The 827,975-nt window shown below is 44.7% G+C and overlaps 7 protein-coding genes and 3 long non-coding RNA genes across 15 annotated transcripts; 3 read left to right on the plus strand and 7 right to left on the minus strand.

Annotated features, from left to right (window-relative positions):
* Positions 1-6,415: 6,415 nt before the first annotated feature.
* LOC310742625 lies at positions 6,416-664,406 on the minus strand. The gene is made up of 3 exons (XR_014538623.1): positions 664,366-664,406; positions 155,107-155,139; positions 6,416-6,621 (listed from the first exon to the last, which is right to left on the minus strand). It is a non-coding gene; the product is annotated as an uncharacterized lncRNA (long non-coding RNA).
* Positions 12,963-41,209, minus strand: FGF5 (fibroblast growth factor 5). Of its 2 annotated transcripts, XM_083571881.1 has the most exons (4): positions 40,575-41,209; positions 25,552-25,655; positions 15,747-15,850; positions 12,963-15,445 (listed from the first exon to the last, which is right to left on the minus strand). In XM_083571881.1, exons 1-4 carry the CDS (start codon positions 40,948-40,950, stop codon positions 15,316-15,318), a joined length of 714 nt encoding a protein of 237 aa, XP_083428007.1. In that variant the 5' UTR covers positions 40,951-41,209; the 3' UTR covers positions 12,963-15,315. The 2 variants fall into 2 exon arrangements, with proteins under 2 accessions (XP_083428007.1, XP_083428006.1); XM_083571880.1 differs by having other exon boundaries at positions 15,302-15,850.
* PRDM8 (PR/SET domain 8) lies at positions 84,597-94,752 on the minus strand. Its single transcript, XM_083571323.1, has 4 exons — positions 94,360-94,752; positions 90,993-91,213; positions 88,920-89,151; positions 84,597-87,170 (listed from the first exon to the last, which is right to left on the minus strand). The coding sequence occupies exons 2-4, from the start codon at positions 91,209-91,211 to the stop codon at positions 85,678-85,680; spliced, it is 1,944 nt and encodes a 647-aa protein (XP_083427449.1). The 5' UTR covers positions 91,212-91,213; positions 94,360-94,752; the 3' UTR covers positions 84,597-85,677.
* ANTXR2 (ANTXR cell adhesion molecule 2) lies at positions 151,666-305,313 on the plus strand. The gene is made up of 17 exons (XM_083571482.1): positions 151,666-152,795; positions 161,674-161,745; positions 166,700-166,771; positions 170,725-170,806; positions 171,362-171,469; positions 172,313-172,381; positions 174,112-174,192; positions 195,318-195,375; positions 198,358-198,447; positions 202,424-202,493; positions 220,544-220,622; positions 223,104-223,199; positions 228,388-228,432; positions 233,414-233,509; positions 237,184-237,351; positions 241,652-241,732; positions 301,912-305,313. The coding sequence occupies exons 1-17, from the start codon at positions 152,593-152,595 to the stop codon at positions 301,948-301,950; spliced, it is 1,509 nt and encodes a 502-aa protein (XP_083427608.1). The 5' UTR covers positions 151,666-152,592; the 3' UTR covers positions 301,951-305,313.
* Positions 296,873-602,376, minus strand: LOC310742512. Its single transcript, XR_014538486.1, has 3 exons — positions 602,316-602,376; positions 560,721-560,888; positions 296,873-296,900 (listed from the first exon to the last, which is right to left on the minus strand). It is a non-coding gene; the product is annotated as an uncharacterized lncRNA (long non-coding RNA).
* Positions 385,012-399,762, minus strand: LOC310742484 (uncharacterized protein). The gene is made up of 5 exons (XM_083572031.1): positions 399,680-399,762; positions 395,099-395,228; positions 389,549-389,647; positions 388,836-388,931; positions 385,012-386,610 (listed from the first exon to the last, which is right to left on the minus strand). The coding sequence occupies exons 2-5, from the start codon at positions 395,206-395,208 to the stop codon at positions 386,559-386,561; spliced, it is 357 nt and encodes a 118-aa protein (XP_083428157.1). The 5' UTR covers positions 395,209-395,228; positions 399,680-399,762; the 3' UTR covers positions 385,012-386,558.
* On the plus strand, positions 415,518-506,488 carry LOC310742738 (integrase/recombinase xerD homolog; the record flags this gene model as incomplete). The annotated part of the gene is made up of 3 exons (XM_083572157.1): positions 415,518-415,622; positions 415,666-416,711; positions 506,473-506,488. The coding sequence occupies 2 exons, from the start codon at positions 415,518-415,520 to the stop codon at positions 416,677-416,679; spliced, it is 1,119 nt and encodes a 372-aa protein (XP_083428283.1). The 3' UTR covers positions 416,680-416,711; positions 506,473-506,488.
* Positions 664,407-681,095: 16,689 nt separating the features above from the next.
* On the minus strand, positions 681,096-686,149 carry LOC310742569. 2 transcript variants are annotated; one of them, XR_014538566.1, is made up of 3 exons: positions 686,093-686,149; positions 684,159-684,347; positions 681,096-682,783 (listed from the first exon to the last, which is right to left on the minus strand). It is a non-coding gene; the product is annotated as an uncharacterized lncRNA (long non-coding RNA). The 2 variants fall into 2 exon arrangements; XR_014538567.1 differs by lacking the exon at positions 681,096-682,783 and having other exon boundaries at positions 683,642-684,347.
* Positions 686,150-700,509: 14,360 nt separating this feature from the next.
* Positions 700,510-713,113, plus strand: PAQR3 (progestin and adipoQ receptor family member 3). Of its 2 annotated transcripts, none has more exons than XM_083571798.1 (7): positions 700,510-700,822; positions 702,515-702,777; positions 703,367-703,529; positions 705,447-705,602; positions 707,006-707,203; positions 708,808-708,898; positions 709,425-713,113. In XM_083571798.1, the coding sequence occupies exons 2-7, from the start codon at positions 702,593-702,595 to the stop codon at positions 709,562-709,564; spliced, it is 933 nt and encodes a 310-aa protein (XP_083427924.1). In that variant the 5' UTR covers positions 700,510-700,822; positions 702,515-702,592; the 3' UTR covers positions 709,565-713,113. The 2 variants fall into 2 exon arrangements, with proteins under 2 accessions (XP_083427924.1, XP_083427925.1); XM_083571799.1 differs by lacking the exon at positions 700,510-700,822 and adding an exon at positions 700,874-701,057.
* A 763-nt stretch (positions 713,114-713,876) lies between these two features.
* Positions 713,877-759,145, minus strand: BMP2K (BMP2 inducible kinase). Of its 3 annotated transcripts, none has more exons than XM_083571046.1 (16): positions 756,659-759,145; positions 744,652-744,770; positions 742,499-742,604; positions 741,983-742,125; positions 740,511-740,632; positions 739,477-739,558; positions 738,607-738,739; positions 736,398-736,501; positions 735,066-735,145; positions 732,386-732,543; positions 731,565-731,746; positions 730,954-731,046; positions 728,319-728,491; positions 727,927-728,084; positions 723,888-724,001; positions 713,877-720,011 (listed from the first exon to the last, which is right to left on the minus strand). In XM_083571046.1, the coding sequence occupies exons 1-16, from the start codon at positions 756,852-756,854 to the stop codon at positions 718,585-718,587; spliced, it is 3,390 nt and encodes a 1,129-aa protein (XP_083427172.1). In that variant the 5' UTR covers positions 756,855-759,145; the 3' UTR covers positions 713,877-718,584. The 3 variants fall into 3 exon arrangements, with proteins under 3 accessions (XP_083427172.1, XP_083427171.1, XP_083427170.1); XM_083571045.1 differs by having other exon boundaries at positions 728,319-728,494; positions 756,659-759,144; XM_083571044.1 differs by having other exon boundaries at positions 728,319-728,500; positions 756,659-759,144.
* Between the last annotated feature and the right edge of the window lie 68,830 nt (positions 759,146-827,975).

Here is an 827,975-nt window from a genome sequence, read left to right on the forward strand (position 1 = left end):
CTGAATTGGTCCTACTTTGGCCTGCAAGGAGGCCAGGGGAGAATTAGCTGTGGGGTCTCAGAGCGGGTGATCTTCATAAAAGGGAAGGGGGAGGGAAGAGAAGGGAAATAAAAGATCAGGCTGAATTCAAATTAAAGGTCAGGTGGAATAGCTCTGTCTTACAGGCCCGACGGAAGGAGGTTAAATCCTGAAGGGCCCTGGTCTCATGGGACAGAGCATTCCACCAGTTCGGAGCCATCACTGAAAAGGCCCTGGCCCTGGTGCAGGATAGTCTGACTTCCTTAGGGCCCGGGACCTCTAAACTAAAGACATATAGCAAAGGAGCAAAGAGCCTTCCTGGGAAGAGCACTGCATACCCTCCAACATTTCTCCAAGGAAAACAGAGGTGTTGCTTCCAACATTTCTCCAATGAAAATAGGAACGTCCAGTGCTATTTTTCTAGAAAAAGAAATGCCACTCTTGTTCTCTTATAATGGCAATGGAGCCCACCTGAGAGGTGCCGGAACTGAGTTCCGGTGAGCTCTAGCTGAAAAAAAAAAAAAGGCCTGGGCATTGCACAAGAGGGGAGCCACCACAGAAAATATCCCTTCTCCGGAGCTCTTGTGGAGGAAGCACATGAAGAAGAGCTTCAGAGGATGACCACAGGGTTGGTTTATATGGAGAGAGGTGATCGTTGAGGTATTGCGGTCCTGAGCTGTTTAAGGCTTTAGAGGTCAAAACCAGCACTTTGAATTGGGTCCAGAAACTAATTTTGTCACCAGGTGAAGACTTTTCTTTCCTCCCAGGTCTTTTAACAGTGCAATCATTTTCACAAATCTTACTGGCTCGGTGTTTCAGACACCATGATGTACAGTGGTACCTCGGGTTACATACGCTTCAGGTTACATACGCTTCAGGTTACAGACTCCGCTAACCCAGAAATATTACCTCAGGTTAAGAACTTTGCTTCAGGATGAAAACAGAAATTGTGCTCCAGTGGTGCAGCGGCAGCAGGAGGCCCCATTAGCTAAAGTGGTGCTTCAGGTTAAGAACAGTTTCAGGTTAAGAATAGACCTTCAGAACAAATTAAGTACATAACCAGAGGTACCACTGTATGCTGTATCCCTGTTGCACACTGTCATGGTATTAAGAAGTATGCAAATAGATAATAGATAAATATCAATAAGCAGATGAGGCGGTAAGCCAACCTCCCAGCCGTCATTTGCATTTCAGGGTGGAACTCCAAATGCAGATATTCGGAATAACTCAAGCGTCACATCCTGGCATTCGCCGGTGTCTTCCAAGGTGAATCATTCTTGAAGCTGAACTCATTTTCAGAGCCAGCTGCAAAAACAAGCAACAATCTGAACATGTACGGGGAGTCACAAACAGACACATTTGATGAAACAGAAGTGCTCTGGGAGGGGTGCTGTACAAGGTTTTGCAAAACCCATGAACTGTGATCAAAAGCCTGAGCCGACGGAAGAGACTCTCCTGCTATCGCATTTATCCTCAAGGACAGATAGATTGCCAGGACTGCATTATTTAGGGATGCACAGAACCGAGAAAGCGATGAGGGATTCAAAGCGGAGAACCTCCTCTCAACTCTGAAGGCAGCAATAATAAAAGAGCCTTACAGGATTGTTTCTTTGAGAATCTGAAGTTGAAAATATATTGTCCTTCGGTAGAAGAATGGCAGATGAAGATGTTGGAGTTTTGGGAGCTGGCCGAACTGACTGGGAGAATCCGCGATCAGAAAGTAGAGAAGTACTAAGAAGACTGGAAGAAATTTAAAGTCTATTTAACTAAATATTGTAATATAAGATAATTAGAAGTTACTTGAAAGTATCTGATAGGCCTAGGATTAGAATAAGAATGTTGGTTAGTAATATGGATTTAAGTCAAAAAGACATGAAGATCGTTAGTTGAAGGAGTTAATTGTACAGTGGTACCTCGGGTTAAGAACTTAATTCGTTCCAGAGGTTCGTTCTTAACCTGAAACTGTTCTTAACCTGAAATACCACTTTAGCTAATGGGGCCTCCTGCTGCCGCTGCGCCGCTGCTGCACAATTTCTGTTCTCATCCTGAAGCAAAGTTCTTAACCCAAGATAATATTTCTGGGTTAGCGGAGTCTGTAACCTGAAGCATATGTAACCTGAAGCGTATGTAACCTGAGGTACCACTGTATTAGAAAGAGGATTTTGGAGAACTGTTACAAAGGTGTTACAATGAAATTCAGTTAGGGGGGAATTGCTCCCCTAAGGTTACATTTAACTTTAATGGAACCAGGTTCTGGAAGGGTGGGGCTCAGGATCTGGGGTCCCAAACCACTAGCAGGGATGAATGAATCTGTCAGTTTCTCATTTTCATGCCCCCCTCAGTCTTAAGTCCCACATCAGGTTGCAATTCTTTTCCTCGTGAAATTGCGAGAACATTTTAGTGCAAATTTTTCCTGATATACACATTTTTGCATGGACTTTTTCCAAATATGCATGTTTCGGCAAGCAATTATTCCTCATATGTTGCCGTTTCCTATGTTGCCTCTGCTTGTTGTTGTTGTTGTTTAGTCGTTTAGTCGTGTCTGACTCTTCGTGACCCCGTGGACCAGAGCACACCAGCCACTTCTGTCTTCCACTGCCTCCCGCAGTTTGGTCAAACTCATGCTGGTAGCTTCGAGAACACTGTCCAACCATCTCGTCCTCCTCTGTCGTCCCCTTCTCTTTGTGCCCTCCATCTTTCCCAACATCAGGGTCTTTTCCAGGGAGTCTTCTCTTCTCATGAGGTGGCCAAAGTATTGGAGCCTCAGCTTCACGATCTGTCCTTCCAGTGAGCACTCAGGGCTGATTACCTTCAGAATAGATAGGTTTGATCTTCTTGCAGTCCATGGGACTCTCCAGAGTCTCCTCCAGCACCATAATTCAAATGCATCAATTCTTCGGCGATCAGCCTTCTTTATGGTCCAGCTCTCACTTCCATACATCACTACTGGGAAATGTTGCCTCTGCTACTATATGCCATTTTCTACACACATTCCTCTAATATACACAGACTCTGCCTTCGCCAACTTGGCAGTGGCTGAGGCTGGTGCCAGTTGCAGAACTGAACATCTGGAGGGCACCAGGTTGGCAGAGTCTGAAGACTGACAGAGCACATTCTATATCCTGCGACAACATGGAAGCGTTTCACCAGCTGGCTTCAAAGATCAAACGGTCCACATTCCCAACATGAAATCCCATGCTTGTTTGCTTTGTGTCTATTCAGAAGCCGCAAGCTGCAGCGATGGGTGCATATGCATTGAATTGCCATGGCAGCTGTTCTGAGATAGGGTCATTACGGCTAATGCGAAAGGAGGGAAAAGCCCGTTACAGTAATATCAAATATGCGTGTTGTAACTGCAGTTTCCCAAACAGCCTAAGGATGTAAGACCTGCTAGATGAAAATAAATGTCCATCTTTGGCAGAATCTGGTTTTGTATGAAGCTGCCTAATATACCAAGTCAAACCATTGTTCCATCTGGCTAAATATTGTCTGCACCAGCCTTTCCCAACCTGGTGCCCTCAAGATGTTGTTGTTTTTTTGTTGGTTTTTTTTTTTTTGCTTCGTAACATTTTTAATTATTTACTCAAATATACAAGTGTAAGGCACAGCTAAGCACCCTCAACAGGCAGCCAAAGGCCACTGAAACGAGAAGCTTCCCTATACACGGAGACTTGGGGTCCATCTCAGTGTTGCCTAGATCAGGCTTCCTCAACCTCGGCCCTCCAGATGTTTTGAGACTACAATTCCCATCATCCCTGACCACTGGTCCTGCTAGCTAGGGATCATGGGAGTTGTAGGCCAAAAAAATATGGAGGGCCGAGGTTTTTGTTTGTATTTTTTTTTAATTAAAGATTTTCTTGTTTTACAGAAATATGTGTAATGTCTCTCGTATTTTTTCCATGTAACATTTTTACAAATCAGTTTCATTTGTTGAGACATTGGGGGGGGAAGGGGTGGAGGGGGGGAAGATGGGGGGGGTCGGGTGGCGATGTTTCTATTTTGCTTAATATATGTAGGGTTTGGTGTCAGCGTTGCCCCTCAAGATGTTGTTGATGAAAAAGTTTGCTGACCTCTGCCTAAGACCATCCAATCCATTTCACTTCCAGTCTTTCTCTGTTCCCCAGTTGCAGTCTTCAACTTTTCTCTGTCCCCAATGGTCTTTTGTTATGTTAGATGGTAAGGTAAAGGTAAAGGGACCCCTGACCATTAGGTCCAGTCATGACCGACACTGGGGTTGTGGTGCTCATCTCGCTTTATTGGCTGAGGGAGCCGGCGTACAGCTTCCAGGTCATGTGGCCAGCATGACTAAGCTGCTTCTGGCGAACCAGAGCAGCGCACAGAAACGCCGTTTACCTTCCCACCAGGGTGGTACCTATTTATCTACTTGCACTTTGATGTGCTTTCGAACTGCTAGGTTGGCAGGAGCTGGGACCAAGCAACGGGAGCTCACCCCGTCGCGGGGATTCGAACCGCCGACCTTCTGATCGGCAAGTCCTAGGCTCTGTGGTTTAACCCACAGCGCCACCCGCGTCCCCCATGTTAGATGGTACATCTTTTTTTATCTCAGTTGGCTCAAGACATTTTGGTGCCTGAGGCAGAAAAGCCAAATGCTCCCTCTCCTTGCTTTTAACAAAATGTAAGAATAAACTAAATGATAGCCAATTTCCTGCTGTTTAATGGTACCTCAAAAATCTGCTGCCAAGGGCAGACCAGCCTAATAGCAGAGTTTCAGAAAAAAGGAGCCTTGTTATTCTGCAGCCCAATGAGATTTCATAGGGACGCATTGTGTGGATGGCACTTCTTTGTAACGCACATACCAATTAGGAAAAGATTTCCGTGTTCCTCTTTCAAAGAGAGGCACAAAAGTGTCAGGCTAGGTTTCGGAATTCTAAAGCACCGGAAAGAAACCTGCAGTCAGGTAAAATAATGCTAAGCGAGCACTACTTTAATTGTACCCTGGAGGAAGAAAATGAAGATGAAAAAGGGAAGAGTCATATTGCTTCTTCTGCAGAATCTCACCAGGTTGCACTGAAGTCTGGAAAATTAACTCCTTTCCTATCAAAGGCGAACATGACTAGAGTGGAAATAATTATTTATTACATTTATATCCTTTCTTCCTTCCACAGAATCCAAGGTGGTGTACAAAGTGTTCCAGGTGGTCTCTTGATATCCTGTGTTTTGTTCTGGGCTGAGGCCGCAGCCTGAGATATTAGTAATTAACTGGAGTGTCTCTGGGGTGCAGAAAGCCTATGCATTTAAAACTTTGATTGGTTTTAATTGCTGATTAATTTTGCTTTGCATACAGAGGTTCAATCACATATCTTCCAACGTCTTGAGTCCCCAAACAGGGAATCACATCATCCTGGCCGTGCTGCCACAGAAGTCATGCAACCTGTGTGAGATAATAGAGCTCAAAAGATGCAAGGGGTGGGGGGCATGCTTGCATGAGTTCTGTGGTCTAAACCACTGAACCTCTTGGGCTTGCGGATCGGAAGGTTGGCGGTTCAAATCCCCGCGATGGGGTGAGCTCCTGTTGCTCTGTCCCAGCTCCTGCAAACCTAGCAGTTCGAAAGCACACCAGTGCAAGTAGATAAATAGGTACCACTGCGGCAGGAAGGTAAACAGAGTTTTCATGCGCTCTGGTTTCCGTTACGGTGTTCCGTTGCACCAGAAGCGGTTTAATCCTGCTGGCCACGTGACCTGGAAAGCTGTCTGTGGACAAACACCGGCTCCGTCGGCCTGAAAGCGAGATGAGCGCTGCAACCCCATAGTCTCCCTTGACTGGACTTAACCATTTTACCTTTGACCTATGTATGTAACAAGCAAACTAACTGTATTTTGTAAACCTATCATTTCCTTCACACTTTTGTAAATAGCAGTTTGCAATTGTACACACCTTTGTGCAGGGGGGCCAATGCCTGGGGGCCCCAACCCTTTGCCCCCCAATATTTTTGGGGGGGGCAATGTTCAAAAGAATCAGGGCCAAGCATGGAGCCAAGCGTGGTTTCAGTGGCCAGGTCCTTCTCCTCTTCCTCTCCTGCTACAGAGGGGAAAGAGGGGGAAGCGACCCCCGTCTGGTGATGGCGGCAGCAGGAGCAGCAGGAGCTGCCAGCCATTGAAGCTGTGCTGCTGCCATATTCAGTTCTGCCCCTTAGCTCCTCCCAACATCCTGACTCAATGCCAAGATGTTGCACACATGACGTGTGTCCCCCCCAGCTCCCTCACAAGTTGGCGCCTCTGTCTATAACATCATCTAAAGTTGCAGCTGCTATGCATTTCGTCTGCACACCAGTGATCATATTTTCAAACCAGTGTGCAATGATGTTCTCTATTCCCCAACCCTCAATTAGTCTTTCCACAAACCCTTTTTTAAAAAATACATACAGTGGTACCTCGGTTTAAGAACTTAATTCATTCCGGAGGTCTGTTCTTAACCTGAAACTGTTCTTAACCTGAAGCACCACTTTAGCTAATGTAGCCTCCTGCTGCTGCTGCTGCACGATTTCTGTTCTCATCCTGAAGCAAAGTTCTTAACCCGAGGTACTATTTCTGGGTTAGCGGAGTCTGTAACCTGAAGCGTATGTAACCTGAAGCGTATGTAACCTGAAGCGTATGTAACCCAGGGTAAAGAGTAAAGGGACCCCTGACCATTCGGTCCAGTTGTGACCGTCTCTGGGGTTGCGGCGCTCATCTCGCTTTATTGGCCGAGGGAGCTGGTGTACAGCTTCCGGGTCATGTGGCCAGCATGACTAAGCCGCTTCTGGCGAACCAGAGCAGTGCACGGAAATGCCGTTTACCTTCCCACCGGAGCGGTACCTAAAATCTACTTGCACTTTGACACGCTTCAAACTGCTAGGTTGGCAGGAGCAGGGACTGAGCAACGAGAGCTCACCCCTTCTAGATCTGAACCGCCAACCTTCTGATCGGCAAGCCCTAGGCTCTGTGGTTTAACCCACAGCGCCACTCGCGTCCCTTGTAACCCAAGGTACCACTGTATATTTTTCACAGTTGGTTTTTTTTTTGAAAGAGAGAGACTAGAATCTGTTCCTTGGATTCCCTAGGGAAAGGGATAGGGTGATAGACTAAAGTAGGCTTCCTCAAACTCGGCCCTCCAGAAGTTTTGAGACTACAATTCCACTCATCCCTGACCACTGGTCCTGCTAGCTAGGGATCATGGGAGTTGTAGGCCAAAAATATCTGGAGGGCTGAGTTTGAGGAAGCTGGGACTAAGGGATCACCCACTCTTTGCTTGTCCTGCGGCTGGAAATCACAGGTCCAAGCAGTTTTCTGTTTGCCCCGCCACTTTCCCTGGGAAAACTTGCCCCAAATCAGGGTAAATGTCCACCTATTGGAAAGCTCAATACAGTGGTACCTCGGGTTAAGTACTTAAATCATTCCGGAGGTCTGTACTTAACCTGAAACTGTTCTTAACCTGAAGCACCACTTTAGCTAATGGGGCCTCCTGCTGCTGCCGCACCGCTGGAGCACGATTTCTGTTCTTATCCTGAAGCAAAGTTCTTAACCCGAGGTACTATTTCTGGGTTAGTGGAGTCTGTAACCTGAAGCGTCTGTAACCTGAACCATATGTAACCCGAGGTATCACTGTACTATGCCCACTTGCAAGGGTTAAGATGTGCGACTTGCACATATGGGTTTTAAACAACAACAACAGCAAGAACAACTATAAACACATACTAGAAGCACAATTGTCTTGTAGTAATTTAGAAAGAAAAGGCCCCAAACCATACCGTGTTGTTTACAAGCCAGCATAGGTGTGCACTTTATTATGGCATCATTGTCATTTGCAATATTCTTAGTGGTGGAGAAGCTTAGGGAAATCTCTTTTCATCCATTATTAATAGGAACACTGAACGGTGTTGTTTTTTAAAAAGAAAAAACTTGATATGAAATGAGACACTGTTAGAAAAAGGGGGGTTGTCATCATTCAGGAAAGGGAGAGAGCAAGAGAGAACTCACACTTCCTAAGTGTGTACTGGTGGTAATGTTGTTTTGCACATTTCTTTATTTTTCCATTTTGCAGTCAACCACTAAATGGATCTCATGGCTTTTTGCTATTGCCAATATGCAACTGAAAGATATTAGTATGAGTAACAAGATTGAAGCGTATGTTCCATTATTGCAAACACGACTGTTGGTTGGTCAGGGGATACAGAGAGGCCGTCACAGTCCTGCCCTTTGCCTTAGCAAAGGTCCAATCTGCCAAATTCAGCTGATGAAGCTTTCAATGGCACAGAGTTAAATGTTTTACTCACTGCAGATCAAACTGCTGTTAAAGGACCGGTTATTCAGAAGCTGATCATCCCAACTGCAAACCACTCTTTTTTTTTTAAAAAAAAGGAAATTTGTTAAGGCTTACTTGGTGATTGGTTCCATTTTCTGATATTCATTTTACCTACACAACACAGCAAGGTTTTATGGATAATTATTTACTTCGAATGTCTGTATAAAATGCTTTCACCACTGACATGTAGAAGCTGCACAGATTCACCATGGGTTTTGGAAAAAGGCCTTTCAGATACCAGCACCACTGCTTATTGCCCAAAATGCCTTGCTGAAAATAAAATAAATCACATTTTCTCCATACGCAGTGTTAGGGGTTATAAATACATGATAAAAATCACACAAATTAATGATTGTCCATGGAACAACTTTCCTTGCAAGACAGCAAAAGGGATCAGCTCAAATAACATCCATTGAGCCCAGGATTCTCTTTCCTGCAGAAGCTGCCAAACAGATGCCTCTGTGATGCTTACAGCCAAGACATGAATGCAAGAAAGCCATCCTTGTGTCATCTGTTCCACCACCTGGTATGAAGAGGTATATTGCTCTTGAACATCGCTTCCTTTAATTATTAAGCCGATCTCACATTTGTTATTATTTTTAAAGCATTAGACGGTTTTCTTCTACCGACATTTCAAAAGACCTTTTAGTATAATATGGGACGTTGCCAAGTTTAGGATGTCTCTCCAAACATGACACTTACGTACCTTCCATAAACAAAGTGAACATCACAGTTTCAAGATCTATGCATTGCTCTCTAATACTTATCATCAAGGAAACGGTGGACACCGTGGGACATTTGCAGCAGCCTCCTGTCTCAACCACAGCCCTAACCTTGCATATTGGCCCTGGTTTCGCACAAGGCCCAGGAGATGAGGGATGAAACATGATGCTATTGCCAAGCAAATGTGGGCCACACCCTCAATTGCTTCCATGTTGACCTCCAGGCAGGTTGATGAATCCTGTATGTCACAGCAAATTGTTTTCTCTTTCATGCAACTGAGCATAAATTCCAGTTTTCCAGTTAGGGTTGAATGTATGGCACTAGGATGATTTAACTTGCAAAAGGAAAGAAGAGAGGGGAGAACGTATACTGTAGGTCTTGACTCAAGGGAAGTGTGATGTGAGGACTGTGAACCTAGATCCCTGACCCTGCTGCAAAAGCAGGCATTGCAAGCAACATGGACTATAGAGCCCTGTATCCAATTAATGAGTTAAGAAGCTGCCTTATATGGAGCCAGGCCATTGGTCCATCCAGCTCAGAGGCCATCTAGAGTTTCAGATGGGTCTCTCTCAGCCCTACCTGGAAATGTCAAGGATTGAACCTGAATCTTAGGCATGCTAAGATTCTGTGATAGCCTATGTCTCATTTCCAAATGCCTTCTTGTAAAAAGGCGCTTGGAAGAGCCAGGTCTGTCTCAGCTTCCTTTTCTTTTCATTCCCTAAAATGCCCGGCTTTTCCAAGTGCTTTATGATAACTCACTAACAATGCTGTCCCTTCCTGATGACATCATCCAGGTGGTCTTCCGGTTCATCCTTTTGTACAGTGGTACTTTGGTTCTTAAACGCCTTGGTACTCAAACGCTGAAAGCCCAGAAGTACAGTGTTCTGTTTGCCGAATGTTTTTCAGAAGCCAAACGTCTGATGCCGCTGTCGGCTATTGTTTCCGGGGCACCTGGACCAATCAGAAGCTGCGCCTTGGTTTTCAAACATTTTGGAAGTCAAACGGACTTCTGGAGCAGATTAAGTTTGGCGCTTTTGTTTTTGTTATTTATTTTGCGTTTTTGTTTTTGAGGCTTTTTCGGTTAATTTGTTTTTGTGACTGTGTGGAACCCAGTTCAGCTACTGATTGATTGTGTGACTGAGGAAATGGATAAAAGCCCCCCATCCAAACAATGACTATCACCAGTGCAGGGAAGAAAATAATAATAATTTTCATTTTTATCATCTACAATACTGTTTTATTTATTTTATAGTACAGTACATTGATTATTGGTTTCATTTTATGGATCAATGGTCTCATTAGATAGTAAAATTCATGTTAATTGGCTGTTTTAGGGGTTGTTTTTAAAAGTCTGGAACGGATTAATCCGTTTTGGATTACTTTCTATGAGAAAGCGTGCCTTGGTTTTGGAACGCTTTGGTTTTGGAGCGGACTTCCAGAATGGATTAAGTCAGAGAACCAAGGTACCACTGTATTATTGTCATAGAGTCTAGTCACTAAGGGATCGCCCACACTTTTGTTTGTCTGAATTAAAACAAACATCAGTCCAGAGAAAAACTGACTGGCGTTTGTTCCAATTCAGCAATGAACAGGGGTTTTTCCTGAGGAAAGCAGTGGGACAGCAAAAAAACCCAAACCTATCAGACCCATGACTAGAAATCACAGGACAAACGAATGTGTGAATTGGTCCCGCACTTAGCTGTATCTGAGTAGAGTTGGGCATTTCCGCTGGCTGTTCTGTTCTTCTTTAAGAGAAAGAATAATATAAAAACACTTCACCTTCGATTATGTATTGAAAAGCTGTAGGTGTCCCACCTTCTCCCACTGGGTCTCATCCTTTCCCTTCTAACCTCCGAGGACTCAGAGTTGGTTTGCCAGGTTGCAGTCTAGAGAATACGATGCATCTGAATTTTCTCAGTACAGCGGGGGGGGGGGGGCAGCCGCCGACTGCTCCCACTTCCCAATTCTTTTCCAGACACCTTAATCACTGTATTTTTTGCTCTATAAGACTCACTTTTTCCCTCCTAAAAAGTAAGGGGAAATGTGTGTGCGTCTTATGGAGCGAATGCAGGCTGCGCAGCTATCCCAGAAGCCAGAACAGCAAGAGGGATTGCTGCTTTCACTGCACAGCAATCCCTCTTGCTGTTCTGGCTTCTGAGATTCAGAATATTTTTTTTCTTGTCCTCCAAAAACTAGGTGCATCTTGTGGCCTGGTGCATCTTATAGAGTGAAAAATACAGTATCTGCAAGAGGGGCAGATGATGGAACTCGGTAGAGTTCCTGCTTAAGTTCCTTACTTCCTGCTTATCTCCTGACAGCTCTGGTCGCCTCTCCTAAAAAGGGAGCTGGAAAAGGTTATGAAAAGGGCAATCGTAATGCAAACAGAGGAGTATTTAAGGTTGCTTCTGAATACCAGTTGTTGGGAACCACTCAGGCATTGTGTGCCGCTTTTCTGCAGGCACCTGGTTAGCTTCTGTGAGAACAGGATGCTGGACTTGATGGGCCATTGGCTTTGCAGGCTTGAATATTCCTTCCCTTGAGCCCTTGGTGTAAAGGCAGCAAAGTGACTCTCTGTCAGAGCTGGAGCTGTTTACACCAGTCCCAGGCTACGACTGAGCAGGACAGGGAACCAAATCCTGCTCTCGGCCTGCACTCAGGTTTCTACTCCTTACAGACGGAATGCTAGGTTTACAAGTGTGTGGGAAACACCTGTTAAAATCTCAAGAGCCAGAGGGGCTTCAAGGGTTAAAGTTCCCACTGGCTTTGCTTCAGTGCTCTCTAGAGCTCCTTCGCCATGACCAACAGGAGTACAGTGGTACCTCAGGTTAAGTACTTAATTCGTTCTGGAGGTCTGTTCTTAACCTGAAACTGTTCTTAACCTGAAGCACCACTTTAGCTAATGGGGCCTCCTGCTGCTGCCGCACCGCCGGAGCACGATTTCTGTTCTCATCCTGAAGCAAAGTTCTTAACCTGAAGCACTATTTCTGGGTTAGCAGAGTCTGTAACCTGAAGCGTATGTAACCTGAGGTACCACTGTACAGAAAAAAAAAACCATATAAGACCCCTTCCTCAAAAAGCAGAATAAACCACGTGAAGTGGGGAGAGATTTGCATAATGTATGCATGTCACATAACGCAGATTGTCTTCCTGCAGAACTGGTTTTGTACTGCTGCATCAAGTTTTCTTTGCCAAAGCGCAAACTTGTACGTGGTCCTGCCCTTGATCAGGCAAACAAAGAAACTGTGACCAGATCATTATGAGCCAGTCTCACTGGGTGGGAGGAAATCCCTATTTTATAGCGATGGTTCTCAACTTGAAGCCGCAGCAATAGATCACCCGTAAGTTAACACACGGCTCTTGGTGTGTGTGTGTGTGTGTTCGATCTGTCTGGGTGTCAAGAGCAGCCCAGGGTATCTTCAGAGGTGGTCTGATGCTATGTGACACATGAGCAGCCTTTAAATAGTCGCGAGGAGAGCAGGAAGAGCAACAAGGACTATTCACCTTTGGAAAAGGAGTCTCAAGGGGGTGTTTTTCACGCTGAGTAAAACACTTGTTAAGAGGAGGAGACAGCAGCGGTTGTTATCTGATCCACCTTTGGGGTGGGTCTCTCCTCCCTCCATCTCTCTCCTCTAAAGCAGCTTAGTCTCTTTGGACCTATAATAGCAGGAATTCCAGAGTCTCATGGCAGAGGTATTTTAAACGCAGACATTGAAGCGATGAGGTTGATGGACAGAATAAGACGTGTCCTTCCAGCTGTCCAAGGAACAGCGGGAGGGGGAATGGAATCAGGGTCATTTGGAACGGAACAGCTTTCCTTCCTCAATCTTGATCCCCTCATTTGCCTCTCCGTAGGGTGGGGAGGGGGAGAATAAACACAGAGAGCAAAAGATCTGGACAGACAGAAATCTATGCGATAGCATGGAATCCAAAGGTAGGTACTGTTATTTTCTTTAGAGAAAAAAAAGAAAAACGAACTAAATTCTACTAAGAGTGGAATCAATCCTTGTTTTTTTAAAAAAAAATTTAAAATAAAACAACACAATAACAACAACACAGAAGTAAGGATGGAGTCACACAACAGCGTTTCTACCCTCTTCACATTATGAGCACTGCCCCAAATTCCCCTGGGCTCACATATATATGCATGGGGAACTTTGGGGAGCAATGGCTGGCCTGTCCTCTTTTATTTGGGAGGGGGAATCTATGACATTGTCCACTCATTACTTTCTGGGAACAAATTTCAACACAATGTGGAGCCTCAGCGTTCCACTCTTTTCTCCAGGATGGTGAAAGGTGTGAGGATGTCGTGAGCATATGTTTATTTGGAGCACAGTATATCGCTGATCATCTGACCTACCAGGAACAATGAGGTTTTCCAATCAGGTGATCTGAGGAAATATGGTATCAAACCAAAGCAACAGCAACCAATTCATCCAGGTCTCCTCCAGATTCTTTCGCAGAAAGGGTTAAGGTTTCAAGTGCATACTGGAAATTTAGGTTTGGACAATTAAAGCAGACCAAGGTGCTTTGTCCCATTTCAGCGCTTGAGGTGAAAGGGGGGGTCATAGAATTGTGAGGGTCCAACCCCCACAAAGCAGGGGTGTGCTGGTGCCCCACTGCTGGTGCCTCTCTTGTGGGATGTGAAACACACAGCAGTCAAATACAACAGTCCTAGAGAGGGATGTTTGTCCAGCCAGTAGATAAACTTCCTGTTTCCTCCTGGGCTGGGACAAACTTCCTCTACATGTGACCAGAGGTGGGTGTTGCCTTACCTGTGCAGGTAACAAAATAGTACAGCACAAGCAGCCATATCTCTCTCTAACTCCATTCCTTGAAGAAGCAACATCTCCTTAGCCTGAGATGCCAAGAGACGACAAAGGAACTATCTCCTTATGGGATAGATTCCAAGTGTATATATTTTGTACCTTAAGTCTGCCTTCTGGGATGTATGCGTAAACTATTTTATACCTTTTATACAAGACTGTGTCATGTCTATTCTTTTTAGGAGGGAATAAAGGGGAATTACCAGGAAATTGATTTTAGAGGCTAAAGCAACTTATCCGCTGTGTAAGTTTAAAAAGGGAATGTTACTCTACTAAATTATAGAACTTGCTAACACAAGTTGGGAAGGATATTATTAAACAATATATCTTAGACTTCTGCTGCCTGAGGCAAGTGCCTCACCGTGCCTCATCAGTGGGCCGGGCCGGACCCTCTGTTATCCTGGCACAAGAAACCCACTTTTTTGCAAAATGACATTTTGCTGTTAGGAAAGTGATGTGTGGGGGGGAACACTGAAAGGTTTGGGATGAATGAATGACTAACAGGAAGACCTATGTCCACTGGCTGAGCAAATCAGGATGAATGCTTAATAACAAAATGGTAATCTGGAAGAGCAGGAGCCCATGGTGCATATGAAGTAGGAATGAACAATCTCACCCCATTCATGAAATGTTGCTAGCCAACTGTCTTGGCTTCCCTTGAAATTCATTGGCTGTTCTGACTGAAGAGGAACACTCCAATTTGGTTTTAAATTTTGCTTTCATCTAAAAAAATTCATGGCTACTCCGCTACAGAGGACTTCCAGGAGAGAACAGGTGTATACAAAACACCGTGCAAATGTTAAAACCACAAGCTTTGGCCTTGTGGGTTCATATAGAACCTTTTCATTTTTTTGTTTTATTGCATCACTATTTCAAATTTGCTGTGCCACTATTTTCCCCCTGCTGGGTTCCAAAGTTAATGGCGTCTTTAAAATCAAAATCATGAGATAAACCAGTTGGGTGACTCCACCTTATGTTTGTCTGAGGTATGTCGGGGATGGGGAAATCTTAAAAGTGCAGAAAAAAGTGATTGGGGGGGCATGGAAAGGTCACGAGCAATTTCCTCCCCCTTCTCACAGGAAAAGATCACAGTAAGAAAACAATTATCAGGAATTTGAAGAAAAAAATAGACTCAACATATGAGGTAATCTTTCACATCTTGCAGCAGTCACAGAACCATAGATTTGGGAAGGACCTTGAAGGCCATATAGTCCAATCCCTGCCAAGGCAGGAAAACACATTACTGCAGCAATAGTGCCTGCCAGTTTTGAACAGCCGTTTTAAGCACAATCCATGCTCAGCAGTTGGAAAGCAGAGAGATGAGACTGAAAATTAAGGCATCCCCACCCCACCCGTGCCCAAACAACCTTTCCGCTCATCTTTGGCGCCCTACGCCTTTGAGCACTTGGAGAATTCCACTTCATTTGTAGCTACTGGAAAAAAAGTGAATTAAACTCGGGCGCTAGGGACCCAAACGAACACGACTCTTTCCAGAAGGACCTCCCGGCGCAGTGAAACGCAGAGCAGAATCCCATCCGCTATTCTGCCCTGTGGTGTCGCATACAAGCAGCAACAGCTCCTGAGAAAGAAAGAAAACAACATTCCTCAATGGAAGAGATTTGGGCCATTACTATCCAAAGCGAAACTTGAGTCTATATTTGACCGGAGGCGAGTTCTTCCGAGGCACCGGCAACGGGACCTTTGGCTTTGCTGGGATGGCGACAGGTGGTTTCTTCTTCTCAGGAATGGCAACAGTGAAAGCCAGTTCCGGCTGTTCTGCTTGCCTGAACCTCGGGAGGAAATGCGTCGAGATGTGCTGTGGTTTCACCCGGGGGCTGCACCCTCGTTTTGCCTTGCCCCGTTTGTTCAAGGCCACGTACCATTCTCTGCCCGTCTTCTCAGTCCTGTAAACTGCTGAGGCGTACGTGTTGTAGCTGTTTTCTTGAAACCGCTCCCTGAACTTGCAGTCGTCTGTGAATTTGGCCTAGGGAATTAGAAGGAGGAAACGACAATAGCAGCAAATGCTGGCTTTATAAAAGGGTGTCACTGTACCTGTGTTGGCCTATAATTATTATTTCTTATTTTTCTTATCGAACCTTCGCCTGAAGGTCTCAAAGTGGATTATGGCACATAAATGCACAATACGATTTAAACACCAATAAACGACAACCCGACTTCTAAGCCCATTTTATTGATCTAGACAGGGCGTGGAGAACCTTTGGGTCTCCAGATGTTGCATAGCCAAAACTCTCATCAGCCCCAGCAAGTACTATTATTTTATCATCATCATTATTATTACTATAGACGTGTTCCCCCCGTTTTCAAATTATTCCTTAGACTCTCTCTTGTCCACACTTCCTGATTAGCTCCCTGAAATTTCTCATGAGGCTGCAGAAACGCCTTTTCTTTTTGCATGACTAGCATAATGCAAGGTAAGAAACAGTCACTTAACTAACCGTAAAGGGCATATAGAGTGCACACGTCCAACATATTGATGCTTCAAGTCACCAGTAAAGCTAATTTTACCCTATGTGAAAATACAATGGATTGGAGTATTTTTTCCCCCATAATGGAGGGGAGCTGGCCATTGTAACACATAATCATTCATTTTATTTGCATGTCTTGAACTATTAAGATGCATGGGGGGGGGGAGGTGAAATAACGTGCAACTTAACTGTAACCTGAGTGAGATGCTAAGCACATATATGGATGCGGGTGGCGCTGCGGGTTAAACCACAGAGCCTGGGACTTGCCGATCCTGAAGGTCAGCGGTTCGAATCCCCCCAACGGGGTGAGCTCCCATTGCTCGGTCCCTGCTCCTGCCCACCTAGCAGTTTGAAAGCACATCAAAGTGCAAGTAGATAAATAGGTACCACTCCGGTGGGAAGGTAAACAGCATTTCCGTGTGCTGCTCTGGTTCGCCAGAAGCGGCTTAGTCATGCTGGCCACATGACCCAGAAGCTGTACGCCGGCTCCCTCGGCCAATAAAGCGAGATGAGCGCCGCAACCCCAGAGTCGGCCACGACTGAACCTAATGGTCAGGGGTCATAGATAGATAGATAGATAGATAGATAGGTTTGATTTATGGAAGATAAGTACTTTTGGAGCCCATCCACAGGGCTCTATATACCCAGTGGCAAGCCATAGGGGGAAATAAAAAAAGGATGTGCTCTTGCCTTCATGCTTTATTGGTGAGAATCCCAGAGACATCTCTGGCTGGTCCATAGATGGGAAACGTATATGGAGGCAGATAAGCCTTTGGCCTGATCCCACAGGCTACTCTCAGATGAAAAAGCCCTGAATCTAAAGGGTTGGTAAATCTATTGGGTTCTTTTTTTTAGTCTTATCTCATCTGGCCACTCAGAGTACACACCAGCCCCACTTTCATATGGGGCTAGGATAGCCACTTAAGCATTTCCCCAAAGGGTGGACATGGTTTTGCATACAATCTGCAAATGCTAATCATTGTACAGATGCAGATTTAGACATGATGGGTGGTATGCAGCTCTTGCTGGGAGTTGTTGGCATCCATCTGCCTCAGGAGACAATGGAGTGCGCTTCTGGGGGTGAAGTCAAACCGCTGCATTAGCAATGACCTTCCTGGGGTACAAGCCTGGGCAGTGTGTATGGAGCTCCTGGTGGAGCGTGCAACATCATAAAATACTGTAATGGGGAAGACTGTGGTCAGGTGACCTGTGATGGGCAAGTTGAAGACCACCCCCCTGCTCTCCTTCCTTAAAGTACATGACTTCCCCCCAAAGAATACTGGGAACCGTGGCTTGTTATGGGTGCTGTGAATTGTAGCTCTGTGAGGGGTAAACTGTTAGGATTCCTGCTCCATGATTGCAGTCATGGGATTGTTGTCTATCACATGACGGTGTATTGTGCTTTACTCAGCCTTAGAGTTCTTTATCTTTCAACCAGACTTGGACCAGGCAGTCCTTTAAGCAGAGGGTTTACTCGAATAGGAATGCCCTCTGTAAAAGAGAGCATATGGCCACTCTGTTCAAGATCCTGGGGGAAAATCAATGGATATAGGCCATAAAATCTTTACAAAATTTCGCATCAGGTGTCCAGCAGGCCTTGGGTGGGTGGGGGAAAGTGCTGTAAAATGCCCAAGTCCAGTGATCAAAGTGATGTTATCCAGAATTTTCCAATCTCTTAAGCTGATGTCTGAAACAATGGGCACATGGACAGAAATTATATTTTTTGTTAAACAGTGGCATTTGGTATTCACTTGTGCATATGAAAGGTCTGGTTTAGGGGGTCTGATTTGACTGTAATGAATTCAGATGCGCCCAGGAAGTTCGCTGGCTGACCTGGGACTAGTTCAGTGTCTCACAGCCCACCTCGCAAGGTTGTTGTAAGGCTAACATGGGCAGCGGAAACATATGCCTTCTTATGCCCAATGGAGGATAAGGTGGAATATAAATATACAAAATAAATAATAAAAGCTTTTCCCCTCAGAGAGTCTTTTAAAAAAACAAAACTTTCCTGACAACCTTTCATCTCCTTTTAACATTTTGCTGGAGAGAAAGGGAGACAATGGTTTTAATGAAGCACTTTCAAAATTTCCACCACAATGGGTTGCATGTGAAAAGAAGAACCATTTTTGCTCCCTTTTCCTCTTGTTCTTCCCCACCAAAAAAGGAGAGAGATTGAGCTAAGTAGCTACTTAACAATATAGCGGAGCTGAAAGATGATAGCGTTGCTGACTTGCTCACTATAAATCTGAGAACACAATTCCACATGATTGCCTCCCAAAGGAGTTTGGATTGTTTTGGCACGGAAATGCGTGTCTCATCCATCAATAGGTCTGGGTAGATGGGAGAGGGTCCTGATGTCAAGGGTCTACTCATTAAGGGAGAGGAGGAAAGAGTAATGGAGAGGTTAGCAGCTGAATGGCCTTCCTCTCCTTCTCTGATTACAATGAGGTCTTGTCCTGTGACAATCCGCCTCTTCGCTCCCTGCCCCAGTAATCTGGGGATCATGGATTTTGTGATGCCCCATGGAATCTCTAGGGTTGAAAAATGGACTGGAGCTGGTTGGCTTTGGGGATCCCACTCTCCATATTGGGAGTGGAGAACCTCAGAGGCTGCCCTCCAGGCTTCTCTGTTGAGCCCTTGTGATTCTACCCAGGCCTCACCGCAAGCCTGGCCCTTCCAAGAGGCAGAATGTTGCAAGTTCTTGCCTCAGGCGGCAAGTTCTAAGGGGCTGAAAGTGGCTAGAAATGTGTGCTAGTGGTGGAAGACTCTGCTACCCTGTTCCATCACCAGTGCTGAAGTCAGAGTCAACCACTAGTCAATCTAGATTTTGTGCACGGAATGGGGACCACACCATCTTGTCCTTTGCCCTCAGGATAAAGAGGGTGTGTTTGTGTAGAAACCACTGATATTTGCATAGCTAGAATGTAGACTAGTGTAGTAATGTAAGAGCCAGAACTCTTGCTCCACCCACTTTTTGTCTCTTTCTCTGCCCAGCAACAGCACGTGGCCCCTGGAAGATTGCTCAGGAGGCAGTGTGGCCCTTGGGCTGGTAAAACATTCTCCACTCCTGCTCTACAGCCCCATTCGGACAGAAATGATTCGGTCACCATGAACTGGTAACTCCCAGACTAGATTAGTGCAATGCACTGTACATGGGGCTGGTCTTGAAGACTATTTGGCAACTTCAACTGGTCCAAAATGCAGCGACCAGATTACTAGCCAGGGTTTCACTGAGATCACATATAAATCCAGCAGCCAGTTCATTTCCAGGACCAAATCAAGGTGCACACATTAGCATTTAAAACCTAAACAACACAGGTCCCACATGTCTGAGAGACTGCCTCCTTCCCTACAGACTCCCTCTTGGGTGCTAAGATTGGCAAAGCGGACCTTCTTGCTACCTCTGCCACTTTCAGAAGATGGGCGGGGGGTGGGGCAGGAGAAGGCATGTTCTTTGGTGGCCCCCAAATTGTGGAACTCCCTCCCCATATAAATGTGGGATGTAGTCCACTGGGAGCAGTCAAATACAACATTCCTTGTTTTGCTAAAGTGGACATGCAAGGGAATGTTTGGTCCAGCCAGTTGAAACTTCCTGTTCCTCCTGGCCTGGACATCCTTCCTCTTGCATGTGACTGGTAGGTGGGTATGATCTTTCCAGACCAGGTAAAAGGCCAAGTCACACAACCACCTCCCTCTCTTCGATTTTATTTTTCATCCTGAGAACTTCCTGATTCACCCAGACTGTACTGATGGCTACCAGCTAGCAGTCTCTCTAGGTTATCTCCCATATGGGGTAAACCTGTTTGTATATGTTTGAAACTTTAAGCCTACACTGTGGTCTCCCTGATCATGAGTAAAACTACTTTTTGTTACTTATGAATAAGACTGTTGTGTCTTTAATATTTTGGGAGGGATAAAACGGATCTTACCAGAAATAATAGAACATATCTCAATCTGGGCAAGCCAGATTGAATTGTTTATTGTCTTAAGAGGCTCACATGAGTCTGCAACCAGTTTCTACTGTGTAAGAAGGGGCACGTAACTGCTATATAAAGAAACTTGCTAGCGCAAGTTAGGAAGGATACAGTCATACCTCGGGTTACAGAAGCTTCAGGTTGCATTTTTTCAGGTTACAGACCCGCCAAAACCTGGAAGTACCAGAATGGATTACTTCCAGATTTTGGCAGTCACGCATGCGCAGAACCGCTAAATCGTGCTTTGCACATGCCCAGAAGCACTGAATCGCAACCCATGTGTGCGCAGATACGGCGCTGTGGGTTGCGAACACTGCGGGTTGCGAACGTGCCTCTCGCACGGATCACGTTCGCAATCCAAGCGTCCACTGTATTAATAATCAATATATCCTCCTGCCACCCTAAACATTCCGACAAAAAATGTGTCTGGCAATTTCATTATGCAGTTTCATCAAATGCTGATGACACAGCTCTCTATATTTTCAGGAGCCACATTGTTTTCTGGGATTGTGCCTTTTAAATTGTAAGTTTTTAACTATTTTAAATTGGTGTAAACCGCCATTGGACCTCAGGGTGACGGTAATATGACAAACACAACACAGAGGAGATGTTCTACAGCAGGGGTTGTCAACCTGGTCCCTACTGCCCACTACTGGGCATTTCAGGATTCTAGGTGGGTGGTAGGGGGTTCTACGGCACAAGTTGCATCCTTCTTCCATTGAGCACTGGTGGGCGGTAAGGGAATTTTAGCATCCAGAAAGATGCATTAGTGGGCGGTAGGTATAAAAAGGTTGACTACCCCTGGTCTACAGATTCTTACACACCTTGGACAGCTCTTATCTTTGGGGTAGGTACCTTCCCAGAGCCTGCAACACCCAAACCTCACTCTCTTATACATGCACAACCTAAGAGATAATTCAAACATGACCATAGGGCACACCAGAGGCATAGTGGGGGAGGCAGGGGGGCCTTAGCCCTGGGTGAATGATTTTGAGGGGGGCACAAACCAGGCACCCCCATGCAGGCCTGCCATGGCTGCCACCAGGGGTCTCTGGGCCCCAGAGTCCTGCCTGGACTTGCCACCACATCCCCAGCCCCATTGCTGAATGGCTGCCCAGTCAGCATCAGGGGGGAATTCACCTTCCAAGGGCTTTGCCAGCCGGCCACACTCCTCCTTGCAGCCCCACTTGGCTCTGGTGGCGATGGCTGAACAGGCACGGTGGGCTCTCTGAACCCTCTGCACCTGGCCCCATGGGTGTAGCCAAGTAAATCAATATACTGTATTTTTTGCTCCATAAGATGCATCTGACCATAAGACTCACCTAGTTTTTGGAGGAGGATCTGATGGTGAATTTGGGGTGACCCAATGCAAAAATCCTGAGGAACCATGTGGATCCGTGCTTTGTAACCACATTTTTGCACCATTGCAGCCCCAGGAAACAGTGGGTGTGTTATTTTTTTGGTGCAGGCTGTAGCCATGGACATGCTATGTGATCTGATGGTGAATTTGTGGTGACCCAATGTAAAAATCCAAAGGATCCATGGGCTTTTACCTCCCCCCTCCCAGGCAGCCTCTGCTAGCGTCCCTTATCTCTCTTCCGATCCCACTGATCAGCTGTTTCCTTTCAACACTCCCTTCCCTCTTGTTTGCCTTAGTGTCTTTTCCTTAGCTGGAGCAGTTTTTTGCTCCTCCTTTTCTTCTCATTTCTCTCTTTTGCTTTAGTCTTCCTGTTTCCCCCCTTTGTAAGTTTGCTGTCTTTGCCTCCCCCCTCCCAGGCAGCCTCCTTTATCTCTAGCATCCCTTATCTCCCTCCCTGATCGCTTGCCCATTAGCGGCTTTGTTTCAACACCCACTTCCCTTTTTCAAAAAAAAAAAAATGCACGATCTGCTTTTTGCCCCTGGGCAATTTGGCTCCAGGGACCATGCATTCACTCCATAAGACGCACAGACATTTCCCCTTACTTTTTAGGGGAAAAAATGTGCGTCTTATGGAGCGAAAAATACAGTAAATACTTAACTGAGGTTCTGCCCTCCCACCCAACATGAACCCTGCCCCTTCAACATATATCCTGGCTATGCCCATGTCTGGCCCCCACCCACAGGTGTTGGTGGCAAGGACTACGTGGTGGGTTCTGTTCACTCTCCATGCCCTGCCTGGTATGTGCATGTGTCTCCGGGCAGCAGCAAATGCCGCAATGCCACTGGAGCATACAGAAACATTGTTGCTGCTCTTTATCACTTTCTTTCTCTATCTACCTTCAGCTATTTGATGACAGGAGGGGGTGTCTAGATTTTGCAAAGTTTTTTCTAGACATAAGCTCCAGAGAGAGAGAGAGACTGACTTCTGGGATTTCTAACACTATACTAGTTTGACGGATGGATCCCGAGAGAGTATTAACAGTGGGGGACATCCAATAGAACAGATGTCTCTTCTGAAGGTCATTCCTCCTTTCTAATCTATGTCTGGCCATCCGGGCTAGTACAAAAGGATGAAAAAGTATCGATGCAATCTTGTCTGAAGCTACTGAAGCAGGTCCTCTGTTTCCTGCCAAGATCTGTGTCAACCAGAAGAGCAAATCCTTTGTCTCACGGGGCATTAATTTTGCTCAGCTGCCTTTGCAATCAATGAGGAGAGAATTATTAAAACTGGATGCTACACTGAAGATGCCTCTGTCAATTTTGCGTTTGTGCAAGTTGGGAACATCAGCAAGGCAGCCTCTTTCTTGCTAATGGGTATTCCCTTACGAGCATGACAACTGAGTTCAGCGTTGCATTGTTAAACCCCACAGATTATTATCTTATATATGAGTGGGAAAGGTTTGGTAGAACCGATCACACTGAGGGAACCCTTAACTGCCCTACAGGTGTCTCGTCTGTTTTTGCCCTTTTGCTTGCAAGGTAAAGGTAAAGGGGACCCCTGACCATTAGGTCCAGTCATGACTGACTCTGGGGTTGCAGTGCTCATCTCGCTTTGTTGGCCGATGGAGCCGGCATACAGCTTCCGGGTCATGTGGCCAGCATGACTAAGCCGCTTTCTGGTGAACCAGAGCAGTGCACGGAAACACCGTTTACCTTCCCGCCGGAGCGGTACCTATTTATCTACTTGCACTTTTGACGTGCTTTCGAACTGCTAGGTTGGCAGGAGCAGGGACCGAGCAACGGGAGCTCACCCCGTCGCGGGGATTCGAACCGGCAACCTTCTGATCGGCAAGTCCTAGGCTCTGTGGTTTAACCCACAGCGCCACCCGCAAACTTAACTGTAAAAAGAAGAGAAAGAAATGTCCTCTTCCAGATACATATTTTCCTCAAACGGTAAAGTTTCTGCTGAGAACACAACGTCACAAAAGGAAAAGCCACTGGGCAGGATGATGTTTACTCAGGAGAAAAATGTCCTCGGATTCACTGCAACTTGCTCCTCATATATGTGGGCATTGGGTTTTAGCCTGAAACATTATAACAGGAGGGGTGGATGGGTGCTCCTTTCAGAACAAAAAAATTGAGCCATCTGCTTGGGAAGCTGATAATTGCCAGGATTAATGTTGCTCCTGAATCCAGTTTCCTTATTAAAAAACAAACAAACTGCTTTATAATTAAATTAGATTACCACTTGAAATGGAAGGCCAGACCTCAGATACAGAAGGGGAAACCTATTACAGCCCACGGATTTGCTTCCGCTTCCTCCCCCCCCAACCCAAACACAACAGTGGGACTTGATTTTATCTCTAGTTCAGCTAGAGGTAATCAAAACGCCGTTAAAATCAAAGAGCTTCCCTGAGTGACAGGCACAGCACTTCCTTGCGCCTCTTCGAACTCATTATCCCACAAAATAAACACTCCCTGCCAGAGCAGCAAAGAACAACAGATGCTGTTTTTACATTATCGGCATTGTTTAGCCCAGTGAACTTTAGACATTTGGCTCAGGTTTCGACTAATTTCTTGCGCTGATTTGGCTGAAGAATTGGGGGTCTTAACCTTTCAGGGTGACCTGTCTGAAGCAGGTCGTCATGTCTGGTCCCCCTGGAACCAACCACGTCCTTCTCCCAGCAATTAGCCGGAAGCCAAGGAAGGGGGATTATTTAATTTCGGCAGCTGCTGAATCACACCAGAATTTCATAACATGAAATAACAAGATGATTTCACATCGGTGGGGAAGGAGGGGTGGAACAGCTCAACTTGTGGGCCACCTCGCCAAAGGCAGGCCGCCATCTTTGTATGGGCATCTGCCAAGGCAGCACTTGAGAGGGACTCTTCCCGTACAGCAGGGGTGGGGAATTCCGCAGAGGCCACATTCTCTTCTGGTTAACCTGCCAGGGGCCGCATGCCAGGGTGGGCATAGCCAGAGGCAAAAGTGGGTGGGAAATTAGTGTACATTTTAACCTTATTCGGGAGGCTAGTTTCTACACATGCTCACATACCACTGTTACAAGAAATTTAAGGTCTCAAATATAGAATAAATATTCACAGTACAGTATAGGAAAGCAATCCTGAAGCCATTTTGACTCTCCTCAAATATTCCTCTGCAGTAAGGGAGGCAAATGGGGAGAGCCTTCCCATTGTCTTTTTCCTTGCAAATCCTGTGTTAAGGGCGTATTTGTGTTAAAACCAGCACCTTAAACCTGATCCTGTACTCCACCGGGAGCCCAGTGCAGCTGGTATAGCACCGGGTGAATGTGATCCTGCGGCGAGGACCCCGTAAGGAGTCTCACTGTGGCATACTGCACCCGCTGGAGTTTCTGGGTCAGTCTCAAGGGCAGCCCCATGTAGAGTGAGTTAAAGAGCCTCACACTCTACCAACTGAGCTATCCCAGCAAAATTATGCTGGACTGGGATGAGGAATTTAAGGTCAAGGGGAACATCATTCTTCTGCATTTTCAAAAGCAGGGAACCTGTGTGGCATCGTTGAAATAGGAACCTGGGTGACCAGGGTTCAGAACCCTACACTGGGTGACCTTGGGCCAGTCACTGTCTCTCAGCCTAACCTATCTCATTGAGTTGTGGTGAGGATTAAATGAGGAGAAAGGGCCACATACACCACCTTGAACCCCTTGGAAGAAATGGTGGGAAATGAATGAAATGATATGTAGAGCTGTGGACTCAAATCTCACAAGGTGCAGCGCAGACGACCTTGCAATATTTTCACTCTTTTGCAAGCTACAAGAGACATTTTACACATACCCTGGAAATGCAGTATTTTATTTCGTCTTGTTTCGTTTTTTTTACTTACACTTGCGTGGAGTTTTCCTTTTTTTGACATCGCTAAAAATTTGTTGCTGAAAACTCCTCGTATTCCTACAATCCCCTGAGACACAGCAAATATTTCCAAAATACCTAGGATGACAGAAATCCCAAAATAAAACACAATTCGTTTTTTCACAGCACTGCAAAGAAAAGAAGAAGAGAGAAAGAAATCTTATGCATTGTCAGGTCTTTTTTATTAAAAAAAAAAGAAGGGGAAGGAAAAGAAGAGGAGGAGGAGGAAGAAGAAGAAAAACTAGCTTTGTCATTTTAGGCTTAAACTGTGATTTCATGCTTGATTGCTTCTTGCTTCCTTGCTCGGGTTATCTGAATATACATTTATTTATAGACGTCCTGAGGTTTTAAAGGACACAACTGGTGTGAGTGGAATTTAATGGCTGCTCACTCTGGGGTTATCCACCTGCCCTCAACAGGAAGGCATCAGGAGACGGTTTAGGGCAGAGGTTTTCAACCTTTTTGGGTCCACGGCTCCCTTGACCAACTACATTCTTTCTGTGGCTCCTCTGTGGGGTTCAAGTAGGGCCTTACGGAGCCAGGCAGAGACCCGGGACAGGTAGACAATGCCCCCCTTTTTTTTACCCTGGGGATATCTGAAGTCTTATATATAAGTACGTATATAAATAATTTTCACAAATGTTATGCTGACAAAAAAAAATATTTCAAGGCTTGAACCGTATCTGCATATAAAGACAAAATGGAAAATGTGGATAAATATGCTGACTGAGGCGCCCTTTGGAACTGGAGGCCCGGGCCAAGTGGCCCATATGCCCCACCTCTGTCTGGGCCTGGGTTCAAGAGCCCAGTGATGTCACCCTTTGCCTGCAGAGCCGGCAGCCTCTCACCCTTTTTCAAACAGTCTCCTTTGTGGAGTGTGCCCTCAACCTCCTCTCCCCTTTTCTTGGGAGTCCTCTGGGCATCTGCAGATGCCACCCCTAGTCTCTCAGCTGCCCCCTCCTGCCCCAAAGAGATGTGCCTCTTCACACTGCCCCACAGGAGCCTGGGAAGCAACCCCTGGCCAGCCCCAGAGGCACCATTCGCTTGGGGAGCTTATAGCCAGGGCTTCTGCAACAAACAGGAGGGAGGGAAGGGAAGAGGGACAGAGGCCAGTTTTGCCTGCGGCACCCCTGACTATCATTCAAGGCACCACAGGGTGCCACGGCACACTGGTTGAGAACCACCGGTTTAGGGGGAAGAGAACAAACCTTCAAAATCAGCAAGGGTTGTTTAAGCCCTGCCCCATGCTTGATTCCTGTAGCCTCTGGGCTCAATCCTGGAAACTTGTTTTCAGTGGCTGGGTGTAATGTTGGAACAAGTGACGTAGTAGATAGATGAGAGCATCTCTGAGGATGTACAGAGTGCGTTTCTCTTGCCAGCAGATAACGGTGGCGTTTTGTGGGTCCCCAGGGTGGGAGACAGAAGGCTTGTAGGACTTCCTCCAAATTTTCCCTCCAGGCTCTGGCAATTATAATCTGGGGTTAATGAGTCAGCTGGCTGGCGGCCGGCAGCCAGAGAGGGGAAGTGGTTTCTGTGCCAGAGAAAGAGTCTAGTCACAACCACAATATACATTGTACATCATTCTTATACCGCTTTAGCAGACGTGGAGAATCCTGTGAAATATAGTTTGTTAAGGGTGCTGGGAACGGCAGGCCTGCACCCTTAACAAACTACAGTTCCCAGGATTCTTTGTGGGAAGCCATGACTGTTAAAGAATAAGAAGAGTGCTTTAAATATATGTTGTGGGTTTTAACCTCAGTTAGTAAAACACATCCCCCAGGTCAGAGATGGGAAGGTAGTGTGTTCAGCCCAGGTGAGAGACAGGGCTGGCTTGCTTTATGGTTTTTCTGTTTCCTTGCTGTGGGGTTAACTGGTGTTCCTAACACATATCCAGGTGGGTATGTTGTAATTTTGCTATTTTATATGGCTTTGATTGACTGCATCTATTGGCACTCTTATTTCTTTCCTATTGATATGATGCTCACCACTTGGGGGTATATAAATAAACCATAACATGACGCAGCTGCTTCCATATATCTGGGTTTAGGAGCAGTTCTTGCAGAATAAAGAGCACCCTATCCCAGCGGGCTTGATCCTCCAGAATACCCTAAGGTTTTTGCATCCGTTGCAAATGATTTTAACCACATGCACACACACACACACCCCGGACCTCTCTCTCACACACACTCAGCTGCTTTGCACAGTGCTGGGGAGCGTTGAGACTCTACTGATCACCAAGCATATTGTTTGCAGAAGAAGACATTCACCCCTGAACATGTTAAAGGCAGATCTGGAAGCAGCCAGGAGCATTTGAAATAAGCCAAGTGCAATTAGGGATTGGCAAATCCGTCTGCTTTGGTCTCTCACTTCCTCGTTGCTGTTTTTTTTAATCTTACATTCAATTCTCCAAATCAGTTTGCAAATGCTTTTTTAAAAATGATAAATTCTTTAGCATTTTAGCATGACATTCTCCTAATATACACATTATGGTATGCAATTTCGCCTAAGAGATTTTCCTGATTATAATGCATGCATCTAGCATATCTACCATTGCAGCCTGGGGTTACCCAAGCTCCCCCTGATTGCAGCTAAAGACCAATGGATCCTTCTGCTCATCAGATGCATGAAAGCAAGATAAGCATTCTTCGCTATGCCCCCCCTTCCTTCCACCTACCCTATATTGACACAGAGCCATCACATTTATATTATCGATAGCAACTGAAAGGAAGCAAGCCTCTGGAGGAGAGTTTAGGAAACTTACCAAGGTTGCATGCTGACTTCAGTCTTTGAAAGTTCCCTAGCAATTAGCTGAAGAGCTTTGGCTTCGCTCTCCCTCCAACCCCCGCAAAAATAAATAAATGCAGTTCTCCCCAGCAGATGGATGAGTTGTGGGACACCATGGAAGTGTCATGGTCATTCTAACTGCTCATGAGGAGAGACAACTGCAGGCTCACAAGGGTTGGTGACAGACGGTCTGTTGGTAGGATGCAGAGAAGCAGGATGTGACTGTTGGAACCCCGATCAGCTGTTAGGTTGAAGAAAGCAAGGAGCTCCCTGCTGTCATTACCCAGTTTCATTGGCTATGCATTCATAGCATTCTCAAAATTATATAGTTGAAAGTGTCTACAATGGTCATCTAGTCTATGGTTACCAGACGTCCCCATTTCCCGGGGACAGCCCCAGGATTTACAAATATGTCCCCGGACAAAATCCGTCCCCGGATTTCATTTAATGTCCCCGGATTTATATTTTAAGTGTTGTAGATTTATTAGCAGGGAATGAATGTTGCGTGATTGATTCGACGGCACAAGACACATCATATGGGGACTTCCAGCAAGGCAAAATGGCGGGCGCCATGGCAGCGAGTAGCTCCTGAAGCCAGCCAGAGCCAACTGCGCTACCAGGCTGGCTCCGGGTTGCTGAGGCTGCCACCGCTGCACCACTACCAAGGGGGAACCAGGGACGCCCAGCGCGCCAACTGGGGGAACCACTGACCACCACCACCCGTGACCCAAATTGAGCTGGGAACGAGAGCACCTGACCACCCGGCCAACTCCCCAGTGGTGCTCCGGGGCCAGGAAAACCTCAGAGCTGATATAGGGAGAAGGAGAGGAGGAAGAGAGAGGAAGACAAAGGAGAAAAAAGAGGGGAGCCCCGACCTTGCCACGCCACTGCCGCCACTGAGGAGGAGATGTAGGAGAGCAACGGGAGGGCAAGGACATGTGGCCAAGCCCATGTCCGTCCCGAGCCTACTCCATGGCAGCTAGCGCTCCAAGAGAGCAGGCCAGGGCCCAGAGGAAGGCCACGCGACAGAGGAGACCACAGAAGAGAAGATATTACTTCTTTTTTTAAAAAATAGTAATAACTTTTAAAAAACCTGGTAACCTTAATCTAGTCCAACCCCCTGCAAGGCAGAAATCTTTTGCCCAACATGGGACTTGAACCCGTGGCCCTGAAATTAAGAGTCTCATGCTCTACCGACTGAGCTATCCCAAACTAGAGAAAAGTAATGCTGAACTCATCCCAGACACTCATTCCAAACACAGAAAAAGCAGAAACTGGATCTCTGCTGGCTCTGGGGAACAGCACAGGTTTAACATCCACCATCCTCTCCTTGAAGCAGTGAAGAAGGATGAAATGAGCACTTAAATCACATCTGGCTCAACATAAAACAAGAAGAGGCCAATGTACAATAGCCCAAACATTTAGCTTCTTTTCCCGATGCTGGGATCTAGCCCATTGGGCTACCTGGTCCTCTCTATATTCAGGACTCAGGACTTTGTTTATTTGTTAAATTTATACCCCATCTTTGCTTTGAGGAGCTCGAGGTGTTTCCCAGTCTCCTCTTTTTTCTTCTACTAACAACTCTGGCTGAGTGTTGATGATTGGCCCAAGGTCATGCAGTGAGCTTCATGGCTTTGTGGGGATTTGAACCCTGGTCTCTCAGGCCTTAGCCAACACTCTGATCACTCGACCACATTGACAGAACATTGGCCCATGCAACTGGCAGGTATGGTGCAGCTTCTGCAGCTGCGGACTTTGGGCTCTCAAATTGCATCAACTGAAGTCTGGTATCCAGATCAAGGGAAGTAATAGTACCACTCTATTCTGCCTTGGTCAGACCACGCCTGGAACACTGTGTCCAATTCTGGGCACCATAATTTTAAGAAGGATATTGACTGGCTGGAACGTGTGCAGAGGAGGGCGACCAAGATGACCAAGGGTCTGGAAACCAAGCCTTATGAGGAACGGTTGAAGGAGCTGGGTATGTTTAGCCTGGGAAACAAGAGACTGAGAGGAGATAGGATAGCCACTTTCAAATATCTCCAGGGCTGTCACATGGAAGAGGAAACAAGTCTGTTTCCTCCTGCTCTGGACGGTAGGGCTTGAACCAATGGCTTCAAGTTACAAGAAAGGAGATTCTTCAACATCAGGAAAAACTTTCTGACAGAAATAGCTGTTTGATGGTGGAACAGCCTCCCTCGGGAGGTGGTGGACTCTCCTTCCTTGGAGGTTTTTAAGCAGAGGTTGGATGGCCATCTGTCATGGATGCTTTAGCTGAGATTCCTGCATTGCTGGGGGTTGGACTAGATGACCCTTGGGTCCCCTCCCACTCTAAGATTCTACGATTCTATGTAAGCAATGCAGTTGGTATAATAGCCATGCATTCTGACTGCCGCATTCCTGCTAACAAGTTAGTGGCCAAATTTACAACTCTACCATTCTATGACTCTATGACTCTCCTACCGCTTTCCTGCAGGGGAAACTACTCTTTAGCGCTCAGTTGGAACAAATGGCAATTGAGCTTTTGGTTGATAGCTGTTTGTTCTGATTTGGAACTAAAGAGTGGATTTTTCCTGAAAAAGGAGCAGGGCAAGTGGGAAACTGCTCAGACCCATGCTTTCTAGGCATGGGACAAGCAGAAGTGTGGTCAAATCCTGAACTGAATGCTTTGGGATGGTAAAGGACCCCTGGATGGTTAAGTCCAGTCAAAGGCAACTGTGGGGGTTCCGGCGCTTATCTCGCTTTCAGGATGAGGGAGCCAGTGTTTGCCCGCAGACAGCTTTCCGAGTCATGTGGCCAGCATGACTAAACTGCTTCTGAAGCAACAGAACACTGTGAAGTAAGCCAGAGCGCACGGAAATGCTGTTTACCTTCCTGCCACAGTGGTACCTATTTATCTACTTGCACTGGTGTGCTTTCAAACTGCTAGGTTGGCAGGAGCTGGGACAGAGCAATGGGAGCTCACCCCATTGCAGGGGTTCAAACCACTGACCTTCTGATTGGCAAGCCCAAGAGGCTCAGTGGTTTAGACCAGTGTTCCCCAACCTTGGGCCTCCAGCTGTTTTTGGACTACAACTCCCATCATCCCTCGCTAGCAAGACCAGTGGTCAAGGATGATGGGAACTGTAGTCCAAAAACAGCTGGAGGCCCAAGGTTGGGGAACACTGGTTTAGACCACAGCGCCACCCGCGTCCCTCCTTTGTGATGGACCACAACATCAGAAGCCCTTCTCTGCCTTTCCATTTTCCTGCTGCTGTCCTCGCTTCATCCTGCCTCTCAAATCTTTTGGTGGTTTGCTTTTGAAGAGAGCATGTTTTCCTCTTGTCTTCTGTTGCTCTGGCTCAGGGGGTTATCAAAAGCAAACGCACGATAGAAGGAGCAGATTTACTTTGTGCTGAAGGTGAACAACGCTGGCTCTGAATCCGCATAAGGATCAGTTCTTTCTAAAAGGAGAGAGCGAGGGAGTGCAGCGGGTACTATTTTTACATGGCAGTGCACATTCTGAATCTCCCCTGTAGGGCTACGAAAGCCTGGAAAGAACAATCTAAGCGCTAGCTATTAGGGGGTCAGAACATGAAAGACGAGATGCAAAAGGAAAAATGGTTGAAATTCTTAAAAGCATATTATTACTCAATGCAGAACGTTCTAAAGCAAAAGCAACTATGGGCTGCTCTGCTCCACACCTCTCCTTCTCTAAAGAGAAGATGTACGTAAGCTGGAAAATGCCCTATCTGTACCATACATATTTAAAGCAGCATCATGCCACTTTAAACAGCTTCCCCCAAAGAATTCTGGGAGCTGTAGTTTGTTAAGGGTACGGAGACCCTCTATTCCCCTCCCAGAGCTGCAACACTCAGAGTTTCCTGCGAAGAGGGATTGATTGTTAAACCATTCTGTACAGTGCTGGTGGGTCCAAAGAGTGTTTCTCTGGGGCTGATCCACAGTCCTGCTTGACCTTTATTTTGCTCATATTATGTCCTGATTAATTTCCCCAGGTCCAAGAGCTTTTCTTCTTACATGGCTCTGCCTTGCAAAAAATCCTCCTAATCGAAGCTTGGTTAAGCAAAATCTCTCTTTGCATTTTCCATGCATCTTTGATAAGATCCTAGTCCAAAACACAGGTCAAGCGAAAGGATAGATAAACAAACCCCTTTCATCGAGGCTGAAAATTTGGAGCTAAAGTTGGGGTTGTTTAAACCCTTTCCCAGGTTCTGGGGTGTGTGTGTGTCTCTGTGGGAGTCATAAAGCCATAGCAGAGGCTTGTAATATTGCAGGGTACCTCCTGACCTCGTGACCAGCACTCCAAACTTTACAATGTATTGGAATGTATTGACCTTAAATGGAGTTGTGTTTCCTCTGGGCAGTGATGACCCTATATGGTGATGTGTGTAATAAAAGCCTTGACCGGATGAGGTAACGTGAGACGTTGGCAAACGGCCATGTGGCTGGAGAGAACAAAGGAGAATAAATCGGAGGAGGGCAGAGAAAGGAGCTGCTCTTATCCATCATGAAAATATAGCTGGCTTTCTGTGTCATTTTTCTATGCTGTGCGCCATTTAATGACGGCTGGATTCTGTCATGTCTCATAACAGTAGTATGTATTGCCATAATTGGCGATGGCTACCCTGTTCACAGGGAAGTGGGTGGCACTGTGGGTTAAACCACTGAGCCTCTTGGGCTTGGCGATCAGAAGGTTGGCGGTTCGAATCCCCGCGATTGGGTGAGCTCCCGTTGCTTGGTCCCTGCTCCTGCCAACCTAGCAGTTCAAAAGCACGTCAAAGTGCAAGTAGATAGGTACCGCTCTGGCGGGAAGGTAAACGGTGTTTCCGTGCACTGCTCTGGTTCGCCAGAAGCGGCTTAGTCATGCTGGCCACATGACCCGGAAGCTGTACGTCGGCCCCCTCGACCAATAAAGCGAGATAAGCATGCAACCCCAGAGTCGTCCACGACTGGACCTAATGGTCAGGGGTCCCTTTACCTTTACCCTGTTCACACACTCTCTCACACAGACTAACCCCCCCCCCCCCCGGACCCATAAATGTACAGACATAGGACATGTCATGTCAAACAATGGTTTCCCCCACAGTTTCCAATGATTTTCCTTGTCACCTTCCTGACCACAAGAAGTGGTAATGGTGGAAAGGTTTGTGCAAGACCACCAGATCCACTTCAATTGCACAACCTGAATTTACTTGTATGAAATTGAATCCCACCTGCAAAATAACGACAGTCCAGAAGTGGCCCCTATGATTTGGTCATGGAAATGTGGAAGTGACACAGTACTGGAACCCTCATCATGTGCTTCTAGTACCAGATAACTATTTATGGAATGGCACTGGCTGTCCATGAGACCATTAAACTGGGCACCTGGAATGCAGGAATCATGCATAGCCAAAGGCATAAATAAATACAGAAGTGGGCATGTTCCTCTTTCCTCTTTCTCCTTTTTTTTTTCTTCATGTTTCTTTGGGTTGTGTTTTTTTTTGGGGGGGGGAGGGAATCCAATAGATGCTGCCATTTGTGAACGATTGCTTTTGCCTGGTCCATACTATCTTTATAGTTCATTGTCACTGTGTAAATATTTATGGATACTGAAAGAAAATGAGCAGATGAAAAATAAAAAGAGAGAGATTTGACAAGGAACAGCTGGAGGCAGATGGATAATTCAAACTAAGCACTCGAGGAGAGGCGAACAATGCAGTGAAATAAAGAGGCTGGGGAAAGTGGGATGAATCGCAGTAAACTGCTGACACAATAAGCGCTTTTTTCCAGCAGGAACTGCTCAGCAGCGACTCAAATGTTCTGGTTCTTGCTGCGTAAATAAAAGGTTTGGTTAAACAGCAGTGATACCAGTGCAACTTAGAAGGATGCTTCTGTAACAGAGATAAAAGCTGTCTAGCAAGTTACCCCAAAGCCCATTATTCTGGGAGTAATTTCACTGCATCCTCAGAATGAGAACGTTCCTGAAACTCATATAGTCCAAATCTTTGCCGTAAGATTGATCCTTTACACCAGCTGTTTGTGGACTGCAACTTCCATCATCTCTAGCTAGCAGGACCAGTGGTCAGGGATGATGGGAACAGGGTTCTACAAATTCATGTTAAACACACCTTCCCAATGGGTAGGGAACGACCCAAGACATTTTGCCACCTGAGCCAGGGCAGCAAATGCCAGCAACCCACCCCTTGCTAACTCGTGCTGCCTTGTACCCAAGGCCAGCTATGTTATTTTGGAACCCAAGGCAGAAAATCCAACAAGCGCCTCTCCTGTTTGCTCAGAATGCAACAGCAATCATAAATGGGATAATATAACAATATGCTGACCTTCCATGACACTCACTAATGGTAGGGCCGGCACCGATGCTGCGCACAGGGTACAGGGGTACTGATGTACTAGGCTCATAGCCAGAATGGGCCTCATTTTTTAAAAGTAAGTTTCTAGCCCTCCTGGAGGAAAAGTTATGAAGCGAAATATGCAGGTACCTCCTATGCAATTTCTGTGAGATGAGTCAGTCTGACTGCTACCACCTATCAGTGTTTTTAACCAATGAGTGAAGTCAGAGCTGTGATTGATGAGCGAGTGGCTTAGATACCGGGCCATAGGAAACCATGGGGTCTTAATGAGTTTCTGTTTCCCCCTTTGGTACACTTTCCTGTTTCTGTCTCATTTTCAAATACTTGGAAACTCCATAGTTTCCCCTTCCTTCTCCCCTAGCAGCAAAGAAGTATCTTTCCTGTGGTGGGTTCTCCTGAGATCAGGTACTCCCTAGATGTCATTTTCGGCAAACACAAGAAGCGCAAGTGGTAGTTAACCCCCAACAACAACAAAAAAGGTTAAATGCAAAATGTGAAAACTTTGCAAAGAGGCTTAGGCATGTTTCCTACTGTGCAGGATATAAAGAACAGGTACTCATTAAGAATTCACTGTATAGCTAACTTACAGTACAATGGTGTACACGTCTATTCAGGTCACTTTGTGTTTAAAGGGACTTACTCCTAGGTCTGCAAAATAGGACACAAACCTGCACATAACACAAAGCAGGTGCAAATCTTATGCAGATCAGCGCCTTCTTTTGCAGTGGACCAAGGGACCCAATCCACTTACAGTGCACTGGGCCCAGGACCTGGTAGTGAAGGAATTAAGCAGCAAGCCCCTTAGCCAGGAACTGTATCACGAAGAGGCTTTAATGGGCTGCGGAATTATTGCAGAATGGTCAGAACATAAATACAGGAAGCACAGCAAGCATAAAGTTATTTAGTTGCATTGCTTATAGAATCATAGAGTTGGGAGGGACACCAGGGGTCATCTAGTCCAGCCCCCTGCAATGCAGGCCCACATGCTCAAATCAACAGCCTTCCGGTAAACAGCCAGATGCACTGACCCATTGCACCACAGGCTCTCTTGCTTCTTAGTTGGCAGTTGGGTAGAACTGCTGCCTGTGTGTTGTCCTTCCTTACTTTTTACATGTAAAGTCTAGGAACTTACTTTTTAAACAGAAAGAGGGAAATTCTTGAGAGTCAGGTGGGGGAGCTGGAATAATAATAATAATAATAATAATTTATTTATACCCCGCCCTCCCTGGCCCGAGCTGGGCTCAGGGCGGCTAACACCAGTAAAATTACAATAAAAACATAATGGGGGGGAACCAATTTAAAATACGGGTTAAAATACAATTTTAAATGCAGCCTCATTTTAATAGTAGCCCATAGATCAAAAAAATAAGGGGAGGGAAACATAAGGGTCAGACTGAGTCCAAACCAAAGGCCAGGCAGAACAGCTCTGTCTTACAGACCCTGCAGAAAGATGTCAAGTCCCACAGGGCCCTAGTCTCTTGTGACAGAGCGTTCCACCAGATTGGGGCCAGTACTGAAAAGGCCCTGAAGGAAGCAGCCCCCCCAGGCTTCCCTGTAACTCTAGCCCTATAGGGAAGCAATGCCTGACTTGCTCCTATCCCAGAACTTCTGGGCTAAGGCCAAACAAACCATAGCTCAGAAACCACAAAGCTAAAGCACTTAAGCAATACATGGCAGTTAATGTGACCAATGACCTTTCCCTAACATTAATGTGCAGAGCTGCATTCATTCATTCAATCATTTTATATTTACTCCATGAAGCTCAATATATATGCAGCTTTCCCCCCACCTCTGCTCACACACATTATTTTCACAACAGCCCTCTGAGGTTAAGGTAAAGGGACCCCTGACCATTAGGTCCAGTTGTGGCCGACTCTGGGGTTGCAGCGCTCATCTCGCTTTATTGGCCGAGGGAGCCGGCGTGCAGCTTCTGGGTCATGTGGCCAGCATGACTAAGCTGCTTCTGGCAAACCAGAGCAGTGCACAGAAACGCCGTTTACCTTCCCACCAGAGCGGTACCTATTTATCTACTTGCACTTTGACGTGCTTTCGAACTGCTAGGTTGGCAGGAGCTGGGACCAAGCAATGGGAGCTCACCCCGTCACGGGAATTTGAACCACCGACCTTCTGATTGGCAAGTCCTAGGCTCTGTGGTTTAACCCACAGCGCCACCCGCGTGCCTCTGAGGTAGGTTAGGGTAAAAGATAGTTACTGGCCCAAGGTCATGCAGCGAGCTTCATGGCTGACGCAAGGATTCTTCAAGCCAGATTTCCTCCATCCTAGCCCAACACTAACCAATGCACAACTTTGATTCTTTAGGAGTCAACGCCATCAGTCGGCTGCCAGGCTCCTTTCCTGAACATTCATTATTATTTCTTAATAACATAAGGAAAGCCTTGCAGGATCAGACCAAAAACTCGTCTAGTCCACCATCCTCTTCTCACAGTAGCCAAGCAGATGCTTATGGGAAGCTCAAAAGCAGAACCTGAGTACAATAAATCCTAGAAATTAAGAAGTGTTAGGATTTTGGTTATTTGGGATGTAAAGGGATTGCACCTGGGACCTTCTGAATGCAAAGGAAATGATGTCGCAAGTACATCGTCTTTGTTCCAATGATTAACAAGGAATAAAGAAAAGAGAATGAGGGAGCCACACAGGTATTCTAGCAGAGAGGTGTGGGCACAGAAGACAAGAAGCCAGAGGTAAACAGGTAGATCCTTGAATCTAATTTAATCTTACTTAAATCAGAATTATTCTCCTGGAAGTCAGTGGGGAGAGTATGGTTATGAAGTTAACCTTTTATTACACAGGTAGGGAAACTAAGGCCCAGGGACAGGGTCATATTTTTACAAGAATGTGTGCTTTTATTTAAAATGCATCTCTGGATTATTTGTGGGGCATAGGAATTTACTCATTTTTTCCCCTTCAAAATATAGTCCAGCCCCCCACAAGGTCTGAGGGACAGTGGACCGGCCCCCTGCTGAAAAAGTTTGCTGACCCCTGTTTTATCGCTTACAGCTCTGTAAGCAAAAGGACCAGGCTGATTTGCGGCCCACTGATTTGTGCAAGTGATGGGTGGGGGCGGAGCCAAAAGTGGGTGGAGCAACAAAAGAGACAGGAAGGCTACATTCCAGCCATGCAAAAGCCAACAGGAATTTCTGTATCACCATCCCAGCAACTCTCCATCCAGGCTAGAGGGGCTGTGATAGTTCAAGGACACATTTTAGCCGCCAGAGAAAAGCACTTGATGGGGGACACAGAACATGGCTGGTGGGGTGTGTGGCCTCAAGAGAGTCTGAGAGGTCAGACAGAGAGGATGGAGGGCTGCATTTGACCTGTTGCATGTCATGTCCTCCCACCCTCAGTTAAAGGTAAAGGGACCCCTGACCATTAGGTCCAGTCGTGGCCAACTCTGGGATTGCAGTGCTCATCTCGCTTTATTGGCCGAGGGAACCGGAGTACAGCTTCCGGGTCATGTGGCCAGCATGACTAAGCCGCTTCTAGAGAACCAGAGCAGTGCAAGGAAACGTCGTTTACCTTCCCACCGGAGCGGTACCTATTTATCTACTTGCACTTTGACATGCTTTCGAACTGCTAGGTTGGCAGGAGCTGGGACCGAGCAACGGGAGCTCACCCTGTTGTGGGGATTCGAACCGCCGACCTTCTGCGCCCCTCAATTAGGGATGCACAATTCCAGACTGCAGGGAGTGGCTCTTTGCTATAACTCTGCCTGTATACAGAAAGTAGCAGGTTAGGGAGAAGGGTCCTACTCTAGCAATCACCCTGAAATGCTAGATCTCTACATGCAATGAGTTTTTTTGGGGGGAGGGGGCAGGGAGAAGCTGTCCAATCTTCTCCAACCTGCAGTTTGGAGTGACATACAAGTTGCCACCCCAGTGAGAATTAGGCCTAGGACACCTGCACGAGGCAACAGAGCCAAAACAAAGTTTCATGGAAATCAGATACTTCAGAGTAGCATTCCAGAATTTCAGTAGGACTTGGAAGATACTTAAAACATTACTATTTTTCCCTTTTAAAAATTAAACTTTCAGCGATAGTCACTAATCCCTTTGCACTGCAGGAGGAAAACTTAAAACTTTCGATAAACTTTATGACAGTAATCTTTGCATTTTACTAAATTCAAGGATTTTACTTCTTCAGTAATGCTGAAGGGGAAAATCCAAATAAAATTTATCATAATTATTTTATTTAAAAATACCACATAACGTGCCAAAATGGTCTCATATTACAACAAAACCTATTGTCATTTAGAATTTGCCAGAGAAATCTAACCACTCCTTGCAATTAGTTTCAGTTCTGCTAAGTCCCAAGATGCACTGTTATTCTCAGTAGTTTGCTTTCCCCACACACACCTTTTTTTTTTAATCAATTGCAACAGAAACTTGAGCAGTAAAGTTTGTCCTGTATCAGACTGCTGACAGAGAACTGCGTACTGTATTTCATAACTTCATAACTGAGAAAGTGGGGGATGTTTTAAAAAGTGGGGGTTCTATGTAGAAATACAGTTTAGCTAATCTAAACCTTCCTTCCTGACATGCAACGTACAAGGATTTTTGGATGGTGGGAACATTTAAATACATGATCTTCCCTCTTGCCACAGCCCTGGAAAAACATTTAACGTTTGGCTGCTGGCTATATAAGCTGGACATTGGCTATTCAAACTGTGTATGCTCCCCAGCCACGGCCTTTTCCATTATTCCCATCACTATTCCCATTTGCATGTGGAATTTTCAGTCCGCTTCTGATGGTTCCTATCGGCCAAACATAAAATGTTCACCAACAGGTGAACATGACATGCTGAGTTATTCAGCTGTTCACATTATCATGCGATTGTTCTATCGCTGATACTGGCGTGTTTCACTTTTTAAGTACATCCCAGCAGAACTTAATTCCAGGAAAGCGTGCAGAGGAAGTGTGATGTAATCCTACCCATGTCCGTCCAGAGGCAAGGCCCAAGGTGTTCAAAGGAGCTTACTCCCAGGTAAAGGGTTATCAGACTGCAGTCTGAATCCACAATTCAAATAGAAGTGAGCAGAGGCAAGGCACTCAAAAGCAAAGAAGACACCAAACCGTTGATTTGTGCAAAGAAAAACCTGCAGTAGTCTGTGCCCTGCTTAAAGCCATCACTATTGTTACTATCATTATCACCATCATCATCAGTAGTAAAGTTATTAATGGCCCTTTTCCATTTACAAAATGCTGTGTACCCAGCACGCAGACACCCGTATAGAATGACCTCTGTTCCCAGCTCTCCCCAGTCAGGGTGTAAACTTCTATAAAGAAGCATAAACAATATAAGAACAAGCCAGGGAGTTGGGGGGTTTTGGGTGGGGGGTGGGGAAGTCCACCTTGCTTCTCTGCATTCCCTCCAGAGGCCAAATTGAAGACAGATTATTAGGATCTCCACCTGCTATGGGAGCAATCTACTTGCTGTCGAAGTCACTGGCGAAATTTCCATCTCTTTGAGCTGCGTCCCCCTGAACGGCTCTGGGCTGCAACACAGGAACTTCAGCGTGTGCCCAGAAGCCAAGCTTTTCATTTTAACCGAATTTACATCAAATGCGTAAAGTTCTTAGTCCTAGGGTCCCAAGGGCTCTGGGCAAATAGGTAGCCGCACTTACACAGAGCAAGACTAAAAATGTGTACGATTTTTATTTTTTAAAAAGAACGTTTAGGAATAAGCACCTACCCACAGAGTCCTATAAAAGCAACCAGTAAAAATGCTCTTTAAAAAATAAATTAAAAAATGAATACCCTGAACTGCAACATTGAATTTTATGTCCCCGAGTGGCCCCAGTTCCCCAGGCAAGGGGCGGAGAGAGTAGCGAAACGCACTTACTTAAGATACTGCCTTGGTGGGAGCCGTTGACATGCCCATCGGGGTGGATTTGGAGATGGAAACCGATGCCCACTCTGCAATAGAGGCTGCCGGTTCTGCGCCCGGATGGGCTCCACTGGAAACTGCTCCTTTCGGAACCGCTGCCTTGAACTCCCGAAGAGGGGGCGAAATAAGGGGAAGGGGCTGAAAAGGAGGAGGAGGAGGAAGAATAAGAAGAAGTGGTATTCCTACTTCCAAGCCTGCTTCTGCTGCTGTTTTTGGCACGCAAAGCCGCGTCTCCAAGTTGCGCTCTGGGGGGCAGCGTCTCCTTCTGTGCCAAAGCGAGGAGGATCAGGTGGCTGAGAAAGAGAAGGCAGAGGAAGAAAGACAAGCTCATTCTTCCAGCGGGAGGGACGCGCAGGGCATTTTGCGGAGGCGGCTGCGAATGCCGCGGCACCTCTGGGGCAAACGGGCGTGCGCTCCGGCGCGCAGGGAAGGCATCGTCGGCCCGCTGGAGGGAGAGCGCGATCCGAGAGCGCGGAGCTGCTGGCACGGAGATATTTATAACCCGGGTGATCTCACAGCTCTCCCCTACATGCCTGGAGTCTAAACGAGGCTCGCTTCTCCAGCCCTTCCGAGGCTGGGCGGGGGGTGGGGGGAGGCGAGAGAAGGACGCCTCGCAAGACCCCCGGCGGGAGAAGGAACGTAGGAGGAAGAAGACGGCGGCGGAGAGGCGAGGGTCACCCCTGGCCACGCTGGAGAGGCGCAGAGCGCACCAGGGACGCGCGGCCCTCGGCGCCAGCAGCGCTTTTACGCACCAGCAGGCTGATTCCGGGTCCCCCCCCGCGCGCCACCCCCGTCAAGGCTCGCGGGTTGCGAATAATTCATAAACAGAGACAAGCGAAAGGGGCTCCCCGGAGGAGGGGGAAAATATAGCCACCCCCAGCCAGCCCACATTCTCTGGAGGCAACTTGAACGGGAGTGGGACAGAATGGATCCGATACTCATGTGATGTTGGGGGAAAGGATCAAGCCAGCTCAATTCACAAACCGCTTAGGTCGGGATGATTTGCGCCGAGGGGGTCCCTGGAATTCCCTGCCACCAGTACTGGCGATGGCCATTAGATTAGAGATGGCTTGATCAGGTGGTTAGGAGACACCTTGAGGAGGAGCGATCTGTAAGTGAGATAGCTAAACGTCCACTTTTATAGGCAATCTACCTTTGGAATAGAGTTGACGTTGATTTTTTAAATATAAACAAAAATGTAACAAGGGTGTTGTATTCTTGGGGCAACTGTCTTCTAGAAAAAGAATAGTGGTCCAGTGGCTAGTTCACTCCGGCTTGCCAGATCCGGATGAAGAATAAAATAAGAAAGGAAGGCGGAAAGTGTGTGTGCGCGCGCGGAAGCGCCACCTAGGGTGGCGTAGCGTGGGGGGTGCAGGGGGGGCCAGCCGCACCGGGCGCAACATCTGGGGGTTAGGGGCGCAAATCCACGGGTTAGGGGGCGCAAATCCACGGATTAGGGGGCGCAAATTACTTGCCTTGCCCCGGGTGCTGACAACCCACGCTACGCCACTGGCCACCCTAAACATGTTTACTCAGAAGTAAGCCTCAGTGTGTGGAAGTGGAGATTACTTGCGCCCTTGTGCAGGAGATGGGGAACCTGTGTGGCTCTCCAGGTATTGCTGGACTCCAACTCTCATCAGCCCCGACCAGCATAGCCAATGGTCAGAGACGAGGGGAGCTGTTGTAGTCCAGCAGCATTTGACGGGCAGGAGTGTTGTGTGTGCGTGTTGAGGGCTGCGGCATGACTCTGGTTTAACTAGGTAGTGGATCCGGTTGCAGATCGCTCCTCCTCGCTGGAAGGAAAGGAAAATCCAGGTGGAAAGCTATTTCATGTCTGGAGAAGAGTCTCGGAATAGGCATGTTTCTGGCAGGCCAACGCCGGTACCATTGAAGCCCTGATGTTTGGCTTGCATCGGCGAAGCTATCATTGGTTCCTAGCCGCGGTGGCTATGTTCTGCCTCCACCTACAGAGGCAGTTCGCCTCCGAATACCACGTGCTGCGAGGCGCAGGAGGCGAGAGCGCTGTTGCGCTCAGATCCTGCTTGCGGGTCTCCCGTGGCCATCTGCTTATCCACCGTGAGAACAGGAGAACAGGATGCTTGACTAGGCGGGCCTTCCAGCGTTTCACTGTCCGCCCAATCTGTAAGCAGCCCGGGTCTTGTTGTTGTTTAGTCGTTTAGTCGTGTCCGACTCTTCGTGACCCCCTGGACCAGAGCACGCCAGGCACTCCTGTCTTCCACTGCCCCCCGCAGTTTGGTCAAACTCATGCTGGTAGCTTCGAGAACACTGTCCAACCATCTCGTCCTCTGTCCTCCTCTTCTCCTTGTGCCCTCCATCTTTCCCAACATCAGGGTCTTTCCCAGGGAGTCTTCTCTTCTCATGAAGTGGCCAAAGTATTGGAGCCTCAGCTTCAGGATCTGTCCTTCTAGTGAGCACTCAGGGCTGATTTCCCTAAGAATGGATAGGTTTGATCTTCTTGCAGTCCATGGGACTCTCCAGAGTCTCCTCCAGCACCATAATTCAAAACCCTCAATTCTTCCGCGATCAGCCTTCTTTATGGTCCAGCTCTCACTTCCATACATCACTACTGGGAAAACGCCGGGTCTATGTGGACTTTACTCCGAAGCAGCTCCCACTGAAATCGGTGAGACGCTCCACCGGCTGTGTTTAAAGTGGCATCTTCACGGAAAAGAAACTAAACCCAAATTCACAATCTTATTTATCGTAAGCACTCTTGTTTAAAACTAGAATTGCTGTAAAAATAAAAATAAAAAAGGATACAAAGGCTCGAACTTTGAGAACCGTGACTTCTCTGAACTGACAACCAACCTCCTCTCTTTACCTCCAAAAATATTAAGTTTGGCTGTGGTTAATCACAGGAGAGATGCTGCTCTGTACATGCCCAGATGAACGCTCTTCCTATCCGCAAGGAATGACGTTGCAAAACGGGATCCGGGATCGAACCCTAGGGGGACACAAATCGCTGTTTGGCTTTCGTGTTGCCTCCAACGCAGTTGTGGATCGGGAGGCCGCGGGAGCAAATTATCTTAAAATACAATATTTACCTGAACCCCTTCGCTTGGAAGTCATGGCCCCTCTTAAAAACCACCAGGGATCAACCCCCCCCCAGGTGTGTATGTATGTTCATGCCGTTAAGAACCGACTGGGCAAACTTCCGTTTCCTTGGCCGCCTTGTGGGGCGTGTTGGCAGGCGCGGGTGGCCCTATTGAAGTCAGTGAGCCGTCCTGGCGACGTTCAGGATTCGAGCGCCCGACGTTGTCTTTTTGCAAATGAGAGTCCTCCAGAACAAGACTGGCCCGGGGTTGCTACGTGCCGCGCCTCGCCCCGCTCGCCTCTACCTGGCTGGCCAATGAATTATTCACCCGACGTGTGCGATGCAAAAGGCGCGCGCGCGCTCCCATCCAGACACCGCCGACGCCACCAGGAGTCTCACTCCCTTCGGTTAGGACAACGCCTGTGCGTGAGACCTTGGCTGTCTCCTCGCCTGCAAGAAGCCGGGAATCATCCCGTCCCACGCGCTCTCCACTTTCTCCTTTCCCTGATGTATATGATTCATTAAGTTGCGCGCTACCTTAACAAAATAATCATAATCCCAGCGCGGCTGCGAATGTTCTCCAGAATGCGAAAACACAGGGTGTCTGACTGAGATCAGTCATATATATATATATATGACTGATCTCAGTCATATATATAAGGTAAAGTTATCCCTGACCATTAGGTCCAGTCGTGACCGACTCTGGGGTTGCAGCGCTCATCTTGCTTTATTGGCCGAGGGAGCCGGCGTACAGCTTCCGGGTCATGTGGCCACCATGACTAAGCCGCTTCTGGCATACCAGAGCAGCGCACCGAAATGCCATTTACCTTCCCGCCAGAGCGGTACCTATTTATCTACTTGCACTTTGACGTGCTTTCAAACTGCTAGGTTGGCAGGAGTAGGGATCGAGCAATGGGAGCTCACCCCGTCGCGGGAATTCGAACCGCCGACCTTCTGATCGGCAAGCCCTAGGCTCTGTGGTTTAACGCACAGCGCCACCCGCATCCCCTAATATATATATATATATACCTTGCTGATATTCTTGGACTAGCTTCTCACCCTAGAAGCAGGGGGTAGAGTGAGGGGTCAACACCCTAGGCCTCAAGTCAACCTGAAGTCTTGGTGTTTGTTTTTAATGGTATTTTGAAGTGCAAAAGCCACACACTGATTCATAGCATTCAGCTCATAGGGCCCCAAAGGTCTTTGGTCGCCCATAAAAAATTTTTGTTGAGGAGGCTGCCCCACTCCCATGTTGATGGGCATTGCCATTCAAATAGTGTGCCTGTAATGTGATGGATTATGTGGAGAGGGGCTTACCAGCCCCCCTGCACTGATTTAAGTAGGTGTGAGAATACCTGCAGAACTGCAATCGCTAGTATGTTTACTTCCAGATTATTAATGAGTAGGTCATTCAAATATCACCCAGGCCATGAAGTCATTAGGACTGTGAGCAATCCTATGCACTTTGGCTTTTACAGCCAAAGGTCTTCTCTCCTGGGTATGGGGGCAACCCAAGTGACAGTCATAGAATCATAGAATCATAGAGTTGGAAGAGACCACAAGGGCCATCGAGTCCAACCCCCTGCCAAGCAGGAAACACCATCAGAGCACTCCTGACATATGGTTGTCAAGCCTCTGCTTAAAGACCTCCAAAGAAGGAGACTCCACCACACTCCTTGGCAGCAAATTCCACTGTCAAACAGCTCTTACTGTCAGGAAGTTCTTCCTAATGTTTAGGTGGAATCTTCTTTCTTGTAGTTTGGATCCATTGCTCCGTGTCCGCTTCTCTGGAGCAGCAGAAAACAACCTTTCTCCCTCCTCTATGTGACATCCTTTTATATATTTGAACATGGCTATCATATCACCCCTTAACCTCCTCTTCTCCAGGTTAAACATGCCCAGCTCCCTTAGCCGTTCCTCATAAGGCATCGTTTCCAGGCCTTTGACCATTTTGGTTGCCCTCCTCTGGACACGTTCCAGTTTGTCAGTGTCCTTCTTGAACTGTGGTGCCCAGAACTGGACACAGTACTCCAGGTGAGGTCTGACCAGAGCAGAATACAGTGGCACTATTACTTCCCTTGATCTAGATGCTATACTCCTATTGATGCAGCCCAGAATTGCATTGGCTTTTTTAGCTGCCGCGTCACACTGTTGGCTTATGTCAAGTTTGTGGTCAACCAAGACTCCTAGATCCTTTTCACATGTACTGCTCTCAAGCCAGGTGTCACCCATCTTGTATTTGCGCCTCTCATTTTTTTTGCCCAAGTGCAATACTTTACATTTCTCCCTGTTAAAATTCATCTTGTTTGTTTTGGCCCAGTTCTCTAATCTGTCAAGGTCGTTTTGAAGTGTGATCCTGTCCTCTGGGGTGTTAGCCACCCCTCCCAGTTTGGTGTCATCTGCAAATTTGATCAGGATGCCCTTGAGTTCATCATCCAAGTCGTTGATAAAGATGTTGAATAAGACCGGGCCCAAGACAGAACCCTGTCCTCCAGAACAAGACTGGCCCGGGGCATTCTTGCCCGGGTTGCCCCCATACCCATGAGAAAATACAATATAATACAGTGGAAAAGACAAAATACAAGAAAAAGAAGAAGCATTAAGCATATAATTAAAAATCACCCAGCATCTTACATAGCACATTGCAAGTGCTAAAACAGGCAGAAAAATCATTAAGTGGTCCACCAAAACCTTCAGCAATTTTCAAGTGATCCGTTGAGGGGTGGGGACTACAGTTCTATATGATGCTTTCCATATATAGGAGCAGCTGTGTGTTTGTCTCCAATCTGCAAGGCTTTTTCTCCAGGCCTTCACTCCACAAAAGTAGTTCCTGGAACATTTTAGTCTAGAGTTGCTCCTGAAATTTGAAAACAGTGGAATTTGGGTTGAATGTAGCAGTTCTGCCATTTCTGAACCCCAGATCCAAAAAAGTTGGCAGCTGTTCATAGAAATCCACCATGCCTTTGACAAATCCACTTACGAGTTGTGCTTACAAGAACAACCGTCATGTGTTCTTGCAATATCTGCATTCTCGCAATATTTTTTTTGACATTTTTGCACCAAGCCATCTGCGCTTTCTCATGCTATTTTAACCTCTTTTGTGCCAAACCATCTGTGTTGGTGTGATTTTTTTTTAACCCTTCACAACAAACCATTTTTGTTCCCTTGAGCAAGAGATGCATATGAAAGAAGGACTGTTTATGCAGCCCTTAAGACTACAAAACCCACAATGCAGTGTGTATTGTAAGTGAAACTGCATTTACAAAAAGAAAAAAGAAAAACAATTGGCCTTTAAATGATGTAACTGTGGGAATGTTCAGGGATGCAGGAGAGGATATATTGTCTGATTATAGCCTTTCCAACTTGTGTTAACAAGTTCACAACTTAGCAAAATAACATTCCCCTTTTTAAACTTGCAGCGGGTGTGTTTGCTCAGGCTCGCTAAAGCCTCTATAATAACTGTTCTGGTATTTCCCCCTTATTCCCTCATAAAAGATAAGACATGACACAGTCTTCTATAAAAGTATAAAAAGAGTTTACTCACATATCATTCTGTTCACAATCGGATCCCAGAAGGCAGACTTAGCTTAGAAAAGTAACATATACCTGGAAACTATATCATAAGGAGACAGTCCCTTTGTCTCTCTTGGCTGGAGCCAAGAGATCATCCTTGGCTAAGCAAATGTTGCTTCTTCAATGAATGTAGTCAAAAAAGAGAGAGATGGCTGCCCTGCCCTGTGCTTTTGTCGCTACCTGCACAGCTGAGGCCACACCCACCTCTAGTCACATGCAGAGGAAGTCTGTCCCAGCCCAGAAGGAAACAGGAAGTTTACCTGCTGGCTGGACATACATTCCTCCCCATTTGTAAACATGTTCACTCTAGGAATGTTGTACTTGACTGCTCTTGTGTTTCACATCCCACAGTAACAAATTGACATGATTAAGAGTGAAGGGGAATGGCAGCACAAAGAAATGCAGACAAAACAAGTCAGTGGGTTACTCAGGGAACCTCACTGTATGGAATTTCAAACAATGAAAGTAAAACAGGTTTCCATCTTGAGGTCTCATATGTCACTATTCTAGCACTTACCTACTGAGAGTAGCAGATGGCAAGCTGGGAAGGAGGAGCTTCCTTGACCTCCTGACAGGTGAATCACTGCTGCTTACTGAGAGGGAAAAGGGGAGAAGCAAAGGGTTGGTGAGAGCTTCAAGGTGGAAATGCAATGGCAGGAACATTGGATTGGTTCAACTGGTGTGTTTGCACCACAATGGACTGTCTGTCAACTCACTTCTCACCCTCTCAGAAAGCAGCAGCAACTCAGTTCGGCTCCTCTGCCCCACCATGCTGTGTGCCACTGCTGACAGATCCACTCTCAACTGACTGAACACCACAATTTGATAAGGATATTGAGAAGCTGGAGTGTGAGCAGAGGAGGGCGACCAAGATGATCAAGGGTCTGGAAACCAAGCTTTATGAGGAATGGTTGAGGGAACTGGGTATGTTTAGCATGGGAAAGAGGAGACTGAGAGGAGATGTCATTGCCATCTTCAAATATCTCAAGGGCTGTCACATGGAAGATGGTGCAAGCTTATTTTCGCCTGCTCTCGAGGGTAGGACCTGAACCAATGGATTCAAGTTACAAGAAAGGAGATTCTGACTAAGTAACAGGAAAAACAACTGTAAGAGTTGTTCGACAGTGGAATGGACTCCCACGCAAGGTGGTGGACTCTCCTTCATTGCAGGGGGTTGGACTAGATGACCCTCAGGACCCTTCCAGCTCTACAAGCGTATGATTCTGTGATTCTCCCTTACTCATCTCCTCTTCCAACTTTCCTTTCTCTGGCTTTCCTTCAGAAACACAACCTTCTCCTTTAATAAAATTCTTTATACATTTTGAAAACAACGATACACCAAAAAACCGCTCTCAAGAGGACAATCAAAATACATACACTTAATCATCAATACTTTCAAATATTTTTTAAAAAAACAATAGCAGCTCCTAAAACCACCATGTATTACATTTAAACTGAAACATCAATCAACATCACAGCGTTAATAGTACTTGTGGGCAAACGTATTCATTATTCACATTCTAATACATAATATTTTGCTTTCAATGATCCATGAAATGCATCATAGCTTTGTCATTATGTTGTGTCTTAATGAAAGCAAATCACTGGCATATTATCATGACAGTCCTTGTTTTCATCTCCCCAAATCTCTCCTTTACATTCTTCTTTTTCAACAGGTTTATCTATGTTTTCCCAATATACAGATATTCGTTGCACACACTGGATTCCAAAGTACTCATTCGTGACATTTTTTACAATACGAACAATAACAAGAACCCATTAACCCTCACCATTCCTTTGCTGTCCACAAATCTGTGCCCATTCTTGGGTGCTGGAAAGAGACTCTGATGCTCCAGCATTTTGTGGGATGACCGGTCTCATTTAACCAACATGCTTAATGTCAGGATTAGAATAACAGAGTCATAGAATTGTAGAGGTGGAAGGGATCCAAGGGTCATCTAGTCCAACCCCGTGCAATGCAGGAATTTCAGCTAAAGCATCCATGACAGGTTGCTATCCAGCCTCTGCTTAAAAATCTCCAAGGAAGAAGTGCTCCATAGCAATTATTCATACAATTCCATTCACCATATAGATGGGTTTTTGAAGCATTTCTGTATCCTTCTGCTCTGCTGAAGAAGAATTCCACAAAACAGTGGGTATATCCGGAATCACTGTTCACTACGTCTGTTTGCGGACCACTTCAGCAGTGTTGGACGTCATAAAACAAAGCTTTACTGCTTGTTTTCTCCAGATAAGAATCTGACCCATTGCTTCTCTCAGAGACTTGCATAGCCCACAAAGACTTTCAGAGACCTATAAGACTTACATTTATTTGGTTCTACGTTTTCAAGAGAATCCATCAAGAGTGTCATATTCTGTGACTTTCACAGATTTAGAAGATTTCTGTTTATTTGGTTTTGCAGAGAGTGCATATTTCATATATTTCATATTGCTCAATGTTCTGTATAGATTATATAAAGAGTTTATATTGACATCGCATCAGTGTAGACAATAACAATAATACTTTAATACTTTCTTATTTATACCCCGCCCATCTGGCTGAGTTTCCCCAGCCACTCTGGGCGGCTCCCAATCAAGTGTTAAAAACAGTACAGTGTTAAATATTAAAAACGTCCCTGAACAGGGCTGCCTTAAGATGTCTTCTGAATGTCAGGTAGTTGTTTATCTCTTTGACATCTGATGGGAGGGCGTTCCACAGGGCGGGTGCCACCACCGAGAAGGCCCTCTGCCTGGTTCCCTGTAACCTCACTTCTCGCAGGGAGGGAACCACCAGAAGGCCCTCGGCGCTGGATCTCAGTGTCCGGGCTGAACGATGGGGGTGGAGATGCTCCTTCAGGTATTGCCTGAAGTATTCAGGCAATACTGCACTAGATGGACCCATAGTGTGATGGCAGCTTCCTATGCTCCCGTTCCCTGAGCAACACCTGTACAAGCAAAGATTGCAATGTTATGGGCTTCTTGTTTTAGTAGAAAGGTGAGCAAGCAGGTAATGAGAGAGGCTTATGAAATGATGCACGGAGTTGAGAGAGCGGGCAGAGATAGGTTTTAGTTCAATCCCTCTCTTATGACACTGGAACTGAACGAGTTCATCCAATAAAGCTGAATGCTGGGAGATTCAAGATGGATGAAAGAATCTTCACACAGTCCCCAGTTAAACTATGGAATTTGCCACCACGAGATGTGGTCACATCAGGGAGCCGACAAGGAGAGCAGGTCGCCTGCAAGTCAGAGAAAGAGAGTGAAACTCTTGGCTAACTTACAGTTAAAGGTAAAGGTAAAGGGACCCCTGACCATTTGGTCCAGTTGCGGATAACTCTGGGATTTACTGGCCGAGAGAGCCAGTGTACAGCTTCTGGGTCATGTGGCCAGCATGACTAAGCCGCTTCTGGCGAACCAGAGCAGCGCACGGAAAACCCTTTACCTTCCCGCTGGAGTGGTACACCGGCTCCCTCGACCAATAAAGCGAGATGAGCGCCGCAACCCCACAGTTGTCCGCAAGTGGACCTAATGGTCAGGGGTCCCTTTACCTTTACAAGCCCATCAGCAGTGGCGGAGCTTCATGCTCCAGGGGGTGGGGGTGGGGTGGAGAGCAGGCGGGGGCGGGGCTGGCATGCGTCCTGGGGGTGTGGCACTCAGCGCGGGCAGGGGGCAGCTGTGATGGCACCCCACCGGGATCGTGCTGCCGGGGGCAATGTGCTCCCCCCGCACTCCTCTTCCTCCACCAGTGCCCTTCGGTTTATATTTTAGTAGTCTCGTAATCTGGTGAACTGGGTTCGATTCCCCGCTCCTCCACCTGCAGCTGCTGGGTGACCTTGGGCCAGTCACACTTCTCTGAAGCCTCTCAGCCCCACTCACCTCACAGAGTGTTTGTTGTGGGGGAGGAAGGGAAAGGAGAATGTTAGCCGCTTTGAGACTCCTTCAGGTAGTGATAAAGCGGGATATCAAATCCAAACTCCTCCTCCTCCTCCTCTTCTTCTTCTTCTTCTTCTTCCTCTTCTTCTTCTTCTTCTTCTTCTATTTTTTGAGGAAAAAGCAGGTTAGACATTTAAAAAGCAAAGAATTAGAAAAAGTTATTTCTGGGAAACTGAGATTGGGACCTCATGGGAACCCCAGACCTCAAGCTGCACTTTACTGAGTTATACAATTCCTCATCTAGATGGGCAGAGCAAAGGCTTTTTTATTTCCCTTATGCTCTTAACAGAAGTCTGATCTGCAGAAATCAGCATGCAAAGCTTTCACAGCTTGGAAGTGATCATTATCATGCCGTAGTTTTTGTTTTTGCTTTGAGCTAGCTGTTCTATTTCCAGACCCCATTCCCGCATCCCTGGCTGACAAACCTGACAGGCCTTTAGCTAGTTAGCAATAAATGGTCTGTGGTTGGTGCATCCCCATGAAAGTGAAGCACAGGCAAGTGCTACGTGGGAGTAATTTCCCAGGCAGAAAAGAAACTGGCACGAGTGCCCTGTGCAGATACAATTTCAGTCTGGCATCACCCCTGCTAAGACCCTGTTAGAGTCTAATGCTGGGCTGCGGTTGCAATTTCCGACACACTGCAAAAAAAGCTTATGAAAGGAGCATTGCAAACAGATGGAAAACGAGCTCTGTTTCCATTTCAGGATTGCGAGGGGCCCTCCCCATCGCTAAGTGCTCCCTTCCGACTAAACCCATCCCCTTCAAACTAAAGGAAGACGTGCGTTCAGATGTTATCTGCCTTGGAAGGAGAAATGCGCAGCAACACAATCTGTGGCCTATAAGTCTCCTCGCCGATGCTCCTACCTTTCGCAATATGGACTTCCTGCATCTTTTAATTACAGCAATCAGTTTTTGCAAATGGGCTTTGTTTGCCACCAAGTCTTCTTTGCATTTGGCAGTAGTCAGAAAGGGAGCACCTGTTGTCTGGTAATAGAGAGGAACACCTGTCATTGGGAGCGGTAAGTGGTAACCGGGGGACCATCGATAGGCAAGATCTTAGGAGGTTTTGCTGGTGAGACAGAGAGGAAAAGAAAACACCTGTTTGGGACTACTGAAGACCCAATGACAGTTTATTGACTTCTGACAGAGGATGTCAATAAAGGACAACCCAGCCTCTTTCCCCCTTAGGACCAGCAGCCCGCGGCTCCAACATCTGTTAAGAGGGGAATGAGTGCCGTCAGATTGGAGACATTCCTTTGGAAAAGAATAGAGCGGAACGGATTTGAGGATTGCCAGTCATCTAGCGGTTCATATGCTTTGCAGATTATTACCAGATCCTTTTAGGAGAGGGGCTTTTTTATTTTGGAGGGGGGAGAGTGGTAAAGGCTGAGGGGCATCAGCTGGAGAAAGCTGCATTAAGAAAAAGGAAATCACTATCTTGGGTCTGCAGGTTTTAACTGGTGAAATCGTTCCACGCAATGTTTTAACTCCGACGGGCTAAAATTTGACCCATGATTCATTGCTTCATGGGGACTGACAACAAGAGCTGTTTGACGGTGGAACGGTCTCCCTCTGGAGATTGTGGGCTGCCCTTCCTTGGAGGTTTTTAAGCAGAGGTCGGATGGTCATCAGTCATGGATGCTTTAGCTGAGATTCCTGCATTGTAGGGGGTTGGACTAGATGACCCTCAGGGTCCCTTCCAACTCTGCGAATCTAGGAACACGCTGTGGTTCAAGGGCACAAAAAGCTTGAAACCATTGTGTTGTGACTCCCTGGCTTCAGTGCACTCATTTTGGATCAAAGAGAAAATCAGCTTAGACGACGTTGCCTTTCAGGTTGCACCTAAACTAGTAGATCATAGAGCAAGAAAGACAATGGCTTCATCCATAGAGTCATATTATGTCCACCAACATTCCCAAGTAGTCTGTTCTACTGTTGTTGTTTTAACATATTTTTATTAAAGATTTCTTGGTTTACAAAAGCATGTGCAATGTCTCTCTTTTCAAGTTACATTTTCTACAGATCAGATTCATTTGTTGAGACATTAGTGTTACATTGGGAAGAAAAGAGGCAAAGAGGTGGAGGGGGGCATGGTGTGTGGGGAGGGGTCAGGTGGCAATGCTTCTATTCTGCTTAATGTATGTGTGGGGTTTGTGCCAGCATCGCTTGTGCAGGTTCTCTTTACTATTCACTTGTGTTCCTTTGGTGGTGAGAGAGGTTGGGATTGGCCTAGGGTGTAGTTGTTTGTTTGTGATTGGCTGTGGTGAACTTTGTTTTCATGTGTGAGTGAGGTAGGTGGGTGGGTGTTTTTGAATCAGGTTAACCAGACTGATTCACATGCTGTTGACAGATTCTTGTTGTTGTCTTGTTGGGTTGTGTATGTGATAAAGGGGAGCCATACAGTCATACCTCATGTTATGTCCGCTGCATATTATGTTCTTTCAGGTTACGTCCCTCGGCAACCCGGAAGTACTGGAAAGGGTTACTTTCGGGTTTCGCCGCTTGCACATGTGCAGAAGCACAAAATGACGGCACGCGCATGCGCAGAAGCGGCGAATCGCAACCCACGCATGCACAGATGCACCGTTGCGGGTTGCACTCTTTTCATGTTGTGAACGGGCCTCCGGAACGGATCCCGTTCGCAACCAGAGGTACCACTGTACCGGGCAGTGCCGGATTTACGTATAAGCTAAACAAGCTATAGCTTAGGGCCCCCCTCTCTTGGGGCCCCCCAAAAAATTTAAAGGGAAAAAAATGGATGTACATTTTCAAAATATAATATAGAAAACAAATAAAATAAAACCTACCTACAGCAACAGTGTTTTGTTTTGTGTTGTGTAGGCTCCTATGATGTTAGTAATGGGCCCCGCCTGCTAGCCTGCTCCCTAAAATATCACTGGTTTGCAGAATGTAGGGTGCCTATATTCTGCATGTGTAAATGGCTTTAAATACCCATTAGGTCCATAAATTACCATATAGCATATATTCAACACAAAAAACAGGGACAATTTGTTGTTGACAAAGGACAGATGGACATATAAAGGGCCCCATTACCTTCAGTAGCTTAGGGCCTCATCGAACCTAAATCTGGCCCTGATACCAGGGTGAAGGCATCTTCTATTTGCCCCCATGTCAGTTTCAGATTATTGGTTAGTTTTTCTAGTATGGCTGTTTCCCATACTATTTGATACCATTGGTCCATACTTACTCCTGACAGGTCTCTCCAGTGTCTGGTTATGATGTTCCTGGCTGCTGAAAGGAGGTGGGTTATGAGTTATTTGTGGTGTAAATGGGCATCATTATCTTGGTCTGTTCTACTGTTGAACAGCTCTTGCATACCACGAGAAAGTTCTTCAAACTGTTTAGCTGTGACTCCCATGGAAGCCGATGGAACAAGTTAGTCATAACTAACTTCGGTTTGATTACTTTCAGTAGGAGTTTGTCATGACTAACTTTCTGGATTGGGGCCTGCGGCTTTTCTTCCAACCATAAGAAGGATATGCCATCGAAGATTGTTCAGCTGAAACCAATGTCAGCATATCTTCTAGATCTGAATATTCCACAGCACTGTTAGGTCTTGCAGTTCCATGTGTTTTTGCAAAGTCATTTTTGCTTCAGCATATTGCTACGAAAAGGACATTAGTCATTTCTACAAATCTGATTAAAATGGCACCAGAAGCAATGAGTGCCGGCTTCTTCCTTTCTTTTTAAATGAAACAAATCTTCTCTTTTTCCTGTAAAATCCTCAGAAAAGCATTTGTACTGACATTCTAATAGATGTACATTTCATGAAATTCAATTGAGTTGTTAATTTGTTCTGTGATTAATAGCCAGGGAGTTAACTGATTAAAAGTCTTCTAACTTGTTGGCAGTCCTCCCTGTCTTGTATGTACCGTGAATGAATGGAACATCAGGGGAAAGGCAAGGAAAACCAGGGAACAAACTGGGGGATATCTAAAATAGGGCAGTCAAAGCCACTACTTCTGATTGCTAGAAAGGCGCACACAACAGAGGAAGGTGGATCTCACAGGGTCTGCAGGAAATCCACCCTGTGAGAGCCACTCCCACTGTGTCCAGCCAGGTAAAGGGGTGCAATCTATATGTTATGTACTGAATTGAATAGGATCCAAAAGGCAGCAGTCTGATTGGTCCTAGAACAATAAGATTCAGAATGCTGCAGTCTGATTGGTCCTAGAACAACAGGATTCAGAATGCAGCAGTCTGATTGGTCCACAGGAGCCACCCAATCCAGCTCCAGGTGGAAGTGAATCCACAACCTGATTGGCCTACAGGTGAATCCCGGAATTAGCCGATCACGTGGGGCCCATTGTGTTAATAATGTATATAAAGCAGACATTCTGGGGGAACTTCCATTCCTCCTCATCACTATGAGCTGAATAAAGAGCATGAAATCCACTCTCAACTCCCAAGTATATTTCACTATATAAGCCGGTCATGTCCCCAGCCTGCTCTCTCTCTGCTCTCTTCTCTTCGTCAATGACCTGGGATGTAGGACATGTGTTGAGTCTGAGTCACAACTCAGGCTCCAATCCTAATCTAAACTATAATATACCGTACTTTTCCACCTGTAAGATGCCCCCATGTATAAGACGCGCCCTATTTTGGGGGACTCAAATTTAAGAAAATGGGGGGCAGTTGAGGATGGTCCAGAGTTGTTGAGCTTTTTTTGGGGGGGGGTTACCCAGGGTTGTTCAGCTTTTTGAAGGGGGGATTGCCGAAAACCGCACACCCGCACGCGTTGCAAAATCCGCCTCCTGTCTGTCCCATTGCCTGCAGAAGCTGTCAATCACCCACCCAACTGATGGAGCGTCAGCCAATCAACACCACCCATTGACGCAGCAACCAATAACACGCACAATAGCCACTGAAAGCCACGGCAGCAACCAGTCAAACATCCACTCTATGCACTATCCGTGTATAAGACGACCCCCACCTTTTAGCATGATTTTTAAAGAAAAAAACATAGTCTTATACACAGAAAAGTACGGTATGTCTGTAGCTACATTTTAAGCCTGCCTCCAGACTGTTACTGAGAAACTGAGGCAGTAAATCTATCTTTACCGTTTTTTGTGTGTATTGTTTTAAGGGAGAGTAAAGGGGGAAATGCCAGGAAATCCAGTCTGCAATAGATGTGGGAATGCTGTGGATAGGAGGAGAGGATATATTGATTAAATTCTATCCTTCCTAACTCACGCGAGGGAGTGCAGAAAGCTAATTTGCAGATTTGGTTGAATCTCTTTAGTTAAGCAATCCAAACAGGCATGCCCAGATTGAAGGATATTCCTGGGCTAGCCACAGACCCTTGTCCCAAGCCTCAGGAATTTTCTGTGCATTTATGCCATTGGTGCAGATTAATGGGAACACACAATTATTTGGCGATCACTCATAGCCAAGTAAGATTGTCTTCCATGAACACGGTTTTAACCGTGAATCCGTAAGAGACTATTGGGGCCAATTCTGGATCCACACGTCCTTCCACAGTGGGGACACAGGTTTCTGGGCGGGAGCTGATCACGGTGAGGGTTTGCCAAACCTGCCTTCCTCTTAGCACGTTTCTCCCTTGTATCCTGAGTTTGAGCATCTTCAAAGCCCATGACACCTTTGGTAAAGGCTGTTCTCCAACTGGAGTGCTCGCAGGCCAGTGTTTCCCAGTTGTCTGTGTTTATACTACATTTTTTAAGATTTGCCATGAGAGAGTCTTTGAACCTCTTTTGTTGGCCTCCAGCATTACACTTTCCATTTTTAAGTTCGGAATAGGGTAGTTGCTTTGGAAGACAATAATCAGGCATCCGCACAACATGACCAGTCCAATGAAGTTGATTTTAAAGAATCATTGCTTTGACACTGGGAATGCACAATTGCATGCATACAACAATGCCCCTACTCTAGATCATTCACCATACACAGATTACCCAATAACCATATGCATTCACTATCAGCATGGCAAAGAAGATATTATTATTATTATTATTATTATTATTATTATTATTATTATTATTGACATTTTAATCAAATTCTGATTTTATGGCTTTACCAAATCCCCCCCCATTATATATTGAGTTACATTTAGAGACAATTGTATTTAAGTGGTTTATGAGCTGTTGAAATAAATAATCAAAATTTAAAAAGGGGGATGAAGAAAATCCTGGAGCATTGGTGATATAAAAGGTTATGGGATTTTAGCAGGATGCCGCAGCAGCTTTGCAAAGTCACCAGTTGGAAACAAAGCAGTCTGGCTGCCCAAAAACATTTCCTATGGCAAACAGTTTTGAAAAGGCATCACTGCCCCGACAGCATCATGAGCAGAAATCATGATAAATGCACAATGAGAAGGAGGTACTAGTGCCCAGGCAAACTCCATATATAACCCAGAAGCTTTCTAATAGCTCTACCAGCTCACTGGAAAAGAATGGGCAGCTGCTTAGCTGGAGTGACTCTAGACTGCAGGAGGACCTCATCATCTTGAAATTCTAACCATGCCTACTTGATAGCAAGTCCTATTGAATTCAGTGGGACTTACTCCCTGGTAAATGGGGCTAGGATTGCAGCCACAAAACACCTTTTTTAAAGGGGGAAATTCCACACACTGTTATGTTCAGTAGCTGAACATCTTCACTGTAATAGGCTGGTAGGTGGAAAGCCAAGAAGAACCTTCATAATTGCTTCCCCGCCTGGCCTGCTGCCCTCACTAAGCCTCTGTCACCTCACTTTTCATACTGAAAGTATGACTAAGATTTCACACTGAAATGAACGACCATTGCATGCTCATTTTGCACCCCCTCCATTTTTCATCTGTCTATCATCACTGGCGCAGGTGGCGCTGTGGGTTGAACCACAGAGCCTAGGACTTGCCGATCAGAAAGTCGGTGGTTCGAATCCCTGCGACGGGGTGAGCTCTCGTTGCTCGGTCCCTGCTCCTGCCAATCTAGCAGTTCAAAAGCACGTCAAAGTAGATAAATAGGTACCGCTCCGGTGGGAAGGTAAACGGCGTTTCTGTGCACTGCTCTGGTTCACCAGAAGCAGCCTAGTCTTGCTGGCCACATGACCCAGAAGCTGTACGCTGGTTCCCTCAGCTAATAAAGCAAGATGAGCGCCGCAACCCCAGAGTCGGTCACGAATGGACCTAATGGTCAGGGGTCCCTTTACCTTTACCTTTTCTCATCACTGAAGTCTTGAGATTCTAGCAGCAGGACAGCTTGATAGAGGACTGGTTTATACTCTGCATATTACAGCCTCATTTCTCTGCTCTTTGGACAAGTAAAAATCCTTTAAGCAGTTGAAATGGCTGCAGAAGTCCTGCCCCAGGACAGCAGGTTCATCTCCCTCAACTAGCTTGGCTTTGTAATGTTAGACCACAGGTCTGTTGTTTTCATTGCTTTTCTTTGACCCGAGATTCCTGACATTGCTGAGAGTATTTAGAGAGAAGAGGAGTCACCGAAAGGCTGTTTCATCTTCTGTGGCTTCTAACAGGTGCTCAAGGGGAGGGGGGCAGGATTCAGGGCGTATAAATTTGCAGCATCAAGTTGTCCGCTCTTCTCAAACAAATTAACTGGGTCTTGGATTCGGGTTACCATCACAGGACATCCGCTGTAGTCCATGCATCAGTCTAGCCTCTGCTGGACAAGTGATCAGCCGCGGTCCAAGCTCCGGGGCTTTGTAGAGCCTAAACAAAGCATTCGGGAGAAGGGGAAAGAGATTGGATTGCACATCTCCAGGCTATGGGGAAGGGGGGGTGCAGGGAGGGACAGATGACAACCAACAGCTGCAACAGGAGGCTGTGAGTTCCCCTCATAAACTGCCAAGGTGCACAAAGCTAGGCAAAGCCCCCCATGGGACCACGTTTTCAGGATTCGTCTGACGTGTGGCTGCTGAGACCACATAACACTGGTCCTGAAAGACCTGCATTGGCTCCCAGTACGTTTCCGAGCACAAGCGTTGGTGCTGACCTTTAAAGCCCTAAACAGCCTCAGTTCAATATACCTGAAGGAGCATCTCCACCCCCATTGTTCAGTCCAGACACTGAGGTCTAGCTCCGAGGGTCTTCTGGTGGTTCCTTGACTGTGAGAAGTGAGGTTGCAGGGAACCAGGCAGAGGGCCTTCTTGGTAGCGGTGCCCACCCTGTGGAACGCCCTCCCATCAGATGTCAAGGAAATAAACAACTACCTGACTTTTAGAAGACATCTGAAGGCAGCCCTGTTTGGGGAAGTTTTAAATATTTGATGTTTTATCATGTTTTTAATATTCTGTGGGGAGCCGCCCAGAGTTTTTGGGGAATAAATAAAATAATAATTTGTTGTTGTTGTTATTTATTATTATTATTATTATTATTAATGAAAAATGGAGAAGTAGCTGGTTTGGCCTCTGTCACTGTCCCTTCAACGTCAAATTAATGCCACAAATGAAATCTTGGAGTCATCACAGATAGCTAAATGAAGATGTGGGATTTTCTTATTCAGGTGCCCAGATAACTTGGTCAGACATGGATTCTGTGAACCATGACATTTGTGCAAGCAAGGAAGCACCATTCACTGTTGTGCCTCAGGCAAGAAAATGTCTTAAGGTTGGCCCCCTAAGATTAGAATGTATGAATTACTTGCAGCATGCCACAATTTAATGGAGTTCCACTGGCAGCCAATCAACGACCTTTGCAAAATGCATCCATCTTTGATATGGCGCATAGGTGCCAACTCCCTGGGGCCCTGGGTGTCAGAGCATCCACAAAGTTCCCCATGAAGGGGCTGGGCACCCACAAATTTAAGTTCCAGGGCCATGTATACTGCATGGCAACCATGACCCTGGGCACCCACAGTTGTGGGGCAAGTTGGCCCTCCTGATGGTGGATGCAATACAGAGACAAAATCTGAACTTGGGCAGGGGTTTCTTGGAGTTTGACTGGAGTTTCTACTGAAGGTTTCACTGTAGAACATTATCACAGACTTCTTGCCAGAGGGGCTGCTGTTTATCAACTGTAATTTGCCTTTAATTAAGTGCAAGTACTGCAGGTGGAACTTCCCTTAGCTGAAAGGCTCAGTGCTTCCTATTAAAAGCGGTGGAGAGCAATCACATCGATGCCACAAAATGTATTCAATTTCCACTGGAATTTTTCACAGCAGGCTGCTAATTGCCGAAATAGAATGGTATACTTTTGTCAAGAACACACATTATCATTTTTAAGTTTTTCAGGTTTTTTTTTTATCTTGAAGTGAAACTTACGTAAGGATAATTAATAGTTGCTATAGAAACAGGTGTGCATTTTAATTCGACCAGAACTTATAACCCCATTCATTTTCTTCGAAGGTGTGGATTTGAAACTGGTTTCTCTAATTCCTCCACTCCTTCCCTGCTTGTTTTTCTATGGTGGGCTTGAAAATTATTACTATTACTATTATTTATTAATCAATCAATTAATTTGAGTATTACCCTTCATCCAAAAGTTCACAGGGCAGTTTACAAGATAAAAATAGAAAATGAAAACACAAAATGTGTAACAACAAAAACCAATGACACACAAACACATTTAAAAGGCCATAAATTGTTTAATTGGCCATGACCTGCAGTTGAAACCAATGGAATTTTCCTTGGCCAAGATGTTAAAAGTCCTGTTCTAAGCTGTTCCAGGTGACACATTCCACAGATCCAAACTTGTGCATTTATTTACTTGTGAAACAGGGTGAGGAATCTGTGATCCTCCAGACATTGTGGGACTCCCATCAGCCTTAGTCACCATAGCCAATAAATAAATAATAATAATAATAATAATAATAATAATAATGTGTTATTTATACCCCGCCCATCTGACTGGGTTTCCCCAGCCACTCTGGGCAGCTTCCAACAGAATATTAAAATACAATAGTCTATTAAACATTAAAAGCTTCCCTAAACAGGGCTGCCTTCAGATGTCTTCTAAAAGTCTGGTAGTTGTTCTTCTCTTTGACATCTGGTGGCAGGGCGTTCCACAGGGCGGGTGCCACTACCATGAAGGCCCTCTGCCTGGTTGCCTGTAACTTGGCTTCTTGCAGTGAAGGAACCACCAGAAGGCCCTCAGAGCTGGACCTCAGTGTCCGGACTGAAGAATGGGGGTGGAGACGCTCCTTCAGGTATACTGGACCGAGGGCCACTGACGATGGAAGCTGTGGTCCAGCAACATCTGGAGGACCACAGGTTCCTCACACACCTGATTTAACATTGAATCATGGAGTTTGAAGGGACCTAATGATCTGGCAGCCCTTCTCAACCTTGAGTCCCCAGATGTTGTTGAACTACAACTCCCATCATCCCTAGCTAGCAAGGCCAGAACTCAGGGATAATGGGAGTTGTAGTCCAGCAACCTCTGGGGTCCCAAGGTTGAGCAACACAGGCTCTAGTCCATGGATAGGCAAACTAAGGCCTGGGGGCCAGATCCGGCCCAATTGCCTTCTAAATCCAGCCCGTGGACAGTCCGGGAATCAGTGTGTTCTTACATGAGTAGAATGTGTCCTTTAATTTAAAATGCATCTCTGGGTTATTTGTGGGGCATAGGAATTCGTTCTTTTTTCTTCTTCAAGATATAGTCTGGCCCCCCACAAGGTCTGAGGGACAGTGGACCGGCCCCCTGATGAAAAAGTTTGCTGACCCCTGCTCTAGTCTAACCCCCTGCAGTACTAAGTTGCTAAAAGTATTTTGTTTTGATGATAGACAATTATCAAAATTATTACAGAAATAGCAGACTCTGTACCTTGGCATGTGATTTATCAGATTCTATCGTGTAGTTGAACATTCCACAGAATGTAGTCTTGTTTTTCCTTTGATAATTGAGAAAGTTAGTGATTAAGTTCAGAACTGGCTTATTCTGGTGTAGAATTTGCTCACACCTTGGCCCACAATTCCAGTTTTATTTGTAAACACATTGAACACCAGTTCTGTGGATTTATTCTACTCTCCCAAACCACTAAGGTACCTTTGTGCCTTGTCAGGTATAAGAGGTCAAAATCTTGGATAGATAATTTCTGGTGTCCCACTCTAAACATGATGCATTTAGAATGCCGATGAACCCCAGCCTTGCATCGGAATGCATTAGGCGTATTGGAACTGATTTCATTTTATCTCCGATTAGTCAGTCAGAAAGCAACTTGCTGGGACTTCTGGGGGGACCCCTGAGCAAGCTTCATCTGTTGTCATTCTCGAGAGCCCAGTTGTCATGTATTAATTCTATTCAGCCAGGTGGAGACAAAGAGAATGATCTGGACCGGAAGGCATCCAGGAATGCCTAATTAGGCATCCTTGTGGCTAAAAACCACCTACAAAGAAGACCATTTTAGAAAAACAAACACAAACAATTAAACCAGTGAAATGTCTGAGAATCTGCAGCCCTTGACTCTATTTTCTACTGCACAAGCTTCGGGAAGCAAACCCTGGTTCCCTTTCATACCGATCTGATGAGCAAATGTGATCTGTAGCGATGCAGGAAACAATTGATTCCATTTGCATTTAAATGCAAAGGGATCTAATTTGCACTTTCAGAAACGATATTGTTTATTTCTTTTTTTATTTCATAAAATTTATACACCGCTTGATTGGAAAGAAAGAAAGAAAGAAAGAAAGAAAGAAAAAAAGAAAGAAAGAAAGAAAGAGAAAGAGCAGAACCTCAAAACAATACAAAAAAATAAAACAAGAAAATCTAAGGAAGTGGGGATTATTGGAGCTTTTGAAAACAATATGTGATGTAAAATGTGAGCCATTGTAAGCTGCCAGGAAATAGATACTAAATAAAACTGCATCCCTACTAGCAAATGCAGTTAATTATTAAATGCTGCTGCATGACTACTGTCAAAGATAAAATATGTTGCATGCGAGCTATCAGATACAAATATAAAAAGCGTTGAAGCCAGATCTAATTGGAGATCACTAGTGGGAATCTTTAGCAAATACTCAGAAAATATCCAGCAAATGTTCAGGATCATACCAGAAAGAATCTTAAGGATAATTTTTAAGAGTGCAGTTCTTCAGGTCTGACTGAGACCCAAGAGGAAAAGCTGATGGCGAAATTGTGTGTACCTTCAGAGGTCACAACTCTGGCTCAAAATAGCCATCTCGCCTGCTCAAGACCAGTTTCTCTTACCTTTGCCATTATAAATAACAAGGCTCGGCAAATCTAGTTGCACATACACGGCGGATATTTTTATGCAGTCGGTATATTTAGGTCTGGGGAGTGTAATCAGAAACTGTACTCTGCAACATGAATCACCCCAGAGTTAAGTTCAGCCAAGGAAATAGGCAAGGGATGCTCTGATAATCCCCACTTCCTTCGCAGCCTGCAGACCTGTCAGTTACAATTTTGTCAGTGGTAATGGCCGTTTCACTGTATACAAACATAGCATGTTCCATTGGGAGAAAAGCAACAGCAGCAGCACACAAAGCCTTGGTCCAAACTAGTATCAGTCACTAGTGCTCCAGATATCATCATACACTGAGAGGCGTGCAAAAAATCAATCAATCAATCAATCAATCAATCAATCCTACATTTCATTCTAAGACAAGGTAATCCCATTTCTGTGATGTAAATCGCCTACTTAAATTTGAAAAGGTTTTCACGTGACTTCGACTACGATGCAGAAGTGCCTTGCCCTCAAATCACTCCAGCTCTCTTTTAGCCAATCTCTGCGGTTTCAGCAATAACGCCCACATGTTTTAAAGTTCGTTTCTTCCTTTCCTCCCTACGGTCAATGTGGTGAGGCAGGAAATTGTTTTGATTACAAAACTCAACTTGCCTTGTTGGTTGATGGCTGTGAAGAGCACTGAGGCCAATGAGGACTGGAATCTTATTTTTTAAAAACAAATAATAATAATAACAACAACAACAACAACAACAACAACAACAACAACAAAACAACAACAACAACAACAACAACAACAACAACAACAACAACAACAACAACAACGGTCAGTATTTTCAAGATATTTTCAGGATGCTGGGTTCTCTGCCAAATACCAGATCTGGTACTTGCATGACGTGAGGGTTTCACAGAATATACACAGAACTTGACTTCCTTCCATGCTGCATATAGTGGAGTTTGCTGCATCTACTACTGATTCTTCAAACACCATGTTATTTATTATGTGTGATGTGCTCCGAATTCTTAAAAGCATTGTGTTTAGATGTCTGCTTCAGAACAGTACTTTTTTTTTTCAAATGAAGCAAAACTTCTTCCACACTATTCCCTCCCTCTAACAAGACTGGGGTGTGTGGGGAGGCATAATTTCATGACTTGCCTCAGGAGCCAAAATGTCTTAGACCTCCCTGCACTGTACAGTCCTCTGTTTATTCCAGACTTTCTCAGGTATTGAAACCAGGAGGTTTCTGTGGGAATGCTCAGGGATGCAGGAGAGGATATATTGTTTGATTATAGCCTTTCCAACTTGTGTTAACAAGTTAACAATTTAGCAGAGTAACATTGCCCTTTTTAAACTCACAGCGGATGCGTTTGCTCAGTGGGAGAATTCTGCATCCCTGAACATTCCCACGGTTTCTTTGCTGAATATTTTGCGACACACACACCCAAAGCATTATGACTAGCTGGAGTACAAGCCTGTCACTGAAAAGTGCTGAAGATTGGAAGGAAGTAAAAGTGCAAAACACTAGGTGCACCGAATTTTTTCCGTCATGGTTTGATAACGATGCTCAGAATTTGCTAACAAATATGCCAGCACATTTGGTGCCGGCCAACAGATGCAGCCACAACCCTTTCCAACGCGAAAGCTTTAAGGAGAAGCCCATGCTGATTTAACAAATTGACAACAGAGGGGGAAGAGGACAAAATGCCGGCTGCTTTCCACAAGGTGGTGCTGCATCAATTTATTTTCAAATCCAGTGGCTTACTTTATGCTGACTCTCCAATTCCCCGTCCCCTTTCAGAGGAGCAGAAGGCACAGGAAATGTGGTAATGTCCTTCATTTACTCAGTTACAGAAAAGAGTGGCCATGATCATTAAGGTGCAAAAGCAACTCCCCTGTGAAGAAAGATAAGATAAGATTCTGGAGATATATATGCACAATTACATGTATATATGCATGTGCATGTCATTGTGCATAATGCAGAAAAGGTGGTCTCTCTCCATCTCTTAATGTGCAAGAACCTGCAGTTTTCCTATGAAGCAGAATGTCAGGAGATTCAGGGCAAAAGGAGCTACTTTATCACATAGCACGTTGTTAAATTAGGGAATTTACTGCCACAAGATGTGGGGTAGTGGTCACCAGGGCCTTGCAGAGCCAGGCAGATGCCCGGGCCAGGTAAATAATGTGCCCCCCTTTTTTACCCTGGGGATAACTGAAGTCTTATAAATAAATAAGTATATACCGTATTTTTCACCCCATAGGGCACACCGGCCCATAGGGCACACCTAGGTTTGTTTTTTTTGGGGGGGGGGGAAATAAAGAAAAAAAATTATTTCCCCCCCAGGCGCGGGGCTGGGGTGGGGGAAGCCCGAGCTGCTATCCGCAAGCCGTGGGAGAGCTGCGTGACTTCGCGCAGCTCTCCCACGGCTTGCGGATAGCTTCCTGAAGCCTGGAGAGTGAGAGGGGTCAGTGCACACCAACCCCTCGCTCTCCAGGCTTCAGCGAAAGCCTGCATTCACCCCATAGGACGCACACACATTTCCCCTTCATTTTTGGAGGGGAAAAATGCGTCCTATAGGGCGAAAAATACGGTAAATAATTTTCACAAAAGTTATGCTGACAATTTTGTTTCAAGGCTTGAACGTATCTGCATATAAAGACAAAATGGAAAATATAGATATACAATAGTGCTTTTTAAAAATACATAGGGAAAAGGATTATTTTAAGTATTTACATTTAAAAATGCTTTCTAGCTTTCTTTTCTACGAATTCTTGAATTACGCAGGAAAAATCAAGCAACTCTGCATTATCGTGGTTTATGCTTATCAATCCTAAACCATTGAGGCATTCTTGAGCTTTGTTGATCGAAAGAAAGACTTAATTCATTTTAATATATTGAAACTTCTCTCATGGGAGGCCAATGTAGCTGGTAATGATAAGAAAATGCATAATGCAATTAGAAGATTTGGAAAAACGTTTTCCAAATTCAAGTTTAGTATCTGATCAGCAATTTCTTTCGGTGATGGAGAATTAAGTTTGAAATTCGTATCGAAAGTTCGCTTAAGGAAGAGCACTTCACTCTGAATTTCATCACGGGAAATATGGTTCGAGTATCGCAAGTGAAACTGAGTGGTCACCAATCTGGATTAGACAAGTTGGTTAGACAAGTTCTTGGAGGAAGCGGGATTGATTGCTAAGCCACTCTGAAAATTGTAGTTCTGCGTGGGGAATTGGGGTCCCCGAACAACTCTCAGCCTCCTTAGCAAACTACAATTCCCAGGATTCTTTGGGGGAAACCACGGGTGCTTAAAGTGGCAGGACACTGCTTTAAATGCACCATTCAGAAGGGGCCTGTGTCTGGTCTTTATTGAACATTTGTGTGTCTCTCTCTGTGTGTATTCTCCCTCCCCGCTCTCTCACTGAGCAGTATCTGCGTTTGCTAAAAAAAGCAGTGCCATAAACAACAGTGTGAACATTGGTTGACTGAATTATATTATTCCCTAAGGTAGGAGTTGCCCCCAAACCACATGCTGGCTCTTTTCAGGTCCGTAGTGAACTTCTTAAGTGAGGAATGAAGAGCTGAATTCTCACCTGTATAAAGATCCTTAAAGAACAGAGGATTAATGAATGAAACTTGCAACAAACTGTTGCAGCATGAAGGGCTCCTGTGCAGGGTTCCAGCCAGCCAGCGATGCCTTTTCCCAAGATACAGTACACCATTCTTTCCTCCCTGGTTTTCAGATTCCTCCCCACAGAACTGTCGTTAAGCATTCCACACTCACTGAGCGTGTGCAGTCCTCATTACCTTTTTGGGGGTCCTTCCAGCTAAATAAGTCTGTGCTTCTGAAAGCTGTGGGATTTCCCTGAGAGTGCTGATGGATTGCACCCTTTGTTATGCATAAGGATCAGGGCCGGATTTAGGTTTGATGAGGCCGTAAGTTACTGAAGGTAATAGGGCCCTTTATATGTTCAGCTATCCTTTGTCAACAACAAATTGTCGCTGTTTTTTGTGTTGAATATTTGTTATATGGTATATATGCTATATACCATATACAGTGGTACCTCAGGTTACATACGCTTCAGGTTACAGACTCTGCTAACCCAGAAATAGGTTAAGAACTTTGCTTCAGGATAAGAACAGAAATTGGGCTCCTGCGGCGCGGCAGCAGCTGGAGGCCCCATTAGCTAAAGTGGTGCTCCAGGTTAAGAACAGTTTCAGGTTAAGTACGGACCTCCGGAATGAATTAAGTACATAACCTGAGGTACCACTGTATGCTATATGGTAATTTATGGACCTAATAGGTATCTAAAGCCATTTTCACATAACAAAATATGTATTTTATCAAAGTAATTGTTGAACTGAGATACAATTAAGAAGACACATATTAATAGTGAAATAATTATTAAGCTCTAACTTAAAATGATCAGGGGCCCATTACTTACATCACTGGAGCCTACACAACACAAAACACTGTTGCTGTATGTAGGTTTTATTTTATTTGTTTTTTGTCTTATATTTTGGGAATGTACATCCAGGGTTTTTTTCCTTTACATTTTTTGGGGGCCCCCAAGAGAGGGGGCCCTATGCTATAGCTTGTTTAAAGCCCTAAATGGCCTTGGTCCAGTATATCTGAAGGAGCGTCTCCACCCCCATCATTCTACCCGGACACTGAGGTCCAGCGCTGAGGGCCTTCTGGCAGTTCCCTCACTGTGAGAAGTGAGGTTACAGGGAACCATGCAGAGAGCCTTCTCGGTAGTGGCACCCACCCTGTGGAACGCCTTCCCACCAGATGTCAAAGAGAAAAACAGCTACCAGACTTTCAGAAGACATCTGAAGGCAGCCCTGTTTAGGGAAGCTTTTAATGTTTAATAGACTATTGTATTTTAATAATCTGTTGGAAGCTGCCCAGAGTGGCTGGGGAAACACAGCCAGATGGGCGGGGTATAAATAAATTATTTTTATTATTATTAAGCTTATATGTAAATCCGGCACCGATAAGGATCTATGCTTAGAATAAGTTTGTTATTATCACCCATTCCACTCACACATGAAAACAAAGACCACCACAGCCAACCACAAATGAACAACCACACCCTAGGCCAACCCCAACCTCTCTCACCACCAAAGGAACACAAGTGAATAGCAGAGAACCTGCACAAGCAACGCTGACACAAAACCCCACATAAATTAAGTAGCGTATTTTTCGCCCCATAGGACGCACCGGCCCATAGGACGCACCAAGTTTTTTGGGGGGGAAATAAAGGGAAAAAAATTATTTTCCCCCCCCCCAGGCGCTTGTGGGGCCGGCTGTCCCCAGAGCTTGCGGGGCAGGCAACAGGGAGAAGCGCTCTTCTCCCCGCCACCCGCCTGCAGACCAGGTCTGGGGACAGCTGGAAGACGCGCTGCGCCTCCCAGCTGTCCCTGGAGCTTGCGTGGCAGGCAGCGGGGAGAAGCGCTCTTCTCCCCACCGCCCGCCTGCAGACCAGGTCTGCGGACAGCGGGAAGACGCACTGCGCCTCCCCACTGTCCCCGGAGCTTGCGGGGCTGGCGGCGGGGAGAAGCATGCGTCTCCCCGCCGTCAGCCTCCAAACCACATCGGGAGACAGCGGGATGGCGGCGTTCCGCCTCCCCGTTGTCCCCCGACCTTGTGGGGCTGGCGCTGCGGCTCTCCTGAAGCCTGGAGAGCGAGAGGGGTCGGTGCACACCAACCCCTCTCGCTCTCCAGGCTTCAGCAAAAGCCTGCATTCGCCCCATAGGACGCACACACATTTCCCCTTCATTTTTGGAGGGGGAAAAATGCGTCCTATAGGGCGAAAAATACGGTAAAATAGAAACATTGCCACCCAACCCCAACCCCACTCACCTTTCCCCCCTCCACCTCTCTCCCCCTTTTCTTCCTAATGTCTCAACAAACAAAACCGATCTGTAAAAAAATGTTACTTGGGAAAAGAGAGAGAGCAAGAGATTACACATACTTTTGTAAACCAAGAAAATCTTTAATAAAAATACATTTTTTAAAAAAGTTTGTTATTATAATATATACTACAGTATATGCAATATTAGTATATAGTGCATATATGGAATTTCTCTCTTTAGTTTACAAATTACGAATTGGCCAAATGTCAGCCCTAAACTGAAGCAATCCTCCTCCTTTCTTTTACCTCCTTTGCATTAATTAATTTATTAATTAAGGACCTGTTGCTTGTTTGTTTTTATCCAGCCCTTCAAAAAGAAACGATCCAGGACTTCTTTGCAAAGCAGTCAAAGGAAAGGATGCATCCAATATCGAGAAACGCAGCCATATAAAATGAACAGCAGATGAAGACAGCAGGTTAAAAGAGGCATGAAAACCAATTTCATCAGGGAATAAAATTCTCTGAACAGGCTGGGAAAACAAAAAGGTAAACTTAGAAACCTTTTGCATGCCCGGATTTTTCCTGGCTAGGGTGACTTCACACACAGGAACACTGAAGACTATTTATATTATGATATATGTGCGTGTGACACTGAGCTTATAAGCACATGAGTGAGCTATTTTTAGGGCAGGATATAATTTTTCACATGTATCAGGAAACGGAATGTTACCAGAAAAGACTGATGTCTTCATTCATACTACAATTTCTGACCAAAGGGAAAAGAGGAAAGGGAGGTCGGGAGAGACAGGAAGACACAATTAACTGTTTTGTTCTGTCTCTTCAATGTAAAGACTCTTTAAGATCAGTGCTATGCTGATAACTCTAACATAGGGAAGGAAGGAAACTCAGTGGAAGCACATCTGCTCACTGTGCTAAAGGTCTCAGGTTCAGTCTCTAGTATCACCAGGTAGGGCAGAGGAAAGAGTGTTGCTGCCAGTCAGTGTAAACAATATGGAGCTAGATAGACCAATGGTCTAAATCAGTATATATCTGCTTCCTATTTTCCTAAGGAAGGAAATGAATGTTGTTTTAATGAAGCTCAGGCTTACCCAGTTCATAATCAACATCCACACTTCTTAAAATCCTTGGACAAATGTCCCACCCCTGCCAGGGTCTATTCTGAGCAGTGCTGGGATAGCTCAGTTGGCAGAGCATGAGACTCTCAATCTTAGGGCTGTGGGTTTGAGCCCCACGTTGGGCCAAAGATTCCTAAATTGCAGGGGGTTGGACTAGATGACCCTCGTGGCCCCTTCCAACTACAGTTCCATGATTCTAAGAAGAGTCAACAGCAGGCATAGGCAAACTCAGGCTTTCCAGATGTTTGGGACTACAATTCCCATCACCCCTGACCACTGGTCTTGTTAGCTAGGGATGATGGGAATTGTAGTCCCAAACATCTGGAGGGCCGGAGTTTGCCTATGCCTGGTCAACAGCATGTGTTTTGCCTACTGATTTGCTCCTGAAAAAACAGCCTCTCACCAGCCATGGGGCCATTTATCCTTCCATCTCCCAACATAATGGAGGTTTTGATGGAGCTCTTCCTTCTGGCTGCTCAAGCTCTACAATTCTATGATCCTACTGCTGGGGGGGAAATACCCGTCACCTGAGTGGTGCCAGATTCCAGGGGTAATATGGAATTTCCTCTCAATGCAAATGGGAGGGCATTTCCCTCCAGATTGAGGTGGGGGGGGTGAGCTCAATTGCCACTCCACATCTGCTGTGATCCTGATAATGAAGCACACTCCAGCTGTTGTCATTTTCATCTTTAAAAACTTCTGGGTAAAATGCAAACATGTCTGGTTTGACCTGGAATCACTAGTCCTCAAGAGAGGGCGGTGATGGCAAACCAACCCAAAATTGTTTTTTTAAAAAGCACTCCAAAGCTATGTAATAGTGACTGCCATCTGCTGTAGAACAGACCATCTCAGCTGTAGGCAATGGATTGAAACTGAAATACTTGATTGTCATTTATACAACTTGTATACAGTGAGATTACACAAGCACCCCCCACTCAGCTCTCTTAGTCTTAATTCCCCTCGTTTACTGACGCACACCCACCAAACCTGAAAGTCAGTTGCCCTATTGTTATCTTTTCATTCAGCAGCCTAAGAGCCCATGGATAGAAGCTGTTCTTTACCCTGTTGGTGTGACTAATATCTTCTGCCTGAGGGCAGGAGATCAAGAAAGTGCCGGCCAGGGTGTGAATCATCCCTGAGAATTCTCCTCACTCTCCCGAGACAATGTTTTTCCGCTATTTCATCCAGCGGATTCACGGGACAGCCCATAATATCTTGTGCTGTATTCACCACCCTCTGTAGGCACTTCCTATCAGTTGATGTCAAACCAGCGTACCACACCGTGATGCAGTATGAAAGGACACTTTCTATTGTGGACCGCTAGAAGGAGATCATCAAATGTTGATTGACATTGTTCTTTCGCAATACTCTGAGGAGATGGAGTCTCTGTTGGGCTTTCTTAACCACCTGGGTTGTATTGATTTTCCAAGTAAGGTCTTCACTGAGATAAACTCCTAGGAATTTAAAGGAAGAGACTCTCTCCACACAGCCCTCCCCAATGTACAGCAGGGCTAGTTCTCCTCTCTCTATATATCACCATCAGAATCGCATCCTTTCCCTCCATGACAGAACAGACACTTCCAGTGGTTCTGGGGCTGGAGAAATGAAAGGCAGCACATGTTGGCTTCTGCCACCAGCCAGGGCACCAAGGTACAGAGGGATGGGATATCCCATGCCTCCTAGGAAGGACACCATAGGAAGGAAAAGATCGACCTGGCCTCATCCATTGGCTGAAGCAACAGCAACAGCTGAAGAACCTCCCTCCCATTTTCCGACCAGAGAGAACACTCTACTTCTACTGCCAGTTGCCCTGAGACTGCAGGAGGCAAGCAGAAAAGACTCTCTGGACCATTTCATCCTTGGCTGCCCAAAGCCACAACGTCCACCAAGTGCTACTTGATCAGATTGCAAGCAAGGAGAGATGAGTCTGGCCTGAACTGGTTATAAATGCTGGCCATTTTTAAGGATGCTGGACTAGATAGGTCATTGGCTTAATCCGGCAGGCTGTTCCTAATTCAAAGCACCTTTAGTGAACTACAGTTCCCAGGATTCTTTGGAGGAGAGTCATGTGCTTTAAATGCAAGGCACAGCTGAGACAATCGTCTACTCTGATTGGTAAGGTCTAAGGCAGAAAGCTCTTTCTCATCATCTATTACGTGTTTCTTTTTGTTGGAGATGGCAGGGTTCAAGCCCTCTTTCTCACCTTGGAGAATGTTCTTAAAGGTGATCATTTCTAAGAGCCAGTGTGGTTAAGAGTGTTGGCTATTTGCAGTTTAGTAGCGCAGAGAGCTTGCTGGGGAGACCATGCATTAAAAAAAAAGGGACTCAAAAATAACTTAAACAAGCTTTTAATTACAAAAACAAAAACTCCTTTTACACTAAATACATTAACAACCAAACCAGACCCAACCACCAACCCATCCCCCAGGGTAATGGGAGAGCTAGGTGCTGCTCCTTATATACTACACCCAAATGCTGACACACCTTAATCCAATACAACTCAGCAGCACCTGCTATGTTTCACAGCTGTAAAGCTGGGTCTCGTTATCTTGCTCTGGCCCTTGCTCTGGCCCCTTAAAGACATACACATCGGGTGGAACAATGATGAACCTTTACATTTAAAGAAACCATTCAACAAAGAGCAGTAGACTCGTAATCTGGGGAACCAGGTTCGCGTCTCCACTCCTCCACATGCAGCTGCTGGGTGACCTTGGGCTAGTCACACATTGAAGTCTCTCAGCCCCACTCACCTCACAGAGTGTTTGTTGTGGGGGAGGAAGGGAAAAGAGAATGTTAGCCGCTTTGAGACTCCTTCGGGTAGTGATAAAGTGGGATATCAAATCCAAACTACTACTACTACTACTACTACTCCTCTTCTTCTTCTTCTTCTTCTTCTTCTTCTTCTTCTTCTTCTTCTTCTTCTTCCAAATACAAGGGCTGGAAATGGAAACTCAATTCAGCCTTTCTCCTGGGTCATAAACTAAGGATCTCAGCAGTCCTGTCTTCTCTGTTTCCTAACCAGCAGAAACCTCTGACTTAAGCCACTGTTGAGCTAGCAATCTCAGCACAGCCAAGCCCTTGCATTCAGCCAGGCAGATCTCGCCAGCTGAGTGAGCTGCATATTTTTCTGTGCTGGGTGTCGCTGTTTGGCTATTTTTGGTTCTCTTTCCCCCTAGAGGGTTCCTTTCCCCAAGCCGTTTGCTGCTTAAAGCCAGACAAGTTGTTTCACCCCAGGAAATAAAGAGTGGCAAAGGAGAAGAGAAAGATTTCCACGTGGTGGTAAGAAATTATATTAAGGGTCTCACCTGTTTCAGCAAAGGGAGGCCACTGTGTTTGATTCTTACCCTATCACCCATCTCAGGTCCTGATCCTGCATTCAAGTTATACCAAAGTCAGCTCAAGTCAGTTAGTGCTGTCCTAAGCATGTTTACTCAGGCATGTGCCCTGCTGAGTTTTGATGGATTTGCTCCCAAGCAAGTATACATAGGACTGCAGCCTTATTTAAACCAGGGTGTGCAAAGCATTGCTCTTGTTCATCCTATTCAGGCTTAGGAGCCTACTTCAGAGTAACGGTGCACAGGCTTTGATTGTGCACTAAGGCTAAGCCAAAACTAGTAGGAACAGGTGTGTGCTAAAAACTTTTATTTTCATTCAGGCTTCCCCAGCTTTGTACTGTATTAGTATTGCTAATTTCTGTCCACAACTAGCATTGTGATCGTGTGAATTTCATCCTATCTCTCTATCTGATATTGTAATTGTGGGAATGTTCAGGGATGCAGGAGAGGATATATTGTTAAATTATATCCTTCCCAACTTGTGTTAACAAGTTCTATATAATTTAGCAGAGTAACATCCCCCTTTTTAAACTTGTACAGTGGATAACGTTTGCCAGGCTTGTATAAGCCTCTAAAATAAGTTTCCTGATAATTTCTCCTTTATTCCCTCAAAAAAAGATAGACATGACACAGTCTTGCATAACAGTATATAAAATAGTTTACTCACATTCTGTTCACAAATGGATCCCAGAAGGCAGACTTAAGTTACAAAACATATACACCTGGAATCTATCCCATAAGGAGAGAGCATCTCAGACTAAGAAGATGTTGCTTCTTTGAGGAATGGAGGCAAAGAGAGAGGTGGCTGCCTCCCCTGAGGTATTTTGTTACCTGCATAGGTGAGGCCATGCCCACCTTTGGTCACATGCAGAGGAAGTCTGTCCCAGCCCAGGAGGAAACAGGAAGTTCCAACTGGCTGGTCCAGACATCCCCTTTTATGTCCACTCTAGGGATGTTGTATTTGACTGCTCTGTGTTTCACATCCCACAGTAATGTTATTATTTTACGTATTTCCCCACTTCTCTGTGCACTGCTTTGATATTTGGTATTTTCATGTTAAGTGGGCCACACATTTTGCACAATAATAATACTACATTATGATAAATGTTACAACACCTCCAATGGCTCCTGATCTGTTTCTGGACAAAATTCAAAGTGCTGCTTATGATCCTTTACAGGGTTGCCCTCAGATGGCTCGGGGGGTCTTATAACTCCGTACCCTCCAACATTTCTCTGATGAAAATAGAGACGCCGTAAAGAAAAGTGGTACATTCCGGGGTCAAATCAGAAACCGGGGCAGCTTCTGTAAATCCTGGGGAGGCTCTGCCCTGAGATCTTCGGCTGAAGGGCAGTATACACATTTAATAAACAGATGAAAATACAAATAATTTGGTGAGGATGTTGATATCTCTGTTAGAGAGCCCTTAGCTACTCCAACCCAACCCCTCTTCCCCAATGGAAGTATTGTCCGTCCCCAGTCTGAAAGGGAATAGCTAGTTTCAGTCCGTGATGTGTAAGAGACAAGGCCTGAAACTGAAACACCTTTTCTCAAAATGTTCTTGTGGTTTTTTTCAAGGATGAATTCAGCCTCAGGATATGCTTAGCGGGCACAAGAGGGCGCTGTAACCTTCCTAGCACTAGATGACCTGCGGGAATTCACGTTTAGCTGTGCAAAGTTAAGAAATCCAACCAAGCGCCGTTAGTCGCTGCGCCTGTAAATGAAATATGAGGTCTTCTCCGGAGTTTTCTTTTATATTCAGGATTTAGTTCCTAACCCCTCCTTTTCCCGGAGTTTCCCCTTGTTATTCTCCCTGCACACACACTTTCAGGACAGCTTAGCTACCCTGCTCCGAGGGGAAATAAAAGTCATTGGACAAGCGCCTGTGAATGGTTCGCCCTTAAACAAGACACACAGGTGCGCACCATACATTTAAAGCATATCTCCCCCCCCCCCAAAAAAAAACACACCTGGGAACTGTAGATTGCTAAGCGTCCTGGGAATTGCAGCAAGGCGATCTACAATCGCTCAAACGTTGAGCAAGGAAGGCAAACGGAGCTCAGGTACAGCCCAGGAATGAGTTTCAGGTGTGACCTACGGGTGGCAGCTGTTCTGACCCAAAACCAGTTGACACCGGGGGACTTTTCTGAAGTCTTGAAAAATAAAAAAGTTGGTTCACGAAGGCAGCTTCTGCCCCGCCCCCCTATTTTACCAGGGATGGAGTTTGAAGTTGCTTAGGGAAAAGTAGGAGTCTAAGATGCTGAAACTGCACTTGGAACGGGTGCGGGGGAGGAGAGAGAGAATTAGGAAAATACTTAATGCAGAGTCAGACCAACGGACCACCCTTCTCCGTCTTGCTTTCACTGGCTGGCAGCGGCTCTCCAGGGATTCGAACCTGAGGCCTTTGGCAGTCTTGCAAGGCAGCTGCTCTCCCGCTGAGTTGGCTGCCCGTCCCTTACTTTATGGGGATGAACGCTCCTTGGCTTCCACTGCAGTGGCCACAATCTGGGTGGTGAATGGGCGGCAGCTGATTGACAGGTTCTGGAAGCGGGTGCGGGGTGGGGTGGGAGGAGGTAGCCCAGGTTCATTGTGACAAGTGCCTTTGTGTGAAACTGGGCGTGGTGGCTGCTTTGAATTGTATCACCTGAATGGAGCGAAAGAAGCGTTTGCGCAAAATAGTATTAAACGTTGATACTCATTTTTGACCCTAGCTGAGCGCTGGAAGACAAGATCGGCTGATTCTCTGTCTGTCTGTCCACACACACACACACACACACACACGTTTTTCCAATAAAGCCTGGGCAAGTCATTCATCAAATCAATGAACACATCCGCCTTAAAAATGCTATTCACAATTAGCCTCGGAGGTGTTTTGGTCCGGCATTCCGCCCCCAAACTCCCATAATGAAAGCATTTCCCTAAAGCAGGCGCAATCATGACAAGGGCCCCAGTCACCCTTGGGAATCTAACCCCATTGAACTCAAGAGGTTCCGCATGGCGGTGCGCAAAATCGCCTGCAGAAGGCGGTCCCCAGTTCCTGAGCGGTAACTGTCACCTAAAGCGCATTTGCGCAAAAACAAGAGTTTGGGTGGGAGTGAATTGCGATGGGACTAGATGGGAACAACGCCCACCCACCCAGTCATGAAATTATACACCGGGGAGCATTCTGAAGCGTCTACTGCTGCGCAGGGACATCTCAACTCCCGTCCATCCTCGGGACTGCTCATTCAGCCTCTGTGCTGGACTTTTCTTAGAAAGGAGGAACTGGAAACAGGCATCAGCCTCCTGTGGGGAAAAGGTGAAGAAGTATTTGTTTGAGGGATGCGCTGCTGCCTTCTCTGGCGGTTTTATATACCGTGTGACCTGTAAAAAGGCTGCGATCTTCATAGCTCATTTTTAAGGGACTTGCGAACGGGTCTGTCAAAAAACAAGCATAAATCCAATTCTTATTGTCGAAATGGCTTCAAGTCCCTTAACATGAGCTGTAGAGCACAGTTTCAGCACCGTTGGTAGACACCCAGCTTCGCTTTGATTTCCAAGTTCAGCCGAGAATGTCAAGTGCTCTTTAACAATAAAGCCCCAAACACCTTATTTTCACTCCCCTTGTATTTGTGTTCATGTGTATTCAGCTTTTTACCTCCCTAGGCCGAAATTATTGCTGTCTTGCCTTCTCCTGCGCATATCCTTGGAGGGAGGAGCCTTTTCGTCTCAGTAAAATTTAAGCAGGGAAGCCAACAGGGTGCCCTTCTCCACTGGTTTCTTTCTTTCTTTCTTTCTTTCTTTCTTTCTTTCTTTCTTTCTTTCTTTCTCTCTCTCTCTCTCTTTCTTTCTTTTTCTTTTATTGGATTTATATATCACCTTTTTTTGTTCATGGACCTCAAGGCGGTATACATGGTTCAACCCCCCCCCCAATATAAGCTCCACAATAACCCTGTGAAGTAGGTTAGACTAAAAGGTGGTGACTGCTCCCCCCCAGGTCACCCAGTGTACTTCATGGCCCAGTAGGGATTTGAACCCTGGTCCTAGCCTGACCCTCTCTAACCACAGCACTATGCTGGCTTGCTGAACTACAACTCCCATCATCCCCCAGCCAGCTTGGCCAGTGGCGCGGAGGGAGGGAGGGAGCTTTAGTTCAGCAACTTCTGGAAAGCTACAGGTTACCCCTCCACCTCCGCTTACACCTTCGCTCCACAGAGGTGAATGGGGACGTAAGGTTGCAAGCTGGAGAAGGAATCATAGCTGGTCGCTGTTGTTGGCGCTCCCTTCCTCAGGTGCAAACCCCTTCTATACTAGTAATTTTTGGAGGACGGGAACTTCTGTCTGAAGCAGGGAGAGGGATGGGAAATTGGCGGAAGGGGGATAATGCTTTGTGCACCTCCCCTTCCTCCGGGACGTCAAGATTTCACAGCTGCTGCTTCGGTTCTGTTGTTGTTGTTTAGTCGTTTAGTCGTGTCCAACTCTTCGTGACCCCATGGACCAGAGCACTCCAGGCACTCCTGTCTTCCACTGCCTCCCGCAGTTTGGTCAAACTCATGCTGGTAGCTTCGAGAACACTGTCCAGCCATCTCGTCCTCTGTCGTCCCCTTTTCCTTGTGCCTTTCCCAACATCAGGGTCTTTTCCAGGGAGTCTTCTCTTCTCATGTGGTGGCCAAAGTATTGGAGTCTCAGCTTCAGGATCTGTCCTTCCAGTGAGCACTCGGGGCTGATTTCCTTCAGAATGGATAGTTCCTGTAGACCCAGCCAAGACAGGCGCCTGGATTGTGCTACGCGTGCAGAGCTGCGTTCTGTGCAGCCTTTCCGAAGGGTCACATTATAATCAGTAGAATACAGTATATTCCTTTCAGAAATGCAGAATTTCCATCGCATTTAAGTGAGAAGCAAAGGAAGAAATGCGGAACATGAGAGAACTTTGAACGTGACCTGTTTTCATGTGTGTATGCGCGCGCGCGCTGGGAATGTTTTTGTGAGGATACTCCCTCACCTGCTCCTTATATGGAGTATTGACTGGTAAATGGAGTTGCCATCAATGCAACTTCTTCCATTAGCTTCAACGAGGTTGGCAAAACGAACAGGGCTCGACGGAGGTGAGTTGTAGACTCGAATCCCGCAGCTGCCTGCCTGGAAAGGCACCGCGGTTGCAAGCGCCGGCTCGCAGCCCTGCACTGTTGCGATTCATCTCATTCATTCGAAAAGGGAGGGAGGGCAAAGAGCGACGCGGGACGTTCGAACCCTGCTGCCAACGTTCCAAATGGAACGTTGCGAACACCCCAAATGGAACCTTCGAACCGAAGGTTCGAACGGAACCTTCGAACTGAAGGTTCCTGGGCGCTGGAATCCTCTTTGGAGCACGTGCTTCTCCCTGCCCGCCACCAACTCCAAATAACACTTTCTATGATGCTAGATGGATGAGGGCCTTCCTCCCGCATCTCCACCTTGTTCCGGTTTGCATGGGGGGAAATAACATGCAATAAATGGAGTTGAACAACCAGATGACTCTAATTCATGCAAAAACAAGTTAGGACTTTAAAAATCGTCCAGGGAATCATTGTCCTTCTGAGAAGGCGTCCGATCCACACAACGCATAAAGCCACAAGCCCTGTAGCCATTTGGATTTTATTTCCCCCCACCCTTAAAATTTTCTAAGACTTTGAACTTAACGTCTTAGGACTCTGAGCTTTCTACGGAGCAGCAAGTCACGCAGCCCGCATTGCGCACGTTTCTTCAAGGACTGTCTTAATCAGCTTACTTTTCAATCGCACTGTACACCGTGGGACAGTTACTTCCAAGTAAACACGAGTAGGATTGAACCGCCTGACTGCAACCCAATGCACATTCCCTTAGAAAGAAAGTCTCATTGCCTCCCGTCGTAGCTACTCCCGAGTAAATATCCATCGGTGAAACCCTCCGAACTCAACGAGGCTTGCTCCCAAATTGGTGTACGAACCTAGATCCAGCTACCGGGGACCATGCCCCATTGAACTGAAGGAGAGTAGCTTCTAAGTAGAGATTCTGGGATTGCACTGTCAAGCCGCAGAGTTACAACCCAATTCAGAATTTACAGAAATTACTGTAGTTTACTAAGGGTTGTAGTGTAACTCTGCGAGGGGTAAACTTACAATGCCCAGAATTCTCGGTGGGGTTTGCTTCGAGTTGTGATTTAAAGGTATGTAGTTTGTATGCAGCCTAAAACCGTCACCAGAAGGAACCTGCCGTTTCCTATTGCTAACTGGACTGATTAATTTTTCACGGCAGTTTTGCACCAGGATCCACATTCAGTGCAGGATTCTGTGGGTGAAAGCACGAAGCTCAAAGGTACGAGGTTCGGTCCCTGAGCTAGATGAAGCAACAGTATGACTCGGTTTAAGGTTTGCTTTGGTCTCCCACCCCAGTTCTTTTTTCCCTTTTCTTTTGCTTTCATATTACTTCTCTAAGTGGCGATGCAGTGCCCATTTACGCATCCCTCAGCCCCGCTGGGATCCAAGGAAATACGGGCTTTGCGCCTCTTTTTTTCCGCCCTAGCTTGCAGCACCGTGGCTCATTCCGGGGGCGCTATTTCAGGTGTCGAAGTGACAATCAAGAATTGATGGCAAAAGTCAAAGCCTCGCTCTGAGATATGTTCAAAATTAGTGTATTTTAAAAGCATACGTTGTGATTGCTTTTAAAATATATAAGATTTAGGCGTTCATGAAGTGGAATCAATGCGCGCAGTCTAACGTATTGCGTGCCGGGGGGGGGGTGGCGTTTTGACATTTCCTGCCTTGCTTAACAGAACGAATCCGGTTTACAATTCAGCGCTTGGCTTGGACCTGTGAATCGGGATTAGTATGTGCCGCTTTGGAAGGACGGTATTGATTCCCAACACAAACCGATATGATTTGAAGTTTGACAGTTGATTACACATATACAGTAGACACAAAGACTGAACTCACAATGCCTCTTTGCACCAAGCACACACATATAAACAATAAATATAATAAACAAATATATAATAAACCTCCTGCTTATTGGGTTTACTGGGAAGTAGGTCTCTCGGAGCTGAATGGAGGCTTGTTCCGAAGTCAGTGTGCTTAGATTCGCAATAGCGATCCGATGCTTTGCGCGATTACTGCGAAGTGTTCCATTGAGTTCTATGGAGTTTATTCCCCATTAAGTAAAAATAGGGTTGCAGCTGTTGGTGCTTATGAGCGGACTTACTTGCGAATAAACAGGCCTAGGCTACACCTCACAGCATTTACACTTCGCGTAGGACTGAGATAAATGGCTTGGGCACGCGTGTTTAAGGCAACATCTGAAAACGCAAGCAACAATAGGTGATATTCCGTAGCTATGTGGTCACCTCACTGCGGCTATTTCAGATAAAGTCTCCAACACGGTGACATTTAAATTTCAACTAGTTAAGTGTTTCTGAATTTAATAGGATCCCTCCATGTAGGTCTTTATAGCAGAGAATAATGCTATAATTATTAAGCTTACTTTCTTGGACGATGTGCCACAGGGTTTCAACCGGAGGCAATTGCTTTCTAGTTAAGGTCGTATGACAAAGATTTCTAAACTCCCAAAATACAACCTTGCTTTGAAGCCAACGGGACTAATTCCAAACATAATGTATTTTTAGATCGGGTTGCCAACCAAATGCCAGAATTGTAGCACTCTAGCCCTCTGAAGCCATGGGTTCCGGCAGCCAGAGCCAAATGCAAGCTGGCTTGGAAAGACTGCAACCTTATGCAGTCTCTCCTATGAATAAGCTGCTTACTTCTTAGCATAGGATCAGACTCAAGGTCCTACAGTGCCCAGCGAGAAATCCTACATATATACGCACCTAGTAGCAAGTTCCATTAAACTCAGTCGGGCTTACTTCTGGGTAGACACGTACAGGAGCCGTTACTCTCAAGGAAGCATGCACAGGGCTTCAGCCGCGCAAGGTGATCCTAAGGTACCCCAATGAAATGCCCACTGACTTCAGTAGGTCTCAGCATTCCTAACACCATTGAATTCAATAGTAGACAGTTAGGATTGCGCTGTTACCCTCTAGTACCTTAGTATGCAGCAAGGAGCCAAGCTAGGGCAATCTAAAAGCTCTAGGCAAAAGTGCCATCGTGGGTGCGTTAAAGTAACAGCAGAAAGCCGAGAAGACCCAGTCACAGACCTCCCTGTCTACCGCGTGGTTTGGACCTTAGTTCCGCTTCTGGTTTTAATCAACAGGAGGTGTTTCCACCACCTAGGAACGCAGCCTGATCCTATGCGTGCTTATTTAAAAGTCCCATTGGGTTGAATGGGATCTGCCTTCCGTGTGGAATTGCCGTCCTAGGCTTTGCATGCTGACCTGGAAGCCAGTGCGCGTACAGTAGCCAATAGCTTGTGCAAGGATGTGCCAAGCGCATCAGCTAGAAATGCGAAGCTAAAGTAATCAAATGCCATACTCTGCAGCAGTTCTGTGGCTTGTCGCTTCGAAGATTACGCTTTGCGTTTGCCTTCAAAGATCCGCTGGGACGCTGATGTTTGGGGAGGAGGAATCTGCAGGGAAGCAGAATTATTGCAAACTCTGACTTTCCCATCCGGAATAACACCCCGGAAATGGGCTTCTCCTTCCACTTTATAGATCAGATTTCCTTCAAGAATTTGGGAAAGAAAGAAAAACTCCACACCGCGATTTCCACTACTGCCTGACTGTTTGGTATTCTGAACTTGAAGTTATATTTCTTCACAACCTCTGCTTTGCAAAGAAATTGTAGCATTCGACCCTCCCCACTCCCCCCACACGCGCCTTGACCGTTTCTTAAAAAGTTCTTCATCACATCCAAGTGCTTTTGAAGAAAATAAAGTCATTTATTGTCAAAGCATCCAACATACCCAGATAAACTATAAAGTTTAATAAATCTTTGTTGTTGTTGTTGTGGTTGTTGTTCAAGAGAAGGAGAGAAAAGAAACACATAACTAGTTATTCAGACTTCATTTCACTGGCACAAAATTACACTTTGTATTAAAAGGAAATCCCGTATTTACAGAATTGATGACATTCTGCATCAAAGTCCATAATCTTTTTAATGTGGAACATGCACTCTTCCCATTGGAAACATAAAACGAATTCAAGTATGGATTTTATTACTATTATTTTTGCAGAGAGAGAGAGGGAGAGAGAAAGAGAGAGAGAGACTGTCATCAAATAAAGAAGAAAAGCTTTGCATCCTCTTTCAGTATTTTTTTTTAAATTTTGCTTTATATCTAAAATAAAATTTTTACCCTTACATATAGTTATTATTACAGCTAAACCATAAGTGCTTAATAATTTAAGTAGAAACGTATGACAAATGCATCAATATGTTGCAATATATGACATTTTAAAAATGTACTATTAAAAGTTATTTACTTTTTTTGGAAAGTGAAAATGCGTGCATTTGAAACAAAAGGAGGAAAAACACAAAGAAACCCACCCACCACCTTTTATTTTTTTTAATAAAAAAAATTATGCAAGGTAAACATATTATGCACAGGCATAAGATTTTCAACAGTGATTTGGGGTGTTTTGCTTCATTTGTGTTTGGCCTCGGTGCCCAAGAGAAGCAGAAAGGCTCTCGATATGCAGAGACAGAGTGACCGTAATAACCCTAAATGCACAAGCAAACCAAGGTGTGTACTCTGAGGCAAGCCCAGTTCATCCCAATGGGACTTTCTTGTGAGTAAGCATGCACAAGATTTCAGGCTTAAATTTGCAAGGGACTCCAATAAAATAGCAGTAATGCAGAGACCATGAAGGAGGCAAAAAAAAAAAAAAAAGCCAAAAGAAGCAGCAGCTGTGACTGTGCAACTTCTGGTGCTGCTGTGGTGCAATGCTCCAGCTGTTGGAATGGCCATGGGGTTACTAATGAGAAAGTGCTTTTATTTAATTTATTATATCCTGCCTTTCCTCCAAGGAGATCAAGGCAACGTCCTGTTCCTCCCCATTTTATTTTATTTCAGATTTAGCAAGAGTGCCCTCCCTTTCTTTTTGAAGTGGAAAAAAAACTTCCAATGTTCTGCAGCTATTATATCCTTTAAAAAAGGATAAATAAATGAAGGGTTCTTAGGTGACATTGCTTCAGATTTTCTTGGCTGGGTCTGCAATCTGTTCTTGTTTCTATCTGTATTTATGAAATATCCCATTGTTTCCATCAACCCTTCCTAATCTATTTGCACCACCAGTTGGCACTTTGTTCACCTTCAGTCCTATCAGAACAGAAGCAGACATTTGGGACTCACCACACATTACACCAGTCAATATGGTGATAAAATTCATGCCCAGTTTTGTACTGGAGAAGGGGAAGTGCCATGCATGCCTCAGTTTGGCTTAAAGGAACCCCTGACCGTTAAGTCCAGTCCCGGACGACTGGCAGTGCTCATCTCACTTTACTGGCCAAGGGAGCTGGCGTACAGCTTCCGGGTCATGTGGCCAGCATGATAAAGCCGCTTCTGGCGAACCAGAGCAGCTCACAGAAACACCGTTTACCTTCCTGCTGGAGTGGTACCTATTTATCTACTTGCACTTTGATGTGCTTTCGAACTGCTAGGTTGGCAGGAGCAGGGACCAAGCAACGGGAGCTCACCCCGTTGCGGGGATTCGAACTGCCAACCTTCTGATCGGCAAGCCCTAGGCTCTGTGGTTTAGACCACAGTGCCACCCACGTCCCATCCAGCTTGGCTTACATCTTCCATTACATCTCCATTTCCGTCAGCTCGGAGAGGGTTGAGATGCTCATGGTGCTGCCCATTCTTATCTAAGAATGCCTTCAAAGAACACAGCAGCCACATGGCTCTCAACTCAGGGTTGGGGAACCCTTTTCCTCCCTAAAGGCCACATCCTGGCACGGCAGGCTTCCAGCTTTTGGCAGGCCATATTGCCAGAGTGGGGAGAGGCAAAACTGTGTGGGACCAGAGGCAGCAGCTCACCTTTGTTTGCTAAGCTACATCACATCTCTCTCCATGTAAGTGGGCAAGAAGCACAGCAGGGCCAGTGAGGGGTGTGGTTTGCAGAGAAGGGTGTAGCCTCCGCTGCATGACCTGAGGGCCAGAGAGAGGCCCAGGGGGCTGCACTCAGGCCACAGGCCCAAGGTGTTCCGTCCCTGCTCTAAAACCATTCCAATTTACAGTCGCATCCTATGCATGTTTAAGAAGGGCTCCCAGAGTTCAGTGGGACTTCCATAGGATTGCACACATGTAGTCCTAAGTCTCCCTAGGTTTGAAGGTCTCATTCCAAAATTAATTAGATTATTTTAGGGCTCTGGCATTCTTAAGACCCATACCACAACAGCTTAACTTGGAGTCACAGCTATTCCAGTGAAAATGGTTTATTGCCTCTGGTTACAACCCAGTCACTCAAAACAGCAATAGTAGTAGCAGTAACGATGATGACAATAATGTCTGAAATCTTGTGACTGCTCCAAAAAATAAAGAAATCAGAAAAAGTGGCATGACGTAGGGTTAGGCAAGTTGTGAAAGTTAATTCATCAGAAGTTGATGAAGCTATGCCAGAATGAATTGCTTTGTGGAACATTCTGGAGGTATCATGTAAAAATCAAAGACTCTGCAGTTACTTCCATTTTAAGGGCCTTTTAAAGCCTTCCGGTGAAGCTCTGGTGGGAATCAAGGAGGCTATCCAGAACTATTCTGGGATGCCTGATCCGTAGCCTCCATCACCCTGCTCCTCTCCTTGCTGATGCTGCAATGCTACTTTGCATTTTAAGTGCCCGTGAGTGTGTCTCTCACCCCAGGGATGCAGGCCTACAGGTGTGTGTGCACATGAATATGCCGTATTGCGCGCCCCCTCTCTTTGGAAACCTGGACACTACAAATGCAGACCAGCTTGAGACCGGTTTCGCCTTCACAGCATACCCAAAAGAATTCTGGGAAGTTGAACGTTTGTCCCGGTGCTGGGAAACTCTCCACCAGAGAGATAGAGATTTCCCAGAACCTACAATTCCCAGAATTCCTTGGAGGAGGAGGAAGAAGAGGGGTGGCAGTGGGTTGGGCAGGAGGCCCTGAAAGTTGCACTGCGCTTGGGGTTTCGGCGCACATAGCCAGGCCCGCCTCAGTTGTGCGAAGTCATGTGCCTGGAGAGGTGGTGGCGCTCCCGGAAGGACTCGTTGCATATGGGGCACTTCAGCTTCTCCTCGCGCCGCCTCTTGACCAGCGGCTCGAGCGCGTACTCCTTTTTGTGGTGGGAGCGCATGTGGTAAACCAAGTCGGAGGTCATGCGGAAGGAGGCGTTGCACTTGGCGCACCAGTTCTGCGCCGGCAGGCACAGCGAAGTGAAGGACGGCGGCAGCAGCGTGAGGGCCGAGGGCAGCTGCAGCTGGAGGGGACCCGCTGCCGCCGCTGCCGCCGCCACGGCCGCCGCCGAGCTCTTGGGCCAAAAGGTGGTGGCGTAGAGGAAGGGGCTTTGCTTGGGCAGCCCGCCCCCTCCCGCGGTGCCCCCAACTCCTCCTGCTCCTCCAGCCCCGGCTGCTCCTCCTGCTCCTCCTCCGCCGCCGTTCAGTTCCCCGGGCGCGCCCTGCAGCTTGACCGCCAGCGGGTCCGGCGCGTAAAGGCGCGCGCCTCCTTCCGCGCCCGCGTGGCAGCCGGCTTCCACCAGCGCGCTCAGCTTCTGGCCCAGCACCAGCTGCGTAACGTGGGCCGACGAAGAGGCCGACGAAGTGGAGAAAGTGGATCTCGCGGGCTGCGAGAACGCGCTCTTCCTCTCCTCGGGGCTGCCCACGCTGGAAGGCTGCGAGGAGGGCACTGTGGAGAAGGCGCTGCCTCCGGAGCGCGCGCCCAGCAGGTGCCCGGGCGCCTTGTCCGCCGCGCCGCCCGCTTGCGCGCTGCCCGGGGAGCCTCGCTCTTTCTCCTCGTCGCCTGCTTCCAGCCCTCGGGAGGCCTTCTTCACTTCCACGAAGGCGCTCCGCTTGGCTTCTCCAGTCTCCGGGCTGGGCGGGCCGAACAGACGGCTGCTCTCCTCCAGGCCGAAATAGCTCCCCGCCGGCCGGTATTGCTGCTGCGGGGTGCACACGAGCTCCTCCTTCGGCGAAGAAGGCACCGGCCTCTCCAAGCGCCCTCTAGCCGCTGCCGCCGCTGCTCCTCTCTCCTCCGCCAGCTGCTCCCCGGCCGGGTATTTCCTCTTGGCTCTGCTGCCGTGGCTCTGGCTGGCGTCCGGGCTGCCCTCCAGCTGCTCCCGGCTGCTGGGGGAGCTGCTGTTGTGCCGAGAGTTCTCCAGCTCGCGCGCCAAGTTGTGGAAGTCCGTGGAAGGCTTGGTCACGCCCGCGTTGCCGTTGCTGTCCTGAGCGCCGTGGTAGTGGTGGCGATGGTGCTGGGGAGGCGGGTGCTGAGGCGTGGCGCCCCCGGTGGGCTTGCCGTGGAACTTGGTGGCTCCCGGCCCCAGGGCGCCCTCCTGCTCCTTGGTGTTGCTGTCCTTGGTGCTGGAGTCGTCGGCCGGGCTGCTGTCTGCGCCGTGCAGTCGCTTGGGGCAGCGGAAGCGCAGGTGCGCCACGTACGGGAACTCGAACTGGAAACGCTGGCTGCACTCGATGCAAGTATAAGGGGGCGAATCTGGAGCGACGAAGGAAGCAACACAGACGTACAGGAAAAGAGTCCGTTAGTCATCTGCTCCAGCAAGTCCACTCGCCAAATAGTCCCTTGCAGGGAGATAGCGCGCAACGCTCACTTTCACCCAAGGGCGACCCCACCAAGCACTGATCTAAAACCTCCGTTTAGGATCCACACACCTTTAGGATCCTCCTAGAATCGTAGCCTCTCAGAGATAGCAGTGCCTTGCAGGAAACTTTTTGCATCCACAGAAAACCTAGCATCTGTGGGAACAGACTCAGAGGGTCTTCTGAGTCATCTTTAAGACTCTACAACATTTGCCATAATCTCTTGCGAAGGATTTTGTAGACCTTGAAGTCTACAAAATGCCCATGGTCAATTGTTCAACTAAAAAATAATAATCATTGGCTATAACACAGCTACTTCCATATGTGAAAATGCAAGCTACCTTGAACTTCAAGGAGCCCAGAGCCTGTTTTACTCTCACAAAGCCCCACCCTGCAAGGTTGTGGCTTGCTCTTGCAGGGACTGGACACTATTTTCTATTGCCAAGCCAATTGCTGCGTCACACTAAATTAAGGCAATTTAGGAGGCCAACCAGTCTTTGGGAGTAGTTTTTAAGAACACTGCAAGGACTAGCATTGGCTGACTAATAGAACCTCTTATAAGTTCTACAGTGCCAAAACCCCAACAGCCTGGTTTATTACTTATCTCAATCCATCAAGAGGTCAGCTGAGTAACACAAGTGTCCATCTGAGTAGGAATGTAGATTGAATGAGTTCGTGAGATGGTGAGCGTTCCTATTTGGGGCATTAGTTCCACCCAACAAACAAGAATAGACTTGGACTATTATTACTATTATTTAATAGAGAGATGGGTTCAGTTGCATCCTTTTGACCTACATTTTTTCCAGGAATTTCTGAGGTCTACAGATGTTTTCATATTTATACAGGACATGCTCAAAATCAAATACTTCAAACCACAGGGCTTCCAACACAACCCATCTGTGTTAAGGGATCCTGAGTCGGCTTCCTTGGGGAAGGAGGTATGTACTGTCTTGCAGGACACATCAAGGCTTGCCTGCTCCAGCTTTGCAAGATTTCCAGCAACAAGCAGGGGGCTAGTCCTTCACCAGGATCAACTTTCTCCCCTAAGTGGCTGTTGTTAATCCAGCAGCATCAAGGCACAGTGGCACATGAAAGAATATTGAAGTCACTGTCTACTCAGTTCCACTGTGCTAAATGGAACTTCCTCTCAGACAGTGTGTTTGGAATGTCCAACCAACAGGAAGTCTCTGTCCCGAGGAGCTTACAAACTGCATTTCCAAGGAGACAGGAAAGGAGAGGCCAGTGTAACTATAATGAACAGCAGAAGGGAAGGAAATGTCAGGTTTCCCTTTCTGTCTTCAGAGTGCTGTGGATAGTATTGCTAAAACCTTTCAGCACCCAAAGTTCTGGGAAGCTTGGGGGGGTCCTTGACTCCCCCTCCCCAGTTCCCTTTATCCTTTTTAATGCTGTGGGAATTTAAGGGTATTAACAGTCTTCCAGCTAATATGGTGTTTCCAAATGGTGTCAAGTTGGACGCGATAGAGTGCAAGGAACTAACCTTGATTTGCCCCTGCTAAGTTGGCTCGGCACCATTTTGGGGCTGGTTTTGGGGTTTCTCCCTGTCCTCTTTTCTAGGCAAACCTAGAACCATTAACCCCCGTCCCTCGTCCCCCGACAGACCCCACAAGAACAAGCCTTGACCTACCATTCATTTTGCTGTGCGTCCTGGCGGTGCTCAGCAGCAGTAACTCGGTCAGCTCCTTCCCGTACCAAACCAATAATTCCTCGTCTTTGGCAATCCGTCGGAGGGAGCGGTAAAACAATTGTCCATTTTTTATGTAGGCTTCGAGGTTTTGCTCCTCTTTGTCTCTGGCAGACTGGACCAGCCGCAGCCACATTAAACCTTCCGAGGAGCCGTTGGCTGCCGAGGTGTCTACCTGGAAGGGAGGAACGGCGACGCGATTAAAACAGGACACTCTCCGCCCACCAGCCTCCTCGAATCCAGACGCGGGTGTGTCCCTCCCCCCATGAAGAAAGCGCTTGGATCGGCGGGACACTGCGCCCCAGCTCTTCCAGAGTGACGGACTTAAAAACCAAAAGGTCCAATCCTGCCGCCTTTCAAGGAATGGGAGTTCTGCTTCGGCCCAAACCTGCGCACGACCCTCTGAGTTTAAGTCTTAGGCTGCAATCCTGAGCACACTGGCTACGTCCCTATACATAAAAAGCTCAGGTAAACTACGTGACGTTTAGGCAATTTGAGAACTTTGGCTCATAATTAGACCTATTTCGTGGGCTCAGGAGGCGGATGTGCCCTGAGATCGGGTGACGTGGGGTGGTGGTGAATAAATCGAGCTAATAAGATGAAAATGATACTGCATTTAACTGCATTTCGCAGGCGAAAGCAAAGCCCTGATGATTCCTCTCTGCGCTCATAAACGCGCTGCGGTGAAGCAGCCTGAAAGACAGGTATTCAAAAGGATCGCTTTCACCCATCTCGACTCATTAACAAGTATATTGATTTAAAACGGGGCGGCTCCCCTCAACGCCTGCTAAATCATCACTGGCATAGCAGTGCAGATGCGGATGCGAATCAGTTCCTCCTAGTCTAGACTCTTTTAAAAAAACCCAAAGTTGTTGAATGAGCTTAAGTCTGGGCATTAAGGGTAAAGCGATTATGAAGAGAAACGCGCACTGTATTCAGCCCAGTTATCAAGCACAGCTCGGACATTTGTCCAGTTTACACCCATACGCACACCCTAAACAGATCACTCAGAAATCGTCCCTGAAACGAACGGGAACTCTCTATAATCACGAAGTCAATACCATTTGCACTTCTGGTCCCCATTTATTTCTGCATGAAGCGCACTAAGAAGGAACCCCCCCGCCTAAGGTCGCAGCCTAAAATAGGCTTGAATGAAATCCAGGCACTTTGGATTAATTTAGAGGCTGGATGCGACTGGTCTTCACCTAATTTTCCCGATGAATTGTGTGCGCGCATGAAAGAGCAGCTGACAGGGAGACCGAAGTCCCCCGGGATTTAATAATCCTACGGATCCTTTCCTTTGAACTATTCCATAGCAGGTGGCGCACGCAGCAAACGTCAGCAGGATTCGACCCTGTCCTTTCGCCTCTTTTCCCTCCCTTAGTCTCCCCACCCCACCCCCCTCGCAAGAGCTAAAAAGTGTTTTGGGTTGGAAGGAAACGTCCTGTTTAAACAGGTGAAATGTTCACTCGGAATCCTCCATTCCCTACAATATTTCAAATTCACACCAGGGCATTTGCTAAAATGATTTTTTAAAAAAAATCGCTTCTGTGTCCCTAAGCGGGGGGGGGAAGCATACAGTTCTCGATCCGCAGCCCAATGAAGACACAATCCTTGGATTAAGTTGATTGGCAGCCTGGGTCCTAAAGATTTTATTCGAAGCAAAGCCTATCGGTTTGGCTTCGCATCAGTTTTAAGCCACCTTGACCCCGGTGTCCTTAAGCACAGTAGCTCAGAAGTAACTCGTTCAATTAAACTTCCACATAAGAAATGTAGGATTGGAATGTTCAGAATAAACCCCACCTCCCTCAGATGCAATTTGATTTACTTCCGAATTAATGTGCATTAGGGTTATAAAAGGATGCTGATTCGCGATCCTATTAATTCCCCTGACTTGGAGATAATGTTCAGGACCGGAGGACTAGCTGCTGCCTTAAAGCCAAGGTTAGCGGGCTGGAGGATCTCGGTGCTTTTCGCCTCGGCAAGAGAGCAATTCTCCCCTCACCACCCCCTTACCCTGAATATATAGGGCACGGTCCTCTTGTCGGTGGACTTGAGCGCGACGAAAGCGATGCTGTCGTAGAGCGAGGTATGGCTGAGGACGCAAGGGCCGAAGATGGCGTTTTCCGGGATGTCACAAGTGGTGTAAACGCTGGTGAAAATGTCCGTCAGACACTGCTGGACCGCTTTGGCGTCTCCATCCCATATCCCTCTGTGCATCCCGGTGTCCTCCATCACTGGAAACGGGGGGATAGGAAGGAAGGGAGGAAAGAAGGAAGGATAAAGAGCTCAGTCAACTGGTAGGGGTGCCCTCGGTGGCTCCGAGAGACATTCCCGAAAGATGGTACTATCTGGAAGGAAGTCTGACCGAAGCCAATATGTCCAAGAGACAAAAGATCTAGACGCGCATCCATAATAACACTCTCGTTCGGAAGGAAGGCGCAGTTAGGAACTTCATATTGAATTGCATCGTACCAACAACAACACATAATTCACCCAGATATGTCCTCTGAAGTCCCACGTATTTCATTTAATCGTATGCTTAAGCCTGCGATCCTGTGCAAGCTTACTCGGAAGGAAGCCTCGCTGGACAGAATAAGATTTACTTTTTCCGAGTAATGGGTGATGCAACTGGGCTTCCCTCACTCAAATAAACAGGACTTAAAAGAGCATAACTTTGACCGGATAAACAATGTCAAAACAGCAGCAGCATTAATAACAATAATCCCAAAGATAACTTATTTGAAGCCCTATACTAAACTGTCACTTGAAAGTAATGTTCCCGTCGTTCAAAAGAAGCGTCGGCTGAAAGGTGAAGCAGAACAGGGTCGGTGTATCATTTCGCGCGAATGAAACGGCTAGGTGATGCAATGCCTTTTGAAAAGTAAAGAAGGAAAGGGGAAAACCAAAACGCGAGGGATCCTAGCGACTGAATGGAGATGTCTTATCGAGACAGAATGAAGCACAGGCAAGGACAGACAGACAGAAGCGCAGGCTCGCTATCTATCACAGCTCTTTCAGCCCTGTGTTATGTGGATAAAATCCACACCCGGCCTTTTGCCACGGAAAGTCAGCGGCAAAACTCCCCGGGCGCTTCTCAGCTCCCTTCCTTTTGATTCACAGCACGCATTTCTTGGAACTTCGCAGCAGGAGGGCCTCGTCCCCGCGTCCCCCACTCCGCCTGCCTCGAAAGCTCCTGTCCCAGAATAGTGTAGAGGTCCGTTTGGGCCTCCTTCGCCCTGGCAGCCCCTGGGAAGGTCCGGACTCCCTTTCCCCGCCCCGCGCGAGGCTGGTGACGGGCCGGCGTGGCAAATGGATTTGGAGGGCCTTGTCAGTGTCGCTGATTTGATGTCAGCTAACCTTTCGCCGGCGTCTACAAGAGGGAACGTATGTCTGCTCATTACCATAATCCCGCACTTTCCCTCGGAGACTTTAATTAAAAGCAGCGAGCAGAGGTAATTATTTCTTACCTCGGCACGCTTATTTATGGGAGGCGGGCGAATCCCAGCTCCCTTGTCGTACACGGGGACGCGTCCAAGCCCGACGCCAGCCGGGCTTAGGAACTGGTGAGCGGGGACGCATTTGTGGCCAATGCGAAAGCAACAACAACCACTTCCAATTTAACCTTAAAAATAAAATAAGTTTCTTGTCTTTTTTTTTAAAAAAAGATATTGGATAGAAAATGAATAATGTAGGGCTGTCCCCAAATCTGCCCTTGGTTAGAAGGAAACGACTGCTTGGATAGAAGGAAATAGATCCGTTTTAAAGAAGCCGTTCCAGGGAGCGCTACACTGGAAGGTCTCCTGCGCGAGGCCCGCGGCGACAAGGACTGAGAGGTGGCGTTCACTTCGGCGGGGCGTGCGCAGGAGACTACCCCCTCCCCCGGATCGTGGCCACCAGGCGGAGAATGGGGTCGCCCCATTCACAGAGGGCCTATGTGCATTATTAGGAAGGCGAGCGGGGATGGCCGTGTGCTTAAAAGAAAACTCCCCTCCACCCCAACTCGGACTGCACGCGAAACCTTTAATTTACTTTTTTATTTTACAGGGATCAAGTCTTTGATTCTTCAAAGTCTTTTACAGGGATCAAGTCTTTTGATTCATTATCAGTGTGACGAGGCACTATTCTCCCGACTGCTTTGCAAACTGGCTCGGATTTGGCAGAGAAAGCAGGAAACAGCAGGTTCCCCCATAATTTACCGAAAATTGGTGGTTGCATAACAATATCAGTATGGTGGCTTGCTTATTGCCCTCTCGTTATTTGTGATCAAACAGGCAAATCAACTGGATTTTTAATAAATAATAATAATAATAAAATACGCCATCCTTTCTGGGCTCCAGTGTAACTGTTTCTACCCGCTCCTCCACCCCACATTTACAGTCTTCCGAAGGCGATGGGGGTGTGGGGGGAAGTTTCTCTCGGCTGGTGCCAAGTTCATCTATTAATTACCCGGCTGAAAGGTCATAGTTTCTGGGTGGCGTCCCCCCACCCCGCCCCAGTTTAAAAACAAAAATCAAGCACGGAGAGAAGAAAAGAAATAAATCCATCTGCGGAATAGACTTGTGTATTTTCGCCGGCTTTTCATTTAGCTGAGATAATCTGCACCCCCTCACGCTAGTATGTGTGTATGTGTGTGTGAATAATTATATGTATCCTACACACACACACGCTTTCCTTTTTCTACAGGATCCCTTTTAAAATAATTGTGCTGTAGGTCGTCGCGTTACAACGCGCAGCAGCGGGGACACGGTCATTAAAATGCAATTCGGTCTAACAATACGAGAGAGCCATCCTGGAGGGGAAAAGAAGCCGGTGGACGCAACTCAAGGAAAGAAAGAAAGAAAGAAAGAAAGAAAGAAAGAAAGAAAGAAAGAAAGAAAGAAAGAAAGAAACTGGAATCAACCCATTCTGTCTCTCTGAAATCTCTTACGAACTCACAACCTCAAAAAGGACCGTATCTGCAGCCACCAAATTCATCCCCTCTTTTTCTGCCTCTCTCTGCGCTCCGATCTTTCTTTCTTTTTTTGGGTGGGTTGCGGGGGGAAAGGAAGGGATGTTTGCTAAAACAAAACAAAAAAAGGACACACGCAACCGCGACTTCTAGTCATTTCCCGCCTGCCTTGTCCACCAAAATAATAATCCAAACACATCCTATAACTCTACCCTTTGTATTGATCCGCCTGGCGTGGCATCTTCCTTTCACCCACACCTTCCCCCCCCCCTTTTGGTGCCATGAAATAAAACCGAAAGGAGGAAGGAGAAGAGAGAGAAGGGGTGGGTTTTTTGTGGGGGGAGGGCGGACGGTCGGGAAAGAGAAGGAAGAAATAACCCCCAAACAATTTTTTCCCCCACGCTGTAATAGGACGCATGCATCTTTACTTACCAGGAATAAGGTCAGGATTATAATCCTCAAGACAGAAGGGGGAAGGGGATTGAAAAGCAAAAGCGGAAAAACAAAACCAAAAATTGATAATCCCCAGCAGAAAGTGGCAAAAAAAGAGGAAAAAAATGACGAGTTGAGAGAGATCCCCTTGTTCTTTTTTTTTTTTTTTTTTTGGAGAAGTGGGGTGAGGGGGGGGTGAGGGAGAAGCACCCAGATCTATTGTATCAGTGTATATTTTCCATGGCAGTGGGGAAGAAGATGCTGGGAGCGCTCCGTGTCTCTGGTGGGCTTGGTGCAAAAAAAAAAAAAAAAAAAAAAAAAAAGAGCTCGGAGGAGAAGGAGGAGGAAGGGAGAGGGAGGCAGGCAGAGAGACTTGTGCAGATGGACCCGATGCAGTGACTGACTGGCACCCAGACACACCGTTTTTGTTTGCCGCACATAATCTGCCCAATGACGCGTGACAGCCCCACCTCCCTTCCCTTTTAACTCTTTCCTGGGCTCCGCCAGCGGCTGCTCCTCTCGCCGCCAGCCTCGCCTGCTTTCTTCTCCCCCACCCGCTTACTCACTCCGAGCACATTTTGGAGAGGTCTTCCCCCTCTCTCTTCAGCCCTCGCCCTCCGCTCGCCTCCGAGCTGTGGTTCCTTCGCTCAGAGCCCCACACCTCAAAAGCTCTTGGTCCTGCGGAGCCCTGCTTGTAGGGTGTGCGTAAAAATAAGCGCGCCAATGGAAAAGGGGGGGGGGGGAGAGGGCGCGATCCCAGGCAAAGAGGAACCCCACTGAGGACAATGGGAGAGAAATGAATGAGGTCACTGGAGGTGCGTAAACCGCTCCGTTGGAATGAGGGGATCTAAGAGGAGGCTGACTTTGGCCAGGATCCCTTCCATGTAAATGAATAGGAGTCATCCAAGAGCTCTGCCCTGCCCTGGTCTTGGGAAACTCCGGATTCATTTCTGTGGACTTCCCTGAGGACTCCTTCCTGGTAGAAATGGCCTATTGCAACCATTCATTTCTCCATAGGCGTTCAGTGAAAATTCTTTTAATTTTTTTAATGCCCTTCTCTCTTAAAACTCCCTGTAAACATTTGCGCAGGAGACTTTCTCGGTGGAATTTGCCTTTCGCGCTGCACAGCCTCATTCTCAAATCCGCTTGCTCCGAAGTAAGTTCGAGGAGGCGGCTCACCCTCGAACTTACGGGATTGCAGCGTTTTTGCGATTTCCAAGAGAGAGGGAAGCGAAGCAAGGATCAGAGGCTTTGCTCTTGATTTGCATTAACTGAGAAAATATAGAAAGCAATTCTGTTTAAATCGAGCAAATATATTCTGTTTGAATCACACACAGAGAGTTTATACTATCTGCTATCATCACCCACACAGCTGAGTTGGGACAAACATCTCTCTATACGATAGAATTACTCCTGGGAGAGAAAGGTTGATGTACCACGAGGACGGGACTCAAATGCATTCTGCGGGAGCTGTCATGAATTGAGGCGAGCACATGTTTCTTCTCTGTGTGGTCCTCCAAGCAAGTTCTCATGGGGCCTCTTGACTGATGAAGCCCCTTCACACCAAAAACTCTATCTCTGGTCTATTTTGGGTCTCTGTTCTGACTGTCAGCAGATATCTGGAGCGGCCTCGGTCTTTTCCCAGTTATCCTTTTTAACTGGAGGTGCCAGCTGTGGAACTGGGAGCCTCCGGCGCTCGCAGCATGTTCTCTACTACTCACCTGACCTGCGCCGTCTATTGCTTTCCCATTGCAGGGTCGCTTCTGCAACGCGTCCATTGCTTCTGCAACCCTCGCCATGTTATAAAGCAGATTCTGGCTCTGGAGTCCTTGAACTCCGGCCCTGAGAAAGCTGGGCCCACTGAAAGTTATGGTTGCTGAATTCATAGAACTGTAGAGTTGGAAGGGACCCCGAGGGTCATCTAGTCCAACCCCTGCAATCCAAGAACTGGCCCACAGCTGTCCCGCGGTGGGCTCCAGCCACCAACCTTCTGGTAAACAGCCAGACGCACTGACCCATCCTATGCACCTGAGCCTCGTATTGTATTCAAAAGGGTTTATTTCCAAGTACTGCAAATGTGCACAGGACTGGAACCTTGTGGGTAATTAACTTTCTCTAAACCGGGGCCAATGACTTGAAATTGATTTCCATTCAAATCCACGGGGAAGGTCGGTGCTAGATCATCCGCCTATGCGCGCAAAACGTCCCAGGTTCAATCCCCGGCCTCCCCAGGCAGGATTGGGAGTTTCTCCTGTCGGAAACCCCGGAGAGCCACTGCCAGCCCGTGTAGACAATACTAATCAGGAGGGCCAATGGACTGACTCGGTATAAAACAGTTTCCTACGGCCCAATGATGGAACTCGCTTCCAAGCAAATGTGTTTAGGTTAACGTGAGACGTCTGTACCATTGCATCCACTGGGATTTACTTCTGAGCAGACACGCACTGGCTCTCTCTGCAAGTCTTGCTGAAGCTCGTGGCAACAATGGAACCAGATGGAGCAGCACATTTAATACTACAATTAATACTACATAACCCCCTCCCTTAAATTCATTAAATGATTATAACTAATCACTCCCATTTTGAATACACAGCATTTTAAAGTTGGGTTTCATTTCACTTGCTGATGTTTCCCTTCTTTGCACTGGTTAAGGTCCCCTGAATACTTTATCCACTTCTCTTTCTAAAATTAGCTCTCTTATCTTTTTAGGGACCCTTGGGATTCCAATGCGAATCGACACTACCTTCGGGGTTTAATTGCATACTTTATATTCACCCCCACCCTTTCATACATACAGTTTACAATATTTAGCTTTTCTCTGTCAAAGCATGGAGAACCCCCAGGACGTCTAAAGAACGTGGTGGTCCTTTTCAAGGCCTCTGCGGCTCCTTCCGGGCCAAAGGCATCTCCCCGCTTCCTCCAAGCTGTCTTCGCAAAACTTTGCAAAACGTCTTTGTCCGAAATAAAGTTGACCAGCCGCTCAGCACTCGCCTTATTACGCCTTATACGAGGACTCCGACTCTTTGAAAACAGGCATGGAGCTGAACGGAAAGCTATGGATCAAACCTAGGCATGTTTCCTCGGGAGTAAGTCCCACCGCGTTCAGTAGGAATTATTCCCAAGGAAGGATGGATCTTAACTGAGGCTCCAGTCCTAACACACACACAACGCCATTGTGTTACTACTCAGGAGTAAATCCCTTTGAATCAATGGGGCTTTCTCCTGGGTTAGCATGCATAGGATTGCAGCTTACAGAGGTTCTGAGCCTCTGAAGTCCTCTTGGGCGAGGCGCTTCCTTTATCAGTTCCACGCCTTGCAGAACTTCCACGTAAGAGGAATCTAAGACGCTGGAGTCCTCTCTGTGAGACAGCGCTGAGCAGGTCGACTTGAACAGTCACTATTCTGGGCACCTTGGCAGCCTGCTGGCAGGCGGGAATTAGCCGCTTTAGCAAAGCAAGTCAAATCCATGTGGGAGAAGGCTATGAATGGCCACTAGCCACAAGGGCTATGCTCTCTGTCTCCACTTTTGGAGGCAAAAATGCTTCTGAACGCCAGTTGCTGGAAACCACAGGAACCGAGAAGTGCTCTGGTGCTCCGGTCTTGCCTGAGGGTTTGCCACTTTGAGAGCTGGATGGTGGACCATTATTGGCCTGATCCAGGGCCGGATTTAGGTTTGATGAGGCCCTAAGCTACTGAAGGTAATGGGGCCCTTTATATGTCCAGCTGTCCTTTGTCAACAACAAATTGTCCCTGTGTTTTGTGTTGAATAGATGCTACATGGTCATTTATGGACCTCATAGGTATCTAGGTATTTGCACATAACAAAATATGTATCTTATCAAAGTAATTGTTGAACTGAAATACAATTAAGAAGAAGTATATCAATAATAATAATAATAATAATAATAATAATAATAATTTATTTGTACCCCGCCCATCTGGCTGGGTTTCCCCAGCCACTCTGGGCGGCTTCCATAGAAACCAAAAATACACTAAAATATCACAGATTAAAAACTTCCCTGAACAGGGCTGCCTTAAGATGTCTTCTGAATGTCAGGTAGTTATTTATGGCTTTGACATCTGATGGGAGGGCGTTCCACAGGGCGGGCACCACTACCGAGAAGGCCCTCTGCCTGGTTCCCTGTAGCTTTGCTTCTCGCAATGAGGGAACCGCCAGAAGGCCCTCGGCGCTGGACCTCAGCTTAGCTTATGCGTAAATCCGGCATTGGCCTGATCCAACAGGCTCTTCTGATGGTCAGATATGCTGGGAGAAGCTTCATCTGTTGAGCATGATACCGTCTCTCTCTCCAGGACCACAGGAAGCTGCCGTATACCGAGTCAGTACAGTGTGCAACGTGGGTCCCTATATGGCACGTACAACCAACAATAGGACTCACAACTGTATGAGTGTACTATATGCTGCAATAATGTTGGTTGGGCATGTTATACTGAGTCAGATCATTGGTCCAGCTAGTCCAGAATTGTCTAATGGACTAGTAATAGATCTGCAGGGGTGTAGACCGGAGTCCCGTCATCACATTTGGAGATTTTGGGGGGTTGAACCTGAGATCTTCTGCATGGAAAGCAGATGCTTTGTCACAGAGCTTTCCTTCAGACCTCCCCCTTCAAGGCTAGCGAGGCTTTCCCGGTGGAAAGAAAGATGGGGAGGAAAGGATGGACTCCCTCCACCAGCAGAGACCTCCATCTCAACAGGGCAGGCTGGAATCTCTGGCGTTAGACGGAGATGGAGAAAGAGGGAGAGGGGATGGGAAGAAGAGATTCTGGAATCAAGATTCGAGTTCTGCAGCAGCAGAATGGATGAAAGCCGGAGGAGACTAGAATTCCCCAAGCAACTAGCCTCTATACAGGCGACCAGCAAGCTGGCTGGCTGGGCTGCCATTGGCGCGTCCCTTCCCTGACGTTGACGCGGGAGGTGTAGTCTAAAACATCTGGAAGGCATTGGGTTGGCCAAGCGGGCCTGCTGCAGCACAGATGGAGGGTGACCTTTGAGCAGGGGTGATGGGTGAAGGCCAGGACCTCGCCAGGATCCTTGGCAACAAACAGTTCTGCTTTACGCACGCATCCTTAAAAGGGGCGGTGACTTTCGGGGTAGGGGAGAACAGTCATGAAGTTCTCAGATGATTCCTGCATCCGACGCTTCACTTTCCCTTTTCTTCTATCGGAGGTCTTGGTGTATTCCCTGCAAGACAGCAAAGTGATAAGCCTCGTGGAAGTTCTCTTGCGCAAGCCTCATTGAGGGTGGGGAAGAGAACTAGATAACTTCCTGGGGGAATGTGCCTAAATGCTACTTGTTCAAAAAAATAATAATATCAAAGCGATTTATAGCATTAAAACATACATTCCTAACTCCAGTTACTTGGGAGTAAGCCTCGTTGAATTCAGTAGGACTTACTTCAGAGTAGACATGGTTACGGTTGGGCTGTAAAATACTACTGCTGTTTTAATTTAGTCTGCACTCAGGGAATGCTGGAAGGATTTCAAAAACCACTCACCTTTCCCTATAAATGCGATTTCCTCCCTGCATTAGGATTAAGGACCCCATAATATGCTATCAGCATTTATCTTATTAAATGCACAAAACTCATTGTCTTTTAATTTTGTTAAGAGAAAGGTATGTTCATGTCTGTTCACACACACACACACACACGCTCCAAATAACTCCTGCCTTTATTTTCCTGGTATGTTTAATGATGCGAGATTTGTTACTCGCACCCAATGAATTCACATGGTGTGTAGTTAACTAGGTACAAATCCCCACTCACCCAGTTCACTGGATAACATTAGCACAGTCACTCTCCCTTAGCCTAAGCTCCCTCAGAGGGTTGTTGTGACTCTGAGAAAAGTCAGGAAAATAAATATTACGCACAGGTAAATCTTGCTGGAGGAGAGCGATGCGGGAGCTTCTCTATAACAATTACATCTGCCCAGATTTTAGACGCAACTGCTTTGGAGAGCGTTGGCACCCCAAATCTCTAAGCACCAGTGTACTGCTGAGACTATTTCTATCCATTGCATTTAGTCTCAGAAGTGGGCAGAAAAAGACACACTTTTTTCTCTGGCTGCCTCGAGTGGCTAATCGTTTCATTTCTACAGGTGAGTGACTCAGTCAAAGTTTAGCACTGGCAAACCCTACGTGACTTTCAACGGGAGGATTAAGCAGGCGATTCAAAAGAGCAACAGGTCGGTAATAGACACGCTTAAGTGAGTCTTGCCTTTTAAGCAAAGCTGCAGATCAAGCTGACTCCTTCTTATTGAAATCAATGAACGGCAAGAAACCAGCTTTTTTTGGTGGGGACATAGATCTATATCACCATGTACCAGAGAAACAGTATCGTATGCTGGATGGAGTGTCAGAGGACAAACGTGGAGTTCTGTGTTCAAATCTTCCATCAGCCAGGCTGCTGACGGGGTGAGCCAATCAGGAGCTCTGTCTCAGCCAGACCTACCTCAGAGGGTTGTTCTGAGGATAAGGGGGCTGGGGGAAGGGAGGTAGGGAAGGAAAACAATACATATTGCCCTGATCTCCTTGCAAGAAGGGCGGGATAAAAATGGGATAGATGACCACTAGAAACTTGGGACCACCCAATTATATTATATTGTTTTGAGAATTGGGGCTGACGCAAGGAAGTGCTTATTCACCAGTAGCATAACTAAGTCGCATCAAGGAATTCAGTGCTAGGAGTTGTGGTGTTGGCTACTGGCTTAAGTGAAGTTTTAAAGTATTAGACAAACTTGGTTATTAGGCACAGTGTGCAACAGAACCATAGCTGTCAACTTTCCCTTTTTTTGCGAGGAATCCTATTCGGAACAAGGGAATTTCCCTTAAAAAAAGGGAAACGTTGACAGCTATGCACAGAACCTCCATGTGCAAGTGCTGTATATCTCAGGCTCATAGGGACCAACAAAGGTGGAGTGTGGACTTCATATCCCGCTTGTGAGCTTCTCAGAGGCACGCATTTGGTTGCTGAGGGAAACAGGATGTTAGATCAAGTGGGACTTATCCAGTCATCTGGGGATTTGAAGTTTATCACCATCAGACTCTTTCCTTCTTTGCCTTCTGCATCAGGTGAGGCTGTGGAAGTCTGAACTGGTGTCTTGATTCAGTAATGGGCCAATTCAGATGAGGGCCAATAAACTAATGATGAAGCCAAACCAGGTGGAGACGATGTGGGTAGTTGCTTGTTGATCCCAGAGAGATGGTCTTCAACCTATTCTGGATCGGGTTGCACTTCCCATCAGAGAATAGGCTCACTACTTGGGGTGCCTATCCAGCATTGCTGCTAGAGGCTCATGGGATGCTTTTTACCAGCTATCTCTAGTTCATCTGCTGTGGCTGCTTCTGGACAGAAACAGTCTGGTGTTTCATGCTCTCGTAACCTCCCAGCTGGATTGCTGCAATGTGCTATATGTGGGGCTACCCACAATGCTATCTTCAGAAGCTGACTGGGTGGGCATTTGAATCTTACTCCACCACTGGCAATGGAGCAGGCTAGCTGAAGGGGCACTGGCACATGCAGTTCTGTCCTCCAACACCTCACGGCACTGCCACTCCTGAGTCTGCCACCTGAAGCAGCTTCTTCCCTCTGCCTAATGGTAGGGTTGGCCTTGAATTGGTCCTAAGCTTCTGTCGGAACAGCTGTCTCAGCGTTGACCTTGAAGCACATGGAGATTGAAAAGGACCAGTAAGGTTATGGAGGCAGGACCATGGAGAGCTCCTGTGTAGCCATGCCAGGGGGTTGAGGTGTGTAGTGTGGGGAATAGCAGGAAAGAAGGCCAAATGAGCACTCAGCAGTACAGACAGCCAGGTGGGTTGAGGGAGGAGAGGCTGACATAAGAACACAAGAAGAGCCTACTGGATCATAACCAAGTCCTATCTGGTCCAGCATCCAGTTCTCACAGTGGTTACCCAGATGCCTCAAGCAAGATCTGACCACACAAGCCCTCTCCCCTCCTGTGGTCTCCAGTTGTTGTTGTTGTTGTTGTTTAGTCGTTTAGTCATGTCCAAACCTTTGTGACCCCATGGACCAGAGCACACCAGGCACTCCTGTCTTCCACTGCCTCCCGCAGTTTGGTCAAACTCATGCTGGTAGCTCCGAACTGTTCTGGTATTTCCCCCTCATTCCCTCATAAAAGATAAGACACAACACAGTCTTCTATAAAAGTATAGAAGAGTTTACTCACATTCTGTTCACAATCGGATCCCAGAAGGTAGACTTAGCTTAGAAAAGTAACATACACCTGGAAACTATCTCATAAGGAGACAGTCCCTTTGTCCTCTCTTGGCTGGAGGCCAAGAGAGCATCTTTGGCTAAGTAGATGTTGCTTCTTTGATGAAAGAGCCATAGAGAGAGAGATGGATGTCCTGCCCTGTGCTTTTGTCATTACCTGCACAGGTGAGGCCACGCCCATCTCTAGTCACATGCAGAGGAAGTCTGTCACAGCCCAGAAGGAAACAGGAAGTTTACCTGCTGGCTGGACAAACATTCCTCCCCATGTGTAAACATGTTCACTGTAGGAATGCTGTACTTGACTGCTCTTGTGTTTCACATCCCACATGCATGCACCTTGTCTTGTGGTTGATTATTCAGGGCAGGATTTACCTGGGCCTCCTCAATATTTTATTCAAGTTGGCACCCCTGTCCCTCTCTATCCTCCATCCAGACAAGCAAAGAGCATTATCACAGTTCAAGGACATTTTCTTTGGGGTGCAAAGAAAGACCCATGAGGTCTGTAGCCTGGGGAGAGCATTGATGATCAGAAAAGAGAGGCCTTTGGGCCTGCATTTGTCTCCCAGGACCAGAGATTCCTGGCCGCTGCTGTAGGCCCATTCACTCTGGGAGAACCAGGCCCCCCTCCAATATTGTATTGGGGTGGCAAAAGGGACCTCGCCTCCTAGGAGTTGGCTCCTATGGAGAGGGGTGAGTGTATGTAGAAATGAGCCCAGCTAAAATTTTACAGCTGTTGTTCTACCCTCTTCTGCCCTGGACCCCACCCACACAGGGGGTCCCAAGAAGGGAATGTGGCCATAGGGGCTGAAAAGCATTCTGCACCCCTGGTCTATAAGGAAAGCTCGTACCAAACTGGGCAAAGAGTTGCCATGATGATGAGTAACTTATGAAAGGAGGTTGTGGACTCCCCTTCCTTGGAGGTTTTTAAGTAGGGGCTGGATGGCCATCTGTCATGGATGCTTTAGCAGGGGGTTGGGGGTAGATGAGTTTGGACTAGATGAGCTTGGGGTCCCATCCAGCTCTACAAATCCATGACTCTACGATGGAAGCATTTTGAAGGCTTTGTAATGTAAAGGCCTTTGGCTACTTCTTCCCTGGATAAACGTTATATTTTTTAAAAATGTATTTTTATTAAAATTTTCTTGATTTACAGAAGTATGTGTAATGTCTCTCGTATTTTTTCCATGTAACATTTTTACAAATCAGTTTCATTTGTTGAGACATTAGGAAGAAAAGGGGAAGAGGGGTGGAAGATGGGTGGGGTTGGGGTCAGGTGGCGATGTTTCTATTTTACTTAATATATGTGGGGTTTTGTGTCAGCGTCGCTTGTGCAGGTTGTCTGCTATTCACTTGTGTTCCTTTGGTGGTGAGAGTAGTTGGGGTTGGCCTAGGGTGTGGATGTTTGTTTGTGATTGGCTGTGGTGATCTTTGTTTTCATGTGTGAGTGGGTGGGTGTTTTGGATCAGGTTAGCCATATTGATTTGTATGCTGTTGGTGAGTTTTTGTCATTGTCTTGTTGGGCTGTGTATGTGATAAAGGGGAGCCATAAATGTTGTTTTTATATAGTTGCCTGAAAGTTGTTTATAGTTAGGCAGGCTGGCGTGTGTCTAAAATCAGGTATTTGGTATGCAGCGTGGAGGTATAAAAGTACCCTGCACATGCTCAGAGACACCACCGCCTCCCTTGCTGCACATGGAAAGAGGGGTCTCTGAAAGCTGGCAGCCCCCAGCCCCTGATTCATTCAAACCCCTCTGCCACCGAGGCTGGCCTGAATGCTGGCATTTCCGCCCCAGCAGCTGTTTGGCAAGGCGCCCTTCCCTGCCCCCACCCTCGACCAGGGAGAGCCCAGAGCGAGGCGAATTCCTTAATGGGAACTTTGTTCCGGATTGTGGGAGAGGCGACGCTTCCCGGGGAAGCGCCATTAGCAACGCCTCGGAGGAGGGAGGGGCCGGATCCGGCTGGTCCTGGAGTTCAGCAGGAGAGGGGGGAAAGGAGGGCGCAGCCGGGAGCTGATCTCCATCCCTTGAGGGTGCTCTCTGCGCGCCCCTCTTTCTGCGTGGAGAAGAGCTGATTTGCTGGAGAGAGCAGAAAGGAAACGCAGCCCAGGGGGAGGGAGAGCGAGCCGGGGCCACGTGGATGGCCGGGGAGCTGCTGGAACCAGCACTGGCTCATTATGGCCGGAGCTAATTGCCCTGAGCATTTAATCCAACCTCTCGGCACGCGCTGGGAATGGGTGGGATGTGTGTGGCTGGCTGATGACGCGCGCACAGGCGCACCAGGACTGCCAGAACAAATACTTCTGTGGAGAGGGATAAAGCAATATAGGAAGCATACCGAGACAGCAGCATCTTAAAAAGCAGAGACATCACCTTGCCAACAAAGGTCCATATAGTAAAAGCTATGATTTTCCCAATAGTGATGTACGGAAGTGAGAGCTGGACCATAAAGAAGGCTGATCCCCGAAGAATTGATGCTTTTGAATCATGGTGCTGGAGGAGACTCTTGAGAGTCCCATGGACTGCAAGAAGAACAAACCTATCCATTCTTAAGGAAATCAGTCCTGAGTGCTCACTGGAAGGACAGATCCTGAAGCTGAGGCTCCAATACTTTGGCCACCTCATGAGAAGGGAAGACTCCCTGGAAAAGACCCTGATGTTGGGAAAGATGGAGGGCACAAGGAGAAGGGGACGTCAGAGGACTAGATGGTTGGATAGTGTTCTCGAAGCTACCAGCATGAGTTTGACCAAACTGCGGGAGGCAGTGGAAGACAGGAGTGCCTGGCGTGCTCTGGTCCATGGGGTCACGAAGAGTCGGACACCACTAAACGACTAAACAACAACAACACCGAGACAGACCCTTGGCCTATCTAGATCAGGATAGCCCAGTACGCTGACTGGCAGAGGCTTCCTGGGATTGCGGAGAGAGTAGAACTAAAGTGGTTCTCCGCGCAGCACAAAGTTAGACTATGAAAGTCTCTGCCACAGTGATGGCCATCCAATTGGATGGCTTCCAAAGATGGTTGGACAAATCCATGGCAGATGTGGTTATCAGTGGCTACTGGCTATGATGGCTATAGAATCACAGAATCGTAGAGTTGGGACACCAAGGGTCATCTAGTCCAACCCCTTGCAACGCAGGAATAATAAAAAAACTCTCTCTCCACTGCCAGATGCAGTGATGCTCCTTCTGAATATGAGCTGCTGGAACTGCAGGAGGGGAAAGTGTTCTGGTACCTGGGTCCTGCTTGCAGACTGGCCAATGTAAGAACAGGTTGCTGGACTAGATGGGCCATTGCCTTATGACAGGTGATGGGCCCAGACTTACCTGGAGATGCTGGGTGTTTGGGCTGACCTTTAAAGCCCTCAATGGCCTTGGCTATGTATACCTGAAGGAGTGTCTCCACTCCCATCATTCAGCCCGGACACTGAGATCCAGCTCCGAGGGCCTTCTGGCGGTTCCTACACTGTGAGAAGTGAAGCTACAGGGAACCAGGCAGAGGGCCTTGTGTCAGGAAGTTTTCAATGCTTGATGTGTTTTTATATTGTGTTGGAAGCTGATCAGATTAACTGGGGCAACCCAGCCAGATAGGCAGGATAATAATAATAATGACAATGATAATAACAATAATAATATTAATAAATTTTATTTAGACCCCGCCCTCCCCAGCCAAGACTGGGCTCAGAGCGGCTAACACCAAATATAAAAACAATTGATTGAAATACAGCTTAAAAAACAAGATTAAAATACAACATTAAAACATTAAAATGCAGCTTCATTTCAGTGGAAACTCAATCAAAAACTTTTTGGGGGATAAAAACGTCAAGTCTTCACCAAGGCTAGCTATCCAGACTGGTCCTACATGGGCCAGAAAAAGCCACGGAAGTCCCCAAATAAGAGTTCCAACACAGAAGGAGAAAGGAAAAAAGAAAGAGGCGGAGGGAATCAAATTGATTCCAAGCCAAAGGCCAGGCAGAACAGCTCTGTCTTACAGGCCCTGTGGAAAGAAATTCTGCAGGGCCCTGGTCTCATGAGACAGAGCATTCCACTAGGCCGGAGCCAGTGTTGAAAAGGCCCTGGCTCTGATTGAGGCTAATCTGACTTCCTTAGGGCCCGGGACCTCTAGGGTATGAGTAATAGATGATGGTGGTGATATTCAGTCCTTGGCATCTCCAGGAAGAGCTGAGAGTGAATCCTGCCTAGAGAGTCTCTGCTAAATGTACAGTGTAGACAGTATTGAGCTAAATGGACCAATGAGCTTGTGGGATGTGAAACACATAGCAGTCAAGTACAACATTCCTAGAGTGGACATAAAGAGGGATGTTTGCACCAGCCAGTAGATAAACTTCCTGTTTCCTCCTGGGCTGGGACAAACTTCCTCTACTAGTGACCAGAGGTGGGTGTGACCTTACCTGCCCAGGTAACAAAAGTGGCAAGGCAGGCAGCACACCTCCCCTTCTCCATCTTGATTTCGTTGAAGAAACAACAGCTCTTCAGCTAAGAGATGTCCTGTTGACTATCAGCCAACAAGTGACAGAGGAACTATCTCCATATGAGATAGATTCCACATGTATATACTTTTGTAACCTAAGTCTGCCTTCAGGGATCCAATTGTGAACTGATGATACTGTGAGTAAACTTCTTTTTTGCTGACTTCAAATAAGATTGTCGCGTCTATTCTTTTTAAGAGGGACAAAAGGGAAATACCAGGAATCTTATATTGAAAGGCTAAAACTAGCTTGCAACAAGCAAACCACTGTGCATTTAAGAGGGGGGTGTTAAAACTCTGCTAAGCTATAGAACTTGCTAGCGCAAGTTAGGAAGGATATTATTAAACAATATATCCTCTACTGCCTCCTCGAACATTCCCACAGAGCTGAATCAGAATATGGTAGCTTCATAAGTTCTATAGGACATGTCTAACCTAGGTCCATTGATTTCTGCTTCGAATAGCACTTAGTTGGTTGGACACAGCCCATTGTTTTGACTGTTGTGTCGTACATATTGCATATCTACTGTATATATTTAGGTTTTTACTGCTTGTAATTAGTTTTATTTTTGTATACTCAGTCGGTAAGTTGCTTTGGGTTGCATTTGTGAGTGAAGCCACTACTAAATATTAACCACCACTGCCACCATATTTATTGTGTAGTATATGCTATTCACTGCTTTGTAAGGCTTAGGGCCCCAAAAGTGGTATATAAATAAACTATAATGTACAAAAAAAAACCCTATACCATACTATCAGACCCTCCAGGGGTCCCCATTTCCCAGAGACAGTCCCAGATTTATAGAAGCTGTCCCAGTTTCTGATTTGATCCTGGAATGCCCCACTTTTCCTTAGGACATCCCAATTTCATCAGAGAAATGTTGGAGGGTTTGGAATTATGCAACTTCTGAGCCAAGGAGATAAGTAACTATATAACTTTTAGAAGACATCTGAAGGCAACCCTGTGTAGGGAAGGGTTTTTTATTTTCTAAAAAAAGTTTAATGTTTTATTATGTTTTTATATATCTTGGAAGCTTCTCTGAGTGGCTGGCTCAACCCATTCAGATGGGTAGAGTATAAATAATAAAATTACAGTGATACCTCGGGTTAAGTACTTAATTCATTCTGGAGGTCCGTTCTTAACCTGAAACTGTTCTTAACCTGAGGTACCACTTTAGCTAATGGGGGCTCCTGCTGCCATTGTGCTGCCAGAGCACGATTTCTGTTCTTATCCTGAAGCAAAGTTCTTAACCCGAGGTACTATTTATGGTGCTGGAGGAGACTCTTGAGAGTCCCATGGACTGCAAGAAGATCAAACCTATCCATTCTTAAGGAAATCAGCCCTGAGTGCTCACTAGAAGGACAGATTGTGAAGCTGAGGCTCCAATACTTTGGCTACCTCATGAGAAGAGAAGACTCCCTGGAAAAGACCCTGATGTTGGGAAAGATGGAGGGCACAAGGAGAAGGGGACGACAGAGGATGAGATGGTTGGACAGTGTTCTTGAAGCTACCAGCATGAGTTTGACCAAACTGCGGGAGGCAGTGGAAGACAGGAGTGCCTGGCGTGCTCTGGTCCATGGGGTCACGAAGAGTCGGACAAGACTAAACGACTAAACAACAACAACAACTATTTCTGGGTTAGCAGAGTCTGTAACCTGAAGCATATGTAACCTGAAGCGTATGTAACCCGAGGTACCACTGTACTGTTATTATGGAATAGGAACATCCCTATTTTCATGGGAGAAATGTTGGAGGGTATATAACTACGCATCATTTTATAAACCACTTTCCTGCCTCCATTTGGTCTTCTCCCCCCATCCACTCCTCTAAACTCAAACCCCCAAATGCTGTAGTTTTTCCTTGCTTTTCACCATGACAGAGCAGCTTATGTTGCTGGCATGGCCTTCCCACAGCAGCCCGGAGGGCCCAGACAGCTGCAAGTAGAGGAAGCTTGTTGGCAAGCCCTAAAAATGTCCAGACCTTCCCCTCCCCGTGTTAGAAAGAGAAGGGGAAGGTGGTGAAGGAAGGAGGAAGGGAGAGGAAGACAGAAGGAAGAGGATTTGAGATCTGGCCTTGCTAGGGAAAAGTGGAAGGCACTTGCTTGAAACTTTTTTTCCTTAAAAAAAGAGGAGAAGGATTTATTTTCTCCAGTCGTAAATCTTGTCTCTTTGTTCCTCTGCCCAACGAAGCATGATAAAGTCCTTTTCCATAAAGTATTCAGTATTAAAGCCACAAAGCTCACCCAATCAGGAGCCATCTGCTTCTACCGTAACAGCAGCTCCCAAAGCAGGAGGGGGAAATGAGCCCAGAGAGAAAGGGCACTACTGTGTTTGGGGCTGGGAGGGGGGACACACACAAACGAGGAAGCTCTGAATAGCGGTGGAAGCCCTTTAGATTTCCTTGTAAATCTGTATCTATAGAGACAGAGGAAGAAAGGAAGCATTATATTGATACAACAATTGTAAAACAAAAAAACAAAAAGGGACGAGGCATCGAAAGGGCAAGGGGAGCGCGCATCAGAGGTCCCCGCGTGAAAGGGGGGGCTAACAGATTTATAGAAACCTTTAATTGGTTTTCAATCGCAAGATAAAGAGGTTGAAGCAAAACAGAGGAGAGTGGCAAAATGTTTCACATTCGTCAGCCCAGTGCGAGCTCCATTCAAGCGGCAGCCAGTAATTTCTCTCCCTCCTTCCTTTTTTTGTGACTAAGTGCCCCTTGTCTGGTTTGGAGTGGGGCTCCCATTCTCTCCACCCCAATCTCTGTCATCCAAAATTTACACAAGTTCCAAGAGGATATGAAACAGAAGAAGAAAGAAACCAAGAACCTGATGCTACCTGGGAGACTAATACATGCCTTGTGTGGCAATGAAGTTCATCAGGCAATAGCCTACTTTGTGAGATGCACAAACTGGAATGCAAAGATCTCGAATGTATGTATGTATACATTAAGGACTGGACCCCTTCTTGCTCCACTTGCCATTCCCCTTACATTACACCCTCCCAGTAGTTCTCAAACTTTTTTTCATTGGGCCACACTTTCAGAATAATAATTTACATGTGCCACACCAGATTTTTTTTATGTACAGTGGACGCTTGGGTTGCGAATGTGATCCGTGAGGGATGCATGTTCACAACCCGCCGCAGCGCATCTGCGCACGCGCGGGTTGTGATTCGGCACTTCTGTGCATGCGCAAAGCGCAATTTAGCACTTCTGTACATGTGTGACCGCCGAAACCCAGAAGTAACCTGTTCATAGTACTTCCGGGTTTCAGCGGTCCGCAACCTGAAAAAATGCAACCTGAAGCGGCTGTAACCCGAGGTATGGCTGTATAAGAAATATATTGGGAGGGGGGACAATTCGTAGCAGTGCTTGATTTATAACACACGACACAACTACTTTATAATATGATCACGAGACATCCAGGAAGTATAAAACGATGCAGCTACATAAGAACACGAATCATTCTCAAAATTGTTTTTGCTGCGTAATCTCATTTATATTAGGTCTAATTTGACACACAAAAGACCTCTCCTCTTCACATCAACACAAATATTAGCCTTTCTCTTTTCTGATCTTTCAGGTTTGTCAGAGTTGAAAATCCCTCTTCACAACAATATGTCATGGAGAACTGTAGAAGAACAGCCAATGCTCTTGAAGAGAGGCATGGATACTGGTTCTGGTTGTATATCCATACTACACTGGGATGTTTAAATGTTTCCTTGATTGTTGTTGAAACCATAGTTGCCATGCTCTCCTGCCACACCAGTGAGGGGCATCACCCCCTTTGAGAACCACTGCCCTAGAGCTTCCGTACTCAAACCTCTCCCATTGTTTAAAACTGCCATTAAAAATGGACCATATAAATATGGCTGTGGGAATGTTGAGGGTAGCAGGAGAGGATATATTGTTTATTAATATCCTTCCTAACTTGCGCTAGGGACATGGGAGGCACTGTGGTCTAAACCACAGAGCCTAGGATCAGAAGGTCAGCGGTTCAAATCCCTGTGACAGGGTGAGCGCCCATTGCTCTGTCCCAGCTCTTGCCAACCTAGCAGTTCGAAAGCACGTCAAAGTGCAAGTAGATAAATAGGTACCGCTCCAGTGGGAAGGTAAACAGCGTTTCTGTGTGCTGCTCTGGTTTCACCAGAAGCGGCTTAGTCATGCTGGCCACATGACTTGGAAAAACTGTCTGCGGACAAACGTCGGCCCCCTTGGCCAGTAAAGCGAGATGAGTGCCGCAACCCCAGAGTCGTTCGCGACTGGATTTAACTGTCAGGGGTCCTTTACCTTTACCTTTTCCTAACTTGTGCTAGCAAGTTTGTTCACTTAGCAGAGTGCATTCCCCTTGTTATGCACAGCAGAAAGCTGGTTGCAAGCTCATTAGAACCTCTTACTATAATGCAATTCAATCTGCCTCCTATTCATAGTTAACAAAAAGTACCGTATTTTTCACTCTATAGCACGCACCCGACCATAACATGCACATAGTTTTTAGAAGAGGAAAACAAGAAAAAAATATTCTAAACGAAACAGCGGATGTATGATTTTTGTGGTTCATGCTGTGGCCACAGACATGTGATCTGATGGTGAGTTTGGGGTAGCCCAATGCAAAAATCCTGAGGATCCATGTGGATCCATGCTTTGTAACCACGTTTTTGCACCACTGCGGCCCCAGGCAACAGTGGGTGCGTGATTTTTTTGGTGCAAGCTGTAGCCATGGACATGCTATGTGATCTGATGGTGAATTTGGGGCGACCCAGTGCAAAAATCCTGAGGATCCATGTGGACCCGTGCTTTGTAACCATGTTTTAAGTGGGGAGGGAAGGAAAAGCACTCAAGGGACAAGGAACACGCGTGGGGTGGGTGGAGAAGGATGCTGTTAATAATGCAGAAGAGGGGTATAAGAGGAGAAGGCTCCTCTCCTCTCCTGCTTTGCTCCTTTAAAGCAAGCAGGCTCTCTGTCCCTCTCTCCTCCCCACTCAGCGGGTCTTCTCCCGCTTTGCTATTTCAAAGCAAGCCACGGAGGAGGGAAGGAAGGGGAACCATGGATCCTCTGTTCACGACGGCAGCAGATCCCCCCGCCATCCGTAGGCATTCGCTCCATAACACGCACAGACATTTCCCTTTACTTTCTAGGAGGAAAAAAGTGAGTGTTATGGTGCAAAAAATACGGTAAGTCTACTCACAATCAGGCAGTACACAGTATCAGTCCTGAAGGCAGGCTTAAAGTTACAAATAGAAACATGTGGATTTACCCCATACAATCCAAGTGCTGCTGTTGGCTGAAAGCCATCAGAGCAGTCCTAGCTGTAAGCAGGCAAAAGGAGAAAGAGGAAAAAAGGAAGGGAGTGCTGCGTGACTCGTCCTTTTGTTACCTGGACAGGTAAGGTCACGCCCACCTGTGGTCACATGCAAGAGGAAGGATGCTCCAGGCCAGGAGGAAGAGGAAGTTCCGACTGGCTGGACCAACAATTCCCTTGCATGTCCACTCTAGCAAAACAAGGAGTGTTTTACTTGACTGCTACCCATGAATCACATTCCACACAGGCAAGCATATTTATGGTAGCATGAATGGAGTGGAAGCATTATATAATTTTCTTGTATTGAAGAACAGGGGCCGCCTACCATCTTGAAAGAGCATGTTTTACAGAGCTACAGGCAGGCAGTGCATGAGCAAATGTAATTGAAGGGCTTTTTCATACCTCTTCAGATAAGCAGTCTCCTGAATTTGAACTTTCTGATCTAATTGTTTTAGTTGTTCTTTTAGCTGATTTAATTGTTATGCTTTGCTTGCTTCATTACATTTCAATTGCGGATGTTTTTAATGTTGTGATGGAGTTGTTTCATTGTACATCTTTATGACATGTGGATATTTTAGACTTGGTTTTATACTTGTAAACCACTTGGAAGCCAATTTTGTGCATGTAAGTGGTATATTTATTTAATAACAATTATAATAATGGTAAATCTCAGTTCCTTCTATCTCCCAGATTCTACCATTATTTTAAACCACCACCTTTCTCCCTCCTCACTCCCAGGTCATGGTCACTGGTGTTGTCCAGCTGCCCTTCTCTTTTGCTCCCCTATCCCACCCTGAGTCCATGTAAATCCAGCATTGTGATGCAGTACTAAAATCCTCCAATGAGGGCTGCACAGCGACAGCCTTACATTTTTATGTATATAGGAAGATAGAGAGAAAGCACATGGGAGGTGGAAGTCTGTTCTAAAAGGTGAGGTTAAAAGAAAGAGCAGCACATCCTGAAGGAAGAGATGCTCTACATCAAGGGTAGCCAACATGGCATCCCACCATCCCTGGACATTGGTCATGCTGTGTCTAATAGGAGTCAAAGGTCAACAAGATCTGGAGGTCATCACATTTGCTACCTATGGTCTACGTCAGCAATGTCCAACCGGTTGATCGCAATCACCAGGTAGATCGCCAGGGTTCTCCAGGTCAATCGCGGGAGTAAAGAAAGAGTTTGCCCGCTATTTCCTGAGCGATCTTGACATGCCCCAACCCCAACGCTCTGCCCCATTTCCTCTGCTGGTGCTCCTGCGTTTTGCATTTTCTCACCCTCCAAAAAGTCTCCCTCCCCTAAAAGAAGCTCAACAACTCTGGTCTTCTCCCCTAAAAAGGTGCAATAACTCTGGTCCTTTCCCCTAAAAAATGTGCAATAACTCTGGTCTTTCCCCCTAAAAAAAGCTCAACAACTATGGGCAATGACAATGGGTAAGTCACTGCCAGCTTTATTATACTGGGAGAAGATCACATTCTGTATAGAGGTGGATGTGCCTGCTCTACGTGAATCAATCAATTGAAGTTAACAAGAAGCAAGGGTTGAATGAGGGCTACCAGAGGGCTATTTGGAGATAGACGTACTCCCAGATCTCATCCTAGCAAGACCCTGGGTACCTGCTGGGAAAGGAGCAGTCTTGGAATGGAATGAGAGCTGCTGGGTGGGAACAGATTCTCGGCCTGGAAGACTTCACCATGATGAGCAAGCTGCGCTTTCCTGTGCTTACACACCAGGACCAAAACTTGAACCACGTGAGATGCCATCCTGAGGATATTCTGTGGTCACTTGTGGATGCCATTTTGCTTGCTCCTAACCACAAAGTGATGAGCAGCTGGTGAAAGTACCATTAACACTTCGTGTCAGATGCTCAGGCTAAAACAATATATAAAGATAATATATGCAAACCGGGGGAATCTGGTTTATTTTTAGGAGAGTTGTGGTTGGGCTTATTAGAATAATAGAGTTGGAAGAGACATTCTGGTTCATTGGATGCCCATGAATTCTAGTGTTAATCATTACTAATTAATAAGGAAATTATTACTAACCAATAAGCTAATTATTTGTTGTGTGAATTTGTATTTTCTCTTGTCTGTCCTGAGTTAGCCATGTGAGTTGGCTTGCTTGCATGAAGCCAACTTGGTGAAAATCTCTTGGGTGCACACTTGGTTTGTATGTCCAGATCCCCTTGCAAAGAAGCCCAATGATTTCATATTCCTTCCTCTCCACCACTATTCAAAACCAAGAGGCCACCCTACTTTCACTCCAAAGCTGCCTTTGCCAATCAGGGTCCCTTCAAAAGTCTGTTGGACTACAACTCCCATCAGTTTGAGCCAGCACAAGTGTTGTCTGGCACCTCTTGAGGGCACCAGGTTGACAAAAACTTTCCATGACCACCATACCCAACAACCCAAGGCACACAAAGACACCCTCCCAAAGACAATGCAAGCCATACTCTCAATTTCGCTCTAGTGTAATTATACAGGATTAAGTGTTGAGCTATCCATTTCCATAAGAGGGAAAGGGGTTTTGGTAGAAAACACAGAGCATCAGATTATGTTAATGGTCCTCCTTTGCTTCCCCTCCCCCTTCTTATTTTGCATATGGACATTTCCCTAACAACTGGGCAGACTTTAAAGACCTGCTAACATAAATGTAGTAGGTCAGAAAAAGGCATTTGCTCGTGTAAGGGATTAATGGAGGCATTGTATAATGCTGCTTTTCAGAATTACTCTTGGGATTAAGAAGCAGATATAGCAAAGGACATATTTTGTATTCACTATCCATTTTGATTAATGTTTACTGGAGGATTTGGGGGGTGGGGGGATGAAAAACTAGTGAACTAGCTTCAGGAGCTCCATTTAGGGAAGATGGATGTGCGCTCTCTCTCTCTCTCCCTCTCTCTCTCTCTCTCTCTCTCTCTCTCTCACACACACACACACACACACACACACTGGGAGAGCATCTGCTTTGCATGCAGAAGGTCCCAAGTTCAATCCCTGACATCTCCTGCTAGGGTTCGGAGAGACACTTGCCTGAGAGCCAGTGTGGTGTAGTGGTTAAGACCGGTAGTCTCGTAATCTGGTGAACCGGGTTCACGTCTCCACTCCTCCACATGCAGCTGCTGGGTGACCTTGGGCTACTCACACTTCTCTGAAGTCTCTCAGCCCCACTCACCTCACAGAGTATTTGTTGTGGGAGAGGAAGGGAAAGGAGAATGTTAGCCGCTTTGAGACTCCTTAGGGTAGTGATAAAGCGGGATATCAAATCCAAACTCCTCTTCTTCTTCTTCTGAAATCCCAGAGAACTGCTGCCAGCCAGTGTAGACAATACTGAGTTAGATGGACCAATGGTCTGACTGTATAAGGCAGCTTCCTATGTTCTAGACACTCATATAGGAACACAGAGTCATCAAATTGTAGAGATGGAAGGGACTACATGGATCATCTGCTCCGACCCCCTGCAATGCAGGAATCTTTGGCCCAATGTGGAACTTGAACCCACAACCATGAGATTAAGAGTCTTGTTGTACTCTACTGACCGAATCATCTCAGCTGGCCCTTAGGAAGCAGACTTATTCTGAGCAAGATAAGGTTACCAGATGTCCCCGTTCCCCGGGGACAGTCCTCAGATTTACAAATCAGTCCCCATGCAAAATCCATTGAAGTTGAAAAGTGTCTCCAGATTCATTGAAAAAAAATCTGGTAACCTTAGAGTAAGACTACTGGGTCAATCTGTCTAGCTCAGTATTGTTCACACTGACTGACAGCAGCTGTCAAGATTTTCCGACAGGGTTCTCTCCTAACCCTACTTGGAGATGCTAAGAAGTGAAGCTGGGATGAACAAAAACTGAGCTAAGGCCCTTCTCCAGTCTTTCAGGCTGTATGTAACTATACATCTCACAGTGGTCAACCGGAAACCCATAAGCTTTTCACTGATCTGTAAAACTGTTCTGGAGCATCAGGTCAAGGCTCACGGGATTCTCTGTAAACTCTGCATCTTCTCCAGGCCACACCTAACAAAGGCCTTGTTTTGCATTCTCCACGAGTCCTTTCGCCTGGACGGAATGTGTCTTTGCACTGCACTCTTGCTTTCCTGAAGGAAAATCATGTATTTTTTTTTAAAAAAATGTCCAGTATCACCTTAGAGACCAAATAAGTTTATTCTGGCTTCAGTGGTACCTCAGATTAAGAACTTAATTCATTCCGGAGGTCCGTTCTTAATCTGAAACTTCTCTTAACCTGAAGCACCACTTTAGCTAATGGGGCCTCTTGCTGCCACCGCTGCACAATTTCTGTTCTCATCCTGAAGCAAAGTTCTTAACCTGAGGTACTATTTCTGGGTTAGCGGAGTCTGTAACCTGAAGCATCTGTAACCTGAAGCATCTGTAACCCGAGGTACCACTGTATAAGCTTTCATGTGCATGCACACTTCTTCAGATACATTGAAACAGAAGTCACCAGCCCCTTATGTATAGTGGGAGGGTGGGGTGGGGTTTTTCTCAGAAGGGTAATAGGAGATGTGTGATGGACTCAATGGGTATGGTAAACCTGTTAACGACTGCAATTAGTCCTACAGGAAAAGGCATGGAATAGTATGCAGATAACCAAAAATAGCTTTAGCATATGTAATGAGACAAGAATTCAACATCTCTATTCAGACCAGGTCTCTCCATAATTTTCAGTTTAGTAATAAGTTGTGATTCAGCAACTTGCTTGAAGGAAGTATTCCTGAGTGCACATCCATGCAAAACATCAAAAGGGGCAATATTCCTACTGGCAGCCAAGCTACTGGTAGGAGTTGCTCCAGAACAGGCGGTGTGTTAGGCCAGTTTTGCAAGCGTGTTGCTATTCTATGTTTCTTGCTTTGCGGGGTTGGAGGGAGTCTATTGGTATGTGTGGTGGCGACGCTAATCTGATTTATGCAGAGCATGAAGTTATGGGTGGGAGGGTGGGAGAGCTGTTGCTTTATTGCTGCTCCCTGTGCCTTTGCTCTGTACGTTCCTTTCCCCCCACCCCACCTGCAGTGAGTTTTGAGCTCCATTAAAACAGGGTGGAAGTCTGCCATGCTTTCCTAGATCTGCCTGTTGTCCAGCTGTGCTCTAGTGTGTCAAAGATTTGGAATGTCAGATGGTGGCACATCTGCGAGGTGCAGAGAGTGTTCATTAGCCAGGGTTTTTCGACTCGCGAAGAAGCCAGAGTCCTGACAGCCATTGTCCCCGATGCCAATCACCCGTTTTCTGCCAATCCAGAAGCTTCCATTCCATTTGGGGATGGCGTCTTGCCACACCTTGACTCAGGGCGCATCAGGACTAGCTGAGCATATTCTACGCTGGGCGTTTTTCTTGTTTTAAGGTCCTGGCAGGGCGCAGAAATGGGTCCTGTGAAGGACAGTTTGGTGGACATTGCCATTCAAATCTGGTGATTGATCATGTGGGGCAGGGCTTACCTGGCCCATCCAATATTTTATCCAAGTTGGCACACCTGCTCATCAGCATTTTGTGCTGAGATATGCACATATTTGTATGAAATTTTTGTCTAATTTTTGCAAAGCAATTTCCCAAAATTTAACACACTTTTGCGTGTTCTCTCTCTCTCTCTCTCTCTCTCTCTCTCTCTCTCTCTCTCTCTCCATATATCTAACTGATTTTCAATAACACTTCAGCCTAAAGGTTACAATCTTGTGCCCTTTAGTTGGCTGGAGAATTGCATTGCAAAAATTGGAGAAGTGTGAATTTTGAAGGATGGCTGTGTTTCAGAAAGAGTTTGCCTATAAATGTGAGTGGAACCAAAATTGTGCCCCATTCCTAGAGTAATACATGGGTACTAATCAGCTTTAGTACTCCTATTCATACCAATTTGGCACGCAAATCCCCTCCCATTACCTCCCCTGTTCTCAACACTTGGTTACTGTATGTTTGATAACAGGCAGCTAAATATCTCAGCTAACTCCATTCAAAAGCCTGCAACAATGCAAGTTCTGTCCCTGTAGCATGATGCCTTGGATGGGCCATTCATGCTGTAGTCACCAAGAGAGGAACATGCACTTATTTAACAGCTCCCAGACACTGAATATGGTGATGGAGAAATCCCAGGCATGCCTGTTGCCAGGAGTGCAAAGTGGGGGTTTTGTGGGGAGCAGAGGTAATGCTGCAGGAAGGTTCTACAGAACAGGGGCATTCATAATCTATAAAGCAATACAGTGGTAAGGTAAAGGTAAAGGGACCCCTGGCCATTAGGTCCAGTCGTGGCTGACTCTGGGGTTGCGGCGCTCATCTCGCTTTATTGGCCAAAGGAGCCGGTGTACAGCTTCCAGATCATGTGGCCAGCATGACTAAGCCGCTTCTGGCAAACCAGAGCAGCGCACGGAAACGCCGTTTACCTTCCCACCAGAGCGGTACCTATTTATCTACTTGCACTTTGACGTGCTTTCGAACCGCTAGGTTGGCAGGAGCAGGGACCGAGCAACGGGAGCTCACCCCATCGTGGGGATTCGAACCGCCGACCTTCTGATCGGCAAGTCCTAGGCTCTGTGGTTTAACCCACAGTGCCACCCGCACCTCGGGTTAATAACTTAATTCGTTCTGGAGGTCCGTTCTTAACCTGAAACTGTTCTTAACCTGAGGTACCACTTTAGCTGATGGGGCCTCCTGCTGCTGCTACGCTGCTTGCCGCTGCTGCACGATTTCTGTTCTCATCCTGAAGCAAAGTTCCTAACCCGAGGTACTATTTCTGGGTTAGCGGAGTCTGTAACCTGAAGTGTCAGTAACCTGAAGTGTCTGTAACCTGAGGTACCACTGTACACAATGGCACATATTTAAACTATGGACTTACATTCACAGGATGCAGCGATGGCTTCCAAACTGGGTGGCTTTAAAAGAGAATTAGACAAATTTGTGTAGGCTAAGGCTAGGAATAGATACTGCCCGTCATGGCTGTGTGCTCACTTCACTGTTGGAGGCAATGTGCATCTCAGTCGCAGTTGCTGGGAATCACAGGTGAGTCAAATGCTGTTGCGCTTGGGTCCTGCCTCAGACTTCCTGTGGACAGGATGCTGAGCTAGGTGGGCCTTTGACCTGACCCAGCAGGTCTCTTCTCAGTGCTGGATTTACGTATAAGCTAAACAAGCTACAGCTTAGGGCCCCACTCTCTTGGGGGCCCCCAAAACATTTAAAGGGGGGGAAAAACCCAGGATGTACATTTCCGAAATATAAGATAAAAAACAAATAAAATAAAACCTACATACAGCAACAGTGTTTTGTGTTGGGTAGACTCCTATGATGTAAGTAATGGGCCCCGCCTGCTAGCCTGCTCCCTAAAATATCACTGGTTTGCTCATTTCTAAATCTAGGGTGCCTACATTCTGCATGGACTGGTTGCACGGCAACATGCGCAAATGGCTTTAGATACGCATTAGGTCCATAAATTACCACATAGCATATATTCAACACAAAAAACCAGCGACAATTTGTTGTTGACAAAGGACAGCTGGACATATAAAGGGCCCCATTACCTTCAGTAGCTTAGGGCCTCATCAAACCTAAATCTGGCCCTGTCTCTTCTTATGTTCTTAAAAATTGAATTAGGCTGTGCTTCTCTACTCACTTACCTGGTAGTGACCTCCATTAAATGCAATGATTTTATTTATTTATTTATTTATTTGTTTGTTTGTTTGTTTGTTTGTTTGTTTATTTATGGCCTTTTAAACGGTATGCATGTGGGGTTATCAATTTTGTTTGTCCCTATGATACGTATTTTTGTGTTTTTATATTGTAAACCACCCTGTGATCCTCAGATGAATGGCAGTACAGAAATTTTAATCCAGTGTGGTGTAGTGGTTAAGAGCGGTAGACTCGTAATCTGGTGAACTGGGTTCGATTCCCTGCTCCTCCACATGCAGCTGCTGGGTGACCTTGGGCTAGTCACACTTCTCTGAAGTCTCTCAGCCCCACTCACCTCACAGAGTGTTTGTTGTGGGGGAGGAAGGGAAAGGAGAATGTTAGCCACTTTGAGACTCCTTCGGGTAGTGATAAAGCGGGATATCAAATCCAGACTCTTCATCACCATGGCTTTTTTTCAGCTGAAACTTGCCAAAACTCCACTCTGGCACCTCTCAGGTAGGCGCCATTGCTATTATAAGAGAACAAGGGAGGCATTCATAGCGAGTTCCGGCATCTCTTTTGCTAGAAACAACAACAACTTACTTCTGAGTAGACATGGATAGGGTTGTGCTCTAAATAATGGAAAACAAGCAAGCATTTGGTTGTGCAAGTAACAGCATTATTCTCCCCTTGGCATACATATTAGTACAGAACACAGATCTGGAACCCCATGGGGGTAAAAGCAGCTCAGGGAGGGAGAGCTTCAGGGCAAGCATATTGGCATGGAAGGGGTTAAGAACCCCCCCTTCCCCTTTGCAGATCATCTCATTTGTAAAGGAGAGGGTGCTGTGTACCCAGCTGCAGTGTTATGAGTGGCCGGACTCCACAGCTGAGTTTCTGCAGGATTTTGAATGTATGTTCCCCTTGTTTCATTTTTGCATGTGGCATTTCTGATGCCAGGCAGAGAGCCATCTCGGCTATCTTTGCAATGGCAGTGATCTTCTCTGCCTAGCATGGAGCTCTTAGCATCTAACACGATGAATGTCACTCGTGCAACCTAATTCATTAAAAACACACACACAAATCCTGCTTTTCTGGTGCCTTCTGAGTATGCAGCAAATACTTTGGCTCTTTTGCTGCCTGCTCAGGGATATTCTTTGTTCGGAAACGGCAAATGCAAATCTAAATAAAGACTGTGGCCTGCTGCAGCCCCCAGCAGCAGCAGCATTAGGCATCAGCTAACATTTTCCAGGGCATATGGTACTTCAGAAGCCATATGTAGAGCTGTTTAGCGATTCTGGCAGAGAGGCGTGGATTGGTGAAACCCAACTGCCAGAATTGCTGAAAACAAATATGTAAATGCTCCAGTGATTTTGTTATTCATAACATACCCTAACACAGCACATACAATATGCTGTCCATTCTGTAACCAGTGCAGCTACTAAGCCACATTCGCTTCAATTCTGGGGTGTGTGGGTTTTTTGGGGGGGGCACACTTTCTTTTTATGAAGCTTTTGATAGCTGTTTGCGTTTCCTTTCCACTCTTTCACAGACAAATACTCTGAAATAAACAAGCTGGGAGGTGAGAGTGTTCTCATAGGGGTGAGCACCTGTTTTTATGTGCTGTAATCAGCAACAGATCACCCAGAAACTAGCAGTTCGCAGATGTAGCTTGTGCTATTTAACAATCGGATAGTGCTTTCGAGTATTCAGCGTGTTTCACGGATGCACTGTTTAGTTCAGGAGTCAGTGACCTTCTTTAGACCCACAGGCCCTAAGTCGCTTCTCACACCTTCCCTCAGATCAGCCACCACGCCTCTCAGAGAGACCACGCATGCTTTGCTCTTGCACGAGATCTGTGTAAGAATCAGATCCGGTATAATTAATCTGAGCCTTGCGGAGCACAAAGAGCTGAAAGAGGAAGTGGGAAAGAGCGTCGCTTTTCCAACTTCCTCCATTCTACTTTTTAAGGGAGAAACGGGGTAACTACTCTTACCATCTCATGATTGAGGGGCTGGGGTGGGACCTCAGAAGCTTTGTTGGTGCCAGGCGAAGACCTCAAAGGTGCTATCGTGTCCATGGGTTCCACATTAGAGACCGATATAATAGTTTCAACAACCCTGTGAAGTTGTTACTCTTATTATCACCACCCTATTATCACCAGATGAAGGAATAAGGTTAAGAGAATGGCAGGCGAGATTCAAGGGACTTCTTGATTCATACCAGTCATGAACAATATCATAGCCTCCAAGTGTCCTGATTTAACCGGGACAATCCCAGATTGACAGAAGCTGCCCAGGCTTTTGATCCCAGTCTTGGGTGTCCCATTTTGGCTCCTGTGCTCCAGCCATGCCAGAGCGTGGGACCAAAAGATCAGCATTTTGGGGGGTTCTGCTCTGTGGTGTGAGTCAGTTGGCTCATCCCAGAGCTCAGGATCAAAAAAACAGAAGGGAAACTTACCATGACCACTCCTTTTTATGCCAATAATAATAGTAATAATAATAATTACCACTCCTTTTCATCCCAATAGTAATAATAATAATAATAATAATAATAATAATAATAATAATTTATTATTTATACCCCACCCATCTGGCTGGGTTTTCCCAGCCACTGTGGGCAGCTCTCAACAGAATATTAAAAATGCGATAAAACATCAAACATTAAAAACTTCCCTAAACAGGGCTGCCTTCAGATGTCTTCTAAAAGTCAGGTAGCTGTTTATTTCCTTGACACCTGGTGGGTGTCAGGGTGGGCGCCACTACTGAGAAGGTCCTTTTCCTGGTTCCCAGAGCTTCACTTCTCGCAGTGAGGGAACTGCTAGAAGGTCCTTGGAGCTGGACCTCAGTGCCCAGGCTGAACAATGGAGGTGGAGACGCTCCTTCAGGAATAGTGGGCTGAGTCTGAGGCCTTCCACCATGGCACTTCTGGAAGTTTGTCTGCAGTGCTGGAGGAGGAGGAGGAAGGTCTGATCCATACAGCGTCTCCTAAGACTGGGGAGCAGGAGGTGGAAGACAGCAAAGCAAGGAGGCGAGAGGGGAGGGGAGGGAGCGGAGAGCGAGCAGTTTGTGGCATTGAGCAGGCAGGCGAGGAAGGGGTTGGTGGCAGGGAGGAGGAAAATGATGGGGTCAGCGGGATGGTGGGGTGGTGGTGGTGCCCCAAATTTCTGTCCCAAAATGTTCAGGGGTATGGATCTTACTCCTTATAAGTGTGTTCAGGATTGCACCCATTGCCACTATCCTACACCAGCAGGTCCAGTGAGGGTAGTAGCCTGGGGAGGGCTGTGGCTAGAGGACACTCCTGAGGGCTAGAGAGAGGGAGGCCTGTGTGGAATGTTCAGGGATGCAGGAGAGGATATATTGTTTGATTACAGCCTTTCCAACATGTGTTAACAAGTTCCTAATTCTAGCAGAGTAACATTCCCCCTTTTAAACTCACAGCGGATACGTTAGCTCAGGCTCGATAAAGCCTCTATAATAACTGTCCTGGTATTTTCCCCTTATTCCCTCATAAAAGATAAGACACAACACAGTCTTCTATAAAAGTATAAAAAGAGTTTACTCACATTCTGTTCACAATCGGATCCCAGAAGGCAGACTTAGCTTAGAAAAGTTACTGGAAACTATCCCATAAAGAGACAGTCCCTTTGTCCTCTCTTGGCTGGAGGTCAAGAGAGCATCTTTGGCTAAGCAGATGTTGCTTCTTCAACGAAAATGGTCACAGAGAGAAAGATGGCTGCCCTGCCCTGTGCTTTTGTCGTTACCTGCACAGGTGAGGCCACGCCCACCTCTAGTCACATGCGGAGGAAGTCTGTCCCAGCCCAGAAGGAAACAGGAAGTTTACCTGCTGGCTGGACAAACATTCCTCCCCATGTGTAAACATGTTCACTCTAGGAATGTTGTACTTGACTGCTCTTGTGTTTCACATCCCACAGCCTGGAAGCTAGTGTTCAAACCCGCAGGCCTGAGACTCCATACCCTGCTTTGGAATGGTCATACAGCTGCTAAGTGCCAATGCTGCAAAGGATGTATCCTATCTAGATACTGAGTTTGGAGGCACCGGCTTATCCATACCTGCCTTCGGTGTTTTTCGAGAATTCAGTTCCATTATGGGAAGTGGGCACACCCTTCTCCTCAGCTGGCCTCATTAAACCCATCTCTCGGACACCAGTTTCATTTTGACACAGAAGGAACAGATTTGCTGTTCATTGTCGGCATCCAGATTCATTATCGCTGCAGCTGGGAAGACTAAGAAGGGTAGATTTGGAGTGGCTGCATTATAAAGTGTGGCAAATGGCTTTATTAGAACGAGTAACCCAGAAAGAAAAGGGACACTAGCTTGAGGACAAAAGAAACACAATGCTTTTGAATCCATTGGGTCTGATTTTAACCACGTGGATCATGGCCTCTCTCTCACCACCTTCAGTGTTTGCTCACCTATGGACCTGGTGATGATTTCTTGTTTTTATAGAAATAGTTTTACAGTCAATATAGCAAGGAAACAAGACAATATCAAGATAGTATATAATACAATAGCCATACTTCCCAACTGCTCGATATGGATGTGCTCTGCTCTCTGTATTTATTTGTTTCTAAGGCGTCTGTTGTCATTGTGGTTGATATGGTCACTGTAGTTTCTTCTGCATTTTATCTTGTGTTGTTCTTTGTATTTGTCTTTTTTGGCTTCAGCCAGTTCACTAACGGCTATGGCCCCTGTTGGACATGCCACTATAATCTATGCGCTGGTAAATTCCAGATTGGATCATTGCAATGCACTGTACATGGGGCTGCCCTTAAAGATGACATGGAAACTTCAACTGGTCCAAAATGCAGTGGCCAAGTTGCTGGCTGAGATTTCCTTCCGATCTCATCTAGTCCTTGTTTTAAAACAACTGCACCGGTTGCCAGTTTGTTCTTAGGCCCAATGCAAGGTGCTCATCTTAGTGTTTAGGGCTAACTCATGACCCCAAATACTTGACAGACCTCCTCCTTCCCTAAAAACCATCTTGGGTGCTAAGATTGATGGAGGGTGCCCTTTTGGTTGTTCTACCACCCTCAGAAGCTCAGGGTGTTGTATAGTGGCCCAGAACAGGGCCTTCTCTGTGGTAGCCCCCAAGTTGTTGACTTCCCTTCCCACAGAGGTGCACCTATCATTCATTAGACTAATGTGGTGTTTTAATTGGTGTTTTAATTGCCCTAGGACCTTAGGGTGAAGGGTGGGTGATAAATTATAATAATATTATTAATAATAACAATAATACATTATAAACACTATATATACAGTGCTTTTTCTCTAAAAAAATGTTTGGGGTACTCTCATTTTGACTCAAGAAAATCACCACTTTATAGTTCAAATTCAGGAAAAATTAATACAGTAATAGAGTTGTGGTTACCTTAAAACAGGATGTTGGAGTCAGTGGGAGGGAAATTATTTGCACCGGCTCTGGGGCTGCTGCTATAAAGCTGTGGATATATATTTTATTTTATTTATTCACTTTATTTATTGTCCTTCACCCGATGATTACAAAGTGGTTTACAGTACGAAAACACAAAAATACATAACACAACAACAAACGAAGCAAAAGCCCAAAACAATATATCTAAACTCTTCACCTTCCCAACCTAATGATATCAAACACTGAACCTTAGGCATTGAACCTAAGACATTCTAGAGGCAAAGCATGTCTTCTGCCCCACTAAGCCAAAGACCTTCCATTGACACCTGTGGATCTTATTAATAACATTTGACTGGGGTGGGGTGCGATATATATTTATACTGCCTTCCACACAGATCCCCCCAAATTAGAAGAACTGGCCTCACTTTATCCATCTAGAAATTGTTCCATGCAGTGTGCAGAAACATACGCACAAATGGCAGCAGACTTTCCAGGCCAAAAAATAGAGAGATCCGGTCACACGACAGAATTGTCCTTTACATGCAATTCTCTATAAATAGCAGCAGGTGGAGTGAGATGAAAGTTTGAAAGCCAACTCCAAAACACCCGATTGGCTGAAAAGTTGTTTCTGTCAGCTGCACGCTGGTATTTAAAAGATGTCTGAGTGCAGCAGGAACTTTTGCTGACACCTGGAGCCAGATGTGTGCACAGATAGTGCTTGATTTTAAATGCTTTCCCTTGTTAAAGTTGCATCCACTATACAGGCTACACTGTTGCACAATCTCAGCTTCAGTGTGTTGGTCCTGCATCATTCTGGTGAGAGACCCAGCAAAGCGAGGAGAGGTCAACAGAGTCCCTATGGCTCAGCTGTGCATCTGCACACAGCTGTTTATGTATCCTCTGCTTCCAAACTTACGGATACTCTTTGTCGGTTTTGTACTCATGCAAATAGGTCTGAGAGGAAGCCTGGGATCTGATGAGATAGCAGCTGCTAGCGATAAGAGAGGTGGCAGAGAGTAGGAATTGGCAATGACAAACACATGACAGCAAAAAGAGAGAGGCAAACCTCAAAATGGTACTAGAAGGGGAGGGGGGAAGATGTAGAACTTTAATAATACAGTAAAATGTCCAATGTGTGGTGAAGCTTTCTTTGCTCCAGACTTAGGCTCCATCTGTACTATACAGTGGTACCTCAGGCTACAGACGCTTCAGGTTACAGACTCCGCTAACCCAGAAGTAGTACCTTGGGTTAAGAACTTTGCTTCAGGATGAGAACAGAAATCACGCGGTGGCAGTGGGAGGCCCCATTAGCTAAAGTGGTACCTCAGGTTAAGAACAGTTTCAGGTTAAGAACGGACCTCCAGAACGAATTAAGTTCTTAACCCGAGGTACCACTGTACATTGGGACATGGGTGGCGCTGTGGTCTAAACCACTGAGCCTCTTGGGCTTGCTGATCAGAAGGTTCGAATCCGCGTGACGAGATGAGCGCCCAGCTCCTGTCCCAGCTCCTGCCAACTAGCAGTTCAAAAGCATACCAGTGCAAGTAGATAAATAGGCACCGCTGCAGTGGGAAGATAAATGGCGTTTCCGTGCACTCTGGTTTCTGTCACGGTTCTGCCAGAAGCAGTTTAGTCATGCTGGTCACATGACCCGGAAAACTGTCTGTGGACAAACACCGGCTCCTCGGCCTGAAAGTGAGATGAGCGCCACATCCCATAGTCACCTTTGACTGGACTTAACCATCCAGGGGTCCTTTACTTTTTACATTTAAAGAAGTATCATACCGCATTAGACAGTCATGCCTCCAAAGAATTCTGGGAATTGTAGTTTGTTAAGGGTTCTTATTCGGAGACCCAGTTTTCCCTCACGGAGCTGCAATTCTCAGAGTGGTTTAACAATCAATCCCTCTTGCCAGGGAACTCTGCAAGTTGTAGCTTGGGATCATCACCTGAGATCATCACCTGACCATCATCCTTGTGTGCTGCCTCCAGTGGAAGTCCACAGGATGCTGATAAGGAAATGGTCCCCATTTATGAAATGTTCTTCCAAGGAAGGCCTGTTTGGCACCAACCTTACCATCATTTTGGTACCACACAAGGCATTTTTGTTTTCCTGGGCAAATGCAGCACCAGTGTTATGCTTTTGTACTGTTAGATCTTCCCTTAATACAAAAATTTAAGAATACATACATACAATACATAAATTTAAGAAACCTAAGCCTAACTTGCCAGGTTGGATGCTTCATTCTTCCATGCCTGTCTGCACCTATTTGCAGACAGTATAAATCTTGCAAGAGTCTTACATGCAGGGAAGGTTCCTGTGCCCAGGATCTGCACACCAGGAAGAAAGTCAATAGGTAAAGCATTCTGAATCTCCATTGTAGGGAAGCACTTCATCCGTTGAATTCCTGTCTGTTGCCGATGAAAGCGCAGGACACCCGCTGCTCTCAAGGTGGCAAACGCATTTCCATGCCTTAGTGAAGTCGTTGCAAGTTTGGCTAGAGTGGCTTGTTTGTGTTTCGCTTTGCATTTTTGTGCAATTAAACTAATAAGCAGATTTTTTTGTGGCAAAGCAGCTTTGTGATTTAGAAGCAGCGTAATTAGTTTGCGCTCCTCGCAAACATCTGCTAACATCCTCTTTTCAAGATACTGTTTACAGATCAGATGTATTCATCATCGTTCAAGAGCTGCATCCTGTGAGATGCTGTATACATTTAAACGAGGAACTCAGAGAAAAGAGAAGATTTAAGAGATTAGGTAGGAGCTGCTGATGTTTGTTCCAGCCAGTCGAAAACTTCCTGTTTCCTCCTGGCCTGGAGCATCCTTACTCTTGCATGTGACTAGAGGTGGGCGTGACCTTACCTGTGCAGGTAACGCAAAAGGACAAAGCATGCAGCCATCTCTCTCTCTTCTTTGACTTCCTCTCGTTGTTGGAGCAGCTTTTTTTAGCTAGAGATGCCCTGTTGGCTTTCAGCCAACAGAGGACAAAGAGACTATCTCCATATGGGGTAGACTCACATGTATATATCTGTAACTAAGTCTGCCTTCAGGGATCTAACTGTGAACTGTTGATGCTGTGAGTAAACTACTTCTATATCTTTAAACAAGATTGTTGTGTGTTCATTCTTTTAAGAGGGAAAATAAGGGATCTTACCAGGAATCTATATTGAGAAGCTTAAACAAGCTTGCAACCAGCTACCCACAGTGCTTTTAAAGGGGAATGTTTAAAACTCTGCTAAGTTATAGAACTTGCTAGCGCAAGTTAGGGAGGATATTAATCACAATATATCCTCTCCTGCCTCCCTGAATATTCCCACATCTGGCACCATCCCGCCTCCGTGTCTGCACTGCAACAACCTCCTCACTGCCTCATCCTTCTTGGCAAGCACAAAAACCCTGATGGCGGGAGCTACAATTCCCATAGTGGTTTAAAACAATTAATTCCTCTTCTCAGGGAACTTTGGGAATTGTAGCTCTGGGGGGGGGGTAGCGTTTCCTAACAAATCTCAGGATTCTTGGGGGGGCCTGATGGCCCAGTATTGGGGGCCTTCTGGCTGTTCCCTTGCTGCGAGAAGCCAAGTTACAGGGAACCAGAGAGAGGGCCTTCTCGGTAGTGGCACCCGCCCTGTGGAACGCCCTCCCACCAGATGTCAAAGAGAAAAACAACTAACTGACATTTAGAAGACACCTGAAGGCAGCCCTGTTTAGGGATCCTTTTAATGTTTAATAGGTTATTGTATTTTAGTGTTTTGTTTGAAGCTGCCCAGAGTGGCTGGGGAAACCCAGCCAGATGGGCGGGGTATAAATAATAAATTATTATTATTATTATTATTATTATTATTATTATTATTATTAAGTGGTATAGAAGTAATTGAAATTTACAGTGCAGATGTGGTGTGTGTGTGTGTGTGTGTTACACAACTCCACATCCAGTTCAGCCAAAGATCTGGGTGAATGATTGTGTTTTATCTGGTCCTGAAGGCCCATCAGGGCCAGTCAAGTCTGTGAGGGGAGGACATTCCACAACCATGCAGGTATTGAGAAAGCCCTCTCACACCTGCAAGTCCACCTTTCCCCATATATGCCAGTTTGACCGCCTCCATCTGCGGAACTAGCAGTGCTACAGGTGCCCCATGATACCTGTTCTGTGCTTGTAATAAATAAATATTTTAGTGTGGTGGCATGTACACTTTGGAACGTATCTGCCTATTGACATCACGCAGGCACCTTCGCTGTACTCTTTTTGGTGCCTCCTAAAAACGTTTTTGTTTTGCCACGCCTACCCAGAGGCATGTCATATGTTTAATTTATTTTTAGTTTACTGCTGGGGTTTTTTTAATGTGTTAAATAATTGTTTTTAACTGTTTTTACTGATATTTTTATTGTCTTATTCTCCTTGTAAACAACGTTGAGAGTTTTAAAAATAGAAAACACAGTCACACAGTATATAAATCTTATTGAAATAAATAAAACAAATACATAATGTCACACCCGTCGCATAAATAGCACTGTTCAGAGGGTGCCCCTACTTGACTGTAAAGTCTGGGCAGGTGAATATGGAAACAGGCAATCAATGAAGAAGAAGAAGAGTTTGGAGTTGATATCCCACTTTATCACTACCCAGAAGGAGTCTCAAAGCGGCTTACAATCTCCTTTCCCTTCCTCCCCCACAACAAACACTCTGTGAGGTGAGTGAGGCTGAGAGACTTCAGAGAAGTGTGACTGGCCCAAAGTCACCTAGCAGCTGCATGTGGAGGAGCGGAGACGCGAACCCGGTTCCCCAGATTACGAATCTACCGCTCTTAACCACTACACCACACTGGCTCTCATGGTTTTGTGGATGTTCTGGTGACATTGGCCCAAGGGGTGGAGCTTCTCCTTCTGTACTCAAGGAGACAAGTAAGGAGGAAGAGCCCTGTCAAGACATCTGGGCCACTCCTACACGCTCACGCTCACGCTCATAGCACAAAGGAATACATGCTGCAGAATCAAAATGGATGGGAGGCTAGGACCGCAACAGGCTCTGCATCTAAGATTCGGGGGCAATCTATTTTTTGCAGGCCTTCTCCAGTCTCCCCCACCTCTCCTAAGCCTGCACATTTGCTGTGACTTTAGCACAACACACACTCCTAAATGCCCCCCACGCCCCCACACTCCTGTCAGAGTTTCTCTGCTCAGATGGGATGTAGTGCCTGGAAGTGGGGAGTCCTAGGGTGCTGGGGAGAATTAATATGCACTGTCTCCACAAAATGGAAATGAAGGCATAACACATTTATTTCCATGATATGTGAGACAGACGTTTCTCCATGTGTTAGGTTGTGCTTCTACAGTATACCCTGGTTATCGTTTGCAGAGTTTTGTTGTTCCCCTTTGCCCCGCCCACTCTCATATCTGATGCCCATTCTCTTTTCTCTTGTCCGCAAGGAGTAGACTCTTGCTTTGTAAAATGAAAGCTGGGAGTCCAAGGAAGCTTAATTTTGCATCCTCTAACCACATCCTGTGCTGTTCTGCGCTTTCTTGGAATTGTGCCATCCACAGAGTTTACATATACCACATTTGTGTTGAGCCACCTACTTGTTGCATTTATTCCTATATTAGAAGTATAGTGTATAGTGAAGCCTAAATATGGAGGGCTGTAGAAAGCAATGGACAGTGGAGTGGAGTTATACAGTTCACCTCTGGCTCACTGAGTCATTGCTGCATACCAGAATGGAGAGGGGCTGCCGTTCTACTCTAGTGCTCCTTGTGACGTTAACATATGAGAGTGCTGGAGGTGAAATAGTTAAACAAGTCACCCAATCAGAACCCGGGGTGGTGGAGTCAGGGGGACTATAAAACCAGCTCTGGGAGGGGCGAAGGGAGGAGTTCGTTGGGAGATGGGTGGTTGGTTGGAGTGGGAGTGAATTGGGATAGAGTCTGTGGTTAGGTTGAGTTAGGGTAGCGAAATAAGCTGAGTCAGGAACAGTTAGGAACTAGGAAGACAAGTAAATATCTGATAGGTGGTTTAGTGAATGAGAGCAGGTAGCGGAAGTTATAGGTCTGGATAGGCACCCCTTGATTGTAATGGACCGACACCGTTTATGAAACCACACGCTTGTTAAACTGCAATAAATAAACAGAAGTTTATGTTCCAATTTAACCCTGACTGGACTCAGCATTATACCAGGTAGGGCCTGGGTGGTGGCAGTGAGAAATAAAGTGGTGGCACAGGGATCAATAGACTGTGAAACGTCCGGGGACCCTGTGTGATTGCCACACTCCTGCCTGCGTGTTTGCACCATGCTGACCTTGTCTCTCCCCCTCCATGTTCTGGTACAGAGCAGCGACTCAGCTGATGGGAGATCAGGTGAGCCATGAAGCCCTTGTGGGATATTTACCATGCGGTCAAACCAACAATGCATGTTTGCTAGATAGGAACATGATAGGAGCTGAAGCTCACAGAGGTTTTTTCCCTGTAGTGTTCTAGAGAGAACTCTGAGAGCCATTCCCACTGTGCCCTGACAGGGGGAGGGCATAATCCCCTCACCTGGCTGGACACTTCCTCTTTGCTCTTTGCTTTTCTGCTTCTTTTCATTCTTCACTTCACCACCAAGCCAGAAATGTGAGAACAATAGGCTAAGCCTGAGCTACAGCTTAAACTCCATCTTAAACTAGATGTAAGCAAGCCTTTGCAACTGAATTACCATATTCAGCTTGTCTGAACAAAGCTGCTGTATCTGTTACTCTTCAACAAATGTTACTTTTGCCTTTTACAAGGCTGTTCGTGTGATTATTGTTTTAAGGAGAAGAAAAGGGGGAAATACCAGGAGAATCCAGCCTGCCTCAAAGCATCCTGGATTACTTAAACCAGGGGCCAGCAACCTTTTTCAGCCATGGGCCGGTCCACCATCCCTCAGACCATGTGGTGGGCTGGACTATATTTTGAAAAAAATATATGAACGAATTCCTATTCCCCACAAATAACCCAGAGGTGCATTTTAAATAAAAGCACACATTCTACTCATGTAAAAACAGCAGGCAGGCCCCACAAATAACCAGAGATGCATTTTAAATAAAAGGACACATTCTACATTATTATTCGAGATAAACAACTACCTGACATTCAGAAGACATCTGAAGGCTTCAGGGAAGTTTTTAATGTGTGACATCTTAGTGTATTTTTGGTCTTTGTGGGAGCCACCCAGAGTGGCTGGGGAAACCTAGCCAGATGGGTGGGGTACAAATAATAAATTAATAATAATAATAATAATAATAATAATAATAATAATAATATTACTCATACAAAAAACATGCTGATTCCTGGACTGTCCACGTGCTGGATTTAGAAGGCGATTGGGCCGCATCTGGCCTTGGTTGCCTACCCCTGACTTAAACTAAAAGGCTAAAACTAGCCTATCTAAGCTTCCTTTAAGCTGCAGAGGGCTGCACTCTGCTGAACTCACAAATGTGAAGAAGGAAGGATAATATCTAATAAACATATCTTCTCCTAGCATTTATAACTATACATCCCTACAGACAGACCTACCACGCTGTCGGCTACTGGCTGCAGATTCCCCATCATTTTCCTGCTGCACACAGTCAGTCCTCACAGAGCTCTAGCTGAGACTATTCAGCCTCATCGTTGCTGCATGTGAACAGGCGGTGCAACATTGGCACATGCCCAGCATTTCATGTGGCTGTACACTGCAGGGAAGGATCAGTAGTGGTGAGCTGTCTTCTGGGAAGCTTTTCTGACACTTTTCTGAGAAGCCCCCAATAAGTTTCTGAAGAAGCATGGAGGGTCTCCAAAACACAGTTGGAAGCAACTGAGCTAAGGGATGACGTCATTGATGGGGCTCCCCTTAGGAATGCAAGACTTCCTAGTTAACTGGGCCCTGACTGCAGCTGCAACGGCCCAAAGTGGAATAAGGTGGGGAGTCACACCAGGAAAAGGACATTGCCACAGCTCTGCTGCAGTTAGGAAGCATCATAATCAGATACAGGAAATTGGCACATCTGCTTTTCAGGCTGTTGCTCCAACTGTGTTGCTGAATGTGCACCCTGGCAAGACGATGCCACTCGATGTGCTCGGCAAAGATGTCTCTGCATAAATATTTACATAATTTTCTCCAGGCAGCAGCGCTAGAAGCAGTTGTTTTTAACACTTCTCTTCCCATGTGCAATTTTCTCTCCCCTCCCCTGTTCCTGAGAAAGAGTAACTCACTTGACATTCCAATGTTTGCCTTCTCTCCTGTTCTCTCACTTTCACTTCTCTCTCTCTCTCTCTCTCTCCTTCCCTGGAAGAATGCCCTCCCTGTTAATCTAACATTTCTTTATTCTTAACTGGGATACTTTCGAGCAAAACTCCAGGCAGTTCTGTACCGTATGCAGCAAACATGATTTCTGCACATACACCAGTACAGTGGTACCTCGGGTTACAGACACTTCAGGTTACAGACTCCGCTAACCCAATAATAGTACCTCAGGTTAAGAACTTTGCTTCAGGATGAGAACAGAAATCACGTGGCGGCGGCATGGCGGCAGCAGGAGGCTCCATTAGCTAAAGTGGTACCTCAGGTTAAGAACCGTTTCAGGTTAAGAACGGACCTCCAGAACGAATTAAGTTCTTAACCCGAGGTACCACTGTATACACTTCAGCAGCAAGGATGAAGTTAGGGCTGCCAGAGCCCTGCCTCCTCCTTTCCAAAGCCAGATGCCTCCTTACCCGCCTTTAGGAAGGCAGTTCCAGGTCTGGGAGTAAGGTAAAAGTAAAGGTACCCCTGACCATTAGGTCCAGTCGTGGACGACTCTGGGGTTGCAGTGCTCATCTCGCTCTATAGGCCGAGGGAGCCGGCGTTTGTCCTCAGACAGCTTCTAGGTCATGTGGCCAGCATGACTAAGCCGCTTCTGGAGAACCAGAGCAGCACACGGAAATGCCGTTTACCTTCCCGCCAGAGCGGTACCTATTTATCTACTTGCACTTTGATGTGCTTTTGAACTACTAGGTGGGCAGGAGCTGGGACCGAACAACAGGAGCTCACCCCGTCGTGGGGATTCGAACTGCCAACCTTCTGATTGGCAAGTCCTAGGCTCTGTGGTTTAGACCACAGCCAAATTTGGGCCTCACACACGGTGCCATAGTACCCAAGTCCGCCACTGTCAGCTGTATGCATGACATGTTCCATACTGTTACAAAAGTTGGGGTGCCTCCCCCTCTCTCTGCCAAGTGGGAATAAGAATCCATGGGGGTTCCAGGCACTCATCTGAAGTCTGTATTCCTTTGGAGAATCAAAACACAGCAGAGACTGTTGTAGCTTTAAGAAATAAGGTTTATCCACCTATTTACGCCTTCAGTCTGCATGGAAGGAGTCAAGATCTTACAGCATCAGATCTTACAGGGATGGGTGTGCAGGATTCCTGAATTTCAGGGGGTTGGGCTTGATGACCCTCATCCAGATGACCCACACAGTTCTATGATTATTTCAGCCTTCTCCATCCTGATGCCCTCTAGATGTTTCGGACAACATTTCCCATCAGGGCATGATAACTGAAGCTGATGGGAGTTGCAACCTCAAAACCTCTGGAGGGCATCAGGTGTGAAACAGTTGGATTAGTATATAAGGCGTTGCCAGTATTCCAGGCCATCAGTTTGCACGATCTACAGAAGCTTGCTGTATCGCCCCCCGCAATCCATTTCTTCAAGCAGGCTTTAACATGTAGAGAACTTCCCCACCTACAATATCTGATGAATTAATGAAACGTTCTCTGCATAGATACATTTTTAATCATCCACGTAAAGACTGCTTGGTGGGGAAGTTAAAAACTTACATAAGTCCCACCTGATTTTTCTAGACAGATATTCATTACCTGCCATATTTCTGAAACTCCAGTATGACTTACCTTTCAAACACTTACAAGACAAACTCTTTTCGTTGGGGCTTGCATTTCCTCTTGGGGGATACAGATATATTTTCTTCCTCTGTAGATTTATTTTCCAGACATTTTGGAATGCTGTTTTTTTTTTAAAAGGTTCTTTTTGTTGTTGTTGGAAGATTGGTATCTATCTAAAGCTTTTAGGCAAAAATTAAAAAATAATAATCTAACAGCACAATCCCTAAGGGTGCTTACTCAAAAGTACCGTATTTTTTGCTCTATAAGACACACCAGACCACAAGACGCACCTAGTTTTTGGAGGAGGAAAACATGAAAAAAAATATTCTGAATCTCAGAAGCCAGAACAGCAAGAGGGATCGCTGCGCAGTGAAAGCAGCAATCCCTCTTGCTGTTCTGGCTTCTGTGATAGCTGCGCAGCCTGCATTTGCTCCATAAGACGCACACACATTTCCCCTTACTTTTTAGGAGGAAAAAAGTGAGTCTTATAGAGCAAAAAATACAGTAAATTCTATTGGAAATCAACAGGATTTCTCTACTTGGTCACTAGAAGGTGTATGACTACTGCTTTTGCGTAAGATCACTTTAAGTCGTTTGGTTGCCCCAATAATAAAAAAAGTTTTAATCTGTCATACATTACTCAACTGCTCTGTCATATATTACTCAACATGTCTAACTCTGTTCCCTTTCACCTCCAAACGGCAGGATATGCAGGACTGATACCAAAACATGCTGTTGTGATCCATGACAGCCACGTGGTGGATTAAGGTTGCCAAGTTTTCAAACAGCTCCCACAGCTTGATATGCAGGCATGAGCAGTTGGCAGATGTTTTTCCTCATTGCAATGGGAATACTCCGTAGAACTCCCCATATGAACCGACCCTGACCCTCTCCTCACCCGAGGCCCTTTTTCGTGTGCCTCCTCCACGAGAGGTCTGGAAGGTGCAAAATGAGAACGGGCCTTTTCTGCGGTGGCTCCCTGCTTGTGGAATGTTCTCCCCAGAGAATGTTCTCCCCTGGTGCTTTTGTTACATATATTTAGGCGCCCGGCAAAAACATTCTTGTTCTCCTAGGCCTTTGGCTAATTAAACAATCTATATCGCCTGTTGAACTGTGTGTGTGGAGGTAGTGTTTTGTTCGTTATCATGGTATATATATTTTGAGTGTGTTTATATTGTAAGCTGCCCTGTGATCCTTGGATGAAGTGCAGTATAGATAATAATAATAATAATAATAATAATAATAATAATAATAATATAACCTGCCCATCTGGCTGGGTTTCCCCAGCCACTCTGGGTGGTTCCCAACAGAATATTAAAAACACAATGGAACAACAAACATTAAAAACTTCCAATAATAATAATAATAATAATAATAATAATAATAATAATTTATTATTTATACCCCGCCCATCTTGCTGGGTTTCCCCAGCCACTCTGGGCGGCTTCCAACAAAACACTAAAATACAATAATCTATTAAACATTAAAAGCTTCCCTAAACAGGGCTGCCTTTAGATGTCTTCTAAAAGTTTGGTAGTTATTTTTCTCTTTGACATCTGGTGGGAGGGTGTTCCGCAGGGTGGGTGCCATCACCAAGAAGGCCCTCTGCCTGGTTCCCTGTAACTTGACTTCTTGCAGCGAGGGAACCACCAGAAGGCCCTCGGCACTGGACCTCAGTGTCCAGGCAGAACGATGGAGGTGGAGACGCTCCTTCAGGTATACTGGACCGAGGCCATTTAGGGCTTTAAAGGTCAGCACCAACACTTTGAATTGTGCTCGGAAATGTACTGGGAGCTGGTGTAGGTCTTTCAAGACCAGTGTTATATGGTCTCGGCGGCCGCTCCCAGTCACCAGTAGAGCTGCCGCATTTTGGTAGGCTTGCTAATCATTTATTGTCTGTTTTCCTGTAGGGAAATAAGAAAACACTGGTGCTTTTGAATTGCTGGGCACTTTCATGGAACTCCTGTCTTTTTTCGGAAAGTCTCTGTTCCGTTCCACAAGAATGTGTCTTGCAGAAATGCCACAGGTGTATTCCCTCCAGCATGGAGACAGTGATGGAGATCCTTCTCTTTTTGAACTTCTGCCTTTATAAAAAATATTTATATACCACTATTCGTAAAAAAATATTGGAGTGGTTTGCAAAAGTCACACATAAAGCCATACAGTAAAAACCATATAAAATTTTAAAATCAGAGGTCAGCTAACTACTGTATTGTTATAGTTCTGCGGTACCAGAGTCTGGGTGTGCAAAGGCGCTCATAATTCTGGGAAGTTGGTGAACGATAGAAATTAATGAATGTCAGCATTTAGCTAATACTTGGGGTATTGAAGGCAAAATACAGGCTGCAGCAATTCTCCTGAGCTGTGCCAAACACTGGGGAAATTCCTGGATTTAGCTTATGCAAACTAGCTTGGCTGGGCTAGTTAAGTGCAAGCCATTATGAAACAATGGTCATTCAACAGCACATCAAAGAAAGATCCTTAGATCTGTGCAAAACAGGGATTGTCAGGGTTAAGGGGCAGGGGCATGGGGTCACACAGGTAAAATGTGTCCCTTGTAAAACAGAAAGATTTGGAGAAGGGGAGGAGCCAATTAGCAAAGGTTTGAGATGTAATGCTGTGAACTCTCTTCCTCCATGAACTGCCCTTCTCTGCACACATGCCAGCTTTTCAACATCCTTCTTAAATTGTGGTGCCCAGAACTGGACACAGTATTTCAGGTGTGGTCTGACCAAGGCAGAGTAGAGTAATACTATTACGGTACTTCCCTTGATATGGACACTATGCTTCTGTTGATGCAGCCTAGAATAGCATTAGCATTTTTGCCACTGCATCACACACTTTGTAACAGTATTACGGAAAGATGTGTTCTTAATTGCCAGGGAAAATAAAAAATGGTTTTCAGCAGGCACTTAAACACCGGAGCAGAAAGTGTTTGCTGAATCTCATTTGGTAGTGAATTCCAGAGAATTCAGCTGATGACACTAAAGTCTCAGTTTCTTGTTGCTGTCCAATGGGCTTTGACAATTTGGAGTCCGACCAATGATGCTCCTGCAGTTAGGGGACAGGGGTGGTGCTGTGGTCTGAACCACTGAGCCTCTTGGGCTTGCTGATTGGAAGGTTGGTGGTTCAAATCCCCGCGACGAGGTGAGCTCCCATTGCTCTGTCCCAGCTCATGCCAACCCAGCAATTCGAAAGCATACCAGTGCAAGTAGATAAATAGGTACCACTGTGGTGGGAAGGTAAACGGCATTTTCGTGCACTCTGGTACTTATCATGGTCCTCCATGCACCAGAAGTGGTTTAGTCCTGCTGGCCACATGACCTGGAAAGCTCTCTGTGGACAAACACTGGATCCCCCAGCCTGAAAGCAAAATGAGCACTGCAACCCCATAGTTGCCTTTGACTGTGACTGGACTTTACCATCCAGGGGTCATTTACCTTTTACCACTCCTGTAGATGATCTCAGAGATCTAGCTGGGATATGAGGGTTCAAGCATTCTGATGTGGAAACCTTGAACCACAGACGATTGCCAAATTCTCCTGCGCTGTATCTTGTTTCAGAGAACTGAACTGTATCAAAGGATAGGACACCCGCCACCCCCTTTAAAAGCAGTTTGCTAACAACCACACTGAAAGCTTCAAACTTCCTGCCTTGTGAACCTTAGTCATCTCTGTAATATTTTTTATGGTATTTCCTTTGCCTCCATATTTAACATATTAGCCACATGTGGTCAACTGAACCCAGATATGGTATATCACATCCTTGAGAGCGAAACCTCCAACATGGTCATGCGATTTTAGTACTCATTCCTGTGCAGTTGCTGCCATAATGCAGTGACTATGAAAATGAGTTGTAAAAAGTCTCTGCCTCATGATGTGCTCACCTCAGCAAGGAGGCCCTTGGCAATTCATTGGGCTCCAGGCTGCCTGAACGCCATACCTTTAAAGCACATTACTTTCCCCCAAAGAATCCTGGGAACTGCAGTTTACCCCACACAGTGCTAAAATTGCCAGCACCCTTAACAAACTACACTTCCCAGGATTCCTTGGGATGCGTGTATCATGCACTTTAAAAGTATGGTATGTATGCAGCCTCAACCCATCATGTGGAGATATTAGCAAAGATTTACCTTACAGGTAGGAATGGGAATATCTATTCATTTTGGATTTTCTGTTTCTCCCCCCCCCCCCAATCTTAGCTTCACATTTCAATATCATTTTTCATTAAAACAAAAACTAAAACCAGTCCTGAGGGAAATTCACCAACATTTCAGTGTGAATTCAATCCTAATGTGCATATGTCTGCATGAAATCCCCCCTAATGTACACACCTTTTTGCAAAGCAATGCTCCCTGATGTAATGCATTTATGTGTGCTATTTTCACTGATAGATAAACACGAATTCACTGGAGAACTGCATTGCAAAACTTTGAGGAAACTTTTGAATTTTCAAAAGATGGCTGTGTTTTGGCTTGTTTTATAGGCTTGTAATAAGAGTTATTGAGATAATATGCATGAAACACTTCCAGAACTGCTGCCCTACTCATGGAACAGCTGGTTTGTTTGTTTGTTTGTTTGTTTGTTTGTTTGTTTGTTTGTTTGTTTGTTTGTCTAATACCCCACCTTTTCTCTGAGGAGTTCAAGGTGGTGTACAATCCCCACAAAGCGGTCCAGTACCCACAACAACCCTGTGAGGTAGGTTAGGCTAAGAGGCAGAGACAGGCTCAAGGTCGCCTGGTCAATTTCATGGAGATATGAACCCTGGAGATTTGAACACCTGGAGATTTGAACCACAGTCCAACTTTCTACAGCACTGCACCACACTGGTGATCCAGCAAAAGCAAGCACTAATGGAAGAGGAGGAGGAGCAAGGTTCTCTGATTTCCTCTTCCCACTGCACCTCCATGCCACCTCCCACATTGTCTTAATCCAATCCTAGGGTAAAGAGTTTCAGGGAGCGCAGAGGCACAGAGGACTGCAATGGAAAGGGGGACTGAAGGAAACTGTTTCTCCTCTTATGTTAGTGAACAGTCCTTGGGCCCCAAGATGCTGTTGGACCATAACTCTTTTCGTCCCTGGCCTTTGGCTAATCTGGCTGTGGAAGATGGGAGTTGTAGTCTTAACAACATCTGGGCACCCAAAGTTGAAGAACTGTGTGCTAGCTGATGCCCCAGCTGGATCAAAAGCCATTCTGTGTATGGCACAGAAGTGCTGGATTTCACCCAGGGTATGTTTATTGTTGCCAAAAAATGAAACTAGGCTTGGAAAAAACAGCACCAAATCCTTTCTGACGACTCACCTTCTCATTCTGTTGTTGGTCAGGAAAAATGGTTTTGAAGGGTCCAAAAGAATGGAATTTTAAAAGGAGAGTGTTCAAATCAGTGTTACACCCAGAGAGTGCAATACAGAGATGTCCCATTTATATTTTATTATACTTTATATTTTTCAAATTTCTATACTGCTTTATATTTTTTTTAAAAATCTCAAAGCGGCTTACAGCATATTAAATCAATAAAACATAGATAAAACAATCTGAATAAAGTAGAGTACACAGTCAAAGCAACATAACAGAAAACTAAAATATTATCTTAAAGATTTCAAAATAAAACATTTCAAAGGAGGTCAACTACAGAATACATATTTACGTAACATAGTAGGATTGGTGAGTGTGGGCCCTGCCCCCTAGGCCAGGTGAAAAGGGCCTTGCAGGGAGCAGCCTTCACGCCCCACAGCTGGGCAATGTTCATAGCTGTCAACCTTCCCTTTTTTAACAGGAAATTCCCTTATTCCAGAGCCGTTTCCCACTGCTTCCCGCTCCTATCCCGAATTCTTAGATATCCTGTAGACTGTCCCCAGGACAGGTGAGGCTGCTGGTTCCTTATTTTCAAGGCTGCTGATCCCTTATTTTCAAATCTGAAAGTTGACAACTATGTAATGTTCCTCCAGCCTCCATTTACCTGGACTGTGAATGCTGGCAAAGCAAAATAAAAACCTATTGTTTCCAGTTGCTCATTGTGTCTCTGAGATCAATAAGGAGCGGAGTCAAGGTGGCGTGCAAATTCGTGAGAGTGTCAGGAAGTGGAGGTGGAGAGGCACTCGTTCAACGGCTGCTCTCCCCTCCTTCCTGGAACTGATCTTCTTCACATCCTGGCTCAATGCAGTTTCCTTTTCGAGTGAGGACTGGCAGAACAATCCCCAGATTTTGCAGGTTCAGGGAAGAGCCAGCCAGCATTTTTGTTGTGTGGCCAGGAACAGGAGAGGATGATGCAAACATCAGTTCCTCTAGGAGTTCACACTAGGGGGACAAACTGCAGGGTTTGTGGGGAGCTAAAGGTATTAGAAGATAAGAGCCGTGCTGGATCAGGCATAGTGGACCATCTAGGTCTGCATCCTAACCTCATGGGGGCCAACCAGATTCCTGTGGGAAGCCCATAAGGTGGACATGAGTGCAATAGCATTCTGCTCAGCAGCTGGCATTCAGTGGAATGGTGGAGGCAGGGTTACTACAAGAGTAGACCGTATGGTGCCTTCTAGATGTTGGTTGACTACAACTCCCAACATCCCTGATTATTGTCCATGCCTGATGGGAGTTGGAGTTCAACAACATCACAGTAGCTACCCCTGGGTTGCTCCATTATGATGCTGTTTTAGGGATATTTTCTAGCATTCGTCAAATAAAAACAAGTACAAGAGAAGCTCAAAGGTACCTTTTCATATGGCCAAAGTACAGTGGTACCTCGGTTACAGACTCTGCTAACCCAGAAATAGTACCTTGGGTTAAGAACTTTGCTTCAGGATGAGAACAGAAATTGTACTCCGGCAGTGCGGCAGCATTAGGAGGCCCCATTAGCTAAAGTGGTGCTTCAGGTTAAGAACAGTCTCAGGTTAAGAACGGACCTCCAGAACGAATTAAGTACTTAACCCGAGGTACCACTGTACCCAGTTTGGTTTTATGGGTAGCATTAGTCTCTGGTCTCAAAAACCTGGGTTCAAACTATCCCCTATTTGTGTACCCACTGGATGGCTTTCATGAAGACACTATCTCCCAGTTTCAGAGCCTGTAAAAGACAGCAGTATTTTTTTAAAAAAGATCTCAAACCTCAACCATTTTCATCAGGATAAACAAGGCAATGATCACAAGGAACTGAGGACATGAAAGCGGCAATAAAAGTGATGTATTGTAAATAACTATAAATGATAAATAAACTCTGACATACCAGATAACACCAGGGTGCAGTGGGGGCAAATGATAAGTGATGCTTGGCTCATCACTTAAATTACAAAAACAATGTGTATAAAAGCAGATTTTGAAATCTGTAAAACACAGGAAATGAGTCACTGAGGCTAGTCCTCACGTAATCATTTGATGTACTCAGGCTACAGATAATTCCTTTCAAAGTGTTCTGCTATATGGAAGTGGTTTTCAAACTCTATTCTCAAGAACCCTGAAAGTTCTCAGAAGCTTTGATGGGTTCTCAGTTAATGGTGGACAGCTTGCAAACCATTTTTCTGCAATGCAAAGCCACATTTATATTCCTTGCATTTATCATTCAAGATGGCAGACACGGTCCTCCGCACCATAACTATGTAGATAGGTTAGGCTGGGAGTAGATGACTGGCCCATGGCCACCCAAAATGCTCCACTGCTGAGTGGCAATTTGAACTTTGGGCTCCCCAGACTGGATTTGATGTTCTGACCACTACAGCACATAGGCAGATGACACAGAATCATAGAATTGCAGATTTGACCTAAGTGAGAGGTAACCAACATGGTCTTCTCTAGATGTTATTTAACTACAGCTCCCATCATCCCTGACCATTGACCATGATGGCTGGGGCTGATGGGAGTTGGAGTCCAACATCTCTAGGGCATCATGTTGACAACCCAATTTAAGTTCTGCTTGTGTGATGGCCTGGGAATCGGACTTGGATGCTGAACCTGAGGGATCCCAGCCTGCAAAGGAGTCCCCGCCTCCAGAACCAGCTGAGCCGGGGCTGGGGCATGAGCCTGAAGGGTCCTCACCTGTGCTGGATCTTCAGGTGCAGGCATCAGCTGAGTCTGCTCTGGCTCCTGAGGTGATGGAGGACCCATTGCCTGCAGGTGCTCCACTCTCAGCCCCGCCAGAGGAAGCTGAGGTTGCCTCTGGGTCCGGTAACCCTCCAGCCTCTCCCGAGCTACAGAGGCTCAGGGCAGAGAGGCGGAGGGAACTAAGTTCCTGCAGGAGGAGTGCTCGCCTCCAGGCCAGGAGAGGCGAGTCACCAGAGGATCAGGGCCACCCTATGCCTCGGGGCAGATAAAAGCCAGCTAGCCCCAGTCCCAAGTTGCGGGAGCAACATTGTTGGTTGCTGGTTCTTACCTGAACCCTGTCCTGCTTACCTGCCTGAGCTCCTGACCTGCCCTGGCTCCCTGCTTGCATGCCTTTCCCTGACTTCACCTGATTCCCTGCCCTGCACCCAGCTTCAGCTACTACGGACTGCCTTCACGTTGCACCTTTGACCACGGACTGGACTTGGACCTCGCCTCTTGAGTAACCCACGGGACCAGCACAGCTTGCCTCCATACAAGGCTTCATTCTCAGCAGACTGCTATTGACTTCCTAAAGATGTGGGAGATCCTTCTGCTTCCTCCCCATGTGACTGTGCCCTCAGGTGTGGATTTCTTTGGATGTCTTCTCCAATTTAGGACAGAAGAAGCTTCCTTTTACTGAGTCAGATCACTGGTCCATCTATCCAAGAACAGTTGACCTTGACTGGCAGCAGGAGTCTAGAGTTTCAGGCAGGAGTCTCTCTTAGTCCCACCTGAAGATACCAGGAATTGAGCCTCTTTATATCTTTGCTCTTTAGCATAGCAGATCTGGATGGGCAGACCTTAGCCACACACCAGCTGTTTAAAATCACTTTTCTCCTTGGACTACCCAAAGAAAGTTTCTGGCAACCCAAACACTTGCTCCAAGCATTCTAAGGGCTCGTGGCTCCATTGGAAACTGTATGTTTCTCGCTTAAATGGCTGCTTTTGCTCATAAGGTGACATCAGGGAAAACAGAAATGATGTGTTTGATCTCACAAGATTGGAATGGTGTTGCGATTGAATCTAACAAGCGCATTGTTTAAAATTCTGTGTGAAGTCTTACAGTGTGCCTTCCCGCTCCTTTTTCTTTTTTACTGTCAATTCAGTTTGGGGAAAGAATTTTGTTAGAAGTGTCAAGGAAATGACGGATGCTAAAGATATTGACTCTGCTAGCTTATCACCGGTGCAACTGCTGCTCAATTCTTCTTGTGTTTTATCATGTACGAACAAGAAAGATCTTAATTCAAAGAGCGGGGGAGGTTTAACAAGGGTAAAAAAAATAAAAATGTAAAATTAAATTAAACAATTAATCCGTAAAGCAATATATTTGTCCAAAATAATCCATTGGTGACATTCATCTTAGACTGTCGGGATCTTCTTGAGTTATGTCTCAATGTTCGGACATAGAAGCAGATGAAATTCTGCTAAGAAGTCCCTGCCTTTTCATGGAAGCCAAGAAGCTTTGAAAGACAGATTTGCAAAACTTGCAAGAGTATCATGTAAAAGATGAGCTTCCCTCCCCTTTGGAAATGGTTTTGGCATTCAGAGGCACTGGCTGTCATCCACTACCTTCAGAAAGGTACATTGCTCTTAAGAGACAGTACAGCTGGCCATTGTGGAGGCCTTAGGATACGTTACGGGTTGCAAGTCATTTTGTAGACCTCTGGCCGTTGACTCCATTTGAACAGGGGCCATATTTTCTCCCCCCTCTTCCTCTAAATGTATTTTATTAGTTTTTAACAGTAACATCACAAACGCAACTGAGAAAACAAAACAAAACTTGGAGTACAGATTATTGGATTGTCAAGTGCTGAGCAAATGCTGGGATAGCTCAGTCAGTAGAGCACAGGACTCTTAATCTCAGGGTCACAGGTTGGAGCCCCAAGTTGGGCAAAAGATTCCTGCATTGCAGTGGATTGGACTAGATGACACTCGGGGTCCCTTCCAACTCTACAACTCTTTGATTCTAAGAAGAGCCAACAGCATGTGCTTCACCTACTGATTTGCTCTTGAAAAAAATAGCCCCTCACCAGCCGTAAGGCTATTTATCCTTCTATCTCCCAACCTAATGGAGGTTTTCATGGAACTCTTCCTTCTGGCTGCACACTACTCTTCCTCTTCATCTTCCTGGCTCAAGTACAGGAGTGAGCAGTTTGTTGTAGCTCGCTGGCAGGAGCCTCAACTTGCAGTTCACACTGGGTGGGAAGAGGTTAAAGAGCCCTCTGGCTGTGCTGCAGCATGCAACAGATTTGGTTGAGATCAGGGCCAACCGAAGGCCTATTCCTGCTTGGTGTCAGCATAGTGATGCAAACAGGGCAGTGTTGCTCTCCCAGATTCCCACTGTCACTGCTGGTAACTGAGAGGGTGAAGGACAAAATGCAGGGAGCTCAGTGCAGTGTGGCCACGGTGTCAGATTGGTTCTGCTGCTACACTTGCACTGCGCTGATCTCCCACTGCCTCCTCAAACCTTAACATTCTCTTTTGGAAAGCCATGATAGTTAAGGGGTTCACCTGATATATGTTGAGTAGGTATGCTGCATGAGATTAGTAGCTTGAGCCTGAATTTGGTGATTTGGAAGTATGTGGCATTCTGTCGAATAGGATTTGCTTCCTGGTAGGCATGCGGGACACTTGAGGTAGGCTTGAGGGACGCGGGTGGTGCTGTGGGTTAAACCACAGAGCCTAGGACTTGCTGGTCAGAAGGTCGGCGGTTCGAATCCCCGTGACGGGGTGAGCTCCCGTTGCTCGGTCCCTGCTCCTGCCAACCTAGCAGTTTGAAAGCACGTCAAAGTGCAAGTAGATAAATAGGTACCGCTCTGGCGGGAAGGTAAACGGCGTTTCCGTGCACTGCTCTGGTTCACCAGAAGCAGGTTAGTCATGCTGGCCACATAACCCGGAAGCTGTACACCGGCTCCTTCAGCCAATAAAGCGAGATGAGCGCCGCAACCCCAGAGTCGGTCACAACTGGACCTAACGGTCAGGGGTCCCTTTACCTGAGGCATGCTTAGGACTGCAGCCTCAGATGAAGTTCTTGAGCTTGCTTACACAGAAGTAAGTCCCATCACAATCAGGATGTCTCATTATCAAGTTTCTTAAAATTCAGACTGGGGTACCAAAGCAGTAGCTGAATCCAATTGTGCTCAAATTTGACAGGTGGTGGAGGAAAAGGTGCAATAAACTATCACATTCAGCTGATTTTTTGCATCACGGAACATCTGCTGCACGCTCAAGTCACCAAGAGCCATCTAACATGAAGCAATGCCACATTTTTCTTCCATTCCGGAACAGCTGTATTTCTTGACATGACTTGTTGCTTGCCTACATATGCGCAGGGAATTTTAACCGAGGGCTGTTCTCTTAGTGGGCGCTGAATGGCTAAAACAAATGTGATAATAAGACTAACAACAGATGTTGGGGAGTGGAGCTGAAGCGCTCAACAGTGGACCTTGGCTGCAATCTTACTCCTGGAAAAAGGATTAAAGAAGGCTGTCATCTCCCTCTACTTACGAGGGATACAGTGGTGGTGGGAGGCTGTATAATTGAAGAATTATGCCTCAGTGGGGCACGGTCACCCCTTTTCCCTCTTCATCAAAATAGTGGTTTGGCTAACAATGAATCGGCAGCTACCAGAATGGCAACACTTTCCGTTTCTAACATGCAGCTGTGATGTATGTCACATCCCCCAAAATGGAGGATAAAAGCAAGGACAAAAATACCCACCCTCTCCAAATTAGAAGGATATGTATCTGTAATAATATTACAGTGGTACCTTGGTTCTCAAACTTAATCCGCTCCGGAAGTCCGTTCCAAAACCAAAGCGTTCTAAAACCAAGGCGCACTTTCCCATAGAAAGTAATGCAAAATAGATTAATCTGTTCCAGACTTTTAATAACAACTCCCAAAACAGCAATTTAACATATTTTTTTACTATCGAACGAGACCATTGATCCATAAAATGAAAGCAATAAACAATGTACAGCAGTCATATAATCAATCAGTAGCTGAACTGGGTTCCACACAGTCTCTCTCTCTCTCTCTCTCTCTCTCTCTCTCTCTCTCTCTCTCTCTCACACACACACACACACACACACACACAAAGAGCCACAAAAATGTGAAATAAATAGCAAAAACAGACAGACCTCAGTGTAACACACAAAACGGAAGTGTGGCACTCAAAACGGAGCATGTTTGGCTTCTGAAAAAGGTTCACAAACCGGAACACTTACTTCCAGGTTTACAGTGTTTGGGTTCCAAGTTGTTTGAGAGCCAAGGTAACACTGTAGTAGTAGTGGTAGTAATAATAATAATAATAATAATAATAATAATAATAATAATAATAGTAATAATACTTTTATTATTTATACCCTGCCCATCTGGCTGGGTTTCCCCAGCCACTCTGGGTGGCTCACAGGACATATAAAAACAGTAAAACGCCAAGCATTAAAAACTTCTCGATACAGGGCTGCTTTCAGATGTCTTCTAAAAGTTGTGCAGTTCTTTATCTCCTTGAGATCTGATGGGAGGGTGTTCCACAGGGAGGGTGCCACTGCTGAGAAGGCTCTACCGAGACCCCCCCCCCCCAAAAAAAAAAATGATGAAGAGGAAAAGGACTTTGACATTATGCACAGATGCAGAGGTCTGTGTTGTGAGCTCTTCAAAATAGCACTTAAAAAACACACCAAAAGCCTGTCAATCTCATGAGTAAAACAAGATGGTGGGTATTGTTATTATTTGGACTTATTGGCCGCTTGTTACCTAAAAGTTATCCAAGGTCCCGGACAGCATTTCCTTCAAATGCCACACCCACATGCTTGAGGTCAGAGGTCAAAAGTGGTGTAGGTGTGGTTCATGGGATTGTGGAGTTGGAATGGGGCCCCCAAGATGGTGGGGCATCAAATGTACAGCAATGTACCATTTCTGCCACATCAAAGCCATTCCCATTGATACCACATGGCAGGTTTGCATGACACTACCAGAGGAAGTACAGTCATACCTCGGGTTACAGATACTTGAGGTTGCGGTTTTTTGGGTTATGGATCGCCGAAACCCGGAAGTACCGGAACGGGTTACTTCTGGGCTTCAGTGGTCGCGCATGTGCAGCAGAGCCAAATCACAACCCATGCATGCACAGATGCACCACTGCGGGTTGCGAACGCTGCGGGTTGTGAATGTGCATCCCGCACGGATCACGTTTGCAACCCGAGCGTCCACTGTACAGTGCAATAAGTAAAAAAATGTTGCCATAAATGGAGTCTGAAAAAATCCCCAGAATAAGGGGTCTGAAATTGCACAAGGATATATATGTGTGTGTGTGTGTGTGTGTGTGTGTGTGTGTGTGTGATGAGCACCACAAGCAATCACAGGGGTTGGTGTAGGAAATACTTGTGTGGTTTTACACACTCTTAGGTTTTTATAGCAGCAGTGGGATGGGGACAAAATAGGATCACAAACATTAAAAGAGGGACTGTAATGCAACGACAGAGCATTTGCTTGGCAAGTTCTCAGGACTTTCTATCCTAGGCACTTCTAATTACAGCACTTCTGACATTTTTTGCTTGGAAATGAGCTAGAGTTGAATTGACAGTTTGTTGACAGTACTAGGCTATGGCTTACCACTGGTCCCCCCTCCATTCCCTGCCTCAATATATGTGTTGAGGGGTCTATACTTACTAGAAATTAGCTTCTGGGCCCAAGTCAAAGTTCTGGCTTCTAACTTCAGAGCCAGAAAAAAAAAGAGAGAAGCAAGCCTTTGCTTAGGACTCAGTTCAACAATCAATTGTGCTTAGACAATTGGACTAGGCCCAGCCAGACACAGGTTCAGTCCCCAGTCTGCCACAAAACTGCCTGGGTGATCTTAGGCTGACACTCTCCCCTCTGTCTAATGTGCCCTGCAGGGCTGTTTTGAGGATCAAAAGCATGGAGGGAGAACCACGTGTGAGACCTTGAGCATTTTTTTATATGACTGCCATTGTTTACAATCACGCTTTTGATACAAAGGTTTCACAAGAAACACAAAAACTGCATTGAAATAATTGCAGGCCTCTACTGATCCCCACTGTCTGGTATCTCATGGGTATATATGGTTGCTTTCCATGAAGATCTCCACCACTTGCCCACCCATAGCTGTGTGGCCTTCCTACCTACCCAAGTATCAGCGTTGGATAGTTTGAAAAGTGCCCAGACATGGTGCTGCATCTGTCTCATCTGCTAAATTAAATAGCATCTGTGTTTAGATTTGACTTTGCACAGATGTTTTAAATCAGCGGCATCCTTTGGGACCGAATGAGCTAGGGACGTATCAATAACAACAGCGCTTAATGTTTGCTCAGAGCTTACAAGGGTTCAAGTATTTGTTGTTGTTTAGTCGTTTAGTCGTGTCCGACTCTTTGTGACCCCATGGACCAGAGCACACCAGGCACTCCTGTCTTCCACTGCCTCCCGCAGTTTGGTCAAACTCATGCTGGTAGCTTCGAGAACACTGTCCAACCATCTCATCCTCTGTCATCTCCTTCTCCTTGTGCCCTCAATCTTTCCCGACATCAGGGTCTTTCCCAGAGAGTCTTCTCTTCTCATGAGGTGGCCAAAGTATTGGAGCCTCAGCTTCAGGATCTGTCCTTCCAGTGAGCACTCAGGGCTGATTTCCTTCAGAATGGAGAGGTTTGATCTTCTTGCAGTCCATGGGACTCTGAAGAGTCTCCTCTAGCACCATAATTCAAAAGCATCAATTCTTTGGCGATCAGTCTTCTTTATGGTCCAGCTCTCGCTTCCATTCCCTCATATCCCTCTGGAGCCATCTCTCCCATTTCCGTCTCTTAGGAACATGGGGCCCTTCCTTGGAGTAAGGCATTATGGGTAAGGTGGTGCTAGACAGGGCCTGTTGCTGCCACCAGAGTACAGTAGCAACTACTGTTTCAAGTTTCATAGCAGTTCACTGAGCAACTTTAACCAAGTGCTCTCCAGGGCCACCTCGCCCACAGGGCCAAGCTCCAAGAAAGGGTTGGGATGCCTTCTGTTGCCTAGAGCCTTAGGCAACAACTGCCAGGCTTGTAGCTGGTCGACTGGTTGTGGCAACACAGCTAGCCATGGTCAGCCAGCCAGGTGATGGCATGGTGTAGTTGTGTGAAGGCAGGAGGACTCTGATCTGCTGTCCCTCCTGATCTGCCATCTGAGACAGTGGGCTCAGCTTGTTGTTAATGGAAGGGCTGGTGACCTCATCTCTGTGGAACTAGGTTGTGCTCTTGAAGTAATACCTCATGGGCTGCTTCTCCCCAAATAAACCTACCCAGGCCCTGCAATCATCACCTGAGGGCCTTCTTCGTGTGTCACTTCCACGAGAGTTCTTGTGGCAACATAGGAATGGACCTTTTCTGCAGTGGCTCCCTGTTTTTGTGGAATGTCTCCCCAGGCAGGCTCACTTGACACTTTCATTATACACATTTAGGCTCCAGGCCAAAACGTTCCTCTTCTCCCAGACCTTTGGCTGATGAACATTCTATGTCCTTTTAAATGTGTTTGGGGGTGGCGTGGCTTTGTTTTGTTCCCGTTATCATTATGTACTTTTTATTTTGTCTTTTCATGTTGTGAACCCCCCCTGAGATGTTTGAATGAAGGGTGGTATACAATTTTCATTCAACAAAAACGTTTGGCTCTTTGTTTGCTAACAGGCCTCAAAGAACTATTTATTTCAGCCTCGTTTTAGTTCATAAGTCTGGACCATATTTCTAAATGTTTTTGTTCTCCATTCTAAATCATGTTCCAAAAGGAAGCAAGTTTGCATACATACTTCTCTTTCCCATGGGATCTGGGCAAATGCCAGGTTCAGCAGAATTACAGTGGTACCTTGGGTTACATACACTTCAGGTTACATATGCTTCAGGTTACAGACTCCGCTAACCCAGAAACAGTACCTCGGGTTAAGAACTTTGTTCAGGGTGAGAACAGAAAACCCGCGGTGGCAGCGGGAGGCCCCATTAGCTAAAGTGGTGCTTCAGGTTAAGAACAGTTTCAGGTTAAGAACGGACCTCCAGAACGAATTAAGTACTTAACCCGAGGCACCACTGTACTCTGAATCTTGAAAATCACAGAGGTGAAGAACTAAGGGTGTGTGTGGAGGGGAGAGTGTTACTCTTCAAACTTCCTGCTCAACTTTTGCATACTTTCCAGGGGCAAAAAAAGGCACACTCCTCTCAGCTCCTCATGTCCCAGGGTCCGGGGAAGTGAGTGGGGCTCAGAGTCCTTGTGGGCACCAGGGCAAGACCCCAAGGTCGCCACTGTGCCCATGGGCAACCACAATGGCAACCCTGAAGAGAGTTTATAGCAGAGGTGCGATTGGAGCCTTGAGGCCTTTTGCAGAAACAGATATAGCCAGGCTGGAGTAACCGATGTTTTTTCGCCACCCTTGTAAAAAAAAAACAAAAGCGCGTCTGCTTTTGGCAAATCTGAACGCGCGCCGTGAAACCACACGCTCTGCTTGGTTCTGAAAAAATAAAGTCCTTTCCCGAAGCAAGACGAGGCGCAGGCAGGATCCGGCCACGCTGGCCAAACCCACTCTCGGCCTCTTGGAAGGGGGCTGAGGAAAGGACCCCGGAAAAGACGCTGGCTTCGGGGTAGGGAGAACCTCTTCTTCCCCTTCTTCTCCTCTGGCAATCATCAATCACAGAAAATTAGTCACAACAACATCTGCCTCGCGCCATAAAAGGTCAAGGAAAGGGATTGCAAAAACACGCACAGAGAGAGAGAGAGAAAATAGGAGACGCAGCAGCAGAAGGGAGAGAGAGAGGACAGAACCCAGAAAGGAAAGACGTCCAGGCGCGCGCGCGCAAAGTTTTCTCTCCGCGGATCTCCTCTCTCGGCCGCCTTTCGGGTCGCCATTGGTAGTTCCTCGTGGCAATCAATACTTTGCAGCGGGGAAGGAAGCAACAAGCGGCGGCCGAGGAGGCTTGGCAGAGCCGGAGGGGAGGCGCGCTTGCCCTGCACAGAGGGCTACGATTGAGCTTCCTGCAGCCGCCTCTCTCTCTTTTTGCAGCATCTATTGTTTGTCCAGCGGGACTCCAGGGTGGGAGACTTCTCCTCCTCTCGGGATTTGTGCAGAGTTTGCTGCAACTCCCCTTTGTCCTCTGCGCGCTCTCGGCTCTCCGCCCTGTCCAGCCCTCTCTCCTCCAGGGCGCTCGCTCTCTCTCTCTCTCTCTCGCTCTCTCTCTCTCTCTCGCCCCCCGCTTCTGCAAGCCAGGAGACTTCGGCGGTTTGCAAAGAGGGAGAAGAAGGAGGCATGGGGGACCGGAGGAGGCTGAGCGAGGCCGGGCTGCGGGCCGGGCCGGGCTGCTGCAGGAGCTGGTCCTCGGATCCGCTGGGCCAGGCGGCGCCGGCTTGGCTCGCGCTGCTAGTGCCGTTGTTGCTGTTGCTGCTGGCGGCTCACGGCCAAGAGGAGCCTTCGTGCAAAGGAGCCTACGACCTGTACTTCGTCCTGGACAAGTGAGTGAAAGGGGCAGAAGCTTACCTGCTTGGGAGGGAGGGAGGGAGGAGGAGGAGGAGGGGATCCCCCCTCCGTCGCCTGCTGACGCCCACCAAACTCCCCCAACCGCATCGCGAAACCTCCCTTAACTTTCTCCGCTGGGAGAGCCGCCCTTGGCAGCGTCGCCAACAGCACGTTGAAAAAAAACACCCCACCACCGTCGCATCAGAGAGGTTCTGGGGCTCAAGCCGGTTTGGGATCCCACTGGCACCCCAAAGTCTACAGCTGGGCTTTACACTGCTCAGGAATGAAGGAAATGCCCTTTGTGTATGCTCAAAGGAGCTCTTTTTTGGGGGTGGGGAGGGTTGTTAAAAACCTGGGGATGTCATCAGCTAAGGCCTACTCATAGTAGACTCATTGAAACAATTTAAAAAAAAAAATCCTTCCAGTAGCACTTTAGAGACCAACTAAGTTTGTTATTGGGATGAGCTTTCTTGTGCATGCACACTTCTTCAGATACTTCCATGCACACAAAAGCTCATACCAATAACAAACTTAGTTGGTCTCTAAGGTGCTACAGGAAGGATTTTTTTGTTTTGTTTTGGCTACAGCAGACCAACACGGCTACCTACCTGTAACTAGACTCATTGAAATTAGCGAACCTAAGTTAGTCATGTTTACTAACTGCATTGCTCTAAGTGGGGTAACATGAATATATAAAAATGGGGTTCCAGGGTGAAGCCCCATTGAGACTTCATGAAACCTAGAAAAGTTACCCTTGTTCCTTCCTAGTTCCTTTCCTCAGGAGGAATAAGCAACAGGCAAATAAACATGACTTATAATGATGATTTTTTAAAAAGCGCTGATAACACAATACAGATATCAATATATGTTAGTTAAAACTTTGATAGCCACTTTTTTTTGAAATACACACACACAGCGCAGAAAAAAATAGACTTAAAAAACACACACACCACTGAATTCACCTCAAAGATAGTGGAATAGGAGGTGCCAAATGAATATTTCTAGGGAGGGTAGTCTGCAGTAGAATCACCATTACAGAAAAGGCCCTGTTCCAATTTGCCACCTTTCTAACCTCTGCACATGGACGTCTTCAGGTTATGCTGTTAAGAAAGGAACAGGGAACCTTTCTAACCTCTGCACATGGACGTCTTCAGGTTATGCTGTTAAGAAAGGAACAGGGAACCTATGACTCTCCAGATGTTGATCTCCCATCAGGACCAGTGATCTGGGATGATGGGAGGTGTAGACCAGCATCATCAGGGATTCCCCAACCCTGACTTCCGGAATGGGCATGGTCATATTGGAGAAGATGAGTGTTTGGAAACCATGATACTAAGCTCTCCAGAGTTTTATATGTTGGAACCTGCATTTGAATTGCATTTGGAATGCTAAGAAGAAGCCAGTACAGATTTTTCTTTTTTCTTTTTAACACGGTCAAAAAATTCCACTCTGGCTAAACCGAACTAACCATCTGGCTGCTGAATGGAGTTCCTCAACATTCTTCAGAGATAGCTTCACACAATGCATTGCAGAAGTCTAGCTTGGATGCCGTCCGTGCATGGATAAACATGACAAGGTTATCTGTGTCTAAGGTGGGGTGCAGCTGGCACATCAGCGGAAGCTGATGAATAGTGTTTCATGCCACATGCTACCTCTTGAGGTTGCAACTTCAGGACTGGAGTCTTGTAAGGAGAGTGCAGTCTCTGAGCCACAGTGGATGAACTGGAGTCCTTGGCCTTAGAGGGTGGAATTGATATAGTGAGCATAATGGAAACTTTGGGGTGGAAAGTGTCAGTGGGATACAGCTGTGTCTAGGTATAACCTTCTATAGGAAGGAAAGGGAAGGATATGCTGGAGGTGTTGCTGCTCTGAATGCAAAGAGGGCGTTGAGACCAGCAAGCTAGAATGCCCCAAAGCCCTGTTCACAATTAGCCAGGCGCCAGGCGCATTTTGTATCTGGCTTTTGACCACTTGCGACCAGGTGAGGATGCCTGGGTGCCAGGATGGGGCCTGACATTTCCACCACCTGGAAGTGCATGCCTGGGGATCATTGGATATGGACTGTTTTCATACACTAATACCCCATCACATAGAATTGTAAAACAGTGATACAGTGGTACCTCGGGTTAAGTACTTAATTTGTTCCGGAGGCTCGTTCTTAACCTGAAACTGTTCTTAACCTGAAGCACCACTTTAGCTAATGGGGCTTCCTGCTGCTGCCATGCCACCGGAGCATGATTTCTGTTCTCATCCTGAAGCAAAGTTCTTAACCCGAGGTAACATTTCTGGGTTAGTGGAGTCTGTAACCTGAAGCGTATGTAACCCGAGGTACCACGGTACCTCAGTTTAAGAACAGCCCTGTTAACAAACTATTTGGTATACGAATTCCGCTAAACCAGAAGTAGTGTTCCGGTTAGCAAACTTTACCTCTGTCTACGAATGGAAGCCGAATGGTGGAAGGGCACCGGCGGAGGGAGGCCTCATTAGGGAAAGCACGCCTTGGTTTAAGAATGGCTTTGGTTTAATAACGGACTTCTGGAACGGATTAAGTTCGTAAACCGAGGTACCACGGTAGTTATATTTTATCTGCACAATTGGAATGAATTTCTGGAACCCAAATGCTTTTTCTGTGCAGCCTGAACAGGAGCAGCCACCATTAAGAAAAAGAGGTCGGAATAGGCCAATATATTTGTGGACCATCCTGGATCAAGGGACTTTTCTTCTTTAAGTTCTCAAAGCTCTGACCCTAGCTCAAGGTTGTCATCTGAACTAGCCAGATGTTTAACTGAGAATCAATCACAGTCAGTCCATCATTTGATAAATAAGACTTTAGAGCTATCTTGCCCCCAACTAGACGTTCCATTTTGGTGACTGCAACCTTGGTTTAATGAGCCATTTGGCGCCTTGCTGATGCTGATATATCTGAGCTTCTAACACTGCCCCAAAGGGGCAGACTCCTTCTGAGAATCACTGTGCATGGTCATATGGGGACCCAAGAGTAATTTAGTTCTGGAGACATGCTATCATGCTCCCTGCTCAAGGCGATCTTGAGATGAAGAATGAAATTGAGGAAGTGTCCAAAAGAGGAAATGTTGTAATGGGTGATGTCAGCTACCGTCACATAGACTATGTTTGTATTCCAGTCATAAAAAAGAAACGGTGGCTGACCAGGAACGAGACCATGGGGCTGTAGCAGATACCTCAGTGAAGATGTCAATTGAGTGTACAGTGGCTGTGGAAAGGCAAATTCCATGCTAGGGATCATTAGGAAAATAAATCGGCTGATAACATACACTGGTACCTCAGGTTAAGTACTTAATTCGTTCCAGAGGTCCGTTCTTAACCTGAAACTGTTCTTAACCTGAAGCACCACTTTAGCTAATGGGGCCTCCTGCTGCCGCCGCACCGCCAGAGCATGATTTCTGTTCTCATCCTGAAGCAAAGTTCTTAACCCGAGGTAATATTTCTGGGTTAGCGGAATCTGTAACCTGAAGCATACGTAACCTGAAGCATATGTAACCCGAGGTACCACTGTAATGTCTTATGGTGTGACGGCATTTGGAATACAGTTGTACCTTGGTTGTCGAATGCCTTGGTACTCGTACGTTTTGGTTCCTGAACAATTGAAACCTGGAAGTGAGTGTTCCAGTTTCCGAACTTTTTTTGGAAGCCGAACAGCCAATGCAGCTTCTGCTATTGTTTCTGGCGCGCCTGCGTAATCGGAAGCCACGCCTCCGTTTCCGAACATTTCAGAAGTCAAATGGACTTCCGGAACGCATTCTGTTAAAAAACCAAGGTACGGCTGTACTGTGTCCCCTTCTGGTTGCTTCACCTCAGAAAGGATCTTGTAGAGTTGGGAAAAGTTTGGAAAAGGCATCCAAAATGACCAAGGGTGTAGAGTGACTCTTCTTTGAGGAAAGGTTGCAAGTTTTAGTTTACAGAAAGGGCAAGTGAGAGGTGAAATGACATATGTTAGGGATGGCTTGGAGAAAGCAGATAGAGAAAAGCTTTTCTCCCTCTCTTGTAACACTGGAGCTGGTGGAAATCCAGTGAAGCTGGATCACAATCAACACCCTACCCCACCCTGGCTAATCACAATCTGAAGAAAACTCCCTTTGTATAGTTGGACAGTTTCTCCCATTGTGAATCGTTGGAGAGGAGTGTGGCACATTTTGACCGGGAGCCAAATGGGAGGCAAAGGGTTAAGCTCGCCACTTTGTTGTCCTGGGGGTGTCCCTTGGGCTGTTTGCCAAATAAAGCGCAACTGTGTGACCAGCAGCATGTCTCCTTTGGTCCTTAGAGGCCTAATTCATTCAGATTTATTTATTTAGTAAAAGGTAAAGGTAAAGGGACCCCTGACCATTAGGTCTAGTCATGACCGACTCTGGGGTTGTGCGCTCATCTCGCTCTATAGGCTGAGGGAGCCTGCGTTTGTCCGCAGACAGATTCCGGGTCATGTGGCCAGCATGACTAAGCCGCTTCTGGTGAACCAGAGCAGTGCACGGAAACGACGTTTACCTTCCCGCCAGAGTGGGAAATTCGTCTTGCGAAGCAGCTCATAAAACGGAAAACTCTTTTGTCTAGCGAGTTTTCCGTCTTGCGAGGCATTCGTCTTGCGGGGCACCACTGTACTTTATTGTCACTTGTACAACTTGTATACAGTGAGATTACACAAGCACCCCCCACTCAGCTCTCTTAGTCTTAATTCCCCTCGTTTACTGACGCACACCCACCAAACCCAAAAGTCAGTTGCCCTGTTGTTATCTTTTCATTCAGCAGCCTAACAGCCCATGGATAGAAGCTGTTCTTTACCCTGTTGGTGTGACTAATCATGCTTCTATATCTTCTGCCTGAGGGCAGGGGATCAAGAAAGTGCCGGCCAGGGTGTGAATCATCCCTAAGAATTTTCCTCACTCTCCTGAGGCAACATTCTTTTGCGATGTCATCCAGCGGATTCACGGGACAGCCCATAATATCTTGTGCTGTATTCACCACTTTCTGTAGGCACTTCCTATCAGTTGATGTCAAACCAGCATACTGCACCGTGATGCAGTATGAAAGGACACTTTCTATTGTGGACCGCTAGAAGGAGATCATCAAATGTTGATTGACATCGTTCTTTCGCAATACTCTGAGGAGATGGAGTCTCTGATGGGCTTTCTTAACCACCTGGGTTGTATTGATTTTCCAAGTAAGGTCTTCACTGAGATAAACTCCTAGGAATTTAAAGGAAGAGACTCTCTCCACACAGCCCTCCCCTATGTATAGTGGGGCTAGTTCTCCTCTCTGTTCAGAGTTGCAGCCTGAATATTACCACTGAGTGCCAGACCTGAAGGGCTGTAGCTCAATCTGTTTTGCATGCAGAAGGCCCAGTCCTGGGTTCAATTCCTAGCATCTCCAAGGAGGGTTGGGAGAGACCCCTGCTTGAAATTCTGGAGAGTAGCTGGCAGTCAGTGTTGGCAGTACTGAGCTGCATGGACCGGTGGTTTAACTCTCTACAGTGGTACTTTGGTTTACGAACTTAATCCGTTCCGGAAATCCAAAACCTTAAACCAAAGCGTTCTTAAACCAAGGCGTGCTTTCCCATAGCAACGGGGGACTCAGTTTACAAATGGAACACACTCAACAGGAAGCGGAACATGTTCTGCTTCCAAGGCAAAGTTCACAAACCAAAACACCTACTTCCGGGTTTGCAGTGTTCTTAATCCAAGTTGTTCATAAACTAAGCTGTTCTTAAACCAAGGTAAAGGGACCTCTGAACATTAGGTCCAGTCGTGACCGACTCTGGGGTTGCGGCACTCATCTCGCTTTATTGGCCGAGGGAGCCGGCATATAGCTTCCGGGTCATGTGGCCAGCATGACTAAGCCGCTTCTGGCAAACCAGAGCAGCACACAGAAACACTGTTTACCTTCCCGCTGGAGTGGTACCTATTTATCTACTTGCTTTCGAACTGCTAGGTGGGCAGGAACAGGGACCGAGCAATGGGAGCTCACCCCGTCGTGGGGATTCGAACCGCCGACCTTCTGATCAGCAAGCCCTAGGCTCTGTGGTTTAACCCACAGCACCACCCACATCCTAAACCAAGGTACCACTGTATAATAACAACCTGTGCTCTCATGAATGGACTGTTAGTTGTGTCAGTTTTGGAAGACAAAAGAGTTTTGGGTGGTACAGTGCTTTCCACACTGGTGTTTCTGCTGTCCAAGTGATGTGTGTTGTAGAAGGGGCATGTTCTGGTGTGCAATCTGTTTACACAAGTGCTGGGCAGGCCTCCTGAGCTTCGTTGTGGCTGTGCGTGAGTTGAACATGCACCGTAGGAGAAACACAGCCGACTCCTGCCGCTGTACATTGCACACGACTATTGGTAGTTTTTAGGAAGCCTGTTCGTTGGAGGAACACCATTAATGATGTTCTCATTGAGGGACCCCAGAGAAACTCCCGATGAACCCTCAGTAAATAGTTCAAAAGCCTCTGCCTTTGTGTGTGGCGGGTTTTTGTGGTGCCAAAGGCTGCTGAAGTAAAATTGATGCGAATTTTTGCTTATGTGAGAGAAGGAGGTTGTGGGATATGTAGACGTTGCTGCTGGCATCTGTGTGGTACCATAATCGGTTTGTGGAGAATGGGATGCGAGGTTAGCCCATCCTTGGTTGTTGAAGCAGAAAGACGCTTTTGAGGTTGTTGGTCATGGCAGTTCTTTTGACCTTGGTGTTTGGTGGTACGTGGTAAATAAACAGAGGAAGAAGGGCTTTGTGGTATTCCCTTGGAGAGTGGGTTCTGTTCCCACGGGTCAAATGAGGAAGTTGCTGGAGGGGATGTACCATGACTTGTGACTGTGTCACATAAATGGGGCAATTTCTTGAGATGCTCTTGAAAGAAAAGCGCTAGTGCTCTGAGCTGGGAGGCTATTCTAAAGAAAGGAACGGTCTACTTCAGGCACTGCATTTTCCTGAAATGGGAATATATCTGCTGTGGAAGTCCCCTGGGAGCCAGCGTGGTGCAGTGGTTAAGAGCGGTAGTCTCGTAATCTGGGGAACCGGGTTCGCGTCTCCGCTCCTCCACATGCAGCTGCTGGGTGACCTTGGGCCAGTCACACTTCTCTGAAGTCTCTCAGCCCCACTCACCTCACAGAGTGTTTGTTGTGGGGGAGGAAGGGAAAGGAGAATGTTAGCCGCTTTGAGACTCCTTCGGGTAGTGATAAAGTGGGATATCAAATCCAAACTCTTCTTCCTCTTCTTCCTCCTCCTCCTCCTCCTCACAGAGATGTATTTGACACCTCCATTATGTAGTTTTCATTACATGCTGAGAGATACAACTTTTTTACCCTGGCTATTGACACCTGAGGCATATATTTTAGCACCCACCCTGCTCTCTTGACTGTAATTTGTTTTGACTGATTTCCATACAGTGGTACCTCGGGTTAAGAACTTAATTCGTTCCGGAGCTCCGTTCTTAACCTGAAACTGTTCTTAACCTGAGGTACCACTTTAGCTCCCACTGCAACCACGCCGCCAGTGCACGATTTCTGTTCTCATTCTGAAGCAAAGTTCTTAACTCGCGGTACTATTTCTGGGTTAGCGGAGTCTGTAACCTGAAGCGTCTGTAACCTCAAGTGTCTGTAACCCGAGGTACCACTGTATTGTATTTTTTAAATTGTATTATTATTATCAGCAACAACAACAATAATAACAATAATAGGAAATACTATATCCCTGTTGTCAGAAAGCTATGCCAGTGTCAAAAATATTTCCCCTTAGAATATGTAACACAGAAACATAGGAAGCATACATTAATGTAGGCCAGAAGTTTTCAAGATTATGCATAGCATGGAGAAAGTGGATAGAGAAAAGTTGTTCTCCCTCCCTCATATCACTGGAACATGTGGGCATCCACTGAAGCTGAATGTTAGAAAGTACTTTTTCGTGTAAAGGGACCCCTGACCATTAGATCCAGTCGTGGCCGACGCTGGGGTTGCGGCGCTCATCTCGCTTTATTGGCCGAGGGAGCCAGCGTACAGCTTCCGGGTCATGTGGCCAGCATGACTAAGCCGCTTCTGGCGAACCAGAGCAGCGCACGGAAACGCCGTTTACCTTCCCGCCGGAGTGGTACCTATTTATCTACTTGCACTTTGACGTGCTTTCGAACTGCTAGGTTGGCAGGAGCAGGGACAGAGCAATGGGAGCTCACCCCGTTGCGGGGATTCGAACTGCTGACCTTCTGATTGGCAAATCCTAGGCTCTGTGGTTTAACCCACAGCGCCACCCGTGTCCACTTTTTCGTGTAGCACGTCGTTAATCTGTGGAACTCACTCCTGCAGGAGGTAGTTGTAACCTCCCACTAAGATGGCCTTAAAAGAGGATTGGACAAGTTTATGGAAGATAAGACTATCAATGGCTACTATATAAGGCGATCCTCCCTAATTCGTACTGTCCGAAACAACATGCAAACCTTTATACAAGCATCCTTCCAAATTGCACCTCTCCAAATTTTGCAATTCAGTTCTCCAGCCAGCTAATGTGTACAAAAACCACACATGCTAATGCAGCGTGCGCATATAAGTGCATATATTCACAAAAGAGTGTAGAAAACTGCATTATGTTTGGGAAAGCTGCTTGCAGAAATTTGTGTAGTCAGAGAAATTCGCACTAAAATTCTGATGGATTTTCATGAGGACTTTTGTTGTTGTTGTTAAAACATTGTGAACTGGTATGGAAATGTGGAAAACTGAAATCAAGAGAGGAAAAATGGGAAATGGAGAGAATCAAAACTTGACAGATTTGCCCATCCCTAGATTTCATGCAATTATTTAAAGCCAGGTGGGTTATTTGCTTTGACCCCCTTCATAATTTCCTGCTCATTTTCTTTCTTCTTTACAGGTCACACAGTGTCAAGAACCACTGGTCGGAAATTGTTAACTTCGTGAGGCTGCTGACGGACAGATTTGTGAGGTGGGCTGCTCTCCTTATGGTTTCTAGGTTTAGTTTTGACACGAAAGATTGCAAAACAAATGCTTTGATGTGTAATCTTCAGTTGGAAACCATTCTCAAAAGAATTAGGCACAGACATGCTTTTCGTTCACATAAGGCGCCTTATGACAACATCACATTCTCTCAGTGTATTCGGAATGCAGTGCAGTGCTGATAAAAATACATCGTAAAGAGTTCTGAAATTCCTACTTGTTTTTGTTTCGTATGGTTTTTGAATCACATAAAACTCGGGTGCAGAATCTTTTTAAGCCTGAAGCGCACATTCCCTTGTGGGCAATCTTCCAGTGTTGGGAAGTAGAAAGTCTTGTTTATGTATGGTAGGCTATGTTAAAGCAGAAATTTCTACAAGCATGTCTTTTCATTCAGGCAAGTAAGAGGAATTATCACAGTTCAAGGATGTATTCCAGCCAAGAAAACACACTCAAGCATGGAATGGAACAGGGTCAGTGAGCAGGGTGGCATGAGAAATGGGGTGGCCTGTTGTTGACTTGTGGAAGTTCATCACACCTCAACCTTTGGGATGTATCAGCAGAGGATTCAGAGCCCCAGCAGAGTTTTCAGAGATTTCCAGCTTCTTCCAGAGTCCCCAGTTAAGGGGAAAACTCCTCTCCCACACAGTTCAAAGTAACAAAGTGTGTGTTGATGATATTGAGACAATGTGGACACTGGAGTCAAAGTTATAGAAAGATTCCCGCCATGCTAGACATGGTTTGGTACCTTTTATTCCACGGTTGCAGTTTCCAGCATGTCTGATTGTACACTGAAGGCAAGGCTGCATGTATTTTACGCACCTCCAGTTGCACTCCGAGCCCCAAAACCCATCCCTCATGGAAATAAAGACACAGTGGAGACAGAATTTAGTTTAAAGGTTAATGGGCAAATTTTGGCCACAACTTTATTGAATACACAAATGTGACTGGTGTTGACTTAGGCATTGGTATCAAAACTATATCTGGCTCCTGCCCCACCCTGCAGGAAGCCTGTAAGGGTAAACAACCAGCAGGGGGATCTCTGTCAGTGTATATTGACTGGTGCTCACCCCTGGGGTTCCCGGGGGTCCTGGCATGGCCCTAGCCCCTCTCTGGGCTTTGGACGAGATCCAGACCCCCGGATTCCTTTAACGGAATACCATGTTCATTGGAGGGGCAGGTGATGGCCGGACCTCCCCTCCCCACATTCCCCTAAACCAATGCCTAACCGCCAAACCTTACAAAGTTGTGGCGATTGCTAAGAGGTAGGCAAAAACCAAGTGGCCACAGCCAATCTGCCACATTGGGAAAAATTCCTACCTGGCCCCTGTTCCAAATCAGGTGACCAACCAAAGTCCAAAGCAAGGCCAAACACGACCTAATTAATGGGTTGGTGTTGGGCAGCGCAAAGCAAAAGGAGGTCCCTACGTCACGCTGCCAAATAGATACCCCCAATGCCCAACCCCCAACCTTTGCCATGATGCCAATTGGCTAAATGCCAGTGGCATAACTGTGGCACCACTAGCTTGCCCACAAGCCGGTTGGGGAAGAGTTTCAGGGGCCAAGCACAACATGGACCCTCCATTAGGAGGATCCAACTTGCATTGCATGAGGAGAGAATTTAGTGTCTGACACAGAATTTTGCAGCTTTTCTTCTTTTACTTTCGCAGAACAAAAATACTGCATTTCTCAACCAGGGTAGCTAACATGGTGCCTGCCAGATATTTTTGGATTACAGTTCCCATCATCCCTGACCAGTGACCATGCTGTTTTGGGGCTGCTGGGAGTTCGAGTCCTGCAACATCTCAAGGGTACTGTTTTGGCTGTGCCTGTTCTGGGCTTTGCGTCTGGGGATATGGCTTTGTGAATATGCAGGAGGTGTCTGTTGAACTATTAGAAGCTGTTGCTTCTGTCGTTCTTTGTAGCACCTTGTTTTTCTCCATGGCTAGCAGAAGCAGGATCAATTGTGCAATCTAAGCAAATGAATGCAAAACCTGCCTGTTCTGCTAATTCTGCTCTTCCTAATACTTTGTGCTGCCCAACACCTTTGTGCTGTCCAACACCCAAATCAGAGGATGATATTAAGAACAAAATATAGACTATTTCCAGTCCTGGTTAGGCACTGGGAGCGTGGGAAGTAGCTGCTCAGACCTTGTTGCAGTTAATTGTTTCCTATGGAAAATGCGATACAGAAGGCGATTGTCAGCTGGACCAGCTGGCGAAAAGTCATGTGAACTAGGCAGGCCTTAATTGCATATTGCTAGCATCTATCTTCCTAAAGTCAAAAAATGAGTTTTCTGTAGAACAAGGAACGGAATGCAGTTGAAACACACACACACGGTAAGTTAATAAAAAGGATCTAATTGGTTGTTCCAAAGAAGCCATGTGGCTCAGGCTTTCAGTTACTGGCAAAAGAGATGTTTATCTTTTCCAAAAATGATCTGATTGGCCATTCCAAAGCCTTTTGGTCATCCTTTATTCCAGCCAAGAGGCCTCACCCTTCCACTTTGTTTGTTTGTTGCTGAATTGGCTGAAATAAAAGTGATTTGGCTGAATCCTTTGATGAACAGTTCTTAAAAGCTTAATAAGATTTCTTCCCTCCCCTCCCCCCCTTTTAAAAGAGAAATGGGACTACTTAATGGTTGATAAATGCTGCTCAGCACAGCATATGGTGAAAACGCGGAGCAGGTTTCATTATAAGAATTAGATCATTCCGGTATGAGTTGTACATCTGTTTCCCATTTTGCTGGGCTTGAGAGATGTAGGTCTGCAGTAGCAGCACAGCACACGTTTTCTATCTTTTTAAGAGCCTCGAAATTGCAGCGAGAATGTTTATTTTTTTAAAGTATTCCTGTGCTTCCTATCATGACAGAACTTCTGCATAGTGGAATTTAAAAATGCGGAAGAAAGAAAAGTATTTGGTAATGAAATTGCCTATCATTTTTGTTAAGCCAAATCCATTGAAGAAGCTACTTAAGACGATGCCTTAAATTTGAAAAACGAAAACAAAACCAGTCCTTCACTATTATCAAGGATGAGAGTTGTAATCCAAAATTTTTGCAGAGAACCACCTTGGCTGCGACAGTTATAGACACTTCTAACACCAGTTCATATACCTACCTGTTTATGTATGGAGACAAATTCAATAGAAACTAGGAGAGGGGCTGAGGCTGAGCTGCAACAGAGAACATCATTTGCACAAAGAAGGTCCCAGTTCTGCCCCCAGCATTTCCAGGGAAAGAGCTCTATTGAGTGATGGTGTCAAGGCTGCCCAAGGTCCCAGCTCACAAAGGACCAACGCTGCTTTCTAATTAAATACAAAAGTCTTTATTGAAGTTCAGTTTCACTTCCAGAGCCGCAGCGCGCAGCCCCACGTCTCAACTGTCAGACCGCTGATGACCCTTCTGAATCTCCTCCCCCTGTACACCAATTTAAAACCCTCACCTTGCTCCACCTTTTCCGCTGCTCCTTCCTCCTCTGGGTCCGCCTGCCCGCCGGGGTCTCGCCCTTCCTAGCCTCTTCTGACGCTGATTCCCCTGAGCCTTCTCCCTCCCTCCGGCGGGCTTTAGGAGCTGGTTCCCCATCCGGGTCTCCTGCTGTTCCGCGCGCCTGTACATTTGAACTTGGCGCGCGTGCCCAGCCAGCAGTTTTCCTCCTAACTGTTTCACTGCTGTTGTCACTGCTTCCCCCTTCGGGTGGGCTAGCTGCAACTGACCTCCCCTCCATTCCCCCACTCTCCGATGGAGGCGTGGTCAGCCCTGACTTACTCTCCCTCCCCTCCGGAGGAGACGCTGGCCCTGACACATGTGACTCTTCCCCCCCACTACGCTCTGGTGGGGAAACTGGTCCCGATCCTCCACTGCTGCTTTGGGGTTCCCCTCTGGCTCCTTGTTTCTGGTGCGTCCCCCCTGGGACCCCCCTTGCCCTGACCATCGGAGCCCCCTTCTGGGAATCTTCTGATTCGCTGGAGAAGCTCATGGAATCTCTCAGGCCACTGTCATAGTCCCCTACGCTTCCCTCGGATTCTTCCCCTTCGCTCTCCAATTCCTCTCTCCCCAGTGCTCCTGCTCCTGATTCCCTGACAGATGGTTCCAGTCATTTTGAGCTTAGGGTGAGGTAAGAGAAGGCAGAAGGGGGCAAAGTTAGATGGCTTCTTATAGCCAACAAGCTGCAGTATCTCCTAGTTGTTCAGACCAAAGAGCAGTCCTGACCTGGGAGTCTTTATAGGGGCCAGAGGGACTGTGTTCAGATGTCACACTAAACCATGGTTTGGTGCAATATGCGTGAGCAAGGACAAGCTGCAGGGAGCCTTGGGCTCACTTTCTCCCTTCCCCTCTGAAGTCAGAAGAAGAAATTCAGAAGCTTTCACTTCCACTGCAGCTGGTTATATTGTCCAGGCGTTCTAAACACAGTGGGGCGTCCCAGAACACAGTTCAACCACTAGCAGGATCCAATTCCATATGAAAGTGTGTATTAAATTCTCATTTTAACAGAAAAACCATTCTTATAAACTACAGATATGTATAAGATAAGGTTGGCCCTTTGGCAGGACCTCAGAGGCAGTGCCACTCCGGACAGCAGCTGCTGGGACCCATCGGTGGAGAAAACCCTGTTACATTCAGATCCTGCTTTTGGGCTTCTGAAAAGCATCTGCCTGGCTGCCTTGAGAACAGGGCACTGGTACAGATGAGCTTTTGGTCTGATCCGGCACAGCTCTTATGATTGTGCAGTATGTCAGCTGAAATACAGAACTGCTGAGCAAGGAGGGAGATATTAGATGTTAGCTATTTCCTGTGTGGGCTTTGTGTTTACTCGGATTCTGTCATAAAGGTTAAGATGGAGAGATCCTCAGAGTCCTGCCTTGACACAGATCCCATTGAAACGCACGTGGGTGCAGCCGTTTGATTTATGTCTCTGAGATGGATGTTTTTCTTTGTTTTTAAAAGCAACCAGATGAGGGTCTCCTTCATCGTCTTTTCCATGCAAGCAACGGTCATTCTACCATTAACACAAGACAGGTAAGCAAATTGCAACATTGCTTTCCCCCGAGTTTTTTATGCTAGTAAATACTATTTTAAGTGACACTGAATTAAGTTGGCCCTGAATTAGGCCTAAGGCAATTTCCCCACCGGTAATAAAATTGCGGTTCCTTTTTAATCACCTGAAGTGTTTCTTAAATAGTACAATTTTACCGTTGGTGAGGAATTCGCTTTAGGCCCGATTCAGTGCCAATAGTGGCTCCTGGTTATAAGTAATAAGCACACCTTTCAAAGACCCATAGAAGTTTAGAGTTCGAAGAGACTCACAGTGGTACCTCGGGTTAAGTACTTAATTCATTCCGGAGGTCCATTCTTAACCTGAAACTGTTCTTAACCTGAGTTACCACTTTAGCTAATGGGGCCTCCCACTGCCGCCGCACAATTTCTGTTCTCATCCTTTAGCAAAGTTCTTAACCCGAGGTACTATTTCTGGGTTAGCGGAGTCTGTAACCTGAAGCGTCTGTAACCCGAGGTACCACTGTATAGACCAACTGCCTGCAATGCAGGCATCACAAGCAGCCATGATGGGTGGTTGCTTTCAGAATGCAGGATTATTTATTTCCTGTTATTACATTTATACATCCCTTTTCCTCCAAGCTCAGAGTAGTGTAGATGGTTCATCCCATCCCATTTTATCCTCACAACAGGTAGGCTAGGCTGAGAGGCAGCACTGGCCCAAGGTCAACTATTGAGCTTGGTGGCTGAATGGAGATTTGAACCTGGATCTCTCCGTATCCCTATCCAGCACTCTAACCATTGCACCCCGCTGCTCTTAATGCAGCCTTCAAGGATTACTCTGCCACTTCATTCTACTGCAGGTGATGCTTCCTACCTTGCAGTGTTAGAATCATAGAATCAGAAGGGACCCTGAGGAACATCTAGTCCGGGCTTTTCCAAACTTGGGTTTCCCGCTGTTTTTGGACTACACTTCCCATCATCCCTGACTACTGGTCCTGCTAGCTAGGGATGATGGGAGTTGTAGTCCAAAAACAGCTGGAGGAGACCCAAGTTGGGGAAACTGATCTAATCCTACCTCCTGCAATGCAGGAATATACAGCTGTCCCTTACCTGCAACCTTGGCATTATCTGCACCATGCTGTAGCCAACTCAGCTATGTTGCAAGGATTTCCAGGACAAGGTACGTGAGCACTGCAGACACTCTAAAGTGCAGTCTAAATCTGCGTTAGCTGGAGATGGCGGTGGATTAATTGGGACGAAGCCATCTTCTTCCTTGTTCTCGGTTGCAAGTTTGAAAGACTTGTTGAAGCAATTGTTAGGAGGGGTAGGCAGGGTAACTGTTGGGGATATAAATGTGCCTTCTCTGAAAGGCAGAGGTGTGAGATTCATGCACATATGTTGCATTGAGAGGAGACGTTCTATTTGTAACCATTCATCACATGCAGAGCAGCCTCCAAGTTGCCGTCAACGTGATTGTCCTTTCCTCCTTTTGTCTTGAATTCTAAGACGAGTCTCACAGAACGGGTCTGTTATTGCAAGGTGTCCATCTCTTAGGAATTGGCGTCGTTGGTTTTTTTGTTTTTGTTTCGCCTTTGTTTCAGCAAAGCATCCCCTATACAATTGTGTAAATCTCAGCTTTTGTTGTTGAAATATGTTTGGGGTGTAGGGCAGTTGGTCCCAGGGACTGAGATGGAATTCAGAATGTGGTTCTTTATATATATATTTCTGGAAGAAAATCCAGAGTCGGGGGAAAGTGTGCCTCTGGTTATCAGTTTCTGGGAACTGCAGGTGGTGAGACTGCAACTGGGATCACAGCCTACTTGTGGGCTACTCAGTGGCATCTGTTGGCCACTGTGAGGCTAGGATGCTGGACTAGATGGACCTTTGCTCTGATCCAGCAGGCTATTCTTACGTTCTGTTCCAGAATATTAGTGGACAGATGGCAACCTGCTCCCCCCCTCTTGCTTGCAGAATCTTATTCTTTCTTAGATTTTCTTTTAAAAACAATATATATATGTTCATTGGGCCCCAGAGCTGAAATAGGTCTGGAGGTGTCAGATTGCTGGGAGGTCTTGGTTGTATGCTGGATAAATAAAACTGAACTGATTGTACGAGAGCTATTTTTTGCGTTGCGAAATCTGTTTCAGAAAGACTGGAACTTGATTTGTCGTTTGTTTCTTGGCAGCAGAAGCGCTGCGGGGCCTGTGGACATGCTGCCACTCATTTCTGGCAAGCACAAAGTGTCTGCTTTGTAATCTGCATTCGTACATAATCATTTTCAAGTTGTTTTCAATAGACACCAAGTGTAAAATATTTTGGATTAAACAGATTGCATTAACTTTTACGTAACTTGCTCAGCTGCCATCTATAGTGCACAGCATGTCTTCCGCTGAAACCAGGACTGCCAGTACGGATATAAATTGCTTTGTGCAAGTTTCCCCAATCTTACCTTTTAGATTTTGGCTTAAGGCTTTTTATGGGCGAGGAGCGGGAAGGGATCAAGGGTGCCTCAAAAAATCGGCATTTGCAAATGTGGGTGTTCGGTTCCAAGGGTTCTGCATATACCTGAAAACCCATATACTCAAACCCCTGGATTCATCCCTGCATGAGCATCCCAGAGCATCTTGGAGCTGGTGGGTTGAGCAAGCCTTGCCTGGTAAGCAAGACAGAGAGCTTGAAAGCTCTTTTTGCACCAGGAAAACCTTGCATGCATTTAACTTGCACAATTTCAACCGTCCGGCTTTCAACCATGCAAGGTTAAAATTGCACAAATTAAATGTGCATCAGATTCAATTGAACTGGGCAGAAAAAGATGCAGTTCTGAACGCCTGCTATCAGGTATTTTTCCAGCATTGCCTTTTTATGAGCAATATATTTCTGCTTACAAAATTTGGATTTGGGGGTCCACTTTATGCTAGGGCTGGGCGATACCTGGTTTTCAACATGAGAGACTGATACAGTGGTACCTCAGGTTACATACGCTTCAGGTTACATACGCTTCAGGTTACAGACTCCACTAACCCAGAAATATTACCGCAGGTTAAGAACTTTGCTTCAGGATGAGAACAGAAATCGTGCTTCGGCGGCACGGCGGCAGCAGGAGGCCCCATTAGCTAAAGTGGTGCTTCAGGTTAAGAACAGTTTCAGGTTAAGAACAGACCTCCGGAACGAATTAAGTACTTAACCTGAGATACCACTGTATATCATAATGTCTGAAATAAGCGTGGAACTATGTAGAGGCATTGGCTGGTTTCAGTTTTCCCCACATTGTGATTTTTGCATAACACACACACACACACGATTTGGGATATGTTGCCATGTCAAAAATTATGAGACCAATATCACAATATGGACTTCAAGTCGGTTTTAGACAAGATATCAATATGACGCCCAGCCCTACTTTATGCAGGTGTTTTCAGTGTCCAGTGGTACCTCGGTTTACGAACTTAATCCGTTCTGGAAGTCTGTTCTTAAACCGAAACCATTCTTAAACCAAGGCGTGCTTTCCCTAATGAGGTTCCTGCCACCGGTGCCCTTCCACCATTTGGTTTCCGTTCTTAGACCGAGGTAAAGTTCTGGTTTTGCGAAAGTTCATAACCCGAATCGTTCGTAAGCAGGGCTGTTCTTAAACTGAGTCACCACTGTATCTCATTGATGGTAGCCATCGTGGCTGGTACCAAAGGTTGACCTTATGTTGCATCTTCACCTTTGGGGACAGTAAGCCTTTGAATACCATTTTATGGCAATCGCAGGTGTGGGGAGGGTTCTTGCATCCAGGTTCTGCTTGCAAGCTTAGTATCTTGGTTGGTCGCTGTGAGAACAGAGTCCTGGACTAAGTGGGCCTTTGGATTGATTTAGCAGAACTCTTCTTCTTTTCTTAAGACCTTTCCAGATGGGATCAGGGATGCTTGAAGGATTCAGCAATATTTTCAATACAATGTTTAATAATCTTTTGCTTTCTTCTTCATTTTCAGGAACGAAATTCAGAGAGGCCTTGAAGAGCTGAGTAATGTTAAGCCAGGAGGTGAAACGTACATACATGAAGGAATAAAAGAAGTAAGTTTTCCTTCCCCTCTCTGTTAAATGATATAGTGGCTCATGGCTTAGTGGGTAGAGTATGAGACTCTTAATCTAAGGTCATGAGTTTGAGCCCCATGTTGGGCAAATGATTTGTTGCTGTTCAAGGTATCTTGCCCTTCTTGGGTCAATTGTGACATGGAATTAGTTACATATTTAGTTCTTGTGTGGCTGTTTTTTTAAAAGCAGGAGGGTGGATTAGATCAGGACCATAGCAGGGGCAATGGGGCAAAGCTTTTCTCCCCCATGGTCCCAATCCAGTTGCTTCCCCTCCTCCTGGTTCTATAAAACAAACAACCCCTCAAAAAACCCAGCCAAGCAAGGCTTGTGGGTTCAAGTCCCACGTTGAGCAAAAGATTCCTGAATCGACTTTGTCTAACTTGGCCACAGCTTAATGGGCCCTTAGCTCATTAGTTATTATAACTGTTAATAATTTCAACAGCCCACATCTCCTTATCTGAAATGGCTATATTCCTCTTGTGCCAGTTCTCACCCCCCAATGACAGTGATAAGCACACATTTTTTGTTTTTCAGGCAAATAAGCAGATCAAGGAGGTCGGAGCCTTGAAGTCAAACAGCATCATCATCGCTCTGACAGATGGACAGTTGCAAGGGTATATACCGCAATATGCAGAAAAAGAGGTGAGTGTTGAATTGAAACTGTGCCTCCTGCTTAGTTCAGTGCTTGCCTGCGTTGTTGTTGTTATTTATTAAATTTGTAAAGGAAAAGTTAAAGGACCCCTGGACGGTTAAGTCCAGTCGAAGGCGACTATGGGGTTGCGGCTCTCATCTCTCTTCAGGCCGAGGGAGCCACCATTTGTCCACAGACAGCTTTTGGTGTCATAGTTGCCAGCATGACTAAACCAGTACTGGTGCACGGAACACCATGACAAGCACCATAGCGCACAGAAACGCCACTTGCCTTCCCGTCACAGCAGTACCTATTTATCTACTTGCACTGGCATGCTTTCGAATTGCTAGTTGGCAGGAGCTGGGACAGAGCAATGGGAGCTCACCCCGTTGCAGGGATTCGAACCGCCGACCTTCCGATCGGCAAGCCCAAGAGGCTCAGTGGTTTAGACCACAGCATCACCCGTGTCCCTATACCGCATACCCACAGATCCAAGGTGGTTCACAAGATAAAATCACAATATAAAAATCACAAAAGATATAATCAAAATGGAAACTAAAACAACCCAATAACCCTCCTCCCCAACACATTTTAAAAGGGCATTGGATCAATCAAAGGCCTCATTAAAGAGGAACGTTTTTGCCTGGCAAAATATAATGAAGGGTCCGGGTTGGTTCATATGGGGAGAGGTGCTCCTTGAGGTATTGCAGTTCTGAGCTGTTTAAGGCTTTATAGGTCAAAACCAGCACTTTGAATTGGGCCTAGAAACGAATTGGTAGCCAGTGCAGTCGGACCAGGATCTTGTTATATTCTAGCAAATGCATAAAACTTTTATTGATTTATTTCCATTCAAGGCAGAGCTTGCCAGAGATATGGGAGCAAGAGTCTACTGCGTCGGAGTCCTTGATTTTGACCAAGACCAGGTAGGGGCTATATTACAGGACACCGTGTTGAGACGATAAACAAGTTGCTGGCAATGTTTGAAGATTTACGCACTTCCTTGGTATTGGATACAGCTTCTAGGAGACCTGCCCTGTATATGCAGCAGAATGAAGGTGCAAAATCCTTAGGTTGTCAGTAGGACATACCTCTTTTGAATTGTCCCTCCACCCCCCACCATGTTAAAACACACATGCCCCTGTGTCAGTTTTTAAATGCCTGCCGAAAACCTTCCTATTCCATCCAGGCCTATGTAGGCAATTAAGAAATGCATCCCTCCACAATGGTTAATTGATGTCTGTTTTTAACTTGTGTAGATGGATTTTATTGTATGGTTTTATGGTTTATTGCTGTAGGGAGAACATGAAGCTCTTAATCTCAGGGTCGTGGGTTCAAGTCCCACAACGGGCAAAAGATTCCTGCATCACGGGGGGTTGGACTAGATGACCCTTGTGGTCCCTTCCAACTCTATGATTCTACGAGGAGCTGCAACAGAAAAGGCCTGTTCTCCTGTTGCTGCCCAGGGACCTCCCTTGGAGGCAGGACACAACTCTACGATTCTATGGTAGATACAGCTACAGCTACAGCTAGAGATGTAGATGTAGATGTACCGTATTTTTCGCTCTATAAGACGCACCAGACCACAAGACGCACCTAGTTTTTGGAGGAGGAAAACATGAAAAAAAATATTCTGAATCTCAGAAGCCAGAACAGCAAGAGGGATCGCTGCGCAGTGAAAGCAGCAATCCCTCTTGCTGTTCTGGCTTCTGGGATAGCTGTGCAGCCTGCAATCGCTCCATAAGACGCTCCGTAAGACGCACACACATTTCCCCTTACTTTTTAGAAGGGAAAAAGCGAGTCTTATAGAGCAAAAAATACAATAGATGTGACAAAGCAGTTTGTGTTTGCAGTGAATCTTGCATGTAGGAAAACATTCAAAACCGTCATCCCCCTCCTGCAGGTTGGTACGGCCCATTCTGTCACCTCCTCATTCTGCTGCATGTAGAGGCCAAGTCTGAAGCTACCATCTGCTGCAGGGGTGGGGAACTTGTGGCCGTCTAAAAGATGGTGATGGACTACAGCCCCCAGAGTCTGAGCCAGCCTGGTTGATGGCCAGGGATGGTGAGAATCATAGTCCAGCAACAGCTGGAGAGCCCCAGGTTATCCACCCCTGTTACACTGAGCCAGGCCATTGGCCAGTCTAACCCAGTGTTGTCTATTCTCATTGGCAGTTGCTCACTGATGCCTTGGACAGAACTCCTCATAGGAAAGATGAGGCACAGATCTGACTTTTAAAAAATAAAGAAATAAAATGAACATTGTTGGACCAGGACCCGAGGAACAGACATACAGACAGGAGGAAGAGTTGTACACATGGCCAAAGCTTTGCTGTTTCTCTAGGCAGCTGTTACCCCAGCTAAAAATACAAGTTGCTTTCAAGCAACATCTTTCTTTGACTGAGAACAGCTACAAAGAGCAAAAACAGCCCCATCTTCTTGTGTGGTTCTCCTTCATGCATCCTTCAGTTTCTGACTAGCCATAATGGCTATGTTCTCCCTCCACTATTGCAGGCAGTAGGCCTCTGAATATCAGTTGCCATGAACATCTGGTTGGCCACAGTGAAACCAGGATACTGGTCTGTGATGGTTGTTTTTTAAAGGCTGGTTTAGCTGTTCATATTTTTTTGCCAATGCATTTGTCCTTACTTCCTTAGCTTGAAAGGATAGCTGGTTTTAAGGAGCAAGTTTTCCCAGTCAAGGAAGGATTCCAAGCCCTCCGGGGGATAATTAATTCGGTAAGTATGTTGGAAAGCACATATTGCCTTAATTTTTCATGTACTAAGGTGGTGAAATCTTATTTACTTTTGTGGCATCGTCTTCCATGCGAAATATTAAGCTGGCTGAGCTTTCTCTAGCCTGAGTGCTTTGTTGCAGATTGATGTGGCTTCCACAGATCTGATCTCTCAGGCAGGGATGGCTAAACTGCATCCTTCCAGATGTTTTTGGACTAACACTCCCCATTCTCCCTAAACATTGACCACAGCAGCTGGGGCAGCCTGGAATTTGAAGTCCAGCAACACACGTCAACTGTCCCTGCTCTCTGAGCTGCTAGGTACCACATAAGGCCCCAGACTGAATAGCAAGGAGTATTTCTCTCTCGATGGATTGCTGAACTGTGGCTCCAGAGTCCAGTGTGAGAATTTAATCCTGCCCAAGTTGGGAGGGAAGAAAAGAAGGATTGCCATGCCACTGAAACTTGCTGCTTCTGTCTGTTGCATAATCCAGGATGAATATGAGAGATCTCCTCTTTTTTATCTTACACAGGCAGCAATAAAAGTGCTAGTGTCAGATGCTGGGTGGTGGTTGCTCGTGAGTAACCAGGCAGGACTCCGACCTGTCTTTTACAGGTTTTATTGTGCAAACTATTTACAGTGCAGATACACAAGGTTCACGTCCATCTTAGTCCCTTGCAGAATCCGGGAGTGGCCCCTTTCGGTTTCCCCCCCAACATAAGAACTTAGACACCCCAAACCTCGGCCTCCCCTCCTTGCGTTTCCCCTCTCTGCGCAAACTGGGCGATTGAAGTGGCGTGTGTGCCTCCTGGCCAACTGGGCTAGGTGAGGGGCTTGGGCTCTCAGCAGCATCTTCGAGCCCTCTCCTCGCTTGGCTGGCCCCTTCCCTCTCTTCTCCACTGGAGGTGTGGCTTTTCCCACTGCTGGACGAGGAACTGCTCCTCTCCTCAGAAGTTTCTGCGGCTCCCTGTATCTCAATGGCGTCCCTGCCTCCCTCCCCTGTTTCGATGGCAGTCCCCTGACAGCTAGCACTTTTGCAAAGCTAAGCAGGATCTGGTCCGGTTTCAAACTGGATGGGGGACCGCATGCTGAGATTCCTGCATTGCAGGGGGTAGGCCTAGGTCCCTTCCTCAAGGTCCCTTCCAACTCTACAATTACACTAATGCTGTGGGATGCACCAGAGAAGCAATGGAATAGAGACCCAGCTGATGGCAACCACAAACTATTGCTTGGTAGTCGGGTTGCAAGAGGGCATGGCTTTTTCATTCCGTTCCGTATTCATCTTATGTTTCAATTCCACTGCATTATGCCTTCCATCAAGAACGATGTTATTTGTCTCGCTGTTTGCTGTGGTAAAATGATGTAACTTACACAATTCATGGTGTAAATTACGTTGTCAATATGTTACTCCACTCCATTCATTTCAGTCAAAGGAAATGCAATGCATTTTAAAGCTGAGGCCATTGTTCTTCAGTGTCTGAGAACTAGATTTCTCTAACCAGGGCTTGATTGTCTGTACAACTTCATGGAATTTACAAGGAAGGTAGAAACTGGCTTGAGAATTTCAACTTTTGGTAGAGAAGCTTCTGCAACGAATGTAAGGTCATGCAAAGTACAGTCGTACCTTGGTTCTCGAACACCTTGGTACATTTTGGCTCCCGAACGCCGAAAACCCAGAAGTGAATGTTCCGGTTTCCAAACGTTTTTCGGAAGCCGAACGTCCAGCGCTGCTTCCGCTTAAGTGCAGAAGCTCCTGCAGCTAATTGGAAGCCACGCCTTGGTTTTTGAACGGTTTTGGGAGCCGAAAGGACTTCCGGAACTCATTGTATAAGCAATAATAACTGTATAAGCAATCTTTGCATATGTTTACTCAGTAGATTGTATTTGGCTTCCACTAGTCTTTGGGGGTTGAAGAGATCTGAAGCTGCAGTTGAAGAGGTCTGGGAGTTCACGTTTGACCAGTCAGTCGATACATGAAAACAAATCCATTCACACTCAAATATGAGCCAATAGTTGGATCTGGTGCTGTCCTCTGCCTCTGAATACCCATTGTCATAAATTGCAAGTGAGGAGAGCCTTCTTGTATGGAGGTCTTGCTTCTGGGCTCCCGGCAGGCCACTGTGAGAACAGGGTGTCAGGATTCACAGAATGCTGTGTGAGATAGTAAGTCTGCAGGCTTGAGTTTGCTAGCTGATGCAATCAGCCAGCAATACTTTCTATGGAAGTGCTGAGTCAGAAAGACTCAGCAGTAATGTGCTGTCAGTTGATTGGCTGTCCTCGGTTTAAAAGGGAAACCTGTCCAGCAGTAAGTGTGGTGGTGTAGAAGAATGTGGTCAGAGAGAGAGAGAGAGAGAGAGAGAGAGAGAGAGGTTTGTTAGCCAGAGAAAGGTTTTTTAGCCTGTAGATATTTGTATATATAAAGGTAAAGGGACCCCTTACCATTAGGTCCAGTTGTGACCGACTCTGGGGTTGCGGTGCTCATCTCGCTTTACTGGCCAAGGGAGCCAGCGTACAGCTTTTGGGTCATGTGGCCAGCATGACTAAGCCGCTTCTGGCAAACCAGAGCAGTGCACGGAAACGCCGTTTACCTTCCCGCCGGAGTGGTACCTATTTATCTACTTGCACTTTGACATGCTTTCGAACTGCTAGGTTGGCAGGAGCAGGGACCGAGCAATGGGAGCTCACCCCGTCACAGGGATTTGAACCACCGACCTTCAGATCGGCAAGTCCTAGGCTCTGTGGTTTAACCTACAGCGCCACCCACGTCCCTACTGGCCGCAGTAGTGGCATACATAAATAACCTTTTTTGACACTTGGGAATTTCAGTCTGAATTCTCCCCAACAGAAAGGACTCTGATGTTTCTTGGGAAAGTACTTTTAAACATTTTTCTTAATTCGTTATGGATCATTTCCCAATACACTTTTACCCTTTTACAAGTCCTCCGCATATGCAACCTCTTTGGATCTCCAGCACTTACCTGATTCAGTCTTGGTGCTTTTCTTTTCTTCTTATGACTTACTTCTGAGATGATATGCATAGCATTTGGCTTGCAAATAAAAAAAGAACTGGGACAAAGTTTTAGTGGGTTCCCCCCCCCTCCCATAATCACACTGTATGTGTTAATTAGCATATAGACGCCAGAATTTCTGTGTTATCACTAACTACTGTGGCTGCTGTTCTGCGTATTCTCTGCTTCACTTCCCCCCTGACCTCACTGTTTGCAATCCCCCATTCCCCTCAAGCCATGCTCATATATACGAGTAACTGAGGATAACACTTTATGCGCCAGAGGAAGCGGGGCTGCGCTCTGCAAAAGCTTATGCCATCATGCATTTGTTAGCCTTTTAAAGTGTCGCAAGCCTCTTGTTTGTTTCGGCTGCGACAGCCTAACAGGGCTCCTCCTCTGGGAATTGTGTAAAGTTAAACAACGTACGAGATCTGTGTGCAATCCTCTTCCGCTATAAGCCTGCCAGTGAACTTTTGCAAGCTTTTCTGGCGCTGTTAACGTCTCCCAACTTTGCAAAGCATCTAAATGAACGAAAGGCTTGTCAGAATCCATCAATCCGAGAGGGAAGTCTAGTGGCTTAAGAAGAAACGCTGAAGGCAACTTAGTTATCCGATCAGTAATGGTTTACTGATCTAGTTTGGCTGATAATTATCTGGAAGTATGGCTTCCTGAGCAAGCGGAATAAATGCTCTGGCAATGTGAAAATTCAGGGCTCACGAGTGTATAAGTTTCCCTTGCTTTCCTGCAGAGCCATCTTTCATTGCAGATACTATGCCCTTCTAAAAAATGTTCTTTGGAAGCAACCTGCTTAGCCTAAAAGAGAAGTGTAGGAATTGCATGTATATCAGATGCATATCATGAGCATGAATTGTGGGAGGCTGCAATCTATTCTCATTTTTAGGATGCATCAAAATGAGCACAGCCAGTGTGGTGTCCTGGGCAGAATGCTGGGCTTTGACTCAGCTGATTTGGGTTCAAATCCCTGTTTGGCCACAAATCTCGTTAGGCAGAAAGATAATAATTGTCCTGCCTGAGAAAAAGGGGTGGTGGAGGAGAAACGATGTGGAGACCTTGTGAACTGCTCGGAGGAAAAATGCAATTCAAAGACTTTTTTTGGCATGGCTTTTTCATGAATAGAGGCAAAGGCCAAACAGTAGTGGTTGGGCGTTTTGTGTGTGTTTTGCAATACGTTTGTTTTGAGAGAAGACTCTCCATGAAGCATGAAATGTGAGTTGGATTTCTAGCTGGGTGGTGGCCCTGGGTATTTCTTAGCTCCCGGGACTAGGAAAAGCCAAATAAGTTATGCAAAACATGTGGCATGATCTGCCCTATCCTGTAGGGTGCAACTCTGTGCACATACAGGTGAAGTATCTCCATAGGGAATATATATGTATATGTATATGTATATGTATATGTATATGTATATGTATATGTATGCTTTTTATTAGCTGATTATTACAACACAAACACATACAATGAACAGACCTTAAAAAAAATACAGATACAAAAAAATAATAAACGTATGTCCATATTTCAATTCTTTTTTTATTTTATTATTTTATTAAGTTTCCCATTTTAACAATCCAATCCAATCACATTGAATGTTCCAAATTATACAAATACATATCAACTAGTCCAAATATTCTGCCTAAATTATAACTTTTTTGTTGGGTATTTCAATTCTTATTCTTTTCTAATTGGGTTCCTTCATCCTCAACGCGGGTCTAATTTCATATTTGGTAAACCATTTCTTTCTCATTTCCTTTGCCCTACTTTTATCTACGTTTTATACTTTCACACCATATTTCGTTTTGCAGAAATTACTCAAAGCAAATCCAGGTATTGATTTTAGGACACTGCTTTTTTAGGTAATCTCTATATTTTCCCCATTCTTTTTGGAATTTTTGTTTAGATTGTCCCCTAATTGTATCCGTCATTTTGGCCAATTCAAGGTAGTCAAATAATTTCTCTTGCCACTCTTTTGTTTGTTTGTTGGTACTATCTCTTTTTTCCATATTTATTTATTTTTTGCAGTTAAGATTCTTGTTGCTGATGTTGCATACAGGAATACTCTCTTATTTACACTTGCAATGTTGGAGTCTAATATGCCCAGCGGAAAAGCTTCTGGGATCTTTTTTTATTATAAAGGTTTGTTTAAATATTTTCTTCAACTCTTCATATACCATATCCCAGAAGCTCTTAATTTTATTACAGGTCCACCACATGTGTAGCAGCGTCCCCTCTGCTTGATTACACCTCCAACACATTTTGGATTTTGTTTTATACATTTTAAATATTTTGCTAGGTGTTATGTTCCATCTATAAAACATCTCTAGAAAATTTTCCTTTATGGCGTCGCCATAGGGAATCTCTTGCGTCTTCACCCTTGTCAGCCACACATACCTTGCGCTGGGTGTGCTGCTTTGTCATCAGAAGAAATGGCTAAATATGCCAATTTTGGTTCCTCTCGGTTTCACGCTTCTCCAATCTTAAGTTCATTTTTCCACATTTCCACATCAGCTTGTGTTTTCTCCCCCTACCCCCCAAAAAAATTCTGCTGAAAATTCAACTGCATTTTAGTGAGAATTTCTCCTCCTGTATACATTTTTATATGCAATTTTACTAGTTACAAGTTTTAGATAGTGAGTATTATTATTTTTTTAAGGGACACGGGTGGCGCTGTGGGTTAAACCACAGAGCCTAGGACTTGCCGATCAGAAGGTCGGCAGTTCGAATCTCCATGACAGGGTGAGTTCCTGTTGCTCGGTCCCAGCTCCTGCCAACCTAGTAATTCGAAAGCACATCAAAGTGCAAGTAGATAAATAGGTACCACTCCGGCGGGAAGGTAAACGGCGTTTCCGTGCGCTGCTCTGGTTCGCCAGAAGCGGCTTAATCATGCTGTACGCCGGCTCCCTCGGCCAATAAAGCAAGATGAGCACCGCAACCCCAGAGTCAGTCACGACTGGACCTAATGGTCAGCGGTCCCTTTACCTTTTAGTTTTTGTTTTTTTTAAAGTTTATGTCAATTGTGTTATCTGCTTTAAATTTTGTTATCTTGTCTGGTGTTGCTGTGGTCTAAGGACTAAGGCAAAGAAAGTTGAGTCTGGTCTATGTGCTCAGCTCCATGCAGATCTTGCTTCATTGTGGGAGAGCATCATGGGGAAAGTGGCTTCAGCATGGCTTGTGTGTGTGTGTGTGTGTGTGTGTGTGTGTGTGTGTGTGGTTTGAAGCAGTTCAGCTCTCTGCATTTGTGGTATCTGCACACATCCTGTTACTAGGTAGGAGAGCAATCACAGGAAATAGCCTTGATGTGGGCTGGTGTGTTTGTCATTTTGATCCTTCTTTACAAGCAGCTCAGCTCTCTCCTCGAAGTATCATTTTTCTTCCTCTCTCATCATATACCAGAACCTGGGACCATGCAAAGAGGCTGAATATTGGACAATTCAGGACCGGCAAAAGAAAGCACTTGTTCACACAGTGCACAGTTAAAACTATGGAATTTCCTCTCACAAGAGGTTGTGATAGCCACCAACTTGGATGCAGTGTTAGAAACTCAGATATCTAAGTTAGGCACCAAATGGCTCTTGAACCAGGGTTACAGTCGCCCAAAACAGAATGCCTAGTTGCCATTTCGGGGCCAGATGTCACAAAAGTAAGATTTTTCAATGCAATTTTTGGGTTCCTGAAATTTGTTCGGAGTGTGCAGATAAAATATAGTGGTACCTCGGGTTAAGTACTTAATTCGTTCCGGAGGTCTGTTCTTAACCTGAAACTGTTCTTAACCTGAAGCACCACTTTAGCTAATGGGGCCTCCTGCTGCTGCCGCGCGCGCCGGAGCACGATTTCTGTTCTCATCCTGAAGCAAAGTTCTTAACCCGAGGTACTATTACTGGGTTAGCGGAGTCTGTAACCTGAAACGTCTGTAACCTGAGGTACCACACAGTGGTACCTCTGGTTGTGAATGGGATCCGTTCCAGAGGCTGGTTCGCAACATTAAAAGAGCACACCCTGAAGTGCCATATCTGCGCAGGTGCGCGATTTGGTGCTTGTGCGCATGTGCAAAGCACAATTTAGCGCTTCTGTGCATGCGCAAGTGGTGAAACCTGGAAGTAACCCTTTCCGGTACTTCCAGGTCGTTGCGGGACGTAACCTGAAAGAACGTAACATGAAGCAAACGTAACATGAGGTAGGACTGTATCACAGACAGAATTCTACAGGATGTGTGTGAAAACAGCAAAGGTCTGAGGTTCCCCAGGCATGCACCTCCAGATGGTGGAGACGTTTCCTGGTGTCCGGGAAACTTCACTCAGTCCCAAGTGACTGATTGTTGTTTAGTCGTTTAGTCGTGTCCAACTCTTCGTGGCCCCATGGACCAGAGCACGCCAGGCACTCCTGTCTTCCACTGCCTCCCGCAGTTTGCTGGTAGCTTCGAGAACACTGTCCAACCACCTCGTCCTCTGTCGCCCCCTTCTCCTTGTGCCCTCCATCTTTCCCAGCACCAGGGTCTTTTCCAGGGAGTCTTCTTCTCTCATGAGGTGGCCAAAGTATTGGAGTCTCAGCTTCAGGATCTGTCCTTCCAGTGAGCACTCAGGGCTGATTTCCTTAAGAATGGACCGGTTTGATCTTCTTGCAGTCCATGGGACTCTCGAGAGTCTCCTCCAGCACCATCATTCAAATGCATCAATTCTTTGGTGATCAGCCTTCTTTATGGTCCAGCACTAGTGCAAAATGTGCCTGGCCAATTTTGAACACTGCTTGGATGCCTTTAAAAGAGAATTATACAAAGGAAAAAAGCTGCTAGGAACTATTAGCCATGACGGCTATGTTTGCCTCCACTTTCGAAGACAGTATGCCTCTGAATACCAGTTGTTGAAAGTCACGGCTTGGAAGAGTGCTCTCGCACTCAGGCCCATCTCATGGGCTTCCCATTGACCGCTATGAGACCAGGAGCTTTGACTAGATTGGCCTTTGTTCTTATGTTCCCATGTTGAGTGTGGAGAGAGGCTTGGAGAAGTCAAGGCTTTTGCGACAGTGCAACCTTTGCTGTTTCAAGAGCGATAGAGGTGAACAGCCAGCAGGAGGTTTGCTCCACGTTGCTCTCCATGCTGTGTCAAAACTTTCCTGCCCTGCTGTTTTGTACAATCACCTGCTCTGGGCGCAACTAAGCAGAAAACACAGAGGGGTTTTTCCATTTCCTTTGCAAGAGGCTAGAAAAGAGAAGTGCCAGCCAGCCGCCGTGTAACTGAAGCCTGGGCCCGTGCGCCACTTTTTTTCCTTTGCAAGAACAGAATCCATTTACAGGGAGCATCTGATTACCAATTATGAGCCTCCTTAATAGGAACATTTCCTGCAAGAGGAAGAAATATGCTTGGCTTTGTGTGCTAGGGCAGTCAGGAAGCGAGTCATTAAATGCTTAAGTGGAAGAAGAAGAAGAAGAAGAAGTTTGGAGGAGAAGGAAGGGATGCATGAAGTGAGCATGGAGGAAAATTATTCCGATTATATCACTCTCTCCTCTAATTCACACGGATAGCCTAACGCTGGAGCTGCACTTGCTGTGAGATTTAGAACAAACATGTTAAGAGGTTTCTGCTCATGCAGCTGAAATGCAAGAGGAGCAGAGAGCTACTGGGGAGGTGAGGGGGTGAATGGCTTTGTGGAGTTGTTAAAGGGGCTCAATGGCCTGGAAGGGGAATATTTCTACGTCCTCCTACCCTTCACTACCGCACAGGGCTTAATTTGACATCCCCTGACATATTACAAATCGTATAATGTCCTGGTGCACAGAGGGCTGCTCCCTAAGCAGCAACTTAACTGATAAGGTCCCAGGTTCTCTCCCTCCCCACTCCTTCCTCTGCTTCCCTCTGCACGGTTTGGCTTATGATTTCGATTTGACTCGTCAGATACCACTAAACTGCTATTGGTTGCATTACATAACTGATACGGTAAACGCTCTTAACAAACTACAAACTACAGAGCATTGCTCTCAGCCTATGTTCCCCCCTTTTTTTAAAAAAAATAAAAATTCACAATTACAGTGGTACCTCGGGTTACATACGCTTCAGGTTACATACACTTCAGGCTACAGACACCGCTAACCCAGAAATAGTACTTCGGGTTAAGAACTTTGCTTCAGGGTGAGAACAGAAATCGTGCTCCAGTGGCGTGGCGGCAGCAGGAGGCCCCATTAGCTAAAGTGGTTCTTCAGGTTAAGAACAGTTTCAGGTTAAGAACGGACCTCCGGAACGAATTAAGTACTTAACCTGAGGTACGACTGTAAACATTATCATCACATAAGTATAAAAGAATAAACCACAACAAATAAAAAAATAGAAAAGAAAACAATTTCACACAATATTAAATCCACGTTTTAGGATTACTCAGATCCTTCGACTTCCCTCCATTCCCTCGCCTGCTTCTTTTATATTATCTTAATTTGTACATGTCAATAATTTCCTTATCTTTAATTTTGCCCCGTTAGCATACACTGAGTGCCTTCCTCTTCAAAGTTAAACAAATACAGTGGTACCTTGGTTCTCAAACTTAATCCATTCCGGAAGTCCGTTCCAAAACCAAAGCATTCCAAAACCAAGGTGCACTTTCCCTTAGAAAGTAATGCAAAACGGATTGATCTGTTTCAGATTTAAAAAAAACCCCTAAAACAAAAAATTAACATGAATTTTGCTATCTTACGAGGCCATTGATCCATAAAATGAAAGCAATAAACAGCGTACTGTACTATAAAATAAATAAAACAGCATTGTAGATGATGAAAATTAAAATTATTATTTTTTCTTGCCTGCACTGATGATAGTCATTGTTTGGATGGGGGGCTTTTATCCATTTCTGCAGTCACACAATCAATCAATCAGTAGCTGAACTGGGATCCACATAGTCACAAAAACAAATTAACTGAAAAAGCCTCAAAACAAAAAACGCAAAATTAATAGCAAAAACAAAAGCACCACATATAAGCCCCAAATATCACCTCAGAACACTGCAATTGGAAACGGAAGGCTTCAATTATAATGGGAGGACGCAAATTATCAGCGCAACAGGAAACACAGGGGGATGCAAAACGGAGCATGTTCTGCTTCCGAAAAAACGTTCGAAAACCGAAACATCTACTTCTGGTTTTGCAGTGTTCGGGTTCCAAGTTGTTCATGAACTAACCTGTTCGAAAACCGAGGTACCACTGTACAACCATCCAGGCTTTAACCCAGGGGTGGGGAATCTGTGACCCTCTGAATTCTGTTGGACCACAGCTACCATTGTCTCTAACCATTGGCTATGATAGCTGGAGCTGATGGGAGTTTGAGTCCAACAATATATGGGGAGTCAAATGTTCCCCACCTTGCTTTAGCTCCTGTGTCGGTTCCCCTCCCCTCTAGCATTTCAGCAGTTAAGCACTGGGTTGCAGGCTTTCCTTGTTTATCCTCCAGGCATGCCTCTGTCATAGTTGTGTTCCACAGAGTTTCTCTCTGGACTTATTGATCCAGAGTCAATCCTGCTTGGAATCATTCCTGCCTGGGCCGCATTTCAGCCTGCAAGGAAACCTGCTAACTCTCCTGTCTGTCTTCAGTCTTGCCAAAACACACACACAACAACAACAACAACCAGCTCTAAAATTGAGGAGTGAAGCTTTCAATCTGATCAGACTATCATTCTGTACTTTCATATCATAGACTTATCAGGGCAGTGTCCGATGTTAAAACATAAGACACCCTTAAAAACCTAAAAAATGACTGGCAAATTGAAAATGAAACAGCTGCAAAGGCCTGCTAGCCTGTTGGGGGCTGATCCTTAGCCCTTTTGCATATAAAAGCATGCAGTTTACCTCTCGGTTGCACTTCCCTATTCCGCTTAGAAACGTCTTTTTGCAAAAGCTGTCACAGCAAAGTAGCGCCGTAAAGTTATTTTTATTGTTTTTAGTTTGTAAAATCTATATACTGCTCTAAAAAAAATCAAAGTTGTTTACGAAAAGAATAAAACAACAACATTGTCAACTGAAAAAAACGGCTATTTGAAATGTTCAAAATATAATTAAAATTAGCGAGAAGCTAAAACCAGATTAAAGCATGCCGGCATTCTACATATCTAGATTGGCTTGCCCTAAACAAAAATGTATTTAGAAGGCACCAAAAAGAATACAGTGCCAGCTGTCAAGTGGCAGGGAGTTCCAAAGTGCAGATGCTGCCGCACTAAATGATTGATTTTGTACAAATGTGGAACGAGTGGCACCTGTAACAGTTCTAGCTCTGCACTGTCACATATTTTTGCAAACCAGCTCTTTATCAGTTCCTCTTTCCCCCTCCCTTTAAAGCACACTTCTCTTTTAAATTGTTCTTTTTTTGTGGTTTCCTAAGCCAGGTTCTATTGGCCTGCTTTGCATGACATGGTAAGTGAAACCATGTGCAAAATAGCAGGCTCCTAGAGAGAAGCTCACAGACTCTTTGCTCCTTCCCCAGTCGATTTTTGTTGTTTCGCCTTGTGTTGAGGTTTAGATTGTAAGCTCCTTGGGAACGGGGACCTCTCTGAAGCACCGTTTTCATGGGTTGCATGCTGAATAAACAGCAATAACGAAAGAAGTTGTTGTGGTTCAAATGTGCGTTGCACCAACCCCTGAGAAACTAGCCAGGCAGAGTGGAGGGCAGAGAGAGAGAGAGAGAGAGAGAAAGAAAGAAAGAGAGGGAGGGAGAGAGGGAGGGAGAAATAGCTCTCTCTTTAAAATTCTGGCTTCACCAGCAGAAATTCTAGCACCCACCCAGCAGGCGAAAACAACTGCTGAGAGAGCGAGCGCACCAGCCAGCTGGCAAACCCAATAGTGTGATGTTTCTGCTGTTCCTTGTGGTTTGTTTTTTCGTGTGGGCCGTGAGTGACTCCTGGATTGCTTCCTCGTTAAGTGAATAATTGGGTGGGACTTTGTCTTCCTCTCGCCCTCTCTTTTGTTCCACTTCATTAGTGCGCTATATTGACGTAACCTCAGGAAGCAGCTCTGATGGCCTTGGCCCCCTCTGAGGCTACAGATGTTTCGGAGGAGGTCAAAGAAGACCCTGAGGATTACCCTGATCTTGGCTGCTTTCATTTATCGGCCATATTTGCAATCCATTTTCTCCTTGGTGCCGCTGATGCCCCGTTGGAGACTTTGAACGGTGCCCCATTACCATTATTTGTGGGGGGGGGGGGGAAACAAGACTTTAGAACCACCTTACCCCAAAATGGCAACTACATGTTCTGTTTTGATGACTGTGACCTTGAAAAATGTAAGTGGAGAGGGATGGAATGAGCTAACCTGGAAATACTATTAGGAGATGCTGCAACATTTTGTTGCATGCCCATCTTGTTTTAAACTGTTCTTTCTCTGAGAACTTCAGAGCAGCTTATATGCTCTCAGCAGGGCTCCCATCCAAACAACTTCCAGGGTCAACCCTGCTTAGCTTCGTAGAAGTAGAACGGTGTCCCTGATGCGTTTGCTGCTGTCACGACCCGCTCTGACCTTCTGAGAAACCTCAAGGCTGTTTCTGTCAATATATAAAGAAAAATGAATGATATAAAGTCTGAATCATCCTAATCGGCTGTTTCTTGTACTGGTTTCTATCCCATTAATACCCTATGGAATTTTGCATAATGGTGTTCACAGTAACAAATAGGGGGGGAAAAATAACCACATCTGCATATTATTGGCCTCACACTCCCTTGAAAACATTGCCAGTCCTTGAATCATAGTATGGAGCGAGAAAACCGTTAATGCAATTTGTGTGTGTGGTTTTGTTTTGCTCTTTTATTGACTCAGGGTTCTGCAAGGTAAATTTTGCAGCCAGCGCGCACGAATTTGGCAAGCATCGCAGGAGCAGGCCGAACACTGGGCTTGCTAAGATTTACATTAAGTAAGTCTTGTGCGTGGACCGCTGTGCTAGAATATAATGGCAAACTGCTTTAATTTTGTTTTAACAACTAACAGCATATACATTTGATTTCATAAATAAAAATAAAGAAACTATTTGTTTTTAGAAAACTTGTACATTTGCTATCCTGTGCACTGTCATGCTTTGGCAGGATTTAAGCAGCCTAGCTGTCAGAAAGGTTGCAGTTAGAGAAAAAGAGAGAACAATACTTTTTCTGGCACCGTGGTAATACTGGATGAAATAAAGTCTTTAACTGTAACTCCTTTTAGATGCATCTAACTGTAATTGTTTTTAGAATGATTTGGCTTTTATAAAATTAAAATAATTACTGACACGCTTGCAACCCTGGGCTCCTTCAGCAGGAAAGGGTGGGATGTAAATTCAGTTAATTCATCATCATCATCCACAGCAAAGAGCAGTGAATGGTGTACATTTAGGAAATGTAAGTAAAATCTTCCTATTGCTTTTAAAGCTGTGACATTCTGTGTATTCCACATGTGCGCTGGATATTGATAGAGAGCTTTTAATCTGGGAATAACTCCATCGCTGCCGTTTCTTTTTACACAAGAAAGCAATTGCCTTGTTGGGTTCATGGTTTTCCTTGGATCAAAATGATCTGAAATCTGACCCTTGAACTTGTTTTTTTCTTCCTTTCTGGGGGCGGGGGAGGAGAGATCCAGCTGTTCTGAAGGTCTGCCCAGAATCCTGAACTCTGTTTGCCATTTCACAGGAGGAACAGATGCCAGGAGAGTTATGATTTATGGTAGCAGCGGCTGCCAAAATCCTTTGAACTGTGTGCAAGGGCTAAGCGAAATCAAAGGATGCTGTGAAACGAATTGACGCTTAGCATATTTTGCTAATTGTCAATGTATAGAGTGTGTTGATCAAAAAAACAAATTTAAAAATCCATCCTGGATATGTTCATTTATACCTGGCTCTCCCACGCTTGGTTATGAGCTTTCCAGGTTACAGACGCTTCAGGTTACAGACTCTGCTAACTCAGAAATAGTACCTCGGGTTAAGAACTTTGCTTCAGGATGAGAACAGAAATCACGCGGTGGCAGCAGGAGGCCCAACTAGTTAAAGTGGTACCTCAGGTTAAGAACAGTTTCAGGTTAAGAACAGACCTCCGGAACGAATTAAGTTCTTAACCCGAGGTACCACTGTACAGTGGAGCCTTGGTTCTCAAACTTAATGTGTTTCGGAAGTCTGTTCAACTCCCGAAACATTCGAAAACCAAGGTGCGGCTTCCGATTGGCGCCGGTGCCCCAGAAATAATAGACGACAACTGCATTGGACGTTCGACTTCTGAAATTTTTTTGGGAAACTGTTACACTTACTTCCCAGTTTCCAGCATTCAGGAGCCGATTTGTTTGTCAGCTAAGCCATTCGAGAACCAAGGTTCCATTGTATATGTGAGTTTCTAACCCCAGTAGTTTTGAACTGGACCATCTCCTCACCTTTGGAAGAGGGGGTTCACTCTGCATATTCCTGCATTGCAGGGGGTTGGACTAGATGATCCTCAGGGTCCTTTTTCAGCTCTACTGAAAGGTTGTATTTTCTGAGAATCCTCTGAAAAAAGGATCTCTCAAAGGACCTGTTGATGGCATTTTACCATTGTACTGCTGAGAGTGTATTAACTTACGGTCTGTGTGTGTGGTTTGGGAGCTGCACGGTCAGGGAAAAAACAATGTTGTCCAGGGTTGTAAAGACTGCGGAGAGAATAACTGGGTGCACTCTTCCCATCTTGGATCAAATCTATGCTTCCAGGTGTCATAAGAAAGCTGCAGACATAGTGCAGGATAGTGCGCACCCCGGAAATGATCTCTTTCAGTTTCTGCCTTCTGGAAGAAGGTACAGGGTTATAAAGACTAGGACTAGCCGCCTGAGAAACAGTTTCTATTCAAATGTGATTTTGGTTTTAAACGCAATATAAGTTAGTCTCTATGGGAGTATATTGTATTTAATTATGGGGTATCAGAGTTTTTTAGGGGGCTAACCATGCTGGGATAGCTGGTATAGCAGGCTTGTTTGTTTCTGAATGTCTGGTGTAGATTTTCAGTTTTGTTGTTCTGTGTGGGACAATGACAATAAAGATTATCGTATCGTATCGTATCGTATCGTATCGTATCTACAATTCTATGATTCCCCAGTGTCAGAAGAGATCCCATATTAGGATTGCAGAGTATTGGAAACTTCCTCATACAGAGTCAGATCAAAGGTCCATTTACACTGACTGGCAGAAGCTCTCTAGAATTTCTGGCAGGCGTCATTGAGTCTGAGGCCTTCTGCATGCAAGGCAGATGTTGTCCGACTGAGCTACAGCCTTTTCCAATTGCTTACCACCTGCACCTATCCTGTCCTCCATTTCTACCCATTCCTGTAGTCATGGGAACAGGGGCTTCCTTCTCCTGATGGTCAGAGGAGTGGGCTTCACACCGACCTGAGGCCTCCTAAGGGACAATCTTGGGGAGAACATACAAAAAATATCTACATGGTGCCTAGGGAACAACTTGCACCTTAATATCAGCAGGACAAAGGAGATGGTGTTGGACTTTCGGAGGAAGAGAGGAGAACTAGCCACACTGTACATCGGGGAGGGCTGTGTGGAGAGAGTCTCTTCCTTTAAATTCCTAGGCATTTAGCTCAGTGAAGACCTTACTTGGAAAATCAATACAACCCAGGTGGTTTAGAAAGCCCAACAGAGACTCCATCTCCTCAGAGTATTGCGAAAGAACAATGTCAATCAACATTTGATTATCTCCTTCTACCAGTCAACAATAGAAAGTGTCCTTTCATACTGCATCACGGTGTGGTACGCTGGTTTGACATCAATAGAAAGTGCCTACATAGGGTGGTGAATACAGCACAAGATATTATGGGCTGTCCCATGAATCCACTGGATGACATTGCGGAAGAAGGTTGCCTCAGGAGAGTGAGGAAAATTCTTAGGGATGATTCAAACCCTGGCCGGCACTTCCTTGATCTCCTGCCCTCAGGCAGAAGATATAGAAGCATGATTAGTCACACCAACAGGGTAAAAAACAGCTTCTATCCATGGGCTGTTAGGCTGCTGAATGAAAAGATAACAACAGGGCAACTGACTTTTGGGTTTGGTGGGTGTGCATCAGTAAACGAGGGGAATTAAGACTAAGAGAGCTGAGTGGGGGGTGCTCGTGTAATCTCACTGTATTCAGGTTGTACAAGTGACAAGAAAGTATTTCAAATTCAATTCAATTCAATTCGAAGAGGTGCTCTCCGGCTAACTGGAACTAACAATGCAAATCCTGTTGCCAATGTAAAAATGACAGACAAAAGGATGTGGTTTCGATCTTTGGTTGCGTGGGAGAAGAACTGTACTCGAAAGTTGCAAGAACGGATATGTTTGAGTGAGATAAAACCTTGTCAAACAAATCTGGTTGCCATAGTTGCTAGGCCTTCTTCTAGATGTGCTAAGCTATAATTGGCTTGTGAACTTCGCTTGCTGTCCAAGGTCCCTGAAGTAACCAAACAGTTTTCTGAGTGCAGCCTGCTATAAGTTTTGCAAAGCTGGAGGGGAAAAATGGGTTTTAAGGCCATAATGAAATGTTATAAATCAGAGGTTGAGTGGGGAATTTGAACTCTGATCTTCAAGGTTTGCATCCAGGATTCCAGTCCTCCGTGCTAGTTCTTGATTTCAAAGCTCCATTCAGCTTTGTCCTTTAGCTTTTTTAAAAAATAAAATAAAAAAGGCTTTTCTTGGGTATCATTTATCGTTGGCAGTCCAGAAACTCTTGGAAAAGGGGTGGTGGTGGTCAGCTCTCTGCAAAGACAAAGCAGATCCTATATTTGATGCAAAACACAGGAAATAAAAAAAGATGACATCAGTTATTTTGCTCTCTCTATGTTGTTCTGTCAAGGAAGTTAACAACCGTGCTTAGATTCACAATACGATGTAAGAGGATGTTGCTGTCCGGTGATGGCCTCATCCAGCAATTGTTTTATTATGGCTTCTGTTACCTTATTTTATTTTAACATTGCTTGTGCATTTTTGTTGCTGTCTGGGAAGTGTTGGGGATGAAATTTTATTGGGCATACAATAAATATAACGTCTGTTGTTCTGAAACAAACTTTCCACTCTGTAACTCAGATAGGCAAAGGAGGTTCATATTGCTTACTCTGCCCCTTTCTTCCAACTACCCCCCCTACAGAATATCCTGCCCCCCTGTGGCTCCCTATCTTCCCCGCAACTCGTTTTCCAACCCCTGCCCCACATGATTCCTACTTGCATAGGGCCTATGTGAGATTTTCGTCCTCGGTCAGCCTGCCACAATCCTTTCTCACAGAAGAAGCGTTGCTTTGACATTTTGTTGCTGAGAGTTTTGTTCCCTGAGCTGTTGAGATATTTGTGGACATTCCATAGAACTACAGCCTGTTTTAGAAGCAGGAGGATATAGTTAGCCATTCTAATAAGCAGAATGTATTTTGAGCTGCATCCACTGGAGTTGGTTTTAAAAACGCATGGAGCTCAATTCCATCCCTTCCTCCTTGATCCCGATAGAAGCACAACTGAAATATACTCAGAGTCAAGTGTAGATTTCATGCTCTTTATTCAGCTCATAGTAGTGAGGAATGGAAGTTCCCCCGAAATGTCTACTTTATATACATTATTTACACAATGGGCCCTATGTGATTGGCTAATTCTGGGATTCTCCTGTAGGCCAATCAGGTTGCGGATTCACTTCCACCTGGAGTTGGATTGGGTGGCTCCTGCGGACCAATCAGACTGCTGCATTCTGGATCCTATTGTTCTAGGACCAATCAGACTGCTGCATTCTGAATCCTATTGTTCTAGGACCAATCAGACTGCTGCATTTTGGATCCTATTCAACTCAGGACATAACAACAACTTTATTTTGATGGGATCATGTTATCTCTCAGACATTGTCATTTACTGGATAGTGAAAAGGGGCTGAGAATAGCCTATACTCAGACTAAGACCATTGTGAGTACATTAAAACAAAACAAAACAGGAAAACCTCAGCAACTTGATATATTTTGCACTGTTGCATGTGTCTGTTAAGCATTTGCAAAGGAAACTGAAATGCAGAAACCTAGAGAGATGGTGTAATTTTGATATGCACCCAGCCGCAACAGGAATTACTGGCAAGCAAAGTGAAGTAAAAGTTTAAAGTGCTTATATTCTGTAATTGCTCGTGGGAACTTGTGTCTGATTCTGGCTTGCCATCATCTGTATGTTAAAGTTATTTTAATCAGCAAGAATGAGTGATTGACAGGGTAGTCTGTAGTGTGTCTGGGAAACAACTCCTTTGAAAATAAGGAGCAAGTGTCTTTTGGAAGCAATTTGCTCTATTCCAGAGCAAGTGACCATGAGCTCACTTCGACCTTTGAACTCACGATGCGTTCCCACAGGTTGTGTTCATACGTTGAAGCCAATTAGATGAAGGTAAAGGTATATTCAAGGAGACCAATGAGATGTGGCCTGGAGCTGCTTCCTACCAATCATTGGTAATCAAGCCTGCTCCTATGTGCATAGTCCTGCCCCTTTATCTGCATATGCAAATGGAGCCCTATGAAAACCAGTGCTTACACCGCAAGAAAGCACAACCACTTACTCTTCTTCTGAAAAGCATTTCTTGAAATCTCTTGCTTTTCTGGGATTGCGGCATTCTCTCTAGACTGGGCTGGGATATGGTGAAATTGTCAAAGCATCACCAGTTGCCATGTCACTTGACAGCACCAACAAATCCTGAAACCAACAGGTCTTTGGGGCAAGACGAAGAGCACGCAGTTTGGAGTTCGACCGTGAGGTGTATGAGCAGAAAGAACAAGAGAGTTTCTTGTGTGCTGCAGATTTTTGAGGGGATATTTCCCGAGTCTTTTCTGGGCACCGTAGGTGGTGCTGATGGCCGTGGGCACCATGTTGATATTGGCAACCCCTGCTTTTACAAAACAGTTTTGCCTGTGTAATTTCTACACCCTCCCAGTCTCATGGCAGTCTAATTTAAACCAACTCCGTTTCACAGGGGGATTATCTGGTTGCTTTTTATCAGTCTTCAAGCATTTAGTGAATACCATCTTATTTTGATGGGCCTTCAATATTGGTTACATCCGGCCCCCGTTTGGTAGTGCTTTAAATAACTATTTTACTGTTGAGGGTGCTGGTTTTGCTCATGTTTTTTTCTGCTTCTGTTTCTGTTTGGGATTGATATATAATATATGTTTCTTTTACATTCTGTTTGTTGTTCCCCACCCACAACCCGGTTCTTGATCTTTGCTGTTTTCCTTGCCAGTGATAACGAGAAGGAAAATACCTGTATCAATTCCAGGTTGCTGTAGATTGGGAGCTTGAGCTATAGGTGTGTTGTGGAAGTGACTGGGGAGTGTGTGTCTTTGGATCTTGGGGATCCAAGGCTGCCCCCTACTCTCAGCAACATCCCTTGGGGATGTTGTTGTTGTTGTTTAGTTGTTTAGTCGTGTCCGACTCTTCGTGACCCCATGGACCAGAGCACACCAGGCACTCCTGTCTTCCACTGCCTCCTGCAGTTTGGTCAAACTCATAGTGGTAGCTTCGAGAACACTGTCCAACCATCTCGTCCTCTGTCGTCTCCTTCTCCTTGTTCCCTCAATCTTTCCCAACATCAGGGTCTTTTCAAGGGAGTCTTCTCTTCTCATGAGGTGGCCAAAGTATTGGCGCCTCAGCTTCAGGATCTGTCCTTCCAGTGAGCACTCAGGGCTGATTTCCTTCAGAATGGATAGGTTTGATCTTCTTGCAGTCCATGGGACTCTCAAGAGTATCCTCCAACACCATAATTCAAAACCTCCTTATAATACCCCTTCTGGCATTATTATAATTAACTGCGTATATTTATAATTTTGTATTATAATTAATTAAATTTGTACACTGCCCTTCACCCGAAGGTCACAGGGCAGTTTGCAACATAACAATACAAAATGAGGACGTGAAATGCATAATAAAACAAAAACAAACCATTAACTGTCTCTCCCACAAACACATTTGGAAAGCCGTATTTTTTTTTTTTAATGTATTAAAGATTTCTTGGCTTACAAAAGTATGTGCAACGTCTGTTTTTTCAAGCTACATTTTTTACAGATCAGTTTCATTTGTTGAGACATTACTGCAGGCATAGGCAAACTCCGGCCCTCCAGATGTTTGAGGCTACAATTCCCATCATCCCTAGCTAAGAGGACCAATGGTCAGGGATGATGGGAATTGTAGTCCCAAACATCTGGTGGGCCGGAGTTTGCCTATGCCTGCATTAGTGTTGCATTAGGAAGAAAAGGGGTAAAGAGGTGGAGGGAGGAATGGTGAGTGGGGGTGGGGATCGGGTGGCGATGTTTCTATTTTGCTTAATGTATGTGTGGGGTTTAATCAACCAGGCCTGGTTACAGAGAAACATTTTTGCCTAAAGATATGTAGAGAAGGCACTAGGTGAGACTCCCTTAGGAGAGTGTTCCTCAAACAGGGAGCTAACACAGAAAAGGCCTCTAGACCACTCACAAAGAAGGGCCTCAGATGATGAGATTTAAACCCATAGAGTTTCCCACTGAGGGCCTGTAGGGTGGGTGTGCTGCGGAATCCGTCTCTGCCCCATCCTAAACTCTCTCAATGGATTTCCAGTGGGGATTAAAGGTAAAGGTAAAGGGACCCCTGACCATTAGGTCCAGTTGTGGCCGACTCTGGGGTTGCGGCGCTCATCTCGCTTTATTGGCCAAGGGAGCCGGCGTACAGCTTCTGGGTCATGTGGCCAGCATGACTAAGCTGCTTCTGGTGAACCAGAGCAGCGCATGGAAATGCCGTTTACCTTCCCACTGGAGTGGTACCTATTTATCAACTTGCACTTTGACATGCTTTCGAACTGCTAGGTTGGCAGGAGCAGGGACCGAGCAACGGGATCTCACCCTGTCGCAGGGATTTGAACCACCGACCTTCTGATTGGCAAATCCTAGGCTCTGTGGTTTAACCCACAGTGCCACCCGCGTCCCCTCGCTCTGAAAGTGATGCAGTTTGGGCATTCCCTCCATTCTGCGTTGTCAAAAATGAACGAGAGGAGTCCATTCAAGGCATAGGCACGTCCGAAATCTGCCTTGACGTTTGGATCGGATGACTATAAAGCTCTTGTCTAGGCGAAGTTAGTTACAGTTGCTCCATTTTGCTTTGACAAATCTTATAATGCTCTCTCGCTTTCCCAAACAGATATTGAAGCAGTCGTGCCCAGATATAGATCTGCAGCCATCAAGCGTTTGCGTGGGAGGTGAGTTTGCTACGGCCGGAAAACAGCGTGCAAATATTGACAGTCCTGCTGTTTCTTCCTTGGGCAAAATGTGTAACTCGGCGCGCCATATGCTTGACTAGGAATATGCGAATTAAAGGTGCTTCCCTTCCTTCTCCAGTTTGCCAGTGACAGCATTGCAGATTTAAATTTGTCCCGGTTTCCTTCCAAAAGCACCCCTGGGGTGTGTGTGTGTAGACTTGTAAGGAGGCTAACTTGATGTCATCCCAAATGATTTCCCCCAGCTACTCTGTGAGATAGATAAGGCCAGAATTAGGCTACAAGGTGAACCTGATGGCAGGTATAGTCCATTAACATCTGGGCCCCCCAGATGTTAATGGACTACACCTGCCATCAGGGGTGCCATCTGACCCTCAGGATTTTGGGTGCCTGCCACTGTAAGGCTGACGTGCGACATCACACACACATGCCTGTATGTAGCACATGTGACACAATAATAATAATAATAATAATAATAATAATAATAATAATAATAATATTCTCCAATCTTCCAAGTCAATTGTATAGCCTAAGTCCCGTTCCCACTTTAGATTTTTATATAGTAATGTGTGAAATACAAATTTGGTATTATTGCTTATGGAAAGTATTTCTCTTTTCTTTTCTTTTTTCCTTTTTCTTCTTCTTCTGAAGTCTTTATTTGGTAAATATGTAGATAATTGTGTTTATATTGATATGTATTTGTTTAGATGTTTTTTTAAATACTATTCTTGTAATATTCATTAAAATTTAATAATTTTTAATAATAATAATAGTCACAACAATAATTTTTTTCTTTATATCCTGCCCTCCCTGGCCAAAGCCAGGCTCAGAGCGGTTAACATCATACAAGTAAGACAATGCATAAAAACAAGCGATCGATAAATTAAGATACACCCCACAATTAATTCAAACAAATTAAAATTAAAACGGGACAAGTGGCAATCTTCAGGTTAAAATTGAAGGCGGTTACCAACTGTTTCCACTGACATCACACACACTATGTTCAGGCGTGTCCCTGTGACGTCCCACATCTGTGTTGTGGCTGCGGCAATGGCTTCTCTTCCCTCTTCTCTTCACAGCCAGCAAGGCTCCCTTTTCTGTGGGAAGGGGCTCAGAATTAGAGGCAGAGAGACATTGCCTCTGAGTCTGAGTCTCCCCCTGTTAGGTTTCCAAGGGGTTGCTCGAGAGCAAGCAGGCAAATACCTCCCTGCTCGGCTGTGAAGCCTTGCTTTTGATGCAAAATAAACTTTATCTGTCCAGAGCGCCACTCTCCCATGGCTGACTCATTCACTGGCAGAATCTGTGAGTGGGCGTGGCTTAAACTTTCCCCAGCAAAGTAATTTCTTGACGCCCAGTCTGCGCCTCCCCTCTCGGCACGAAACCTTACTGCGCAAGGAGGGCGTGGGTAACGGTGGACCTCTCCCCTCCCCGCTTTGCCCAGGCAAGGTGTCCTGGCAACGCCTCGCCTCCTCCGAACCCTGCAGCTCCTCTCCCCTGGAGGCATGGTTACTCTCGCCTGCCGAGGAGGAGCTGCTTTCCACGATCTTTGGGGGCTCTCTGTAATCCATCCGGCTTTTCCTCTCTCCCTCCTGAACCCATGGCAGTTCCCTGACACCCCCCATCCCCGGAAATGGGTGCCACACTCGCTGGCTGCGGAGGGCAGAGCTGAACTTTTGACTCAGAGGCAGCGCCACTGCCGCCTGCTGGCTTTGCTCATTTACTTTGTGGGTGCCTCCACAATTACATTATTTTGGGTGCCCAAGCACCCATGGAGTTGGCTGCTATGCCTGCCATCATCCCTGTCCCTTGGCCTTGTTGTTATGGACATAAAACATGAATGCTTAGATCTGCCATCAAATGGGCAAGCTCCTAATGAAACCTTTCCTGCCAGGGGAATTAACACATTCAGTTTTAGAGATGGCAAGCTCATGTCTGTCTCTCTGGTGTCCCTGCTTTCGTGTGTGTGTGTGTGTGTGTGTGTGTGTGTGTGTGTATATATATATATATATATATATATATATATATATAATGTATATATATATAATGTTGTATATATAATGTGTGTGTGTGTGTATATATATACATACATATATATATATATATATATATATACACACACACACATACATACATACACACATTATATATATATATATAATGTGTGTGTGTGTATATCGTTTCCAACAATCATATAATGTATTTTCTTATCTTATACAATGTTTTGGACTTCCATCAACCACATCTGAAGATTTTTCAATCTTTATCACTTAATCTACATTTCATTAATTTCCTTATTACTTTTAATAATCCTTAACTAATAATTCTCTTATTAATCTTCCCTGCAATATTTCGCATAATCCTCCTTACAAAACTTTTTGCAATCCTACTAGCATAATCTGTTTATTACAAATGCTTTTCAGATAGTTCAAATATTTACTCCAGTCCTCTGAGAAAATCTGGTCCTGCAGGATTCGAATCCTTCCTGTCATCTTATCTAATTCTGCATAGTCCATTAATTTCGTCTGCCATTCTTCTTTTGTCGGTAGTTCTTCTTGTTTCCATTTCTGTGCTAAAAATACTCTTGCTGCCCTTGTTGCATATAAAAACAATTTGCTATCCTGTCTGTTAATATCCTCCCCTACAATGCCAAGCAAAAATGCTTCTGTTTTTTTTAATGAATGTATATTTCAACATCTTTTTCATCTCATTATATATCATTTCCTAGAAGCTTTTCACTTTCTTACATTCCCACCACATGTGATAAAAAGATCCTTCTTTTTCTTTACATTTCCAACATTTATTACTTGTTTTATACATTTTGGCTAATTTCTCTGGTGTAATATACCATCTGTACATCATTTTCATCACATTTTCTTTCAGAGCATTGCATGCTGTCAATTTTAATCCCTCTTCCCACAGTTTCCCCCAATCTTTTAACTGTCTCTCTGGTGTCCCTGCTTTCAGAGGAGTTCCAGGTCGTTCTGCGAGGCTTCATGTTGGGAAGGAATGTGAATAACGTCTTCTGCTCCTACGAGGTCTATGGCATGAAAATTGGTAAGTATCCCCGAAAAGTACAAAACAATGTTACACAAATTGAAACTCTTGCCTCTGCCCCCACCCAGTTCTCGGGGAGCTGGTGTAAGCCAGCAGTAATGCATTTTGAAACTGGTGGGGGAAAATTTGGAGCAGAGATATATCAGTGAAGCTCTCACTCCCCCACCGCTCACGTTTCTTTGCTCCGAATTTTCTAGCAAGTTTTTGCTCTCGCAAAGCTGGTTTTCACTTAAGGAAATATTTGAGGCTGAAGGCAAAGCGCAGCAAGATGTTTATCCTGAGCCAGTGTGGTGTAGTGGTTAAGAGCAGTAGTCTCATAATCTGGGGAACCGGGTTCGCGTCCCCGCTCCTCCACATGCAGCTGCTGGGTGACCTTGTTCCAGTCATACTTCTCTGAAGTCTCTCAGCCCCACTCACCTCACAGAGTGTTTGTTGTGGGGGAGGAAGGGAAAGGAGAATGTTAGCCGCTTTGAGACTCCTTCGGGTAGTGATAAAGCGGGATATCAAATCCATACTCTTCTTCTTCCTCTACCCCCAGCCCCGAGTTACCTATTTTTTTAAATTATTAAATAAAGCATGTCAGAGTAAATCATATGATAAACATCTCATCTAGTTTGTCTCCTAGCTATATGTGTTTTCATGTAGTGCATAGTTTTGATATGGGTCGTATCCACACCATGCATTTAAAGTACAGTCGTACCTTGGATCCCAAACACCTTACGAGTTGAACGTTTTGGCTCCCGAACGCCGCAAACCCGGAAGTGAGTGTTCCAGTTTGTGAACGTTCTTTGGAACCCAAATGTCCAATGGGCTTCCACGGCTTCCGATTGGCTGCTTATTATTCACTGAACTGGTGTCTCCCCACGTTTTTCTCCAATTGTGAACAGCAGACTCAAGGGTATATGCGCATACTCAGAAGGCTAGAGTTGTAGCTTAGCGGTAGGGCATGTGCTTTGTCTTCAGAATGTCTCGGATTCAATCCCAGCCATTTATAACTAAAAACATCAAGCAGACGCTGACGCTCAGGCAATACTGGTCTTGATGGGTAATTGGACTGATCAACTATAAGACAGTTTCCAATACCCCTAAGCTTGGCTAAACCTAAGTGGCACCTTATTCCACCCTGTTCTGGCACCTCATGTCCCCACGAGGGTTGTCTTATCACATTTTGTGAGATCTGTGTCTTGTTGTTTAGTCGTTTAGTCGTGACCGACTCTTTGTGACCCCATGGACCAGAGCATGCCAGGCACTCCTGTCTTCCACTGCCTCCCGCAGTTTAGTCAAACTCATGCTGGTAGCTTCGTCCACTGTCCAACCATCTAGTCCTCCGTCATCCCCTTCTCCTTGTGCCCTCCATCTTTCCCAACACCAGGGTCTTTTCCAGGGAGTCTTCTCTTCTCATGAGGTGGCCAAAGTCTTGGAGCCTCAGCTTCAGGATCTGTCCTTCCAGTGAGCAATCAGGGCTGATTTCCTTCAGAATGGATAGGTTTGATCTTCTTGCAGTCCATGGGACTCTCAGGAGTCTCCTCCAGCACCATAATTCAAAAGCATCAATTCTTTGGCGATCAGCCTTCTTTATGGTCCAGCTCTCACTTCCATATATCACTACTGGGAAAAACCATAGCTTTAACTATACAGACCTTTGTTGGCAAGGTGATGTCTTTGCTTTTTAAGATGCTGTCTAGGTTTGTCATTGCTTTTCTCCCAAGAAGCTGGTGTATTTTAATTTTGTGACCGCTGTCACCATCTGCAGTGTTCCAATACCCCTAAGCTTGGCCAAACCTAAGTGGCACCTTATTCCACCCTGTTTTTTTGCCTCATATCCCCACAAGAGTTGTCTTATCACATTTTGCGAGATCTGTGTCTAAAGCACAGTAAATTGCACATCACTGAAGGAAGACAAAGAATTTTGCCAGGTGGACATACTTTGGTTTGAGAGGTTAAACATTTCCTCAGTCTGCTGCAGGTTGTAGATTTGTGTGCATGTCTGTGTTTAAAATTTGGCCGGGTTTTCCACGCCTTCTCATTTTTTGTGAGGGGGGGAATTGCCAAATGGTGTAAAGGAACCTTGCCAAAGAGAACAGAAGAAGACCAACCTTCTCTCCCTCAGTACTCTCTGATATGAAGGCATTTAAGACAAAAGCATATGGGCATATGCTAACCCACTCTGTTTGTGCTAGTATCCGATCTGGAATTAGCTGCTAGTGCAAAATGTTCTGTTCACAAGAAGAAATGTTTCATGAGCCCCTTCTAACACATTCGTAAAGTAGTAATAGTAATAATAAAAAAGGAATGTTAATTTATTTGTTGCCTTTACTAAATAAACTTACTACATAAAATGTCTCAAAGCGATGTAAAAAAAAAATCATGAATAGCACAAAAATATATTAAAAATACATCAAAAAGATTGAAAAACGTTATAGACTAAAAGTGGACATCCTGTCACACACACAAGAAGGACAAATGGTACCCAAGCCCTACTTAAAAGTTGAAAACCAAAACAGGCTGGGACATTATCATAGCATAGGACTCCAAATGAGAGCCAAATCCTTGAGTGAACAGGAACATCTTTGCCTAGCACCTAGAAGTTGACAGTGATGGTGCCGGGTGCATCTTTTTGGGGAAAGCCTTCCACATCTGAGGAGCCACTGAAGATCTGTTCTGCAAATGGAGGAGGCACACAAAGAAGGGTCTTAAATGCTGAATATAGCGTCTGGATAGGTTCATGCATGGAGAGGTGGTCCCTAAAGTATTGGGGTCCTAAGCCACATAAGGCATCAGCTTCAAGGTTCCATAAAGCAGGGAAATGGCTGAAATTTTTGACTTTGTATTTAAGATGTCTGTGATATCTTGTGGGCCGGTGGGTAGAGAACTGGGTTATCAGGAGTTTGTATCTCCTTCCTCCCAGGATGGGCGGCAAAGGGAGATCAGCTGGGTGGGTCCCAACTGGATTTAAATAGCTTCTAAATGGTCCCGTGTTAGACTGACTTGAGACATCTTCAACCAAGCCTTATGAGGATGGGTTGAGGGAGCTGGGTATGTCTGGCCTGGAGAATAGAAGATGGAGAGGTGACAGAATAGGCATCTTCAAATATCTGAAGGGCTGCCACATGGAAGATGCAGCAAGTTTGTTTTCTGCTGCTCTGGAGGGTAGGTCCCAAACCAATGGATTCAAATTACAGTGGTACCTCGGGTTAAGAACTTAATTCGTTCTGGAGGTCTGTTCTTAACCTGAAACTGTTCTTAACCTGAGGTACCACTTTAGCTAATGGGGCCTCCTGCTGCCGCCGCGCTGCCGCCACTCGATTTCTGTTCTCATCCTGAAGCAAAGTTCTTAACCCGAGGTACTATTTCTGGGTTAGCGGAGTCTGTAACCTGAAGCGTATGTAACCTGAAGCGTATGTAACCCGAGGTGCCACTGTGCATGGAAGGAGATTTCAATTAATCATTAGGAAGAACTTTCTGACAGTAAGAGCTGTTGGACAGTGGAAGGGAGGTGGTGGGTTCACTTTGGAGGTTTTTAAGCAGAGGTTGGAAGGTTCTCTGCCATGATTCTTTAGCAGTGATTCCTGCATTGCAGGGGTTGTGTGAATACAGTGGTACCTTGGGTTACATACGCTTCAGGTTACAGACTCCGCTAACCCAGAAATAGTACCTCGGGTTAAGAACTTTGCTTCAGGATGAGAACAGAAATCATGTGGCGGCAGCATGGTAGCAGCAGGAGGCCCCATTAGCTAAAGTTGTGCTTCAGGTTAAAAACAGTTTCAGGTTAAGAACGGACCTCCAGAATGAATTAATTACGTAACCAGAGGTACCACTGTATTTGATTCCATGATTCTTGAACAGATATCTCTGCATACTACTTCTAAGTTTAGCTTAGAGCAGGGGAACCTGTGGATCTTTGATTATATTGTTGGACCTCAGCTTTTTATCCTGTGAAATTAAGGTTATGTGACGCTTTGTTTTCTCCTCACAGATGAAAAGCCCATAGAGGTGGGAACTGACTATATCCTCTGCCCAGCACCTATTCTCAATGAAACTGGCCAGTAAGTAGTTCACACTTGTGTGCCATGATTAATTGATTTAATAGAGAGAAGCTCTGGAGAGCCCAAAGCACCCATATGCCAAGGAGGTTGTCTCTGTATGAGTGATGGTTGCGGCCATGCCTCTCTTCTATCAGGTCCCACTGAGGGCAGGCAATTTTTCTTGAATTTCTGAAACAAATGTAATTGGATCGTTCAGTCACTCCCAGTTTGCTGGTGGTGGAGTGGGGTGTGTTTGTGTTAGTGTTAGAGTGACTCTGCATGATTCACTATTCATTCAGGAAACGTAGATTATAGGAATATGGAAAGGGCATCTCTGAGGATGAGTAATGCATCCTCTAAAGTCTCTAAAGTTTGGGAGACATAGACTTGGCTGTAGCTTTGATCTGTGTTTTAGAAAAGAACTGGTTTTTTTAGAAAAGCTGGTAACCTCTTTCACTGATCCCTTCCTGTGCGCTAATTCACTAGGGAGATTCACCAGATCTGAAATGAGTTTTAGGTAGCTTGCGACCAAACAGATTTGGAGAAGACTGTAAAAATGAACCCACAGCCAGTTCATTTAACTCTGAAAAGGTCTGGCTTGTCAAAAGTTGTGTGCATGCTAGCTCCCTTTTAAAAATAAAATAAAATGGGGCATGTAATATGCTTTCTTCTGGACGATCTTTGGTCTCATGGTTAAACAGCTTACATTACCACTGACACTTACAAGCTATTATTAAAATTGCGCGTCAAGATGTGTAGCAGTGCTCAACTTGCGATGATAAAACAAGGCACTAATTTAACATCCACAGCAGAATCTTCACAACATTATGGCTGAAACATTGTCCAGGTCTTATTCTAAGTGTCACTGGCCTTGCCTGAAGATCCTGTATGTAGCCTTTAAAGCTAATTCTTCCTTCCATGTCCAGATATGCCTTGGGCTTCCGAGATCACATTTGCTTAGGTTTAATTTCTTACATACTTAGGAAAGCTTTTCCTCAGTGCTACCAAAGCCAGTCAGGAAGCAGAACATAAATAGCAATGGGAGCATGCAACCAGGAACCTGCATTGTAGCAGGAGAAGAACTTCACTGCCATCTGTCCACTGGAGGCACAAAGTAAAGAGTCCATTAAGATGGTCTGTGTAGCATGTAACTACGGGTTTGCCCCTTAGCCTTTTCTTTTCCTGAAGATATTTTGCAAGGCAGCAGAGCATCCCTCTACTCCACTGTTTTTCTATGTGGATTTTCCCCTTGGAAAGAAAAGAACTACAGTGGTATCTTGGTCCTCAAACTTAATCCGTTCCGGAAATCTGTTCCAAAACCAAAGCGTTCCAAAACCAAGGCACACTTTCCCATAGATGCAAATGCAAAACGGATTAATCCGTTCCAGACTTTTAAAAACAACCCCATAAACAGCAATTTAACATGGATTTTACTATCTAACAAGACCATTGATCCATAAAATGAAAGCAACAATCAATGTACTGTAATATAAAAGAAATAAGACAGTATCGCATATGATAAAAATTAAAATTATTATTTTTTCTTACCTGCACTGATGATAGTCATTGTTTGGATGGGGGGCTTTTATCCATTTCCACAGTCACACAATCAATCAATCAATCAGTAGCTGAACTGGGTTCCACACAGTCCCAGGTTCAAATTGTGCCATCTCCAGGTGAGGCTAGGAGAGAACCCTGCCCAAAATCTTGGAGAGACGCTGTCAGTCATTGTAGCTGGTAGCTGTAGCTGTAGCATTGTAGCTGAGTCAGATGGACTCAGTATAACTGCATAGGCAAGAATAAGGCCCCAAAATATAAAAGTGCTCTATATTGTATTCAAAGAATAAATGTACAAATGAATGAACAATGCAAATAGGAAAATAAGTACAGTATTACATATAACAGAAGATGGAAAACTGCTTGCAATCTATTTTGACTCAGTCTTTTTAATCATGCCCAAATAATCTAGAGTCCTTGGGAAGAGTTTTAACAACAAACTTCAATAGAAAATACTTTGTCCAATCAGCTGCTTTGTTGATGATGGTTCTCCATTGTAAACATAACTTAATGCTATCTATCCTGGACTTTTTCCATGTACACAAATAACGTACAAATACTTTACTATCCGAAGATGCAAATAGGATATTTCACTAGAATTACAGTCTCCCACAATCCCCAGGGCTGAAACAGAATAAACATTACTTCCATGAAACATAATTTGTATTAGTTGTGAACATCCTTCTTTTAGGTGACTAATTGTTAGCAATCAGAAACTGGGACATTTATTGTTTATTCCACTGACACACTGCAAGGGAGATTCCCGTGTACCTGTGTTTGTATGGTATCTCTTCATTCTGCATGTGAAGGAACAAAGGTTTGAATGCTTCCCCACATAAGCTTTCCTCCGCACATTCAAAACTAGCATGTCAGAGAGATGGGTGGAGGGAGGTTTAGTGTGGTAAACTTTATGTTTAGTTGCATGGGAGGAGCGTTCGAGCATCGTTCCATCTTCCCAATTGCCATCTGAAAGCGATTCAGCAGCCCAGCAACAGATGCGTCACGTGGGGCTCTGAGATGATCACCACAGCGCAACCTGCCAAATGAACGTTAAATGTGCTGGATTTTTTTTTACTGCCATGTGTCTTTTAAACCTTGGTGCAAATTATCAGAACATGTTGTATTTTTATTGTTCTGGGATGTGACTGTCGGGCGGTAAAGTGTTTCTGCAATCGGCACAGCACCAAATTGCAGTGGCAATGCAGGCAAAGTACTTGGTAGCCAGGAGAGGTTCTTTTTGGGGCTGTCTTTATAAAACACTGCCTCTAGACTAGCCTGTTACGGTCAGGTGTAGATGTTACATAATGGTGTTGACTTGCTATTTTTCATCCTGGTATGTGTGCGATGGACTTCAGTTTTTTTTTGCTGTTTTAAAGAATTCTGAAGGAGTTTGGCCTAGGCAGCGTGTGGCGAGTTAGTCAGCCGACAGCTCTGAAAGCAAATGTACATATTTGAACTTCTGACTTTCCACTGGCACAGCTTGTGCTGTTGTTGGAGAGCTCCCAGTTATTCCCCTTGAGGGGAGCGAACTTGGGTTGCTAACTTAGCAGCGAGCAATCTGCAAAATGCTCCGCTCCCACCTCCCCGCCCGAAAAGCACACACAACACAATCCCCATGGGAAGCAGTGTAGATTAAGTTGCATTACCCCCCTGCCAGTTTTTACAACCTCCAGGAATTCCCTAAATATACGGAGGGGGCAGATAGGCACATCTACTCCTATTAAACTCAAGGCAGGCCGACAAGGAAAGAGGCCAAACAACCTAAAATAAATTGGTATGGCTGGCAGGACAGTGGCTTAGTTTGGACTCCAGCCCCAATCTCGTATTTCTGTTGACAGGACCGTGTGATCGAGATTGATAAAATGTCATCCAGGGCTTTGCACCCAATAGCAAAGGAATGCAGCCTGCTGTGCCATCAGCAAATCCCATAGGGTTGGATTTTGGTGTCCTAAATTTGAGGCAAATTTGAGGCAAGCAGGACAGTAAATTGGAAAGCCTGACCATTTTGAGTTAGAATAAACATTCTGCAACCTGTATAAACATGAGATAAACACTTAATTTCTCTTATTTTTCATGATCTGCTTTCTTCTGGTTGTGCTGGTTATACTGGAGGACACGAAAATGCTCTGCTGCCAAACTATAGAAAATCTTATACATCCACTTTCTGAGATTTTATCAGGTGTAGCTCATGTGGCTTAAAATGTCTCGCTTCCCTTCCAGTCTGGCTGGAAGTGACTGTGGCTGGGGGTGGGAGGGAATTACCTTAAGGCATTGAAGCTCAGGGAGGAAAAGTGGTTTGTGCCTTGTTCCATGTTTATAAGTAAGCATTCACTAGGAAAGGAACTGAAAATAAAACTGCTGACATAACAATGCCAGTAATATCCAAGGCAACATGATGACCAAATACAATTATACGATATCAATATACACTCTTTATATAATATGAAATATATGAAATCACATAAACAGAAAACTTATGAATCTCTGAAAGTCACAAAATATGCGCTCTTAATAGATTCTCTTGAAAACATAAAACCAAATAAACATAAGTCTTATATGTCTCTGAAAGTCTTTGAAGACTATGCAAGTCTCTGAAAGAAGACTTATAAGACTTTCAGTGACTTTCAGAGATTCATAAGTTTCTGTTTATGTGATTTCATATATTTCATATTATATAAAGAATGTATATTGATATTGCATCATTGAATTTGGTCATAGTGTTGCCTTGGATATTACTGACTATTGTTCGCAACACAGGGCTTAAATTGTTTGACATAATAATGCCGTCATACAAATCTATGGCGTGACCACATTTGGCAATAGTTTGTTCAGTTCTGGTCACCTCAAAAATGATATTGTAGAGTTGGAAAAGGTTCAGGGAAGAGCAACCAAGACGATCAAGGGGATGGAGCAATTTCCGTATGAGGAAAGCTTGCAGCATTTTGAAGTGCCACCTTGCCCCTCTCTATACTGTTAAGCATCAGTGATACCACTGCTAGGAAGGTGACGTTGTAGCTGCAGACCACTTGTGCTTGCAAATTGTAAAGACTTCCCTGCATGAACTGCTTGGTAAATTGATAATCCATGTTTATCCTCTGGCTGGAGTAATAAAGGGAACCTCCTTGTTTCCCCCCCAGAAATTGGTATCTTCTGTATTTCCCATGTCCTCCAGCTTAGCAGGAGGTTGTACCTGGAGCTGGAATACCTGGCAGGCTGGGGAAAAGTTCCCCCAAATTGTGCGACTCCCTTTGGCTCGTCCATGGATGGAGGTGTTTTGGCTAAGTAAGGCTAGACATCTGAAGAATGCATTTGCTCTTGGTATATAACAGTGGTACCAGGGATGCGGATGGCTCTGTGGTCTAAACCACTGAGCCTCTTGGGCTTGCCGATCGGAAGGTCAGCGGTTCGAATCCCTATGACGGAGTGAGCTCCCATTGCTGTGTCCCTGCTCCTGCCAACCTAGCAGTTCAAAAGCACGCCAGTGCAAGTAGATAAATAGGTACCACTACGGCGGGAAGGTAAACAGCGTTTTCATGCGCTCTGGTTTCCGTCACTGTGTTCCTTTGTGCCAAAAGTGATTTAGTCCTGCTGGCCACATGACCTGGAAGACTGTGTGTGGACAAATGCCAGCGCCCTCAGCCTGAAAGCGAGATGAGTGCCGCAACCCCATTGTCGCCTTTGACTGGACATAACCGTCCAGGGGTCCTTTACCTTTACCTTTTTATCAGTGGTTCTCAGACTCTGGGCCACACCTTCAGAATAAAAATTTTGATTTATTTTTTTTATTGATAAGAAATACGTTGGAAAACAAAGAAACAACCCCTGACAGTGCTTGATTTATAACAGCATCACTTGATGCTCTTGCCCTCGTTTTGAAAAGATACTTATCCATATTCTGCAAATAATATATATATTTAAAATATGCTATACTATATTACACCGAAATGTTTAAATGTTTCTTTGATTGTCCTTTACACCATGCTTGTAATCCTCTCCCGCCACACCCTATGAGAACCACTGGTGTATATGATTGAATCTATAATAAGGTGTTTGGTGTTGTGAGTGCTACTGATATGCCTAAAACAGAGATGCCAGCTGCAGTTCAAAAATAACATGCTTACGATAAAATATTATAAGTGTACTGTTAGCTTTTGGTGCAGTGGATATCTTAGGATGTTTGCAGGAACCTGGGTTCAAATCCTTGCTCTGTCTCAAAAGCTTGGTTGGCCAATGGACATGTCCTTTCTCTCTCACTCTACATAAGGTTGGTAAAGTATGGAAAGCTAATTTTTTTCTGTCCTGAGTGCCTTGGTGGGTGGGTAGGACCCAAATATCATAACAAAATTTTAACACCCCCTGCTCAATTCATTCTTTCTATTTGCCTTGTGATTGCCACTGCAATCTGCAAGGGTCTTGCCCCCCCCCATTTGGTTTACTTAAGGTGAGACATGGCTTGCAGCCTGTATCGTGTTGCACAATCCAGTATTTTATAGAATGAAACAAAAGCGAAAAAACCCAAAGCACTAAATTCTGCTTAGTGGCCTCAGAGGTCTCTGTTTCCCCAATCTGTCCACCGCAGAGAGTTGTTTTTTCATTATGGCGACTCTGTAACAACACACACATTCCTTTTCGTGAAGCAATTTGGAGACTGAAATGGGATCTGTGCTTTTACTACAGCAAAAAAGATTTTGAAATCTTAGCTTTTTTTTATCAGCGCAACAGCAGTATCTGGCCTCAGATGGGAGTGACGGGGGTCTGTCGGACGCGCAGAACAGACTCATTTGAGATGTGCTTGGGGGAATGTGGTATCATTTGAAGACAAAAATCTATCCTCATGTGAGGTCAGGTGAAACCACCCCCCTCATAAAAGGTTTGGCTGTTGTGCATCGCTGCAATGCTGTACACAATTTACTTGGAAGCCTGTCTGATTGAGTTCAGTGGGACTGATCAAGCATGTATAGGACTCAGTGGTGCAGCGATTTTTTTAAAAAAAAAGTTTTTTTATTTTTTACCAACAACCAAAACACAAACAGTGAAACCCCCCCAGGCGGCTGATACACTGGGTATACAGAATTAATAATAACATATTCAAATCAACCATATGTACAATTTTATATACGTTAACACTCCTCCATCTACAAGGTTTATTTAACTTTTAACATTTTAATTGCCCCAAATTGTTCAAACCTACCCAAATAATTCAATATCTTCTCAAACCAATCCTCTTCTTTCTCACTGACCTTAAACCCTTTCATTCTGTGTATAGTGGTGCAGCGATTAAACTGCTAGTGTCCTTGCAAAGCTAAGCAGGGTCTGGTATGGTTTCAAATTGGATGGGGGACGACTGTGTTGAGATTCCTGCACTGGCAGGGGGTTGGACTAGATGACCCTTAGGTCCCTTCCAACTCTACGATTCTACAATTTTCATCTTTCCTTCCTCTCTTTCTACTACCCGTATGATACATTTTGCCCTTGTTGTCCTCTGCTCCCTGGTTTTTATTAAGGCTCACCTCTCACCCAAGGGATTTGGGTTCAGATTGTGCTGTTTGTCTCCTTTGGCAAAAGCAACAAAGAGTCTTGTGACACCATAAAGCCGAACCTGTTTAGTCTGGCAGAAGCTTTTGTGGACTACAGTCGTTTGTGGCAAAGTGGGCTCTGGTCCACTAAATCTATTTGTATTTAAGATGCTGCAGAAATACTTACTAGTGTGGTTTCATTTATCCCGCCCCCCCAAAGCATTTCTAGACCATATAATATCTTTTTTAAAAAAATAAAAAAATTCCGTAAGCGATGTACAAAAACAACATAAAAACATTAAAAGAGAGAGTAAGGCAGCATTATAAAAACAGGAGCACGTAAACAGAAATCTAGATATAACAGAGTCTGAGCAAATCTGTCAGGGATAGCTTGGGCAAAAAAGACACCTGAAACAACGAATAGATTATGCTTCATATATTGCAGAGGGATGAAATTTCCACAGTGCAGGGGCAATGGCAGAAAATGCCAATTTTTGGGTCAGCACCCTGTGGCATTTTGTGGACTGCAGTGCCACAAATACAATCTCTCCATATGCCCTGAGTGATCTTACACGCCTGTACTGGGCAGACAGTCTATCAGATAACCCGGTCCCTAGTTGTTCAAGGGTTAATACGTTACTAACAAGAGGCTGGATGGGTCTCTGTAGTCCTATCGGCAGCCAGCAATTATTATTCAGGCAGAACTGACTCTTGAGAAGTTTGCATTCAGATATCACAAACAATGCAAGGAGCGCATCTTTAAGCATCATGCAGTGAGGTGTGTGCACCTATTTCCCTGACCCCCTCGAACGTACCATTCCCTGAATCGTAGCCCCTGAATAACTTCTCTGAAACTTCAGTACTCCCCAGAATATTTAAAAAAAGAATTTAAAAGACCCTCACACTCCTCTTTTTCTGGTTTGGGCTCAGGATGGAGAAATCTTCCAATTCCACTTCCTCATTTTTTCCAATCTTCCAATTTTCCACATCAGCTGAATAATTCTTTTTTTTATATCCTCATGAAAATTCATCAGCATTTTAGTGTGACTTTCTCCTAAAGTATACTTATATGTAATCTTGCCTGATATACATGTTTCCCATTCAGGTTCCCCTCATAATATGCATGTCAGTTTCACCAGTATCTACATTGTTATGGATGTTTTGTCCTAATATTGGTATTTTTGTACACGTTACATGGCAAGAGAACTGTTCTGCAAACTTTGGAGAAGTGCGTATTTCAAAGGATAGCCGTGTTTCGGTTTCTGTATTGTTTTGAAAAGTGTTAGCAAAGCTTGCCTTGAAATGAAAAATGGAAGCAAAATTCTCCCCTAACCCTGTTTGTTTAAAATATAGCTGCTGTATTTTTCTTCTTTAAATATTCTGCATCTCTATGCTCCTGCCAGCATGTCTGTTGAAATTAGCTATAGCCTATTAACAATTTTTCTGGTTTTTGGGGTGCAATAGAACCCTCTGTTTTTGCTTCAAGGGGCAAATAATAATAATGATGATGATGATGATGATGATGATGATGATGATGATGATGTTCCTACCCCTCTAGAACTTGTGATAGCTAATGATCCTGTTGAGTTAAAAGACCAGAACTTGAGTTATTGACAGCCCAATTTCTCCTGTCTCTCTATTTCTCTTATCATTATACAACCTTCTGTAGACCTCTGAAGGCAGTCCTGTATTGGGATGTTTTTAATGTTTTTAATATTGTGGTTGTTGTTGTTGTTGTTGTTATGTTTCTGTATATTATGTTGGAAGCTGCCCAGAGTGGCTGGGGCAACGTAGTCAGATCAGTGGGGTGCAAAAACCCCCCAAATTGTTATTTTATTTGTTGATGTCGCTATCTGTCTCTGATAGATAAATGCACTGCAGCCGGGTGACTTCAGTTCCCCCAATTTGGTGTTTTCCAGTTGGTATGAGAAATTGTGCGTGAGAACTGATCAAAGTTTTGTTTTGTTATCCACCCCACAAAAAAAAGGCAGGCAGGAAAAAGGGCTGCCATGCAAGGTGACGAATGTTCGGCGTGTTTGCCTAATTAACTTTTGGCTAAGGATTCGGAACCATTAAGGAGCTAGTTAGTGTACGTCCCAAATAAACACATCTGGTCCCACGAACAGTGGCAGTCCTGCCTGGATGCGGGTGACAGATGTGACGATCGTTCCCTCTGCCCTCTCCTTTAAATAATTAACAGCGTGCTGGTGGACGAGCCCTCAAAGCCAGCTGTATAGTCTCTGAGCTGTTATCTGCGGACATGTGTCCCCATCCCCATTAGTCTGCTCCATCTAACGCAGTCTCTCCTCGCTTGCTGTCGCAACAATGGCATTCTTTGAAATAACTCTGGAGATCTCTGCTTTTTCCCCTCCTGGGTTTGAAAAGGCACTTGGGCGGAGGGAGGAATATAGAGCAGACCACACATGTGGGAAAGATCGCCAAGTGCCCATTAGCTCGGGAGATTGATTCCTTCTCTCAAACAAAGGGCATTTCAGCTAGTCCCACCCAGATGTTTCATTATCTGTTGGTGCTGGGACGAGCCTGGAAACATCCCTCTTTTGAAAGCGGTGGCATCTTATCTTAAGACTCGTTTCTTCGGTTGATGTATGGCTGCCCAGCTTGGAACAGCTGGGAAATTGCTGTTAATGGGAGCAAGTTGGTGGTTTGGGAGGCGGGGGGCCGAAGGAGAGAAGAAGAACAACAAATCTCACGACAGAAAACTGGCAAAGGGCTTATCGCCTGCTCTATATCAGAGAGTTATGTTTCTCCTTTGGATGTTCTGTCCCGAAGGCTGGAGACAGAACAATGTGAGATGGGAAACGTGGCTGGACAGTTTATTTAAGTCTTCGTTTGCACTTTTTTTACCACAAAGCTCAAATTCATGCAACTCCCTCTGTCCTCAAAGGCCAAAAATATCTCCTTTTTTCCTTTCGAAGTTCTCAGAGCCCTGGTTGTTCCGTAGAGTGTAATGACCAACAGAGGCAGCTGTCACTGACTTCTTCTGGTGAGCTGGGCTGTGCCTGCAAGCTCTTTCCCCCCTCTTGTTCATTTTGGTGAGACGGTCAACAATAGCACAGCTGTCCTTCCGCCTAGTTGAGATCTCAAACCTGCAATTTGGCAAGAGGAACAGCACAAATTGGATAAATACCAGTAAGCGTATTGCGAAGGAAAGGAAAGCGGGACTGAAATGAACCCTACAACTTGTTTGATAGAAATGATTTAAGCAGGCATATGGTATAGCTAAGCGTGCTTGCAAAAACATTGGCCTGCTTCTTCCAGCAAGCTTTTATATTATTATATTATTTTTTTAAAAAAAGCTGATATAAAGAGAGAGAGAGCTAATAGAACTCCCAAGTTACTTGAAAAGAAAAGAGAATTACTTTGGGGAGATAATAACACACACTTAAATGGCATCCGCCCATCTCCTACACAAAGCATAGTTAATACAGAACTCAGCCCACAGAGTTGTGGAATTGTTCTTATTAGTATTGTTTTGATTTCTTACCCGCCCATCGCAATAAGGCCCCAGGGGTTGGATTGCAGCAATTTAAAAACACAAGATTAGAAACAGTTCAAAAAAACAACAATCCTATCATAAGAATAGGGCAGGCCCTGAGAATACACATGTCTGTTGTTCAGCCCGGACACTGAGATCCAGCTCCGAGGGCCTTCTGGTGGTTCCCTCACTGCGAGATGTGAAGTTACAGGGAACCAGGCAGAGGGCCTTCTCGGTGGTGGCGCCTGCCCTGTGGAATGCCCTCCCATCAGAGGTCAAGGAGCTAAAGAATGACACAACGTTTAGAAGACATCTGAAGGCAGCCCTGTTCAGGGAAGTTTTCAACGGTTGATATTTTATTGTTTTTTAAATATTTTGTAGGGAGCTGCCCAGAGTGACTGGGGGAAGCCAGTGAGATAGACGGCTTCTTCTTCTTCTTCTTCTTCTTCTTCTTCTTCTTCTTCTTCTTCTTCTTCTTCTCATCATATCAAGTGTCAAAGGTCAGGGTAAAGAGGTGCGTCTTCAGCATACAGCGAATGATACAGTAAAGATGCCCCACACATCTGTGTGTGTGTGTGGGGGGGGAATTCCCACAATTCTTTCAGTTCAGCCTTGTGCTTTTTGCCATCATGCTCTGATGAAGTAATGGGAAAGATGTTGCTGTAAGTTAGAATGTCATACATAGTCCATTCCCCAGGCCTGGGGTAGGTAACCTTTTCCTTCTCACCTCCTTCCAGTGAGCACTCAGGGCTGATTTCCTTCAGAATGGAGAGGTTTGATCTTCTTGCAGTCCATGGGACTCTCAAGAGTCTCCTCCAGCACCATAATTCAAAAGCATCAATTCTTCGGCGATCTGCCTTCTTTATGGTCCAGCTCTCACTTCCATACATCACTACTGGGAAAACCATAGCTTTCATTCCTTACGTTCCCATTTTTTAGCAAGGTCATTTAAGAAACACACACACACACACACACACACCCTGCAATGGAATTCTGGTAGTTTGAACAAATTTTTATTTTTAAAACATTGAATGCCGCAAGTCCTGAAAATGTGTTGCAGTCCTTTATTGACTTTTTTATAAAAAAAAATAATACAACTCTGGTACCTCAATTCCAAAAACCTCTTTACTTACCATCATTTTAATAACTTTTTGAGCAGTTGCCAGTTTAATCTTCAGTGCGTGGAAATTGGAAGTAAATTATTTATTGCTTCCAGCAAATGTCTTTCATGGTTTTTATTTAATTTCCCCCCCATCTTTTTTTAATGGATCATAAAATGGCAATCTTTTATTGGATGCCCATAAAGAAAGGAGCAAATGAATACTTTGCAAATAGGTTACAGTGGATTGAAATGTCAGTTGTAATTCAAGAGAAGGGGAAGCCCTTCTCTAACCAAAGATGAGTAGACATGTGGCAGCGAGCCATCTTCCTCTCCTTCAATTTTTAAAATCACCCAATCCAAACACAAAGAAAAGAGAGAATTGCACTGGCCATTAAGGTTTATTTACAGTCATCGGCCCTCGAGCTAAACCCCAAAACTGGCTTCGCCACTCTTTGGTTCCAGAAACTGCCTTGTCAGCCCTGGGACAGTTGAGAAACAATCCGGTGGGTCTGTTTTGAGCATCCCTTTCCTCCATCGCTGGCCTTGTCCCAGGGAACTGTTTGAAAGCATGTGATGAAGTCACCTTGCCGAACCTAAGCAATCTGGCGCCTGGGTAAGGATGGGTGAGAAATGATTTGCATTTTAAAGCAAGCCTACCTAATTTGCATTTCATGAACCGAAGCACGCTCCTCGCCCTTTTCCAAAGTTTGCAATATAGAATTGTATACAAAATTGCGCATGTTGCAGAAACGTCATGAAAATGTGTGCACATTTTTTGTGGCGACTTCCCCTTCCCCCTAAAAAAAAAAAGGCAAATGGATGCATAAATTGCGATGCAGAATTGTATACAAAATTGCGTGTATTGTAGAAATGTCATGAAAATGTGTACAGTGGTACCTCGGGTTACAGAAGCTTCAGGTTACAGACTCCGCTAACCCAGAAATCGTGCTTCAGGTTAAGAACTTTGCTTCAGGATGAGAACAGAAATCGTGCTCCGGCAGCGCGGCAGCAGCAGGAGGCCCCATTAGCTAAAGTGGTGCTTCAGGTTAAGAACAGTTTCAGGCTAAGAACAGACCTCCGGAATGAATTAAGTACTTAACCCGAGTTACCACTGTACACATTTTTGTGCTGACTCCCCCCCCTAAAAAAGAAGCAAATGGCTGCATAAATTGGGTGAACTGAACTCATGCTTGCATCAGTGAGAAATGGACAGAAACTGAAATTGTGGATCTGTTGTTCATCATTAGGTCTGGGTCAGTTTCTTGAAGTAGAAGCCACATTTCATATTTTTTTGCAGTCCCTTCCACTTTGGGTAAACTTGGAACATATAATCTACCGCAGTTTCCCCCCACACACTGGGTCATTCAAAGCTTGCACTTCCACAAGCCTGCTAACAATATCTTGATCTGAGGTGCTTATTTAAATCCCACAAAACATGCCGCAGATACATTTCAAAGAGATCAAAACAAATGAAAGGGTTGCTTGCAGCTCTCAAACATGACGTTTGCAAAGGTGACATGGTTTTTCTTAGGTCTTGAAACACTTATCTATGTGAAGATGATCTGTATGACTTGACTCCGTAGCTCCTAGAACTTCCCTGTCAATCCGGTATCCCTTAATCTTTGCCGCTGCATATCAAAAACCGGAGCTGATACTTGATGTGCTCAATGAGTCTGTTCCCTGAGACATTTGTCAGGCATTTTGGCAGCTGAAGGTTGAGAGGAGGAAAGAGATCCAGTCTGACAGCAGCATCTTTCAGAAACTGGCATCCTGGAGAAGTCAGAATATTGCAGAAATCCAAGAGGAATTTTGCCTTGCGCTTCATTGGCAGCTAACTTTTAAAACCAGGGTGCACCTACGTTATGTCCCAAAGGCAGAATTCCTCTTAAATTTCTGTCATTTGGGAATAATTCAGGTGCAAGTTAAGAGTGAAGTGAAGACCACTTCAAATGTGGGAGTGCTGTAAACAAAAATTGCCCTTTTCCCTTATGGAGTATCCAAGAGCCCATATGGAGTCTTTACATAGGTTCCCTATTGGTAGGAGAAGACAACAGAGGCCAGCCAGAGAATATTGAAAAGCAAAGCAGCTAGTAAGCTTGATCTTTATTGATCGGTGCAACAGGGTGCTCCCCTCACCCTCAGAAAAGAGGAGGAACCCAGAACAATGGTGTGCAAGGCCTTATAAAGACTTTTGAAATTGCCACCCTGTAGATCAAGACCACTCCCAGAAACATCATACATACATCACAGAAGGGGTGTAACCTAAGACCACCCCTCAGGTAACATCATACCTACATCACAAAAAAGGCAGTCTAAAACAGAAAATTTGAATGTTGTTTTTCTCCTGTCGTTGTTTATCTCCTATCTGACAGGTTACTTGACTGGATTTCCTGGGGAGCCTGGTTAGTCTTTTGTAATGATAAATACTTAGTTCCTGGGCCAGGTCACAGGCTCACACCCTATTCATATCTTAAATGTGCCCTTAAGACAGGATTTGTGAGGAAAGAGACAATGGGAGGTTTCCCACTTTGACCTTGCAGAGAAAACATTTGCTCAGTTTAGGAATCAAAATGGTTCCAGGTTGGTCTTCCTGTGCTGATCTATGTACGTGCCTGGTTGGTACGCTTACGAACATTACCATATATCTAAGACCTCAAAATTCCTATCACAGGAGTAAATAAAAGTGGAACTGGATACCAAGGCTAGAGTGCTTAACACTAAAGACTGCCTTGTGTATTATCAGCCCCTTGTAGTTCAAAGTGAAGCGTAAATGGAAACTTGCTGAATCTCCTGTCAAAGCTGGGGAAGTGGAGGACAGCTGATCTATAATCCTCGCCATGTGCTTGGGTTTTCCAGGGTTATTTGAAGAAATGAAAAACCACTTTACTATTTATGTTTCTCCGATGCCTGCCTGCTCTTCACAGAAAGCTTCAACCAGCTATAATTAGTGGTTTTTATGCTGTATGTATGTTGTCAGAGTGGTAATTAGTGTGTTTATTGCCAATCTTGAAATTTTTATGTACATGAGTTAGTACTTCACACAGCTAAATGGTAGTTCGGCACATCCCTGGTCCTCACCGCGGGACCAGAATCTTTAGACCACATGGTATCTCTCTCTCAGATGGGTAAATCATTTTCCATCGAATTCACTGCCAGCATTACAAATACGTGTATTTTTAAAATCTCATATTTTCTAATTCAGGGACCTCATTTCGACTAGTTATTTTTGTCACTTTTATAGCTTCCAGGATAAAACACTGGTTAGGTTCTGTGGTTATGGTTTTCTGTCGATAGTTTTGCACCACTTGGCAAATCAGGCTTTAAGAGTCTTCACTTTGAGTCAAAATAAGTTGCGGACAAAGCAGAACCAGCTGTTCTTGGGCTCTGCCCTTTTTCCCATTGATTCAACACTTTTAAACTGCAAAGGACTTCATGGCTGTTTACCAGGTTCAGTCCTCACAATGGCCCAATGTGGTTATTATTATTTATTTAAATTAGCAAGCTATTATTATCTTTTAGCGTTTAATTGATTTATATAGTGCAAAATGCCCCAGATGGCTTCTAAGCGGTTTACAAAGCATGAAAAAACAATCGCACAAAGTTGTTAAAATATGAAATAATTTAAAGCACGCCATAAATGAAAAATGCAATAAAACAACCCCATTAAAATATTTATAACCCGCTCGTCATTGTTCACAGAAGAGAGAGAAAAGCAACATTAAAATGCGATAAAACTATATTTCATTTAAATAGTGCTTTAAAAAAGGCAAAATACAACAACAGGAGCGCATTAGCCAAGCGAGAGGCACCGTTGATTAATAGCTATGTTTTTACCTTGGGTGCATTTACACGTGGAGAATATGGCATCACTTTTCCTGATTATAATGCTAGCACTTCTTGTTTTTCTTTCATGCTGCTATACCTGTTGTGTTAGGGAACTGTGGCTTTCTGACTGATAGACTGGCGCATCATGCTGAAAAAAAATTCCTAGCAGTGGGTGTGAACTGACAGGGCACTAAACATCAATGCGCATCATTGCTATCTCCCCCTTTCCACTCGTGTGTGCTTCTGTTCCCCCATGATTCCTCCATGAAAACACAACAGAACTTTGTGCTGGCATGCTGTCCAAATTTTGCCAATTTACTACCACAGTTTTGAGTTAAGGGGCCTGCAAATGCCCCCCCCTCCAGCCAAATCAAATACAGTAACCGTGCAAACTTGTGTGCATTCAACTTGCACGCATTTGGCTTTATGCTCATAACAAAAATTTCATTTTTTAAAAAAAGGGGGGGCTGGATTCTGGGGAAAATGACTTTGGAAAATGACTGTATTGTTTTTAACACTCGATTGGGAGCCGCCCAGAGTGGCTGGGGAAACTCAGCCAAATGGGCAGGGTATAAATAATATTTATTTATTTATTTATTTATTATTTGGCAATCCCCCCACCATTGAACCCAATGAGTTTTGACTCTACGCAATATTGGCTTTAGGCGTGATCCCCGGAACGTAACCCCCACCTAACTTGCGGGTTTCCCTTAATACAGAAATAAGTGCTGAACGTGTGCTACATTCTGTTAGTTTCCCCCAAGTGGCTTTTATATCATGTGAAAGCTGAAATATAATGCAGAAATTAACAGTTATGGAAATGCAAGGGAAATAGGATAAACTCGTGTGAAGGTGGCCCTGATCTCAACACCCCATCGGTGTTGGTGCTCCTTGCAGCTGGCTGATCACCACATTCTCTTGAGGGCCAAATAACATTTTCTGCTGAAAGCTTAGCATACAACTACAGTGGTACCTCAGGTTACATACGCTTCAGGTTACATACGCTTCAGGTTACAGACTCCGCTAACCCAGAAATATTACTTCGGGTTCAGAACTTTGCTTCAGGATGAGAACCGAAATTGTGCTCCGGCGGCGCGGCGACAGCAGAGCTGTTCTTAATCCGAGGTACCACTGTACTGTGGTACCTCTGGTTACGTACTTAATTCATTCCGGAGGTCCGTTCTTAACCTGAAACTGTTCTTAACTTGAAGCACCACTTTAGCTAATGGGGTCTCCTGCTGCCACTGTGCCGCCGCTGCACGATTTCTGTTCTCATTCTGAAGCAAAGTTTTTAACCTGAGGTAATATTTCTGGGTTAGTGGAGTCTGTAACCTGAAGCGTATGTAACCCGAGGTATCACTGTATGGGGTCCCAGGCACCTGGGACTATTACTTGGCTTGGATGACTGAATGCAAAACTCCCTGTGCATAGAATAATAGGTAAAGGTAAAGGAACCCTGAACGGTTAAGTCCAGTCAAAAGGGACTATGGGGTTGCGGCGCTCATCTCGCTTTCAGGCCAAGGGAGCCGGCATTTGTCCACAGACAGTTTTCCAGGTCATGTGGCTAGCATGACTAAACTGCTACTGGCATACAGAGGACCGTGAGGAGTGTCAGCGTGCACGGAAACGCTGATTACCTATTTATCTACTTGCACTGGCGTGCTTTCGAACTGCTAGGGTGGCAGGAGCAGGGACTGAGCAACGGGAGCTCACCCCGTCGTGGGGATTTGAACAGCCGACCTTCTGATCGGCAAGCCCAAGAGGCTCAGTGGTTTAGAGGTTTAGCCCGACATGCTGACTTTTTATGTGCATAGATTTGGGAGGCTTCTGTCCCTCCCCTGGGAAAATCTTTTTTTGTGCATTCTTTTTTTTAATAACTTTTTTATTCAAAATTAAAACAAAACATATTATCCAGAAACATATCATCCTTATTTCTCCCCCAATTTTTCCTCCCTCCCCCCACAGAACCCCCCACCCCCTGACTTCCCTCAGTTCCAGTCTTTGATTTCTCTAAAAATGCTGTTTTCTGCATGTTACACAGTTGTATAGATCCTCAAACTATTTAGCTGATTATTATCAATAAAAAGTTTGTGAATGTTTATTCAAAACCAGCCAAGGAGTCCAGTTCGCTTCAAATACTTTGTAAAGGGTTCCCATTCATCTTTCAAGTCACAGTTATCCTTGTTCCGTAGCTTGTATGTCAGTTTTGTCACTTCTGCATAGTCCATCAATTTTTCAATCCCCTGGGAAAATGCTCAACCATGCAATGCCCCATCCCCATTATGGTTTAGTCCTTGGAACACTTTTACCACCTCTGCTGGTTCCATGACTGAGCAGCGATTTGAACTTAGTGCTAATTATTCCCATCCATTTCCACCTACCCATCTTTGCATGGCCCCAAAGCTTTAGATCTGAGCCATTTAGCAAATTGGTAATGTCTGCAAGATCTGGCTCACTTGCTCCCTTCCCTGTTCTGTTTTCACTGAATCTGGCTGGACAACTGAATCCTGTAACAAACAAACTGAGTAAAAACATTTTTGGTGTGTTATTTCCCCCACCTCACTTCTCGTTTCAGAACGATGGAGGTTTCCGTCAGTTTTCACAGAGGACAGTCTCCCATCACCAGTTCTTTGACTATTACCGCAACGAGATGTGTAAGTACATATCCAACAAGAGCCAGGAAACAGGAATACTTGGCTGTTGTTTTTCATTACGGCTGATGTGCTGCTGGTTTTAAATTGCAGTGTCCATATCAAAAGGTTTATATTCCTGGGAATGTACGGTATCTGAATCCAGTCATCCAGATTTGCTCTTCCTTCTTCCAACCTCTCTGCCCCAAGATCAGATCAGGAGTGGAGCAGGTGATTTTGTCCAGACCTGGACTCCATTGATGTCTCTGGGCAGCTCTTTCTTCCACCATGGGAGAGTTCAAAATAGATTCTCAGAATGAACCAAGAAGTGACAAAGAGATGATTCTTTCCATATACTTTACTTTCCCATGTATATGACAAGGCTTTTGAATTGAAAATGATGCTAAAAATTGGGGGTTGTCTTATACACGGATAGTGGGATTGGTTGCTGCCGTGAGCTGGAGTTTGTCAGCGACTATTGGGCATGTTATTGGTGGCTGTGGCAAGGGCTGGTGTTGATTTGCCAACGCTTTTGCGATGCGTACGAGCGGCAGCGTAGGTCTGGCGGGTGTGCGATTTTCGGCATTCCCCTCTAAAAAAGGCTCAGCAACCCTGGGTCACCCCACCCTCCAAATATCAACTATGGACAGTCCTCCCCCCCAAAAGGCTCAGCAACTCTAGGCAATCTCCCCCCATTTTCTCAATTTGGAGTCCCCCAAAATAGGGGGCATCTTATACACAGGGGCCTGTTATACATGGAAAAATATGGTATATTTCTCCCATTCATATTCTCTCTCTCTCTCTGTCCTCTGTTCCAGTCACCCCACCCACCTGCTTGCCCATTTCCCCACCTTTTCACCCCTCAATATTCTGTGCTATCAAGTTATTATGGGGCTGTCAGAGGAGTTGTTGATGTTTTTGCCTCTTTTGCTTCTGCCCTCACATTGAGCATTACCTGGGCATCTGCAAACCTTAGTTTACCTTGAGTCTGCTGCTACCTCCTTTTTGTCTGTGGATGATACAACTTTGGTTACATCAGCAGAAACAGGGGAAGACTTGAAAAGTTCTTATGTACACATGAGGCCCATTTGCTAGGGCTTCCAAAACCACTTCCTGTGGCAAGCCCCTTTGAGAAGCAGCTTGATCACTTAGCGCCCACCCAATGTCCTTGCCATTGGAGAAGGCCATCCAGAGGTTAACGGCAAGCAGAGTTCAGACAGCAGTTTTACCATTATAAAGAGGACTTAATGTTCTGTTCTGGGAAAAGCAAAAGCAAAAACTCCTGCTAGTAGAGAATCCGGTGATTGTAGCAAGAACAAAACAACAATAAATTTTGCAAATTGAATTTATTTTATTTGTCTGCTATACTGAGACCATTTGTTAGCAGAGAGAGTAGGATCAACATTTTTTACAACAGACAGGGAGAAATGGTTACTCTTCAGGAGACTTCAATGCTAGTATTGTTGATCCAATTTTGTTTGTATTTTTTTTCCTTTGCATTGTGAAAAACTGTAAGCAAGAAGTGGGGAAATGGCGTGGGGTGGGGCCGGTGGATTCTTATCTATTTATCTGAATTATCAGGTTGTTTTTTTAAAGATTTAAAAGAGATAGGAATAAAATCAGCAGCCTGATCTTTGGTGAAGCCAACTTACTCATTTGGCATCCTAGCCCTGTATGCTGTTTTCATAAACAGGAAACACATTTGCATATTTTCACTGCCAGAACAGGCAGCAGTTTCAGGAAAATACACTGTTGAAACAAGCAAGTCCTAAATATTGCAGCTGCAGAAGATGTCTTTCTTTCTTTCTTTCTTTCTTTCTTTCTTTCTTTCTTTCTTTCTTTCTTTCTTTCTTTCCTGTGCTGTTAAGATATTCTTTTACTTGCTAAGAGAAAAAAACAATGTAAGGAGAGCAACTGAATTTAGGCTGTCCATAAATTCAGGTACGCTTTATAAACATTAGATAGAAATTTGGAAAATTGAATCTTCAGGGCCAGACAACAAATAAATGAAGAACCTCATTAAGTGTTTTTGTTTGTTTGTTTTTAGTTTAGGGTTGTTGTTTTTCAAAACCACAACAACCCAATTTGGATACCCTTAAGAGTGATGAATGATGAGAACTGTTTTAAAGGTTTGTGCATGTGATCAAAATTCTACTGCATTTCCACCACCTGAAAATGAATGGATTTGCAAATTCCTTTAAGTGTGCAACAGAGATTATGAGCCAATCCAATGCAGTAGGTGATTTACAGTAGAACAGAGATGGAATTTTGCCATTCTTATTGGTACTGTAGGTCATCTGATGTGCCTTGTGAACTGTTTATGTTTTCAGCGTAGTGCAATGCACACACACACATACACACACACTTTTATTCTTTTTGTAAACCACTTTGTGGGTTTTTCCAACAACAACCCAGTGGTATATACATTTTCTGAAATAAATGAATAGTAAATAAAATTCCAGCAAATATAATTATGATCTTTCCTTCTCTTTCCCCCCCCCATAGGCAAATGGCATTATTGCACTTATAGTTATCCTGGTATTGCTGCTGTTGCTGGCGCTTGCCCTCATGTGGTGGTTTTGGCCCCTGTGCTGCAAAATAGTGAGTGAAATAAATCTGCAACATGACATTCTTCCGCCTATGTTATCTTGGTAGCAAATGGTTGACTTCATTGTACCATACACAGTTAGACTGTGGAACTTGCTCCCAGAAAAAGCAGAGACGGCTGCTCTGTGATCCTTGGATGAAGGGTCATATAGAAATCTAATAAATACAAATAATAGATTTAAAAATCCACTATTGCAGGCGGAATGCCTTGTGACTCCCAGTGAATGGTATTCACTGTGGAGAGAGGGCTGTTGCTTTCATGGGGCCTGTCTACAGGCTTCCCACAGACATCTGGTTGCCACTGTGAGATTACTATGCTGGACTATAAGGGCAAGTCTCTCTTTTTCTGCAACTGTTGCATTAGTTGGCAAACAAGCCAGGAGGTCTTCTATTATTGTTTCCTGTTTTGCCTGAACTATGGTTTAGTTCAGCTTCAAACCATGGCTTAATAATACCATGGTCTGCTTCGAAGAAGAGAAGAGTTTGGATTTGATATCCCGCTTTATCACTACCGAAGGAGTCTCAAAGTGGCTAACATTCTCCTTTCCCTTCCTCCCCCACAACAAACACTCTGTGAGGTGAGTGGGGCTGAGAGACTTCAGAGAAGTGTGACTAGCCCAAGGTCACCCAGCAGCTGCATGTGGAGGAGCGGAGACACGAACCCGGTTCACCAGATTACGAGTCTACCACTCTTCACCACTACACCACACTGGCTCAATCACTGGCCAATCAGAAGCTGCGCCTTGGTTTCCAAACGTTTTGGAAGTCGAACGGACTTCCGGAACGGATTCCGTTTGAGTTCTGAGGTGTTGTTGTTGTTGTTTAGTCATTCAGTCGTGTCCGACTCTTTGTGACCCCATAGACCAGAGCACGCCAGGCACTCCTGTCTTCCACTGCCTCCCGCAGTTTGGTCTGACTGTATTATTATTGCTGTTATTGTTGTTATTTAATGAATTTATATACAGAGGTCTCAGGGCGGCTCACAGAATGAAATAAAACCACAAAATATATATTCAACCCAATAACAACCCTCCCCCCCCCAAGACCACATTTTAAAAGGGCATAGGATGTCAATCAAATCAACCAAAGGTCTGGTTAAAAAGGAACATTTTTACCTGGTGCCTAAAGGTGTATAATGAAGGTGCCAGGAGAATTTCCCTGGGGAGAGCTTTCCACAGATGGGGAGTCACCGCAGAGAAGACCCGTTTTCATGTTGCCACCCTCTGGGCAAAGCCTGAAATTAAGGCTACTGGAAAATTTCCTGGTTTGTTTGTTTGCTCGGTCACGTGAACAGGGGCACAGAAGGGCTGGGACCATAAGACGCTTTCACATTTCAACATAATGAGACAGTATATAATTGTCCAAATGTGACCGCAGTCTCCAAGCCACACCTCACATCTTCCCAACTGTAATACAGTGGACGCTCAGGTTGCGAATGTGATCCATGCGGAATGCACATTCGCAATCCACAGCATTCGCAACCCGCGTCTGTGCGTCTGCGCAGGCGTGGGTTGTGAGTCGGTGCTTCTGCGCATGCGCAAAGTGCAATTTAGCGCTTCTGCGCATGCGCGACTGCTGAAACCTGGAAGTAACCCATTCCAGTACTTCCAGGTTTCGGCAGTCTGCAACCAGAAAAAATGCAACCTGAAGCGGATGCAACATGAGGTGTGACTGTATGTGGATTGCAGGATTGTTGCAAAGAATGGGTGAGGCAGTTTGCTTGGAGCCCTTTGGACACTGAAAAAGTGCCATATAATAGTATTAACAGGTTTTTGTTTTTGTTTGGGTAAGACTGTAGGAAGTTGCTTTCATAGCAAATCAGACCATACTGGCTGGTCGTGACTCTTGTGGTTTGCAAACTACGCAGAGATACTAGGGATTGAACCATGGGACTTATTGTATGCAAAGCAAGTGCTGTTCTACCGAGCGACCTTAAGCATCTTTCATTCCTCCTGTATTCTTTTTTTTTTGTATCTGTGTCCCAAGATGAGCCTTGAGGGCCGGTGGGAATAAGGCTCGCATTCTATTTCAGCAACTGAAACTGATTTGCTTAAGGCACCTCTTTATTTATCCCATGTCTACAGCCTTGCCGGTTAGCTCAGTTGGTTAGAGCATGGTGCTGAAAATGCCGAGGTCACGGGTTTGATCCCCGTATGGTTGCATATTCCTGCATTTCGGGGGGTTGGACTAGATAACCCATACATTAATATATATTTAATTCTTTATCTAAAAAAGAGAGCATAATATATTACATTCCTATGATTCTATCTTAAAAATAAAAAATACTGTAGGGCTAGAACAACAACAACAACAAAAGGACGTTGAAGGGGAAATATGCTGCCCTTCCTCTTCCCATTCAGCTTTCTTTTTGGCAGTCGCCAGTTGGCATCTAGCATGTCAGATGAATTGGGCATGCTGTTTAATTTTTGGCAGGAGCCATTTGAAAGCCTCCCCCACCCCACTTGATCTACAGTCCATGCACACAACCAGGTTGTTGGTTTTTCTTTTTTTACTTCTTTCTCTCCTTTCCCCCCCCCCATCCATCCCCACCTTTTTTTTTTTTTAAAAAAGGAGTTTACTGTTGACAGTTCTTTCACTCTTCTCTGAATGTTAGAACATATGACTGCATCAAGCTGGCTCTGGGCTCTGGCGCTGACATTTCTTAATGCCCACCTCGTTCAAACATTTGAAAAGTGTTAATGAGCAGATCAAAGGGACTGTTGCCTGAAGCAACTCGTTTTTAAATAAAAAAATAAAATACATTTATAGTTTTTTTAATTAAAAGAGAGAGAGAGAGAGAGAAAGAAAGAAAGAAAGAAAGAAGGAAGGAAGGAAGGAAAGAAGGAAGGAAGGAAGGAAGGAAGGAAGGAAGGAAGGAAGGAAAGAAAGAAAGAAAGAAAGAAAGAAAGAAAGAAAGAAAGAAATCAGCTGCCCTCCAAAATAGTCGCCTTAATTTTTTTTTCTTTTTCTTTTCGCGGCTAAATAAAATACGAAGCAGGCCGTTTCTGACAACGATGATAATATAACCAGACTCAAATAAAATTGGAGAAGACTCAAAAGTCTGCATATGGTAAATAAACTTGAGTCTCCTGGGCCCTTGGGATGGTATTTAAGAAATCTGAATTAAACAGAAATGCTGGCCGCCTTGCAATATTATGTCTTTTAACATCTGCAAGTTCTCAGGCTGCAGAAGTTGCCTACGCCCCCCCTCCCCCACGATAAGGATGCTCATCTTTATTTTGAAAGGAAAGATCAATCAAATTAATTTGTGGGCAGGATGCTTGTATTTTGACATGTGACTGTGCGCAAAGTACACAGGTTACCTGATTCCGTTTGATGCAGGTCTGCTGACACAGCTAAGAACACTCCTCCTGCAGAGGAGATTGCAAAAGAACCTTGTCCCAAGCACACTGAGCTGTGCTTTATAGAAGAAAAACTTGAGTACCATTTTTATTCATGCACTTATTAACAAATTTACAGAACTAATAATAATAATAATAATAATAATAATAATAATAATAATAATAATAATAATAATTATTTATTTATACCCCGCCCATCTGGCTGGGCTTCCCCAGCCACTCTGGGCGGCTTCCCAAAAAATATTAAAATACTGTAATACACCAAACATTAAAAGCTTCCCTAAACAGGGCTGCCTTCAGATGTCTTCTAAAAGTCTGGTAGTTGTTGTTCTCTTTGACATCTGGTGGGACAGCATTCCACAGGGAGGGTGCCACTACCGAGAAGGCCCTCTGCCTGGTTCCCTGTAACTTAGCTTCTTGCAGTGAGGGAACCGCCAGAAGGCCCTCAGCGCTGGACCTCAGTGTCCGGGCAGAATGATGGGGGTGGAGACGCTCCTTCAGATATACTGGACCGAGGCTGTTTAGGGCTTTAAAGGTCAACACCAACACTTTGATACGCTCTCTTTCTTCCACTATTGGCCTGCAAGGTAGTGTGGTCTGACCAAGGCAGAATTGATCTGGATGTTATACTTCTGTTGATGCAGCCTAGAACACAATTAGTTTTTTTTTTTTTTTTTTGCTTCTTCACACTGCTGACTCGTGTTTACCTTGTAGTCCACTAAGACCCCCAGGTACTTTTAACATGTGCTGCTAGCGTCAGTTGTCCCCCGCTCCCATCTTATTTTTGTGCATCTCGTTCTTCCTGCCTAACTGCAGAACCTGACATTTGTCCCTATTGAAATTATTTTTGTTCATTTGGGCCCAGGTCTCCAATCTGTTAAGGTCATTCTGAATCCCGATTCTGCCTTCTGCGGCATTAGCAACCCCTCCCGGTTCGGTGTCATCTGCAGAATTGATGAGCATCCCCTCAATTCCTTCATCCAAGTCGTTTATGAAGATGTTAAACAGCAGCAGGCCCAGGACAGAATCCTGCGGCACCCCACTTTCCACTTTCCCCCCAGGATAACAAAGAACCATGAATGGGTACTCTTTGGGTTTGGTCAGTCAAACTGCCTACAAATCCACCTAACAGTTACCGACATTTTATCAGCTTCTTCACAAAAATGTAATACCATTACATGTCTTTAGGCGCTAAGCAAAAACCTTCCTCTTTACCCAGGCCTTCAGCCATTGAATTATCTATGGGCTGTTAAAGGTGGGGAGGGGGAAGGAATAATCATTACCGTTATTTTTATTATTATGCTGTCTATTACCGTGCTTTGTTTTATGTCTTTATTATTATGCTCCGTAAAAATACATTTTAATGTTATACACTGCCCTGAGGTCTTTTCATAAAGGGCAATTTGTGTATGCATGTATTTGTATCTATCTATAGCTATATCTATACACATATAGTCAAACCTCTGTTGTCGAACAGCTCCGTTTTCGAATGTTTTGGCTCCCAAATGCCAAAAACCCAGAAGTAAACGCTATGGTTCCCGAACTTTTTTGGAACTCGAATGTCCAATGCGGCTTCTGTTTTGAGTTTTCCTATTGAATTGAGGCTTCCGCTTTCAGGTTTCGAACGTTTCGGAAGTCGAATGGTCTTCCGGAATGGATTACAATCTAAAACTGAGGTTCCACTGTATATATGTTTGTGTGTGTATAAAAATCTCTGTATCAGAGAATTTGAAGCCAGGTTATCCTGTTACTATGCAAGTCTCAATGATCTTTGCCTTTTATCTTTTATCCTCTGTTCCACTCCCCCCTCCCCAAATTAGGTCATCAAGGACCCTCCTCCCCCTCCACCACCAGCTCCAGTAGAGGTAAGTTCTGAAAGTGCTTCGGAGGTTGGTTACTGCAGACACATTTTTCTGTCTTGGAGCCAGTGACTCAGAAATGTAAATAAGCAAAGCTGGAGATACTTGCCCATTTCTTATCCCAGGTGGTACCTTTTCCTGCTCTCTTCCAGAATCACCTGGTTATGTAGATAGGAATTGAGGTGAGGGGTGGGGTACAGAAACATGGAACATGATGACATCATGAGTTGGATAGGTGGTCCTACACATTATGAAAGGAAGGCAGATACAGTGGTATCTCTGGTTGTGAACTGGATCCGTTCTGGAGGCCCGTTCGCAACATGAAAAAAGCACAACCCGCAGCGGCGCATCTGTGCATGCGTGGGTTGCGATTCGCCGCTTCTGCGCATGTGTGTGACGTCATTTTGCACTTCTGGGCATGTGTGAGTGGCGAAACCTGGAAGTAACCCTTTCTGGTACTTCTGGGTCACCACGGGACATAACCTGAAAGAATGTAACATGAAGCAAATGTAACATGAGGTATGACTGTAATTCAGGGATGCCATTTCCAATTAAAACTCTGTTTCGAGTCCAGTGTATATATCTGCCTTAAGAGGGTATCATTTATTGTACAGTGGTACCTCGGGTTACAAGCACCTCGGGTACAAACACTTAGGGTTACAGACTCCACTAACCCAGAAATAATACCTTGGGTTAAGAACTTTACCTCAGGATGAGAACAGAAATCATGCTCCAGCAGCGCGGCGGCACCGGGAGGCCCCATTAGCTAAAGTGGTATCTCAGATTAAGAACAGTTTCAGGTTAAGAACGGACCTCCGGAACGAATCAAGTTCGTAACCAGAGGCACCACTGTATTGGGTTATTACCTTCATGAAGGAGAATCCCGTGATGAGGGCTTTGAGCTAGACAGAATACTGCTTCTTTCATTCATTTCATTTCTTAAATTTATATAAAACGATAAGTTCTAAATAAACAACGAATTGCAAATGATAACGGAAGGCAGTTTACGATATGTAACACAAATGTCACTACGTAACGTGATATCTGTATGGCATCAAAATCAAAACAATGATAGAAATGTAGTTATGTAATAAAATATGGTTTCTCTGAATGACATGAAAAATAAGGTTGGGGAGAGGGAAATCAGAAACAGGATGTCTAAAATACAGAAACAGTGCACAGGTACACAACATTCTCTCAAAGGTAGCTCTTAATCCTGGCCACACAGAAAATGACAGGCCCTCCCAGCTCACACCCTTTCCTCTCCCGGTCTTTCACTTTGAGTGAACTTCAGTTCCCTGAATCTCACTCAGGGCCCTTCCACTTTCCGTTATACAGTTTCATGTGGTTTCTGCCCTTGGCTCCCAATGGTGTCCCAGAATTGGAGGCAACAGAGGGGTAATTCCCTCTAGTATCTGCCCCTTCAAGGTGACTCCCACTAGCAAGTCACCTGGCAGACTGCTTACCCATTTTCTCTCCCCCACCCTGAAAAAACCCCCCAAACATTTTGCCTGAAGAAGCTTGATTCTACCTTTTTTTTCAGCGTGATAGTGGTTATGGCGACCCCTGTTGTTATTTGGGGTATTTTAGAAACATGTTTAATCATATACCACCCCAGTTTAAGTCCTGGTAGTCAAACGAGTAGCAATAAACAAAGCAAATATTGGCAGTCGAGTGTAGGGCGACATTCCTGTATATGTGGCGTACTCCATTAGACAGATTGGTTCCCCAGAAGTACATAGGTAAAGGGCCTGTGTTGCTGAAATGGGAATTGGGGTGTAATAGACACTTCAAAATGCATTGCGCTGCAAATTGATTTTCCTTGCACATAACCAGAATCTCAGCTTTATGTGTTCTGTGGATGAAGGCACTGGGAAGGAGGGAGGGGGGAAATTGCTTTCTGATTCAGAGAAGATCTTATTCACGCTTTCCCCTGCTCCCCCAGAAGCAGAGCTTTAAACACGGAAGCATCTTCTGATCATATCAAATATCTCAGATGTGTGTGTATATATATATATATATATATATATATATATATATATATATATATATATTTACTTAAGTGCTCTCTTCAATAAAAGCTTATTTCCAAGTTGCACTGTGTACATCAGTTATGCATCCACCCAGTCAGTATATTTTAAGATGCTCTGAAACAGAAAGGATAGTACATACTTCTGGGGCAATCCTAACCAAGTCTACTTGGACAGGCTTCCTCAAACTCGGCCTGCCAGATGTTTTTGGCCTACAAGTCCCATGATCCCTAGCTAGCAGGACCAGTGGTCAGGGATGATGGGAATTGTAGTCTCAAAACATCTGGAGGGCCGAGGCTGAGGAAGCCTGTACTTGGAACTAAGTCCTATTGAATTCAGTAGGACTTACAAGCAGGGTTACGGTTGCAACCTTAAATTACTTTAAGGTAATAGCATTTCTTTCTTTATTTCGTAAAATCCGGATACAGTGGTACCTCGGGTTACATATTGTCAGGGACTCAGGAGCAGGAGCTCTGGGGAGAGAGGAAATGGAGAGCGAAGGGGAAGAATCCGAGGGCAGCATAGGGGAGTATGACAGTGGCCCGAGAGATTCCATGAGCTTCTCCAGCGAATCAGAAGATTCCCAGAAGGGGGCGCCTATGGTCAGGGCAAGGGGGGGTCCCAGGGGGGACGCACCAGAAACAAGGAGACAGAGGGGAACCCCAAAGCAGCAGTGGGGGATTGGGACCAGTCTCCCCACCAGAGCGTAGTGGGGGCGGAAGAGTCACATGTGTCAGGGCCAGCGTCTCCTCCAGCGGGGAGAGAGAGTGAGTCAGGGCTGACCACGCCTCCAACGGAGGGGAGGTCAGTTGCAGCTAGCCTCCCCAGAGGGGGAAGCAGTGACAGCAGCAGCAGTGAAACGGTCAGGAGGAAAGTTACCGGCTGGGCGCGTGCGCCAAGTTCAAATGTACAGGCGCGGGGAACAGCAGGAGACCCGGATGGGGAACCAGCTCCTAAAGCCCGCTGGAGGGAGGGGGAAGGCTCAGGGGACTCAGCGTCAGAAGAGGCTAGAAAGGGCGAGACCCCAACGGCCAGGCGCAACCAGAGGCGGAAGGAACTGAGGAAGAGGTGGAGTAAGGCTAGAATCTTAAATTGGTGTCAGGGGGGAGGAGACTCAGACGGAGCATCAGCGGTCTAACAGTTGAGACGTAGAGCTGCGCGCTGCGGCTCTGGAAGTGAAACTGAACTTCAATAAAGACTTTTGTACTTAACAAAGAAGCAGCGTTGGTCCTTTGTGAGCTGGGACCTTGGGCAGCCCTGACACATATGCTTCAGGTTACATACACTTCAGGTTACAGACTCAGCTAACCCAGAAATAGTGCTTCAGGTTAAGAACTTTGCTTCAGGATAAGAACAGAAACCGGGCTCCGGCGGCGTGGCAGCAGCAGGAGGCCCCATTAGCTAAGTGGTGCTTCAGGTTAAGAACAGTTTCAGATTAAGAACGGACCTCTGGAACGAATTAAGTACTTAACCTGAGGTACCACTGTACCACTTGATAGCAAAACAAAAGAAACCCTCAAACGTGGTTTACAAAGAGAGTAAAACAATAAAATTATCCGTTGAAACAACTATTAAGAACATTTTTAAAAATGAAATAAACTAAAAAGAGATTAAAGCATATATACATTGACATCCTGCAGGTCTGGGTAGGCTTCTCTAACCAAAAATGTTTTTCGAAAGTGCTGTAAAGAGTATGGTGAAGGTGCCTGCCTGATTTCAATAGGGAGGGAGTTCCAAAGTGCAGGTGCTGCGACCTGAAAATATAGATTTTTTACAAATGTGAAACAGGTATTATGTATCACTTGTGACAGTGCCAGTTATGCAGATCAAAGTGGTAGATCTTGGGGGTAAGGCCATCTCCCAAATAAATTAGTCCCAAATTGCCAAGGGTTTGTGTCACACTGCGTGGAGGAAAAAACTTTAAACACGTAGCAGAGCTCCCCCAAAATAGACCAGAGGCAATTGTATTTCATCCAGCAGAGCTTTACTGATACTCAAGGCAAATGAGCATAATGGTCACAAATCCAATACATTCATGATTGGCATAGTCCATAAGAAATCCAGTTGCAGCAGACTCAACTGAAACTTAACAAGAATTTATAATAAGACTAAACCTTAACACTATAGCATACGGAACACCACACTAGAACAAAGAGAAAGGAAGAGAAAGTGAGTGAAACCCAGGCTCCTCCTGGCTTGACGATTATATGACCTTGACAGAAAGATAACAGAACCAGTTTAAACCAGTTGTACAGTCATACCTTGGGTTACAGACGCTTCAGGTTGTGTTTTTTCGGGTTGTGGACTGCCAAAACCCGGAAGTACCAGAATGGGTTACTTCTGGGTTTTGGCGGTCGTGCATGCGCAGAAGTGCTAAATCGTGCATTGCGCATGCACAGAAGCGCCGAATTGCAACCAGCACGTGCGCAGGTGTGGGTTGCGACCGTGCATCCCACACGGATCACGTTCACAAGCCGAGCTTCCACTGTACTCAGCTTCCCAGAAGGAATAACCCAAACATCAGAAACCTTCTGCCTGTTTCTTTCATGCAGAAAGACACTTTCCAGAACACTCTTGAATTAATCAGAATAGGAAAGAGCTCTACACATCAGATCAATGCTTTCTGTGCTAAGAAATGCAAACTGACACTTTTACATACTAATAGTAACACCTGATTCCCTAGTTTAGGGTTCAGGCATAATACTAAACTGTGGTTAATTGAAATCAGAAAGTTCTGAGCTCATCCTTGCAAGCATTCTGGGTGAAGGAAGGGGGAGAGAAAGGCTGGGTTTGGTCAACCCAAAGGAGACAATCCATCATCTTCTATTTTCATTAGATCCCTTTCTTCAGAAAAGGCCAATAGCAAGTTGGTTGGAACAGACCTCTAACCTAAGAGCAATTTGTTTCCCTTTTAAACAAACACCTCCCCTTCAAATCTCTTTTGGGTTTTTCCCCAGGAAGAAGAAGAAGACCCCTTGCCTAACAAGAAATGGCCAACCGTGGATGCTTCCTACTATGGCGGGCGAGGAGTTGGAGGAATTAAAAGAATGGAGGTTTGTTTTGTCGAGCCTTGAGTCGCTGCCGCTCGAGATGCAAAGCTGTGAGGCGCTAGTGGTGTCTCTCGGCTTTGCCTCCGGTGCTGGCAACTGTGCGCTGTGTCACGTGTTACCATGATAAGCCAGGAAAATGGAAGTGCTGCTCTCTTCCCCTGTGGCTCTCCAACAAAGGGGGAAATGTGTAGGAGAGAGGGGCCAGAGGAGGAGAGAGGGGCTAGAGGAGGACAGAGGGGCTGGAGGAGGAGAGAGGGGCCGGAGGAGGAGAGAGGGGCTAGAGGAGGAGAGAGGGGCTAGAGCCCTCTTACTGGAGCCACTCAGAGTAGACAATACTGATCTCAATGGACGCAGTATGATGGAGACTCCTGTGTTCCTGTGCAACTGACCCTCCTTGCTGCTCTTCTTTGTGGCCTCCTACTTGGGACCGGGAGAGACATCACCTTGCCAACAAAGGTCCGTATAGTTAAAGCTATGGTTTTCCCAGTAGTGATGTATGGAAGTGAGAGCTGGACCATAAAGAAGGCTGATCGCCAAAGAATTGATGCTTTTGAATTATGGTGCTGGAGGAGACTCTTGAGAGTCCCATGGACTGCAAGAAGATCAAACCTATCCATTCTGAAGGAAAACAGCCCTGAGTGCTCACTGGAAGGACAGATCCTGAAGCTGAGGCTCCAATAATTTGGCCACCTCATGAGAAGAGAAGACTCCCTGGAAAAGACCCTGATGTTGGGAAAGATGGAGGGCACAAGGAGAAGGGGACGAAAGAGGACGAGATGGTTGGACAGTGTTCTCGAAGCTACCAGCATGAGTTTGACCAAACTGTGGGAGGCAGTGGAAGACAGGAGTGCCTGGCGTGCTCTGGTCCACGGGGTCACGAAGAGTCAGACACGACTAAACGATTAAACAACAACAACAACTTGGGACAGGACAGGGATAGGGAACCTGTGCTCCACACCAGGGGTCGTTGGGTGATGGCTCTCCTCACCATTGGCCATGGTGACTGGGGCTGACAGGAGGTGGAGTCCTACAACATAATGCAGGTGTCGGAAGCCAGCCAGCAGTAAATTGCATGGAGTAAGTGAACTCTTTATTAGAAAAACAGGATCTGCCAGGGATGTCAGGCCTAACGTGCACAGCAACTATTTTTCAGTAGCCCCACTATTGCTGCCACTCTGTTCCAGTCTCACCCATGTAAGCTGCAGTAATGCCAGGAGTCAGGAGAGTGGCTCTGCCCCACCCTATTGGATGCTACTGGAGGGCACTAGATTGGCAAAGTCTGGACCAAAGCCTGAATCTTGTGTTGGTTCCAGCAAGGCTCTTCTTGCAGCTCAAAGAAATTTTATGTGTTATTTTTTGAGCTCTGTAGATCATGGTTGCTTTGACCTCTCTCACGCGATCTGGTACCTGATTTGATGTCAAGTTGGGTTTTTAAAGTTAAAATGGGCTTCTTTTTAATATTTTAATTTTTTAGAAAGCCTCCCTCAGTTGACTAATTTTTAATTCTAGCCAGATTGACTTCCCCTGATGTCAGACCTCTTGGAATTTCCGCCTTTAAGTTTATTCATAGGGCAGTTTTAGGCATCTCTCCACAGAATTAGGGAAGAACTGATTTCATCGGTTTCATTTCTTCAGGGCTTTGAAAAAGAGAGAGAGAGAGGCTTGTTTCTACAACTGAATGCAGAAAAGAAGAAGAGAACAAGTCTTTTCAAGACATGTTACAATCCTTTTGGAAAAAATTACAGTGTGGCATCAGTATTCTCATCTGCAGACCATGTGTATCAGAAGCTCCTATTGTTCCACAGCTGGCGCAGTGTAGTGGTTAAAAACATGATCTGCATTGGTGGAAGAAGACTGGAAGAAATTTAAAGACTATCTTCAGAAATACTGTAAAATTAATGAATGTTAAAATGATGTTGGATTGAAAATAAGTGGCATTAGCAACAAAGTTAATAAGAATATGCAAAAATGAATTGATAATGGATGAAAATATAGAGTTATAATATGTTAAGATACAGAGTTAAGATAAACGAAAGAGGGTAAGGATTTGCTGATTTGATTATTTAAATGGGAATACAAAAAGGGGAGGTGTGAGGAGGCCAAGGAAATAAGTTACAAAAAACGGATTTGTTTTTAATTCTTATTTAGCTATTTGTCTTTGTATTTTGTATTTTTATTTCTTTTTTTCTTTTTCATGTATTTGTCTATGTTCTTTTTTTGTATCTTTTTCTTTTTTTTTATAATATTTTTATTTTTTCCATATAAACACAACATACATAAACATACAAAGACAAAAACAGAACAAAAAACATGTATCATTTCATATCCTAATTTCTTATACCTTTCTTCCCCGACTTCCTCATGCCTCCCTTTTCTGTATTCCAAATTCTTATCGATTGTTCAGCAAATCTTCCCTTATTTTAATTTAAATTTAGACTAATCTTCCTTATTCTCCTTGTCTTAACCATAGCTAATAGTAACCATTTACTTTCCAGTCCAGCATCATTCTAACTTTCATTAATTTTGTAATATTTCTTTAAATAGTCTTTAAATTTTTTCCATTCTTCTTGTGATCTTTTTCTTTTTATATGACCTTTTTTCATTTTGTAAAGTTATGTTTTTGTAAAACTTCAATAAATATCTTTAAAAAATAAAAATAAAAACATGATCTGCAAATCCCATGAACTCATAGGAGGAGGTGGTCTGGCTTAGGCAAAGCACTGTCTCTTAGCCACAGGCCCAAATCTATTTTATGTGGATGATCATGTGGGCTGATGGTCCAGTGCTGCAGCATCTGGAATGCAATGGGATTCACTTCTGAGTAGATATACCTGGGGTTATTCTGTAACTTAGAGCTTAATGGAGAATTATACTTGAATCAGTACATTTGTTTTTGCAACTGTAAGGTTCCAATTTGCATGTGGCTTAGCATGAATGGGAACGCGGGTGGCGCCGTGGGTTAAACCACAAAGCCTAGGACTTGCCGATCAGAAGGTCGCGGTTCGAATCCCTGCGACGGAGTGAGCTCCCATTGCTTGGTCCCTGCTCCTGCCAACCTAGCAGTTTGAAAGCACGTCAAAGTGCAAGTAGATAAATAGGTACCACTCTGGTGGGAAGGTAAGCGGCGTTTCCGTGCACTGCTCTGCTTCGCCAGAAGTGGCTTAGTCATGCTGGCCACATGACCCGGAAGCTGTACGCCGGCTCCCTTGGCCAGTAAAGTGAGATGAGCGCCGCAACCCCAGAGTCGGCCGTGACTGGACCTAATGGTCAGGGGTCCCTTTACCCTTTACCTTTACCTTAGCATGAATGAACAAACATCAGGTTCATGAACTGAAGATTGCCATAGTTCCTTCCTTGGTTCTGCTGCTGCTCCATCAAGGGCGAAGCCACAGTTTGGCTTAAGGTTATGTTTGAACCCAAGTGTGTGTAACCAAGGTTTGTTCTTGCTTTACCACTTGGGAGAGACAAACCATAAGCCCAGGTTTGGATGTAATGCTAAGCCCAAGCATGGTTTAGCCCTGGCAGTTCTGCAGGACCAGGGGAGGGGTCCATGATCTTTGGTCTGGGAGTCCACCTGCGTGCTGGTTTGCAGTGAGCCAAGGCCACCTTGACCACTGGCTTGAGCACCGTGTGTCCCTACACAAGACAAATTTGAGAACGGGTCTTGCTTTCTGCAGGTTCGCTGGGGCGATAAAGGTTCGACCGAAGAAGGCGCCCGACTAGAGAAAGCCAAAAACGCTGTGGTGACAATCCCTGAGGAACCGGATGAGCCATTTCAGCCTAGACCTCCGAGACCCAAGCCTACCTCACTGCCTGCTCAGGAAAAGTGGTACACGCCTATTAAGGTACACACTGGATCTTTTGTCATTGAAAGCAGTCTTTGCTTTGTAGTTGTATGGTGGGGCAACTCAGGGCTGAGCAGCTGGGAAGCCAGGAGAAACCAAGCCCCTATTTATACCAATTTAAGACCACTGGGGGAAACAGCATTGGCAGTGGGTTGCTGGGAGGGTAGTGGAAGCCCCAGCCTGTCATGGCACTGCAGTGTGCACACAAAGGGACATCTGGAGTTTTAGGAGCCTTGATTCTTGAACCAGGCCTCCTTCAGATTAGCTCATATCAAGGGATAGGGCATGATCCTATCAAGGTGCATAGAGCCAACTAGATATCTCATGGGAGAGGGATGGGGGACTTTTATTTATTTATTTATTTATTTATTTATTCATTTTTACAAACATCAAATTCAAAATCCATATTCCTTTTCTAACATAAGCCTATTACATAGATTACCTAAATTAAAATATATCTAATGGCTCTAGGCTTCCCTTTGCTGTATGTAAATACAACACAATTCACAAATTATATTATAAATGATATTTATAGGTTCCCATATATCCCCCACTCGCTTCACCCATGTGTGATCTCAATATCTTCCATCTTGTTGTGTTGTTATAATTTAATAATTATTCAGTTGATTCTATTATTATTCTTGCTTACCCCTGCACGTTTTACGCATTCTCTATTAATATTTCAATTCCGGAACCATATTTTATCATGTCTTCCTTCGCTCCATCCCACTCTCTAATTATTCTCTGATTTGAGTGGCCTCTAATAATTGCCACCAATTTTGCCATTTCTATGAACTGGCAGAGTTTGTTTTGCCATTCTAATAGCGATGGGATTTTCTATGGGAGAGGGATGTTCTTGGACTCCCAACTCCCATCGTGGTCAGGGATGATGGGTGTTGTAGTTCAGCAACACCTGGAGGGCAACACATTCTCCCTCCCCGTGGATGTTAAAGGCATCAGCGCATTAAGGAAAGAGCAGCAATTGGAAGGGGTAGAGTCAGGAAAGAACGGGAGTGTGCAGGGCCTGAAGGCTGTGGTGGAACTGAAAAGAGAAGGTGCAAGCTGCACCCACCCCAGGGCTGGCTGGAGAGTATTATTATTATTATTATTATTATTATTATTATTATTATTATTATTATTATTATTATACCACCCTATACCCGGAGGCCTCAGGGTGGTTCACATAAAAATATCACAGTATATAAAATAAAAATAAAAGCAATAACCCAGTAATACACCCCCCCCCAAAAAAGAGCCACATTTTAAAAGGGTATGTGGGATGTTGATCAGGTCAACCAAAGGCCTGGTTTAAAAGAAACATTTTTGCCTGGTGCCTAAAGGTGTATAATTATTATTAATAATAATAATTTCATTTCTATACCGCTTTATATGGGATGTGGGTGGCGCTATGGGTTAAACCACAGAGCCTAGGACTTGCCAATCAGAAGGTTGGTGGTTCGAATCCCCACGACGGGGTGAGCTCCCATTGCTCGGTCCCTGCTCCTGCCAACCTAGCAATTTGAAAGCACGTCAAAGTGCAAGTAGATAAATAGGTACCGCTCCGGCGGGAAGGTAAACGGTGTTTCCATGTGCTGCTCTGGTTTTGCCATAAGTGGCTTAATCATGCTGGCCACATGACCCGGAAGCTGTACGCCGGCTCCCTCGGCCAATAAAGCGAGATGAGCGCCGCAACCCCAGAGTTGTTCATGACTGGACCTAATAGTCAGGGGTCCCTTTACCTTTACCTTTATACCGCTTTATATTTTAAAGAAAAAATCTCAAAGCGGTTTAAAACACATTAAACCATGACAGATGGCCACCCAACCTCTCTTTAACCCTCCCCCCCCCCGCAATGAAAGAGAGTCTATAACTTCCCAAGGGAGACAGTTCAGCACTTGCTCATTCTCGTTACAGCAGCCCAGGATCCATAAATTTCCTCAAGGCTCCAGTGTGTGCTGCCTCTTATAAAGACCCATATGAGGTAGTCTTGTAAATAATAATAATAATAATAATAATAATAATAATAATAATAATAATGATTTTTTTTATTTATACCCCACCCTTCCCGGTTCAGAAAACCGGGCTCAGGGCGGCTAACAACAAATTTAAAACACTTAATCAATGCAACAAAAACCAGCATAAAATACAGTATAAAGCGTGAATAACAACACATTCAGAATTCAAAAATCAATTTAGGGGGGAAATCCATCCAATAAACATTAGATGATCACCAGGGCTAGCTGGCTAAATTAGTCCTATTTGGGCCAGCGAGGAGACCAGGGGAGAATTAGCTGTGGGATCCCAGAGCGGGTAATCTTCATAAAAAGGGGAGGGGGAGGGAAGGAAGGGGAATAAAAGATCAGGCTAATTTCAAATTGAAAGCCAGGCGGAATAGCTCTGTCTTACAGCCCTGCGGAAGGAAGTTAAATCCTGCAGGGCCCTGGTCTCATGGGACAGAGCATTCCACCAGGTCGGAGCCATCACTGAGAAGGCCCTGGCCCTGGTGGAGGATAATCTGACTTCCTTAGGGCCCAGAACCTCTAAACTATGATTATTCACGGACCTTAAGGTCCTCTGCTGGGCATACCAGGAGAGGTGGTCCCGTAAATACGAGGGTCCTAAGCCATCAAAATTGAAGGGGTCCATGCAGGAAGTGTTTTGCCGAGACAAGGAGGGAAGGCATAACGCCCTCAAATACTGGAAATGCATAGCTGAACTTTGGAACCGTCTTCCATAGGAGGCAGTGATAGCCATCAATGTGGATTGGACACATTCATGGAGACGAAAGGCTGTCAATGGCTACTAGCTATAGTATGCTCTGCTTCTAAAGTCAGATGCAGCAATTCTTGTGAATAGCGGTTGCTGGAAACCACAGGAGGGGAGAGTTATCTTATGCTTGAATCCTGCTTGCGGGTTTTGTGGGAATGTTCATGGATGCAGGAGAGGATATATTGTCTGACTATATCCTTTTCCAACTTGTGTTAACAAGTTCACAATTTAGCAGAGTAACATTCTCTTTTGTTTAAACTCAGCGGATGTGTTTGCTCAGGCTCGCTAACGCCTCTATAATAACTGTTACAGATAGGTAGCCGTGTTGGTCTGCCATAGTCAAAACAAAAATTTTTTTTCCTTCCAGTAGCACCTTAAAGACCAACTAAGTTAGTTCTTGGTATGAGCTTTCGTGTGCATGCACACTTCTTCTGAAGAAGTGTGCATGCACAAGAAAGCTCATACCAAGAACTAACTTAGTTGGTCTTTAAGGTGCTACTGGAAGGAAAAATTTTTTTGTTTTGTCTATAATAACTGTTCAGGTATTTCCCCCATATTCCCTCATAAAAGATAAGACACGACACAGTCTTCTATAAAAGTATAAAAAGGTTTACTCACACCTCATTCTGTTCACAATAGGATCCCCGAAGGCAGTCTTAGCTTAGAAAAGTAACATATACCTAGAAACTATCTCATAAGAAGACAGTCCCTTTTTCCTCTCTTGGTTGGAAGCCAAGAGAACATCTTTGGCTAAGCAGATGTTGCTTCTTCGATGCATGTAGTCAAAGAGAGAGAGAGATGGCTGCCCTGTCCTGTGCTTTTGTCATTACCTGCACAGGTGAGGCCACGCCCACCTCTAGTCACATGCAGAGGAAGTCTGTCCCAGCCCAGAAGGAAACAGGAAGTTTACCTGCTGGCTGCACAAACATTCCTCCCCATGTATAAACATGTTCACTCTAGGAATGTTGTACTTGACTGCTCTTGTGTTTCACATCCCACAGGTTTCCCACAGGTACCTGGGTGGCCAGTGTGAGGATAGGATGGTAGACTAGATGGGCTATGGACCTGATCCAGCCGGATCTTTTTATAGACTTAGGTTTTTTAAAAGTACTAGAAGTAAGCACCTGCTTTGACTAGACAAACTTCATTTGAACAAAGGAGAGTTTGGAAAAGTCTTTCAACTAACAAGATGCTTAATCTTTACTTGGTTTTCATATGTGCATGCAGGGTTTTTTGTGTTATTTTTAAAGTCCCTCAAAGTTAAAATAGTAAAAGACCTGAACTTAGAATTTCCCACTCATTTAACACATTGTTAAGAACCACTTACTTAATCACACATCGCTGGCTCAATGTGTTCCCATTAAGCGAAATTTATGCCTTAATAGCATCCCATTTAAGGAGCGCTCATTGTCCTACAGTGTCATTTGGCGGAAGATGATCCCCGAGACATATCCAAGGACGGCTAATGATTCTGAGAACAGCCACCATGTACGCCAGCTAATCAAACGTCCTCTTGGTCTCCTCTTTGCAGGGTCGTCTCGATGCGCTGTGGGCTTTGCTGAGGCGGCAGTATGACAGAGTATCTTTGATGCGACCGCAGCAGGGAGATGAGGTGCGTGTTATGTGTTTGTGCCTGTTTGCTGTGCTGTTCACCACTCTCCACAGGGCTCTTCTCTTTTGTGTATGGAACGATGGCCTACATAAATTCAGGTCCAGGGTTTCAGTCAAGGTTTTTCCCCCATCCCTTCCTGGAGATGCTTGAAGACCAGACCAGATCAGAAGAATCTTTGTTTGCATCAGCCACTAGCCATAGCAGTAAAATAAAGCACAGTTGTACTGAACATAGAGGTAAAGGCTTAACTATACAAAATACCGTACTTTTCCATCTATAAGATGCCCACATGTAATAAGATGCCCCCATATTTTTGGGGACTCAAATTTTAGAAAATGGGGGAAGATGGCACAGAGTTGTTGAGCTTTTTTGGGGGGGGGATTGCCGAAAATCGCTCACTGACACACGTCCTAAAATCCGCCTCTCATCTGTCCCCTTAACAGCAGAAGCTGCAAATCACCCGCCCATTTGCCACAGCATCAGCCAATCGACACCAGCCATTGCCGCAGCAACCAATAACACACCCACTCTATGCACTATCCATGTATAAGATGACCCCCACTTTTTAGCATAATTTTTAAAGAAAAAACCCTAGTCCTATAGACAGAAAAGTATGGTACATTCCAAAGCTTTACATCAACAATCAAGTAATAGATCTTATTCTAATTGCCCCTGCTATTCATTTAATTTTTTAAGTTTCTTCTGTCACCTGGTTATCTTGATTTGCTAGACTCAGCAGCAATGGTTGAGTGACCTGGCATGGATATTAGTAGAGGCGTAATAACACCACTTCTCAAATCTTTATAAAAAGTGCAAGCTAGCAACATGCAAGCTGCTGATATCTAAGAACAGATGCTGTACACCACTAGTCTCTGATCTCCTTCCCTTACAGCCTTCCAAAATGGCAGAGAATGGCTGAAATTCCAATCGCTCCCTGTGTGACTTATGGCGGTCTGCAAAGGGAGGCTTTTGCCAGACCTAAAAGTGGACATTAAGCTTAGGACTGAGGCCCTGCCTTTCCCCCAGGCCAAAGCCTATAAGGGGGAGGGCATTGAAGTCCCATTAAATGGAGGGCTGTAGCAAATAACACGTTATATTTGCATGCAGTTAATATAAATCAGAGGGCTGTGACTAATTAGCACCATCTTTACTTACTGGGACTTTATAAAACCACAAGAGCAAGGGACACCTGGTGGATTTGTTTTGCCTTTTCCATTCGCTTTATATCCAAGACTTGTTGATCCCAAATAGTAATGCAAAATTCTGGCAAGGTTTTGAGTTACTGGGAAACTGACAAACAGGAAATGTGTGTGTTGGGAGTGGGGGGAGGAAACAGAGATATTTACAGAATTTATTTGGCTGTCAGTGCTAAATTTGATTATAGCATTTGACTCGCAGAGAAAATGACATGAGCATGCAGATGTGAGAGAGACTGATGAAGAGGAAGCCAGTATGTTTGAGTCTTTGTTAAATTCCTCAGCCACCTCCTATCCAAAATTCTTTATCTTTAATAGAGCGTGCATCAAGCTTCGGTGTTTAGTTCATTCATCAGTTATCTTACCCGTTCAATACATTTTGATCAGTTAAAACAAGGCAACAGACTCTTGAATTTATTTTTACTTGTGCCTAAACCCTTTTTGTGGCTGTTCACTTCTGGATCAAGCAAGGGGTTTGGGTGCTTGCCAGTAGAACGGCTTAAATATTGACCGCCTTTTATTTGACTTACATACTTGCAAGAATGAGGTGGTTTCCGTAAGTTACTTACACGACAGGGAGGAAAAAAATGGACTCTCATTTCTTAAGGCCTCCAGGAGAGAAGACTTTCGTTACCTCTAAAACAAACAGCAGCCAGCGTTTGATTTCTGTGGAAAAAATCAGAGAGAGAGAGAGAAAGAGAGTTGAAAATCTATAATTTGGCTGCTGAATACAGTGCTAAAGACATTGGGTGTGACTTGTGGTGTTGCACGAACACAGCTTCTGCCTGGGTTGTGTGTGTGTGTGGGGGGGAAGCACGTTTTAATCCCCTGAAGGAAAATTTGCTCGTTTATTCCTCAGTTCAGATCAGTACCTCACGCGAGTGTGAATCAGTAAACAAAACCACAGTAAGCAAATACAACTGTCACGCTGAACAGCGAACGAAACGAAAGGGGCTCCTGTCATCTCGTTCCCCTTTGCCAAAGAAGCCCCATTTGAATGCGAGTTTCTGATGAAATAATTGAAGCTGAAGCATCAAGAACCAGAAAGGAGAGGGCCCTCTCTCCCGCCTCTCCTTTCCACAGTTCTTCCAGACACTTAAGAGCGATGCTGGCCCAATTTGAGGGCCACCCGCCGCTGATCGGAAAAGCTTTGATTGTGGACGGAACTCCTCGGAGTCATGAATTTTTTAGCCCCCAAACGGCGAGGTGAGGGAGGCTTGTACAGGTGTGAGCTAGCAGGTTGTTGTCAACATCTGTTCGGAGCAGAGGCCCAACTCCAGCGCCAGCCTGCAGCGAGGCTTCTGGGTTGTCAGCAGATGTAGTTAAGGATGGAAAAACAGTGTTTTTTGGTCTCAGATTCCCTGCCCGGGGGGGGGGGGGAGTGGGGGAGCCCTGAAACACGAAAGGTAGAGTGGGGGGCGGCTGGCACAGCTGCGCTCCCAAACATGCCCGAGGCACAAATAGAAGAGATCTAATGTAGTTTGACTCTGTTGTGGTGGGGAGATGGGGAGAGAGAGCCACTTCAGAGACAACTTAACGTGGCAACATCTGCCACCAAGTTTCTAGGGACTGACAGGGGACAGCAGGTATGGATCGAAGTCCCCACATAGACAGCCTGCATTAAGCCGTGAACTCTTTTGAAGGCTTTCCATCAAACGTGCCAGAGTCCTCAGCAGGAGCTGGGCTTGTGTTTGTTTTTCCCCTGTTTTTCAAAGCGGTGTTTTGGGGCGGGTGTAGATTTTGTGTGTGTGTGCGTGCGTGCCAACAAGGTAATTTATAAATGATGCACCGCCACACACCCTCACCGTTTGTTTAAAGTCGAGAGAGAAAGAGGGGAGAAGAAGAAAGGGAGATCAGCAATACTTTTGGGGTTGTTCTGTAAAACAGCCAATTAATTCTCAGAAGTGCTTCTTGGATTTAATTGAGGTTACGTTCACCTTCAGACCACATCGCTACAACCGAGGCAGCCGCCTGAGTGTTGAAACGCTGTCGCAGCGACACCTTGTCGCGCTGTTGCAGGAGATGGTGTTGGCTCCCCCCCCCTTTCAGTGCTTGTTGTTCAAGGGGTTTCGGGCAGCAATAGACAGAAAACTGGCACAGCTTTCAACATGCGCATTATGCTCCTTTGCTCCTTATCTAAGCCGGCTCATGCATTTTGATTTATGAGTCCAAGACTGGCACACAGACTCATACACCACTCAAGGTTTTTTATTTTGTGTGTGGAGGGCATTATTATCATTTCTCCCCGCTTCCTCTTAGGTTTTGCTGGCTGTTGAAACTTACTGACACTGAAACTTATCGTTGATCCTGAAAAGACGCAAGCATGCTGTACTTCACGGTTCTTATGAACTCAAAAATGATTTTTCACTACCCCTTGCACAGTGCCAATTTGCTGGGGTCTAGCACAGTTTGGTTCAGGATCAGGGCTTTGTTTGAGTTGGCTCTAGAATTAAAATAGGAAATGGATCCTGGTGGTTGCAGGTCATGTTCTGAACGCAGCGGTGGAGTTTTGAGAACCTCTTGTTACCAAACAGGCTTCAAGAGCAAACTCCCTCCTGCCTCTTGCAAAGCATTCTGGAATGCCAGAGCCAGTTGCAACACAGCACAGCAAAAAGATAAAGCGGATGTGTTAAAGAATCAGCTTGTGTTTCTTGATCTGTTTCTTTACACAATCAAACTGCAGAGATTGCTATATTGAGCTTGCCCCCTGCCTACGCTTTACCAGGAAACCCTGAATGGTTTCTTTTGCTAAACAACAACAAACCTCTGGTTACGTGAAACATACTCAATAAACACACAAGACGTAACCAGCTGTACTTTTGAATAAATGAGGTGTGCTATTCATTGTATCAAATTGTAGATTTCAACAGAAGTCTCATAAAGTTCAACGAAAAAAGCAGAAGACACAGTAGGTCAGTTCATTCTATAGTCAGTTCATGCATAAGGTCCATACATATATAAGTGTCTATTCTACCTGTCTGTTCAAAATCCACATGAAGAGTTGTTACAGCTCCACAGAATCCATTCACAGAGTCTAAGACAAGGATTTCCGGAATATTAGCCTTGCAACCAATAGTATGCTATAAGAGCCACTATCCTGTAACGTTACATATGAGCCTGTACTGCTGACGAAGCCTAGGATGGCAAAACAAGGCTAATATTCCAGAAATTCTTGTCTTAGACACTGTGAAAGGATTCTGTGGAACTGTAACAACTCTTCATGTGGATTATGAACAGACAGGTGGAATAGACACTTATATATATATGGACCTTATGCATGAACTGACTATAGAATGAACTGATCCACTGGGTCTTCTGCTTTCTTCGTTGAACTTAATGAGACTTCTGTTGAAATCTACAATTTGATATAATGAATAGTACACCTTATTTATTCAAAAGTACAGCCGGTTACGGGACGCGGGTGGCGCTGTGGGTTAAATCACAGATCAGAAGGTCGGCGGTTTGAATCCCCGCGACGGGGTGAGCTCCCGTTGCTTGGTCCCTACTCCTGCCAACCTAGCAGTTTGAAAGTATGTCAAAGTTCAAGTAGATAAATAGGTACCACTCCGGCGGGAAGGTAAGCTGTGTTTCCGTGGGCTGCTCTGGTTTGCCAGAAGCGGCTTAGTCATGTTGACCACATGACCTGGAAGCTGTACGCCGGCTCCCTTGGCCAATAAAGCGAGATGAGCGCTGCAACCCCAGAGTTGTCTGCGACTGGACCTAATGGTCAGGGGTCCCTTTACCTTTACCTTTACAGCCAGTTACGTCTTGTGGTTTCTTTTGCTGGCTCACTTCATGGGCAAGGGAGTCAGAGCTCATTGGTAGAGCATCTGCTTTGCACATGTAATGTTTGGTGAGTGTACAGTCTGTGTACCTAGCAGCTGAGCTTTACAACTGAGCAAGTGTGTGCTCTTTCATACAAACACTTGTCTGCTTGCACCTGTGTTTGTTTTAATGTGTGAACAACCCTTAACGCCACACTGCCTCTTATTCCCAGTATCCAGTCAATGAAGTCCCAGTGCCTCTTTCTGGATTGCCCTCTCTACCTCTGTGTGCTCAGAATTTGGCGCATTGGGCATTTGATTCTTCCCTTGGGAAGACCAACTGTGTGTGGATTGTGTTTGAGGGCTCAAGGATGTTTGACCCTGATCATACGACAGCCCCCTTGGTATGCAGTGGCTGCTTGAACATGCTGCATCCTTGAGAAGTGGCTATTGCTTGATCCTAAGATGACGTGGCGCTGTGGGTTAAACCACAGAGCCTAGGACTTGTCGATCAGAAGGTCGGCGATTCGAATCCCCGCAACGGGGTGAGCTCTTGTTGCTCGGTCCCTGCTCCTGCCAACCTAGCAGTTTGAAAGCACGTCAAAGTGCAAGTAGATAAATAGGTACCACTCCGGCGGGAAGGTAAACGGTGTTTCTGTGCGCTGCTCTGGTTTGCCAGAAGCGGCTTAGTCATGCTGGCCACATGACCCGGAAGCTGTACACCGGCTCCCTCGGCCAATAAAGCGAGATGAGCGCCGCAACCCCAGAGTCGGTCACGACTGGATCTAATGGTCAGGGGTCCCTTTCCTTTTTAAGACGACTGCAGAGGAGAGTGGGAGACGAAATTGTTTCTTACAAATGGTGGAGGGTACAAATATTGGCGGCCAGTCGCAAGGCAGCAAATTGACTGTGATGACTACCTGGGATGTGCTGCGCCGTACATCCTGCTGCGTAGAAGAATGCAGGTGGGATCCTGTCTGCTCAGGAAGGTGAAGCCTCCTTCCTTTCCCTTCCTGTGTGCATTGCTAATTTCCCTCTCCCCCGTTGCAGCTGTCAAATATCAACTTGGCTACGTTGCAAAGCATTAGGGGGCTGGGATTGTTTCGCGGTTTACCTTGGCCCTCTCTGTTGCAGCGCATTGCCAATATTTGATATAGCCATTTTTCTCCCTTTTTTTTGCATTCCACCAGGATGCCCCGCTACGAGGTAGACGGGAACAAAAGCAGTTGCGTTTTAATCGGAACGAGGCTGCCAGGGAATGAGACCCCTTCCATATCTATATATAACTATGCTCCATCATAAAAACGCAAACTCCCTGATTCCAGCACAGCCATTATGACCTGTTGGGAACTGACGTGGTTTATGTTAATGTTGCGTATCTCATTAGTCTAGTTTACAGAAGGGCTTGCTACCCTCCCAGAAACAGCAAGCAGAAAGCTGACAGTTTAATTCAGTTGCTCCTCTCCAGAGGAAATGTGACAGCTTTAACTGTCTTGTGCACCCAGATTTATGAACTAGTCCCGCGCTCTTAACCAGATTAGTTCCTTTTCCATTAACTGTAGAAAATAGGGCAGCTGTCCGAGCGGCTGGTTGTAAATTCGATAATGTCTGCTGTGTTAATCTGTAGGCTTTTCAGATGGAGAAGGCAACAGATAACAGGATTAAAGTTTCATGACCCAAGGTTTTCACAGCCTGTGAAGGGGGCACCGAGAGGAGGGGCAAGAAAGAGAAGGGGGGGGGAGACACATACAGAGAATGGAGAATGACGTCTGTCATTAATCTTAATTGATTGCCAAGAGGTTTTAATCTGGGTTATTAATTAGGGAAGTCCTTAACACACTGTCCACATAGGAACATCAGATGCTCTTTTGTGAAATATGATGCGCTTGTATAGACACAGGATTTATTGACTGACAATATATTTTAAAAGTCCATATTGCACTGGGTTTTTTGTTGATATATATGCATGTGTGTCTGTATACACATACACAGAGACATAGTGAAAGTTACAATGTGGTGATTGTTGACAGTCACACGTGAACGCTGACAATCTCAGATGAATTTTATGAATGACTGAAAATAAATATGTTTGCCCGCTTTTTGGACGTGTTCCAAGTAAATGCTGACAATCATATCTGGGTGATTGTTAAAACTTAACACTGACTGCACGCTGATAGTGCTGTGTAGATAATGATAAATAGTTTGGGATTTGGGGATTCACTGGATTGCAGATTTTCACAGTGAACTAGATGCACCTATGCTCTCATACACACCATGTACAAGTGATGTAGCCACAGCTGAACGGAAGTTGTAGTAAAATGCTTCCTTAAAGGGTGCTGTATTTATTACTTGCCATTTTAAAGGAAGGCGTCTTCCACTTTTTTCATTTCTCCCCCCTTCTCTCTTCGCACCTCCAAAATACATGCACACATTTCTCTATTATATAACTTTTTTTCTATGTCTGTATGGAGGTGAGCACATGTGTTTGCGGAGCTGTCACCAGCCTATGTGCAATATAACTATTTGCATAAATCTCTGTATTTAATTCCCTCTGTCAGTAGCTCCTGGTAACATAACTTGGCGCAGCTACTAGCATTCAGGACATCGCATGTTGCTTAGCATCTTAAATTTTAGATTGGGCGCATCAGTGTTAATAATCTGGACCACACTGTTGTAAAGTCCTGGCCCGCTGATTTTGATCTAGAACCACGCCCCTCTCAGGCCAAGCTGGATATTACCTTTTGCGGAAACAAAAACACCTATTCTACCATTACCTTGAGAGAACTGTGCGGGTTCATCAGCTATTTCATTTCTTTCCCATGTAACAACATCATCATCATCATCAACAACAACAATTTATTATTTATACCCCACCCATCTGGCTGGGTTTCCCCAGCCACTCTGGGCGGCTTCCAACATATTAAAATACAGTAATGCATCAAACATTAAAAGCTTCCCTAAACAGGGCTTCCTTCAGATGTCTTCTAAAAGTCAGATAGTTGTTTATTTCCTTGACATCTGATGGGAGGGCATTCCACAGGGTGGGTGCCACTACTGAGAAGGCCCTCTGCCTGGTTCCCTGTAACTTGGCTTCTCGCAGTGAGGGAACCACCAGGAGGCCCTTGGCGCTGGACCTCAGTGTCCGGGTAGAAAGATAGGGGTGGAGACGCTCCTTCAGATATACTGGACTGAAGCCAGACATAGATGGTGACTAAAGTAATGCTTCGCTTGCAGAACTGATTGCAGAACGTGGAGATTTGCAGAAAAGCATTGGTTTTGACCAAATGCTCCCCAGCCTCAAAAATCCAGCCACACAATGAAAGCTGGAGCTAAACGCAAATGGTAGCCTTTGAAATCTCAGCAGCTGTTGACTGCAGGAGCTCTGGATTTGTTGGAAAAGGGAGTAAGCAGCAGAACTCTCCAAGTGTCCCTACTTTCCAGGGACAGTCCTAGATTTACAGAAGTCATCCTGGTGTCTGATTTGATCTCGAAATGTCCCACTTTTCCTTAGGACATCTCTATTTTCATTGGAGAAATGTTGGAGCAGGCATAGGCAAACTCGGCCCTCCAGATGTTTTGGGACCACAACTTCCATGATCCCTAGCTAACAGGACCAGTGGTCAGGGATGATGGGAGTTGTAGTCCCAAAACATCTGAAGGGCCGAGTTTGCCTATGCCTGTGTTGGAGGGCATAAAGTTGTGTGGTCCCTGAGCCGAGGAGATAAGTAACTATATAACCTTTAGAAGATACCTCAAGATAGCCCTGTATAGGGAAGTTTTTTAATGCTTACTGTTTTATTATGTTTTTATATATGTTGGAAGCCACCCAGAGTGGCTGGAGCAACTTAGTCAGATGGGCGGGGTATAATTATAATTATTGTGGAATAGGACATCCCTGTTTTCATGAAAGAAATGTTGGAGGCTATGAAGCAGCGCTATAATAAATTTGAATCTTGTGTGTGTGTACACACCTTGCTTTACAGCCCTGCAAAGACAAAGACCACTTGCATCACTGTTTTTAAAAAATGCTATTTATACAGAACCCTTAAACTTGATTATTTGGAAGCTTAAAGACAGAAACATAGTTCAGAAAGAGGTAGGCTTTGCAAGTGAGCCAAATGGGAAGTATCTAGTTTCAGGTGGGCACTTTTAAAAGAAGAAGAAGATCTCATTTTACCTCTTCCCATCCCTTCCTTTTATTGTACTCCTATAACTCTCGGTGATTTTATTATTTTCACAATTAATTTTTGCATGCTCATAGCCTGTATTAATGAAGTACAGTTTCATTAAGATATTAAAAAGTAGGAGGGGGAGGGAGAAATATTAAAGAGTTGAGTTATTAACGTTTCGAAATAACCAAGTGCGCACACCAAGTAAGATCTGTGCCGTCTTCACTTCTCGAGGCGTCGCTGTTGGGGATGTTGTGCATCTTCCAAGAACGGTAGTTTCTTTTTGTGCATCTTTAAAAGAAACGCGGTCATGAGTACCAACATTTTGTATATGTTTTAAACCCGTAGGAATCAATCCAGTGTAGGCGGACATGCAAAAAAAGCTGAATGTTGTGAGATTCAGGACAAAAGAAAGCACTTCTCCACGCAGAACAGTATACCGTATTTTTCGCCCTATAGGACGCACCGTCCCATAAGGCGCACCTAGTTTTTTTGGGGTGAAATAAAGGGGAAAAAATTATTTCCCCCCCAGGCGTGGGGCTGGGGCGGGGGAGGCCCGAGCTTCCTCCGACCCCAGCCCCCAAACAGGCAGCTCTCTGCAAGCCGTGGGAGCCCAGCGCTGGCTCCCGCTGCTTGTGGAGAGGTCCGCGAAGCCTGGACGCGCTGAGCTCAGCGCGCGCAGGCTTCAGCATGCAGGCAACTCTCCGCAAGCAGCGGGAGCGCTCCCGCTGCTTGCGGAGAGGTCCGTGAAGCCTGGAGAGCGAGAGGGGTCGGTGCGCACCGACCCCTCTCGCTCTCCAGGCTTCAGCGAAAGCCTGCATTCGCCCCATAGGACGCACACACATTTCCCCTTCATTTTTGGAGGGGGAAAAGTGCGTCCTATAGGGCGAAAAATACGGTACCCAAAGGAGCTTCTCCACCCCCACCGTTCTGCCTGGACACTGAAGTCCAGCTCTGAGAGCCTTCTGGCGGTTCCCTCGCTGCAAGAAGTGAGGTTACAGAGAACCAGGCAGAGGGCCTTCTCGGTAGTGGCGCCCACCCCGTGGAACGCCCTCCCACAAGATGTCAAGAAAATAAACAACTATCTGACTTTTAGAAGACATATGAAGGCAGCCCTCTTTAGGGAAATTTTTAATGTTTTATTGTGTTTTTAATATTCTGTTGGGAGCCACCCAGAGTGGCTGGGGAAGCCCAGCCAGATGGGTGGGGTATAAATAATAAATTATTGTTGTTGTTGATCCAGCAGCCACTAGGGGGTTTCTGTAATTGCCAGCTGTAGTTGGTCTTTCTGGGGTTTTCTGTAGAGGCTTGGTAGTTAAGAGAAAGCTCCATTCTCTAACTAGATAATACAGTGGTACCTTGGTTCTCAAACGCCTTGGTACTCAAGCAACTTGGAACCCAAACACTGCAAACCCGGAAGTAAGTGCTCCAGTTTTTTTCAGAAGCCGAACGTGCTCCGTTTTGCGTGCCTCACTTCCGTTTTGAGTGTTACGCTGAGGTCTGTCTGTTTTTGCTATTTTCATTTTTGCTTTTGCACCTTTTTTGCTTTGTTTTTGTGACTGTGTGGAACCCAGTTCAGCTACTGATTGATTGATTGATTGTGTGACTGCAGTACATTGTTTATTGCTTTCGTTTTATGGGTCAGTGGTCTCGTTAGATAGTAAAATTCATGTTAATATGCTGTTTTAGGGGTTGTTTTTAAAAGTCTGGAACGGATTAATCCATTTTGCATTACTTTCTATGGGAAGCATGCCATCCCATAGATGTCTTTTAAACATCACAGAGCTGTTTTCTATTTGACTTCTGCTGGGAGGGCTTTTCACAGTTCCATAAAACAAAGCAGTTGATTTGCATCTTACCAAAGTCTCATTCTGCAAGTGCCTTTTCTAGATATCGATCACGGAAGTGCAGAACAACTTAGAGTTTGATAAGCAAAGAGCTACAGTCCAGCATCATAAAGAAAGGACTAGCCTTTAATACAGGGGCCGGATACTTTTTCAGCAGGGGGCCGGTCCACTGTCCCTCAGACTTTGTGGGGGGCCTGACTATATTTTGAAAAAAATTTAAAATGAACGAATTCCTATGCCCCACAAATGACCCAGAGATGCATTTTAAATAAAAGCACACATTCTACTCATGTAAAAACACGAGGCAGGCCCCACAAATAACCCAGAGATGCATTTTAAGTAAAGGACACATTCTACTCATGTAAAAACACACTGATTCCCAGACCGTCTGCGGGCCAGATTGAGAAGGCGATTGGGCCAGATCCAGCCCCTGGGTCTTAGTTTGCCTACCCATGCTTTAATACCTTATTTCTCATCCCCTGTTACAATAATGTGCCGGAAGTGAAATCAACAACGAACGCGCCCTGAATTCACAGCCTCGCTGATTTAAAATTTACCCTCCGCAATTAAAATTAGCCCCCACTGATTAATGAACTGAAACTTTACTTGATTGATCTACCAATTAAAGGTTTGCGGGTTTGTTTTATGCCCGTGGGAGTACGTCAGGAGAGATGGAATCAGACACAAGCCTTTCCCGCTCCCCCCCACCATGTACACCCAACATCTGCCCCCCCTCCCCGAAATCAACCTCGGCACGGGCAGCAAAAATGGGCCTGCATGAAGGATGGGGTGTGACAGATCTTGCTGCCCATCTTTTTATTTCCATTTAACTGTGTCACTGTTCTTAGCATTTTAATGCTAACAAATGCTCCCACTTGACAGTTTGCGTCGCAACCTGAATGCAGCCCAAACATAAAGGTATGCTTTTTCTTTCTTTCTTTTTTTACTTAAGCAAAACACAGAGAGGGTGTATTAATTCAATTACAGGTAGCGAAGCCTTAGCGCTGCTGCCTTCTGTCACTAACTATAGATATAGATACATATGACTTGCCTCGTGGTGGGTCACCCTGAAATGGATTTTTTGGCAGTGGTGGACAAATGCTAAATGAAAATCAATCGCTTCCATTTAAATGGGCTAGCCATGCTGCCTTTATTAAATAGTCTCTGGCAGGCAGCTAACCTAATGATAAGGAGCAGCTTAACCTTTGACCCCTGAATGCTGTTTAACATAACCCTCTGAGGACAGCGACCTCATTACTCTTATTTGCCTCTTTGACATGCCATCCGTTCTCTTCTAGCTAATACTAAGGGATGACTTTCAATAGAAAAGTTAGATTTTATTTTTTTGCCTGCATTTACCTACACACCTTTTTTTCCTGTTAAGAGGGTGCTAATAGTTGAACTTATAAGAGTGAGGGGGTCACAGCGGAGAATCCATAATATATGTTTTTGACACTTCATGAAAGGGGGTATTGGCTTTTTATCTTTTATCTGTTTGTGGGTGATTTGGGAGGCTGTCAGTATTGAGCTTTTTTGTGATCGGTTTCAAATTCTGCCCGTTGATCGTTCGTCTCCAGTATGTACACCGTCAGCCTCAGTTCTTCAACTGGAAATAACAACAGTTTTCCTTAAGAGATTATTGGAAGCGTGAAGGAGCAAAGTATTACAAAATGTAACTTGGGGTACCAAAGGGATTATATAAATTATTTTTAGTATTTAGAGAGGAACCTTGGCTGTCAAATGTAATCTGTTCCATTTGGGTTCCGAATCATTTGGCTTCCGAGACGCTCGAAAACTGAGGTTCCACAGCATTTGTTGTATGCCTCCTATTTCTTCTGCAAGGCACTCAGGCATGTGTGTAAATGGTTGGTAAGTTAGTTAGTCTTAACCCTACTTACTTGGGAGTAAGCCTAATTTAATTCAGTATAATTTACTTCTGAATAGCTTTAGTTAGGATTGTGCTGTTAGTTAGTGAAATGGTCAGAAATTGTAACGATGTCTGCTGAGAAGTTAAGTCCCATTGAACTCAGTTGTGTTTACTTCCAGGCAAGTAACATTAGGATTGCAGTATTAACTGCAATTTCTTAGATGCTTTTTCATAGATGTGTGCGCACACACACCCCTTACAAGTTTATCCAAGTTGCATTGCCCAAGACCACTCAGTGAGTTTCAAGACCATACCATTAAAATTACAAATGTAGTCTACAAGCCAGAACTGCAGTCAGAGGCATAGCTGTTTGGGAATGATGAGAGATTCAGTCCAAAACACCCAGAAGGCTGCAGGTAAAGATGGATTCTTGATTGCATGCGTAAGCTTGGTGGAATAGGCAGAATATTTCGGAGGACTGGGCTGATGACACAAATGGCTCTATTTCATGTTGATGTCAAATGACCCTCTCCAATTTATGGGACAATCGACATTCCTGTAGATGATCTGTAACTAAACTGGACTGGTTTAGGACAGAGTTTTCCAAACTTTTCATGTTGGCGACACACTTTTTAGACACGCATCGTTTCGCAACACCATAATTCAGTTTTATTAGCAAACCGGCGGTTAAACTGAACCCTTATAAGAGATACGGACACATATCATGTGACACACATTTTGGAAAGCTCTGGTTTAGGAAGTCCCTAAGGTACCCAGGACCTAAGTTGTTTAGGGTTTTGTAAATTAACACAAGCATCTTGAACTTAGCTTGGTAATAGATGGGTAGCCGGTGTAGATGTTTTAACAATGGTGTCCCATGTTTCTGGCCATGTGTACCCATCAGCAGTCTGGCTCCTGCATTCTGAACCAGCCAGAGCTTCCAAATCAGGCCAAGGGCAGACCCACGAAGAGTGCATTACAGCCATCCATCCTCAAGGTCAACAATGCATGGACTACAGTAATACTTTACCACCTTAATACGCCAAATCCCTTTCTGCATTTCCCATGGCACATATATAGGAGGGTACAGTGCCCAACAGTGGGAGGGGAACATTCCACATCCAGGACCCAGAAGTAGAAACAGCGGTACCAGTCAGATTATTGGTCTTGTCAACAGTGCTGCCTACCTGTTTTTTAAGCGTTGCTTCCCATTTCCTTGGAACTCTGGTGGAGGGCTCACAAACCAACCAGCATATTAAGCCAACTTAATGGCTGAATATCCTGGCTTGTATGTAAAGCCATTAACCATAGTTTCTGGGTTCATACATTAACAGGAAGCTGTGGTGAAGAGCTAGGTCTTGTCTTGTTGGTTCCATTCGCCAGTTGGATCAAAGCATCCAGGAAGAGGCTGGATGTAAATGCCTGTTTTCCGTATCCTGGCTAGGATTGGATTGTGCAAATTCACCTGTTGAGTGATGTCAACCTGAGTCTTCCATGAATTAATTTATTCCCAAGCTTGACTCGCCATCTTAAACCTTACTAAACAGGAAATGGTTGCATGTTGCCTCGGTTGATTTGCATAGATCACGAGGACAGGGCTGTCATTTCTGTCCGGCCAACTTTGCATCAGAAGAATGGATGATGGGCGGGCGATCTTTCATTAGTGCCACCGTTTTCGCATTCCCGTTCAGGGGTCAGAGTTAACAGCATTGGGTCAACGTGTTAATAGACATCGGGCCCCATTCATAATGTGACATAAATACATCTGAGCGGATGGGGAGACATTCCATGTGACCATTACACTGGGTGGAAGCGTTCCAAACAGCAGCCTCTAATATGGTTTCTGCTGCTGTCAATGCATGGACTGCACAGATCATTTTTTAAAAAATAAAACATGCCCATCTGTAATCAGACGAAGTATTGCAGAGGTTATGGTGCAGCCAGCGGTTCTGCATTTCTTTTCCCAGAACTGCTGAAGATTAATATTTTAATATTTCTAAAGTGCTTGAAGATTGAAGCACTGTATAATAAAAGGAAAAGGAATCCAAGACATATTCTGCCCGCAGGCTTACATTCTGCAAGACAGGGAAAAAGTAAAGGAAAGGGGAAGAAGGGAGATAGGTGTGGAGTAACAAACAGAAGCTTGGGGGCACAGGCAAGGCTTTAAATAGTCTTCAAAAACAGACGGTGCTGCTTGGATATCCAGCGGCAGGTCATGCCATAGATAGGTGGCTGCGATATACCAAGTCAGACCATGGTCTGCTTTTGACCAAGCAAAGATGTCCAGGTGCCAAGATGGCACCCGACGTCTCCACCATCTGGAGGTACATGCCTGAGGATCCTTGAATCTTGACCGTTTTCACACACTAGCAACACATCCAGTATAATTATATCCATTATATTTTATCTGTACAATCAGAATGAATTTCAGGAACCAAGAAGTCATATTGAAAAATATGACTGTTGTCGAAAGCATGAAGTGCAAGTAGATAAATAGGTACCCCTCCGGTGGGAAAGTAAACGGCATTTCCATGCGCTGCTCTGGTTCGCCAGAAGCGGCTTAGTCATGCTTGCCACATGACCCGGAAGCTGTACGTCGGCTCCCTTGGCCAATAAAGCGAGATGAGCAGCGCAGCCCCAGAGTCGTCTGCGACTGGACCTAATGGTCAGGGGTCCCCTTACCTTTACCTTTAACCCTGGTTTAAGGAACCATTTAGCACCTAGCTTATACAGTGGTATCTCGGAGGTCAAATGGAATCCGTTCCAGAAGTCCATTCGACTTCCAAAAAGTTCAGAAACGAAGCCGCAGCTTCCGATTGGCTGCAGGAAGCATCTGGAGGGAACCAGGTTGGCAAAGGCTGGTGCCAGAGCATGGCTGGTGCTTTCCATAGTAAGCAAGCCACCTTACTGTTTGAGCTTCCAAACATGCTATAGGCTTGGGTCACAGTTTGTCGGCTTTTGTTTTTAACGTCTTCCTTCATTTGAGGACTTTAAACAGGGTTTGGGTGGCCAGGGATTCTTAAACTGTGATTCCTGCATTCCAGGGGGCTGGACTAAGTGGTTTTTAAGGGCCCTTAAAGGTAAAGGTAAAGGGACTCCTGACCATTAGGTCCAGTCGTGACCGACTCTGGGGTTGCGGCGCTCATCTCGCTTTATTGGCCGAGGGAGCCGGCGTACAGCTTCCGGGTCATGTGGCCAGCATGACTAAGCCGCTTCTGGTGAACCAGAGCATCGCATGGAAACGCCGTTTACCTTCTCGCCGGAACGGTACCTATTTATCTACTTGCACTTTGAGGTGCTTTCGAACTGCTAGTTTGGCAGGAGCAGGGACCGAGCAATGGGAGCTCACCCCGTCGTGGGGATTCGAACCGCCAACCTTCTGATTGACAAGTCCTAGGCTCTGTGGTTTAACCTACACAATTCTATAATTCAGCCTCATAAATTCACTCCACTCACCATGTTGCAGTGGGCTCCTGATCTGGAGCCCCAGCTCTGATGGTGGTTGGCTGTGTGAACTGAGACTTAGCTGGAAATAAATGGCGGTAGTTCACAGACCAGTTTTTGCCCAAGAATGCAAATCGAAGGAAAGGCCTGTTACTCCATGTCTTTAAGTGAGAGACGGAAGCAATAATGGTTGCAGCCTTGAAACAAGGCTTTGGGAAGTTTTGCTTTTGGCGGGGGACATTGCATTCAACCTTTTCCCAGCATCTGGACCAAAGCCACAGCTGTACATTTGCAAGTTGACTCGATGCTAAGCCTCCCTTCCTGTCGAAGGAGCTTGCCTTGTCCTAAAGTGACAGCGGGAGCAATTAAGACACAAAAGGAAAAGGCAGCAGGTTTCTTAGGGTTGCATTGTCTGAATAAGAGGAAGTGATAAAGAATGAAGGCAGTGATGGCATCTGACGTTTCTGAAAAGATGATGCAAACACCAACTAATGAAGGTTAGAGAACCCAGGAGAGGATGGAAGGATGGAACAGAAGCCTATTAGTTCAGATAGGTATATTTAGATATTTTTTTTAAAAAAGACACAGAGAAAGCATGATGATATTGAGGCATCTTGGGACACATGAGATGTGTTATAAATGTACATTTCCCCCCATTATGTTTTTTGTAGCTAAATGTTGATGAGAAGAAGGATAGTTGTAATGAGGCTTACAAAAAGGCATGTGCAAAATCCACAAGCAAATTACTTCCATTTTCTCGGCACCCACCAGCAAATTATGTTGGAAATCTGCCTGATTTTCCATTCTGGCAATTTATTGTACGTTGCCTGTCCTTCAGTATTCTCAGTTCATATGGGGTTTTAAAGACCCCAGATGTCTGAGCAAACACACTTAAAAAACAAAACATACTTGAACCACACTGCATTATGGGCTTTGTAGTTTTGAGACTGCAAAAGCCATTTTTGGCTGTCATTTGTGTATGTGTGGTTCACGGTTCCTGCACGGTTCCTGCAGTAAAAAAATTACCGTATTTTTCGTCCCATAGGACGCTCCATCCCATAGGACGCACCTAGTTTTTTGGGGGGGAAATAAAGGAAAATTTCCCCCCCTTTATTTCCCCCCAAAAAAGCAGGTCGGAGAAACCGAACCAGGTCGAGGAACAGCGGGATGGCGGCGCTGCACCTCCCTGCTGTCCCCCGAGCTTGTGGGGCTGGCCGATGTCTGCCCAGCGTGAGGGGCGCTCTGATTCAGGGTGCCCCGCCCGCCGGGTGGCAGGCTGCTATCCACAGCGTGGGGAGCCCTGCGGGGAACTCCTGCAGGGCTCCCCACGCTGCGGATGTGTTCCCGAAGCGCCGGGCGCCCTGAAAGCAGAGCGCCCGACGCTCTGGGAAGCAGGCTGCTATCCGCAGCCTAGACATCCCTGCGGGACCTCCCGCAGGGCTGCCTAGGCTGCGGATGTCTTCCTGAAGCCTGGAGAGTGAGAGGGGTCGGTGCGCACCGACCCCTCTTGCTCTCCAAGCTTCAGCGAAAGCCTGCATTCGCCCCATAGGACGCACCCAGATTTCCCCTTCATTTTTGGAGGGGAAAAGGTGCGTCCTATAGGGCGAAAAATACGGTACCATGAAAATGCAGAGATTGTAACCATATCCATTTTATTATTATTATTTCTTATTTACCCTTCGTCATGAAGTCCCAAGTCAGGTTACAGCAAATAAATACACTCCTTAATTGTCCCAACCTCTATGTAAAATATAACACTGTACAGTGGTACCTCGGGTTAAGTACTTAATTCGTTCTGGAGTTCCGTTCTTAACCGGAAACTATTCTTAACCTGAAGCACCACTTTAGCTAATGGGGCCTCCCGCTGCTGGTGTGCCGCTGCTGCGCGATTTCTGTTCTCATCCTGAAGCACTATTTCTGGGTTAGCAGAGTCTGTACCTGAAGTGTATGTAACCTGAAGCATATGTAACCCGAGGTACCACTGTGCAATAAAATTACCGATAAAATCGGATGTTAAAAACAAAGCTTTTCCAAACTTTAGCAGTCTGAAAAATGTATACTGTTATAAAATAAAATTTCCTGTAAAAATGCATGTCAGATTTACATTGGTGTCAGAGGCTTTCTCACCATGAGCCTCCTTAGGAAGCAGAGTCTACTTGTGAGTAGGGAGGCATTGGGGAAGACTCAGCTTTGAATGGCCCAGCAGAAGAAGAGCAGTGCAGATATTGGACCACAACCACCTAATCATGGAGGTGCAACATAGCCATATCATCATCATCATCATCATCATCATCATCAAAATTTACATAATTACAAACACAGCAAAATAGTCATAAAAATAAACAAAACATTAAAAACTACATAACCAAGCTGAACAATTTCCACATAAAAATAAAGATACAAAAAGTTAATATCGGTAACAACAGCAAAAACTCCCAACTAAACTTCCCCCAAAATACCCCAGTCCTTGCTGGGCGGCAGCTGCAACAAACAGACAAACATTATTATTGCGGCTAGTAGCCATTGATGGTCTTATCCCCCATGAATTGGACAGTCCCAATTGCCGGCTGCGCGATACCCTTCTCTCTTGTAAAGAAATGGTCCTACTGGCCCGTTACGATCTGGGGTCGGGGCACGGGCTGGTGGAAAAGTGAGGGCATCCCATAATGCCTTAAATAGTGAAGCAGCTGGTAGCCGGAGACATGCTGTAACAGGCAAGCATATGCGCTGTAAAGGGAAGTTCAGCATCCCAGAGAAGATTTGCAACGAACGAAGGGTTTCGCATTGTCCAAATGGCAATTAATAACCATGCAATGTCTTTCTTCCCGGGACTGAGCTCTGAGCTCTGCCCGGTTCGGCCTCAGTGGAGCTGGGATTACGGCAGGCAGGGTCAGCTCACCTGGGGGAGAGAGACAGCTGTTACGGCTGACTCCAGCCTTGTCAGCAATAATGGCCTGCTCTTGACACCTCATCCCAGCCGTCCTTGTTTCACGTACGATCTATTGCTTTCAAATAATTACTACCTGTCATCCTCCATTTAACGGACATTCTCCTCTTAGTCGGCCCGGACACATAAGTGACATGAGATTGTAGCTAAAGCAATATCGGTTAACTTCGCTTTTCCGTCCTCCCTTCCAGCACTAAGCAAACCTGGTGCGGGCCAATAGGAATTTCCACTTGGCTGTTTCTCATAGTAGGAAGTCTTTACTCCTTCTGTTTTGTCATGTACAAAGCATTGTGGTTTTTAAAGAAAATCCATGCACTGTTGTAGGGTATGATATATTTTTTTCCAGATAAGGAATGAAAGCCTAGAGATGATGCCTTGCCTGTGTCTAGCTTGAAAGTTTGACCAAGGTTGTTGTTGGTGTTTAGTTGTTTAGTCGTTTCTGACTCTTCGTGACCCCATGGACCAGAGCACGCCAGGCACTCCTGTCTTCCACTGCCTCCCGCAGTTTGGTCAAACTCATGCTGGTAGCTTCGACAACACTGTCCAACCATCTCATCCTCTGAAGAATGAGTGTGTATCTGAAGAAGTGTGCATGCACACGAAAGCTCTGAAGAAGAGTGTGTATCTGAAGAAGTGTGCATGCACACGAAAGCTCATACCAAGAACTAACTTAGTTGGTCTTTAAGGTGCTACTGGAAGGAAAAAAATTTTTTTGTTTCATCTCATCCTCTGTCGTCCCCTTCTCCTTGTGCCCTCAATCTTTCCTGACATCAGGGTCTTTTCCAAGGAGTCTTCTCTTCTCATGAGGTGGCCAAAGTATTGGAGCCTCAGCTTCACGATCTGTCCTTCCAGTGAGCACTCAGGGCTGATTTCCTTCAGAATGGATCGGTTTCATCTTCTTGCAATCCATGGGACTCTGAAGAGTCTCCTCCAGCACCATAATTCAAAAGCATCAATTCTTCGGTGATCAGCCTTCGTTATGGTCCAGATCTCACTTGCATACATCACTACTGGGAAAACCATAGCTTTAACTATATGGACCTTTGTCGGCAAGGTGATGTCTCTGCTTTTTAAGATGCTGTCTAGGTTTGTCATTGCTTTTCTCCCAAGAAGTAGGCGTCTTTTAATTATTTGACTGCTGTCACCATCTGCAGTGATCATGGAGCCCAAGAAAGTAAAATCTCTCACTGCCTCCATTTCTTCCCCTTCTATTTGCCAGGAGGTGATGGGCCCAGTGGCCATGGTCTTAGTTTTGGCAGGTGCAAATATCTGTTTCCAGCACCCTGCAAGGTGTTGGTTGTAAGCTATGAAACATGAAATGTTCTAGGCCCAGCAAGACTAAGAAACCTGCTCTTTGATGTCCAATTTTATCTCTGATACCCACCAAGGTGGGGCTCAATTAAGGACTCCATGTATGTGTCAGTTTCAGTTCTTTCAGTATAAAGAACATATCCCAATTACAGTTTAAACAAATAAGAGGTGAGCATGCCTCTTTTGGAGATAAATGTCCCTAGAAAGACGGGCCCAGTTCTCTGGTCATGAGTGTCATGGTGGCTCTTATACATCAGCCTTCTTCAACCTCGTACTCTCTGGGTTTTTCTGGACTACAGTCCCCATCAGCCCAAGTCAGAACACGCTCACTGGGGCTGATGGGAGTTGTAGTCCAAAAAATCTGGAGGGCACCAGATTGATGAAGACTGCTATAGATAAATGAAGCCATTCAAAGCACTTAAAAGATGGTTTGGGGTGAAGTTACCAGCATATATTAATTATCAAAGATGCCTATATAGTCTGGCAAAGTTGCATAGCCCGTAGAAAGTGACCTTGTTGGAAAGAGGAAGAGAGAGACGTTTGGTGCCTCTTGAGATCAAGTGGAGTGATGCGTATCAGGAGAAGACACTAAAGATTTATTGTCTGTGGCAAAAGAAACACAGATCTCTGCTTGTGCAGTAAGTGTTTTTGACATCATACGCTGCAAAGGATGATTGGATGCTGTAGGTTATGAACTGTTTGGCTGAAGGAAAATAGCAGACATTTTCACACTGCCGTTTTTCTCAGCCTGGAATCATCTTTTGCTGTTGGGGGACCTGGAGATTTTTTGATTTGCTTATTTGAAATATACACTGCCTTTCCATTCACATGGCTGTGTTGGGTGGGAATCTGGCCATGGCCAAAAGTGCGCCAACTCGTGTTACCTTAGGGATGTTATTGTTGTTTAGTTGTTTAGTCATGTCCAACTCTTCATGACCCCGTGGACCAGAGCACGCCAGGCACTCCTGTCTTCCACTGCCTCCCACAGTTTGGTCAGACTCATGTTTGTAGCTTCGAGAACACTGTCCAGCCATCTCGTCCTCTGTCGTCCCCTTCTCCTTGTGCCCTCCATCTTTCCCAACATGAGGGTCTTTTCCAGGGAGTCTTCTCTTCTCATGAGGTGGCCAAAGTGTTGGAGCCTCAGCTTCACGATCTGTCCTTCCAGTGAGCACTCAGGGCTAATTTCCTTAAGAATGGATGCGTTTGATCTTCTTGCAGTCCATGGGACTCTGAAGAGTCTCCTCCACCACCATAATTCAAAAGCATCAATTCTTCGGCGATCAGCCTTCTTTATGGTACAGCTCTCACTTCCATACATCACTACCAGGAAAACCATGTTACCTTAGGGAGACCCATCAATATCTATGTTAAGTGAGTCTGAATTAAGAGGTGACTGTGCCACCAACAATGCCACAGTCCTTTCTAGTTGCATTTCCAAAGTTAAACCAAATCAGATAGTAATCCACATTCTGGTTAAACTGGAAGGTCTGAGATTTAAACTACGTATCAGTTTGATCCCAAGCATGTTTAAGTCAGAATGAAACCTCATGATGTTCAGTAGTGATTGTGCTTTCTTCTTTTTTTTTTTAAGAAGATATTTATTAAGATTTTCCATTTTATACAAACCAAGAAAAAAAGGAAAAAAATTAAAAAGAAAAAATATTAAAAACACATAAATTTCATATCTTATTTTTCAATAACATATTTCCCTGACCTCCTCATACCTCCCCTTCTTGTATTCCAGTTCAAATTGTTCATCCAGCAAATCCTTATCTCATAGCATTACAGCTAAAAGCCTTATTTTCTATCCATCTTCTTAAATTATTGTAACTTATACTTTTATTTATATCCAAAAAAAAGAACTATTTTTTCATATTCTTTTATACCATTACAGCTGATAACCCCTTAATTTCAATCCAACATCACTCAATATTCCTTAATATTACAATATTTTTGCAAATAGTCTTTGAATTTCTTCCATTCTTCTGCCGATTCTTCTCCCTGGTCACGGATTCTGCCAGTCAATTCTGCCAGTCCCATAAAGTCAAGTAGTGATTGTGCTTTCTGTGGCTGATGAGAGTCGTGGCTCAGCAACTTCTGGAGATCAAAGGGTTCTCCACACCTGATCACAGTTGTTACAGCCATGTTTTCTATTTCTTTTTTAAAAAAATGCTGAAGCCTGCAGATTAAAGCAAAACAAAGAAACTTATATGCTTCAGTAACTTATATGCTTCAGTAAAGAAGCATATAAGTCTTTCCTTAGTTAACTGGATAATTTGAAACAAACCTTTACACAGCAAGAGAGCTTTAAAATGCATCCTTTAAAATAACTTAGCATGTGCGCTTCCGTTTACATATAGGCATACAATTAAGCAGTTAATTGTGCTGAAAATGGGATTGAACTAATCACACCCCAAACCTCATGCCGTTGTTTATGACATCATGAAAGCACCCAGTACACCTTCACAAGCACCCATCCACCCACCCCATTCTGCTGTAAAGGGCTATTTGTTAGAAATGTTGCGTTACAGACGAATGAACTAGTAGGGAAAGTAAGATTCTTATGTCACCAGAATGATACCTTAACAGTGCACAAGAGGGAGGGAGGTGTGGATTCGGGTGGGTGCCCCAAGAACTACAGAAGTGTATAAAAAACTCTAGAAGAAAGCACAAGGGGAGAAATTTTCCCCACCCCATGCCACCACAAACACAACAGCTCAATGAGAATGGAGTGTATTCTCAGTAGGTGCAGAAATCTCACCAGCTCACTGCTTGTGACTGGGCAACAGTGACAGGAAAGGTTGTCCTGGAAGATACAAAGGTTGGCTAAAAGAAGCACTCAACACCACAACATTTCGTTGTAGGCCGCTCTTGTATCCTCTGTTATCATAAGTACGTCAAGGACTTTGGATTATTTCTGCGTATGCTGAGTGCAATAAGCCTGTTCTCATTAGGCTACATCAGGGGTCAGCAAATGTTTTCAGCAGGGGGCTGGTCCACTGTTCCTCAAAACATGTGGGGGGCCAGACTATATGTTGCCATGATTATGACCCACATTTCTGGCAAAAGCCCTTATTGGGACCAACCCCAACGTTGCCCAAATGTTATTTTTTTGGGGGGGGGGGTTCCCTCATACACCCACGCTGCTTCCTTTGTGTTTTATGTGTTGACAGTTATTATTTCTCTCGTAAGGCAGAGTGGGGGCTGAGGTAAATGCGCCATTCCTGTCAGCCCCGGAGAGCGTGTGGACTTACGTGGGTGAATGGAAAATCTCTTGGCCACGCTGAGTCAGGAAATCTGAACTGTGGCTCCCCTTCCCTCTTCCCCACTCCCCACCCTGGAAGAAAATATTGCTGTGCACAAGTGATGAACAGAGAAGGGGCTTTCTTGAGCAGCTGACCACCTCACTTTTGACCCCCAAGCCTGGCTGAATCACAAAAACCATCTCTCGCCCATTATGATGGCTGCCTGGATTCCCAGACCATCCACTGGGCGGATCTAGAAGGCAATTGGGCCTGATCCGGCCCGTGGACCTTAGTTTGCCGACCCATGGGCTACATCTCTTCTGTGCTGTGTGAAGGAGAAGAAGGCCTTTCACTGATGCACGTAGAGTTCATGAGAAGCAATCACAGTATCAGAGTGGAAATCAAAATTACTTGATAGTGGGTTGTGCATCCTGTGATTGTTTCTGCAGGTGGAAAAAGCATTAACATGCTAGAGTATTAAAGAACAAGTTTCCTTCCTCTGATGCTTAATTATCTGGTGCATTGCTTTCTTTTTTCTTTTTTGCTTTGCTTGGTAGCCATGAGCAGTTAACCCAGGTGTACTTCAGTTTTCTTCACCCGCCATTTGTTTAAATCATTTCTTCCAGCAGGGAAGATCTTAGTTCTGTATTTTACAAAGTGCAACTCGGGCAAGAAATCACTAGGAATATAAATCTCTGTGTCCAGCTCAATGTCCAGCTGACATCGATGCCTCTTGGTTACTTTTGAGCATCAGGATGTGAACTTGTCATAAGTAAGCGTTGTGTGTCAATGGCTTGAAGGCCAAGCACTAAACCATATTTCTCCCAAAGCGGCAAACAGATTAATACAAAAAGGAAATATGATAAAACTACAGTGAATACAATTACGAAAGAACAATAAATCACTAAAAGTAGAAAATAGCAAAAACCCTGGCGCACCATGAATCACGCTTTTGGCATTCAGGAGTTGCATTTGTGTGCCAACCACAAACACAGCTGCCACCCACAAGCAAGTGCCCACCCAATAGGTGTCAGTGTTTGTAAAAAGCAAAAGGAAAGGGTTCTGACCTCCCTTTGTCTCCTCAGCCTGGTCCTCAGACCCTTGTTGGCATAAAAGAGTCCACAAGAATATTCTTGCAGAGTGCTTTCTGCTTTTATTCTTAAAAGTCTTTGTGCAAAAGCGACTGACCAACTATACACATCAACACTACCAGCTTTCACTAACCAACCCAACCAACATTTCTCACTCTATATATACAACCCAGTTCAGGCCACTGACTCATGCTGACCCAGCTTTTTTAAGCATTAAAGAAACAGCGGCCATTTTAGCCGTGACAATAGGTTTAGCCCCTGAAGCAGCTACAGCTGTGGCAGAGTCCCTGCAGTTGCTTTCCAGGGTGTGGCTAACTCATTCAGCCTTCTCAACAGTCTGCAGTTCTCCAGGTGCAGCTGCAGGACAGAAGAGCTGGGGAGCCTATATTGGTGTTCACCTCCAAACCAGCAAAAGTCCTGTAACTGCTACCTGCCACCTAAAAAGATGCTTTGCACTGAGTCCATCTACTTCAGTATTGTCGATACCGACTGGCAACAGCTCTGTCCTCCAACACTACCTGGAGATATCAGGATTTGAACCCGGGGCCTTCTGCATGCAAGGCAGATGCTTTGCCATTGAATTACGGCCCTTCCACATCCAGCCTGATCAAGCGTTCTGGTGGACTCAAAAACTTTTACAATTTTGCCTTCCTATTTTATGTTTCCATATTGTTGTAAACCGCTGTGATAAACTTTTATGATACAGCGGTATGTATGTAACGTATTTTCTGTCTACAAGACGCCCCCATATATAAGATTTTTGGGGACGCCCCCCCTAATTTTTGATCCTGAAGCAAAGTTCTTAACCTGAGGTACTATTTCTGGGTTAGCGGAGTCTGTAACCTGAAGCGTCTGTAACCCGAGGTGCCACTGTAATTTTTAGGGGGGGAAACTAGTCTTATACAGTGGTACCTCGGGTTACAGATGCTTCAGGTTACAGACTCCGCTAACCCAGAAATAGTACCTCAGGTTAAAAACTTTGCTTCAGGATGAGAACAGAAATCTCGTGGCGGCAGTGGGAGGCCGCATTAGGTGAAGAACAGACCTCCAGGTTAAGAACGAGTGCTTCAGGTTAAGAACAGACCTCCAGAACAAATTAAGTTACCACTGTACACGGAAAAATACGGTATGTTGTTGGCATTCATCTGTTTTGAGAGACAATGGAGTGCACCTCCAGGGGTGAGTGCATTCACAGCACCAAAGCCCCCTCCCCGAGGCGCAAGCCTGGTTAGTGTGTATGAAGGTCTTGGGCTGCCCAGATGACAGGACCACCCCCCGCTCAGCCTCACAGATGTGGTCCAAAGGAAAGCAGAGCAATATGTGGGGCCTCCCGCTGCTGCACAATTTCTGTTCTCATCCTGAAGAAAGTTCTTAACCCGAGGTACTATTTCTGGTTTAGCGGAGTCTGTAACCTGAAGCGTATGTAACCTGAAGCGTATGTAACCTGAGGTACCACTGTATATCATATCATACTACCCAGCAACCACCATATCTAGTATGACCTTAAATTAGATTTTTAAAAGAAAAGGAAAATGATGTAAGTAAGAAAGGGATCTGTTCTCTGTAGGAACTGAAATACCATGTGGTCACGCTCCACTGCGTGAATCTTTGCCCTGGAGGCTTCGAAGTCGGGGGAGACGGGACGACTCTGTTCTTGAAAGCAGCAAAATTGAAAGGCCGGGCTTGGGGGGTGGGCTTTTTCCAGAGCACTCGATACGCTTAATGTATTTAAGAGCTTAGCAGCCTATTGAAATTAAATTGCAAATGGATCCCATCGTCGTGGTTAAAAAGTCTTATCTACGCTCGGCAAAGTCACAAGAGCTGGCATTTCAAGCCCCTTTTATTCTCCTGTCTTCATGACGTTCAAAAAGAGTGGAAATGGTTCTAAATCTCCTAAACAACCGAGGGGGGGAGGGAAATAGTATTAAATTTGTCACCGGACTGAGTGAGCAAAAAGAATGGCAACTTTGTGGAATACTTAGTCTCATCAAGGGACTTCATTATTCCTTTGGAAGAGCCTCACGTTGCAGTATTGTTTAAAATCTGAACTTTTTCTTATACTCCAGCATTATTTTAATGTTCATGTGATTTAATCATCTCTTTTTTTAATGACTGCAGTAGGAGTAATTATTCCTGAATGGTGCTAAATCTATCAAACATCCTCCTTTCCGTTCAAGCTTTCCTTGTGCAATAAATGCCTAGTGGCTTCCCATTTGCTTTGCACAGCCCGTTTTCATAGAATCATAGAATCATAGAGTTGGAAGAGACCACAAGGGCCATCGAGTCCAACCCCCTGCCAAGCAGGAAACACCATCAGAGCACTCCTGACATATGGTTGTCAAGCCTCTGCTTAAAGACCTCCAAAGAAGGAGACTCCACCACACTCCTTGGCAGCAAATTCCACTGTCGAACAGCTCTTACTGTCAGGAAGTTCTTCCTAATGTTTAGGTGGAATCTTCTTTCTTGTAGTTTGGATCCATTGCTCCGTGTCCGCTTCTCTGGACCAGCAGAAAACAACCTTTCTCCCTCCTCTAAGTGACATCATTTTATATATTTGAACATGGCTATCATATCACCCCTTAACCTCCTCTTCTGCAGGCTAAACATGCCCAGCTCCCTTAGCCGTTCCTCATAAGGCATCGTTTCCAGGCCTTTGACCATTTTGGTTGCCCTCCTCTGGACACGTTCCAGTTTGTCAGTGTCCTTCTTGAACTGTGGTGCCCAGAACTGGACACAGTACTCCAGGTGAGGTCTGACCAGAGCAGAATACAGTGGCACTATTACTTCCCTTGATCTAGATGATATACTCCTATTGATGCAGCCCAGAATTGCATTGGCTTTTTTAGCTGCCGCGTCACACTGTTGGCTCATGTCAAGTTTGTGGTCAACCAAGACTCCTAGATCCTTTTCACATGTACTGCTCTCAAGCCAGGTGTCACCCATCTTGTATTTGCGCCTCTCATTTTTTTTTGCCCAAGTGCAATACTTTACATTTCTCCCTGTTAAAATTCATCTTGTTTGTTTTGGCCCAGTTCTCTAATCTGTCAAGGTCGTTTTGAAGTGTGATCCTGTCCTCCGGGGTGTTAGCCACCCCTCCCAGTTTGGTGTCATCTGCAAATTTGATCAGGATGCCCTTGAGTCCATCATCCAAGTCATTGATAAAGATGTTGAATAAGACCAGGCCCAAGACAGAACCCTGTGGCACCGTCTTCAAGGTGGGAACCATGACAGAAATAAATCAGACGGTAGGGCAAGAGATTCTTCATCTCAGGGTCATAGGTTTGAGCCCCACGTTGAGCAAAAGATTCCTGGACGAGATTACCCCTGTAATTGGTCCCTTCCAACTCTACAGTTCTGTGATTCCAAGTCCATTTCACCCAACACTTGAAATTTATGGTATAGGTTGTTGTTGTTTAGTTGTGTTCGACTCTCTATGACCCTGTGAACCACAGCATACCTTGGAAACTCTCATTTTCTTCTCAAAGCTTCTCCTCTTTTTTTTATGTCCATGGAGTTTTCCTGGCAAAATACTGGAGTGGTTTGCCACCTCCTTCTCCAGGTGGATCCCATTTAGTCTAAACTCTCGGCTATGACCTGTCTGTGTTGGGTGGCCCTTCACGGCATAGCTCATAGCTTCTCTGAGTTATTCAAGCCTCTTTGCCACGACAAGGCAGTGATCCATGAAGGGGATGGTATAGGTGTATGTCCTCCTAATTGGGGGCGAATAACCCCCAACAGCACTTGGAGAAACAAAATTTCTGTTTCTTGAGTCCAGAGAAGATTAAGAACAGACACAGAGCCTGATATATCAGAGCAGTGGCCCAGGTTGTCTAGCATCCTGTTCTCACAGTGGTCAACCGGATGCCTGTGGGAAGCCCGCAAACAAGACCCGAGTGCAACAGCATTCTTGCCACTTGTGATTCCCAGCAACTGTCCATCTATGAAGGCAGGACATAGCCTTACCATCCATATGTTTTTGTCTAACCCTCTTAGATTCTACTTAGATTGATGTTTTTATTATGCTTTTAGATATGTTGTAAGCCACCTAGAGTGGCTGGGGAAACAACAACAACAACGACAACCATACACCACATCCCGAACATCTTGACTTTCTTGCCATTCTGATAGCGACATTATATATAGAAAGGGATGGGAGGTATTTGACTCTTGGTACACTGCTATGGCTGCATGTGAGGTGAAAGGAATGCTGGGAAACCAACGGTAACAGTGTGACAGGAATTGGGAAGAAGTGGGGGAGGGGCCTCTTCATCCGTTCAGCAAGCCAAGGGTGTAGAGAGCAGGAACCATAGAATCGTAAAATTATAGAGTTGGAAGGCACTGCAAGGCTCATCCATACCAAAGCCTGCAATGAAGGAATCTCAACTAAAACATCAATGACATCCAAGCTCTGCTTAAAAACCCCCAAGGAAGGAGAGTCCACAATCTTCTGAGGGAGTCTGTTCAATTGTTGAATAGCTCTTACTGTCAGAAAGTTCTTCCTGGTGTTCAGTTGCAATCTCGTTTCCTGTAACTTGAATCCATTGGTTTGAGTCATACCCTCCAGAAAACAAGCTTGCTCCATCTTCCATGTGACAGCACTTTAGATACTTGGAGATGGCTATCGTATCTCCATTCAGTCTCCTCTTTCCCAGGTTAAACATATCTGGCTCCTTCAACTGTTCCTCATAAGGCTTGGTTTCCAGACTCTTGATCATCTTGGTTGCCCTCCTCTGCACATGTTTCAGCTTGTCAACAACCGCCTTAAATTGTGATGCACAGAACCGGACACAGTATTCTAGGTGTGGTCTAACCAAAACAGAATAGAGCAATGCTATTACTTCTTTTGACCAGGACACAATACTGCTGTTGATGCAGCCTAGAATAACAAGTGTTTTTTTGCTGCTGCATCACACTGTTGACTCACGTTAAACTTGTGATCTGCTTAGACCCCTAGATCCTTTTCACATGTACTGCTAGAAAGCCAGGTGTCCCCCGTCTTATATTTGTGCATCTGGTTCTTCCTAAGTGCAGAACCATATGTTTGTCCCTATTGAAACACATTGGATTAGTTTACTTTGTTAGCTAACCTCAGTCTTTGCCTTGCTTGGATATTAATTTGAGCTGATTAAGAATTTCCGGGGTTGTGAATCTTGCCCCATTTCGATAATGCATCTCTTGAGATCCATATTTCGGTCCCACCTCTATTCCTATCTCCGCTCCTTCAAAGGCAGCCTCCCTTCCTTAAAGGCAAAAGCAGTGCCTTTCTGCTGTGAAAATACTTGTTTACTCCACGGCGGTGTCGGTGGAAGAATGAAAGATCCGTTGGCTAAAACCAGAATATCTGCTGTTTTGTACAAGTCCCCACTTTACTGCCCCAGCAGGACCCTCAAGGGGGCTGAGAATCCTGCACACCGTCCGCGCAGGAAGCTGCAAAACAGCAAATAAAACAGCTGGGTGGGGGGAGAGCCTTTCTAAACAGCTTGTCTCTTGCAAGCATCATCAAAAACATTTCTTTCTACATTAACCTCATCATTTGAGTTTAATCTGTGCTGCCCTTTGGGGAGGGCAGGGGCTTCCTGGCACGTGGCTGTTTTAATGTCCAAATGGCAGGCTTTCAAGCAAGTGAGTCCTTCCCTGTCCTGACAGCTTACTCCAATTAAGGCTGATGCTCCTGTCCTTTAACTCATTCCCCCTGTGCTTAGGTATTGCAGCACATATGGCAGTCTGCGTCAGGCACTGATGTGAGACCATTTCCCTGTACCTGGACTCCAGAGAGGAGCTAAGTAAGGACTGCAGGCTTCGCTTTAGTTTGGCTCGCTGCTCTAGTTTTTCACTCGTCGCGATCTTAAAGCGGCTTCCATTTTAATGGATGTTGCCAAAACATTGCCAGAATTGAAAACTTGGCAACTTGGTTTTTTCTTTCTACTCTAGGGATTTCTGGGTTTTCTGTTTGTGGCTTCTGTAGTAGATCTTGTACATAGCTCTCTCAATTTTTGGATTATTAATATAAGATTTAGAACGTAGAATGGCTTGGTAGTGTTTTGCGTGCCACTTATGTGCTGCTTACTTTATACTGGTCTACTACGAGAATTGACAGCATAGGTTCATTTTTTTAAGAATTGAAAACTTGGCAACTTGTGTGTTTTTTTTCTGCTCTAGGGCTTTTTGTAATCCACCCTTCAGGCAAAGGTCCCAGGGCAGAGAATACATGCACATTAAAGCAAAATCATAGTAAAGGTAAAGGGACCCCTGACCATTAGATCCAGTCGTGACCGACTCTGGGGTTGCGGCGCTCATCTCGCTTTATTGGCCGAGGGAGCCGGCGTACAGCTTCTGGGTCATGTGGTCAGCATGACTAAGCCGCTTCTCGTGAACCAGAGCAGCGCACAGAAACGCCGTTTACCTTCCCGCTGGAGTGGTACCTATTTATCTACTTGCACTTTGACACGCTTTCGAACTGGCAGGAGCTCACCCTGTCGCAGGGATTTGAACTGCCGACCTTCTGATCGGCAAGTCCTAGGCTCTGTGGTTTAACCCACAGCGCCACCCGCGTCCCAAAGCAAAATCATAAGAATACACTAAAATGAAATGTTACAAAATAATCCGTCGTAAAAATCACAACCAGTAAAGGTAGCAGCAGCAGAAATAAACTTTTTAAGGATAAATTTTCTTCCTTTTCCTGGGATTTACCCCACCTGCTTATATGCTGTGAATTGCACCATCACACCTAGAACACTGGGAGTGTTTTATAAATATTACAGGGAAGAGCATGAAAACAACAAAGCTTGGTTTAGATGGCTTTACACTGTCCCACTTTTTGGCTTGTGATACTCACCTGCAATCGGAGGTGAGGATTAGGAACCCAGAGTTTTTCTGTAGCCCAGGTTGCAATCTGAGTCAAAGAAAAACTACCCCCCCCCCATGCCTGTAGCTCACTCGTTTTTCACATTATCAAGTGTGCAATGGGGCTTGTGAACTTCAAATTGGGCTCGGAAATCAACTGAACTTATTTCTGACTTTAAGGGAGTGCAACAGTTAACCAATTCCAAAATGAGCTAAAGGTTTGGGGGCGAGGTGTTGCCCCTTGTGAATGAAACGCAGGAAACATCTTCCCTGTGACCGGCTCCCATGCCACAGTGATGCCATCTGGATGTTTTGCTCACATGGATAAACCCAGCTCATCGGGGCATTTTGCAAGCCACTTGCAGCCATCAGACAGCGACCTCCGAAGCCTGCCACTCCAGAGTGGGTTGGGGTGCAGAAATTAGTAATTAACTATGGCTGCTATTGCTCGGTCCCTGCTCCTGCGAACCTAGCAGTTCAAAAGCATGTCAAAGTGCAAGTAGATAAATAGGTACCACTCCAGCGGGAAGGTAAACAACGTTTCTGTGCACTGCTATGGTTCGCCAGAAGCGGCTTAGTCATGCTGGCCACATGACCTGGAAACTGTATGCTGTCTCCCTTGGCCAATAAAGCAAGATGAGCGCCGCAACCCCAGAGTCGGCCACGACTGGACCTAATGGTCAGGGCTCCCTTTACCTTTATGGCTCCTATGCTAGACTGCAAAGCTGTGATGCTTTCCGTATTTGGGTGGAAGCCCCCACCGAAGGTGAACCTTCCTTCTGAGCAAATGTGTAGGATTGTGCTGCGAGTCTTTGAAACCTACCTATCAAGTGCCTCAGTACAAGTAGCCATCTGTTTAAGCTACAGTCCTAGGCACCCTTGCTGAGAGCTAAGGCCATTGGAAATCAATGATTTGATTGGACTTCTCAGCATGCTAATGGTTAAGTCCACCCACAATTTGCAGATCCTCTCCTCTTGTCTGCTATTACTGCTCTGAGCATTTCCTACCTCACATCTAGAGCGGCCTTCACCAACCTGGGTGCTGCAAATGTTGGACTTCAGCTCCCCTGTATGCTTGCTGGAACTGGAACACGTGGAGGGCACCAGGTTGGCTAAATTGAGCCACCTGCTGCAGAGGGAACTTGACATGGGGTGCCTATTTCTTTTTAACACCTGGGTCTGCCCATAGAAGTTTCTCTTCAGGAAGGTTTAGAGGAAATGAGAGTATAACACACAGGAATGGGTGATGCCAGTTTTTGGTTTCTCTCATATTTCCAATCTTAACTTCAGTTCTTCATGTTTCTACATCACTTTGCGATTTTTATTTTAAAAACAGTCTTGTAAAAACGAACCAGCAGTTTCGCGCCTATCCCTCCCCCCCGTATACAGTTGCATTGTGCAGTTTCTCCTGATATGCACATTTTTGTTAAGCAACGTTCCCCATTATAATGCTATTTTTTTTAAAAAAATGTGTTACTTTCTTTAACATATGCATCCTTCTGCTCACTTTACCTTATAACATACGAAGGCACACGTTTTTGTATAAGTTACTTGACTGGAGAAGGGCATTGCAAAATTCAGAGACGTGCAAATTTCAGAGGATGTCTTACGCTTTGGCTTGCAAATGGTTTTTGAAAGTGCAGATTAGGTATATTTGCCTTTAAACGTGAGCTGATTTGAATGTCTCCCGGATCCAGAGTAAAAAAGCCTTTCTTCCTTCATAATCCTTGTGAGAGATCAGCATCTTACAGTTTCTCTTTTCTCCTCTTCTACCTACATATGGCTGGAGAATATGGTATTAGAACCTGGATGGTTGATTGGGGAACAGTAAGCTCATGGCAACCTCGACGACGCTCACCTTGCCAGTCACGTTACGTGTTCCTGCAAATGCACCACAGCTATTTGGAACCTTTTCTGGGTTGGCGCTGGCATCTTTTTTGCTAGATTACATTTATGCATTAGTACCATCTGTGCCTCTTGCACCTTCTGTGACTCAGCCTGGGCCAAATGACTGGCATTTATCTGGAAGTGCATGTCGAATAAAGGGTTGGGGGGAGAGAATACCTAGAGTACTTGGAGCCCTTAAATAAAAATAAAAAATTGCTGGCTGACTGTTAGCACTTAATGGATCTCAGGGAGAGAGCATGCCACCGTTGAGTGCAAAACATCTGCATCTGGTGTCCCACCTTCAGTTGGGCTTTGCCATCATGCGCCTGAATGCTCAGTAGATCCCAAGCTGTTTATTTTTTAATGGGATGCAAAGGGCGCCTGCAAGCCTCATGCTCTCACTCCTTGCATATTTTCTTGAAGGGATAACACTGGCAAAGAGTTAAAGCCCTGTTCACCTCTGGTAGCTTCTTGCAGTCTCCAAGACTATAGTGAAAGTAAGAGAGTAACAGGCTGAATAGCTCAACTTTTCTCTGTTGCTCTGAATATGTGCCAAAGAGGCAAGCTTTGATTTGGTTCAGAATTGCCTCTTTGGCAATGTAAGCAGTTGCAGTAGGAACCGAAAATGAATTGGTCTCTTTTCGGTCTCCACCACTTTTTGATGCTTTCAGTCCTAAACCCATTCTTCCCCTTTCTTCTTTTATGTAAACGGCAGGTGGGAGGGCTTCTACCTGAATGCCACGCATAACTCGTTATCACATGGTAGACCGCAAGGAGGCTTGGCTACTTTTGTTTCCTTAGCCATAAATCTTCAGGCCGAAAAAATCGACATCCAGTCGTCACTCATGCTGATTATAAAGTTGCAAACAGCAGAGGAAACGATAGTAGTGATCAATATCTACTTATGTCCAATTTATAAGAGAAATTTGGTTGATCTGAGATGGCAGGAAATCCAAGTGACATTGGAAACGCTTTTTGATGAATACCCCGAAGCCACTTTTCTGTTGGCAGGAGATTTTAATGGACGCCTGTCACATAATGACCAAATCTTATTCTCTAAATGTAACAAGTACCCTTCTTCACCTCTTATGACTACAGATCTTTTACCAAGGAAATTCAAAGATAACATAGCCACTTACGCAGGTTTCAAATGCAGGCAAACCTTGCTGGCCCTCAATTTCCTTCTGCTAAATGGGGCAGTCAGCTCGGACTACCCTGCCGAATTCACCTATTGGTCAGGTTCACGTGCATCCACTATTGATTTTGTATGGATATCTCCCGACCTTACCCCCAAAATATCCAGCTTTAAGGTGGCTACAAGATTGGAGAGTGATCACTTCCCTCTAGAAATTTCCTTGACTCTGGCTGACGAACTTGATAGGCACTTCTTTGTGCACCTATCAAATGATCATCTGGAGATAAGACCTACAGCCCTTAAATGGACCTCCAACTCGGCCCAGCAGTTGAACGAACTTCTCTGGTCTGATCAGCTCCAGATAAAAAGGGCTTCCCTTATGCAGGCGGATGAGCCTCTACCAATATATGACGATTTAGTAGAACTTCTAAAACCAACATTAGCTCGGTCCCCCACAAAGCATGGTAAACAGTTTTTCCACAAAAAATGGTTCGATGAAGAATGCAAAAACTTCAAGAATCATCTGTATCATGAATGGTTGGCATACAGAGCATCAAATGACCCCATCACCCTCAGGAGAAGTTACAAAGTCCTACTAAAAGAAAAGAAGGTCGAGGCAGAAAGAAACAATTGGAACAACCTTTTGATAGCTGCAGAGAATAGAAATCCAGCCTCTTTTTGGCAGTTAATTTCCAGATACCTGGGTAGGCCGCTTGCAAGAATAGAACCCCACATCTCAGCGGACACTTGGGAAAGATACTTCGCCGATCTGTATGCAGCCCATGATGCCTGCGGAGATACGGTGGAGCCGGAAGTACTGCCCGATTGGGACCCAGTTACATGCCCTGAAGTTGAAACTCTCATAGATCGATTTAAAGCAGGCAAGGCCCCCGGTGATGACCTTATATCCATTGATGCCATCAAAGCAAATAAAGATTGGTGGATCCCACTTTTAGCAGCACTTTACACGCATATAAACAAAACAGCAAAATTTCCCTCAAGCTGGAGCTCTGCATTGATTGTATTAATACATAAGAAAGGCCCACGTACAGAGCCGAGCAACTTTAGGCCAATCAGCTTGCTAAATGTCATTGGGAAGATTTACTTGGGGTACCTGCTAAACAAACTATCGAAATGGATGGAGGACGACAATATCATTGCCGATGAACAGGCGGGTTTTCGCCCTGGAAGATCTACCACAGACCAAATATTAATCTTGAATCACCTGGCGGAAAAGTATGCCGGCAAAGCCCCAAAGGTTCTTCATGTAGCTTTTATTGACCTTAAGCAGGCATTTGATCGAATCTCTAGAAAGCAGCTATGGACAAAACTGGCTGCTACAAAGATCGCTCGTCGTCTCCTTCATCTGATTATCAGCCTCCATACAAACACCTTTCTGAGAATCAGGCTAGACAATAAAGGCCTAGTCTCCAACCCTGTTACCACCACTAGAGGGGTAAGACAGGGTTGTCTATTGGCCCCAGCATTGTTTAGCTTTTACATTAACTCACTGGTGACTCACATGGCCAGTGATGCTTTCCACCCCCCCAAATTAGCAGGCTGATCTCTGAATGTTCTTCTGTATGCGGATGACGCCGCACTTCTTGCCAGATCCCCTATTGGACTGAGGAGAATGTTGCAAGCTCTACATGAATACTGTGATCAGCATGAGCTCCAACCCAACTATGCTAAGACCAAGATCATGGTCTTCTCTGCCCAACCAAGACTCCATCGATGGTCAATGAACGGGATCCCCCTAGAGCAGGTTAACTGCTTTAAATATCTGGGACAAGTAATACGGTCAAATAGGTCATTTCTAGCCCATAGAGACTATATAACAACTAATGCATCTAAAGCAGCCATCCAGATTAGATCTCTATATGCTAAGAATCAGGCTCAATCAGTGAAGATAGCTTTGAGACTCTTTCAAATGAAAGTCCTCCCCCTTCTTTTGGTGGGCATCTCTTTAGGCTCCCGTAGGGATTTTTTGAAACTGGATTCTATCCAAACGCGATTCCTTAGAGCCATCCTTAGGATTCCCCCCTCGGTAGTGGGTGCGGTTATGAGATTAGAGGTCGGCTGGCAAGCTCTACGGTATGTGGCCTTGAAGACGAAGCTCTGGCTATGGCTCAAGCTTTGTTTTAAACCAGTGGGTATTGCCCCCTTGATATTGAGGGACGATTTCCAATCATCGTGGGAAAGGGAGGTCATTAACGAGGTTCAATCCTGCGGATTGTCTCACCTTTACTTTGAGTCTATGACGTACAATCAAGCTAGAGCTGTGATCTCCCGGAGACTGAGTGACATTGCCAGACAAGAGGACATAGCCCTGGTAAAACCAGGGATGTTCCTAGGGGACCAGATTTATCGGACCATACCAGCCCCCTACCTTGCAGAAATCCACTATGTTGAATACCGCAGACTTCTTACAGCGGCTAGATTAAATGTCCTTGACTCTGCGATATTGTGGGGAAGGTACAGGGGAGTACCATACGCCCAGAGAACCTGTCATTGTGCCATGGGTGTGGTTGAGTCCACCGAACACATTCTCTTGACTTGCGCTTCTTATGCAGAGCTTAGACAAAATTTTATAGACCCACACCTATGTCAATTTAGCTTCCTACCCGGAGAAAACCAGGTTTTACACTTGCTGAATAATGTCACTAGAGCTATACCTTCCTTGGTGGCCAAATTTCTTTTTTTAGCTTTTAAGCATCGCAAGACTATAATTGACTGTATTGATATGGGGCTATCTGTTTATCCCATTTTAGTGTTGGCTAAGTTCTAAAATCTTCCTGGATGTTTTAACTGTGTATTGACAAATGTACTTTTTTCTGACTGACGGTCGAATAAAAGGTTGATGATGATGATGATGATGAAACGGCAGATGGGAAATCGAAAGTTCTTCTTTTGTATTTTTTGCTAATGTCTATTTTCTTTTGTTTTCTTTATTTTCTCTTGCTCTTTCTCTGACTTTCTTTCTGCTGCCCCTTTCTTCTTCTGTTTTTATCTTTCGTAGCCCTAATTTTACTGCATTAAGGGAAAACCTTAATAAAAAAATGTTACTATAAATAACTAAGTCCATTCTGCCCCATGCCCACAGTCTCATCTTCGACTTTTAGTTTTTAAAAATCCGTAACAAAATTTGCATGTAAATAGATATTTAAAAATGCATTTCTAAAATGCTTTCTCTGGAAAGACGGTAGTACTTCGACTTAAGAACGTTTTGGAGGTCCGTGCTTAACCTGAAACTGTTCTTAACCTGAGGTACCACTTTAGCTAATGGGGCCTCCTGCTGCTGCCGCTGCACGATTTCTTTTCTCATCCTGAAGCAAAGTTCTTAACCCAAGGTACTATTTCTGGATTAGCAGAGTCTGTAACCTGAAGCGTCTGTAACCCGAGGTACCACTGTACACATTTTTTCAATGCATTTTCTTCAAATGTTTTGACCCCAAACTTCAAGTTCATAAGCAGCTGTGTGCATGTTTTGTAAGATTCCCAAATTAGGGACTCCAGCAGTGAGACCCATGCACTTTCTCTGGGCCACCACAATAGTTTGGCAGAGGAAGAAGCTGATATTTTACTCTGTGCTGTGCTACAGTGCCATCACTGGCCAGAGGGTAGTATTTCAGCTACCCACTCCCCTAGGATCAGGTGGTGCAAAGGAGCCAATAGGCATCTACATAGTCCTATAAAGCTGTCAGCTCTGAACTGGTTCCTCAATGCCACAATAAGTGTCCATCCTTAAGCTTCATCTGATGGCTCCAGGATTTGACAAGGCTATTTCTGTTTCCTTTCTCGGAGTCATTATGTCTCTGAATACCAGTTGCTGGGAATTGCATATGGGCAGAGTGTGGTTGTGTTCATGTTCAGCTTGTAGGGTTTCCGCAGGCCTCTGGGAGAAGAGGATAATAATAATAATAATAATAATAATAATAATAATAATAATAATAATATTTTATTTATACCCTGCCCTCCCCAGCCCAGGCCGGGCTCAGGGTGGCTAACAAGCAATAATAAAAACAAGTTGAATGAATACAACTTAAAAACAAAATTAAAATACAACATTAAAATATTGAAACATTAAAATATTAAAATGTAGCCTCATCGCAGGAGGAGAAAGGAAAAGAAAAAAGAAAGAGGGGGAGGGAATCAAACTGGCTCCAAGCCAAAGGCCCTGCGGAACAACTCTGTCTTACAGGCCCTGCGGAAAGAAATCAGATCCTGCAGGGCCCTGGTCTCATGAGGCAGAGAGTTCCACCAGGCCGGAGCCAGAGTTGAAAAGGCCCTGGCTCTGGTTGAAGCTAATCTAACTTCTTTAGGGCCCGGGACCACTAGGGTGTTGTTATTTATGGACCTTGAGGCTCTCCGTGGGGCATACCAGGAGAGGCGGTCCTGTAGGTACGAGGATCCTAGGCAGTGAAGGATGATAGACTAGATGCGCCATTGGCTGCATTCAGGCCTCTTCTTATGCTTTCAAGGCAGGCCCTGCCTCTTTGTCTTCCTTCTGAAAGAAAGGCAACTGCACAAGTATGCCTTCTGGCAAAAAAAGGCGTTCTCTTGGAATCCTGTCAAAGTTGCAATAATGAACCCATCACCATGCACACCATTCCCACTGCTCTGACCTGGCGACCTTGCATCGGAGAGAAAAATAGCTCGTGATTTGTACAGCGTGCCTGATCCCTAGAACTTCCCATCTCTGTCCCTGTGAGTGACATCTGCTCTTGGAGAGCCAGTGTGGTGTAGTGGTTAAGAGTGGTAGACTCATAATCTGGTGAACCGGGTTCGATTCCCCGCTCCTCATGCTGTTGTGGGGGAGGAAGGGAAAGGAGAATGTTAGCCGCTTTGAGACTCCTTAGGGTAGTGATAAAGTGGGATATCAAATCCAAACTCTTCTTCTTCTTCTTCTTCTCTTCACTCTTCACGTGTCCGCAACTGTGTTTGCCAGCACTTCCCCTTCTGCGGTAACCAGCGCATTGCTCCGCAGGACACCTTGCAGGCATCTTCTCTCTGTAGCTTCGATTCCCGTGAAGCTTATTTTTGATGTTCTGTCGCTAATCTGCAAAGCTGTCTGGGGTTCACACAGCCACTGGAAGCCTCTCTCCCCTCTCCTGGTTTTCTCGAGCCTGTGGTGACGCTTCCGAGGGTGCAGTTTTTATTGCCACATGCCACCGCCATCACTTGGAATCGTTCGTGGGATACCGGAAGGCTGAATGTGCCCCTGACTGAGGTGTTTGCCTCACCACAAAGACAATAGATTCTCGGATCATTTTAAAACAAACAGCCCAACTTTGAGCAGCCCAATTTCACTGGAGGTCTTCAGGGATGGATCCTGGCTCAGTGGCAGAGCATCTGTGCTACATGCCCAAGATCACAGGTTCAGTCCCCAGCATCTCCCAGTAGGACTGGCAAATACCATATTTTTCGCCCCATAGGGCGCACCGCCCCATAGGGCGCACCTAGGGTTTTTTTTGGGGGGGGGAATAAAGGGGGGGAAATTATTTTCCCCCCCAGGCGCGGGGCTGGGGCGGGGGAAGCCCAGAACAGGCTGCTATCTGCAAGCCTAGGGAGCCCGGCGGGAAGTCGCGCCGGTCTCCCCAGGCTTGCGGATATCTGCCTGAAGCCCGGGACATGCCCCAGGCTTCGGGATGCAGGCAGCTCTCCGCAAGCCGTGGGAGCCCGGTGTGACTTCCCGCCGGGCTCCCATGGCTTGCGGAGAGCTGCCCGAAGCCTGGAGAGCGAGAGAGGTCGGTGCGCTCTCCAGGCTTCAGCGAAAACCTGCATTTCCCCTTCATTTTTGGAGGGGAAAAAGTGCGTCCTATAGGGCGAAAAATACGGTACACCCTTTCTCAGAGCTTGGAGAGGCACCGCCAGTCAGGAGATGGTACTGAGGATGCCTTCAGCCTTTGGGAATATTGCTGTAGTTTCCCGGATTATAATGCTAGTTCTTCTGTCCCTTTTCCTAACATTCCTTTTGCGCTGCAGGACCTATTGTGTTATGGAATGGTGGCTTTTTGACTGATATACTGGCATGTTTTATTCACTCCAATGGGTGTGATGTGACACAATGATGAACGTTATCGGATGACTTCACTTCTCCCCCTCCCTTCCTGCACATGTGTACTTCTGTGTCCCCCCATACCCACCCATGATTTCTCCATGGAAGCAGCACTGAAAAATTGCATGGCGTTCTGTTCCTGTGATTTTTTTCAGGTTAATGGGGCTGCAGATGAGAGCTGAACATGCACTACGTTCCATTACAGTGGTACCTTGGTTCTCAAACTTAATCCATTCCAGAAGTCCGTTCCAAAACCAAGACGTTCCAAGACCAAGGCACGCTTTCCCATAGAAAGTAATGCAAAATGGATTAATCCATTCCAGGCTGTTGAAAAGCTACCCCTAAAACGCTTCTCCCCACCGCCCCAATCAGCACAATCTTTCGAGATCTCTCTCTCTCTCTCACTCTCTCTCACACACACACGTGTCAAAGTGGCTAGACTGCAGAGCACTGCTTGGACGCTTCTCCTCACCGGCCCAATCAGCGCGATCTCTCTAAAAATGGAAGAGCAACACCAAAAACAGAAGCTCAGGACTCAGGACACGTTCGACCTCCCCCCAAAAATTGAGAACCAGAACGCTCACTTCTGGGTTTGTGATGTTTGGGTTCTAAGTTGTTCATGAACTAGGCTGTTCAAGAGCCAAGGTACCACTGTAGTTTTCTGGAAGCTTCTTTTACGTCATGTGGAAACTCAATCATAATGCGGGAATTATATGTTATGGACACATCGGGATAATAATAATAATAATAATAATAATAAATTTATTTATTTGTACCCCAACAATCTGGCTGGGTTTCCCCAGCCACCCTGGGTGGCTCCCAACAGAATATTAAAAACACAATAAAACATCAAACATTAAAAACTTCCCTAAATAGGGCTGCTTTCAGATGTCTTCTAAAAGTCAGATAGTTGTTTATTTCCTTGACATCTGATGGGAGGGTGTTCCACAGGGCAGGCGCCACAACCGAGAAGGCCCCCTGCTTGGTTCCCTGTCAGCTCACTTCTCGCAGTGAGGGAACTGCCAGGAGGCCCTTGGAGCTGGACCTCAGTGTCCAGGCTGAACGATGGGGGTGGAGAATCTCCTTCAGGTATACTGGGATAAACAGACATGTAAATGTAGCCTGAGTTAGTCTGGCACTGTATAAGGCAGGTGTCTATATTTTTATGCAGAGGACAGATTGCTCTGACTCCTTGATTTCCTGCATCTAGCAGAAGGTTGGACTTGAAAGCCCAAGAGGCCCAATTTCAGTTCTGTGATCTCCCTCGTAGCGGCAGCATACAAGGCTGTATACGCACCATGTATTTAAAGCCCACAAATTCCTCCAAAGAACTGAGCCTTCACAGAGCTACAGACCGCAGAAATCTTGAGGGGAAGTCACATCCTTGAAACGTATAGAGCTGCTGGATCAGCCCCAAAGCCCATCTGGTTCAGCATCCATTCTCTTACCCGTCACCAACCACATACCCTTAGGAAGCCTAAAAACAGCAGCAGGAGGCAGCATCTCACTGGTGCCTGGTATTCCCAGATATACTCTGCTGGCCATGGAGGTTCCACTTAACTTCCATGGCTAATAGCTGCCTAACTGACAGTGTTTGCACAGTGGCAGCTAAGGCATGAATCATATTTTGCCTGGGAATCAAAACCTGCTTTTCGCTTTTCCCCATATGCTCTGTGTTAAACATATGCTACACTGTATATTTAAAACTATCAGCACACCATAAAAAAATAGCTATCAAAATATGTTTTCTTCATTATTGAAAGCTGCCATGTCTTCATTTAGAAGGGGGTGGGGGCAGGGAGAGAGAGAAACCTGACAAGAATTTATGGATATAATCACCTCCCTCTTCCTCCCCCAATGAAAAACATCTTTTAATAGCTATAGAGGAAATGAAATCTGTAGCAGAAATTCCAGCTCATTGGAATGACCTGGAATCAGTACACAACTGATGGTTAAAGCTCCATGTGTGTTGATAGGGGTGTCAGCTGACCAGGTAGAATGACCTGGCCTCTTGCAGTGGCGTAGCGTTGGGGGTGCAGGGGGGGCCGGCCGCACCGGGCGCAACATCTGGGGGTTAGGGTTAGGGGGCGCAAATCCACGGGTTAGGGGGCGCAAATCCACGAGTTAGGGGTCGCAAATTACTTGCTTTGCCCTGGGTGCTGACAACCTACGCTACGCCACTGGCCTCTTGTGCTCTTAGCAGGACCTTAACTTGCAGAAATCAGGGGTTTAAAGGCTAGCTCGGGGTTTCCCAATCTTGGGTCTCCAGCTGTTTTTGGACTACAACTCCCATCATCCCTAGCTGTCAGGACCAGTGGTCAGGGATGATGGGAACTGTAGACCCCAAAACAGACCAAAGTTTGGGCTAGCTTTTCATGGCGTAGATGTTCACATGTTTGCCCACTAAGCCACTGATAAATGATCTAGAGCAAGCATCCCCAAGCTGCGGCCCTCCGGATGTTTTGGCCTACAACTCCCATGATCCCTAGCTAGCAGGACCAGTGGTCAGGGATGATGGGAATTGTAGTCCAAAACAGCTGGAGGGCCGAAGGTTGGGGATGCCTGATCTAGAGCTTGTCTCAGGAGTAGGCAGCCCCTCGTGTGGGACATCTGGGACTGTGCCAATCACCTAGGCTGGCATATTTCCACTTTTGTGAGTTATCCCAACTGAAATGAGTCAGAGGATGTGATAACCACTTGCATATTTCAGGCTACTTATCTCCCTGAAAACTCAAGGCAACTCGAGGGAAGAGAAACCTGCAGGGGTCATGGCAGTTGTGGTCCCATGACATCTGTAGGGACACACAGATTCCCCCTTCCCTGCTAGGAAGACATGGAGCAAATTAAAATCTGCTTCCAGGAGATTCAGCTGTTCTGACAATTTTCGATGCAAAGTCTTGGGGTGGCAGAGGGAAGGAAGTGTAAGGTCTAGCGTGGAAGCCATGGGCAGATGTGCAGAAGGGCACATGGTCACTGTAGGAAGGGCAAAGAGCAAGGACAAAGGCCAGCCGTTTAGTGCTCTTAAAGCCTGCAATCCCTCCAGCAGTTCTAAAGCCTCTGGTCAACTCATCCAGGAATGGCCATAGCCCAGTGGTAGAGAATATAATTTGCATGGAGAAGATACCACGTTCAGTTCCTAACATTTTTCAGGTTGGGCTGGTGAAGGCCTTCTGCCTGGATCCCTCCAAAGTGGGCAGGACCACTCCCTGGGGCTGGTGGGATTATCTGGAGTAGTGCTAAGAGGCAAGGGGACAGCAGGAGGCACTGCACATATGACTATCAGACTTTGAAAAGCTGGTGTCACTGGATCAGGTGATACCATTGGTGCCATAGTTGGATGCAGAGTAGGTGGGAGGCATCAGCTGGGGAATCCCCTGAGGGAAGAAGACTCAGAGCCAGAGGAGTGGTGGTAGGACAACAACAATGAGTGGTCAGAGGGAGAAGAGGGAGCAGACTGGGAGGAGGCGGCGTTGGAAGCTGAAGAGGCAACAGGGTTTAGTGAGCAGGAAGAGGCTGTGGCAGAGAGCAGTCCAGACTCAGAGACAGAAGTGGAGGCTGGAGAGGAGGGGAGCCAAGAGGCAGAGGTCAGGCAGGCTGCTGAAGAAGCCTGGGAGTCTCCCCCTCCTGCTGCAACCAACTCCCCTCCCCTCAGCCTCCCAGAACCAGAAGAGGTGTGAAGAAGGCAGAGCAAAGACAGACAAGGCGGAGAAATCTCAGGTTGCTTAGGAAGGAGGAGACTTTGAGAGCTGTGGGGAGGTAGAGGCCTTCAGTCCTCACAACTGCCTCATTGGGGCAAGGCTTATGGGAAGAGTTGCTGTGCTGTGTTTTGTTTCTTTGAATAAAGAGTTAAACTCACATATACCTTGCGAGTTACTCCTGACCCGCTCCCGCCACCCACCCTGACGAATCAATTTTGTTGAATTAATTAAGCCAAATAGTTTTAACTGGACTTTGAATAGATGTGCTGTTGTTACTGTTTTGAGTTTTATTGTGTTATTGTCTTCCTTGGTGGGTCATGCAAACTGCTGTTCTGAATCATGCATTGTACAAGGCAGGGTAGTGGGAACTGAGTTTATGGAGCCAAGATGGTGGTGGCCCAAAAACGTTTGGAAACCACTGGTGTAGACAGTACTGAGTTAAACAGACCAGTGGTTTGATTCAGTATGGGGCAGCTTATTGTATGACCCAGTTAGACTCTGCGTGCAGCTCTCATTCCCACTCTGGCTTCTGGGACACCCTTGGAAGTGTGACTTCTAGTGCCTAAAATGAGCCTAGGCCAGCTGAAAATTGCAGCGGCATGCAGCTCCAACCCTTGACAGTATCTGAATGCTGAAACATGAAGGTTGTTTGTCAAGGATGTCATCAGAAGGCGAGGAGAGCACATTTAACTGTCATGCCAGATCTGCTCTCCCGACTGTCCACCCCGCTGAGATCACAGGGCTGGCGTTGATGGGTCAGCTCAGCCGTTCCTGTGGCATTGTGCTGTGTCCACAGTTGCAACTGACAAGGTGCTGAGATGGGTCTTTCCCCCCTCAAAAAAACGAGAAGTAGGGCATGCCGGGGGCTTGATTCAAAGAGAGATGCTGCCTATCTCTCACCTTTATTTACATCCAGCCTCAGGGAGATGGAGTGAGATACTGTGCTTGCCTTTGTTTGATCAGCCCTCAGCCTGCTCTCCTCTCTCTCCAGGGGCTGTTGTATTCTTTTCCATGGGAGTCCCATGGCTGTGGGACTCACTTCGATTTATTGATTTAGGAAATGCATCCCTTCTTCGCACATGTGTGCATGCACACACGTAGGCACTCAAAAATAATTTGAAGGAAACAAAGCAGTATACAGTGGTACCTCGGGTTAAGTACTTAATTCGTTCCAGAGGTCTGTTCTTAACCTGAAACTGTTCTTAACCTGAAGCACCACTTTAGCTAATGGGGCCTCCAGCTGCCGCCGCACCGCCGGAGCACGATTTCTGCTCTCATCCTGAAGCAAAGTTCTTAACCTGAAGCACTATTTCTGGGTTAGCGGAGTCTATAACCTGAAGTGTATGTAACCTGAAGCGTATGTAACCTGAGGTACCACTGTAGTGTGCTTGATTCAAATATTGTATCCCTGATGCTGCACCACCCACTCAGGAATTGCTTGAATCAGGACTTCGGCTGCCTTGCAGCTGTTTGTTCTCTCTCTCTCTCTCTCTCTCTCTCTCTCTCTCTCTCTCTCTCTCTCACACACACACACACACACACACACACAAACACACACCAAACAAACGAATTTTTAACACAAACCCCACAAATCCCTCCATGAGGAGAAGTTGAACCTTCTAGTTGTGTTCTCTGTAGCCAGAAAAAATAACATAAAGGAGCAAAAACACCCACCTAGCCCTGAGAGAGGGAGGGTGCCCGGGCATTTAGACTCTTTTTGCGGTGGTCTTAGCACTCATTGCGCTGAGCAGTGCTTCAGAGGCTAGCTGTCCGGTAGCATAACAACTGCTTTGGTTGGTGGAATGACAGCTGGATGACAGTGGCATCTAGAGGGCTGTTATATGCAGAATGTGTTCGAGGGTCTCTGTTGCTTTTGCCTCCTCTGTTTAAAGTCCTGGTTCAGCTCTTACGCCTCTTGATCTATCAATCACTGTCTTAAGGAGGAATCTGCCTTCATTCCTTGAAGAGTTAAACCCCGATACTATTTTAATCCTCGTTCTTAACGACTGCAGCATTTAGCAATCTCATGTGCAGCGTGCCTTGTTTTAGAGTCCCGCCCTTCCTAGTTTATTATGTAGAAATAATGGCAATTATTTAAATTATCATTATTAATTTAAATAATCGCCATGCTGCTTTGCAAGCATTTGGGACAGCAAGTTCCAGGGTTGTCTGTTGAGTGGAAAGAGTGAAAAAAGATGTATAGTTCAAAAGGATGGGCAAATAATGGCTTAAATGAGGTATATCAAACAACTACTGTTACGATATCATTTGCTAATGAAATGGTATCAGTTAGACAACTTGATAGTCGTTTTGCTTCACAACAATAGGGTCTAACAAAAGGAAACGGTGCTGTCATTTATATTATTTGCTACTACTTAGCATTTATACAGGCCTTTTCCTGAGAGTTCAAAGCTTATTTGCATTATTTCTGTAGGCCTTAAAATTGGAAGGGTATGGATGGGTTAAGAAAGATCTCCCCAGGTGTAACTACCATCCATCTGGTTTAATTTGCCAGTCCCCACCCTGCAACAATATAGAATCACAGCAGATGGAAATGGACATTTGCTGGTGGAGAGATGTGTCTGATACGATCCACATATTACAAGAGCTGAGCATGCCCATCCCTTCCACATCTAGGAAGTATCTTGGCTTCTTTCAGGTGCTGGTGCTGGTTATAATACTCACTTGCAGTCAATATGTAAAAAGGTAAAGGGCCCTTGACAGTCCAGTCCAGTTGCGAACGACTCTGGGGTTGCGGCACTCATCTCGCTTTACTGGCAGAGGGAGCCGGCGTACAGCTTCCGGGTCATGTGGCCAGCATGACTAAGCCGCTTCTGGCGAACCAGAGCAGTGCACGGAAACACCATTTACCTTCCTGCTGGAGTGGTACCTATTTATCTACTTGCACTTTGACGTGATTTCGATCTGCTAGGTTGGCAGGAGCAGGGACCGACCAATGGGAGCTCACCCCGTTACAGGGATTCGAACCTCCGACCTTCCAGTCGGCAAGCCCAAGAGGCTCAGTGGTTTAGACCACAGCGCCACCCCTGTCCCGGCAGTCGAGATGAGTACCCCTAAAACTCATACTTCTGAGCCCAGAAGCACAAGTTCTGTGACATCACTTTAAGTTTCCATTACAGATATTGGTACTGCAGTTATCACGGCAGCTACTACTAGTAGTATATTTATACTTCTGGCTTGAATAGCAGTGCCAGTGCAACGACTGTTACCAGTATTCATACTTTATTTATATTTTATTACTGCAGTTATCCATACTGTGGCTGCTACTTGTGCTACAGTTACTATTACAGTTACTAGGGCTGTATTCCGGTTGTTACTTCTGCCACCACTCAGTGAACATTTAGTGAACATTATGGGCCTGGAAATGAAATAGGTTGCGTGCAGAGAGTTGGCGGGCTACATTAAGTGGATAGAAACAAAAGAAATATACAATATAGGCAATGCGTTGGTCTCTGAAACTCAATAAAATACAGTCGTACCTCTACTTACATATCTCTCTGAATACGGAATCTTTGGGTTACGGCCAGCCACGGCAAACCCGGAAGTCTATACTTCTGGGTTTTGCCGCACGCATGCGCAGGAGCACTCCTCTGTTTACATAGTTTTCAGGGTGCAAACGGACCCCCAGAATGAATTCAGTTCGTATCCAGAGGGTCCACTGTATACAGTTTAACCACTAATGGTTAATTGGTCCTAGATTTACATGTAAAATCAGCTTGTTTATGAACATTTTCTGTTACAGTATTATTACTATTATCGTATTTTTCGCTTTATAAGACGCACCAGACCACAAGACACACCTAGTTTTTGGAGGAGGAAAGCAAGAAAAAAAATATTCTGAATCTCAGAAGCCAGAACAGCAAGAGGGATTGCTGTGCAGCGAAAGCAGCGATCCCTCTTCCTGTTCTGGGTTCTGGGATAGCTGCGCAGCCTGCATTCGCTCCATAAGACGCACACACATTCCCCCTTACTTTTTAGGAGGGAAAAAGTGAGTCTTATAGAGCAAAAAATACGGTAATTAAATTTGTGTACCGCCCTACATCCGAAGATCCCAGGTCAGTTCACAAACGAAGGAAACCGCATTGCTTCTCTTACCTGACTGCCCAGTGACTCATTCTGAGCACAGGCAGATAAAGCCCACCATCAAAATACCCTTGTTTCTTTGCTCTTCTAGTGGTGACAGAGCTGTTAATGTTGGTGCATCAGTATGAACTGCCTGTGTTGCCTCTGCAGGCCCAGCGCTCACCGGGTTAAATGACTGACAACCGCGTACGTGAGGGGTTTATGCTCTGTGGCTGCACGGTTGTTAGGTCCATATGCCCAGTTACAAAATAAGCACTATTAGCAGGGATAAAAGAGCTGCCCTTAATAGCATTTTCTAAAAGCAGCCTGTGAACTAAAAAAAACACCATGGGCAATAATAGTCTGTTGACTCTCTTGGGACCCTTTCTGCAGCAGAACACAGCACTTGTTTCATTACCCGGGTTGCAGGATCCTCTGCGCAGCAATTGGGTTCCTGGGACATACACCCTTGTGCAAATTAATTGAAACAAACAATGTAGTTTATCACACAGAACTCACATATACATGTACAAAACTCACATGTATGTACATTACTAATGGATATGACCTCCGCCATTTTTAAGCAGCATTTGAACACGGTTCAGCATGGAGTCTACTAGTTTCGAACAGTCACTGTTGATTTTCAGATCCCTGTACCACACTTGAATCAGCGCCTGAATGAGCTTCTCCATAGTCGTACAGTCTACAGCACAGAGGCGACTTTTGCGTATAGCCCACAAATTTTCAATGGGATTTACGTCCTGGGAATTCCCTGGCCAATCAAGTACCTGTATTTGATGCTCTGTCATGAATTTCTTCACCACTTTTGATGTGTGACAGGGGGCTAGGTCCTGCTGCAATATCCCAGAACCCTCAGGATATCTCTTTTCCAGCTCTGGAATAACTCTCTTTCGTAGAACCTCAATATATTGTGGCGAGCGCATCATTCCTTCTATTGGTTGCAGGCTTCCGACACCATAATGATCAATGGACTTTTCATGTTTGCTTTGAGTACAGGATTACGAGTAAGATAGAAAACATGCTTTGTTTCAATTAATTTGCACAAGGGTGTAGATCTTGCACTCCAAAATTTCTCTCAGCTTTTAAAGTCAAAATCTTGGCACCAAGTAAACCTCCTCTTCTACCTCCATCCCTCCCCACACCAAATGTTTGTATGTTCAAAATTTACTGTGCTAGGAAGCTATACACCTGGAGATGCAATTGGAATTGTTTACTTTTAGCCCATTCCGTTTTATTTACTTCCAGTTAATTGTGACGAGGGATGCGTTTAACATTCACTGGCTCCGATTTCATATGCATGAAATCACTTCCGTGTTTCTTTCACACAAACATTTGTGCATATGTAGAAACACGCTTGTGCCTGTGTTCTGCGTAACATGTGAGCAAGCCTGTTCAGACTCCCCATCAAGGTGTTTAAAAATTCACCCATGTCGTTCACCAGGTATAAATGCTGGATAGGGAATCGGGATTCCCCATACAACTCAGCACCCTTAACAAACTACATTTCCCAGGATTCTTTGGGAGAAGCCATGGCTGTTAATAATGCTTGGAACGTATGGTGCGGATATGGGCAGAGAGACCTAGTGAATTTGACCCACCCCATTTCCTACGCCCAGGCCTGTCTTGTGCCTGTGAATCCCACCAATACAGAAGCATAGAAATCTGGGAGACATGTGTCTCACCCTGGTATAGTTTGGAACATCACCCAGTTAAGTAACAAGGAGGATTTTAGCACTCATTTTATTTCATTTATTAAACTTGTTAGTTGCTTGTTGCCCAAAGGTCTCCAAGTGACTTACAGCCACAAAAGGAAGATATACAACACACAATCCCTTAGGAAATAATCTGGTAATAATCTGGGTGGAGTAATAATCTAGAGTCAGAATGCCTTTGACATTTGAAAATGTGATCTGGTTTTTTTATTAATTTTTTTTAGACTCACTTTCTGTGAATATTGCATGTATCTGGCTGTTTGAAAGTATGTGCTGAAATGATTGAGTTAGCCTCTTAAAGGACACAATCTGACTGCCTTAGTCTTTGTTCTTGAAGGACTTTTTGTCAGCCAAAGACTCTGCGCGAGGAAGTGCCTGTTTCAAACTTTGGCCACATTTCAAAGCCGCCTAGAGCGTTGGCGTTTACTAATCCCTTTCCAAAGTAAATATATCAATCCACTCCCTGTGTTTAAATATATATACAGTATTTAAACTAAACTGCAGGTGTCCATGGATATTTATGAGGTGAGCCCAATATTCCAGCAGTTATAGCAGTGAAATACATCCTGTGCAGGGAGCCAGAGGAGGCACTGGGGAATGTTAACGCCGCTAGAATGTTAACACCTCCCCGACTGGAAAACATGACACTTAAGTTCAGCAGTGGGCTGGTGATGTCAGCTCCTAAATGCTAAATGTAACAGGGTTAGAGGGAAATGCTTGCAACTAAATACCTTGGGATTTATTTATTTTTTACTAGTTCTGCACTGTTGTGCTATCAGCGCCTTGTGCTTTATCGCTCATTTGTCCAAAAGCATAAGGTCTTGCCATCTTAGAGGACCCGGAAGAAACGGTTGCATGCAATCTTGCTTCAGGATTTTTGCAGTGCGCACATGATCTATTTTACCTCTCAGCAGTGCAGTCAGGTGGGTGTGTTAAGGGAGGGTTGTACTGATAAAAGTATGTCTGTGCTGCAAAGTTATGTCAGTTGTGTGTGTGAGATATATATATATAATCTCACAGCTGTTTGGCGAGTTGCGTAGAGCTAGAGAGCCGCTACCTTCATTCACATGAAGAGAGAGAATGGAATAATAATAATAATAATAATAATAATAATAATAATAATAATACAGTGGTACCTCGGGATACAGATGCTTCAGGTTACAGACGTTTCAGGTTACAGACTCTGCTAACCCAGAAATAGTACCTCGGGTTAAGAACTTTGCTTCAGGATGAGAACAGAAATCGCGCGGCGGCAGCAGCAGGAGGCCACATCAGCTAAAGGGGTACTTCAGGTTAAGAACAGTTTCAGGTTAAGAACGGACCTTCAGAACGAGTTAAGTTCTTAATCCGAGGTACCACTGTTATAATAATAATTTATTACTTATACCCCACCCATCTGGCCGTGCCTACCCAGCCACCCTGGGCGGCTCCCAACCGAATATTAAAAACACGATAAAACATCAAAAATTAAAAACTTCCCTAAACAGGGCTGCTTTCAGATGTCTTCTAAAAGTCAGATGGTTGTTTATTTCCTTGACATCTGATGGGAGGGCGTTCCACAGGGCGGGCGCCACTACCGAGAAGGCCCTCTGCCTGGTTCCCTGTAACCTCACTTCTCGCTGCGAGGGAACCGCCAGAAGGCCCTCGGAGCTGGACCTCAGCTTCTGGACTGAATGATGGGGGTGGAGACGCTCCTTCAGGTATACTGGGCCGAGGCCGTTTAGGGCTTTTTAAAGGTCAGCACCAACACTTTGAATTGTGCTCGGAAACGTACTGGGAGCCACTGAAGGTCTTTCAGGGCTGGTGTTATATGGTCTCAGCAGCCACTCCCAGTCACCAGTCTAGCTGGAAGAACATAGGAAGCCGCCCTATACTGAGGCAGGGCATTCGCTCATCTAGTTCAGTGCTTTTTACACTGACTGGCAGCAGCTGTCCAGAGTTTCATGCTGGATATAAAGTCAAATATAAAGTATAGCAGTAAACAGGAAACTAAAGATTTCAAAACAAAACATTGCAAAGGAGGTCAGTTACAGAATGCACATTTAACGCAGCCAAAGTACAAAAATAAAAATAAAAATCTTGAACATTTCAAAAGAAAACATTGCTAAAGGAAGTCAAATATAAAATACACACTAAAAACAGCATGATTAGCAAAAGAGTGAAAGTATTATCTTAAGCATAGATCTTAAGATAGATCTGGTGGTTCCCTCCCAGCGAGAAGTGAGGTTACAGGGAACCAGGCAGAGGGCCTTCTTGGTAGTGGCGCCCGCCCTGTGGAACACCCTCCCATCAGATGTCAAGGAAATAAGCATAGATCTGTTGCTGCCAGTCCTGCCAGTGGTGGTTCATGGCCAAGTGGTGGCTGTGGAAGCTCAGGCTCAATAACTCGGGTCTGCACCAAGAGACAGCCAAGATAGTCCTTTTTCGGTGGAAACATCAGAGTAACATTGAGAGAAGTTAATATTGACTTTCGACAAGACAAGCAATTCGTTGCATTTCTTTCTTTGGGGCGATCGCAACTGATTTGGTGCCTCCTGAAGCTGGCACCTTTTCACAAGATAACGGGCACCCCCAAAATAATTTAAAGTGAAGTTCACGGGAATTGTCACTCAAATTAGAAATGGCTGGTGCTTGCCTTACAAGCTGCACAAATCATATTCACAGCTGGAGATGTGAAGTCATACGCAGGGCAGACCTATTAAAAGTAATGAACTTTGTTGTTGTTTAGTTGTTTAGTCGTGTCCGACTCTTTGTGACCCCATGGACCAGAGCACGCCAGGCACTTCTGTCTTCCACTGCCTCCTGCTGTTTGGTCAAACTCATGCTGGTAGCTTCGAGAACACTATCCAGCCATCTCGTGCTCTGTCGCCCCTTCTCCTTGTGCCCTCCATCTTTCCCAACATCAGGGTCTTTTCCAGGGAGTCTTCTCTTCTCATGAGGTGGCCAAAGTATTGGAGCCTCAGCTTCACGATCTGCCCTTCCAGTGAGCACTCAGGACTGATTTCCTTAAGAATGGATGCGTTTGATCTTCTTGCAGTCCATGGGACTCTCAAGAGTCTCCTCCAGCACCATAATTCAAAAGCATCAATTCTTCGGCGATCAGCCTTCTTTATGGTCCAGCTCTCACTTCCATACATCACTACTGGGGAAACCATAGCTTTAACTATACGGACCTTTGTTGGCAAGGTGATGTCTCTGCTTTTGAAGATGCTGTCTAGGTTTGTCATTGCTTTTCTCCCAGTAATGAACTTAAGTCCATTGATTTCCATGGGCATGACTTACTTTGGATGTCACCTAATGTCTTTAATACTTTTTATTTATTATTGGCGGAGTGATCCTACAAGTGTCTTGCAAATGTTCCTCTGAGTTTTTCTTCTTCTTTTTAAACGTTATGCTGCTGGTCTCTTGTAGAGGATTCCAAACACTTGGCTTTTTCGAGATAGTAAGGGGAAAAGTTCAAGGTTGATAAAGGCATCGAATATGTGTGCTGCTTTAAAATTCTTTTAGGATTACAAAGCAGGTCCCGTTCCTTAAACCTGCATCCTTAAGCATATTGGCCCACCCAAGCTACGCTGATCACTCATGAGACAATCGTGGGATGCCTGCATAACTCATGTTTTAATTAGTGTAGCCCTAAGACACTAATTTAGTTCAATTTTATACCGACTGCATGTTGGTATTGTTAAGGTTTATGACCCAATGATTTACAAGGCATGATACATCTGAATTCAAATTGGATGTATTGATTGTTTAATTGAGTAAGAGGGCATGAATGTAACATTAAGTCACCGCAATGACAGACTGTGGCAGTGGGGCTGAGAAGGTGGTTCAGCTTCCTCAGGTTTTTCTGTGCTGGAGAAGGGAAATCCCAATCAGTGAATTCCATCCCATATCTAACACTAGTTTATTTTAAATAGTTCATTAGTCATTCTTCAGCCATGGCCTCCCCAGCTAAAACATAGAGTAAAAAATAAAAGCTGTACAGAAAAACCCATGGTGTGGTCACAGCAGGCAACAAAATCTAACCCAGGCACCCCCAACCTTTGGCCCTCCAGATGTTTTGGACTACAATTCCCATCATCCCTGACCACTGGTCCTGTTAGCTAGGGATCATGGGAGTTGTAGGCCAAAACATCTGGAGGGCCGCAGGTTGGGGATGCCTGATCTGACCTGAGAGAGAGAGAGAGAGAGAGAGAGAGAGAGAGAGAGAAAACCCCCAAAAGCAATTAAACTGAACTCTGGGGAGACAGTTCAAAAGAGAGGGATGTCACAAGAAGAAAGACCCTAAAAACAGGAGCAAGGTTTTTTATATACAGTGGTACCTCGGGTTACATACGCTTCAGGATACAGACACCACTAACCCAGAAATATTGCTTCAGGTTAAGAACTTTGCTTCAGGATGAGAACAGAACTTGTGCTCCGGCGGCGCAGCAGCAGCAGCAGCAGGTGGCCCCATTAGCTAAAGTGGTGCTTCAGGTTAAGAACAGTTTCAGGTTAAGTACGGCCCTCCGGAACGAATTAAGTACTTAACCGGAGGTACCACTGTACAGCTTTATAATGCAATAGCATTCCCTCCCCCCCCCCAATCTCAGTGGTGGGGATCGATCTTTATATAGCCAAAATGGCACCGTTCACATGCAAAAGAGGTATATAAACATTTACCTTGATCAGATGCATTGGGGCTGTTCTTATTTATTTATTTCTTAAAGTCTTATTCACTGAATTTCTGACTCCACTCCTTAGGTTTCAAATGTGTGTGGAACTGGAATCGGGAGCAATGGGTTCTGGGTAGGATTTGGGACAGCAAATTAATTTCAATGCCAGGAAGTTGCTCCGGCTTTCTGTGGCAACTTTTAATGTGCCCTCTGCATGCATGCATTACAAAGCAGCGCAAACCTTGTCACATTCCATTACCTACACGTGCAACTTGTTCTTTTCTGCGCTGGCATGGAATCTTTGCTGTTACATCCATGGCGGTACAACACCCCGACCTTCAAAGTTAATTAGCACTTTCTGTGTGTTTTCCAACATCCTGCCTTCGGATAAAGCAGGCTTGCAGCTCACAAAAAGATTCCCCCTTCTACGTACGGTTTTGATTTAATGCCTCTCATCTGCAAGCCCATCAATATGGAGGGGGGAGATAAAATTGAGAATGCATAAAGAGAAAATGCTCCGTTGACATGGATGAATATCTCATAACCCTCTGTTCGCTTGGTAGCTGGATAGTGGCGGGTGGTAAGAACCATGGGGAGATAGAAAGGCCTTTGTATGTACTGTACAAGGTCTCAGGTCCATTTCCCAGTATCTCCAGCAACAAGTATCTCGAGTTACTGTTGTGAGCCAGACTGGACAGTAGTGAGATCAGTGGTGTGACATCTTCCCACACAGAAATAAGCTATTTGGGGTGGTTTCCGATTAGTTTCATAGTCAAACACTGGTCATTTGCAGTTTGCAAGCCAGCAGTAATAAAGATGGATTCAACGACTGCATTCAGATTAACTGCAAACCAGTTACAAGCACAAGCTGCTTTAAGCTCACATTCTTTCTCCTCTGTGGATGAGAGTTTAGAAGCTTTCGTTCTGGGTTCTCAGCAAAACGTAGTTTACTTTGCATCTTAGTTTCTTGTTTATATATACACAGTGAAAACTATGGTTTGTCACAATGCCTGACCACATCCAACAATTTTGGAGGCAATATATGCGAGCCACTTTTAATATTTGAACACATTGCATAAATGTCAAGTTGTATTATTATTATTATTATTATTATTATTATTATTATTATTATTACTGCTGTGGATTATGCATAAATGTTTGGCGTTGGTGACTATTTACAATTGCATTTGGAGCCCTGACAATCTCAGATGGATTTTGTGGATTCCTGAAAAGAGATACATGTATGTGTGTCCCTACTTTTGTGACATACACAAGAGAATGCTGACAATCACATTTAGATGACTGTCAACATCTACTGTGGTGTCTCTTGATTTATTTAGACCTTGACAGAGTTCTGAGATTGTCAACATTCCCATGTAAATGTCAACCGTCAACCGTTTTCAAACATTCACCATAACATATGTACATCAGAGTCCACGGAAGTCAGAGGGAGTTTTCCCGCAGTCTTTGTCTACTTCACTTCATTCACATGCTATTCAAAATTCAAACTTCAGATTAGATTAGGTTGCTTGACTTCCAGTAAATATGAACCCAGCATATGTGTGTTCTTATTTGAATATTCATAATATATTTCATTTGCTAATTTGGAAAGCCCGACTTGTTTCAGCTCAGGGTTACAGATCCCCAGTCAACGTGTGAAAATGGGCCAGGGCATTACCATCAGAACACTAGAGTTGTCGGCTATGGAAATCTAGGCACACAGCGAACACACTGTGAGACAAATAAGAAAGCTCAGGGAACTGGATGCATCTTTCTAGTCTTAATCTTCTGGTGTGGTCTCTGGTGGTTGTGCCTGCCTTCTCAAACTGTGGTGCCCTCCGGATGTTTTGGACTGTGATTCCCAACAGTCCCAGCCAGCATGGCCAATGGTGAGCAATGATTAGAGTTGCTGTTCAAAACATTGGTTGGGGAAGGCTGCTCTATATCTATGACTTATGCAGCTGTGATTTACTCAGTACAGTGGTACCTTGGGTTAAGAACCTAATTCGTACTGGAGGTCCGTTCTTAACCTGAAACTGGTCTTAACCTGAGGTACCACTTTAGCTAATGGGGCCTCCCACTGCTGCCATGTGATTTCTGTTCTCATCCTGAAGCAAAGTTCTTAACCCGAGGTACTATTTATGGGTTAGCAGAGTCTGTAACCTGAAGCATCTGTAACCCGAGGTACCACTGTACTGAGATGGCAAAGTTCTCAATCCGTAAACCCGCTCCACTGAGATCGTACATACAACACTCTCTTTTCCAGTCCCTTGACTGCGCTGCACTGTGCTTTTTTGGCACCGCCTTTTAATCCAATGCGATTTTTAGTTATTTTAGTGATTGATTAGACTTATATACCACCCCTCATCATAAGATCTCAGGGCGGATCACAAGATAAGAATACAGTGGTACCTTGGGTTATAGACGCTTCAGGTTACAGACTTCACTAACCCAGAAATAGTACCTTGGGTTAAGAACTTTGCTTCAGGATGAGAACAGAAATTGTACTCCGGCGGCAGCGGGAGGCCCCATTAGCTAAAGTGGTACCTCAGGTTAAGAACAGTTTCAGGTTAAGAACGGACCTCCAGAACAAATTAAGTTCTTAACCCGAGGTACCACTGTACAAGGTAAAAGCACAAATAAATAGTTAAAACGAAAACAACAAGAATCAACCACAGTTAAAAGGCTGTACGTAGAATATTAATTGATCAAAGGTCTGGTTGAAGAGGAATATTTTTGCCTGGCACCAACAGGGGTGTATTGAAGGTGCCTGGGGAGGGCATTCCACAAACGGGGAGCCACCACAGAAAAGGGGACCTTGACGGCCCCTAATGGTTGTGTCAGATCCTGGCCTGAGATGGGGCATTTCAACCTCAGGACAAGCACATCACCACCACAACCTTATTTGCAGAAAGATTACTCCAGTGCTGTGGACACATATGTTTAGGGTTGCTGTATTTATTTTGTGGTACTGTTCTATGAATGGTTTGGGTGGGGTGAGGGGGAACACGTAATTTGAATTTAACATACTTTTACTCAGAGTAGGCCCATTGAAATGAATGCGCATGGCTAACTCAGGTCCATTGATTTCAGTGGCTCTACTGAGTGAAAGTTAGTTGAATACTTTTTGTGATTGATTCATTAAAAAAAAAAGTGTGTAGATTTTACTTTTAAAAGAAGAAGCAGAGTAGATTTAAAGGCAGTGGGCCTGATCCAGACATGCACCCCAAAATTGCTTGATGAGCACACACAAAACCTGTGCATCAGAGATGCAGGACACAGGGACATATATGCCATTTGCATTTGTCTGCAGAAGCGGGGCATGTGTGGTGTTTTTTTTTACATCTGAGCACAGATGTGTGCTGGGATCAGATGTAGGTAATTATTCCGAGTTGCACAAGTTCCAGATCTTCTGTCGGCAGAAGTGGAATCTGCCTTCCCCATCCACATGGGCTATTCTGGGCTTCTAAGTGCAGGAAGATCCTCCATCCTCTCTCTCTGAGTTTCGGTGTTTCCCTTCCTCTTCTGTGAATTGAAATTCTGGGTAGTTTTGCATTCACTAGGACTTCGCTACATAATTTTTTTTTCCAAAAAAAGCAAAAAAAGCAGGGAAAGGGAAAAAATCAATTAAGTATATTATATTAGTTAATATTGCCTTACAGTATGTTAATTAGTTCAAAAGCAACCTAAACATTTCAAAACAGTTTCTGATTTAAATCATGAAGAGCAGTAATTTCACCAACTGTAGGCTGACACTAGTCATGGTCCTGAATGTGTTGTGCAAATTATGTTAATTGCATGCAACTAATATATGTAAATCTACATTCCTTCAGAGCATGATGCATACCCGGTGTGGCCCTGGGTGCTGAGCAAGCTGCTCATGCTCTTGATTTTAATCAAGGCCTTCTGCTGGCTGATGATGCAAATCATGATTACATTAATCTATCCACTGTGGACAATGTGTTTAAAGAGAGTTATGCTCTTAGTTTACTATGGTAAAATTTTTTATTAGAGATATCGGGTATATGGCACTTAAATGATCCAGAAAAATATCTGCATTCAGTCAGTTGTAGCAAAAACCTCCAACAATTTCTGTGGAACTGACCTCTTTATCTTAGCATAAGCTTTTGTTGGCCAACACCTAATTCATCTGATGCATGAAGCCACATGGCTGTAGAATCAGTTGCAGTACTCGATGAGAAAGAGGCTGTGAGAAATTACACAGTGTATTTTACCATGCTGATTTAAACAGTGATTTAATTGATCCACAGAAAGCTTATCACCTGACCGACTTCATTTTCATTCTTTGGAGCCAAAATCAGAGGAGCATGTCAGACATGAGTTCTTTACATAAGCCAAAGCAAATACATCAGGCCCCTCCAAGTTAGAACTTGGGCAGTGTCCCATTGTTAATCCTTTGGTTCATACACAATAAGATATCCAACCTTGAAGACAAGTAGTGTCATTTGCTTGTCATTAGCAAACCTTATTTGGAGATTAGTCTTCAGCAAAGCCAGAGGATAGACCAAACCATGGAGTCTTCCACTGAATATCGATATATGCATTGTTTAAATGTTCAGAGACAATAATATATGGGAAACCATTAATGACAGATCTTTCAACATGTCTCTTTTGACCATTTTTTTTCCAGATGGATGGTTGTGTTAATCGGTTGCCCAGGTGGGCAGGAAGTAGATCAGGATCTAGTGGCGCATCTCTTGGTGATCTGCATTAGATCAGCAGGGATTTCTTACTTATGGTACTTTGACCATAGCAACAACAACATGCTGAAATGAAAAGAAAGATTATTGTAACATCTTAAAGACTAACAATGTTTTTTTTTTTATAGCATAAACACTTGTGGAATACGACCTATGTCACCAGATGCATGAAGTATTGTCCTGAATTATGCTTCAAAATTTGATGAAGTGGACTGTAGGCCACAAAAGCTAATGAATTTGTTAATCTTTAAGGTGCCATGAGCCTCTCTGTTGCTTTCTCTCTTTCATGTTATGGGTTTCTGTAGGATTCCAGTTATCTGAAAGACTGAATAGCTATTGCCAACAATAGCATAGCATGGTCCTTCGCAGGGATTATATCCCAAAGGATTATATCCATTATCCAACCATTCTGTCTTTGTTTTTAAAATGTAGTTATTACCACCATTCACACTAACACCTTCATTGTGTTTTCTCTCTCTTTTTAGGGCCGTTGCATGAACTTCACCCGAGTTCAGTCTCAGTAAAGGAAGGCAAAGAGGATGAACAGCCACCACTTCTGCGATGCAACCAAAGAACGCCAACAAAGCACTTAAACAAAATCCTCAGAACAACTTCAGCCTCTCAGCCTGGAAGTTTTGCTGCATTTGATTCCACCGCAAGCCACCTACTGCTGCACTAAGCTCTGATGCCCGCCATTTTCTTCTCAGCTTGTTACCTCATGCAGTATTCATTACCATATTATATTATTTAGGAACATAGGAAGCTGCTGTATGCCAAGCCAAACCATTGGTCCGGTGCATTGCCTACATTGACTGGCAGAATTCCAGATGGGAATCCCTCCCAGTCCTACCTGGAGAGATGTTGGGGACCGAACCTGGAACCTTCTTCATGCAAAGCAGATAATTCTGCCATTAAGCTATGGCCTAAAGGTGATGTTATAAAGTGTGCGCGTCTAGGTTTTCAACGAAAGATCCGTTCCAGGAATCACAACCGAATGACCAATGACATTGGCTTTTGTTGTTATTGTAGCTGAACAATATGCACTCGAGCCTTCATGTGCCCCTAGTGGGAGCTGCCTTGTTTCTTGGACGCGACGACAGCACTTGCTACTCAAATAGGAAACTCTTCGCCACAGGCAGGAGACTCAGATTCCCACCAGGCTTGGGGAAACGCAAGAGTTCATTGCCTCTCAGCGATGTCATGTCACGAAATCCTTCCAAGTCCCATCCCAGCCCCCTCCACTGCCACCCATCGGAGTGTGCCTTACGGGAACCTTCTGACTCAAAATCTTGTCACTTTAACACTGAGCAGTGCACATGCATGACAAAATCGTAGACATGGTGCCTCAAGGTATTGGTGGCAAGCGAGACTTTGCCCTTTAGTTTCTGAAGACACCTTTCTTTCATTATGTACCCAGGACAGGAAGAAAAATTAATAGAGCGTTATTCTACAGGAAGACAGCCTGTAACCAGGGATCTCGAGCAGAGATTGAGGGACTGACGCTACCCCAGGCTTTGGCATTGTGGCCGCTATTTTTCCCTCTCTAACTTCCCCCATTTTTTGCACTCGGCACTCAGTAGCACATGAAAACATTAGCCTCTGTAAACATACCTAGCCATTCTAGGCTTATGTATTTTTGTTATTGTTGTTGTTGTTATAAGATTGGAAAAAAGCCATTGCCACAACGCTGGCATCTCAGGGTCCTTTTCTCTCTCCTCTCCAACCCCCACCCCCCACCCCACAAATCTCCAAGGGCTCTTCAGCGTCACAAGCCAGCAACTCTCTGTGCATGAGAATTTCAAAGTTTAATTAATATAATTAAAGGCAACAGCAAGCAGCAGCCTGTGAAGGTTTTGCTCATCTTTTTTATGCCTTTTGACATTGAATGACCTATTACTGTATGCGCATTACTCAGTTTTTTGAGGGGGTACCATGCTTTGGTGGAAATTCAACACTGGGGCCAAGAAAGGAGAGAGGGAGATGGAGGACGAGGCACCTCCTTTCCTCAGTTTATAAATTAAATGTGCTGGAGTGCCGGCCATTGGTAAAACGTTGACAAACTATGTATTATTATTTTTTTTAATGGAAAAACCAGTGTTGTGTCACGTCGGCAGTGCCAAATTATGTTAGCGTGAGTGGAAGCACTGTGGGGGAGGAAGAAGGCAGCAGCTGAAGAAAAAGGCTCAAATGATCCAGTCACTTTCGATACTGTACTTCAGATGCAAAATGGATATTCGAGTCGAAACCTGACAAAGTGCGCGTACTTTGATGGGAACCGGTATAGACAATGACCAGTGGCTGGGTCAGTGGGATGTCTCTCTGCGCGCAGGGAGGCTTATCAAATGACACTAAAAATAAGTTCAACAACCATCACGTCTGAGGGGAAAAGGCGAACATTTCACGTTTGGTGGGCATGCCTGCGCGGAAGACGGGAAAGAGCGAAAGGGATGCGTGCTGGTCTAATTATCCCCTTTGTTGCTTTTCATTGAAATCCCAAGGGGCGTGGAATAATTCCCCTTGGTTGATGGCCAAATTTGCGGCTCTTCCCAATGCGAGTCCCCCGCCACACAATGTAGCCTCTTGCTTAACAGCTATTTTGGGCTGGAGATTGTTGACATCGCCGGTAGCGTTGCCAACACCCCATGTGAGCTCGCACGGATGAAATCCTTTACCTGAGGTGCTACTACAAGTCATTTCACTCTTTTTATTTAAGCCCTTCTCTCCAGAGCCAGTGCCTTCTTTTTGCTGGGGGGGTTACTGTCCTCCTTGGCTTCTGGCTTCGACCAGGAGACCCACCTTCCGATGTCATCGCATGAGTTTCAAGAAGGCATGTCACAGGCTAACTCAGGGGATTTACGCTGGCTGTACAATTATTTAAATTTGTCAGATGCTACAGCATGGGCGATGCGCAGTGTTAGCAATGTAAATAAGACAGAAAAATGTGCCACCGCCATCACTTTCGGCAGACTCTAGTGGGGATGGAATTGGAGCTAAGATCAGATCGGCAGACCCTTTCGACGGGGTCAGAGTACGACGACGCTGTCCGTTTTATATCCAAAATATGTAACACTTGCAGTTCCTTCACAAGCAGATATTTATAGTTTACTGCAAAACCTTGGTTATTGTCTGTGTAAATTCTGACTTCCTCTGCTTATGGTGAAAACCAAACCATGTACATTTTCTGATTTGCTGCTCTGCACATACCTGGGGAAATGGTGCTATAGATTTGGGTCAAGATATTGAACCATTGAGTGTGAAATTTGCAATCAATTCAGACATTGAACATTAAATTTTGCCTCTGAAGTGAAATGTTTAGGGAAGCAAATAACCTTGACACACCCATGGCTACCTGTAAAATAGCATATTTAAAGCAATTTGTTTATTTTCTTTCTAAAAGGATTGCTCTGTGTTGCAGAAAACTAAAACCAAAACGAATATTTAAAAGGAAGACATGGGTAATATATTTGTGGCACTCCAAAGGGCCATATTTAATGTTGATCATATAGTTCCATCTTTATGAGTTTCTATTTCCAAGAAATAAAACACTGAAATGTGGTTATTTATCATAATAGTCCTTCATGCAAAACAACAAAGGTTTCTCAGGGTTTAACATTACATGGCGTTCGTTATTTTATGAAACCTTTTTTGTTACTCATGTAAAAATACTTACAATATTTAAATATATGTAGTAGCTGAAATGCATATTTTTAAATATTGATGGAAATAGGGACATAATTTAATACCTACTTTTTTAAAAGCCCCTGGTTTAATAATAATCACGGGTGTGTTTGCCAACTTCATGTGCAGTGAGCTTCAATGCAAATGTACCAAAGCATTATTAATTTAACAGAGTTTATTAAATGTATTAAAGCTATATGTTTATAAAATTATAAGAGTCATCTCTATTAATCTCTGAATGAGGTTTCATGGCATTCATGATAGAGTCATAACACTTTGGTAAGATGCTGGAGTCAGAATGGACTTCATTGCAGCAGATGTCGATATCAACAGCACAATTTGGGGAAATAAAGACATACTCTTCTTCCAGTATATTTCTAAAGTACAGAAGAGGACTTGGAGGGTTACAGGACTCCCAGGAACATCATGAAGGGCCTGTGTGTATTGGTGTGTGCGCACGCACGACGACTTGTGAAAAATAGGTGAATGCAATGGATTACAGTAATACATTCTATGGTGAAATTTTAAAACAAACAGAAATTCCACTTACATATGTAACTATACAAGTCATATTGGAGCTCAAGTTTTATTTTTCTTACCAAAATACCATTAAAATGAAAATATATTGGCTTGTGCATCAATTAGGGATGGCTGAATTTATTCGGCCAACCCTAATTGATTCACAAGCCAATGTATTTTACTTTCTCATTTTTCTCATTTTTCACTCAGGTTCCATAGCCCATACTCCCACATCAGTTTGTGTGTGTGTGTGTTTTTAAAAAGTCCTCATGAAAATTCACCAGCATTTTAGTGCGAATTGCTCACCATATACACGTTTTGCATACATTTTTGCACATTATAAACATGTTTGCAATTTCCCCATATATAATGCATTATTGTGTGTTATTTTCTGTGGCCTGTTGAATGTGTTTGTAGAAGGCAAGGGGATTGTTGGTTTGTTTTTGTTCTTCTATGATGTATTTTGTGTTCTCATTTTGTATTTTTATGCCGTGAACCACCCTGTGACCTTCAGATGAAGGGCAGTATACAAATTTAATTTATAATTGCAATACACACATTCATATGCACACTAGTATATTATTATTATTATTTCCAGTGATGTATTAGTCCCTTTCTAAGCTATCATCTCAAGGTGATTGACACATAAATAAAAACAGCTGAAAACACAAAAACTGCAAGCATATTTTAAAAGGACTAAAACCCTAATAAGGAGGCACTTGTGGTTAAAAAAACATTTAACGGCTGGGGAAAACCTGTCAGAATAAAATTGTTTTCTACTGTTTCCAGAAAGTGTAAAGTGGGCAACTGTTGGATCTTGACAGGACTACTGTTCCACAGAATAGGGGCAGTCACACTAAAAGCCCTGCTCCGAGTTACTTTGCATTTTTATACATCATAATTATATTAGCAAAGTGCAAATTTTTCAAATTTTCGTTTGCATCTTGTTTCAAAAGTGCTGATTTAGTAGATGCGTCTTTGAATGTGCACTGAATCAAATTTCTCCCATCCCTAGGAACAATATACCAAGTTTTCTGTTGGAATCTGATGCATAGCTCAGATACCTAGATAGAGAACTGGAATCTATTAAAAGCTGCCTTTCTTCCCCACTGATATTTTACTTCTCCTTTTTCTCCCAAATCGTAGCAACACATATACAAACACATTACAACTTCTTCAAAGTATTGCAATTGTCTCTTGCGCTTAGATTCACCAGGTTATTTCTGGTTAATATTTTGAGAAGAGCAAATTTTAATACCACTTCATCAGCCAGACACAGTCTTGTACGTATAACTGTATTTCTGCCTTAATCTTCATTGTATGAGGAAGCAATTATTTTATTATTGGTCACATACAAATAATGCATGGATATGAATTGCTTGCAATTGCCTTGTGAGGAAAGCAGATCGCTGAGTGCTTCTCAAAAGGAACACTATCGTGTTGGACTGGTATTCTGTCAATAGTTGAAATGTTTCACAAATGAGAGAAAAAGCTGGTGTTGACCAAAGATTAAAATTCATTTATTTCAAGGAGCCTTATGGAACTCAGCTAGTGTGCATTAGTGAGTTACTGCAAGAGGCTTAGAATGCATACAGTGGGCATGATCATTCAACAAACCACTGCAATCAAGAGGTATATAAATACCTCAAATAAATGTTGTTGTTGTTGTTGTTGTTGTTTAGTCGTGTCCGACTCTTCGTGACCCCATGGAGCAGAGCACGCCAGGCACTTCTGTCTTCCACTGCCTCCCGCAGTTTATTCAAACTCATGCTGGTAGCTTCAAGAACACTGTCCAACCATCTCGTCCTCTGTCGTCCCCTTCTCCTTGTGCTCTCCATCTTTCCCAACATCAGGGTCTTTTCCAGGGAGTCTTCATTTCTCATGAGGTGGCCAAAGTATTGGAGTCTCAGCTTCAGGATCTGTCCTTCCAGTGAGCACTCAGGGCTGATTTTCTTAAGAATGGAGAGGTTTGATCTTCTTGCAGTCCATGGGACTCTCAAGAGTCTCCTCCAGCACCATAATTCAAAAGCATCAATTCTTCGGCGATCAGCCTTCTTTATGGTCCAGCTCTCACTTCCATACATCACTACTGGGAAAAAATAAATAAACGCTGAAATTTCCCTCAATTGAAACACATCAGGTTAAAGCACACAATTTCATTCGCTATAGCTGTGGAGCTTAAAGCTGTCTAATTGTACCCATAACTGATAAATCATTGCCCTGTCCTATAGATTGTGCCCATTTGAACACAGTTCTTTTGCTGGGAAAAATGTGCGGCATTCTTGTGGCACCCTAAATGAATACCTCTGGCCCTGCTCCCAGCATGAAATTTAGGAGAAATCTTGCTGTTGTTCTTTGCCAATGCGTAGCTGTGCTGGCACTGGAAGCTTTGGAATTAGGGTTAAGGTGAAAGTGTCTAATTGTGGTACCATCACCTCCTTGTTTCCAAGAAATCTCTGCCTGCAGCAAATAAGGGTTTTCCTTTATACCTCACAGTTCTCTTGTACTACCCTATTGCTGGTGGCTTGCTGAGACTGACCACCAGAAGAGGCCATGGGAATCTGGGCAGCCAAATTTAAGAACGATATTGACAAGCTGGAATGTGTGCAGAAGAGGGCAACCAAGATGATCAAGGGTTTGGAAACCAAGCCTTATGAGGAATGGTTGAAGGAGCTGGGTATGTTTAGCCTGGAAAAGAGGAGACTGAGATGACATGTGATAAAGGTAAAGGTAAAGGGACCCTGACCGTTAGGTCCAGTCGTGACCGACTCTGGGGTTGCGGCACTCATCTCACTTTATTGGCCGAGGGAGCCGGCATACCGCTTCTGGGTCAAGTGGCCAGCATGACTAAGCCGCTTCTGGCGAACCAGAGCAGCACACGTAAACACCATTTACCTTCCCGCCAGAGCAGTACCTATTTATCTACTTGCACTTTGACGTGCTTTCGAACTGCTAGGTTGGCAGGAGCAGGGACCGAGCAACGGGAGCTCACCCCGTTGCGGGGATTCGAACCGCCGACCTTCTGATCGGCAAGTCCTAGGCTCTGTGGTTTAACCCACAGCACCACCTTCAAATATCTCAAGGGATGTCACGAGGAAGAGGGAACAAGCTTGTTTTCTCCTGCTCTGGAGGGGAGGATTCAAACCAATGGGTTCAAGTTACAAGAAGGAGATTCCAACTAAACACCAGGAAGAACTTTCCGAAAGAGCTGCTCGGCTGTGGGACAGTCTGCCTTGGGAGGTGGTGGGCTCTCTCCTTCCTTGGAGCTTTTTAATCAGAGGTTGAGTGGCCATCTGTCATGGATACTTTAGCTGAGATTCGTGCATTGAAGGGGATTGGATTAGATGACCCTCAGACTGCCTTCCAACTCTACAATTCTGTGATTCTTTGAGTCTCTCATACAGTGGTACGTCTGGTTGAGAACTTAATTCGTTCTGGAGGTCCGTTCTTAACCTGAAACTGTTCTTAACCTGAGGTGCCACTTTAGCTAATGGGGCCTCCAGCTGCTGCCGCGCCATTTCTGTTCTCACCCTGAAGCAAAGTTCTTAACCCAAGGTACTATTTCTGGGTTAGCGGAGTCTGTAACCTGAAGCGTTTGTAACCCAAGGTACCACTGTATTTGTGCAGGCAACCCTGGGCTTGATTTTATGCCCTGCATTTGAAAGCACAGATTTGGGGTGTAAATATTCCGCTTTTTCTTCAAAGCAAAAAAAATTAAAAATGACATGACACAACAACAACAAGTCAAGTGTGAGGAAGAGGTGGAGGTTCCAGAACACTACTATGTTTTTTAAAAAGAAAGAAAGAAAGAAAGAAAGAAAGAAAGAAAGAAAGAGAGAAAGATAAAATAACAAACTCATCAGTGGGGAAAAAGGCAACCCTAGGATGATTTATCAGCAAAGAATAACCAATGGTGACAACAGTGTTGGCAGAAAAGGGTCCGTTTCAAGAATCTTTGCCGCATCAAGTTTGTATTTACTCATTCTGGTAATATGATGATTTAATTAGTTGGTGCCTATCTGAGGTTAAATGAATCGTTATTTTGTAAGCATTCTGTTTCACCTGGTATTTAATTTAACCAGAAAGTGGTGCGGGTTTTCACTGAACATTCATCTCCCAGATTTAAACAAAGGAGACAGTTCAGGCTAGTTATTAAAGGAGAAAGAATGAGAAAATGCCATAAACAGCTTTGTTCTGGGGAGAGGCTGGGTGGGGGAAAGAAACAGCCCAAGGCTGGAAATGGCTAGCATATAACTATAATATATTTTCTGCTGCTTGATTTCCACCTTATATATATTTTTTCCATGCCATCCATTCTTAAATGCTTATATAATTGTTTACATAATACTGGTTCATTAAATAAAAAGAGAAATTCTGGAGAAATTTACCCTACTCTTCAGTTAGACAACTCAGCACATGCACATACACACTGATTTGGCCCTACAAAATAGTCTGAGTTTATGGGATTCTGCATTGATGAAGGTCTGTTCATGCTGATTGACATTACAGCCCACACATCTTCCTACAGCAGGGGTAGGCAACCTAAGGCCAATGGGCCACAAGCAGCCCACATGGGTCGTTTAAGTGGCCCATGAGCCGCTCCCCAAACCGAGCCACCCGCTTGGCGAGTCCCCACTTGCTGTGCTAAACCGACACAGCGCGGCACGGGGACTCGCTTCTGTGGCGCCGGAAATCTCTTCTGTGCATGTGCAGATGCTGGAAATCACGTCTGCACAGACACAGACACCGGAAATTGTGGCGCTCGTGCGCATGCGCCATCTGACCCACGGAGGGATCTCCACTGGTGAACTGGCCCAGGAGAGGTAAACCTTGCTGACCCCAGACCTACAGGGTATGCTCCTACTTTGACTACAACAGAAGTCATTCAAGCCAGTGTGGTGTAGTGCTTAAGAGCTGTAGACTCGTAATCTGGTGAACTGGGTTCGCGTCCCCGCTCCTCCACATGCAGCTGCTGGGTGACCTTGAGCTAGTCACACTTCTCTGAAGTCTCTCAGCCCCACCCACCTCACAGAGTGTTTGTTGTGGGGGAGGAAGGGAAAGGAGAATGTTAGCCACTTTGAGACTCCTTCAGGTAGTGATAAATCCAAACTCTTCTTCTTCCCTCTGCAAACACGCACCACCCACCCACCTCCCATTTTATATTAACTGAACACCTGCAGATTCCATGGATGATGCCCAGCTACATCTCTCTGTTCCATCAGAATCAGAAGAGGTGGTTCAGGTGTTAGACCTGCACTTGGAAGCGGTGATAAGCTGGGTGTGAGACAATAAATTGAAGCTGAATTCTACATTTCCACAACATTTTTCAACATCTACCACATTCTATTTTGTTAATTGTAAGTGTTTGCTCAAAACCTGCTAGTGAGTCTAGTTCTTTACAATATTTCTGTATATATAAAATAAATACATTCCAAACTTTTTAAAAAACCTTTGTTGTCCTTCTCTTTTAATCTTGCTGTAAGTTTCGCCATCTCCGCATATTCCATCAATTTGAGTTTCCAGTCTTCTTTCGTTGGCATCCTGTCATCCTTCCATCTTTGGCCTAAAAGGATCCTAGCAGCCACTGTAAAGGTAAGGTAAATGGACCCCTGACCATTAGGTCCAGTCGTGACCGACTCTGGGGTTGCGGCGAGGGAGCCGGCATACAGCTTCTGGGTCATGTGGCCAGCATGACTAAGCCGCTTTCGGCGAACCAGAGCAACGCACAGAAATGCCGTTTACTTTCCCACTGGAGCAGTACCTATTTATCTACTTGTACTTTGTGCTTTCGAACTGCTAGGTTGGCAGGAGCAGGGACCGAGCAACGGGAGCTCACCCTGTTGCGGGGATTTGAACCACCGACCTTCTGATTGGCAAGTCCTAGGCTATGTGGTTTAACCCACAGCACCACCTTCAAATATCTCAAGGGATGTCACGAGGAAGAGGGAACAAGCTTGTTTTCTCCTGCTCTGGAGGGTAGGATTCAAACCAATGGGCAGGGACCAAGCAACGGCAGCTCACCCCGTCACGGGGATTTGAACCGCTGACCTTCTGATCGGCAAGTCCTAAGCTCTGTGATTTAACCCACAGCATCATCCGCTGTAGCATACATAAATAAATTCTTGAGTGCAAATCTTATCAATCCCACCATAAGTGCAGATGAGCTAGGGATCAGCAAGGGTTAACCTTTTATGGAGACTGGATGTGCTATCTGCATCTAAAAGAACCTTATTTATATAGGTGCATCTCAAAGTCACACAAGTACTGTTCATGCTTACCAGATGTGGTATGTTCCCACTGAGATCTATTGTGTGTATTTCTGCTTTGGGCATTATACATAAAGCAGAAGAACTGGAAGATCATCCCATATCACAGAATGCTCCTGTAGCTTCCAAAGCTGCCAGACGAAGCTATTCCTCATGGGCAGCTTCAGATAGCGTGTTTGTTTCTTTAAGAGGTTTTCCTCAAGAGTTGGGCCAGCAACCTCCCTTCCTCTTCCTGTAAATGGAGATTTGATTGTCATGGCAGAACCAAGCTCCACTCTCCCTGCTCTACTTGTTTCAGAGAAACGAGAAGGCTCAAGCTTGGAATAACAGAAATTTGAGAATGATATGATCAAGGTGACATTGAATGTCAAAATGGAGCACGAAGTAAAACGGTATCAACCAAAGGGAATTAAATCAGGTAGAAAGGTATGTATCAAAAATTAAGAGCTTACATCAAGCCTGTTAATGCTACATTTGCTAATGAACATCTCCTTAATATCTATTGTGCAGTTATAGAATTTGTCATCATTTCCAACAAGATACTTATTAGACCTGGCATGTCCCATTTTATTTTGCAAATCTGTTTTGAATTGGCTCAATTAAAATTGTTATATATTTTTGATCCTCCGGAGGTGCCATCTGTTTCATGGTATTAGGGGGTCCTGAAAAAACTGTTGTCAATTTTGTTCTGCAATAATTATTCAATTGTAATGAAAGGTTTTGGGTGCAATCCAAAGAAAATTAGGTGGACCTAATCAATGGGACTTATTCTATTTATTCATTTGAAATATTCATTAAACGTCCTTCATCAAAGATTCCAGATGCTTCACTGCGTCCTTAAGTCCTTAAGTTGTGTGGATTTCGGCAGAGGTACCCAAGGTCACCCAATCAAGCTGAATGGTGGGACATTCAAGCAGACAGAAGAAAGTACTTTTTCACACACCACGTAGTTAAAATATGGGATGGGGTTAGTAAGGTTAGGTCAGGCTTAGACAATCTGTACATTGCTTTCCATTAAAAAAAGTCAGAAAATGATTCACAACCAAACTTTGAAAATGCAATTAAAAAAACTCAGAATACCATTGTAAACAGAGATTAATAGGACAATATCACAACCCAAATGGCTGGCAAAGCATGAACATTTTTGCCTGGCACTGAAATGATACAGTTGGCATCAGGCGATGCTTCCACCAGAGGCAGTAAGGCCACGAAGGTGGAATGCCTATTTAAAAGGGACTGAGAAATGTCATACAGAATGAGAATATCCATGGCTACTTAGGCATGATGGTTATCTTCTTCTTCTTCTTTGGTAATTCCTTGTAGCCGAGTAAGATTGTCTTCTATGAACATGGTTTTAACAGTGAGTCCGTCAGTGACTGTGGAGGCCAATTCTGGATCCTTACACAGTGGAGATATAGGTTTCCGGGCAGAGGTTGATCATGGTGAGGGCTTGCCAAGCATGCCTTCCTCTTAGCGTGTTTCTCCCTTTTGTCCTGAGTTCGAGTGTCTTCAAAGCCCATGACACCTTTGGTAAAGGCTGTTCTCCAACTGGAGTGCTCACAGGCCAATGTTTCCCAGTTGTCAGTGTTTAGACCACATTTTTTTTTTTTTTTTAGATTTGCCCTGAGAGAGTTGTTAAACCTCTTCTGTTGACCACCAACATTACGCTTTCCATTTTTAAGTTCGGAACAGAGTAGTTATACATTACCTCCAACACCGGTGGCAAGATGCCTCTGAAAGCCAGTTGCTGGGGTCATAAGCACTTATTGTGCTCCTGCCCTGCTTGTGGGCTTCTATAAGTATCTTGTTGGCCACTGTGGGAACAGAATTCTGGACTTGATAGGCCTTTATTCTATCAGGGTTCTTGTGTTTTCATGCAATACAATGTCTTGAAGAACTTTAGTTTCCACTTTGCACTGAGTACCATTTTCAAGTTTCAAGAGACCTTGTTTTTGCATGAAATGCAAATTATGCTACTGGTTTTTTTTTGTTTTTTTAAAGTCCTGTATACACACACACAGACAGTCACAGCCACTTGTAAGAGCTTTTTTGGAACCACGAAGGACCATTTTTAAGGCTCCAGGGAGTTCTTCTGTCTATGAGCTCATCAAGCCAACTTCAGGAAAGCTCTTAACGAAACAAGGTGGACCCTGGTAACGTTCCTGTCCAGGATTCAACCCACATAGACTGGGGTAGTGCAGTATGTGTGTGTGTAATACCCTCCAACATCCCACTGATCAGAACTGGGACACTTGTTTGTTAGTCTCTGGTGGGAGCCAACTGACTTGGCCGAGGCCAAATAATTAGTGTCCTTTGGTCCAGCACTCTATGTAGCTTTCCTGTTCTGAAGACCTGGCCAATATGTAGCCCCAATGTGGCCTGTGGGGCCTGGTTGACATTCCAGGTCCTGCTCTATAAATTTCCAGCTCTCACTTCTAAAAGCCAGCAGGAGGTTCCCCACTTCAGGCAGCTGTCCTCCTCAAATTCGTGGAGAGGAACGAGAGGGATGAATGGAAAGCAGAGCAAACCTGTAGCCTCTCTCCCCATGTTTACACCTGATGTGAATGTCTGAAAAGGGCTTTGGCCACATCGACACTGCAAGCCTTATTTATTCCACAATCACAAAAAGTCACAGTTTATATAAATAAGTACAGTAATAAAAGCTTCATACAGTCAAACCTTGGTTGTCAAACGTAATCCGTTCCGGAAGCCCGTTCAGCTTCTGAAATGTTCAGCAACTGAGGCACAGCTTCCGATTGGCTGCAGGAGCTTCCTGCACTCAAGCAGAGGCTGCGTTGGACGTTTGGCTTCCGAAAAACGTTCAAAAACTGGAACACTTATTTCCAGGTTTTTGGCGTTCAGGAGCCGAAGCATTCAAAAATGGAGCCGTTTGGGAACCGAGGTTTGACTGTACAGCATATCAGCTCAAATCAACTCTTTATCTTTCCCTCTATTTAGACCATCAAATCTAAATCTGTCAAGTCATGTATCCATACAAATCCTCTTACAAAGTCAAAGCAAATAACAATAATCTATGTAAGTAGCATTTTGGTATACCAGAACACTTGGTCGTCTGTAATTGTTTGAAGTCCACACCAAGCTGTTCAAGAAAACAGGTCTGTATTATGTAGTTCTGAATTCAAGGAAGATAAACTAGATGAGTTTAAGACTGTCATCCTATTAACAAGGAAGAAAGTCTCATTGTGCTCAGTAGAACTTACTTCCAAGTAAACATGTATTGTACTTCATGTCTGTTAAAATCTGTAGGTTTAAGGCAGGAATGAGAGAGATAGACAGACAGATAGTTTTTCTATCATCTATCTATCATCTATCATCTATCTATCTATCATCTATCTATCTATCTATCTATCTATCTATCATCTATCTATCTATCTATCTATCTATCTATCTATCATCTAGCTAGCTATCTCTTAATGAGAAAGTACTTAATTTGCAGTTTTCAGACCAGTTCACAAACAAAAATGCAATTATCATTCTTGCTTCTCTGAATTTTGTGATGCCGTTCTCTAACCAATGTGTACAAAAATGAGTCCATTAGTGTGCATAAAAATGCATGTAACAGTGAAAGCATATTAAAAAAAAAAACCAGGAAAGTTGGGAACTAGGAAATTAAGGAACTGGGCTGCAAAAATGTGTGTGTTGATCAAACTGCATACTGTAATGCATATGTTTGGAGAAATTTGCACTGTAAGTAAGTGAGTAATTTTATTGCGGTCAATCAGAAAATTGCACTGAAATGGTGATGAATTTCCATGAGGAACTTCCGTTAAAAAGGCAAACTGATGTGGAAATGTGGAGCGTTGAATTTAGGATTGGAAAAATTAGAAACTAGAAAAAAATAGAATTCAAAAATGACAGGTTCACCCACCCTTAGTTTAAGCATGCCATACTTCTGGATTTAACACCATGTTAAATTCTGCTTTTTCTGCAGACAATTTAGACTTGCCAAGCATTCCGGCAGTTTAAGCGCATACAGCACACAGCTACATGGCCTCCACTCGGGCATGAGTCCAGGAATAAGTGTGAGAATCCAATGACAGGTACAGCAGCAGTGAGAACGGTCTCAGCGCAAGTTATTTTCGTATGGGGACAAAATTATTCTGTTTGCGACGGCATCACAGCTTCCTCTCACTTTCCTTATTTAGGAGGCAGGGACCAAAGAAGCACACCACGAGCTGGCTCACATTCCGGCGTGCAGAAAATTAATTTTCCTTCCAGTGAAATGAAACAACGGGATGAGAAGGTCATGAACGTTTGCTATTTAAGCTCAGGGTAGCAGCTGCAGCAGCTACTCTGTGGTGCTAAAGGCAGATGACTGGAGAAGCCGGGAATTAAGGGGAAAGATCCTTAGGCACGCTTCTTTCCGACGGATTGTGGGTAGACGTTTAAACAATAAATAAATTTGCTGCTGACTCAGAATTTGGCAATTCTTGCAAAATGCAAGCATTTGGCCAGGAGTCACAGATGTAAAATATTGATCCTTCCTTCCTTCCTTCCTTCCTTCCTTCCTTCCTTCCTTCCTTCCTCCCTCCCTCCCTCCCTCCCTCCCTCCCTCCCTCCCTCCCCCCCGTGGTGGTTGCTGCCAACTAAGACTGGGAGCTGGATGAAACAACAGGTTAAGACGGAGCCAAGGACAGGTGGAAACATCTTCCCCCACATTCAGTTCTGCAAAGTCAACACTGAGAGTAACGTGGAGGAAGCTGACAGACTGGACTAGTTGGAAGTAAGAAGGGTGGTGGGTGGTGGGTGGGTGAGGTGAGACTGAGGATGCTTGGATAGGGTGTCATGCAACTTAATGGAGCAGCCTTTCTTATGGTATATGTATATAACTATGCACACAGAGAGGGACGCGGGTGACACTGTGGGTTAAACCACAGAGCCTAGGACTTGCCGATCAGAAGGTCGGCGGTTCAAATTCCTGCGATGGGGTGAGCTCCCGTTGCTCAGTCCCTGCTCCTGCCAACCTAGCTGTTCGAAAGCATGTCAAAGTGCAAGTAGATAAATAGGTACCGCTCCGGCGGGAAGGCAAACGGTGTTTCCGTGCACTGCTCTGGTTCGCCAGAAGCGGCTTAGTCATGCTGGCCACATGACCTGGAAGCTGTACGCCGGCTCCCTTGGCCAATAAAGCAAGATGAGCACCGCAACCCCAGAGTCGGTCACGCAGGGACCTAATGGTCAGGGGTCCCTTTACCTTTACCTTTATGCACACAAAGAGAGCAGAGGAGGGAGGGAGATAAATTTCTGAATCCCTGCCCCCACCCAATCCGTTCAAAACCAGTCACATCTCAGGCCTCGTTTATCAATAATGTGGTAAAGCTCTGTCTAGACTGTACCACTTCAGGCTGCAGGTGAAATGATTCTCTCGTACAAAAAAGGGGAGTGAACTTTTCACACAGAAAACTAGCAGATTGGGGAGAATGCTGGATTAAAACTTTATCTCTGATATGCCCATTTTCTATGTGCAAGGATTCCCATGCATACTCTGAAATGGTATAATCAGGACACTGGTTAACCACCTCAATGAGAATTAATACTTGGATGCAAGCAGAGCATGGAGTTGCCCAATCAAAATTCAGTTTGAATACGTTATTGAAGCATGCACACATTTCTCTGGTTTATGGTGGCCCCATTATGCTGGTGCACATCAACCAGAGGTGAGCTATCTAAAAGTTTGAGCAGGCAACCAAAAGGCCAGGTCTTCTACAGTGTGGCATAGAAATTCAAAGAGGAGTGATAAATTATTGAGAATTGTGACTTTGTTGGTTTTAGAATTTCAAACTTTTCAAGAGGAACCAGCCTTGTCAAGGAGAAATGGTCTGTGATGGACCTTAAGAACATAAGAACAGCCTCCTGTCAGGGGTCCCATCTAGTCCAGCATCCTGTTCACACAGAGGCCAACCAGATGTCTTTGGGGAAACCAGCAAGCAAGACCTGGTGACATCAGCACTTTATCCTCCTGTGTCTTCCAGAAACTGGTTTTCAGATGCACACTGCTTCTAGCATTAGATAAGGAACTTACAGGTTGAGTAGCCATTGATAGCCTTTATCCTCTATGAATTTGTCAAGTCCTCTTCTAAAGCCATCCAGTTTGATGGCTATCACTGCCTCTTTTGGGAACTAATTTCATAGCTCCCAAGAATAAGTACTTTATTTTGTCTATCCTGAATCTCTCAACATTCTGCTTCGTTAGACGTTCTAATGCAGAGTTTCCCAAACTTGGGTCTCCAGCTGTTGATGGACTACAACTCCCATCATCCCTAGCTAGCAGGACCGGTGGTCAGGGATGATGGGAACTGTAGTCCAATGACAGCTGGAGACCCAAGTTTGGGAAACCCTCTTCTAGCGCTACGAGAGAGGAAGAAAAGCTTTTCTTTGTCCTCTTCCGCCATACCATATACAATTCCATCACTGTCTTTAAGATAATTTGAGAGCACACTTTTGACCATAGTAGGTGGGCTTTGGTGAAACTGAAGTCATGGAAATCGGAGGCATTTTGCACAGAATTTCTGGACCCACTAATTTATTAGTAGGAGAGCATCGTCTTACTGATCAAATTAAGTACACCAGTCAACACAACTGCATAAGGAGAATGAACTGAATTGCAGCGCTAAGGGGCTTTTCGGTTTCCTTGTTAGAATGGAGAGGCTGGGCTCTGCTAATGTAATGGTTGATCTGATTTTATTTGATTAGGCAAATTATGAAACAACTGTGTGAAATTCATTATTGTACTAATGTGATCTCGGAAATTGGAGTCTTATTACAGCTATGGCCTTGATGCGTTTTATCGTTACCCTGAGCTTTGGAGCAAATTTTTCAGAAAACAAATATGGGGGAACTCTAGTAAATACATAGTGTTACATAGTCCCAGTTCCCCAAGCGCTGAGAAGTTCCAAGGCCAGAGTGACAGGGTCCCGTTTCCTTTTCAATTAGAGTTCACCAGAGACAAATGCTGCTTTTGTGTACACACAGAGAATGGCAGCCGGGGAAGCACTAGCTATTCAGATTAACTGGATGTCCACGCAATATCCAGGAAAATGATCTATATATTCTGACTTACATCTGAATCAGATTCTACTCATGTAAAAACACCAGGCAGGCCCCACAAATAACCCAGATATGCATTTTAAATAGAAGGACACATTCTACTCATGTAAAAACATGCTGATTCCTGGACCGTCCGTGGGAAGGATTTAGAAGGCCATTGGGCCGGATCCGGCCCCCGGGCCTTAGTTTGCCTACCCATGGGTTAAATACATGACCTTTCACACACCCTTTCAAATACATGCATTTGGAGAGGATCCCTTACTTGGCAGAGAGAGACAGAGAGAGACACAACTTGAAATACAGGACAAAACTGTATCAATACAATAAGCAGCATTTCACACTGAAATGCGGGACAATTCTGTATTGTACAGGACAGGTGGCAACCCTAAACAGGGCTTGTGTGTGTTGATGTGCCCTCACCAGCAGTCCACCACCTTCCTAAGAACTGGGCCTTTGAGACAACAACTTGTCCATGTACTGTGAACCTCACAACTTGGATTGCTGCAATACGCTCTTTGCAGAGCTGCCCCTGGACCCGGTCAGGAAACTCCAGCTGGTGCAGAATGCAGCAGCTAGACAGCTGATGGGGACAGAGGGCAGCCCTGCAAAGAGCTTATTGCAGTAATCCAAGTTGAGAGGTTCACAGTGCATGGACTACAAGTTGTTGTCTTAAAGGCCTTGCTGAAACATTTGCAGTGGCTGCCTAGAAACTGACAGGCCAGGTTCAAGGCTCTTGTGTCGATGCACAAAGCCAAGGACAACTTGTGTCCAGGACATCTTAAGGACCACCTGAGATCATCTGGAGGAGTGCTATTAGCTGTCCCCTGTTTTACAGAGGCCTGACAGACCTCAATCAGAAGTTGAGCATTTTAGCATTGCCAGAACTATGCTGCGGGAACTGTTTTTTTCCAGCTGCAATTCAGCAGACATGCTCACCTTGAACTTCCAGGCATCTCTTGGAGACATCTCAATGCAGCTGTTTTAAATGTTCTTGAGTAGCCAGTCACTTTAATGATTGTTCTGTATTGCTTGAAAAGGTTTATGATGTTCCTGTACACCAGGGGTGGCCAACTCCCAAGAGACTGTGATCTACTCACAGAGTTAAAAACTGGCAGTGATCTACCCCCTATTTTGGGGGGTTCAGGTCAAAGTTGTTGAGCTTTTCTAAGGAAGGAGGTTCAGCTTCTTTGGGGAGCCAATGATCTACCAGTGATCTACTGCAGGTCACGATCTACCTGTTGGCCATACCTACTGTACACCACCCTGATGTTTTCGTGAAAGGGCGGTATATATCAATATATTAATTAAATTAATTAATAAATGGATGTGAGGGATAGCTGGAGGCATGTGTGTGTGTGTGTGTGCGTGCGTGCATCTTATCTTCTGGTTCACATCTGCTCTATGCTTAACAGAGCATAGCTGAGCCAACTGCACAGACATATCTAGGATCTCTCCTTTCTTCTACCCTTCAAAAAGTATTTTTTAAAAATCCTGTCGTCCCTTCAGGTTTGAAGAGGAAGATGAGAAAGGTGGGTTTGTGGGGGGGGCACTAGGGGGCGCATTGGAAGATGGCTGACAATAACATCTCTCCGACCCACACGAGGTAATTTGGAGGCTATGATGGGAGTAATTAGCCTCCCTAACCCCCCCCCCAGGATGGTGGGGGGGACGGCCCTTGCCTGCTGTGCCCTATACCACCCCCGAATTTGTGGGGATGGGGGCACTAGGCACAAAGCCCTCCTGTGGGATTTCGGCACTCCTGGACGCCGTCCCTGATTCGCGCCACTAGCTGCAAGAACTTCAAAAGAAACAATTTGGATGAAGCGAATGCACATATTTCAAGGAAGAAGGGGGAGTAAAGACTGCTAACAGAAGAGATCTCTGATAAAACAAGACAAGAATAAAACATGAGAAGATACGCCAAGACAGGGTACGGCAAATGACTGATGGGGGAGGGGAAAAAAACTTTCCTTTCTTTTCTTATGTGATTAAACAAGAATCCCCTCCCCTCACGAGTCAGAAATGTCGTTTTAAGGACTTAAGCTGTGGATTTAAGGCTGTGTGGAGATAAACTTTCGAACCAAAGCTTGTTTTAAGAAGAGTGTGGAATGTATAAGAGCTTTGGAATGACGCAGTTAAAAATGCCGTCGCCATATTGGGAAGTTCTGTCGGAGGTCTTGAGTCTGGGAGGAGAAAGAGAGAAATAGAGCTGTTTATATATTGTGGGTTAAACTCCTCAGTGGGACTTAAGAGCGACAGTTTTGCGAGATTATGATGGAAAGAGCGATGTTATCTATGAAGGAGATGATATATGGAAACCATCTCGAACTGAGGATTGGAAGAACGAAAAATTCACACAGGATTATTATTACTATTGGTGTTTATTGGCTTAAGGAGACTATCAGAAGAGATCATAAAGAAAAAAGAGAAAATATATGAACAAGATGTGATGTGGAAACAGCAAGACAAGATGGGATAGAATTATGAACTCTGTTTGGACTGATTTGGACATTAACGCAGCAGCAAGAAGATGATCAGAATTCCCCTTCGGATCTTGAAATATGGGTCCCCCCAACAAAATTTAAAATTCGGCTTTGTAATTTGGAATTTATGTGATGTGATTTAATTTGATGTGATTGGCCAGTTAATAAAAATTATTTTTTTAAAAAAAGAGAAAGGTGGGTTTGCGGGCCTTTCCGTCATAGTAAAGAGGAGGGAAGGAAGCACGGGCAAGAAGCAATAAGAGGAACGCAGGCAGGCTGTGGTCAGCTCCTCCCAAAATACTTCCTTGAAAGACTGATGTAAGTTAACGCCGACTGTGTGTGATTCCCTCGCTTAAAATATATTTTAATTTTGCTCCTATCAATCTCTATTTTCTTTCACCATATCCGTGAAATATAACGCGGAAGATGAAAGCAATAAAAATAATTCACCTGGGTTGTAAGTGAGTGAAAGTAAAATGACAAGAGTAATATATAAGCATTTTAATAAAGAGCAGGGTGACAAGAAAGGAAAGCATCCCTTCCCTGATTGATTTATATAACTACCTTCATTACAGGAAGCTAACGACAATGGCATGCACACCTTCTCGGCAAGGAGCGCCCTGGGAAGGTGGTGTATCTTTCAATGGGACTATAACAAATGAGCCAGGCTGCTTTGCTATAAAACTAATCTGTGCTCTCCGCATATGAGCCACCTCCCTCTGCGCAAGATAAAAAAGCCAATGTTCGAGGAGGTCCATTTTTCACACTTCACCTGCTTCTTACTTTTGGGTGGAGTTTTCTTACTTTGTTAGGGGGCTGCGGGTGAATCTCAGGGAAGCAAAGGGAGTCCCCTGGCTGTGATTTATCCTATAGAAGCCCAAACTGGCTGGGGATACAGATAGCTGGAGGCCTGCCTGAATGAACCAATCAGTTCCATCCATCTTTGAGATGGAGTAACAAAGGTCCGTATAGTTAAAGCTATGGTTTTCCCAGTAGTGATCTATGGAAGTGAGAGCTGGACCATAAAGAAGGCTGATCGCCAAAGAGTTGATGCTTTTGAATTATGGTGCTGGAGGAGACTCTTGAGAGTCCCATGGACTGCAAGAAGATCAAACCTATCCATTCTTAAGGAAATCAGCCCTGAGTGCTCACTGGAAGGATAGATCGTGAAGCTGAGGCTCCAATACTTTGGCCACCTCATGAGAAGAGAAGACTCCCTGGAAAAGACCCTGATGTTGGGAAAGATGGAGGGCACAAGGAGAAGGGGACGACAGAGGACGAGATGGTCAAAGCTACCAGCATGAGTTTGACCAAACTGCGGGAGGCAGTGGAAGACAGGAGTGCCTGGCGTGCTCTGGTCCATGGGGTCACAAAGAGTTGGACACGACTAAACGACTAAACGACTAAACGACTAAACAACAACAACGGCTGCCAATTTGGATGTTTTTATCAAGGGAGGATGCAAATTCATGGAGGGTGCCTATTAGTTGCGACGACTGCGTCTTCTCTCCAGTATCAGAGCAGTATGGGAAATACTTCTGAAAATGTATTTCGAGGGGTTAGTGGTCTCTGACACAGAGCCCTTCCTGCCTCTTCCTTCCCCCTCCCTCACTCTTGTTAAGTATTTTTGATGGTGCGAGAGCAGTCTTTAATGTTCTGAGAACGTTGGGAAGAGGTGAAGCTCCACACACAGCTGCCTTCATCAGTTTGGGAGGATAGTGCTGGGTACCTTCTTTCTGTCAGGAGCTCAGCCTACACTCGAGTAGGACCCTGGTAGAGACACATGCCCAATTAGCATGTTCTCTACCTCCTGGTCAATCGTTCGGGAGCTTCAAAAGCTTTCTTCAGCCCGAACATCACAGTGACCGATGCCAACCGACACCGGCACACTTAGGGATCCGCAGAGTTTGCGCATTTCGCGTGACAGACCTCAGCAACTCAGCATTTTGGATAATCTACTTTATTTACATATAAACACACACGGAGCCCTGCAACATGGCTCCCTCACTCTCTAGCATCAGACAGCAAAGAGAAAAAGAACAAAGGACAATAATCTCATGACTGCAATCATGGAGCAGGAATTCTAACACTTTCATGTTGGACATTGTTTTGAGAAAGTGAGGCATTGGGAGGGGGTGGCTAATGGATGATCTGCACGTAGCCAGTCTGGCAAGCTGCACAGGTTATCTATAAAATTGGAGCATATTTTCATATCACCCAGCTGCAATGGAATTGCAATGTGGTGAGTTCTGCCGAAGCCTTAGACCATGGGCAGCCAATATGGTTGATGGACTCCAACTCCCATCAGCCCCATCCAGCATTGGCAGTGTTCAGAGATGGTGGGAAGTGTAGTCACACAAGTTCCCCTTCCCTTTCCCCGCTAGAGGGTAGCTTCTGTGTAACAGTGCCTTTCCTAACAGTTTTGCTCGAAGGCTCGTGGAGGAGTTGAAAAGTTCAGCAGTTCCTTGCCAATCCCACCACGTCCGTCCACTGTTCTTATTTTAAGTGAGCGATGACAAGGTAATATTCACACCTCCTAATCTCTCCCTGGCTCGTTCCTCTGCTTCTTCAATGGCTCAGCAGTGTAGGCATCTCAAATATCTCTTGGCTGTCCTCTCCCGGCTCGCCCTGCCCTCCAGAACTTGCCATTCCAACTTGTTTTGCTGGTCTCCAGCGCTGGACGCCTGCCCGTTGGAAGGGCAGCACCTGGTGTGCTAATGAGAAAATGCAACACGGGACCCCCGATCAGGTTCCTGTTCACTTCCTCTTCTGCCACGGAGACGCCCCCCCCCCAATATTTCCTTGAAATGCACGACCCACTCGTAGCTGGCTGAGAGGAAAGCTTGCGATGGTGACAAGCGCTTTAGAAAGGGTGGTGGTGGCATTTTCTTTCCCCAATGCTCAACATAGCTGGAAAGGTCACCACTCGCCACTTCGCACTTCCTGTTCTCAGGACGGAGAGAGGAGCTCAGCTGCCAGCTGGAGCCACCCAACTGTCCCATCACTCTGCAAATATTTAGAGCCAGGTTCTGGATCAGCAGTGCTGAGTCACCTTTCTTGTTCCCCCCGATGGAGTTACAAGAAGGATGATTCAAGGGAGCTTCCTGATTCTGTTTCCAAGCCTTTTTTTTTTTTTGGCAGTACTTTATTTCCAGTGTTCAGTGCCACTACTCAGGTAACCAAATAAGGCAAAGTACATGTACAAAGCCCAGGACTTGCCGATCAGAAGGCTGGTGGTTCAAATCCCCGTGATGGGGTGATTTCCCGTTGCTCGGTCCCTGCTCCTGCCAACCTAGCAGTTCGAAAGCACGTCAAAGTGCAAGTAGATAAATAGGTACCGCTCCGGTGGGAAGGTAAACGCGTTTCTGTGCACTGCTCTGGTTCACCAGAAGCGGCTTAGTCATGCTGGCCGCATGACCCGGAAGCTGTACGCTGGCTCCCTCAGCCAATAAAGTGAGATGAGCGCCGCAACCCCAGAGTCGGGCACGACTGGACCTAATGGTCAGGGGTCCCTTTACCTTTACCTTTACATGTACAAAAGGGAGGTATCGGCCTGGAGGAATCCCACAGATTGCAGACATACAATAAAATCTTTGTGTGGGACCCTAAAGGAGGGGGACCCTGACAGCACTTGATGAGGACTGAGCATGCTCAGTGGCTGTTGGGGGAGGAAAAATGGGAAACCAGAGAAGGAGGGGAGTTTTTTGGAATTCTGAACAGCAACACCCCACTTGTTCTTAACACATCCCACTTATTCCTTCTATAATATTATACGCTCCAACATTCATCAGAAAATAGGGACATTCTAGAAGGCAGGGTGTAGCACAGGGAGAAAATGAAAATGAAAATTTTATTTATACCCCACCCATCTGGCTGGGATTCCCCAGCCACTCTGGGCAGCTCCTAACAGAATATTAAAACTTCTCTAAACAGGGCTGCCTTCAAATGTCTTCTAAAAGTCAGAAAGTTGTTTATTCCCTTGACATCTGATGGGAGGGCGTTCCACAGGGCGGGCACCACTACTGAGAAGGCCCTCTGCCTGGTTCCCTGTAACCTCGCTGGAAGGGAAGTGCCAGAAGGCCTTTGGTGCTGGACCTCAATGTCCGGGCAGAAACCCTGGAGAGGAAGGGACTTAGATGGCTGTGAGGAGGCAGGGACCTTCTTTCTCAGCAACTGATCCATGTGGAGAAGACCTGCCGGAGATGAGTAGCTGTGCTTATTTGGCCTGACATTCCCGTGTCGATCGTGTTTTTGCTGATAAAGGGTTAACTCCAACTTGCACAGTGTGATTTACTGCTGGCTCACTCCTAACAAAAATTTACATTTATTGCTCTGTTCACTTTTACCTTTGGCCCCACCCACCATTGGTATGTGGCCCCTGAGCAGTTGCCTAGAAGCCAATGTGGCCCTTGGTCTGAAAACAGTTCCCCAACCTTGAGCGATAGCCTTCACGAGCCCTTTTTAAAAGTTGCCCTTTTCATTCTTGACTCTCTACGCTGAGATTCTGAGACAGCAAAAACAATTTACGGGACAACAGACAAAGAGCACACAATGGATTGCTCTGTGCCATCTGTAGTTGCCAGGATGCTGCTCAACTCAAACGCTGAAGAAGAGGGGGAATGGGAGAAATTCGTTGGAATTCAGTCTGCTTTTAATATTGACTTCACCCTCTTCCAGTTTTGAAAGGGGGAAATCCCAGTTTATGCACAAAGGAACATTATTCATGGCTAAAGCATCAAGAAATGAAAAGCAGCTGGGCCGCAAGGAACTGCAGAAGGGCTGCCAGATGTCGACTTTGGCCCCATCTGCACTCTATCACGCTTCCTCAATCTCGGCCCTCCAGATGTTTTTGCCCTACAACTCCCATGATCCCTAGCTAGCCGGACCAGTGGTCAGGGATGCGGGGAATTGTAGTCTCAAAACATCTGGAGGGCCGAGGTTGAGGAAGCCTGCACTATATATTTAAAGTAGGACCATACCACTTTAAACAGCTGTGTCTCCCCCCCTCTGCTGAGAGTTAGCAGATCCCTATTCCCCTCAGAACAACTGTTCCCAGAATTCCCTGGGAAGAGGGATTGATTAAGCCACTGTGAGAACTGTAGCTTTGTAAGGGGAAAAGGAACAGCTCTCAGGACCCTCAACAAACTACAGTTCCCAGGATTCCTTGGTGGAAGCCGTGACTGTTTAAAGTGGTATGATGCTGCTGTGATAGTGCAATGGCAATATAAGCAATAGAACTCTGTTTAATGTTTTGACTTTATTTCTTATTTATTTACAGGACTTCTATACCACTTCATCATTAAAACCTCTAAGCAGTTTACATAAGCTATACGTTAACATTACCAATAAAAGCAGACGTCAAAAACGTGTTAGCCTAAACCTTTTCTAAACAAAACCAGCAGTTTCAATAATATGCATTATAAAATAAAACGACAGATTGAAATATGTTTTCAACATACATGCCTGGGGAAACTGGTTAAACACTGAAAACGGTGCAGCAAAGGCGCCTGTCTAATATCAATGGACACGGAGAAGGAGAAGGAGAAGAAGAAGAAGAAGAAGAAGAAGAAGAAGAAGAAGAAGAAGAAGAAGAAGAAGAATTTTATTATTTATACTCCGCCCATCTGGCTGAGTTTCCCCAGCCACTCTGGGTGGCTCCCATCATCATCATCATCATCATCATCATCATCATCAAGCGATAACATTGATATTAAAAACTTCCCTAAATAGGGCTGCCTTCAGATGTCTTCTCAAAGTCAAATCATTGTTTATTTCCTTGACATGGAATTAATGGGAGGGTGTTCCACAGGGCAGGTGCCACTACCAAGAAGGTCCTCTGCCTGGTTCCCTGTAACCTCACTTCTCGCAGTGAGGGAACTGCCAGAAGGCCCTCGGTGCTGGACCTCAGTGTCCGGGCTGAACAATAGGGGTGGAGATGCTCCTTCAGGTCAAAGTGCAGACACTGAAAGATTGATTTCTTACGAAGGCGGAACAAAAGTAATGCAGCATTTGTAAAAGAGCCAGTTCCACAGATTGTAGTAGTCAAATGGGCATGTATGAGGCAAGGAGGTAAAGTGGTCGTAATCTGTTAAGAGTTTTATATAGCAATGCAAACACCTTGAAATACTATTAATAATATTAGCAGGTTTTGTTTGAATGATATAGTTGTCCACAGATGGATTTTTAAACACGACATGTTGAAATGTAAACATTTTTTTTTAAAAAAGATATTTATTGAAGTTTTACAAAAACATAAGTTTACAAAATGAAAAAAGGTCATATAAAAAGAAAAAGATACAAAAAAGAGAACATAGAAAAATACATGAAAAAGAAAAAAGAGGAATAAAAATGCAAAAGACAAATAGCTAAAAAAGAATTAAAAACAAATCCGTTTTTTGTAACTTTGAACTCATTAGCTTATTTCCTTGGCCTCCTCACACCTCCCCTTTTTGTATTCCCATTTAAATAATCAAATCAGCAAATCCTTACCCTCTTTCGTTTATCTTAACTCTGTATCTTAACATATTATAACTCTATATTTTCATCCATTATCAATTCATTTTTGCATATTCTTATTAACTTTGTTGCTAATGCCACTTATTTTCAATCCAACATCATTTTAACATTCATTAATTTTGCAATATTTTTGTAAATAGTCTTTAAATTTCTTCCAGTCTTCTTCCACCAACTCTTCTCCCAGGTCTCGGATTCTGCCAGTCATTTCCGCCAATTCCATATAATCCGTCACCTTCACCTGCCACTCTTCCAGGGTGGGTAGCTCTTGTGTCTTCCAATACTTTGCAATAAGTATTCTTGCTGCTGCTGTTGCATACATAAAGAAGGTTCTATCCTTCTTTGGCACCAATTGGCCGACTATGCCCAGGAGAAAGGCCTCTGTTTTCTTCAGGAAGGTATATTTAAATACCTTTTTCATTTCATTATATATCATCTCCCAGAATGCCTTAATCTTTGGGCACGTCCACCAAAGGTGAAAGAATGTACCTTCATTTTCTTTACATTTCCAACATTTATTATCGGGCAAATGATATATTTTTGCAAGCTTGACTGGTGTCATGTACCACCTGTAAATCATTTTCATAATATTCTCTCTTAAGGCATTACATGCAGTAAATTTCATACCGGTGGTCCACAACTGTTCCCAGTCAGCAAACATAATGTTATGACCAATATCTTGTGCCCATTTAATCATAGCAGATTTAACCGTTTCATCCTGCGTATTCCATTTTAACAGCAAGTTATACATTCTTGAAAGTATCTTAGTTTTGGGATCTAACAGTTTGTAAACATTTTGGGCACGCTCTTTTGTGCAAGCTACATAAAGCGAATGCTTGTGTGTCTGTGCGCGCACACACAATATTCTGTATTTGCAAAAGGATGACGTCTCTCCCTGCCCTAAGAGTGTGCCAGATTACTCATAAACCTGGACCATATGCCACTGCAATTTGTTGATGGGCCCAAGCTGTTTTGGTAGCTATAAAATCCAAGGGGATTACAGAGGCTCGATCCATGCTGGAAATGGAACAATGGTGGTCGGGGCAGCTGTTTTCTCTCTCCCCTTCCTGCTTCTCAATTTAGGTCATCATTCAATGAAGAGCCCAAACGCCGCAAACGAGAGCGACTGAAATACTTGCAACACACTGCGATAAGGCACTCTGCTTCTCTTGACCCTTCACGTCATGGGTCACTTGCATGGCAAAGTGCCCAGGCTGGAATGGACGAAGGACAAACCGTACATGCAGAAACATCTGAACTTCTGTTCGTCTGTTGGATCTGAAGATCCTGAAGTTGCTGGATCCTTACCCCTGCAACAAACTCTTATTCCATTTGCCCTCTCTGCTTCTGTGCACCATTTTGCTTCTCACATGTTTCAGGTTGTTAGGAATGTGTTGATTTAAGCAGGGATGATTTTGCTGCAAGGAATAAAATCCCCACACCAGAAGCCACCTGTATAGGTCATAATTGGTAGTTTCTTCCTAACATACTCAAGTTCATCAGGGACCCTGGGACTTGATGGACCGGATGCAACGAAGTTGTCCAGCTAGTGGAAGCGACCACAGGGCCTGCTAGAATGATGCTGAATTCTACCCTATGCCTCCAATTTTTCCTGCCTCAATTGAGTGAAGTGAGAGACGTTGCAAACTCAATTTCCCAGGCTCCTCAGCAGTGATGGAGCCTTCTGAGAATTCAGGAAAACTTAAAGGTAAAGGGGCCCCTGACCGTTAGGTCCAGTCGTGGATGACCCTGGGGTTGTGGCGCTCATCTTGCTTTATTGGCCAAGGGAGCTGGCGTACAGCTTCCGGGTCATGTGGCCAGCATGACTAAGCCGCTTCTGGAGAACCAGAGCAGCGCACGGAAACGCCGTTTACCTTCCCGCTGGAGCGGTACCTATTTATCTACTTGCAATTTGACGTGCTTTCGAACTGCTAGGTTGGCAGGAGCAGGGACCGAGCAACGGGAGCTCATCCCATCATGGGGATTCGAACCACGACCTTCTGATCGGCAAGTCCTAGGCTCTGTGGTTTAACCCACAGCGCCATCCGCGTCCCTCAGGAAAACTTAGACATAGCCATAATCTAGGGTTGTCATATTTATTTCGAAAAGTTGGGCCAAAGTTGTTGAGTTTTGTTGTTGTTTTGCAAAATCTTAGAAAAGAGCACATTTGTGAGCTATTTTTAAGGAAATTCGCCAAAATCTAGAATTCCAACATTGATTCTATATGTCCAGACATTTAAGTGATTTTTCCCCGGACACTGCTTCTGAGTGTGGTATTCCAGATGTATGGCAACCCTACCAGAATGGGGTGTCATATTCTAAATGGGGGGAATTCAGTTCCTGAACCTCATTTCCAAATACTGGCACTGTCTTTAAAATCAACAGACAGATGTCTACATTTAATGCAACTGGGGATAAAGAATGAGAGGTTAAAACAGAAGAGCTGCTTTGGGAGATGGAGGGGACAGCTGTCACCTCTGAGTTTTGGATGACATGGGACAATTCCTCTGGAGTGCCTATATTTCACTGGCTGTGTTTCTGATTCCATTTAGGGGACAGCCATTACAAACAAGGAAGTGGGCCTGTGGACCTCTCCTCACAGAGGTGAACATTTGTCTTCTGCAAATATTATTGGTTTGCTTATTGCGAAGCATACATTGAATGCATGTATCTAATACATTGTGCTTTCTTTTCAAGTTCAACTTTGCCACTTCCTCTGAATATTGCTCTGCTTTCCTCCCAGCCAGCCACCCACAAAAAATTCTCTTTGCGTTCCATTCTCTCTAACCTGAAATGGATTGCATCTTTCCAACTGGACCATTTCTGATTCCGATTCTTTACTGTATCTTTCCGTTTCCATCTGTTCCAACTTGAACTCCTGATGGGGTTAGCAGATGTGCTATGAGGTCTGGATGATAATTGCTGTATGCAACCCTTATCATTCTACTTGCGCCCGCCTCCCAAATATCGCAATGTTGGAGGAAAAATATTGGTGGTGGAGTTTAAAGGGGCATTTCACGGCTTTTTCTCATCCCCCCTTTCTTTCAAAAAAAGAGAGGAAATGATTTAATTGTGTTTTTTTTTGAGCTTAAGGCCGTGTTGCCTTCTTGGCAGTGTATGTGTTAAATTATTTAAAGACATTGATAGTAGACAATAGATATATTTCCCCCCCCCCATCTGTGTCTGTAGTGTCCTGGCTCCCAATTGCATTCAATTTCATTATTATAACAGCACCTCTTAAAAACAATTGGCTCGGCTCTGCAGGATAGTTTTATAATGAGAGGAGAAGGGTCTTTAATGGATACATGAGTCAGAAATGAACAGCTTCTCGGGGCTAACAAAGCAAGGGAGTGGTATATCTCCAACAAAGCCCTCCCACATGTTTCATTGAAGGGTAAATTTTCAAAACAGGGCACTCAAATTCCATGTCAAAATTCATTTTGTTTTAAAAAGAGAGAGACAGATAAACCCACTCATGTTATGCTTTGAACGTTCACCAGATACAGCTTAGCTTGCCAGGAATGAAAATGTGGTGTGTGTGTGTGGTTTTGTGTGTGATATATATATATATATATATATATATATATATATATATAGCTACAGAAAGGATTAATTCCTTAAGTGAGATGGGTTAGGTACTCCCCCCACTCATTCTCTATCTCCCCCACCCACCCTGCTCCCTGCCGAGATGTTCTTGATTACAAAGCAAAATACACGAACTGTGCCCAACTTTTAAAAATTGATTTTGGGATGGATGCCAGACCAGATGGTTGGGGGAAAAACCTAAATACCATTGATTTATCTTGCCCACTTTGCAAAGCAATATTAGAGACAATGGACCTTATCAGAAGGAATGAGAATAAACAACGGAATGCAGACTCAATACAGAGTTAACAACCAAAGCTTAGCAGATTTTTATTATGCTATGATTAATTCAGAATTTATGAACATGCTAACTAGCGGGCAAACACGGTTAGCTTTACCTAATGGAATTGGAGCCAGGATGTGCTTGGCCTTCTGTTAAGTCACCTCCAATTTGTATAGAACTACAGCAGAGCTATGCATGTTCCAGAAATAAGGGAGCTAAGAGGGACGGAATCATAGAATCATGGACAGAAAATCCCAAAGGCTCAACTGTGTATCAAAGGAGTGAGCTAGGGCTGCAAGATTTAATTCAGTTAATCAGCCAATTCATTGACTCAGCTTTCAGACAAGGGGTTCCCAAAGCGAGTGGGCCTGTCTCCTGGGGGGGTGAGTTTACCTAGGGAGGTGCTAAGCAGCAAGGAGGTGCTGGAGATATAAATGAGCATCAGACTTTGAAAAGCTGGCACCATTGGTTTCAACTGGGTTTTGAATAAATGTGCAATTAATTGTTACTGTTTTGAATTTTAGTGTGTTATTATCTTCTTCAGTGGGTTGTTCAAACCACTGCAGTGGTACCTTGGTTCTCAAACTTAATCCGTTCCGGAAGTCCGTTCCAAAACCAGAGTGTTCCAAAAGCAAGGCACACTTTCCCATAGAAAACAAAGCAAAATGGATTAATCCGTTCCAGACTTTCAAAAACCCCTAAACAGCCATTTAACATGAATTTTACTATCTAACAAGACATTGATCCCTAAAATGAAAGCAATAAACAATGTACTGCAGTCACGCAGTCAATCAGTCAGTAGCTGAACTGGGTTCCACACAGTCACACACAAAAACATGAAAGAGCTGCAAAAACAAAAATGCAAAATAAATAACAAAAACAGACAGACCTTGGCGTAACACTCAAAACAGAAGGTGGATATATGAAATTGAAAATTAATAAAAATTATTTACAAAATAAAATAAAATATTGCACTACAGCAATGTGTGCTTTGGTTTGTCTGAGGTCTGTCTACAATTCCCACACATTGTCTATTTCCTCTACAATGCTTTACTAATTTTTTAAAAATTCCTTTTGCTTTTAACTTTGTATGATGCCATTGTTTGGTTTTGTGTTTTTATATTGCTGTAAACCACTGTGAGATATATATATATATATATATATATATATATATATATATATATGTATATGTGTATATATATATATATATATATATATATATATATATATATGTATGTATATATATATATATATATATATATATATATATATATATATTATGATTGAGCGGCGTATAAATATTTTTATAAATAAATAAAGTGAAATCAGAAGTGTGCTTAGCAGAGAGAGGATGCACGCTGGTAGCCAATTTATTTGAATTCTGCAAAGCTGGAAAACAGCAACTCCCAGATAGCAAGGGTACCATTTAAAGATACCAAGAAATTGCATATCAATCATCCGTAGGGGAGACCAGCCCTGTGACATGGAAAAGGACTCTGCAGCTGGAACAATGATAATGCCATAGAAATGAAGAAGGCTCCCTTCTTGCACTTTCTGGGAGAGCGTAGCCAAACGCCTTGAACCACTCAGCCACCTAACATTACACAAACAATATTTAATTCCCTCACCTCTCCAAATGTTTGCGGAGGTACTAAATTACCCTCAGGTTCCAGCATCTCAGCGGAGCGATCATTCATCTCTGGTTAACGGCTGTTAGCAATGCAAGGGAATAGATTTCTCTGATGGAAATGTTTAAGGCCTGTTATTTGTGAGATGCAGGCGAGGGGTTGTATGTAATGAATTTAGCCCTGCCTCACTTCATTTGCCATGGCTAACATATACAATAAAAAGAGGAGTTTATATTCCAGCGCCACCATGCATGAACATCTCATTATAATAGCGGAGTCTTTTATTTTTATTGGAAATTGTAACTACACCGTGGTGTGTTAATTTTCAACGCTATAACACACACATACACACAAAGTTGCAGATTCTTGCAGCAAAGAAACTTCATTAGCGCAACTTAAACAAAGAAAACTGGTAAAAACAAATGGCTGTGTTTTGATTGTATTGACTGATGCTCGGGTAAAGTTTGGTGTGTTTTTTTAAGTGCTTAAATGTTTTGGAATCAAAAAGTTTGGAGAGATATTAAATAGTTGGGGCTTTTGCAGGACAACATTTTATTGCTCCAGAATGAACAGTTGCTATTCAGCTGTGGAAGATCCTAATAGCTTCACCCTCCCAACTTTTCACATCCATTGCTCTGTCCCAGCTTCTGCCCACCTAGCAGTTCGAAAGCACATCAGTGCAAGTAGATAAATAGGTACCACTGCAGCTGGAAGATAAATAGCATTTCTATGTGTTCTGGTTTCCTTCACGGTGTCCCGTTGCGCCAGAAGCACTTTAGTCATGCTGGCCACATGGCTTGGAAAGCTGTCTGTGGACAAACATCGGCTCCCTTGGCCTGAAAGAGAGATGAGTGCCACAACCCCATAGTCACCTTTGACAGGATTTAACTGTCCAGGGGTCCTTTACCTTTACCTATAGTAGTAGTAGTAGTAGCAGCAGTAGCAGGAGCAGCTACAACAACAACAACACATAGATACATACCTGTATATTTTTCAGTTGCATTTATACCCCATATATTTTCACATGGGTGAATGAAATCTATCTAGGCATTCTGGAGTAAGAGAAACCCACCCTTATCGACCCAAAATGTTTTCCTCCATCCAATTTCCATCTGTAACCAAACTTCAATATCAGGAAAACATCAACACCACTATATGCTCTGCAGCCTTCCTGCCTAGCCCGGGAATCAGGTGCAGGTTTTATGTCAATCTATTTATTTTTATTTTTTATATATTTTAAAAGGTAGGATCTTACAATTTTCATTTCTGCTCGCATGATTGGATCTTTAAACACCAAAAGCATTTCACCTCTGCTGGGAAGGATGTGGCTGAAGAAGGGTTCGGAAACAGCTGAATAATAACAGGAGCCAATGGCTTAATGGAGGCTTAGGAGCGCCCTGCTTAAGTGCTTAATGGATGACATCTGAAGACCTTTCCATGTAGCAAATGCAGACAGGTTGAATAATGTGTTTGTATGGGGAGGAGACAGGCTTCCCAAGGCAGCCCTTCTCCAACCAATGCACAGCAGGAAATGGTGTGTGAGCAGGCTTACTTGCATAGGCTTTGTAGGTTCAAGTGGGAAGCCTGCTTTTCAGGAAGCATAGTCTGCCAAAGACCAGGACTCCAGCCTCCTTCAACCTGATGGCCTTCAGATGCTCTTGAACTCCAACTCCCATCAGCCCCAGCCAGCATGACTGGTGGTCAGGGATGATGGGAGTTGGAGCCTAAAACATCTGGAGGGACCCAGACTGGGGAAAACTAGTTTACTTCACACAACGCATAATTAAACTATGGGGCTCACTGCCACAGGAGGCCTGTGATGGCCAGCTACTAGGATGGATCAGACAAATTCATGGAGGATAAGGTTAATAGCCAGCATCTTAAAAAGTAGAGACATCCCCTCTGCCAACAAAGGTCTGTATAGTTAAAGCGATGGTTTTCCCAGTAGTGATGTATGGAAGTGAGAGCTGTGTCGGAATCAAGCCTTAGTCAGAGGAATTGGCCACTCTCCAGGTGCCCGGCTTGAGTTCCTTGTTGACCTCCCCGTCAGCGACTCCCGGCAAGACAAGGCGAGATCTCAATCGGCGATCGTCCTCAACGTGAGAAGAACACACCACTCCTCCCCTACCATCCCCAGGGAGGGGAGAGAGACAGACAGAAATGTATTTACATGCCTTTATTTCTGTCTTTCCAGCAGTACAGAGAAAACGTGTCTGCACTCTCTTAACATCAATAGCAGAGAGAGAATAACTCCTCCCATGTACTTCCAGTACAGGTCAGATGACACTCTGAGCTAACATCCGGTGCTCAGTGGTGTGAATAGACTGTTCCTTTGTTCCCACGGTACAGTCCCAAAACATCAACATCCTGTTTGGCTTTCCAGCCATCTGGAGCACGCGGCAGCATTGCTCCTTTTTCGTAACAAGCTGGACCATAAAGAAGGCTGATCGCCGAAGAATTGATGCTTTTGAATTCTGGTGCTGGAGGAGACTCTTGAGAGTCCCATGGACTGCAAGAAGATCAAACCTCTCCATTCTGAAGGAAATCAGCCCTGAGCACTCACTGGAAGGACAGATCCTGAAGCTGAGGCTCCAATACTGTGGCCATCTCATGAGAAGAGAAGACTCCCTGGAAAAGACCCTGATGTTGGGAAAGATGGAGGGCACAAGGAGAAGGGGACGACAGAGCACGAGATGGTTGGACAGTGTTCTTGAAGCTACAAACATGAGTCTGACCAAACTGTGGGAGGCAGTGGAAGACAGGAGTGCCTGGCATGCTCTGGTCCATGGGGTCACGAAGAGTCGGACACGACTAAACAACTAAACAACAACAAGGTTAATAGCCCTGAGGTCTATGCAAGCCTGTTAAAAAGTGTAACAATTAAACCAGTTAGGAGAACAATGAAAGCAGTTAGATCAGAAAGTTCGTGTATAGGGGAATGCTTGTCATCATCATCATCATCATTTTATTTGTTTGCCGCCTTTCCACAGTTAAAACAATTCTCAAGGCTGCTTACAACATGAAAAGATTTACATAATTACAAACACAGCAAAGTACAGTCATACCACGGGTTACAGATGCTTCAGGTTGCATTTCTTTTGGGTTGTGGACCGCCAAAACCTGGAAGTACCGGAACGGGTTACTTCCAGGTTTTGGCGGCTGCGCATTCACACAAGCGCTAAATTGCGCTTTGTGCATGCGCAGAAGTGCCAAATTGCAACCCACACATGCACAGACGCGCCGCTGCGGGTTGCGGAAGCTGCAGGTCGCGAACGTGCATCCCGCACCGATCACGTTCGCAACCCAAGCGTCCATTGTAGTCATAAAAATAAATAAAACATTAAAACCTGCATAACCAAACTGAACAATTTTCACATAGAAATAAAGATACAAATTAAGTTAATATCAGTAACAACAGCAAAAACTCCCAACAAAACTTCCTCCAAAATACCCCAGTCCTTGCTGGGCAGCAGCCACAGTCCTTATGAGGCCTGTCAGGCCCTGTCCTGGGTCAGGTGGAGAGAGGCAGGAACGGGGCCCTCAGGCCCTCAGAAGGGAAGTGTGTCTCCAAGGGCCGGTGGAATGCCAATACTGATTGGAGACTCTTGTATTTCAGTAGGGCAGGCATTCCACAACACTGGTACCACCAGTGAAGAAGCCTGCCTCCATATAAGTCATATATTCTGACTGTGGGATCAGTGTACCATGTGCAGTGGTAGCTCGGGTTAAGAACGTAATTCGTTCTGGAGGTCCGTTCTTAAACTGAAACAGTTCTTAACCTGAGATACCACTTTAGCTAATGGGGCCTCCCACTGCCACCCGATTTCTGTTCTCATCCTGAAGCAAAGTTCTTAACCCAAGGTACTATTTCTGGGTTAGTGGAGTCTGTAACCTGAAGCGTCTGTAACCTGAGGTACCACTGTATTGGGGTATGACCTAAGAGAGGAAGCTTTGACTTAGGCCTGGCACCCATCAATTTCTTAAAGCTGCGCAGGCTACAGAAGGCCATGTCATGCTGTGCTTTCCCTTCTTTTCTACCTTTTCCAGCAGATGCCCGGCACTGCCACACCTGAAAAATATGTAAGTGGATAAAAATGATGTTTAGACAAAGCATTTGAGAAAATTACCCTCTAAAGAAACGCAATAACCCAAGTGCCATGTGTTCATTGCTCACATAAAGGAGTCAATTAAATACACGGTGAAATTTGCGGCATGGAGCACACCTGCACCGCCACTATTCTTGGCTAATTATGGCCATCTTGTAAATGGGATGATTCATAATAGAATTGTAAGGGGTGTTGGACGGGCTGCTAGCAAGGCAATAACACAGCCATTAGATGGGAGGGCGCCTGAGCTCCTTGCTCATATACAGATGCGTGGAGAGAGGCTCTCCGAACTTGCTCAACAACTGTGAAATTGAATTGTACCAGGACTGAAGGCTGAAACTTCGGTCAGAGATGATGGGGGCTGAGCCAAATGTTTCCGAGTTTCAATTTTCATCTTTGAAATTTGCATGTGCAGTGAAGGTAGAATCTGTTGTCAGACACTGGAGCGAAAAACTTGGAGGCGTAAAATGTTTATTTGAGTTTTTTTGGTTGCTGCCCATGTGCTGGACTCTAAATATAGTTTGAAGGAACTGTGCATGTCTAGCCTGGAGAACAAAACACGGAGCAATGGACAAATCAGTTTCTCTTGGTTTTTCATTTTACCAGTCTCAGGTTCCCCACATTTCTGCATCAGTTTTCAGCCTGATATCCATGTTTTGCAAGCAATCCCCCCCCCCCCCCAGTCGTACCTCGGTTTAAGAACAACCCTGTTTATGAACTATTTGGTTTAAGAACTTCGCAAAACCAGAAGTAGTGTCCTGGTTTGCAAACTTTACCCTGGTCTAAGAACTGAAGCCTAATGGTGGAAGGGCACCGGCAGCTCGAGGCCTCATTGGGGAAAGTGCACCTCTGTTTAAGAACGGTTTCGGTTTAAGAACAGACTTCTGGATGGATTAAGTTCGTAAACTGAGGTACCACTGTATGTGAAATATATGCATTTTTATGCATGCTTTCCCATAATGTACACATTATTTAGTGGGAGGACTGCACCACAAAATTCAGAGGTCTGCAGAGTTTGAAAGATAGCTGTGTTTTGGTTTGCATCTTGTTTCAGAAAGAGTGAATTAGGGAAGGTCACATTATAATCTTCACCAAAACCATTTTCTCCCCCAGCCGTACTGAGGGTGTGCGAGATAGCACTTTTCAGATACCTGAAGTGCACTTGTTCTCTGTTATCCCAGAGAGCAGGACTGGATTTAATGGACTACGGGAGAGCAATGCTTGGGTACCATTTCAATGGCAGATGAGAACTGTGAGCCATGCCTAAATATTTTGAAAATTTTTGAGGTTCATATATGAAAAGATACTTTGGCCACCTCATGAGAAGAGAAGACTCCCTGGAAAAGACCCTGGTGTTGCGAAAGATGGAGGGCACAAGGAGAAGGGGACGACAGAGGATGAGATGGTTGGATAGTGTTCTCGAAGCTACCAGCATGAGTTTGACTAAACTGCGGGAGGCAGTGGGAGACAGGAGTGCCTGGCGTGCTCTGGTCCATGGGGTCACGAAGAGGCGGACACGACTAAACGACTAAACAACAACAACAATATGAAAAGAAAGAAAGAGAAAGAAAGAAACCGGAGGAGGGTGTGTGTCTTTCATCAAATGTTATTTCGAACCATGCTTTCTGTATCTTATGTGAATGGACTGCATCATTCTTTTAGATGAGCGAGAGGGCATGCAAAAATCAAATACAAATTAAGACAGAAAAGACTGCATTTGTAACAGCTTGTGGAAATGCATTCCAATGAAACTCTGCCCACAAGTGCTTAGAAAACAGAGGCAGGACTCCGTTGTTCCACGATACCAACATACATATTGTAAGAGAGAAAGCTATGAATAAATTCTCTTTTATGTGCCCACGTTAGCTTCCAAACAGCTCTCTCAAAATATGTTTACCGAGGTTCTCTGTAAATGTGTGGGCTTCCTGGGAAAAAAAGAGAGCCCACCACGCCAGCCATGTTTTAATTGTTAATTAATTTAGGTTTTAAAGTGATACACTTCAAAGAGGGAACAATAGGTGTTTGATCATAAAAGACTTGCTGGCAAAGAGCCTCACTTGTGTATTTAACTGTTTGCAGATATTAGAAAAAAAAGTGCTCAGATGCCTGTGTTCCAGGGAGTCAGGAGTGCTGGAGTCGTGCAGGTGATACTTTCAAGAGATCCAAACCTGTACTTCAGAACTGCGCAGGTGAACTGCCCTGGAGATGAAGGTTGTTTACAATTCTCCAAACGGCGCTTAGTGGAAAAGTGACAAATTAGAGAACAAAAAGACATTATTATCCTAAAGTCCATGGTCTCACTTGACAAAAGGAAGGTGCCGATTGCTGCTCTGCCCTCTCTGAGTTCCTCAAGATGACCTGATTGTTGAGCATTCCTCCAGATTTGCTTGCACAAAGCTTACAATCCCATAAAATACTTTCCTGAGATTCACAGGGGAACCCAAAGCCCGATTTATCACACTGGTATGGATGGAGCAGCACTGCTTGCCTTCAACCAGCTGTGCCCATCTGCCCCGGGCTCTGTGGTGGGGACTCTTCTGCCCACCTAAATCATGATCAGGCAGAAGCTCTTTCCAGTGTATGCCCCCCAAATGGGCATTTTGAGAGTGAAGCAGAGGTGAAGCTGGGCTGGCCAATTGTCTGCTGCATCCTAAGCAGGGCCGGATTTAGTGGGTGGTGCTGTGGGTTAAACCACAGAGCCTAGGACTTGCCAATCAGAAGGCTGGCGGTTCAAATCCCCACGACGGGGTGAGCTCCTGTTGCTCGGTCCCTGCTCCTGCCAACCTTGCAGTTCGAAAGCACGTCAAAGTACAAGTAGATAAATAGGTACTGCTCCGGCAGGAAGGTAAACGGCGTTTCTGTGTGCTGCTCTGGTTCGCCAGAAGCGGCTTAGTCATGCTGGCCACATGGCACAGCAATAGCTCAGTTGGTTAGAGTGTGACTCGGAAGCTGTACGCCGGCTCCCTTGGCCAGTAAAGCGAGATGAGTGCCGCAACCCCAGAGTCGGCCACAACTGGACCTAATGGTCAGGGGTCCCTTTACCTTTACCTTAAGCTACTGAAAGGTAATGGGGCCCTTTATATGTCCAGCTGTCCTTTGTCAACAACAAATTGTCACAGTTTTTGTGTGTTGAATATATGCTATGCGGTAATTTATGGACCTAATAGGTATCTAAAGCCATAACGGGATCAAAATAAATCAATTATGTATTACATGAAATCAATCAGTAGGCACAAGACTCATACCTTCAGTCTATGCTGCCTGATCATCAGTCTACAAGCATTCTTTAATATTAAATAACAGGTACAACAGCTTGACCTACATTCAACTGTCCTGCACTGCAGTCTGTAGCTGCATGCTACCTGTTGCCCTGCAACCAGTCCATGCAGAATGTAGGCACCCTATATATAGAAATGAGCAAACCAGTGATATTTTAGGGAGCAGACTAGCAGGCGGGGCTCATTACTTACATCATAGGAGCCTAAACAACACAAAACACTGTTGCTGTATGTAGGTGTTTTTTTTAATCTTTTATTTTGGAAATGTACATCCAGGTTTTTTTCCTTTGTTTTTTTTTGGGGGGGCGAGGCCCTAAGAGAGTGGGGCCCCAAGCTATAGCTTGTTTAGCTTATACGTAAATCCGGCACTGATCCTAAGCCAGGTAGAGGTAAAAGGACCTGGTCTGGGTCTCTCTGCTGTGCCAGCCTGGAGCTGGCACAAAGAAAAATCAGAGTTTACTTTCTCATTCCTTCTGCTCTGGCCAGAAGGAGCCAATCTCTGAATGCAGCAGCCATTCCATTGTGCTATTAAGTTCTGCCACTGCCCATTAGGAGTTAGAGTTGCTCTCCATATCCTATTCAACTCAGTGACGTTTACACCACTGCAGACAAATGTGCATTACTGTTAAGTGTGCTATTATTTGATCACGCCTTAGAGAATGCAGGTATATAAAAAAAATGCTGGTTTATTTCATTTACTTGATTTGAGCAGTTCACAAAAAGAATGAAACATTCCCAAAATTAATTAAAGTAGGGTTACCAAACATCCGGTAACAGTGTCTGGGCGGAAATTGCTGAGATGTCTGTCAAAGTCCGGATGTATGGCACCTCAGAAGTCTACATTTTGGAGAATTTCCTTAAAAATACCTCAAAAACTTCAATGGGTCAACTTTGCCCCCTCCCCCCCCACCAGAAAAAAAAAGCTTAACAACTTTACCAAAAAGAGCTCAACAACTTTTGTGTCTGGATTTTCACTTTTTGAAATATGGCAGCCCTAAATTAAAATCAACGATGAACTAAAAACCAGATTAAGATACATGTCAACATTATGCATATTTCTGACAGGCTTGCATAAACAGTTGCTGAAAAGACAGTGAAGCCTGTGTCAATAGGCAGTTAGTTCCTAAGTGCAGGGCTGCCACACTAAAAGATCGATTTCTTACATAAACAGAACAGGTATTATGTGATACCTATAACTGAGCTATTTTTGCCAGCTGAGGTGGCCAAGTGGATGTAGATGGGGTAAGATCTACTTATAAACGCCATCTCCAGCTCCTTGAAAGATTCCATCAATGGTGTCTTGGAAAAGTTTTATGCATCACTTGGGAAGACAGATGAACTAATGCCAGTGTGCTGGAAGAAGCAAATATCACCTGTGTCAAAGCGATGATTCTTCAACATCAACTTCGTTGGACTGGTCATGTTGTGCAGATGCCTGATGATCATCTTCCAAAGCAACTACTCTACAGTGGTACCTTGGGTTACAGATGCTTCAGGTTACAGACTCTGCTAACCCAGAAATACCACATTTTTCGCCCTATAGGACGCACCGTACCATAAGGCGCACCTAGTTTTTTGGGGGGGAAATAAAGGGGGGGAATTATTTCCCCCCCCAGGCATGGGGCTGGGGCGGAGGAAGCCCGAGCTTCCCCCGACCCCAGCCCCCAGAACAGGCAAGTCTCTGCAAGCCGTGGGAGTGGGCTCCCGCGCCTTGCGGAGAGCTGCGCGAAGTCTGGGCGCACTGAACTCAGCACGCCCAGGCTTCAGCATGCAGGCAACTCTCCGCAAGCCGCGGGAGCCCGGCGCGGGCTCCCATGGCTTGTGGAGAGCTGCGCGAAGCCTGGAGAGCGAGAGGGGTCAGTGCGCACCGACCCCTCTCACTCTCCAGGCTTCAGCGAAAGCCTGCATTCGCCCCATAGGACGCACACACATTTCCCTTTCATTTTTGGAGGGGGAAAAGTGCATCCTATAGTGCGAAAAATACGGTAATACCTCGGGTTAAAAACTTTGCTTCAGGATGACAACAGAAATTGTGTGGTGGCGGCGCGGCAGCAGCGGGAGGCCCCATTAGCTAAAGTGGTGCTTCAGGTTAAGAACAGTTTCAGGTTAAGAACAGACCTCCAGAACAAATTAATTCTTAACCTGAGGTACCACTGTATTCCAAACTTTAAAAAGGGAAAGCATAATGCTGGTGGTCAACAAAAGAGGTTTAAAGACTCTCTCAAGGTAGATCTTAAAAAATGTAGTATAAACACCAACAACTGAGAAACACTGGCCTGCGAGTGGTCCGATTGGAGAACAGCCAAAAGTGTCATGGATTTGAAGACGCTCAAACTCAGGACAAAAGGGAGAGAAATGTGCTAAGAGGAAGGCATGCTTGACAAACCCTCGCTGTGATCAACTCCTGCCAGGAAACCTATGTCCCCTCTGTGGAAGGACGTGTGGATCCAGAATTGGCCTCCACAGTCACTTACGGACTCACTGTTAAAACCGTGTTTATGGAAGACAATTTTAATTGGCTGCGAGGGATCACAGAAGAAGAAGAAGAAGAAGAAGAAGAAGAAGAAGAAGAAGAAGAAGAAGAAGAAGAAGAAGAAGGGGAAGACCTATCAGGTAAATTGGTCCCAAGTTGTTAAGGGCTTTATTTACTAATAGTAACACCTTGCTGGTTCATGATCTGTCTCCTTCCATGAGTGCAAAGGCTACTTTTTCTTGGAAATGAAGAGACAGCATGCTGGGGCATTGAAGATAAGAGCAACTTCCTGCAATCCAGGTGGTGGCAAGATGTGCCGCCAAGTCCCCAGTGCATACCATGAACCTGGCAGAGAGGAAGAATGAAAAAGCACTCTATATTGCCTCTTTTCCCAGTTAAGGTAGGAGCTATATAGTGCCATTTCTCAATCCATTCCGAATGCAGGGTGGGCTTCACAGAGGATGCCCAATTTTTGAAATGCCTATTTCATTTTGTCTGAACATCAAACAAGAATAATATCTCGGAGAGGTCTCTACAATTTGCAGAGCAATATCTTTAACTTGGAAAATTGCAGAATTGCAGCCCCAATCCCCGCTTTCAAAGGCAGCACAAAGAGAAAGGGTAAATCTTTCACGTAACAGTTTGAAACAACATTTAATCCTGGCAGAAACTTAACATAGCTTTCTGTCTCTTGCAATCACAGAGAACACTAGAAAATATGTTCTTTTGAATAAAATGCATTGGAAGCCTTGTCGGGGAAACGGGGAAATTGATATCTTACGCTCTTTCTTGGTTCCAGCGTCTAAAGAATATTTATCTGCCGGTTTAATGGGTGGACGACCACAATGCGCATTGGACAGTGTTTCTGCTTTTTATTTGTCCTGTTGGACTTGCAAGCGAAAGATCATTGTTATCCTACAAAACCCACTGAAGGCTTTTATTTTTAAAAAATACAGTATTGTCATGCACAGTTTTGCCAGCCATAACCACTGTGTATATTGTCCTACTCGTCGTGCTCTTCAAAAACGACTGTACAATAAATAATCAAAGATTAAAACCTTAAACCAAGAGAACTTAGGGGGGAAATGTTTGAAAATTTTATCTCAGATTATAAAAATCCTGGGATGATTTACCTGTAGAGACAACTTCATTGCCGCCATGTGCAAAAACTAATGATCTCGCTTGGCCTGTGATTGGTGGGGCTGTGGCTTAGGAAGCAGGCTTATAGGGAAGCAATAAAGTCATCTTTTACCACAACTACCTGACTTGTCACCAGCATATCTTTTGCCATTTGTTACAAGAAAAATCACAGTCGGTGTGTATATTTATATCAGGATGGTACTGGTGTGAGCAGAAATGCTTGCTCAAAGTTCCCAAGTTGTTTTAAGCTTCGACTGGCCGCAGTCAAATATATCATTGCTTTTTGCCTGGACGTCAAAAAACAACACACATGTTCTTACTGTGAGGCTACTTCTTGAGACTAAGAACCTCACAGAGAGAATTTGACCTGCCCCAAAATTGTTGTTATGATATTCTTGTGTTGTTGTTGTTGCTGTTGCTGTTGTTGTTGTTAAGGTTTCTTAGAGGCTGTTAACAAGACAGTCTCAAGCAGTACACTTAAAAAAAAATCCTGAATAATACCAGACCCTCCAAGTGTCCCTATTTTCATGCCCTCCAACATTCCTCCAATGAAAATAGGGGTGTCCTATTCTATTACTACTACTACTACTACTACTACTACTACTACTATATTTGCACCCTGCCCGACAGGGTTGCCCCAGCCACTCTGGGCAGCTACCAACATATATAAAAACACAATAGAACGTAAAACATTAAAAAACTTCCCTATACAAGGTTGCCTTTAGATGTCTTCTAAAGGTTGTATAGTTACTTATCTCCTTGGCTCGGTGTGTGTGTGTCACATAACTCCATACCCTCCAACATTTCTCTGATGAAAATGGGGGCATCCTAAGGAAAAGTGGGGCATTCCGGGATCAAGGGTCTCTATTTTCCAGGAACAGTCCTGGATTTACAGAAGCCATCCTGGTTTCTGATTTGATTCTGGAATGTTCTGCAAAACTTGTTATTGTTGTTGTTCAGTCGTTTAGTCATGTCCGACTCTTCGTGACCCCATGGACCAGAGCACGCCAGGCACTCCTGTCTTCCACTGCATCCCGCAGCTTGGTCAAACTCATGCTGGTAGCTTCGAGAACACTGTCCAACCATCTCATCCTCTGTCGTCCCCTTCTCCTTGTGCCCTCACTCTTTCCCAACATCAGGGTCTTTTCCAGGGAGTCTTCTCTTCTCATGAGGTGGCCAAAGTATTGGAGCCTCAGCTTCAGGATCTGTCCTTCTAATGAGCACTCAGGGCTGATTTCCTGAGGAATGGATAGGTTTGATCTTTGCAATCCATGGGACTCTCAAGAGTCTCCTGGACATCCCTATTTTCATCAGAGAAATATTGGAGAGTATGGAGTTATGCGACCTCCCCAAGCCTAGGAGATATATATCCTTTAGAAGACATCTGAAGGCAGCCCTGTATAGTTTTATTATGTTGGGTTTTTTTTTTAAAATGTTGGAAGCTACTCAGAGAGGCTGGGGCAATCCAGTCAGATGGGTGGGGTTTGAATGAAATGATGATGATGATGATGATGTTTATGGAATAGGACAACCATGTTTTCATCAGATAAATGTTGGAGGGTATGCAATAATAAACATCCAAAGTTTTGATCTTGATGGATCAGCATTTTCAGAAAGGGAGAACATTTCATCAAGCTGTTTTGATCTTTACACCAGGGAGTGCTGAACTGGGCTGGGGTTTGCTGGATCCTGAGCGAGTCCCATAGCCTCAGTATTGGCAGCAAGGCTTGTTCTGTCAGGGAGTAAGTCCATGAGGGCTTCCTTCTGTGTAAACATGCATAGGATTCTGTTGCATGTTGCAGACACCGAGTGTTGTTCAGAAACAACTGCACAGAAGCCTCAGTAGGTACTTCTTTAAGACTTATATTGGTTTTGTAAGAGTTTAAATATTCTTGTTTCCCCCAAATAATTTTGGGTAGTAAATTTATTTAGAAGATCGCCAGCCCCTAGCTTGAAGGTGCCACTGAAGACTTGGAGAACACACCAGTGAGGAATTAGAAGAGAACTTTATTGTCAAATAAGAACCGAACGGCAGCAGGCAGCTCCTGATTCCACCCAGATACAACTTAATTCAATGCCACCTGGTGACTAAATGATATAATGACACTCTCCACCCATTAGGACCCCCTCTCAAATTCTGCCAGACTTGCCAGCTCCTTATATCCTTGAACCAGCCCAACAGGAACACACACAGAGATGTATAGTCCCAGCAAGAGAGTTTACCCACTGACTTTTAGTGGATTAGGTTTACAGGACATTTAATCAAGTGGCCTTCTGTCTACTATATTAAAGGTTGCTGGTATTGCCAGCCCAACAAATGATAACTACAGTTAAGTCCCATGGAAAGCAACAGAAGACTGAGTGGAATTCATTTCCATGGGGAGAAAACATTTCATAGACGGGAAGCTACGACAGAAAGCTCCCCTTCTCTCATTGTCGCCCTCCAGACCTCCTTTGGAGCCCTTATTTTATCACACGTTTAAATTAGAGTGTAGAAATATGGTCAGGAGGGGCACTGAGCTTCCTGCCCACCAGCTCCCTCTGCCTTAAGCAAAAGTTTGTGAGCACATCAGGAGCTTTTCTCATCCCCATCAGTGCCATGAACTACAATTCATGCAGAGGAGTTGTAGTGATGGTCAAATCTGTCAATTTTCAGGTCTCTACATTTCTCATTTTTTTCCAGTCTTAAATTCATCTCTCCACATTTCTGCAGCAATTTGCTGCTGCCGTTGTTCCCATGAAAACCAATCAGCATTTGGGTGTGGATTTCTCCTAACAAAAGCATTTTTTGTATGACTAATAGACACATTGTTGCAAGCATGTCCCCCAAATTTAATGCGTTTTTTTGTATGTTGTTTTTGCTAATATGTCCATTTATATGCACGCTTTATCCTACTGTGTAAATATACCCGAGTGTGTAAAAAATGGGGAGATGCACTGTGAATTTCCAAGGAAGGCTGTATTTCGGTTTGTGCATCTTGTTTCAGAAAATGTGAATTAGGTACGTCCACCTTTAAATGCTAACTGAATCAAGTTCCTCCTCTGTCCGTAATGCTGGTAGAGAATTTCCCATGCAATTCCAAAATTTCCTCCCTGATCTCTTTGCACACCTTGGTACCTATTTACCTTTGGCTATGCTGGTTCCTTTATATCAGTTGCTTAGAATTCTGCATTCATTCCTGGCATTTGCCATCTTTTAGCTGAGGGATTTAAATGATCTAAACCTTCCTATGTCTGACTGAGCAGGGCTTTGATATTTACTGTTCTTCTGACTTTATTATCATGTGAAATTGTCACTATCATGCTTCCAGCCCTTCCCTCTTGGCTCGTGTTATATTTAACTGTCTGATCTAGAAGAGGAGGCTGGAAACTGCCAGCCACGGGGAGATCTTAATACTGTTTATGCCATTCTGGGTAAGGGGGAAATATACCGTATTTTTCGCTCTATAAGACGCACCAGACCACAAGACGCACCTAGTTTTTGGAGGAGGAAAACAAGAGAAAAAATATTCTGAATCTCAGAAGCCAGAACAGCAAGAGGGATCGCTGCGCAGTGAAAGCAGCAATCCCTCTTGCTGTTCTGGCTTCTGGGATAGCTGCGCAGCCTGCATTCGCTTCATAAGACGCACACACATTTCCCCTTACTTTTTAGGAGGGGAAAAGTGAGTCTTATAGAGCAAAAAATACGGTATATATATGAAATTGGTGCGTTTTCACAGGGTCATTGTACAGGCTTGCCCCCTTCTTGTGTGTGCACATATCAGAAGCACATTGTGCAAAAGACCTGGCCATCTGGATGCACTCCTATGCTTACTGAATTTCAGCTCTTTGTGTGAATTTCAGGAAAGAGGGCAGGATCTGTAGGAGTGCTTTGATGGCTTTGATGGTGAATCCATTGCTGGCCTACTTCTTAGGACCCACCCAAACTTACCTACAAAACTCAGATTTTACATAATCACTTTGCCCCTGGACAGTGCATACCTGGGTGGCTTCTGTTCAGATGTGATTTTAACTTGGTGTTTCCATGTCTCTTCTCCCCATTTCCCAATACAGTGGTACCTCGGGTTACAGACGCTTCAGGTTACAGACGCTTCAGGTTACAGACTCCGTTAACCCAGAAATAGTACTTCAGGTTAAGAACTTTGCTTCAGGATGAGAACAGAAATCATGTGGCGGCGGTGTGGCAGCAGCAGGAGGCTCAGGTTAAGAACAGTTTCAGGTTAAGAACAGACCTCCAGAATGAATTAAGTTCTTAACCCGAGGTACCACTGTATTTGATGTTTCAAGCAATGCTATGTCTGTAGAAACTGTTGTTTTAAAATGTTTTTAAAAGTTTTAATGCTATAACCCACTCTGGGACCTTAGAGTGAAGGGTGGGTTAATAATAATAATAATACAGTCATACCTCGGGTTACAGATGCTTCAGGCTGTGGGTTTTCGGGTTGCGCATCGCACCAGACCTGAAGTACCAGAACAGGTTACTTCCGGGTTTCAATGCTCACGCATGCGTAGAAGTGCTAAATCGTGCTTTGCGCATGCACAGAAATGCCGAATTGTGACCCGTGTGTGAGCAGACACGGCGCTGTGGGTTGCGAATGCTGCAGGTTGCGAACATGCCTCCTGCACGGATCACGTTCACAACCCGAGCATCCACTGTATATGATAGCATTGAAAAATGCATTACAATTAGGCAAAATTGATTTGCGGAATTATGTTCATCAGCTGAAATTGCGCACAAATTGGTATATTTGGAGAAATTTGACCTAACTTGCTGATGAATTTTCCTGAGGACTTATTTAAAATTTTAAATAAAATGCAAACCAATATGGGAATGTGGAAAACTGGATGAGAGAGAGAGAGAGAGAGAGAGAGAGAGAGAGAGAGAGAGAAAGAAAGAAAGAAAGAAAGAAAGAAAGAAAGAAAGAAAGAGAGAGAAAGAAATGGAGAGAAACTGAAAATGAGATATTTGGCAACCCCCCACCCTACAGCCTCTAATTCCCTCGCAAGCACCTATTTGTCCATAATATATCTATCTATCTGAGTCGAGAGAACATCATTACAAACAAGGCAAAAGAAGCAGATTCTTTTTCCAGATGGATCCAACAGCATTACAGTTAAAGCAGCCAACCCTTTCAAGACCTATTTCCCCTCCTCGAATGCTCCCCCCAACTTCCATTTGCTGCAAAGACACAAAACTCAATTAGTTATTAATTGGTGCATGTTAAAATTCATTAACTCTGCATATGAAGCTTAAGCTATAATTAACTGTCTTCCTTGCCTCTTCTTCTTTTTTTAAAAAATTCAGGTACAAAATCTCCTTTGTTAATAGGAAAGAAAGGAAACGTAAGTCCCCAAGACATATAGCTGCCCAGTGGCGTCCCTGAGAGTCCCCTCCCCACAGTGCTGGCAACATGACAAGCCCAGAGGGATCTTCAGAGTCAACCCCTTCATTGCAGCGCCTGAGTATTTGTTCTCCAGGTAGGAGTCAAAAGTAGAAAGCAGAATAACCAAGCCCTACGAGGTTTTTTATTTAGCATCCCCGATGTTCTGATCTTGACAACATATGTGCATTCTCCCCCACTCCTCCGCCCTTTGCATTTATTCTGCATGGCTTCCCGCTTTAAACCTTACCCGAAAGGTAATACAAGATAGAGTCATAGCCCACATATGCAGCAGCGTGGGGGGAAACAGTGATTTTAAAGTAAAATGCGCAGTGAAATTAATTTACATGTCAGGTTCCCCGGCTAATGTCCCAGTGCCTTTCGATGGAATTTGCATATATTCGCATCTCCTCTTGCTTGCTGGGGGTGGGATGTGTGCAAGGCTGATGCAAAGCTCCTTCTGTTGTCGTCGTTGTTGCTGTTGTGGTCCTTGCCGTTGTTTCGTTTGCAAAATGCTTCCCAGGCAAAAAAAGCTCAAAGTGATTTCGCAATGCCACAAAAACATGTATAAAACAGTAACAACTATTGCGCACGTAAAAGCTATTAGAAACAACTACGTATTTTTATAAAAAATAATCTTTATTACTTTTTCAATTAGATACTCCACATACACATATTGCATTACATTTTACATTTATACTTGCTCTTCAGAGCTGACTTCCCCCCTTCCTTCCTTCTTCTGGTTTTTTATATCACATATTATTTCATCGCATTATTTTCTTCCATTTTATATATTGTTATTCATTTTCCATATTTGTCCATAAACAAATAAGTCCTCATGTTTATACAATTCTTGTTGTCTGTCTGTATTCATTTACCACTACAGTTAGCTATATTAGTTTCCTTATACACTTTACTTCTTATTATTTTCATTATCCATCACTTTTCTTAATCTTTCCCGTTACGAGGTTTGTTTCCAATTCTACTGGTTTTACTATTTCATCTTATCTTTCCTATATACAACATATATTTTTCCCATTCTTTTTGAAATGTTTCCTTGTCTTGTTGTCGAATTTTCCCTGTTAATTTGGCTATTTCTGCATATTCCATTACCTTCTGTCGCCCTTCTTCTACTGTTGGTACTTGCTGCTGTTTCCAAACCTGGGCTAGCAGTAACCACGCCGCTGGTGAGAAACAACTACATATTTTCTTTTTAGGAAGTTTATTTATAAGAGAAATTAAAAACAATTTAAATTCCAGTGCAAGACATCAGTTGGGATAAACACGTGCACTTACAGTGTTGTATCAGTGTGATGGTTGATACTGCAAGAGCAAATTGTATTATCCCCATACCTTTTGAGAAGCTGCTGGCATGAAGCAATGAGGACTCTTGTGTCTTTTTGCAGTTGAATTTTTATTAAAGCTTGAAAGAATACCCCCCCCCACATACACCCTCCGAAATAAGCATCAAAGATCGAGCATTTTTTTAACATAAAAATTAAAAGAAAATAGATAGAGAAGAAAAAGGGAGAAAACTTCTGATTTGCCATCTAATAGCTTTAAAAAACTTAATGATTGTCAACCCCTTCTGGACTTTCTGCACAATAAGGAAAATAAACTTGTGATACTGAGGTTTGAAGACGGGAAAAAGAAGAAGTTGACTTGTGAAAAGTAGAAGAGTTGAATGTTATGATGAAGTAAGAACCTTACAATGGGGATTTCGACCACATCAGAAAAGGCACATTTTCCCTACGCGTCAACCCTATAGGCTTTTCTTTTTTTGCTGGAAGAAATAACAACACAAGCCTATGTATGTCTACTTAGAAGTAAGTCCCCCTATATTCAGGGGTTCTTTTGTCCACGTAAGTCTGTGTAGAATCATAGCTTAGGATTCCCTGGACCGTGTGCCAGAGATGGATAATTTATTTCCCTCCAGATGTTGGTGAGCTACAATTTCCACCATCCCTGGCCATTGGCCATGTTGGCTGGGGCTGAGGGGAATTGGAGCCCAACAATATCTAGATGGCCACAGGTTCCACTTGTATGCTTGCTTTAAGGGACAGTGCTTCCTTTGATTTTTACCACCAAACCTTTCTGTGATCATTTGTATGTATTGAATCTGGAGAGAGTGTCAAGGGTGTTGCTGCAAAATGGCTGCTGTGTACAAATGGCCAGCCACAAAATGGCTGCAGTGGGAGAATGGCCACTCACAAAATGACCAGCATTCCTCTTGACTTGAATTGTTTAGGTAGAGCTGATGGGTCTCTGAGCCCATTTAGGACTTGAACCAGGGTTTTCCGAACTTCTGAATTCATTGGTCTCTTGATGAGCTTACAGAGTTGTCATCAACCCCACCCAAATTCTTAGGAATGTAAATGGAATAAAGTCAATTTATATCTATAGACAATCAACATTTATGTAGCCAAATGCATTTCTTATATTATACCTCCACTGCTGGAGCTAGTATGCCTTTGAATTCCAGTTGCATGGAATCACAGATGGGGAATTTGCTGTTGTCCTCAGTTTCTGCTGGCAGGTTTCGCACTGGGGACATTTGGTTGGCTACTGTGAGAACAGAGCCCTGAACCAGATGAGCCTTTGACCTGAAGCACCATGGCTCTTCTTGTGTTCTTATCTTCTTATTGTTGAGGAAAAACAGGTTGAAGCAAGCACTCAGTTTCCAGGAATGTAGGGCAAACCTTCAGCGATCTTCCCTGCCTTCTGACATGTAGCTCTCTAGGGTGGTCTGCTGGAAATATGAGGGATTTCTAGAAATTCCAAGAGGAGATCGATATAGCATTTCTACTCAAGCAGAGAAGAATGACATGCACCTCTGTGCCCAGGAAACTAGGGGGCTCCAAAGGAGTCACTTTTGTTGGTCTCGCTTGGATCTGAGCTCTAAAAATTCCTAAGTTCTGTTTCAGCTCCCCGGCCTTCTGCTTTTTTTTTTTTTTTTTTTTGGACAGATCTGGCAAAAAGCTCTCTTTCCATTTTTGTCTGTCAAGTGGAAGGAAGAAGTGGCAAGGGAAAATCAGCACGACTGCCAGAAAATTGGGGCAAACCAGTGGCCTAGTTTATTGCATTTGTTTATGGCAGTAGCAGAAAGAAGGCAGCAACAACAGAAGGGGGTTGGGAAGAAGTTGGGGCCAGAAGGAATCTGAATGCCTGTTACCAACTTCTCTTCTGCTCCCTGGTCAGGCAGAAGCTTCAGTGACATGCAGGAGACAGATTGAGGGCTTGCCGAAACTTTGCCTCTTCCTGTCGGCTCTGCGGGTATCCATTCCACGTAGGATTTCTCCTTCATTTCCCACTGTCCCATCTCCAGCAGAAATACCTGTTGCGTGTCGAGGTCCCCAGGGCCCCTCAATAACTCACACATCACACAGAATTTTTGTTTAAGATTTTTGGCATAATTTTGGCCACAACTTTATTAAAATACAAATTTGTGAGTGGTTGCTTAGGCATTGGTTGTGACTATCTGCCCCCACCATGAGGGAGACTGACATTCCGCACGCATGCAAAAGTCAGAAAAGGGGAATACACTTGGGGGTAGCGTCGGAGCAGGGAACCTGCCCTCAGCCCTCCCCAAATGCAACCAGGAGCTCATTGCTATGGCCCGAGCCCACTTGACAGAGTGGACAAGCAATAGTTAGCCCCCAATTCCTTTAATGGAATCCCTTGCAGCAGCAGCATTAGAGGGGCAGGCACAGCCAATCCATGCCCCTCATCCAACCAAACCATAAACCAATGCCTAACCGCGAACCTTACAAGTTGTGATGATTTGCTACTCAGTAGGCAAGAACCAAATGGCCCCAGCCAATCAGCCAGATGGACAAAATTCCTACCAGGCCCCTGCTCCAAAGCAGATGACCCCATGACAGGCATAGCAAGGTCAAAGCGAACAATCCAAATTCTAGGGTGGGGGGATGGTCAATCTGATGCACAGTCGAAAAGAGGAAGCCCTAGCCTCGTGCAAGAAGTTTTAGTATTTCTGGCTGTCAATCAACAAATGGCAACATTAACTTCTTCCCAACAACAAGGGAAGCCCCAATCGCATCAGTGGCCAACGGTCAATTAGCCCGCCCCAACTTTGGAGTGTCCTGGCGGCCCCCACCGCAACACGTGCTCTCCTTGAAGGAGAACACGCTCTAGCAATACTGGCTTGCAAAACTGCTTTCATGTCTGTGCTTGCGGTGGTTGAAAAGCAGTTTGGCACTGCAGGGAAATCAAAGGAGGAACCCTGTGGAACCATGGACTGTAATGGATTTTCTGTTGGAAGTGCAACAGCAGGGATCCTTCAGTTTGTAACTTAAGGTTAATTCTGTCAGTGTCAAAATCAACTAGCCTGCATAAAGCACAGCATACAAATGTTTGCACATACTTTTTAAAAAAATGCAAACAGATGTAAAAATGGGGCAAAGAATGAAAAAATGAGAAATGGAGAACAAATAGATTCACCTATTTCCTCAGTCAGACTCTGGTCCATTCCTGATGGCGTCCGTAGATGAATGACTAGATACTATTCTGTTTCAGTAAAATATATCTGTGTAGTTGTAATCTCTTTGACACTTGAATCCTTCTCATGTTTACTGAGAAATTGGCCCAACTGATCTCCCCAGAAAGCTTTCTTTACTCTGCGATGGAAATTGATTCGTTATTACCCAGCCTGAACCTTCAACTCAGGCTGAGCTACAAATTTAAATTACTAACATTTCACAAAAGAATGACTCAATGATTCCTCACCATTTCTGCTGTGGAGTGTTTAGGTGGGTTTCAAAGGCCACCCACACCCCTGCTATGAAATGCATTTGATCATAAACCATAAATCAGTTGGTTCCTTTGGGAGGAAAGGTGGCTTATAAATCTGATAAGTAAAACAAAACAAAACAAAACAAAACAAAACAAAAAAAGAGTTGATAACAAGTGTGCTCAGGTTCCAGTTTGCTGTCCTGGGAACGATGCGTGAAATTTGTTGGCAATGGGTGGATTTTTGACACAGTGTCTCTTGTAAACAAAGAGATTACCTTATCAAGGACTCGGGGCTTGCTGTATATCCAGGTGGTTTCATTATGCTATCAAAATCTTAACAGTGGCATTATAATAAGATTGGTGTTTGCTTTGCCAAGAGCAATGAATAATACAAACAACGCCTGCTAAAATCATTACTATTTCATTTCGATGGGAAGCTGAGAGCCACCCTCTGATTAAAATTAAAAGGAAACAAACATGGGGCTTGTGTGTGTGTCTGTGATGGTGATAGGCACACAGCTGGAGAGAATGAACTCCAGGGTTTAGCTGACAGCAGGTATAACGCAAAGCACGAAGTGCCAACTTTCCTTTCTATAAGTAAATATCTTCTATTATTCAGATTTGCTCCCCTGCCATTGTTGATCATTGCCATTACTTCTTATATACCACTCTTCTTTCCAGGAGCTCTGAGCTGCTTACCTATGTTTCCCAGGTGGAGTCCAATTTGGGCAACTTCTAGAGCTATATCCACTTAGCTTCCACAGCATCGCATGCCTTTTATATTGTTCTCCGGGCCATATTCGCTTATGCAAAGAGAGTCAAAATTGCTTGGCTAGAAGGAGTGAAATCCTATCTAACACAGTGTTCCGTTTCTCAGACTGGCCAGCTGAATACCTCTGGGGGCTCACAAGCAGGGCTTTGCTTTTCTTCAGTCACTTGTCTCTGCCTTTAGAGGTATTCTGCACATAAGGCCATACAACACATTAGGCTTAATGCACAGTGTGCTGTTACCTCTCTTGTTTTTATTAAATTACCTGCCGTCATGGTGTGTGGTTGTGACTGGGACCACAGTATGTGAGTTGAGGGGGGGGGGGTTGTCCCTCACATCCCAAGGCATTGCTCACCCACGTCAAAATATCCCCCATGCACCTATGAGGCTAAAAAGGTAATGGGACCCCTGACCATTAGATCCAGTTGTGGACGACTCTGGGGTTGCAGCGCTCATCTCACTTTATTGGCCGAGGGAGCCGGCGTACAGCTTCCAGGTCATGTGGCCAGCATGACTAAGCAGCTTCTGGTGAACCAGAGCAGCGTACGGAAACGCAATTTACCTTCCCGCCAGAGCGGTACCTATTTATCTACTTGCGCTTTGATGTGCTTTCGAACTGCTAGGTTGGCAGGAGCTGGGACTGAACAATGGGAGCTCAACCCATTACGGGGATTCGAACAGCAACCTTCTGATCAGCAAGTCCTAGGCTCTGTGGTTTAACCCACAGTGCCACCCATGTCCCTACCTATGAGGCTAAGTATACATTAAAAAGTTATCATTGGCACCATTGAGAACTTCCATACCCACTCTGGGTGGCTTCCAACAATATAAAAACACAATAAAACATTAAACATTAAAAAACTTCCCTATACATGGCTAGCTTCAGATGTCTCCTAAAAGTTGCATAGTTACTTATCTCCTTGGCTCGAGGGTCACATAACTCCATACCCTCCAACATTTCTCCAGTGAAAATAGGGGCATCCTAAGGAAAAGCGGGACATTCTAGAATCAAATCAGAAACTGGGATGGCTTCTGTAAATCTGGAAAATAGGCACACTTGGAGGGTCTGAACTCCCCCCCCCCCCGCAAGCTTCATATCCAGTTAGAGGGGGCAGGATTGTGGTGGTGGGAAGTTGAAGCTCAGGATGAGCCTTCTGGACCCTGTGATCCCCAAAACAACCCCAAACCTACTTGCAGGTGAGTCATTGCTGCTAACTGTGTGGAGAGGAACTGGAAGTGTGGTGCAAACAGCCTGGCAGGAACACTGGATTGGCTCCACTGGTGTGTTTGCACTGTGCTGACCTCACCACTCCCAATAAGCAGCTGTGAATCACCTGCCAGGAGGTCAGGTAAGTACCTCCACCCCACCATGCCATCCACTACTGCCAGAGATCTACCCAGGGCCATCTTTACCTGGGGGTGCAAGGGGTGCCGTCTTTACCTGGGGGGCACCAAATTATGGGGGGCGCCAAATTGTACCTACCGCATACCAGTCCCTCTCGTTCGGCGGCAGTGAAAAGTAATGGAGCGAAAGTCCTCGCCCCCTCCTCTGTCGCTCTGTTACTCCGTAGTGTCAAATATTCCCAATGAGTCAGGAACCAAAAGCAGTTATTTCTGCTGCGTCATTGTTACAGGTGAACAAATTTCCTCCCCCCAAAAAGTTCAGCAAATCATCATCATCATCATCTCAATATGTTTAAGACAGAGCTCTTCCTCAGGGGCATTCTTGAACAGCAACCATTTTCAAGCTGGCATCTACAACGCTTAAGTCATGGAGTTGTGCAGGTTCCTTGGTTGTTCAAGGATGCTGCTGGGTCAAATGCATCAGGGTCAGTTTAAAATAATAATAATACTATTCTGCACTTTCAGGCAGGTCTTCTTCCTTCTTCTCCCTTGAGAGAAAATGACACATCAAATCCAGGAAGGAAAAAAAACACCTGTTGAGTTTAGCCAATCAAACAGAACATGCAAATGTGGGTAGCAATTAATAACAGTAAACAATGGAGGGGCAGAGTCTTGGGAGGCGATAGCAGAGATTCCAGAAGCATTGTAAACCAATTATTTTAGCAGAAGACGGGGGAAGTAGTAAAAGCAAGAGTGAGCACAAAATAAAGCTAATCACGAAGGCTCTCCTTTGCATCCCAATGAGGCAATGCCCTTGCCCAGCTGCTCAAAATGAAGCGGGACTTCTAGGTAATAAATATTAGTTGTTCCAGATATGCAAGATGCAGATTCCGCTCGCTGCTTGGCTTCAAGCAGAAAGAAGTTTTCAGCTTCCTTCTTCTGGAAAGCAGTGACCCCAAAACTCTACCATTAGTAACAATAATTAAAAGGGGCTCTCAAATGGAGTGTATGGATGATTGCTGCTAAAAGGAACGTTCTCATTAATTTATTGCAGATTTTTAACGTGGCTTCATTAGAATTTGTCTGCTGAAGGCCGCTTAGCACCCAAGGGACTCTCCAGCACACACTTTAGATTCCGTCCATGTTGCTCTAGAAGGGAGAAGAACTGGGCTTTGTTGCCCATTGTGTGGCCTTGGAAAACCCTCTTAGAACAATGGGCTTTATTGTTTATCAGTGGAACTGCTTTGCATTCGGAAGGTCCCAGGTTTGACCCCTGACATCTCCAGGTCAGGCTGGGAATGTCAGAAATCCCAAAGAGCTCCTTGAGGTCAGTGTAGACAATATTGAGCTAAACGGGGCAATGGGCTGGCTCAGCAGAAGGCCGCTCCCTCTGTTCCCATGGGAAGTGAATTTACTTCAGGCAACCTGGAACTCCATTTGCAAAACCCTTTCTTCGAATTCCAGGTGTTTGGAAGCAGGTTGTGGTTACTACCTTGCTGTCAGAAGTTTTAGTGAATTCAGCTCCCAGTTATCACATTTGCAAGGCGCGCGTGCAGAGAATCACATATGAATCAAGCCTGAAACATTACGACTTGAGTGCGAGAAACCACTGATATATAGATTTTTCAGAACAAAATGTGATCTGGCAAAAACAGAGCCACTGAGTCTTGGGGCTCCTCACCAGCATCCTGTCTGGTTGTTTTGCGTTACTTTTGGAAGCATTAGTCAAGGGTGAAGAACTTTATAACCAGGGGCTGAATGCATACCCTCCAACCGTTCCTCTTTGCCCGGAACATTCACGGAATTACAGAAGCCATCCTGGCTTCTAATTTGGTTCCAGAAGGTCCTGGGGATGAGCCGGTGTTGGTGCTTGCAGGTGACTTGTGCAGCACCAAAAGATGCTCATCTTTTGGTGTGGCGCTCTTGTGTCAGTCAGTTGACTCATGCGGTAGCGCTGCACCAAAGACACACGCCCTGATTTTTGTCAGACAATGCTGGAAGGTATCTAAATGGTGGGATGCGGGTGGCACTGTGGGTTAAACCACAGAGCCTAGGACTTGCTGATCAGAAGGTCGGCGGTTCGAATCCCCGTAATGGGTTGAGCTCCTGTTGCTCAGTCCCAGCTCCTGCCAATCTAGCAGTTCAAAAGCACATCAAAGTGCAAGTAGATAAATAGGTACCGCTCCGGCAGGAAGGTAAATGGCGTTTCTGTGTGCTGCTCTGGTTTGCCAGAAGCAACTTAGTCATGCTGGCCACACAACCCGGAAGCTATACGCCGGCTCCCTTGGCCAATAAAGCGAGATGAGCACTGCAACCCCAGAGTCGGCCACGACTGGACCTAATGGTCAGGGGTCCCTTTACCTTTACCTATCTAAATGGTATTCTGCCCTGGGCACACCCACTTCCCAGGCCATATCACTCTCACAGGCCACACCTCTCTTGTGTGGGATGTAATCCATTGGTGCAGTCAAATGCAACATCCCTTATTTCCCTAGAGTGGGCACAGGCAGGTGGACATCCAGTCCGAGTAACTTCCTGTTCCACTGGTCTGCAGCCCCCTTCCCCTGCATGGGACCTGGGAGATGGGCGTGGCCCTGGCTGACTCTATAAAAGAGCTGAGTCACGCAGCCATTTTCTCAGTCTCCAGTTCGTCTTGATGCTGCTGATCTCTTGTTGCTGCTATTTTGAAGCCATGCTGCTCTCCTGCAACCGTATTGTACTCTAAATGTAATTTTTCTGTCTGCTGGCTCTCAGCCAGCAGCACATGAGCTCAGTCTCTGTATGAGATGAACTCACAGTTTATTGTGTTAACTGTTAAGAAAAGCCTGCCTTTCAGGGATCTAATCGTGAACTGAAATGTGAGTAAACTTTCTTGTTACTTTACTCAGAAAGACTCTTGTGTCTTCATTCTGTTGTTGTTGTTGTTGTTTAGTTGTTTAGTCATGTCTGACTCCTCGTGACCCCCATGGACCAGAGCACGCCAGGCACTTCTGTCTTCCACTGCCTCCCGCAGTTTGGTCAAACTCATGCTGGTAGCTTCGAGAACACTGTCCCACCATCGCATCCTCTGTCATCCCCTTCTCCTTGTGCCCTCCATCTTTCCCAACATCAGGGTCTTTTCCAGGGAGTCTTCTCTTCTCATGAGGTGGCCAAAGTATTGGAGCCTCAGCTTCAGGATCTGTCCTTCCAGTGAGCACTCAGGGCTGATTTCCTTAAGAATGGAGAGGTTTGATCTTCTTGCAGTCCATCGGACTCTCAAGAGTCTCCCCCAACACCATAATTCAAAAGCATCAATTCTTCTTTTAGGAGGGATAAAAGGGGGCACCAGAAAACAATCCTAACTAAGAGATTCAAAACAATCTGCAAACTAGCTTCCAGCTATATTAAGGGTAATTTGCTCTGCTACATCACTCACTAGTGTGAGCGAAGGAAGGATAATACTTATTCAATATATCCTTTCCTACAAAGCTGAACATTCCCACATCTTGGCCCTGGTCTGCACCCTGATCAAGTGCTTCTACTTGGCTGGAATGTGCCCTTGAACTGTGGTACTGCCAGGATGGAGAATGATCCATGTGGGTGTGCAATAACCTCTGACTTTGAGGAGGAATGTAGCCTACTGTACAAGGTCCCACCTGCGCTCCACCCACTTTCACGTCTGGCCCTGCCTTCCACTGGCACGTGGCCCCTGGAAGATTGTCTATGAAGGAATGGGGCCTCCTGCTTGAAAAAGGTTCCCCATTCCTGTTTGTCAGTGGACTCTTTTCTCTGGCCTTTCATTTCAGATTCCCTTTTGCTGTGTGGAATATATCATCCATTTCCCCAGGACGCCTACTAATCCCTTTGCTACCTCCCCTAGGAGTGATCCCAGTGTTTATGCCTCCAGCTGTGGTTAGCAGGTGAGTATCTCCCTTCTGCACTAACACCCTCGCTGCTTAATAAACCTTCCTGCCAAGCCAGCTCTCTTACGGTTCCAGCTGGGATCCATAGTCCCAAGTGCTTGGCTGTTTCCTCCAGGGTTCCTGTATTGTGCTCTCGATCATTGAGAATGCACAAACTGCACATCCCATTCCCAAGCGACACAAACCACTGAGATGCTTTTGTTTCTTCGTCATATTGGGGAAGGGAAGGGATTGTTGCTCTACCTCCATTTTGAAAAGAATGGGGTGCATCGATTGGGCAATAACTGCCTGCTTTCAAACTAGTCCCCTTCCCCATTTTTCTGCTGTCTGCTTTAAATTTCAGCCCCTATACAGTGGTACCTTGGTTCTCAAACTTAATCCGTTCCGGAAGTCCATTCCAAAACCAAAGCGTTCCAAAACCAAGGCGCACTTTCCCATAGAAAGTAATGCAAAGGGGATTAATCCGTTCCAGACTTTTAAAAACAAACCCCCACAACAGCAGTTTAAGATGAATTTTACTATCTAACGAGACCATTGGTCCATAAAATGAAAGCAATAATCAATGTACTGCAGTCACGCAATCAATCAATCAGTCACTGAGCTGGGTTCTACACAGTCACAAAAACAAAAATGAAAGAGCCGCAAAAACAAAACCGCAAAATAAATAGCAAAAACAGACAGATCTCAGCGTAACACTCAAAACAGAAGTGTGGCACTCAAAACAGAAGTGTAACACTCAAAATGGAGCACGTTCAGCTTCCGAAAAAAGTTCGCAAACCGGAACACTTACTTCCGGGTTTGCAATGTTCGGGTTCCAAGTTGTTTGAGTACCAAGGCATTTGAGAACCAAGGTACCATTGTATTTCGAAATTCTGAACAGAAAGCAAGAGGGAATTTTGTGTGAGGATGGCATATCCCCTTGCACTTTGCATGATCCGAAGCTGTTAGGAACGTTATACCTCCCAGGATTGAAACCTGGATGATACTATACGTTTCTATCCAGTTATCTGGACCTACTCAAGACATGTTGCTACCTGAGACCAAGGAGAAGATAGAGCTGCCTACTTGTACAGAAAGCACCCCTGACTTGGCAGGTCAATTATTTATTTAACAGGATTTATAGACCACCAAGCGGCATACATGAAATGGATTTAAAATATTCATTTTAAAGAAGAAATAAAAATTGACCTTAAAACAGTAGACAGAAAGAAATGATAAAAGATATAGATGAAACCAACACATTTTGAAAACAAGTTCACATCATTACATTCCATGTGTGGGTGGACTTTTTTTTGGAGACTTCCTTATAGGCAACTGTTTGGCCATTGTGAGAACAGGATAGAGGGGCTTTTAACCTGATCCAGTAGGTCTCTTGTTACGTTCTTTAACAAAAAAAAGTTTTTAGCAGGCATTGGAAACAGTTGGATTGAATCATCTGCCCTAATATCAAGAGGCAGGGAGTTCCAGAGGCTAGGGTCTGCCGTGCTGAATGATTGATTTCTTGCAAGTGTGGAACAAATATTACATGGCACTTGTGAAAGTACCAGTTGCGCTAATCAGAGCGGTTGATTGGGCAATATGCAATAAGGCGATCCCTCAAGTAAACTGGTCCTAGGCAGCTGAGGGCTTGATATTTCTAAAAGAAAAATAACTACCAAACTTTTAGAAGACATCTGAAGGCAGCCCTGTTTAGGGAAGCTTTTCATGTTTAATAGGTTATTGTATTTTAGTGTTTTGTTGGAAGCCGCCCAGAGTGGCTGGGGAAACCCAGCCAGATGGGCGGGGTATAAATTATTATTATTATTATTATTATTATTATTATTATTATTATTATTATTGTTATATACTAGGAGTCGGATCTTAATTCAAAACTAGTGATCGGGGAGTATCCTCCACTGTACCTGAAGGATACCGGCTAGCTTAGGAGGGCCAGGGCATGAAAACATAACACATAAAACTTTGCTCCAGCAACAGATCGCTCTCTGCCACCACCACCCCCGCATGTGCCGTCCATTGTGTCTGCCTCACTCTTCCCAATGGTAGGGCAGGCCAGGCCTATAATTGACATCAGGCAGCAGGAGGCCTCTTTGCTGCCAATGGCAGCTTCACTCCCAATATATGTAGCAGCTGATCCCTCACCCCCTCCAGTGTGCTTGCTACACAATGAAGAACCATAGGACACCGAAAACCATGTGTTGTCCATGGAAGATGTAGTTTGGCCCATTGTGAAGGTTGCAAAGGCAGCCAGGGTACTTTGCCCAGTGACAGCTACTGCCAGGGATGGGATCAGGCTGTCCAACTGATATTAAAATCACAGCGGTTGAGCAACAGCTCTGTGTGTGTGAGATCTCAGGTTCAACTCCTGACACCTGCTGTTAGAAAACACAACCTTAGGTAGCTAGGCTGGGGATGGTTTGCTCCTGAGGAACACCCACCCATCGGTGGAGACAGTGCTGGGCTGAATGGTCCAGCTTACTATAAGGCAGGGCTGGTCCATTGAGGACTCCCTGCCATTCCTCTCTGTTCTTACTGCCTTGAGTAATTTGGTGCCGCAGAGTGCTACAAGGGCAAGAACAGGCTAAAACCATCAACAGTTGCAGGACGGCTGACCCTAGGACCAGGTAAAAACACTTGGCTGTTTCGGCTATTGATGAAGAATAATAATAATAATAATAATAATAATAATAATAATAATAATAATTTTATTTATATCCCGCCCTCCCCAGCCGAAGCCGGGCTCAGAGCGACTAACAACAGTAAAATAATACAGCATTCTAAAATCAGTTCATTATAAAATCAGTTCAAATCAAATTAATGGCAACCATTGGGCTAGAGGTTTGTGAGTGTTACCAAAGGATTACCAAAGGCTGTGCCTTGGCCAAAGGCCTGGTGGAACAGCTCTGTCTTGCAGGCCCTGCGGAAAGATGTCAAGTCCCGCAGGGCCCTAGTCTCTTCTGACATAGCGTTCCACCAGATTGGAGCCACAGCCGAAAAAGCCCTGGCTCTGGTTGAGGCCAGCCTAACCTCCCTGTGGCCCGGGACCTCCAAGATGTTTTTGTCTGAAGACCGTAAGGTCCTCCATGGGACATACCAGGAGAGGCGGTCCCATAGGTACGAGGGTGCTAGGCCGTGTAGGGCTTTAAAGGTTAAAACCAGCGCCTTAAACCTGATCCTGCACTTCACTGGGAGCCAGTGCAGCTGGTATAGCACTGGGTGAATGTGATCCCGCAGCGAGGACCCCGTAAGGAGTCTTGCCACGGCATTCTGCACCCGCTGGAGTTTCTGGGTCAGTCTCAAGGGCAGCCCCACGTAGAGTGATAATCCAGTCTGGAGGTGACCGCCACATGGATCACAGTGGCTAGGTCAGGGCGAGAGAGGTAAGGAGCCAACTGCTTAGCTTGGCGGAGATGAAAAAATGCTGCCTTTGTTATAGCTGCAGTCTGCGCCTCTATGGAAAGGGAGGTGTTGAAAAAAACCAAATTCTGGAAATCCAACGTGTACTGACAGATTTGCTGCAACATATTAGCTCAGGCAAATCCAGCTTCAACAAGCTGAGTGAATGTCTTCCCAACGTACTGAATAATTGAATCAATTATTCTCTGCAATGTTGGGCAAAAAACCAAAATCCTTTATCCCTCCCCCACCAGTCTTCCTACTCCTTTGCTCCCAAAACATTGTCTTCTGCAGACACCCATGGGTTTGTACGATGTACACTTGAAGTTTAGCAGACCCCCCCATTGTTCTATGCCTTTAAACAAGTTTGAAATTTTGCTCTTTTATCTCTGTTTTAATTGGTATCCATTAAAGTGGCAAGGCGAGATCCCAGATGATAAATACTGACAAGCACAAGTGAGAAATTTTCCAATTGGACAGTCCCCTGTACGCAGGGCCAACTAATAATTAACAAATCGAGCAGGTACTTAAAGACCCAGCCCTCGTCTAATGGAGCAGGAGACAGGGAAATATTAAAGGAGTGTGAACAGCTGGCTTGTTAATACTCCGAGAGCCAGTTTCTTACATAAGACACAAATGGGGAGGCCCAGTGGTAATTACAGTCTACTTTAAGATAAACAGGAGCAAAATACCTCATGAATCAATATCATAATCACACTCGGTGACTATTTATCTGCAAAACTCTTGGCGTCACTTGGAGTCCCAGTTCATGGCAGCTCAGACAGTGAACTGAGTGGAATAACTCTATGACACTGATTCCCACCGAGGGCTCGAGAGTCTGATCTTGGGGTTGGTTTCTGTGCTTCAGGGCTTCCATAGAATCATAGGATTGTAGAGTTAGAAGGGATTGTGAGGGTCATCTAGTCCAACTCCCTGCAATGCAGGAATCCATGATGGATGGCCATCCATCCAACCTCTGCTTCAAAACTGCCAAGGAAGGAGAGTCCACCACCTCCTGAGGGAGTCTTTTTCACTGTCAAACAGCTCTTACTGTCAGAAAGTTCTTCCTGATGTTTAGTCAGAATCTCCTTCCTTGTAACTTGAATCCATTGGTTCCGCTCCTACCCTCCAGAACAGGAGAAAACATTTTCCATGAGACAGCCCTTGAGCTATTTGAAGATGGCTATCATATCTCCTTTCGACCTCCTCTTTTCCAGGCAAAACATGCCCAGTTTGCTGGGCCCGGGGATAACCCGTGAAATGTGGCCCAGGACCTGTCCAGAATCCGAAGGTTCTGCTAGGAGTCAGTCTAACAGGGCCGAGGCAGGACCAGGCAAAGACAGGTACAGGATCTAGCATACAGCAATGTTGCTCCCGCAACCTGGGGCAGGGTCCGACAGCCTTTTATCTTTGTCGGGGTAGTGGCCGGTCCTGATCCCCTGGTGACTCACCTCCCTGTCTCGCCCGAAGGCGAGCACTCCTCCTGCGAGTACTCAGGTCTCTCCTTCTCTCAAACCTTAGTCTCTGCAGCTCGGGAGACGTCAGTGGGTTACTAGATCCAGGGGCCACCTGACCAAACCGGTAGTGGAGCAGCCATAAAGTGATGGCCCAGCTGAAGGCAACGAGGTAATCCCCACATCTGGAGCCAGGGCAGGCTCAGGCCCCTGACTCGGCCCAGCTGGTGTTTGTTTCAGGGGAACCTGTGCAGACTGGGACTCTTCAGGATCAGGCCCCAGACTTAGTTCAGATGATGCCTGAGGCAAAGGAACCGGTGCAGACTGAGACTCCTCTGGTTCCAAGTCTGAGCCCGAGTCCCAGGCCATCACACCCAGCTCCTTCAACCGTTCCTCATGTGGCTTGGTTTCCAGACCCTTGATCATCTTTGTCACCCTCTTCTGCACATGTTCCAGCTTGTCAACATCCTCCAGAACGCTGCCAGTGCATTGCCAGATTCAGATTGAGAATTCACAGTGTAGCTCTGTGTTGGTTCCTACATGGTTTCGGAAACTGGAGGCCCTGTAGTTTTGCCTTCAAATGTGAACTGAATGGAATATGTCCCTCAGCCTTACGAGAGAAGGGTGGAAATTTGTAGGGATGATCATGGAGTGGGGAGTGGGGTCCGGAGGGAGCACACTTCCCACCCGCAGGCAGCCACAGTCTGCCTGCACCGCGTGACCTTGGGGGGCGGGACACACACCCCCAGACAAAGCCACGGCTGTCTGAACATCGTTGCCTCTGTCTAACCTTTTGCGGTCTCAGTAGTCTGCAGTGTCCTGTCTGTAACCTTTGCCTCTGAGACCTTTTGTCTCCTTCGTCATACACTGTGCAAGGGGAAAATGACGCAGTGGAAACAGGTGCCAAAATAACTTTGTACCACCCCACGATCTTGGTACCGGAAAATGTGTAAAGGTCACAGCCCAAAATGTATCTGCCTGGTTTGCATATTTGTGTCAATAAAAGGAGGCTCCACAGGGCTGGCCAGGAGCTTGCATGCAGCTCACCTGTGCGCAGCTCACCTGCATTATCAACTCCTGCCTCACGTCCATCACTTCAGAAATTCTTTCTGCTCATTTCCTTCACACCATTTATAAGGTCAAGTCAGTCAGTCTTGGCCTCTGCGCATTATGAATGGTCCCACTGGTTTGCTACGATGCTCTTAAGAGAGCCGGTTCACATAGGATTTTATTTCCCACTTGAGCAGTTCCGATCCAGACTACCCTTTTTATGATGAAATTTTCTCACAGACAAATAGGATGATTACCTGCGAATGGCAGCAATATCTTGCGGTCACGTTGACATTTTTGGGGGACCCATTGCAGTTACGGGAATTGCTACTGCTAGATGAATAACTGTTTGGTTAAGACATTGCCCTAGTCTTTAAGAACGTGGAGAGGGTCAGGGAACCACTTCAACACCGAGAAAGATTTGTGTGGGTTGGCCTATGCTATGGTGATTATGTGAACACTGGATTTGTAATATCATTCACCTCTAGCAGTTGGGCAAGCCTGCCTTCCAGTGCGACGGGTGAGGGAAAGGGAAAGAAATTTATGCTTTACGACTTGTATCTAAAACAAATTTTATAGGAAACTTTTATGTTTGTAGGTTTGAGCACTTTTTATCATGAGGAGTTCTGAAAACTGCCATAAAATTTCGCCTTGGGGGTTATGATTGCATTTGTATCTTTCCCCACCTTAGATAAATAAAAAAAGACAGTTTTTACTGTAGATGCTTAAATGGTTAGAATGGTGTTTGGGTTGTGATGAGCCTTTTATAGGCATGGTGTTATAAGAATTTATTTTTAAAAAATAACAATAAAGAAATACAACTTAACATTTCTTGATAAAGAAATCCCGACACTTGGTGATATGAGCAGGACCTGGAAGAAACTCAGATTTTGTCACACTAAACTCTTTTATCATAAAATGAGGACTTGAATATATTTACCTTTTTCAGAAGAAAAGTTTGACTTAAATTAACTTTAAGAAGCAAATAGGCAACAAAAGCAGCAATAAGCAGATTGGCACCCATAATATGACTTAACACAATTAGTATTTAATATGCATTTAATATATTGAGAATTGGTATCCTTGACATGTAATGTGAAATCCTCATTGTCAGTGGTAATATTAAAGTCCTTTATTCCAGTTTAAACAGTTTCAAGCAGTTCATGAACTGGTAATGAAACACTTTTTAAAAGGTTCTTTTTGGAGGGGGATAAGAGAGCAGTAAAAAAATTGTATATATATAAAATTCTAGACTTTCTCATATAAAATATCAAGGTAAAGGGTAAAGGGACCCCTGACCATTAGGTCCAGTCATGGCCGACTCTGGGGTTGTGGCGCTCATCTCGCTTTCTTGGCCGAGGTCTTGTGGCCAGCATGACTAAGCCGCTTCTGGCGAACCGCTTCTGGCGAACCAGAGCAGCGCACGGAAACACCGTTTACCTTCCCGCCGGAACGGTACCTATTTATCTATTGCACTTTGACGTGCTTTTGAATTGCTAGGTTGGCAGGAGCTGGGACCGAGCAATGGGAGCTCACCCCATAATGAGGATTCAAACCACTGACCTTCTGATCGGCAAGTCCTAGGCTCTGTGGTTTAACCCACAGTGGTATACAACAAAATGCACAAGTGAAATAATACACAAATTGTCATAAAAACAATACAAAATAATCATAATAATGACTGACTCGTCTTTCAAATGGTTAAAAACTGAACATACCTGTCAGGTTGATACCTGAAAATTAGGAGTAAGGATATCTGCCAAATTTCCACTGGAAGAGTATTCCACATTCTGGGACCAGCAATGCTACATTCCTGACTTCTGGCTGAAGCCAGTTGAGCTTCTGGAACTAGCATTGTGTTGCTTCACTTGTGCAGAAGCTGTTGGTGAATCTTTGATATCCAAAACCTGCTTGCCTTTGAACTGGGATTGAAAGGAAGCCAAATTCTGGAATATTCTTTTAAAGGAAGGAAGGTGAGTGAATGACAGAGTAACCTGTGTTTTTCTTAGTTATCCAGGTAACAGAATGATCGCCGGAAGTGATTTTCGCTTGATAGAAAAATGTGAATACACCTCATCACAGCTCGATCCCTCTAAATGCTGATAGAGAAAACATTTTCCAATCTATATCTGATACATGAATGCATGCAAGCTCTGTGTACATGATCAGGAACTCTGTGTACATGATCAGGCCCCTGATCAAGCAGAGAAACCAACATGCATACATTGACTGTGTCTAGGTTGGGATGTGGAACATATGCTGTGGTCTTGCATATGTTCAGAAAACAGAGAAATTTGCCCTTGATTTAGGTCTTGATTTTTCAACATGCATGTGCTCACACATTATTCTGTGGTGTGGCTGGGGAACTAGTGGCCTTCCAGATGTTGTCGAGTAACAACTCCCATCATTCCTGCCCATTGGCCATGCTAACTTGGGTTGACCTCTGGAGGACTATTGGTTCTCCACCCCTGTTCTATGGGATGGCAAGCACGCTCCTTAGCACACCAGGATGGAAACTGTACACCAGTGTGTACAGGGTAGCCAATGTGCTGCTGGAATCCTGTGCCCATAGGCCCCAGTCATCATGACAAATGGCTGGGCATGATGAGAGCTGTAGTCCAACAATGTCTGCAGGGCACCATGTTGGGTACCCCTGTTGAATGCAGCCATACGCTGTGAATTCCCATCCATTTCAAACCGGACTGTCATGGCTTCCCCTAAAGAATGCCATAAATGTCTTCTTAAAAGCTCTCATTTTCTTAAAGCTACAGTTATCAGATGTCCCAAGTTGGGAGCAATGAGAGTTTAATAGGGTTTAGACTGACTTCAATTAGTGTAGCTGTTCGTCATCATTAGGAATGCAAAGGGTCTTTGGTTCTCTCAGTTTTTCATTTTTCCAATCTTAAATTGAGTTCACATTGCAGCAATTTTAGATGTGTGTCTGTCTTTCTGTCTGTCTATCATCTATCTATCTATCTATATCTATATCTATCTATCTATCATCTATCATCTATCTATCTATCTATCTATCTATCTATCTATCTATCATCTATCTATCTATCATCTATCTATCATCTATCTATCATCTCTCTCATCTATCTATCTTTATCTATCATCTATCTATATCTATCTATCTATCATCTATCTCTGTCTCTATCTCTATCTATCATCTATCTATATATCCTCATGAAAATTCATCAGCATTTTACTGTGAATTACTCCTAAATACATTTTTTTTGGATGCAGTTTTAATTAAAGTACATTTCTTTTTCTGAAACCATTTGCCCCCAATATAATGCAGACTTTCCCTCAATAGATGCGTATTTGCAAACATTGACTGCCTGGAGAACTGCATTGCAAAGTTCAGATTAGTCTCCCATTGTTTCAGAATGTTTCAGCATTCGATAGATCCGGCTTTAAATGCAAGCTGAGTCTCAACTTCTCCCCTATTCTTAGTCATCGTGACCTTCCCTTTCACTCCGTGTGCCTACTCCTTTCAAGGCTATGGTAATCTCCGCAAAGAGTTCAACACATTGGGAATGAAAGCAGCAAAGGGGAGCACCGTTAGAATCCCAACATAATGTCCGGCAGGCTACGATTAGAATCAGCTGGAGGACATCAGACAGATCGAAACTGGCTGAAGAGGACCATAGTCGTGAAAATGTTACCCAAGGGCTAAAATAATAGTTTCTGAGATTGTGGGCAAATAGCCAGGAGCCAGAGGCTGATACCAGTATATACTGTTGTCACCTGAGGCAGCTTTGACTATTTCTGCCACAAGGATAGTTCATGCATTTTGTAGGGGATGCAGACCTTTTTTACACTGGTTTTCTTTTCTCCATCCCAATCCCTGAGACCCTAACATAGAATTGTAGAGTTGTAAAGGACCCCTAAGATCATCTCTAGTCCACCCCTCTGTAATGCAAGAATCTCAACTCGACCATTGCACTGTAGTCTGATTTATTTTCTTTTTGTTTCACCTGCTTTTATATGGCTTTCTTTATCTTTATATGATAGCTTTGTGTTTTTGTTTGTTTGTTTGTTTGTTTCATACCTGATTCTTTAGGCAAAAAGGCTCTCACGAAAGCTTACATGCAAGCAGTTGGAATAAGGCGGCCCCTGCCTGCAGGCTTGCAATCTGAAAGACATGACACAAAAGGAAAAAGGGGTAGGGAGGGAAGAGGGGTGAAGCAGACCCAGGAGCCATTTCTTAAGGTAAAATAGTGGTTCTGCTGATGACCGGCTGGAATGGAAACAGTTGGGGGGCAGGTAATATGTGATGGAACTGGCCTGTCCGTGAAGCTTATGGAAGGAGCTAATGGAAGGAGCCCTGCTGCTCATCTCTCCCACGGAGGCAGCCTGCTGGAATGACAGGTGACAGTTGAAGGAGAGCAGGCCTGATGGAATTGGCTTTTCAGGGGAGCCGATGGAGAAGCTTGGTCTCTAAGATGTAGGTCACCTTTTTGTCCTTTATAAGGATTGTGCACTGGTGCTGAAAATAAACTTGCTTTATTTTCACAGGAGAATCTTCAAAACCTCAAATCATTTATTGTTAACCCAATAAAGCGCAATACTTTACTGTATATCATATGTGTCTAAAAGGACGCGGGTGGCGCTGTGGTCTAAACCACTGAGCCTCTTGGACTTGCTGATCAAAAGGTCGGCGGTTCAAATCCCCGTGACAGGGTGAGCTCCTGTTGCTCTGTCCCAGCTCCTGCCAACCTAGCAGTTCAAAAGCACACCAGTGCAAGTAGATAAATAGATACTGCTGTGGCAGGAAGGTAAATGGCATTTCTGTGCGCTCTAGTTTCCGTCACCATGTCCCGTTGTGCCAGAAGTGGTTTAGCCCTGCTGGCCACATGACCCGGAAAGCTGTCTGTGGACAAATGCCGGCTCCCTCGGCCTGAAAGCAAGATGAGCAACCCCATAGTCTTTGACTGGACTTAGCCGTCCAGGGGTCCTTTACCTTTTATAGGTTTAAAGCACTTTGATACAACTTTAATAGTTGTGGCTTCCACAATGAACATTGGGAAGCAGTGGCTTGTGGTGAAATTTTTCGTAGGGCCAGAGCCACTAGCATCACACCTCCCTCCCTAAGCCAGGCAGAAGCTTCCCGAGAAGAAGAAGAATAGTTTGGATCTGATATCCCGCTTTATCACTACCCAAAGGAGTCTCAAAGCGGCTAACATTCTCCTTTCCCTTCCTCCCCCACAACAAACACTCTGTGAGGTAAGTGGGGCTGAGAGACTTCAAAGAAGTGTGACTAGCCCAAGGTCACTCAGCAGCTGCATGTGGAGGAGCGGAGACGCGAACCCGGTTCACCAGATTACGAGTCTACCTCTCTTAACCACTACACCACACTGGCTTTGTGAAGGAGGCTTCAGGCTATAATACTTTAAAACTCTAATTTACTGGGAACATTTAGGGGACTAACCTTGCCCCCATGTCCACTGACCACACACCACTGTTGGGAACCATAGTTTACCCATAGTTTACAGAGCTACTACTTCTAGCACCACAACCTATAGTTCCCAGGATTCTCTGTGAGTGTGGCCTAAGTCTAGAATTTTGCCAGAGAGTAAGCCCTTTTGAATACAGTGGAAATTACATAGGGTTGTGATGTAAAGTCTTTAAGTCCTTTTGGGTTTCCTTCCAGAAGGAAATGGGTGGTAATGTAGAAGGAACAGTTTTCCTGCATTCATTCTTAATGAGAAGCAATGTTCCTGGTCCATTTCTGTCACTGTCCTGGTTTGCCCAGAAAGAAGACTGATGGTGTTTTAGTTAACCTTTCTTTTTCTGCCCCCTCATTAGATGCAGTAGCTGTCATATTGATTTGGGTTGGTAGAAAGCAGAACTGGTAAAAAAAAATTGAAATTATCTATATGTGCTGCTTTTTAAAATGTCACAACTAATTAATACTGAAGTCTATAAACTATCCCAACAAATATGATAATGACTTGCATATCACTAAGCTACTTGCATAAAAGAGAACCCTAAAATGCTTCACCAAGCTCTGCTGGTCCAATGTTGCTCAGCTTAAATGCTGTGTAAAATCCAATTTAACGGTTCCGGGGCCAAGTGAACGGGCCTGATCCCAAGGTTGCGGGTTCAATCCCCCTATGGGAGAGTTGCATATTCCTGCATTTCAGGGGGCTGGACTAGATGTTCAGGGTCCCTTCCAACTCTACAAGTCTATGATTTTATTATTACTTGCCCCCACAGTATACACTGCAGGTTTCCACTAAGGGAGAGCAGGAAAGCAAAAGGGGGGAATCAGGATGCAAATTTCAGTTTGACTACACTGGTCACAGGGACATGGGTGGCGCTGTGGGTTAAACCACAGAGCCTAGGGATTGCCGATCAGAAGGTCGGTAGTTCAAATCCCCGTGACGGGGTGAGCTCCTGTTGCTTGGTCCCTGTTCCTGCCAACCTAGCAGTTCTAAAGCACATCAAAGTGCAAGTAGATAAATAGGTACCGCTCCAGCGGGAAGGTAAACGGTGTTTCCGTGCGCTGCTCTGGTTCGCCAGAAGCGGCTTAGTCATGCTGGCCACATGACTTGGAAGCTGTACACCGGCTCCCTCGGCCAATAAAGCAAGATGAGCGCCGCAACCCCAGAGTTGTCCAAGACTGGACCTAATGGTCAGGGGTCCATTTACCATTTACACTGGTCACAAGGCAGCCACCCTTAACCGCACCAACTTTGGGTTTATTTCAACAGGAAGTTCTGCCCTTGGACTGAGATGTTAAAATCATTATCTTTCCCCACACCTCAGGGGGAACCATAGGCACATCCTTACAATGTCAAAAGAAAGAGAGACGAGGGAGGGGAGTGTGCATTTTTTGAGGGAAAGGGTGGAGCATCTGTGTTGCATGCAGAAAAATCCAGGTTCAATCCCAGGCATTTCTGGGTCGTGATGGAAGTGAGCCCTGCCTGAAACCTCAGAAAGGCTCTGCCAAGTCAGTGTAGGTACTACTGAGCTCGATGGATAAGTGGAAAACCTGTTGCAGGACACCGAGGGATAATGTGCCCCATTGCTATGAAAACATCCTTTGCCAATTTCCCCTCTTCAGTCGCTTCAGTTCTTCTGCCCCAGGTGTAATGAAATCTTGATTAATGTGTCCCATCCTTGTCCTTTGGGCCTATTAGAGTCAGAAAAGGACAGAGCCTTTAAAGGAATCCCTCTGAGGCATTCCCTAATGAAGGGGAAAGCGACGGAAAATTCTGCAGAATGGACAATTCTGACATACGCTTTTAAGCAGCCCATCTTTCAATGGCATTGAGAGGCATTTAGCTTCCTATTATTTCAGGTTGTCACCGACGGTGCTCCGATGATGTTAAGGCTGCCATTAGCAGAACATGGAGGGACGCAATTTTCAGCAATTCCCTTCTCCTCCGCAGCCCCCAACCCCCGTTCAAGAGGATTCATGTATTTGGAGGCTGCAGTGTGTGGGCGGTGGTAGGGAACTGTAAAAAATGGGTCCCCTCTCCATTTTGCTGGTGAAAGCCTTACTCAGTGGCACCATGGGGTCTCCTCTTTAAGGCTGGATCTGCTAAGCCACACCCAACCACCTGACTCACACCTGACAAACTACATGGTGTCAAGTGTGGGACAAGAAAAAGGCACTTTGTAGGTCCTGCTAGAATTTGCAATGCTCGGGTTCGCAGTGCTCCACAATCAGCTGATCATCAGGTCTCATGGAGCCCGTGTTAGAATTCCAGCTCCATGGTTGCAGTCATGGGATTGTTGTCTTTCACATGATGGTATATGTTTTGACTCTACAGAGTGGGAAGTGACAGAAACAGGATTTTTGTGTTACTGTGTTCTGTGAAGTGGGACTATTGTCCTTTGTTCTTTTTGCTGTCTGATGATAGAGAGAAAGAACCATGTTGCAGTGCTCCATGTGTGTTTATATGTAAATAAAGTAGATTAGCCAAAATGCTCAGTTGCTGAGGTCTGTCACGCAAGTTGCTCAAACTCTGCGGATCCCTAAGTGTGCCGGTGTCGGTTGGCATTGGTCACTGCAACGTTTGGGCTGAAGAAAGCTTCTGAAGCTCCCGAACGAATGACCAGGAGGGAGAGAACATGCCAGTTGGGCATGTGTCTCTGCCAGGGTCCTAGTCAAGTGTAGGCTGAACTCCTGACAGCCCCTGCATAGCACTGTTGGCTCTTGCAAACCCCTCTGTTCCTCTTGCTCCTTTCATTTGTTCCTCCCCCTCTTCTGCTGTATTATTAACAGGTTTGTAATTATTGAGCCCAAGCTGTAACGGCATCTGGAGCAGAGCAGCCCATCTGCCCTTCATATCCAACATTGCTAACTTGACTGTTGATTCTCTTGTGATTTCTTGAAACCTGAAACAAGAAAGGCTGTCACATGACTTCCATTGCATACCTTTGGACAGCAGTAGGGCTGTGACAAGGCATCCCTTTGTTCCTTCCCCTGTGAGAGAACTGATGGGGATGATGGTGGTTGGAAGGACTCTGAGCAGCTGAAATTGGCACTGCTGCACCAGTTCCAGGGCACCCATCCCAAAGGAGCTATGCCAAAGATGAGCCCAACTTCAGTGCTGCCACAAAGGCATGGACCTAGAGAAACATAGGAAAGGTACAGAGATGAATAAGAGAGCAACATAAGATTTTGACTGGACTCTGATCCAGTTCAGGGAGGTTTATTGACAATGAATTCAGAAAAGGCCATTCCCTAATAACCCAGTTACCCCATTATCAGACCCACACATACAGTAGAAGGATGCACACCCAATCCCATTTCTCTGCCTGAGGTGAAACAGGAAGATGTTGACCTGTCATGCGTGTGTTGCCTGACTACCTTGGCACTTGCTCCAAAGCCTCGCTTACCAGGGTTGTGTGCTTGCAGCTTCCAGGTTCTGGTGAGATCACACCAAAGCTCTGAGAGATTTTGCAAGAGATCACACGAAGCCCCCCGTAGACCTCTGCAGAACTTAGTGGGGCTCTCGCCCAATTTCACAGAGTCTCATGAGATTTTGTGGTGCTCTTGTGAAATCTCACCAGAACCCGGAAGTCACCGCAGTCACTTCTCCTCATTTCTCTGGTGGTGGTGGTAGTAGTTGTGGTGGTGAGGACATGTGTCTGGCAGCGCCTCTTGGATTCCACAGGCCTCATGGATGGGCCTGTTACGATATTCCATTCCACCTTAAGAGGAACAGACGTGTGGATTGTTGTATGTCACATGTCTGTTTACATTCCAGCACAGCACAGCTTGCTGGGAACTTCCGTTGTGTGTATAGCTTTTGCTTATGCTGTTTGCTTGGACACGAAGGGGAGCAGACATGTTTTTCCTTTGTCCTGATGCTGAATAAAATACTTGTAAATACACTTTACACAGCCACTCTCTGTGCTTCTGTTCCCAACCCTACATTAACACTGCTGAACAATTAAAAGGCCTCAGCTAGGAATGGAGAACCCATAGCCCTCCAGATGTTGTTGGACTCCAACTCACATAACCTCCAGCCAGCATGGCCAATTGTCAGTAATGATGGGAGTTGTAGTCTACCAGCATCTGGAAGGCCACAGTTTCCTGGCCACATCTTAGAATTTGAGTCCTCGTGGAAGCTGACAAATCTTCCCTCACTTTTGTTGACATGCATGGTCCCACCAAAGGGGACAGTTCTATTTGGTGCAGATTTAGAGCAAAAAAGATCCCTAGTCACTAGGGATCAGGGAATATTCATTTATTAGTATTACTGTAATGGTTCTAGGGGTTGCTCATGCGTAAGTTGTCGCCACTCCTGGCTAGGTTACCTGGGTGAACCCTTTCTGTCTGGACAGCCTCTCACCCGTGGCTGTCTCAATCGCTGGCAGAATCCGTCAGTGGCCGTTTCTTGAACCTCTTCCAGCAAAGAAGCTCTTTGACGCCTAGTCTCCTCCTACTCTCCCTGTGTGGAAGTCTTCTGCGCAGGGAGGGTGTGGGCAGCGGAGGACCCGTGCTCTCCCCGCTGGTCTCCGGCGAGGAGTCCTGGAGCCCCCTCGCCGATTCCCCCATCTGCCCCCCTTCTCCACTGGTGCTACGCTGATTTCCTTCCCCAGCAGATGGGCTGCCTCTCTCCCTACTGGGACCCTCTCCGGCATCCCTCTGGAGCCTTCCCTCCGCCTCTGGCTCCGATGGCAGTTCCCTGACAATTACTATTAGAATTTATGTCTTGCCTTTCTAGTTAAGATTCAAGGCAGCTTACAACATTTATAAACAATATAAAATACACAGTAATATAAACCATAATTGAAACATACCAGAACATATTTAAATATATTAATTAAAATAATTAAAACACACCAGAACAGCATAACCTATGGCGAAGGGTTATGTGGGCCGTAGTCCAGCAAATATCTAGAAATCCACAGGTTTTGCATCCCTGCCCTAAAGTGATTTAATTTAGCATGCTTATTTTACTTGTAGTTAGTATACAAAACTAAAAGCTTTGAAACTGTCAAGCTTGTCTTCTATTTATTAGGCAGGAGCCTCAACTATCTTGTTTTTGGCTCCTGCTAAAAACTTTTTGTTAAGGCAAGCCTACCCAGACATGTAATTCTATTATGTCTATTCGTTTTTAAACTGCTGGTTTTGCTCACATTTTGATAAATTGTGTGTCTGTTTATTTTAAAAGTTTTGCCATTGGTGTCCATGAACTGTTACTAATGAACTTACGAAACAAAACATTTCCGGTGGAAAAATAAAGCGCTTAAGTGTGCATTTCAATGTGAAGCGACCTCGTTTGCATTTCTCAAACTGACACACAAACAAAAACTCAGTTCTCCTTCAAAATCTACATTTCTCCAGATTTTGAGACACAGTTCTCCACCCCACACCCACAAAAAGGGTATTAAAAGTATGTAAGTGCAGAGAAAAATGCTTCTGCTAGTGAAAATAATATACAAAATCACATTAGGGGAAATTTGTTTGCAAAAAGTATGTCTATTAGGCAAAAATGTGTATGGAAGCATGCACATGAGATATAATGCACCCCCAAAATGTGTAAGAATTCATGCAGATCCCCCTTCCTTTTTAGTGCTTTTTTTTACAAATCACAAACTGATGTGGAAATTGAGATAATTGAGCTAGGCAAATTCATGGAGAATAACACTTTCAGTGACTAGTAGTCATAAAGTTAGCCCTACTCAGAGTAGACCCACTGAAACTATTACTGTTATTATTTATTAATTTATATGCCGCTCACGTGCCCAAATGGCTTTTAAGCAGCTTAAAAACTACTAAGTCAATATGTAATTAAAGCACACAATATCAGCGCTGGTGGGGCGTTAGAACATCCTTTGTTAAAATAGCCAACAAATCAAACAGTTGAAAAGCGTAATAAATACAAGAGTTGTTTTTGTTGTTGTTAAAGCAGTTAAAACAATAAAACCAGAAGTTCAGTTCAGGGGAATGGTTCCCTCAATGGGTGTGTCTTCAATATCTGTCAGAATGCGGACACTGATGGAGCCTCTTACATTTTGTCAGGGAGAGCATCCAAGAAGAACAGAGAAAAAGTTCTCCTATTGTAGTACCACAAGCTGATAATTACCAGTCTTTGGAAAAACTAACTGGGTTCCATCATAGCTCATCATAGTGCCCTTTCCAGGCAATGAAGAGAAGAATTGTGGTTCTTCTCCTGCTTGTGGCCACTGGAAGAAACAGGAGGCCAATTTGAGCCAGCAGAATTTTCCTCCTCATCTTACGTTCTTTCGGGATGCCATTTGTACAATATAAACATCAATATATATGAGCATATAGACAGGAAGTCTCTGAGGTTCTTCTCCCTCCTGCTGTGTAATTTTCTTGACTTGGAAGCTTGGAGCCGTCTCATCACAAAAACTTTTTTGTTGCAAACTGTCAAGGCATCTGTCTTTGATTATTGCTACAGGTTGGCACTTCCAAAGAGCGAGGCGAGGCTGCCAACTCTATTAGAAACCTAGTTTTTGTAATTTACAGCCCCCAGCCGCCGCCCCCCACTCCTGCACAACCGAGGGGGGTTTGAAAACACAGCAGTTTTCCTGGGCATTTCTGGGAAGAGGCCACCGTGGCAGCGCCAATTATTAAAACCGCTCGCTCACATTAAAGCTATAAAGATTAAAAAACTATTGCACACTTGTCATTAAATATGGATGGGGATCATGTAATATGTATAATATCGAGAAAGGAAAAGCCAGCCGCAGAAGCTTTGCGCGGGAGCCTGTGGAAGAGCTGCAAAACCGGCAGGTCCCAAATTGTCAAAGCCGAAGAACAACTTTGTCATGCAAAATAAACACAGATGTTTCGACAGATGACTTGAACATCCAGGCAGTGGGGCAAGCCTAAGACAGTGTTTGGGTGGCGGGTGGAGGGGGGGAAGAGAACAACAACAATGACACACAACCCCCCCACGAAAAGGCTGCTCTCTTTCTCCCTCTCCCCTCCAAGAGCCATGCCTCACTTTCAGCCGTGAATCGTTTCCAGGGCATTTCATGCTGTTGTTTTTAATTTCGTTTGCTGCCAATTGTTGATGGTGGTTGGGTTTTTTTTTTTTTGGTCAATCCTTGGTCTTGAAATGTATTCAAATAGCTTCCATTGTCATTGGGCTTGGCATGCACGAAGCCCCTTTAGCACGTCGCTGGCGCAGTCTGCTCTGTGGGTTTTGGAAGGCTGTATATTTATGAGCACCTTAGGCCTAGCTTTGCTTTCAGAATGTAATTGTTCTGTATTCTCTTCCGCACTTAACTCTCCGGGGAGGGGGAGGCTGGGGGAGGAAGAGGAATAAATTCACTTTGAGAGCTGATTCCAGACTTAGCAGTATCTAGTTTGAAATCAGGGGGCCTACTCTATCTCCCATCAGGCCCAGCCAGGATCCTAGTGGTAAGGGATGATGGCAGCATTTGGAGGTTCCTGCTTCTTGGGAGAAAAGGAATGACAAACCTAGACAGCATCTTAAAAAGCAGAGACATCACTTTGCCGACAAAGGTCCGTATAGTTAAAGCTATGGTTTCCCCAGCAGTGATGTATAGAAGTGAGAGCTGGACCATAAAGAAGGCTGATCGCCGAAGAATTGATGCTTTTGAATTATGGTGCTGGAGGAGACTCTTGAGAGTCCCATGGACTGCAAGAAGATCCAACCTCTCCATTCTGAAGGAAATCAGCCCTGAGTGCTCACTGGAAGGGCAGATCGTGAAGCTGAGGCTCCAATACTTTGGCCACCTCATGAGAAGAGAAGACTCCCTGGAAAAGACCCTGATGTTGGGAAAGATGGAGGGCACAAGGAGAAGGGGACAACAGAGGACGAGATGGTTGGACAGTGTTCTCGAAGCTACTAGCATGAGTTTGACCAAACTGCGGGAGGCAGTGGAAGACAGGAGTGCCTGGCGTGCTCTGGTCCATGGGGTCACAAAGAGTTGGACACAACTAAACATCTAAACAACAACAACAAAGGTAATTGAGAGAGTGGTTGCTGAACAGCTTGGTAGGTATCTGGATGAAACATTGGATTTGAATCCATTTCAGTCCAGCTCTGGCGCTGTCCTGGTGGCATGCTCTGTCACAAGAGACCAGGGCCCTGTGGGATTTGACATCTTTCCGCAGGGCCTGCAAGACAGAGCTGTTCCGCCAGGCCTTTGGTCCAGGCCCAGTCTGACCCCCTTTTTCCCATGAAACCCTCCTAACCCTTGGCCCTTTCCATTGGCCCATATGGGACCAGCACAGGTGAATATTTAATATTCCTATCATCATGGCTGTGATTCGTGGGTTGGCCACAATTTTATTTTGATTTTACTGTGATTGTGAGCTGTGTTTTAATCAATTGTTTGTTTTTAATGTATTATATATTTGGTGTTAGCCACCCTGAACCTGGCCTTGGCTGGGGAGGATGGGGTATAAATAATAACAATAATAATAACAACAACAATAATAATTACTATTATTATTTTAATGTTTTATTATGTTTTTATGTATGTTAGAAGCTGCCCAGAGTGGCTGGGGCAACCCAGTCAGATGGGGGCGGGGCGGGGTTTGTATAAATATGATGATGATTGAATAGGATGTCCCTATTTTCATCAGAGAAATGTTGGAGGGTATGTAGTTGCTGGAAACTCAGGAGAAGAGAGTGCTTTTGTCTTTGGATTTTGCTTGCAGGCTTTCCACAGGCATCCGGTTGGCCACTGTGGGAACAGGACGCTTGACCAGGTGAGGCATTAGCCTGATCCTGCGCGATATACATTGTGTATAAATCTGTGTCTCTTAAAGGCAAAACACACCATGTTCCAGAGGTTCAGAATTAATGGCACTGAAGCATGTTAAGTTCAAGGCCTTAAATGTGACTTCGAGCACAAATGCCAAGCAAAGGCTTAGCAGCAAGCTGGGAATTTATGCTCTCCTGCAAATAATTTGCAAATAGGCAAACTGGTTCCCTCCCCATCTCCTCACAATTTGCATTAAATGTCACACATGCAGCTGCATGAAATTGGAGGGCTGTGAGTTAAATCAATTTGCCACCGCTAGAAATTTTATTTCTCCACTTTTAAACGATGAGCCTAAAAGCCAACAAGGATTCTGTTCACTGCAGGCTAAGAGGTAGCTGTGCAATAACGATTAAACCGGAGAAATAATAATTATACTAAGGGCTTTTAGCATGGAAACAAAGCTACATTCTTCTCTATTAATGTCCAGGATTTCTCCAAGCAAGGGATGAAGGAAATGTAGGAATTCAATGGCGCACTCCCCTCTTCCGCTGGGCAGGATGCAACTGAGCTTGAATCAAGTACAAAGGGCCTTTTAATCCAGGAAATTTCAAAGGGTGTCTGTGCTTTGGTTCTCATGCGAATTAGGTAGGCTCACCTATAAATGCAAATGGATTTGAATTATGTCCCTCATCCAGCTCACCCCAGGGGGGTCCCGCTGCTGCTGTCCCCATCCTCTCCCTCTCCGTTGCAGGCTAATTGTTGTCTTAAACTCATTGCAAACTGCCCAGGAACTGAAAAATCAGTGGTGATGTATAGATGTTTTAGGTAATCAAATAAAAACCTAGGATCTTTTGCTTGAAAGTATTTGCTCTGCCATTGAGCAATGATCCCTTGGGCAATTAATACCTTAAAGACCACTCTCCCTTTGTGTCCCTTTACGATCTCTGAGATCCACAGAGAGCCTCTTATCCACAGTAATGCCCTATCCACTGAGAGGCAGCCCAAAGGGACACAATAAAATGCATTCTTAGTTCCTGCCCTTCAGGGGTGAAACACTTTCCCGGTGCTGACTTGCCAAAGTCTTAGTCTGCACATTTGTTTAAAATATTTCTGTGCTGCCTCTGGTTCCTTTGAAAGTCCTAGGTTGGTTTTCAACAATATGACAAAAGGATGATTATGGTGGTGATAAAATAATATTTCATTTATGAACCACTTCCCATCAGGTATCCTGACATGAGTAACAATGTAATGAAAACATAGAACAGGTACATATATAAAAAGAGTTAAATCAGTTGTATATATCACAACAATGAAGAATCACCCCTACAGTCTAAAGCAACAACAGCACATACATATACTGTAATCAGTTCAAATCTGATAGAGGTGCCAGTTGCGATACAGATCTTTATCAGATAAAAACCAAACAATAACAACAACAAATTGGCAGAAGCAGTTGTTGAAACAAACTACAGTGGTACCTCTGGTTAAGAACTTAATTCGTTCTGGAGGTCCGTTCTTAACCTGAAACTGTTCTTAACCTGAAGCACCACTTTAGCTAATGGGGCCTCCTGCTGCCGCTGCGCGATTTCTGTTCTCATCCTGAAGCAAAGTTCTTAACCCGAGGTACTATTTCTGCGTTAGCGGAGTCTGTAACCTGAAGCGTCTGTAACCCAAGGTACCACTGTATACCATTTGGCAGAGAGGGATCCCAGAAGGTGGTAAAACATCATAGCAGTTGAAAAGGCCTGTCACTCTCATCAGTGGTGGCTGGTGCCCAGGCGTGCCAACTCTATGTGTCTTTGCCCCCTCCCCTCAATATCGGTTGGGAAGGTGGTCAAGTCTCCTCAATGTTGAGGGGCCAGAGGACGCCAGGCACAGTGTGGCTTCAGTGCTCAGCTCCTCCTGAGCGCAAGAGAGGAGGAGCCATTGGCCATTGAAGCTGAGTTGTGCTGGGCTCCATGCTCAACTTCCTCCCAATGATGTGACGTCGTGAATGTGTTGTGTGTTGCGCACGTGATGTCACACAAATGCGACGCGCATTCCAGCATGACATCTCTCCTGTGTGCCGCACCACTGGGCCCCCTCAATCTTGGGTGCAAGTCAGTGCTTCTGCTGGTGCCCATTGGGCTGATGTTAGACACAAGTCGCAATATATGAAGCTCATTGCAGTCATGCAAGGCACACTTGCTAAAAAACAACAACCCTCTTCTACATAGTCATTTAAGTTGCAGGAGCCCATCTCTCTCTCTCAGTCTCCGCACTTCCAGCAGTGCCCCATCTGAGGACAAGCACAATTGCTGGGCAATGATCTAGTGGGTAAGGAAGTCTTTCCCCTCTTCATTCGATAGCAAGTCCTACCTGTTTTGGCACACCTCGAAATTCAGGATTAAGGTGGGAAGGCATAGGAAAAAGCAAATGTAGTAGACAGGCCTTCAGCTGGTGTGCAACTGTTCTTCATTGTGGTTCCCTCTGTAATAGGATGGTTGTGCTACACTGAGCATGTGGATAGCCAATCCACCTGTGGGTTTTTCGCAAGTACCACAAATATGAATGGGAGACAAGCTCAGTGATGTTAGAGGCCAAGGCAATGTGTCAATCTTGCCTTCAGTCTCAATAGGCTGCAGAAGATTGGATGAGATGACCTCTGGCATCCCTTCCATTTTTGTGGCTAAGTGAATAAATTATTCCATAAGAGAGATGGAAAGACAGAACTAATGATGTCATATGCTGTGTTAATGCTCACTTAATTGATACATTTATCAACTTCATCTATTGATTCATTTGTCACTTGAGAACTTATTCTTTCTCAAACCCAGAAAGGAAAGACGCACATGTTCAATTCAGAGAGCACAGAAACAAGCTTTTAAATGAAGCCTTGTTGTGGACTGGCTGATTGTATCATTTATTGCCTCTGCAACCATCCAGAATGAGGAAATTAAAAAAAGCCAAACAGCAGTAGTAGTCAAGGTGATGCTCTCTAGATTTTAAAGACTACAGCTCCCATCAGTACTAGCCAACCAACAATCAGGAATGTTGGGAGTTGTAGTCTTTAACTCTAGGAGAGCACCACATTGGCTTCACATGGGCCTGAGAATTCTGATCCTGGAAAGTTGGGAATACGCTAACTCTATTGTATTAACCATCACTACCAAGCCCCCTAAGAATAACTTTTCAAGGGAAGCAAGGGGTGTAGGGAGTGGGACAATCTAATGAAAGCAGGGGTTGTCTCTTCCCCTATTTTGCTTGAGTCACAGCTTTTAATATTGTCCATGGTAAACCAAGACCTGTCCCCCCCCCCCCCCCAGGATATGAAATATGTCCTGGATAATCGTAGATTCTAGGCTAGATCAAAATAGCTCATTTGCCACATAGCAGCTGGATGTCCAATGCTGGCGTCAAAGGAGAAAGCCATCTCCAAGATGCCCCTCATCCAGAACTTGGCAAAAGGCTGTCAGTTGGCAACCAGAGAAGAACAATATTACATCTCCTTGCTGCAGCTAGCTATGGAAACTTCAGAGCTTGAAAGCCCTCTGGGACATTGCGATTGTGATGGATAGTGTGCCCTTGGTCATAAATTGCTCTGATATGTACCAGAGCTAAGGGCTTCTTCTTACTTGTAGCTGATTAGCAATTGTAATGTCTCTGTATGAGGATATTGGTAAAACAATACCATATGAAAATTACCAACAAGTGATAGGCAACAGACAGCTTGAGAACTGAATCTCATGCCTGGTGACAGACACACTTTGACTATAATCTCCTCTTTTCAGAGGCAGGCAAAAGTCTATTTAAACCCCTCTGGCAAAAAGATAGGGACATACTTTCATACGTGGTGGTCATGTCTTCATGCTTGTAGATTTTAGGCTGCTGTCTGTCTTCAGTTTCAAGAGATTACCCACTGTTAGGACTTCACAATCGACACAGATGAGTATAGTGGTCTGAATATGGACTTCTAGAAGAATGTTTGATGGTGGACCCCGACCATTAGGACGACTCTGGGGTTGCCGCGCTCATCTCGCTTTATTGGCCGAGGGAGCCTGCGTACAGCTTCTGGGTCATGTGGCCAGCATGACTAAGCCGCTTTTGGCGAACCAGAGCAGCGCACAGAAATGCCGTTTACCTTCCCACCAGAACGGTACCTATTTATCTACTTGCACTTTGACGTGCTTTCGAACTGCTAGGTTGGCAGGAGCAGGGACCGAGCAACGGGAGCTCACCCCGTCACAGGGATTCGAACCACCGACCTTCTGATCGGCAAGTCCTAGGTTCTGTGGTTTGACCCACAGTGCCACCCGCGTCCCTATTGATATATGTACCAAGAGAATATCATCATCATCATCACCACCACCATCATCAAATCTGCACACACTATTGGCTTACAGTCATAGTTGGATGGGACCACAGTAGTCTTCTAGTCCATCCTCAACTTCTCAGCTCCAGGTCTTCTGTGCTTCAGAGTATTTGAAGGCTTTGTTCTTCCCCCATTGTAACCAACCACCAGAGGTGGGGAACTGCGCTCTCTCTCTCTCTCTCTCTCTCTCTCTCTCACCATATTCTCTTGGCAGTGGGTGGACCTGGAGCAAAACTGGGCAGAACCTGAGCCAGGTGGACATAGGAATGTGTGGCTCTCTTTCAGCACTGTCTGCGCAACCTGATGTCTCCCCCAACTCTCTCAAGCACACACAGTGCAGAAGAAGATATTCTTCCCAAAGAAGTGATCCAGAGAGCAAGAATGTGTATACAGCATTTTGAGGTCTGCATTAAATTGCATTGCCCAATCTGGATTTACATGAAGCCACCAGGTGAAGTCATCAGAGGTGGGTGGGCGGGACTGGAGTGAAATGACATCACTATGCTGATAGCGCCCTATCTCTCTTTCCATATCTGAGGCAGGTGGGGCAGGACAGGTGTCTGGAGGTGATAATGGACTGGATGAGGTCCAAACACGAGATGAACAGGGGAATGGAACATGAAATAAAATGCAAAAGGCAAAGCATACAGGGAGCATCTTCAGTGCTAGCCCCATTGGAAGAGACTGATTTAGACCTCCATTCCCCCCAGATTGCAGGCCTGCCTGGTATGAGCAAACCCCTTGCAGCTCTGTTGAGAAATCTGGAAGCCACAGTGTTAATCTCTATACGCTTCTCCGACAGGGGAATATATACTGTTAAATCTTGGGAGTTATTTAAAATGCCAGGGAGTATAATAGCAGTCCTCTGAAATAACCATTTCATCTGCCTACATTACTCTAAAATTAATGAATAATGAAGCGATGCCCTTCACATTCTCTTCCCTTTCCATTCCAAGATATATTGATCAGATGACATTTATTTAAGTTTGGGATAATGTATTAATTTCAAGATAATTATTCAATATACTTTTGTCACTGTTGATATGCTTCAATGTCATCCAGGGGCCGGGGGATGAATAAACTGTTATCTGACATTGCTGGACAGGGTGCTAGAAATAAATGCAATTTTTCTCCTTGGGGGAAAAAAATCAATGTCCCCCCTCTCTCTTTTTGGAGTGGGGGGGGGAGGAGAGGGAAGAGAGGAGGAAGCAGGGCATTATGGTGGAATGACAGAGGATCCCAAGAAGACCTTTATTATTGTTGTTTTCGTAAAGCAAGGTTGGTTCCGTGGAACAGAGCCCTCTTCGGCTGTCACCGAGGTCAGACTGATGCTCAGCAAAGCTGACAGAGCCCATCCTTAGTGGATGCCATTGCAATATTAACACTCATTTAGAGCAGATGTGGCTAAAAGCATGAAACATTGAACAAACAGCTGCCACAGATCCAGTGCCATTGCTTGAGCACTTATGTTCTATTAATGCACTGGGTTCCTGTGGCCATCAGGGCTGCTTCCTTCCTCCCTGGTTCTCCACGCAGCAGATGGGTCAAGCTGTGGCAACTCCAAGATGAGCTGTATCCCCCTTCCAATGGGCGTCCCTGGATTGCAAAGCGAAAATTGGAAAGAAACAGAAGAGGGGAGTGGATGCATGGGGAAAACACACCCCATCAAGCTTCTTTTGGAGGACTGGCAATGACATTGCTCTCACACACAGCAGTATTCTTGTGCCAGGCTGGGTATGTTTAAAGCCAGCTTGTTCCCAGCCCAGTTCTCAGATTTATAATAACTCACATGGTCACACAAACACAGAGCACAGCTTACTTAGGTTTTTACAGGTCCACACTGAAGAAAACAAACAAAAAAAATGCTCTCCATTTATATATCTCCTTATGAGGGTTTGGGGACATAAGGTGCAGCCTAATACTGGGTCAGACCAATGGTCCATTTAGCTCCGTACAGTCTGCACTGACTGGCAGAGGCTGTGACGTTAACATATATGAGAGAGTGCTGGAGGGGAAATAGTTACATCAGTTGCACAGTCAGGACCCGCAGGGGTGGAGTCAGTGGGACTATAAAAGGAGTTCGGGGAGGAGTTGGTTGGGAGTTGTTGGTGGGTAGTTGGTTGGTTTCAGTGGGTTGGCTGGTTGGGAAAGGCGGTTGGTAATAGAGAGACAGTTAGGGCAGTGGGTTCTTGAGTGTAGAGGAGGTAGAAGAGATAGAGACAGGGAAATAAGACTAAGAAAGTAAAGAGCATGTAATGGTTATATGGGGTTGCTCGTGCGTAAGTTGCTGCCACTCCTGGCTAGGTTGCCTGGTTAAACCTTTTTCTGGCTGGACAGCCCTTCACTTCGTGGCTGTTTCAGTCGCTAGCAGAATCCGTCAGTGGGCGTTTCTTGAACTTCTTCCAGCAAAGAAGTTCTTTGACGCCAAGTCTACGCCTACTTTCCCTGCGCGGAAGTCTTCTGCACAGGGTGGGTGTGGGTAGCGGAGGACCTGTGCTCTCCCCGCCGGTCTCCGGCGAGGAGTCCTGGAGCCCCCTCGCCGATTCCCCCATCTGCCCCCCTTTATCCCTGGTGTTACGCTGATTTCCTTCCCCAGCCGATGAGCTCCCTCTCTCCCTGCTGGGCCCTTCTCCATCATCGCTTGGGAGCCTTGCCTCCACCTCTGGCTCCGATGTCAGTTCCCTGACAGAGCAACAACGTTTAGAATGCTGTAAAAGTTTGTGTGTGTCTGAAATAAAATACACTCTTCTTTATTAACTGAGAAATTGACTGAGACTGAGGTGATTTTACCAGGGAGGACCTGGTTGGTGGCAGCAGATTAGTGGTGTACGGGTCAACGGTCTGTGAGACAACCGGGGGCTCCGTACAAACGCCGCAGAAGCTCTTCTGGGTTTCCGGCAGGGGACATTCCCAGCCGTCCCCGGAGATATCTGGGATTGAACCTGGGTCTGTCGTACACAAAGCAACCGAAGTATGGCCCCACGCTGGAGACCTGAGTCGTGCAAGGGAATGGCAGCATGATATGGTTTAACAGCACAAAGCCAGTGTTATCTACATCACATCTTCTGCTTCCCGGAGCTGAACTGAAATCCTTTCCTCGTTAAATTCAGTCATGTCGGTAATCCTGGTGGCAGGCATGTATTAATAGCATTTACATGTCATTCAATAACTGGTCTCTGGGTGACTTACAAAAAATAAAACATGAAAACATTATACTAATCATACAACAACAACAACAATTCATTTATACCCCACCTATCTGGCTGGGTTTCCCCAGCCACTCTGGGCGGCTCCAAACAGAATATTAAAAACACGATAAAACATCAAACGTTAAAAACTTCCTTAAACAGGGCTGCCTTCAGATGTCTTCTAAAAGCCAGATAGTTGCTTATTTCTTTGACATCTGACGGGAGGGTGTTCCACAAAGCAGGTGCCGCTTCCGACAAGGCCCTCTGCCTGGTTCCCTGTAACCTCACTTCTCGCAGTCAGGGAACTGCCAGAAGGTCCTCAGCACTGGACCTCAGTGTCTGAACTGAACAATGGGGGTGGAAATATGTACTGATTAGATAATCATAATAATCAATTATAATAAAATGTTGTTATAATCACAGACCAATAACAACAGTAAACAAATTCCAGCATAAAAAAGCAGCAATGAAGAATAAAACTCTGAACTCTAGATCTAAAATTCAATGCTTTCAAAATGTAAAAGCCTGGCAAAATAAAAATGGGTGGAGCTGCCAGGTGAGCCTCTCTGGGGGGGAGCACCCCCAAATTGGGGTGCCACCCCCTAAAAGGCCCTTTCTTTAATATCCACCCACCTCATCTCATTTGGTTGGGCACCTGCAGAAGGGCCTCTGAGGAAAATTTCATGTTCTGGGTAGGTATCTGTGGGAGGAAGTGATCCTTCAGGTAACCTGGTCACAGATAGGAGATGACCAGCACTTTATCTTGGGCCCAGACTGAAAGGCAGATGCCTCGTACCATTACCTGCTATCAGAATGGTAACTGGTAACTGATTCCTTCAGTGCTGGCCCTAGACATTTTGCTGCCTGAGGCAAAGGACAAGATGGCGCCCCATGTGCTTCCATGTTCAGAAGGTGACTGGACTGACACCCAACTCAAACTTCAATACCGGCAGCAGGATACCCCAATGAGGGCCACTGGCTAGTTTAGGGGGTGCAGGACACTCCCACTTTTGCCCCTCAACAGAGGAAAACATCCAAGGAGATGCTGTTGCCGTCGCCTGAGGCTGTTGCTTCCATCTGCCCAACAGTCAAACCGGTCCTGGCTCGCTTTCTAAGAAACATAGTGAACTTCTGCTCTGTGGGTGACATGCGAACAATGAGAACTTGCCAGGAATGATGGAGATGGAATAAATTCTGAGATACACCTGCATAACCTAACTAAACTAGATCCTCCTTTGCAGAAGAGCACCCTTACACATAAATGGTTCAGAAATAGTATAGAATAAAACACTTCTGAATTCTGCACGCCACACCCCTTTCTGGAGAACAACCTATATACTGCTCACCTTAGGTCATTCGAACGCAGTCCAAGAAGAAAATGTTGCGAGTGAAGTCTCTCGTTCGCCCTCACCTCGTTTCCCAAAGAAGCCAGGGTTCTGCCCTTTCTAAACTAAAGGAGAAAATCCGTGTGACAAGCACGCTCGGTCTGATTACATCTGACAGATTTAAAGTGCACCCCTTTTACTCCCCAAGAGGCTTTGATCCTCTCACTTAACAGGACTTGTAGCTGCGGGAAATTACCTTGTCATACGCAACACAGTGTTGTGGGCTGGTATTGACAGTGCAAAGTGTCAGCAACTGATGCACGGAGCAACAGGGCTAAATAATTCATCGAGAAAACAGAAGCTTTTCCAGCAACACACCCTCACTGGGCGTTCCACGAGATGACAAAGGGATCGAATGTTCCCAGCCTGCCGTATAACCCAAAGGCCGCTGGCGCTTATTAAAATGATTACCAGCATTGTGTGAGGACAGACCAAAGGCCACCATTGATTTCATCAGAGTGCAGCCTGAAAGTGTGGAGGAATCCAGCTGGCCGTGGTACCCATGGGCTTAACACCCTTGAGGATCCCTGCCCTTCCATTTGAGCAGAGGCTGCATTTGAAAGAGGTGGGGGGGGGGAGGAAAGGTCGATCAGTCCTCTGAGCTTGCTCCACCTGAAGCTCACGGGAGGCAGGAGGTGGCAAAAACAAAACAAGCATCCATTCTCCCGCACAAAGTGCTTTTTGGTCCATCGGTGGGAGGCCAAGAGGCTTCCATCAAAGCCATTTTGGGACAGATATTGGAGGGCGGGGAAAGGTGGCTCTTTCAGGAGACTAATAGAGGAATAAAGGCATAAAGGAAAGAAAGGTTATAGAGTGATAGAATTAAATAAGGTTATTTATGTATGTCACAATGGCAGCCCGTGTTTCATTAGCCCAAAAATGGAAAACGAGCAAGGTCCCAACCAAAGAAGAATGGCAACTTAAACTGATGGAATATGCACAGCTTGCGGATCTAACTTATAGAATAAGAGAACATGAAGAACATTTGTTTAAAGAAGATTGGAAAACGTTTATTGAATATGTGTGTGGGGGGGGAATTGTGTGCACTTGAAAACGTTGGCAGCATTAAGATAAATTCAACAGTGTAAATAAGTTTTGATGGAAGTAATAATGGAATACTGAATGGTTTAGTTTATGGAAAATATGTATGGCTTTCATAATTCAGAGATTGTCCCTGGAAAATCGGGACACTTGGAAGGCATGCCACCCTTTCTCGACTTCTGACCTGGCCCTTTATGGGTTAACAGGTGGTAGAAACAACAAAAAGAGACCTTCTGAATTTGACCAGGGGCTTATCTAGCCCAGCATCCTGTCCTCATATTGCCTTAATAATAATAATATTATAATAAATTTTATTTATACCCCGCCCTCCCCGGCCAGAGCCGGGCTCAGGGCAGCTAACACCAATAAAATCACAGTAAAAACATAATAGGGGGAAAAGGGAGGGGGGGAAACACCAATTTAAAATACAGGTTAAAATGCAATTTAAAATGCAGCCTCATTTTAAAGTAGCTGATAAATCAAGACCATAAGGGGAGGGAAACATAAGGGTCAGACCGAGTCCAAACCAAAGGCCAGGCGGAACAGCTCCGTCTTGCAGGGCCTGTGGAAAGATGTCAAGTCCTGCAGGGCCGTAGTCTCTTGTGACAGAGCGTACCACCACATTGGGGCCAGTGCTGAAAAGGCCCTGGCCCTAGTTGAGACCAATCTAACCTCCTCGAGGTTCGGGACCTACAAAGTGTTGTTATTTGTGGACCTTAAGTTCCTCCACGGGGCATACCAGGAGAGGCGGTCCCCTAGGTACAGGGGTCCTAGGCCACATAGGGCTTTAAAGGAAGCCCCCAAGTAGGACTTGAGCACAACAGCAATCTCCCTAGTTGTGGTCTGAAATGCAATGCCCCTCTGCCTTCTCATAATGCTTTTCCCAGCATATGCCAGCAGTCGCTATTGTCCTGACATTGAAACAACATTCTGCGTAGCAATACCACCCTAGTTTTGTGATGGGAGCATGACAAGCACGCCCTACCACCAGACTTCAGCGCGTATAAGCTTTGGAAATTAGTTTCTTGTGCTGAATATCCTTTCTTCTTTATTTTTTAAAAATATAAAAATAATAATAATCCATGGATACCAAACAAACACATCAAAACCAAAGCTATTTGCATCTATCAACACTAATAAGATCCACACCGCCGCTTTGGTAGCATCTTGACTCTCACCTGACCCGGAAGTTCAAAGGCTACATCAAGAAGCAATTAGCATATTTCCCACAGACGGGGCAGTCAAATGAGCAAAGAGCTAATAGCAGCCCCGACCAAAGCGTCTCAGCGGACTTCCTCCTCCGCTTCCGAATTGGATCTGTCAGCTCCTAAATTGCGTGCATTTTTGAGCCGTTAGCACAGTTTACTGCTCGAGAAAATATCGTATCAGCCACCATTAAGGTGGCAAATTGCTTCCTAAATGGTAAGTTAAAGGATAAGATTGTACTTCTCATCTTAATTAAGAAGACCGTCCTGGTAAATGGAAATAAGTTGGCCAATGTATATTTTTGTTACTGAAATGGAAACTAGCACTAGAAGGAGATATCTGAAGGCCTACATGTAGGATAATGAGCTGTTCTGCCCCTCCTCATTTAATCCCCATAACAACCCTGTGAGATAGGGTAGGCTAAGAGGGAGGGAGAGAGGGACAGAGAGAGAGAGAGAGAGAGAGAGAGAGAGAGAGAGAGAGATCCAAGGTCACCTAGTGAGTTTCATTTGGCTGAGTGGGGATTTGAACCCCGGTCTCCTAAGTCCTAGTTCAGCACTCTAACCACTACACCACACTGCCTTGCAATGCTGAAACTTATAGGAATTGTGAAAGGGCACCACGATGGGCCTGTGGCTTAATGGACATTGTGATTTGCAAAATCGCATCAGCCTGAAAAAGAGCTAATACAACCATGCCAATCATCTCCGTCACAGGCTTAGTTCTTAGAAACTGAGGTGAGTAATGTGTAGCTCAGCCCTGAGCCCAGCAGTGCCCCATGCCAGCAAAATCCAGCTTCCTAACAACATTGGGCCACATTTTAAAAAGTCTACAACCTGATCCCACCCCCACAATATTTTGCTATAACAACTAATTACATATAAATGAATCCTTCTTAACTGATCCAACACTCAGTCTGCTTTTAATTACAAGGTTTCGACAGTGACAGATGGCACAGAGTATGACGAATTGACCCTGAAGGGTTAGATGGTTGTCACAAGAGTGATTTGGTTTCAACAGCCAAAAATAGGTTGAGGTTGCAATGTTCAAAGGTATAACATGGATTGACTTGATGTTGGCAAGGGCCTCTTGAATCCGTGCTGATATTTGTAGGCCCTGAAAATATACAAAGAGTCTATTGAAAACAGACCAGGGCTGATTGAGATGAAGCTATTCACTGTTATTGAAGATTTTCAGAACTGCCCCCTAATGCCTTCTCCTTTCAGCATTTTTGTCACTTGAAAAGAAAATGTTCACTTTTTCATTTAAGCTGACTTACTCATCCTTACTTGTCCTCAAGTTCCATTACCTTCATTCACCCTCAGCAATCTCACAGACAAATGATTTTATTGACCAATGTCTGGCAATATGGACGTCACACAAGGGTGCCACCATAGTCACTAGATGTTCACTGAAGGCTGATCACCGAAGAATTGATGCTTTTGAATTATGGTGCTGGAGGAGACTCTGGAGAGTCCCATGGACTGCAAGAAGATCAAACCTCTCCATTCTGAAGGAAATCAGCCCTGAGTGCTTGCTGGAAGGATAGATACTGAAGCTGAGGCTCCAATACTTTGGCCACCTCATGAGAAGAGAAGACTCCCTGGAAAAGACCCTAATGTTGGGAAAGATGGAGGGCACAAGGAGAAGGGGATGGCAGAGGACGAGATGGTTGGACAGTGTTCTCGAAGCTACAAATGTGAGTTTGACCAAACTGCGGGAGGCAGTGGAAGACAGGAGCGCCTGGCGTGCTCTGGTCCATGGGGTCATGAAGAGCTGGACACGACTAAACGACTAAACAACAACAACAATTTAGGAAGGAGGGAGAATAACTGAATGATAGAGCTGGAGGGGGACACACTTGAATGCCATCTAGCCTGAGGAAGGAAATCCAGAGATAGAGCATCTTCAAGATGTGGTTGCCCAGTCCAGCAGAGAAGAGCAAGGGCAACTGGTTCCATTGTGAAGCTTCTGTCAACGTTAAGACATTTCTCTTAATGCTTAACCAAAATCCACCCTCCTGCAACTTAAGTTCATTAGATCTCTCATCAACACTGAATGTCCTGGTAGGATTTCCAAGGCTGGTGAAGGAACTCTCCCTGCAGTGGGAAAACTGGGAAAGGCCAGAGATTAGAATTCATAGAATCATAGAACCGTAAGTTTGGAAAGGACCCCAAAAGCTCACCTAGTCTAATCCCCTGCAATGAAGGAATCACAGCTAAAAAATCCCGGACAGAAGGCCATTCAACCTCTCTTTTAAAACTTTCAACGAAGGAGCACCCACTATCTTCCGAGGTGGTCCATTCTGCTAACAAACAGCTCTTGCCATCAGAAAGTTCTTTGTAATGTTTAGCTGGAAACTCCTTTCTTGTACAGTGGTACCTTGGGTTACATACGCTTCAGGTTACAGACTCTGCTAACCCAGAAATAGTGCTTCAGGTTAAGAACTTTGCTTCAGGATGAGAACAGAAATCGTGCTCCAGCGGCGCGGCGGCAGCAGGAGGCCCCATTAGCTCAAGTGGTGCTTCAGGTTAAGAACAGTTTCAGGTTAAGAACGGACCTCCGGAACGAATTAAATACTTAACCCAAGGTACCACTGTAATTTGAATCCTACCCTCTTGGGGCAGCAGAAAACAAGCTTGCTCCATCTTCCCTGCGACAGTGCTTCAGATGTTTGAAGCTGGCTATCCTATCACCTAGTACAAGTTTTCAAGGTACATTTTGGTGTGCAAATGTACAAGGGAATTTGAAAGGAGAAAGATGGATTCAATAAGGTTGAATACAGTGGATGCTCGGGTTGTGAACGTGATCCGTGTGGGAGTCACATTCACAACCCGCAGCATTCACTACCTGCAACGTCGCGTCTGTGCACACGCGGGTCGCAATTCAGCACTTCTGCGCATGTGCAAAGTGCAATTTAGTGCTTCTGCGCATGCGTGAGCGCCGAAAGCTGGAAGTAACCCGTTCCGGTACTTCCGGGTTTGGCGTGGTGCACAACCCAAAAATGTGCAACCTGAAGCATCTGTAACCTGAGGTATGACTGTAAATTCCTCCGGGATGGTTTGATTCATCCCTGTCAATGCTGACTCTTGGAAGAGTCACAAGATCAGATTTCCTAGGAAAATTTCTTGGACAGTTAGGTAAAATGGGCATGGAGTTTACTTTACATAAATGATAGAAAACACCTGGAAGAACGTCCTGTCAAATGTGATTCAAACTTTCAGGTGCAAACTAGAAAGCAAAGAGCAGAAGCAAGTAACTCACAGCTGAATTGTTACCTGTCTGGTTGCAGATGTCTTTCTTTTGTGAAAACAGGTGTATCTCTGCCCTTGAGACGGCCGCTTGTCACTTCCGCTCTGGCCAAGTTTGTCCATCAACTCATCTGCGACCTGCCCTGACAGGAGACAAAAGGGCAACAGCATCAGATGGCAAAATTTGGGGTAATGCCAACCTGACGGAGAGTGTATTAGTTGCTGAGAACAGCGGCAACTCTCAACAAAGGCTTGAAAAGCAATCAGAATCCGTTCACACAATACTGCTTCTTGTTTATCACGGTGCAATGGTCTGTGGACAGGATTCCACACACACACACCCCGCCATATGCCCATTTACCCTTTAAGACAGTGGTGGCCAAACTTGGCCCTCCAGCTGTTTTGGGACTACAGTTCCCATAATCCCTGACCACTGGTCCTGTTAGCTAGGGATGATGGGAGTTGTAGTCCCAAAACAGCTGGAGGGCCATGTTTGGCCATCACTGATTTAAGAGAAGTACAAACCTCTCTGAGAGAGATTCCACCCAAACTGTGAAATCATGAGAATGCAATTATGGTGTAGGGTATATTTCAATCAGAAGGGCAATTTGAAGGAAGGCATTTGGGCTTCCAGTATTTATGCATTGCCTCAAGTGTGGCTTTGCTACTTCTGCTGGTGAATAGGGAAAGCAAACCACTGCTGCTAGAATGGCTAGAGGGCAATAAACTTTAAATACCCAGTATCTTCTTTCCCTAATCCTCTGCTGTTCCACCAAGGCTAGGGAACCCTTTTTGTTCCAAGGGCCAGATTCTTATCTGGCCAGCTTCCGAGGGCCAAGTGGGTGGGATCAAAGGCCAAGTGGGAGGGGTCAAACAATGCCGCTACAGTGGTACCTCGGGTTACAGATGCTTCAGGTTACAGACGCTTCAGGTCACAGACTCCGCTAACCCAGAAATAGTACCTCGGGTTAAGAACTTTGCTTCAGGATGAGAACAGAAATCACGCAGCAGTGGCGCGGCGACTGTGGGAGTCCCCATTAGCTAAAGTGGTGCTTCAGGTTAAGAACAGTTTCAGGTTAAGAACGGGCCTCCAGAATGAATTAAGTTCTTAACCCGAGGTACCACTGTATAAGGAAAGTGGAATACATTTGAAAAATAACAGCCATCAAGCCAATCACCTCCATAAAGTTTAAATAACATACACCACACTCCTAAAAATTCTTCATGCATGCACATACAACAATGTGTGTGTGCTTGTGTGTGTGTGGAGGGGTTCTTGTCTCACCTCAAGTTGAAACAAATTCCAAATGTTTCAACATTACACACAGCCCAAAAGCTATCCACTTGTGTAGAATGTACATACACAAAACCCTCCCCAGCACATACAAAAGTAGCATGTCAGGAAGAATGGCTCTTATCTAGCTTTCTCCCTGACAGGCTAGTTTTCTATATTAAAGGCAGGGGGTGATTTTTTCAAATGGAGGGGCATTTACACATTAACTCCCACCAGTTTACTGAAGTGATACAAGCAGGTTTCTTACATGAATGAAAGGACTAGGCCTCAGTTATTCGGCAGACCCCACTTTCCCCTCCTAGTTCTTTCCCTCAACCTTCTCTGCCTGAGCGTCTCCCCATTTTCATTTGATGTGCTATCGTTCCTCTCTCTGGAAGCCCATTACAACAGCAATGAAATGTAAGGCTCTCTAATTAAGAGAAAACAATTGGGGACGGAGTAATGCAAAGGGGAACTTTCTGGACACCTTTTATGTCTTTAAATGTTCCTATTGGAGCATTCAAAGGTATTTAGCTAGAATTCATTTAGAACTGAAGCTGAGGAATGTCTCTAAAAACTCCGGAGGGGACAATGGAAGAGGTTTCGACTTTTAAGTTGCAATTGTTGGTTCTTATAATTGGACTGTGTGTGATTCATTATCACTCTGTGTGTGTGTGTGTGTGTGTGTGTGTGTGTGTTTTAAGAAGCAGCAGAGAGAACTGTTCTGATACTCCCTGCAGGGGACAAAATAGCATTTGCTATTCGGAGCAATTGGGGAGGGAGGGGGACAAAGCTTGGGAATAATTTTTCCAAATTAACTCTGCAAACCAAGGTTCCTTTGGGTCATGTTCTGGGTGCCTTGACTGCCGGAGAGAGAGAAAAAGAAGGATCCCTTTTATTCAAGTGCTTAATAGACAAATAGCTTGGCAGGGATCAGAATCATCTTGCTGGATGGAGTGCTTACATGCAGAAAGCAGAACTCATCATAAGCAACTACAGTAGCTCAGCCTTTTCCCCCCTTCTTCTTCTTTTTTTTTACTGCCCATATAATTTGCACCACTAGCAGCAACTGAATCAGCAGCCTGGCCGCTATTTTGCATCTTCACTGAGCCTCTTGGCTAAGGTTGCTAACTTCAGATTTAGAATCAATCAGAGAATCATAGAATGGTAGTGTTCAAAGGGATCTCAAGGCTCATCTAGTCATAGCTGTCAGCTTACAGATTTGAAAATAAGGGACCAGCAGCCTCGAAAATAAGGGATCAGCAGCCAAAATAAGGGATTTTGCTTAGCTTCTGAGTTCCATCGGCCCTCACCCCCCCTAAGAGGGAGGGAGAGAGACTCTTGCCCACGCCGCCCACGAGCCCGGCATGAGGTGGTTGTGGCGCCGCCGCGGCCGCTGAAACGCTGCCCTTCTGCATCCCTCCCCATCCCCTCCTCTTCCACCTCCCTCAGGCTGCCTCCTCAGCTGCCGCCGCCGCCTCCAGCTTCCCCTGGCAGCGCAGTGGAAGTCTCGCAATAGAGGGGCTGCCTGCCCACCCACCACCACCTGTCTCCTCACGACGTGCCCCTGAGGGGGAAAAGGGAGAGACAGGGACACGGCAGCTCATGCACGCGCTCTCTCGAGGCGGAGGACCCCGAGCCGCTGCTTCCCTCCTGAGCCGGGAGAGCATGAAACCCGGGAAATTTAAGGGACATCATTAGTCCGGGACAGCAGTGGGAAACGGCGCTGGGATAAGTGAGTTTCCCGCCAAATAAGGGACGGTTGACAGCTATTCATCTAGTCCAGCCTGCTGCAATGCAGGAATCTCAACTGAAGCATCCATTGACAGATGGCCGCCCAACCTCTGCTTAAAAACCTCCAAGGAAGGAGAGGCCATCACCTCTCGTGGGAGTCTGTTCCACGGTTGAACATCTCTTACTGTAGAAAGTTCTTCCTGATGTTGTGTCAGAATCTCCTTTCTTGTAACGTGAAGCCTTTGGTACGGGTCCTACCCGCCAGAGCAGAAGAACACAAGCTTGCTCCATCTTCCATGTGCCAGCCTTCAAGACATTTGAGGACGGCTATCATATCTTCTCTCATACATCTTTGGGGTAGGTTTGCGGTATGGCAGAAGGAGATAGGATCTGCCCATGCGATGCCCACCTGGTGGAAACTCTAGCTCACATGGCCCTTAAATGTAAAATGTATGATGATCTCCACCAACAATTTCTAGACCATCTATGTATTCCAACATGGAAACCAGAGACAGAGGTTATATGCTTCTTATTACAGGGGAGAGACCAGAAGCATACCAAGACAGTAGCTAAGTTCCTCTATTTGATTTTTTGTCACCAAAGTATGCTACAGGATCCTGCCCTTGCTGGAGACCCACAGAGATGAAATAGATTGCTCGCCTCTTCTTCCCTTTGGCAAATGACTGTGCTGTTGAAATGGCAATGAGATTGCACTGGCCTATTTATTCTGAACGTTTGTATGTGGTGCCAATAAAGGTTTGATGATGATGATGATATCTTCTCTCAGTCTCCTCTTTTCCAGGCTAAACACACCCATTTTCTGGCGTGTATTTTCTGGCATTTTCCGTCGGTCAGAGTGCCGCAGCGGGGTCTTCTGTTGCAGGTGGCTCTCCACCCTAACCCCCTGCCCTCCTGCCCAGCGTTTGATGGCAGAGTCATCGTCAAAGGCTACAGATTGAGGCACATGGGAGTAAATCCCATTGAACACAGTGACACTTACCTCTGAGTAAACATGCCTAGCATTGTGCTACAAGTACTTTAGCTTCCAGAGAGCATCATTTGGACACAAGGCGTCCTGTGTCCTCCTGAGCATAGCACTTCCAATGTTAGAGCACTAATGTCAGAAGCAGCAGGGCCAAGGAAGCTGCCGTGGCAACAGAGAGGGAGGATCGGGCAGAGCTTTCACTCTCTCTTGCATAGGAAGATCAACTGTATCCAGTGGCTACTGGATCAGAGGATCACAGCTATATTCTATTTTCAGAACCACTAGAGATCAAATTCATTGAAGTGTGTGTGTGTGTGTGTGTGTGTGTGTGTGTGTGTTTAGGATGACTTCTTCCCATCTCATTTTCAGAGCAACATACACATGAGATGGGAACCATTTCCCCAAGAAATCATCACTGAAATTACTTAAAATAGCAAAACCAAATATGGCAAGTGTGTAGCACAATCTCCGTGCCACAAAATCTGCACAACCTTCTAATCATTCTACATGCACGTACCAAACAGTGTTCAAAGGTAGGGAACAAATACTTTAAACAATACAGATCACAAGAAATATCGAAGTGACTTGGGCTTAGTGCTCACCTGATCGACCAACAATATTTCCCCCTCCGCTTGGTTCACAGGAGAACAGTTGATTAGAGTCTTTCCCTGTCCTGCACAATGCCAATCTGTGTTCTGTTAAGAGGAAATTTAATGAACAAAAGGTCAAACCACCCGACCATTTCATCATTATCAGATACATGGGGGGGGGGAGCCAGAGAAATGCAATTTAGCAATAAATAAGAGGCTGTTTTGTGTGTCTGCTTTCCCCTTTTTGCATTTCCCTTCCCATGAAAGTTTTGCCGGTTTAATCCGAGATGTTTTCTTGAAATAGTTACCAATATCTAAAGGGTGAGGAAACCTTTGGTGTTTTTAATTAAAGGGAGCAACTATAAATTGATAAGAAAATGTCCATCCTTTGAGCAGCCTGGATGCAGTATTGGGCAGAATCAGGACTTGAATGCAAGCCCCCAAACCTTTTAATGTATGCATTGGATGAGGCCAAAAAAAAAAAAAAAAAAAGGCAAATAAGGGGCATGCAAGTCTCATTGCAAACAAGGCTTGTTATGCCTTTCTCCCCTTTCAGTTTTGGTACCAACCTGTCATTTATGTTGACTTCTGTCCATCACCCAGGAAGGAAGGAGCAGAAGTCCACTGCTTTGCCCCAGCTTTGCCCTGGTTTCCAGTGCAGTTTTCTGACTGCTCCTTGCCAGGAAAAGGTAAAGGGACCCCTGACCATTAGGTCCAGTTGTGACTGACTCTGGGGTTGCGGCGCTCATCTCGCTTTATTGGCCGAGGGAGCCGGCGTACAGCTTCCGGGTCATCTGGCCAGCATGACTAAGCCACTTCTGGCGAACCAGAGCAGCGCACCAAAACGCCGTTTACCTTCCCGCCAGAGCGGTACCTATTTATCTACTTGCACTTTGACGTGCTTTTGAACTGCTAGGCTGACAGGAGCAGGGACCGAACAACAGGAGCTCACCCCATCGCGGGGATTCGAACCGCTGACCTTCTGATTGGCAAGCCCTAGGCTCTGTGGTTTAACCCAGAGCGTCACCCGCGTCCCATGCTCCTCGCCAAGACGGAGTGTAAATGCACATTTAAAGCACATGACTTCCCTCCAAGAGCCCTGGGAACTGTAGTTTCCCCCTCACATACCTGAAATTCCTAGTACAATTCCAAGGATTCTTTTGGAGAAGTCAAGCGCTTCAACGGTATATTGGATGTGTACGATGGGGATATGCCTGGAGTCAGTCCTTGTCACCCTCACCAGTTGAGGTCAGCAACTATTCTATTCCGAACTTAAAAATGGAAAGCGTAATGCTGGTGGTCAACAAAAGAGGTTTAAAGACTCTCTCAAGGCAAGTCTTAAAAAATGTACTATAAACACCAACAACTGGGAAACATTGGCCTGCGGGCACTCCAGTTGGAGAACAGCCTTTACCATGGGCTTTGAAGACGCTCAAACTCAGGACGCAAGGGAGAAACGTGTTAAGAGGAAGGCATGCTTGGTAAACCCTCACTGTGATAAACTCCCACCTGGAAACCTATGTCCCCACTGTGGAAGGACGTGTGGATCCAGAATTGACCTCCACAGTCACTTACAGACTCATTGTTAAGACTGTGTTCTTGGAAGACAATCTTACTTGGCTACAAGTGATCGCCAAAGGAGGAGGAGGAGGAGGAGGAGGAGGAGGAGGAGGAGGAGGAGAAGAAGAAGAAGAAGAAGAAGAAGAAGAAGAAGAAGAAGAAGAAGAAGAAGAAGAAGAAGAGAGCTTCTTGGCCTCACTCTGCCCTTTCTTCTCAGGTGGGCAATAAGGATTCAACTCTGGGCCCAAATTTCTAAAAGACCACCTCTTTCACTACAGACCCTTTTGGGTGTTAGGATCGTCCTACTCTCGTGTAGGACCCTGGTAGAAACACATGCCCAACTAGCAAGTTCTCTCCCTCCTGGTTGATCATTTGGGAGCTTCAAAAGGTTTCTTCAGCCCAAACATCACAGCGACTGATACCAAGAAGCACACTTACGATCCTGCAGAGTATTGGCGGTTTGCGTAATAGACTCAATAGCTCAGCGTTTTGGCTAATCTACTTTATTTACATATAATACACCTGGAGCATTCTGACTTAGCTCCTTCCTCTTTCTCATCAGACAAAGAGAAAAACAACAAAGGACAATAGTCCCACTTCGCGGAACACAGTAACACAAACATCCTGTCTCCGTCACTTCCCACACTGTGGAATGAAAACATACACCGTCATGTGATAGACAACAATCTCATGACTGCAAACACGGAGCAAGAATCCTAACAGATCCTAAGGTCAACGGAAGAGGCCCTCATTGTAGTTCCATCCCCTTCAGTCATTCAGAGGGTGGTGGCCAGTGAGAGGGCATTCTCTGTGACAGCCCCTAAACTGTGAAATTCCTTTCCCACAGCAGCCCATCTAGCACCTTCACTGTGTGCTGAAGATGACTGCATTGCAGGGATTGGACTAGATGATGACTCATGGAGTCCCTTCCATCTCTGCAACTCTGTGATTCTATTATTATTTACACTGGACTTTGATACCTGAGCAGGGCTGGATTTAGGTTTGATGAGGCCCTAAGGTAATGGGGCCCTTTATAGGTCCAGCTGTCCTTTGTCAACAACAAATTGTTGCTGTTTATTGTGTTGAATATATGCTATATGGTAATTTATGGACCTATTAGGTATCTAATGCCATTTGCACATAACAAAATATGTATTTTATCAAAGTAATCATTGAACTGAAATACAATTAAGAAGTATATTAATAGTGAAAAAAATTTGGGGGCCCCAAGAGAGTGGGGCCCTAAGCTATAGCTTGTTTAGCTCATACGTAAATCTGGCACTGTACCTGAGATATATATTATAGGATCCACCTTGTTCTATTCATTGTGATCGGTCTTAAAGGCTTTTAGTATTGTATTATTAAATTGTTGTGGGCTGCCCTGGGACTTTATGAGGAAATGGCTTGCCAGCCCTCCAGGTCTGACCTAAAGTCTCCAAGTTTGGCAGTGGCCCTCTGCAGGTGGCAGATGGAGAGCTTGAATCTCCAGGCAGGCAAGAGTGATGATGATGATACGGATGATGATAACTGTGCATATAGCTTGCAAGCTCCAACAAGGCATGGCATGACTCCAAATTATAGCATAGATGCTTGCGGGGGCTGATCTGGCTTCCTCTGCTCACCTCTCCCAATTAACTTCCATCTGTAGGGGCCACCCCATGACATCACTAGGGGCTGCCCTTAGGTCTCAGATTTGGGCCATGAAATCTCAGGGTCAGGGATGCTCCTGACATGGGAACCCTAATGGGGAAGGACAGGTGAGAAATATAATAAAAACTCATACTAAGAATTCACAATTTCCTAAACCAAGCATGTCACAGACCTGAAGAACCATCTAGGGCCAAGTCTGCACAAAATAACCTCCTGCTTTGACCCCAAAGGGCCCCAGAAAGGATAGTGGGCTGATTTCTTCCAGAGTCCAGGAAATAGTCACCACATACATGCCTTAAAATGCAGAAAATTTATGGCCTCCTGCTATTTTGTCCTGTATAATTACAGTTCCGACTGCCTGGCTTAAAATGGAGATCTCTCCCCCTCCTCCACCGCCTGGGTTGAACTGGGGGAGGGGGGTGGATGCGAAGAGGTGCCAGTCAACCCCATTTGTGTGTGATAAATAATCAGTTGTGCACTCAGTTTTCAATGCTTGTTAAAAATCCAGGCACTGGAACAGCTCCCGAATCTCACCGCTCCCACCTCCACTGCCAATCTCTTTTGCATCTCATTGGCATTTGAGAACATTAATTGACTCATTATTCCAATTCATATTCAGGAAAGGAGGCTGATTAACGAAGGCAGATGCAGAATCTCCAGACACATTGGGAGCGGTGTTGTTTGTCCCGGCAGTTTACTCGACTTATTAGAATCCTTTGGAAACTACAAGCAGGAGAACCAGAGACATGCCCTGCGATGTCGTCTGCTTTATAACATTTGCACCTCTATGTCCTTGGTTTTTTGTTTTTTTTAAATTAAAAAACAAACAAGCCACCATAATCTTACAGCCACGCAGAAGACCATGGAAATCTTGAAGCAGCAACATTTTATCAGCTCTGGGGGTTTTTAATTTGTTATTTTTTGGGAGATGGGATCCCTTTCTTCATAATAGTTTGGGAAGAGTAGAAAACAGCCACCAGGCCAGACGGGGTTGGCTCAGAATTAGAATCAATGCAAGAAACCCATTATCTGACCGGCTAAGAGATCCTAGAACGTTGCTCCTTTCTGCATAGTCATTTCCAAAATTCCTTCCTCACATCCAAATTAAGAACCACAGCCTCCCAACTAGGGGAGAGGAAGCTCTCTGCCCACCAAAGCTGCATTTGGAGTCCTCACACCGGTGGTGGGTGGAGCCTATGTCCAAATTGGACAAAGCCCAAGCAAGGAGAAGTTGGGCATGCTGCCTGAGGCTGAAAGAAATTGCAGTCCAAATCATCTGCAACTTGGTTACAACTCTCATCAGGCCCAGCCAGCTGTGCATACTGCTTCTGAAACTAGAAATAACGTACAGTATAGCCATCTTAAGGAAATCAGCCCTGAGTGCTCACTGGAAGGACAGATCCTGAAGCTGAAGCTCCAATACTTTGGCCACCTCATGAGAAGAGAAGACTCCCTGGAAAATACCCTGATGTTGGGGAAGATTGAGGGCACAAGGAGAAGTGGACGGCAGAGGACAAGATGGTTGGATAGTGTTCTCGAAGCTACCAGCATGAGTTTGACCAAACTGCGGGAGGCAATGGAAGACAGGAGTGCCTGGCGTGCTCTGGTCCATGGGGTCACGAAGAGTCGGACACGACTAAACGACTAAACAACAACAACATAGCCATCTTGGTTAGAAGCCACTGAATTTGCTTACTTCCATTCAGGGACGCCATCTAAAAGGGGCTGAGGGGTCAGAGGGCCCTCCATATTTTCTAGAAGGGGTCTGCCCCACCCCCCAATTCTGCTGCAATCCTCAAAAGGATGTGCCAGGATGAAGATGCTTAGCCCTGCCGCAATCCCCAGAGTGCCAAAAACAAACCCCTGTGTTGCAATGAGAACTGTTTTATTATACAATGTGTATGCAGGTAGCTCAATTCTGTTATCATTCATTGGTTGTATGCTTTGTATTGTATTTTCAGCTGATGAAGACTATTACGAAACAGTAGTATCATTCCGGAAACACTGTCCTTGAGACTTTTGGGACGTCTTCCATTGAAACTTTTGAAAAAGTACAGTATTGAGGAAACTTTACTTTTTAGACTTTTGAGACGTCTTCTGTTGAAACCTTTGAATAGCCATTGTGAGACTGACCTTTGACGCCTATCTTGAACACATGGCTTGACGTTCTGCACCACTCGTCTGTTACATTGTATATATGAACTCTAATAGATTTATTTCTACTTTTTGAATGATATCATTATTCTATTATATATGCTCTAACAGTTATTAGCCTACTTGTTGTGTCTATATTTCGGTGAATGATCCCCAGAGTTCCTACCAGGAAGGTGAGCTGGCGATCTCCACTAGGGATATGTACATTCTTTGCGGATCGCCAGAGCACCTTCCCTAAGGCATCGGGAAGGGCAACCTTTGCTTAGGGCAACCTTTGCCAACCTGGTGCCTTCCAGATGTTTTGGACTACAACTCCCATCAGCAGGAAGCCCCATGGAGGGCATCAGGGTGATGAGGTCCAGCACTGAACGTGTTTGGATCAGGCTCTGAATCGGTTAAATTCCAAGCCCTTTGGTTTGAGTGAACAATGACTCAAGCTACAGCCCATAACAAATAATCTCTGGATTTTCTTCAGCCACTTAGAGCATTTTACTCACCTTTAAATGAAAAGATTGGGTTTTGCTTTCTTTCTTTCTTTTTAATTTGGTGCCAGTTCCCCACAAATACAAACAGTTGCTTAAGAAAGGGGAGGTGTGTGGAGGAAACATCCCTATAGGAAGTATATTAGGACAGACACAGCTGACTGCTATGGTTCCTTTGGAGCTGTTATCATCTGTCATGTAAATACATAATTAAGGGCTTTTTAAAAATGCAGATTATGTAAATATATAGTTAGGGTCTTTTGAAAATGCAGAGGGTCGACCCAGTGGAATCTAATGAGTCCTTTGGAGCTGTTTGTAAAGACATATTTAGATTTGAAATGTGGAATGAACGCTCAATGGACCGCTAGATGCTCCTTCAGAGCCATTTACAGACTCTTCTGCAGATCCTTATTTTTGTAAGGGGGTTTTCAGAAACATAGTAATAATGCAAGATAAAGTGCACCAACTGTTCAGTACTTGGGTAGCGGGGGAAAGCTGCAAATATTTTTTTTAGAAGTAATTATTGCTCCTAAATACATCTCTCTCTCTTCCCAAGCTTTAAGGTTCCCCGGAAGCTAGTGAGCCAATTTAGGAGGAATTATGGTCCTCCTAAACTTCACATTGCACTTTTGAGTCTGATCTTAGTTTTTCAGGCTCCAAAATGTATCACACACTTAAGAAGACAAGAAGAGTCCTGTTATTTCATCCCCAAAGCCCATCTAATCCTGGATCATGTTGCATGCAAAGGGTCCCAGGTTCATTTCTTAACATCTCCAAGTAGGTCTGGGAAAGACCCTGGTCTGAAATTCTGGAGAGCAGCTGCCAAGCAGGTGTAGACAATACTAGGTAGGTCAATTTTCTAATTCCATGCACAGCCTCCAACATTCCTATGTTCACTGCAAGGATAGGATTCTGGATTTTCAGGGGTTGATCTGGATCAGAAGAGTGGGGAATGCAATTGCAGGAAGAATAGCTCCTAACAGAAGAGGAGAGGGAATATAACCCACCCCCTGCTTCCAGTGTTTCCAGAAGCAGAGAGAGAGGCAGACACAAAAGCTGCACTGTTGAGAAAGGATACTCATCCTCCAACACCACTTTCTGAACACAGCCCAGGAGAAAGGAGCAGAACCATTGTATAACAGTACCCCCAGCTCCCAGCCCCTTTAGCCGGTCCAGAAGGATGTTGTGGTTGATGGTATCAAAGGCTGCTGAGAAATCCAGCAGAACTAGGAAACAGCTTTCACCTTTGTCGCTAGCTAGCTGGAGATCATCGACCAGCATGACCCAAAGCAGTTTTAGTACCATGGTGAGGCCTGAATCCCGATTGGAAGGGATCCAAATGGTCCGCATCCTCCAGGTGTGCCTGGAGTTGGTCCACAACCATGGACTAGATAGGCTTTTGGCCTGATCTAGCAAGGCTTTCCCTCAGTCCTCACGTTACAATTAGAGCATCTGTCCTCTTTGTCTGAGTTGACCTCAATGTCCTTTCCTTTGCTTGAGCCAGTGTGGTGTAGTGGTTAAGAGCAGTAGTGATAAAGTGGGATATCTTCTTCTTCTTCTTCTTCTTCTTCTTCCTCTTCTTCTTCTTCTTCTTCTTCTTCTTCTTCTTCTTCTTCTCCTTTCCTTTTATACTAATAATAGCACAAACTTTCTGTGGTAGATTCTCCCACCTGTCTAATCTGACTATTGATTAAAGGTCTTGGCTATCACAGTTGTGCATTAACTATTTGTGCATAACTATTACATCCTCCAAAGGGACACGGGTGGCGCTGTGGGTTAAACCACAGAGCCTAGGACTTGCCGATCAGAAGGTTGGCGGTTTGAATCCCCGCGACGGGGTGAGCTCCCATTGCTCGGTCCCTGCTCCTGCCAACCTAGCAGTTCGAAAGCACGTCAAAGTGCAAGTAGATAAATAGGTAAATGGCGGGAAGGTAAATGGTGTTTCCGTGCACTGCTCTGGTTCGCCAGAAGCGATTTAGTCATGCTGGCCACATGACCCGGAAGCTGTACACCGGCTCCCTCGGCCAATAAAGTGAGATGAGCGCCGCAACCCCAGAGTCGTCCACGACTGGACCTAATGGTCAGGGGTCCCTTTACCTTTCCCTTATTACATCCTCCAGAATGTTGAAGGCATGCAGAGAACTTCACGTCAGAGAAACTATGCTTCTGCACTGTCTACTTCATTCTGGACCATTCTGCTCTGGTATCTCTTCCTCGCCTGTTGGCTGCTCTATATGACAAAGTGAACTTCGGGAAATGGTTGACACCAAGTCGAATGGCATTGACGCTGTCCGTGCAATTACATTCGCTCGGGCAAGAATTTCCACATCTTGTCTCAGTTTGTGTGCTAAATTGTTTGATGGAAACATCAACCAGATTTCGGAGACTTGAGAGCTAAAAGGGTCCATACTGTGAACTCCTGCTTCGGGGGAGGATTATTTCATTCTTCAAACCTCTTTGGGGATTTGGGGACATTCAGGAGAAGCGATTCCTAATCTGTCTCCTTTGATCAGCAACAATAATGTGTCTTGCTGTGCTGCAGATTGGGTTTATGTTGCAATGATGGTGACTCAGTTTTCATCACAGTTTATTGATTTATATTCCACCTTTCCTCAAAATTGCTCAAGGCATGTACATAGCAGTGGTTTGCATCGGTCCCAGCTTTCACCTTGAATACCTGTTTTTCTTTTTTAAAAAAACCAATTTGTTTCTGAGTTGCTCTGTGCTCCTGAGTTTTGGTTTTGACTCATTTTGTGAAATGAAATTCTGTGTCCCCCTTGCACTCTTTTGGGGAATCTAAAAATGGCCAGAACCTTTCCCCTCCTTTTGGCAGAAGCGGATAAAATTTGTCTGCAAAGGAGTCCCTGCAAAGTGGATGAAGTAAAATAGATTTTGCACAATCCACATTAGGGCCAACTTTATCAGGGCGGCTAAAACTCACAGATCCATAGTATCTCATTTTGGGTGGCTGTTGGTGGTGGAAGTTTGTCTCTTGCTCTTTCTGACCTTGGGAAAAAGCAGCTTCCTATGTACCTGCAAATTCAATGCACAGAAAGGTCAGTCTCTTGGCATTGTTCCCCCCTCTACCCCACATCTCAGGCACTTTTGTAAACTCCCACAAAAGCCCCAGGGTATGTACAACCATAACATGGTTGCACATAAATAGCTCCTTGGATGAGTCTTTAGGTTTTTCTGCTTTGGAGGGCATTGCACTTAATATGTTGCTGTGGAATACCAGTGTCCATGGGTTAAGAATCTGATTTTTTTTCTTCATATGGTGCTAGGCATATTGGCATAATTCTTCCCTTCTGTTTTTGATTCTCTGTCCATGACAGATTTCACAGCAGGGAATCATTCTATCACATATGGCCACTAAATTAAAGAAACTTCCAAAACTTCTGTCTGCGAGTTAATTTTAAAACCAAAAGAACAGAACAGTGCCTTAAAATAAAGGAGTTAAAATAGAAAACTGAAGGTCTTCTTCCTCATTAAACCTACCTGTAGCTCTACCTGTCTATAAATTGCATTCTGGGCCATAGTAATATGCCACCTGATAAATGAGGCTAGGTAAGTTTGGAAGACATCCTCCATTAGAAATTCTGTAAGTAAATAAAATCCTACCAGCAATTGATCTGCTGAGTGCAAAGTATGACCCATTCACATTGTGGCCTTTTGTGATAGTTGGCATCCATCTGTCTGTCTTCGGAGACAATGGAGGAGTGCACCATTTGGAGTAGAGTCAATATGTTGGAAGGTTTCAGCGCCTGCTGTGGCTGGAGAGACCAATACAGGAGAGACATGTTTTGTTGCAACTGGGGCAGATGAAGGCATCCAGTTGTGCTGCTGCAGATGCACCACTGCATTGCTTCTCTCTGCGCTCCTCCCAGAGGTCATTCCTCCTCTGCAGCTACATAAGAACAGGAATCATCCCCTGAATGTAATTATAAATGAACCTTTGACATACGTACCTTCAATATGTATAAAAATTCAATGAGATGTGTGAGCTTGCTTTTGCCGCGTAATCCCATTTATATTAGGTCTAATTTGAGACAAACAAACTCTCATATCCTCATCAACATAAAGTAGCCTCTCTCTTTTCTGTTCTTTCATATTTGTCAGAGTTGAAAACCCCTTTTCACAAAACTACGCTGTGAAGAACTGTAGAAGAATAGTCAATGTTATTGAAGAGAGACGCAGATACTGTTTCTGGTTGTATATCCAAAAGAAAAAAACCTTGTTTTGATACTATACAATACTATACTATACTATACTATACTACACTATACTATACTACACTGAAATGTTAAAATGCTTCTTTGATTGTCCTTGAATCTTCCCATCACACTTGCCATCCTCTCCTGCCACACCCTTTGAGAACCACTGCTTTATTTTTATTTATTTTTATTTATTTTTATTTTTTTAGAACCACTGCTTTAACCACTGCTTTTGTGTCTCTCATAAAGTCCTGTCCTCTCAGTTCCCAATTAACTACCCCAAGGGCACTTAAAATCCTCATGAAAATTTGATTTAGTGTGATTTTTCTCCCCTATAAAAACACATTTTTATTTGCAATTTTGCCCAAAATACACCTTTTTGGCAAAGCGATTTCTCCTAATTTGATGCATTTTTGTATGTAATTTTCACTAATCTGTGCATTTATACTCACACTTCAACCCCACTGTATGCGTTTTGTACACACGGCTGGAGAATCACACTGCAAAATTCAGAGTAGTGCACTTTTCAAAGGATGTGCTTTGCTTCATTTTGCATCTCATTTTGGAAAGTGAAAAAAAATACTAAGTTCACTTTTAAATGCAAACTGAACCAAATTTCTCCTCCCCATGCTTGCTGTTTTGACTACATAGAGACTGGCTCTCAGAGAACTGAGATTGCTATTAGTACATAGGATTACAGACTAGGCTGGGCTAAAATGGAACACAATAGAATAAAGGACACACACACACTCACATACTCTCACACTTTCTCTCTCGCACAAAAGCACACACACACACACACGTTTCCTGGAACGGATACATTGACTGGAGCTGCTATCAACAAGAGTGCTGCCTTTAACATGACCAATATAGCAAGGCTACAGCTATTCACCCCCAGCAGCTGAACTGAACTATAGGGAGCTAATGTAAACACAAGCTTATCAGCAAGTGCTGGACTCTTGCTGTTTGTGCTGAGAGGTATTGTATGCCTGTGGCTTGTGAGGTGTTCCTCTGAGGGGCTGCATTGCATGGACTTTCCAGTTCAGCCAGGAAAAGGAGCCTGATAATTTGGTCAAGACAAATCCCATAGCCATCCTTCAGCTTCTACTTCCCCACCTCACCCTCTTTTCAGTCTTGCAACTGAAAAGCTTTTACGGCAGCTTTAAGTCTATCTGCTCTGCTCCCTCCAGTTTGGCAGGCGCTGTTCACGGCGACACTGACAGCTGCTCCAACCTGCCCCTCTTTTCAGGGGTCTCAGGGGAGGAGGAAGAGGAGGAGGAGGGAATCTTGAGATGTTCCCAAAGACAAAACATAAATAATGATGCCTTGATTTCCATTCAGGTTTAGGACTCTGGTTGCAAAATCAACTAGGATTCGTCACCTTGCCCGGATTGTCTCTTCAAAGACAAGTGAAATGTATAGCCTCCTTTAAAAATATCTTGAAGAAGAGCTTAATGAAGGCAGGATTTGCCACCACTAATACGCAGCCAGTCCTCAAACATCTGGAATTAGGGGGTTAGGTGAGACAGAATGGCATCCAAGCAGGGAGAAGTCTGGGCTTGTCAATGCTGAGCCAAAGGCAGACGAAGTCACCGGAGTTGAAATGTGAGTCTGAGCACCACTGTTTTGTGTTGAAACAGCAAAAATTACTTACAATAGAAGAGTGGCAGTACAAGGCTATGGAGTATGCAGAAATAGCCAAACTAACAGCAAAAATTTGACATCAGGGTGACAAAACATATCAAAAAGAATGGGGAAAAATTATGTTATATATAGAGAAGATGATGTGAAATAGGGAAACCAGTAGAACTAAAATAAACCTCATAATGGGAAAACACAATAAATTTATTGGATAATAATATCAAAATGAATTAAAAATGTATATTAGGACTATTGTTGAACAATATTTGTAAATGAATATAGACAGGCAACAAGGATTGTATATATAGAAAGATTTATTTGTTTACAGACATTTTATGGAAAAAATTGAAGAAGAACAATTATATATAAAATGGACAAAGACAATGCGAAAAGTTAAAGACGACATGAAAAAGCTGGAAGAAGGAAGGAGGAAAGTCAGCTCGGGAGAGCAAGAACAAATGTGAACCATAATGTATGTGTATGTATAGTATGTAAGTAAAAAGTCAATAAAGATCATCTAAAAAAAAAAGAAGAAGAAAAAGAAATGTGAGTCTCAGCAGGATTGGAACCAGATCTGTACAGAGTTTGGGGGCAGATCCAGAAGTGGTAGAATTAAGTGCAAGTTAGGATTTCAACCAGGCATACCAACTCCTAGGGGCAGAGGGGTCTTTGGCCCCCTCAATATTTGCTGGCAGGGGGCTGGGTCACCTGGATGTTGAGGGGGTGGGGGAGGCTGAGTGTGGTGCGGTTCAATGGCTGGCTCCTCCTGAGTATGAGAGAGGAAGCCGCCCTGCTCGGCTTCTTCCGACAATGCACTGTGTGTGTGTGTGACAGCATACACGTGACATGCATGCAACATTGCATCTCCTGGGAGAATTTTCCTCCGCATAGCCTATTGCCGCTCCACCCGTTTCAGCCCCCTTCTGGTTCCGGGAGACTGGGGGGGAGCTAGTTGCAACAGGAGGGGAAGACACCCTTGACTCTTGAACAGCCTGATTCATCTCTGCCTCTTGACCTCCTTCTACCCACTCTCCTGCTTCAGTTTCTGCCTCTGATTCTGGAAGGCTCTCCACCACGGACTCTCCCAGCTCACTAAGCCCTGTTACCTCTTTAGCTTCCAATGCCTCCTCTCCCCAGTCTTCTCCCTCTGACTACTCATTGTTCCACCACCACTTCCCAGGCCCTGAGCCTTCTTCCCTTGGTGGTTTCCCAGCTGGTTCCTCCCACCATTCCTCTCTGTCCAACCAGCGCATGACATCGGGGCTTGCTGACCGGGGCTAATGGGAGCTGTAGTTGCACAATGTCTGGAGGGCACTAGGTTGTGGAAGTCTGCTTCACATTAATAAAAGCAAGAAGAGTTATCAATTTCCGATTGGAGGCGTTCTGATCAGATATGGCACAATCAAGGTTTCTTAGTGCGAAAATGTGCCGTTCCCTAATGCAGCTGACAGAAAGCCACACTCAGACCTTTTCAGAGGCTTTCAGGAGTTATTACTTGAGATTAACTCTGGCGTGAGCAAAAAGGTTTCAAGTCTTGCTTATACTTTGCCCCTGGCTCTAAATTAGCAACTTAGCTCTTAAATGATCAGCAATTGAGTCATAGGTGTTAATGAGTGAAGTTCAGCTGGAAGGGATGAAGCGAAGGGGAGGGTAACTAGGCTCCAAAAAATATTAAAAAATATTTTTTTAAGCCACTATGAAAGAAAGAGTGGGAGAAAATACCACTCAAAGATTTCTTAAGTCAAACTGTATTTTAATCAAGGCTTCCCAGCCAAGATGAAGAAGTCAAACTGTGACTTCTCCAGCTGTAAAAAGTGGAAGTCTGGTTTCACATTTGCATGATTTTGAAGGTCAAATGCCTGCTATCCAAGACTTACTGATCCATATGGACTAGAAATGCCACAATATGCAATCATCATGAAGGCAGATTGTCTCCTGTAAATCTGTCCTTTTTGTAACACATTCAAAAAGTACCGTATTGGATGGATTATAAATCCATTCAGGAAATGCGTGCAATATGGTGTGAAGCTTCTCTGGTTTATGAAAGTGTGCATTCGAGTGCATATGTGTTGGAGAGAGAGGCAGGCAGAGGCAAAAGATCAGGCTGGATTAACTGTTAGGGGAAATATGCTATGGAATAGGATCCAGCCCAAAGTGAGGCTATGGCTGTAACGGAGCTATCTGGCATTCATTCTGCATGCACAGTTCACACCATTCCAAGTTATGGGATCCATTTAAATCTCCACAGCTGAGCCCATAATGTAGAGCGATCACCCACATTGCTGAGGGGGGGAGGGGGGAGGGAGGGGGGAGGGAACAAACTGTGGCTAGGTGCCCAGGGTGCTACAAAATGGTGGAGAGAACCAGAAAATCAGCATCAGGTGTGTCAACTTGGTCTCACGACCGTGGGTGCCCAGGGCTACGGGTGTCATGCGGCATGCATGACTCTGGCACCAAAATTTGTGGGTGCACAGCCCCTTCATGGGGAATTTTGTGGGTGCTCATGTGCCCAGGGCCCCCCGGGATTTGATCAGCATGGTCACTTGCACATTGCCACAGAAGAGAAGCCACGTTTGCACAAAATGTGCATATGCTAATTTTTACGTCTAGATGAGAATTTAGAAATATTTCCCATAATTTCAATAGAAATATACGGAACTCATCACAGTGGGGAATACTGTGACAAGGCGCAGAGTATACAAGTGCAGACTGCTGTGCAGGTGCTTGTTGTTGATGAGCAATCTCAAGGCTCCAGTTTTTTTTTAATTATTATTATTATTATTATTATTATTATTATATACCATTCTTCATCATAAGATCTCAGGTCAGGGTAAAATACAGGATAAAAGCAAGTAAATAATTACAAACAAAACAACAAACAATAACCCTCCTTTCCCACAGACACATTTAAAAGGTTGTAGAATATTAATCAGCCCAAGGCCTGGTTGAAGAAGAACGTTTTCACCTGGCACCTAATATATATATATATAAAATGAAGGTGCCAGGTGACTCTCCCTGGGGAGAGCGTTCCACAAATGGGGAGCCACTACAGAGAAGGCCTGTTCTCGTGCTGCCACACTCTGGACCTCACATGGAGGAGGCACACAAAGTAGGGCCTCAGATGATGAATGCAGAGTCTGAGATGGTTGATATGGGGAGAGGCAGTCCTTGAGGTATTGGAGTCCTGAGAAGAAGAAGAAGGAGGAGGAGGAGAGTTTGGATTTGATATCCCGCTTTATCACTACCCTAAGAAGTCTCAAAGCGGCTAACATTCTCCTTTCCCTTCCTCCCCCACAACAGACACTCTGTGAGGTGAGTGAGGCTGAGAGACTTCAAATAAGTGTGACTAGCCCAAGGTCACCCAGCAGCTGCATGTGGAGGAGCAGGGAATCGAACGCAGTTCACCAGACTACGAGTCTACTGCTCTTAACCACTACACCACACTGGCTCTCCTCAGTATTGGTGCTTTATCACTAAAGCAGACTTTGGCCATATTCACACCATACATTTAAAGCACTACGGTACCACTTTAAACAGCCATGGCTTCCCCCAAAGGATTCTGGGATATGTAGTTTGTCAAGGGTGATAAGAGTTGTTGGGAAAGACTCTCCTCCCTGGAAGAGAGGGGAGTGGTTGTGGGCGGGAGACCGAGCTCCGCCCCTGGTAGGGGGCCTTAGCCCCCTCCCCTCCTTACCTGGCTGGTGCCCACGCCCACCGGAGGCAGCCAACCAGGTGCCTCCGGGGGGCGTGTGTAGCAGCTTAATGCTGTGGCACCAGCTCCGCCTCCTCCTCATTCGTCGTCGTCCCTCAGCGAGTCATTGAAAATCTCCCTCCGACAGATACAATCCCTGTTAGGCCATTTCAATTTTGCTTGTAGAGTGGTTTCCCCTGGACGCCCTTTCTGTGCCCGCCTAGCCAGGCTTTCTTATGGGTTGCTCTCTCAAGCACCCACACCACAGAGTCCGTCTTCCAAAGACAGTTAAGGCCGACCTAGAGGTTTGGGCGACATTTTTGGAACACTATAATGGAGTGTCCCTATGGCAGGATGTCTTTAACTTGTCCTCAGATTTTCAGGTACAATCGGATGCAGCAGGCTCTCTGGGCTTTGGCTTGTATTTCAAGGGTCGATAGTGCGCCCAACATTGGCCAATGGGCTGGCAGGGCAAGGGCATCACGCGGGATCTCACTTTTCTCGAGTTTTTTCCAATAGTAGTGGCCGTGCATATCTGGACGGAGGAGTTCCGAAATCGCAGAGTGTGCTTCAGAACCGACAACCTGGCAGTGGTGAACATTCTAGCGAGGCAGTCATCCCGGTCTGAGAGGGTCTCCTCTCTCCTACGATGTCTCGCTTCCGGTCGCTGGCACCTGGAGCACAGCTGTTGCCCGAACCCTTTCCGGAGCACCTGTGGAACGTTGGAGACGCAAAGTGATTAAGGGAGTATTAGCGTCTGTTGCACCCTCCACTCTCAGGTCTTACAAGAAGGCCTGGTGCGATTTTTTGGGCTACAGGTCTGGCTCTTCGGGGCTTTCGGCTAACGCACCTCCCACCACTGATGACGTTTTGCAATACCTTGCGCACCTAGATGACATAGGGCGCGCGCCTAAAACATTAAAAATACACGTAGCGGCCATTAGCTTCTTCGCTAAGGCCACGTTCTCCTACGATCCATGCAGTGACTTCCTGATCCGCAGAGCTATCGAAGGCTGGGGCAGGTTGCAACCCCCTAGGGTTCAGGGCCGTAAGCCAATTTCTTATGGGTTGCTCTCTCAAATACGCAAAAAACTTCAGTCAATCTGTTGGTCCCGGTTTGAGGCCCGCCTCTTTTCCGCGGCATATGCCATCGCCTTTTTTGCCGCCTTAAGAGTGGGCGAGGTGGTAGTCGAAGGTAGCCCAAATGGTTTGATGCGTGGCCTCCTTATGGAAGACGTGCAGCTGTCTGAGACGAGCATGATGGTATGGATACGTCAATCCAAAACTGATCAGGCTGGTAGGGGTGTCCTTCTTAAACTCACAGCGTCTGGGGGGCAGGGCCCATGCCCAGTAAAGGACACTAGGCGGTATCTTTGTCTCAGACCGCCTGGCCAGGGTCCGCTTTTGATTCACGAAGACGGGTCCCCCTTATTGAGACACCAATTCACAAGGGTACTCCGCAAAGCTATTGATGCTTGCGGTTTAGCTTCCCGGGATTATGCTGCCCACTCTTTCAGGATCGGCGCTGCCTCAACTGCTGCGCGCTTGGGCTTGCCCGCGGACAAGATTAAAGAAATGGGCCGATGGAAATCCAATGCTTATAAAGGGTACATCCGCTAGTTTCCCCTCCGCTATGTTGAACCTACTTACCCGTTTTTTCCCCCTTTTCTTTCGTCCTCAGCCGTTCTCAGGAGAAGTGTGTGGATTTGCGGCCACAGTATAGTCCATTGGGTCCGCGTTCGGGCGGTCAGCTGCGGCCTTACCCACCATCTTGGTTTGCCACCTGGGATGCGAGTTTCCTGGTTTTCGAAACGCGGCATGCGGTGGGAAGAGCTTATGCCATTGCTGATTGGCAGAGTAGCCACGTTTGGCCCTCCAGACATCCTTATCATTCACTTGGGAGAGAATGACCTTGCTAATATGAGAAGCGTGGACTTGTTGTGGAACATAAAAAGAGACTTGGAGGCGATCGCGGCCTTGTGCCCCAGAACAATGGTGTTCTGGTCCTCCTTCTTGAAAAGAATCGTTTGGCGCGGTGCGCAGAGCTGTATGGCCATTGAAAAAACCAGGAAACTCTTGAATTGGGCGGTAGCCCGTTGGGTGCGCTTCATGAATGGCCGAGTCATTTATCATGACCGTATCCGGATCGGCGACCAAGCCATATACCGGAATGACGGAGTTCATCTAACAGACATTGGGAATGACATCTGGTTGGACAGCATTATTAGTAGCATTAGGGATTGGTTGCAGCTGTGAGGGTATTGGCGGCGAGCCCCTTTGCGGCTCGGGTGGCGGTTAGGCATTGGATTCATGTGTTGTGCTGTGTCAAGGGCTAGGTGTGGCCATCGCCTATGCTATCTACCGTGGGTTATTCCGTTAAAGGAATCTGGCGGTCGTGTATTCCGTCCGATGCCTGCTTGGCGGGAGGCCATGGCACGACCCTCGGTGACATCAGGGGGTGAGCCTATAGTTGGATTAGCATCAACAGGCTCCACCTACTGTTGAATAAACCCACCTCCTATAGTCATCCAATGCCTCAGCCAATACCTTTTCACTGCTGTAATCAATAAAGTTGTGGCCTTTCCTTGCCCATTAACCTTATATCACGCGTCCTTGTGTATTTATTTCACTTAGCGGGGGTCGGGCCCTCGATCCACAAAGACTCTCCTCCCTGGAAGAGAGGGGAGTGGTTGTGGGCGGGAGACCGAGCTCCGCCCCTGGTAGGGGGCCTTAGCCCCCTCCCCTCCTTACCTGGCTGGTGCCCACGCCCACCGGAGGCAGCCAACCAGGTGCCTCCGGGGGGCGTGTGTAGCAGCTTAATGCTGTGGCACCAGCTCCGCCTCCTCCTCATTCGTCGTCGTCCCTCAGCGAGTCACCCACCCTCCACTCCCATTTAGCTCAGGGTCTAGGTTTTTGGCCTTGCTATGGACCTTAGGTTGGTCGCCCCGGTTGTCTGGGGGGCCTGGTAGGAATTTTTCCATTTGGCATTAGGCTTTTTGGTTTTTTTGCCTACCTCGTAGCAATCGTCACAACTTTTGTGGTATTGGTGGGTAGGTTAGGCATGGGATTCATGTGTTGTGCTGTGTCAAGGGCTAGGTGTGGCCATCGCCTATGCTATCTACCGTGGGTTATTCCGTTAAAGGAATCTGGCGGTCGTGTATTCCGTCCGATGCCTGCTTGGCGGGAGGCCATGGCACGACCCTCGGTGACATCAGGGGGTGAGCCTATAGTTGGATTAGCATCAACAGGCTCCACCTACTGTTGAATAAACCCACCTCCTATAGTCATCCAATGCCTAAGCCAATACCTTTTCACTGCTGTAATCAATAAAGTTGTGGCCTTTCCTTGCCCATTAACCTTATATCACGTGTCCTTGTGTATTTATTTCACTTAGCGGGGGTCGGGCCCTCGATCCACAAACAACTGTTCCCCTCACAGAACTGCAGTTCCCAAAGTTCCCTGGAAAGAGTGGTGGATTGTTAAGCTAACTCTGGAACTGTAGCTGTGAGAGGCTTGTGAGGGAACAGAATGGGAGTCTGCAGTCTTCCTTACCGTCTTGATGCATTTGAAGATATGGATGCTTCCTCCTGGCAGCGACCCAGCGAGCGAAATGAGGAGGGGCTTAATGTGGGAAGGATAGATTCCCTGGTGAACCAAAGATAGGGTGACTGGTCCTTCTTGCTCTTCAGATCTCTCTGGAACTGGAAAAGAAGATTGGGGGATAGGTCTGTTTCAAGATGGCAGCCACCCACACTATTCCATGCACCAAAGCCAACAACAAGAGTGACAACTGGCTCTCATTTCAGCACCAGCGATGGGACAGTCTTCTTATACTTGAGGGCAGCAGGCTAGCTCAAGGGTCCCAGAAAAGGCCACATAAGCATGTACAGCTCTGTCTCCAACGCCTCACAGTAATTATCCACCTCCCAGCATCTGCTCCTGAGCCCTCTGCCTAATGGTAGGGTCAGGCCTGGTGGGGAAAGTGTCACAGAGACAAAAGCACTGGAGTGGAGATGCATGTTAAGGTCTGTTAACTGGAGATGCTGGAGACTTGTGTCTTCAAACAACCAGAGCTACATTTAGGCATATTAGAACTCTGTATGGCTGGACTTTGGAATCTTCTTCAAAACGAGGGCAGATATGAAGGAGGAAAAATAATAAGAATGCCCATCTGAGCATATACAGAGCTTCTTTACATTCCCGCAGCCATCTTCCACGTTCTCCAGGAGCAGGTTATGGGTTTCCAGAGTAGAGGATCTGTTTTGCAGAGAGGATTAAATCCTGGAATCTGTCATTTTTGAAACCAAACAGTCTTCACCCTCATCTGCGTTCATGCTTCTTGGTTTCAATTTTAGTTCTCTTTGTGCTTCTCAAGGAGGAATGACTAAAAATCTGAAGGTTCACCCAGTGGTTGGGAAACTGGAGGTGGGAGTGGGGGTTATTCACAGAAGGGAAAAAGCTCTTTACTGCTCTTCCGTAGCGAGGTGCAATGTAAACCAAAAGCCCCATCTTGACATAGCAATGGTGGAGCAAACCATTAGTGTTTAGAATCTATTTAGCATTCTGAGGGGCAGGGGGAGAGGTTTCTCCCTTTATAGCTCTGCAGACATAAGTGTAGATTCTTGCACTGTTTTATTATTATTTTTTGTACTTTTGCTATTTTTTCTGTCTCTTTTGACAGCACATGTAGTTGAAAAGAGACATATGGAGACAGGCATGTGAAGCCTAACAAACACTTTAGAATGATTTAAAATTGAATGCTAATCAATGTTAGGAAGATTTGGAAAGGGGGGCTGCTCTCCCAACCTACTTCTTGTCAAGCTAAAGAGGCTTATTAAAGATAGGTACGATGATAGTGGTGATGCTACATTATTTACTCCTCTTCTTCATATATTCTCTTCCCCCCTTAGGTAGAGCAAGCAACCAAGTCCTTTTCTGAGAAGGCTGGATCAGCCCCATCTCTTTATGGCTGCATTGGCGCCTCTGGGACCTGGTTGATGAAGGGAATGTTACTGCCTCCTCAGAGGTATGCAGGACAGGTGGGGTAATCTCCTCTGCTGGAGAAGCAGGGCAGGACACTCTGGAGGCTGAGCTGTTGATGTGATAGGTAAAGTGGATGAACAAGTCTTTGGCGACTCCAGAGATGGAAGCAAAACCAACACCTTGCCCTGCAGGGGCTGGTAGAGAGATGGGACACGGTGAGGGAAATTGCTCCCACTAGGATCCTCTACCTTGGGCTCTCCTGACCCAGGTAGATGATGATGATGATGATGATGATGATAATAATAATAATAATAATAATAATAATAATAATAATAATAATAATTTATTATTTATGCCTCGCCCATCTGGCTGGGTTTCCCCAGCCACTCGAGCAGCTTCCATCAAAGTATTAAAATACAGTGGTCTGTTAAACATTTAAAGCTTCTCTAAACAGGGCTGCCTTCAGATGTCTTCTAAAAGTCTGGTAGTTGTTCTTCTCTTTGACATCTGGTGGGAGGGCATTCCACAGGGCGGATGCCACTACCAAGAAGGACCTCTGCCTGGTTCCCTGTAACTTGGCTTCTCGCAGTGAAGGAACTGCCAGGAGGCCCTCGGCGCTGGACCTCAGTGTCCGGGCAGAACGATGGGGGTGGAGACGCAGAACGATGGGGGTGGAGAGACCTCTCTAGCCCACTGGATGGCTCCCTAGGGTCTTCTGGCCCAGCCAGCACCCCCACGACACAGGCTTTTTATAACCACCAAATGAGTTTGTGATAGAGGTGAGATTTGAACTGGGTACGTGATGATTGCCATTCTGTTTCTGCACCATACCAGCTCTTACGAGTGACATTTATATGAATGGGGACCTTCAGATCCAAAGAGCACAGAGCAGAAGTCAGTTTCCACCATGTCAAAGCCACCTCCCTCCTCAGCACTCCTTGAGAAATGTTCATGTTCATGAACATTGCCTTTCAAGTGATTGACAACAAGGCTTTCAAGTGATTCTTCCAGTCCTCATTGGTGTCATCCGATTGGCTACATTGCATTGTGATATCATCCCATTCACCATGAAATCACCAACTTGGTGGGATTACCCATGGCAAGATTCACCCATGTGAGAGATTCGGGAAGTACCACCTTGCTCTCAGTTTCCTTTAGTGATGGAATCACATAGCCAAATTTGCTTGATTACATAGCACCATGAGACTACTCTATTCATTTTAGGATCCCTGGTTGACTGGGATCTCCTGTTTAACTGAACCAGGAATGAAAAAGCAGCAGCTGAAGCAGCAGCTGGGGAACAGGCTGGCATACTGAGAAAAGAGATATATTATTCACACAATTTAAGGGTCTTTAAAACTGGGCCAAAAGTGGAGTCTTTTTGGAGCCTGGGTGAAAAAGGAACAAGACCACCACTCCAAGTAATTGCAAGTTTAATAGCAGTGGCAGCTATAAAGGGGCTATACTGGGTGGCAAGCAATGCTATTTTTCCTCCTCATTCCCTGAGAAAAACACTACTTATTGTTTCCTGATGAATTGTGAGTAATAAAAATGGTGGTCATGAGCTAGTGGACATCAAGAAAGGGTGTGCTATCAATGTCAAGACCTCTCTTCTTTTTGCTTCAGTTGCCGAAAACATCCCTCACCTTTTCACTAGCTGTGAATGGGGCAACAACATTTGGGAGGGTTTTTTTGGGGGGGGTTACATTTCAGGTCAGCCCCAGGGTATAGAGAATCATTTTTCTAACTCTACCAAAATTCCTATTTTCAACTGCAAAACCCCCTAGAAAATGTTCGGTCCAGATGTGGCACAAACTACTACATCTGGACATTCAAAAAACAACACCAGCAATGACCACTGTGCGATTTATAGAAAAGAAGAGTCCCAGAGTAATAATACTGGATAATCAGAGATGAGTTCCCTCTTCCTTTTCCAACGTGGAAGTGTTGAATATTACCTGAAAGAGAAGGAGGCGAGAGCTGAACAGACCTTTACAACAGAATGGGCATCTGCCAAGACAAAAATACCCAGTGAGCTTATGGCGTTGGCACAGTGACAGTATAAGCAAGCTGTCTTTGCAAATGATTTTGCAATTGATCCATTGCGAGGCTGGAGCCTGGATTATGAACACGCTGTAGAGCCTTGGGGTGGGGTGAGGGTCACATTTCAGAAGCAACCACCTGAAAGTAGATGGGGGAACTCGCAAAGGAGAAATCGTCCCAAACCTTTTTACAAAAAAATAAAAATAAAAGTAAGGTGTGCAAATGCCTTGGAACGGAGTTTTGGGCTGTGTGCCTGCCATTTCATCCTTTCTCCCTCCCTCCCCCCTTTTCTTCTCTCTCTCTCTCTCTCTTTCCCCTGTTCAGCCGACTGGCATTTGCTAACCCACAAGCTGCTGTTTCCCTTCCCAATGAAGCTCCGATGGGTGGAGGGCCAAGAAAAATTAGCCCAAATGATGAATGCAATCTTGACAGAAAATATGCTTTTTAGCAGAGACCGCATGTTGCCAACAGGCAATTAGAAGAAAAATTTGGAGATTTCATTGGATCTAAAGTCTGCAAAACAAGAAACCGTGTACCTGATACTCTTCAGGACATCTGCATTAGCCACAATATTTTTGTGCCGAGGAATAAGAACAGTACACCATTTTAAAGCAGGGGAAATTACGTCTACGACGGTCTGTGCTACTACTCTTTAACATCCATGTTAGTAACAATGTGCGTGCCCCCAGCCAGTCCCCACCTGCCTACATTCTTACAACCAATCTAGGAGGTAGCATGGCCTGTCAGCCACCTTCTCCTCAGCCTCAGTTGTTGGCATTGCAGAAGTCAGCAGAGAGGAGGACAGTGTGATGGCCTGGGACTTGGGCTCAGAACCAGAGGAGACTCAGTCTGCACCAGATCCTTTGCCTCAGGCATCATCTGAACCAAGTCTGGGGCTTGATCCTGAAGAGTCCCAGTCTGCACAGGTTCCCCTGCAACAAACACCAGCTAGGCCGAGTCAGGGGCCTGAGCCTGCCCTGGCTCCAGATGCAGGGATTACCTCGTTGCCCTCTGCTGGGCAATCACTTACAGCTGCTCCACTACCGGTTGGGTCAGGGGAGGCTGAGGTGGCCCCTGGGTCTAGTAACCCACCGACATCTCCCGAGCTGCAGAGGCTAATGTCTGAGTGAAGGAGAGACCTGAGTACTCGCAGGAGGAGTGCTCGCCTTCGGGAGAAACAGGGAGGTGAATCTCTGGGGGATCAGGACCGGCTGTTACCCCGACAAAGATAAAAGGCTGGCGGACCCCGCCCCAGGTTGCGGGAGCAGCACTGCTGTATGCCAGATCCTGTACCTGTCCTTGCCCTTGCCTGGTTTCCCGCCTTGGCCCTGTCGGACTGACTCCTAGCGGAACCTCCAGATTCTGGACCGGTCCTGGACCACGTTTCAAGGGTTACTCCTGGGCCTAGAACAGACAGACACAGACTGGAATTTGTTGGCTCTGTCTGTCATTAGCTCTGGCTCCAACTGCCACCCCTGATGCATCTGGTGTCCAGGGTGTGTGGTGGACCCAGGTGAGTTTGGGCTTCCCCTGCTCCATCAGAGCAGCTCCCCTGCTGCTTCAGGTAACATCCACATTAGGCCTCACTTTCCCATGCCAACTCTCTCTTTGCTTTCCGAAGCCCATCGTTGTGACACACCAGGGAAAGAGAAAGCAGCCTAGCCTTTCTGATCCATGACCACTACTGTCAAAAGCAATGATTTCAAACCCCCGTCAGTAGGTGTATGCTTTCAAGGGCATGTGGCTAAGAACCTGTGCTCTAAACAAGTGGCTGGCTCGATTCCCCTGACACCATCACCTGATGTGACATTTGCACTCGGTCCATAAGCAGAAGAATTCACCTAGCGCAGGGTGGCCCAATTACCGCTAAAGACCTTGTCTCTTTGATCCCCGGGACTCTGCCGGTTCCCTCCCATGCAGCTTCCATTTAAGAGTATTACAGCAGAATCAATCACTTGTCCAAAGGGAGCAGCGTGTTGAGATTTCCTGTCGGGGAAAAAGAAGCTTTTCTGCAGGCAGCATGTCAGGCTTTGTCTGAAGGACTGGAACTGACAAAGAGCCAGTCTCTATTGGCCATCAATTACTTCGAGCTAAAATGGCAACCTACTTTCATGAAGAGGGCAGCCCTGGGCACCTCGAAGCATCCTCAGCCGACTCTGCGGGATCCAGGCAGAAAGCAGCATGAGCCAATCCCTGTCCACCTGGGGGATTGCTCTCAGAAACCTCAGCCTCTCATGGGACGTCAAATGGGAATGAAGTCAGGCAAAGGCTCTCCGCTCTTTGCTTTGAAAAACAGGAGCACTCGCCTTAAAAACCACCTCTCCTTCGAAATAAAGAAAGGCACTCAATGGCAGTGCCTTTTTTCAGTCTCAGTTCAGAGGTGAGTTCCATTCAGAGCAGAAACAAGGAATGAATGCAGTGGTATCTCTGGTTGTGAACGGGATCCGTTCCGGAGGCCCGTTCGCAACATGAAAAGAATGCAACCCACAGCGGAGCATTTGCGGGTTGCGATTTGCCGCTTCTGCGCATGCGCATGATGTCATTTTGCACTTCTGCGCATGTGTGAGCAGCGAAACCCGGAAGTAACCCTTTCCGGTACATTGGTACCTAGGTTAAGTACTTAATTCATTCTGAAGGTCCGTTCTTAACCTGAAACTGTTCTTAACCTGAAGCACCACTTTAGCTAATGGGGCCTCCCGCTGCCATCACGCTGCCGGAGCACGATTTCTGTTCTTATTCTGAAGCAAAGTTCTTAACCTGAGGTACTGTTTCTGGGTTAGGGGAGTCTGTAACCTGAAGTGTATGTAACCTGAAGCGTCTGTAACCCGAGGTACCACTATACTTCCGGGTCGCCGTGGGATGTATCCTGAAATAATGTAACATGAAGCAGACATAACATGAGGTATGACTGTATCACAAAGGAAGCTGCCTCCTTCTGAGTTAAGCCATTGCTCCATCTACCTAAGTCTACAATGACTGGTGGGAGCTCTCTCCAGGGTTTTGGACAAGGGTGTCTCCCAGCCCTGCCTGGAGATTGAAACTGGGACCATCTGCATGCAGAAGGCAGATGCTTTGCTACTGAGCAATGGCTCGTCCCTGACTTTGGTCATGGTGAATTGCATCCCCACCATGAGTTGCGTGTCCACTTTTGGAATCTTTGGTTTAGTCCAATCAACGGTGATTCATGCCAATAATAATAATAATAATAATAATAATAATAATAATAATAATAATAATAATTTATTTATACCCCGCCCATCTGGCTGGGCATCTCCAGCCATTCTGGGTGGCTTCCAACAAAATATTAAAATGCAGTTATGCATCAAACATTAAAAGCTTCCCTAAACAGGGCTGCCTTCAGATGTCTTCTAAAAGTCTGGTAGTTGTTGTTCTCTTTGACATCTGGTGGGAGGGCATTCCACAGGGCGGGCACCACTACCAAGAAGGCCCTCTGCCTGGTTCCCTGTTACTTGGCTTCTTGCAGTGAGGGAACCACCAGAAGGCCCTCAGCGCTGGACCTCAGTGCCTGGGTAGAACGATGGGGGTGGAGACGCTCCTTCAGCATCTTCCCTATGGGGAAGGCTGGAAAAGGATAATGTAGAAAGCAGAAACATCCATAACGAGCAGCTACGTCACAAGCCCATGCGGTTGTATGAATCAAGCCTGAATTGTACAGAATACAACATTTAAGGCAGCTCCCTATGTTCCTATGTAGGCAGGCACCATCAGGGAAATAGTGCCTCCACATCAACAACTCTCACCCTGCACACTCCCAAGCATTTTTTTAGGCCAAAGACTAGGTGTACCATTGAAGGGATCACCTGCAAGCTGGGATATAAGAAGGCAAATTTTTTCGTTCTACTTGGGGTACTGCTGCAGTTCATCTTCTGCCTAAAACTGCCCACCTTGGCAAAAATTACATACTTTACATGTCATTACATTATTCCACCCCGTTCGATAAAAAGGAAGCACAATGCAAATGTGGGGAGGGATATCATCGATTGCCTATCGTTCTCGGACTGAAAGCAACAACATCAGTGAATACCAGTTCTGTTCACTGGAATGATTTCTGCTCTGAACATGGGATGGATAATCAGGCACTGGCAATCTCCTCTCCTGTTTCCATTTTCATCGGAATCCCTACCTACAAGACTCTGGCCCCTAGCAGTTGCTCAGGTGGTCCACTGAGCCTCTGGTTCCCTTAATAGTTGCCCCAGTAACCTCCTGACATCACTTACTAAGAAACAGAGAGCAGTAGGTCTCTCCCTCCAGATGCCTGAGTTTCTTAACTGTTCTTTTTTCTCGTTCATTTTGGTTTGCCGTGGTTGCAGTCCAGACTGGATTTAAAAAACAAAACACCACCCCCAAAATCCTGCTGATGTGCTGTGGTCTGCACCAGACCAGTGCTGTAGTCAGGGATGTTTGTGCATGGATGGTAATTACTGTCAAAATGCAAAGGGTTAGTGAGCAGGGCCTGTGGGGAAAGCTGGAATGACACTCAGTATAAGACATCTTGCTAATAGGTCTGAGAGCAATTACTGTATGCTTTATAATCAAACCCTTAACCCTGTCGCTCTCGGACTGAGCAGCCTGCTCTGGGTTTTTTCTACAGATTTGTCCACCCTTTCATACTTGATATGAACTGCATCCCAGAGAACGTACGAAACTGAATGAAGTAGCCAATCTGTTCTCTCACTCAACACACCTGAGATAAACTCCATCATCATCAAAATTCATCATCTTATCTCAGGTCGTGAGGCTAGTCTCACAGACTCTCTTGAGTTGGGAAGCTTTTACAGCAAAGTTAGCTGTGTTGAACTTCACAGGCTTAGCCACGCCAGACAGCAGATGTTTAATTTTGTCAAGTGGCAATTTACCCCAACAATTTCTTTAAACATTTTGCCTTTGGAATTTCATACAACTTACAGTTCCATAATAATAAAAGCATAGCAGGAAATCTAATTTGTCTGAGCTCCTAAAAATCTATAGCATACTTAGAATAATGATGAATCCAGCCCTGGATCAAACAAAATACCCATCTGACAGTTATATTCAACTGAACATTGAATTGACTTTCTGATAGTTTCTCAGACTTGGAACAAACAGAATCATTTCTCTCAACCGAATATCTTCAATTACAATACCATTCCTATTAAGAGTGTCATGATGGCAATTTCATTACTCCAAAAGTAACATTTATTAGTCTTATCATAATGTGTTGTGATTGCAGATCTAATGCTAATGGGGACAAGTTTAGCCTCTCTTCATTTTTGCTCCATTTAAAAATCTTAATGTAATGTTCGTAATACATCACTTTTTCACTGGTCACAAAAGCTCAGCACACACACACACAGCTCAACTGTTGCGTATGAGCACATTCTTAAATATTAATCTTTGGTTTGGTCTTTTCAAAACCCCACATTTTCCAAAGGTGATTAACGCTATGATGGGACAAGATAAAAGAAGAGGCTTGCATATCATTTGCATGATTTAGGTCAGTTCTAATATCAATTACGTGACTAAAACAAAGATGAAGCATAACGATTATGAGCATTCCTTTTTGCGCTGAAATGTAACACTTTCTGTAGCGATCAAGAGATGCCACCATCATGTCACATACTTAAGATAACAGTTCTGTTTCTTCCTATATACATAAGAATGGAAGGCTGTCATCGTGCAGCCCCCATTGGAGGATTTGTAGTGCTGCATCACAATCCTGAATTTCCATAGGCTGGGAAGGAAAAAAGCAAACTTAGTAGTTACATGGGGTGGAAAGGAGAAGCTCTATGGGGAGGATGGCAGGGAGGTTGTTGAAGGAAGAAAGCAGGGACATAGCCCCTAATCAAAGAAAATGCCCCCAGTCCCCAAATCACTTGCTACCAGATTTTCATAGACCTCTATAGTAAGACTTGGCAGACCAACACTGTGTTACAAAGATGTCTGCAAATGTGGCATGAAGCCTGGCTACTTCAACCCTGCCATGTGGAATCCTTTGCAGATGACCTCAGTGCATGGAGACAGTCAAGTCATATAGCCGTAGCAGTGACCAGAGGAGAAGTGACATACACCAGTATACATGCACACCCTATTTACAGATGTTACAAGCAGTCTGTCACGGTCTGGTCTATGGGCGATCGAGGTCCCAGCTGAGGACGTCGGGACCGGGGGCAAGATGGCGGGGTGGAAGCAGGAACAAGAATCCAGAAGCCAGAGGTCTGAGGGTCAGGAAGAGGGAGTCACGAAGTCAAGGGTCGAGAAGTAAAGAGCCGAGGGTCTGAGGATCAGGAAGCAAGGAGTCAAGAACCCAAATGCAGCAAGGCAGGAAGCGTGTTGCTGTGGCAAAGAGCCGAAGGCTGCAGTGAGCTACCAAGTGGCCTTACCTGTGTGGCCGCGCCTTGCCTCTCCAGAACAAACGTAGGAAGGCTCCAGTCCTGCGAAGCCCTACTGGTCACAGGGCCTGACTCTTGCATGCACTCCTGACACAGTCTTCTTTCTCTGAGCCCAGAGAGGATTCTTTGCTTCAAAGTCCTTGGTGTGTTCAAGTCCACAGCTCAGTTGTTTCAAAGTCCTGCAACTGATAGAGTTCTCTGTGTTTTAAAGACTTGCAATTTCCCAACACTTTTGACTAGCTTTTACCCAGCGAAGTCTGCCCTCTTCAGTGTCCTCCAAGGTCTTGCTTACAAGGAGACTAGGTTTTGTTATTCCTTCCAACTACCCCCTAACCCTCAATGGTTCAGAAATCCCTAAACTTACCAATATTAAACCATGTGTACCATAGTAGTACAGTTGTACCTAGGATCCCGAACGCCTTGCAAGTCAAATGCTTTGGCTCCCAAATGCCGCAAACCTAGAAGTGAGTGTTCCGGTTTGCGAACATTCTTTGGAACCCGAACATCCGACATGGCTTCCGTGTCTTCCGATTGGCTACAAGAACTTCCTGCAGCCAATCGGAAGCAGCGCCTTGGTTTCCGATCGTTTTGGAAGTCAAACGGACTTGCGGAATGGATTCAGTTCGACTTCCGAGGTACCACTGTATATAAGAATGGAATTACAACATGACCACAGGAGAGTCTGCCAACAGGAATTTCAACTTATTCAAAAGTTTATAATAATGATATTATTATAATAATTTATTATTTATACCCTGCCCATCTGGCTGGGCTTTCCCAGCCACTCTGGGAGGCTTCCAACAAAATATTAAAATACAATAGTCTGTCAAACATTAAAAGCTTCCCTAAACAGGGCTGTCTTCTAAAAGTCTGGTAGTTGTTTTTCTCTTTGACATCTGGTGGGAGGGTGTTCCACAGGGCGGGTGCCACTACCGAGAAGGCCCTCTGTCTGGTTCCCTGTAACTTGGCTTCTCGCAGCAAGAGAACCGCCAGAAGGCCCTCAGCACTGGACCTGGCAGAACGATGGGGGTGGAGACGCTCCTTCAGGTATACTGGACCGAGGCCATTTAGGGCTTTAAAGGTCAGCACCAACACTTTGAATTGTGCTCGGAAACGTTTGCCTTCTCATAAGTTAAAGAAGTTCCATAGACAGCAAATCCCCTTCCCATTTATCTCCTTCTGCTTGATTGAATGTTGGTGTTGGCCTGGTAAACATCACTTTGCTAAATGGCTGTTTTCTGTGGTGAGCTGAACCACTTGACTGAGCTTCGGCAGTGCATGCACCCAGCAACCCCAACAAGAGATAGGTTGTGCATGCGCATAGCTACCTTATACTGAGTCAGATCTTTGGTCCATCTTCTACAAGACTGTCTACACTGAAAGGCAACAACTCTCCAGGATATCAGATGGGGTCTGTTAAGTTGTGGGTGAACATATCAGAGGACACAGCGATTCTTCAAACAGCTCTTGTTTATTCACAGGCCAGAACTGAACTGAACTGAAGAGTTCAGGCACCCTGCTTATATAGAGCTCCACTAGGATGCAACAGTAACCATTTTCTGTAACTATCCAATCACTGAACGTCACTTTCAATCCCTTATTTGCATATGTGGACCTCTGAGTGAGAACTATCTACAGTATCCCCCTGCTGGCCCAGGGTGAGAACTTCAGTACATAACAGGGTCTCTCCCAGACCTACCTGGAAATGTGGAGATTGAACTTGAGGCCTTCTGCCTGCAAATCAGATGCTCTACCACTGATCTACAGATTCACAAAGGTGTTCTGGGAAGCAGTACCAGTTTTCTCAAAGTATTATGGGAGCTGTAGTTTGTTAAGCATGCTGTGAGTTGTTAGCAGAAACCTATTCCCCTCCCTATTCCCCTTAAAAAAGCAGAGACATCACCTTGCCAACAAAGGTCCGTATAGTTAAAGCCATGGTTTTCCCAGTAGTGATGTATGGAAGTGAGAGCTGGACCATAAAGAAGGCTGATCACCGAAGAATGGATGCTTTTGAATTATGGTGCTGGAGGAGACTCTTGAGAGTCCCATGGACTGCAAGAAGATCAAACACATCCATTCTTAAGGAAATTAGCCCTGAGTGCTCACTGGAAGGACAGATCGTGAAGCTGAGGCTCCAATACTTTGGCCACCTCATGAGAAGAGAAGACTCCCTGGGAAAGACCCTGATGTTGGGAAAGATGGAGGGCACAAGGAGAAGGGGACAACAGAGGACAAGATGGTTGGACAGTGTTCTCGAAGCTACCAGCATGAGTTTGACCAAACTGCGGGAGGCAGTGGAAGACAGGAGTGCCTGGCGTGCTCTGGTCCATGGGGTCACGAAGAGTCGGACACGACTAAACAACTAAGCAACAACAACAAAATTCCCCTCCCAGAGCTACAGTTCCCCAGAGTTCCCTGTTAAGAGGGATTGTTTGCTCAAGTTCTCTGGAAATTGTAGTGCTTTGAGGGGAGCAAGAGTCTCCTAACAACTTTCAGCACCCTTAACAAACTACAGCTATCATAGTACTTTAAATGTGTTGTGTGAATGTGACCTAAGTCTATTTCTAGTCCAGGTCACTTTCACATGTGTCCACCAATAAGTCTGTTCCATCTGCTCTTTCCTGTTTCTGCCTTAACCTGTGATTTATTTAGCTTTTTTTTTTCAATAGAAAAAGCATCATAGATGGTCACATCTAAATTTTCACTTATGAATTTTTACAATGCAATTCCTCTCCAAATGTGCATTTCTAGGCATCTTGTCCCCCCCCTCCAAATGCATGTAGGTTTCTATTTATATTTCCCCCTTCCAGTAAACAATTAAAAATGTATCTTGATCTTTTCCTGAGCAGAGATCTGCACTGGAACATTTGGGAAAGGCAAAAGCTAGTGGATCACTAAGTTCTGGTCCTCACCAAAGTTCTGGTCTGTGAGATGCAAACCAGGTTGGTTCATATCAGAAATTTCAAAGATAGAAATCTCCAAGCATTCCCAGCCTAAAGGAAGGTTCAGCAGGCTATCATATAGAACAACATCTCCTACTGAAATTAGGATGTTGATTTGTAAATGAAGGCCTTGGAACACCCATGACCCCCCACGGCTGGCACCTCAGTGTTGTATCTCTTCATGAGTTACCATCTGGTATCTCAGAGTGTTTTTTAGACGATGCCACGTTTTTTCTCGTAAGAAGAGCTTTTTTTTCTGGGTCAAGGCACATCTTCAATGTATGGAAACAGACATAAGTGACTGACTTAAATAGTAATGCACAAAGGGGAAAGTGTTAATAGATATGACAAGTGTTATGATTAAAATTAATTTATAGCTCCACGCATAGAAAAGGGACAACCTCTCTTTCTCTTCCCCACCAATCTCCCCCTACTTCTGCCACATGGCATCTGCACTTGTAGCTACCCAGTTTCCTTCTTGAGTGATGGTATCACTGTTCTTGGTTGGGAATTAATTTCATAATGACATTTTCTTCCATGCTCAGACCACAGATCTATCCAGTCCAGCAAGGTGCTTAGTTAATGGTCCACCAGATGCCTGTGGGAAGCTCATAGGCAAGACATATCACATGTTGGCCTTAAACACCTGGGTATCAGAGGTCGGCTGACTCTAAAGATGCAGATTCCATGCAGTTTCCATAGCTAACAATTATTTATACAGGGATAGCCAACAGAATGCCATCCAGATGTGGTGCAGTACATCTCCCCATTAACTCCAAGCAGCCTGGTCAATGGGATGATGGGAGTCATGGAATACAGTGGTACCTCTGGTTAAGTACTTAATTCATTCCGGAGGTCTGTTCTTAACCTGAAACTGTTCTTAGCCTTTAGCTAATGGGGCCTCCTGCTGCTGTCGCGCTGCCACCGCACGATTTCTGTTCTCATCCTGAAGCAAAGTTCTTAACCCGAGGTAATATTTCTAGGTTAGCAGAGTCTGTAACCTGAAGCGTATGTAAACTGAAGTGTATGTAACCCGAGGTACCACTATAATAATAATAATAATAATAATAATAATAATAATAATATATTTAAACTAAATAGATCCAATACAAAAGAGACAACTTATATCAAATAAAGCAACAATCCATTAGAATATAATAGTAACCAGTAAAATTAAATATCAGCAAATAATAATTAAACAATTTACACTTATCGGTTACAATAAAGTATTACTAAACTATAATCAATAAAAATAACAGCAAGTCACAATACATAAAACACCACAAAACATACAAAAGCATGTGATGGGATGTAATACTTTTATTACAAATCCTGAAACTGTTAAACCCTGCTTTCCCCGCTTCCCTTCTGACATTTCAATATCCCCTTTTCTCACACATTTCATCCAATGCCTCTTCCATTACCAATCCTTTCTGCAAAGAAAACATCTCTGCCTGTCTTTGTCCTCTTCTCCCAACTCTCTGCAAAGAATCCAGGAGCTGGAGCTGTTGCTAATGCTTATGTGACCTTCTGCACCAGTAGTTCCATCGATGGAATCACAACATAGATTCCCCCCCCTTCATTTTAGCTTGCAAAGATCAATGAGAAAGCATTCTTCATCATCCTGTTGCTTGGTACATGAGCAGCAGAGAGGGAGAGAAGAGAGAGATTTAAGGGTATCTTAAAGTGGCAATATTTGGTGCATTAGCACAAAAAAAGGGAAATGCCAAGACGGAAATAGATCGCCTCTGACCTTTAGCAAGAAAGTCATCGATTCCGGTAGGGTGTATAGACACCCTCACAGCCTCTTGACTGCTGAGCTGTATAGAAGACATTTGCTCAGTCTCTTGGGTCCAGAACTGCATAGTCAGTATAGAATAAATGGAGATCTGCAGTCCAAGAAACTGCTTGTTGTGTTAGGTCAGTATGGCAGCTGAGTGCCATTGCCATTGTAAGAGAACAAGGGAGGTGTTCATGGTGAATGAATTCTTCAACATGAACTTCCTTGGACTGGTCATATTGTGCAGATGCCTGATTATCGGCTTCCAAAGCTACTATTCTATTCCGAATTTAAAAATGGAAAGCGTAATGCTGGTGGTCAACAAAAGAGGTTCAAAGACTCCCTCAAGGCAAATTTTTAAAACTGTAGTATAAACACCAACAACTGGGAAACACTTGCCTGCGAGCGCTCCAGTTGGAGAACAGCCTTTACCAAAGGTGTCATGGGCTTTGAAGACACTCAAACTCAGGACACGAGGGAGAAATGTGCTAAGAGGAAAGCACGCTTGGCAAATCCACACCGTGATCAACTCCCACCCAGAAAGCAATGTCCCCACTGTGGAAGGACGTGTGGATCCAGAATTGGCCTCCACAGTCACTTACAGACTCATTGTTAAAACCGTGTTTATGGAAGACAATCTTACTCAGCTACGAGTGATCCCTCCCCCGCCAAAAAAAAAAAAGAGTTCCGACACCTCTTTTTCTAGAAAAATAGTACTGAGTATGTGGTTCCATTGGCCTGATCCAGCAGAATCATAGATATACTTCTCTGGACCTTTTGTGAAGTTTGAACTCCACCCAGATTGACTTTTCCCCTTCCCTCAAACCAGCTGCACTGATCCTCAACATCCCGCCTTTTCTCTCAGCAATGGGAATGTTCATGAGCATTCTGTGACATCACAGCAGCTCAGCAAATGGCTGGGTGAAGAGGTAGCTTGCAGGAACGTGTTAAGAGGTAACTTGCAGGAACGAGGTAACTCTGGAACGTGTCCAGAGGAGGGCAACCAAAATGGTCAAAGGCCTGGAAACGATGCCTTATGAGGAACGGCTAAGGGAGCTGGGCATGTTTAGCCTGGAGAAGAGGAGGTTAAGGGGTGATATGATAGCCATGTTCAAATATATAAAAGGATGTCACATAGAGGAGGGAGAAAGGTTGTTTTCTGCTGCTCCAGAGAAGCGGACACGGAGCAATGGATCCAAACTACAAGAAAGAAGATTCCACCTAAACATTAGGAAGAACTTCCTGACAGTAAGAGCTGTTCGACAGTGGAATTTGCTGCCAAGGAGTGTGGTGGAGTCTCCTTCTTTGGAGGTCTTTAAGCAGAGGCTTGACAACCATATGTCAGGAGTGCTCTGATGGTGTTTCCTGCTTGGCAGGGGGTTGGACTCGATGGCCCTTGTGGTCTCTTCCAACTCTATGATTCTATGATTCTATGATTCTAGGAAGGCGACAAGTTCAGTGCAGTGAAATATCAGCAATCTTGGTTCACATGACCACATAAATGAATCAAGTCTAATTGGAAATGACTTGCGGAAGCATTCCATGTGAGAAAGTGATCTGCTGAGAAGATTCCTTCACAGTTACTTTGAGAGAGATGTGAATGTGTGTGTGTGTGTGTGCTTTGTATATACCAACATGTCTTTAAAATATTGATTATTTCTCCAAATACAGCAAAGCATAAAATGGAAAGTGTGTCTGAGATATTCTTCTGTTTGAATTCACTGGCAAAGACATCAGACTCAAACTCTGTTCTGAAGTAAAACCGTTGATGACCACCATCTTACAACTGAATTTGACTCAAGATTTTCCTGTGGGGGGGGAGGAAACACCCATTAAATTTGTGTAAAGGGAAAAGCCACCCTCCTCTGAAAGATCATAACATGTCAGAAAGCCAAGAATATTGTCATTCTACTAGGAAACAGTTGGGTGCTGTCAGGGGCTCAGGAGCAGGAGCACAGGGGAGAGAGGAAATGGAGAGCGAAGGGGAAGAATCCGAGGGCAGCGTAGGGGAGTATGACAGTGACCCGAGAGATTCCATGAGCTTCTCCAGCGAATCAGAAGATTCCCAGAAGGGGGCGCCGATGGTCAGGGCAAGGGGGGTCCCAGGGGGGACGCACCAGAAACAAGGAGCCAGCGGGGAACCCCGAAGCAGCAGCGGGGGATCAGGACCAGTTTCCCCACCAGAGCGTAGTGGGGGGGGAAGAGTCACATGTGTCAGGGCCAGCGTCTCCTCCAGCGGGGAGAGAAGGTGAGTCAGGGCTGACCACACCTCCATCGGAGAGTGGGGGAACGGAGGGGAGGTCAGTTGCAGCTAGCCTCCCCGAAGGGGGAAGCAGTGACAGCAGCAGTGAAACGGTCAGGAGGAAAGTTGCTGGCTGGGCGCGCGCGCCAAGTTCAAATGTACAGGCGCGGGGGACAGCAGGAGACCCGGATTGGGAACCAGCTCCTAAAGCCCGCCGGAGGGAGGGGGAAGGCTCAGGGGATTCAGCGTCAGAAGAGTCTAGAAAGGGCGAGACCCCAACGGCCAGGCGGAACCAGAGGCGGAAGGAACAGAGGAAGAGGTGGAGTAAGGCTAGAGTCTTAAACTGGTGTCTGGGGGGAGGAGACTCAGACGGAGCACAGCGGTCTAAAGGTTGAGACGTAGAGCTGCACGCCGCGGCTCTGGAAGTGAAACTGAACTTCAATAAAGACTTTCGTATTTAACAACGAAGTGGCATTGGTCCTTTGTGAGCTGGGACCTCAGGCAGCTCTGACAGGTGCTATCTCACATATTGCCTCATAACATGTTTTGTCCTTAGCTGCCTTTTGCTGTGATAAACCTTCTAGAAAAAAACAAAAGAAATGGAACAAATCCCAGAGTTGTTCAACCACCAATTCCTCTCCCCAGGAAACTCTGGGAACTATAGCTTTGTGAGGGCAATAGGGTTCTCTCAGCACTCTTTTAGAGCAGAAGATCAAGCCACCATCATGACCAATGATGTCGCCACTCCCAGATCTCAGCACTCTTAAAAAACTACACTACCCAGGATGCTTTGGGAGAAGTCATGGCTGTTTAAATGTGGCATGGCATTGCTGTAAATGTATAGTGCAGAGGAGGCCTGGTATTCAGCTAAACGTTACTAAGAGAAAACCCACTGAAATCAGTGAACCTAACTTAGTCATGTCCAAAAATTTCAGTGGGTCTACCACAGGGGTAGGCAACAGTGGCGTAGCGTGGGTTGTCAGAACCCGGGGCAAGGCAAGTAATTTGCGCCCCCTAATCCGTGTGCCAGGTAGGGGCAGAGAGCTGCGAGTGCGAGCGCCCCCTCCAAATGTTGCGCCCGGTGCAGCCAGACCCCCCTGCACCACCCACGCTATGCCACTGGTAGGCAACCTAAGGCCCGGAGGCCAGATGTGGCCCAATTGCCTTCTCAATCCGGCCCGCAGACGGTCCGGGAATCAGCGTGTATTTACATGAGTAGAATGTGTCCTTTTATTTAAAATGCATTTCTGGGTTATTTGTGGGGCATAGGAATTCGTTCATTATTATTTTTTTCAAAATATAGTCCAGCCCACCACATGATCTGAGGGACGGTGGACTGGCTCACGGCTGAAAAAAGTTGCTGACCCCTGGTCTACCTAGTTGAATACCACCCAAAATAAATTCCTCTTCTTTCCCTAGGATTTAAACATCAGGAATAACTTTCTGACAGTAGGAGCTGTTCGACAGTGGAATGGTCTCCCTCAGGAGGTTGTGGACTCTCCTTCATTGGAGCTTTTTAAGCAGAGTTTGGATGACCATCTGTCACGGATGCTATAGTGGAGATTCTTGCATTGCAGGCGGGTTGGACTAGATGACCCTTGGGGTCCCTTCCAATTCTATGATTCTATGAGGGTGGGGGGATACATCTCACAGCTTCTCACAATGAAGCACCATGCAAAATTATAAAAATGATAGCCTCCCAAGATAAAACTTGATGCCCGTTCTCAGTGTCTTGATGGCAATCATTTCATTCATTCTGCTTTGCTTAAAGTGGTTGTGGAGTTTGCCCATTCATTTGAAAATGTCTGTGCAGGGGGAGAGAAAGGGTTAATATGTAGACCAATAGGAAAGCTGGAGGCGGAGCCTACCTCTTTATAAAAGGGCTTAGCCCGAGGTTTGGGTATGGGTAGTTGGTTGGTTTTAGTGAAGGAGCGTCTCCACCTCCATTGTTCTGCCCAGACACTGAGGTCCAGCACTGAGGGCCTTCTGGCAGTTCCCTCGCTACGAGAAGCCAAGTTACAGGGAACCAGGCAGAGGGCCTTCTTGGTAGTGGTGCCCGCCCTGTGGAACGCCCTCCCACCAGATGTCAAAGAGAAAAACAACTACCAAACTTTTAGAAGACATCTGAAGGCAGCCCTGTTTAGGGAAGCTTTTAATGTTTAATAGATTATTGTATTTTAGTGTTCTGTTGGAAGCCGCCCAGAGTGGCTGGGGAAACCCAGCCAGATGGGCGAGGTATAAATATTATTATTATTATTATTATTATTATTATTATTATTATTATTATTAGTTGGGAAAGGCAGTTGGAAAAGCAGTTGGCAGGCAGTTGGAAACAGAGAGACAGTGCAGTTGGTTCTTGTGTGAGGGGAGGTAGAAGAGATAGAGACAGGATAAAATAAAACTAAGAAGGTAAAGAGTGACAACGTTTGGAATACAGTCAAAGTTTGTTTGTGTCTGCAATAAACTACACTCTTCTCTGTTAACTTGAGAACCTGACTGAGACTAAGTGATTTACCGGGGAGGACCTGGTTGGTGGCAGCGGATTAGTGGTGTACGGATCAATAGTCCGTGAGAACGCCACAGTGGTTTTCGTTCTTTTGAATCTAAGGCTTGTGACGTAAAGGGAAGGCATTCTTTATTCTTTTAAACTCTTTCACTGTAGCTTTGGAAGTATTTTTTGCACCTGCACATGTTCCAGGTTTAGAACCCTCTTTTCTTTTGCTAACAGTCAAGCGAACAAAATGAGGTGATGCTTTGTTATTTTCTGGGCTGGGAGGGAAGACTGCTATGGAGGGATCTCTTGGTCAGCTCTGTGTAAAAGACCAGCCTTTGCCATCTGCAAACAGTTTAGGTTTACTGCGGTGTACAATCAGCAGAGGGCTCTCTCGTCTCTGCCAGCCCTGCACACATCCAGCATTCTCCCCACCTTCTCCCCAGCACACCGTCCAGCTTAGCAAAGCTGTCATTTCCCATTGTTTTCCAAATCAACATTAATATCGGCTGATAATAAAGCACAAGGACATCGAGAGATTCAGACCCGTTCAATAGGACTGAGGCATCAGTGTCAAGGTATTAATATTTTCCCCTGAATTATCTGTATCGTTTTGCACTCATCACTTTCCCAAGCAGCAGAAATATTTTCATTTTTTAAAAATAAAAAAAGGAGAAGCACTTACATTTCCTGAAGCCCTGACAACTCAGGGAATGCTGGGTAATATTTCTCGGCTGATTTTTATTTGTCACACCCCACCCATATCATCCTTGGGCAGAAGTGGTGGGTAGGGAGGGGCCATTCTGAGGTTCTGTTCTCCTGGCAGTAGCATCTCTGCCACATACGTAGGCTTGGCATATGTCTGGAATTTCCTGGACATACCCGGAATACTGCAGCCATAAACAGTGTCTGGGCAGAAATCAGCTAAATGTCCGGGAAAATCCGGACATATGGCTGCCAATGTCAGCAGTGTCATTTTTGCCAACTTTCCTCAAAAATAGCTCAAAAACATCCAATTTATTGGCTGAACAACTGTGCCCCCCAACATAAAGCTCAACAACTTTGCCAATAAAGCTCAACATCTTTTTTAAAAAGTCTTTATGATTTTCAATTTTATACATTTCAGTAATTTTACAATCATTTCAACATTTCAAAACTCAACTTCTTTCTTCCTCTTCCTGCAGTTCCTTAAACTTATTTAATTTTTTATATTTTCTGCATATTCTAAATTAACTTAACTTAACTATTTATCCACCTGCTTTAAATGTATACTCTTATAAAACTGCAGGTTGTTACAATAATCCTTACAATGTTCTGACCTGTTTACAGTTTGTTTGTAAATATTCAATAAACCATTTCCATTCTTTTATTAAAAGTTTGTTATCTTTATTTCTCATTTTTCTGGTATGTTTCACCATTTCTGCGTATTGCACCAGTTTTTGTATCCATTCTAGCTCAACAACTCTTCTGTCTGGATTTTCACTTTTTGAAAATATGGCAATCATAACATACAGGTGGAAAAGGTGAAGCAAGGCAGGGCTGAGGTCAAGGCAGTTCAGAAACACTGATGGGAGTTCTGGGCTGACTCTGCTAAGGCACCTGCTCTACCCTGACTTCACTGCCACTCTCTTCCACACATACACATACCCCTAGCCTGCAACCATGACACTTCTGGACAAATGCAAGGCTCTACATTTAGACAGGAATGATTAGCTGCAAAAATATAAGATGGGGGACACTTGACTTACCAGTAGTACTTATGAAAAGGATCTAGGAGACCACAAGCTTAACGTGAGTCAACAAAATGATGCAGCAGAAAAAACTGTCCAGGGCAGTTCTTAGCTACAGAATCGTAGATCATCTAGTCTGATCCACTGCATGGCAGAATCTTTTTGTCCAACAAGGGGCCCAAACCAACAACCCTGAGATTAAGGGTCTCATGTTGGGATTTTTGACTACGTGCAATTCTGTGCAGCTTCACACAGAGTCAATTAGGGGTTGGCTGAAGGCCAAGAAGACTGAGCAGAGGAGCTATCTGCCTAGAGATATGAAGCCCTGGAAACAGTTTTACCATTGGTTAAGGTCTAACACAGGCATGATGATATATGACCTTAATGACTGGAATGTGTTGCTGGTCGGTGTGGTGTTCTGAGAGTCGTTTGGAGTTTGTGAAAAGAGAGCTAGTTAAGATCCGTGTATCTGTTCTTGTATATAGTATATAGTAACTTGTATATAGTATATAGTATATAGTAACTTGTAGAGTCTGCTGTATATAAGAAACACATCAAAGTAATCAAGTTACTAGTAGCAGCATTTTGTTCCTGCTTCGTCCATCCTGCCTGCAACTGATTGCTTTCTGGAATAATAATAATAATAATAATAATAATAATAATAATAATAATAATAATAATTTATTATTTATACCCCGCCCATCTGGCTGGGCCTCCCCAGCCACTCTGGGCGGCTTCCATAGAAACCAAAAATGTCAGGTAGTTGTTTATCGCTTTGACATCTGCTGGAAGGGCGTTCCACAGGGTGGGCGCCACTACCGAGAAGGCCCTCTGCCTGGTTCCCTGTAGCTTTGCTTCTCGCAATGAGGGAACCGCCAGAAGGCCCTCGGCGCTAGACCTCAGTGTCCGGGCAGAATGATGGGGGTGGAGATGCTCCTTCAGGTATACTGGACCGAGGCCGTTTAGGGCTTTAAAGGTCAGCACCAACACTTTGAATTGTGCTCGGAAACGTACTGGGAGCCAATGTAGGTCTTTCAAGACCGGTGTTATATGGTCTCGGCGGCCGCCCCCAGTCACCAGTCTAGCTGCCGCATTCTGGATTAGTTGTAGGCTCCCTCATGGAGGGAAGCATTCACCACCCCACGAAGCCCATCGCCCAGTCCTTCCCGGCTAGCTTTTATAAGCCAGGATGGGCAAGGATCCAGGAGACAGGTGGTTGGTTTCACTCATCCAAGCAGCCTGTCCACATCCTCGGAGGTAACAGATTGGAATTGATCCCACTCAACTTGACTAGACAGAACTCTAGCACTCTCCCGCCCCGGCCCTGCTCCCACGGTGGAGTCTACTTCTTCCCGAATCTGAGCGATTTTATCTGCAAAAAACTTTGCAAAATCATTGCAGGAGAACATGTGGCCCGTACTGGGCCCCAATGTTGCAGGTGGTTCCGCTAAATTGTGAACCACCTGAAAAAGTCTCCTGCTGCTGTTTTCTGCAGATGCAATAGAGGCAGTGAAGAAATTCTTCTTCGCCGTCGCTATCGCCACTTGCTAGGCTCGACGTTGAGCTCTAACCTGTGTCCGGTCAGATTCGGAATGAGTTATCCGCCACCGGCGCTCTAGCCGTCTCAACGATTGTTTCATTGCCCTCAGATCCATGGAAAACCACGGGGCTGTCCGGGCTCCATGCAATCGGAGAGCGCGCTACGGAGCCAAACAGTCAATAGCCCTGGTTAACTCCACATTCCAGCGGGCCACCAGGGAATCAGCTGAAAGGCCATCAACATGGGATAAAGCATCCCCTACCACTCTCTGGAAACCATTTGGATCCATTAAGTGGCGGGGGCGGACCATCCGAATTGGTCCCACCTCCCTGCAGAGGGGATGGGTCGCAGAGAAATCCAGTTGCACCAGGAAGTGATCTGACCATGGCACTTCTTTCATTTCGCTTTTACTTAGTGTCAGATCACCAACATCCATAGAGGTAAACACCAGGTCCAAGGCATGTCCGCGGCTATGGGTTGGGCCAGACTTATTCAGGAACAGCCCCATGGAGGCCATGCTTTCCACGAAGTCCCGAGCGGCCCCTTGTAAGGTCGTGTCGGCATGGATGTTAAAATCCTCTAGGACGACCAAGCTAGGTGTCTCCAGGAGAACATCCGCCACGACCTGAAGCAGCTCGGGCAGGGAATCCTTGGTGCAGCGGGGAGGTCGGTACACCAAAAGGAATCCTGTACTGCGTATGCTCTGCTAAGGTCTGGCTAAGGTCCTGCAACAGGTCAAAGTTGCAAAACACCAATATCTCATCCTCTACCAACTGAGCTACCAACAGGAAGAACCAGCTGCACAAATATAAGATGGGGAAAACACCTGGATTGCCAATAGTGCATGTGAAAAGGATCTAGGGGTCCTGGTGGACCACAAGCTCAAATGAGCCAGCAGTATGATGTAGCAGCACAAAAAGCTAATGCTGTTCTAGGCTGCAACAGAAGTATACTGTCCACATCAAGGGAAGTAACAATACTACTCTATACTGCCATTGTCTTCAGATCTGAAGTTGACAAACCACCACTCAGCACTGGATTAGAGAGCACTACCCCACTGCAGGGCAGCGAACCAAGTGGCTAATAATAATAATAATAATAATAATAATAATAATGGTAAAGGACCCCTGGATGGTTAAGTCCAGTCAAAGACGATTATGGTGTTGCGGTGCTCATCTCGCTTCAGGTTGAGGGAGCTGGCATTTGTCCACAGAAAGCTTTCTGGGTTATGTGGCCAGCTTCTGGTGCAACAGAACACCGTGACAGAAACCAGAGCAGCACACGGAAACGCCGTTTACCTTCCCGCTGGAGCGGTGCCTATTTATCTACTTGCACTGGCCTACTTTCAAACTGCTAGGTTGGCAGGAGCTGGGACCGAGCAACGGGAGCTCACCCCGTCATGGGGATTCGAACCGCCGACCTTCTGATTGGCAAGTCCTAGGCTCTGTGGTTTAACCCACAGCACCACCCGTGCCCCAATAATAAGACCTACTGAGAAGATCTGTAAATAAGCAACTGTAACAAAAGAAAATATTATGAAAATATTTTTGAGGAGGCAAATTTTTCCTTTGCTCATGGTGCCACATTACCCAAGTCTGCCCCTGCTCCACTGTCTAAAGCCCCTTTCAGCGGCCTTCTTTTCTTGAATCTCCCATTGCAACATTGAGGGTAAACTTTTAAGGTGAGAAGGAGGAGATGTCGGGAAGGTGCATGATGTCCCAGTACTGTAAAAAAGGAGATGAGAGGGGGAAGTCATAAACCATAATGGAATGCAGATGAGAAGTCCAAAGGGCTTGCTCAAAATACCTGCATTTTACAATTGTTTTAAATTTAATTTACTCACTGCTAGCAAAGGAGCACCGGTGTTAAAAACTTTTGCCCTTGAACGGAGGTGAGGAAATCAAATACAGAGGAAGGAAAGTTTATATATGTCCATCCAGACTTCCAGGGCGACTGTGACTTTCACATCGCCTTTATTCTTGGGGGAGAAGAGCCGACCAATAGGCAGTGAGAGAAGGGGTGTTGAAAGTTAGTGGAACTTCTCACTGACTACAGCGAAGGAGGGATTGATATTGCCATTTGGACGGTATGAAATAACTCAGTTTTTAGCCATTAAATACCCATGAGGAAGCAAACACGTGTCAGTGACCCTCACACCATTTTGGTGTAACCAGGGAAGTCCTTTGGAGTTCTGAAGCCCAGCAAATGGGTCCAGCGCAGTTAACAGCAGCAGAGAAAATGTTTCCTATTTGATTTTTATTAACTGATTGACATGAATTAATGCATTAGGATATTTGATTGTGTCATAAAATGTGTATATGAACATCATGATTCAATTTAATGTACCCATTACTGCTTGATGTGCCATTATATTAGACTAAATTAAAAGAATTTTATGGAAAAAAATTACAATTAAAGACTCAAAATTGATTACATTCATAACTTAGTAGTAGAGATTCACTCCTATTAATATTTGGGAGAAGGGCCATCAAAGTGCTAGCAAACAACATGGGCTATTTGTAAGTGAGAAAAAGGCAGGGTGGTGGGTAAACAGGAAATCAGTAATTAGGATGCACTAACTACCTTGTACACAATGGAATCAAAAGATACTTGAGACCGGAGAAGCAACACAACAGATTCTCAGAAGTGGATGGTGCCCATGGGACTTGTAGGGTAGAAGGCAAGGAGACCAACAGTAGATTGACTCAGAGCCAACGACAGGCAGAATGGCCATGAACAAATCTGTTCCTCCACTATATCCCATCATAATCTTGAAGATCAACCCAAGTGCATTCTAAATCCCTTCTATGTTGTGTGTTTGGGTATGTAGAGAAGCATTCCCAGTGTGGGAATGAGTTCCAGAATTCCCAACTCCAGTGGAGGCTGGGCAAAAGGGCATCGCACCATAGCAATGGATATCACAGACACATGGTGGGCAGCCTCACCTGCGGGTGAGTACTTTGAACTCATGGGGGCAGGACTTTATTTACATAAAATATGCATTTCGGCACATTAAGAATGCCCATCCAAGTCTTGTCGTTCATCTTGCAGATGCTCTCCTAGGCTAATTCTGGTAAGTCCATGCACTACCCATTCTTCTAAGACCTATGAAGGACCTGGAACAACAAAACAACTTGTACATTCCCCCAATTCCTCCTCAACAATAGCTGTTATTGTTAATCAATATCAATGGTTTCCATCTTATAATAATATAGAATAATTCATTATTTATACCCCACCCATCCAGCTGGGTTTCCCCAGCCACTCTGGGCAGCTCCCAATCGAATATTAAAAACACAATACAGCATTAAACATTAAAAACTTCCCTAAACAGGGCTGCCTTCAGATGTCTTTTAAAAGTAGGACAATTGCTTATTTCCTGGACATCTGAAGGGAGGGCATTCCATAGGACAGGCCCACTACCAAGAAGGTCCTCTGCCTGGTTCCCTGTAACCTCACTTCTCACAGTGAGGGAACTTCTAGAAGGCCCTTGGTGCTGAATCTCAGTGTCTGGGCTGAACGATGGGGGTGGAGATGCTCCTGTTTAGGGCTTTAAAGGTCAGCACCAACACTTTGAATTGTGCTTGGAAATGTACTGGGAGCCAATGGAGGTCTCTCAGGACCAGTGTTATATGGTCCTGGCGGCCACTCCTAGTCACCAGTCTAGATGCCACATTCTGGATTAATCTTTCTTTGAGCATGATAGTCTACATTGCAGACTGGTATACTGCTTTCCTTTCCTTTCCTTTTTTTGCAAAAGAAACGTATAAACAAGATAGAGCAGAAAACCTAGCAATATGGGGTCCTCTGTCACTGAGACACGAAGTTTATCATAATCTCCTAGTTTCTGAGATGACCTTTGCACTGCTTAATGCATTCAAAACACCAGAGGCTCCCAAACACTTTGGAGATGTGTTGGTTACAGTACATTAATAAGAGTCATTGCTATCAAGGTGCATTGGGACCATCTGCGTGATTGCAACCCACTTACCTGCCCCATCAGTGTATTCTAGAGAAAGCCAGCATTTGTAGGAGCAAGTGAGTGACACTATTCCAAAAAGTGGGAGTTGAGAAGGAGGTCCTGCATTCTCCAAGCCTCTTTTCAGCTCAGTTAGCAAGCTATTCACAGTCCATAAGGTATTTTGTGTCCCCTCTCCCCTTGCGCAAGTATCTATCAGCTGTTTAAATTCAGCACTTTAGATAGCACAAACGTTATCATTTGTTACACCATGTAGTTAGGTACAAAATGGTAGAACTGTGTCTCTGCATGGCTGCTTTATCACAGAAATCAAGAAAACCAGTTTTTGGGTAGTCAAAAGGAGCACATTAACTCAATAGCTACCCTATATAACCCTACCTCTACCAGACTATAACCTTTTGAGTGTCAGATATGTGAACAAACAGTAGAATCATACTGTTGTTGTTGTTGTTTAGTCGTATCTGACTCTTCGTGACCCCATGGACCAGAGCACGCCAGGCACTCCTGTCTTCCACTGCCTCCCGCAGTTTGGTCAAACTCATACTGGTAGCTTCGAGAACACTGTCCAACCATCTCATCCTCTGTCGCACTCTTCTCCTTGTGCCCTCCATCTTTCCCAACATCAGGGTCTTTTCCAGGGAGTCTTCTCTTCTCATGAGGCGGCCAAAGTCTTGGAGCCTCAGCTTCATGATCTGTCCTTCCAGTGAGCCCTCAGGGCTGATTTCCTTAAGAATGGATAGGTTTGATCTTCTTGCAATTCATGGGACTCTCAAGAGTCTCCTCCAGCACCATAATTCAAAAGCATCAATTCTTCGGCGATCAGCCTTTTTTTATGGTCCAGCTCTCATTTCCATACATCACTACTGGGAAAACCATAGCTTTAACTATATAAACTTTTCCTCCACAACTCAACAATTCTAAACCAAGAAAAAACTTACCATAGACCTATTTGTTTGTTCTCCTAGGTATCAAAGCTGATATTGCTGAAAAGGAAGACAGGTTTTCAAAAGATCCCATGACATTGCCTTGCAATTAAAGTAGTCCGTGTAAGGCACAGAACAGAAAATAAGTAAATATTGTAAGGTATATAATCCAAGAGGGAGTGTTAATCAAAACAAAATTACTTTACATTATCCAAGCTGCCAATATTAATTTTAATCTCATTTGCAGCTAGAGCAAATCTTGTAACAGCATAAATATTATATTGCAACTTATTTGCTAATAAGAATTGTGATTGTTCAGATACAAGTAAATGAGATAAATTAAAACTTGAAAGAAGGGGGTTGATTTAAACCAGGCTTTTGTGAATAAATAGGGGGCATTGGATAGGTAATTGGAAATTTCCTCTGCTTCTTCAAAAAAGGCAACAAGGCAAAGGGGTGTATTGTATGTATTGTAAGATGAAAGTGGGGAGAGAGGAGTTTTCCCCCTTTCTCATAGGATTAGGGTCCAAAGTTATCTAATGATGCTGAAGGGTGAGATATTCAGAACAGCAGAAGGCATTCATGCAGACAGCTCTTAGTTAAACTATGGAATTCAATCCCAGAAGATAAAGCAACATTCATCACCTTGGATGGCCTTAAAAGGGCATGATGCCAATTCATGACATAGGAAGCTGTCAATGGCCACTAGACATCACGGCTACGTTTCTGAATACCAGTTGCTAGAGAACATGAGTGCTATAGCACTGTTGCACTCATGCCCTGCTTGCAGTCTTCCTTTAGAGCTCTGGTTGGCCGTGGTGGGAACTGAATGTTGGACTAGATATGTCCTTCATCTGATCCAACAGGACCCTTCTTATGGTCATGTTCAGCAATATCATCATCCCATGATAGGACCCAGAATCCAGACCAGGGGTGCCAACTTGAATAAAACAGGGGGGTGGGCAAGAACACAAGACACGACACACGTCATTTGAATGACAATGCCCATAAACTTTGGGGACCCCCGGCCCCTCAAATATTTTATTGAGGAGGCTGAAGGGACCTTGGTCCCTATGAGTTGGTCCCAATGGTCCAGGCTCACATACTGCCTCTAGCATGACAGAAGGGAGAATGCATCCCATCATCTTCTTTGACTATCCTGGAGGTTCTGTGGCACACTCTCAGTGCTTGGATGGCCCACAGCCTCCATACCAAGGGTGGTCAAAAACCCTTGAGCACTCTGCCTGCAACATCACATCATAACAAACTTCTCTTTTGAAGCATCTAATGAATGTGTCTTTCTAAGTTATTCATGAAGTCTTTGTTCTATAACTGGCTTTTGTCTTGAGAAAGAAAGTTGCCATCGGTATACATGCAAGTATGTGATGCATTTACCCAGAAGCTCCACTGAAGGGGGGGGCGTCCTTCTTTGCTTACAAGAAGTAATTTAAATGTTCTTGAGAGAGGCTCTGACTTTATCATTAATTTACCTGCCTGCCTTCTTGATCATTCAGGTCTGATGTTGTCACCGCTCTTCTTCCCAGTGCTGTGAGTTCTGAGCTGTCAGTGTGTAAACATCTACCCGTGATTCAAATGGACCAGCTTTGATAAGCTATCACACATTACATATTTAATGTGGTTTAAAAAAAAAACAATTTTCCCTGCAGGCTTATGGAAGTATTCTTTCAGATCTCTCTATAGCTATATTCTTTCTGTCATATTCTGAGTGGGGAATTGCTGCATAGCTAAGGTCAGGAAGAGGAATTGAGGAAAATTCCGGCCTCATAAAAGTATCACCCTTCTCAAACAACGTTGGGTGTTTGGGTGCATAAGATACCCATGAGTTTGGCTACAGCCCCACAAACACCAATTTCATGCGTGAACCATCCCTCGACTGTCCTCAGTTTCCACTAATGGCCTTCAATAATCCTCAGTGATCTCAGAAAACTACAGAGACCACACAACGGAATACAACAGAACAAGATGGTGCTTTCTAGATAGTGCTGGACTTGACTCCCATCATCCCTGACAACTGACCCTGCTGCCTAGGATAGATGGGGATGTGAGTCCAACAACATCTGAAAGGCACCCTGAGTACCCTGCAATAAAGGTAAAGGGACCCCTGACCATTAGGTCCAGTCGTGACCTACTCTGGGGTTGCGGCGCTCATCTCGCTTTATTGGCCGAGGGAGCCAGCGTACAGCTTCCAGGTCATGTGGCCAGCATGACTAAGCCGCTTCTGGTGAACCAGAGCAGCGCACGGGAACACTGTTTACCTTCCCGCTGGAGCAGTACCTATTTATCTACTTGCACTTTGACATGCTTTCGAACTGCTAGGTTAGCAGGAGCAGGGACTGAGCAACGGGAGCTCACCCCGTTGCAGGGATTCGAACCGCTGACCTTCTGATTGGCAAGTTCTAGGCTCTGTGGTTTAACCCACAGCACCACCTGTGTCCCTCTTATCCTGCAATAGAAGACACGTATAAGAGCACTACAGCCATTGCATGCTGTTCAGACGCTGTTTTTCGGAGGCGAAACAGGGATGGAGGATGATGTGCAAGGGGCAAATGGTGGGCAGGAGGGAGGCTGCTTAAGTCCTTCATCATCTTTTCTCTGCAACACACAAACACACCCATGCCAGCACCACAACTGAACACAGATTACAACCCATTGTTTTCATATCACAAGGGATGGTGCCCAGAACTACAGTTTGTGTTCAGAATGTCACCAGAATTCAGTGCAGACTAGCGCTGAAGTTAAATCCGGAGGAGAATGTAATCAAATTCCCCTAGCTCACACTGGCCTAGAAAAACTTTGCGTTTTGCAATTGCCTGGTTTAATTATTGTCAACTCTACCTACTAGTCCTCATTCCAAAATGAAAAAGGCACAGAATAATTAAATTTAGTCACTCACAATCTGTTTTAAATAAACTTCCCTCCCCTTTCGCCCCTGAAGAAAGTGAGTCACCGAAATGAACTGAACATACCCAGCAAATCTTTCCATTTTGAGCACTATTCTCTCCCTTCCATTTTTTTGAACCAGTCATCTTCCCACCTACTCACCAAGAGTCTATATTAGGGCTAGGCAACTGGTGTCCTAGGGGTTCCATACAGATTCCATCTGCACACACACACACACACACACACACACACACACCCCATGTTTGAGAAACTTGACTAGCAGTTCCTCCATTTTATTCCAAGGGAAGCTGAATCTTAACAAGCTGGCTTTGGGTGTTGTGTTGCGTTGTGGTTTTGTTTGTTTGTTTTGCTATGGTTTAGTGGAGAATGGCCCATTTGGACTAATGGGGCACTGCTCCACTAACCTCCATCTGCCATCAGCCAGCTCCCACCTGCCTTTCCTTCTTACTTACAACCAGTCCAGGGATTAGCCCTGTCCAGTGGCATAGAGTGTGATACCACCACCCATGGTGTGCACATGCATGATGATTCTCTAGTCCTTCAAAATCCATTGATCTGAAGACAGTTCGGAACTTCAACCGGTGCAGAATTCAGTGGCCAGGTTGCTCACCAGAGCAAGATGGTTTGAGCATATTACACCAATACTGGTCCCACTGCACTGGCTACCAATTAGTTTCTGGGCCCAATTAAAGGTGCTGGTTTTGACCTATAAAGCTTTAAACAGCTCAGGACCACAATACCTCAAGGACAGCCTCTTTCCATATGAACCTATCCAGACCCTGAGATCATCTTCCGAGGCCCTTCTTCATGTGCCTCCTCCTCGAGAAGTCTGGAGGGTGGCAACATGAGAACTGCAGTGGCTCCCCCTCTGTGGAATGCTCTCCCCAGGGAAGTTCACCTGGCTCCTTCATCATACACCTTTAGGTGCCAGGCAAAAACGTTCATTTTTAATCAGGCCTTTGGTTGCTTTGATTGACACCCAATGCCCTTTTAAAAATATGGTGGGATTTTTTGGGGGTGGGGTTATTGGGTTGTTGTTTTAATTTTGATTATATATTTTGTGGTGTTATGTTTTGATTTTGTTCTGTGAATGGCCCTGAGACCTCCAGGTACAGTGGTACCTTGGGTTAAGAACTTAATTTGTTCTGGAGGTCCGTTCTTAACCTGAAACTGCTCTTAACCTGAGGTACCACTTTAGCTAATGGGGCCTCCCACTGCCACCGCGCCATGCAATTTCTGTTCTCATCCTGAAGCAAAGTTCTTAACCCGAGGTATTATTTCTGGGCTAGCGGAGTCTGTAACCTGAAGCATCTGTAACCCGAGGTACCACTGTATATAAATTCAATAAATTAATAATAATGATGAAATGCGGGTCCCTCCTAAAACTAGCTGCTGATGAAGGATTCCACTCTTTTTTAAAAGTGAAGGATCTGAATGTGGCCCTCCAAGTCTTTCTGTCTGGCCCTCGAGACTCTCCCCAGGCCGCACCTCATCCACAGTGGCACCCTCCTTGTGTGTGTTTTGCCTGGATGCAATATGTCCTTGAACTCTGATCGTGCCTCTTGCTTCCTTGGGTGAAGGATAAAGAAAGGAATGTGAGTACATTGAAACTAGCCTCACATGAAACATTGGCCTTGCCCCACCCACTTTTGCCTCTGGCCCCGCCCACCACTGTCATGGGACTCCTGGAAGGTTGCACAGTCCAGAAGGCACCTACTTCTTGCTAAACAGCCTGCTGTGTGCCTCCAGGAAACAAGTTAAAACAATATTGCTCCCATCTAGAATAACTTTATTTTTAAAGCCCATTATTATATTTTAAAGTCACATGCCTCCCATTGCTGCAGGAAGTGACAAGGGGAAGCCAAACCAGGGCAGGTGGGAGGTGCTTTAGTGATCATCAGAGCAAACCATTATAATGAGATAATTGCCTGTGAGAGGCAGATAGAAGTCGATGGGAAAGTACAATGGAGGTTTTTTTATCAAAGGAACCATTTATAGTCTGTGCAGTGCATCCCTTGACAGAACTTTATGGTTATTGCTCTTATCAATGGAGGTGAATGAAGCTAAGTTTAACTTTGAAATCACAGAGCAAACCATTTTGACACGATGCTTATTATTGTCTCTGCAAATCAGATTATGCCGAAGGAGAGCAATTGCTCTCTGAGGACAGAGGTTGTTGTTCTCTGATGGATATGTTATACTTGCATTTCAGGACTTCTCTAAAAATCTTCTAGCAATCTTAGCCCTTAGAAATTCACCGCATAGGCAACAAATCCTCTGATTTCCTAGGTGGTCCCATCTAGAGGCAGGCAAACCTCTACGTTTGGGCACGATCCATAATTTGGCTTAGTCAATGTTATTTTTCTAGAAAAAGAGGTGCCAGAACTCACCATGAATGCCTCCCTTGTTCTCTTATAATGGCACCCACCTGAGAGGTGTCAGAACTGAGTTCTGTCAAGTTCCAGCTGAAAAAAAGTCCTGGGTTTGGTGAACCAAGCAGTTTCATTCTGGGAGGAAAGGATAAAATATTGGCTCCCAGTACATTTCTGAGCACAATTCAAAGTGTTGGTGCTGACCTTTAAAGCCCTAAACAGCCTCGGTCCAATATATCTGAAGGAGCTTCTCCACCCCCATTGTTCAGCCCAGACACTGAGGTCCAGTGCCGAGGGCCTTCTGGCAGTTCTCTCACTGTGAGAAGGCAAGTTACAGGGAACCACACAGAGGGCCTTCTCGGTAGTGGCACCCGCCCTATGGAACGCCCTCCCACCAGATGTCAAAGAGAACAACAACTACCAGACTTTTAGATGACATCTGAAGGCAACCCTATTTAGGGAAACTTTTAATGTTTGATGCATTACTGTATTTTAATATTTTGTTGGAAGCTGCCCAGAGCGGCTGGGGAAGCCATGCAAGATGGGCGGGGTATAAATAATAATAATAAGATGATGATGATGATGATTTCTCTCAAAATTAGAGACACAGTTGAGCTCCTAATGATATCAGCAAGAGTGTGGTGGAGTTTTTGACACTCCCTGCAAGGCTCCAGACATGGTCCACGCTAGTGTCTCTCTCCCCTCCCCCCAATTTATCACTCACCTTGCCAGATGGCAATGACAACAGTTTCAACAGAAGCAGCAAAGAAAAGAGAGACCTGAGAGGGCCCTCTCCCACCCTTCTCACCACATTGACAATATCAGCATCACAGGGACCTGGGAGTTGGGAAATGCAATGTTCCCAGGACACCCAAATAGGACTTGGCCACTCTGGGAAATGCAGTTTCCCAGGGTTGTTTGTGTACAGATTGTCTATGTTCTAGTTATTATTCTTATATTTATTTATATGCAGACTTTGTCCCTTGCAGGAGAAACAGCTAAAATAGAAACGGCTAAAAACACAGGGGGGGAGCAATAATTAAAAAACAATTAAACGCAAACAAACAACATATATTAAAACAAAGATTGTTACAATAAAAAGCATCGCAACATCAGCCCTTTCCTTTAAAAAGTCTGTTTCCAAAAGCCTGAAGACAAGGAAATCTTCACCTGACAGCTGAAGGACAACAAGGAGTGAGCCTGTCTAATTTTTCTTGGAAGTGAGTTCCAAAGTCTGGGAGCAGCCGCTGAGAAGGTACTGCCCCGTGTTCCCACCTGCGAATGTGGTGGGACTGAGAGAAGGGCCTTTGAAGATCTCAGAGCCCAGGCAGGATTGTATGAGGGAATGTGATCTTTCAGATAGCCTGCCAGGAAAAAGAGGGAAGAAGGAAGGAAGGAAGGAAGGAAGGAAGGAAGGAAGGAAGGAAGGAGGGAGGGAGGGAGGGAGGGAGGGAAGGAAGGAAGGAAGGAAGGAAGGAAGGAAGGAAGGAAGGAAGGAAGGGGAAAGAGAGAGTCTTGGTTTAAACAAAGGCACTTAAGGCTCATCTCCCGTCAAGTTCAGTAAGATTTAATAAGCCAAATGTTATAAACCCTAGAAAAGATAAAGGAAGTGTGTGTGTGTGTGTGTGTGTGTGTGTGAGAGAGAGAGAGAGAGAGAGAGAGAGAGAGAGAGAGAGAGAGAGAGAGAGATACCAGCCCAGGTCAGGTGGAATATCCTTTTCAAGGCATGCAATTGTATAAACAGCTTAAACAAAAAGGCACCAGGCATGTCAGATTTTTAATTACACGTCTTTGTCCCCAACAAAGGAGTGCAATTAAAGCTAATCATTTCTATTATATTATACAATACCTCCATTACTAATGGAATTAGGAAGGCATGAAAGAAAAACACCTCAGTACACAAACACTCATTTTTCCCCAGTCCCAGTGAATATTTTGCACTCTAAACACACTTCAGATTTAGCGGTGCTTAATTATGCATTGCATAACTCAGTCGAATGCCTGTAGAGAGTGCAAGAAGCTGGCTTTTAAAATCCACTCCCTCCCTGCTGATGCTCCATCTCCTGATTGCTCTGAAAGCAATCAGGGTATCTTTCAGCTTTGGTCTTTGACAGCTGTCACCTCCAAACACTTTTTTTGCATCAATGGAAGAGTCTCACCACCCAGCACCACGGCCAGCGCCGCAGCAGCCATCAGATCTACAGGTGTTGTAGTATGTTGCCCAAATGACAAACCGTATGAGCAACAGGAATGATCAGAGCTTTGAATATAATTTATACAACGCAGTACAAAGCAACACTGTGTTTGCAAGCTTTAAAGAGGCACATCCTGGTCCCCTCGTGTGTTCATTACTCCATTTCAGCTGACAGGACCCCCAGCTGAAGGGAGGGAGGGAGGGAGTCAGACTGGCTGTACCCACCTGCCAGAGACTTCAGCAGATGCCTCGACTCTACTAGTGCCGTCCAAGTGGGCCATCAGAAGGTACACTTTCACCAACTGCCAGGACCAAACAGTGGGCAGAGGAAGGGAAGAGGAGATCTATGGCCTCTGCCCATCTGCCAGAGGCTTCTGCAGAAGAAACATATTATGTGCATTATAACACATGGTTTCATGCAAGCTACTTTGAGTCTCTGTGCAAATAAAAAAACTTCAAGCTCCCACATACTAGATTGCAAACAAATCTCTTTGAGATGGACAGCCACAAAAGCAACCCTGTGATTGCATCATGGCTTGGTGGACTCTGTAGTGGTCACATAGCTGCGGATGCTAAACCAAGAGCCACTTACAGCACGGTGTTGCTGGAAGTTGTCTTGCGTCAAGTCGGGTTATTTGTCCATCAAGCAGCTAGGTTCTCTCTCAGCGCTGTCATCCCTGACTGGCCGCAACTCTCTGTGGCCTGAGAAAGAGGCCTAGAATCACAGAATGATAGAGGGTACTTGGTTGATGATCTAGTAAAGAGATGGCTAACTCACGGCCAGAGAAAAGTTGTCTGCCAGCCCCAGTTTAAAGACTGGTCTCTAACAGAATGTATGTGTGTATGTGTATGTGTGTTGGGGGGGTTATAAACATGAATGATGTTATACAAATAAGTATAACAAGTTTCCTCATGTCATTTGTATATCACAAAAATAGCATAATAAATGTGGTGTAATATTTACAGCACACGGTTCATTATTAATGGTCAATGTATAAGTTCTTTGTTCATGAATTAGTTTAAACAATTAGGAAGAAAAGAGGGGAAAGAGGGGGAGGGCGGAATAATAAGTGGGGTGGGGTCAGGTGGTTATGCTTCTATTCTTCTACTTAGTGTATTTTATCCAGAGATAAAATCTCTCTAGGTGCTCTTTAGAGATCCTCCCTAAAGAGCAGGTAGGAGGATCGTCGATCTTGGTGTGATGCACACAGAACTAAGTATCATAGAACTGTAGCATTGGAAAGGACCATAAGGGCCATCTAGTCCAACCCCCTGCAATGCAGGAATCTCAACTAAGGCATCCGCAACAAATGGTCATCCAGCTTCTGCTCAAAAACCTCCATTGAAGGCGAGTCCACAACCTCCCAAGGGAGTCTCTTCCATTGTCAAACACCTCTTACTATGTTGTTGTTTAGCCGTTTAGTCGTGTCCGACTCTTCGTGACCCCATGGACCAGAGCACGCCAGGCACTCCTGTCTTCCACTGCCTCCCGCAGTTTGGTCAAACTCATGCTGGTAGCTTCGAGAACACTGTCCAACCATCTCGTCCTCTGTCGTCCCCTTCTCCTTGTGCCCTCCATCTTTCCCAACATCAGGGTCATTTCCAAGGAGTCTTCTCTTCTCATGAGGTGGCCAAAGTACTGGAGCCTCAGCTTCAGGATCTGTCCTTCCAGTGAGCCCTCAGGGCTGATTTCCTTCAGAATGGATAGGTTTGATCTTCTTGCAGTCCATGGGACTCTTAAGAGTCTCATGCAGCACCATAATTCAAAAGCATCAATTCTTCGGCAATCAACCTTCTTTATAGTCCAGCTCTCACTTCCATACATCACTAACCTCTTACTATATTGGAGCTTATATTGGAGATATGCCTATATTGGACAACTTATATTGGAGATAAGCTTCTGCTGCCCTTTAAAGGCAACAGGTAGATTTCAGCACTGAAGTAAGGTAGGTGGAAATGCTGCTTTTTGGTTTGCATAGATCCTTCCCTTCAAAGTAAAAGAGAGAGGGTAGAATTCAACACCACACTAATATGATCATCTGCTTGCTCTGATGGAACAATCTCCTTAGTGCAACATTGAATTCCACCCTGCTTTTAAATGCCACTCTAAGGTTGTGCCCTCCTTTATAAAGCCTCTGTTTGAAGGGCTATCAGTCATCTATTTGAAGGAGTGCCTGGTTTAAAGGGTTTTAAAACAACAAAAACACAACCTTAAGAAAGGATTGCAGAAGCCACAAAGGTGCCCATCTATAGTTCAGAGCTTGACAGCAGACTGAGCAGGCACAGAGGCCAACAGTTTACAGTTTTGTCTCCCACTATGGTGAGATTTGTCATCTTTCTACTCAGCCATGGAGCAAGTCAATTGGGCGCCTGGGGTGGCGCACATGCCCTGTGCCCAGAGGCGGGGCCAGCCACCTGCATGGCGTGGTGAGCTGGGGCAGGATGCTCCGTGGGGCCTCCGGAGTCTGCCTCCTACTGCTCAGCTGCCCTACAGCTGAGGGGGAGGCGGCGGATGGACCGTTTGTGGCAGTGTGAAGCCTGTGTGTGCCCATACCACCGTGTCACTCCCAGGAGAAACGTGTGGCTCAGGCGCGCTGCAGGCCCCATGGTGAGTGCCGCCCGACATTTTGTCACCCTCCTCAGTGGTGACACCCAGGGCAGCCTGCCCCTACCACACACCCCTTCTTCCGCCCCTGTTTCTGTTTAGGTTACGGACATTATTTCTGCCGTTACTGCCATACATATGCATTAGCATATGCAGATTTTGTGCAATGCTTGTTGTTTTTTTGGTGATTCCTGCCTTCTTTTTTGGTGCAACCCTAGCCTGAGATTTGATTGCTGGTGGATTTGACATGGCTTGGTAGGCCACAAGTCATGCAGGCCTGATCTCGTGCATGAGATCAGGCACCATGAACCACTCACCAGTGAATCACAGCAGCTTTTAGCACAGATGCAAAGACCCTCTTGAGATCGCCTCTCCCACCCCAGCACAGCCATTTGAAAACCATTTTTTTCTGAGCAGTGTCTCCTTGTTTTCTTCTCCTTGTCTGAGTCTTTCCCACACTGCCCCCTAAGTGCATTTTACAATGCTTTAAGTGGCCCCCTTGGGTGAGACATGCAACCAGCTCATTGGATGGGTTTTTAAGTGTTCCTAATGGCAGTTGGGAAGCTGACTTTATTAACCCCATAGCCTTCTCTGGAAGCCTTTAATGCACCTCCACCATTCTCTACATGGGAAGCAAACTGAACTAAATGGATTGTTCCTTGCCAATATGTCCTTCTTAATCACACAGAGCTCAGGAAAGCAGAAGAATCAGAAAACATGGATGACGCTTCCATGGTGCTGCTGGAAAGGCCATCAAGAAGCTGATGGAAGCTGCTTGTGCTTTGGCCTCCACCACAAATCCCAAAGGACTTAATTAAGTTTGCCAGTGACAAAAGCACTACTGCTTATTGGGGGAGAAATGCAAGAAACATAAAGGCCTAATGATGCTTTCCTTTCAGCCATGCAACAGGGCAATACAGACTCTGAGGTCAAAAGAAATCTAAATCCCACATCCAGATAACTCAAAAGCCTGGGCTTAGAATAAATGATGTAAATTGGGGCAGGGAACTTTTGGCCCTCCAGATGTTGGTGAACTCCTACTAACTCTGATGGTTCGCCATGCTTGCTGGACCTGATGGGAGCTGTTATTCAGCATCTTCTGGAGGGTCAAAGTTTCCCCACACCTGATGTAAATTCATTGTCAGAGTCAGGAGGGTGCATGTGGCATTTGCCCTCCTAGGTGTGTGACATCATACTGGGTTCATAAGGAAAGGGTTAACTAATTGTAAAATGACTAATCAATAGGAACCCAAGGGGAAGAGTTAGAGTTAGAGTAGTTAAGAAGTCAGTCTGGAGTTAGAGAAGGGAGAGAGAGGATAAGTCTGTGCGTTGGGCTAGTCTGATGTGGGAGAGTGAGAGAATCTGTTAAGAGGAGTCAGTCAAACCATTGATATAATCAGTCAGAAGGTATTAGGAAGGTATAGGCCGGGAAAGAAACTAAAGTTAAGAAACTGACAGGAAATTTTATCTGAGAAACCATAAACTTGTTAATGCTTATAAAATAAACTTGTTTATTTGGTTCAATTTTAACAACTGTCTGGACTCAGTGTGTACCTGAGAGAAACGGGTTGGTGGCAGCGGGGAAGCGAGCACAGTGGTGGCACAGGGATCAATAGACCGTCCGGGGACCCTGTGTGATCGCCACAGTGCATTTGGCAGTTCTGCTGAAAACCTACACCTGGTGGGCAGGGTCTCCATCCCAGGATCCATGAGATCAGTTGCTGAAGCTGGAACTGCGGTCTTAAGCTGGAAGACCTGAAATGATATGTGGCAGTAAACACCTATCACTGATACCAGTGCCCATCAATCCACATGTTCCATGTTTCCTGCCAACCAACTATAGTTGTTGATGTTGCACACACCTTCTCCCTTTTAAAGAGGTTTCAGGACATAATTATTTCATATAATGAAATAATTAGCTTTAGCCTGCTAAGCTAGGTCATCATGTGAGACCATCAGAGTCTTGATTCAAGTTCCAGAGTTCCTCCTTCCATGAGGAAGGAGCAGTGACTGTGATATGATGAGGGAGACATCACAGGAGGACATGTCCATGCTTGGAGTCACACTAGAGCCACCATTGCCCTCATCCTCCACAGCATCTTCCTTCCTTCAGTTTACAAGTTGTGGTTCAGAAACTTAAAAGTGACAATGAGAGACCCACCATTACCAATCCTCGTTCTCAATGGGCAGTAGCAGAGTACGGTGTACATTCTAAGACTCAGTCTGAGTTCCTATGGTGAGGCCCAGACAGTGCCCCTTTGAGTAGGATGTGTGTCCTAGAACATAACCTAGAATTCTTTGAAACACACTGACCTTCCTTTCTAAGGCATGATCTGTGATGGAGCTAAGTAAATTTGGGCCTGCTCAGCTGGGCTTAAACAGGAAGTCCTCCTCCGCATCTTCCTGTCCATGAGGAGCCAATGGCCAGCCTGAGTGGTGTCAGTCCGGAAGGTTCTTCACTGCAAAATTGTAGTTCCACACCTTGCCACATGGGTTTTTAGTTATTGATGCTCTCTTTGCCTAAAGTGTGTGGGCAGTGTGAGGACTGGATGTGGTCATTTTACACCAATCATAGCTTTGTAAGTGGCCAGGCAACTGACAGCCATTACAGATAGGGAAATGCTGTAAAGGGTGTGAGTGGACTGTGTGTATGTGTTAAGCTTTGAATTTCCACACGAGCAACTCCAAATGTTTTCTAATCAGCCACATAACTGGCTGAGAAACAATTAAGGGAGATAATTTAATGAATGTGTTTTGTGTAGTGCAAGTTCAAAGTATGAGAGTTTTGAAATGCAGGAAAGAAAATTGGTGACATAGCACATTTGCTTGAAATTTTGAGATTAAGCTGGTTCTAATTGTTATCTGACCAGTCACAGTGCTGGGATGGGTGCCAGTCCAAAAACTTTCCATTGTCTCTTCCCTTGAATCTAAGGTTTCCTAATAGCACAAACCAGAAAGTAGTACTTAGTCTCATTTTAAGCAATTACAAAAGTTGCTTTTCTTCAATCAAAGAGAGGTATTAGAGAAATGAATGGTAGCAATTACATCTCATTTAGACATGCAAATGAGTTTAATTAAAAGAAACCCACTCTTTAATAACTTCGGGGGGAAATGCTGTTCCTTGCGGAGTTTGAAATTTAGTTAAGCTAACAAGACACAGTAGCTGAACTGATGAGCCTATGATGTTGCAATCTCCTTATGCAAATAGCTGTGTGTATCATATTTAGGCCAATTCTTTTGGTAGGAGAAAGCAAACAACAAAGGGGAGCATTGCCATGTTCATAAACTAGAGCAAGCAGTTGTGGGTTCCCCACCTTCGACTTCTCCAAAATAGAAAATGGCTGTCCTAGTATATCAAAGGATGGATAATGCCCAACCCAACCTCCCAGGGTTGTTGTGAGAGTAGAATGGGGAAGGGAGAACCCTTGAGCTTCTTGGAGGAAAAGGTGGTATATAATGTAATAAATCTCTTCTCTTTGGCGATCGCTCATGGCCGAGTGAGATTGTCTTCTATGAACACAGTCTTAAGAGTGAGTCTGTGACTGTGGAGGCAATTCTGGATCCACACATCCTTCCACAGTGGGGACATAGGTTTCCAAGTGGGAGTTGATCACAGTGAGGATTTGCCAGACGTGTCTTCCTCTTTGCCCCTTTTGTCCTGAATTTGTGCTTCTTCAAAGTCCATGATGCCTTTAGTAGAGGCTGTTCTCCAATTGGAGCACTCTCTGGCTAGTGATTCCCAATTATTGGTGCTTATACTGCATTTTTTAGATATGCCTTGAGAGCGTCTTTAAATCTCTTTTGTTGTCCACCAGGATTTCACTTTCCATTTTCAGTTGGAAATTGAGTACAGTGGTACCTCGGGTTACATATGCTTCAGGTTACATACACTTCAGGTTACAGACTCCGCTAACCCAGAAATAGTACGTCGGGTTAAGAACTTTGCTTCAGGATGAGAACAGAAATTGTGCTCCTGCGGCGCAGCAGCAGCAGGAGGCCCCATTAGCTAAAGTGGTGCTTCAGGTTAAGAACAGTTTCAGGTTAAGAACGGACCTCCGGAACAAATTAAGTACTTAACCTGAGGTACCACTGTAGTTGCTTTGGAACACAATAATCAGGCATCCAAACAACATGACCAGTCCACCAAAGCTGGTGTTGAAGAATCACTGCTTCAACACTGGTGATCTTTGCTTCTTCCAGTACAATGGCATTAATTTACCTGTCTTCCCAAGTAATATTTAAAAAATTCCAAAGACACCATTGATGGAACCTTTTGAGAAGCTGGAGATGGCGTTTGTAGGTGGTCCGTGTTTCACAAGCATGCAGTAAAGTTGGTAGTACAACAGCTACCAACAAACATGTTGGTTTTCCTGCAAATGTTCCAATCCTCAAACACTCTACACTTCATTTGGGAGAAAGCTGCACTTGCAGAATTTAGACGAGGCTGGATTTCGGCATCAATGTCAGCCCTTGCAGAAAGATAACTGCCCAGGTAAGAAAAGTGATTGACAATTCCCACCATTACACCATTAAATTGGAATTGTGGCACTGCAGAGGGATTGGTTTGTGCTTGTCGGTGCAGCACTTTGGGTTTTTTGGATATTGAGCGAAATTGTAATAAATAAATAAAATAGAATAAATAATGTGGTTAGGGAGTTGTCTCTATAGAAGTATGAAAAAAAAATTGAAAACCCGTTTAAGCAACTTTCATAAAAGGAGCCAAACTGCACAGGAAATTCTAGTGGAGCTTAAAAGCTCTGATCTAATTGTAGCCTTAATTATCAAATGCTTTTTTTCTGTTAAGAGGGGGAAATAGTGCTGTTTAAAATGTTTGATAATCTGACAAGGCCATAAGGCTTAATGAAATCAATGATTACACCCAGATGGATGGTTAACTCTTGAGGTTTAATGTGTGGTTTTTTTTAAAAAACGCATATAACCATGCTGGATTGCAACTTCATAAAATCACATTGTCCATATGGAATAGAGTTATACCCTGACTGTACCCAGAATTATAGAACAGGTGGTGAAACTTTGGCTGGGCTGTTTGGCATGCACAAAAGCGGTCTGAACTTGTAACTGCCAGGGAAAATAAAGGAGCCTTTCAAATTGTGTTAACTTTTCATATCTGAGAATTTCACATGACAATGTTTTCTTTTTTCATTTTTTGTAAAAGTGATCCCTGGGGCCACTTGTTTTTCAGTACAATGCAAGTATCTCTTTCTTCTCAAATACACCATTTCCTTATTAACTCGTTATGGTACGTTGTGCTGTGTTAAAGTTTATTTGCTGCCATTCAGTCAGAAAAGGCCCCCAAGAATGCCCACACACGATGCCCACAAATACAAAATTCAAGCCAAAAAAAGGAACTTGTAAAAACATAGGGCAACAAAAACTTAGTATTTTCAACAACAACAAAAAAGACTTAAAGGCAAATATAGTCATATTCCTGCAGACATAGTTCTAACTACCTGAGGGGACATTTAGTGTTCTTGAAGGGGCTGGTAGTGTAAGACAATAGCCATCCTAGAAATAATTGGTCTGTCCAGGGTCAGGTTTAAAGTGTGTAGTTAAAAACGATCTTAAATATCTCTGTAAAAAGTGTCTGCTTGAAACTAAGTGTTGTCTTTCCATATATATATATATATATATATATATATATATGCGCAAATACATTTTCCAAATACCACATAACATCTTATCTTATACAATATTTTTAGGACTTCCCTCAGCTACGCCTAACGATTTTCATTCTTCATCACTTACTCTTGCATTTCATTATTTTCACTATTACTTTTTAAAAATCCATAACTAATAGTCCTTTTCATAAGTTTTATCTGCAAAATTTCGTATAGTCCTCCTTACAAAACTTCTTGCAGTCCTACTAGTGTATTCAATTGATTACAGCTGTTTTTCAAATAGTTCGTATATTTACTCCAATCTTCTAAGAACCTCTGATCCCGGCGGTTTCGAATTCTTCCTGTCATTTTATCTAATTCTGCATAGTCCATTAATTTCATCTGCCACTCTTCTTTCATCAGTAATTCTTCTTGCTTCCATTTCTGTGCCGCCGTTATCGCATATAAAAACAATTTATTATCTTGTCTGCTAATATCTTCTCCTACCATACCAAGTAAATATGTTTCTGGGTTTTTTTTTACAATATTTCAACATCTTTTTCATATCATTATATATCATTTCCCAGAAGCTTTTTACTTCCCAGAAGTGTTGTCTTTCCAAAGCAGCAACTAAGCTATAACCTCATCGAGTGTAAACAATTTTATTTTATTTTTCCTGAAAGTGCCTCATCCTCATTGAGTTGCTTATGGTAAGCTCAAAGGTTTCCCTTCACCTGATTATAGCACCTTGCTATACCTTGAACACGGGTGGCACTGTAGGTTAAACCACAGAGCCTAGGACTTGCCAATCAGAAGGTCGGTGGTTCGAATCCCCGCAACGGGGTGAGCTCCCTTTGCTCGGTCCCTGCTCCTGCCAACCTAGCAGTTCGAAAGCATGTCAAAGTGCAAGTAGATAAATAGGTACCGCTCCGGCGGGAAGGTAAACAGCGTTTCTGTGGGCTGCTCTGGTTCACCAGAAGCAGCTTAATCATGCTGGCCACATGACCCGGAAGCTGTACACCAGCTCCCTCGGCCAATAAAGCGAGATGAGTGCCGCAACCCCAGAGTCGGCCATGACTGGCCCTAACGGTCAGGGGTCCCTTTACCTTTACCTTTACTGCTGAGGGAATATAGGGAGAGATTATCTAATAACACACCTATAATTGCAGTCACATTACCCAGGACCTTTCTTTAAGTGAGGGTGTCTGTCACAGCTACATCTTGAAGGTTGAAGTGCATGGGGTTTGCTGTAGTCCATAGGAATTCCATTTCTCTCGCCAGGTTTCCTGATTGCTTGAGTAGGGAAATACAATGTCTGTACCTGACATTGGGCAATGGGGACAGATGGGAGATTCTGCTGGTTTGCTCCCCGCCTTGCTGCTCAGTAGTCCCCCTGTCTGAGCAGACAGAGGTGGCCTGAGGGGTGGTGTGAAGCAGTCACATTTTAAGAGTCCTTTAAAATTCCTCATCCCTTTTGCTGAAGGAAGAAGGAGACACTAAATTCAGCAGCACCTCTCCAAAGAATGTTAAAATCCATCCTTGGGCATCTTGCTAGCCTTAGACGATTTAATGCACTTATCCCATTTTTGCTTTGAGCAAATGTAATGGACAATTCTATATTATTATTTCAGAAACTTCATTGTGATAACATCCTGGCTTTTTCATCTGCTAACGTTTCTCACCTAATTCCTAGGGCCCGCCAAAGCCTTAATGCTTGAGCTGTTTCCCTCACATTGACAACCCATCCTTAATTCAAGCCACGCTAACTTGGAACCCAGTCCCATTCATGAACCCTGCAAATCACAACTTTTAGAAAGGATTTGACAGTCTGGCAAAGAGCATTATAGCCACAATCATTCCCAGGAAGGCACAGCTTTAAGTTTGAGGATGATCTCCAAAGTGCTGAAAAGCCATGTGATCAGTCAAAGGGCTGGGCCACACCTCCACTTGTCCCGTGCCTAGAAAGCACAGATCTGAGCAGTTTCCCTCTTGCCATGCTCCTTTCTCAGGGAAAACCCACTCTTTAGCTTTCAATTGGATCAAACAGCAACCCGCAAAAAACTCAATTGCTGTTTGCTCCAATTGAGCAGTAAAGAGCGGTTTTCCCTGGCCAAAAGCAGCAAGACAAGAACAAGTGTGGATAAGCCCTAAAGACATTGCAGCTCTCTCTATTATAATATTTTATTAGGTTTTCAATACAATTATACAAATATCACCATATCAAACAATTTTAACAAATTTCATCTTTTAGACTTCCATCAGCTTCTCTGCCAATCATCAATAGTTAAATTTTTGTTAGGCATTCCCTAAATTTAATATTGCCTTTTAATATACCCTCCATATCATATTTTTCTTTTTTACAATACTCCTCAAACTCTCACAGAGCTTCTTTAAACCCCACTAGCATTGTTTGTTCATCACATATACTTTTCAGATACTCTGTGAATTTTCCCCAGTCCTCGATGAACCTATGGTCTCGTTGATATCTGATCTTCCCAGTTAATTTGTCCAATTCTGCATAGTCCATCAGTTTCATTCTCCATTCTTCCAGGGTCGGTAGTTCCTCCTGTTTCCATTTTTGGGCCATTAATATTCTTGCCTCTGTTATTGCATATTGGAAAAGTTTGCAATCCTTTCTATTTATTTCATTTCCCATTATTCCTAAGAGAAAAGCTTCTGGTTTCTTTACAAATGTATATTTCAACATCTTCTTCATTTCATTATATATCATCTCCCAGAAACCCTTCACTTTCTTACATTCCCACCACATATGATAGAATGTCCCTTCTTTTTCTTTACATTTCCAACACTTATTACATGTTTTAAACATTTTCGCTAACTTAACCGGTGTAATATACCATCTATAAACCATTTTCATAACATTTTCCTTTAATGCAGTACATGCTGTAAATTTCATATTTTCATTCCAAAGACATTGCAGCTCTCAGCTGACTTTCATGATCTCCCTCTTCCTTTCTGCGACACCTCTGGAGGAGTCACCTTGCTTCAGGAGTGGCTGGTATGGAAGCAGTGTTGTTGTCGTTTACCAGGATGGTGCAAGGTGGTGGTGAGATCAGAGCAGGTTGTGCACACTACGCAAAGCACTGCATTAGCTCCACCAGCACAGCCATACCAACCCGGAACTTGCAAGAACCATGCCCTACCACAGCCACATCCTAGAATCCACCAGACATGCTGCTTCCAGGAGGCCAGATTTGTGGCATTGCCCCCTCCTCCAGCTGCCTCTGCCTTATTTCCATGTTTCTTCACCATTTTTCAGGCAGTGAAGAAAGCTGTGGGAAACTAGACTTTTCTTCCTCTTCCTGAGGAAGTTTGGCATGTTTCCCAAGACAGCCTACTGACCGGCTGTGCTCTCCAAGTCAGCAAAAAGACAAAAACAAACACATTCTTCATGCCGGCTGACCCAGAAGAGCAGGGGTTGGGGAGCCTTTCTGGTCTGGTGAATCAGATTTCTGTCTCTCCCACCCCAGTGAGCCAACTTTGACAGGTGGATGAGATCACTCCCCTGTCATTCATCTGCGGCCAGATTTACATCAGGTGATAGGTCGGTCACCCCATCCTTCTGTCAGCATCTGGTTACCAAAACGAGGGGAGAGCCTGCACAAAGCAATATTGAACACCTTGATTATAACGTGATATGCACAGCGGGGGATGTCCAATCCTATTTTGTGCCAGATTCAAGCAGGTCAGTCACTTCCCAGCGGTGACCGACTGGTGTACCCAACCCAACTAGAATTGTAATCCTGCAAGGTTTTCTAATTATAGGGAAAACTCAGCTGGTAGCCCATGAATGTTGCTGAAGACATAGGCAGGTAGATATGTTTAGGGATGGATGAACACGAAAGCTTTAGGTATTCTGTTACTGCTTGGATAGATATACATGACCATTCAATCCATGCCCATGTTTTATGGAACCCTTTTCAGCCTCTGACAACCCTAGAGATGATTCTTGACAGTAAAGGTAAAGGGACGCCTGACCATTAGGTCCAGCCGTGGCCGACTCTGGGGTTGGGGTGCTTATCTCACTTTATTGGCCGAGGGAGCTGGCGTACAGCTTCCGGGTCATGTGGCCAGCATGACTAAGCCACTTCTGGCGAACCAGAGCAGCGCTCGGAAACACCATTTACCTTCCTGCCGGAGCGGTACCTATTTATCTACTTGCACTTTTGACGTGCTTTCAAACTGCTAGGTTGGCAGAGGCTGGGACCGAGCAACGGGAGCTCACCCAATTGCAGGGATTCAAACTGTCGATCTTCTGATCGGTAAGTCCTAGGCTCTGTGGTTTAACCCGCAGCGCCACCCACATGCTCCTGGCCAAATAATGTCAGAGATGTTTAGGGATAGCATCAAGAAACTTACAGAGCACCTTTTTTTGGGGGGAATACCTATTAAAAATATAATCTTAGCTATTCAAAAAAGAGGGTATAAAATGTAAGGAGGAAAGGAATGTATTGATATATATCTCACCTTTTCTCCATGAGATCTACGGCAGCATACTTATAGCCCTCAGCCCACTGATCTTCTCTCCAGGCACTGAATAGAGCCAGTTGCTGTAGCATATGCCTCCAGACCAGGGAAAGGGAACCTGGACTCCAACTCTCATTAGCTCTAGCCAGAATGATGAGGTGCACAGTCAGGGAAAACACAGTGCTGTCCAGGGTTGTAAAGACTGTGGAGAGAATTATTGGGTGCACTCTTCCCACCTTGGATCAAATCTATGCTTCCAGGTGCCATAAGAAAGCTGCAGAGATAGTGCAGAATAGTGCGCACCCCGGAAATGATCTCTTTCAGCGTCTGCCTTCTGGAAGAAGGTATAGGGTTATAAAGACTAGGACTAGCCGCCTGAGAAACACTTTCTATCCAAATGCGATTTTGGTTTTAAATACAGTGTAAGGAGTCTCTAGGGATGCGGGTGGCGCTGTGGGTTAAACCACAGAGCCTAGGACTTGCCAATCAGAAGGTTGGTGGTTCGAATCCCTGCAACTGTGTGAGCTCCCGTTGCTCGGTCCCCGCTCCTGCCAACCTAGCAATTTGAAAGCATGTCAAAGTGCAAGTAGATAAATAGGTACCGTTCCAGAGGGAAGGAAAACGGCATTTCCGTGCGCTGCTCTGATTCGTCAGAAGCACCTTAGTCATGCTGGCCACATGACCCGGAAGCTGTACACCGGCTCCCTTGGCCAGTAAAGCGAGATGAGCACCACAACCCCAAAGTCGTTCACGACTGGACCTAATGGTGAGGGGTCCCTTTACCTTTATCTATGGGAGTATAGTGTATTTAAAAATGGGGTATCAGAGTTTTTAGGGGGCTAACCAGGTTAGGATGGCTGGGATGGCAGGCTTGTTGGTTTTGAATGTCTTATGTAGATTTTTCAATTTCGTTGTTCTGTATGGGACAATGACAATAAAGATTATCGTAATTGTAATCATAATCGTAATGATCAATGGTGAGGGATCATGGGAATGGCAATCGTACAACATCAGGATGGCCACTGGTTTCACATCCTTGTGCCATGGGCCATCATCTTCCTTGGGCAGACACACTAACACACACACACCCCGCCCCAATAATTATGTTTACCATCATCAAGTGGTGAGGATCCAGAGAAAGTAGGCTGGCTGAAGAGCGCTTATATGTGAAGGACTCTGCTGCCCTGCAAGCAAGTTGAACCAAAATATGGCTTTTGGGTTCCATCTGGTGCACAGAGGGACAACTCCAGTTCCTTTTGACTCCTGCCACTTTGTGAACGCAGAAACAAATAAACATCACAGTTCGTTCTGAATAAAATGGCTGTCTGAATAGCCTACGGAAGTGACTCATTTGTTTTCCAGTATTCAGCAGCAGAAATGGCAGTAATCGGCAATGTGGCTACCCCCAAATGGAACGAACATAGGGTGCTCTCCAATTAAATGTGTACTTCTTCGGAGCTGCCATTAAGATGACTTTCTTTTTTTTTGTTTCCAATTAATTAGATTTCAGCTTCTTCTTCTCTCCCTTTTTTTGGCATTACTTTTACCTCCTGTTCAGTCTATCTGGACAGTCTAGGCCTGTCTTGGCACAGATCAAGCACTGCAAATTCTGGATCAGAAAACACTGCTAAGCCTGGGCTTCTGGTTCCTGTCAGTCTGGATCGCAAAGTATCATCATGCATTCACACGCTCTCCCATAAAAACAATAAATTCCATCAGGAGCAGCATTGTTGGAACCAGACCGAGGTCCCTAACCTTAGGCCCTCACAGCTTGCCTGCCAACGTTTTCGTTTAAAGATCTATGGGTAGGCATTTGTTCATTTGGTGGTTTAATTGCAGATAATAATAATACTTGGTAACTGTCTAGCATCTAGGGGAAGGGGGCCATAGCTCAATGGCAGAGCATCTGCTTTGCGTGCAGACGGTCCCGGGTTCGATCCCTGCCATCTCCACATACGGCTGGGAGAGACTCTTGTCTGACATTCTGGAGAGCTTCTGCCAGTACCACGCAAGGTGAGCCAATGGTCTGACTCCGTATTAATCAGCTTCCTGTGTTTCTTAAGTCTGCAAAGCGATTCCTAGGTACTAAGGCCGGTGTAGACAAGTCAATCATTTCACCTGGTAAAATAGCAGCCGTGCATCCCCTCCACTCCTAAAATTTGCATTCCCTTTGCATAGAAGCATAGAACTGTAGGGACCCCGAGGGTCATCTAGTCCAACCCCCTGCAATGCAGGAATCTCAGTTAAAGCATCCATGACAGATGGTCATCCAACCTCTACTTAGAAACCTCCAGGAAAGGAGATCCCACAACCTCCCAAACAGCTCTTGCTTTCAGAAAGCCACTTCCGCCCTTCGGAGGAGGTGGAGTTGCGGAACCCAGCCCCCGCACGATTGGGGGGATTCCCGGCCGCGTCACCTCCTGGCCAGCCAATCGGCTGGCTCTGGGGGTGTGGCCTGCCCAATTTAAACCAGGGTGCATCTGGGGATCTCCCTCTTTGCCGCCAGCCAGCTGTTCCTGCTGTCCCACCCTCCCGCCCTATAAGGTTTTTGTTCCTTGACCTTGCTATTGACCTTGGTTGGGTCACCATTGAGGGGCCTGGTAGGAATTTTTCCACTTGGTAAATTGGCACCAGCCACTTGGTTTTCGCCTACCTCATAGCAAATAGTCACAACTTTCATGGTATTGTCGGTTAGGCATTGGTATTGTTCTGTGGATGGAAAAGGGGAGGTGGCGCCATCACCTGCCCCACATATTGAAGGGTAGTCTGGTAAAGAATTCTGGGGGTCGTGGCCCTGACCGAAGCCTATGGAGGTGAGGCCCTAGCGGTGACCCCGGGAGAGTTACTAGTTGATGTGCATCAGCAGGACTCACCCAATGGTGGTTAACCGTTCCCAGACTTCAAGTGGATGGGCTGAAGTCAGATATAGTTGGTTAGGACCAATGCCTAAGCCAATACCGCTCATCACCTGTAACCAATAAAGTTGTGGCCTTTTTTAGCCCATTATCTTAATAAATTGTGTCATGTGTCATTGTTTCCACAGGGGTGGGAGGCGGGAACTTGCCACGCAAGGTCCCCCCCCCCCGTATGTTTAGTCGGAATCTCTTTTCTTGTAACCTGAAGCCATTGGTTTGAGTCCTACCCTCCAGAGCAGGCGAAAACAAGCTTGTTCCCTCTTCCATGTGACAGCCCTTGACATATTTGAAGATGTCTATCCTATCTCCTCTCAGTCTCCTCTAAACATACCCTGCTCCTTCAACCGCTCCTTATAAGGCTTGGTTTCCAGACATTTGATCATCTTGGTTGCCCTCTTCTGTACATGTTCCAACTTGTCAACATCCTTCTTCAGTTGTGGTGCTTCAGAACTGGATACAGTATTGAAGTGCAGTATAAGAGTTTGGCCAACATATCCCATAATCCTCTGCAACAGACATGGGCTCTCTGGCAGATGAGCAGGTGTTCCTCAGTAGACTAATCAATGTGAAAAGACTTCCTTGAAGGCAGAAAGTTAAGAAGCACCGAGCTAGATATATTCTTGTGCAAATTTTTATTACAGAGAGAATCTTCTCTCCCCCTCTCCCTTCCTCCCGAAGTTTAAGACCAGTGTGGTGTGTCTGGCAATTAAGCAGACAAAGTGATGTTACAGTATATTACAAATCTTAAGCAGTCATATCCAAGGTAATGGCTTTGCCCATAATGATTTGTCATGCAATTTTAGCTTCAAAGCTTGGCATTAATTACAAACAAGAAACAAATCACGCTGTTAAAACATACATTACAGACAAATTATGCTCTCAAAATAGGTAATTTACAGCTTGAGAACAGTAATGGATAAACCCTAAAGTGTTTCTAGACGTTATTTTTTAAAGGCAGAACTGAATCTCAGGATAACTTAAGGCCACTTTACGCAATCAGTCTGCCCGTGGCTTGGTGGGGTGTATATTTTTCCCCATCCCCTACCATCTCAGCCCTTGTTGCTCCATCCATGTGGGTGACTCACCTGAACTTTTTATCCCAACCACAGCCCATCAATTTGTTCCTCAGCTTCCAATGGAAAATCTGCAGGGATGTGTCCATCCACATAGGAAATACCTCTGAATTATGTCTTAGGGTACCAGTTGCTGCGAATCGCAGGTGGGCAGAGTGCTGTTGCCCTCATGTCCAGCTTGTGGGCTTCCCACAGGGTCACCCACTTTGAGAATAGGACGTTGGACTAGATGGGCAGTTGGCCAGTTCCATCGGGCTTGTTTTATGTCCTTATGTTCCATAATGTATGTCCCACACACCGGGGCAGCATTAGGGTTGACCTTTCCATATAATCCTGCCCCTCTCACATGGTTTCTACATTCTTAGATCCTCTTCACATCCATATGGGACCACTTGGGAGCTGTGCAGAGGTGCAGTGTCAGATTTTAAAGCGTGGGGGTGCTATGCCCCATAGCCACATAACCAAGAAGTATCCATGCCATGCCATCAAACAGAGTCAAAAAAGCTGTTTTGATTATTATGTGCGCACACATGCACGTGCACTCCCCCCCCCCAAGAACAGCATTAGTACATAGCATAATTCACAATTAATTAGGATAGGTATTGCTGCATAGTTCCTGGGAGTAAGCTCCACTTAACTTAGGGGTGCTTCCTTCTGCCTGTGTTGTTTCAGCTTGCACAGTACAATGAGCTTTAAGAAAATATCCTCAGCCTTCTGAAATGCAAGGTTAAGAGGTAGCCTGGTACAGCCCAAGCAGAGCCGTCTTTCCCATTGGTCTTAATGGTTCGTTGCGCCAGGGCACCGACAGCCTCCCCTTTCCCTGCATGCCCGCCAGCTGCGCCCTGCCAACTATATGGCTGGCAGGCGGGCAGCTTCCTTCCCAAGCCTCCTCAGGAGGAGAGTGATTCCCGTGGAGGCTTAGCCTCTGCATCTGCTAAAGATGGCCCTGTTCCTGGTCATTGTTCTCCACCTGCTTCCTGGCGAAAGATGGCGCACAGCCTTCCTGGGCTGTCTTCTCAGGTGCCCTGACACCAGAGAACATGTCCGCCAGCACGTTTTCCTGCTTGATCACTGCCACAACTCTGGGGATCAGGGCGGTGGGGGAGGCAGAGGACATTTTCCACCGCCCCCTCCCTTGTTTTGGAGTTGCCGGGGGAGGGCGCCAGAGGGATCTTTGCACCACAGAGCCGGATATGCTTAAGACAGCCCTAAGCCCAAGGCTGCTGCTTCTTCCTAGATCGCACAAAGAATGTGAGCAGAGGGAAATAGAAAGCTGCCTTATACTGAGTTAGACCAATTATCCACTTAGATTGGTATTGTCTACATTGACATAAAAATCTCACCAGTTGTTTGGCTCTGCCTCTAATGTTCATTGGGACACGAGTCCCTTATCAATGCCACAACTTGATTTGGGACTATGTATGTGACATGAGGAGGAATTAAAGAACCTTTTAATGAGGGTGAAAGAGGAAAGCGCAAAATATGGTCTGAAGCTCAACATCAAAAAAACAAAGATCATGGCCACTGGGCCCATCACCTCCTGGCAAATAGAAGGGGAAGAAATGGAGGCAGTGACAGATTTTACTTTTTTGGGTTCCATGATCACTGCAGATGGTGACAGCAGTCACAAAATTAAAAGACGCCTGCTTCTTGGGAGAAAAGCCGTGACAAACCTAGACAGCATCTTAAAAAGCAGAGACATCACCTTGCCAACAAAGGTCCGTATAGTTAAAGCTATGGTTTTCCCAGTAGTGATGTATGGAAGTGAGAGGTGGACCATAAAGAAGGCTGATCGCCGAAGAATTGATGCTTTTGAATTATGGTGCTGGAGGAGACTCTTGAGAGTCCCATGGACTGCAAGAAGATCAAACCTCTCCATTCTGAAAGAAATCAGCCCTGAGTGCTCACTGGAAGGACAGATCCTGAAGCTGAGACTCCAATACTTCGGCCACCTCATAAGAAGAGAAGACTCCCTGGAAAAGACCCTGATGTTGGGAAAGATGGAGGGCACAGGGAGAAGGGGATGACAGAGGATGAGATGGTTGGACAGTGTTCTCGAAGCTACCAGCATGAGTTTGACCAAACTGCGGGAGGCAGTGGAAGACAGGAGTGCCTGGCGTGCTCTGGTCCACAGGGTCACAAAGAATCGGACATGACTAAGTGACTAAACAACAACAATGTGACGTGTGTAATATATACCATATGTGTGCATCATGCCTACTCTATTATGCTATTTGGCTATTTCTTTGGTTTGGTGAAATATACTCCCAGGTCCCAGAGTGACCACTACTTGGACAATGAAGTGGCCTCTGAAATGACAGCTGTTGGTCTTTCTTGATCTATATAAACCAGTTTGTGTCCTCGTTATCAGTGCTAAATGGGATGCAGACAAGAAGCTGTGCACATGTGATTTTAGTGGCAGAACAGAATCTCTCTCTCTCTCTCTCTCTCTCTCTCTCTGTGTGTGTGTGTGTGTGTGTGTGTGTGTGTGTGTAACCCACTTCTCAGCTGAAAAAGATATCCAGAGTGGCTTGCACTTCATTTAAAACAAAAACCCTCAGGCTTACAATTTAAAAGGCATGACGCAAAAGGAAAAGGTATTAGGAGGGAGGAAGAAAAAAGCAAACTCAACCACTGGTTTTTAGCTTTCTGGCTGGTACATGGAGTTGAGCGGGTCTCCCCCTTGTCTTTAGGCTGTTGCTGAGAGACTAGGCATGCAGTTTCCCAGTGGCCCTTCTCTACTGATTTATGTAGGTGCTTTTACCTTATGCTGGATTGTGGCCATAAAAAGGATTCTTCTTCTTCAGTAGCCCTTGGTTTCCTGTTCCATAGCAGAGGCCAGAGGATGCTGCCATGCAGTTCTGCAGTTCCAGGGCAGGATATATAATACAATGTAAAAGGGCTGGTGGCGAAGAGAATAATGAAATCCAGGCACAACAAAATCCTAACATCAATACAGTGCATTTTAATTACAGTGAGAGTCATAATTATATCTGTGTATAACTACAGAAAAGCTGAGAGGTCCTAACCGACGGGGGTAAAAACATCTGTTTGCTCTAAAAATCATTCAATTAGAGGCTTAGGAAAACGTCAGCTCTATAAGCCTGCAACAGATTTAGTTCTTGTGTTGAGATGGGAATTAGAGGTTAAAGCCAAACATATTCTACCCTGACACAAATACTTCATGAATAGAATATATATTAAAAAAAAAAAAACGACACAATACAGGGATGGGGAATGTGTGGGCCTCCAGATGTTAACATAAGAATACCTTTGCTGAATCAGGCCCAAGGCCCATCTAGTCTAGCATTCTTTCCTGACAGTAGCCAATAATAATAATAATAATAATAATAATAATAATAATAATAATAATAAATTAATTTTATTTATACCCCACCCTCCCTGGCCAGAGCCGGGCTCAGGGCAGCTAACACCAGTAAAATTGCAATAGACACATAATAGGGGTGGACCCAATTTAAAATACAGGTTAAAATGGAATTTAAAAAGCAGCCTCATTTTAAAAGTAGCCCATAAATCAAAACCGTAAGAGGAGGGTGCCTATGGGAACCCCATAGGTGCCTATGGGGGTTTTGGGGTTCCCATAGGCCCATCAGGTGCCTATGGGAACCCCATCGCAGGACCTGATTGCAACAGCGTTCCCTCCATCTAGAATTCCCAATGACTGGTGAACTTCCATTGGAGGCAGCATAGCCATCATGGACTCAAACGCCCGCCAGCCCCAGCCAACATGGCCAGTAGTCAAGGGTGATGAGAGTTGTATTCTAAGAATATCTGGAGGGGCACAGCTTTCCCATCCTTGATTTAGAGGTCAGGCTGTGGGTGCTGGAGGAGTCAAGGATCTGAAAGACCAGAGACAAATGCTATGGTCCAGGTGGGCAGGTTCCAGAGCAGGAAGACCTGGATGCAAAGAAAGTGTATTCCACCTGACCTGGGCTGGTTTCTCTCTCTCTCTCTCTCTCTCTCTCTCTCTCTCTCTCTCTCTCACACACACACACACACACACACACTTCCTTTATCTTTTCTAGGGTTTATAACATTTGGCTTATTAAATCTTACTGAACTTGACGGGAGATGAGCCTTAAGTGCCTTTGTTTAAACCAAGACTCTCTCTTTCCCCTTCCTTCCTTCCTTCCTTCCTTCCTTCCTTCCTTCCTTCCTTCCTTCCTTCTTCCCTCTTTTTCCTGGCAAGCTATCTGAAAGATCACATTCCCTCATACAATCCTGCCTGGGCCCTGAGATCTTCAAAGGCCGTTCTCTCAGTCCCACCACCTTCACAGGCGGGAACACGGGGCAGAAACTTCTCGGTGGCTTCCGGGTTGGCGCCTCCAGGCAATGGTGGAGTTCCTCCGATCGGGAGGAATTTGCTCCGTGGAAATCAGGGTCTGACCGCCACGGCAAAGGCGGAGACCCACTGAAATCACAGGCGGGAGAAGCTTGTGAACCTGGGATTCGGCTGGCACCTTTTGCGCCTCCCCTACTCGTGGGGAAACCCTGATTTGGGGATCCGGAGCGAAGTGGGGTGAGTGGCGCGGTGCTTCGAATTGACTGCTTCTTTCACGGAGTGAAGCTGCATCGCTGTTGCCGGAGAGCGCTGACTTTTTCCTGTGGACAATTTGACTTTAAACAACTACCCGTGAGTAGAAAGGAAAATTGGATCTTTAAATTTATTAATTTGGTATCGAAACGGAAAGGTTTTAAACAGGAAGTCCACCTTCTTCTTTTGTAAATAGATTGAAGCAAAGATGTCACAAGTTAAAGCCTTGGAAAGTCTTTTGTAAAGGATTAAATCTCCATCGGTTAATACTATTAAACCCCCTTGGAAGCAGGAGAAGAGGGGGGAAATTTTGGACCTAGCGAGCCTGCAGGAGAGAGTGAAAAATCAAATTACCACTGCTCTGAACCTGGAAACGGGCTGCCAGTAAGATTGACGTCTTGGGAGAGTTCATTGACTGTGAACAGAAAGTATGTTGACAGATGGCTAAATAAGAGAAATATATTGTTTCCATTGTCCCCTTCTGCGTTTAAAAAGGAGGAAAAGTAACTGAAAATTGAAACTAACTTTATAGTTTAAATTGTGTTTGAAAGGATTGATACAACTGGAGACTGTTTCCCTCTAGAGGGAGCTTTTGAAACTGTTACAAGAGTGGAGCTGGGGTTTTTCCAGCTGCAAGATAAGAACTGTGAGAATCAGAGATTGACCTTGGATCTTAAGAATGTCGACAGAAGGTGACTGTATTATGTAAGATAAGCTATTCGTTGGAACAGCTCCACAAGAAGACGGATGTTATGAATACTAAACTTGAGAACTTGGGACAAAAAGTGATTAATTTGGGACAAAAAGTGATCACCAATACAGAAACTGTTCAGGATTTGACACAGGAACCTACTTTGATAGGACAAACTGGGGAGAAGACGAAGGAGAAAGTTGTTGTTGTTGAACCTAAAGTAACACAAGTGGGAGCCCCAGCCTTACAGAGGCAAATCGAGGGCTATAAGTGGAGGCCTTTTATGAATGAATATAGAAAAAGTCAGAATTTGAAGATTGGAGCCCTGCTTGGACTGGAGAAGGAAGGTTGGATAGACTCTTTCATGCAGGGATTTGCTGACCTTTGGGTCCTGAATCTGGGTCAGGAGGTGATTGGAGTTGTGGAGGCCTTTGGATTTGGAGGAGCTTTGAAATATGATTTGAGATATTGTATGGACCTTGGTTCTAGCTGTGGAGAATTGGCTGGCCTGTCGAGAGGGAATGGGGGCATGGTTGGGTCGGGGCCCCCCTGAGTCCTGCTCTTCAGCATCTTCAGCATCAAAGAATATGAAGAAAAACTGCAGAAGGGACTTGGAAAAGATTTAAGAGCCTCGGACAGAAGATCTCCAGGTTGATGAACTATATGGAATGGACGGAAATGACTGGCAGAATCCGAGACCAGGGAGAAGAGATGGTGGAAGAAGATTGGGAAAGTTTAAAGTTTATATATAGAAATATTGTAAAATTAATGAGTGTTAGAAAATTGTTGGAATGAAACTTTATGGCTTTAGCAGAAATGTTATAAGGAGTTAAGTATAAATAAGTACTTTAGTATTAATGGAAAATAAGGCTAAAAATATGTTACGATAGTCATAATGATAAAAATAGAGAAAGATGGAAAGGAATTGCTGAAACAAGTAACAGAAGTGGAATACAAAAAGGGAGGTGAGAGGAGGTCGATGAAATAAGGGAATGAAAGATAGAGTAATGAATTGGTATGGTATATGTTTTTAAATTGTTGTTGTTTTGTTTTGTTTAGTTTAGTGTGTTAAGGTTGTGTTTTGTATTGTTTATATATTGTATTGTATTGTTTCTTCTTTTTTTCTTTTTTTCTTTTCTGCTCTATTTTGTCTTTTTCTCTTGCCTTTTTTCTTCTTTTTTCTTTTTTTGTAAGTCTTAAAAGTAATAAAGATTATTTAAAAAAAAGAAGAAAGTGTAGCTCACTCCCCAAAAATGAGCATTCACACTTTACATTGTGGACGCCGTTTGTGGGATCGCGCTTGGTGCTACAGTTCCCAGGGAGCTTACTGGCAAACAGGGGCTGGATTGCCTCTCAGTGTTAATTTTGGGAGGTTCACGCCCAGCCTCAGCAATCAAGTTTCTTGCTGGGAGGTGGGGCCACCCCATTTATAAATAGGGGGTGGAGCTGACAATAGCCAAGCAGTCGGCTCTAGAGATTCACCCTCCCTTTGTTTAATGTTTCTTGTTTGCAGGTTAACTTTTTCTTCCTGTTTAGAGGGCGCTGCTACAGTCTTTGACTGGTTGCTGTTGAAGGTCTGGGAAGAAATTTTCCTGCATTGGCAGGTTTTGTCTTCCCTGTAGCAGTTCGTCACAACTTTGACGGTTATGGCCTTAGGTGGAATCCTTTAGTCTTTTCTTCCCTATATTGGGGGGGGGGGTGAAGTGGTGACTCATCCCCCTGTGGCGGTGATTCCAGGGTCCCCTCTTAAAGGGGTTTTATATACCGTATTTTTCGCCCTATAGGACACACTTTTCCCCTTACAAAAATGAAGGGGAAATGTGTGTGCGTCCTATGGGGCGAATGCAGGCTTTCGCTGAAGCCTGGAGAGTGAGAGGGGTCGGTGCGCACCGACCCCTCTTGCTCTCCAGGCTTCAGGAAGCTATCCGCAAGCCTTGGGAGCTCGGCGGGAGTTCCTGCCGGGCTCCCAAGGGTTGCAGACAGCAGCCTGCAGCCCAAAACCCAGGGAGCGCAGCGGAGCGCACCCCGGGCTTGCGGATAGCAGCCTGTTCTGGGGGCTGGGGTCGGGGGAAGCTCGGGCTTCCCCCGCCCCAGCACCGCGCCTGGGGGGGAAATATTTTTTTTTCTTTATTCCCCCCCCCCAAAAAAAAACTAGGTGCGCTCTATGGGCTGGTGCGCCCTATAGGGCGAAAAATACGGTATATGGGTGTCACTGGCCATACACTGAATGGTCGTCAGTGAACTATCCTGCATGTGGAGATATGGGCTTGGCTGCCTGCTACACTTACGTCTCGCAGAGCACCCCCATATCCCATTTACCCTGATGAGCCCCAGTTCCCCCCGGCTAGGGGGCTGGGAGGTATACACGCCCAAGGCCTAAGCCAAGGTCTTCCTGCATTCGGAAGTTTAATAAAGTTGCGACCTAATTTTAATTCCTTATGATCCCTGGGAGCTGGGGCTGTCACTGCCTGGTCACGCAATGAGATTTTTTGGAGATACAGTGGGCACTCGGGTTGCGAACGTGATCCTTGCGGGAGGCACATACACAGCACACAGCATTCGCAACCCACAGCGCCGTGTCTGTGCATGCGCGGGTTGCGATTCGGTGTTTCGGTGCATGCGCAAAGCGCGACTTAGCACTTCTGCACATGCGCGAACGCCGAAACCCAGAAGTAACACGTTCCGTTACTTCCGGGTTTCAGCATGTCCGTAACCTGAAAAAATGCAACCTGAAGCATCTGCAACCCGAGGTATGACTGTAGTTCTGAAGCAGGGTGGCCATGTGTCCAACTTTTTAGACCTATATTTGAAGGCATCCTCTATTTCAATTGTGGGAACCTTTGCTGGCTGAGGGACCAGATCCTCATCTCCCTACCCTCCGGAGAGCCAGATTTGAAGGTGAGCTCAAATATCAATCATCACCATCACAGTGATGGCAGTTGACATGGCACTTTGAAGCCCTGGCTGTTGTAACTTGAAAGTGCAGCATGGGCCGTTTGCGAAAGGTCTTTCAAAGAGCTTTGTGTTGTGCTTTGGCTGCACGGACCTGCTCCCAGCAGCCAAACTGAGAAGGATAAAATCCTCCACTCATCAGCTGATGAGCGGGAGGGCAAGGTTTGATTGCTGAACTCTCTAATCACCAGCTGATCTGAGGGTTCAGTGCAGCTAGCTGCAGGGGACTCCAGTTAGACAGATAGCTGATCACCCAGTGATCATCACCCAGTTGATGGACAGGTGGCCATGGTTTGAGGGAAATAGCCTCACAGACCAACTTGGACTGCCTGGGAGCCAGGATTGCCTGGCAGGCTGGAGATTCCCCAACCCTGCTCTGTTTGAAGGGCTGTTTGGCCCAAATCTCATTCAAAGGTAAGAAGGGACAGCAAGGACCTTCTTGAACATATCTCCTCGTGGGAATCATACGTTTAGCTTGGGTTATTGAAAAGTGCAATGAAAACTATAGTATATGCACAGCACATGCCTTTATGCTGACCCATAATGGGATTCACTGGTAGCTGTCAGCTTCTGCACAAGCATTGAACTTCTGGATTAGGCAAGGCATCTCAAAGAGCAATGAAATCAGCTCTGTATATTTGTAAGCATTTGCTCTTGTTTCTTATGAGACACAAATGTGAATACTGGCACATACAGACTCACGAAAACTTGAAATGCAATACCCTCCCCAGAACATTTGCTCAGAACATGAAACCCAAATTTGAAATTCACACATTGTGAGCTCGTGGGTATTTTTAGAACCAAATGCAAATTAGAAATTTGAGAAACAAAGTGAGAATCTTTCCCCACATTTGTTTCAACTGTAAAATTACAATCATGTGAATTGTCTCTTTTAAAAGCCCTTTAAATTTAAAACACTTTTCAAACCTTGTTATTTATTTTTAAAAATGGAATTATGGATGAGATTTAGATCAGTTTCATAAGGCACGCCCAGTTCCAGCTAGGTGGTGGACCACACTTATGACACAAGTTCCAAAGAGGACAGGCTTTGAGGAATGGGATTAGTCTGCAATGGCTAGTAAGTTGTTAGCAGTATTTGGTTTAGGTCATCTGGGTATATATCAGAGAGCAGATTCAAAAGTGGGATCTTCAGGACCAGGGATAGCTCTGAGGTGGCACAGATGTTGCTCCAAGTGAGAGTCACGGCCAAGTGAGACTTCATATCCAGGAGCAAACATTAAAGACTGCTCAAGTTCTGTACCTCAACTAAGAATTGAAATGTTATGCAAAGGGTAATTGCTGTTTGGAGCATTGTACTGCAGTGATGTTCTCTGAACTTGTATATTCATCTACCATTATGATGGGGACTAGTGACTTGAAATATGCATCATTACAAAATCTGTTTTTAGGACATAGGAACATACACCATTTTTAGTGAGTTCTTATCACATGACTAGAGATCAACTGTTTTAGATGTTTCGTGTTGTTTCAACCATATTGACAGGTGTAAAAAAATAAATGCAGAGGCCATTCTTCATGTAACTTGTGAAGGCCCCCATCCATGTTATTGGTCTCCACTCCTTAGTCCTTTCCCACCTTGTTCACCCGGCAGCTTCCTCCACAACAGACATCTTATCAAACGTGACTGATTGCTGTAATCTGCACTCTGGGCAGCCATTAAGCAAATTACCTGAATCATTGCAAGGATTAGTCTCATTAACACATGATTAGCATCAAATTAAAATAATGAGTGTTTAACTTCTGATGTCTTCCAGTTGTTTGAACAGCTTGATCAGCCACACCAGGCTGGCAGGGAGGTGGTGGGTGTCAAAGAGTCATCAGACAAAAGAGGGGAGGAAGCCCAGGCAGGTTGCACTGTACAAGAGAGGTGGGGGGCCTCTGAAATACATGGAAGAAGTCAAAGGACACCAGTGAAAAGTCTGCTCTGGTGACCTCCAAAGTCTATTGATCTCTGGGTCAAAAAAATAAATGAATTGAGCTGAGTTTATTATTTGCTGAGTGGTTTGTTTCCATTGTTCATTGTCATAGGAACACTGGAAGCCAGGCCATTGGTTCATCTAGCTCAGCATTGTCAACACTGATTGGTAGAAGTTCTCCAGGGTTTCAAGCAAGAGTCTCTCCCAGCTCTACGTGGGGATATTGGTCCTAAGATCTTCTGCATGAAACACAGATGTTCTACCACTGAGCTTCAGCCCTTCCCTAAGCACGTATTTGCTACTGAGCCATGCATTCTCTTCCTCCAGGACTTGGACCCTTCCACCCCTTAGCTTTCACTAATTATCCCCATGACTTATCCCCATGATGTATGCACTACCCTACTGAGACTTGGCACTTCCTACAACTGTATGAACTAAGTCAGCCTTCCCTAACATGGATGCCAACAGGACTGGCTGGGTCTGGTATGTTGTATGTGGATTGGGACCCCTGCATCCCTCCCCTTCTCTCTGTCTCCCCACTCCACAATCTACAGTGATACCTTGGGTTACGTACGCTTTAGGTTACATACGCTTCAGGTTACAGACTCCACTAACCCAGAAATAGTGCTTCAGGTTAAGAACTTTGCTTCAGGATGAGAACAGAAATCGCGCAACAGTAGCGGGAGGCCCCATTAGCTAAAGTGGTGCCTCAGGTTAAGAACAGTTTCAGGTTAAGTACGGACCTCCGGAACAAATTAAGTACTTAACCCGAGGTACCACTGTATTGGGAAGAACTGCTGCTTATCTGCATATAAGCTTAGCCTACCTCACAGGGCAGTTGCAAATATAAAACAAGGGGAAAGCAGACAAAGTTAATGTACACAACCTTGAGCTCCCAGGAGGGACAACAAGGTGCACACATTTAATGTCATTCACTGAACATGCCAAGAAAAATAAAGATGCACAAAGCCAGAATGGCAGAAGTCGTGATATTTTTAGCAGAAAGAAAAGAGTTTCTACTAATTCTCAGTCTGGCCTACCTCACGGGCTGTTGTGAAGTTAAAAAGGGGGAAGGGGAATGTATATGACTCAGATGGCTCAGTTGAACATGAGACTCATAGGATTGTGAGTTTGAGCCCCACATTGGGCAAGAGATTATTGCATTGCAGGCAGGTGGATTGATGATCCTCATGGTCCCATCTCTATGATTCTATGATCTCCTGGGAGGAAAAGCAAGATACGATGGAAGGACCCCTCCTCAGGTGCGAGGGATGAGCTTTCCTTCCTCTGATTGCTTAGCAACATGGTTAAGTGATTATGTGTCCTTAGTAATAGGCGCTTCTCTGTACTAGAATATTGCCTCAACCTTTTGCTTTCTAACTTTACAGATGTCCGATGATTTCCCTTTTAACAAATGAAAGTTAAGAATCTGTGCCCCGCGCTAAAAGAAAATGGTTGTCTAACCCACTCCTGAGGACACCATGTGGATTCATTCATTCATGTTATTTGTATGCCATTTTTCCACAAAAGAAATCATGCTGAATGCAGTTTGCGACAAAAAACAAACAAACAGGGATGTGTTTCAAACAAACACTACAAAAACATTTTCCTAATGACACAACTGAACAATTTCATAATCACAACTTCATAATAACATAGCAAAATGCATACAACGAAATCATATTTCAATACTACATAAGAAGTTTACTTAGACTACCCAATAGCAAAAATAACAAGGAAGCTTCACAGTTTCATCTTAGTCCCAGAAACCCTCCTTCCATGATGTTGCTCACAGTCCCTCTCTTGCAGCAACTTCTTATAAGGTTTCCAAGGGCAAAGGTTGGCAGAGCTGGAAACAACCCTTCCATGATGTTGGGGATAGCATGTTAAGGCAGCGGGTATGCCTGCAGAAACCAGAACTTCCACCAATTAGCTTCCACTGATTACCTCCATGACTTATGTACAAGCCGATACTAACTTGTGCCTGACCTTCCTGGGTATTGATTCACGCAAGTAACCCAGTGGAAATTATTAGCAATGGAGTTTGCGTCTCATTGAACAGCAAACTCTCTGGTACCTTGGGGAGATAAAAACAAGACCCACCTTGGTCAATATTCATTTTTGGGAGAGGTCACTGAATACCAGTGCTGACCTCAGCCACAAAAGATTCAATATGATCATGTCACTTACATCTGTCAAGCCCACTGTTAGAAATATAGGACATGTACAGCGGTACCTCGGGGTAAGAACTTAATCCATTCTGAAGGTCTGTTCTTAACCTGAAACTGTTCTTAACATGAGACAACACTTTAGCTAATGGGGCCTCCCGCTGCCACTGCGCTGCCACGCTGCGATTTCTGTTCTCATCCTGAAGCAAAGTTCTTAAGCCGAGGTACTATTTCTGGGTTAGCGGAGTCTGTAACCTGAAGCATCTGTAACCTGAAGTGTCTGTAACCCGAGGTACCACTGTATAATAATATGCATATTACAGAAGTATTTAAAATCAAAACTGCTGTCTATGCTTAAGAGTCAGAGATGCTTGCCCAAAGCAGTGCAGGTGAGCAGAAAGGACCTTACCCTCAGCAACTATGTTCTTTGACAGTAGATTAATGGCTGACCAGATAAGAGGAAAACATATTGGAATGTAATAATAAGGGTTGGCACCAACAAGGAGAATTGCCAAGGACAAGTCTGGGAGGGAAGGGTAACGGAATGTGTAAGCAAAAAACCTGCTGGAAAAGAATGGTTAAGTATGGCACCTGGATAAGATAACTGGAGTTTCTAAGTGGAAATCAACAATATGGGATGTCCAATTCGAACATCAGGTAGAGCTGTTCACGCATTGCTGTAGCCAATAATGTTTTTCAACATCCACTTCGTTGGACTGGTCATGTTGTGCGGATGCCTGATTATTGTCTTCCAAAGCAACTACTCTATTTCAAACTTAAAAATGGAAAGCGTAATGCTAGTAGTCAACAAAAGAGGTTTAAAGACTCTCAAGGCAAATCTAAAAAAATGTAGTATAAGCACTAACAACTGAGATACACTGGCTTGCAAACACTCCAGTTGGAGAACAGCCTTTATCAAAGGTGTCGTGGGCTTTGAAAGCACTCGAACTAAGAGGAAAGCACGCTTGGCAAATCCACACCGTGATTAACTCCTGCCCAAAAACCTGTGTGGAAGGACGTGTGGATCCAGAATTGGCCTCCACAATCACTTATAGACTCACTGTTAAAACCGTGTTACTCGGCTACAAGTGATTGATTTTGTTTTTATGTGTTGGAAGCCAACTGGAGTGGCTGGAGTAACCCAGCCAGATGGGTGAGGTGTAAATAGTAATGTTGTTGTTGTTGTTGTTGTTGTTGTTGTTGTTGTTGTTGTTGTTGCTGTTGTCAGAGGCTGCCTGCCTTTGAATGCCAGTAGCTGGGGAATCACAAGTAGGAGAAGGCTGTGGTGCTTATGTCCTGCTTGCAGGCTTCCCACTGTCACCTGGGAACAGAATGGTTGACAAGATGGGAGATGGGCTTTTTGACTGAACCTGCAGGGCTCTTTTTTTTATAAGATATTTATTGAGATTTTTTAAAGTATTACAATAAAATGAAAAAGAATAACAAAAATACAAAATAAAAATAATTAAAAACACACAAATTTTCCATTGCTTATTTTCCTTTAGCCTGTTTCCCAGACCTCCTTATACCTCCCTTTTTTGTATTCCACCTCTCTTTTTATGTTATTTTCTGATGGCCTCACAAGCCTTGTTCAGATGTTCTGCTTGCATGAAAAAACAACGCACAAAGTGAAACACAGCTATGCTTAAAATCGCTCTTCAAAACTGAATGGCACTAGGAATGTGATAATCTGTTGGTTTTCGTTCTCTCAGTTTCTCATTTTTCTAATCTAAAATTTAGTTCCGAACATTTTGCAGCAATCTGTGGTTTTTAAAAAATCCTCATGGAAATGTTAGTGTGAATTTCTCCTAATAAACACGTTTTTATGTGCACTTTTACGTAAGGTGCACATTTTAAGAAGCCATTTTTCCTAATATGCATTTTTGTATGGTATTTTCATTAACTACATCACAAAATTCAGATAAATGTGAATTTCAAAGGATAGCTACATTTTGGTTTACGTATTGTTTCAGATAGTGTGGATTTTATGTGTTCAGCTTAAAATGTGTACTGAATTTAATTTCTTCTCCATCCCAGTTTTGTACAGTTTTTAATGGTGTTGTATGTTTTAACCTGGTGCACCATACTGATGCTTTAGCTTGCAGCAATATATACTTTTGTAAATAAAATAAAATAGCCTTTGGCACAGCCTTCCAATCCCCTAAGTATGGAAGATAAAATTCATTCTGTTCACTTTTTAATTTGTACTTCCAGAAACAATGCACAAACTGAAACAATTTATTTTAAATTCATAACTTTAATTTTACAATGCAGCTCTCCAACTGAAAAATGTCTATACTAGGGGAAAGTGTGCACATAAATACATATCTTTATGATATACAAAAACATATTTACCATGTTAGGGAGATTTGTTTGCAAAAATGTGCATGCTAGCTGAAATTGTATACAAAAAATGTGTATATTTGTGAGGGAAGGAAGCTTTCTAAAGTTGTGATGAATTTTCATGAGGACTTTACGAAAATAGTAACTTCAAACTGATTCAGAAATAGGAGCAGAACCTGAGAGTGAGAGAAAAGAGAAACTAACGTACTTGGGGTTCTAAACCATACAGGGAGTTGTCCTTTTTTTACAAGAACAAGAGACTCCCCCCCTTCAGAAGCTCCTGAAGAGATCTTCTGTGTGGTTCCTCTCTTGGAATTCTTCAGGTGTCAATCCTTCCATTGGAAGATAAGAAGAAGAATTTGGATATGATATCCCAATTTATCACTACCAAAGGAGTCTCAAAGCAGCTAACAATCTCCTTTCCCTTCCTCCCCCACAACAAACACTCTGTGAGGTGAGTGAGGCTGAGAGACTTCAGAGAAGTGTGACTGGCCCAAGGTCACCCAGCAGCTGCATGTGGAGGAGCAGGGAATCGAACCCGGCTCACCAGATTACGTGTCCACCACTCTTAACCACTACACCACAAGGTCTCAAGTGCCTTTTAATCTTTCCAATACTTATTTTTTTGTTTTGTTTTTTACCTGAAGCTTTCCTAATCCAATGTCCAAGCTGGCTGGAGCTGGTGGGTATTTCAGCTTAGAACATCTGGAGGGCACCAAGTTGAGGAAGGCTGAAGGAGCATCTCCACCCCCATCTTTCAGCCTGGACACTGAGGTCCAGCTCCGATGGCCTTCTGGTGGTTCCCTCACCGCGGGAAGTGAGGTTACAGGGAACCAGGCAGAGGGCCTTTTTGGTAGTGGCACCTGCCCTACCAAACGCCCTGTGGAACGCCCTCCCATCAGATGGCAAGGAAATAAACAAATATTTTGCTTTTAGAAGACAGGGAATTTTTTAATATTTGAGATTTTTTGTGTGTTAATATTTTGTTGGAAGCTGCCCAGAGTGGCTGGGACAACTCAGCCAGATGGGTTGCTAATAATAATAATAATAATAATAATAATAATAATAATAATATATAAATAAATAAGTTTCATGGTTCCACTATGACTCTGTGACAAAGAGGCCCTTTAACAGGGCCGGGCCCATCCATGAGGCAGAATGAGCCAGCTGCCTCAGGTGGCAGAATCCAAGGGGCACCTCCAGAGAAGCAAAGAGATGCGGTGGCTGCTGCTTTCAGATTTTGGCAAGATTTTGTGAAAGCCCTGTGAGATTACATAGAGACCTCTGGAGCTCTTATGAGATCTCACTGGAACCCGCAGCTGTGCGATCCCAGTCAGCGAGGCTTTGGCAGAGGCCGTGAGGGGACACAGCATATACAAAGGGCGGCACCTTCACGTTCGCCTCAGGTGGCGAAATGAGTTGGGCCAGCCTTGCCATTTAATCACTGTGTGCTTGCTCCAAAGCCCTGTTCCAATCAAGAGGTAGATGGAGAATGCCAAATTCTAGAAACAAAAACAAAACAAAAACAAAACCCAGAGAATTGCAAGGCTGAAAATGCTTCTGTGATTTGATGAAGCAATTGACAGCTTATCTATGTGCCGCAGCCAATGTTTAAACCCCAACATCTTGGATATTTATTCGTTTTCAAATGCCGCGAACCATAAGTGAATGTTATAGACAAACCACTTGTCAAAACTCTACTATTTTGCCCCATTTTTTATTTATTAGTGTTCCTTGAAAGTGCAAAGAAGCAACTTAAACAGATAACATTATTTTCACACTCGCATCAAATGAAAATAGCCAAGCCCTCAAATTTGGCAAAGGATTTACTGAAACAACTCCCAAGCAAAGATATCTCGGCTTGCCAACTTCTGATGACAGTTGAGATGTGGATATTATCATATATGGATACACAGATTCCTAGTGGAAAGTATTAGTGGACATTTTAGAGGGTGAGGGAACTAGACAGCTGTGCATACAATCGTACAACAAAACCCTGGAAACTTTCAAGGGAGAGAGAAAAACAAACTTTTTCTCAGTGGATTAATTTTCCACAATAGATTCATGTTATTTATTTATTCATTACATTTATAGGCAGTGTGGTGGATTTTGCCAGGACCCGAATCCAAAATTGGGGTCTGTTCAGAGGAATTTGGGCGCCATCCAAATCAGGTTGAGACAGCCACGGATTGGATAAAATAGGTTGGATGAACTAGTGATCTGTGGCTGTTAGGGGGCAGGGCATCACACAGTAAGGAAAGGCAGGAATCAGGCAGGAAAACCACACAAAAAGATTAGAATCATAGGGTTGGAAGGGACGCTGGGGGTCATCTAGTCCAACCCTCTGAAATTCATGAATCCATTGCACAACATGGGGCTTGAACCCATGAACCTAAGATTATTAAGAGTCTTATGCTCTACCAACTGAGCTATGTATGTCTTGAGACCTACCTAATGAAATTTGTGGTGCAATTCTCGAATAAATAAATGAGTTGCCTCCAAAATGCTTATACAGTGGTACCTCGGGTTACATATGCTTCAGGTTACAGACTCTGCTAACCCAGAAATAGTGCTTCAGGTTAAGAACTTTGCTTCAGGATAAGAACAGAAATCGTGCTCTGGTGGTGCGGCGGCAGCAGGAGGCCCCATTAGCTAAAGTGATGCTTCAGGTTAAGAACAGTTTCAGGTTAAGAACGGACCTCCGGAACGAATTAAGTACTTAACCCGAGGTCCCACTGTATTTGTGAAAAGTACAGTGGTACCTTGGTTTAAGAACAGCCCTGTTTGCGAACTATTCTGTTTATGAACTATGCAAAACTGGAAGCAGTGTCCCGGTTTGCTAACTTTACCTCGGTCTAAGAATGGAATCCGAATGGTGGAAGGGCACCGGCGACAGGAGGTCTCATTAACGAAAGCGCGCCTCAGATTAAGAACGGTTTCGGTTTAAAAACAGACTTCTGGAATGGATTAAGTTCGTAAACCGAGGTACCACTGTAAATGCAAAAATGGGTACATTTGTGAAAATAAATAGCAGAAACAGGCCTTTGGAACCCAACCAAGGTGGGAAAGTGGTGTTGCTGCTTCAGCAGCCTATTAACTGGATGTACAGTGGTACCTTGGATTACAGACGCTTCAGGTTACAGACGCTTCACATTACAGACTCCGCCAACCCAGAAATAGTACCTCGGGTTAAGAACTTTGCTTCAGGATGAGAACAGAAATCGCACGGTGGCAGCGGGAGGCCCCATTAGCTAAAGTGGTACCTCAGGTTAAGAACAGTTTCAGGTTAAGAACGGACCTCCAGAATGAATTAAGTTCTTAACCCGAGGTACCACTGTAACTACAGAACCAGGGAATGGTGATTAATGATAGTTAGATGTTTATTCATTAATCAAGGTACATGACACTTTTTATTTAGATATTTAAAACAAAACGTGTGTGGCAGAGGTCAGGTCCCTTAAACCCCAGGAGTTTAAAATCTGAATGTCCTTATAGAAAGGAGATGGCAAAGAAAAAGGAGAATCAGATTTTTTTTAATTAAAAAAAAAAGGAAGGAAGGTACAGCGAAATATTCCCAGTTTTGGTGCACACTGTGATGGCAAACCAATATTGCTACCAAGTGCCAAACAGGGAGCTCACAGAAGTATAGTCTCCAGATCAAGGGAAGGAATACTACCACTCTATTCTGCTTTCGTCAGACAACACATGGAGTACTATGTCCAGTTCAGGGTGCCACAATTTAAGAAAGATATTGATGAGCTGGAATGTGTGACCAAGATTGTCACATTTCTGGAAACCAAGTCTTTTCAGGAATGGTTGAGGGAGCTGGATGTGTTTAGCTTGGGAAAGAGGAGACTGAGAGGAGATATGGTAGCCACCTTCAAATATCTAAATGGCTGTCACATGGAAGATGGAATAAGCTTGTTTTCTTCCGCTCTGGAGGGCAGGACGCAAATGGCTTCAAGTTACAAGAAAGAAGATTCCAACCAAACATCAGGGGGGGAATTCTGACAGTAAGAGCTGTTTGACAGTGGAATGGTCTCCCTTGGGAGGTGGTGGACTCTCCTTCCTTGGAGATTTCTAAGCAGAGGTTGGATGGCTGTCTGTCATGGATGCTTTAGCTGAGTTTCCTGCATTGCAGGGGGTTGGACTAGATGACACTGGGAGTCCCTTCCAACTCTATGATTCTATTTTTCTAATCCTGACTCTCTTGAAATGAATTATCTAGAAATCCAGCTATGGAAAGCAGACTCCGTAACAAAATATAAACTGGGTATAATTCCTATGGGGTCATCAAAGAACACTTGCAGTCGTTCTGGCTCCATTAGCTAGGAGTGGCTCACTGACGGGGACAAAGCCACAGCAATAGCCTCCCAACAGTGGAGTCATGGCTGCTTATTGGGAGGGGCAAGGCGATGGCGATGAATTATGGTGCTGGAGGAGACTCTTGAGAGTCCCATGGACTGCAAGAAGATCAAACCCATCCATTCTGAAGGAAATCAGCCCTGAGTGCTCACTGGAAGGACAGATCCTGAAGCTGAGGCTCCAGTATTTGGCCACCTCATGAGAAGAGAAGACTCCCTGGAAAAGACCCTGATGTTGGGCAAGATGGAGGGCACAAGGAGAAGGGGACGACAGAGGACGAGATGGTTGGGCAGTGTTCTCGAAGCTACCAGCATGAGTTTCACCAAACTGTGGGAGACAGTGGAAGACAGGAGCGCCTGGCGTGCTCTGGTCCGTGGGGTCACGAAGAGTCAGACACGACTAAACGACTAAACAACAACAACAACAAGGCAATGGCAAGGTTGGGACTGCACAGATGTACTGACAAAGACTGTCCAGCACCCCTGCCAGTGTCTCTGCCACTTTATCCACACATCACTGGCCTCACCACCACCTCTGCCCTCACCCTCCCACTAAGTGATTCCACTTCTGGGAGGCTATTGCTGCAGCTCCAGCCCACTGAGCAAGCTCTGCCATGAGCCCTCTTCTATCCAAAACCCAGTGACAAACCAGCATCATACTAATGAATCCTTACTGCATACTGAAATTCTAAACCCATCACTTGGTAGAAAGCCCCATGGCTTTCAATGGAATTTGCTAGTGGCTTGGATTTGTGCGTGGGAGTCCTCAATTTTCTTCCAGTGCAACCCAAACTGCTCCCTCCAAAACAGACTCCAGAGGTTTCTCTAGTGTGGCTTTGAAGGAGATGGGGAGGAGGGTACAGAGAAGTGAGATCATCACAGCTAAGAAGTGCCTTCCATTCATGCAACAGGACCTCTGGATTCAAAGGTTTCAAACAGAAATTTCAAACAGATTTCAAGAGTTCACTTTGTAAGTCTACCGCACCGTGGTTCCCTTATTTCACTCCCTTTTCAACTCTTTCCCCAGCTGCTCCCCCCCCCCTTTTCCTTCTGAATTTCCTTTTCTTCCCAAGGTCACTTTATTTTCGGTTGTTTATTCCCTGCTCCGCCGTGTTTGTGATGTGTCTTTCTCTTAATCTCAGGGTTGCTTTCTTCAACTTGAAATGAGTTTTCCAGCAAAGAAATGCTTGTACCTCTCCGGGGAGGGGAAAAGAGGCATTGTTTTTAATACACTTGTATCAAATGCTGGCGGTCCTTGGGGAGGTTCAAAGGACCTCAAAGGCACTAGTCCTCTGCCCGGGAGCAAAGAAGCCATTACAGCTTGTACTCGAAGATTTAATAGGTGTCATAATTTATCATGTAAACCGAAAAGTGTTTCTTAATTAAGTGCGTACGTTAATGAATTTTTTAATTTGATCCCTGTAAGTACCTTGCTATACTAATTGCAATATTCTACACATTAGTCATCCGCTGTTGCCCTTGGCTATTTTCTACTCTGAGAGGGAGAGGCAGAGCTTTTCAGTTAAAGTTCATTTAACTCTTTCCACCCAACAAATTAGGTCCTCCTTTGACTTCTGCCAGAGAGTGACAGCCATATTTCACTCCCACCGCATATGAAAAATGTTTTCTGTGTACACGGGCTGGAGTGGCTAGAGTCTACCATGGAACAGAGACCAAAAGAATAAGAAGGAAACATGCCCATCCTCCAGATCCTCAGCACACCTGCAGTATCATGTCCAGTTCTGCTCACCACATTTTAAGGAGGATATTGACAAACTAGAACATGGCCAGAGAAGAGTCTTCAGGATGGTGAAGGGGTTTCTGTCAACCAAGTCCTATGACAGGTATGGTTAACCTTCCCCGTGTTGCTGGGCTCCAACTCCCATCAGCAACAGCCAGTGTGGTCAATGGTCAGGGGTGATGGGAGATAGAGTTTGAAAACATCTGGAAGGCCACAGGTTACCCATCCCCATCCTTCTGAGGAATGGATGAAAGGACTGGGTATGTTTCACCTGGAGACTTAAGTTTAAGGCCTGACAGATGTATTCATATAATCTGTAGCATAATAACAAATAATATTAACATAGGTGAGAGAGACACCGTGCTCCTTCTGAGGTAGTTTGTCCATCTTTGGTCTCCACCCTGCACTTAGCTCTCACCCATGGCTCCTAGAAGCTGTCAGCATGCGATAGCTGCCATACCACAGGAATGGCAGAAAGGTCAGCTGGCCTTCTAAACCAGGTGAGGTTAGTTGATGAGTCTCAAACCCTTGGTAAGTTAGGGGATTACCTGCATGCGAAGACAGGCTCTGGCGGACTGAGAGAGACAAGACCAACAGTTGGCTCCACAGTCAAGAGGGTGGTTTATGCATGTACTGTACAGAGAAGTGAGAGGCAGGTGGGGCTCGTCTGCCTGGGAAGGGAGGCCTGAGAAGGAAAACTCTGGTCCCACACCTCTTCTGCCCTGTGGGACATATTCGGGAGAAGAAAAGGCTAAGCAGCAAACCGTACATAAATCCAGAGTAGAGTCCCTAAGACAGTTGGATGGTGCCTTGTAATCCTCCTTCTGTCAACTTCTGCAGCCAAGCTGGTGCTGAACACATTATTCCTCTTATTCTTTGGACCGCATTAACAAGGTCAAGAGGGGGTCCTGTTGACTGGGCAGCCCAAGACCTCCATGCACAATGCCCAGGCTTGCACCCAGGGAGGTTACTTGGGTGGATCAGAGTGGGAGAGGTCCTTCTCAATGGTTGCTCCCAGATATTGGAACTCTCTCTGGAGAAGCTAGACTGGCTCCCTCTTTCTTGGTCTGACAGGCTGACTGCTTTTAATGGGTAATTACCTGCATGGTTTTAATAGATCATATACTGTGTGCGTGTGTGTATGCGTGTGTGTGTTTGTGTGTGTGTGAATTTACAGCTTTAATTCTATCAATGTTTAATTGATTTTTAATGATAGGTTTTTGGTGTTTTTTTAGCACTTTTTATTTTTATCTGTAATCCGCCTTGAGTATAAAGGCAGGGTATAAATAAATGTATAATTATTATTATTACGGTTTACAAATCTTTATTGATTAGTTTTATTTTATTTATGCTGAACGACACTTTGGTACATGTTGTGAAAGTGTGGATTCAATCCATCAAATAAATAAATAATAAATCAGAAGCCAGATCATGGACACATATAGTTAGAAAATGACCAAATGAACAGAGAGACAATTGACATCTGTGTTTTGGAGGCCACCAGTCTTTCCAGGCGTGTTCCAACCCAGGGTATTGGAACTACCTGGTCATTAAGTTACAGGTTGAGGTGGGAAGGAGCTCAGGATGGTGCGCCACAGGCCCTATATAGCTTAGGTCCAGGCTATCTGAAGAACTGCATTATAATAATTGTAATAATTTATTATTTCTGCCCCGCCCATCTGGCTGGGTTTCCCCAGCCACTCTGGGCAGCTTCCAACAAAAGATTAAAAATACATTAAAACATCAGTCATTAAAAAATTTCCCTAAACAGGACTGCCTTCAGATGTCTTCTAAAAGTCAGAAAGTTGTTTATTTCCTCAACATCTGATGGGAGGGCATTCCACACGGTGAGTGCCACTACCGAGAAGGCCCTCTGCCTGGTTCCCTGTAACTTCACTTCTCACAGTGAGGGAACCGCCAGAAGGCCCTTGGAGCTGGACCTCAGTGTCCGGGCTGAACACTGGGGGTGGAGATGTTCCTTCAGGTATACTGGGCCGATGCCGTTTAGGGCTTTAAAGGTCAGCACCAACACTTTGAATTGTGCTCGGAAATGTACTGAGAGTCAATGTAGGTCTTTCAGGACTGGTGTTTTGTGGTCTCAGCAGGTGCTCCCAGTCACCAGTCTGGCTGCCACATTCTTGATTAATTGTAGTTTATGGGTCCCCTTCAAAGGCAGCCCCACGTAGAGTGTGTTGCAGTAGTCCAAGTGGGAGATAACAAGAGCATGCGTTCCCTCATACAAACCTGCCCAGGTTCTAAGGCCCTTCTCTCAGTCCAACCACCCTCACAGCCACACTTGGTAGGGATGCAGGAGAAGGCCTTCTCTCATCACTCTCGGAAGCTGGCCCCTCTGGGCCCTAACTGTTTCCCCATAAAAATTTTTACCACACACCAGTGAGGTTGTGTAGCCCCAGTAGTGACCAGAGGAAGAATGACTGCTAGGAGAAAATAAATGTCATGGTGCATTTGCAGCAGCACAACTAGACACCTTCATTTGCCCCAGCTCCAATAAAACATGTCTCTCCTGTATCACTCTCTACAGCCACAGCAGGCGCTGTGACTTCCCAACTTTTTGACTTTACACTTTCCCAGTCTTTCCCAAGACACTTCACCCCATCCTGTCTCTCCCCTCTCTGTTTTTCATAAATGCACACATACAACAGAATATCTGGTAAACCTGACTGAGGAATTACTAGAGCAAAGCACATTTAAAAACAGTAATTTTTAATCCGCTTATGAAATATTCACTGTCTTCCTTTTGTATCTCTCCCTAAGTTTAAATGACGTTAATGTGAGCAAGTCAGCTGTTCAAGTCTATTACATCACCGAAGAGAACCAGGCTTAATTGCTTTGCTGCTACTAGCACATATAGCTTAAAACAAACTGTTTTCTATATTGCAAATTAGGAAATATGTATGGTCATTTGCTCGGAGCTCCTGTTGGGGAGAAGAGGGCTTAACCTCAGGCAAAACCCAGACTTGAGAAGATGCAGGCTTTGCAACACAAGCATCTACTTAGAATTACCATATTTTTCGCTCCATAAGACGCACCAGACCACAAGACGCACCTAATTTTTGGAGGAGGAAAACAAGAAAAAAAATATTCTGAATCTCAGAAGCCAGAACAGCAAGAGGGATTGTTGTGCAGTGAAAGCAGCAATCCCTCTTGCTGTTCTGGCTTTTGGGATAGCTGTGCAGCCTGCATTCGCTCCATAAGATACACACACATTTCCCCTTACTTTTTAGGAGGGAAAAAGTGAGTCTTATAGAGCAAAAAATACGGTAACTAATACTTGTCTGCAATTCTGTGCACACTTATAACAGGGAGTAAGCCTCACTGAACTCAACAGGCCTTAGTTTTGTGTAGACACAGTATAGGATTGCAGTCTTGATTGCTTTAACTAGTTGGCTTATTATTGGCCAGATGATTATCTGCTTGGGATAACACAGAGGCAGATTCTAAATCAATGTTACTGTCTGCTTCCTTTTCATTGCCCTCTGCACCACACCACAGTCTATGCTACCTTGAGCTCCTTTGAAAGGAAAGGTAGATTGATTGATTGATTGATTGATTGAATAAGGTTCTTTTCACCTGTTCTTTTCTATTTCTTTGAATCACTTTGAAAATGTATAGGATTAAACTTTTTTCCAATGATGTTGCTGCTGTTGTTCTATTTAGCAAACCCTATCAGGGTTTTGAGGAGGAAAAGCAACTGTAATGTCACAAGGGTCAAATAATCGACACAATGCAATGGAAACTACTTTAACTGGTGTATCCTGATCTTATTCCTGAAGAGAAGGCTGTGGACAACCAAAATAGGATGTGTGCAGTGGTATGGCAGCCTCGGACCAGTATACCTGAAGGAGTGTCTCCATCCCCATCGTTCTGCCCGAACACTGAGGTCCAGCGCTGAAGGCCTTCTGGCGGTTCGCTCACTGCGAGAAGCCAAGTTACAGGGAACCAGGCAGAGGGCCTTCTCAGTAGTGGCACCCACCCTGTGGAATGCCCTCCCATCGGATGTCAAGGAAATAAACAACTATCTGACTTGTAGAAGACATCTGAAGGCAGCCCTGTTTAGGGAAGTTTTTAATGTCTGGTGTTTTATTATATTTTAAATATTTTGTTGGAAGCTGCCCAGAGTGGCTGAGAAAATTTATTATTATTATTATTATTATTATTATTATTATTATTATTATTATTCTCACTTTTAATCTCACCTTTCTCTATTACTAAACACAAGGCGGTTTACAAGCTGAAGAAACCAGAAAATAGACAGCAAAGATCACACACCTAATAACAATCTGATCCAATACAGAGAAGTCATAATAAAAACGTAACTTTAAAATAAACAACTTCTATCAAATAAAGCGATATTCAATAATCCATTAGAGGGCAATAGCAAACAGTAAAATTAAATATCAGCAAATAATAATTAAACAGTTTACACTTAATTACAAGAAAGAATTACTAAACTATAATCAATTTTTAAAACGGCAAATTACAGTGCATAAAATACCACAACTCATGCAAACCATGTAAAAGGATCAGATGGAGAAACAAGGACACAAAACATATAACATTATTTAAAATATATATATCCATGAACTCCTCAATGGAGTATGCACCCCACTGAATATGGGGTCCCACTGGATTCTTCAGTATCTGCTACGGAAATCGCATGATAAGTTACTCACAGTTGGTCCTACTAGCTTTAGCATCCGTGAGAGGACACCTGCAAGTTCAACACTGCCTACGGTATCATCAGCAACTGTGAGACTCCCAAGAGCAGGCGCTCAAGTTATTGACCTCATCATCAAACATGAATGTCTAATTCACCTCTGAACTCAAAAAGGCTGAAGACTACATTACTCAAGAGTTATTTCTTTTAAAACAACCCCTTTCCGCCGCTTTTGCGAATGCTGTATTGATTTGCTTCAGCTGCAAGCTCTTCTGACAAGCTTACACATACAATTAACTGAATTATAGGGAAGATGTTTAAATAGCCTAAGAACTTCTGAAGCCAAAAAGGCTTCTGCGGAGTAAATCCTCTGAAATCATTCACTCAAGAAGCTAGCTAGCCACCCACTCACATGTGGGGCTTGTGAAATTAATGGAGCCAGTGCAACTGATCACGCTTCTTTGGAGTGAGACTTCCTGATTTGGGTGGCTGTCACCTGCTTCTCAACGAATTTCAAACGGTTTTGCCTACAGCAGCCTGTTGTATTAGATCAAATGAGTCTTGACACCTTTCGTACTCTATTATGCCTGGCTGCTAAAATCTTGAGATGCAAACCCACGAAGAGATTCCTCCCTCTTTTAAATGGGGGAAAATAAATAAATGCTGTCCAGTAAATTGCCAAGGGCTAGGTGTGCTGAGCTTTGAGGTTAGCAAGGAGGCTTTGCATGTGTGAAATTCCATCACACACATGGACCTTGGGGATTTTGTGTGTGTGTGCACACTGATATGCACATCCAAATTGCATAGGCCAAAGTAAGACAACCACTATCATTGTCCATAGGAAACCAAAATTTTGTAAACATGTGGTCACTCTACATATGGAACTGACTTCAGGAGTTGCATTTTGTAGCCGGATCAGTTTTGTGCAACGTAAAGAATTTGCAGAAACAAAAAAATAAGCCTAGTGAGTCCCAAATTTCTGTTTTTATGATACTCTTATGTTGTATTTCTATATACTGTTTAGAAATTTTAAAATGTTAAGCAACTTAGAAATGCTTTCAAATAAATAAAATTAATATGGGTTGAGCATGATTCAGCTCTGTGTGCTCAGAGGGACTTTTAGCTCATCTAAAATAAAACAGGTCATCCATGCAGAGTAAGAATAAGGAACCTATAGCCCTTCAGGTGTTTTTGGACTCCAACTCCCATCAGCCCTTGCCAGCATAGCCAATGACAGCCATCTTCAAAGATCTTAAGGGCTGTCACATGAAAGATGCAGCCAGCTTGTTTTCTCCTGATCCAGAGGGTAGGATTCAAGCCAATGGTTTCAAGTTACAAGAGAGGAAATCCCGACTAAATATCAGGAAGAACTTTAAGATGGTAAGGTCTGTTTGACAGTGGGACAGACTCCGACAAGAGGTTGTGTGGTGAGAGAGCCAGTGTGGTATAGTTGTTAAGAGCGATAGCCTCATAATCTGGGGAACTGGGTTCGCTTCCCTGCTCCTCCACATACAGCAGCTGGGTGACCTTGGGCTAGTCTCTGAAGTCTCTCAGTCTCACTCACCTCACAGAGTGTTTGTTGTGGGGGAGGAAGGGAAAAGGAGAATGTTAGCCGCTTTGAGACTCCTTTGGGTAGTGATAAAGCGGAATATCAAATCCAAACTCCTCCTCCTCTTCTTCTTCTTCTTCTTCTGGATGCTCCTTGGAGGTTTTGATGCAGAAGTCGGGTGGCCATCTGTCATGGATGCTTTAATTGAGATTCCTGCATTACAGGAGATTGGACTGCACGACCCTCAGGGTTCCTTCTAATTCTACGAGTCTATGATTAGGGATAATGGGAGTTGTAGTCCAACACCATTTGGGGTCCATAGGTTTCCCTTCCCTGATGCAGAGGAATTTCAAAAGCAGCATTGCAATAGGACGTAATAGCGATTGCGATTTGAAACAGTTAAGCAGGGGGACCTCTTACAAAACCAAGGCCTGTATTCAACAAATCCAAAAGCTAGCACCTCTCCCGAATCTGCTCTGGAGGGTCAGGAGAACCCCCAGAAAAGTATACAGGGGAGGAGAGGGGATCCAACTAGCAAACAGAAATGTCAGTTTCTCTTGGTTTCTCATTTTTTCCAGTCTCAGGTTCAGTTCTCCACATTTCTGTACGAGTTTGTGATGGACTCACCAAGATTCTTTGAGGGAAGCAATGACTAATTAAAGTGGTGTAATCAGTGCCTCTTTTCTGGGGGAATGCAGGGGTACACATACCCCTAAAGATTTTGTGACTCTAACGGGAGAATAAACTAAATAAAAAATAAAAAACTTAGTTTGTTTTCTAGCCCGGTGAATCGTCAATTCCGTTGCTACCCGTGATGGCTGCCTCATTTCCTGTCACGGTGTTTCCTGAATCTTAGGCGGAAGCGAGCATTTAATGTGTGAAGTAGGAGCTGGAATCTAGCACGGTGATTGGTTAGTTTTGTTGTTACCACCTCCAATGGCGGCTTCATTTCCTTTCCTGGTGTTTCCTGAGTCTCAGACCAGGGCGGTCTTACCTATAGGCGCTAAGGGTGCGGGGCACCTGGGCACCAGGCTCTCAGGGATGCTACGCCAAGATTCCGGGGCCCGAGAGTTGTGTCCGGGGAAGAGCCCGCCCGTCGGCTGGAGTGCAGCGGCGGGCTCTTCTACTGCAGGTGGCTCTGCGCCATGAGTTCGGGGGCGACCAAGCCAGCGAGACGCTGAGGCGGCTGGCCGGCTCTGTCCTGCTGCGCACCTGGGACTGGGCAACCTGGGGGGCGGCGCTGGGAGGATCTTTGCACCCTGACACTGCATATGCTTAAGACAACCCTGTCTCAGACGGAAGCAAGGGTTTAATGTGTGGAGCAGTGTGGCATGTGGATATGTGATAATATGAGGTAATGCGTGTTCTTTGTACTTTTGTCCATTTACTGTATTTATTTTTCCCTATCTGAACTATAAAATTGTGATTTTCTTGAGTCAAAATGAGAGTACCCTTAAACATATTTTTTTTAAAAAAAGCACTGGTTGCAATAATGCTTTAAATCAGGCATAGGCAAACTCGGCCCTCCGGATGTTTGGAGACTACAATTCCCATCATCCCTGACTACTGGTCCTGTTAGCTAGGGATGATGGGAGTTGTAGTCCCGAAACATCTGGAGGGCCGAGTTTGCCTGTGCCTGCTTTAAATGTATGGAGTGGAAGTGGCCTAGGTGAAGATGAGAACCGATTATCAGTCTTTCTTGGTGGTGGCACCACATGTCTCTAGTTGCCTCCTCCTATCACCTGGTTTCACTCTGAATGATGCTTTATGCATTTGGGGGTACCAATGCCTTTAATTGTAGAGACATTTTAAACATGCTGCTAATATTTGGCATTGAATCAGCAGTTCTTAAAGAGTTTTCAATGCAGAGAAGCAGGACTAAGATGTGGAGATACTTCAGAGATCCAGACCGTGGGGAGCTCTGAGAAATTAATAAATATAAATTGGACTATAATTTGATCTTTTTTATTTTAGTTTTTTATTTTAATTGAAGTATTATGATTGGATATTTAACAATGTTTTTTATTGGAAAAATCAATAAAAATGATTTGGGAAAAAAAGTTTTTAGTGCTTTACTTTTTTCCAATTTTTCCAATGTCCCCCCCCCCTCACTTTTTAATTTATAAATCTTGTTTTTCAGGTGCTGGGGGTATTGTAAGCATTTATCTTCTTATAATTCCTACCAGCCACGCAAGGAATTGTGATAAGGCAGGCTGCAAATCCATTTAAAATAATAACAATCACCCAACCTTTTAACATATATTTTAATGCTGCATTTTATGTTGGCTTCTCTGCTGGTGTTGACTTTCTTGTAATTGTCACCACCCCCAAATGGTTAGTATCATGGGAGGGAAAAGAGAATCAAATAAAGTCAAATCCCGTAGAATCTGGTAACTTCTTTACACTTGTCTAATAAAGCCAACATCCTTCTTCCCTGCTGCACTGAGGTGTATTACAACAGTGTTTGTATCAAGACTGACAACTGCTTTAAGCATTACAAATGGCATGTTTTCGTGCCATGTAGGTGGTCTGTCTTATCTGGGAGAGGAATCCGCGGAACAGCTGAGCGATGCCTTCCCTCTTGATATCTCTCTCTCCCTCCCTCCTTCCCTCCTGTATCATTCATTTTAGGGTTTTCCACCTCAGCTTTATGTCTTCATCTAACAAAGAATGATAAGCTGGAACAAACGCTGTACAGTGGTACCTCGGGTTACAGACGCTTCAGGTTACAGACTCCGCTAACCCAGAAATATACCTCAGGTTAAGAACTTTGCTTCAGGATGAGAACAAAAATTGTGCGGTTGCAGTGGGAGGCCCCATTAGCTAAAGTGGTACCTCAGGTTAAGAACAGTTTCAGGTTAAGAACGGAGCTCCGGAACGAATTAAGTTCTTAACCTGAGGTACCACTGTATCTGATACACTCTGTATATCTCCCTTGCTAGCTAAATTTGGGTTGCAATCAGGAATGGACAAATTTGTCAATTTCAGCTTATCTCCATCTCTCGTTTTTCCCAGGCTTAAATTCAGGTTGCTATATTTCCTTATCAGTTTGCCCCCCGCCCCCCTTCTTCCCTACCTTTTATTTATTTATTAACATTCTTATAATACATCGGTAAGCATTGTCATATTACATTAGAGGGATTGTTATAATATGCTTTCTAACATGCATACAAAGATTATATACAATTTTTTTGTACCTGAAAAGAAAGAAGAAGAAAAAGGAAAGGTAAAAGGAAAAAATAAAGACAAAAATTCACCGCCCCACTTCTTAAAGTACTCATAAAATTTGACAGCATTTTAGTGTGCCTTTCTCCTACAATACACATTTTTACAAGCAATTTAATATCATAATTTTTTTTGGTAGGTTGTTTTCACTAGAATCTGCATTTCCCCCCCCCCCCCACACTTCCTCTTCTATAAGCCATCCAAGAGGGGTTATCAGGGGCCGATCACATCTAGGATGAGTTATGGGAGGAAGGGGGAAGTGTATGATTCCCTGCCCACCCCTCAAATTACTAGAATACAAAGCCATTCCATGAAGCTGAGCATTAGAAGAATTGGAACACACGTAAGAAAATACTTCTTCCCACGGTGCATCGTTAAACCATGGAACGCACTCCCTCAAGAAGCAGTAGTGGTCACCAACTTGGACAGCTTTAAACGAGGTTTAGACAAACTCATGAAGATTCAGGTGGTCAGTGGCAACCAACCATGATGGCTAAGTGTATACCACATCCATTGGCAGAGTTGGCGTGCCTCTGAATTCTCCTTTGTTGGGAATCACAGGTGGGGAGAGTGTGGCTGCATGCAGGTCATGTTGTGGGCTTCCTGCGGGCATCTGGTTGGCCACGATGAGAATGGGATGCTGGACCAGGTGGGTCCTTTGGTCTGACCCAGCACAGGGTTGCCATAGGGTGGCCTTTGGTCCGGACCCAGCCTGACCCCCTTCTTTCTGTGGGGACCCTGTATGTACCGTATTTTTCGCTCTATAAGACGCACCAGACCACAAGACGGACCTAGTTTTTGGAGGAGGAAAACAAGAAAAAAAATATTCTGAATCTCAGAAGCCAGAACGACAAGAGGGATCGCTGCGCAGTGAAAGCAGCAATCCCTCTTGCTGTTCTGGCTTCTGGGATAGCTGCGCAGCCTGCATTCGCTCCATAAGACGCACACACATTTCCCCTTACTTTTTAGGAGGGAAAAAGTGAGTCTTATAGAGCAAAAAATATGGTAAGTGGCCTCCTTGGCTCTTTCTGTCGGCCCATATTGGACCAGCACGGGTGGTCAGGCCTCGTGAACTTTTAATTCATTACCCCTATAGTTATGGTTTGTGGGTTCCCACTTAATTTTATTTTGATTTTAAATGTGATTTCAAATTGTATTTTAAACTAATCGTTCAATTTTGTGTTTTTACTGTTGTTGTTTTTACTGTGTTTTTACTGTTTTTACTGATTTTGTGTGTTTTACTGTTGTTAGCCACTCCGAGCCCGGCTTCGGCTGGGGAGGGCGGGATATAAATAAAATTTTACTATTTTATTATTTATTATTTAATGTATTATATATTTGGTGTTAGCCGCCCTGAGCCCAGTCTCGGCCAGGGAGGGCGGGGTATAAATAAAAATTATTATTATTATTATTATTATTATTATTATTATTATTATTATTATTATAAAAAGCAAACCCAAATTGTTGAGCTGTTTCCCCTGCTTTTTCCATCGCGTTGCCATACATCCAAGTTTCCCCTTAAATTTTGCCACTTCAGCAAAATTCCCCTCGACACCAGAAAACTAGGACATGTCAGGGATTTTCCTGATGTATGGCAAGCCTAACCCAGCAGGGTTTCTCTGTACATGGAGTGGGGGAAAGCCTCAGGTAGCATAATGCTTTGCACTAGCCCTGGTTTCGACACACGTTCGTGGTCCTGAAGACAAATTTTCCAGAATTTGTGTTTGAACCGCTCCCACAGCACAACATACTTAAAATGTTTTATCTGTCTTCACCCTTAATCATAACAAGAGCTGCGTCTGTCTGTCTGTCTGTTTGTCTCCATTACTTAAAATAGTCTATCCACTTTTTCAGTACAATAATTTAATAGCTTTATCTATTTCCAAGAAAACGAAATCTGGTGGTACAGCAGTGACACCAATGGCAATAGCAAAGAAGTGCATGGCCTCCCAAAATCATAATACTTTGTGATTTGGGGTGAGCCTAATTTTTATTTGTTTAATTGTGTGTGTTTTGCTCAAAGTCTGGGATTTCAGGGGGGAGAGAGAAGAAGACGACTGAGTAATTTTCAAAAAACGTGACACACTCCTTTGAAATAGTTGTGTTGACATTTCTCTCCTGATTTGTTATGCCTCATTGCGTTTGATGACAACACAGAACTTACAATTCCTATCATGCTCCATCAATGTATCAAGAGAACTTCATGTTCATTTAATCATGACTCATTCTTCCTTCTCGTCATACAGAAGAGGCATTTTAATGTGTCTTCATTGTTCTTGGCCAGTGGATGAAGAAGAGAGAAGAGAATGAGAGCTATTATGAAGAACAGCTTTCTGGCAGTAAGAGCTGTTTGACAGTGAAACAGGCTTCCATGAGAAGTGGTTGACTCTCCTTCCTTGGAGGTTTTTAAACAGAGGTTGTCTGGTTTTAGTTGAGATGATCTAGTTGAGATTCCTGCACTGCAGGGGGTTGGACAAGATGACCTTTGGGATTCCTTCAACCCTACAATTCTATGATTGCACATCCAGGCAGATGATGCCTCAGAGCCAGTGAGGGGCCAACCATAGAAATAAGACATAGGACATCAGTATTGAGTTGAAATAGGCCAAAAAAATGAATGAAAAAAGAAAAGCCACCTCTATTGGTCTGTCACCCCCCCCCCAACTTTATTACCTGGGTTATGAAGGTGCCCTAAAGACGTTAAAGCAAAGATTATGGGATAATAGTGTGATCTCCATCACACACAGTCTGTAGTCCGCTGGCAGTAGGAGTACAATATGGGCATGTCTTTAAGTTAACTTATTACATTAAAAACCTGACAGTACCAAATTATCGAAGGTTATTCACCAAAGCCAGACTAAACGTCTTTCCTTCTGCAGTGTTGGATGGCAGGTTGAGAGGAGTTTCCTACCAGGACAGACTTTGCTTGTGTGCTCAAGACATTGATTCTATAAAACATATTTTGCTGCACTGTGTGAAATATGAGCAAGCCAAGGCTGAACTGATATGATCCTTGCTGGTACCTTTCCCGGGAAAATCAGAGGCTCACTATGTCAGGTTCCTATTGGAAGACCAGACAAACGCTAGAACATTAGCAGTGGTGAAATTTTTATTGGTGGTTGCAAAAACAAATGATCCCTATCTTTAAGTCTGAACAAAATGCATGTTTAACCTGGAAGCAGGCTGTCTGAATTGTGCATTGCTTTGTAATGATTTGTTGGGTCTCTGGACCGTAATAAAGATTGATTGATTGATTGATTGATTGATTGAAAATCAATGATTACAGATGTAGGTAATACCAAGGCATTTGGTATGTATCCAAGTATCAATCAGGTTGGGGTATCTAAAATAAGGCAGTCAAAACCAACTACTTCTGATGGCTAGGAAGGTACACACACAGAGAGGAAGTTGGATCTCACAGGGTCTACAAGAAATCCACCCTGTGAGAGCCACTCCCGCTGTGTCCAGCCAGGTAAAGGGGTGCACCCTATATTAGCTGGTCACATCCCCATCCTGCCCTCTCTCTTATCTCTTCTCTTTGATGCTTCATCAGTGACCAGGGATGTAAGACATGTGTTGAGTCTGAGTCACAGCTCAGACTCCAATCCTAATCTAAACTATAATAAATGTCTGTAACTAAATTTTAAGGCTGCCTCAAGACTGCTACTGAGAAACTGAGTGAGTAAATCTATCCTTACTTATAAGAAGACTGTTTTGTGTGTTTATTGGGGGGGGGGGGTGATGAAAGGGGAAAATACCAGGAAAGCCAGTCTTCAGCATCCTGGATTACTGAAAGGCTAAAGTTAGTTTATCAACAGCTTTCTTATTTTTGCTGACAAGGGGACGTACTCTGCTGAACTCACAAACGTGAGTAAGGAAGGATAATATCTAAGAAATATATCCTCTCCTAGTTTCTATACACATCCCTACAAGCAGCTGGTCTACTGGTTGGCAAGTAGTGTGGGCGTCGGCCCTGACAGAGGATCACCCTCTGACATTCATCAGGGGATGAATTGGGAAGGATGCTATGGCCCATCAGCCCCTGTGTGGACCACCAGACAGAAACACCTTTTCCTGGCCTTTAGAAGGGTACCTTCTAAACCCAATGCCTTATCCACCCAAAGTTTGGGCATTTGTTGGGAGGTGAAAACTTGCAGAATGTCCACTTTGTCTGCAGGAAAATTTCCTTCCTGGCCCCGAATACAGCAACCGAATGTACAATAGCAAGGGCCTCACATAACCCCACCTGCTCACCTTCATATGGGGCATATACAGACTGGGTGGATGGTGAATCCCACAACGATCGAAAGAGCGGGAAGGATCGCACTGGTCTCAACATTGTTGTCAGCCACTTAAGCATCACACTTCAAAAATGTGTTGCTGGATACAGAAGTATGGAAACTTAAAAATGAGAAGTAGAAAGCAAACGTCTCTGAGCTTCTAGGGAATCTGTTTCCTCTCCCCCAAGTTAAAATCTAAGAGCTCAGCATGCAAAGGCCGCAGAGATCCCAACCAATCCTTAATCCATAAATATTTAAGCAGGACCCCTTCCCCCGAAGATGCCCCCCTCCCCTGGCAACATATGCCAGTGTCTCCTTCAGCTCATAAAAACTCAATTCCCCCCGCTGCTTCTAACCACCAGTAGTCTCTGAGTGGTGATTAGTAGATTACGTGCGTCGCAAGAGCTGCCTCCAATCACTTTCTCCCTGAAAATTGCACGAGCTTGATGCAGCAGCACAGTGCCGACTGGGGTCTCTCTCGCAGGGACCTAGTCTTCATTAAAGCCTGAAGGACTTCAGGAGTTTGTTTACATGGCAGGAGGCATCCTACTCCGCGGACAACTCATCATCTTCCCCCAGGGTTTCTGCTCTTTGAATACTTAAAGGTAATCAGCAGCAGCCGACTCTGCCCAGAGTGCATCTAAGCAATTTCGCCATGTCAACTGACAACAGCTTGAAGTAATATTAGCCCCTGTTAGAGGAAGACAAGTGCTCTTTCCAGGAAATGATGCCGGAGCCCAGTGCCACTCAATAAATCAAAGCAATGGTCTCAAAAGCTTGCTATCGGTTCTGAGCCATTATGTTTGGTTGTTTGGCTGGGTTGGCTTCCAGACAGGGACTTAATAGCCTGAAGGGTCATTCGGATATCACAAAGTTGTTGGAAAAGGGAGATCTGGGTTAAATAAGGTGGTGGTGGGGACACAGGCTGGCATTTTGACGTCAACGATGTCATGTTGAAGTTGCAAATAGAAAAAGGCGACATTGATGAGGAGCACCCATCACACAATAAACACCTGTCTGGGAGCACCTGGTATGTCAAGATCCTTGTGTTTCGAGCTCTTTAAAAGAATCTTCTCATTCTGAAATGGAGTGATGAAGCTCAAAGAACTTTCCTAATGCATGTTGTTTAGGTCCTTGATAGAACCCATTAAATAAATCACCCTCCAGGAGGCCTCCTATTGGAAGATCAGTCACAACTCAATGCTCCTAGCCACACTTTGGAATGTACTTTCTGAATTAGTTTGGAATCAGGATTGCAAAGGAAGGCAAGCTCTGTAAATGTTACTATTGGAGAATGCTTCACTCATTCAACAAAGCAGAAGAGAGGGCAGCGACAGCTAGTCAGGTGGGCGAGTTCATCCAATCAGGGATGACACCATAAATAGCCTTATATCAGAACTACCACATTTGGCTGTGTGACGATGTCACTGAGAATGTCAGGGCAATTGAGAAGTAAAGGTGCTGTAAGTGAATAAGTAAACTTTGTTTTTGCAAATAAAGCTGAAAGAGGGAATGTTTTATCACCCAAAAAAAAAACTGGGTACTTTTGTCTCCGTTCTGTTTAGATTGTGCTTTCACAAGCATCAACTCTACAGAAGGCATAGCCTATGAGATTTCGTAAACAAAGTGGTAGGGAAACGGAGGTATGCAACAACAACAAAATCTCAGCAACAAAATCTCAGTTGCTTCCCCGCCCGACAGTCTCTCTCCTTTCTGTTATTGTTTATTAGCTGTTTCATGATGCACCGTACAGGACCTCTTTGCTTATGGGGAAAATCGATGGCAGATGGGCTCGGCAATCAGCCTGAGGGGACAACTGAGACACAACTTCACAACTCTGAAGTGCACTGAGTTCCTTCCCTTTCATCACACTGGCTAATGGACCCATGGGAAGCCTGGCGATCCTCCTGCAGGATCAGACGGGTGGCTGACACTGAAGAGGAGACCTGCTGCTTCCTAAAGAGGGAAAGAAGAGCTTTTCCTACGGTTTGGTGGCAGAAGTCTGGCACGAGCGAGGCGAAAGGGAATTGCAAACTTGTGGCACAGCCCTGCTTGAGCTGGATCCTGAATAATAATAATATCTGTGACTTTGTGTGCATTTTCTTACCTACTTCAGTTATAAGAAAAAAACTGCTCCTTTATGGGTACCCAAGAGCCCGTATAGAGTCCTTATGTAGGTTTTCTATCAGTAGGAGAAAATAACAGAGGCCAACCAGAGAATACCGAGAAGCAAAGCAGCTAGTAAGCCTGATCTTTACTAAACCGTTGCAACAGGGTCCCCCACTTCCCCATGCAGGGAGGGAGGAGAGGAACCCCGAACATTGGTATGCAAGCTATTATATAGACTTTTGAAATTGCCTACCCTGTAGCTCAAGACCACCCCTCAAAACATCATACATACATCACAGAAAGAGGTGGTCCCCAGCAGAAATTTGAATGTGTTGCTTCTCTCCTGTCTGCCCGGATACCTGATAATGCCTTATCTGATTACCTTTTCTGGGTAGCCTGGCCATTCCTTTGAGATGGTAAATACTTTAGTTCCTGAATCTCTTACAGATATTGATAGTGTGCTCAGCTTAACAGATACTTGCCAGACTGTATTTACAGAGAGGTGTAAGCCCCTATAGTCCAAAGAAAATTGGAAAGCTTTCCCCATTTCCTTTCTCCTTGCAGAGAAATATTTGAGGTCAGTTTGGGAGAGTCCAAATGACTTCAGGATTGTTCTCCTGTATTATTTCAGAAACGTAGTTTACATACTTATGTATGTGTTTGCCTTATACATTTATGAACATTTATTTTATATATATAAGAATTCCTATAACATTCACATTTTCTCATTTGGATTGCAGCACTGATCTTTGCGTCTCTCTGGAGAGGGTATTGTCAAGCACAACACAATGTAGGATGCCTCCAGAATCTGCACTGAGACAGCTGCTATTCATTTGATCACGCCACAACTGCATCATACAGTTCAAGCACTATTATACCACTTTAACATTCATGGCTTTAGAAGAAGACAAATTCATGAAGAAAATGGTTTGTTGTTGTTTAGTCATTTAGTTGTGTCCGACTCTTCGTGACCCCATGGACCAGAGCACGCCAGGCACTCCTGTCTTCCCCTGCCTCCCACAGTTTGGTGAAACTCATGTTGATAGCTTCGAGAACACTGTCCAACCATCTCATCCTTTGTCGTCCCCTTCTCCTTGTGCCCTCCATCTTTCCCAGCATCAGAGTCTTTTCCAAGGAGTCTTCTCTTCTCATGAGGTGGCCAAAGTATTGGAGCCTCAGCTTCAGGATCTGTTCTTCCAGTGAGCACTCAGGGCTGATTTCCTTCAGAATGGAAAGGTTGATCTTCTTGCAGTCCAGGGACTGCAAGAGTCTCCTCCAGCACCATAATTCAAAAGCATCCATTCTTCGGCGACCAGCCTTCTTTATGGTCCAGCTCTCACTTCCATACATCACTACTGGGAAAACCATAGCTTTAACTATACAGACCTTTGTTAGCAAGGTGATGTCTCTACTTTTTAAGATGCTGTCTAGGTTTGAAAAGGGTTATCAATAGCTATTAGCCCTGAAGGCTATGTTCTGCCTCCACTCTTAGAATCCCAGTTGCTCAGGATCACAAAGGGGGAGTCTGCTCAGTGGTGGACTTGGGTACTATGGTATTCTGTGTGAGGTCAAAATTTGGCAACACCACCCAACAATCACCCTGGCTTCCCAACGGTGGGTAAGGAGGCACCCAGCTTTGAGAAGGAGATGCAAGGGCTCTGGGAAAGCCTAACTAGGCTTCGGGATGAGGCAGGAGGACTCTAGGACGCCTTTAGAGCCTCATGCCTCCTTCCTAAAGCCCAAGATATAAGCACACCAAGAACTCAGGCCAATGTAAGTTTCAATAGTGGGTGTGGTCCCTACTCCCAAATCAATAGTTAATAGTAACAAAAACTAATCCATACAAAAGTATGTATTCTGACAAGGATTACAAACTCAAATAGAGATTACAAACTCAAACTATGTATAACACAATAATTTGTTTCAGAATTAGAGATAAGAGTTAATGAGTAGAGATACGTTCATGTTAGTCCATAGTCAGATTCATCATGGACGTCTTAGTTTCAATTACTGAGCAGAAGTCAGAAATCAATTATGGATTAGAAACCTTCCTAAAGGCCAGCACCTCACTTACTGAGCTTTGAGACGGTGTCCTCTTGGCTCAGTGCCCAGTGCATGCATGTGGCTCACAGAGCTCTAAATCTGCCCCTGCTGTGCTGTTACATTCAGGTCCTGCTTGTGGGCTTCTCATATAGCCATCTGGTTGGCCCCTGTGAGAACAGGATACTGGGCTAGATAGTCCTTTGGCCTGATCCGGCAGATCTCTTCTTAGGTTTGCATGTGCCCCCTGGGCTAATCTGTGGGTTGGAATGTTGCAACACAATTCTCAACTAAAAATGAATAAAAATCCTATGAAGATACATTTAAAATGTGCATTTTAAGAGAAAATATATTAACAACTATGCATTTAATACAAATCTTCATGTAGATTCTTTTTTTTTTGAAAAATGCTAATTAATGCAGAAACAGACTGCTACAGACTTCGGAGTGAACACATGGAGAAGTGACATGGAAATAGAATGATTCATCCTTCCCTAGCGAAGTCTCATCTATAAAGTATTCCACTGCATTTATTTTTATTTATTTATTCATCGTATTCGTATTCTGCCCTATTTCCAAAAGAAAAAGAGAGCATCTCTCTCTCTCTCTCTCTCTCTCTCTCTCTCTCTCTCTCTCTCTGTGTGTGTGTGTGTGTGTGTGTGTGTGTAACAACATCATTACAAAAACTAGAATAAATAATATTTTCAGCTGCTGTTTAACTTTCCACGGCGGGAGCCAAATGACTATCCTCTAGGGCAGAGTTCTGCATATAGAGAACTTCCCCCCAAATTGCACTGCCTTGTATCACCATTATTCTGGCTTTTACCACAGCCAGGACCACAAGCAGAGGATCCTCTGCTGACTTCTATATATATAGTCCAGGTGGTAGTAGTGAAGGTTTTTCCCCAAGCACTTTTGTCATTTAGGACCTTGTATGGTCTGAAGCTCAACATCAAAAAAACGAAGATCATGGCCACTGGGCCCATCACCTCCTGGCAAATAGAAGGGGAAGAAATGGAGGCAGTGAGAGATTTTACTTTCTTGGGCTCCATGATCACTGCAGATGGTGACAGCAATCACGAAATTAAAAGACGCCTGCTCCTTGGGAGAAAGGCGATGGCAAACCTAGACAGCATCTTAAAAAGCAGAGACATCACCTTGCCAACAAAGGTCCGTATAGTTAAAGCCATGGTTTTCCCAGTAGTGATGTATGGAAGTGAGAGCTGGACCATAAAGAAGGCTGATCACCAAAGAATTGAGGCTTTTGAATTATGGTGCTGGAGGAGACTCTTGAGAGTCCCATGGACTGCAAGAAGATCAAACCTCTCCATTCTGAAGGCAATCAGCCCTGAGTGCTCACTGGAAGGACAGATCCTGAAGCTGAGGCTCCAATACTTTGGCCACCTCATGAGAAGAGAAGACTCCCTCGAAAAGACCCTGATGTTGGGAAAGATTGAGGGCACAAGGAGAAGGGGACAACAGAGGACGAGATGGTTAGACAGTGTTCTTGAAGCTACAAACATGAGTCTGACCAAACTGTGGGAGGCAGTGGAAGACAGGAGTGCCTGGCGTGCTCTGGTCCATGGGGTCACGAAGTGTCGGACACGACTAAACGTCTAAACAACAACAACATGCTAACAGCAAAACATTGAATCAGGTCTGTTAGCGCACGGGTTTTCCTTCTTCTTATACCAATATGGCACTTTATGCCAGAGTTTAATAACCAGAGAACATTCGGTAGGCTACATTACAATGATGTAATCCTAAATACTGACATTTTAAAAACAAATGAAGAGATATTGTCAAATGCATTGCGTGTTTCTTACATTTAATCAATGCTGTTTTTCTAGAAAAAGAGATGCCGGAACTCACCTCGCTCATTCTCTTAGAATGGCAATGACACTCACCTGAGAGGTGCCGGAACTGAGTTCCTGTGAGTCCCTCTGAATAAAAGTCCTGCATATAATAAAAATGTAAGCGTGTCATCACGCAGTCTGCTTTAGAGGATTTGTAGTGCCACATCACAACCCTGGATTTGCATAAAGTCAGAGCGCAGTTCCCATTGGAGGATTTGTAGTGACATGTCACACTCCTAGATTTGCATTAATTTAGGTAGGGGTAGGGGAGCAAATGCGAAAGCAGAAAGCAGTGTCCCTCGCATGGGAGCAAGAAAGGAGGGCTATTAAAGATTATTTTGGAAGCTATTTTGGTCCCTGCCCCCCATCCTGACCTGCTGTTGCTGCCCAATGGCTACTTTTAAGGCAAAAAGCATACCTGGAGAATTTTGGCTCAGCCCCAACCAGTAATGGCCAAGAACACTCTAGTGACCATTCACTGGCATAAGAGATAAACAGGACTCAGTCGATCCTTGATCATGCTAAACCTTTCTCATGTAGTCAGCCTACATGGGAATGCATCACACTCTTCAATCTTAACTGTTTGCTAGAAACATAAAGCAATAACACAACATATTGACTTACTAAATTCAATACTTTGATATATAGTATTACACCACCTGGTATCTTAACGTTCAACAGAAACCATAATTGGCAATGGTCATTAAGATAACAGAACAGGCTTGAGTTTTTAAAACCAAATTTCATCCCAGATCTAATATATTCTCTTGTTTCTCTCCAGATCCCACCCTAACTTCTTTTTCTCTTTCTTTTACTGTGCTAGCCTGCCAGTCAAGATGCCACAAAAAAATCTGGATTAAAGGCAGAGTTGGGGGAGATCTTTCCTTCAGTTCATAGCTAGCAGCTAACGTCCCTAATTTGCATTTTCCAAAGCCAAACAAACTGAAATTTCAGTTACAGATAGGTAGCCGTGTTGGTCTGCCATAGTCAAAACAAAAACAAAAAATTTCCTTCCAGTAGCACCTTAAAGACCAACTAAGTTAGTTCTTGGTATGAGCTTTCGTGTGCATGCACACTTCTTCAGATACACTGAAACTGAAATGTGTGCATCCTTTGAAATTTGCACTTGTGTGAATTTTGCAACACAGTTAGCCAGCCACGTCATATGTTCAAAAATGCACATACCAGAGTGAATTGTGCACAAAGTGTGGATATTGGTGAATAAAACATGCCAAGGTTCATTATGCTAGGGAAAATTGCTTTGCATATTGCCTATGTTAGGGAAAATTGCATATAAAACTGTGTATATTAGGAGAAAATCACACTAAAATTCTGATGAATTTTCATGAGGACTCTTTTATATATAAAAAAAGAACTGCAGACTGATTTTGAAAGGTGAAGAACTGAACTTAATATGGGAAGAATGAGAAATTAAGAGAAAATGAAATTGACATATTCGCTCATCCCTATTTGAAGGGCAAGGGACTCCGCAGATTCAGTGGCTTCCAGGTCTCCAAGTAGAGGAGCTCACAGATGTGGAAGCAAATGGCACAGCAAAGGCTTTCGAAGAAATATTGATCGTGTGTGTGTGTGTGTTCCGTAAGGGGACATAAGCGAGCACATCTTCTTCCCATGACTTTTGCTAAAGAGGCACACGGTGCGGCTTGCCATGATAACTAAATTTATTATTAACTGTGTATTTCATGATGTTAGTGACAATATGTTAATGTGATTTTTCACGTCCTCCTGCAGCGAACAGATGGCTCCTTTTACTTTACTTTCCACATCAAGTGTGATTATTTCTTGGTGCCAAAAGCCGCCTGCCGCTCCTCGGTCTCCAGTCTAATTTTTTATGTTGGTAAAACACAGCAGGACTTGTTATCTGTTGGATGGCATCTTAATAAAAGGAGACATGCCAACATATTGACATCATGTTCAAGGGGAAATTTCATCCCTCCTGACCCTCACCCCTTCCTGCCTCTGCCCTCTTTACTTCTCAACATTTCCCTCTCTCTCTCTCTCTCTCTCTCTCTCTCTCTCTCTCTCTCAAGAAATGAAAACAAAGAATGATTCCACCAGCTTCAAGAGGCTTGATTGCTGCATTTGGGCCTCATGCCAAATGGTCGATCCGGCCCCCTTTTGTTCTCATACCGTGCACCTCACTCAGGGCTCTGATCTCTCGTCCTGTGTAATGATAATTAGCCATAACGCATTCAGAAGTCAAATGTAAGCAGGAATATATTAACATTGAGATCAGTGCTGGGCTAATTTTCATTGGGAAAATGACAAAGAAGGATACACACACACACACAAATGAAAATATCAGTTGTGGCAGATTCACAGTATAACTTTCAACTCCATGAAGGGTAGATTTATTTGTTTTTCCAATCACGAGCAGTAACATCTTACCACAAAGCTGCCATTTACAGGAAGTAAACAGCATGGATTTGATTGAACGTTGGCTAAATTTTGTGCCTTCACCTGGTGCCAAAGAGATAACAGAGATTGTGCGACCCAGGTGAGCCTGTTTGGAGACAGGGTTTCAGGGATGAGGCACCAGAAATATTTGTCACAGACCCCTTCTCACCTTTATTCCAATGAGCTCAAAGCAGCACAAATTGGGTGTGTTGGCATGTTTCCTGTTCATTTTATCTTCACAGCACCTTTGTGGGGTAGATGAAATCACTTGACCACAGTGAGCATCCCAAGCATGAAGCTTATTTATTTAGTATAATTTAAAGACTGCTTAATAATAATAATAAAAATCTCCATGCAGTTTAAATAAAACGTAAGATGGACCTCTCTGAGTTAAATAAGATTTGTACTTCACACACTGGCTTTTATGCCGTCTATAGTTTGTGCATGGGGACACGGGTGGTGCTGTGGTCTAAACCACAGAGCCTAGGGCTTGCCGATCAGAAGGTCAGCGGTTTGAATCCCCGCTATGGGGTGAGCTCCCGTTGTTTGGTCCCAACTCCTGCCCACCTAGCAGTTCGAAAGCACGTCAGAGTGCAAGTAGATAAATACGTACTGCTCCGGAGGGAGGTAAACAGCGTTTCCGTGTGCTGCTCTGGTTGTTGAGAAGCGGCTTAGTCATGCTGGCCACATGACCCGGAAGCTGTCTGTGGACAAACGCCGGCTCCCTCGGCCTATAGAGCGAAATGAGAGCTGCAACCCCAGAGTCGTCCATGACTGGACCTAACGGTCAGGCGTACCTTTACCTTTATAGTTTGTGCACAGTAGTCCAAAACAGAGCTGAAAGGAATATTTGCAAATACTTGAACTTTGGACAAAATTCCACTGCTGACATTTTTGAATGCAAAGGAAAGGAAAGAAATTCGGCGGGCAAGTCTGCATTTTGAATTTATGATTTCTCCCTAGTTAATCGTGTCTCTGTGTTAAATCATGTGGTGCCTGGGAGGACATAGTATTTTGCAGATCTCCTTCCCCCATGGGCGGAGAGGGAGATCCACCCTTGAGGATGAGGGGGTTGCTCTCAGAAGCCTTCTCCACCTGCAGTAGAAGGCTGTAGCCCATTGGCACACCATTTGTTTTGATGCATATAGAAACCTCCAAGCCAGGCTAGGCCTCTCTAACCTTGCAACAGGATTAGCCTTGTTCCTATTGTTTCTTTGTAGTGCCTTAACTCGCAAATACACATTCCACCATGTCTGCATAAGAGAAGAGAGAGGTGTTCTGTTCTATGTCCTAAACAGCCTCAAGGTAAACCCATATAAAGAATGGAATGCAAAGAGATCGCGTGCAGCGAGGTGCTGCTTAGAGAGAGTTCTTCGTGTGCTTGCTTAATGAATATGCATGAAGGAAAGACCATATATGGTACTAGTAGTAGTAGAAACTTTTGCAATAGTAGGGCATTGTAACTTTGGATTGGAGGAAGTTTATGCATATGTACTGCTTTAACGGATAACAGCTATGTATATTAAGGAGCCCCTCCCCTGGGGAGTTGCTCAGCCTTTGGAGAGTAATCCCACTGAGGCTTTATTGCTAGCAATAAACACTTTTTGTGGTGTAGTGGTTAAGAGAGCCAGTGTGGTGTAGTGGTTAAGAGCAGTAGTCTCGTAATCTGGGGAACCGGGTTCGCGTCTCCACTCCTCCACATGCAGCTGCTGGGTGACCTTGGGCTAGTCACACTTCTCTGGTCTCTCAGCCCCACTCACCTCACAGAGGTTGTGGGGGAGGAAGGGAAAGGAGATTGTTAGCCGCTATGAGACTCCTTCGGGTAGTGATAAAGCGGGATATCAAATCCAAACTCCTCTTCTTCTTCTTCTTCTCACCGCTGCGTGGAGATTTCCTTCAGTCTCAAATATTGATTTTTGCAAGTTTCACATGCAGAAGGCTGGGAGAAAACCATGTCTGAAGTTCTGGAAAGCAGCTGCCCATCAGTGCAGATAAATACTGAGCTGGACAGACCATTATAAAGCTTTGGAACCTAGGAATGAGGGGGGGAGGATGCCACTACCCCTGGAGCTCACATATGTATTCCCCCTCCAGCTGCTCCCTACATCTTCCATCCTGGCTGATGTTAAGACTAGCAGGGCCTTGTATATGGCTGTCCTAAAGCTGCCCTCATTATATCACTTGTTAAACTTGTCATCTCTTGACTGTCTTGGTCCCACCAAAGGAGGGATCTCATAAGCCACCAGTTTGCAAATATTAAATACTGTTGCATGTCACCTATCCAATACTAAATGCCAGCAATGTCCATCAAAGCTGAACTCTCACATTTCAGATACTGAGATTATATATCAAAGGATGTCAACAGATACAGAAACTGAAAGAAGAATATTTAACATCAAATGTTGCAGAGGAGAATTTAAGGAGCGTGCTTAGCAATAAATTAGTTGCAACATTAGTTCACTCTAAGCTGTGTCTTTAAAAAAAGTCAAAAATAATTTCTCCTGTTTGACACACTTTAGTCCTTAATTCACCACTTCTTGGTGTGTGTGTGTGCTTTTTTAAAAAAAAAAATATTCTGACAACAGAATGGGTGGTTTTTCAAGCTGAACAGTGCAGTAAGCCCACGTAACCTTAATGACAGAATTAAACTCTTCATTAGGCGTCATTTTGGTGGCTGGAATGTAGTCTCCTGATAATGTCTGGTGTCATTTAAAGCAAATTAATTTCTCATTTCTTGCTGATGGTCATAATTCTCAGCGTGGGACACATTACCAATGACCTTAAGGATGGACAGACAACAAACACCATTAGCAGAGCAAGAGAATTAAAAGACAGACAAACATGCAAGCCGTGGTTATATAGCAAAGGGCTGTTCTCCGTCACTCTTCCTCTGGCTTTTGAAACCTCATTTTCATAATTTAATTTACTTGATATTGGTCAATTACAGACCTCTTTCCCCTTAGGCTCCTGGATAGCCTCTGTATACTCTATTATAAAATTGGTTAATTAATAATTCCTCTCGATTGCCACTAAGCAGACCTACACGGTTAAATTAAAAGGCTGCAGCTTCATTACACACGCTTTCTGAGATGCTGAATCACGTGCTGGACTTCACAAGTAAGTGTGTGCACATTGGGAGGAGCCACAGACACATAGAGTGTACTCTCATAGCATTATAATTTCATTCCAAGCTGTTTATGAAGGTAGAGGATATTCTGTAAGATCACAAGAAGAACCCTGATGAATTGGATATGTTGAAGGCCTCTCTAGTCCAGCAACCTGTACTCACAGTGGCCAACCAGATGCCCATGGGAAGCCCACATGCAGGGCATGAGCATGACAGTGCTCTGCCCACCTGCAGAAATTCCAGCAACTGGAATTCAGAGGCAAAGAGCTTCTGATCCTGAAGGTAGGATAAAGGCATCATGGCTAGTAGCCATTCAAAGCCATATGCTTCTCGAATTTTGTCTAATCCTTTATCAGGTAAAGGGTAAAGTGGACCCCTGACCATTAGGTCCAGTCGTGACCTACTCTGGGGTTGCGGCACTCATCTCACTTTATTGGCCGAGGGAGCCAGAGTACAGCTTCCGGGTCATGTGGCCAGCATGACTAAGCCGCTTCTGGCGAACCAGAGCAGCACACAGAAATGCCATTTACCTTCCCGCCGGAGTGGTACCTATTTATCTACTTGCACTTTGACGTGCTTTTGAACTGCTAGGTTGGCAGGAGCAGGGACCGAGGAACGGGAGCTCACTCTGTCACGGGGATTCGAACCGCCGACCTTCTGATCGGCAAGCCCTAAGCTTTAACCCACAGCACCACCTGTGTCCCTAATCCTATATTAAAGTCCTCCATATTGGTAGTGAATTTTGAGGTAGTGAATTTCGTTTTAGCCACCCTGAATAATTAGGTATCATATAATCATAGTATCATAGAGCTGAAAGGGATTCTGAGGATCATCTAGTTCAGCCCCCTGTAATGTAGGAATATGCAGTTGTCCCATAAAGGGATTGAACCTGCAACCTTGGCATTATCAGCATTACACTCTGTAAGGGACTGTGCTGTGGAGGGCTGCACTGAGGAAGAATGGTCGAGCCACCTCTTACCCCCATCTTGAATCTTCCCAGGAGCAGGAGGACAGTATGGATTTGGAACAGTGGTTTGCAGAGGGGCATAGTTCAGAAGGCAGAAGCTGGGAAATACTGGATGGGGAACAGCTAGCAGAAGAAACACTAGAAGAGAAAGAGTTAACAGATTCACAGTCTCTGGATAGCATCCACCCCCTTCTCCAAATTCACAGAGAGCTCAGAAAGTGTCAGAACAGAAAGCGCAGAGGGTACAAACTCAGATTACAAGACGTAGGAGTGACATAGATTAATAGGGATGGAGAGGAGAGTGTCCCTTAATTGGGAGCACCGCCATTTCTAGAAGATGTGTTCTTTGTTACCTCGCTGTAATTATTAAAGTTTCTAACTGGTAAGATGTTCCTTTCATTCCTTCTTATTTACTGCCATGGGGGAGGAAGCCAATTGCCCGAAGCCCGACACACTCTAACCAACTGAGCTATGTGCAAACTTGCAATCCAACATGTAATTTCTCCTAACATGTACATTTTTGCATTAAAAAATGCATTTTTTGTATGTCATCATCAAGAATATATGCATGTTTGTACACACTTTCTCCTAATATATAATGTTTGAACACATTGTTTGGTTGGATAACTGCATTGCAAAATTCAGAGACGTGCAAATTTCAAAAGATAGAGTCGTAGAATTGTAGAATTGAAAGGGACCCCGAGAACCATCTAGTCCAACCCTCTGCAATGCAGGAATCTTGCCTACAGCCTCCTTGAATGGGCATGAACCACTAACCTTCTGGTTAATAGCCAGACACACTGACCCATTACACTGAGGAGATTCAGTTTCAGTTTCTGTATTGGCTTGAGATGTGCAAATTAGGTTGCTTCTCATAAACAACAGCATATCAGTATGTTGGGCAGAAGATGCCATAGTTGTTGTTGTTGCTTAGTCATTTAGTCATGTCCAACTCTTCATGACCCCATGGACCAGAGCATGCCAGGCACTCCTTTCTTCCACTGCCTCCCGCAGTTTGGTCAAACTCATGCTGGTAGCTTCGAGAACACTGTCCAACCATCTCATCCTCTGTCGTCCCCTTCTCCTTGTGCCCTCCATCTTTCCCAGCATCAGAGTCTTTTCCAAGGAGTCTTCTCTTCTCATGAGGTGGCCAAAGCATTGGAGCCTCAGCTTCAGAATCTGTCCTTCCAGTGAGCACTCAGGACTTAATTTCCTTCAGAATGGATAGGTTTGACCTTCTGCAGTCCATGGGACTCTCAAGAGTCTCCTCCACCACCATAATTCAAAAGCATCAATTCTTTGACAATCAGCCTTCTTTATGGTCCAGCTCTCACTTCCATACATCACTACTGGGAAAACCATAGCTTTAACTATACAGACCTTTGTCGGCAAGGTGATGTCTCTGCTTTTTAAGGTGCTGTCTAGGTTTGTCATTACCTCACCCCAATAGCACCCAAGGCACCACTTTTGCCTCTGGCTTAACCCATCTCCAGAATGTAGTGTCCACATGATTACCCAGAAGGGAATGCGGTTCTTAAGCTGATAAAGTTTCCTCACCTCTGGTTTCACACATAAAATCATTTGAAAGAGGAGTACAGTACCTGGGATTGATACTCTGTGGGTCCTATGTTTCACCTAGTTTAAATTGTATTTAAAAACCAATGGGTCCTTTGCTGCTTGAGTCTGAAAAATCCCTTTTATCACTTCAGTTATGTACTATATGCGAAAACCTTTCCACACATGGCTACCATCCCTCTCCCACTCCCTACAGAACCAACAACTGTCAGTTTCTACTTTATTCACTATTTTGCTCTTCTTGCATGGCTGGAGATTTATGATATACAAAGATTTGAGGCACAATAGGACACAATCAAGCAACAGGCTCCAAGGAACTTGTTAGTCCTGGCTAAGGTTCTGCTTTCAAAGAGATTTGTTAAAAATAAATAAAAATAAACAAAATTTAAAACACAAGTCACAGCGACTGACACCATCAGATTTATTGGAATGTAAGGGCAGGAAACAAAGTTAAGCACTCATGCTGGGAAGTCAACATGTAACATTTTTGCATTAAAAAATTATGAATGACCGGCAGGCAGATCCCCATCTGCTTTGCAGAATAATTATGTGATCTGTACTGCACCAAGCATACTGAACGTGAACTTAAAAAGATTCTTCACAGGAATGACATTGTATCAAGCCAAGCAAAGCAATGATGTTCTCTACACTTCACTTCAACGATTGCCAAAGAAGGTTTTTAAATGAGCGCTTACAATTTCTGATGGTTGTTGGCTACTAGGTACTGAACATCCCCACCCTCACGGGTGGAGCTGGAAAATAATGGTTTGGGAAACAGACAGGTGCAATAACTGGCTTTTAAAAAATTCATCTGGTTGGCAAGAAGCAGGCAAGAATGTCTGCAAGAACTACATCTTGTTCGCTTTTGGAGAAACCAACTGATGTTGCTTTAGAGGCTAGCACTGTCTAGTTGCTCACCTGCTTCTCCTACTCAACTTATATAATTGCATGTAAGTCAGTCTTATAGCACCATAAGTCTCCAGTACTCTTTCAACATGGAAAATCAACCCACAAAAGGCTTTTGTATATCTCTCATCTCTCAGGAAAATAGGTGCTTGAACCAACATTAACAAGAGCTGCAGTAGAATAGTTACTGTACTAGTGCGATCATCAGCTGCCCAGTTTTTCTTTGGCAATGTGAACAATTTAAGGGATGCTTTCAATGGTCTCACCTGAACTTCTTCCCAGCTTTTAGAGTTCAGAATTACCTAGTTGTATTCCCTCCCCTTTGTAAATTATTTTTTATTTGCAAATTTAATGAATAAAAGGAAGGTGTAAGGTAAATAAAATAAAGAAAAAGTAACAATAGTAATACTACTAATACTGCTAATACTGATATAATAATAATACTACTACTACTACTACTAATAATAATAATAATAATAATAATAATAATAATATAGAATTTATACACTGGCCATCTAACTGGGTTGCCCCAGCCACTCTGAGTGGCTTCCAACATAATATAAAAACACAGCAAAACATCAGGCATTAAAAACATCCTGATACAGGGCTGCCTTCAGATGTCTTCAGAAAATCATGTAATTGTTTATCTCTTTGACATCTGATGGGAGGGTGTTCATACAAATAATACTAATAGTAGCAAAACAAAAACAAAAACACCACACCACCAGTTCACATTATGGATATAGCAACTATCTGCACATAGCTTCACCTGGACAGGTGAGAGTTCACCTGGCTCCACCTGGACAGGATGAAGACAGTTCCAAGAGCACCTCTAAGCATCACCTGTTCTTTCAGAGGAACTGCAACCCTATCCATAATATTTCCAGGACTAATATGCGAATCAGCATGCAGCAATCCTTCTGTTTTCATACTTCTCCAAAGGAGGTCAGCTGCAGAATGCACATTCAATGAAACAAAGTTAATGAAGTTAACAAAAAAAATCAAACCAAAAGAAAATATTACTAAAGGAAGTCAAATATAAAATACACATTTTTAAAAAGCATAATTAACAAGAGAATGAAATATTATCATAATCATAGAGCATATCTGCTGCTGTTGTTGTCATTCCTGCCAGTGGTGGTTCCTGGCAGGAGGTGGCTGTGGAAGCTCAGGCTCGATGACTTGGGTCTGCACTAAGAGATTGTCAAGATTGTCTTTGTATGGTTCTGCTGTATATGTCATGGCCCAAGTTCATAATTAGTTATTAATCCCCCTTGTTAATATTCAATTCAGGAGAAGTGGAAGGCAAGGCAGAGCAAGCCCATTTAACAATAAATCGGGCAAATCCACTCATCTATACAGTTATGCTCCAACTCCAAAAGTAGGGTGAAAAATAAAAATGGCTTGTGCATGTTTTAAAGAGAGGTGCAAGTCAAATATGTTTGGAGAAGAGCAAAAGGTTGGGCAGAAGGTCTCAGGTTCAACCCCTGGAAACTCCAGTTGGACTGGGAGAGTCTCTTGCCTGAAACCCTAAAGGGACACTGCCAGTCAGTGTAGACAATATTGAGTTTGATGGACCGATGGTCTGACTTGGCATAAGCCAACCTCCTCTGCCAGATTTTTAAACGTGTGATAAGGATCCTTCACATTCTCAGAGGTACACTGATGTATGACCAGCTCATATGTTCCATGGCTAAGCTGAAGCACTCAGAACAGGACTGAGCCCTGGCACAAATTAATCCAATCCCTAATTAAGAGTCCTGAACAATTAACACCAGGAAAAATGTTCCCTTTTCCATTGCTGACCATCCAGTCTATTAGTAACATTGCTGAGAGTTCAAGGAAGCAGTGGAGATTTCATTACATCTGTCTCTGCTTTCCTGTAGCCTATTAATCACTTTTTCACAAGATGTCATCCGAGTTAATGATGTGATCCATTTCACCACCGTAGGTGACTGTTTATCTTTCCAATGTCATAAGATAATTCCGGCAGCTTAATCTTGGTCAATAATGCAAACTACGGCACTCTCTTGTGTCGATGGTCCTCTTCAATAACAAATTCGTGGGAGGAAGGTGTGAGGGTTTGCACCTGTGTGCGCCATGTGCACTTATGCACGAGGCTGTGGAAATTCCATGATCCTGTTGGTCCGGGGTTCACGGCATTTACTGGCTGACTATTTGCAGCATACGCTGTGTGCGCGTGTGTCTGTGTGCACGCAGATAGGCCAGGAAGTTACCAAACAGGCAAGCTGGAGACAGATGAAGGAAGGCTGCAGAGCTACCTCACTCATTAGACCACTTGAGGCAATGTCTGGCTTCAGGGAATCTGATCCCTCCAACGGTGGCATCCAAGGATTAGATAAACAAGAAGAGTTCTTACTGAGTTTTTTATTCAATGTTCACAGAGAGAGGGGACGCGGGTGGCACTGTGGGTTAAACCACAGAGCCTAGGACTTGCCGATCAGAAGGTTGGCAGTTCGAATCCCATTATGATGTTTAAAACGAGACTCCCAAAAACATAATTAAAATGATGTTGGACTGAAAATAAGTGGTATTAGCAACAAAGTTAATAAGAATATGCAAAAATGAATTGATAATGGATGAAAATACAGAGTTATAAAATGTTAAGATATAGAGTTAAGATAAATGAAAGAGGGTACGGATTTGCTGATTTGATTATTTAAATGGGAATACAAGAATGGGAGGTGTGAGGAGGTCAAAGAAACAAGCAAATGAGTTTTAAGTTATGAAAAATGGAATTGTTTTTAATTTTTCTTATTTTTTCTGTGCTTTTATATGTTGTATCTTTATTTTTCTTTTTTCTTTTATTATGTGTTCTTGTATATTTGTTTTTGTAAAACTTCAATAAATATTTCTTTAAAAAAAAAAATGAGACTCCCAAGAGAGGATGGGGGGAAGTCCCAAGATTCGGAGACTCTCTATATATAGAAATGTCTTGTTAGTTTGTGTTTATTTGTACTTTGTATTTGTAAAACCAATACAAATTATTTCACAAAAGAGAGAGAAAACAACGGAAGCAGCTCTCCATAGATTAGGATTCACTGGTAATGTAGTACCAGCACCAAAGAGAGAAAATATTAACTTGTACATATACTGTAGTATGGCTGAGCCAACAGTGTGACGCGGCAGCTAAAAAAGCCAATGCAATTCTGGGCTGCATCAATAGGAGTATAGCATCTAGATCAAGGGAAGTAATAGTGCCACTGTAGTCTGCTCTGGTCAGACCTCACCTGGAGTACTGTGTCCAGTTCTGGGCACCACAGTTCAAGAAGGACACTGACAAACTGGAACGTGTCCAGAGGAGGGCAACCAAAATGGTCAAAGGCTGGAAACAATGCCTTATGAGGAACGGCTAAGGGAGCTGGGCATGTTTAGCCAGGAGAAGAGGAGGTTAAGGGGTGATATGATAGCCATGTTCAAATATATAAAAGGATGTCACATAGAGGAGGGAGAAAGGTTGTTTTCTGCTGCTCCAGAGAAGCGGACACGGAGCAATGGATCCAAACTACAAGAAAGAAGATTCCACCTAAACATTAGGAAGAACTTCCTGACAGTAAGAGCTGTTCGACAGTGGAATTTTCTTCCAAGGAGTGTGGTGGAGTCTCCTTCTTTGGAGGTCTTTAAGCAGAGGCTTGACAACCATATGTCAGGAGTGCTCTGATGGTGTTTCCTGCTTGGCAGGGGGTTGGACTCGATGGCCCTTGTGGTCTCTTCCAACTCTATGATTCTATGATTCTATGATTCTAAAGCTATAAACAACAAAAAATCAATTTATAATGCATGCCAATACAACGAAACAATTGCAGCCTAGTAGTAATTGGTGAGCTCAGCTCAGAATTAGGCTTTGATATGCTCAGCTACTTCCCATGCACAAGAGGCCTTGGGTGCATGTAATTCTTCATGGTGCCTGACTTACATAGTATTGACTTGGGGTTATGGGAAACTATATTTCCCAGGTTCCCAACAGCTGGGATGCTGCCACAGCAGTGCTCAAGGCACCAGGGAAAGTGAGGAAGTACACTTTCTTCATATACTGTATTACAGTGTAAGCTGCCTTGTGATGCTTGGATGAAGGGTGGACTAATAATAATAATAGAGGAAGAGGAAGAGGAAGAGGAAGAAGAGGAAGAGGAAGAGGAAGAGGAAGAGGAAGAGGAAGAGGAAGAGGAAGAAGAAGAAGAAGAAGAAGAAGAAGAAGAAGAAGAAGAAGAAGAAGAAGAAGAATTACTATTGCATAGTACTGGACTAGGACATGGGAGACCAGCATTCAAATCCCTACTGAGCTATGAGGTTTACTAGATGACCTTGGAAAAGCCATTATTGTGTAGCCCAACCTGCTTCATGGTGTTGTGGTGAGGAGTGAACCATGTACACCCTCTTGAGCTCATTGGAGCAAAGGTGGGGTATAAATGTGAACTTCTGCTCAGTTTGCAATGTGAGCTGGAGAAATTTGCTTTCCAAACCAAGTAAGTGCAAGTTTTGGTGACGTCGCTACTTCAAATCCGCATTCTCGCACCATCGTCTTTAGCAATGATACGAAGAGGTCAAGAACACATTCTCTCAAATGCAAAGCAAGTGTAATTAGGAGTGCTGATGAAGAGATATTTCTGTACCATTAAGCACTGAGTTGTATGTTTCATTGATCTTCCCCGCATGCTATGACAGGATGCAGCTGTCCAGCTGTCCTCTGGACCCATCGCAGAGAATAACCTGCTCCTGGGTCACCACCTCTCAGGAGAGGAACATTTGGTACCAGCTCTTGAGCTGGAGGGCATAGAAAGAGATAGTTGATGGCATGGTTTCCCTGGCACAGCGAGGGGTCAGCCCAAGGTCTTACTGACTGGGTATCACCTGTCTTCTAGAAGGAAGACATATAATGACCTCCTTGTGCCAAGCTGACAACTGCCTTTTTGCCTCAAAGCACACATTGCTGGTACACGTATAGCAGGACTAGAATAAAAAAAAACCTTTGCCTTTGGTAGCCCTGTGCTCCTTCTGGGCTGATGTAAACAGCAGAGTACACATTTATCTGTACAATTTGCATACTGCTTATTAACAGCAATTTGTATACTAAATCTGAATCATAAATAAGTGTGTAAAAAAGATCAATAACGTACACAAATATAACAGAAATATTTGGTAAACCTTCCTACAGGTAGCTGTTTGTACTTTTATCATTAAATCATCTTAGGTCCCTGTCAGGAGAAAAGGCCAGGGATAAATAAATTAACAACAACAACTCAGTAAGATTATAGAATGTTAAGTGAAAGTGAGCAGTGCACAAAACAAAGAAATGGGTGATTGTTGGATATCAGAGTTTCTTAAGTCAGTTTATTTCAGTGGTTCTGCTCTGAGTATCATTTTGCTGGATCTTACTCACCGTTTTGAAGAGGCATTAAAATGTCTCGGCCTAAGTAAGGATCTGCGAATATGTCAATTTCAATTTCTCTCTGTTTTTCATTATCCCAAATTTAAGTTCAGTTTTCTACACTTCTACATCAGTTTATGATTTATTTATTTTTGTAGATCCTCGTGAAAATCCGGCAGCATCTCAGTGGACATTTATCCTAATACATGCATGTATGTATGCAATTTTGTTTAATACAACTTTTTAAATGCAAAGCATTTTTTCCCTAATATCATACATTTCTTCTATGTTACTTTCACTAACGTGTTATGTTTATGCAGACTTTACCATATTATATGCATTTCTGTGCACATTCCCCAGATGGAGAGATGCACTGCAAAATTCAGAGAAGCGTGAATTTTGAAGAATGGTTGTGTTTCAGTTCACAAATTCTTTTGGGTTGTGCAAGTTTAGGTAGGTTTGCCTTTATTCAATTTCTGCCTCATCCTTAGAGCCTTCCAAAGTGTGGGTGCTACCACCAAGAAGGTCTGCTTTGATGTTGTCACCAGGTGACAATCCATTGATCATGGACTAGCCAACAGAGCCCTCCCCAGAAGATCTTAGAGACTGGCTCAATCTGTACTGCGTGAGGTGGATCCAAGTTGTTCAAGGCCTTAAATGTCAAGAACAAAACCCTGAGCAAGTAGCTCTAGTCCAGCACCTGAATTGACTGACAGTTCTGATACAGAAGCTGATTAGATCTCATTGACCTGAGTCAGGTGCAAATACAGTACAGTGGTACCTTGGTTTTTAAACACCTTGATACTCAAACGCCTTGGTTCCCAAACACCAAAAACTCGGAAGTAAGTGTTTCGGTTTTTGAACTTTTTTGGAAGCCGAACATCCGATGCAGCTGTCGGCTATTGTTTCCGGGGTGCCTGCCTAATCAGAAGCTGCGCCTTGGTTTTCAAACATTTCGGAAGTCAAATGGACTTCCGGAACGGATTAAGTTTGGCACTTTTGTTTTTGCTATTTATTTTGCATTTTTGTTTTTGAGGCTTTTTCGGTTAATATGTTATTTGTGACTGCGTGGAACCCAGTTCAGCTACTGATTGATTGATTGATTGTGTGACTGTGGAAATGGATAAAAATCCAAACAGTGACTATCATCAGTGCAAGTAAGGGGGGGGGGGAATATTTTTATTTTTATCATCTACAATAGTGTCTATTTTATAGTACAGCACATTGATTATTGTTTTGATTTTATGGCTCAATGCTCTTGTCAGATAGTAAAATGTTAAATTGCTGTTTTAGGGGTTGTTTTTAAAAGTCTGGAACGGATTAATCCATTTTGCATTACTTTCTATGGGAAAGTGCACCTTGGTTTTGGAATGCTTTGGTTTTGAAACGGACTTCTGGAACGGATTAAGTTTGAGAACCAAGGTACCATTGTACTTCCAGGGCACACTTCTGATCAATAAGAAGGTGTTTCACGAGCGATGCCACATGATAGATTCCCAAGTAGGTACACATTTAATAGGTGGGATTTTGTATGCCCTGTCCTGCAGATGGACCTGTGTGACCACTTCACATGTCCCCTTGGCAAGGGTGCCCATGATGCTGCTTCCGAGAAGGGCATCCTGGCGCATATATTTCTGTGGTAGACTAGACAGATGTGACCACTGAACAGAGTGCTGAATGCTATCTGAGTACCCACAATTTCTTACAGTGAAGTGATATCAATGTATGAACATGAAATGCATGAAGCAGCACTAAGAAGACCTTTCATGCTCTAATGTACCATCTCTGAACCCTACTGGTTAGGCATAGAAAAACAGAAGAGAATAATTTTCAAATTATTTTCCGGTCTATCTGCCTCTTTCATCCAATTTAGCCTACCTGTTTGACCTTAGCATATCACTGGATCCTTCCATCACTCTCCCAATAGTTCATACATTTGAACAAAGGCATTGTGTCTTTGAAGACAGGTGGAACTTCAACAGAGATCCCTTTCCCCAACACATATAAATAGTAACTGGTTGGTTCAGCTAACCAGATTTATAGGATTTACACCAACAAAGTGATCACTGCCCGAGCCCTCTTGTAGTCAACCGTGATACCAGGTCTTACGTCCGTTGGATAGCCTGGATTTGGCCCTAACTACCCCATATTTCAGGAAATCAGGAAATCAGCCCTGAGCACTCACTGGAAGGACAGATCCTGAAGCTGAGGCTCCAATACTTTGGCCACCTCGTGAGAAGAGAAGACTTCCCTGATGTTGGGAAAGACTGAGGGCACAAGGAGAAGGGGACGACAGAGGACGAGATGGTTGGACAGTGTTCTTGAAGCTACCAGCATGAGTTTGACCAAACTGCGGGAGGCAGTGAAAGACAGGAGTGCCTGGCGTGCTCTGGTCCACGGGGTCATGAAGAGTCGGACACGACTAAATGACTAAACAACAACAACACCCTATTTTTAAATCCAACTTTTCCACTTATAGAATATCGATCGAGACGCACCCCTGCAAAATCTGGTGTGGAAACTCGGGGGCTGAACCCGTAAAGGGGCCCTCTTGAGTTTTAACTACCAGTGGGGGTTTATGACAAGTGAGGAGCCAAGCTTCCAGCTGAATTTCCGTTTAGTTATTTTTGTTTTAATGTATGTGTGAATCAATTAATCCTGTCATAGAAGGGCATCGTAAACTGTGTGCCAGAGTTAATGAGTCAGACATTATCACATCATTACACCAGCTGGCATAATGTAGCATGTGTTGTTTGTCATAATATACACTGCCATGCTTAACAACCATTAATTGTTTACACGAGCAGTCGTGTTTTTTTCCTTTTCTTTTTTCTCTCAAGAACCTTTGGTGACTGGTGGGTATTTTGAAAGGGAGTTGCTGTTACAGAGAGTAAGAGACAGACACACAGACAGAGAATTTAACCCATGGCTAGGTAAATGGCGAAAGAGCAGTAAGTAAGGGCGTTACCCAGGTAACATGTCCCATGGTCAGCGCAAAGATTTACACTTGCACAACAGAACTTCTCCCTGCTCCTTCCCTGTATGCAACTCTCACCCTCTCCAAATGTGTTCTGGAGGGCTGGATGAACCCCTAGAACAGATTTACAGGCTGCATGGGGCGAGAGGAAAGTTCCATCTTTCAAGCATAAATCCTTGCACTGATGGGATGTGTTAGATATCGCCCTAATAGCACCATCTTATAAACATCAACTCAGAAGCAAGGTTGTCTGAGTTCAGTGTGAGAAGCGGGTGAAAATAGAATTCTTGCCCAAGAGTGGTATTCTGCACTAGTCCTAGTTCAGTCAATGCACATGACAAACTTAGGTCCATTAATTTCAATAATTATTCTTCTATGAGTAGGACTTGGTTGAAGACAACCCTAAGAGATTGGAAGTCCATTCCTATATGTTTCTCCTCTGAAGTAAGCACCATAGAGTTCCATGGAGCTTTCCCTCACTTAAGCGTCTATAGGATCGGAGGCCAAAATGGCGGGAGTCATTTTGGTAGCTCCGCCTCCTTCAGAAGTCTGGAGTGTTGGAGTCAGCCCGTGAGAGGGCATTCTAGATTAAGTGGTGGGATTCCCTTCCCACAGAAGTGCCTTCTGGAACCTTCCTAGCCAGCTTTTGGTGAATGCTGAAGATGTGCTTATTTAATATTTGTTTTCTTTCATTGTTAAAAAATACCCTGATCAAAGCCATCTACCTAGCTCAGTCAGTAGAGCATGAGACTCTTCATCTCAGGGTCATGGGTTTGAGGCCCATGATGGGCAAAAGATTCCTGCATTCCAGATGATTCTTGTGGTCCCTTCCAACTCAACACTTCTGTGATTCTACTTTTGATACTTGAGGTGTGCTTTTTTGAGGATCCACCCTATTCCTGTGACTTCTTAATCTTGGTTTTAACCTGCCCTGGTACCTGCTGGTGAAGGGCAAGTAAAAATAATAACCAACCCCACTTAAAGGATGAAGAGGAAAATAGGACACAAACATAACTAATGCCATCATTCTATTGCTTTTGAATACTGATTGGAACATTCTCATAGCAATTCCAAAGCACACCAGACTTTAATGTTATCTGCTCATCATAAATGAGCATTAGGTATTCTTGTGACCTCTGAATTCGGTCATGCTTTCCGTAACAAAAAGTAAGAAAATAAAAAGTGTGTTCCGGATACAGGAGTAAATTTGGAAATTACAAAAGAGGAGAAAATAACAAAGCTGACATAGCCTAGCTCTAAAAACATACCAAAGAGGTGACCTGTTAGAAGCTTGTAACATTATGCAGAACATGTAGAAAGGTGGATAGATTTCCCACTCTTCTCTCACAGTACTAGAAGTCGTGGGCACCCATGAAACTGAATGATGGAAGATTCTGGACAGATAAAAGACAATACTTCTTCATGAAGTGCATAGTTAAACTATGGAACTCACTCCCACAGGAGGGAGGCAGTGACGGCCACCAGGTTGGGCAGCTTTAAAAGAGGATGAGACAAATTCATGGAGAAGAGGGTCATTGATGGTTTCTAGCCATAGGAACCCTGGGTGACACGCGTGGCGCTGTGGTCTAAACCACTGAGCCTCTTGGGCTTGCCAATCAGAAGGTCGGTGGTTCGAATCCCTGCGACGGGATGAGCTCCTGTTGTTCTGTCCCAGCTCCTGCCAACCTAGCAGTTCGAAAGCACACCAGTGCAAGTAGATAAATAGGTACCACTGTGGCGGGAAGGTAAACAGCGTTTCTGTGCGCTCTGGTTTCCATCACAGTGTCCCATTGCACCAGAAGCAGCTTAGTCATGCAGGCCACATGCCCCGGAAAGCTGTCTATGGACAAATGCCGGCTCCCTCGGCCTGAAAGCGAGATGAGCACCACAACCCCATAGTAGCCTTTGACTGGACTTAGCCATCCAGAGGTCCTTTACCTACCTTTTTACCTTACTAGCTATAATGGGTAAACTCTGACTCCACAGTGGGAGGCAATTATGCTTCTGAATACCAGTTGTTGGTGTTAGCAATTTCACTCCTCCGAATGCTGCAGCTGAGATTGTTGTAAATCGCATGCCTGTCTGAAAAGAGTGTGGGAAATGGAAGGAAGTCTTATTTCTTATTTCTTATTTCCACTGTAATGTACTTTCACTTTTACTTGTGCTCAGTGGTGTAGCGTGGGTTGTCAGCACCCGGGGCAAGGCAAGTAATTTGCGCCCCCTAACCCGTGGATTTGCGCCCCCTAACCCGTGGATTTGCGCCCCCTAACCCATAGATTTGCCCTAACCCCAGATGTTGCGCCCGGTGCGGCCCGCCCCCCTGCACCCCCCACGCTACGCCACTGCTTGTGCTTGTTTGTTCTCTTGGAGCTGGAAAGAATGGACGCCATTATGCTTTTGTCTGTAAAGGACCCCTGACTGTTAAGTCCAGTTGTGGATGACTCTGGCGTTGCGGCGCTCAACCCACTTTATAGGCCACAGGAGCCAGCGTTTGTCCGCAGACAGCTTCTGGGTCATGTGGCCACCATGACTAAGCCGCTTCTGGCGAACCAGAGCAGCACACGGAAATGCCATTTACCTTCCCACCGGAGCGGTACTTATTTATCTACCTGCACTTCATGCTTTCGAACTGCTAGGTTGGCAGGAGCAGGGACTGAGCAACGGGAACTCACCCCATAGCGGGGATTCAAACCGCCGGCCTTCTGATTGGCAAGCCCTAGGCTCTGTGGTTTAACCCACAGCGCCACCCGCAGCCCTGCTTTTGTCTGTACATAGTGAGTAAATAAATAGTAGATTAGCTCTACGATGTCTCACTCTTCTTGCTGTGTTATGCCAGAAGATTAGTGTGCATATACCAGCTGGTATATGTCGCTAGGAAGAGGACTGGAAGAGAAGGGAGATGCCTTTTCCAGAGCTGAGCATACTGGAGGACGTTCATAGTTTCGGGGGCTTGCAGGCACCCCCAGGGCATTTTCCCAACAGTTGGAAACTACAAGAAGAGAGAATGACCTGCCAAGCACAAACTCAAAGGTAAAGCACAGATGATGTAACACACACACACACACACAAAACATCACAAAGACTGGGAAAATGAGAAACTGGAAAAATCAAAATGGACGGATTTGTCCATCAGTACTCAGTTGGATAGGGACACGGGTGGCACTGTGGGTTAAACCACAGAGCCTAGGACTTACCGATCGGAAGGTTGGCGGTTCGAATCCCCGCAACAGGGTGAGCTCCCGTTGCTCGGTCCCTGCTCCTGCCAACCTAGCAGTTCAAAAGCACATCAAAGTGCAAGTAGATCAATAGGTACAGCTCCAGCAGGAAGGTAAACGTTGTTTCTGTGCGCTGCTCTGGTTCGCCAGAAGCGGCTTAGTCATGCTGGCCATGCTTTTATCACTGGTGATAATGTATTGTGAGATCTTTTGATAAAGGACGCTATATAGATTGAAATCATCACCGTCCTCAGGGCTTTTTTTCAGCTGAAACTCATCAGAACTCAGTTTAGGAGACCAACAAGCCAAGCAATTCAGAGGGGAAACATTTCAAAAGTTTTATGGAGCAAAATGTGTTTCTCAGAAAGTGGGTTCTTCCTCCTTTAGCTGGGGGCAGGAGTGAGGGGCGAGCTCTGTTTATCACACCTGATCTCCATGAACTAAATATGAGATAGAGAAGGATTTCCCCTCTCCCCACATAATGAAATTGAATCTCAGAGAAAGCAATATCAGTATCTCTCTCCAGTCCCATATTGAGGAAATGATTTCACCTCTTAGATGGGACTTACAGTAATTGTCTAAAGGCTTGCAATCTCTGAAAACTGTAATGAAATTGGTAATCCTGACCTGCTGGATATGAGCTATACAATTACTTGGAGTATATTTAGAATAAATAATCCATTATCATAAAGCCCTAAATATTCCTAGGCTTCTGATATAAAACACTATGTCCAAGAGCTGGATTATGATTACTTTGACATTCCTGGTCTTTGATCTTTCCATAAGCCCTCTTCCCCTGTCTTCAATAGTATATGTTTGGGACTTCTTTTGTTTGAGATCTCTTGGATAGAAGGATTTAAAAAAAATTAAATGAGTGGTTACAAAGCAGAGAAGAATGACACAACTTGTAAATAAATGTATTTCAATTTCTATTCTGTCATCACATCACAAGGCTCAGGGTAGTTACAGTATATCACCTTCGCAGTAGTCATTGTCCTGAAGCTAGCTTCATTCACAAGGTAAAGGTAAAGGGACCCCTGACCATTAGGTCCAGTCGCGGACGACTCTGGGGTTGCGTGGTCATCTCGCTCTATAGGCCGAGGGAGCCAGCATTTGTCCGCAGACAGTTTTTCCGGGTCATGTGGCCAGCATGACTAAGCTGCTTCTGGCGAACCAGAGCAGTGCACGGAAACGCCGTTTACCTTCCCACCAGAGCGGTACCTATTTATCTACTTGCACTTTTGATGTGCTTTCGAAGTGCTAGGTTGGCAGAAGCAGGGACCGAACAATGGGAGCTCACCCCGTTGCAGGGATTGAACCGCCAACCTTCTGATTGGCAAGTCCTAGGCTCTGTGGTTTAACCCACAGCACCACCCGCATCCTCAAATGTTATATAGTTGTTTATTTTTTTGACATCTGATAGGAGGGCGTTCCACAGGGTGGACGCCATCACTGAGAAGGCCCTCTGCCTGGTTCCCTGTAACTTGGCTTCTTGCAGCGAGGGAACCACCAGAAGGCCCTCAGAACTGGACCTCAGTGTCCAGGCTGAATGATGGGGGTGGAGACGCTCCTTCAGGTATACAGGGCCAAGGCCATTGAGGGCTTTAAAGGTCAGCACCAACACTGTGAACTGTGCTCGGAAACCTCCAGCAGGCCACAAACTTTTTCAAAGAGGGTTCTGCATGCACTGTGCTGCATTGCTCCCGATAATTCTTAGCTGCATGTTATCATATTTTACAGAATGTCCCCTGGTGTGTTATGACGTGTGCATTTCCAGGAAAACAAACATCAGTGCCACATGTCTAACATCCCTATTATTATTGCGTAAAGGACTGTTTGAAATAAAGCTAACGGTGAACAGTAACTACCACCGCTGCGTTCACGTTGCTTTGGCAATAATGCTATTAACAGTACAAGAGCCGTGCAGGCAAAAATTCTTAGAAACCGAGGAAGTCTGAGTACCGGGAAAGATAGGAACAGCTTGTCAACAAGGGTTAAGAGGCAGCTGGCCGCCAGCCTCCCTGCCTTCGTCTCTCAAGAGTGCGGCAAAGTGTATTGTTTGGCGTAATCATGACACAGATCCACATGTGTATGTCCTCAATAATTCATGTTTGCAGCTTGTCTCACTGTGGGGACAGATGTCAGTGAAATCAGTGACAGCCGATCATGCTGATCCTTCGCATAATCATGTGTGAGTTGATCCCATGGTGACAGCCCACCCGGGGAGTGTGCCCATTGAGGCACCACACTTAGAAGGCAGCATGCTCCTGTATGCGCTTAAGAATGTAACTTCACTTTCACTCACCCAACACGGATCGGTCGTAGCCTTGTGCTTATTCTCCCCCTTCTCACCTGGCCTCTGGTCTCCGTCCCCTTTCCTACTCCTGCCAGCTCCTCTCCTTTGGAATTATAGGTTGTACACGCACCATACATTGAAAGTGCACGTCTCCCTCCAAGGAATCTTGGGAACTGTAGTTTGTCAAGGGTGCTGGGAATTGTAGCTCTGTGGAAGGTAAACAGCAGTCCTCAGGATTCGCTGGAGGAAGCCACATGCTTTTTAAGGCACAGTGTGTGTGCAGCCATGGAAACGATGCCTTATGAGGAACGGCTAAGGGAGCTGGGCATGTTTAGCCTGGAGAAGAGGAGGTTAAGGGGTGATATGATAGCCATGTTCAAATATATAAAAGGATGTCACATAGAGGAGGGAGAAAGGTTGTTTTTCTGCTGCTCCAGAGAAGCGGACACGGAGCAATGGATCCAAACTACAAGAAAGAAGATTCCACCTAAACATTAGGAAGAACTTCCTGACAGTAAGAGCTGTTCCGACAGTGGAATTTGCTGCCAAGGAGTGTGGTGGAGTCTCCTTCTTTGGAGGTCTTTAAGCAGAGGCTTGACAACCATATGTCAGGAGTGCTCTGATGGTGTTTCCTGCTTGGCAGGGGGTTGGACTCGATGGCCCTTGTGGTCTCTTCCAACTCTATGATTCTATGATTCTATGATTCTATGGATTGTAGGCTTCTTAGGGCATAGAACTTTATTTTTGCTGGTTTTATTTTGTGGCATTCATAGGCTACCTTTCTGTCAGGGCAGGAAACAAGATAATAATAATAATAATAATAATAATAATAATAATAATAATAATTATTATTATTATTATTATTATTATTATTATTATTATTATTATTATTTATTTATACCCCCCCCATCTGGCTGGGCTTCCCCAGCCACTCTGAGCGGCTTCCAACAAAATATTAAAATACCGTAATGCATCAAACATTAAAAGCTTCTCTAAACAAGGTGCCAGTACTGCGTACCCTTGAGTATGTTGTGGAGGTGGGGGGGATGATTATCAAAATCAAACTGGGGATATCCCCTCACTCACACAGTTTAGGGCATTCCACACCTTTCCTCAGCAGAGTTTTGTTTTTTCAGTTGGGAAAAATTAAGTGGCTCACATAAATGTAAACTAAGCTTTAACAGTGAAGAAATAATAAAAAAAACTGTGACAAAATAACATTATTTTGTGAACTGCCCTGAGACCCCCGGGTATAGGGCAGTATAAAAATTCAAATACAGTGGTACCTCGGGTTACAGACGCTTCAGGTTACAGATGCTTCAGGTTACAGTCTCCACTAACCCAGAAATAGAGCTTCAGGTTAAGAACTTTGCTTCAGGATGAGAACAGAAATTGTGCAGCAAGGGGGAGTTTCAGGTTAAGAACGGACCTCCGGAATGAATTAAGTTCTTATCCCAAGGTATAATAATAATAATAATAATAATAATAATAATAATAATAATAGGAGATACTAAATACGACAGCATGAGGCAGGTCTGAGGCACGAAACAAAAAATGCAGCTGGTCCCTCTTAACTGAAATTCTTAACTAAACACACACTGAAGGGAGGGACTGATTCTTTATGTATAAAATGCATCATCTATATCTATACCTATGGTGGTGGTTGTTTTTTTATATAAAAAAAACCTCACTCAGGTTTGTCTCTTTCTATTGGGTATATGCACTGGGGGAGTAAGAGGGGGGCAGGGGGAGCTCACCGCCCCCCAGCAACGTGATCCCAGTGGAGTGCCATCGCGGCTGCCCACCACGCTGGGTGCTACACCCCTGCAGGCGGCACTCACACCTCCCAGGACACGCACCAGCCACGCCCTCGCATGCTCTCTGCCCCCGTTGTCGGAGCATGAAGCTCCGCCACTGGTTATATGAACCACCTGGTCTGCCTCCTTTACTTCTGCCTCAGCAGCTCCTAGGGCAGCGAAGTTGAACTACAACTCCCATCAACCCTGTCTAGCAAGGCCAGAGCTCAGGGATGATGGGAGTTGTAGTCCAACAACATCTGGGGACCCACAGGTTGAGAAAGGCTGCCCTAGGAAGAGGAAAGAGCTTGTGTTATTTCGCAAAACAAAATCCCCCAAACCCCATTGGCAACCATGTGTACAACAATGATGATTCACATTTGCTAAAGATATTTAGGTCAGGACTGGACAGTCATCTGTAGAGGACACAGCAGTTGTGAGGTTCCTGCACTGAGGAGGAAGATGACCAGATTCCTACTGTAAAATTCTACAAGGAAGGTGCCATCATCATTCCCATCAATCGTTGCATCTGGTAACCAGAGCACAAGGGACATGGGTGGCGCTGTGGGTTAAACCACAGAGCCTAGGACTTGCTGATCAGAAGGTCGGTGGTTCGAATCCCTTCAACGGGCTGAGCTCCCATTGCTCGGTCCCTGCTCCTGCCAACCTAGCAGTTCGAAAGCACATCAAAGTGCAAGTAGATAAATAGGTACCGCTCCGACAGGAAGGTAAACGGTGTTTCCGTGCACTGCTCTGGTTCTCCAGAAGCAGCTTAGTCATGCTGGCCACATGACCCAGAAGCTGTACGCTGGCTCCCTCGGCCAATAAAGCGAGATGAGCGCCGCAACCCCAGAGTGGGTCACGACTGGACCTAATGGTCAGGGGTTCCTTTACCTTTTAAGCAGAGCACAAAGGGGGTTAAAGCCCCATAGTCCTGATCTGAATTGGGTTCCCCGACACCTGCTATTTACGTACTTCTTTAGCAAACATCTGCATAAATTGTTCCTTTGCCCCTCCAGGAATCTCTGGAGTTGTGGCTTGGTGAAATACTAAGACTCTTCCATTCCCAAAACTATGATTCCCAAGTCTCCCCGAGGGGAATGATTGTGTGATTCTGAATCTGCAGCCTCTGGATCCCTCCTACGAATTTGAATTTCAGTGTTTCCTTCCTTCACTGCATGAGCCAACATTTATTTTCCTCTTTTGAATATTCCAGAAAGCAGCGGCGGCAATGATAAGAAAGAAAAAAAAATCTCATCTAAGATCAAGATATGGGTCTTCTCCCCCCTTCATTTTAAGACAGAAAGACGGAAAAGAGTAATTTTTTCATTACTGTTAATTCCGATTGTTTCTGAGGCAACATTGCGGCTGAGTCAAAGTATCTCATTACAGTAGCCACACGTTTGGCTGCCTAACACCAACTGCCATTTCTCTTCTGAAGGTACATTTACATAAATATTTCTAATCACAGCCCTGTAAAAAGAGACACGGCATAATCATTTGCGACTTTTTAGGTAGTATGTCATCTGAATCTTAACATATGGCATTTGCGCTGGATGACGGCAACCTTGGCTATACGAGAGAAGGCCTGGAAAACTTCCAGGAAGCTGCAGATCAGCCAAAAACAATGGAGGAGCCCTATCAATGAGACGCCAGATTTACACCTTCCATTCAACCACCAGCGCTCATGAGCAGATGGTTTAACAGGAGAGGCAGAAATTGTCGCGAAAAGTGGGGGACATTTCGCTTGCCGTCTCCTTGTCGTTCACGGGGGCTATTATTCCTCACGGACTGGACTTCAAAATAAGACGACTAAACAGATGCAAGAAGAATTGTCAGAGTGGCTGCAACCATGGAGCAGTTCCACACATTACAGTAGACTCTTGGGTTGCGAACGTGATCTGTGTGGGATGCATGTTCGCAACCTGCAGCATTCTCAACCCACAGTGGTGCGTCTGCACACACGCAGGTTGCGATTCGGTGCTTCTGTGCATGCACAAAGCGTGATTTAGCACTTCTGCACATGCACGGCCACCGAAACCCAGAAGTAACCCATTCCAGTACTTCCAAAACGCAACCTGAAGCACCTGTAACCCGAGGTATGACTGTATATGATACCAAACCCAGGTTTAGCATCATGTGTTGCATCCAGTGGTGAACCACATCACCTCCTGGTTCTCTGACAAGGAAGGCCATTTCACACCTTACCCAATAACAGGGATGTAAGCATTTTTTTTTCTCTAGGAGGGCCTGGGCCAAAGGCCTACCAGTGGACTTTCCCACACACCACTGACTCCACTCTTCTGCATCCCAATGGACATGCCATTTTATTGCATTTACTGTTTCACTTGGGCTTTTGTTGCTAATTTTAATTAAAATCATTTCCCCGTAAACCACTTACAGGTTTTATTTTTTTGATTAAGAAATGTACAAATCTTAGAATCATATAATTATCGAGTTGGAAGGGACCCTGCGGATCATCTCGTCCAATGCCCTGCAATGCAGAAATAGGCAGCTATTCCATACAGGGATCAATCCTGCAACCTTGGTGTTAGTAACACCACTCTCTAACCACCTGAGCTACCTAACTTCCTGCTTCCACTGCCGAATCCCACAGCCCAGCCACTCACAGTGGCGGAAGAAGGATGGAGCAGACTGGGTCTGATCCTTCCACCTGCACAGCAATCAGGGCTTCCTGCTGGTTGGTGCCAGCTCTGGTTCCAGCAGATCCCAGACCGGCAAAACCCCAGACCCTCAGAACACCCTGTTATATAGCTTTCTGCTGCTGTCCTCCAGAATAGATGCATGTTTTAGTGCTAATTCCCCCCTTAGTGTAAACATTTTCCCCTTATATAATGCATTTTGGTATGTTATTTCAACTCACTCATGCATTCTGATGCACACTTGCCTCTAATTTATGCATTTTTGTAGACACGGCTTGGCTGGAGAACCGCATTACAAAATTCAAAGCATGGTGAATTTTGAAAGATACTTGTGCTTCAGATCGCATATTGGTTTGAAAAGTGCGCATTGGGTCATTTCTCATTAGCATGCAAAGCAAACTGAATTTATCCCCCATCCATAGATGCATGCGTCTTTGCAATCAGTACTTAATACATTTAGGCTCCCCATTTCCTTGTCCTCGTCATGTTTTGTGCCCTTGCTCTATTTATTCACATGAACATGTCTGCCCTCTGTGCTGGCATATGACGCCATGTGCAAACTCGGTTTATTTGAGGAATAACTATTTCATTCTGCAATAAAAGGCTTTGATGGAAGCCGAGTGACTGAGGCTCAAGCCGTATTGGCTATTGCCGAGTAGGCTGGTGGGCTGGAAGAAGCAGATGGAGGACATAATAGAGGTAGCTTTGAGCCCCCTTGGTTAAATATGTTTGCCACCTTTGTGGCTCATCTTGGGAGTCTTGCTGGATACTTGGCTGCCTGAGGCCAGATGGCTGCAGCGTCCATCTGCACTTGGCAAAGGAGGCGATCCACATTGCATTTGGCTGCAGACTTGCCTTGGTACAGTCACAACTGCTGCTGTCTCCATCACTTTGCACGCTGAATATATTTGCCACACACGCTGCTCTCTCTCTCTCTCTCTCTCTCTATCTCTCTCTCTCTCACTCCCTCTCGTCTCCTTGTTTCCAAAGCTAATTTAGTGCAAAGCAATGGCTACTCCCAAGTGGAACAGGGAGAAGGAAGAGGAAATGTCATAAGGTCACATTTGTTGTTTAGTCATTTAGTTGTGTCCAACTCTTCGTGACCCCATGGACCAGAGCACGCCAAGCACTCCTGTCTTCCACTGCCTCCCGCAGTTTGGTCAGAGTCATGTTTGTAGCTTTGAGAACACTGTCCAACCATCTCGTCCTCCATCGTCCCCTTCTCCTTGTGCCCTCAATCTTTCCCAACATCAGGGTCTTTTCTAGGGAGTTTTCTCTTCTCATGAGGTGGCCAAAGTATTGGAGCCTCAGCTTCAGGATCTGTCCTTCCAGTGAGCACTCAGGGCTGATTTCCTTCAGAATGGAGAGGTTTGATCTTCTTGCAGCCCCTTCATGAATCACTGCCTTGCCGTGGCAAAGGCGCTTGAATAACTCAGAGAAGCTATGAGCTATGCCGTGCAGGGCCACCCAAGATGGACAGGTCATAGTGGAGAGTTTTGACCAAACTTGATCCACCTGGAGCAGGAACCTCCAAGCCACTCCAGTATCCCTGCCAAGAAAACTCCATGGACAAAGACAACAGGCATATAAAAGGTCACATAGCCCAGGACAAAAAAAATGCAAAGAGATGCTAAGGTCATGCCAAGGTCGAGGATGCCAATACCCAAGTGTATCCTCAGATCTATCCCTGGAAAATGTGTTCTCCAGCTCATACCCTTATTTCCCTCACACAGCTACAATTCCTAGAGTTCCCTGGAAAGAAGACTTGATCATTAAACCACTTTGGGAGTTGTAGCTCTGGGAGGGGATCAGGGGTATCCAAACAACTCTCAGCACCCTAAAAAACTACATTTCCCAGGATTCTTTAGGGAAAGCCACAACTGCTTAAAGTGTTAGGATTACTGCATTAAAGACATAGTGCTGATGGGGGTCTTGATTCATACCACAACAAAAGAGTGGCCACACTGCAATGAACAATCAGTTAGGGAATCAAAGGATCATACAAGATCTTCACGCTACCATAGCTGAGTTCAGACTAAACATCTCTCTCTGGCCAGCTCAAAATCAGCACAAAACACTTTGATGCATAGATTTGCAAATCTATTCAGAAATTAAGTAAAACTAATGAGTTGTCCCCAACAACTTTCTACTCAGAGTAGACCCATTGAAATCAATAGACCTAAATTAGGCATGGCCATTAATTCTAATGGGCCTACTTTCAGTAGGACTAACATTGTTGTTGTTGTTGTTGTTGTTGTTGTTGTTGTTGTTGTTGTTGTATGATTTCTCATAGGACTTGGCTTCCAGAAATCTCATGCCACTATCCTAGTTGGCTTCCTCTGGGCATGTCCAATTTTGTCATCAAATAGAAAGGTATTTCCAATAGCTCTTTAGTGGTTCAGACAACGCTGCCAATATTGGGGTGGAGTGGGGGTCTTATACAAGCATTTTTTTGCCTACAGAGCTCATTGCTTCCATGGCAGCTATGACTCCATCAGACACAATAGCTTTATTGCAACGCAATTTATTCAGAACAAGAGCTTTGAATATTCAGCAGGGCTCCAGGCTAGTGATTCTGTTGCGAGTGAGGTTTCCTTGTCTTCCAGGAAGCCCTTCACAAAGGTCACAAACAATTTGCTCATTCCTCTTATTAAAATAAAGATGGAAAGCACTGATGATAGCTCTGCCCAGCAGCTAACTTCATCATCTGTAGCCCTTCCAACATATGCTTGTGAGATAATGAAAAATATAGCATTAAATACAGTGGCAGATTGAATCTTGTTTCAGGGTAAATATAGTAAGTCATTTTTTCCCCCTCCTCATTTCCTCGGAACCTGTTTAGCATTAGACTCTTAATATCATTGCTGAGACATGACAAAGCCGTTGCATAATATACTGCGTTCCAGGCCGGCCCCCACATAAAAGTGAGCAATGGGGAAATAGGGACATCATTCAGGCATCCTTAATAATGAACTGCTGCAAGCCAGACTTCTTCCAACGATGCCCCCATTGGTAGACCTTCAAAGAACTTTGCCAAATCCCCACAAATTGCTCAGCATCTCAGTCTGCCTTTCGGCCGGGTTCTCAGTTTTAGTAGGACTTGTGTCTTGTGTCTTGGATTATAGCTAGCTCTCTGTCTGACTGGTTGACATTCAGAACAAACAAGCCAGGGTCATGCAGTTTTAATACTGCCAGCCCAGTAACTCCGACAACACTGCTTCAAGGGGTTGAGATAAACGAAACGTGGAGTGGGATCCCAGTGCCAACAAAGCAGATTGTGCTGTCAAAGTCTAGAGTCCAGTAGTGTCAACATTGCAGCGCAGATGCACACATGGAGTCAATCCAGTGCCTTTGCTGGTGGGTTTGCACCACACTGACCTCACCTTTGCCTTTTCCCTTCCTCTCTACCTCCCAACAAGTAGCAGAAATTCAGCCAATGGCAAGTCAGGTGAGCACCGTCCTGCCCATCACTACTGCTAGGTTTAATTCCCCAGGATTGGGAAGAGGACCATGAAAAAGCTCAGATCTTTCTCCTCCCCATCCTGTCCAGGTTGAGGGGTGCAAATCCACGAGCCTTCAGATTATGTTGGCCAATGTTAGAGGAGGATGGGAACTGAAGTTCAGTAGCAATTGGAAGATGACAGGCCCTGATGGATATCTGAAACAGAAGTGATAATGAACTAGGCAACAACAGAGCATGGATAGCTCAGTTGGTTAGAGTGTGGTGCTGATAACGCCAAGGTTGTAGGTTCGATTGCCGTAAGGGAAAACTACATATTTCCGCATTGCAGGGGGTTGGACTAGATGATCCTCAGGGTCCCTTCCAACTCCATGATTGCCTAACCCTATGTCTAACCCTAGAGCCTTTTGGATGGGAAATGATCCTGTATTCCTGAACAGTTACCAGAGAGGAACCAACATGGGGAACAATATGCTTCTTGTTGAAGGCAGTAATGCCTCTGAATATTAGTTGCTGAACAGCACAGGAGGGGAGAGTGTTGTGGTCGTATCCTGTTTGTAGGATTCCCACAGGCATCAAGTTGGCCACTGTGGGAACAGGATGCTGGACTTGATGGACCATTGGCCTGATCCAATAGACTATTCTAGCAGGGCCTTTCACACTGAAGGTTCTTTTTTTATATATAATTTTTTAATTAGTTTTTTAACATACCATTTTCAACAATAATTAAACATACTTTTACATCTTAATCAATTTTTTGACTTCCATCAGTCCTGCCTAAAAATTTTCCAATCCAATCTCTTAGTATGCATTTCTTACTTTCCATATGACATTCAAAACTCATAACCAATATCTCTATCTCTTTCTACTTTGTAACACTTTGTATATTTCTCCTTACAAAACTTACTGTAGTCCTACTAGCATAATTTGTTGGTTACAATTGCTCTTCAAATAAATCATATACTTCTTCCAATCTTTTGTAAATCTCTGGTCCCGCAGGTTTCGAATCCTTCCTGTCATTTTGTCCAATTCTGCATGGTCCATTAATTTCATCTGCCATTCTTCTTTTGTCGGCACCCCGCATCCCTAAGGTTCAGTTGATCCAAGCCTTTAAGACCTCAGCACAAGAGCACTCTCCCGTTTGGCAGTTTCCAGCAACTGGTATTCAGAAGTCAAAACAAAAAAAAAATTTTTTCTTCCAGTAGCACCTTAAAGACCAACTAAGTTAGTTCTTGGTATGAGCTTTCGTGTGCATGCACACTTCTTCAGATACACTGAAACAGAAGTTGCCAGATCCTTCTATATAGTGAGAAGGTGGGGAGGGGTATTACTCAGAAGGGTGGTGGGAATGGGTGATTGGCAGATAGCTGTGATGAGCCTGTTGACGACTCTTAACGACTGCAATAGGTCTTAATAGGTATTCAGAAGCATAACTTCCTCTGACTGTGAAGGCAGATCACAGCCATCATGGCTGGTAGCCATTGATATTCTCCATGAATTTGTTCAGTCCTCCTTAGAAGCCATCCAAGTTGGTCAGTTGAGATCTCTCTCTCTCTCTCTTTACCAGGGATAAGAGGCTATATCTTCCCAGATCTATGGACAGGGAGAGCAGTCCATCCACACCCACCAGAATCCCAAACAACTCTAGTCATCTATGATCCTTTTCTCCCACTCCATCCCTTATGATTCCAAGTGTACCCAATCCAAAATTGGCAAATGGTGAGAATACCACTGCAACTATCATTGTGAAATTGGGCAGCTCTCAGAAGGCATGACTGTGCCTACAAATTGCATCCAATTCTGGCAGAATAGAAGAAGAAGAAGAAGAAGAAGAAGAAGAAGAAGAAGAAGAAGAAGAAGAAGAAGAAGAAGAAGATTTAAAGGTGCTCTGCATGAAATCTCCTAGTTGTATTTGCCTACAGATTTGGCAGGCTTAATTCTCTCTGGGGAGACTGCTACGCCTGCAAATATCATCCACTTCTGTGACAAGTAAAAAAATAATAATGTTATGGCCATTTTTAGGCTCCCCATTATAGTGATTGAGGAAAAAACAGGGTTTCATTTTCAACATATCTAACACAGTCCTGGATATCAAGTCAAATTGGAAAGGCACAGAGCAGCTCTGAAACAGGTGGCGTTGCTTCGCAAACCTAAAGATAGATTTGCAGACACATTTGCTTGCTTGCTTGAATATCCACACTTTCATAAAAGAGATCAATAAAATCAATCTATAGCTATCTACTGGTTTCTGCCAGTCACATCATACAGTAGCCAGGATGATGTCACAACGTTATGTGGCCAATCAGATAACAGGTATATGGTGACATCATTGACAGCAAATGGTCAAAAGAGAGAGTGGGCAATAAAAATGTTTTTGCCGGCAATGCCAAAGCAAAAACAAAATTAAAAAATTAAAAAGCGGACTAGTTTTTGAAGCTGGGGGTGGGGGAAAGTCTTGGAAAATGGTGAGTAGTCTCAGCTGCTCCACACTGTAACCCAGCTAATGTTCCCATTTATTTGAGCCCATTGAATCGCTTTGGATGTTTCCAAGGGAACCATAAGGTTGTGCTATGTTGCTGTTAGGTACAAGGTTTCTTTTTAGGGGCTAACAAGTTGTTTTACTGAGGCTGAAATAAAGCAGCTTTTTTGGGGGGGGGTGAGTTGTCTCTATGGAGGGCAAGCTATTTTGTCTCTCTCTTCCCCCTTTGGCTTATTCACAACTGTTCCACTCTCGGTATTGTGACCTCAGACATATTTTGCCTGGTTTGGCAATGATAATCAGGCCAAAGTCGGGTGCCAGAGGTGATGTCTGTATCTTAGCCCGTAATAAGATGCACATATATTATCCTGCAGGTCCTCCTTTGCGATGGAGCTGAGAGCAAGTCACAAAAGCAGCGAGCGAACAGCACAGCACAAGAAGCAGCTGCTGGAACCTCAGCTAAGGAGCTCGCAGATGTTCAGGCCTAACCTGCGAACTTTTGGAAAGAGCGGGGGGGGGGGGAATTATATTTGCAGAGAAGCAATTCACTCCAACCTTCCTGCTGGTACCAAGGCACAGGGGAGAAGGCCAGAGTGCCCCTCGCGGCTTTGTCACCCAACACATGCTTAGTCTATAAAGACAGGGAAGTGGTTCAGCTGCTCCTGTATCAATGAGATCTAATTAAACAAGGGCAATTCCGCCAACAAGGCTTGCCTAGCTTTTGTTTATCCTTCATTGCAAGGCTTAGGAACCATGCAGAATGCCTCCTTTGCCCAAAGCAAATCACAGATTTCATTGCCTTTGCTCACTTTTTCCCCATTTATGGTGGGAACGCCCAAGAGTTCTATCAATGTAGGGAGTGTGTGTGTGTGTGTGTGTGTGTGTGTGTGTGTTGTTGTTGTTGTTGTTGTTGTTTAGTCGTGTCCAACTCTTCGTGACCCCATGGACCAGAGCACCCCAGGCACTCCTGTCTTTCACTGCCTCCCGCAGTTTGGTCAAACTCATGCTGGTAGCTTCAAGAACACTGTCCAACCATCTCGTCCTCTGTCGTCCCCTTCTCCTTGTGCCCTCAATCTTTCCCAACATCAGGGAAGTCTTCTCTTCTCATGAGGTGGCCAAAGTATTGGAGCCTCAGCTTCAGGATCTGTCCTTCCAGTGAGCACTCAGCGCTGATTTCCTTCAGAATGGAGAGGTTTGATCTTCTTGCAGTCCATGGGACCTGGACGTAAGCAGGGGCTAGAATTTCCATAGCACAACAGTGGGAAGATGCTAAGTGATTTAAATCTCGTGCTATGGTGCAAAAGACATGTGGACACTGGTGACTGCTGGGGGGGGGGGAATAACCCACAAACTCTGGGTGGCCAGCGCCAAAGAACAGTTCTATGCAATATGATGGGACTTTGTATCTCACATCTCATCCACCAATATAGAAGACTCCTTATCTAAAAGAGAAATTGGGATTTCATAATCAGAGTACAGTGGTACCTCAGGTTACATACGCTTCAGGTTACAGACTCCGCTAAACCAGAAATAGTACCTCGGGTTAAGAACTTTGCTTCAGGATGAGAACAGAAATCGTGCTCTGGCGGCACAGCAGCAGCAGGAGGCCCCATTAGCTAAAGTGGTGCTTCAGGTTAAGAACAGTTTCAGGTTAAGAACGGACCTCCGGAATGAATTAAGTACTTAACCCAAGGTACCACTGTATAAATAATGAAATCTTACAGAAGAATCATTATTACCCTTTTTATGTACACATTCCTCTTGTGGCACTTTGGTTTCTCAGATTGATGTTGGCTATTGTATGCTGTTATCTGTAAGAAAGAAAAAATATGTTACTGTGGGAACTCAATATAAATAAAAATAATAATTTCATGCCCTTTGCTTATGGCACTGTGGACAGAATGGAAGGCAGACGGCCTGTGTGTTTTGCATTTATTCTCATCCTGTTCTTCAGCACCCTGCCACTACTTGAATTTTTTATTTATTTACCTTTACACCCCACTTTTCCTCAAGGTGGACGCGGGTGGTGCTGTGGGTTAAACCACAGAGCCTAGGACTTGCCGATCAGAAGGTTGGCAGTTCGAATCCCCACGATGGGGTGAGCTGACCGTTGCTCGGTCCCTGCTCCTGCCAACCTAGCAGTTTGAAAGCACGTCAAAGTGCAAGTAGATAAATAGGTACCGCTCTGGTGGGAAAGTAAACGGCATTTCCGTGCGCTGCTCTGGTTCGCCAGAAGCGGCTTAGTCATGCTGGCCACATGACCCGGAAGCTGTACGCCGGCTTCCTCGGCCAATAAAGCGAGATGAGCGCCGCAACCCCAGAGTCAGCCATGACTGGACCTAATGGTCAGGGGTCCCTTTACCCTTTACCTTTCCTCAAGGAGTTCACAGCAGTGTACATAGGCCTTCTATGTGGCATACTTTATCCTCACAACTGCTCTGTGAGGTAGGTTAAGCTAAGAGAAAGGGACTGGCCCAAGGTCGCCCAACTGAGCCTCAAACCCTGGTCTCCCAGATCCTAGTCCAACACTCTAATTACTACAGTACTCTTTGTGGGACTGTAGAAGGATGAGCAGTTTCAGCTGAGAGCTCCAGAATGGCCAAACACCTTTCCAATTGTAAAATACAGAATGTGCCATGTTATGTTCTGGGACAGAGCCATTGTTTCCTGGGGACATCGAAGCATTTAGCTGAATCGACTCTCCTCAGGCGTGAGACTTCTGGGGAGTTCCGCCAAAAGCCATCAGGTCACTTGAAAGGCACGCTGACTTGAGCAATGCCGTTGGGCTGCCAGTCTCCCGACCGGAATGTGCCATTTCTCTGGCTGGCCAGGAGTGCAGAGCTTGCAGAAACTCCTGAACCAGCATCTAAAGCCACAAGGATGACTGAAAAGCAGCCCGTCCTTAAATCCTCCTTTGCTTGCCTTCCTGCTGGGTCATTTTAACAACTTAGTTGCTAAATGTTCATTTGAGTGCTTCACCCAGAGAGACGGCTCTTAATTGTACCGGACAACTAATTATTGCCAGGATGAGCCCGTGAAATATGGTGCAAAGTTAGCAACTGACAAGACTGGTAAGTTCCAAGTCTAAGCTTACCCTAGATATGCCAGAAACTATAGATTTCAAAGGAGGCTCTGTGTCCTTTGGAAAAAGAAAAAAAGGCTATTTGGGGCAGGCAAAAGAAGGCTTTGTTCATAAGAAGAATATCAGACTTTGCTTGCTGTCCAAAGGTATGAAACATTTGCACATGAAACTGGCCTATGCTGCTCAAGTGTTCTGTTTTGGCCAATCTAGCTCAATTTTGTCAACACTGACTGGCAACAGCAACCCAAGGACTCATGAAGTTCGCCAGAAGCAGCTTAGTCATGCTGGCCACATGACCCGGAAGCTGTACGCCGGCTCCCTCAGCCAACCCCAGAGTCGTTCACGACTGGACTTAACAGTCAGGGGTCCCTTTACCTTTACCTTTATGCTCACCAATGTATGTAAAAAGGAGGAAGGTGCGATTTTGTCCTTCGCCTCAGGCATCATAATGTCTTGGACCAGTCCCAGTTTTAGGAGGTGTGGGTGGAGAGTGGTTGAGGTTGGGAAAGTGCTTCTATTTTGGGTGCAATCCCGTAACTCTTTACTGTTGAGACTTACTGACAGTGGCTCTCCAGAGCTTCGGATCAGGGTCTCTCCCAGTCCTAACTGGAGACATCAGTGGTTAAACCTAGGACCACCTGCATAGCGACACTCTGCCTCATCAGATGCTCTCCCCAAACCCTAAATCAATCACAGCATTCATTCTCTCCACAGGTGAAGGGTACCTGAAGGAGCGTCTCCACCCCCATCATTCTGTCCGGATGCTGAGTTCCAGTGCCTTCTGGCGGTTCCCTCACTGCGAAAAGCAAAGCTACAAGGAACCAGGCAGAGGGCCTTCTCAGTAGTGGCGCCCGCCCTGTGGAACACCCTCCCAGCAGATGTCAAAGAGATAAACAACCACCTAACATTTAGAAGACATCTGAAGGCAATCCTGTTCAGGGAAGTTTTTAATGTGTGACATTTTGATGTATTTTTAATCTTTGTTGGAAGCCACCAAGAGTAGCTGGGGAAACCCAGCCAGATGGGCGGGGTACAAATAAAAAAATATTATTATTATTATTATTATTATTATTATTATTATTATTATTATTATCATTACCTCCCTTCCCCACCCCCCAGCCAGAAACTTGATTCAGGACAAGAAGAAAACCTTCCGCATCTTCTGTAAATTTCCTTTCATCTGATCTTGCTGCTCCAAGAAGCCACCTTCAGAAGGAGGTGAATGAAAACTGTGCCCCTCTAGGCTCTTCCTAGGTGCGCCACCTAGTGTCTGGGATGGTCAGTCAGGTTTGCAAACATCTCTTCCACCCTTCAGCTCATTCCAGGCCAATTCCCCTCCTTCCTCTCCTTGTTGCTGCTTATGTGAGTAAATGAAGACTATTTGCTGTTAATCTGCTTTAAGGAAACCGTAATTTCCCATTCGCTGCTTATACAATAAATCTCCCAATTCCCTCGTCTCCCTTCCCGCAGTAGAAAATAAAAATCCGTCCGTCCGAAAAGCATGTGTTTATCTCTTTATTTTTAAATATTACAGCTTCCCAACATCTGTCTTTGCAGGGTATAATCTTACTGATGAAATATTTAATGTTTTCCTTTGGCCCCCGTCAATATGTCTCTCTGTGTTATCAGCTTAGCAGAAGTGGAAGAGGGAGGCTGTAACCTCAGTTTACCTGCCTGTTTCTGGGTGGCAAGTGTGGGGTGATGATTTTTAGAGGAAGACTCGGGGTAATTTCGTGTGACACGGCTTCATTATTTGCAGCTGCCTCTGTTCCGTCTGCTTCAATAATGGACATGCTGTTTCTGGGGCCCTCTTGTCTGATCTCAGGGTCATGTAGCCATGCTATGAACCCACAGAGTTGTTGGCACAGTTTCTGCTGCCGCCATACATACCTCCCTGCCCCCACACCCTGCCTCACCTTGTCCAGAGGCATTTCCTCTGGCCACATAGTAAAGAAGACCTTTTGTTGTTGTTTAGTCATTTAGTTGTGTCCGACTCTTCGTGACCCCATGGACCAGAGCACGCCAGGCGCTCCTGTCTTCCACTGTCTCCCACAGTTTGGTCAAACTCATGCTGGTAGCTTCGAGAACACTGTCCAACCATCTCGTCCTCTGTCGTCCCCTTCTCCTTGTGCCCCCAATCTTTCCCAACATCAGGGTCTTTTCCAGGGAGTCTTCTCTTCTCATGAGGTGGCCAAATACTGGAGCCTCAGCTTCAGGATCTGTCCTTCCAGTGAGCACTCAGGGCTGATTTCCTTCAGAATGGATGGGTTTGATCTTCTTGCAGTCCATGGGACTCTCAAGAGTCTCCTCCAGCACCATAATTCAAAAGCATCAATTCTTCGGTGATCAGCCTTCTTTATGGTCCAGCTCTCACTTCCATACATCACTACTGGGAAAACCATAGCTTTAACTATACGGACCTTTGTCGGCAAGAAAGAAGACCTTACCACCCGCTTATATTTATGTATAATAAAAACACGTGAAAATTTAAAATCAGAGACCATTGACTATTTTGGAGATAGATTTTTCAGCTGTTATTTAAAGGCTAAAACAGAAGGCATCTACTGAATCTCTGGGCTGATGATACCAAAGGCTCAAGTTTGTGATGGTGTCAAATGAGCCTCACCAACTTGGCAGATGGTCAACAACAAATCGACAAATCTTATTGCTAGCCACCTTAAGACATTTGTAAAAATGGTGGGGTATAAGCCCTGTAATAAAATAAGCAAATGTTTGGCAAACTGTTCCTTACCGCTTGGCAGGATAATATAGGCAACCTTTAAAAATTATAATTTTAAATGTCTGGGGGATTTTTCCAGTTATTTCAATCAGGACTACTACTGTGGCAACACAATGCCAACTTCTAATGGCTTCGCCAGGGCTGTGAAAACCACACCAGATAAGTATCATTTATTGTGGCATCTGTATGGATAAAATTAACTAAATAAATCCAAACTATCTCTACTCAGAAGTAAGTCCTGTTGAACTCAATGGGGCTTCCTCCATGGTAAGTGGGGTTAGGATTGCCGCCCAAGAGAGAGAAATAAGGGTGAAAAGAAGAGATGAGAGTCTGTGGGTGTAAATCAGGGCTGTTGAACTTGTGGTTCTGCAGACAATCCTGGACTGCAGCTCCTACAATCTTTGACAATTGATGTCAGGCGTGGCATAGCCTCTGCTCCCCCAGCAGCCTCAGAGGCAAGAAGAACAAAAAGTTCATATTTTATTACTTTTTATTCAGTCATCTGGTTGCAAAATAAAAGATCCATGTCTCCACACATAGGAGATGTTGGCTCCTCTGAGTCCCTCCTCTTCCGTCCCCAACAACTTCCAGGAAACCTACAGGAAGTCACATCCCTCCGCATTCTCTGTTCTTGAATGCAGAGGGACCAGTGAGCCCTTGGACTAGGAGGGTCTCCCATACTCTCCAGGGAGATCTCTGCTGTCTGCTCTCTAACTTCCCCCTCCTCCCCTATCTCCTAACTAGGCATTTCCTCATTCAGCTGCACACAATCCCTTTCTCCCTCTCATCCTGAAACTACTGGGGGGGGGGCAAAACTTCCCACTCCTCTTCCTCTTCGGAGAGGAACCAATCAGACCGAGGGCCTTCTCGGTAGTGGCACCCGCCCTGTGGAACGCCCTCCTACCAGATGTCAAAGAGAAGAACAACTACCAGACTTTTAGAAGACATCTGAAGGCAGCCCTGTTTAGGGAAGCTTTTAATGTTTATTGTTTTTTAATATTCTGTTGAAGGGTGGCTGGGGAAACCCAGCCAGATAGGTGGGGTATAAATTATTATTATTATTATTATTATTATTATTATTATTATTATTATTATTATATTTTTTTCCCCATTCCTCCTATTCAGTCCAGTCCCTGGCAACTGACTATGGATTCCACAGCATCTGGAAGACATCAGGTTCCTTAGTCCTCCAACAGACACTAGCAGCACATCATAGGGCTGGGGGGAAGAACATAAGAATAGTCTGCCAGATCAGGCCAAGGGCCCGTCTACTTTAGCAACTCACAATGACCACTGTGATATTTTGAGTTTTCTGGTTCCTCAGTTCCCCAGTTTTAAATTGAGTTTGCCACATCCCGGCATCTCTTTGTGATGTGTGTGTGTGTGTGTGTGTGCTATATCATCTGTGCTATGCCTTTGTGTTTGCTCCTGGCAGGCCTTCAATCATCTGAACATTTGAACATATGTAGAGCCTACTGCATCAGGCCAATGGCCCATCTAGTCCAGCATCCTGTTCTCACATTGGCCAACCAGATCCTGGTAGGAAACCCACAAGCAGGACCCGAGGAAAAGGGCATTCCACTGTTGGGATGCTTCCAAGGGAACGGGGGCAATTTGCAAGCCCCCAGCTGGCTCCAGCCCACCGGCCAGTAGCCGGGCGATCTCCAGTCCTTGGCTCAGCATGAAACAGTGACCCGCAGCTTCAGAAGCCTTCAGAAGCTGGAGCACGCTCTAATCAGCAGAGTAAATAACACTGCACAAACAGAAGTGGCATGTGCTGGTCCCGGGGGGGGGGGGAGTGTTACCGTGTGGCGTAGTCTGAGTCCGGTCCTGGGTCAAGGGTCTGGAGGCTGTCCGTCAAGGGCGAAGCGGGGTCCAAGGCAAGGAGCTGGGCGTGGGCAGGAACTCCAGAAGAGCAGGTCAGGGTGCTGGCAGGAACAGCTTTCCAATGATGTTGCTCCCGCAACCTGGGACTGGGCTTACTGGCCTTTATCTCCTCTGAGGCCTGGGGCGGTCCCGGCCCACAGGTGACTCGCCTCCCCTGGCCTTAAGGCGAGCACACCTCCTGAGAGAATATAGTTCCCTCCGCCTCTCTGCCCTGAGCCTCTGCAGCTCAGGAGAGGCTGGAGGGTTACTGGACCCAGAGGCAACCTCACTTTCCCCTGACAGGGCTGGGAGAGGCGCACCTGCAGGCAATGGGTCCTCGATCACCTCCGGAGCCAGAGCGGATTCAGCTGGTGTCTGCTCCTGAGGATCCAGCACAGGTGGGGGCCCTTCAGATTCAAGCCCCTGCCCCGGCTCAGCCGGCCCTGGAGGCGGGGACTCCTGTGCAGGCTGGGATTCCTCCGATTCAGCCTCTGAATCAGATTCCCAGGCCATCACATGGCAGGAGACGGCTGTGAGAGCATATTTGCAGGCAGTTTATTCAGCGTATGTCAGGACAAAGGAAAAACATGTCTTCTCCCTTTCGTTTCCAAGCAAGCAGCATAAGGAAAAGCTATGCACACAAATGAAGGTTCCCAGCAAGCTGTGCTGGAGTGTAAACAGGGGCCGCCCTCCTGTGGTTTCCATCAACTGGTATACAAGAGTGTTGCTGCCTCTGACTATAGAGGAAGAGCACAGCCACCATGACTGGTAGCCGTACCTGCATGATCCAACCCATGGGTAGGCAAACTAAGGCCCAAGGGCCGGATCCGGCCCAATCGCCTTCTAAATCCAGCCCGCAGGCGGTCCGGGAATCAGCGTGTTTTTACATGTGTCCTTTTATTTTAAATGCATCTCTGGGTTATTTGTGGGGCATAGGAATTCGTTCATTCCCCCCCAAAAAAAATATAGTCCAGCCCCCCACAAGCTCTGATGGACAGTGGACCGGTCCCCTGCTGAAAAAGTTTGCTGACCCCTGATCCAACCCTTCATTCCTTTACCAACACTCCTATAAATGCTGTTCTGAGTAAGGACTCTGGACTAAGGGGCTCAAGGTTCGCAGACAAGTTTTAATTTGGGTGCATCCGAATTAATAGCGTGAGGCTTCCATGGGGTCCCTGCACAAGACCGCCGCTGGGTGCCACAAGTGACAAAGACAGAACTGCAGGGTCCCTCTTTTGTTTCCCTCTCCTTCCCTCCATTGCGGTGGGAAACCGCGGCTTTAATCATAAAAAACAGAGACACTAATCTTGAAGAAATCATCTTGACCAGTATTTAATGACTAGTCTGGTAGTTAACTGCCTGAGGCAGAGCCCACGGCTATTAAAGCTATGAAGGGGGAGAAATGGTAATTAACTGGACTCAGCTGAGGCAAGGCTTTCTGAGGAAAGAGAGAGAACTGTATCAAACAGCGCTCCTGCTTTGTAGCAATCAGCCCACAATGCATAATAAGCTATTTCTCCCTTTCAAATGAGGTGGCCAACTCACTGGAACAACCAGCCTGGCCTGCTCTTCTGCCTTTCAAAGCCAGCTTATCTGCTGGAAAACCTCCAGTGAAGCTCTCCACAGCCTGAAGAACAGAGCCCAGCCGAGAGAGAGAGAGAGAGAGAGAGAGAGAGAGAGAGAGAGAGAGAGTTGGCAACTCTGGTTCCAGTATTTGCCAGTTTATGCAAAGAGTCGTTCTGGAAGACCTGTTTGTTGATTTAGGCCTTGGATTTGCAAATACTCAGAGCAAGACGAACCTTAGATATGCAAGTTGAGGAGGACAGACCTCTGTTTGAAGGGCTGTCCACATTCACACCATACGTTTAAAGCACTGTGAACCGTCTTCACTTTCCCCAAAGAATCCTGGAAGCTGTAGTTTCTGAAGGGTACTGAGAGTTGTTCGGAGATAACTGATTAGATTCGGGATCTGCAATTCCCAGACTTCCCTATGAATAGGGGCTGTTTGTTGAGGGTCCTGAGAGTAGCTAAGAGACCCCTATTGCCTTCCCAGAGCTACAGTTCCCTGAGTGGTTCAACAGACAATCCCTCTCCACCCTTAACAAACTACAGCTCCCAGCATTCTTTGGGAGGGAAGCCATGATTGTGTAAACTGGCATCATAGCACTTTAAATGTATGTTGTGAATATGGCCTCAGTGAGAAGAGACAGCAGCAGGTGTTTTGAAGATGCCCATCAGCTGTATAAGCCTGTACAGCAGACCAGGAGAGCAGGCACACAGATTCCTCATTATGTTATATATATATATATATATATATATATATATATATATATATATTTGTTTTATTTAACACAGTCTGCACACTGCTTGCCAGAACTAGAAAAGACCTTCTAACAACTGTTAGATGTGTTGTTGTTGTTTTTTAAAAATATATATATTATTTTTTATCAACCACCAAACCACAGACAGTGAAACCCCCCAGGTGGCTGATACATTGGGTATACAATATTCAATAATATACATATTCAATAATACACATATTAAATACTATTCAATAATAACATATTCAAATCAACCATATGTACACTTCTATATACCTTAACACTCCTCCCTCCACAAGGTTTATTTAACTTTTAACATTTTAATTGCCCCAAATTGTTCAAACCTACCCAAATAATTCAATATCTTCTCAAACCAATTCTCCTCTTTCTCACTGACCTTAAGCCCTTTCATTCTATGTATGTTAGATGTGTGGTGATTTTATTCAAATGTAGTAAATATTTCCAAGTTTACCAGCCATGGATGTCCATAATAGCATGGAGGAAATGGATAGAGGAAGGTTCTTCTCCCTCTTTCATAACACTAGAACTTGTGGACGTCCAACAAAGCTGAATGTTGGAAGATTCAGGGTTGGTAAAAGAAAGTCCTTCTTCATGCAGCACATGGTCAAATTATGGAACTTGCTTGCACAGGAGCCAATGATGGCCGCCATATTGGATGGGTTTAAAAGAGGACTGGGCAAATTCATGGAGGACAGAGCTATTGATGGCTACTAGCTAGGATGGCTATGCTCTGCCGCTGCAGTTGAAAGCTCGAATCCTGCCTGCTGGTCTCCCACAGGGATCTGGTTGGTCACTGTGAGACCAGGATACTAGATGAGATGGGCCATTGGTCTGACCTACCAGGGTCTTCTTATGCTCTTATGTATATCCGCATATGCAAATATGCAGATGTGTGTCTTCTTAGGAGGGACAATTTCTAAACCTGCAGCTACATGGGTGAATTAGGTTGTGTGTGTACATCTCTGTTTCCTTTTGCGTCCCTATTGGTCATAAGATTCCACACACAAAAAACAATCCCCACAAAAACTGATTGGCAAGCAAAGATGATAGAATATTCAGAACTTGCAATGATGACGGGGAGAATAAGAGGAAATTCTAACCAGAAATTTAGTAAAGATTGGGCAATGTTCAAAGAATATCTTGAAAAGCACTGTAATAACACAAATCTCCTGACAGAGTTGGATTGAATCTTGAAGTTTAAGGACATTATAAAGTAAAAGAGTTTTCCTGATAATGAACTGAAAAGAAGAATAAAAATGAAGTGCGTATAGACTAGTAAGGTATAAAAAGCACAACGAGGTGAATCGGAAGTTAAAGGGTATGTAATGTCAAACGAGGTGTTGTTAGTCAGTGTCTATGGTCTATTTATGTTGTTTTTTGTTGTGTTTATGTTCTATGCAAATTATTTTGTAATAAAGATTCTTTTAAAAATCCACTCTAGATGCAAGGCAGGCAACGCTCTTGATTCACAAGGCCAAACTATGTCTTATATAGCAGTGTCTTTCAATAATAGTGTGCTCAAGATCGGGTGTGACTGTGAGGATTTTCAGAAAACTTTCCCCCCTGTCCCTCCTCTATCATGATTCGGTTTATAATCTTATCCACCTAAAGGTAAACACCAAGAGATTATCAGCCAAATGAATATAAACTGCAGCAATTGAGAGAGGAAACTGGTAGGGGGAAGGGCCGATTCGGGGGGGGGGAGGGAACACTCAAGAGGGTCAGGCACTAATGAAGATTATACCTCAATATTAGGATTATGATGTTAGTTCTTGATTTCAATAAAAGTGGATAGAGATCTTTTATATCAGGGACACAGCTAAGCTGTAAGGACGGGGTAATCTCCTGGGAATTATGCAGAGAGAAAGAAATTCAACATCATTTTTATTGGAGGGCTGATGAGCTGGAAACTGGGATAGCCTGGCTTTAATTTGTAATCTTAATTTTCATATAAATCGGTGCTGTGCAGAGGAGGGGGTGCCGAGTTGGAGGAAGGGATAAGGAAATCGGGCTCTTTCCTTTCCTGATGACATGGTAACAGTGAGAGAAGGAGGAGGTGGCCACCGGTTTTCAGAGAGCATGTGATTCTCTATCTCCCCCCCCCCCTCCCCGGCCACCATCCATCTGTCTCCTGTCTTTCTATCTATCTATCATCCCCCTCCCTTTAAAAAAATGTTTAACAGCCATACAAGAGCCAGGAGAGATAATGTTAGCACAATTTTTTTTCCTCTTGCCTCCTCCTCCTTGGAGAATGACCTACAATAAATCTCCTTAGAAGCAATCATTTCCTTTAATACAGATGACTCGGGCTCAAGCAGAAGCAGATTGCTCACTGGGTTCAGCAGTGTGAAAAAGAGACCAGCCATGTCAGTCGGTAACCTTGGGATTAAACACTCCTTTTCCGATTGGCTCGAGGACCCTCTAGATTCGGCATAAGAAGGAACGGAGGTGCTTCTCAAAAGCCCACCTGTTGCTCCAGAAAGGGAGCCATGTTTAGACTGAAGCAGTTAAAAAGAAAAATGGGTAGGGTTGTTTCCAATCCTCGTTGGGTCCCCTTTTTGCAATGGACTAAGCCAAAACAGCTTGCGCATGAGAACACAACTCCCGGTCTGATGACGTACTTCTTCCAATTTCACGATGTACAATTTTGGTCTGCAAAACTTGAGCATGAATATATGTACTTTACAGGAAAGCTGCATGCAAAATGCAAGTTTGATGGATGAAAGCACTGAAAAGTGCTTACGGTACTTTACATTTTAAAAGTGTTGTTATGTACTGAGTTGAATAGGGTCCAAAAAGCAGCAGTCTGATTGGTCCTAGAACAATAGGGTCCAGAATGCAGCAGTCTGATTTGTCCACAGGAGCCACCCAATCCAGCTCCAGGTGGAAGTGAATCCGCAACCCGATTGGCCTACAGGAGAATCCCAGAATTAGCCAATCACGTGGGGCCATTGTGTAAATAATGTATATAAAGCAGACATTCTGGGGGAACTTCCATTCCTCCTCACCACTATGAGCTGAATAAAGAGCATGAAATCCACTCTCGACTCCGAGTATATTTCAAGTGTGTATCGTATTTTACATAAAATTGCATATAAAATGTCAACATTGGATTGAACTGCAACCTAAAATGCCAAGAGTCTAGAAGCACAACAAGATGATCCAAGCTTCCACCTACTCTTTACCAATCACTTTGTTTAAAAGGAAGTCGTATGGAATTTAATATCAACCAATAATTCAACTAAACATGTAACATTTCACCCACCACTAGAGAGAGCAGAGAAATTCAATTTTGTTTCCATTTAAAGGCCAGCCCACCTCATCCACACTTTCTGAAACAATTAGAACCAAAGCTTAGCTCCCCTTCTAAGTTCGAACTTCTCTGAATTTTGCGATAGAGGGAATATTTACAATTCCCAGAGTTCCCTGGGGAAAGGAATTGTCTGTGAAACCACTCTGAGAATTGTAGCTCTGCAGGAAATAAAGCGGGATCTCCTAGCAACTCTCAGCATCCTTAGCTAAGTACAGTTCTCAGGATTTTGGGGGGGCAAAGCCACAACTGTTTAAAGGTTAATGGTACTGCTTTAAACGTATAGAGCAAATGGCGCCTCTAATGGAAAATTCAGGTGCTCTAATAAAGCTTCCCAATTGAATGCAAGCCAGGACTAAATTCCTATTGGACTTTCAATCCATTTTTAATTGCTGAAGATTCCATTCATCACTCCTGATTTTATTCATCCTTTCCCACTGGGTTCTCCCATTTTCTCATAAGCCCCTGAATGGACTTGCCCATGTCTTCCTCCTCATAGTTAGGAAGATTGAAACAGACCACTGCTGTTATTGTAATCCCTCAAGGAAAGGGCTCTTATCTTTTGTCCAGCTAGATTTATTGGTACGAAAGAAGAGGAGCAAAGCAAAGCATCGTTTACATAAATAACATGGAGTCGAACAACTATCGGAGATGACTGAGTGCTCTCGAGTTGACATGTTAAATCAATCAGGGAGACCCCAGTGAATGAGAAAAGGGCTGGATATTGCCTGAACAGCCCCTACCATGCCATAATATCTCTCCTGCTTATGATGAGGTAACAAAATACCCAACGTTCACGGAACAGCTGCTTTCATAAGGACAGTAATCACCGAACACGCTCCCAGAATTCCTCTAGGCCACCGTGGCAAAACAAAAATTCCAGAGAGAAAATTAAAATGCCAACAAGATTTATCTGCACCTATGCAGATGTCCTGTGGCCCAGAGCTTTGAAACATCAGCTGTGATGTGAAAGTGAGAAGGAGCTTGTTTTGTTTTTAAAATAAATAAAAGACATCTGACCAAAAGGGGGGGAAAGAAAAGGAATTGAAGGAAAGGTTTAGCCTAGAAATAAGGTGGAAGAAGAGAGCAAGTGATAAAATGAAACCATCTAAATCAGGGGTGAGGAACTTCAAATCTTTGTGATTCTAGCTACACTACACCCACTTCCCAGGCTGCACATCCTTTCCTCAGGCCACACCCCTTTCCTCAGGCCCCTCCCCTTACTGGCCCTGATTTGCATCCTCCTTGAGTGTTTTTGCCCAGCTGGAATGTGAACTCCTATTATGCTTCTTGGTGACCTGGATGGAGGATAGAATGTGAGGTGTGAGTCTGCAGGAACTAGACTAGTTATACAAAAGCAAATGAAAGCAAGGAAGCAAGGAAGCAAGGAAGGAAGGAAGGAAGGAAGGAAGGAACGAAGGCATTTGTTGCTCCACCCACTTTTGCCTCTGTCCCTAGAAGAGATGGATGAACGTGTCAATCCTTGTTTCTCTGTGTTTCTTATTTTCCCAGTCTTAAATTTGATTCGATTTAATATTTGTGTTCTGCTTTTCCAACCATGACGTTGAGCTCAAAGCAGCTCACAATCATAACAGCATTGAAAATCAGGAAAAGTTACAATCTCCACAATCATACCAAAAACACAACAGCATGTAAGGCAAGAAAACAAACAAGAAACAAAGCGAGAAAACAAACAAATTCAAACAATGAATGCAATTCAGTAGAAATGCACAGCGATTCAAAGCATCAGAAATGGCAGCTGAGCACCTGCCCCGTGCCAGAATAAACCTCTCCTGGGCAGCAAGATCGTTCGTAGTTTTTAGCCTTGATTTCTTTTTCATCCTCAAAGAAGGATGCTGTTGTTTGTGAAGGCAAAGGGTTCCCTAGAAGACCTAGGTTGACTATGATGTCTTTTCTCCTTGTGGGATATTTTGGATAACTCCCCTTTGGAGGAGTGTACTGAACTTGAGCCCCACTTCTCTCAGAGTCCTGGGCAAAAAGCCACATGATAAGAGCCCTTCTTGGCTTCCCACAGGCATCTCCTAGGCCACTGTGAGAACAGAATACTGCACTTGGTAGATGCAACTGGGCTCTTCTTAGGTTTCCTATATAGCACACTGCATAAGTTCAAGAACTCAGAGCAAGACTTTTAGTATGGCTGCCCACATTCTGTGGAATCGCATTTGTGCCTGGATATAACTGGCGCCCACTTTCTGTACTTTCTGGAAATGATTGAAAACATTTTTGTTCTGACCTTTTGAATTGATTATTTATGTACTGTATGCCACTACTGTGGCCCGTGTTTTGTTAGCCCAAAAATGGAAGAACGAATCCCTTGGGTAGAGAGGGAACCTTCTTTTCTGAAGCCAAAATGACATGGACAAGAATTGACCAAATCTGGATAACTAGAGGACTGGCACCTAAGACTCGAAAAGTGGAGATTCGCCCTAAAACTTGATCCGACCATAATGCTGTGAAAATGGAGATGAAATTAACACCAACCGGTTCCTTCAGATGGAGGATGAATGACACCTTGTTTAGAGATCAAGAGGTTATCAAGAAGGCCCAAAAAACCTTGAGAGACTATTTTGAGATAAATTTGAAGACCACTACTGAAAAAAGAGTAATCTGGGACGCAAGTAAAGCAGTTATGAGGGGGTTTCTGATTCAACAGAATGTAATAAAGAAGAGAGCTCAAAATGAGAAAAAGATAAAATTTTGGAAAAAATAAAAGAGGGTGAGAAGAAACTGAGAGCGAAACCAAAGTCACAAGAGATTTTGAGAGATATAAAGTTATATCAAGTGCAATATATGAAGATGACGAATCAGGAAATTGAATGGAAAATTAAACAAATGAGACAAAGGACATTTGAATCGGCTAATAAATGTGGAAAACTGTTAGCCTGGCAAATGAAAAAAAGACAAAAGCTCAATACTATTACTAATTTGGAAGTGGAAGGAAAGAACATTCAGAATCCAGTGGAAATTAGAAAATGCTTCCAGAGGTATTTTAAACAGTTATATACACAAGGGCCACAGAAAGAGTTTGATCTGGACCAATTCTTAAAAACAAATGGATTACAAAAAATCTCTCAAGAAAACAAGATAATGCTGAACTATAAAATTACAGAACAGGAGGTAGAAGGTGCCATTCAGAATATGCAGCTGGGCCAATCTCCCAGCTTTCTGGGAGATTAAGGCTTTCTGGGAGATGATCTATAATGAAATGAAAAAGGTATTTAAATATACCTTCGTGAAGAAACCAGAGGCCTTTCTCCTGGGCATAGTCGGCCAATTGGTGCCAAAGAAGGATAGAACTTTCTTTATGTATGCAACAACAGCAGCAAGAATACTTATTGCAAAGTATTGGAAGACACAAGATTTACCCACCCTGGAAGAGTGGCAGATGAAGGTGATGGACTACATGGAATTGGCGGAAATGACTGGCAGAATCCGAGACCAGGGAGAAGAGTTGGTGGAAGAAGATTGGAAGAAATTTAAAGACTATTTGCAGAAATATTGTAAAATTAATGAATGTTAAAATGATGCTGGATTGAAAATAAGTGGCATTAGCAACAAGGTTAGAGGGTAAGGATTTGCTGAATTGATTATGTAAATGGGAATACAAAAAGGGGAGGTGTGAGGAGGTCAAGGAAACAAGCAAATGAGCTTAAAGATATCAAAAAATGGATTTGTTTTTTAATTCTTTCCTATCTATTTGTTCTTTGTATTTTGTATTTTCTTTTTTTCTATGCATTTTTGTATTTTTTGTATTTTTTTCTTTATTTTCTTCCTTTTCTTTGCTTTCTTTTTATTCTGTAAATCTCTGTTTTTTGTAAAACCGTAATAAATATCTTATAAAAAAAACACAAAAATGGAAGAACGAGTGAGGTCCCAACTAAAGAAGAATAGCAACTTAAGTTGACGGAATATGCAGAACTTGCAGACTTAACTTATAGAATAAGAGAAGGAAAAGAACATACATTTAGAGAAGATTGGAAAACATTTATTGAATATATGGGAAATAATTATGTACAGCTGAAAATGCTGGCAGCATTAAGCTAAATCCAACAGGCAAGCTTTGAATGAGTTTTGATGGATGCAATAATGGAATACTGAATGGTATAGTTTTTGTAAAATATGCAGGGATTTGTGATATGTAAAATGAACCATGGAAAGAGAAGAAGGGAAGTCATTGATATCTTAAGGATGTAAAATGAGTATTTTAAATTGTAAAACAAAAAAATTAATAAAAATTATATATATAAGAAAACGTTTTTGTTCTAATGGGCTTTTCCAGCAAGTGTCTGCTTCGTTAAACTTTTTGTCCTGTCTTAAAACTTGTTTTAAAATGTCTTTCACTATTTGGAAAGCAAATAATGAATCCGTGTTAATAATAACATCTCTTGCTGGAAGAAGAATGTATGGTCTATTGCCGTATCAGAAAAAACAAAGAGATTACATGTATTGAATAATGCAAATGATGTAGACGATTTTGTTGAAATATGGCATCCTTTTATAAATACTTCACTGACAATCCTGAAGAATGGCAACTACTGAAATCACAGACTGGACTTCGGCAAACTTAACAAGCAGGGAGGGTGGCGAGTTGGGATTTTGTTTTTGTATCCCTTTCTTCCTTTTTTGCAATTCTTATATATTGGAAATCAATAAAACTATATTTAAAAAAGAAAAGAAATATATAAATTAAACCAAGATTGTTGTTGTTGTTGTTCCACCTCTGGAATTAAACTTAAACATTGTCCTGGTTAAGCTAAAATTCAGCAGAAATGGCAGGGGAAATCCAGAGAATAGTAAGGGAACGGAAGAAGAAGAATCTTCACATCCCTAATAGCCTCTAAAACCCCACCCCCTAACTCTCCCTCTGCAATTTCACACTTGATCATCTTCCTTCTCCCTTCTCTACCCAATAATTTAAGATAAGCTTTTATTTATTGTTTCTGGTGAGGATCCATCGTCCCAAAGAGCCTTCCCCACCATTGCTTTCTAATCCTCCTATTTACTAACCTGAAGGTTCTTCAGTTATTTTGCTAATCTCTCCTTGTAAACCCATAATCCTGGAAGATTTCCAGAAGATGATCAGAGATAGATAAACTGCTAGATTACCACTCTTTGGAACATTGTCCTAATTTTTGCACCTTATGCTCCAGCTAAGCTTGAACAAGTAGAATCCATGGAAGAGAAAAGAGAGGGTGATTTCAGAAGCTCTGTCCCACTTCTGAGGTAATGTAGATTTCCAGAAAAATGAGATTATACACACACACACACATGCACACACACACACAGACACACACACACACATATATATCAGGAGTGACGGCGCAACAGCACTTTTCCCCCTAGTGCTGTTGAGCCCGCCCTGACTTAAATATAGTGCACCCACCTCACAGAACACCAGTTCCACGAATTCCTACGAACTATCCCAGATTATTTTGTGGGGGGACTTGTGTGAGGGAAAACTTAATAATTTGGAGTCCCAGGCAGGATTTGATCAAATAAACAAGAGAGATTTTATTTCACATATGAAGTTTATGACACAAAGTGGGTAAAAGATAGGATACTTCAGATTATAATGTTATTTCAGTTCAGTTCCTTCTCAGTTGTTGCACAGCTGTTGCCACATAATATTTTGGTTCTTAAACAAGGTGGTACTTCCTTTCAGTTACACACCCCTTAGACAACCCTACTCCCAAAGGTACGCCAAGTAACAGACCCAAGGGATCACTGGTTTGGGAGTCTTCTCTTTTTGTAGAAGAATCTCTCCCCTCCTGACTGGAATGAGACCTAAGTAGACTGTATCCTCGCAGCTTCTACTTCTCCTGACTCAGTCTCAGCCTCCCGGTTAATTCCTGGCCTAACTACTCTTCCAGGTTAATACACACTATCCTTCACACTAAGCTCAGAGACTCCTTTCTCTAGCTTGTGATATACAGTGGTACCTCGGGTTAAGTACTTAATTTGTTCCAGAGGTCCGTACTTAACCTGAAACTGTTCTTAACCTGAAGCACCACTTTAGCTAATGGGGCCTTCTGCTGCTGCCGCGCCGCCGGAGCATGATTTCTGTTCTCATCCTGAAGCAAAGTTCTTAACCTGAAGCAATATTTCTGGGTTAACGGAGTCTGTAACCTGAAGTGTATGTAACCTGAAGTGTATGTAACCCGAGGTACCATTGTATTCCTCAGAGTGGAAGTTTCTACCCAGAACCAACTCTCCTCTCACTCCCTGACTCCTAAACTATCTCCAAACCTATTCTCCCAACCTCAATCCCAACATACTCCAAAAACTAACTCAAACTGTCTCTCCAAATCCTCTCCTTTTCAACTCCCCCCTCCTGGAACCCCGGCCAATCATAAGCTGCCGTTCGTTAACCATTTGCTGGCAGGGAAAAAGAAAACACTTGTGGACCTAACCTGCCCAGCAAAACAAACTTTCCCGTCACATCAGGCCACAACCCCATCTAGTCCAACGCTGTCCTCACAGTGACCAACGGCGCCCCAGTGGGAAGCCAGCAAGCAAGAACTGAGGGCAACATCACTGTCCCCACCTGTGATTCCCAACAAGTGGTATTCAGAGCCAGTGAAGGTAGAACATAGCCATTGTGACTAGTAGACATTGGGAGCCTTATCCTCTATGAATTTGTCTAATCTGGTGCTTGCCCCCGGGACTGCCAAAGTTAGGGTTGCCATACGTCCGGACATATCCAGAATACTGCAGTCGGCAGCAGTGTCTGGGCAGGAATTGCAAAAATGTCCGGGGGGGGGGTGAAGCTCAACAACTTTGGCAAAAAAAAAGAGCTCTGTCTGGATTTTCACTGTTGGAAATATGGCAACCCTACCAAAGTGGAAGCTGCCAAAACAGGGTGTACAGACTATAGCTCATTGGTACAGCATCAGCCTTGCATGCAAAAGTTCCCATGTTCACTCCCTGGAATTTCCAGGAAATCTCCTGGAATCTTTTTTTTCCCCAATTTTTTTTTATTAGTTTTCCAAATTTAAAACAGATTTTACTGAAAATCCAGTTTTGTTAACATTGTTAAGTGACTTCCTCAAATCCCCCTAGCTGAGTTTCCATATAAATCATTGTAGCAGTTTTCCAAAACTAATTTCATATATAATTTACATAGTCCTACTAACATCTTTCTTTCTTTTCATTTTAACTTTTATCTATAGTATTCTACAACATCACATATTTAAATCCTAGGCCAATTTGGTACTTGCAAGTAATTCTATTTAAGTTATCTTAACATATTTAACTACATAATCTTTAAATTTCTTCCATTCCTCTTGATACTCCTCCTCCTTCTGCTCGCGGACTCTTCCGGTCAGGTCAGCTAGCTCCGAAAAATCCATCATCTTCATATGCAATTACTCTACTGTTGATACTTCTTGTGATTTCCAATTTTTGGCCAGCAAAATTCTAGCAGCAACTACAAAAACAATCTAACATCTTTCTTGGGCAATTCCAAACCTATTATTCCAAGAAGAAAGGCCTCTGGTTTCTTAATAAACGTATATTTTCAATATATTTTTTCAATTCATTATAAATCTTTTCCCAGAAGTCTTTCACCTTGGGACAGGTCCACCACATATGGTAGAAGGTACCTTCTTTTTCTTTACATTTCCAACATAGATTATCACTCTTATGGTAAATCTTTGCTAATTTTACAGGGGTTAAGTACCAACTATACATCATTTTCATAACATGAAATCTCCTGGAATCTAGAGGAATTGCTGGACAGGTTACCTTTCCGAAATCTGGAAGAGCCTGCCAGTGTTGACAATACTGAACTAGATGGACCAATAGTCTGAGCTTGTAGAATTGTAGAGTTGGAAGGGGCCCTGAGAATTATTTAGTCTGATGGACTATATGGGATTGGCAGAAATGACTGGCAGAATCCGAGACCAGGGAGAAGAGTCGGTGGAAGAAGATTGGAAGAAATTTAAAGACTATCTACAGAAATATTGTAAAATTAATGAATGTTAGAATGATGTTGGATTGAAATTAAGTGGTTTCCAGCTGTAATGCTTTAAGAGAATATGAAAAAAAAGGATTATAAATAGGTAATAATATAATGGTAAGGATTTGCTGAACCAACAATTTGTGGTGGAATACAAAAAGGGAGGTATGAGGAGGTCCGGGAAACAAGTTAAAGGAAAATAAGCAACTGAAAATTTATGTGTTTTTAATTTTCTTTATTCTGTATTTTTGTTATTTATCTGTTTTTTCTTCTTTTTCACTTTATTGTAATACTTTAAAAAATCTTAATAAATATCCTATAAAAAAAGAGAATTATTTAGTCTAAGTCCCTGCAATGCAGGATTATGAAGGAATAAGGGAATCAAACCTTCAACCTTGGTGTTATCAGCACCATGCTCTCACCAAACTGAGCTATCCGCAAGTGCTCGTATACAGAAATTTCTTACATTCCCAGCTGCTAGGTGCCAGGTGGGGCTTCAATACCAACCAATAGCCAAGAAGTCTTTTTAAAATGTGATTCTCTCCCCCTTTTCAATCTCCGTACAATATCTTTTTAATCACGAAGCACAGGCTAATCCTGGCTTTTGAAATATATAATCATAATCACAGAACCTTGTTATACTTTCCACCCATGGGGGGGGGGGCAAAGAACTCTCCACACCCACATATAATCTCGCAAAGCTACAGAGATTTCTGATCAAAGTTTCGCAGGTAAATCAAACCTGAAATGAACAGATTAGGAGAGGAAGGTTGCTGTAATATCCATCCACCCCCCCCCCCCCCAGTTAAGTGAGACAGAAGCAGATTTTGCTGAAACTTGCTCTCTAATTCCCATCTGGAAAGGGATTTCTCTGGGAATGAACAGGTCTGTGGGAATGTCTTTTTTTAATAACATCTGTAAAGTCAAAAACTTACAACCAGAGCAGGCTTAAGCTGTCATTCAACAGCAGGTGCCTTACATGCAATCAGCAGGCCAGGCTGATGAAAGTCAGATATTTTGAGGATGCAACATGTTTCATCGGATCAAGACAGGGCTTTATCCTGCCTTTAACCTGCCTCCAGTGGGACTGGCTTCTGTGCTCAGCTTGCCAGGTCAGGAGATATCAGAGCCCATACCTGAGACCTGGGGGCAGCTCCTGGTGATGTCACTGTTGTCACTCCAGTAGCACCTTAAGGTAAAGGTAAAGGGACCCCTGACCATTAGGTCCAATCGTGCCCGACTCTGGTGTTGCGGCGCTCATCTCGCTTTATTGGCTGAGGGAGCCGGCGTACAGCTTCCAGGTCCTGTGGCCAGCATGACTAAGCCGCTTCTGGCAAACCAGAGCAGCACACAGAAACGCCATTTACCTTCTTGCTGGAGCGGTACCTATTTATCTACTTGCACTCTGACGTGCTTTCGAAATTCTAGGTTGGCAGGAGCAGGGACCGAGCAACAGGAGCTCACCCCGTCGCAGGGATTTGAACTGCCAACCTTCCGATCGGCAAGTCCTAGGCTCTGTGGTTTAACCCACAGTGCCACCCGCTTCCAGTAGCACCTTAGAGAGCAACTAAGTTTTTTATTGGTATGAGCTTTCATGTGCATGCACACTTCTTCAGATACCCTGCGTGCACATGAAAACTCATACCAACAACAAATATAGTTGGTCTCTAAGGTGCTACTGGAAGGATTTTTTTATTTTTATTTTTGACTACGGCAGACCAACACGGCTACCTACCTGTAACTAGAACTGTTGTCACTGTTTTACTTGTTTGTACAGTGGTACCTCGGGTTACAGATGCTTCAGGTTACAGACTCCGCTAACCCAGAAATCGTACCTTGGGTTGAGAACTTTGCTTCAGGATGAGAACAGAAATCACCCGCCAGCGGCACAGCGGCAGCAGGAGGCCCCATTAGCTAAAGTGGTACTTCAGGTTAAGAACAGTTTCAGGTTAAGAACGGACTTCTGGAACGAATTAAGTTCTTAACCTGAGGTACCACTGTATCCCTGTATTATTATATCATTGTAACCTGTCCTGTGACCTTATGGTGAAGGGTGGGCAAGAAATCTTACAAATAAAAAAGATAAATACATAAAACCCATCACCTTTATTCCCATGTTGTTGATTTTGAGGAATGAAAACTGAGGACATCTGCTCTAACTGTGCCATTCTGCTCACCCAGTCTTCCTGCAAGCTCCTAAAATAATGCAACATCCCATTACCCTCCAAAATGTTGAGGCCAAAACACGGGGTACACATCTTCCCGGCCACACTCCCATGTGAGTCACATGACCTGTCACAATATCACATGCTTTTGGGTGCTGTGCTTAGAGCTATGCTGAGAGATCTAACTGGGGCAGTTGCTGGGTAGGACATACAGTACCTGAATATTTAACTCCACACAACTCGCGATTCACCAGGACATAAACGCAGTTTATGAGCTCAGGTTTGGCGGCCTGTTGGGGCCTCGGTAACCTTTTGCATTTCCTGTTTTCGCATTCTCTGCCTACCTGAGACATAATGGCTGGCTGGATGACTTCCTTTTGCCTAGACAGCTGATAGTTAAAATGCCACATTAGTTTTGAGACATGAGTCAAGGCTTTTACACTAAATTATCATTTAATTTTTAACATGCCAATCATGCAGCCTGAATGGTGTGTGGCGTTCTGTGATTCAGTAGCAGTTATTAAATGGCTGTACTTGATGATGAAATATAAAGCTGAGATCAGGGACATTATGCTGAGGCACATTTTGCTGAATTCATCAGAGCCTGCACTTCTGTTTAACAGACACAATGGAGGGGTCTCTGATTTGTGCATAGAGCTTTATGCATGCAGAGGCTCCCCTCTTCTCTTCTAAGAGCAAAGTGAAATTCTCTTTGTATTGTTACATGCAAAGCCAACTGGTGAGAGGCTTCAGGGGTACCAAGCTCTTAAAGTTAAAGTTTGCTTGGAATGAAGGTCAGCGTAGCCCAGACCCTCCAAGTTCCCTATTTTCTAGGACAGTCTTGGATTTATGGAACCCATCTCAGTTTCTGATTTGAGACCAGAAAGTCCTGCTTTTCCTTAGGAAATCCGTATTTTCATGTAGAAATGTTGGAGGATAAGGAGTTATGTGACCCCCGAGCCAAGGAGACAAGTAACTATACAACCTTTAGAAGACACCTGAAGACAGCCCTGTATAGGGAACTTTTTTAAATGTTTAATGTTTTATTATGTTTTTATATATGTTGGAAGCTGCCCAGTGTGACTGGGGCAGCCCATTCAGTGTTACAGGGGAGCTGACAGTAAGATGGGTGGAGTACAAATGTTGCTGTTGTTGTTGTTGTTGAATAGGAGTTCACCAGAGAAATATTGGAGGGTATGATAGGCTGGGGTGTCTTTAGAATATATGGTTTTATTTATAATTAGAATTATAATAATTTATTCTTTATACTCCACCCCACCCATCTGGCTGGGTTTCCCAAGCCACTCTGGGCAGCTCCCAACAGAATATTAAAAATATAATAAAACATCAAACATTAAAAACTTCCCTAAGCAAGGCTGCCTTCGGATGTCTTCTAAAAGTCAGATAGTTGTTGGTTTCCTTGACATCTGATGGGAAGGCATGCCACAGGGCGGGCGCCATCACCGATAAGGCCCTCTGCCTGGTTCCCTGTAGCCTCACTTCTTGCAGGGAGGGAACTGCCAGAAGGCCCTCAGAGCTGGACCTCAGTGTCTGGGCTGAACGATGGGGGTGGAGACACTCCTTCAGGTATACTGGGCCGAGGCCGTTGAGGGCTTTAAAGGTCAGCACCAACACTCTGAATTGTGCTCGGAAACGTACTGGGAGCCAATGTAGATCTTTCAGGACCGGTGTTATGTGGTCTCGGTGGCCATTTACACATATTTACAACCTGAACATTAGGTGGATGGGCTCACAACATTTCTCTTTTCTTCTCTTTGGAGATCCCTCGTAGCCAAGTAAGATTGTCTTCCATAAACGCGGTTTTAACAATGAGTCCATAAGTGACTATGGAGGCCAATTCTGGATACACACATCCTTCCACAGTGGGGACATTGGTTCCCGGGCGTGAGTTGATCACGGTGTGGATTTGTCAAGCGTGCCTTCCTCTTAGCACGTTTCTCCCGTGCGTTCTGAGTTCAAGTGTCTTCAAAGTCCATTACACCTTTGGTAAAGGCTGCTCTCCAATTGGAGCGCTCGCAGGCCAGTGTTTCCCAGTTGTTGGTGTTTATACTACATTTTTAAAGACTTGCCTTCAGACAGTCTTTAAACCTCTTTTGTTGACCACCAGCATTACGCTTTCCATTTTTAAGTTTGGAATAGAGTAGTTGCTTTGGAAGACGATCATCAGGCATCTGCACAGCATGACCAGTCCAACAAAACTGATAACATGACCACCCCAACAGATCTTGCTTCTCCCTTAGTCATAGTTTTGGATCCAGGACAGATCAAGCTTGGCTCCTGCTCTAACTCCCAGCCTTCTTTCAAGCTCAGCTCTCTCATACTTTCTGGCTATTGTTCTCCTACCTGGCAGCTAGAAGGGGAGGAAGACCCATACATTTGTCTGGAGGACACCACCACTTAGCTGTTGCTCTTGCAACCTAGCTCCTTCTTTTGGGATGCTGATCAGGACCCTCAAGTGCCCAGTTAAGGTCACAGTCTTACAAAGAAACTTGTCTAAGTTAAGCAATCTCCTCTCTTGGATTCGAATCCTCATTGGGTACAGGACCCCAAGAATGAGAAGTGAATCAGGGCATTATCACCCCTGCCAAACCCACGACATCATGAAGCACTCGGGCAAGCAACCAGCCTCTCATCCTCACCCCTCCATCTGTAATACGGGGAGGTAATAGGACTACTTGCTGCATACCATAAAGGGTGGTTTTAAGGAGGGGTGACTAAGTTGCATCCCTCCAGACGTTGCCATGACTTCCCTCATCCTTGACCATCAGCCATGCTAGCTGAAGCTGAGTTAGCTTCTTACAGCAGGTTAGGTAAAGTAAAGGTAAAGGGACCCCTGACCATTAGGTCCAGTCATGACCGACTCTGGGGTTGTGGCGCTCATCTCGCTTTATTGGCCAAGGGAGCCGACATACAGCTTCCGGGTCATGTGGCCAGCATGACTAAGCCGCTTCTGGCGAATTAGAGCAGTGCACGGAAATGCTGTTTACCTTCCCACCGGAGCGGTACCTATTTATCTACTTGCACTTTGACGTGCTTTCGAACTGCTAGGTTGGCAGGAGCAGGGACCGAGCAACGGGAGCTCACCCTGTCGCAGGGATTCGAACCGCCGACCTTCTGATCGGCAAGTCCTAGTCTCTGTGGTTTAACCCACAGCACCACCCGCTGAGTTAGCTTCTTACAGCAGGTTAGCCACCCCTAATCTGCCTACAGGCCCTCAAAGGCTGTTGAGCCCTCTTTTAAAGATATGCGTAAAGCTAAATATGAATAAAGAAAGCAACTGTGACCAGGGGCATAGCTAGCTCTTCTGGTACCCGGTGTGGCGGGGGCAGGGTGACCTGCCCACAGGGCAGAGCGACCCGCCCACAGGGCCGCAGCCACAGCGATCCTCACATGGGGGCAGCCACTGTGAGCCTTGAACCTCGTGTGGGCCACCCGAGCAGATCAATGCATTGGCGATCCACCGGGGGTAGACAAAAGCGCCCCCTAGGCAGATCACCACTCTCCTTAGGTGCCCCTCCGTCCGCCCTATTCCTACGCCAGGAACTGTGACTTAGCATCATTGCTTAGCCTTCTGGAAATCAAGTTACATTTCCCCTCTGATAAGACCGCTCATAGACTCTCATCTTTCAAAAAAGATGACAACATTTATTATTATTTTTTAATCCTGGAACATCCTCTAGCCGCCAAAGAAATTGTGACAAGTCATCGCTGAACAAGATAAAGACAGACACACAGACAGACAGAAAGACAGGGAGAGATTAGGTATCTATTTGGGAGCAAACAGCATCATCCTTCCAATTGGTTAAAGTGTGGAGATGTTTATATTATTAATGTCTGTTGAAATTTACCGTAGTTCCTAATTTGCAGCTATCGCCAGGCAGGAGTCGTGACATCTGATTTATGGTCATGCAAAAAATCTTTACTAACCCGGGCCTCGTAAATTTGATCATTTGATAATTTAGTGCTAGATTTCTTCCTTTAATGAAAGAGTAGTTAATGTGATGGTTATTAATTCTATTTTTAGTGCATTTAAAATCACAGCATTATGACAAAATGGTCTATTTAAAGTTTTTCAAAAAAACATTTCAGCTCAAAATGAAACCGTAACGGCTTTCATTTTTGTTGGTCTGGTATTGAATTTCAAGGCATTGTAACATCAATTGCAAAATTATTACTTGTAAGATGTATTGGAGAAGGAGGGGGAAGAGAATCTATAATAATATGGAATGTTCTTCATATAAACCTTGAAAGTCTTGCTTTCAGAAATCTGCTTCAAAGATTCATGGGATTTGTGGATTTCTGCCAAAGCCTTGGTCCAGCTTTTCAGATAAATTACTGTGGTGTTTCATACAACAGTCCTTCAGTGTAGGTCACCTTATTTGGGGTTTTGTTTTTTTACTGCCTTTGTCAGGTTAAGTACTTAATTCATTCCGGAGGTCCATACTTAACCTGAAACTGTTCTTAACCTGAAGCACCACTTTAGCTAATGGGGCCTCCTGCTGCTGCCGCACCGCCGAAGCCCGATTTCTGTTCTTATCCTGAAGCAGCAAAGTTCTTAACCTGAAGCACTATTTCTGGGTTGGTGGAGTCTGTAACCTGAAGCGATGGTAACCTGAAGCGTACGTAACCTGAGGTACCACTGTATTTATTTTCCCAGTGCTTAACTAAAAGGTATGGAACATAAAACAGGTGAATACTGAGAAGAATGCTGAGGTGCGACCAAGCCTGTCAATAATATTATGCTAATACTGATGGCTGAATTTTGTCAATTTCAGTTTCTCTCAGCTCCTACCTTTTCCAATCATATGTTCAGTTCACCATATTTCAACATCACTTTGTTGTTGTTTTAAACTCATCAGCCTGTATTATATCCCCATATCTTCTGGAACACCTCTCCCAATATGAACATGAAATTCCACTCTGAAAAGCCAGAGGTGAGATCCAACATAACGTTAATGCAGCAAGTTTAAAGGCTGGCTTTGTTGTGCAAGGGGTTCTGCAAGAGTTAGTGCACAAACCTTAACGATCAACAGGTATAATAGCAGTTGCACTGGGAGATACTTGGTTAAGTTAAAGGTGTTAGTTCTGATGGACAAAGCTTGGGATTGAGATATCTAAGAGAGAGCAGATTTGGGGGAGCACATGGAGGGAGAAGATGGGGAAGTCCCGTTACACAAATGGAAATCCTTGCATGGAAATCTCTAACGTGTCTGAGTAACCAGACACATTACTCTGTGTTATTTTGGATACAACCCTGGGTCCCATTCTATACCTGTATTGGATCTGAATTTTTTGTATGTACATTGAATTGTTTTCATATATGGAACTGTTTTTAATTACTTTTATCGTTGATGTTTATACTCCAAAATCGCTTAGGCTGCATTTGCACTACAATTTATTCTATTTCCCCATTGTTTCCCTGTTAATTTCCGCATTATATTTGAGCTTTTGCATGACAATAAAAGCCACATCCAGAATTACAGTAGACTACAGTGCAAGTTTAGCACTCATTTCTGTGTTATTTGCTTTTTTGTTTCCTGGAAGCATATAACAAGGAAATGAGAAGTATACTTGTGCAGCATTCTACAATATTTCTTGAAGTGGCTCAAATAGAATGTGGAAATTAACAGTCAGGGAAACGCTGGGGAAATGGAATGGAATGCACCATGAATGCAGCCTTGGGCAAATTTTGAAAGAAGCCACTCATCAATGAAATGAAACCAAATCAAATAAATAAACAAATGCTTTTCGCTAGCATAAGAGCCAGTGTGGTGTAGTGGTTAAAAGCGGTAGACTCGTAATCTGGGGGAACCGGGTTCGCGTCTCCGCTCCTCCACATGCAGCTGCTGGGTGACCTTCTTGTAGGGACGCGGGTGGCACTGTGGGTAAAACCTCAGCGCCTAGGACTTGCCGATCGCATGGTCGGTGGTTCGAATCCCCGCGGCGGGGTGTGCTCCCGTCGTTCGGTCCCAGTGCCTGCCAACCTAGCTGTTCGAAAGCACCCCCAGGTGCAGGTAGATAAATAGGGACCGCTTACCAGCGGGAAGGTAAACGGCGTTCCGTGTGCTGCGCTGGCTCGCCAGATGCAGCTTGTCACGCTGCCCACGTGACCTGGAAAGTGTCTGCGGACAGCGCTGGCTCCCGGCCTATAGAGTGAGATGAGCGCACAACCCTAGAGTCTGTCAAGACTGGCCCGTACGGGCAGGGGTACCTTTACCTTTACCTTTAGCATAAGACACCTATTGGATTGGGCCATTGTGCTATGCTAAGAGTTGTGCTACACTAAGAGTGGGGCTTCCACTAGCAGAATGGCTGCTGCATGAACAGGCAGCCACAGCTAGACATCCCAAAAGAACAGATGAAGAGATTCCTGGATCAGACCAAGGGTTCATCTAGTGCAGTAGATGGAATGGGACTTCAGCATCTCCCAATGTTTTAAGGCACATCTTCAGAAAGGGAACATTGGAGAGCTATGATGGCTGTAAAGCCAGCTCAGATCAGAGGAAACAGCAACATACATCTGACGAGTCCTTTTGCAGGGAGGATTTCTCCCTCCCATGAACATGAACATGCCCATACCCTTTTCTCTCCAAAGTGCAGAAATCCTTACGTTTGAGCCGCTTGCCTCCCCTGCATCAGCTGCCCTTGGCTGCAGCGGACCCATAAACCATTTTACTGCAAAGCCATGAACAATCCATATGCCCATTTGATGTGTCAGCCCACCAAGAAGCCAGCGCTTGTGGGGTAGCATAAGGATATCTGAAGGTGACACATGCTGTCATTCGACGAACAGAGAGGCAGAGGGAGGGAGGGGGGTCTGGCAACCAAAGCCTTGGCCTTGACAACTTGTGATGGTGACCAGGTGGGGTGTGTTATCTTAATAGTCTGGAGCTCTTGTGAATTATTTGCTGATAGATGTAAACAGCTGTTATTCTTGGTAATGGAAAGCAATTAGAAACATCTGTACTCTTGGCTATGAGTAATGTCTCCTATCCTCATGGCTCCCAAGTGCCAATTGGAAATAAGTACATCATCCGAATGGGGCTGGCAAGTCTACCCTGCATTCTGCACCGATGATTAGTACTGAGCTGTGAAGAACAAGAGGTGAAGAGCAGAAGAAAGAAGCTGTTCCTGGCATGGAAGAAAGCAAGAAGCAGGGGCAGAAAGAATCCTGTCCCAAGAAATTCCACTCATCCCAATGTTCTATCTGAACCAGCAACAGAAACAACTATGGTGGGGCACACAAGCACACTTCCAAAACAGGCATAGGCAAACTCGGCCCACCAGATGTTTTGGGACTACAACTCCCATGATCCCTAGCTAACAGGACCAGTGGTCAGGGATGATGGGAATTGTAGTCCCAAAACATCTGGAAGGCCGAGTTTGCCTATGCCTGGTCCAAAAGATCACTGCTGGTGTTGGCATAGCTGGCAGCTCTGGTCAAAGGACTCCTTCTTGTGGTGTTATGGCCTGGCATTAAGGCATGGTGATAAAGACTGGGAATGATCATAGCTCAGTTGTAAGGAATGTGCTTTGCATTCAGAGGGTCTCAGATTCAATCCCTGGTATCCCCCATTGTTGTTGTTGTTGTTTTAAAGCAAGTGATATGAAATATTTCTTCCGGAGATCCCAGAGGGACTAGTCAGAGTAGACGATTAGTGGGAAAGCTCGACAAATCATCTGACCTGCAATGTCACTTTCCTGGCTTCTTAAATCCAGGTTTGTGGTTGGTTGCCATGATGTGTAGTTTTGCAATACCTGGAAAGGGAGTTTGGGACAGCTACCCATGTTGATTGGAGTTCAAGTCAACATGTAAGTCACTGGAAGATTGTAATGATTATATGGCAACTTGACCATTCCGAACTTTCAGTACAGGTTGACTCTCCGTAGAGTAGTAGGTAATTGTCAGTGCACAAGCGCTACCAAATTTTATCACTGTATGCATGGGTTCTTTATGCCATGATCCAACTCTAGGACATTTCTGATGTAGTAGGCAAAGGGAGGACAAAGGGATGACAGTCTGCAGATAGTTCTGAGTTCATGAACCCTGACTGCAGTGACCTAGACTCCTTACATGAGGAGCCCAACCTCTGCTCTTCCAATATCCTCACCATCCAAAACACCTGATTCTCCTGAAAGCCATAGAAGAAGGGTGGTAACTTAGTGGTATCTGTTTTTCATGCAGAATGTCCCAGGTTCAATCCCTGGCAAGGATAAGGCTGGGGGCAAAATCCCTGACTGAGACCCTATAGAGCTGGTGGTGGTCAATATGGACAATACTGAGCTACATAGACCAGTTGTATGACTTCCTATGTTCCTAAGCTCCTACTAGGAGCCACCTAATGATGTTGATGTGAAAAGTTTCAAGACAGGCTCTTCCCTTTAAAGTTCCTGCCAGATGAGGGGCATGACTTCAAAAGTCAGCAGAACAGCTTCCCTCTAAATGCACAATTGGGCTTTGACTTTTATTGGAACAACATCTGTGCTCCATTGGAGCTCTCCAAGGTCCTATGAATCTTCCAGTCTTCACTTTTTCTTCCTAATTCCCTGTTACTTTTTCTCCTTGTTGCTACCTGACTTATCCTGCCCCTCCTGGTCCATTGCCCAAGAGTGTTCTGTGAAGCACTGTACTTCTGTAAGACATCAACTAAACTAGTAAAGATAGGACACCTGAGAGTAACTTTTGCACAATACTGCATGCACTAGCAAGTTGCTCTGCAGGGAATGAGGTAGCCTGATTTGTGCTTCTATGTAAACATGTGAAAAGGAACTTGCACAATGAAGCCAGGTGTGCGTTGTCTCTGCAACTTAAACATAGTTCCCCTTCAGACATTACAAAAACTGGGCGCATGAGCCACTTGTGCACCTGCTGGTCTGTGCTTTCTGTAACATCTGAAGCCACTCTTAATCCTACCTGTTGTATAGATATGGTGTGCTAGTGGTGTGGGGTGGGCAAAGGTCGTGGACTACCTGTAAGTCCATCTTTACTGTGAGTGTAACACACACATGCAAGTTCTAGGTAGGCACAGGTTGTACCATACAGGGTTTATATTCTGCAGTAAGAGTGTCAGACTCCTGATAGTAATGATGCTTGTTGTGGGGCTGGGAGTGGGGAGGGAGGGAAGAAGAGGGAGGCTGAATAGGCTGGCAACATGCACCTCTCATGGGAGCTGTTGATTCCATAGCTGTTTAATCCTCAGCTTGGCGGCTGTCTTGGCAGTCACGGAAACCCATGATTGCCAATTGTGCAGTGTTGGTTTCTGAGATGGGAACACCTGTTTATTAGCATTTGGTTGAGCACATCCAACATATTTCATAGAGGCTGCAGCAGAGGGGGGGGGGAGATGCTTCTGATGGCTTGAATTTTTATTTTTGCTCGGTCGCCATGCTAGTTGATTGCCCTTCCTGGATAAGGAAAGAAAAAGAGTTTGTTTTCCTTGTGTGAGTCTTTCTTACTCTCAGTATGTTCCTGCTGCATTAGTGTGTTTTCCGCCCTCCCCCATCTTGGGGCACCACATGAGAGCGCCAGAGAACAGAAAGCTCTCCAGGTTCACAATGTACGGCTCTATTGTAGAAAGCATATGGCGAACACAAGCTGGTGATTATTGCTGGGGAACAAAGAATGGCCATATCGCCCATGACAACTTTGAAACACCCACATACCTTCACATTATTCAAAGCAAGTTAGCACTTGTCACTTCCAGGTGATGAGCTGTAGGATGCGCCATTTCCCCCCTCCAAGGCTGTCTCTGGAAGCTTTGGAAGAATGAAGATCCCATGACCTGTTGAATAACAGGTAATGAAACTGTACATGGAAATTAATGAGGACACAGCACTGCTCCACAGGAATGCCATTGCCATGATTGTGTGGACTGCCCTTTCTTCATTGCCAAATGAAGGCACTAGAAGCTGGTCCCCATACGACGTCTCCCAAGAGTTACATGCTGTTGAAAGTCTACATGAACCCAAGGCAGAGATGGCACCTATCATCCAATACAGGCTGTAGACCAGGCATAGGCAAACTTGGCCCTCCAGATGTTTTGGGACTACAACTCCCATCATCCCTAGCTAACAAGAGCAGTGATCAGGGATGATGGGAGTTGTAGTCCCAAAACATCTGGAGGGCCAAGTTTGCCTATGCCTGCTGTAGACAGCTAGGAACCTCTTGCTCCTGCATGCAGTTCGTCCAGACATTAAAAATGCCTCATGAGACTCCATTCTGAGCCTTCCCACAATTTGAAGAGGGGCAGGTAAAGGTAAAGGTACCCCTGCCCGTACGGGCCAGTAATGTCCGACTCTAGGGTTGTGCACTCATCTCACTTAAGAGGCCGGGAGCCAGCGCTGTCCGAAGACACTTCCGGGTCACGTGGCCAGCGTGACGAAGCTGTTCTGGCGAGCCAGCACCAGCGCAGCACACAGAAACGCCATTTACCTTCCCGCTATAAAGTGGTACCTATTTATCTACTTGCACTTAGGGGTGCTTTCGAACTGCTAGGTTGGCAGGAGCTGGGACCGAAAGACGGGAGCTCACCCCGCCGTGGGGATTTGAACCACCGACCATACGATCGGCAAGTCCTAGGCACTGAGGTTTTACCCACAGCGCCACCCGCGTCCGTGAAGAGGGGCAACTGGTGTACAGAGATGGGGTGCTTTTATCTGTGGTGCCCTGTCCTTGGAATTCCCTTCCCATAGTAATGCTTGTGGACTCTTGTTCAAGACACAAAGAGAAGCCTTTGAACAGGACATCATCTATTGTGATTTGAAGTCAATGCAGCACTGTGGTTAATGCGTTGCACCAGGACCTGAGAGAATAGGATGCAAATTGCCACTCAGCCATGAAGCTAACTGGGTGACTTTGGGCCATTTTAACCTACCTCGCAGGGCTGTTGTGAGGATAAAATGTGGAGGGGGAGAACAATGTATGTCCCCTCAAACTCCATGGAGGAAAGGTTGGCTGTAAATGTAATAGCACATAAAGGAAAATAGCAATGTTGCAATGATTTGCAAAATTAGGTGCCCTTTTGTCCTTCCAACCCATGATATTATGGGAAGATTCGGGCAACCTGTTAGCAGCAATCTTATCTTTGTTCTGCAGCTTTCATTTCAAGGGTGCTTTTGTACCACCTGGCCTCTGTGGGATAAGGGCAGGGATGCATTTGCAAGCAGGATGGGAAGAGGGGCAAGGAACCAGGTCAACCTTCCCACAACACTGGCATGCCTGTTCCAGATGGGAGCAAAAAGGGCGTATGAGCTGCTCTTACCCACATCCATGCTTGTTTAGCTTCTGGCCAGCATCCATGCTACTCACCCTGTACTCAGTAAAAGGTGGCACCAGGGAAACCTTCCATGGAAGGGAATTACAAAGACAGGGGTGGGGATTGTGGGAGTTGCAATCTAGTAACATCTGGAGGATCACCAGTTTACAATAGAGCAGCATTTCTCAAACTTGGATACCCAGCTGTTGTTGGGCTACAACTCCCGTCATCCCTGACCACTGAGTCCTGCTAGCTGGGGATGATGGGAGTTGTAGTCCAACAGCAGCCAGAGGCCCAAGTTTGAGAAACATCATGATGGAGGAATAGGACTGGAAGACAAGGAGGGGAGAGACAAAGTTAAGGGGTAAAAACAAGTATTTGTGTTTACTTTCACACACTTAGGGTTCCTATCAGCTGGGGGTGATTTTACCCCTTCGTTATCACCCCCTGGGATGGCCTGGGATGGCCTGGGACTCGGGCTCGGACTTGGAACCAGAGGAGTCTCAGTCCACACTGGATCCTTTGCCTCAGGCGGCATCTGGACCAAGTCTGGGGCCTGATTCTGAAGAACCCCAGTCTGCACAGGTTCCCCTGCAGCAAACACCAGCTGGGCTGAGTCAGGGGCCTGAGCCTGCCCTAGCTCCTGATGCGGGGATGACCTCCTTGCCCTCAGCTGGGCCATCACTTACAGCTGCTCCACTACCGGTTGGGTCAGGAGAGTCTAGTAACCCACCAACATCTCCCAAGCTGCAGAGACTAAGGTCTGAGAGAAAGAGAGACCTGAGTACTCACAGGAGGAGTGCTCACCTTCAGACAAAACAGGGAGGTGAGTCACCAGGGGATCAGGACCGGCCGTTACCCGAAAAAGATAAAAGGCTGTCGGACCCCGCCCCAGGTTGCGGGAGCAACATTGCTGTTTGCTAGAACCTGCCTGAGACCCTGCGCCCGACCTAACCTGGTTTCCTGCCTGGGCCCTGTCGGACTGACTCCTCGCGGAATCCTTGGATTCGGGACTGGACCTGGACCGCGTTGCTTGGGTTAACCCCCGGGCCCAGCACAAAGACTAAGGCTTCCCAGCATATTTTGAAGGAAGAAAGACAGGTAGCATCACATAAATGTTCTGGGGGGGAGTGAGTTGCAGGCATAATGGGCAGCAGGGGTGGTGGTGGAAGGAAACCTTTAGGTGGTTGCAGAAGAGCTGGAGGAGCAAAGGTCACTGGGCGGGAGGATATTGGGAAATACAATCCCTCCCTTCTGCTCCTCCAAAGCTTCCCTGTGTTCATCAAGCTGCTGCCTCGGCTGCTGTTGTCATCATTTTTGTTATTTTGGGGGAGCTGCTCTCTCGCCTAGGGCTCCATGCCAAGCAGAGCAGAATGTCATTATGAGAGGAGGCTGCTGTGAGCTGCCACCATCGCGGGGAATTTATCACTGCAAGCCTTGATCATAATGGACTCCTTCACCAAATGACTTTGGATGAGCAAGGCTTTGGCAGTGGGCTTGGAGGCCCACATGGCAATTATTATTAAACTGAGTGGCCGTGTAATAGAATTGGGGGCGGTTGGCGGGGGGAGAGACAGGCAGAGAGAGAAAGGAACATCACATTGGAACAAGCAGTAATTTCTCACAAAGCCCCACATGCAGAACTGCAGGAATTCACTCCAAATGTCCAGACCGGCCGACAGGCGGTTAGGGAAACGAGAGCTCCCAAGCGTTGCTAATCCAGCGGCCTAGCTAACCAGGGAGGTCAATATCCCTGGGAAGTTGGCTGAAAGGAATGGGAATAGGAAACAGGGAGCCCTCATCAAACCAGACCTCCAAATGGTTTGCAGTTATCCTTCTGACATGTCCCATAGCTGTGTTGGAAGATCTAGTACATCTCCAGTGGTGTTGGCCATAGGGAGCTGGGTTTTCTTTGGCTTGTTGGTACACAGGTATCATTTTATTTTTATATATTGCTTTTTGGGGGTTGTCTCCAATGCTGGTCATTACAGCATGGGGATGAGTAGAATTTAGTTGGAGACAACCCTCTGTAATTTCATCATAACACAAAAGAAGGCTTTTAAAACTTGTGGAGAATCTGCCCTCCAACAGAAATATGTTGTTGTTGTTGTTTAGTTTTTAGTCATGTCCGACTCTTCGTGACCCCATGGACCAGAGCACGCCAGGCACTCCTGTCTTCCACTGCGTCCCGCAGTTTGGTCAGAGTCATGTTTGTAGCTTCGAGAACACTGTCCAACTATCTCATCCTCCATCGTCCCCTTCTCCTTGTGCCCTCCATCTTTCCCAACACCAGGGTCTTTTCCAGGGAGTCTTCTCTTCTCATGAGGTGGCCAAAGTTTTGGAGCCTCAGCTTCAGGATCTGTCCTTCCAGTGAGCACTGGTTTGAATCTCCTTTCTTGTAACTTGAATCCATTGGTTTGGGTCCTGCCCTGCAGAGCAGGAGCAAACCAGCTTGTTCCAGTCAAGGACACATTCCAGCTATGCAAAAAGAAATGGGATGCCAACAGGGCCTGTAAGGGTGTGGCCTCAGGGGAGTTCTAAGGGCCAGATAGAGAGCTCTAGTGTGCTGCTTTCGGTCTGAGGTTCCCCATCCCAATTTAGGGAAATGAAGGAACCTGGGTACCAAAAGTCCCCTCTTAAGCTGGGGCTGCTGGGAGTCACTTTCCAAGACATCTGGAGTGCACTGGGTTGGGGAAGCCTGCCTTATACCATGCCACACCAAACATATATGAGACTGGTAAAAGTGCTTCAAGCCCAAGAGCTCAAAAAGCCTTCACAGGGACATAGATGCAGGCAGAAGGTCCAACAGACGCAAGAATTCTCTGTTATTAAAACACAAATAAACCAGCTCTGAAACTTGCAATGCACTCCTGCTCATGAAGACTTCCTGGCACCTGGCAGGTTTGGTTTTACTGCCATACGCAACACTACTTTTAACACCTTTAAGCCAAAGATAAATTTAAACATTCAGCTTCAGGACCATCTGTCTTCTTGATGGAAATCTGCTCTAATGGCATGCCATAGCATGGACCATTCATCACCACTGCTCCATCCATCATGCCACACCAAGCAATGTGTTTGGCGGCCATGACGGCGGGGTGGGTGACGAGCCTCCCAATCTGCATAAGGTAGCAATCGAAGCTTTTGTTTATGCTTGTCCTTAAAAAAAGGAGAGGGTGTCCAACCCCTTCACACATGCCATTGATTCCTTATGAAGACATCAAGGCTGCTTTCTTATCCAAGACAAAGCTTGTCTGCTTTGATAAATATGAGGGAGGATCCCGGGATTGTAACTTGACAACTCACACTTTGAAATACAAGATGATGTACAAGGCAAACATGCTCATTTGAATGGCCAGGGGATTGATTATTCAAAGCATCCAACCAATCAGTGGACAGCGAAAACTTTGATGGTGGGATGAGACTACTGGAGAGAAATTCATCTGAATAGGGCCAGATGTCAGAGCTTTGTAGGAGCTCAGATCCAGTACAGGATTCTAGGGCCCCACAGTCTTGACCAAACACCTATATCCAAATCCCATTTTTCCATAATGAAAGAAACACCATTCCGTCACTTTCTTCCAACAGTCTGTCACATTCCAGCAATTGAAAAGGATGAGGATATGCAGACAGGAACTGGATAAGATCTCATTTCGTGGGATTTTTTTATGCATTATGTCCCATTATGTTTCCATCTCACAAAGTGGGACACATGCACACCCCATGGCAGGGAGCAACACTTCCTGGCATTCTATGGGACTAAGGACACATCCTTGCCATGCATACCTCTTATACCTCTTTAACAGCCATGGCTTCCCCCAAAGCATGCTGGAAACTAGGGGTGTTAGGAAACTCCTTATTCCCCTCCCAGAACGACAATTGCTAGACTTCCCAAGGAAGAGGCGTTGGTTATTAAGTCACTCTGGGATTTGTAGCTCTGGGAGGGGAATGGGGTCTCCTAACAACTTTCAGCACCATTAGCAAATGACAGCTCCCAGAGTTCTTTGAGGAATGCAATGACTTTTCACAGTGGTATCAAAATGCTTTAAATGTAAGGTGCAGATGTGACCTAGGTAAGCCAACAGTCTGTAATCCAGGACACTTTTAAGAAATGGCGAAAGTTGGCATTTCTGCCACCAGGAGTAAGATTGCATGTCTCACCCCCAGCAGTGCTCCAGAGCACACAACACCCTATGCTTTCCTTCTTATAAGGCAATGGTCACCATTCACTATGGGGGAAATTAGAGACAGGGAAGAAAACTTGAGGACCTTTAACAAATGCACACTAATGCAGAAATGTGATGAACTGGATTTAAAGCTGCAGAAGTGAGAAACCAAGAGGAACTGAAACAGATACTTTGCTGTCCCTAGAAAAAGTCAACTTTGTTTGGGAATGCAGGTGCCACCTGACATTGGAGAGACCTGCCTTCCCAGAAAAGCACAGAAACACTTTACCCCCTCACTACCTGTACAAGCAAAACATGCACAGTCTCCATGGAGTAGGCATTTCCTCCTCCCAATATTAAAAAAGCACCCCCTTAAAAAAATGCTGACATCCACAATAGCTGTTATTCAAAGGTTTGTCAGATCTTTAAGCACTACATTTCTAAGCACCATCAATACATTTGTGACCAGATATTATCGAAGCCCTTCTGTATCTCCAGCATTGCCTCCTTGCAAGCCACTGGCTCCATAACAAGTAATGGATCCACCCAGTGCATGAGAACAAAACAACATAAGAAGAGCCAATGACCCATTGAGTTCAAAATCCTGTTCTCTGTGTGGGGAAATTCGGGGGTTCAAGTATGGAGGCTCACACCAAGTTCCCAATCAGTCAGACTTTATTCAGTAATGCATTACAGGATAGGGTCCAAAGTGTCTGAAAAAGCATTTATATTAGGACACCAACTATATAGGCAAATATTTGCTTTTATTCTGTGAACTGCCCTGAGACCACTGGGTATAGAGCAGCCTAACAGCAACAACAGCAGCAGCAGCAACAGCAGCAACAACAACAACATGCATCACATTAGCCATTCATCCTCTACCCAACAACCTTCTGCTACGCCAGCCCCTCACCATCTCTCAACCAACCACAGTCTCTCATGAAACCTACTCAACTCATTTTTACTGTGCATGTCAGAACCCTCCTTGTACCTTATATCGAGCTGCCCCCCCCCACTTTGGCTGTCAGCCATTCATTTTCTCTTTAACTGGCTCTTACCATTCTTGTGGTCAGGTCCCATTCTTGCATACGTGGCGCAAGCCTCACTAATAACGGGTCTAACAGCAATTCCACCTCATCTCACAGTGGCCTGCCAGATGGTGGTGGGAAACCTACAAGCAGGACTCAAGCACAAAGAACCCTCTTCCCTTCTGTGGTTTCTAGCAACTGGCATTCAGAAGCACTGCTGCCTTCAAGTGTGGAGGCAGAGCAAAGCCATTATGTACTCTACGTGGGGCTACCTTTGAAGGTGACCCGGAAACTACAACTAATCCAGAATGCGGCAGCTAGACTGGTGACTGGGAGCGGCCGCCGAGACCACATAACACCAGTCTTGAAAGACCTACATTGGCTCCCAGTACGTTCCGAAAACAATTCAAAGTGTTGGTGCTGACCTTTAAAGCCCTAAACGGCCTCAGTCCAGTATACCTGAAGGAGCATCTCCACCTCCATTGTTCTGCCCAGACACTGAGGTCCATCGCTGAGGGACTTCTGGCGGTTCCCTCATTGTGAGAAGTGAGGTTACAGGGAACCAGACAGAGGGCCTTCTCGGTAGTGGTGCCCGCCCTGTGGAACACCCTCCCATCAGATGTCAAAGAGATAAACAGCTACCTGACATTTAGAAAACATCTGAAGGTTTAGGGAAGTTTTTAATTTGTGACATTTTGATGTATTTTTAATCTTTGTTGGAAGCCGCCCAGAGTGGCTGGGGAAACCAAGGCAAATGGGCGGGGTACTAATAAATTATTATTATTATTATTATTATTATTATTATTATTATTATTATTATTATAGCTAGTAGCCATCAATAGTTCTCTCCTCCACAATTTTGTCTAATCCTCTTATGAAACCATCTAGGTTGGTGGCCATCACTGCCTCCTGTGGGAATGATTTCCATAGTATAGCTATGCACCGCATGAAGAATTTCGCTCTTTTCTCTGTCCTGAATCTTCCAACATTCAGTGTTGATATCAACACTGATTGGTGGAAGCCCTCCAGGATTTCAGACAAGAGTCCTCAGCTGTCCCTGGAGATGCCAAGGATTGGACCCGTGGCCTTTTGCACGCAAAGGAAATGTTCTACCATTGGGCTCCAGTCCTTCCTCATAAAGAATTCACCTCCTCAATGTCTTCATAAGTCATATATACTGTGCTTAAATGATGTTTTCAATCCTGAAGGATTATGCCATTTTTTGCTATACATGAACAAAACTCCTCCTCTGTTTACAGCATCCTTTTTCAATAACAGAAAGTTCACTTCTAAATGTGACCCAGCACTGATTAGAAAATATGGATGTAATTTAGGGCTAATTGCTGGAACAGAGCAATTTGTGCACTCGCTCATCATTGTACATTATTAAGAACTTTTCTCAAACTATCCACGTTTTTTTTTCTCTTTCCTTTTTAGGTATCACTTAATATCTTCTTATCTTAACTGCTGCATCAACACAGTCACTGCTTTTCTGTATTAAGAGTTTTCACCACTGGAGTCGTTTAGACCTTCGTTCCTTTGTACTTTGGTAATTCCATAGCTCTGATTTCTGCACCGATCATTTTAGTTGGGTCAAATATGTACAGTGCTCTTTTAGTGAAACATGCATTTTTTATTTTTTAGAAACATTTACATTTTTTTACAAAAAAATATATTTGCGGATCGCTGTATTGTAAAATATATCTTTCAAAGCAGTTTACAGCAATGAAAACATAGAACCATAAAATAAAGCCATAAGAATTGTTTGGAAGTCCGTTCGACTTCCAAAACATTCGGAAACCAAAGCACGGCTTCTGATTGGCTGCAGGAAGCTCCTGCAGCCAACTGGAAGCTGCAGAACCCACATCGGACATTCAGGTTCCAAAAGAACATTCGAAAACCGTAACACTCACTTCCAGGTTTTGATTGTTCGGGAGCCAATTTGTTCGGGACCCTATGCGTTTGAGATCCAAGGTACGACTGTATTCTTAAATGCCTATGTAGGCCTAGTGGAATAGAAAAGTTTTCACCAGGCATTTAAAAGTTGGCACAGAAGGTGCCCACTGAATCTCGATTGGCAGAGCATCCGACAGGACTGGGCCAATGATACTAATGCTTCAATTTCTCACTGTTGTCAAATGATCTTCACCAACTCTTCGGCATGCTAGACATACCCATCTCCTCCCACCTTTTCTCATAGTCTCCGGGCCTCTCACCAGCTTTACCATCCTCCACTGGGCACACTCCACTTAGCCAACATCCTTCTTAATCTGTAGTGCCCAGAACTGGACACAGTACTTCGAGCAAGTAGCAACCAAAGCAGAATAGAGCAGTACCATTACATCTCATGATTTGGATGCTACACTTCCGTTGATGCATCCTAGAATCACATTAGCCTTTTTAGCTGCTGCATCACAATGCTGACTCACGCTTAGCTTGTGGTTTACTAAAACCCCTAGAACCTTTCTTAAAAAGTCTGCCACCTATCCTCTACTTTAGTTACCTGCTGCTTCTTACCTCAATACACAAATTTACATTTCTTTCTGCTGAACTTCAGCTTGGCCTTGTTCTCCATCATAAAGAACATATTGAATCCTGTTTCTGTCTTCTGTTAGTTACCTCCCACCCAGATTAGTGTGGTCTGCACCAATTCATGTCTCCCCCTCCCCAAACACACACAAAATCCTAGGAACCATAGTTTGCTAAGGGAGCGGAAAGCTGTTAGGAGACCTTAACAAATTATAGTTCCTATGATTCTTGGGAAGAAGCTTTGGTGCTTAAAATAGAATAAAGGCACTTTAAATTTATTGTGTGGGTGTGCACTTAGACCATGGGTAGACAAACTAAGGCCCGGGGGCCAGATCCGGCCCAATCGCCTTCTAAATCCAGCCTGAGGATGGTCTGGGAATCAGCGTGTTTTACATGAGTAGAATGTGTTGTTTTATTTAAAATGCATCTCTTGGTTATTTGTGGGGCATAGGAATTCATTCATATTTCCCCCAAAAAAATATAACTCGGCCCCCCACAAGGTCTGAGGGACAGTGGACCGGCCCCCTGCTGAAAAAGTTTGCTGACCCCTGCCTTAGACAGTCCTATTTTTCTAGAAAAAAAGATGCTGGAACTCACCATGAACCTTGTTGTCATATAATGGCAACGGCACTCACCTGAAAGGTGCTGGAACTGCATTCCCATGAGTTGAAAAAAAGGCCTGGCCTTAGAAAATATGAAAACCTGGAAAGAGACTGCAAAGTTGCCTTGGTAACACTACATGGGTAACTCACTCTTACCTGCTACAAACAAGAAAAGGCAGCAACTGCTAGAGAGTCAGCCATACAAACTCTTAACCTACAGATTGGCAATGCCAATAAGCAATGCTAATAAACATTGGCAGTTTTCCTGCTTTCTTTCGACCTTGAACCTAAATGATCATTAACTTTGCAAGATCTTCCAAGGCAGCCAGAAAAAGAGGTTGTTCCTTGGTCTCCTTTGACAAACAGAAAATATATGAACCCGATCAGACTGTGTCCCGGCAGCGACACTGCTGCTGTGGCTGCTCCTTTGTTTTCATGGCTACACAAGAAATGCAGCCTGGCTAATAGGATCACAATATGTGAGATGCCAGAGTATTTCTGTGATTTACAATATGCCTAATGAGCAAATCCGATGAAGAGGTTTGTTGTCTACCATAAAACCAGATGGATGTAAGCAGTGATTAGAAGCAATTAACTCCATGCTGCACTAAATAACTTTCTGTCATTAAAGAATTCCCCACCACCACCACCACTACCACCCCCTGTTAGAGATAGGGAAGGAAGCAGTACAAAGGGTGCTTTCTGGGTGATTGCTGTGGCCCAGGTGGAAGCAGACCAGAGCACAGCAAAACGCAAGCAAAAGGAGCAAGGGTTAGGTTGTAACAGGACAGGTTTTGAGGTTCAAACCTGCCTCAAAGAGTCCTTAATTTTAATTCCATGAGCATGGGCATCAAATTAATTTGTAGAGTGCTCATGAAATGCATGTACTCAGAGGCACCATACTCTTCAGTTAGATGGTAGCCACAGATCCATCATGTGCACACTCACACACATGCACACGCATGGCTAACATCTGGTTGAAGTGTGTGTTTGTAGAAAGACAGGCAGGCAGGCAGACACATAGTAGAAGAAGAAGAAGAGTTTGGATTTGATATCCCGCTTTATAACTACCATAAGGAGTCTCAAAGCGGCTCACAATCTCCTTTCCCTTCCTCCCCCACAACAAACACTCTGTGAGGTGAGTGAGGCTGAGAGACTTCAGAGAAGTGTGACTAGCCCAAGGTCACCCAGCAGCTGCATGTGGAGGAGCGGGGAAGCGAACCCGGTTCACCGGATTACGAGTCCACCGCTCTTAACCACTACACCACGCTGGAGTGCCCATGCTGCCTGGATTTTTTTGGGGGGCGTGGAGGAACACAACATTTGTGTTTTTAAATGGATGCTGCTATTTGCAAGCTGTTCCTATGCACATTGGTGCATTCGTATAGGCATGGTTTCGACCCATCACCCAAAAATATTGGGCAAAATCCCAGCAAACTCACGTTTTGGCTTGCCATTTTGTTTCAAAATGGTACCTGGTGCTGAAATGTGGATGAGGACTGCCACCTCTCTCTTAGAAACCCTTGTGCCAAGCTGGGAAACAAAATCTTCAGAGGCATCTGAATTGGCACAGGTTGCCACAATGCTCCAACAACCATTGCCTCTTTCCCTGCCACAACAGCTTCTCCCTTTCTTTATTCTCTCCCGTGAGCCTCACCATGAATGGATTGGGGAGGGAGCAGCGCAGAGAGAGGGGGAGGAGTCACTGAGCATTTGCTGCAACACACTGGCCTTTCGCCTCTCCCACACCGTGTCCACATCATCATCAATGGCAGGGCAGAATGCTGTTTGCCACCACCTCCTAAGTGGTGCCTTGAATGATGATCAGGGGTGCCATGGGCAACACTGGGCTCTGTCCCTCTTTCCTTCCCTCCCTCCTTGGATGCCATCTTGTGTCTCTGCCTTCCGAAGGCTTGCACAGCTGTTTGTCGCAGCAGCCCTGGCTCTCTTTGGGGTGGGGCAGCTCACAGACCAGGGAGTGCGGAAGACTCCCAAGGAGACGAGAGAGGAGAGGAGGCTGAGGGAGCACAGCACAAGGGAGGGTGTTCGAAAAAGGGTGAGAGGCTGCCAGCTCTGCAGGCAAGGGGTGACAGGGTGTTGCAGAAAGAATGCAGTTGATTAAGGGAGCCATGGACTCAATGTTGAAAACCTCTGTCCTAATCTGTCATCTGGGGCATGTGCTTACATCCACCCCCACCCCTGCTTGATCAGGATCTGAGTTTATTTTCCCACCTCTTCCTCTTCCCACCCTGGCATTCTCCTTTTATGGTGTTGTAATGAATAACTACAACACATTGGAGACGGTCTTTCTGTCTTTTGAGAGACTTTTATTTATTTCTGGTTTAGCACAAATTGCTATAAATTGATTTAAGTCCAGCTGGCCAGCTCTGTAGTGATTTGTAGCTGCCTTAATCCAATACTGATTTGGCACAGATTGGTAGAAATCAACTTGAATCAGTACAGGATTCAGACAAATCTGTTGCACAGATCTACACAGAATATAGCTGAGCTGTGAACCTGCAGTATAGGACATGAATCAAGACTGAGAGAGACACTTTTGAAATTCTTCCCAAATTTATTCTTGGATTTTAGAGTTCCAACTTATCTGTACTTGATTCCATGTGGAACTGAAACATGAAGTTCTATTGTTCTATTTTATTATTATTATTATTATTATTATTATTATTATTATTATTATTATTATTGTTGTTGTTGTTGTTGTTGTTGTTATTATTGGCTACTCTTGTTTTCTGCAAGCTAACACATGAGTGTTTAACCTTAGATCAGGTGATAAAGGCATTTGGTTGCAATTTTGGTCCATTTTGAGAGGGTGCTGCCTTTAGTCTTTGTTCCCAGGCTCTGTGACAGTAAGGATGCAAATGAAGCTCTCTAGGAGCACATAGCCCCGGGCAAAATGGAGACTGTGAGGAAAGAGACATTTGGTTCTGGGCCGGTTTGGAATTATATTTTATTTCCAAGATGCTGAGCCTGTGCTGGGCAGCCCAAGATGGAATTATTCAGATGTATCTTTGAAGTTTTTGTTTTGTTTTGAAGAAAGTTCTGCAAGTAAAGTTTTGAAATACTTTACTTGAAATCCTAAGAATACTTTAGGAGTCTGTTTTTGTAGCCTTATTAGACTTTACCGACTGGTGGGGTCTGCTTTGCTCCCAGACTGGAGGAAGGAAGTCAAATGACACCAAGGTTGATTCAGAGAAAGAGTTTATTCTGCTCTCCGGATAGCAGAAGGCACTTGCGTGGTCAGTCCACAGCAAGTCCAAAGAAATGAAAAATTTCATGCAGTATATATATCCTCCAGGCACCCTCTCCCCCCTTCCCCAGGAATCCAACCACATCAGCTTATACACGTAAGTTGACATCCATGACCATAAACAAATATTCCTGTTGCAGTACTCTTGACCATAAAAGGTTGTTCCTGTTCCTATACTCTTATCTTGGGGCAGGAGGTCACCAACTCTAAGAACACTCCTGGCGCCATTCCCGGGTCTCTTGTCAGACCTGACAAGGTCTGTGCGTCTTTGTGGTCAGGATGTAAGATAAGACCCAGACGTGCCATCCCTGCTCCACTTTGGAATGGACAAGGCCATTCATTAGGCATCATGGACTGATAAAGGAGAGAGCTTTGTTTATACAGCTGTGTTCTTGTTATGCATTTGCTCAAGAGCTCAAGTTAATGGTTCTTAGCTAATGCACCCTTGGAGAAGGAAAAATGGATTTTAGGGCCCATTTCAGACTGATTTTAGATTTGGGAAACCCATTCCTTCATTTTTATGCATCCAGCCACTTCACATCATATCACAGCTAAAAACAGGCAGGCACAACATAGAAAACACGGAAAGCTCCCTTATACGAATGCAGACTGTTGGTCCATCTAGCTCTGTAGTGTCTAAACTGGCTGGCAGCAGCTCTCTAGGATTTCACACAGAGATGTCAGGGATTGAGACTGGGAGGTTCTGCACACATGGTCTCCCACTAAGCTATGGCCCTTCCAAAGGCAGAAGCAAAATAAGGATCATAGAAAATGCTTGGCCAAAATTTCAAAGAAATAATTGATGAATGTGGGGTTTCAGTGGCAAGTATGCCCAAGTTACAGATTTCTGCAGAAATATGCTTAGCTCGGAACATTGCAGAAATGCTTTAGCTTGAATGTCTAAAGTCAGAATAGCGGAACAAAGTGAGGAGTCGGATACATGTGTATTGCAAGGCAGGTTGAGATTAAGTAATGTTCTTGAAAAGGGCAGGAAAGAAAATGAACATAATGAAAGGTTGTTACCAAAAGACAAAAGGACGTATAGGGAGTCAATCAGGAAATGGCAACCCAAGTAGAAAAATGAATAAATGGCAAAAAGGATGAGTTAGCTAGAATAACATGGCAAAACCCTACCTAGACAGGATAGGTAAGTCGGCAAGAAGGATCTACTCCTGAACACATAAGGATCTTTCAAAATATTATTTTTATTCTCTATGTGTTGTTTCTTATTCTTTATTCTGTTATGGCTGTAGCATGGGGTTTGTGATGGTGCGTTGTCAGAGGTAACAAGCAGCCAAACCAGAGATGTGGAACATCTGGCCTTCCAGATATTGTCAGACTCCAACTCCCATCAGCCCTGGCAACTGCAGCCGATGGTAAGGGATGATGGGAACTGTAGTCTAACAACATCTGTAGGGCTACAGTCTACTCCTCCCTGAGCTAAGCAAAGCACAGAGGGCCTATTCTGGCAGGCTGTGCCAATATCCAGGGTCTCATTCTGTGGCACCCAGGACAGGTTTTAATTAGGAAATGTAATCTTACCTTCTTGGATGCACACTGTTAAAATAGCATCAGAGCATCTGTTGACCATTTTCTATATTGTTACAAAAGTAACACCAGTGTTACAAAAGTTGGTGTCACCCGCACTCTCTGCTGAGTGGTAGCAAGAACCCAGGGGGTTCCAGGCATTCACCCAGGGTCTGTGTTCCTTTGGAGAATTGAGACATGGTGGAGACTGTCATAGCTTTAAGAAATATTGTTTATTCTCCTATTTACAAATTCAGTGTGCATGGAGGGAGTCCAGATCTTACAGCATGGTCATCTCAAGAAGGGCTTATTCACCGCAGCAGTGCAGCCCTGGAGTCACAGGCATCTCTCCCAGCCAGCCTTCAGCCAGCCTGCCCAAAATGGATCCCAGTCTTTTTTCTAGTTACAGGTAGGTAGCCGTGTTGGTCTGCCATAGTTGAAACAAAATTAAAAAATTCCTCCCAGCAGCACCTTAGAGACCAACTAAGTTTGTTATTAGTATGAGCTTTCGTGTGCATGCACACTTCTTCAGATACTTCTTCGTATCTGAAGAAGTGTGCATGAACACAAAAGCTCATACCAATAACAAACTTAGTTGATCTCTAAGGTGCTACTGGAAGCAGTCTTTTTTTCTCTCTCCCTTCTTCTTCCTAGCGCACCTTGACAGAAGCCAGAGCACACAGAAATGCTGTTTACCTTCCTGCCACAGCAGTACCTATTTACCTACTTGCACTGGTATGCTTTCGAACTGCTAGGTTGGCAGAAGCTGGGACAGAGCAACGGGAGCTGACTCCTTTGTGGGGATTCGAACCGCCGACCTTCTGATCAGCAAGCCCAAGAGACTTAGTGGTCTAGTCCACAGTGCCACCCGCATTCTTCTTCCCAGCATACCTTGCTCTAAAAACTCTCTTTTATCAACATCTCAAACACACACCCCATGAACATGGTAACCTCTGTCTGCCTAGGTCCAAGAATTCCTCTCAGATGGGCCATCCACAACTTTTGTCGTGTTGATGCCTCTATCTGAGGTGAGGCCTTGGCCTGGAATAGAAGCTTAGCCTGTATTTTTCCACTGGCCTGCGATCTTCCCTTCAATATGCCAAACAATCAACAAGCTACCATTTATTAATTTCCAAGAGGGATCCCCCAAATCTATAACAATATCAAGCCTGCATTGACTGCGCTCTGGAAAAATAGGCAGCACACATCTGCAAGAGAGTTGTTTGTTGTGTTGTTGGTGTGGTGTGTGTGTGTTTTATTCTGCTTCTTTTATCCTGGGGGTGGGAAATCTGCCATAAAAGTCATGTGACCCCTACAGTAGTCATGTGCCCTCCCTCCGACGTCGAATAACACCTTTGCTCCTTTGCCAAACAAAGCTTGCTTGAAGGATACCATCGATTTTGTTCTCCCGTGTGAACTCCTTCGACTTTTGGAGAGGTCAGAGGACATTTGGAAGAGTACGTCTTAGGGGTGGGAAGGAAGCACGGCAAGGAGGTCTGGACAGCGATGCTCTGAAACACGGAAGACGTTATTAACTAATTTTACTTTTAATCTTCCCTTCTGCGGCGAAGTGAGCCGTTCAGCCATCACATCTTCTGACTGTTCCTTGCTGCTTTCAGGAAAGCATATTGGGGCAGAGCTTGCCAGCTGTCGACTTCCTCAGCCTTCTGCTGTCATTATCCTAAGGCACCTCCCCACCTTCTGGCCCTCCAGCTTGTGGGGGGGGGGGAGCGAGGAAGAGAAGAGGAGGGAGGGAGAGTTGCTCAGTCTTACACACATATCACTCAGCAGGGAAGAAGCCGAATTTAGTTATATGGCCGCATGATAGATGTATTCTATTTATTTTCTCGTTCTTAATCCATTTATTTATCCCTATATCAGATGCCATCTCCCACCACCACCACCCCTTTCTCTCACACGCTCATTCATTGGCATTTTCTCTCTTTCTTTCTCCTTTTCTCCATATAATAGTAAATATGTGACTTTTAAGCAGACAGGTTCAAACCAGAGAGAAAGAGCTTTGGTATTTTTCTGAATGCCCAGATTGTACTGAGATAGGAAGTCTGCCTGCTTGTCTGTCGGTCAGTCTCTTAGGGTTTTTTCTGTGTTGTTTGAATGGACAGAGGGACGTGGTTTCTCTGAGCATGGGCAGAGTGCATTCTCGCTCTGCTAGAAGGTGGCGAAAATGAGTGTGAAGCACAGAGGGCTCCCTGCCCCACCGAAGCAAAAACAACGCTGAGTGCATTTTATGGGAAGTGTGAAAATAAATAAAAAATACAGATCACATTCCCTCGTCTGGCTTTGAATGCTTGCACACATGCAAATTATCTATAGATGAGGTAACACCTGGACCTTTATATCACAATTATCTAGTTATCTCCTGCATGGACTACAGCAATGCACTCTACGTGGAGCTACCTTTGAAGGTGACCCGGAAACTACAACTAATTCAGAATGCGGCAGCTAGACCGGTGACAGGGAGTGGCAGCTGGGACAACATAACACTGGTCCTGAGAGATCTGCATTGGCTCCCAGTACGTTTCCAAGCACAATTCAAAGTGTTGGTGCTGACCTTTAAAGCACTCAACGGCCTCGGCCCAGTATACCTGAATGAGCATCTCCACCCCCATCGATCTGCCCGGACCCTGAGGTCCGGCGCTGAGGGCCTTCTGGCGGTTCCCTCACTACAAGAAGCGAAGCTACAGAGAACCAGGCAGAGGGCCTTCTCGGTAGTGGCGCCCGCCTTGTGGAACGCCCTCCCATCAGATGTCAAAGAGATAAACAATTACCTGACATTTAGAAGACATCTGAAGTTTTTAATGTGTGACATTTTAATGTATTTTTTATCTTTGTTGGAAACTGCCCAGAGTGGCTTGGGAAGCCCAGCCAGATGGGCGGCGTACAAATAATAAATTATAATTATTATTATATTATTAATTTGTTCACTGAGATGAAATGGAGGAACATCCGTGGTCTTCTCTCAAGTTGGTGAGGCTCATCTTACAGTGACATGAAATTGAGCATTTAGTGTCATTGGCTCAGTCAGGCTTGTTTCATGCTGTTCTAGAGGGTAGGACCCAAACCAATGGCTGCAAGTTACACAAAAGGAGATTCCAACTTAGCATTAGGAAGAACTTTCTGGCAGTAAGAGCTGTTCGGCAGTGGAACAGACTCCCTCGGGAGGTGGCGGACTCTCCTTCCTTGGAGGTTTTTAAGCAGAGGTTAAGCAGTGGCCTTCTGTCACTGATGCTTTAGTTGAGATTCCTGCATTGCAGTGGGTTGGACTAGATGACCCTCGGGGCTCCCTTCCAACTCTAAGATTCTATGATTCTATGGATGAAAATAAATAATAATTAATAAATAAATTTTTATTTGTACCCCGCCCTCCCCAGCCAGAGCTGGGCTCAGGGAGGCTAACATCATAAAACTAACACAGTATATAAAGAACCTAAGAACATAAAAACAGGCAATCAATTAATTAAAATACATCTTGAAATTAGTTCAGAGCAAATTAAAATTCAGACAGACGGCAGTCCATGGGTAAAATTGAGAGTGGTTAATATTATCCAGGGCCAACTGCTACCACTGGTCTTATAAAGGACCTGTGAGAGGGCTAGGAGGCCTCTTGAATGCTTGTTCTTATACAGAAAGAAAAGAATCAGACTGAACCCCAACCTAAAGGCCTGGCGGAACAGCTCCATCTTGCGGGCCCTGAGGAAAGATGTCAAGTCCCGCAGGGCCCTAGTCTCTTGTGAAAGAGCGTTCCACCAGATCGGGGCCATGGCTGAAAAATCCCTGGTTCTGGTCGAGGCCCGCCTAAGCTCCCTGTGGCCCAGGATCTCCAAGATGTTTTTATTTGCAGACCTTAAGGTCCTCCGTTGGGCATACCAGGAGAGGTGGTCCCGTAAGTACGAGAGTCACAGGCCGTATAGGGCTTTAAAGGTTAAAACCAGCACCTTAAACCTGATCCTGTACTCCACCGGGAGCCAGTGCAGCTGGTATAGCACCGGGTGAATGTGGTCCCACGGCGAGGACCCCATGAGGAGTCTCACCGCGGCATTCTGCACCCACTGGAGTTTCTGGGACAGTTTCAAGGGTAGCCGCCCCATAAACTGAGTTACAATAATCAAGCCTGGAGGTGACCGTCACATGGAGCACAGTGGCGAGGTCAGGTTGAGAGAGATCCTCATTTCTAACAGGTGGCGATTTTTAATCCATGGCAGTCTTTGCACCATTAACAGCAACAACAACAACAAACCCTTCCTCCTAGTACCAGGGAAGCCAGAACACAGCCAATCCAAGTTGGCTATGTGACAATGTCACAGAGGGCTGAGAAAACAAGTTCAGAGTAAGGGCAATGCGTATTCAGGAAGCAGTGCCTTCACTCTGAACCTGCATCATATGCCCTTGATGATTCTGTCACCTAACCAAATCTTAATTGGAGAACAGGTTATTTTTCAAAACAAAATGGCACAAAAGCTGCAGCCAATTGAGGACATAAACATCAGTAGATGTAAAAAAAAAAGTGAGATTTTGAGGCCCACAGGAAACCCTTTTGGCCATCCAGAAGCCCCTTTTTAATACCGAAATGTCCCCTGGAGAATACTCAGCTTACGCTTGCAACACACATAGGTAAAGGTAAAGGGACCCCTGACCATTAGGTCCAGTCGTGACCAACTCTGAGGTTGCGGTGCTCATCTCGCTTTATTGGCTGAGGCAGCCGGTGTACAGCTTCCGGGTCATGTGGCCAGCATGACTAAGCTGCTTCTGGCGAACCAGAGCAGTGCACGGAAACACCGTTTACCTTCCCTCCAGAGCAGTACCTATTTATCTACTTGCACTTTGACGTGTTTTCGAACTGCTAGGCTGGCAGGAGCAGGGACTGAGCAACAGGAGCTCACCCCATCGCGGGGATTCGAACCGCCAACCTTCTGATCAGCAAGTTCAGTGGTTTAACCCACAGCGCCACCCGCATCCCTACGCACATAACCCACATGCAAAAAGCACTGTATTTCAAGAGTAAACTTTGCTTTTCCCTGCAATCTCAATAAAGCGTTTGCCATTAGAAACCATTCCAATCAGCTTCACAAGTCTCTCCCCCACCCCCACCCCACACCACCTTGTCAGGTCTCTGTAGTATTTCAAAAGACAAAAGCTCAGCCAAACCGTTTGAGTCAGGCTTGGAACGGTGGCAGTTTCATGGCTTGTAGAGGCTCCAAGTGCTTACAGTAGCTTGGAAACAAAATCCCACGGGCCTTGTACTGTATCTGCGTGTAGGTGTAGCGACTTGCAAAATACACAGCGCATCCGGTATATTGTGTCAACATCGAAGCATCTACAGATGGAAGCAAAAGATGAACAGCATCAAAGTGGTGCATAGCTTCACTGCCAAATGCTCACATTGATGGGAAAGGGATGCTGAACTACCTTTTAAAGCAGCAGTTCCCATCCAAGATTGGAGTTGTAGTGCAGCCTCACCTGAAAGGCTCCCCCTGCTTCAACAGACTTGGGCAGAAGGGCACAGGAGAAGGGAGATGGATTCATCTATTTATTCCCTGCCCTTCACCCTAAAGCCCCAGGGCAGGTTCAAGCCTTCCAACATTTTTAACCTGAGATCCAGGACATGGGTGCCTCTGGTAAGTGGTGCAGAGAAAAAGCAGTGGTGTGCCTCTCCCACTGGTAGAGGAAGGGGGGGTGGGGGCGGTTCGCCCCGGATGCCATCAATGGGGGTGTGTGATAAAATGCAACTTGACGCTGCCTGTGGAACCGAGCAGGGTTGAGTTGCATTGCGACGTGTCCCCGTCCCAGCAATTGGCCAGGCTCTCCCTGCCCATCTGTCCATGTCCTGCCCTTGGGGGGGGGACCCTGCCTTGCCTTGTGAGCAGCAGCACAGCTGAAGGGGGGGTGACATTCAGTACAGCGCCCGCCCGCAATTCCCAAGCCTACCCTGAGCCTTCGGGGGAAGGGGGAGAGATGCACCGCTTTGCCAGTGGCCTTCCCCCTTCATTTTTGACAGCTCAGGGGAGGCTTGGGAATTGCGGGTGGGTGCACCATTGCCCCCCACGCTCCTGAACTGCTGGAGGAGGGCAGGGCACGGCTTTCTTTGGCGGGGGGGGGGTAGAGGGAGGGAGGGAGGGAGGGAGGGAGGGAGGGAGGGGAAGAAGGCAGGATCTACATCAGATAGCTGCCTGCATGGCTTTCTTTGACAGAGGGTGGAGGGAGGGAGAATTTCAATGTGGGGGGTGACAAAAAAAATTCCACACCGGGTACCACCTGACCTTGCTATGCCACTGACCTCTCCTCTGGGCACCAGTGCACAAAGGAGCTATGGAGACTGCAACTTCCTCAGTGCCAGTCCAGCAGGAGGGAGGGAAAGAACAGACATTGCCACTGCCACCAGAGAGCATCCAGATCTCCTTTGCCTCCTGTTTCTTCTGCAACGGCAGCTGCTCACATCCCCACTGCTGAGATTCATTGCTTTCCATGCTCTGCCGCCACCTTCCTGCCGGGCTCGCGGTTCCCCGGGGCTGTGTGCTCTGCACACTCCAGCTGGGCAAAGCAAAATGGAGGGCCGTCCTCACTTCCTCACTCTGCCGAGATGCCTTACTGTCGTGTCAACATTGTTTCGCTCCCCGCTAAGCACTCTGATCGGTGGAGAGTCCGGCTTCTCCCTGCAGCCACCGCAGCCACCTTCTCTCCCCGCTTAGTTTATTAAGACACTGAAAAGAGGGGAAAGTAGAGCTCCGTGGTAGTGGCTGCCCAAGGAAGGATGCATGGATCCCGGGACATTCTGGGATCAAATTCGAGACCAGGATGTCTGCTTTAAATTTGTGATGTCCCGCTCAGAATGGGACAGTTGTGTGGTATGCAGGTTACACCATTAAAACACAAGATTAAAAACATTTCTAAACAACTGTATCAACAGTGGGGATATAAAAAGGCCTCGTTTTCCAATCTGCTCTGTATTCATTGCATGCAATGCTGTTTCCATTCAGCTGCAGTGTGTCTTCCACCAAAAACTACGTTATTCATCATCTCGCTATCCACAGTGATGGGTGTTGCGTAGTGTATGATCTGAATGTACCATAATCTCTACGCCTGGTACTCAATGCTGAACACCCCAGGCTAAGCAATTAGCACTGGGTGGCCCCCACTGTAATAACCCACAATGCCCCCAGGAAAATAGAACATCCTTTTCAGAGGAGCATTGCTCCAAGCAAGACAATACAGTCCTGTATCATAGCTGTGCATTACTGTCCACAACTGGCCAAATGCACATCCTGTCTCCCCTGCCTGTTTTTCACAAATCCAGTGACAATATTCTCCTACTTGCTGCCTTATGCACCACAGGTGAATCTGTGGTTTCGTATCAGGAGCAGAAAATCAAGGTTAGTCATTCAGCTTTCCTAGTGCAGATGTGTGGGAAAACTTCCCATGAAGAGGCAGGTTTTCAAGTTCTGAGTGTCCTTGGATGGGGGCAGGACATAGGAGAGGAAAAATATGAAAACATGGCTTACATTGCTCAGGCTGTTGAAAACACCAATAAATATCCATTACCTGTCAATTTAATATACAGCGCTGTAAATCATCTTTATGAAAACTAACCTGGTGTTGCCTTAACGCATGATAAAAAGGAGGCAAGAAAATATACATAAAACGGAACTGCTGTTCTTTGGTTTTTGGATTACAGCATTTGCCAAGTAATGAGGGATAGTGAAGGAAAATCGCATTTAATATGTGCATAAAACCAGAGTTCGGTAGCAGAGCTCAAGAACCACAACACCAATAAAATGCAGAGAAGGATAAACACAGACTGTGAAGATAACCAGTATCCGTGCCTGAGAAATGACTAGGGAAATGAATAGCATGTCAATAATCAAAGTGAAGGTGGAAGATAATGTTGCAATTGCATGGGTTGCAAAGGGAAGTGAAGGGCCCCCATTTATCCTGGATGATCAATCTATGCCAGGGAAGGGGATCCAGTTCCCCAAAACCTGACCTACACCAACATACTTCTCTATACATGGGTCATAGAAACAACCCTATAGGATCAGGCCTATCTAGTCAAACATCTGGTTGCCCTCACTGGGAAGCCCCCAAAAGCCCTGGTAATAATAATAATAATAATAATATCTTTATTGTCATTGCCCCCTCTCAGGGACAACGAAATTACTTGACTGCTCCATAAAAACACTAATTAAAACAATACAGTATAGTACAGCAAGGAAGATTAGATGACTTTCAAAGTCCAGGCTTCCCATTCAGGGCTGAGATCGCTCTGGAGAAGAAGCTGTTCTTAAGACGGCTCGTTCTTGTCTTCATCGTCCTGTATCTCCGTCCCGATGGCAGGAGCTCGAAGAGACAGTGACCAGGATGCGATGGATCTTTTACTATGTCCAGTGCCTTCCTATGGCACCTTGTGGCATAAATCTGCTCTAAGGTGGAAAGTGGGCAGCCAACAATGCTCTCTGCTGCCTTAACAACTCTGCACAACCCCATCCTGTCCTGGGTAGTACAGCTTCTGTACCACACACATAAGCCATAAGTGAGCACGCTCTCAATGGCACAGTGATAGAAGGCAAGCAGCAGTTTCTGCGGAAGATGGTTTTTCCTTAGAATTCTCAAAAAGTACAGTCTCTGCTGCGCCTTCTTCACAAGCCCCCTTGTGTTGACACTCCAGGACAGATCCTCTTGTAATTCAATGCCCAAAAATCTGAATGTTGTTACCCTCTCCACACAGACCCCATCAATCAAAAGTGGCTGGATATTGCTCTTCTGTCTCCTGAAGTCCACCACAAGCTCCTTTGTCTTCCTTGTATTTATGAGCAAGTTGTTAGCTCTGCACCACTCTGTCAGCCGCTCCACCTCATCTCTATAGTCCGTTTCACCCTCCCTTTCAGGGATGAGCCCAATCACGGTTGTGTCATCTGCAAATTTGACAACCCTATTACTAGGGTGAGCAGCGACACAATCGTACGTGTAGAGAATATAAAGGAGCGGACTGAGTACGCATCCCTGTGGTGTTCCTATGTTAGTCTTAAGCATATTAGAGGTATAAGGGCCCAACCGAACCCTCTGGGGGCGGTCTGACAAAAAGTCCAGTATCCACCCACAAAGTGATAACGGAAGCCCCAGATCTTCCAGTTTAGACATCAGACGTTGTGGTAGAATGGTATTAAATGCCGAGCTGAAATCTAAAAAAAGCAGTCTGGCATAACCCCCCCCCCCCCCGCTGCTCCAAATGTGCAAGGACGGCATGGAGGGCAATCGCCACAGCGTCCTCTGTCGATCTTTTCGTTTTATAAGCAAATTGGAATGTGTCCAGTCCCTCTGGTAGGCAGGCAATGACATGATTTTGTACCAGCTTTTCAAAGCACTTCATGATTATAGGTGTGAGTGCTACTGGACGAAAGTCATTCAGATCTTCCGGGTTAGGTTTGCTGGATGAAGAATTTGAACACGGGTTTCAGTTTCAGCTGAAATATTTAATGCTCAAATCAGTACACATTCTTTGGTGATCACTCGTAGCCAAGTAAGATTGTCTTCCATAAACAAGCAAGGTCTTAACAGTGAGTCTGTAATTGACTGTGGAGGCCAATTCTGGATTCACACAGTGGGGACACAGGTTTCCAGGTGGGAGCTGATCACAGTGAAGGTTTGCCAAGTGTGCCTTCCTCTTAGCACGTTTCTCCCTTGCGTCCTGAGTTTCAGCATCTTCAAAGCACATTAGGATGGGTTTTTGGAAGAAACCTGTGCATGAATTTATTTTATGTGTGTAGATTAGTGCACGCTGACCAACGCACAGTCTTTGCAGTAAGGCTCTATTCCGATGGCATGCGTATCATGACAACTGGTAGACTCTTATCTGCTGCAGCCTTCATCTGCCTTCACAGCCGTTGTAACATACTGCGTGTTATCTTCTGCCTGTTCTGCCATGGAGGACTTTGCCATTGGATCATTCTTTGAATAGCTCCTCCCCTTTGACCTTACCACCTTGGGTGACCCTACTGGGAGTACAAGGCTCCCAACGACTTCGCTCACAAGGGTCATAGGAACGTGGAAGCCCACTCACCATGACAAGATGATGATAGCCTCCAAGTGTCCTGAATTTCCAGGGACAGTCCTGGAATTACAAGAGTCATCCCAGCGTCTAATCCTAGAATGTCCCTATTTCCCCTGCCAGTACTGCCGCTGCCAAGCTTGGAGAGGAGGATGAACCAGTGTTGTTCTGAGCAGTGGTGACAAGGGAGCATCTCATTGCCATGCCCACCACTGCCATTTTTTGTAAATCTACCAAAGAATAAAATAAAATTGGGACTGGCAGAAATGACTGGCAGAATCCGGGACCAGGGAGAAGAGGCGGTGGAAGAAGATTGGAAGAAATTTAAAGACTATTTACAGAAATATTGCAAAATTAATGAATGTTAGAATGATGTTGGATAGAAATTGAGTGGTTTCCAGCTGTAATGCTTTAAGAATATGGAAGAAGGGTTAATTAGGTTAAAAAAAATAAATAACTAAAATGGTGTTGGATTGGAAATAAGTGGTACTGGCAACAAAGTTAATAAGAATATGCAAAAATGGATTGATAATGTATGAAAATACTGAGTTATAAAATGTTAAGTTATAGAGATAAGATAAATGAAAGAGGGTAAGGATTTGCTGATTTGATTAATTAAATGGGAATACAAGAAGGGGAGGTGTGAGGAAGTCAAAGAAACAAGCAAACGAGTTTGTTGTTATGAAAAACAGTTGTTCTTAATTTTTCTTGTTGTTTCTGTATGTTTTATTTATCTTTTTATTTTTTATTTTTTCTCTTTTGTTATTATGTGTTTTTGTATGTTTGTTTTTGTGAAACCTTAATAAATATTTCTTTTTAAAAAAAGAATAAAATAAAATTGGGATTTTTTCAAGATAGTGGAGGGCGTGTGTGCTTTGTCCCATTGTTGTAGCGGTGGTGGCATTCGCTGTGGCCGATGGGAATTGTAGTCTAAAATACATGGAGGGCACCAGGCCAGCCAAGACTAGTCAAGATAAATACAGTAACACAAAGATAAAGGTTGGATTCCTGCATTGCAGAGGGTTGGACTAGATGATGTTTGGGGGTACCTTCCAATAGTACAGTTCTGTGATTCTATTATTCTAGTGTGGTAGGCAGGCAAACACAGGCCTGCCAGTTCCAGCTGTAGCTTATTATTTCACAGAAAGACAGTCACGACATATGAAACTTCTATAGCACAGGAAGAAAATTAAGCAAATAAAGTGTTGTCATTTAGTCCTTCTCATTAGTAGCTGGAAGATAATGATGTCTTTGGAATAATTGGCAGCATTGGCTATCTGGGACTTCAGGATTCCACTAAGCCAATCAGAAATTAAAAGATTTCAAGGAGAAAAGGCTAAAATTAAATGGCTGCTAATTATGCCTGGACACACAGCTGATTCTTTGCCTTTATGCACCCAAGATTCTTCTCTATTTATAAATGTTTGATTCCGGAAATTGACATTGAAAGAGAGGCTGTATAATGGCAAGCAAGTCATAAGGAATAAAGAAGCCATTATTGTAATGAGATCCATTATCACTGAGAACAGTTTAGAAGGGAAATTATAAATGGCTTCCGAGGGCCCAGCCCATAACTTGCATGTCACTAGCTTCTCGATTTGAAACGAATCATTCCTTTTTTGTCCAAATAGTAAAAGTGAGCAGGTGCTAAGCAGCAAGGGAATCAGAATGCCACTGAGACCCTGCAGTAATACCCAGGAATATTAGACAATATTGCAGGGTGGGTTGAAGCTGAGAGAGTATAACAACCCTGCTTTTATCCCCGAAATGCATATTGGACTCTGAGGATAGTACACAACAACAGCCCTGCAGTGTAGTTCACTGTTATAACCCTATTGTCATTTGGAGCGCGGGTGGCGCTGTGGTCTAAACCACAGAGCCTAGGGCTTGCCGATCAGAAGGTCGGCGGTTCGAATCCCCGCAACGGGGTGAGCTCCCGTGGCTCGGTCCCTGCTCCTGCCAACCTAGAAGTTCAAAAGCACATCAATGTGCAAGTAGATAAATAGGTACCACTCCGTCGGGAAGGGAAACGGCATTTCCGTGTGCTGCTCTGGTTTGCCAGAAGTGGCTCAGTCATGCTGGCCACATGACCCAGAAGCTGTACGCCGGCTCCCTCGGCCAATAAAGCAAGATGAGCGCCGCAACCCCAGAGTCGGCCACGACTGGACCTAATGGTCAGGGGTCCCTTTACCTTTACCTAACTGGAGTGAGGCTTACAGGAACTCTGCAGCAGCAGCTGTGTTGATATTGCAGGTAAGAGGGGATGTTAAGACTGCTTTGGCTTCCCCACCATTAATCCCCTGATAGCTCTGCAGCTGTAACAAAGGTCAGTTTGCTTAAATTGCCCCTTCGGGCCCACTTCCCAAGTCGAGGGAGAGCAGGAGACACATTGAAGTTGGCTGTCAACATCAGGCTCCACAGGAGCACAGTCACCTGGTCACAGTTTTCTCCACCTAGAGAGTCCCATGGACTACAAGAAGATCAAACTGATCCATTCTTAAGGAAATCAGCCCTGAGTGCTCACTGGAAGGACAGATCGTGAAGCTGAGGCTCCAATACTTTGGCCACCTCATGAGAAGAGAAGACTCCCTGGAAAAGACCCTGATGTTGGGAAAGATGGAGGGCACAAGGAGAGGGGGATGGCAGAGGATGAGATGGTTGGACAGTGTTCTCGAAGCTACCAGCATGAGTTTGACCAAACTGCGGGAGGCAGTGGAAGACAGGAGTGCCTGGTGTGCTCTGGTCCATGGGGTCACGAAGAGTCGGACATGACTAAATGACTAAACAACAACAACAACAACAAAGTGAGGTGTATTGCATTTCTGTTTGAATTACATGGGGCTCCCACCACTGCTTGCTCTGCTTGCTTAACCCCACCCACATCCCCTTCTGCCACTTCTGACCAACCCCACTAATCCACCCACTCTCCACAGCTGGCTCCCAGCCCACCCCTTTTCCTCACAGCTTGCCGAAACAATTCTTTCCTGTCATCTCATTAAGCGTTTGACAGAGAAAAGGGATGCGGGTGGCACTGTGGTCTAAACCACTGAGCCTCCTGGGCTTGCCGATCGGAAGGTCAGCGGTTCAAATCTGCTCAATGGTGGTGAGCTCCCGTTGCTCAGTCCCAGCTCCTGCCAACCTAGCAGTTCGAAAGCACACCAGTGCAAGTAGATAAATAGGTACCGCTTCGGCAGGAAGGGAAACGGCATTTCCATGCGTTCTGGTTTCCGTCAGAACGCATTTTACCTTTTTACCTTAACAGAGTAAGGAGCACTTCAGAGAACGGTCTGTCAATGCACTCCTTGAAGCTCTTCCCATCCTCCTTTCTACACTGTTCCAGGAATGTTTAAAGGCGAGGGGGACACTGCAGCCAGTGGTTAGGTTCTCTTCCCCCTTTAAAAGCTTATCCTTCATCAGGAGCTCTACTGGATTCCCCAAAACATGCACTCCTTGTTCGCTCACCTGCTTGCTGGTGTCTGATGAGGCTGCACTTGGCGTGGCCACCTGTTGGCGGGCATGTGAACTACAACCTGACGCTTACAAAATATAGTATAGAGAGATAGCGAATATTTCTAAACTTGCATCTCTTATGCACCCTCCTTTTATGCACCCTCTTTTTTCAGTACAGTGGTACCTCAGGTTACAGATGCTTCAGGTTACAGACTCCGCTAACCCAGAAATAGTACCTCGGGTTAAGAACTTTGCTTCAGGATGAGAACAGAAATCGCACAGCAGCAGCAGGAGGCCCATTAGCTAAAGTGGTACCTCAGGTTAATAATAGTTTCAGGTTAAGAATGGACCTCCAGAACGAATTAAGTTCTTAACCAGAGGTACCATTGTAATGCATATCTTCTTTTCTGGCGGGATGAAAGTATCCACCTTGGGCAGACTGCAAGTGCAAGTCAGATAAGATGAAATGGTGCAGCCCTACAAGTGGTCTGGTATCGTGCCCAGCACCCTGAGGCAGCTACTTACACGAGTCTTACTGCCATAGATGCTTGCCCTGCCCACCCCCTGCCACAGATTCCCTGGCAGTTACAGAGGTGAGTAGCCATTTTAATTTCCCACAATGTCATGGAACACTGCTGTACTGGGCATTCTAGTGTAATCTCAGGGTCGAGGGGCCAAATTCGCTACCGCATCCTCTTTATCAGACCTGGGCGTCTCCCCACACCACACCATCTCAGCAATACACCCCATACACACACAGTGCCAGATTTACGTATAAGCTAAACAAGCTATAGCTTAGGGCCCTGCTCTCTTGGGGGCTCCCAAAAAAAGTTAAAGAAAAAAACTGGATGTACATTTCCAAAATATAAGATTAAAAACAAATAAAATAAAACCTACATACAGCAACAGTGTTTTGTGTTGTGTAGGCTTCTATGTCGTAAGTAATGGGTCCCGCCTGCTAGTGGTGCCTCGGGTTACATACGCTTCAGGTTACATACGCTTCAGGTTACAGACTCCGCTAACCCAGAAATAGTGCTTCAGGTTAAGAACTTTGCTTCAGGATGGGAACAGAAATCGTGCTCCGGCGGTGCGGCAGCAGCAGGAGACCCCATTAGCTAAAATGGTGTTTCAGGTTAAGAACAGTTTCAGGTTAAGTACGTACCTCCGGAACGAATTACGTACTTAACCCGAGGTACCACTGTATAGGGTGCCTACATTCTGCGTGGACTGGTTGAATTGCAACATGTGCAAATGGCTTTAAACACCTATTCGGTCCATAAATGACCATATAGCATATATTCAACACAAAAAAGTGACAATTTGTTGTTGACAAAGGACAGCTGGACATATAAAGGGCCCCATTACCTTCAGTAGCTTAGGGCCTCATCAAACCTAAATCCGGCCCTGGCCACACACCTCACCAGCCCTGCTTCAAACCATTTTTGAGCATGTTTGCATGGCCAGATGTGTCTTTGAACTCTAGGCATGCATTTTGCTCACCCAGATAAAGGACAGAAAGGCTGGGTGTGTAGAAACCAGCCTGATGCACGAAGCAAATATTTCCAGTATGAGAAAGCTGGATTTTTCTAGAGTCAAAAATGAGTCAGGCTTGGAGGGGGGGCGGGGGTAACAAAAAATGTTCTCTCTGTGATTCCCTGTTTCCATCTTCATTTTTTGGCCACATCCCTTTATTGCCATCTGTTTCTTTCTGGCTACTAGGTACGGGCAAGCTACTGTAACCGCATGAGTATAAGGCCTGACATCTGCTATTCAAATCAGACTATGGACACCATTCACCAAGAAAGTCTCTTCTCCATGCCAAACTACAACATGAGGCAGCAGGTCTGTGATCAGATCTCCTGACATTTTTGGTTGTTGTTATTTTTTTACTTTAAAGCGTGGGGGGTCCGGATTTGATCAGAGCAGAATTGCTGGCAGAGGGGAACTGTAAGCCATTTCTGTGCACCGTTTTCTTGCTCTAAATCCCCCCCTACCCAATGCTGCTATTAGCCCAACATCAGGGCAGAGCAGGGTTGGGGAAACAGGAACCTGCATGCACGTAAAGTAAACCATAAGAAAAGTTCCAAAATACATGGTTGCACAATACCTTTACAGTGGTACGTTGGTTCCCAAACTTACTCCGTTCCGGAAGTCCATTCCAAAACCAAAGCGTTCCAAAACCAAGGCGCCCTTTCCCATAGAAAGTAATACAAAATGGATTAATCCGTTCCAGACTTTTAAAACAACCCCTAAAACAGCAATTTAACATGAATTTTACCATCTAACGAGACAATTGATCCATAAAATGAAAGCAATAATCAATGTACTGTACTATAAAATAAATAAGACAGTAGTGTAGATAAAACTTAAAATTTATTTTTCTTCTTCTCTGCACTGATGATAGTCATTGTTTGGATGGGGGGCTTTTATCCATTTCCGCAGTCACACAATCAATCAATCAGTAGCTGGACTGGGTTCCACACAGTCCCAATAACAAATTAACCGAAAAAGCCTCAAAAATAAAAATGCAAAACAAATAGCAAAAACAATAGCACCAAGCTTAATCCATTCTGGAAGTCCGTATGACTTCCGAAATATTTGAAAACCAAGGCAAAGCTTCTCATTGGTGCAAGTGCCCTGGAAACAATAGCCAACAGCTGCAACAGGTTCAGCTTTGTCCACGCACAACAGAAGAAAAGCATAGAAAAGGGCCATGCAGGATCAGGCCAAATGCTCATCTAGTCCAGCATCCTATTCTCACAGTGGTCAACCACACAGGTGACTCCTGATTCACAACATTCAGCTACGAATCATTAAGTGCGCAGCAATCCAGGTAGAAAACTTCAGGTGATGTTACATGGAGTAGCAAATGACTGGGGGCGGGGCAGCACTCACTTGACCTCTGATTGATTGCATCACAGCTGTTTACTGGGTGGAGGGGCAAGGTGGTACCAAGCTTAGCACAGTGCCAGTGCCAGTGGCATAGCGTGTGTTGCCTGTGCCCGTGGCAGGGGAAGTATTGCACCCCCTAACTGGCGCCTCCATGCAGCACTGCTGCTGCCACAGAGCAGTAGCGGGACACGTATGTGAGTGCTGCCACGCCACCACGAGTCTCACTGTCTGCCCGCCTCCCCACCAGTGAGGAACACCACACGGCTGAGGGATGCAAGGGCCTGTCTTCTCCCATCTCCTGCTTGGTGTGCTGCCCAGGTGAAGCGTACGGGTGAGAAAGGAGCACCTCCAGTCAGGGCGACAGCTGCAGAGGCATGCCCCTATTTTATTTTTTGTGCCCAGGGCAATTGCCCCGGTATCCCTCCTCCACGCTATGCCACTGCGCAGTGCAAATGCAGTGCCAGGAGCAACAAATTGGTTCCACCAGCACTCGCGCACTGCTGCCTCCCCACTTCCCCGTCCACCTCCCACTGAGCAGCAGTCAGGTGACCGACCTGCTACCGATCACATGTATGTGTGAACTAGCCCCCGAAAGCCCCATGCCTATCAATGCACACACCCTGGTTTCTGCATCCAAGCAGACTGCTTTTTGAAAGCCCAAAGAACTTTGGCACGATACGAAGAGGTGGCTGTGAATATAAACAGATGGTAAAAGAACTGGGCATACTTTGCTAGTTCCCTTAAACGAAGATTGGCGGTGGGGGGGCTTGCCTGTCTTCTGAAATACCATCCTTCGATAGCCAGCATCCAAACATGTAGCGAGCTTCTTTTTTATTTTAAAGTGACAAATCGAACGCCGCAGATGGAGGCATTCAAAACGTTCTGCTGAATTCTTCAGGCAGGTTGGTTCCTTGTGCTCTTCGGGGAACAGAAATACCAGCCAGGATCCAAAGAGCTGAGCAACTATTGCTGTGTGCCCAAAAGTGATTGGCCTTCAGAGTTGTGTTGCTTGGATAGCGCTCTGCCCTCTGCCTGGCCCATGCTTTTCAGCTGCTGATGACACCAAGGGAGGGTTTCAGAGCAATTCCTAGCTAAGGGTGTAGCCTTATTAGACTTTACCTATTGGTGGGGTCTGCGTTGCTCCCGGACGGGAGGAAGGAAGTCAAATGACACCGAGGTTGATTCAGAGAAAGAGTTTATTCTGCTCTCCAGATAGCAGAAGGCACTTGCGTGGTCAGTCCACAGCAAGTCCAAAGAAATGAGAAATTTCATGCAGTATATATATCCTCCAGGCACCCTCTCCCCCCTTCCCCAGGAATCCAACCACATCAGCTTATACACGTAAGTTGACATCCATGACCATAAACAGATATTCCTGTTCCGGTACTCTTGACCATAAAAGGTTGTTCCTGTTCCTATACTCTTATCTTGGGGCAGGAGGTCACCAACTCTAAGATCACTCCTGGCGCCGTTCCTGGGTCTCTTGTCAGACCTGACAAGGTCTGTGCGTCTTTGTGGTCAGGATGTAAGATAAGACCCAGACGTGCCATCCCTGCTCCACTCGGAACTGGCAAGGCCATCCATTGCCATCACGGACTGATAAAGGAGAGGGCTTTGAGCACTTGCTTATACAGCTGACTTTCTGTTTATACATTGACCCAAGAGCTCAAGTTAATGCATTTTAGAAATGCTCCCTTGGAGGAGGAAAAATGGGGATTTGGAGTCCCGTTTCAGACTTACTGCACAGAAACCCATTCCTTCAAGGGCTCTAACTGAACATAGGGAGCTGCCTAGGGCCAAGTCCTCCTAGCTCAGTATTGTCAACACTGGTTGGCAGCTTCTCCCCAGGGTTCCAGGCATGGAAACGCCAGGAATTAAACCTGGGACCTTCTGCATGCAAAAGAAATGCTCTACCACTGGGCTACAGCCCTTCTGGACTAGGCACTGTGGCACTGACCCAGCCTAGCAGGAGACCTAAACCAGTTGACAATCACAGAATGATATTTTTGCGGCCTTCCGTAACCAGAGAAATTCCGTGCAAAAAAACCCACCCAACAACCCGCAGTTCAAGAAGCAAAATGAAGAACTGTCTCCCCGCTTGTCTTTTATGGATCATTATTGCCGAGCTGCTATTAAAACCGGTGGCCCTGAAGTGCTTCATACATTGCAGTGCTAGACATGTGCTTAACAAAGCTAATCAGAAATGCCGTAATAATGCTCACTGAGTTGTTCACTGGATAACGTCAATTCCTTTGGAATGAGAAGAGGGGAGGTTTAAAATGGACCTTGCTAGCGGAGACATTTCCCTCGCTCGCTGATGACGTCGCTTGCTGGCAACGCGTCTTTTCGCCTGTCTGCTTGAATCAGAGGTGACCAAGTCTGTTCAAAAACTGGAACATATACTTCTGGGTTTTCGGCGTTTGGGAACCAAGGCATTTGAGAACCAAGGTACCACTATATTCCTGTGGTAGTAGTAGTAATAATAATAATAAAGCACCCATGGGTGGTTAAGTCCAGCCAAACTTGCCTATGGGGTGTGGTGCTCACCTCAGGCCAAGGGAGCCAGTATTCGTCCACAGAGAGCTTATACTACTACAATTGGAATAACACAAAAAGGAAGATACACACACACACACACACACCACGGAGTTAAAGTATAGGAGGCAATAATGGCCACCAACTTGGATGACTTTAAAAGAGGGTTAGAAAAATTCGTGGAGGATAAGGCAATCGTATTGGCTTCATGATAGCATTGTGCCTCTGAATACCTGTTGTGCTCATGTTCATCTTCTGGATGACCACTGTGAGAACAGGATACTAGGCAAAATAGGCCACTGATCTGATCCAGCAAGCTCATCTTATTTCTGGAACCCAAGGCCTCATCTCTGAGATTTCCAGGTGATCACCTGTAAAGCATATGCTCTTCCATTAAGTTATGACCTCCACCCCAGAAATTAGCCCAAGACTAAGAGCCACAGATGGAAGAGACAGTTGAAAAAGCCTCATAAGGCTTGGGAGCATGCAAAAGGATCTTTGGGTGCTAGCCAGAGCCCAAAAAAGCAGCGTGTAGGGTATGTTGGAAGTGTTGGGGTGCAACTGCTTGAATTAAGGCTGATGGGGTTTGTATGGGGAGAAACTTCCAAACCCCCTAGACTGCCTGTCTGAGGACTGTATTTTACCCCACACCCTGGTACAACCCCCAGCACCCTCCACAAACTGTGTTTCCCAGGATTTGAGAGGGGGAAATAATGTGCTTGTTGCATATGCAGGCTGAAAGAAGTGTCTACCCAAAACCTGTACCACAATGAAATTCCAGACAAAGTAGAACCAGAGGATTTTCTTGTTTGTTTGCATGGAGAAGCTGTAATGAAGCTACATGAAATGCTCATTAAACATCATGAGTTGTATTGACGGCTGGCATTAGTTTGCAGAGAGACCTGACCTTTTCAATACCTCTGGAAAGAAAAAGGGAAAAGGTGAAGTCCCCCCAAGAATTATGGTGTTTGAAATCCCTCTTAATTGGAAGACAGTCTCCCTGGCTTCCCAGCCCAATCCGTTGATTTTATTCCCCACACCCATTTTTTTTTATTGCAATTTGTCAGTTGCAAAGCCATAAATTCACCATCAATTGTGAGTGGCATTAATTCCAGGGATGAGCTTAATTTTCCGCGGGTGTGCAACAAAGAGAATCGCCGTAGCCGCGCTCCCCTTGTTAGCATTGATCTCTAAAGTTCAATCATGGTGGATGCTGAACTACGAGACAAGTCGTTTGGACGTCAGCGCTTCCCCTTTGACCCCAGCAGAAGCTTAATTGTTTGCCGGGCTGCGCAATGGAGGTGGTAAACAAATTAGGCATGTAAAGCACAAAGACAATGGCTTGTAATTTACGTGCTACGCTCCGCTTGGCTTTATTGGGCCTTGGCTAGTCATTCGACCAAGCTGATGAGACCAAATGGGGAAATTTAAGGATGGGCCCGAAGTAAATCTCAGGTCACTCAGAGCAGCTGATACTCTTCTCTCACTCCTGCTCCAACTTAGCAGCCAGCAGGCTAGCATACCCTCCAACATTTCTCTGATGAAAATAGGCATGTCTTATTCCATCATCATCATCATCACTATCATCATACCCTGCCCATCTGGCTGGGCTGCCCCAGCCACTCTAGGCAACTTACAACATATATAAAAGTATAATAAAACATGAAACATTAAAAAAACTTCCCTACAGAGGGCTGCCTTCATATGTCTTCTAAAGATTGTATAGTTATTATCTTCTTGGCTCGGAGGTCACATAACTTCACACCCTCTGATGAAAATAACAACATCCTACTATGCCTTCCAACATTCCTCCGATGAAAATAGGGACGTCCTAAGGAAAAGCGGGGCATTCCAGGATCAAATCAGAAACTGGGACAGCTTCCGTAAATCCGGGCCTGCGCCAGGAAAATAGGGACACTTGGAGGGTCTGGGCTAGATACTGTATGACAAGTAGAAGAAGAAGAAGAGTTTGGATTTGATATCCCACTTTATCAGTACCCGAAGGAATCTCAAAGCGGCTAACATTCTCCTTTCCCTTCCTCCCCCACAACAAACACTCTGTGAGATGAGTGGGGCTGAAAGACTTCAGAGAAATATGACTGGCCCAAGGTCACCGAGCAGCTGCATGTGGAGGAGCGGGGAAGCGAACCCAGTTCACCAGATTACGAGTCTACTGTTCTTAACCACTACACCCCACTGGCTCTCAGTATGGAATAATAATTTTTTAAAAAGGAAAGCAGCACAGATATCTCAGAGCTAAACCACTTTAGAATTCTGGAAAGAGAATGTGTTGCATTTATAGCCCTCCAAAGAGCTACAAGAAGGGCGCTATCCCCAGTTTACCTCCAACAACTATACTGTGAGGTACATTCAGCTGAGAGATTATTACAGTCCTACTCCACGACAAGACCTAGGCTGGATACAGCGCTCTAGAAGCACAGAGCTCTGCTGTTGCTGAGCCCAATAACAAACCAGAAGGAGCTGCATTCAAATAGTTAGTTCCCCCTGCCCACCCACCCACACACACACACACACACACACACTGGAAAGTGCTACTCTAATTCAAGGGACCTGAGGTCTTGCTGGGGCATCTGCAATGGACTCATGGAATCATAGAAGTGTAGAGTTGGAAGGGACACCAAAGGCCGTCAAGTCCAACCCCCTGCAATGCGGGAATCTCAACTAAAGCATCCATGACAGATGGCCATCCAACCTCTGCTTCAAAACCTCCAAGGAAGGAGAGTCCACAACCTCCCAAGGGAGACCCAAGTTCTCACAACTTCATGGATGATAATGCCAGGCTAGAGGGAAATGGGATGCTAGCAGCATTTCTGGGGTTGGCGCTGAGTTCCTATTGGACAAGAGGAAACAGACTTCTAGACTTCTACACTCCTGGACCCTGGCAATGTCTAACACAAGGTCACACAGCGAGGTTTATTATTGGGTGGGTGTTTAAACCCAAGTTCTCCTCAGTCACTGTGGGATACCTTAGCATAGAAGTGTAGAGTTGGAAGGGACCTCAAGGGTCATTTATTCCAACGCCCTGCAGTGCTAATCTTTTGCCTAGTGTGGGGCTCAAACCCACAACCCTGAGATTGAGAATCTCATGCTCTACCGACAGATCTCTCTCTCTCTCTCTCTCTCTCTCTCTCTCTCTCTCTCTCATAGGCAGGCTCACCATATGTGTAGGATGTTCCTATGCCAAGCACAAATGGGACCTGCAATGAAATGTTTCATTGTGGGCTATTCCTCATCACTGTTAAGAGCAGAATAATTTAAGGCGATTCCTGTGGGATCAAGCCAAAGGCCCATCTCATCCAGCATCCTGTTCTCAAAGCGGCTGACCAGATGCTCCGATGGGAAGCCCTCAATGAGAACCTCAGCACAACAGCCCTCTCCCCACTTGTGGCTCCCAGCAACTGAGATTCAGAAACATTCCTGCCTTTGATAGTGGAGGTAAAACATAGCTAGTATTGTCTGAACCTCTTTTGAAGCCATCCAAGTTGGTGGCCATCTCTACATCTTCCATAGTTTAACTATGCACTGGGTGAAGAAGCACTGTCCAAGTCAGTAAGCCATTTGCCTCCTCTATGATATTCCATTTCTATGATATTCTCACCTGGCTTCGCTTGTTTTCCGCTTCCCCAACAGTCAGCATTCACTAGCCACTGAGCATGCTCAGTCTTTGTTGGGTGTCAGGCTTCCTCCCCCGTGGCAGTAGATAAGCAGAACAAAGGAAAAGGAGTCTTCTTACCAGTTAGAAACTTTAGTGATCACAGCAAGAGAACAAATAACCCATCTCCTAGGAATGGCGGTGCTCCCAATTAAGAATCCCACCGCTCACATCCCTATTCATCCACGTCACTCCTGTCTCTTGTAACCTGAGTTTGTACCCTCTGTGCTTTCTGTTCTGCCACTTTCTCAGCTCTTCTTGACCTTAGGGAGAGCAGATGAATGCTTTCCGGAGACAGTGAATCTGTTAACTCTCTCTCCCCCAGTGCTTCTTCTCCTAGCTGTTCCCCATCCAGTATTTCCCAGCTTCTGCCTTCTGAACTATGTCCTTCTGCAAACCACTGTTCCAAATCTATACTGTCCTCCTGCTCTTGGGAAGATTCAGGATCCAGATCAGGAGCAGGGAGAGGAGGAGGCTCCCACCATTCCACCTCAGTGCAGCCCTTCTCAGCACGGATCCTGACATTGGGCCAGCATGGCCAATGGTCAGGGTTGTTAGCAGCTGTAGCCCACCAACAGCTGTAGGGACACAGGTTCCCCATGACTGTTCCGAAGGCCAAGGCACCCCTGTATGCCTCTGCTATTTGCAAATAAACTCAACAGAGGCCTTGCCATAGTGGAGCATTTGAAGGAACATAGCCAGCTGCCTTACACCAATGGACCATTTGGCTCTGGCTTGTCTGCACAGACTGGCAGCGACTCTCTGGGGTTTCAGACAGGAGGTCTTTCTCACTCATACTTGGAGATGTCAGGAATTGAACCTGGGACTTTCTGCACTGGGCTACAGCCCTACTCCTTTGAAAATCTTTGAAAGTTGACTCCTATTCTCCAATAGGCTGTTCTGTACCCATGCAAGTGAAATGAAAGGGAGCCCAAACCCCACGATTCAGCAATGACTTATTATTATTGCCCATTACTGTTGACACAGTGACATTGGAGCTGGGGAAAGGGGCTCCAGAGGGAGTCTGGCCTTATTCAGTCCTGATTCAAATGCCTCGCTGGCCTTTGAGTTGTTAATGTGATTTACCCAGGCAACTGGCAACGCCTAACATGCCCATATGGGGTGGGAGCAGCCACGTCCCAGATGCAAAGAGAAGTGGAGGAACCAATTGCCTTTGCTTCAAGGGCACACGGAGGAAAACAGAGAGCAACTCAGCACAAATGGAAAGAGGTGGGCCTTGGAGACTTGCAGTGCAATGCCACTCCAGCACATCGGCGATAATCTAGGGATGCAAATCAAAGCTCTGTGTCTGGGAGGGAGGAAATGCAAGGATCTGCCACCATCACAGAGAGCTTGAATGGAGCAGAAAATTCATCACTGGCCCCAGCCTACTGATCCACCCCACCTTACCCTATTGCTTCTTAATCGTCAGGGTGCAGCAGAGAGAAAAATTCCCTATGGGTTCCTATGGTGGAGGCAACAGTACAGAAGAGGAAACCAAAGAGGTGTGGGAGAGGAAGCCAAAGGGTGAGGCAGTACTGGTTGCTGGGCCATTTGCTAACCAAGCAAGAGTGGAATTTATTGCACAAACGTCCAGTTGCTAATCACCTTATACAGGAAGCTTATAGGTAGCGCCATTTTGCTAGAAAAAGAGGTGCCGGAACTCACCATGAATGCCTCCCTTGTTCAATAATAATAATAATAATAATAATAATAATAATAATAATAATAATAATAATAATTTCTTTATTTATACCCTGCCCATCTGGCTGAGTTTCCCCAGCCACTCTAGGCAGCTCCCAATCTTGTGTTAAAAACAGTACAGCATTAAATATTAAAAACTTCCCTAAACAGGGCTGCCTTTAGATGTCTTTTAAAGATAGGATAGCTGCTTATTTCCTTCACATCTGAAGGGAGCGTGTTCCAGAGGGTAGGTGCCACTACCGAGAAGGCCCTCTGCCTGGTTCCCTGTAACCTCACTTCTCGCAATGAGGCCCCATTAGCTAAAGTGGTACCTCAGGTTAAGAACTTAATTCGTTCTGGAGGTTCATTCTTAACCTGAAACTGTTCTTAACCTGAGGTACTACGTTAGCTAATGGGGCCTCCCGCCGCCACCGCGTGATTTCGCTTCTCATCCTGAAGCAAAGTTCTTAACCTGAGGTACTATTTCTGGGTTAGCTGAGTCTATAACCTGAAGCGTCTGTAACCTGAAGCATCTGTAATCTGAGGTACCACAGTAATGACAATGGTGCCCACTTGAGAGGTGCTGGTGAGCTCCAGCTAGAAAAAGAAGCCCTACTTATAGGGTTAAAAAAATTAAAATCAGTTTTATAGAGCCGGTTTGAAAGCTTGGAAGCTGGAGCTACCTGCTCCCACTGCCACCCATTCCGTCTCATTCACACAGCACTAGCATTGTTTATTGGATTTCGCTCGTATTGCTTTGGTGTTTTGTGTGTAATGTATAGAATGCTTTAATGCTATATTGTTTGCTTATTAGACTATACACCACGTGGAGATTTTTGAAATCTTGAAAGGTTGATAAATGCTTTTAAATCAATAAATTGTTAAACACAATTCGGAATCAAGAACTTCTTGTCAAACAGCTGGAAATTGCATGGATCTAGCAGAGTCCTATCTGCTATCTGCCATTGATCCTCACCAACTCTTTCCCCACCTTGTATATCCATAATTCTTTATCGGTGACTGTGAAAAGGAACAAAACTCATCTCTCCCCTCCCCCTGCCCAAGACCCTAATTCCTACAGGAGCTCTTCGGTGTCTTTTATTAATCTTGGAGAAAATTAAAAGCAGAGAGCAAGGAAGAGGAGAAGGTATGTCTACGATAGTCTCCGGTGAGCCCAGCAAGGTCAAAGACTAATACACTATGAAACTGTTAACAAAGAAACTTAAAATTAACTAGTCCCCTGGGAGAGATTCTGCCCTAATGTGCATTGCCTTATGTTCTCTTCATCTCTTATCCTCTGCATATTTGCTCCCTCTCTGTGACTCCTGACAAGGCCAGTTCGCATGGCACCATCAAACTGGCAGCCACAGACAGTCCCAAGGGCACCGGCATCTCCCGGGGGACTAGAATGACATTTTAGTGTTCGTACTTTAGAGCCACTTAGCACTGCTTTTTGCTGACAGAGGAACTGTCTATATGCCGCAACTTACTGCAGTTCGAACCTGTTGATCCGCAAGCTTTGAACCACAAATGCATTTCAGCAGAGCCTGTGCATAAAGGAGAAAATACCGTAAGTACATTTTATCAGAGCACAGGGGTCCAGGATGGGACTGGCCCAAGTTGCAAATCCATTACCATAAAGGTGAGGGGAAAATGAGGCTGAATTGCATATTGGGTCTGAGTATATTTATACAAACTAATTTCCCTTGTTGAAGTAGCTGGGCCCAATAACCTGTTGAAATAGGGTTCAATTTTTGTTGCTGTTGTTTAGTCATTTAGTCATGTCCAACTCTTCATGACCCCATGTTTTTTGTTCTGTTTTTTCTATTTTATATAAATTCCTAAAACCTTAATAAATAAAAAAGAAAGAAATGAAAACTCCTCCTAACAACAAAGGAAAACGGTAAAGGGGCGGTATCCGCAATATACAAAATACTACTCCAAAACCCCGCAAATCCCCTAGACGCAATCAAAAAACAATGGGAGAATGACATAGGCTATGAGATTAACCCCACTCAATGGACCAGAATGTGGTCTAAACCCCCCTTTAAATCCATATCAACGAAAAGAAAAGAACTCACACTGAAACTCACCTACAGGTGGTACCTAACACCAAGGAAACTAGCGCTAATACACCCAGGAACCTCACCAAAATGCTGGAGAGGGTGCACCTCCACAGGCACATACCTCCACATGTGGTGGGAGTGTCCCAAAATCCAACTATTCTGGACAACAGCCATACAAGAAATATGTAAAATAACTAAACAAGTATTAGACTTCACCCCAGAATTGGCCCTACTAAACATCTTCCAAGACAACAGTGCCCATTTACATCACAAAGAACTCATAACCCACCTACTTTCAGCAGCCAGAAACACCATAACCAGACACTGGAGAGACCTGTCAGGAGTAAGCATGGACCAATGGTACCAAATAGTATGGGAAACAGCCCTACTAGAAAAATTAACTAATAAACTGAAACTGACACGGGGACAAACAGAAGAAGACACCTTCACCCCGGTATGGCTCCCCTTTATCACATACACAGCCCAACAGGACAACGACAATAATCCACCAACAGCATACAAATCAATATGGCTAACCTGATCCAAAACACCCACCCACCTCACTCACACATGAAAACAAAGATCACCACAGCCAATCACAAACAAACAATCACACCCTAGGCCAACCCCAACCTCTCTCACCACCAAAGGAACACAAGTGAACAACACAAGCACGCTGACACCAAACTCTACATACATTAAGCATAATAGAAACACTGCTACCCCACCCCACCCCCATCCATCTCCCCTCCCTCCACCCCCCTTTCTTTTTTTCTTTCTTTTTTCTTCTCTCCCTAATGCCTCATCAAATGAAACGGATTTGTAAAAATGTTACATGGAAGAAAAAAAAATATGAGGCATTACACTTACACTGTAAAACAAGAAAACCCTTAATAAAATATTTTTTTAAAAAAAAAAACTTATCAGAAAAGCTACATCAAAGAAACTTGCCCACTATCTTTATGGCCCAGGATGCATGCCTGGCAAAGCAACTGGGCTGTGTACGTGACTTATCAAGCAAGAGAAATGGGCAGTAGAGGAAATGGACAGAGATGCAGAGGGTTGTGGGATTTGGACAGAAATTATTGTCAATGAATTAAACCCAGTCAACACAATGCATTCATCGTGGACACAATGGCTTGATGCATATTTTATAATTCCTCATAGTAATCCCACCTGACCCCACACCCTGGATATTTGCACTCCTACAAAAGAGAACCCATCCTTTGACATGGACAGTTTACCCAAAATCTAACATTTTGCATTGTTGAGTAACTGTGTGGTAAACTCCATAAAATACTATGGTAGGGTACCACATGGTTACAATATCACCAAATTGCACAAATATTCAACCAGGATAAAGTAATAGGATTTGAAAAAGAAGAATCAAAATTACAAAAAGTATTATTACAAAACTCAAAAAAATATATATCCAAAATGTACAATTTATTATTAGAATGGGAATTAAAGGATGAAGAAATAAAAGAAGTTATGATTAAATGGGCATGTGATATAGGATATGTAATTCGGCTGGACCAATGGGAGAAATTATGGAAATATGATATTAAATTCACGGCATGTTATACAATAAGAGAAAATTTTATGAAAATGGTGTACCAATGGTACTTAACTCCGGTAAAAATGGCTAAAATTTACAAATTAAAATCGAATACCTGTTGGAGATGTAAAAAAGAAATAGGAACAATGTTTCACATGTGGTGGGAATGCCGACCTATTAAACAATTCTGGAATGAAATCTATGAAGAACTCAAAAAGATGTTTAAAATATCTTTCAGAAAAAAACCGGAGGCATTCCTTTTAGGTTTAATTACAAATGATATCCCCGAAAATCAAAGGAAAGTATTCCTTTATGCAACAACAGCTGCCAGGATACTTATAGCTAAAAACTGGAAAGGCAGAAAAATTCCATCAGTGAAAGATTGGCAAATTAAATTTTGTGAATACATAAATCTGGCAAGACTCACAGCTTACATAAGGGGACAATCGGACCAGAAATTATTAAAAGAATGGGGTTGTGCTAAAGAGTATATGAAAAAACATTGTTCTGGAGTTAGTATATTGGTATGTAATGAATGATGCTTTACAGGGTCAAAGGAAAAGAAAAATGGTGCAAAAAAAAAAAAAAGTACCAAGGTGGAAGTAATCTAATTAGACACAACAACACAGTAAGAGTAAATTTTTTGAGGTCTTGGAACAAAGAAAGGAAGTCAATTTGTGTTTATGTACGTAATGATATGGTTTTTTTTCTGTAGATGTGTGCTTTTTCGTTTTTGTTTAGTTTAGTCTTGTTTCTTTTGTTTTTTTTTTTCCTTTTGTTTTCTGTTTTTTTTTCCTATACGTTCCGGGGATTTTTGTTTGTATAGTATTATTTTGGATTCAATGTTTGTAATTTTTGGTATGATTTTGCATTGAAAATAAATTAAAAAAAAAGAATTAAAAAAAAAGAAGAAAAAAAAAATACTATGGTAGGGTATATGTGCACTTCTTCCTTTTTTGTATCAAGTACACTGTTTTGATTTTGTGACTATGTGATTATGCTTTAAATTTAATTGGGCAAATTTAGTGATCGCAGTACGGCCATTGTAATTGTTTCACTTATTTATGTAATAATTTACAGTTTCTTTTGTATTATGGTTTTACGCTTTCAAAGCGAGTATTTACAATTTTCAAAAAAAAAGAAAGAAAAGAAACAATACAGGGCAATTGGGGGCCATTGAGGGCCATTGGCAATGCAAGAGAACTGTTCCTTCCTCCTTGCCCTAAGGCAGACATGTCCAGTGCGTTGATCGTGATCCATGGGTAGATCCTGCGATGAATTCTGGTCGATCGCCACCCACCCTGCACTGGAGACATTGGGAGGGGCTGTTTTAACACTATGTGTGCGCCCACTCCTGCCCCATCGGTGCACGCACGCCCTCCCTGCTGTTGGAAAAACGCCCTGGGAAGGCTGCAAACTTCCCAAGTCTTTGGAACATTCCCTGGTGGCCCTCTCTGGCTGCAAATCTTCTTCAGTCCAGAGTAGCCGATATAAGTGACCCTTCTCTCCTGAAAAGAGCACGCCAGTCTTCTGGAATATCATAGCAGAAGAAAGACTCGATCATAGTTCTGAAACTACTTTATTTGTAGTCTTACATACAGTGATACCTCGGGTTACAGACGCTTCAGGTTACAGACTCCGCTAACCCAGAAATAGTACCTCGGGTTCAGAACTTTGCTTCAGGATGAGAACAGAAATCGTGCTCTGGCGGTGCAGCGGCAGCGGGAGGCCCCATTAGCTAAAGTGGTGCTTCAGGTTAAGAACAGTTTCAGGTTAAGAATGGACCTCCGGAACGAATTAAGTACTTAACCCGAGGTACCACTACACAGAGACTCCATCAGTACGTCTGTGTTCTCTGAACACCAGTTCAGAAACGCTACACACACAGAAGTGAAAACAACTTCCAATAGTACTCAGAAGAAAGAGATAGTACAGACTTCCTTTCTCATGCTCTCTCAGACACACATGTAATGTATATAAATCATAGTACCACTCGCTGGACAGGTCAGATAGATAAAAATCCCAACACCGGCATCAGGGGAAGCTGGCAGTGCACACCCACCCTCCCTGCCCCCATCCCTGCCCCCTCGGGGGAAACAGCCAGTGCCCACCCACTCTGCACCCAGAGACAGAAATCCATCTTTTGGCTTGGAGAGATGCCTTGGATTCCAGGGTTGCACTGCTGTGAGGAGCAAGCCCCTCTTCAAATGGCCATGCTGTAAGATCTGGACTCACTCCAGAATAAATATGTGGATAAATCACATAAATCACTTCTTCAAAGGAGCACAGACCCTGGGTGAACACCTGGAACCCCCTGAAATCTTGCTACCAACTTTTGTAACAATACACTCTCCCTTTTCTTCCCTTTCTCTCTCTCACATATGCAAACAAACACACACACACACCTCCTTTCACAAGTCCGTACAGTGGTACCTCGGGTTACAGACGCTTCAGGTTACAGATGCTTCAGGTTACAGACTCTGCTAACCCAGAAATAGTACCTCGGGTTAAGAACTTTGCTTCAGGATGAGAACAGAAATTGTGCAGCAGGGGGAGGCCCCATAAGCTAAAGTGGTGCTTCAGGTTAAGAAAAGTTTCAGGTTAAGAATGGACCTCTGGAACAAATTAAGTTCTTAACCCGAGGTACCACTGTAAGTGAATATTTCTCCTTTTTAGAAGCGTTTCTTGCATTGGTACCCACTCTTCACCCAAAGGATGTTTAGCCTCCTCACTTTCCTGCTAACATCCAACCAAACCCCCCCCTTTGGTTCCCAAAGAGGGAGCTGGATGCAGAGAGGAATCGACATCTTTGATGCTCATCTCCACAAAGCATGTTTCCTGAGACATCCCTTGTTTGTTTTCTGCCTTCCCTGCTTGCCTGCTTTTTGCCCTAGGCTAAGATCAGGTCAACCAAGCCAACCCAAACCAGAAAAGAAGTAAGTTTATTGTATTTTTCTTTCTTTTTTAAAAAATATCCATTAGCATGCAGACAATGGAGAGGGGAAAGGCAGAAATTGCTCTAATAGGAGCTTTTTGTTTTTCTCCCTTTCCAGCTCTTTGCTTAAATGCCGCAAAGAGGAGTGGGGGTGGGGTGGAAGAGGCATTGCGGGTCTCAAGCACAGCCTGCGTGTTGGAGCAAAACAAGCTTGGCTGATTGAATATGTGGCTGTGCATCGCATTATACGGGTCTGCGGGAAAGAGAAGGCGCCTGTATTCCAAACAGGGATGTATAACACGGTCGTGGTGTTGCTGATATTTTACAGTGGTTACCTCTGAAAAAGCTAGATGCACACTCCGTTGAGCATTGTAGCCAACGCTTTCAGCGTCAAGGAAAAAAAAAATCTCTTACTATGTCATGGGTGGTTTATCCAGCAAAAAGCGATAATCGCAGATAACTGCATGGGTTCCCACCCCCCACTCCTTGCCATTAACAGAGCTGAAGAGAAGGATACAATGTGAAAAATGAAAACATCGCTTTGTCGTGCAACCACACAAATGCAGGCACACATCCAAATAAAAGAGGGACACCTATGGAGTAGAAAAGTCATTGCTTGAGAATTAAACAAGTTGGATCTTTCAGCACACTGAGAGAAGATCATGAGGTTTCAGAAGAACTCATTCAATGACCAGTCTTTATAGGAGTTCCTGGCTGGCACAAGACAACTTGGGGACCTTGAATGAAAGGATTTGCTGAACATTATGCCACATCTTGAAGGCTCAAGATGTAACTCTAGAAGACTCTGGAGTAACTATGAGAAAAGAAAAGAAAAAAATCTTTCCAGTAGCACCTTAGAGACCAACTAAGTTAGTTATTGGTATGAGTTTTCGTGTGCATGCAGATGCCTTCAGTTAAGACAGATGTAGGGCCCTTTCTTCCATGCAAGATGTGAGCTAGTATGAGAAGGCATAGCCTTCTCACTGATGTGCCTAGATTACTGCAACTAGGGAGGTTTCACAGAGGGAACATCTTCCCACCTGCCATCAGAGCAGAAGTGGTAGACTGTGAACCAATCTGAGACCTGCAGGTGTAGGGCAGTATATAAATTTAGTGAATAAATACATAAATACCATTGCATTGTGCATAATGTGCAAACTGGCTCTCACAACCGATCCACACATTCCATTATCCCTTGTCAGAAAGACCCTGCCCACAGAAAACCAGTGTATCAGGGATAAACGCTCTAGACTAGTTAGCACCATTACATGGTAATTTTCAACGGCAAGGTTCAGATGCAACATTAAATCATGGCTTGGGGCTCTGTAAATGTGCCTGACCTCCTCCAAGGCCTGTAACATTTGCAATTCTCCTTCTTCCTCTCCTCCTCCCACAGTGGCGTAGCGTGGGGGGTGCAGGGGGGGCGGGCCGCACCGGGCGCAACATCTGGGGTTAGGGCAAATCCATGGGTTAGGGGGCGCAAATCCACGGGTTAGGGGGCGCAAATCCACGGGTTAGGGGGCGCAAATTACTTGCCTTGCCCCGGGTGCTGACAACCCACGCTACGCCACTGTCCTCCCACTCAGGGACTTACTGGACAATGAGGAGTGGTGGGAGGCTCCCTCTGGAGAACCCCCAGGGAAGCCTCAGGGAGAAAGGATCAGAGTCAGGGGAGTGGTGGTGATAGGATACTGAAGACAGGACAGAGGATGAATGGTTGGATGCTGAACAAGCAACAAGCTTGAGTGAGAGAGAGGAACCAGAGGCAGAAAGCACTGCAGACTTAGGACAAGCAGCTGAGGAGGAGGGGGCAGAGGCTGCAGCAGTTTCACAGGAGCCTGCTAGTCCTACTGTATTAGGCTCCCATCCTCACTTGTCTCCAGCCTTGCATGTAGCAGAACAAGGAGCACAGAGTGAACAGGGGGCCCCTCCCAGATGGAGTTTAAGATGGCTGGGAAAACAGTCAGACAGGGAGGAGACTTAAGGGAAAGTGGGAGGCACAGATTGTCAGTTCTGGCAACTGCTTTATTGGGGGTCAGTCTTGCCCATAATTTTTCCGTTTGTATTCTGTTTCCTTAAATAAAGAATCAACTTTACTGCTCATCTTTGAGTCTCCATGCTGACCTGCAGCTCAGCCAGCCCTGACATCTGAGAAGAGGCATTTGGAAGCTTTCGCCTCTAGTTTTAGCGAACCATGGCTTGTTGTTTCATCCAAACAAACATAGTATGCTTAACACTAGCTAACACTAACTACGAGTAGTTTCAACTAGCCAGCTTCTGAAATCTTCCTCCCAGCCATGCAGGAGGAAAGGAGCTGTGAGAGTGTGCAAGCATTATGAGCCTTGGAAGAAGGCTAAGTTCATCTTCATGGTGCTAAGCGACAGGTTTGGCACCAGCGAACCAGCAAAGCCAATGCTCAGGGATGGTGATGGGAGTTGCAGTCCAGCAACACCTGAAGGGCCAAAGGTTCTTCATCCCTACGCCAAACCACGGTGGTGTAGTGGTTAAGCCAGTGTGGTGTAGTGGTTAAGAGCGGTAGTCTCGTAATCTGGGGAACTGGGTTCGCGTCCCCGCTCCTCCACATGCAGCTGCTGGGTGACCTTGGGCCAGTCACACTTCTTTGAAGTCTCTCAGCCCCACTCACTTCTCAGAGTGTTTGTTGTGGGAGAGGAAGGGAAAGGAGATTGTTAGCCACTTTGAGACTCCTGAAGGGGAGTGAAAGGCGGGATATCAAATCCAAATCCAAACCATGATTTAAGCCATAGTTTAGTGTTTAAACCATGGTTTAAGCCATGGCTTCGTGTTTAAACCATGGTTTAAGCCATGGTTTAGTGTTACGACAGAACACAGCTAGGGGGAAATTGTTGTTGCTGTTTCTAGATATGGGCGCATTCAACATGAATATTGGCTGTTCTCACAGAGATCCTGCGTGTTTCCACCTGCCTTGAGGCATGAATCAGGCACCCAGTCTTTGCAGCAGCTGCTTCCTGGTGCAAAGTGGGGAGGAACTGTGGAAAGAAAATGCTTTTAAATGGAATTTCAAACCAGCGCCCAGTTACTATACAGATCCTGCCCCTGTGAAGCAGATCAAGATGTTGTCAGTTAGGATAAAAGCTGGAGTCACACGCTGTGTTTTGCAACGCGTAATTGAAGAAATGATCTTCAATGGACCTGGAAATGCTTCAGTGACAATTCACTCATGTGCTCCTTTGATTTCTCTCCCCCGCTCAACTTAATTTTCTCAATTCAGAATCATACACTCAGAAAGGGGTTTAGTAAATCTAATGAAGGCGGCGCCCAGCAGAAGCAAGTCCCATTGAGCATTGTATGTTTTGCTTCTGAGTATAAGGCTGGGCTGCAAAAAAAATGAGGCTTTCTTCCTTTCTCTGGAGCTCTGCAGATTTTGTGGTCTACTTGAAAGCTTCCCATAGGCATGTGGTTGGCCACTGTGTGAACAGGGTGCTGGACTTGTTCCTGTTCTTGTAGCTTTTTGCTAAATCCTTGGCAACCAATTGCATCATTCTCCAACTCCCAGTAGATGCCAGTCTGTGTTCTGTCCACCTTTGCTGTGTTCAGGACATTGTAGGGGAAGCGAGTTGACCAGAGTGGCTGGGGCAACCCAGTCAGAAGGGAAGAATACAAATAATAAAATTATTATCACTTTCATCATTACTAAAGTCTCTCAGAGCATTTGCAGGGGCCAAAATCCTTCCACTCTCTGGTTAGGCCTCCATCCTTTGCCTCTCATCATTATTTTCTCCACCGACAAATCTGAATAAAGATTTACACAGGTAATAGGGAAAAAATACGACCGAAGTAAATAGCAGATGTGAGAGCTGGGGTTAATAAATTAGTCAAATAGGAGTGTGGCCGACAGTGTGATTTAGAGGGTGTCAGTTTGGGGGGGATATATGAGTAGGCGAATGAACAAGGAATGGGACCAAATCAGAAGCAATAAAGAAAAAATTAAAATGCCATTGCTTCAGCTTCCAAACAAGAGGGCAGAAGAGAAGGAAACTCATTAAGTGGTTCCTGTTGCTGATACTAGCTAAAGTCTGCTTTGTCTTGCAAACTTGAAAGTAAAACCACCTACAGTTCCTTCTGTCTATCTATATTCAATTTATTTATCTATGGAATATATAATGGCCTCTTCCTTGGGTAGAATATTGCTATAAACTTGTTCCTTGATAGTGTAAAGTAGCCCTCTCTCTTTGCTGTCGTATAACCTGGTGTTAGCTTTGCAAAGAAACCAATGGGACAAGTTGTTGTTGTTGTTGTTGTTGTTGTTGACCAACCATTAGAGTTGGTCCTAAAAAATATCTATCTCACCTGTGAACAGGTAAAGGTAAAAAAACAACAACACACATATTGAAAGCTGTGTAAGGAAGGTTCCAGGTACACCTCTGTCAGGAGGGAATTCCACCCAGAACATTGGCAGAAGAGTTCCAAAGTTTTACTTTACAGCAGAAGTATCCCATCTGACGGCATTTTCATTGTGTCTCCCCCCACCCACCACAATTTGAGAGTTTGAATTTTGCTTTCCTATGGCTCAAGAGAGGTGATAGTTTTCAAAGGAATTGAAAACAGCATGATAGATGCACCTTCTGTGTAGTGTGTGTCATATAGAACAGGCTAGTCACCCAAGTGATTGGAGGACCCCAACTAGACAGGGACCACCCAGTGCAAGTTCCTCTTATGGCAATCCAAAGGAGAGTCTTCTCCACATCAGTCCACACAGTGTGGTACTACCTCCCCTCACAGGTATGACTGGCACCTCCAATGCAGGTGCCCCACTGGCTGGTAAAAACTTACCTTTCCATGCAGGCATTCCTGGGCAGTGATCATTAGTATTGGGTCTACTGAGTCGGATATCCCAGTTTGTATATTTTACATTTTATTGTATTGGTTTTATTTTGTAAACTGTCTTGTGCTTTTGACAATGAAAGGTGCCCTTTGTGTGATTTTAAGTAAAATAGCGTACGGCCATATTTCTTTGTCAAATTAGCAGCTCTGGTCAAAGAGATTTCACGCGCACACAAAAACTCCTGCAGAACCTAGGAGGAGGAAGGAATGTCTGCCATGTGATTTCATAGAATCATAGAATCATAGAGTTGGAAGAGACCACAAGGGCCATCGAGTCCAACCCCCTGCCAAGCAGGAAACACCATCAGAGCACTCCTGACATACGGTTGTCAAGCCTCTGCTTAAAGACCTCCAAAGAAGGAGACTCCACCACACTCCTTGGCAGCAAATTCCACTGTCGAACAGCTCTTACTGTCAGGAAGTTCTTCCTAATGTTTAGGTGGAATCTTCTTTCTTGTAGTTTGGATCCATTGCTCCGTGTCCACTTCTCTGGAGCAGCAGAAAACAACCTTTCTCCCTCCTCTATGTGACATCCTTTTATATATTTGAACATGGCTATCATATCACCCCTTAACCTCCTCTTTTCCAGGCTAAACATGCCCAGCTCCCTTAGCCATTCCTCATAAGGCATCGTTTCCAGGCCTTTGACCATTTTGGTTGCCCTCCTCTGGACCCGTTCCAGTTTGTCAGTGTCCTTCTTGAACTGTGGTGCCCAGAACTGGACACAGTACTCCAGGTGAGGTCTGACCAGATTTCTTCTTCCATGTCCCAGCACAGGGCTTTTCAGGGCTGCAAGGAGCCATTCTTAGTGCTTCCCAACTTAATAAAATCACTTTCTCCAGAGCACTCACAAAACACAAGCTCTAGTATCCCTGCTCAGATAGGTGCTTAATAAAATGAGAATGAAAAACATGATCAATCTTATCATTAATGATTTCATTTTAATATACCCTATGGTGTATTGATGTATTGGTGTGGTGTATTGATTAAAATGTTGGAGTAGGCCCTGAGAGTGTTCAGAGTCCCATGATGCTCCCTAGTGACCTTGGACCAGCCACGGTCATTTACCCTATCCTCATTCCTGGATTTTTCTATTTAACCGTGCTAGCAGCACACCTAGTTCCCTTCTTTGTGCTCTGCCATCAATGACCTTCTGCATGACCTTGTTTTCTTGATGCTACCATCATCCTGTGCGTTCGTGAGGACTATTGGGCTTCACCCGCCAACCCTCAACACCTAGCAATCCGGCAGTTTTGATACCCGGCGGCTTGGCATTTTTGCTGCGACGGCTTTAGCAAAAGTTGCAGAATTGCAACCAACTTCTGAGAGCAAAGGAGGCGCAGCAGCCTTGTGTCTGACGTCTCTCACGTTATTAATGCACCCCTTGTGGGTCCCATTCATTTTAATTAGTGATCAATTACCCAGCTCCATAGACAGCATGTAGCAGAGTCTCCTCAGTCCTTGGAGGATAACTTTCCAACATAATCACTCTTCTCTCTCCCTCGCCACCAACCTCCAAGTTTGCAAAAACTCTCTTTGCTCATAGCATACATGGGGGGAGTCTAAGAGAACAAAGGGTCTCTGGGTAATTACTCTGTCCAGCTACTAACACCCCTGTCCTTTATTTGGGGTGGGCTGTTCTCTGCACGTACAGTTTGGGGCTTTGGGGAATGGGGAGGGAGATGGGGGAGGGGCTCAGGACCTGGTGAACAGCTGGGCCCCATCACTTTTCATTGCAGGTCCTGGAGAGACACAGTTGACAGAGTGATACACAGAGGCTGTCCCAGTTAATGACTTCACCATTCTCCATCATTATTCCCATCATTAGGAAATTAGGAGGACAGAAGGTATTTACTGTAAACCTGCCACCTCCCAAGGAGAGATAAATAGAAACTGATAAATGGGATCTTCTGGTGCTGTTCGTCTATTAACCTTCTGCTTCCCAGCTCAGACATATGCATACCATCCTGCCATTAATATCTGGTAATTGGCATGGCAGCAGGCAACAGCGTACCTTTTAATACAACCCCCCTATTTCCCCCACACACCCCCACTTTGAATATAGGTTTACCAGCAAGGAAGACAGAGGAAGCAGGAGAAGAAAGTTTTGGTTGAAACTTCTGCTTAAAGGGACTACAACCACAATGGCCACAATACCTTAGAGCGGGAGTGGGGAGATGTTTTAAATCAAAGGGCCGCATTCCTTTCTGAGCAACCGTCTGGGGGCCACACATACCCTCTGGTGAAAATAGGGACATCCTATTCCATACACTCCCTAGGAAATCCGTTCCACTGTCGAACAACTCTTACTGTCAGAAAGTTCTTCCATGTGTTTAGTCGGAATCTCCTTAGTCAAAGTGCATCATAACAAATAGGTAAAGGTAAAGGTACCCCTGCCCGTACGGGCCAGTCGTGTCCGACTCTAGGGTTGTGCGCCCATCTCACTTAAGAGGCCGGGGACCAGCGCTGTCCGGAGACACTTCCAGGTCACGTGACCAGCGTGACGAAGCTGCTCTGGCGAGCCGGCACCAGCGCAGCACACGGAAACGCCGTTTACCTTCCCGCTATAAAGCGGTACCTATTTATCTACTTGCACTTAAGAGTGCTTTCGAACTGCTAGGTGGGCAGGAGCTGGGACCGAAAGACGGGAGCTCACCCCGCCGCAGGGATTCGAACCGCCGACCATGCGATCGGCAAGCCCTAGGCACTGAGGTTTTACCCACAGCGCCACCCGCGTCCCTTGTCATAACAAATAAAGTATTGCAAATGTATATACCCAGGCAAAGTGTGCATTAAAATGCATGTTAGTGGAAATAACATATAAAAATGCAGTATAATTGGGGAAATGTAAACATTAGGGGGAAATTATTTATTAAAGGTAAAGGGTGTTGGGATACTGCCAGGGAGATAGTGTCCATCTGAGGCCCCAAGCTCAGTGCCGGACGATCCATCGACCTCCCGTAGTCACGCAGTATCAGCAATTTAGCGACACTAAGCCTCTGGCTTAGTGCACACTCTAACAGCAGAATTCACACAGCAAAAGTTGCACAAGCATGAGAGCATATTTACAGTTTATTTGGCGTTGGTCAGAACAAAGAAAACATGACCGTCTGCTCCGACTGCTCAGGCAAAACAGCAGAAAACGAAAGGAACAGACAAACATAAACATCCTGTGAGACAGGAAATGCGCAGGCTGTTATACAAAACATCCTGCTCCCTTTTAAGGTGGAACGGAAATATCCTAACATCCTCCCCCTTTCCGTGTAACCTGTAGTACCTGTGGTTCAACCCAATTGCAACCTTTGTACGTAAACCTTAAGTTGTTCTCTGTTAACAACCTTAGACAACAGATCAGCAGGAATTTCATTTCCTGGCATGTAGGACACCTGAATGAGTCCTTTCTGAATACACTCTCTTGCACGATGTAGCTTAATCTGCAAGTACTTGGTCCTTTGCTTGCAACTCTCCGAGTTCAGCAAAGCCAAACAAGATCTATTGTCTTGATACACTTGTATAGGACATTTCACAGAAACCCCAATGTCCTTAAACAGTTGCATCAACCATTCACAATCCATGAGTGAAAATGACAGAGCATTGAGTTCTGCTTCACAGGAACTTAGGCTAACTGTCGTCTGCTTTTTGCACAACCAGTCAAACAGGCAGTGGTTGTACATGTAGCATACTCCAGAAGTGCTTGTACCATCCGTGGTGTCACTTCCAAAACTTGCATCTGCAAAGATTTCAAGACCTCCAGTCTTCTGACTGGTGAACCTCAGCCTGTAGTGCATAGTCCCTTTCAAATACCGGGCTATGCGCTTCAGAGCTTTCCAATCCTGAACAGTAGGATTGTTAGCATGTCTGCTAAGCAGGTTAGTGCTTACAGCAATGTCAGGTCTCGAACATCTAGCAATGAAATTCAACTTGCCTAGAATGCATCTGTACAGCGTTGTGTCAGAAAACGCTTCAGCAGTACTGTCTACCTGGTAACCTGTCACCATCGGTGTGTCCGCTGGGTTTGCATCAACCAAATTCAACCTGGTTAATACATCAGCAATTTTCTGTGTTTGGTGTACCAGAAAATTACCTGCTTGGTCCCTCTCCACCTGCAGAGAAAGATAGTTGGATACCTCACCAAGATCCTTCATGTCAAAGTGCTCCTTCAGCTGAGCTAGGGTGCTTTGGTAGAAATCCTGATTCTTCCAAAACATCAGAAGATCATCAACAAAACATAAACAATACAGTTTGTTTTGCCCCTCCTCCTTGACAAACACACACGGATCAGCTTTGCCCTGGTGAAAACCTAGAGAAAGCAACGTTTCAGTGAGTTTTGTGTTCCAACACCTGGCACTCTGCTTGAGACCATATAAGGATTTCCGCAGTTTACAGACCATTCCCTTCTGTATCTGCATCCCGTCAGGTGGAAGCATGTACAGCTCCTCCCCCAAAATCCCGTACAAAAAAACTGTATTTATGTCATGATGGGAAACATGCAGTTTCTCCTCTGCAGCGATCTTGAGCATCAGCCGAATGCTCTCATATTTGACCGTGGGTGAGTAGGTCTCGTGGTAATCCTGTCCTGGTACCTGTGAAAAACCTCTGGCAACCAATCTGGCTTTGTGTCTGACAACCTTGCCATTCTGGTCTGTCTTGGCCTTGAAGACCCATTTGCTGCCAACCAGTCTCATCCCTGGGACTACCGGTACCAGCTCCCAAGTCTGGTTCCTGTTCAAGGAATCAACTTCAGCCTTCATGGCATTAAGCCAAGGCTCAGCATCTTTAAAGGTTAACTCCTGGACCTCTTTGAAGCTTGAAGGTTCCCACACCTTCTCTGAGCTACTAAGAACAGCAGTTGCTGTCTTAGCAAACTCATCAGCAAATCTCTTTGGAGGTCTGCCTTTGGTCGCCCTTTCAGACCTGCGAACTAGACGCAAGTCTTCTGGACTCATCTCCTCCTTCTTAGGAGAAAAGTGACCAATGGTGAACAGTGGTTCTTCCAGTTCATTGTCAGACGCATCAGATGGTCTGACTGAGGCCTTTGCGCTCTTGTAGTCTGCTGTGTCATCACTGTCACTGACAGCAGCAGCAGCGCCGCCCACTGAACTGGAATCCGAACTCTGATCATTATCATCATCCTCATCATCATCCTCAGTTTCCTCAGCTTTCTCAGCATGATCCGCTTTCTTCACATCACCTTCATCCTCCTCTGGGTAACTCTGGAAAATTCCCACATTTTCCCCCCACTTAGGATTGTACTCAACACTCCTTGTGAACTTTATGGATTTTGAGTTAGTCATCCATACTCTGTATGCACCTTTTTCGTACCCCATGAACAAACCATGTGCCCCACGCTTCCCAAGCTTGTTGCTTTGTGGGGTGTGTACCCACATGTCAGAACCAAAGATTCTCAAGTGCTTGGTGTTAGGTTTCTTACCAAACATTTTCTCATAGGGAGTGCAGCCAATAGGTGATGACAGTCTGCGATTAAAAGTGTAAACAAAATTCGAGAGAGCCTCCCCCCAAAACTTCTCAGGGAGGTTGGCATCATGCAACAAGGTTTTTATTCCTTGCAGCAACGTCTGATTTGCTCTCTCCGCAAGCCCATTCATCCATGGCGATCTAGGCGTTGACAAGTCATGCTGGATTCCCTTCTCAGTCAGGAAAGCTTCAAACTGCTGAGAAGTGAACTCCCCGCCCCGATCAGTAAACAGACAGCCAATACGTTTACCATGAGCATTCTCCAACCAAGCACAGAATGCCTTGAACCTAGGAAATGCTTGCGATTTCTGCTCGAGCATAAACACATGAATGTACCTGGAAAAAGAATCAATTAGAACCATGAAGTACCTTGCCCCTCCCAAAGAGGGCGCTAGAGGCCCAACCAGGTCTGCGTGAACTAGCTGGTAGGGTTTGGAAGCCTGCCTGCTAGACTCCTTGCCTTTTGGAGCAACCTTCACCTTGTTCTCTGCACAAGATACACATTTCATGTGAAATTTACAAGGTTTGATGTCCAAACCTTCAACCAACTCAGGCATCTTGGCTAGCGCTTGCCAAGAGAGGTGACAAAATCTTCTATGTGCATCGTGAATGCATCCTGCATGAAGAACCTTGTTAGTTTGTGCAACACAACAAGAATCAGCATTAGATACAACAGCATTGTCATCATAAGTTAGACAGAACAAACCATCCAACAACTTTGCATGCAAAAAGTCCTCTTTGCCTTTTCTGATGACACAGACAGTCCTCTTGAAGGTAATTTCAAAACCACGCCCATTCAGCTGTGGGACACTAAGCAAATTGTCCGCAGCTCCTGGAACAAAAAGTACATCGCTGATGGTAGTATGCAGACTTGCAAGTTTCACAGTCCCAACTCCTGCAGCTTGCAAAGTCCTTCCATCAGCCAGGTGGATCTCTCCATCTTGAGGTGTGAAGGAGATGAACAGATGGCGGTCTTTGGTGAGATGGCGCGTGCACCCTGAATCCACAATAAACCTCGCCTTGGCCTTCGGTGAAGCAGTGCCAGCAAACAAAACCTTGTTTTCCACTGGCGTGGGCTTTTGCAGCTTGCCCCCCTGCTCCTGGCCATCAGACGTGCCTTTAGCCTTTGGTGGAGCTGTGCCAGCAAACATAACCTTGTTTTCCACTGGCGTGGGCTTTTGCAACTTGCCCCCCTGCTCCTGGCCATCAGACGTGCCTTTTGCCTTTGGTGAAGCTGTGCCAGCGAACAAAGCCTTGTTTTTCCCTGGCCTTCCACTCCCCTTCTGCTTTGGGCCATCTGCAGGCTTTCGTCTCTGTTTACTTCTGGCCTTCCGGCCTCTGCAAAGTTGACCTTGGCTCCCATGGGAAACAGAGCTCTCAGCTGCCGACTCCTTGGCTCCCCCTGGAGGCTGGAATGCTGCCTGGGATGACATCACAGTCAGCTCCCCCTGCAGCTTGCAACCGGTGCCCTCGGCATCCCTGCATTCACTCGCATTCTGGGAAACAGCCAGGACCTCCGATGCAGTCAAACTCTGGGCTGGGATGACTGGCAGATGGGCTATCTTCAAAGCATTCCACATCTGACGTGCAGTCGTGTTGCCAGCTAGCGTAGCAATTTCCTCCAGAGAGACGGACAAGACTATTACGTCTATGGCTCTCGAATTCTGAGCCTCCCATCTCCCTGTCAGAGGAACTGGAGGGGCTTCACACACAGTTTGCCACACTCCAAACTGACGCAGCAAACTCTCACACCATTTTGCCCAGGTCTCATAATTGCGCCGATTTAACTTTGGGCACTCAGCAGCTTCAGAGGCTTGGAAAAACTCCATTCCAGCTCTTAACGTCAGCCGTGAGTCTTCTTCACTTCAGAGACTCCTTATCTTGGCACCCATAAATCACGAAGCCTGCTTGGCTCGGCTCCCAGGCCAATTAGGCCAGCCGGACATCAAAAGAGGCTGCCGCGGCAACAGAAAAGCCTCTGCTTTCGCTTTTCCCACACATACCTCAGCAGTCTGTCGCAGTCTTACTCTCCTGTAAGTGCCGTGAATCTGGGCCCGAAACCTGTTGTTGGGATACTGCCAGGGAGATAGTGTCCATCTGAGGCCCCAAGCTCAGTGCCGGACGATCCATCGACCTCCCGTAGTCACGCAGTATCAGCAATTTAGCGACACTAAGCCTCTGGCTTAGTGCACACTCTAACAGCAGAATTCACACAGCAAAAGTTGCACAAGCATGAGAGCATATTTACAGTTTATTTGGCGTTGGTCAGAACAAAGAAAACATGACCGTCTGCTCCGACTGCTCAGGCAAAACAGCAGAAAACGAAAGGAACAGACAAACATAAACATCCTGTGAGACAGGAAATGCGCAGGCTGTTATACAAAACATCCTGCTCCCTTTTAAGGTGGAACGGAAATATCCTAACAAAGGGACCCCGAGCATTAGGTCCAGTCGTGAACGACTCTGGGGTTGCGGCCCTCATCTTGCTTTACTGGCTGAGGGAGCCGGCGTACAGCTTCCGGGTCATGTGGCCAGCATGACTAAGCCGCTTCTGGCGAACCAGAGCAGCGCATGGAAATGCCGTTTACCTTCCTGCCGGAGCGGTACCTATTTATCTACTTGCACTTTGACGTGCTTTCGAACAGCTAGGTTGGCAGAAGCAGGGACCGAGCAACGGGAGCTCACCCCGTCGCGGGGATTCAAACCGCTGACCTTCTGATCGGCAAGCCCTAGGCTCCGTGGTTTAACCCACAGTTGTTTAACCCACAGTGCCACCTCGTCCCATTATTTATTATTTATTTATTTTATATATATTTATATATTATTATTTATTAGGTAACTGCTAAATCCTTTTTTTTTAAAGTAGGCTAGGATGGAGTTGGGTCAATAGTGTGTGCGTTTGTGGTGTGTTTTAGCTTATTTTATCCTCATTTTAATCCTTGATTTTATGTTCATTTTTGTAAGTAAATTTTTTCATTTTTAAGTGACTAATGCATATAATAAATAATACATAAATAATAAAAATAAATAATAAAATAATCCTTATTTTATTGTATTTATTTATGGCTTACTGCAAAAAAAAATTATCTCAAAGTGACCTACATTTTTTTAACACAGCAGATTAAAACACATCAAACTAAGTGCTCATCCTGAAATAATGTTAGAAAGACTAAAAGGTTAACAACAATTAAGAGTGGAATGCCGCAGCAAAAAGGTGTCTGTTCCATACAAATTGCATACAAAAATATGTATATTTTGAAATAGTCACACTGAAATTCTGATGAACTTCCACGAGGATTTTTTCTTTTAAAAAATCCGACCAATATGGAGAACTGAATTTAAGATTGGAAAAGTGAGAAAGTGAGAGATACTGAAACGGATGAATTCACCTGTCTCTAGTGGTGCTGCTGGTGTGTTAGAATATTTCTTTAAAACCCAGCTATATTGAGATTCTGATAACATGTAAACAAATGCCCATTGAATCAGTGAACTGACTGATCAGTTACATAGCAGGAGATTAATCAACTAAAAATTCTTTGTGGGTGATTAATCAACTAAAATATGTACATTCATAGAGGCTACCACAAAATGCCTGGTATATATGTGTATTCGTAGAAGCTACCATAAAAATTGCACTTCCTGCTTTTACTGTCAGGGACCCCAGTAAAGAACCAAAGTGCTGTCAACTGAAAGAAAACATTCTGTCTAATGTGCAGCATCTGATTCCCTCCGCTCCTGCTCCTTGTTTTACACCACAATACTTTTGATTCATTTCTTTCTCCTCCTCCACTTATGTTCCTGAGAACAAGATGGACCGCTTGCTTGCCAGATAGACAAGATGGCTCTGTAGCCCTGCAGCCAATCAGACAGCTTGGCTTACACCAGAGAGCTTGGCCAGCCAAATCCTGTTTTGACCTCCTTCATCTGCGCATCTGAAAACTTTTGGATGACTGAGAACTTCTGATAGCATTCTGCTCCAGTGAACCCAACCCTGTGAACAATTCCAGGCATTGTGGGATAAAGATAGGGGGGGGGGGCTATTTTAATCCACTGGCATCAAACATAGGTCTTCTAAGAGTGCATCTGAAAGTCCAAACAAATTTGCTATGGAGAGTATCTTCTGTAAATCCCCTGGATGTATGCCGAGGCTGAACATTCGCCAGGCATTCTCTGAACGTTTTCTAAGATACTAGCCGAATATTCGAAATCCGCATTGACACCAGATTTGATTTCAATGTTTGATCGCATTGGCAATTGATGTGAGATGGCATTTCAGCTTAGACAGTGTTTTCCAGGAATGACGAGCCACCTGTAGCTCAAGGGCAATTGTGTGCTTCTCTGTTGAGCCGTTGAGTCTTCTGTATGACTTCTTTAGTTGTTCTCTCTTTCTACAAACCGCTCTTGTACCTCAAGGCTAGGGAATGTGCAGCCCTCCAGAGGCTGTCGGATTCCAACTCCCATCAGCCCCACCAACATGGTCAGGGATGATGGAATTTGGAGTCCAACAACATTTAGAGGGCAACCAGCTTAGCCACCCATAAAAAATCCCCACACAAACTATTTGTTGTATTTCTAGCCCGTCTTCCATCCAAGGAGCCCAGTGTGGTATTGTGAATTGTTCTCCATCCCCAATATTATCCTCACAACAACTTTCTTGGGGAGGCTAGCATACCCTCCAACATTCCTCAGATGAAAATAGGGACATGTCTCACTCCCCCTTCTGCAGTTGACCCTCTTCAAACTCCCCCACACACATTTTTGCCCCCACCCCCACCCTGCAGAGCATTTCCACCACCGCTACACCAATGGGACACAGCATACACACCCTCCAATGTCCTGAGAAAAGGGGCAAAATTATATGCGGATGCACAAAGCATTTTTTTTATTTAAAAAAATCAAGACTCATGCACTCCACTCTGCTCCCCCTGTCTTCCCACCGAAGGAGGCCCTGCCTGCACCTCAGAGTTGGCTTGTCATGGCGACAGCCTCTCTTCCTCCCTACCTGCTCTCCAACAGCCACTATGAGTTGCCTGTCATCTAAATATCAATCATCTATCTATCATCTATCTATGCATGCAACGAAGGGGCTATTCAACTGGCAGAAAAAGAAAAAGCAATTGACCAGACCAGGTTTCATTTGGCCTTTTTGTGTGTTTTTTTTAAATGCTGCTCACAAATCCTCCCGTTTTGTTTACCTTGCCTGCTTTCTGTGCAGTGCCAAGAGAAATCGTCTCACTTTAGCTATTCTGCACAGCTGGTAACACTGCCAGAGGGTCAGTACGGATTCAGGGAAGATACCATTTGAACTGGCCCCATTTCTGAGGATTTGTTTCCCCCTGTGCAAAATCTCTCCGTTCCGGAATCTGACAGTCAAGCCACCATGGGGAAAAGCCCAGGCACTTCAGTGATACTGGGGTTCTGGCTCTGAGCATTCATGAAATGCATTTTTTTTTAACCAAAGTGACACTAATTGGGTCTGTCCAGATTGTGGGATTCTACCCTGAGCTTGTTGAACTCCCAGAGTCCTGCTCCCCTAGGAACAGCACAGAGACAGAGAGGCTGGATCTTAAAGGCTCGTAGCTCACACACACACAGACACACAGAGTCGGAGGTGTTTTTTTTTTTAAGCAATAAAACCCAGTCTCTTCATCATTATTGCTTCAAGGCTTGCCCAATTACACTTTTTCTTTCTAAGATGGGAGAGAGGATGGGAAATGTGAGCAATTGAAGGAAGCTACTGAGCAAAGTTCACCTCAGTCAGCCTTTGCCAACCTGGTGCCCTCCGGATGCTTTGGAATACAACTCCCATCAGTCCCAACCAGCACAGCTGATAAGGATACCCACTCTTTCATGTCATGTGACAAAGACACATGAGAGCAGAAGCAGCAAAGCAGGCTGGGAAGTGCTGGGACTGCACAATCATTTGGGCCTACTAAAGTTATTCAGGCCCAACTGCTAAGTGTTGAGTCACTCTGACATGTGACTCATTCTTCTTATAAGTAGAGGCCATTTTCTCTCTGTGTTCTCTGTAAGATTTCAGTCAGAGTCAGCCTGCCTCAGTTGTGAGCAGAGTCAGTAGGTAATCTCAGTCCAACTGTCTGGAACCATGTTGTTTATGAAGAAGTTTATTTTAACTCAGTAAAGCTCCTATTCTTTCACCTAAAAACTCTGAATTATTAATTTACGCTGTGCGTCATTTCACTCATCTGAACTGAAAACTTAGCTGGGTTTCAAATGCAATGACTTGTTGTTATTGACAACTACATTATATCAGAAGAACTTAACTCTGCAGAGCAGAAGGTATTGTTAGCATCTGTCTATCTCAGGAGACAATGGAGTTTGCCTCCAGGGGTGAAGTTAACCCACTGTGTTTGCAACACCAAAGTGACCTCTCTTGGACGCAAGCCTGGGCAGGGTGTGTGGAGGCCCTGAACTGTCCAGATGACAACCTCCCCCTCTTGGCCTTGCTAACGTGGTCCAGAGGAAAGCAGAGCAAGACATTTGGAACCAGCTTGGCTTCTAGAGTTGCCGGAAGGAGGAGGAGGAGGAGGAGTTTGGATTTTATATCCCGCTTTATCACTACCCAAAGGAGTCTCAAAGCGGCTCCCAATCTCCTTTTCCTTCCTCCCCCACAACAAACACTTTGTGAGGTGTGTGAAGCTGAGAGACTTCAGAGAAGTGTGACTAGCCCAAGGTCACCCAGCAGCTGCATGTGGAGGAGTGGGGAATTGAACCCCATTCACCAGATTACGAGTCCACCGCTCTTAACCACTACACCGCACTGGCTGTACAAGGTGCCATCCAAGCATCTTAGGGACCCCACTCTGGATTTGTGTAGGGTTTACTCATAAGCCTTTTCTTTCCCCAAAGATATCCTGCAAGGCCGCAGAGGTTTAGGATCAGAGTTTTCCTTCTCCTAGATGGGCTACCATTCCAGGTTGATGAGCCCCATCTGCCCCTCCCTTCCGTCTTCCAGCATGTGCATAAACCGGCTTCTTGACCATTGAATCCACTAATGGTTTCATCTGCTCAATCCTGTCTTTGCATGCAGAGAAAGTCCCTAACTTATCAAGGGTTTCAGCTACCCTCACCTGGTTTAGCTGGCCAGTCAAAGCCATTTTCCTGGAGTGTTACCGAGAGATGCTAGTGGAGTTCAGCCTCTTGATTATTTGGACTGCCAGGGTGAAACTGGCGCAAAACGCTGGCACCCTGTCATCTACAACTTCATCAACATCTATCTACAACTCCACTAGCATCTCTCAGTATTGTGAATATCACCAAACTTACCTTTTGTTGGTATCTTCATGAACTTATCTAAAAGACTAAGTTAAGCATTTGAAAAATCTATTGAAACCAGACATTATAAGTTCATCTTAGATTTCCCTGAAGTGTGGCTGCTTCTGCATGCTGACAGCTTCTAGGAGCTGCAGGTGAGAGCTGAGTGCAGGATGGGGGCCAAAGATGGACGAACTACCCCCAAAAGTGCATGATGTGGCCTTCACCAAAGGTACTACCCCTCACCTAATACCCCATACACCCCAGAAGGTCTTAAGGGGGGGTTATCCTGGATGAGGAAATCCCACATATCTGTGAACTTTTCTAGCTATTCCATGTACTTTTCATTCTGGCCCAAATCCCATCACAGAATCTTCAGTTTAAGTTGCATCAAGGTGTGCAAAATGGGGACGTGTGTGTGTGTGTGTGTGTGTGTGTGTGAAATGATCCAAGCAGCCATCTAGTGGGAAAAAAGGAAACTACCTGAGATATCTTGACAAAAAATCTAGTCCCTAGAATAAAACATAGCCAAATGAGTTCTGCAGCATAGGAAAATCTATGCAAATAGGCTCAGTTTGCATAATGGATGCAGGTTGTACAAATTGTTCTCATTTTGTTTTTTTCTGGCAAGGTTTGCAGTGCAGAATGTTGATGTATGTTTTTGTAGACAATACTTACTGCCCTGACCATTAATGACTCTCATTGCACTTTTAAAATAAGGCTAGGCAAATCTGTTTATTTCAGGCTTATGTCACTGTTGCATGCTTTCTCATACTTCAACTCTGTTCCTGTATTCACCTTAGTTTTTAACACATACACACTTAAAATATTTATTGAAATATGTATTGTAATATTTAAATGTGTGTTTTAGTTCAAAACACATATTTAGGTACATTTAAACTGTCAAGAACTGCATTGCAGTGTTGAAGGAGCATAATGAGGTAGATGATTGCAATCCTGCACATTAGTCTGAGGGGTTCAGAAAAAGTTGTGCTATCAGTGTTAGACCAAACTTCCTGATGCAAGACGTGCATAGCAACCTCTTGGTGTGGATATGATCTAGTTCTAAGGCATCCTCCCCACGATCTTGGGTCCCCAGATGTTGCTTGACCTCCACCACTATGCATTGCATGGAGAAAGTGTTGCTGCTGGACGTCCATTGAAGATGAATGTTGAGGAGATTCAGGACAGATAAAAGAAAGTACAGTGGTACCTCGGATTACATACGCTTCAGGTTACAGACTCCGCTAACCCAGAAATAGTACCTTGGGTTAAGAACTTTGCTTCAGGATGAGAACAGAAATCACATGGCGGCGGCACGGCGGCAGCAGGAGGCCCCATTAGCTAAAGTGGTACCTCAGGTTAAGAACAGTTTCAGGTTAAGAACAGACCTCCAGAACGAATTAAGTTCTTAACCTGAGGTACCACTTTACTTATTTGCACAGTGCACAACTAAAATATGGAACCCGCTCTCCTAGGAGGCAGTAATGGCCACCAACATGGATGGCTTTAAATAAAGATTAGACAAATTCACGAAGGACAAGGTTGTCAATGGATAATAGCCATGTTGGCCCTGTTCTCCCTCCATTGTCGCAGGAATTATGCCTTTGAGGTGGCAATGGGTGTCAGATATTGTCAGGGACTGGGCAGAGGAGGAATGGTGGGGACCGCCTGCCCAGCCTGACCCTTGCAGAGAAGAAGGAGACAGTTCAAAATTACAACAGGGGGTTGAGGGAGATCATGACTCAAGAGGCAGATGAGGGGGAAAGCTGGGAAATAATGGAAGAAGAAGAGGAGGAGGAGGAGGAGGAGGAGGAGGAGGAAGAAGAAGAAGAAGAAGAAGAAGAAGAAGAAGAAGAAGAAGAAGAAGAAGAAGGTGGTGAGTGATAGCTGATGGACTCAGTGTCTTTAGAAAGCATTCCAGACCCTCCGTCTCCCAGAACACGGCGGACCTTGAAAGTAGGAGAGCAAAGAGCTCAAAGGCAGAGGGTATGTAGCAGCACCCATATTGATGACTCATGAGGAATTGGGAGGGGGTGGAGATTCACACTGAGCAATGCCATTATTCTGAGAGGCCTCTCTTTGTGAATATTGAATAAAAGCAGATGGTTAGGACTTTCCCTTGTCTTGTCCATTCCTGGCAACCTGATGTAGGGGTTGGTTCCTCTGCTGCCTGACCGATATTGGACACAACATTGAGCTTCAGGCATGGGAAAGGTTATGGAATAAGACAATTAACTTCTCAGCCTTAAAGTGAATATTTTAAAAGTAATTAACAGATGGTATCTGACACTCAGTTAGATCTATAAAACGTATAAGAGAGGCTCGGACTTGTGTTGGAAGTATCTGGAAATGGAAGGAACATTAATACACATGTGGTGGTCATGTAGTTTTGCAAAGAAATTTTGGGGGATGGCTTATGAGGAACTGAAAAAAAAATGTTTCAACTCACCTTTTCCAATAAGCTGGGAGCTTTCCTATTAACAATAATTGGGGAAGAAATATCAAATGAATTTTTAAAACCTATTTTTTTATGCAACTGCTATGCAAAGTACTGGAAGTAATAGAATTTGGAGAACTAGCAAGTAAAATGGCTAAAATAAGAAATTGGAATGAAGAAAAATTAAAGAGTGAGTGGGATTGCCTAGGAGAATATCTAAAAAGAGAAGGTATTACAGTTAATTTTCAAGTGGGATAGAAATATGATCAGCAGTAAATAAGACAAGGCAACAGAAAGGATGAAACAGGGTTCAATGGGACTGCAGCCAATGAAAGGGTATGAATTAGAATGTCAATAAAAGATAGATTGGGAAGTCCACACAGTCCAAATATGTAACTTCATGTAAAAATGTATGTAACTGTAAAACTGAAAACGCATAAATAAATACAAAAGACGGAATTATGCCTTTGAATGCCAGTTGCTACAAATCACAGGTGGGCATTATTATTATTTTTAGTAGTAGTAGTAGTACCCTACCCCACCCATCTGGCTGGGTTGCCCCAGTAACTCTGGGCGGCTCCCAAGAGAATATTAAAAACACCATAAAGCATCAAACATTAAAAACTTCCCTAAACAGGGCAGAGTGCTGTTCCGCTCACATGCAGCTTGACAGCTTCCCATCTGGTTAGCCACTGTGAGAACAGGATGCTGGACTAGATGGGCCATTGCCCTGATCCAGTAGACTTGGCTTATGTTCTTACCACCAGCAGCCAGCATGTTCAGCAGTTAGGGATGGTGAAAACTGTAGTCTAACAACATCTGGGGACTCAAGGTTGCGACAGGCCTCCAGAAAGTCACCTCAGTTTTGATCCAATTGCACCAGCTATTGTTTTCCCTACTGCCATGCTTCCTTGACACACCTGGGGCTCAGGTAACCCTATTTGATTTGCCCTGTTGCAAGGGGAGTGGACAGAAATGTATGTAGCCCATTAAAACAAAAGTTTCCATGTTTTAAAGTTTGGCAGGGGAGAGGAGATGCAGTTCTGGCAATACTTAGAAGAGGGATATTGGGAATGACTAGCTAGCTCCCTTCCTTGCTGTCCTCCATTTGTCTGCTGTTGCAAAATTAGATGTGGCACCTTGTTTAAAACTTGTTTACCAGAAGGAGGTTGTAAACTGTGCAGAGACCCGAGATCTGCTTAAAAGTTTAATAAAGAGGAGTATGCGAATATGAGTTTCACAGGCGAAATCTTCCTGGTGGGAAGTGATTTGTCCAGGGAAAACACTGAAATTCATTAACTTTGCAAGGAGCCACTAAGCTACAAGCATGCAAAAATGATGAGAGAAATTCCTGATGTGGGGCTTCAAAAATGAAACTTGTATTATGCTCCTGTCTTGACATTCTGCAGAGCGTGAGGCAAAGTTTGAACAGGGCGGGCACAGAGTAGGTGTCCTAATCCACTGTGTTGTCTACTACCAAGAGAAGGTGATGGCCTGAGCTAGATAGAAACCTGCAAAATAAAGGTTCTGAAATAGACAGGAAACTACAGCAAGGTCAGCACCTTGGACAGGGACCAAAGCAGTAGTTCAGGACCATGGTTAGCAACCCTGCAGCTGAGGCAGGAAAAGTAGTTGTCTAAGCAGTGTCTTGGAGGAACTGGCAAAGTGTTTTAGATTGGATCTACACACAGGAAAAAACGCTATAAATAAAAAACGCTATAAATAAAAAACGCTATAAATAAAATCGTTATAACAAAATGCTATAAATTAAATCATTATAACAAAAGGGGGTGGGCCATATGTACTGCCCTTCATCCAAAGAGCACAGGGTAGTTTACACATCCATGCTGATACTGAGGGTTGTATCTCGAACTATAACTTGTTGCTCCTGGTTGCAACAGCACTTGCTGGAAAGGTTGCATTAAGATTCCCCAACCTAATCCAAACCAAGACTAGCACTCGGAACAAGGTTGTGGCATTTGGCTGGACATTTCTGTGCACAAGGAACTCCTGGGACAAATCAGTTGTCTAACCCAGCATGGAAATTCTTCAGGTTTTTTTCTTTTTCTTTTTCTTTTTTTTCAAAACTTTTATTGATTTATTACATCCATAACGAATAAAACATGCAAAACAAAATACACAATACTAGAAGAAAAATAAAAAATAAAAATAAAAACACATATTCTTTCTTGTATTCATTTTAAATTCCATTATTACGTGACTTCCTCGAATCCCCCCAACTGAATTTCATTATGTTTCCTTGTAACAGTTCTCCCAAACATCTTTCTATTACAATCAGTTCCTTCCATTTACTATCTTCATCTCTTTTCTTATTGTCTTAAATCCATCTTACTATACAACATTCATATTATAATCCTAGGCCTGTTTAATACTTTCAAGTATCTTCTTAATTATCTTATATTACAGTATTTGGTTAAATATTCTTTAAATTTCATCCAATCTTCTTGGTATTCCTCCTCTTTCTGTTCGCGGATTCTTCCAGTCAGGTCAGCCAGCTCCCAAAACTCTAACATCTTCATCTGCTATTCTTCTACCATTGGTATTTCTTGAGATTTCCAATTTTTTGCTAATAGCAGGCTTGCCGCTGTGGTGGCATGCAAAAATAATCTAGCATCTTTTGGGGGCAATTCATCAGGTTTTTTTCAAGCCAAATGAAACCTACTTTGCAGAGGTTCCGAGATAGGGTTATCCAATGCAATATAATGTCATCGAGAGTCAGTGTCATAGTGTGATGGTTAAGCATGTCAGATTGGGATCTAGAGATTCAAATCCCCATTAAACTATAGCTCACTAAGCAGTTCTGGACCTGTCAGTATCTTTCAGCCTAATCTACCACACAGGGTGGGACGCGGGTGGTGCTGTGGGTTAAACCACAGAGCCTAGAACTTGCTGATCAGAAGGTTGGCAGTTCGAATCCCCATGACAGGGTGAGCTCCCGTTCCTGAGTCCCTGCTCCTGCCAACCTAGCATTTCAAAAGCACGTCAAAGTGCAAGTAGATAAATAGGTACCGCTCCGGCGGGAAGGTAAACGGCGTTTCCGTGCGCTGCTCTGGTTCACCAGAAGCGGCTTAGTCATGCTGGCCACATGACCCAGAAGCTGTACGCCGGCTCCCTCAGCCAATAAAGCAAGATGAGCGCCCCAACCCCAGAGTCGGCCACGACTGGACCTAATGGTCAGGGGTCCCTTTACCTTTTACCACACAGGGTTGTTGTGGAGTAACAGGGGTGTGGGTGTGATAAATAAAATCTGTCAACTGACTTGGTTTCTTCTTCTGCAGTGCTTACAGGTCAGCAAAGACACAGGGTCACCCCTGCAAGAAAAAACAGAGCCTGGACCATATTGAAGAGGCCTGTACGCAACTGATGCAAATGGGAAAGGGGAAAAATTGATGTCCTCCCTCTGGTCTCGTTTCCCTGCCAAACATAAGGTGAGCTTTGCTTCCTTCTAGCTCTCCCGCTCTCGCTCTCTCCTGACTGCAATGCACAGCAAAGGCATCACAGGGAGGGGAAAGTGACAAGCTCCTAAGAAAATGAAGACCTCATTCTGTTTGAATATTACATTAACCCCAAGCACTGCCGCTTCATTCGTCAGCTCCCAGCCCCCCTCCCGCAAACCTCTTCATCTCTCCGGCGCTCTCCCCCCGCCCCACCTGACCTGGTTGGTCTGATTATGAATGATCAATGTTCCCATTTGCAGCGGAAACCTCTTTCCACATCTCGAGACCCTCGGCCTTTAGCCGCTCATGCAGATAATAACGGCACTTCAAGTCGCTTGCCCATAACTCCAAGCTTCATTAAACAGAGGGGTTGTCACCAAAAGTCCCTTTAACTGTCGTTCGCCTCTCCGCCGGGGGAAATTGACAGTCCTGAGAAAAAGGGAGCCGGGATATAAATAAAGTAAAATAACCCATTTGGATATTCTGCCAAATGCCTGCCGTTAGCTTGGGACTGTGTGCTAGAATCTGCTCACGTAGCAAAGGGGGAAGAGATTACGGGAGGCAGGAAGGTTTTAATGCTATCTGGTGGATGAGCTGGCACCTAAAACATGCCTGCAGTTGTTGTTGTTTAGTTGTTTAGTCGTTTAGTTGTGTCCAACTCTTCGTGACCCCATGGACCAGAGCACGCCAGGCCCTCCTGTCTTCCACTGCCTCCCGCATTTGGTCAAACTCATGCTGGTAGCTTCGAGAACACTGTCCAACCATCTCGTCCTCTGTTGTCCCCTTCTCCTTGTGCCCTCCATCTTTCCCAGCATCAGGGCCTTTTCCAGGGAGTCTTCTCTTCTCATCAGGTGGCCAAAGTCTTGGAGCCTCAGCTTCAGGATCTGTCCTTCCAGTAAGCACTCAGGGCTGATTTCCTTAAGAATGGATAGGTTTGATCTTCTTGCAGTCCATGGAAGGACAGATTGTGAAGCTGAGGCTCCAATACTTTGGCCACCTCATGAGAAGAGAAAACTCCCTGGAAAAGACCCCGATGTTGGGAAAGATGGAGGGCACAAGAAGAAGGGGACAACAGAGGATGAGATGGTTGGACAGTGTTCTCGAAGCTACAAACATGAGTCTGACGAAACTGCGGGAGACAGTGGAAGACAGGAGTGCCTGGTGTGGTCTGGTCCATGGGGTCACGAAGAGTCGGACACAACTAAACGACTAAACAGCAACAACAACAATTGGCTCTGCAAAGTAATGTAATGAATTAGGGTGCCTATTTGATACATTTCACTATTCAAACCCTTACAGCATTTGCTGCAGGATGGAAGCACATCACGTAATTAGTTTTAATACGAGAGTGATGCTAGAGTTAAGGTGCTGATTATTTTTTTGCAAGATGTTGCAACAGTTCATTCTTCTCCCTGCCATGACCCTGGAGTCAGATTCCCATTCTTCAGGGGATGAGGCCAAGAATCGGAGTAGGAGAGGGAATTGTCCTCAAGGCCAGACCCAGATATACTTAACCAACCAGAAACATTTGGGGGGAAAGTCACCTGTTGCTCCTGAGGACAATATATTGCTCTGACTTTGAGGGTTCCAGCTCAGAAACCCTAGTGGAATCAATGGCTGGAGAAACAGGCTGGGACCCTTTAAGTGAAGAGGTCTCCCCTATGGAGACCAGAACTAGCTAGTGAGCTACAGCCACAGCTCCAGATTAAAGCTCAATGTGAGGGCGACATCTGAGCTCCCCTGTTATGGAAATGGTGGAAAACCTGTGCCCCTCTTGATGTTGCTTGTCTGCAGTCCTCATCATTGCTAGCCATTGGTTACATTTGGGTGGGGATGGAAGACCACATGTTGCTCTGGTTGGCAAAAATGATTGAATACTTACATCTTGCAAAATTAACAGGGAGAATAGCAGGAAATAGCATTCAAAAAGTCAACGAAGAATGGTCAATTTTCAAAGAATATCTCAAAAATTATACGGACAATGCAAGTCTCCTGGCAGATACAGATTAAATCTTGTAAACAGAGGGAAGGTACAGTAAAATATGTTTAGAATAACAAAGAGGGGAAAGTAGAAGATTCAATGTGATCTGCGTACAGAGTTAAGATTGGTAACAAAGCATAAAGAGAAGAGTTGGAAGCCTAACACGTGTAGTGCAATGTCGGTCATGAAGGTATGTAGGGTATGTAATGCATACAATGTATGTAATATATTGTATGGAATCTGTTGAGTTTATGTTAATTAATGTATAATAATAAATATTAATTTTTTTTGAAAAAAAGGAGGACCATATGTTGCTACTACAGGACCACCACAGCACTTTATAGACTATTTTTAGTGTCTTAAGGTGAAGTCACTAAAATTTTCCACTTTCGTGGTTGTGTTTATGGAGCCGGCTGGTGGTATTAAATGCCTGGCTAGTGCTGTCATACCCGCCAACATTTCTCTGATGAAAATGGGGGTGTCCTATTCAACAACAACAACAACAAATTTATTACTTATACCCAGTCCATTAAACATTAAAAAACCTTCCTTATACAGGACTGCCTTCAGATGTCTACTAAAGGTTGTATAGTTACTTATCTCCTTGACTCAGGGGTCTCATAACTCCATACCCTCCAACATTTCTCCAATGAAAATGTGGACAATCCCAAGGAAAAGCAGGACATTTCAAATTAGAAACCAGGATGGCTTCTGAAAATCCAGGACTGTCCCTAGAATACAGGGACGCTTGGAGCATCTGTGCTGCCCTCATGCATCAAAGATACTTGGCAGCTTGCCCTGTGCCTTATGATGGTCTTTGAGAGAAAGCCTCCCACTTTTAAGATGCTGAAGCCTTATATATGTGGACTGGGCCTATATTGTAGGAACTCCACATCTCCAGAGAAGCTGGCTGGCTATTAAAAATCCCTCACCTTTGGTAGAAAAAAGGGTACTTTGGGAGACTGGGTCAGACAAGGACAGCAGGGCATGTTTTATTTTGTCTTTGCAAGCCCCTCCAGACACAAGTGAGAAGCAGGCTATAAATTTTTAAATAAATGAACGAATAACATTTATTCATTCATATACATGCTCTGAAATTTTGCTCTCGTGGCATTCAAAGCGGGTTACAAACAAGGCATTGGGAATAATTGCCAAACAACCCAAAATAATAACCTCGCTGACAGATGCAGCAGCATCAAGAAATCAAACACAGACGTATGAAAACAGCAGCTGGGTCACAGAGGGTTGTATGAAAGCGAGCTTTTAAGCAAAGGTCAGAATGAAGGCACATGAGAAAATAAAACAAAGTTTGGTGCCTATAGTAACATAGATGCGGAACAAAACATTCTGGGGAGGTTGTGTTTTGGCATGGCACAAGTAAAGAACAGATTCTATCTCTTCTTACAATCTTCCTCTCCTTTGGGGATGGGAGGGCACAGTGAAGGGTCTCAGATTATGAGCTTATGCTTATCTTATTTGATATCAGCTAAGCTAGCATCATTATGAATTTAGATATTAGTTATAATATTGCAGGGGGAGATATGATTGGATACAGTTGGATGTGTGTTTGTTTTCAGATCTTAAGTAATTATAAGGGGATTGTGGGGACATTGTTTAATTTTGTTGTGTACGTTTTGTCATGTTTTTTATTTACTGCTTATGAGTACTTATATTTTTGTAATGATGTGAACCTTTTCATGTTGAGCATGGTTTTAACTATGAAAGGGCAACAGAAAAATAAACGATAATGACGACGGTGATATTTTCCTGGTATTTCTTGTTCCGGAAATTAATGAATGACGACCATTTATCGCCTTGGGCATTCTACTGACCTCTTGAGTAATGGGTCAGTCCTGTAAGTAAGGGTTTATCTCCCACTATGGAAAAAACAAGAGCCATTCTGTAATGTTAGGTGACTATACTGATCATATTGAAGATCTTTTATAGAGAAGGAATGCACATGAGACTCCATCAGGCAAGGCCTCCTTCCACCTGCCTTGCCCTACTCTCTGCTTCTCAATATGTATTGTATTGTTTTATGTACTGTGGCTTGCCGTTATTTTATTAATTATAGTTTAGATATTATTGTAACTGTTGAGTGGATTTCTGTTTAACTTTTATATGTTGATATTATTATTTTATACTATTCTAATGATTGTTGAATGTTACCTTTTTGATGGAGGTTGCCTATTTTAAAGTTATGTTTTATTATCACATTTTTGTATCGCATTAGATTGTTATAAGATGTACATTTTTTGTTTCTTCAGCTTGTAAACCTCCTTGAGTATTGTAAGATAGAAAGGCGGTATACAAATTAAAAATGATGATGATGAAAAAGATTTGACTTGGTGAGTTGGTTCACACATACACCTTAATGGCTTCAACCTGGAGTGATGACTTGAGGGGATGGGACATCATGGACATAATGTCACAGACTGACCTTTCAGGTGTCCTCAAATCACCTCAGAACATAATGCTTTCCAATGGTGCAGATTCCAAGGGTAGAGCAAACGAGCCCAGAGAATTCAAGGGTGTCCATGCATGTGTGAAACGGACCCTATGTTTCCTGCTTCCTTTTTGGGTAGAGAAGGAATGAAGAAGTCGTTCTCAGCAAGGATCCAATTCCAGGACTAACCACGCCTGGATATTTGAGGGGACAAATTACAATTGGGTGACATGAATCCAGCAACGTGATTTAGGAAAAGACTGTATTGTCCACATTGACCCCAAAGGCCACTGAACTTTTCATGGAAGGGAGCAAAGGAAAAGCCCTAAGGAGAAGAGGAACAATAAATATAAGCACTTCTAGCTCTTTAAGGGAGGGTAAAATGGCCATTTGGTGCCGGGGGGGTGGGGGCTGTGCAGACAAGAACCCGGACACCTGCCGGACCTAATGGACTCTGAAATGTTGTTTCAGAATTAATCAAGTCATTTAAAATCATGGCCCTAGTCCCTCCATTCATGACTCCTGTACATAGATGTGCTGATCCCGATACTAATCCACATCGGGTGACTTCGGCAGTATATCACTATAATTGCTGTTTTAGGGCTGCAAATTGGAGCTAAAATAACCAGATGCAAAAGAGACGGCCATCTCAGGCTCTCAAGATGGATCTTCAAAGTTCAAGGAGAGTTCAACCATGGAAGAGGCAATAGAAAAGGGTCAAGTGTAAGGAGATTGTTCACGTTCGGGAGGAATTAACTTTACAAATATATTGTTTCAGGAGGTGGTAATTGTCCCATCTTCCAGCTATTCATACCTCATTGAATCTTCGCATTTCTTTCCAGGCATTAGAGTGAGCCTCCCTCATTGAAATAAATTTGATTTTGACAAAATATTCTGGTTTGAAGCCCGCGGCTTATTTCCCTGGCACTTTAAATAATCCTCTTGAAAGTCAAAAGAGGGTGGTCTCGAGTTCGAGATCTTTGGTGGAATGGAGTACCGGGCCCCTCGGACTGTGCAGTTGAGATCCTACATTGCAATGTGTGTGGAAGAGGGTAAGGAGGCATCAAGGGAGTGGCCATTTTGCAGCATCAATATGGTTCCTGCATGAGACCAATGCCTAACTCCCCTAAAGGCAAAACACATTTCAAACAAAAGCACAAACCATATACATTTGCTCCCAAAGTTGTTCAGCATTTTGTCTGCAAAGAAGGCTCTACATGGCATGGTCAGTATTACTGGTGCTATGACTTGATCCACAGGAGGGTTTGATCTGGAGATCTGAGGGATGTTGGGTGGGAATCCACCCATTGTACGACTGGTCATCTCCAGCCACAGAATAATGATGATGATGATGATAAATTAATTTTATTATTTCTATGCTGCCCATCTGACTGGTTTGCCCCAGCCACTCTGAGCAGCTCCCAACAAATTATTTAAAACACAGTAAACCAACATTAAAAACTTCCCTGAACAGGGCTGCCTTCAGATATCTTCTAAAAGTCAAATAGTTGTTTATCTGTTTGACAGCTGACAACAGGGCATTCGACAGAGTGGGCGCCACTACCGAGAAGGCCCTCTGCCTGGTTCCCTGTAGCTTCATTTCTCGCAGTGGGGGAACCGCCAGAAGGCCCTCGGCGCTGGACCTCAGTGTCCAGGCTGAACGATGAGGGTGGAGATGCTCCTTCGGGTATACTGGGCTGAGGACATTTAGGACTTTAAAGGTCAGCACCAACACTTTGAATTTTGGGAGCCAGTGCAGATCCTTTAAGACCTACTGGAAGTAACTGGAAGGATACTTGCTCTTGCTTCTGCCTTCCTCTTCTTTCTGCTCTTATCATCACTCTGCTGCCATTCCCTCAACCGCCTGGGATCCAGGTCTAGCAGGTGGACAAAAAGGGTCATCTACATGCCCTTGGGGGATGCGGGTGGCGCTGTGAGTTGAACCACTGAGCCTAGGACTTGCCGATCAGAAGGTCAGCAGTTCGAATCCCCACGACGGGGTGAGCTCCCATTGTTCGGTCCCTGCTCCTGCCCACCTAGCAGTTCAAAAGCACGTCAAAGTGCAAGTAGATAAACAGGTACCACTCTGGTGGGAAGGTAAATGGCATTTCTGTGCGCTGCTCTGGTTCGCCAGAAGCGGCTTAATCATGCTGGCCACATGACCCGGAAGCTGTACGCTGGCCCCCTCGGCCAATAAAGCGAGATGAGCACCAGAACCCCAGAGTCGGCCACGACTGGACCTAATGGTCAGGGGTCCCTTTACCTTTACCTTACATGCCCTTGGAGAGTCCAAAACATCAAGGAGCTTCTAGAGACTAAATGGACACAATTTTCCAGACCTCGTGGGTTTGAGGCTACGAACATCTATAGAAAGCCCAAAGCATTGGGCAGTTTCCCATTTCTCTTTTGGTTCTCCAGCCCACTCCATTAATTCTTACGGCGTCTTGCCAAAAACAGGGTGGGTGACATTCTACAGCTTCACACAAACCCCCAACCCTTTTATCTTGTATCAGTGCCTACATGCAGAATTGAAATTCCCCTCTGCATTCTTTCCATCTTTCATAAGCATCGCCAAAAGTATAACCCGCTTCCACTCTTACATCTCTTCCCTTGTTCCACATATCTCTCCCTCTCTCCCTCCCTCCCTCCCTCCCTCCCTCTCCCCACCCCACCCCTCATATTCAGGATATCAGGCAGATAAGAGTTATCAGGAAAGGTCATTCTCAATTTCTGTACAGAAATTATCTGTCTCCGGTATGTAATAAACATTTATCCATGCCTTTATTAGCTATATTGGATCTGACAGTTCTGTTAAACCATTTTCTTTCATTTTGCTAGGTCATGACGGTTAATGCCGCTAAAAAAATCTCATCATTGCTTTGATCACTGTATTGTCTTCCCTGCATAACTGGGATTTTGTAAAGGTAAGCAGAGACTGGAATTACCTATTACATTTACAGCCCGTTGACTTCCTGGTTGGGTTCCACCCCCCCTCCTCCTTGTCCTCTCATATCATCCCAATAAATAAATAAATAAAGCGGAAAGGGCTGCACGAGGCATAAATTCTACTTTTGGGGGTTATATTTAGTTGGGCAGCTGACATTTCATTCAGCAGTTGCATTGAGTCCATTCAGCATTGGCACCGCTCCATCTTTTTCACATCCTTGAGCTTCAGAAATGACTGCTGGTAAAGTCATGCCAAAGAAAATGAGCCCCTTTAATGAGGATGTATACCTGGCCATGACGTGCCGGTCAGAGGGATGCTGGAAAAAGGCAAGGTGGGTACCTGCTTTGAATGTGCGCAAGTATGCATGTGAAACATATATGCAGATGCTTTGCCCCCATTCCCTCACTGGCTCACAGAGCTGGCAGAAAGCCCTACAAGATCTGTGTTATTGTTTAGTCGTTTAGTCATGACCGACTCTTCATGACCCCATGGACCAGCTCACGCCAGGCACTCCTGTCTTCCACTGCCTCCCGCAGTTTAGTCAAACTCATGCTGGTAGCTTCGAGAACACTGTCCAACCATCTCATCCTCTGTCGTCCCCTTCTCCTTGTGCCCTCAATCTTTCCCAACACCAGGGTCTTTTTCAGGGAGTCTTCTCTTCTCATGAGGTGGCCAAAGTACTGGAGTCTCAGCTTCAGGATCTGTCCTTCCAGTGAGCACTCAGGGCTGATTTCTTTCAGAATGGAGAGGTTTGATCTTCTTGCAGTCCATGGGACTCTCAAGAGTCTCCTCCAGCACCATAATTCAAATTCTATGATCAGGATACCTTGGGCTACACGTTCCACATTTTCCAGATTTCTAGATCTTGTAACATTTATGGAGCTACAAGATCTAGAAACCTGGAAAATGTGGAACGTGTAGCCCAAGGTATCCTGATCATAGAACCGTAGACTTGGAGGGGACCCCGAAGATCTTCTAGTCCAACCCCCTGAAATGCAAGAACATGCTGGTGGCCCATAAGAGGTTAAAATCTGCAACCTTTGCATTATCAGCACCACACTCTAACCAGCTGAGCTAACTTTTGAAAATGGATAATAATAATAATAATAATAATAATAATAATAATAATAGTTTATTTATATCCCGCCCTCCCCAGCTGAAGCCGGGCTCAGAGCGGCTAACAACAATAAAAGTAACACAGCATTCTAAAATCAATTCAAAATCAAATTAATGGCAACCATTGGGCTAGAGTTCTATGAGGATTACCAAAGGAGGGGGTCAGACTGTGCCTTGGCCAAAGGCCTGGTGGAACAGCTCTGTCTTGCAGGCCCTGCGGAAAGATGTCAAGTCCCGCAGGGCCGTAGTCTCTTGTGACAGAGTGTTCCACCAGATCGGAGCCACAGCCGAAAAAGCCCTGGCTCTGGTTGAGGCCAGCCTAACCTCCCTGTGGCATGGGACCTCCAAGATGCTTTTGTTTGAAGACCGTAAGGTCCTCCGTGGGACATACCAGGAGAGGCGGTCCCGATCTTTGTGCCTCTCCCTCAAAATGGGTGGCATCCCAAAATGGTCAGAGCATTTTCAGATCATCCAGGAAGTTGAACACTTGCTCACTTATAGCAGACCCTTCAAGTGTCCCTATTTTCCAGGGACAGTCCCATATTTACAGAAGCCTTCGTGGTTTCTGATTTGACCCTGCAATGTCCTGCTTTTCCTTAGGACGTCCCTATTTTCATCAGAGAAATGTTGGAGGGTATGGAGTTATGAGACCCCCTGAGCCAAAGAGATAAGTAACTATACAACCTTTAGAAGACATCTGGCGGATAGCCCTGTATAGTGAAGTTTTTCCCCAATGTTTAATGTTTTGTTATGTTTTTGTATATGTTGGAAGCCACCCAGAGTAGCTGGGACAACCCAGTCAGATGGGCAGGGTATACATAATAAAATTATTATTATTATTATTATTATTATTATTATTATTATTATTATGGAACAGGATGTCCCTATTTTCATCGGTGAAATGTTGGAGGGTATGTATTGTACTCCAAAGCCCCTATAGTGTGACAGTATTGGGAACTAGGGCAGATGGATAGACAGACAGATACTGTAGTTTGAGGGGGGAAATGAAGCTTCAAATCAGGTCGGATGCAGAGGAAAGGCTCACAGCATGCAAGGATCAATGGCGGAGAGACCTTGGAGGCTTCTTAACCCTCTCTCCCCAGGCTCTACTTGTTCCTGTCCATAAAGTCGTGTGATGTATGCTCCACTGCCAAAAGCCCCTGCTTCTTTCTGACATGAATGGCACCCTGAGAAACAGACAGACACACACACACATTTGCATCTCGGCTTCAGAGGAGCGCTGACTTCTTCTGCTGCCTCGGAAGAGCCCTGCTTTGTGCCTGCTACAAAATCCCACCGATTCCAACAAAGGAAGATCAAGGGTGGTAACCTCAGTGCCCTGGCTAACCTAACCTAAGCGTCCCTCCTTGCACCCATGTTTGGAAAAAGGAGGGCCTTTTCGGTGGTGCCAACTGGCCACCCAGCTTCAATATCGCTCCATAATAACTCACCCTTGGCCATCGAATGGTTTGGAGGTAGACGCTGGCTGCAACACGACTACTCCTTTCATCAAACTACATTTCAATATGCAAGACAAAAGAGGCAGAGACCCAATTGGTGCACTCTGACCTCAATTTTTCCAGGACAGCAGGCGGGTTAAACAAGAGGCAAGCTCCTGTGGTCCTGGGAACTTGCAACTTACATTTCAAACGGTGACTTGATATTGTCAGCGATGAGAGCAATGCTCGAATGAGCTTGATGTCTTTTCTCAGGTATGCCCCCGACACAAACAGCTGGTGCTCGCTCACTGAAATGGCTCCCCTTCTGTTACAATATCTAATATTTGGTATATAAATCCGGAATGTGCTCCCTGACAATGCTTCTGGAGTGAGACTGTGCTCTGAACCTGCCCATGTCTTAAGATCAGCCGCCAAAGGACCTACCCATCACCCGGTGAGGTGAGCGATGGCATGAGCAGGGATAGGCAGCGTGGAAATGTGGTTCCGTCCACATTTAAAGGTGAACTGGTTAAATCCGCACCTTCTGATATAATGCGGGAACTGAAACACAATTTGAAACGTCTCCGGATTTTGCAACGCAGTTCTCTATCCGCTAGGGTAAAGCGTTATTTTAAAAATGCATAGGTTGGTGACAATAACATGCAAACATGGGTTATATTAGGGGAAGCCACTTGCAAAACTCGGCAAAAATGCCTAGGAAAGAAATATGCTTATTAGGAGAAAAATGTGGTAAAATTTTTATGCTGACATATACACAAACAACACACACACCGATGCGGAAACATGGAGAAGTGAACTTAAGTTTGGAAAAATGAGAAATGGGGAGAAACTGAAATGTGGCCAAAGAAGGACAGAACTTTCTTTAGGTATGCTACAACGGCAGCAAGAATACTTATAGCAAAGCACTGGAAGATCTACCCACTCTGGAAGAATGGCAGATGAAGTTGATTGACTGTATGGGACTGGCAGAAATGACCGGCAGAATCCGCGACCAGGGAGAAGAGTCAGCAGAAGAAGATTGGAAGAAATTTAAGGACTATTTACAGAAATATTGCAAAATTAATGAACTTTGAAAGATGCTGGATTGAATATATGTGGTCTCTAGCTGTTATGATAAAAAGAACTGGGATTAATATTGTTCAAGTTATAAAATTTTTTAAAAAAGTTGATTGGGGGAAAAAAGGTGTTAGTTAAAAGGAATGTTAAGAGATTAGGATTTGCTGGATTAACAATTTGAACTAGAAAACAAGAAGGGGAGGTATGAGGAAGTCAAAGAAACATGTTATTGAAAAATTGATACTGAAATTGATTTGTTTTTAATATTTTTCTTTTTCTTTTTCTTTTTGTGTTTGTATAAAATTGGAAAATTGAATAAATATTTATAAAAAAAAAAAGAAATGTGACAGATTTGCCTGTCCTTAGAAGAGAGGTCCTTCTTGGCCGCAACAGCCCATCTCTGGAAGTCTCCATCCTGAGAGGTACTCCAGGCACCATCTTTGTTTTTCCGCTACTGTCACCAAATGTACTCACTTTACCTCAGCATATACACTTTTGCACATTTTACTCGACTAGAGAGCTAAATTTCCAAATCTGACACATTTGGAGGTTTTATGCTCACGTCTTTTCCCCCCCTCGTTGATTGCTGCTGCTGTTTTGCTTCATTCCTTGTTTTTAAGTCGTGGTTTTTGCCATTTTGCCATCAGCCACACAGAGAGCATTGCTGAAGAGCAGGCCTACAAACATTTTAATAAATGAACAACTATGCAAATGCTGCCACCTTCACTACTCCCCTAAGAAATGTTGCTCCTCTTACTGAAACCTTTTTGGCTTCCGTCCATAATACCTCAAGATATTTTGGCCTGAGGGGAAACTTCAAAAATGTGGCTACAACCTAGGGATGTATGGGGGAAAGAGGCCCATTTGTTCTGTCAGTGAGTCCTGCCCATTGCTGAGTAGATTTCCCTACACAAACACGCCTGCGATGTAGATAGAGATTCCCTAATGACACTCAGCACCTTTAACAAAGTACAGCTCACAGGTTTCTTTGGGGGAAGCCATGACTGTAAAAGTGCTTTAAATGCATAATGCAGATGTGGCCATGCAACTCATTCTGTGAGTGATATCCTGCAAAGCGGAAGCTGCACATTCTGGCCCAAAATGTGGCCTATCAAACCATCAAGCAGTTTTGCAGCTGTTATGTAAGTTGACTAATAATAATAATAATAATAATAATAATAATAATAATAATATGTTGTTGTTGTTTTTGTTGTTGTTGTAATTTATACCCTGCCCACTCTGGGTGGCTCTCAACAGAAGATTAAAAACACAATAAAATACCAAACAATAAATATTTCCCTAAACAGGGCTGCCTTCAGATGTCTTCTAAAAGTCAGATAGTTGTTTATTTCCTCGACATCTGATGGGAGGGCATTCCACAGGGCGGGTGCCAATACCGAGAAGGCCCTCTGTCTTTCATTACCCTCCAACATTCCTCAGATGAAAACAGGGACATTTCTCACTCCCCAACAACTGATTCTCCTCAACCCCTGTTTTTGTACGGTCCCCTCCCCACCCCGCAGAGCACTTCCTATCAGAAGAAGGGTGAGGGGCAACACCGCTACCCTAATGGGACACAGCACACATGCCCTCCACCGTCCTGAAAAAGGTAAAGGGACCCCTGACCATTAGGTTCAGTCGCGGATGACTCTGGAGTTGCGGCTCTCATCTCACTTTACTGGCCGAGGGAGTCGGCGTACGGCTTCCAGGTCATGTGGCCAGCATGACTAAGCCACTTCTGGCGAACCAGAGCAGCGCATGGAAACGCCATTTACCTTCCTGCCAGAGCGGTACCCATTTATCTACTTGCACTTTGACATGCTTTCGAACTGCTAGGTTAGCAGGAGCAGGGACTGAGCAATGGGAGCTCACCCCGTCGCGGGGATTCAAACCGCCGACCTTTTGATCGGCAAGCCGTAGGCCCTGTGGTTTAGACCACAGCGCCACCAGTGTCCTTAGAAACTCCAAAATCCTGATTTTATTTATTTTATTCTTTGGTGGATTTACAAGAAGAAAAACACACACCAATAAATAAATTAATTTTAGAAAGGGGCAAGATTAGATCCAGATGCACAAAGCATTTTATATTTAAAAATTCAAGACTACTTGAGTTCTGCTCCCCTTTTCTTCCCACCCAGGGCGGCCCTCCCCTCTGCCTGTCCCTCAGAGCCGGTGTGTCACACAGGGCTGGCCTTTGGTGATGGCAGTCCCTCCTTCTCCTTGCCCGCTGCCACGACCTCCCCAAGGGAGGAGGCCAGCAGGAGCAGTCATGAAGAGACCATGAAGAAGCAAAAGGGTGCTCCCTCTCAGCCGCAGTTGCTCGGGACAAGTGCCCACTCATCCTCCTCCCTGAGCCCAGTGGCAGCTGCACTGGAAGGGAAAACAGGGACATTCCAGGATCAGATCAGAAGCCTAGGTGGCTTTTGTCATTCAGAGACCATCCCTGGAAAATCGGACACTTGTCTGTTGTTTAGACAGCGAGAGGAGAAAAAGAGAGAAGCACTCTTGCTCTCATCAACCTTGAACCTGACACAACCTCGCAGACGATTCCGTTCAAAAGCCACGCGGCCCAGCTCAGTTTAATAGTTAAATCACTCGCTCTCCGGCAAAGCAGAAATGCTGCCCTGAAGCGATTAACAGCAGGGCCTGCAGTTTGAAGTCTTGCAGAACGTTCTGCCAACGACCCTCGTGGTTTGGGCAGCGAGGAGGGAAAGCGCTGAGCGGCTGTAAGAGGGCCGGGGAAAATGGAGGTTCACAGTATGAGGATATGAAGTTCTGATGGCTGTTACATCGGGGGGATTGTAGTTAGCGGCTCTGTCTGCACTTCGATCCAGCCTGTGCCTCTTCCCTGCCACAAGTGTTTATGGTCGAGCCTAATATCGGCCCACTTTGATAACAAGAAGGTTGTCAAGATAACAGCGGGAAAGTTTCCACCGCAGTTTTTTTGTTTTGTTTTGTTTTCCAGAAACCAGCTTGCTGTCTCTTCCCTGAGAGGAGGCCTTTGGAAAGAGGGGTGATGTTGGGAGATTGAGGTGACTGAGCTCACTTTTTAAAGGGGGAAATAATAATAATAATAAATAGTAAAATTTTATTTATATCCCGCCCGCCCCCAGCCGAAAAGGAAAGGAATTTACTCAGGAGAAAGAAATCAGCGCTGGTGTGCGGGTGGCAAAATTAAAATAATGTTAGTTGAACGTTTGAAATCAATGGGACAAGTTGTTGTGGTTTAAATGGATGGCAAGGCATACAGACATACCACAAAGCAGCTAGAAATTGTATTAAGAGCAGTAAGAAAATAACCACTTTTTGTTTGAAAACAATAGAAAATGAACCCCCTTATGATTCAATGTATGCTCCATTGTTACTATTGGGAACTAAGGCTTACATTGAAAGCCGTCTCATACCACTTTAGGTGGATCTATAGGTGGTTGGCGGAACAAACCCTAGGAGTACTCATCAATGGTTCCTCGTAATCTTAGGAAAATGTGTCCTGGACCCGTTGTTGTTCAAAGTCTTCATAAATGACCTGGATGAAGGAATTGAGGGTGATGCTGATAAAATCTACTGATGACACCAAACTGGGAGGAGTAGCTAATGATGCAGAAGACAGAATCAGAATTCGAAAGGACCTTAACAGATTGGAGAACTGGGCCCAAGCTAACAAAATGAATTTCAGTAGGGAGAAATGTAAGGTTCTACACTTAGGCAGGGAGGAACCAGATGAAGAAGAGCCAACCAGATCAGACCAGTGACCTATCGAGGGCAGAGCCACTTCCGCCCTTCAGAGGAGGTGAAGTTGCGGGCTTCACGGCCCCACCACGCGCGAGGCAGCTGGAACCCAGCCCCCGCGCGATTGGGGAGATTCCCGGCCATGTCACCTCCTGGCCAGCCAATCGGCTGGCTCTGGGGGTGTGGCCTGCCTTATTTAAAGCAGGACGCGGCTGGGGATCTCCCTCTTTGTGCCTTCCAGCTGTTCCTGCTTTTCCCACCCTCCTGCCCTTTAAGGTTTTCATTCCTTGACCTTGCTATGGACCTTGGTTGGTCACTGTTGAGGGGCCTGGCAGGATTTTTTCCACTTGGCAAATTGGCACCAGCCACTTGGTATTCGCCTACCTCGTGGCAAATTGTCACAACTTTCTTGGTATTGGTGGTTAGACATTAATATTGCTCTGTAGATGGAAGAGGGGAGGTAGCACCATCACCTGCCCCGCATATTGAAGGGTAGTCCGATAAAGGATTCCGGGGGGTGTGGCCCTGTCCGAAGCCTAGGGAGGTGAGGGCCTAAGGCACGCCCTCTACTGGTGACCCCGGGGGAGTTCCTAGTTGATGTGCATCAGCAGGCTCCCCCTACTAGTGATTAACCCTTCCTGGACTTCAAGTGGACGGGCTGAAGTCGGATATAGTTGGTTAGGACCAGTGCCTAAGCCAATACCGGTCATCCCCTGTAACCAATGAAGTTGTGGCCTTATTTAGCCCATTAACCTTAATAATTGTGTCATGCATCATTATTTCCACTGGGGGTGGGCGGGAACTCGCCACGCAACATCCTGTTCTTATAGAGGCCAAACAGATGTCGATGCAAAATTGGACAGAAGGACCTGGACACAACCACACTCTCCGCACTTGTGATTTTCAGTAACTGTCATCCAGACTGTCATCCTCTATGATTGTGTCCAAAGTGACTCACAAGCACATCATAGTGTTAATAACCTAAAAAAAAATAATCCACACCAAACAAACAATCCATGCAAAATTGTGTACGACAAATAAGTTAACCTAATTCAACAGCTTAAACTAAGCAACGTTGAATAAAACAATGCAAATAAGATGACACTATTAAATAACTGAAACTTAGCAGAAGAGAAAATAATCTAATTGGAGAAAATAGGACAGTGGCATCGAAAACACTCCTGACTTCAGGTGGGGGGGGGCACAATTTAAAAGGCAGCCCAAACTGGTGATGGTAGCAAAGTAACATGCAATAACTTTTGAGATTATTGTAAGAATTATTGCTTACTTGCTATACATGCTGGAGAGATGGGGTGGAGGGAGATAATGCCCAAATGGAGACGCCCCACACCCCTCTGTTGCCCCCTAACTCTCCACCCCTTTCTTTCTTGCATGATATTCCATTCAGAAGTTCAAATGAGCTGGGATGTAATGCGATTTTTTTTTTTAAAGGAAAAGAATAGTTGTATTGTGAAAATCTTCAAAATCAGTATTTCAGAGGGTTTTCAGCCTGGGAAACTCTCACTATTGTTCCCATACAATCAATGCTTTGGAAGGTTTTGGGTGTGTGTTTTTTCCACAACTGCCTTTTATGCCCTCCATATATTATCAGCACGGGGAATTCTGACCCGCTGACAAGTTTGTAGGCAATGGGAAGTCCCGAGTTGTCTGGGGGTGGGGAGCCCTGAAACCTATTGATGTGAGGGATGCTTTTGAATCTAAAGCAAGCTTAGTATCTCTTTTGTGAAGGTGCATTTGTGCCACCCTACAGTAGAAAGCTCAGGGCAGTTGACAAAGCAGTAATAAAAAGATTAAGGAAGTGTGAGGTCTGCAACAAAATGTTTCAGTGTGGACCTCTCCTTCTCAGGATCCCAGCCTGCCAGCATTGGAGGCTGATCCATTAGGAGAAGTGGAGCACTGCCCTGAAGTTCAGTCTTCCTCAGCCAAGCCCCAGCTGCCTGCCTTTCTACAGTGGTACCCAGGTTACATACGCTTCAGGTTACAGACTCCGCTAACCCAGAAATAGTGCTTCAGGTTAAGAACTTTGCTTCAGGATGAGAACAGAAATCGTGCTCTGGCGGCACAGCAGCAGCAGGAGGCCCCATTAGCTAAAGTGGTGCTTCAGGTTAAGAACAGTTTCAGGTTAAGTACGGACCTCCGGAACAAATTAAGTATGTAACCCGAGGTACCACTGTGCTTACAACCCATCCAAAGAGTGGCACCGGCTATCAGCTTTCTCTCCCTTAGCCCCAGTATTGCCTTTATAGAACTCAACAGGGAGGAGGTTAGAGACAAAAGCAGATTTAGTTGGCTCTGCCTGCAGTTGACCCTTATTCCACTTATTGTGGGCATCTGGCAGGAACAAGCCGGCAGTAAATCACATGAAGTCAATGGATATATAACACCGGTCCTGAAAGACCTAAACTGGCTCCCGGTACATTTCCGAGCACAATTCAAAGTGTTGGCACTGACCTTTAAAGCCCTAAACGGCCTTGGCCCAGTATACCTGAAGGAGCGTCTCCACTCCCATCATTCAGCCCAGACACTGAGGTCCAGCGCCGAGGGCCTTCTGGCAGTTCCCTCACTGAGAGAAGTGAAGTTACAGGGAACCAGGCAGAGGGCCCACCCTGTGGAACACCCTCCCATCAGATGTCAAGGAAATAAACAACTATCAAACTTTTAGAAGACATCTGAAGGCAGCCCTGTTTAGGGAAGTTTTTAATGTTTGATGTTTTATCATGTTTTTAATATTCTGTTGGGAGCCACCCAGAGTGGCTGCGGAAACCCAGTCAGATGGGCGGGGTATAAATAAATTGTTGTTGTTGTTGTTAGAAAGAAACAGGATCTGCACAGGAGTGTCTGACCAAATGAGAACAGTAGGTCTTGCTCCTATGAAGCAGTTGTGGAGACTGCCTTCCCACAGCTGCCTAATTCCCCTCCTCTCTAGTGTTTTCCTCAAGTAATCTGAGACTGTACCTTCATGATGCAAATTTCTCCGCCCTCTTCATGCCTCTCCTGGTTCTGGGAGACCTGTAGGGAAGAGGAGCTTGTCGCTGCAGGAGAGGGAGACATCTAGGGTGCTCAGGTCGAAAAGAGGAGTCCAGAACCTTTCATCATCATGTAGAATATCAGCCAGTGAACCTTAGAGGACAGGATAAAAGGTAATGGTAAAGGTACCCCTGACCATTAGGTTCAGTTGCAGACGACTCTGGGGTTGCGGCGCTCATCTCACTCATCTCACTCCATAGACAGCTTCCGGGTCATGTGGCCAGCATGACTAAGCCGCTTATGGCGAACCAGAGCAGCGCATGAAAACGCCTTTTACCTTCCCGCCAGAGCGGTACCTATTTATCTACTTGCACTGGTGTGCTTTTGAACTGCTAGGTGGGCAGGAGCTGGGACCGAAGAACAGGAGCTCACCCCGTCGCGGGGATTCGAACTACTGACCTTCCGATCAGCAAGCCCTAGGCTGAGTGGTTTAGCCCACAGCGCCACCACAAATGTGAACGGTTCTGGAGCCCTGTCCTGGTTTGCATCTGACCGCTCTCAATGAAACGTCCATGTTTAAAAGCAAAACAATGGTGGAAGAATCTGGCTGTCATGCCTTGCTCTTGAGCTTCCCAGAGGTAACTGCCTGGTTGTTATCGATTACAAAACTGAATGCAAGACTGGGTGGCCCTTTGGTCTGCTATGGCGAGGGTCTTCTGATGAGGCACTGGCTTACCTGGCCAAAACCCAGCCATGTTCGCAAACGCACATGTTGAAAGAGAGAACAAGAGCAGACTTCTCCATTTCTGCCTCTGCCTGCTTCGGTTTGGGGGTGGGTTTGCGTTCTTTCATGTGCCATTCAGTGTCCTTGAGGAGCTACACACGAAGGGCTGCTCTGTCCCACCAGGAGGGAAGCCAATCTGTTCAACTGCAAATTAAAACAGGGGGCATAAAGGAATTACACTGATGGCTTTAACAAAATGGAGGTGCAGGAGTCTACCAGTGGCAGCTCTCCACCTCTGTCTTTCTCTCTCTTCAACTCCTTGAATCTCTCTCCCCCGACCCACAGCCATTTATATATTTTTTATTTTTCTTTCCCTTTTGCACACTGCTGAGCCGTTGCGTATTTCCTAACGCATCCCTCTCAACCTGGACCACGCTGGCCTGTTCCTCTGAGAGACGCAATATGGGATGGAGAAAGGGAGAGGCAGGGGAAACCGGGAAAGGGAGGGGGCTCCTTTTCTTTGCACTTGTGCGCGGCTTTGAATGTGGACCATCTGTGCCCCCAGCTGGAATGCCGGAGATGGTTTGGCACTTGAACCACACCATATTTACAGATCTAAACACAAATGGCTGTTGCCTGATTGTTTCATGATTCATTAGGCAGACAAGCTCTCCTCTCCCGCCAGCACAGCTGTTACAGAGTAAACCTTTGTCACTTAATAGGCCTGATTATTACTTTCCATCAAAGGTATTGATCTGTGTCAGCTCTACTTAAGGGGAGGGAAAGTGTGTGGGGGGGAGAGAGAGAGATGGAGTAGGGAGAGAGGGATAGGTAGGACACCAAAATGTGTCAGAAGATCAAGCAAGGGGATGGTGGGATGGGGATGGAAGGAGTAGACAGGACAAGTAACTCTGGTCGGCGCTTTTCATCTCCACTGGCTGCACTGTCTTCATTTGTTGCGATGGTCAGTCTGCCAGCTTGTTCCTGGAGACAAAACGTCACACAAGCATGATGCAGCGATTCTTCCCCACACAAACAAACACACACACAAAAAATCCTTTGCCTGCACTGCTCTGGCCAGCCACACAGCTCAGACACAGATGGGAGTGGGCAGCTGAAAGATGTGAAGAAGACTTTAATTATCATTATTATTTTCCTCCCAGTAAAAGCTCTAAACAGCAGGCTGGACGGGGAGGGGGGTGGTCGTTAAACATAAGGGGGGAAACTAAGGTATAAAATAGAAGGCAAGGATGTGCTGTTAGATTAAGAAGAGGATGGATGGCGTAATGTTTCTAGAGCTGTGGGGTCAGCTTGGAAATGGCCTCACCATGGTCAAAGGCAATGGTATCTTCCCTCTCCAAGGCCCACCTCTGAAAAGCTCAGTTCTGCATGATTGCAGCGAAATGCCATTTGTGGACAGCGCCAATTGGCTAGCATCCATCATGTCAACAAGACTCCTTCCTCTGATCCAGTTTTGCAGCTGTTTGTTTTAATAAAGAGGGAGGGGGGTTAAAACATAATAGCACTTTGACCCTTGAAATGTTTTTTAAGGTCGCCAGTCTGCCTAAAATGTGGGGGGGGGGGAGGAAGTATGAGAGAGAGAGAGAGAGAGAGAGAGAGAGAGAGAGAGAGAGAGAGAGAGAGAGGGAGAGAGAAGCAACACTGACAACTGACACATATGCCCAACATGTGACTCAACATGCCTGTACCCTAATTAATTAATTAATTAATTAATACAAATACTTTGGATTTTTGCAAAAATTCATATCTGCACTATGCATTTCAGATGTTTGGTTTTACCTTGCAGACTGTTCCTCTTTCATAGAACACTATTTAAGGTGTGCCAGTGGGCACAATTCCATTGGGAAGGCTTTAATTCTCTGTCCTCTCCCTTGAACTAGCATAAAGTTACCTTTATTCAATAGCTTTGAAATATTGCCTGCATTGAGATACGGAAATCTTTTCCCCCCAATAGAATGATCAAGAAATAGCAGTAAAAGCAAATGAGTTAATCCATTAAACAGAACTATAAATGGTTGAGAACTCTCATAAAATACATTTGTCTCCTCAGGTAAGTTTTTCGTTAATGCATTTTATTGAGAAGTTTTTGAAATGTAGTTCATTCCTGAAATAATTTGCCATTCTGTAGAAGACTTCCTTTTACATAGGCTTCCATTATGCAAAACATCTGAATTCTTCGTCGGCCATGGTAAAGAGCCACCTTGCTTCGCTGAATTCATAATTGCCCAAATGCTTTGGTGAATCCCAAAGTACATGTAACTAGTGATGGACAGGCGCACCTGATTTGCATTTACTGAAACAGTATGCGAACCAAAATACAGCCGTCTTTGGAATGCCGAAATTCTCCAAATTCTGCAATGCAGTTCTCTGGCCAAGTAATGTGTGCAAAAATGTATATACTGGGGTAAAGATGCATATATCGTTAAAATAGTGTACAAAAATGCTTTATATTGGAGGAGAGCTCTTTGCAAAAAACAAAAAAAATTATGTGTTTATATTAGGATAAATTCACTTAATATTTGTTTGTTTGTTTAACTTGTATACCGCCCTATACCCACAAATCTCAGGGCAGTTACAATGTAAAATCACAAAATGCATAATAAAAACAACAAAATTATTATTACTGCTGCTGCTGCTACTATTACTATATTGCAGGGAAGTGGACTAGAGAACCCTCAGGGTCCCTTCTGACTCCATAATTCCATGATTCTATTATGATGATGACGATGTACTAAGAGGAATGTAAGTTGAGCAATTAATGTGCATAATACCTGGCCAATGTGCACATTCACCGGGCCTCATGGAGTGCGTCAGAGCCAATCCAATGCTCCTGTCCCACCCCACTGAGCTCAAGTGCCTCACCAGCCCCATCAATAAGTGGCAGCAACACTTTTCCTTTCCTTAGCAGACCATTGCGTGGCGATTCCTGCCCCCTCCCACAGATGGAGTAAATAAAGACACCGGACACCAGAATTTAGGTTAATGGGTGGAAATGGCCACAACTTTATTGATTACAGGTAAGAGCGGTATTGGCTTAGGCATTGGCCCTAACAGACTATCCGGTCTAACCGGGAAGGGGTTAAGCACCACCAGGGGGAGCCCCCGAGATGCACATCCCTAGGCGCTCCCCAAGGGGTTACCGCTCGGGAGCGCACTTTAGGCCCTAGCCTCCGTAGGTTTTGGACGAGGCGACGCCCCCCGGAGTCCTTTAACGAACTACCCTTCAGGATTTGGGGGAGGTGATGGCGTTCCTCCCCCCCCCCCCCGACTCCATTTGCATAACAATACCCCGGCCAATGCCTAACCGCCAAAACCAGGAGTTGTGACGTTTTGCTACGAGGTCGGCGAAAAAACCAAGTGGCTTCAAAATACAGCCAATTAGCCAAATGGAAAAACTCCTACCAGGCCCCTTGCGGCGACCAGCCGAAGCCCATAGCAAAGTCCGAATGCAAACCTAGAGGGCGGGTGGGTGGGAAACCGCAGCTGCTGTAGGAAAGAAAAGGGGCGAGCCAGGGCTGCCCTGACCTTAAGAGCACCTGGTAAGCCCGCCCCCTAGCGCCAGCTGATTGGCTGGCGCTGAGGGCGATGAATATTGATGAGATAGGGGAATCCCTGAGTCCCGCGGGGCTGACGCCAGCCCTGCGAGATTGTAGTTGGGGGCGTAAGCCCACAAACCCCCCCCCCCTTGAGGCAGCAACACTTTTCCTTTCCTTAGCAGACCATAACAATATTTTCCCTTTCCTATAGCACCAGCACAAGGCACTGTTCATACGGATCGTGTGACTCAATGTCTGCCCCATTCCAGATGGTGCTGAACATTTCGGAGAAATTTATTCCCGTTCCAGTTCCCAAATACAGTGGTGCCCCGCAAGACGAACGCCTCGCAAGACGAAAAACCCGCTAGACGAAAGGGTTTTCCGTTTTGGAGGCGCTTCGCAAAACGAATTTCCCTATGGGCTTCCTTCGCAAGACGAAAGCCCATAGGGAAATCTCCAGGACAGCGGGGAAGCGCAGTGTGTCTTCCCCACTGTCCTCGGACCTCCTCCGAAGGCTGGCGGTGGGGCGGAGAGACCTCCTCCCGCCGCCAGCCTTCGGAAGGCTGCTCCGAAGGCTGGCGGTGGGGCGGAGAGACCTTCTCCCCGCACCAGCCTTCGGATGGCTGTCCTGAAGACTTGCGGTGGGAGAAGGGTTTTCCTTCCCACCGCCAACATTCAGAATGCTGTTCTGAATGTTGGCGGTGGGGAGGAAAAACCCTCCTCCCACCGCAAGCCCCGGGAACAGAGGAGAAGTGCTGCGCGCCTTCCCCTCTGTTCCCGTACCTGTCCTGAAGGCTTGCGGTGGGGAGAAAAGCCCTTCTCCGCACCGCCAGTCTGGCAAGTGGTCTCCATAGGAACGCATTAATTGATTTTCAATGCATTCCTATAGGAAACCGTGCTTCGCAAGACGAAAAACTCGCAAGAAGAAAAAACTTGTGGAACGAATTAATTTCATCTTGCGAGGCACCACTGTAGAGACTTCCTGTAATGGTGAGATTTATGAGGCCCTTCCTGGTGGGTGTTCCTCAATGCAACACTGCGGACCTTTGTTGAGTATAACTGGTTTAATTCACACTGAAATGGGAATAGCTAAGTTGTATGTCGGTGAAAGGGTTTAACTGGAGAATTCCATCGTAGCTAAAGAACAGCAAGATGAGCTCTCTCACATGGAGCTATTTCTAAGATATATAAAAGAAACTTCCGAAAAGTTTTACACATCACTTGGGAAGACAGGTGAACTAATACCAGTGTACTGGAAGAAGCAAAGATCACCAGTGCCGAAGCAATGATTCTTCAACATCCACTTGGTTGGACTGGTCATGTTGTGCGGATGCCTGATTATTGTCTTCCAAAGCAACTACTCTATTCCGAACTTAAAAATGGAAAGCGTAATGCTGGTGGTCAACAAAAGAGGTTGAAAGACTCTCTCAAGGCAAATCTAAAAAAAAAAAAAATGTAGTATAAACACTGACAACTGGGAAACACTGGCCTGCGAGCACTCCAGTTGGAGAACAGCCTTTACCAAAGGTGTCATGGGCTTTGAAGACACTCAAACTCAGAACGCAAGGGAGAAACGTGCTAAGAGGAAGGCATGCTTGGCAAATCCACACCGCGATCCTGCCCGGAAACCAATGTCCCCACTGTGGAAAGACATGTGGATCCAGAAGTGGCCTCCACAGTCACTTACAGACCCACTGTTAAAACCATGTTTACGGAAGACAATCTTACTCGGCTACAAGTGATCGCCAAAGAAGAAGATTATTATTATATATAGAATTTATATACCGCCCTATACCCAGAGGTCTCAGGGCGGTTCACATAAAAAGATCGCAGCATATAAAAAAAAATAAAAGCAATAACCCAGTAATACACCCACCCACCCAAAAGAGCCACATTTTAAAGGGGTATGGGATGTTGATCAGGTCAACCAAAGGCTTGGTTAAAAACGAACATCTTTGCCTGGCGCCTAAAGGTGTATAATGAAGGCACCGGGTGAACTTCTCTGGGGAGAGCATTCCACAGACAGGGAGCCACTGCAGAGAAGTCCCGTTCTCGTGTTGCCACCCTCCGGACCTCTCAAGAAGGAGGTACACGAAGGAGGGCCTCAGAAAATGATCTCAGGGTCCAGGTAGGTTCATATGGAGAAAGGCGGTATTTGGGGATGTATATTTGATGTTTCTGTTCTGTTTTGAAGAAAGTTCCGCAAGTAAACTTTTGGATTAAACTTACAGGCCCGGACAAATTTTTTATTCCCAAAGGACTCTGTTTTTACGCACCCAGTCGCTTCAAACTGCACAATATTAATAAGTGCAATAACCAGCCCTCTCCAATCGTGCTGGCTGGGGGCTGATGGGAATTGTGATCCCAAACATCTTGAGGGCACCAGGGTGGTGAATGCTGGCCTCTCACAAACAATACCTTCTGTAATGCTGGGAATTGCCACTCATTAACACTGTAAGGAAAGGATGATTAAACTAATAGTTACTGAGAAACATTTGCGGTGACAGGAGGCAGCGATTAGAATAAACTGACTTCTCTGTGCATTTAGACCTGGGAATAATGGGAAGTGGCAGGAAGCCAATAAGGGAACATGGCCCTCAGCTCAAATCAATGAATTACTCTGCCCCGCCTCCCACCTTTATAGCGCTACATGGTACACTAATGAAAAATCAATAGCCCCCTGTAATTCCAAATTGTACTCAATCGTTTGACCTGACAATTTCTTTCCTTGCTTTTTTTCCCCTTCCCCTCCAACCCCCATCACACTCAATTGGGGTTTTTCTTTTCCTCTCCCTCCTTCCCTCCCCTCTCCCAGAGAGGACACAGTTCAGCTGAAAAGTGCAGTACTTCACCAGGCTTACAGGAAGAATCTGCCACCGGCTACTAGCAATTTATCCCAGCCACACAAAGAGGAAGCGAGATCACTGTGCAGAGAGAAATCTACCAGGTCAGAGCTCAGTGGTAAAAACAAGCTGTTTGCATGCAAAACATCCCAGGATTAATCGCTGGCATCTCCTGGTGTGGCCGGGGAAAATCCCTCTCTGAAAGTGACACTTCTTCTTCTTCTTGTTGTTCTTGTTCTTCTTCTTCTTCTTATTATTATTATTATTCTGCCATTTATCCGTAGATCTCAAGTGGTGGCACATAAACTTCGGAACTCCCTATTTTCTAGAGATGTCCCTGATTTAAAGAAGCCATCATGGTTTCTGATTTGATCCCAGAAGGTCCCACTTTTCCTTAAAAAGTAAAGGTACCCCGACAGTTAAGTCCAGTCACGAACGACTCTGGGGTTGCGGCGCTCATCTCGCTTTACAGGCTGAGGGAGCCGGCGTTTGTCCACTTCTGCAGGCAGTTTTTCCTGGTCATGTGGCCAGAATGACTAAGCCGCTTCTGGCGAAACCAGAGCAGCGCATGGAACACCGTTTACCTTCCAGTGGTACCTATTTATCTACTTGCACTGTGTGCTTTCAAACTGCTAGGTTGGCAGGAGCTGGGTCCAAACAACGGGAGCTCACCCCGTCGCAGGGCCTTGAACCGCCGACCTTCTGATCGGCAAGGCCAAGCAGCGCAATTGTTTAAACCACAGCGCCACCCGCATCCACCCACTTTTCCTTAGGATGTCCCTATTTTCATTGGAGAAATGTTGGAGGGTAAGGAGTTATCTGACCCCTGAGCCGTCTGAAGGCAATCCTGTGTAGGGAAGGTTTCTTTAATGTTTAATTAATTCTGTGTCCGCCTCTGCTTGCATCCGCTTCGGCGAACGTCCGCGACAAACCCAGAAGTACCAGAACTGGTTACTTCCAGGTTCACTGCTCGCACATGCGCATTAAATCGCACGTCATGCATGCGCAGACGTGGCGCTTCAATGTGTGCCATTTTTGGGTTGCAGCAGGGCCTCCGAAACAGATTCCCGCCGTATCCCGAAGTTCCACTGTATGTTGGAAGCTGCCCAGAGTGGCTGGGGCAATCCAATAAGATGTGTAGGGTATAAATAGCAAAATGATCATTATGGAATGAGACGCCCCTATTTTCATCGGAGAAATGTTGGAGGGTATGTTCTTAAATTCTTATACATCTGGCCATGTGGCATAGGCCTTGCCTCCTTCCTTCTGCTGCTGCTTCTCTCTATTCTACCTTTTCTCTGCATTACTGCTTTGCCTCCCCCCTCCCCACCCTACCCCGAACCCACCTTCCGCTTCCTTTCTTGGAATATTATCACAGGCTATCCATCCACCTGCTTCACTCCCTACTGTAGACATGCAGTGTGGAGCTTCAGCTGCAGGGCCTCTGCTGCCTGAGGCAAACCAGGACAGCTTAGTCCACTTTGCAGGATGCGTTTGCTGCCTCGGGCGTCTTTCTGCTTGGCCTGTGAGTGGGCTGCTGCTTCCCCTCCTCTCCCAAAATGTATTAGCACCACCTGCTGAATAGGAGCACAGGTAAGAATGACAGCTCTCAGGGGCAACAGGCTGCTAGATGAAGGGAGCTTTCCTAGGAGCATTCTGGGCATGTTGTTAGAAGTGCAGATTTTTTTAGGTGCACATAGGTCCATATAGTTAAAGCTATGCTTTTCCCAGTAAAGTCGTTGGGTTAAGAACTTAATCCGTTCCGGAGGTCCATTCTTAACCTGAAACTGTTCTTAACCTGAGGCACCACTTTAGCTAATGGGGCCTCCTCCTGCCACCGCGCTGCCGGAGCACGATTTCTGTTCTCATCCTGAAGCAAAGTTCTTAACCTGAGGTACTATTTCTGGGTTAGCAGAGTCTGTAACCTGAAGCGTATGTAACCTGAAGCAAATGTAACCCAAGGTACCACTGTAGTGATGCATGGAAGTGAGAGCTGGAACACTGAAGCGGAGCACTTCACACAACCACAGTGTCAGCCTAGCATCAGATTTATTTATTTTTTTAATTGATATTGAGCAGAGACATCACCTTGCCAACAAAGGTCCGTAAAAAGTTAAAGCTATGGTTTTCCCAGAAGTGATGTGTGGAAGTGAGAGCTGGACCATAAAGAAGGCTGATCGCCGAAGAATTGATGCTTTTGGATCATGGTGCTGGAGGAGACTCTTGAGAGTCCCATGGACTGCAAGAAGATCAAACCTCTCCATTCTAAAGGAAATCAGCCCTGAGTGCTCACTGGAAGGACAGATCCTGAAGCTGAGCCTCCAATACTTTGGCCACCTCATGGGAGGAGAAGACTCCCTGGAAAAGACCCTGATGTTGGGAAAGATAGAGGGCACAAGGAGAAGGGGACGACAAAGGACGAGATAGTTGCACAGTGTTCTCGAAGCTACCAGCATGAGTTTGACCAAACTGCGGGAGGCAGTGGAAGACAGGAGTGCCTGGCGTGCTCTGGTCCATGGGGTCACGAAGAGTCGGACACGACTAAATGACTAAACAACAACAAACAGCAGTGTTTATTCCAGTTCTGTTTGTGTCCAAGGAGGATCGAGCCAGGGTGTCAAGTGCAAAACACCAAAAAAAGGCAACAGAAGAATTGCCTTTGGATGCATAAATGGGGGGGGGACCACACCCTATCCTCAGAAAGTTGTTTAAAGCTATCCCACAGATTGTGGCACTGCCCAGCGGACCACTGCAATTGAAAAAGGGCACTATCATAGGATTGCTGAGTTGGAAGGGATCCTCAGTGTCATCTAGTCCAACCCTCTGCAATGCATGATTTTTTGGCCCAAAGTGGGGTTCAAACCCAAGACCCTGAGATTAAGAGTCTCATGCTCTACCGACTGAGCTATTCCAACAACTTGGCACAGCTTGGCACTAGACACAACTCGTTCCCTATGTGGGATGACAAAGTGTCCCATTTGCCCTAAAGGAGCAGCCTCCAGTGCTGGGATATCTCTGGAAATCCTCAGAGGAGGACATGAAGGCAGCAGCATCTAGTTTTCTTACCTACAGGAAGCCAAAGTTGCTTCAACCTCTTCTGGAGACAAGTTGGAATCAGTAGGACATCAAATGTGTTTAAAGTTATGCTTTGTGACCTATAGCATTAAGGCATTTTCTGACGGGAAGAAAACAAGCAAACCCACCAACATTTCTTGGGTGTTTGGGTGTCTGCATTAATCACCATCAAGCGGCACAGAGAATAAAGGTGTGCGACTGAGTTTTCACAAGTCTTGCTCTCCTTAGCTACTATACTTTATTCTTTGAATCACTCGATGTTGAGCTCAGGGTGGTGGCAAGATGTATGTGCATTGCTAAGGGCCCTTGGTAAAATATGTTGTCTTGTGTTGCTTGCGCAGGCAAAATTTATATCATCTATTTTTACCTTTGTGCTTTGAATATAAGGGACAACAGCTGCTGAATTTATATGTACAGTGCTTTATTTAAGCAGTTAATATGTGCATGCTTATGCAGAAGCGGTGTTGCCTGAGTGCAGCAGGAAGTCGACAGCCAGGAAAACTCCAGGTCTTGAATTTCTCCTCAGGCCACACCTCACACTGCCCCGGTTTCATGCCCCAAATGTTTGTGCCTGGCTGGAATGCCCTCAAACACCCCTTGGCTTGTCTGGATGGAGAGGGAAGGGTGTGCCTAGAAGCTAGACTACTGTCCAAAGATAAAATTTGCATATGTTGCTCCACCCACATTCACTTCCTGCTCCGCCCACCAATGTCATGTGGCCTCTGGATAGTTTCCCAGAAGAGGATCGTCAGGGCGGGTGTCTTCTCCCTCAAACCACTCGTTGTTGTCCCACCACCAGTCCCCTGGCTCCGACCCTTCTTCCCTTTGGGGTTCCCCAGCTGATACTTTCCACCAGCCAGTCCATCACAGAATGTGGCCTTCAGCCTGAAAAGAGTTTCTCATCTCTGGAAGGCTATTGAAGGCTACCAGCCATGATGGCTATGCTATCGTTCTGTGGTAGGTGAGGAGGTAAAGCTTCTGCATAGCAGTTGCTGGAAACCACAGGAGGGGAGAATGTTCTTGTGCTCAGATCCTACCTGATAGTTTCCTACAGATATTTGAAGGCATCTACCACATCTCCCCTTACACAAGACAAGAAGAGTCTACTGGATCAGGCCAGTGGCCTGTCTAGTCCAGCATCCTGTTCTCATATATTTTAGGCTTTTCTTTTCTTTTCTTTTTTTTAGGAAGACCCCAAAATTGTTGATCTTCTTTTAGGAAAACCTGAAAGTTGTTTTTAGACAAACCCCAAAGTTGTTGAGCTTGAGCTGTTTTTACAAAAACACCAAAATAGGTGGTGGTGGTGATGATGATTTACCTCAGGCTGCACTGCAAGTTACACAGCTTCCAAATTACACTAAGGGGGGGTGCTTTTGAGGGGTGGGGAGAGAAGTGGAGAAGGAGGAGAAATGAACACTTGTTATCCTCAGTCATGAATATGGCCAAAACCCATGATTTTTTAAAAACTGACTTGCCTAAGATCCAGGACAAAGTGCCACCCTTCGGAAATTCCTCCTGGACATCAATTCCACCTTTGAAATCCCTGTAGTGCCAGGGAAAATCTGGACGTATGGCAGCCCTACACAGTGGCCAAGCGGATGCCCATATGAGAAACACACAAGCAAGACCTTTAATGCAGCAATATCTTTCCGAGTCAACAGGGCATTTGATTCTTCAGGATTGTTATATCTGACACGTACACGCCTCCCTTTTTTTTGCTGCTGCTGCTGCACTAGAGGAGGGAGATAAACAAGCCTAACCAGGCAAGAGATAGAGCAAAATGCAAGCGGAGTCCATCAGCTCCATCATGCTTCTGCTCGTGATTTAAATGTTACTGTTTGGTTCACCACGTTGAAGGCAATTTCCCGAGCATGTGACTGCCCGACATGTTGAGACGCAGCGGGCTGGCCTCTAATTAATGGGTACACGACCCCGCCATGTTTATTTAGAGGGATCCCGGCGCCTCCAATCCATTTCCCTTGATGATGAAAGGCAACTTTCATTCAAGGAAAAGTTCATAAGCGCCAGCTGATTGACTGCATGCCGTACCTGCCTGCCTGACACTTAATTCATCATTATCACAAGCACCCGCTCCATCAGTGGGATGGCTGCTGGTGGTTTGTTCGCCTAGTAGCTCGTGCACAAACACAAGGGATTAATACACCTGGCTATTATTTATCAATGTAATGCCATCGGTGCTGCTGAATGGCTGGCAGTGGGAGGGCCATGGCGGCAAGCGATATGCTTTGCCTTCAGAAGCCCCCTCCAATTAAAAAAAAAGGACTGCAATGGGGAACTTCAGAAACAGGCCTGTAACGTCTGCTGCCGTGAGACAAAGCTACTCACATCTTCCATAAGCATTACCATTGAACAGTAAAGACAAAGGGACCCATGACCATTAGGTCCAGTCGCGGATTACTCTGGGGTTGCGGCGCTCATCTCGATTTATTGGCCGAGGGAGCCGGCGTACAGCTTCTGGGTCATGTGACCAGCATGACTAAGCCGCTTCTGGCGAACCAGAGCAGCGCACGGAAACACCGTTTACTTTCCCGCCAGAGTGGTACCGACTTATCTACTTGCACTTTGACGTGCTTTCGAACTGCTAGGTTGGCAGGAGCAGGGACTGAGCAATGGGAGCTCACCCCGTCGGGGGGATTTGAACTGCTGACCTTCTGATCGGCAAGTCCTAGGCTCTGTGGTTTAACCCACCGCGCCACCTGTGTCCCTTGCATTGAACGGTAAGGCCAGATAAAAAGGGACTAAGCCCACACTCTAAGACAGGGGTAGGCAACCTAAGGCCCATGGGCCACAAGCGGCCCATGGGGGGGTCATTTAACTGGCCCACAAGCCACCCCTGAACCGAGCTGCCTGCTCAGCAAGTCCCCACATGCTGCGCTAAACCGGCACAGAGACTCGCTTCCACGGTGCCGGAAATTGCATCTGCGCAGACGCTGGAAATCGCGGTCACATAGTATTGGTTTCACTTTTATCGGGTTGGCTTCACATTCTGTCTATTTGTTTTTGGGTGGAGGACAAGTCCTGGCTAATAATGATCTCTGCTCAAAATGAACTCAATACAGGAGGGATTTATGAGGCTCCAGGGACCAGTAAGCAAACCCAGCAGTGCTTCCAAGCCTTGGGGGAGTTGCGGGGATGCAGCCAGGAATCTCTCTCAGCCCTATCAGGACATACTGGGGATTGAACCTGGTACTTTCTGCTGTACTCCTGACATACAACTCTCTGCACAATAATGTCCAAAGCCACACCGTAACACAATAGGCTCATAGCGGTAGCAGGGGCTAGCATGGCAGGTGGGCAGAAGATAAAGGGAGAAGTTTTATGACAACTTAGGAGGTATATTGTGGTGGTTTTAATTATGGGTGTCATTTACACTGAATGCGATTGTATCGTTCTATATTTATATGCTGTAACCTGCCCTGGGATTGTTAATTTAATAAATAAATTTAATACATAACAAAAAACTTGAGAAACCCCAGCTTCAGAAGAGCAGCTCTGGGCACTGAAATAAGTTTCTTGCGGCCACTGAACCAATCGGCTGGCTTCGCTGGTTCTGTATGAGTGCAGCACAGCTGAGTCTGGCTATGCCTTCCATCTGAAATGATCCGATTTGGCCCTTGAAAACGAACTGATGTGCTGAGTCCCATAAATATGTTTGCCACCGCTCTGAAAAGCAAAATAAAAACCCCATCCAGGATTTGCATAGCCACACGCAGGGAAGCCCATAACAATAGGACGGTGGGGAGCTGGCCACGCTTCTTTTGAAAATATGTGCGCATTCCACCGTTCATAAAATCCCCGCCGCCCACCGAAGTCCAGCCACTCGTTCTTTGCTGATCTCTTATTTTAGGACTGATTTGCATAGAGTTTGTCGTGAGCCAAATGTGGTCAGAAATGCAGCTGGGGTGATAAAATGGTGATTGGCTGGTAGGACGCAACCCAAGTCCTGCTGCCTGCAAAACGTTGAAATATATATTTATATTTTTACATATGATTTCTGGGAGGCGGTCTATACCAGAAGAGGGGATGCTCAGACACAGGAGCCCTCCAGATCTCTCTACCTGGCCTTTGAATCTCCCCACAGGCCACAAGGTTTCTCCCAAGGTCACTGGTCTTGCTTCTCATTCTCCTTGAGAATTTCCCCCTGTCTGGACTGTGTCCTTGAACTCAGATAATGTGTCTTGCTTGCCTGGATGGAAGACAGAGGTGTGTGTGTGAGTGGGTGTGTGTGTGTGTGTGTGAAGAAAATAGCCTATTAGATGCACCTACTTATATCTCTGGCTCCACCCACCACTGGCATATAGCCCTGAGTATCCTGAGAAGGGGACGCAGGTGGCGCTGTGAGTTAAACCACAGAGCCTAGGACTTGCCAAATAGAAGGTTGGCGGTTCGAATCCCTGTGACGGGGTGAGCTCCCGTTGCTCTGTCCCAGCTCCTGCCAACCTAGCAGTTCAAAAGCACATCAAAGTGCAAGTAGATAAATAGGTACCGCTCTGGCGGGAAGGTAAACGGCGTTTCCGTACGCTGCTCTGGTTCGCCAGAAGCGGCTTAGTCATGCTGGCCACATGACCCAGAAGCTGTACGCCGGCTCCCTTGGCCAGTAAAGCGAGATGAGCACTGCAACCCCAGAGTCGTCCATGACTGGACCTAATGGTCAGAGATATTAGAAGAAGAAGACAGGGCCTATAATGCAGCATCTTTATTTCTATTTAGCTCAGCTCACTCTGCCTATAATTGGACAGCTCCTTTGCTCTTGCGAAAAAACCGGTTTTCTGACCTGCTGGACAGCTCCCTATCCTCTTGGCAAGAGGGCAAGCGAAGCTACACAGTCCTGGGGCCTGAATGAGTAGCTCAGCTATGAACACCAGAGAAGTGAGCTTGGGTCAGTTAATACCTTTCCACCTAACCTACCTCACAGGGCTGTTGTGAGGATCAGATTTGGGAGCCGTTTACATCCCCTTGAACTCCTTGGTGTGGTATAAAAGTAATAAATAAATAAAGCCAAGGCTCTTGCAGAAGTAAAAAAAAATATATTATTATTTTATTAATTTATTTAACATAATTATTACAAAATATAAGCAAAATATTGCAAATACATACATATATATTTCAGATAAGCACACATATATAAAAAAAGAACAAAAGGGGGGGGAAGAAGGAAAGAAAAAAGAAGAAGAAAAGTTGGAAGAATTTCTTCCAAATTTATTCTACAAATATCTCAATATGAAAATATTAATAATATTTCACTGATTGACTTCCGTCGCTTACATTGCATTTCCTATATACATTTAAAGCAAGATTGTATCTGTTATTCTGTATTATTCCCATACAATCTCACACGAATATTCTAATCAATAAGTTTTCTAAATCTTCCCTAAATCTATTCTAAACACAACCAATACTTTACATTTAATCTTTGTCTACATAAATTTATGTAGGTAAAAAAATTAAAAGGAAGAAGCAGCACTCCAGAGAGGGAACCCCTCCAAAAACGATTGCACAATGAGGAGCGAACATACCAAGTGTCAGGGGTGGGGACGGATTGGAGTATTCTGATGGGAGGCGTGGCTGGCTGGAACACTGAAGAGGAGCACTTCACACAGCCACAGTGTCAGCCTAGCATCAGATTTATTTATTTTTTAATTGATATTGAGTCGTGTGGGAGGGGCAGTTACTACTGGGAGTGCAGACCATGGAGGAAGTCTAATCCTCCCCTCCTCCACCACGTCACCCCCATGAAAACTGCCCCCTGTGGCAATTAGCCTTAGAAAAATGCCACTGTTGGCACCACAGAGAACTTTTATTCTTAAGGGTGCAAGGGTGGTTTTTTTTTTAATCCCTGTGGGATTCCGGCACTCCTGGACGCCGTCCCTGATTCGCGCCGCTAGTTGCAAGCATCTTCAAAAGAAACAATTTGGACGAGATAAATTGCACATGCTTCAAGGAAAAAGGGGAGTAAAGACTGCTGACAGAAGAGATCTCTGATAACAAGACAAGAATAAAATATGAGAAGACACGTCAATATACGGTATGACTGAGGGGGAGGGGGGAAAAAACCTGCCTTCCTTTATCTTATGTGATTTAACAAGAATCCCCTCCCCTAATGAGTCAGAAACTAAGGACTTAAGCTGTGGATTTAAGGCTGTGTGGAGATAAACTTTCGAACCAAAGCAATGTTTCAAGATGAAGCTGGAAAGCTAAGAGTTTTGGAATGACGCAGTTAAAAATGCCGTCGCCATTTTGGGAGGCATTGTTGGAGCTCTTGGGTCTGGGAGGAGAAAGAGAAAAATAGAGTTGTTTACATATCGTGGATCAACTTCTCGGTGGGACTTAAGAGCGACAAATGCCAAATTTATGATGGAAAGAGCGATGTTATCTACGAAGGAGATATATGGAAACCATCTGGACTTAGTGGAGGAACGGGAAATCCACACAGGATTATTATTTTGCTTATTGGCTTAAGGAGACTAACAGAAGAGATTGTAAAGGAAAAATAGAAATTATATGAACAAGATATGATGTGGAAACACCAAGATAAGACTGGATAGAATTATGAATTTTGTTTGGACTGATTGGGACTGATTTGGACATTAACGCAGTAATAAGAAGATGATCTGAATCCCACTTTGGATCTTGAAGTATGGGTTCCCCCAACAAAATTTAAAAATTTGGCTTTGTAATTTGGAATTTATGTGATGTGATTTAATTTGATGTGATTGGCCAGTTAATAAAAATTATTTTTTTTAAAAAAAAGATTTTCTTGGTTTACAAAAGTATGTGCAATCTCTCTCTCTCTCTTTTCAAGTAACATTTCTTACAGATCAGCTTCTTGAGACATTAGGAAGAAAGGGGGGAAAGAGGTGGAGGGGGAAAGGTGAGTGGGGGTGGGGTCGGGTGGCGATGTTTCTATATTACTTAATATATGTGGGGTTTTGTGTCAGCGTCGCTTGTGCAGGTTCTCTGCTATTCACTTGTATTTCTTTGGTGGTGAGAGAGGTTGGGGTTGGCCTTGGGTGTGGTTGTTTGTTTGTGGTTGGCTATGGTGATCTTTGTCTTCATGTGTGAGTGGGGTGAGTGGGTGTTTTGGATCAGGTTCACCATATTGATTTGTAACGAAAAGAAAAGAACTCACTCTGAAACTTACCTACAGGTGGTACCTAAACCAAGGAAACCAGCACTAATATGCCCAGGAACCTCACCAAAATGCTGAAGAGGGTGCACCTCCACAGGCACATACCTCCACATGTGGTGGGAGTGTCCCAAAATCCAACTATTCTGGACAACAACCATATGAGAAATATGTAAAATAACTAAGCAAGTATTAGAAATCACCCCAGAATTGGCCCTACTAAACATCTTCCAGGAAAATAATGCAAGGGTGTTTTTTGAGGGGGTCGTGGCTCACTAGGAGAGAGTTAAAACTCACATTGCCCCTCCACACACACACACACTCAATTTGCATTTTTTTAAAAGGGAAGGGAGTGCATGTTGCACATTTAACATAAGGTGTGGTTCGACTTTTCACTTCAGATCCCACTTGTGAAGCAATATTGTGTTGGGCCAGGAGGGATGCCTCCATTGGCCATTAACCCCATGGCTGCTGTGTTGTATGCAATCACACATTTACTGGCACATCTCGTTTGAACACACTCACCCCCCAGCTCTCAATTTTGCATGTGCATCATGGCAGCTTGGGGTTTCAGCAAACAGCTCTGTCACTATTTACAGATCCTCTGCCCCTGAGCTATAGAAGGGAAAATCCCCTTGTTCAAATTCTGTATCAGTTCTGAACGCAGTACATAAGCTCCTATCTCTCAGCCCCGACACCTGCAAGATGGGGCCCTATAGGGCTGCTGTTGCAAAACATGCACTTTGAACACACACGCATATTGGCTACGTGTTATTCCACCCCCAGGTTTTCCTGTGCCTTTCTCAGCCTCTGCCTCTGGTCACCCGTTCTTCTCCCTCTGCCCCCCTGGCCAAGAAAAGCCCCCTTTCCTGGCTTGTCATTTGTTGCTAATCAGCTGTCAGCGTCAAAGCGATGACGAGAGGTTCATCTCTCACCGAGGCTAATGGCCTTAAAAGTCACCGAGTCAATGTCAATGGGAAGGCTCCAATTCAATCAGAGGGCTGGATGAGGGATGGTTCCTGCTGACATTAGCACTCATTTTGAGTTCAAGCATCTGGGGCCTAGTAAATAACCATCAGTGGGTGGGTCCGGGGGACAGGTCATTAGCCCCGCGAAAAATAAATATCGCTTCCCTTGATGGCTGCGAGTAATTTAGCTCAGACGAGGAAATTTCACCCTAGATTAAGTATGATGAGGCAGTATCAGTCAGTGGAGGCCAAACAGTGAGGGCTTGATGAGTTCGGAGGAAATTTATATGCAGCTGGCTGAATGCAAGATGAGTTCAAAGAAATGATGGACCTCTTTCTCCCAGTCTTTAGCCATGGAAAGGAGCCAGGCTTAGTCTCTTCCACGTCCAAAGCTCTCCCTCCGCCTGCTTCCACCTCCGCAAGTCTGCTCCATTTTTAATAGCTCATTGGCAGAAATTTCCTAGAACGAAACGGTACTCTTATTTTTGCAATGGAAGAGGCCAAGGACCAGGCTTTTTGCACCCAATCCCCCGCCCACAAAATGTCGGCTGGTTGTAATTATGCATAGGAAGCTGTCTTACATCGAGTCAGACCATTGGTCCATCTAGTTCAGTATCGTTTACACTGATTGGCAGTGACTCACCAGGGTTTCTTGCAGGGGTCCCTCCCAGTCCCATTGGAGATGCCAACCAGGGAATGATCCTAGAATCTTCTGCATGGAATATGGATGCTCTACTATTGAGCTATGGTGGCCCTTCGCCATTTCTTAAGAAGAAAAGATTCTGCACATGTTCAGAGGCATTCAACTAAGCTTTACTCAGAGTAGACCACTGAAATTAATGAACATGGCTAAGTTAAGGTCCATTAACTTCAATGGGTCTACTTTGTATAAACCTTACTTGATCGCCATCCAAAGCCTTGCTCTCTAATCCTGGGTACTGTTTGTTTGATTTTGATATTTCCATCCCTCCTTCCTAGCTAACATCAGTAAAAAAATGAATTTAAGGTCTGGAGCACATCAAATCAACCCTGTTTTAGAAAACAAAAACCAGACAGACATATTTATGTGTGCTATATGATGGTAGTTATTAGGTGGTAAAAGAAAGGCCCTCTGTGTGTGCTTAAGAGCACTATTTTCATTTTTCTTATGAAGAAGGGCTGAATTAGACCATTGAAAATAAATTCCAGGGTCTAGCCCTAAGTAGGAATGAGCGAATTTGTCAATTTCAGCTTTTTCTCAGTTTTCCATTTTTCTGACCTTAAGTTCAGTTCTCCACATTTCTACATCAGTTTGCCTTTTTAAAAAAAGGCCTCATGACAATTCAACACTTCAAAAGAAATTTCTCATAATATACACATTTGTATGCCATTCTGCCTAATATACACATTTTTGCAAAAAATATAATGCATTTCTGTATGCCATTTTCACCAATATTTTCACACTTCGCCCTAATAAAGGATGGCAGTGTTTTGGTTCACGTATTGATCCGCAAAGAGCAAACTAGGTTCACCTTTACATGCAAAACTGAATCCAATTCCTTCCTTCCCTGCTCCTAGGCTGAATGTTTGTGCCTAATAACCTGTTGGGTGATTGTGCACAATCAGAAGCAATTCAACTTCCCACAGCAGACAAAGTGTAGCAGAGGCTGTTTTACTTAGTAAACGCAAAACACACTAGACCAGGCATGGCCAAATTTGGCCCTCCAGATGTTTTCGGACTACAACTCCCAGCATCCCTAGCTAACAGGACAAGTGGTCAGGGATGATGGGAATTGTAGTCTCAAAACATCTGGAGGGCCAAATTTGGCCATGCCTGCACTAGACATACACTATACCTAGTTGCTTCAAGAAGGCTCCTCTCTCTGAGCCCAGAGAGGGTTTTCAGCTTTCAGAGTCCTTTCTCCAAAGTCCTGCAACTTCAGTCCTCTGTTTCTTCTTCACGAGTCTTTCCAGCTCTTCTCCACAATTCTTCACCAGAATGTTGTAAGTGGAGCTTCTGATAAGAGCCAACGCTACATGCCAGTCTGCACAGCAACAAAGATATGACAGTCATGAATGTTCTGCAGCTTTATCCTGGGGGGGGAAAGCTTTTGTACCATCTTATGGGGGATGCAGGTGGCGCTGTGGGTTAAACCACTGAGCCTAGGACATGCTGATCAGAAGGTTGGCAGTTCGAATCCCCATGACAGGGTGAGCTCCCATTGCTCGGTCCCTGCTCCTGCCAACCTAGCAGTTCGAAAGCACATCAAAGTGCAAGTAGATAAATAGGTACCGCTCCGGCGGGAAGGTAAACAGCGTTTCCGTGCACTGCTCTGGTTCGCCAGAAGCGGCTTAGTCATGCTGGCCACATGACACAGAAGCTGTACGCCGGCTCCCTCGACCAATAAAGCGAGATGAGCGCCACAACCCCAGAGCCGGCCACGACTGGACCTAATGGTCAGGGGTCCCTTTACCTTTAACTTTACCATCTTATGGAGAATTAACTCATTCCTTAACATGCTAAGGAGCCCAGATTAAAACTGTGCCTGGAGGAAGTTGTTTACAACGAATGGGTCAGCTGGTGGCAAGTTAATATGAAGCTGTGTGGTGATCAGAAGTATCTCTAGCAGCAGGCTGGCCATCCCTTTTTGCAGCATTGCAGAGTCCCTGCGGCAGGCAAACCTACTAGCTCAAGAAAATAGCAGGAATTGTCCCTCCCCTTTGTCCTTTCCCAGCCTCCTTTTTTGGTTGTACACAAATGGAATGTTAAGTCGGCAATTGTATCTCAACGCTGCTTTTTACTCGTTCCATCTATCTCAATCTCACCTGCCAAGCGCTCAGGTGACAATTAATGCTGCCCACATTGCCTGAGTGTCATTGCAGCTCCCTGGCAGGGAAATGTGGAAAGTAGAACTCTGGTAGCCAAGTGTAATTGGGAGTGTCCAAGATGCTCTGCTAAACAAAAACCCCAAAGACCCCACTATGCTAAAGCTCTGGAAAGAAGTGTGGAAGCCACTGGAAACAAGATGGTCAAATGCAAAGTGTGACAGGCAGTTCTCAGACCTTCAATACCAGTGCAGACTGTAAAACAGTTTCCAAGTTTCCCTGTCCTTGTTCCACACATGATTGACTGTCATGGGAGCAGACAGCAGTGCCAAATTTATATATAAGCTAAACAAGCTATAGATTAGGGCCCCACTCTCTTGGGGGCCCTAAAAAAAATTAAAGGAAAAATACCTGGATGTACATTTCCAAAATATAAGATAAAAAACAAATAAAATAAAACCTACATACAGCAACAGTGTTTTGTTTTGTTTTGTGTTGTGTTGTGTAGGCTCCTATGGTATAATTAATGGGCCCCGCCTGCTAACCTGCTCCCTAAAACATCACTGATTTGCTATTATTATATCATGTTATAGCAAGTTTCTAGAGACTAGATTATGAGTCTTTGTAAATTGTGTTTCTAAAGGAACTTTTGTTATTGCCAAATGCCAATGTGTTTGCATTACTAAGTTTGTTATGAATAAAAAAATCATTTTAAGTCAGAGCTTAATAAATATTTCACTATTAATATACTTCTTCTTAATTGTATTTCACTATTAATATACTTCTTCTTAACTGTATTTCAGTTCAACAATTACTTTGATAAAATACCTATTTTGTTACGTGCAAATGGCTTTAGATACCTATTAGGTCCATATATTACCATATAGCATATACTCAACACAAAAAAAACAGTGACAATTGGTTATTGACAAAGGACAGCTGGACATATAAAGGGCCCCATTACCTTCAGTAGCTTAGGGCCTCATCAAACCTAAATCCGGCCCTGGCGGGCTGGATGTCATGATGTCACAATATATTAAAGTTCTACTAGCAGGGCTCCACATGTGATTGGCTGTCATGCGGGAGGTGGAATGTCATGATGTCACAACATACTAAAGCTCTGCTAGCTGGACACTGCAGCAGGGATAGTGAATGTGGTGCTCTTTTGGACTACAATTCCCATCAGCTCCAGCCAGCATGGCCAATGGTGAGAGATGGTGGGAGGTGTCGTCCACCACATCTGGAGGGCACCATGTTGACTATGGCTGCACTGCAGAGAGTGTTAAGCATGAAATTGCTGGTATTAGTAAGGGATGCGTGTTGCGGCTGGAACTTGTAACCTAGTCAAAAGGAAGGGGGAGAAAGAATCCTTCATATTCATATTGTAGCCACACATTATTCAAAAGCATAATGAAATTCCAGAGAACATCAGATGCTGAAGTACATGCAGATAATTTTGTTTTTATAACCAATTTCAGACAGATAAATACTAGCCTCCTTTCCAATTCCCCCCCCCCCATGAAACTGAAGTGTCAGTGAGATTTACAGCCCCCTCAAGTTCTCTTTTCATAGGAACATTCATTTACATAAACAGATAATCCAAGATAAAAATTTCCATTAGACAAAGGTGAAATGGATCAATTTTCTCTGCCAAGGCAAATCTTAAATCTTGAACAGATAGGGTCATTATTACACACCAGCCCCATTTCAGAAATAATGTATTTTTTTTTAATAAAAAAAAAACACCATCCGATAGCAGCCATTTCCAGCTTTCCAATTATCTTTAAGAAAAGCTTATTCTGTGGACAATAAAGCACATTATGGCACAATATGATACAGTCCATAAAGATCACAACGTTTTATGAAAGGTTAAAAAGAAAGCTCAGCACATTTAAGAGGGAATGTCATAACCCACAAAGACTTTCGAGACTTTGCCCTGACAGCACGCTCCCGATGTGTAAACACGGTGGTCAGAGAAATTCGACAGCGTTTCGTTTCGCTTAAAAACTATGCGTGGGGGGGGGCAATATGCCATAGCCGCCCTGCCATAAAAGTGGGCCCTTGCATTAGGTTAAACAACAGAGAGGAATGGTGGTCTCAGAAGGTGTTGTTTTCTCTTTGGAGAAGACGCTAATTTAGGCTGCGTTGTGCCTCCTGTTTGCTACGCACTCGTGGCATTTCCAGAACTGTGTTTTTAATCTGTGTTCACACAATGACGTTATCCTGCTGGTGCACTCACACAGCGCTCTCTCTCTCTCTCTCCTTCCTTGCAAACAGCAGCAACTCGGCCATCAGGAGATCAGGCAAGGGCTACCAATGCAAAAGTCAATTGCTGTGGTCTGCCATCAAGCCCTTGTTTTCAGTTCCAGGCAGGTGGCAAAACAGACATTTATTGCATTCCTGTTGTGCAACCTGACACACAAAAAGCTCACATTTTCTTATTTATTTAATAAAGTTCATATGCCGCTTGGTGGCAGGAAAAGCCCAACGTGGCTTTCAAAGCATAATTCCTGGGAGATGGACATACCCTCCAACATTTTCTCCAATGAAAATAGGGTCACCCTATATAACAACAACAACATCGACAACTTTATTATTTGTACCCTGCCCATCTGACTGGCTTGCTCCAGCCACTCTGGGCAGCTTCCAACATATATAAAAACACAATAAAACATTTTTAAAAACTTGTGTATACAGGGCTACCATCAGATGTCTTCTAAAGATTGGATAGTTACTTATCTCTTTGGCTCGGGAGTCGCATAACTCCATACCCTCCAACATTTCTCCAATGAAATCCTAAGGAATTGATGTTTTTGAATTATGGTGCTGGAGGAGACTCTTGAGAGTCCCGTGGACTGCAAGAAGATCAAACCTCTCCATTCTGAAGGAAATCAGCCCTGAGTGCTCGCTGGAAGGACAGATCCTGAAGCTGAGGCTCCAATACTTTGGCCACCTCATGAGAAGAGAAGACTCCCTGGAAAAGACCCTGATGTTGGGAAAGATTAAGGGCACAAGGAGAAGGGGACGACAGAGGATGAGATGGTTAGACAGTGTTCTCGAAGCTACCAGCATGAGTTTGACCAAACTGCGGGAGGCAGTGGAAGACAGGAGTGCCTGGCGTGCTCTGGTCCATGAGGTCACGAAGAGTCGGACACGACTAAACAACAACAACAAGGAAAAGCGGGACATTCCGGGATCAAATCAGAAACAGGGAGGGCACCTGTAAAGCTGGGGCAGACCCTGTAAAATAGGGACACTTGGAGGGTCTGGATGGAGCACAACTCCCTCAAGTCCTTATGAAGGTGAAGATTGGCTTGAGAATGCTGAAATATCGGGAGGCTGAGCAAGATTTTCAGTGTTCCAGGGGAGAAGGTTCTGTGCTTGACTCCGCCACTTACACCACGCTAGTTCTCTTTACTTACTATCCCGTAATATTTTTGGGGGGTTGGCAATAATCACCTTGTTTTGCTCCACTGGTGAATAGCAATACTAACCATATAATGGATAGTTAGACTTTCCATAATTTCCATTCAGCTTGAATGACCTAATTCACACTTTCCTGAAACATTGTGAAAACCGAGCTATACTTTGAAATTCCCATGTCTTCATATTTCATGATGCACTTCTCCAGCCAAATGATGTGTGCCAAAAATGTGCATATCAGTGGAAAGTGTGCATAAAATCGCATATGTTAGCAAAAGCAACATGCAGAAGAAATGCATGGGTTGGACAGTCAGTACAGTAGGAGACTCTTAATCTCAGGGTTGTGCGTTTGAGCCACATGTGGGGCAAAAGATTCTGGGTTAGACTAGATGACCCTCGTAGTCCCCTCCAACTCTACAATTCTATGATTAATGAAATTAACATAAGACAAAAGTGCATACCAAATAAACTGTGTACATTAGGAGACATGTATGCTAAAATGCTGACAAACTTTCATCAGGACTTTTTTTAAAAAATCCCAAACATATGCAAGAATGTGGAGAGCTGAACTGAAGGCTTAAAAAATGAGAAAATGGATAGAAATTGAAACTGAGATATTCCTCCACCCCAAGCTGCAATCCTTTGCATGGGAGTAAATCCCTCTGAATGCAGTGAGTGGGGCTTACTTCTGAGTAGACACGCCTCGGCTGCTGCCCAAGGTGGCAACCCTCCTTTCCCACCTATGAAGCCACAGCTTAATTTAAAAGAAGACAGAGATCAAGTTTCTCCAGAGCCTCTGGCAGCGGAGTTTATGAACGGTGACAGAAACAAGAGGGATGCACTAGAAATCACTCTCTAATAGACACAGCCATCAAAGCCAAAAACAAGCAGCAGCAAATGCAGCTCATATTTTCTTCGGGGAAGAAACATATTTCTTTGCTAGTTAATGAAACCACATTCCCTTAGGAATCAGGGGCTGGTGGAGGAGAGGAATGGGGCTTGAAGAAACTATGGAAAGATCAAGTGGCAATTTAACAGTATGATCCTCAATATACTATTGACCCAAACTTGCAAAGCTAGGCAGGGAAAACAGCAGAAATTTTTCTGCACAGAAATATTGGGAGAAATTGTGTTTGATTTGCTATCTACAACGTAATGATCAGAGCTTGCAGTTTCCTTTTCCGGAAGTCACAACTAATGCAAGGAACCAATTTGTCGCGCTCTCAAGGAAGACAGTCCAATTGAAATCAATAGGTCTTATGCATCAGATTGCATTGCACATTGTGTGTCGATGGAATACACAGCCTGATCTTGTGTGTATGATTTATTGGAATATGGGGATTACTCCCAACAAATGTGCGTACGATTACAGCCTTAAGCACAGCTTGATTCCATGGAAATAGGCTTACAGGTTTTGCTTTTAAATCAAATCCTGAGAAAACCTCACTTTTATAAAACTACTTTTCCAGTTTCAATACCCCAGCTTTTGTGTTTGCTTTCAAACATCCCTTCCAAGCATCACTGAGGACTAGGAACTCTTCCTTGTCTGTTTTAGTAAAAACTGAGATACACAGAAACACAAATTCTATGCCAAGCATCATATTCTGGATAGAATTCCATGCATGTGTAAGAACATAGTGGTTTTCCTTCACTTTTGTGTAGTGTTTAATTGGCTAAAACAATGGGTACTGTGGACTCACACCTACCTGGAAATCAAACCTTCTGCCCCTGTGCTCAGGTACAAGTGAGTGCATGTTTCAGTTTCTCAGCGACACTCTGCACATGCTCTGAAGATATGCTGGAGCACAGTGCACAATCTGGGGCTGACTCCTGGGTGATATTAAGCCACAGTCTTATTGTGTGAAACTTTTTCAGTTGTTTTTTTTTTAAGTGTGCCTAGACAATTATTACTTGGGTAGCTGGAAGAGCCATCATAACATCTAATGATGTAGAGATGCTTGCATTATAAAATTCACAGCTGGGTAGCTACATGGCTCAAGGCAAGTCCCCCCCGCTTGGTTCCCTCTTTTTAAAGCCAGTGTTTTAGTAACGTGTGGGTAGATGTTTATTAAAACATTATGTCTATTAAAAATATATGACGCATCCATCGGTCATTCCATGTGATGTGATGCCAGGCTGTTTATCAGGCTCTCCACCTGGGATGATGCGCGGGAAAATCTGGCAAATGTGTTTGACAAGCCCGCAGCCTCATAATTTAGTAGGCCATCAAACAATAAATACATTTCAACTCCCAGAAATTAAATCACCGGAGCCTCTCAGCCAGTAGGCCTGTCCGTAAACTTGGGGTGAGCCTTGGCGCGCGGCTTCTCCGCTGTCACTCAAAACTTGCAACGAGGCCTGACAGTCCAAAAGGTAGTAATTGCTTCATCTTCGCCTCGCGTCTGAAGTTGTACAGATGAATAATAACGCTGCCGTTCTTTCGAGAGGCAGTGGGGGGAGAAAGAGGAGGGGAGAAACAACCCCCACTGAATTATGCCACTGTTGTTGCTGCTGCCTCATGCGTTAGGATTGGGGTCTTGGACCTCTTCAGGTTACAGCAGCTGGTAGTTGGGGCATTGCTTGAGGGGGTGTCTCAGGGGGTCGGGGATGGGGAGAAGCGGAGATGGGCCCTTAAGGGGTCCCTGTCAGAGCTTGGGAGCCCTGAAAACAGGCAAAGTGGAGGAAGGGAGAAAAGGAACTGGCTGGGTTTTTGCTCCATCCTTCCTTATGTTCTAAGCAGGGCTAGATTAACCATTAAGCAAAATAAACATGTGCTTAGAACATCATAGAAAGGGGGCACCACAGAAATTTTCCATTGCTGGATATTTAACATTAACGGTCACAAATTGCTCAGCTAAATATTCATTTTCTCAGTTGAAGTATATTTTTAAAATCCCCTAAACGGCAGGCTGACTGGTACACCTTACCAGAATAGACTCTGTTTATGCTCTCAGGCTGTTGATTGCATGAAACATATTTTACTATACTGTGGGCTGTATAAACAAGCCAGGAACCAATTAATTAAGCCCTTATTGGTCAATTTACCTGGAAACCCTGTTATCTTTTATCTCAAGTATCTCCTTGAAGATAAGAAAAATGATATAACCCTGGCCGTGGCAAAAATATCTCACGGAGGTAGAAAGAATTACAAATCAACATGTCTTGGATAAAACAGTGGCTGTCTAGTTTTATCTTTTCTGTATTTCTGCTGTACTTTGCTTTTGAAATTGTTTTTGCGGGTCTTTGGACCATAATAAAGAATGTGTTTGTATTAACAATCCCAACAGAACTTCTGTTGGATGCCTTATCTCTACTACGCATAGAAGCAGATGTATTACATAAGATTAGTTTTGAGGATTTGATCAAAGACTTTGCAATTAGAAAAAGCAGGAAAAATGTTTCAAATATAAGTAAAATGGAAGCATACAAAAATAAACATTATTTCCCATCTTACTGCAGGAAGGGGGGCAGTTGGCCAGGCCTTAGAAGGCCATAATCAAGGACAGAAAAGAGGTCCTGGGGATTCCTTGAGTCAACGTCAATCAGAAACGTTCGATTCTCAGCTCTCTTGCTTCTGCTGAGATATCCAATATCACATGAGCTCAGTGTCGTAGCGTGGGTTGCCAGCACCCAGGGCTGCGCAGAGGGGTGGGAGAGAGGGAATGGATGGAGTATGCATGTGCATTCAAGTACCTAACGGCGTCTGCATCACCCAGGAAATCACAGCCACAGAGATAAGAAAATAAGAGTCATTCTGTTGCCTGGAGTGGTCACTTCCTGGTTCGCATGGAGAAGCATTTTCAACGGAGCCCAGCAATGGAAGCACGCAGCTGTATTGAGGCAGCACTGGGAGTTGGAATTTTGTGACCTAACAATTTTGCGCCCGGGTCAACTGCCCCTGTGGCTACACGCTATGCAATTGCATGAACACTTACAGAAAGAGGCATACAGGCATGGAAGATGCTAAAGGTTGTGTCCTTCCTGCGCCACTTGAAAACCACAAGAAACTCCAAGTCAGCGGTAGCCAGCTCAGTGCCCTCCCAAATCATTATGGGGTGGGGTTAAGGAGATGGGTCTATAGGCTACAACCAGCTCTCCCAACCTGGTGCCCACCAGATGTCTTGTACCACAACCCCATCACTGCTGAGTGTTGCTGACTGACTCATCACCATCACTGCAGAACTGTCTTTTCCTTTAAGAATTCGCCTTCGCCTATAAAATGTTGAATCCAGCCCTGTTTCCTAGACAATTATCCAGAAACCATTGCGTATGCGCTTGTTTTTGCACTAGATCGCACTTTAACATAAAAGGACAATTGTCATTAAGCCTAATGGCCAGCAAAATAAATCTGAGTCAGCCAATGGGGGTGACAGCACACAGCCTCATTGCAGACTGTGGGTGGTGTTATTTCTATTAATGCTGCACAAACAAATGGCCTCCTCTTCCCACCGTAATAATTCCAAAGTGATTTAAAACAAGAGAGCATTTTGGGGTAGAGGGCATGGCTCCGTGAATTAGAAAGATACTATGGCACAATTTACAGTTGGCTTGGATTTACCTTCCAGACCCTATATATTGGCTTAGTCTGCGAGCAAGCCCATTTTTTTAAACTACCATCAGCTCTGTGGAGTTAATACAACGGCAATCGAGCAAGCTGTTCTGCCTCATGTCCCATAATTGCGCCTCACACTCAGTGTGTCGAAACACAGAATATTAGCAAATCCAGCTGCCCTCTGAAATTTCAGCTCTGTTCAAGAGAGGAGCATCTGAAGGGCTCCCCACCCCACCCCCCAGACCTCAGCTTCCTTGGGGAGATGCATCAGGCGAAAATGTCAGCTTGCTATAGACAGCCCCATAATGTGTAGAGTTAAAAGATATCCATGCAGAACTGAAAGGTAAGCCATCATTCTACAGAGGTAGCATTCAAACTCAGTCCACAGTTATTAAAAGCATCACAAATGCCCCCTTCCAGGGGCGGCGGGTGCTGATGGGGACGGGTGGGGCAGAAGGCAGGGAGCCCAACAGTCGATGGTGCCAGATCTAATGGCAGGCAGAGGCAACTAATTCTAGTTTCATCTTTATCCACTTCCCTGCTGAGTCCTCCAAGGGCCAACACTGAGACTGAGGAGGAGGAAGAAGCTGGCAGGTAATGACACCCCCCAGACTGTCTGTCTGTAAAACAGGCAGGGTGTCGGCATGCAGAGGGCTGGGAGGCCAGCTGGCAAGCCCCAGCTCGGCTGTTTCCATCCACCGACCCATGCAAGGCTCCGATGTAAATCAGCGACCCAGGTTTCACAGCCAGGGCACACTATCAGCAGATTGAACTGTGCACACAGAATAGGCGTGAGGCTTGTGGAAGCATACTACAACTACAGATTTATTAATCATAAATCAGGACAAAGAAACATGTCATCTCTCTTTCTCATGTCGTCTCAGAGAGAACAGCTAAAAGCAAAAGCAATACACACAACGGAAGTTCCCAGCATACTGTGCTGGAATGTAAACAGACATGTGGCACGTAACAATCCCATGTCTGTTCCTTAAGGTGGAATGGAAATGTCAACACAGGGATAGGGGGCTGCCTGGGGGCACACTGAGTTTGGTGGGGCAGTGTCCCATTCACCTTAATGGACCGCTTTCAAGGCTCGCTTCTTGCCCAACCAAAGGGAAATTTGAGAAGCACCCTTCATAAATTCACTGGCATCAGCAATGCCACAGTCGTTTGGCAGCATCCATTTCATTCCTGATATACAAGTTGGGTGAGCAGGGTGGAGCAGGAGCACAGCCTATGTTGAACTATACTTAAGAGAAGAAGCTGCTGCATACCAAGTTAGACCATTGGGTCCCCTTACTCCAGTATGGTCTACATGGACCAGGTGGCATGTCAGGAGTGAGCCAGCAGTAGCTCACCCAGAGTAGGTGAAGTTATTAGAAAAACAGGATCTGCATGGGAGTGTCAGGCCTAATGAGCACAGCAACTCTTCTTTGGTAGGTTTTGCCCCTATGAAGCAGTTGCAGAGACTGAAGGTTCCTGCCTTCCCACAGTTGCCTATTTCTCCTCCTCTCCCAGTTTTTTCTCAAGCAATCTGAGACAGCGCACGTGTGTCTGCCTTTGCACCTCCCACATCATGCCTCTCATGGGAGACCAGCAGGGAAGAGAGCTTGTAGCAGTAGGAGGGAGAGACACCTTGGTTTCTTCACCAGCCAGACTCATCTCTGCCTCTTGGCTTCCCTCCTCTCCTACTTCAGCTTCTGCCTTTGATTCTGGACTTCTCTTCGCCACAGACTTCCCCCAGCTCCCTAGGCCTTGTTACGTTTTCAGCTGCTGACACCTCCTCCTCCCAGTCTTCTTCCTCTGACCACTCATCATGGTCCCACCACCCTGGCTCTGAGCCTTCTTCCCTGGGGGATTCCACAGCTGGTTGCTCCCACCATTCCTCTACATCTAACCAGTCCATGACATAGCAGCTCTCCGGGATTTTAGACAGGGAGTCCCTCCCAGCACTACCTGGAAATGCCAGGGATTGAACCCAGGACCATCTGCCTGCAAAGCAGACGCTCTGCACTAAACTAGGGCCCTTTCCCGAAAGCAAGCACCATATCCTTGGATTTCTACAAGTTTCCTTCGCATTGCTTGCATTGTTTTTTACTCTAGACTCATGCATAGATATATATCAGGCCTGGCAAACTCAGACCTCCAGATGTTTGGGGACTACAACTCCCATCATCCCTGACCACTGGTCCTGTTAGCTAGGGATGATGGGAGTTGTAGTCCCAAAACATCTGGAGGGCCGAGTTTGCCTATGCCTGATATACTGTATAGCTTCTGCCGCAATCAATCTGGTAGTTTTTAGAAAGCCACAACAAAACTCTCTTTGTGGCCTTTGTTGAGAACAGCGACTACCAGGGCAGCCCTTCTGTTCCTCTATCAGTGAAAGCACTACTTCCAATGGAAATTATGCAGAGACAGAGTGACATCTGCTGGAAAGCGTGAAGAAAACTAAGTTTTGGCAAATGGTATTGTAAAGGGAAATGTTAAGTTTAAGACAGGGTTACAAAGTAGATTCTGAGTGGCCAGAAAATTGTAAGTTCCAGGTTCTGTCCAAGACCTGGCAAGAGCGTTTTCAGCTTCACCCATAAATGTGGGCACCAGGTTCAACTCCGACTATACCCCAGCTTCTCTGAGTCATCTAATCCAGACTCTCCTCTGGCTCACGTGGTTCTGGGGGGCAGGGGAATCATCAAATTGTAGAGTTGGAAGGGACCCTAGCAGCCTTAAGATCAGCCTTCACCAACCTGGTGCCCTCCAGTTATTTGGGGACAGCAACTCCCATCAACTTCAGCTAGATTTTTGTTGGATTTTTTTTCTTTTAACAAAGTGTTGAAAGAAAGCACGAAAAACACATTAAGATATAGCATAATGCAATGTGTATTATCAGTTCCATATAAACAGATAGATAGATAGATACACACACACACACACACACACACACACACACACACACGTACATCCTTATTTCAGACATCGTGGTACAGTCATACCTCGGAATAAATACGCTTCAGGATAAGTATTTTCAGGTTGCGCTCCACGGCAACCCAGAAGTAACGGAGCGCATTACTTCCGGGTTTCGCCACTCGTGCATGCTCAGACGGTCAAAATGTCACATGCATGTGCGGAAGCGGCGAAACGCGACCTGCACACGCGCAGACATGCAGTTGCGTCTTAAGTTCTGTTCAGGATGCAAACGGGGCTCCGGAACGGATCCCGTTCGCATCCCGAGGTACCACTGTACATACGCTTCAGGCTACATACACTTCAGGTTACAGACTCTGCTAACCCTGAAATAATACCTCAGATTAAGAACTTTGCTTAAGAATGAGAACAGAAATCGTGCTCCGGCAGCACAGCGGCATAAGGAGGCTCCATTAGCTAAAATGGTGCTTCAGGTTAAGAACAGTTTCAGGTTAAGAACGGACCTCCAGAACGAATTAAGTACTAAACCCGAGGTACCACTGTATATCGCAATGGTAAAGGTAAAGGACCCCTGGACGGTTAAACCTAGTCAAAGGCAACTATGGGGCGAGGTGCTCATCTCGTTTTTCAGGTCCAGGGAGCCAGTGTTTGCCCACAGACAGCTTTCCGAGTCATGTGGCTAGCATGACTAAACTGCTTCTGATGCAACAGGACACCATGACAAGTGCCAGAGTGCACAGAAATGCAGTTTACCTTCCCGCTGCAGCAGTACCTATTTATCTACTTGCACAGGTATGCTTTCGAACTGCTAGGTTGGCAGGAGCTGGGAAAGAGCAATGGGAGTTCACCCCGTCACATGGATTTGAACCGCCAACCTTCTGATCTGCAAGCCCAAGAGGCTCAGTGGTTTAGACCACAGCGCCACCCGCGTCCCTCATCACAATGTTTAGCTGACGATGTATCACAATGTTGAAAAACAGCTATTGCCCAGCCCTAGTCACTGTGTCAAACAGGAACTGCACAGACTGAGTAGATGCTGTAGAAGGGTGTATATGAACCAACAGAGCAGGAAGATGCTGTTGCAAATGGTGATGTGGAAAAACTCTTAAGTCATTATCAGCGGGGAGCGGGGAACGGGGAACGTAATAGGACATTTTCAAAACACTCACATGGTGAGGGGAAGTAAGTGCATGATTGAAAGCAGGAAATATCTGAAAGTCGTCATTATGTGGCTGGAACTGGCAGAATGGTGGCATCAGATGATACAGCATGGCAGAATATAAAAACTGGTGGGTTATGTAGCATAGCTGGCAGTGTAATTTAATTGCAATTTATAAGGCCACAACATCTGGCCCTTGGCAGCTGTCTTTCCATCTTTTTATTTCATAGTCCAGGTTTTCTGTGCCATGTTGGGTGGGGGTGTGGATTGGGTAGGGAAAGAGTTTTCACATTTGGGGTTGAGTCTTATGGGGAAAAAACTGCTTTTGCTGCCAAATGAGAGAAATACAGAGAGCATGGGAAGGATGCTGCTGCTGGATAGCTCAGTTGGTAAAGCACAAGGCTCTTAATCTCAAGGTTGTGGGTTCAAGCCCCACATTGGGCAAAAGATTCCTGCGTTGCAGGAGGTTGGACTAGATGACCCCCGTGGTCCCTTCTAACTCTACAATTTGATGATGTCCCTGTGTACCCGGGTAATTATATTGGTGTCATAGTGATCCATATTTAGAAGCAACTTCTATGCTCAGAAAATCTCCCAGATCAAAACAGACAAAGATACCAGCTGGGTTCAGACCAATTTAGGCTGGGTACACACCATGCATTTTGAGCACACTGCTTCCCCCCAAGTATTCTAGGAACTGTCGTTCACCCCTACAATTCCAAGCAGCCTTAACAGCTCCTAGGGTTCTTCTTTGATGCAGTTACTTTAAATGTATGTCATGTATGTAGCAGTCCAATATCCTTTTCCCCACTGTAAGCCACCAAATGCTTCTGGGAAACATACAAAAAAGCCATGAAAGCAGTTGATGCCTACTACTGCCTATTGTTCAGCAGCCTACTACCTTTGACTCTGGAAGTTTCCCTATCTTTGGATGAAGGGCAGTATAAAGATAAAGGGACCCCTGACCGTTAAGGCCAGTTGCGGACGACTCTAGGGTTGCGACACTCATCTTGCTTTAATGGCCGAGGGGGCCAGCATGACTAATCCACTTTTGGCAAAACCAGAACAGTGCACAGAAATGTTGTTTACCTTCCCGCCGGAGTGGTACCTATTTATCTACTTGCACTTTGACATGCTTTCGAACTGCTAGGTTGGCAGGAGCTGGGACCAAGCAACGGGAGCTCACCCTGTTGCAGGGATTCGAACCGCCAACCTTCTGACTGGCAAGCCCTAGGCTCAGTGGCTTAGACCACAGCACCACCCGCGTCCCATGAAGGGCAGTAAGGTAAAGGTAAAGGTACCCCTGCCCGTACGGGCCAGTCTTGTCAGACTCTAGGGTTGTGCGCTCATCTCACTCTATAGGCCGGGAGCCAGCGCTGTCCGCAGACACTTTCGGGTCACGTGGCCAGCGTGACAAGCTGCATCTGGTGAGCCAGCGCAGCACACGGAACGCCGTTTACCTTCCCGCTGGTAAGCGGTCCCTATTTATCTACTTGCACCCGGGGGTGCTTTCGAACTGCTAGGTTGGCAGGCGCTGGGACCAAACGACGGGAGCGCACCCCGCCGCGGGGATTCGAACCGCTGACCATGTGATCGGCAAGTCCTAGGTGCTGAGGTTTTACCCACAGCGCCACCCGCGTCCCTATGAAGGGCAGTATACATGTCTAAATAATAACAATATCATCATAATTTGTAGCCATCAATAGATGTTTTATTCTCCATGATAAAACCAGAGGTTATTGGGGTGGTGGGAAGATCTCTGCTTGGAAACAAGGGGTGCATCTTATGCTCTTTAAGATATTATTATTATTATTATTATTATTATTATTATTATTATTATATCATTATTTCCAGTCCATCAATAATGGACTGTCCCTTTAGAAGGCATTATTTAAAAAGTATTGCCAGAATCTTAAAGCCGAACTTATGCGACAGCAGCCACTAAATTTTTTTACTCCATGTCCCATCTATCTATTCACATATAAAACAGGAGCTGATGTTGAATTCTTACATGAAAAGGCATGTGGATGCAGGGCAGTCTTAAGCATATCTGGCGCCGTGGTGCAAAGATCCCTCAGGCACCCCCCCCCCCAGTTTCCCAGAGTTGTCGATCTTTTCCCAAGCCTCTGCGGGGATCACTCTCCTCCCGCAGAGGTTTGGGAAGGAAGCTGCATGCCCACCAACCATATGGTTGATGGGGCACAGCTGGTGGGCGTGAAGGGAAAGGGGAGTCCGCTGGCAAAGGCGCACAGCTCCCCCACTTGCTGGGGGCCCCTGAGAGTCCAGCGCCCTGGTGCAATGCGCCAGTAAGCACAATAGGAAAGATGGCTGTGTGTGGAGGCCTGGTGGTTCACCCCCAATATTGGAGCTCAGCTTTGACAAAAGTGCCTGGGTAAAAGAAGGTGGTCAGAGGAGGAAGGAGGGCTCAGATCCTCTCAGCTGCATGCCTTTTCATGGAAATCCTTTTTTTCTTTTTTTTACTTAATTACACACTGCTGGTTATAGTAAAATATTACAGGAAATACTTATAGTATAAAATGAAATGTTTGAGTCCCAGCCAGGTAAAAAGGCGGGGTATTATAATAATACCTCTGCTAAAAAGCAGAGACATCACCTTGCCAACAAAGGTCCGTCTAGTTAAAGCTATAGTTTTCCCAGTAGTGATGTATGGAAGTGAGAGCTGGACCATAAAGAAGAATTGATGCTTTTGAATTATGGTGCTGGAGGAGACTCTTGAGAGTCCCATGGACTGCAAGAAGTTCAAACCTCTCCATTCTGAAGGAAATCAGCCCTGAGTGCTCACTGGAAGGACAGATCCTGAAGCTGAGGCTCCAATACTTTGGCCACCTCATGAGAAGAGAAGACTCCCTGGAAAAGACCCTGATGTTGGGAAAGATGGAGGGCACAAGAAGAAGGGGACGACAGAGGACGAGATGGTTGGACAGTGTTCTCAAAGCTACCAGCATGAGTTTGACCAAACTGCGGGAGGCAGTGGAAGACAGGAGTGTCTGGCGTGCTCTGGTCCAGGGGGTCATGAAGAGTCGGACACGACTAAACAACAATTATAATAATAATCACAACAAATACAAATTAAAAATAAATATATGAAATTAACGGCCATAACTTTGCCACGGCCATTCACCTCTCTTCAGGTCAAATAGGAACAGATTAGAGGGGAGAGAAGCACCAGCCAATCAGGCCGCTCCCTTTCAGCCACGCCTCCCGGTCTCCCAAAGGATTCAAAATCCCAAGCCCGGTTCCCTTTCGACTACGCATGCGCTAGTCCTTAACCCTGCTCTCCCCCTCCCTCTCTCTCTCTGCCGTCGCTACGCAACGTCAGGGCTCGAAGCGCCCGCTCGCCCCCTTGGTTTGTTTGGTTCGGAGCGAGCGGGCGCGCGCGCGGCACGTGCGCCGCTGACGAGGCGGGGCTTCGGCGCCTGATTGGTTGCCGCCGTCCGGGCGACGCGGCTTTCGCGCGACGACGGCGCAGTCCGAGGGGGGCGGGGCAGCGGGCCCGGCCGGCGAAGTGGGAGCGGCGCGGTGCGGCGTTCGTTCTTCGTCGCTGAGGCGGGGAGCGGCCCTTTGCCCGGCGCGATGCGGGGAGGGCTGGGGCTGCTGAGGCAGCGGCGGCGACCGGGGTGAGCGGCGGGGTGAGGGCTGTGTGGCGGGCCGGGTTGCTAGGGGCGACTCCTCCGCCTTCCCAATGGCCCGCCTGCCTTTCTTCTCGCGTGAGGCGCGTCTTCTGCTCGGCATCGGTTTCTTCCAGCGGGGCTTAACTCCCAGGGAAGCGCGTGCATGTCTGTGCCGTAGAGGGATTGCATGATCCCAAATGAAAGGGCTGGTGCTTATTTAACTGCCTTCATTTAACTGCTGGTAATAATAATAATAATAATAATAATAATAATAATAATAATAATAATAATAATTTATTTCTACCCAGCCCATCTGGCTGGGTTTCTCCAGCCACTCTGGGCGGCTTCCAACAAAGATTTTTAAAAATACATTAAAATGTCACACTGGTAGGGTTTTAATAGATGCAAATGGTGTATGCATGAATGTAAGGATGCTCGGAATGCGTTTATAAAAAATGTAATGGCTTGTTAGCAATTGTGTACTGGCTGGGGAAACCTAGTCAGATGGGCGAGGGTATTATTATTATCATCATCATATATACAGTGCTTTTTTTCTTTAAAAAAATGTTTAGGGGTACTCTCATTTTCCTACTCATATTGAAATACTGCCCCTCAATGAGGCCAAACTTAGATTCCCAAAATGTTTAGGGATGTGCGTACTCCCAGAAAAAAACACTGCTTATATACCTATCTATTGTATTCTATTACAGTTTCAAGTACCTTTTTTGTTTTTTCATTTCTTTCACTTGTCCACTAACATTTTCCAACAAAACATAAATTTAAAAAACCACATACACACACATACACATAGAGCGCTTTAATTCTGTCATTATCATTACTTATAGACCTATATATTGCATTGTATTAGTTTCAAACACCGTTTTTGTTTCTTCCATTTCTTTCACTTGTCCACTGAAAATTTTCAACAAAACATACATTAAAAAAACCACATAGAGAGTTTTAATTCTGTCAATGTTTAATTGATTGGGGGGGGGGGGTTTCTATGTTTTTACCTGTTCTTATTTTTTATCTATAAGCCACCTTGAGTCCCTGTCTGTGGGTGGGGTGGGGAATGTGGAGTATAAATAAATATATAATTATTATAATTGTGGCAGCTGTGAGACTTCCCACAATATTTACCTGCAGAGTTCAAACCAGACTTGCTCCCTATGTATTTCATAATCAAGATGGTGGTGATATTCAGCAGTTAAAACAGTGGATTGTTAACAAACCCATTTGCCTTTTAAAAAAAGTGTATCCAATTGCTGCCTTGGGTTCAATTTATCAATCCAACAGGCTCTATTGGTGAAAGTTTCTCCTGTGCTTTATAACTTCTGGCTTGTACGATAGGCCTTCTTGTCTCAATGTTCTTCTCAGGAAAAGAAAAATACCTTGGCACATAGTCTTGTCTATAGTGTGAAACTTTTAAACTTCTCAGGGTTCAATGTATGTAGGGGGGAAGGTGACCTTATTTTATATTCTTCCCAAAAATATATAAGCCACTTGATGATTTAAAAATAACTCCTCAAAGTGGTTTACAATGAAAAAGACATATTAAGAGCTGCTGCTCATTAGCTCCCTAAGTATATTGAACTGATAAGGCGCTGAAAGGTCTCCGTATAACTTTAGAGAACTGCTTTGTGATAGACAGGTGAAACGTGTAGTTGGATGTTATCATATGTCTTGATGTGTTTGCAGGTAAACTGTAGCAGAGGCCTTCAGTACTACTAGGTATTTTTTACTCTTGCCTTAATTGGTGAGTGAAATACTGCTGGAATGCATCAGAAGCTCCTGAAGAGTGCTCATTACATTGAGCTTGGAAGTTACCAGTACTGGCCGGTTTTGGTCCCTCGGGGAATTCGCTTATACACCTATGAGCAGATTCCAGTGTTCCTTAAGGACAATCCATACATCACAGATGGCTACAGAGCATACCTACCTTCCAGGCTGTGTTTGAAAAGGTATGGAATTGATCCAAATGGTTCAACTTTGAAGTACGACATCAGGCCTCAGTAGTTGATGGATTTAATACTTTTACTTGAAAACCACTTGTTTCACTAAATGTCTTGCTTTTCTGTAATCAAAGAAGCTAGCAAAGTAAGGGCATAGATTTCATTAAATATGCTTCTTTGTGAGAGTTTATACAGCCTTTTGTCTCTGCTGACCCAACTGCTGATCCTGTTTCAAAGGCCAGAGCCAGATGTCCTGCTACTTTTGCCAGAGCAATAAATTAAGTTGGTGAGAGTGTGGTGCTGATAACTCCAAGATTGCAGGTTCAATCCCCGTAAAGGCACCTGCATATTCCTGCATCACGGGGTTGGACTAGATGACCCTCAAGGTCCCTTTCAACTCTGCAGTTCTATCAATGCAACCAAGCATTAGTGGAAATGAGCCACACAAGAGAGCAGGATGAATACTGACTAGCTTGCATAAGAGCAATAGAGAATACAGCAAGCATCTAATCTGGAACACATGATCAGGGTGTCAGTTGCAAAAATTGTTCCTTTGACCTTGCTCATAGTCATTACGGTTTTCTTCTCCATTTCCCAGCCTATTCATTTTATCCAATGAAACAGTTAACATCTGGAGTCACTTACTGGGCTTCTTCCTCTTCTTCACTTTGGGCATATATGACATGACTTCTGTGTTGCCTTCAGCGAGTGCCTCTAGAGAAGATTTTGTTATTTGTTCTATTTGTCTCTTCTGCTTTCAAGTAAGTCCCTTGGTAAATAGCAAACATTTTTTGTGCTTGTGTCAGGGACAACAGACAGGAAAAAAGGTCTGCATTCTCTCAAAAGCTGAGGCTTGTGGAGTCTTTCTGCTAACTAGCCCACTTACAGTGTCTTGACACTGGTGGTTGGAGAACCTGCATTCAGGCCACCTCAGCCTTACATTGTATTTATTTAAGTAAGCATTTTGCTTCCTGTTCTCATTTAAAAGCAGTTGCTCAAAACAACCCATGAATAAGCTACAAGTTTCACTCCACTGCAGATTGGAAGGGCGGACTGTTACTAGATCCCTTTCCATGGAGGTGCAGATTGCAGCTACAACAAAGGTGGCATTTTTTCATCTCCGCCAAGCTAAGCAGTTGGCTCCTTACCTCTCTCGCCCTGACCTAGCCACTGTGATCCACGCGACGGTCACCTCCAGACTGGATTCTTGTAACTCGCTCTATGTGGGGCTGCCCTTGAGACTGACCCAGAAACTCCAGCGGGTGCAGAATGCTGTGGCAAGACTCCTTAAGGGGTCCTCGCTGCGAGATCACATTCACGCGGTGCTATACCAGCTGCACTGGCTCCCGGTGGGGTACAGGATCAGGTTTAAGGTGCTGGTTTTAACCTTTAAAGCCCTATACGGCCTAGGACCCTCGTACCTACGGGACCGCCTCTCCTGGTATGTCCCACAGAGGAACTTACGGTCTTCAAACAAAAACATCCTGAAGGTCCCAGGCCACACAGAGGTTAGGCTGGCCTCAACTAGAGCCAGGGCTTTTTCGGCTGTGGCTCCAATCTGGTGGAACGCTCTGTCACAAGAGACTAGGGCCCTGCGGGACTTGACATCTTTCCGCAGGGCCTGCAAGACAGAGCTGTTCCACCAGGCCTTTGATCAGGGCACAGCCTGACTCCCTCCTTTGGCAATCTTCACAGAACTTTAGCCTAATGGTTGCCATGAATTTGAGCTGAATTAATTTTAATGAAATGATTTTAGAATGTTGTATTATTTTATTGTTGTTAGCCACCCTGAGCCTGGCTTCGGCTGGGTAGGGCGGGATATAAATAAAATATTTTATTATTATTATTATTATTATTATTATTATTATTATTATTATTACTATTACTATTATTATTATTATTATTATTAGATTATGGAACATCTTGCCCCATACAATATGGATTTTTTCAGGCTGATGGCTTTTTGTGATGCAAGAATATCTTTTAAACTTAGCTGCTGAGCCTGTCTTCATTTCACCGTGTAGTTGGCTGTTTTAAGCCGTCCTGACTGAGGCAAATCCATTGAGAGAGTGGATATACATTTCCTAACAAATTGAAAAATGTCCCCATGCCTTTGTGCAGTATTTAGTGGGGCCAAGCATCTTTACTGGTTGAGGCCAAGGTGCCTGGTGTGCTTCAGGAGGCTAGGGCCAAAACAAGCTCTGCATGCTCACCTGGGTGTAAAGCCTATGGGCCTTGCATCAGAGTAAGCATGCATAAGATTGTACTGAAGTGGGACCTCCGGTGAGGCTGAAGGTTTGATCTCTGCCACTTCTGGTTGAGGTAGAGCAGACTTCTTAAGATATTAGGGGTGTCACTTGACTAAAGAAATCATTTTGATCATGTTGTAAAATAGCAATGCAGCATATCTGTGTTTGGGTAAAAGCAATAGTTCCAAAGGAAGAAGTATTAAAATATGAGTCTTTAAAAATCTGCTGCCTGATTAATCAGGGCTACCTTTTTAGTCAATTAAGTAACAGAGATCACACCAGAATTCTTTTCTAGCAGCAGACCAATTTTCCTCTTGCAGATCCAAAATCTTTAAATTTAATCCAGTTGTTTTTAAAGTTGTTATTGCCTGACGCTGAAGATATTAGACTTTGAGGAAATTAATGCAATTTGTTTGAATGTTTTTATAGGTTTGTATGCTTTGCTCAGTAGGGTATCACCTCTTCTGTTGTCATCGCTCAGAGAAGACCGGTCGACGATGGATGGCCCTGGATTATGCAGGAATTTCCATTGGAATCCTGGGCTGTTATGTATCTGGAGTCTTTTACGCATTTTATTGCAATAATGTAAGTTAAGCAGTCAGGTTGACTGGTGTAGCTTTCCCATGGATAAAAATCAAATAAAAAGTAGATCTTTCCTTTGAAAAATTCAGTTTTAGTCTTGCTTTAAAATAAGCATATATATATATATATATATATATATATATAGTATGCATATGCTATTTTAATTTTTTTAAAAAAAGGCTTTGAGGTCAGGTTATTGTTCTAGCATGAAATGCAGAATGTTGTCCTGAACAAGTGTACCATATTTTATAGTCCAAGAGAGACAGTACGTTGCATGCAAGGAAACAGAAACCAGACTGCTCAGGGGCCTCACTTTTCTCAGCCAGTTTAACAAGAGGCAGCTGAAGACTTGTCCATGCATCTCCTAAACAGGATCTTCCACAATACTGTGTGGTATGAAATATTTTAAGATCATTTTGTTCTGTAATGGCAGCTGAACTATATTTCCGACTTTTTTTCCAATGAAAAAGAAAATATTAAAGGCAATATTTCCTGATAGGAGGGAGTAGAGTGTTTTTATATATTAAATGACAGTTCTCCAGAGTAATTGTTGGTTCTTTAAGAATCCTGCAGTTGATAATTTGATTGCCTTGGTTAATCATGCAGTTCATTGCTTAAAATTGTAGGTGCGTCTAATAGTTGGTTGCATTTGCTAGCATCGGCATAAAATAAATCCTGCCTGTGGAAGGTATTTTAACTACGTATAAACCCTGGAATGTGTAGCATTTTCTCAAGGAAAAAGTGACTAAGTGACCACAGGTGCTCAGTATGAAAAGCTGTCAGTATTTCTATATATTTGGAACAGTGTGTTAATGTTCATAATACTGTCGTATGTCAGAAGTTGAACGCCTTGCTAGTCAAACATTTTAGCTCCCAAATGCCACAAACCCAGAAGTGAGTGTTCCGGTTTGCAAACGTTCTTTGGAACCCAAACGTCCTATTTGGGTTCTGTTGCTTCCGATTGGCTGCAGGAGCTTCCATTCGACTTCCGAGGTACGACTAAATCTAGTCCAACCCCCTGTATTGCAGGAATCTAAGTTGTTACTCCAGTCTGTATAATAAGGAATGAAGAAGCTTGCCTGTAACACTACTACACATTTTGAGGGAGAGCCCTGTTCGACAGGGACTTCAAAATGAAACATGTTAGAAAAAATAATCGAATCTGGATTTTTAAAAAAATAATAATTCTGCTGCTTAGATGTAAAACACACTTTTATTGTATGTGCCAAGAGAGAATACAATGTTACCTTTGTGCCTTTCGTAGCTCTACTGCAATCTGGAAAAGGCTGCTTTAAGAGCACATTCCAGAATTTGGGGAAAATCCATTTCATTTAGCTCTATTTTGATGCAAATATTTTATTCTTATCACTTAGTGGCTGCCTACTTTGTTTCCCTCCTTTTTCCAGTACTGGCGTCAAGTCTACTTGATCACTGTCCTTGCTATGATCTTGGCAGTATTCTTTGCCCAGATCCACCCCAGTTACCTCACTCAGCAGTGGCACAGGCTGCGCTCAGTCATCTTTTGCTCTGTGTCAGGTTACGGAATCATTCCTACCATCCACTGGGTTTGGCTCAACGGTGGTGTTGGTGCGTCTATTGTGCAGGTAAGCTAAGGAGTCACCAGGCTTGCATCCCAAACCTAACTGGGTTTTGCTCCAAAGTACCAAATTTTCCCATGTATAAGATGAGGTTTTTTGCTTTAAAATTTTAGTTAAAAAATGGGGGGTCTTATACATGGAACATGGGCATACAGGGGAGGGATTTTTTCATTTTTAAACAAATGTCCTGGATTTTGGCTTGGACAGGCTGTGGCGGTCCATCCTGCCACTGTCCCCTCATTCTCTTCCCCCTTCTGGCTGCGTGCTGGTGACTGGCTTGCCTCCTGCGGCCTTCCAGCTTGACCGCAAGAGCAGCAGCTGCTGAGAGCTGCCTCAGCTACCTCTCCTTGCACTTCTTTCCTTTTTTCTCTCTCGCCCTCAAACCTCTGCCCCTGGCCTGCTCCTTCCTTCCTTGGCTCAGTTTGCTCCAGCTGCCTTCCCCGTGCTCTGCCTCTGTGTTCTGCTTGGGAGCCTCTTGCCAGTTGCCTGCATCCAGCAACAGCCACCGCTGAGGGGGAACAGTTTCCACACCACTGGGTGCTGGAAACTTTGAGGGTGATCTTGCCCAACAAAAGGGACACGGGTGGCACTGTGGGTTAAACCACAGAGCCTAGGGCTTGCTGTTCAGAAGATCAGCGGTTCGAATCCCCGCGACGGGGTCAGCTCCCGTTGTTCGGTCCCAGCTCCTCCCAACCTAGCAGTTCGAAAGCACGTCAAAGTGCAAGTAGATAAATAGGTACCGCTCTGGTGGGAAGGTAAACTGCGTTTCCGTGCGCTGCTCTGGTTAGCCAGAAGTGGCTTAGTCATGCTGGCCACATGACCCGGAAGCTGTACCCCGGCTCCCTCGGCCAGTAAAGCGAGATGAGCACCGCAACCCCAGAGTCGTCCACGACCGGACCTAACGGTCAGGGGTCCCTTTACCTTTACCTGCCCAACAAAAGTTCAACAACTTTCTGCCCCCGCCACTTCTGCTGTAGGGTTGTGGTTCCTTAAACTTTGGATTCAAAAAAATAGGGGTCGTCTTATACATGGGGGCATTTCATACATGAAAAATACAGTAAGTTCCATTGACTATATTAAGACTTCATGATCAGCCGGTTTAGGAATGACCCCTTTTACTTTATCCTTTAAGGAACATTTTCTATAAACAAACACAATGTCAAAGAACAGTAGAAATGGAAACTTAGATTGCATTGTGTTGAACAGGTTTGTTTTTCAGTTGTGTACATCACTAGCCCTGATCCAAGTAATTAGTTTGATAGCTACAAAGACATAATGAAGGGTGTGGAGAGAAGAGCTTTGTTGTGGGAGAGTTCTTCTGTAAATGAAGTGTGTATCCATCTTGGCTTCTTTTTTTAGGAACATATTTGACTGGAGAAAAGCTATGGGGAGGCGGTGACTCAGGAATGTTCATGGTGCATAAATTCTGTTTGTGGCTTTTGCTTAGAAACAAGAAAATCAAGTTAGTAGAGCTGGGTTGCACCCTGATTTTAGGGACCTACTTAACATTTTAAATCTGTTGAAAAGGATTGCTGTCTTGCTTCTCAGGTATTAGATAGATAGAAAGAGGAGGATCTTGCTAACCTTTTTCTGCTGCTTTTGTCTTTCAGGAATTTGCTCCCCGTGTGATTGTGATGTACTTGATCGCTGCCATAGCATTTCTCTTTTATATTTCTAAAGTCCCAGAAAGATATTTCCCAGGTAGGGCTGAATTTTTTTGGTAGCTGAATTATCCAGGGCACAGGCCATTCACTGTTAATTTAAGGTTGTGGGAGCAATTATTGCCCTCTACATCTCTTCCCCATGGCTGCTGGTCCCAGCTGTATGGTATAATAAAGGAGCATGCCATGTGCCTCCATGCACAAGTTTTTAAATATCTACCTAAGAATTCAGCTCCCAGAACACACCCAAAGGTACATCTTGCCCAGTGTTCTTGTTTCTAACAGTACAACGCTAAGTGGCTTGGTAGCTAACTTGAAAGGAATGCCACCACTGTTGGAAAGAGAATTGTCTAAGGTCACGTATTATTTCGTTTCCCAGCAATACATTATGATGCTGGGAATCTGTCACACATTCTGACTGGGAAGGAGACTTATCTCAGCCAGACCACTTTGTGTCACACTGGAATAAACCTACCCTTGTGCGTCAAAGCACTGACCCAACGCATAGAAGTAGCTTCTGCTACTGAATATTTTAGCTAAATTAATGTGTTTTTCTTTTCCAACAGGGCAGTTAAACTACCTCGGCTCGAGCCACCAAGTATGGCACATCCTTGCAGTAGTGATGCTGTACTGGTGGCATCAGTCTACCGTCTACATCATGCAGTATAGACACAGCAAACCTTGCCCTGACCATAGTGCACATTAGCACGCAAAGGTATGGCGGTTTCCTGTGCAGGAGGAGATGAAGATGGACTGGGTTGTGATGGGGAAGGGGTTTTGCCTTTTTGTTGCCACAGTTAAAAAGACAGTGGTTGCCCAGAAGTCATAAAGGGTCTATTCAGGAAGAGGACTCCTTTTTGGGGTAAACTGGCCAGTAACAAAAGCCCTGGAGCTCTTAGGTCACCAGCTGGTAAGGAGACAGAGTGCTGCATGCTTCCCTTTTCACTTGTGCTTCTGCTGCTCCTGATTCATAGAAAGCTGCTTTATACAGAGTCAGACCATTGGTCTGCCTAAACTTGGTTTTGTACCCTAACTGGCAGGAGATGCCAGGGATTGAAGCTGGGATGGATATATATATATATTTGCATGCAAAGCATATGCTCCACTAATGAGCATTTCAGTTCCTCTTTAGAGACCTTATCCCTGCAGTATTAATTCTGTGTTCTCCTAGCTTCCTTGTATTTGGGCTCAACAGCCTCTCTTACCGGGACAGCTGTTAAATCATGTGGCAGTGCTATGGCACCTGAAGCCCTGAATCCACTTCTTTGAATTCAGACTCCACTATATAGGCTCACAGGTGGGTCTAAAGTCAGATGGCCCCTGCTGAGGAAAGTGATGGGGACCCAAATATTTTGCATTGACTCCCCTTAGGTTGCTATTTAATAGCTCTACTTTAAGGGACAGAAATTCCAGGGAAGGGACGGTGCTGGAATGTGGCCTACCATTGTGAAGGAACAGGAAGCATTTTGAAGTATACAACAGGCGCGTTCCAGTCCCCCAAACCTTCTTGAAAAATGTATCTTTTCCCATTGGTGTCCAGGGCCATGTTGATGCCTTTTTCAAATTGCAGTAGTGTTACTTCTCAGCGTAACAGGAAAGGAAAATACTGGTTTTCTGTATGATTTACGAGGCTCTTTTGTGAAGGATTAAACCCTGCCACTTCTGATTTCACCGCATGCTGGGAAGAAAGGACTTTCAACAATTTGATTGCACATATTGAAGACTCTGCATTCTACAAAACTTGTTCCACTTTTTTTTTTCCTGAAATAGCAGCTGCTGGTGGTGGCATCAACTTTCTTTTACTGCTTTCCAAGGGATCTCTCGTTTGTTTTGTCTACAGTCTATGTCCACAGCAAAAAGTCCCACCAATGCTGTTTACATAAATATATAAAACTAAACTTGCTACCAAAATGTCACCACTTAAAGCACAGCAGTTGGAAAGTCAACTGAGCAATTCATGAAATGTAAGCCATTTTAAAATTGTTTTAAACCAGTCCATCTTCTAAAAGGCCCATTTAAAAGCCAGAACTGATTAGCCCAACTATATTATATACCCCTTGGGAATGATGCTCCACAAATGGGGAACCATTGCTGAGAAAACCCTATGCCTAGTACCCATTTATTGTGCATTGTAGACCCCCTCATCCTCCTTATCCTATTTTGTACATCTTCCCAGACCAAATATGAGGAAACCCAGTGACTGACCGACCCATTTACTTTTGTGTTTCTCCCCCCCCCCCAAAAAAAAACCACTTGCAGAGGCTGACCATCCCCACTACCTCACTGGCTGCAGGAGGCTGATCATGAGATTACTTGCAGTCTTTTGAAATTGATTAATTTTATTTATTTATTTTATTTCCATCTTATCATTGTACGCCAATTTCAGAGGCAGCACCCAAAGCTGTTCTCTTTCCTTTCACAGGCAATAAGTTTGACAGTCATGCCAAAGAACATGGAAGAGGTCGCCAGCAGCCAAATAGCTTGGTGAACTCTTGTTGTTGGCCACAGTAGAACAAATCAAATTTGTTCAAACTACTGATAAACAAATGGCAGAAATTGCCAGGAAACTATTTCTTCTGATAGGCTGAGGAAACATCCCCCAGTATGCATGTGCGGTTCCCGTGACAAATTCTCATTCCAGGATGTAACATTATAAGTTGAAAATGTATTATGTCTACTGTATGTGCAACATGTTTTGTGTCCTTGCACTGATGTATGTGTTATAATTTAAACATGGATTTTTACTTGATTCCCTCCTCCCTTTCTGTAGAACAGTATCTGCTGTTGTTTTCCTCAGTGATATCATAGACTAATCTTTGGAAAAGAAGTTGGGATGCCCCAGTAATTGTAAATTTTGGGGTGCTCTTCAAAATGCGGTTTAGCAGTGTCAGAAATTTGGGGTCCCTTGATTAAACGTGTCTCAGTGCCCAAGGTTTATTGTCAAATACAGTGGACGCTCGGGTTGCAACCGTGATCCGTGTGGGATACACGTTTGCAACCCGCAGCGGTGCGTCTGCGCATGCACAGGTAGGTGGTGATTCGGCGCATGCATAAAGTGTGATTTAGCGCTTCTGTGCATGCGCGACCGCTGAAACCCAGAAGTAACCCGTTTGGTGCTTCCGGGTTTCGGCGGGTGCGTAACCCAAAAAAACGCAACCTGAAGCGGCTGTAACCCGATGTATGACTGTACTGACATGAAGTGCAAATCAATATTTTAGCAGTGATGGCACTAAGGAGAATTGCTCTTGAGTGATGTTTTAAGAGAATAGCATTTATCTGTTGACAAACACAGAGCAGCTGCTCCTTGCCTAGCCATTGGCAGATGTTGGAGTGTAGCCACTTTGTTTCGAAGTTCCAACTGACACATCTCAGCTTGAATTGTAGACTTTGCTAGAGTGTAACAGAAGTAAACCTACCCTTTTGCATGGCAAATTTGGAAAAAAAGTAACAACAGCTAGGGAACAGTCCTATGAGTTTTCTTCTTCAGAAAACCAGTACTTCCGGAGGCAAGGTGGGATGTAAAAGTAGTAATTTGCTTGTATAGTCAAGGAACTCTAAAAGTGTATACTTTATAGCTTTAGTTAGAAAGCTTCAGAGAACTGGGTCCCCAAAACCTACGTGCTTTTAAAGAAAATGCTAAGTTTTTGTTTACAGCTTCTTGCATTATACAGAAGCAACTCTGCTTTGAGAATTCACTTCTCTACTGGCCCTCACCACCATCCTTGTTTTAATTTTGCATTTAATGCATTGTTTTTCTAAAAACAAAGTCTAGGATATAAATGTTTAGTATTGCAATTGGAAGAGTTGAGTTCAATTGAACTCCAGTTTGTATAGCTGTATAAAAAAACCTTTTGTAAATGTCAAACCTGTGCATGCGTCGTTTCTAATATTTATTTTTAAGGAGCTGTGATATAAATGAGCTTTCTGACGAGAGAGCTCTTCAAGACAATAGAAAATGGAATGCAGAATGGTGAAACACTACTATAGATTTTCTGCCTTCTAAGCTTAATAATTGTGATTATCAGCCAGCAAACATGTACCATTATTTGCTGTTGGAGCCTCATTTTTAAGTTACACTATAAGCCTTGCTTAAGTACAGTGACACATACTGCTGTGCCTTTAAAAAATGTTTTGATTCCTTTATCCATGTTCAACTAGATGTACAAAGGAAAGTTGCTGCAACCTATTCATGTTGTACCAATATGTATTATGTAAATAGCTCCTCTGTGAATAAAATTGTTTGTTGGCAAATGTACTTGCTCTTCTGTGTGTGAGAGACAAGCAATGTGTTGGGCTCTATAGAGGCCTGAGCTGCACAGGTGGGACAGCCTCTCCTTTCAATGTATCTGAAGATTACCTTGCGGAATGGCTGCTAATCAAGACTGGATTAGAAGAACCAATGGGGAGAAGGTCGTTTTATGCAGAACCATTGTTCATATTCTCAGTATTATTTCGGTACCTTCCATGTATATGGTCTCTAGGCCCACTTTCTTGATGCTTCAACAGGGGCCGATGGAAGAAAACAAGGTTCTGTACACCAGGTATTGTCAACTTTTTTCAGACTCAGCGCCGACTTTAAACAAAACCATTTATTTGGGAACCCATTTCTTAATCTTTACTCATATATTTTGCATTGTGGTAGTGCTTGTGTTGCAACCCACATTGCCTCAGGCCATGACACTCTGCAGTACATCTGTCCTACCACTGGCATTGCTTCCCTCAAAGAAACTCTTAAGCTGTAGTTCTGAAAAGCACTAAAGGTATTGGCAGCCTCAGAGCTGTCACAAAACACTAAATCTCGCAAAGTTCTGTCAGATGGTACGACAAAGCTTGATGTGAAACCGATGTCCGGTGTGCCTTAGGATATGGTAGCCCAAGTCCTTGGAACAAGTATCAAAACAAGATGCTGAAGTTAGGGTCAACTTCTTCATAGATTTGTTGATTGTCATTAAATAAGTTCACAAAACGAGCTAATTACTGGCATTGACTGCAGCAAAAGAAACAACAGGAGGCATAAGTAATGCAATAAGGGTTTTTTTTTTCATATGAGGCAACATACACAGGAAACTCAATTAGCATTTTGCATGGCAAGATCTAGAACACCCCGGCTCTGCTGTAAAAATTACACAGGTTTACAGAATCATGGCATCTGGTATATTTTAGTAACAACTGACAGTTGTTCTCAGCTACATTAATTTCACACAAAAGTTCTGTTTTAGTGGTACACACACAACAAAAAAAGCTTTAGAAATTTTGAGTCTTGACAAGAAATGGAAGTGTCATTTGAAAAGTGCACTTAAAGCTGTTTGCCAGCAATTAAAATATAGCATTGTTTTATTCTTGAGTGATGTTCTTAGTCACAGAAACAAAACTTGGCTATAGACACTTACTTTTATTATTTCTTTTCAATGAAGTGCTTTAGAAAAATAACTGGACAGCCAGTCCTTTGCATTTCCTTGTTACTCTTAGCAGCTTTTGGCTATACTTATTTTTCCAACGCCATGACAATGATTGTGACTGCAATGTTGTTTTAGATCACAAACTCCAAGAGATGTGATGTGTGCATGTATGTTTTATATATGTTTCTCTCTATAAAAATACACCCTATCATATAAAAAAAAATCTTCAGATAGACTCTAGTTGCAATTCTCACAGTAGTAGCTACAGCCATTCAATCTCACAGTAGTTATTTCTGGGTGAAAAGGACAGACTTTTAGGCAGCCCTCCTCCCGAAGCTTGGGCATTGCTCCTGTTCCTCTAAAATTACCAGACACATGTAACCTAGTTCAAGAGATGCAGGATCAAGCTGTAAGATATAGGCCTCCTTTTCTACAGAATAATTATGGTAAGCACCCACCCCCACTGATATTTGGATAGGGGTATGGATTCAGTTTCTTTCACCAAGATCAACAACTGTACCTTCAAAGAACTGAATCACACAAATTTGGGTGATGGTATAGTAACCATGAGCTGATTTTACCAGTGATGGCTAACATTGAACCAGATCCTGTTGCTTTCAAACCTTTAGGAGCACGTCTGCTATATTAATCTGTACAATAAAAGCACCTTAGGGTGACCATCATGTCAGAAGTAACACGCAACACTGCTTCAAGATGAACTAATTCTGCAGCTGATTTTAGAAGATGTACCCAGCTGTCTGTTATATGCTAATTGGAAAGGTCAAACCATTGGAGTAGTGAAAAATCCTCCATCTGGCGGCCACTGATATGAACTAATACTCCACAATCTTCCTATGGTTCTAGGAAAGACCATGGTAGGCTGGATTTCAAATATATGTACATGTACGCAATGCAAGCAAAAATATTTCTCCCAAACTACCAATCACTTCTTTCAATGAAGTCCAGAACTGAAGGAAATTATTAAACCTGCTTTCTGCAGCTCTTTAGCAACAAACAAACATAGGGAGAAATTAATTCTGTGGGATCTGCCAGTATACCCCGGCAACCACAAAGGAAAGTCAACAAAAGTTCTTATTTACAAAAACCTATGAAAATAAAGTCATATGCAATCAGTAATACGTGAAACAAGGCCCTATGAGAAAGCAAAGAATATTGGCAACAATCTCAATGGCCACACGTTTATTTTGGCCTTAAAGGGTTATGCTACAGACGTTTTGCCTATGGCCCAGTCCTGCAGAGTTGCATCCATTATTAACTCTACACTGCCAAGCTAACAGCATGAACTGAGCAGTGCAGGTGTCTTCCAAGAGACTGCTGAAAAGTGTGTCTTAGGACCTGAGGTGATGACTGAGAAAAATGTGTATATTTTCTATACCAACAAACTCTTAGGATAAATAGTAGGGAAAGTGTCAGAACAATGCAAATGTGTTGCTTCTACATTCCCCACTGCCTTTGAATTATTGCAGGATAAGATTTACTTTCATCTTGGGTCAAAGGCATTCCATATCTCAATAACAAAATGTTCAGAATGGAATTATCTGCCAGTAACTAGGCAGGTAGTACAGATATATGGAAAACCCCTCTGACAAAAGGAGGCAATGGTTTTAGGTTACTACAAATAATTAAATGACCAGGTTGTTCTAAATCTAGTGTTCGTATTTCACAGCACATGGAGTCTTGTGGCAAGGAAGGATTTTTCAGACAGCTTGGAATATAAAAGCTGGCTACCAACCGGATGCCAGGTTAAGATCAGACACTAGATACTGTTCCTGAGCCACATTTTTTTTGTCAAAATCAACAGGACAAGTCAACTGCTTTTAATGGGACTGTTAACTTGACTACCAGAGCTGCTGTGCCTATTTTGTGCCACCTGAAAGCACTTAAGACCTTACAAGCGCACAAGTAGAAGTTATTACATTGGAATCAGCTAGTTGTGGGCAGCTCTGGATTAACTCTGCAACTCCAGCCTGCTTCAAACATTGTACGTTTCATTCACAGAAAACCTTTCCATAGAAGAAACAATTACGAGGGACATATACATGTTTGCTCTCTGCATCTATTTGTGTGCTCATTTGCTGGGAACACGCAGCTGATCTCTTTATGGGTAGGAAATCTTGTCACAGTTGAAGCAGCACTTCAACAGAGCTGTCCGGTTACAGTTTTAATAAACCTTTGTTACAAAATCTGTATTTAGCTCAAAGAAGCTTTGGCACAAGAATAAAAGAGCAGGCATTCTGAGGTATGTGCACAGTTACCCATTTTTTTGCCTTATGTGCTTTACAGAAATATTTAGAATGACAAGACATCTAACTGACCTGGGATTTGTGCTTGATATGACAAAAGAGTGAAACATTGCAGGACTAGAAACATACATCTGGAGAGAGCTTCCAATCATATTTTGATCGCCCAAAAACCCATCAAATTTTCTTAAAGTTCTCATTTTTTAAAGCATCTTGTTCTTCTGCCTCTGTCAAATTTATCCTGTATTAACATCATGTTACACACAAAAAAAGTTTCTTTTGATATTTTGCTTCTGCACAGCAGCTGGAGAGCAAGAGTCCACTGCTGGGAAAGCATTTACGGAAAGTCATTCACCCAGGCAGTAACTGTTTTAGATTTCTTACTCCCACAAGTTCATATTCAAGTCAGGTAAACAATACCTGAAGAGCCCAGTTCTTGTACCTTTTGCGTAAAGTCAGACTTACAATGTGAATGGCTATGCAAAGCCCAGGATCCAGAAACATTTCAGGCTTGTATGCATGAAGTAGGATTTTGACCCCTTTTATACAGTTGACCCAATACATATGAAACATTTCAGTTTCAGAAATAGTTTGCTGTATTTCATGGGAGTAAGGGGTCAGCTGCTTCTGCATAGGCACGGGAACTACATTGCAGTGTTCCATGGATCCTGACCACTCACTTCTGTATGATTTAGCAGCAGCTGGTTACTGCAGTGTTTTCACACCTACATGTTTAAAAGAAAGCCAAGCTGGGCTAGATTGTAGCCCAAGGAACTGAAACGCAAAACATACTCAGCCAGAGCTCCTGCAGCTAGTCAAGAATGGGCCACAGACAGCCAAGGACATTATGAACACCTTTGTCCACGTGGGAAGTTCAGAAATGCATCAAATACTCACCTTCTAAGTTCTACATGTTTTTAAACTGTGTCTCAAGGGCACCAAATGGCTCAGAGGTAAAAGTATGACAGGACAATGGTCCTGGCTGTAAGGCATTGGTGGTTTACTATGCAGTTTACTGGTAGCAGACTCAAATCAGCATCATTTTTTTAAAGGCTTCAGTTTTATACCTCCAGTGCTGGAAGCTGCCTAAATTCAAGTTAAAAGTTTCTTTAGAGTTACGTGTATTTTGTATGAACTCTCAAGGTAAGTACAATATTGTGAGACAGAATGCACTCAAAAATATTAAATGGGACGAGTTAAGTGAGAGTGATTCAAAAGACATTTCTAGGGTATACCACGGAGTACAAAACCCTAGAAAAATACATTAGGTGAAAATCCTACTTTATCATAGAGCTGTACAGGTTAGAACTTGCCACCAAATTTCCGGCTTTTGTCTTCTCTGTCTTGTCGAATGTTGTATATGCAGGTAAATCAAGCTGGAACTGTATAATCTTCAAAGTGCTGCAGAATCCAGCTATGTATTTTTATTTTCCTCCTTGATTCCCAACTTTATCTAATATTGTATTCCACTAAGTTCTTGAGATCTTAAGAGTTAGAACTATCCTTGTTTCACATTAATGGCACTTACTGGGGGGCGGGAAGCAGAGTTCTGGGAACCACAGCTACAAAGGTTTGGGTTTTTTTGTGATGTTTAGGAATCTAATGTCAAGTCAGAAACCTCAGAAGTTCAGAGATGTTTTAGGAGGGATCCCACAACTAGCAAGTGAAGCAGTCCCAGATCAATCCAGCTTCTTACATATTTAGGCATTTTCTCATTCCCCTCAGGCCAGTTATAACAAACCTCAAATCGGACCTTTCTTGTAACGACCTCTTTGGTGAAGAGTACATGGTAAAAAGCACACCATGGCTGTTTGTTGATAAAGTAATAGGCAGTAGCTGCAACAACAGATAGATTTTGAAAAGAGATCAGAAGGTCTTAGTGAAATTCTTTTACCTCTTTGCCATCTCAATATTATATGCTTAAGATAGCAGATTTTAAAATATGAGGTTCTCTACTGAGAAATGAATCAATTGTACTAAGAAAAAAAGTTTCTTCTCAGTTGAACCAGATAGTGTATGGTGGTACAGAAAATCCTTAAATAATGCAACAGTGCTCCTGGTTCAATCTATTGTTTGGAAGGAAATGGAGCAGCCCCAAAAGGATCCAACTCTACTGTCTGTTGCTGCTGGCTTTGTTGAGATGTCACAGTCTGCACCACAAATTCCGTGAAAGGAACTGCCCCAAAATCATCTGTTAATTTTATCCCATCGCCAGAATGAATGGTACCAAGTAGTGAACTCTGTCTAGGTCTACCAGGAACTACTGTGTTATAGTCTCCACAATGATCACCCAAACCTTGATGCTGGGGAAGAAGCACCAGTTCCGTAGGGTGGAAAGGCTTGGCTCCAAAGGGATCCAGAAGACCGTCATCTGCTTGCAGAGGGTTGACTCTGTCCTTGCTATCTGAAAGGGCAATACTTATATTTTCCTTGGAATCAGAGATTGTCAAGAACTCATTACTACTCTGGGAGTCCCGACGGCCAGCTTTTTTGTGCCTGCGGGCTCTTTCTGGTGTGCGGTAACTGGGCTTCAAGGTCTTCTTGGTGCTAGTTGGCGTACCATGGTGGCGCTTCCCATTGTTCTTTGATACTTCCTGCTTCATGCGTCTCTGGCGAGAGGAGAGTTTCTGCAGATTGCGTTGCTGCTTCACTTTTTGCTGCTGTTGGCTCCCTGCTATCTCCTCGAACGGGATAAGCCCAAACAAGTCCTCTTTACTCTCGTCATTCTTTGGGATGGAATGAGGGAATGGGATGCAGCCAAAAGCATCCACACTTTTGGGCGATATGGGAGAAGGTTGGTTTTCAGAACCTGAAATCAAGTCATCTTGCTGAGATATTTTTCTGCTGAATGGGGCTTTGGTGAAGACATCAAAATCATCCTGATCTTGGTCTAAGCCTGGGAGCGTAGCCTGGGGAGAGAAACCTTTGCTATCATTTTGCTTGGGCTCTTGAGAATGAAGAGCAAGGAATGGAACTGCTCCAAAGACATCAAATTCTTGTTTGGGGCTCACCTTGGTTACTGTATTTGGCAATTCGGTCAACACAGGAAATGTTACATTAGGCTCCCTGTTTTCAACACTGGCAGTCCCTTCTCTGTATCTGCTGCAAGGCATCTCATCCACAGGCCTAGCATGGCAAGAATCAGAGTCAGAACTTGGTTTATCATCATCTTCTGCATCTTCATCAGAATCCATTAGAAGAGGATGCTGGCCAAAGTTCTCTGGTTCAGTATCGTTGTCATCAATGAAATCTCCATGCTCACCCTGCAAGACTTCATCCTCTTGCTCCTCTTCCTCACTGCTCTTAGGAGATGGAGGATCTGATTCAAAGTCACTCTCTGATTCATCATTTCCTTTTTTCGTGTTTCCTTCTCTCACCTTCTTTACATTTTCATGGTCCCCAATAGCCTGGCTTGACCTCTCATTTTTGGTTGGGCTCCCTACCTTGTTCTCTAGACTGATGTCTGAGTTATTAATTTCATTTCCTGGGGAACCTGAAAGAATATGCAAGAGAACTTCAATTTCTTCTTAATTTTCCACACTCCAGATAAACATACTGTATACCTTTAACACTGCAACTACACATTTCAAGATGGACTACATTTCCTTTTTTGATAGTGGTGCTAGACTTCACAATAAATGAAGGCAAATGAGAAAATTTTATTTTTCATTGTACAGCATTTGCTGCATTATGGGATTTGCATATGTATTATGTAATGTGAAGAGGACCCCATTTCAACCACCCTAGGACATGCAAAAAATACCTAAGTAAATACCTGCTCTTCTGAATCAAGGCAACAGTCCATTAGATGATAGCAAGTTATTATCCCTCCAATAGTGGGAAATCTAATGCCCCTAGGAAACTATCCTATACTGGCAAAGCATGGGCACTCCATTCTTAACTGTTTAGTACCCGAGGAATATTTTTTGGGGGGTGGGGGGGGAGAACCTGCACTCTGATCTCAATATTCAAGAACCTTCGCTCTCTACAGTCTCAAAAAAATAATTCAAAATAAATCTGCACATGCATTTTAAGAAAAAATAGGAATGAGTAGAAACATCAGGTGATTAGATCTTCAGGCTATTTCAGGTTTACTCCCAGTGTCAGGTTCTTCTAAGTCAAATTAAAATGTAGATTTCATCTCTTGATGTAGATTTCCCAAAGGAATAGCTGTAATAACAGAAATGTAGATGTCCATGCCATCTAAATCCTGCCATTTTCAACATTTGCGTGGATACTGTACTTGTTTACATGGATGTAATTTTGTAAGATTAAAAAGCTTAATCTTTCCACATGAGTATAACACAACCTTGTTGTTGGAATACCAATTGTCAAATGGCTATCAGCACGAGCATTCTTTTATTCACATGTGGAAAACAGAAAACTATTTCTTCCTCCCTTAGGGCAGACAATTTTTAAGATGTAGTAAGTTCTTTGTTGATATGATATCTGAACCAAGAGCTCATGTAGAGCTTTGTAGGTGCTTCTATTCTTCTGCATACCTTAAAAGGCCCATCTTATTTTCTTTGAAGCTGGGATAGCTCAGTCGGTAGAGCATGAGACTCTCAACCTCGGGGTTGTGGGTTTGAGCCTCATGTTGGGCAAAGGTTTCCTGCATTGCAGGGGTTAGACTATATTACCCTCATGGTCCATTCCAACTCTACAATTCTATGATTCTATGAACACTGATTTCTAATTTAACTTTATAGGAGCACCACATTCAAAATTATCCTAGGCCCAAGTCAGAGTCCTAGTAAGTAATTCAGCACTACTTCTCTCACAGAATGCTATTTTTAACATGTTTCCACACACAAGAGGCACTAACCTATTTCAAAATCAATTCAGCTTCTCAGACCAAACAAATCCATATTTCATATAACATTGTTACATTTGGGCAAATGCTCAAGAGGAGGAAAATCTCAAGTTCACTTTTAAATTAATGCCATGATAATGTTGTAATAAGGCGCTTGAAGATCAACATGTAGGAAAAGATTTGAAGTAATCTCTAAACTGCTGCAACGAACATTTCAAATCTAAATTTATGAGGAGCTGAAGAACTTTGTGGCATAACATCTGCTTGTAATGTATTGTGCAGATTACATCTCTTCTAATCAGGTTTGCCTCTTGTATAAGGCTATTGTTCTTCCTTCACATTCAATGCAGGTAGAACATCTAATCATAAGATCCCAATCTTCAAGGAATATTTCTGTTCTGATGTTCTTTTTCTAGACATCCGATTATAAGAGGATGAATGGCTTGTAACAACTGGAGTAATTACATGCCTTCTGCTAGTTCATCATTTCAGGGACTGAGAGAAAGCAGAGGCATAACCTTTTTAAATCTCCTTCTGAATTGGTAACATACTGCCATCATCATTTCACAACAATTTGCCACATGTCAGCACCAAGGATTACTGAGACACATCAACTAAATCTGCACTGTTTTTTGGCAACAGGCAGAGAGGCAGATGACAAACACGGACGGATTTAGGGGCTGCTTACTGCTCTTTATTTTGAGGGACAGGCGAAACCTGGAAATTATGTATGTTTCTGTATATCTTTATCAAATACACAGCTGGACTTTAAACTTGTCTATAATATGGAAGTCTCTTGTATTCTATTCATTGATGATGAAATTGATCAAGTAGAATCTGAGAAAATGGTTTCTTTCAGTAATAAGGAACTAGCAAAAGACAAACTGAATTTATAGTCATCTGAAACAGTGAGAATTTTCTTGTCTTGATTCCATTATTGTAATTTAAATATTACAAACTGAGGCTAGAGGGTGGCTCTAAACATGCCTCAATCGTTGTCTTTTGTTGAATCCTGACAACACAGAAGTATTGTTTCTGGGGGACAGGGGGTAGGCAGGTGTGGGGGACTGCCTGGTCCTGAATGGGGTAACACAGCCTAGGGGTCATTTTGGACTCACAGCTGTCCACAGAGGCACAGGTTAATTATGTGTCAAGGGCAGCTGTCTACCAGCGCCATCTAGTATGCCAGCTGGAACCCTACTTGCCTGCCTGCGCACTGTCTCGTCGGAGTGGTGCATGCTCTGGTTATCTCCCGCTTGGACTACTGCAATGCATTCTACATGGGGCTACCTTTGAGCGGCGACTGGGACCATATACCAGTCCTAAAGGATCTACACTGGCTCCCAGTAGGTTTCCAAGTACAATTCAAAGTGTTGGTGCTGACCTTTAAAGCCCTATATGGCTTCGGCCCTGTACACCTGAAGGAGTGTTTCCACCCCCATCCTTCAGCCCGGATACAGAGGTCCAGTTCTGACAGTTCCCCCTTCTGGCAGTTCCCCCACTGTGAGAAGTGAAGTTACTGGGAACCAGGGAGAGGGCTTTCTCGGTAATGGCACCCACCCTGTGGAATGCCCTCACATCAGATGTCAAACAGATAAAACAACTATATGACTTTTAGAAGACATCTGAAGACAGCCCTTCAGGAAAGTTTTTAGCGTTTGATGGAATAGTGATATAAGAGCTTAGGAATCCAGGAAGAACCAGGACAAAATGGAACAAGGCACTGATGACCCATCAGTGTTAGGTGACTCATTTGTACTTCTTAATGTACTTTGCTTTGAGTTTGTTATGTTGCTTTGATTTTAATTGAGATTTTGTGATACGGAAACAAATCGAAAGGGTGACATCCAAGACATACTCAATGGACTTAAAACCACTTAAGTTCTTTTCAGTTGCGTGTCACCCAATGAAGCTCAACCAGTTAAGAGATAAAACTAAATTTAAATGAAATGCAACTAAATTCTAGCAAAACACAAAAATGAAAGGTTCATCCTAGATAGGAAGACTGGTACAGCTAAGGGTGATTTTGCCACCTCCCTAAAAAAAACAAAAATCTATATGGATACATGAGAGTCTCTGCACCTAGGGTTCAGTAGGCATTGATGAATCTTTATTTCTGGACTCCAATTAAGATAGAAATAAGGGCAAGAGTCCAGCAAGTTTCAACTAACTGTGAACAGCATGTGTATCACTTAATAGGATCTTCTCAATATCCTGAGACACTTTAAAACACAGTTCTGAATTATGTATGGCAGGTGGCCAGCACAGAGCTTGTGCAGCTGATCAGCTGTTGAATATCGTGAATATGCAGTAGAAATATGAAAATACAGAAATACTGTAAGGATTAACACTGCAATGAACATTCCAGTAAGTTTAATAGTGGGGGAAAGTCTTCTAAAATTCAGTATCTGGTGTTAGTTATCAGGCATGTTCTGGGTTAGGTAAGCAGCAGGAATAGGAAAGCTATTGAAGCAAGTATTGATTTCAAGAATGAACCTAATGCACTATCAAGAGATATTTAAATGAAAAGCAGTGATGTTACATTATGTAACTTGCCTGGGTGAGAAATGAAAGGTACAGAACCAAAGGGATCTTCTGGAGGATGGTTCTGTGGAACAGAATGTGGCTCCACATTCTTATCTGAGGAAGTTCTCCTCTCCACGAGCCTATCTGCAAGGATAAAAACGAAAACAGAACAAAAAAGTAAAATAAAAATGGCAGTTTTTACGCCAGCTGAAAATAAACAGACGTATCTTATTACCAGCTCTTGAAAAAATTCATGGGCACAACATCCCAAGACTCTTATTGAAAGCCCCACAGAAATAGAAGGGGAATTATACACGTCCATGTTTCAATAGTTTCAGTGGGGCTTGTCCATAAATTCCTAAAATAGTAATATGGGTAGCCCTGACCTAAAGACTGATGGTAGGCCACACTATTAAAAATACAACAGGTCTTATAAAAACAATGACTGACTCAAGACTCATCAACCTCCTGCAACCCAGCTAGTGAGGTGAAATAGCAAGTTGCACCATCACTTCCAGCAAGATTTCCATCACACAAATATGGAGCAGCCCACAGAGAACCAACAGACATTTAGCAAAGCAAAGAAAAGAAGATCAATCAAAATGACTCAAAAGTATGTGAGGTTACAATTCTGTACTTTTCCTTGAATCAGAGGATTTGCCGTTTTGTTGCTGCAGCTCTTCTCTTAGTTCTAGTCTGCTGTTCAACGTAAACTATGAGAAACGTGCAAGTGTTTGAGCATACCCAAGTCAGTGTTTAGATTCCAGCCCATGTATTTTTCAAATATCCCTCTGAAAAAAATCTGTAATTAGCAAGTCGAAAAAAGCATCTTAGCATTCTAAACAAGTTTCCAATTCTGATTCAGATCATATTGGCTTGAAACCGGACTTGCAGAAGTAGAGTAGTTCACACAGTGGCATTTCCTGCTCCCTCCCCTACACCACAACCTCCAGGGCCCACCCCCATGCCACTTCGGAGCACCTTTGCCCAATTTTGACAAATTGCACACTGCACTCTGCCAGGCCCCATCCCATGTTCTTCTGAAGGATCCCCCAAACCCACAGAGGCTACTTTTCAGGAGGATACATAATGGGGGACAGAAAGGGAAACTGCCACCTATGCAAGCAAATCTGAGTTCAAGCCATAGTCATTAAAGACAGTTTCAGCTACTCGCATCAAAATTGTCACATTAAAATAATTAAACAACAGTATAAAAATTGAAAAAGCAACTTTAGAGCAAGTGCACTTTTCCTTGTATATTACCCAATTGTCTAGGAATCTTTACTATTTGCTGAATGAAATATAGATGTTGAGTATTCACAGAGCCAAGGTCATGCAGTGATGAACGAAGACAACAAAATGTAAATATTTTTAATTAGAATTGTAACATTGTAAGGGACAATACAGGTAAGGTTGTATGTTCAACCTTTCTTTAAAAAAACACAGTGAATGAAAAATATTCCTTAAGCAATTATTTAAATATGTGGACAGCAAAGCCATGTTTCAGCAAAGTAAAAAGGTGCTTAAATTTCCTTAAGTTTTATATTCCTTCTTTTACAAGAGAAAGAAACTCAACAGCCAACTGATTTTTGATACAGGACAGTTTCTCTTCTACATACATATCAAAATGCTTTTTGAAGAGCATAACTAATTCTCATTCTTGGAATACACAAGCGCAACTTACAAACAGGATTTATTAAAACATTCAGTCAGCTTATTATGCTGTGTTGCTAACTATATAAAAGTAATTTGGCCAACTGAGGCTTTTATAAAGGTTCATGTTCTATGCAAACACTAAAAAAGCCACGGGAGAAGATTGGTGTGCTGTCTTAGACCTGATTCAAGTGTGACCACCAGAAAGGGGTGGGGAGGACAGACTAAATACAGAAAGTTCATGAAGAAATATTTAAGTAATGTACATTTCAAGGCTATTATGCGTGACTTCTTCACACTATGAGGAACAGTATTTGTTCTAGTCTTAAATAATTGTGTACACTAGTCAAACCACAATTAAAATGTATCCTCCTTGCTCTTAGATCACTAAAACTAGGGGGCAAAACAAAAACTGGAGGTTTTTTTTCCAACTTGCCAACACCGATCCTTATTTGTCTCACTTCCACACGTTACTTAGCTCATTTAGACTGTATTATTGAGTACATACGGTGCAGCAAAAATGCTGAAGTAGTTCTAGTAGCTCCATTTTAAATAACATTCTGTTTATTGACCGGGATCCAAAACAACTACTAACAGTGAAGCATACAAAAGTTATTATGGCATAAACAATAATTAGAGAGAATCTTCTATTAATTTAGTGGGGAAACTACAATTCCAGATATAACGGTAGTTCATCAGAAACAAGGAAACTTGTGACACTTTATCTGATACATACAAATCAGTACTACACTTTTGTTGCAGTTTTCTCCCACAGTGCAAATGTTGTTTCGTTAATACTTGGGGTTTGGACATGCTGTTCATCTAACAACTCCAAAGGACACTCGAAAGCCTCTCACTCACACAGCCTTCCAGTTCTACAAGATAAAAATTCTCAGCGTGCAATAGAAAACACTGTGAATATATGATTTGTCCACTTCTTTTTTGATCCAGTAACGGTTCAGCTAAATAAAGAACATTCTTGCAAAGCTGAGGGCTGTCAAGTCTTCTATACTTTCTTCTTTAGTATATTTTAGTTACGTAAAGAATATATGGCAACGTCAGATGTCAAAACGTAATCAGGATGTCAAGCACAATATGGCAAAATGAGGCAACTGACAGTTGAGAATGGCCAAGTCTTCAAACTCACTATTGAGACATTGAAAGGATCAGCTCTAGTCAGCTTATCCGCAGACTTTCAATGCAAATGTGAAAGATCCCCAATCATATTTTTAATATGCCCACCAAAATTAGCCTGATTTTCAAAACTATTGCCCACAGAATGGTTGCACTGAGGATTGGAAACTTCATTTCCTCTAGCTCCAAATATGATGTGAAAATGCCTTTCTGACTTTTTAATGCTTTATGTGAAAAAACATTAGAAAATACTAACATAGCAGAAAAATCAACATTTCTTTGTCTGCATGCTACATAATGACTTATTATTATTATTATTAATTATTATTATTATTATTACTATTACTATTATCATCATTGAATTTATATACCACCCTATACCTGGAGGTCTCAGGGTGGTTCACAGAACAAAATCAAAATATAAAACCTTGTCCCCCTCCCCAGTCCAAATAATTCCCTTCCCTAATAAATTGCAAGGGATCCTCAAGGCTTGTACTCAGAATAAACCATGACTTTATGACTGAATTACAAGTCTTTCAAACTAGTGTTACTTTCAAACTTAGGACACCAGAATGCATCACCGATTTCATATACTGTAAGTGTCATTTACGTGTGGAGTGATTTGTTTTCTGAAAAATTCAGAATCTCTATCTTGCCCTGTACCTTATACCTTCTCCATAACTCATTTCTGTGAAAATTATGTATGAAGAAAACAAGCAGAGGTGCAAGTGATTGCAAGTAAACACATTAGCTTTTTGACTTTTAAGAGAGTTTATTCAACTATTGTGTCCAAACAATAAAGCAGCCCTTACATTAAGCCACTCAAAAGACATTACAAAACATTAACATAATGTACTAGGTCATTTCCCCTCTTTCAGTCATTTTCAAAAAGCATTCCAGACTGACAAAAAACTTCTGTTCTAGTGTGCAAGGGAACAATTGCGAAGTGAAGCAATGCAAGCAGCTGACTGGTGTTCTGCATTGTTGTACATCCCATTATTTTCCGTTTTTGAATTTCACACTCAAGAAAAGTAAGTATTCAAGAGATGACCTTAACATTCTTTGTATTAATACAAATGCTAAACAATTAATTTCTATTGCACACATTTTTGTGACAGAAGGACAAGACACACAGCGGGCCTAGTTCTGTCCTCAAACGCTCAGAATGTTTTCTACAACAAGACTGTGTGACCCTGGAACAGAACAGTCTTTGGCACTGCCGGTTGAACCTAAAGAGCTCTTATTTACTGTGAAGCGAAATAAGCCTTCAAGCGTCCCTTACTTGATCTCAGAAGGTCAAATTCCCTGTCCAACAGCTCCTCCTCTGTTAGCTTGGAAAAATTGTCTTCTCCGAACGGGTTCCAGCCAGACATATCAGGAGGGTTACTGACGTTCTGTTTTGGATAGCTGGAAACAGACTCAGCATCAGCGGCAGATGACCTGTAAAAATTGATTTGAGAAAATTACTTGTGGTGATAATAGAATTTAAAATACATTAAATGAATCACTTTTGTAATTGCGAGGAAAAGGTATTTTATTCTGTAATGATTATTCTATAATGAACAATTAAGGTGTCCCACAGAAATCAGAGCAGCATTCTAAGAATCAGATTGGGGAGGGCTATCATACAGCACGTCTTTGTACTCATTACAAACATCAACTGAGGGGGCTTGCCTGTTTGTGGTATAAGGTGTGTCCAACGCTGCACCAACATGAGTTGGAAAGGATTTAGAATGGGGTATTAAGGCTGGTGAGAACTCCTGAGGAGAGGCAAGAAATTCAGGAGAATGTTTCGGAGGTTGCAACTGCTTCACAAGGGCTTGTTGATGTAGGAGAGCTTGTTGGTACTGCTGCACCTCAAAGAAAGAGGGAGAAAATGTGAACCTTCAGAAAATCATGGTACCTTCAACAAACAATTAAATTTCATTGTGTGCAGAAACATAACCTTTAACTACATTATCAAAGCTAAATTGAATTGACAACACAGATGTACGTACCATTACTGACACTAAACAATGGCATCAACAGAGCCATTCTACTGAGATTAGAGGTGGGGAGTCTGTGGTGGAGGAACTGCCACTTTCTAAACCGCACCAGGATTGCAGCAGCCAGAGCAGAGGGTGTGGGCAGTGTGGCTGACATGGAGACCCTCCTGAGATGGGAGCTTTGGACACCCCCTCAGAGCACTTCCATTTCTGCCTACCTCATCCTCAGGGAGGACCTCAGACTATCAAGGTGAACCTCAATCACAGACTCCTATGACTGAAGAGGTAGCTCCACAACAGCCTAGAGCACTTCTCCAAGGAAGCATAGGATTGCTCCCTAGGTCCCTCAATTAAATTAAAATGAATTACTTGGAAGAGTGAGATCAGTTGACAAGTGTGACATAAGTAACTAAGCATTTGACATCCATTTGATTTTATAGAATGCTAAACATGAAATACAACTATACTTTCACCTGGTGTAAGCACAGTAAAATATTTCAATTCATCGTGAGATTGAGGCAACATGACCAAAATAGTTTTGTTTGTTTGTTTGTGAATATGGGCAAGAATACTTATATCCCAGTATTCAACACAAGGGGAATTTGTTCTTCACTTAAGTAACTATATACTATAGCTATCAAGTCCATTTTGGAAGCACTAAAATTAATGGTATTATTTCCAAGGTACAGTCTTAAGCAGGGAAATGGACTCAAATAAATATGTGAGTGTTTTACTCAAGATTTTCAAAATCTTTGATTTATTCATTTTTCCTGAAATGAAACTCTTCCTTCCATAGTTAAAATATTTCATAAGGCATGCATTTTGTTGATAGATGCCTGTTGTTTCATAAGCAAAAAATTACATGAAAAAATAAAATGTAACACAGAGGATCCTCCAGTAACAATAAATATGTTATCTGTACTATACACCCTTCATTGCTTTGCTCAGTAAGCACCAATGTTTCAGTGAAGAAAACCTGTTACTTTGAATTATGTTTCAACAAGTATTGTGGAATGTGTTCAGACATTTATACTGTAATGTATTTGAGGTGCAAAGATGATTTGATCCGGTGACAGTTACGTTTGCCTGTTGGCTGAAGCCTTAATTTACAGCTGTGGATTAGAACTCTCAGTGTACAAAAGAAGGATAGGCAGTATACAATTTTGATTGGTGGGTGGGTGCCTATTCAGAATTTTCAGTTAGACAGTGTGATTGGCTGGGGCTGGACTGGAGGGTATATATGGCTAGAGGCTGGCCAGCAGTTAAAAGAAGCCGGCTAGTTGTAGTTGTAGTTGCTGGTGATTGGTGTTTGTGGAATCAGCCAGAAGACAGCAGAGGAAGAAAACTGGGAAAGAAAGAGAACCCAAAGGGTAGGTAGAGTAGATTAGTGGCTGAAGACTTGCTAGAGATAGCTGAAATCACCAGGCTTAAGGCTGAGGAGACGAACGGAGAACCTGGACTCAGCTATACAGCTGCAAATAAAACGTTTTAAGTGCAATATACAATTGTGACACTAGATGGCAATGGTGAGCCTTATGGAAAATTCCATGTACTGTATTTTTAAAACGCTTTTTAAAAAAGCATTTTCAGAACGGTTTTTAAATGTGTGTAGATTTCACGCCAGTTTGCAGTGCTGAGGGAAGAAGTGGGAAGTAGCTTAAAAAGATGCACTCTGGTTACTAGTAGGAGTACTAGAGGGAAGATTTCCAGGACAATACAAAAAGACAAACCTAAGGGATAGAAAAACAGACTTCTAGGGGAGTCCTCCATTAAAGTATTGGTGAGATTAACTGGGGTGAAGAGAATAAAAGGACAATTTGGCTAAACAGGGTAGCTGTTTCTTGAAAGCTATCTTAGTTGAATATAAACTGTTGGTATTTAAAATACCAGTAACGTTAACAAACCCTATACTCATTTAAAGATGCAGTACCATTTAATAATCTTGTAACAAACAAACAAACCAATACCCTTGTTACCTACAATATCTGTGCCTGGTTTGTACCATGTCTGTACCACACAATTACCAAGTTATTTGTAAGTCAATGGTTCAGAGGCAATAAGTGAGACTGAATGGTACCAGCGCACAAGTTAAGAACCACTGGAGTGAGAGCTAGTTTTTGCTGTTGTAGAGTAAGAGATACCTCCTTTTCCCTTCAGTTTCTGTAAAAAGCAGCGACTGTAGTTAAGAAAATATGCCATCAACAGAGTCATGCTATTTAAGGTAGTCAATTTTTAAGTGGCTAATTATTACCCTTCTTTATCTGTGTAGTAATATTTATCAGTAATCAAAGTAAACAGAATTTTGTATTCAAAGGTTAACTTACCATGGCTGGATAGGATGGGGAAGGTTGCTGCTGGTAAGCAGAGCGCATCAAAAGCTGCTGTTGAATCATGTGCTGTTGCATTGCTTGTTGATACTGTTTTAGAAAGGGACAAATTCTTATCAGTCATGAATACCAGCTGATCAAGTGATTTTACACAAATAATTGTCTTTGGGGCATGTGCAGAACTTTGAGATGCTGCACTTAGTAGTACTTTTACTGTAAATGCTTAATTTTATGTAAGAGAGGAAAAAGTCAGACAAGTCAACTTTTGTTCCAAAATAAGAGCTGGACCATACTGTTTCAACTTCTTATCCTCACTCTCTTCCCACCCAGTGTCCAATATAAACCAGACCAGCATGCCATAAGCAGAGAACATGTAATAGAAGGGTACTTGCAGAACAAATAGCTCCAGAAATGTAATCTAGCCAAGCTACAAATGAAGTTGAACACCCAAAGTAACTAGTCTGACACAGGCAGGAAATTCTTCTCCAAGGGCAAAGTGAGCACAACCATCAACTAAATGTTAGCAAGTTATATTTATAAAGTTGTACTGATAACAGAAGAGGCAAACCTGAAAACTGGTTTGTACTACAGCCAAAACACATTGGTACCTGATGCATGTATGCATCCTGAATCAATTGTTGTTGCTGCTGCTGCTGGTGGTGATGATGATGCAACTGCTGTAGCCTCCAGTCACCTTGCTGTAGTTGCTGCAGTACTCTATTTTGCTGTGGGGCCTGATTAGTTCCCTGGGACAACATACTCTCTTGGCTATTTCCAGATTTTGAGGCTCCTAGGATATTTTCAATGCACATTATCTGTTCAATGCATTTTTAAAGTCTGAACACGGAAAGCTTCCTAGTAAATTACACATTTAACTTCTCTATTCCAAGATAAAACCACCACAGAAACCCATTAACTTTGTACTGTATTCCTCTACAGAATGCTTTGCAAGTATTTCTTTAGTTAAGTCATTTAAGGCACACACACCCAGCCTGTGAATCTGTCTCATAGGGATAAATCTCAGCTGTAACTCTGGAGTTAAGTCTCCAGTGATTCTGGCCTTGTTAAGCTGAAATTTCAGCACCACAACAATATGCAAATACAACCATTTGCAATTTAACATATCTCCTTAAAAAGGTGCGTCAATCCTAGTGTTCATTTTCATGAATGAGTAGGTTGCCTGTCAAAAAGACTGTGCACTGAGTTTTCCAAAGCAGTATGTCACCACAACTTTGTGTAGCAACTCTTCTCATACCATGATGCAACTGGGCAATTAAGCAAAGGAGGAACTCATAATTGTAGATATACAGGAATCAAAACAAAATAGTTGTCAAAAGGATTCACAAAGGCTTTGCAAAAAGGTGCTATCTAATCTCCAAACTTAATAATGCTTTTCACTCAAATCCACTCCATTAGTTTGAAGAGTTACCTTTTTGTCCATTGTTGAAATCACTAGGGACTGGCACTTTGACTGGTGTTGCTGAGCTCTGAATTGTTAGTACACTAGAAGTGGCAGTGCTTGTATTGGCCTTTGGTCTTTGTCGTGGTGCTATTGAGGTTTCTGTTGGTCCAATGGCATCTGTTATTCTAGAATGAAAGAGATTCTAGAAATTTCTGAACTTCAAAAAGAAGGGTATAGTTAAGATTAGAAGCATATCTTCTGCACTGTCATTTATACAAAAATAACTTTCCATATATTCTCTCAATGTGCACAATTACCATAAGAAGGGTCTTGAAAAATATTCTCCTTTCCAGGAATCAACAGCTTGATTCAGCATTCTTCCATGTGCCATTCAACACATATTTATGGTGTGTATTCAGTAAATTTAACTAACAAGTGTACACTCAAGTATAAAAATACTGCTATCCACAAAATGAAGTGGTCTAATGAATTTCCCTCTCATTTCATTCCAGTCTCTGCTTCTGCTCAATCTGCCACTTTCCTCAATGTCTCCTGCTTCCTCTTTGCACACACAGCCCATAACCAGCACAAGTTACTTGACTGCAATACATAACTAACACATGAGGGCTCTAGAGTGCCAAACTTATTTCAGGTAGTCAATAGCTCAGTGTTGACTTGAGACCTGTGTTGCACACACATATCTCTGAAACTGGATCAGTCTGCAATCATTACATAAAGTAATTTATAAGGTTTCTTCAGTAATAACTCTATCATTGGACTAAAGTTTTCACAGAGTTCAGTCAGTCATGATTTAGTAATTTGGTTAACACTAAGAGCTGATTCAAAACAGCTCTTAACCAGTGTTAACTGAATTACTACACTCCAATGAGTTGAATCCTAACTTTTCTTCTAGAAACGGAATTCACTTTCATTAATTTCCCCTTCCCTCTGCAGATCCTTGCAAGTGCACATACACACACACGTTTGCACTGAGGGTTGAGACCCCCTTCCGAATGCTGCGGTACATTGTGTAGGGAGGAGGTGGATTGAAGTGGACAGAAACTGCTCCCTCCCTTATGAGAACGGAGGAGCAATTTAAGATCCATCTCAGTTTTCTCCTTTCTGCAAAGCAATATTCCACTGAGAACAGGTAAATGAGTCATTGAAAGCAGTTCTTTGTTGAAACTCCACATTAGACGTAGAGACAGTAATATTATGAATTTGTACAACTTCTCACTCTTCTTGTGCAATGTGTGATCAAAGTTGTGCGTTTTACTACTGTAGACCTGTGCAAGCACATTTTGTTCAAGTAGATTAAGAAGGGGGGTGTACCTTATACTGTCACAATCTCCATTCTCTTGTAGTGGGAGTAATCAATCAACCACTTGCACTGGTGGCCCCCATCAGTGCCCACAGATGCATTTTTCTATTTCAAAAATGTCTCTAGTCCTCCAAGAAAAAGAGTTATGATGCAACTTCTGCAGAAACCATTTTCTGGTCAATGGATCCACTTGCTATTTAAATAAAAGTAAAGGGACCCCTGACCATTAGGTCCAGTCATGGCTGACTCTGGGGTTGCGGCGCTCATCTTGCTTTATTAGCCGAGGGAGCCGGCCCACAGCCTCCGGGTCATGTGGCCAGCATGACTAAGCCAGGCAGCTATTTGAGATGCTTTTAAAGAATGTGTGTACTGGGGTAAAGGAAGAAACAAAGGAACTGTATGTCACTTGTTTTGTTGCCTGCTGAGCATGTGGAGCAGGTAGCTGCTTGATTCACTTTTTGAAAATGTGGTGTGTGGAAGAAACATGCAAATCTTCCCATTGCTGCTGTAGTTTATTGCCTACATGCACATGGAACAGAGAAGCTGCTTGAGAGGGGCCTTAGTTGATTCTGGGGAGGAGGGAGGATATGGAAACCCTTTCCTGTCTTTGCTGCATGCCCTACAGCAGGCATTGTTTCAAATGGGTTTTTTTGGGGGGGGTGAGTTTTTTGTGGGTGGGAACCCAGGCATCATATGGATGGTGGTGATAATACTTAATAATATCTGTTGTTGTTGTTGTTTAGGGGGACACATTTCAGAAGCACCATTATTATCATCAACTTTTCCTCCTGTCTGGCTCATAGCAAAGACTGATCCCAAGCTGTTTGGGGAGGACAGAGCACAGTGGAAAAGCAGAAACACTGGGTGATTTCAACTAAATTTTACTCTGAGTAGACTCACGGAATAGAGCTAAATTAGGTTCAATGTGTTAGTTGACTCCCACCCACTATTATGATCCCCTCATACACCTGTAATTTTGAGAAGTTTGTGGATGATATGCAACCTCAACAATCACACCAGTCTAGCCAGTATTTTTCCACTACTATTCTGGTGAGTTTATGTATTTGCCTTGTATTTATATTCTTTTCTAAACATAATAAGAATACTTGCTAGCCAACATTAGGTATCTCTTTTTATTTGTGACTATGCATGTGCACGGCTGGTCTTGAATACTTCGAGATTATACCTGAATTCACTTAACCTTTATATTTTGATACTAGTCTACAGCAGCACAGCAACAAAAGACAACCTAACAAGCAAGGCTTAACAATGTCTGAAAAAGAAAAAATGTTTTCAAACAATTTTTGTTAGGGGAGGAAAAACAGATTTTACCATATTAAGGTGCAATGTTTTTATGGAAGAAGTGCATAAAACTGCCATACTCACCGAGCTTTTATTTGGCTTTTCTTAGCAGCAGCCTCACTAGCTGTCAGGGGCTCAGGAAGAGTTGAAGGGAGAGGAGAATTCTTGGGGAAATAAATTAACCACGTTATTAGACTTCTAAAAGTAAAATAAGTAGCAAGTTCCAAAATACGTAGCACCAGTAGCAAATAATTATATCTATCAATATCAAGCTCAATTCTCTGACAGCCAGTCCTTTTATACCCAGCACATTGCCATTCATGAACAAGAAGAAACCCCCAGGGTTTGTGGAAGTACAAAAAACGTTTAAAAAATCCAAGAGGGTACCCCAAAACAGTGTGAGAACTGAGAATGCTCAGTGGCCTTGAAATACTAGCTTACTGTTGGGAAGAGGCAAAACGGTAAACTATGCAGTGGGGAGAGACAGAATTGAATATCCTACAGGGGGATATGCCTAGGTGGGTCCAGGGAGTGATTAATGCTTCGCCGGGGGTGGGGGCGGGGAGAGAAAGCTAGATTCCCTGCAGCCACCATTTTAAAATTTAGAGGTGGTTTCATAATGAATTCCTTAATTATGGAAGAATATGATATTTTAAATGTTTTGGAAGGGTGATACATTTTATTATTATGTTACAGGTTTTTTGTTTTTATGTTGCACACTGCCCTGTGATCTTTGGATGAAGGGCAGTATATAAACCTACTAAATAAAAGTAAATAAATAGCATTTTTGATATCTACTTAGTAAAAAGCTGACACTGGTATGCCAAGAAATACAAACCATAGTCTGGAATCTTAATTAAGCTTAAAGACCAAGGCTTTTGCAACTCCCTTTAGCTTCAGAAGCTTTCTATGTCACCTAGGAGCAAAGGGACTACTGGGATTTTTTGTGGGAATGAGTAGAACGAATTCAAAAGCTTTGCTGCACCTGCAGAGTTCATCATCCAGTAGGCTAAATTGCGTCTATAGCAGAATTCTGCTTTACTGTGTCCTTGAATTCTGAATACATTTGGGGGGGGGGAACCAACCCAATTGCATTAACTGACTGAATTAACAATCCTGACATCTCCAAGAGGAAAGCTCAAAAAAGAGAAAGTGCCCAGACCATCCAACAATTTTGTATTGCCTTTGATATGGAAAAAAATCCATAGGTTAATGTCATTTACTTTTCAAAGCAAGCACAGTGTGTTTTTCTTAATTACCATGAAGGCAATGTTTTGAAAAATTATCTGAAGTTACCAAATTTAGAGCCACTTTGTATGGGGGGGAAGGAGTTCCCATTTTTTGAAAAAGTCAAAAAGCTAGTGCTATTCCTTTTGCTAACCTTAAAAATATTAGCATTATGTAAGATCTACTTACATTGATATTGGATATTGGACAGTCCTTTTTGGCAAGTTTAAAGGCAAAGTAAGAAACTTGAAAGATATCAGGTCTCTGTTCTTGATCTGGTTCAAGCATATACCCTGTAGATTACAGCAGATTAAAAGATTAGCAGCAAGAAAGAAGCCTAGATTTAGCAAAGTAGAATAAAAGTGAATCAAATAAATTTTGTAGTGCAGCTTTCATTGTTTCTATGGACAGACAGGTACCGAACAACCAGTTTTTTGTGGTAGGCAGGGGGGTAAAACTATGCCTTAAAATTAGTTGCTGGAGAACAACGTGAAACAGCTGCTGTTGTCCATATTCCACTTGTGGGCTTCCCGAAGGCATATATTGCCTACTGTGGGAAACCGAATGCTCAAACAAGATCCAGGAAGCATATTGTTTTCATCTGCCAGGTCCTAAAACTAATTGGGCACCATGCAATTTAGAAAAAACTGCCTTCTCTATTATGTTGCATTATATAAAGTAAAATATACAGACACCATCCTTCTCATTTTTTGTGAGAAATTAGAACGTATCACCCTTTTCAGTGTATTACTTTGCCCGCATGCCCCCCAGAAAAAAATCCTATAGCAGTTCATGTGTGTGAGAGAGGGATGCACTTGGAAGATGCATTTGGGGTGGGGGGAGGTGAAAGGGAGAGAGAGATTAATGAATATGTGGTATGTGAAACATAGAGAGAGGTGCACTTGGGCAGAGAAGGAGAGATGTATATGTGAAATGGGCATGTATTTAGAGAAAGAGATGCATGAGTGTATAAGATCTGTAAGTGCACAGTAAGTATGTATGTGTGTGCAGGAGAGTGAGTGTGGTGTGGCCACCTTGTATATTTTTCATAGTACTGGTAAATGCTCTGTTATTAGACAGCAACACCATCATTGTATTCATGAGTGTGTGTGTGTTTGTGAGAGTGAGAGACTGCATTATTGCGTAACCGCCAAATCAAGACCAACAGGACATTGCTGACTCTCCATGGCAAACCTGAGCTAGTCCCAGGCTGGAACAGGCAAAGAAAAGTAGTAATAACTGCTGTGTCCAGTGCTTTTTTTCTTTAAAAACATGTTCGGGGTACTCTCGTTTTCCTACTCATATTGAGATACTGCCCCTCAATGAGGCCAAACTTAAGATTCACAAAATGTTTAGGAGTATGCATACCCCTAGTGCCTGGCGTGCTCTGGTCCATGGGGTCACGAAGAGTAGGACACGACTAAACAGCAGCAGCAACATGCATACCCCTGCGTACCACCAGAAAAGAGCAATGGCTGTGTCTAATTCAATGTTATGCCACACATCCCACAGCTGCCATGTTGTGTTATGCCATGAAAGCCAATTTCTGACTAGTGTCCATGGCACTTCTTCTAAATGTGCCTGGCTAGGTAAATCGGGTTGGCAATCCCTTTGATTATATTAGAACCTTAGGTTTTTTAAACAGATTTTATGCATTAACATTTGGAGGAGGCCTACTGCCCCTTCTTAAATTTTCTCATCAATTTATATTTTTCCATTTTAAGGCTATGGTTAAGATTTTGTTTTTGTGGCACTGGGACTCGGATCCTAGCATTACGCCAGTAAGCAGGAGTATCCCAAACAGAGCTCTTCTCATGAAGAAGCCTCTGGTGGAAAGGGAGAAACACTTCTACCAATTTCCCCTTCGACCTCTTCTGGAAAGAACCTTCCAGAACCATGTGAGAGATGGTGCTGGGAGAAAGGCAGCGATATAATCAAAGCCAACTCCTCACTGTCCATCAGGAGAACCCTCTGCCGACACAAAAAGTTTCCGTAGATGAAAAGGGCCTTTGTTCGCAGAGGGAAAAATTTAGATCTGACCCAATATACTGATTAGTGTTTGTTGAGGCACTTTTGGATTGAATCGTTTTAGAATATGTATTTTGTTATGTAATAATGTATGCAACATGTATTATGTATATTGCTGTCAAAGAACTGAGCAGAAAATAAAATGAAAAGAACATTCAAAAAGGCCTGAGGAAGGATTGTCCTTTTATCTTAATATTGGTATGATCATATACTTGAAAGCAAACATACATTATTTCCACAGATGTACTCAGCAAAGTTCTATGCAATGAAACCTTCAATCAGCAAGATAATTCACTTTTGGTTTAGCACCCCATCAAAGATTAAAGCATTTCACAGAAAATGTAATTTGAAAGTTGCCTCAGTTACTTACTTATCAAACAATGTATACCATGGGAGTAACGTGAATTGTCTGGGATGGTAAAGCTTCCATCACAAATGGCAACCTGACTCTCACCAAAGGGAAGTGTGAAGAAACAAAGCTTATATAGCAAGCAACCAAGAGCCTATGAAGTGAAACAGCAGGTGAAACACAGTTATTGGGGGAAATCACCAACTACCAAGACTGTTTAAGCAGCATTTGACCATTAACAACTTAAGTGTAAAACTTAACACTTCAGTGATAATAGAAGTATCACAGCTTCCAAACTAATTAATGAGAGGTGTTTCACAGTTTTCTAAATGAATGCAAGAACAGCAAAACTGTTAAAATGTTTTTGCTAATCTGATCATCTCAGCACTTGTGTTTATTTATTTATAAACGTATTTATATACTGTGACATTGCTGCACATCAAGCATCAGATTTACACAGATTTATTAAGCGGAAATTTGGTAGTGTCGCTCGCTCATTACAAAAAGCTTTGCTAAGAGCATCTCTTGCTGCTGCTGGCACACAGTCAAGCTTCATAGAGATGGTAAATTGCTCAACCTTTTGCACTACAAAATATACAGTAGAATTGCTAATGGAGTGCTTTCATTTAAAGCACTTTACAAGAATTTGAATCCTATTTTTTTCCCCATGATTCAGCACAAAGAAACAAGTAACAAGTATAATGATTTATTAATTGAGATTATGTATTTTACCCTATATTTGACTGAACAAACATTCAGATATGCAAGCCATTTCGGTGTTATTCATAAAGCTTTTATCTAAATACTATGCTTAATAAAGAAACATTTTGTGGGGGAAATGCAACAAATTCTATACTATTCAACAACAGTAAAATTATTCAGTTTTCTTACCCAGATATCTGCCTTGGTAGTAATTGGTTTCCCTCCATAAAGATTAATCATTTCAGGAGCTCTGTATGATAACGTAGTATACCTATGAACGTATAATTGGATAATTAAAGGTGAACAATAAAATATAGACTTCTTTTGAATTTTCAGACTGTGCATTACTGCACTAAGATTGGGGCAATGCAATTCAGCAATATGGGCAAAAGCCTAAACGTATCAAAGAGTAACAATTCTTTTATGTATCACCATATGATGAGAGCACTTTTGTTATTATCCTGAAAGTATCCTCAAAAACATAACAAAATTATGAACTTGTGAAGTCAATAGGGTTGCTTTTTCTTTCTACTTGCCCCTTTTTCATGCCTTTACCATTTTGAAATCAGATTTTTAAACTGACCTCTGCAGCCTAGAGGGCAAGTGCTTTCTCACTCTTTTTTTAATAAAATGAAAGCTGAAACAGAGTAACAAAAAGGAAAAGGAAAAAAGCATCTTAGAGGCCCAATGGCACTTGAATGCAATTTTTTTAATTATGTTATTATAGCTCTTTGAATGTACTGATTTTAAACAGTAAATTTGAAACTGGGAATTCAAACCACAATTATAACATACCATCGAAAAAGGGCACTATAATCACAGAATGTATACAAATTTGTGTTCTAAATAGCAAAGAACTGAACTAATCTCTATTCATGGACTGACCCTTGGAAGGAGAGAGACCATGAAAAGGATTACCATAACAGTACAAACAAGGGAGAAAGGAACAGAAAATCATGCATCTAGCACTCAAAAGAGAGATTAATGTATTTATCCTGCTTTAAAAGACACTGATACAAGCTCATATCCAGATGTAGATATATATCCATGTGGTAAACTGGATCTTTCGCCATATTATGATGTTTACCTTCTAAAATACCTATGCATATGTAGAACGACACTTTGAAGTTGCCATGCATGTGTTTCTATTGTTATTAGACAGATAATTCTAGGATTGTCAGAGTACTGGTGTTTAAAAAGCTGCCCTAAGAAATTGAACTTACTTTTTAATTTCTTCTTCAACTACATTAACTCCATCTTTCTGAGAATTAAGGAATTTATTAGTGGCACTGCCAAAGTCACAGAGGACATAGTTTCCACTGTCATTCAACAAAAGGTTCTCAACCTTAGAAAGAAAAAAGCACACACATATAAAATAGAAGGCACTCCTAATTTTCAAGCAGTCACCTTTCATTTAATGTCTTAATCTGGCAGGGTCAGCGGCACTTTAAAGTGTTCATACTTCAGCACCAATACTGAAGGACCAAGCTTAAATACCCTAAAGCAGCCTTACTTAAGTTTGGATCCCAATATGTTGTTGGACTACAAGTCCCATCTTCCCTAGTGAGAAGGGCCATTAGTCAGGAATGATGGGAGTTGTAGTCCAACATCTTGGGACCCAAGATTGCTCTAAAGGAAAAAAAGTATTGCCAAATGCATGTAAGCTTTAGATCCAATTGTTAAAGCGTGTTAACCAAATGAAGAAGCTAAGCACAGCATGTTACACTGCCATGTTTTGTTCAGATTGATGCCATTATTCAACAATGGCTAACCTTCAATTACAAACACATTATTGGTGGTTATTCTTATGGTGTAGCAAAGTTTGATACCCTCTAAACAAGGGATAGATAACTTATGGTCCTCCAAAAGTTGCTGAACGACTCCCACTGTCCCTGAACATTGAACATACCGAGCGGGACTGAGAGATGGAATCCAACTCCACCTGGAAGCTACAGGTTTCTCATACCTGATCCAAAAATAATAATCCACTCATCCTCCTGCCATTTTTCCATACCCACACATCCCTTGCAAAAATTTGGGCAGTCTATTCTCAGGCCTTAAAAGGCTAGCAGAAGCGCTCTTTCTCCTGGCCTTGAAGGTCATTAGCCCTTTAAAGCCAGAATGAAAAGTACAGATATACAGCTCCCACAAAGTTGCCATTTCCTAGTTGAGTAGCACGAAAAGGATCTCTGCACTGCCTCTTTCAACTTTAAAGGATTCGGACAGCTGGATTCGGACAAGTGGGACATCATGGACCTTTGCGATCTTCAAATATTTGAGTGAAGAGCTCTTCCCAAGTTGTGACAAATTTCAACCCCTATCCCCATTCCTAATCCAAAGAAAAGGAAATCTAAGGGTGTTGCACATGATCTCCTAAGCAATGCACATCAATTTGCTATTACAGTAATACCAAAGTATATCTTATTTCATTCAAGTTACTCAAAAGCAATGTACAAAAACAATGAAGTTATTCTTAAACTTTTGGAGACTCTTGTTCAAAACAAGAAATCCCTACTGTATCACCACATAAGCTTCTATTTCAAGGATTTTCAAAATTGGTGAATAGCTTTAAAAAGAAAAGGAATAGACGTACCTAAATCTAATTCAAACTTAGTGTTGTTACATGCAATAAAACAGGAGTCAAACACAGAGATTTTATTTCAAGAACAGAAGAATTCCTCTCAGTTCCTCTCACCTTCAAATCTCTATGAACAATGGGAGTTTTGCATTGATGCAGCCTAGCAACAGCTTCACAGGCATCACAAAATATCCTTAGCACTTCTGGCTCAGTAAAGCCTGTCTGCAATCTCTGGTTCATCTGATTCACTACCTGCCCAGCTACAAAAAGAAGGCAGATGTTACAATAATACATTAAAGAGGATGTTAGCACAGTGAAAACACTACTTATTCAAAACACAAACATTTTAAATCTCTGACCAACTATGAGCACTGTTTTTAAAAAGTTGAAGTACCACATTAAGACTCTCATTTGCCTGGGTATAAGCGCCACTGAATTCAGTTGGACTTACTTCTGAACAGACATTTTATTTATTTATTAAATTTATGTAACACCTTTCATCAAAAGATCTCAGGGCAGTTCACAGAATAAAAAAGTGAGTAAGACTGCACTTTTAATATAGCAAGGACTATCATATGAAAGTAACTATTGTGTGTTAGACCATTTTTTATATTTAAAGTGACAGAGGCTTACCACGACAGTATTCCATTAAGATGAGCACTTCCCAAACATTATCACTAACAGAATTAACAGCACAATCCAAATACCCTACAATGTTCTTGTGCCCAGACAGTTCTTTCTGAAAAAGAAAGAATAGTTTAGGAATAAAGAAATAAACTTTTTTTAAGGGTTGGAAAAAATAGTATACATGCATTACCGCAATTAGCCTAAAATGCCATAGTCAAAGCTATCTAAAATATTACTACTATTATATATTTATTTATATCCCTTCTTTTTCCCCTCACAGGACTCAAGGCAGTTTACAATTAACATAAGAATCACTAAAAGGGGGGGGGGGACTATATCTATTTTAAAATCTATTAAAGCTACTCATAATTATAATAAAGGCAGCATAGCACCATCCCTTTCATTAAAAGCAGCTACCCCCAAGCCTATTGAAACAAAATAGTTTTCACCTGCCGGCAGAAGAACAAGGAGGGAGCCAGTCTAACTTATCTAGGTAGTAAGTTCCAAAGTCCTGGAGCAGCCACTGAGAGGGCCCTGTATGCCTGTGAGGGTGGCAAGCCTGATAGAAGGCCTTTCCCAAAGTTCTCAAAACACAAGCGGTTTCGTATGGGGGAATATGTTCTCTCAGATAGCTTGGACCTGAACCATGTAGGGCTTTATAGGTCTATCAGCACTTTAAAACATTTGCTTCTCGTGATTATCTTGACTAAACAGTTTGACAAATCGATTTATAGAGACTAAGTAAATAGCTTAAGATCGTATCCAATGTTGTGCAAGCAGAAGGCAGCTTGTACAACTGATTTCTTTTGTTCCTCCGCCATAAAGACACGTTTCCCACCACTACCAGAACCCCCCTCCCAAGGGTCAAAGGGAGCTACTGGACAATGTGGGACAATGTGCTGCAGTGGGAAGAACTGTCCACAATAAGGACCCCTGCATGAGCAGTTTAAGATTCCTCTGCCTGTTATTTGATACAGGTGATGAAGTTCTGTTCAACATCTCTGTCTCACCACCAAAACTGCAATTCCCAGGGTTCTCAAGGAAGACAAAATGACTGTTAAACCAGTATGTCTGGATTGCAAGTGTGCCCTGAGAAAGAGGGGAAGGAAAAGGTTGTGAGAAAACGGAACAAGAGGGATACGCGTCCCACACTGCAGGTTAGGTTTAAAAGGGTGGGTTACAGATTTGAAGAGGAGGGAAACTACAGAATTTATGGCTTGGTTCTGAAGTCACATTAGACCATAGTTAAAATTAAATTATGGTTTTACATGAATGAGAATTGTGCTGGTCAAAAGGTCTCATTGCATTCCACCACTGCTTCCTTCATCGCGCAGGGGAGAAAACAGACCACAGACTGGCTTTGCATTAGCCCTGTAGTTTTTTTCTCTACAAGCAAACAATGGGCAGATGCCAAGGAGAGAAAACAATAATGAGTACTGGTTTGTAGGTACGATGAAGTCAGCCTCTGGTTCATTTCCTTCCCAGTGCGCCAAAGGAAGGAGTGGGGGAAAGAGTGCAGTGACACCTTTTGAACCACATTAAACCACAATTTAATTTTAATTATGCTTTAACATGATGGTCAAACCTGGCCTCTGTTACATTCACTATCATAGTGAAATGACTACGAAGAGTAATCTGTATTGTGTATTGCCCATGAATGTTATGATAACCTCTATTAGTTTTTACTCTATGTTTATACCACATTCAACTATGATTTAGAAAGAAATGAATAAGCCTAGCCTTTCCCAGGCTCACACATTTTATATTAATGCATGCTTGGTATAAAAAATGAGTTGCCAGTATTGTGCATGCAGAAAAAATGTCTTTCAATATAGAATTGGCCAAAGGAAAGGCAAAAACCTTCTGACTTTTTTTGCTGCCTGAGGCTCACTCATGGAATATGTGATGGGACATATATATATACAAGGTCTTCATCTTTTGTCTGCCTTCCCAAGACCACAGAACACTGTCTGAAGTGGCTTCTGTCCTCTGCCATTTGGAGTCCAATTTATTTCACTTTGGATATATTCAAAAGCCCTTCAACTCCTTGTTCTTCTGCAAGTGGGTGGAACTTACATGTTTTTATGCTGTTGTTGTTTTCTCTTGAAAATCAATTATACTTAAAAAATATGTTGACAATAAGGTATTATTTTACTTACCATTATTGTTATTTCTCTTTTGCAGATATTGAGGTCAGGCACATTATTAACATACATTCGTTTCAATGCACATCGGACTCCACCATGTGTATGCACAAGTAGCACTGTGGAAAAGCCACCTGAAAGAACAGAGACTAAAGTTTACTAGGTCTATAAACATATTAAGATGCTTAAGTATAAACAAATGATTTTAAAATATTATTTCTGAGTTATAAATGAGAATCTGAAATGAATGACAAGATAAAGGACAAGAGACTATTATTGTACACATACACACACACACACACCTGGTATGAATGAACTGAAGATTGATAGTGGGTCCTCAGAGAAAACCTCTACTATGCCTATAGCCAGCCAGCCTCCTGCTACTAAAGAAAACAAGACCCAGTCCCTCCTCTGTGCACATGGAGAGGACCTGGAAGAGGCATAGGACATAGAAGTCACAGCTGACTAGTAAGCCAAACCAATATTTGTTGCCATTTTTAATTACACCAATGTCCAAATGAAACAGGAGCAAAGTTGCGTGAATGCTGTGAAATGCTGGATTTCTATGATGGCTCAAAAGATTGAACAGGACACAAAAGAAGAAAAATGTTACAATGGTTCTGGAAACATTTAATATGGATTCTGCTGAGTTTAACACTATCTGGAAAAACAGATTGAAAATCCAAGCTGCCATTGTACCCTCACATCCAAACACTGCAAATTTCAAATGGATTCCAGCAGGTGGATCTGAATACAAACCACAAATTTTAAATCTTTAGCATCTATCAAGGTACTACTTTTTATCTCTTTAAACCATTCAAGTATTTTTTATGTCCCACCATGTTCAGTACAAAAAAAAACCATTCTACATAATAGTGTTTATGACATGCTTTTATCTGTTTACAAGATGTTCAGCAGTGCATAAAGACTAAACACATACTTTAAAAGACTAGATATGCATACTATCACTGCTCAGTTCATGTCATAGGCATGGTTCTGGAATTACTGTCCAAATAACTTTGGGGCTATATTTGACAACTCATAACATGCGTGTGCTGGAGGAGACTCTTGAGAGTCCCATGGACTGCAAGAAGATCAAACCTATACATTCTTAAGGAAATCAGCCCTGAGTGTTCACTGGAAGGACAGATCCTGAAGCTGAGGCTCCAATACTTTGGCCACCTCAGGAGAAGAGAAGACTCCCTGGAAAAGACCCTGATGTTGGGAAAGATGGAGGGCACAAGGAGAAGGGGACGGCAGAGGACGAGATGGTTGGATAGTGTTCTCGAAGCTACCAGCATGAGTTTGACCAAACTGCGGGAGACAGTGGAAGACAGGAGTGCCTGGCGTGCTCTGGTCCATGGGGTCACGAAGAGTCAGACACAACTAAACAACAACAACAACAACAACATACGTATCTACCCTGTACCAACTTACCCCCATGGACTTCCGTCCTATTGCCAGAAGCGTATGCCTCAAAAGGCAAAAAGCATATTATACCTAACTTCTGAAACTGATCACGTCTCTGCTATTTATAGACAGCAAGACTCTTCACTGCATTATGCCCTATGGTTTAACTTCAGTCAACTTTTAGTGTGGAAGCAAATTTGACCATGCAAATACACCTATCTGTCCCAAATCGGTCAATTGCCCTAATCTCAACAGCTTAATACACAACACTTACGGAGACCATGTACCTCAAGAGATCCTGTCACTTCACATGAAACAAGATTTAAGCTGTGGTTGGCCCTATATGAATGAATCCCAAAGATCCTCAGGCATGCCTGCCTCCTCCTTTGCATGCAACAATTCCCACCCCTCCCTGCTTTGCAGAAAGCCAATTTGTCATTTCATCTAAACTGTCAAATTATGGTCTGCTTTTGCCCTACAAACCAAGATCAAATCATGCTGCCATTGCCACTTCTGGAATCTGATACAGTGGTACCTCCAGTTATGAACTTAATTAGTTCTGGAGGTCTGTTCTTAATCTGAAACCGTTCTTAACATGAGGTGTGCTTTCACTAATGGGGCCTCCCGCTGCCGCCATGCTGCACAACTTCTGCTCACATCCCGAGGCAAAGTTCGCAACCAGGAGCATCTACTTCTGGGTTAGTGGAGCTCATTACCCGAAGCATTCATAAGAAGGACAGTACGTAAGCCAAGGTTCCACTGTACAGATAAAGCAAAGTGAGAAAAGAAACTTTACTAGGCATAATCAGATAATCAAGGACATGTTAGCAAGGAAAGATTGGATCCAATGCTGCACTAGCAGAGTCCCATTCACCCAATGGATTTTCGGTTTCCTTTTATCTCCCCCTCATACACTCCCACAGTCTCCTCGGCAGGCTACCCCAACCCTACAGAACTGTTTTTAAGGATGAACAGGGGACTGGAGGGCACAGGAGAGAACAGGAAGTTCTGTTGCACAAACAGATCCACAGTACTGGATATAAGCCAAAGCATCCAAGAAAGATGATTTTGAACGTGCTTGAAATTCTCTAAGATATTGTTTTTGAAAGCAAATCAGATAAAAGCTTAAGACATGTTGCACTTCTTCAACTGCAACATTAGTTCAAGCTTCCTACTTCTTACAATCATTTTTAGATTTAAACTGCCAAAGAGGCCCTGTTCAGTGCCAAGGACATTTCCTGGGCACACATAGTTCCTCCTTGCCCTGCAGGAACCACACACCTGCAGCTGTGCACTGTAGGGCAAGAGCAGTAATGGTGGGCTGGAAGAGTGGCAGACGAAGGTGATAGACTATATGGGACTGGCAGAGATGACTGGCAGAATCCGTGACCAAGGGAAAGAGACGGTGGAAGAAGATTGGAAGAAATTTAAAGTTTATCTTAAGAACTGCTGTAAAATTAATGAGTGCTAAAATGTCATGGGTAATGTAAAACAGAATTGCAGTGATAAATAATTGGGTAAGAGGAAAAAGATTAAAGAAATTGAATTATAAGTAATTGAAATTAGGGGTTGCTGGAAAAGTTTAAAACAGGGATGCAGAAAAGGGAGGTATGGGGAAGTCGTTGAAACAAGGTCTAAGAAAAAGAGGTTAAGAAACTATACGTGTTTATATGTTTGTTTGTTTATGTGTTGTTAGTTGTTAGTTGTATTGTGTTTTAATATATGTTGGAAAATCAATAAAAATTTATTAAAAAAAAAAGCAGTAATGGTGGGCAAACTGTTCTTCAGGAAAGTTTGTCCACCAGTTTTCACCTTCTCATTGGGAAATTGCAAAGTTCCACAGCATGCAACATGGAAAATATTGAGGGGAAACTGCAAGCAATTACACTTATGCCATTAGGTGGCAATATAACCTAACATATACAGTTTTAATGCCATCACAATTCAATCAGTCAATTGTGATGATGTGAAAAATGATAATTTATTGTAGCTCACAGGTAAACAAAAAAGGCTACACGTTATTTAACTGCTACCAGTCTAATCAAGAAAGTGCTTATATCACTATGTAGATATAGCTTATATCACTATAAGTAGAGTTGAGTGTCCTGCTAATTAAAACGACTGTAGAATATAACTTGGATAGTATAAACAACCTACTTTTCAACAACAAAAAACATTTACTAGAGAACTGTGGGCCCTTTAATATCCTTGATACATTCCTTACTATAAATCATGGAAAGCTAGTTCAGGTTTATGAAAAAACTGAGATATCAAAGCTTTTTCCACTTAAAGCATGTGTCCAAATATCTTCAAAGAATGAAGCCATTTCCCAAATTTCCAAATTCCATTCACAGTAATACACTCTCAGACAAATTTTGACATCAAACCCATATTCATGACAAACACTGATATGCAACATTGTTCCTTAATACTTAGGAGCACTGTCTGAACTTAAGTTGTAGTATGCAGAGCAACTTAACATTTATGCAATATTAGTTTTCAAGTTTCCAGACTCTCAACAACTAAGACAAAAAAGCAGTACTAGTTGAACACACATGACTCTTCATATCCAAGCCTGTATTCCTACACACACACTTCTGCTTCAAGAAGTTTTCCACTTCTCCCATGCTTTCATGAATCAGAGCAAGGAAACCCAATTGATGTTCGCTCTGATTCAGTGCTAAAGAGCAGGTTTTCCTCGGGGAAGTGATGGGAAAAACAAAAAACCGCTCAGACCCGTGCCTAGAAAGCATGGGAGAAGTGGAAACAACAACAAAAAAGGTAAACTGAGAACAAATCTTGGTTGCCTCATAATTTGTCTGGAGGAAGACAAACCACAATCATAGATTTGGATATGCATCAGCCCCACGCTGTACTGCAGCAGCAGGACTGGAGAAGAGGATCTGAGAACTTTAACATTTGCTCATGTGTATTAAGCCATGGTTTGGTTTACTACACACAAACCCAGTAAAAATACAAGTGGGGCAGAAGGCCCAATCAACATAGTGTACAAGCCACCCGCCCCCCCCCAAATAAACTTTTGCAGGCACACCTGACTGTTGTTTATTTTAACAATGGCAAGTTTAAATGAGTCAGCTCCAGCAAGTATAGCTTTAACCAAACTCTCTGAGACTAGTCCCCCCATTAATGTTAACACACACACTTGCTGTTTTGGATGGCATAACAAGTCTGCTCACCCCTCTTGGTGCAACAGCGTTGCAGGACGGCAGAGGCTTCACGGGGGACCTGATGAGGGAACCTGAACAGCAGTGCCCTTCCTGGTAGGCGGCTTAAACCCCCTCCGCCTATCAGGAACAGATCCTAGCAGGCACCCAGCTTTGGCAAATGGGGATGCAGGCTGGGGACTCGGGCTGTGCCAGGGGGTGGAGCCAACGAAGCAGGTAGGTTTCCCTCAATCCACCCCTTGCCCATTTAAGCAGCCTGTACCTGGGCCACTACCTGTTTGTTCCTTTCCAGGGGTTTTCCCTGCTCACCCACCCTAGGTTTAAGCTGATAGTCAATGACTATGCTGTGACTACAGTGGTCACCGTTCTTTAAGCAGCCAGGTAGGAATTTGCTCACTGGGTGGTTTTGCCTACCTCATCCGGTGGTTTTGCCTACCTCATAGCAATCGTCTGGTTGGGCATTGGGGCAATCCTTTGCTTTGGGTGGAGGGGAGGATGTAGTCTCCATTAACACACACTTGCTGGTTTGGATGACATGACAAAATGCAGTTAAACTAAAGGAACAAATGCTCCTAAACTCCTTTTCTCACCTGCATAGGAAAGATGAGCTGAAAGGGGAGCACGTAAGCCGGCGGCATGCTCCTGTTTAGTGTAGCTTGAAAAAATATGGCCATTCTCTCAAAAATCCTTCCCACAAGCTTTCGAAGATTTTGCTTTCAATATGCAACGTATGGCAATTAAAGGGTACTCAAAAACACACCGAAAGAGAATAGGAGCCTGAAACTGATTCAGCACACTTGGATTATGCATACTTTTGGTTTTAATTCACTTACACATTTACAAATAGAGATCTTATACACACACACACACACACACACTCTCTATATATATACATACATATATACATACATACATACACACACACACACACACACACACATATATATATACACACACACACTCCCATACTGTACATGATTTACAATGGTTAGTAACTTTGAAACAGCAAAATCTGATAATGTGTCTATTTCTGTTGCTTATTCATTTTCTGGAACAATGCTTTCATAGAAAATGAGAACTCTGTACAAAAATATAACAACAGAATATTTCCATTATTGAAAGCTTCCCAGCCCACCTCACTAGAAAAGATACTTAAGTGAAAACCTTACAGTATTTTTAAACTGCCTGTATTCAGATTGTATAAATACAGAGAACTTCTAATTTAAATAGAATTTAAGAGTAACACTAGTTTTGTAGCCAGCATGAAAGGAGATGTATAGAATGTTGCAAACTCTTACCACATTAGGAGCTTTTTATTTATATGTTAAGGCACAACCACCTCCAAGCAGCTCCTAACCTGCTGGAAGCAACATGGAATGCCTTCCTTTAAGTGTCTCTGTATTGGCCTGGTTACCATACAGTGTGCATTACATCCAGCTATGCCAAAATCTCAGAACACACTGTGCTGGTTCAGATTATCATATCTTGTATTAAGATATACACAGCCCTTTTGTTCAAGCTGTAATTAAGCCTTGAGATTTGTAAGCCGTGACATTTCCTTCCTTTGTCCAAACCAGAAAAGTATGGCTATCAAATTAGGAACAAGCCAAGACTATTAGGACCAACTTCAAACCACGGTTTAATACTTCTGGCTTGCTCCAAAGCTGGTAACTACAGTTTCCCAGTTTGGGCAAAGCAATGAACTATGGTGAATAAGAAACTTCCTAGCTGATTTTAAAGTAGTCTAAGTTGAACATGTCTGTATCCAAATCCTAAACCCCCATATCCCTCTCTAAGTTAGGGTAATCTATTGGGCAAACAGATATCTCAAACACAGCACAAGGTCAGAGGAAAATCTGATCCTCTATCCAGCTCTAAGCTTAAGTCAGGGTGGGTGGTGGAAAGGGACAAGCTTCTGTCTCTGACAGATCAGGATGGGGGTGGGGGAGTCTCTATACCTTCTTGATCTTCAAGCTGATGGGGGGAGGCAGAGCTAGCTAGTTTACCTCTGCATGTAGCTCCATATTTAGATTCAAGTTGATCATACTTAGATTAATGTTGTTGATCACAACCTGGGTTCCATCTAACCATGGGAAAATGGGGGGGGGGAGGCCAAACAAAATCTACCTACCCCTGTCACACATAAAGAACCTGAAACAAAATGCTGCAATACATCTCCAGCTCTTAAACAGAATTGTTCCTGTTTTGGGCTCCAGTCAATCTGGAACAAGAGTCAGACAGCACTGTTCAGAACTTGAGGGGAGGCCTTTAGGAGAGACAGTAAGAACTCCTGAAAACTTCCCCTTACTGCACTATATACACTAAGACGCAGGGCTAACTTCCTGATCTGATCCCAAATCCTCTGCTGCTGATGAGCACAAGGTTTCTTGAAAATGGAAAAAGTCAAAGGCACCTATTTTGTCTACCCACCCGCAGAAGTCTCCCCGTGGCAAGCACCCACCCCCCTTTTCCAATCTTTCAAGGCTCGCCTAAGCTTGTTACTATCTCAATAAACCAATGTTTATTATGACACGAACACAGAAACTATTTCGGAATCATAAATACAATGTCAGTTATGCACTCATTCTGTTTTCTATTTCCCTTAATAAACTTTGCTAATTCTGTCATACTTTCTCCTGTAATATTTCTTTAAATCAAAACAATTGTGAGAGGGATAATGTGGATTGAGGTGTTAGCTCTTTCTCTGTACACACATTTCTCCTCAAGATACAATCCCTCTCCTCTCCCATCCAAGCATTTTTTTTCTTTCTCTCTTTCTCTCCCTCTCTCACACACAAAACCACTTCACCCAGTTTTTCTACTCCTCTCCTTGCTTCCTCCAATCCAGTGTTTTCCCACTTTTAAAAACCCTCCCCACCCCTAAACACCTATCTGGCATCTAGAGGTGGGCAGGAGGAAACTGGAGAGGAAAAGTTTAAAAGTCCATTCCTCTGCCCCCCCCCCCAATAGAATGCATCTTCCACATTTCAAGGTTTTATACTAGTGCTGAGGGCATCAAACATATCTGAACTTCAGAGAGCTGAATATTTAAGCATTAAAAGATACTAGAGCAGAGGTTTTCAGATTGTCTGATGACTAGCTGCATTCAGGTGGAACCACAATAAGGCTGCGTAACAGTCAATAATTTCTATGCTTGGCCCTGTACAGTACTTGATTCTCTCCCTGCCCCACTGCTGAGACCATTTTGACCACCCTTACTGCCTTTGGTTTGGCTAGGTCACAATGGCTGCCTTGAATGTCGAAGCCACAACTAAAAAATCCATGTATATTGGGCCTCATGACTTCCCTTCCTCCTGGGAGCTCTTTCAAGTTTCTGAGCTGCCCAACCAAAGTATTCCTATCCTGGGACCTGTGGGAGAATTTGAATTCCATCAAAACTCACTGCTTTCCCTCCTCTCACAAAAGAGACTACACCACTTAATTCAGCCACTCAAATCTTCACCCACAACTGAATCCAAAGGTGTTTTCCTAGGAGTACAAGAACACTGCCTAAGAAAAAGGAACTGAAATCCAGAGGTGGCCCTCTTTTGTTCAAGTCCTTGCACAACATTATTTACTATTTTTCTATTTATTCTGTACCTTTAACTGTTTACAGCTTAAATTCCTTTCTTGTGCACAATCATCAGACATCATAATTATGTCAGGCGATTGACACCTGTCGAAGTTGGCCCATGAGGATGGGAGAGATAGGTCAATGAGGCTTGCACAGCATTTCCCAAACACCTGACTATCAGATGATTGTCAAACTTTTGAGAAGTGCTGCGCACAAGGATGAATAAGCTTTGCAAGCCCTGCACTAGGTTTTTGGGAAGTGTTGAACACAGGCTTGCAAAGTGACTTGTGCAGCGTTTCCCCAATCGGCTGGTTGTCGGGCATTTGGAAAGTGTTGCACGAAGGGTTTTCCAAGGTCTGTGCTAAGTGGTTTCCAAGCACATGGCTTGCAAAGTTATTTGCACAGTATCTGACAATCAGCTGATTGTCTGATACTTCAGAAGTGCTGCACAAGGGGCTTTACATACACAACCAACAAGCAGTGCCTATAAAGCCCTTTCAGCCCAGCCTCATGTCATTTTGGCATCAGGTATAGGACAGATGGGTACGGGTTGCCTGAAACATCCCTGCAGGCCAAATGGGGAGGCCTTGTGGGCCAAATTTAGCCCTTAGGTTAGAGATTTTGCACCCCAGCAAAACACAACAAACCAGTATTTTTTATTTGACCATATGCAGTTTGTTTTGCAATGATTATTCAAATACTGTCAATCAGGCAAGACAGAAAACTACTCAGAAATACTGTGCATCAAATTCATGCCTGTTGGGAAATACCCATTATTCACAACTCTGGCAAACTTTTTTCCAACACAATTTTGGAAAAAATAAGCTGAAGATATGTAATATGTAATAAGAATAGGGCATCTATCCAATAAAGTTAAGCACCTTCAAGTTCAATTTATTTAAAGACAAGAAGTTTAACTCTAGCTCACTGAAGTCAATGAGACATATGCCTAACTCTAGCTAGTTCGTGCCTGTGGTAACTTTATCAAATGTAACTATCTGCAGCATATCAAAAAAACAAATTGCTATCAGCTTTGCTAATATTTATTTTCTAAATCAACTAAATAAATTACACTCTTATATTATGCAATTTGAGACTTACTTTCAAATACAACCACAGAATAGGGCTAACACACAAGTATTTGCAGGTAACAGGTTATTCACTTGAAGACTTCTCAATTCTATTTCATTTAAAATATGTAAACAAAAAAATCAACACGAGCTATTTGGCTACTTCAGAGATTCTGGATACTACAGATTATTAACAAAAACTGGAGAATGGGGGAGACCTAATGGCAAACTTCATTATAAACCAGCTACTTAACTGAATACTAGCAGATAAGTAAAGAGCACCTCAGACTTCAATCCACAGGCAAAAAGGAAGAGCTGGATAGATGTAAAGGAACCATGAACAGGCTTCCCATTCCTAACATCCCATGCACTGCCAGTACGCACATAGGTATGGGAAGAAACAGAGCTCTATTAAATCTATCAGGTTCTAACATGCATGGGTGCTATCCATGGTGCAAATGGATCATTTGCAAAATGTTTTTGAACTGAAGAATGCTCAGGTGTTTGTTTGTTTGTTTGTTTGTTTGTTTGTTTGTTACTTTGAACACTTTCCCCAGCATATCTTAAATAAAACCACAAGACACCTATCACTCCTGGTGAATGGCATTTATACCCCACACAGGAAAGCATTTAAATGACCACAGAAAATATATTGGAGGAAAGGCACCTTCCCCAATTAAGTGGGTACCAATTAAGTTAATTAAGATTTCAGGATAAAAGTTAGACTTGAGACAAGGTTTCACCTGTGCCAATGAAGCTGCCATCTAGCTGCTCTTAAATGGGCATGGATTATGGTACCTTTGTCCCACAGTATGGACTATAAGACTAACAAATATTAAATATTATTTAATGCACCATTTAGGCACCTAAAATGATAGGAGTATTTAACAGGATCTTTACCATCTAAGGGAAGTAACTTCAAATAATCTGTTTTTCAGAATGATACTTTATAATGCAGTTAATTTTACAGATAGGTTTACACATAAGACACACAAAAATATTTCTTTTAAAGGAAGCCACCTGTAATTTACCTATACCCCAGCCATGGGGAAAGAGGACTACAAGTTCTATTACAATCATTGCTTATAAACAGCATTTCCTAAATCTCTAGAAAAAGAAACTCATAAGTTTTAAAGCTTGCATAGACTGGCAAGTGAGTGCTAATAGCACAATCCTAAAGTTCTTTTTCAACATCAATAAAATAGTCCATTTTCTAGGGGTAAAGAGCAGAAATATAGCACAATATAGGACTTTACTGCATCCTATCATCCCCACAAATGACAGATGTATCTACAATAACCCCCCAAAAGACACATGTTTTTGTTTGGGTTAGCCATGCCCCAAGATGAATGGCACCGCCTGCAAACCTAAAAAAAATTAATTTTTCCCTCAAGAAAGAAGACACACAATACCGTACATTCATTACTTGATTAACATTATGTCTCAAATGCAGCAGCAGCAACTCTTTTTTGTCAAAAGATATGGACATTTTTAAACTACTACATGTACCATAAACAACACAAGTGTTGTGTTTTGTGTGTATTACAGGGACACACAAATTCAGGGCTACTTCCCTGATTTTTATTAAAGGGATACTCCTGTAAGCAGTTTTTCAGGATAATCCTTTCATTATTTTATTTACAGCTGTAACTAAACTGTGAATTCTTACGAGTAAACACCACAATATGGCAAGAAATTCTGCCTCACATTCTAGAGCAAAAGTGCACACACACACACACACACACACACACGGCCCCTCTCCCTCTATAAAACCTAGTGTGGCTGGGTCCTCCAAGGCAACACACTCTTGTGTATTCCTCACAGTGCTTTTCACCTGCCACAGGATTCCACCCTCCCTGAAAAAAAACACATCCTTATCTAAATGATGTTTACCAAAACTGTGTTCCATAGGATTTACAGTACTTTCTTATGTATGTGCATGCAGCTGGAGTCTGACCCTGACGATCAAGAACACACAACTCCACTGTTAAAGGACATCAGCGCAGGCAATAATGACCCATGGGGGGGGGGGACAATTAGAATGGACGTTGTGGTGGCTTTCACAGACCCAAACAAAAAGGTGGGTGGGGTCTAACTCAGTTTGGGGGCCTTAGATCCCCTCCCTATTCCCCAAAGATAAGAAGAGTGCCTCTCTGAGGCCCGCAGCTGGAGAAAACTACACCACAGGGAGCTGCTTCGGCACAGAGCCTTATCATATACACTGTTGTCGCACTTGCTCCCCACTTCACACGACACCTCCGGGATGAGGGCACCGGTCTTGGGCGTGTCAAAAGGTGCGCTTTTGAGAGCAATGCATGCGCCCTCCTGGCTTTGCAGCCGATCCTGCTCAAGGGGGCAGCTACGGCCAACGCTGCCAGGTGTGCAGGTGTGGCCAAGCGCTGTTGGCATCCGCATCTGGCCGTAGTAGCACCTCTTCCCCCAGAGTAGCATGCGGGGTTCTTACATCAGAAAAACACAAGGGAGGGGAAGAGAAAGAGAAAGAGGCGCGGGGGGGGGGGACACGTCTGCAGCACTTATCACAACTTACGGGTTCAGCAACTCCGTGGAGATTCCCACCCACACCCACCCTCGGTTTACCAACAGCTGGCGTTGAACGCAGCTGGCCTTGCGAGTCATGGCAACAGCCGAGACCCCACCCCAAGGAGTCCTTGCACCCGATACCGAGGGGGGGGGGTCGCGGCGGAGCCCCGGGCGTCCTACGAGGCCTCTCCGAGAGCCTACCCTGCCTGGAGGTCCTTGCCCGGCCTACTTCCCCCGCTCACCTTCCGCCAGCAGCTCCTCCACCGTGACCTGGAAGCGCCCCACGGCGAAGACCCTGCTGCTGCCCACGGCCGGCCCGCCTCCGGCCACAAAGCCCGACACGGCCGCCGACGTCCCTCCGCCGCCTCCACCTCCGCCGCCGCTACTCGTGCTGCCTCCGGTGCCGTCAGACTTGGGCATGCGAGAAAACTTCTTCATGGCGGGCGAGGAGCTCGGGGAAGTAGACCCGAGGAGGAGCGGGGCGAGGGGGAGAAGAAGCCGCCGCCGCCGCCGCCCAAGGAGCCGCCCCTTCTTCCCTCAGGGGCTGGGACCGCGGAGGCTCGCGCCAGTCAGTCAGCGCCCGGCCCCGCACTGGGGAGCCCCAAGCCGCCGCCGCCGCCGCCGCTACTGTGGGAACCTGGCGCTTGACAACCCCGGCTCCGCCGCGCCTCGCATTCCGGGAAGGAAAGTGGCGTGTTATGTGTGTGAGGCGAGCTGAGCCGAGCCTCGGCGACCCCCGCCTGCAGCGCCGTATCTCTCCCTTTCTCTCTCACACGCGCGCGCTCCCGCGCTCGCGTTTCTTCCCTCACAGGGAAAAAGAGAGAGAGAGACGCTGTGAGGGACGGAGAGACCCCTCCCCCTCCCGCTCCAGAACGAGGTTGCAGGCGCGCGCGCGCACACACACGCCGCCCTTTAACGTTCCGCCGCGCGCGCACGGCTGAGGGGAAGGACGAGAGGGAAAACCCGAACTGGATTTCATGGCCCACCCACTTCGCCCTCTCGCGCTCCTGTCAAATACTTCTAACGTCGCCCTGCTTGCTTTTTTTATTTAACCCCTTCGCGCAAGCCACAGGAGTTGTTGTTGTTGTGTGTGTGTGTGTGAGAGAGAGGGGGGGGGCGGCGGGGGAAAGAATCATTGCCCTGAGGGAAGGGAGGGAAAGGCGAGCCTCGCCGCCCCCCCCAAAAGGAGGTCTGCGCACGCGCGTGGCTGGCTCGTTACTTTGTTTTCCCTTCCTCTTCTTAACAAGTCCCCGCCCTCCTCGCAACGCCGCTCTGTGCTGCCGGAAGTGAGGTTGCCACGCCTGGGTAGCACGTGCTTGGGTGGGGTGGGGTGGGGTGGGGGAAGCTTGGAGGGGGAACCGCTTTGGTTTGGCAGGCGCCGCCCATCTCTGCTTCGGCGGGCGCGGGCGCTCACGTGCTGCTGTTGCTGCCGCCGGGTTTTGTTTTTTTTTTCTCTTGCGAGGCGAACGTTCGAAATCGTTGGATGGAGCCGTTGCAAAAGGACCGTTAGGCTAAAGGGGGGGCGGAGGGGATTGGGGTGGAAGGACTATAATGGAGTTTCTGGGCCGCTGGTGTTGCTGCTTTTCTTATTTTATTTTTATTTACAGTGGTACCTCGGGTTACAGACGTTTCAGGTTACAGACTCTGCTAACCCAGAAATATTACCTCAGGTTAAGAACTTTGCTTCAGGATGAGAACAGAAATCGTGTGGTGGCGGTGTGGTGGCAGCAGGAGGCCCCATTAGCTAAAGTGGTACCTCAGGTTAAGAACAGTTTCAGGTTAAGAACAGACCTCCAGAACGAATTAAGTTCTTAACCCGAGGTACCACTGTATTTTTGTTCGCTTTATATTTTTATGAAAAATCTCAAAGCGGTTTACAGCATATTAAATCAATCAAACATAAAAGAATCTGAAGAAAGTCAAATATAGAGTATACAGTTGTACCTCTGGATGCGAACAGGATCCGTTCCGGAGCACCGTTCGCATCCTGAGCAGAACGCAACCCGCATCTGCGCAGGTTGTGATTTGCCGCTTCTGTGCATGCGTGTGACATCATTTTGAGCGTCTGCACATGCGCAAGCGGCAAAACCTGGAAGTAACCTGTTCCGTTACTTCCAGGTCGCTGCGGAGCGCAACCTGAAAATGCTCATCCTGAAGCAACTTTAACCCAAAGTGTGACTGTACAGTGGACCCTCGGGTTATGTTACCTGTAGGTAGCGTAACTTTCGGGTTGTGAACTCTGCAAACTTCTGTATACTTCCGGGTTTCGCTCTGTGCACATGTGCAAAAGCACTCTATCGTGCTGCACGTGTGTGTTCAAGCGGCACCTCATTGTGGACTTTTAGGGGTACGTAAGGACCCCCAGAACGAATTAAGTTCGTATCCGGGGGGGGGTCCACTGTACAGTCAAAGCAACATAACACAAAACTAAAATATTATCTTAAAAGATTTCAAAATAAAACATTACAAAGGAGGTCAACTACAGAATACATATTTAACATTTATCTAGTATTGAATACTGCATGGCAGCAGATTTCCCTGCATTTCTTCGAAATCATACTAATAGATAATTTGTACTACTTACTGATGCAGAGAGTATGGACTTTACTCTTTAGTGTGCACCTGCTCTAAAAAGCAGTCTGCTCTCTGGCATCAAGCCAGAAATTAAAAATTGACAGTTGGATCTTAGTTTCAACCGGGAATATGTCAGTTTCCCCTAAAAAAAAATAAAAACGCAGGTTTGCCTTTAGGAACACCTAATATTTCTCATTTACTTTTTCTGAAAATAGTTAAAAGCTGGTGTTCCATATGTCCCTCAAACTAAAAAAACAACAACAACCAAAAAGCTTTGACTCAAAACTTTGATTTTGATAAACTAAGAATGTACTGTACACCCTCAATTCTTTGCCAGAGCAGCTGCCTTCAGTTTTCCATTTGGCAGCTCTGGAAATTAAAGGAACTAATGGCACTTTACCTACTCAGTTGCCTAATAAATAATATGCAGCATATGCAGGTTGGATTTACATCTAAATATCACTACCTCCCCCCCCCCAATCTATAAGTACTTTTTGCAATGTATTCCCATAGTTTGTAATAATCCTCTAAGACTGATCTGTGCAAAACACATGCATACACACAAAAGCAAAAAGTCTACAGTGTTCCAAAATCTATTTCCTATTCCCAGGTACAAAGTGAAAAATGGTTAACTGCTGGTTTCAGAACAATATTAATAAAGAAGCTAAAGAGTGGTTGAAGCAAGCCCTCTTTCAATTCCCCAGGTAACAAGTAGATTTAGAGAGCCTGAAAAGAAAGCCTAAGGTTTTTAAAGTTTTTTTTTAAGTACCACTATTAAGGGGGTTGTAATAAATATGGCAAAGCTTATATTTGACCAAAATATTGTGCCTAAACAAAATCAATCTTCTCCATACATCAACTAAAGCAACAAAGGCAAAGGCTTGCTTAATGAAAATATTTATGCAGCTTGTGGTTAAGCACAGAACATTAATCCACTGGGGAGAAGCCTCTTCTAACTCCAGCCGCCTCATTAAAAATGCAATTTCTTATTGCCCAGTTCTCAAGTTCTCTCAACTACTTTGCATACAGTTTTACAGCTGTGTTAATCAAAATTATCAATCTGTAATTGGTAGATAGCTTCCTATTCCCCTCCCTTTAAAAACAGGAACCATAATACTCAAATCATACCCAAGAGGAAAAATACTTGCCAAATCAGTATAATCTTAAACCTGGGAGCCATGGTTACATTTAAACAATCTGTATGTTCTGTTATCCTCCGTCCTTGCCTTTAGAGCAGGTATGTTCAAAGTCCGGCCCAGGGGCCTAATCCGGCACACCCGTCGGGTTAATCCAGCCCCTGCGACAGTTTATTTCAATCCCCCCAAAAAACTCAACAACTCTGGTGTAAAACCGGAAAACCAGCTCAACAACTTGAACCCTAAAAAAAGCTCAACAGCTTTGTTCGGCCCTCATCTCATGCATGCTCACTTCATCAAATCTGGTCCTCTGAAAAAAGTCTGGACACCCCTGCTTTAGAGAGATGGCTCCAGCTTGCTTGCCCAAGATCTCTGCCATTCCAGCAGGTCCCCCGACACCAGGAAGCAAGATGGATTTGATGCCACTCCAAAGGCTTTGAAAGCGAAGAGCCCTCATCAACCCAACAGACCTTGAGCAAACTAAGAGGGGAAAGCTGCATGGCGTAGCATCCTACCAGGTGCATTGCAGAGGAAAGCATGACTGACCACACTGCCATGCAGTTCACCAGTGGAAACAGCCATGTCTCTTCCCACCCCGAACCTGCGTACCTGACAGGATGCTACTTTACATTGAAGTCCTTTCTCAGATGCAGTTTTGGGCTGAGAATTGGGATGATCGCTGCCACTGTTTTGCTATTGGGGGGTTAAGAGTGGGTGGTGAGCAGAGCAGGTGGTCAAGGAGGGTGGCATGGGTAGAGTCTTCAAGGTCAGACAGAGAAGCCTGGAGCATCGTGTTAAGCCATGGGTAGGCAAACTAAGGCCTGGGGGCCAGATCCGGCCCAACTGCTTTGTAAATCCGGTCCGTGGAGAGTCCGGGAATCAGCGTGTTTTTACATGAGTGGAATGTGTCCTTTTTATTTAAAATGCATCTCTGGGTTTTTTGTGGGGCCTGCCTGTTGTTTTTACATGACTAGAATATGTGCTTTTATTTAAAATGCATCTCGGGGGTATTTGTGGGGCATAGGAATTTGTTCATTTTAAAAAAATTAAAAATAGTCTGGCCCCCCACAAGGTCTGAGGGACAGTGGACCAGCCCCCGGCTGAAAAAGTTTGCTGACCCCTGTGTTAGGCCACTGGACCCAAAGTTCCCCACCCCTTTTGTAAACAGTGTTGCATAGCTACTGAACGTGCTCTTTGGACTGTTACTGGTGCAGGGGGAGAGAGATTTCCAGAGACTTCCCTCCTGTGACTGTTGCCATTTTGGCTACATAAGTGATGGCCTTCTGAGAATTGAGTAATCAGAATGGAGGCTATAGGGTACCTTTCCAGGAATCGCATCTTCCCCTGGGGCCTTATCACACAGCAGCTTGTAATTAGTTTCTCTGTGTCAGGATTTATCTACCAGTATATGGGTCCATAGATCGGTATCACAGAAATTAAAATCTTGCAAAGCTAGATCAGGAAAGTCTTACCAAATATAGACAGGAAGCGTGATCTCCAGGCAGGTTGTGAAACACCGGTTGTTAAAAATATTGTTATAATAATAAAAACCATAATTAACAATTTCTCAGATGTTGGCACTGTTTGAATTTCAGCACCGAGAAAAGCCCAAAGTTGGCTTTGGTAATCAACCTTCCTTTTCAATAGAAATTTATATTCCATTTTTGCTTTCTAAGACCCTGGTGGACTATTCTTTCTTAGCTGATTTGCACATTATCGAATCATAAAGGTTTGAAAATTGGTTTATTGAAGCTGGGACCACAGGAGCTGGCTTAATATTTTCCAGCATTTGTTGAAAAGTACCATAAGACTGGAAGAAGCCAAATCTTCAGTTTAAAATCTGATACGCAAGGGTTATAGGATCAGATGTTAATAGATTACTAATATCCACCACAGGCCCATCTCAATGAAGATATTTAGACTAGGAAACTTCTACTGCTATCATATTTGGAATTACAAAATCCCATAATCAGAATATTTTTTAAATTGGCTTTTATTGCCTATTGAATGCTGCTTCCATTTTGGTGGTATATCAAATCCCCAAAGCTGCCAATAACATATGCATAGCACAAGCACTGGTGGCAGAAATATGTGAATATTTTTCATATCAGTCAATGGGACTTCTTCCACTTAAAATTTTTTAATGTAACATAGGGCCCATTCCCACATTATATTAAGTGTGTAACTTGCAGTCATGTCAGGAGATTAAAAAAACTAAATATATGTGCAGTTCTCAATTAGGGTTGCCATATTTTGATGAGTAAAAAAGAGGACACATTTGCCGACTTCTACTTCTGACTATGGATCTCTATGATGACTCTCATCAGGAAAAAGAGGGTGTGTCCTGGAAAAAGAGGACATATGGCAACCCTAGTTGGTAGGATTTAACCCTTCCCAGCCCACCTGTGATCCCAATGAACATTACCTACCCCATGCTGCAGTTAGTGACGGGGAAAGCACCAGTTCTAGTGCCAATAAAATACAAGAATCCTCAGATTTCATTAGAGGAAGGGAGAAAATGTCCATTTCCCTCAAGTCCCAGTTTTGCTGTAATAGTCTTGGTATTCCTGCCAATAAATATACCAGCCAACGTTGTAACAGTTTGGATAACTATCCTTGTGAGTTTCAATCAGAAAAAAGCAACATTTTTCTAAACAGCATCAATAAAGTAGTTGGAATTTCTAAGGGGAATATAAACATTGATTAAAAACTAAGACCATCTGTCTTCATTCTGGATCTTATCTGTGATGTTTATATTTAATGTGTAGTCTTGAGTTGTTTAAAATAACTTATCCTCCCCCCCCCCTTCTGCAACTAGAACTTATTCCCAGGAAACAAAATTTCATCAGTGTCAGGCTCAGTGACCCAAGATTGCTGGAAAGAAACATGTGTTACATCACACTTTTGTTTTTTGATAAACTGAAAATTTCACAATTGCCCTTACAAGGAGACTTCCAGGCTGGTTGGTTGAAATGCTGCAGCTGCTGAAAGGATCTCCAGAGATGGGGTGTGATCCACCTGCTTCCTTGCCACAAGAGGGGAACTGGATGGTGCACAACTTGAATTACTGCCATAGGAAAAAATGAGCATTATGAATTAATGACACGTGTTCCTTAATTTAAACAATTTTCTTTTATTCTAGAGTCCCGTACAGTGTAAGGAGAATAGTTTGCTTCATAGACCTCAGTTCTGCAAAGCTACTTTTTCTGCAAATTAGCATATACCGATGTACCCCTGAAGGACCAGGTGCGCAGCCTGGGAGTCATTCTGGACTCACAGCTGTCCATGGAGGACAGGTCAATTCTGTGTCCAGGGCAGCTGTTTATCAGCTCCATCTGGTACGCAGGCTGAGACCCTACCTGCCCGTGGACTGTCTCACCAGAGTGGTGCATGCTCTGGTTATCTCTTGCTTGGACTACTGCAATGCGCTCTATGTGGGGCTACCTTTGAAGGTGACCCGAAAACTACAGCTAATCCAGAATGTGGCAGCTAGACCGGTGGCTGGGAGCGGCCACCGAGACCATATAACACTGGTCTTGAAAGACCTACACTGGCTCCCAGTACGTTTCCGAGCACAATTCAAAGTGTTGGTGCTGACCTTTAAAGCTCTAAACAACCTCGGTCCAGTATACCTGAAGGAGCGTCTCCACCTCCATCATTCTGCCCAGACACTGAGGTCCAGCGCTGTGGTCCTTCTGGCGGTTTCCTCTCTGCGAGAAGCCAAGTTACAGGGAACCAGGCCGAGGGCCTTCTCGATAGTGACACCCGCCCTGTGGAACGCCCTCCCACCAGATGTCAAAGAGAAAAATAACTACCAAACTTTTAGAAGACATCTAAAGGCAGCCCTGTTTAGGGAAGCTTTTTAATGTTTAATAGGTTATTGTATTTTAGTGTTTTGTTGGAAGTCGCCCAGAGTGGCTGGGGAAACCCAGCCAGATGGGCGGGGTATAAATAATAAATTATTGTTATTATTATTATTACATTCTTCTGCATTTTCTCTTTGTGTTCTGAGAAATAACTTTTATACAATCACAAGCATTTTATACAAAGAACACAAGTTCCACTCTCCCTTGGCTTATCAAATGTTCCTCCTTTAGCTCTTTTGCTGATGTCCCTGGCTTATGTACAGTTTCAGTTACAGTTACCAGCCTCCACATCAAATGTTTACTTTTACTGCGGCAACTAACAAAACACACAGGAGTCCTACGGCTTTTGCTCATGTCGGGAGCATAATGTTAAAGATCCAGTGTGGTCCAAGAGATAAGGGCCCAGGCTTACTTCAAATCACATCATAGCAAGCAGGCATACTCAATGGGCTTTGCTGACAAATTATCTGTCAATTTCAGTGTCCCATCTGTAAACGAAATAAGCATCCAGCCCACATTGCACAAAGCAAGCATGATGTAAGGGAGGTCTCAAACCAGGAGTGTAGCTGGGACTCTTAAGACAAAGGCTTTAGTCCTGTGGCAAGCTAGCTGGGTTTTTGCAACCCCAAGCGCTTTTTTTTTAAAAAAAACACCTTTTTACTTAGGTATTTATAGGATGTGCACAGGAAGGCAATGAGGCTCTGGTTGCTACTAGCTCTGCTACCTTTTGACCGTCTTCAGTGTGGTATACTGAATTACTGCAAGTTACTTGTGATCATTTGATTAAGGGAAGAGACCCTCTGTACTCGCTTGGCTGTCTAGCCACTTAGGAAATACTTTTTATAGTTATTAATCACAAGGAGGACAGATGTGGACTGGAACCTGGGGAACACATTGATGCTGGTTCCTGTGGGATGCAAGTACTTGGCAACAGTAATTCTATGGAGGAGTTATTTTTTAGTCATGGCCTCTAGAGGTTCCACAGTGATTTAGCTAAGGAGTTAGCATTGCTGTGCTGACAGCTGCTCCCCATCTATTATTGCCTAATTTCTAAATGATGATATATTGAAGTTTATAAAGCCATGTAAAAGAGAGATCTCTGGTGTGTGTGTTTGGTGTTATTTTCCATGTTTCTGTTCTATTTAATTTGAAGCATAGGAAACTGGCCGTTACCAGGTCAGACTATAAGTCCATCCATCCCAATATTGCATATTCTGGCTTGCAGCTGTTCTCCAAAGTCTCCCTACGAAGGTCTTCCACATCACTGACTACTTGATCCTGGAAGCATCAGAGGTTGAAACTGGGACCTTCTCCATGGAAAGGAAACTGACAAGGAGAAAGTTCTGAGCCATGCACTCCTATAATATCTAGGTCAGAATTTGGCCAGGTCAGAAAATCTCGCATCGCTTCTGTGTACACATTCCCTGGCAGCAGAACTGCACTGCAAAATTCAGAGGCAGGCAAATTTCAAAGGAGAGCTATGTTTCAGCTCACATATTGTGTGAGAAAGTGTGGGTTTGGCAGGCTCATCTTCAAAATCAGTCGAATTTCTCACCCAGCCCTAATACTGACATCAAATGGTTTCCTAGCTAAGGTGAGATCAAAGCCAGAGACATTAAAGCTTGCTGATCTGTAAACTATGCTACAGCTGGGAAACAGGTAAATTCTGCAAAATGTGAAACCCAGCCCATTTAAAGTGCTATATGTTCAAACCAGAGCACTGAATTGTCCCTGAGAGACTTGAAAAAGCCAGTGGAAATGAGAACCAGTGTTAATGCACCTCTACTGACCTACTCCCATCGACAGGCAGGCTGCTGCATTCTGGGCCAGGTATCAAAGGATGCACATATAATCTAGTCAGCCTTAACTATTGGTTAAAGCAAGCTATTAAAAGTTTAATTCTGGAGTGGATACATGTTTAAAAGATACCTAGAAAAGCTAGGACCAGCCAGTAAAATCACACATGCACACCATTCAATTTTAAAACTGTGCCTACTATTTATTCTTGTTTCACTTTATAATGGCCATGGCTTCGATCCAACCTGCTGTGCCATCAGCAATTCTTTATCCTTCATCGGTCCCCAAGGAGCTGTGGTTCAACCCATCACTGTTTAGAACAGGGTGTCAGCTACATAATGACACCAAACACTCTATAGCCCCTTTCATCTTCAAAGCCATCAAGCATATTAACTTAACTCATTTCCTTGGGAAGTGAGTGAGTAACAAGGTGGCAAGGAATGGACAGAGCCCTGTGTTTTGACTGTCAAATACAAAAACTTCAACACGAAACACTATTCTGATACAGTTAAACTTAACTTCAAATGTCCACAGAAATCTTCATTATCCAAATGACCTAAATTTACCAAAAGACACTGTAATAATAATGCTTCCTGGCTAGTAAAAAAATAATAATAAATCATTTTTTCTGCTGTGGAGAAGTGGATAAATGAAGCATTTTGAAAACAACAACAACAACTTATAGGTCCATTATCTCCTTAGCATAGTGGAAAATATTAATCTTCCACTTCAGACTACTGGCTCATGTCACTAATGCAATTTTGACTAGCAGAGGTCTTTCCTATCCCTGTTTCCCATGGTCCATTTTGAGTGGAAATATCGAGTCAAATCTGGTGCCTTCTGCATGCAGAACTACCTGTTTCTTTACTGAGTTATAGCTCTTCCTATCCAGGCCTGTTCCAGAGATGAGTGAGATCATGAATTTATTGGGAACTCAAGAAGAATGAGGAACCCACTGCCCCAACAGCAACAGCACAGCATCCCAAGAAAATCAGAAGGGATTCCCAAGCTTGCAGGCACCACTTTTTCTAGGTTAAAGAGTGTGGGCCAAATACCCCTTTCTATGGGCCCCACGGGACGCGGGTGGCACTGTGGGTTAAACCACAGAGCCTAGGACTTGCCAATCAGAAGGTCAGAGGTTCGAATCCCCGTAACAGGGTGAGCTCCCATTGCTCGGTCCCTGCTCCTGCCAACCTAGCAGTTCGAAAGCACATCAAAGTGCAAGTAGATAAATTGGTACCGCTCCGGTGGGAAGGTAAACGGCGTTTCCGTGCGCTGCTCTGGTTTGCCAGAAGCGGCTTAGTCATGCTGGCCACATGACCCGGAAGCTGTATGCCGGCTCCCTCGGCCAATAAAGCGAGATGAGCACCCCAACCCCAGAGTCGGTCACGACTGGACTGAATGGTCAGGGGTCCCTTTACCTTTACCTTTTATGGGCCCCACGAAACCCGGCACCGGAACTGTCTTCAACCCATAGTTCAAGAAAATTGTAACTTGGATGTTGTCATACTGACACCTTTAAAGATATTATTGATTTATGCAACACCTGAACATTTCACAAAAAGTATAAATACTCTACTTACAGCAACTTACAGGTAAAAATCAGAAGATACCAAGAACTGGAGTGGGAGAGTGTGCAGGCTGAAAAGCAAAGTGCATTTGCTGGCAATTCTTTCCCTTCTAAGCTGTAAAAGCAGAGGCTGGAAAATGTTGCCACAAAACACGAAGCAATATAGTGCAGGGGAGCTCCTGGCCCTGTGCATTCTGTTGAACACCTGAGCTTATGCGGCAGGTGCCTAAGGCAACTTAAATGAATTGGGTTTCCATTAGAAGCAGGGCCTATTTACTAGTGGTACCATCTCTTTGGAAAGTGAGCCCCAGGCAGGCCTGCCTGCTCCTAACCTGGAGAGCCCTCAACAGCCAGATAAAATCCGGGATCTTTCAAGAAAGCTTTGGGGATCTTCTGATCTCTATGTTCATTGCTTTCCAGCTCTAATGGCCGTTCCCTTTTCATTCATTAGTGCATGGTGATGTGCATAGGCTGTTTTAAGTGTGCTATTATCTTCGTTCTGCTGTTGTGTTAGTTTGTTTGTCATTCGTAGAAATTGGTTATTCTCTCAAAGTGCAGTTCTATGTGTGTCTGCTCAGAAGGGAGGCTAATTGAATCTAAAAGGTTTTACTCCTAGCCTTAATCTTGTTTTGCTAGCTGTGTTGTGTTTTTCAAAACTGAGATTTGAATTTTTTTTTTTTTAAGGAATAGCTAAATAGCAAGTTGCCTGATATAAAGTCCGTCCATTAGTCCATTAGGCTGAATATTGTCTACACCGACAGGCAGTGTCTCTCCAGGATCTCTCTCCACTCTGAAGTGCCCCCAATCCGAGCAATCTTGAAGTTACTGCCAATCAGCTGGTCAGAAACTCTGAGTTTAGTTGATCCCAGCAGTGCCTGAAGCCATCATTACTCAGCTGATAAGCACTGTCTTGAATCCTGGCTTTTTGGCAGGAATCACATACCCTCCAATATTTATCCAGTAGTGATGTCCTATTCTACACCCTCCAACATTTCTTTGATGAAAATAGGGACGTCCTAAGGAAATTAGCCCTGAGTGCTCACTGGAAGGACAGATCCTGAAGCTGAGGCTCCAATACTTTGGCCACCTCATGAGAAGAGAAGACTCCCTGGAAAAGACCCTGATGTTGGGAAAGATGGAGGGCACAAGGAGAAGGGAACGACAGAGGGTGAGATGGTTGGACAGTGTTCTCGAAGCTACCAACATGAGTTTGACCAAACTGCGGGAGGCAGTGGAAGACAAGAGTGCTTGGCGTGTTCTGGTCCATGGGGTCACGAAGAGTCGGACATAACTAAACGGCTAAACAACAACAACAAGGAAAAGCGGGACTTTCTGGGATCAAATCAGAAATTGGAATCGTTTCTGTAAATCCGGGACTCTCTGGAAATTAGGGACACTTGGAGGGTCTGGAGTCAGCTCCACTTGGGAATGCCAGTTGGGAACTCCCCAGTTGAATCAAACCCAGCAGAACTTGCCTTTGGCACCAAATTATACAGCCCCAAATACAGTCCCCTCCCAGAGGCCTCCTGTTCCCTCAGTGGCCTTACAATCATGCTCAAACCTTCTCCCTTCTATTGGAGTGGGGGAGGTTATCCGAATCCCTGAATGCTTATCCCTGTGTTGTGCTGATCTCTGTATTTCACTCTGGTGCTAAAAACACAGGAGCAGGGTAGACTGGTTTATTTCTACTTACTTGGCAGCCCTAAGTATTAAGGTCACAAGTTCTGCAGAATTCTGGCTCAGAATATGCATGCTTTCAGGAACCCAAAGCACTTCGTCCCCAACAGTAGCCTTAGACAGATTACGGCTGAACTGCACTCATAAACTTGTTTTCTTTTATTTAACTGTGCAGTTCCAACACAATTTCCACCTTTATCTTTCAACCTTGGCCAAAGGCCACATGAAAGTCTCTTCTTACCTAGCCCATTAACTTCCTGATTGTCTCCTTAGGAACAGCAAAGGCAGCAGGTGATTATGTAAACACCTGGGCATTCCAGTCCCCAGAACATCCTGCTGAAACAAGTCTTGCTGACTTGATATAAGGCAGAAAATGTAAGCCAAGGGATTTTTGAGGACTGGCATGCATTTTTCAATAAATCACAGCACCGATCAGTCCCAATCATTTGTGAAATAACCACTGGAGCTGGTTCACAAATACATGTATATTAACCTCCCATCTTTAGAATATTAAATGCTTCCTGGCAGGTACTAGGTCCATGATTTGGAGTTTTCACCTCCCTTTTCCTACCTCCTTCTTCCTCCTTTTTTCTGCTCTCCTTGCACACAAATCACCCCCATTTCCATGCCTTGCCCTCTCTCCTATTCTGCACCAACCTTTGCACAACTCCCCCCACCAATGATGATACATGTTGCTGTATATTTAAGATGAATAGAATATTAAGAGCTAGCCTGTTAATTTGGAGAATGTTCAGTTCAGATGATGGCTAGGGGACATACCTGGGTGTTTGCTTGCTAACAAATTATTGCTTCTAAATCACTAAATTGAATCCGAAACTTCATGCTGAAGTACCAGAAGTGAAATACATTGTGTGTATGTACTATGGAATATTTGAGGATTTCACATCTGTTATCTTTCTCACATTGAAAAGGTGAGTAATGGAAGAGGGAGAGGTCTGAGTACAGCAGGAAGGAATGGACACTGAAAGGAAAATAGTGGCTGATAAAACAATGACAAACTTGGAGTAAAGCAGAGGTGTAGAGGCACTGAGGGGTTTTTGGTTTTTTTTAAGAAAACAAACCAGGTTTAACAAGGAGAAATAGCAGAGATAGGGACAGCACAGAAGCCAACAAACACCAAAAAACTAACACAACAGAGCCTTTCCAAACCAACTTCTCACTGTACTCAAACCTTGTTTTAAACTTCCACTTCCCTCACACAATATCACCACCTGCTCACTCTACTCAGACCTCTGCCATTTTTAAAATTGCCACTTTTTCACCTCAGTGTTTCTACCTCCATGCTTTATTCAATCCTCTGCTGCTGTTTAAAAGCACCATTTCCCACTCAGTGGCCTTCCATTCCCACTGGAAAAGGTTAGAAACCCCTGTATTAGATTTTAATTCTTCCTTTTTTATGTAAGATTTGCCTGAAGAGAGATGGATCAATACCTTAAACAAACAAGTGAATGATAAATTCCCACACATCCGCATAGGAAATTCTGTTTCCCAAACCATTTTTGAGCTAATGAGTAGCTACAGAGAGCTGAATGATGTGCTACTTTCCCACTAAACTGGTTAGTGATCAGGTTTTCAATGATTAAAAACAAGACATTCATGGCAAGGGAAAGAGGGAGTCCAGAAAACAAACCTTGCTGCTTCTGTTAAAGGAGAAAGGAAGGAAACAAGAGAACACATCATTACTGGCAAATACCCACAATTAACCGTCAGCATTGGAATGTGTTGCATAACAAGTCACTAATGAGGTTTCTAACGATATAATCTTGACTGTTATGTAAATAAGGTATACTTATTGTACAGCCAGGTACTTAAGTCCTTGTTAAAATGCAGATGCAGTCCTGACAGGAAGTTACCCTTTAGGCCAACTGGAGGTGACTTCCAGATGTTTCCCACTCCATTTCCCTCAGCCCCAGACAACATGACCAATAGTCAGGGGTGATGGGGGCCCTGATCTAACATCTGGTGGTTGGAGAAGGCTGCTCCAAGCTATACTATGGAGCCAGAAATGTATTTTGTTATGCAAATGGTCCTCCCCTGCCACTTCATGAGACTAACGTCATAGCATGAAATACATTTATTTCTCAACATATTTGTATTAAAACTGGGCTGAATACCACACACGACTTTCTCGGGACCATTTAGCCCCCATAAAGCAAGCGGAAAATATATTCAGAGGCTTTTCTGAGAGCCGGAGAATTGTTCAAGTTCCTGGGTTTCTTTCCCTGGTCCTTTTATTTTTGTGGTTTTTAAAGTCTTACTGCTAGTTGAAGTGGCAGCTTCGCTGTTCCACCATGTTCCTGGGATAAAATGCCCCAGGGAAAGAATCTAATGTAGCGTCATTCCTAGGCAAGGGGGTGGAGGAGCATGGTGGACAGACAGTGCTCAGCTTTAAAGCAAAATCAATTTCCCCAAAGAAAAGAACATGCCTTGCAAAATCTTCGGAGCAGGATTGCCAAACAGAATGGTTCAACCAAAATCCTGCAGGGCTTTTTGGGAGAGTTTTGATGACGTCCACTGAGAAGGATCCCCAAAGCTCTCCTTTCTCACACTGTCGGGGTGCACACCCCAGCCTCAGATTCTCAGTGTTCTTCTGGACAGGTGCCTCACTAGCTTATAATAAGCCAAGGTTTTGTTTTGCTTGGAAATGGGGTACTGCTGGGAATCACAAAGCTGGTGTAGTTACACGTCTCCGTTCCTGGTTGGTTGTCGTGAGTCATAAGGAAGTCTCCTGGGACACAGGCTTCTCATCATCAGCTGCGCTTGCAATTTGGTTGGCACTGGCCACTCTCTCTCTCTCTCTCTCTCTCTCTCTCTCTCTCTTCCTGAATTACTTGCAGCTGTTTTCTTCTGTCTCCCGTATTTGTGGCCAAACCGTTCTCTGGGACTTCTTCCCTTCCTGCTTGCCTTGCACATTTTGATGCTTGGAGTCCTGCTAGAGTGATAGCAACCAGGACTTTGTCAAGCATAGGAAGAATACAGGAAGCAGCAGCCTTAAGCTGAGTCAGACCATTGCTCCCTCTGGCTCACTGTTGCCTGCACTGGCTGGCAGAGGCTCTCCAGGATTTCAAAGCACAGATCCACATGGATTCTCAGGATTTTTGCATTGAGCTACCCCAAACTCACCGTCAAATCACATATCATGTCTGTGGCCACAGCATGAACCACAAAAATCATACATCCACTGTTTCATTCAGAATATTTTTTTTTCTTGTTTTCCTCCTCTAAAAACTAGGTGTGTCTTATGGTCAGGTGCATCTTATGGAGTGAAAAATACGGTACCTGCCGAAATATTTGCCAACCAGGGACCATTGATAAGGTTGTCAATGGCTACTAGACATGACTGTGCTCAGCCTCCATGGTCTGAAGGCTTTGAAATGCAAGTTGCCCGAAACCACAGGAGGGAAGAGTGCTCTTCTGCTCCTGTCCTGCTTGCAGATTTCCCATAAGCATCTGGTTGGCCACTGCGAGAGCAGGATTCTGGACTCAATGGGCCACTGGCCTGACCCAGCAGGGCTCTTAATATGTTCTCCAGATGTTTTGAACCTCATCCGTAACTTCCATTAGCCCCAGGCAGCATGGTTAGCGATGACAGGAGTTGTAGTTCAGGGTTATGGGGTCCCGCCCCGCATTGGGCAAAAGGTTCCTGCATTGCAGGGAATTGGGGTAGATGGCTCTTGCGACCCCTTCCAGTTCTGATTCTATGAACTCCATCTGGATGGCACCAGGTTGGAGCAGGCTGGTTGACAGTGCCTAGCTACAGAATTCCCAGTCGGAGGTCTCTCTCTATTTGCTTTGTTAGTGTCCATGGACTTGGCCTTGTGTAGGCATAGTAGGTGCTCTTTTTCTAAGCAGAGGTTGGATGGCCATCTGTCAAGGATGCTTTAGCTGAGATTTCTGCATTGCAGGGGTTGGACTGGATGACCCTTGGGGTCCCTTCCAACTCTATAGAGCCAGTGTGGTGTAGTGGTGTTAAGAGCAGTAGACTTGTAATATGGTGAACCGGGTTCGCTTCCCCGCTCCTCCACATGCAGCTGCTGGGTGACCTTGGGCTAGTCACACTTCTCTGAAGTCTCTCAGCCCCACTCACCTCACAGAGTGTTTGTTGTGGGGGAGGAAGGGAAAGGAGAATGTTAGCCGCTTTGAGACTCCTTCAGGTAGTGATAAAGCGGGATATCAAATCCAAACTCTTCTACTCTTCTTCTTCTTCTTCTTCTTCTTCTTCTTCTTCTTCTTCCTCCTCTTTTCTTCTTCGAATCATAGAGTTGGAATAGACCACAAGGGCCATCGAGTCCAACCCCCTGCCAAGCAGGAAACACCATCAGAGCACTCCTGACATATGGTTGTCAAGCCTCTGCTTAAAGACCTCCAAAGAAGGAGACTCCACCACACTCCTTGGCAGCAAATTCCACTGTCGAACAGCTCTTACTGTCAGGAAGTTCTTCCTAATGTTTAGGTGGAATCTTCTTTCTTGTAGTTTGGATCCATTGCTCCGTGTCCGCTTCTCTGGAGCAGCAGAAAACAACCTTTCTCCCTCCTCTATGTGACATCCTTTTATATATTTGAACATGGCTATCATATCACCCCTTAACCTCCTCTTCTCCAGGCTAAACATGCCCAGCTCCCTTAGCCGTTCCTCATAAGGCATCGTTTCCAGGCCTTTGACCATTTTGGTTGCCCTCCTCTGGACACGTTCCAGTTTGTCAGTGTCCTCCTTGAACCGTGGTGCCCAGAACTGGACTCAGTACTCCAGGTGAGGTCTGACCAGAGCAGAATACAGTGGCACTATTACTTCCCTTGATCTAGATGCTATACTCCTATTGTTGCAGCCCAGAATTGCATTGGCTTTTTTAGCTGCCGCGTCACACTGTTGGCTCATGTCAAGTTTGTGGTCAACCAAGACTCCTAGATCCTTTTCACATGTCCTCCTCCTCCTCCTCCTCCTCCTTCTTCTTCTATAATTCTGTGTTTCTATGATTCTATCACTCAGCTGTGAGTCTTACAAGACTTGTGTCCTTCAGTTCAAATGTTTCCCAGACCTCAGCCTTAAAAGGGGTGGGGGGTGGGTGGGAGCATGATCCAGTTTCTGCATACATTCCACAAAAGAGAAATATGTGAGTGTGATCTCTGATGGGATTGAGAGTGGACTGGAGTAGAAAAGAGGAGATGGAATTGGCTATGGTAGAATTTTTATTTTCCTTTCCCACCCTAAACTCTCCCTAACTCAGCACACACACACCCCATTCTGTACTATATGGGTGGGCTCTGTGCCTTCTCTTTCAACATCAAGAGGAGAGATCTGAATTGCCTTTTTGGATTTTTAAACAGTCGCTCATTATTTTAAATTTTAAAAATAAGCAGGTTGCCAAGTTGCACAATTATTTACACATGGTGTTTTGCGAGTTTATGAAGATGCCGCGAGTGACTTTGGTTCCTGGCTGAGTGACTTTGGTTCCTGGCTGACATAGTTCTGCAGGTCACAATGGGAGAAAGAAAATAACATACCCTGATGTTTTGCCTTCAACGCCATTCCGATGAACTTGTTGATTTTTTCAAATAGTGTCCGTTTTCAAGAATGCACAAGTTGCTTCCAAATGTCTTGTTTATTCAGCATGCATCATGATTGGTTTGCAGCTTACCAGTGCAGTTCCTCGTCCCATTCCTTATCACAAAAAGTTTGATCTTTTGGGAAGGTGGGTTTGTTGCACAAGACCTCCACATCAACTTAAATGGGAAAACCTGAATTTGCCAGTATGTGATTGACTCCCACCTGAAAATATTGGCAGTCTGGAAGCCCCCTGCCCACCCACACGTATTCCTTGGTCTATTGCTATTGGCCAAATATCAAAGTACTGGTGATGTGGGGAGATGCATGAATAGGATCTTTCCCAAATTTTAAAAAGTAAATAGCAGCAATGGAGTGCCTAGTTCAGAAGGAGGTTGTAGTTCTGGGAGCGACCCTTCCTTCTTGAATTATTTTCCCATCAACATCTCCCATTCCCCAAGACTACCATTTGCCCACACTGGGCAAAACATGTAGGCATTTTACTGCCAGCTGTATGTTTTGTCCCATAAGGTAAATAGGAGGTTGTGGTGGGCAGTTAAACTGGGAAAGGGAGAGGAAATTAACCAGCACCCAGCCAGTCACACCTCAGCCATCCCCATGGTTGAGTGATTGGGTCAAAAGGTATTCGAGACAGTAGAGTTGGCTCTTTAATTCCTATAATACAATTGTATTTTTTTTTAAAAAAGACAAGTGGCTACCCCAAGTCTTCTCCCTTCTGGGATGGTTGTGGCTGCAGCTGCAGCTTGGCAGAATGCTGGGGTGCTGGAAAGATGTTGTAGTGGGACTGTCTGTCTGCCTGCTTGCTTCCCCTCTGCTCACCCTGTACCTTTGCAAGAAAATTGTGTGCTAGAAAAAGTTTCATTAAGTATCATCTTAAATCTCTGACTTTCTCTTCACAGGAAAACCGACAATGAGAAATGGTGAGCTTCAAATATGCATTATAATGTAGAAACGTATATGACATTTTCCTCACTAAAAGAGGGTCTCCTGTACCTGAAAAGCAGCCATATTAATCTGACCAGAGCACTTCTCAGTCTGTATGGAAGGCATCTTGTTAGCTTGGTGCTTCAATTGCTCAGTGAAAGCCAGCCATGAGCACAGCACCTGTCTCTCTAGTCCTCTTGTAAGGCTCATAGCTCTGCACTGTGGAACATGTCCTATCTTGACTCTCCAGTTCTCAAGGGTGTGTGATCAGGTCTCTTACAGAAACAGAATTTGACAGGATTATATAAAAATATAGTTTTATAACTAAGTCTAATGGTCAGTATTTAGCACCAAGTTGACAATCCTGCCCCTACATTTCCCCTGGCATCTGGCATTTAATTTTTATGTGATATACACACACACACACACACACACACACACACATATATATATACACACATATAGACATGTATATAGAAATACTGTTTTAAATGTGAATTTTAGGTTCGACTTACTTTAGTAATGTTTTCTTTTGAAATGTTCAAGATTTTTTTGTCAATTCATTAAATACGCATTCTGTAGTCAATCTCCTTCATAATGCTTTGTTTTGAAATCTTTTCAAATAATGTTTTAGTTTCCTGTTAATTATGTTACTTTGAATGTATACTTTATGGCCGACTCTCTTCAGTAATGTTTTATTCTGGATTGTTTTATATTATGTTTCAATGTGTTGTAAACTACTTTGAGAATTTTTCTTAAAAATGTAAAGTGGTACAGAAATGAAATTAATAATAATAATAAATACTTGCAACAAGCAGGTGGGGTCAATGGTCTGTGGCACACAGTCACACTTCTTCCAAATTTCTTGCTAGCTCAACATTATAAATTGATTTCTGAATGTTCTGAAAAAAGAAACTGGAGAGAAAATACGCACTGAAACTGTGAAATTGCCATCAAGTGAAAAGCAGAACGAGAAAACAATGGTCTGACAGGTGGCAAGGCAGATTGCATTGCCATGAATATTCATATTTGTTATAAATCTGGGTGAGTGTCATATACCTCACAGAAAATAGGGCACAACATGCGTAGTGAAACAGTCAAGCACTGATTGTCAGGAGTATGGCAGAAAATTTAAAGCATGTAAAGCTGTTTTCAAAATGACAATCAAGTTGTTGTTGTTTTTCTAGTATGTAATGTTCAGGCCTGATGCCTGCCTGCATACAGCCCATACACACTTGTAACATATTCTTGCTGTATAAACTGATTGCTGGTCTACACTTCTTATGTTTCTTCCATTATTGGTGCATAAAACCCAGATGTATTTATTACAGTGGTTAAGCGCAGGTTGCCTGCAAAGACAGGCTGTAGTGGATTGAGCAGATGAGACCAATAGGGGGTCAAATGGTCAGGTGCTTACTGCACATTCTGGAGAAGGAACTAGTAAAGGTAAAGGGACCCCTGACCATTAGGTCCAGTCGTGACCGACTCTGGGGTTGCGGTGCTCATCTCGCTTTATTGGCCAAGGGAGCCGGCGTACAGCTTCCGGGTCATGCGGCCAGCATGACTAAGCCGCTTCTGGCGAACCAGAGCAGCGCACGGAAACACCATTTACCTTCCCGCCGGAGCAGTACCTATTTATCTACTTGCACTTTGACGTGCTTTTGAACTGCTAGGTGGGCAAGAGCTGGGACCGAACAACAGGAGCTCACCCCGTCACAGGGATTTGAACCGCCGACCTTCTGATCGGCAAGTCCTAGGCTCTGTGGTTTAACCCATAGCGCCACCCGCATTCTGGAGAAAGAACTAGGAAGGACTTAATTCACAAATTTGTTGACTGCAGCAAGAGTTTCCTCATACCTAGGAAATGGAGAAAGCAAGGCGGATATCAAATAGAAGAATGGCACAAAGACGTGTGGGATACAGCGATTAATGATAAATTGGCGTGTGGTGTTAACCGAAGAAGGGGAATGTGGAAGAGAAATGACTTTGAGGAAATAGGGAAAATATTTGTGGAATTTGTATTGTTAAAACAGAAAGGGGTCAAACCATCTCAAGTGTTACATTTTTGGAAAGTTGGCTAACTATGATGAATAATGGTCTCAGGGATGGGGTGTGCATTTTTTATTTGTATTATTATTACTTTAAGAAAATAATAATAATAATAATAATAATAATAATAATAATAATAATAATAATAATTACAAAAAAGAAGGAGGAAGTGAGGTGCAGGTGGGCTTGTCAGCCTGGGAAGGTAGCCGTGATCTTCACGTCTGAGCAGAGATTCTCACCCTGGGCTCCCATAGCTGTCAACGTTTCCCTTTTTTTAAGGGAAATTCCCTTATTCCGAATAGGATTCCTCGCAAGAAAAGGGAAAAGCTGACAGCTATGCCCAGGTCCCAGCCTGACATTCCAACCACTACACCATCCTGGCTTCAAATAATGGTGGCCTCAGCTATTCTTGAAAGGCTTGCGCTATGCCGTTTGTTCCTGGTGCACAGCAATGCAGACCAGAATTAACAGCACAAGCTTTCTGCTAAAAATGGAAAACTGCAAACAACGTATGCATGTGTTTGCTGGAGGACTTGGGTGTTCCGGACCTGGACAATATAAAAGGAGCAGCTTTCTCTTTTTTGTGCTGGTTGTGCTTCATCTCAAGCTACACAGAGCACAGACATAGGCCATCTCTCCCTCTCTATCCCCCCCTCCCCGCGAGCCCAGATGCTGCGTAGCAGCCGTGCTAGACAAGCTGTTTTCCTTTCCAGGGAAATGGCACAAGACACCGTGGCGTTTTGCCCTCTGGATGGGGAGTTCCAATCTGTGCGTAAGGCAGACTTGCACGGGCTCTGGAAATCTCATTGATTCTCTTCTGCTCCTTTGGCAAAGCCACCCGTCTGACTGAACTGGCAGAGGGCTCCATCCTGACAGGCCCACGAGGTGCTGTATTTCTCAAAGCCAGATGGAATACAGACGAGAAGCCAACTGCAAGGTGGCTGCCATGGGTGGGTGGGTCGGAAACCCAACAGAGTAGGGTGGCAATATTGTATAAGTGGACACACAGCTCCTATGAAAGACTTAGGCATAATGGAGTAATTTTTTTGCTATTTTTAGTCTCTGTGTGTGTATGTGTGTGTGTAGCTATCTGTCTTGTTGAGAAACATATGCATTATTTAGTATTTTATTCATATACACCCCTCCTTTCAAGCTAGTCTCTTTCGAAGCTGGCTTAAAAGAGAGTAAAAACAACAGGAAAGAATAATGTTACAAAAGCCAGGGGCCTGTCCCATTCTCTGCCAAGCGGTGGCAACAGCCCATGGGGTCCCAGGCACATACTGTACACGGCGGAGACTGCCGTGCTTTAAGAAATATGGTTTATTCACCTATTTACACTTTCAGTCTGCATGGAGGGAGTTGTTGTAAACAAAAATCTGCCCTTTTCCCCCTTATGGGGTATCCAAGAGCCCATAAAGAGTCCTTTATGTAGGTTCCCTACTGGTAGGAGAAAATAACAGAGGCCAACCAGAGAATATTGAGAAGCAAAGCAGCTGGTAAGCCTGATCTTTATTGATCTGTTGCAACAGGGTGCTCCCCTCAAATGCAGGAAAGGATGAGGACCCAGAAAAATGCTGTGCAAGGCCTTATATAGACGAACCCAGAACAATGCCATGCAAGGCCTTATATAAACATTTTAAATTCCCTGCCCTGGAGTTCAAGGGTGTAGCTCAAGACCACCACCCCCCATACCTCATACATACATCACAGAAAAGGTGGTCTAAAACAGAAATCTGAGTGACTTGTTTATCTCGTCTGACAGGTTACCTGTTTAAGGGTCACTTGATTGGATTGCCTGCTTACTTGATTGGATACCCTGGGGAGCCTGGCCAGTCTTTTGTAATGGTAAATACTTACTAATGATAAATACTCAGTTCCTGAGTCAGGTCACAGGCTCACCCTATTCAAACACAGACATGCCCTTAAGACAGGATTTGTGAGGGAAAAGACAATGGGGAGGCTTTTCCACTTTCCTTTGACCTTGCAGAGAAAACATTTGACCAGTTTGGGACTGTTTGGGAATCAAAAATGGTTCCAGGTCGGTCTTCCTGTGCTGATCTATGTACGTGCTTGGTTGCTCCACTTATGACCAGAGCTTACAGCATGGCCCGGGGCATTGCAGGCAACATTCCCTCTCACTGGTCAAGATGAATCTCACCCCTTCTTCCTCCTTCTTCCCAGAAAACCCCTTGCTTCCCAACTCCCTTTTCCTGTCCCCTCAAACATACGCTCCATCTGTCACCTTGGTAACATCTCACCCCCCAGGCTAAAAGATTCCTCTCCTCAGCAATTATCCCCTAAATGGCCCTAGCTTGGCCAGGCTGGTTTGCCTAAGCCAGCCCAGGAGCCTCCTGAATTCCCTGTATGGCACAGTTCTGCACTTTAATCCATATCCCAATTAATCAAAATCCTAATATTTATTCATTCCTAGGGTTTAGGGGGATCCCCCCCTTATCTATAACAATAATAAAAGGCTCACCAGAGATATTTAGATCAGGAGAAAGGTTTTAAAACAGTATATACAAGTCAGAGCAGAGACGGCAAGGGCTCATTCCCTGTTTAGGGAAGTTTTTAATGTTTGATTTTTTTATAGTGTTTTTGATATTCTGTTGGGAGCTGCCCAGAGTGGCTAGGGAAACCCAGCCAGATGGGCGGGGCATAAATATATCATCATCATCATCATCATCCAGACTTCCTTTAGTGCTGCATTTTCTAGGCACAGGTCTGTGCTTTTAAGCTCCACATCTGAGCATGTTGTTGTTCGTCTCAGCACTTCCCCCTGGAAAACCTGTGTTTTGACTTGGAGCAAACCTCAGTCTGCAGAAAACCCAGTTGCTGGTTGCTCCGATTCAGTGGTAAAAAGCAGGTTCTCCCAGGGAAAACACTGGGTCAAAAAAACAAAACAGACAGACAAACAAAACCCCTCAGACATGGAGCTTTAAATTTCGGATCTGTGCCTGGAAATGCCGCACAAAGGGAAGCATGGATGAAGCCTAAAGCTCTATGGAGCCTTGGAGAATAAGCAAATATCTAAAGATGGCAAGAAAGGATGGAGCCAGCTGGATTTCCCCAAGGAGGGAGTTCCACAGGCCAAAATGCTTGAGGTGTGAAAGAAGGACCAGGGAGGGGCATGGCCTGGGAGGATTTCAAGGGCCACATAGAGAGGCATGGAGGGCTGCATGTGGCCCCCGCACCTGATATTTGGCATGCCTGGTGTAGAGCTGTAGGGCTGAGGGTTAAGTAATACCCTTTCATTGTTGTTGTTGTTGTTGTTTAGTCATTTAGTCGTGTCCGACTCTTCGTGACCCCATGCACCAGAGCACGCCAGGCAGTCCTGTCTTCCACAGCCTCCTGTAGTTTGGTCAAACTCATGTTAGTAGCTTTGAGAACACTGCCCAACCATCTTGTCCTCTGTTGTCCCCTTCTCCTTGTGCCCTCCATCTTTCCCAGCATCAGGGTCTTTTCCAGGGAGTCTTCTCTTCTCATGAGGTGGCCAAAGTATTGGAGCCTCAGCTTCAGGATCTGTCCTTCTAGTGAGCACTCAGGGCTGATTTCCTTAAGAATGGATCAGTTTGATCTTCTTGCAGTCCATGGGACTCTCAAGAGTCTCCTCCAGCACCATAATTCAAAAGCATCAATTCTTCAGCGATCAGCCTTCTTTATGGTCCAGCTCTCACTGCCTTGCCATGGCGAAGGGGCTTGAGTAACTCAGAGAAGCTATGAGCTATGCCGTGCAGGGCCATCCAAGATGGACAGGTCATTGTGATGGCCTGGGAATCCGATTCAGAGGCTGAACCGGAGGAATCTCAGCCTGCACAGGAGCCCCCGCCTCCAGGGCCGGCTGAACTGGGGCAGGGCCTTGATTCTGAAGCGCCTGCACCTGTGCCGGATCCTCAGGAGCAGGCACCAGGTGAATCCACTCTGGCTCCGGAGGTGGTTGAGAACTCAGTGCCTACAGGTGAGTCTCCCCCTGGGTCCAGTAACCCTTCAGCCTCTCCTGAACTGCAGAGGCTCAGGGCAGAGAGGCGGAGGGAACTGGTTTCTCCCAGGAGGAGTGCTCGCCTTAAGGCCAGGAGAGGCGGGTCTCCTGGGGGCCGGGACCGCCCCTGGCCTCAGAGAAGATAAAGGCCAGTCATCCCGGTCCCAGGTTGCGGGAGCAACGTCGTTGAAGAGCTGTTTCGGCCAGCACCCAGTCCGGTTCCCCCAGAGTTCCTGTCCTTGCCCGGCTCCTCGCTGTGGACCCCGCTTCGCCCGTGGAGGACTGTCTGCCGACCCTCAACTCAGGTCCTGGACCTCGCCCCACGGTAACCTCCCCCCTGGACCAGCACAGTCATAGTGGAGAGTTTTGACCAAACATGATCCACCTGGAGCAGGAACCGGCAAGCCACTCCAGTATCCCTGCCAAGAAAACTCTGTGGACCCTTTCATTAGCTAGCATTAAAAACCAAGGACAGTTAAAGGCAGAAGCAGTTTCCTCTTTCCCAGCCAGGATTTTGCAGTTGGTTGGTGGTTTTGAACGTTTGTGCTTTCTGTGCTGGAAGTCTGCCCTTTCGTGGCCTCATAGTCAGGTGGTATCTGGTTGCTGTTTGTCATCCTGACTGCAGAAGGTGGGGGAAACCCTGCAGGGAAAATAATGGCCTTTAAAACTGAAATTGTGCTAGGGAGGGACAGCTGGGAAACAAGAGAGCTGGGGGAAACAAGATGCTTTGAGAGAGCATGAATGCCTCCCAAAGGCAAAGTATTGCTTCGCTTTATCCACGGAAGCTGTATTTTACGCTCGCCAACTTCCCCATTTCAGAACGGCTTCTTCACATTTATTTAAAGTCCAGAATGTGCAAGGTGCTGTATGAGAGTGAAGCAGCAGTGACATGACACTTCCCCTGATGGGGTACAAACTAAATGTTTGACGAGACAGCGCTGGGAAGCCTGAACTGCGCATAGATATCTGCTCAGCTGGGACCATAGCTGTCAACCGTCCCTTATTTGGCAGGAAACTCCCTTATCCTAGCGCCGTGTCCCGCTGCTGTCCCTTATTGATGATGTCCCTTCAATTTCCTGGGTTTCAAAGGAAGCAGCTCCTCTCCCTCCCTCCCTGCCGGCCAGGGAGGAGGGAGGCTCCAACTGTGTTGCTTGGCTGCGTTGCTCACCCAATAAGGAGTCTAAGAATGACGGGGGGGTGGAGCTTGCATGCCTTGGCCGATCAAATCTGCCGCGTTGCCTGGGGACTCGCATTTGCTCAGCGCTTCCCAGTGGAGAGGTGACAGTGGTTTCCCTTGCTGCATCCCCTTTGCCGGGTTGCTTCGCTGTGGGAACCACCGCTTGAGGCTTCGTTTGGCTGCTGGCTGGGCTTTCTGCCTTTGGCTCAGAGGGGCTCAGAAGTTGAACCTACCTGTGCTTGGAAAAATCCCTTATTTTGGCTGCTGATCCCTTATTTTCGAGGCTGCTGGTCCCTTATTTTCAAATCTGTAAGTTGGGAGCTATGGCTGGGACCTGTCTGCAGTGCCTCTATGGTTTGTTTGCAACACCTGACCATGTATCCATGCCACCAGGCCTGATTCTGGCACACAGTGTTCTTAGCTGTCAAGACTCCCTGCTGCAATGATGCTTAATGTGGCAGGTGAGCAGTACCAGGCAACCTGCACTGTCAAAGGCGGTGTGCATCTGAATACCAGTTCCTGGTAATCACTAGTGGCAAGAGAGCTCTTGTGCTCAGGTCTTGCTTTTGAGATTCCCACAGCCAGCTGGTTGGCCATTGTGAGAAAAGGATGCTGAATTAGATAGTTTTTTAATCTGACCTGAGCAGGTCTCCTCATGTGTTTGTAGGCAGCTGGACTGGGAGCTAGCTGCCATTTGCATTCCACCCAATGCCCCTGAAAGCCACTGTATCGAGGGCTTTGTGGGAAATTAAAATGGTGGCTCTAAGTTGTTGAAGGTGTGTGATGCCAGTGGCTAACACCTCCAGATATGCCTGCCAAGGCCCACCAATGGTGGTGGTGGGGTAACCACCAGAGGGTCCTATGCAAAGGACCCCCTTTTTCAACCTGGAGTAAGTCCTGCGGGGTATTGGCAACCATTTCTATGTGCATGGCAAACTCCAGTTCCTTCCCTTCCCTTCCCTCAAACAGCCCTGGTGCCATGTCAGGTTGGAAATGCCCACCCTAATATCTGCGACCCTCTGGCCCAGAATGTCCATTTAATGCCTTTGATGCTCAGAAGTGAATTTATATTTCTTGTGTGCTAATTCTCACGTCTAACTCCTCAATTACTACAGCACTTCAAATTTCAGCATGCACTCGCATCCACAGCGCACATTTAAAGTGCATTTAAAACTCATGTCTTCCCCCAAAAAATCCTGTGAACTGTAGTTGATTAAGGGTGCTGGAAATTATAGCTCTGTGATGGGTAAACGACTTTGGGATCTTTCCTTTAGCCTGTCTACTTAGCACTCATTTTGATTTGCACTGAGATTGTACAACATCACTCTTTACTGAATATTCATTACTTGCACAGATGCTATATGACATATCACAGTGTAGGAATCCATGTGCTTCAAATATATGCTGTGGATGTGACCAAGTGTTGAGTTCCATGCGCCAAAAGGGTCGTCATTCATGTGTCTCCCCTAGTCACATGGAATGGGGGTCTTTAACAAGAAAGGGAGTGGGATGCTGAATCTCTTCCACACCCCACCCTGTGCAGGGCAATCTGTCTGTCCAGACTGACTTTTCTTTGTCCCTATCTGCAATGCAGAAACTGAACCAGGCACAGAGAAAGATGCCTGCAAGAAAAGGATCGAGAAGGAAGTCTAGGCCACTACCAGGCCACCAGCATTTTGTGGGCACGATTCAGTCATATCCCAGCTGCGCAGTCAAAGTAGATATAATGCTCTTTCGCTTTTGAGCATCAAACCCACTTCAAAAGAATCACACACACACCCAAACAAACCCTGTTGTTATTTTGTGGTAAGAAAATTGACGGGAAAATGTACTGGGAAATGTGGTGATATGTCATATGGCATCTGCGCAAACAGTGAATATTCAGTAAACAGTGATGTTGTATAATCTCTGTGCAAGTCAAGATGAGTGCTAAATAAACAGGTTAAAGGAAAGGTCCCAAAGTGTAGGAGGAAGAGGGTTCAAGCTTGTCTGTTCTCCTGTCCGCTCCTTTACTGTTAAAGTAAGACTGAAGAAAAAAGCCATAACTCAGGGATAAAACATCTGCTTTGCAAGCACTGGTTCAATCCTGGACTGAGAAAATTAATTCTGTCTGAACCCTGCAGAGCTGTTGCCGGACAGTAGACAATACTGAGCAAGATGGACCAATGGTCTTACTCGGCTTCCTACATTTGTTGTATATGTAAACAAGACAGAAACATAAAAATAAGCTTTCATCTTTTGCTGCTCGTTTCATCTTTTGCTGCTTGGGAAAGATATGGGGCTGTATAATAAAAGAATTGAAATTAGTGGTTCAAAGTTAACAACTATTAATTCGATGGGTCTATGCTGAGCAGATACAGACCTACAGACCTGTATCAGGAAATTTTTAATACAGTGGTACCTCGGGCTACAGATTCCGCTAACCCAGAAATAGTGCTTCAGGTTGAGAACTTTACTTCAGGATGAGAACAGAAATCATGCTTCAGCGGCGCGGCGGCAGCAGGAGGCCCCATTAGCTAAAGTGGTGCTTCAGGTTAAGAACAGTTTCAGGTTAAGTATGGACTTCCGGAACGAATTAAGTACTTAACCTGAGGTACCACTGTATTTGGTGTTTTATTATGTTTCATTATATGCTGCAAGCCACCCAGAGTGGCTGGGGAAACCCAGCCAGATGGGCAGGGTATAAAGGATAAAATTATTATTATAAATAAGTGTCTGTTTTAGTTTCAAAGCCCCTAAACACTACAGACCTGTATAGTGAATTTGAAAGCAAAAAACAAAAACAAAAGCCCCTTTATTTACAAGATTGTACAGCTGAAGGAGCTATCCTTTATTGTTGTGCAATGCAAGTTTCAGTTGTACTCTTGGTTTTCCCCTCGACGTTGCATCTAATTTGTCCTGTTCCGTTCATTTCACCAGTGGGCTTACCCATCATTTCTCAACCAGCCCATGACTCATGTCAGGGACCACAGCCGTTCCATTTCGACATACATCAACCCCCTAATTGCATATCGCTCTTGTGGCTATGTCAGGACGAGAGCCCGTGCTGAGGGGAGATGGTGCTAAGCAGACTGAAGTGTGGGGTTTTGTAGCTGAAATGCTGGCAGCATCTAAGCAGCAGAATATTCCAAGATTACAAGGACCAGAGGGGGAGAGAGAGAGAATCATAGAATCATAGAATCATAGAGTTGGAAGAGACCACAAGGGCCATCGAGTCCAACCCCCTGCCAAGCAGGAAACACCATCAGAGCACTCCTGACATATGGTTGTCAAGCCTCTGCTTAAAGACCTCCAAAGAAGGAGACTCCACCACACTCCTTGGCAGCAAATTCCACTGTCGAACAGCTCTTACTGTCAGGAAGTTCTTCCTAATGTTTAGGTGGAATCTTCTTTCTTGTAGTTTGGATCCATTGCTCCGTGTCCGCTTCTCTGGAGCAGCAGAAAACAACCTTTCTCCCTCCTCTCTGTGACATCCTTTTATATATTTGAACATGGCTATCATATCACCCCTTAATCTCCTCTTCTCCAGGCTAAACATGCCCAGCTCCCTTAGCCGTTCCTCATAAGGCATCGTTTCCAGGCCTTTGACCATTTTGGTTGCCCTCCTCTGTACACGTTCCAGTTTGTCAATGTCCTTCTTGAACTGTGGTGCCCAGAACTGGACACAGTACTCCAGGTGAGGTCTGACCAGAGCAGAATACAGTGGCACTATTACTTCCCTTGATCTAGATGCTATACTCCTATTGATGCAGCCCAGAATTGCATTGGCTTTTTTAGCTGCCGCGTCACACTGTTGGCTCATGTCAAGTTAGTGGTCAACCAAGACTCCTAGATCCTTTTCACATGTAGTGCTCTCAAGCCAGGTGTCACCCATCTTGTATTTGTGCCTCTCATTTTTTTTGCCCAAGTGCAATACTTTACATTTCTCCCTGTTAAAATTCATCTTGTTTGTTTTGGCCCAGTTCTCTAATCTGTCAAGGTCGTTTTGAAGTGTGATCCTGTCCTCTGGGGTGTTAGCCACCCCTCCCAGTTTGGTGTCATCTGCAAATTTGATCAGGATGCCCTTGAGTCCATCATCCAAGTCGTTGATAAAGATGTTGAATAAGAGAAAGAGAACCACAGGCTGCAACCATGTTGAGGGCAAATTAGGGATGAGTGAATCTGTCCATTTCAGCTTCTCTCAGTTATTCATATTTGGACTCTTCATTTCTCCACATTTCCACTTCAGTTTGTGGGTTTTTTGAAAATCCATCAGCACTGTATGCAATTTTGCCTAATATATGCATTTATACAAAGCAATTTTCTCAAACATAGAGCATTTTGTATGTCGTTTTTATGGATATATGCAGTTTTATGCAAATGTTTCCTTCAGATATGTATTCATGTACGCATGACGTGGCTGAAGAACTGCATTGCAAAATTCAGGGAAGCATGAATTTCAAAAGACAGCTGTGTTCATGCATTACTTTGGAAACTGTGATTAAGGGAGGTTTGCCTTTTAATGTGAAATGAATCAACTTCCTCCCCCATTGCTTGGGCAAATCAGTAAGTTTATGAGGAAATGGCAAATGGTCAAATTTGCACAGAAGAAAAGCCAGCGTTTAATTTCTTCAGTACAAGTTGCTGGGTCTGCATTCTGCAAAATAAAATAATAATAATAATAATAATAATAATAATAATAATAATAATAATGGCAGCTGAATTTAACACCTTCCCCTGCAACTCCAGGTGTTGTCTGGACTAGTTGTGCTTAGTCATTGGGGAGGGAGAGACACATTTCGTATCTCATTCATTACAGTGCAGAGCTGAATCATAACATTTTTAAAAAATGTTGAGACCAGGTAAAACTCTCAAGCTGTGAATCAGTCTTGGGGCATAAGGGACTAGGAGTAGGTTGACTCATGAAAAATATCCCAAATCAGAATTCAGGGCAGGTCTGATATTTTGTGTCTATCATTTCTGAAATTCTAAACGTCAGTCTAAAACCCACCAAGTTTTTTTATGTACAAATCAGAACAAATGTTCGATAAAGGCTGGACTTGGGCCACATTGTTAAAGCACTATTATATCATCTTAACCGTCATGGCTTCCCATAAGGAATCCCAGTCACTATTTCAAGTGGTTTATCAATCCCTCTTCCCAGGGAACTCTGAGAACAGGAGCTCTGAGAACTGAACTTTTAACATTTTGGTTCTACTTTCTTCTAATAAACGTGTTTGCATGCCGTTTGGGTGACATATTGGTGAGAGGAAACCAGGCCCCCATTCCTCTGCCCTTCTGTGCTGTGGGGATCCGTAGCTTCTCTATGTATTTTTGCCTTTGGCACTTTTGTGTCAGGAGAGAGTGGTTTGAATGAAGCATTATTAATAAACTGGGCAGGTTGTTGGCAAGTGAATAGCCAGTCTTCCTCTCAGCCATTTGTAATGGACTCAGGCACTTTCTTCCATACAAGCGTCTTTTCAGAGTTGTGTGAGGGGTTGCCAGGGAACAGTATCGTTCCACATGAGGGTCAGCCATTAACTCCAATTGTGCTTTATTATTTCTCACACACACTCACTCACTTTCCTCAGGGACCATTACTTTGTTTACCGGTATACCTCCCTTGATACGAAAAACAAGACACACACATACCCTTTTCGGGGGGGGGATTACAATCCCCCCATCTCTGCATCTTATCCCTCTTGAAGCAGCAGTATGAAATGAAAACAAATGCATAAATAGAAATGACAAGAAGAAAAAGTCAAAACAATGTAGCCTGGCTCTCTGCAAGAAGTGGTTCGTACGGACAAGCAACAAGCCAACATTTAAAGGGGGCTGGTTTCAATGAAACTCTGAATGCTTTGAATGCATCATTTACATGCATATCCTGATTTTACTTGGGGTATTTCCACGCTACAAATTTATATTTGTTTTGTTCCAGTCTAGCTGTCATAGCTTCCCCCTCCCACACCCTCCCAAAGAATCCTGGGAATTGTAGTTTGGTGAGATCACGTGCCCCCATCATGAAACAACAGCTCCCTGTGTTCTCTGGAGAGAAAGAATGACTACTGAACAACCATGTAGGATGCAAATTATGCACTACTAGTGCTGTGTATGGCAGCTGTTACAAGCTTGCCAATTTGAGCATCAGGTCCATTTTCTTTGTATCAGAAGAAAACTTTCCTTTCCACCATTAGCAGCGATGATACGCGTAAAACACAGTTTACCAAGGGATGCTACGCACAACATAAAAGGTAAAGGGACCCCTGACCATTAGGTCCAGTCATGACCGACTCTGGGGTTGCGGCGCTCATCTCGCTTTATTGGCCGAGGGAGCTGGCATACTCCAGGTCATGTGGCCAGCATGACTAAGCCGCTTCTGGCGAACCAGAGCAGCGCACGGAAACTTATTTATTTGTATCATGTCCATCTGGCTGGGTTTCCCCAGCCACGCTGGGCAGCTCCCAGCAGAATTGTAAAAACACGACAAAAAAATAAAACATTAAAAACTTCCCTGTAGATGTCTTCTAAAAGTCAGATAGTTGTTTACTTCCTTGACATCTGATGGGAGGGCATTCCACAGGGCAGGCGCCACTACCGAGAAGGCCCTCTGCCTGGTTCCCTGTAAGCTCACTTCTTGCAGTGAGGGAACCACCAGAAGGCCCTCGGAGCTGGACCTCCGCGTCCGGGCTGAATGATGAGGCTGGAGACGCTCCTTCATGTATATTGAGTATTCAAAGTCTGCTGCAAAAGAAACGTGATTTAGGGACCCTGAGACACTCCCCAACATTTTCTCCACGGGAAAATCATCCTACAAAGGTTATCCTGAACACCCACTGCTCTGGGGGTGGAGGAAAAGCATGCATTACAAGTCATGCTTTCCTATGATTCAAAGCTTCCTCTCCCTTTGATGTGGCTCAGTCATGAATGAACGAGAATTAATAAGCAATCAAGGGAGATCATCTCATCCGTTTGGATGGTCAGCTTCTGTACACCTGCAGAGAGGTAGGGAAACTGGTTTGCCCCGTCTGTCTGTGGATGGGGTGTGTACACGCAGGGGGAAAAAGTTACCAGAAGAATTTGCAGTCAGCTGGGAAGGATTGCAGAACAATTTCTGGAGAAAAGCTGCTCCTTTCGAATAATCATAATGAGATGCAAATATGGTACTCCTTCGTCATTCCAGCTCAGCCTATGTATTTCCTACAATGAACAGCTTCATTATTTTCTTACCTACATTTGTCCCTTTCCGTGATTGCAACAGGTAAAGCCTGCTCTCTAACCGAGACTAACTAACCAAATATTGCTCACTCTGCAGACGAAAAGGTTTAAATAGGTAATTGACCCAGTTATTACTTTCCAGCCCCTAAGAAGCAAACCATGGGCAAAGTACAGTGATACCGCGAGTTAAGAACTTAATTCGTTCTGGAGGTCCGTTCTTAACCTGAAACTGTTCTTAACCTGAGATACCACTTTAGCTAATAGGGCCTCCCGCTGCCGCTGTGCGATTTCTGTTCTCATCCTGAAGCAAAGTTCTTAACGCGAGGTACTATTTCTGGGTTAGCGGAGTCTGTAACCCGAAGCATCTGTAACCTGAAGCGTCTGTAACCCAAGATACCACTGTATATGGAAGTAAGGAAGTCACTAGGGGGAAAGCCCTGGTCTTCACCCCTAAATGCCTGACTCCAGACAACAAAAGCATCTGAAACACCACCAATCCATTTAATATACTTCCGGTATTAAAAACAGAGCTTGAATTAATTAAGAACAGAGCTCATGTCATTTGGCTGCCTCCACTCTGGTGAGCTCCTCTGCTTCTGGTTCTTTAATTTCTTTTAATAAAATCAATCAATTGCTTTGCTAATCATTTTAAAATGGAGCAATTAAGCAGCTGGCGCTCCTTGCCCAACCTGCTGCCCTCCAGCTGCTCAGAACTACAGCTCCTATCGGAAAGGACCAGAGCTCAGTGGTAGAACATCTGCTTTGCATGCAGAAGGTCTTGGGTTCAATCCATGGGACCTCCAAGAAGAGCTGGGAAAGGCTCCTGGAGAGCTACTGCCAGTCAGTGCAAGCACTACTGAACTAGATGGGACATGGTCTGCCTCAATATAAGACAGCTGTGTTCCACCCCGGTCAGCACAGCTGTTTTGGCTGTGGCTGATGGGAGTTGAAGTCAGAACATCTGGAGAACATCGGGTTGGGCAATGCTCAGCCAAAACCGCCCTTTAATTGTCTGGCTTCCATTATGATCAAATGGGCACAATATAGAGGTCATAATATTATGCTAGAAGATTGGGAAAGGTTATGGAAAATTGACCTAAAATTTACAGATTGTTCTTTGTTGAAAGAAAATTATATGAAGATGATGTATAGATGGTATATAACACCAGTGCAGCTAGGAAGAATGTACAAAACCAATTCAAACATGTGTTGGAAGTGTAAAGAAAAGGAAGGCACCTTTTACCATATGTGGTGAGACTGTATTGAAATCAAAAGGTTTTGGGAAAGACTCTCCTCCTGCAAGAGAGGGGAGTGGTTGCAGTCGAGATCCGGACTACGCCTCAAGCAGGGGGCATTAGCCCCCTGCCTCCCACTCACCTGGCTGGCACCCACGCCCACGGGCAGGCACCCAACCAGGTGCCTGCGAGGTGGCGTGTTTAGCAGCCTAAATTGCTGCGGAGCCATCTTCCCGGCCTCACTCTTCGTCGTCCCGTTGCGAGTCACCCACCCTCCACTCCCTTAGAACTCAGGGTCTGTTTTCTTTTGGCCTTGCTATGCACCTTAGGTTGGTCACCCTGGTTGTCCGGGGGGGGGGGTGGCTGGTAGGAATTTTTCCATTTGGCATTAGGCTTTTTGGTTTTTTCGCCTACCTCGTAGCAATCGTCACAACGTTCGTGGTATTGGTGGGTAGGTTAGGCCTTGGAATAATGTGTTGTGGTGTGTTGAAGGGCTAGGTGTGGCCATCGCCTACGCCTTCAATTTTTGGGTATTCCGTTAAAGGAATCCAGCGGTCGTGTATTCTGTCCGATGCCTGCGTGGCGGGAGGCCATGGCACGACCCTCAGTGACATCCGGGGAGAGCTTATAGTTGGATTAGCATCAACAGGCTCCACCTACTGGTGAATAAACCCCCCTGTTTTAGACTCACCCCTCTCTGAGGGGGTGGAGTCAGCTGACGTAATCCAATGCCTAAGCCAATACCTTTTCACTTGCTGTAATCAATAAAGTTGTGGCCTTTTCTTGCCCATTAACCTTACATCACGTGTCCATGTGTTTTCATTCCACTATGCGGAGATCGGGTCCTCGAACCGCAAATGATATACAATGAATTGAAGAAAATGTTCCATCTAACATTTGTTTAAAAACCTGAAGCATTTTTCTTAGGGATTGTAGGGAAAGACCTGCCAAGGAAATTGAAAAATATTTTCATGTATGTGACAACCGCGGCAAGAGTCTTAATAGCACAAGGATGGAAGAACGAGGAAATCCCGACTTGTGGCAAGAAAAACTGATGGATTATGCAGAATTGGCAAAACTGACACACAAATTACGGGACAAGGATAACTGTGACTTTAAAGATGAATGGGAACCCTTTACAAAGTACCTAAAGAAGCAACAAAATGAACAGTTTTGAATAAACACTCACAAACTTTTTATTGACAATAGCTAGTTAGATAAATTAAGGATCTATACAATTTTGTAACATGCAGAGAATAACATTTGTTGATAAACCAGAGAGAGGAGCTGAGGGAAATCCGGGGGGGGAGGGGGGCTATTTTATGGGGAGGGGAAAAAGGGGGAATTAAGGATGATATGTTTTTTGATAAAATGTCTTTTTGAAATTCCATATATATATATATATATATATATATAATTAGCTGGCCTCCATTATTTCTCACTTTTGCCCCTGTAGCCCAGCTCACATATTTACCTCACTGCATCCCATTCAGACTCTCAATCTCCTGCAAAGAACCAATAAGACAAGTTTAAGGCTGCATGCGAACACACAAACACCAGCTGAGTCATTGCTATGCTTGTGTTTACTTCGAGAGGAACAATTGCACATTGTTCCCCTCTTTTTTTGTAAAGGCACATTGTAACCATTCGCCACCCACCAGAGATCTATGGGACAGACTCACGGCTTGAACGCTGGCACAGTGGGGAGTAGTAGACTCAGCAAGGTGGGGGTGACTTTTTGACTAAGCTGGGGATGCAGGTAAAACGCCCGCATTTCCTGAGCGCCTTCGCATCCTTTGTCAGCAAGAAAGCAGCTACAGTACACGTGGTTTTGGCATCGGAGGAGATACACAACGTTACTGAGTCTATTGAGCTTTCTGGGTTCCCTTAATTACCCCCTTTCCTGCTTAAAATGCAGATAGGTTGTTCTTTTTCTCAATTTGGATTAAGGCCAGTTTTGGGGAAATGCATCAAATTGTAGCATGTCCTAAGAAATTGCAGGATAGATACAGGATACAAATTGTGGCTAATGTCATGTGGATGCCTCTTCCAGCACTTTTGATGCCGAGTCAACCAGAGTGTGTGCACAGCCTTAGAAAGAACTGTGTGCCCCACAAGGGCAGAAAAGGAGATGTTTGAAAAACAGATGGAATGGTGTTGAGATTTGAGTGGCTTGTAACGCATACTGTTAATCAACCTGTAACACCAGCTTTAGGTGGATTCCGTCGGCAATGTGGTGCCCATGGGGACAATGGCACTCTTCAGGTCTTTCCCTGGTTCCCATGAAGCCTCTGAGCTACCCCCCCACACCTCTTGATCACATACCCTCCAACATTCCTCATATGAAAATAGGGACATTTCTCCCTCCCTCCCAACTGACCCTCCTCGACCCCACATTTTGGGGGGTTCCTACCGCAGAACATTTCCTATCAGCAGAAGGGTGAGTGCCACCAGCACTCTCTTTGGCGATCACTCGTAGCCGAGTAAGATTGTTTTCCATAAACACAGTTTTAACAGTGAGTCCGTAAGAGACTGTGGAGGCCAATTCTGGATCCACACATCCTTCCACAGTGGGGACATTGGTTTCTGGGCGGGAGTTGATCATGGTGTGGATTTGCCAAGCGTACCTTCCTCCTAGCATGTTTCTCCCTTGCATCCTGAGTTTGAGTGTCGTCAAAGCCCATGACATCTTTGGTAAAGGCTGTTCTCCAACTGGAGTGCTTGCAGGCCAGTGTTTCCCAGTTGTCAGTGTTTATACTACATTTTTTTAGATTTGCCTTGAGACAGTCTTTAAACCTCTTTTGTTGACCACCAGCATTACTCTTTCCATTTTTAAGTTCAGAATAGAATAGTTGCTTTGGAAGACGATCATCAGGCATCCACACAACATGACCAGTCCAACCAAGTTGATGTTGAAGACGCATTGCTTTGACACTGGTGATCTTTGCTTCTTCCAGTACATGGGCATTAGGTCGCCTGTCTTCCCAAGTGATGTGTAAACTTTTCAGAGACACCGTTGATGGAATCTTTCAAGGAGCTGGAGATGGAGATGGCATTATGCTTTCCATTTTTAAGTTCGGAATAGAGTAGTTCACCAGCACTACACCAAAGGGACACAAAAAAGACACCCTCCAAAGACTCCTTGCGTTCCAATCCGCTCCCTCTTTCTTCCTGCCCAGGGCAGCCTTGCCCTCTGCCTGCCTGGCATGTCACACAGGGCTGGATCTAAGCGGCTACAGCCTCTCCTCCTCCTTGCCTGCTCTCCAGCAGCCTCTGCAAGCTGCCCAAGTGAGGAGGCTGGCAGCGACAGCTATGGAGAGGCCATGGAGAGGCAACAGAATGCTCCTTTGTAGCTGCCACTGCCACCACAGCTGAGGATAAGTGCCAGCTCCTCCTTCACCCTGAGCTTGGCGCCACTGGTAGGGTAAATAGGGACATTCCAGGATCACATCAGAAGCTGGGATAATTCTGGGACTGTCCCTGGAAGATAGGGACACTTGAAGGGTATGCGATCACCGGAGGGGGTCATTGCATGGAGCTGAAGGGGGGAGACGGGAAAAGCGACAGTTTCATGCACTTCCTCATTCATCTCTGTGTGCTTTTCAAGGCTCGTATGAATTCTACTGGATCTAACATTTACCTAGGTGATCCCTTTCTCTTCCTGCCTCTGTAGGTGGGGTGGGGAGAGAAAAGAAACCCCAGGAGGTGCTCCCATAGCCCATGGATAGGCAAACTAAGGCCTGGGGGCCAGATCCGGCCCATTCACCTTCTAAATCCGGCCCGTGGACACCCGGGAATCAGCGTGTTTTTACATGAGTAGAATGTGTCCTTTTATTTAAAATGTATCTCTGGATTATTTGTGGGGCATAGGAATTCGTTCATTCTTTTTCCAAAATATAGTCCGGCCCCCCGCAAGGTCTGAGGGACAGTGGACCGGCCCCCTGATGAAAAAGTTTGCTGACCCCGATTAGTCCAAATATGCCCCATGGGTCTAAACATTTCGGCAGCTCCTGCATCAGCACCACTTGGCTGGAGCATGTGATATGCCTAGCTGCAAGAGGGCCAGGGAAGTTTTGACTCTGGAGCATGGATCCAGGTGTGGGCCAATGCATAGGCCAGAATCTAAGCCGCTGCCAGCCCCCATAGGCCTTCCTTCTTATCCCCACAGGTGCCCAAGCCAGCCTGTTAATAGCAACTCCCGCAATCTACCACTCACAACGAGCCACTTCCCCCTGCCTTATGTTTCATGCTAGCACTGCATCTTCCACTGTACACAAACAGGCACACGGATTCTCGCAGGGGGATTCCTGTTTCCACGCTTCACATTTCCAGTTCCAATTAATAACAGAAAGGGAAGACGACATCCATCTCCTCTCTTCCTCTTTGTCACAGTGCCAGTCGAGGCCAGCCAATAAGCGGTCAATACTGATCCTGAGATTTAATTACCTAGAGGCAGCTGGCTCACAACTTTAAAACTTTAAAAACAACTGCAGGAAAAGAACCTCCGTCTGGTTCTGGCCAGCTTAACTCCCGCCTGCCAAGTCAGCAAAGTCTGCGTCCGAATGTGATGCAAACCTCGGTTATTTTTCATTTCTTCTGCAAGCAAGTATCTGGGTGAAAAGGGTTGCTCATCTTTCCCTCGACTAAGGAGGAGTTTGCTCGAAAAACTGTTAGGCGTTCATTTGTGAGCCAACTGGGCTGAGTGCCTCTAAGTACAAGAGAGAAAAGAAGTGCTTAAATTGGCTTCTGAATTTCAATGTCCCACTACAGTTATGAGAAACACAGTACAGGATAAATCCTCCAGAAATCAGAGGCAGTACGCCTTCAATTGTGCCTTGCATGTTGTCTTCCCAGAGGAGTCAGGGAAAGATGGCTTTGGAAGTACAGTCATACCTTGGGTTACAGACGCTTCAGGTTGCATAATTTCAGGTTGCGCACCACACCGAACCCGGAAGTACCGGAACGGGTTACTTCTGGGTTTCGGCGCATGCGCAGAAGCGCCGAATCGCAACCCGCATGTGCGCAGACGCGGTGCCGCGGGTTGCGGACGCTGCGGGTTGTGGATGTGCTTCCCTCACGGATCACGTTCGCAACCTGAGTGTCCACTGTAGTAGGGGGAAATGCAAACCATTATGTGACTTCTCAGGGTCCTTTGCTGTCAGGGCTGGAGTCAGATGCAGGTCAGTGTGAAGAAACAGAGTCAGTTGTCAGTTAACTATTCAGGGAAACAGCACACAACTCAGCAACACTTCCTGGTGTGTCTTGCCTCCATAGTGCACTTGCCAGGACTGAAGGTCCCTGCCCTTCTAAGGCTCCTCCTCTCCCGGATGTTTCTCCAAAAGCCTCAAACTGCTTCTGTACACCTCTGGTCTCTTTTCTACCCTCCACATTATTCTGCATGTTCTAGGAGAACAACAGGGAGGGGAGATTGTCACAGCAGGAGAGGGAAACTCCCAGGAATCTTCAATAGTCTACTGGGGCCCCCAACCTCTGCTTCAACTGCAGAGTCTGAACTGTTCTCTGTCACACGCTCTTCCTGCTCACTAAACCCTGTTCCCCCTTCAGCATCCAGCACGTCCTTCCAATCTTCCCCTCTGGCCTCTCCTCAGTGTCCCACCACCAATGCCCAGGTTCTGAACCTTCCTCCTCTGGGATTTCCCTTGGTGGTTCCCCACCACTCCTCATTGTCCATCCACCTCCTGACACTTGCAAGGGACCTGTCCCTGGGGTTCTCAACCCCCCAGCTACTCCCCTGAGTCCTGACTTCCCCTTAAGAAAGGGGATAGGGAGCCTTTTCTAACGCAAAGGCCATCTTTTCATCTGGGAAATCTTCCAGGGGCTGCATGCCAACAATTGATGAGGCCAGAGTCAAAAGTAGGTGGACCAAGAAATGCAATTTTTATGTGTGGGCAATAAGCTCATTTCCAAGCACACCCATCCATTCCTATCCTCCATACACACACAACCAAGAGACATTGTCAGAGGTCCAGGACATATTGCAGCAAAGGAAGAAGATGAGGAAGTAGGGGTTGTGAGGGGCGTGGCCTGAAGGGAGTGGGTGTGACCTGGGGAGAGGGCATCATCAGGGCCAGATTGAGAGGCATGGAGGGCTTCATGGTCCTGAGTTTCTCTACCTGTGCATTGAAGCATCCTCTGCCACCACTGACTGACTTAGGCAGTCTCCTCCAGAATTTATTTTATATTGGGCATCATGAACTGTGTTCATGGAATCATCAGGTCAGTGATACACGTCCTTGTGAAACATGGACCACTTATAAACGCCATCTCCAGCTCCTCGAAAGATTCCATCAACGGTGTCTCCGTAAATTTTTATATATTACTTGGGAAGACACGTGAACTAATGTCAGTGTACTGGAAGAAGCAAAGTTCATCAGTGTTGAAGCAATGATTCTTCAACATCAAGTTCGTTGGACTGGTCATGTTGTGCAGATGCCTGATTATCGTCTTCCAAAGCAACTACTTTATTCCGAACTTAAAAATGGAAAGCCGAATGCTGGTGGTCAACAAAAGAGGTTTAAAGCCTTTCTCAAGGCAAATCTTAAAAAATGTAGTACAAAGATGGTTCTGCGTCCACTTCGCCCTGCGTCCGCTTCAGCGAATGTCTGCGGCAAACCCAGAAGTACCAGATCTGGTTACTTCCAGGTTTGCCACTTGCGCATGCCCAGAAGTGCTAAATCGCACTTCGCACATGTGCAGACGCAGCGTTTTGATGTGCGTCATTTTCGGGTTGCGGTGGGGTCTCCAGAACAGATCCCCGCCATAACCCAAGGTTCCACTGTATAGACACTGACACTGGCCTGCAAGCGCTCCAATTGGAGAACAGCCTTTACCAAAGGTGTCATGGGCTTTGAAGACACTCGAACTCAGGATGCAAGGGAGAAACATGCTAGGAGGAAGGCATGCTTGGCAAATCCACACCGTGATCAACTCCTGCCCGGAAACCTACGTCCCCACTGTGGAAGAACTTGTGGATCCAGAATTGGCCTCCACAGTCACTTACGGACTCAGTGCTAAAACCCTGTTTTGGAAGACAATCTTACTCAGCTACGACTGATCGCCAAAGAAGAAGAAGACATGTTCATGAAGTCAAGGGATACATTAAATTAGACTGAGGGCCACAAGTTGTCTACCCCTGGTATCAGCACTGAGCTCTTTTGTTCCACTCTTTTGTTCCTGTTTAAAAAGCAGTGGTGAGGCATACCACAAAAACCACGATGGCTCTGTCGTACCACTTTGAGCGCTCTGAAAAAAGAAGAAAACAACTATCATCTGTCACCAGCTGTAAGACTGGGCTTGATGTTATCCTGTGGAGGAGGAAGGAAATGGCAGAAAAGGAAATGCCCTTGTCAACTTTTGCAAAAGAAGCCTGGCACAAAATTACTGGGGGGTTTTCAGATTGCCTTGCTGCGGATGTGCCTGAACTTTCATCCAATTGTGCCTAGGAGACTATTTGGGCCCAGTCCACTAAATCCCTGATACCTATTTTAAATCCTTGTGGCTCAGCCCTAGAACTTGTTAAACGAGAGACCAAAGGCGAGAGTATTTTGGAGCATGTGCAAAAGGTCTTCCTCTCAACATCACGAGCCTCCAAAGAGTCATGAGTAATAAAGAGCAAAGTATCTTGGTCAGAGATCAAGGATTTGGAGAAACGCTTATGCTACGGCACTGTTTATTTAGTTGTGTATTTCTTTATGCTCTGAGGACACACCAAGAGCGCATGAGAGAAATGCAAAATAAAACGCTTGGAGGTAGGGATGTCACAGAATTCCAACAAAAACCAAAATGCGAGCAGCAATTGGCAAGGCTCACTTATTTGTCCCATGTCTGGAATGGATATCAACCCATCCAATGTGATCTTTGCTGCTGTTGATTTCAATCCACAAATCATATGCAGCTGATAACCTATTTGCATTGTGTTTCCTTTCCGCCGAAATGAATGGAATAACGGAATTACAACATAACTTACGTAATTAATTACATATTTTAGGTAAGTTACATAATTTGGTCACAGAGGACACTGAGATGAGTCACTTTGGTTTCGGTGGAAGGTGAATCGCAGCAGAATAGTGCAACAAATATAGGACAGAATGCAAAATGATGCCTTCTTACATAAACCCCTAAATGGAAGGAAAAGAAATTTTCAAAAATATTTGAACATAGTATATTATTTTGTGGTTCTCTGCCAGGTACCTAGCTCCTTATTTTGGAGCTGGATATCATGGCTGCAGTGGTGTAACTAGGTAATTTTAGAACCTGGGACTCGGCTATATTAGTAAGGAAACAGTGTTTTGAATGCATTTATAAACATGCAACACCAGAAGGCTACATAGAGTAAAAAGAATTTCTATGTGATTTTCCATAGTGTGTGTGGGGTTTTTTTGTGTTATAATGACTTAATTGCTGACTTATTTATAGCGGGGTTTTTCCTTGTGTGTAGATCCACCCTCGGACGGAGGGTATGTCCCTATTCTGCAGGGAGAATTCAAGCATATGTCATAAATCTGTAGCAGGTGCCAGCCAACCAGACCCAGTGTCCACTGCTGAGTTGTGGATGTTTCCAGAACACATCAGCATTTCAAAATCGGGTTCATTGAAACTGATTTGGCGCTTGTATGCTCGTCTTTAAGTTATCTCTCTCACAAGAACTCTCTCCCATGGAAGGGAGTGATGGCCCAAACTCTGCAGCCAGGTTGCTCACTGGGCCAAGATGGTTTGAGCATATTACACCCATCCTGGCATGACTGCACAGACTGCCAGTTAGTTTCCAGGCCCAGTTCAAAGAGCTGGTTTTGACCTATAAAGCCTTAAATGGCTCAGGACCACAAAAACCTCAAGGACCGCCTCTCTCCATAGGAACCTACCCAGACCCTGCAATCATCATCCAAGACCCTTCTTCATGTGTCGTCTTCATGAGAGGACCAAAAGGTGGCCACACGAGCAGGGCCGTCTTTAGCAGATGTGGCACTGGGGTGCAAATATCTACTCAGCACCCCCAAATTACCACGGATAGGGGCGGCGGCGAAGCTGCGCACTGCCAGCCATGGGGGTGTGTGCAACTCTCCCCCATGCTGCTACGGGAGCGCAATCCCCGCAGAGGCTTGGGAGGGAAGCTGTGCGCCCGCCAGCCATATGTTTGACGGGGCGCAGCTGGTGGACGTGTAGGGAAAGGGGAGGCCGCCAGCAAAGCCCAGTAGCTCCTCCACTCACTGGGGCGCCCCTAATAATAATAATAATAATAAAATTCTATTTATATCCCACCCTCCCCAGCCGAAGCCGGGCTCAGAGCGGCTAAAAACAATAAAAGTAACACAACATTTTAAAATCAGTTCAAAATCAAATTAATGGCAACCATTGGGCTAGAGTTCTGTGAGGATTACCAAAGGAGGGGGTCAGACTGTGCCTTGGCCAAAGGCCTGGTGGAAAAGCTCTGTCTTGCAGGCCCTGCGGAAAGATGTCAAGTCCCGCAGGGCCCTAGTCTCTTGTGACAGAGTGTTCCACCAGATTGGGGCCACAGCTGAAAAAGCCCTGGCTCTGGTTGAGGCCAGCCTAACCTCTCTGTGGCCCGGGACCTCCAAGATGTTTTTGTTTGAAGACCGTAAGGTCCTCCGTGGGACATACCAGGAGAGGCAGTCCCGTAGGTATGAGGGTCCTAGGCCATATAGGGCTAGGCTGGCGCCCTGGCACAATGAACCACTAAGCCGTATGGAAAAGACGGCTCTGCACATGAGAAGGGGCCTTTCCTGTGGTGGCTTCCCAATTGTGGAATGCTCTCCGCAGGGACTAACGTCATTGAGTTGCTTTGACAGGTTAATGGAAATCAATTCCTTTTCAAATTGTTTTGCTTTTCCTTTAAAACCCTCTAGCCTCTCTCCGCCTCTCTCTCCCCTCCCTTTTACGTTAGGAATCCCGAGACTGATTTTGCTGTGTCTGAAGACTCAGACGTGTGTTGTTATGGGCTTTGGGTACACCATGTATTTTTCTTTCCCACTACTTCTGGATTTCTCATGTGGAGAAAGGGAAAAGCTGGCTCTAGGAAGCGTATCATAACTGTGGTATTGGGAGTTTTTCGCCAGCTATTTCTGAGATGATTTACAGATGGATTCAGGCTCCTTCCTTTTCTGGGTTCCTCCAGACCAACCGATTTATCTTAAACTTACGTATGTGTATTAAGTGTGATTGATGATGCATCTGGTGATTTTACAGTTTTACATTTTTTATTGATTTGTTTATTGATTTAGCCTACTTTTGCATTTGTATTTGTTATACTTTGTGTGTGTGTGTGTGTGTGTGTGTGTGTGTGTGTGTGTGTGTGTTGCATTAACCATTTCACTTATTTGGGCGCCTTTGAGCCAAAAAAACTGGTATATAAATAAACCAATGAACGGATGAATGTCTTAGGTAATCATCTTGATTTGCTTGCACAAAGCTTATGCAGAGGTTAGATTATATTCAGTCTTGAGAATTCATTCTGGTTTGTTTGGAAGGTGGTTCCACGACAATAAGCATTCATCCTGATTTGCTTGTGGGGTGTCTGTCTTCCGGTTAACCATTTGTTCATTCTATACTTTTCAATTCATTTCCCCATCACTTTTGTAATTGCAAAAAATCTGTTTCTTTAAAAAATAATTCTCTGGATCTGTTGCACTAAGCTGACAGAGTGCTTTCAACCACTTTAGTTGTGCACATCTAAATTCCCCAGCATGCACTTGGCTCCCTCATGCAAAATGCACTTAGATCCTTCATAACGGCATGGGCAAATCCTCTTCAAGTTCTACTCTGCTGACGAGGGACCTAACTCTCTGCATCTAATCCCAGTCCAGAGAAGTGCTTCAGATGTATTCGGATCCTAAACCCTAAGCCAGGGGTATGCAAACTAAGGCCCGGGGGCCGGATCCGGCCCAATCACCTTCTCAATCCAGGATGGTCCAGGAGTCAGCGTGTTTTTACATGAGTAGAATGTGTCCTTTTATTTAAAATGCATCTCTGGGTTATTTGTGGGGCCTGCCTGGTGTTTTAACATTTAATTTTAAATAAAAGAATGTGTTTTTATTTGAAATGCATCTCTGGGTTATTTGTGGGGCATAGGAATTCGTTCATATTCCCCCCCCCTCAAAATATAGTCTGGCCCCCTACAAGGTCTGAGGGACAGTGGACCGGCCCCCTGCTGAAAAAGTTTGCTGACCCCTGCCCTAAGCCTCTGGAGAATGTTACCATAGCTCTGAGCTGTAGCACAAATGCCATGCAGTATCTTCCTGTTAACATGCAATTGCACCAACAGACATGTGGAATTGGCTTCAGTGGTGCATTTGCACGGAGCCAACCTCTCTCCTGCCTCATAATAATAATAATAATAATAATAATAATAATAATAATAATAATTTATTATTTATACCCCGCCCATCTGGCTGGGCTTCCCCAGCCACTCTGGGCGGCTTCCAAAAAAATATTAAAATACTATAATACATCAAACATTAAAAGCTTCCCTGAACAGGGCTGCCTTCAGATGTCTTCTAAAGGTCTGGTAGTTGTTGTTCTCTTTGACATCTGGTGGGAGGGCGTTCCACAGGGAGGGCGCCACTACCGAGAAGGCCCTCTGACTGGTTCCCTGTAACTCATCTCTCCAAGGAGGCTAAAATAGTGGCCCTGCCCCACCCAAAGAGTCTCTTTTGGATGGAACCCTGAGCTCCTCACCTTGCAGTTCAAAAGCATACCCAGAATAGTCCCGCAGAAACAGAGAATTGTGGAAATGTAGAATCATAGAGTTGGAAGGGACCCTGCGGATCATCTAGTCCAACCCCCTGAATTGCAGGGATATGTAGTTGTCCCATGCAGGGATCAAACCTGTAACCTTGGCGTTATCAGCAGCACACTTTAACCCAGGGGTCGGCAACATTTTCCAGCCGTGGGCCGGTCCACCGTCCCTCAGACCATGTGGGGGGCTGGACTAATTTTTTTTGAAAGGGGGGAATGAACGAATTCCTATGCCCCACAAATAACCCAGAGATGCATTTTAAATAAAAGCACACATTCTACTCATGTAAAAACACACTGATTCCTGGACTGTCCATAGGCCAGATTGAGAAGGCAATTGGGCCTCATCCGGCCCACGGGCCTTAGATTGCCTACCCCTGCTCTAACCAACTGAGCTATCCAGGCTGAAGACTGGCCGCAGCTGAGGGTAGCTAACGCTTACTGCTACAGACTGAAAAAGGGATTTATTTCAACTTCTAACCAAAATGATAGATATAGATATAGATAGATAGATAGATGATAGATAGATAGATGATAGATAGATGATAGATAGATAGATAGATAGATAGATAGATAGATAGATAGATATAGATAGATGATAGATAGATAGATAGATATAGATAGATAGATGATAGATAGATAGATAGATGATAGATAGATAGATAGATATAGATAGATAGATGATAGATAGATAGATAGATAGATGATAGAGATAGATAGATGATGATAGATAGATAGATAGATAGATAGATAGATAGATAGATAGATAGATGTTACCAGAAGTCTGGTAAACAGCATGGATTAGGCTAGATGAGGTTTCTTTCATTTTCTTTTTTAATACTGATGTGACTGTTCTGATCTACAAGTCAAGCTAACAAACAGTCCCTGAAACAATGAATAAAGGCTCCTTGTGTGTTTTCACACTCCGTTGTGTTGGAGATTGTTCTCCCAGAGCTTTTCTTCTGAGCTTCCTTCTCTTCTCCATCCCGTCCTGGTACTTTACTTCTGTTGAATACACACAGGCATACAGGGCGGGGGAACCTCCCTGTTATCTCTGCCAGCTGCTGGTTCCTTTGCCTCTGAGCTCATCAGCTGACCCGTTGCTAAACGCTGCCTTATCACGGTCAAAACCAAGAAGGAAGGGGGGGGAGACAATTAAGAAAACACGGATGACGTTTTTCGTTTCCCCCCAATCTTTCGTCAATGCAGGCCCCGTAGATTTCTGCTGTCACCGTAATGCCACCATTTCCCCTTCTAAAGCATCAAGCCAGCTTTGGATCTTTGGAGTTAATAAAAATCCAGGAAAGTCACGTAGAGTATCTCTGAAAGCTGGAAAAATTTTTTGCATCCAGCTCCGACCTTCAAGGGTTTTGGACCATCTGTACAAATCACTTTGAAATGTGCTGTGAATGGAAAACCTTTTAGAGATTGCAAAAACTCACCGGGGAGGCCAAACATAATAGAAGGCCAAACTGCACAAACCTCAGGCAGAATACGTTATCCTTTCCACATGCTTCCACTCTGTCCCGTTCCACAGCTCCTTTGCTTAATATAGATTTTCTTTTTTAAAAAATTTGTGCATAAGCATTAAGAGACTAGCTCAGACCCTCCAAGTGTCCATATTTTCCAGGGAAGTCCCTGATTTAGAGAAGCCGTCCCGATTTCTGATTTGATCCCGGAATGTCCCACTTTTCTTTAGGATGTCCCTATTTTCACTGGAGAAAAGTTGGAGCATATGGAGTTATCTGACGCCTGAACCATCTGAATGCAATTCTGTATAGGGAAGTTATTTTAATGTTTCATTAAGTTTTTATATATGTTGGAAGATGCCCAGAATGGCTGGGGCAACCCAATAAGCTGTGTGGGGTATGTTGTAAACAAAAATCTGCCCTTTTCCCCTTATGGGGTATCCAAGAGCCCATATAGAGTCTTTATGTAGGTTCTCTATTGGTAGGAGAAAATATCAGAGGCCAGCCAGAGAATATTGAGAAGCAAAGCAGCTAGTAAGCCTGATCTTTATTGATCTGTTGCAACAGGGTGCTCCCCTCACACGCAGGAAAGGAGGAGGAACTAGAACAAAGGTGTGCCTCTCCTTATATAGATGTTTTGAAATTCCCTGCCCTGGAGCTCAAGACCACCCCCAGAAACACCATACATGCATCACAGAAGGGGTGTAACCTAAGACCACCCCCCAGATACATCATACATACATCACAGAAAAGGCGGTCTAAAACAGAAATTTTTCTGTTTTTCTCCTGTCGTTGTTTATCTCCTGTCTGGCAGGTTACTTGATTGGATACCCTGCTTACTAGATTGGATTGCTGGGGAGCCTGGCCAGTCTTTTGTAATGATAAATACTTAGTTCTTGGGCCATGTCACAGGCTCACACCCTATTCAAACACAGACGTACCCTTAAGGCAGGATTTGTGAAGGAAAAGACAGTGGGGAGGCTTTTCCATTTTCCTTTGACCTTGCAGAGAAAACATTTGGTCAGTTTGGGAATAAAAAATGGTTCCAGGTCGGTCTTTCTGTGCTGATCTATGTCCGTGCTTGGTTGGTACACTTATGAACATTTAACATATATCTAAGACCTCACAGGTATCACAGGTATAAATAGTAAAATTATCATTATGGAATGGGATGTCCCTATTTTCATTGGAGAAATGTTGGAGGGTATGCTAGCTCTGTGCTAGACTATGCTGCTCAGTACCTGTCTGCTCAGACAAAATGATGGCCAGTTTTGATATTCAGCGCATCAGGTACTTGAGTGATTGACTGGCTAGGGGAGCATTGCTGGAGCTTAATATGCGCAGATGCAAAAGGGGGTCCCCTGCACCTTTCGTATTTGTGCAGAAGTGCAAGGTGCCAGGTCCCTGCCCCAAGGAGTCTCCAGTTTTATTTTAGGGGTTGATTTTGTAGTTTTTATCTTGTGATTTTAATTGCGCATTGTAACCTGCCCCGAGACAATTTGGGGAAGGGCAGGCTATAAATACAGATAATAACAAAACGAATGCATTTAAAATTCAACAGAGGCTAGATCAGACATTCAGACCAGGGGCGTAGCACTGGGGGGAGGGCAGCAGCGGCCTTCACCCCGGGCACAAATTCAGAAGGGCACAACTGGGCCACAGCAGTCCCAGAAATGCCACGAGACTGGGAGGGAACTGGTTCTTCTTCCTGGCCAAGAAGTGTGCATCATGTACAGCCTGCATGTCTCTTGGGCGACTGGGTGGGCTGTGAGTGGATAGCGAGCAACCAGCCAGCCCCTTCCCTCTTGGGGCAGAGCCCCCCTCGCTTCCCACCCCCTTTGGCACCTCCAGGGGCATAGCTAGCTGCTCCAGGACCCGGAGCAGCAGGGGCAGGGCAAGCCGCCCAGGGGGGTGAGCTGCCCATGGATTCTGCCTGGCAGTCGCAAGCCCCACGCTGCCATTTCAGGCAGCATGGGGCCCCGAGCCACCGCATCACTCCCAGGAGAGATGCATGGCTTGGGCGCGCTGCGGGCCAGGCCCCACAGTAAGTGCCGCCCCCCCCCCCCCGCAGTGTGCAGTTTTGTCACCCCCTCAGGGATGACACTGGGGCAGACCGCCCCCCCCTTTCCTATGCTCCTGGGCGCCTCAGGACAGTGTGCCAAAATATCTGCCTTTTTGCAATAAGGAAAGCAATGGCGAAATGCACTGGAAATTGTGGGACGACACTTGGTTTGATGCAATGTTGTCTAACCTCCCTGAAGACAAAGCAGGATAAATGCTCATTGAAGAGCGAACAGTAATTTCCCTGCAAACAAATGAGGGTGAGCATTCAATAAACAAGACATCTGGAAGTGATTTAGGATGTCATCCGATGCTAATTTCTGCCAGTACAGTTGATCTCATTCACACCTGAGCAGTCAGGTACAGTGGTACCTCGGGTTAAGAACTTAATTCATTCTGGAGGTCCGTTCTTAACCTGAAACTGTTCTTAACCTGAGGTACCGCTTTAGCTAATGGGGCCTCCTGCTGCTGCTGTGCCGCCGGAGCACGATTTCTGTTCTCATCCTGAAGCAAAGTTCTTAACCCGAGGTACTATTTCTGGGTTAGCGGAGTCTGTAACCTGAAGCGCCTGCAACCCGAGGTACTGTAGCACCCTGCTTGTGGTTAACGCTTAGCTGGAATGAAATATTCAACGCAGCAATAGAGAAATTAAAATAATAATTTATTTGTCAGACAAATAAATGTGAGGCACAGTGGTATATGGTTACCAAGCTCTGGCCTGCCTCCTGTCATTATGGCCAGCACTTATATTCCCTCAGCTCAGCCCCCTTGCTCCTCCTTTGGCTGCCTCTGTCCAATCAGCCTGGTTAAAATTCCTATTGGCTGTTCGCTAGAACCAATCATAAAAGATACACCCATTTCCTATTACCTTTTATGGGAGACAAAGAGCTATATTTCCTTCTATTTATAATTGGCAAACAGCCATTAACCTCTACAAGGCACCTTAATTACCAGATAACCTTTTGCCCTAGACTAGGCGCCTTAACTAACATTTCATCTTTTGCCCTATTGCCCTATTCACTCCAAAACAGATCTTTTGTTCATCTTCCCACACATTATCAATGAAAGATCTCCTTCTTTGGAGGTCATTAAGCAGAGACTTGACAACCATATGTCAGGAGTGCTCCGATGGCGTCTCTCTGTCTGGCAGGGGTCCGGACCCAATGGCCCTCATGGTCTATTCCAACTCTTCTATGATTCTATGATTCTTACTTTCTAAATCCTTTGCATAATTACATTTAAGCCAATATATTTCATACATATATAGATTTTTTAGAAGAAAGGGAACTTAGTAAAAGCTAAGCTAAGTTTTCTAAATTCTCTGAAGCTTTAAAGCAGCTCCAAAGAGAGAGAGGCCTCTTCCTTAGCCAGCTCTGTTTGTATTAGCTCTTGCTTTTTTTTAACCTTAGGAAGATGTAGCTCAAGTTTAATGGGAGGCACAGTGTTTTTGCAACCTTGATTGATTGTATTCTATCATTTGTATGGTCAGTGTGACCTTTTGCTCCCAGCCTGTTTTATGACCGCAATAAACCAAAGGGGCCTCTGACAAAGACCTTGCCTGTTGGTTTCCCATCTCGAAAGAAACATGTGAATTTAAGCTCATTTTTTTGGAATACAGGAATCTGATCAAAATATAAGCCTTGATTAAAAATGCAGGCTATGATCAGATGCCTCATTCCCCCCTTTCAAGCTCAAGGACCTTCCCAAGTGTCCTTGATAGCTTGACCTTCATCATATTCCTGAGGTAAAGCTCTGTATAGGGCCATGATATGAGGTAGAGTTTCATTTGAAATCATCTTGCTAATTGTACTTCTAAAACATGAAATGATACATGGCACCATACACAAAACCATTACTACTACCGTCAAGAAAAACAAGCAAGACAATAGTATCCCTTTGAGTCCTGCGACATTTGGTAACCAGTTGGTGAGCCATCCCATATCCCATCCTTCCCATGTTTGTACTGGGACATGTGCTATATTCTCCATCTTTGTGGCCAACACACGGATCGCCTCACCATTATCAGAAATGTTAAAGCAACAGGCATTCCCTGTCAAGTTCAAGACTCCACATAGGCCTCCCTGCCTGGCAAGTACATAATCCATTCCCATTTTCAGCTGCAAAATGGCGGCTCTACTTTCATCCAACTGTTGTGCAATAAGTCTCAAACTCTGGGCCGTTGCATTGGTTACAAGTTCCACTACTGCTTGCAATCGAATTATTCTGTTTAGATTATAAATAGGATCTCGAGCCCCTTGTATGAGCTCATCAGGATTCCAGGAGGCAGGTTCATAATAGGCTATAATGCGCTCTGGTGGCCAATCATCAGTATCGCTCCAACTTTGGGTACTTCCTCCTGCTATATGAGAAATATCAGCGTTTCTTCGTGTACGCTTGGCCGAACTAGTGGGCATAATCCACATTGGTGGTAATACCCATCCCAGGAAACAAGTCCCACTCCATTTGGAAGGGAGTTTCTTGTATGCCCATTCTCCACATATCCACCACAACCATCGGGTCTGAGGTCTTTGGTACGTGGAGTGCATAAGGCGAAATATCAAAAGGGGCATAGAGCTCACAGTGCAGTATGTTAGATTGCCTTTTTCTGTCATAGTTATGTTCCACACCATTTTCCATGCATGAATAAAAGGAGGTGCACAGGGCAAGGTATTCCGAGTTCGATAGGTAGTACCGTTTGCCCAGGTTTGACTATTCTTAATATAATCCCAAGTATAGTGGCAATGAGAAGAGCCTATCATGGTAGAATCAGCTGCCTCTGATGATTTATGTACACAGAATTCCCCTTGTACAGGTATAACTCGTATTGGTTTAGTTGAGTTCCATCCGGGGAAATTCTGTACTTCTGTTTGGTGTGGCATTTCGCTTACCATACCAATGGCATTTAACGGTATTGGTAATAAGGGCATACCTCCCTCTGAATCATCTGGCCCAAGAGAGCAAACAAGGCAATTGGTCCTATTTGCAACATTGGCTACCATCTCAGCTAAGCCTACCCACATATTGTGGTTTTGACTGAATCCATATTTAGCAAATTTGCTCAAATTCAAGGACCCTTCCCCTTCCCAAGGGATCAGGATTAATAATAAAATCATGTTGATGTCTAGTATATGCATTCCTTCCACAAAAGATTACCTTATTGTGATAACAAAAAAATATTAGTCCCAATATAATTCCTCCAGTGACAGAAATGGGGAACCACCAAGACCAAAACATATGTCCCAAGGATCCCCAATGAGTAATATCTCTGATAATTGTTCCACAGGGGGGGGGCAGTCAATCAATTGTATAAGAGAATCTTCCCGTTCACAATCGCTGGTTCAGATGCTCCTCAAGCTTCAGGCGTGCGCAGGTCAGCCAGCTTCCAGGTTGTGGCTGCAGCAGGCCGGTCGTCTAATGTTGCCCGTGACCTAGCCCGTTCCCCGTAGGGCTAGATACAGGGGTTTTTGGAGAGAGTCAGTTTTAAAGGATTAGAGGGGTCACCTTTGCACGTCCAACTGCCTTCGGACTTCTTCAAACGGGAGTGATGAATCCAGGGGGTCACCTCAGCTACCTTCACCGCTGTTGGAGTAGAGAGCAAGACGGTGTAAGGTCCACGCCACTTAGGTGCAAGTGGATCGCGTTTCCACTCTTTCACCCATACGCTATCGCCAGCCTGGAACTGATGAATCGGCTCGGCAATGCTGCACGGCGTGCGCTCGAGGGCCCACCTGTTAAGAGAAACAAAAACACGGGAGAGAGATTGCACTTGTCCCTGTGTCACATAGTCTCCTATTTGTTTGAGGTCAGCTGGAATATCCTGAACAAAGGAGGGCGGCCTCCCATACAGGAGCTCAAAAGGTGACAACTTAAGTCTTTTTGTGGGTGCGCACCGAACACGAAACAGTGTTATGGGTAACACATCTACCCATCCCAATCCTGTTTCCTGGGTTAATTTTGCCAATTGGGTTTTCAGAGTCCGATTCATTCTTTCAGTTTTCCCTGAACTCTGAGGCCTATATGCTGCATGCAGTCTCCATTTCACTTGTAGGACTCGACATACTTCTTGTACTACTTGATCAATGAACGCTGGCCCATTATCACTTCCAATGCATCTAGGTAATCCAAACCTTGGGATCAATTCGGTGAGGAGTCTCTTAGTTACCTCTCGTGCCTTTTCAGTTCTGGTGGGAAAAGCTTCAACCCATCCAGTAAGAGTATCTACAAACACAAGGAGATACTTGAATCCCTTAGAAGGGACCAGCTCTGTGAAGTCCACAATTAGGCTTTCCATGGGGACGTATCCCACATGTTGGATTCCAGGGGGTTGTACCGGTCCCTGCCTGGGATTGTTTTTAGCACAAAGAACACATTTCTGGGAAATGCAAGTTGCTAATTGTGATAGGTTAATAATATACAACTTCCGACTGAGACTCTCTCTGGTTGCAGTACCGCCAAGGTGAGTAGATTCATGATAATTTCTTACAATTGTGCCTGCTAAGTGATGAGGTACATAAATCCTATTGTCTGGCAGGATCATCCAACCGTCCTTCACAATCGCCCCTTCCTGTTCAGCCCACTTCCTCTCTTCTGGGGTATAGTGAGGTTTAACTTCTTCTGGAACTACCTCTGGTATGAGGGCTGCTATAAATCCTCCCACAGGCTTTTGGGCTGCCTCTCGGGCTGCTTTGTCAGCAGCATGATTTCCTCTGGTTATTGGATCCCTTCCACGTCCATGACCTTTGCAGTGCATTACAGCAATCTGTTCTGGAGCCCATACTGCTTCCAACAGGATTTCTACTTCAGGTCCATATTTCAAGGCCTTCCCGTGGGCTCCGATTAGACCTCTTTCTTTCCATAGAGCTCCATGTGCATGCAGGGTTAAGAAGGCATATTTAGAATCAGTATAGATGTTTGCCTTACATCCGGCTGCCAATTGCAGAGCTCTAGTTAAACCTATAAGTTCAGCTTTTTGTGCTGAGGTGCCAGCAGGCAAAGCTTCAGCTTCCACAACTTCCTCATTGGTGACCACAGCATATCCTGCTCGTCTGGCACCCTCATGCAGGTAACTGCTACCATCAGTATAATATACAACATCTGGATTTTTCAATGGTTCATCTTTCAGATAGGGTCTACTGGAATAAACTTCATCCATTATTTGGAGACAATCATGTGATTCTTCATCATCTACCTCTGGTAGGGGCAGCAAAGTTGCTGGATTGAGCATATTCACTACTCGTAGATGAATCCTGGGATTTTCACACAATAGGCCTTGGTATCTAGCCATCCTTGGGTTTGTTAGCCAATAACTACCCTTATATTCCATAAGTGTCAGAACAGCATGAGGTACATTCACATACATTGTCTGGCCAAAGGTAAATTTATCAGCTTCTTTGACAAGGCTTGCAGTGGCCGCTACTGCCCTTAGGCATGGAGGCCATCCTTTTGCTACTGAGTCCAATTGTTTTGACAAATAAGCTACTGGACGGTTCCAACTTCCTAATCTCTGGGTCAGGACTGCCGCTGCAATCCCATTCTGTTCATGTACATACAGCTGAAAGGGTTTTTCCGAATTAGGCAGTCCAAGGGCTGGGGCCTCCATAAGTCGTTGTTTGATAGCTAAAAAGGCTTGTTGCTGCTCAGGTCCCCATACGAATGGGTCCTTTTCTGCACCTCGAGTGCTTTCATGTAAGGGCTTGGCCAGACTGCTGAAATCAGGTATCCATAGTCTACAAAACCCTGCTGTTCCCAGGAATCCTCTGAGTTGTTTCCTTGTGGTAGGTTCCTTAATAAGGCAAATAGCTTCTTTCCTCTCTGGTCTCAATGTTCGTTGTTGGTGTGAGATGTCAAAGCCCAAATATTTGACCTTTTCTAAACATAACTGTGCCTTTTTCTGGGAAACTCGGTAGCCAGCTTCCCAGAGCAAGTGGAGCAGTTCCTCTGTCCCTTCTTTACAGGTATCAAAATCCTTTGCCGCTAGTATAAGGTCATCTACATATTGCAGAACCACCTTTTCTCCAGGTATTGAGGGGTAACTTGTTAAATCTTTCGCCAAGGCAGTACCAAATAAAGTTGGGGAATTTTTGAATCCCTGGGGCAATCTTGTCCAGGTTAGCTGGCCTTTTGTTCCTGTCAAAGGGTCTTCCCACTGGAAGGCAAATATAGGTTGGCTCTGTGGTGCCAGCCGGCAACAGAAGAATGCATCTTTCAAGTCCAATACAGTAAAAAATGTTGCTTCTGGTGGGATCAAACTCAGCAGGGTATATGGGTTTGGTACATTTGGGTGCAAGGTCTCGATAGCCTGGTTTACGAGCCTCAAGTCCTGTACTGGCCTGTATTCATCTGTCCCAGGTTTCCGAACAGGCAAAAGGGGTGTGTTCCATTCTGATTGGCAGGGCTTAAGCAGACCATATTTTAATAGGCGGTCCAAATGTTTCTGGATGCCCTCTGCTGCTCGCCGGGGTAAAGGATATTGCTTTACAGATACAGGGGTAGCCATAGGTTTTAGGGTTACTACAATTGGAGCTATATTCTTAGCCATTCCTGGTGGGCTATTTTCGGCCCATACTCCTGGTGGCACCTGTAGGGTTTGGAGGAGCTTGTTTAATCCTGTATCCAATGTGGGTTGGACTTGCAGGGCTGACATTAGGCGCCATGATTGTTCCTTAGGTACTGAGAGGGTAATTATTCCTGCTGCCTTTGATGGCAGTTTCATTTCTGGACCTTGAGGAGTGAAGGTGATTTGGGCCTGCAATTTGGACAGCATATCTCTACCTAAGAGAGGTATTGGACACTCAGGTATATACAAAAACTGATGGGTTAAACGATGTCCCCCAATCTGGCATTCCAAAGGTTGAAGGAAAGACCTCTTAGCTGACTGACCAGTGGCACTTTTAATGACTACACTTTTGGATGCCTTTTTCTGCAATAGTTCTGGGAGTACTGAGTATTCAGCCCCAGTATCAATCATAAAGTCTATTAAATGGCTCCCTAATTGAATCGTGACCGTGGGCTCCTGGAAGCCTAACTTTATGGAGTCCGGTCGTTCCTAGTCTTGGGTAAAATCCTCCTCTGCCAGTCCAATGAAATTGTCTCTACTCTGTCCTTGTCCAGGTCTCTGATATCTTCCATTTCGGATCATTCCCCGTCCCCGTCCCTGGTTTCTTGGGCCGGAGCCTGGGCCTGGGCCTGGGCCTGGGCGTACTTCTTCCAACCTCAGGGGTTCAGGACACTCCCGCTTCCAATGACCCTCCTTCTTGCAATTCGCACATTGATTCCTTCCCAGTGGTGGATTCCTTCCCCGCCCTCTCCCTCCGTTTAAAGGGCGGTAGTCTTGCTTCACTGCTGTGGCTAGCATCACCATCTTTTCCTTCTGCCACTTCTTCTTCTCTTGTTTCTCAGCCTCATCCCTATTCCGATAAACTCGGCGTGCAATGGCCATAATTTGGCTCATCAGCATCCCTTCCCATCCTTCTGATTTCTGAATTTTCTTACGAATGTCAGAAGCACACTGGGCCACAAATGTAGCAGTAATCATTCTGCTGTTTTCAGGGGCTTCAGGGTCAAAAGGAGTCCATATACGATAGGCTTCCTGCAGCCTCTCTAAAAAATCTCCCGGACTCTCATTTGGTTTCTGTTCTACTTCTGAGACTTTAGACATATTAGTGGGCTTCTGGCATGCCCTGCGGATACCTTGCACAAGCGTCTGGCGGTAGGTGGTAAGCCTGGCCAGGTGAATTGCATTGTTTGGATCCCAATTAGGATCTTCCAAAGGAAAGTTATCCTGGAGATGACGGTCAATATTAAAAATATTTCCCACTCTGGCCTGCTCACGCAAATATATCTGTGCCTTTTCAATTATGTCTCTTCTTTCCTCAGTGGTGAACAGAGTATTCAGGAGTTGGCGGCAATCTGTCCAAGTAGGACTATGAGTATTTACTATTGAAGTCACCAAGTCCATCATAGCCTGAGGTTTTTCTGCGAAAGATGGGGTGTGTGTTTTCCAATTCATCAGATCCGTAGTTGTGAATGGAATGTACTGGAGGGTCGAAGTTCGAGGTGGCCGTGGTCCGGGTTGCCCGTTAACCAGCACAGGCTCCTCAAGTGCATCAAATACTCTTCTAAGAGGGGCTACTACGTGACCTTTCTCTTCGCTTTGCTCTAGGGGCCTCAAATCATAGGGGATGGTATCTGTCCCAAGGCGTTCTTTTAGCAGCTTTATACGCCTGGCTGTATTGCTTGCTGACCGATCAAGGTCTTCCTGTAACTTCTGTAATAGTTCTCTAGGATTTGGATGTACAGGGGTTTGGGGTGGGCAATTGGTTGTTCCACTAAAGGAGACTGTAGATGGAGTTCTACTGGGACTCACAGGTGGAATAACCACTTCTGCTTGGGCTTTATTATAGGACTCCAATGCCTCCTGAAGATATTTATCATAATCTATCAAGGAATCAAGTTCTGTGACTCCACCCCCATTATTCGTTCCACTTTCTTGCCTTGGGGTTACAACTGGTGGAGTATTTGGATTAGGCTCCCTTCGATGTGGAGCATAGGGTGGAGGTGGAAGCACCTCTTCCTCTGGTCCCTCAAAAATGGGCTTGAGTTTATTTGGCAAGATTCCTTTCCTAGCTTCGGCTTTTACAGCCAATAATTTGCATCGTTGGACTTTGCATTCCCTTATCCATGGAGGATTTTTATTTAATGTGCTCAGCCAAGAATCTATATATGAAAATTGTTCTGGGCACCCTCCCGTTTCTTTGGCGATATTAGTCCAAAGTTTGCTTACTAAATTTATATCAAAAGTTCCCTGAGATGGCCATTCAGTATTTTGTTTCGGCCACTCTAATTCACATAACGTTCTCAAGCGCTCTGGCGTCATTTTGACTCCATATGCCCCTGAGAAGGCTTTCTTAAAATTATTTAACATACATTCAAGAGGTGTATTTTCCCCCTTTGAACCCCCAACTCCCATTGTATGGCCCTGTGAAGTATCCACTCAGTCACTCACACACTCGCTTCGTGGGGTTCCTTGCCCAGTGAAGTCGCCTTACTGGGAAACGAAGTACTACCCACTCCACACTCAGGTCAGCTACAGATTGTACTTTCTCACACATACAATGCGCTGGATACTTCACCACACTCTACTTCCCAACCTTTCCCTTTTCCTCCACCAGACCACCGTCTGATGTACCCAACCACCTAGCGTACTCAGTTTCCCCCTTACTGAGACGCAGAAGTTTGATCAAGACTTCTCTTCCTCCCAATTAATTGGAGGGCCAAAACCCCTTTGTGCACTTACCCTTAGCGGATCCCTCTTTATTTCTCTGGTTCCCCCCGGTCCGTCGCCGTCGGTGAGCAGGGTATCAGACAGACGAGACTTCTGCGTTCCCCTGGAAAAATGTTCCAGTGCGCGCTGGGTAAGCAGTTAGTGGTCCTCCCTCTTGTACCCTGCCCAGTAAGGCGAAGGGGCTGCGTTCCAGCAGACCACTTATCCGAGTCACAGAGGCACCATAAAATGTAGCACCCTGCTTGTGGTTAACGCTTAGCTGGAATGAAATATTCAACGCAGCAATAGAGAAATTAAAATAATAATTTATTTGTCAGACAAATAAATGTGAGGCACAGTGGTATATGGTTACCAAGCTCTGGCCTGCCTCCTGTCATTATGGCCAGCACTTATATTCCCTCAGCTCAGCCCCCTTGCTCCTCCTTTGGCTGCCTCTGTCCAATCAGCCTGGTTAAAATTCCTATTGGCTGTTCGCTAGAACCAATCATAAAAGATACACCCATTTCCTATTACCTTTTATGGGAGACAAAGAGCTATATTTCCTTCTATTTATAATTGGCAAACAGCCATTAACCTCTACAAGGCACCTTAATTACCAGATAACCTTTTGCCCTAGACTAGGCGCCTTAACTAACATTTCATCTTTTGCCCTATTGCCCTATTCACTCCAAAACAGATCTTTTGTTCATCTTCCCACACATTATCAATGAAAGATCTCCTTCTTTGGAGGTCATTAAGCAGAGACTTGACAACCATATGTCAGGAGTGCTCCGATGGCGTCTCTCTGTCTGGCAGGGGTCCGGACCCAATGGCCCTCATGGTCTATTCCAACTCTTCTATGATTCTATGATTCTTACTTTCTAAATCCTTTGCATAATTACATTTAAGCCAATATATTTCATACATATATAGATTTTTTAGAAGAAAGGGAACTTAGTAAAAGCTAAGCTAAGTTTTCTAAATTCTCTGAAGCTTTAAAGCAGCTCCAAAGAGAGAGAGGCCTCTTCCTTAGCCAGCTCTGTTTGTATTAGCTCTTGCTTTTTTTTAACCTTAGGAAGATGTAGCTCAAGTTTAATGGGAGGCACAGTGTTTTTGCAACCTTGATTGATTGTATTCTATCATTTGTATGGTCAGTGTGACCTTTTGCTCCCAGCCTGTTTTATGACCGCAATAAACCAAAGGGGCCTCTGACAAAGACCTTGCCTGTTGGTTTCCCATCTCGAAAGAAACATGTGAATTTAAGCTCATTTTTTTGGAATACAGGAATCTGATCAAAATATAAGCCTTGATTAAAAATGCAGGCTATGATCAGATGCCTCATTCCCCCCTTTCAAGCTCAAGGACCTTCCCAAGTGTCCTTGATAGCTTGACCTTCATCATATTCCTGAGGTAAAGCTCTGTATAGGGCCATGATATGAGGTAGAGTTTCATTTGAAATCATCTTGCTAATTGTACTTCTAAAACATGAAATGATACATGGCACCATACACAAAACCATTACTACTACCGTCAAGAAAAACAAGCAAGACAATAGTATCCCTTTGAGTCCTGCGACATTTGGTAACCAGTTGGTGAGCCATCCCATATCCCATCCTTCCCATGTTTGTACTGGGACATGTGCTATATTCTCCATCTTTGTGGCCAACACACGGATCGCCTCACCATTATCAGAAATGTTAAAGCAACAGGCATTCCCTGTCAAGTTCAAGACTCCACATAGGCCTCCCTGCCTGGCAAGTACATAATCCATTCCCATTTTCAGCTGCAAAATGGCGGCTCTACTTTCATCCAACTGTTGTGCAATAAGTCTCAAACTCTGGGCCGTTGCATTGGTTACAAGTTCCACTACTGCTTGCAATCGAATTATTCTGTTTAGATTATAAATAGGATCTCGAGCCCCTTGTATGAGCTCATCAGGATTCCAGGAGGCAGGTTCATAATAGGCTATAATGCGCTCTGGTGGCCAATCATCAGTATCGCTCCAACTTTGGGTACTTCCTCCTGCTATATGAGAAATATCAGCGTTTCTTCGTGTACGCTTGGCCGAACTAGTGGGCATAATCCACATTGGTGGTAATACCCATCCCAGGAAACAAGTCCCACTCCATTTGGAAGGGAGTTTCTTGTATGCCCATTCTCCACATATCCACCACAACCATCGGGTCTGAGGTCTTTGGTACGTGGAGTGCATAAGGCGAAATATCAAAAGGGGCATAGAGCTCACAGTGCAGTATGTTAGATTGCCTTTTTCTGTCATAGTTATGTTCCACACCATTTTCCATGCATGAATAAAAGGAGGTGCACAGGGCAAGGTATTCCGAGTTCGATAGGTAGTACCGTTTGCCCAGGTTTGACTATTCTTAATATAATCCCAAGTATAGTGGCAATGAGAAGAGCCTATCATGGTAGAATCAGCTGCCTCTGATGATTTATGTACACAGAATTCCCCTTGTACAGGTATAACTCGTATTGGTTTAGTTGAGTTCCATCCGGGGAAATTCTGTACTTCTGTTTGGTGTGGCATTTCGCTTACCATACCAATGGCATTTAACGGTATTGGTAATAAGGGCATACCTCCCTCTGAATCATCTGGCCCAAGAGAGCAAACAAGGCAATTGGTCCTATTTGCAACATTGGCTACCATCTCAGCTAAGCCTACCCACATATTGTGGTTTTGACTGAATCCATATTTAGCAAATTTGCTCAAATTCAAGGACCCTTCCCCTTCCCAAGGGATCAGGATTAATAATAAAATCATGTTGATGTCTAGTATATGCATTCCTTCCACAAAAGATTACCTTATTGTGATAACAAAAAAATATTAGTCCCAATATAATTCCTCCAGTGACAGAAATGGGGAACCACCAAGACCAAAACATATGTCCCAAGGATCCCCAATGAGTAATATCTCTGATAATTGTTCCACAGGGGGGGGGGGGCAGTCAATCAATTGTATAAGAGAATCTTCCCGTTCACAATCGCTGGTTCAGATGCTCCTCAAGCTTCAGGCGTGCGCAGGTCAGCCAGCTTCCAGGTTGTGGCTGCAGCAGGCCGGTCGTCTAATGTTGCCCGTGACCTAGCCCGTTCCCCGTAGGGCTAGATACAGGGGTTTTTGGAGAGAGTCAGTTTTAAAGGATTAGAGGGGTCACCTTTGCACGTCCAACTGCCTTCGGACTTCTTCAAACGGGAGTGATGAATCCAGGGGGTCACCTCAGCTACCTTCACCGCTGTTGGAGTAGAGAGCAAGACGGTGTAAGGTCCACGCCACTTAGGTGCAAGTGGATCGCGTTTCCACTCTTTCACCCATACGCTATCGCCAGCCTGGAACTGATGAATCGGCTCGGCAATGCTGCACGGCGTGCGCTCGAGGGCCCACCTGTTAAGAGAAACAAAAACACGGGAGAGAGATTGCACTTGTCCCTGTGTCACATAGTCTCCTATTTGTTTGAGGTCAGCTGGAATATCCTGAACAAAGGAGGGCGGCCTCCCATACAGGAGCTCAAAAGGTGACAACTTAAGTCTTTTTGTGGGTGCGCACCGAACACGAAACAGTGTTATGGGTAACACATCTACCCATCCCAATCCTGTTTCCTGGGTTAATTTTGCCAATTGGGTTTTCAGAGTCCGATTCATTCTTTCAGTTTTCCCTGAACTCTGAGGCCTATATGCTGCATGCAGTCTCCATTTCACTTGTAGGACTCGACATACTTCTTGTACTACTTGATCAATGAACGCTGGCCCATTATCACTTCCAATGCATCTAGGTAATCCAAACCTTGGGATCAATTCGGTGAGGAGTCTCTTAGTTACCTCTCGTGCCTTTTCAGTTCTGGTGGGAAAAGCTTCAACCCATCCAGTAAGAGTATCTACAAACACAAGGAGATACTTGAATCCCTTAGAAGGGACCAGCTCTGTGAAGTCCACAATTAGGCTTTCCATGGGGACGTATCCCACATGTTGGATTCCAGGGGGTTGTACCGGTCCCTGCCTGGGATTGTTTTTAGCACAAAGAACACATTTCTGGGAAATGCAAGTTGCTAATTGTGATAGGTTAATAATATACAACTTCCGACTGAGACTCTCTCTGGTTGCAGTACCGCCAAGGTGAGTAGATTCATGATAATTTCTTACAATTGTGCCTGCTAAGTGATGAGGTACATAAATCCTATTGTCTGGCAGGATCATCCAACCGTCCTTCACAATCGCCCCTTCCTGTTCAGCCCACTTCCTCTCTTCTGGGGTATAGTGAGGTTTAACTTCTTCTGGAACTACCTCTGGTATGAGGGCTGCTATAAATCCTCCCACAGGCTTTTGGGCTGCCTCTCGGGCTGCTTTGTCAGCAGCATGATTTCCTCTGGTTATTGGATCCCTTCCACGTCCATGACCTTTGCAGTGCATTACAGCAATCTGTTCTGGAGCCCATACTGCTTCCAACAGGATTTCTACTTCAGGTCCATATTTCAAGGCCTTCCCGTGGGCTCCGATTAGACCTCTTTCTTTCCATAGAGCTCCATGTGCATGCAGGGTTAAGAAGGCATATTTAGAATCAGTATAGATGTTTGCCTTACATCCGGCTGCCAATTGCAGAGCTCTAGTTAAACCTATAAGTTCAGCTTTTTGTGCTGAGGTGCCAGCAGGCAAAGCTTCAGCTTCCACAACTTCCTCATTGGTGACCACAGCATATCCTGCTCGTCTGGCACCCTCATGCAGGTAACTGCTACCATCAGTATAATATACAACATCTGGATTTTTCAATGGTTCATCTTTCAGATAGGGTCTACTGGAATAAACTTCATCCATTATTTGGAGACAATCATGTGATTCTTCATCATCTACCTCTGGTAGGGGCAGCAAAGTTGCTGGATTGAGCATATTCACTACTCGTAGATGAATCCTGGGATTTTCACACAATAGGCCTTGGTATCTAGCCATCCTTGGGTTTGTTAGCCAATAACTACCCTTATATTCCATAAGTGTCAGAACAGCATGAGGTACATTCACATACATTGTCTGGCCAAAGGTAAATTTATCAGCTTCTTTGACAAGGCTTGCAGTGGCCGCTACTGCCCTTAGGCATGGAGGCCATCCTTTTGCTACTGAGTCCAATTGTTTTGACAAATAAGCTACTGGACGGTTCCAACTTCCTAATCTCTGGGTCAGGACTGCCGCTGCAATCCCATTCTGTTCATGTACATACAGCTGAAAGGGTTTTTCCGAATTAGGCAGTCCAAGGGCTGGGGCCTCCATAAGTCGTTGTTTGATAGCTAAAAAGGCTTGTTGCTGCTCAGGTCCCCATACGAATGGGTCCTTTTCTGCACCTCGAGTGCTTTCATGTAAGGGCTTGGCCAGACTGCTGAAATCAGGTATCCATAGTCTACAAAACCCTGCTGTTCCCAGGAATCCTCTGAGTTGTTTCCTTGTGGTAGGTTCCTTAATAAGGCAAATAGCTTCTTTCCTCTCTGGTCTCAATGTTCGTTGTTGGTGTGAGATGTCAAAGCCCAAATATTTGACCTTTTCTAAACATAACTGTGCCTTTTTCTGGGAAACTCGGTAGCCAGCTTCCCAGAGCAAGTGGAGCAGTTCCTCTGTCCCTTCTTTACAGGTATCAAAATCCTTTGCCGCTAGTATAAGGTCATCTACATATTGCAGAACCACCTTTTCTCCAGGTATTGAGGGGTAACTTGTTAAATCTTTCGCCAAGGCAGTACCAAATAAAGTTGGGGAATTTTTGAATCCCTGGGGCAATCTTGTCCAGGTTAGCTGGCCTTTTGTTCCTGTCAAAGGGTCTTCCCACTGGAAGGCAAATATAGGTTGGCTCTGTGGTGCCAGCCGGCAACAGAAGAATGCATCTTTCAAGTCCAATACAGTAAAAAATGTTGCTTCTGGTGGGATCAAACTCAGCAGGGTATATGGGTTTGGTACATTTGGGTGCAAGGTCTCGATAGCCTGGTTTACGAGCCTCAAGTCCTGTACTGGCCTGTATTCATCTGTCCCAGGTTTCCGAACAGGCAAAAGGGGTGTGTTCCATTCTGATTGGCAGGGCTTAAGCAGACCATATTTTAATAGGCGGTCCAAATGTTTCTGGATGCCCTCTGCTGCTCGCCGGGGTAAAGGATATTGCTTTACAGATACAGGGGTAGCCATAGGTTTTAGGGTTACTACAATTGGAGCTATATTCTTAGCCATTCCTGGTGGGCTATTTTCGGCCCATACTCCTGGTGGCACCTGTAGGGTTTGGAGGAGCTTGTTTAATCCTGTATCCAATGTGGGTTGGACTTGCAGGGCTGACATTAGGCGCCATGATTGTTCCTTAGGTACTGAGAGGGTAATTATTCCTGCTGCCTTTGATGGCAGTTTCATTTCTGGACCTTGAGGAGTGAAGGTGATTTGGGCCTGCAATTTGGACAGCATATCTCTACCTAAGAGAGGTATTGGACACTCAGGTATATACAAAAACTGATGGGTTAAACGATGTCCCCCAATCTGGCATTCCAAAGGTTGAAGGAAAGACCTCTTAGCTGACTGACCAGTGGCACTTTTAATGACTACACTTTTGGATGCCTTTTTCTGCAATAGTTCTGGGAGTACTGAGTATTCAGCCCCAGTATCAATCATAAAGTCTATTAAATGGCTCCCTAATTGAATCGTGACCGTGGGCTCCTGGAAGCCTAACTTTATGGAGTCCGGTCGTTCCTAGTCTTGGGTAAAATCCTCCTCTGCCAGTCCAATGAAATTGTCTCTACTCTGTCCTTGTCCAGGTCTCTGATATCTTCCATTTCGGATCATTCCCCGTCCCCGTCCCTGGTTTCTTGGGCCGGAGCCTGGGCCTGGGCCTGGGCCTGGGCGTACTTCTTCCAACCTCAGGGGTTCAGGACACTCCCGCTTCCAATGACCCTCCTTCTTGCAATTCGCACATTGATTCCTTCCCAGTGGTGGATTCCTTCCCCGCCCTCTCCCTCCGTTTAAAGGGCGGTAGTCTTGCTTCACTGCTGTGGCTAGCATCACCATCTTTTCCTTCTGCCACTTCTTCTTCTCTTGTTTCTCAGCCTCATCCCTATTCCGATAAACTCGGCGTGCAATGGCCATAATTTGGCTCATCAGCATCCCTTCCCATCCTTCTGATTTCTGAATTTTCTTACGAATGTCAGAAGCACACTGGGCCACAAATGTAGCAGTAATCATTCTGCTGTTTTCAGGGGCTTCAGGGTCAAAAGGAGTCCATATACGATAGGCTTCCTGCAGCCTCTCTAAAAAATCTCCCGGACTCTCATTTGGTTTCTGTTCTACTTCTGAGACTTTAGACATATTAGTGGGCTTCTGGCATGCCCTGCGGATACCTTGCACAAGCGTCTGGCGGTAGGTGGTAAGCCTGGCCAGGTGAATTGCATTGTTTGGATCCCAATTAGGATCTTCCAAAGGAAAGTTATCCTGGAGATGACGGTCAATATTAAAAATATTTCCCACTCTGGCCTGCTCACGCAAATATATCTGTGCCTTTTCAATTATGTCTCTTCTTTCCTCAGTGGTGAACAGAGTATTCAGGAGTTGGCGGCAATCTGTCCAAGTAGGACTATGAGTATTTACTATTGAAGTCACCAAGTCCATCATAGCCTGAGGTTTTTCTGCGAAAGATGGGGTGTGTGTTTTCCAATTCATCAGATCCGTAGTTGTGAATGGAATGTACTGGAGGGTCGAAGTTCGAGGTGGCCGTGGTCCGGGTTGCCCGTTAACCAGCACAGGCTCCTCAAGTGCATCAAATACTCTTCTAAGAGGGGCTACTACGTGACCTTTCTCTTCGCTTTGCTCTAGGGGCCTCAAATCATAGGGGATGGTATCTGTCCCAAGGCGTTCTTTTAGCAGCTTTATACGCCTGGCTGTATTGCTTGCTGACCGATCAAGGTCTTCCTGTAACTTCTGTAATAGTTCTCTAGGATTTGGATGTACAGGGGTTTGGGGTGGGCAATTGGTTGTTCCACTAAAGGAGACTGTAGATGGAGTTCTACTGGGACTCACAGGTGGAATAACCACTTCTGCTTGGGCTTTATTATAGGACTCCAATGCCTCCTGAAGATATTTATCATAATCTATCAAGGAATCAAGTTCTGTGACTCCACCCCCATTATTCGTTCCACTTTCTTGCCTTGGGGTTACAACTGGTGGAGTATTTGGATTAGGCTCCCTTCGATGTGGAGCATAGGGTGGAGGTGGAAGCACCTCTTCCTCTGGTCCCTCAAAAATGGGCTTGAGTTTATTTGGCAAGATTCCTTTCCTAGCTTCGGCTTTTACAGCCAATAATTTGCATCGTTGGACTTTGCATTCCCTTATCCATGGAGGATTTTTATTTAATGTGCTCAGCCAAGAATCTATATATGAAAATTGTTCTGGGCACCCTCCCGTTTCTTTGGCGATATTAGTCCAAAGTTTGCTTACTAAATTTATATCAAAAGTTCCCTGAGATGGCCATTCAGTATTTTGTTTCGGCCACTCTAATTCACATAACGTTCTCAAGCGCTCTGGCGTCATTTTGACTCCATATGCCCCTGAGAAGGCTTTCTTAAAATTATTTAACATACATTCAAGAGGTGTATTTTCCCCCTTTGAACCCCCAACTCCCATTGTATGGCCCTGTGAAGTATCCACTCAGTCACTCACACACTCGCTTCGTGGGGTTCCTTGCCCAGTGAAGTCGCCTTACTGGGAAACGAAGTACTACCCACTCCACACTCAGGTCAGCTACAGATTGTACTTTCTCACACATACAATGCGCTGGATACTTCACCACACTCTACTTCCCAACCTTTCCCTTTTCCTCCACCAGACCACCGTCTGATGTACCCAACCACCTAGCGTACTCAGTTTCCCCCTTACTGAGACGCAGAAGTTTGATCAAGACTTCTCTTCCTCCCAATTAATTGGAGGGCCAAAACCCCTTTGTGCACTTACCCTTAGCGGATCCCTCTTTATTTCTCTGGTTCCCCCCGGTCCGTCGCCGTCGGTGAGCAGGGTATCAGACAGACGAGACTTCTGCGTTCCCCTGGAAAAATGTTCCAGTGCGCGCTGGGTAAGCAGTTAGTGGTCCTCCCTCTTGTACCCTGCCCAGTAAGGCGAAGGGGCTGCGTTCCAGCAGACCACTTATCCGAGTCACAGAGGCACCATAAAATGTAGCACCCTGCTTGTGGTTAACGCTTAGCTGGAATGAAATATTCAACGCAGCAATAGAGAAATTAAAATAATAATTTATTTGTCAGACAAATAAATGTGAGGCACAGTGGTATATGGTTACCAAGCTCTGGCCTGCCTCCTGTCATTATGGCCAGCACTTATATTCCCTCAGCTCAGCCCCCTTGCTCCTCCTTTGGCTGCCTCTGTCCAATCAGCCTGGTTAAAATTCCTATTGGCTGTTCGCTAGAACCAATCATAAAAGATACACCCATTTCCTATTACCTTTTATGGGAGACAAAGAGCTATATTTCCTTCTATTTATAATTGGCAAACAGCCATTAACCTCTACAAGGCACCTTAATTACCAGATAACCTTTTGCCCTAGACTAGGCGCCTTAACTAACATTTCATCTTTTGCCCTATTGCCCTATTCACTCCAAAACAGATCTTTTGTTCATCTTCCCACACATTATCAATGAAAGATCTCCTTCTTTGGAGGTCATTAAGCAGAGACTTGACAACCATATGTCAGGAGTGCTCCGATGGCGTCTCTCTGTCTGGCAGGGGTCCGGACCCAATGGCCCTCATGGTCTATTCCAACTCTTCTATGATTCTATGATTCTTACTTTCTAAATCCTTTGCATAATTACATTTAAGCCAATATATTTCATACATATATAGATTTTTTAGAAGAAAGGGAACTTAGTAAAAGCTAAGCTAAGTTTTCTAAATTCTCTGAAGCTTTAAAGCAGCTCCAAAGAGAGAGAGGCCTCTTCCTTAGCCAGCTCTGTTTGTATTAGCTCTTGCTTTTTTTTAACCTTAGGAAGATGTAGCTCAAGTTTAATGGGAGGCACAGTGTTTTTGCAACCTTGATTGATTGTATTCTATCATTTGTATGGTCAGTGTGACCTTTTGCTCCCAGCCTGTTTTATGACCGCAATAAACCAAAGGGGCCTCTGACAAAGACCTTGCCTGTTGGTTTCCCATCTCGAAAGAAACATGTGAATTTAAGCTCATTTTTTTGGAATACAGGAATCTGATCAAAATATAAGCCTTGATTAAAAATGCAGGCTATGATCAGATGCCTCAGTACCACTGTATAGTTTGCTTTCAATGTGCTTTAAATTTATGGTGCGGATGTGACCTCAGAGACCTTTTTGGGCCTGACAAGACCGACAACTCAGACTGACTTCGTTCCCTTTCCTGAGGTACCACTGTATACCTACCCATTCCACACACACCCAACCCTGCCCCACTGAGGCAGATGCAACTGGCCAGATCCTTCCATGTTCTTTCACAGCCTTCCTCAAACTGATCCCCTATAGGTACTCTAGATTGCATCTCCCATCAGCTTCAGCCAGCATGGCCAAAGGTCAGGAATGATGGGAGCTGTAGTCCAACAGCATCTTCAGGGTACCAGGTCCTAACCAACTCTCAGGTCAATGCCTGGGCAGAAACTACGACTTGATAAATTCCTAACTTGGGGCAAGCATCACTTTTGACGGAAGCGTATGCTGACTTTGAATGCAGCCCAAATCGCAGGCACATGATGTGGTCACTTGGATGCTACCTTTTTAAAACCCACATTGAACCTCCCATGCTAACTTCTGTATCGCTTGCATCCACTTCTGCAGCCTCTCCGAAATTAAGGTCTCTATCTCTCTCCCCCTCTCCCCCCCCCCATAAGGATGCTCAGTCGACTGATCTCTATCCAGCGTAACAGAAATAGCTACTCTGAATTAGCGGACGCAGGCCCCTCGGCTCAATTCAAAACTGGGTCAGCAATTATTGCAAGCATTATTGGAGAACATTAGGCGTGCCGAGAGAAGCATAGGGCTGGATTGAATGAGCCAGGTCTCCTAGCAGAAGACCATCCGAGGACTTATGCAGCACCTGCAAAATTCTGTAGCATCTGCTGGCACAATGGGGATTTTCCCCAATCCTCCCTGCCATTTCCCCTGCACCCCATCAATTGGCTTGGGGAGGTTCAGAAGAACCCACAGAACAGCACACAGGGAGAGGAGAGGGGAGATCGTTCCATCAGGAAAACATAAATGTATGTTGAATTGCATTGGATTCGTAATTGTTCTCAGGTGTTTTTATTGTTGTTGGTTGTTGTTTTTTACACCGAGACATTCTACAAGAAGCGATTCACAAATGCCTGGAATCAAATACAGTGGTACCTCGGGTTAAGTACTTAATTCGTTCTGGAGGTCTGTTCTTAACCTGGAACTGTTCTTAACCTGAAGCACCACTTTAGCTAATAGCTGCGCTGCCAGAGCACGATTTCTGTTCTCATCCTGAAGCAAAGTTCTTAACCCAAGGTACTATTTCTGGGTTAGTGGAGTCTGTAACCTGAAGCGTATGTAACCTGAAGCATATGTAACCCGAGGTACCACTGTAAATAAACATATGGGTGGTGCCGTTTTGGCTACACGGGCAAATTAAATGAATGGGTGGTGCTGTTTTGGCTATGTAAGCAGCAGCCCTCGCAGCGTGAATGTCGGGGATAAAGGGAATGATGATCGATTTTGAACTCTCAGCACAGTCTGTACATACACAGAACTTCGTCTGACATATCAAGCTGTGAAAAATAACATTTCGGGGGTCGGGCATGACCTTCAGTTAGTCAAAGAGCTGAGCAAGGAAGCCAAATACATATTCCGAACCAGGGGAGTGCAAACGTGGGCAGCCTTGCTGAGGTGAACCCAGAACTTTGCTCTGTTGCTTTAACACAGGTTTGACTGGAATGCCCAGAACTGCAGCTCTAAAGAGTGCTAATTAAAGCTGATTGAGTGTCAAACAAACAACACAACAGTGAAATCTGAATCATAGAACAGCTGGGGCTCTTCAAAGTAGCAGCATTAGATCAGCAAGGAGAAAGAATTCTAATACAAGTGGAACTTCTGTTTGGCCGCAGATATTAAACTCAAGCATCTAAAACCGACCGCAGTGGGTCTATCCTGTGGAATCGTGCATCCAATTCAATCTTAATTTGGATTCAGTGTTGGCCAAGAGAGGATTAGGATGTTCCCTTAATGTGGCAA

Source organism: Podarcis filfolensis, assembly GCF_964270895.1.
Source record: "Podarcis filfolensis genome assembly, chromosome: 9".
In the NCBI taxonomy this organism is placed as follows: domain Eukaryota; kingdom Metazoa; phylum Chordata; class Lepidosauria; order Squamata; family Lacertidae; genus Podarcis; species Podarcis filfolensis.

Excerpts from the sequence above, each read along its gene's own strand:
- FGF5 (XM_083571880.1), bottom strand. The coding sequence starts at position 40,950 with ATGAGCTTGTCTTTCTTCCTCTGCCTTCTCTTTCTCAGCCACCTGATC. Across the intron at positions 25,656-40,574 it reads CCACCAAGGCAGTATCTTAA|GTATTTTGGAAATATTTGCT; the intron begins GTAAGTGCGTTT and ends CTGTCATCCTAG. Across the intron at positions 15,851-25,551 it reads AAGGAAAACTCCACGCAAGT|GCCAAATTCACAGACGACTG; the intron begins GTAAGTAAAAAA and ends CTAATTCCCTAG.
- PRDM8 (XM_083571323.1), bottom strand. The coding sequence starts at position 91,211 with ATGGAGGACACCGGGATGCACAGAGGGATATGGGATGGAGACGCCAAA. Across the intron at positions 89,152-90,992 it reads CCGTGCCCTATATATTCAGG|GTAGACACCTCGGCAGCCAA; the intron begins GTAAGGGGGTGG and ends CCTCCCTTCCAG. Across the intron at positions 87,171-88,919 it reads GACGCACAGCAAAATGAATG|ATTCGCCCCCTTATACTTGC; the intron begins GTAGGTCAAGGC and ends TCGTCGCTCCAG.
- ANTXR2 (XM_083571482.1), top strand. The coding sequence starts at position 152,593 with ATGGGGGACCGGAGGAGGCTGAGCGAGGCCGGGCTGCGGGCCGGGCCG. Across the intron at positions 170,807-171,361 it reads TACATGAAGGAATAAAAGAA|GCAAATAAGCAGATCAAGGA; the intron begins GTAAGTTTTCCT and ends TTTGTTTTTCAG. Across the intron at positions 172,382-174,111 it reads TTGATTTTGACCAAGACCAG|CTTGAAAGGATAGCTGGTTT; the intron begins GTAGGGGCTATA and ends TTACTTCCTTAG.
- LOC310742484 (XM_083572031.1), bottom strand. The coding sequence starts at position 395,208 with ATGGACAAACTTGGCCAGAGCGGAAGTGACAAGCGGCCGTCTCAAGGG. Across the intron at positions 388,932-389,548 it reads CTGCGTTCGAATGACCTAAG|GTTACCTGAAGGATCACTTC; the intron begins GTGAGCAGTATA and ends ATCTGTGACCAG. Across the intron at positions 386,611-388,835 it reads GCCCAACCAAATGAGATGAG|GGACGCCCATTGGAAGGGGG; the intron begins GTGGGTGGATAT and ends TTTGCAATCCAG.
- PAQR3 (XM_083571798.1), top strand. The coding sequence starts at position 702,593 with ATGCATCAGAAGCTCCTGAAGAGTGCTCATTACATTGAGCTTGGAAGT. Across the intron at positions 707,204-708,807 it reads TTGGTGCGTCTATTGTGCAG|GAATTTGCTCCCCGTGTGAT; the intron begins GTAAGCTAAGGA and ends TTTGTCTTTCAG. Across the intron at positions 708,899-709,424 it reads CCCAGAAAGATATTTCCCAG|GGCAGTTAAACTACCTCGGC; the intron begins GTAGGGCTGAAT and ends CTTTTCCAACAG.
- BMP2K (XM_083571044.1), bottom strand. The coding sequence starts at position 756,854 with ATGAAGAAGTTTTCTCGCATGCCCAAGTCTGACGGCACCGGAGGCAGC. Across the intron at positions 744,771-756,658 it reads GGAGGAGCTGCTGGCGGAAG|GTGGCTTTTCCACAGTGCTA; the intron begins GTGAGCGGGGGA and ends CTGTTCTTTCAG. Across the intron at positions 735,146-736,397 it reads GTCCAATATCCAATATCAAT|AATTCTCCTCTCCCTTCAAC; the intron begins GTAAGTAGATCT and ends TATTTCCCCAAG.